This window comes from Schistocerca piceifrons, chromosome 5 (assembly GCF_021461385.2).
Source record: "Schistocerca piceifrons isolate TAMUIC-IGC-003096 chromosome 5, iqSchPice1.1, whole genome shotgun sequence".
NCBI lineage: Eukaryota > Metazoa > Arthropoda > Insecta > Orthoptera > Acrididae > Schistocerca > Schistocerca piceifrons.
Genome location: NC_060142.1, coordinates 511,051,036 through 512,204,468, shown reverse-complemented (window position 1 = coordinate 512,204,468; position 1,153,433 = coordinate 511,051,036). Strand labels below are relative to the sequence as shown.

The following is a 1,153,433-nucleotide window of genomic DNA, read 5'->3' as shown; positions in this document are numbered from 1 at the left end:
TAGTTACGTGATCTACCCACCTAATCTTCAACATTCTTCTGTAGCACCACATTTCGAAAGCTTCTATTCTCTTCTTGTCCAAACTATTTATTGTCCATGTTTCACTTCCATACATGGCTACACTCCACACAAATACTTTCAGAAACGACTTCCTGACAGTTAAATCTATACTCGATGTTAACAAATTTCTCTTCTTCAGAAACGCTTTCCTTGCCATTGCCAGTCTACATTTTATATCCTCTCTACTTCGACCATCATCAGTTATTTTGCTGCCCAAATAGTAAAACTCCTTTACTACTTTAAGTGTCTCACTTCCTATTCTATTTTCCTCAGCATCACCCGACTTAATTCGACTACATTCCATTATCCTTGTTTTGCTTTTGTTGATGTTCATCTTATATCCTCCTTTCAAGACACTGTCCATTCCATTCAACTGCTCTTCCAAGTCCTTTGCTGTCTCTGACAGAATTACAATGTCATCGGCGAACCTCGAAGTTTTTATTTCTTCTCCCTGGATTTTAATACCTACTCCAAATTTTTCTTTTGTTTCCTTTACTGCTTGCTCAATATACAGATTGAATAACATCGGGAAGAGGCTACAACCCTGTCTCACTCCCATCCCAACCACTGCTTCCCTTTCATGCCCCTCGACTCTTATAACTGCCCTCTCGTTTCTGTACAAATTGTAAATAGCCTTTCGCTCCCTGTATTTTACCCCTGCCACCTTTAGAATTTGAAAGAGAGTATTCCAGTCAACATTGTCAAAAGCTTTCTCTAAGTCTACAAATGCTAGAAACGTAGATTTGCCTTTCCTTAATCTTTCTTCTGAGATAAGTCGTAAGGTCAGTATTGCCCCACGTGTTGCAACATTTCTACGGAATCCAAACTGATATTCCCCGAGATCGGCTTCCAACAGTTTTTCCATTCGTCTGTAAAGAATTCGTGTTAGTATTTTGCAGCTGTGACTTATTAAACTGATAGTTCGGTAATTTTCACATCTGTCAACACCTGCTTTCTTTGGGCTTGGAATTATTATATTCTTCTTGAAGTCTGAGAGTATTTCGCCTGTCTCATACATCTTGCTCACCAGATGGTAGAGTTTTGTCAGGACTGGCTCTCCCAAGGCCGTCAATAGTTCTAATGGAATGTTGTCTACTCCCGGGGGCTTGTTTCGACTCAGGTCTTTCAGTGCTCTGTCAAACTCTTCATGCAGTATCGTATCTTCCATTTCATCTACATCCTCTTCCATTTCCATAATATTGTCCTCAAGTATGTCGGCCTTGTATACACCCTCTATATACTCCTTCCGCCTTTCTGCTTTCCCCACTTTGCTTAGAACTAGGTTTCCATCTGAGCTCTTGATATTCATGCAAGTGGTCTCTTTCCTCCAACGGTCTCTTTAATTTTCCTGTAGGCTATATCTATCTTACCCCTAGTGAGATAAGCCTCCACATCCTTACATTTGGCCTCTAGCCATGCCTGCTTAGCCATTTTGCACTTCCTGTCGATCTCATTTTTGAGACGTTTGTATTCCTTTTTGCCTGCTTCATTTACTGCATTTTTATATTTTCTCCTTTCATCAATTAAATTCAATATTTCTTCTGTTACCCAAGGATTTCTTCTAGCCCTCGTCTTTTTACCTACTTGATCGTCTGCTGCCTTCACTACTTCATCCCTCAGAGCTACCCATTCTTCTTCTACTGTATTTCTTTCCCCCATTCCTGTCAATTGTTCCCTTATGCTCTCCCTGAAACTCTGTACAACCTCTGGTTTAGTCTGTTTATCCAGGTCCCATCTCCTTAAATTCCCACTTTTTTGCAATGTCTTCAGTTTTAATCTACAGTTCATAACCAATAGATTGTGGTCAGAGTCCACATCTGCCCCTGGAAATGTCTTACAATTTAAAACCTGGTTCCTAAATCTCTGTCTTACCATTATATAATCTATCTGATACCTTTTAGTATCTCCAGGATTCTTCCATGTATACAACCTTCTTTTATGATTCTTGTACCAAGTGTTAGCTATGATTAAGTTATGCTCTGTGCAAAATTCTAACACACGGTTTCCTCTTTCATTTCTTAGCCCCAATCCATATTCACCTACCATGTTTCCTTCTCTCCCTTTTCCTACTGTCGAATTCCAGTCACCCATGACTATTAAATTTTCGTCTCCCTTCACTACCTGAATAATTTCTTTTATCTCATCATACATTTCTTCAATTTCTTCGTCATCTGCCGAGCTAGTTGGCATATAAACTTGTACTACTGTTGTAGGCATGGACTTCGTATCTATCTTGACCACAGTAATGTGTTGACTATGCTTTTTGTAGTAGCTCACCCGCACTCCTATTTTTTTATTCGTTATTAAACCTACTCCTGCATTACCCTTATTCCATTTTGTATTTATAACCCTGTTTTCACCTGACCAGAAGTCTTGTTCCTCCTGCCACCGAACTTCACTAATTCCCACTATATCTAACTTTAACCTATCCATTTCCCTTTTTAAATTTTCTAACCTACCTGCCCAATTAAGGTATCTGACATTCCACGCTGCGATCCGTAGAATACCAGTTTTCTTTCTCCTGATAACGACGTCCCCGCCCGGAGATCCGAATGGGGGACTATTTTACCTCCGGAATATTTTACCCAAGAGGACGCCATCATCATTCAACCATACAGTAAAGCTACATGCCCTCAGGAAAAATTACGGCTGTAGTTTCCCCTTGCTTTCAGCCATTCGCAGTACCACAACAGCAAGGCCGTTTTGGTTAATGTTACAAGGCCAGATCAGTCAATCATCGAGACTGTTGCCCCTGCAACTACTGAAAAGGCTGCTGCCCCTCTTCAGGAACCAAACGTTTGTCTGGCCTCTCAACAGATACCCCTCCGTTGTGGTTGCACCTATGGTACGGCTATCTGTATCGTTGAGGCACGCAAGCCTCCCGACCAACGGCAAGGTCCATGGTTCATGGGGGGGGGGGACTTGGAAATTAATTTTGCAAAATGCCAGTTCTTGAAGAGAACTGTTGAGTTTCTGGGCTATTTATACAGTATAGACAAACTTGACCTTTTTCAGAGAAGATAATACCTGTTCAAAACTTTCCAGAACCGAAATCTATTGCAACAATACAAAGTTTCTTTGGTCTAACAGACTACTTTAGGAAGTTTATCCCAAATTACTCTGCAACTATCAAACTTCATAGCGATTTACTGAGAAATAAGGGAGAATATAAGTTTGAAGAAGAGCAGAGTTAAGAATTGAAGTTGCTCCGGTTGGATCCGGTTTCAAAATCTACAGCCCAAAACGCGAAACAGAACTACAGACAGTCGCAAGCAAAGAAGGTCTTGAAGCGGTACTATTACAAAATTGTCCAATGATGATGATAATTTCTGACCAGTCTTGTACACAAGTAAAAAACTAACATCTCAAGAGGAAAAGTACAGTAGCTATGAGCTTGAAGTTTTAGCTATTTTTAATGCCTTAAGGACATTCTGGGTGTATTTGCTAGGAATATGTTTTAAAACTGTAACAGACTCTGCTGCATTGCAAAAGACTATGGATGAGGATTTGTCACCAAGAATAGCAAGATTGGCATTAGTCTTGGAAGAGTATTCCTACACCATTGGACACCGATCTGGTTCTAGAATGAAACTTGTAGATGCCTTAAGTCGTTGTGTGAATGTACTGTCTGGTTTTGCAGATGGTTAAGTCGCAATAATCAGGAAAGCTCAATAGAACGATAATGATTTAGCAGCAATGAAGACCATTCTGAAACAATGGGCTTATGAAAAGTTTTTAATGAGAAATGCGTTGTTTGCAATTTCTGTGACAGAAGAGCGACTTTGTAAGGTGTCAAGCAAATAACACACCTTACACTGAATTCCTGACACAGTTCAGATTAACTCTATATGTCACATGACATAGTTCCCCTGAAACTGAACGAATGTTATTAAAATGCTGATGTTATTAAAATGCTGATGTAACAAATAAGCCACAATTTCATGAATATAAACTAATAACACGCACACTAATAATTGCATACAACTAATTTCCCCGACCTGAGCTACGAGACGCAGTTCTGAGGGAAGGAGAATTTTATGACGGCAATGCCTGTCGCACGTAGGCTAATTACTTTCGCCAGGGGATATCTAGCGGACAAAAAAATGGTTCAAATGGCTCTGAGCACTATGGGACTCAACTGCTGAGGTCATTAGTCCCCTAGAACTTAGAACTAGTTAAATCTAACTAACCTAAGGACATCACAAACATCCATGCCCGAGGCAGGATTCACACCTGCGACCGTAGCGGTCTTGCGGTTCCGGACTGCAGCGCCTTTAACCGCACGGCCACTTTGGCCGGCTATCTAGCGGACACAAAGGGATGCCCGCCGCCACTGTGCAGACCATCGGCAAAAGCCGCCCCTTGTTCCAGCTTTTAACGACGACCCTTCACAAAACCTTTCTAGAGGAACACGGCGGGAGATGTCAGATAAACTGTCAACTCAAAACATAGGTGACTCATTGTAGCCACCTGTGTTTAAACTCGCATGAAGCTGTTTATTAGGTAGCAAAAGTTAAACTCTGCCCTACGAAAGAAACGACGCCTTCGATAGTCTACAAAAACTCTAGTGCATGGACCTATAACAAAGTACGAACGCTCTGATTGGCCAGAAAGAATACATGTGGCCACCAGCTTTGATGCAGACAAGTTATGGACAGAGTAATTGCCTCTTCTCTTGTAGAAATCGTTGATCGTTTGAGCAAGGCGATTCACGCCACGCTGAGACGATTGCGAGAGTCATTATGTGAACACTTGTTCACTGGCTCATCTTAACTCACACGGAGTTAAACTGCAAAGTCTCCTAGTACGGAGAATCGCACTAAGCACTGACACTTAATGCTTGCGAGCGACTTGAGGGCAACGGTGTATGCCCTATTACAGCCAAATAGTGTGTACCATGCCAATTACCTAGGGCATGTCGAGAGAGATTTAGAATAGATTCTCAGCTCCCGCTGACAGCCGCCACTGCCGCCGCCGACGCAAGGTAAACACATACGCGCCCGCGCCATGCCAGCAAGTGATATTCAATTCACACTCAGAACTGCGATCGTCTCCGTCTCTCTTTCTTTGTACATTGAATCATGACCTGTAGTTAAACGTATTCATCATTGTCGGGCCTAATTACAGCAGAAACGCGAGATGTCCGATCTGACGAAAAGAACTGATCATCCACTGTAATGTTATGAATTGTTTTAATTGTGCACTTCTGTTTGATTGCTCTTTACCGACCCCAGTTCAATTTTGGGTATTGTCATTATGCATTTTAGCGGTGTTAATACCTCTGGCCCCAATTTTAATAAAATTTGTTTGTATTTTTATCGACCCCTAGAAATGGTCATCAACCATCTTACCATTAAAGAACCTTATAATACTTGGGAATTTCGCTTCGCAGTTGTGAACACCCAGTATCAATGTTTACCATCCTGTGCGTAATTTTGATAACATTGCTATGTCATGAAGTCATACTTGGTGTAAAAATAAACCTTAATAACGAAAATCTAATATTTTCATTTTCTGATAACATATAGTTACGCCTGAACCCGTGCACTAATTTCTGTTAGCGTTAACGTTTCCTTTACAGGGAGTGTAGTGGAACCGACATTGAGATCATTGTCTGATTACATCACTGTCTGTACTGCTGCAATCTTCTAAACTCTGCATGTGTGTCTTCGTACCTTACAGGCCATAGGTTCAACACCAAATTCCTAAAGCACTCACAGAGCATTCTTGCGCAACTGTGGTAGGAAGATAGATAGGGTAGTGTTATGGGCCCTTTGCTGTTCCTTATCTATATAAATGATTTGGGAGACAATCTGAGCAGCCATCTTCGGTTGTTTGCAGATGACGCTGTCGTTTATCGACTTATAAAGTCATCAGAAGATCAAAACAAACTGCAAAACGATTTAGAAAAAATATCTGAATGGTGCGAAAAGTGGCAGTTGACCCTAAATAACAAAAAGTGTGAGGTCATCCACATGAGTGCTAAAAGGAACTCGCTAAACTTCGGTTACACGGTAAATCAGTCTAATCTAGTTCAACTAAATACCTAGGTATTGCAATTACGAACAACTTAAATTGGAAAGAACACATAGAAAATGTTGTGGGGAAGGCTAACCAAAGGCTGCGTTTTATTGGCAGGACACTTAGAAAATGTAACAGACCTGCTAAGGAGACTGCCTACACAACGCTTGTCCGTCCTCTTTTAGAATACTGCTGCGCGGTGTGGGATCCTTACCAGGTAGAACTGATGGAGTACATCGAAAAAGTTCAAAGAAAGGCAGCACGTTTTGTATTATCGCGAAATATTGGAAAGAGTGTCACAGAAATGATACAGGATTTGGGCTGGAAAGGTGTTTTTCGTTGCGAAGGAATCTTCTCACGAAATTCCAACCACCAACTTTCTCCTCCGAATGCGAAAATATTTTGTTGACACCGACCTACATAGGGCGGAACGACCACCACGATAAAATAAGGGAAATCAGAGCTCGAACGGAAAGATATAGGTGTTCATTCTTTCCTCGCGCTGTACGAGATTGGAATAATAGAGAATTGTGAAGGTGGTTCGATGAACCCTCTGCCAGGCACTTAAATGTTATTTGCAGAGTATCCATGTAGATGTAGATGTAGGTGTAGATAGATCAGGAGCAGTCACACATGTGTTAGAACGTTGGTAGTTCCATGCGCTATGCAAGACGAAATCATCAAACTTGTGCAATGAAGACACTCTTATAAGGCTATTATCGATAACTGTAAATAATTTCGTTGCTGTATTTTTGTATTATTGTGAATTATTTAATAATAACCACTTCATAAGAATAAGTAGTATACTAAGAACTTCTATGCGTATTTGTTTTGTATAAGTCTATAAAGAGTAGAGACAATTGTGTCTCGATCTCATTTTGACAGTTTATCTCAACTCATGTTTTTGCACATTGTCTGTATTGTTTGAGCTCGTGCATACTCAAAGATTTAATTTCAGAAATACCTTCCATTTTGTCTGAAACTAATTATCTTTGTGAGAGGAAAAATGTTTATTATAAAAAATGGTTAATTTTTTAAGTGAATTCAGGGAAGTGAGATAGAGAGTTTCAATGAACAGAAATTAATTCAAAGCTTAAACTGTGAGAACATCAATTATTTACGATACCTACATTACGCAGCCCAGCACATTATTAATAAAATCGAAGGAAAAATAAACAAAGGTGCAGGATCATTAATAACACTGACTTAATAATAACTCTCAAAAATAACTTCACACGCGAATTTAAATCACTTGCAAGAGTGTAAAATTAATTTAGCATTATCGTCCTCATTCTTTAATTAATTCATCAAAGTTAAAGATAGACAGGCACTGGAAATGTTCGATTCTACAACGGGCTCTGTTTTATGACAATTTTAAAGACCGTGAAATGTGGCGTCTTCCCGCAAAGAAAATTAACTATTACCAAGCCCTGAGACCAGAAAGTATACAACCTTAACGACGACTAACCACTACCAACTAGTCAAGAAATATTAAGATCACGAAAGCCGTCACAGCATGAGAAAGGTCATTATGCAGTCGAGTGAACTGAGGAGTAAGTAAAACAAATTATTATACACAAGATTTGACTGACAAGGTGAAAAGAGTGATCTCAAATTGTGTAAAATGTTTAACTATGAGTAAGAAATCAGGAAAGAAGGAAGATTTCCTTCATCCCTTACTCAAATAAAGTGAGCTATTACATATTATGACATGGGTCATATTGGATCGCTTCAATAAACACACTAAGGATACAACCACATTCTAAGTGTTAATGATGCATTTGCCAAGTTTATCTGGCTTTATCCCGTAAGATTACATAATCAACAGAAGCAATTAGTGAGATGGAATTGAAGAAAACTAATTTGAGAAATCCAGTCCAAGTGATAACTGATAGAAGGACTTCCTTCACGCCTCAAGAATTCTAAGAGTACTGCATTAAAGAAGAAACTTAACTCATTTTAATAACTGCTAGACTCCTTAGAGTTAATGGACAGATTGAGAGGATCAATTCCATTATGGCTACAACCGTTGCTAAGCTTATTATTGACAGCCCTACTGAAAGGTAAAAGATGGTACATCACTTCAACGTGTCTTGAATTCAACATACAACAGAAGTAGTGAGAAAACACTGTTTCAACTTGTGATAGGAGTTGAGATGAATGCACAGGCCGATCTTCACATCACAAAATTATTAGAAGAAGTACTCATTTGAATATATATATATATATATATATATATATATATATATATATATATATATATATATGTGTGTGTGTGTGTGTGTGTGTGTGTGTGTGTGTGTGTGTGTGTATGTTTGTGTGTGTTTGCGTGCGTGTTTGTATGTTCAATTACAGAATTCCGAAAACAGGCAGAATACGGAGCTGCACTCTGGAACACCCGTATAAGACAACAAGTGTTAGATTAGATCGGTTACTGCTGGCACGATGTCAGGTTATCAACATTTAAGTGAGTTTGAGCGTGGTGTTATAGTCGGCACACTAGCGATAGGACACAGCATCTCTGAGGTAGCGATGAAGTTGGAATTTTCCCATACGACCATTCCATGGGTATACCGTGAATACCAGGAATCTGGTAAAACATCACTGCGGCCGGTAAAAAGATCCTGCAAGATCGGGACCAACGACGACTGAAAAGAAACATTCAGCGTGACAGAAGCGCAACCCTTCCGCTAATTGCTGTAGATTTCTGTGCTGGGGCATTGGCTAGCACTTGTGTTGGCCACCATACTCCCCATACACGAACATCATTGAGCATATCTGGGATGCCTTGCAACATGCTGTCAGAACAGATCTCCACCCCCTTCCACTCTTACGGATTTATGGACAGGCCTGCAGGATTCGTGGTTTCAGAGTCCTCCAGCACTACTTCAGGCATTAGTTGAGTCTATGCCACGTCGTGTTGTGGCACTTCCGCATGCTCTTGGGGGCCCTATATGATATCACGCAGGTTTCTTTAGCTCTTCAGTGTGTATACTGAGTACATTTTTTCTCAGTTCACTATTTCAAAGTGCATTTTAAAAGTTAATTGTTTAACTTTTCCAAACAATGTATTTTTCATTGGACCAATGCTGATATTCACGCCAGTTTGAATGCTGCTTTTGGGATTCGAGGAGGTTCAGAATGAACCCGGTTTTTCACATCCTACTGGGCGAATTACCTGGCTGCTACGCATATCCCACCTCAGTTACACGTTTCATAAGAATTTTAGATACGTTCTCACAATTTCTCACGCGATAATACTAGACACAGAGAGTTGCGTGCATAAATGCAGTCCCAGGGGGAGGGGAAGGGGGAGGGAAGGGATGGCGGCAGGAAGGGCATCTGGCCACCATCTTCTGCTAACATTGGAAAATCTAGATTAACATGCCGACACCGTGAAGACACGAAGTGGTCGTGAATGAGAAGCAGAAAAAAAGAACGTGTGTTTCAATGTTGCATGATTTTAAACTATGTCGTCATAGCCTAGAAGAGCTTCAAGCAGTATATTACCAAAATAATTAAAAAGGAAAATGGCGTTACTGCTAGTAAATAATTTCCTGTTTATCGGGCTCCTTATCAAACCTGAAGATACAGCTAAAGTCCAAATATCCAACAGTGCTCCTAGAAGAGTATGGGTCAGGAAGCCAATCGAGTTCGAAATCAACCGGCGATTCTTCTGTAGGAATTAGAAAAATTGTTTCTTGCAAATAGTTCTCACCGAAGTTTACTTCGACTTCAGATGAAGTTCGCCTTCTTGGACATCAAACTGAATCACAGTCTGTATTCAACCTACCATTGTCATTTGGTTCCCGATCAGATAGTTATTTATTTTCCTTTGTAACACCCTCACCCCTAACCGACTTTCGTTTGCAATAACCCGTAAGTATATCTGTGAATGTTATAAACTCAATCACATTAAATAAGATTATGAAATTAGATACACAAACTTTTTAAAAGAAATTAATACATATGCTTTGCACAAAATGTAATTTACAAATTCGAAGACGTTATCAAAATCTCTCATGGTCAGTTATTTGATAAAATTAAAAATGACTTGACCGCTAAAAATGTAATGACTGTAACGTTCCCTGGCAGCACACACACTGTCAATAAACTGAAAAGACGTTTAATTGTACTATGTACGCCGCTATGAAGCAATTCGTATGTACTGTAATTGTTTAACAAAAAATGTTATTTAATTTTGTATAAAGGACGTTGGTTATTATTGTAATATTTTCTGTAATAATATTCTCGATGTATTTATGATTGTAATATTTCTATACTCATAATGTAATTACGAAATATGTTAATATCTGCGATGAAAAAATGTAAAATATAGCCACAGAAGAAAATAATGTTGTAGGGTTACAGAGAGATATTAATAATCAGCAATAGTATAAATAGCACTACATAATGTGCATTCTTTGTCGTCTTCCTCGAGAGCTGAGAGAGAGAGGAACATGTGACGTAGCATTATATGCATAAGTAGACTTCTTTTGTCTGTATCTGTCTTTAGCCGCCATTAGAGGAGAATTATAAAGGTGTGTAATTTTAATTATTGTTGTGGTCTAAATACATTATAATTTATCAAAATTGTGTATTACTAACGTAAATTAGCTTGCCCATGTCATCTATAATATTTCTTTAAAGAATTTTCAGCACTTTTAGCGATTATCGTTGGTGTTGCTGGGCTGTGCCGCGACCGAACGATTTGCAGCGGCGGCACATTTAAAAAATTGTTCCGCTATAAAATTAACCAAACCCGTAAATCGGGATCAGGTAAAATTACAGGGAATTACGAAATATTTTTCTTTTACAGCGATCCTGAGGCTGACTGAATTTATTACTGGTTTTACATTTGTGCATTCATAGGCGGATAATTAACGTTGAAGTTGTTAATCTGTTGGTTCTTTCAATTTCTAAAGCAAATAACTTAAACGTATAGTGAAGTGTGTTTTGTCAATGATAATTAAATGTTCAGGTCGGCTTGGCAATATTTAACCATTTTATGCTAACAGAGACAGTCTTGTGTTCCATAGCTAACGCCGGGAAAGAATTCAGTAAATATTTAAAAACCCACTGCATTTAGAAAATGTGTGCCAAGGCTGAAATACGTAAAAAATTTAATTTAAATAATTTTCAGAGTCATAAATGTTAGTAATTAGTTAGTTTGAATTTATCAGCATGAAAGGGTTGCTAAAGTTCACGTAATTTTAAATGTGCTTAATTCCGTCTAAATGAATTTTTATTACCACACGTAAAAAAAAGGGTTCTACAACAAAGTTCGTACTGAAAGAGTAAATAACAAAAATATTTAAAGCCACTTCTTCCCCATTTTCATCCATTCATTTTACATTATATATATATATATATTTCATTAAATGACTGATGAATAACTATTAATTTCTTGTGCTCACGACATATTTAATAGACGAGGAGACTAAGTCGTCCTTTCTAGAGTGCTTCCCACCTGAAGGAAGACACACTGCAGAAAATATTCGAAACTGGGTAAAGGCTGTTGTCATCAAACATTATACAAGTTTAAAATCACTGTCATAGTAACGGACAATGCTCAAGCAATAAATCAGCTGCCACGCTTTTTCTTTAAATCTCGTTGTGCAACATGCAGTTCAAAAGTCGATACAGAAACTGCTGGTGAGGTCAAAACAGCAGTTAGGTTTTTCGGAAAGAGGCGATTCGCCTTAAGCAAACTTGCTGAAACACAAGGAAATTTTAAAAAGATAGATCACCTACTAATCATCGCTGTTTCGGAGGAGTTCGATGATACCATCAGTCAGCTCCGAGGCAGCCGCGACCTGCATCCTGCAGCAATTGTCGAACTAGATATATTCGTATGTCACGTTGATCGTAAGTAATATTTCAGTAAGTAGAAAATTAATTTTAGTTATGTTGTGATTTTTATGTTATATTTTCAATAAAACTGTGAAGAAATTACAAGAATGAATTCACTAAAAATATTCAGAATTTTGTTGTGGCATTTTTAATTTTTAATAAAGACGAAAAGTGGACTTTTGTCTAAGTATTAAAACCACAAGAGACATGACGGAAAATTATTATTCCTCTTTCTACTTTCTTTAGAAACAGGTTAAAATAAGGCAAAAATACAAGTAAAATGACCTTGAATTAAAAACGGAAGGCGCCTTCCTTTCATTTATTTAGCAAGTGAGTGGTAAGACCTAAAAAAGAGCTAGTTCATGTCACATTGATTAAATATTTTCAGATTTCCAGAAGTCTTTTGACAACATTCCTTAAAAGCGACTTCTAATCAAATTTCGTGCCTATGGCGTATCGCCTCAGTTGTGCGATTGCATTCGTGATCTCTTGTCACAGTTCATAGTAACTGACGGAATGTCATAGAATAAAACAGCAACAATATCTGGCGTTCCCCAAGGAAGTGTAGGCCCTCTGCTGTTTCTAATCTACATAAACGATTTAGGAGACAATCTCAGCAGTTCTCTTAGATTGTTTGCAGATGATGCTGTCATTTACTGTCTTATAAAGTCATCAAATGATCAAAACAAATTGCAAAACCATTCTGACAAGATATCCCTATGGTGCGAAAAGTGGAAAGTAACTCTAAATAATGTAAAGTGTGTAGCCATCCACATGAGTACTAAAAGGAAGCCCCAAAATTTCAGTTACTCGGTAAATCACACAGATCTAAAGTCCGTAAATTCAACTAAATACTTAGGGATTACAATCACGAATACTGAAATTGGAACGATCACATAGATAATGTTATGGGGGAAGCAAGGACTGGATTTATTGGCAGAACACTTAGAAAATGCCTTAAGTCTACTAAAGAAACTGCCTCTTCTGAAATATTGCTGTGCGGTGTGGGATCCGCATCAGATAGGCTTGACGAGGGACATCGAAAAAGTTCGGAGAAGGGCAGCCAGTTCTGTGTTATCGCGAAATAGGGGAGAGAGTGTCACGGAATGATACGAGAGCTGGAGTAGCAATCATTTTCACTGCGGCGTGATCTTCTCATCTAATTTCAGTCACCAACTTTGTCATCAGAGTGTGAAAACATTTTGTTGGCGCCCACCTATACAACGAAGGATGATCATCATGATAAAATAAGGGAAATCAGAGCTCACTTGGAAAGATTTAAATGTTCATTATTTCCACAAGCTGTTCGAGAGTGGAACGGTACAGGAACAGCTCGAGGGTGGTTCGGTGAACCCTCTGCCAGGCACTCAGTTGTGAATTGCAAAGTAATAACGTAGCTCACAGGGTGTCTCAAAAGAAAGTTTATATTTGATGAGCTCTCTGCGCATGCGTGATAAATCGGAGGAGAGTAGGGGGTACGCCCACTGTTTGCTTGGCCTTTAGATATTCAGTCGATATGGAGCGCTTCCCGGGAGCGGAGCACACGATCCGTGCGCGAGAATTTTACAAAAACGGTGATTCAGCGACTGTAGCACGGAGGAGATTTTGCAGTTATCGTGGATTGCGTAATGTAAATGAAGCTCCAACCTTATCTGGAAATGAATCAAAACATTTGAGCAGACTGTTTACACACTGACCAAACGGAAATCCAGGTGACCAAGCTCATCAAGCACGAGCTAATGCGTGGAGAGTGTAAATCGGTCTTTTCGTGACGATCCTGACCTCTCCATTCGCAAGCGTGCAATTTCTTTAAATATGCATTGATCGTCACTGCACCGAATTCTGAAAACAGATCTAAATCTGTACCCTTATAAAATACAATTGGTGCAAGAGTTAAAGCCTCAGGATGCCAGTCATTGTGGTGATGTAACTAATTGCCCTTTGAAACTTCCTGGCAGATCAAAACTGTGTGCCAGACCGAGACTCGAACTCGGGACCTTTGCCTTCCGCGGGCAAGTGCTCTACCAACTGCGCTACCCAAGAACGACTCACGCCCCGTCCTCACAGCTTTATTGCTGTCAGTACCTCACCTCCTACCTTCCAAACTTTACAGAAGCTCTCGTGCGAACCTTGCAGAACTAGCACTCATGAAAGAAAGGATACTGCGGAGACATGGCTTAGCCACAGCTTTGGGGATGTTTACAGAATGAGATTTTCACTCTGCAGCGGAGTGTGCGCTGATATGAAACTTCCTGGCAGATTAAAACTGTGTGCCGGACCGAGACTCGAACTTGAGACCTTTGCCTTTCGAGGATAAATGCTCTACCAATTGAGCTACCCAAGCACGACTCACGCCCCGTCCTTGCAGCTTCTGTAAAGTTTGGAAGGTAGGAGACGAGATACTGGCAGAAGTAAAGCTGTGAGGAGGTGGCGTGAGTCGTTCTTGGGTAGCTCAGTTGGTAGAACACTTGCCTGCGAAAGGCAAAGGTCCAGAGTTTGAGTCCCGGTCCGGTACACAGTTTTAATCTGCCAGGAAGTTTCATATCAGCGCACACTCCGCTGCAGAGTGAAAATCTCATTCTGGTAAGTGCTCTTTGTTTAACATCATCTTGTCTTCTGACAGGTCTCATTTTCACCTGAACGGCCTCGTCAATAAGCAAAATTGACGCTACTAGAATGCAACGAACCCTAAACAGAAGCATGAGAAACCGATTCATTCGCTAAAAGTTGCCACATGGGCTGTGATATTGGGTCGAGGACGAGAGCAGTCCTGCAGTTACAATGAATTCGAAATGTTATGTGACGATATTATATTTGGTTCCTGAACTGAGACTTTTCTAGTTTATAACCAAGTAACGTGGTTTCAGCAATACGGTCACAGCTCGCACGTATAATGCATCTATATTGCGAGTTCGCGAAATTTTCCCTGGCAAATTGATCTCCAGGGTGGGAGGGGGGGGGGGGGGTGGACATAAATCGGCAAATCGGCCCATACGCAGTCTAGATTTGAGCTCCATGGATTTTTCCTTACAGGAATAAGTCATATCTAAAGTGTATGTCAGTAATCGGACTTCGCTGGAGCAACCGAAAGAAAATATCCGTGGCGAAGTGGGAGCCAACCCAGTGTCTACATGCCGACCCGCCATGCAAAATTTTATTCGTCGTTTAAATAAGTGTCGTAGGCGGGCTGGATTGCCTTCAAATGAAATTATTTTTAATAAGTAAATTCTTAAACTATATATTTCAACAGTGAATAAATATTTTGTCGATAGACTTCAACCTATATTTTATTTTGAGACATCAAAAATTAACTCTCTTTCGAGACAGCCTGTAGATGTAGATGTAGATGTTCATAAATCGGCTCAGATCCGATCTCTGACAAGTACGATTTTTCCCATCCTTTCTAAGGGTGCTCCGATGGTCGTGCCCCAGTGGTAACACCGGTTCCCGTCAGATCGCCGAAGTTAAGCACTGTCGGGCTTGGATGGGTCACCGTTCACTTCTGCCGAGTGCTGGTTGATAAGCGGGGTGTACTCAGTCCATGTGAGGCCAATTGAGGAGCTATTTGATTGACAAGTAGCAACACCTTCCACGAAAACTGACAACGGTCGAGAGAGCGGTGTGCTGATCACATGTCCCTCCGTATCTGCATCCGGTGACGTCTAACGCCTGAGGATGACACGGCGGTCGGTTTGTACCCCTGGGCCTTCGCGGCCTGTTTGGACAGTGTTTGTCTCTTTCCCTTCTAGGATGCCTGGCTAGACGTGTAAGAGAATTTGAAGGTCATAATCGTGCCAGGTGTTAGTACTGCATAACTTAATAAAACAAAAACATATAATTAACATTGTGCGGCGAAGACGGAAGTACTTTCCACGCTATAACGTTGCCGAGCTGACGTGAGCCGCGCCCCTGTGTATTTGTGCTTTTTGTATCAGGCGCAGGCTTCAGGTGGCCGGGAGACTTACGGAAGAGCGGTCACCCGCGGCCGGTCTGATTAACTCGTCTCGCGTCGCAACAGTGGAGCTGTCGAGAGGAGGAGATTAGCGAGCCAGCCAATTAGAGCGGCCCCGTTGTAGCCGAGCCGGCAGGGCGCTCCCATTAGCGGGAGCGATCATAATACGATGCAGGCGACCTCGCGCTCCCCGCTGGCAGCCGACGACAACAACAACGGCCGCCGCTTTAATTAGCGTCTGTCCGTGTATCGAGGCGCGGACGTGCTTAGCCACTTTGACGTGACGAAAGGAGGCGGGCACTGTATTCTTTTCTTTGAAGTTGAGCCGCATTCTGTTGTGTCCGGGTTGGAGTATCTTCTCGGTTTTCCTATTTCTTACTTGCGTGTTATTCCAGGTGGCTTTCTAGCCGAGGTCCTTAACGCTCGGTAATACGTTGCTATCGAGTATGTGGTAGCCAATCTAATCCCATCGGATGGGCAAAATTCGATTACTGGTGTGCTCCGAGGTGCGCTGTTCTGTCCATTTTATACACAATTCTTGGGATCCGGCTCTCATCTTATTAAGGGGCTCCGGAAAGGCTCAAAATCATGAAAAGTTCAATTTTTACTTTTTTGCGTTTTCTGAATCTGCAGACTATTACCTTTTAATAGATATATAATTTATTCAATTCCGAAGACTACAACTATTTTTTAATTTTTTTTGAAATGTGTTCTACATGGGCGTGACCCACTGTGGCGCTGTGAAACTGCTGTCAAATGGTGTTATTATTTACGTCCGTGTTCATCAGGTACATTTTAGTGATGTGAGATAAAGTATGTGTTGTGTCTAACCTGTGATGGTTCAATATATATCGCTGGTGTGATTGTCGATTGTTTAATGTTTATTTACTCTGTCGTTATCTCGAAAATATTCGTAATTAATTCTGTTTCTTGAGTCTCTGTTTTGTTGAAGTATAATAATGAGTAAAAGTAAAGTTATTAGAAATCCTCTGAAGGCTTTTAAGAAAAGGAGAAATGTTGGAAAGCCAAAGGTATGTGTTATTACTGTAAACAATAAAGACGATAACCAAGTGAGTAAACCTAACCTCTCAAGTACACCTGCCCATAGCAGTCATAGAAATACAAGCAAGAGTAAACAGGAGGAGGAACAAGAGGAAGCTGGAGGAGGAGTTTGCAGAGGATGAAGATAATCCATCCTATGGACCTGGAATGCACTAAAAAGGTAATCCAATTTTTGTCGCTCGATTCCCAAAACTTTTATTTTCTCATACTAATTACATGTTTTCTAAGGACCTTCCAAACATATTTGTTTCAAACTTTCAGTAAATGTTACACAGTACCTTCTGCATAATTTAACACAGCCTTTTTCCAGAAAACTGTATATTTTTGAATATATAAATAAAAAATTGCAAAAAAATGTTGTGAATTTTCATTACAATTGAAAAAAAATCATCTTTAATAACTGAGCTAAAATTTTGTAAAATCCCTGTGTTAAGTTGTAGCCCATATTCCAATAAATAATCTGTAAAAAGTTCAACTTCCTACCTCAAATACGTTGTGAGGAAAGATGTAATTTATAAGCGTTATTTTAACATTGCAAGTATAGGGCGTTCCGGAGCCCCTTAAGAACTCGCCGGCCAACACATCCACCACAGCTGGAAAACGCCGAGAGAACATGCAATTTGCGGAATATCAGTACAAGCTCTGAGAAGCAAATTAGTATCGAAGGGCGCGGTGGCCATCGGCTGCAGAATCTGCTGAACAGTGAGGTGACAAAAGTCATAGAATACCACCCAATACCGCGTCTGACCTCCTTCTCCCAGCGTAGTGCATTGCCTCTATGTGCCACGGACTAAATAAGTCGCTGGAAGTACCCTGCAGAAATATAATGAGCAACGCTGCTTCTGTAGCTGTCCATAATAGTGAAAGTGTTGCTGGAGCAGGATTTTGTGCACGAACTGACCTCTCGATTATGTCCCATAAATGTTCAGTGGGGATCGCGTCGGGCAAGCTGGGTGGCCAAACCATTCGCTCTAATTGTCCAGAATTTTCTTCAGACTGTTGTTTGGGAACATGAAGTCCATAAGTGGCTGCAAATGGTCTCCAAGGAGCCGAACAAACCATTTCCAGTCAATGATCGATCCAGCTGCACCAGAGGATCCAATTCATTCCATGTAAACACAGCCCATACTATTATGGAGCCACCTCTAGCTTGCACAGTGCCTTGTTGACAATTGGGGCCAGCCACGCGGGGTAGCCGCACGGTCTAGATGTCTTGTCACGGTCCGTGCGGCTCCCGCCGTCGGAGGTTCGAGTCCTCCCTCGGGCATGGGTGTGAGTGTTGTCCATAGCATAAGTTAGATTAAGTAGTGTGTAGGCTTAGGAACGATGACCTCAGCAGTTTGGTCCCATAAGACCTTGCCACAAATTACCAATTGTTACAACTGGGGCCAATCGGTTCTTAGGATTTGCGCAACACTCAAACCTTACCATCAGCTATTACCAATTGAAATAGGGGCTCATCTGACCAGACTATGGTTTTCCAGTCGTCTGGGGTCCAAGCGATGTAGTCACGAGCCCAGAAGAGGAGCGGCCGGCGATGTCGTGCCGCTAGCAAAGGCACTCGTGTCGGTTGTCTACTGCTATAGCCCATTAACCTTGGACATCCCACACTGATTCTTGCAGTTATTTCACTCATTGTTGCTTGTTTGTTAGCACAGACAACTATTCGATGTTGATTCTCTCGGTCGCTAAGTGAAGGTCACTGTGTTGTCTGTTGTGAGAGGTAATGCCTTAAATTTGGTATTCTCGGCACACTCTCAAAATATTGTATTCGCTAGCAATTTTCAAAATGGCATGTCCCATGCGTCTTGTATCAGCGCAAGTACCCAAGGGCATATGACATCACAGATTATTTCGCAACAACATCTAAGCTCTAAGATTCTGGGTCCGGCTCCAGCACGTGCAAATATTTTAATTTTCGTGTAATTTAATCAAAATTTCGCAACAATGTTTAGTCCAGGCAATTGCGCGAAGCTTCACAGACCCTAGGCCCTCTGCCCCGCAGGTCTCTACCCATAAGACCTTAAGTTCAAACCCCTCTGTGTCTAGGCCCTTCCCTACAGGCCCTAGCTTCGACACTGCAAAGGTAAGTCTCGTAATTTTCACAACACCTTTTAAGCTCCGATGCCACGAGTAAATATCGTAAGAAGACAGCATAACTGTCTCAATTTCATGCAGCTGCGCTCTTCACTCTAAGCTTCACAGCCCTGAGGTCTTAAGTTCAACTCCTTGCATGTGTAAACAGCTTATTTGCATGTAGTTTCACGCAGTAGTAAAGTGTAATTGTCTCAGTTTCCTAACAATTCATAAACTCTGAAGTCAAAGGAAATATCGGAACAAAAAAGCGTAATTGTCTCCATTTTGCAATAACACTATAATTGTACCATGTACTCTAAGCTTCAGTGCTTAGAGGTCTAGCCGGCCGCGGTGGCCGAGCGGTTCTAAGCGCTTCAGTCCGGAACCGCGCGACTGCTACGGTCGCAGGTTCGAATCCTGCCTCGGGCATGGATCTGTGTGATGTCCTTAGATTAGTTAGGTTTAAGTAGTTCTAAGTTATAGGGGACTGATGACCTCAGGTGTTAAGTCCCATAGTGCTCAGAGCCATTTGCTTTGAGGTCTTAGGCCTGTGTGTGTAACAACGTGTATTGCTGTAAGCTCTAGGCCTCCGAAGTCATTGGAGAAGTGTATAAACCCTACACTGAGATGATAGTACCAGTTAATTTCAAAATGCTGCTCTCTATCAGTACATATATCCTGCCAGTGTGCAACTCTAAATGAGTAAATGCTGGTTTATCATCAGATAATGTCTGCGAGGTAAGAGTGGAAATTGTAAATATTCATCGTAATACGAAAGCGCAGTTTACTGAGATGGAGTGCAGTTAACTATGCAAGCAAACGATGTACATCTTTAGGTTGATGACAGCAGAGTACGATCCATTTCATGTTCCTCCAGACATTAGCATCTTTAGCAAGAAGGGATCCATCATCAACATGTGTGGAGCTCATACACTGAAGTTCTCATCATCAGAAGACCCTTCACAGTGTGTCTATTTATATCACTCAAGTGTAGACAAGCTGTATTGGTAATATAATGTATTAATGGTTACAACAGGCAAACTCGATGGAAATCATATGTGAATTTAGCGTCATTAAATACATTCTTTCATTCAATGAACAGAGTGAGTATGGCAGCCTGTCAATACCATTCTCGCAAATTACCCATTTGTCGTCATAACGCGACAGTCTGGTCCTTACTTGCGTTACAGTATGCATCAAACGTCTTCCTGTCTCAGAATGTGGGGAAGCTTCACCACCAGCACTGTCATACAGACACTTGAAGTAATTGTCAACCATAAATTTTCTGAGACTGCACGACTCACACCCTTAGCTTATTAGAACCAAAAAGAAATAAAGTTGACAAATTGCCCGACAGATGGCGCTGGACAGCAAAACGACAGTGACTGCGCATGACAATCGTGTATAAAAGGAGCTGTAATGAGAGAGAATCAGATGCGCCAACAGTCGCAGCATGTTGACGTTGCCTGAAAAGGCGCTTTTAGTGAAGCTGTATTATCAGAATGGGAAATGTGCTAGTTCAGCAAAAAAAAAAATGGTTCAAATGGCTCTGAGCACTATGGGACTTAACTGCTGTGGTCATCAGTCCCCTAGAACTTAGAACTACTTAAACCTAACTAACCTAAGGACATCACACACATCCATGCCCGAGGCAGGCTTCGAACCTGCGACCGTAGCGGTCACGCGGCTCCAGGCTGTAGTGCTAGTTCAGCGTTACGATCCTATCGCCATAGGAAGGGGAGTCGAACGGGTAAAGGTCCGTTGACAAATGCAGCTGTGGCGAGAATGATTTCGAAGTTCGAAGCCACGGGTTGTTTAGACGATAGACCCCGTAGTGGCCGACCGAGCACAAGGCGTAATGCTGCTGAGACAGTTCAGGAAGAAATGGAGACTGTAGCGGGTTCGTCTATGCACGGGGAAGTCAGCGCTCGTGCAGTCGCACGTCGCACCGTCATTCCATACACTACTGTTTGGTTGGCACTGAGGCTTACCCTCCGATACTATCCGTGCAAACTCCATCGGCATCATGAACTGTTACCTGGCGATTTAGTGAAGCGGAGGGCATTTGCGGCGTGGGCGTTTCAAAAGATGGCGGAAGATGACGATTGGTTGAGTAACGTGTTGTGGACCGACGACGCTCATTTCACGCTTCGAGGGTTTGTCAACGCCCACAACTGCAGGATTTGGGCTACCGAAAATCCTAGAACTGTCGGGGAAACTCCATTGCACGACGAGAAAATCATGGTATGGGTTGGATTTACCACATCTACTGTTATCGGGCCTTTTTTTTTTCGAGGAAATGCGTGATTCTGGTTTTGTAACTGCTACCGTGACGGGTGAGAGGTACGCCGATATGTTACAGAATCGCATCATCCCCAGCCTGGGTGACAAACACCTGCTGAAACGTACGATGTTTATGCAGGATGGCGCTCCACCCCATATTGCTAGACGCGTGAAAGGTCTCTTGCGCGCGTCGTTTGGTGATAATCGTGAGCTCAGCCGCCACTTTCGTCATGCTTGGACTCCCAGATCCCCAGACCTCAGTCCGGGCGATTTTGGCTTTGGGGTTACCTGAAGTCGCAAGTGTATCGTGATCGACCGACATCTCTAGGTATGCTGAAAGACAACATCCGACGCCAATGCCTCACCGTAACTCCGGACATGGTTTACAGTGCTGTTCACAACGTTATTCCTCGACTACGGCTATTGTTGAGGAATGATGGTGGACATATTGAGCATTTCCTGTAAAGAACATCATCTTTGCTCTTTGCTTTGTCTTACTTTGTTATGCTAATTATTGCTATTCTGATCAGATGAAGCGCCATCTGTCGGACATTTTTTGAACTTTTGTATTTTTTGGTTCTAATAAAACCCCATGTCATTCCAAGCACGTGTGCCAATTTGTACCTCTCTATCTACATTATTCCATGATTTATTTAGTTTTCAAATTTATACTGACTTTTTGATCACCCGTGCAACGGCCTTGCCGCAGTGGATACACCGGTTCCTATCACCGAAGTTAAGCGCTGTCGGGCGTGGTCGGCACTTGGATAGGTGACCATCCAGGCCGCCATGCGCTTTTGCCATTTTTCGGGATGCACTCAGCCTCGTGATGCCAATTGAGGAGCTACTCGACAGCATAGTAGCGGCTCCGGTCACAGAAAACCATCATAACGACCGGGAGAGCGGTGTGCTGACCCCACGCCCCTCCTATCCGCATCCTCCACCGAGGATGACACGCCGGTCGGATGGTCCCGATAGGCCACCCGTGGCCTGAAGACGGAGTGCTTTTTTGATCACCCGGTACTTTTTCGAATGAAGGCCTACGAACTCTTCGATCTGCTAGCGACTCATCTCGTCTTTCATAACATCGATATCCTTATTTTTGCAGGTGTTATGCCGTTACAATTATCAGCCTCATACCCAGACATGTCTGTTACATCAGGATAACACTTCACCACTTCTTACGTATGACAACCCTTCACCCAATAAATGAAGCTGTCGGTATCCGTAAAAAGTAATCCTGGATGTTTAAAATGAGGTTTGGCTACTTATAACACAACCTGTGCCGGCGCACGCCTTCGCCAACACACGGGTGGCACTAGGAAACATCGTATAGCAGGTGCTGAACTAAGCGTCCCTATGACAAGAGAAGACCAATACACGCCCCCAGACTATGCTCCGATAAGCCCCCTGAGCAGCGGACCAAGCTGTGACAGTGGCTCAGTATCTCACTCTCCGTAACTCCAAACGTCGCATCGGGACTCAGTTCGCACTGTACCTCAATAAGTCGCACTGTGCTCCAGTCTTCCACATTGATAGTCGTCGCCTCGCACCTTAGCTACCTGTGAAGTAACGTTAGTCATTGTATATAGTTGATTGCTGTTACCAAAAGAACTTCAGATTAGACATAATCGAAGTTAAGTACTCATTTGGTTCCTATAATAACGTGTATTTTAACCATGTGTGTATTTTGTGTTGTAGTGAGAGGAAACCGGCCACCCACCTGTCATACCACCCTTTCCTCAACGACAAAACATCTCAGGAGTGCACAGCCACAACAAAACCCGTACATGTAAAGCTTAGTCAGGCCTCATATGCACGTACGTACATAAACAGATTCCATTAGCTGCACGAAATTCCATTTAAAGTCAGCCGTGGCGATCAATTGTCTTCCTCTACAGCATCCATCTCATTTACTTATCAAATAAAATCACGGTGCATTTGGAGATTTTCGATCGTTTTCCCTAAAATGGAATTATTCGTAAGTTTGTAGAAATCTTTTTCAAATGACCGCTTTGCATAAGCTCTCTTTTGAGTGTTTAAATCAATGTATTCCTTCAACCAAGCAAACTGATCGATTTTAATAACATGATGATTTTTTTCCAGTTCATCCCTAGCTTTATGTGCGGGTGAAGGTTTCTATCACGTATGACGTATCTTGCTCCACTTCCAACATTGCCATCAGCTTGTGTTGAGAAACCTCAGAACTCAATGCTCTGGATATAGTAGTAAATCACTGTGCGCATCATGCAAACTACTAGGGTATGTCATACCTATCTCCCAGACATACCCTACATTAAAATAAGCTGCACAGACAAAAAAATTTTTTAATCTCTCGATTTATTTATCAGACAGTCAGGGAAATCCCCCAATAGGTAAAAATTGATCTGTATGAGTTGTTACATACTAGGGATAAGATGTAATTTGAATGGACGTATGTTGTAGTACCAGTCTGCGGATTATTTGCCTTTGCATGTCTATGTATGCACTGAAGTAATCCGCTACAAATTCAAAAAATTATAGCATATCAACATCTGTTAATAACCCTAATGTTTTTGCAGTCGTTTTTAACATTGCATCCCATGAAAGCCCTGGTTTTGTATACTAGAATGAGGGAGGTAACACGTACATTTCCATATGTACATTCTGGAATTGTTTAAAGATGTTTGTAAGTAAATGTACATCCATGAAATCCCTGGTGTTGTGTACTAGAATGAGGGATATAACACGTACATTCCCGTACGTACATTCTGGAATTGTTTAAAGATGTCTGCAAGTAAATGTACATCTATGTCCATCTAAAGCTTTGCATACTTGATGTGACTCTTCAGGCTTTCCCGGCGGATATGTTGTAAATAGTCTTCATGGGTGTGCCGCCGGATGACGTTGTGCAAATCCCACAATATTTCCTCGGAGCAACTGTCTCACATCATCAGGTGGTTTAACCTCGCTGGTGGCTAGGTACGACTGACAAGGTCCTTATGTCGACGCCGCTGTATATAGAGCACGCGCGTGAAGATTGCGCAGGCGCGGGAACCACGCATGCGCAAAAATTTGCAGATAGATGGCGCCAGACTCAAACACCCTCTGCCGGGAAACGCAGAGCGGCCGTGCTGCGCGTGCGCTGACGCTGTGTTTACTAACATGCTGCCAAAGTTATGACGGGTCTGTTATCGAAGGCTCTTTGCTTTCTCGTCGTGATTTAACAGCAGCCAATGCAGGGTTCCCGGCTGTACTCAGTTGAAATCCCGCATCCCTGTTGATAAGGTTATCAGCTCTACGGATACGTATTGGTTCCTTAATGACGCGATCCCAGAAAGAGGATGCTGGGGATAAAACTTCCGTCTTTTCATAAATCATGTGATGTCCTGTGTCCAGACAGTGTTCTGCAATTGCCGACTTCTCCGGTTGGCGTAGGCGTGTATGACGCTGATGTTCATCGCAACGTTCTTGTACTGTGCGACATGTCTGACCTATATATGCCGCCCCACACTGACAAGGAATCTTGCACACACCACGTTTCCTCAGACCGAGATCATCCTTAATCGAACCTAACAGGTTCCTCAGTTTTCCAGATGGTCGGAAAACACACCTGATGTCATATCTTTCAAGGACTTGGCACCAAAGTACGGCGAGAAGGCGAAGGTGGTGGGTGTCTTCGTATCTTCATTCTGCTCCATAGATTGAACTCGCTTGGGCCTGAATGCATTACGTATCTGTCTCTCGAAATAACCGTTTTGACGGAAGACTGTCTTCAAATGTTGCATCTCACTCGGCAGCTTTCAGAGTCAGATACCACGCGCGCTCTTTGAACTAGCGTACGTAATGCACTACCGCATTGTGCAGGATGGTGGCAGTTTGTGGTCTGCAAATATAGATCTGTATGCGTTGGCTTGCGGTATACGCTATGTCCCAAGGTTCCATCTGCTTTCCTTCGTACCAAAACATCAAGAAAAGGTAAAGTGCCATCTTTTCCCACTTGCATAGTGAAGTTAATATTCGGATGGAGCGAATTTAAATGTTGAAGAAACGTAGGTAGAGTATCCAGTCCGTGTGGCCACACCACAAACGTATCGTCAACATACCGCAGAAAACAAGAGGGTTTGAGCGTGGCTGACTGTAGTGCTTTATCTTCAAAGTCCTCCATAAAATAATTGGTCACCACAGGAGAAAGAGGGCTCCCCATGGCGACACCGTCCACTTGTTCAAAATATTGGTCTTGAAATAAGAAGTATGTTGAAGTAAGCACATCTTTAAATAGTGGCACTATGTGCTCCTCAAACTTGTTACTAATGAGCTCTAAAGAGTCCTGCAAGGGCAGCTCTGTAAATAAAGAGACAACATCGAAACTTACAATCGTGTTATAAAGTCCATCCATTTGATGTGCAAGACCTTCAAGCTGAGAGAGCAATCATGTTGTCAGATCTTTACCTAAATGACTAGAAATGATTAAGAGATGGATCATATGAACACAGAACTTTATATGCGACTGCAAAAGGTACATTTTGATCTGAAATGGTGCTATGTGAGTTATCTGGATTACTCTCACAACAAGCTACAGATCGGAGCAGAAACTCAACGTCAGCATATATGGCAAACAGTACTGGCTCCTTGGATAGAAAATTCTTAAATTCTAAGAATTTATTATTCTCTTTAGGCATATATTACATACAGGAGCTTTTGTAGAACAGTCGTGTTGATGCATTGTTAATATACCGCTTGTCTAAGATGAGTTCAAGCATCTTCGACAAATATATTGTGCGTGACCATGTTTATTTAACTGGGAAGAAATAAGGTGAGACATGTTATTTATCCATCAGTATTGCTGCTTGTTGCTATCAGTGATGAGTAATAAATTTGCATGTTTCTGCCATAGACCGGCAAATTCGGTAAAGTGGAGAGGTCCTACAATTCTATGTGTAGTCTTTTTATCACTAGTCTTCTATGCACCCAACATATATACATGAATAGATATATATGGATTCTGTTTCTCAAAATTACCGATATCCTGATCTTTCATGGAATACTCTAGTCTTCTATGTTTATAATGTGTGGAGGCATCATGCAGTTCATGTTTACCATGAGTACAAACATTTTTCTTAAAATTATTCTTGCAAGCTGGAAGAGACCATGAGAAGCAAAATAGATCTTTCTTTTAAACATAAATAACCACGTGTTTTAATGCTGTATCCCTTTCGAGTTAGATAAGTGAAGACCCTCCATTACATGGGTCATAGACATACATGAAGACGTCCAAGTGCAATACTTTACTTAAAACCTCACTGGAGTCTCTCTCCTCGAACTCTGTTAGCCTGGTTTGTAAACGGGTGTAAATACATTTCTCGTACCATTCAGTGAGTGAAGTGCTTCAAGATATTACATTAGTTCTGCTCTACAAATACATAGCTGCTATTTCAGTAGTGCCGTGCATTTCTGGAACTGCAAACTCACAGCATAGTAATGCTTCACATTTAATAGCAGGACACTGTAGCTTCTTCAGAATTTTAGAGACCCCTCCTTCTCAAACTGGTTTACAGCATTTAGAAATTTGATGAAATCGCAATAGCCAGCTGTATTCTCAATTTGGGCTTGCAGTATTGTACCTCTAAGTGCACCTCTGATCACTGAGTACTGTAATTCTGTGGCAGGTCTTTCATTATTTGGAGAGCTACTGCCTTTATACCCTTCACCAATGTGTGTTATATAAAAAAAGTACTGATACAAGATCAGTACATATAAACATAGTGTCAAACTTCTGCGAATTATAAGGAGCCGATAATGAACTTTCTACATTCTCTGCAGGTATAGAATCATTTGCGGAAAAAGAAATGGATGTGTTAGAATATGTATTTAAATATCATTTAACTCACGTATAGAGTAGATGTGCTCCGTACGGATTAAGTATTCAATCACATCATTATCGCCGGTCGTTGTGGCCGAGCGGTTCTAGGCTGTTCAGTCCGGAACCGCGCTGCTGCTACGGTCGAAAGTTCGAATCCAGCCTCGGGCATGGATGTGTGTGATGTCTTAGGTTGGTTAGGTTTAAGTAGTTCTAAGTCTAGGTGACATTTATTGTCAAAAATTTTTGTGCAATGAACATGCTGTACAATTACGTGATATGTGCAAAGATCAAATATATAACGAAGATAAAGTCACAAAAGTTAAATAATAAGAAATACTTGTTTTGTTATTTTTTAAATTTGTTTCATAAGTGCCTTAGAAGACAAGAGATATTAATTGATTATTACCAACAATATAGATTGTTTTGTAATGCAAATAAATATTTTATAGTATAATATAATAATTTATTACAAGAATAACAAGAAACATACTAATTTGTACATATCAGATACACTCCAGACTGCTTGTTTAGTGAGCAAAATGCTCGACACACGATTAATCGCGCAAGTTTTAAAGGCGAGAGTTCTCGCAGTTTTAGGGCCATCAAACCAGCCTATCTTGCATTCCTAAAATCTGAATTTGAGTACGCGCAGATATATGTCATTTTGTCCGCCCCCGGTAGCTGAGTGGTCAGGGCGACAGAATGTCAATCCTAAGGTTCAAATGGCTCTGAGCACTAAGCGACTTAACTTCTGAGGTCATCAGTCGCCTAGAACTTAGAACTAATTAAACCTAACTAACCTAAGGACATCACACACATCCATGCCCGAGACAGGATTCGAACCTGCGACCGTATCGGTCGCTCGGCTCCAGACTGTAGCGCCTACAACCGCACGGCCACTCCGCCCGGCTGAATCCTAAGGGCCCGGGTGCGATTCCCGGCTGGGTCGAAGATTTTCTCCGCTTAGCGACTGGGTGTTCTGTTGGGTTAGGGTTGGGTTGTTTGGGGGAAGAGACCAAACAGCGAGGTCATCAGTCTCATTGGATTAGGGAAGGACGGGGAAGGAAGTCGCCCGTGCCATTTCAAAGGAACCGTCCCGGCATTTGCCTGGAGCGATTTAGGGAAATCACGGAAAACATAAATCAGGATAGCCGGACGCGAGATTGAACCGTCGTCCTCCAGAATGCGAGTCCAATGTGCTAACCACTGCGCCACCTCGCTCGGTGGGTATTCTGTTGTCCTAATCATCATCATTCCACCCCCATCGACGCGCAAGTCGCCGAAGTGGCGTCAGTTCAAAAGACTTGCACCCGGCGAACGGTCTACCCGACGAGAGGCCCTAGCCACATGACATTTATTTATGTAATGTCATTTCGCTACCGTCTTCCTTTCCCATCCTTGCTGCATAGTAATTTCACTCAGGTTTCAATTGTCTGGCCACCCAGACAAAAACATAGTTTTTTTTTCGCTTCGAGCGGTCTCCAAGGCAGTGCCCGCCTCCACGCAGTGGAGCCGACCACTAGCAGCAGCCGCGTCATCAGCCATCAGCACACAGCCTCGCGCCGTACTGTCGGTAACGTACGCAGCTCCGGCCTTGAGGGTTTCAGTTGCTTTTTCAGCCGCCCAAAACTCGAATTGAGGTTTCTCAGCGGTGGCATGTGTAGAACAACTTTGCCTCCTTTGGTGATACCATGGTACTGCATCCGATTATACAGTTGTTTATCGATATTACACATTTCACTTGTTTTCTTTCTTCGCCCATCTCGTAGTGGAGAAGCACACTAGGTTCCATGCGGAGCCTTTTGTATTAGGTTCTTGCCAACACCTCTGTCAACTGATGACTATTTGCATGTTTGGTTTCCATTAATATACAGTTTTGTGTTCCATTTAAAGAAAATAAATTGAGCTGTAAATTTTTAAGACGACATTTATCAATTAAACAGTCACACTTATCTGAATCGCCTCCGCGTAGCCCCGTGGTCTTGGACAGCTTGTCACGGTTCGCGTTGCTTCCCCAGTCGGAGGTTCGAGTCCTCCCTCGGGCATGGGTGTGTGTGTTGTCCTTAGCGTCAGTTAGTTTAAGTTAGATTAAGTAATCTGTAAGCCTAGGGACCGATGACCTCAGCCGTCAAGTAGCACAGGAACGTACCACAAATTTCCACTTTTTTCATCTGAATCATTTCCCTTCATCACTGTTGTAGGGAACTTTGACCAATTAATTTAATGAATAAATTACATGAGAGGCTAGCCACCTCCCGTAGGATGTTCAAATTGTTCAAATGGCTCTGAGCACTATGAGACTCAACTTCTAAGGTCATCAGTCCCCTAGAACTTACAACTACGTAAACCTAACTAACCTAAGGACATCACACACATCCATGCCTGAGGCAGGATTCGAGCCTGCGACCGTAGCGGCCTCGTGGTTCCAGACTGTAGCGCCTAGAACCGCACGGCCACTCCGGCCGGCTCCGTAGGATGTATATCAGGGCCATCATAAGACTGCGGTACACATCTTGTGCAGATTCAATATTAACCAACTCGGCCGCGATTTGCGTAACATCGTGATTCTGCCTCCTAGCTTGCATGTCAGCTAAGGGTCCCACGATAGCAAACACACGGCTAGTTTCCAAACTCACTACAGAGACGATCGTAGTGATGCATCCAAATGCGAGGACGTGAATCTCCATCTTTAATAGGTTACGAGTCTGTAGATAACTGTATCATTTAACTTGCTCAAGTAGTAACGGGTGAAATTTGTGTGCAGTTAGATGGTGACTTAATTGAAAAGGTTGACACTGATTAGGACAATATTTCGTACATAAGACGGTGATACGTAAGTCAATGACGACACATAACGACATATCACAGTGATCTTGCAAGTGGCTACTTTATGCGACTATGTTTATTAGAACGTTTTGCCCCTATTATGGTACACTTTCACTCTGCTTGCGCCCACAGACTTTTGCTCGTAACACCAGCACGGATAGTTAACAGGGTGCAATATTTGCAATACCTCATTGCTTGACGGGCCTTGAACATACTATCTGGGGTGTCCGTTGCATGCTGATTCTGATGATCGGCAGCAACCGAATCGGTACGGAAGATTCGTTCTCAAGGAGACTTCCATTCGTATCAGTTTTCGTTACTATTTATGATACATCCTACATGAACAAGGGTCATCCAATAATCAAACGAACAGTAATAGTGGAGGCACCGTCAAATGCAGGGAATTGGAACTTTTGCAAGTATTAGTAAGAAGTCTTTATAAGAGTGTTAATCATTTGTTCGATTAATATATACGTAAAGATAAGGCCTAAGATCTGAGTTAATATGACGTGCACACTCGAAGAGCGTCTATGATGCTAATTTAACTTTCTGAAAGCGTAAAACTGTCGTAAATATTCTCTCGGATGAACAAACAGTACGGCAGTATATTTCACTGTATTCTTGCTTACGGGTCCTTTAATTGATATTCCGACACCAAGCCTGCCTATAAATTACGTAAACTTGCATATAATAGAGGTCAGACTTCAGCAGGCATGCCAATGAAAGAAGAATATGCAAAGAGAATAAAAACACTGGCTTTGCATTAACTTTTGTTGGTGGGGTCGCCTGTACAATACGAAGAAGCGCCTAAGCACTTTACATATTTTAAAAGTCTCTCGTTCCTAGTCAAGGCCAAAGCTGATGTATCTAACTTCGATATAAAATATTGTAAATACTGACACTGTAATAAAATAAACTCTTTGCTGTGCAAGCTGTCATTAGATGAAATGTTTCAAATTACTTCGTGGCTGCTGCTGTGGAAAATGGCAAGAAATAATTTGTAATATTTAGCTGTCTTCTAATGGCGGCTGATTGTTGCACATCAGCGATGTTCTGTTTTCTGGCGGCGCGGCAGCTATAAATTGCTAGAAATTGTTTAAAAGTTCAAAACATTGACATGAAGGATCGGAAGGTTACTTTCAATAGTAACAAGGCTAACATTTCGTACATATATTAACAACTACAACTTACACACCTCCTCAATGTAAATGAGCCTTTCTCCAAGAACATGGAATACAAACGTAAGACACACGTAAGACATGGCGTCTATGACGACCGCTTTCTTTATAGAAGAAGAAAAGCTGTTATTATCTATAATTGCAGTTGCCAGCAATGGTACTATATTGTCCAGACTATGTATCTGATGAAAAATAATTACTGCACGCTTTAGGCATTTTAATAATAAGCTACAAAAGTCACGCAGTCTTTATTGGCCAAATTTGGAGATGTGTGATAAACCTTTTGCACTTCTTTTATGTTTTCGTCTTCTTTAAAGGCAAAGAAAAAAGATGAAGCGGTAGACAATCACAGAGCCTATGCCTGCCGTCAGGTATTTTAGATTTTCAGTTGTTAAAAAACAGAGGAGTTTTTCTTGTACCAGTAGGAGGAAGGAAGGATTCGCGCTCAGCTGGTGAACGAGTGAGAAGCACGCCATATATTAGCGTGTAATTGTAGACCGCCATTTTGGGGTCGCTATGAATAAGTGAGGAGTGTGTATTTCACATGTGCTCCGTTTAGAAAAATACAGTATTGTTTTATTAACAAAAAGGTTGTGTGAGTTGTTATTTCATAACGACAACAACTGAAGCCCTCCTGTGTACTTTGGAAAATTACTAAGACCCGATAAGCTCAATAGGAACACTGTCAAGATTTCGAAGATGAACACGGCGGCCAAACGTAGCATTGCAAAGAAGGGTAAGCACAAATCTACAGCGGAGAAAGAAACTACTTCCCCCCTGCAAAATAATATGAGCTAATACGAGCTTATTTCCAGGCATAGCTCAGCTTATTGTGATTGTCATTCATGCCGAAAAATTAATCTCATTAATTCAATACATTTTAAAAAGCCACACATTTCAACAATTTATTATCATTTATTCCATTATTTTGTTATATTATAGACGTTATAGGGAGTTACATGAATCTTACGAGTTTTTACGCGTCAGTAAAAAAGTTTTTAAGTGGCTGCCAAGCTGTGACCGACGAGAACCGCTCCGGGCATTTAGTAATATCGACTTTAGAGTTACAAGTTCATGTTGATATAATTGGTCGAGTGGGCTACGAGTTCCAGATGAACTAACTGCTGAAAAATGTTGAGTAAGAGTTGAAATGACTAATTCGATCATTCTAAACTAACTGAAATACCGCAAGGCCTGTGGAAGATGGTTCCAAGAGAGTTTACTGTTCACCACAAAGAACAGAGATTTCTTATTTGCACCGAGCGATAAAATCGAATCAGTAGCGAAAGTGATGCACTTTTTAACAGGATTTCAACCTGTGATAAAACATTTATATATTATCTTGAGTCGGAGTGATGACGTTCGGTTTGTGGGGCGCTCGACTGCGCATTCATCAGCGCTCGTACAAAGTCCCAATTTTGACAAAGTCCAATTTTTACACATCCAATCTTGCCACTGTCACGAATGATGATGATGACGATGATAAAATGATGAAAATACAGGGCCTGCCGCTGTGGCCAAGCGGTTCTAGGCGCTTCAGTCCGGAACCGCGCGACTGCTGCGTCGCAGGTTCTAATCCTGCCTCTGGCATGGATGTGTGTGGTATCCTTAGTTTGGTCAGGTTCAAGTAGTTCAAAGTCTAGGGGACTGATAACCTTAGCTGTTAAGTCCCATACTGCTCAGAGCCATTTGAACCATTTGAGGGAAACACGGACACCCAGACCCCGATCATAGAAAATCCCCAACCCGGTCTTGAGCCAGAGTGCAAGCGGAAAAAATGGCTCTGAGCACTATGGGACTTAACTTCTGAGGTCATCAGTCCCCTAGAACTTAGAACTATTTAAACCTAACTAACCTAAGGAGATCACACACACCCAAGCCTGAGGCAGGATTCGAACCTGCGACCGTAGCGGTCGCGTGGTTCCAGACTGTAGCGCCTAGAACCGCTCGGCCACCTCGGCCGGCGACAGCGGAAAAGCATGTCGTGGGAACACCCTTAATAATCTGTCCGTAATAAATTCAAAACAACACCAGCCGGTGGTAAGATCATGTTGACTATCTTTTAGCGTGCCCATTCCTGTTTTCTGTGATTGTTTTGGAGGAACTGCGCTCTGGCAACAACCTGTACTACTCGGGCTTGAATGAGTATGAGGTCAAGCTCGTACAGAAGAGATAATGTCCGGGACTGCAATGGAAAGGCATGTTCTTTGCTCAAGACAACGACCGACTCCACACGGTACAAATAACACTGGAAACTATTGGCAAAGGGCTTGTACCTCACCCTTCTTACAGCCATGACTTTGCCCCTTCGGATTTTTATCTGTTAGGTCCGATGGAAGAAATTTTGCGTGGCGTTAACACAACAGCAAAGAAGAGCTAAAGAAGAAATTAGAAAAGTGGCTTCAAGATCAAGGTCAATATTTATTCGCTGAGGATATAAGAAGATTCGTCAGAAAATGCGGCAAGTGCGTAGGGGTTGGTGAGAATTACTTCGAAAAACAGGCGAAAATTGTGTTGAATTATTACCTCATTTTCACTGTATAGCTATTTGTCTAGTAATTGAATTAACCTCGTACATGGTCGCCAAATCATTAATTTATTTTTGCTCTTGGTGGAGAATTTGGAAATATTGTTTACAATCGTGTTTCGTTTAAATAATGTAGATGTAGATGTAGTAGGCTTATGGAACGACAAATGGAGTGTAGATCCCTTTTCCATGTAGAGGTACATGTCTGTGCTGCTTATGTGGGAATGTGTGTGTTTATATTCCGTTGATATCAAAGTGGTAAGCTGCAGTTCTATCCCAACATCACAAGTGTTTCTTCACTAATGTGTTGTAACTTGCCACTGGATTCATGAGTTTTATCCCTACTTGCGCTCATTTTAGAATCATTGTCTTCTGGTATTACACAAACTCTTGGAGGCAAAAAAATAATTCAAATATTTAGTAAATCACGTAGGAAAGGCACGCAAAACAAACGCTACGCTTACGACGCATCTGAAGTTCTCCTTTCTCGTCACTTGGAGCGCTAGTGTCGCTCCAGCTGACAAACGGTAACAACTTTTGCAGCAGTGAATGTCTCTGCGGAAATAACAGTATTCCAACGGGTTTATAATTTTTCTTAAAAAATGAGTTTCTACTAGTTTCTGTTACATTATTAATTTCGATTATTATTTCATAAATGAACCCAGAAATAGTAAACAGTACAGGACTACGTAGTTAATAATAGAAATTTTAAGTGTGTCAATAATTCGTAATTTCTAAAAAAGATAGTTTTAACTATATATTCAGAACTAGTACTTATCGATTATAACATCGAAACTAAAATATTTGTTAAAGTAATTCCTTTACATATATTTTAGCTTGCAATATAACGTACTGTGTACAAAATTATCTGCTGTAGTATATCGAGAGGTTGTAACAATGGAAAATTGTACTGAAATGCAGGAGGATCTGCAACGTATTGACACATGGTGCAGGGAATGGCAATTGAATCTCACTGTAGACAAGTGTAATGTGCTGCGAATACATAGAAAGAAAGATCCCTTATCATTTAGCTACAATATAGCAATCAGCAACTGGAAGCAGTTAATTCCATAAATTATCTGGGAGAAGGCATTATGAGCGATTTAAAATGGAATGATCATACAAAATTAATCATCGGTAAAGCAAATGCCAGACAGAGATTCAGTGGAAGAATCTAAGGAAATGCAGCCCAAAAACAAAACACTTGTTCGCCCACTGCTTGAATACTGATCACCAGTGTGGGATCCGTACCAGATAGGGTTGATAGAAGACTAGAGAATATCCAACGGAGAGCAGCGCGCCTCGTTAGAGGATCATTTAGTAATCGCGAAAGCGTTACGGAGATGATAGATAAACTCCAGTGGAAGAACTCTGCAAGAGAGAAGCTCAGTAGCACGGTACGGGCTTTTGTTGAAGTTTCGAGAAGATACCTTCACCGAGGAGTCAAGCAGTATATTTCTCCCTCCTACGTATATCTCACGATGATACCATGAGGATAAAATCAGAGAGATTAGAGCCCACACAGAGGCACAGGCATACAATCTTTCTTTTCACGAACAATAAGAGACTGGAATAGAACCGATAGAGCTACTCAAGCTACCCTCCGCCACACACCGTCAGGTGGCTTGCGGAGTATGGATGTAGACGTAGATGCAGAGAAGTGTGCAATATTATATAATTCGAATACTGTAATTGGGTACAAAATATGGAAAACGATGTAAATGCCAAAAATTAAAAAAAATGACTTTTATTGTGAGAAGGTTTGTATAAGCCAAGCGTAATGAAACGAGAAAAGGTTGCAAGTGCCAGAAAAATTCCTACTAATTTCAAGAGCAGTTCGAAGATAACAGCACTGTGGAAGCGCCAGCGGGGCTGAGATGGGATGTAAATGCCACCGCCATGATGTATGTGCCTCAGCTAAACACTTGCTTTAGTTGGTGACAGTACGTTGACACGGCAGTGATTTCGGTCGTTTCACGTGTGTGTTTTAGATTGTTCTTCGGTTGTGTGTTTAATATACCAACCAGAAAATGGAAAAGCCTGTTAGGAAGAAGGTGATTTTTCGTAAGAGACGTGAAGCAAGAGAAAATGGCCAGCCGTACCTTAACAGTCGTGGGAAAGAGACACCTGCAAAACAACCGCGAGTAGATCAGGCAAGTTGCTCCTGTAAGTAAAAGTGTAAAAAGATAAGCAGTGAACAAAAGCAGCTATTGTTTTTGGAGTTTTAGAAAGTTGATGAAGAAAGCCAAGGAACATATTTGTTGAATCATATTCAAATGTTACCTTCTGGTAGCAGATGTCATGGGACGTACGGAAGTGCAGCAGAGAGTAGGTGGACTTGTACTTTTGCTTATAACATCTCCGATGGTACAGGGAAAAAGGTACCAGTGTGCAAAAAAACCTTCAAAGAAATTGTTTCTATATCAGAAAGGAAACTGATTGTTTTGCAAACAAAAAAGAAATCGGGTTGCTTGGTTTTTGAGGACAAAAGAGGGAAAACACATGCATCAAATGCACACAAGTTTAAATTTACAGAAGATGATCGAATTCTTGTAAGATATCATATAAACACGTTCCCTAGATACGAAAGCCACTACAATCGAAAAAAAACAAGTAATGAGGTTTTGCCACCTGATCTAAATAAACAGCAAATGTACGTGGCTTTTAAAAAACGAAATCCTACAAGTGATGTTACATACAGTTTTTAGCAAAAGTATTAAAACCTAAAATTTAAAGCTCTTGCTGTAAAAAATGTGACTTTTTTTAAAGGCAAAGTTGTAATCTACGACCAGCAAAAAGGCAAAACAGGAAGTAAAAGCCCAGCAAGAGTTCCATCACCGAAAATGGGAAAAGGCTCATAAGTGTATGAAACAAGATATTACACCTTCACAGTTTCCAACGGCTACTTATACAACCTTATGCATGGACCTACAACAAGTTATATTTGTTCCATTGCTTACACATAGCACTATGTTTTATTGTAGATAGCTGTCTTGCTACAATCTAGGAATACATATTGGGGACAATGGCTCTTCATATATGTGTATGTGGCATGAGGGGTTGGAGGCCTTGGCGCTAACGAAATAGCTTCTTGTTTGTTCAAAGTTGCTTCTACTGGAGGAAATTTTCCTCGTAAAAGACTTGTGTTATGGCGTGATAATTGAGGAGCACAAACCAAAAACCATATGATGTTAACGTCTATTATTTATTTGGTCCACAAAAGAATTTATCGTTCAATTGATGTGAAATATCTTATAACTGGACGCAGCTACATGAACTGTGACCGTGATTTTGGAGTGGCTGAGAAAAAACGCAAAGCTGCGAAAGCGGTAACACCTAAAGATCTTGAAGTGTTAGTTGGAAGCGCAAAATTTACCTTAGTATCCATGAATACTGATGACTTCATAGATTTTAAAGGCCTTGCTAAAGACTACCTAAATACAAAAGATCTGGCTATGAGTAAAATTTCCCACTTCCTCTTTCCCACAAAAATCTTAGCACAGTGAAAGTGGCATCAGTTTTGGGTCTTGAAGGTAATGTTACGGTAACGTGGGAAAAAGCTGATGTTATAAAGGAAGATGCCAATCTTGACAATGTACCAGATGTTCATAACTTGCCAAAAATACACTTTAAATCCAAAATCTCTAAAGAAAAGAAGAATGATCTTTTGGAAATGATAGATTATATAGAGAAAGAAGAAGTCAAGAACTTCTACAGAGCCCTGTTGGAGAACAAAGATGAAGAGGCCTGGAGTTGTAGGAAGAAGATGAGGAATAGGACTGCTTGGAGGAAAGAAGTACAGTACTGTAAGTTTATTTCGATTACTAAATACGGATAACTTTGCACTTTATTTCTCGTATACATACGTGAAAGAAGGCTGTATACACGGAAGAATGCTGGAGATACTAGAAGGTATCAGATAGATTATATAATGGTAAGACAGAGATTTAGGAACCAGGTTTTAAATTGTAAGAAATTTCCAGGGACAGATGTGGACTCTGACCCCAATCTATTGGTTATGAACTGTAGATTAAAACTGAAGAAACTGCAAAAATGTGGGAATTTAAGGAGATGAGACCTGGATAAACTGACTAAACCAGAGGTTGTACAGAGTTTCAGGGACAGCATAAGGGAACAATTGAAAGGAATGGGGGAAAGAAATACAGTAAAAGAAGAATGGGTAGCTCTGTGGGATGAAGTAGTGAAGGCAGCAGAGGATCAAGTAGGTAAAAAGACAAGGGCTAGTAGAAATCCTTGGGTAACAGAAGAAATATTGAATTTAATTGATGAAAGGAGAAAATATAAAAATGCAGTAAATGAAGCAGGCAAAAAGGAATACAAACGTCTCAAAAATGAGATCGACGGGAAGTGCAAAATGGCTAAGCCGGGATGGATAGAGGACAAATGTAAGGATGTAGAGGCTTATCTCACTAGGGGTAAGATAGATACTGCCTACAGGAAAATTAAAGAGACCTTTGGAGAAAAGAGAACCACTTGTATGAATATCAAGAGCTCAGATAGAAACCCAGTTCTAAGCAAACAAGGGAAAGCAGAAAGGTGGAAGGAGTACATGGAGGGTCTATACAAGGGCGACGTACTTGAGGACAATATTATGGAAATGGAAGAGGATGTAGATGAAGATGAAATAGGAGATACGATACTGCGTGAAGAGTTTGACAGAGCACTGAAAGACCTGAGTCGAAACAAGGCCCCGGGAGTAGACAACATTCCATTAGAACTACTAACGGCCTTGGGAGAGCCAGTCCTGACAAAACTCTACCATCTGGTGAGCAAGATGTATGAGACTGGCGAAATACCCTCAGACTTCAAGAAGAATGTAATAATTCCAAGCCCAAAGAAAGCAGGTGTTGACAGATGTGAAAATTACGGAAGTATCAGTTTAATAAGTCACAGCTGCAAAATACTAACACGAATTCTTTACAGACGAATGGAAAAACTAGTAGAAGCCGACCTCGGGGAAGATCAGTTTGGATTCCGTAGAAATATTGGAACGCGTGAGGCAATACTGACCCTACGACTTATCTTAGAATAAAGATTAAGGAAAGGCAAACCTACGTTTCTAGCATTTGTAGACTTAGAGAAAGCTTTTGACAATGTTGATTGGAATACTCTCTTTCAAATTCTAAAGGTGGCAGGGGTAAAATACAGGGAGCGAAAGGCTATTTACAATTTATACAGAAACCAGAGGCCAGTTATAAGAGTCGAGGGACATGAAAGGGAAGCAGTGGTTGGGAAGGGAGTGAGACAGGGTTGTAGCCTCTCCCCAATGCTATTCAATCTGTATATTGAGCAAGCATTAAAGGAAACATAAGAAAAATTCGTAGTAGGTATTAAAATCCATGGAGAAGAAATAAAAACTTTGAGGTTCGCCGATGACATTGTAATTCTATCAGAGACAGCAGAGGACTTGGAAGAGCAGTTGAACGGAATGGACAGTGTCTTGAAAGGAGGATATAAGATGAACATCAACAAAAGCAAATCGAGGATAATGGAATGCAGTCGAATTAAGTCGGGTGATGCTGAGGGAATTAGAATAGGAAATGAGACATTTAAAGTAATAAAGGAGTTTTGCTATTTGGGGAGCAAAATAACTGATGATTGTCGAAGTAGAGAAGATATAAAATGTAGACTGGCAATGGCAAGGAAAGCGTTTCTGAAGAAGAGTAATTTGTTAACATCGAGTATAGATTTAAGTGTCAGGAAGTCGTTTCTGAAAGTTTTTGTATGGAGTGTAGCCATGTATGGAAGTGAAACATGGACGATTAATAGTTTGGACAAGAAGAGAATAGAAGAATTTCGAAATGTGGAGCTACAGAAGAATGCTGAAGATCATATGGGTAGATCACATAACTAATGATGAAGTATTGAATAGAACTGGGGAGAAGAGGAGCTTGTGGCACAACTAGACAAAAAGAAGGGATCGGTTAGTATGACATATTCTGAGGCATCAAGGGATCACAAATTTAGCATTGGAGGGCAGCGTGGAGGGTAAAAATCGTAGATGGAGACCAAGAGATGAATACACTAAGCAGATTCAGAAGGATGTAGGTTGCAGTAAGTACTGGGAGATGAAAAAGCTTGCACAGGATAGGGTAGCATGAAGAGCTGCATCAAACCAGTCTCAGGACTGAAGACCATAAGAACAACATATATACGTGTGTGTAAAATAAAACTAATTCAGTCAAAAACAATCAACTGTATCAGAACGAATTTCGAAAGTGAATAAAAAGTCAAAATATTATGTGTATAACTGAGTCACCCAAAACATATTTAGACATCTGATTCAGTTTTTGGTTTGCAGGTGGTTTATACTTACCGATGAAAGAAGAAGCGGAATAAACTGAAGACAAACAACTTTGCTTCTAAAAACCATCCAAAATTTTGTTTTATGCCATATTTATATTAGCCTAGCATTGAAAGAGTAAAATTATATGTAAAGTCATTAAACGTTCTTAAAATTACAGTTGACTTACCACTTTTTTTTAACATAAACCCTTGACCTACATCCTTTTCATGAACTTAGTAAGGCACTTACAGCGTTTTCCAGAAACCTTAAGGATGGCACTTACTTCTTTTTCCGTATGAGTTTTGTTCCATTTATACATATTCATAACAAAACTGTTTTCATGTTTTGTGGAGGTACTTTGAATTACATATATTTTTTCATGAAATTAATATAATCATCCAATATTTAAGACACATTTATTTGAATATTGAAAATTTTAGTTTGTGGCACTTACATAGTATTCAATTTTTTGTACACAGTTATACCATTTAACGCAGATAAATAAAATGAATCTGATTTTGTTCTACAGGTTCATTTGTTTCCTTATCCTGTGTAGTAGAAGACAAGGATTAAGAGGCAACGTGAACTTAACTCTTGGTTATAAATGGAAGATGATACCAGTGTTCCAGGTAGGGACGCTCAGCATGAAATTAATATAATCATCCAATATTTAAGACACATTTATTTGAATATTGAAAATTTTAGTTTGTGGCACTTACATAGTATTCAATTTTTTGTACACAGTTATACCATTTAACGCAGATAAATAAAATGAATCTGATTTTGTTCTACAGGTTCATTTGTTTCCTTATCCTGTGTAGTAGAAGACAAGGATTAAGAGGCAACGTGAACTTAACTCTTGGTTATAAATGGAAGATGATACCAGTGTTCCAGGTAGGGACGCACAGCACGCACATCAGTCAAGCTTGTTAATCGTGACCTCGGCAGCTGGACAGGCGAGTAGGGTAGTGAGAAACTCGTGGCGTTCGACTGTAGGAGCTCACGATCTTCATACTCACAGCGGGAGGGAATCTGCGAAGTTGTTAATGACTGACCTCGCAACAGAAACTGAATATATAATGAATATATTGTTTCATCAACACTATATTTTGATATATATAGCTTCTTCGCCTCTTGCTTACAAAGACCATAATATGAAAAAATAGTCAGACTTCCGTTCATTGAGCATGCGCCTAGAAGGAAACTTTGTCTGTAATAGTCATGCGCAGTTTATGAAGTTACTTCATGACTGGTCAGTAGGAGAAATTATATTCTTTAAAATGTGACTTATGGATAACGCTTCGCATCCTTCTCTTTGACGTTGAACGTAACCCACACGACTACAATCGTTGCTATAATTCACTATCTAAAAGCAAACATAATATTAATAAACATTCTTTCTTTTGACTCATTATATTGTTACCTTACCAGATCAAAATAACAAAGATTTTTTTCCGAACGCAGAGGGTAAAAAGGCAAAGAAGAAAATATTATAGTGATTATTAACACAATGGTCCCAAGATAAAACTTCGGCATTTGCTTTCGTAAATAAGAAATGTTATTCAATTTTTTCTATGGAATCAAAGGACAGCTTTTTCTAAATGTGTTAGCTAAATTTATTTTACACATATCAACGAAAGTTTTGCATTATCCCTTTATTTCGAAATTCAGCCACAAAAAACAATGATGGTTCTGAGGCATGTGCATTATTCTTTTGCGACGTGTCGAGATCTCTAAATAAAAAAACCAAACATTTGTGTAATGATATTGTCACCTAGAAGAAGGTGTAATTAGATAAATGACGAAGACTAATTTCACTTAAAGAAGGTTGATGCAGCACTTGCACATACAAGAGCGTGGTGCCTCTGGCCAGGACAGATACAGCATATATACAGCTACAGAACATTCCAGTACAATGACTCTTGACGTTTGTGGATGCTTCTAGAATGTACTCGAACCGAATATAGAAATTAAAATTTTACATTCCAGGTGAGTTTTGAACTTACGACGCTCCATGCAACAGTTAAGTATCATAACCACTGCACCACGCTGCTATTCAGCTTTTGGTGCGACAGTATAATCGTCTGCTTCACACTGGGTGTTTTGCGCAGCACTCCTGAACAAAGCCAATACGTGGCGCAATGTTCCCTTGCTCGGATGCAGGCTTGAATCCGTCATTCCACAACATCAAGTCAGACCTGGTGCAAATTGTGCCACTCTTCTATGACGATTCAGCTTAAGTGGCTCAGAGTAAATGTTCGTTGTTGACGTTCAAAAACGGCTTGTTTCAGTCGATCCCAAACATGTTCGATTGGGTTCATGTCCGGGGAACAGACAACCTACTCCATTGTGGTGATCCCATCACGCTGAAGAACGTGTTCACTAGAACAGGACAATGAGCACGTTATCATCCGTCAACATGAAATTGTCACCAAAATATTGAGGGTACGATTCCACTATTGACTGTAGAGCCTTGTCACAGTGCACAAGAACAGTGGGTTTGCGCTCAACAACTAGGAGAGGGGAACGGTGGCCTCATGCAATGTCACCCCAGAACATCACTTCACCACCACACTGTTTCGTTTGTGGTGCCGCGCGGGATTAGCCGAGCGGTCTAGGGCGCTGCAGTCATGGACTGTGTGGCGAATGCCGGACATTTGCCACGCCGGACATTGCCACGCCGGACATTTGCCACACTTGCCCCTTCGCCAGGTAGCTTGAGTAGCGATCCCTCAGGTAAGGGACGCCCTTCCCCGAACTACCTCTGTCCGCTTTCAAACCGCCGTCCCCACATCTTACTTGATGCAACCAGTACGTAAGGGACCTTCTTCTTCGACATCTTGGCCAAATACAGAGCTTCTTTTCCGAAATCGAAATATTTATAACTTTTAGGAAACGAAAGCAATACCGACGATTATGTCAGTATGTAATTAGTTCTGCCAAGTATAGATTCCTCTGTCTGTACGGTAGCTTCCTTTCAAGCTTACTGATTGCGATAGAAACAGTCCATTGGCATGGTAGCAACAAGAAAGGAACGATGAAACGAGAATGCGAATGTACGCTAATCATTTCTTTTTAATCACTGCATATGTGCCTACTTTAATTACTACAACTGCATACCCAAAAGACAATAGGGAAAGAATAAATGGGTTTGTGAAAGTTTGAAAAGAAGAACGACATACTCCATATTAATATACTCTCTAAAACATTAGTTAATAAAGTGTAGCGGGACGATGTTCAAAACATAACTAAAAACACGTTCACTAAATAGAGATAAGAACATCTATGACTCACATGTCATCTAAAGTCGACTTACAATTTTAAAATGTTAGAAATAAGGAAATGAAGTAATACAGAATGCTACGCTTGTAACGTACGTTGTTGTTCTACACTGTTTAGCTCTGGTATTTACAAGGTCACAGAGAAAGCATCTTAGGTTCTGGAGGGAAAAGCCGTAATTGCGCTACAACAGAAACAAGAAGGACAACTTAAGGAAAAATAATGTAAGCTCACAATCGACTTTGAAGCAGATAGTTCCTGTGACTTAGTACGGACAGAGGTTATATTCGACAACCGGAATAAATTAGTGACTGGCTCCTTTTACCGACCCACTGTCTCAGATGAAACAGTTGCTGAACAGTTCAAAGAAAAGAAAACTCGAGTCTCATCACAAATAGGTACCCTACACATACAATGATATTTGGCAGTTACTTCAATCTAACTTCCGCATGCTGACAAAAATACATTTTCATACCCTATTGTAAATAGAAAACAACTTCTGTAATTGTTCTAAATGCTTTTTTTAAAATTATTTTTAACAATTAGTTGATGAGGCCATTCAAATTGTAAATGGTTACGAAAACACACTTGACCTCTTAGCCACAAATAATCCTGAGCATCACGACGGATACAGGGATTAGTGAACACGCAGTCGTAGCGAGGCTCACTTACGTAACAAAGAAATTCACGAAAACTAAACGCGAAATATATCTATTTATAAAAGCAGCTAAAAATTTGGGTGACGTCTTTCTAAGAGACAGTCTCCAATCCTTCCAAACTATGTAAATGAAGACCATATGTGACTTAAGTTCAAAGAAATAGTATCAACAGCACTCGAGATATTCATACAAAATAAATTAATAAGAGACGGAACTTATCCCCCATGGTACACAAAACACGACAGAAAGCTGTTGCAGGAGCACCGCAAAAGGCACGTATAATTTAGACGAACGCAAAATCTCCAAGATTGATGAAGTTTTACTGAGGCTCGAAATTTGGTACGGATTTTAATGCGAGATACATTTAATAGTTTCCACCACGAAACTCGCTCTAGAAATGTGGCGGAAAATTCAAAGAGCGACTGGTTCCGTGTTAAGTGAACTAGCGGAAAGGCTCAGTAAGTACCTTTACTGCGCGACAGCGATGGTAATGTTACTGTAGACAGTGCCACTAAAGTGGAGTTAGTAAATGCATTTTCCGAAATTCCTTCACCAAAGAAGACGAAGTAAATATTCCAGAATTCGAAATGAGAACAGCTGGAAACATAATTTAGGAGTAGATATTCCTGGTGTTGCAAAGCAACTGAAATTACACTGTCAGTGACAGAGGAAATGATCAAATATGTTTTCGAAAAGTCTCTAATGTATAAGAACAGTTGGTCTAATACATTTGTTTCTGATGTTCTTTAGTAACAATTAATTTTCAGTAGTAAGCTCCTTGCTTTTACTGGCCTGTTTAAAGATAATCAACAATTTAGTAAGAAATTTTAATTTTTAAAGGACTATATCTAAATGTAATTAAGTAGATCTACATGTTTGCAGCTAAACTTAAATAAAAATATTTGAGGTGCCAAAATTGTTAACCTTAGGATCAGTTCAGTTTTGGGATGTCAATTTGAGGTGCAATTCAAACGTTCAGTTCCCATTTTCTTTTACAAAATCGTATACTATCAGTTTAACAAACCATGATATTTTAGGTACTAGTTGCGATTCTGAAGCTTCAGAAAATTATTTTAGAACTCACAATTATTTGATAGTATGGCCATAATATTGGAAGGGAGAAAAAAGTTATCTTAACGGGACAACAATATGGATACTTTTGTGAGCCTTGAAACACTTTTTAATTTTTACATTAAAGGCTGATTCGCATCACACTTTGCACAGGCTTTGGACCATGAAAAAGGTAAATGAACATCTACCATTCTGGCGTGTGTAAAATCAGCCTAAAACGCTGAACTAATGTACACTCTATTTACAATTACAACTTAATATTAGCTCCGATAATGCTGCTTCAATGTTTTAATAATATTATCTCAGTAATCTGCGAGGACTCGGTGGTCTTCATAGTTTTTAATATTTTTAACGTATTTTAGTCCAGTTTCTGAATATGGGCAATGGCTTTCAAGCAAGGCCTTATGTTGTCAGTCTCTTCATAATTCTTTACGATTCTCTCTACCCTATCGTCCAGCTTCAAGTACTTCTTCTTCCTCTTCTTACCTTCAAGATTCATTTCCAATTTCATGTACATGCAGTTTGTAAGCTCTACTTCCTTTTTCAAGCACTCCACCAAATAGTTGATTCTAGGGTGAGGGTTTCCAATAATACTATTTATTTTGTTGTGCCATCCTTCAACAGCATTCGTCGTTCGGTGTCTTTTTCCGTAACAGTCCCACATTTCTATTGCGATATCCACATTCTCTAGCCAGTTATCCACAAAGTAGTCAAAAAATTGAGAGAACCTTCCGTTATCAGGATCTTCTGCATGAATCTCAATCCATCCATTGCTTATGTCCTCCGGTTTTACAACTGCCAGCGCTGCACACATGCTGACGTGAAGTCTCAAATCCTCGTTCTAGCGTTACTCCTCAGTTAGACCGAGAGCTCGAATTCTTCTCCATAATCTCTTCTTCATATGCAAATAGAATCCATTTATTTCAGTTGTGGGAAAAATTTGACGAATGACCGATATCGCAGCTGCCTCAAAGTCCACCTTTACTTGTTTAGGACACCACTCAGAGACTGCCTGTTTTGTCAGACGAAACAGACGAACATATGTGTCTTTCTTCTTATTAGGGAGCAGTGCAAATACAGCAGGAAGAATGTTTGTTTCTTTAATCGGGACTCCTAAGTCTACGTATATGGTGTAGATCTGTCCAAACTGCTTGCTGCATCTCTTAAATGTTCCATCCATACAAAAATGGGAACATGTTTTTAAACTTTCTTTTCCTTTGCTTCAACTAAAAATCATTATTCTCACCTCTGATCTATCGTCTTCCAGAAGAAAACTACTGCCATCTCCCATTTTTAATAGATCTTCATGAAGATCAATTTCATAAGAGTTCTTAGGCTCTTGTTGGTTCCCCCGCTCTTGACTCCATCGACGACGCATGGTTCTCTTCATAGATTCTGAATTAGGCATCACTGTAACAAAGTCATAAACTTTATTATGTGGATTTCCCATTTCATCCGCGTATATCTCCGATAACTGTGTAGTTTCTTCCCGAGACCTTCTCTTCGCTCTTTCCACTTGCTTTCTCACTTTCAAAGCTGCATCGTCAGGTGGTCCACAGAGATGTTCTAATACGCTCAACACTTCTCCGCTCCTCGAAAGCAGCTTTCCCTTGCAATGATCCGCTTTTCGGCGTAAGCACACCCATGTAACAACACCTTCTTCAGATTCCCTCTGTTTAAGATACGCGTAGCCTTTGTAATGAGCAGGAGGCCTGCCCTTGTTTGTTGTAATAACTTCCATACTGATGTCAAGTTCGGAACTTCGAAAGCAAACTGGGCGGCCGGGTGAGGAGGAGGAGAAGGAGGAGGAGGAAGAAGGAGGAGGGGGGAGACAAGGGACCTAACCCTTCGGAGCAGGTAAAACCGTGGCAAATGTCCGGCGTGGTAAATGTCCGGACACCCTGTGCGGCTGGTCCCGGCGGAGATTCGAGTCCTCCATCGGGCATGGGTGTGTTTGTTTGTCCTTAGGTTAATTTAGGTTAAGTAGTGTGTAAGCTTAGGGACTGATGACCTTATCAGTTAAGTCCCATAAGATTTCACACACATTTGAACATTTTTTCGTATGTGGGACACAGTGGTGGAGGATTTCCATCTTAGCGGTTTGTTTCCAGACATGTTGTGTGCGGTGATCAAGTTACAAACAGACAATTGTTTCGTCCTTAAACAACACCCAAAGCCAGTCCTGGTGGGTCAATTTTACACTTCTTTAACACCTGCACCAGAGTCCATAGTGTTACGCTGTACGAGCTGGTGTTCTCAGTGGTTGTCAGGAATGAAGATAACCACCATGCAACCGTTTCCTAGCAATCTGGTGCGATACATAAAGACCTGTAGCCTCTTCGAACGGCGATTTCAGTTCTGGAAGACTCAGCTTATCGTTCCAATGACTCAAAAGTCGTACATATCGATCATCCTATGCACCTGTCATACCTGTAAGTCCTCTGCACCTCATGACTTTGACTCCAGTGCACTCGTCGAGCAACTTCTGTGGTTGGCAAGCCTTCTACATATAGTGTGGTGACGCGGACCCGATCATTGTTAGCGATTGTCGTTCGTGACACGATCGACGTTCATTCGACTGTTCTGGAGGCGTCTATGATGCGTCCCTACTCGTGTTTTAGTTTCAACAATCCATTCGAGTGTGGGATTCTACTTGTAGGTAGCGCTCATGATAACTATACACTGACGGAAGAATATCGCAACACCAAAAGATAGTTAACACAGAGCAATGAAATTTAGGGGAATACATTTGTCATGGCGACATATTTAAGTTCAAATGGTTCAAATGGCTCTGAGCACTATGGGACTTAACATCCATGGTCATCAGTCCCCTAGAACTTAGAACTACTTAAACCTAACTAACCTAAGGACATCACACAACACCCAGTCATCACGAGGCAGAGAAACATATTTAAGTGATTAGCAGTGCATGATCACAGGTTAATGTGACAGCGAGATAAGCCATTGCAAATGTGGAATGCTTGTACATTAGTAACCGGAATAACCGCCAGAGCGTTGAACCCAAGCCGAGCGGTGTAGGCGATGCTGTCATGGACTATGCGGCTGGTCCTGGCGGAGGTTCGAGTCCTCCCTCGGGCATGGGTGCGTGTGTTAGTCCTTAGGATAATTTAGTTTAAGTAGTGTGTACGCTTAGGGACTGATGACCTTAGCAGTTAAGTCCCATAAGATTTAACACACATTTGAACATTTTTGAACAGCTGTTCGATGTCATTTCGTGGGATGGAGTATCATGCTTTTTGCTCTTGGTCGGTCACTACAGGGACGGTTAATGCTGTTTGTGGATGATGCCGAAGTTGTTCGTTCGTGTCCCATATGTTTTCCATTGAAGACAGATAGCCGGCCGTTGTGGCCGAGCGGTTCTAGGCGCTTCAATCCGGAACCGCGCGACTGCTACGATCGCAGGTTCGAATCCTGCCTCAGGCATGGATATGTGTGGTGTCCTTAGTTAGTTTTAAGTAGTTCTACGCTCCAGGGGACTGATGACCTCAGATGTTAAGTCCCACAGTGCTCAGAGCCATTTGAACCATTTGAATGCGCTGCAGTCATGGACTGTGCGGCTGGTCCCGGCGGAGGTTCGAGTCCTCCCTCGGGCATGGGTGTGTGTGTGTGTGTTTGTCCTTAGGATAATTTAGGTTAAGTAGTGTATAAGCTTATGGACTGATGACCTTAGGAGTTAAGTCCCATAATATTTCACACACATTTGAACATTTTTTGATCCATTTGAAGACAGATATGGTGATCGAGGCCAAGCGTTATCCTGTTGGGAAACACTCGTGGAATGCTGTTCATGAGTGGCAGCACAACAGGTCTAATCACCAAACTAACGTACAGATTTGGAGTCACAGCGCTTGAGGTAACCACGAGGGTGCTCCTGCTGTTATATGAAATTACACCGCAGACCATAACTCCATACGTGTCTAGCACAGAGACAGGCTGGTTGCAGCCCTCAGTTTGCCTCCTCCTAACCAACACACGACCATCATTGGCACTGACGTAGAACCAGCTGTCATCAGATAACAAAACAGACGTCCACCCTGCCCTCCAATGAGCTCTCACTTGTCACCACTGCAGTCGCAAATGGCGGTGGTTTGGAGTCAGGGCGTCTGGCTCGGAGATGCCTATGAAGTAACCGATTTGTAACGGTTCATCGTGTCAACGGCTGCTCAAATTGCTACTGCAAACGCAGTATGATCCCCGAGAGCTATATGCCGAACACGATGGTCTTCCCTCTCGGCAGTGCCACGTGGTCGTCCAGAGACTGGTCTTCTTGCGACGCGATCACAGCTGAAAGCAGTCATCTACCGTGGTCAAATCTGATTTGATCCATTATAAATGGTTTTTGAAATCCTGCGACTGTGAAAACAATAGGTTTGCTTACAAATAAATCTTCTGCTACCAGTCATGATTTTTCTTAATTTTACTTTTCGCACGACGCGTTTCGGGAAATGATTCCCATTTTCAAGTGCGATTTTTGCGTGTATTAAGAATTTACTATTGATGTTGTCAGTGTGTGAGAGTCTGATTCATTTCGTTGACTTTTAAGTTTTCTAATGGTCCATTTGTGCAGAGTCTCACACACACTTAATATCACACACAACTTGTTGTACACTTTACACATCTAAAATATCGTATATAAACAGGTACCTGTAAGAAGATCTTTGTAACTGTTTTGTTTATATACGAGTAAGATATTTTCGATCTGTAAAGTGAACAACAATTTGCCTGTGATGTTTAGTGTGTGTGAGACTCTGCGCAAATGGATCTTTAGAAAACTTAAGAGTCAACGGAATGAAGCAGACTCACACACACTGACAACATCAATAGAAATGGCTTAATAGACACAAAAACGCACTTGAAAATGGGAATCATTTCCCGAAACGCGTCGTGCAAAAAGTAAAGTAAAGAAAAATCTTGATTTCTTGCAGAAGATTTACTTACAAACAAACCTGTTATTACAGTGGCCAAATCCCTGCCAATATTTCCGCAGCATCGCAGAGGGAACTTCCACCTTGTCGTAGCCCTGTTACACGACCTCGTTCAAATTTAGTGAGGTGTTGGTAATGGCGTCTTTGTCGCCTTAATCGCATTCTTGACTAACGTAAACTCAACACGTCCAATCTAAGAGCTATCTAACGCTCGCGACAGTTACAACGTGTATATAAAAAAAAAAAAAACCTGATTTGCTTCATTACGGCGGCACAACTAGTTCCACCCTTACCCAACAGGCTCGAAATGTGAATACACGGATGTAAACATGCCTACCAACTTTCATTTATGTTGCACAACTCCTTCTTGGTGCAGTGATTTTTTTCCGTCAGTGTATTTAACGTCGCGGATGGCCTCTCGATAGTTCCAGGAACAGTCACAATAGCAAAATGTTCAAATTTGTGTGAATTCATAAGGGACCAAACTGCTGCGGTCATCGGTCCCCAGACTTACACACTACTTAAACTAACTAATGCTAAAAACAACACACACGCACACCCATGCCCGAGAGAGGAATCGAACCTTCGGCGGGAGGAGCAACGCAATCCGTGACATAGCGCCTCAAACCGCGCTGCCACTCCCCGCCGCTCACAATAGCAACGAACCTTCACCACATATCGGGGATCGGGGTGATACAAAACGTTTGTTGATGTGTGTATGTTTAAGCTTCTCTACCAAGGGTTTTTTTTTTTTTTTTTTTTTTTTTTTTTACGTGGCATCGCGCTATAATATCAAACTTTATCAAAATGGTTGAAATGGCTCTGAGCACTATGGGACTCAACTTCTGAGGTCATTAGTCCCCTAAAACGTAGAACTAGTTAAACCTAGCAAACCTAAGGACATCACACACATCCATGCCCGAGGCAGGATTCGTACCTGCGACCGTAGAGGTCTCGCGGTTCCACACTGCAGCGCCTAGAACCGCACGGCAACTTCGGCCGTCATACTTTCTTCCTTAAATGAGCCTTTTAACTTTATATGGAACACAGGTGACTTAAATCAGGCGGTGATCGAAAGATATGCGTCAGTGTTTTTATAATTATAGTACGCCACTGTTCAAAAAATTACAGACATGTGAAAACAAACTCTGCGACTCTCATTTCAGATGGTTGTAATAGTGAACAAGCCCGCCCGGTTGGCCGTGCGGTCTAACGCATGATTTTCCGGGCGGGAAGGAGCGCCTGGTCCCCGGCACGAATCCGCCCGGCGGATTTGTGTCGAGGTCCGGTGACCTGGCCAGTCTGTGGATGGTTTTTAGGCGGTTTTCCATCTGCCTCGGCGAATGCGGGCTGGTTCCTCTTATTCCGCCTCAGTTACACATTGTTGGCGATAGCTGCGCGAACAAGATCTCCACGTACGCATACACCACCATTACTCTACCACGGAAACATAGGGGTTACATTCGTCTGGTGTGAGACGTTCCCTGGGGGGTCCACCGGGGGCCGAACCGCACGATAACCCTGGGTTTGGTGTGGGGTGGCGGAGGGGTGAAGTGGACTGCGGTAGTCGTCGTGGAGTTGTGGACCACTGCGGCTGTGGCGGGGACGGAGCCTCTCCGTCGTTTCTAGGTCCCCGGTTAACATACAATACAATAGTGAACAACGAAAACTTCAGGAAAATCCGATAATATTGGCTTGCGAACCTCGTTCGTCTGACATTAAATGATGAAAATTTTTAATAAAACTAAACCACTAGCAGCTCGAAATTATCCCAGCTGGAACTGTCCCCCTTTATTCCGGGTCTGTTCAGTAGCATCTACGTCCCGCCTGTGAAATTCCGCAGAACGTCTAACGGACAGTTTGATAGCGGCCGTTCACGGAAGGCGCTGAAGCTCTGTTCTTTTCTCCACGTCGTGCTCACCCGTTGGATCCGCAGAGCCGCTGCGCCTGGAACTGACAGCCCACGGGCCACTCAGAAAATTACACGGCCTGTTACGAGGGGCGGCCGCGGCTGACGACTGGCTTCTGCACAGTGATTTATAACCCGCCTGCCGCTTCCCACCTAGCGCTACGCAGCAGCAGCTGCTCATTAGCATCCAGAACGCGCTCCTCTCCCACTTCTCTCTCTCTCTCTCTCTCTCTCTGTTCCTTTCTCGTAACAATAATGACGGTTAGGTATTCCGAGCCGCTTCACTTTCGTGGCTAGAAATCAGACATGTTGAGAGTACGCTTCTGATATCTGAAGAGTTGATCAGTAGCTGAAGCACGGCTTTTGCGCTGCGACAGAATAAATATTACGGTGCAGTCGTGACGAAGAGGCGTCGTCTAGAGACAGCCCGAAACGTGTATCCGTAAGCTGGTTCACTGTCAGTGTCAGACGTTGGGTCTAGGGTTGTCGTCGTCGTCGTCCCCCCCCCCCCCACCCCCCACCCCCCACCCACTTTTGATTCATTTTCCATCCATTTTTGATATTTCATCCCCTGCACTCCATACGGGCAGGGGATAGATGGGCTTTCACCGGTATAGGCTACCCGCTCTTCAGCCAACTGACAAAAGAAAAAAGTAAGAAACAGCCAGGAGAAATATTTACACTGAATTTAAAACCTTTTACAGGTGAATAACAAAATGGAAGTTTCTAGATATACGAGATGCACTGGTAGTTAAAAACAGAACTACACACAAGAACTAAACACAATAAGACAAATAGCAGTAGAAAATGGTTATACTACCCATATGGTAGACAAGTTAAATCAAAAAATTTGCAAACAGTACAAAAATGAACACACCACACACACAAATCCTCACCCAGCACATAGCAACACAAAACACAAACAATGACCACACACAAGACACAACAGAGCAACAACACACACACATAACGAAATGACACATACTCACCTACAATAACAGAATAGGCAACATATTAAAGAAACAGGGACTCCAAATAGGATACAGGACAGAGAACGCAACACAGAAAAAGATCAGAACCCAAGAAACACCCATGGATAAATTTAACAGATCAGGAATATATGAACTCACATGCAACACTTTCCAGTCAGTGTACATAGGACAAACGTGCATAAACTTCAAAACAAGATAGTCAGAACATCTCAGAGCTTTAAAAAGCAACAGCTCCCATAGCATATTTGCTGACCACCTTGTAGCCAACAATCACCACCCAACCACAATAGATACACTACACTCTGCAAGGGCACACTATTTAACACATTAGAGGAACTTTACAAATGAAAACAGCACAAACAGATATAGTCTACACACACACACGAAAAATAGATAAACTAAAATCTGCAACATTTACACACAAAAGGAATACCATATAAAAGTCAACACACTCAATTAAGAAGCGCACAGAAAACACATACACACACAAAGATAAAACGCAAACAAAAATTCAAATCAAATGAAATCAAATTTTGGCTCCGAACTCTCTGGTGAACAAATCAACACTGACTGGGCTGGGACACATAACAAACCACAATCACACTGTGTTCTGGTGAAGTGAAAATTGTTTTACTACGTTATTTGTGAAAAATACTTGTTATAGTTACGTGTGCATCACAACACCTCAGCATTATGTGGAGAAGGGAAGTACTTGCCACACGAAAACGTAAGTAAAAACGAATATAGGCGCGAAAACATCGCGAAAAACTGAATGCATCCTAGAAGATACGTTAAATCCCAGCACAAAAAAAAATTCTCATCAACATCGTTTGGTTGCAGATGACAAGCTACCTGTAGTAATTAACACACAAGTGATCCAGAAAATTCATGTACACTAAATGTAAAGGTATTTACAAAAAGAAACGATCTGTTGTTTGAACTAAAAATGCACATAATTTTATAATCATTTAACAAAAATGTTCACATTGCACAATAAATAGAATAAATAAAAACGAAAACCCACTGATGATGGCACAGTGGTGCCGAAACATGTTTGGGTACTGAGAAAAACGGTGTTTTGCATAACTGGCGGACCTCACATCCAACAATTCTAACTGCAAACACGACCAATACAAGCAGCTGCAAATCAAATTGATGGACACGTAACGGACTCCATGCAACACTCTGCTTCATCCCGCAACAGTAGTTGGAGACCAGCAGCAGCCAGACTAGACAATTACCGTACCATGCGTACGAGTATGCTGCCATGGACACCACAACACAAATGGCTGCCATTGGAGTGGTGGGTAACCAGAAGTATGGACTGCGGATGAACTGTGTCGCATTGTGGTCAGTGATGAATCACTGTTCTCCACTACTCCGTCGGCGAGTGTCGGTGACCTGGGGAGTGGACCACCCTTCCATTGCTTTGGGGAAGCACAGTGGTGTTACCCCACGGGTCTTGGTGATGGGAGAATCACGTATGACTTCAGATCATGGCTGGCAGTAATTGAGGGAAATCTTGATGTCAAAACGGTACGTCACGGACAACCTGTGTCCTCATGTGTTACCTCTCAGGCAACAGTATCGTGGTGGCATTTTTCAACAGGAAAGTGCTCGTCTACAAGTCGCATGTGTCTCAATGAATGTCTGCAACATGATGAGGCGCTGTTAAGAGGGCTCATACTGCCAAGTTTTACGTAAATTTGATTCGATTTTGTACTCACTGAAATATCATCACATACCGTCTCTACCTGTGAAGTTTCATCTCGTCCTCATTTCTCTTAATGGATGATTCACTTGTACTGTCAGGCAGTATAAAACCGACTAGTGCCAAAAAGATACTTAGCTAAGTTGGTGCCGCCGCAGTGTTTGTGCAGTGAAAGGGGCACAAACTCAGCACTGTCCAGACCTACGCACTTTGTCCAGGTTACCACAGGATTCTCAGCTAGTTCCCACAGAAAGCACGTTATTTGTACCAGAGTATTCTAGTTTGCGTGATTCCTCTCCCATCGCTTAATGAGGACGTGGGTGCCTTACCTTAGGGGTAGGCAACCACAAAGCCTTCACGATGTACTATTCCGTACCAGCCTATCAAAGTGATCTACTTTTAAAAATTCAATTGCTACATTTTTAATTTTTGGCTACCAGTACTGTAAAACAACTATTTAAAATAAAAGTTTTAAATCTTCACTATTTATTCGCAACATTATAATTTCATTTCATCGTATTCTCAAGTATATTCTTACATTAATAACACAAGAATTATTTTACATTTAACGTGAAATCTGAGTAACTGTTTTGTCAACAATGTCCTTCATATTTGGTGTATAACTTGTTACACTTAGTCGAATACACGAGTCCAGATGTTCATCGGTTAACCTTGTTCTGTATTTATTTTTAATAAAGTTCATATTTGAAAACAGTGATTCACACAGGTAGGTATAAGTAAACAAGTCCTTTATTCTAAGAGCAACATTAACTAAGATAGGGTATTTCTCCTGAGGAATTAGACGCCAAGAGGTTTTGGGTTCTGCAACACTTTTGAGAAACAAATCATTTTTTAATGATTATATTTCATGTTCAAGAGCTGAACTTTCTATGTCAAAAACTTTTGCAATGGAAGAAGATGTATTCAGTAGTTCAATGTTAGCTCACGGGAAAGATACAAACTGGGTTACCACTGAAATCTTTTTGAAGTCTGAAAACCGATCACTGAAATCATCCCTCAAATTGGAGATCAGTATTGCAAGACATTCACTATTGTAAGGTATCTCACTTTCTTCTATTTGCGTCTTCAGATTTGGAAAATGTCTTAATTCACCCCTCTTAAGGCAGCTCTCCCACAAAAACAATTTTTCAGCAAAAGAATTTACTTCAGATATCATGTCAGCAAAATCTTTGCCATTGCCTTGAAATTTCAAATTCAGCTCATTAAGCTTTCCTGTTAGTTCAATTAAGAAAGCAAAACTCATAAGCCAGAGAGGATCTTCTATACAAGCTGATAGACTGTTCTCATCTTGTTCTTGCAATAACAGTTTGATAGCCGGTAAAAGCTTGTGGAAACGTTGCAACACTTTTCCCTTGCTGAGCCAACACACTTCAGTGTGGAGAAGTAAATCTCCATACTGTAGTTCTAGTTCATTTGCAAAATCTTTGAAAAGTCTTCTTTGAAGAGAGTGAGGCCTAATTTTGTTGACTATCTTTACAACAGTATTCATAGTTTCATTCAAATTTAAAAACTTTCCACACGGAGACTGTTTGTGTAAAACACAGTGATAAGTTAAAAACAGTGGAAAACTTTCATCTCTCTGGCACAGAGCAATAAAATCACTTTTAGAACATCTCAAGGCTGGAGCTCGATCTGTGGTAATGCTTACAAGCTTGTGGATAGGTATTTTCTCCGATAGGGTGAGCTGCTTCATGGCAAAAAATGTATCTTCTGATCTTGTATGGCCTTTCAAAGAAATTACTTTCAAAAGTTCTTCCTTGACAGTAAAGTTATTAAAAACCATCATTACAAAAACTGGCAACTGAGCAGTACCTGTTGCATCAATAGACTCATCTACTTGCATTGAAAAATAACAAAACTCATCCAAATTTGTTTTCAGTTGAGAGAAAATATCATTAGACATATTTTCAACTCTCGTTGTGACCGTTCTTGATGAAAATTGAAGGAATTCGATGGCAGCAGCTATTTCAGTCTTGTACTTGAAATAATGAAACAACTCGTCAGAAGCTTCTCGAAATGCTTCTTTTACGAATTCACCTTTTCGCCAGTACATTCCAAACACGATAAGAAGCAAGAGTGGCAGCAACACCTTTGTCTACTGGTTTCATGAGCATGCTTTGTTGAACACTTAATTGATTTTTAAGTTTCTTAATTTTTTCTTTTCTCAGTTCGGAGTTTACAGGAAACTCGGTGCTAACACGTGGGTGCAAAGTTTTGAAATGTCTCTCGACGTTTGTCTTTTTCACAAGTGCAATCTTAGCGTCACACAATAAACAAATGCATGTGCCATTTGTTTCCGTTACGAAAAATTCGTTTTCCCATTCGGAATGAAAATGACAAATTTTACGTTTTTTTGGTACACAACTCATTACGAAAGAAGTCGCTGGACTACACGTACGTTCTCGAAAAGTGTCAACATGGTATGCGACTACACATCCTCAGTGCTGATTACTGACGGCACAAAAAAGTTCTACCTATGTCCTTTCCACACTCTATTACATCGCAGAAGTTGGTGGTACACGGCACGAAACCTACCGCCTTCTCCTAACAAGTATCGAAAACATTTCGCAAAGATGAGTGAAACAGCGCAGCAACGAGCGGCGCAGGTGGCGGCTGATTTAACTAATGTGGCAAAAAATTTCAGAGGCTCAAGGTAGATGTTGGTACCAGTTCTACGCTGTTATTAACAAACAAAAGAACTTGTGTCGAACGAGCATGCATTTTTACTGCTACGGAAACCAATTGACGATGTTATTCAACAATTTTTCTTTTGCACTCTCAGCACTCCCGCGATCTACCAAATAAGCACTCGCGACCTACCAGTCGATCGCGATCGACGTGTTGCCGGCCCCTGGTCTACAGCATATCTCTGCTGTCTGTACACGCCCCTTACACTTATACTAGGGACTGGTAGTCAGCAGACAGTTTTAGGGGAAAATGTCACATGGTCTGCTCTGGAGCTTTGTTCCAACTACAACATCTTCATCTTGTTAGAGTGACGTGCGCCGGTATCTGATTGTAACAGGTGGCCGTACGCGCTAGGGGTGTCGTTGGAGATGTACTGCATCAGGTACAACTCCCAATTTTTCTCCAGTTCTATTGCCTGGCGTCTTCAGAGATGTCCCTCTCGCTGCAGATGACCCTCCGTCGCACCTTCGTTGATGATGTGAAGCTTTAACAGTGAGAATCGTCGGATAATGTGGTACTTCCTCACAGTAAAGAGCACTCGAATTATGTTCCAAGGGGTGCCATTTATTTCGTGCTGCACTTCTTAATATAGCACTGTTAAATTAACACACGAGGTATTATACAACATGCAGTACGCGCAATGATGATAATGAAATACTATTTCACCCTCATGCTGATCATCCGCGAACACTCTCAGCTTTGGCCTGCACCTGAGTTTAATAATGCAATATTTCTTAACAATAGGTTAGAGCCACAGTGCACACTGTGGTCGCCGCCACTCCACTCCGGCACTGCACCCTCGTGATGTGATCAACTCTTAGAATCAAAGAATTAATGCATTTAGCGGACTTCTTTAGAAAGATCATACGGGCACGACCGCTCGCTATGGCTGCCACCACTCAGCTCGTTTCAGTAAAGACACCAGAGTTTCTACCTCGGACTTTTCGCCAATCCGGGACTTGGAGGTTCCTTGCTACCAAAGAAGGGTCTATTTCTCTCAGCCAGTAGGAAGCGATTAAGCTGTTTTCAGGTGCGTTGTGACCACCTCGTAAAGCGCTTCCCATACGGCATCGCTTGTTACATATTGCACCTTACTACACTTGGATTGACTCTAATTTGCCATGAATGTTAAACAACCACAAACGTCCCTCAGATTCCACTAAATGGTGGCAATTCAAACGACTACGCCTGTCGTTATACCAAGTCCCGCTCTATTCATTTTGGTGACATTTCTTCATATATGACAAGTCCACTCTTCCACCCCATCCTTCACTGTGTGACAGCTATAATAATAATTGTTCATCCTTCTATTATTTTGTCTGAGACGGTCCGTCGTCGATTGCAGAGTCTTGCCATCGGCCCGCGATGTATTGCTCGCCGCCCGATGGCGAGGGTACAAGCCGAAGCTTAAGGCCAGGTTCCCATTCAGAGCGGTAGAAAATTCGATTTTTATTGCATTTTTCGAAAGGTTTATGTGTCTAGAATGCTGGAACGAAAAGGTTTTTTAAATGGTGCGTTACAAAAAGTTTTTACAGCCCATTGATAGAAGCAGCGTCTCGGCCATCGTGGACGCTCTCGGCTGGAGACGTGCGACTGAGGTAGAAAACGAAGAGTTCACATACGATTCTGGAACTGCAGGCTAAACGTTAGTGACGGAAACACTTTCTGTGGTCATTTCTTGGTCAAAATTAAATTTTTGGTCCACCGTATTTTGTCAGCTATTTTGAATTTTGAATATTCAACTTTAGATCTGTGTTTATCGACATCAAAAATATATAATAAGATGTAGTTTTTATGTGAACTGAACATATAAAAGGTCTCCCTAAACTTTAAACAGGTTTTTCTCGAGAAATGATTATTATAAACTGCGTGCAGCGAACATAAAAACGGTTGGACCTATCAACCTCTGCCTTTGACCCCCTAAAAGTAAACACATTTCTTGAAAGCTTATACCTGTAATATATGAAATTTGTTAATGATAACTATTATTTGCGAATCCATAAAGAGTGATAAAAAACAAAAATCGAACTCAAATTTCGAGTTAGCATCATATTGTTAAATTTAAGGTTATTTCATTGTGGTTAGGTACAAGTCTCATAAACTTATGTAGCAGCGACTGATGATATCCACTTTTCATTTCAGATAACTCCAGAGAGGCTACACTGCACTCAGTCTGCGTACTTCAGACTCGCAGGGCCTTGATCAAACCATAATTACAGGATCCATTTTGTTTCTTTTTATTGAAAATCTAAAATAAAGTTCACAGTATTATTTTTTATTTATCCATTGTCATTTGCAAGGCGAAATATTAAACTAGGACATCACAGCATTAAAATGACAGATTCCACATTACTTAATTACATAATACAAAGTACAAAATTTTATACAATGTGACATTTTTTAAGCCATTCAGTGTCATTGTCCGTGAGGTTATGTATGTCCTCCAGTTCACCATTAAAACCATGCACAGTACACTCGATCAAGTGAGCCATTCATTGGTTGAGACCACATTCGCACTGAGTGTCGTTCGCGTGGTCCTATGTTATCTCCCTGCATCTTCCGACATCCGCCTTCACACGGTTCAGCGTAGTCCACACTCTTCTGGAAAGCTTAAAGCCCTCTATTGGTATGCTTGGGTCAGTAACCAGTTTCCTGTTCTTTACCGTACTCCTACTCCATAAACCTTTCCATTCCTTTTCTGGGTCGAAGGGGAAACATACCTTCACCTGTTTGTCATAGAGGTGACCTTGATCTCAGGCGGTTTTTTGGTGTCAGGTCCTGGTGCATGGGAAGATTTGGGTTTGCCAGTATTTTACTATATTTTCTTGATAGTAGGTGATTTCTTCTGATTTCAGGAGGTGCTTTGTTAGACAGTACGGTTAGCCAATCTATAGGAGTAGGCCTATATGCTCAAAGTTCAAAGTATGATCAGTCATAAACCCGAAACAGATCCTTTTTATGTCTTTTCATTGTTTCAAACAAAAAATTCCAAACCTTGCCTGTTTTTTGCTGGTTTGAATGAGAACCTGGCCTTGAACGAGCGGACTGCGGTGCTTCGTCGAAGCTGAGTTTATGGCAGGCAAGAGGTGGTGTGGTGCTGAAGTTTACTTTTAAGCTTGTAGCAAACGGCAGTGGAAGCCAAAGAATGTTGTGAGGTTTTATTACGCCGGCATGTATGGGATTACGTGGAGAGACGGGCCTTCGGTGTGGAAGTTCGTCTTTGCAGTGGATTGAGTTGGCCGTTGTAACCGTACCGGACGGCGGCATTTTGGTGGTTCACTAAGACGGAACACGACCAATGCTTAGCGTCATTAATTACTGTCGCATTGTGAAGGCGTCGTGCATTGTTGTAAAGTTATTCTACGTGATTGAAGAGAGTTAAGCTTTGCTTCGGCATGATGTGGGTGACCATCTGCAGGTCTGTAAAACTTGGTTCGTTGCCTGTGCTTTAACTGTCTTGTGTGTTTTGCTCTGCTCGTAATAGCACTGAGCTTTATAACCCTTATGTGAATTTGGTATAACAATGTGCAGGTTGCTTTTCAAAAATGGGAATTTTAGGGCCCAGTTTATGAAACACACTCTTGTTAAATAACCTTAAATTTGAAATCATTGGTTCATTAGCTCATCACAAAAACCGTTTGCTAATTATTGTTTGCTGCACGGCTATTGCCAGAGCGTACTGCCTTTTTCAAGTAAAGTAACCACTGAGTAATTTTGTAGCTTAGTCTGAAGGAAGTTTCACATTTTCATATTCTATTTTGTTATTGAAAGAGAGGGATAGATCACTATGATGAAGTGGACAAATATACAAAACACTGAATGTACATAATGTAATAAGGAAACAAGTTTACGTCTTAATTATATACAAAATTTCATATCGCGTTGCTTCTAATCATATATATGTGTTTTTAAGGCCCTTAATCCGAAGACTGGTTTGATGCTACCCTCCCCTGTGTATGTCTCTTTGTCTCCTGACGACAACCCTTTGAACCTGTTCAGTGTAGTCAAGTTTGGCCTTCCTCAACAGTTTTACTCCCCCCTCCCTGTCCTCCCAATTCTTTTGTTACCAAACAGACCATACTCTGATGCCTCAGATAGTGCCCCTTCCCCGTCTTTTAGTCAAGTTTTGCCATAATGGTCTTTTCTCCACAATTAAATTAAGTAACTCTTCACTAGTTATTCATGCCGCCCACCTAACATTTAGTATTACTTTGTAGCAGAACATTTAGAAAGCTTTATAAATGATAGAGCGCAGCAACCAGTCGTCGTTTTCTGCAGGTTTTATTTGGCAAATCCATATTTCGGCTAATGCCTAGCCATTACCAATGCACTATTATCTAGTCTTGTCAGTTCCCTGTTGTTCGGGCGTCAGTCATAGTTCTTTGAATACAGTAGTCTACAGAGACCAGAAAATAGTGCATTGACAGTGTCTTGGCACTAGCCGGAATCTGGATTTGCCAAATAAAACCTGCAAAAAAGGACCACTGACTGCTGTGGTCTATCATTTATATGATTCAAATGGCTCTGAGCACTATGGGACTTCTGAGGTCATCAGTGCCCTATAACTTAGAACTACTTAAACCTAACAAACCTAAGGACATCACACACATCCATGCCCGAGGCAGGATTCGAACCTGCGACCGTAGTGGTCGCGCCGTTCCAGACTGTAGTGCCTAGAACCGCTCGGTCACTCTGGCCGGCTCTAACATTTATAAATCAGATCACAGTCGCTGAGTACACCCATGTTCGTAATGCAAGGTAACCTGATATTAACAGCTGCTTCTTGTTTCTACTTTTTATAGCCCATACTTCACTTCTGTACAACGTGATCCTCCAAGCAAATACTTTAAAAAACACAGAGACGCACACACTGGACTCGCATTCGGGGGGACGATGGTTCAATCCCGCGTCCGGCCATCTGATTTAGGTTTTCCGTGATTTCCCTAAATCGCTCAAGGCAAATGCAGGGATGGTTCCTTTGAAAGGGCACGGCCGACTTCCTACCCCGTCCTTCCCTAATCCGATGAGACCGATGACCTCGCTGTTTCGTCTCTTCCCCCATACAACCCAACCCAACCCGCCTACAGCTCCATTTCTGAACAGAGATGCACACACACACACACACACACACACACACACCTGCGAGCCATGTTACAAACATGGTGGCCATTTATGATGCAACTCGTAATTTTAAAATGGAATGGGGGTCATGTGACGTATCGTTCATATAGATTTGTACGAGAAAGACAGTGGTATCTCCCATGCGTGCATAGCTTTATTCATTCTCGAGATATTTCACATTTTGTACAGAACAGGGGAAATGCTGATGATAACCAGGAAGGGTACAGAATGCAGTCGACGGTTTATCCAGCACGTTGTAAGGTTATTGTTGGCCGCTTCATCCACTGCTCGTGAATTTCCTCCAACACACGTATCGGAATGTGAATACAAGCATGAAAGGTCAGTTTCCTGAGGTGTGCAAGATTTCTGATCTTCACCACACACACAATAGAAATCTAATGGGCTCAAATCCAGGGAACGTTGCTACCATTCCACCAGACCTCTACGACGTATTAATCTCCAGGAAAATTGGACATCCAGGTACGTGCAAACATCTAACCCGTGTGAAGCACTGTCGTGTTGAAAGAAATTTGAAAACCGGCCGTCTTCAGACAGCAGCGACGGCAGCACATCTTCGTCTAATAACTGCAGATAACGGGCAGTTGTTAGTGTGCCCTGAATGGAGAAGGGCCCCACAATATGAAATCCCCATATTTCACATTAAATCATCACTTTCGGTGCACCAACTGCCTTCGATGGATTCAGGCATTTCGTCCACTTAGGGCTGACAAGATCTATGATTCTGTTTATTTACGTCTCCATTCATATAAAAATTAGCTTCGTCCATAACGTCTCTGGTCCAACTTGCAAATCACCCATTCTGTAAACTGAATACTGTAATCTGAATCATACTCGATGAGATGTGGTAACATTAACATTTTGTATTGCTATTATTAATGTATGGCCGAAATTCCCCTAATGATGTACAGCTGACTCCAGTTTCGTGCGAAATCCGGCGAGTGTTGGTCTCTAGACTCTTACTGAAAGAAGGCAGAATAGAGATCAACCTTGTTTCCGTCATAGCCATTTGCGATCGCTCTAGACTCTTACTGAACGAAGACAGAACAGGGGTTAGCGTTGTTTCAGACGTAGCCATTGGCAATCACTCTAGGCTCTTACTGAACGAAGGCAGAACAGTGCTTAACGCTGTTTCATCCATGACCATCTGCGATCGTCCAGTTTCCGGTATCTGCGACAGTCACTTTTACGGAACTTCGTGAGCAATTTCACCTCTGCGCTAGGGGTATCAAATGGACTATGACATAGGTTCAGTCGTGGGTAAGGCAGGTGGCAGACTTCGGTTAATAGAGAAGATAGAAAATGTAGGCAGTTTATAAAAGAGATAGGTTATGAAATCACTTGTGCGTCGCATCCTAGAATATTGCTGGAGTGTGTGGAACAGATAACCATTAATGCTAATTGGTGATATTGAACGCTGGACGAATTATTACAGCTTTGTTTGACTCACAGGAAAGCCCCACGAAAATTTTAATTGGCAGACACTTGAGGAGAGTCACCATTTATCTTGCAAAATCCTACTTAAATACTTTAGATAACCATCAGTAACTAAAGACTCTAGAGATATACTTGACCCCCGCTATATGTGGCATCCATAGTAACCATGAAGACAAGATTACACATACGCGATTGGAACCGGAAGAAACCTTGAACTAAGTGCCCTCTGCCGTGCACTTCTCCGTGGTTTGCAGAATACGTATGTACATGTAGAAATGTATGCAAAGAAGCTGTGCAGACATGAATTTGAAATAATCATTTATATTCCCTCGAGTGAAAACACATTCATTTGCGGAGGTGTAACCTCAAAACGTAATGAATATCGCAAATTCTTGTTTCAGTTGTACTATACGCACCTGCAAGACGGTTTTGCAACACTACACTTCTTTTCTACATAACTTGAGCACTCTCCTTGGACTGGAAGATGAGCTAAGCTGGGCTAGGTTGGCAACACAGCTAACACAGGTGCAAGACGATAGTTCAGCATCAGATCTATAGCAGTAGTACGTCAGTACGAAAGAGATAGTAATGTAACACTGGGTCTGTATAAATATGCTCAAGTCCCAATCTGATTCTCATTCACTCACAGCTAATTCAAAGGTAACCAGTGTATAAAATAGTTGTTTCCAAACTGCTGATACTACCCCCTAGTGGGATGAAGTGAAATATCCCGATGGGTAAGAACACAAAGTTATGAAGTTAAATTATTTTTAAACTGTATTTTTTATTACCACTATTTCGTTAAACTCTAATATTTATTAGGTCAGAAACCAATAACACTGCGCAATAAAGTAAAACGATTTTCTACATATTGTTCCTAAATGAACGTATTTCCTAATTTTGGGATACCGACATCAGGGGTGCAATCAGATTTTCTCTATCGCGTTATGTTTCTGAGATTATGTTTCTGAGATATACGACTAAAATGATAATAAAATCTTATCAGTCTTATTTTCACTACGTGGTGAACATTAATGAAACGAAAGTATGATACACATAACATGAGAATTTTTAAAACTGTTACATAAAACATCAAAGCAATCATCATATTACACAGAAGGTCACATACACAGCGTCAACAGGAACCGGAATTGTTAACGTATTACAAAGTTTAATGCCAATTTATTTGAAGAAATGGTGTATCTGGGCTAGCTACAATTGTTTAATACCGCACGAGTCTAAACGACTGTAACTCCACCGCGGCTTGGTAACAATAATGAGAAATTAATCGCTAGTCAGCGTTTGTTCGTTGTTGTTTGCTTTACTAATGGGCGAGTGCACGACCTTCAATATGACTCATCTGACCAAAAGTGGTTCAGTCATGAATTGTTGCTTTAACCCTTTATAGAAACACAGGTCATTCGTGATACATCTCAATTTTCCAGTGAAAAAGCAGTGAAATAACTAAACATATCAATAAGAAGATTGAGATTATTAAAAGGAAAATACATTAAGAATATAATAGCATTAAATAATAATGTGGGCCACAACCGAATGATTAATCTTAATTACTCGTTTTTTCTAATCATACTCAAGGTTATTCGAATACTAGCCTCAAATACGTTGTTAACGAACGCAATATCGATAGAAGAAATCAGAATGATTAATTTGCAATGCAAGCAGAGAATTCGTAGGCAGTAACAACTGTGAACTATACACATGGACCCGTGCGTCAAATCACTTGAACTGCAACGAATTTTTTTAGTTCAACCGATTAGTACAAGTTTTCGTTGAGTAACATGTACACAAGGGTTAAAATGTTCAGTCACTGTTAGCCCGACTATAAATCGATGCCAGTTAGCAAAGAGCTGCAAATTACTGTTAAGTGCCAAACAGGTGCACATCGAAATGCTTCTAAGTACCGAATAACACTTAAGCCGTACGAGACCTTACCAAAATCAGCCTCACTGACCAAGAGACAGAGACCAAAGATCATGACCCATGCAGTGCCTGCTTATTTAAAAACTTGGACATGTGGCCCACTGCCTACTCATTGCAGTAACTTACAACTTGACCACCATTCGTGAGATTACATACAAAATTTGTAATGTGATGTGTAAATGGGATGGAGATGATTTTCTTTTGTAACATGTGTCACCAGTCCCATTAAACGAAAACAAACAGTAATCGTGCAGCGTAGAAGTGTTTCAGCGTCCCTGATAGAGATATTCCTTTGTTTTCACACCTAGTGGCCGCACGTTGGCATTAGTCAGCCAGTCAGGCAGGAGCAGCCGGCCCAGACACAAGCAGCAACAGGGAAGTAACAAATATTGTGACGTTTTACAAGTTCCTAATCAGGAGCGAATTATTTAGTCTTACCTGAGTGCTTTGATAGGTTAGGTTTTGAATCACTGCGTATTAATCTATTTTATGAGATACAGTTTTTGCTTTTACCTTGATGTCTACAGTAGAGTCCTGTAGCATGTGTCGACAGTCCTTTGTTTGTCTGTGTATTGTAGTTTTCCACGTTCTTTAGTATGGATAGGGACTGTGAATGCTGTGTGCAGATGCGAGCTGAGTTGGTGACACTTCTCTCTCTGCTCCAGGCTGTGATGGCTTTGGTTACACAGTTTGAGGCCGTAGTGGATGGGCATCACTGATGTGGGCCAGACGTGGGGCCCAACAGACGTCCAGCACGATTCACAAGTCCACTGATCGGTCCTCGCCACTGGCCAGCTAGTCGGACAAATAGGTTCCAGGTGCTGTCTGTAGCTGACACTGTCCCTTAGCCACATACAGTTGCCTGTCCTGTTTCAGAGGAAACCTCTTAGCCTGCAAGATCAGGGGAATCACAGAGGGTGGCGCTGTTGGTATTTGGTAGGTTCAATGTTAGGTGTGTTATGGGGCTCCTTAGGGACATTGCTGCCAAAGAGGCGAAGAAAGCCAATGTGCACTCAGTGTGCATACGGGGTGGAGTTATTCCAGATGTGGAACGAGTCCTTTTGGATGCCATCAGGAGTACAATGTGCAGCCAACAGTAGATGGTGGCTTATGTCGGTACCAGTGATGTGTGTCACTTTGGATCGGAAAAGATTCTCTCCGGTTTCGAGTAGCTAACGGAACTGGTTAAGGCTGCCAGTCTTACTTGCGAGATGAAAGCAGAACTGACCATTTGCAACATAGCCAACAGGACCCATTGCGGACCTCTGGAGCAGAGCCAAGTGGAGGATCATAATCAGAGGCTCAGACAGTTCTGCGACCATGCAGGCTGCAGATTCCTCGACTTGCGCCATAGGGAGGTTGGGTTTCAGGTTCTGCTGAATAGGTCAGGAGTCCACTACACACATGAGGCGGCTGCACAGGTAACAGGGGCTGTGTGGCGCGGACTGGGAGGGTTTTTAGATTAGAGCGTCTCGGGAAAACACAAAAATTTCTGCAGTCACAAAGGGTGCAGGCCAAACACAGGAAGAACGTAGATACAGGAAGCATCAGTATAACAGTTGTAAACTGTCGTATCTGTGAGGGGGAACTTTCCAGAACTCCAAGCGAAACAAAAACCACTGATGCTCAAATCGTTATAGGCACTGAAAGCTGGCTGAAGCCGGAGATAAATTCAGCCGAAATTTTTGCGAAAGACCTAATGGTGTCCAGAAAGGATAGGCCAAACGGTGTTGGCAGTGTCGTGTTTGTTATTGTTAGAAATATTTTATGTTGTAGCGAAATTGAAGTAGATGGTTCCTGTGAGTTAATACTGGTATAAATCATTCTGGCAATTGGAATAAAATAATAACTAGGTTCAAAAAAATGGTTCAAATGGCTCTGAGCACTATGGGACTCAACTGCTGAGGTCATTAGTCCCCTAGAACTTAGAACTAGTTAAACCTAACTAACCTAAGGACATCACAAACATCCATGCCCGAGGCAGGATTCGAACCTGCGACCGTAGCGGTCTTGCGGTTCCAGACTGCAGCGCCTTTAACCGCACGGCCACTTCGGCCGGCCAATAACTAGGTCACTTTACCGACATCCCATCTCAGATGATACAATTTCTGAAAGGTTCAAAGGAACTTGAGTCTAATTTCGAACACGCAGCTGACTCATACAATCACATTTGGTGATTATTTCAATTTACCCTTGATATACTGGCGAAAATACATGTTTAAATCCAGAGGTACGCATAAAACGTTAATAGAAATTGTGCTAAAAGCATTCTCTGACAATTATTTCGAGCAGCTAGTTCATGGTCCCACACTTGACCTCTCAGCAACAAATAATCCTGAGCTAATAAGCTTCAAATTGATACAGGGATTAGTGAACACAGGGTTGTTGTAGCGAGACTCAAAGTCTCCAAAAATAAATGAAAAATTTACCTATTCAAAAAAGCAGATAAAAATCCGCTTGACGCCTTCCTCAGAGACAATCTCCACTCCTTCCAAATAAACACTGCAAGTGTAGACTAGATATGGCTTGAGTTTAAAGAAATAGTATCGACAGCAATTGAAAGATTTATCCAAATAAAGTAATTAACGACGGCGCTGATCCCCCTTCGTACAAAAAAACGGGTCAGAACACTGTCGCAGAAACAACGAAAAAATTAAACGAACGCAAACTCCCCAAGATTGGCGATCTTTTACAGAAGCTCGAAATTTAGGTCGGACTTCAATGCGAGATGCTTATAACAAGAGATTCCGTTCGTTTGTGAAGTATGCTGTGCTGTTCCCTACCTATACAGGGTGAGTCACCTAACGTTACCGCTGGATATATTTCGTAAATCACATCAAATACTGACGAACCGATTCCACAAACCGAACGTGAGGAGAGGGGCTAGTGTAATTGTTTAATACAAACCATACAAAAATGCACAGAAGTATGTTTTTAACACAAACCTACGTTTTTTTAAAAATGGAACCACGTTAGTTTTGTTAGCACATCTGAACATATAAACAAATACGTAATCAGTGCCGTTTGTTGCATTGTAAAATGTTAATTACATCCGGAGATATTGTAACCTAAAGTTGACGCTTGACACCTCCGACGTTCAGTTGCGTGTTGTAACAAACACGGGCATAAATTGGCCAGCCTGCTCTCCTGATCTTACACCTCTGGACTTCTTTCTGTGGGGTACGTTAAAGGAGAATGTGTACCGTGATGTGCCTACAACCCCAGAGGATATGAAACAACGTATTGTGGCAGCCTGCGGCGACATTACACCAGATGTACTGCAGCGTGTACGACATTCATTACGCCAGAGATTGCAATTGTGTGCAGCAGATGATGGTCACCACATTGAACATCTATTGGCCTGACATGTCGGGACACACTCTATTCCACTCCGTAATTGACAACGGAAATCACGTGTGTACGTGTACCTCACCCCTCATGGTAATGTACATGTGCGTCAGTGAGAAAGACCAATAAAAAGGTGTTAGCATGTGGACGTAATGTGCTGCTCCAGTCTCTTCTGTACCTACGGTCCATCACCGTTCCCCTTGGATCCCTACGTAATTCGGAGCTCTCCGATACACACGATCGAACAGCGGAGGAGTGGTACTCGAGCGTCAACTTTAGGTTACAATATCTCCGGATGTAATTAACATTTTACAATGCAACAAACGGCACTGATTACGTATTTGTTTATATGTTCAGATGTGCTAACAAAACTAACGGGGTTCCATTTTTAAAAAACCTTGGTTTGTTTTAAAAAACACACTTCCGTGTATTTTTTTATGGTTTGTATTAACCAATTACACTAGCCCCTCTCCTCACGTTCGGTCTGTGGCATCGATTCGTCAGTACTTGATGTGGTTTACGAAATATATCCAGCGGTAATGTTAGGTGACTCACCCTGTATAACCGATTTGGGAGACAATCTGAGAAGTCAATTTGGGTTGTTTGCAAATGGTGCTGTCGTTTATCGTCTAGTAAAGCCATCAGAAGATCAAAACAAATTGCAAAACGTTTTAGAAAAGATATCTGCATGGTGAGAGAATTGGAAATTGAACCTAAATAATGAAACTTGTGAGCTCATCCATAGGAGTGCTAAAAGGAACCCGTTTAACTTCATTTACACGATAAATCAATAAAATCTAAAGACCGTAAATTCAACTAAATACCTAAGAATTACAATTACGAACAACTTAATGTGTAAAGAAACACATAGAAAATGTTGTGGAGGAGGCGAACCAAAGACTGCGTTTTACTGGCAGAACACTTGGAAGATGCACCAGACCTGCTGAAGAGACTGTTGCACTACACTAGTTCGTCCTCTTTGGAGTATTGCTGCGCGGTGTGGGGTCCTTACCAGATAGGATTAACGGAGTACATCGAGAAAGTTCAAAAAAGAGCAGCATGTTTTGTATTGTCGGGAAATAGAGGAGAGAGTGTCACGGACATGATACATGATTTGGGGTGGACGTCATTAAAACAAAGGCGATTCTCGTTGTGGCGGGATTTTCTCACTAAATTTCAATCATCACTTTTATCCTCAGAATGCGAACATATTTTGTTGACGTTGAAGTACATAGAGAGAAACGAACCTCGAAATGAAAGAACGGAAATCAGAGCTCGCACGGAAAGATATGTGTTCGTTCTTTCCGCGCGCTTTTAGAGATTGCAATAATACGGAATTAACCGTGAAATTGGTTGGATGAACACTCTGGCAGGCAAATAAGTGTGATTTTCAGAGTACCCATGTAAATGTAGATGCAGAAGAATGCCTTGGTGGAAGCGTTTACCTTGTTCGTCGCTAATGTAGCTCTCAAATTTTGCTGGAAAAACCAGTGTGCGAATATAAAAAGGATGTTATCAGCGGAATTCTGCACACTATTTTTGTTGTGTTTGTCTAACAGTTCTCATTAAAGAAACGTAATTAACTACTCTTCTTCAACCAACAACATACGAACAACAGTTCTGAAGTAATACTAAGCATGTAACCCGACATTATTTTAGCATCAGGGTTCCAGACTACCAACAATTTACCTGAAAAGTTTGGAAGGTAGGAGACGAGATACTGGCAGAAGTAAAGCTGTGAGGACCGGGCGTGAGTCGTGCTTAGGTAGCTCAGATGGTAGAGCACTTGCCCGCGAAAGGCAGAGGTCCCGAGTTCGAGTCTCGGTCGGGCATACAGTTTTAATCTGCCAGGAAGTTTTAACAATTTACCTATTTGTGGTCTAGTAAACACACCTTCTTTCAACTTTGCCTCATGAAACCATCTAAGTTTGAGAGCAACAGAGATACTGACAAGTACAACACTTGGAGAAAAATGATCTGCATTACCCTTAAAATGAATGTAACTTTGGCACAGAGAAGGACGAAATGTGCAACCATAAAAGTACTCGTGGTCAAAGGGTGACTAGTTGCATAAAGTAATGATGAAGGTACTGACCGCACAAGCAGAAGGGTGTTTGTTTAAATTTCGTCAAGTACACTTAAATTTGAGCCGGCACAGTAGCTCAACGTATTCGGTCAGAGGGTTGGCTGCCCTCTGCCCTCTGTGAAAAAAAAAAAAAAACTGAATAAAGGGATCAAAGACGAACTCGAATGGATGTCACATGAAGTCCATCCAGACCAAACATAACGAACCATAACAAACAAAGTGAGAAAAAGGTGTAGCTTCTTCGATGAGTAATCAAAAAGTTCTCGGTCCCGTGTTACAACGTCACCACCTCTTAAATTTTGAATAAAAATCATCAGCAATTGCGACCGAAGACTTCAGCGTAAGAAATTACCCACATTCTTTCACGGCCTTGTCAAAGAGGGCGAAGGAGCGGACGGGGGTTCAGGGTACTCTCTTGCGGTGGAAAACGGCCCCTAAAAGGCGGAAGAATCAGCAATGATCAACTGCATGAGCATTCAGAAGGCCAGGGAAACCACTGCATTCAAGACACATAATTTTTATCCACAGGACATGTGGCCTATAATTAAAAAACGTGTCATGAAGATTTTTCCTTTGGCAAAAGATTCCGGAATAGCCCCCATTCGGATCTCTGGCAGGGGACAGCCAAGTCGGAGGTGACAACAAGGAAAAACTGAATAATCAACGAAAGGATAACGTTCTACGAGACGGGGCGTGGAATGTCAGAATCTTGAACGTGGTAGAGAAGCTATAAAATCTGAAAAGGGAAATGCAAAGGCTCAATCTGTAGATAGTAAGGTCAGTGAAGTGAAACGGAAAGACGATAGGGATTTCTGGTCAGATGAGTATAGGTCAATATCAACAGCAGCAGAAAATGGCATAACGGGAGTTGGATTCTATATGAATAGAAAGACAGGGCACAGAGTGAGTTACAGTGAACACTTCAGTGACAGGATTTTTCTCGTCAGAATCGTCAGCAAACCAACAGCGACAACGATAGTTCAGATATACATGCCGACGAAGACAGAGAAAGTATATGAGGATATTAACCGGGTAATTCAGTACGTAAAGGGAGGTGAAAATCTGATAGTCGTGGGGGATTGGGAAGCAGTTGTAGGGGAAGCTTTCAGTTAGATCACATCATAATCAGGGTCCCCCCCTGGTAGCTGACTGGTCAGCGCGACGGAATGTCATGCCTAACGGCGCGGGTTCGATTCCCGACTGGGTCGGAAATTTTCTCCGCTCAGGGACTGGGTGTTATGTTAGTCTTATCATCATCATTTCATCGCCATCGACACGCAAGTCGCCAAAGTGGCGTCAGCTCGAAAGACTTGCACCAGGCGAACGCCGGCCGTGGTGGCCGTGCGGTTCTGGCGCTGCAGTCCGGAACCGCGGGACTGCTACGGTCGCAGGTTCGAATCCTGCCTCGGGCATGGGTGTGTGTGATGTCCTTAGGTTAGTTAGGTTTAAGTGGTTCTAAGTTCTAGGGGACTTATGACCTAAGATGTTGAGTCCCATAGTGCTCAGAGCCATTTGGACCATTTGGACCAGGCGAACGGTCTATCCGAAAGGAAGCCCTCGCCACACTCTATCATAGTCAGGCAGAGATTCCGTAATCAGATAATGGATTGTAACGCATACCCGGGAGCAATATAGACTCATATCACAATTTAGTAGTGATGAAGAGTAGGTTGAAGTATAAGAGACTAGTCAGGAAGAGTCAGTGCGCAAAGAAGTGGGATACGGAAGTACTAAACAATGAAACGATACGATTAAAGATCTCAGAGTCTATAGATACTACGATAAGGAAATGCTCGGTGGGCAATTCAGTTGAAGAGTAACACATATCTCTAAAAAGGAAAATCACAGAAGTTGGAAAGAAAAATATAGGTGCAAAGAAGGTAACTGCGAACAAACCATCGCTGACAGAGGAACTACTTCAGTTGACCGATAACAGAAGGAAGTACAAAAATGTTTAGGGAAATTCACCAACACGGAAATATAAGCCACTTAGGTATGAGATGAATGGGTAGCGCTGTGAAGCTAAGGCTAAATGGCTGCATGAAAAATGTGAAGAAATCAAAAAGAAATTATCGTCGCCAGAACCGCCTCAGCCTACAAAAATATCAAAATGCAATGGGAATTCCACTGCTAAATGCAAAGGAAGGACTCGATAGGTGAAAAAAGAACATTAAATGGGAATACTAGTCTGATGTAATAGAAGAAGAGACAGTAGTGAGGTATAAGGAACGGATGATCCAGTATTAGAACCAGAATTTAAAAGAGCTTTGGAAGACTTAAAATCGAATAAGACAGAAGGGATAGATAACATTCCATCAGATATTCTAAAATCATTGGGAAAAGTGGCTACAAAATGACCATCACGTTGGTATGTAGAATGTATGAGTCTGGTGATATATCACCTGACTTCCGGAAAAACATCATCCACACAAGTCTGAAGACTGCAAGTGCCGACAAGTGCGGGAATTATCGCACAGTCAGCTTAACAGCTCAAGCATCCAAGTTGCTGACAAGAATAATATACAGAACAATGCAAAAAAAATTGAGGGTGTGTTAGATGACGATCAGTTTAGCTTTAGGAAAGGTAAAGGCACCAGAGAGGCAATTCTGACGTTGCGGTTGACAAGGGAAGCAAGACAAAAGAGAAATCGAAAGAGGTTCATAGGCTCTGTCGACCTAGAAAAAGCATTTTTCAATGTCAGAAGGAGACAGATGTCCGATATTCTGAGGAAAACAGGGCTAACGTATAGGGGAAGACGGGTAATATTCAATATGTACATTATCCAAGAGGGAATAATTAGAGTGGAAGACCAACAACGAAGTGCTCGGGCTAAGAAGGGTGTAGGACAAGGATACAGTCTTTCGCCCCTACTGTTAATTGCAAACATCGAAGAAGAAGTGAGGGAAATAAAGCAAAGGTTCAGAATTGGAATTAAAATTAAAAGTGAAAGGATATCATTGATAAGGTTCGCTAATGGCATTTCTGTCCTCAGTGAAAGTGAAGGATTAAACGGTCTTCTGAATAGAATGAACAGAGTAATGTGTACAGTATTTGGACTGAGAGTGAATCGAAGAAAGACAAAAGTAATGAGAAGCAGCTTCTCCTTATCAGTGTCTTCTACATGTTCCTTTCCTCTCCGATTCTGTGCAGAACCTCCTCATTCCTCACCTTATCAGTCCACCTAATTTTCAACGTTCGTCTGTAGCACCACATCTCAAATTCTTCGATTCTCTTCTGTTCCGGTTTTCCCACAGTCCATGGTTCACTACCGCACAATGCTGTATTCCAGACGTACATTCTTAGAAATTTGTTCCTCAAATTCAGGCCGGTATTTGATATTGTTAGACTTTTCTTGGCCAGGAATGCCCTTTTTGCTACTGCTAGTTTGCTTTTAATGCCCTCCTTGCTCCGTCCGTCACTCGTTATTTTACTACCAAGGTAGCAGAATGCCTTAACTTCATCTACTTCGTGACCATCGATCCTGATATTAAGTTTCTCGCTGTTCTGATTTCTACTACTTCTCATTACCCTCATCTTTCTTCGATTAATTCTCAGTCCATTACGATCAGCAGATCATTCACTTTCACTTAGGATAGCAATATCATCAGCGAATCATATCACTGACATCCTTTCACACTGAATTTCAATTCCACTCCTGAACCTTCTTTTATTTCCATCATTGCTTCCTCGATGTACAGATTGAACACTAGGGGCGAAAGACTACATCCTTGACTTACACCCTTTTTAATACTAGCACTTCGTTCTTGGGCATCCACTCTTATTATTCCCTCGTGGCTGTTGTAATATTGTGTATGACCGGTCTTTATGTATAGCTTACCACTATTTTTCTCAGAATTTCGAACATTTTGCACGATATTACACTGTCGAACACTTTTTCCAGGGCCACAAATCCTATGAACGTGTCTTGTTTTTTCTTTAGTCTTTATTAACCGCAACGTCAGAATTGCCTCTCTCGTGCCTTTACCTTTCCTAAAGCCAAACAGTTCGTCATCTAGCGCATCCTTCATTTTCTTTTCCATTCTTCTGTGTATTATTCTTGTCAGACTCTTAGATGCTTGAACTGTTAAGCTGATTGTGCGATAATTCTCGCACTTGTCAGCTCTTGCCGTCTTCGGAATCGTGTGGATGATGGTTTTCCGAAAGTCAGATGGTATGTCGCCAGACTCATACATTCTACACACGAATGTGAATAGTCGTTTTGTTGCCACTTCCCCCAACGATTTTACAAATTCTGATGGAATGTTATCTATCCCTTCTGCCTTACTTGATCTTAAGTCCTCCAAAGCTCTATTAAAATCTCATTCTAATACCGGGTCCCCTATTTCTTCTAAATCGACTCCTGTTTCTTCTTCTGTCCCATCAGACGAATGTTCCCCCTCATAGAGGCTTTTAATGTATTCTTTCCACCTATCCGCTCTCTCGTCTGCATTTAACAGAGGAATTCCCTTTGCACTCTTGATGTTATCGCCCTTGCTTTTAATGACACCGAAGGTTATAATGACTTTCCTGTATGCTGAATCAGTCCTACAGACATTTCTTTTTCCGATTTCTTCAGATTTTTCATTCAGCCATTTCGTCTGAGCTTCCCTGCACTTCCTGTTTATTTCATTCCTCAGCGACTTGTATTTCTGTATTCCTGAGTCTCCCGGAACATTTTTGTACTTGCTCCTTTCATCGATCAATTGAAGTATTTCTTCAGTTACCCATGGTTTCTTCGCAGTTACCTTCTTTGTACCTTTGTTTTCCTTCCCAACCTCTATTATCGCCCGTTTTAGGGATGTCCATTCCTCTTCAACTGTACTGCCTACTGAGCTATTCCTTATCGCTGTATCTATAGCGTTAGAGAACTTCCAGCGTATCTCGTCATTCCTTAGTACTTCCGTATCCCACTTCTTTGCGTATTGATTCTTCCTGACTAATGTCTTAAACTTAGGCCTACTCTTCATCACTACTTTGTTTGGTCTGAGTCTAAATCTGTTCCTGGGTACGCCTTACAATCCAGTATCTAATTTCGGAAACTCTGTCTGACCATGAAGTAATATAACTGAAATCTTCCCGTATCACCCGGCCTTTTCCAAGTATACCTCCTCCTCTTGTGATTCCTGAACACAGTATTCGCTGTTATTTGTACTAGCTGACCTTTTCTTCTACTCCTTCCCCTACAATTGCATTCCAGTCCCCCATGACTTCTCCCTTTACATACTGTATTACCCTTTCAATATCCTCATACACTTTCTCTAACTCTTCATCTTCAGCTTGCGACGTCGGCATGTATACCTGAACTATCGTTGTCGGTGTTGGTTTGCTGTCGATTGTGATAAGAATAACCCTATCACTGAACTGTTCACAGCAACACACTCTTTGCCCTACCTCCTATTCATAACGAATTCTACTCCAATGATAAAGTTTTCTGCTGCTGTTGATATTACCCTATACTCATCTGACCATAAATCCTTGTCTTCTTTCCACTTAACTTTACTGACCCCTACTATATCAAGATTGAGCCTTTGCATTTCCCTTTTCAGATTTTCTAGTTTCCCCTACCACGTTCATGCTTCTGACATTCCACGCCCCGACTCGTAGAATGTTAGTATTTCGTTGACTATTCAATCTTTTTCTCATGGTAACCTCCCCCTTGGCAGTCCCCTCCCAGAGATCCGAATGGGGGACTATCCCGGAGTCTTTTGTCAAAGGAGATATCATTATGACACTTCCTCAATTACAAGCCACTAGTCCTGTAGATACACGTTACGTGTCGTTAATGCAGTTGTTTCCATTGCCTTCTTCATCCTCATGTCGTTGATCTTTGTTAATTCTTCCGCCTTCAGGGGCTGTTTCCCACCTCTAGGACAAGAGAGTGCCATGAACCTCTGTCCGTTCCTCCAACCTCTTTGACAAGGCCGTTGGCAGAATGAGGGTGACTTCTTATTCCGGGAGTCTTCGGCCGCCAATGCTGATTATTAATCAAAATTTAACTAGTGGCGGGATTCGAACCTGGGACCGAAGACGTTTTGAATATGAATCAAATGTTTCGTTCAACATGTACTGTGGAAAATCGGAAATGAAGAGAGTTGAAGCATTTTAGTTTGGTGCTACAGAAGAGTGTTGAAAATTAGATGGACTGGTAAGGTAAGGAATGAGAAGGTTCTCCGGAGAATTGGTAAGGAAAGGAATATATGGAAAACACAGACAAGAAGAAGGGATGGGATGGTCTGACATCTGTTAAGACGTCACGGAATTACTGTCTTGCTACTAGAGAGAGCAGTAGAGGGTAAAAACTGTAGGAGAAGATAGAGATTGGAATACATCCAGAAAATGATTGAGGAGGTAGGTTGCAATTACTACCCTGAGATGAAGAGGCTGAGACAGGACAGGAATTCGTGACGGGCCGTATCAAACCATCAGAAGACTGGCGCGATCTTGAACAGAAACTAGTAGTCATTAAAAACTATAAATGGTTAGCATGTAGTCATAGAACACGCAGTTTTGGATAAGTGTTGTATGTTTGATCTGTTGACACGTTCCACAACATAAGCTTTATCGTGAATTTGATTTGTGGAACAAGGAACTAACTAACCGAGCTTGGGGAAAAAAACTTCTTTCACATGATTAAAATTCTCAGTCTGTGCAAAACTCTTCTTCAGTCCTAATAGGATATTTCTTTGTTTTTTTTTTTTTCGTTCAACCAGAATTCTCTCAACAAGTTTTCGTGGATGGTTTTTGACTCTCCGTGAACCAGTTTTTCACGTACCATTTTTTATGTTTGTAACAAAGTAGAGCAATTATCACAGCAGCAGCGTCTTTATCGTCCAACATTCCGAACCAAGGTATTAGGGCAAAATACTATTGACAATATTACTGAGCAGTCCAGAGAGAACGTCAATACTATTGCACAATATTATTTGCCGTCTAATGCCGCTTAAAATGGGATGGAATTTCCCTTAAACATTCTTTATATTCAATGTTAACTAGGAATCTCAGCTCAAAGGTGACATGATACACAATAAACTCTGACATCGTAAAACACAACACTCGGACGAGTAAAAAACTATGGGAGCAGGTTACATAGGATTTTACATACCAGTATGCACTATCATTACAGATGGACCTCAAAGGAAATAACAAACTAAGTCCACAATACCATCTTTAGGTCTAATGATTATAATAAATCCCAACCTATCAAAATTTTCTTTGGCTTGTGAGTATTCATTCTGATCAGGAAATTAAGTAGGGGACGACTATATGGTGGTAATGTGGGTTGATGCTAACTTCAAAGCTAACCACTCAGGTATGGATCAAAACTGCTAAAATTCAGCACATGCATATTTGGATTTATAACCAGGTATTCGTTCCAATCATCAAGAACAGCAGTTTCTGATGATTAGGATGCTAATTCGATGCAGAAATCTTACTCATGGTTCGCAAAAAGGAAAAAACTAATGTAAGTAAGTACTGACATCACATAATATTAAGGAGAATTAACTCTCATGGTTGATGATTTAAGTAAACGCAAAGATTACATGCAACAAAAAGCGAAAATTTTAGCGGATCCCGACCAAGACTGAAACTTATACTAAGTATACTCAGGAGAGCACGGTCTACTCTCCATGCTGTGTCCAGGAGCAGTCTTTCCTCAAAACCTTGTAGACAGAGGGGGGGGTGAAGAAGGGGGGGGGGGGGCGACCAATAACAAAAACCACCAATGATGTGTCAGGCGTTTGTCCAATCGGGAGGACGCTAAAATGCGTAGGATCATTGTTCTGGACCTTTATCAGTATACTGGACAAGATTTGGAGCAAAAGTACATGAAAAATTTCCACGACTTCGTGTTTTGGCTTGCTTAACCAATCTCAAACTTAAAGGAAAAAGACATCAGTTTGCAAATCACCTTTGAACAAGATTTAGCAGAATAATGCTCCCAAGACGCTACACAGAGAAGTATAAAAATCTACCCCGACCAGTGCTGGTACGTGGGTATTTCCTGTTACCCACACATCCACACACTGCAGAACTTATCATGGTGGAAGTCACGGAAGAAAGGTAAGACAGGTTACTGATGCGATACACGAGAATAATAGTAAATAAAAATGGGTCCCTTCGCAATCCTTCTGCCGGCATAGAAACATAATAACAAAAAATAGCAGTCTAATTCGGAGTAACCTAGGAATTACAAATGTCAGTTACATGAAAGGAGGCTGATATAGGCTCCTTTCAATAGAAAATTTAAATATATCGCGAAACCTACGTGGTACCGCAAGTTAAGGGTACATTTTGATTCTACAATCACAAATACATTGGAATTTATTTACCATAACCAGATGCAAAATGGTTGTTAACCAGTGTAACGACCTAAAATTTTCATAAATACGATCATTATAGCGTGACGTGATGTTGTCGACTGCAGAACTTGACGGATGGATGAAGCAGCGGTGCCTGAAGGCAGACCATCAAATCGACTGGCGAAATCGATGCATCTGCAACAGATACTGGAATATCCTCCACCCTCACAAATTGTAGACTGCTGTGACGCACGTACTGATGTGTGCCGTTTCCTGTTCATTTTCTAAACTTCTACTACCTTCTCCCAGTGACATCTGATCATGTTCTTTGATCCAGATTTAAACTCTCAAGACTATGTAGTTCGGTACTGCTCTCTACGAATTCCTGTGCCAGCCTCTTTATCTCAGAGTACCACATGCACCCTCATTCATTTATTGGATTTATTTCAGTTTCTGTCTTCCCGTACAGTTTTACCCTCTACAGCTCTATTACGAGAGTGGTCTCTTAAGCACTCGGCTTGACTCAGTGATGGCAGTCGTTGTTGAAAAATATATCTGGATTAGACAGTATACGATCTTTGAAGACATTTTGAACATAAAACCTAACCGTGTGTTAACTGAAAACAGCACTACATGTATAATAGGTATTTTAATGTAAAACAAACGCTTAATAAATAGTTTTCGTCCATAAAAGTGCACATATATTCTTTTGGCGGACCCTGTAGATTGAATAGTACGGAAGAAATGATACATTCCTGTCTTATATACCCTTCCTAATCCGAGCACTTTTTTCTTTGTCTTCCATTCTCTCTTTCCCTCTTCGTTCTTGCGCATATTGTATACGTAGGTGGGCCGGCCGCGGTGGTCTCGCGGTTCTAGGCGCGCAGTCCGGAACCGTGCGACTGCTACGGTCGCAGGTTCGAATCCTGCCTCGGGCATGGATGTGTGTGATGTCCTTAGGTTAGTTAGGTTTAAGTAGTTCTAAGTTCTAGGGGACTGATGACCACAGCTGTTAAGTCCCATAGTGCTCAGAGCCATTTGAACCATATACGTAGGTGACAAAAGTCATGAGATAGCAATATGCATATACGCAGATGCCGGAAGTATCGCGTACACAAGATATATCAGGGCAGTGAATCGGTGGAACTGTTATTCGCTGCTCGACTTGCTGCAGCTCACTTCGTCGCTCGCTCCGCACGCACGCAATCGTGTCCGGACGCGGAAAGGAAGGAAGAGGCAAGATTGCTACCGCCGTCGAGCTCCTGCTAAAGGCAGTCTGGAGCCACGGTCGCGGCAACAAGAAGAAGAAGAAGCAGAAGATCGTGACACAATTACAGTGCTACATATGTCAGAAGATGGGACACACAGCAGGACCTGCGAGGGCGCGGTTGCGTGTGTAAAGTGCTGGAAGTCGTTTGATACAAGCAACTGCGACAATCCAAGGTGCACCACGGCCGCGTACGTGACTTGTGGCGGCGCGCACGCCACAAATCCGCGCAGCTGCGGCCACCTGGATCATGGCAGCGGTAGAAAGGGGTCGCCACACATACAGCGGAAGCGGGCCGCGCCGCCGCGAAGACGACGGCGGTGCGTTCCGCGAAACGTTGCGGAAAGCCACCGATGACGCCGTTGCCGCACTCAGATCCGCCATGGCGGAGGAGGGGGCCATGCTGAGGGCGGAACTGGACGAGATGCGTGGCCAGGTGACACAATTGAGGTCAGCCATGGTTCTCGCATATCGCATGACACCTGAAGAGGCGCCAACCCCCCAGCAGTAGGGGGTAGACGCGGAAACGCAAACGACCGTCTCCCTGGCCGACGCGAAACACAGGGTGCTGGGGAGCTGATCATGGAGTCGGAGACACTCGCCGACTGCAAGAAGACGGCCCCCTTGGAAATACTCCATCAGCCTCTGCACTTACGCAGACCACGGAAGAGACGCCCATGGGAACCGCGAGAGCAGAAGACCAGCTGTCTTTCGAGTGCCTATCCAAAACCAACAAGTATTGTGTGAGGGAGGTACTCACCAAGGTCGCAGACTCCCGACGAGATGGCGGCTATCCGCAGCATGGAGATCCATATCCTTTCACAGTAACCGACATCCCTCCCCTCCCACATAAACCCTTTACATTCCAATGGGGGTTGTGAACCGCTAAACCAGAACAATAAAGGGACGGAACTCGTCCGGCGTGCGGACATGGAGCCAATCAACCGCTACCCGATCTTTACCGACGCGGACTGGAGGTACGTGACGGGGGAAGCCGTCCTGTACATCAAACAGAACGGGCCGCCATTGGACTGCTCCCATCTGACCAAAACAAAGGTTCGGACAGCCAGGAAACAACAACAAGAAGAAGAATAAGAAGCCGCCAGAGACATCTGGCAGATAATCTCTTTTGTTACAGATAACCCAGAGGCCCTTTCTGGCCCAGAAGTACCAACAATTCGACCAGTCAGGAATTGAGGAGGAACAGCTCCCAACAGTTTAAACTCCTATGATTCGGACCAAGGCTAAGGCCCATCATTTACTGTCAATGTCAGTGTTAGTGGAGCATCATTTGTATTCAGTGATTCATGTGAAAAGGTTTCCGACGTGATTGTGGTCGCACGATGGGAATTCACAGGCTTCGGACGTGGAATGGTAGTCGGAGATAGACGCATGAGAAATTGCATTTCGGAGATCGTTAGGGAATTCAGTATTCCGACATCAACGGTGACGATAGCGTGCCGAGAATACCAAGTTTCGAGAATCACCTTCTCCCCACGGACAGTGCAGTGGCCGACGCCCTTTACTTAACGACCGAGAACAGAGGCGCTTGTGTAGAGTCTTCAGTGCTTATAGACAAGCAAACACTGCTTGAAATAACCGCCGAAATCAATGTGGGACGTACGAACAATGCATCCGTTAGGGCAATGCGGCGAAATTGGACGTTAGTGGGCTGTAGCAGCAGACGTCCGATGCGACTGCCTTTACTAACTGCTCCTGAAGGCCTCTCTTGGTCTAGTGAACATATCGGTTGGACCCTATACGATTCGAAAACCATAGCCTGGTCAGATTAATCCCTATTTCAGTTGGAAAGAGCTGATACGGCTGCAGGAAGCACGAGTGGGTCTTCGTGACTTGTTTACCTGCTTGCTTCACACGCTTGCACCGCACTGAGCCTTCTGGCTGTGAGCATTCCCTATTAAAGCGTAGATACAAGCGACGCTCGGTAGCTGTGCCATTATGGTGTTTGTTGGTGGACGACATAGAAGCCATTATCAGCACATCTACTACCCCCAGGAGGTATATGCTGTCATTGGATTAAAATTGACATAGTTTTTCCGGTGTACTATTTTTTTCCGGCACTGTACGTTAGCTTTGTTAAATCGTAAGTAGTTCCTCTAAAAATCCTGATGTTCCAGTGGCAGTACATTCACTTGTGTCTACAGTTATCAGCTGCTACTAGTATGAGTGTTTGCACATGTTACAGACTCATTATTTGCTGGGAGCAATAACTCTTCGTTTGACGAATGAGCCACTGATGCAGGTGCTGTTGGAAGTTGTAAATAACAAAGCGGCTTCATTCACTGCTTACTTTACCTAGTTTTATACTGGGATAATAACATGTAAATTATTCTACTGTATGCAAAGAAGTCGGCGAGCGCTACACTAATACACCGGGTGAGACAGTTAAGCTGTAAATGTAAGAGAAACCACCTTACGCATTTCCTTTACGTGCTTACTAGCCACCGCCAGCTATGATAGCCTGAAGGAGCAAGACAACCAACTAAAACCGACGCCGGCTTGTTTTGTCGAGCTAAAAGCGTCAGTAGAAGAGGTGTATAGGGCGCTGAAACCGTAACGCCTGCTCGGCTACTGTATTCTAACACAAAGTAATAACTTAAAACAATGTTTTTTGCAGGTCACTAGTTAAATGATTTTGTGGCAAATATGTTTAGTTTTCTTTCTTTTGTTGCTGTTTAACGACCAGTCGAGAGCCAGGTCATTTGGGTCACGCCGCTGGAGTTCCGGGGCCGCGGTAGCAAATCGTCCGCTGGTGTCTGAAAAGCATCGTCCAGATCTTTTTGCGGGGGGCAACACTCGTTTAACAGCACTTCCCGCATACGTGAGATGACGGGAACTGCTGTCGACTTTCGTTAGCGTTCGAAACGGGCCTCTCACAAGACTACATCAACATCGATACTTTGCAAATCGCATTTAAGTCGCTGACAGAGAGTTCATGGAGCGACCTTCGTAATATTTCTGTATTATTGCAGTCTCGAACACGGCGCGGAAAAAAGGCGAACACCTATGTTCTTCCGTGCGAGGTCTGATTTCTCTTATTTTATTATGATGATCGTTTTTTCCTACGTAGGTCGGCGTCAACAAAATATTTTCGCATTCGGAGGAGAAAGTTGGTGACTGAAATTGCGTGAGATGATCCAGTACGCGTATCGGAGATTTATAAAAACACGTCATTCTTGGAATTATTTGTTATAATTATTTCTATAATGATAAGCCATATAATGATTTATCGGCGGTTAATGCGTTCACATAAGACTGCTCCCTCAAAAATGGATTGTTATCGTCAATAATTTGTAAATTAAACATGAAACATGCTTACATTATAATTTGCGCTCTACCATTCGAAGGTAAAAGAGCACTGAAAAGTCATCACAGACACTTCGTCATTATCATTAAATGTCAGTTAATAAAGCATTAATTATATAAGCCTCCAAGAGATACCATGATAATCAAGAAATGAAACAAATATCACATGAGTAAGTGATAGATAACGTCATGGATTCTGGAATCCAAAGATATAGGTTCACATTGCGCCACATGTGAACATATTTTTTTTTTTTTTTCATGTCAGCGTTGTTAACAGATTCTGGGACTTTCTTATGAATGTAACACAAGTATGTTCTGCAATATTCTATGTTATTTAGGTTTCAGTCTAATTAGAGAAGAAAGGGTGGAAAAAAGCCGGCCGGAGTAGCCGAGCGGTTCTAGGCGCTAAAGTCTGGAACCGCGCGACCGATACGGTCGCAGGTTCGAATCCTGCCTCGGGCATGGATGTGTGTGATGTCCTTAGTGATGACCTCAGAAGTTAAGTCTCATAGTGCTCAGAGCCATTTGAACCATTTTTGATGAAAAATTATTTAGCAATTTCCGAGTGTGTGAATCTAAGAGAACGCTTTAAATTGCTGCGAGTGAAATGAGGAGCAATAACGTTCATATTCTTCCTTGTCACAAAGCCGATAACCTATCGAGCTATCGTCGATGCTGCACCTGGCGTCAAAATGATGTGACGCATGCGAGAAGTGTTGTGGAATGAGTGTTACCCTGTTCTGGAGTATTCCATGGAGCTCAGACCAATACGAAACATGTTTATCGGTTCAAGACTACGTTCAGTGTATTCTTTTTCTGGAGTGTTCCATGGAACTCAGATGAAGACCAAACACGCTTATCAGTTCAAGACTATGTTCGGTTATTGGACCTGCGTGGAACTACGTTCTTACGAGAATTTGGTGCACTGGTACTAATGAAAACTTGATCTCGAGTTGGTAAGTGAATACACCCGAACAGCATAGTCAGTGGCAGCATTCTGCCTTCGTAACGCAGAGGCGTCAGTTTGAATCCTATTCATTCACGCAGTTTTAACTTCTCACAAATGTTCAGAGCAGCTGCGCAGTAAAATGCACGAACATGCTATCTCGGCAATCTTCCTGATACTTTGGTTTAGGTCCGCAGCATCTCAGATGAAATTTAGAGCTATGTGAACGGTATGAAAGCATTTGAAGTTTAGAACCAGAACCCAGATTTTCTGCTTCTAATGAGCGGTCTCAGACTATCTTATCGTGCCTCCTGGCGTGATTCAAAGTTTCGTTGCTGCTACAATTCCTCTTATGACTTCCGAGCTCTACAACTAAAGGTTCTTCCTCAGTCCTGAACTTATATTTTATGAATGAAAAGTCTATATTGGTGGTCAAATCATTGTTTCTGGACTATTTAAGACCAAAATACTGAACTTAAAAAACTGTGCTACATTGGGACTCAGTTACGTTTTATGTCCAGTAATGACATGTTTCCAAGGATTCCTTTGATGGATTTTATTTATAAACTGACAACTAAAATACATAAATACAGAGTCCGCCAGAAAAATGTATACACACTTTAAGGAAAGAAAAGTATTACTTATGTGTTTATTTTACATTTAATAATTGATCACACATGTTGAACAATCTTCAGTTTAGCACATGGTTACTTTAAATGTTCACCATTGGTGGCCATACACATAACAGAACGACGAACGGTCGCCGCAACTACGTCAGTCAGTGTTACAGTGGAGATCGCTGCACATATCACTGTCATCTCCTGGCAAAGTTCCTCCAGCGTGCGTGGCTTACATCGATAGACGTTATCTTTCACAGTTCCCCACAAGTAAAAGTCCATAGGTGTTAGATTGGTGACTGTGGAGGGAACTCAATGGGCCCACTTCGTCCAGTCGAATGCCCCGGAAAATTGTTATCCAGGAAAGCTCGTACGGTTATGTGGTAGTGTGATGGCGCCCCGTCCTGTTGGTAGAAGACCTCCTTATCAGCTCCATAAAGCGCGCGTATACCTCGGAGAACTAAGCTACTTAACATTCCTAGGTACACTTCTCCAGTGACAGTAGCATCAAAGAAAAAGACTCCTACTAGCCCCTAGATAATAGTTCACGCCACACATGAACCCCTGGTAGATTGAGCGCTTTATCCACATAAACATGCGGATTTTCCGGTGTCCAGTACACACTGCTATGCTGATTGACGGTTCCAATAAGTTTAAATTGTGCCTCGCCACTCCACACTACCTTCGTCACAAATTGTTCTCATCAGTTACCATTTGCTGATACCATTCGCAATATTGCATTCGACGATCAGGATCGCCATCATTAATTGCGTGCAGTAATCGTGGAATGTAAACTTACCATTTTGCAGCTTTCAGATTTCTTCATACGGTTGTACTGCTAACCCCCACTTCACGCGCACATTGCGTAGCAGACTTATGTGGAGAATTAACAAACGTTTCCAACAGGAGAGCCGACGAAGCTAGACTTGTAGCTGTAAGCTGTCTTCCTGATCTTCCTTTGTGAATATCGCAAATCGTTCCATGCAATTCAGATTTGTCAATGATGCGTTTAATTGTTGGGCGGGTTGGCTGTTCTGTTTCAAACTCCCACCTCCACTGACGTTGCATTTCAACGGCATTATCAAACTTGAAAAACCACTTCACAATACATTTTGGTTGCTCGAATGTCAAGTGTGCTCCAGCCATCTTGTTTTCTCAGTACCGAAATGAAAGTGCTAACATCTGTTGAGCCAAAGACCATACTACAACACAGTCGTAACTCAAATCGAACCACAATATCGCTATCTCGATAGAGCGTGACAAAGAGTGCATATATTTTTGGGGCGGACTCTATATTTACGCAAGAACTACAAAATGATACTATTATATCTGAAAACACAACCAGGGCTTCAAAAAGTAAGTTGTACGTTATTATGCTAGGCCAAGTAAGATTTACTGAATGCTGCTCTAAATTCAAAATGACGCAAATACATTATATTATTTCTCGACGTACTCACCACGTCTCTATAAACAACAGTCGGAACGCTCTGCCTATCTTTAAATTCCTCGACGATAAAATCCACTGTCGGAAAATTTGCGAATCAGTTTCTTAATTGTCAGGACATTGTCGTCTGTGGTCGATGTCGATACTGACGGCCTTCCTACCCGATCTGCATCTCCCACGTTTGTGCAGCTTTGGTCAAACTTTTGGCTCCATTTCAGTACGGCTGGACCCAAAATCGCATATGCTTCATATCCGAAGGCAGATCAAAAAATTCTCGAACATTCATAATTTCACGCCAATAGTCTGTTGGAGCGAAATGTGATTGCCATCCCTACGCAGGCCTGTGTTTACTGTTTAACTGCCGGAAGTATCATTGTTGTGTGTCTGCTAGTTATTGTTCACAGTAGTGTTGAGTAGAAACTTGTGTCGCACAGTTTGTGAATTTCGACATGGCAGAGTTAGAGGAACAACACGTCTGCATTAGGTTTTGAGTGAAACTCAAGAAAATCTTTATAGAGACACACCAAATGATGGAGGAACCTTACGGTGATGAGTGCTTAAGCCGTACTTGGTGTTACGAACGGCTTACGTGGTTTAAAAATGGCTGGACAGAAATTAAAGATGACCCTCGCTCAGGACGCCCTTTGACGTCTACTGACGACACTCGTGTCAAGAACGTCAACGAAATTGTGCGTGCCAATCGAAGACTGACTGTCCGAGAGACTGCAGAAGAAAGTAACATTTCAGTTGGATGATGTCATGATATCCTGACACAGCGTCTTGGAACGCATCGTGTTGCTGCCAAGTTCGTCCCACGCCCTATGAGTCACGATCAGAAAGACCTTCATCACGCTATCTGTGAAGAACTTTTGGCTCGCGCAAACGAGAACGAGAATCATAGCTGGTAATAAGATGTGGATCTACGCTTATGATGTTGAGACCACGGTTCAGTCTTCACAATGGGTCTGGAAAGGTTCTACGAGACCAAGGAAAGCTCGTCAGGTCAGGTCAAATGTCAAAGCCATGCGATAGTTTCCTTTGAGTTTGAAGGATTAGTTCATCACGTATTCGTACCACAGGGAAAAACTGTTAATCGATGGTACTACCCGGAAGTGTTGAGACACCTGCGAGAAAATCTGAGGAGAAAACGGCCTGAAATGAGGCGAAATAATTTATGACTCTTGCATCACGATAACGCACACGCCGGCCAGAGTGACCGAGCGGTTCTAGGCGCTACAGTTTGGAACCGCAACGGTCGCTGATTCGAATCCTGCCTCGGCCATGGATGTGTGTGGTGTCCTTAGGTTAGTTTGGTTTAAGTAGTTCTAAGGGACTGATGAACTCAACAGTTAAGTCCCATAGTGCTCAGAGCCATTTGAACCATTTGATAACGCACACGCACGTTCATCGGTGCGTGACTATTGTGTAAAAAAGGAAATCATAGTGCTGCCTCATCTTCCTTACTCTCCAGACCTGGCCTCTGCGGAATTTCTTTTATTTCCAAAGTTGAAAACCCCGTTGAAAGGGCGAAGATTTGCAACGATAGACGAGATGAAAGATAATTCTCAGACGGCGCTTCGAGCGATCCAACAAGAGGCGCACCATGACTGCTTCCGGAACTGGAAACGACATTGGGAGCGGCATATCAATTATGGAAGAGAGAATTTTGAAGGAGACCACGCACAGTAAGTAAAAGGTAAGCGTAGAAAAATTTTGTGGGCGAAGTTCCGATATATTCTGAACAGACCTCGTACCATCAGAATTTCATGGTGAGCTTGTGGGCAATTTAGACGTTTTGTCCACAGGAATCGTACTGTCCCGTGTACTTCACGTTTGGAGTACGCTTTCATTTGAAGCGCCGTTCCACTCGCTCGTGGTGATGCAGCTGCAGTCCGTACCGCAACAGTGCTGTTTCCGCGGGAAACCTGGAACATGTGCTCTCTACTGACAATGAGTCATTCTTGTTGCACAATAGTCTTAGCGTGGGAAAACATGCCTGACTTCACTTTCTTAAATCCCTGCCTGAAGGACCCAATCTGCAATTTCTTTTATAGAATTGCAAAAAACAAAGATATGTTTTGCATTTAGTGAATAGCAGAAATGTGAAACCCCTTACATGCAGACAACCCATACCTGAAAAGAGTTTTGTGGGTTTTATTCGACATCTCAGGTAGCTGCAAAGCATGTAACATCCTTTCTGTTGGTGATGGCACAGGCTTTGGGGCTTCTCCTCATTGGAAATAAGTCATCTTCGCCATCATATACGGGATGTTACAAAAAGGTACGGCCAAACTTTCAGGAAACATTCCTCACACACAAATAAAGAAAAGATGTTATGTGTACATGTGTCCGGAAACGCTTAATTTCCATGTTAGAGCTCATTTTAGTTTCTTCCACCTACGCTCAATGGAGCACGTTATCATGATTTCATACGGGATACTCTACCTGTGCTGCTAGAACATGTGCCTTTACAAGTACGACACAACATGTGGTTCATGCACGATGGAGCTCCTGCACATTTCAGTCGAAGTGTTCGTATGCTTCTTAACAACAGATTCGGTGACCGATGGATTGGTAGAGGCGGACCAATTCCATGACCTCCACGCTCTCCTGACCTCAACCCTCTTGACTTTCATGTATGGGGGCATTTGAAAGCTCTTGTCTACCCAACCGCGGTACCAAATGTAGAGACTCTTCGTGCTCGTATTGTGGACGGCTGTGATACAATACGCCATTCTCCAGGGCTGCATCAGCGCATCAGGGATTCCATGCGACGGAGGGTGGATGCATGTATCCTCGCTAACGGAGGACATTTTGAACATTTCCTGTAACAAAGTGTTTGAAGTCACGCTGGTACGTTCTGTTGCTGTGTGTTTCCATTCCATGATTAATGTGATTTGAAGAGAAGTAATAAAATGAGTTCTAACATGGAAAGTAAGCGTTTCCGGACACATGTCCACATAACATATTTTCTTTCTTTGTGTGTGAGGAATGTTTCCTGAAAGTTTGGCCGTACCTTTTTGTAACACCCTGTATACATGAGCTGACTGTTGTTTCGGACATGTCCGGAAGAACGGACACCTTTTTTGATCAATCAGCTATTATAAATTAAGACACAAAGAAATTGCAGACCTTGCCAGTGAGCGGGCATTGATTGAAATCAGTGGGGAAAGTTAAAAATTTGTGCTGGACTGGGACTCTAACTCGGGTCTTCTGCTTACTAGGCAGATGCTCTGATCACTTTTTTGTCTTTTTTGGTCTCTTGCTTACTTTTTTATGTTATTTCCCCTCGACAAGAAAGGGAAACGACCAAAAACAGATCTACGTGCCACCACCACTTGTGTCCTAAGGAAAAAGAAGAATTGCACCTTCTTAGGCGTTGGCGCCTGATTATGCCTATCCCAAAACAATTAACCTATTACCAAAGGGGGGGTAGCGATGAAAAAGAAAGGAGTTGCCTAGGGGCTCTTTTTATTTTTCAAAAAAATGGATGGTTCAAATGGCTCTGAGCACTATGGGACTTAATATCTGTGGTCATCAGTCCCCTAGAACTTAGAACTGCTTAAACCTAACTAACCTAAGGACATCACACACATCCATGCCCGAGGCAGGATTCGAACCTGCGACCGTAGCAGTCGCGCGGTTCCGGACTGCGCGCCTAGAACCGCTAGACCACCGCGGCCGGCTCTTTTTATTTTTATTCATTTATTTTTTTATGTGCCATTATTCTAGGAGTCACTCGCACCTTCGAATGGTGGAACATCCAAAAGTGTCTTCTCGAAATTTTTATGGAGATTCCGTTTATACTTCGTTCAGAGCATCATGTCGTCAAAATAAGTATCAGCACCTCATGACTTGGACGCTCCAACTGGAAGGCGTCATGACAGGCATTTCACAGAAAATTTGAGAAGAATTGCTCGTATATGGAGTTGCGAACAAGTCCACAATCGTAAAGGAACGTCCAATAACCCAATTTAGATTTCTCGTCGGGGGCAAGAAGGTAACGGACCGTACGGCCCCGTATCCAGTTCCCAACGTTAGTTTTCGTTGCGGGGTAATTAATCAAGTCCGGGAATAAAAGCGTCCGGAAAGCGATCTGAGCGGGTGTCAGTCGGGTAAGGAAAGCCAAGATACGCTGCGCCAGCCACCAGACGTCAAACGACGGACCATACGAGATCCGATGAACGCCTATTTCAGCTACACCACTGTGAACACATGGAGGTGTGTCAGCGAGGCGGATATGGTGCAAACAAAACTGGTTGACCATTTTGCCATTGACGGTAATATACCAGGCGGTTTAGACGCTGGTGCCGAGAAAGCCTGTATGCATCGCATTCCATGCATGACGCCATATGATCTGAGGAAAACTTGCTTTCGATGGAATTGGGGGGCCAATGCATTTGTAATGCATAGTGCACATCCTTTGTCTGGAGTATTCGTGGAAGTGGTAAGGAGTGGAGGATGTAACTTACTTCCAGAAAGAAACGCCGGAAGCTAAAAAAGGGGGTTGGAATATCTGATAACATGACTCGGGTTGACATGGAGACCGGTCATATTCATCCAAAAGCAGTCTGGTTACGCTCGTCAGGCAACGGTGCAGGACTTTCAGCTGGGAGCTACAGAAAAGTGCCTTAACTCTTCTACATCTACAAGGATACCCCGAAAATCACACCTAAGTGCTCGCAGGGGCTTCATCGAACCACCTTCACAATAATTCTCTATTATTCCAACCTCGAAAAGCGCGTGGAAAAAACGAAAACTTTATCTTTCCGTGCAAGGTCTGATTTCCCTTATTTTATTAAGATGATCGTTTGTCTCTATGTAGGTCGGCGTCAACAAAATATTTTCACATTCGGAGGAGAAAGTTGATTACTGAAATTTCGTGAGAAGATTCCGCCACCAGGAAAAAAGGCCTTTGTTTTAATGACGTCCACCCCAAATCTTGTATCATGTCAGTGATACTCTCTCCCCTGTTTCATGATGATGCAAAACGCGCTTCTCTTCTTTGAACTTTCTCGATGTACTCTGTCGGGACCTGATGCACCGACAACAACGATCCCAGCCACCTTTCTGGATGGGGTAATTACCCTGGTCCCTGAACCACATGGTGGTCTTTCCGGCACATGGAATAAGCTAACCCCACCACGCTCCCCCAGGAGGGCAAGGGAGGCATATAGAACTTTGAATAACATCCCAATACAGACAAAGGATCCCATTGCCATCGACATACGACGAGCGAGAAAAATCGCGACCAGGACCACTTGAGCCACATGAGGCCTGCGAGAGGCGTGGTAGACATCCATGTGTCGTCATTCTGTACAATGTTGATGAATCTAAGCCGGTGATCAAAGAGGCAAGCCATGATCGTTTGGAGGAAACATCTGCTGTTTGTTGTTGCTGAACAACGAAGATCATTTGTAAAATGAATGCCCAAGCAGCAGACAGTGGTGGCTACACTTGGAGTAGAGAGATATCTCTCAGGTGGGTCATCACCAATGATGAGAACCTGCGATTTGGGAACCTTAATAGAATTTCCCAGTGCCTCACTAAATGTCGTCACTCATGTCAGAGCTGTGTGGACATCATCTTCAATCCGTAGGTAGAGTACAACATCATGAGCATAGGCTGTACAACAGAAACAGTGTCGGTGCAATGACAGGCTCACCAGGTGTAGGCTAAGTCACTGGCTCTAACGCCAAAGGATACAGTATCGTTCAAAGTGGGCAACTCTGTCGAACGGAGCGCTCGATCGCTAGAGGCGCAGTGAAACGTCCGTTATATTCTTGAAATCGAGCTGCTCAAGAGGCACATTACCATTGTAATGTCTAGTCCGACCTGGTACGGATCCCAAACACTTGAGCAGTACTCAGGAACAGGTCGCAGCAGCGCCGTACAGGTGAACCACTCTGCTAAACTGCTGCCAGTAAACCGAAGCCGACAATTGGCTTTCCCTACCACAGTTTTGACACGCTCGTTCCATTTCATATTGTTTTGCAACGTTACACCCAAATATTTAAACGACTTGACTGTGTCAAGCAGAACGCTAGTAATGCTGTAACTGAAGATTACAGGTTTGTTCTTCGTACTCTTCCGCATTAACGTACATTTTTACTCATTTAGAGCTGGCTGCCATTCACCAAATAAACTAGAAATTTTGTATTCTTTGTACAGTCACTCAACTTCGACACCTTACCGTACACCACGGCATCATCAGTAAACAACCGCAGACTGCTCCCCATCCTGTCCGCCAAATCATTTATGAGTACAAAGAACAACAGCGGTCCTATCACACTTCCCTGGGGCACTCCTGACGGGAGTATCGTCTCTGATGAACACTCGCCGCCGAGGACAACATACTGGTTTCTGTTACTTAAGAAGTCTTCGAGCCACTCACATATCTGTGAACTTATTCCATAACATTCCATTAACAGCACCGTGTTAAAAGTTTTCGGGAAATCTAGAAATATGGAATCTCCCTGTTGCCTTTCATCCATAGTTCACACTATAAAATGTGAGAAAAGGGCAAGCTGAGTTTCCCACGAGCGATACTTTCTAAAACTATGCTGATTCGTGGACATAAGCTTCTCAGTTTCAAGAAAATTTATTATATTCAAACTGAGAATATGTTCGAAGAATTAGCAACAAGCCGAAGTTAGGGATATCGATCTGTAATTTTGCGGGTCTCTTCTTTTACCCTTCTTATATACTGAAACCACCTGCACTCTTTTCCAGACGCTTGGGTTTTTCAGCTGGGAGAGAGATTCACGACAAGTGCGAGCTAGTTAAGGAGCCAATGATGTAGAGTACACTTTGTAAAACCGAACTGGGATTCCATCCGGACCTGCTGATTTATTTGCTTTCAAGTCTTCCATTTCTTTCTCTACGAGAGGGAAGCTTATTTCTATGTCGTCCATTCGGGAGTCAGCCCGCTGGTCAAGTGATTCTATGTTTGTATGATTCTCCTGTATGAGCGATTTCTTGGGTGAAATTATTGCTCATTTGAAAATTAAATTTTACATTGTTCGTCTTACTGAATTTATTGAATAATTGTCGCGGTGCCTAGTCTTTTAATGCTTTGTTATGAAAGCCCCATTGTTGATTTGTTTGGGTGAAATGTAATCAAGAGTCAACTTTCAATTAGACGAACTGTGGTAAACCTCCCCAAAATGACCCTTACGTTGCCTGACAGAAGCGATCGAAGAACTGTCTCCCCAACTTGACACGTTACTGTCTAGCCTAGTGAAACGGGCCGTCAAGTTCAGATTCGCTTTGTTTCACTCCTTACAAATAGAGAATATGCGGACTCCTAGAGTTCACATCTTATTTGACCCTGACATTTCACTCTTTTCCTCACTTCTCTGGCGAAGTAAAAGGCGTTTTTTCTTTTCCAGCTGTTGCATTTGAGTCCACTCATGTAGGACAGATGAGATTATCTAGAGAATAAAACGACGGTATTCTTCAGTGTCTACTAAAATCACTCTTTAGCATAAAACTGAACGTGGACCTAACAAACGGTTGTATGGGCACGTAGAAAACAAACACTGTCATAATTTGTACAGCAGATAGGGGGAAACGTCCTTGTCGAAACAGGTGGGTAGGTGTTAGCCAGGTATGCTACAGCCGTATTTCTACGTCTACGTCCACACTTACATACGAACTCCGCAAGCCACCGTATGACGCGTTACGGAGGTTACCGTGTACTGCTGTGCTACTTGTCATGTCCTTTCCTGTTCCACTCGCAAATAGAGCGAGGAAAAAACGACTATTTATATGCCTCTGTACGAGCCCTAATCTCTCTAATGTTATTTTCACGGTCCCCATGCGAAATGTACGTTGGTGGTAGTAGGATCTTTCTGCAGTTGACTTTAAATGACGGTTGCCTAAATTTTTTCAACTATGGTTATCGGAAAGAACGTCACCTTCCCTCCAGTGATTCCCGTCTGAACTCCCGAAGGATCTCCGTAATACTTGCTCGTTGTTCGAACCCACCGGTAACAAATCTAGCAACCCGCTTCTGAACTACTTCGATGTCTGGTTCGGACCCTAAACATTCGAACAAGACTCAACAATGGGTCACAGTAGTGCCTCACTCGCGGTCTCCTTTACAGATGAATCACATCTTCCTCCCAATAAACCGAAGTCGACCACTGGCCTTCCCTACTACAATCCTTACATGCTCAATCTATGTCATATTCCTTCGCGGTGTTACGCCTAGATATTTAATCGACGTGACTGTGTAAAGCACACCACTACTCGTACTGTATTCGTACTTTCTGGGTTTGTTTTCCTATTCATCTGCATTAACTTACATTTTTCTACATTTAGAGCTAGCTGCCATTCACCACACCAACCAGAAATTTTGTCTGAGTCATCTTATATGCCGGCAACTGTGCCCGAGCGGTTCTAGGCGCTTCAGTCTGGAACCGCGCTGCTGCTACGGTCGCAGGTTCGAATCCTGCCTCGGGTATGGATGTGTGTGCTGTCCTTAGGTTAGTTAGGTTTAAGTAGTTCTAAGTTCTAGGGGACTGATGACCTCACATGTTAAGTCCCATAGTGCTCAGAGCCATTTGAATCATTGTTTTTTTTTCATCTTATATCCTCCTTATATCACACTACTTTATCTAACTTAAAGTAACTAACTCTAAGGACAATACGCACTCCCATGCCCGAGGGAGGACTCGAACCTCAACACCGACACCCTCCAGTACTCGACAGCATCATCAGCAAACAGCCACAGACTGCTGTTTAGCCTGTCTGCCAAGTCATTTATGCACATGGAAAATAAAAACGGTCCTCACACACTTCCCTCTGGCACTCCTGACGATACCCTTGTCTCTCGCCGCCGAGATCGACATTCAGGTATCGACGGAAATTTCAATGGCCGCGGCACTATAGGGGTGAGGGTTCCTTATCTTGGCCACCTTTCACTCATGGGAAAGATCCGTGCTACTCACTTTGACAGCAGACAGAGTGGAGCAGAGCCGTCCTGGAAAAACTGGAACAAGGAGTCTAGTGCTCTACCCGCTAGACCACCGCGCCCAAATCTTCTTATTCAGTCTGATAAAATGTGGAATACTATTCTGGGTGTAATAAATGCACTGAGAAAATTCTTTCAAGCTGCTTTCTGGAGGACGACGGTTCAAACCCGGTTTAGGTTTTCCGTCATCTCCCTAAATCGTTCCAGACAACTGCCGAGATGGTTCCTTTGAAAGGGCATGGCCGATTTCCTTCCCAATTCTTCCCTAATCCGGGCTTGTGGTCCGTCTCTAATGACCTCGTTGTCGACGGGACGTTAAACACTAATCTCCTTCTCCTCTTTCAAGCTTTAACGACAATCGTGCTAATTTCCGGCTTAGAGCCACGTAGAATTAAAGAAATTAAGAAATTAAAGAAATTTAAAATCATCACGCTTCCTGATTTGTACATGACATCACTAATTGTGTAACTAAACATTAAAGTTCATAGCTGTGACACCAAAAATAGATGACATTCATACAAAAGCTCTGTACCAGAAAAGCGCACTGTATCTTTCAAAAACTCTGCTCAGTGATTTGCCAAAAAGAAAACAAAATCAAAGGAATAAAAAGAATGAATTATTTTAAAGAGGAATTAAGTTCCGAGTTGTTGACTCGGCCTCTGCAGCATTAATGAATATTTTAATTCTCAGCACAGATAAAGCGTATTCCAATAAGCTATTTCTCCTGTTATTCTATTGAAACTCAACCTAATTTACCGTATGACACTTACTTTTAGTATAAGAAAGCCACATATTTTTGCAAACATAGGAAGAGTGTCTAATGTTTTACCTGTCTGAATGTCGAATTGAAAAGTATTTGTTTATTATATCGATAATTTAATTACAGTAATGAGTTTATTTGTAATTTTATGACACCAGTTTATAAACATTCAAAAAAGTATTTGTAGCTCCCTTTCTCCCTCCCTCCCCCCCCCTCCCCCCCTCTCTCACTCTCTCTCTCTCTCTCTCTCTCTCTCTCTCTCTCTCTCTCTCTCTCTCTCACACATGACAATTGCTTATGATGTATATGATGAAATGGTTGAAAACACTAACTGAAATGAAATCATTCTGACAGTTTCCATCCGATAGAATCGGCCCGACGTTGCCGGCCACAATATCCTCCATGGTTAAACCTGCCTCGGGAAAAGAGGGAAACGGATAGGAAAAAGTGGCCAGATTCCTCGTTGCCACCAGTGAGAGAGGCCGACGCCGCTGTTTCATTACAGACGCAGCCTGGAGATGGCCGTGAGGCAACGAAACGACGAGTCCTTCATGAGCGGCGTGTGGGCTGCGCGCCTGTCGCTACCGCACGTTACGCGATAAATCACGGCGCGCCTCTCCGTGTTGCGCAGCCTTCCATTTGCCATGGTAATATCCTCTCCCCCGAGACCAGCAGGTGGCCACGCACGTCTTTCTCGTCTCCGGCACACGGCTCCTCTCGGCAAGCAAGTGCTACGAGAAGCACTTCTTTGAATGCACGGGATTTGTAACGTAAGTAATGACATCTTCTCCATAACTGACATACGAGGGCGACAAGATAAGATACCACCATATTAGGGTTTAATTACCTCTATGCAGAGATAATTAGCGACAGAGAATAAACCAAGCTTCGGAGAACGACTGGGCGGTAAATCGTTTGCCTGCTTCTCGAAGCAACAACTCACGTACTGTTTGTGGTGGTGGTGATGGTGGTAAATTCCTGTGGGACCAAACTGCTGATATCATCGGTCTCTAGCTTACGCTCTACTTAAACTAACTTACGCTAAAGACATCAAACACATATTTTATCTAACTGAAACTAACTTACGCTAAGGACAACACACACCCCCATGCCCGAGGGAGGACTCGAACCTCCACCGGGGGCTGCCGCGAGGCCCGTCATTAGGCCCCTCGGAACACGGTAGTTGTACTGTAACTCTTGGGGTGGTCATGAATTCGATGTATTTAATTGCCATGTATTGATAATTATTGAATGAGTTGCTGGCGACGTGTGCCAAAGAATAAACAATTGAATTGAATTGCAATATATTTCATGGACATTCCAGATTCTCTGTCTGAACTTGCTATTCTTTTGTCTTCTTGTGTTCTAGAACTCGAAGTGAGAAGAACGATTATCAGAGGTTCACCTTGCTGTAATAGTCTATGCAAGTTGTAAATGAAACTAAAATATAGTTGTACATGACTTCAAACTTGTGTAAGGTGCATCATTATTTGTAAACCTAATTGTTGCTTGTCATGAGTAGACGTGGCCTTAACGGAACATTGGCCATTGTTAGGCGCCATACTAGAAACTAATTAGTATTTTTCTTTCAGCTAATCTGCGAGGCGTGCTGTCAGTTACGACACTAAACTTTCTTTCTGATCCCACGAGTTCTGCGACCGCTACGAATAATTTCAGACTTTCTCAAGGTTGCGAGATAACATCCCAGGCCCGGTCACAGGATCCTAGTTCTAGTATAATATTTCATCTGCAGAATGTCATAGTTACTATCTTATACTTCAACTCGAGACGAAACCACGATCTGGAGTTACAGGTTGTGTTTCTTCACATTGAACTGCCCTACCAAATATTATCTGGTGCTATGAGTACATGAGTCTTGACCATATTTTTCATATATAAATATATATCACACTGCTTTATCTAACTTAAAGTAACTTACTCTAAGGACAACACGCGCCCCCATGCCCGAGGGAGGACTCGAACCTCCGCGGGGGGCTGCCGCTAGGCCCGTCATTAGGTCCCTCAGAACACGCACGGTGGTTGTACTGTAACTATCGGGGTGGTCATGAATTCGATGTTTGTAAATGCCATGTAGTGATAATTATTGAATGAGATGCTGGCGATGTAAACTAAAGAATAAACAATTGAATTGAATTACAATATATCCCATGGACATTCCAGATTCTGTGTCTGAACTTCCTATTCTTTTGTTTTCTTCCGTTCTATGACTCGAAGCGGAAAGAACAATTGTCTGAGGTTCATTTGCTGTAGGTCCTGGCGGAGGTTGGGGTCCTCCCTCGCTCATGGGTGTGTGTGTTTGTCCTTAGGATAATTTAGGTTAAGTAGTGTGTAAGCTTAGGGACTGATGACCGTAGCAGTTAAGTCCCATAAGATTTCACACACATTTGAACATTTGCTGTAAGAGTCTATGTATGTTGTAAACAAAACTAAATATAATTGTTCATACTTGCGTAAGGTACATAATTATTTGTAAACGTAAACCTTGCTTGTCATGAATAGACATGGCCTTAACGGAACATTGGCCGTTGTTAGGCGCCATACTAGAAACTAATTAGTAATTTTCTTTCAGCTCATCTTCGAGACGTGCCGTCGGTTAGGACACTATACTTTCTTTCTCATTCCACAAGCTATGCGGCCGCTACGAATAATGTAATATATATCACTTTCAGATTTTCTCAAGGTTGCGAGGTAACATCCCAAGGTCAACTTGTTGTCTTATACCGCTATTCGAGACGAAACCACGATCTGGAGTTACGGGTTTTATTACTTCACATTGCACTGTCGACCTACGAAATGTTATCTGGTGCTATAAACACTGCAGTATGCATCCGGTTTTAAAGTGGGTGTAACCAATTGGCTTATATAACAGCAGGGACATGTGTGTGTATATTATATTAAATTTTGCAGATATTTAATGAATGTCAGTAGTTAAATGTTGGTAAAATTCTATTAATAACTATTTATTACCCTAGTTTGAGACTCTGATGTATCAGGTTTATTTGACCTATGTTATTGAATGTACTTATACTCCTGCTTCTGTAAAGACATTAATGATTCGCCATATTCAGGAAGACCTTTGGGGTTCGATGAAGATCATTAATACACAATGATCCTTGTCTCTGTACTCGAGAAGTAGCAAATGAGATGAACTGTGTTCATTCTACCATCGTGCGACATTTGCATACACAGGGGAAGGTTCAAAAATCGGGTCTATGGGCACTGCATGCTCTAAGCCAAAACTACAAAAATCAGCAAGTGGGCATACATGCGCCTCAGCTTGCGTTTCATCAGTTACCGCTGACGAAAAATTGTTTCGTTATGCTAACATAAGGAAAAGAAAACAATGATGGAGCCCAAACAAAGCAACATCTCCCCGTATAAAGACCCGCCCACATCCACAAAAGATAATGTTATGGATCTAGAGGAACAGCGGCGGTGTGGTGTACTGCGAACTGCTTCCGCGAGGTGTAACCATCACTGCTGACATACACTGTCAACAACTGCGACATCTAGCAGACACAATCCAAGATCAACGACCAGGAAGAATGCGTGAAGTGATGGTATTCCACGGTAACGATGAATCTACTAGACTGACAAAAAACTCTATACAGGAGTTGGGTTGGGACGGCAATCCGCACCCACTTTATTCACCTGATTTTGCGCCCTCAGATTTTCACCTTTTCTGCTCTCTATCAAACGACCTTCAAGGAATTTCCTTTCCGGATGAAAATGCGCTCCGAAAATGGATCGACGAGTTCTTCTCCTCAAAACCACGTGATTTTCACAGTCGCAGAATCGAAAAGTTAGCCAGCGTTGGCAGACTGTTGTCAATAGTGAAAGAGAATATATTATTGATGACCAAAGTCTGACTGCTGTGTTTATTAAACTTATACACCAACCCGGTACATGTTGTTTGTAATTGGACTGAGACTAGGAGCTACGTTGCATTGCAACTACAAGTGAAACACACTGTTACGGGCGAAACGGACTGTCGTCATTTGAAGCAGCGAACTGTGTAGCGTCTGATCTGTTGTTGTTGTGGTCTTCAGTCCTGAGACTGGTTTGATGAAACCCTCCACGCCACCCTATCCTGTGCAGGCCTCTTCATCTCCCAGTACTTACTGCAACCTACATCCTTCTGAATCTGCTTACTGTATTCATCTCTTGGTCTCCCTCTACGATTTTTTCCCTCCACACTGCCCTCCAATGCTAAATTTGTGATCCCTTGATGCCTCAGAGCATTTCCTACTAACCGGTCCCTTCTTTTTGTCAAGTTATGCCACATACTCCTCTTCTCCCCAATTCTATTCAATACTTCATCATTAGTTATGTGATTTACCCATCTAATATTCAGCATTCTTCTGTAGCACCACATTTCGAAAGCTTCTATTCTCTTCTTGTCCAAACTATTTATCGTCCACGTTTCACTTCCATACATAGCTACACTCCATACAAATACTTTCAGAAACGACTTCCTGGCACTTAAATCTATACTCGATGTTAACAAATTTCTCTTCTTCAGAAACGCTTTCCTTGCCATTACCAGTCTACATTTTATATCCTCTCTACTTCGGCCATCATCAGTTATTTTGCTCCCCAAATAGCAAAACTCCTTTACTACTTTAAGTCCCTCATTTCCTAATCTAATTCCCTCAGCATCACCCGACTTAATTCGACTACATTCCGTTATCCTCGTTTTGCTTTTGTTGATGTTTATCTTATATCCTCCTTTCAAGACACTGTCCATTCCGTTCAACTGCTCTTCCAAGTCCTTTGCTGTCTCTGATAGAATTACAATGTCATCGGCGAACCTCAAAGATTTTATTTCTTCTCCACGGATTTTAATACCTACTCCGAATTTTTCTTTTGTTTCCTTTACTACTTGCTCAATATACAGACTGAATAACGTCGGGGAGAGGCTACAACCCTGTCTCACTCCCTTCCCAACCACTGCTTCCCTTTCATGTCCCTCGACTCTTATAACTGCCATCTGGTCTCTGTACAAATTGTAAATAGCCTTTCGCTCCATGTATTTTATCCCTGCCACCTTCAGAATTTGAAACAGAGTATTCCAGTCAACATTGTCAAAAGCTTTCTCTAAGTCTACAAATGCTAGAAACGTAGGTTTGCCTTTCCTTAATCTTTCTTCTAAGATAAGTCGTAAGGTCAGTATTGCCTCACGTGTTCCAATATTTCTACGGAATCCAAACTGATCTTCCCCGAGGTCGGCTTCTACCAGTTTTTCCATTCGTCTGTAAAGAATTCGCGTTAGTATTTTGCAGCTGTGTCTTATTAAACTAATAGTTCGGTAATTTTCATACCTGTCAACACCTGCTTTCTTTGGGATTGGAATTATTATACTCTTCTTGAAGTCTGAGGGTATTTCGCCTGTCTCATACATCTTGCTCTCCAGATGGTATAGTTTTGTCAGGACTGGCTCTCCCAAGGCCATCAGTAGTTCTAATGGAATGTTGTCTACTCACGGGGCCTTGTTTCAACTCTGATCTAGTATCCTCTAAATTTGTTAATTTTTTATATATCGCTATCGCACTTTCAGGCACCATAGTGCAACAAACCGAGAAAAAAAAGGACGTTTGTTGGATAGATCTTTAATGCGCTTGGCACTGAAACTGCATATTTGCATAATAAGCAAATATGAATAAGAAATCCACCAAATGCAGTACGATAGCATCGGAAACTGTAAAATCGAGATTGCGCTGTACTATATGCTATTCTTACGCAATCTGAACACAGGATACATGATCTAGTTAACCAATTAGAACGAGCATAGCACATGTGAAATATTCAGACAACGACAACGTGACTATTTCGTCACTCCCACACTAAACTAAAACACATACAATTTAGAAACAATAGAGCTATCTCTTCATAGATAATTTTGGTTCTGCTTTTGTTTTCGTCAGAGATGTGATTAGGCTAGGTTGTAAGACAACATCTCAAATTGATGCGAGTCAAGCAATGACAGTGCTGCTCCTGTTTGCGAGAAATAAATGGCTTTTTTATTTTGAATATGTCGTTATTTTCTTATCACGATTTCCGAGGGTATGGTACGACTTGGACAAAAACAAACCTTAATCCTAGAACATTGAAGGAGGGTGGGACAAAAAAATAAATCATCTTAAATTTTACTACTCCATGTTTTATTCGAAGGAAGTAATAATTTACAGTTTTCGCACTAGTTAATTACAATTGAAGGCCTCCAGCGGAACATCACGTACAAAATACGTAGAAAATACTCTTTTTTATGCTCTTTACTGACAAATAAACTACTCTAAGTGTTGGCGGAAACCACGAATTTGTACCAACTGCAATCGTAAATTCTCGGACGATTTAGTAATCTAGGGTTAACTGCGCGGAGTGAAGAGGTGACTTTTATATTCTTTGTTGTTACAAACACTTTGCTGTTGTTCTATGAATAGGATGCTTTTTCTAGGAGTGTGGTTAAGCTGTTTTCGGTTATATTTTCCGAATACATCGCGAATTCCTGAGTTGTTGTTAGGCTGGAGCACAAGAGCACAGCTTGAATTGTAAGCAAAAAACGTGGTTGTGGTGACGGACTGATCCTTAGCGTAGCAAGTGGTCTAGGATAGGTTGGAACGGATTTCGGAAACATCGATCATGTGAAACCCAACTGGCACTTTTCTCACATGACATACTGAAAACTTTGGATCAAGCCACTCAGGTAGATCCTGATTTATTTCTTGATTTCCGAAAAGCATTTGCCTCAGTGCCACACCTATGCTTATTGTCTAAAGTATCATATGGGACATCAAATGAAATTTGTGACTGGATCGAGGGCTTTTTGGTAGGAAGGACGCAACATGTTATCTTGGATAGTGTGTCATCGTCAGATGCAGAAGTAGCTTCAGGTGTTCCCCAGGGAAGTGTGTTGGGATCCTTGCTGTTCATGTTGTATGTTAATGACCTTCCAGACAATATTAATAGAAAAATCACGCTTTTTGCAGATGATGCAGTTATCTACTATAAAGTATTGTCCGAAAGAAGCTGTATAAATGTTCAGTCAGATCTTGATAAGATTTCAAAGTGGTGAAGAGATTGGCAACTTGCTTTATATGTTTAGAAATGTAAAATTCTGCGTTTCACAAAACGAAAAAACGTAGTATCCAGTGGCTATAATATCAATAAGTCGCTGTTGGAATCGACCAACTTATACAAATACCTATGTGTAACACTATGTAGAGATGTGAAATGGAATGATCACTTAGGTTCAGTCGTTAGTAAAGCAGGTGGTAGACTCGGTTTATTGGTAGAATACTGGGGAAGTGCAATCAATCTGGAAAGGAGATGGCTTACAAATCAAAGATGGCTTACAAATCACTGGTGCGAACGGTTCTAGAATATTTTTGAAGTGTGTGGGGCCCATATCAGGTGGACTAACAGGGAGTATTTAGTGTATATAGAGAAGGGCACCACGAATGTTCACAGATTTGTTTAATTCGTGCGAGAGTGTCACAGGAGTACTGAAGGAACTGAACTGGAAGACTCTTGAGGATAGACGTAAACAATCCTGAGAAAGTCTATTAACAAAGTTTCAAGAACCTGCTTTAAATGATTACTCTAGGAATATACTACAATCCCCTACATATCGCCCACATATGAGTCGTGAAGACAAGATTAGAATAATTACTGCATCCACAGAGACATTCAGAAGCCCGTGCTCCATACGTGAATGGGACAGGAAGAAACCCTAATAACTGGTTCAATGGTACGTAGCCTCTGCTATGTACCTCACGCTGGTTTGCAGAGTGTAGATGCAGATGTACACTCATGCTCATAAATTAAGGATAATTGCTGAATGTGGTGCCCACAACGTGGCATTACACAAAACTGGGGCTAATAGCATAGGCACATAGGGAACACACACGACACAGATCTGTAAGTCCAAGTATTCGTGATAAGTTGAGAAAACCGTCCCGAAACACATGTACTACAAAACGCCACTGTTTCCTGTGCATGTACTTCGACGTCAATATGGGATATGATCACCATGCACACGTACACAGGCCGCACAACGGGTTGACGTACTCTGGATCAGGTGGTCGAGCAGCTGCTGGGGTACAGTCTCCCATTCTTGCACCAATGCCTGTCGGAGCTCCTGAAGTGTCGTAGGGGTTTGAAGAAGTGCAGCGATACGTCGACCGAGAGAATCCCAGACGTGCTCGATGGGGTTTAGGTCTGGAGAACAGGCAGGCATTCGCCTGATATCTTCTGTTTCAGGGTACTCCTCCACGATGGCAGCTCGGTGGGGCCGCGCGTTATCATACATCAGGAGGAAGGTGGGACCCACTGCACCCCTGAAAAGGAGGACACACTGGTGCAAAATGACGTCCCGATACACCTGACCTGTTACAGTTTCTATGTCAAAGACATGCAGGGGTGTAAGTGCACCAATCATAACCCCACCCCACACCATCTAACCACGACCTCCATACAGGTCCCTTTCAACGACATTAACGGGTTGGTATCTGGTTCCTGGTTCACGCCAGATGAAAGCCCGGCGAGAATCACTGTTCAGACTATACCAGGACTCGTCCGTGAACATAACGCGGGACCACTGTTCCAGTGACCATGCACTGTGTTCTTGACACAAAGCTTTACGGGCTCTCCTGTGACCAGGGGTCAGTGTAATGCACCTTGCAGGTCTCTGGGCGAATAAACGATGTCTCTTCAGTCGTCTGTAGACTGTCTGTCTGGAGACAACAGTTCCAGTGGCTGTGGTAAGGTCCCGAGCAAGTCTACCTGCAGTACTCCGTGGCCGTCTGCGGGCACTGATGGTGAGATATCGATCTTCTTGTGGTGTTGTACACTGTGGACATCCCGTACTGTAGCGCCTGGAAACGTTTCCTGTCTGCTGGAATCGTTGCCATAATCTTGAGATCACACTTTGTGGCACACGAAGGGCCTGTGCTACGACCAGCTGTGTTTGACCAGCCTCCAGTCGCCCCTCTTAACGTCATCAATATGTGTCTTTTGAGCCATTTCCAACACACAGTCACCATTAGCACGTCTGAAAACGTCTGCACACTTAATCGCTGCACCGTACTCTGACATGCACCAACACACCTCTGCGCATGTGGACTGTTGCCAGCGCCATCGTGCGACGACCGCAGGTCAAATGCACCGCATGGTCATACCCCGAGGTGATTTAAACCCGCAAACCGCCCACCAGAGCGTTGTTTCACCATGTATCAACCTTATTCTTAATTTATGAGTATGAGTATAAATGATTGGCTGGTTGTGTAACGTGTAATGAGCTCTCATTCTGTGTTGCAGTTGGCTGAGGAGATCACACGTCCTGTGCCCAGGAAATGTAACAAAAACACATCGCACTGCGTAATCACGATTTCGGTTTCCAAAGCTATCGTGCCGTATTTGATGGATTTCGTATTCATTCTTACTTATTGCGCAAATGTGCAGTTTCAATGCTATAGCGCATTTAAGACCTATCCAAGAGATGCCCTTTTTCTCGATTTGTTGTGCTGCAATGTTTGCAAGTGCGAAACGGATATACAGGGTGTTACAAAAAGGTACGGCCAAACTTTCTGGAAACATTCCTCACACACAAAGAAAGAAAATGTGTTATGTGGACATGTGTCCGGAAACGCTTACTTTCCATGTTAGAGCTCATTTTATTACTTCTCTTCAAATCACATTAATCATGGAATGGAAACACACAGTAACAGAACGTACCAGCGTGACTTCAAACAGTTTGTTACAGGAAACGTTCAAAATGTCCTCCGTTAGCGAGGATACATGCATCCACCCTCCGTCGCATGGAATTCCTGGTGCGCTGATGCAGCCCTGGAGAATGGCGTATTGTATCACAGCCGTCCACAATACGAGCACGAAGAGTCTCTACATTTGGTACCGGGGTTGCGTAGACAAATGCCCCCATAAATGAAAGTCAAGAGGGATGAGGTCAGGAGAGCGTGGAGGCCATGGAATTGGTCCGCCTCTACCAATCCATCGGTCACCGAATCTGTTGTTGAGAAGCGTACGAACACTTCGACTGAAATGTGCAGGAGCTCCATCGTGCATGAACCACATGTTGTGTCGTACTTGTAAAGGCACATGTTCTAGCAGCACAGGTAGAGTATCCCGTATTAAATCATGATAACGTGCTCCATTGAGCGTAGGTGGAAGAACATGGGGCCCAATCAAGACATCACCAACAATGCCTGCCCAAACGTTCACAGAAAATTTGTGTTGATGACGTGATTGCACAACTGCGTGCGGATTCTCGTCAGCCCACACATGTTGATTGTGAAAATTTACAATTTGATCACGTTGGAATGAAGCCTCATCCGTAAAGAGAACATTTGCACTGAAATGAGGATTGACACATTGTTGGATGAACCATTCGCAGCAGTGTACCCGTGGAGGCAAATCAACTGCTGATAGTGCCTGCACACGCTGTACATGGTACTGGTTCTCCCGTAGCACTCTCCATACAGTGACGTGGTCAACGTTACCTTGTACAGCAGCAACTTCTCTGACGCTGACATTAGGGTTATCGTCAACTGCACGAAGAATTGCCTCGTCCATTGCAGGTGTCTTCGTCGTTCTAGGTCTTCCCCAGTCGCGAGTCATAGGCTGGAATGTTCCGTGCTCCCTAAGACGCCGATCAATTGCTTCGAACGTCTTCCTGTCGGGACAGCTTCGTTCTGGAAATCTGTCTCGATACAAACGTACCGCGCCACGGCTATTGCCCCGTGCTAATCCATACATCAAGTGGGCATCTGCCAACTCCGCATTTGTAGACATTGCACTGACTGCAAAACCACGTTCGTGATGAACACTAACCTGTTGATGCTACGTACTGATGTGCTTGATGCTAGTACTGTAGAGCAATGAGTCGCATGTCAGCACAAGTCAACATTACCTTCCTTCAATTGGGCCAACTGGCGGTGAATCGAGGAAGTACAGTACATACTGACGAAACTAAAATGAGCTCTAACATGGAAATTAAGCGTTCCCGGACACATATCCACATAACATCTTTTCTTTATTTGTGTGTGAGGAATATTTCCTGAAAGTTTGGCCGTACCTTTTTGTAACACCCTACATAAAAATTCTACCTCAGAATTGTATCTGAATTTGATTTGTGTGAGGGCCGATCTTCTAAACAATTTAATTTTGTGACATGTAAATTAATGAGGGGACTACACGGCATAATTAATAATCAAGTAGCCTTTCACAGGTGTTCCTGAAAGTCAGTGTTCGTAATACTGTATTAAATTAACCCGATTAGTCCCATCCCGTTCCGTTTTGAAACAACTCACACTAATAAAAACAGAATTACAATATCTTAAACGGTTCTGGATATATTTGAGGTAAATAGCGTAGCTGAATCAATCAGATTACACGATTACACAAGTGCACGGGTACAAAGTGATTTAACGTTGAACAACCACATAAAACTACGTAGTTGTGGGAATGGCAGATACCAGACTGAGTGAGATTCATTGGAAGAATCCCCTGGAGATGATGTTCGCGTATGAGGTAGGAAGCTAACAAAACCCTCGCTCGATCGCTGTTCAGTCTGGGACCCGTACCAGGTAGGAATGATAGAGGAAATAGTGAAGCTTCAAATACATTTCGTCACAGGTTATGTGCAGGTGGTCGAGCGGTCAGGACGCGGGAGTGGGAGACCATGTTGATGTTGAATGAGAACAGGGAATTTGATCAAATAAAGAGCGTATTATTCATTATACGGAATACATGGGGCGCGCTTAGGGAAGGAAGTTACAGGTGGCTGAATAAACTAAAGAAATAGGCAACGGGAGAGGTGACGCTTCATGTGAAGTTCTGCTGGTGGCCGGTATTGAACGCAGAGCCAGAGGGACTGTCTCCCAAGAGAGACATTTGTTCTATACTCCGTTCATTATAAGAATTAACCGGATGTAAATATTACACAATGTGTTGCTCCGCTTTTGCTGGAATCTCTTTGGATTTAGTTTCACTTGGAGCGGAAGCCAAACTGTCGGAAGTACACACAGTCTAATACGATAATAAGGATACGTTTCACGCTGTGCGTTACGCGCACATCGACTCAGCGATAATACGGCATAACAGCTTTACCGGTGCACTGAACTTGGACACACTGGCTAGCCGGCTGATTCAACTAAATTGCAGTCATGTGAGCAGCAGCAGTTAAGACGTAAAGAGAGAAGAACAGAGAAGCAATATAGCTTCGAATGTCATTTAACTTTTCAGCAGAATAAAATTATATACGGCAAGAACATCGACATCTCATTTGCTACTTCTCGATTACAGAGACGAGGATCATTGTGTATTAATGATCTTCATCGACCCCCAAAGGTCTTCCTGGATATGGAGAATCACTAATGCCAAAACGATCCTCCTTAGCACGAGAATACCCATTTTCTTGCCGTGATGTGTCCAGTGGTATTATCCTCATTCGAGGAGCAAATTATTCTACATCTACATCTACATTTATACTCCACAAGGCACCCAACGGTGTGTGGTGGAGGGCACTTTACGTGGCACTGTCATTACCTCCCTTTCCTGTTCCAGTCGCGTATGGTTCGCGGGAAGTACGACTGCCGGAAAGCCTCCGTGCGCGCTCGAATCTCTCTAATTTTACATTCATGACCTCCTCGGGAGGTTTAAATAGGGGAAGCAATATATTTGATACCTCATCCTGAAACGCACCCTCTCAAAACCTGGACAGCAAGCTACACCGCGATGCAGAGCGCCTCTCTTGCATAATCTGCCACTTGAGTTTGCTAAACATCTCCGTAACGCTATCATGCTTACCAAATAACCCTGTGACGAAACGCGCCGCTCTTCTTTGGATCTTCTCTATCTCCTCTGTCAACCCGACCTGGTACGGATCCCACACTGATGAGCAATACTCAAGTATATGTCGAACGAGTGTTTTGTAAGCCACCTCCTTTGTTGATGGACTACATTTTCTAAGGACTCTCCCAGTGAATCTCAATCTGGCACCCGCCTTACCAACATTTAATTTCATATGATCATTCCACTTCAAATCGTTCCGTACGCATACTCCCAGATATTTTACACAAGTAACTGCTACCAGTGTTTTTTCCGCTATCATATAATCATACAATAAAGGACCTTCTTTCTATGTATTCACAATACGTTACATTTGTCTATCTTAAGGATCAGTTGCCATTCCCTGCACCAAGTGCCTATCCGCTGCAGATCTTCCTGCATTTCGCTGCAATTTTCTAATGCTGCAACTTCTCTGTATACGACAGCATCATCCGCGAAAAGCCGCATGGAACTTCCGATACTATCTACTAGGTCATTTATAAATATTGTGAAAAGCAGTGGTCCCATAACACTCCCCTGTGGCACGCCAGAGGTTACTTTAACGTCTGTAGACGTCTCTCCATTGAGGACAACATGCTGTGTTCTGTTTGCTAAAAACTCTTCAATCCAGCCACACAGCTGGTCTGATATTCCGTAGGCTCTTACTGTGTTTATCAAGCTGCCTCCGCTGCTGTCACCAATCTATTGAACTCAAACAGAAGAATATACCGGAAATGTTCCGATTTCTCCACTTGGCACTCCATTTTCTAGCGTCGATAGCTCCACTCACTACCACGAAGTTATAAAATTACACTACGTAAACTCAAACAGCAACAGTGAACTACATACAAAAAAATGACAATCGTTAAATAAACCCATAGCAACCGGAGTACCAACATGCAAAACAAAGACCCTACGAACATAACGAACCAACCTAATAGGTAGTTTGTACTACATAGTTCATGTTGAGCTGCAGTATTACTGAATAGCTTGCTTGCTGTTGCCTCTGAAGAGTTCTGTGGCTTTGATATAGAGTAAGTCATCTGCTTAAATCTTCCAGTCTTCTTTCTTACATTCTTCTTTCTTCTCCTTTTCGTATCTTCTTCTCTGTGTACTGTAAGACATTCTCCGTCTCACTGCTTCAATGACCAAACTTCCTCAAAAAACTTCTGCTCCTTCCACCACTTAGCATTTCACAAACTTTCCAAAACTTAATTCCGCATACACTACCGCGACATTAGCATACATCCTTGTCTTCCCTTGAACATAATTGCTCCTCAAGTGCCTCTCCATTCATAACGTTATGCATACATACTAATTTTCTTATTGGGCCAAAGCTCCTAAAATTACCTACATCGCTGCATAGGAATAATATTACACAATAAACAACAATATGGATTTTGCATAACACATTACATAGCAGCTGTAGACACAAAGCTATTACAAGGATAAGCAACAGAGAAAGAAAAAAATACATGCAAACTTCATCAATGTCTTTACAGAAGCCTAAACTATTAGCAGGAGTATTAGTAAATTCAGTAACATAGGTCAAATAAGCCTGATACATCCGAGTCCCAAACTATGGTAATAAATAGTTACTAACAATATTTCCCCAATATTTAACTACTGACATTAATAAAATATTTACAAGATTTAATATAATACACACACACGTCCCTGCTGTTACATAAGCCAATGGGTTACACCCACTTTAAAACCGGGTGCACACTGCACTGTTTACAAATACCGGGTAACGTGGCAACTTTCATTTGTTCTTCCACGCTGTGCAGCAGCATAGTCTCACGTATTTTCCCTCTATTGACAAACATTCCTTTGCAGTAGCTGGCAGCTCACCGGCGCACAGAGAAACCACCTTTTCGACAGCCGAAATTTGCCTCCTACAATAGTTGCTCACATATGTAACTGAGCGAGTGTTGTAACTGTCGTGTAGACTCATTAACTTCACTAGATAGCCTCACATAATTGCGTGGACACAACGCAAATTCCCTGATTTAAATGTGGCAAAATCTTCTTATCTTGAAATAATACTTCCCGTAATCAACAATCCTCTCACTTCTCTCTTCTATAAAGTCTCCTTAACTCAATGATGTATCTGAAACTTCCTGGCAGATTAAAACTGTGTGCCGGACCGAGACTTGAACTCGGGAGCACTTGCCCGCGAAAGGCAAAGGTCCCGAGTTCGAGTCTCGATCCGGCACACAGTTTGAATCTGCCAGGAAGTTTCATATCAGCGCACACTCCGCTGCAGAGTGAAAATCTCATTCTGGAAACATCCCCCAGGCTGTGGCTAAGCCATGTCCCCGCAATATCCTTTCTTTCAGGAGTGCTAGTTCTGCAGGGTTCGCAGGAGAGCTTCTGTAAAGTTTGGAAGGTAGGAGACGAGGTACTGGCAGAAGTAAAGCTGTGAGGAGGGGAGTGAGTCGTGCTTGGGTAGCTCAGTTGGTAGAGCACTTGCCCGCGAAAGGCAAAGGTCCCGAGTTCGAGTCTCGGTTTTTATCTGCCAAGAAGTTTCATATCAGCGCACACTCCGCTGCAGAGTGAAAATCTCATTTCAGTGATGTTTCTGTTACCACATTTCTCGATTGAATGGAGTTTTTTCAATCCGTACGCGTTTGGCACCTGTTTCCTCGTTATGACAAGCAGATCCTCGAGAAAATCAAAAAAACTTCTCCGCTTCTCCCGCGTCTTCGTTTGATTTCTTGCGACAACATGCGAAAACCCACTTTCCTCGCTAGAATTCCATGGGTTTCGTACTATCATCACGGCGCGTTTTAAACCTTAACGCTTCCTTCTCACATTTACGTCTGATGGGAATCTTCCGTTCTTCGATGTACACTACTGGCCATTAAAATTGCTACACCACGAACATGACGTGCTACAGACGCGAAATTTAACCGACGAGAAGAAGACGCTGTGATACGCGAGTGATTAGCTTTTCAGAGCATTCACACAAGGATGGCGCCGGTGGCGACACTTACAACGTGCTGACATGAGGAAAGTTTCCAACCGATTTCTCACACACAAACAGCAGTTGACCGGCGTTGCCTGGTGAAACGTTGTTGTGATGCCTCGTGCACGAGAGGAAATGCGTACCATCACGTTTCCGACGTTGATAAATGCCGGATTGTTGCCTATCGGCATTGCGGTTTATCGTATCGCGACATTGCTGCTCGCGTTGGTCGAGATCCAATGACTGTAAGCAGAATATGGAATCGGTGGGTTCAGGAGGGTAATACGGAACACCGTGCTGAATCCCAACGGCCTCGGATCGCTAGCATTCGTGATGGCAGGCATCTTACCCGCATGGCTGTAACGGATCGTGCAGCCACGTCTAGATCCCTAAGTCAACAGATGGGGACGTTTGCAAGACAACAACCATCTGCACGAACAGTTCGACGACGTTTGCAGCAGCAAGGACTATAGGCTCGGAGACCATGACTGCGGTTACCCTTGACACTGCATCACAGACAGGAGCGCCTGCGATGGTGTACTCAACGACGAACCGGGTGCAAGGATGGCAAAACGTCATTTTTTCGGATGAATCCAGGTTCTGTTTACAGCATCATGATGGTCGCATCCGTGTTTGGTGACATCGCGGTGAACGCACATTGGAAGCGTGTATTCGTCATCGCCATACTGGCGTATCACCCAGCGTGATGGTATGGGGAGCCATTGGTTACACGTCTCGGTCACCTCTTGTTCGCATTCACGGCACTTTGAACAATGGACGCTACATCTCAGATGTGTTACAACCCGTGCCTCTACCCTTCATTCGATCCCTGCGAAACCCTACATTTCAGCAGGATAATGCACGACCGCATGTTGCAGGTCCTTTACGGGCCTTTCTGGATACAGAAAATGTTCGACTGCAGCCCTGGCCAGCACATTCTCCAGATCTCTCACCAATTGAAAAAGGCTAGTCAATGGCGGCCGAGCAAGTGGCTCATCACAATAGGCCAGTCACTACTCTTGATGAACTGTGGTATCGTGATGAAGCTGCATGGGCAGCTGTACCAGTACACGCCATCCAAGCTTTGTTTGACTCAATGCCCAGGCGTATCAAGGCCGTTATTACGGCCAGAGGTGGTTGTTCTGTGTACTGATTTCTCAGGATCTATGCACCCAAATTGCGTGAAAATGTAATCACATGTCAGTTCTAGTATAATATATTTGTCCAATGAATACCCGTTTATCATCTGCATTTCTTCTTGGTGTAACAATTTTAATGGCCAGTAGTGTAGATACTTCCGTGTTCAGAAAAAATTATGTTGCTCCTGATCAGGTCACCAGGCTGTTCTTCTTTCACAACAAGGTATGTCATCTGGCGAGAGCTTCCGTGAGTGGTGTAACTGATAACGTCCACAGATATTTTAACAAACCTCCCCCAGTCAGTTTGGCTTTGAGAGCAGTACGTTCTGGCTAATGGCGCTAACCCATCATGCAACATTCCACCTTATTAAAAGCCGGATTGTACGGTGTGACTTCAACATTATATGACGTCAACTTGCTCCTTCACTCTATTGACATAAATTAAGGACCATTGTCAGCTAAGATCTCTCTACGGGTATCTACCTCTTCTATGTACCTGTTGATCTTTGCTCTTACTGTTTTACCATTAGCTCGAGATATGTCGTATATTACAAGAATATGCTGACCACCTCCTAAAGTTTTCAGCATAGGACCAAATAAATCTGCACAAACTAATTCTAAAACATCCTGAGCTAGAACATTTTGCATGCTGCATTGTACTATCTTATTCTGAAACTTAACTTTCTGGCACCTATCACAGATTTTGACTCTTTGCACACTTTTTCTACTCACATCCTTGACGTTAACCGATTCTCTTAGTGTTTCTAAACATTTTCGAGCGCCAGAGTGACCATGGCTACAGTGTATATAGTCTATCACGTTTTCCATCATCTTACTGTACCAACAGATTCTCCAGCCCTGATCGTTTTCTCTCCTCCTTTCTGTAGCGTTTCGACTGCATTCAGTCAAAAAGTACGTTAGAGCGGAAATAAGCTGCAACAGAGCCAGACGCAGGCAGGCAAGATTGTTATGCGTTGCAAAGCAAAATACGGTCGACAGGCGTTGCAAAGCAGAGCCAGCTGGGTTTGGTATAGCAACAGCCAGTGCTTCAACACGATAGCAGAAGGACGAAAGTCTTTCCTCACTTGCCATCACGAAAGTGTTTAGAGCACATGCTTTAGGCTCTAAATGAACATACTCTGAGGCGCATAAGTACTCAGCCATTTGTATACTAGAATGTTACCGTCAAAGCACCACAGCCTACGTTACAAGCCTGTGACACCTAGAATGACATCCTGGAATGCAGTACTGGATCTAATGTTCGACCAGGGATGGGCAGACTGCCTTGAGTCATGAGAGCGGCCAACGCCAGAGCAGAGAGCAATACACTCGCTCGAGGGAGGTAACATAACAACTCTGCAGTATCGTCAGCTGCGCTGCCACACTGTCATCGCAGTAGCAGCTGGAGACAGGTATTCGACTGACACCATGCCCGGCCCTTATCTCTGCGCTGTCAGCAATGCTGGACATCTGTTGTTTCATACGAGAGGCCACTGGACTCTTCCATCAAGCAACTTCTGATGTACGAGGGTCACTCCAAAAGGTGTGCACACTATTTTTTTTTAAATCCGTCTTTTATTCTACATGTTTGAAAGTTTTACAGTGTGTAGGTACATCAATTAGGAACAATATTTTCAATTCTCCACATAATTTCCACCCCTCTCAACTGCCTTACGCCATCTTGGAACCAGCGCCTGTATACCTGCACGGTAAAATTCTGGACCAACTTGTTGGAGTCACTGTTTGGCAGCGTGCACAAGGGAGTCATCATCTTCAAACCTTGTTCCACGAAGAGAGTCTTTCAGTTTCCCAAAGAGATGATAGTCACAAGGAGCCAGGTGAGAACTGTAAGGCAGGTGTTTCAGTGTTGTCCATCCGAATTTTGTGATCGCTTCCATGGTTTTTTGACTGACATGTGGCCGTGCATTGTCGTGCAACAGCAAAACACCCTGCTTTTGCCGATGTGGTCGAACACGACTCAGTCGAGCTTGAAGTTTCTTCAGTGTCGTCACATATGCATCAGAATTTATGGTGGTTCCCCTTGGCATGATTTCCACAAGCAAGAGTCCTTCGGAATCGAAAAACACCATAGCCATAACTTTTCCAGCAGAAGGTGTGGTTTTGAATGTTTTTTTATTGGGTCAATTTGCATGATGCCACTCCATTGATTGCCTCTTTGTCTCTGGTGAAAAATGATGGAGCCATGTTTCATCACCTGTCACAATTCTTCCAAGAAATTCATCTCCACCATTCTCGTACTGTTCCAAAAGTTCGCTGCATACCGTTTTTCTTGTTTCTTTGTGAGCCACTGTCAACATTCTGGGAACCCGCCAACACTTTCAGTATTAGGCAAACACTTCCTTCCCCTATCCCAACATAGCGTGACAATTCGTTCACTGTGATCTGTGATGCGTCTGTCAGCAGTCACCAATTCGTTAACTCTCTGCACATTGTCTGGAGTGTGTGCAGTACGAGGCCTACCGCTGCGAGGATAATCCTCAATATTGTCGTGGCCGCTTTCATCACGTAACTTGCTTCCCCACCGACTAACTGTACTGCGATCGACAGCAGCATCTCCGTACACCTTTTTCAACCTCTTGTGGATGTTTCCCGCTGCCTCGTTTTCACAGCACAGGAATTCTTCGACAGCACGTTGCTTCTGACGAGCATCAAGTGTAGCAGCCATCTTGAAGACATGCTGTGACAGCCCCACTCACGGGAACAGGTTGAACTAAGTTTGAAAACAAGCATGAAGGGTGTATCTACACACTGTCAAACTTTCACACATGCAGAATGAAAACTGTATTTTTACAAAAATAATGTGCATGACCCTCATACTATGGCCAAGGGCTAGAATACAGAGGTTTATTAAACAAATCTACTGTCGTCCTGATGTATTATTTCATTCTCCACTGGTGACAATCCATGGGTCATCTAACAATGGTGTCAGATCAGTGATGTCACCTTCTTAGAGCTGAACCTGCAGCATGCATTATGGTGAGCCCAAAAATTTTGATGGTATTTGGTCATGGAGAAAAGTTCTGAAACTGGTGCTTTTTCTAAAGTAGATGTTAATGCCAATACAGAACAAGTGGATTTGTCCAGTTTTAGAGATAATGGAAGTTGCGATTGGTTAGTGCCTGTTAGATGTCCACAGTGTAACTTGAGGGCCATTCAGCGCTATGTATGGAACCAGTTCCAGTAAGATGTTATACTTTTAATCATTTGGGGCATATGGCTAGGCGAAGCCAGGAGTTGAGATGGCTCATGGTTAGACATAGGAATTAAGTTAATGTATTGCGTGGATTGGTAGTATTGCAATCGTCACACCAGGGTCTGGATCTGTCAGCTGCAAGTTTAATCGTTCCTTTTTCTGGCAAGGCAAGCGAGAATGTGCAGGCCTTTTTGGGAGACCTACAAAATCTGGGTAAGATTGAAAGTTGGTCTGATTAGGAATTACTGAATGTTGCAAAACTGAGATTAACAACGGAGGCTTAAACTTATGTATCTACATCTACATCTACATTCCGCAAGCCACCCGACGGTTTGGGGCAGAGGGCACTTTGAGTACCTCTATCTGTTCTCCCTTCTATTCCAGTCTCGTATTGTTCGTGGAAAGAAAGATTGTGGGTATGCCTCAGTGTGGGCTCTAATCTCTCTGATTTTATCCTCATGGTCTCTTCGTGAGATATACGTAGGAGGGAGCAATATACTACTTGACTCCTCGGTGAAGGTATGTTCTCGAAACTTCAACAAAAGCCCGTACCGAGCTACTGAGCGTCTCTCTTGCAGAGTCTTCCACTGGAGTTTATCTATCATCTCTGTAACGCTTTCGCGATTACTAAATGATCCTGTAACAAAGCGCGCTGCTCTCCGTTGGATCTTCTCTATCTCTTCTATCAGCCCTATCTGGTACGGATCCCACACTGGTGAGCAATATTCAAGCAGTGGGCAAACAATTGTACTGTAACATACTTCATTTGTTTTCGGATTGCATTTCCTTAGGATTCTTCCAGTGAATCGCGGTCTGGCATCTGCTTTAACGACGATCAACTTTATATGATCATTCCATTTTAAATCACTCCTAATGCCTTTTCCCATATAATTTATGAAATTAACTGCTTCCAGTTGCTGGCCTGCTAAATTGTAGCTAAATGATAAGGGATCTTTCTTTCTATGTATTCGCAGCATATTACACTTGTCTACCTTGAGATTCAGTTGCCATTTCCTGCACCATCCGTCAATTCGTTGCAGATCCTCCTGCATTTCAGTACAATTTTCCATTGTTACAACCTCTAGATATACCACAGCATCATCCACAAGAAGCCTCAGTGAACTTCCGATGTTATCCACAAGGTCATTTATGTATATTGTGAATAGCAACCGTCCTACGACACTCCCCTGCGGCACACCTGAAATCACTCTTACTTCGGAAGAATTCTCTCCACTGACAATGACATGCTGCGTTCTGTTATCTAGGAACTCTTCAATCCAATCACACAATTGGTCGGATAGTCCATATGCTCTTACTTTTTTCATTAAACGTCTGTGGGGAACTGTATCGAACGCCTTGCGGAAGTCAAGAAACACGGCATCTACCTGGGAACCCGTGTCTATGGCCCCTTGAGTCTCGTGGGCGAATAGCGCGAGCTGAGTTTCACACGATCGTCTTTTTCGAAACCCATGCTGATTCCTGCAGAGTAGATTTCTAGTCTCCAGAAAAGTCATTATACTCGAACATAATACTTGTTCCAAAATTCTACAACTGATCGACGTTAGAGATATAGGTCTATAGTTCTGCACATCTTTTCGACGTCCCTTCTTGAAAACGGTGATGACCTGCGCCCTTTTCCAATCCTTTGGAACACTACGCTCTTCCAGAGACCTACGGTACACCGCTGCAAGAAGGGGGGCAAGTTCCTTCGCGTACTCTGTGTAAAATCGAACTGATATCCCATCAGGTCCAACGGCCTTTCCACTTTTGAGCGATTTTAATTGTTTCTCTATCCCTCTGTCGTCTATTTCGATATCTACCATTTTGTCATCTGTGCGACAGTCTAGGGTAGGAACTACAGTGCAGTCTTTCTCTGTGAAACAGCTTTGGAAAAAGACATTTAGTATTTCGGCCTTTAGTCTGTCATCCTCTTGTTCAGTGCCATTTTTGTCACAGATTGTCTGGATATTTTGTTTTGGTCCACGAACCACTGTGACATAAGACCAAAATTTTTTAGGATTTTCTGCCAAGTCAGTACATAGAACTTTACTTTCGAATTCATTGAACGCCTCTCGCATAGCCCTCCTCACACTACATTTCGCTTCGCGTAATTTTTGTTTGTCTGCGAGGCTTTGGCTATGTTTATGTTTGCTGTGAAGTTCCCTTTGCTTCCGCTGCAGTTTTCTAACTCGGTTGTTGTAGAACGATGGCTCTTTTCCATCTCTTACGACCTTGCTTGGCACATACCCATTTAATGCATATTGTACGATGGTTTTGAACTTTGTCCACTGATCCTCAACACTATCTGTACTTGAGACAAAACTTTTGTGCTGAGCCGTCAAGTACTCTGAAATCTGCTTTTTGTCACTTTTGCTAAACAGAAAAATCTTCCTACCTTATTTAATCTTTCCATTTACGGCTGAAATCATCGTTGCAGTAACCACTTTATGATCGCAGATTCCCTGTTCAGCGTTAACTGTTTCAAGTAGTTCGGTCTGTTTGTCACCAGAAGGTCTAATATGTTATCGCCACGAGTCGGTTCTCTGTTTAACTGCTCAAGGTAGTTTTCAGATAATGCACTTAAAAGTTTCGCTGGATTCTTTGTCCCTGCCACCCGTTATAAACGTTTGAGTCTCCCAGTCTATATCCGGCAAATTAAAATCTCCACCCAGAACTATAATATGGTGGGGAAATCTATTCGAAATATTTTCCAAATTATCCTTCAGGTGCTCAGCCACAACAGCTGCTGAGCCAGGGGCCTATAGAGACATCCAATTACCATGTCTGAGCCTGATTTAACCGTGACCTTCTCCCAAATTATTTCACATTTCGGATCTCCGTCAATTTCCTTCGATACTATTGCACTTCTTATCGCTATAAACACGCCTCCCCCTTCACTGTCCAGCCTGTCTCTGCGGTATACATTCCAATCTGAGTTTAGAATTTCATTACATCTGGTTTCAGCCAGCTTTCTGTCCTTAGTACTATGTGGGCGTTGTGACCGTTTATTAATGAGAGCAGTTCCGGGACCTTTCTAAAGACGCTCCTGTAGTTTACTATTACCACATTAATATTGTTATTCCCTGTTGCGTTTTGCCTACCACTACGTTGCCGTGTCTCAGGAGGCGTCTTGTCGGGCCTAGGGAGGGAATTCTCTAACCTAAAAAACCCAGGTGTGCACTCCACACGTACTCCGCTACCCTTGTAGCCGCTTCCTGCGTGTAGTGCACGCCTGACCTATTCAGGGGGACCCTACATTTCTCCACCCGATAGCGGAGGTCGAGAAATTTTCACCCAAGATCTCTGCAGAATCGTCTGAGCCTCTGGTTTAAACCTTCCACTCGGCTCCAAACCAGAGGATCGCGATCGGTTCTGGGAACGATACTACAAATAGCTAGCGAGCGCCATTAGTGTAGGGTATAGAGAAGCTCTTAAGGAAGCCACAACATTCAGAGAATTTAAAGAAGGGTTAATTCAGAGATATGTAAAACGAAATAGTGCCAGACACAATAAGGAACAATTAGGGGTAGTAACTAAGATAAATACGGACATTAGGAACAATTTGCGGATAGGATAAGGAAAATTAATGGAAGTACCTACGAATTAAGACAGGATGCTGCAGTCAATGAAATTATTTTGTAAAAAGCTGAGCACAGGGCGTTCGATGCTATTTTAAGAGGGTTGCATGACGAAATGTCATAACGTGTATGGACAGGGGGTCTAATGGATTTGTGCACAGCTGTGGAGATCGTGTTGTCGACTGGAATACAGGGTAAATGCGCATTGTTTACAGCTAATATAATATGTTTCAGGTGCGGACGAACGGAGCATGTGAGGATGCAGTGTCGCCAGCCTCAGGGTGATGTTAATAAAGTAAGAGGAAGTAATAGTTTTAGAAGTACAGGACCAGGGGAGGATAATGTGTTAAAACGCCAACGGGAGCTCCAGGTCCATCTACGATCATTCCTGGTAAGATTGGATGCTACGATATCTTGTACAGAAGTGGATTGTGCCATAAGACGAATAGTAGAAAAAAATGGTTGCAGGATATTACTGGAGACGGGGACGCATGTGTCAGTCGCCATTAGTGATCTGGTGAAACGTAAGCAGAGGGACGCAGCACGGTACAGATTGCATGGTGCGGGGTATGAAGATGTCACACCGTAAAGATCGGTGGACATAGACTTTTGCTTGAATACAGTTCAATAAAACAATGTTTAAAGATTGTGTCACACGTGAGTGAGGCTACGGCATGATTCTTGGATTAGATTTCTTGTATCAGCATTGTGCCATAATCGATCTACGGCAACATAGGCTGGAACCTCACAGATAAATTTTTCAGTTGGGTAAAGTCACTACCAGTGTAGCAATGTCGCGAGGAGAGTGTGTCACGAAAGATGAACTGATTAATCCACGAACGCTCACACTAAGACTTGATTCGTACCTAAGGGTACTGGGAAATCACTTTGGATCAGTGTTGAGTCTAGCTTGCCGGTAGGAATTTCGTGTGTGATGGAGCCGTTAGATGTGAACTCCTTAAGCAGCCTACAAGCTCTCGACCAGTGCTTTGACCATCCACGAGTCTCTTTATGCCCTCGAGAACAGTGGACGTTCAGTGACCTTCATTTGGACACCAGGAAACGTCGGGATACCGGGCAATGAACTTGCTGGCAGCGTGGCCAAACAGGCTACCAGTAAACCAACTCTCGAAACTGGCCTGACGGAGACCGATTTGCAACCCATCTTCCGCCGCAAAGTTTTCGCCGCCTGGGATACTGAATGGTGCACCCTCAGTACACCAAATAAACTCTGTGCTGTCAAGGAGACAACAAATGTGTGGCGGTTATCCATGCGAGCCACTTGCAGGGAATCTGTTGTCCTTTGCCGGCTCCGCATTGGCCATACCGAACGGTCTACCCGACGGGAGGCCCTAGCCACATGACATTTCCATTTCCATTGGCCATACGTAGCTAACACATGGTCACCTCCTCCGTCGCGAGGACGCACTTCTGTGTCACTGTGGCTCCCCTACGACAGTCGCCCGCATCCTGTTGGACTGCCCAATTTTAGCCACTCTGCAGCGGACTTTCAACCGTCCTAGCACCCTGCCTATGGTGTTAGGCGACAATGCCTCAACAGCAGGTTTAGTTTTACGTTTTATTCGTGACGGGGGTTTTCATCGTACCATCTAAGGGTGGGCGTCTGGCCTTCTCTCGGAGGCCTCCATCCTCCCTCCTATTTAACTCTTGTCATCCTCTCTTTGAATTTTGTTTGCTTATTGTTCATTTTTTCCCTGTGTGTGTTCATCTCGCCTTGTCTTTTTAGGCTGGACGTTTTAGTGTATTGCAGAATGGCTGGCTCATACTCTTTTATTCTTGTGGTCAGCCAGCCCAGACCATCTGCTCATTGTTTTTAATACATTCCCCTACTTTTCCTTGTGGTGTACGTTTTCTCTCTCTTTCGTTTTCTCTTTCGGTGTGGTTCCCCATTCCTTTTACCCCCTTTTACTTTCCCAAATTAAATTTGGGTGTTGTTTTACCTTGAGCCTTCTTTGCGTCAGGAAAAAGGGACTGATGATCCTGTAGTTTGGTCCCTTTATACCCCAACACAACCAGCCAACCAACCAAGATAATGAACTACACTAAAGGCCATTAAAATTGCTACACCACGAACATGACGTGCTACAGACGTGAAATTTAGCCGACAGGAAGAAGAGGCTGTGATATGCAAATGATTAGCTTTTCAGAGCATTCACACAAGGATGGCGCCGGTGGCGACACCTACAACGTGCCGACATGAGGAAAGTTTCCAACCGATTTCTCATACACAAACAGCAGTTGACCGGCATTGCCTGGTGAAACGTCGTTGTGATGCCTTGTGTAAGGAGGAGAAATGCGTACCATCACGTTTCAGACTTTGATAAAGGTCGGATTGTAGCCTATCACGATCACGGTTTATCGTATCGCGACATTTCTGCTCGCATAGGTCGAGATCCAATGACTGTTAGCAGAATATGGAATCGGTGGGTTCAGGAGGGTAATACGGAACGCCGTGCTGGATCCCAACGGCTTCGTATCACTAGCAGTCGTGATGACAGGCATCTTATCCGCATGGCTGTAACGGATCGTGCAGCCACGTCTCGATCCCTGAGTCAACAGATGGGGACGTTTGCAAGACAACAACCATCTGCACGAACAGTTCGACGGCGTTTGCAGCTGCATGGAGTATCAGCTCGGAGACCATGGCTGCGGTTACCCTTGACACTGCATCACAGACAGGAGCGCCTGCGATGGTGTACTCAACGACGAACCGGGTGCACGGATGGCAAAACGTCAGTTTTTCGGATGAATCCAGGTTCCGTTTACAGCATCATGATGGTCGCATCCGTGTTTGGCGTCATCGCCGTGAACGCACATTGGAAGCGTGTATTCGTCATCGCCATACTGGCGTATAGCCCGGCGTGATGGTATGGGGTGCCATTGGTTACACGTCTCGGTCACCTCTTGTTCGTATTCACGGCACTTTGAACAGTGGACGTTACATTTCAGATGTGTTACGACCCGTGGCTCTACCCTTCATTCGATCCCTGCGAAACCCTACATTTCAGCAGGATAATGCGCGACCGCATGTTGTAGGTCCTGTACGGGCCTTTCTGGATACAGAAAATGTTCGACTGTTGCCCTGACCAGCACATTCTCTAGATCTCTCACCAGTTGAAAACGTCTGGTCAATGGTGGCCGAGCAACTGGCTCATCACAATACGCCAGTCACTACTCTTGATGAACTGTGGTGTCGTGTTGAAGCTGCATGGGCAGCTGTACCTGTACACGCCATCCAAGCTCTGTTTGACTCAATGCCCAGGCGTATGAAGGCCGTTGTTACATCCAGAGGTGGTTGTTCTGGGTACTGATTTCTCAGGATCTATGCACCCAAATTGCGTGAAAATGTAATCACATGTCAGTTCTAGTATAATATATTTGTCCAATGAATACCCGTTTATCATCTGCATTTCTTCTTGGTGTAACAATTTTAATGGCCAGTAGTGTATTAGATCAGGCGGGCTGCTTAATTAAAAAGAGGTACTGTACGCGTACAAGAAATGAAGACTGAAAAGAAGATAACTGTTTTTATATATAATGTGAGCACAGACGACATAGGATCAACAAAGGGGTTGTCAATGGCTAATATGAGTACCCTAGAGAAAGTAGAATGAGACACAAGAGGTATCAGCCACGGACAATCGCCGAACGCCATTGAAACTGCATTAGAGAAGATGTGAAGCACCTAGAGGGAAACAATATGGAATGGATGGAGAAATTACTTTTAAATTTGAGGATTTATTTGTTCCAAAGGGGCTATTAACAACTACGTGTCTTACACAGCACCGCATACCAAAGGGAAATGAATCACCAGTCTGCCGCAAACCGTACAGAATACGTAGGTACTTACACTCAATTTTGGAAGAATTTATCGATCAACAGCTGAAAGGTGGAATAGAAAGGTGGAATAGCTGAAGAAAGTAATTGTGCAAGGAATAGACGTTGTGCCAAAAAATCATTGGATGGAATACGAAAACAGGTTTCGTTGTGATTACAGACATCAGAATGCGGAAACCATACCAGAAACCTAAGCTTTGATAAACATTTCAGAAACCATGTACCACAGAGGGCAACGAAAATATTTTTCAACAACGGATTTGCAGGGTGGTCATCACCAGATACAGGTTGCACCACAAGATCCACACAAAACAGCCTTTTCTGCACCCTGGAAACATTACCAGTTCAGAGGAAAGCCATTCGGATTAAAAAATGCACTTGCAACGTTTCAGACATTGTTAGACGGAGTACGCAGAGGTTTAAAACCATCGCAATCCTTAGTGTATCTCGATGACATAATCGTCTGTGGGGATGGTATGGAACAGCATATGCTGCGATTAAGGGAAGTATTCCTAAGGATAAAAGGAGCGAAGTTAACACTGAGTACAGAAAAGTGTAATTTTGTGATGGAAGAGGTAGCGTACCTAGGTCATATCGTAAGTAAAGATAGGGTTAAGGCAGTCGTACTCGAATTTTCTGTACTAGAACCTGTAAAGGAGTTGCAATCCTTTTTAGGAGACGTGAATTATTACCACTGATTCGTAAAAGGATTTGCAGATATTTCTGGACCGTTCACGCATTTGTTAGAAAAGGGTATTAAATTTGTGTTGTCAGAAGAGTGAAAGCATGCTTTTGAGGAGCTAATGGAAACCTCAACATCGAGTCCGATATTGGTATTTCTGGATTTTAAAAGAGAATTTTTTAATCATGTGATGCAGCAAACCATGCATTTGGCTGTGTATTGTCACAAGAGGTATAAGGCATAGAGCGTCTGGTAACTGACGCATAAAGACAACTAAATTCTGCAGAAAGAAATTAATCCACAATGGAGAAAGAGATGTTAAGCCTTATTTACGGAATCACACATTCCAAATTTTATCTGTATGTTAAAAAGTTTAGAGTAATAGCAGACCATGTGGCATTGTTGTTGAGGTTAAGGGACTCTTGTAGTAGCTAACGTGATGGGCAGTAACACTAAGAGTACTTGATTTCGAAGTCACACATAAACCTAGGAAGAAGCACGAAAATGCAGATGGCTTAAGTGTAAAAGTAACAATATTATATATTGGGGGTAATGAGCATAAGGAACGGCAATCTGCCAGAAAGCGGACGACAAACGTAAGCAGTATTTTAAGGACAGTTTTGTATGTAGGATGGTTGCTACGCAGAGAAACCAAGTTGGGACTGCGGGTAGTGGTACCAGCGAAGCTAAGGAGTAGGGTGCTACAAAGAGTTCATGATCACATATTAGCGGATCACGGAGGTTGCAGATCTACTAACAGAAGAGCAACAGAAAGGTGTTGGTGAAGGAATAGGCAGACTAAACCAGTATCTGCGGAATTGCATACTGTGCGCACAGAGGGCGGATTTGTGTAGAAAAAGAGTAATATTGCAGAGTTTACGTGGAGCATTAACACCACTCGAATTTCTAGGGATTGATGTTTTAGGTCCATTCACTAAAACACCTGCAGAGAATAAGTATGTACTCACAGTCATAGATCACTTTTCAAGATATTCAGAAATTGTCACGATTCCAAACCATCAGGCAGCAACAGTGACACAAGCACTTGTGAAGAAATGGGTACTGAAGTTTGAAGTGCCGGAAACTATGGTAAGAGACCAGAGAACGAACTTCATGTCAAATTATTCAAGTAAATGTGTAAGTTATTGAATGTGAAGAAGTTTAGGACGAGTCCTCTCCATCCACAAGCCAGAGGAAGAACTGAAAGGTGCATTGGACAATCGAGTATATTGACTTACATCACACCAGCTGGGATGTCTATTTGAAGCATGTCGTCGCCGCCTACAACTCAAAACAGCGTACGAATACAGAATTATCGCCACATGAAGTATTATATGGCCGTAAAATACCACCATCATTCAGAATACTGAAAACGAAGGAAGGGAAGACCAGAGAGTCTGTTAAGGAATTTGTCAGAGTCATTAGCGAAATTTGGAACAGAGTACGGAGGGCAAATACATGAGCACTGGAGAAAAAGGAAGAAGCAGTGGGCCATATGGAAAGAATGCCACAGTATAAGGTTGGTCAGTGGGTGATGCTGTCAACTTCGTAAACTCTGAAGGAAAAGACAAAGAAGTTTTCTGCAAAGTATGAGCGGTCATACCAAGTAGCAGAGACTACATCGCCAGTGAATGTCAAGCTTCAATGGCCTACGCATTGAAGCTTGTAGAGTGCTTGAAACCTTTTCAAGGGAGTCAAAGTTATTCCAGGGCTAGGAGATGCGAACCGGAAAGGGAGAGTGAGCAGAAAGGTATTGGAAGGCAAATAAGAGGTTCAAAAATGGTTCAAATGGCTCGGAGCACTATGCGACTTAACTTCTGAGGTCATCAGTCGCCTAGAGCTTAGAACTAATTAAACCTAACTAACCTAAGGACATCACACACATCCATGCCCGAGGCAAGATTCGAACCTGCGACCGTAGCGGTCGCTCGGTTCCAGACTGTAGTGCCTAGAACCGCAAGGCCACTACGGCCGGCCGGTAAATAAGAGGTTGTGAATGAAACTGTAATGGGGACACCGTATGGATGATGAGTTAGGAGAAAGTCATTTAATATTTCTTTAGGTTAGGTATAGATTTAGTGTACAAACAGCTGCATAGCAGCTATGATTTTAAGGGGGACGAAGGTGATAGGTGTTCCTGGCCGTAGGTGAGGTGTGGGGAAGGCAAGATGATGTGGTTCATAGCAGTCTACTGATCTTTGTCAGTGTGGAAGCGTTATGGAACCAGCACCTGCATGCGGGAGCTATTCTCCAAGCAGGAAGATGTAGTGATCACCAGTCACCGCTGGGTGTTGCAGGTGGTCTTCAACGAATTGGAGATGCGTTACGAGGTGAGAAGATTGGAAGAAGCATTCGACATATTCCGACAGGGAACAGGAAGGCATGGGGTATTCAAAGGAAGTGCTGGGGAATGTGAGAAAGTACATGGAGCGTACGAGAAAATAAGAAGTTATATGACCCAGGTACTGCTGGTTATTCCACATATGCGAAGGAAGAGGGGTTGGATCGATGCTGGAGGTCGGCTTATGAAAACAATATTTGGCGCTGCGGATGAGGAAGACATTCAGAGGGTGAGCAGCACCGCAGAAGAGATTAAGCAGTGCGCAGAACGTAATAAAGCCGTGAGTGATTGGCACACTATGCAGACTGCAAGTTTAAAGAAGGACGTATTGAATAACACACGACTACTAAGACAACTGACTGGAGAGTTAATGCAGTATGACAGAGCTACAGAAGAGGCAGTTAATCAAAGTATCAGAGAACTACAAACCGAAGTAGAGGTTTTGGACAGGTAAGCAGTAATGACAAAATGGTTGCAGTCTGTAGAAAATAGGGAAAGTAACAGAACTACAGAGGCTATGCAGCAGGCTATAAGATGTCAGCTGGGGGTAAACATGTTGTCGCCAGAGCAGTATTTAGAAGGTCTAAGGAAAGTATAGAAGGAACTACCAGTAGAGTTTGGATTGGTTTTAGAACCCGAGCACAAAAACTTACCTTTTTTCCTACTAAATAGCCGCAGTATCACGTTACGAGTGTTACGCAGTTTATCCTGTCAAGTGAGGTATGTTGTTGTTGTTGTTGTGGTCTTCAGTCCTGAGACTGGTTTGATGCAGCTCTCCATGCTACTCTATCCTGTGCAAGCTTTTTCATCTCCCAGTACCTACTGCAACCTACATCCTTCTGAATCTGCTTAGTGTATTCATCTCTTGGTCTCCCTCTACGATTTTTACCCTCCACGCTGCCCTCCAATACTAAATTGGTGATCCCTTGATGCCTCAGAACATGTCCTACCAACCGATCCCTTCTTCTGGTCAAGTTGTGCCACAAACTTCTCTTCTCCCCAATCCTATTCAATACTTCCTCATTAGTTATGTGATCTACCCATCTAATCTTCAGCATTCTTCTGTAGCACCACATTTCGAAAGCTTCTATTCTCTTCTTGTCCAAAGTGAGGTATACTGAAGAAATTTGTAAGAGTAAAAACGCAACGACTATTATTAATTGCAAGAGACAAGGTAAGGTATGTAGAAATAGAGGAAGAAAAGTTCGAAAAATGCTACCGAAGGGAAATCACAGTCTGTCCGAATATGATAATAAGAGAGGGACAGGATTCCTGTACAGTGGAATTGCTAATATTACAAAAGAAGGTAGGAGAATGCAATAAAGAAGTGATCGAACCTGAACTGTACTTTCTGCAGGTCGAGGCGCATTGATTGTATTCTACCTTTGACAAGATGGTAGTAGTGGCTAGCTGTTTGGAGCATGGGAAGCTTACGTCATCAAAGAAGCTAGAATTAAACGGGAGTGGTCTGGTATTAAATGGAACAGTGTGTGAGATAATTAGGCCTATTTTCCATCTGTCCCTGCGATTTCAGGGATAACTTACCTAAATTTTTCGCAGCTTCGTTTGTATTGCCGCAGATCTAAACACGCTTCTGAAACAGCGGCAGGGACGAGTCTCCTTGGAAACTTTAGTGCAGCAAGTAAATTTATATCGGGAAAAATAAGTACTGGAAAGAGACAATACTGATTAATGTCGTACCAACCACCACTGCGACACATGTCCTGCTGAGCATAGTCATTGTTTTGGTACATAGAAAACGAAGCACACGACTGAGTTCAGACCTAGCTGTCATTGAGATTCCAGTGGATTGGATATCCTGAGCATAAAGCAGCAGGAGGAAGATGAACGCACAAGGGTAGCATTAAGGATAAGTGAGTCATTTTAGCCTCTAAGTGTGGAATATAGAATTAGGAGTTACTGTACAAGAAGCGTAGTAATGGCATAAGTTCCAGGATATTTGAATTAAGGAGCAGGACAAGGGGCCCTGTAGAAATGAGTAATGTTAAGTGACATGGTTAAGCAAACCAATTGTTAGAATAATTCTTAAGAGATGGAACAGGATCAGAAGGGCCAGTGACAAGGAACTCTAGTGTAAGGGATAACCTAGTTTAGTCGTCCCAAGGGACAGGGTCTTGACAAAAAGGAGGGCAATGTAGCATATCGACCGTATTCGAGCGAAAAGTATGCCAGAGCACAAGTGAGTTTCAACAGAGCCAGCTGCAGACAGGCAAGAGTGTTACACGTTGCAAAACAAGGTTCATAGGAGTTGAGAATTAGATCAAGCTGGTGCAGTATAACAGCTGATGCTAAAATACGCTAGTGCAAAGACAGAAGTCTTTCCTCACTTACCACCGCAGAAGTGTTTATAGCCCTAAACAAACATAATATTAGTATATATAAGTGTTCAGCTTTGATGGATGAAATAGTGAAGGCAGTAGAGGATCAAATAGGTAAAAAGACGAGGGCTAGTAGAAACCCTTGGGTAACAGAAGAAATATTGAATTTAATTGATGAAAGGAGAAAATATAAAAATGCAGTAAATGAAGCAGGGATGACTAGAGGACAAATGTAAGGATGTAGAGGCTAATCTCACTAGGGGTAAGATAGATACTGTCTACAGGAAAATTAAAGAGACCTATGAAGAAAGGAGAACCACTTGCATGAAAATCAAGAGCTTTGATGGAAACCCAGTTCTTAGCAAAGAAGGGAAAGCAGAAAGGTGGAAGGACTATATAGAGGTCTATACAAGGGTGATATACTTGAGGACAATATGATGGAAATGGAAGAGGATGTAGATGAAGACGAAATGGGAGATATGATATTGCGTGAAGAGTTTGACAGAGCACTGAAAGGCCTGACTCGAAACAAGGCCCCAGAGTAGACAACATTTCATTAGAATTACTGACAGCCTTGGGAGAGCCAGTCCTGACAAAACTCTACCATCTGGTGAGCAAGCTGTATGAGACAGGTGAATTACCCTCAGAGTTTAAGAAGAATATAATAATCCCAATCCCAAAGAAAGCATGTGTTGGCAGATGTGAAAATTACCGAACTATCAGTTTAATAAGTCACAGCTGCAAAATACTAACGCAAATTCTTTACAGACGAATGGAAAAACTGATAGAACCCGACCGCGGGGAAGATCAGTTTGGATTCCATAGAAATGTTGGAACACGTGAGGCAATACTGACCTTACGACTTATCTTAGAAGAAAGATTAAGGAAAGGCAAACCTATGTTTCTAGCATTTGTATACTTAGAGAAAGCTTTTGACAATGTTGATTGGAATACTCTCTTTCAAATTATAAGGTGGCAGGGGTAAAATGAAGAGAGCGAAAGGCTACTTACAATTTGTACCGAAACCAGATGGCAGTTATAAGAGTCAAGGGGTATGAAAGGGAAGCAGTGGTTGGGAAGAGAGTGAGACAGGGTTGTAGCCTATCCCTGATGTTATTCAATCTGTATATTGAACAAGCAGTAAAGGAAACAAAAGAAAAGTTCGGAATAGGTATCAAAATCCATGGAGAAGAAATAAAAACTTTGAGGTTCGCCGATGACATTATAATTCTGTCAGAGACAGCATAGGACTTAGAAGAGCAGTTGAACAGAATGGACAGTGTCTTCAAAGGAGGGTATAAGATGAACACCAACAAATGCAAAACGAGTATAATGGAATGTAGTCGAATTAAGTCAGGTGATGCTGAGGGAATTAGATTAGGAAATGAGAGACTTAAAGCAGTAAAGGAGTTTTGCTATTTGGGGAACAAAATAACTGATGATGGTCGAAGTAGAGAGGATATAAAATGTAGACTGGCAATGGCAAGCAAAGCGTTTCTGAAGAAGAGAAATTTGTTAACATCGAGTATAGATTGAAGTGTCAGGAAGTCGTTTCTGAAAGTATTTGTATGGAGTGTAGCCATGTATGGAAGTGAAACATGGACGATAAGTAGTTTAGACAGGAAGAGAATAGAAGCTTTCGAAATGTGGTGCTACAGAAGAATGCTGAAGATTAGATGGGTAGATCACATAACTAATGAGTGGGTATTGAATAGAATTGGAGAGAAGAGGTGTTTTGTGGCACAACTTGACTAGAAGAAGGGATTGGTTGGTAGGGCATATTCTGAGCCAACCAGGGATCACCAATTTAGTATTGGAGGGCAGCGTGGAGGGTAAAAATTGTAGAGGGAGACCAAGAGATGAATACACTAAACAGATTCAGAAGGATGTAGGTTGCAGTAGGTACTGGGAGATGAAGAAGCTTGTACAGGATAGAGTAGCATGGAGAGCTGCATCAAACCAGTCTCAGGACTGAAGACCACAACAACAACAACAAGTGCTCAGCCATTCATGTACTAAAATATTCTCATCTCAGTATCACAGCCTACACCATGAACCTGTGACAACCGGAGCGACATCCTGGAATTCAGTACAGGGTCCTCTGTTCAACCATGGGAGGGGGGAGCCTGCCCTGAATCACGAGAGAAGCTACTGCTGAAGCAGAGAGCCACCCACTCGCTGGAGGGGTCAGGTATCATCAGCTGTGGTGCTGCACTGCCATCATGGTCACAGGTGGAGATGTCGCTAACAGCAGCATTCGAGTGATGACACACTCGGCCTCACTCTTTGCACTGTCAGCAGTGCCAGACATCTATTGTTTCACATGAGAGGCAACTGGACACCTCCACCAAGCCAGGTCACAGGTTCAAATCCTGCCTCAGCTATGGATGTGTGTGATGTCCTTAGGTTAGTTACGTTTAAGTAGTTCTAAGTCTAGAGGACTGATGACCACAGATGTTAAGTCCCATAGTGCTTAGAGCCATTCCACCAAACTGTTACTAGTGTACATCGGCCGAGGGCCAGAATAAAGAGGTCAGTTAAATAAACTTACTGTCATTCTGACATCATGTTTCACTCTCCATGAGTGACAAGCCATGGGTCACCTAACATTTGAAATAAAACTTGACAACAGATAAGATAATGCTTAGAAAGTTTATCATCATCTCATCAAACTTGGTTCCAAAACACCTTTAGAAGTGGGTCTTCCTCTTGTATCTGGGACAGTCTCTTACAAATTCTTCAGATTATCAGTTCTAGTGGGGTTCCTATGACACACATGTTTTTGAACTTCTCTTGTTCACCACATAACAGCAATCTAAAGGGACCACTTGATATTACATTATGCTCCCCTTTGACATATATATTGTTTGCTAATCAAACTGTTGTATGAATAAAGACCATCTGACTAATCTCCCATTTAATAATTAGCATTTCTTTAGGTAATTTAAGGCCTTGTGATCTGTAACTACTATACTGTGAAGCTAGTTACAACTAGTTAGGCTGCAACAGCCAGAGACTATTGTTCCATGGTTATCAGAAGTCATCGACATAGGGATGGGAAAAACCAACTGCATAGAACCAATACCACTGTTTTGTTTCTGAATAACCAGTATTTTTCAATATTTGTTTGGTCTCATTTATAACAGGTATTTCTTATCTTTCACTAATAACTCATTAAAAAAGGGAAATATCAGTTAGCCATAACAGCAGTCCTAAAATTTTTTATTTTTAAATATTTTTTTAAGGAGTACCTTTTATTCACAAAAAATTTGCATTGATTTGAAATATTGTGTTCTTATAGAAAATGGGAAATGCAAAACAATGAAAGAAATTAGTAACAAACACATGGCATAAAAATTAGTACAGCGTTGCAGAGACAATAATGTCCCTGTTGCCATGTTTTCGTGGCTTAATGCATGTGTCCATGTAGTGTGTAAGACCTGTGTCCACCTGACATATATCATAGTTTCTTACTGTCATTGCCGGACATCTATTATATTGCAGAATGGCACCAACCCTAATCTGGAAATATTTTTACAAAATGATGTAGCAACAAAGTGCAATGCTTCATTTGCTTTAAAAGAGTAAAGATTTGTCTGCCATTTCTACGAAATAACAAAAGAAGGAGGTATTTGGTAACAGTAATAAATTATAAACATAAAAATAATTCATTCATAGTACACAATAAAAATTGAAAGTAGCTGATCTGCTCTCTGTATGTACATAATATGCCTTTGTCTGCTTGTAGCCCTCAAAAACGGATGAATTAGGACCAATAGGAAAATACAGGTTTTCTTCTTTAGTATTCAGCCACTTATCACTTTCTGAAAAAAGCAGTGAATGGTGGATGGTCTAAGATTTCCTTTATTTGCCTATTTAATTTAATATTTAGATTCTATGCACCTTGAGACTGAATCAAAATTTTTCAGTCTTCATTGAATTTCTATGTTTATTACAGGAAATTTAAGGAATAAAAAACTGAAAATCAGTTATTTTAGAAGCTGGATACTTTGAGCAGTTTTAACAATCAGGTTAAAGTGGCATGTAAAGTAACTGATACAACCGAAAACTGATTGTTTCAGTGCTAACTGCCATCCCTATATCAATGTATATGGTTGATCTAGAACTCAACTCAGGCCCCAAGACAGTATCTAGAGCTCTGATAGGCACTGACATGGATTTGTTAATACCAAAAGGCATCACTTTATACAGGTAGGATCTTCCACTGAATAGAAATGCTGTGAATTTTCTACTACCTTCTGCCAGTGGTACCTGCCAGGATCCACACGCACCTTGACAAGTACCTCACTCTGGACTTTTATAGAATTTCTGATGTGTTTTCTGGCTTGTCTTTTCCATCACAATGACCTAATTAGTGTATCTGGCATCTAGAACCACACATACATAATGATCTTCTTTGCTTACTATTACCAATAGGTGCTATAAAGTGAATTTGCTCATTCAATCACTCCCCACTGCTCCATCTTTCTAAGTTCTTCCTCCACAGCAGCTCTCTTAGCTAGTGAATTGAATAGGGCTCCACAGCAAAAGGGTTATAAGGTCTGATTTTTAATTGATATTCATAATAACGAATCACTCGTGGCCAATCCACAAAGACTTGTTTGTATTTTAGTAGTCACTATCTTGGACAGGGTGTATACATGGACACGAAAAAAACCCTGAATTTATCAGTTAAAAATACACTTTTTCTCAGGTGAAAATAGACATTTTCATGTTAAGTGACAGTGTACTTTCCGTTGGAGCTGCAAAACTTATCAATCCTTTAAAAGCTAATAGTTTTATACACCAGTGTAGAACTTCCCAGCACTTTGGGAAATGAAACACAGCAAAAAACAGCATGTTTGGGAAAGATCTTTGATGTGAAGCAATATGCAAACTGTGTATTTTCTTATTATGAGAGTATAATTCCACCAAATACAGAACATTAGTTTCGGATGCATTTAAATTGAGATCGCGATGCACTTTAGTCAGCCAGCCACAGTTCAAGTCACGTGACCTTACCAGCCAATGACAACAGATATTCAGAGCATAGGGCACATGATGTAGTCAGCCAATAGCAACATCACTATTAAGTAATGCAAAAAAACAAATATGAGAAGTTAATGGTTTAAATTAATATACATATAGTATAGCTATGAGCAAAGATAAGGTTTCACATACAATATTCATCCTTTTTTTGCATGTCTTACCCTTTAAGTAATATCAAACACAAATGAGCCAGTAAAAGTTTTAATAATGACATAAATGGTTGATCTACTGGACCCAAAATTTTTCTAATTGGCTGGTCCTCACAGTGCTAAGTTTTGAATGAGAGTCAAATGGTCTGTGATTAAGAAATTCATCACACTTTCTCACACTTAAAATAATTCGTTTTGCATAAAAGGAAATTTACTTTGGAGGTAACACTTCTCTCATTTTCCTCTGACCTATTACAAATAGGTTCCTTTGAGCAGTTGCCAGAGTGTGCCAGAAGACAGGCATCACTGCCCATGTGTAGCTATAATGACGTAGGAAACCCATGTATAGTGTTCGCTTTGCTCGTAGGCGTTTCGTCACGTTTCTGTTTGGAATTTCATGCCTAGTGGAGCATCACATGACCATGTGCAGCTCTGCAGCACATTGTTTGGAGAGGACAAATGGGGTTATTGTGCTTAGGAAAATTGATTTATCATATCCTATCGCCCACAAGGAATGCAAAACAAGAAAGCTGCCCTTGGCACAATATTCATCTCAAAACTAGATTCTACAACTCCCAAATATCCTAACATTTTGCTACGTGGTGACTTTAATAAGTGCCAGATGTTGACTCAATAAATAAAGGGTGGATAACCTTAGTTCTAACAGCACAGGATATTTTAAAATGAGGATTTGCATTGAAGATGGATGAAATTTAAGGTATTAAGCTCAGCTAAATTTGGAGCTTTGCATGTTAGTCCATCCTAGTACTTTTCTGTACATTTATAATTTTGATGATGGATCATATTGTATGATTCATGTACCTTAGTAGGCTTTTTTTTTTCTTTTGAAAGACTTAATAAAGCATGTATGAAAATTTTAAATCAATGTATTTATTTCTGGGTTGTCATAGTTTCACTATATTTTTGAAATATTGACCACAAATGGAATGGTGGTTGACAGATACACTGAGTGTATCCCCAAATCTATGGTAACTTTGACCATCTACAATTTTTTCCATTACTTCATCTGCATTTTAGACAATGTATTGTTCTAATTAGTATTTAATCCTTTCATACAGGCTCCTATGTTCACTAACATAATTACCACAGAGAACAAACAGTCATGTTAATCACATTAATCTAAAAATCGTTCAAAATATAGCTGATTTATTCTGCTCAGCAGACATCACTGATGATTAGTGATGCAATATCTCCCACATGGCATGCTACAAGACAGTATGAACTTCTTTTATTTTTACTAAGACTGTATGATTACGTTTCATTATGTTTGTTACTTTGTTGCCTTATTGATTAATTTTACTAGTTGCCTGAGGCTCTATACTGAATAAAGTAAGCAGTGCTTTCAGTTGATATGATTCAGCTGATTAGGCATGTGTCCACAAACAAGTAAACTTCACAAAGTCGCTTGCAGAAGCTACTTCTGCAAGTTCTTTGACATCAAAACATCCCCACCAAGTTGACTTCTGAAACTTTCATCAACATGCAGAAGTAGCTTCTGCACATTGGTGGAAACAGTTCTTAGCATCCTGCTGCAAGTACTTCTTGAACCCGCCAGCTGCTGCAAGTTTTTCTTAAACCTGCATAAGTTTTATGTGCTGAAGGCCAATATGAAAGTGGCGGTGTCAAATAGGAGACTAGCACAAAGACAGATGGATCGAAACAAATGTACCATTGGAACCCGTAAACATAAACAATTAGCCACCATCAGTCAAGAAAGAGCGAAATTATTTTGCTGATATAATTTGTTTCACCAGAAGGGGAAGTAGAATGACAGTAGAGATATCTTCAAATTTTGACAAATATAAATCTTTGAAAAGGATAATTGCTATTAGTTGCTACTAGTTTTTGTATCTTGTTTTCAAATTAAATTAGTTTGTTATAAAAGTAATAAATATTGTTTGCAAAGGTCAAAGAGTAATTAAAAGGTGATCTCTTGGTCATATAGCTTGCAGCATTAAATTCGCAGAAAGTTTTTTATCTGAGTGAAGTATCTGATTTTTGTTCATTGAACAGTGTTCCTTGATAACTTAAACATGTACATCTCTGTTTCCATTTCTCCCCACACACGTTTTTCTTTCCTCAAATTTTTTCTTAACTATTTTTCTTCAGTAGAAATAATGCAACAACAATGATGGCTGCTCTGGTTTTTAACCATGACAGTGTAAACATCCACTTGCCAGCCTCATCACAAGATTAGTGGAAACACTTCTGCAAGTGCCGGCCGCGGTGGTCTAGCAGTTCTAGGTGCTCAGTCCGGAACCGCATGACTGCTACGGTCGCAGGTTCGAATCCTGCCTCGGGCATGGATGTGTGTGATGTCCTTAGGTTAGTTAGGTTTAAGTAGTTCTAAGTTCTAGGGGACTGATGACCACAGATGTTAAGTCCCATAGTGCTCAGAGCCATTTGAACTTCTGCAAGTAGCTGCAAGAAGTTCCTGAAATCAACTTGCCCAAGTGACTTGCAGAAGTAAACTTGAACAAGTTTTTGTTCTCATTAAATGAGTTTTGCTCAGCAGCTAAGATATTGTCAGCCCATCCATGTTCAAATCACATATGGTGGCCTCAAGTGCAGCAACATGTTGCTGCTTGTTTTTGTAGTAAACATAATAAAAATCCCACAAGTATTTGTGCATAGCATAGACACCCAAAAAGCGAATATTTCCTCCATTCCCTACTTCATATTTCAATTTGTTTACACTCCACTGATACACCTAACCTCAATACTCATGCAGCTAGGGTCACAAAAGTTGCGACAAGCCTCAGTTGTTTAGTTTCACCAATGAGTTGCACAAACGTGTGCCATGCATGTGCAGTGGCTGGTAGCACAGTTGCATGTAACCTAGTGTAAACACTTCAACAGGTGCTTGGAGAAGTTACTTGTTAGTGGGCCACAGACATAATGTATGTCTGTGTAATGGGCACATGCCTTCAAGCTAAGCAAATTGTGCTACAGGCATAACGCATGAGCACTGTGTAATCTCTGGGATTATGTTACATTACTGCAATCTAAATACAAAGAAAAATATAAGTATTCTTTCACGTTCTAAGGCTTTGTTTTTGTAAATCCTGCATTGTAACAAAAAAAACAGTTGCACAATATTGATATGTTAAATAAAATCAAAGCCTCATGAGTATCTGCAGGCTTTGCAGGTTTGACAAGTTGATGTCTAGCAAGTGACTGAGTTATCTGGTATAATATATACTAGGGGTACAGTAAAGTATTTACCTTTTCTATACTATGATGTATTATGGTTAGGTGTCCCTGACGTTTTGTAAGAGATGCTATCTTCCAAAAGCTAGTAGTAATGTATGGAAACAAGACACAACATATGACAATACACAGACTTGTGTTGCTACTCTGTATCATCATGCTTACAGTAGGGATACGTTAGGATCAATTTTCAGGGCATGTACAGGTGAAGCTGAGACACGTCCATTCTGTAGGGTGAAGGTAGGCATGATGGACAAACAAACAAATAAAGGTAAAGCAGTAGCCCAGAAAGAAAATTGTTTGGTGGCCATATTTGAACATGTACTTATTTATGATGAAAGAGCACTATCAAACTGAATAACAAATGATCTGTGAATTTAATGTAGGGGACTCAAGTTACCTCTGAAGAGATAGAGGTAGTATATAAATTATTTGAATAAATACAATGAAAAGGCAATAATTATTATTATATTATGTGTTTTAACCTAAAATTGATGAATCGATGAGATATTCAGCACCTTATAATTTCAATAATTAACAGATAGTATTTATGCATAAGTAACCTATAACAGTGCAAGAAGAGTAGGTCAATATTATAAAAGGAGGAGTTAGTAAAACTGAATAAAGTTGATATAGGCTTAGTATGGAGAATGCATAAAGAAAAGGGGTCATAGGCTGTGCACACTGTTAAAGATTTGAGATGGTGTATGCATGATTTTGAGTAGGTATTATAGATTACAGGGTAGGCAAACCCATAATAGGAATGGCCTATGCCAAGGCCAGGTAAATACACAGAACGAATGACCTGTGCCATTTTTTTCATGTGGATGGATGAAGAGAGGGACACTTTCATCGATGAGATTAAGGATACAGGGTACTTTACTGGCTCAATATTATGTAAAAATCAACACCTATTTCTTTCAGGTCCTGTTTATAATGTATGTGTTTTACAGATCTTTTGTTGATACCAGGTAATGCAGCAGACTTTCTAAACAAACAATAAGTATTTTGAACATTTTTGAATCTGCTTAGGTTTATTAAAAAAATTACAAAGAACTTGATGCATTTTTTTCTAAAATGCTTCCTCAAATTCAGGTACCATTTAATCCTACATTTCAAGAAATTTTTACCTCATATGCATAACATGATGGCTGAGGTACTAGAGCTATTTAATTCCACCTATTATGTATATAACAAGGATAAAAAATATCACATCTTACATTTTAATTTTTTAATTTTGTCCTAGTAAAAATGTTATTTTTTCTAAAATTTAGTTGATTCTGCAATAAAGCTTAGGTCTACTATGTAAGTATGGACTATCTCAAGTTACAGAAAAAATTTAGAGCAATGCTTTATAAACTTTAGGAAATATTTGTACCTGAATTCTGAAAAATTCAACTTGCAGGAAATTGCGAATGAAGATGTGAGTCCAATGAAACTGTGCCTTAGAACATTACTGAAGCATAGTATTCATCCTGTAGCATTTCTTCATCTTCAAGCTTCCTCTTGGCATTCCTTTTAGCACTTCTTGCTTCTTTGGCAACTTGAAGAGCGAATCTTTGATATTCATGCACCTGTTGTCTGTCACTCACAAGCAGTTGATCTTCCATATTAGAGCCACATTTTTGCCTAAATCTCTCAGGACTTCCTATCACTCCATCATTGAAACATATCAATGCATCTAGTACACCAACTTTTAACGTATTTTGTCCCACAAAAACATTCTTGGGTAATCTTTCCCATATACAATGGTTGAAACTTTCATTTGTGTTCTGAGTGCCCCCATGAAGACATTTACCAAGCAAAGCGGGGTCACTCTTGTCTCTAAAAAATTTGTTTTATTTCATTCATAATAGGCTTAGGAAGAGAAAGCTTATGATGGTATATTTGACCACTTTCTTTTGCCTTTTGGTAACTACACCAAGAATCTGCTCCTTTACAGCAATGTCTGAACAGGATGGTAACCTGTGGACAACTTATGAAAGTTGGTGGCCCATACAGTTTTTCTCAAAGAGGGTCTTTTTCAGTTGTTGTCAATCTGCCTCGGCCAGACAGAGATTTTCCATCAAATAGCAACTTTCCTTTCATTCTCTTCATAGCTTCCTCAATCTAGCACCCATCCTCTTTTGCACATGTCCACAACACTCCAGTTTTGTTACCAAGATATCATCATAAACATTGAACTCATTAATTTTATCAAAAGCTTTAGAGTCTCCATTGCTTAGGTACTTCATATATCTAACATTATAAATGGACACTGACCTCTGGAATATTTTTAGAGCTCCCTCACACTCCATACCTCCACTGTAACCATCATAATTCTTAGAACACTGATGTTCAATATGTCCTTCAGTGTTACCATGGCAGGTGTGGCAGTACTTAGATAAGCACTCAACATCAACAACTTTTCCATTCTCCATAGAAGTAGCATTTGCAACACCATTCAAGGGACAATGTCCTTAATTTTGCCATGTCCCATCAAGTGCCACAGCAATGTCCCTGGTTCCACTAATATTTACAGTTTCTTCTGCTGTATGTTTCATAGATGCTTTATACAGAACTGTCGAGGCACCTAAAAGTATTTTTATGTACTTGCTGAACCTACCGGAAGGAGGAGGGGTAAGGTCCATCAAACCACAAAATGTTTGAGCAGCCTTTTTCCCTTTTCCTATTGCACACATTGCATACACTAACTTCAAATTCAAATCATATGAATTATGCATAATGTTCAAAGTCATTTTCGAAGTAGATTTATTGCAGGATCTACACAGAACAACTGATTTTGATGCTAAACCCTTCCTGCCGCTTTGTTGTTCAGTTATTTCCAGACAGCCTACACCATCACATTGTTTACATTTCGCCCCTTCCTTTATCAAAGAAGATAAGATGCCCACATTGACAACAACAAATCCACTACAAATGGTGTAATTGTTAACACAAAAATTTGAATCACCATGAGGTGTGCCACGTGAGAATTTCTTCCCTGAAGAACTGGAACAAAGGTTACTGTTATAACGTCAAGTTTAACACATATATTTCAGAACGACACAACACATATAAGTCACAGAGTAAGTTGACAAGCAAGACATGTATACACATTAGCATTCGAATGAGCACTGAGTCCCAGTCTAGCGGCCGCTGCTCAGCTGGCTGCTTAGGTGGCGCAGCTGCTGCATGGCTGGCAGACAGCGCCGCACGTATAGGACGCGTGTAATTGTGCGACGGCGCTTTGAATGATTGGTGAGTCACAACACTTTTCCCCCCTTTGAAAATGTTGCACTGGTCTTGATGGAGGTGTCCTAGAGATGGCTAACGTCCATAGGCATTGTTTGACTCGCCGTAAAGTCTCGAGGAGGAGGCTTCCCATACGGACGGAAGTGTCCCCGATGATAATGGGTCGAGATGACAGGAGACGTAGGGGTCGAATCTGCTGGGGCCCCATGCACCAATCTGCCCGTTGCGGCAAGTCCAGTTGATATGACAGGAGATATGGGCGATGTGTCGGCATCCGTTGGAGGAGGAGGAGGCGAGTAGATTTGCTCTGACAGAGGATGGTCATCCGGTTCCTGCATGGGCACGTCTCCTGGTGGCATCCGTTCCTGTGCTGGCATCGCGATGACGGTGAGAGGGCTGCGTTGTGAGTATTGAGAGATGCCAAGATCCCGAGCGTCAGGTAGAGCTGAAGGTGGTGTAGCAGCATTCGGAACAGGCGTTGCCAGCACACGAGGCCGAAGCTGGTCCGAATGACGCACTGCAACACCCGTGTCCATCTGGATTTCATACAGGCGTCTGCCACGGTGTCGTAAGATGCGGCCCGGGCTCCATTTTGGCCGCCTGCCATATCCCCGTACCCAGACGAGGTCGTTGGCGGTGAACCAGCCAAGTGAAGGCACCCACAGTCGTGAGGTGGAAGACCACAGAAGATGAAGTAGCGTGCGGGGCTGTCGGCCATGTAAGAGCTCAGCCGGGCTGTGGTCGCCCATGGGGGTGAAACGGTAAGACACCAGAAACTGTAGAAGCGCATCATCAGCAGCAGAAGAAGTCAGAAGTTTCCGCATCTGAGCCTTAAATGTGCGGACCAGTCGTTCAGCCTCACTGTTGGATTGTGGATGGAACGGCAGGGCTGTGACGTGCATAACGCCGTGACGAGCACAAAAATTCGCAAATTCGGAAGAGGCAAATTGCGGACCATTATCAGTAACAAGAGTAGAGGGGAGGCATTCCAAAGAAAAAATGCGAGCGAGAGCACTGGTGGTTGCCGCGGTGGTAGGCGACGTGCAACGGACAATGGAAGGAAAGTTAGAGTAGGCGTCAATTATGAGGAGCCAATACGTACCTAAAAAGGGTCCCGCAAAGTCAGCATGAATGCGCTCCCAGGGCTTCCCAGGCGAAGGCCACGGTGACAAAGATGACTTCGGGGCAGCGGCCTATGACGCACAAGAGCCGCAGGCAGCGACCACGTGTGCTATTTCAGAGTCGATGCCAGGCCAGTACACATGACGGCACGCCAGAGATTTTGTGTGAGACATACCCCAGTGCCCTTGGTGAAGGAGGCGCAAGACCGAAGCACGCAAAGACGCAGGTACCACAACACGCGGCGAATCATTGTCAGTGGAAAGGAGGATAACACCATCCCTAGCTGTGAGGTGGTAGCGCAAAGCGTAGTAGTTCCGCAACGGATCAGAAGTCTTAGCGGATGGGCGATCTGGCCAACCCTTCTGAATACAGCATAAAACCCGGGAGAGGGTAGGGTCAGAACCCGTAGCAGCCGCCAGCCTGTCCCCAGTGATGGGGAACCCGTCCACAACCCGTTGCTCGGCAACATCCAGATGGAAACACAAAAGTTCGTCCCTATCGAATGCCTGATCAGGACCCATGGGAAGGCAAGACAGAGCATCAGCATTTGCATGTTGAGCCATTGGCCAGAAATGAATCTCATAATTGAAACAAGACAAGTAAAGATCCCAACGCTGGAGGCGGTGTGCAGCCTTGTCAGGAAGTGACGTTGATGGATGAAACAAGGAAACAAGTGGTTTGTGATCCATAACAAGATGAAATTTTGAGCCATAGAGAAAAACACCAAACTTATGAAGAGCATAAATAATGGCCAAAGCTTCTTTCTCAATTTGAGAATACTTCTGTTGGGTATCTGTGAGCGTTTTGGAGGCATAAGCAATGGGGTGTTCCGAACCGTCAGAAAAACGGTGCGCAAGGACTGCACTGACCCCATATTGAGAGGCGTCTGTGGCAAGAACAAGATGTTGGCCAGGTCGATAAGTAGCCAGGCACGGGGCCTGTTTCAGCATAGTTTTCAATTTCTGGAAAGCCGCATCGCATGACGCGGACCAGTGAAAAGGCACGTTTTTATGCAACAGGCGATGCAACAGCTGAGCCACCGAAGCCGCAGACGGTAAACACTTGTGATAGTATGCTATTTTCCCCAAGAAGGCCTGCAGTTCCATAACAGATGTAGGGCAAGAAAGGGCATCGATCGCAGCGTCAGTTTGCTGAAGCAGACGAATACCATCCCAAGAGAGTTGAAACCCCAAGTACGTGATAGATGCCTGAAAAAATTGTGATTTCTGAAGATTACACTTAAGACCGGCAGTCTGTAAGACATGAAAAAGTGTGCGGAGATTTTGAAGATGTTCTTCAGTGGTGGAGCCAGTGACAACAATGTCGTCCATGTAATTGATACACCCAGGGACAGGGAGCAATAATGGTTCCAAGAATCGCTGAAAGAGAGCAGGGGCACTAGCAACCCCGAATGGCAAGTGTTGGTATTGACAGAGGCCAAAAGGCGTGTTAAGGACCAGAAACTGCCGGGAAGCAGCGTCGAGAGGAAGTTGATGATAAGCTTCTGACAGGTCAATTTTAGAAAAATACTGGCCTCCAGCAAGTTTAGTGAGCAGTTCTTCAGGACAGGGCATAGGGTAACTGTCGATGAGGCATTGAGCATTTACAGTGGCTTTGAAATCGCCACAGAGACGAATATCACAATTTGGCTTAGCAATGACAACAACAGGAGAGGACCACTCACTGGAAGTGACAGGAGGCAAGACCCCTGAAGTAGTGAGACGATCCAACTCCCGTTTTACCCGATCACGAATGGCCACAGGAATGGGCCTAGCCCGAAAAAAAACTTAGGCCGAGCAGTGGGTTTGAGCGTGATATGAGCTTCAAAGTCGTTTGCACGGCCTAACCCAGGAGAAAAAAGGGACGAAAATGTCGTCGACAAGGAATCCAGTTGAGCATAAGGAATAGCATCAGAGACAATATTGACAGAGTCATCTATGGAGAACCCAAAAACGCGAAAGGCATCGAAACCAAAAAGATTTTCTGCATTGCTCTGGTCGACCACAAATATGGGAACAGTGTGAACGACGGATTTGTAAGATACCTCAGCATGAAACTGTCCCACGAGAGAAATCTTCTGTTTATTGTACGTCCGTAATTGCCGAGTGACAGGTGGAGAACCCAACTGAAGATACGTCTGAGAATTAATTATAGTGGCAGCAGAACCGGTATCCAGCTGCATGCGAACATCTCGACCAAGGATTTGGGCAGTGAGGAATAACTTCCCTGAAAGGGAAGAAGTGCAATTGACAGACAACACAGAATCAGAATCAGCGTCATGTTCATGAACATCATGTATGCGGTCGGATTTGCAAAAGGAAGACACATGACCTTTCTTTTTGCAATTGTGACACACAGCCCAACGTTGGGGACAATCCTCGCTTGAATGTTTCGTAAAACACCGCGGACATGAAGGAAGTTGCCGGGGGTTTTGCTGCAGTTTCTTAGCGGGTTGTTTACGGTTAGGCTGAGGCTGCACGTGGGAGCACACTGCGGCCAAGTCGGCCGGTGGGGACGCGCCGCACGTGTCGTCAACAGCGCACAGAGGTTGTATTTCCCCAACATCACCCCACGCCTCTATTTGCGCCCCAGCGCGCAAGAAATTTCAAAAGACTGCGCAATGGAGAGAACTTCATCTAGAGTCGGATTTGCCAACTGAAGGGCCCGTTGCCGAACTTCTTTGTCGGGCGCCGATCGGATAATAGCATCCCATACCATGGAATCGGCATAGGATTCTTTGTGAACGTCAGTAACAAATTGACACTTTCGACTGAGGCCGTGAAGTTCAGCAGCCCAAGTGCGATAGGACTGATGTGGCTGTTTGTGACAACGATAAAAGGCAACACGAGGGGCTACCACATGCGTTTGCTTTTGAAAATAAACAGACAGAAGTGAGCACATATCAGCAAAGGACAAAGACGCAGGATCCTTCAAAGGAGCCAATTGCGACAACAACCGATACATTTGAGGTGAAATCCAGGAAAGGAACAGAGACTTACATGGTTGTTCGTCCATGACATGAAATGCCAAGAAGTGCTGTCGAAGACGTTTTTCATAATCAGACCAGTCTTCCGCCGTCTCGTCGTAAGGAGGAAAAGGAGGTATAGCCAACGACGAGAAACGCCCCGCATTTGACGCCGCGACGAAATCGCAAATCGCCGCTGTTAGAAGCATTTGCTGTTCAAGGAGATTTTGCAATAGTTGCTTGACAGTAGCCATGGAAACCTGTGGGTCAACAGTGAAAAGGAAAAATCCCATCCTCGTCGCCAATTGGTATAACGTCAAGTTTAACACATATATTTCAGAACGACACAACACATATATGTCACAGGGTAAGTTGACAAGCAAGACATGTATACACGTTAGCATTCGAATGAGCACTGAGTCCCAGTCTAGCGGCCGCTGCTCGGCTGGCCGCTTAGGTGGCGCAGCTGCAGCATGGCTAGCAGACAGCGCCACCGCACGTAGAGGACGCGCGTAATTGCGCGGCGGCGCTTTGAATGATCGGCTAGTCACAACAGTTACTTTCAACAGTGTGGCTTGTTTTGTTTGTGAACTGGTTACCACAGAATTTCCTTTTATTGAATTTCTTGATGCGTGGCATAGTTCGTATTTATTGCCCCCTAAAGAATATGTACTTCCACAAACATTCAGTAACACATGAACAAACTGCTTCAGTGAAACAAAAGTAAATACTAGCAAAGATGATCATTTACAGACACTAGAAACCTGCACTGTTACCAACATATACAATATATCATACGTATAATCACTGGAAACAGGAAGTCCACAGTTCTTTTCGAAATAATACTGGTTTCTGTAACAGAAATAAAGGGGGTCTGGCAGCATACATGAAAGAATTTAATAAAGTCTTAAAAACATATCAATTTTTTCGCCATTTATAAGTACCCTGTATCATTAAAAAGTATTTGCACAGTATCCACCCACAGAATAAGGTGTGAGAGCAGCTGTTACAGAGGTATGAAGCTGTACAATGATGGTTAGCCACACTGTCAAAGTGTTCTTGAAAATAGTTAAAGTTTAATAGATTTACCTGGACACTAATGATTCTTTGCATCCACATTTACACACGTGTTAACTTACCACAAATCTGAGATTTGAAGTTGTAAAGATGATTGTAGTTTAAAAAGCCAGAATGTAGCTCCTTATGGTAAAGACAAATCTAATCATTTTTGGTTTACCACCTCAATAAATCTGAGAGACTTATACTACTTTGATTACTGATATAAAAGTACAAAAGGGCAGCTACATCAGGGTAATTAGGATATTGTCTGGTTAAGGAGAACTACTCTTTCTCATATTCTTCACTACAAAATGAGAAACAATGAACATGAAAATACCATACAAAGAGAGCAAAAAAATGCAAACAGGAGAAATTATTTACAAGAAATAGGACATAATGAACAAAGGAATGGTCGGTTGAACATACACAAATATTCCCAACCCAGTGTGTTATGTCTGACTCAATCCTTTGTCTGACCAAACTGGATTAATTGATGGAAATTCATTTAAAAAATAGAAACAGATTTTGTTTTAAAAGACTTTAAGCATGGAAAATCATGGTAATAGAAATAAAAATAAACCTGTTATTATTCAAACAATATTTTGTTGATATGTGATGTTGTAATTAAGTATCTTGAGCTACACATCTTTCATCCAAGTGGGGGGGGTCTGTGGTGTAAAACAGGATTCTTAGGATAACACATTCCACTTTCATCCTCTCAGGCTGACAAAAGATATTTGTGAGAAGTGAAAATGTAGGTTTCATAGTTGTTAAGTGTACAATGTCCCTCTAACAAACAAGTTCAAGGTGCCGTATTTTACTGAAACTGAAACTGAGCCAGTGGGACTCACTTCACCTGTTGTGGAGAAACCTGCTTTGTAGTGTGTCAAAAAGAGGCAAACACAAATGGCTAGGGATCTATTAATTACCAGCAGTTCAAACATAGGGCACAAAATGGCATTCCATAGGGAAATGGCAGTGAGGGATGAGAAGGAACAACAAGTACACACAATACCTAGGCCTGGAGGCCTCATTCAGCACATTGAAGAAGCTATTATGGCTGCCACTGAGTGAACTGGGTGCAACCAATTACAGATTGTGATGCACCCTGAAACAAACAAAGATTGTTGCCTGGGCTCCAAGATCATACTTAGATCGTTCCAGCAACTAGCAGAAAATTTTGAGGATAGCAGCTTTGCTCATGGAGTTTCAATGAAGCTCACAGTTTGCAGCATTGTCCCCAGAACAGATCATGGCTGCTGGATCTGAGTCAAGTGGAAGGCTTGAACCACAGACTCCAAGAGTGCTGTAACAAGTTAGGCTGTTACTTCCTAGACTTGTGCTACAGGATTGAGAGCTGCAAAGTTGCCCTAAACCTGTCAAGTGAGCACTACACATCAGAAGCAATTACCCAAGTAGCTGATTGTGTGTGGGGTGCACACAAGGGGCAACTCTCCATCCAATCCAAATAGCAGTAGCTGTGGGAAACACAGAAGCATCAAACTCTGGTGGTTAACTGATGAAGTATTTGCAATGAAGTGCCAGAGTCTTAAGTATGCTTAAAAAGCACTAAAGTTCATGTAATATTAGGTACAGATAGCTGGTGAAAACTGGAAGTTGGCAGTAGTAGATCTTACGAGAAAATTTAAGCTTATAGCAAAAGTATAGAGAAACGAGAAGTGGGTGTAGTGTATCTGTCACAGCAAACAAGAAACTCAAATCCACTGAGATGGAAACTGAGCTGCATTTGAGACTGTCTGAGCAAAACTCAGTATCAAGGGTGGGCATAAAATTATTATAGAGTCCTTCCATCAACCACAAGATTCTCCTCCTGATGTAACTGAAAACTTTAGAGAAAACCTCAGTTTACTTGTACATAAGTTCCCTAATCATACTGTAATCATTGGAGGAGACTTTAATCATCCAACAACCGGTTGAGAAATTAATAGTTTTATTAGTATGACAAGACATACTATGAAATGTTGCTAAATGCCTTCTCTGAAAACTACCTAAAACAGATAGTTGCAGAAAAATTTAAATGTTTAGCAAAATAGACAGAGAAAGAAGTGTATTGTATCTCAATGAGGGACTTGAAACATTCAGCACATGGGAGGAGCATGTAGAGGAACTATGGATCAAGTTTAAAAGAACAGTTGACCATGCTTTGGATAGATATGTTCCCAGTAGAACAATTCATGACAGGAGGGATATTCTATGGTATACAACTCTAAAGAAACTTCTAAAGAAACAGAGATTACTGCACAACATGTATAAAATAAAGCATACAGCTGTAGTGAGAGATGCTTAATGAAATGTGTTTAGCAGTCAAGAGAGCTATGCATGAAACCTTCCCTGACTACTGTAGCAGAATATTGTCAAATGACCTTTTACAAAATCTAAAGAAATTCTGATCATATGTAAAGGCTGCTAATGGCACTAAAGTTAGTGCCCAGTCACTCATGGACAAGACGGAAACTGAAATTGAGAGGAGCAAAGCAATAGCATAAATCCTTAACTCTTGTTGTCAAATGTTCCTTTGCAAAGGAAAACCCAGGTGTATTGTCCCCTTTCATTCTTGTACTACTGAAAAGCTGTATGAAATAGATATCAGTGTCAGTGGATTTGAGAAACAGCGGAAATCATTAAAATTGAACAAAGCCCCAGGACCCAGTTGGATCTCTACTAGATTCTACACCCACTTTGTGGCTTAGTTAGCTCCTATGTTAAATGCAACCTATCATAGATCCCTCAAACAAAAACCTGTGCCCAGTAGCTGGAAGAAAGCACAGGTCACAAATGTCTACAAGCAGCGTAGCAGAATTGATCCATGAAACTAAGGTCCAATAACCTTGACATCCATCTGTTGTAGACATATTCTGAGCTCAAACATAATGAGATATCTCCATGCCAACCAGCTTGAATTTCAAAAACTCATCTTGCAGTTTTCTTACATCACATCCTGAAAGCCATGGAGATGCAGTATTTCTTTATACCCCAAAACACATTTGACTCAGAAACGCATCTACACTTATTATCAAAAGTACCCATCATATGGAGTATCAGACAAAACTACTACTGAAGATGCAGCAAGTTATATTGGATGAAGAGTCATCAGTAGATGTAGAAGTAACTTCAGGTGAAGCCCAGGGAAGTGTGCTGAGTCTTTTGCTGTTCACATTGTACATGATTTAGCAGTATTAATAATAACCTCAAACTTTTCGCAGATGAGACAGTTTTCTACAACAAAGTGCATTCTGAACGAAGCTGTACAGTCAGACTTGGATACGATTTCCAAGTGGTGCAATGACAAGCAACTTGCTTTAAATGTTAAAAATGTAAAACTGTGCACTTCACAAAATGGGAAAAACATAGTATCCTATAAATATAATACTAGTGAGTCATAGCTGGAACCTGTAAACTCATAAAAATACTTGGTTGTAACACTTAGCAGGAAAATGAAGTGAAACACTCATATAAGCTCAGTTGTGGGTAAAGCAGATAGCAGACTTCAGTTTATTGGTAGGAAACTAGGGAAGTGCAATCACTCTACAAAAAAGACTGTTTACAAATCACTTATGCGATCCATCCTAGAATACTGCTCAAGTGTGTGGGGCCCATACCAAGTAAGACTAGAAGGGGATACTGAACGTACCCAGGAAAGGGCTGTATGAATAGTCAACAGGTTTGTGCGACCCAAGGAACAGTGCCACTGAGCTGTTGAAAGAACCGAACTGGCAGACTCTTGAAGATAAACAGAAACTATTCCAAGAAAGCCTACTCACAAAATTTCAAGAACTTGCTTTAAATGATGACTCTAGGAGGATACGACAACTCCCTACATACCATTTCCAAATGGGTCATGATAATAAGATTAGATTAATTACAGCCTGCAGGGAGGCATCTAAATACTCATTTTCCCTGCACTCCATATGTGAATGGAATGGAAAAAAGCCCTAATAACTGGTACGGTGGGATGTATCCTCTCCCATGTACTTCACAGTGGTCTGCAGAGTATAGATGTAAATGCAGATGTAGTAGATGCACACAGTCTCAGATTCTATTCCCGGTTTGTGACTGACATCAGCAAGGCATGATGGAGAACAAACCTCTCCACCTGCTGTGATGGAGCACTTGTTCTTTGAGCAGCTGACTTGCCAGTGTCTTTGAGGTCAAGGAACAAAAAGAGATGTGCAGAAATTAAAATGATCACAAACATCTGAAAAATTGTTATAACAACAGCCACTCTCTCTCAATTGTTAATGTCAAAGCACTACACGTATATGTTGTCACCTATCATGAGGTACAAAGTAATATAGACCTCACCTGTTCTCATAATTGAAGCACTACAAGAAAAACATTGTGAATAAAATACAGATGAGTTGACAAAAAACTGTTTATGTCACTAGTAGCTTGGACAGATTGGAGCTCTCTTTCCAACACCTACACATTGCAACAAAGTGAAGAAGTCCAAAGGCACAAATCCGTGTCACTGCATAGCACGGCAATGAAAGTAATTAACTTTGAGAACAGTGACTGGAAATTATTCATGAGGCAACATTGGCACACACACACACACACACACACACACACACACACACACACACACACACACACACATTGGAGTGACATATCCAAGTGCAAATAGTAAATATCTCCCACAGTCCACACTGTCAAGATACCAGTGGATGCAAATACATCAATTACTAAGACACATATCAGATATCGAGCGCTGCTTTCAGGAGATGGTGGACAGGCTTCAACAAAATGCTTGAAGAAATTGTGTTCCAAATATGATGTGGTACAGCAAACAAGTATCATTTTATTTAAAATCAGAAGATATTTTTGTTGTTGTTGTTGTGGTATTCAGTCCAGAGACGTTTGATGCAGCTCTTCATGCTACTCTATCCTGTGCAAGCTTCTTCATCTCCCAGTACCTACTGCAACCTACATCCCTCTGAATCTGTTTAGTGTATTCATCTCTTGGTCTCCCTCTACAATTTTTACCCTCCACACTGCCCTCCAATACTAAATTGGTGAACCCTTGATGGCTCAGAATATGCCCTACCAACCAATCCCTTCTTCTAGTCAAGTTGTGCCACAAAACACCTCTTCTCTCCAATTCTATTCAATACCCACTCATTAGTTATGTGATCTACCCATCTAATCTTCAGCATTCTTCTGTAGCACCACATTTCGAAAGCTTCTATTCTCTTCTTGTCTAAACTATTTATCGTCCACGTTTCACTTCCATACATGGCTACATTCCATACAAATACTGTCAGAAACGACTTCCTGACACTTAACTCTATACTCAATGTTAACATATTTCTCTTCTTCAGAAACGGTTTTTCTTGCCATTGCCAGTCTACATTTTGTATCCTCTCTACTTCGACCCTCATCAGTTATTTTGCTCCCCAAATAGCAAAACTCATTTAATACTTTAAGTGTCTCATTTCCTAATCTAATTCCCACAGCGTCGCCTGATTTAATTCAACTACATTCCATTATTTTCGTTGTGCTTTTGTTGATGTTCATCTTATATCCTTCTTTCAAGATACTGTCCATTCCGTTCAGATGCTCTTCCAGGTCTTGTGCTGTCTCTGACTGAATTACAATGTCATCGGCGAACCTCAACATTTTTATTTCTTCTCAATGGATTTTAATTCTTACTCCAGATTTTTCTTTTGTTTCCTTTACTGCTTGCTCAATATACAGATTGAATAACATCAGGGATAGGCTACAACCCTGTCTTACTCCCTTCCCAACCACTGCTTCCCTTTCATACCCCTCGACTCTTATAACTGCCATCTGGTTCCTGTACAAATTGTAAATAGCTCTTCACTCCCTGTGTTATTATATCCCTGCCACCTTTAGAATTTGAAAGAAAGTATTCCAGTCAACATTGTCAAAAGCTTTCTCTAAGTCTACAAATGCTAGAAACATAGGTTCGCCTTTCCTTAATCTATTTTCTAAGATAACTCGTAGGGTCAGTATTGCCTCACGTGTTCCAAAATTTCTACTGAATCCAAACTGATCTTCCCCGAGGTTGGCTTCGACCAGTTTTTCCATTTGTCTGTAAAGAATTCGTGTTAGTATTTTGCAGCCATGGCTTATTAAACTGATAGTTCAGTAATTTTCACATTTTCTTTGGGATTGGAATTATTATATTCTTCTTGAAGTTGGAGGATATTTTGCCTGTCTCATACAACTTGCACACTAGATGGTAGAGTTTTGTTAGGCCTGGCTCTCCCAAGGCTGTCAGTACTTCTAATGGCATATTGTCTACTCCCGGGGCCTTTTTTCAACTTAGGTCTTTCAGTGCTCTGTCAAACTCTTCACACAGTATCATCTATATTCTCTTCCATTTCTATAATATTGTCCCCAAGAACATCGCCCTTGTATAGACCCTCTGTATAATCCTTCCACCTTTGTGCTTTCCCTTCTTTCCTTAGAACTGGGTTTCCATCTGAGCTCTTGATATTCATGCAAGTGGTTGACTTTCCTCCAAAGGTCTCTTTAATTTTCCTATAGGCAATATCTATCTTACGCTAGTGAGTGGTTTGCTTTTCTCCAAAGGTCTCTTTCATTTTCCTGTAGGCAATATCTGTCTTACCCCTAGTGATATGCACCTCTACATCCTTACATTTGTCCTCTCGCCATCCCTGCTTAGCCATTTTGCACTTCTTGTCAATCTCATTTTTGAAACGTTTGTATTCCTTTTTGCCTGATTCATTTACTGCATTTTTATATTTTCTCCTTTCATTAATTAAATTCAATATCTCTTCTGTTACCCAAGGATTTCAACTAGCCCTCATCTTTTTACCTACTTGATCCTCTGCTATCTTCACTATCTCTCAAAGCTACCCATTCTTCTTCTACTGTATTTCTTTCCCCCATTCTTGTCAATTGCTCCCTAATGCTCTCCCTGAAGCTTTCTACAACCTCTGGTTCTTTCAGTTTATCCAGGTCCCATCTCCTCAAATTCCCACCTTTTTGCAGTTTCTTCAGTTTTAATCTACAGTTCGTAACCAATAGATTGTGGTCAGGGTCCACATCTGCCCCTGGAAATGTCTTACAATTTAAAACCTGGTTCCTGAATCTCTGTCTTACCATTATATAATCTATCTGATACCTTCTCGTATCTCCAGGCTTCTTCCATGTATACAACCTTCCTTTATGATTCTTGAACCAAGTGTTAGCTATGATCAAGTTATGTTCTGTGCAAAATTCTACCCGGCAGCTTCCTCTTTCATTCTTTACTCCCATTCTATATTCACCTACTACAGTTTCTTCTCTTCCTTTTCCTACTATCGAGTTCCAGTCACCCATGACTATTAAATTTTCGTCTCCCATCACTATCTGAATAATTTCTTTTATCTCATCATACATTTCATCAATCTCTTCATCATCTGCAGAGCTAGTTGGCATATAAACTTGTACTATTGTGGTGGGCATGGGCTTCATATCTATCTTGGCCACAGTAATGTGTTCACTATGCTGTTTGTAGTAGCTTACCCGCACTCCTATTTTCCTATTCATTATTAAACCTACTCCTGCATTACCCCCATTTGATTTTGTATTCATAATCCTGTATTCACCTGACCAGAAGTCTTGTTCCTACTGCCATCGATCTTCACTAATTCCCACTACATCTAACTTTAACCTATCCATTTCCCTTTTTAAATTTTCTAACCTACCTGACATTCCACGCTCCGATCCGTAGAATGCCAGTTTTCTTTCTCCTGATAACAAAGTCCTCCTGAGTAGTCCCCGCCCGGAGATCCGAATGGGAGACTATTTTACCTCCGGAATATTTTACCAAGGAGGACACCATCATCATTTAACCATACAGCAAAGCTGCATGCCCTTGGGAAAAATTACGGCTGTAGTTTCCCCCACAGAACAAGAAAAAAGAGAAACGCAACTCCCGTGTTAAAAGTGGGAAAAACAGACTGACAGCAGCACCTCAAATGGTATGGAGATGAACTAAAATATGAAAACATTGCGGGTTGCATCCCCCCATAGTTTACTTACGTTGTAGGTTTTTATTTTTATTTTCATTCTATTACCTTATTTTTCTGGGCATGCAATGTAATTATTTTGGCTGGCATCATAATAAAGTAATTGAAACACAGCTATAGCACACTGTACTACAGCAGAGAGAAACCGGTTCAGTGATATTTTCAGTCTATTTTTGATGTTTGCATCTGACAAATAAGAAAACGTGATAGGAGCAATGACTGTCAGGAACAAACGTCAAAAATAGACTTTTAAATTGACATGCTTATATTGTTATCTATCAACATGTAAAAGCACCTGCATGTTTTATGGCTCATAAGAACTTGATGCAACACTTGAAACTGAGAGCAAGATGAAACAAGCTTGTGGTGTAAATAACTGAAGCAAAAGAAAAATAAGATTGTAGCAGCTAAACTGGACTACAAATATTCCTGAATAATGTCATTATTTTTATGTCATACAAGCTTCTGGATCAATGGAGAAAAAAAGCCTATTATTAAGAGAATAAGCAGCAGTTAAAGAGGTTCAATTAAGAAATATTTATCACAGTATTAATTAATGAAGAATTCTAAAATTTGTTACAACTATGTTGCAGGACTATAAGTTCTGAGTAACTGCCCAGAAAACTTGCACTACTGACCATTAATTTCTTAAAAAGGTTCCTACATCTTACTACTGTAAATGCTTCAACACGAAAAAGAAAACATCAATGCCAAGTACCAAAAGCAGGATAGGTGGATAAAAACAGTGAAATGAAAACAAAACTTACTTTTTATTTCTCAAGCACACGAGAAAATTTTTATTTTAGTTGTTATAAAGCTTTAAACACTTTACTGATTTTGTCTTTAACAATACCAAGTCTTTTATTACTGATGGTGTGCTTCCAATCTTTCACATACTTGTAAATCAATAGAGGTACACATTGTCTTAAAATATACTGTTCAGAAAAATGGGCCTTGCAAAATGTTTTTCCTCTGGAAACTTAAACAGTGAATAGAATGTATTATCCAATTGTTCCTGGTGTCCACATTTATCTAAGAATGCATACAACTGACTATGAACATTTGCTACAAAGGACATTAAGCTGTCACTAGCATACAATAATTTTGGGTTTAAAGCCTCATATTCTATGAAACTTGTAAATAAATGATGCTCTGTGGGTGTTGGTGAGAACAGAGTTGTTTTATAGTCACTATAGTTGGTTTCAGATATTACACCCATCTTTTGTAGAATGTAACCAGCTACATATGCTAGTGCTTGTCTGTCCTTTCTTACATCAGCCCCACCACTACCAGCAGCAGCTTCATTATCAGCAAGGGCACAATATAAAGCACTTTGATCCATAATGGAATGGTCTGTTGTGGAGTCAAGAAAGTTGTCATAACTAGTTCTCAAAAATTGCCTTAAATTGCTTAATGGCATGCATCTATCATCCTCACAATTACCTAGTGACTTTGTAGGTAAGGACATGTTATTGACTATAACTGTTTTCAATGCTGCTTTGAACTGCAAGCAAGTTGGGTTGGTGTTTGCAACACAACAAAATACATTCTCCACTGGGTCTTGATTGAAAGCCCTCATGCTTAAAAAATTAAAGCCTTTTTTTTTAATCTGTTCCAAATGAACATCAGTGATCTTATTGTAGTTTGCCACCCACTTATGAAACTGAACATAGTTGTCTTATTTCTCCCTGTGCCTAGCTCCAACACTTTCCAATTTTCCATTTCCTATAACAGACTGTACCACATTTCAATATGTGGGGACTCTGCAGAGAGGGCACACTTATAAGATTTGCCATCTTGTGGATAACAATAGGAACTGTTCAGTGAATCAAATAAACAATCCATCTTTTCAACAAATTCTGCAATGTATATTGCCTCAGCAGGTAAGATATTAAACGCCACGTAAGTTTCAATAACTGCAGCAACTGTATGACTAAGCTGGGCTGCAGCTACCTTGACTTTCATTTTATTAAAAGAATCCTCTAATTCTAAATGATTCCTATGTAGTTTCAGCAATGTCTTAAACACCTTCTGCTGATCCAGAAGAAAAGCCTTGTGAATATATTCAAAACTAGCCTCTTTTTTAAACCCAAACTGTATTTTATTTCCTAGCAGAGTATTTTTAGTATTTTTTAATAGATGTGGGACATCATAAATGACTGCAATAGGTTCATCTCTGACTAAAAAATGAAATGGACTGGACTCAGCAGATTTCTCACAGCAGAGTCCCTTCAGTGCTCTCTGGTTGGTTGCACCCCGATCACAAACTGTACAAACTACCTTTAGCCCTATTTCTTGCAATTGCCTTATGACATTGGTAATAAGACTTTTTAATGTGATACTTGAAACTGAGTTGTGAGTGAAATAATAAGCAACAACCTGCTTCCTGCTTTTATGTATGCTTCCAACCATGAAAACTAATGCATGATTTGCATGAACATTTGATCTCCCTAAATGCCCTAAATTTTGAAATCCTGAAATTTCTTGTTTGCTTGCATTATAATACAACCCTCCTTCTAAAGACATTTCATCAAACAACAAAGCACAATATTTGTCACTGTTGTTCATTACTTCAACTTCTGCTTTCATTACATTCATGACCGAAGTATTCAATCCTGGTTCAAAAGGTATAGAAGACAATAGACATTTCAGATACCTCACAAAAGGAAGATAAAAATGAACAGACAAATATTTGTATAGGCAAGGACATTGTTTGTATAAGGATAAAGCAAATACTTTGTCCTCGGTTGTCCATCGCCCTGCATTTGCTGATCGATGAGCATTTCGTAATTGGCTGTTTATGAAATCTTTGGCAACAGAGTTTAAATTAGATTCTATGACAGAGAAAGCATTGCTGTCATATAAATCTTTAAGTGCTTTCAGTTCTGATTTTTCATGATGTAGCTTTGCTTTCAGTTTTGATAGCCTTGTTAGAGTACTCCTACAAATCTTGTACATTTTTGATTTTGTTGGAGTTAAGTCTGCTTTTGAAACCCCTGTACCTAAAACCTCATTTTCCTCATTACAAAATGTTTCAGATAAGAATGTGTACTCACTATCTGCAGATTCATTTTGAGGGGAGATAAAAAATTTAAGAGGTGCATCACTCAATGAATTATTCTGCTCAGCACAACTAGTGCTAGGTAATTCTCTAACACCAGTTTCACCTCTGGTATTGGCACCAGTATAATAAAGATTTTCCATGGTACTACTAGTGCTTGGTAAGTCTAATTCACTATTAATACCAGTTTCAACTGATCCACTTCTGGTACAAACACCTACATGAGAACTACTTGCCACAGCACAACAAAGGCTTTGTAGTTCATTAACACCAGTTTCACTTCTGGTATTAGCAGCTGTAAAATGAACAGTTGCCATAGCACCACTAGTGCTTGGTAGGCCCAATTCACTATTAACAACAGTGTCAACTGATTCACAATGGATTTTGGCAATGTCACAAGGAACACCTGTCACATGGTTTGGAAACACACCCCTGTTTAGCCTATGCCTACTTTTATTCATAAAATCTTCTTCGAAAAAATGATCTTCACAAACAAAATAAGAAGCACAGTTCGCATCTGGTGACAGTTTACAAACACTCTTCCACTTTAGAAGCAACTCTTGAGGTTGTTTTGGAAACCTGTAGAAATGCTTGTTGCAAATTTCCTCCGTTGAACCCACGTAATAGCCAGATGAACAGCTGGGGAACTTGCATGAGTATTTCAATGTCAATCTTTTGTGTTGAATATTCTGAAAGAAACATAAACGTCTCCATTAAATAAAACTACTACAGACATATCAAAGTTATGTAAATAAACAAACGGATACCACACTGCTTAATTCATGATAGAAGACAATACATTTCATTTACATGCTATGAGATTATTTAATGAAAAAATAAATGTCTTACCTTACAATTAATTGTGGACATTTTTCAGCAGGAAATTTCTTCAATTTCACGGTGAGCTTTATGAATTTAAAGTAAAAAATCTGTTTATAATGAAAATGAGTAGTATGTAAATACGAAACAAATACAAAGACGACTGTAACCAAGGACCACAGGCTTCAGTGCAGAGCAAGACAATAGAATATTTCAAAACAACCACCATTGGAGTTTATACAGCTCTCATTGGTCAATTCCAGCTTCGTTTGACCCCTAGCGCCTCTAGTGGTCTGGAATGGAACTATGTGGCTTGTTGCCTCTTCGCCCATATAGCTTTCACCCCCAGGGTTTCCCCTTGCTTTCAGCCGTTTGCAGTACCAGCACAGCAAGGCCGTTTTGGTTAGTGTTACAAGGCCAGATCAGTCAATCATCCAAACTGTTGCCCCTGCAACTACTGAAAAGGCTGCTGCCCCTCTTCAGGAACCATACATTTGTCTGGCCTCTCAACAGATACCCTTCCATTGTGGTTGCACCTACGGTACGGCTATCTGTATCACTGAGGCATGCAAGCCTCCCCACCAATGGCACGGTCCATGTTTCATAGTTTTAACAATTACAATATCAGAAGTCATAACAAATAATGATAGCAGATGTGTGGTTCGAAAATCAGGAGAAGGTGGGGGGAATAGTAAAATCATAATGTGTTGTTGCTTGCTGAGAGTGGTCACTTTTTATATTGTACATATTGTATAATGTTGTGCTGAGTTAACAAAGTTGATAAAGAGAAAATAAATAGTAAATTGTATAACAACACAAAATATTCTGACAAATAAAATTACTCTATTTTTTTATTACATTACAAGTTTTGCTAGTTTATTTGATGTGCCTGTTATCTTACATCGGTGCCAGTTACTCTTTTAATGTGAAAGAATTCCAAAGGATGGAGTTATCAAGTGCAGATATTTATATTACAGTTTTGTTCTTATAAACAGTTTCTCTACGCAGTTCCAAAAATTTGCAACTGCTTCTCATTTTACCATAACATCTTACATGGAATAAATAAAACAATATTTTACACTGATACAGCACAGAATTTCTCTATGGTGCTTCATTGTCCTCTTGTTCCAAAATAGATTTGAAGGAGAATGGTGTAAAAAGGTAGCCAGTACCTGTATAAAATTTGCTCATAAACTCCACCCTGCAACAAAAGAAGATTGTAGGTATTTACATCTGAGCTAAAATTTCATAAAGTAGGTGAACTAAAATAATAGGCAACAATTGGATACTGGTACTTCATGTAAAATTAAGAGGAATGATGTACAGTAATGGTCCTGGAAACTATTAGTTCCCAAGCTGTATAGTGAAGACCTGGCAGACAATTTTTTTGCAAATGATTCAGTTACCTGTTGTGAGAAACTATCTGAAAACAGCTGCACAGGTATCCATTCAGATCTTGATAAGATTTTAAAGAGGTGGAAAGCTTGTTTTAAATGTTCAGAAATGAAAAATTGTGCACTTCACAACACACATAAAAGAAGTATCCTGTGACTACAATGAGTCATAACTAGAATCAACCGACATACAAATATGTAGGCGCAACAATATTTACATAAATGAAATGGAACAGTCATATTGGAGCAGTCATAGATAAGGCAGGAGGCAGATTTCAGTGCATTGGCAGGATACTGGGAAAATGCAGTCAATCTACATCTACATCATACTCCGCAAGCCACCTAATGGTGTGTGGCCGAGGATTGTCAGTAAGCATCTGTATTGGCTCATTGTGGTCATTACATGAGATGTATGAGGGTAATCCCAAAAGTAAGGTCTCCTATTTTTTTATAAGTACATAGACCTGTTTATTTCTACAATGGTTTACATCAGTTTACAGCTTGAACGTTTAGCTATTTTTCAACATAATCAACATTTCTGTCGATGCATTTTTGTAGACACTTTGGCAGTTTTTGTGTGCCCATGTCATACCAGCTCACCACCAGCTCTGCGGCTTTGGCGAAGAAGGATGCCGCCACTGGCATGATTGGTCTCAGGTGTAAAGTGGTATGCCCAGGTTTCACCACCCATGACAATCGAAGCCAGAAAGTTGTCCTGTTCAGCTGCAAGGCAGTGAAGAAATGCACGGGAAGCATCAACTCATTGCTGCATGTGGTCTCAGGTCAGCATACGTGGCACCCATCTTGCGCACACCTTCCGGTAATTCAATGTTTCTGTTAAAATTCTGTGAGTGGTGCTTCGGGAAACCTCAGGAACCAATGTGCTTCGGGAAACCTCAGGAACCAATGTGCAGAGATCATCCAGGGTGATCTGCTGATCTTCACACATGCTTTGCTCAACCTTCAACACTGTCTCCTCAGAAACGGATGGTCTCCCACTCCTTTGTTCATCATGAATTCTGGTCTAATAGGGATTCCAGATAGATGAAGAATACTCCAGAATCTGGGGAACAAGTGCCTTGTAAGCCATTTCTTTCTTGCGTGAGTTACATTTCCTTAAGGTTCTTCCGATGAGTCTGCTTTTCCCACTATCTGTTTTGTATGATCATTCTCCTTAAGGTCACTCTGGATAGTTACGCCTGGATATTTTATGGCAGATGCTGTCTCCAGCTGTTTGTCATCAATAGTGTAGTGGATTTCTTTTCCTATGTATGCGCAATATGATACATTTATTTACAGTATGTGTCAACTGACAGAGTCTGCACCATTCATCAATTCCCTGCAGGTCATTCAGCAAATTCTTACTATATTCTGGCATTACTACTTTAGTATAAACAGCTGCATCATGTGCAAATAGCCTCGAAGAGCATCCTACAAAGGACTGTGCATGGCATCTTATAATACTGCTCAAGTACGTGGGGTCCATACCAAACAGGACTAACAGGGGGACGCAGAATGTATGGGAAGAAGGATTATATGAATGGTCACAGGTTTGTGTGACTCAAAGCAGAATGTCAGAAAACTGTTAAAAAACCTGAACGGGAAGATTCTTAAAGATAGATATTAATTATCCTTTGAAAGCCCACTTAAAAAATTGGGAATCAGTATTAAGTAAAGAATCTTGATAAAGTCTTCACCCCCTTTGTATTGCTCTCCTACATACTGTGAAGACAAAGGTAGACTAATTACAGCACGTGCAAAGTCATTAAAGCTTTCATTCTTCCTGTACATCATATGGCACTGGATTAGGAAGAAATGTTAACATGTAATCCAATTACATATCCCCTGCTACACACTACACAGTAATTTGCTGAGAATGAAAGTAGATGTAGATGTGTTGGAATACGCTAGGCACAGTATTTGTTGTCTCAAATCCTTTCGCAACCCACAGTAGCTGTTTTAGTATTGATAGGTGCTACATCAGCTATCAGAAATAATCCATTAGAAGGAATTCTAATGATTTAAATCAGATAAGGATGGAGTCCACAGAATTTGCCCGCTTCAACCTGTGTACTAGCTAGTAACTTTACGCGAACGTGCCATTGATCACAAATGCTGAAATATGCAGTAGTGCCACCATGGACAAAGATCATCCTTCAGTGGATTGATAGTGGTATGTCATCCAAGTAATTAAAAAATTGTCTGGACAAGAATCCGTTCAAAGCCACATGCAATGCAGACAGTACCCATACTTGAATCTCTCATGCCTTGAAGACTAAGAATTTCCACATTAATGTAGACCTCCTTTCTTATTTTTGCAGGAGCAATTCAATACCTGATCTCATATACACCATGTATATAAACAAAATAAAAATAGGTGCAGAAAAGTATGATATATTTAAATGAGTCCAGTTTCTTTTGTTACAATATTGAATGTATGGTCTGCAGTTGTCATATGCATGATATGTTTCTTCTGACTAGCAGCCTTGCCTAATACTCATGATTGTGTTATCAAAAAGAATGCTCTACTAACACAATGCTTTCCATAAAAAACATATGCCCCAACCAATTACGTGTTTTCCGGTCTGTGATAAGGGTAGCTCCTAATAACAGTTAAATAAATCGGCATTTATAACTGTTATGGAAAGGCATAAGATCATAGAAACTTCTGTATTACATTTAACATATTATGACCATCCATAGGATACTTAAATTTTAAGATGTTGTTCTTTCTACCGAAAAAGAATATAGCTACACTAATTAATATGCTTAATCTCTGAAAGGGTACACTATGGTCACTTTCATCTTTCTTGTATTTTTATTGATCCACTCAAATATTGAATGTACAGAACTGTACATGATATGGGACAAGTCAAGCAGATGATGAAAACACATATACATGCAACATTGTTACATATAGTATACATCACACAGAAGATATATTACACATGTATTCTTACTCAATCATTCAATATACAGCAGTGCACAACATAATGAAGAATGTATATACATATAACACTGATTCGCTTGATATATATCTTGATATAGATCACACTGAAGAAAAGCTTATTATCAGCCAGTCAAATCATATAATGCAATGGAAAAAATCGATACATGAGGAAATGTAAAGGATCACATCAGATGAGGTAGTGTTGCAAGGACCAAATCAAAGAGAGAGAGTTGCTGTATGTGAGATAAACTTCTCATTATCAATGTGTGACATTGGAGATGATGCCATGCTCATGAAGATACAACAGAAAACTCTCAGTTATCCAGAAATTGATTATCCAGCTTGCAGATTATCCATGGGTAGGTTAGCAATGTTTGAAAAACTAAAATATGAGACATGAAGGAATTATTATATTTAAAATAAAGATTTTCATATAGAATAAAAATTTCTGGTTGTAGTGTGGATTCAGGTGCTTAAATAATAATGCCTGTGAACTGGGATTCCAGCAACTAAGTGACACATATATAGTGAAAGAAGCGTATTCAAAAGAACGAGAGGCAGTGGACTAAGTAACTGAGGAACTCATTATTAGTCACAGCGAGGTACTTAAATTCACTGATCTGTTATTAGTGCATGTAATACATGATTCATTTGACTATACCAATGTTTTGACTCCCCAGAAAACGAGAACTAGTGTCCAGGAAAAGGTGAATGCAAACAGAAACAGAAAAAAATTGAACAGTAATGTTCTGGAAGTGAGGTTAAATCAGGTGTTACAAAATACAGTGTGTTTTAAGCATAATTTTGCAAATAAGTTGTCAGTTTCTGGCAACTAATGCAAGAGTAATACAGGGGCTTTTCAAATGTGACATGCTGGACATTTTAGAGATACTGTAGAGTAAATAGCAGTTTCCGCTAAAAACATGTGTTTTCAATTATCCATGTTTTTCAGATATTTGAGAAATTTGCATTAACCTCAATAATTGGGTGCCTGTTTTAATTACATTTCGTGCATGCTGTCATAGACAATGAACTGTTCTATATTTTTGGATAACCAGTGTTTGCTCCATAGTGATCTAAAAAAATGTGCTATTTGATTTTAATGCACTTTATCAGGGGTGGAAACAAATCCTAATAAAGTGCAGAGTTTGTTAACTGCATTTGTGTTAGTACAATAATTATAAAATTAGACTTTCATGCCATTGTATACTTGGAGACAAAATGGAAAGATGTGTTCCAAGAGATAATCAGGCAGGCAGTTGGGACACAAAAGAATAATTAAATAACATCTGAGCCTCACATACAAGAAATAATATTTTCTCACATTAATTCTGAAAAGGAATAAATTATATGTCAAAATGTTTGAGGTTTCAGTGGCAGTGAGAGGTAAGAATCATAGAAAAACACAAAAGAGCAAATCTAATGCTGTAGTTGTATTAAGACGGATATAGATGTAGACACAGCGTAGGTGAATAAGGAGCAGCACATCAAAACGTACAATTCATACTCAGGTACAAAGATTGGAAAGATTGGAATTTCTCTCCCCCCCCCTCCCTCTCACACCCTCTTCCTCATTCCCTTTCTCTCCCACTCTCTCTCTCTCTCTCTCTCTCTCTCTCTCTCTCACTCTCTCTCTCTCTCTCTCTCTCTCTCTCTCTCTCTCTCTCTCTCTCTCTCTCTCTCTCTCTCTCTCCCCCCTCCCCCCCCCACCCTCCCTCTCTCTGTCTTTTGCGCAATCATAAATGTCTCCTCCTTCCCATAATCTTCATCCTGCACACATTACATCCCCATATGCATATTTTACCGTATCCTTAGAAAACTGATATTCCTAACAGTACAAACTGTCAAATGCTGTAAATTAATGTACTCATATTAATACTCTTCTGCTTCTGCAGCTCTTGCTTGCTGACAGAATGCTCTGATGTACATGAAGACAATGTCATTAAGTGATTGTAGGATGATACAAGATGACTTGGACAGAATTTATAGCTGGTGTGATGAATGGCAGCTTGCTCTAAATGCAGAAATATGTCAGAGAATGCAGATGAGTAGGAAGAACAATCCTGTAATGTTTGAATACAGCACTATCATTGTGCGGCTCAACATAGTCACATCAGTCAAATATCTAGGTGCAATGTTGCAAAGTGACATGAAATGGAATGAGTATGTAAGATTGCACGTTAATGGTCGACTTCAGCTTATTGAGAGAATTCTAGGGGAGTGTAGCCCATCTATACGGGAGATTTTTTAGTATGGCCATTTCTTGAGTACTGCTCAAGTGTGTTGGTCCTCAACCAGGTCATATTAAAGCAAGACATTGAAATGAAGCAATTCAGAGGCATGCTGCTAATTAGTTAGCAACAGGTTTGATCAAGGCACAACTACTGTGGAAATGCTCCGTTAACTCAAATGGGAGTCCATGAAGGGAAGTCTAAGTTCCTTTCATGAGGCACTACTCAGAAAATTCGGAGAACCAGCATCTGAGGTTGACTGCAGAACTGTTCTACTTTTGCTAGTGTTTATTCTGCATAAGGACTATGAAGATAAGACAAGAAAATTTACAGCTAGTATGGAGGCATGTAGACAGTCACTTCCTCTCACTCCATCTGCATGTGGAACAGGAACGAAATGACTACTAGCAGTACAAGGCATCCTCCACCACATGCCATGCTGGTCCCTATTTAGAAGCTGATGAGTAAGCATGATTTTCATTTCATTTCAAAATAATTGGTTCTCTTGATGCTACATAGAATTTTTAAGGTTTGTTTTTATTTATTAAAATGAATTCATACTTTATTCAATATTCTCATTTTCAAAATGCATGTAGTAACCATGCAGCAGGAACAACCTAACTTCATTAGATAATTGAAAAATAAACCTTATTTTGACACAGAGAATACTTTATGCCTGTATAATAGGTTTGGCTAATTCTACATTGTTTATAAAAGAATTTGTGTTATAGTTGTACTAATAATGCTTTGAAACATGTGAACTGGCAACATATAAAAGTTTTTATGCATAGTTCTGTTTTCACTTAAAAGTTGGGGTCATATCTTAATTAATAGTGTGGCTCATTGCCACAGTTTTGATGAATAGAAACAATATTTTCCTTTAATCAGCCTGTGATATTCTAGAAGTAACCACGCAATAACAGAAAAATATTTTCATCATATGATGGAAAAGTAAACAAAAAACACCTACATAAACTACATGTTCAACACATAAATAACAGCTTTGGTGTATTCCACATTGTTCATATTATGGAACTGGTTTGCATTTTACAGGATGAAATATAGGCCATTACAAGTATGTAAGAATGTAGCTCTTGGTGTCATGTTTAAGAGATAGAAAGGAAGTTCATTGCTACTGTACAAAGTATTTCACAAATATATTTTTAAAATTAAAATTTTCTTTTATTTGTTTTTATGAAACATATTTCTCATATATTAGTCCAATTCATAATACCTTTTTAATAAGCCCTCATGGTAACATCACTTACCAGTGCAGCCTCAATGTGTGAAGAAATGCTGAGAGGCCTTCCATCAGTACAAGGATGGAAAGAGTAAGGAAAGACCATGCCCAGAATATTAAGTATATTAAAACTCCCCCGCCATAGCCCAAATCCATCCCTAGAGCCATGTGGAAAATTTTGGACCACAGCACCTCAGACAGTTCTGTAAGACAGTTGGTGAAATACATGAATATAATTTTCTCATCAAACAAGTAAGTCATAACTTAACCTGATGAGGACTAATAATCCCAAAACCAATTATTACTAAATAAATATTAATTGAACAAAACATAATTTGTCTGCTTGTCACTCTTAAAAATCATTTCCTTCAATTTTTTCATTTGCTTATTTTGAGACATAACACATCTTCACTGGCAATACACTAATCACAGTACTCCATCAGTAGTCAAAGTGCATTCCTTTAGTTCACTGGGGTACATTTTTTTCCCCATAAATTCTCTTACTGAAAACAAGGAGAGCCATTAAAAGATCAAGCTACCCCACCCCCCCCCCCCCCCCCCCCACACACACACACACATACAAACACCAAACACACACAAAAGGCCACTAATTTTATTTTATCTTCATCTATTGTCGGTCAGCATTACCCCATAAGAAAGGTTTTCAGTTTTTGTATGACATGAGCTTATGAAGTAGACACTTTCCAGTAATTTAAAAGATTATATGAATGCACTTAGTGACATTGTTGTATACTCTGTATTGAACATTTGTGAAGATCCTGGTGAAGATGGATTGTAATTTCCTCACACATTTCCATAATCGATGAGTCATATAGTGTTTTTGTGCCTTACTTTGAAATGAGACAGTATTGATCATTCTGGAGGGAAAACATAATCTGATGTCGCTACGGTTTCCACAAACAAGTATAAGAACATTGTGGTAGATAAGAAAATAACAGATTATTACTCATTATGTTTTAGTGTAAATTTCCACAGCTACTCATGTTCAAAAATATTATCAACAGCTTGAATGCATTTTGCAATTCATACATATTTTAACTTTTTGTGATCATGTCCACCAACTCCATCTAGCAACATAGTTTGGTAGTTCAATCTATGGAAGCAGTAAAATTCATTTAAGTTGTTGTGTTACTTGTGGTGTCACCCCAGACACCACACTTGCTAGGTGGTAGCTTTTAAATCGGCCGCGGTCCGGTAGTATACGTCGGACCCGCGTGTCGCCACTGTCAGTGATCGCAGATCGAGTGCCACCACACGGCAGGTCTAGAGAGACGTACTAGCACTCGCCCCAGTTGTACAGCCGACGTTCATAGCAATGGTACACTGACAAATACGCTCTCATTTGCCGAGACGATAGTTAGCATAGCCTTCAGCTACATTTGCTACGACCTAGCAAGGCGCCGTATTCAATTGATATTGAGATTCTATTAATGTATCATCAAGAGCGATGTTCTACAAATGTGGATTAAAGTTAAGTATTCCAGAAGCTACGTACTTTTCTTTATAGCATTCATTACGTATCCTGTTTCAGACCTCACACCAGCCTGCGTGAGTTTAATCGCGTGCCTTTCGGCTTCCTCTCATTGTTTCTAGGCTGTCTTGTCTAGACACAACATTACTCTCAACTGCATGCCTGATGCTTTCAAATAACTCTGTCTCATAAAGTAGTGAGCACCGACCATATGTTTACAAAATGTTGACCCTTTAGTGTTTGTGCATGTCTGTCTGCTTCTGGAACACTGTTGTTTAATTCTGTTGTGTGAATGTATCAGATAATGGTGTCTGCAATTTATTGTCGTGTTTGTGGTACCATGAGTTATTAGGGAAATTAGTCAAAGAAACAGAGTGACATCTAGCACCTCTACGTAGCTTATGTCACTCATATGGTGAGGAAGATGCTGAGATAACTGTCCCCAACCAATAGACATATCACCGCCACTATTGTTTCATGACCACACTCCAATAGAAATTATAGAGAGGTACAGGACTAAATTAACCCAGCACACATACGCAACAGTTGGTAGCATACCTCTGGAGAAATCACAAGCAATACTATTTCAATAGTTCCCTAGTTTCTGTATGCCATAGCATTTGGGCAAAAATATGTCATTATCATATCTTCTAAATACTCATTTGGATTCAAATGAAGAAGCAGCCACATGATTATCTATCATTTAAAAAATCCTCATCAAAACAAACCTGTGACATTATTTTACCTATTAATACTGCTTTTTCATATTCACAGTCTTGAGTGAGCATAAAATGCAATCAGGATGTGAATGGTATTTACACTGTCTCATAGTTGTCTCATTACCTAATCTACTACTAAGAATAGTGAATCCACTGCATATCACTAGTAGAACTGCAAGTGTACAGAAAATTTAGCAACCTGCACAGTGAACTCTGCAAGTATACACAAAATTTAGCAACCTGCACAATGCCTCATGTGGTCTCCACCATTCCTAAACTGACTGACCTCAAACAACCCACAGCTATGATTCAAACTGATAAAGAAAATTTTTTTAGACATCTGTGGCCTTAAGCTAATCCACGGTTACTAATAATTCACTGATGATCTGCTGTTATCTTAAAATAAGCAAATCAGTGAAAGCTGTGCATTAAATACTGGTGGCATTTAAAGTACCCTTCTGAGCGGTTCTTTAGATGTGATATGGTAATTTGAGGGGGGAGGGGGTTACTGCACACTTGTTATGATTTATCAGGGAACAGCACTGTACTAAACAGTCATTTAGGGTAATGAAGGTGGAAGGTAGTGAAAAGTTGGGCTGCTTCCTTACTCTCTGCCATGCAGCTAATTGACAGTACAATTCAGAAAGGTGTGTCAGCATGGTCAGAAGTATTTACTTCTATTGGGAAAGGTAGAGATTGTTTCTGTAAGTTCAGTTTTGAAATAAAACTATATGTGCTACATACAAGTACTATTGAATTTATACCCTGATGTCTCGAGTTAGTTTATGACTGCAGTTTCATAGAATTTTTCAAGGGAATAGTTCACTTCAAAACTCTTATTAGAAAAATAACCTACAAATGTCAGACACAATAACTGAATTTCGTTTTTACATAGTCTGCCAAAGATAATTCCCTTTACATACCGGTTATGATTCAGCAACATGGGAACCTCCTTATTCCACTTTATTAAATCAAAATACTGAGATTCTTTGTATAATACCTGAGCTTTTCAAGTTTTTCTTAAAGCAATTCATTGGTTTCTTGAGAGTATTATGAAAATGACAGATTGCTACTCACCATATAGCAGAGATGTTGAGCCACAGACAGTCACAACAAAAAGATTGCTAAACAAGTAAGCTTTTGGCCAAAAGGCCTTCTCCTAAAACACACACACACACACACACACACACACACACACACACACACACACACACACATGACCACTGTCTCTGACCGCTGAGGCCAGACTACAAGCAACAGCGCTTGATGGGAGAAGCTGTGGGCTAAGGAGGAGACCCTACCAACCAGTTTGCTTTTCCCGTTATGCGCTGTTACTCGCAGTCCAGCCTTGGCAGAATGACAGTGGTCATGTGTCTTGTATTTTGGTGACTCTCTCTCTCTCTCTCTCTCCCTCTCTCTCTCTCTCTCTGTGTGTGTGTGTGTGTGTGTGTGTGTGTGTGTGTGTGTGTGTGTGTTTGCTTTTCCCGTTATGCACTGTTACTCGCAGTCTAGCCTTGGCAGAAAGACAGTGGTCATGTGTCTTGTGTTTTGGTACTCTCTCTCTCTTTCTCTCTCTCTCTCTCTCTCTCTCTCTCTCTCTCTCTCTCTGTGTGTGTGTGTGTGTGTGTGTGTGTGTGTGTGTGTGTCTGTATTTCAGAAGAAGGCCTTTTGATTGAAAGCTTATTTGTTTAGAGTATTTTTGTTGTGACTGTCTGCACCCCAGTATCTATCCTTTTCATAATATTGTCATTATTCTGCCCTTGATTTTTCATTGGTTTCTTGCAGATACATAAAACAAAAATATGAATTTCCTAGGTAGCACAATTGCCACAGAATCTTTGACAAGTTCTGTACACTACCTTGTGGAGTGATATAGATGTTATTGTTGAGTTTATGTATTATTTGAATGAATTGTAGTCTGGAGGGTTACAAATATACAGAGTGTTAAAACTTCTGAATTTCAAAAGGCTATACTTTTAATCAAATAAATAACATGGAATTGCTTTTAAAATAAACACTTAAACACATTTTTATGTAAAAATGATTAAAATCTTCATAATCTTTCTGAATACTCTGCCTGTATAGTTGCATTTACGTCGGATGAATATATGTGTCGCATTGACACATGCCACTGAAGCATCTCCTAGTATGACAATCATGCAACAGATTCAGCCAAAAAGTCATTCATCTTACTAGAGGAATGGTACAAAAAACATACAATTTAGGTGAATTTCTCGCAAGTTAAACAACTTCACTAGGCTCCTATGAAAGCCAGGTTCTCACATTTTGACAGTTCACCTCCCTACTTAGACGAAAAGTTGCTTCATCATTGCATAGTTGAATGCCCTCCATGTTTCATGAGAAATGTGAGGACACCCTCTTGATTTCCCCCTTGCACAGGCAACCTGTGTCTTTGAAATGTTTGTGCCAATGTCAGAACACTTTGAGTGGTAGAAGTTCAACACCAAATTCTCAACTAAATTTGAACTGTATTATTATACTGTATTTACACACAGTAAGGCATAGTACACAGAAAACGTTTTGTTGGATGTTGCTGTCTTTACTAACTGATGTAGGGAGAAATTCTCCTGTTCACCTTGCTAGTAGATGTGTACAATTTCTCTCCTCTTCCTAACAGTATGTTGTGTAATGTGTTTTACCAAGTACACACTGAGTTGCCAAATCAAATGACCCACTATGTCTGACAGAATTGCTCAAATTTGAATTTATCTTTCAGGTAGTAATTATTTGAAGAGTTTAAAAACAAGATTGCTAGGACATTTGTTAATGGTTTTCATTCTCACAGTTACATGTTGAGAACTGAGACAGCGCAACTGATATTTCTACCATTCTTCTTTGGATGTTATGTGGCAGCTCCAAGTGTGATGTATATAGAAGTATTGTTCAGTTCCTGTGTCAGTTTGTTTCATTATAACTGTTTGGAATTTTTTTAGATGTGATCATATTTTCAGTTTGTTTCTGGCTCATTAAATACCTACACAGACTACCACACAGTGGCAGATATTAACAAAAAGAGCATAGTAGTATGCTCCATTCCAATGTGGAAAGCACTACCTCTTAAGCAAGAATTTTATCTGTCACATATCAATCATTGTTGTCACAAACAGATAATGTTTAATATCCATGCCACATCAATCACTGTTGTCACAAATAGATAATGTTTAATATCTGGTGTACTAAAGCAATGATTCTAAAATAACTCTATGAAGAAGGAAGAATTTTTTCCCTTTACTTATACACAAGGACTTGTGAATTTGCCAACAGTGTTGCGCCTTGTTTCTGTCTCACTACAACTTTGAAATATACTTTCAGCCTACCACACAGCATGCCAATACTGATGTGCTGTCCTGGCTTCCAGTGGGGTCAGATCCTACCTTTGATCAGGATGAGCTTCTTTGTTTTCATGTAGATGTACAGTGGAAGAAGTTGCTGCCAATCCAATTTGGCACCATGTTGTTCACCTTGTTCACCATGGTTGGCCAGGCAAGGATCTGGCCAGGACTTCTAATACTTTACTTAACTGTTTTGCCCTCCATCAGTCTTTCAGTGTAGGAGGGTGATGTTTTCTTAGCCACCGATGGGCTGTCACCCAGGGTTGTGACCACAGCCACCCTCCGGCAAGATGTGCTTCAGCTCCTATGTCACGGAAATTGGGGAGTCTTGCATACCAAGTTCCTGGCCTGATGCCAGTATTTTGGCCCTGTTTTGTTGGTGAATTTGTGCATCTTGTTGTGGCTTGCTCTCAGTGTGCTACAAACAAGTGACACCATTGGTGTTGCTCTCTTCACGGCCCACACCACAGCATCCATAGGAATGTGTTCATGTTGATTTCGCGAGATGTTTCCAAAGTTGTTACTGATAGATGGGAATCAATGCCTTATGTAAATTTTCATACATTGTCTGCTGTCCCTTGATGTCAGCCACAGCTATGGTTCAGACCCTTTCTAAGATTTTTTTCTGTTCAAGGATTGCCATATGCCCTTGCAATGAAAATGGTATGCTGCTTGAGCCTAAAACCTTCCATGATTTCTGTGCCCATCAAGGTATTCGCAGTGTGACTACTCCTCCTTTCCACCCCCAAACTAATGGTGAGGTAGAACATCTCATCTGCACATTCAACGTTCAAATGAAGAAGTATGTCATCGACTCTTCCACAGATGACACCTTGAAATGCTTCTTGAATCCCTGCAAGATTATGCCAGTAGGGAATCAGAGTTTGCCTGACATGCTACATAGTCACCAAACCTGCAACCTCACCCACCTCCTCATGCCACCTCACTTGCGTCCGTCAAAGTGGCCCTCATCACAGTTTTCTTCTTGCTCTGCGGTCTAGTTGTGGGGGTCTGGCTGTCAATCAAAATGGATTCTGGTGGCATGCCATGCCAGTCAGCTGTGTCTTCACACCACTGTGAGGGCCACAGATCTGTCACCACTACCTCCATCTACTCCCATAGTGCCCGTCCAGGTCTTGTGAGGCATCATTGCTGTGTTAGTGTTGCTCTTCTTTTCTTACAATAGCTGTGGTCTCAATAAGAGTATGGTCTAATGCTTTTTATTTATTTCCTGGTCAATGGAAACAGAATTGAGAAATATCACTTGTATCAAGAATGAGCAACAAATTGTTTATAATTTAGGAATAAAGGAAACAGTGCACCAATTAGTGGAAGAGTTGAGTCATCACCTACCATACATAAAGGAATGAAACTTCACTAGCTTTTTTTGAGTTAGAGTACACACACACACACACACACACACACACACACACACACACACCTATGATGTTATTGTTGAGATAAGAAAATATCTGAATTTGTCCACTGTCATGCATTCCAGTACAGATGCTTTGTTTGTTCTAACGCATCCCCTGATTAAGATGATGTAGTGCCAGTAAGTGATTGGCAGATATACTTCATGCAATGATGGCATGACTGCATATTTCAGTGTGTAAATATGAGTGCATCTCAGTTGTAAATGTGAGAGAACCTTAGTCAGGGGTAAGTAGAGGTGAATCAGTTCCTAGCCCTCAACACACACCTGCCATAAACCCATCAGAATTGTTTCTGTGGTATTATGTCTGATTAATAATGACATTATGACAATGATAAGTATTGCATAAATGCAATGTGAACTGTGGCAGTATATGAGAGAGTATGAATTGTGCCAGGCATATTCAATTGTGTGGAGAACTCACTTTCTGAATACTTTGTTTGAAGTAGTGTCAACTACTAGTAAAACACAGCAAATGATAAGTCTAATGAGCAGTTGTTTCAATGGACATGCTGTATGTGACAGAATCACAACTCATGAACCAAATATTTTCAGGTCCATGTTGATGCAAAGTATTCATCTTACTTTTTACACAGACTGGAATCATTAACATTGTCAACTATTTTTGATGTTTCATAAAAAGTTTCTAAAATAAACAGATCACACTCTTCATTTTCTTGGAATAATTGAAAAGTGAATAACAAACATCTAGTATCAATGATGGAACAGAAAAAGCTACAAACAGACAAAAATAAAATTTATTGTGCTTATTCCATAATTATTTATTTATCCATCTCCATTAAATATTTTATACTCACGAGAATGTGCAAGAGAAAGAGCCCACAGCCGCAAGTATGAGGCAGTGTGGGATATGGTTCCAAGGATATACTCGATTGTGTGTATGCCCTGGTAAATGAAGATATCACTAGTTTCACCACCCTCGTGATCATCATGATTTCCTTCTGAAGAAGACACTGGTCCAGCCTCTTCATCTCTATGTTCCATTTCAATGGTTCCATTTCCCTCAATATTTTCTGATGAGGGGACTTTCTGATGAATAAAATATAGAATTAATGTCACTGAGATGTTGCCATAAGATGGTAACACACTATTATCAGTTCATGAATAAGAAGATATATGTTTGACTGTTATATTTATATTCACTTCAGTAAGGAATGGATTAAGCCTCCTGTAAATAGAGTCTATAGAATGGAGCTTCACTTACAACTGTCAACATTCTATAAAGAAGATACAAGCTAACAGCGCAGTGACATTTATTTTATCTTACATATTATTTTAATTACATATAATGGAAGGTGTTAGGATTACAACTCAACATACAGTTGAGGCAGTGGGCAGTTTACAGTGCAGTCAAACTGCAGCATCAGTACGAGGTGGTCAGTCAGTATAATGTAGTCATGGAAGTGTATGAATGTAAATGAAATTCTGTACTGATCAGCTTTGAAAATTATATGTCTTCTTTGTGAGCCTGTTGACCACTCAGTGCCTCAACTGGAAAGTGAAATTTTACCCTGACTCTCTCCCATTATTTATAATCTAGCCAGGACTTTTCATTATCATTTTTTACATTATTTCTGTTTTTTACATCACGATAAGCTTTTTATTGTTTATTTCTCTCTGACTGGCTTATTGTGTCTGTATCTCCACTGACTTGGGTTCCTGCTTAAACGCACAATAGTCTGCTTGCCTCATCTAATATATTTGTCTAAAACAATAACCATGTACGTGTTTGCTTTAGTTTCATAGGCAGATTTTAGAAAAATTCATTTTAAACATACATGTTTTTGAATAATCATAATGAGTTATTTAAAGGTTTTTGATTTTTTTTTTTTTCCTCTACAGCTCTTTCATTTACATTTACACTCATTCATATGCAATGTTTCACAGACTCCTGGAGGAAAACCAGTGTGTTATAAGTCAATTACTGGATTAAATAAGAATAGGTTTTTTATATTATATTGCTTAAACAGCTTACAGTTGTTAGTAATGGACTATGTATTATGTCATATCATGCAATGTCATTTCATTCGTCCATATTTAAATAAGATACAAATGAATGTCTTTGTTAGCAACCAAAAGGAGTTACTCCAAAAAGTTTACTGTTTCTGCTATACAGACACCTGTCAGTGGGATGTGAGAAGAAGCCAAAGATGTACATTACAATGCCATAGGTCGGCTTAAAGCTATGAAATATTATATATCAGTGACAATATGAATTACACAGCAACTGAATACATTAAGAATCTCTGTGAAGAGACTCATCAATGGAGTAAAGGACATTGGAAAACAAAAAATTCTTGGATCCATCCCTAAATTTCATTATACTACAACAAGCAATTTAATATATTCTGGCAGGCTCTCAAAATACAGATTTTTTAAAGATGTTTCTGTATGTCATTCTAAGGCCAACATCAGACATAATTCTTAGAACTCACATCTGTCTTTATAAAAACTGTCACAAAAAATAACTCCATACCTAATTCATGAATGGCAATATGTGAAATAAGGTGTTTCTCATATTTAAATTAATAAAAGAAACATGAAACAAACTAAAGTATTTGCCAAGACCAAGCTTTAGACTTCCCAGTTAAAGTTGAGATCTGTGTGGAATCTCAAACTTCAAACTACCTGTTCTCGCATTCTGTAAGAACTACTGAACTTTATGGGCTGAGGTTTTGTCATTTAATGAACCATCTACTGCTAATTTTCAAATTTATGGGGACTAGTATTGTTGTTTATTCCCAAACTTGTAGAAATAATCCAAGGTATATGTTGTACATCATGTAGGACTGTTTCAAATTCAAAGTGTCTATATGTTTGTAGTGGGGATAGAGCTAATAGACACTGCCCCCCACCCCAAAACGTTTATTATGAATACTTCCAACTTTCACTCCTAATGTTTCTATGTATATGTACTGGAATATGAGCAGTTCATCAGAACATATGCATCCACATTGCTTCTACATGTTTTCTAATGTTGTCTACCTGTTTCCCACTATCTATCATCTAGGTCTTTTCTTATTTCTTAGAAGGTAAGAGCCTTTTTAACCCATCTATAAGGTGTCCGTAACTGATGTTCCAGTTTCAAAATGCTGTAGAAAGACAACCACTGCTCAGAATGATATAAATTTGAACAACATATTACTGATCTACATCTACATGGATACTCTGCAAATCACATTCAAGTGCCTGGCAGAGGGTTCATCGAACCACCTTCACAATTCTCTATTATTCCAATCTCATATAGCACGCGGAAAGAATGAACTCCTATATCTTTCCGTACGAGCTCTGATTTCACTTATTTTATTGTGGTGATCATTCCTCCCTATGTAGGTCAGTGTCAACAAAATATTTTCCCATTTGCAGGAGAAAGTTGGTGACTGGAATTTTGTGAGAAGATTCCATTGCAATGACAAATACCTTTCTTTTAATGATTTTCAGCCCAAATCCTTTATCATTTCTGTGATGCTCTCTCCCATATTTCGTGATAATACAAAACGTGCTGCCTTTCTTTGAACTTTTTTGATGTATTCCATCAGTCCTATTTGATAAGGATCCCACACCGTGCAGCAGTATTCTAAACGTGGATGGACAAATGTAGTGTAGGCAGTCTCCTTAGTAGGTCTGTTACATTATCTAAGTGTCCTGCCAATAAAACACAATCTTTGGTTAGCCTTCTCCACAACACTTTTTATGTGTTCCTTCCAATTTAAGTTGCTCGTTATTGTAATACCTAGGTATTTAGCTGAATTTACAGCTTTTAGATTAGACTGATTCATCGTGTAACCAAAGTTTAATGAGTTCCTTTTAGCACTCATGAGGATGACCTCACACTTTTCATTATTTAGGGTCAACTGCCACTTTTTGCACCATTCAGATATCTTTTCTAAATCATTTTGCAGTTAGTTTTGATCTTCTGATGACTTTATTAGTTGATAAATGACAGCGTCATCTGCAAACAACCAAAGACAGCTGCTCAGATTGTCTCCAAATTATTTATGTAGATAAGGAACAGCAAAGGGCTTATAACACTACCTTGGGGAATGCCAGAAATCACTTCCGTTTTACTTGATGACTTTCCGTTGGTTACTATGAACTGTGACCTCTCTGACAGGAAATCACAAAGCCGGTCACATAACTGAGATGATATTCCATAAGCATGCAATTTCACTATGGGCCGCTTATGTGTTACAGTGTCAAAAGCCTTCCAGAAATCCAAAAACACAGAATCAATCTTAAATATCTTGTCAATAGTGCTCAACACTTCATGTGAATAAACAGCTAGTTGTGTTTAACAGGAACGATGTTTTCTAAACCCATGTTGACTGTGTGTCAATAGACCGTTTTCTTCGAGGTGATTCATAATGTTCAAAGGCAATATATGTTCTAAAATCCTGCTGCATATCGACATTAACAAAATGGGCCTGTAATTTAGTGGATTACTCCTACTCCCTTTCTTGAATATTGGTGTGACCTGTGCAACTTTCCAGTCTTTGGGTACGTATCTTTCGTCGAGCGAATGTTTGTATATGATTTTTAAGTATGGAGCTAATGCATCAGCGTACTATGAAAGGAAACTAATTGGTATACAGTCTGGACCAGAAGACTTGCTTTTATTAAGTGATTTAAGTTGCTTCACTACTCCGAGGATATTTACTTCTATATTACTCATGTTGGCAGCTGTTCTCGATTTGAATTCTGGAATATTTACTTCTTCTTCTTTTGTGAAGGCATTTCGAAAGGCAGTGTTTTGTAATTCTGCTTTGGCAGCACTGTCTTCAATAGTATCTCCATTGCTATTGTGCAGAGAAGGTATTGCTTGTTTCTTGCCGCTAACATACTTCACATATGATCAAAATCATCTTGGGGATTTTGCATTTGTTTAAATTTGGCATGTTTGTTTTGTTGTTTCTGTAACAGTGTTCTACCCCGTTTTGTGTACCAAGAAGGATCAGGTCCGTTATTTGTTAATTTATTTGGTATAAATCTCTCAATTGCTGCCAATACTATTTCTTAAGCCACATCTGGTCTGTTGTTGTTGTTGTTGTGGTCTTCAGTCCTGAGACTGGTTTGATGCAGCTCTCCATGTTACTCTATGCTGTGCAAGCTTCTTCATCTCCCAGTACCTACTGCAACCTACATCCTTCTGAATCTGCTTAGTGTATTGATCTCTTGGTCTCCCTCTACAATTTTTACCCTCCACGCTGCCCTCCAATGCTAAATTTGTGATCCCTTGATGCCTCAAAACATGTCCTACCAACCGTTCCCTTCTTCTAGTCAAGTTGTGCCACAAACTTCTCTTCTCCCCAATCCTATTCAATACCTCCTCATTAGTTACGTGATCTACCCACCTTATCTTCAGCATTCTTCTGTAGCACCACATTTCGAAAGCTTCTATTCTCTTCTTGTCCAAACTGTTTATCGTCCATGTTTCACTTCCATACATGGCTACACTCCATACAAATACTTTCAGAAACGACTTCCTGACACTTAAATCTATACTCGATGTTAACAAATTTCTCTTTTTCAGAAACGATTTCCTTGCCATTGCCAGTCTACATAATATATCCTCTCTACTTCGACCATCATCAGTTATTTTACTCCCTAAATATCAAAACTCCTTTACTACTTTAAGTGTCTCATTTCCTAATCCAATCCCCTCAGCATCACCCGATTTAATTTGACTACATTCCATTATCCTCATTTTGCTTTTGTTGATGTTCATCTTATATCCTCCTTTCAAGACACTGTCCATTCCGTTCAACTGCTCTTCCAAGTCCTTTGCTGTCTCTGACAGAATTACAATGTCACCGGCGACCCTCAAAGTTTTTATTTCTTCTTCATGGATTTTAATACCTACCCCAAATTTTTCTTTTGTTTCCTTTACTGCTTGCTCAATATACAGATTGAATAACATCGGGGAGAGGCTACAACCCTGTCTCACTCCTTTCCCAACCACTGCTTCCCTTTGATGCCCCTCGACTCTTATAACTGCCATCTGGTTTCTGTACAAATTGTAAATAGCCTTTCGCTCCCTGTATTTTACCCCTGCCACCTTCAGAATTTGAAAGAGAGTATTCCAGTTAACGTTGTCAAAAGCTTTCTCTAAGTCTACAAATGCTAGAAATGTAGGTTTGCCTTTTCTTAATCTTTCTTCTAAGATAAGTCGTAAGGTTAGTATTGCCTCACGTGCTCCAACATTTCTACGGAATCCAAACTGATCTTCCCGGAGGTCCCCTTCTACCAGTTTTTCCATTCGTCTGTAAAGAATTCGCGTTAGTATTTTGCAGCTGTGACTTATTAAACTGATAGTTCAGTAATTTTCACATCTGTCAACACCTGCTTTCTTTGGGATTGGAATTATTATATTCTTCTTGAAGTCTGTGGGTATTTCGCCTGTCTCATACATCTTGCTCACCAGATGGTAGAGTTTTGTCATGACTGGCTCTCCCAAGGCCATCAGTAGTTCTAATGGAATGTTGTCTACTCCCGGGGCGTTGTTTCGACTCAGGTCTTTCAGTGCTCTGTCAAACTCTTCACGCAGTATCTTATCTCCCATTTCATCTTCATCTACATGTTTCTTCCATTTCCATAATATTGTTCTCAAGTACATCGCCCTTGTATAAACCCTCTATATACTCCTTCCACTTTTCTGCCTTCCCTTCTTTGCTTAGAACTGGGTTGCCATCTGAGCTCTTGATATTCATACATGTGGTTCTCTTCTCTCCAAAGGTCTCTTTAATTTTCCTGTAGGCAGTATCTATCTTACCCCTAGTGAGGCAAGCCTCTACATCCTTACATTTGTCCTCTAGCCATCCCTGCTTAGCCATTTTGCACTTCCTGTCGATCTCATTTTTGAGACGTTTGTATTCCTTTTTGCCTGCTTCAATTACTGTAATTTTTTATTTTCTCCTTTTATCAATTAAATTCAATATTTCTTCTGTTACCCAAGGATTTCTATTAGCCCTCGTCTTTTTACCTACTTGATCCGCTGCTGCCTTCACTACTTCATCCCTCAGAGCTACCCATTCTTCTTCTACTGTATTTCTTTCCCCCATTCCTGTCAATTGTTCCCATATGCTCTCCCTGAAACTCTGTACAACCTCTGGTTGTTTCAGTTTATCCAGGTCCCATCTCCTTAAATTCCCGCCTTTTTGCAGTTTCTTCAATTTCAATCTGCAGTTCATAACCAATAGATTGTGGTCAGAATCCACATCTGCCCCTGGAAATGTTTTACAATTTAAAACCTGGTTCCTAAATCTCTGTCTTACCATTATGTAATCTATCTGATACCTTTTAGTATCTCCAGGATTCTTCCAGGTATACAACCTTCTTTCATGATTCTTGAACCAAGTGTTAGCTATGATTAAGTTATGCTCTGTGCAAAATTCTACAAGGCGGCTTCCTCTTTCATTTCTTCCCGCCAATCCATATTCACCTACTATGTTTCCTTCTCTCCCTTTTCCTATTGACGAATTCCAGTCACCCATGACTATTAAATTTTCGTCTCCCTTCACTACCTGAATAATTTCTTTTATCTCGTCATACATTTCATCAATTTCTTCATCATCTGCAGAGCTAGTTGGCATATAAACTTGTACTACTGTAGTAGGCATGGGCTTTGTGTCTATCTTGGCCACAATAATGCGTTCACTATGCTGTTTGTAGTAGCTAACCCACACTCCTATTTTTTTATTCATTATTAAACCTACTCCTGCATTACCCCTATTTGATTTTGTATTTATAACCCTGTAATCACATGACCAAAAGTCTTGTTCCTCCTGCCACCGAACTTCACTAATTCCCACTATATCTAACTTTAACCCATCCATTTCCCTTTTTAAATTTTCTAACCTACCTGCCCGATTAAGGGATCTGACATTCCACGCTCTGATTTGTAGAATGCCAGTTTTCTTTCTCCTGATAACGACGTCCTCTTGAGAAGTCCCTGCCTGGAGATCCGAATGGGGGACTATTTTACCTCCGGAATATTTTACCCAAGAGGACGCCATCATCATTTAATCATACAGTAAAGCTGCATGTCCTCGGGAAAAATTACAGCTGTAGTTTCCCCTTGCTTTCAGCCGTTAGCAGTACCAGCACAGCAAGGCCATTTTGGTTAATGTTACAAGGCCAGATCAGTCAATCATCCAGACTGTTGCCCCTGCAACTACTGAAAAGGCTGCTGCCCCTCTTCAGGAACCACATGTTTGTCTGGCCTCTCAACAGATACCCCTCCGTTGTGGTTGCACCTACGGTACGGCCATCTGTATCGCTGAGGCACGCAAGCCTCCCCACCAACGGCAAGGTCCATGGTTCATGGGGGGAGGGGTCTACACTTATATTATTAATTTAGAATGAGTGGAGACTGTCTCTTAGGAAGGCATCAAATGAATTTTTATCTGCTTTTTTGAATAGGTATATTTTTCGCTTATTTTTCTAGGATTTGGGGATTACAATACTCAATCTCGCTACGAGAACTCTGTGTTCACTAATCCTGAATCAGTTTTGATGCTCGTTATTAACTCAAATTTATTTGTTGCTAAGAGGTCAAGTGTGTTTCCACAAGGGAAAAAGTCAAGGAACAAAAAAATTAATGAAAATTTGCCCAACAGAGGGCCCTGTAAGCATCAAAACATGCACACCAACAGACTCACAGAACATGACTGTTCCTCAGTTTGCATCCAAGACACCAAACAAGACTGTCTCCATGAAGACTCACACATTGCATGTACAGCTCTTTTACAAGAATAGTGACTGTGCACCAGTAGTCCTGCAGAAGTCCTGGACACTAAAATAATAAAGAGTATGAAAAAAAGGCATTGACCTGATGCCCACTAATGGTCTGGGGAAAATGATAACAAAATTCTAAAACAAAGGTTCAATACCAGAGAAGGAAAGTTGCTACTCACCGTATAGCAGAGATGCTGAGTCACAATAGGCTATATGGTGAGTAGCAACTTTCCTTCTCTGGTATTGTTACATTCTATCCTGGATTCTCCATTGTTTGATTAAAACACAGGTTCTTTTGAAGTGCAATGTGGCTGAGCGGAAACAGCAGCTGATCAGCCATGTCTCAAAGATATAGCCACAGCATTGCAGGAGGAGTCAAAAGGTGGTGTGCACACATGCAGTGCATGGGGAATTGCCCAAACATTGGACATGCCTGTAAAATGTAAATGTCGTGTGACTAGGGCCTCCTCTCGGGTAGATCGTTTGCCGCGTACAAGTATTTCAATTTGATGCCACTTCAGCCACTTGCACGTCGATGGGGATGAAATGATGATGATTATAACAACACAACACCCAGTCCCTGAGCAGAGAAAATCTCCGACCCAGCCGGGAATTGAACACGGGCCCTTAGGATCCTAAGAAACATCAAGCATTTTTATCCATACAAAATCACCTACATTCAGGAGTTGCTTCCTCCTCACCTGCCAGCAAGAAAACATTCAGTACAGAATTTCTTTCACTCATGTAAGTGGACAATGAACAGCCATGGAACATTCTGTGAACAAGCAAAGCTCATTTCCTTCTCCAAAGACATGTCAGTATGCAGAGATGGAGAATATGGGCCACAGAAAATCCACACACACATCAACTGGTACCACTTCATTCTGCAAAGGTGACTGTGTTGTGCAAGTTGATGGCTTCATTTATTGTAGGGCCACATTTTTTTGAGGAGACAAGTTCTTTGGGTCCTGTTAGCTGCACCATCAGTGGTTAACACCATGAGAGCCTTTTGCACACCAATGTCAATCCAACCCTTCAACAGCATGGCTATGTGGGTAGGAGTTTTATATGTGAGATAGCAGTCCTCCACACATTGTACAACCTGTAAAGCCAATGCTACAGAGGCATTTCGGAAATGCTAAAATTATCAACCGCCATTTCCCTAGAGCCTTTCGATCCACATCACCTGATCGTAAATTGTGTGACTTCTGGCTGTGGGGTTATCTGAAAGATGTTGAGTTCACTGTTCCAATTGCAAATGTAGTTGAACTGAAGGCACTGCAGCAACTCATTCTGAATGTAAGTCCTGAGACACTCCAATTTCTTGTGGAACATGCTGTTTCTCTATTTCAACTTGTGGCAAAAACAGTGGACAGCATATTGGACATGTCCTGCACCAGTCTCATGACAATTAGAAGCTGATGTCCTTCTGTTTTTATGCAGTTTTAGGCCACAGAACCATTACAAACCAATGTCATTTTGCTTTTTATGTAGTTTTTGGCCTCAGAATAATTAAAAACCAATTTTTCCCATCCAATACACTACAGCCTTGCCATGGTGGATCAGCTTGCCAAACAATGCCACAACTGTTGACTGCCAATTTGTGCAGTTGTGCACACTGAACAGTATGTATGGTGTAATGCGCAACTCAAAACATAGTCAATAAAAACCTGTTATGGAATCACCATGTGGACAACATACTGGGCCGACTGAATAGCCTTGTATATATTATGAATATCTTGTATAGTATTACTGATTTAGCTGTAAGAAAAACTGTATATAATGCATATTTTGTTTCAGTCATTAGGTATAGTATAATTTTCTGGGGGTCTGAAAAAACAAATTTACTTAGAGCTTTTAGACTACAAAAAAGAATCATCCGAGCAATGGTGGGAGCAAAACCAAAGTAACACTGCCAACCTTTATTTGTAAAACTATATCTAATGAGCATTCCAGGCATATACATCTATGAAACTCTCACTTTCACGAAAAGGAACCCACAACTTTTTGAGGGCAACCTCTTGTTGCATCAATATGATACTAGACATAGAACGAGTTACATGTTACCTACCCACCATTTAAAATCATATGAAAAAATCCCATTCTATATGGGCATGAAATTTGTAAATAAAATATGGAAAGATATGGATGACCCAAATGTAAAAGGTACCAAAAGAGACCTGGAAAAATATCTGAAAGATAAATGTTACTATAGTGTAGAAGATTTCATGAATGGTGACAATGCATTATAATTGTAATTAAAATACCTCTTTGAAAATGTTACACCATATATATTATTAGTTTATTGTCTATTTTTAGTATTGTTATATATAGTGTAAAACTGACAAGTCACCTATGTCACAATCTTTGATTCTATAAGGCATGTTATGTGATAATAAAAATTGAATTGAATTGAATTGAATTGAATAGCTGTCGTGTTGCAATTCATCCGTCATTTGTAGCCAACCCCATTTATGTTAGGATGCTTACAGTACCATCTATTTCTAAAAAAAATCACCCACCCACCCTCCCACCATCCACCTACCAAGCCAAATAATGACATGTATATTAGTCATTGCAACACCACATTGTGCCAAACAGGTGTATATCATGCAGCAACAAAATTATAAAAGTCTTTCTGAACTACACACCTTTAACAATTTTGTGACCTCCTACCTACCACAACAATGCTTTTATTCAGTCTCCCAGTATCTCATGCATGAAAACACGTAATTCAAACAATGGAAAACCCATAACTGAATAATGACAATGTTACGAAAAGGACAGATTGCTACTAACCGTATAGCAGAGATCCCAAGTCACAGATAGGTGCAACAAATAGACAGTGAAACAACACACACACACACACACACACACACACACACACACACACACACACACACACACACACACGTGCACATGCAAATGCAATTCACACAAGCATGACCACAGTCTCCAGCGACCGAGGCCAGATTGTGGATATTCCATTGTTTTATTCTGATAACATTTTAACCATTTTGTGGCAATAACCGAAGGATCAAATTGATGAGGACAGAATGATATAACAACATAATAATCAATAAAGATATTACTGTATTTAGAAACATGTGGTCAAATATCTATCAGCTTTCATGATTTCAGTTCAGCTATCATTTAGCATTCTTATTTACTTGCTGCTGTCAGTAACATTATGGACAGTATTGGCTATGATGGAATCATCTACCATAACAATGTTCCCACTGCCGTAAGTGGTAATCTTTCCCTCCTACATGTGTCGTTCATGTTTTAAGTTTACAAGCTCTGTTCAGCTATGTATCACTATCATTTTCAACATTTTTTGCTATACTCATCTCTCAACAACCATTACATTTAGGCTTTAGTGGAATCTGCAGTTCTCTGTTGATGTTTTATACCTGATGTTATCTGCTCTCAGACAACATTACACACTCATAAGAGATCACATTTCCTATAGCTGAGTTTTGTAATTACTGGTAATTTTTATTCCAAATAACATAGTTAGGAATACTTTCTTAGAAAAAAAATCTCATGTTCTATCATATGTGGTACGCCAACGAAGAGCATGATTGTTTTAACATTATTCCATAGCACAAACTGTCTACCCATACTATCCAAATTTATACAGTGTGTTGAAAGTTCCAAATGCTACTGCATGTAGTGTTGGCAAATGGAAACTTCTTGATAATTCAATGAATATACTTAAAGTCTATTATAATTCATGAGGAATCTGTAAAAATTGCCACAAAATGTGTGATAACAACTGCATCTCTCACTGTAAAAATACAAAAAGCAGACAAAGAACCTAGAATGATGATGAAAAATTAGAATACAGATATAGCATGTACATGCACTTAAATGGAAGCAGAAAATCTCACATAAGCCAAGAACTTGAGCAGTTGATCAATACCCCACATGAATGTGTCCAGGTCCCAAGACTCTTCATCAAGGAACTGATATGACCTCAAACTGTAAAACAGTTGATTGCAACACCCACCTCACATGTCCTCTACCCAAGAAAGGATAGCAAACAGCCTGTTCACTGAACATGAAAATAAACACAGATCAATCATAATCTACAACAGTAACCAAACAAGGGTAGCTCCTAGGATGAAGAAACACTGAAACTGGATCAGTAGCAACCACTCTGGGAATGTGTCTGAGACACAGGAGAGCAGCAACTTGATGAGAAGATATTTAATGGCACCATGTCAGGAAATGGAGACCTTGGAAGAATACATAAATGAAATCATATATCCTAGTTACAGTGCAGAAATGTTGCCAGTAATTCAAATATACTTCAAAGAGAAATGTCGTTTCAGTACTACAGCCAGATAATAATTGCTGTAATAGAGTAGATGCATGGGAGTGAGTGCAGTGCATAGTGCATCAAGGAGAAGACAGCACGTATTGATAATGCAAATGAACATATAATTTGTATGTATATTTGAAGGTTTCAGATGAAGGAAAATATTTGACAACTTCATAATAACAATACGATGGCTATCTGGAACAGTAAAATATTGTGTATTGATTCAAATACACTACATGCTGCAAAAATTGCAACACAATGAAGACAATATGCAACAAACATCAAATTGCCATGAAGAGTACTGAATGCTTGGATATTCCTATGATTAGTACTTCAGCACAACCCCACTAACTGTGTAACAGTAATGCCACCTGTATTCTGTATATAAGGGAAAATTACAGAACAGGTTTCCCATTTAGAAATTGTGCATGAATATTGCTTGTTTGAGAGAAGATTATATTTTTCCTCATATAAGAAAGAGAAACATCTACCAGGAAGTTCCATAATTTGACAGTTGTAGGATCATGGCCTATCAAGACAGCAGTTTATTGTTCCATGATATTGTTGGTCACATTGCTCAGTATTCTGTGACTCGGTAGCAAAATTGGAACCAATGAGTTCAGGAGGGCCATACTCAACACATGCAGGATCTCAGTGGTCCCACATCACTAGTGCCTGAGAGGGCAGGCATATTGTTTGCTTGGTCATGGAGGAGCATACAGCCACATTATGCACCTTGTGGCAGGAAATTGGCTTCTTTGCTTGCAGCAAGATAAGTATCTGTATGAACAATGTGATGATGTTTGGAACGCCATCGACTTTCAGCATGACAACTACTGTTGCGATTTCCCTTGATGCAGCAGCAGACAGAGGCACACTGACAGTTGACATTGGTGTACCCAACAACAACTCTGGACACCACACTATTTTCTTCAGATAAGTTCCAGTTCTCTGTATGGCGTCACACTGGACATATCCACATGGGAAGGTTCCAAGGAATGAACATTGCCAGAGTGCATTCATCATAATTGTATGGGTCCAGCAGCTGGTGTGATGGTATGGGGTGCCACTGGTTATACAACATAATCACATTACTTCACATAGCTGATAATTTGTACAGCAGCCATTACATTTATAACATGTTAATGTGAGTGGCTGTGCCTTATCTTCGAGAGCTTCACAACATTATCTTTCAACAAGATAATGCAAGACTCCATATAGCACCTGGTGACTTGAGCTGCCTCACTGCAGTGACTGTTCAATTGTTGCTCTGACCAGCACATTCTGCAGCTCTTTCACCCACTGAAAACATCTGGTTATGGATTGCCAAAAAACTCACACCACCACTTGTGAGCCACTATGATCAATTAGCCTTGGCATAGAGGTGATGTAGCATGGAATGATGTACCTATATAGAACATATCCCTTTGTCAGAAAAGTTCCAGGACAGTTTTTTTTTAATTTCTGAGTTTGCAGTACTAAACAGAAACAATTTTTGTTTTGTGTTATCTTTTTGTGTGTGCTCCCTTGAAATGACCTTAGCCGTGTTTTTGCGCAAACTCACCGGGTAGCAGATCTGTGCTTAGCAACACACTGTTTGGGCTCTTGGTGAATTACAGTGACATAATGGATCCCATTTATGAGCAAAGCTCATGAGAACCCCTGGTGAAACACGGACAATAATTAAACAAGCATATGCAGTAAGGCACTTTCAAAGTCATGTTTTGGATTGGTACAGTAGGTTTCATGAAGGCAGAGATTCAGTGCAAGATGATCTCAGAGCTGGTTGTCCATCTACAGCACATACCAATGCAAATGTGGAGCACGTAAGGTAGTTATTGCAAGAAGACCATTCTGGAACCATGCTTGTGATGTCAGAAGATGTTAATGCAAAACTCATCCCTCACACACTAACAAATGAACAGAAAGAGAAAAGATGAAGAATTTCTGCTGAACTACTGGATAGAGCCAGACATGATCCCACATTTCTGTCAATGATTATTGCTGGGGACGAAAGCCGCTGCTACCAGTATTACACTCACTGGAAGTGTCAAAGGGCTGAATGGTGGAGTCTGGATCACCAGGCCTGAAAAAAGTCAAACAACAACCTTCAAGAATAGAGACAACGCTGATCACATTGTTTGACATGGAGTAGTAAAGGATTAGTGCACCATGAGTATGTTCCTCCACGTCAAACAGTGAACCAAACTGTTTACAATGATGTTTTGAAATGTTTGTGACAAACAACTAAACATTGCCACCATGATTTGTGGCATTCTCAGAACTGGTTCTTATTGCATGACAATGTAAGATCCCATATCGTACTGCTTTATCTGTTACTGTGTATATGGCCGGACATTCCATTATTGCCATCCTACATCCGACATATTCATCCAACCTAACCCTTGCAATATTTTTCTTGTTTCCATGAGTGAAAAGGCGACTGGAAAGAAAGCTTCATCAGGATATTACAGACTCCAACGAGATGTGACAAAGGAGCTTACAATCATCATTGTTGAAAAATTCCCTATTTGGTTCCAAGACCACCAGAAACGTTGGTAACTATGTATAGACAGCAAAGGTGATTGCTTCAAAAGGAGCTAGGTTCATGACTTGGTAAGTGCAATTATCTACTTTAAAAAAATTAAAATGTCCTGGAACTTTTTTGGAAAAGGGTGTACAAGTTCAGTTTAACCCAGTGCCCAGCTGAGTCAGAGCCATTGTTGGTACCAGATGAAACCGCTCTGTGTAGTAATTTTACATGCTGCACAACCCCCAAAACACTTACAAATTAATCATCTGTTCTTCATACCATATTGTATATGCACAATAAGTAGCACTTTGTTATTTGCTATCCTTCAGGGTGTTGCACTTGTAATTGCCAGCAGTACAGAAAGGAATTTTGGAAGCAAAGAGTGGAGTCAACCAATCAAGGCTGAGAAATTTTACAACCAGTCAAATGAAATGTCCCAACAACTATTGCCTAAGTCTTAGTCAAAGAAGTAATTATGCAAGGTGAGATAGACGTAAAGGTCCAGTCTAAACTAGAATTTATGATACACAGACTTAAGGTCAATGAAACTGGAATAGTTGATATGATGTTAAGTAGAAACTTCCCAATAGTTATCCCAATGACCAGCAATGAATTATATTGTTGACAACTTCCATTATTTTCCTTGGATGATACTGTGCACCAGGAGTACAGAATACAAAAAGATTCCAAATTTTACAACGCAGTAGGGTTAGAAACTTTGGGATGGAATGTTGCCACAAACTTCCAAGATCAAAACATACCTTGTATCTATAATGTGGTCTGGAATGGAAGCAGCGACACATGCTGGACCAAACAATAACCCTCTCCAAGCAACAGAAATGATGTTCCTTCATTACTGCCTACAAAAGACAAAAACCAAATACTGTAAGGAATGGGAATATCCAACAATACCTAACGACTGGAAAGTAGCCAGTTGGTGACTCTCACACTGAAGTAACATTGATGGTATGGTCAAATGAAAGAGAATGGCTCCTCATAGGACCCATCAACTAGGCTTTAACGAGAATGACTCCAGGGAGATTCTACAAGGCAACGTTAATGATGCCCACAAAAAACAAAAAGATCTTCAAGGACCTGAGAATTAGAGGTGGCATCAAATGTACAAACACAACCGATGACTGGGCAAGACAAAATGTAGAAAAATCCCAATAAGTTGACTTGATGGAAGAAATGATGATGGCTATTATTTTCAGATGCAAGTACAGTAACATTAATACAATAAAAATGCACTAAATTTAAACTTCTTTATTGCTATGAACTGCTATGTAGAATTGTCTTAAAGATTGATCTACCTGATTTTAGTACCTTTTAAGTAATCAATAAGGTCCCTCTACTGCAACAATCAAACAAATTAAATCACCTATATTTTATTGCCTACCTAAAACCACAATAGCATGACACCGCTGTTACAGATTGAACACTTCCGATTCATCAATGAGCAGATTACTGAAACGTTTTGTAAGTTTTCTGAAACCTCCTTCAAGTCAGTTTTGAAACTGTCCTACATCTTCAAATACATTGCACCAAATGTTAAGATTTTTTCTGAACACATGGAGCATAGAAGAATGGTTGCTTAAATGCCTCTGTGCATGCTGTAATCAGTCTAATCTTGTCTTTGTGACCCCTACAGAGTGAGGTATAGGGGCTGTAGTATAGGCTGCCCAAGATTCCTCACACAATGCTGGTTCTTGAAACTTTGTAAGTTGACTTTCAGGGAATACCTGGTGTCTATCTTCAAATGCCTGCCAGTTCAGATGTTTTCAGCATTTCCTCAATGCTCTCCCATAGATCAAACAAATGTGTGACCATTTGTGATGCCCTTTATGTATGTGTTCAGTATCCCCTATTGGGTCAAGAATTTGAATAACTTTCTCATCTGACTTCAGCATTTACATCTTTTTCAAAATTGGTTCAGTCCTAAGCCTATCTCCATTAAAGGTTCCACTGATTTGCCCTCTATGTCTCCTGAATTCAGCATCATGTAATTATTCAAGCATATATTAATGACTTCATTTATAAATAACATTCTCAATAAAGGTGGTGTGCAGCTCAGTTCTTGTGAAGAGATAGATTACACAGCAGTGTAAGATTAATTTGTATAGAAATTGGAATGGTGATAATGGTAACATAAGACAAATATTTAAGGATGGTGCCAGCAACAACATGGGAATCTAAATACCTGACAATGGCTGACAAATTAGCCACACCTTCTGCATATTTAAGTATCTGTTATGGCTCCTAATCTGAGAAAATAATATTGACTCTGATAGCTGATAGGTACATCAGCATTCCTGAAAATGAAGTCTCTATGCATGAACAGTAGAGCTACATAATAGGCATACAATAAATACAAAATTGGAGAAAGCACAAAATGATATTGATATTTTATAACATACCTGTCTATTTTTCTTCTGGGAACGAATTATATATATTGGTTTGGCCAGAAGAAGCCACGGAATGCAAAGGAGTGCCACAAGTACCATGACTGCCTGTACCATTCTTTGGTTATTAAAAAAGTATGGATCACAGCAGTCTTCACCTTCACTATTACACAATGCATCAGATTCCTTGAAAAGGAGCATATTGATGAATGTGATGAGCACATTTGGTGCACAATGTTCACTTGTCAACAGTTCTGTAAGTAGACAGTTGTATTACATGAATGTTTTGTTGAACAGAGAGAAGGAAAGTAACTATCAAAAGCATAAAAATATATGTATTTATATTAACTACAGCCTCTGTTCCATAAATTCACAAAGAAAAATTCCTCACAAATGTGGAACAGATCAGAAAAACAAATTAGAGATACACATTTTAGATAAGAGTATAGATGTTTACAATTAATGTTTAGTCTATAGAAACCAACTGAAGAAGTGGAACAAGACAAAAAAATTGTAAAAAATTGTAAATTAACACAGTGATTATTGTTAACAAAAAATGTATATTTACCAAGCAGTGGCAGAACACACACATAAAACAAGGTTGTAATTAGGTAAGCTTTCAGAGCCAGTGGCTCCTTCTTCAGCCAGAAGGGCAAGGCAATTGAATTGGTCTTTCCTTCTCATCCTGTGCAGTAAGTCTCCCCTGATCTGCGGTTCTGGGTGACTTTCCCAAAATCTACCCCTTTTCCTTGACTCCTCTTCCTTCCCCTTCAACCATTCCGTCTGAAGAAGAAGCCACTGGCTTCAAGAGCTTGCCCAATTACAACCTTGTTTTATGTGTTTGTTCTGTTGCCTCTTGATGAGTAAATTTTTTATCTCTCCAGTTAAATTATTTTGTCAAAAATTGTTATATTACAACTGTATATTTAGTGTCCCCCCCACTGGACATAAATACAGACACAGATGAAGTGGCATGGGTATTATGTCGGAGTAGAGCAGAATGCTGTCACTGATGGCAGGCATGCAGTGTGGTATGTACAGAACTGCTGATGCTGGGAGAAGAACAGAATGCTGTCACAGGTGGCAGGCACAAAGTGTGGCATGGGCAGAACTGTTAACTCTGTTGTATGCTTGGTGGAGTGGGATAGACCGGCCCAGTTCCTTTCTAATGCTGAGATCATCTGACATGGATCTGGCTTTAGCATCATGCTGTGCTCTGGGTTCCACATACTAGTCATTACAGTCATTCACACTAATCATATTTTATTTTCCTCTTCATGCCAGTCTCTGTGTGGTTTCATATTCTCTGCTCTCTTGTATATGGATGCTTGTCAAGTTTTCTAGAATGGTGACATTTGTATCACCAGTACAGTTTGTAGCATTGTCATGGATGTGCAGATATGATAAAAGTGGCAATGTGGGCATTCCTACATGTGTAACACATTTACTTTGTTTTGCAGTGTTCATCTGTGGTCACCAGGACTGGCATTTTTGTTATGCTGGCAGGAATAGTTGGACCTCCACAAGGAACAACAAAAGCTGCAACAGGAGCAGGTGCAGGAGATGCTCAAACAGAACATGGAATTGTTCTGGTCTCAAGCATTGTTGATCAGGTGTCTGAAGAGAAGTCTGCTTCCCTGCCCCCAAAAGCTACTCACCAGTTTCAGTAAGTCTGTAGAAATGTGGGAGAATTACCTGAACTGGGTGTTGCTGCACTGTCAGGTAAGGCATATCACTGGTCCAGATGATATTGCCACCTTGTCACTGTCCAGTAGTATAGGGTAGTATGAAATCATACAAAATTTGAAGCCCTCTGCTGAGCCCAACTTTGAGGAACTCTTTTGGTTGCTCTTGCAGTATTTTGGAAATCAAACCCATGGGCTGGTGGAACAGTTGCAGTTTAACAAGTACCACAAGCACCCTGGGCAGTCATATGTGGACTGTATCACCAAACCTAAAGGTCTCTTGTGAAAGACCAACTATTTAGGGACTTGATTGTCCAATAAGCACCGACCCCAAGGTTCAAACTAGAGCATTGTTCTTGTCTGACCATCTTTTGCTTGAGTGCCTCAGATAACTGAATCACATGATCTTAAGGCAGAGACAAGGGACAGACTTTCCAACAATTGGCAGGTGGTGAAGTTAGATTCATGTGGTAAACAGTATCTGGCACTCTGCGAGGTCTTCCACTAGCTTTCATGTGATGACATCACTGAAAATTCAAGCACGGTGATGTTATGATGCTGCTCTTCTTTGCCCATGGTGAGCTCAGTGGGTACATGTAAGTCAAAGAATTGTGGTCCCAATTCACAAGTTTTCTGAGCTCTTGGCACTGTCATCCTGGCTCCACTCAGTGAGCAAGCTGGCAGTCCTACATCAGTTGTCATCTGGCACATTTCAAACAGTACTGCCTCTACGATGATACCATGCATGGGGTGTGCCAAAAAGTAGACCACTTAGCATTCATTTGTAACAGTAGGTAAGCCACAGGACAATTGTTGATGGCCTCAGAGTTTCCCTGGTCTCAGAGGCCATCTCTGAAGCCATACAAGCATCACCCCACTAATTCTGGTGATGTACGGGTGATCAACTGAGTTTCTGGTAGACAAGGGGGCTATGGGTAAGTGTAATTATTTCGACACTACTGGCTCTTAGGCTGTCCTGCATTGCAAAGACTGCATGTGTCAAATAGTATCTTTTAGTAAATAGAGTATTCCATCATGGAGTGTTATAAGAATGTGGATGGGCAACTTACACTGTTAGAGCGCTTAGCACTGTCAGAGTTGGCACAAAATATTTTTGTTCAAGATGGATTTTGTGTTTTTGGATTTCAGATCATTGGTAAAGTCCATTTACTGCCTCAATCAGCCCCCTTTCAGGATTTGGACCCTATACTAAGTGAGAATACATTTGGGCAGGTGGAAAATTTAGAGGCTTACATCTTCCTTAAAACATCAGCAATACCTAAATTTTGTTACCCCTACCTCATTCCCTTTGCCACACATGACAAGGTTAAAGCCAAGCTGCAGCATTGGCTGAAACTCAGCAATGTTTCTCACGTTTCACCTAGTCATTGGGTTCTGTGTCCAGAGGAGCTGTTGTTGATGTTGTCATGAGCTAATAATGGGTCACCCTTCTCTAACATTACCTTTTTCTTAATAGGAATAACCAATACCTTGTATGCTCTCAAATCTGGCATAGGTGAACATTCTCAGCTGTTTAATTAAATGAACTTCATATGATTTTGTATATCATGTGTTATGTTTCAAGCTAAAGTATGTAAAAAGAAATTAATTTGTTAGTATTCTGTACGTACAGCTAAAATTACTCTTCTTTTAAAAATATTTGAAATTACAAAATTTGTGGCATGATTAAAATTCATATTATTAATTTCACAGTCTACTGTTAATTATTAAATTTATTACTGGACTCATTTACAAACTAATGATATATTTTAGCAAAGATTCTTCCTTGTCAGAAAAGTTTGTAAACTCTTTTGCTTTGTAAACACTTTGGAAATTTTAGTACCACAGAATGTAAGTAGTAATGGTGAACAAGCCTCTGTTGGAAACACATGCATTTTCCTAAACTTGTGGTGTGATAGAAGTGAAAATTGTTAAGTCATTGTGATTTAGAAGACTGGGATAAAATAAAAAATATATTCATAGCAACAGGCAAATCTTCATCAGTTATTTTGTCTTCAGGAACTCAGAATGTTAAATCAAAATTTCAGCTGCAAGAATGTACCCCTAGACACAACAAGACTTTGAGGCAACAACAACAACAATGAGATAATGAAGATAAGTAAAAAGTTTTTTCTTTTGTGTATCTTACACCTCTTGAAGCTTTCTTAACTTTTTGGTGAGACATTGAACTTTAATGGTGATATGTGGTGGGGTAAGATTACAAAACCAATATTTTTCTTCTATCAGCTTGTGCAATAGACATCTGGAGTTTCTCTCAGATGCTGCCTCTCAGCATTTCTTAGTGTTCAATACCCCCTTTGGGCTTTACCACTTCAAGTGTCTGCCTTCTGGAATTTTGTCTGCCTCAGAAATTAATCAAAGAAATTTGGAGCATTTGATTAAGGACATTCCCTGTTGTGTCAATTACCTCTATGATGTCTGGTTCATGAGATCCATGCAAGAGGACCTCTTATTATGCTAAGCTTCTTCCATAGGCTGTGCATATCTGCCATCCTCGTAACTTGCTTCACCAAACAGACATCAAATTCATGTGTTGTTCAGACTGTAAGCAGTCTTTTCAATCTATCAAACTGTGTTTGTGCTCTCTTCCCTGTGTAGCACACCAACCATATTTGGTCAGAAATGTACAAATTAGGAAGTGGTTTGCAATAGCACTAACTACAGGCAAGTACAGATGCTATACTATATAAAATATAACACAGCTGTCACAACATTGCAGAAGAGGATGGAAGCCTACCACACCAGTGTCCACCAAAATGTTTAGTATAGACCTATATGCTGCAAGGTATAGCAAGCACAGCTCAGAAATGTATAAACATATAAATACTTAGCCATTTTACACTAATATCTCTATCACTACAGGGCTGTGATGCTTGGGCACAATTCAGAATGCTGTTCACAAACCGTAGTTCAACTCTGCATCAGAGCATTCAGCCCTGAAATCAGAGAACTTGGAGCCACAACCACGTCAGGCAAGCACCAGCCCTGGGAAGAAACTTGCCTGCCTTTGACCCAGGGCAGGTCACTGCCATTACGTTACCTGCCTTCTGTCTGCTGGGCAGTGCAGGGTGTGAAAGCCACTCCATGACATATGCTGCAGACCTGATATTACCATTAGTGTAGGCAATTGTGTCAGGAGACATTGCTCAGCCACTCCTGTGTTCTGTCAGTAATGTGGGACGACAACACACACATGGCCGCTGGATGTCCCAGCCATGCTGCTGCTTCCTGTACTGCGGGGCTATACTACAGCAATTTGGAATTTCAGCCTGCTTGATTGGCACTGCACAGTGTCCTCTTGCTCCAAAAATCTACAGGTTATTACAATTGGTGTCAGAAGTGGAACCATGCAGCAAGGATTCCGCAATAGAATGTTGGCTAATGGATAATGTTTTTGAATGCTTATACTCTAAAGAAGACAAAGATATTTTTTTGCAAAATAACAAGGGCCATATCAAGTTGTGGGAACTATGTCACCAAGATCCAGTTGCATGTGAGGACAACAATTGTACAAGTGGAATATTTGATACCGTTTCATGGGAGTCCAGAAGTTATTCCAGGAATTGTGGGGTTGGAACAAAGGGAAAATGTGGAAAAGAAGGGGCAGAGGAGCAAGCAGGAAGTGTTGGATGAACCACTGGGAAGAAGATTGTATGCGTGGAGACCTATAAGATAAGAGTAAATTTATATTTTGTGCTTGTTATGTATAAGTATAGAATAATGTATAATGTAGGTGGGATGAACTGCTGTGGAACGAGGTGAGATGATTAGAGGAAGCATTAAACAGTTTCTGGCAGGCTGCTGAGAATCATGCAGCTTTCTGGCCACATATCAGGTGATACCCATGAACAGCTGCAGTCCAGTGGATCATTTGCATGGGTGCCAGCAGCAGGGCCTATTGCATTTCTTACACACCAAGTCATATGCTCCAGAATGTAGCAGCCCATTAGCCCATTCCATTTTCCTTGCAGGGCTGCCATTTGGGCCTTGTGTTTCAGCTGGCATCAAGTGTTGCTGCTGGGTGTTGTGGTGGGTCACGAATGGTGGCATTTATTTGTGGTGGATGTTGGTCAGATGCAGCAGACCCGTCATTCCGATCAGTTCCATCCATGACTCACTGGCCCTCAATGCCTCCGTTTCTGTGCCAGGCAGGCAATGAGGTCCATTGTACTGTTTTCCAGTAAGAGTCTCAAAAACTGTGGCACCATGCACATCAGCTGCTTTCCCCACTACGCTCTCCCCTGTCCTCCTTTTGTCTGTGGAATAGGGTATCCAGTGGCAATCACTCCTGCAGCACCCAATGCCGATCTCATAGACTTGGAAGCTGCATCCTCCTTTCCCCATTCAACTGCGTATGAGTCCTTGTCCCCGCTGATGCAGACAGACCACTTGTTATGTCAGCCTTAGCAATTTTCTGCCATTCTGGCGGAGACAGCTGCATTGGTGTTGCCTACTTTGATGGTAGACCTCCTGCTGGATTTTGCAGTGGAAGTTGTGGCAGAAACCAGGCCATTTTTGTCCCTACTTTGTCTTTTCAGTGGAGAGAATCTTAGTATCCCCATTTGATATGGATGTTGATGAGCTGGCATGGATATTGCAGCAGAGTAGTGCGGAATGCTCTGACAGACTTTGCACACAATGTGCAATAAGGGCAGAACCACTGACCCTGTTGTTTACTTTCCACTGGCGATATGCTCAGCCAGTTCAGTTCTACCACCAAGACCAATTAACACAAACATGGCTTCCACATCACTCCATGTTCTGAGTTACACATACTAGCTGTTTCAATCATTTGCACTGATCACATTTTGTATTTTGACTGCCCATTGAGTTTCCTGGAATAATGACATTCATAATGCCAGGATAGTTTGTTGTGTTGTCACACCTGTGCCAATAAAAAAGTATCATAACAAAGTGCATATAATAATTCCTAAACTATCAAAGCTACATATTATGCAAGAAAAAATGTATGGTATTTACTTGTACTGGTAGGATTACTGCAAATCATCAGCAAATACATCAATTAGTTCTGCTAAGAAATTTGTCAATGAAGCAACATGTGTTCCCCATCAATAAATTCTACAGGTTCTTATTAAATCATAGGTAAAACATTTTGTGGTTTGTACCAAGTTACTGAAAATAGGTGTTTGTGAATAATGGAAATATTTTAGACCAAACTATGTTCATTAATTTTAGGCCTGCATCTAGATTGTTCTTATTCCTTGCACTGATTGTGTGAACTGAGCTTTTGAGTGAGTACTTGAGCAATTTTGCAGCACTTTCAGTGCCACCACAATATTATGATATACTTGAAAGGCTACTGTGGTATATGCAGTAAAATGCCACTGACAATTCATAGAAGACACTAACAGTAGTAATTTATTGTCTAATGGATAAGTACATTCTTCCTATATGTGTAAATTGTCTTATCAATATCCAAATGCCTTAGAAGACCAAAGTGTAAAATAAGCAACATATTATGAGTGCCCAATATGTCTCTAACAATTCTGTGGCTTCCTGCAAAACTGGAATTAGATGGAAGAGTGATGAGAATTCTCTACCCTCTCACTTAACATTGTGATATCTTAAGCAACTGGAAATGTTCCAGTCATAAACAACTGGTCATAATAATAACATAAGCTCAGTTAGAAGACTGTCCAAAAAGGGTAGAGTTCAGGCTCAAGCCCAAGTCAGGCAGACAGTTTCAAACTCTAAGTAAGTTACACAACAGGAAACACAATTACTCCTGAGCAAAAAATTTATTCTGGAAACAAACCTAGCCTGAGACTTGCTTCTGTCTGGAATAGACTTTCTTCCATGAATGGTAGCCCAGCAAGATATGAAGGAAAGCTTGTGTGAATTTTGGAAAGTAGGAGACAAGAACTTTTAGGACTGAAACTGTAATTGTGATTCATGAATCATCATGGATAGCTTACTGAGTAAGAACAATCCCACAGAAGGTAGTGTGAGTCCCAAACTGGCTCAAAGTTTTAAACTGTAAGGCAGTTCACACCTTGGAAGGTTACTAAACTGATAAGAACACTGTTCAATTGGCTTGATATTTCATGATAAACACTAGAATTTCTTAAAAATGTTACTTCTTCCAATGAAGTAAATACTCGTGTTACGGATGTTTGTTCTCAAGGCTGCTTTTATGAAAACTTCTACAATAGCTATACATTACAGCTTCAAACAAACCTGGAATACCTACAAATGTTTCACTCTAGCTTACATGTTGGACATTGCTAATGCTTTCTTGTACTGTTTACAGAAACTGGCACAAAGCCCCTAATGAGCAATTATAGATCTAACAAGAGTTTTAGCTCTGTGTCGTAGGAAGTTCTTGCACTGTCATCAAGACTGACCTAACCCTTCATCAAAATGATGGATCTGATAACTGCCTGCCCCACATTAAGTGCTGTTCCTACTTAATTCAACATTTTATCTGTTGGTCATGTTCTATCTGGGATTTTTGCAAATACCACTCTAAAGACTTCCATATTACTGTTTCCCTCATGGTATTTAAACAATAGGTTGTTATGGGGATTGGACACACATATTTGACTTAACAATGAAGTGTTAATGATCTCTTTTTCTATTGTCTTCAAGAATACAAAGATACCCCTTACTGTGCATAGATGTTAAGAGACTGGCATCCATCGCAAAGCGACTTGCTACATATGTTTATTCGACTATGGCATCCACAAGTACCTGTGTATTCCTTCTTGGTAGTTGCTCAAGTAACATTCTTTTTAAGGCGTGTGTTTGTATGCTGAGCCTAAAGGCGTACGTATTGTTTCCCACAATGGTAACCTACGGAGGGTGGAATTAAAAACATAGTTTGCACATGGCTTGTTCAGTAAGTAGTGATCCATGTTTCCTTCTTTCAATAGCTCATCTTTTCCTATTCTGAGCAGAACTTTTAAACCTTTCTACATCTTTGAACTCTTATTACCTAAGTTCCTATCCTGAGCTTCATGCACAGATTATTCAGCCTTAGCACCCATGTGTGCTATATTCTATGTCCAGTTCCAATATATACCTTTGAACATGTGCTACCTTTTACACTACTGTTGAAAATGATCATTATTTTTTGTCTTCGCATCATTCAATAGCCTGGTGCCTAATTTGTCTGATGTGGAAGGTGCAACCATAACAAGCAGAAATAAATTCAGATCCTTGAACAAGTGATGGCTGCTAACAACTAAATTGGAGAAGGGGAAGGATATAGGTAAACTGTATATAGGATAAAAGAATCAAATAGTACAGACCACAAAGCAAAGAAAGGATCTGATAAAAGAGAAATATGTGTAGCTCAACTACTTAGGGAAAGCAAGTAATAAGATATACAAACTCTTTAGAAACATGGATTTAAGGTTTAAAGCCTCCACACCACAAAAGTTAGGCAGAAATATTCTTACTGTTGCCAAGATAAGAAACAATGATTTATGGCAATCAGGTTGGTATAGGGATAAAATATAGGACGTGCTTGAAGACATAAATTCACTAAACTGGAAGGAGCTTTAGACTGTAGCACAGTAAAAGACCATAAGGAAGGCACTATGTCCAAGAAATCTATGGATTGTGCTCACTTCAAGAATTTCAGAAATGACCCTGGAGGTAGAGTCTACAGAAAGCTTAACAGTTCTGTACAGGGTAAAAAATAAACTATTTGATGTATTTGAAAAGCTACAAATATTTGCTGCAATAGAAGAAAACCTGACTCACCACTCAATGAACAAGATGGTATTAACTCCACCTTTTAGAGTTTAATGAGCTATAAAATGACAACATAAACATATCTAACAGAGAGGATATTTCATGAGTTTGGTATCTTTGGGCAACTGTGAATGTTGCCATCAAATAAACATCTGACTTTTGAGTTTTACACTTAAGGAATGTTTCACTGGTGTCAGTATACTGAAATTAATGGTTTATAATCAGCTGTTTACAAGTTCATAGTTACAGTTTTTTAATTTCATGCATTTATAGATTTAGCAATGTTAGTATACTTGCACCTAGGAGATAATAAATGTTACAGTGAGGAAATGTGTTACAACCATCTTGGACAAAAAAAGTATCTTAGTGTGTAGCATTAAAAAAATCAGTAAATTTGTGCAGTAAATAATTTTGTGTAACTGCAGTATTAACAAAACTATCAGTTTAATATAATCTGACACTTAAATATTCACCATGTAGTGTATGAGGGACAGTAGGAAAGTTTCTAGCCTGAGATAGTTACCACAATGTTTCGTACAAACAACACCACCTATTTTTATGGTGACCCTTTGTGTGTATGCAAATCAAATTTTGTGGCTCCAGCTCTGTTAATTTTGCCACTAGGATGTGTAGTATACTGTAGTGTAAGCAAAACGGTGAGTCAAGAACCGTGCTGTGATTGAATATCTTTATTTGAAGGGAATTATGCCCAAGGAAATTGCAGAGGACATGCGGAACACACTTAAGGACAGTGCTCTGTCTTATGCAACAGTGAAAAACTGGGTATCTGACTTAAAATGTGGAAGAACAAGTGTGGAAGATTGACCAAGGATTGGAAGGCCTGTCACCATTGCCACTGATGAAATAGTGACTGCAATTCATGATATGATTTTGCAGGATCATAGAACAATGTTTCAGCACATTGAAAGCACATTTGGAATCTCCCAAAGGCATGCTCATGACATTTTTGTGGATATTCTGGGAATGTGTAAAGTTTCATCTCAATGCATCTCAAAAGACTTGAAAGGAGATCAGAGATGGGAGTGTGTGCAATGTTGGGAAGAAATCGTCCACCAATTTGAAGCGGATGAAGACAGCTTTCTTGAAAGGTATGTAACAATGATCGAAACATGAGTTCACTACTTTGGTCCTGAGACAGAATAACAGTCACAACAATGGAAATGTCTTTCATCCCCCCAGCCCAAAAAAATTCCGGGTGCAAAAATCAGCCAGTAAGGTGATGGCATCAGTCATCTGGGATGCTGAAGGGGTAATTATGGTGAATTACTTGCAAAAGGGTGTAACTATCAATGCATCACACTATTGCACCCTCCTGCACAATTTGAGAGAAGAGATAAATTAAAAAAGGCACAGAAAATTGGTGTGTGGAGTACTTTTGCATCAGGAAATGCACCGGAGTACAAAGCCCTTGCAGCACTGGAAACTTGGTGTGAATGTGGATTCAAATTGTTACGTCATCCACAATATTCTCCAGATTTGGCTCCACCAAACTGTTTTCCTTTCCCAAACCTAAAAAAAATACCTCAAAGGACGACAATTTGACAATGATGATTCAGTGATTTATGCTGTGAACACTTGGAGGGACTCAAAATGGAAGACCTTTTATGTAAATTGTTTGCAGAAGTTATCTGAGCATGCCCACAAGTGTATTAGTGTACACAGGTATTATACTCAAAAATAAATTGGTATTATGAAACTTCTGTCACTTTTTATTTGTTAAGTTAGAAACTTTTCGTTTTTGACCCCCCCCCCCTCTTGTAGGCACTGAGTCGCACATAAGCATAATGATAAAGATTGCTAAAATGTTAAAGCTTTGGGACAAAGTTCTTCTTCTGCAGTGGAAAACAGATCACAGACACACACACAACAGACACACAGAAAAACACACACACACAACTCACTAACACATGACTGCAGTCACAAGTTGCTCAGGCCACACTGCGAGCAGCTGCACATGATGGGAGATGCAATCGGCTGGTGGGGGTAAGGAGAGACTGTAGCAATGAGGCGGAGGGATACCAGGGTAGGGGTGGAGGACAGTAAAGTGCTGCTTGTGGGAGCATACAGGCGTGAAGTGGAGAAAGAGGGTAGGAAAGCTAGGTGCAGTAAGACGAGAGGATAATGGGAAAGGAGAGAGGTTAAAAGATGTGGGTGCATTGGTGGAATAGAGGACTGTGTAGTTCTGGAATGGGAACAGGGAAGGGGCCAGAGGGTAAGGACAAAGACTAGTCAAGATTGAGGCCAGGTGGGTTATGGGAATGTAGGATATATTACAATTCAGAAAAGCAGGTGTTGGTGGGAAGGATCCAGATGGCACAGGGTGTGACACAGGTATTGAAATGAAGAATATTGTGTTGGGTGGCATCATCAGCAATTGGGTAGTCCAGCTGTTTCTTGGCAACAACTTGTTGGTGGCCATTTATGCTGACAGACAGCTTGTTAGTTGTCATGCTCAAGTAGAATGCAGCACAATGGTTGGAGCTTAGCTTGTAGATCACTTGACTGGTTTCACAGATAGTCCTGCCTTTGATGGTATAGGTGATGCTTTTAATCAAACCTATCCCAGCAAAGGCAGGTCTACCTGCAAAATGTAGTATGTTAATTTATATTATCATGTAGTTTGTGTACATCATGTAATCACAGTGACTGCTTAAATCATAAATTAATTTTGTTTATACCTTTTCCTGTAACATATGTATGAATAATGTATTAAAAAGTGATTTCCTGGACCAAACAAATAGCTTGGTTCAGAGTGAAGTTATGTACTCTTCTGCAGATGTATTCAGCAAGCCCCCATCTAACACAAAGCATGAAACTGTAAATCCCTACCACTTGGAAAGGAAGCTAAAAACATACCTCATTAGCCACTATTTCAACAAATTATCTAAATATCTATATTCATGGGTTTAAAAGTAGCTGTGTTTATTGTTAAGTTGCATGACAGTAGTAATTTAATACAAACAGAACTCAGTATTTACAGCTGCATGTAACAAATGTCTTTCAAAAAGGCCAATGTAGGCAAATAAATACTAAGCTTCCAACAGGAGATAAACAACAACCATTTGGTATATATGAGGAGGTAGCAAGCAGTAGCTGCTTTATTTTGAATTTGTTTTACAAAGTTTTGCAGGCATAACCATGAATAGCATTAAGCAGTATAATGATAATTTATTATTACTACAGTATTATAGAGACTAAGTTTTTACAATTTGCTTGGCTTTTGTACACCTTGAATTGTTCCATACCTATTAAGGTTCTACTTTTTGATGAGAACTATGGAACACAATGAATCAATTAATAAATGAATGAACCAAGTCACTTAGCAATGAATGCCATTCTCCTCACATTTTTGCACAATTAGGAAAATCTTTGTATCCTGAGGCCAAAGCAAAATGAAGAGACTCCAGCACTTCATTTTAGTATGGTTGAGTCAGATGATTATTCTTAGCCTGCCTTATTTGCAATTTTAACACAACATTTTTATGTCATAACTGAAATAATTTTAGATGAAGGCTTGCATTGTAAATTCTTCTAAATAATGTGCAATTTGCAAAGTTCTGCTATTAAAGTTGATATATCTATCTGTGCAGGTTTGTGGCTAGCAAGTACTTGTGATGCCCTCAGAATGTGACTAAGTGGCAATGTTAGTGCTAACTGACAGTTTTCCATCAGTTTTATTGTATATGTCAACTGTTGTAGATGTTGCTCATTATCTCCTAGTCTTTATTGGTTCCTTTCAGGGTGTGAACTAATAAAACATCAATAAATAAATAAAAAATGTTTCATGTGCTGCTTCACATGCTTATATTTACAGGTTGAATTCTATTTGAAACATTTACTGTCGTTGAAGAGAATTGCACATTTATCTTAACATAAAATCACTTACAAATTTGATATCAGAAAAGTATTCAATTTCACACTGAAGTATAACTAGATTGTTTATATTATGACCTTTTTTTTTATATGAAGAAATTGAATTTCAAAGTTTGCCATAACAAATAAAATTTGAAAACAAACCTTTTATTTCATACCCATTACATTCCTTTTTATGTCTCAATCCTTTAGATTTTATTTTAGGAATAAGTGAGAAGGGCAGATGATTCTTAGAAATTTGAAACTACTGTAGATTCAACTCAAGTGTTTCAATAGTAGACAATTTTTTTCATTTTTAATCATTGTTTTCTACATGGTAGAATATGTATAAGCACACAGATTCCATATAAGAGAAATTCCACGTGTTACTGAATGTCCAAATCTAATCATGTAATAAGTGGTGACAGAAGGCTCGTTTTCACTGAATATGCGATCTGTGGTTTGTTGAAAACATTATGACATATATAGTGTGTACAAAAACTTACCATTTTTTGCTCCATATAGAATCCATTTAGCAAACATAAGTGACACCAAGTATCCAAACAGCAACAGCAGGAAAAGAAATTGGGGCACAGTTTCAAGGAGGATGTTGATTGGCTTACGAAAGTGGCTGTAAACAAAAATGGATATTGTCATCTTTGTTGCAAATGTAAAATCACCTTCATAAATACACACTGCTTTGAGCATAATTCCACTTCATTAAACTGTGTATTTATAAGTTCGCTTAAGCAGTCAGAAAGTGGAAACTGTATAAAATTATATGGAAAATTCTGTTATTTGTTTATAGAATAAGTAAACTATGCACTCTAAAGTAATGTAATAATTATCTGACAAGTCACTGAATCTCTCAAGATCTCTCTTTTCTTTTTGCAGCCTACCAACAGTGAAATTTGCCTATGCTTTGTGTCACAACTTCAAGATGCTGACCTTTCTTTTCTCAAATAGTTCACAAGCACACCCATAATGCAACATCAGAAAACTCACAGGGTGAATTGTCATTTATTATTGAGAACTATAGTAATATTTTACCCAAATTACATATTAAACTGTGTGGCACACTAGAATTTGCATGTGGAAATTTGCCAGTTGATACCAAACCATTTAAATAGATATCTTGGTTCAGCTGTCTGTCTGTCTGTCTGTCAGATTTTTATTCCTACACTTTCCGGCTCAGATGCAGATGAAAGTGATGGTGACGTATTCTGCCATTTATTGAAAAAGAAACAAACAGAACACTCCAATGATGATATCTAAAGAAAAACCAACAAATGTGTATCCAGTGTCTTAACTATGGCACAATATTTTCATTCTGAGGGTCTCAAAACAATACATTCGCAAATTGTTTCTTCCACTTCTTGAAAGAGAAAGAAATCACATGGGCTTGGATCTAGACAGAACCGTCTGAATTTAAGGTTTACCAAAAAATGCTTGTGCTTTGACTGTCTCCTCAGCAACCATTCTGCCATGGTCAAATAATAATGTACAAAATTTAATCTTAAGATGCTTTCAGTGTGTTTTTAAAAACCTTAAGACAGCATGCTAATATTATTCAAATGAGTTCACTCGCAGCACAGAAAATGTATATAATTTCCTTGCTCATACTCACTGCTGTCTGTACTTTTATTGTATGTTTATCATCAGAAACTTGAAGAGAGGGCTGGCAATTGGCCAAGGAGTGTGTGAACTTCAACAACATCCAGTGGGCAGTGGGAACATTCCAACCGTTCAAGTCACCTAGCCCAGATGGAATAACGCGGCACATGCAGCTGCTCGACGACTGACACTGTCTTTCCAGATTCATTACTTATATAGCTGCCAGTTATCAAACCACAACTTCTGGGCTGCGGCACAGTGGCAACGAAAGCGGAAGGGCGTTGACCGGAAGTTTTCATTTTAGTGCCACGGCCAGTTTGTTAAAATTAGAGCTGGCCTGGCTCGGCAGATAGGCAACCAGTTACAACACTTTCGAGAAGAGCTTTTTCGCCCATATGAACAACACTATCGAGATGAGATTTTCGCCCATATGAACAAATATTAATGAGCATTTAGCATCACAGGGTGCCCCAGAGAGCATTCCAGGGTGCCCTAACACCAAGAAGAATCACTTCTCAGCTTTTGGCAAGATCAATGTGTAGTTGTTTTTTTTTTTTTTTTTTTTTTTAAATAGATAAGGATAAGGAAGGGAACTTTATTTAATTTTTTATTTAATTTCTATAATAATGAGTCAGATCACCAATGAGTGTGATCTTTTTACAGTTGTCAACACCTTTCACTCACACTGAGGCAGATTCCAATTCATTTATTTTATGACGGTTCCTGGTCCTGAGAACCTGGCGAGCATCATCTCTTTAGGGAAACTGGCCTCTGTTATAACCTTTAATCACCAATAATTGCGTGGATATTCAAACACACTCACTTAGAAACAATAGCTGGTTACATGATAACAACTCAGTATCTCTTATTCGACTGCCGTGCCGTGACGTGCGGCCGGCGCCATTCGTAGCTAGGTGGCGCTCCCGCGCTCAGCCAAGTTGCGGAGCACCTCTATCGCCATTTGTGCGTACTGTCGTGGCGGCACTGTAAATGTCATGGCACTGCCACAACACTTTTCCCCCCTTGAAAAAAAAACACTCACTTCCTTGGAGACATGGACAGTGCGGAGACATCCATGGCCTCTTGTGAGGCCCCAAGAAGATCCCGCGGAGAGACACGAGAGTATGGTCGAAAATGTCCAGGATGGAAGCTCGTGCGTGGAACGTGCCTCCTGGACGAGATGATGGGTGAAAACTCCGGAGCAGCATCCATAGGCGTTGTGGACCTGGGGGTGTGCTCCAGCGAGATGGGTTCCGGAGAAGGCGGCGTCATGACTGGGGCCGGTTCCGGGGTACTCGGAAGTGGTAGCAACATCGGCTGCAGCAACACGTACGGTAGATCGGCAGCAGTGACAGGACTGGCGTCTCGGGCTGGTGGAGACGAAGGAAGGGGCAGTGGCACCAGCATGGCCACCACTCGTGGGCGCATCTGGTCATAATGGCGAACAACCATGCCGTCGTCCGTACATATTTCACAAAGCCGGCGGCCGCGAAGAGCCTTGACCACCCCTGGAATCCATTTAGGGCGAGATCCATACCCTCATGCCCACACGTCGGCGCCCACCGAGTATTTTCCTGCACTAGGGGACACAGCACAAGGCCTGACAGGGTGAAGCAGGTGCAGTAGAGTGCGCGATTGGCGGCCATGCAAGAGTTCAGCAGGGCTGCAATCACCCAGAGGCGTGAAGCGATAAGAACTCAGAAATTGCAGCAGACTGTCATCTGTGGAAAAATCACTAAGGAATTTTTTCATCTGGCTTTTGGAAGTGTGGACAAGGCGCTCGACCTCCCCATTCGATTGCGGATGGAAGGGCGGTGCTGTAACATGATGAATCCCCTGTCCAGTACAAAAATCATGGAAGGCCTGCGAAGAGAACTGAGGGCCATCATCTGTGACAATCGTGGATGGAAGACCTTCTAGCACAAAGATTTTGGACAAAGCCAGCGTCGTTGCTGCAGTGGTGGGCGACGGACATCGAACAACAAATGGAAACTTCGAGAAGGCGTCAATCAACAGTAGCCAATAAGTACCGAGGAAGGGGCCGGTAAAGTCAGCGCGCACCCGTTCCCATGGCTGCGCTGGATCAGGCCATGGAGAGGGCATTGTATGAGGTGCAGCCAGTTGTGAAGCACACTGACCACACGCAGCATCCATGTGGGCGATGTCCGAATCAATACCGGGCCAATAAACGTGCCTGCGGGCCAGGGACTTAGTCCGAGAAATACCCCAATGGCCTTCATGCAACAGTTTGAGAACATCTTTGCAAAGAGAGGCTGGCACCACGACCTGTGGAGATGTGCCATCCGTGGCCAGAAGAACAACACCATCATGAACAGACAGATGAAGGCGCAAGGCATGGTAGTTGCGAAGGGGATCCGATGCCCGGCCCTTGGTCCTGTCCAGCCAACCCCGTTGAACAAAACCTATCACCTGACGCAGGACCGGGTCCCGCACAGTAGCCGACGTGACCTGTGAACCTGTAAGTGGAAAACCCTCGACTGCACGACGTTCTTCCTCATCAATGTGTAAACAGAGTAGTTCATCACGATCGAAAACCGGGTCGGGGCCCATCGGCAATCGCGACAATGCGTCAGCATTGGCGTGCTGGGCCGTAGGCCGATAGTGAATCTCGTAGTGAAAACGAGACAAGTATAAGGCCCAACATTGCAGGCGGTGAGCGGCTTTATCCGGACGCGACGCCGATGGGCTGAACAGAGAGACCAGCGGCTTGTGGTCGGTGATGAGGTGAAACTTAGAACCATACAAAAAAACGCTGAACTTTTTTAGAGCATAAATGATAGCAAGCGCCTCCTTTTCGATTTGCGAGTAACGCCGTTGCGCATCGTTGAGGGTCTTGGAAGCATAGGCGATGGGTCGTTCTGACCCATCCTCATACCGATGGGCGAGAACAGCCCCTAGGCCATACTGTGACGCGTCAGTCACCAGAACCAAGTGCTGACCCGGACGGAATGTGGCAAGACAAGGCACCGACTGCAAAAGAGCCTTCAAGCAGACAAAAGCCTGCTCACACTCGTCGGACCAACAGAAAGGGACGTTTTTGCGTAACAGCTGATGCAGAGGATGAGCTACCGCCACCGTGGATGGAATGAATTTGTGATAATAACCATTCATGCCTAGAAACGCCTGAAGTTCTTTGAACATAGACGGCTGGGGTAGAGTGTTAATGGCCGCAATGTGCTGACGTAGAGGACGTATACCCTTACGGGACAAGTGGAAACCAAGATACACAATGGAGGGTTGGAAGAACTGTGACTTGTCCAGATTGCACCTCAACCCAGCCGAATGCAAAACCCGAAACAGGGAATGCAAATTGCGAAGGTGCTCCTCAGTGGAGGCCCCCATGACAACAATGTTATCCAGATAGTTTATGCAGCTGGGAATGGAAGCCGTGAGCTGTTCCAAAAACCGCTGAAAAATGGCCGGCTCGCTAGCGACGCCAAATGGTAACCACTGGTACTGATACAACCCACAAGGAGTATTGATGACGAGAAATTCCTTGGAAGAAGCATCCAACGGCAACTGATGGTACGCCTCCGATAAGTCAAGTTTGGAAAAGAACTGGCCCCCAACGAGCTTGGTAAATAACTCCTCAGGACGGGGAAGAGGATAAGTGTCAATGAGACTCTGAGCGTTAACAGTGGCTTTAAAATCACCACACAATCGCAGACTCCCGTTTGGTTTAGAAACCACCATGATGGGCGATGCCCATTCGCTGGAGGTAACAGGAAGGAGAATCCCTGAAGCTGTTAACCTGTCTATCTCAGCCTTGACAGGTGCACGCAACGCCACCGGAATAGGGCGTGCCCGGAAAAACTTAGGGCGAGCTGTAGGTTTAAGAGTAATGTGGGCTTCAAAATCCTTGGCACGACCCCGACCAGCAGAGAACACAGGCGAAAATTCAGAACACAATCCATCCAGCTGTTGATAAGGAATATCCTCAGATATGAGGTGCATATCATCATCAATGGAGAACCCAAACAACCGGAAAGCATCATAACTGAACAGGTTTTCAGTGCCCGCATGATCCACCACATAAAACATGAGGAGCCTAACAACAGACTTGTAGGCAGTGGAAGCATCAAACTGGCCAATGATAGGAATTTTCTGTTTATTATAAGTTCTCAGATTTCGCGTAACTGGAGACAAGGGAGGGGAGCCCAACTCCAAATACGTGTGAGAATTAATGAGAGTTACTGCAGAGCCAGTGTCCACTTGCATGTGAATGTCTTTATCCAGAACACGAACAGTAACAAACAACTTATTTTTTTGAGAAAGCACACAGTTAACATCCATGTCCGATGCCTCGTCCTCATTGACAGGAACTTTAGGGGACTGACACACAGAAGCAATGTGGCCTTTTTTCCTACAGGAATTACACGTGGCCCAACGTTTTGGACACGCGGCCCTGTCATGCTGTACGAAACAATGTGGACAAGAAGGAAGTGCGGAACGAACCTGCTTCTGTGGTTGCTGTTTTCGCTGCGAGCGTTGCGGCCCAACGCGACGTTGTCTACACGAGTGAACCACTGCCACATCTTCATTCTCCTGTGAAACAGGCAAATTGTCTGTGTCGAAAGTTGACTGTACAGCGCCTACATCACACCACGCGTCTATTTGTGTGCCAGCAGCGTGAGACACTTCTAAGGATTGAGCGATGCTTAGAACTTCCGACAATGACGGGTTTGGCAGTAGTAGGGCACATTGCCGAACTTCTTTATCAGGAGCAAGCCGTAGAATAGCATCCCTAACCATTGAATCAGCATAAGACTCAAGATGAGTGTCCGTGACAAACTGACATTTCCTACTCAGACCGTGTAGTCCGCCGCCCAAGCCCGGTAAGATTAATGGGGCTGTTTACGACACTGGTAGAACGCCACGTGGGCGGCAACGACGTGGGTGTTTTTTCGGTAATACTTAGACAATAAGTCACACATTTCTTGGAAGGACAGAGAGGCAGGTTCCCACAGAGGGGCTAACTGAGATAGCAGCTGATAGATTCATGGGGAAATCCAAGATAGAAATAACGACTTACACATAGGAGCGTCGACAATGCCGAAAGTCAAGAAGTGTTGCCACAAACGCTTCTCATAATCCTCCCAGTCTCCAGTGGCCTCGTCGTAAAGAGGGAATGGAGGCGGAGAAGAGGAAGACAGACGATGAGTAAGCGACATTGACAACATCTGAATAGCAACCGTCAGCTGTGTTTGTTGTGCCTGAATAGCAACCATCAGCTGTGTTTGTAGTTCAATGAGCACTTGCATAAGCTGTTCCATGTCTGCCCTGTCACGAACACACAAATCCACAATGCAGTGAAAATATCCGACCTCATCGCCAAAAAGTGTTATAACCTTTAATCACCAATAATTGCGTGGATATTCAAACACACTCACTTAGAAACAATAGCTGGTTACATGATAACAACTCAGTATCTCTTATTCGACTGCCGTGCCGTGACGTGCAGCCGGTGCCGTTTGTAGCTAGGTGGCGCTCCCGCGTTCAACCGAGTTGCGGAGCGCCTCTATCGCCATTTGCGTGTACTGTCGTGGCGGCACTGTAAATGTCGTGGCACTTTCACAACAGCCTCTGTATTCCAAGCTGAAATTACTGCAATCAGGACATGTGTGGAGGAGAATATGCATAGATGCTACAATGACCGTAGCATCTACATCTATTCAGACAGCCAGGCAGCCCTGAAATCATTGGCAGCTCCTGCAACAAGATCTAAGATTGTTGCAGATTGCCACAGGGCTCTGGAGGAGCTGGGGGAAGCAATAGGGTGAACCTAGTGTGGGTCCCTGGTCACTCAGTGATCTGTGGCAATGAACAAGCCAATAGATTGGCTAGGATGGGGGCAACAACTCCATTTATTGGACTGAAACCTGTCTGACAATCACCAAGGCTATGATCAAATTAGAACTATGGAACTGGCTTAGGAAACAGCACGTAGGATATTGGACCAAGGTCCTTAAACAAAAACATGGTAAGGTAATGATGCCCAAGCCATGTTTTAAAAGAAGCTCTGTAGTCCTGGGATTGAACAGGAAAGAGATCAAACTCATGACTGGACTAATGACCGGCCATGGGAATTTCAAAAAACACATACACAATTGGTATAATGGAAGAGGACCCTAGAGGTAGGCTCTGTGATGAGGGTGAAGAAACTGTATCACACCTAATCTTCGAATGCATGGCATTGGAGAGTAAAAGATACAGAATCTTTGGGACAACTAGACCTGAAGAAATTGTGTCTAACAAAAAAACTGGTAGAGGGACTCCTTGCACTATTTACGGGTGCTGGTTGGCTGGCTGGAGCAATACCGCACAATAAACATAGTTTCAGTGTGGGCAGTGGTGGGGCAGACCTAAGCTGTGTTAGCTCCCCTGTTAAAATCAGTCAGTCATCAGAAAGGACCTAGACTCATGTCAACTACTGTATCTGTTCATCAGACAAGTAAAGACATATATTACTACCAGTTAAAATGTTGTATGTTGAGTTTACCTTATCAGATTTAAGATGTCAAGGCTCTCCTGATAAAACTCCAACCTGTATCAGATGGAATGGCATCCACAGGCTGTGTATTTTGAAGATCCTGATGACAGATGAGGATCCAATACCAAGAGTACACAGAATGTGTTAGTGTCCTCCTCATTTTCCAACTACAAAATGTACTTGCTTTGTTGTTCTTGTGGTCTTCAGTATAAAGACTGGTTTGATACCGCTAGTCTACCTTGTGCAGGCCTCTTCATATCTAAATAACAATTGCCACCTACATCCATTTTGCTGAGTTTCAAATTTTACCACCAAGTAGTATCTTTGGTGTCTACAGACATCACTATGTTTATGTTTCTGAGTCTGCTGTTCTTATTTCTTTGTTATTCTCCATACAGTAAAGTACAAATATAACTTTTTGGTAATTACATGCCAAGCCTGCAGTTTCAAACCACAACCCAACAGGTTAAATGCCAAGTTATGTGATCAGTAAAAATGCCATTTTTCAATTAGATGAGAAACTAAATTCGTAAGCTGAAAAGTGCAGAAATAAACAAGTTCATTAACACAACAAATATGGTGCATATGACTGCTGCACATGAAGTCTTACTCAAAATGATGTCACACAGTAATTCAACACATGGAGAATACAAGCTGAAGCACTAGCCATCAAAAATGACACACAGGAATACAAGTCTGCAGACATACTGCAGCTTGCAGTGACTTGTGAATCTGAAATGCTTGCTGCTACAAAAGCTACATACAAAGAGTGATTAGCAGCAGACAGAAAAGCAATAGCAGGTTTGATTTTGTCCAGTAACCCACCCGAGCTGAAGCAAAACTGCAGTACATCACATTATACACTCCTGGAAATTGAAATAAGAACACCGTGAATTCATTGTCCCAGGAAGGGGAAACTTTATTGACACATTCCTGGGGTCAGATACATCACATGATCACACTGACAGAACCACAGGCACATAGACACAGGCAACAGAGCATGCACAATGTCGGCACTAGTACAGTGTATATTATCCACCTTTCGCAGCAATGCAGGCTGCTATTCTCCCATGGAGACGATCGTAGAGATGCTGGATGTAGTCCTGTGGAACGGCTTGCCATGCCATTTCCACCTGGCGCCTCAGTTCGACCAGCGTTCGTGCTGGACGTGCAGACCGCGTGAGACGACGCTTCATCCAGTCCCAAACATGCTCAATGGGGGACAGATCCGGAGATCTTGCTGGCCAAGGTAGTTGACTTACACCTTCTAGAGCACGTTGGGTGGCACGGGATACATGCGGACGTGCATTGTCCTGTTGGAACAGCAAGTTCCCTTGCCAGTCTAGGAATGGTAGAACGATGGGTTCGATGACGGTTTGGATGTACCGTGCACTATTCAGTGTCCCCTCGACGATCACCAGTGGTGACCGGCCAGTGTAGGAGATCGCTCCCCACACCATGATGCCGGGTGTTGGCCCTGTGTGCCTCGGTCGTATGCAGTCCTGATTGTGGCGCTCACGTGCACGGCGCCAAACACGCATACGACCATCATTGGCACCAAGGCAGAAGCGACTCTCATCGCTGAAGACGACACATCTCCATTCGTCCCTCCATTCACGCCTGTCGCGACACCACTGGAGGCGGGCTGCACGATGTTGGGGCGTGAGCGGAAGACGGCCTAACGGTGTGCGGGACCGTAGCCCAGCTTCATGGAGACGGTTGCAAATGGTCCTCGCCGATACCCCAGGAGCAACAGTGTCCCTAATTTGCTGGGAAGTGGCGGTGCGGTCCCCTACGGCACTGCGTAGGATCCTACGGTCTTGGCGTGCATCCGTGCGTCGCTGCGGTCCGGTCCCAGGTCGACGGGCACGTGCACCTTCCGCCGACCACTGGCGACAACATCGATGTACTGTGGAGACCTCACGCCCCACGTGTTGAGCAATTCGGCGGTACGTCCACCCGGCCTCCCGCATGCCCACTATACGCCATCGCTCAAAGTCCGTCAACTGCACATACGGTTCACGTCCACGCTGTCGCGGCATGCTACCAGTGTTAAAGACTGCGATGGAGCTCCGTATGCCACGGCAAACTGGCTGACACTGACGGCGGCGGTGCACAAATGCTGCGCAGCTAGCGCCATTCGACGGCCAACACCGCGGTTCCTGGTGTGTCCGCTGTGCCGTGCGTGTGATCATTGCTTGTACAGCCCTCTCGCAGTGTCCGGAGCAAGTACGGTGGGTCTGACACACCGGTGTCAATGTGTTCTTTTTTCCATTTCCAGGAGTGTATATGGCTTAAACTAGAATCATTTCACTACATTATGTCAGGTATAGCTTAAACTAGAAACAGGCTATGGATCCAAAGGACCTGCTCACAAAGCAATGCTGCTCAAGCACCTCATGCTTCACAAAACGCAACCCAGTGCCAACGTGACACAACATCCAATTGATGCTTTGAACAAGTTACAAGCAATGGATGTCAACATAAGTGATGATATATTATCAATAATCCTGCTCTACAGTCTTCCAGATAGTTACAACAATTTTAGATGGGCTATTGAATCCCATGACAATCTACCAGATGTCAAGACAATAAAAGTAACAGTCTTGGAAGAAAACAATGCAAGTATTCAGAAAGACAGTGAAAATACGAGTGACACAATGTTTGTTAAATCAGGTAAACATTTCATGAACAAGTCAGAAAGTGCTGTCAGTGGCAGTGACAAATCGGAACAAAAATAGAAACAAAAACAAAAAATCATAGGAATCAGCATACAAATACAGTTTTTGTGACAAAAAGGGTCAGAAAGAAGATGAGTGTTTTTTTTCAAGAAGAATATAGGTATGCAAGCTGTGATAAAAGTTAATGAAGCTCATTGGTGTTTCTCTATGAATGAGGCCACTGCAAAGTTAACTCCAACATTTCTGGTTCATAGACAGTGGTTGCAAATCACATCAAAAATGTGTCACAATCTGAAAGTGCTTGCAAGCAACAGTGCTACGTAAGTAACAGCTAAAAGTAATGTACGCATTGCAACTGCAGCCAGCACCAGTAACTGCATAACACTGAAAAACACTTGATATGCACCAAAGCTTGGAGCCAATCTGATTTTAGTGCCAAAAGTTGTGGGCAACAACCACATGGTACATCTGAGACAACTTTTTCAGTTATATTAGATACTAACAGTAAAGTCAAAATGATTGCAAACAGAGATGGAAACCTGTTTTATTTACAGGAAAATTGTCCCAAAGAGTGTATCACTGCTGAGCCAAAAGTTATATGCAGATATGGCACACTCAAGTAAGCCACTTGAACTCGTGAAATATGATCAAAATTTTCAAGAATAAGTACATGATAAGTATGTAATTCAGCGGTGCCAATCTCACTAGATGCACTACATGTCTGATGAAGACAAGGGTACTCAGATGAACTTCTGGAGTTAACCCACTCTGATGTCTGTGGGCCAATGAGAGAAACATCTCAAGATGACCTGATAGATGACCAAAATACATCGTTTCAAGCCCCTTTCATTTGGCGTAAGTAGAAGTTGTTGACAAATTTGTGAATTCAAAAACCTAGTTGAAGATCAAGCTGGTCACAAAATTAAATACTATATGTCAGCAATGGTCAGAAGTACTGCAGTGAAAGAATGGGTTCCATTCTCAAAATGGCAAGAATACAGTGACATCTAAAAGTTCCATGCACACCACAGCAGAATGAAGTCACCAAATGAAAGAATCATTCCTTACTCAAAGTGGCTCATTGGATGCTGTTTGAGTCAGGATAACCACCACAATTCTTCACCAAAGCCATCAACCAAGTTAGGTACTTCTTAAATCATTCTTAACTTAAGGACTGTTTGATGGAACTCCATGTGAGAAGTGGCTGAAGATAAAACCCAACTTATCTCATCTTTGTGCATCTGCTCAAAAGGTTTTCATCCCAGATAAATTACCAAACAAAGGAAAGATTGATCCCAAAGGCAAAGAAGGGATTTTTGTAGGCTATTATGACTGTTCGAAAGCCTATTGTGTGAGAGTTCAAGAAATCACAAGAGTTACATATCAAGAGATGTGAGGTACCTTGATAATAGTTTTGAGCCCAAACAAACTGAAGTAGACTATTAGCAAGATGAACCAGATCATCACCAAAGAGGGAGCATCAACATGAATTGCCTGGGAGGAGATATTAATGGTAATACTAACACTGAATGAGAGTCATTGTCAGATGATGATCCATTCTATGGTTTGGAGTCAGAAGTTGCTCTGTCTGCACCCAATGAAGGACAACAAGATTGAAATATGGGGACATGACAGACCAGGGTTAGTGTGAACAGTGAAAAGGGGGCATCCACACATCAGCCCCCCTCTGTCATACAATTTGAATGTAAGCTGTTGTGACTATCCACCAATCCGATAAGTAACATACTACAACTCCCTGCTCTCAACAGTTTATTTTAGTTTTAAACTCAGCAAGTATTTCAATACATAATGTTAACTTCATTGCAAATGCAACAGAGGTCAATGTCATAATGCAGTAACAGAGGTCATTGTTGATAATGCATTGTGTGGTCCAGATCATCAAGAGTTGTTTGAAGCTATACATGATTAAATCTAGTCACTGGTGAAAAATGATACCTGGGACATTGTAGAAAGACAAATAAATGAAAGGGTAATTGACTGTTGGACTGTTTTCAGGAATAAGTACAGCAGCAGTGGGTCTTTTCTGAGGAGAAAATCAAAAATAATTGCACGAGGATTCAAACGATGTAATGGAGTTGACTGTGTGAACATGTTCTCTTGAGCTGCAGGATCTGATTCATTTATACTACTTATGGCTCTGTCAGTCAAATTTGACTTAGGTGTCTCACAACTGGATATCACCACTGCATTTCACAATGGTGAAGCTGACACATTCTTTGTAAGTATTCATGTGGATTCAATGGTTGAATTATTACATAAAATGAGAGATGCACAGAAAGATAATCACATAATCAAAAAGGCAAGTGACATGCTCCAAACACTGAAATCCAGAAATAAAGTGTGCATGCTTAAAAAGGTCATTTACAGTTTGTGCCATGCTGGTTGACAATGGTATTCTAAATCGAATGCAACTCTAACCTCAGTTGTACTGCAACCCTCAAAATCAGATTCACCTGTCTTTGAAGACAGTGTGGAAAACTGTCCGTCCCCTTACTCATTTAAGTAAATGACATTATAGAAATTTCAGCAGAACCAGAAGGGACAAAACAAACCAATGATGAGTTATCTCCCAGATTTGATGTCAAGGATCTTGGTGACATGCTGTCTGGGCATTGAGGAAAATCAGTCTGTTGACATTATTACATTGTATCAAAGTGGTTATATCAAAAAAGTTTTACACTGATTAAAAACAGATGACTGCAGGCCAACAAGGCTTCATTGTCAACTGGGAGAAAGTAGGATGCAAGAGCTTTAAATATGAAGATGCCCCTCATTATCCATTCAGAGAACTACTTGGAGCATTGATGTACATCATCATCAGTACTCGAAGCAACACATGCTGTGTAGTCAGTAAGCTAAGCCAGTACAATAACAACCATAATTTTGTTCACGAATCCTTAGATGACTCAAAGAAACCATAGGTGAGAAAGTAACGTACTTCAAGGATAAGGAATAAATATTCAATTTCATAGATACTGACTGAGGAAGTTCTGATGCTGGAAATCATATACGGACAACAACTCCATCTTATGCAGATGGTTTTCACACAAGCAGAGAGTCATTGCTCTTTCATCAACTGAAGCTAAGTACATGAACCTCACTGTATCAGCAATGGGAGCAATTCATTTGTCAACATTCATGAAGGAGCTGAGTTTAAGGCAACTGTCATACATCACCTTGATCACTGACAATCAATCAGTTGGAAAGCTACCACATAATTTAATTTTTCACTCAAAGGCAAAGCACATGCATGTAAAATATCACTTCATACAACAAGCTCTACAAGAGTACCCACTGAAAATAGAAGTTCAGCCAACACAAGATATGACGGCAGATGTACTAGTGAAGCCTCTTCTTGCATTGAAGCACAAGACATGTATTGAAGGACTTGCACTTCAGTCATAGAGCCACTAACATAAGACTCAATTCTTAATTTATAACGGTCTGAAAAAAATGAATGGGTCCTGTTATGGTTCAAATTTTACTCCTAAGTAATATCTCTGGTGTCTACAGACGTCACTATGCTCACATTTTCAAGTCTGTTGTTCTTAATTCTGTACTATTCTCTGTTCATTAAACTATAAATAAGATTGTTCAGTAATTATGTGTCATGCCTGTATTTTCAAACTACAACCAAATACATTTGAACCTGAAACTTCCCGGCAGATTAAAACTGTGTCCCAGGCCAAGAGTTAAAATCGGGACCATTGCCTTTCACAGGCAACTGCTCTATCAACTGAGCTACCCAAGCACAACTCACAACATGTCCTCGCAGCTTTATTTCCATCTCCTAACTTCCACAATCCATTTCCGCAAATCCTTTACCGTCTAACACAGAGTTACAATGTCATCAGCAAATTTAAAAGTTTTAATTTTGTGTCCCTGAATTTTAATTTCCTTTTCAAATTCCTTCTTGATTTCCTCCAAAGCATCCTCAATGAACAACATCAGGGACAGGCTATAGTCCTGTCTCCAATCGCTTCTCAACTACAGCTTCCATTTCATGTGCTTCAGCTCTTATAACTGCAGTTCACTTTCTGTATGAGTTGTAGATAACTTTCATGATGAGAGTGCGCCATGACAGAGCAATACTGTGAACTTCTGATAGAGCCTGCCAATGAGTACCTTGCATTCATTTGCCTTATCTTATTGTGTTCAGTGTACCTTACAGTGATTAGTGTGCATGCCACAGTCTAATAACATTGTACTAACATTCTTGGTTGTGTTGTGTGCCCAAGTTACAACACATGTGACAAAGAGCGTGGGATTGTTCTCCACACAGTTTTCAGTCTCTGGTTGGTCTTCCATTGTGTCTACAACATCTAACAGTGCTACTGATGAGTCTTTAAGCTGGCAGGTTGGTCAGCAAAGAGTTCTTACTTTGGTGTTGCAGCATCTCAGTCAACAGCAAGAGCTGTTTGCCACAAAGTAACACAGTCAACACCAGGTATTGCAAATGCTTGCCTCTGCTTTGGCCAGTTTGGGTCTGTCTCAATCTATGTCATCTGCCACATCACCCCTTGTATCTCCTGTTTTGCTTGTATCTCCTGTTTTGCCTGTTACTACTCCAGTTGTCCCCCCCTCCCCGCCATTCCAGTTCACCTCACGTGTATCAACTCCATTGCCAAAGGGCCCCCCTGCAGGATCCATCTTCACTCCTTTTGGTAACATCTGTGACCTTCTTTCAAATTACTGCTGTAAATAGATGCAAATCGTTGCCAATTGAGTTGAGTTCTGTTGGTGCAAGGAACTGGAACATTCCTATAAGACTTGGACAGCTGAGCTTCACAGTTTAAGCTGCCATTGTCACACTGTCATTGATGTACTTAAGGAGTTGTATGCTGACCACATGGTTTGTGATGCAATCATCAGTTGGCCCCCGATCATGAGTTTCATGAGTGTGCCCTTCAATGTGACTATTGCACAATTGTTTGAAGTTTCAAAGCTTTGGGTACTGAAATTGAGTCATGATGAGAGGTTTCAGATATTCAACCTGCTTTCCCCCACCAATTGTAAAATGGTTCATACTGGGACTATACTGACAGAGGTCTGCGGCAAGCAAAACATGACAGCAGCCATCTCATCTCACTGTGGCAGCCATGGGTGCAGCAGCAGAACAGTAAGCCCAGTAATGAACAACAATGCAAGAACTCCATGCTTCCCTCTTGTCCATCATGTTTTGTCATTCATGATAGGCCAGATTGTCCTAAGTGGTGCATCATTTGCCGCCAGTGCTACAAAATGGGTCACACTGCTCTTGTTTGTGATGTTAATTGCCAACAGCCTATTGCAGATGCTGACTTGGATGTCAATTGTGTGTCAGCAATCTCTGTTGCAACCAAACTGAAAATTTGTTTTGTTTGGATGCCTTTAACCTTTCCCAGTTAACTATTTCTGATGAAGTTATTCAGAATGGGCTATTCCCTTAGTCATTGTCAAGGACTCGTATGGGCAGTTATGCCTTTGCAGAAATTTCAAAGTTTCTGTCAATGCTCAATCTGTCATTGAAATGTATCCCTTGCCGTACCCTGATGAACTTTTTGCTAAGCTCACTGGTAGTCAGTATTTTCCAAGATCGATCTCTCTGATGCATATTTGCAGCTTTCCATTGATGCTGACTCAACAGCTCTCAGTTATTAACAAGCCTTTTGGTTTGTGTCATTACTTGCAGTTACCATTTGGTGTGGCTAGTGCCCTGACAATTTTTCAATGGTTTCTTGAGAAACTCACAAGGACTGTGCCTAGATACGCCAGTTATCTTGATGATATTGCGGTCTCCAGCTCCTCCACTGCTGAACATCTCAACAACTTGCTTATGCTCTCTTTGGTGTTACAGGCTGGCAGGTTAATGGAAAAGTCCCATTTCTTTCAGTCTATTGTTTGTCTTGGGTTCGAGGTCTGTAGTGCTGGTATCAAAGCCCATCATCAGAATGACTCTGCTGTCATGCCTCTTCCACATCCTCCATCGGCCATGGAACTCCAGGTTTTTTTTAGGTAAGATAGCTCACTATCATCAGTTACTGCTGGGGGGGCGACATCAATTGCACAACCATTACATGCCTTGCTGCATAAGAGGATGTCTTTCCACTGGTCACAAGCATGTGAAACATTGTTTTCCAAACTGCAGTCTATGTTACAATCTGCACCTTGCCTTATACTCTACCATCCAAGTCAACATTTAGTGGTAGCAACAGGTGTGCCCCAACATGGGCTGGGGGCAGTATTAGTTCATAAATATTCTAATCGCTCTGAGCGCTCTATTGAGATGCATCAAAAATTAATTTGGCTCAGACTAGATATTCACAAATAAAGAAAGAGGCCTTGACCATTGTTTATGCCTTAAAGAAGTTTCATGTTTTCCTGTATAGTGCAAAATTCCATCTCATCATGGATCACAAGCTGTAAGTTTTGCCGTTTAACCCCTCAGCATCATGGCCAGACAAAGCACCACATCCCCTTCAAAGTTGGGCACTATTTCTCTCTTGGTACAACTATGTGATTCAGTTCCACCCTACAGCTGAACATGTGAATGCTTACGTGCTCTCCCATTTTCCAGCCACACCAGATCCAATTTCCGTTTCCACATTGATGAATGCGCTCAACAAACTGTCAATGTTTTTGCCATCACAAGCACTCGGGCTGTGCGAGCTAGTGCAACTCATCCAGTTTTACAGAAAGTGAGACATTGCTTACAGCATGCTTGGCCTGAGGCACCTCCATCACAGGCTTCCGACCCCCCCATAACTACTATGTGTTTCAGCATCATTTCTCTGTTGTTGATGGTGTTCTACTCCTTGATATGGACTATCAGCTCCTTGCTTAGTGGTTACCTCAGCTCTCCATTCAGAGATCCTGCAAATTCTGCACGCTGGTCACTGGGTGGTACCACACACCAAGGCATTGGCCACTGTCATGTTTTTTGGCCTGGTTGGAAGGTGACATCACTCATTGGGTTACGGAATGTTCTCAATGTGCATAACAGCAAGCTGCCCTGCGGACAACATTGTATCTATGGCTCTAACCTTTACAGGCCTGTGACCATCTCCACATCAATTTTGTCAGACCTTTCCTTAATGCATACTTGCTAATAGTAATTGATGCATTCTCTCAGTTCCCATATGTTGCTCATTACCCGCCACCTTTGACCTCTAATGACATGGCAACCCTGTCAAAAAAAGGTGATGCCGAAAGGTTAGTTAGAACATTCAAAACGCAAATGAAAACATATGTGACTTCGTCCCCATGCAACGTTGTCTTGGATCAATTTCTCTCTTCCTATCTGATATTGCCACTCAACAACAACAGCCCCACTGAACTGCACCATAGGTATCAACCTCTGATGCTCCTGGATCTCCTGAAGTCTGGCCAGGGATGCCAACCCATGCAGCCATCATCCCACTCCCAGCACGGACTGCCTGTCTGGGCACTTGGGTTTGTTCGCCCAAACTGGATTTGTACCAACATCTCCCGATGCCATGGCTACCATCCCCATGACTTCTGTATGGAGGAGGGCATCTGTGAACGTCATTATGGCCAGTTGCAACTGCACATGGATGACCAGACAACCTCAACCAGTACACCAACAATGTCATGCCTGTCTGCATCGCTCGATGGATCACCTGATGTTTCTGGGTCCCTGTCATGACATATGAGGGGGCCACCCATCACCAGTGGATGAACCTGGCACAGCTTCTGCAATACCATTACCAGTACCAAAGCAGTCATCATCCACAGTGAAGCCATCTCCTCCATCCCGGCTGCCACCTGCACGGGCACCACAATCACCAAGTGCTGGACCTGATATGAACATGGAGGTCACATTGACATCAACTACCCTATTGTATGAATTGACACAAGAAGGCAGACCAAAACACTGCCCACATGCCAAGTACTTAATACCATATGCCCAGGTATCACCATGTCATCTGAGCACCTCGAGGAGGAAGACACCATGGACATCTCACAAATCCGAGCTGTAATGAAGTAATGCACACACGCTTGAAAGCCACATGTAATAGCAGTGTGTTATATTTGCGAGAGTATGCCATAAAAGAGCAATCTTGTGAATTTCCAATAGAGCCTGCCATGGGCGAGTACCTATTTAAGCCCTGACACGCTATGCTCGCATTCAGTTATCATATTATTACTGCTTGCATGCATTTGCCTTATCTTACTGTGTTCAGTGTCTGTTATAGTGATTGGCATGCATACCACAGCCTAATAAAGTTGTACTAACATTCTTGGTTGTGTTGTATGTCCATGTTACAACATATCACTCCCAATATTTTAGCCCTGCTACTTTCAGAGTTTCCAAAAGTATATTCCAGGCAACAGTGCCAAAAGCTTTCTCTTAGTCTACTAATGCTATAAGCATAAATTTACATTTCTTCACCTGTGGCTGTAATCAATGCAGAGAAATATAAACACTGTTACTTGTTCAGCGTAATAAGAGCTACGGTTTAGTGACAAAAGTAGCCATCTTGACAAAAGCTGAATGGTCTGGGTTAGTGGTGACAGATTTCATGGTGCAGCCAACCTAGTAAGCCACAGTTAACAGATGACAATGTGTTCAGCATAACTACATAGTCATAAACAAAAGTGATAACAGCAACTGGAATTAGAGATCACAGGAATCTTGTACGTAATTGAATCTAAAATGGTTTGAATTTGTTAATATGTTCAATGAAGGTACCCTTTGCACATGGTATTGACAGCTAAAGTTGAAGGGACCAGAATCAAATGAAAATCAGCCTGAAGTCATATATGAGGACAATTCAAAAATTCTGGAACATTTGTAATTTTGCCCCAATGGTGTGTTGGAGTGAAATGCAGTGGCATCCCTGCACACACCTGTGTTTACTGTGTAACTACTGGAAGTTTCATTGTTGTATGTCTGTTAGTTATTGTTCAATGCTGTATTGAGTAGAATGTTGTGTTGCACAGTTTATGAGTTTTAAGATGGCAGAGTTAGAGGAGCAACATGCCTGCACTAAATTTTTTGTGAACCTCAAAAAAAACTTTACAGACACTTCAAATGATGCAGGAAGCCTACATTGGTGAGTGCTTAAGCTGTACTCGGTGTTATGAATGGTTCACATGGTTTAAAAATGACCAGACGAAAGTTAAAGATGACCCTTGTTCAGAATTCCCTCTGAAGTCCACCGATGACGCTCATGCCAGGAACATCAACGAAATTGAGCATTGAGCTTGCCAATCTAAGACTGACTGTCCAAGAGATTGCAGAAGAATGTAACATTTTAGTTGTATCGTGTCATGAAATCTTGACACAGCATTGTGTTGCCACCAAGGTCATCCCACAGCTCAAGAGTCAAGACCAGAAAGGTCTTCACCCTGCAATCTGTGAAGAGCACAAAAAATGAAATCACTGTGTTGCCTCATGCTTCGTACTCTCTAGACCTGGCCCCTGCGGATTTTTTTTTTTTTTTAATTTCCAAAGTTGAAAACCCCATTGAAAGGATGAAGATTTGCAACGATAGATGGAATAAAAGAAAATTTGCAGATGGCACTTCACATGATGGAGCAAGAGGTGTACCAAGACTGCTTCTGGAAGTGGTAAAGGTGTTGGGAGTGGTGTATCAATTGTGGAGGAGAGTATTTCGAAGGAAAGGTACTGGGATTTTTTTGAACAGTCCTCGCACCTTCCACTAAAATGACTACTCCCATAAGCCACTGCACTGTAGCTCTTCTTAGAGTCGGTAAGTAACAGATGATTCCAAGGCAAATCCACCATCAAACAATGCCAATATTAAATATCATATGTGGCTTTGAAAATACCACTTTTCTGGTGAAAAAAGCTGAAAAAGAGGTTTTTTACAAGAAGAATCTTAATGTGTTAGCACAAATATAAGCAATCAAGTGACAAAACAACATTATATTTTGGGATCAAACAATGGAAAATCCAGGATGGAATGTAACAATATTAGAGAAGGAAAGTTGCTGCTCACCATATAGCAGAGATGCTGAGTCGCAATAGGCACAACAAAAAGATTCACACAGTTATAGCTTTCAGCCTTTAAAGTCTTTGTCAGCAATAGACATACATACACACACAAATGCAACTTTCACACACGTCTGCAGTCTCAGACAACAATGTGTGGTTTCAGTTGTCTGAGACTGCAGAAGTGTGTGCAAGTTGCGTTTGCGTGTGTGTGTGTGTGTGTGTGTGTGTGTGTGTGTGTGTGTGTGTGTGTGTGTGTGTGTGTGTGTGTGTGTGTGTGTTTATTGCTGATAAAGGCCTTAATGGCCGAAAGCTACAATTGTGTGAATCTTTTTGTTGTGCCTATTGTGCCTCAGAATCTCTGCTATATGGTGAGCAGCAACTTTCCTTCTCTAATATTGGTATATTTTGGGATCAGTAGATAGGGAAGTTGTTGAGCTAATTTCAGATTTTATATGGAAACCATTATTAACTTCTCTGTATACAGACTTAGAAACAAGCCTCATCTCAGATTTGGAAAACTCAGAGTCACATAAAGTAAAAAGTAGCACTAGGAGACAAAAAACCTTTTACTGTGCTTATAGGTGCATGCTCTTTCTGGACTGCAGGTACCCAATGATCTTTTTTTAACTATGTTCCTTCAATGACTACCAACCAATGCACATTCTTTCTTAACAAATAGTCGATATTTAAGTCTGGATGTAGTGGCTTCTACTGCTGACAAAATCTCGGGGAATATGTAACCTAGTCGGTACTTATACAATGCTGAAATACACTCCTGGAAATTGAAATAAGAACACCGTGAATTCATTGTCCCAGGAAGGGGAAACTTTATTGACACATTCTTGGGGTCAGATACATCACATGATCACACTGACAGAACCACAGGCACATAGACACAGGCAACAGAGCATGCACAATGTCGGCACTAGTACAGTGTATATCCACCTTTCGCAGCAATGCAGGCTGCTATTCTCCCATGGAGACGATTGTAGAGATGCTGGATGTAGTCCTGTGGAACGGCTTGCCATGCCATTTCCACCTGGCGCCTCAGTTGGACCAGCGTTAGTGCTGGACGTGCAGACCGCGTGAGACGATGCATCATCCGGTCCCAAACATGCTCAATGGGGGACAGATCCGGAGATCTTGCTGGCCAGGGTAGTTGACTTACACCTTCTAGAGCACGTTGGGTGGCACAGGATACATGCGGACGTGCATTGTCCTGTTGGAACAGCAAGTTCCCTTGCCGGTCTAGGAATGGTAGAACGATGGGTTTGATGACGGTTTGGATGTACCGTGCACTATTCAGTGTCCCCTCGACGATCACCAGTGGTGTACGGCCAGTGTAGGAGATCGCTCCCCACACCATGATGCCGGGTGTTGGCCCTGTGTGCCTCGGTCGTACGCAGTCCTGATTGTGGCGCTCACCTGCACGGCGCCTAACACGCATACGACCATCATTGGCACCAAGGCAGAAGCGACTCTCATCGCTGAAGACGACACGTCTCCATTCGTCCCTCCATTCACGCCTGTCGCGACACCACTGGAGGAGGGCTGCACGATGTTGGGGCGTGAGCGGGACCGTAGCGGGACCGTAGCCCAGCTTCATGGAGATGGTTGCAAATGGTCCTCGCCGATACCCCAGGAGCAACAGTGTCCCTAATTTGCTGGGAAGTGGCTGTGCGGTCCCCTACGGCACTGCGTAGGATCCTACGGTCTTGGCGTGCATCCGTGCATCGCTGCGGTCTGGTCCCAGGTCGACGGGCACGTGCACCTTCCGCCGACCACTGGCGACAACATCGATGTACTGTGGAGACCTCACGCCCCACGTGTTGAGCAATTCGGCGGTACGTCCACCTGGCCTCCCGCATGCCCACTATATGCCCTCGCTCAAAGTCCGTCAACTGCACATACGGTTCACGTCCACGCTGTCGCGGCATGCTACCAGTGTTAAAGACTGCGATGGAGCTCCGTATGCCACGGCAAACTGGCTGACACTGACGGCGGCGGTGCACAAATGCTGCGCAGCTAGCGCCATTCGACGGCCAACACCGCAGTTCCTGGTGTGTCCGCTGTGCTGTGTGTGTGATCATTGCTTGTACAGCCCTCTCGCAGTGTCCGGAGCAAGTATGGTGGGTCTGACACACCGGTGTCAATGTGTTCTTTTTTCCATTTCCAGGAGTGTAGTTTTGCCTCCATTTGAAGATGATAGACTGGAAAAGCAGGTTTAAGAATGATTGAGCCAGATTCAGAAGCTACAAACTTTGATATGATCGAGAACCAAATCAAAATCACCATGGTATACAGAGAAACACCCCGTGTGCTAGTAGCATTATAAACCGAAGCAAAGCACAATGAAATGTACATCACCATGTTCCTTTGTTCCTCAACAGTCCATTACTCTCAGACAAAAAATTACTATGCTCCCACTGGGCACAGCACAGCGTGAGGAGGATAAACCACCTCACCAACTGTTCGTAAGTGATCACAACACAAATTTTCAATTTTTGGTTGGTTGTAGCAGACATATCTGTACACGCAGCAACAGCACAAGACAGCAGAAAAGTTCAGAAATGGCAACTCTGCAGTGCAAACAGTTCCATAACACACACATATGGTTAACACTACTGAACCTTGAAGTAGGCATTCGAAGACAACTTCCATCACCATTTCTTCTTATTACAGATATTGTCAAGAAATTATCACCAACAACTGGCTGATGAACATCAACAAGAAGAAACAACTATGAAAATCTTCTTCAAAGACCTATTTCTGGGTTCAGTAGGAATTCACTATATGCATGTATTAGGAACTGTAGTGAAATGAAAGTAGCAGAACTTGGAGCACCAAAATCAGGCCGTGAGCTATGGACATCAGCCACAGCCAGACAGACATCAATTCTGCTTGATCAGCACCGCTCAGCAGCACTGCTCTGGGTGTCAATGCCCTGGTGCTAGCCTCTGAGAAGCCACTCTGACTTAACCAACTTCTGCATCATGAATGTGTGCTGCTGATTACACCACACACTGGCAATTGCCCTGTTCCAGATGGTTCGCAGTGGCTCACAAACACAGCTCTTCTGCAAATTCAGCAATGAGAACCAGCATTTAAATGACAGTTCAGCTGAGTACGTCATGCTCAGCATGGCATGGGCAAGCACAGTGCCTACTGATGCAGCCCTGGGGTCTTCACAGTAAACTCTGCCATCACAGTTCTCCATATGCAGTTTAGAATCTGGTTTTGAAATATCTGTCTTACTATTACCTAATCTGTTCAGAACCTTTTAGTATCTCCATGTCTCTTTCACATATACAACGTGCATTCATGATTCCCAACCCAAATGATAGCGATGATTAAACTATACTCTGTGCCAAATTCTACCAAGCAGCTTTCCATTTCATTCCTTTCCCTCACTCCATGTTTTCTAACTTTTTTTCTTCACTTCCCTTTCCTTCTCTCTCTCTCTCTCTCTCTCTCTCTCTCTCTCACCAAACAGGTCTGGTAGCGACTGAATTTGGCGTCATCCTCAACCCATAGGCACCAGAAGATGCAGATATGGAAGAGATGTAGTCAGTATACCGCTCTCCCAGCCATTGTCAGTTCTCATGGCCAGAGCTGCTACTTCTCAATCACGTAACTCCTCAACTGGCCTCACAAGGGCTGAGTGCACAGACAACTCATACGGTAACCCATGCAAGTGCTAGCCAAAGCTCACAGCGCTTAGCTTTGGTGAACTGATGGTGACCAGTGGCAAGGTTGTTGGCTTTCCTTTTTCTACTACTGAGTTTCAGTCACCCATCACAATTGAATTTTCATACCCTTAACTAGTTGAATAATTTATGTTATCTCATAACATATTCATGCAATCTTTTTATCTTCAGGGGAACTAGTAGGCATATAAACTTGTACTACTGTGATGGGTGTAAGGTTCTTGCCTACCTGTCTATGGTAATGTGTTCAATATGTTGTTTATAGCAGCTTGCCCACATTCCCATTTTTATTCACTATTAAACCTACTCTATTTGAATTTGTATTTATAACACTGTACTCACTTTACAAGAAGTCCTGTTTTCCACCATATCTAACTTAATCCTATCTGTTTCTCTTTTTAGATTCTCTGTCCTACCTACCCAATAAAGTGATAAAAAATTCTGTACTGTAACCCATAGAACACCATTTTTGTTTTTCCTCAAGACAATCCTGAGTAGTGTCTATCCAGAGATCCAAATGGGTAACAATTTTATCAAGATGATGCCATCATCATTAAGCAATACGGTATGCCTTTATATCCTTGGAAATATAATGTCTTTAGTTTTGCTTTGCTTTCATCCAATCCCTATACCAACATAGCAAGACCACACTGACTAATGTTATGACACCAGATCAATCAGTCATCTTGCAACTACTTAAAAGGTTGCTGCTTTTCTTCAGGAGCCATATGTTAGTCTGGCCTCTTCACAGATATGCCTCTGAAGTAGTTGGACAACCACAGTACAGGCATGCAAGCCAACCCACCTCATTCATTGGCAGGAATGGGGTAGGGGGGAGGGATGATTTAGCGACAACTATTGCTGGGATTCTGAATTGACTTTCATCTTTAAGACAATTTATTTTATGTGTCTGGGTTCTTAGTATCAACAGCAGGCCATGACTTTGAAAGAAGAAACACCAAGGGCAAGCACAAAAGCCACTAATTCACACCCATAAACGGTACAGAAATTTACTATTTATGATTAGTGGCTGTCAATAACCATATACTAGGTGGGTCATCATAATGGAAGCCCCACCTTTTGTCAGTTGCTTACCTTTGGAAGGAGTGTAATGAGTCTCTCTTTGAGTACAATAATAGATATTTACAAAATTTTTTGAGTAAAACTTGCAATCCCACAACAAGGTGGGAGAGCCTTGGCAGAGTTATAAACTGCAGAAGAACAAATCTGGCAGACTTGAGCTGTGAATCACATTATAGAAGATACTTGGGTGGTGTAGATGCTTTTAATTAGGACAAAGATCTGGTGTTTGAGTTCTCATTTGGCATAGAATTTTCATATGTCAGATAAATTAAAACTGATTATAACTTCACTGATTTGATGATAATATCATTCAAGACAGGCAGTAATTAATGCAACAGGTTGAAGTTATTCACTGAAGTAACATTTTTCCTTAAGTCATTCTCAACTCTTGAAATATCACCACTATACTGTGGCATAAGGAATTTTCTAATCAAAAGAAAATATTGTGCAATATTTTCCAGTGCAAGTTGTTCCAGCTGGAGCACACATGTATTAGTTGCCACACATAATTTAGTACAGATGAGCAAGCATAATCTGTGTATGGACAGTCCAGGCAGTATTCACTGTCTCACCAGGTAGTTAGAAAGAAGAGATACAAGAGAGTTGTGGCCAAGAAAATAAGATTGTGAGAGGCAGAGGTAACACAAAAATTCAAATTAATGGAAATAATTCAAACTTTTGTTAACTTTACCAATTTTCCATTGCTGTTTATCTGCAAGTGATGAAATATCAGTCTACTGTGATAGGCAGAAGTGCCTCCAGTGTTTGTTCTTGAAGATGAGTATTTTCTCTTTTGCATTATATTCACAGCATAAAATGCTGGATAGATATGCAAGCTCACCACATTTGACCAATGTAATCTTTAAGATTTATTGACTGAGTAATATCACTGTTTTAGAACAATGTTTCAAGTAGTTTCATCATTGTTATCTAAGTAAAATTTAAAACATCGAACTTGGCTCAACTAGTAACCCAAGATGAAGTCATCAGCAGAGAAATGGTGTTCACAGTGAACATTTCTGTGCCCAAATTTCAGACCTACCTATATGTTACCCTCCAGCTTTCTTACATCACTGTCCAATTAATCATACTGCATCATATCAAACAACATGTAGTGCTGGTGCACTGTAAATTTCTACACTAAGTACCAAACAACTACCATGCATTTCAACATTATGTCTTTTTCAAAACACAAAAATTTTGCCTTTCCCTAAAGAATGAAAATGGGCAGAAAACCATTCTAACTGCTGCTTCTGTGATGAAATAGACAGTTAGCACAGTATGTTACAATCAAGTTAATCACCTTAGGAAATAGGTTGAAATTAAATGAAAAAATGAGAGATTATCAATAAAAATAGTGCTACTATAATATATTATATGTATGGGTACAGCTCAAATCAGTCAAAGAAAATAAGTTTCAAAATTTTAATTCAGATGAGGCAAAACTCTACATTTTTACTGTGGCAGCAGTTGAATTACTATAGTGCTGTGTACAAAAGTAGCAAGGGGAGAAGAAAGAAAATGTAAGACATTGTATCTCTGTCTTGAAGACACATTAACACTGTCATATGCATAATTAAGAGACTAAGAGACTAAGTTTAGATCTAAATTACAAAAAATAATTCTCTCTTGTTGTAGAGCTAATAAAGTATTAAAATTTCATCTTTATATGGAAACAATAGGTACTGAAAAAATTTGTTATGGGAAGTCAATTATTTGAGAAGACGTAGTGTACTTACATATGGTTCACAACACCAAGAATCACTCCAAATCCCATATGAAAGAAACCAAATATTATGGATAACTTCATTTTGAATGAGTTCAGGAACATAATCTTGTTTGCTTCAGCCAACTGAGAACAGCAAAAGGATATTCCTTCAGATGATATTGTTTTCAAACTTGTCAAACATGGATTGTGTAGATTAAGTGCTCATTCCACCATTACCCACCACTTCCCCAGATATGACACACTCCAGTCACCCCCCTCTCCCAATGAGATAAAATGTGTAATTAATCTGCAAGTATATATTCTGTCTGTCAGCTGACCAACCAATTTTTATCATAGTTCTACAATGAAATTACTACCCCCTAATCTGTGACTACAAACAAATGGCTGTGCTGGTAACCAGTAATATTTGTCGCTGAACATAATCTGCATCATAATAGTGGGACCGTAGTATTCGTTTCACCTTACTAACCATCTACCACTTCAATCTTTCTTTTTTTTCATCACATCTGTGTCTTTTCACTACCTTTTCCTATTTCCTATCAGCCACTTTTTTAAAAAGGGGAGAATTAATTTTTTGAGCTTTGTGGTGGCTATTCTTGTATCATTTTCCCCTCCAATATAGTGCTGATGTATATTCTTGATTTCTTGTAAGTTAAATATTGCGCTTCTAGAAATCTCAACTGATAACACCATATTACTACTATTACCACACTTTATGATATGAGTGTACTACTTGCTACTAAAGGAAAACAGCTATTATACCCTATATGATGTAGTCTTATATATAATGAATCTCTTTCTATTAAGTGTCAATGGGACTTTCCAAATCCAGAACCCCAATTTCCAGATAAATTGCATATGGATGATAATATCTTCATTAGTAAATGCAACTTGTTTGTCCTAAATTGGTTGACTAAGGAAATTATTTGACAAAAGAAGATGGTTTCACGACCTGATTATTGCTGCAGAAGTTAAGTCTAGATTAGTTCAAGTTCACTATACATGTACATAACTGTTCATAAAAAATGTCTCAGGTAAATTATACACAATTAATAAAATCCTGTACGCTGAAATGACACAAAAATTAATAACTGTTAGGGCCTGTGATACAGTATTTTGTTCTTAATGTGAAACTCAACTTTTGTAAACTAATACATGACATTAATGATGGCAGTAAGGATAAAATTTAAGTGGCTGTCTCTCCACAAAAAAATGTGAACCTTTCAGGGAAAAAGGAAAAAAAAGATAATGATAACTGTAAGGACAAAATTAACAAATGCACAACTAATTTACAGTTTATAATTGGTGCTCTGAAAAGGGATAGCATGAAACCATACAAAGGAAAAACTGAACTGAGCACACTAAAATTTCCACATGACAGTTTGACCCTTTTGGAAAACCTGAAAAAGTAAAGTTCAATAGCCACAAACAGAAAGTGAGAAATCTGTGAAAGGAACAAGTTTTGTGCACAACAACTTCTTCAATATAGTTCTACTATAGATTATTGAAGAGCACTATGTAGTTTTTGCAAGCCACAAGAAAATAGTGAGGACAATCCAGAACAAGAAAGGTTATGCACACAAGTAAATAAGAAAACAAACCTGAATATGGTCAATGAAAACTCACCGATCATATGAAACCCAATCTGTGCATTTGTTGCATGACATAGTGAAGACACAGATCAAGGAAATTAAGTTGGTGCAGTTCTGAAAACCATTTGACTCAGCACAACACTTTTTTTTTAAACCAAAGTATGATTACATGAGGCATAAAATAAAATGTGTGACTGCATTGTGGATTTCTTGGTAAACAGGAGCCAGCATGTTATACTGAATAAGAGTAATTGACAGAAGTAAACTAACTTCTGGTGTGTCCCAGGTGAGTGTGTTGTTGAGAGCTTTGTTGTTCATGTTGTACATTAGTGACCTGGCAGACAATAGTAACAGCAATGTCAGACTTTTTGTAGATGATGCGAGTATTTCTAATGAAATACAATCAGATTTTAATAAGATTCCAAAGTAGTGCAAAGACTGGTAACTTACTTTCAACGTGCAGAAACGTAATATTATGTACTCCACAAAATGAAAAACATTTTATCCTAGAAGACATTATTAGTTATTCACAATTAGGATCAATAAACTCACACAAATACCTGAGAGTAACAACTTGTAGGTACATGAAATGGAATGATAATGTAAGCTCATTTGTAAGCAAGTAAATGGTAGACTTTGATTCATTGGCAGCATCCTTTGAAAATTCAGTTTATATATGAGACTGCTTACAAATCCTTTGTGCATCCTATCTTAGAATGTGTAACTCATACCAAATAGAACAAATACGGCAAATTGAACATATATAAAGGAGAACAGCATGAATGGATGAAGGTCTGTTTGACTCATGGGAGAGCATCGAGGAAATGTTGAAAAATCTCAATTGGCATACTCTTGAAGGTAGGTGCTGTGAGGGCATGGTGAAAAATAATGCCTCCAAATTTTTTATTCTGTTCTCAAGATTGGTAGTTGTGGTCTCAAAAGTTCTGATGACGAAAGCGTAGGTGCACGCTCGTAGGTTGGCACTGCACCAACCACAGCGCCCTCCAGTTGATGCTGAGGAGCTCAACAAGCGCCACTCTGCTTTCTGCCCATTTCATCAACAGCGGATGGCCTGGATACATCATCTGAACTTTAGAGGGTGTTGGCTCGCTATCGAGACTTTGTACTACTTACAACTGGAATATGGCTTTGCACCTATGTGCTCACCATCACAAAGTTATGTAACCACTTATTAACTTGTTTTTGCCTATACTAAATGTGCTTTTACTGTACACACAGTACCAAAGTGCTTTACCTCACCTGCTTCTTCATTTGGCCTATTGCTTCAGTCTGGAAACACGCGACCGCCATGGTCGCAGGTTCGAATCCTGCCTCTGGCTTGTATGTGTGTGATGTCCTTAGGTTAGTTAGGTTTAAGTAGTTCTAAGTTCTAGGGGACTGATGATCTAAGATGTTAAGTCCCATAGTGCTCAGAACCATTTGAACCATTTTGAACCATTTGGCCTATTTTGCAGATTACAGTACCAGACCCACACGCCGCCTTCCAGGCGGGATACAAAAGAAATGACAACGAGGATCACTTTTTCTCCTCCTACCTTTTTTTTTTTTCTCTCTCTCTCTCTCTCCAAGAGCATGAGTGCTTCCACCCTTCACTATAAGGCATTATTTTGTGTCAATGATGGCTTCATCACAGGAACAGGCTGTCCAATCTTGTACAGTTTCAGGCTCAGCAAATGACACAGCTGCTTGCTGCTGTAAATGGACTGGTCACACTGCAAACTGCAGCTACTACAATGCCTCCGATACCCCCACCTGTACCACAGACGACGCCTACAGTGCCGCCATTTCATGCCTTCAGTTTGGACATTGAACACTGGCCAGAATACATCACCCAGCTTGAGGCACACTTCGCCACATACAACATACCAGGTACAGAGCGGCTTGCCTTCTTCATTGCCAATGCGGGTGTAGTGTCATACCATTTGCTCGTAAAATTGTTCCCCACCGCCTACCCAGAGACTAAAACTTACACAGAAGTGATTGACGCATTGACCTCCCACTTCCATGACAGTGTAAATGTGGTAGCTGCACGCTACAAATTTTTTCGTCTCCGGCGTGGTCCTACTCAGTCCAATAAATCTTGGTTAGCAGACCTTCAGGGACTAACATCTGATTGTGACTTTAATTGCTCATATGGACTCTCCTATGCAGATATCATAATTAGAGATGCTATTACGCAGAATGAGGAGGACCACCGCATCCATGAGCAAATCTTTAAAGATTTAAAAACTCGTCTTTGCAGGAAGTAGTGGACTTGCTAGACAGACAAGATACATTAGATATGGCTACTTACACGTTCAACGTGACACCAGGTGTGTGTACTGTTAGCGCAGCACAACACGTGCCCTCCCGCCTGGCCCCAACACAGAGCGCCGCACCACACCCTTCTGGGCAAGTCAACAATTTTCCACCCAGGCATCCACTAAGAAACTGAAATCATGTCTGAACTGTTTTTGTGCCCATCCACGGGACAGCTGCCCATCCCGTCAAGCACAGTGTTATTTTTGTAATAAGAAAGGACATGGGCAAGCTATGTGTAGTAAGAGAACTCTAATTCACAGCCTGTTTACCATTTGCATGACTTGTATGGGCGTCACCGCAATGGAAACTGCCATGATTATGATTAACATCATCAGCCTATGGAGATCAATGCCATTTTTTCAAGGCCTTCTGCTTTACTGCTTTATGTGCTTCTACAGCTCATTGTGTGAATAAACAAGTTTTGCCAGACACTTCCTCTCACATTCAGCGCAATGCGAGGAAACTTTTTGTAACTTTGAACATTTGTGGACGTTCTGTTTGCATGCAGCTGGACACTGGTGTGTCTGCTTCTTTACTCAACAGATCAACATATGACTTGCTTGGCCCAGCCCCGCTTCATCGTTCACATTCCACGCTGACTGCATTTACTGGACAAGAAATCTCAGAGCTCAAAATGTGTAGTTTGCAAGCCATGTATAGTGCAATGACGAAAACAGTGTCTTTCTGTGTGCTCCACTCTAGTGATGCTATGAACATTTTTGGCATGGACGCATTTAAACTTTCTGGCCTCACAATACAGGGCAATGTACTTTGCCACAACGCTAGTGACCATGCAGACAGTATTGCCACACTATGCGATGATTTTGCTGAACTCTTTTCTGATGGCCTTGGTTGAGCCACAGACTTTGCAGCGCATGTTGTAGTTAAAGACAATGCCATGACTATTTTCCAGTGCATACGCCCGGTACCGCACGCAGTGCACGACACCGTAGCTGCTGAACTTAAGCATTTGCAAGACAGTGGTGTCATTGAACCTGTTTCTGCTTCGCAATGGGCTTCGCCTATAGTGTGTATGTGAGGAAACCAAACAGTCATCTCTGTATTTGTGCTGACTTTAAGTCTATGGTCAATCCCCAGACGGTGGTCGCTATGTTTTCCTTACCGCATTCTGAAGACATTTTCGATAAGCTTGGTGGGGGAAAATTATTTTCCACGATTGACTTGCGGGACGCATACTTTCAAATTATGCTCAATGAAAAGTCACAGCACTATTTTGTGGTCAACACCCACCTTGGATTGTTCAAGCTTCACTGCCTTCCGTTTGGTTGTGCTTCGGCTCCTGCTATTTTTTAGTCTTACTTGCAGCAGTTGTGTGCCACTATCCTTGGTTGTTCCAATTATCTTGATGCTATTGTGGTATCAGGTCACACCCCTGACGAACATTTGCAGAATTTGCATGCCTTATTTACTGTACTTTTGCAGGCAGGACTCAAGTGTAAGAGAGACAAGTGCAAATTTTTTTCAAACTGAGATTCAGTATTTAGGACATATGATTAACAGACAGGATATCCACCCCTCACCGTCACATCTCCATGCAATTAGAGACATGCCAGCACCCAGGAACTTGAAAGAACTTCAGTCTGTGTTGGGCAAAATTACATATTATGTTCAGTTTGTACCAAATGCAGTGCAGATTGCAGTGCCTTTGCATTGCCTTAGGCATAAGAACATTCCTTTTGTTTGGTCTTCAGAATGTGACGCTGCTTTCCACAAGCTCAAATCTGCTTTGTTGAGTGATTGCTGTTTGATCCCTCCAAACCAGTTGTTTTGGCTGTCGCTGTGTCTTCTCATGACATCGAGCTGAATCTCTCACACTGCATTCATTTGTCGATTGCCCAGTTGTTTTTGCATCTAAGTTGCTCAACTCTGCCCAGCAAACCTATTCTCAAATTGAGAAAGAAGCTTTAGCTATTGTCTATGGAGTGACAAAGTTTCATGATTTTTATACAGTTGCAAGTTTTATTTGGCACCGAACATAACCCTTTGATGTCATTGTTTCAGCTGTCAAAGTCAGTTCCAGCCTATACTGCACAAAAGTTGCAATGTTGGTCTTTGTTTTTATCTAACTGTAATTACGAAATTTTGTTTTGGACTACAGCCCAGCATGGCAATGCCGATGCTTTGTCTCATCTACCTATAAGTCCTGATGATGAGTTTGATTCTTCCGAATTATCGTGCATGTTTATCGATTCACTGGATAAGGAATTAGCTGATGGTTTTCCAGTGGATTTTCATCGCATTGCTTCCATGACAGCCGTCGATGCTTCTTTGCAGATTCTTTAAGTATATTGATACTCAATGGCCTCCATTTGCTAGGCAGATTAGTGATCCCCTTGTTTGATGTTACTTTGCGCGATGTCACAACTTGTCTGTACACCACGGTGTTATTATGTTACAAACTGACAATGACAGTCTCGTGTGGTTGTAACTCATTCATTGCAGTCGGAAATCCTCTGCTTATTGCACACTGGTCATTGGTATATAGTGCGGATGAAGCAATTAGTGTGTCATCACTGCAATTGGGTCGGCATTGATAAACAAATTGAGAATTTGCTTGCTAATTGTCGCCCTTGTGTGGAGCATCATTCTGCTCCCTGCCAAAGCTTCTTTGCGTGGCCAACTCATACTGTGGCTGGGCAGTGCTTTCATATTGATTTTGCAGGTCCTTTCTGGGACACCCATTGGTTGATAGTTATTGATGCATATAGCAACCTTCCTTTTCTCACTGCTTAACAAGCACACTTCTAGTTACATACTTATACACCGATGAGCCAAAACATTATGGACACCTGTTTAATAGCACGTTCATCCAGCTTTGGAACAAAATGCATGAGTGAGTCTGCATATCAGGGATCCAGCAGTTTGTTGGTAGGTTTGTGGAGGTAAGTGGCATTAGATGTCATGGGTCATGTAATTCATGTAAGTAACAATCTACTGATTTGTGTATGTGGTTATGGCACCCAATAGCGACCCAGATGGCTTCCATAGCAGTTACATCAGGCAAATTTGGTCACCAAGTGATCAACATGAGTCCACTATAACACTGCTCAATGCTCAAACCACTGCAGCATGGTTCCAAGACATGAACAATTATATTGCTGAAAGATGACATCGCCATTTGGGAAGGAATCTAGCATGAAGGGATGCAGGTGGTTCAGAATTGTCACCATGTCTTTGATTACTATCACAGGTCCCATGCAAGCACAGGAGAATGACTCCCATAGCATAATACTGCTCCCACCAGCCTGCATCTATGGTATGCTGAATATTTCGAATCACCATGCACCTCAATGATGGCATTTGACAATCATCGACCTAGTGTAGCAAAAATATGACTCATCTGAAGAGCTGACACATTTTCACTGATTCACTGTCGAATCCTGATGATCTCATGCCCACTGCAACAGTAATTTACAATGTTGTTGGGTCAATGTGTGAACACATAGGGGTGGTGTGCTGCAGAGCTCTGTGTTTAACAAGGCACGATGAACAATGGGCTCCAAAATACTTGTGCATGTGCCAGCATTGTGCTCCTTCAGAAGAGATACCACAGACCACCATCTATCCAACTTTACAGAGCCATAGATGCTCATGACAGTAGCACATGAACATCTGTCCAGCTTTGCTGTTTTCGTTACTCATTCACAGGCTCTACATAATAATAATTTGCCCTTTGTGAAAGTCATGTATCTTAATGGATTTCCCCATTTTCAGCCCTTATCTCTGCTAGGGTGAGCCTCTGGCTGTGTCTGCTCTGCTCACATTCTTCTGTCATTACATCAAATGCCTGCAATGTCACTAGGTGGCATTCAACATCATGGTGGACAGTGGTCATAATGTTTTGTCTCATCACTGTATTCTAAAACTGTAATCACACTAAAAATAACTAAAACCTTTAAACAGAACCTTCTAAATGATTAGAGCAGCAGATTTTAGTAGCTATTCAAGAATGTGCCAACTTCAGGAAGTTCTCTGAGACATTGGCAATGTTCCTTTTCTTACATCTCTCAACATGCGATACTGCTGTGTCCTTAATTGCCAAGACTGTGTTCCAAATACTTGCAAAACAATGTTCACTAGATCATTATAATCCAAGCAAGTAAAAATCATCATAATAAATATCCTGTCAAATCTATAATCATGACATGTGTGACATGATGAACGGTGAAATATGCTTGCAAATTGCTATACAAACTTATTGTACAAAGTGCTCAAATGTAAATCTCTGTATTTAACAGATTACAATAATGAATAAAATGAAGCCAGAAGGAATGATTCAACTCAAGCTAGAAACAAGTTAATGGCACAGTGTTACATCAGAGCTACTTGTGGCCAGTATTAGTATATGCACTAACCTCTTCTGTTACCACGTTTGATCTCTTATTATTTTATCAAATTTCACCGTATTACTTCACATCATCCATTTTATTTTTTTCATCATTATTTTCCCTTCTTCGGCGTTGTTTTCTGACATACACTCCAGTGTCTTTACTTGGGACTGTCCCCAATACTTCATATGATCTTTGGAAAATTGCATTTGTATTTTATTACAAGGTGTGCAACTTTGCTTCCACCATTTTTCACCAACATTTGAGGCTTTAATGAAATAAATTGGTTACACATGTATTCAAAGTATTTTGAGGTTTTAATGAAACAAATTGGTTACACATGTATTCAAAGTATTTTTCACTGCTGGCCACTACTTTCTCCCCTCTTTTGGGCAGTGTACGAATCCCATATCGAAAAAATTGTTCATCTTTTGAAGTCATCCACGAATCTATCCAATTTGTGACTTCTTCATGAGATCGGAAGTGTTGGTCAACCAGGCCATGCGCCATTGATCTAAACAGGTAATAGTCAGAGGGAGCAATGTCTGGATAATATGTCGGGTGGGGTAGGACTTCCCATTTTAATGTTTCCAAATACATTTTGACCTCTTTTGCAATGTGGGGTCGAGCAATGTCACGCTGCAAAATCTATAGTGCCTCTTGTTGTATTGTGGCTGTTTGTCCTTTAATGCTCTGCTCAACTCATTAATGGCATTCAATAATGAGCACCTGGGATTGTTTCACTTGGTTTTAACACTTCATAGTACACGACACTGAGCTGGTCCCACCAAATGCAGAGCATGATCTTGGAGCCGTGAATATTTGGTTTGGCCATCAACGTGGAAGCATGGCCGGGATATCCCCAGGATTTTTTGCACTTAGGGTTATCATAATGAACCCATTTTTGTCCCCAGTCACAATGCGATGCAGAAATCGCTTCCGTTTTTGTCTCTGAAGCAACTCTTCACAAACACAGTTCAATGTCTCTTGGTTTCAGCTCACACGGAACCCATGTTCCTTCTTTCTGAATCATGCCCATAGCCTTAAGACGTTTTGAAATGGCTTGCTGTGTCACTCCCACTAATTGTGCCAATTCTTCTTGAGTCTGACACGAGTCTTCACTCAAAAATGTCTCCAATTCTGCATCTACGAAAACATTCTCTCTTCCACCACTATGTTGGTTTCTTCCACCACTATGTTGGTCTATGATGTTAAAATCACCATTCTTGAAGTGTTGAAACTGCTCATGACATGTTCTTTCACTAATAGCGCCCTTATCATATGTACATGAGAGCATTTGATGAGACTCAGCTGCTGTTTTCTTCATATTGAAACAAAACAGTAACACCTCCCACAAATGACAAGAATTAGACTCCTAAACTGACATTTTCAATCAAGAACAACTCTATGATGCAGACACACATGGACTAATTTTTGAATGAGGTTATGTTGAATGAGGTGCAAGCTAACTGCCTGAAGTCTGCGATCTTTTTCTTATGACTGCTACTTAACGTTGTCACCACCTATCAGCAAACAGCAGAAGCAAAATTTTACACCTTATACATATTATGATAGCCTTTGAAACAAGAATCAGTTTGGTTAGGAATCTTGCTTTAAAACCGAATTTTATGTATATTTTTAAGGTTGTAGAAATCATTCTATGGAACTATGAGAAATTTAGTTAAACAATTTTTGAATGCATTTAAAAAGAATTTTCTCTCCAAAAATAGAGCTGAAATATAAGAATTAATATTCTTCGCCCATACTGCATTTAATTCTTTTCCTTTAATACCCTTCAGGTGTAGTATACTGGAGATAGCACATTTTAATAACAATTATGCATTACAGCCTATCACAAGTTTTGTCCCATGATATGTCCACCTATTATTTTTCTAACAGTGGAAAATCCAAGATGAAATAAAGACAATATGATGAAAAGGGTAGATTGCTTCTCACCATATAATGGAGATGCTGAGTCGCAGACAGACGCAACAAAAAGGCTACTAAACATGTAAGCTTTTTGCCAGAAGGACTTCTTCCTTTTCTATTTTAGAAGAAGGTCTTCTGGTCAAAAGCTTGCATGTTTAGCAGTCTTTTTGTTCCACTTGTCTGTCACTCAACATTTTTTTATTATGATGAAAATATATTTTATATATCTTTTTTAAGTTTTTATTTCAGTTTTTTTTAATTAAATGCAAATCATGCTTTTAAAATCCACCACCATTTCCACAGTAATGGGTTAGTTACTGTATACACCATTAACTTTAAAGATTACTGCATGTACTAATCAAAGTGATACTTTTTGGTGCTAGCAATATAGTGTTTAGCTGACTGCATATGCAGTCAGCAAAAAGAGGAGTAAGTCACTCTAACCTAAATTAAAAATTTAATGGTATTACAGTCGTGTAGCAAATTGAGTTTCAGACTTACTATGTCCCATGCTCTACTAAAGGTGGAGGAGAACCATTTAGTTAACAAGGCACCCTCTGACAGTTAACATCAGCTTTTAAAACTAGAGACAGTATTTGTCTCTCAACAATATCCTCAGTTGCCCACAGGAAGTCAAGTGAGCAGCATCCAACTATGCCCATCAAGGAAAATTCATTAGTTATAGAGGAAACTAATTCAAAGTTCTCTGTGAAGTAGCCAGAGATGCTGGCTGTTCAGATGTGCTGGCACCATGAATTACAACACTAGTTTTGGGAAAAATCTATAAATAATTTTGATATTTGATGGCTTATTTTCACAACAGAAATTTCAAAAATAAACTTAATATTGTGTGACACTGTATAAGAGCATCTGTATCATTATTCCAATTCTTCATGACAGTCTTCTTACAGAGGAAGACCTTTGCATGATCTTTTATCATATTTTGTATTTATTTCTGTTTCAGCATATGGTAATCAGAAATCTGTAGTCCAACTCAAAACTCTAAATTTTTTATCAATTACTCTATTTTTACTAGCAGTGGCAACAACAGCAACATTGTTAAATTCTGGTAACTCCTTTAGAAACCATCAGCATTGTACACATACAAAGCATGTAAGTTGTGTAATACCTCACCTGCCAAGCTGGATCCATGCCTAAGGGATATATGTTATCACCATAATCTGTTGCTGGATTGAGCTGAAGTTCATCATTTGATCTGAGAGTTGAACTATTATAGGAGACTTTCCAATTGCTACCAAAGATGTTAATTGATTTTGAGAAAATATCATTGTATATTAGTCCAGTATAAACAGAAAATATTCCCATTAAAACTATAATGTAACGTCCAGCGAAGAAGATGCCCCAAATCTGAAAAAAGAAGATTAATTACTGAACTGAAGTCTGTTTTTGAACTATAATACATTACTTCACCAAGAAAAACAAACACTGAATAACAGGAATTATATCCACACTTTCTGAAGCAGCTTTCAGCTGCCTTATGATCAGATGTGTGACTAATATGATTTGTATTTTCCAAGATATTGTAATTAAATATGAAGAAACAAAACAAGGGAGCAAATGTGGTCATTTGATGTAAGGCTGTGACTTTCTATTTCTGCAAGAGAAGAAGAAGATATATACCAGGAAAAGGCCCTTAAAAAGCCAGCACAGCCCTCATGTAGGTCTCACTGGGCCCTCTGACTTGAGCACAAAAAATACTCAATACCTTTGCTAATATTTTTATGTCCTATAACTGGGCTATAAATCAATAAATGGATTGATATGCAAAGCACAGGAACATGTGACACAAAACACATCCACAGTAGTTTTTGAGCACTAGCTCTTTTTCTAGTAAAAGTACACACAATCACATAGATGCCCAAATGAACACTCCCAGGGCCATGGTAAGATATACTGCTCTGTCAGATTAGCCATCAATCAGAAGATATCTGATCAATTACCAGCCATGTTGTAAACATGATGCCTGCCACACAAAATGCCACACTCTTATATGAGAGCAATTCTCAAACTTTATTCAATTATATACAGGAAGGAAGTGTTTGTCATTGAAGAATACAACGTCAGGAAATTCCACCTTATGGTAATGTTATCCCTAAAAGCATTAACTAATCTCCAGCATGTAACTAAGTAACTATTTGTTACAAGGAAGGTACAATATTCAGCCAAAGAATAAGCATAACGCTGTTGCAGAACACAGCACCTCTAGTGGCTGGTGCCAAAATATTTGACAGCATGATGTAAGAACACCCTCACAATACCAGATGGTGGTGCACTACACAGAAGCAGTGGTCTTGGCTTTTACATCAGCCCCCTCCAGGGGAAGTGGAATATCCTTTCAGAAGCATCCTGGAAAGTGGACATGTTGAACTGATCTTGTTTCATGTTCAGGAGATCTATTTGTGCTGCCTGGTGGAGATACCACTGCTGTTGTTTCTGCTGGTACTGGTATAGGCCAGCATTATAGTACAGTGGTAAGTGGCTCTTCTTGTAACACATATGCAGGTTTCACTCGGTCAAGGGAGACAGTAGTGGGCCCGTTGTTAACAAGTATGTTGATAACATGCGCCTCCCATTGTATTATCCTGTGTGGCCCTGTGTACCATGGTTGCAGTGCACATTTAACACCATCAGAATGAATCATGATGTACTTACACTTGTCTAGGTTCTGATGTACATAGCTGGAAGACATGCCATGTCTTGATGTTTGCTGAGGACAAATGCATGAAACTTGCCCTCTCAATAAATTAACTGACATGGCCGGGCGCTTGTAGTGAATGTGCATTCATAATCTCTCCTGGTGACTGTTATATTTCACTATATATCAACTTGGCTGCTGTAGTGTCTAAATCTGGTTTTGTAGGTACTCCACAGGCCAAGTAAAACCATTGGCAGGGCAGTGGTCCAATCTGTACGGTGGCAAATTAGGGCAGCCTTCAGAGAATGGTGCCAGCATTCTATCATCCCATTACCCGCCAGGTGGTAGCTTGTGGTTCTATGATGCACTGTGTTGCAGAATTTAATAAGCTAGGTGAACAGTTTGGACTTGAATTGGAATCTACAGTCTTCTCAGACATGTAGTGAAGAGCTAAAATGTGACATCAGATGGAAACGAAGGTGGAACCTAAAGTCTCTGCTAGAATGTTATCTACCAGCACTGCTTCTAGCCAGTGGGTGAATCAGTTGATCATTGTTAGTAAGTATTGTTGGCCATTTGATGCCAGTAATGAGCCTACCATGTCAATATGGCTGTGTGTCAAGTGAACAATCATATACGGAAAGTCAATGATTGATGTGTGGACATGCCAGTTGACCTTGCTGTCCTGACATTTAATGCACATTTATGTGCACACTCTGCAGTCTTTGTGAAAACCTGGCCACATGAGTCAGTTTGAGACTGAGTGAGTTGTTGGTCAAAGCTCCAAGATGACACAGATTATGTAGGCTGTCAGATGCTCCTCTTCAGAATATGGTAGGTAGCAAAGGTTGATGTTTACCATTTGGCATGTCACACTATAACTTTATGTCGACTCCATCCACATGGATTAATTGAGGTTTCAACATTGATGACATATCTCTAAGCAGACTCCACTGCTCTTGGTCAGTCTATTGTGCTTTGGTGAGCTGAGTAAAGTCAAATTGAACATGAGATGCTGCTGACCTGAGAAAGACAGTTGGTGGCTATGTTGTCAATCCCAGAAATGTCTCATACATCCATGCTGAACTGGGGTATGTACGCCAATTGAACGTGCTGTCACAATGAACAAATTATATGGTTTTGGCAGAAAGCATATGTAAGTGGCTTGTGATCAGTATAAATGGTAAAACCCCTGGCTTCTAGTTGTGGTTGGAAGTATTTTATGGCTTCATAGCTATCCAGAAGCTCTCTGTCGTAAGTGCTCCATTTCTGTTGTGTTTGTGACAGCTTGAGGGAGAAGAAAGCTAGAGGCTGTGCTCCACTGCCACACAGTTGCTGTAGTGTGGCACATATTTCTACCTGGCTCTCATCACCCATTAATACTCGGCTCAGAGTGTGCAAGCAGTGCATAATCCGCTATGCTCTGCTCAACTGCCTAGAAAGTGGAGATCATGTTATCTGTCCACAAAACTGACACTTACCTTTGCTCTTTGGGCCAGTGAGCACTGCTGTTAATAGTTCTTGCAACTCAGCCACATGTGGCAGGTCTTGGTAATAGAAATTAAAAGTATCAGGAAATATGCAGTTCTTTAAGGTTTCTTGATCGTGGGACTTGCAAGATGGCTTTAAACTTCTTAGGTAAAGGCAGTGAACCTGACAATGAGATCTTATGGCCCAGGAATTTAATCTGTGTCTGACCAAAGATGCATTTGGCAGTGTTTAAAACTATGTCTTACTATTCTAAATGTTCAAACACCATAGTTATAAGCTGACAGTGCTGTTTTGGTGAGGCTAAGAAAACCAGGAGATCATTCAGATACTCAAACCAAAAGGGGAGACCTTGTAATACCACATCTATAAACTTTTACCAACTCCATGCAGTGTTTTGGAGGCCAGATATTGTGAAACAACTCTCAAATAAACCAAATGAAGTGATTATGGCCATCTTTGGTATGTCTGCCTCTGCTGCTGGAGTCTGAATGTATGCCTTGGCACAGTCTAGCACACTGAATGTCACATCACTTAACACATAGTTATAATCTCGTAGTAAGGGTAAAGGGTATCAGTCCAGCACATTTCTGGCATTGATGGCTCAATAACTCCTGCATGGATGCCATGCACCACACATATTAGGCACTAAGTGACGTGGGGACAACCAAGGAATGTTCAATGGGCACATAATACCTACCTGAAGCATGCTGTCAAACTTAGCTTCTTCTATGTGCAGACGGTCTGGGGACAAATGACAAGGTCAGCTGGGTACCAGTGGGTTATTGGTAGTTTTAATATAATGCATAGTGTTGTGATATATCTCACTCAGTGTTCCAGGCAGTTGCATCAGTGCTGGGAATTTCTGCAGTAAGTCCTAATACTCACTGCATATGACTTATACAAGCTTCAGCATGGCCACATGGTGCAATTCGTCGGAAACCTGAGGTTGTTAAGCTGGTGACACTGTCAACTAGCTGAGCATTCACCACAACTGCTAACAGTTGGTAATAGGTTACAAAAGCCACCCCTACTATGGATTTTGACATGTCCACAATTCCACAATTGTAAAGCTCCGCACCTGGTCATACTGCAATCCGAGATCCAGCTTGATCCACAGTGTACCATACATTAGTATGCTAGCATTATTATTTGTGTTCAGGCAGAAGGTGGTTGGTGGTCACTTGCTGTGTAACTGCATGTGCAGAAATATGCATAGATCCAACCCAGTGTCCATCAGATATTTTTGTCTGGACTTGTAGTCACTTATGAACAGGTGCCGCGACACAGCCTGGCAATCGACTGACTTGCCTACATCTGATTGCCAGTGGCATTTGGGTGGTGCAAGGCATAGTATATTTAAGCACTTTGTTTCCAGATCTTTTGTGCTGCCAATAGATAGACGCTTTACTGGTCCCAGACATTGCAGATGTAGTTGATAAAGTCAGCCTTGGCTGCTAGAACATCGCAATCAAATTGTGTAACCACAGACAATGACACGTTGCTACCTGATGCTGTCACTGCACTTACCAGTGTAGGCATTATTGCATTGAATATTTTATCAGCTAATTCAGCCACTGCACCCAAGACTACATATGTTTGACCTGCTATAATAGCTTTCACTTGAAATGGCAGATGACACTCCAAAATGTACGCATAAGACTATAAGGCATGGTACTAGTATCAATCTTACTCCAAAAGTGTCAAAAATATTGTGATGGTCACTTGTCACCAATATCTTCTCATGCTAAACTTTGCCTGATTCATTTCTTTTGCAATGCAGACGCCCTACAAACCAGATATTAATCTCATAAGCATCCATCATAGGTGGACCAGTGATCCCGTCTTCAATTTCCGTGGTGTATTTATGGTCCAGCTGGCTTACCATGATCACAAATTTGGTGAAATCCACTGTAATCCCCACATAGAGAAAACTTGCTTCCACTTGCATGAACCACAATGCTGGATTACATGGCCAACCACACTTTTCTGACATGACATACTGAAATCTTTGATCAAGGCAGTCAGGTAGACACAGTATTTCTTGATTTCTGAAAAGCATTTGATTCAGTACCATGCCTATGCTTATTGTCAAAAGTATGATCACATGGGGTATCAAATGAAATTTGTGACTGGATTGAGGACTTCTTGGTAGAGAGGACACAGCCTTGGATGGAGAGCCATCATCAGATGTACAAATTACTTCAGGTTTGGCCCCGGGAAGTGTGTTGCGACCCTTGCTGTTCATGTCGTATATCAATGACCTTGCAAACAATATTAACGGTAACCTCAGACTTTCTGCAGTTGATGAGTTGTCTATGATGAAGTACTGTTTGAAAGAAGCTGCATAAATATTCAGTCAGATGTTGATAATATTTTAAAGTGTTGCAAAGATTGCCAACTTACTTTAAATTTTCAAAAACGTAAAATTGTGCATTTCACAAAATGAAAAAACATAGTATCGTATGACTATATTATCAATGAGTCACTACTGAAATTGGCCGACTCATACAAATATCTAGGTGTAATGCTCTGTAGAGATATGAAATGGAATGATCACTTAGCCTCAATTGGGAGTAAAGCAAGTGGTAGACTTCAGTTTATTGGTAGATTGCTGGGAAAGTGCAACCAGTCTACATAGGAGATTCTTACAAATCACTAGTGCAACTGGTTCTAGAATATTGCTCAAGTGTGTGGGAGCCATACCAAATAGGATTAACAGGGGATATTGAACATATGCAGAGAGGGGCAGCATGAATGGTCACAGATTTGTTTGATCCATGGCAGAGTGCCAAAGAGACACTGAAGAAACAGAACTGGAAGACTCTTGAAGATAAACATCATCATTCTGGACAGTTTCCAGCCACTGGCTGGGTCTGTCGGGAACACAAGCCTCTCCATCGTGTTCTGTCTTTCCACCATTCCCCCTCTTCCACCTTTGTCCAGTTCTCTCCTCTTCTTGTCACACATTCCTTCACTCCCTTCACCCATCTATCTCTTGGTCTTCCTCTGGGCCTCTTCCCCTCCAGTTGTAGATCAAACATCCTCTTTGGAATTCTTCCCTCATCCATTCTCTTCATGTGTCCATACCACTGCAGTCTTGATTTTTCTATCCTGTCCTGTACTGGTTCCTCCTTTAGTCTTTCCCTCACATACACATTTCACAATCTGTCTCGTCTTGTTACACTCAACCTGCTCCTCTGGAACTTCATTTCACTAGCATGTATTCTACTTTTGTCGCTTTTGTGCATTACCCATGTCTCACTTCCGTATGCCAATATGGGGACAAAGTAGGTTCGGTATATAATTCCCTTGGATTTCTGTGGCACCTCCTTGCTCCAAATAAGCCCCCTAATGCATTTGTAGAACTGCCCTGCTTTTCTGCATCTTTCATTTATTTCCATTGCGTTTTCCCCCTTACTTTCAATCATGCTTCCCAGGTACTTGAAGTTCTCTACCACTTGTAGTTTTTCCCCTCTACAAGTTATATCCACATTTGGCCTATTCTTCTTCCTTGTTGTGACAATTATTTCACTTTTCTTTGCAGAGAAATGCATTCCATATTGTGCTGCCATTGCCTCCCATACATCTAACTGCTCTTGCACCTCCTTCTCGCAATTTCCCCATAACATCAGGTCATCGGCAAAAAGCGCTGCTTTCATTTTATGATCTCCAATTGCATCTGATACTTGCTGTAGGATTTCATCCATAACAATAATAAACAATAAAGGCGAAAGTGCACTTCCCTGTCGCAGCCCATTTTCCAGCTTGAACCATGCAGTACGTTCCCTCCCCACTTTCAGACAACTCTCACTACCCTCATACATTTTTCTGACTTTTCGTGTTATCTCTTCATCTATCCCTTTTGCGTTCAGCACATCCCAGAGCTTGTCCCTACAGATACTGTCATACGCCTTCTCAATATCTAAAAAGGCCATGATTAAGTCCTTCCCGTACTCGTAGTGCCTTTCCTGCAGTTGCCTAACCGCAAATATGAGGTCCATTGTTGATCTTCCCGGTCTGAAACCATACTGCTCCTCTTGCACTCTACTTTCAATACTGCTTCTTATTCTCTTCTACAGGATCTTTTCATAGATTTTTCCACAGTGGCATAGCAGGGTGATTCCTCTGTAGTTCTCACATCTCCTTTTATCCCCTTTCTTGAAGATCGGGACTATAATTCCTTTCTTCCAATCCTCAGGAATTCTGTTCTCCTTCCACACCACCCTCAGCACTCTGTATAGCCACTGGGTTCCTACTTCTCCTGCTGCTCGTATCATATCCACTGTTACTTCGTCCCAACCTGGTGCCTTGCCCCCTTTCATCCTCTTTATGGCTTCTTCCACTTCATTCCAAGTTAGATCATCAATTTCCCCACTATTATAATCGTCTGCTGCCTTAGACTCTCCATTGCTGTTTGTTACCCGCTTGGCGGCATTCAACAGATCTTCAAAGTACTCCTTCCAAATCTTTTTGAGCTCATGCATTTCCTCCACAACTCTTCCATTATTATCCATGATCCTCAGGCACTCGCTTCTGTCATTCCTCTTATTTCTTACCATGGTGTAAAGTACTTTTTTGTTCCCTTCACTGTCCTCTTCTAACATTCTTGTCCATTTTTCCATCCACTTCTTCTTCTCCGCCCTTACTATGGTCTGTGCCGCTTTCTTGCTTTCCTTATATTTTACCCTAGCTTCCTCTGTTCGGGTCTGGAACAATTCTCTGAAGGCTTTGTTCTTTCGAAGTACTGCCTCTTTACATATGTTGTTCCACCATGGGATTTCCTTACTTCTCCTCTTTGTGCTAGTTCTTCCACACGCAGTCTCAGCTGCCTCAACTAGAGCCCTCTTAAAATCTCCCCATTCTTCTTCCACTGTTCTCTGATCTTCCTTTGGCAGCTTCTTCCTGATCAGTGTCTGGTACTGGGTCCTCCGTTCATCCTCTTTCAGCATCCATGTCTTCAACCTTTTCTCCTGCATATCTGTTGCCCTCCTATCTTTTTTCTCTCTCAGGGTGGCTACCAACAGCTGATGGTCACTGTCTAAGGCCCCAGATGGAATGACCTTAACATCTGTGAGGCTGCTCATCATCTGCCTATCCACTAGTACATAGTCTACTACTGAAGTTTGGGACCAGTCTCCACTGTACCAAGTTATTTTGTGGCTACTTCTCTTCTTGTACCAGGAATTTGCGATCGCCAGCCCATTCCTCTTGCAGAATTCCAGCAACAATTTTCCTTCTCTATTTCGGTTCCCCCAGCCCTCTGGTCCCATTATCTACTCGAATCCTTTCCTGTCTGTGCCAACATGTGCATTGAGGTCCCCTATTATAATCTGATTACCTCCATTTAGCTGCTTTTGCATGTCATCTTCAAATTCCTCCTTCTCCTTTTTTGTACACCCCACCTGTGGGGCATATGCTTGGATGATTTCAATGCTTTTTCCTTTCACTCGTACTCTGGCTTTTATCATTCGATCATTGATACCTTCCACCTCCTCCTGCAGGCCCTCTCTGACCACTATTGCCACTCCATTTCTTCCCCTCTCATTCCCTATCCAGTACAGTTTACATCCTTTACTTAGTGGTTTTTCACCAACTCCTCTCCACCTAGTCTCAGCAAGTCCCAAGATGTCCTATTTCCTCCTTTCCATCATTTCTACAATTTCTTCTAACTTCCCAGTTAGAGTCCTTATGTTTAAGGTGCCCAGTCGTAAACCATCTCGTAATCCTTTTCCATTGCTTGGTCGGTTTCCTTTAAATCCGTTCCATGATCCAAGGCATGCTCCATTTTTAAAAGCAGTTGATTTATCCACTACTGGCTTGCTAGGCCTATCGCAGCTTCACCAGAGCCCTGTTAGCCGTCACGTTTCAGGGTTCCCATAGGGCCTTCCCAGGTACCGTAGCGGTCCTGGGGCACACGAAGTCCCCGCTGTACATCGCCCCTATAGGCAGTCCCCTACTTTGTGCCATTGCCCATCTCCCACCACTTGGACGAGGGGTTGGACTTATGGGAGACTGGACTTATGGGAGATAAACATAAACTATCCAAAGAAAGTCTGTTAACAAAGTTTCAAAAACTGGCTTTAAGTGATGACTCAAGGAATATATCACAACCCCCTGCATATAGCTCACTTAGGGATCATTAGGATAAGATTAGAATAGTTACTGCATGCACAGAGGTATTCAAACAATTGCTTGTCCTGTGCTCCATACAGAATGGAAAAGGAAGAAACCATAATAACTGGTACAATGGGACATACCCTCTGCCATGCACCCCGTGGTGGTTTCCAGAGTATGAATGAAGATGCAGATGTAGAAGGATGGTAAGGATACAGTGATCTGAGAGACTGAGGTACAGGCTCAGTTAATTATTCCATCATGTTATGACAGTTGCCCAGAAAGAAAGGCACCGGAATTTTTTTTCCTTCAACAATTCTTTATTGAACATAGTGTGAATTACATGGTGTTTTATATACACACCCTATTTTTCCACATAATCTCCATCCCATTCAATGGCCTTCCTCCAGTGTGAAACAAGGGCGTGTATGCCCTGTCGGTACCAGTCCTTGTTCTGGTGGCCAGAGCCAATGCTTCCTATGTGAATCACCTCATCATTGTCTTCAGAGTGTCTTCCATGACTGGCATCCTTTAATGCCCCAAACATCAGCTCACAGCAACATGTCAGGTGTAACAAGCATGGATGGTCTCCCCGACTGCTGCAAATCGTGGAGCTTCACCGAATTGCTTTCCAATGACCTAACCCTCCATGCCTAGCATAAATGTCTTGTACTTCCAGTGTTATTGTGTGCTCAAATTGCATTAGGGTAACCAGTGCCTGATTAGTCATAAATAAGAAGCTTTCCAATCAATTACCATGCATGTTGTAATCAAGGTGCCTGGCATACAAAACATGACACTCTTGTACAAGAACAATTCTCAAACTTTATCATCCAAAGAATAAGCACAATGCCATTGCAAAACAGCACCTCTGCTGGCTGATGTGGAAATATTTGATGGTGTGATATAAACATGCAATTGCAACACCACATGACACTGCACTACACTGAGAAGTGATTGCCTTGGCTCTAAACTTCATCCAATTTCTATTATTGCTATAAAATAATACTTTTGACAAAAGATGTTTTACTACACTATATGTAATTTGAATATAATAATATGTGCACAGTGAGCAATGTGATGTGATGATCTGAGGTGAGGGACACTTGATATTGTGGTCATCAGTGCCCTGACGAAAAGTCAGCATGCTAATCTCATGGGTGGGGACATAGGCTGTTCCCACACGTGGAGCTGTTTATAATGTATTTAAGTCTGCCTCCCTTCCCCAGCAATTTAGGGATGAGGAAGACAGTTCACAAAATTTCACCACCCTTGTAACACTGGAATCAGTATCTGCGAGGATATATAGGACACAAATTGCCAAAATATGCTGAACTGAAAGTGGCACGCCACTAACTTCACAGAGTGGTGGATCCTCCCACTGGAGGAGGAAGCCATGTGTTAAAGGGCTAAGTCCAATGCACAGTCTGGTAAGCAGAACCTCCTTCCAGGAGTGGGGCTGACATGAAGTCTGCCATGCCTTTGTGTTCGATTTGAGTGACCACTGTTTGTTTTCTGTCACCTGCAACCATTCAGTCTCCCGTTGATGCTTGATGCATCTGTCAGAAAATGAGATGATAGCGTGCAATGGGATGGGATGTTGATGGACAGCACCATCCTGACATGCTACGTTGACAGCTTTGTTGGTCATGTCATTTCCCTGTATCCTGATGTGGCCAGATACCCAGCAAATGATCACCTCCTAGCCACGATGTTGGAGCCACTGTAAGGAGTCATGGATGAGTTGAATCAACTAGTCTACTAGACACATTTGGTGAAGTGCTTGCAGTGCACTAAGCAAATCAGAAGAGACAATAAACTTTGTACAGTGATTTTTGTGAACCCTCTCCAGTGCATCAGAATGCCATATAAATCCACATCATAATTTATAAATTGTTCTGGAAGGAGCACTTTAAAAACCCTATCAGGTAAAACAGCAGAACAACCAAGGACATTCTCTTGCTGGGATCCATCTATATAAACAATGATCAAACTGTGGTATGTATTTAAAATGGACAAGAACAAAGTTATAAAAACATAATCTGGAGTACAAGTTTTCTGTGTCAAGCTTAAAATCACTTTGGGACTCTTAAAATGCCAAGGCGGCAATGTGTTCCATCGCTGGCTATGTGTTTTGATGCCTGATAGATCCAGATCCCTGAGACAGTCTGTAGCATATATCCCAAATGACTTGGTCACATGAGGCCAGCTCCTGAACAGCCATTCAAAGATGGGTTGGACCACTGAACTAAATCCCTATGACTGAGATGACACTGAGATTTTTGCCGAATCCAGAGTGGTGGTTCATCGACCTCTACACACACACTTGGAACTGGGCTGGTCTGAAAGTCTCCAGTGGATATCCGAATGCCTTCATGGTGGACAGCATCTAAAATTTTCATGTAGGAAGTATGGACTGACCAATATACTGTGCTGCCATAATCTAAATGTGATCAAGCAAATGTCCTACAAAACTGCAGGAGGCAGGACCTGTCAGCTCCCCATGTTTTTCCACTAAGTCATTTCAAAATATTCAATGACTGGAAGGCCTTTGTTCATAGGTCTTTCAGGTATGGGGGCCAAGTTAATTTCGAGTCAAATAATAAACCCAAAAAGTGCACAGTTTCTTGAAAACGTAAAATATTATCCCCCATTGTGAGCAATGGTTGGGTAAAACTTTGAAGAGCACAGTTAAAAGCAACACATGTAGTCTTCACTTGTGAGAACTGAAAACCAGTTGTCCTGGCTCAGGTTTCCGCCTCCTCCCAAGCCATGGGGTACTGCCCATCAAACCAGACCAGATCTGATTGAAACAAGAGAGGAGCTGTCCTTTCGCTTCAGGGCCCAGATAATGAAGCATGGAATAATGGATCTCATCAGGTCCTGGAGCAGTGTCTCTGGCTGTAGACAAAGCTGATTCCAGTTCCCACATGGAGAATGGAATATTGTAGACTTCCTCATTATGCAAGAAGAAACTGAGCTTCCTCATCCCCACAGTCCTACAGAACACCTGAAAAGTAGGAGTTGGCTGGATGACTTAGTGAGTGAAAAAGAAGTGTTCAACTAAAACCTGTGTCATGTCTTCTGGCATGTCCACCAAGACCCCGTTACTTGACAAGGCCATAAGGGGACATGTACTGCCCTTGCCAGAAATTTGTTGGATCTCACAAGTGATATGGGCCACCGTCTCCTGTGCACAGTCCTTTTGCTTAAAAATAGCCTGTCGACTGTACTGCAACCAATTTGCCCTTTGTATCATCCACCTGCGTGGTCTCCTGTCAGCCACAGTCCTAGTCAGCAGATGGATCCACACTGGGAAGTGGACACTAGATTGTAAATCTGTAGCCACTTCCCACTGAACTGAGTCAGCGATAGCCGTGGTACAAAAACAAAAGTCAATGGCTGAAGAAGGCTCTGTAGCTGTGGAAAAGTGTGTCATTCAAAAGACAGATATTCTCAGAATGGACAAGTAGCTTGATCATCTGACCCCTGGAGCAAGTGATAGTTGAGCCATACAGCACATTGTGTGCATTGAAGTCCTCCACAAGTAGAAATGGGCACAGGAGTACCTGGAAGAGTTCTGCCAGTGTGTCTACATCCTAAGCGTCATTAGGTGGAAGGTACAAAGAAAACACTGTGACATAAAAGATATGAGGACTTTCATAGCAATTGTTTGCATGGTCAGAGTAAGAGAGACAGGAGAGAAGTGGCATCTGTTATCAATGAAAACAGCCACTCCACCTTTAGCCCTGTCTCCAGTAGTATCATCCTTCCTGCATGGGTGGTGACCCCATAATGCAGGTGTGTCGGTGACTTTAAGATGTATTTCTTGTATGCAGATGCAGAATGGTTTCTCCTAGACCAGGAGCTGTAATACTTTCAAATGTGAGTGATAATCATTTAAATTCCACTGTAACACAGAAGTCCCTGTGGAAGCCATTGTTTAACAAAGGTTGTTCTTGTCTGTCTCCCTTTGAGGTGGTGATTTGCCAGGGATGTCAGGGAGAACGTTAGACTGTTCCCAGCTCCCCATGTCCTTTGACTGGAAGTCCGTAACCCCAAAAGCATAGTCCCCTTAGAGAGGGAAAGAGTTTGCCGATCCGAAGGTTTAACTACCACTTTCTTGGACTTGGAACTACTTTTTGAAGGATGTTTTTCTTTATTAATGGGAGGAGGTAGTTGTTTGGGTTGCAGGGATGCCTTAGTACAGGTACATTGACAATGACATGTGTTCATACTTCAATCTGTGATCTGAGTTTGTGTGGAGGCATCACCCTCAGTGATTAGCATCTTAAGGGCTGATGCGAAAGAAGTAGCAAAACCAGGAGGTTGCATAGCTTTGAAAGCTTTTTTAGCTTTACCATAGGCTATGCGCCTTTGACTTACAACTCGCTGAATTTTCTTTTCCTCGCTGTAAACCTCACACTTTCTGCTCCACACTGGGTGATCCCCAGAGCAGTTTACACATTATGGAGGAAGTGTACAAGAATTGCCTGATTCCTGAGCTGAGCCTCCACTATTGCAACATGTAGCCCACCCATTACATACCATAGTGTATGGTCAAATCTTTGACATTTGTAGCATCAGACTGGGTTTGGAACAAATGGGCAAACCTGAAGATAGGTACAGCCTGCAAGGATATGTTCACATAATTCTGCAGCACTGAATGACTGAATGTTATGTTGCTGATTTTTCCAATTTGCCATTCACTCTCTTCATATAGTTCTGCACTTCCATGATGCCCACATTTTTCCATTCTTCATGTAGCTCTGTGGGGTCCACCTCTATCATATAGGAACAGGTAACCACTAAAGTTAAGGGTGTTATGCAACTCAGCCTCGACTAGGTAGTCACCTAAGGCCTTGCATCCCAGGAGCTTGGATATTTGGTTTGAATTAGCAGTTCCACTTTTTTGAGGCCCAGCGATACCTTCCAATTCCTTGTGAATATACAAAGAGGAGGCCTTCTCAAAAGTTCCCCCAGTTTGATTGATTACAAAGAAAGTGTTATGGCTCACTAATACCCTCTTAGTATGATTCTGAGACTTCTTTTTGGGAGAACTGACCAACCAAGCTATCTTTAATGAGTGGGTGTAAGTACTGCCTGATGGTACACCCAGCCTGTCACGAGTAGTAGTTTGATGGGACCATTCCATAGGGATCCCTTAAGGCACTAGGGAAACAAACATCAACACAGGCAGAGCCCTGCATGCTTGGGCAAGCCTTATGCAACTGGGAGGTGGCAGGTGCCCTAGAGGTTGCCCGCTAGAGATTGTTTTACCTCAACAGCCATTCACCTCATCAGCAAGTAGCACACCTTGAGGTTGAGGGTTTTTTATAGGGATGCGTACCTTCCTCACAGTCCAGGCAGTGAAGCCAAAACTCCTGTTCTCCAAAATACACAACATTCCACTGTTGCACCGCACGTGGTCGCTGAAGCCTGCCCAAAGCTTATGGTGACAGAGGGCTGGCAGCACTTACTAGTCCCCAGCTCATGAACCCTGGAGGCGACAAGCCCACACTCAGGAAATGAATGCTGAGCCTCCGAGGGGCACAGTGAACAACTTGAACTTAAGGTTAGCCTATAGTAGATTGCATGGTCTGTTAGGGAGAATGACTTACAAATGAAGGGAACATTGTTTTCTCAATAAAGTACCTAGTATTATCCTTTCTTACTTCTTTCTAATAGTGAATTCTTCCCATTTACACTGAAACTTCTATAAATTAAACTTGACTTTCTTACATTCACTCTTCTAAAAAAAAAAAAAAAAAAGTTTAATGAAGTTGTCAAATGGATCCCTGCAGAATTTCTGAGTCTCTTGCAGCAGTTCAGGGCCTAGCACTTTCATAGCCATGTGCATCATATTTGATGAACATCAGTTTTTCCGTTTTTGCCATGTGCGTCACATTTGATCATACAAGGTTTCGTGAGTATTTGTCTGTGGTGCATACATGATCACACCTGCATTGAAAGCAAATGGGCATCACATTATTCTGGCCAATAGTACAAGTATTGTGATCTTGGTTTTGTAGTGGCAGCAATAGATGACAGGCAATTGTTACCTGTTTACGATGCAGCATCAGTACATGTTCCTTGTTGGCACTGACATTTTGTTTACATATGTGGCATTGTGTTGTGCTTGTTTCCAGTAAGATTTTGTGGATGTTAGGTGAAAAATGGATTCTCAAGAGGAGAGAATCTGAAAATGGTTGGAGGAATCAACTTTATCTGATGAATCACTGTTCGGAATTGCTCATTCCTTGAGCAAGAGTAGTAGTGAAGATGAAGTAATTCCTTTGAAGAAACAAAAGGTAGACATGCAAGTTTCAAATATCACATCTACAAATGGTGCAAACAAAGTTTCATCTTCCACCTGCTCTAGAAGTTTCAGCAAGTGAGGTCAACTGGCTGTTGCATGCATCTTCAATTTCAGCTGATAGTGCCGTCTGAAGATGGCCTACGGATAAGCCAAAACCGGTCATTTTAATAAAGTTCCATTGCAATGTAGACTGTTTTTTCACTGATTTTATATAGATTACAAGACTGCTGCTTCCTGAAAATGTTACCAAACATTTTAAATACTGAGAAGTCTACTAAATGTGAGTATAAGAGAGTAGTTAATCTACCAAAAAATTATCATTTTAGGAAACTGCTCAAAGATATGAACAGAAGAGACATTCACAGTGCTTATGATATGAATGAAAAATACAACACATTCATTAACAAAGTCATTACCTTGTTTGAAAAATGTTCCTTCTAAAAGTAATTCAGATTAAAGAGAACTCTGCTACAAAATCATTGATTAGTCAAGGAATAAAGGTATCTTGTAGGACAAAAAGGAACTGTATCTGTCAGCCAGGGACAGCTTCAATGTTAATTGTTCAGCTTATTACAAGGAGTACTGCAGAATATTATGTAATCATGCAGCTAAGAAAATTCACTATGAGAAGAATGAAGCAACATCATCCAACAAAATAAAAACAGTATGGGACATAGTAAGAGATAAGTCTGGTACAACTAAAAAGGAATAGGAGCAGATAGTTCTACAAACAGATGATTCATTGGTTACAGATGGATGAAGTGTGGTAAATCTCTTTAATAAGTACTTTATATGAGGGTTGCACCAAAAGTAATGTTCCCATTTTTTTTACAAATAGAAAACATTGTTTATTGTTATTAATTTATATATTGTTGAAAAGTTTACACTTTTGTCTATTCTTCAACATAGTCTCCATTATTTCTGACACACTCTTGAAGACGGTGCTGCAGCTTTTGTATTCCTAAGTCTAAGAAGTCTCCCGCCAACCTGTTGAGCAAGCGTTTGACCTCTGCTCAGACTTCATCATCGCTCTTGAAGCGTTTGCCACCTAAGTGTTCCTTTAGCTTGGGGAAGAGGTGATAATCGCTAGGGACTAAGTCCGGACTGTATGGGCGGGTGGGGCATAACAGTCCACCCAAATTTCTTCAGAAGCTCCTGTGTTTGACGAGTGATGTGGGGTCAAGCATTGCCATGAAGAAGCACTACTCACCCCTTCAGTCATTCTCTCTGCCTATTCTGGATTGCTCGCCGGAGTTTGGTCAATGCTTCACAGTATCTGTCTGAGTTTGTCATCCCAGGTTGCATAAAATCAATGAGGAGTACCACCTCCCGATCTCAAAACACAGTCACCATGACCCTTCCTGCCGACTGTGTTTGTTTGAATTTCTTTGGTAGAGGTGAACCGGATTACTGCTTGAACCTCACACTTGGCAGGAGCGGAGCAGTGATTAACACTTCCATCTCTGACAGCTGCGAAGCCAACACTGAGTGACGTAGCGAATTGTGGATGGGAGGGATTGAGAGTGTGGGAACCACTGTGCACGGCACTGTTGTCATCCTCTCATCATCATCAATGCTCAAGTCACCCTATGTGGCGTCACACGCAATAAGACTTGCAACACAGTGACTGAACTTCCCCAGATGGGGCCTCCCTGCTAGCCATGTCATACTATCATTTCATTTTATTTTTTCATTGGATAATAAACTAAAAGCTACAAATATCTCCTGTGATTTTTCAAAGGGAGTTGGCTCCGTGAACCACAACATCATTTTAAGTAAATTATAATATCATGGTGTCACAGGCAATACTGCAAAATGGTTCATGTCACATCTCACAAGCAGGTAAAAAATGATGTAAGTAGAGAGACTAACAAATTAAGTTATCAGTCATCATCAGAATGGGAATTAATTCTGTGTGGTACTCCGCAAGGGCCCATGATGGAGTAGTGTGGCTGGGTGATTTGGGGGAGGGGACCAAACACCAAGGTCATCGATCCCACTGGATTTGATATGGATGAGGAAGGAAATTGTCATGCCCTTCAAAGGTACCATCCTGGCATTTGCCTGAAGCGATTTGGGGAAATCATGGAAAACCTAAATCAGGATGGCCGGACATGGGTTTGTACTGTCATCCTCCTGAATACAAGCTCAGTGCGCTAATTATTGCACCATCTCACTTGGTCATTGCTTTGTCTTGTGTACATTAATGGTGTCTAGTAAACATCGCTGTCAGAGCAGAGTTTGTTTTGTTTTCAGATGATACAAGTATTGAAATAAATAGCAAATCAAGCATAATTTTAGAAATGCAGGGTCATGAGATTTTCATGAACATTAATAAATGCTTTTTAGTCAACTTAAATAAAATCAAAAAAGGGAAATTCCAAATTGGAATATCAACAATGTAAGGAAAAGATAGGTTGCTACTTATGATAAAAATGACACGTTAAGTTGCAAACAGGCACAATTAAAAGACACTAACAGTTTAGCTTTCAGCCACACCCCTAATCAGAAAAAGATGAGAACACACACACACACACACACACACACACACACACACACACACACACACACACATATGCACACACACATTCATTCACACAAGCAACCTCACCTCATGCACAAATGACCATGTGTGTTTCACTTTCTTTTTCTGAATAAGGCTGTGGCCAAAAGCTAATGTGTAAGTGTCTTTTATTTGTGCCTGTCTGTGACTTAACATGTCATCTTTATGGTGAGTAGCAATACACCTTTTCCTTACATTACAGTCAACTTACTGTCATTAAACTTTAAAAAGACTCAATGACTGTATTTCTGAACACAAAGGTTTTTCACTGAGCATATACATAAAGTATGAAAAAATGCAGATAGAAGACGCTGACAGGGTTAAATTTCTGGGATTACAACTTGATGATAAATTTACCTGAGGGCAGCATACAACAGAACCATCAAAACATTTAAGTAAATCCTGATTTGAAGTGAAAATGTTATCAGACACAGGTGACATAAAAATAAAAAAGGTGGCATACTTTGCTTACTTTCTTTCCATAGGTATCATATTTTGGGGTAAATCTTAGAGTCAAACAAATGTTTTCATTGTTGAAAAGCACATAATGCACATTATTTGCAGTGTGATTCCACAGATATCCTATAGAAGCTAGTTCAAGTTACTGTGTATACAGACTACTGTTCCTCAGTATAAATATTTTGTAATGAAATCTGTAGTAAATTATATATATCTGTATCCAACAAAAAGTTCAGGTCACAAAATCAGTACTAGGAAAAAGAAAAATCTACTTAAAGACTCAATGACTCTTGCTGTAGTTCATTAATAGGTTCACTGTTCAGGAACACACATTTTGAATAACTTGCCAACAGCCATAAAAAGATAAGCTACAAATATAGTTGAGTTTAATGGGAGTCTGAAAGACTTATACATGGCCAGTTCCTCCAATGGTAAATTTTCAAACAGAACCAGTTGAAGCACTGTATGTATTATTAACAAGATTGTTACTACCAGGCGTGGCTCTTGGTCTCCATACTATGGAAGGCTGCAACATTTATCAATCAGAACTTGCCTAGATATGATGCTATGCTACAGGTCAATCTGTCACCACAACCAAGTTTTCTACTAAATAACATCAACTGCCAACTCCAAGATAAAATCTATAGGCAGCTTATTTATCCCCAAACATCACATTTCCTGACAGTTTACCACAACAAATCGTACTAAAAGACATGTTTTAGAGAGATCTTTAATGTGGTGTATGTTAGCTTCATTGCATGCTTAAAGTTTTTCATGTTCATTTCTGAACCTCAAACATTTACTGTTTTGTGCACTCAAACCGCAGTGTTTGTGAGTTCGCATGATGATGCAGTGATGTTTCAATGACATCACGGATCTTGTGCTGTGATTGGCTGACAAAAGCAACTGCCATGGAAATGTACAGATTGTGTTTGTCATATTTACACTTGTGTATTACAAAAATATGTCTTTTAGTTGATATAGCACACACAACCACTCAACTGCATTGTGCAATGCCCTTTTAAAACTGTATGTATACCATTGCCCCTGAATTTACATTGTTTTTGTTCTTGATTCATATTTACATCAGCTCTGGGCGCACCAAGTTCCTTCAGTTTCATCCTAACTGCATGTTACAAAGCCAACAGCCTTGCCGCAGTGGTAACACCAGTTCCCGTCAGATCACCGAAGTTAAGCTCTGTCGGGCTGGGCTAGCACTTGGATGGGTGACCATCCGGTCTGCCATGTGCTGTTGGCAAGTGGAGTGCACTCAGCCCTTCTGATGCAAACTGAGGAGCTACTTGATTGAGAAGTAGCAGCTCTGGTCTCTTAAACTGACATATAACCAGTACAGCAGTGTGCTGACCGCATGCCCTTCCATATCCACATCCAGTGATGCCTGTGGGCGGAGGATGACATGGGGGCCGTTCGGTACTGTTGGGCCTTCCAAGGCCTGTTTGAACAGAGTGTTAGTTTTAAGGCATGTCCCAAAATTTTACCTGATAAATTGCACACTGAATTCACACTGTGTTGTTTTCGAACTCATGGTATGCTGCTGTTATTCGCAAGAAAATAAAACTCACTAAACTCATGCATAAAGGAACTTGCTGATAATGCACATTAGCCTTAGTCAGTAAGTAAGGAAACTAAAGTAGCATGACACATTTCGTACAAGTGGTATATTTCACACACTTTTTCTCTAATGATTCACGAAACTCTCACAAGGGGGTGTGTTACCATATTCTAGTGCACTCTGGTGAGACATTTGCAAACTTATTCCAGTGATGGATACAATAGCTGATGGCAGAAACAAAAAACTGTCTAAAATACTATCAAAACAATAACACTAAATGTCGATTAAAGACGCATCAAAGCATAACAGAGATATACACAGACCAGGATTCAATAGTGAAGTTTCACCAGCTCTGTTCATTCTCCTTTTGTGTATGCAGTGGAACATGAAAATTGCATGCAAGTTGGTAGGACACCCTTAAGCTGAAACACCGGAGCCTTCATGATGCCCATAAGAACTGTAGTCCATGGAAACCATGCCCCCAAACCTCTGCTAAATAGAGATAAGCAGGATTTCAAGGCACAACCTTAATACTAGCTACTACCTGTTTGAAAACATAATTTACCATCACATAGCAGCAGTTCCAAAAATGTTGACCAGCATTATTTACATCCATGTGGGAAATATGCGAAATTTGTTCCGATAGTTTAACTTCTGTATAATGTCACTGAGAAATTTATTTTGATATATATTTTTGGGAAGTTCCACCTAGTTACTACTCTCACATCCACAAAGATCTCCTCAGAATGTAATCTAATCTAATCCCTGAAGAATAATGCTATTCAGTTAGTTAGCAATGAGTTACAATATCACATTTGATCAACTATAGCCCCTTCAAGGGTTATTGAATATTTCATAACAATGAGTCAGGTTCATATTTCACTATTTCCCCTTTTTTCAAATGTCTTTAAATAATTTAATTTTTATTGTGCAAGTTAATGACGCACAAAGAAAAATGTTGGCTCAGATAAAAATAATGTTAATTTTTCAAACAAATCTCAATGAAATCAAACTTGTTGACGAATTTTTCACAGATAATGAACCATTGTTTCTTCACATTCTGCTATAATCAATAGTCATAACAGAACAGAAAGAGCAGTGTATTAATGTGTTTCTAGATAGTGGTATAAGGTGAGACTTGGAGTAAATACAAACAGAAAAAGCTGAAATGGTGTTCTGATGATTTGTTTCACATTAGTAATGAGGTGCTCGTGTATGGGATGGATAACAGTTATTGTGAGTGAGGAATTCACTTGAATAACAGTACTCATAATATTTACTGTAAAACACGTCTGCCTAGAGAAACTTTCTTTTGAGCAGCACACAGAAGTTGCTCCTAACAAGTGAAAGCAGCATGCAGTATTGTCAAACAGTAAAACACGCAATCAGGGCATCTGTTTCTAAATTACTAACCTGTATCAATTTCTCACATATGTTCTGAATTTTATGAATCAATCTGCTAAACGACTATTTTGGAAAGGATAATACTCTCTTGAAGACTAAGCTGGATTTCCAGCAAATTAACAGTTTTTCTTCTACTGGACTTGAAGTAAGTAGCCCAGTGCTTACTGTATTTGAGAATAAAACAATGGAAAAACCATGATGGAATGTAACAATTTTATGAAAAGGAAAGGTGATACTCAGCATACTGGAGCTAGTGCACCCTTGTTCTTAGTTCTCAGTTTACTACATTTTGTATTGCAATCACTAACTTATATATAAAAGATAACTCATTGCTATGTTATTTGAAGATAAGACTGCACTGCTTAATACATACCATAACTCAAAATCACATCACCCACATCAAAAATCTGATTGTGCAGTAATTAACAGTTGCGGCCAAAGGTGACTATATTTCAGTCCTCAGATTCACATTCATCAGTAGTACCCTGATATGGGGGCGATCTTTTCATACCAATGTCTTTTAACAACATAACAAAAGTTATTCAAAACATTATGCAAAGACAATCAAAAAGAATTTTGCTGTCCCCTCTGATTATGAGTATTTCAATTATTAATGTTGTCAAGAAAAAAGCTACAGGCATAATTTAATTCTGGAAGTGTCTCTCAACAGTCATCAGTATACTGACAATGCAATAAAAGTATGATTTTTGTGACTGGAACATACCTCATTTGTAATTTTCTTTTTCAAGTGCTGCTTTTCAGTGAGAATCATATACAATCCAAAAGCAAACAGAATGAGTCCATGTCCAGAATCTCCAAACATTATTGCAAACAAGAATGGGAATGTAATAATTGTAAACAATCCTGCAAAGAATATTTTCACAGTTACATTTCTTACATTTTTAATTGTAAAACACCTACTAAATGTTTATCTCTTAAAGGAACTGCAATATTAAATTTGAATATGAATAGAAATAAAGGCATCATACATGAATGGACAGGAAAAGTACAGAATGGCAAACATTAATTCAATATTAAATATCTGATTTTATTTGTAACTAAAATCAGGACACATTTTACTGGTAACACAATAATGATGAAAATCTCGTAAAGTATTTATTGTAAACAAGAAAATCAAAAGAACTGTTTCATATATTTAGTTGCATAGTGTAATGGGTCACCCTCCTCTAACATTATTTCTTCTTTTATAGAAATTAGTGATGCCATATGTACTGTCAATTCTTATATAGGTTAAAATTATCTCAGTTGTTTAACTGAATGAACTTCATATGGTTTTGTATGTGATGTGTTATGTTTCAGGATAAAATATGTAAAAAGAAATTAATTTGTTACACTCTGTATGTACAGTTAAAATTACTCTTCTTTTAAAAATAATTGAAATTGTGAAACTTCTGGTATATTTAAAATTTGTGTTATTAATTGCACAATCTAATGCTAATTATTAAATTTATTTCTGGACTCAATTATAAAATAATGATATAAATTAGTAAAGATTCTTCTTTTGATGTGAAAGTTTGTAAACTCATTTGCTTTGTAGACTCTTTGGAATATTGTGAGTACTGCAGAATGTAAGTAATAGTGGATGTGCCTCTGATGGAAAGGCATGTATATTTCTAATTTTGGCGACAACAATGTGAATTCATGTTCTGAAGTGGAATTGTAGTCAGTGTGATATAGAAAATGGGATAAAATAAAAAGAAATTCTCAGCAACAAGCAGATCTTCATGAGTTATCCAGTTCAATAACAACCCGCCACATATCAAAATTACAGCCTCAAGAATGAACCCTAGATGCAAGACTTGGAGCCAATAACAATGAGATAATGAAGATAAATAAAAAATTTTCTTTTGTATATCTTACACCTCTCAAAGTTTCTGAAAATAGTGAGGAGATTGAGGGAAAATTAATGGTGATGCGTGGGAGGGTAAGATTGCAAGTGTGGGAGTCAGCTATGATCTGTTGACTGATAACAAAGTATTGTCTGTTGCAGAAGAAGAAAGAACAATTATGTGAGCATTTGCAATTTTTATGTAAATTAACTTCAATTACCTGATGAAAGAAGACCAGTGGACTGCCCAACAAAGTTGTATCAACAGTGACGAGATAATATCAACATTGACAGACCGGATGAATTGAAAGAGGACTTTATAACTACATGAAGGACATCAGAAAAGGTAGGTACAAATCATTTGTGAAATTGATTTTCTTTTTTGGTGGACTCATACGATTGCTAGGAAAATGAATAGAGATGAGGGTAGTGATGTAGATGTGAAAGCTGCAGGACCCAGCCTAGAAACATTTGAACCAAATGAAAGTGTGGACAGCAAAGAAACAGTGAAAACCAATATTATGCAGTTGATTTTGGCCAAATTGGGTGCAGTTAATGATCAGTTAATATAAATAAAAACAGATAACAATAGCAAATTTAGTGCAATTAGCTATCAGTTAACAGAAATAAAAACAGATAACAACAGCAAATTTAGAGCAGTCAATGATCAGTTAATGTAAATACAATCTGAAAATAATGATAAAATGGACATTGTACAATACCAAATAGACCAACTAAATAATCTGGTTTTGGAACTAAAAAATGTGTTGTCAGATGGATTAAAAAGTGTGAATGAAAAAGTTGATGTATTAGAAAATAAATTTACTGTTTTGGAAAATGAGTTCATGGACTAATCTGCACAACAAGCAAAAAATGTTGATGACATCAGAGTTGAACTGAAAGCTGTAGTAGAAAGAATGGAACAGAACTTTAGTAGTTTAGGTCAAAAATATTAAATGTTGAAAACAGCATGCTAACTAATGTAAATGTTCTAAATCAAAAAATTTCAGTAGTTCAGGAAAATTGCATTCACAACAATTTGTACTCAAACAATGGTATTGTGTGGTCCAACATTCCAATCAAAAGTTTTCCATCAGACAATTTACATCCAGTGGATTTGCTAAACCACTGTAGAGATAGTTCTGTGTTGGGCAAGCTTGATGACTAAAAGATTAAATTTGTTAAAAGATGTCTTGAAGGTGAAGCTCTGCCTTTGGTAAATCTACATTTAGGTCAGTGGGAGACATACCAAAGTATCAAAAAAAGTTTTTTAAATAAATTTTGATCAGAAGCTGAGCAAGGGAGAATTAAAAGTGAATTTTGAATGGTCCCAATTACAGGAATAGGAACAGTATACTGTAAGAGTTTTGTAAGAACCAGCTTAAGAAATTAGCACACCTTGACAGGCCATTTGACAAAATGACTTTGATTGAAGTACTCAAAATGAGATTACCAGAGACGTTGCAGTGGGATTTAGTACACAGACCTGACAATTGCCTTGAACAACTGTTACAATATGTTGACAGGTTGGATAGGGCAGTAGAAAGAATCATGTACCATAACAGTCGAAATGATAGAGATCACAAAGGTAACAACCACAGAAACAGAGATAATGGTAATTTCTATCATGGTCAAAACTGTAATACAGACAGAAACTTTGAACATCAGCAGAATAGGAGTTATGGTGATAACCATGAGCAATTTAATAAGAGAGACAATCATAGAGGTGACTATTCAGGAAATGGCAGTCTGCCTCGAAGAAGATACACAGTTTTGGGGCAAGGAAACACAACAAGTGCATGAGCACCAATTTACACTCACAATTAGACAATAATAACAGCATTAATAATGTGGCACAGGTATCTGAAGCTAGACAGAAGGAACATCAGATTTCTCATTTATGTTTTGATCAAGAGTTTTGGAATACTATGTTATTTATAGCAATGTAAATGCTAATCACAAACCAGAATGTGAGAGTAATGAGAATTTTGATTTAATATGTACTAATGATTTCTTCCCTTGGTCAGAAAACAATGTTACTAATATATGTAAAACAGATTATGACTATATTGGATCCAAATTAGGAGGCATTTTTTTATGTAAATGTGAATTAGAGCTGTGAAATGACTGACGTTGGTAAGTCTGAGACTAGTAGCTTATTGCAATGAATGTAGGTGAGGTGTGTGACTTTAATAGAGATGAAACTTGTGTTGTTAATCTTGTTGTTGATGAGATAACTTTAGAAGAGTATACTGATGATGATGACGATGATGAGTATCAAGTTTTTGTGGAGTTTAAGAATAATGAAGTTTCAGAGTTATTTCTGAATACAGATAAGGTAAGTGATGTATGTGAAGACGTAAGTGAGAGCCATGGCATACCAATCCAGTCAAAGCAGTTTTTCACTAATGTCATGCAGAGTAATGATCCAAACAGTGAAGGTGAGGTATCTGTAAGCCTAGAGAATAAAGGTGAAAGTTTTTTGAAATTTGTTTGGGACCAAATTGATGATAACCTACATAAAGGTGCATTCTGCAATAAGTTAGCTGTGGTTAGTCGAAATTTGTATCCAAATTGGTGGAATAAAGTGAAAGAAGATCTAAGGAGGAAATGTAATTTTGACAGTAATATATTTTGTGTTCCTCCTGTAATAAGTAAGGTTAGTTGTGCAATGGAACCCATTCAGTGTATTCAATTTTTACTGGACAACATGTGTGACTAAAGTAATGCTATGATACCAGTAAAGGTGATAAAACCTTGTAAGAATAGTGTAGATGTACCAGTTGATGAAATTTAAAGTGATCTTTTACATGAAGTGTCTAATAACAGAGACGACAATTCAGATTTTGGATGTCGTTACATTAAGATTAAGATTGACCAGTGGGAAGGGAACTGTTTGATTGATACAGGTAGCCCGATTTGTGGTACATCTGAACAATTTAGAGACAAGATTAAATATAGTAAGAATTTTGTGGAAACACCTGTTGTAGGTACAAAAATAAGAGGAGCTACAGGTAAGCAAAGCAAACTGGTAAAATCTCAGGTATTTTTAACATTTAATATAGAAGGTAAAACCTTTGAACATGGATGCTTAGTGATCCCCAGTCTGGAAGAAAATATAATTTTTTGTGTGGATTGGATAGCAAAAGTTGAGGCTTGTTTTGCTAAAGAATTGTTTATTTTGGAACTTAATACTTACGTGAAAACTAATTTCTGTATCTTAAGCTATGGGAAAAGTTGTACCTATTTGCAAAACATTGTGAATCAAGGTGAGTACCAGGTGTTTGATGATATAGATTTTGAAGAGACTAAGGATCAGGATTTTGAAAGTGTAGTAGATTCGTAAGTAAGGGGAGCTATGTCTCTTAATGACATACAAAAGGAACAACTTAGGAATTTGTTATTGGAGTTTAGAAATGTTTTTAGTGAAAAACCAGGAAAAGTGAAAGACTATCAGTGCATACTTTACCTTAGAGATCATCAACCTTTCTTTCTCAGGCCACATAATATACCATTTTCAAAAAGGAGAGATACAGAGGAAGAAATTCACAAATTGGAAACATGAGGTGTAACAGAGAGAAGTAGGAGTGCTTAAAATTGTGGTAAGTAAGACAAAAGATGGAGTGAGAATTGTTTTGAACTCTAGACATCTTAATAAATTTCTATCAGAGAGAATGACCATCCTGAGAACATGGACGAGCTGTTACACAAATTTGATTATGTAAAGTAGATGAGTAGTTTAGACTTCACCTCAGGATTTCATGAGATACCACTTGAAATTAATTCTAGAAAGTGTTTTCAATATTGTGTAGTGCCATTTGTGCTAAAGGTATCTGTAGCTGAATTCATAAGAGCTCTGGGTTCTGTCTTAGGAAGTGAAGTGAGCTCAAAATTAATTGTGTATATAGATGACATTCTGGTCGCTGAAAAGACTTGGGAACAACATTTGAATCTGTTAAGAGATGTGTTTTCAAAATTAGAATCATTTGTAACAAAAAACAGCTTAAATCTTCGTTGGGTTAACTGGATTTTATATAAAATTTCTACGAATGAATTTTGTTATGTTTTTTTTTGGCAGTTGATGTCTTTTGGAACTTCATAAAGCTGTTTCCTCTTAAGAAAGCTACCAGTAACCAAATCATCTCTAAGTTTGAAAACACATATTTTCATCAGGTGGGTATTCCTAAGACAATTATATCTGAAAATGTTTTTCAGTTTACATCACAAGCTTGGAGAGATTTTGTTGATCATGCAAAAATAAGACATATTCTAACCTTGATTTGTCATCCTTTGAGTAATCCTGCAGAAAGATATATGAGACAGATTGGAATGCTGTTTAGAACATATTGTACTAAGAACCATACCAGTTAGATAGATTATGTCAATGATTTTGAGGATATTATAAACAGCTTACAACATTCCTCAACAGGTTTTCCACCATTTGAAATAATGTTTAATCACAGACCAGTTAACTTTATTTCTGAAAATGTTGGGTTTCCACCATGTAAAATTCTGTATCCACAAGAGAGGGAACAATGTGTTAGGGAGATGACGAAGAAACAGGGAGATAGGAGAAAGCAGAGACATGATGGTAAAGGCAGATTTTCTATGTTTGAAGGAGGATATCTTGTGTTGGTGAAATCCAAAGAGAAATCTAAAGTGTTGACATCTGAGATTAAGAAATTTTTCAATATTTATATTGGACCATTCGAAACTCATGAAAATCCACATTCTAATGCATACAGACTTGTGTATCCAAAATCTAAGAAGTTGTCTGGATTACACAGTATCACTGAACTGAAAGCATGTAGACATGGGTCATAAGTATCTGATTTTTGTTTGTTTGTTCTTTTTCCATTGTCACAAATTTAGTATGTAACATGATGTGATTTCTAGAATTTTATCTTATCCATTGACTGAGTTAAAATCTGTGATACACTACATAGTTGTGTTCTGTAGTAGATATATGGTTTAGAATTTGACATATATATCCCATGAGACTAAATGAGTAGATCTTTTAGTAATCTTGACATGGGACAATTTTCATAAATTGTACTGCAAAAATTAGTAGAAGTATCTGAGCATATCTGTGTGTAATACGTTATTAGTCCAATTTTTGTTGCCTTTAACTCTGTTTATCAATGTTTCATATGTGAATACTTTTTTGTCTCAACTGATATAAATCCCATATAATTGACTTTAAAAAAAGTTTCTAATGCGAACATATCTTGTATGATGTTAAGGAGGTACTGAACAGCATATTTAGTACACAAAACAATGTTTCAGGATTTGATGTGAACACTAGATGGGAAGTTACCTATCTGTTGGAGCATGTAATGAGAACTTTAAGGAGGAAACTGAAAGATGTTGGTAGATCCATCCCATCCTCACACTGCTGTATGTCTGTACCTGCTGGACCAGTCAACTTGCAAGAGTTTGTGGGTGCTGGGTAATGTACTCAAGCATCTGTTGACTGGATCTGTGTTGTGACTATTATTTATGAATTGTTAGCCAAGACTGCTAAAGACAGTGTTGTTGTTGTTGTTGTGGTCTCCAGTCCAGAGACTGGTTTGCTGCAGCTATCCAAGCTACTCTATCCTGTGCAAGCTTCTCCATCTTCGAGTACCTACTGCAAACTACATCCTTCTGAATCTGTTTAGTGTATTCATCTCTTGATCTCCCTCTATGATTTTTACCCTCCACACTGCCCTCTAGTACTAAATTGGCGATCCCTTGATGGCTCAGAATGTGTCCTACCAACCAATCCCTTCTTTTAGTCAAGCTGTACCACGAATTTCTCTACTCCTCAATTCTATTCAATACCTAGTCATTAGTTATGTGATCTATCCATTCAATCTTCAGCATTCTTCTGTAGCACACATTTTGAAAGCTTCTATTCTTTTCTTGTTCTAACTACTTATCATCCATGTTTCACTTCCATACATGGCTAAACTCCATACAAATTCATTCAGAAACGACTTCCTGACACTTAAATCTATACTCGATGTTAACAAATTTCTCTTCTTCAGAAACACATTCCTTGCCATTGCCAGTCTACATTTTATATCCTCTCTACTTTGACCATCACCAGTTATTTTGCTCCCCAAATAGCAAAACTCATTTACTACTTTAAGTGTCTCATTACCTAATCTAATTCCCTCAGCATCACCCGACTTAATTAGACTGCATTCCATTATCCTCGTTTTGCTTTTGTTGATGTTCATCTTATATCCTCCTTTCAAGACACTGTCCACTCCATTCAGCTGCTCTTCCAGGTCCTTCGCTGTCTCTGACAGAATTACAATGTCACCAGCGAACGTCAAAGTTTTTATTTCTTCTCCAAGGATTTTAATTCCTACTCTGAATTTTTTCTTTTGTTTGCTTTACTGCTTGCTCAATGTACAGATTGAATAACATCAGGGATAGGCTACAACCCTATCTCACTCCCTTCCCAACCACTGCTTCCCTTTCATGCCCCTCAACTCTTATAATAGCCATCTGGTTTCTGTACAAATTGTAAATAGCCTTCTGCTCCCTGTATTTTACCCCTGCCAGCTCCAGAATTTGAAAGAGAGTACTACAGTCAACATTGTAAAAAGCTTTCTCTAGGTCTACAAAGGCTAGAAACTTAGGTTTGCCTTTCCTTAATTTATCTTCTAAGATAAGTCGCAGGGTCAGTATTGCCTCACGTGTTCCAACACTTCTACAGAATCCAAACTGCTCTTCCTCAAGGTCGGCTTCTACCAGTTTTTCCATTCATCTGTAAAGAATAAACGTTAGTATTTTGCAGCTGGGTTTGAATTATAATATTCTTTTTGAAGTCTGAAGGTATTTCACCTGTCTCATACATCTTGCTCACCAGATGGCAGAGTTTTGTCAGGGCTGGCTCTCCCAAGGCTGTCAGTAGTTCTAATGAAATGTTGTCTATTCCTGGGGCCTTGTTTTGACTTTGGTCTTTCAGTGCTCTGTCAAACTCTTCACGCAGTATCATATCTCCTATTTCATCTTCATCTACATCCTCTTCCATTTCCATAATATTGTCCTCAAGTACATCACCCTTGTAGAGACCCTCTATATAATCCTTCCACCTTTCTGCTTTCCCTTCTTTGCTTAGAACTGTGGTTCCAACTGAGCTCTTGATATTCATAAAAGGTGTTCTCTTTTCTCCAAAGGTCTCTTTAATTTTCCTGTAGGCAATATCTATCTTACCCTTAGTGAGATACACCTCTACATCCTTGCATTTGTCCTCTAGCCATCCCTGCTTAGCCATTTTGCACTTCCTGTCGATCTAATTTTTCAGATGTTTGCATTCCTTTCTGCCTGCTTCATTTACTGCATTTTTATGTTTTCTCCTTTCATCAATTAAATTCAATATATCTTCTGTTACCCAAGGATTTCTACTAGCCCTCATCTTTTTACCTACTTGATCCTCTGCTGCCTTCACTGTTTCATCTCTCAAAGCTACCCATTCTTCTTCTACCATATTTCTTTCCTCCATTCCTGCCAATCGCTCCCTAATGTTCTCCCTGAAACTTTCTACAACCTCTGGTTCATTAAGTTTATCCAGGTCCCATCTCCTTAATTCCCCCCGTTTTTGCAGTTTCTTCAGTTTCAATCACCAGTTCATAACCACTAGATTGTGGTCCGAGTCCTGTAAATGTCTTACAGTTTAAAACCTGGTTCCTAAATCTCTGTCTTACCGTTATATAATCTATCTGAAACTTTCCAGTCCCTCTAGGCCTCTTTCATGTATACAACATGTATTATTCAGCATAAATACATGTAGGGGGAATTGACTTTCCAATGCATTATGTAACCTTAAATCACAATGTATTCTTTTATCAACTGCAAAAGAATCTTCTAGGTTTTTATATATGTAGGTTAGTTTGGGTGAACAGTTTGCAAATAGTGTGGAAGACATTTACTAGTATTGACAATATAATAAGATGTATACATGTCTGCTTTCATACACTGATTTTGGTTCTCAAGCTACTGGATTGTGTCATCATTCAAAACTAATTTATGACTGTGTTTACCTGTATTTATCCTGAGTATTGAAATATTGCATCTGATTGGAAGATGAGTTGTGGACAGACTCATGCTGAGCACTGTTTTGGGTATCCCTGGTAATCGGGACAGTGTATGTGCATACTCAAGGAGGGTGTACAACTGTCGATTAAGGCTAGATGCTTCTTACAGTTACTCTTTGCGTATAAATTGACTTATTGATACAATTATGAGCTTTATTCATTTTGTCATGATGAAACTCTTTTGCTGGTTTCTACCCAGCGTGGTTTGGATTCGTGGGTTGATCCCCACATCGTAAACTTTGGCCCTAATATTTTTCCATTATTTTGTCAATATTTCCCCAAATATTCTGGTTTATGTGGCTGATTGATTCCTATTCATGGTTGAGTATATTCTTTTGGTCTGTACCCATCACTGTGAGTTTTTCGAGTCGGCTCACTCATGATACACTTCAGCTCTGGAATTTTTTCTCTTCTCTTTCAAAGATTTTGAAGGTTTCATTGTATAGATCTTAACTTAAAATTTATAAATTCTAGTAATTTGCATGGTCTCTGTAATTATTTCTATGGTTTAGTGGTGCAATGTTGTAGTTTTGATTTTGTATTATTTGTCTTGTGTCAGTATGTTTCACAGATATGAAAATCTGAGTGCCATATCCTGATACATTTGTAGATTATGATTTGTGTAGTAGATATTTTTATTGTATTTTCTGTAATAAGTTATGTATCAGATACTTCTATACATCTATATTATATCCTGGGCATCATTTTGTACACCATTTGGCAAACCATATAGCCTGTCACAAAATATTGTAAACATTCTGTTTCCAAAATTTGTTTGGGGGATACTGTAATGGGTCATCCTCCTCTAACTTTATCTCTTTTTTTTATAGAAATAACTGATACCATGTATACCATCGATTCTTGTACAGTTTTAAATTATCTCAGTTGTTTAACTGAATGAACTTAATATGATTTTGTATATGCTGTGTTACATTTCAGGCTAAAATATGTAAAAAGAAATTAATTTGTTACACTCTGTACGTACAGTTAAAGTAACTCTCGTGTTAAAAATAATTGAAATCATGAAATTTCTGATATATTTACAATTGGTATCATTAAATGCACACTCTAACTCTAATTATTAAATTTATTTCTGGACCCAATTATAAAACAATGATACAAGTTAGTAAATATTTTTCTTTTGACATGAAAGTTTGTAAACTCTTCTGCTTTATAAACTCTTTGGAATATTGCGAGTACCACAGAATGTAAGTAGTATTGGACATGCCTCTGATGTAAATGCATGTATATTTCTAATTTTGTCAACAACAATGTGAATTCATGTTCTGAAGTGGAATTGTAAAGTCAGTGTGATATAGAAGAATCATCATTATTTATTGGGATAAAGAATGGGATAAAATAAAAAGATACTCATAGCAACAGGCAAATCTTCATCAGTTATTAAGCTCAACAACAACCCGCAACATTATAAAAATTACAGCTGCAAGAATGTACCCTAGATGCAAGACTTGGAGCCAACAACAACAAGATAAAGAAGATAAGTAAAAAGTTTTTCTTTTATATATCTTACACCTCTTGAAGATTTTGAAAATAGTGAAGAGACTAAGAGAAAATTAATGGTGATGTGTGGGAGGGTAAGTGGCCCCTTCTTCAGGCAGAAGGGTTGGCGGGGAAGGAAGAAGGGTGAAGAAAATGCAGAGGTCTAGGAAAAGGTGTAGATTGTGGGAAAGTCACCCAGAACCATGGGTCAGGGGAGACTAACTGTACGGGATGAGAAGGAAAGACTGATTGCTGGGGGCTGCATCAGGCAAGATTTGAAAACCTGAGAGCCTAAAGTTTTCTGTGATTTCCCTAAATCACTCCAGGCAAATGCTGGGATGGTTCCTCTGAAAGGGCACGGCCAACTTCCTTCCCCATCCTTCCCTAATCCAATGAGACCGATGACCACGCTGTCTGGTCTCCTTCCCCAAAAAAATCAATCCAACCTGAGAGCCTAAAGGTGGAAGACAGGTAATTTCCAAGACAGAAATTACTACAAAAACATTGTGCGTGAATTAATAAGAGTGAAAAGCTAAGTGCATTGTATCTAACAGAGGTGGGAGGGAGAGTGAAAAATAGACCTGCAAGATGACACATGTCATATGTAAACACTGTTCGGCATTCTACATCAGCATGACTGCCACCAAATTATCAATTAGGATGAATGGATGTAGGCAGGGGGTGTATACTGGCACCTCACAATATCCTGTTACAGAATATGCTCTACAACATAACATTCGTGACCTCTGTGCATGTTTCACCACATGCATCATCTGGAGTCTTCCTCCAGACACCAGTTTCTCAGAACTCTGCATGTGGGGACTAGCACAACAACATTTCCTTGGTTCCCGCCACCCACTTGGCCTTAATTTATGTTAATTTCTTCCATCTCAGCATTTCTTCACTGTAACTGCTCCTTGCTTCACTCCATCTAAGTTTTCTACATCTTTCATTGTCTTTCCCATCTATTTTTCACCACCCTCTCCCCCCCTCCCCCTCCCACCTCTTTGTTGTACAATGCACTTACCTTTTCTCACTCATTAGCTCAGGCATGATGTTTTAGTAGTAATCTCTGTCTTGCATATTACCCTGTCTTCCACCTTTAAGCTCTAAGGTTTTCAAATCTCATCTGATGCAGCCCCCAACAATCAGTCTTTCCTTCTCCTCCCGTATGGTAAGTCTCCCCTGAACTGCAGTTCTGGATGACTTTTCCAAAATCTACCCCTTTTCCTAGACCTCTCCAGTCCTTTTCCTTCACCTTTCTTCCTTCTCCTTCAACCCTTCTGCCTGAAGAAGGAGCCACTGGCTCTGAAAGCTTGAGAATTACAGCAGTCTTTTATGTGTGTGTTCTGCCACCACCTGATGAGTAGATTTTTTATCCATTCAATTAAATAATTTTGTCAATAATTGATTGTTTTCATTGTTATAGATATAGTTACTGAATCTCAAAGAGTAGAACAAGACTTGATTTAAAAATAAGGAGAAAATATTCCTTGAAAATCAGGTGCCAGCTTACTCACATTCTGATGGAAAGAGAGAGAATACCTATACAAAGAGTTACATAAAATGCTGACTGGCAACAAATCCCACTACAAGGCGATAATGGAAGATTTTAATGTAAAATGAACACTAAAACAGAAGAATAGTTTTCAGTGGAAAGATTTGGATACCTTCATCTACATCTACATGAATACTCTGCAATACACACTTAAGTGCCTGGCAGAAGGTTCTACAAACCCCCTTCAGGCTATTTCGCTACCATTCCACTCTCCAACAGCGCGTGGGTGAAAGAGCACTTGAATCTTTTTGTACAAGCTCTGATTTCTCTTATTTTATTATGATGATCATTTCTCCCTACATACATTGATGACAGGAAAATATTTTCACATGCAGAGGGGAAAGTTGGTGATGAAATTTCACGAACTTTAAAGATTGCCATCTCAACTTATTTACCATATCTGTGACACTCCCTCCCCTATTTCACAACAGAACAAAATGTGCTGCCTCTCTTTTGACTTTTTCAGTGTCCTCCATCAGTCTTATCTAGTAAGGATCCCCTAAAGCACAGTAATACTCTAGCAGAGGACAAACAGGCAGTCTCTTTAATAGAGCTGTTGCATCTTCAAAGTGTTGTGTGCAATAAAATATGGTCTTTGGTTTGCCTAACCTACAACTTTATCTATGTGAGTGTTTCAATTTAACTTACTTATAATTGTAATCCCTAGGTATTTAGTCACATTGACAGCCTTTATATTTGTGTGATTTATCATGTAATGGAAATTGAATGGATTTCTCTTTGTACTCACGTGGATGACCTTATATGTTTCGTTATTCAGTTATTTGAAAAAGACAGTGATCACGCTTTAGCAGAATTTATCGAAACAAACAACTATTCTTCTAGAAGATCACATAAACTGAATTTGGCAAGCAACAAGTAAAAGTAAATAGAATGAGATAAGAGTATATTTTACAAAACCATAATGAAGAAATCTTATGGGTTGTGATGTTTCTAAATCACTTTTGAACTGCCAGTCATCGCTGGCTTGTATAATGCAGAGTAAAATACAGATACATAACTAAACTGAAACAGAATCATAGGGCACAAAATCAGAAATGTACATCATAATAGTATATTTAAAGAGATGGAAGTATTCGAGAACAAGTGAAGCATGTTTAATATTATCATTGCCACTCTTCAAATCTGTCTCTATATTGCAAAAGTAGTGAGATATTAAATGTTTAGCAAATTATTTTTTCAGACAGCAAAATGTGATAAATAAGCAAAGGAAACTAAAGAAAACAAAATCATAAATGGAAGAAGGCAATTGTTATTGAGGTGCAACACGTTGTATCCTCCATGCACCATGGATCTTGCCAAGGTGGGGTGGCTTTTGTGCATCAGTCATAGAGATAGCTGTACTGTAGATGCAACTATAATGGAAATGTATCTGTGGAGAGGATAGGACAGCCTGTGGTTCCTGAAAAGAGCAGCAGCCTTTTCACTGGTTACAGGGTTGACAGTCTGGATGAATGACTAAATAACCTTGTAATGTTGGCCAATTTGCAGTGTTGGTATGGAAAACACATGAAAACAAGGAGGAAGTGCATAAATTATTTTTCATGATGGCATGCAGCTCTTCCATATCACTTTGTAATGATGGCATCCTCTCAAGTAAAATATTCCGCACCACAGTAGTAAAAGTTTATATGCCTACTAACTCTGTAGATGATGGAGAGACTGAAAGAATGTATGGTGAGGTAAAAGAAATTATTCAAAGGTTAAAGATAAAATCAGTGACACCTGCCCATGACTGGGCTACTGGTCTGACTGTAGGTAAGGAACAACCTACTTTGTCACGGCACTAGGAGGGGTAGGGTGGCGGCCCTGGCTGAGGCAAAGATCCCAGGAGTTCATTTGATAGCAGACTGAGTGGACCTGGAGCCATCCTGGAGGAACTAGAATGAAGGGAAATCACCACTCTGGGATCCCCAGGGGTAAAGTCTAATGCTAGACCACCACGGCCACTCAGGTATGAGAGTCAGCCAGAAAGTAATGCCTCCATTTTTTTCTGCTTAAATTAAGTTTGTTAAGCTGGTCCCCAGCATTGTTGAGAAAGGTAAGGAAGAGGTGGAGGAGTAGCACCTCATTAAAAACCTAGGTTCACATGGTCCATGTAACAGTACTTTGTGAGGGCTTCTTGCCAGTTTAATGGCGAAAACCTCAATGGAAGTGAAGGCAGAGATGAAAATCATTAGTATGGGAGAACTGGCGGAAGAGGTAATGCTGATTTTATGGATAATATAAACACTCAGTATGTGCTGGACTCTTCAGTGGAGGAAACTCCATTGGAATTCAGCATTCATAGTGTGTTCTGCAGGTTAGGAGCAACTGTAAAAGGCATCTGTACTCCAGGTTAGGGGCGGCCTTAACTAAACTCTGGGGCTTACAACCTGAGTTTTAACTCTGTGGATGGGCTATACTCACCCCCCCCCCCCCCCCCCCCCCCCTACAACTATCGTAAACCTAGGGCAGGAAGGGGAACACTTTCAGTAAAGACTACTACACTAGGCAACTGGAAACAGAAATCCTCTGCTGCTGTGAGTGGCACAACCAGGCTGTCGGTTTCTGGAGAGCCTGTAACATCATACAGGGAAGATTGGAGCTTCCCAGAACCTCAACACAAAAGGTACAATCCAAGAAAGAACACCTGTTTGGAATGCTAAACATCAATACACTTCTGAAGACAGGAAAATTAAAGCAACTGGTCAACGCTTTAAAAGACCAGAATTTCTACATACTGGCACTAAAAGAGACCAGATATGTGGATGAGAATCCATTTGACTCAGAAGAGTTCAGAATAGATAAAGGAAACCTTGTGATAAAAAAATTCCAGTTCAATGATCCTAGGGATAGTCTTCATAGTCAGAAGGAACATAATTGGATCCATAATCAATTTCACCTCCCCATCACACAGGATCTCACTTCTGTCCATTTGATCTGGAAATAAGGCTTACACCCTTATCAACACACAGGCCTGATAAATGAAGACAACAAGAGAGACCCTCAAAAGGTGGATGACTTCTGGGAAACTCTTGAGGATCCAACTTCAAAGTCCCTCAACATTATGTTAATGTCTTTCTTGGAGACTTCAATGCTGACACAGGCAGAGAAAAGAAATACAGAATAGTTGTTGGGGACTACCTGCCACTTAGAAGAACAAACAAAAAATGGTGAATGACTTGTCACATTTTGTAGACAATTCAGTCCTATACTAATGTCCACATACATCTCAGCACTTTATAGATATTTGTAATTATTTACCTGCCTCGTCTACATTTTGTAGCTTGTAGGCATGGAAAAACAGTATGTGTATGTGGGTTTGAGTGAAGAGTGGTAAGTAGGGGGGGGGGGGGGAGATGATGGTGGGGGGGGGGGGGGGAGAAGGAGGTGTCTCACCATGTGCTTCTGTGTGCATTCCTTGTTAATTATCTCAAATTTTATTTTATTTTTCAAATGGTGCAATATAACTCACTATGGGATGATGATTGGTGATGCCTCTAAATAAAAATATAAATAAAAAATATGGCTAAACTAGCCTGATGACCACAGTGAACAGAACTAATATTGATAAAGAGGTGGTACTAACCTGGATTAACTTCTTGGTATGTTATGGATCCATATGAATCAATAAGGGTTTGAAATCCTGCTGTGAACTTATTTGTTCTAACGTATGTTGGTGGAGTATCTGACGTTTCAATTATATTAAGAAATGAAGCTACAGAACTTCCAGAAGCAACCTGAAAATAATACTTTTTATTAAATGCTGAGTGATAAATATGCAGTACATAGCTTTCTTTCATACAGAACACAAATATTTAAAAAGTAGCTTTTTTCTTTTGTGTCATAACAGACGGCTGAAAAAGGATCTGAAACACCTTTAAAGTTCATCAGTTTGAATAAAGCTGAAGCTAACATCATTTAGGAAATGTCTGAGCTCTGAAAGAAGGTACAAAAGAGATTATGTTCAAGAAGACACACCCCAGCTCAATAGCTTTTATTAATTTAATTATTTTTAAAAGTATTTTATCAAGGTGTCAGATAGTATTATTATTTATAGCAATTTTTGTTGCTAGATCTTCCCATTTCCACATCCCTGGAAATCTTTTCAACTAACTAACAATGTTATTTGTCAATAACAATAAAAATAAAGCTTTGTAGCAACTAAAATGTGCTGCATGTTTCCAAAAGTGGAATAGACAGTTTATGTTACAAAATGTATTGAATTTAAATTTTTCTGCACTTACCCCACCATCTTGCAGTGCTTGAGTCATCCTTGGTAGGTCATTCACAGGCACCCAGCACTCTGCAATAAGGCATCTGCTTGTGACATCCATATTGAAACCATTGAGAGTATGGTAAATAGCCTTCATCTTGCGTACCATCATTGTCCATCTGTTCAGCTCTTTAGCAACAGACTGTAGTACCCTCTGCCTGTGATCTTTAGTTTGATTTAGAACCTGTGAAGAGTAAACGATTTGGACTGCATTGAACTGAACTGAATTTTTATTATTGTAGGGACCTGTGGCACTGCAAGCATCAATACAGTTACAGTACACATACAAACACACACAACAAGTTAGTTATCGTTGTGGCACTACATATGTCACCATATTACTGATATTAATAATCACAACATTAAAATAAGGTATGTGTCATGTTACTGTTCAGTGATATACGAGGGCTATCCACAAAGTACATTACGTTTTGGAATTAAAAATAAATAAAGTATTGGAAATTTTTTAAATTATATACAGATGAAAGCCACACTTAAATACTACTTTTCTACACAGTTGCCATTTAAATTAAGGCACTTATCATAGCAATGGACGAGCTTGGAAATTCCTTCATCGTAAAATTCGGCCGCCTGCGCCTTCAACGACTTGGTTACCTCTTCTTGAAGCTGTGCATCGTCATCAAAATGCTGCATAGCCAACCACTTCTTCATTGCTGGGAATAAGTGGAAGTTGCTTGGTGCCAGATCGGGACTGTACGGCAGATGAGGAAACATCTCTCACTTAAAAGATTCGAGAACTTCACAAGTGGCATTTGCCGTGTGGGCCCGGGCGTTGTCGTGAATCAGCAAGATCTTTGAGCCCAACTTCCCCCTGCACTTGTTTTGTATTGCTCTTCTGAGGTTGTGCAGAGTTTGGCAATACCTTTGAGAGTTTATTGTAGTGCCTCTTTCCAGGAAATCCACAAAAATCACACCTTTTCTGTCCCAAAAGACAGTCACCATCACCTTCCTTGCCGACATTGTCTTGGGTTTTTGGGGGGAATTTGTGTGCCCCCACTGCATTGACTGCAATTTTGTATCACAGTTCACATGCTTAACCCATGTTTTGTCACCAGTAACAATGCGATCAAGTAATGAGTCGCCATCTTTCTCGTAAGCGTCCAAAAACGTTAACGCTGCAGCCATTCCCTGATTTTTGTGAATCTCTGTCAAGATTTTTGGTATCCATCTTGCACAAAACTTGTCGTAACCAAGCTTTTCGGTAATGATTTCATGCAACAAACTTCGTGAAATTTGTGGAAAACTCGTAAAGAGTTCCGTTATTGTGAAACTACGGTTTTCACGGACCGCGGCATCGACTTTTTCGACAAGTTCGGCAGTCACTATGCTGGGTCTTCCACTTCGCTCTTCGTCGTGAACGTTAGTTCGGCCATTTTTAAATTTTATGACCCATTCACGCACTCCACCTTCAGTGATTATGTTGTCCCCATACACTTCACAAAGCTGCCGATAGATTTCTATCGGTGTACAGGTCTTTGCAGTCAGAAACCTTATTACAGCACGCACTTCACACTTCGCGGCATTTTCAATTAACACTGACATTTCAAACTGTCACAGTAACTCAACGGAGTACAACACGAACCTCTTACTAGCACAGCAGGATGGCCGCACTAGCCCCGCCCCTAACGGACACAAACGAAAACATAATGTACTTTGTGGATAGCCCTCGTATCATCACTTCCCAATACTAATAATACAATAATAACATGGGCGCCCATTACCGGTGGCAAAGATGGGGGGAGAGGGGGGGGGGGGGGAGGGGGAGGGCCTTGATCCCTTTGCCAGCCCTAGCTCTCAGGGAAAGGGAAACAATATACTGTAGTGACGCGTTTTTCTTTCAAGAAATTTTTAACAGGGTCAGAACTGGAACTCTTTTTGGTACTTCTAAATCCCCAGTTGTCTTCCAAAATATTAAAAATACTCCGTACTTCCCAGGCTTGCACCTCCCCTCCCCCAACAAACAATCATATGGATGCTTTTGAATAACAAATATGTTACAATACCTAAATTTTCTTGTCTCATTTAAAAATTTCTTCAATGTTTCTTCCAAATTGCTAATCTGGTAGCTCACTGATAAATTTCTTCCAAACTGCTAATCTGGTTGCTCCCTGATAAATTGAGTTTATTACACTGAAAAGTTTAGATAAATTGTTTACAGAGTGCTTCTGTTTTTTTTTTTTTTTTTTTTTTTAAATAATGGAGTGATACCATGCCACCTTTGTTCCTGGTATTTTACTTACGACATTTGCCATACACCTGGAATCTACAGTAGTTCACCCTGATATGCATTACAAACTGCATGGTATACAGTGATGACAGAGGCATAATCTTTAGTGTTCTGATGCAGGCTCTACAATGAGGTCTGGGCACCATGCTGCCTGTTATCCTCAATGCCTTCTTTTGCAGTTTAAAGGAACAGGAGAGTAAAGTATCTTCAAATTACTTCAAAAACTCAGTTCATTTACACATTTGCAAGGGGCAGCTACTGATTAAGTGCTTCTAACTGAAGAGGCAGGGGTTTTTAGTTGATGGAATCTTTGAGTTAATAAATATTAACTATTCACTTATATTCACTCCAAAATATATAAAATGTGATTTTTGTGTGTGTGTGTGTGTGTGTGTGTGTGTGTGTGTGTTTGGCCAAACACACTTAAGCTAGCTGATGAATTCAGCTAAATTTTCTGCATGAATATAGCTAATTGTCTGGTTCACTTACAGACCTGTAGCCATTACAAAATGTTTCATCATTCCAGTATAAACCATTTCTATTATGTCATTATAGACCTTTGACAAAAATATACAATTTACAACTTGCATCTGGAATGCAAGCAATGCAAGTGCTCTAAATGGTTAAGGGCCCTGGCCTACATGTGGGATAAACGGCACAGTCAAAATATTTTTTTAAAACTATTCATACATGCAAGATGGTTTTACAAATGGTGTTCTTTGATGTTATGTTTTTGTCAAAGTAAGCTACTAATCTGAAAATTAAACACTGTTTCAGTAAATAATAATTTCATGTCACTCAATAAATGAGTGAAAATCTTGCAACTGGATACTACTTCTGCAACTTGCATGTCCCTAATTCATCACAGTTATCCAGCCAATAAAGGAGAGCCTGCATTTAAGCATGGAAACTGAACCATGTGCTGTTCCTCATAAATAGTCATACTGTCGAAAGGCGAAGGCTAGATTAAAGACAGACTGAAAATTTTCAGTCTGGTCGGACTCAACACCACAACCTCTCAGTTTCTAGACCCAACATGATAACAACATCAACAGAGCTTCTGAAACCCATTACCACTACAAAAAACTGCAATATTTGGCAGGGTTGACATTATTATCATTTTAATTATGCCTCTACCAATGCAGCAACCACTAAATCTGCAAACAATAAGAATGATACATACATGAGCTGCTGGAGCAATCTTTAATGGTTCAAGATGACAATTATGGTACCTTGGTTTGGGCCAAGTAAGTCCGGAATTAGTGTACTGTGGATATGTTGAGCAAGATTGGAGATGAGTAATTTTTATACATTAAACTGAATCAGCACACTGTCACAGACAAGATTACAGGACACTTAGCACATGCAATTGCTAATAATCAAACAGTGAATGCTAACAAATCCAAGACACAACTTTCTATTTAAGACAGAGGGCACAAGCTGCTTGAACCTATGGCCATTCTTGTCTTTTCAGTTATCAAATATTCACTCTCATGTAGCCTGGACAGAGAGCAATGGACAGACATGACATTATAGGTTAAGTCTTCAATTAAACAATTAATAGTTTAGTTATTATCAATAATGGTGAGGTCTTTGGTCCTATCACATGCTGGAAATACCCTGTGGAGTGACAGAAAAGCATTTTATCTTGCATCCATGCATTGAATTGGATGTGTGAAAATTAAAATTCCACTACAAACTGACTGTTATTTTGGGTTTTAGATAAATCCACGATATACATGAAAGAATTAAACAAAGGAGTCTAACACAGTCTACACTTTTTTCTCATAATACTTTCAGATAAGCAGTGTAGCCACACATAAAATTAAAACCAAAAAATTATCATAACCAGTCACACTATGTTGCATATTTCCACTCATCAGTGATAGTAATAAGTGGTAATTTTTGGAGTCAGTCACAGTTAGCTAGAAGGTTTCCTTTCAAGAAGATACATGTTTCAGCACTAGGAGGAAGAATGATTGCTTATCACTAAAGCTATAAGCAAATTAGAAAGGCATTCTACAGGCTTCTACAAAAAGCTCTATCATTTGTCCAATATCACAAAACTGTCTTGACAAATGAGAAATTAAATTTAAAATCTAAACTGAAGCAATTTATTCTAAATTATTTCTTCTAATCTACAATAACTATTTAATCAAAAACTATAAGTATAGAAGACATATATATTCACTTCTAAGCTTTTTTTTCTCAGTCTTGATTGCAGGAACTGATGAAAAGTTACCATATTAGCTGAGAAAATATAATCTGTGTACCTGAGCACTTTGCTAAAATTACTACATCAAGATACAAACTGTACCAGTCAAATACATAGTGGTAAATTAAAATAGCTCTCAGATTTGATTATGGTATTATTCACCCAAACTGGCAACTGTTCTTTAATTCCAGTGATCAATATGGAGAAACAAAAATTTCAAGAACTGGGATAATTGGATTTCTCCACTTGAGACTAATTTGACCCCAAGGTCAGCTTCTATCAGTTTTTCCATTCTTTTGTAAAGAATCAGTGTTAGTATTTTGCAACCATGACTTATTAAACTGGAAGTCCAGTAATGTTCACACCTGTCAGGATGTGCTGTTCATAATATGTAGCAATAAATTTATTACACTCCTCATTTGTATTGTTAGAGTTGTAAACATCACTCGAACTTTCTCTTTTCAAAAGAAAATAAAAATATTACATATTTTACATACTGAAATTCCTTTCACTAGTTTCTAGTTCTATGGAGTGTTGTCCAACAGTGGAAGTAGTGGTACTTGTTAGACTATTTGTAGAGATGTTTCTCATTACCAGTCAAAAACAATGTTCATATTTCATGTTATGCCATTTCATGTTACTTTTCTGTTTCCTAGAATTTTTTGAGATCGCTGAAAACCCCCAAGCTGAAGCCAAGGTTATACAATTTACAAAATAGTGAGGAATAGTTCCCATGATTAATCTTTTGCATAGAGAATGGAGATTTCAGTTCATTTGTTGACTTTAAAGTTTTAAATTAATTTTCATGAAAGTTTTTTTCATTTTCTTTGCTTCCCAAAAATAGTGTTAAAGTCTGCTGTGGAATTTACAAAATTTTTCATATAATTTTAATAGATTTCATGTTTCCTTTTTTATTCATGTTTTACTTATCTAAAATTAAAATTATAAAAGAGAACCAACAGAACTGATTACAGAGAGGGGAAATAATACAGGGAGTAAGATAAATATTTTGGACAAGTTATGGAAAATACTCTGCACTGGCAATTTTCTGCATATCCTAATGAATCAAATTTGTTAAATTCTGGAAGTATTGATATTCAACTGTATCTTTAAATTTGTTTTCCATATTTGTTCAGCTATTTTCAATAAGCAAGGATACTTACAACTGTTAGGTCTTGAAGGCGGGTGCGGACACCAGATAACATATCAGCACGCTCTTCTGCAACAGTTGGACATGAGTACAGTGCTGCATGGAAACCTGTACACACTTTTTTCACCCGGAGTCTCAACTGTTCGCCTTGAAAGAAGGCCACAAACACTGTCTTCTGTACCATGTTGCCCTGTAAGAAAACCATTACACTTCAACAGTTCATGATTAAAATAAGAATGCAAGTTATGTACTCTAAATATTAGAGAAATAAAAGGTGCAATCAAAACAAGCAAAGTGGCACAGTGGTTAGCACACTGGACTCTTATTTGGGAGAATGATGGTTGAAACCAGCATCCAGCCCTCCTGATTTGAGTTTTCCATGATTTCCCTAAATCACTCTAGGCAAATGCTTGGATGGTTCCTTTGAAAGGGCATGGGTGATTGCCTTCCCCATCCTTGAAATAATCCAAGCTTATGGTCCATCTCTGATGACCTTCTATCGTGTGGACATTAAAGCCTAATCTTCCTCTTTTCTTTCAAAAAAAATCAGAAGCTGTAATACATTGTTCTTCCTTGCTCTTAATTATGTAACACTTTTTTTTCAGATGTAACATGATAATCTACAGAAGGTCTCTTGTCTTGTAACTGGAACATCGTCTCTTCTGTAGTATATAATGAAGTAATTTTGGGGGGATTAATTCAGAAAATTAAAATTTTTGTCATCATTGATTATAGTGCCTTTTGGCTCTGTCTGAAACTACTGTACACTGGTATATATATCAATCTTTTTAATTTATTTTGCTTAATATCTAACACCCAACTGGTGAAAATTGTTGGCAATAAGAGTAGAGTGTATAATGGTATAGCCTTCATTTACAAGGGAAAGAAAAAGAATAATTCAACCCCAGGGTCATTACTGAGCAATAATTCTATGTGAACAGAATGAGAATATTCTGCTGTGAAATAAAAGGTACTGAATTGTACACTTGCAGTACAGGTTCATAATTTAAAATTCTGAAAAGCAAAAATTATTACATTGATGTGTAATATTTACACACATGATGTAACACACAAATCATTAAATTTACTGTGGACTGCAGTATTACTTTTTTTGCAACTGTGCAGTACAGCTCAGTTTTATTGTATAGTTAAACAAATTCAAAGGAAATGTGAAACATGTCAGTCAGTTTCATAGATGTTGTTAATAAGCATTGTTTTTAAGTAGTTCATTTGGTGTTCGATAGAAACAACATTTTCCTTGGTAATTAAAAATTAAATCTAACATTTGATGATAATTTTAACATTTATATCAAATACACTTTTGATGCAATAGTATTTTTGATTCACTACAACTATCAATTTCTGTTCAATTCAATTTGAAACAAAACATACTAGTCAGTTAAACTTACTGTCTTTGGCTCTTCTAAGGGTTCTTCTAAGTCAGCCTGTCGCAAGAACACATTTCCATGTGATATTCTCCACAGCATTCTCTCAAATCCTGGAACCTTCGCTTTAGGTACAACTCCAGCAACAAATCTATGAATCAGAAAAAGCAAAACCCCTCAAAACTTTCAGTCAGCTTGAAATGCCATAACATCTATATATAAAATAATATATGAGCACATAATTTTTTTAAAAAAATGAGCAGGTGGTATAAAATTATCCTTCTTTGCTACACCGGTTTGTGGGTTTCACTCATAATTTATCACGTCTTCTTTAACCATCTGCCCCATTAGACAAGTGAAAATATGTTGTGTGAACAATATATTTATGACAAAGATACCACCATAGCAGCTGTGAAAAAAATTGTTGATTTCTATCACAACAACTTTCATGATCCCTTGAGCACCAGTGCACAAAATGCTGTACAGATATTGATGACCATATTGAAAAATACGAACTATTCTTCAGATTTTTGCACTAACAACTAATACTGATGCTTTTAAACTCCACTGAAAGAAGGTAACATCTTTTTACTTGCTTAGCCTGTATTTACTGAGACCTTGTCTTTATACCACTAAATAATTGGGAAACTTTACTTTTTTACTGACTCAAACCAACAGTAATGCAATACATAAGACAAAAAATGTCTGAATTGACTCTGACAGTCAAGTTAATAGTTATTATTGCTAACAAAGAAAAATGACTGTGAAAATGATCTATTTCCTACAGTATAAACCCAAGTCCAGATGTAAAGCACATTCACGCATCTAATGTATGATTGAATTTCAAAAGAGTTTAGATAACAAGCAGTACAGTGCTTTAGTCACTAAGGTTACTTTCTTGCAGCCTGTTTCAGTTTCACACATCTTGCAAGTGCTTATTCAGTGTTGGAGCTACACTATTCATGCACAAGTGAAAGATCAACTGCATTTGGAATAATTGGTGAAGCATGCAAAGTTAGCTGGATGAAATTAAAGGACACTTTTGTGGTGTCACCGCCAGACACCACACTTGCTAGGTGGTAGCTTAAATCGGCCGCGGTCCATTTAGTACATGTCGGACCCGCGTGTCGCCGCTGTGTGATCCCAGACATAGCGCCACCACAAGGCAGGTCTCGAGATACGGACGGGCACTCGCCCCAGTTGTACGGACGAGATTGCTAGCGACAATACGGACGAAGCCTTCCTCTCATTTGCCGAGAGACAGTTAGAATAGCCTTCTGCTAAGTCCATGGCTACGACCTAGCAAGGCGCCATTAGCCTTACCTACTTTGAGAGTTATCGTAAAAATGTCTCACGAAGAACGTTGTAAACAAACCAAGATTAAAAGTTAAGTATAAAGCAGCTACGTACTTTTCTTGCTACCATTCAATACTATCCTGTTCCAGAATTCACGCCAGTCGGTGTGTGTGTACGCGTGCCTTTCTTTCGGCTCCCTTCCCAGTGTGGTGTAGCAGGCTTGTTACACCACAAGAGATTTGGCACCGAAACCCCGGATGGTCGCTTGCCGGCTGAGTTGCTCCACGGTTGTCCTCATCGAACCTTGATGTCTTTGCTGCATCCGCCGCATCAGGTTCCTCTGCAGCGGCAGACTTCTGATTTTGCTCCTGGCGACGTTGTATTCTATCGCAACTATCGAGGTTCACGGCGTTGGCTCGCAGGGCGCATTCTTTGCTGCCTCGGCCGCGCGATGTATTTGGTTTTGGGGGCCTCTGGTGAGGTGCGTCGGCATCTCAATCAGCTGTGCCTCTGTCGTCGCACGGGTTCTGCCGCTCCCCGTCTGCTTTCAGCGACGGTGCCGTCCGGTCGGCGCCCTGGGGACCCATCTACTGGCTCGCCTCAGCCCCAGGTGTTACCGACGATGCCTTCCATTTTTCCCCATGGCGACGCGCCGCCGCAGCCGCCGCCGCCGCCGCCTGTTCTCCCGCCGGCGCCGCCCGCATTAGACGCTTCGCTGCAGCCGCCAAGCGCCTCCCTGGGTCACGCGCCGCCGATCGCTTTCCGTGACCAGCCGTCCTCCGCCATGGAACTCTTGCCCGCTCCGGACCACATGGCGTCTTCGCGCGTCGGGTACCCCGACGCAATGGATGTCGACCCTTCGGCCCCTCCTGTCTCATTACGGGCGCATACACCGCATGTTGACGTGCACCCTGGACTAGGTTTTCAGGCGTTTCCTAGATCCCCTCAGACCGAATGGCCGGGTGCGGGTGGCACAGCCTCGCCTGTTGTTAGGCTCCCCACCTCATCGAATGCGTCAACAGCGGGCGGAAGCCTTATCTCACGACTGTTCGCCGATTTGCGGGGGAGGAATGTGGTGTCACCGCCAGACACCACACTTGCTAGGTGGTAGCTTAAATCGGCCGCGGTCCATTTAGTACATGTCGGACCCGCGTGTCGCCGCTGTGTGATCGCAGACCTAGCGCCACCACAAGGCAGGTCTCGAGATACGGACGGGCACTCGCCCCAGTTGTACGGACGAGATTGCTAGCGACAATACGGACAAAGCCTTCCTCTCATTTGCCGAGAGACAGTTAGAATAGCCTTCTGCTAAGTCCATGGCTACGACCTAGCAAGGCGCCATTAGCCTTACCTACTTTGAGAGTTATCGTAAAAATGTCTCACGAAGAACGTTGTAAACAAACCAAGATTAAAAGTTAAGTATAAAGCAGCTACGTACTTTTCTTGCTACCATTCAATACTATCCTGTTCCAGAATTCACGCCAGTCGGTGTGTGTGTACGCGTGCCTTTCTTTCGGCTCCCTTCCCAGTGTGGCGTAGCAGGCTTGTTACGCCACAACAACTATGATGTCAAGAAAATTCACTAACAAGCAAATAAACTTTTTTATAAAGAGACTAAGTGGAAAAACTTGGTATGAAGTGTATACTTGTGGAAATACTAACAAAAAGTTTGAAAAATTCATGGAAACCTTCATGTCATACTTTGAAGCTGCATTTCCTTTAAAAAAACAAAAATGTAAACCTAACTTCAAAAAGAAAAAACGGATAACAACAGGTATTAAAATCTCTTGTGCAGAGAAAAGATGATTACACAATATAGCAAAGACACAGAACATGTCTCATGAATTTCATTTGTACTTGAAGAATCCTCAAAAATATTGTAAGGAAAGCCAAAACAATGGCAAATGACAAATACATTGAAAATTCAAAAAACAAATCTAAAGCTATATGGGAAGTTATAAGAAATCAAACAAGTGAAGCTAAACAATATAAAAATATGAACTTATGTTTTGAAGGACAAAAGATTTCTTGCCCAACAGAAATTGCAGGGACCTTCAACAAATATTTTGCAAACATAAGTGAACAGTGGGTGAGTGGACTGGAAGAACACAACAAAATATCACCTCCATCATCCAATAGTGTGAGAAATGTGTCTACATCTTTGTTCCTTTCACCCACAAATACTGAAGAAATTTTATCAGTTATAAAATCCTTGAAAACAGGCTACTCATGTGGAATTGATGGAATACCAGATGCAATTGAGGGAATATAGAATAGTTGTAGGTAAACAACTAGAATTCTCTCAGATACAGATTTATTCACACTTAGCTTCTACACAGATACAAGTCCGGAGGCTACCTCCCGTTAGCGTCCAACATCCTGCCCCAAAGCCCTCTCCTCAAAGATAGCACACTTACGCACAGAACAAATATCGATATTTGATATTTATGGCGCTCTAAGCCACATTGCGCCCCCCCCCCCCCCCCCGCTGCCCCCCCCCTCCCCCCGCGCACAGTGAATGGGGGGGGTGAGAAGTTAGGAAGGTAACACACAGTTCTTCTGCGTCAGGCGGAAGCGGTCGACTGGTAGGAGACCGGGGGGTGAAACCCGGTACGTCGACGGTGAAGTCAGCAAACGACGCTGGTGGCTGAAGACGACGTCCCGTCCTGGAGTGGAGGTATAGCACTTCGTCAGCCGGCAGGCGGACAATCACCTTGCCAGAAGGCCTAACAAAGGCACGCAAATTGCCACACGCAGCACTTCTGCTCAATTTAAAGTGGCGAACCACACGAGATTCTGCACTTCCTCCGTCAATATTGTCACACGCGAGTACCACACACACAGTATCGCCATCTACGACAACAGATAATTTATGTATGTCATCAGGGTGCACATGTGTTGTGAATTCTTGGATGGCACCTGTACGAGCAATGGTAGGGAGGCAGGGAGATGTGGGAAAGCCATGGCAGGGGGAAGCATCTGCCAAGAGGGGGGTGGCAGGTGCACTGGACTGCGCAGGAGACAACCTCGGGCGATCAGCTGACAGATGAGGGAGCGTGACCGAAGGCAACGAGGAGCCAGCGTGGATTGAACGGCGTGACAAAGAGCTGTCACACGAAGATGGCAACAGAATGGTAGAATCCAAGTGGTTGGCAGTTCGACTGCGAGGGCTGTGAGGAGTGAAGCCCCGAAAAGATTGGCCACTCGAATTAGATGAACGTGGAGAAGGAGCAGTGCTCGGCAGAGAAGCACGCTGTGGAGAATCAATACCCGAATGCATGGTGTGGGAAGATGGATGGCCGCTCAAAGCAGGAGTGGGAGAAATAGGGGCAGAATTAGGGAGGTTCACCTGAGGCTCTATGAAAGCTGGTTTCACTCGGTTGAGTGAGACCGTGATTACAGTCTTTTATGAGGAGATCCATGTTAGTCTCCGAGCGTTTGACGACCTTGTAAGGACCTGTGTAGGGCAACTAAAGCGGGGCTTTGACTGAGTCGTCTCTGAGAAACACGTACTCACAAGAGTCTAGCGTGCGCAGTACGTACACGCGCGGAGGTGTATGAGCAGCCAGAGGTGGCGGCTGAATTTTGCTGCAGTGCAAGTGCACCCGCTTGAGAAGTGAAGGGAGTTCAGAGAGCCATGGAAGTGGGGTCAGAGTGACTAATTCTCCAGGTAAAACCAGAGGTTGGCCATACACAAACTCGGCTACGGAACCCTTGAGGTCTTCCTTGAAAGTCTCACGAAGGCCAAGAAGCACAAAGGGCAGTGCCTCTGTCCATAGTGAATCATGGCAATGCAGGGCAGACTTTAAGGTGCGATGCCATCGCTTGAAAAGCCCATTGCTTTGGGGGTGGTATGCAGAAGTATGAATTTTGACGATACCACACATTCTACATAAGTCAGAGAAAACTGAAGACTCGAATTGTCGCCCCTGGTCAGTGGTGAGGTAAACAGGTGAGCCAAATCTAGAGATCCACGAATCTAAGAATGCTCGACTTACTGTCTCAGAGGTAATGTTCGGAATAGGCACAGCCTCAGTCCACCGAGTCATCCTGTCAATAGCTGTAAACAAGTAACGGAAACCCTTGGAGGGGGGCAAAGGGCCTACGAGGTCGACATGGACATGGTGAAACCGGCCTGGTGGTTGGGCAAAACAGCCAAGGGGTGGAGAAGTGTGCCTGGAAACTTTGTTCTGTTGACACACCATGCATGCCCTTGCCAAAGACTGACAGTCACGGCGCATGTCTCTCGAGACAAACCGTTCAGCTACCAGACGGGTGAAAGCTTTGACACCTGGGTGTGCTAATGTGTGTAGTTTGTCAAAGACCTGGTGTTGAAGGGGCTTAGGAATGAATGGCCGCAACGTACCAGTCGATTCATCACACCACACTAAGTCAGATATGCCAGGGAAAGTAGAGTGTACCGGTTGGAGAGAGGAGCTGTGGTCTGAAATTAACTGCATGCTATCGGGGTCTGCCGATTGCAACCGAGGTAGGTCCGTTAAGTCAATTAAGGTTGTGACAGCACCAACACACGAGAGAAAATCAGTGACCACATTGTCCGCTCCTCAGATGTAGCGAATGTCATTTGTAAATTGCAAGATGTAATCGATGTGACGAAAGCGTCTTGGGGGCGGATCAGCCGCAGGATTTTTTATGGCAGGAACCAACGGCTTGTGATCAGTGAGCACATAGAAATCTCGTCCCTCAACATCAGTTCTGAAGTGTCTTATGGCCTCGTAAACTGCAAGTAATTCTCTGTCGAATGCTGAGTATTTCTTCTGCGCGTTGTTTAGCTTTTTTGAGAAAAACTGCAGGGGGTTGTAACATCGTTGTATGTCTGACACAGTACTGCGCCGATAGCATTGTCACTAGCGTCAGTAGTGATAAACATTGTGGCGTCCGCCCGTGGGTGAGCAATAGTGACAGCGGAGGCCAACAGCTGTTTGAGTTCATTAAATGCCTTGTCCATGTCTGGTGTCCATGGTACCTGGCGGGTGCCAGAAGTTTGTGGGCCAGTGAGAGCATCTGTGAGAGGAGCCTGCACCGCAGAAGCGGCTGGCAAATGTTTCCGGTAATAATTAACTGTTCCGATGAACCTGTGTAATTCCCTATAGGTCTGAGGGCGTACCATCTCGAGGAACAGGCTTGATCTTGTCCTGTGGTGGTGTCAGATCGTCCGATGACACAACATAACTTAGGAATGTGACGGATGACTGGTGCAATTGAGTCTTTTTATTGTTCAGTTCAATACCAGTGGCTGCTAAAATATCTGTCACGACTTGAACACGCTCCTCATTCTGTATCAAAGTAGAAGCAAAAACCAATATGTCGTCCATGTATACGAAACAAAAGTCTAGATGGGATAAAGTTTGATTGATGAAACGCTGCCACGTTTGGGGGGCGATTTTCAACCCAAACGGCATAAATTTGTATTGGAACAGCCCGAAGGGAGTGATTATGGCAGTCTTTTCAATATCCTCCGGAGCCATAGGAATCTGATGAAATGCGTGCTTACAGTCCAAAACAGAGAAGTACTTTGCACCTGCGAGCGCATGATTGAAGTCTACAATGTGTGGGACCGGATATTTATCAATGATGGTGCGGGCATTTAAACGCCTATAGTCTCCGACCATACGCCAAGTACCGTCTTTCTTTTGGTCAAACAGGATAGGACTAGCCCAGCAACCGGAAGAAGGTTCAATTATTCCCTTTTGTAACAGATCGTCCAATTGTTCTTTTGCAATTTTCATAAATTCCGGCTTGAGGCGGCGTGGCCATTGTGATATGGGCAGCTCATCGGTTAGACGTAACCGATGAACTGTGCCATTAGTGACTACTGCAATACGTGGCACGGTTCGACAGTAAGATGTCCGTGACGTGGAGCAGGCAGTGGCGGACGGGCCAAGCTGTGGCGTTGAGGGCACGGAAGTACAGGTGTGCCACCCGCTCGTAGGCTGCGTAAAGGCCACACACGTGTTAACATGGGCGAGGTTGGTACACTGGTTCTTGGTAGCGGGCCGTGCTGCTACGAGTGCTGTAGGCACGAGTGGGCGTGGCCGAACAGCAGATGGCCGTAGTTCATTGCCATGAGCTTGGCAAGTTAATTGTCCATTCGGAACGCAAGGAGCATGAGCACTCGGGCATACCCTATCATTACAGAAGGGGGTGCTGACACAGTTTACAGAGTTCACAACATTGTTGTTAACGTGCGCGGGCATGGGAACACCAGATTGGCAGGGACTGACCTTGTCTGTACCCGACGAGTCGTCTGCTTGTAGTGCCACGAGGCGTTGTTGTGCGGAGGCCAACTCGTGGTGTATGTCGCGGAGATGCAGCAGCATTTCCGTACGTTCCATCCACAACTTTGAAGACTTGGCGCACTCCACTAGCCACTTGTTTGTCCAAGATTGCAGCTCCAAGGATAGGTTTACACACTTCTTAGCAAAGCACACATGTCTGGTGTTAGCCGAACTGTCACTCGGCGAAGCGAAAGGAATATGTTTGTTATTAGCAGCATCAGACAAGGGCGTGGCGTCAGAAAGTGTCTTAGTGCGGTCACGTCCAGAATGCAGTGCACGGAGCTCACGTTGCCTGGCAGAGTATGCTCTGTCGGCGGCGCGTAAACGTTCATTTACTGGCCTATCTTCATATGCAGAAATTGCAGTCTGGACAGGCAAAGGCAGCTTTTCAGTCCAGATTTCTGCGAGCGTGTCATCAGGCATAACTTGCTCATCGACGAGAAGATGGATGCACCGCCACAGCTGGGACAGAGACCTGTCGCCGAGACACTCTTCGTAGATAAGCTGTCGCACATTTTCTCTCCTGGTTTTAGAGATGCGCTCCAGTATCATCTGTTTCACCACAGCATACTTCCCTGCTAGGGGGGGTGCTTTGACCAGATCGTAAATTAAATCAACGTGGTCGTGAAGATGGTTCATGAGGCAGGCAAAGCGTGCGTCGTCATCCAAAGCACAGACATTGAATGTTTGCTCAACCAGGTTAAACCAGAACTCCGGGTGAGCGGGTTTGAAGTCTGGTAATTTCGGCAGATTCAGCACTGCGGAGGTGCGCCCATTACTTCAGATGGAAGTAGAGCATGCAGAAGATTGTGAGTCCGAATTATTGGTGTCCCGTAATGCGGGAATCGCGAAATTCACTTGACGCCGGGGGGGGTGGCTGAGAAGCGCTGGACGCTCGAACGGTGTGAGGATCATAGTCAAAATGTGCATTCTCATTGAAGTGGTAGCTCTGAGAGAAGCCACAAGTGCTTAAGTATGCCGGTGAATGTCCGTTATGCACACAGTATTCACTCGACCGTGAGTGGTGGGGCTGGTTGTAGATGTCGGAGTAATTACTGTCCAGCATAGAATTGTTGACTTGATTAGAAGCAACACAAGGATCCCACACACGTCCACTAGGATGCACACTCAGTGTGATATTTGCTGTTTGGCGAGCATTGAATACCTGTTGACTAGCCAGCGCGGAAGGATACACACGTGGCGGGAACTGATTCAAGTTTGAATTTACTACTGGATTTTCCAAAGTAGCAAAACCTCGCTCGACGCCACGAACTGCATTGAATTGTGTGTTCAACACAGGAGTAGGAATGTTCCGACCAACACTCTGTGGAGAACACGTGGGAAGGTCCAGGCTAACAAAGCCAGAGTCCACGACCATTGGTGGTTGGAAGAAACTGGCGGCACTCGATGAATTCCACTGCATGTTCTGTCTGAAGGATTCCGAAGATTCTTGCGGCATGTCCACTATGACGGCAGGAGTGCTGGAGAGATGTTGCTGGAATCCGGGCAGCAGTGAATGCTGAAAGGCCATTGTCTGGAGCTGACAAAGGCCCTCACGATCGCGGAGAAACCCAACGCGGTAGGTGCGTAAATAACCTTCGGGCGGTAACTCGGACGTGTATTACACAAAAACGGGGTCACCAGTGAGGGAATATAGAATAGTTGTAGGTAAACAACTAGAATTCTCTCAGATACAGATTTATTCACACTTAGCTTCTACACAGATACAAGTCTGGAGGCTAACTCCCGTTAGCGTCCAACATCCTGCCCCAAATTCCTCTCCTCAAAGATAGCACACTTACGCACAGAACAAATATTGATATTTATGGCGCTCTACGCCACACAATTATTAAAAAATGCTGTCTTGCCTTAGCTGAACCCTTGACGCACTTGTGCAACAGCTCACTGGCATCAGGAACCTTCCCTTCATGCTTAAAAACAGCAAAACTGAAACCACTGTTCAAAAAAGGAAATCCACAATGTGTTTCAAATTATAGACCAGTAGCCCTACTGCCTGTATTTTCAAAAATTTTAGAAAAAATCTTTTATAAGAGATTGTCTGATTTCCTAAATAAAAATAAAATTCTCTCTCCTTCACAGCATGGCTTCAGGAAAGGCTATTCAACTGAAAGTGCAATATTTGAATTTCTTAATGAAATCTATACTAAACTGGATCCAAGTGAGTTTGTGACAGGCGTATGTCTTGATTTATCTAAAGCTTTTGATGTCACTGACCATAATGCCCTACTGCAGAAGCTTGACCAATTAGGAATTAGAGGTATATCCAATGAGTGGCTCAAGACATACCTGTGTGGTCACAAACAGGTGGTTGAAGTACAATATACTGACCATAACAAAATCAGCTACTACTATTCAGGATATGAAAATGTGAAATATGGTGTACCTCAAGGATCAGTATTAGGACCCATTCTGTTTCTCCTTTATGTCAATGATCTTATGTACAACAAGTATTGCCAAACTATCCTCCAATTTGCAGACTATACAAGCTTCCTTATTAGTGGTAAAACAGAAGAAAAACTAAAAGACTCCGCTATCCAAACAATGAACAGTGTAGAACAGTGGTTCAGCTATAACAAGCTAATTATAAACAAAGAAAAGACAGTAGCACTGAACTTCTATAATGTAACAGGAAGACACCACCCAAACATAGAAATAGAACTTAGGGACAGAGTTCTTGAAAGTGTTGACAGCACAAAATTTCTGGGACTCTGGCTCCAGAACAACACAAAATGGGAGGTACACATTGAGTATTTGCAAAGAAAACTAAGCAAAACCTGTTACATGATACGGATCTTAAAAACTTGTTGCAGCAAAGCCAGCCTGTTAAATGTTTACTACTCCTATGTGCATTCTGTAATTAAATATGGCATAATCTTCTGGGGCAATGCAACAACAAATATTAAATTTTTCAGGATGCAAAAGAGAATATTAAGAATTATTGAAGGGGTAAACAATACGAAATCATGCAGACCCATATTCAAAAAACTGTCAGTTCTTCCTCTTCCTTGCATTTTTATCTACGAAACATCATTTTTCATCAAACAATATATTGATAGACACCCAGATATCTTATTAAAAAATGAAGATATAAATGCACACAATGCAAGGCAAAAATCTGACCTTCATATGAAGCAGGTGAGAACATCATTGTGTCAAAAAGGCACACTACATACTGGAATAAAGATTTTCAATAATCTACATAACCACATTAAATCAGCAGGTAAACTCTGTAGTTTTAAGGCTGAAGTAAAGGCATATTTAATTGATCATTACTTTTACAGTCTGACAGAATACATAAAAGCCAAACAACAAAAATAAGATATGAATATTCTTCTTTGTATGTTGCCTGTAATGTTTGTTGTATGTTTGAATATTTGCTAAATTACTTCAATATCTAATCCTTAGGATTGCAATACAAACTGTATTTTATCTTGTAAATACCTAACCATGTCCAATATCCTTGTATATATTCTATACATGTAGGATTCGAAGGACTAAATAAAATAAAACTGTATGAAGAAAAACTGACTGAAGTACCTCAGAGAATTGAACAGTATGCAATAGTTCGTCATTACATCAGCTCTCTCAGCAGTAAACATGCCAGAATACAAAATACAGAACACTGAGATTCTTACGCTTATAAACGTATTCTCATCTAGTGCTGTTGGTGTTATTTGATTGGCTATCACTTTATCAGGCTAGGTATTCACATTTATGAAAAAGATTGTGACTCCAGAATTTGCAGAGATTCAATTCTATACGAAAAACTCACTGGAAAAATCTTACGATGTGCCAAAACATAGATCTTTAACAGAAAACCACAACGTAGCACTTCCTTATATGATTGTAGGTGATGAAGCATTTGGGCTGATTGAAAATTTAATGAGACCCTACATAGAAAGCAGCTGACATATGAAAGAAGGTATTTATCTATTGCCTAACTGGAACATATAGCTATGTTGGGTGTACTTTTGGTAGGGTATGTAATAAGTGGACAATACTATTATTGACCATGAGATGTCAGTGGGGATTGCACCAAACACATTGTAAAAGCGATTACTGGTACCGTACTTCGCAACTATGTTGGAATGAAAGATAGTTTTAATCACAAAGATGTCTTAGGAGGCAGTTTCACAAGTATAGATGCTACCCACACTGGATGACCCATTTCATCAGTGGATAATGTTTCGGCTAAATTCACCAAATGTTTTGTTAATGAAAGTAGACTTGAAAATGTAGACCATATGACATGAACAAAAATATACTTACTATCGATAAAGCTTTTCTTACTTATACTTTTTTTTTTGAGTCATTTTCCTCACAGAAGATCAACACCACTTCTTCTCAAGCTCACCATCTCAAAATTTTATTTTTATGCAGTTCTGATGATATGTTCCAAAATGCTGGCCTTTTTGCTACTTCATCAATTAGTAACTCAATGTCAACAGTCAGGTTCATTCCTTTTCACAATGTCCGAGTCATTTTCCTCACAGAAGATCAACACCACTTCTTCTCAAGCTCACCATCTCAAAATTTTATTTTTATGCAGTTCTGATGATATGTTCCAAAATGATGGCCTTTTTGCTACTTCATCAATTAGTAACTCAATGTCAACAGTCAGGTTCATTCCTTTTGACAATGTCCAACACAGAAAAGTAACAGAAACACAAAGAAAATTCATCTAGCCATGACAGAAACATGTAATCAACTGAACAGTACACAGGTGCCACTTATCTTCTAACCATGAAACAACAAACATTAGTCTGCTTCTAGAACACACTGTAACATGTTTATGTAAATATCTTTTAATTGTGCCTGTCTGCAACTTAGCATGTTGTCTTTACGGTAAGTACCAATCTGTCTTTTACTACATTATTGATATTCCTACATGGAGTTTCAATCGTCTGCTTCTACAGACTTTTTCCACAGATGTTGCATTAACATGCACGCATATCATCAGTTCCAAATTCAATGCTAGCTGTCTAAATGAACATTTCAAATGTGTGTGTCGCATTTCTGTCATGTCAGCGTAGTCTAAAACAAGTGAATGCTGTTAATGAAGCATTCTATTTATTCATTCACAGAGTTCTGTAGATCCTGTTAAGAAGGAGAATGATAAGGGCTGTGGAATGAATGAAGAAGTACATTAACGAATGACAAGGAAGTCACATAAACTTAATCTGTAAACTGTACTAACAATGAACTGTCACTGCACTTGTTAATGCTGTTCATGCTTAAGCCAGATAAATTTAAACAAGCAAATTAAAAGAAGATTATCACTCTGGAAAAAAGTTACTTCCTGCTCAGTTGTGCTAGACAGTTTCTGTTTATCTGCTATTGGTAGCTAAATATTTCTCATCTTCCACTAGACAGTGGACTACATCAAAAATTATTAAAAGTGTATGGATGACTGCTTTGTGTGCAATTGTGGTGTAATGTATAAGCTATGAACAAAGTCCATTTTGTTACATACATGTTTTGAAGAGCAATGATGGTAGTGTTCAGTGTGAAGTATAAAGTATAACATTACTGTTAGGTAGTCTGTCAACAGAGAGACAATAAGAAGTAAATTATGTATTTTGTAGCAGTGCAATGAAGGTGTCTATTCATGTTCCAACCTAACAAAGGTATCCAACAAAAAAGGCAGAAATGTGTGACAGATGCTGCAAAATTTATTTCCATTTGCATAATTAATCCTTCATGTCATAACCCAACCACAACCCCCAGCTGTTTTAATATTCAACATTCACAAACTTTCAGTCTTGGCATAAAACACATAGTATGTTTTCTTACTTCTCATTAGCTGTCTATAACCATACTGGCAGTTCCTGCAGGAAATTAGTTGAGTTGTCAACTTCAAGCAATAGTGGAGAAGTGTCCTGGTCTGAATTGGACCTATTGTTATCCCTGACCTAGTAGTACTATAACATGTGTGTTGCTATTGATTGTTGTGTAAATTAAGAGAAAGGAGGCAGTGAAACTTGATAGTTTAATGCTTCCACTCCTCTCCATACAAGACAGATTATCAACATCCTTGACAACAATAGTTAACTACTAGTGCAGTTTACAATACTGATTTCACTTTGTTAATATAACTTGATTTGTTCCACACTACTCAGTCTTATCCATCAAGGGACACAGGGAAAACAATGAATTAATTAATTAATTAATGGTAAATGGATATGATACTGTAGAGAGATAGGAACTTGAACAAGGGCATTGGCATCCACTTTGATAATCAGAATCAGTGTTCCATCACATCAAACTACCCATCTACCTCTCCCTTGCTCCTCCCTCACTGCTTGCCAAATATCGATGAAAAAATATCTTTCAAATCCTATGTGTGCAGATCCAGGGAAGCAACACAACACAATTATCATTAGATTAAATACTAATATTTATTGTTAAGTCCATTGTAAATTTTAATTCAATTTCAGCTGATATAAAGTTTAGGAAAATCTTTAAACTGTATTAGAAGTTTACCCCAGGCTACCCTTATCAGGGTTCCCACTGTCAGGCTCATCCTGCATGAGTGCCCTAGTCTGCAGGTCAGAGGCATTTGCAACTTCCAGATTCTTAAAAAATCCCTCTGCCTTATCCAGCACATTCTTCAGTTCTGTCAATTCCAGGAAGTTCTGCTTCAGATTCACTGCATTCTGACTCAGTTCCCGTAATTCATTCTCCGTCTGCTCAAATTTTGCCTGAAAGGAACAGAAGACAAAACTGTAGAGAAACTTCTTCAACACATTTCTTACAATCACCTGGGCTTCAAAACAAAAAAGAAACAACACTGCTCACACTACTAATATGCTACTTGTCATGTTCATTATTGCATGACTGTTTCTTGACCTTGATCAGTGACCTGTGCTGTGACAAGATTCAGGAAAATCATTTAGCTCAGTGGCAGTGGTCAAGAAGTTTACTACAGATGTATCATTTCCACTTTGCCAGGAAATGTACGAGGTTTGACACAAAACAAATGAATGATGCTGCAAATATTCATAGCCCTACTTGCCAAATATCTTCAGTTAATAGTGGTCACCTTCAAAGCAGCACCCATTTGAATCCACACACTTCTGCATTTGTTACTTACACTGCACAAAACAACCTGCATGTGATTTTGCTTGAAGGTGCCTTTGAGGTGCACAGTTCTTGCCTTACTGTGCATCACAAAAAGTACATATAGAGTTAACTGCTTGCCCACTACCACTGAGGTGGTCAATTTTTAAAAAAATTATCTCATTTGAAGGACAGAGTTCAAGATTTACGTAAAAGTCATGCACTAATACAGGATGAGGAATATTGCATTAGTCATTCAAGGAGTGTCATTTCTTTTCTATCATTATATGTACACTTACAAATATTGGAGAATCATTCATCAATGGTTTTGTAAGCTATCTCTCTTGTGGATGAGTAAAATCTCCTTAAGATTCTTCTTGAGTATCATTCTGAGATCTGCCTTTCCTCTAACTAATTTTATGTAACCATTCCACTTTATGTTGCTCAGCAAACATACTCCTAGATGTGCCACATTTGTGACTGAAGCCACCCCACGCACTTTGGTTCCAGATAACAGGACAGCATTCACTTCCCATGACTTCAAATAATTTTGTGCTCATAACAAGCTTCAATACTTTTGTATCATGCCCTTTCACCCGTCCTCCAACGTCCATGTGGAATGTTTTGTTTGGAGCTTCAAGATCCAACAGCAAAGGAAAGGTTGTCTAACAATGCACCTAATGCCCTCTGCGGCTTTCTAACAATTTATAGGGTCACTCCCAAATGAAGGCCACAGCCCAGCGGAGTGGCTTTATAGCTGCCTTCACTGCACACACTTAGACGCACCACACCCACATGTCGCCACTGCAGCATCTTCTTTCTGAGTGGACTCCCTGCTGTGCACCAACAAGTCCAGATGCCATTCAACCTGGATCAGCAGGATGATCTCCACCCAGGTCCATGATGTATACCATGGCCTAGACCTGTATATACGCCAAATCAGGGCCAGTCTGAGCCAGTTTTAATTTTACCATACATGGATACAGTGTGAGTGTGTTTGCCATTTGGACTTGGTTTACAAGTGTTTACTCTATGGGTCTGTTACTAAATGGCTGGAGTCACGACACTGCATGAACTAGGCTTTGGTTGGATTGCACTGCCCTGGGGACCATTCTGTAATACATGTTAAGTTCTCAAACAAACTGGAGTATCTCACTGTTAGTTTTGAGTGTAGATTGCCTTTACAAAAGCTGCAGTGACTCAAGACCTGTAATGCATGCAAAATTGTAATTTGAATAGTATGTGATGAGGCAAGAGTGGGGATTTTCATCCACAGAGCAGCTACAATTACTAATGCAAACAACACAAGGCTATCAAAAGCTAACAGCAAATACTGTTATAATCAGCTCAAGCATTAGCAAATGCAAGAGGTATGTCTTCCAGGTCATACTTGTTTATGGCCTTTCCACCTTTAACAAAAAGAGTTAACAGTGTGAGACCTGAGTTTCTTACAGCGTATACAATGTTCAAATAACTTATGGGATTGCAGCTGGTTGATGCTGTCGAGAACCGCCAATATTTCTATAGGAGCACACCCTTCCATTTTCAAGGCAAAACTATAGCGAGTAAGTGCTGTGCAAGGGAATTTAAAATTTCAGTTTGCAAAGGAACTCCAGAAATACAACACACACACACACGTATTATATATATATATATATATATATATATATATATATATATATATATATATATATATATATATATATATATAAAAACAAAAATGTGTGACTTGCCAAACAAAAGCGCTGGCACGTTGATAGATATATTTTTCCCATGTGGAATGTTTCCCTCTATATATATATATATATATATATATATAAAATGATGTGACTTACCAAATGAAAGTGCTGGCAGGTCGACAGACACACAAACAAACACAAACATACACACAAAATTCAAGCTTTCGCAACAAACTGTTGCCTCATCAGGAAAGAGGAAAGGAGAGGGAAAGACGAAAGGATGTGGGTTTTAAGGGAGAGGGTAAGGAGTCATTCCAATCCCGGGAGCGGAAAGACTTACCTTAGGGGGAAAAAAGGACAGGTATACACTCGCGCACACACACACATATCCATCCACACATATACAGACACAAGCAGACATATTTTAGATATATTTTTCCTACGTGGAATGTTTCCCTCTATTATAACTATATATATATATATATATATATATATATATATATATATATATATATATATATATATATATATGTTAGTGTTTCTATCAACATACCAGCGGTTTTGTTTGGTAAGTTACATCATCTTTGTTTTTATATATATGTATACACACAAACCAAAGAGGACTTACATCAGAAGTCAGTTATAGTGAAATTAATAATCAATGGATGAGGTAGCATTAACTCTGTCCCTCTGTTTTTTGACAAGGGAGAGAGCAGGATGCCATACAGAATTTAAACAAAAACCATCATCTCTATATGACTATTTGCTAATTTAATTTCAACTGCTTCCTTCATAACACTATCTCAATAGCTGGAAGAGTATGCAAAAATCTCCTTGTTATATTCCACTGGGTGACTGGTGTCAACACAATATTCTGCAATGGCGGGTTTGCTTAGCTGTTGTAAGCATGTGTGATGCTTGTGCACAGTACATGTGTCCTCCTCTGTCCTTGTAGCCTAGAGCATAAGAATTTTGAATACGTATAACTTTTCAAATATAAAGTTGATTGGAAAAAGTAAAATGGTTGTTGAAAAGACAAGACTGAGGACTTTCAAATGAGCTAAATTGATTAGAAACAAACAAGTTTTTGCTCATCAAAAATTTCACTTTCACTTAGTTTGTATATATAGTAAATTACTGGTATTTCCATGTGAACTAACTATAGCATTGTGGCAAGTAAATGGAAATTTATACAATAAATGATAAAGATTTACAAATTCCTGCCTGAATAAGATTTGGATATTTTGTGAAACTATTGTATGTTTAATACTAATGACATGATATCAGAAATGGAAAAATATAATACTGATGTCAGGAGTGATATAAGATCAAGTGTGATTGTTCCACTTTTTTCTGCTACTACTAAAATCCAGAACCTCGCCTTTTTTGGGTAATACTCTTACTGACTAAGTTACCATAGCAATATGTTCATTCTGAAATCAATGCCCAAGGCATTTCTCCACATATCATTCCGTGCTGGAGTGCTTGTCCAGTAAGGTACACAGGAGAGATCTGTGAGTTTTGGAAGGCAGGAGAAAGGTACTGACTGAAGTAAAGATGTGATGGTGGGTAATGAATTGTGCCTAAATAGTTCAGTTGGTAACAGTATTGTCCTTCAAAGGAGAAATTCCAGGTTCGGGTGATGGTACAGCACATATTTCTGATCTGCAAAATAGTTCCAATCATCATTCTGGGAAGTACACAACATGCCAAACAGCACTAGTCTTTTTTTTTTTTTTTTTTAACAAACAATATTTGATTGACACATGTTGTTCCATTTTAACTACACAATAGACACTGTACACTGTGAAACATGAAACATTCATTCCTCTTGACAAATATAAACCACACGGAAGTGGGACTTCTCATGTCTGGAGTCTTTGGGATCTAACAAGGGGATTTCCATAAGTGCTGTAAATCCAAATTTCATGAGGAGTTGGCCAATCTCATTATTTTGTTATGTTTTTATTTTGGTTGAAATAGAGTAGATTGGGGAATTCTATTTTAAATCAACACATTTTAGTTCCTACTCCAAACACCAATATAATGTGTTTACAACAGCAGGGTTTTTCATATTGCTTAATACCAGAATTATAAAGCTATAAAGGATAATAACTGTTGTATAATGGGCATGTCACACAATAACACACAGTTTAAATACTAGTATTATAGTTAGAAATAAGAGAGCTTGGAGCAGTAAACTGGCTGAAGCACTGACTAGCAATATCACATCTAGTGCAGTCAGCATATGATAAGATGCAGGAACAGATACTATGATACTGAAGCAAAGTCATGGAACATCTGTATCTGCTGCAGATATTGTTGTGAGCCAATAAACTGGGTTCTGCATATTTTGTAAGACAAATGACACTGGACGCTGTCTGATGGTATAGCACAACCACTTACCTCCAGATCGACAAGCTCTCTTGGGTTAGGTGCCTTTGGGTTGTCCTCTACATCAGGAATTGGTACTTCATCCTTGATGATCTCAGCCTCAAAAAATCGTAGCTTGCGTTCAAGCTCATCACATAGTCGAACTTCATTAACAAACTTGCGCAACATGGCATTCACATCATGATTTAGCTACAGGCAGGGAAAAAGTAAAAATTCAATGGGTTAGTGCATTCTGAATGATTGATGTAAATGAGCATAATAATACATGTTTACAGATATTCTCAAATATATAAATCTACACTAGCAGAAAACTAAAAACGACTGTTATAAGATGTGAAAGGCAGTGACAGACAACACTAACAACAAGGTGCTGTGAGCAAAGAAGAGAGCATACAGTGGTGTTGTAGTCTCCAACCCAAAGACTGGTATCATATAGCTATCCATGCTACTCCTCCCTTCATGTGCCAGTCTCTTCACTTCTCCATACCTATTGCAACCTACATCCATTTGAACTTGTTTACTATAGTACTGTAGTCTTCCTTTATAATTTGTACCCCCACAGTTCCATTACCAAACCGACCTTCCTTAAGATCTCACTCGGAATGTGTTACTCATATATCAACCAACCCTGTCTTTTACTCAAGTTGTGCATTTTATCTCCCAAATTAAATTCAGGACCTTATCATTAGTCATCTGATCTACACATATGATCTTCAGCATTCTTCTATAACTCAATGCATCAAAAGCTTCTACACTCATCTTGCCTTAACCGTTCATCATCCATACACTGAGGTGACAAAAGTCATGCAATAGCGATAAACACATACACAGATGGCTGTAGTATTGCTCACACAGGGTCTAAAAGAGTAGTGTATTGCCATAGCTGTCATTTGTACTCGGCTGATTCATGTGAAAAAGTTTCTGAAGTGATTGTGGCCTCACAACAAGAATTAACAGACTTTGAACATGGTATGGTAGTTGGGGCTAGATGCATGGGACATTCCAGTTTGGAAATCATTAGGGAATTCCAAGATCCACAGTGTCAAGAGTATGCCAAGAATGCCAAATTTCAGGTATTACCTCATACCATGGACAACGCAGTGGCCGACATCCTTCACTTAACGACCGAAAGCAGCAGCATGTGCATGGCGTTGTGTTGCGAAATCCACTATTGAGGGATGAAATACAGCATTAAATTCAAAGTTGTAAGCAAGACACTGGTTGGGAAGAAGATGGAGGAGCTGGTGCAATCGGGTATTCAAACAGAGGCAGGCTGGCAATGGTCAGTGCACAGGCTAAGTACACATGGAAACAGCCTCTAGTCGGTAAGCGCGTGACCGAGGTCCTGTATAGCAGTTCATGACTGTGACACAAGTGCCTCATGAGTTTCCCATATATGGTAATATACACTCCTCATTGGCAATGTGCGTCAGAGGGAATGTTCTAGAAACTCGATGAGCATTATAAAAAGGGGACCTGCCAGAACCCAAGGAAGAGCACGGTTGGTAGTCATCTGGGACACTACCCCTGTACCGGGCATCGCCAGGCTGAGGATTTAGAACAATTAGAGTCATGTCAGGCTCGAGATAATACTGAGAAGATAGTCTCAGGACTGCAAGATAGAAGGTAGCTCGCAGTTCAAGTTACATGAAGCCATATATACTAACACTGTGCATTGAATAGAAGAGGCTAATGTCAGTAGTGCCAGAAGTGAACTTCCAATGAACTTTATCAGTATGAGTTTGATTAGACCTGAGTTTCCTTGTGTTGTACACCAAGTTCTGTGTCCCTGAATACCCTCTTTATCTTGTAGATTCTTTACAGGGACATTTCCACAAGCTGCCTACGCAAAATTTGCCAATCAATTACATTGATCGAGGAAAGCCCTCATAATTACAATGTGTCCTTCTCACTCCCTCTTGGGACACTATAGTTGTCACTGCTAGCAGACAAGCAACACTGCATGAAATAACCACAGAAATCAGTGTGAGATGTACAAAGAACATATCCATTAGAACAGAGTGGCAAAATTTGGTGTTAATGGGCAATGGCTGCAGGTGACCAACACAAGTGCCTTTGCTAACAGCACTACATCGCCTGCAGCACATTTCGTGGGTTCGTAACCATATCGGTTAGACCCTAGTTGACTGAAAAACTGTGACCAGGTCAGATGAGTACTGATTTCAGTTGGTAAGAGCTGATAGTACGGTTGGAGTGTGGCGCAAACCATAAGAAGCCATAGACCCAAGTTGTCAACAATGCACTGTGCAAGCTGGTGGTGGCTCCATAATGATGTGGGCTGTGTCTATGTCGAATGTAGTGGGTTCTCAGGCCCAACTGAACTGATCATTGACTGTAAATGGTTATGCATGGCTACTTGGAGACCATTTGCAGCCATTCATGGACATCATATTCCCATATAACGATGGAGTTTTTATGGATAGAATGCACTATGTCACCAGGCCACATTTGTTCCTGATTGGTTTGAAGAACATTCTCGACAGCTTGTGCAAATGATTTGGCCATCCAGATTGCCCAAAATGAATCCCACTGAACATTTATGGGACATAATCGAGAGGTCACTGGCAACACTTTGACAATTATGGGCAGCTGTAGAGGCAGCATGGCTCAATATTTCTGCAGAAGGCTTCCAATGACTTGTTTAGTCCATACCACATCAAGACACTGCACTACGTCAGGCAAAATGAGGTCCGACATGATACTAGGAGGTATCGCATGACTTTTGTCACCTCAGTGTATTTCACTTCTGTATAAGACTAAATTCCAGACAAATCTCTTCAGGAATAATTCCTAATATTTAAATTTATATTCAGGTTAACAAATTTATCTTTTTCAGCAATGTTTTTATTGCTGCTGTAAATGTGTATTTTATATCCTTTCTAATTACCACATCATCAATTATTTTGCTACTCCAATAACATAACTTATTTCTTGCTTTTAATGTGACATTTCCTCATCTAATTCCCTGATTTATATGATTAAATTTGACTACATTGTGTTATTTTTCCTTCAGTTTTGTTTACACTGAACTTATGACTTCTTTTCAAGACACTATCCATTTCATTCCAATTCTCGTTTCAAGTCCTTTGCAATATCTGACATAATTACGATGTTATCAGCAAACCTCAAAGTTTTTATCCTTAACTTTGAAATAGAAGTCACTTTCCAGATTTCTACTTGTTTCCTTCACAGTTTGCTTAGAGTACAGACTGAATAACATTGGGCACAGGCTACAACCTTGCCTCACTCTCTTTTCAATTCTTGCTTCCCTTTCATGTCTTTCGACTCTTATAACAACATTCTTGTTTCTGTACAAGTTGTAGGTAACCTTTTTCTCCCCGTATATTACCCCTGGTACTTTCAGAATATCAAAAAGTGGTCTCCAGTCAATATTATCAAAATTTTCTCTACATCTACAAATGCTGTAAACATAGGTTTGTCTTTCTTCAGTCTATCTTCTAAGGTAGCACTGATTCAGGAAACATCATTTTTGTGAAACACAACAAGCTCTTAATTCACATGAAGTAATGAGAGATATCGATAGAGGATCTCAAGTTGATTTCATATTCCAGATTTCTAGAATGCTTTTGAGGCCATTTCTCACAAGTGACCTCTAATTAAATTGCATGCCTATGGAGCATCATCCCAGTTGTGATTTCCTGTCAGAAATGTTGCAATTCGTAGTAACTGATGGAAAATCATCAAGCAAAGCAGAAGTGATACCAGGTGTTCCCCAGGAAAGTGTTATGGGCTCTGTACTATTTCTAGTCCTTATAAACAATTTAGGAGACAATATGAGGAGCCCTCTTAGACTGTTTCCAGATGATGCTATCATTTACCATCTAGTGAAGATTAAAACAAATTATAAAATGATTTAAACAATATTCCTCTACTTTGCAGAAAGGTACAACAGGCGCTAAATAGTGAAAAGTGTGAGGCTATCCACATATGTAAATTTCATTTATAAAGTAAATAACACATAGCTAAAGGCTGTCAATTCAACTAAATACTTACAGATAACAATTACAAATAACTTAAATTGCCACAACCACATAGATTACACTGTGGGAATTTACAAACAGAATGCTTATAACATGCGAGAGTTCCACTAAAAAGGTGTCTACACTACAGTTATCTGTTTTCTGAAATGGAAAGTTGCTACTCATCTTATAGCGGAGATGGTGAGTCACAGATAGGCACAACAAAAAGACTATCACAAATAAAGCTTTCGGCTAGTAAGGCCTTCGTCAACAACAGACACACACATGTGCGCACACACACACACACACACACACATACACACACACACACACACACACACACACACACACACACACACATATGCACAACTGCAGTCTCAGGCAACTGCAGGTGTGTGTGTGTGAGCTTTATTTGTTACAGTCTTCTTGTTATGCCTATCAGCAACTCAGCATCTCTGCTATATGGTGAGTATCAACTTTCCTTTTGATAATATTGCTACATTCCATTCTGGATTTTCCATTGTTTGATTGTTATCTCTGTTCTTCTAGATTACTGCTGAATAGTAAGGGATCCATATCAGATAGGGCTGACAGAAGACATTAAAAAAGTTCAAAGAAGGACAGCTCATTTTGTATTATCACAAAACAAGAGAGAGTGCCACGGATATGATACATGAGTTGGTGTGGCAGTCATTAAAACAAAGGTGTTTCTTGTCACAGTGAAATTCTTTCACAAAATTTCAGTTGCCAATTTTCCCCTTCCAAATGTGAAAATATTTTGTTGACGCCCACCTAATTAGGAAGAAACGATCATTGTAATGAAATAAGAGAAATCTGAGCTCGCACAGAAATATTTTAGTGTTCCTTTTTCCCATGCGCTCTTTGAGAGTGGAATGGTGGAGAAACAGTCTGAAGCTGTTTTGATGAACCATCTACCATGCCCTTAATTGTGAACTGCATGGTAGACACAGAAAGTGGATGTCAGATAAGTTGTAAGGACAATATCACCTCATGTGTTACTTTATTTCTTTAGAATTCAAACTAATCATTTTCAAAGTTGACTGCTATCAGTTTTTCCATTCTTCTATAAATAATTCAGATTCAGTATTTTGCACTATTAGTTATTAAATTTATGGTTCTGTACTATTTTTACCTGTTAGTACCTTAACTGAGGATATTATCCCAAAAAAAGGTCGCACTGGTCAATCAAGATTTAGGACAGGTAAATCCATAACGGATGCAATGGACTCCCTCATAAAATTAGTCCTAGATGTGTTCGAGGCTAGGGACTATGCCCAGGCTACATTTTGTGAGCTGAGCAGAGCCTTTGACTGTGTAGAGCATGACACTGTGCTGAATAAGCTCATTTACTATGGTTTTTATGACAACAGTATAAATATGTTCAGGTCTTTTCTAGAGAACCATCAACAAGTTGTGTGCATTGGTAGCGAGAAATCAAATTTGGTTAATGTTAGGCACGGAGTGCCTCAAGGGTCGGTGCTTGGACCTTTACTGTTTATACTAATGATTAATGACCTGCCCTTATTCATAAATTCTCATACAATAATGTATGCTGATGACACAACTCTTCTACATAAAAGCTCTGATCTAGGTACACTGTAAACACTGACCGAAAATACCCTTGCTCAGTCCTCATTATGGTTCAAAGCTAATGGCTTCTTGCTAAATGAAAACAAAACCCAGACACTTTACTTTAGCCTCAAAGAGATTCCTAACTACCAGGAATTAGAAACTGTTAAATTTTTAGGTGTTACTATTGACAATAAATTGACATGGGAACCACACATTAAAAATATGTTGGCTAGGCTTTCAAGAGTTATTTATCTAATTAGAAATTTAAAAAGACATGTTCCCAATGACTATGTGAGATCAGCATGTTTTGCCTTCTTCCAAAGCATCATCTCTTATGGAATTTTACTGTGGGGTAGTAGCTGTCATGTAAATGACATTTTACTTTTACAGAAGAAAGTAATAAGAATAATAACGGATTCTGATAAAACAGAACATTGTAAACCTCTGTTTATTAAATTGCAGTGTCTTACAGTAGTAAACTTATTCATCTACAATGTTTTAATGTACATTAGAAACAATGTGTCTAATTTTGTGTTGAGAAGTGATATTCATAGCCATAATACTAGAAACAGAACATCTGTAGACGTACCATATCATAGATTATCAAAATCGCATAACTCTTACCTAGTTCTTGGACTAAGGATGTTTAATAGACTAAGTGCTGACTTTAAAGAACTGCCTGTAAACATCTTTAAAGCTAAATTATACAAGCTACTAGTGAACAATCCGTTTTACACCATTGATGAATTCTTTGAAGATGAAAATATTGTATTCTAACGTGTACCTATTTTATATAAACCAATTTACATTGATATAGTAGTTTATGTAGAAATATATGCTCTTGACTTTGTCTATTGCTGTAATCAGCTGAACGACAATAAAATTATTATTATTATTATTATTATGTACAAGTTTGAAATAATTTTAACTGATTTTAGGCATCCAAAGTAAGAGTTAAATGAGTTTGCAATGGATTTTGGCTTGTGCTAAGCTTTTGAGGACCAAAATATCATTATTTCATCTCAGAGTAGCCCTTGCCCTCTAGTCCTCAATTACTTGCTGGATATGTTCCAACTTATGTCTTCGCCTGCAGTTTCTGCCTTCTACAGCTCCCTCTAGTACCATAGACGTTATTTTGTGATGTCTTAATAAATCTTACCATCTCGTACATTCTTCTTGTCAGAGTTTTCCATATGTTCCTTTCCTCATTGATTCTGTGGTGGACCTCCTTTTTCCTTATTAGTCCACCTAATTTTCAACGTTCTTCTGTAGCACCACATCTTAAACACTTCAATCCTCTTCTGTTCTGTTTTTCTCACTGTACATCATTATGCTCTCTTTGCCTGTGCTGGTCTGCTTTTTTGTCGTCATAGCTTTATCCGTAATTGGTTACTTTGGTTCCAAGGTAGCAGAATCCCTTAACTTTGTCTACTTCTTGATACAGGTACCCAATTATTTTTTTTTTGTTTTTTTTTTTTTTTTTGTTTTTTTTTTTTTAAGTCTCTCGCTACTCTGATTTCTGTTGCTTCTTATTATTTTCGCCCTTTTCCAGTTTACTCTTGGTGCATATTCTGTACTCCCAACACCTCCTGTAATTCTTCCTTAATTTCACTGAAGCTGTGTCATCAGCGAATCTTATTATTAATAACCTTTCACCCTCAATTTTAATCCCATTCTTAAACTTTTCTTTTACTTCAGTCATTGCTTCGTCGATGTACAGATTGAACAACAGAGGTGAACAGCTGCATTGCTGTCTTATACCCTTTTTAATCTGAACACTTTGTTCTTGGTTATTCGGTGTTGTACTGTCTTGGCTCCTGTATGAACTTTATATTACTCATCTTCCCCTATTGCTTACTCCTATTTTTCTCAAAATTTCGAACTCCTTGCTCCATTTTACATCATTTAACGCTTTTCTAGGTCGTCCAGTCCTACAAGCATGTCTTGACTTTTCTTCAGTCTTGCTTCCATTATCACACACGTCAGAACCGCCTCTCTAGTGCTTTTACCTTTTCTTAAGCCAAACTAATCCTCATCTAACATATCCTCGATTTCATTTTCCATTCTTCTGCTTGGAGACATGAGCTGTTAAGCAGACTGTGTAGTAGTTCCTGCACTTAATGGCATTTTCGATTATAGCTCCTTGAGCAAATTTCCAAAGCAGCAAAAGGAAAGTGCGTAAATTATCATGAGAATGGCTTTCTCAAAAATTAAAATCGGCTAACCCGTTTAGTGATAGTTAATCGTCAAAAATCGACAGTTTTTATGAGTTTGGCAGCAAAGTGAGTTATGCTCATGCTCTAACGCCTGTACCTAAAATTCGGTTGCTCCAAATGAAAAGTGTCATGCATGGAAGCTGAGCATCAAATTCTGCGTAGAAATAGTTCCTAAATTTTAAAATTCACTCACGCTGCTAAGCCTTTATTGTGAAGTCAGGTTAAGGTACTTTTGAATGCTAAATCATCCACATTAGTCCAAATATTCAAATTTAAGGGCAATTTCCTTCGGTAACTACCTACCTAGGCAGTTAGCTCTGTTTATCAATTTAATTATTCAAGTAGATAATTTACAGTGTTCGTGTTAATTTCTTGTGTTTATGGTAATCATACGAGGAAGTACCCCCTGCCCCGCCCCCAAAAAAGAAAAAAAGTGGAATAACGTTGCCGTGGGCGGAGCTTGTGTAGTACGCATTTCTGTCCCATGGCGTGCATAGCGCAACTCATTGCCAGTGCAGTGCTGCCGCCTGTGTTGTCGACTTGGCTTTTGCTCTTCATCTGCTGCAATTCTTCTCGCTTGCGCTGTTTTGTTCTTGTTTTCTTTTTTATGACGGCAAGTTTAAGTGAACAACTTGAAACTGTGAAATTTTGTTTTCTTCTCGGTAAAAATGCTGCTGAAACTGTTTTAATGTTGAAAACAGCTTACCAAGATTTCGGTATGGGAAAAACCTGAATGTACGGGTGGTTTGCTCGATTTAAATATGGCGACATGTCGATTGATGCCAAATCCTCTTGCTTCCCCACCTCCCCTCTCTTTGCCCCCTTCTCTCCCCCGAGTCCTTTTACATTTCCCTCCTCTGCCTCCTCTCATTCCCTCTCGTGTCTGCCCTTCTCCCCCTTTATTAGTCCTCTCCCTCCTTGGTTCCCCCCCCTTTTCGTTTTTTCCTCTCCTCCCTCCTTGTGTTTCCCCCTCCTCCAGGCCCCCCCCCATCTGCCTTTGGATCGGGAGTGCCATATTTGTGCCGCCATTTTCGTGCAGTGTTTTACAGTGTGTTTTTCCAGTGAGTGTTCCGTGTTGTGTCTTTTGGGAAGTGTAGCGAACAGCCATCATACTGTCACTGGGTGTGCTTTTTTTTTATCTCTTCCGAACAGAAACCAGACTGTCGCCATGTTTTTTAATTGTGAGTCTACTATGTTACTTGTCTGATTCCTGTGTATTTTATCAACATTGCCAACGCCTTTTGCTTTCTGTTTTAACTTTCCGCATTTTTATGCCATTTTACACTTTAAATCACCATTTTATCGCCTGGTTTTCCTTGTTTCTTTCTTCTTCCTTTTTTTAAAAAAAAGTCTGTAGGCTGTAGAGCAGCGTAGTAAGCTGCTGCCAGCTCGCCCCCTTCAGGGGGAATTGAAAATCAATCAAGAAAAAAAACAAATTGATGCCAAACTTCGTTCTGGACGTCCGTCAACTGTCCGAATTGACGAAAATATTGAAAAAATTCCAAAGCTTGTGCTCACAGATTGTCGACAGGCAATTGATCAACTGCCAGAGATTAGTGGGTTATCTGGGAGCTCAGTTCAGCGAATTTTAACGGAAGATTTGGAATGAGAAGGGTTGCTGCCAAGTTTGTTCCTCAGGTTATGACTGACATTCAAAAGGAACGTCGACCTAAAAGATGTCATGCTTTCAAACAACAGCTTGAAACTGATCCAGATCTGTCAAAATCAAACTTATAAACACAGTTCAAAAGCTCACAGCCCTTCAACAATTCGCCTTAAATTTCATGGATCCCAACGCCACTCCTGATAAGATCGGTGAGGCAGGAGCAAAGTTCATTGTGTGTTTGCCTATGGGTGGTAGCTCCAAACCTTTGAATGAAATCCGTCTGCAACTTTTCCAGAGAGCTTTATCGAAAAACTGTAACTTGATTTTGACAAGGTAGCGTCCCTCCTGCACGTGTAAGAAGGGATGACAAGCATGCTCTTCCTGCAGGAAGGAACCTGTAATGTGCTCAGTTATATGCAACGATTGCAAAGCGCTTTCCTGCCATAACTGTCCAACGGGAAAATACTTCCTTGATTTGACGCAAATCAGCAATGAGATTAACATAGTCGAGGAGCAAATCGATTTAGATCCCTTGCTGGAAGAAAAAGAACTGGTCGGCAATGTTTCCTTCCAGGACCATTTTCCCCAAAATTCAGAAAAACGACAAAAAATAAATTTAAGTGAATGCAAACACAGACTAATTGGTTAAATAATGCTTGTAAAAAATTTCTCTGTCATCAGTTTTGTATTGTAATTGAGGTATTTTACCACTTTCAAAATCTTTCATTTGGTAGGCAATTCATCTTTAATCCCATTTAATAACATCTTGAACTAGCACGGTAGTAAACATCAGTATCAGGGTGGGTAGGTACATAACTAAATTGTCCTTAAATTTAAAATTTCTAATGTCTGGGCGACTTTGGATGATTCGAGTTCAAAAATAATTTGACTTCACAAAAACGTCTTACCTGCAATTCATCGTTGCGAATACATTCACGTTTTTACTTGTATTTTTGCGCAGGTGTGAATGAATTTTAAACTCTCATGCTTGACAGTTTTCATTTGGAGTAGCCGCTTTTGAGTTACAGGCGTTGGAGCACGAGCATAGCTGTTTTCCGCTAGTTTCCTTAAAACTATCTCCATTGAGTGTCGCTAAACGGCTGAACCGATTTTAACTTTTGAGGAAGTCATTCTAAGTGAAATTTTATACTCTTTCATTTTTTTCGAATTTTTTGTGGAATGTATCGTTTTCGAGTTACAAGCGAAAAACTGAAAAATGCCCAAAAATTGCGTGGTTTTTCGGTCCTCAAAAGTTTAGCACAAGCCATAAATAGTCACAAACTCATTAAACTTCTATTTGGGATGCATAACGTCGATTAAAATTATGTCAAGCCTGTGCATATTTATTGGCTGGCAAAAGTAGTTTGCCTAAGCTACCTGACTTGCTCAAATGGCTCTGAGCACTATGCGACTTAACTTCTGAGGTCACCAATCGCCTAGAACTTAGAACTAATTAAACCTAACTAACCTAAGGACATCACACACATCCATGCCCGAGGCAGGATTCGAACCTGCGACCGTAACGGTCGCTCGGTTCCAGACTGTAGTGCCTAGACTTCTTTGCAATTTTAATTATTACATTTCTCGTGATGTCAGAGTGTATTTTACCTAATTCATATATTTGCATACAAGACTGAATAGTCTGTCATAGCTGGCTCGCATAAGGTTCTCTATTATTTTACTCCAGGGGGTTTGTTTCAACTTAGGCCTTTCAGTGCCCTGTCAAATTCTGCTCACAGTGCTACATCCCCATCACATCTCCATCTAGTTCCTCGTGTTTTTCTATTTTCGTTTATTTCCCTTTCATAGTCCTTCTATATATTCCGTCCATCATTTCAGTCTTCCTTTCTTTCTTTAACACTGGCTTGCCATCTGAGTTATTTATATTCATACAGTTACTTCTCTTTTCTCTTAACACAACTCACGAAGTTACTTTTCTGTAATGTATACCACGAGGTGGGGTGTCTGGAACCCTTATGTTTAAACTGACATTTAAGGCAAAAATAATTTAAAATTTTTAATTGATGCTATATAACATTTATTTTTTACAATTATTTAAGTGTTGTTTAAATGTTTCTAGTTCATTTTATTGCACCAAACAAAGCCTGCAACTTTTTACAATTTATCACACAAAAGCACATAATTTTGTATGGTTCTTTTAAATAGTACACATAAATAGACTGTTGGAGTACTAAATTTTACATTCTGAAAAATTATTCAATCTCTGTAGCAAATAAATTTCCAAATAAAACTAAATTCCAGGGTTTAAATTTGCGCATAAAAAAATCCACTCGACAGGCACAAAAAGAAAGTCTGTCAAATTGACATTCATTGCTGGGAACTACATTTTTGTCAACACTCGTAGTACATTCGATTTTAACAGACACTTTAAGTATTTCATTGAAGAAACAGACAGATCCCCATCACAACTTTCCTTAAGTTCTTCCTCTGAATGGTACTCTTGTTTGATAGTAGAATTGTGATCACTGGCTAATTGTAAAATCGTCGTCTTTTTCGCTTATTTCTTGATGTATATCACTGACACCTTCCTCCATTGACCGACTAATAATTTCATCAAACTCGGGAAAGTTAAAAATGACACATCCGTGCGAACACATCTTGAGTTTTACGGTGCCGTACTGAAGAAAATAGGTAGGTAGTTCACGAGGAGCGGTCTAGGAGACTCCAACACCTATCAGTAACACGTGTCAACAATAACACAGAAGGCGATAACGCAACCGACAGCAAAACATCGAAGGCTTGGAAGTTTATGGAGGGCAGGGGGAGTGTAGTAGCATTCCACCACAACTGGCCTTCGCGCAGACTGTGAGACCAAACCTCGTGAGTTGAGGAATATAGCCATCTTCATCCGAAATCTAATTGACGATATCAGATGATGTGTGTGGGAAAGTACCCACCAGAGAGTGTAAAGCTGACTGCTCTGCGGCCTTACCATGCTAGAGGAATAATTCCTTTTTCCACAAAGTCTGAATTAGACGAATTGTTTACCATCTAAAATATTAATCGCTAACTGCCGCCAGGCCATGCCAGTGCTGAAAAATTGGAATGGTCGTTTTTCCGGCTTTAGGACAAGAAGTTACAGGATTAGCTGTAATTCGATTCTGAATGCCTGGACCCGGAAGCAGCGTTCCCTTGTTGTTAATTAAATATAATACACTAAAGTAACTCACCAAGTTTCGTTATGTAATTACGCTTACTTCCAGCACTATGAAATCGCGTGACGTTTGATTGGACGTCTTCTCGCGATGAAGACGACAAAGCTGCAATGAAATGAATCGTGAGGACCACACTGACCCCATGTGGCGTTCTGTGAAATCAAACAATGCTCCAGAAAGCCCTGCGTTTAGCTATTGTTGACTGCGTTGAGAACGCTGAGAGGGGAATTTCATTCTGCTGCAGTTGGAATACGGTTCGTAACCAGCTGAACAACAATGGTTCGAAGAAACTAACAAAGGAAGTCGGCACGACTCGCAAAGGCGGCATTTCTTTCGCTGCACAGAAGTGTTCTCATTATTATGGATAGTAGAACGACTGAAGGCCGGGGTTCCGTAATCGAGTGTCTGGCGTTAAGGGCAATTTCTAAAGACACTACGGTAACTACAGAAAAGAGAACCACATGTATGAATATCAAGAGCTCAGATGGAAACCCAGTTCTAAGCAAAGAAGGGAAAGCAGAAAGGTGGAAGGAGTATATAGAGGGTCTACACAAGGGCGATGTACTTGAGGACAATATTATGGAAATAGAAGAGGATGTAGATGAAGACGAAATGGGAGATAAGATACTGCGTGAAGAATTTGACAGAGCACTGAAAGACCTGAGTCGAAACAAGGCCCTGGGAGTAGACAACATTCCATTAGAACTACTGATAGCCTTGAGAGAGCCAGTCCTGACAAAACTCTACCATCTGGTGAGCAAGATGTATGAGACAGGCGAAATACCCTCAGACTTCAAGAAGAATTTAATAATTCCAAACCCAAAGAAAGCAGGTGTTGACAGGTGTGAAAATTACCGAACTATCAGTTTAATAAGTCACAGCTGCAAAATAATAACGCGAATTCTTTACAGACGAATGGAAAAACTGGTAGAAGCCGACCTCGGGGAAGATCAGTTTGGTTTCCGTAGAAATATAGGAACACGTGAGGCAATACTGACCTTACGACTTATCTTAAAAGAAAGATTAAGAAAAGGCAAACCTACGTTTCTAGCATTTGTAGACTTAGAGAAAGCTTTTGACAGTGTTGTCTGGAATACTCTCTTTCAAATTCTAAAGGTGGCAGGGGTAAAATACAGAGAGCGAAATGCTATTTACAATTTGTACAGAAACCAGATGGCAGTTATAAGAGTCGAGGGGCATGAAAGGGAAGCAGTGGTTGAGAAAGGAGTGAGATAGGGTTGCAGCCTCTCCCCGATGTTATTCAATCTGTATATTGAGCAAGCAGTAAAGGAAACAAAAGAAAAATTCGGAGTAGGTATTAAAATCCATGGAGAAGAAAAAAAAACTTTGAGGTTCGCCGATGACATTGTAATACTGTCAGAGACAGCAAAGGACTTGGGAGAGCAGTTGAACGGAATGGAAAGTGTCTTGAAAGGAGGATATAAGATGAACATCAACAAAAGCAAAACGAGGATAATGGAATGTAGTCGAATTAAGTCGAGTGATACTGAGGGAATTAGATTAGGAAATGAGACACTTAAAGTAGTAAATGATTTTGCTATTTGGGGAGCAAAATAACTGATGATGGTCGAAGTAGAGAGGATATAAAATGTAGACTTTCAATGGCAAGGAAAGCGTTTCTGAAGTAGAGAAATTTTTTAACATCGAGTATAGATTTAAGTGTCAGGAAACCGTTTCTGAAAATATTTGTATGGAGTGTAGCCATGTATGGAAGTGAAACGTGGACGATAAATAGTTTAGACAAGAAGAGAATAGGAGCTTCCGAAATGTGGTGCTACAGAAGAATGCTGAAGATTAGATGGGTAGATCACATAACTAATGAGGAGGTGTTGAATAGAATTGGGGAGAAGAGGAGCTTGTGGTACAACTTGACTAGAAGAAGGGATCGGTTGGTAGGACATGTTCTGAGACATCGAGGGATCACCAATTTAGTATTGGAGGGCAGCGTGGAGGGTAAAAATCGTAGAGGGAGACCAAGAGAATGAATACACTAAGCAGATTCAGAAAGATGTAGGCTGCAGTAGGTACTAGGAGATGAAGAAGCTTGCACAGGATGGAGTAGCATGGAGAGCTGCATCAAGCCAGTCTCAGGACTGAACACCACAACAACAACAACAGTTGGAATACGGTTCGTAACCAGCTTGACAACAATGGTTCGAAGAAACTAATAAAGGGCGTTGGCTTGACACGCAAAGGCAGATTTTCATCCGCTGCACAGAAGCGTCCTCATTATTATGGATAGGAGAACGACTGAAGACCGCTGTTCCGTAATCGAGTGTCTGGTGTTAGTGCAGTTTCTAAAGGCACTATGGTAATTGCAGAAGTATTGTCTTACTGCGATTAACCACGTAGTTCTGCAACTGGCTAAACAAAAGGTTTTGCGGAATCACGGAAAAGCGCTTCTAGAAGTGTATGGAAATACTGTAACGAATAAGAATTCTGTATTCCTCCCTTGCGGCGTCTGTCACCCACCGTCACCTTCACTGGTGCCGACGCAGCGGGAAATTAAAGTTACGTTCGGATTTAATACGCGTGTATTATTTTAAATCTCCAGTGGCGAGTTGTTCCAGTGAATTCACAAGCAATGCCCTGCAAGGTGCCGGGACACCGTTCTGGCCGAAATTTAGCCGTGCTGGGAGCACCACAAATTGCCAGCATGGCGACCAGCCGAGCGGGGTGGCGCAGTGGTTAGCACACTGGACTCGCATTCGGGAGGACGACATTTCTAACCCGCGTCAGGCCATCCAGATTTAGGTTTTCCGTGATTTCCCTAGATAACGCCAGGCAATGCCGGGATGGTTCCTTTGAAAGGACCCGGCCGACTTCTTTCCATATCCTTCCCCTTCTCCACTTATGAAGGCACATATGATGTCTGAAAAAATACCATCAGCGCTGCCTGAGAAGGATCCTAAGGGTGAAATGACAAGACAGGCGCACTGACATTGGTGTTCTGGAAAAAGCAAACTTTAGTACATTGAAGCCGTGATCATCAAGCATGAACTCCTTTGGACGGGCCACATTGTTCGTATGCCTGAATCCCGTCTACCAAAACCAATAATGTATTCCCAGTTAAAGGGTGGCCAAAGAAAACTAGGGAATACCACCGAAATGATAAGAAGATTTACTAAAGGAAATCACGAAAAGATGTCAAGTTGAAACTGGTAACTGGGAAACTACCGCACTTAACCGTCCAGTATGGTGCCGCTATGTTGGGGAAGGTATTCAGCGCTTCCAGCAACTGAGGCTGAAAACAGAAACTAGCAAGCTCAATAAACATCATACTCCTCAGCAAGTGACCCTGATGCCAAATCTCACAGAGACTAGGTGAGTAGCAATGTGGCATAGCGCGGTAGAATTCAGTGCCATATATTTCAGATTATCGTATCTATGTTACGCTTAACAATTCAAAGAAAAATAGCCAATAAATCCGCAAGGTGTCAAAAGTTAGGTTGTCCACGTGCTCTTGCGCTCTTACACAGCAGCCGGCATTGTTTACCAAGTGTTTTAGTGTGTTTGCGTTCAGCTCAGCAAATCCTTTCACCACGCAGTGTTCGGTAATTTTGTCAATTTAATCTGGCAACTCCATTCCCAGCCGGATGAGAGCGACTGTGGCTGCCAGAAGTTGCAGCTCTGTTTAGATTTCGCACCCTTCGTACCCCAAATCACCTATGAATTTAGTCACGTCTTCTTCCTGCAGTACTGTATATTTACAATAAGTGTTTGACATCGTTCCTGGTCCTGCAATTTTAATGGCCGACGGTGCATCGTCTTGAAAAAGATGAAGTAAGTTTCAATAAAAATATGTAAACCGTTTCTAAAAGCACTGATCTATGCTTCGTTGGCTCGATCTACGCCATGATAACACATTCTTGCAGGTGACTGAAGTTTGAAAATTACACTACTGGCCATTAAAATAGCTACACCAAGAAGAACCCCAGATGATAAACGGGTATTCATTGGACAAATATATTATACTAGAACTGACATGTGATTACATTTCCACGCAATTTGGGTGCATAGGTCCTGAGAAATCAGTACCCAGAACAACCACCCTTGGCCGTAATAACAGGCTTGATACGCCTGGGCATTGAGTCAAACAGAGCTTGGATGGCGTGTACAGGTACAGCTGCCCATGCAGCTTCAACACGATACCACATTTCAATAAGAGTAGTGACTGGCGTATTGTGACCAGCCAGTTGCTCGGTCACCAATGGTTCAAATGGCTCTGAGCAGTACGGGACTTAACTTCTGAGGTAATCAGTCCCCTAGAAGTTAGAACTAATTAAACCAACTAACCTAAGGACATCACACACATCCATGCCCGAGGCAGGATTCGAACCTGCGACCGTATCGGTCGCGCGGTTACAGACTGTAGCGCCTAGAACCGCATGGTCACAACGGCCGGCTCTGCCACCATTGACCAGACGTTTTCAGTTTGTGAGAGATCTGGAGAATGTGCTGGCCAGGGCAGCCGTCGAACTTTTTCTGTATCCAGAAAGGCCTGTACAGGACCTGCAACATGCGGTCGTGCATTATCCTGCTGAAATGTAGGGCTTTGCAGGGATCGAATGAAGGGTAGAGCCACGGGTCGTAACACATCTGAAATGTAACGTCCACTGCTCAAAGTGCCGTCAATGTGAACAAGAGGTGACTGAGACGTGTAACCAATGGCACCCCATACCATCACGCCGGGTGATACGCCAGTATGGCGGTGATGAATACACTCTTCCAATGTGCGTTCACCGCGATGTCGCCAAACACATATGCGACAGTCATGATGCTGTAAACAGAACCTGGATTCATCCCAAAAAATGAGGTTTTGCCATTCGTGCACCCAGGTTCATCGCTGAGTACACCATCGCAGGCGGTCCTGTCTGTGATGCAGCGTCAAGGGTAACCACAACCATGGTCTCCGAGCTGATAGTCGATCCTGATGCAAACGTCGTCCAACTGTTCGTGCAGATGGTTGTTGTCTTGCAAACGTTCCCATCTGTTGATTCAGGGATCGAGACGTGGCTGCACGATCCGTTACAGCCATGCGAATAAGATGCCTGTCATCTCGGCTGCTAGTGATACGAGGGCGTTGGGATCCAGCACTGCGTTCTGTATTTCCCTGCTGAAATCACCGATTCCGTATTCTGTTAACAGTCATTGGATCTCGACCAACGAGAGCACCGATGTCGCGATACGATAAACCGCAATCGCGATAGGCTACAATCCGACCTTTATCAAAGTCGGAAACGTGATGGAACGCATTTCTCCTCCTTACACGAGGCATCACAACAACGTTTCACCAGGCAACGCTGGTCAACTGCTGTTTGTGTATGAGAAATCGCTTGGAAACTTTCCTCATGTCAGCACTTTGTAGGTGTCGCCACCGGCGCAAACCTTGTTTGAATGCTTTGAAAAGCTAATCATTTGCATATCACAGCATCTTCTTCCTGTCGGTTAAATTTCGCGTCTGTAGCACGTCATCTTCGTTGTGTAACAATTTTAATGGCCTGTAGTGTACTTCTCACCTGTGGACGTTCTGTGTATGCGAATTGTGTGACAGACTGCAGAGTAAGTTCGTTTGCAGACCTTACTGTGGCCTGGTAACATTTCCATCGCATTAGCTCAATCGTTCTTATGTTAGTCCACTTAACCCTAGAAGTGTACACCAGGATCATTGTTAGTTACTGTCGATGCGCCACTGCACGTAACACAGTCCGCTGCCGCCAATTCAGCATTGAATGACACTTCGTGGAAGACGGACGTTCGAAATTATGAGAAACCGTTGTTCAATTTTACTGAGTTAATGAAAATTGTGGGATACCTTTGCCTGGCATAGTGAAACATCTCGACACGGCATGGACTCAACAAGTTGTCAGAAGTCCCCTGCAGAAATATTGAACCATGCTGCCTCTACAACCGGGCACAATTTCGAAAGTTTTGTAGGTGCAGGATTTTATGCACAAACTGACCTCTCGATTGCGCCCCATGGGACTCATGTCTGGCGATCTGGGTGGCCAAATAATTCGCTCGAATCGTCCAGAATGTTCTTCAAACAGTTGCTTGGGAACATGAAGTCCGTGAATGGCTGAAAACGGTCTCCCAGTAGCCGAATGATCGGTTCAGTTAGACGAGAGGACCCAGTCCATTCCATGGAAAGACAGCCCACACCATTATGGAACCACCACTTGCTTGGGTAGTGCCTTGTTGATAAGTTGGGGCTATGGCTTCGTGGGGTCTGCGCCACACTCGAAACCCTATCATCAGCTTCTGCCAACTGGAATCGGGATTCATCTGACCAGGCCACGGTTTTCCAGTCGTCTAAGGTCCAACCACGAGCCAAGAAGAGGTGCTGCATGCGACGTCGTGCTGTTTGCAAACGCACTCTTGCCGGTCGTCTGCTGCCACAGCCCAAATTTCGCCGCGCTTCCCTAACGAATACGTCCGCCGTATGTCCCACATTGACTTCTGCTTTAATTTCATTCAGTGTTGGTTATCTGTTAGCACTGATAAATCTATGCAGACGCCGCTGCTCTCCGTCGTTACGTGAAGGCAGTCGGTTACTGCGTTGTCTGTGGTAGAGACAAAGCCTGAAATTTGGTATTCTCGGCACACTCTTGAAACAGTGTATATCGCAATATTAAATTTCCTAACGATTTCCGAAATGGAATGTCCCATGCTTGTAGCTCAAACTACCACTCGCATTCAGTCTGTTAATTGCCGTCGTCTGGCCATAATCACGACGGACACCTATCCATACGAGTCATCTGAATATAAATGCCAGCTCCGCCAATGCACTGCCCTTTTATGCGTTGTGAACGCGATACTACGGCCATCTGTATTTCTGCATATCGCCATCCTATAACTTCTGTCACTTGAATATAATTTGATAGAAATATTTTTGGAAATATCACTGTGACTTTCGAGTACACATTGTGTAACTGCACACACATTGTGTAATGCTACAGCATTTATGGGCAATGGCGAAACTGATCAATCTGCCGAACCTTCAAACAACGATGAAGAAAATGCAGTCGTAAACGGCAAGAGTGGTCACTGTTGGGACACAGTTGTTCCTAATAGAACAGGCCTGTCAGCTGCTGATAACATTGTAATTCACATTTCCAGAATTCGGAAATAATGATTAAACGGATGTATGACTTACCAACGGATGTATGACTTACCGAGAACACCTCAAAATACTAGTGTAATATGTGCATTTGATTATATGAATAGCATCTTCATCTAATTAAATTGCAAACAACGTGTTTTAGATCCGGATTACTTTCAAGTTTCTTCACTGAAAAATTCCATGTCATATTTTATTTAGTCACGAATTTCCGATGCAGTAATATTGACATTGATTGAAAAATCACATGAAAAAGGTGAAATAAAATGAGTATATTACATGAGAGTCCAATTTCATTATAAAATATTCTATTTTCAGGCAATTTCTCAGCAAATAATGTCACTGTGACCCTGGTGTACACCTTCGCGTGACAATTTCAGAGATGTTCACTACTTCGGTTAAGTATTCGTCTGTCCTCAGCATTGAGGATTCTTTTATGCCCAGTATTATTTTCCGCTGATGATGTCCTGTCATCATCTCATACAGTCATCTAAGCAGGGGTGTCCAACCCTTGCCCCGAAGGCTGCATGCAGTTCAAAGCAAGTATCAGTGCGGCGCAATAAGTGAGCATCTATTAAACAAACGTTTTTCCTTTATCCGCAAAATTCCGTTTATGTAGACTGATGAAAAATTGAATATTTTCATTTTGAATCTCCCACCACACAATGCTATTCTCTCATTAATCCATCGCAATCTTAAAATTTCGGCCCGTGCTATACTGTACTTGAACCTCAGAGTCTTGCTCTTATAAACAGTCAATCCGTCAGACGCACTGGTCTGTTGTCTTATGGTTACTCCAGTTGCAGCTACGGAACTACAGATTTGGAGGAGTATAATGAAATTAATTTATGGAAATGCAAGGAAATTCTGTGTTATTCCTGCACAATTGTGACCAAGAATTTTTTTCAATGTAGTTCGCATCATCACAAGTAGGTAGCAGTTAGAAATCTTTATGTGGTCTGCAATTTCTACCAATGTGTGCAATCTAACAGTACCGTAATTATAACAGGTTTAATTTCATATCGTATCCATTGCTACAAATAACAATCACATTTGAACTTGAACTTCTCTATAATGGGTTTAAACGAAATGTTTTTACTTTCGTGTGCAATTTCTACGGTAGCTGGTGGTCGGTACAAAGAGTTGGGCTTTAATTCAACTCAATTTCTTCATTCGACAGCCCATTGACTAGCGTCCTTCGCGACTGAATCATCTTCAGTTTCAGGAATTTCTCTGAAGTTAGGATGCTGAGAATGGTGTTCTCAGAAAGGATTCTGAGAATGGTGATATCGTATATTTTACAGAAGTAAAGTTGCTCAGTCGAGATCAGATGTTAAAACGATTTTATAGCATAATTAATTAAATCAAAGCAATAGAAAAACTGTGCCAGAGCTTGGCGATGGCAACTGGATGGCACATTTAGCGGTTTTGGTAGATTTGACTGCTCATTGAGGTGACTTAAAATTGCGTCTTCAAGATAGAAACCTGCTTAGCGGTACAATATTTCAAACAATACACGTGCTCCAAACGAAACTGAAATTATGGCAAGCACAAGTACATGCAATTTTTTTTACTTTCAACGCGTTGACCAAACAATCTTGAATACGGGATGAAATACACAGCCATACTTTTCAATTTGATGCTAGAATTTGAAAATCGATTCCTGGATTTTCGAAAAATTAATGAAAATTTTTATATTTATGCGACACCTGTTACGAACAATATAGGTACATCGCCAGAACATTTCAGATGGAGTGCCCAGAGTTGCAGTCTGAGATGCAACTAACAGAAAATTTTAATTTTGTATCTTTTTGGACTTTTACAGATCATAACCCTTGCTGCACAGTCATGCGCTATTTATGTTATCTTTGTTCGGAATCACGTACGTTTGTAAACAGTTATTTCTAAGAGTAAAGCACACAAAGAGTAAAAAAGAACCAAAATCTCAGATGAAAATCTTGAGAACACCCTGAGAATTCCAAACATTCGACTGGATTATAGTTTCCCAAATTCAGAGTCAAATGTCACATTCATTCCATTTCGCTTTTTGAGAGTAAAAAATCACAAAAAAACCTTTCCCTCGTCCCGCGATTGTTAACGCACGCTATTATGTCATTTCACCCAAGTATCAACATTAAGAAACAACTACTACTCACTATACCACGATTTATGTACCAATAGCGCGCTTGGTTCACACGGTTGTAGCCTACATAGCCTCACGTATAACAGTGGGGTCCCTTGCTGCTACATCGCTACGGTATTATAGAATATCAGAGGTCGGCGAGCGGGTGCGGAATAAAATATGCTGTTTGAAGGATTTTTGTCTGTGCCCGTGACGATGATTATGGAGGTAATCTTCGAACGCTTGGAACTTTATCCGGATTTGACGTGGCAAATAGTCCGAGAACTTTTTATGCAGGGGCTCGGTCGCGAAAAACTTCGTAGCCATTTCACTGTCAGTACTTTAAAGCCTCTTACATACGTTTTTTTTCTCTGTTACTTCTCGATGTCTTCATCTTCAGCAACCTGTAGCTATTCAGTCGTTGATCGGTTAACTGTCTAGATTTCATCCATGTCTACTGCTGTGATGCAATCACATTATCCAATTCTGATGAGTTGCCATCTGTAATTATGCAAATGTCGACAGAATTTTACTTTTATCTGTTCTTCCTATGAACTGAATGTTAATATCATGCGCATTGTAAGTGGTTTCAAGACATAATGATGCGCATATCAGTCGTAGTTTTTGGGGAAATTCTGTAACTTACACTAAAGTTACGTGAACGTTTAATTCAGAACGAAGTGTCAGTAAATTATCGGTTCAAATTTTTATTCCGGTACTTGCATTTTTACTTGTTTTATTCATACACTAATTTTCAGTTTATCAATGTGAAGAACATGACCAACTAGTCAACGCTTATTTTTTTGCAAACGACAGTTAGCTAAACTGTTCATCGATTTCGCGCTCGCAAGGTAAGAAGGTTTACGAGAATGTCACAAGGAGAGAAAGAGAACGACAGTGTTAAGTACCAGTATCAAAGGCGTTATGAAGCCACTACTGTTATAAATACATGCATCAGTGTATCAGATGGGATTAGAAGAAATATGATCGATTGTATGCTAATAAACAAGATCCACTACACAGAAATCTAAAATAACATACGACTCCGAACAAACCATGTGAGCTAGACCGACGACTACTGTTTTAAAGTGTTTGCTTCGTAGTGAGAGGAAGAATATAATGAAGGAAGAGGTTTCCTCTTACTCATGGAATCCTTATTTCTGCGTTAGTATTTAAGTTGTTTCCGCAGTTTGTATGTGGGGCGGAAACGGAAAATCAACGCAAAACGACTCTCCATAGTTTTTTGTTAATTGTGTTTTAGAACTTTGATAAACTCAAGAAATGAGATTATGTAATATCATAAGCTGATGTGTAAATTATTTTTTAAGATGAGACTGGTTTCGGTCGAAGGGCATTATCCAACATCTGTTGTACAAATGTGATGAATACACAACAATTTCAGGTAGAAAGTATGTTTCAAAACTTACAGTTTGAGTTAACGGCAAGAGTTACATTGATATGTCAAAAATTTGGTGTTACGATTCTGATAAATATTGCTTCGGACAAATAGGTAGAAAAATATGTACACGGTACTAAGAATAGTGTAACATGGACAAAAAATATCCATCGAAATCTACTACGCATTTAAGGGATGAAAAACACTATTTTTCGTAGGCCGGACGAAGGTAAATATGTGGATCTCTGGGAAATGCTGGAATTTTTTTCAATTTATGCTGACTTTGAATTAACAAATTTAACTGAAGAACACATGTCTCTCCCTCTGGACGACTAAGAATCATTTACAAATGTTAGATTTTCGTATTGTGTCTTTTTTGACGTATATATGTAACTCTTGCTGTCAATTCAATATGTAAGCATTGCTCGTATGTTTATTACAATTTTTAAAGATCCTTTTCACCCTAAGTTTCTCATATTCACAGCGTTTGTACAAAAGATGCTGAATAATAGTCTCTGACCGAAACCAGCCGCATATTGAAGAGTAATTTCAACAGCAGTTTATGGTGCTACACAATACGATTTCCGAAGTTTTCTCAGCAAATGTGGGAAATCGAGTAGTGCTTCACTCATCTCTCAGACTCGAACCTCTGCAGAGCAGGTTACTGCAGCAGGGCAGGTTATGCACGAGACTAAAATGAGCAACTGAGCTCAGAAATATAATACAATGTTATCTAGTTTGCTATGGGTTTCGACCCCCATTTCTAGTTACTTTCCGCCTTTTTCTTCATCACCTGTAATTTCATGTTCTTCTTTAAATTCCATATGCATTATTTGACCACAACAGACAAGACATTCCTTATTGCAGCACAGGGAAAAACCGTAGAGGAGGCAGTTGCTGTTGCTTGTCTTGACCAGTGAAGAATAAGTCACAGGTTAGGTTTACCTGTTGCGTCAGTTGCCGTGTGTGATGTGGTTACAAGTCGTTATGGAAGCATTTGGAATGCCAGCTAAAGAATAGTTCCAATGCTCTATAACCCTCACTCCATAATACATTACGAAGACCGGAGTTTAAGCCATGGCAATGATAAACAGCTTGGTGATGAGACAGAATTGTGTCTCCTCAGATGTCAATTTCGTCGTTCATCATAGTTAGAACTATGTCCCTTGAGGTGACAGTTTTTTCCGCAAGTCATTTCACTGATACAAAGCTTCCAAGTCACGGATATTCCTCGAATTTCATTTCGGTAACTTTAGTCGACAGGATGGCCGGTCTAACTTGTACTGCTTTCGAATAACACCAACCAGAGACTTTTCTTTTTCTACCCATTCCTTTAATATTATTTCGCTTTTCCAACGTACCTGTCCTCTTACTTTTTTATTTTCTTTATCCATTTTTCCCATCTCTAAATACCAAACAGTCTACGTATTTCATCTCTATTTTCGTTAGATCAGGTAGATCACGTAACTAATGAGGAGGTATTGAATAGGATTGGGGAGAAGAGAAGTTTGTGGCACAGCTTGACTAGAAGAAGGGATCGGTTGGTAGGACATGTTTTGAGGCATCAAGGGATCACAAATTCAGCATTGGAGGGCAGCTTGGAGGGTAAAAATCGTAGAGGGAGACCAAGAGATCAATACACTAAGCAGATTCAGAAGGATGTAGGTTGCAGTAGGTACTGGGAGATGAAGAAGCTTGCACAGGATAGAGTAGCATGGAGAGCTGCATCAAACCAGTCTCAGGACTGAAGACAACAACAACAACAACAACAACATTTTCGTTAGCGACGAAATTTTGAACAATTTCTGCTAGGTTCATCCATAGCGATCTGCCCTTGTGAATGTTATCTTGTCCGTAGATATCTGTGATATCTTCTTGATGCAGCACGCGTTCCTTCCACGCACTTTCCAAGTACTTGGTTTAGTCAACGTTTTCCGAAGCATAATGCAGGGCGTTTGAGGACGCTTATAACTGGAAAACCTGTAGGATAAATGCTGGAGCATATTCACAGGAATCTGAAACCGTATTCATGTAGATTGTACTTGCATAATCGTTGGCGTGTTACTAGATTTACTGAACTGGGAAAACAACGTGCGCGTTTCCTCGTTACGGAACTGAATCGACAGTGAAGTAATGGAGGTACGCCGAAAATATTTATTCAGTAGACTATTGTATCGGCGGTCATGAAGGTTTACCGGAAGGAAATTGAATTTATTCAAAATTCACTGGTACTTAGATCGAGCATTGGATAATGTACTCTGCATGTAAGAGGATGATTTGAAAAGTTCTCGGAATCACCACGAGAGGTCAGCGCTAGCGCCACGAGTTGTTCACGTGATAATTAATTAACAGTTGCCTGTAAACTCTCGCCGCGTCAGTGCTCTTGGAAGAATACTGTGGCGGTGACGTGGTTCTGTACTTGATCCCGCATAGTGATTTACGAAGATGGAAAAAACCGAGATCAGAGCAGTGATTAAGTACTTCGTAAAGAAAAGTATGAAAGCAAAGGACATTCATGCCGATTTCCAGAATACACTGGGGGACTCAGCGCCTTCATATTCAACTGTTGCCAAGGGGACAAATGAATTTAAATTTAGACTGTAGAGCTTAGATGATGATCCACACAGTGGTCGGCCAAGATGTGTCTACTGCAGAAATCATTGCAAAAGTGCACAAAATGGTCGTGGAAATCGCCGATTGAAAGTGCTCGAAGTTGCTCACGCTTGACAGATGTCATCTGAAAGGGTACATCATATTTTAACTGAAGAATAAGAAATGAAAAAAACTATCTGCAATATGGGTGCCGCGACTCTTGACACTAGATCAAAAACGCATGCGAATGGACATATCGGAACAATGTTTGGCCCGTTTTAGGAGAAACGAACAAGATTTTTTGTGCCTGTTGGCGACCACAGATGAAACTTGGGTGCACAGCTATACCCTAGAGACAAAACCACATCATTCAGAGCGACAGGTCATGGCATCAATGTTCTGGGATGCAAAGGGGTTCTGTTTGTAGATTATCTCCCCACTGGGCAAACAGTTACTGGAGAATACTATGCTAACCGCCTGGACAAATTGTAACAACAGGCATGCGAAAAAAGGACAGGTTTAGCAGGGGAGAAAGTCATCTTCCATCAAGACAACGTGCACCAACACTTCTGCTGTCTCCATGGCAAAATTACACGAACTAAGGTATGAAATGTTGCCACACCCGCCTTATTCACCTGATTGGCTCCATCAGACTTCCATCTCTTCCCAAAACTGAAAATTTTTCTTGATGGACGAATATTCACTTCAAACGAAGAATTGATAGCCGGAGTTGACAACTATTTTGCAGGCCTGGAGGAAACTCATTTTCGAGATGGGTTCAAGGTTCAAAAAATGGTTCAAATGGCTCTGAGCACTATGGGACTTAACATCTAAGGTCATCAGTCCCCTAGAACTTAGAACTACTTAAACCTATCTAACCTAAGGGCATCACACACATCCATGCCCGAGGCAGGATTCGAACCTGCGACCGTAGCAGTCGCGCGGTTCCAGACTGAAGCGCCTAGAACCGCTCGGCTACACCGGCTGGCTGGGTTCAAGGCATTGTAACATTGTTGGACCAAGTCCACTGAAAAAAGAAAAAAGTTTCAGTGATGTAAGTACTTTTTTTCTATTCCGTTTCGAAAACTTTTCAAACCACCCTCGTATCATTCACTGACTCCAGCATGACATTTTTCCTCTGCATTGAGGTAAAGGCAATGGTTGCGCAATGACCCCTATAGGATATTACAAAGTATTAAGAGCCTGTTCTGTTTGGTTATGGTATTGTTTCGTCAAAAGATCTTGTTTGTTAGTCGAAGTCTCAGTTTTACGCAGAATTACGTAAATTCATTCCAAGGCAAGCTGGTTTGAAACTCTGACAGCTTCAAGTGCTTTTTGATGTTCACATACTTTACATCAGCTGATACCAGAGAGTGTCACGAGGTAGCACTACAGGTGATCAATTAGAGAGATAAAAGATAAACTCGCATGTGAAACAACACAGTAATCAAAAGTTAGCTTTCGAAATATTCACGGACTTGGTACTTCCTACAGTTGATGAAATCGTAAGTGATCAACTGTCATATAAAAGCCTTCCGCACTATTTTAGTAACACATAACTGATGCAAATCTATCTGCCTCCTCTAGAGGCTGTGATATACAAAGTCAACCACGAAGAAGAAAACCAGCAGAAGACATCACTGATTTCGATTTCTAGCCATACACTACTCGCCTCCTTCCCCCCAAATGCCACACCAGCAGCTACAGTAAAAAAAAAAAAAAAAAAAAAAACAATCTACAAAGTGTTCTAGATTAATCTAGTATAAGACTGCTTATTTTTAAGTAACATCTCTCTATGTATGTATGTATAAACGCCTGAAGATGAACAGAATATCTTCGAAACACGTTGCATTTTGTTAGATTAAGCATAAAATAAAAAGTGACTGGTAGCAGAAACTTGAAATAAATAATTATCCCACACAGTTACGGTTCACAAACGTAGCCATTATGGCTGAAAATAATTCCTATAGTTTACTTATTCTTTCTGCTACGCACTGATATTTACACGGTCCAGTCACATTAACGTGACCACCGCCTACGTTTGACGTCAGCGTGCAATAACCACTCACAGACGGAAGGTGGCAGCATCAGCAGTGGAGAGTACGTAAAGCGTGCCGGGTGCGAGGGGGTACTCAGAAAACAGTGCAGTCGTTGTCGAAATGCGGAAACAGAGCAAGTTATCTGACGTAAAATTGGGTACGATCATTGGCTTTCGGACCAAGGGTGGAAGCATTTCCCGAACGGCTAAATATGTACATCTACATCTACATTTATACTCCGCAAGCCACTCAACGGTGTGTGGCGGAGGGCACTGTCATTACCTCCCTTTCCTGTTCCAATCGCGTATGGTTCGCGGAAAGAACGACTGCCGGAAAGCCTCCCTGCGCGCTCGAATCTCTCTAATTTTACATTCGGGATCTCCTCGGGATGTATAACTAGGAGGAAGCAATATATTTCATACCTCATCCAGAAACGCACCCTCTCGAAACCTGGACAGCAAGCTACACCGCGATGCAGAGCGCCTCTCTTGTAGAGTCTGCCACTTGAGTTTGCTAAACATCATCGTAACGCTATCACGCTTACCAAATAACCCTGTGACGAAACGCGCCGCTCTTCTTTGGATCTTCTCTATCTCCTCCGTCAACCCGACCTGGTACGGATCCCACACTGATGAGCAATTCTCAAGTATAGATCGAACGAGTGTTTTGTAAGCCACCTCCTTTGTTGATGGACTGAATTTTCTAAGGACTCTCCCAATGAATCTCAACCTGGTACCCACCTTACCAACAATTAATTTGATATGATCATTCCACTTCAAATCGTTCCGCACGCATACTCCCAGATATTTTACAGAAGTAACTGCTACCAGTGTTTGTTCCGCTATCATATAATCATACAATAAAGGATCCTTCTTTTTATGTATTCGCAATACATTACATTTGTCTATGTTAAGGGTCACTTGCCACTCCCTGCACCAAGTGCCTATCCGCTGCAGATCTTCCTGCATTTCGCTGCAATTTTCTAATGCTGCAACTTCTCTATATACTACAGCATCATCCGCGAAAAGCCGCATGGAACTTCCGGCACTATCTATATTGTGAAAAGCAATGGCCCCATAACACTCCCATGTGGCACGCCAGAGGTTACTTTAACGTCTTTAGACGTCTCTCCATTGAGAACAACATGCTGTGTTCTGTTTGCTAAAAACTCTTCAATCCAGCCACACAGCTGGTCTGATATTCCGTAGGCTCTTACTTTATTTATCAGGCGACAGTGCGGAACTGTATGGAACACCTTCCGGAAGTCAAGGAAAATGGCATCTACCTGGGAGCCTGTATCTAATATTTTCTGACTCTCATGAACAAATAAAGCGAGTTGGGTCTCACACGATCGCTGTTTCCGGAATCCATGTTGATTCCTACAGAGTAGATTCTGGGTTTCCAGAAACGACACGATACGCAAGCAAAAAATATGTCCTAAAATTCTACAACTGATTGACCTTAGAGATATAGGTCTATAGTTTTGCGCATCTGCTCGACGACCCTTCTTGAAGACTGGGACTACCTGTGCTCTTTTCCAATCATTTCGAACCTTCCGTTCCTCTAGAGACTTGCAGTACACGGCTGTTAGAAAGGGGGCAAGTTCTTTCGCGTACTCTGAGTAGAATCGAATTGGTATCCCGTCAGGTCCAATGGACTTTCCTCTGTTGAGTGATTCCAGTTGCTTTCCTATTCCTTGGACGCTGGTCGCTTGCCGCCGTAGTTAAAGTAAACTGTGCACGGCGAAGTGGCGCTATCCAAAACTGACACCGAAGAAACTGTGGTGCACCAGGGACCATAGATGACAGCGGTGAATGACGACTTGAAGAGATGTACACGGGCGAATAGAACGTGCAACTGTTGGCAACTGACCGCCCAGATGAATCAAGGGGCTACCAACAGCGTCTCCTCGACGACCGTTGGGCGAACGTTGCTGCTGATGGGCTGCTGCAGCAGGCGCCTCGTTCACGCACCCGTGCTGATTGCTGTTCATCGGGGCGAAAGCTGGAACTTGCACACCAGTATCTACCGCAACTGCATGTCCACTGAGTTGCGACAGATGGCCTTCTCGGATGAATCACGTTTGATGCTCCATCGGACAGATAGTCTTTGACGTGCACAACGTGAAACGTCGGGAAGCAAACACTCGGCATACGTTACGGTCTGGGGAGTCCACCCAGATAGCTCAGTGGTACGTGTTCGGTCAGAGAGCTGGTTGGCCTCTGTAATAAAAAACTAAGTGGAAGGATCAACAACAAAAAAAGTCCGCCTCCGGTAGCTGAGTGGTCAGCGCGACAGAATGTCCATCCTAAGGGCCCGGGTTCGATTCCCGGCTGGGTCGGAGATTTTCTCCGCTCAGGGACTGGATTTTGTGTTGTCCTAATCATCATCATTTCATCCCCAATATAAGCCGGCACGGTAGCTCAGCGTGTTCGGTCAGAGGGTTAGCTGCCCTCTGTAATAAAAAACTGAGTTAATCGATGAACAACGAACTTAAACGGATGTCTTACGATGTCTGCCCCGAGCAGATGCAACGAACAAAAGCGAACAAAATGAGATTAAAAAAAAAAAAAAGAAAAAGAAAAAGTGGTCAGCGTGACGGATTGCAGTCCTACGGGCCCGGGTTCAATTCCCGGATGGGTCGGGGATTTTCTCCGATCAGGGACTGGGTGTTGTGTTCTTTTGTGACGGCTCCCAAACACAAGGCCCTCGGCAGTACTTTTGGAGGCAGCCACCACAAATTGTATAAAGCGTGGATAGTGACCAGGAGGTAGCTACGTCTGTTGGCCGAAAAATAATTAATGACAAGAATTGCGCCAGCTACAATGAAGAGATAACTTATCTTTATTTCTGACGAAACGTGCACCAGCAATACAAGTCCAAGTAATATCCAAGAGTAATCCGTGTACTGAGCCTAGTCGAATACAATAGCAAATATCACACTGCAATGGCTCCGCTATAAACTCCACGAAAGGCTAGCAATAGACAAGGGACAATAGACTGTCCGTCTCGGGGCCAGCGCTCCTCTTTATATGCAAAAGGCAGAGGGCGCTGCGGACCCGAGCTCAGCCATGGCGCGACCTCTTCCGTCGGCGGTAACGCCCTGAGACGCCGACGGCCGCGACAGGAACTGTGGCCAGCGATGTCACTGTCAGTGCGCGCGTGCGCAAGTTGGTTGGTTGGCTGGTTGGGTCCGTGGATACAACATGTTCTCTTCATCATCATTTCATCATCATCCGGCGCGCAGGTCGCCCAATATGGCGTCGACTGTAACAAGACCTGCACCAATACGGCCGAAACTGCCCCGTAAGGGACCTCCCGGACAATGACGCCAAACGCTCATTTCCATGGTCTGGGGAATGTTTTCGTGGCATCCCCTGGCTGATTTTGTCATTCCAGAAAGCACAATGGATCAACACAAGTATGCATCTATCCTCAGGGACCATGTCCACACTTACATGCAGTTTGTTTTTCCTCCGCATACAGCTGGAACTGTCCATGATGAGTTTACCATACTTTCACTTACCACTAAATTCCTCAGATTTAGACCCCTCGATCAGGATGATCGTGTCATGGATCCTCAGTTGAGAAACCTAGCGCAGCTGGCCACAGCACTGGATTCGGCATGGCTCCATATTCCCATCGTATCTTCCACAACTTCACTGATTCTCATCCTGTACGTCTCGCAGCAATCTGCGATCCAAAATGTGGTTATTCAGGCTTTTGACAGGTGGCCACATTAGTGTGACCAGGCGGTGTACATCTGCACTTGGAAAGCTACGCTGGCTGGTGTGGCCGAGCGGTTCTAGGCGCTTCATTCTGGAACCGCGCGACTGCTACGGTCGCAGGTTCGAATCCTACCTCGGGCATGGATGTGTGTGATGTCCTTAGGTTAGTTAGGTTTATAGTTCTAAGTTCTAGGGGACTGATGACCTCGGATGTTAAGTCCCATAGTGCTCAGAGCCATTTGAACCATTTGGAAAGCTACCATACACTGTAGCATAGTGCAAACAGAGTATTCGCTTCAACAATCACGGATGTATTCCATTAAAGAGCAACGTGCCCTGCAGTCAGGAGCAATGACGTTCTAATACTTGGCATGCTTTTTTATTTATTTTTTTTTGGGGGGGGGGGGGGGGGCTCTCCCTGTTATCTGGATTTTTGATTCGGCTCGCCATGAGCTCCTTTACTTTGTCCACCACTTCATCTCAGAAGCGTCACTTACGCCCAACGTCCTTCGATATATCACAGTCTCTGACTTTTTCTACAGTTTTTACTCTCTGCAGCTTCCAGAAGATATTCCTTTTTGTCATATCACATGTCCTACCATACTGTTCAATTTGTCAGTGCTTTGCACATGTTCATCTCCTCGGCAGTTCTGCAAGGGACCTCCTCATTAATTATCAGTAAACCTAGTTTTCAGTATTCTTCTATAGCACCACATCTCAAACGTTGCGATTCTCTTATTTTCCGATTTCCCCAAGATTCATTTCCATTCAGTGCTGCGCTCCAAAAATTCTCAGATATTTCTTCCTTAAATTAATGCCGATCTTTGATACTGGTACAGTCCTTTTAGCCAGGAACGTCCTCTTTGTACTTACCTGCTTTTACATCCCCCTCGCATCGTTCGTCCTGTATTATTTTGCTTCCAAGGTAGAAGAATTCCTTTACTTACTATACTTCGTGATCAGTTTTGATGTTAAGTTTGTCTCTAATCTTGTTTCTATTACTCTTCGTATAGTTTCCTTAAACCACTAAAGATGAGTGGCGGATACTTCCTTGAAAAGACCACCTGGGGTTTCTCTCTCATCGTTACCCAGTTCTAGTTTGAGTTTACCTTCTGGCGACTTCGACATCGACGTGACGTTCAAGCGAAGTTTTTCTTGCTTCCTTTTCCTATTCCAACTATAAGAGAATGGAGAAGAGCAGGAACACCAACACTCCACCTGCGATTTAAATGTATAGCTATTGCAGAACAAAGACAGTAATTGGCACTGCGTATTCCAAATGAATAACAAAAAAGATTGATTGATATACACTGTCTGAAAAAAAAGTGAAGCATCTAGAAGAAAAGTTTAGATGTGAATGTAACTTCGTACATATACATGCCATACAGACACCGCGCAAAATACCGTGGCCAATAGATGCGCAGTCGGCAGGGCAAATATGGAGAGAGTGGTGGTTGTGGGAGCTACCGGCAGGTGCTGTAGGGAAAATGCCGAGCGCTGCTGAATTTTGAGTAAGACATATACATTTCTCTTGTAGCTATGTTAAAATTTGCTTCTTTTGCCAAAACACAGCAGAGTTTGCAGTGTCACCTTACTAACTCGTTGTGCAGACGCAACTGCTAGAGAATTTTGAAACAATGGTTTACTAAGTTTATTAAGTGACGGAGGAAAGAAAAGTAAGGCCAGCAGCTTATGAAAAAACACATCCTCACCACAAATAAAACGTGTAAATCTTCACTTATGTTGCCTCAAAACACATAGCATTTCTCGTTTCACCAGATATCGGTCGCCCTTAAAAATTACATTCTTTCATCGAAAAAGTCAGTAGCTAGTGGAGTAACATGGTAGATAATTAAGTTTTGCATAATAACCGTATGGCAAAATACTATCCTTTTTGCGAGCTATCATTCGCTACACTCTCATTCTGATATCTCAAACCGTTTATGAAATATTAGGGATGTTGTAAATATTTCACACTGGCTTTATCGCTGGCGCAGTGTGACTCAAATGGAAACATAAAATTTCTCGAACTTGGCGACACATAGAGACCTACACCCAAGTCTAAGGAAAAATTCAGTACGTTAGCTAAATTTCATACGCAGCAACGTATAATGTAACATGCACCAAACGTAAAATCACAGCGACCCCTATTTTTCATTGCAAACTTTTTCGAATTTCACGCAGTCTTACTTCCATGTAAGTATCACAAGAACTATGACCATTAACGAAATGATAGGCACATCATCATGAACCTGACATATAAAACTAATAATAATGCAAAAATGAAATTTGTTACTGTATAATTCCTGTAAAATCGTTTGAGGAAGATTGCAACGCGTGCGTCTCGATTCTGTGATCGCCGACGGCCGAAAGGTGGCAAACACTGACGGCCTCCCCTTCCAAACAAACGAATGAATTCGCCCAGCGCTTTGGACGAAAATTGGTCGCTGTGCATCAGCCGCCTTATCCTGCACAGATCTTTTGTAAATGATTAGAGTTGCAATCCTGTGTGACAGGGAGAACGGTCACTAGAGTATATTAAAGTTGTTCGTATTTAATGTCGTTACCAGGTATCATAGTGTAAATAACGCGCGAACAGCTCAAATGTTGAGTGATCATTGTGGAAGACACGAAGATGCCACATACTTCTGTGAGACAGCTTTATCAGCTCCTGACGTAGTCTGAAAGGGCCTCATTCTGGGATTCCGTTTGGCCAGCTGGTTAATCGTGCAATATACAGATATGTGATGTATTTGGATACGACAGTGGCCCAATCTTAGACTGTGTGGGAAAGCAATAGCAGGCTTACTCGTCGTCATGTTTCCTACCCACCATGTCTGATCATTACAAGGCAGGATCACCGTATGGGGCACCAAGCACATTGGCACCCCTTCACATCTGGAGCCATCTGAAAACAGGTAATGGAGTTCCTGAAGCCGGCTACGGTGCCCGAGCGGTTCTAGGCGCTTCAGTCCGGAACCGCGCGACTGCTACGGTCGCAGGTTCGAATCCTGCCTCGGGCATGGATGTGAGTGATGTCCTTAGGTTAGTTAGGTTTAAGTAGTTCTAAGTTCTAGGGTACTTATGACGTCAGCTGTTGAGTCCCATAGTGCTCAGAGCCATTTGAACCATTTTTTGAGTTCCTGAACACTGAAAGTCATCCTGTCCTATTGGTAAGGGACTTACCAGCACTCGGTCTAGGAATTACTGCCCCATGCATAGTCTGTCATTAACAATACTACCTGGACTAGGGAATAACCATTCCATGTGTAGGCTGCCACTAACACCACAACACAAACAGTTCCGTTTGGACTGCTGATAATGGTGTAGCATCGTGTTCAGAAATGAATCGCGATTCTGTACTACATCAGATAATCATCGTCGGTGAATAAGGCAGCCCATTTTACCGATGCTTGGGAATGTAATCATGGTGTGGCGAGCCACAGCGTGTGACAATAGGTCACAGCTGGTAGTAACTGAGGGAATTCGGATAGCACAACGGTACGTCACGGACATCCTGAGTCTTCACGTGTTTTCTCTCTAACGACAGTAACACGATGCCATTTTTCAACTGGACAATGCTCCTCTGTACGTGGCGCGTGTCCCTATGAGCTCTCGTGTCTGACTCTTGTAGAGAGCAAGATCCACGTCGGCCGGAGTGGCCGTGCGGTTCTAGGCGCTACAGTCTGGAGCCGAGCGACCGCTACGGTCGCAGGTTCGAATCCTGCCTCGGGCATGGATGTGTGTGATGTCCTTAGGTTAGTTAGGTTTAATTAGTTCTAAGTTCTAGGCGACTGATGACCTCAGAAGTTAAGTCGCATAGTGCTCAGAGCCATCTGAACCATCAGCCTTCAAGATCCCCAGATCTGTCCCCAGTAGAACACGTGTGGGACCAGCTTGGTGGTCGACTCTGTCCTAGTACTGGCATCTGTGTATCAAGAACCAGATACAACTTTTGTGGGCCAGCTTGCCACATGAGAAGATACAAGGGCTTTATGACACCCTTCACAACCGAATCATTGCATTCATCCAGGCCAGTGGGATACAAATTCATACTGATGACTGGGTTCATACCGCCAAAATGTTTGTAAATTTGATTCGACTTTGTAATCACTGAAATAACATCGCTTACCACTTCAACGTACGAAAGTTCGTTTCTTTTCCTCCACCTATCTGGGTGCCTTTTCTTGTCAGGCAGTGTTTTAATTGTTGGACCACGCAAGCTATTCACCATATTTTCACCTAATCGTAGGTCAAATGAAACCTGCGGCTGGTAAATGTTCTGAGGCCAGCGAAGATGTTTTCTCAGCCGTGGCTAGGTTTTGGAAATCTATTAGACTACTTACGGCCAAAGCAGATTCCGGCAGCTAACAGCCGCGAAATGCAAACTGTTGCCGCTATAATGATTAAAACCCATAGATGTGTAACACTGCCATAACAATGAGAAATGCAAACAGAAACGCGTGACGTGATTCGTCGTGGCAGACGCGAGAAGCAGCCGCGCCAAGCCCGTGTTAACCGTCAGGGATCTTCTCTGGCCATAGGGGCTACATAGCTGCGCTTCAAGCGTGGACACTAATATCTGGAAAAGTGTTGGTCAGTGTTCAGTACATCAAAAAATAAGTGCATTTTCCTTTTTGAAAAAATAGATACAGAAAAAAGTATATCAATTACAAGTCGAAAACTTTTTCTCCTTTTTCTCAAAGTCTTAATTTGAGAATGGACTTATCTTTATAAAAGTATCAAATGTAGATTAGCCTCCTTGAATAGTAACAGTCGGCGAGGGATGAGTGAAGGAGGAGTAGACACTGCAAGTGCGACAAAATAAAATATTTTCTGTTTAAGAGCTGAATCCCTAGAAACCACCTCATCCTTTCCTACCATAGGATTTAAATATCAAATCGAAATCCGAGAGTCAGTGGAAGGTAAGGAATACTTCAAACTGACAAAAAAAAAAAGACCAGTATCACGGAGGAATTATCCGAATGGGACGGAAATCTTCAGATGTATTGTACGTGTACAGACAAGCAAATGATTACAATTTCAGAAAAATTTGGATGATTTATTCAGAAGGAAGAGCTTCAAATGGAGCAAGTCAGTAACAGGTTAGTTCACCTCTGGCCCTTTTGCAAGCTGTCATTGGCTTGTCATTGACTGAAAGAGTTGTTGGATGTCCTCCTGAGGGATATCGTGCCAAATTCTGTCCAAATGTCACATTAGATAGCCAAAATCCCGAGCTAGTGGGATGGCCCTGCCCCTAATGCTCCAGACATTCTCAATTGAGGAGAGATGTGGCGTCCTTCCTGGCCAAGGTAATGTTTGAAAAGCTCAAAGAGAAGCGGTAGAAACACTCGCCGTGTGCGGACGGGCATTATTTTGCTGAAAAGTAAGCGCAGGATGGTTTGCCATGATCAGCAACAAAATGAGGCTTAGAATATCGCATACGTATCTCTGTAGTGTAAGGGTGTCGCGGATGACAACCAAATAGATCCTGCTATGGAAAGAAATGGTACCCCACGTATCTCACCTCTGTCCGGGGCATCTGGACATACATATTACCTGGTCATCGGCGGGTCATTTCAAAGCAGGACTCATCACTGAAGACAATTCCACTCCAGTCAATGAGATTTCAGGCCGAAGACGAATCTGCAGGCACTCCGGACAGCGGGGGAACAGCAACCTGATTATCACTTGCCCTACGGCCCGACATTTCATAGCAGGACCCCTTTGATTGTCATCCGCAGGACCCTTACAGCACAGCGATACGTCGAAGATATTCTACGCCTCATTTTGTTGCCCTTCAGGGCAAGCCATCCCACGCTTACATTTCAGCATGATAATGACCGCCCGCACACGACGAGAGTCACTTGTCTTCGTGCTTGCCAAACCTTACCTAGGCCAGCAAGGTCGCCAGGTTTCACTCCTCATTGAGAACGTTGGAAGCATTATGGCAAGGGGTTTCCAACCAGCTCGGGATTTTGACGATGTAACACATCAACTGGACAGAATTTGTCACGATATCCCTCACGGCGACATCCAAAAACTCTATCAATCAATGTCAAGCCGAATAACTATTGGCATAAGGGCCAGAGGTGCGCCACCGTGTTATTTAGTTGCTCAATTTCTGAAACTCTTTCTCTTGTACAAATCATCCAGGTTTTCTTAAATCGTGATTATTTGTTTGTCTGCACATGTACATTATATCGATCGATTACCGCCCCATTCGGATAGTTAGTTCATGGTACGTCGTTTTTTTTTTTTTTTTTTTGTCTTAGAATGTATAAACCTCATGTCTTAAGCCCTTTGTGTTCAGTGCCGATGAATAACACCGCAGTCGTTGACACTAGTCCAGGTAAAGAATTTTGTCTCAAATATTCCTGTAGACAATGTACAAAGGACACAATTGTAGAATTAGAACATCATTGGAGACCTCTTAATACTTCGAAATAAGACAAGGACTTAAACAAGGAAGTATTCTATCTCTTGCACTTTTTAATGTTGTGATGGTGGGAACGAATAGGGTAGTTAAAAATATAGTAAAAGAAAAAGACAAAAAGATTATTTTTGCAGATGATACGGTAAAATGGGGCGATAAAGAGGTAGATGTACAGTTACAACTTGATGCGTGGAAGGAAATAATGAAAAGGTATGGATTACAAATAAATAAAGATAAGAGTGAAGTTATGGTATTTGGAAGAGACAAAGGTTTCAACCGAAATATTACTTTGAATGGAAAACCCCTCAAAGTGGTAGACAGTTTCACTTATTTAGGGAGTGAAATATCTAGTGATGGAAGAATAACCAACGAAATTAATGGGAGGTTACAGAAGGGAGGCAATTTCTAGCAAACAATAAAACACCTGATTTGGAATAAGGAAGTTTTAGAAAAAGCAAAGCTCCTTATGTTTAGAGTTATTACTTCCCCATTGTCACCTATGGAGGAGAAACATGGACAGTGACAGAAAGGGACTGGAGCAGACTGCAAGAAGCGGAAATGAAATTTCTCAGAGCAGTTAAGGGAAAAACAAGAATGGACAGAGTAAGGAACGGCCGCGCGAGATTAGCCGAGCGGTCTGAGGCGCTACAGTCACGGACTGTGCGGCTGGTCCCGGCGGAGGTTCTAGTCCTCCCTCGGACATGGGTGTGTGTGTTTGTACTTAGGATAATTTAGGTTAAGTAGCGTGTAAGCTTAGGGACTGATGACCGTAGCAGTTAAGTCCCACAAAAATAAAGTAAGGAATGTAGATATCAGAAAGGACCTTAAACAAGAAAGTATGAGAGAAGAAATTGAAAAAAAGGGACTAAGATGGTAAGGGCATGTTAAAAGGATGTGTGGGCAGAGACTCCCAAAAATTGTGGGAGAACTAAAGATGGATGGAAAAAGACCTAGAGGGCGCCCAAGACCACGATGGAAAACAGGAGCGAGAATATCTGTGGAAAGGAGAGGTGTGACCTGGCAGCAAGTGGAGGAAGAAAAGTGGTGGGAGGACCGAGCCAAATGGAGAGGACTCGTCAGCACCCAGACCTGGCAGTAGCTGGAGCGGGATCCGGATATAGATAGATAGATATTCCTGTAGATTTTCACGGTTATCATATTACAATATAAAATATTCTGGGGTAATGTGGGTGTTCAACCGAGGTGTTGATTCCATTTTGTGCATGATATTTCAGAGACCTAATCAGTAGTCTTCTTCAGGTGCTGCAACTCTGTTAGGAGAGGTGATCAGAGCTTCTAATATCAAGTCGAAATTAATTTGTTTGTTTGTTTGTTTGCTGGTACGTTTCTCCATTCCTGGTACACATGGAAATTTCCGCGCCACATTTCCGCAGTACGCCGCCAGATGACCTCAAATAAAATTGCGCTACCGGTTCATTAAATGAAGTAAAGTATGGTGATTCGTTTTCAGCATCTGAAGAGGAGCAGCGCCACAAGAATCCATGCTGAACTGGTGGAAGTGTACAGTAACACTACACCATCATATGGCAGCGTGATTAGGTTGTACAGGCGCGCTTCCAGTGTTGACAAGTAAGTCTGAATGACGAACAACCAAGCGGCCACAATCCTTCTGTGAAGAAATGGGAATCTCAAGTTACGTGGAGGTCTCGAACCCGAAAACTGTCTGGTTTGGAGAGTCTTCGAGGGTTCTTTCAAAGTCTGAACTCCGTACATAAAATTTATTAAGGAAATGATGAAAGAAGGTTATGTGCCGTTTTCTGATGTCTTGGTACGATTCAGATGTCTTGGTACGAATGTAACGGCGATAGCACTCGGTATTTTGAAAGCCCACTCACACATACCTGTATTTACAAGCTATTATATTTCAGTCGGCATAAGTAGAACTCTGACAGTTGCAAGGGCAAGTCGCATCAGCTTCACTCGCTTACTTCAGCCAGTTACTTAACGAGGGTTTTTTTTCTGTAAATGTCTCTGTGGCAACGCCTCATTGTTATCACAGCTCTATAGGCGGCTGTCGTTGTCGGCTGCAGCCATCTACTCTTCGCAGTTGAAAGCTGACAACAGTCTAGCTGTCAAGGAACTACTTACGCAAAGTTAGCTATAGTTGCCACCATCCAGCACAAACAATGGCCATTCTGGAGATCTTCATTCACGACGCCCGTACCATCTCAGATGCCGATAACCTGCCAGTGGAACTAGCGAACCTACGAACTGCGTTCCCAACAATGGAGATTCGTCTCAGCAATTACAGAGGACGCTACAGAAGTACAAGTGGTAGAACAAGGAATTGGGTAAGGCCTCCAAACCGATAGTTTGCCTACAGTTCACGCAAAAATAGGTAAAGTATTAAGAAGACAAAGTTAATGTGATCTTCCGGCGCTTTTGGGATCAGTTCAAGACGACTTAGAGCTGCACAAGGCATGTGTTTATAAGGTTATGCGTGATTGTGGTAACTCATGCACAGGGTGTAACTAAATTCCCTTCACAGACTTTGAGAAAATGTTCAGTAAAAATAGGCTCTAAAATGCATGCCTTAAAAACTGTGAGCGCTTGTTTTATTGTAGAGATGTGTTTCACAGCAGCGAAGCTGAGCAAGTTATCATAGCTCTTAAGGTACGCATTTTAGAGCCCAAGTCTACTATATATTACTGTGGTGTAAGGAAGCAATCCTCAGAGTTTGTAATGGGAATTTAGTTACACTCCGTATTTATTTATATAGCGTACTGCAGTAAGACACAAATGACAATACAGTTAATTAAAACTGAAATAATTATAGTTGTAAACAAACATCTAACATATTAAAATTGAAATAATTATTGTTGCAAACAAACATCTAACATACAGGGTGTTTCAAAAATGACCGGTATATTTGAAACGGCAATAAAAACTAAACGAGCAGCGATAGAAATACACCGTTTGTTGCAATATGCTTGGGACAACAGTACATTTTCAGGCAGACAAACTTTCGAAATTACAGTAGTTACAATTTTCAACAACAGATGGCGCTGCGGTCTGGGAAACTCTATAGTACGATATTTTCCACATATCCACCATGCGTAGCAATAATATGGCGTAGTCTCTGAATGAAATTACCCGAAACCTTTGACAACGTGTCTGGCGGAATGGCTTCACATGCAGATGAGATGTACTGCTTCAGCTGTTCAATTGTTTCTGGATTCTGGCGGTACACCTGGTCTTTCAAGTGTCCCCACAGAAAGAAGTCGCAGGGGTTCATGTCTGGCGAATAGGGAGGCCAATCCACACCGCCTCCTGTATGTTTCGGATAGCCCAAAGCAATCACACGATCATCGAAATATTCATTCAGGAAATTAAAGACGTCGGCCGTGCGATGTGGCCGGGCACCATCTTGCATAAACCACGAGGTGTTCGCAGTGTCGTCTAAGGCAGTTTGTACCGCCACAAATTCACGAAGAATGTCCAGATAGCGTGATGCAGTAATCGTTTCGGATCTGAAAAATGGGCCAATGATTCCTTTGGAATAAATGGCGGCCCAGACCAGTACTTTTTGAGGATGCAGGGACGATGGGACTGCAACATGGGGCTTTTCGGTTCCCCATATGCGCCAGTTCTGTTTATTGACCAAGCTGTCCAGGTAAAAATAAGCTTCGTCAGTAAACCAAATGCTGCCCACATGCATATCGCCGTCATCAATCCTGTGCACTATATCGTTAGCGAATGTCTCTCGTGCAGCAATGGTAGCGACGCTGAGGGGTTGCCGCGTTTGAATTTTGTATGGATAGAGGTGTAAACTCTGGCGCATGAGACGATACGTGGACGTTGGCGTCATTTGGACTGCAGCTGCAACACGGCGAACGGAAACCCGAGGCCGCTGTTGGATCACCTGCTGCACTAGCTGCGTGTTGCCCTCTGTGGTTGCCGTACGCGGTCGCCCTACCTTTCCAGCACGTTCATCCATCACGTTCCCAGTCCGTTGAAATTTTTCAAACAGATCCTTTATTGTATCGCTTTTCGGTCCTTTGGTTACATTAAACCTCCGTTGAAAACTTCGTCTTGTTGCAACAACACTGTGTCCTAGGCGGTGGAATTCAAACACCAGAAAAATCCTCTGTTCTAAGGAATAAACCATGTTGTCTACAGCACACTTGCACGTTGTGAACAGCACACGCTTACAGCAGAAAGACGACGTACAGAATGGCGCACCCACAGACTGCGTTGTCTTCTATATCTTTCACATCACTTGCAGCGCCATCTGTTGTTGAAAATTGTAACTACTGTAATTTCGAAAGTTTGTCCGCCTGAAAATGTACTGTTGTCCCAAGCATATTGCAACAAACGGTGTATTTCTATCGCTGCTCGCTTAGTTTTTATTGCCGTTTCAAATATACCGGTCATTTTTGAAACACCCTGTATTTATATAGGCTATTGCTTCTGGAGTCGCCATCAGGAAATCTTCAGGTTTCACTTCATCAGCTGTCCGAGAGCATTCTTTTATAATGTGTTTTAAGGTTTGGATTTCACCACATTCGCAGAAGGGCGTCGATTTCTTGCCACATCTATGCAGAAAATAGGCACATCTACCATTATGGATCCGTATTCTCTTCAGAGTCGACCAGATTTTACGTTTACCTCAAAAACCGTAGGCTTTTGGGTAATACATGGAATTTCGTTGCTCTGCTTTGTGGTCTATTGCTGATGCCAGGTTTTAGTTAAACATACACACTCTGTATAGTGCAGATGACACGCACTGTTCAGGAGCGTATCCTGGAGCACCATTTATATGCTCGCTTCCTTCAAGACAGCAATGCTGATCTTGTGACACTGATGGCCGGGAGGCCCCACGAGGGGGGTGAGGGGGCGGGGGCGGATGGAGAGGGGGGGGGAGTTCGGCCTCCGAATTGCAAGTCACATTGGGAGACTAGCGTGTCCATGAAGAGAGGAATAGGAGGAGATTAATGTTTAACGTCCCGTCGACAACGAAGTCATTAGAGACGGAGTACAAACTCGGATTAGGGAAGAATGGGAAAGGAAGCCGGCCGTGCCCTTTCAAAGGAACCAGATCAGCATTTGCCTGAAACGATTTAGGGAAATCATGGATAACCTAAACCAGGACGGCCGGAGACGGGTTTGAACCGTCGTCCTCCCGAATGCGAGTCAGCCCAGTATTTGGCTGAAACGATCTAGGGAAATCATGGAAAACCTTCATCAGGATGGCCGTCGTCCTCCCGAATGCGAGTCCAGTGTGCTAACCATTGGGCCACCTCTCTCGGTGTTGATGATGATGATGAAATGATGATGAGGACAAGGCAACACCCAATGCCCAAGCGGAGATCTCCTACCCGGCCGGGAATCGAACCCGGGCCTGCTGCATGGCAGCCAGATGTGCTGACCCCTCAACCAACGGGGCGGACTCCAAGACCACAACTGCGCTATCACAGAGCACTATAATTCTACTGATCATTCGATGAAATACAATGTAACAAGAAATGCGGCCCATGCATCAAACTTTTGCAGCTCCATCATCAACTGTCTCGAGTCCCTTATCAGCCAGGAGAAAAGCTTTCAGTTATATTCTTCATGGAGCCCTGTCATAAAAAAACTGCGTGCTCCGCATAACCAGCGCCGTTCTGTAACTTTACCAAATGAACAAGATCGATCTGATGCCGATGAGGCAATCTTTCACCACGAAGGACACACGGCGAAGCGCACTGCCTTGCAGCAGTAGCGCATGCGCTCAAGCAGTGCAGTTGGGAACACCATGCATGTTCTGACGGCGTCCTAAATAGGGAAGCTCAGTGTAATTTCGCCTGTATTCATCTGAAGACGACCAGGACACTCTCTGCGCCGAAATACCATGGCAACAAGTTACAGACACCCGACAATTCGCCAGAAATTTCATAAAACAGTGTGTACGAAGGGAAAGTACTAAATTTTCAGGGCCTACGAAGTTCTTTGCTGGATTCCAAGAGATAAGTTAATTCCAAGACGACGCCGTAACAGAAGACGGATAACATGTAGAGCAACAAGGATGGTTACACCTCGTATTGGAGTTGCATTCGAGAGGACGACGGTTCAATCCCGCGTTTGGCCACCCTGATTTAGGTTTTCCGTGATTTCCCTAAATCGCTCCTTTGAAAGGGCACTGCCATCTTCCTTCCCCGTCCTTCCATAGTCCGATGAGGCCGATGACCTCGCAGTTTGGTCTCTTCCCCCAAACAACCCAACGCAACCTTACACCTCGAGATCGTAATGCACAGAAAAGCATAAGGAAGGCTTTACTGCGTAGTGGATGTCAGATGGATGATGATGCTGCCAATTGACAGATCGCACTGTTGCTGTCAGTGTTCTCAAAGTCATAAACTGTTCAATATATTCTACGTTAAAAGTATAATTTTTTATGTTTAAGAAGTCAGAGAGGATCACTATACGTCTGCACAGTGATACTGTATAGGGGCATTCATACTCACATCCCGAAACTGAGCAATGCCCAATTCTCCCAGTTCGGACACAGAAGCGTAAGCGGCTTCAGGCTGGATGAAGAGCTGGCACAAGGCCATCTTCTCGCTCCGAAACATCGCCCCCATGGCTGCTGTGAACAAATACAGAGAAAAGCTGTATTAAAAAGCGAATCTGGTGCATTAAAAATTGAAAGAGAGAGAGGTATAGAGAGAGAGAGAGGGAGGGAGGGAGGGAGAGGGAGGGAGGGAGGGAGGGAGGGAGAGAGAAAGAGAGAGAGAACATATTTACAGTATTCTGACATTTAGATCAGCAAGTAGGAGTCCAGTTTTGATTCAGAAAGTTGCCAGAAATTTACACGTTGAGTGCTCACAAAGTAACTTTGACCGACACCTGTGTAGACGGCGAGTTAGGAGAGCAAATGGAGGTACTGGTTGGGGCTTCGTTAGACCTCAGCGCACTAGGGGAGGACCAGTAAGACGCTGAAGCCTAGACATTAATCAATTGTCTCGCGTAATTTGTTAGCTGCAAAGATCGAGCCTGTAAACTATCTTGTTAACTGGTTATTTCAGTATAACCAGCAATACGACCGATTTTTACGTTCAGTTTCTCATTGGAGTACTGAAAAAGAAATAGTTAGATAAACAAAGGATCAAGCAAAGCAGAACACGTCTGAACAACGCACTATAAGAAATCTCATAAAACAAAAATTGCAAAATATGTAGTGTAGCAGATGTCACTTACTAGAACACTGACAATGTAAAATAAAGAACATCTGCCACAAGAAAATTGTATTGCTGACGAATTGTTTGGCAATACAGTGTTACCTAAAGATGTTAGCCGTGCGGTCTAGGGCGCCTTGCCACGGTTCCTGCGGCTCTCCCCGTCCGAGGTTTGAGTCCTCCATCGGGCATGGGTGTGTGTGTTGTCCTTAACGTAAGTTCGTTTAAGTTAGATTAAGTAATGTGTAAGCTTAGGGACCGATGACCTCAGCAGTTTGGTCCCAAAGAACTTATCACAAATGTCCAATTTCCTAAAGATAAAATTTTCTTTTCCTTTTTCCACAGTAGTGAAACCTTGGGAGGTGCTTGTACGCATGTTTCCCCATCCTTCTTTATTCTCTTGATTGTGTGACTGGAATACCAGCGGTTCCTGTAACCCCCCACAAGCACAGGTTTTAATAAGATTTTTGCTTCCTCGTTTGCCTTTTCAGACAACATTTTAATGGCATTCGACATAACCACGTGTGCCCGATTATAAAATTCTTCCCTGTACCTGCGATGCCCGAAGACTATGTTGCAAAGGGATGGCAAACGAGAGTGCTGGAAAGTACGGGTTGGCAGGCGACGGTCAATTGGAGCGGTTGTCCCTTCTGAAAAAATGCGATGGATTCGACCAGCACTTATGGCGAGAATGCGTTTCTGTGCAAGTGCCACATTATTCTGTACAAGCTCTACTCACTGCGAGCAACGACAAAAGCTCTGCAGCACGTAATATAGAGTGTGTAATTAGACAGTAGTACAACACTAAAGGGACGAAAAATCAATTGAAACTAGCGTGTTTAATTCTAATTTCGAAGAGCGTCCTTATATGCGAACACTATTCAGCGATCCTTACCTCCGAAATACGACAAACTGAAATTCAAATTTTTTGCTTGTTTGACCTCTCGTAATGCGTTTATGTCCAGTATTTAAAAGTGAGTGAATCCTGCTTGTAAAAGTTCTTTCAGCTTAGAAAATACGGTTAATGTCAAGACACCGCAATTTCTCGTCCTGGGTTGGGTGCAACTGGAGAATATCTGATCCTGCAAAGTTTTATAATTCAGTTTTGTGAGTTGCCGTATAGCTCCCAATTTTTCGCCGTGCTCTCTCTTCCTTTTTTCAGTCCCTTTTGTTACTCTTTTCTTCGTAGTTTCGTTCTTCGACTGCACTTTCCGTCTATCAATAGTCTGGTTTGTAGTAGTTTCTGCCCAGAGCTTCCGAGGGATTTTTCTGGGCTCTTTCTAGATCTTTTATGACCTGTAGAATCCAGTGCATATTTTTCAGCTGCCCCGAGTACTTTAAAATTTTGTGAATAACTCTTGTTGCTGAGAATGTATGGATGTGCCGGTTCAGTTTTAATGCAATTTTTCAGATTACTGCCATGAGGTTGGATAATTTTTGTGTTGTTTTCCGGAAGTTTAATCCACATCCAATGTGGCCGAGAATCTTTCTCATAATTTTGGGTTCCTCTTTCAGATGTTTTCGATGCCACCTTTTTTGTGAAAGGAGACAGTTTAGGTGGCATGAAGTGCTTCTGATGCGAGTGTCCGTAATGCCTGACATCGTGTGTGTGTATGCGTGCTTGTGTGTGTGTGGACAGCCTTTTTTACTCTAGCTTTCCTGAATTCTTCCGCAGACCATCTTCAATTTCTACAGGTGATTTTTCTCTGCGATTTTTATCTGCACCGGTAGGTTACGAATTCTCGTTTAGATACGTAAAGCACAGGACTCTCTCGATCTGACAGACTATGTGGACAATTTTTGAATGTGAGAATTTTAACAAACAAATTGAGTTTTTTTGGTAGGAAATCGGTAAGACAACTTTTACAGCGTAGGTTTTGAGGGTTCCTGTTGGTATGATTGCGGTGGTCTCGTCATTTATTAAAAGGGCCGAGTCGTCTGCCACGGTCATGCATACAATTTTGCTATAATCTTTCTAGACTCTTAGTTACGTGGATGGGTTTCCAACAGTTCAGCAAATTTACTTCTTTTTTCCACTTTCGGATGATTTCTTTCAGTATGATGCTGAAGCGAAGTGGTGGTGCACCTTCGTACTGTCCGAGTTATCTTTTAATCAGGACGGGGTCAGATATTTCGCCCATGGATTCCACTATTGAACTAATGCTGATGAGATACTTTTTAACTTCTGAATTTTCGGATCAAGTCCTTGTTCTTCGAAGAGGAAAGAAAGAGCTCGACTGTCGACTGACTAGTATGATTGTTTTAAAATAAAAAACACACACTTATCTATTCGTGGCGATTAGTACTGCCGTACCCAAAAAATATCTCCATATTTAGCAATTATATACAACCACTCGCTCACAGAAAGATACGTACCTAAAGACTGGAAAATTGCTCAAGTCACACCAATACCCAAAAAGGGAAGTACGAGTAATCCGCTGAATTACAGGCCTATATCACTAACGTCGATTTGCAGTAGGGTTTTAGAACATATACTGTATTCGAACATTATGAAGTACCTCGAAGAAAACGATTTATTGACATATAGTCAGCAAGGATTCAGAAAATATCGTTCCTGTGAAACACAACTAGCTCTTTATACTCATAAAGTAATAAGTGCTATCGACAGGGGATGTCAAATTGATTCTATATTTTTAGATTTCCTGAAGGCTTTCGACACCGTTCCTCACAAGCGTCTTCTAACCAAACTGCGTGCCTACGGAGTATCGCCTCAGTTGTGCGACTGGATTCGTGATTTCCCGTCAGAAAGGTCACAGTTCGTAGTAATAGACGGAAAGTCATCGAGTAAAACCGAAGTAATATATCCGGCGTTCCCCAAAGGAATTGTTATAGGCCCTCTATTGTTTCTGATCTATATTAATGACATAGGAGACAATCTGAGTAGCCGTCTTAGATTGTTTGCAGATGATGCTGTCATTTACCGTCTTGTTAACTCACCAGATGATCAAAACGACTTCCAAAATGACTTAGATAAGATATCTATATGGTGCAAAAAGTGGCAATTGACCCTGAATAAAGAAAAGTGCGAAGTTATTCACATGAGTACTAAAAGAAATCAGCTAAATTTCGATTACGCGATAAGTCACACATCTGAGGGCTGTAAATTCAACTAAATACTTGGGGATTACAATTACAAATAACCTAAATTGGAACGATCACATAGATAATACTGTGGGTAGAGCAAACCAAAGACTGCGATTCATTGGCAGAACACTTAGAAGGTGAAACAGGTCTACCAAAGAGACTGCTTGCACTACACTTGTCCGCGCTATTTTGGAGTACTGCAGTGCGGTGTGGGATCCGCATCAGGTGGGACTGACAGATGACATCGAAAAAGTACAAAGAAGGGCAGCTCGTTTTGTATTATCGCGAAATAGGGGAGATAGTGTCACAGACATGATACGTGAATTGGAGTGGCAATCATTAAAACAAAGGCGTTTTTCGTTGCGACGGGATCTTCTCATGAAATTTCAATCACCAGTTTTCTCCTCCGATTGCGAAAACATTCTGTTGGCACCCACCTACATAGGGAGAAATGATCATCACGATAAAGTAAGAGAAATCAGGGCGTGCACGGAAAAATTTAAGTGCTCGTTTTTCCAGCGTGCCGTGCGAGAGCGGAACGGTAGACAGCATGAAGGTGGTTTATTGAACCCTCTGCCAGGCACTTTATTGTGAATAGCAGAGTAATCACGTAGATGTAGATAGCGAACAACGAATTCTAATTATTCTGCATATACGGTACAGTAGGAAGGAAGCATAATTAACTCTGTACTGTAGATGATTTAGGGGTGTACAGGGCGTGATATTTAGTACACAGAGTTTGTGAAGGGTCGAAACATTTGATAATATCTGGTGTGACGATAATATAATCGCCATAACTTGTTGGCTCATCACGTGGGTGTATATTGTCATAAAAAAGGCTCTTTATCGTATGTCGTTATAAATGTTTGCTTATACTTTATTGTTCAAATATTGTTGTGGATCAAAATGAACGAGTACCGCAGCAAAATCACTTATCCATTGCCTACATCACAGCAGCATCTCGTGTAGCGAGCACGCGACAGCTGCCCACTAGAAGATGAACTGGAGACCGTTCTTAATAATAACTCATTGTCAAAAGTGATGGTAGCGCTGTAAGATTGTTTTATTTAATGGCTGTATGGGCAAGTGCAGCTGTGCTTTGGGTACTGACAGGGTCGGTGTAGGTACTAACCATATACAAGGGGCGTAAACCTTTTTTATTCTTCGACATAGTCTCCTATTAGACTTACACGCTTCGTCCAACGCTGTTCTAATTTGTTGATCCCTTCCGAATAATAGGAATTGTCCAAGTCTGCAAAATAGTTATTTGCTGCAATCACCTCCTCGTTTGAATAAAATCTTTGTCCAGACGGCCATTTCTTCAAATTGGGGAACAAATAGTAGTCTGAGGGAGCCGAGTCTGGAACATAGGGGGGATGTGAAATGAGTTGGAATCCTGTTTCATTTAATTTTGAGACCACAACTGCTGAGGTGTGTGATGGTGCATTGTCGTGATGGAAAAGGACTTTTTGCGGTCCAATCGCCGGCGTTTTTCTTGCAACTCAGTTTTCAGGCGGTCCAATAACGATGAATAATATGCACCTATAATAGTTTTACCCTTTTCCAGATAGTCGATGAGGATTATCCCTTGTGAATCCAAAAAGACAGTCGCCATAACCTCTCTGGCTGAAGGAATGGTCTTCGCCTTTTTTGGTGCAGATTCTCCCTTGGTAACCCATTGTTTAGATTTGTCTTTGGTCTCAGGAGTATAGTAATGTATACATATTTCATCCACAGTGACGAAACGACACTTAAAGTCCTGCCGATTCTTCCTGAACAGCTGCAAACCATCCTTGCAACACTTAACACGATTCCGTTTTTGGTCAAGCTTGAGCAATCGCGGAACACATCTCGCGGGTAGCTTTCTCACGTCCACATGTTTATGCAAAATATTATGTCCCGTTCATTTGAGATGACCACAGCGCTACCAATCTCACACACCTTAACTCTTCTGTCATCCATCACCACATCATGGATTTTATCAATGACTTCGGGAGTCATAACATCCACAGGTCGTCCAGAACGTTCAGCATCATTTGTGCCCATATGGCCACTCCGAAAATTTTGAAACTACTTGTAAAATGTTCTAATCGAAGGTGCAGAGTCACGGTAATGTTTATCAAGCATCTCTTTAGTCTCCTGAGTCGTTTTGCCTTTCATAAAGTAATGTTTAATCACAACACGAAATTCTTTTTCGTCCATTTTTTGACAATCACTCGACTTCCTTGATTCACACGAATGCCAAACACAAAGAACTAGACCAATATGGATGAAACTTTGTGTGCGTTCTTTCCAAAGATGCTACTAACTAAACATGACCTCGATACGCGCCGGTCGTGCCATCTCTCGGACTTTGCACGGACCTTTCAAACACCCTTCGTATGTCTGGGAGTCCAGATATAGTCGGGAGCTAGTTTGCAGGTACATCAGCCAACTATAGAGTGACGACCAGGAAATTTCGTAGCCCCTAGAGTTTTCTACCAGTAAAATATCTACAGCTACAGCTATGTGGCTACTCTGCAAATCGCACTTGAGTGCCTGGCGGAGGGGTCACCGAATCACCTTCGCAGTAATTCTCTATTATTCCACTCCAGAACAAGGCTCGGAAAAAACGAACACCTATACCTTTTCGTGCGAGCTCTGATTTCCCTTACTTTATTATGATGATCGTTTCTCCATGTGTAGGTCGGTGTCAACTAAATATTTTTACATTCGGAGGATAAACCTGCAGACTGAAATTTCGTGAGATCCCGCCGCAATGAGAAACGCCTTTGTTTTAATGATGACCACCCCAAATTCTGTATCATGTCCGTGACACTCTCTCCCATATTTCTCGATAATACAAAACGAGGTGCCATTCTTTGAACTTTCTCGATTTACTCCGTTAATGCTAACTTATAAGAACCCCCCCCCCCCCCCATACCGTACAATAGTACTCCAAATGAGAACGAACAAGCGTGATGTAGGCAGTCTCTTTAGTAGATCTGTTGCATCTTCTAAGTGTTCTGCCCATAAAACGCAGTCTCTGGTTTTTCTTCCCCACAAGATTGTCTATGTGTACTTTCCAATTTAAGTTTTTCATAATTGGAATTCCTTGGTTTTAGCTGAATTTACGACCTTTTTATTTGACTGATTTATCGTGTAACCGAAGTTTAAAGGATACCTTTTAGCGCTCGGCCTTGCACTTTTCATTATTTAGACTCGCACCATATAGATAGCAGACGATAAGCGATAGTATCATCTGCAAACAACCTAATATGGCTGCTCAGACTGTCTCCTAAATCGTTTATATAGATAAGTAACAACAGTGGGCCTTTAACACTATCTTGGGGAATGCCAGAAATCACTTCTGTTTCACTCGGTGACTGGCTGTCAGTTACAACGAACTGTGATCTCTTTTGACAGGAAATCACCAATCCAGTCTCATAATTGAGACGATATTCCATAAGCACGCAATCTGGTTACAAGCCACTTGTGAAGTACTGTTTCAAAAGTTTTGGGGAAATCTAGAAATGTGGAATCAGTTTGAGATCCATTGTCGACTGCACTCAACACTTCGCGTGAGTAAAGAGCTAGTTGTGTTCCACAAGAACGTCATTTTCAAAATCCGTGTTCACTGTTTGTGAATAGATCGTTCTCTTCGAGATAAATCATAACGTACAAACGCAATATATGTTCCAAAATCCCGCTTCATATCGACTTTAATGATAAAGGCCTGTAATTTAGCGGATTACTCCTATTGCCTTTCTTGAATATTGGTGTGACATGTGCCACTTTCCAGTCTTTCGCTAAGGATCTTTCGTCGAGCGAGCGATTGTATATGAGTGTTAAAGTATGGAGCTATTGCATCAGCATGCTCTGAAAGAAACAGTCTGGACCGAAAGACTTGCTTTTATTAAGTGATTTAAGTTGGATCACTACTCCGACAATATCTATTTCCAAAGTACTCATGTTGACAGCTGTTCTTGATTCGAATTCTGGAATATTTACTCCTCTTCGTTGGTGAAGGAATTTCGGAAGGCTGTGTTTAGTAGCTCTGTTTTAGCAGCACTGTCATCAATAGTATCTCCAATGCTATCGCACAGAGTTTTTGCCTTGCCCCTTGCATACTTAACATACGAGCAGAATCTCTTTGATTTTCCTGTCAGTTTTGGAGACTAAGTTTCGTTGTGTAAGCTATTATAAGCATCTGGCATTGAAGTCTGCGCTTGATTTCGATCTTCTGTAAAGCATCCCCATCTTGGGGATTTTACATTCGTTTGAATTTGGCGTTCTTTTTTCGTTGTTTCTGCGACAGTATTCTGACCAGTTTTGTGTATCATGGGGATCAGCTCAATCGTTTGCTAATTTTTTTGGTATAAATCTCTCAACTGCTGTCGATACTATTTCTTTGATTCCAAGCCACATCTGGTCTACACTTACACTGTTGGAACGAATGCACATTGTACCTCAGGAAGGCGTCAAGCGAATTTTTATCTGCATTTTTGAACAGATATATTTTTAGTTTATTTTTGATGGATTTGGGAGTTATGGTACTCAGTTTCGCTGTGACATCCCTGTGTTCACTAATCCTTGTATCCATTTTGATGCTCGTTTTTAGCTTAAGATTGTTTGGCGTATGTCTGTCGTTTTGGGCGTTAGTCACGTGGGGCCGTTGAATATGGCATTCCTGAACCCATCGATTCCATATTCACAGGACAGTGCTGGGACACCCGACTAACAAGAGCAGCAGTTTCTGAGAACGATAAAATGTAGACTCGTTAGGCTACAATCCTGCCGCTCAAAAGCGGTTTCTGAATGAGAAACCCCTCCCCCCTCCTTGTAATCTTTCCTTTTATACAGAATGTACCAGGGTCATTCAATAAGTAATGCTCCACTTTTTTTTCTCAGAACATATTTATTGTTAAGAGTCAGAATTTGGTGCAGTATACATCAACGTGTCTTGTCCATGTCCTATTTTTCTACATAGTCTCCATCACGTTCTATGGCCGTGCTCCAACGTTGTGGAAGAGCATGTATTCTGTGCTGTAAATGCTGTTGTCCTGTAGGCGTAGCAATGTTTTCACTTCATAACTGACACTCTCGTCATCTTCAAAGCGTGCTCCCCATAGATAATCTTTAAGCGGCCCAAAGAGATGGAAGTTTGAGGGGCCAGGTCTGGACTGTAGCGTGGATGAGGCAATGATGTCCAACCCAATTTGGCGATGTGTTCCCGGTTTCTCAGACTTGTGTGAGGGCGTGCATTATCGTGTTGGAGCAACATTTCTGCTGGATTCTTGTCCGATCGAACACGTCGGAAACGGTTCTTGAGTTTATTCAGTCTTCACGTATGCCTCTAAATTGATGGTTGACCCTCTTGACACCATCACAATCCCAAAAGACTGTCACCATTACTTTTCCGGCACAGGGAGTTATCTTGAATTTCTTCTTTTGTGGTGAATGAGGATTATGCCATTCCATGACTGCCTTTTTGTTTCCGGCGCGACGTGGTGTATCCAGCTTTCGTCCCCCGTTACGATCCGCTGCAGAAAGGCCTCACTGTCGGTCTCAAAACGCTCCAACAATTCAGATGAAATGGTCTTTCTTTGAATCTTTTGGCCCGCTGTGAGCATTCGTGGAACCCATCGTAAGCACCTCTTTGAATATCCGAGAGACTCAATCACTGCGGACGCACTTCCAATGCTGACCGACAACTGTAGAGCCAATCGTCGAGTATTGATGCGTCGGTCGGCGCGAGTAATGGCATCCGCAGGATTCAGCGTGTCTTGAGCACTAGCTGAGACAGGACATCCCGAGCGTGGCTGATCATGGAGCTCTGTTTCTGCATTTCCTGAGGCTGTAACTTTCTTTACCCATAGCCTAATTATACTCCTATCAACTGCAGCATCACCATACACTGCATACAAACGTTTATGGATGTTCACCACGGTTTCTTTTTCTGCACACAAGAATTCAATAACAACACGCTGCTTGTAACGAGAGCCATATGTAGACTCCATTTTGTCGCTGTACTACTGCTCTGCCATCTGACAGAACGATTCGAAACTTCACCTGCCCACAGAACAAGCATCAAATGTGAAGCACCAACAAGGACGTTTGTCTATGTATATTAATAGCTTTTTAAAAAAATGTGGGGCATTGCTTATTGAACGCCCTATAAATGACCAACTCCTACCTACTATGTCCAGTTGCGCTGGTATGCTAATAGTTTGCATATCCAAGCATGTCGTAAACTCTATGCCAATTTGGCATTTATTGCATTCCGCCATCATGGTGATGCAATTTAACATAGATGTGCAAAATAGTTTATTAAAAGTATTTAATTTCAAAATGGAAATACTTGGTTATATTTTTCAATTCCATATGTAAATAAAAGATGATTTTAAATAAAAGTATTTAAATACAAAATGTAAAATACGTATTTTCAAAATACCTTTATTCACATCAAATACCATTTTACATGCCATCTGTTTCGGTGATTTTAACACCAATAATTTTTCAATTATTATTCCACCAAAGAAAAATAGTCCTTCAGCAGAAGCAGAATATGATAAACAAGTATTATACCGGTATTTAGGGAAACTATTTTTACAGCAGGATATCTGTTCAGGGAATCAAAAATATTGTAATTATCTTTCAAATACTTTGTGTTTCCAGATCTGTTGTAGTATTTGCGCTATTTCTGGCTGCCGAAGAATCGAAGTTCTCAATAACCATATAAGAAGACTTACTTCTTTTTTATAGTATAATGTTGCAAACTCTTCCCATCTTCTTCTTGTTTCATCTTTCACACTTCTGAAATAACAATTTCTTTAATGTGTTTTCTGCTAGCCTTAAGTCCCCATTTCAATTAAAAAAAAAAGACAAGATATGGATGCTAATACCCCATCCTTTGCTTTTCGCTCCTCTAATTTACAGAATCTCGCAAAGTAAATATTAAAACTTTCTTTGATGACGTCTATCAGCACGCTGCAGTACGTAGGTTTATCCATTTGCAAGCTGCTTAGCATTCTTTGTATTCTCGTTAGTTCTGGCGGAAGACGCCCATTCGTAGGTATCTTTGTCCCCTTCTAAACTTCTGATGCCGTCAGCAGTCGGTTTCGACAGATTATGTGTTCTTTAACTAACCGCATTTTAGTTTCTTTAAAAGTTGCTAATGCGAGTTTCCCTAACGTTTCATTTAGAGTACCTTGACTGTGAGTAGATCCTGAATAGAATTACAGTATGTATTCCTTCATGTTGGTACGGATGAGTAGGGAATTTTCCAGATGTTTCTAAATAAGTCTCACAGGACTTAGGATACATTGATCACATATTGTAATGTACTTGACGTACTGACGTTATTGCATCATAATTTTTTTTTGTGTGAATTACTCCGAGATCCTTACTTACACATATCTCTTGACGCTATTCAATGTAATGTATGTGACTGCACTCTCTCATCCCTTCACTTCCTTTTGAGAGCACTAGGTCTTATCACCTGATTTCGGTAGGTCTTACATTAAACAAACAATAACAGTTAACATATAAAGTGTACTCATGCCTACCTCCATCTTCTAATAATTAGTTTCGTGGTCTCATTCACTTGACAGGTATACCTTTGGCGCTTATTGCTCCATCTGTATCTGTCATGGAACTATTTTTTGTTTAAACAGGTGGGCCATTAAATGAATGAAAGCTATGATGTATGAAATAACAAACTCAAGAGAGGCATTTGCATTTTACAAATACAAAATATCTACATGTTAAGTGTATTGAAATAAAACAGAAAAATTGTTTTTTAAAAAAGGATTTCAAACGAAAAATAAAAATAGGTATTTTGCATTTTGGATTTTCATTTCAGATACATGTATTTCACGTTATATATCTCTACAATTTTAATGACCAGCTGTGTATTTAACTGAGACGGAATAGTTTGTATAAAATTGGCATGTATTATTTTGGTGATAGGCAGGTAGCACTCAGATACAAGTAAATGGTTTCTATATTCAGATTTTCAGTATATTTTAACATTAGAAGCATGGTCACAAACAAAGTTGATATCACTATTTAAAAAAGAAGGCGGTAGTATCTGCGGGAACTTCAGAGAAATTAGCTTGCTGGACACCACATACGAAGTTTATGCAAGTGAATAAGAGGTTAAAGGTTAAAGCTGAGAGTTTGTTAGGGGAAGAACAAATAGGGTATCGGAGGAGTAGATTGACAAGGGATGCGGTATTTATAATCAAATAAATAATCAAGAAACAGTATATAAAAGGGAAACCCGTTTATAGTTCATTGATTTTACTGTCATTCGATAATGTTGATACAAAGAAACTTTGAAGACTTGTGGGGAAAAGAGGATATCCACAACACCTAATACGAGTTTGAAAAGTCTATACAAACACACGACTGTAATTTTAGATATAAATGGCACTCTAACACAGCCTATAGCTACAAATAAACAGTACGACAGCATTTCACCCACACTTTTAACATTTATTTAGACGACGCAATTCGGAAATGGAAGGAGATTTTTATAGGGGGAATTAAAATTAATAATATTTCCCCTTTGAATTATCTTTTAATGCGGACGACGCCGCACTGCTGGCAGGGATTGCAAATGACCTACAAAGGGAAATACATTTACTACATAAGGTTTGTGAAGAGTACCATTTGACGATTTTTGAAAAGAAGGCAAAATCAATGGCTTTTGGAGTGAAATATACTATATGAACAAAAATTGTGATCAACAGCTGAACAATAGAACAGATTAAACATTTTAACTATTTAGGTTGTGACGTAACTGATGAGTATGATGAAGATGTAGAGAAGAAATTAGTAAAATTTAGGAATACATGTGGAACAATAAACATGTCTAAAAAATGAAACGAGGAAAGAACCAAGATTGAAATTTTATAGACAACAGCAGTTCCAGTGTTTGTTTACGGAAGTGAATCTTGGGTTACAAGTAAACATCAAGAAAGTCGCATTCATCAACAGGGATGAGGTTTCTAAAGAGCAGTAAAGGGATGCACAAGAGCCCAGTGATTTCGACACACAGAAATTAGGGAAAATGGAATATATTTAACATCTTCAATAAAATACAGGAAACAGGAGAAACTGGAACGAGCATCTTCAAGGAATGAGTGATGAAAGATTACCTCTCCAGATAAGAAGTTTTAAGCATGTTAGGAGAAGAAGTCAAGTAGACTGAGAAAGTGATGGGTACTGTAACAGGCAAAAAATAAAAAGTCCAACTGCTTGAAGTGAAGATGGTGGTGATAACACTAGGTGCCAACACAAGAAAAAGCATCACTACCTCAAAGCAAACATACCAGGAAGCTTTTAGAATCCAGAGCCATTTCTCATTTTCAGTTGCAAGAAGAACAGCGGCGAATGGCGAACAATTTCGAAATTTCAAAAGATATGGGTCTGGGCACACTTGCTAGAACTTGAACGCAGTAACTTGGCCCGTACCTGCGCAGTCGGCACAGTAGGGAATGGCAATGGTGGGGGTCCGTTTATGAACGGCTACGGGGCAGTAGGGGAGGTGCAGTGCGGCAGCTGCAGCCTATATACAGACGCGTACCTCGCATAACTTGTAAGCTACAGCTAGCGAGTTTCTCACAAGACTGCTGAAAAATAAATAGTCGCACAAACAAAGGGTCAGTCAAAGAAAAACAAATTCCACCATGCACTGTCAGAAGGAAATCTCATAAAACAAATGTTGATGTACAAAAATTTGGCGTAATGGGCAACGCTATTTACTAGAATAATGAGAAAAGAAGATAATGAATGTGTCAGTTGGAAATTATGTGTCAACTAGGCTGCGTATTGGGCACTGCCTTTTTGGCCATCGTCATTTGATGAGTGGCGCTCCCCCACCACTTAGTACACATTGCGCCCAAGTCTTAACTGTCCGCCACTTCCTGACGGAATGCCCATTTTTTAACCGTTTACGTTCCCGCTTGGGTTTGCCGTCTGAGTTATCAGCCGTTTTAGCAAATGACGCGCGGGCTCTCGACCGCGTTTCACTTTTTATCCGTCAAAGCAATATGGCGAAGGCCATTTAATTTTTAGCTTTGGACCTCCGCTTCTGTATGATGTCCTTTTTAGCCCTTTCTCAACGTGCTTGTTTTTAGCTGTCTGCTCTTACGTCAATTGGTACTGACGTATAGTCGTTTTCTAACTACTCTCTCTCTTCGTGTTCTATAGTTTGGCACGTAAGACCCCATTTGTTTTTTTGCGCCCTAAAGCAAAGCAAAACAAAACAAAAAAGCCTCATGTTCGTCACTATTAAATAAATATAAATTTTTCTTCTCCTCTTTCTGCTTCTTTCCTCAACTAGTGAAGCCTTGGGAATGCTTGCAGGTCATCCTTTATTCTTTTCCGTGTGCAATTGGAGTACCTAACAGTTTCTGCAACACTTTTTAACTGATTTTTAATTATATTTTTGCTTCATTCTTTAGTTTTTCCGACATAAATTTCATGGCACTACGTAACTGATCATGAACAACTTTCCCAGCACCTATAATTTGCTGAGGCTGTGGTGTCACGTTATGTAGTAAAGAGATACAGAAGACGGTCAGTTGAGCTACCCACACATTCGAAACATCTTGGTGGTCTCGCCCAGCGCCCAGGATGACAAAGTGGCCCTGCGTCGGGGCCATGTTATTTTGCGCTGTAGCCCCATATAGTGTCCCCTTTGAAATATTCAAGCCGATATATTTGAAGTAAATAATAAAAGGACTCTGAATAATGTTATATGGACATAAACGACAAATTACTTATGAAAATGTATTAAATTAGCTTCAAAGAAAGACTATATCGATTGCAATGTAATAAAAAGACATTATTTATATTAGATGAGATCGTAGTGCATAACGTTCTCGAAACTATCATTATTATCTCCAGAATGAGATTTTCACTCTGCAGCGGAGTGTGCGCTGATATGAAACTTCCTGGCAGATTAAAACTGTGTGCCCGACCGAGACTCGAACTCGGGACCTTTGCCTTTCACGGGCAAGTGCTCTACCATCTGAGCTACCGAAGCACGACTCACGCCCGGTACTCACAGCTTTACTTCTGCCAGTACCTCGTCTCCTACCTTCCAAACTTTACAGAAGCTCTCCTGCGAAACTTGCAGTTCTGCAAGTTTCGCAGGAGAGCTTCTGTAAAGTTTGGAAGGTAGGAGACGAGGTACTGGCAGAAGTAAAGCTGTGAGTACCGGGCGTGAGTCGTGCTTCGGTAGCTCAGATGGTAGAGCACTTGCCCGCGAAAGGCAAAGGTCCCGAGTTCGAGTCTCGGTCGGGCACACAGTTTTAATCTGCCAGGAAGTTTCATATCATTATTATCTATTTCTTCTGCTGTATGTAAGGTATGCTTGCTATTGTAAAGCAGTAGCTTTAGTTCTATTTATTCTCGTACGTAGCGAATAATTCAAGTATGTATTTTGTGCTTAGTGGAAATATATTTACAAAAAGTGAGTGCATTGTCTTACTTAAATAACCCATGCAAACAATTCTTCCTGAATTAATAATTGCAAGAAGTTATTTAGCATTTTTTCAGTCTCTGCGAAGCGAGCAGCGGTGATCTTTGACTGGACACAATTGGCCGCCATTACGCGGCGTATTTAAATTTATTTTTTTGTGTAACGTATCACCACAGCCGGAGCAGAAAGAATCATTTCATGTTATTGAATTACCTAAAGTTCAAAGCTTCACTAATTTTATTACGTCAAAAAATACATACTTTCAAAGATACGATTTATTCTAGGTCAGTGAACTTAGCCTGCATTACATTTCACCGAAAGCATTTGAAATAATTAAATAATTTGTAGGGAGCCTGGCGCTCATTTGAAATATAACATCTTTGGCCACCTACAAATCAATTATCCCTTAATAATAATAATAATAACTAATAACCACATAACCACTGAAAGGAAAGGATAATATACCTATACTCAATCTCCAGTAAATGTTCTGACATTATTCAAACTAATTCTGAACTGATGCATTTGTGAGACGGGACAAAACCAAGTTCGGTTTGCGATCATAACTTTGCACTGCAAGGAAGAGGTAGGATGTGCACACCTGGAGGATTAAGTGGAGATTATGGATGTTGTATTGTGAGGAGTGTGGCGATAATAAGACTCAAGGTTGTTGAAATGTAATCCGACCCAAAAAAACACACAGTTTTTTAAAAATCATTTTATGGTGGAGACCATAAAATTCACCTCTAATAATGGGATTTTAATTAACATACCAAATGCGCCTTACACAAATTAGAAAGAGCATAACATTTATTGAAGGCAACTGTTTATTGTCACAAGAATTTATTTTATTAACATTTTTTTAAAATTTTCTAGCAGTATAAGGAACGCAGCTGAATATCATTTATACTACCAGAAAAATTTTTTAACTTGATGTAGAATCGTACTGACTGTAAAGTACAATTTTGGAAGCATGCAGAAATTTGTAGATCTTCACTAATTTCTTGGGTCTTTCCCATACTAAATTATCTCTTAATTCTGACCAAACAAGTCCGTAGATGGAGAAGGTTCTCTCAATGGATGCAGTGATGGCATTGCAAGAAATAAGGCACAAATAAAGTAGCTGTAAAAATAGTTTACTGTTTTCAATAAATTAATCCTAGGAATTTAAATTGGACCATTTAATCATCAGTATGGTTCAAATGGTTCAAATGGCTCTGAGCACTATAGGACTTAACTTCTAAGGTCATCAGTCCCTTAGAACTTAGAACTACTTAAATCTAACTAACCTAAGGATATCACACACATCCTTGCCCGAGGCAGGATTCGAACCTGCGACCGTAGCGGTCACGCGGTTCCAGACTGTAGCGCCTAGAACCGCCCGGCCACCCCCGCCGGCAATCATCAGTATGAAAAATCACAAAATGAACAATAAAACACTATTTTACCCACTGGGATGTTTTATTATTTTTTTAAATACCCGGATTTTTCTCAACCCTCAAAAGAGTTGGTATATGGTAACGCGTACTGCGGTAGAGTGGAAGGAGATATGGGCTCTAGGATGGAAGTAGCTTGGACTGAGATCAGGATACGGCTATATGATAAAAGAAGAGTACAAGATGGGAAAGGAGGAGGGGCCCTTGATGTGAAAATGGACAGGGAAAAGTGTGTTAGATCCGATAAAAACGATAAATTTCATTGTCTGAGGGGTATGTTGTTGGACGTTGTGGTGAGATGTACTGGTATGTCCGGCAGCTTGCCAGGATTGGTAACTATGTTCGAGAAGTTTTCAGCAAGTGTAGTATTGAGGATATACGCAGTGTGGAAGAGGATGGATGCGTTAATAAAGTGTCAGAAGAGGATAGGGTTCGACAGTGTAAGCTATTGTGGCCTTCCTACGTCATAATGGCTACACGTAGTAATTTACTCTACACTTACCTCTTTGTCGAATATCGACCGTCCCCCTCTGAGGCCAATAGCCGTATATCAAATCTAATTTTACTACATTGTTGCTTTTTTCCGTTTCTCTAACATCCACACTGACATAATCACTGCAAGTATTGAAAGAAAAAGTAATGTGGAGGTTTACCGTTAGAAGACGCCGGTGCTTTGTGAAGTATTCTGTCGGTAAACTAATGTCTATCTTCCTGTAGTCCTCTCTACAACTGTCCTGCTCACAATTTCTGATGCAAGTAGAAATTTTTACGAGTGCGTCATGTTGGTATTGCCGGTATTATCGCAAATAAGTGTCATCAAGAACAATGACCAATATCTCGTTCATTTTATCAGCAGATAGTTCTTCAAAAGGAAGGTGAAATTAATCAGCACTGATAATCCACTCAGTTACAAATAATATATCGTGCACGTGAAAGGACTAGTCACAAATCTCTGATAAGAGCGTTAATCAGTCATCTCACCGTATTATAGATTATTACTTCGCACTCAGGAAACGACACTTTATTTCGACTGCTTTCTTAAATATAAGGAAATACAATGTCATAAAAAATATTAGCACACCATTTTAGATTTTTCCAGTTTACTCAAGATTTATTGTTGCAGCAGTGCATATGGAGCTATAATGGTACTTGAATTACGCAACCATTACGGCACCTCACCTGAACCTCTCGATACCAGCAACATTCTACTGTGTTTCTGTAAAGTAGTTAACATATTTCTGAGACAGCATTCAGATTTGATTTCATTAATGTAGAGGTAATTTGATACATCGATGTGTTTATATTGCAATGATATTATTCGTATGTGTATTCTTTCTTTTGCCACTATGATCTTTGTCGTACTTGTAACTCTGATTTTTGGGCGCGTAAGCGATTATTAGTTAGTTAGAGAGTTGGAGACTGTTAAGTCAAGTCTTGGACGTCATGTTGGAAAGACGCATATTGTAGTCAACTTATAAAATGTGAACTTTAGCAGTGAGGAAGATGTTTTCAAGTATGTTTTGTATTGTGAAGTGATGTTTTGCGTGCTACGTGATATTGCAGCAAAAGTGCTGATTACTTTTTTTACATCACCATTGTCCTGCAAAAGTGTAATCTTCAAGAATGGTTTGTGAAACACATCTATAAAACTTCCGAATATAGCAGAATAAAACCTAGGCCTCTTTGCATCCGAGCTTGGAATCATCACCACCTAGATTTTCGACGATTAAGCCATGATTTTACAACGAGACCAGCGTGGGAAACATGAAAAGATGAGTGCCTAGTTTATTAATTATTACATGAAATGATTTTATTAACTGTGCTCTAATGACACCTGCCACATAATAACCTTGTTGTTGCCTGAAGATGCGATATTTAGCAGCGTGAGCAACACCACAATCATTATTAAATTTTGACCTTTGTTGTGGTAGTGTTGTTAGAGAGAACATGAAATGATTACTTTAAAATATCAGCAGCATAGGCGGTTCTGAAGTACCAGGTATCGACCCATGTTGAAACAACCACATAGCACGGGGTATCAGGTATTAACCTATGCTAGAACAACCACATAGCACATGGTGTAGTGTTCACGGGCGGCAATGCAGGTGCCGACTCTGGCATCTAGTCGATCGTACAGATGGCGAATACTGTCCTGGGATAGGCTATTCCACGCCGTCTCGACCTGTTCGCGTAGTTCTGTAAGAGATGCAAGAGTCACTTCTCGTCCCATCATATCCCACAGGTGTTCGATTGGAGACAGGTCTGGAGATCGTGCTGCCATCCGGATCTCCCGAGAGCTGTTGGCAGGCGGGGTGCACTCAGTTCTTGTGAGGCCAATTGAGGAGCTACTTGAATGAGAAGTAGCGGCTCCGCTCACGAAAACTAACAACGGCTGGGAGAGCGGAGTGCTGACCACATGCCCCTCCATATCCGCATCCAATTATGTCTAACGACGTAGGATGAGACGGCAGTCGGTCGGTAATTTTGAGGCTTCCGATGCCTGTTCAAATGGGGTAGCAATACGCGCATTAGAGTTATGAAGTTAACAGATATAAATACAGGAGGCGAAAAGTTATATACAAGTTGATTCAACTAAGCCGTTCACATCAAATATTTCCCGAACCGTTTAAGATATCGTAATTCTCTTTCCATCCAAATGAATTGTGGCCGAGTGGTTCTAGGCGCTTCAGTCTGGAATCGCGCGATTGCTACGGTCGCAGGTTCGAATCCTGCCTCGGGCATGGATGTGTGTGATGTCCTTAGGTTAGTTAGGTTTAAGTAGTTATAAGTACTAGGGGACTTATGACCTCAGATGTTAAGTCCCATAGTGCTCAGAGCCATTTGAACCAATAAGTGCTCACTAGGCGGCGAAAACTCCTTCTGATAGCTATACTAATTACAGATGTATTAGTATCAACTTAGCTTTCTTTTTTTTAAGAAAAAAGGAGTATAGAAATTCTGCTCCTGGTATCGTACCTCTAATAGAGATGAATTCAACGGTGTTTCACTCTTCAAAATCCGGTTAGAAGATTCGGAGAAATTACAATATTTAGAACTTAGGATTTATCTGTTATGAACAAGAAACCGGTTTCTGTCTTAAGCGGAAGTTCGTGTTGCTATACGGAAGTGTCGCGTCTGGGTGTTCCAACTCGACCAGCTAAGACTCGCTGCTTACAAAAACGGAACAGTGGAGAAAAGTTCGATTTAAAACTGATACTAATCACCTTGGCTAGATGTTGTTGGGTTAGCACACCAACTGGAAGGCAAAGGGCTTGGAATTTAAGGACGATTGACCAGTTCACTATGGTAACAGTTGTGCATTAATTTCTGCCATAGTCTTGGAAGAAATGTGAAGGATATGGACATATTCCACAACACTGTGTACTGCGTAGAATAGAAGAACTTTTCGGGAACGATGATGGTTTGCATCAGCATGACAAAGCATCCTGTCAGCTGGGAGCATCTGTGAGGCAATGGTTTGTGGACAATTACACTCCTGAAATGGACTGGCCTACCCAGAGAGTCCGACCTCAACCAAATGAAACACGACTGCGATGAACTACAACGTCGATTTCACTCGAGACCCCAGCGTCCAACATCACTACCTTCTCTGGTTTCTGCTCTTGAGGAAGGATGGGCAGCCATTCTTCCACAGACATTTTGACACATCACTGAATTTGCCAAGAGAGTTAAAGTCATCATAACGGTGAAGGGTGGCCAAAGTCAATGCTGATATCCACTAATAGGTGCCCAGATACTTTCGAAAAGATAGTGCAATGGACCTCAACCCGGGGGTAATTATCCCCTGACGGATAAAATGACATTTCTGAGGGATAAAATCCAAAAAGGTTTAACTGTGTTTCAGTCATGAAACAAATTATTTATAAAATATTATTACACTCTCCATTACAACTAGACATTTGTCCCACCGGTGATTCCACTGTTGGAAATACTTTTTGTAGTAATCTTAAAAAATGGTTGACAGCTCTTCCTTCATTTTTTGTTGACTTCTTCAATGTTGTCAAATCGGTGTCCTTTCATGCCCCTTTTCATGCGTGGAAGTGCGAAAAAGTCGCACTGCTCCGGGCCATGCGCATAAGGTGCTTGGGGCATCGGAATCATGCCATTTTTGGGCAAAAACTGTCTAACAGAGATGGGTGTGTGTGCAGATGCGCTATCTGCCACAAATCGGGTCTTTTTTGAAGAACATAATTTTTAGCTAATCCCTGACAGTTGATCAATTGTCTGTCGACGGTCTGTGAGCACAAGCTCTCGACTTTTTTCAATATTTTTGATTTGGGCAGTTGATAGATGACCAGAACGAGGTTTGTGATCGATCGAGACGTCGCCATTTTCAAATCGAGCAAACCACTCAGAAGCTTAAGTTTTTCCCATAGCGTCATCTTGGTAAGCTGTCTTCAACATTGAAACAGTTTCAGCAGAATTTTTACCGAGTAGAAAACAAAATTTCACTGCTGCACAATGTTTGACTTAAGCGTGCCATCACAAAAAACGAAACAAAAGCAAAACAGTGCTAGCAGAAACATTTACTGCAGATGAACAGAACAAACCAGGTCGACAACACAGGTGGCACTGAACTGGCAATGAGTTGTACTTCACATGCCTATCGGCAGAAATGCGTACTACACAAGCTCCGCCCACGGAGTTGTTACTCCGATGCCTTTTTTTTTTTTTTTTGTACTCTCTTGTATAAATTATCAATCATTCCTTTCCTCAATTACTAGCATTAATGGGTGACACTGTGGGGTGGAGTTTACAGATTCCTCAGACAGTCCGCAAACTACTCACATACTATGTGCTTTATACGATACATCAGTGACGGTAAAGTGACACATGTACGAGGGCTATTCGGAATGTAAAGAACGATAGGTCGCGAAATGGAAACCACAATGAAAATCAAAACTGTTTTATTTGCAACGGTTAGCTACACCTTCCAGCTATTTCTCTATACTGCCGCCGCTCAGACTTAGATATCTGTCATAGCGTTGTACCAACTTTTAAATTCCCTCGTTATAGAAGACAGCTGAATATACTTTTCGACATTTTTCTACTCTGGACTGCAGCTTGTTGTCTGTGTCAAAATATTGTCTTCATAGCCAGCGGTTCATTTGAGCAGAGATGAACCTCAGGGGTAGCCAATTATGGGCTGTATTGTGGGTGATCAAACACCTCCCATCGAAAACGCTGCAAGAGCATCTTCATTGCCCCTGCAGTGTGCGGCCGAGAATTGTCGTGTAGAACGAACCGCATGACAGTCATGTTATGTGGATTACATAGCTTCAGGCGAAGTCTTTCGCCAGGCCGTCATACTTGTCGGGAGACGCTAATTTCTAGCCATCTTTACGTTCTCACTGTGAGCTCAGAACTGAAAAGAGCGACACGATGCGATCGATGGGCGTACTAGACACAGTACCCAACGCATCTGTGCAAAGCTTCATCAGGTTTTCACTGTATTTTCCATTTCGCGACCGATCGTTCCTTACTTTCCGAATAACGCTCGTACATAACAGACGCTAATTATCTCCGTAAACGTCTTCTCCAAGTTGGAATACTTCCTCCAATACACTAGAATTTGCTTCATTACTCACTTCGAAGCAGATAAACAAATTAATTGATAGCGTGGCACAACAGTAACTACTTAAAAGCTGGTACAGTGCTCTCTGTCTCGGTAGTTGCAAGTCAGCATGGAGGAATGCCAACAGAAGGTCTGGGTTCCATTCCTGGCAAGATAGGAGATTTTATCCACTCAGGGAGTGGGTATTGTATTGTCCTCATCAACATTTTATCATCACTGACGTGCAAGATGTCTAAATAGTATCACATAAAAAGACTCAGTCGGCGGCGAGCTGCCACAAGAGAGGGCGAGAGAGAGAGAGAGAGAGAGAGAGAGACGAGACACAAAGCATTAACAGCCTGAAGTTGTCCAATTTCTGCTAGCTCAGAAGTAAGGAGTCCACTAAGCATGTGATTTACCAACCTTAAGTTTAGTACATTTATTTCAACTTGGTTGAATTTAAATGGTGTAGGGTGCAGGTGATGTAAGTGCCGCTACAGAGAGGAGTAGTGCAGAGGGAGCATGTTTGGTAGCAATCACTGTGGATAGTTGCATTCCTTATATGAAAAGGAGTAGAAGGTAGCACTCGCGATGATGGCGAATTGCTTCATCACAGGAAAATAAAAACAAGGAACTGAATAGCTTAGGAGCATGATTTATGATGATGTGCACTGACTGAGGACAGACCAACTACCAAAAAGGTTGTGCGAAATACTGTAACTAGTACCAGTTGTCTGACTCATTTCTTAGTGTCTTAATAAAGCCTCCGATAAAAACTAAATTTTATTCATCTCTCATCATTTTAAAAACGAGTGTTGAAAGGAAATTCGTTTTCATTCCAATTTTAGTTAGGCGCCAAACAAGCTGGTGACGTTCGAAAGAGCCGCACAGTGGCCGAGGGTGGTGTGCTAAGCTAATATTTGTTTGCACTCAGAGGTACTGGTCTACGAAACGTTGGGAGCCGCTGAGACTGTATAGTCTGAAAACAGCATCACTGTCAGGAACCAAGTACAGAGGCAAACGCTAGTAATAAGAAACGAGAAATGAACGACAAGAGGTATACAGCCTACAGGACTGAGCACCAGCCATTCTCGACACAAATAAAATGGTCCACGTTTTAACAAGTATTTGGGTACATGTTTACAGAGCTTTTTTAGCTTTAAATAGCTCTCCGTGGGTGTCAGACATTATTTTTCAACGAATGACCTTGCTTCCCGACATGTAGTGAATATGAGGTAAGCTATAAATTCTTCCGACTGGCGTAAATTTTCTTTCTGCAAATTATTACAACGAAAATTAACTATGCAATGTAATTTTTTAATCAGTGTATTAAAAATGAGGCAAGGAAAGGAAGTGAGAGCTAGAATACTTTGAGACCCTGGTAGTCATTTCAGCGACTTAACAACCGAAACGTTGCTGATCGTTTATCCTAGTGTGACATCCAAGAGTTATAAATTAATGTCCTTTCGCCCAGCGTGATAGCGGATTACACACACACGCGACTGATGTAACGTCATTAGCAGCAAATTCAAGAAGTGGTGTTAATCATGACGTATTACATCACTGTAAAACAGATTCTTCGGCAAATCCAGATGAACAGATGGTGATATTTAGTTGGTACAAACAGTCGTAAAAAAAATTATCAGCTGATTGAAGCAATCGGATATAATGCGACTGAGCTACGGGTTTGTTAAGTTCCACTTGCTGCTCGACTCGGATTAAGATCTCATTTGATCACATAAGCTTCGATAATCAATTACTTTAATGTGTTATGCAACGTTAGCTCCCGTTGCAACGATACGGTTTCCATTCCTCTAGTATAAATCACCATCTCTGAAACCTTTTTTAATGAAAAAATCTTTTAAATCCGTCTTCAGCGCTTCTAGAAGGAACACATCAAAATATCCCTTGAGGAAAAACAAACCCTTAAGGCAAAACATAATTTGTGTGTGAAATATTGTATCGAACAGAAACACCACCAGGTCTTGACGCTATTAGGTTATGCATGTTTATCATCCACTCAACGCGTCACTCACTTCTGGAAAAGTCTCCAATAGGGGACGACCTGCTTAGTTTCGACGTGCGTTTTGAAGCACTTCCTGGTGAACTTTTAGGCCTTACTTCACTTCGCTGTCGCATAACAGTTTCTTCATTTTTACAGTTTCCAACAACACGCATGCGTTGATTATCGTAAAATTTAAGACTGCAGCCAAACTTCTTCGTTTATGGCATTTAACGATGTAAAATGGCTGAAATACACAGTCACCACAAGTTTACGACAAGAACGCACGCGATATGTTTAAGTTAACCTAAGTGATCTACTTGTACCGACAGAAAGTTCGATTACAATAAATCTATACCCATAATACGTCACAGTCTAACAGAATAGGATATATTTTCTGGCAGCTCTGTCACAACTAGGTATTCACGAGCTGCATCTGCTTTAGAAACGCATTTAAAAATGAAAATGATGAGGAACTACGCATAAAGTGTATATTTTTAGACGCAGAAAGAATCACAGAATTATATTTTTTTCGGCCCTCATGACATCTAGCTCTCCTTAAAAATAACCACGTAATTGTAGAAATGTGGCGTTTATTACATGTGCAATACGCCGAGAAAATTACTGCTTCCCCTATTTTTACGATGAATATCACCCCAGCACAAGTAAATTATCACCTGCAAAATAATAAAAGAAGTTAATTTTAAATACAAAGTTCTCATGCAGGCCTTACAATCCTTTCCTAGAGATTTACCTGCAATCCCAAATTGTCTTTTGTCTTTCCTTCTCTTAGCTCTTACAAAAACATTAACAAATAAAATAAAGCACTCCGTCCTCAGGCCACAAGTGGCCCATCGGGACCATCCGACCGCCGTATCATCCTCAGTTGAGGATGCGGATATGGAGGCGTTTGGTCAGCACACCGCTCTCCCGGTCGTTATGATGGTTTTCTTTGACCGTAGCCGCTACTGTTCGGTCGAGTAGCTCCTCAGTTGGCATCACGATGCTGAGTGCACCCCGAAAAATGGCAACAGCGCATGGCGGCTTGATGGTCACCCATCCAAGTGCGGACCACGTCCGATAGCGCTTAACTTCGGTGGTCTCACGGGAACCGGTGTATCCACTGCGGCAAGGCCGTTGCCAAAAAATAAAACATATTCCACATTATTCCGGTTTATTTACAGTGGAAGTAAAGTAAAAATTGAAATTAAGAAAAGACAAAATATTTCATCATAGGGACTCGAGGGCGAGACCCTCCGATTACCATTACGTACCCTTACCCCTCCGCCACACGCTCTGTGGAGACTACGCTAACATAAATGGATCATCCCTCAGACCCACGCCAAAAATGCTGTTTTTTGTAAGCGCTAGGCCGTCTGGAGCTCACACTTCTGTCACTTTCGTTTTGTTTCCGGCCGCACCCAGCGTATACGGTAAATATCTGCGAAACAGATGATAACGAGCAGCCGTGATCCCCTTGCAAGCCCCGTTCACACGGATCGCACTGTGCCGTGGAAAACCGAGCTACGCACATAGTCGACCAACGACGAACAGGTTCCGTGCAGTCACAGTACACCAAAGGAAACGGTTCGACCGTTCACGCTGTAGCCAAGTGAGGTTTCTTGTCACCGATCCAGAACGGAAAGAGACGATACTGTACCGACGGAATACGTGTAAATTACACTACTGCCCATTAAAACTGCTGCACCACGAAGATGACGTGCTACAGACATAAAATTTAACCGACAGGAAGAAGATGCTGTGATATGCAAATGATTAGCTTTTGAGAGCATTCAAACAAGGTTGGCGCCGGCGGCGACACCTACAACGTGCTGACATGAGGAAAGTTTCCAACCGATTTCTCATACACAAACAGCAGCTGACCGGCGTTGCCTGGTGAAACGTTGTTGTGATGCCTCGTGTAAGGAGGAGAAATGCGTACCATCGGGTTTCCGACTTCGATAAAGGTCGGATTGTAGCCTATCGCGATTGCGGTTTATCGTATTGCGACATTGCTGCCCGCGTTGGTCGAGATCCAATGACTGTTAGCAGAATATGGAATCGGTGGGTTCAGGAGGGTAATACGGAACCCCGTGCTGGATTCCAACGGCCTCGTATCACTAGCAGTCGAGATGACAGGCATCTTATCCGAATGGCTGTAACGGATCGTGTAGCCACGTCTCGATCCCTGAGTCAACAGATGGGGACGTTTGCAAGACAACAACCACCTGCACGAACAGTTCAACGACGTTTGCAGCAGCATGAACTACCAGCTCGGAGACCATGGCTACGGTTACGCTTGACGCTGCATCACAGACTGGAGCGCCTGCGATGGTGTACTCAACGACGAACCTGGGTGCACGAATGGCAAAACCTCATTTTTTCGAATGAATCCAGATTCTGTCTACAGCATCATGATGGTCGCATCCATGTTTGGCGACATTGCGGTGAACACACATTGGAAGCGTGTATTCGTCATCGCCATACTGGCGTATCACCCGGCGTGATGGTGTGGGGTGCCATTGGTTTCACGTCTCGGTCACCTCTTGTTCGCATTGACGGCACTTTGAACAGTGGACGTTACATTTCAGATGTATTACGACCCGTGGCTCTACCCTTCATTCGATCCCTGCGAAACCCTACATTTCGGCAGGATAATGCACGACTGCATGTTGCAGGTCCTGTACGGGCCTTTCTGGATACAGAAAATGTTCGACTGCTCCCCTGGCCAGCACATTTTCCACATCTCTCACCAATTGAAAACGTCTGGTCAATGGTGGTCGAGCAACTGGCTTGTCACAATACGGCAGTCGCTACTCTTGATGAACTGTGGTATCGTGTTGAAGCTGCATGGGCAGCTGTACCTGTACACGCCATCCAAGCTCTGTTTGACTCAAGGCCGTTATTACGGACAGAGGTGGTTGTTTTGGGTACTGATTTCTCAGGATCTATGCACCCAAACTGTGTGAAAATGTAATCACATGTCAGTTCTAGTATAATATATTTGTCCAATGAATACCCGTTTATCATCTTCATCTCTTCTTGGTGTAGCAATTTTGATGGCCAATAGTGTGTATTCTATACTTCGAGTGGAATCATCAGAAAATAGAAAACTTAATAGTTCTCTACCGTGAACAACCGAAATTGTAGAATCAAAAATACGATGATTACCACATAAATAATTATTTAAATAAAAATTGATTTTTAATATGCCGGTAAAATGTTTTTAAATCGGACCAAAAGCATAGAATAATTTCTCCTAGCCCTATAAGAGTCCTAACCCCTTACATATACTCCCGATTATTCACACATTCCCAAATCTGTTTCGTCCCTCAGTTACCCCAACACCTCGCACTCGTTCTATTGTGGGGCCGCTCTGGCTCGGAATCTTTCATTTTCTGACTTCTGTGGCAGTCCCGCCACTTCACATGCGTAATGCAAGTTGTTGCATATGTGTGACGTCTTCCATGCAAGTCTTCACAAACCAGTAAGCTACGATTATATAATATTGCAGCCATGCGAGAGTGGTGAGATTAAAACTTTATTGTGCACCTGAAATAATTATATTCAGGGGCGGTTCTGGAAGTCGGTCAAAAGGGGGGGGGGGGGCTCTAAGCGGTGGAGGAGGTTTGGGGGAATGGAATATGGCTTAAGAAAAGGAGAGTTGGGGTCCTCTACCGACAAATTGGTAAAATTTGATGTTGCTTAAAGTAGTTTTTTGGTAACTGTTTTGGAGTTTAGGGTAAAAAATGTGTATTAATAAATAACAAGACGCCTATTTTAAGTTAAATGATATTTATTGGTCTAGGTAGTAAGCTATTTGCATCTCTCAGTCTTTTGTTAAAATGTGTTTGGAGTACATTGCAACCTATATTGCTACATATTACAAAAAAATGATTGAATCTGTTGGAGTAATATATTCGCTGATTTCTGAAGTCATTTTATCCATTGTAATATGATACTCCATGCCGTCGCCCTTGATTATATTTACACTATGAGATGAATTATTACAACGTATACACGTAGCAGGCTGTTACGACGTGTATTTTAAGGACATGTTAAGCATTTAGCTAAATAAGTATCCACGTCCCTTTCCTGGTAATACCTCTGGATAGAAAAGATCGTGTGCTCACACAGTGTAACCGCTTTGTTGCTATCTCTGCCACTCTTTTGACATACGTCAACGTCAGTTGATAAACAGAAGTGATGAATGCAGGTCAGAGGAATATACCCATATCTCCTGTCAAACACGCCATACTGTACATTAACGGTTTCACACTGTGCACAATGACACCAATATTATGTATCTTGGATATGTACTCGTATCCTGTAACAACTAGTCTAATAATGACCAGAAATGCGTGTTTTCGGCGAAGATATGTCAGGCTGTAGCACCTAGAACCGCTCGGCCACGCCGGCCGGCTGAATGCGTAAAATAAATGAACACTTAACAGTATATGGTGCATTTTTTTTCCAAAAAATTCGATATGAATGTGGTCGTCTACGAAGGGAAGATCTTTAAGCGCAGACGGAGCGATTTATTCAACGTCCAAAAGGAACCGATCAGTGGCTTTCGGGCCAAGGGTGGAAGCATTTCCGTAGAGGCTATGTTTGCAAACCGTTCGCGTGCCGCCGTTGTTAAAGTGTATCGTGCATAGCAAAATGGTGCTATGCGAAACCGGCGCCGAGTTAACTGTGGTGCACCACAGGTCAAATAGTCCAGTGAAACTGTCAGAAAAAAAGCCTGTCCTTGCAAAAGGTGGGGTAGAAGATTTTATTTTTTTAACTCGTTCATATTGTTGGAAAGGTTAGAAAATGAAGTTTTGCCAACAAAATTTCTCTTGGGAAAACTTTCTGCAGTCAAAAAACGTCGAAAATTTCGGACTTTTTTTCAGTTTTTTCAAAATATCTCAGTTTCATTTGCTCATATCGCTTTGACGTCTATTTTCTTTTTTAAAGAGCACAAAATTCTCTACAAATTTGATTCTTACCATTTTTTTCTACTCCCAGTACCTAAGGCGCTACAGCACGTCAAAAAATACCATTTTTTTCCAATTTCGAGCAAAGTGGCAAATTACCTAATTTTTGAACACTCTTATTTCAGTTTCTATTTGTGTAGTATAAACATATTACTCATCATGTTACTCATTGGAATTTATCATCTCACTCTGCTGCAGGGCCAGGACAAACAGCATCATATTTAGTAACTACGAACACATTCACGTCGGATTGCATGAAGTTGATTTGTGTTACAATTTGTAATACGATTGCATGCAGGTGCCGTACATTTTCTACAGTTGATTGACGTTAATGATCAATTATAAGAAAAAGTATATAGGAATTGTTCTTTAGCGGACAAAAGCGTATTTATTCTTTGGCCTTCGTTCCAGTGGAAGATGTGAAGTCAGGTGGACCGAGTAAATTTTTTGTCATTGATGGAGGGTACCTTATCCACAAAGTGACTTGGACTCGAAATGTTTGCTTCAAGTCAATAGGCCAGAGCTATTTTCTTACCTGCAGCGTCATTTTGGATCTCAATTTGCTATTGTATTTGATGGGTATCCATGTGAGGGAGACAAATGTAGCACAAAGAGTGCTGAGAGCATTCGTAGGTCCAAAAAACATTCTTCGGTTGACGTTGTGGTTGAATCAGAGATGGTGAACCAAGTCCCTCAGGACAAGTTCTTGTACAACGAACGAAACAAGATGCGTTTGATCACACTTCTTAAAAAGGAATTTCTGGAGTGTGGCATTGAATTACTCCAGGCACAAGAAGATGTTGGCGTTATGATTGTAACATCTGCCATTTCAAGAACCAAAGATTTTGGAAGTGTTGTCATTGTGGGAGAAGATGTTGACCTGCTTGTGCTCATGACCGGTTTGGGGCAAGGCATTGAAAACTTATTTTTCTTAAAACTTATTTTTCTTAAAGCCAGGAAGAAGAAATGCAGAAGACAAGTGGTTTTCCACTGCAGCTTACAAGTTTGACAGTGAATATATTCCGTTCACTTACGCCTTTAGCGGATGTGATACAACATCCGCTTTTTTTGGTCAAGGAAAAATTAAGTGCTGCAATATTGTTGCGAAAACTGAACACCTAACCTCAGCCCTTTGCACGTTCAGTAAACCACATGCTACCGGTGTAGAAATAATAACAGCAGGAGAACAGGTTACTATCGCATTGTATAGTGGAGGTGTCAGCAGTTCCCACACACTAGACCATTTGCGGTTCCAGCTATTCGCCAAGTCTGCCACAAAAACCAAACTGAATCTTGCACGGTTGCCACCTACACAAGATGCTGCACATCATTCGTTGCGGACTTACCAACAAGTCCAAAGTTGGATGGGAAACTGGAAACCTCCTGAGAAATGGGGCTGGAATCACAGTGACCACGGTCCAAAACCCGTTATAATGAGCCACGATCCAGCACCTGAAGCACTTCTTGACATTGTTTCAGGCTCATGCAAGCTGAACTGTGGCGGAGCGTGCTCCTGCAGAAAAGCGGGTTTGAAATGTAATTCAATTGGTAAAAATGTATTGGGGTCAACTGTGAAAACGTGCCAAAATTTTTATATGAAGCAGTGAAGAAGATGTTATGGAGGATGTTGAGGTAACCGCTGACGAAATCAACGAACTTGCTGAGGCTGACTCGCTGTTTAAAGAAGAGGTCAATCTGGGATCAACTCTACGTACAGACCCAGAATCCGTAACTCAAGGTATTTCTGGTGACACTGAGGAACCGGCCCTTTCAAAACGTAGGAAGTGATGCTCATATCGGTCTCAAGTGCGCTAAAGTGCGATATTACAAGTATTGCTCACCCAGAACTGTCAACATTTTTAGTAACTGACAATGCATTTTAATTGTAATAAAGCTACTCTCTTCCTGCTGGTCTCACAGGATTCGAACCTGCGACCGTAGCGGTCGCGCAGTTCCAGACTGAAGCGCCTAGAACCGCTCGGCCACACCGGCCGGCTGTGTGACGTCCTTAGGTTAGTTAGATATAAGTAGTTCTAAGTTCTAGGGGACTGATGACCTCAGAAGTTAAGTCCCATAGTGCTCAGAGCCATTGGAACCATTTTTTTTCTGAATAGTCCTCGTATGCAATTTTCTTTTCCTCGGAACGGTAGCATTTATTAACAGGACACTGCAATGTGTCATACAGCTCACGGCGTACGTGCGTGACATGAAGAGCACCAGCAAAAGTTTTCCGTAGTCCTCTGGCCCCAGACTCCCCGGATTTAAACCCAATCGAGAATCTGTGGGACCACCTCAATCGGGCTGTGTGTTCCAGGCATCCTCAACCGAAAAAACTGGCGCATCTGGCCACGGAACTGGACTCGCCATGTTTTCACATCCTTGTCGGTACCTTCCAGAATTTCTCTCTTCCTGCTGGTCTCACAGCGGCCCGCGTTGCAGACGGTGTCACAGTAGTATGAATGCGCAGTGTATTTGACACCAATTCGGCGACTTGCGCGACGTTGAAAATGACATAAAATGATTAGAACAACATAAACAACCAGTACTCGAGCGAAGAAAATCTCCGAACAGACCGGGAATCGAGCCTGGGATCCTAGCGGCGCTAACCACTAAGACCACAAGCTGTGGAGAACGCTCCACTGCAAAGCAGTGCGTAATTTCTCATCACTTTTCATTAAATAATTCATTCTCTACGTATTTCTTAATGTTTTCAGCGCATTTATATCATTTCCCTTTACTGTCCCAATAAAATTCTTTCTACGCCATTTTCTATTGGAATATATATTCTTCCTAATACTTCGTGCAGCATTTGCACTAATTCTCGTGTCGTCTTTGTCTCTTTAATTCATTCCGTCTATAGACTGAGCTTACAGACGTACGATAAGAAGATAAAGGCTATCCATTCGATATCGATGGTTAATCTGTAGATAGCAGGCAAAGAGTTTATTCACAACCAGCAACACTTCGGAGTTGTTCTCAATGATTATGTTTGACCTCTCACGACGTCTTATGGAGCACCGTTTTCTAAAGGCAAAATTTTTGGCTGAATTATTTACAGAATACGGAGAAATGAAAACGGTGCTACGGCTGCAGAGGAGTACAAAACTGCCCCTAGCTTGCTACCAGTATCAGCCCATGCACGACAGTGCGCGATTCGAATATTTTCCAAAAAGCCGTGCTCGAAAATGCGATTTTTCGGAGGGCCATATCTCGGGTTCTATTGGCCACAGAGATAAATATTTAAGTGTTTTGGATAGCCCTTGCCCTAGCGACCATATGTATACCTATCGGAAGGACAGACATACAGTAGCTACCTTACTCTACAGGGTCAAAATTTAGATATTACACTCTTCCTCCAACCCTGGCAAATTGAGCAAATCGGTTGGTTCTTTTGCGTTAGTTATGATTTAGGACGGACCTTTGGCGCCTTAAAAAAGTACCATTTGCTCATGTGCAGTTCCTGATGAAACCAAGAAAAACCATGATTTTTGGGCATGAAAAGTACAAATTGTGGGGATGGCCTCTTCTACAATTTGTGTTGATGGAAAATCGTTGAAATTTTTACCGTATGTTCTTAAGATGATATTCGATATAGTTATCCGTTACCGAGATCCAGAGGTTCAAAGTTACCGCACTTACGCAGGTACAATATGCACGGAACATCCGCCCTGAAGCGTAAGTGTATTTTTAATTGACGTTATGGACAAATGACAAGTGTTCTAGGGTCACTGCGAGGGTTCTGAGGTTACGAATCTATTTTTTAGTCAGAATTTTTCCAACAATAACACTTTATGGCGGTCTGTTTCTATAAATGGGCACTTCGCACTTACACAAAGTTGCCCGAAGTCGCACTTCAGTGATAAAAAATGGGCTACAAGAAGTCTCAATATGTCTGAAAAGAACTTAAAATAACTGGCAAAAGTTGTCAAAAACTGGAAAGATTGCTAATTCACTGAAATATTTTTTTAAGGTACAAATCATAAGCCGCTCGTTTTCGGTGAATTACAGTCGATGAGAAAAGTATCAAGAAGAAATGTAAAACAAACGATTCAGAGCTAACCTTATATTATGCGACTTATTTGTTGTTTATATATGCGCGAAAGTATACAGGGTGAGTCACCTAACATTACCGCTGGATGTATTTCGTAAACCACATCAAATACTGACGAATCGATTTCACAGACCGAACGTGAGGAGAGGGGCTAGTGTAATTGGATAATACGAACCATAAAAAATGCACGGAAGTATGTTTTTTTAACACAAACCTAGGTTTTTTTTTAAATGGAACCCCGTTAGTTTTGTTAGCACATCTGAACATATAAACAAATACGTAATCAGTGCCGTTTGTAGCACTGTAAAATGTTAATTACATCCGGAGATATTGTAACCTAAAGTTGACGCTTCAGTACCACTCCTCCGCTGTTCGATCGTGTGTATCGGAGAGCACCGAATTACGTAGGGTCCAAAGGGAACGGTGATGGACCTTAGGTACAGAAGAGACTGGAACAGCACATTACGTCCACATGCTAACACCTTTTTATTAGTCTTTTTCACTGACGCACATGTACATTACCATGAGGGGTGAGGTACACGTTCGACGGGCGTTTCATAAGACGCGGAGGACGCATAAATTGGCCAGCCCGTTCTCCTGATCTTACACCTCTGGACTTCTTTCTGTGGGGTACGTTAAAGGAGAATGTGTACCGTGATGTGCCTACAACCCCAGAGGATATGAAACAACGTATTGTGGCAGCCTGCGGCGACATTACACCAGATGTACTGCGGCGTGTACGACATTCATTACGCCAGAGATTGCAATTGTGTGCAGCAAATGATGGCCACCACATTGAACATCTATTGGCCTGACATGTCGGGACACACTCTATTCCACTCCGTAATTGAAAACGGAAACCACGTGTGCGAACAGGCCAGCAGAAGTGGTCCCACAGATTCACGACTGGGTTTTAATCCGGAAGTCTGGTGGACACGGCAGTACCTTAAACTCATCCTGGAACTCTCCGAACCACTCGTGTACGCAGCGAGCTGTGTGACAAGATGGCAGATGCCATTGTGCCAAGAAAAAAATAAACTGCATGTAGGGGTAGACATGGTCCTCAAGGATGCATACTTGTGTTCATCCATTGTTCCTTCCATAATGACAAGATTACCCAGGCAATGCCCTCCGGCTTGAGTCCTTTCGACGACTTTTTTGGTAAGATCTTATGGGACCAAATTGCTGAGGTCATCGGTCCCTACGCTTACACACTACTTAATCTAAAGCCTAGTTTACACGACGACACTAGGTTGCAGGCAACTACGCTACCGGCCACTGTGCATGTGTGTTCCAACCTTGGCGACACTAGTTGCATGAGTTTTGAGGTCATGTGTGTTCGTAGAGTGTAGACAAACTGAAATATGAAGTGGGTAACGGAGAATAATGTTCGCTTTTTGGATATCTATGCTTTGCATAGCTGTTTTTGGGACCTCAGCGATGCTGATTACAAAAATAAGCAACATATTGCTGCCACTGAGACCGTCATGTGCGATCATAACATAGATGGTTTGACAGTATCTGAACTGCAGGGCAAAATTTATTGAGTTAGGAGCCCATATACAACTGAATTAAGAAAAATACAAGAAAGTGTAATTCTAGCCATGGTAATGCTCTCGTGTGCAAGACTAAAATCCCATCGTTCGAGTTGGTCAATTCTTTGTTAACGAATATTGTTGAGAAGAGGGAAGGCTATATAAATTCAAGAAGCTGCAGTCTTTATTCAATATTCATCTATTTAAAACGTCGCTGCAGTGCTCCCCAATCACATATGTTAGAAATTTGAAATATTGCCACTGTACAGATCTATCTTCAAGAGAGTAGTTTGCAAACCATTCTCTTCTTACTGCGGCCTGTTTCGAATAATTATTGTTGCTAATGTTAATAATTATTACTGTTGATTTTAATAATTATTGGTGTTAATGAAATAGCATTCTCACTCATCTAAAATCGTATCTTGTAGCATGCCGAGTGTTCTCGATTGTAATGCACGCAATATGATGTGTAATTTCAGTTCTGGCGACAGTACTTCACGCATTACAGTACCTTTATTCCTTACCGCATATTTACCTCTATTTAGAAGAAGTGTGAACAGTTCTGGTGACATTCTAAGATAATTAAAAGAACTTTTTGGATCTTCCGTTATAAATTATTTCAGCAAGGATGCTGAGCAACCAAGCTCTCTTTACATCATCCAGTCACGAATCGAAACACGTTTCTTATTTTTTTCTTATGCAGCGATTCCACACAACAAGCTTTAACTTCATCACAACTCGTGCGACGTAAAGCTGCCAAAACTTTCATTTCAGATACGACTCAGGGACCCACAAAACGACGAAACTGAAATGTATACTGCTGTCGCCATGTCTACAGTCATATATGAAACCACTTGTGTGCAACTCATTACACGAAACGAGTGGTGCAACCCAATGTCGTCGTGTAAACTAGGCTTAACTTAAACTAACTGACGCTAAGGGCAACACACACACCCATGCCCAAGGGAGGACTCGAAACTCCCACTGGGGGGAACCGCCCGAACCGTGGCAAGGCGTCTCACACCGCGCGGCTACCTCACACGGCTTTCGACGATTGTTGGAGAGGCTTTCGACGATTGTTGGAGAATGTCCGCTTTCAGATGTTTCAAGCCGTACACGCCAACGGCCACCTGTCCTTTGGAGCATCAAATATGATTCATCTGAAGAGACCATCTGCTGCCATTCAATGGACGTTCAGTTGTGGCACTGGCTTGCAAATTACAGCCTTCGTGGCCGATGAGTAGCATCATGGGTGCTTGAATCTCGCACCTGCTGCATAGGCCCATAAGCGTCAACCTTCGCTGAACGGTCGTTGAGGAGACAGTGTTGGTAGCCCCTTGGTTCATCTAGACCAGGGATCCCCAAACTATTTTGGACAAGTGCCCCGTTTTCCAAAATGAACTGATACCTCAGACCCCCATGGCCAAATTACCTGCTTTTAAGATCAACCCCCTTATTCATAATGGTCCGCTAACTTAAAACAGCTGCTACAGAGTGTTATTTTTCATTCTGACTTAGGTCAATAGAAGAAGACAGAGTGAGAATTAGCAATGCTTTAAGTTAGCAGACTATTATGAATAAGGGGGCCTATCTTGAAAGTTTTAAGTAAGAACTTGTGTTAATTTAATAGGGGTCGATTTTTAGACCTCGTCGACCCCCAAAATCAGTTTTCGTTTATGTCGACCTCTAGGAAACCGATATCGACCCCAAGGGGTCGATATCGACCACTTTGGGAATCCCTGATCTAGACGGTCAGTTGCTCAACGGCTGCGCGTCTATTCGTCAGCACACATCTCCATAGCCGTTGTTCACCCCTGTCATCTATGTCCCATGGTGCACCACAGCTGTCCTCACGCCGGCTTTGGATAGCGCCATTTTGTTATTCACGGTTCACTTTAAACATGGCGACACATGAATAGTTTACAAATTGACCCCTTTCGGAAACGCTTCCACACTTGACTCGAAAGCCAGTTATTATGATTTTCTGGATGCCAGATAAATCGCTCCGATTCCACATTACGACAACGACTGCGATGTTTTGCGAGTCCCCCCGGGCGCACGTTATACAGGGTGCTACAAAAAGGTACAGCCAAACTTTCAGGAAACATTCCTGACATACAAATAAAGAAAAGATGTTATGTGGACATGTGTCCGGAAACGCTTAATTTCCATGTTAGAGTTCATTTTAGTTTCGTCAGTATGTACTGTACTACCTCAATTCACCGCCAGTTGGCTCAATTGAAGGAAGGTAATGTTGACTTCGGTGCTTGTGTTGACATGCGACTCATTGCTCTACAGTACTAGCATCAAGCACATCAGTACGTAGCATCAACAGGTTAGTGTTCATCACGAACCTGGTTCTGCAGTCAGTGCAATGTTTACAAATGCGGAGTTGGCAGATGCCCGTTTGATGTATGGATTAGCACGGGGCAATAGCCGTGGCGCAGTACGTTTGTATCGAGACAGATTTCCAGAACGAAGGTGTCCCGACAGGAAGACGTTCGAAGCAATTGATCGGCGTCTTAGGGAGCACGGAACATTTCAGCCTATGACTCGCGACTGGGGAAGACCTAGAACGACGAGGACACCTGCAATGGACGAGGCAATTCTTCGTGCAGTTGACGATAACCATAATGTCAGCGTCAGAGAAGTTCTGGTGTACAAGGTAACGTTGGCCACGTCACTGTATGGAGAGTGCAACGGGAGAACCAGTTGTTTCCGTACCATGTACAGTTTCTGCAGGCACTATCAGCAGCTGATTGGCCTCCACGGGTACACTTCTGCGAATGGTTCATCCAACAATGTGTCAATCCTCATTTCAGTGCAAATGTTCTCTTTACGGATGAGGCATCATTCCAACGTGATCAAATTGTAAATTTTCACAATCAACATGTGTGGGCTGACTAGAATCCACAATGTTGGTGATGTCTTGCTTGGGTCCCATGTTCTTCCACCTACGCTCAATGGAGCACGTTATCATGATTTCATACGGGATACTCTATCTGTGCTGCTAGAACATGTGCCTATACAAGTACGACACAACATGTGGTTCATGCACGATGGAGCTCCTGCACATTTCAGTCCAAGTGTTCGTACGCTTCTCAACAACAGATTCGGTGACCGATGGAGTGGTAGAGGCGGACCAATTCCACGGCCTCCACGCTCTCCTGACCTCAACCCTCTTGACTTTCATTTATGGGGGCATTTGAAAGCTCTTGTCTACGCAACCCCGGTACCAAATGTAGAGATTCTTCGTGCTCGTACTGTGGACGGCTGTGATACAATGCGCCATTCTCCAGGGCTGCATCCGCGCATCAGGGATTCCATGCGACGGAGGGTGGATGCATGTATCCTCGCTAACGGAGGACATTTTGAACATTTCCTGTAACAAAGTGTTTGAAGTCACGCTGGTAAATTCTGCTGCTGTGTGTTTCCATTCCATGATTAATGTGATTTGAAGAGAAGTAATAAAATGAGTTGTAACATGGAAAGTAAGCGTTTCCGGACACATGTCCACATAACATATTTTCTTTCTTTGTGTGTGAGGAACGTTTCCTGAAAGTTTGGCCATACCTTTTTGTAACACCCTGTATATCCCTCACTGTTAGGGCTCCACCAGCCGTCTGTGAGTGCTTACAACATGGTGACATCGAACATAGGAGGTGCTTACATTAATGTGATTGGACTGTGTACAATAAACATGTACTAACAGTGGTTCGTTGAGCGTTGCTGATTGTGAGATGCGTCAACAACAGAAAAAGTATATTAAAGTTCATAAGCACAACCTGCTTATTGTACATGTCCTTTCTTAATAAAAGATTGTCTGAGTAACAACTGAATAGCCCTCAATCTAACTTAAATCTCATAAATTGCAAGAGCTTACGATAAATAAATATTTAGTAACATCTTTGACAGAGAAATTTGTGACAGTGATACTGAATTTCGTGTTTTGTTCCTACACAGTCAGTTTTCTGTGAAGTGTCCAAACCATCGCAGTTCCAGAAAGACTTCCAACAGAACAGAAAATAACAAGTGATATTATTCTGTTATTTATTTTGGATTATCGGTCTTCAGATAGGTTTGACACAGCCCATCACGATTATTTCTCCTGTGCCAAAATGTTCATCTCTGAGTAGTGTCACACCCAATGTAGTCAATGTCAATATTATTAATAATAATAATAATAATAATCTTCCTTTCAAGGATTAGGGTACTGCCTGCTCTCATCTCACAAACAAAATCATTCCCATCTTTTCCGATGTTTTCTAAGATCTATTTTCCCATTCGGCTTGAAGTTCAGGGTCTTCTCGGGAATTCTGTGACCTAGTATTCTCATGAGGTGTTATTTCCGTTTTCCCTGATACTTTTGTTTTCATTCATGTTTAAAGTATTTAATTCTGTTGTGATATCTTCATTTCTAATAATGTCACTTACTTTGCAGCTCTTCTTCCTTCATAGAATAACATAGGAACCACTGTCACCGTCACTTTAAAGAGTTTCATGAAGGTCTCCTTTACTACTTTTTGCCTCAATGTTCTGCTAATGGAACCACAGACAGCTTAGAATATGTGTATATTGTTTTCGTTATCAGTGTCAAAATGAAAACCTGCATCCAGTATAAATAAGAGATTTATCAGGCTTGTTCTAAAACTGATTGATGTAAAACAATTTTTGATGTAACTGGATATTTTCCTCGGAGTGATATTATTCATCTCCATTCTTTTGGTTAATAGCAATATCATCTACAATGACAACAGATTCTGGTATTCTCGTTTACTACATTAATTTCCTTGTTTACTTTACGTTTCCATTTATGAAGAATTTAATTAGTGTAAATATTGAAAAGCGTAAGTGGTAGTCCACACCCCTGTCTTACATGTTTGTTAATAATTATTTCTGCTAATTGATTACTACCTGTGTTTGTTAGGATCCGTATATTTTTGTAAAGACTTTTCACTGTAAGGTGATAAATATATCCGCATTCAGATATAATCTTCCATAGGCTAACATGGTTCACATGGTCAAAAGGCTTCTCAAGATCGATAAATGCCATACAGGTTACTGTATAAAAATCTTTGTGTTCTTCCATGATGTTCTTAATTAAAAACATGTTCTTTGTACATGAACGAGTTGATCTAAATCCACTTTGTTTCTTAGAAATAGCAGCTTCAATTATAGTCTTCATGCGGTCACTGATGCTCTTTGAGCAAGTGTTTCTGGTAAGACTGATACCACGATAGTCTTAGGTTAGATTAGATTAGATTAGATTTACTTTCATTCCAATTGATCCGTAGTGAGGAGGTCCTCCTGGATGTGGAACATGTCAGAAAAACAACAATACATGACAAATATTTACAACTAAAACAAATAAGCTAATGTACCATTTCACAGGTCCCAAGTGGAATGATCGTCATTTTTAATGAACACTAAGAGTCATTTTACAAATACTAATGCACTGAATTTAAAATAAAAAACTTTTTTATTTATTTATAAGGTAATAAACATGTAATACAACTACTGTAATACTTATTTACAATGAACACATTACTGCACTGAAATGGTGCAGAAGTTAGATTATACTTACACACACACACACACACACACACACACACACAAATTTTCAGTTAACACATTACTGCACTGAAATTGTGCAGAAGTTATGTTGTACTTATATACAAATCAGTTGGTTTTACTAAGAAATTCATCAATGGAGTAGAAGGAGTTGGCCACCAATAAATCCTTTAGGCTTCTCTTAAACTGAATTTCATTGGTTGTTAAGCTTTTTATGGCTGCTGGCAAGTTATTGAAAATGTGTGTTCCTGAATAATGCACACCTTTTTGTACAAGACTAAGTGATTTTAAATTCTTGTGAAGATTATTCTTATTTCTAGTATTGATTCCATGAATTGAGCTGTTGGTTTGAAAAAGTGATATATTTTTAATGACAAATTTCATTAAGGAATAAATATACTGGGAAGCTGTAGTTAGTATCCCTAGTTCCCTAAACAGGCTTCTGCAGGATGTTCTTGAGTTCACACCACATATAATTCTTACTGCACGTTTTTGTGCCCGGAAAACTTTAGCTTGGCTTGATGAATTACCCCAAAAAATAATCCCATATGACATTATGGAATGAAAGTAAGCATAGTATGCCAGCTTTTTATTTTTATATCCCCTACGTCTGACAAAATTCGCATTGCAAACAGAGATTTGTTAAGACGCTTCAGCAGTTCTGTGGTGTGCTCCTCCCAATTGAATTTATTATCAAGCTGTAATCCCAAGAATTTAACACTGTCCACTTCTTCTATCTTCTTGTCATCATATGTTAGACATATACTCTTGGGACACCCCTTACAAGTTCTGAACTGCATGTAGTGTGTTTTTTCAAAGTTTAGTGACAAAGAATTGGCTAGGAACCAGTGATTAATGTCCACAAATATTTTATTGGCTGATCTTTCTAAGACTACACTTGATTTGCTATTTATTGCAATGTTTGTATCATCGGCAAACAAAACAAACTTGGCATCTGGTAATGTTGCTGATGAAAGGTCATTGATAAACACAAGAAAAAGTAAGGGCCCCAAAATGGAACCTTGTGGGACCCCACATGTAATTAGTTCCCAGTTGGATGATGCCTGATAGACATGTATCAAGCTCTTTCCTAATAACACCCTTTGTTTCCTGCCAGAGATATAAGATTTGAACCATTTTGCAGCATTTCCTGTTACACTATAATATTCTAGTTTACTTAAAAGGATATTGTGATTTACACAGTCAAATGCCTTTGATAGATCACAAAATATACCAGTTGCCTGCAATTTTTTGTCTAATGAATTAAGCACATTTTCACTGTAAGTGAAGATAGCCTTCTCAATATCAGAACCTTTTAGAAATCCAAACTGTGACTTTGACAGTATGTTATTTGAGATAAGATGGTTATAAAGACGACGGTACATTACTTTTTCGAAAATTTTTGAGAATGCTGGTAACAGTGAAATTGGACGGAAATTTGATGCCATTTCTTTATCTCCCTTCTTAAACAGTGGCTTAACTTCAGCATATTTCAGCCATTCAGGAAATATTCCACTGATAAACGACTGGTTACACAGATAGCTTAATATGTTACTTAGCTCAGAATCACATTCTTTAATTAACTTTGTTGATATTTCATCATACCCACTAGATGTTTTTGATTTTAAAGATTTTATGATGGACATTATTTCTGTTGGGGTAGTGAGGGTCAAATTCATATTATGGAAATTACTTGAAATGTCTGGTCTAAGGTAATCCATAGCAGCATCTACCGAACCTGACAACCCCATCTTTTCAGTAACAGTTATAAAATGTTTGTTAAAAAGTTCTGCAACACTATACACATCTGTCACCAATGTATCATTTACTCTTAATGCTATTTGTTCCTCTTCATGTCTGGTCCTACCGGTCTCCTCCTTCACTATATCCCATATTGTCTTTATTTTGTTATCTGATATGACTATCTTTTCCTTGTAATATATTTGCTTTGACATCCATATTACAGTCTTTAATATTTTGCAGTATTTCTTATAATGTGCTATAGCATCAACATTGGAAATGTTTCGGATTGACAGATACAGTTTTCTTTTTGTTTTACAAGATACCCTTATTCCTCGAGTAATCCATGGCTTCTTTGTAGATTTTCCTCTAACCTTGGTAAGTTTTGGGGGAAAGCAGTGTTCAAATAAGGTAAGCACTTTATTAGCAAAAATGTTATATTTTTCATTCATGCCATGAGCACTGTAAACATCAGTCCAGTGAATGTCTCTGAGGAGTGTCCTAAAATAATCAATTTTTGGCTTACTGATTACCCTCTTGAGCTCAGATTTAACAGATTTTATATCCTGTTCAGTATTAACATTTAACAGAAGGAACTGCATGTCATGGTCTGAGAGGCCATTGGCTATTGGTTTTGTAATATAATTTTGTTCATTGGACTTTTCTATAAAGATATTATCAATGGCTGTTTGTGAGCAAGTGGCTATCCTAGTGGGGAACTTTACTGTGGGAATTAAGTTGAATGATAGTGTTACTAACTCAAATAAGTTCTTATTCGAAGAGTCTTTAAGGAAATCTACATTGAAATCACCAGCAACCACTATTTCTTTGTTTTTGGTTATTAAATGGGCCAGTACAGCTTCAAGGTGGTTTACAAACAGATTAAAGTTACCTGCAGGTGCTCGATATACACTTAATATTATGAAAGATTTTTTGTGAAAATCTAATTCTGTTGCACATGCTTCCATATGCTGTTCTAGGCAAAATTTATGAATGTCTATGTTCTTAAATTTATGACAGTTCTTGACCAGAGAGATTACTTCTGCTGTATACCAACGGTCTGGGAAGGGGAAGTAAAATATTGGAATATATAGAGAAATAATTGATGGTTATTTCATTGAGAAAGTATCGGGTGGTTATGATTAAACTGATGATGTTCAGAGTGCTGCAGTATGAGCCCTATACGTCGCAGGATGCTCAAACATCATAGGTATGTCTATCAATCGGTGCGCTCATGGAGTATGCAAAAAATAATAGTTCCACTTTCTGCCACCAGGTGAACAGACAGTGCTGTAAGCAGTCACAATGTGAAATGTTTCCTGTTTTGACGTCAGTCGTTTGTTTATCGCTTGACTTCGCGTTTTGATTTCTTTAGTGAAGTGACTGTCGGTGTAAAGGGTTAAGAAGATTGAAGTTTTCGTACGAAACGCAATGCCTATTGAGAAGGAAGACCGTGCACTGCTTGTAAAGTTGATTTTATCAGGACGGCAGAAATAGCAGCACTGCATCGGAGGAATAACGCCGACAGGAACAGCTGCGAAAAGGTCCCACATCAATAAATGGACTGCAAAATATGATCAAGAAATGTGAAGAAACAGGTGATTTAGGTGGTGCAGCAGGAAAGGGATGTGGCCCATTCCCATGGTAGTTGTTGATGAAGTTGCTGTAGCTATAGCCGACCGTACAGCACATGATTTTGCGGCGAATTTTACACTGGTATCCCAACAACATTCAGAATGTGCACCAAACGTAGCACCAAGATACGCTACAACGCCGTGACTTTGTCCTTCGTCATTTGGCACGCATGTAAGTGGACGACGTGGTGACAGGCGAATATGTTTTGGACGGAAGTGGTATATTTTACTCTGTACGGTGCCGTGAATGCACAGAACAGTCGCATATGGGTTTAACTCCGTCGCATGTCATGCAGAAACATTCACTGCACTCAGCTCATGTGACTGTGTGTTGTTTCATGAGCTCTTTCATTCTCGGTCCGTTTTCCTTCGGGATGAAACCCTGCGGGCCTGTTAGGTTCACATTGACACTTACACATTATAAGGGCATTATTGCGTAACGCGTGATTCCAGCTTTGCAGGAACGCAACTGTACCCACGCCACAATTTTCATGCAACAGGGGACTACACCACATGTCGCTTCCAGGTGAAAGATTTGCTTCGAGAAACCTTCAGTAACGACCGCTTCATCTCTACGCAATTTCAAGATGTTTGGCCTTCCAGATCACCTGGCGTAAATCTATGTGGCTTCTGTTTGTGGGGCTATCTGAAAGATCTTGTCTGTCAGGGAGGCATCCGGACTCTTGCTGATCTGAATGATAACATATTGCGACATATCACTCTGATTACACCAGAGCTGCAAGCACCTGTCGACCATACCGTGTTATGGACGCAGAGGGAGACCATACAGAGCACACGTTGTAACTTGTGTCCACATCTTAATAAACGTTCCAGATCTACCGTTACCACGTGTTTGATCGTTCCTCCCCTTTTCTTACACCCGCATCACATTATGACTGCTAGCAGCGCCATACTTTCGCCTGACGGCAGAGGGTGAAAGTATTTTTTTTGTTTTTCAGCGTACTTCGCGAGTGCACCGCTTAATGAACATACCTACGATGTTTCAGCATCCTGCGATGTATACACCACGCACTGCAGCACTTGGAAGACCTCAATTTGATTATAACCACCCTGCATAATGAAACGGTCCCCAATTATTTTTCTATATGTTCCAAAAATTTGTCTTCTCCTACAATGTTTTCGCTCTACGGATCCACAGCGTTCTCCGTCACGTAACTCTTACATGATTCGTGGCATTTAGAAAAGCTTAGCATAAGGTTTAGCGACTACAGCTACTCCAGGCGGGTGTAAAATAAATGTGCGCAACGGAGAATAATACAGTCTAAAATGAAGATTTGGCCCTGTCTGACTACCCCCTGAAGCAGATCTTAGGATCTCTTAATTCTATAAATCACAATCTAGACATAAATTAATGATGAAGGCAACTAATCCTACTAAATGATTTAATGTAGATTACAAAAAAAAACTTTATATTACAAAGTTTACATTTACTAAGTAAAATTACTAATCAATTACCCAGCTAAGTTCCTTATTATGACTGCGCGGTCTAATATCAATAACGCGAAATGATTAACATCATCTACGTACCAAACACTAGAAGACACCACTTTCAAAGATGATTTACGGTGGTGTAGAACCTCAGTGGAAATAAACTAACGTTATCACAGCTTTCTAGCTTTTATAGCCCTAATAAGCCGAAGCAATTTGCGATATCACTGTATGTACTGCGTCCGGTGCGTAATTCCGAAAACGAATCATATTCCCGAAACCATGGAATACTCTCCCTCTCTACAGATTCTTCCAAACACCAGCCAACATATTTTAGTCTTTTGTCGTCCAGCGCGGAAAGTTTGCTAGGAAGTATCGATACTCATACTAAGGTACGCTTCTGAGTAAAAATCCGCGGAAACAACCCAGTCTGCGTGATTTCCAAGGTGATGCTTCCTCGTTCCTCTCAGCTGCGTCCCCGATTTTCGTAGTTTCCGAAGTATAATCCTTCCCGTCTGGCTGTAAAACCAGGCGGTCGCGACTCTATTGTGCTCCAGAGCTCGGGTGCCACGACGTCCGTCTAGCTGCTTCCTGTGTTTACGCAGGCCCAACACCTGTGCGGGCCTTCCACCCAGAGGTTGAGTTCTGCCTGCCGTTTCATCTCCACTGGCGTTCCAACCTCCACTAGTATAGGCAATCATTCATTACGCCGTTATGTTAATAAAGATACTCCGTCACCTTTCATGCAATGATCGTTAACAATTATTTACAAGGTGTACATGACAATGTCAGTCTCCTTTATATCTTCATATATACGATGTACAACCTATCAAATGATACCTAATTGTGGTTGTAGTTCACGGCAAAGTACGTGGATGAGTGCTTGTAAGGTGGAAATTATGGCCACCTTACAAGCTAAAGCGATTAAAAAATGTTCCTGATGTCTCAATATAATTCCTATCTAACGCAATTAAAAAATGTTCCTGATGTCGTAACATACTTCCTATCACTCATCCCTTCTTCTTGTCAGCATCTTCCACAGATTCTTTTACTCATCGATTCTGCGAAGAACCTCCTCATTCCTTATCAGTAAAAGCATCGTTCGATAAAACCACATGTCAACAGCTTCGATTATCTTCTTTTCTGGTTTTCCCACAGTTCATGATTTACTTTCATACAATGATCCGCTCGACGCTTACATACTTTGAAATTTCATTCTCAAATCAAGGACTATGTGTGATACTAGTAGACCTTTTTGGAAGAGGAAAGATCTCTTTCCTCGATTTGTCTGCTTCTTATGTTCTCTTTGCGGATACACAAGCTGTGCAAGACATTAGAGAGGACAAAAATAAAGGAACATCAAGAGACTCCTCGGATTAAAAATGGTGGAAGGCTGGAGTGCAGTGTTTCAGCTTTACTCTTCAACCTGTACATCAAAGAAGCAAAGAAGGAAATAAAAGAGAGGGTCGAGCAGTGGGGCTAAAATTCTGGGTTAAGTATTCCAATGAGAAGATTCGCGGACATTACTATCTTCTGAGAAAGTACGAAAATATTATAGGACCTGTTGATGGAATAATTTACTGAGCTCAGAATATTGTTGAGGGTAGACAAAAAGTTTTAAGGAACAGCAGATAAGAGGTCAGCTACACGTCTAACATCAAAACTGGAGAGCAAGAAGTAGACGTAGTGAAGGAATTCTGCTACCCTGGAAGCAAATCAGCGCATGATCAGACGAAGCAAGCAGGACGTGGAAAGAAGCGGACCATGTAATGTTATGTGAGCCTCATTGCTCTTTTTTTAACTAATTGTGCCTGATTTTATTCTGAGAAGCTCAGTAATGAATGTAAAACCGTAAATACAAATTTGATTCAAAAAGCACTTGAAGTGAAGTGAAGCGAAGCGCAGCTGGACAGCAAGAAACTCTTTAGCGCGCAATCCCGCAACGATAGTAGTTGTGAATCTTTGAGTATGGACTCTAAAAAAAGAGACAATTGATTTAAAAAAAAGAGGACTGTTAATCTGTATCTTGTTGAAAGCGGACGTGTTGCTAGGCCGTCACTCAGGACGTATTGTTACATTTGATGAAAATTACTGTTTCAGTGATAAAACCGAGTACAGTATGTATAAGAATAGCCAAACATTTATGTATACGAATTTTCTGGAAGTGAAGAATAGAAATATCTTGTATTTGGAAAAGGAAGTGAAGTTCGTTGTCGTCGCCGGCTATCAATCGACAGAACTGTAAGTGTACAAAGTTCACTAAAATACACGAAAGGAAATGCATTCTCTATAGTTATCATTCAATACGTAACAATCTCTCATCATTTCTTGATTGCAGTAATTGGATTATGCTGTATAATACACTACTGGCCATTAAAGCTGCTACACCAAAAAGAAATGCAGATGATAAACGGGTATTCATTGGACAAATATATTTTACTAGAACTGACATGTGATTACATTTTCACGCAATTTGGGTGCATAGATCCTCAGAAATCAATACCCAGAACAACCATCTCTGTCCGTAATAACGGCCTTGATACGCCTGGGTATTGAGTCAAACAGAGCTTGGATGGCGTGTACAGGTACAGATGCCCATGCAGCTTCAACACGATACCACAGTTCATCAAGAGTAGTGACTGACGTATTGTGACGAGCCAGTTGCTCGACCACCGTTGACCAGACGTTTTCAATCGGTGAGAGATCTGGAGAATGTGCTGGCCAGGGCAGCAGTCGAACATTTTCTGTATCCAGAAAGGCCCGTACAGGACCTGCAACATGCAGTCGTGCATTATCCTGCTGAAATGTAGGGTTTCGCAGGGATCGAATGAAGGGTAGAGCCACGGGTCGTAGCACGTCTGAAATGTAACGTCCACTGTTCAAAGTGCCGTCAGTGCGAACAAGAGGTGACCGAGACGTGTAACCAATGGCACCCCCTACCATCACGCCAGGTGATACGCCAGTATGGCGATGACGAATACACGCTTCCAATATGCGTTCACTGCGATGTCGCCAAACACGAATGCGACCACCATGATGCTGTAGACAGAACCTGGATTCATCCGAAAAAATGATGTTTTGCCACTCGTGCACCCAGGTTCGTCGTTGAGTGCACCATCGCAGGCGCTCCTGTCTGTGATGCAGCGTCAAGGGTAACCGCAGCCATGGTCTCAGAGCTGATAGTCCATGCTGCTGCAAACGTCGTCGAACTGTTCGTATAGATGGTTGTTGTCTTGCAAACGTCCCCATCTGTTGATTCAGGGATCGAGACGTGGCTGCACGATCCGTTACAGCCATGCGGATAAGATGCCTGTCATCTCGGCTGCTAGTGATACGAGGGCGTTGGGATCCAGCACTGCGTTCTGTATTTCCCTGCTGAAATCACCGATTCCATATTCTGCTAACAGTCATTGGATCTCGACCAACGCAAGTAGCAATGTCGCGATACGATAAACCGCAATCGCGATAGGCTACAATCCGACCTTTATCAAAGTCGGAAACGTGATGGTACGCATTTCTGCTCCTTACACGAGGCATCACAACAACGTTTCACCAGGCAACGCCGGTCAACTGCTGTTTGTGTATGAGAAATCGGTTGGAAACTTTCCTCATGTCAGCACGTTGTAGGTGTCGCCACCGGCGCCAACCTTGTGTGAATGCTCTGAAAAGCCAATCATTTGCATATCACAGCATCTTCCTGTCGGTTAAATTTCGCGTCTGTAGCACGTCATCTTCGTGGTGTAGCAATTTTAATGGCCAGTAGTGTAGTATGGTGCCGAACACCACTGACCAATTTTGTTGCAACAGGACGTGTAGTTTGAAGGATGTTTTCTCACGAAAATCAGATTTCTGTTTGATCTTATTTACTTACAACAGTGGTCCCTTATGTAAGAAAAGCTACGAAAACTTGGGCTCAAAGCTATCCGCAATACGGCCAAGTAACCAAAAGAGTCGTATTTTATATCTTAAAGAACAACAACTTCCTCCAAATTATAATACGTCACCAACTGGTGCAGAAGCTGATCATTTAAGGAGGCAGCAACCAGAATTCAGGTACCAGTTACAACATAAAGTAAAGTCTCAATCAAAAATCAATCTCTCTCTCTCTCTCCAAGCACATATATAAATATTCACAATATTAAGAGAAAAGTCTTTTTATAAGCCGTACAGATATCAAGGTCAGGCCGTAACTCGAGGTAACCATTTCTGAGAATGTACACCTAGAGCACAGCATTGTATGGAAGTGGACCACGAACTGTTGGAAAACTGAAAAAGAAGAGAATCGAAGTATTTAAGACGTGGTTCTGCAGAACTACACTGAATATTAGTGGGCTGCTATGATACACATGACGAGGTTCTCCGCAGAATCGATGAGGAAACGAACAGATAGAAAACGTTCGCTAGTATAATGGACGAGATAGTAGAACATGTGCTAAGACGTCAAGGAGTAAAGACAAAAACTGGAATACACGGGAAAAATAATGAAGGGCACTGGGTGTAAGTGCTGCTTTGCTGACTGGCACAGAAGAGAAAAATGTGACGGACCGCACCAAACCAGTCAGACTGAAGATAAAAAAAATTAATCCATACCTGCGCAAATGCGACGATTTTAGGTTTTCCGTCAGTACAAGCTGTCGCATTGTTTCAACCTGTGTCACTCAAAACAGCCAAGTTTTCAACAAATTCCTGTATTTCAGGTTGCGAGCGACCACAGAATAATGGTACTCTGTAGCTGTTAATGTCGACCCGAACAAGGAATATTTAGTACATGGGCGACAGCCCGAGATGAGTTTGCCACCAGCGTCAGCATAAAGAATGCTGAGCCTTCCGTCGACATTATTAAAGAGCTCGTCTCCCTAGTCATGAAATGACCACGGTCAAGATTAGTGACATATGAAATTGTTTTGTCTCGTTATTATGACGCTGGTAACAGCTTAACTGGCTGTCTATGTATAGTGTCTGAAGAAAAAGACACGTTCCTACCTAGTCTAACCTAAGACAAGCCATCATATTTCCTAGGGAAAGCAATCAGTCCGATGCCCAAAACGAAACTAAACTTGAAGCACTTGAACGTTTTGGATCACGGTTGTCTTCCATAAGTGCCATGCGCTGAGATGAGAAAAGTCATCGGATACCTCCTAATATCGTGTAAGACCTCCTTTTCCCCGGCGTAGTGCAAACCGCGACCTACCCTGCACACAACAAGTCGTTGGAAGTCCCCTGCAGAAATGTTGAGCCATCCTGCCTCTATAGCCGTCGAAAATTATGAAAGTGTTGACGGTGCAGAATTTTGTGCACGAACTGACGTCTCGTTTATGTCCCATAAATGTTCTATGGGATTCGTATCTGGCGTTCTGGATGACCAAAGTACTCGCTCGTATTGTCTAGAATATTCTTCAAGCCAATTGCGAACAATTATGGCCTGATGACATGGCGCATTGTCATCCACAAAAATTCAATCGTTTTTTGGGAACATGAACTCCACGAATGGCTCTAGATAGTCACCAAGTAGCCGAACATAACCGTTTCCAGTCAATGATTGGTTCACTTGGACCAGAGGACCCAGTCCATTCCTTGTAAACACAGCCCAGAACCTTATGGAGCCGCCACCAGCTTGCACAGTGGCTTGTTGACAAACTAGGCCCGTGGCTTCCTGAGGTCTGCGCCACACTAGAACCCTATCAGCTCTTACCAACTTAAATCGCGACTCATCTGACCAGGCTACGGTTTCCCAGTAGTGTAGTGCCCAACCGATACGGTCATGAGCACAAAAGACGCGCTGCAGGCGATGTGCTGTTAGCATGGCACACGCGTCGGTCGTCTGTTGCCACAGTGCATTATCGCCAAATTTCACCGCACTGTCCTAGCGGATACGTCCGTCGTACATTCCTCATTGATTTTGCGGTTATTTCACGCAGTGTTGCATGTCTGTTAGCACTGCTGTCGATCGTTAAGTGAAGGCCGCCGGCCACCGTGTTTTCCGTGGTAGAGGTAACGCCTGCAATTTGGTATTTTGGGCACGCTCTTGACACAGTAGATCTAGGAATACTGAATTCCCTAACGATTTCCTTAGTAAAATGTCCCATGTGTCTAGCTTCAACTACCACTCCGCATTCAACGTCTGCTAATTCCCTTCGTGCGGCCATGATCATGTCGGAAACCTTTTCACATGAATCACCTAACTACAAATGACAGATCCACCAATGCACTGCCCTTTTATACCTTGTGTAAGCAATACTACAGCCTGCTGTGTATGTGCATATCGCTATCCCATGACTTTTGACACCTCGGTGTATGTTTCCCTTTTTCTTCGATCGAGTTAAAGACAAGCAGTTGTGGTGCCAATAATCAGACATTAAAAATTTCACTACACTATTTTGTAAGCTGTAGACGAGTTAGTTTGCCCACCAACAAAAGTTTTCGATTTGAAGTTTTATGCATGGATTTCATGAAATGACTTCCGACCGCGCAGAGATGCGGTATGCATTTCCTAGATAAAGATCGAATCTGTGGGATGGGTTAACGACTATAGATGGTACACTGGTCAGCCTGAGTGTTGTTTCAGGTGACTTTCCCAAACTCGTTTATGCAAATTCTGGGATGGCCCCCAATTTTTGGTCTCCAAAAATGCGGTACACAAACAGTTAAAATAATCACACACAAAAAAGGGTTTACATAGTTCACAGACAGGTGGCGCACACGAAATCCGTCCCTTAGGTAACTGACGAATGTAGCGACAGGAAGGGCATCTGGCAGCAGAATTAAATTAAATAAATTTACCAGATCTTGAGTATAGCAGACGCTGTACAGAACTACATTAACAAGAAGAAAGAGAAAAAGAAGAAGAAGAAGAAGTGCACATGGTTAACTGGGCTGAAAGGAATAGAAAGGAAATGGGATGGGAAAGAGATAAGATGGAATTAATGTCTTCCAGCAGCACAGGGCATTGCAGCAGTACAACGGCAGGAGATGAAAATTTTTCCTGGACTGGGACTTGAATCCGGATGTTCCGCTCCTCCGAATGGTTGCCTTAATCACTTCGGCCATCCGGACACGCTTTCCGTAAGATTCTAATTGCCAACTTCCTGGTCGCTGCACCGTAACGAACCCCGCACATTAACCCTCTACTCGGCAATTTCTGATCCCCTTAGGAGTTCGGACATTGTTAATGGAATCAGATATCTGCGAGTAGAGGGTTAATGGATGGGGTTCGTTGCGGATCGGCGACTGCCAAATTGGGAATTTGAATTTTATGCAAAGCGTGTCCAGATGGCTGAAGCGGCAATAGTCTGCTTTCCGCAGCGCTGCGGCGAGGACGTCCTGTTTACGTCCCGTCCGCGCGGTCGCGAGTGTTCTTAGTTGTTTACTACTTCGTCGCCGCTAGTTTAGAGTCCATTACTAACGACGTGCTATGGCACGTTCATACAGACAACCCAACATCAAGATCAGTTTTCAGCCCGATCATGCACGGCCGCGAGCTTTTGAAGTGGGACGTTTTCCGTTTTCTACGTGACGACGTTAAAGTTGATCCGCAGGGCATAGTTGATATCCATCTTTCTACCACGAGTAGTGTTGTCTACAAGTTAGTAAGTGCCGAGGTGTGCAACAGAATGGTGCTCGCACTTGCGAACGTTTAAATTCAAACATTCTGAAGGCCATATTGGGGCAGTCTCCATCGGTGAAGCATGGCTTGGCCTCCGTATGATATAAGTCTTCGAACTCCCTTTCGAAGTACCACCGGACGTCGTCACCGCGGCATCAAACCTTACGGCAGAGTGGTCAGCCACATGGCCGAAAAATGGACCACCTTTACATTGTACCCGGTTCTTAAAGGGGTACGACAAATCAAAATTGGCTGGCTCTGAGCACTATGGGACTTAACATCTATGGTCATCAGTCCTCTAGAACTTAGAACTATTTAAACCTAACTAACCTAAGGACAGCACACAACACCCAGTCATCACGACGCAGAGAAAATCCCTGACCCCGCCGGGAATCGAACCCGGGCGCGGGAAGCGAGAACGCTACCGCACGACCACGAGCTGCGGACAAATCAAAATTGAACTGACAAAACATGTACCATCCTATCTTTTCATCGGCGGATGTAGAACGATTATTATGAATGACGGACAGCCATGCTCTTGCTCCGGCTGTGGCCAAGGACACGACAGGTCGGATTGTCTCCGACGACGGCTTGCTCAGATCCCGACAGGTGAATCTATGCCTACTTCTACGGTGACGACCCTTCCTCTTAATTATGCCGGGGTTGCACGGGCGGCCACCTTTTCCGATGCCGACCACATTCGTCCGATAGACACCCCCGATAGCGAGGCCACGATGGATCCTGCAGTACTGATTCAAATGGCTCTAAGCACTATGGGACTTAACATCTGTGGTCATCAGTTCCCTACAGCTTAGAACTACTGAAACTTAACTAACCCAAGGACATCACACACATCTATGCCCGAGGCAGGATTCGAGCCTGCGACCGCAGCAGCAGTGCGGCTCCGGACTGAAGCGCCTAGAACTGCTCGGTGACAGCGGCCGGCTCCAGCCCCTACAACAGAGCTCCCTCCTGAGGACAATCACCGACCGACCTTGCAAGAAAGCACGGATGACAGGACGGACATTGACCCACGGGTTGTGCCGACAGCGGCTTTTGTTCCAGGCACCGGAGCAGCTGAAGAGATCCACCCACGTTCGGATACTGAAACTCACGTCCGTAAACAGTGTTCCCCGCGGAAACACAAGAGATGGCGGCGTGCTCCATCGGACGAATGCTTGCAGCGAACGTCTGACACGGACTATGTCCAATCCGCCGACGGTACTGGCGGTACAGAGGCCACAGAAACATCCCAGCCAACAGATCGCCGTGGTGACAGCTTCAGTTCCTCCGACCCCACACAACAGCAGGATCACATGCAGACAGCCGCTGCCGATTACCAGCCAGTAGCGCCAAAATAGTCTGCGCCGAGCGCCGCAACAGCCACCAACAGCGGATATTTCATGGCGACTGGGCGGACGACGGTGAGGAAAACTCCTTGCCCATCGTGTCGGACGACAAGCGGGAGAATTCATCTCACCAGTCTTGATCCTTTTCCACCATCAGTGACAGCGATGAGACAGCTTGAAGTGACGTGCACACACCCCTTACAAGGGTGTTGATGGCCAACACGGGTGCTATGGATAGACCTCAAACTTATCGTGTTGCGACGATAAACATCAACATTATATGGATGCGTGTTAAGTTATCCTTGCTTCAGGATATGTTGAATTCTGCTTCCATCGATACAGCCCTTCTCCAGGAGGTGTACGTCGACGACTTCCCAGACATGTACGGTTATGACGCATGCTTCTCTCCAGCTTCCCCCACAGGCAGCGGCGTCGCTGTACTTCTTCGGGAAGGAATAGTGGCGGACGGTATTCTCTTTCTGCCTGGGGCAAGAGGATTGGGTTGTTGGATTGTTTTGGGGGAAGAGATCAACAGCGAGGGCAAGAGAAATGGCACTCACAGTACTTGGTGTCCGCCTTATCAATATCTATGACCCTTCCGGGACGGAAAAACGTCGAGAACGTTCACAATTCTTTGGGGAAGGCCGCTCCTCCAAGGCCCCCACGACCATCTGGTTCAAATGGTTCAAATGACTCTGAGCACTATGGGACTTAACACTGTGGTCATCAGTCCCCTATAACTTAGAACTACTTAAACCTAACTAACCTAAAGACATCACACACATCCATGCCCGAGGCAGGATTCGAACCTGCGACCGTAGCAGTCGCGCGGTTCCAGACTTTCGCGCAACAAGATATAAGCATACTGTTCTACTATCATTATTCCCAGCACTATTCAGCTCAGATCCCTGATCCTACAGCACTCTCACATGATTTACGGCACCGTCACCCCGGCAATGGAAGCGGCCTTGATGGAAGAAACTACGGAAGAATAAGTGATCGACGCCATTAGAAAAGGAGCTGTAAACAAGTCTCCGGGTCCTGATGCCCTCCCCTTGGATTTTTATGGCAGTTTCCAATATTTAATGGCCACCCGATGGACGGACATCTGTCGCGAACTACTATCTCCACATGTGCCACTCCCTGCGGCCCATGTAGAAGGGATGGTTATTCCTATTCACAAACCGTCCGGTGGCTCACGGATGCAGGACTACCGCCCACTGACGCTCTTGAATTGCGACTTTCGGATCATATCTCGACTGTTGGCGGCGCGGATACATCAGACCTTACAACACGTCATCTCACCCGATCAAACGTCATTAGGAGGTGACAACAACATTCAAACTGCACTCAGTAAACATCGTGACTTGATATCAATGGCGCCGGCCGGAGTGGCCGAGCGGTTCTAGGCGCTACAGTCTGGAACCACGCGACCGTTACGGTTAGTTAGATTTAAGTAGTTCTAACTTCTAGGGGACTGATGACCTTAGAAGTTAAGTCCCATAGTGCTCAGAGCCATTTGAACCATTTTGATATCACTAGCGAGGGCATGTCTTCTGAAGGGTGCGCTGGCGGCAATCGACTTCAGTCAAGATTTCGATCGCGTGGGCCACGACTACTCGGAAGCGGTCCTCCAACATATGCGATACACAAAGCCATTTGTTCAAATGGTTCAAATGGTTCAAATGGTTCAAATGGTTCAAATGGCTCTGAGCACTATGCGACTTAATTTCTGAGCTCATCAGTCGCCTAAAACTTAGAACTAATTAAACCTAACTAACCTAAGGACATCACACACATCCATGCCCGAGGCAGGATTCGAACCTGCGACTGTAGCGGTCACGCGGTTCCAGACTTAAGCGCCTAGAACCGCACGGCCACACCGGCCGGCTCAGCCATTTGTCACTGTCGTCATTCGACTACTCCGTGGCGCGACATCCAAGGTGATGGTCAACGACCGACCTACGCAGCTCCTCACCATTTCTCGATCGATACGCCAGGGATGCCCTCTGTCCACGTTACTTTACGCCGTGGCCATGGAACCACTCCTATGCGACCTGAGCCGACGACTAACGAATATGACATTACGAGGCAAAACTTTCCGATGTAAAGCACACGCTGACGACCTGGTGACTGTCAACGGCGACGACACCGCCAGCGCACTGAACTGGATGGCTACAAGTAGGATGACCAGTGGTAGTCGCATCAACGTCGCAAAATCAGTGGCGATGAACACCGGGTTCGGACTGCCCGAGGATAGCTTCACCCCCTTACAGCTCAGAGTACTTTGAAATGCCTCGACATTGATTTCACAGACGATATGCGACGAACTGCTGCTCACAACATTCGACGACTTTCACGAAATGCTCGGACGGGGAATTTCCAATAACCGTCTATGAGCACTGGACATCGTCCAACGGACCCAGAATGCCAACACACATTTAGCGTCACGCATTCCGCACGTCGCCCAGATATTACCTATACCGATTATGTTAGCTGGCCTTATACTGGCGGCTTTTGGGTCCTTTGTGACTTCAGGAATGCTTTTCAAGATCAAATATGAGCCCTTGCCCCGGATCGGGGAGGGCTTGGCCTTTATCACGTTCATGACAGAACGGTTGCCCTATTTGTGAGCACGTTAGTCAAACTATGGCACCGCCGTCCGGACAGTCTGACGTGTTTGTTATTAGACGAACTAGCGCCACCCTCCCTCTCTCCACCTATGCCGATACATCACGTCCCCTCGTCCCTCTTCTACATCGGTGTCTTTTACTTCGAACTCAGTTACTTTAGACTTGCCTTACCAGCGACTCGACTGGCGACGGCACGGACGGTTTATCGTGTCCTGCAGCATGGGCGACCCGATACCATCGTGGAGAGGAAGCACCCGAGCGTCAACTGGCGAGTGGTGTGGAGGACGATTCACCACGTAACGCTGGACACTGCCGTCTCGGCGATGTGGTATATCACTGTCAACGGTAAGCAGGTGACCAGATCAAGGCTACATGCGATCAATATGGTGGACTCACCCACGTGCACGAGTTGTGGCGTTCAAGACAACGATGAACACCGTCTTAGCTGTGGCGAGTCTACGGCAGTGTGGCACTTAGTGAGGCAAATGTCAGCATACTTCCTTCGAGTGACGCCGAATCATATCGAACCCGAGACTATATTATTCCCGGATGAGACTTATTATCCATGCACGAAAACTAATGCCGTGACGTGGCTTCGTGGGCATGCAGACGGCACTAAGGACACTTTAGACTTTTGGAACTATTTGCAGGTACGACATTGCAGGCTCCTCCGTAACCCAAAGTATCGACAGTATTTTTCCAATTATTTGTGGAGTGCGTTTCACGATCCTCCACCTAGCTGTAACATCACGGCTAAGAGAAGCTAAAATTAGAAGACGATGATAGAACACAACACGGTACAACGTGGGATCTACCTTGGTCATTACGGGAAGTCATATCTGTATGATAAAGCAGATGGAGAGTTTCGTCGTGACCCCTCGCACTGTGTAGCAGCCCCTTACCTCTTTTTGACCCCCTTGAAAAGGTTCTTCGCAGTTTTTTGTTTTCTTTCCCATCTGGTGCAAGATGGAGTACCGGTTAATGGTGGTACGGATTTCACCCTTCCGTTTTATTTAATGGCTTCCTTAGCCTCACACTTTGCTTTCTTTCTTCTTGCCCTTTGCTGCAACTATCAGTAATGTTTTCAGTTATGTGCGTCCCCAATTCGACGCAACGAGTGTACTTATTAGTTTCAGTTACTTACTGCTTACAAATAAATAAATAAATAAACTAACAAAAAGAGGCGGTTAAGGCAACTGTTCTGGAGAAGCGGAGTATCGGGGTTCGAGTCCCGGTCCGGCACAAATATTCAACTCTCGCCGTTGCATTGCCACAATGCCCTGTGCTGCTGGAAGTAATTATTTCCTTTCTATCTCTTTCTCATCTCTTTTCTTTCCCGTTCCTTTCACCACAATTATTTCATGTATGTGTCCCGGTTGCTTCATCGCGAGTGGTACCTGTTACGCCGGGCAAATCCTACAGACAAACACCACTTATAAGAAGAGGAAGGCGTGATCCCCATGAAACATATCTTCTTACATCTATAAACGAGAGAAAATGTCTATAGGACAGGCAACGTCAGTAGGCTAATGTAACGTATGCAGAAAATACACGCTATGTGCGATTGAATTAGGGGCAGTGTGTTTCTGAAGTCATGTTTGTCGAGACTACGCCTGCAGCTAATGTCTTGTCCGTTAGCAGCGATTAGTATTTGAAGAAATGGCGACCTCGTCATGTGTGCCAACCCTCAAGGTAAACAAATTTAATTTCATGCATGTGGACAGATGAAACATTCTCGCACTGAGTGGTCAAATCATTGCTAACATTCAATGGAATCGGTTAAGCCATCACAAACATATAGAGTTTTCCATGCGAAAGAAGAGATAGAGGAACATGTCCAGTCGACTCTTTAGAGACAGATCACAACCCTGGACTGTTCGTGGATGGGCTGAAGATCGTCTGTTGCCTTGCTCATTGAACCATCCCAACATTTGTCTAAAGGGAAAATGGCAGGGAATTAGCATGACAAGGCTTAAGGAGAGCCACCATATAAATCCAGTTATAGAAAATGGCAGACGGAGATTCAGTGTCAGGTCTAATTCATTCATGAAAGAAACAATTTAGGAAACACTCGAACGATTCTAGAGTATTGTTCACCTGTGCTGGATGCAAATTTGTTGACAGAAGATACAGGCAAATTCAACCAAGGGCGAAACTAAAGTAGTGGACCATCGTTCCATTTTTCGTAGTTGAAATTTTTTTGGTGGTAAGTTCCTATGGGACCAAACTGCTAAGGTCATCAGTCCCTGGGCTTACACACTACTTAATCTACCTTAAACTAACTTACGCTAAAGACAACACACACACACATCCATGCCCGAGGGAGGACTCGAGAACCTCCGACGGTTATAGCCGCGCGAACCGTGGTAATGCGCCTGAGACCGCACGGTTACCCCGCGCGGCTTTCGTAGTTGAAGTACGACGTATGTTAACAATATGCCTCAAAATTCTCACCAGAAACTTGTCCACAATCTGATATGGGTTTTCTGAATTTATCTTGCATTTTTAGTTTCTATAAGCAAAGGTGCGTTAAACAGGGCAAAGTACGTTACAGAGGACGCAAACGTAAACATTTAACTACGCTACAGGTGGATCTCTGACCTCAAACTTTATTTGGCGTTCGTACTCGCTAACTTCGCAATTGTCAAGCAGTTATCACCTTCCAACCTCACCTAGACCTCAGGCTACGCTACAAACCAGTCTGTCATCATACGACTAAGATTTCAGAGGTGCCGGGCGGGGAGGGGGTGGGGATAGCGGTCGAAAATCGCACTTTAGCCCAAAAAAGGGCAGCGTGATTAGTCAAATGTTTGTTTATTCAGCAGCTACAATGTTCATCACACCCAGGCGTATTCTTAGTAATTCGAGAATGTGTGTTCCAAGCCGAGTGTTCCCACATAAGTCCCTCATAAGGACCATTGTGGTAAAATCAAAGAAATTAAAGTTACCACAGTCGTACCGCAGTCACTCACATCTCCCGCAATTGGAACGTTAGAAAGGTGAGGGGGAGGGGGGGGGGGGGGGAGAGAGTGGCTCGTACTGGTACTAGCACAGCATCCACTACACACATACGGTATATGACACGATCAATTCTCAATAATAAAAAATATGAATGATTTTACTCCCAACTTACCTGTTTTTCTTCCGTGCACTTCACTGAACGACGATTTCTTCCGCAACCGTCCGATGCAGAAGCGGCAGTATTAAGATGCGGCGCGACAGTAATAGCTGCTGGCTGTTCACAGATCTTTTAGCGTTTAGTACCTATCATTCGTCGGCAATATGAGATTACCAACGTGATTGCTGAAGTGCTAGCAAGGAGTGTGGCGTAATACGGTTCTCGTCCGTATTATCTAGACGAAGATAACGCGTTCTTATTCGCCTATCTGGCTGTATCACTCCCGATATGTCGCTAACAATCCTGTGGACTAACACGTTCCAGTTTTTCCAAGACACGCGATAACCGGGACAGATGTGCAGAGAGCTGTAAGATAGCGGTTTGTGCTGCGCGCTACAACAACAGCGTTCAAATCACAACAAACCTGCCAGTCTAAGCCAAAAACGTTGTTCATCATATGGAACATTTTTAAACGAACAACACAATAACCTGCATATTGACAGCAAGGTACTTTATGCGATTTTTTTAAAGTCATGTCTTTCGAACTGGTTCATTGCCGTACTTTTACTACCACTTTGAAAAAAATCCCTAAACTCACGAGTGTGGTGTCGCTAATTGCGCAAGAATTCACTCTCCTAGGTAAATTCTGGCGGATTGCTTCCGTATTCCAACTACCCTCCTTAACTCACCAACTCCGTAATGTTTTATTGTCGCTTCCATTGTCGCGTTTTTTGTTTGTTGCTGACACGTGTTGCGGTCTCCAAGACCGCGCCTCGTGATCTACGTATAAGCACAAAACTCGTTCGCAGGAATTTGTCAGTTTTAGCGATCCTGAGTTTGATGAAGATATTAGTCAAAGAATAGAGGAACACGTCAGTGATGTAGTTCAAGAAACAGACGACGTTTTGCAATACCAAGTGCTCACAATTCTGCTGTCGGACAAGACTATCCTTCAGAGAAAGAATTTCAGAACAGTGATATTGGGCACCTTCATGCTTTTCCAAAATGATACTTAGAACAACAGTTTACATCAAAAGTGATCTGAGTAGTGGTAAAGGAAAATATACATTCCAGCAGTGAATGTCAGTTTTGCAGACTTCCTTTTTTTGCCTATCGAGTGCAGTTTATATGCGCAAGCTTAAAACCATGGAATTTAGTTTAATGTGAAAATATTTAAGTGTTACTTGCACCAGGCGAACGGTCTACCCGACGGGAGGCCTTCGTCACACGACATTTCATTTCATTACCATAATTTTTCAGAATGTAAAATTCAATTCTCCATCAGTTTGTCCATTTCTAATTTTTAAAACGGAAACTACTGTAGGCTTTATTTAGCACAATGAAGTCACCGAGAAGTACTTAAACCACACTGAAATAATTGTGAAAATAAATGACATATAGCTTAAATGAAAATTTTCAAATGATTTATTCCCTACATCTCAGTTTAAACATAGGGGTCACAGAGATCACACGTTGCAGTATGCACGACACAAAAAGTCGCCTTGTAAGTGAAGGATTAAGCCTGGTTTGAATTTTTCATAGTAATCGCCTCGCAGCAGACACCAGTTAGTACCAAAGATTGTTGAAGTGAAACTCATTGGGGCTGGAAATGAAGCTGAAAACATTTCTCGAACACTTTACTTTCTATAAAAAAAATGACTGTTTTCTTTTAAAGTTACGTGCTGGTCTTCGATTTTAGACAATGCAGAGGAAATTGTGTCTTTAAAGTAGATATACAACTGCTCTTTCTCCTCACGCTGATGTCAGAAGTATCAAAAAGTGATAGCTACTAATTACCCACAGATTTCATTTCCGCTCCTACACTTCTAACGACAGCTGCCATGAGTCTTTCCTCCATATCTGCGTTCCTGAGAAGTTGCAGAGTCTGTTCTTGGTGACGGTATTTTTTTAATGTGTTAATTTTTCACTTTCTAGTTTATTTTGACGGCAAACTATCTTACTTTTCCTTCCCCCACCCCATCCACTCCTCATTGATTTACATCCAAGTGGTTGTAGGTTTGAGTCCTGGTGATGGAATTTTTTGGTGATTTTCATAAACATTGTGACTTAACACTTTCCATCTACAACTAGATCTACATCAACATAGATATTCCGCAAGCCACAATATGGTGCATGCCGGTGGATATCCTGTACCACTACTAGCCATTTCCTTTCCTGTTCCACTCGCATACAGAGCGAGGGAAAAACGATTGTGTAATGCCCTAATTTCTCAATCTTATCTTTGTGCTCCTTACGCACAGTTTATGTTGGCGACAGCAGAATCGTTCGGTAATCAGCTTCAAATGACGGTTCTCTAAATTTTCTCAGTAATGTTTCTCGAAAAGAACGTCGCCTTCGGGTTCCCTCCAGGGATTCCCATTTTACTTCCTGGAGAATCTCCGTAACACTTGCGTGTTGTTCGAACCTACCGGTATCAAATTTAGCAGCCCGCCTCTTAATTTCTTCGACGTCTTCCTTCAATCCGACCTGGAACGGATCCCAAACACTCGAGCAATACTCAAGAATGGGTCACACCAGGGTCCCATAAGCGGTGTCCTTTACAGATGAACCACACTTTCCTAGAATTCTCCAAATAAACTGAAGTCGACCATTCGCCTTCCCGATCACAGTTCTCATAAAAGCTCATTCCACCTCATATCGTTTTGCAACGTTATGCCCAGATATTTAAACGAACTATGTCAAGTAGAACACTAGTTCTACTGTATCCGAACATCACAGGTTTGATGTTCCTACTTATCCGCATTAACTTGCATTATTACATATTTAGGGCTGGCTGCCATTCATCAAACCAACTGGAAATTTTGTCCAAGTCATTTTCTATCCTCCTACAATCACTCAAATTCGACACCTTGCACACCCTGTCCGCCAAATCATTAATGTGTACAAAGAACAACAGCGGTCCTGTCACACTTCCCTGGGGCACTCCTGGTGATAACCCTTGCCTCTGATGAGTCATTGCAAATTTTGGCGATATACATCTCAGTAAATTAGCTTACCACGCCTATTTTCATTCTCTGCTTTCGTATGGCATCATATTCTGGGGTAACTCATCATTGAGTAAAAGAGTGTTCATTGCACAAAAGCGTGTAATCAGAATAATTGCTGGAGCTCATCCAAGATCATCCTGCAGACACTTATTTAAATAGCTGGGATCTTCACTGTAGCCTCACAATATATATATTCACTTATGAAATTTGTTATTAACAATCCGAACGAATTCAAAAGTAATAGCAGTGTACATGGCTACAACACTAGGAGAAAGGATCATCTTCACTACTCAAGGTTAAATCTAACTTTGGCTCAGAAAGGGGTAAATTACGCTGCCACAAAAGTCTTTGGTCACTTACCTAATAGCATCAAAAGTTTGACAGATAGCCATATAGCATTTAAAATGAAATTAAAAGAATTTCTGATTGGCAGCTCCTTCTACTCATTAGATGAATTTTTGGATATAGTAAGTGGGTAATTTCCCCACCCCAACCAAAAAAAAAAAATTGTCATGTAATATTTTGTGTAATGTAATATCTTGTATGGACACCCTTTACTAACCTTATACGTTCCACATCATTAAAAACTGTCGTATTCGTGATCTATGGAACAAGTACTAATCTAATCTAATCTTAAGAAGTCTTCGAGCCACTCTTATATCTGTGAACTTATTCCACATGCTTGTACCTTCAATAACAGCCTGCAGTGAGGTACCGTGTCAAGTAGTTCCCGGAAATCTAGAAATATGGACTCTGCCTGTTGCCATTCATCCGTAGTTCTCAGTATATCATATGAGAAAAGGGCAAGCTGAGTTTCGCAAGCCCGCAGCTCGTGGTCGTGCGGTAGCGTTCTCGCTTCCCACGCCCGGGTTCGATTCCCGGCGAGGTCAGGGATTTTCTCTGCCTCGTGATGGCTGGGTGTTGTGTGATGTCCTTAGGTTAGTTAGGTTTAAGTAGTTCTAAGTTCTAGGGGACTGATGACCATAGATGTTAAGTCCCATAGTGCTCAGAGCCATTTGACCCATTTTTTTTGAGTTTCGCACGAGCCATGCTTTCTAAAACCATGCTGATTCGCAGATTCTCAGTCTCAAGAAATTTTATTATATTCAAACTGAGGATATGTCCAAGGACTCTGCAGCAAACCGAAGTTGGTCTGTAATTTTGCGAATCTTTTCTTTTACCCTTCTTATACAATGGAGTCACCTGCGCTTTTTTCCAGTCGCTTGGGACTTTGTGCTTGGCAAGAGATTCACAATAAATGCGAGCTAGATAAGGGGCCAATGCCGTATAACCAAGTAGGGATTCCATCCGGACATGGTGATTTATTTGCTTTCAAATCTTTCAGTTGTTTCTCTACGCTAGGGATGCTTATTACTATGTCGTCCATACTGGAGTCTCTCCTGTGGTCAAATGACGGTATGTTTGTACGATTCTCATGTGTGAACGATTTCATGAACGTGAAATTTAAATCTTGGGCTTTCGTTTAGCTATCTTCAGCTGTTACACTAGACTGGCCAACAAGCGGCTGAATGGATGCCTTCGACCCGCTTAGCGATTTTACATAGGACCAGTAATGTGTATGTGCTAATGATTCAAATGGCTCTGAGCATTATGGGACTTAACATCTTAGGTCATCAGTCCCCTAGAACTTAGAACTACTTAAACCTAACTAACCTAAGGACATCACACACATCCATGCCCGAGGCAGGATTCGAACCTGCGACCGTAGCAGTCCCGCGGTTCCGGACAGCAGCGCCTAGAACCGCACGGCCACCGCGGCCGGCGTACGTGCTGATGTCCTTCCTGTTGTTGACAGAGTCCCACTGAAAGTAGTTATCGTCAACCTCTGGTGATCGAATCCACTTGGCGACAGTAGTGAGACCCGAAGGAGCACAGTCTCAGTATCGCGTTACAAGGTAAAAGCTCCGTAACATAGACTGCATAAAGGAAATATTCCTCTCAGCCAACAGGCTGCTGCTATCCAGTTACCAGTGCCGTACGGAAGTGGAAAAGCCACTCCACACCAGCTGTGAATGAAACCGTACGCCATTAACTTTACATGCACCATGTGCATGAAGCGGGCAGAAGTCTCATTGTGTTTATCAAGGAGCTTCCCATGGTTGATAGGTGTGGTAAAGAAGAAAGAAAAAACGCTTGTTTTTTAAACATCCCACCTTACTTCCCGACATAGCTTCCTTTCACGGATATACACTTGACCCAGCGATCCTCCAGCTTTTTCATCCCATCGGAAAATAGATTCCGTCAAACTCTGCAAAATACTCGTTGTCTGCAACGACCACTTCCTCCCGCGAGCCAAAGTTTCAAGTTTGGGAACAGGAAGAAATCACTTGGGATAAATCTGCTGAGGACGGTGGATGAGGAACCAGTCCAAAGCCCAGTTCATGCACTTTCGTATTGTTATCGCTGATGTGTGCAGTGGTGGGTTATCCTGGGGTAAGATCACTTTTTTGGTTGCCAATCTTGTCTTTTTGCAGCCAGCGCAAGTTTCAAACGATCCAACAGTGAAGCATAATAGGGTCCAGTTATGTTTCTGCCTTTTACAAGTAATCTACGACGGTTATTCCTTGGAAATCCCAAAAAACAGTGGCCACGACCTTACCAGCTGACGAAATGATCTTTGGCTTCTTCGCTGCACTTTCACCAGCCTTTGTCCATTTCTTGACTGGCGTTTTGACTCTGGTGTGTAATGATGGATCCAAGTTTCATTGATAGTCACAAATCGGCGCAGAAAGTTCCTGAGGATTGCGATTAAACATCGCCGGACATTGTGCAGAAAGGTGTGCCGGATGCTGTTTGGTCGACTGTGAGCAATCACGGAACCCGCTTCGTACACATCAATTCTCCGTGCAGGCTGTTATGTACTCGGTCAGTTGAGATGCCTACAGCCCCAGAAATCTTACTAATTTTTATTCTGTCGCCTTTCATTACCGTATCATGGTTTTTGTCGACAGTTTCCTTTTTGGTGATCTCAGTTGGACGGCCGGAGCGCGCTTCGCCTTCGGTGCTTGTCCGATCGCGTTTAAATTCAATAATGGTCTTCAATGATGGTGCAGAGTCCGCGCGAACTTCATCCAATTCTGTTCTGATTAGTGCGGCAGTCCAGTTGTTGAAATGAAAAGTTTCGTAACAGCACGAAGCTCAGTTTTCTCCATTTCCAATCGTAGTCTGCACACTGACCAATTAGGACGGCTGTCAACAATGAACTGTATGCTGTACATTGTTGAAATTCTTTATACGATGCTTGGAATAATGAAGCACATCAACCATGAAAGCGCAACACAGATGTTCCATTCTTTCATGGAAATTTGCCAGGCTTACGAAACCACCCTCATACACTGCTAGTTCTTTCTACGAGATGCAGGATATAAACTGATAACTGCCCAGGAAATACTAATCCCGGGGTGGGTTTTTTTTTTTTTTTTTTTTTTTTTTTGTGGTTTTCGGGCGCACAACTTCAATGGTCATTAGCGCCCTGACTACTCTAAGAGTGCACCGCGAGGCACAAGTTGACAACAACAACTAAAAGGGAAAACACAATAAAAGACAGACTGACAGGCATAGGATTAAAAAACATCATCAAATGTCTTTAGCAAGGTTTGTCAAATTGATAAAACAAAGAACACGAGCAGCTGCTCGTGGGTCATCCGCTAAAATGGCATCTAAAGTATTAGGCAGGTTAAGATCGAGGCGCAGTGTGTTAAGATCTGGACAGGACATTAAAATGTGTCTAACCGTCAGCAAGTGCCCACATGGGCAGAACGGCGCCGGCGCAGCCGTCAGCAGATGGCGATGGCTGAACCGGCAGTGTCCAATTCTTAACCTTGCTAAAACGACCTCCTCCCACCGAGAAGGGCGTGAGGAGGACGTCCAAGCCACGGGAAGAGGTTTTAAGGTCCGAAGCTTGTTGTCGGTAAGTGCAGCCCAATCGGCATGCCACAGCGACACAACGCGCCGACAAATGACCCTGCTAAAATCGGACGAAGGGACACAACAAGAAGCTGTCCGAGGCTGGAGGACCGCAGCCTTGGCCGCGGCATCTGCAGCTTCGTTCCCAGGGATACCGACATGGCCAGGAACCCACATAAAGCTAACCGGCGTACCGACGTCCACCAGCTGCTGAAGAGAGCGTTGGATCCGGTGTACGAAAGGGTGAATCGGGTACGGATCACTGAGGCTCTGGATGGCGCTCAGGGAATCTGAGCAGATGACATAAGCAGAATGTTGGTGGCGGCAGATGTAAAGAACAGCCTGGTAGAGGGCAAAGAGCTCAGCTGTGAAGACCGAACAATGGCCATGGAGCCGGTATTGGAAACTTTGTGCCCCGACAATAAAGGAACACCCGACCCCGTCATTGGTCTTAGAGCCATCTGTATAAATGAAAGTCATGTTGTTGAACTTCGAACGAAGTTCCAAAAAACGGGAGTGGTAGACCGAACCGGGGGTGACCTCTTTTGGGAGCGAGCTGAGGTCGAGGTGAACGCGGACCTGAGCCTGGAGCCAAGGTGGCGTGCGGCTCTCGCCCACTCGAAAGGTTGCAGGGAGTGAAAAATGAAGGTGTTGAAGGAGGCGACGAAAGCGAACTCCAGGGGGTAGCAAGGCAGAGACATACAACCCGTATTGAAGGTCAAGAGAGTCGTCAAAAAAGGAACGATAAGACGGATGGTCGGGCATTGACAGTAGCCGACAGGCATACCGACAAAGCAGTATATCGCGCCGGTAGGTGAGTGGCAATTCGCCAGCGTCAGCATGAAGACTCTCTACGGGACTGGTATAAAATGCTCCGATCGCAAGTCGTAAACCCCGATGTTGTATGGAGTTGAGGCGGCGTAAGATGGATGGCCGTGCAGAGGAGTATACGAAGCTCCCATAATCCAGCTTGGAGCGGACGATCGACCGATATAGACGAAGTAGGACGGTTCGATCCGCTCCCCACGACAGACCACTGAGAACACGGAGGACATTTAAAGAACGGGTACAACGGGCGGCCAAATATGACACATGTGGAGACCAGCTAAGTTTCCTGTCAAAGGTAATGCCTAAAAATTTGATTGTCTCCACGAGTGGGAGAGCAACGGGACCGAGTCTTAAGGACGGTGGGAGAAACTCTTTGTAGCGCCAGAAGTTAATACAGACCGTCTTCTCGGCAGAAAAACGGAAGCCATTGGCGACACTCCAGGAGTAAAGACGGTCAAGAGAACGCTGAAGACAGCGCTCCAGGACACGTGTACACTGCGCGCTGCAATAGATGGTAAAATCGTCCACGAAAAGGGAGCCTGATACATCAGCTGGGAGGCAATCCATTATTGGATTGATCGCGATGGCGAAGAGAGCGACGCTCAAAACTGAGCCCTGTGGCACCCCATTCTCCTGGCGAAAGGTGTCGGACAGGACAGAACCCACACGTACCCTGAACCGTCGATCCATTAAAAAAGAACGAATAGAAAGAGGGAGGCGACCGCGAAGGCCCCATGTATGCATGGTGCGGAGAATGCCCGCCCTCCAACAGGTGTCGTAAGCCTTCTCCAAATCAAAGAACACAGCCGCGGTCGGGCGCTTCCGCAAGAAGTTATTCATAATGAAGGTCGACAAGGTAACCAGATGGTCAACAGCAGAGCGGCGCCTGCGAAATCCACATTGTACATTGGTAAGTAGGCGTCGAGACTCGAGCAGCCAAACCAATCGAGAGTTAACCATTCGCTCCATCACTTTACAGACACAGCTGGTAAGCGAGATAGGTCGATAACTGGAAGGCAAGTGCTTGTCCTTCCCCGGCTTAGGAATTGGGACAACAATAGACTCGCGCCAGCATGCGGGAACATGTCCCTCAATCCAGATGCGATTGTATGTACGAAGAAGAAAACCTTTACCCGCAGGAGAAAGGTTCTTCAGCATCTGAATATGAATAGAATCAGGCCCTGGAGCGGAGGACCATGATCGGCCAAGTGCGGTTTCGAGTTCCCGCATGGTGAATGGGGCATTATAACTTTCACAATTCGAGGAGCGGAAGTCAGGTGGCCTAGCCTCCTCTGCCTGTTTGCGGGGGAGGAAGGCAGGGTGATAATGAGCGGAGCTCGAAACCTCGGCGAAAAAGCGGCCGAAGGCATTGGAGACAGCCTCAGGGGCCACAAGGACTTCATTCGCGACCTTCAAGCCAGAAACTGGGGAGTGGACCTTAGTGCCAGATAGCCGGCGCAGGCTACCCCAGACAACAGAAGAAGGAGTAGAACTGTTGAAGGTGCTTGTGAAAGCAGCCCAGCTGGCTTTCTTGCTTTCTTTAATAATACGACGACACTGAGCACGTAATCGTTTATAATTAATACAATTCGCCACTGTAGGGTGGCGTTTAAAGGTGCGTAAAGCACGTCGACGAGCACGTAAAGCGTCTCTACATGCTGCGGTCCACCAGGGGACCGGTACGCGACGAGGAGAAGAAGTAGGATGAGGGATGGAATATTCAGCAGCAGCGTGAATGACTTCCGTGAGGTGTGCGACCTGACTATCGCAGCTTGTGAAGGTTTGATCCAGAAAGGTCGCCCTGGAAGAGAAGAGCCCCCAGTCTGCCTTGGAGATGGTCCAATGAGAGGAGCACAGAGAGGGAGTATGCTGCAGGAGATGGATAACACACGGGAAGTGGTCGCTCGAATATGTATCAGCAAGTGCATACCACTCAAACCGGCGTGCAAGTTGGGGAGTACATATAGAGAGGTCTAAATGGGAATAGGTATGAGATGTGTCCGAAACAAAAGTAGGGGCGCCAGTATTGAGGCAGACAAGATTGAGCTGGTTGAAAAGGTCTGCTAACAAGGAGCCCCTCGGGCAGGATGCGGGAGAGCCCCAAAGAGGATGGTGGGCATTGAAGTCTCCTGTTAACAAAAATGGTGCAGGTAGCTGAGCAATAAGTTGCGTCATGTCTGCCCTGGTAACGGCAGATGACGATGGAGCGTAAACGGTACAAAAGGAAAATGTAAAAGTGGGGAGAGTAATGCGGATGGCAACTGCCTGCAGGCCGGTGTGCAACGTGATGGGATCGTAGTAAATATCATCCCGGACCAGCAACATAACCCCTCCATGAGCTGGGATACCTACCACAGGGGGTAGGTCAAAACGCACAGAGGTGTAGTGTGCCAAGGCAATTTGATCGCATGGGCGTAGCTTCGTTTCCTGGAGGGCTACGACGAGCGGACGATGCAAGCGGAGCAGCAACTTCAAGTCCTCTCGGTTGGAGCGAATGCTGCGAATATTCCAGTTAATAAGTGCCATCGTAAGAAAAGGAAGATGAGAGAAGGGGTCACCTCGAAGGCCGCTTAGGGCCTGGCTTCGAGCGAGCACTGCCGCCGCTAGCAGGAGGCGGACAGTCATCGTCCATGGGGTCTATAGGGTCATCGGCCATCTCGGGAGGATGGCCGGGAGGGGGAGCATCCTCCGCCGGTGAACGGCCAGATGTTCGGCTAGCAGCGGTGCGGCCAGGCGAAACGGATGACGGCCTGGGGCGGCAACCGCTGGGTGGCGCAGGAGAAGAAAGGCGCCGCGGCGGAGAAGGAGAACTGTGCTTCCTATGCGCCTTTTTAGAAGGACGTTTGGTGGAAGTACCGGTCGAAGGCTGGGAGGTCGAGGGACGGAGGAAGTCTGCACGGGATGGTTCCTTCTTGAAGGCCCGTGCATCTGACTTCGGGGTCTTCGACTGAGCAGAAGCTGAGGAAGTGGCTGGTGTCTGTGGGGTAATGGGAGGAAGAGGAGACGTCGACCGCGCGATCTTAGCACTGGCCGAACGGACGACCGTGGTGCTGAAGGTCAGATCGCATGTCTGGGTTGCTACCTCCCGGGTAGTCCGAGGAGAGGCGAGGACAGTGCTGTATTTCCCCGCTGGGAGCAGCGTGGGCTTCCTACTAGCCAATAGCTTGCGAGCAGCCGAGGTGGACACTTTCTCTTTGACTCGAATTTCCTGAACACAGCGTTCTTCCTTATAGACAGGACAGTCGCGGGAGGATGCGGCATGGTCACCCTGACAGTTCACACAACGAGGAGACGGAGGTGGACAGTCACCCTCATGGGCATCCCTGCCACAAGTGACACATTTAGCCGCATGGGAGCAAGACTGTCGAGTGTGATTGAAACGCTGACACTGGTAGCAGCGCGTAGGTGTCGGGACATAGGGGCGAACAGAAATAACCTCGTAGCCCGCCTTGATGCGCGATGGCAGCTTAACACTATCGAAGGTTAAGAAAAGTGTCCGGGTCGGTATAAGGTCATTGTTGACCTTTTTCATGACCCGATGGACAGCCGTCACGCCCTGCTCAGCGAGGAAAGATTGAAGCTCCTCGTCAGTCAATCCGTCGAGAGAGCTACTATAGACTACACCTCGAGACGAATTCAAAGTTCGATGGGCCTCCACCCGGACAGGGAACGTGTACAGGAGGGTGGCTCGAAGCAGTTTTTGTGCCTGAAAGGCACTCTCAGTTTCTAGTAATAAGGTGCCGTTACGCAACCTGGTACAAGATTTGACAGATCCGGCTATGGCATCTACGCCCTTCTGAATAACGAAAGGGTTGACAGAGGAAAAATCCTTTCCGTCCTCAGATCGAGAAACTACGAGGAACTGTGGGGCAGGCGGTAGTACTTTTGTCACTGTAGGCTGGTCACGTTTCCGTTTTTGGGTCGAAGTCGAAAGAGATGGAGTAGAATCCATTGCGGAGGAATCCCCCATGATTGCCAGCGTCTCCGATGGCGCGCTCCTTCCTTGTGGGGACCCTCTCAGAGGGCACTCCCGCCTTAGGTGAATGTTTACACCTCAGGTCACACCTCCCGAGAAACAGACGGAGGGACCAATCGGCATGGTCAGAAGGTATCAGCTCAGGCAATCACCCCTCCCCGGGCCTGGCCTTTACCAGGGGGTACGCGCGTGCCTTACATGTCTACCCAGGGCGGGGACTTACGCGTTACCCCGTCACCGGCTACGCGTGCGAACGCGTGGGTCGGCCTTCAGACACGCACAGGGAGGAAGGAAGTAGAGGAAAAAGAAGAGAGAGGGAGAAAGAGGACAGACTGTCTCAAACGCCGAGGCGGAGACCAGAGAAGGCAAGGAGAAGAAGGCAATGAGAAGGCAAGGAGAAGGAGGCAATGAGAAGGCAAGGAGAAGAAGGCAATGAGAAGGCAAGGAGAAGAAGGCAATGAGAAGGCAAGGAGAAGAAGGCAATGAGAAGGCAAGGAGGAGAAGGCAAGGAGAAGTCAAGGGAAAGAGTAAGGAAGACAGTGAAGTGGAGAAGAGCAAAGAAAGGAACCAACAAAAGGAAGGAAGAAACGAGAAGTGAAAAACCAAAAAGACCACGATTATAGGTCGTGAAACCGTCCGTCTCCGGACGTAGGCGCTAACTACCCCCGTGAGGGGGATGGACTCCTTTTAGTCGCCTCTTACGACAGGCAGGAATACCTCGGGCCTATTCTAATCCCCGGACCCGCAGGGGTGGGGGGTGGGGGTGGGGGGTGGGGTGAGGGGGGGGGGGTACAAAAGGGGTGACTTCCCCCTCCTGGGGTCTAGTTTACAGCCCGTCTGTTCATTACAGAATTCTCACGCATTTCTAGCAATGATTACCAGTGACTCTACGGGACTGCTGATTTAACAGTGCTGAGCCTGCTGGGAAATACTGTGACTTTAGTAGCAGTCACTGTACAGGGAGATTCCGTGATGATGGTACATACTTTCAGGGAGGATGGTGAAGGGTAAATGTATCAACTTGACCCTGCTCTGCTCTGGAAACGACCAAGTCGAAACTTGTAAGCGAAAATCGTTCGGACACCTCTCACAGTGGAACACTTGTACCGGTATTGTTGCTAAGATTATACGGTAGGCAACTTTCAGAAATGGTATAGTATGGACGAAAACAAGAATAAATGTCAATTAAACATGAGCTCTAAAATGCAATTCGTAAGAGCTACAGGAACTTGTTCATCTTCAGTACTGTGAAACACAGCCCTTCTACTGAACAAATCCCGTAGCTCCTAAGGCATGCATTTTAGAGCCCTTATTTACCGGAAATTTTTGTCTTGTTTTGGTCCGTACCACCACCTGTGAAGGTTGCCTACCCTACGATCTTATCAACGCCAGTGCTGGCACATGTATTCAACTATCAGAGATATCAGAACGATTTTCCCCTCATAACTTTCGACTCGGGTGTTTACAGACCATGGTTCCTTACCTCAGGTTGACACACTTACCCTTCTCTATCATTCCTCAAAGTCTGTAACATTGTATAGAAGCGCTGACGGTTGTCGTTTATAGCGTGCACGGACATCGTTGGAAAACGCATTTGGTATAATGGCAGCAAAATTTCTAATCTTTGGAAAAGAAATCGAAGTGCTTTGAAAGAGGTCGGTTGACAATGAGGACACTGACACCGGAGGTTTCCGCTCCAGCCAGTGTCGTTTCGCTGGAGCAGAACTTCCGTCATTGAGAGGGACTCGCTCGACAAAACACACGTTCTAAAACTGCTTCGGAAACAAGGAAGAAATTAGCTGTGGAGAAGGACGAGTATCTTGGCAGATGAAGACTACTGGCATGTAATAAATGACACAGCAAATGTATATGGACCCTTCTTAGTTATTGACGAACTCTGTAAAATAAATTTTTCTTAACATCTTACTGGTGTTATTGTTCAGTGAATCACAAAGTTTGTTGTAAAATTGTGATAAAATTAACAACATTGCAAAATATTTTAGAATACAATGGCTTCGTAGTCGTTTGATGTAGCCTATTTTCGTATTGAATTACATACTCTGAGAGTGTTTTCTTTCGAAGTAATTGTTATTATCCTTTTCTCCTTATGTTTACAAATATGTTTGCTGCTTGTGTTTTCATTTTAGTACGTATGTCCTAGAGATTAGAAGGTGACAATTAATTGACTACCCATATACTGATGTGCTTGGGCTCATGGTTCTGATTTGACACACACAACGATAAAAAACCAAATTCGGTGTTGACTACATCTCTCAATAAACTATCGGTTACAGTGAACTATGGTAGCACTCGGTACGTACATATCGTCAGTCAATGGCCGTTCCGCTTGGCCTTGATGAACTCATTTTCAAGAGTTCACCCCTATTCGTGGACTTTATAGCCTTCATAATAGTTCCATAATAGTTCATAGTTTATGCAAGTTTCTAAAAATATACGTACATTCTCCGCACTCCATTGTACACTAGCAGTTGGTTTTGACTGCATTTCTTCAAATATTGAAGACGTTTCGCAACAATACGTGCAACGGTAATTATTCCCTCAAATGTTTCTAGTGATCTACTGGCGGCCAGTACCTTTTAACTGAGGTCCAGTAGCGGATGTCACTGGATCACGTGACCGTATTACTGGCCCTCTGGCGTCCACTAAACTCAAACCTGCTCGCGTTTGCTAGCCGCCGGTAGCCTACTGGACGTTGAAGCCTCTACACACGGGGACGGTTGAGGGATAATTACTACTACTGGCCGCCACTACTGTAACTGTGTGCGAGGGGCTTAACCGCTTTCACGGCCAGCGGCCGACCAGCTGCAGCGGCGCGGGTGACCGTAGGTCTGCAGTAAGAACGGTACGGTTTGTCGCGTCAGTTATTTCTAACATATATAACGTAAGCACTTAAAAAGGAATGCAAATTACTCCCGTATATTAAGCAAAGAGATGATGGAACCGCCTCCCTTCGTTGTTCAGGCATAAAAAATTGCTTATTACACTCTGCAGCTCCTCCTGAGAAATGGCAGCAATTTCTTCACGAAGTTAGTTTTAAGTTAATTTATAGTGCGTGGATCTGATTTGTTCACTTTCTCTTTTAATGCTCCCCCTCCCTCCCCCCCCCCCCCCCCCCAGAGATAAGAATTGCAGAGGGTTAAATCCGGGGAACTAGGCGGCCAGATGTTGTCAGTGATAGCTCTATCTTGAAACGCGTCACGAATTTCCCGTAATTAGCAGTCGGCTGTATGCGTCGTCGCACAGTCCTGCTTAAATGTCAGGAAAGCATGTTCTCTCTCAGTTAACTGGCCAAAAACGGCCGCAAAACGTTTTCCACATGTCTCTCGCTGTTAATTGTTTCCCGAAAAAAATAAGGCCTATTATTCTCTCACCGCTAACAGCAGGGCTGCTTCGTCTACCACGTTAGCATTTTCAGAATTCCAATAACGGTTACTTTGTGGATTAAAGTATCCACTTAGGTTGAACCATGATTCGTGCGAAAAAAAGTCAGGGTCAATTTCTTCGTCCTGCATACTATTCAAAATCCGTTCACAGAACTGGGATCTTCTCAAATTTATGGGCTGCAATACAGCACCAAACGCAGTCATAGTGCTACTAAAAATGCAGTACAGCTAGCCTGACTGCACAATTATGCGACAAACTAAAGGGAAGAGGACAAAATGAAATGAAATGAAGTGATTGTATGGCATTTAGTGCCCGGGATATGCCCTTCAGGGTTGGGCCACCGTATTGCAAGTTTTTTTAGTTGACGCCACTTCGGCGACTTGCGTGTCAATGACGACGAAAATGATGGACGAACACACAAAACCCAGTCCCCTGCCGGGAATCGAACCCGGGCCCCCTTGCGTGCTTGACTGTTAAAAGTCGATTCTACCGCCAATTAGAGGTTTTGGGAGATTTCCAACATTCATCGAATCGAATACTGGGCGTGGATTATGATCTTTCCAGCCAACTCAAAAAATGCAGCTTCCAAAACAGGTTTCATTCAACTTTAGTTATGCCAGCCAAAAATAATGGAAATAAATCAATAAATCCAGTAACGAAATCAGAAGTGAAGTTTTGTAAACAAACCTATAAGCGTAAGTGTCATCTAAAGATTATTTTGTGTTTCTTCGCTTCGTGGAACATCAGCGTGGCACTTTTTGGTCTTGTTATTTTTGTTTATATCTAACAGTATTTTCTCAGTGAAACTAAATTTTTATACCCCAGGTTATTAATATCAGTGTTAAAGTAACATTACTGTAATGAAATAACTTTTTTGTGAATACTTTTTATCAATGTTTCTTTAGTCATTGATTACCCTGGATGTCATCATATGAAGAAATACAAGTAATTTCACATTGTTGAATTGATTGTTAGACACCGTAAAATTAGTTTCGTATATTTCGTGTCACAATTAGTGCTTCAGGCAAGATGCTTTTTCCAATTCACCGGATCAGTTAGATGGCTGTTTTAGAATTTTACACACTCTAGGATAAATTTCTGCGGACACCCGTGATACCATGGCTACCCTTCGTAGTTACCAACAAGACCACGTATAATAAAGACGGCTCATATATCCGAGCAGGAAAACTACCTGTTGCGTGTGCAATGGTTGGCGTACGCAAAAATCACGAAGTTAGCGAAAACTGTGAAAAAATGGCCTCGAAAGAACTCGAATCCAGAATCACTGGGAGAGGTCCCGCCTGAAGAAACCTACTGCCACTTGTGCAGTACTTCAAAAGTCGTTGAAAGTTACTAAAACGTGCGCTCACCCAGACTCGAACCTGCAGTCACTGCACGAGGGGAAGGAGTTGAGGAGAACACTTGGGATTTTTGGTGGGCCAAATGATCGCTTGTGTGGAGAAACGTTCTGGAACCGACCCCGCCTGCTACCCATGAATAAGGCGACCCTAAACACGTGCAGCCCAGGCAGCTGCCGAATGTAGCCATTTCCCACCCGCCACTCATAGCCACGCTGTGGGGCTCCCTCCCATTATAATTGAGGGAAAGATGATTATCGAGGATTCCTGCAGCGCCTCAAGCAGAGGACGATTGTTGACAAGGTATGTCAAATTGATTCCATATTTTTGGATTTCCAGAAGGCTTTCGACACCGTTCCTCACAAGCGTCTTCCAACCAAACTGCGTGGCTACGGAGTATCGCCTCAGTTGTGCGGCTGGATTCGTGATTTCCTGTCAGGAAGGTCACAGTTCGTAGTAATAGACAGAAAGTCATCGAGTAAAACAGAAGTAATATACGGCGTTCCCCAAGGAAGTGTTATAGGCCCTCTATTGTTCCTGATCTATATTAACGACATAGGAGACAATCTGAGTAGCCGTCTTAGATTGTTTGCAGATGATGCTGTCATTTACCGTCTTGTAAAGTCATCAGATGATCAAAACAACTTGCAAAATGATTTAGATAAGATATCTGTATGGTGTGAAAAGTGGCAGTTGACCCTGAATAAGGAAAAGTGTGAAGGTATTCACATGAGTACTAAAAGAAATCAGCTAAATTTCGATTACGCGATAAGTCACACAAATCTGAAGGCTGTAAATTCAACTAAATACTTAGGGATTGCAATTACAAATAACCTAAATTGGAACGATCACATAGATAATATTGTGGGTAGAGCAGACCAAAGACTGCGATTCATTGGCAGAACACTTAGAAGGTGCAAAAGGTGTACTAAAGGGACTGCTTTTACCATGCTTGTCCGCCCTATTCTGGAGTATTGTTGTGCCGTGTGGGATCCGCATCAGGTGGGACTGACGGATGACATCGAAAAAGTACAGAGAAGGGAAACTCGTTTTGTATTATCACGAAATAGGTGAGATAGTGTCACAGACGTGATACGTGAATTGGAGTGGCAGTCATTAAAACAAAGGCGTTTTTCGTTGCGACGGCATCTTCTCATGAAATTTCAATCACGAGTTTTCTCCTCCGATTGCGAAAATATTCTGTTGGCACCCATCTACATAGGGAGATATGATCATCACGATAAAATAAGAGAAATCGGGGCTCGCACAGAAAAATTTAAGTGCTCGTTTTTCCCGCGTGCCGTTCGAGAGTGGGACGGTAGAGAGACAGCTTGAAGGTGGTTCATTGAACCCTCTGCCAGGCACTTTATTGTGAATAGCAGAGTAATCACGTAGATGTAGATATAGATCAATACATTGTCTCTGCAGGTTATCGGCACTGTGTGATTACAGCTAACGAATTGCGAAAATATCCAGAAAGTGACAAGTGAGGCAGCAGTACTCCGCCGCCATTCTGCATTCGTGTCATCGATCTGGAATGTTTCATCAAGTCAGTGTTCATTGGTTTCCCACCATCAGCAGAGTTTCTAAAGGAAGAGCTGGAATTTAGCACATGCACTGTGTCACGCATAAAATCCCCCAAAACAGAAAAAGTCACCATCTATCCTAGTTGTCACCATCGCTCTTCCAACTGAAGGGGCCAGTGAACACCTCCCCTTGAAGCATGCGTGACGTGTGTTGGTAACTACCGTGTCAGTTGCCCGCTACCGAAGACATACGAACTGAAATGAGCTACCGTGGCTTTGAGAAGTTTAATGGTAGCTCGCCAGGGCCATGTGCCGTACAAGAAGAAGGCCGACAACTCCACCCGCCCAGGTGCACAGACAGCAGAGAGGGCGACTGCCAGATGATGGCCAGTGATGCTGCCAACACTGCCTGCCAAAAAGCGTCCTCGAGATGGCACATCAGGAGGGCAGCGGGTCGACCCCCAGGGAAAAATTTCATACCCATGCAAAAGAGATCAACTTACAAGGGGAGGCCGCCAATTGTGAAATTCAGATTCAATTCATACTGCGCATGATAAAAGCTCATGGCCAGAGGTGTAATGTGGCAAAGCACCAAGATGCACTTCTTAGCCGTTGTCGAGAAAATCGACAATTAAAATAAACCGTTGCGGTGAAATACTCTCAACGATTAATAATTATCGACAGTGTCGTGGCGCAGCGGTAAGCGCTCGGGTTCGTAATATGAAGGTCGCCGGATCGAATCTCGCGCCATGCAATTTTTTTTTTTTTTTAGTAGTTGTTTTTTGTTATTCAAATGTGTCTATACACACACACACACACACACACACACACACACATATATATATATATATATATATATATATATATATAATTCCCGGCAATCAGTTGCAACATTTATGCATATAATAAGTTGTTGAAGGTCGTTTGTCGTGGAAAAACTGGCGACTTCGAACATCATTATGTTTTCCGCAAACAAAGTTGTATTTCACAAATGTTATTAATTGTCTTCATAACGTTAACCACGTATAGTTAACGGAAGACGTAGAAACGATATTCCGAAACGAATACGTATAGCGTATGTCAAACGTTCGAATTAGAATAGAAACCCCACGAAAACAAATTTGCTGTGGCAGGTATGAAATATAAGCTCCGTTACTCGCTCGTTACACTTGAAGGACAGATGTTGAATGGGCCGAAACGAGCCGCCGCATAAAAGCGTAGTTGCCTGCTAACTTCGAAAGAAGGTAGATGCGGTCCCTAGCGCAACTTATAACATCGTCGAAAATCAGTGCGGACGTGAGAGCTTTGGTATACCCTGTTAAACAAACTGAAAAATGGAGGCGGAACAATTAGAGAGCGATCCGTCTTCACAAAATATATATATATATATATATATATATATATATATATATATATATATATATATATATATATATATATATATATATATATATATATTTGAATTACAAAAAACTAATAATAAAAAAAATGTTGCATGGCGCGAGATTCGATCCGGCGACCTTCCGATTACAAACCCGAGCGCTTACCGCTGCGCCACGACGCTGTATAAAATTATTAACCGTAGAGATCATTTCACCGCAACGGTTTCTTTTAACTGTCGATTTTCTCGTCAACGGCTGAGAAGTGCATCTTGGTGCTTTGCCACATTACACCTCTGGCCATGAGCTTTTATTATGCGCAGTATGAATCGAATCTGAATTTCACAATCGGCGGCCTCCCCTTGTTAGTGGCAGACTGCGGGTAGGGAAACGATCCAACCGACATATGTGCCGGTGCTGCACCCCCTCCCCCCCCCCCCCCAAAAGCAGATGCAGTTACCAACAACCTGGCTGCTCCTGCTCTTGTCACCCCATTTTCTGCTGTCACTGACAATGTCTCTCACATTGCCAAGACGCTGCAGAAAGTCTAGGTTGTCAAGTCGGCTGCTCCCCAGTTGATGTGATGAACCTGCTCTCAACAACATCACAGTGCAGCGATACAAGGTCTACAAGCTGTCAGCATTGCTTTCAACATGAAGACGCACCTGAGAAGGAACCTGCAATCACACTGCAACTAATGAAGTTTTTAACAACAACAATCTGCTGATTCTGCAGTAATTGTGTAGCCCCTGAAGAAGTCCCTGTTGTCATTCTTTGTTGTCAGCAGAAAATCAGTAACAGCAGAATCGGCCAGGATAACTCAGTTGAATGTGATCTAGTCACTATATGTCGTCAGGGTAACAAATCCACCAGGGAAATTTCAGCCTTACTCAAGTTGACTGCCAGCTGCTGTGGCCGAGTAGTTCTAGGCACTTCAGTCCAGTACTGCGCTGCTGCTACAGTCACAGATTCGAATCCTGCCTTGGACATGGATGTGTGTGATGTCCTTAGATTAGTTAGGTGTAAGCAGTTCTAAGTCTAGGGGACTGATGACCTCAGATGTTAAGTCCTGTAGAGCCATTTGAACCATTTGAATCACGTTGACTGTTGCTGATGTGATAGCAAAGTGGAAACACGAAGGAACAACCACAACTAAACCAAGACCAGACAGACATCATGCACTGGTGGATAGAGACCATAGAGCACTGTGGAAGTTGGTTGAAAAAAAAATCTCATAAAATCAGTGAAGTAATGACTCGTGAATTCCAAAGTGCTACCAACAGTCCAGCTAGCACAATGTTTGTGCGTGTGGAGTTGGGAAGAATGGGGTCAATCATCGAACAGCTCATCGTAAGCCAGAAATTTCTCTATTCAACACTAAGTGACACTTCAGGCAGCATAAAAAGTGACACTACTGGACAGTGGATTACTGGAAATGAGTGGCAGATCATGCTGTACCCTGTGGCAATCTGCTGTAAAAATTCGGATTCACAAAATTCCTTGAGTGCACTACCTGCCATTATATGTAGTTCAACAGCAAGTATGGAGGAGGTGGTGTTACGATATGAGGGTGTTTCTTGTGGTTAGGATGGGTCTCCTTATCACACTTATGAAAACGCTAAATGTGGAGGATATGAATACATTTCATAGCATCGTGTACTGCATATAGTAGAGAAACAGTTCAGAGACGATGACTGATTGTGTCAGCATGACAATGCACCCTGTCATAAAGCAGCATCCGTGACGCAATGGTTTGTGTATAACAACATTGTGCCTGGCCTTGGTTTTTGTGTGTGTGTGTGTGTGTGTGTGGGGAGGGGGGGGGGTGTTTGTGTGTGTGTTGAAATCTTTTTGTTGTGCTTATCTGTGACTCAACCTCTCCACTATATGGTGAATAGCAATCTATCCTTTTCATAATACTACCGTTATTCCATCTTGGATTTTTCATTGTTTAATTATGTAAAAATGAATAAATGTGAATTGTTGCATCAGATTACTTCATGCTTTTCACTTGATTAAGACTCAGGTAACACTTTCAGAAGAATATTTGAAAAAAATTATTTTTATGTGCAACTGTGACAACTGTGCCAGGAAACAAAAACAATCAAGTATTTGTTTATCTTTCTACCTAAGTCAAACTGGAATTCCATACCTAAGTTTTTGTCCTACATACTTTAAAAGAAAATGAGAGAGCATGCATAAACAAACAAACAAATGAAGTATTGTGATTCTTTTGATTTAGATGCGTGTGTTATTACTTTACAAAAGGTAGTATTTAAAACTTCCTGGCAGATTAAAACTGTGTGCCGAACTGAGACTCGAACTCAGGACCTTTGCCTTTCGCGGGCAAGTGCTCTACCAAGTTCTGCAAGGTTTGCGGGAGAGCTTCTGTAAAGTTTGGAAGGTAGGAGACGAGGTACTGGCAGAAGTAAATCTGTGAGGATGGGGCGTGAGTCGTGCTTGGGTAGCTCGGTGGTAGAGCACTTGCCCGCAAAAGGCAAAGGTCCGGAGTTCGAGTCTCGGTCCGGCACACAGTTTTAATCTGCCAGGAAGTTTCATATCAGCACACACTCTGCTGCAGAGTGAAAATCTCATTCAGGTAGTATTTAGTTTGGTCTATAGACCACAAACTTTAATCCTAAAGATGCTGAGGAAAGAGCGATTCCTTCAGTGGAGCAAGCAGAAGCCTTTGGAGTATATTTTGACAAAGTACTACATCATAAAGATCAGGTAGAAACAAAAGAACTGGAGAGATTAGAAGCAACAGGAAAAGTTCCTGTGCCAACACTGGATCAGATAAAAACTTCCTGGAGACCCTTAAAAACAATAAGGCTCCAGGTGGTAGTGGCATTAATGTGGAGTTGTTTCGGTATGGGAGGGAAGCAGCAATAGAAGGTCTCAGACAGTTTATGGCCAGAATATGGTTTGCAGAGAAGATCCCTCGTGGACTGGAAAAAAGCAATCATATGCACAATTTTTAAAACTGGCGTGTCACAAAAGTGCATAATTATCTAGGGATCTCGCTGTTGGAGGTAGAATATAAAGCGTACAAAGTGTAGCACTTTAATACTAAGTTGACTAAAACAACTGCCTAGGGGGATTGTAGGACATGCCAGTGTGGATTTGCTCTTGGACAGATGGTTGGAAGTGATACAATCTTTGCATTTGTTGATGATGTGAAGATTGTGAGCGAAAATCTGAATGAGAGGACAGCAGATACCTCTTGGTTCATGCTAGAAGTGAGCAGACTAGATTTACTGGTCAATGATGAGAAAACAGTACATGATAGTCTCTCATCAACAGAATGATACGGATGCCATCAGTATAGACGGTCACAATTTTGAAAGAGTTGAAAAATTCAAGTACCTGGGGTCAATATTGTTGAATAAAAATGAGGTAGAGAAGAAAATTTGACAAAGTATAATAAGTGTGAACTGGGTGTACTACAATTTAAACCACCTGTACATGTCACTCATCGTACCTCACAAAAGCAAGATACATGTCACTAATGCGACGGGTTGTGTTGTATGGTTGTGAGACAAGGTCAAGTACACAGACAATGGAAGAGCGCATTTGTGCGTCTGAGAGGAACATTTTAAGGAAAATTTATGGTCCAACATACAATGCAGAAAATGCAAAATGGGAAGGAAGGCACAATGAAGATCTGTATCAGCAGTTTAAGAAAGCTGATATTGGGAGAGTGATTGAAAGAAGAAGTCTACGGTGGGCAGGACATGTTCTACAAGCAGAGGGCACTGTTCCTAACAGAGCATTTCTACACCAGCCAACTGGTAGACATTCAAGAGGTCTTCTGTGGACGAGGTGGAGAGACAGGACCTTTATGACCTTGGATAAAGCAGATACAACAGCCAGCACTGAAGATGCCCAAGACAGAATTAAATGGGCAAACATTGTAATAAATTTATGTGACATTAAAACTATTTTGTCATGGTTTGTGTATTTGATGTGTTAATCATTTCATCATGCTCTATGTATGTCTTGTATTTGTACATTTTTGTCCTCTGCCAAGGGCCTAAATGGCCTGTGTATGTGCAATAAATTATGAAATGATTATGATTATTGAAATGATAATGAGTATTTAGTTTGGAATACAACAGATTCATGAATATAAATTCTCGAATCACGGTAGATTAGTTCACTTCTGCAGTGCATTAATACTCTTCCACTTCTCTACTGTCTTTGATTTCTTCTTCCATGACCACAGACTAGTAATGTAAACTTTCACAGTTCGAAAAAAACACTTTTTGAAAGGTTCCAGAGTAGACAACCATGGCATAGTAGCCTCAAATATTGTAATAGGTATGAGCCACAGTCTTGTCGCAACTAAATTGAGCTAATTATGGATTGTTGGTACATAATGCATCCTACAGTTCCAGCAGATAATAGAACACTTTGTGCAACTATGGATACCTTTACAGCCCTTGAAACATTTACCAAAGGTTGACAGAAACACACCTTCCCATCAGAGGAACATCCTTTCTGTCCCACTCCATCGTTCAGCCAGTTTCACAGAGCCCTTCTCATTAATAGGAGGCTGCCTCTAGAATAATCTCATGAATTATGTTAGAGAACTGAATAACATCTCCAGCAGCATCAGAAAATAGCTAATAATATATCTACAAAAGCAACATCTAGTGCATACTGTTTACCCCTGTACATCCTTCTTGTGAACCACATCTTTGTCTTTTTCCAGATTCTTATCTGGTCTTCCTCTTTTCTGTTTCTTATCTGGTGCAGTCTTCTTAAATTTCCTTTCCCCAGAACTTGCTATCACAATACATCTATTTTGTACACCTATAAATTCTTTTGATATCTGCCACTATCGTAATTGTTGTTTTCCTGGTAGTGGAAGGTTCTGCCACTAGGGTAGCTCCTATCATTGCCCAGGGTGTGTCCAACTGTCTGTGATAGCATTATCAGTGGAGCAAACTTTGGGGATACTAAGTATCATGTCCTAGGTTGAAGTCAAGAAAGAGCTTTCGTCAAACAGCTGAAGCCATTACATCATCACCTTCAGCTTGTGGAACAGAACTGTAGTGACACAAAACAACTGGAAACAATAACCAAAGCCAAAAGGAAGAGTCTGCCGCTGGATTCCAAGTATCCTACCAGAGATATAGGACTCTGAGCAGACTGCGAACTTCAGTGTAAACAAAACTTAAGGTGGTGGGACTACATTTATAGAGTTGCAACCTGCGAATATGGAGGACTTCAGGATCTCTGAAGCCTGCACGCTGGAGGATCTGGTTCCACCAAATGTTCCAGCAATCAGGGCTGCTGAATTTTGGGCCTCAAAATCAATTGGATATGTACAAAGTGATATATGTTGTACATATGCTTTGAATTTGTAAATAAATGTACTCTCTTGGATACAATAATAATAATAATTATAAAAACTTCAGTCATTACACAGAAATTAATGACACATACAACACAGGACAAAATTATAAATGAAGAGCAAAAAGGCTGTTGCAAAGGAGAACGGGGATGTAAAGAGCAACTGATAATAGATGCAGAGGTGACATATCAAGCTAAAACTAAACAAAGGTCACTACACTATGGGTACATTGATTACCAAAAAGCTTTTGATAGTGTACCCCACTCATGGGTACTACAAATATTGGAAATATACAAAGTAGATCCTAAATTGATACAGTTCCTAAACATAGTAATGAAAAACTGGAAAACCACACTTAATATCCAAACAAATTCAGGAGGAGGAAATATACAAAGTAGATCCTAAATTGATACAGTTCCTAAACATAGTAATGAAAAACTGGAAAACCACACTTAATATCCAAACAAACGTCCCGTCGACAACGAGGTCATTAGAGACGGAGCGCAAGCTCAGGTAAGGGAAGGATGGGGAAGGAAATCGGCCGTGCCCTTTCAAAGGAACCATCCCGGCATTTGCCTGAAGTGATTTAGGGAAATCACGGAAAACCTAAATCAGGATGGCCGGAGACGGGATTGAACCGTCGTCCTCCTGAATGCGAGTCCAGTGTGCTAACCACTGCGCCACCTCGCTCGGTAAACAAATTCAAATACTATCACATCACAGCCAATAAAGATTAAGCGTGGAATATACCAAGGAGACTCATTAAGTCCTTTCTGGTTCTGCCTTGCTCTGAACCCACTAGCCAACATCCTAAATAATACAAATTATGGATACAATATTACTGGAACATACCCACACAAAATCACACATTTGCTATACATGGATGATCTAAAACTACTGGCAGCAACAAAACAACAACTCAATCAATTACTAAAGATAACAAAAGTATTCAGCAATGATATAAATATGGCTTTTGGAACAGACAAATGTAAGAAAAATAGCATAGTCAAGGGAAAAAACACTAAACAAGAAGATTACATATTGGATAACCACAGCAACTGCATAGAAGCGATGGAAAAAACGGATGCCTATAAATATCTAGGATACAGACAAAAAATAGGAATAGATAATACAAATATTAATAAAGAACTAAAAGAAAAATATAGACAAAGACTAATAAAAATACTGAAAACAGAATTGACAGCAAGAAACAAGACAAAAGCTATAAATACTTATGCTATACCAATATTGACCTACTCATTTGGAGTAGTGAAATGGAGTAACACAGACCTGGAAGCACTCAATATCCTTACACGATCACAATGCCACAAATATAGAATACATCACATACATTCAGCAACAGAAAGATTCACATTAAGCAGAAAGGAAGGAGGAAGGGGATTTATCGACATAAAAAACCTACAATATGGACAGGTAGACAATTTAAGAAAATTCTTTCAAGAACGAGCAGAAACTAGCAAAATACACAAAGCAATCACTCATATAAATACATCAGCTACACCACTGCAATTTCATAACCACTTCTACGACTCTTTAGATCACATAACATCAACAGATACGAAGAAAGTAAATTGGAAAAAGAAAACACTACATGGCAAGCACCCGTATCATCTAACACAGCCACACATTGATCAAGACGCATCTAACACATGGCTAAGAAAAGGCAATATATACAGTGAGACGGAAAGATTCATGATTGCAATACAGGATCAAACAATAAACACCAGATATTACAGCAAGCATATTATTAAAGATCCCAATACCACAACAGATAAATGCAGACTTTGAAAACAACAAATAGAAACAGCAGACCACATCACAAGTGGATGTACAATACTAGCAAATACAGAATACCCCAGAAGACATGACAATGTAGCAAAAATCAATACATCAACAGCTTGCCTTACAAAATAAACTTATAAAACAACACGTTCCCACATACAAGTATGCAACACAAAATGTACTGGAGAATGATGAATACAAATTATACTGGAACAGAACCATTATAGCAGATAAAACAACACCACGTAACAAACCTGACATCATACTCACCAATAAAAAGAAGAAATTAACACAACTAATCGAAATATCCATACCCAATACAACAAATATACAAAAGAAAACAGGAGAAAAAATTGCAAAATACATCCAACTGGCTGAGGGAGTCAAGGACATGTGGCATCAGGATAAAGTTGACATTATACCAATTATACTATCAACTACAGGAGTCATACCACACAGTATCCACCAGTACATCAACACAATACAGCTACATCCAAACTTATATATACAACTTCAGAAATCTGTAATTATTGACACATGTTCAATTGCCTGAAAGTTCCTAAATGCAATGTAACATATACCGTACAGTTAAAAGGAAGTCACGCTTGATCAAAGTCCGCGTCACTTTCCATTTTTGACCAGTCATAACGTCTGAGAAAAGAAAGAATAATAATAATAATAATATTTATTGTTATTATTACTGTCATTATTACTACTACTACTGCTATTATTATTAATGGCAGCAGCAGCAGCAGCAGCAGCAGTATTAGTAGAAGTATGGCCAGTATTACCTTTCTTAGTTCATAATCAGTCATAGTCAATCAGACCATTTCAAAACTATTTGCCACATTAAAATTGTTAATTCTTAGGTAACTATGATGTAAAAAAGGTACTGTATGTGTGAATATCTGGTCTGAAGTAAGAGAGGACCTGATAGCTCTAATTGGATCTTATTAAATAAATAATTAAAATAGAGCTTGCTCAGCTGATGTGATGAGAAGCAGCTCACAGTCTGAAACTTACAGCCACAAAGAGTGGGGTTCGGCTCATGCATACATCACAAGTGTGTCTAGAGGAATGACCCCAATGAAAGGCGATGAGATCTTAGCCTACGTTGGTGAATTGCAGATGGTTTGGTGAATAGAATGAAGAACATGTTATTCACTGGGCTCAATAGAAAAAAGGAAGCAGCACGCAAAACTGCAATTAATTTTCTTTAGCAGGATCCATTTCATTTCCAATAGCATGACAGTTTTCATTTTGAGGACATTTACACATCTTTGTCTTTTTATACTGACTTGGTGAATTTCATTTTTGTCTACCTGAAAATGGTAGACAGATTCACACCCACTAAAGGCTTAATGTGTTTTAATATTCCTGTGGAACAGAATGGACCTAGTAGATAGTGTCAGAAGTTCCATGTGGCTTTTTGCGGATGATGCTGTAGTATATAGAGAAGTTGCAGCATTAGAAAATTGCAGCAAAATGCAGGAAGATCTGCAGCAGATAGGCACTTAGTGCAGGGAGTGGCAACTGACCCTTAACATAGACAAATGTAATGTATTGCGAATACATAGAAAGAAGGATCCTTTACTGTATGATTATATGATAGCGGAACGAACACTGGTAGCAGTTACTTCTGAAAAATATCTGGGAGTATGCGAAAAATATCTGGGAGTATGCGTATGGAACGATTTGAATATAAATATATATAAATATAAAAATTTGAATATAAATATTGAATATAAAATTAATTGTTGGTAAGGTGGGTGCCAGGTTGAGATTCATTGGGAGAGTACTTAGAAAATGTAGTCCATCAACAAAGGAGGTGGCTTACAAAACAGTCGTTCAGCCTGTACTTGAATATTGCTCATCAGTGTGGGAACCATACCAGATCGGGTTGACAGAGGAGATAGAGAAGATCCAGGCAGACTGTGCAAGAGAGGCGCTCTGCATCGCGGTGTAGCTTGCTGTCCAGGTTTCGAGAGGATGCGTTTCTGGATGAGGTATCGAATATATTGCTTCCCCCTACTTATACCTCCCAAGGAGATCACGAATGTAAAATTAGAGAGATTCGAGCGCACATGGAGGCTTTCCAGCAGTTGTTCTTCCCGAGAAACATATGCGAGTGGAACAGGAAAGGGAGGTAATGACAGTGGCACGTAAAGTGCCCTTCGCCATACACCGTTGGGTGGCTTGCGGAGTATAAATGTAGATGTAGATGTAGAATGGAATTATTGAGTTCATGCCAAAGAGCACTTATTGTAACAAGTGAGAACAGTAACAATGACTAAAAGGTCTGTGTGCTGCTAAACTGCAATCACACACACCATATTGAGCAGCTTCTAAAGCTTTGTTGATGATGATGATTATGCCAGCATTGTTAGTGGCTTGTTCAACAGTAATGTTATCAGCTGTCATTTATTGAGCCAGAAACATGATGAGCTTGTTTGCTGGAGAGAAACTACTGTTTCCATTTAGCAGTGACATTGTCTTATCACATTCCACACTGGCTTCTATATGTATTCTTTCAGCAGATGCATTCAGTGATCTTGGTAGCCTTGCTAAGTGTCATCAGAATATCCACTGAGGACAATAGTTGACTGAGTGCCAAAATGTGTTTTAATAAAGTCAACATATTTGCATAGAATAAAAGACCATTTTCTCACAGTTCCCGGGTATCTTGATGAAGGAGTAATGCACTACAAATCACATAACAACTGAAGGCAATATTTGATGTAATGTACACTACACCAAACAAATTATATAAGGCGTATTCAATAAGTAATGCAACACATATTTTTTTCTTAAAGCAAGTTGGCTTTATTCAGGATTCCAATACACTATATTATTTCCAATTCATTTGGTTACAAGAGTCTATTTTTCGATCGAGCGAGGTGGGTAGCACACTGGATTCGCATTTGGGAGGACAGAGGTTTTTCTCACACTTAGCAAACTACTGCACTGAACAAAAGTTTGCTGTTCCTCTCCTCGGTTCAGTCACTGGCACATTCTGTATTGCAACTGTGAAGCATATGATTTCTGGTTCATCGTGCATGTATCAAAGTCTGCTTTGCTGAGAATAGCTTCCTCCATTAGTATGAAGTTGCAATACTTTGATGAAGTTAGCTATGTTGTTTCCAGTAAGGCTCTCAACTGTCCATATGTATGTTCACAAATCCATAACACACACCAAGTTTACTTTGCATTGTTGTCTTTTTAATCAGTCTAATAATACATTGTAAAGGAAAATTGCAGTTTGTTTTGAAGTCTTAGTACAACACAAATAGATTTTAATCAATTCCTACACTCAAAGGAAAAATCTACAGAGGAAGCCAAATGATTGTGAAAAATGCCACTCTTATGGATACCGGTTAGGCTAAATCACTCATTTGCCAGCTAAATGGTATTAAAAAGCAGCCAGAGTTAGGTGCACCTTGGTGCTGAGCCACATCGAAAGGATGTCTTGCACTGGAATGTTTTCATCCCCAAAGATATAATAGAAGCTGTGTAAAGGTTCTCTAACTTCCCAAGTATGGACTGGTATTTCTTCTCAAATTACGTAATTCAAAAAATACATCTTATCTGTTAACCTCTTTCTTTCATTTTTTATACCTGTTTAGAATCTGGAGTTTTCCCTAATACACTCAAAACTACTATAGTGCTACCAACCTTGAAAACAGGAGATAAGCGTCTGCCCCAAAGCTACCAACCAATTTCTGCTGTCACAGTTTTTCCCAAAGTTTTCGAGTCACCAATTTACAACATTCTAAATAACTGTTTCACAAAGCCTGCTTTCCTCTCCAACAGACACACTGGATTCCAACAAGGTAAACTTTGTGAGCTCAGCAAAGTCTATCACTGTAAAACCCTGAACACCCTACTTGCAAAACTGGAATATTAAGGCATTCACAGCTCATTTTTAATTGTAACGTGATATTTAAGTAACAAGAGACATTCTGTTTCACTTAAAAGTAGAGGCTCTTTGTTGAAGGGTGTTTGGACTAGAGTGCCACAGGACCCAAGACCTTGGTTCATTCCTGTTCTTCACTGCAGTTAATGACTGACCTTGCCATGTAAGAGATAATTCAGTAATGTGTTATGCTGATGACATTGACACTACTCAATATACACCATGACACCATAGAACTCCAGCAGAAAACACAGGAAAAATTAGAACTAACAATGAATTATTTATGTGGAAGAACAGACACTGTTTTGACCCTGGAGCCACGATGACTCAAGACATGTAGGAATCAAGGACATTAGCTGCCAGTGGGCACTGATTTATCTCAATGGGCCAAGTTGAAAATTTGTGCTGGACCAGTATTCGAACCCAGGTCTCCTGGTTCCTAGACAGTTGTGCAGACCATTACACCATCCAGACACTTTCTGGTCACCACAACTGCACAGACTAGCCCAACAAGCCTCCCTTCAGACCCATATCGGGTCAACTTATACCACACACTGCTGATGTAGTGCCCCTGCTCATTAGCCTTATTACTCACAGTGTCTTGCCGATTCCCATAAGAAATCGAGCTTGGTGTGCATCTGTACGGAAGGGATCACTGGCCATCATCACCGTAATTATATGTGTGGTGTCTGTTCTTTCAGACACATCCGGAAGAACAGATGTAAATATGTAAGTGCAGCAATGATCCCTTCAGTGTAGATGTACAATAAGCTTGAACTCTTATAGGAATCAGCAAGATGCCGCCAGTAATGAAGCTAACGAGCAAGGATACTACATCAGTAGTGTGCAGCAAAAGTGGAGTCTGACAGGAGCAGTGCTAGGGAAGTCCATGCGATTATGGTTACCACTTTTTCCAGATGCGATAGTGGTCAGTGCATCTCTCTCGTAAGCAGGCAATCTGGGTCCAAATCCAAGTTCGGCACAAATTTTCAACTTGCCCCATTGATGTAAACCCCTCTTGCATGACTAGCATCATTTAACTGGTTCTGCTTGCTGTTCTCATTGGGACTCCATCACCTGCCAAATTATGGATCTCTGAATGACATCATGAGTATTGGACCTAGTTGCAACTGATGGGGTGGGGTGTCCTGGGTTTGCAATGGACAAGATTTGAAATCCTGTTTTTAAGACATAATGGAATAACCATATGGTCTACACCAACTTTCACCTGCCATCCAGAAATACATGCATCACTGTTTCCTGTTCACCCTCAGGAGAGTGCAAACCAACCAGGTCACGTTACATGAAGTGTTGCAACATTGCTTATCCCAAGTGGAACTGTGGCACCACAGAGATGTGTCAAAGCCACCACAAACCAGAGCAGGAACCTGAAGTCTGCCAATCATAGCAAATACAGCTTAAAAGTGTTTCTGGACAGTGGCCAATTCTCTCCCCCCCCCCCCCCCCCCCCCCCACACACACACATGCTATCCAATAAGAAGTATATGATTAAAACAAGAAATTATTAAATAATCTTGGTACTGCTGATGCGCTGCTTTAACACTATGAAGTCAGCTAAGGTCACATTAACACTCACAAAATACACAAACATTTTCAACAAAATTAATAACATACTAAAAAGAGATAAATAAAGTTATTATTCACTTCTGAGAAACACATGAGAAAACTACTAAATGACGAATACTGATGTGGCAACACTCCTTAGTAGAGGCTTCACATCCTGTGGCAGGTTGGCAAGCTACTTGCCTGTAAAATTCTGCTGTCTGGGTCAGAGTATTGCTGAAGCAGGAGCTAAATTACATCATGCCATGGCATGAGGCTGGGCTGCCTTGGTCCCCTATGGGATTGAAGGAGAGTCCCATTCATAACAAAATTGGGCAGAACCACTATAAGTACATCCCACACAGACCTTAGCAATATCTTGATTTCAACTATCACCAGAGACCATACATACCTCATGACAGCTGATGATCCCATGCAGACCAACCAGGTCCGACAGTGTCTAACCCTGTCATCTGCTAGCTACTAGTCTATGAGCCACTGCTAGGCCTGATGATTCTGGGACTTGAGCCAGAGCTACCAAGAGAGTGCCATCTCCAGGTACACTTTATCCAGTTTGCAGGCATCTCCAAGGGATCTTTGGTTTGGAGCTTCCACAACATGCACTTCACCATCTGCCAGAGCAGCTGGCTCTCCAACACACAAATGCTCACTGCCTGCTGAACACTTGACATCAGCCCCACATCCACAAGCTGATGGGGACCCTGCCACTTGGCTGAGGTGGTGGGATCTCACACTGCCACAACCAAGCAAGCCACCTTGTGCTATGCTAAGACAGCCACTGCTGCCTGGTCAACACACACCATTGAGTCACCACCTACAACCACTGTATGGGTGTCTTGCTAAACAAAGAATGTATTTTCCAATTGAACATACTAATTCCACGAGGGCCAAGTTTCTGATGTTACACAACCCCCTGTCCTGTACATGCCATCCTGGATTAAGAGATGGACATCCAGATAATTAATTGGTGTCCACATCATCTACACTGCTGCAATGAAAGCTATTAGTACTGCTGTTGGTTGATGCTATTCTCTGCTCTGTGACTGGAGTATGTAGTCCTCATTTTCTGATAAGCATGTGCTTACTGGTATCCAGGCTTCAGCAAAGTTCATGTAAATGATGAATTAAAACTGTCAGCTGGACCTTTGTGTTTAATGATTAATGTTCTCACCTACTGTACTATCCTAGCAAGATTCAAAGCTCGCCTCTCTATTTCATTCTATCAGTATCTCTCTCCTACTTCCCAAACGTAACTGCTGTTTGAAGATATAAGGTAAACCCTTATAGCTTAGCTTATTAACACCAAGCATAAGGTTTTAATCTGTCATGGAGTGTAATAAATTGGAGCTCATATGTCAAGGAAATGTTTCAACTTTTAACTCAAGATAGCGAAGGAAATGGGAACAGTTTGCTATTATGGAATCTAAGTCAATCATTACCTTTAAGTGGATTTTTACTGGTATATCCAACTTTTAATTTTCTTATCTTGCAACTGTTCAAATTTAAAATTTTACAATTCCCTCAAACAGTCATTTTAGGGTACACCATTTGCATAAACAAGGTCACAAAAACTAAAACATCAAAACTATCTTACAAAATATGTAAATATGCAAATGAATGGTTTGAGAGGGCTCAGAAGTTTCACATTGTAATCTGCAGGAACAAAATGTCAAGTCATACAGCGTTATTGCCTGGAGATCCCTGTGGGATTGTCGGCTGCCTAACTGAAGAGGCTTTCCTTCCTTACATTCAGTGTAAAACCCTATGGTGGTTTTAAATTAATGTTGGTTCTTGAATACTGGCTTCTTATTTTGATGTCATATTGATTTGGCATCTGACTCTTGATCTTGACAACACTGGTGGGTAACATTACACACAAGGTACAAGTATCATAGTAAAGTTTCTAGCCATGCGGTGAGGTGACACCTGCCTTATCAATCTCCTACTTGTGCAACTCTACATAACTTAGTCAGTAAAATATGAAACATGATGAGGAAAGTCTCTCGAAATCAGAAACATTTTGTACTAGACACTGGATTTATTATACTTTCAGTTCACAGAAAACATCCCTACGACGTCCACAGTTCATTCACAATAAATTAGCATTCACACAATTCCACGACTGCACTCAAGTTAGCCATTGCTTTTATGATTCGGTCTCTTCAATACAAAATATTAAAGTTGTCTCATTTCATACAAAACCGACTGAATAAACAATTATTAATTTTTGTGCCTAGTTTCTATGCTCTGATTTGTGACTGTGCGTGCTTCACTAACCTGCAACTCACTCTGCAGACTCCCTCACACCAACCATCATGGATCAAGTTGACAGGTGCCAAACTGGTTCTACACTCAGATGATGGGGCATCCTCTCTGCTCTGGCAGGAGATGAGTAAGGGCAGGATTCAAAACACAGGAACTGTATCAATATCTCTACCCTTACAACAGCAACATATTTCCTCTGCACAGTGTGAATATTCTTAAGTGTCTCCAGTGCAGATAACTGTGCTGAAAGTGTGTGGAGTTCAGTGTCGTGTTTTTATTGTCATTAATGATGACAGAGAAGGGAGAAAATAAAACCTAAAGCTCGAACATAGCCCACTCCTCTCAAATAGTACTAAAGAGGCTGTCAAGTGTAATGTACCTATCCAACACAAGAATCACCATCAACAGCATCACAAGCCCTCACTTCATCAATCACTGTGGAGAAGTTTGGAATTAACCAGGACATGGGTGCAAAGTCTGTTGATCATGAACAGTACTCCTCTACCTCTCCTCTCCTTATTAGCCAAATACTAATAATGAAAATTTCTTCCTCTGCTAGGAGTCAAGCCTGCTACCTGCATATCAAGAGCCAAAACACAAGAATGCATTAGGGGCCTCAACTATGAAGGTGACTTTCTGCAGTGCCTAAATATTTTAAAACATATTTTGTCTTGACATTCACTCTGAAGGTGATCAGATGCAGGCCACAAGCCTGCTGGGGTACATACCTGGTTTAGCAGGACAATACCCAGTATGGCAGGACAACACTTGCAGTAAGTGCAGGCTATTTGCCTTCTGGTTGGTGCAGATTTTCCCAGGATGAGCTGACATGTAGTTGGCAGATATGGATAGTGCGATGTTACAGAGGAAATTAGTCTTTTAATCCCTGTAAGGTACATTTATGTGTATTATTACTGACAGATAAGAAGGATCACAAGCAGGCAGGTGTATTGCAATGTTCCAAATTCATTTAGTTTTCTTTCCATTCTCTACCTGTTTTGAGATAGATTATTGGCTAAAATGGTTCAAATGGCTCTGAGCACTATGGGACTCAACATCTTAGGTCATAAGTCCCCTAGAACTTAGAACTACTTAAACCTAACTACCCTAAGGACATCACACACACCCATGCCCGAGGCAGGATTCGAACCTGCGACCGTAGCAGTCCCGCGGTTCCGGACTGCAGCGCCAGAACCGCACGGCCACCACGGCCGGCGAGATAGATTATTGCTATGTAGCTACATGCACTAGTATTTTTCCCTTTTTATGACATTTTACTCTTTTAATCATCGAAAATGTTATGTTTGTTTTATGTGTAGTCATATAATTTTCTACTGAATCTATATGTTTTATAGTGTAGTGTGTGTTCCTGGAATAACATTTTTGCAGTATTGATCTCTTCTCCACAGTTTTCTCTAGTTTCATCTGTTTATTACAGTAAAGAAGCTAAACATTACACTTTTTATCACATGTTTAGTTCCCAACTATTTGCATTCCTTGTGTGTCTGTTGGGCATTTCACTCTATAAAAAGGATCAGCTTGTTGTGGCCATTGTTACTACATTCGAGTTGGCTTATCGCAGCACATAAGACAAATATAAAGAGGAGGGAAGGGCAAAAGTTAATGACAAAATACAGGTATCACAGTTGCTTTATTTGCACATTTGTGACCTTCACTAAGTTGTCTACAATTTCCAAAAAACCACAACTCCTAAGCAAAATGATCATTCATCACAATATTTATTTTCCTATTTTTTATACTGCCATTTAGTTAACTTTAAAACATAATTGCTTCTGTCGTATTTTTATAAAAATACATACACATAGAAAATATTTGTTGAAAATTAAGCCATCTTTACAACATTATCTCCCTCTTTATCACAACTTTACACACACACACACACACACACACACACACACACACACACACACACACACAGATATACATAGTGAATGGCATTACTTATGGCAAACCACTGCAGGTTTTATGTCTTTCAAATGTTAACAATACTGTACTGTACTCAGTAATACTTTGCAAACACAATAAACATTTAAAGAAACGGGCAACTTGGACAGCAGCAAGGGCAAAATTTGTCCAACAAAGAGACAGTATGACTAAAGTGGAAACAGAAGCATCTCTCAAATAACCATCTCTGATGTGATGTTAAAAGAATATAAAATACTATGGTATGGAAGTATCTGCATAATTGGACAATACTTGGGGCTCATGCAATGTCAGAGAGAATACACTTAACATGTTAAGAAGAATTCAACATTTGAAACAAAAGAGACATTGTTTATCAAACAATTCAGTGTTAAAATCTCATGTTAATCTAGGACTGTTACACATTACCAGAACAATAAGAAAAGAATTCATGAACCTTTTCACTTCTTACAATGGATTGGACTGCTGCAGTTTCTTTCCATATTTTGAAAAAGACACTTGGGAAACCTTATAATACTTGCCGTATTGTAGTTTTCCAGTCTCCTTAGTAACTACTTCTAGTACGTAATTATACAAGCAGATTTTATTGGGATTTGTTGCCAAGTAATACTGCAAACTGCTTTTTTTCATCTTTTCAATATAAAACTCTGTTTAAATATTCATATAGCATTTTTATCACATCATTTTTCTTATGAGTGAATAATATCTACACATAACCAATAAAATATATATTTACGCAGACCAATACTATTTTTGTCACTTAAAAATGAGAATATTATTTACAAATATTTCCCAATACAGGATATCAATTACTCCTATCATAAAATTAATCACATACTTCTATTAAAACAGCATTATGATTTCAGACTATTTCCATTTGTCTTCTGTTCTGTAGAACAGTGAGATTCATTCCTAAAATGCATTTTGTATATGAATATATCCAATGTGAAAAACTGGGAATTATCTCCTGAAGTGTAACACTTTGCTAAGATGATTAATATAGCACACGACAGTAGAAATGTATAACAGTCTTTTAGAATCCCAATGGGACTGCATATATGGTATTTTAATAAAAGAAATAAAAACTACTCTTACATTTTCAAAAGTCATTTAAATCCATGTCAGAATAAAACACAACTTGCACTAATGTAAAATATATATTTACTGCATCTCTCAGAAGTACACAATTATGAAAGAACCTGCAAGGTTAGATGAGCTTAATATGAAACATCACATAAAGGATTTGAAAATCAATTCTACGCAGTAGCAGGAATTTATTATGACAGACTCGTCCAACTTTTGGGAGGATGAGTATAAGAATGCGAAGAAAATACTTGTAAAATTACTGTAAGTGAAGGAGATGAATATTATAAACTAAGTAAATAAATATGTTGTGTGGGGCTGAAAAACAATCTGAACATCAGCTTGCAAATTGGAAATGCAAATAACTATCAGTGATGTATTATTTGCTTTTTTGTGTGTACCTTCCTTAAACTCTCTTTCAGCTAAAAGCACTAATGTTAAAATTTAAGAATTTGTCTTGTTGTTGTACAGTATGTCAATTACCATGTCTTACATTTTAGAAATCAAAGCAACTTTCTCACTACCCATCCCAGTATCATCTGTTTTCGTACTAATTACTATATTACATGGTTCTTAATAAATACATATTTTACACATATCTAACACTATATACAATATCATTTCTGTATCATAGTGAACACTACTGTTCATTATCATCTTGCTCTAAAATATTTTTGAATGAAAATGGAGCAAAAAGGTATCCAGCACCAGAATAAAACTTGCTCATGAATTCCACCCTGCAACAAAAGGAGGAAATTACACTTTCTATTTTACATTTAATAAGATATAATTTCTCAAAATACTGTATAAATAGTAAAATCATTTTGTAATAGATTTTTATTTATTTATATGATTTATAAAACCTAAGTGCCCTGTTTCCATAAATTTGACTGTGGGTGGTGGTGGTGGTGAGGGGGGAGGGGGGTGCTGGGAGACACATCACAAAAACAGCAATAACACAATTATACATGTAATGTTCGCAATAAAGAGGAGTATGTGCTACACAAAACTACCACAAGCAAACGTGCACCATAAGCTTATAGAGTGACGTACACACATGAAACAGCTGAATGTTTCAAAAGTACGTAAAACCAGTGCTGTGGCAAGAATTAACAAATGTTATTGGCTCTGTGCATTAGGGGGGCCGATGCCTGAGTGTAAAAAATCTATCGAGTTAGATATGAATGGTATTCTACCTACTATTCAGTGGAAAGGCGACCGAGTCAAATCTACATTAGCTCATTTATAAAAATGAGTGCCGGCCACACTATATATTATGTGTTGTAAGTTGACAATACTGCAAAACTTACAGAGGAATTCCCTAATGTTGTCCACTCTAGTTGTAATAGCCTGATCAATTAAAACAAGGTTCTGTTGATTACCAATAAGAAAGTAATTAATGGAGTCCATATTTATTTTTGAAGTCTGCTATTACAGTCATTCATTCCTTCTACAGTCTGTATACTTTTCTTGAAGTACCTTTGATACAATCTGTCTAGAGTGAAGGTTGCTCTCTTACTGAGTGACTATTGTTGTCTAACGTTTCGTAGTTTTACAGTTTCTATATTTCTTTACTGCTGGTCACTGTGGACTTAGAGGATACAGTACCACTGTTTAACAACTTTAGGAGATATTAAGAGAGGAAAATATTATTTTATATAGTGACTGCAAAATTTGCTGACAGGAATACGAGAGGTTCTATGCACAGTGTCTGCAATGTAGGCATCAATTAACGGTGTTTGATCTGATGATAAACTGTAATCATTACAACTCATTTACTTCCAAATATAGTAAATATTTATTTGCCATTGAGACACCAGGGGTGAGACTGACTTTTTGAAATCATCCAAACAGTTATGTAGGATTGGGTGGCAAGTTTCACATCATGAAGCCATCCACCTTGATGGATTCTCATTTGTGAAATTGTCATGAAAATAATTTCTCGTGAGATGCTAAACCATTAACAATAATAAGAGTTTACCCAGCAGTTCCGCAGCATAATGACTAATGCTCTAGACTTGTAACCAAGAAGTTGCATGTTCAGTACTTACAAGATTGTAATTTTTTTTAAAAATCCTTATCAAAATGATTGTGGTCTTTAGTTTATTCAATTAATTTTTTTAAAGTAAATCCTTATCTTAAATTTAATTTCTGATCCTTGAATGACACATTTCAATCATTGCATTAACTGAATTATCCTGCAAAAATTTAATAAAGTGAATTTGTATTAAAAATGTAATTTTGGTAAGGTTGTGTTTGCATTTTCTCATGGTGAGGAAAGAATTTATGTTTTAAATGTTTGTGTAACAATAACCATCCAATAAAATGTACATATTGTTTTGGGACCAATGAATGGCAAATACTGAGTTAGCAAAACTTTTTGTGAGCTTAGTTATCCTGGTGGTGTTCAGTGTATGTCGGAAGAATTCAACAGATGTTGTGTCACTTCTCACTGCTGCCAGTCTGATTGAGGGGTAGACATGTTCAATATAATTTCATATACATTACTACAAGTAAGTACCACATACAAACACGAGCATCTTCATAATGAGCTTTCATGGAGCTCTGTAACTTCTGTGTGACATTTCTACCATAACAAATGACCATAATGAAACATATGTTGTTAGCCTTAACACAAATGCAACTGCTTTGGCCCAGCCCTCTTCCTTCATAACTTCAAGCACTCTGTTCTCCTGTCGATAGATTTGTTAATATTTGTACCTACTGGTGACTACGCATATCTTTCTCTGCAAGGACTTTGTCCAATGAATTTAATTTTCAGTTAGGTTCTCCACAGTTAATTGCCAATCCAGAATGAATGAGCACAGGTGACTACACAAATGTTGCTGCATCCATGTTTGACTGGGTCTGGCCTTTGCATTCTCTTGCTGGTGGTGCATTAGATTTGTTCCATAATGTAAATGGCTGAAATCTATGGAACATGGGACTCTACCTTACAACACTGTTTGGAAAGTCTATTTCATTCCGTTTGTCATCTCCAGAGAGAACCGATTCACTCTCACATCTGATGCAGCCGACTGGCACTGGCTTCAGTACAAAACTGATATGAATTATAATACCGATGAGTGACGCCAACCAATTAAAAAACAGAATTCCATTTTATTTTGTAATTTATTTTCCCATCTATGCAGATCAAGGTAGCTATCATGAAAAGCAGGCTTAGAGCTATTGGTCAACACTATGCATCTGGAAGGACAAAGTCTAAAGCAAAAGCTGAAAAAGACCTGTTACATCAAGAGCACATAAGCTGTGAGCTTTTTAACGTTCAGAATGATGTTACTGAATGTAAGTAAATTCAAACAGAAAACTTATAGAAGTTACACCTCATTGTATAGATTGTGGCAGTAGACTCACTACATAATATATGCAACTTTTTCCAATTTAGCTACATTTTCAACAAGTGATACTGTAGTTGAATGGATAGCAAGTCCTCCCACTTCAGGCACATCGTCTTCCATCCCAAGCGAAGTTACAAGCATAGCAAGCCCCCTCTATCCTGAGATAACTTCATCAATCCAAAGAGAGGTGGAAACTATAGTATGTGCTTCTGATGTTATTACATATTCCACGAGCTAACAACTAAACAAAAGTAATAACAAAATGCGACAAATTAACAGTACGTTTTTGTCAAGTACACAACAAAGAAATTAAACCACGATTCTGTAAAAAATAATTTTTCACATACAGTCATAAAATAACAAATAAATCTCACATGAGAGGATGGTTTTGTTGCTCAGCACATAAAGGGAAACTTTTCTGTTTTGTTTGTGAATAGTAAACTGAAACACTTTTGCACTAAGTTTACAAATGTGACACTACTGGATACAGACAGGTATGAGAGACACTGCTTCACAAAGCATGGACTACATCTAAATCAGTTTGGCAAAAAGTAAACTAGCAGCAGGCATTGGAAAAGCTTTTCATGAAATAATAGGCCTAAACAATAACGATCATGAAAGCAGACCAGTCATAGCCCTAACTAACGAGGGAAACTAGTGAGCTGGGCCAACTCTAGCAGGATTTGGTCCAGTAACAAAAATCTGCAACAAGTAATTAATACACAAACGAAAGTTCACTCAAACAGCAATTCAATTAAAGACAAACAAAAGTTAACAGTGTTTCATCAGAACATAAGAGGCCTATACTGCAAGCTGGATCAGTTCACAGCAAATATAGAAGACACAAAAGGTATAAACAGTGCCCACATTCTGTGTCTAACAGAACACCACATCACTGCTGGTATTGAAGTGGTCCCTACTCCCAACTATGTTTTGGCAACGTCTTATTGCAGGAACTATATGGACAAAGGAGGAGTAGCTGTATATGTAAAAAAACAATGTCTTGTTCATGGCAATAGATGTACAAAGATTCTGCTTTGAACTACATTTTGAAGTATGTGCTATAGAGGTGCCAGACACAGTCTCCAGATTAACAGTTGTGGCAGTTTACAGGGCACCATCTGGAAATTTTAAAGTGTTTGTTAAACAATTAGATACTCTTTTGTTGTACTTAAGCAGAAAAAATAGGGGCATGGTAGTTGTTGGGGATTTTAACATAGATTTCTTGGTTAATTCTCCCTGCAAGGTGGAGTTTGAAAATCTCATGTGCACGTACAACCTTGTTCCCGTGGTTAGCTCGCCCACCAGAACCACAACCTCTTCCAGTACTCTCATTGATAACGTTTTTGTTGATCAGAGTAAAGTCAACCATATTAATATTGAAATGGTTATAAATGGTCTGTCTGACCATGACGGACAACGAGTTACTTTCAACAGCTTGGGAATTCCTCTGAGTGACACCTCACCTAGATGGAAAACAGTAAGGAAAATAAGTGAGGAAGCTATTCAAACGTTCAGATCATGTCTTCAGCATACTGACTGGACACCTGTTTATCTAGCAGAAACTGCTAATTCAAAATACAATTTATTCACAAATGAGATAGCAGGTATCTTTGAAAGTGTATTTCCAAAAAAGTCATACAGAGTCCAACCTGCAAGGGCTGCAAAAAAACCATGGCTCACTAAGGGCATCATAGCTTCCTGTCGGAGAAAAAGACAACTCTACATAGCATCAAAGACTTCTAACAACCCTGCTCAGCTAAAACATTATAAACTCTACTGTAAAATTCTTGCCAAAGTAATTAAAAACTAAAAGTATGTGTATAACATCTGAAATTACTAATTCTGAAAATAAAATTAAAACAATCTGGAATGTGATAAAGAGAGAAACAGGGACTGTAAACTACACCAAAGACAAAAATATTGTTTTAACTGTTGACAACTCAGAGATAACTGATAGTGTGGAAATTGCTGAAATCTTTAACCAACATTTTTTAACTGTCCCAACACAGATAGGTTGCCATGGTTCTGTAGATAAAGCTGCCCATATAATGAAAAATAATTTTCCAGAACCTTTCAGTCAAATAAGTGTGCTTCCCATTACTGCCAATGAAATCAAAAAAATCATACAATCTTTGAAAAATAAACATTCTGCTGGTATCGACGATATTTCAAGCAAGCTGTTGAAGGCTTGCTGTAGTGAAGTGACAGAAGTTTTGTCTCACATCTGCAACACATCCATGCAACAAGGAGTGTTTCCAGATAGAATGAAAAACTCTGTTGTCAGGCCCCTGTACAAAGCAGGGGATGCTACAAATGTGCCAAACTATCGCCCTATCTCTCTATTAACAACATTTTCAAAATTCCTAGAAAAAGCTCTGTACAACAGGATTGTGGCACACCTTGGTGACCTGAACATCATTAACAGTCAGCAGTTTGGTTTTCAAAAGGGAGTTTCAATAGATAACGCAATTTTCTCATTCACAAATGATGTTCTAGAGTCTATAAACAGCAAGAGGCTGCCAATTGGTGTCTTATGCGACCTATCAAAGGTGTTCGACTGTGTAGATCACCAGATACTCTTCAAGAAGGCCTGTCATTATGGAATTACAGGACCTGTAGGGAACTGGTTAAAATCGTACCTCGAAAATAGGAAACAGAAGATTATTCTAGATGTTTCAGATAGTGTATCACAATATACAGTGGACTCTGAGTGGGGAATTGTGCAGCACGGAGTGCCACAGGGATCAGTGCTTGGGCCCTTGCTGTTCCTCATATATGTTAATGACCTGCCTTTATCCATCAATAAGAAGTGTAAATTTACAATGTTCGCTGATGATACGAGCATTGTAGTGGATAATGTGTCAGCTACTGACTTAGAATCCGAGGTCAATGATATCCTTAAAGAAGTTCTGGGTTGGTTTAGTATTAACTCCCTTTCAATAAACCTGAAAAAAACCAATTTTATCCAGTTCCAGACAACCCACAAAAACCCAAAAGAAATAGTTATCACACAGAATGATCAGCTGATAAAGCAAGTGTACTTATCAAAATTTCTAGGCGTATACGTGGACAGTAGGCTGAATTGGGAACATCACATTCTACAAAAACTAAAATGGCTGACGTCGGCAACATTTGCTTTACGAATTTTGTCACGCTTCAATGACATTACCATCTCAAAGTCAGCTTACTTTGGCTATTTTCATTCAGTCATGTGTTATGCCATCATCTTCTGGGGCAATACACCTGCCCCAAAGAAAATCCTCACAGCACAAAAAAAGAGCAATAAGAATCATTTGTGGTGTACCCCCACGAACCTCATGTCGAAATCTTTTTAAACGACTTGAAATACTGACAGCAACATCTCAGTACATATATTCACTGATGTGCTTCATAATAAATAACCCCACTCTGTATGAAACGAATTGCCTACATCATGAACATAACACCAAAAGAAAAGAGGATTTCCACTGTGAGTTAAAGAACTTGACACTTATTCAGAAAGGGGTAAAGTACGCTGGAACGAAAATTTTCAATTCCCTACCCAACAGCATCAAAAGTATAAGGAGTAGTACATCAGTATTTAAACGTAGCTTGAGAAATTATTTACTTGAGACCTCACTTTATTCACTAGAGGAATTCTTTCAGAGAAATAAGTAAAACCCAGATTGGAAAGATGTTTTTAAATTTTTTGACACTGTTTACTGTTAAACTAATGTAATAATGTCCTAATGTAAAAATTCCTGTTTTTCTCATTTCCATTTTTGGGTCACTTTTAAACCCAAAGTGGGGAGTTTTGATTACTGTTCAAGGTTAAAATAGATGCAATAATGCCCTAAATATGAAACTGCAATCTTCACATTTATGTTGACTAGTTATTAAGCTAATAAGTGACTTTTGTGCACTGTTATTAATACTATAACAATGTCTTTATTCTATGTATTTTATTATGTACATTCAATATAATGGAAGGAAACATTCCACGTGCGAAAAATTATATATAAAAACAAAGATGAGGTGACTTACCGAACAAAAGCGCTGGCAGGTCGATAGATACACAAACAAACACAAACATACACACAAAATTCAAGCTTTCGCAACAAACTGTTGCCTCATCAGGAAAGAGGGAAGGAGAGGGGAAGACGAAAGGAAGTGGGTTTTAAGGGAGAGGGTAAGGAGTCATTCCAGTCCCGGGAGCGGAAATACTTACCTTAGGGGGAAAAAAGGACAGGTATACACTAGCACACACGCACATATCCATCCACACATACAGACACAAGCAGACATATTTAAAGACAAAGAGTTTGGGCAGAGATGTCAGTCGAGGCAGAAGTGTAGAGGCAAAGAAGTTGTTGAAAGACAGGTGAGGTATGAGTGGCGGCAACTTGAAATTAGCGGAGATTGAGGCCTGGCGGATGACGAGAAGAGAGGATATACTGAAGGGCAAGTTCCCATCTCCGGAGTTCAGATAGGTTGGTGTTGGTGGGAAGTATCCAGATAACCCGGACGGTGTAACACTGTGCCAAGATGTGCTGGCTGTGCACCAAGGCATGTTTAGCCACAGGGTGATCCTCATTACCAACAAACACTGTCTGCCTGTGTCCATTCATGTGAATGGACAGTTTGTTGCTGGTCATTCCCACATAGAATGCATCACAGTGTAGGCAGGTCAGTTGGTAAATCACGTGGGTGCTTTCACACGTGGCTCTGCCTCTGATCGTGTACACCTTCCGGGTTACAGGACTGGAGTAGGTGGTGGTGGGAGGGTGCATGGGACAGGTTTTGCATCGGGGGCGGTTACAAGGATAGGAGCCAGAGGGTAGGGAAGGTGGTTTGGGGATTTCATATGGATGAACTAACAGGTTACGAAGGTTAGGTGGACGGCGGAAAGACACTCTTGGTGGAGTGGGGAGGATTTCATGAAGGATGGATCTCATTTCAGGGCAGGATTTGAGGAAGTCGTATCCCTGCTGGAGAGCCACATTCAGAGTCTGGTCCAGTCCCGGAAAGTATCCTGTCACAAGTGGGGCACTTTTGTGGTTCTTCTGTGGGGGATTCTGGGTTTGAGGGGACGAGGAAGTGGCTCTGGTTATTTGCTTCTGTACCAGGTCGGGAGGGTAGTTGCGGGATGCGAAAGCTGTTTTCAGGTTGTTGGTGTAATGATTCAGGGATTCCGGACTGGAGCAGATTCGTTTGCCACGAAGACCTAGGCTGTAGGGAAGGGACCGTTTGATGTGGAATGGGTGGCAGCTGTCATAATGGAGGTACTGTTGCTTGTTGGTGGGTTTGATGTGGACGGACGTGTGAAGTTGGCCATTGGACAGGTGGAGGTCAACGTCAAGGAAAGTGGCATAGGATTTGGAGTAGGACCAGGTGAAACTGATGGAACCAAAGGAGTTGAGGTTGGAGAGGAAATTCTGGAGTTCTTCTTCACTGTGAGTCCAGATCATGAAGATGTCATCAATAAATCTGTACCAAACTTTGGGTTGGCAGACTTGGGTAACCAAGAAGGCTTCCTCTAAGCGACCCATGAATAGGTTGGCGTACGAGGGGGCCATCCTGGTGCCCATGGCTGTTCCCTTTAATTGTTGGTATGTCTGGCCCTCAAAAGTGAAGAAGTTGTGGGTCAGGATGAAGCTGGCTAAGGTGATGAGGAAAGAGGTTTTAGGTAGGGTGGCAGGTGATCGGCGTGAAAGGAAATGCTCCATCGCAGCGAGGCCCTGGACGTGCGGAATATTTGTGTATAAGGACGTGGCATCAATGGTTACAAGGATGGTTTCCGGGGGTAACAGATTGGGTAAGGATTCCAGGCGATCAAGGAAGTGGTTGGTGTCCTTGATGAAGGATGGGAGACTGCATGTAATGGGTTGAAGGTGTTGATCTACGTAGGCAGAGATACGTTCTGTGGGGGCTTGGTAACCAGCTACAATGGGGCGGCCGGGATGATTGGGTTTGTGGATTTTAGGAAGAAGGTAGAAGGTAGGGGTGCGGGGTGTCGGTGGGGTCAGGAGGTTGATGGAGTCAGGTGAAAGGTTTTGCAGGGGGCCTAAGGTTCTGAGGATTCCTTGAAGCTCCGCCTGGACATCGGGAATGGGGTTACCTTGGCAAACTTTGTATGTGGTGTTGTCTGAAAGCTGACGCAGTCCCTCAGCCACATACTCCCGACGATCAAGTACCACGGTCGTGGAACCCTTGTCCGCCGGAAGAATGACGATGGATCGGTCAGCCTTCAGATCACGGATAGCCTGAGCTTCAGCAGTGGTGATGTTGGGTGTAGGATTAAGGTTTTTTAAGAAGGATTGAGATGCAAGGCTGGAAGTCAGAAATTCCTGGAAGGTTTGGAGAGGGTGATTTTGAGGAAGAGGAGGTGGGTCCCGCTGTGACGGAGGACGGAACTGTTCCAGGCAGGGTTCAATTTGGATGGTGTCTTGAGGAGTCGGATCATTAGGAGTAGAATTAGGATCATTTTTCTTCGTGGCAAAGTGATACTTCCAGCAGAGAGTACGAGTGTAGGACAGTAAATCTTTGACGAGGGCTGTTTGGTTGAATCTGGGAGTGGGGCTGAAGGTGAGGCCTTTGGATAGGACAGAGGTTTCGGATTGGGAGAGAGGTTTGGAGGAAAGGTTAACTACTGAATTAGGGTGTTGTGGTTCCAGATTGTGTTGATCGGAATTTTGAGGTTTTGGAGGGAGTGGAGCTGGAAGTGGGAGATTGAGTAGATGGGAGAGACTGGGTTTGTGTGCAATGAGAGGAGGTTGAGGTTTGCTGGAAAGGTTGTGAAGGGTGAGTGAGTTGCCTTTCCGGAGGTGGGAAACCAGGAGATTTGATAGGTTTTTGAGGTGGAGGGTGGCATGCTGTTCTAATTTACGGTTGGCCTGTAGGAGGATGCTCTGAACAGCCGGTGTGGATGTGGGAGAGGAAAGATTAAGGACTTTTATTAAGGATAGGAGTTGACGGGTGTGTTCATTGGCTGAGTTGATGTGTAGGTGAAGGATTAGGTGGGTGAGGGCAATGGATTGTTCAGTTTGGAACTGGTATAGCGACTGATGGAAGGAAGGGTTGCAGCCAGAGATGGGAACTTTGAGTGTGAGGCCTTTGGGGGTAATGCCAAATGTCAGACAAGCTTGAGAAAATAAAATATGCGAGCGTAATCTGGCTAGGGCGAAGGCATGTTTGCGGAGGGAATGTAAATAAAACTTAATGGGGTCATTGTGGGGGTGTTGTGAGGGTGACATGGTATTAGAAGGTGGAAAGTGTAACATGAGGTGAAATGAAAATGAAAATAAAAATATATGGGGAGAGATAAAGGTGAGCCGGAAAGAAACTGGAGATCTGGAATGAAAAAAGGCGAAAAGGTGTTGGTTACAGATGGGCTATGTTGGACTTGGGTTGGTAGACAACGATGTGCATAAAGGTTAGGTGGTTGTGTTGCCGCCAAAACACGTTAAAGGACGGAGAAATTCGGGAAAATTTCGAAAAAACTGCGTGTAGTATATTAAATGGAGTGGTATTGTGGTGGCAGATTATGAAAATGAGGCTAACAATTGTCTGACGAAGAAATAATGGCGTTAAAACCTGTGGGAAGCGGCTAAAAATGATCAGTGATGTGGGAAAAACGGAAATGGAAATAAAGCGAAAGTTATTAGAACTGGCCGAAATGGTTGTTTAAAAGGTGAAAGGAGCTGTTTGTGAACTAGAAACGGTGGATATTATAGCGGTGGTAGTGCTGAAAGCGGCAAAAAAAAATATTTTTTTGGTTATGGTTTGGAAGTGGGTTACGTATTATTGAGTATATATATAGGCGGGATAAAATAGTATAGCAGATTACGGTAAAAAGGAGAAGGTGAATACAAAGTGAAACTACTGGCAAAAACAGAAAGAGGAAAATAAGACGACAGAAAAGATTTCGAAATGCAACAGTGACAATAACAAACGTAATTGTTGGATTCAAATTAATGATATCAATATAATGGAAGGAAACATTCCACGAGCGAAAAATTATATATAAAAACAAAGATGAGGTGACTTACCGAACAAAAGCGCTGGCAGGTTGATAGATACACAAACAAACACAAACATACACACAAAATTCAAGCTTTCGCAACAAACTGTTGCCTCATCAGGAAAGAGGGAAGGAGAGGGGAAGACGAAAGGAAGTGGGTTTTAAGGGAGAGGGTAAGGAGTCATTCCAATCCCGGGAGCGGAAAGACTTACCTTAGGGGGAAAAAAGGACAGGTATACACTAGCACACACGCACATATCCATCCACACCTTCAACCCATTACATGCAGTCTCCCATCCTTCATCAAGGACACCAACCACTTCCTTGATCGCCTGGAATCCTTACCCAATCTGTTACCCCCGGAAACCATCCTTGTAACCATTGATGCCACGTCCTTATACACAAATATTCCGCACGTCCAGGGCCTCGCTGCGATGGAGCATTTCCTTTCACGCCGATCACCTGCCACCCTACCTAAAACCTCTTTCCTCATCACCTTAGCCAGCTTCATCCTGACCCACAACTTCTTCACTTTTGAGGGCCAGACATACCAACAATTAAAGGGAACAGCCATGGGCACCAGGATGGCCCCCTCGTACGCCAACCTATTCATGGGTCGCTTAGAGGAAGCCTTCTTGGTTACCCAAGTCTGCCAACCCAAAGTTTGGTACAGATTTATTGATGACATCTTCATGATCTGGACTCACAGTGAAGAAGAACTCCAGAATTTCCTCTCCAACCTCAACTCCTTTGGTTCCATCAGTTTCACCTGGTCCTACTCCAAATCCTATGCCACTTTCCTTGACGTTGACCTCCACCTGTCCAATGGCCAACTTCACACGTCCGTCCACATCAAACCCACCAACAAGCAACAGTACCTCCATTATGACAGCTGCCACCCATTCCACATCAAACGGTCCCTTCCCTACAGCCTAGGTCTTCGTGGCAAACGAATCTGCTCCAGTCCGGAATCCCTGAATCATTACACCAACAACCTGAAAACAGCTTTCGCATCCCGCAACTACCCTCCCGACCTGGTACAGAAGCAAATAACCAGAGCCACTTCCTCGTCCCCTCAAACCCAGAATCCCCCACAGAAGAACCACAAAAGTGCCCCACTTGTGACAGGATACTTTCCGGGACTGGACCAGACTCTGAATGTGGCTCTCCAGCAGGGATACGACTTCCTCAAATCCTGCCCTGAAATGAGATCCATCCTTCATGAAATCCTCCCCACTCCACCAAGAGTGTCTTTCCGCCGTCCACCTAACCTTCGTAACCTGTTAGTTCATCCATATGAAATCCCCAAACCACCTTCCCTACCCTCTGGCTCCTATCCTTGTAACTGCCCCCGATGCAAAACCTGTCCCATGCACCCTCCCACCACCACCTACTCCAGTCCTGTAACCCGGAAGGTGTACACGATCAGAGGCAGAGCCACGTGTGAAAGCACCCACGTGATTTACCAACTGACCTGCCTACACTGTGATGCATTCTATGTGGGAATGACCAGCAACAAACTGTCCATTCGCATGAATGGACACAGGCAGACAGTGTTTGTTGGTAATGAGGATCACCCTGTGGCTAAACATGCCTTGGTGCACAGCCAGCACATCTTGGCACAGTGTTACACCGTCCGGGTTATCTGGATACTTCCCACCAACACCAACCTATCTGAACTCCGGAGATGGGAACTTGCCCTTCAGTATATCCTCTCTTCTCGTCATCCGCCAGGCCTCAATCTCCGCTAATTTCAAGTTGCCGCCACTCATACCTCACCTGTCTTTCAACAACTTCTTTGCCTCTACACTTCTGCCTCGACTGACATCTCTGCCCAAACTCTTTGTCTTTAAATATGTCTGCTTGTGTCTGTATGTGTGGATGGATATGTGCGTGTGTGCTAGTGTATACCTGTCCTTTTTTCCCCCTAAGGTAAGTCTTTCCGCTCCCGGGATTTGGAATGACTCCTTACCCTCTCCCTTAAAACCCACTTCCTTTCGTCTTCCCCTCTCCTTCCCTCTTTCCTGATGAGGCAACAGTTTGTTGCGAAAGCTTGAATTTTGTGTGTATGTTTGTGTTTGTTTGTGTATCTATCGACCTGCCAGCGCTTTTGTTCGGTAAGTCACCTCATCTTTGTTTTTATATATTATTATGTACATTGACACGATCCACATCTGAGTGACTTGCTCACATGTACAGATCTATGGAACAAGTATATAAATAAATAAATAAATAAACAAAACAGATTCAGATGACTGGAAGACATGAATATTTTGTTGAAATGGCATGAAGAAAATACTTCACGGAGACAAGAGATAACTTCATCATTAGTTCACAAAAACAAGAATAAGCAAGTCAATTCTCAACTTGCGATTCAATCTAAGACTGAACAAAACTAATGGTGGACACTGTAAGAATGAATTATTGCAGTTTTAACTTTTTTTTAGCAGAAGGAGGTATTGCATTTTGATGTAGTGATGAAATTGTTGCATCACCTCACAATGGAAATTATTCAGGTTTATTAGAATTAATAGCCAAATTTGACATTCTTCTTGCTCAACACATACATCTTCATGCAAATAAGGGAAAGGGATACATGTAACTAGTGCTTCACTGCAGTCATCTGATCAAGACCTCAGCACGGGATATGCCTTTTATAAATCATTACATGGATGCACTCAAACAATGCAGTCCAAATTTTCTAATACTGAAGCAAAAGACAAAGTCCTGACCAGCTGTGAAGAATATAAGCAACACACTTCAAGACAACACAAGCAAATTACAAAGTACGATCATTTTGGTGGCTCTACTACACTGAATGAAATTGAAACAAATCAAACACCTGGACAAAATTTTGAAATTCAGATGTTTAGTGTCGTAACTGATAATGTTCTGTCTTTATAAACTACACACATGGATGCATACCATCAAGTGACTAATGTTTTTGGAATGCTTCAGCAATTTAACTCTAACAACAGAAGAGATCTTGTAAAGAACTCCAATTATCGTCAGTGCCTACCCAGATGACATGGAAGAAAGCCTAGGTGATGAACTGGCACAGTTTTTTGTCCGCTCAAAACAAATGTGGCTGTTGCTATTGACAGCAAAAAGCATGAGCCCCTGGAACTCCAGCTTTATAAACTTTTAATGAAAAATTCATCAGAATCTTGTTTCCCAAATGTAGAAACAGTCGTAAGTATTTACTTGTCTTTGATGATTACCAGCTCCAGCGGAGAATGTCCTTTTCCAAGCATATTAAAATTGAGGTAAGGGATGCCATGGGACAAGAATATCTATAAGATCTCAACTTAATGAATAAATAACACTGATGAGACTAGTATTACCTCTAAATTTGCCCAAATTAAATCAAGAAAAGTTATTTTTCTAATGTATTGTTTTATTTTATAGCCTAAAACCAAAGGTATCTTCTTAGCATTTTCTACAGACTTCATGCTGGATTAATCTGGCTACCTGAGTAAGCCAAATGTTATGTTTTACAAAAATCAGCAGTATTTCTTGTTATGTTAAAGCAGGAAATCCTACCAAAGAAAATCTTAGCTGCTGCTTAAACACTTCTCTGAAATTCCTCCATGTGTAATTACTTCTTATGAATGTATTACGCATGTATGTTGAGCAACCATGTACGTATCACCTATCACTCATAACAGGAGGGGTGTTTGCAATGGGGATGCCGACATGTCCACTGAACTGCATAGCAGTGGACAAATTCCTTGTATCAGCACACAAAGTGGCAATAAATATGCTTTCAGTTTTAGAGAAACCAGAAACCATTACTTTGGCTTCCCTCTCCCCGATCTCATTGTTATATAAAAGCTTTTTAACTGGCACATGGTATGTCACCTCCTCTTGTGGCTCCTTCAGCCACCTGCTGGCCTCCAGTTGCAGGCCAGCAGTGTCCTGGGAAGGAAGCACCCTGAGGAACTCTTTCCTCGTAAGGGGTGCCACAGGAGAGCATTGCTTCTTTGGCTGGTCCCCAATGGATAGGGAGCTGATACTCTCAAATGGTGTGTAGACGAACCAATTGGAGAAGTACAACCAACCAGCAGGGTAGAGGGTGCAGTTGAGTGGCTCTGAGCGCTAAATGTAGAAGACATGGAGGTCGATGGCACAGTCACTGAAAAGGATGATGATGTTATAGCAGTAGCATACAGCATTGTCTCATGTGTAGCATGTAGAAGATTGTATTTCTTTATGGCTTCTTGATATGTGAAGCAGTCATGAGTCTTGTAATCCTGGATTTTCTTTTCCCATTTGAAAACGGTGCAGTCTTGTGAACTGGAGGAATGGTGCTCCCGGCAGTTGACACAGATGTGGGGACATGCTCAAAGAATGTTTGTGTGCAAGTGATGGGCACAAGTACTACAGATTGGGCTGGCGTTTCAATGTGAGAACATGTGGCCAAATTACACGCACTGAAACACTGCATAGGAGGAGAAATATACTGTTTGGTATCACAATGATACACCTTCTCAAGCAACGAGTCACCTTGAAAGGCCAAGAGGATGGCTCCAGTACCCACTCTGTTGCCTTTTGGTTCCCAATGGACACACCAGACAAAACGCACACCCCGTGGCTCCAAATTGGCATGCAACTTGCCAGTACTCTGTAAAAGGAGATCTCTGTGGAAAATGATAATCTGTACCACATTCAGACTTTTATGGGGAGTGGTTATAGTTACAGGTATGCCACCCAGCTTGTCGCAGGCGAGTAGCACCTGAGACTAAGCACGGAAGACCACTTTAAACAGAATGGAGCCACTTTTCACTTTTGAAATTGCTGCCACATCCCCAAACCTGTCCTTGAGATGTTCTATGAAGAAAAATAATTCTGTAGTCAAAAAAGAATCCCCATCCACCCTAGAACAAACCACACATTGGGGGAAGTATTTGTCACCTTATCTTTGAGCCCAATGTTCCTCCCACGCCATAGCCAGGAAAGGGAACATTTTGGGGTCATTCTTCTAGGAATTGCAATATGACTTAGCTTCTGAAGAGACTGTTGGGGCCTTGTGGCCACCAGCAGAAGACAGTTTAATTTGCTTCATGTTCAAGTCTTCTGTCTTGGTACCATCCACTCTGAATGGGAGCTCTCCCCACTGGCACCACCCACCCACAGCAACAGTAACCTGGCCAGTACACATTGCCCTGGAGTCCCCGTGCCCCAGCTATGGTGGCCACATATTCCTTCGCTTGCATGGGGAGTTTCCAGCTCAGGCACCAACAATGTTATCCCTGCACTGTGCAGGTACTTGTCGAAATCCCCACAATGGAATGGTTACTGTGCTGGGTTTTGGTCATAGATAGTACCACTACCAGAAAGAAGGGCACAAAGATATAAAAGCACAAAAACTGGAATATACACCACACTAGGTGACCTTCCTTGCATGAGCTGCACGTCTGTAAAATTTAGAAAAGGGGTAGGAAGTCACACCCAACTAGGGGAGCATATAATTAATATTGAAAAGCTGTAGAAGGACGGAAGGTAAGAAAATGAGTGTCCAAAACACAAATCAGAATCAAGCACAATTGGTACCAAGAATATCATCCAGTGGAAAGGTAAAGAGGAAAAAAAAAGGAAATAGGATACAGATAGACTTGCAGCACAGAAAGGGAAGTAGTGCTGTAAAAGGGGGGGGGGGGCAATGGTGGCCAAGCAAGGACTCAATGCGCCCCCCCCCCCCCCTTTCTGCCCTGGGAGGGTGTTAATAAATGGCTTGGTGCTAGGTACATGTGAAAATACAGGAAATATAATCATATAATGTCCATTACTGTCAGTGCAGTATCTGTGGGGCCTATTAAAACTACAAGGTGGTTATAATTACACTTTCGCTACTTGAGTGACTGTAGATTGAAACTATTTACCATCTGGATGTCAAACTTCATAGGAATGATGTTCAGACTGTGTGCTGCAGGATATTATCGTGACTGCTGTTAGGTGCCAGTACTGGTACAGCTACGTAGGGTTGAAATAAAAGCATTGGTATGCATTACAGTTGCCCATAATCAATAGGATCTGGAAAAGGTGAACAGAGCTTTACTCATAAAGCTGTTTTATCAAAACAATAGTGGTGCTGCTATTCATGAGTATCAATGCATTAAAGAAATACTGAGAAGTCCATTTTCTGCATCGGGCTGAAGAAAATGATTTTGAAGTTTGAATTAACTGACGATTTGGGAATTGCTTCAGGAAGAGGCTGACAGCCAATTGCACCACAAATTGTTGTTGAAGTTACTGTTGCCATGGCTGAGAATACTAGACACAATATGCAATCTCCAAGCAGTGCAAGAGCTGTATCGTGTCAGCTTAACATTCTGTGAGCCACCATTTGAAAAGTGCTGAAAACAATTGTGAAATGGTATTTCTAGTTAGGTTTCAGGCTGTCATGTATGCAGGTGGTCATCACATTGAGAAATGTTTGTAACCTGGAATGTAAACATGGTTTGCAATTATCAAATAACATACACTTCTACAGAAATCGTAAGTGTTTCTTTCAGTGGTTTAGTTGTTATTTCTCTAGCACATGTCCTTTCAAATGTTTCAACATAGTTTCATTGTCCTATGATCACTTTTTTTATGGTGGCCCCTCTCAAGTAGCAAAAGTTAAAGTATAACCACCCTCTATCTCACTCCCGATTACAGCCAGTACCTGCAACTTTTATTGTGTGTTGAAAATCCTCCTGACAGGTGTTCACATTTTGATGTAACTGTTGGTAGATTTATGATTCAAATAACATAAAGTGACAATTTTTATTGATCTAGTTAATGATTAACATCAATTTTGCTCACTCAGCTGGAAATGCCACCATCTTCCCTAGTGTCTCAAAGGGCTAACAAACACCCTTGATTTCATTCATTCACCATGTTCCATGGATTTCACCAAAAAGCAGAATGAGCCTTCATTACATAAACTTGTACACAATACAAATACATTTGTGGTAACGCTATGTTGTCACGTTTATCATACACGGACCTCAGCAGCTGCTATAATAACAGTACGTGATGTGCTGGCGCGAACCATCATGATTCAACTCGCCTGAGCTGGCACTCAGAAGTGCAGGTCTGTCCAAAAGGTGGCGACAAGACTGAACGTTGAAGGCACTATTGTATTGGAACTGATGCACACAGCCAACCAACAGTGTCACCTCGAGGGACTGACAAACAGCATACCTGATATGATCCCCGAGCGAAGTGCACCTGATCTCATTCAGTTATTGTGTTTACTCATATTAACTTAACTCTGCTCTGCTCTTGAGGCACTCTGCACTGTTTTGGACTTGGCGTGGCATTGTACTCTGACTGTGTATGGAACTGCTACACTATTTTCTCAATAAGTGATTTATGCTCTGGGAGTGCACTTATTTGTGTGTGTAGTTACCACACAAGTGGCGACAAGCACAGTGGAACATTCATGTGTGTTTTTCGTCTATTTGGTGATATCATCAGGTGCATCCTTAGAGACTGTACTTCAAAAATTTTACTGCAGCAACTGGAAAGTCAGAGGCTTCTCAAGCTGCAACAGCAGGAACAAGCAGTCGTGCCTATTAGAAAGGCCTCAGCAATCTGGCTCACCCGCCTCCTTTCCCCACCTTTGATGAGCTTGCTTAGGGCTGGGAGACATACGAGGAACACCTTCAAGGTAATCGATGCCAATTACTATTACTGGCATACTCATGTTATTTCCATGAGAGTGGAATTTTATGAGTGCAGGAAGCAGCTCCACCATTAGTACCAGGCTTAGGCTACGGAGTTGCAAGGTCTTAATCAAAAACTGCTGTTTTGTTGCTTCTCAATCTAAGCGGTCTTGTGCTGGTAGTATGGTTAGGGATGCTATCATTAGATTGACTCATGATAAAGAGGTCCACCAACATTAATAAACGGTCACAATGCCCATATAGTGCTAGGGACAGAAAGTCGGCTGAAACCAGATGTAAACAGTAATGAAATCCTAAACTCAGATTGGAATGTATACCGCAGAGACAGGCTGGACAGTGAAGGGGGAGACGTGTTTCTAGCGATAAGAAGTGCAATAGTATCGAAGGAAATTGACGGAGATCCGAAATGTGAAATAATTTGAGTGAAGGTCATGGTTAAAGCGGGCTCAGACATGGTAATTGGATGTCTCTATAGGCCCCCTGGCTCAGCAGCTGTTGTGGCTAAGCACCTGAAGGATAATTTGGAAGATATTTTGAGTAGATTTCCCCACCATGTTATAGTTCTGGATGGAGATTTTAATTTGCCGGATATAGACTGGGAGACTCAAACGTTCATAACGGGTGGCAGGGACAAAGAATCCAGTGAAATTTTTTACAGTGCTTTATTTGACAACTACCTTGAGCAGTTAAACAGAGAACTGACTCGTGGCGATAACATATTAGACCTCCTGGTGACAAAACAGACCCAAACTATTTGAAACAGTTAACGCAGAACAGGGACTCAGCGATCATAAAGCGGTTACTGCATCGATGATTTCAGCCGTAAATAGAAATATTAAAAAAGGAAGGAAAGTTTTTTCTGTTTAGCAAAAGTGACAAAAAGCAGATTACAGAGTACCTGATGGCTCAACACAAAAGTTTTGTCTCAAGTACATACAGTGTTGAGGATCAGTGGACAAAGTTCGAAACCATTGTACAATATGCGTTAGATGAGTATGTGCCAAGCAAGATCGTAAGAGATGGAAAAGAGCCACCATGGTACAACAACCGTGTTAGAAAACTGCTGCGGAAGCAAAGGGAACTTCACAGCAAACATAAACATAGCCAAAGCCTTGCAGACAAACAAAAATTACGCGAAGCGAAATGTAGTGTGAGGAGGGCTATGTGAGAGGCGTTCAATGAATTCGAAAGTAAAGTTCTATGTACTGACTGGCAGAAAATCCTAAGAAATTTTGGTCTCATGTCAAAGCGGTAGGTGGATCAAAACAAAATGTCCAGACACTCTGTGACCAAAATGGTACTGAAACAGAGTATGACAGACTAAAGTCCGAAGTACTAAATGTCTTTCTCCAAAGCTGTTTCACAGGGGAAGACTGCACTGTAGTTCCTTCTCTACATTGTCGCACAGATGACAAAATGGTACATATCGAAATAGACGACAGAGGGATAGAGAAACAATTAAAACCGCTCAAAAGAGGGAAGGCCGCTGGACCTGATGGGATACCAGTTCGATTTTACACAGAGTACACGAAGGAACTTGCCCCCCTCCTTGCAGCGGTGTACCATAGGTCTCTAGAAGAGCGTAGCATTCCAAAGGATTGGAAAAGGGCACAGGTCATCCCCATTTTCAAGAAGGGACGTCGAACAGATGTGCAGAACTATAGACCAATATCTCTAACGTCGATCAGTTGTAGAATTTTGGAACACATATTATGTTCGAGTATAATGTCTTTTCTGGAGACTAGAAATCTACTCTGTAGGAATCAGCATGGGTTTCGAAAAAGCTCGTGCTGTTCGTCCACGAGACTCAGAGGGTCATAGACACGGGTTCACAGGTAGACGCTGTGTTTCTTGAAGAGTTCCTAGATAACAGAATGCAGCATGTCATTCTCAATGGAGAGAAGTCTTCCAAAGTAAGAGTGATTTCAGGTGTGCCACAGGGGAGTGTCATAGGACCGTTGCTATTCACAATATACATAAATGACCTTGTGGATAACATCGGAAGTTCACTGAGGCTTTTTGCAGATGATGCTGTGTTGTATTGAGAGGTTGTAACAATGGAAAATTGTACTGAAATGCAGGAGGATCTGCAGCGAATTGACGCATGGTGCAGGGAATGGCAATTGAATCTCAATGTAGACAAGTGTAAGGTGCTGCAAATACGTAGAAAGATAGATCCCTTATCACTTAGCTACAAAATAGCAGGTCAGCAACTGGAAGCAGTTAATTCCATAAATTATCTGGGAGTCGGCATCAGGAGTGATTTAAAATGGAATGATCACATAAAGTTGATCGTCGGTAAAGCAGATGCCAGACTGAGATTCATTGGAAGAATCCTAAGGAAATGCAATCCGAAAACAAAGGAAGTAGGTTACAGTACGCTTGTTCGCCCACTGCTTGAATACTGCTCAGCAGTTGATAGAAGAGATAGAGAAGGTCCAACGGAGAGCAGCGCGCTTCGTTACAGGATCATTTAGCAATCGCGAAAGCGTTACAGAGATGACAGATAAACTCCAGTGGAAGACTCTGCAGGAGAGATGCTCAGTAGCTCAGTACGGGCTTTTGTTAAAGTTTCGAGAACATACCTTCACCGAGGAGTCAAGCAGTATATTGCTCCCTCCTACGTACAGGGCTATTACAAATGATTGAAGCAATTTCATAAATTCAATGTAGCTCCATTCATTGACATATGGTCACGTCACACTACAGATACGTAGAAAAACTCATAAAGTTTTGTACGGCTGAAGCCGCACTTCAGGTTTCTGCCGCCAGAGCGCTCGATAGCGCAGTGAGACAAAATGGCGACAGGAGCCGAGAAAGCGTATGTCGTGCTTGAAATGCACTCACATCAGTCAGTCATAACAGTGCAACAACACTTCAGGACGAAGTTCAACAAAGATCCACCAACTGCTAACTCCATTCGGCGATGGTATGCGCAGTTTAAAGCTTCTGGATGCCTCTGTAAGGGGAAATCAACGAGTCGGCCTGCAGTGAGCGAAGAAACGGTTGAACGCGTGCGGGCAAGTTTCACGCGTAGCCAGCAGAAGTCGACGAATAAAGCAAGCAGGGAGCTAAACGTACCACAGCCGACGGTTTGGAAAATCTTACGGAAAAGGCTAAAGCAGAAGCCTTACTGTTTTCAATTGCTACAAGCCATGACACGCGATGACAAAGTCAAACGCTTTGAATTTTCGGCGCGGTTGCAACAGCTCATGGAAGAGGATGCGTTCAGTGCGAAACTTGTTTTCAGTGATGAAGCAACATTTTTTCTTAATGGTGAAGTGAACAGACACAATGTGCGAATCTGGGCGGTAGAGAATCCTCACGCATTCGTGCAGCAAATTCGCAATTCACCAAAAGTTAACGCGTTTTGTGCAATCTCACGGTTTAAAGTTTACGGCCCCTTTTTCTCCTGCAAAAAAAAAGTTACAGGACACGTGTATCTGGACATGTTGGAAAATTGGCTCATGCCACAACTGGAGACAGACACAGCGCCGACTTCATCTTTCAACAGGATGGTGCTCCACCGCACTTCCATCATGATGTTTGGCATTTCTTAAACAGGAGATTGGAAAACCGATGGATCGGTCGTGGTGGAGATCATGATCAGCAATTCATGTCGTGGCCTCCATGCTCTCCCGACTTAACCCCATGCGCTTTCTTTCTGTGGGGTTATGTGAAAGATTCAGTGTTTAAACCTCCTCTACCAAGAAACGTGCCAGAACTGCGAGCTCGCATCAACAATGCTTTCGAGCTCATTGATGGGGACATGCTGCGCCGAGTGTGGGAGGAACTTGATTATCGGCTTGATGTCTGCCGAATCACTAAAGGGGCACATATCGAACATTTGTGAATGCCTAAAAAAACTTTTTGAGTTTTTGTATGTGTGTGCAAAGCATTGTGAAAATATCTCAAATAATAAAGTTATTGTAGAGCTGTGAAATCGCTTCAATCATTTGTAATAACCCTGTATATCTCGCGAAGAGACCACGAGGATAAAATCAGAGAGATTAGAGCCCACACAGAAGCATACTGACAAGCCTTCTTTCCACGAACAATACGAGACTGGAATAGAAGGGAGAACCGATAGAGGTACTCAGGGTACCCTCCGCCACACACCGTCAGGTGGCTTGTGGAGTATGGATGTAGATGTAGATGTGGATGTAGATGAACAGGTGCTGCAACTTGAAGATTATAGCTTGGGATAAGTCCTCCCTGTAGCACAACTGTTTCAAGTTTCTCATGTGACCAGCTGTCAGTTGGATTCCTGGGCAGACGTGGCCACTGTCAACTTGGCACTCGTGTTCCAGCGCAACTTTGGAAGCAGACATTGCTGTGGTGCAGCACAGTTGGCTGCCACACTCAACAGAAACACATGCGTGGTGCACTGGTTCCTGCTAGCCCCTGCCTTCCTGCCCTGCTTGTTTCGTTCAACATGACCTACCAGCCTATCTAAGCATTAGACTTCTTGACACAGTGTGATGGGATGCAACATACAGTCAGCTCCAGCTATGACTTAGGCCCCTCAGTCTATAAATATTAACATTATCAGCCTTGCATGTGACAATCTTGTGACTGTTTCTAACAAGCTGTTTGATTGTATGTGTATTAATGGGACACCCTAAAGTTACAAGTGGATACAGGGATGGTGGCATTGCTTATTAATTCTCAACATCTCTCTGCACATTGACTTCCTCCATTGTCTCCTACCTTGCAACATCTTGTCCATAATAATAGACAACAAATCCCTACACTTGGACATTTTACAGTGGAGACAGCATGCAAAGTTATGACCTGCCCATTGACTTTCCTTGCAGAGGACAGCACTTTTACAGAAAATTTGCTTGGTTTGGATGAACTTTGCAAGGAATTTTCAGGTATTTTTTTTCACTTGGGTTAGGTAAGGCCACGCATGTTATGGTGCACATTACTGTTAAACCTATGGCACAACCTTGTTTCTTCAGAGCCAAGCTATTGCCACTTGCACTTTGTGACCATGTAAATGAAGAACTCAACAGGTTGACTGTCTTGGATCTCTTTGAACCTGTATCATATACCCAATGGGCTATGCCTTTAGTGACTATCAAGAAACCAGCCGGTAAGGTCCGTCTTTGCAGCGATTTCTAGGTAACGATTAATGCATAGTCTATGGTCGACGCCACCCCGAATCCAGAACTGATCACAAAACTGGCAAGAGGACAGTATTTTTCAAAACTGGATCTGTCAGAGGCATATCTACAACTATCATTATGCTAGGAGTCACAGTAAGTACTTGGAGTCAACATGCCCTATGGCAGGGCTGCACAACTCAAAAGTAGTCCACAGCCAAACCAAAACTAGAATCTAAAGCGTGGGTCACAGTAGACTTATTGGTCAACTGTGTTGAATACAATGTTTAAAAATCAATAAAAATTAGTCGCTATTACAATTATTAATTATTATTTTATTACATACTTCTGCTGATACGTAACATAGAAATAGCTGTTGTACTGTATAAATAAAGGTAATGCCAAGCAGCAAATAAATAAATAAACAAAAATAAAAAAAATAAAAAATGGCGAAACTACATAAAATTTATGTGACATAGAAATGGTTGTCATACTGTATAAATAAAGGTAACACAAGCAACAAAAAGAAGGAAAAAAAAAAACTTAGTGAAACTACATAAAATTTATCTTAGAACTTCTGAAGAAACGCATTATTTGCAAGATAATTTTATTGAAACATTTAATGACAGTAAAGAATAACTGTTTTAGTAGCGTACTAGTATGCCAAACTATTACTTATGCAAACAGTATGAAAAAATAATAAATTGAAACAAACCTTTAATGCGAGACATTGCATCTCATGTCAGTTATATGTTTTTCAAAGTCTGGAGTCATATCTGATGTTGAAGTTTTTAGCATGTGCTCTAGATGTTCAACAATTACACAAGAGTGAAATTTGCTTTTATTTGAGTTCAAAACAAAAAAAGGTTTGTTTACTTATATAAGTGCTGCCAAACACGCTGAATGCTTTTATTGTTGCATCTCTTAGGTTAGTAAATTTATTTTTGTCCAAGTTTTTATAAAAATCAAGAAGACCACATTCCCTGTGCTTGGTTTTATAAATCGGAGAACACTGAATTTATATTATCTTCAGTTGTAAGCCCACAGGTATCTCTGCTGGGATTACAGAAAAAGTATCTTCAACTACTTTGAACATGATTTCCTCTTCTTTTGACAATGCAGACCTCTTGCCGAATTCTTCAGTCAATTCAATCTCAAATGAGAAAATTTCCTTCCTAGCACAGCATGTTTATCTGATGAAATTATTTTGCAAGTATGAAAATGGGTCATGTGTCTTTTCAATGGTTGGTATCTGAAGAGTGCAATTTTCATTTTGAAAGCACATCCTGTTACCAGCAGATTGAAAATAAACAGTACCTTTCCATGTAGTTTTAAGTTCAGCTCACATAAGTGAGCTGTCATATTAGGGAGAACGTAGGTCACTGATCCAGTTTTTATTTTTCAATTCAGGAAAGTTCTTTGGATCATTTCCACTCTTACTCCAAAAAAGTGCTGCAGTACTTTCTCATGACTTAGCCAACAAACGTCCATATGATTCAATACATCCCCAAATTTTTGCCACAGAAATGCATGAAATGTCCAGTGTTTAAGCCCTCTTGATTAGATGCAGCTGATAACAGAAATCACAGCTGACTTGGTATGGTTGTATACCAGAACTTTGCTGTGTAATACTTGTTGATGAATAATATAGTGCAATTTGATTATTGGTTTTCTGGCAATTTTTCCAGCAGTGATCCTGCACCAATCTTATTTCCACACATAAAAGTTGCTTCATTGATCCAAATAGCCACAATATTTCCAAAACTAAAACCCAGTTTCTTCGTGACGAATTCTTTCACTTCATTAAAGATGTCTCCACCGGTTGTTCGCCCTTACAGAGAACAGAATCCAGCCTGTTCCTCTGTGATATTGAAATTGTTATCAACACCGCAGCTGAAAATTAAAAGCTGTGCAGTATCATTTCTGTCAGTTTTGTCATCCACAGCTAATGAGTAGTACTTGAAATCTTCAGATTTCTTTCTTAACTGGTCATGAAGGTTAGTAGAAATATCATACACTTTTCTTGAATTGTCATCCTGGACAAGCTTATGCTCTCAAAAATTTGATTTTTTTTCTAGACATAGTTCTGATACAATGATCATAATGCCCCCCCCCCCTTTTTTTTTTTAAGAAATCACCTTCAATGAAAGTTTTTCCAGTGGCAGCAGTTTCTTTAGAAATTAAGAATTTTACTTTTGCAACCACTTCACTCTCTGTCTTTCCTTTCTTTAAAAATTGCTGTTGACTAGACAAAGATTTTTAGCAAATTCAATGCCTCAATTTTCCTCTCGTTATCATCCGTCTTCACCAAATCAGCATGCTTTGATTCAAAATGACATCAGATATTATATTCTTTTAACAGCTGCAATTGGTTCACAACAAACCAAACAAAGCACTTTACCACTGTATAGTACAAAAAGTATGTATTTGTCCACTCCCTATTAAATACCCTGCATTGAGACACAATTTTTCATTTGCAGTTGTTGTCACCTACTCTTTCTGGCCACCTCGAGTGAACATTAATAATTAAAACTTTTACTTTACCATGCACACACATGTAAAAGCAGAAGGCTCGTGAGATTGACACAAGCTATAAGTTAAGCCGTATGTTTATCTCAAGACATCAAAATTTGAATGTCAAACAAAGGACAATAATTTTATTCTTTAATCAATGCTATGTCAGCAATATTAATTGGACAAGAGTACAACAAATACATAGGCATGTGTATGACTAAAGTCTAATGGTAAGGTACAAACATTAGTCATAAATTAAATTCAAATCTTATGAGAGTACCTTACCACATGACACAGATACCATAGTGTAGTATCTTGGTAGTTTTTCCTCTTTCAGCAGCCTTTGTAATAAGTACTGGGAACACCTCACATGTCGCTCGAAAGTGCAACAGTCACATGCAAGCTTTGCCTGTGTGTGTATGAAATAACTGGCTTATACCTATGACTGTCCACAAGGGATAACGGATCAAGCAGCCTCCCATTAGACCCAAATTCTCAACTTATCCACACACTATAAATGTGCCCCTTGCCCCCATACTGATGACAATTTCGCCAATTCCTGTAAGAGTTCAATCATGGAGTGCATCTGCGCTGAAGAGACATTGGCTGTCTCATCTTAATTGTGTACATATATGTAGTGCTTTCCCCCATGAACCATGGACCTTGCCGTTGGTGGGGAGGCTTGCGTGCCTCAGTGATACAGATGGCCGTACCGTAGGTGCAACCACAACGGAGGGGTATCTGTTGAGACGCCAGACAAACTTGTGGTTCCTGAAGAGGGCAGCAGCCTTTTCAGTAGTTGCAGGGGCAACAGTCTGGATGATTGACTGATCTGGCCTTGTAACATTAACCAAAACGGCCTTGCTGTGCTGGTACTGCGAACGGCTGAAAGCAAGGGGAAACTACAGCCATAATTTTTCCCGAGGACATGCAGCTTTACTGTATGATTAAATGATGATGGCGTCCTCTTGGGTAAAATATTCCGGAGGTAAAATAGTCCCCCATTCGGATCTCCGGGCGGGGACTACTCAGGAGGACATTGTTATCAGAAGAAAGAAAACTGGCGTTCTACAGATCGGAGCGTGGAATGTCAGATCCCTTAATCGGGCAGGTAGGTTAGAAAATGGGAAATGGGAAATGGACAGGTTAAAGTTAGATATAGTGGGAATTAGTGAAGTTCGGTGGCAGGAGGAACAAGACTTTTGGTCAGGTGATTACAGGGTTATAAATACAAAATCAAATAGGGGTAATGCAGGAGTAGGTTTAATAATGAATAAAAAAATAGGAGTGCGGGTTAGCTACTACAAACAGCATAGTGAACGCATTATTGTGGCCAAGATAGACACGAAGTCCATGCCTACTACAGTAGTACAAGTTGATATGCCAACTAGCTCTGCAGATGACGAAGAAATTGATGAAATGTATGATGAAATAAAAGAAATTATTCAGGTAGTGAAGGGAGACGAAAATTTAATAGTCATAGGTGACTGGAATTCGTCAGTAGGAAAAGGGAGAGAAGGAAACATAGTAGCTGAATATGGATTTGGGGTAAGGAATGAAAGAGGAAGCCGCCTGGTAGAATTTTGCACAGAGCACAACTTAATCATAGCTAACACTTGGTTCAAGAATCATAAAAGAAGGTTGTATACCTGGAAGAATCCTGGAGATACTAAAAGGTATCAGATAGATTATATAATGGTAAGACAGAGATTTAGGAACCAGGTTTTAAGTTGTAGGACATTTCCAGGGGCAGATGTGGATTCTGACCACAATCTATTGGTTATGAACTGCAAATTGAAACTGAAGACACTGCAAAAAGGTGGGAATTTAAGGAGATGGGACCTGGATAAACTGAAAGAACCAGAGGTTGTACAGAGTTTCAGGGAGAGCATAAGGGAACGATTGACAGGAATGGGGGAAAGAAATACAGTAGAAGAAGAATGGGTAGCTCTGAGGGATGAAGTAGAGAAGGCAGCAGAGGATCAAGTAGGTAAAAAGACGAGGGCTAATAGAAATCCTTGGGTAACAGAAGAAATATTGAATTTAATTGATGAAAGGCGAAAATATAAAAATGCAGTAAATGAAGTAGGCAAAAAGGAATACAAACGTCTCAAAAATGAAATCGACAGGAAGTGCAAAATGGCTAAGCAGGGATGGCTAGGGGACAAATGTAAGGATGTAGAGGCTTGTCTCATTAGGGGTAAGATAGATACTGCCTATAGGAAAATTAGAGAGATCTTTGGAGACAAGAGAGCCACTTGTATGAATATCAAGAGCTCAGATGGCAACCCAGTTCTAAGCAAAGAAGGGAAGGCAGAAAGGTGGAAGGAGTATATAGAGGGTTTATACAAGGGCGATGTACTTGAGGACAATATTACGGAAATGGAAGAGGATGTAGATGAAGATGAAATGGGAGATAAGATACTGCGTGAAGAGTTTGACAGAGCACTGAAAGACCTGAGTCGAAACAAGGCCCCGGGAGTAGACAACATTCCATTAGAACTACTGATGGCCTTGGGAGAGCCAGTCATGACAAAACTCTACCATCTGGTGAGCAAGATGTATGAGACAGGCGAAATACCCACAGACTTCAAGAAGAATATAATAATTCCAATCCCAAAGAAAGCAAGTGTTGACAGATGTGAAAATTACCGAACTATCAGTTTAATAAGTCACAGCTGCAAAATACTAACGCGAATTCTTTACAGACGAATGGAAAAACTGGTAGAAGCGGACCTCGGGGAAGATCAGTTTGGATTCTGTAGAAATTGTTGGAACACGTGAGGCAATACTAACCTTACGATTTATCTTAGAAGTAAGATTAAGGAAAGGCAAACCTACGTTTCTAGTACTTATAGACTTAGAGAAAGCTTTTGACAATGGTAACTGGAATACTATCTTTCAAATTCTGAAGGTGACAGGGGTCAAATACAGGGAGCGAAAGGCTATTTACAATTTGTACAGAAACCAGATGGCAGTTATAAGAGTCGAGGGGCATGAAAGGGAAGCAGTGGTTGGGAAAGGAGTGAGACAGGGTTGTAGCCTCTCCCCGATGTTATTCAATCTGTATATTGAGCAAGCAGTAAAGGAAAGAAAAGAAAAATTCGGAGTAGGTATTAAAATTCATGGAGAAGAAGTAAAAACTTTGAGGTTCGCTGATGACATTGTAATTCTGTCAGAGACAGCAAAGGACTTGGAAGAGCAGTTGAATGGAATGGACAGTGTCTTGAAAGGAGGATATAAGATGAACATCAACAAAAGCAAAACGAGGATAATGGAATGTAGTCAAATTAAATCGGGTGATGCTGAGGGGACTAGATTAGGAAATGAGACACTTAAAGTAGTAAAGGAGTTTTGCTATTTAGGGAGTAAAATAACTGATGATGGTCGAAGTAGAGAGGATATAAAATGTAGGCTGGCAATGGCAAGGAAATCGTTTCTGAAGAAGAGAAATTTGTTAACATCGAGTATAGATTTAAGTGTCAGGAAGTCGTTTCTGAAAGTATTTGTATGGAGTGTAGCCATGTATGGAAGTGAAACGTGGACGATAACCAGTTTGGACAAGAAGAGAATAGAAGCTTTCGAAATGTGGTGCTACAGAAGAATGTTGAAGATAAGGTGGGTAGATCACGTAACTAATGAGGAGGTATTTAATAGGATTGGGGAGAAGGGAAGTTTGTGGCACAACTTGACTAGAAGAAGGGATAGGTTGGTAGGACATGTTTTGAGGCATCAAGGGATCACAAATTTAGTATTGGAGGGCAGCGTGGAAGGTAAAAATTGTAGAGGGAGACCAAGAGATCAATACACTAAACACTAAGCAGATTCAGAAGGATGTAGGTTGCAGTAGGTACTGGGAGATGAAGAAGCTTGCACAGGATAGAGTAGCATGGAGAGCTGCATCAAACCAGTCTCAGGACTGAAGACCACAACAACAACATGTAGTGCTTGTTCTTGGAGACATGGGTGTCTGATGGGAGTCATGTTAGAGTGGTCATGCAGTACCAATGACCACTCTGTCCAGATGGTTCAGCGCTCGCCAGCAAGGTAGTTCAGCATGTTCGGTCAGAGGGCTGCGTGCCCTCTGTAATAAAAAAAACTGATTCAAGAAATCATCAATTTAAACGGATGACTGGATGCCTTGTGATGTCCGCCACAATGAACTATATTGGGGAGGGGGGAGTGGTCAGAGCATCTGCCTAGTAAGCAGGAGACCTGGGTTCAAATCCTGCTCCATGACAAATTTTCATCTTTTCCCATCGATGTCCATAATGGCTGCTGGAGCAAAAATGGTGTCTGTTCTTTCGGACATGCCTGAAAGACATACACATTTAATTGCTGCTAGTCCAAAGTTTGCAGGCAACTGGAATGTTACTCAGTGTGGCCGGAAACTTCATAGCCAAGGAGAGCATCTAAATGGATTCTGAAGCTCCTTTTGGGGGCAAATTGATCAACTGTTATAGATGCCTATTCCTGATGTCCATACATCCTAAACTTCTGTTCCATGATGGGAAACTGATAGTGTGGCCTTGACCCAGATCGTCTTCATAGAAGGCCTCCTCCACACATTGGTGATGGATAATAGCCGAAATTTTATTTCACTTGCTTTTCAGTTAAAAGGAACCTTGTACAAAGGGGGACCCAAAAGAAACCGGATTGTTGTCATAAGAAATTTATTAATGAACCTTTTTACAAAATTACTTCAGTCACCTCCATCATATGTGATGCACTTGTCAGGTCTCTTTTCCCACTGTTGGAAGCATGTTTGGAACTCTTCAAGTTTGATATTGTCCAGTGCCCTTTGCGAAGCTGTTTTCATCGCCTCCACATCGTCTTAATGCTCCCCTTTTAGTGTTTTTTTCATTTGTGGAAATAGGAAAAAGTCGCACGGGGCTAGGTCCAGCGAATACGGAGCGTGGGGAATGACAGACCACCTCTGAGGTGTGCGCTGGAGCGTTGTCGTGACGCCAGTCACCTGATCGCCAAAGTTCCGGGCGTTTCCTCCTCACATCCTTTCGCAGATGCCTTAAGACATCCAAGTAAAAGTGCCGGTTATCAGTCTGGCCAGGGGGTATGAATTCCCGATACACAATTCCGCCAACATAAAAAAAAAACAATGATCATCGTTTTCACATTTGACCTCACTTGCCTTGCTTTTTTTGGTCTGGGAGAGTTGGGAGTCCTACACTGGCTTGACACTTGCTTGGTTTCTGGGTCATACCTGTTACACCAACTCTCATCCCCTGTAATGACTTTGTTCAAGAAGTTTGGATCACATGCAATCTTTGTTTTCAAGTCCTGACACACATTCATGCGGATGGTTTTTGCTCCTGTGTGAGAAAGCGCGGAAGAAATTTAGCAGCAACACGTCTCATGTGCAAATCCTCACTCAAAATCTGCTGGCACGAGCTCCAAATGTTTCCTGTCTCTGCTGAAATTTGGTCGATCATTTGGCAACGATCCTCGTTGATCTTTTGGCGGACCTTTTCAATGTTCTCCTCATTTTGCGATGTTGAAGGGCTTCCAGAATGAGCTCGGTCTTCAACACACGTCTCACCACGTTTAAAGCGCCCAAACCACTCGAAACCTGAGTGCGGCTCATAGTGTCCTCCTGGAAAGCTTCCAGGAGCATTTGGTGTGTCTCCGTTGCAGTTTTTTTAAACAGGAAACAAAATTTCACACACACTCTTTGTTCTTTAAAGTTTCCATAACGACTTCGCAGAGGTAACCCGCCAACAGTCAGAGAAACACAATACCACACTTGCACGTTCAGCTCTACACTGACGCCTTCTGCACAGCTGTTTCATGAAGGTCTCTACTAACACCATCTAGCGTGAGAACCCTGCACTACGTCTACGAGTAGCAGCGCCCTCGGAGTCCGGTTTCTTTTGGGTCCCCCCTCGTATAGTCTTTCAGAATGCTGATGAAGAGCTTTCAAAATGTTGATCACGGAGCACATCAGAGACACCATCAAGGCAGAAGCACTCAGATGTTTTCTCAGTTCATACAGGCCGATGCCGATTGGTAAGAAGAACCTGTCTGAACTGCTGCACGGGCACCAGCTGCATATGGCGCTGCACCTCCTGCTGCCTACCCACACCCACCCAGATCACCTCCATCTCCACGCTACACGCTGGAGACCCCCGTCAGGGCTTGCACTTTTGGGTGTCATGAGCACTGTATTCTGGTGGTCATCCATGGTCAGGGTTTCGGTGAGTTCTCACACTACAAGTGGAGGACATACTAGTGTCCTTCCATCGAAACCAACTACTCCTGCAGGTGGACGACCAGCCTCCACTTCCCTTCGCACACACCTCCCAAGCCTTCCTCCTGCTTGGAGTCTGAGTTTTTGGGCTCTCCTCAATTCTGTGGGAGCACCTTCTCTGTGTTTGGCCCAACCTCGTGCCCCCTTGTCAACCACATCCTCAGCTGATATTTTTTCCAGCCTTCTGCACGAGAAACAGTTCCTGGGTTGTGAGACCTTAACTTTTCCTGGCGAATTGAAAGTTCCTGGGTTCTAAGGAGCTTCTGTGACAGGCAAGGAAACTAGTTGGTTCACAACTACTGTCTCAGCCAGTTTCTCCTCTCGCCCCCAAGGCACTGGATGTCCACACGGATCTAGTTCCAGTACCAGAACGCCCCTGTGGTTGGTTCCACACGATTGGGCATCTGCCCATGACAGGGTCTTCACTGCCACAGCCACTTCCAGCTGTACTGTATTTCATGGACTACCAGATGCACTTTTTCTTGTAAAAATTGCCTCAAAAATTTGGTGCATCTTATACTCGAAATTAATATAAAAATGTCCTGTGTTTGATTGAAATTTCCTGCCAGTCTTAAAAATGGTCATATATTTGATATTGTGGGAAACCTATCTCTGTATGGCACATTGGATTCAACTAGAAGCAGTAGTACACTGATGCAACAAACATGAGTTATGGGCATTCACAACCTTGCTAACACTGTCTCCCTCCCACCACATCATCACAAACCCAGAACACTGTCTCACCTATGATGTGTCACTGCAGTGTACAGTACTAGTTTGCGTTATCAGTAATAGTACAACATTTTTGTTAATAGCTAGTTTCGTAATGAAAAAAGATAAAAGGTATTCATATGATATTGCCTATTAACTGAAAGTAATAGCACATGCAGAGGAACATGGGAACAGATCAGCTGGGCAGCATTTCGGCACTCCAACAACAGAAAAAAATGAGGAAGACTAAATGTGCAAATAAAGGACTGAATGCAGAATGGCCAAAACTAGGAGATGACCTATTGAAATGGACTCAAGAACGCTGTTAAAATGGCATTGGAATTAATACAAAAATGATTCAAATACACGCCCATAAGCTAGTGCTACAGTGGAACTTAACAGACTTTAAGGGTGGAGTTGGTTGGTGCTACAGCTTTATGAAACGCCATGGACTTAGCATGCGGACCACAACCAAAATATCTCATAAAATGCCGTATGAGAATGAAGAGAAGATACTATCTGTCCATTGCTTTATTATTCAACATCAAAAGAAAACCTGTGTGGAAATAAGCCAAACAGCGAATATGGGTGAAATTCCTCCAATGTTTGATGTGCCGAGTGACAGAACTGTTGCCATGAAAGTTGCTAAAACCGCAGCTACAAAAACAAATGGACATGAAACAATGCACTATACTGTTGTCCTTTCATCTTGTGCTGACAGTACTAAACTTAATCCATTGATCATTAGCCAGCACAAAACGATGCCAAAATAATCTGAAATACTGCCAAGTTCATGTACATGACGAGGGTTGGATGGTTGAGGCTGATATGCAATTATGGATTAATAGAGTGTCGGAGAGAAGGAAAGGTGTGTAATTGAAGAAGAGTTCTCTTTTTGTGCTAGATCAGTTTAGTAGTCATTCGAAAAATTCTATGAAAGAGAAATTGAGACAGGGAAATACAGAGCTTGCTGTTATTCCGGGATGACTTACTTCACAAATGCAACATCTTGATGTCTCAATAAATGAACCATTTATAGTGTATATGAGTGAAGAATGGTACAAATGGGTGATGGGTGAAACTCAACATGAATTCACACTCAAGGGAGCTTTAAAATGAACTACAATGGAACAAGTGTGTCAATGGATAAAACAGTAATGGTCTAGAGTGAGAGGAGACATTATTGTTAAATCTTTCAAAACATATGGTACAAGTAATGCTCTCGATGGCAGTGGAGACCACCTTATATACGAAGAGGACAACAGTGGGAATGCCCGCCCCCGGCAGCTGAGTGGTCAGCGTGACAGACTGTCAATCATAAGGGCCCGGGTTCGATTCCCGGCTGGGTCGGAGATTTCCTCCGCTCAGGGACTGGGTGTTATGTTGTCCTAATCATCATCATTTCATCCCCATCGACGCGCAGGTCGTCGAAGTGGCATCAAATCGAAAGCCCTGCACCAGGCGAACAGTCTACCCGACGGGAGGCCCTAGCCACACGACATTTCAACAGTGGCAACAATAAGAAAAACAAGAAGTAGTAAGTTTAGATGTTGATTTTCAAGGATTTTAAAGGTCAGTTCTGTAATATAAATTAGGAATTTTGTTTTAGTCTGGCTTTACAATCTAATAATAAAAATGGCAAAAGGGTTGTTTTTTAAATTGCTTAAAAATTAAGGTGCACCTTATAGACCTCAGTGTCTTACAGCCTGTAAAATACAGTACACATTGGTTGCGGCCACCAGGGAGCTTCTGTCCACAATGAAAGCACCCAGCCATGGTGTTCAGAAGGACATGGATGTTACTTTCATGGGTACCATCTGGTGTCCCACACTGTGAGGGATGGAAGCCAGTGTTGTACCATCTCACAGTCATTCCTTGAAGGACAGAAGACTGTGGTGAACCATTGCTATCACGCCTGTCATATTGGCACCTCGGTGGCCACTACCATAACAGGGCAGGACAGGAGGTGCTGGTGCGAACTGTCATCATTCAACTTGCCTGCACTGGTGCAGAGCATCAATGGTCCGGCCGCAAGGCTACGGCATGATCAAACATTGAAGGCAGCGTCGTACTAGGATCAGCACGCACACCTGACCGACAATGTCACCTCGAGAGAGTGACAAGCTATCTTCTTGACATAATCCCGGAGTGGAGTGCACTCTGCCTCATTCTGTTATTGTGTTTTCTCATGTTTGCTTGACTCTGTTCTCAGGACACTCTGTACTGTGTTGGATTCCGCCTGACACTGTACTCTGTGTGTAACTACTGACCTACTTTCTCAGTAAGTGCTCTAGGCTTACTTATTTGCATGTTTAGTTACTGCAACATTAAAAGATAAGCAAATCATTTGAATTTAATATGTATGCAGTATCAAAAAACTATCACTGAAGTGCTTAATACTACTCATGTCAGGCCTGACTGTCTAACAGTAAAGCACATGCCTGGAATCAGATAGGTCACAGGATCAAATTCCACTTGGACCATGAATTTTTTCATTCTGCATATATCCTAACCTTAACCTCTTAACTTGTGAATATTCACCACGAAAGCTACATGGTTCAGGTTCCACATTAAACTGTAAGTCCCCTTTCCTTAGCAGAATTACTGGGATAGATTAGAAACAAGCAAGTTGTCAAAAAGTGGCGTCAAACTGAAAGACTTGCACCAGCCTGTTGGTCCACACAAAATTACTAAAGCTATTCATGCTTTCGTGTGCTAAATTTAACAAAGCACGCTATAAAAATAGCTGCTAGTCTGAGAAAAATCTCTCTCTTTAGTTATATAACATAGTGTCTACAAATTATACGCATTCATTAGTCAGGCTAACATCAAATTTTTCCAGCCTTCTTTTGGAGGCTGATTTATTTGACAAATTAATTCAGATGAGAAAATTGTCATTTAAATGAATATCAGCAACAATTTACCACTGAACATTAGCTTCAGAAAGAGAGCGAGCATACTCCCAGTTATGGTGAAACATTAGCCCAACTAGATGAGCCTGTCAATGACTAGACTACTGATACTGGCAGAAAAGGCACCCCAAAGCACATCCAGTACATTAGAACTTACTATCTGCAGCAAGTCCAAAAAGGAGTGGGAAGGGGATTAGCAGAGAGAATTTCAGAGGCTCACTGTGCACAAGCTGATTTTGTTGGCCATAAACTCAAGAAAATGTTATATGTCGTAACTCCTGTTGTTAACATGTGTGTGATGAGAAGTGCGATAGTCAACATTGATGAACAGAGCAATACAACTTTAGCTCTCTCACAAGAAGAGATAATTTTTTTGTGCAAGGTCCAGCACCTTAACATAGAGGCATAATGATTCTGAGATAAGAATGAAGATCTGTCTCTTGCAACAGGAACCTTAATTTCTCTCACGATTCTAAGCCATTTTAGCTCCTCTGTTACATTAGGGTAGAGTCATAAACCAGTGCCTATTATTTTTGTTTTTATAATCACTTCTATCAAGATGACTCCTATGAAGCTGTAGTAAAAGTTGTTACTATTCCTGGTGAAATCTCACACATACCAACATCTTTAACAGATTAAATACTGAGGCTAATTAAGTCTTCATTTTACTCTCACTGACTCTTATTGCTGTTTACAACTTCAAAGTACTGCAAATTTACAAATTTGTGAGTGCTGTACATACCAATGGAGCCTTAGTGTGTGAAGAAATGCTGAGAGACCCTCCATCAAAACCAAAATGGCAACAGTGAGGAAAGACCAAGCTAGGAACATAATGTATAGAATAATTGCACCGGTATAGCCTTCTGCTGTCAGTCCCATCCGCAGGACCATTGTCCACAGCACTTCAGAAAGTTCTGTAAGAAAGCAATGCAGTACTTGTAAGTTATTCACATCATCAAAGAAATCTGCAACACATGTACTGAAATAAAAAGATAATAATATTTACACATAAAGTTCTATTTTAACAGTTATGAAAAGGATAGATTGCTACTCACTGTGAAGATGACACACTGATACAGACATGCACAACGAAAAGATTGTTACACATTGAGCTTTTGGGCAAAGCCAGTCTCAGAACAGAAAGGAAAACACAAAACACACACACACACACACACACACACACACACACACACACACACACACACAATTTCTGAGCAGAGAGACTGGAGATAGTGGTAATAAGGTGTGCCTTCCTTGTGAAAATGTGTGTGTTTTTCATTCTTTTCTGAAGAAGGCTTTGGCTGAAAGCTCAGTATGTAACTGTCTTATTGTAATACCAGTCTGCAACTCAACATGTCATCCCTATGGTGGCTAGCAAATCTATCCTTTTCATCAACGTTGATATTCCAACCTAGACTTGCCTTTGCTTAAAATACCATTTTGTACTTCATATTTTTAAATGTGAAACGTTCAGTATACCAAAACTCAGTATAATCTTCAGTTTACTGATACGAAAATGGTCATCATACTACAACTTAGTACTATCTTCATTTTATTAACATGGTAACATGTAATTATGTCCTTCTACTTATCATTATTATACTTTAAGGTGGCACTGTGTAATGACCTATACAAAAATCCTTGTGAAGTAAGAGTGCAAACACATGCCCACGCGCACACACGCGCGCACGCAAGCTGTCAAATTTCTATTTCTTTGTACTTACGAGAATGTGCAAGTGACAGAGCCCATAGTCGCAGATATGAAGCTGTGTGAGAGATAGTGCTGAGTATATACTCTATAGTATGTATGGACTGATAAATGAAAACTTCAGTCATATCATCTTCTCCATGGCCATCATGCCCATCTGCTGGAGTAACTGCCCCAACCTCCTCATTTTCCTGACGCAGTTCAATGCCTTGATTTACATCACCATTCTCAGATGCTGACACCTGCTGATGAATCAGAAAACAAATTAATCTTTCTATAGAACAAATTTCAATACAATAAATTCTACAGAAATAGCTTTACGGTTGAAAATGTCCTGTGCTCAAAAATCACAGTTTTCAACGAAGGCTTCCACATGTCATGTAAGCTATTCTGAGAAAGTTGTCATTATTTCTCATACTAAATCAGCATTGACAAAATTCTTTGTTCTCCGTTTAATAATATCATGAATTTGAGGTAACATACATATTAACTTAAAAAAAACTAAAATAAAGCAAAAAAAAAAAAAAAAACATAAATGTAAATTTTTCTCACATGAGGAGTATGCTAATTTCTTTGCACAGGTTTGAGTGTTTGGGTGTCTTCTGTGCATTGATTTCTCAAGTAATGATGACGGCGTTGAGGTAAGTAAAACAGGACTGTCAACCAGCTGCCCACCACGATGAATGGCCACTGTCAGACTATGAACAAATTTGACCAACCAATGTCACAGCATGCAACCTTCCCCCTCCTCCATCTTATCAGCCTCTTCCAATTCACATTCCCACTTTTAGCGTGCGCTGTTCCCCACCAGTTCAACACTCATGCATCATGTATCATCTCTCCCTGTGTGTGTGTGTGTGTGTGTGTGTGTGTGTGTGTGTGTGTGTGTGTGTTGGTATTACAGATCAAAAAAGGATTACTCCAAAAGCTAGCAAGTTCTTTCTTTTCGTGTGTGCTTATCGATAATTCAAAGCTTCTACTTTCGGTGAGGGGTCTTCTTCCTCCTTGAAGTATCTACATTCTACGAGAATTTTCATACAAATCAACAGCATGATTGCATGGATGTTATTCAGAATAGGAAATTAACTCAACTGCAGTCAGTTCAATACAGACTGTCAGACGCTTCAGTTTTCAGATAACTCTATCAATTTAGGGGGGGGAGGGGGGGGAGGAGGAATCGATCTGCTACTTCTGCGACAAATACACTTTAAACACCAGTACAACAGGACAGCACACACTCTCAGAAAGTTAAAAAATCAAGTGAAAAACAATATGGTGATAGTAGCAAAAGTGGACAAGGGAGGTACAGTGGTACTTTAAGATAAAACAGATTATGCAAAGAAGATAGATGAAATCTTTACAACAATGAAATTGTGGTTTGTGAGAGTGAAATAAGAGCCATAATACAGCTGAATCCTTTTGCACCATTACTTTATGGTTTTATTAAAATTTCATAAAGGTAATTGACCAGCTCAATCAGTACACACAGCAGCTCAAACTCCAGTTCCCAATATAAGAAGAAAAACTAATGCAGGCATCAAGGGAAAAATATTATACATAAACAAACACAGTATTCATAACAGTACCAATTTACTAAACAGATCAGATGAATGTCACTTTAATTGCAACCTAAGTTTCATTTGATGTGCACAACCTTCTCCCTACCTCTGTATTTGCCGAAAGAGCACATTAATGCAGCAGAAGAGTTAAAGATTATAGTTATTGTACAGTTATGTTTAAAGCAAAATTAGTTTGGTCTCCGAACACATTCTACAAATGAAGAGATGGACTTCCTGTCATCTTCACTTTTGCAGAAATTTTCCATGAATAATACTGAAACTGACTTTATTTATTCTGAACCTCTAGCCAAATATAAGGTGTACTGGTGCATGTACACAAGTTGCAATACAGTCACAGCAAAAATCAACTTTTTTATACATCTATTCTAGTTATAGAGTACAATATTTTACATGTGGTTATTAATTTCGATCTATTACAACCATTTGCAGACCTGGATACAATCAATTTTCCAATCACATAGATACCATTCTGGGGTGTAATTAGCAGTCTTCGAAAGGGAGGTAAGAAGGAAATGACAAGTATTTTGGACAGGTCAGGAAAACTGCTGGTGAATCCTGTGGATGCCTTGGGCAGATGGAGGGAATATTTTGATGAGTTGCTCAATGTAGGTGAAAATACGATTAGTAATGTTTCAGATTTCGAAGTAGAATGGGATAGGAATGATGATGGAAATAGGATCACATTTGAGGAAGTGGAGAAAATGGTCAATAGATTGCAGTGCAATAAAGCAGCTGGGGTGGATGAAATTAAGTCGGAACTCATCAAATACAGTGGAATGTCAGGTCTTAAATGGCTACACAGGATAATTGAAATGGCCTGGGAGTCGGGACAGGTTCCATCAGACTGGACAAAAGCAGTAATCACACCAACCTTTAAACATGGAAACAGAAAAGATTGTAATAACTACAGAGGTATCTCTTTAATCAGCGTTGTGGGTAAAATCTTCTCAGGTATTGTTGAAAGGTAAGTGCGAGTATTAGTTGAGGACCAATTGGATGAAAATCAGTGTGGGTTTAGGCCTCTTAGAGGTTGTCAGGACCAGATCTTTAGCTTACGGCAAATAATGGAGAAGTGTTATGAGTGGAACAGGGAATTGTATTTATGCTTTATAGATCTAGAAAAGGCATATGACCGGGTTCATAGGAGGAAGTTATTGTCTGTTCTAAGAGATTATGGAATAGGAGGCAAACTTTTGCAAGCAATTAAAGGTCTTTACATGGATAGTCAGGCAGCAGTTAGAGTTGACGGTAAATTGAGTTCATGGTTCAGAGTAGTTTCAGGGATAAGACAAGGCTGCAACCTGTCTCCACTGTTGTTCATATTATTTATGTATCATATGTTGAAAACAATAGACTGGCTGGGTGAGATTAAGATAAGCGAACACAAAATAAGTAGTCTTGCACATGCAGATGACTTAGTTGTGATGGCAGATTCGACTGAAAGTTTGCAAAGTAATATTTCAGAGCTAGATCAGAAATGTAAGGACTATGGTATGAAGATTAGCATCTCCAAAACGAAAGTAATGTCAGTGGGAAAGAAATATAAACGGATTGAGTGCCAAATAGGAGGAAAAAAGTTAGAACAGGTGGACGGTTTCAAGTACTTAGGATGCATATTCTCACAGGATGGCAACATAGTGAAAGAACTGGAAGCGAGGTGTAGCAAAGCTAATGCAGTGAGCGCCCAGCTACGATCTACTCTCTTCTGCAAGAAGGAAGTCAGTACCAAGACTAAGTTATCTGTGCACCGTTCAATCTTTCGACCAACTTTGTTGTATGGGAGCGAAAGCTGGGCGGATTCAGGTTACCTTATCCATAAGGTTGAGGTTACGGATATGAAAGTAGCTAGGATGATTGCAGGCCCTAGTAGATGGGAACAATGCCAGGAGGGTGTGCACAATGAGGAAATCGAAGAAAAACTGGGAATGAACTCTATAGATGCAGCAGTCAGGGTGAACAGGCTTAGATGGCGGGGTCATGTTACACGCATGGGAGAAGCAAGGTTACCCAAGAGACTCACGAGTTCAGCAGTAGAGGGTACGAGGAGTCGGGGCAGACCAAGGAGAAGGTACCTGGATTCGGTTAAGAATGATTTTGAAGTAATAGGCTTAACATCAGAAGAGGCACCAATGTTAGCACTGAATAGGGGGTCATGGAAGAATTTTATAAGGGGACTAGACTCCAGACTGAACGCTGAAAGGCATAATCAGTCTTAAATAATGATGATGATGACAATGATGATGATGATGATAGATAAAGACACACAGATTATGTGCTGTTTAAGTATGGATAAACCGCAAGGCAGACCCAAATCTTTCTGAAAAATATGAGCCAAACTTAAGAATATGGAGTGCATCTTGGAAAAGGAGCCACATCTATTGACTTTCCAATCTCTAATATTGACATTAACACAGGAAGCCACCAGTTTAAAATACACAGGAAAGGCACATACACAGAATCCCATATTCCAGCTTCCTCGATGCACCTAGTCCCCTAAAAGCATGGTACTTTTCATTTTATAATCTACCATTTACTGTCAGTTCCTGTGTCCCCCACTGATTTTGAATAAGAAATACCCACCATCAAAACAATAAATTATGGATACCTAACATGATCATTCAGTGCATATTGTACTGTAACCTTCTTGTGAAAACCAATTTATTTGCCAAGATTGCTCATGTTAACGCAATTACTGGATTAGTAATTTGGCAAAATGTATTGCATCTTCAGATCCATAAAACCAGGCAGTGGTAGTTACATCATATAATGCTGAAACCACTCTGTGACATTAGGACTGTACAATATGCATACAACTCTACTTTCTTATGGATACTGTATACTTCTAACATGACAGAGTGGTTTAAGCACTGTATTACCACTGCTCAGTTTTATGGATATGAAGATGGCAATAAGTATTGCCAACATCAGTAATCCGCTAATTGTGTTAATGTAGTAATATTGGCAAATAAATTAGCTTTCACAGACAGCTTTCTGCCCCCCTCCCCCCCCCTCCCCCCCCCATATCTCCGAATATCCCGATCAGACCCTGTGCTCCTTCTGCACCCATTTCCCTACCTATGGCCACAACCGCTGTGATTGTCCCCATTGTAAAACTTATCCTATGCACTCTCCTACAATCACCAATACCGGCACTGTAACTGGCAAAACAATGCTATCAATGGGAGAGCCACCTGTTAAACAATACATTGTGTACCAGCTGTTAAGTAAATACTGTACGGTCTTCTACACTGGTATGACCACCACAAAGTTATCAGTTAGGATGAATGGGCATATATGGAGTGTGTATACTGGCAACACACAATATCCTGTTGCAGAGCATGTTGTACAACATGACAGCTTTGACCTTGGTGCCTGTTTCACCACAATATCTTGTATTTAATCTACTGTGTGGGTGTGATCTATACTATTTTGCATACAGCTACCATGGTGATCAGTTTCTGTCTATGTACTTGTATATACTGTGTATAGATAAGTAGTCTTAACTGAATTTTTATTGTAAATTTGTAGAACTAAATTTTTATCGTAAATTTGTAATTTAAATATGTTATCTAATTCTGACAAAAGTTGTCATCTTCAGGATATTCTAAAAAAAGTAATTTCAATGATACTGTAGTGAAGAAAGAATTTGTATTATGACACATGTAATTTGAAATTTATGCAAGTACATATTGATTGTCAGATGCTGCAATGTTAACAACAGTATACAGACTGCTCTGTGCAAATATTGTACTAGCTCAGTCACCATTGTGGTGTTAATGAGTGAGCTAGGACATCAGTGCAACATGACCTGTGTTTTATATTTGGGGTATTTTATGTTTGACATGCTGATGTTCCTTGCACGTTTTATTGTAAAGTGATGCAACATCACTATGTGACCTTGATAAACCCAAATTTTTAACAGTAATATAACAATTCAGATCGCCCCCAATGATTGACACAATGGCAAGCATATACAATACATTTTTGTTAGGCTATGCACCACTGTAAATGGAATTGCTAGTAATTTATTTTATTTGTCATGATAGTGAATAGAATACTTTATAATTATATTTACTGTTAGCAGTCGCTTTGATGTCTTAATTCTCTTTAATTTTATCCATATTTCACAGCTTCAAACAGGACTGTATTCAATACACTGGAGGTACGAATTAAAAAATGCCTTGAGTCACAACTTCGTGTTTTATTAACTACACAATGCCTTTTGGACCCTGTGGGGTTCATCATCACATGTAATTTATCTTAATAAATGCTTTAGTAGTTCTTCTGAATGAGGTGAAATGGGTATTCCACATAATCCAAGAAAAGTGTTTTTAATGTTTTAGCACCAAACAAACATTCTTTTCTCCATCATTTTCGTACATGTCACTTCATTGACGAGACACATTTGCAAGATGTTTTTAATTCATAACTCCAGTGTTAATTATCTGCTTTATTAATATTTGTATCAGTATGCACAGTAACACTGAGAAAATGGAAAGGCAAATACATTTGCAAAATGTGCCTCTTTAATAAACTGACATGCATGAAAATGATGGAGCTGGTGCTAAAACGTTAAAAACGCTTTTCTTGGATGTGGAATATGCATTTCACCTCATTCAAGAGGTGAACTAAAGCATGTATTAAGACAAATTACACCCGATGATGGACCCAAAGGGTCCGAAAGGCATCATGTAGTTAATAAAACATGAAAAGTTGTGACTGAAGGCGTTTTTTACTTCATACCTCCAGTGTCAATTATCTGCTTTATTAATATTTGTATCAGAATGCACAGTAATTAACCTGGAATATAGGTAATGAAAATTAGTAATTAGAGAACCAAAAGCAAAAAGTGTTTCTTTTCTATATTCAGTTGTATTTACCAACCATGACATGGAAGCAAATATTGTAGTCCATGCTACCAGAACAAATTATGTACAGCTACTGTGCCACACTGACTTCACAGTGATTAGCATTGTAATGGGGCTCAATGACAGTGTGCCATCAAAATATGATTCAACAGTGAAGACAGCATTTCATGGCAAAGCAACTGTCCTCAGTTGCTAATGGAAGCATTCATTACTCTTCTTTTGTTGCTGCTATCATCAATAAACAAACCTGAATTGAATATTTCAACAGACTATAGTATGATTAATAAATAAAGGCAAATGAGTACAGCCTCATTCTTGACAACTGATATTATGCAAACTCCTACAGTCAACGAGTGTTCAGTTGTTTTCGAACAAATAGTGTCATCAACAGCAGGCAAAGACTGCCAATGGCCTTGCCAAAGAGGGTGGGGAAGCAGATAGAAGTTCCTGTCCTTAGGGTAGGAAACTGCTCCTAAGAGGCAGAAGAACGAGTAATGATCAATGGTATAAGACTGCAGAAGGCAATGGAAATCCCTCTGTTAAAGACACATTACGTGAATCCATTGGCCAAAGGCCCATAACTGGGAAAACATGATATTTCCATTGGCAAAAGATTGTGGATTAATCCCCAATTCTGATCTCCACTTTAAATATACACAAGGCTACTCAGAAAGTAACAAATATTTTGAAAGAAAAATTTAACAATATGGAAAAACCAAATTTTATTATATACATTTTAAAGGTACACTCTTAAGCTATTTTCTTACGTAATCACCATTCAAATTGAGGCACTTATCATACCATGGCACAAGATTTTTAATACTGTCTCCAGAAAAATCTTCTGCCTGCAATTACAACCACTGGTTTATACTGGCACACATTTCAACGTCAGTATCAAAGAGCTGTGTAGTGATCCATGTCTTCCTTGCTGCGAAGAGGTGATAGTCACTAGGAACCAAATCCAGGCTGTATGGTAGATGGTCAAACACCTCCCACCCAAAACCCCATAGGAGCTTTCAGGTAAGACTAGCCATGTGTGGACATGCATTTTCATGAAAAAACAAATCTTCTGTGCTAAGTTTTCCTCGACACTTGTTCGGTATCACCCACCATACCTTTTTCTGTGTTTCACAAATTTCAATTGGTTTGCAGTTCTGTGTCAAAAGAAACCTTACCACAGAACGCACCTTACAAGTGATGGGCTTTTCTATTGCAGTGCACATTTTAATATGTGACACATAAAAAATTAGCGGAGACAGACCACACGCTACCACCGCTGGATGAACCCCGAGTGTAGGAATGTTATGGCACCAAGATGGCGGATGTAACCCCAACCACTGCCGCAGTAGACCAAAATGTCTGTTACTTTCTGAATAACCCTTTAAATCGAGCTGTTTAGATATATTTAAAATTTATAATTAAGAATTTAATATTGCAAGGAATAAAATAATAATAATAATAATAATAATAATAATAACCACCATGGAAAATGGAACACACGTGGTGGACAACAGACTGCAACAGAGCACAATCACGTATTCAAGCCTGGAAGATTTGGCACAGCCATCAAACACCGGAGAATTGGCAGAACTTTTTTGGAAACGCAGAAGAAAACATCGAAAATCATCAGACAAATTCAATGCAAGTACCACCACAAACGATTAGAGGAAATTTATAATGATTTTAAAAGAAACAACATGAGAAACTTTTATAGGACATTTAGGGAAGAACTAGCAACCTTCGAAGCCATCCACTCTGTTTTTGGCACCTGGATGGAACACTTGAGACAAACACAAAGGCCAATGCAAAATCCTGAAACAGCATTTTGAGAAGTTACACAACTATGAACCACCAGCAGACAAACTTGACTTCCAAGTTGCGACCCCAAACCAGGATTCAACTCCACCTACACATGAGGAGATATGAAACATTGTATCACATCTGAAAAACAACAAAGCATCAGGGAAAGACAGTGTAATTGCCGAAATGTTCAAGATAGGAGGTGAACTCTTGATTGACAGACTAAAAACTATCATTGCAAATACACTCCTGGAAATTGAAATAAAAACACCGTGAATTCATTGTCCCAGGAAGGGGAAACTTTATTGACACATTCCTGGGGTCAGATACATCACATGATCACACTGACAGAACCACAGGCACATAGACACAGGCAACAGAGCATGCACAATGTCGGCACTAGTACAGTGTATATCCACCTTTCGCAGCAATGCAGGCTGCTATTCTCCCATGGAGACAATCGTAGAGATGCTGGATGTAGTCCTGTGGAACGGCTTGCCATGCCATTTCCACCTGGCGCCTCAGTTGGACCAGCGTTCGTGCTGGACGTGCAGACCGCGTGAGACGACGCTTCATCCAGTCCCAAACATGCTCAATGGGGGGACAGATCCGGAGATCTTGCTGGCCAGGGTAGTTGACTTACACCTTCTAGAGCACGTTGGGTGGCACGGGATACATGCGGACGTGCATTGTCCTGTTGGAACAGCAAGTTCCCTTGCCGGTCTAGGAATGGTAGAACGATGGGTTCGATGACGGTTTGGATGTACCGTGCACTATTCAGTGTCCCCTCGACGATCACCAGTGGTGTACGGCCAGTGTAGGAGATCGCTCCCCACACCATGATGCCGGGTGTTGGCCCTGTGTGCCTCGGTCGTATGCAGTCCTGATTGTGGCACTCACCTGCACGGCGCCAAACACGCATACGACCATCATTGGCACCAAGGCAGAAGCGACTCTCATCGCTGAAGACGACACGTCTCCATTCGTCCCTCCATTCACGCCTGTCGCGACACCACTGGAGGCGGGCTGCACGATGTTGGGGCGTGAGCGGAAGACGGCCTAACGGTGTGCGGGACCGTAGCCCAGCTTCATGGAGACGGTTGCGAATGGTCCTCTCCGATACCCCAGGAGCAACAGTGTCCCTAATTTGCTGGGAAGTGGCGGTGCGGTCCCCTATGGCACTGCGTAGGATCCTACGGTCTTGGCGTGCATCCGTGCGTCGCTGCGGTCCGGTCTCAGGTCGACGGGCACGTGCACCTTCCGCCGACCACTGGCGACAACATCGATGTACTGTGGAGACCTCACGCCCCACGTGTTGAGCAATTCGGCGGTGCGTCCACCCGGCCTCCCACATGCCCACTATACGCCCTCGCCCAAAGTCCGTCAACTGCACATACGGTTCACGTCCACGCTGTCGCGGCATGCTACCAGTGTTAAAGACTGCGATGGAGCTCCGTATGCCACGGCAAACTGGCTGACACTGACGGCGGCGGTGCACAAATGCTGTGCAGCTAGCACCATTCGACGGCCAACACCGCGGTTCCTGGTGTGTCCGCTGTGCCGTGTGTGTGATCATTGCTTGTACAGCCCTCTCGCAGTGTCCGGAGCAAGTATGGTGGGTCTGACACACCAGTGTCAATGTGTTCTTTTTTCCATTTCCAGGAGTGTACATGGGAAAGTGAAGTCATACCAGCAGATTGGGAAAGTGTTTGATTCAACCTCTACACAAAAAGGGCAACAAGACCAATCCCAAAAACTATCAAAGCATTTCACTCCTACCAGTCACTTACAGAGTGCTCTCACCAGATTAGAACAACAGACAGAGCATATGATTGGTGACTATCAGGCAGGCTTCCGCCCACATCGATCCTGTGCAGAACAGATCTGGAACCTGAAGATGATACTGCAACACCATCAGTCGAACCGCACAGTAGTCAACTTCGTAGATCTCAAGAAAGCATACAACTCAATTCATCGCACCAGTCTGTTTAATACACTTTGTGAATATGGTGTAGATAACAAAACTACTTCATTAATTGAGTAAACTTTATCAGACACAACTTCGAAAGTAAAATTCATAGAAGAAGTTTCTGAAACTTTTCAAATTAGGACAGGAGTGAGGCAGGGTGATGGGTTGTCCCAACTCCTCTTTAACCTGGTACCGGACAAGATTATCAAGAAGTGAGAGAAATAAATAAATATGGGAACAAAGGACAAACGAATCAACATAAAATGCCTTGCTTTTGCTGATGACCTAGCAATAATTACGCGGAATCCTGAGGAAGCCAAACATGTCATTGAGAAACTTCATGGGGTTGCCATCAAAACTAGTCTCCAAACTTCTTTGAGAAAAAACAACTCAATGACTCTAAAAGTTCAAATCTGAAACCACTTGCAACAAAATATGGTGACATCATACAAGTTAAGTACTTCAAGTACTTGGGTGAAGTGATAAGCAACACTGGCAACGAAAAAATAGCTCACGAAACACGAGAAGAAGAATTACATAAAACTTATACATTGATCTGGAACACATACAATAAGAAATCACTATCCACCCATGCCAAACTTCACCATTATCATACAGTCACTCTTCCAGAAGCGCTCTACGCAACTGAAACACCATCACAAAAATACTCACAAAAATATTTGGACCCAAGATTCAAGATGGTATCTGGATGCGCAGAAGCTCTGAAGAACTGTACTCGAGGATTGAACATTTCATGTCGGTTGCATGGAAAAGATGATTGAAATTGACATTTAGCAAGAATGGATGCCTCTACAATGACCAAGAAAATCTTCCTTATCATCAAAGGAACTCGCCAAACCAGGGCACGCTGGCTAACAGAAACCCAAAATGACCTCACGGAACTCAGTATTGACCCATTAGAAACCACACAGACTGCGTACAGGCAGAAAATCAACTCTCTCAAGTTCATAACCAAAAACCCGATGGAAAATAATCTGAAATTGAAAAATGCATGGACACAATAAATAAGACAGGCCCATAGTGAAAAGATGAGGAAGTTTTGGGAAGATAAATAATAATAACAATAATAATAAAATGTTGGTATCAGTGAGAATCAAACCTACAATGATGAATTGCTCATCAACGCACTTTATCATTTAGCTACCAAAAAACTGAAAGAAAAACTGCTCAAAAAATACCTAATACTATATGTGTAAATCTTTAGAGAGCGTTTTACTTTTCACTACAGCCCACTCAGGTGGAAAGTTGCAGTAACTTGAGGGGCATCTGCCTGGTTCTGTTTACATAATTTGAGCTAAATCAGTTAGCCACATCCTATGCTCTCCTGCTGTTAGATTTAAAATTTGGAGTAGATCTACTTAACTCTTTAAATCTCACTTGTGCCTCCAAATCTGTACTGGAAACCAGTCTGTTTAGCAGATCATGTACAGAGTACATTTTCAAACTAAATTTCCCTTACACTCACTTTTTTTACCACTATCTATAGCCTTATGACTTACAATGGCAGTACTCATAACTGAATTGAATGTATCACTTTTACATTTATAAACTGAACTGTTTAAATCTATTTAAATTACATAGTTAACTATCTATACCTGGCCACAGACAGCTGTGTTTACGTCTGCTTCAATGGAAAAGAAAGAAATGAGAAAGCACACATTTCAACATGTATGGAAATTGGATGTATGTCCTAATCTCCTTCTTCCCCCTGTCCCTGCCCATCTCTTCGTCCCACTCACTTGTGTCCATCTCCGCCTCCCCCCCCCCTCTCCCTCCATCCATCACCACCTGCCCCCCCCCCCTGTCAATCTTCTCCTTCTCCCTCTCTCCATCTCTTCCAGTTCCATCTCTCTGCCTGTCTCCTCCTGCTCCCTCTCTCTGCCTGTCTCCTCCTTTCTGCTCTCTCTGTCAATGTCCTCCCACCCTTCTGTTCATCTCCCCCCTTCCTGCCCCCTCTGACCTTCTGCCTTGTTTACTGTTGCTGCAAATTCAGATTCTACAGTACTCGTAGTATTCCCATCACAAGCTGATAAGACAGAAATACAACTTTTCTATTTTCTGTAAAAACAGTATGCGAGTATGTTGTGTTTAAAAACATATATAATGAGAAATAATATATACAGGAGAAATAATTTTTCTAATAGTTTATATGTCCCACTATCCTAGTTAAAATTGCCCGTGACAAAGGAAACAAAACCATACACTTTTACTGCAGAGCATTTTCTTTCTCACGATAAGTTTTAACAGAAAAAAGTACATTGTTGTTTAATAAGATATATAGTCTATGTGTGTCTGAATTTTTAATAAAGTAGCGTTTAACATTTGGAGTAAACTGGTCAGTAACTTTGACATTTTTGTTACCGACATCTCACTATTACACATTTTGTACCTATATATATTTGTATTTTATGTAAATTAAAAAATAAATATCCTATATTCTTCCAAACTAGAGTAGCATTTAAAAATTTGAAGTAATTATATCAAACACTTTTTGAGATTTTTAGTAACAACAATTCCCATTTATATATTACATATTTATTTATATGTATTTAAAAAACAGATATATAAAAACATGCACATATTCAAATGCGAAGTGGTGTCAAAATTTCAAGTCAACTGACCAACTACTTTTTGAGTTTTCCACGCACAAAAGTGCGCAGGATGAATTATTATACATACAGATAGTTTGAGACTGTGATGAATAAAATAAACTACGTGCGCGTGTGTCTGGTTTTTTTTTTTTTTTTTTCCGCTCTTCCCTGAGTCAATTGTTGTATGGTTGACTATCATTTCAGCACTCAACACAGGTCTCTTGTTATCGCAAAGAGAGTGCTACAGAACATGTTTCTGTCCAATTTATTTGCAAACCAGTACACATTCGAAGAGGAAGGCATAATTTTAGTGTTCTTTCTGGCTTGCTCTTTAAGAGAAATGGCATAATTTTAAGTGCGATAGTTACAGTATGCTGTAGCACATTACCCCATGGTAACTGGCCATCATTGGACATGGTTACACCCATCATTTCATGTTAAGTACATACCCCCCTGTAATTACCCCAACTCTGTACACAAAACCTAAATTAAACTTTATACATACATATAATTACAGAATTAAGGCAACAAAAATAATATTTTCCTACATATGACATACCTGTCTGCTTTTCTTACGAGAACACATAATGTATAACGGTTTCGCCAGTAACAACCATGGGACACAAAGAAGTGCAACAAACACCATAATTTGCTGCACTGTTCCTTGACTCTCAAAGATATATATGTTGCAGCAGTCTTTGCCCTCACTATTGCACAATGGCTCTGCTTGCTTGAAAAGCAGCATATTGATAAATGTGATAAGCACATTTGGTGCACAGTGCTCACTTGTCAGCAGCTCTGGAAGCAGACAGAGACATTTCCCAAATATATTCATTACATCTTTAACCTGTACTGAACTTTGACATATTATTCTGTACACAATTTTCTAATCTGTTGGTTAGGGTGGCAAATGTTCTGAAACACAGATGACTTATAACCATTTACTGCATACAATAAAAAAACAATATCCTATGTCTAATGTTATTACATCAGCAGAAAAAAGAAAACCTATCATCAACCAAACAACATCAAAAGAAAAACAAGGCAGCAATAATATTATCCATTCTGCACTATCCTTATTTATTTTCCATATTTGTCTGGGTGGAGCATATTTTCGCTGGTCTTGCAGAATTTGCTTCTGGCCTACTTTCACGAAAGTATATGCCTCCTTATTGTCTCTCACTGTGGTAGTATGTTAAACTACCTTACTTTCTTCATGCTGATGTTTTCAATCATAATTCAAAAAGTAAATTTCAGGTTATGTTTGCATTATTTCTGGAAGAAACTGTGTGTGATGTATGCTCTCACACAGACAAAATTTCATACTGCTTAAAATTTACATTTGCTGTACATAAATTCTTTCTCTTGTTTAAATCTGAAATATATCACTATTATTCAAACTTGAAGGTGTCATTTTTTCTGTTATTTAAACTCAAATGGCTGACACTTTTTAAAATAATCAGTTAATTTTGTTACTTCTGATACTATTACCACACCACATTTGCAGTGCTTATGCAGAAATACTTACCGTTCTTTGCACTGTATACAACCCATTTCACAAACATGAGAGAGACCAGGTATCCAAATAACAGAACAAGGAAGAGAACTTGAGGTAGAAATTCCAAGATAATATTGATTCGCTTCCGAAAATGCCTGCAAAAAAGAAAGCATCTTCAGGCACAACAAAACCAACGAAATCACAATAATGATAATCCACCTGAACCATAAAAAAAGAAATAAGAGCTATCCACATAGCTACAGATGTATAACTCATGAATACACAAAAGATTTTGTGCAGAATTTTGTGTGATAGGGTTAACCATCAACCACAGCAAAAAGTAGCAGAATACCAGAGAGGCTTCAGACCTTGAAGAAGCTGTGAAGAAAAAACCACAGCTTTAAAATTAGTGGTGACATATTACAGGGAGTACAGTGAACCATTTGCAATAACCTTTGTAGATTTTAAGACAGAATATGACTACAATTTTAGTCAAATTGATAGACCTCACCTTAACAAACACATAATACAAAGTTAAATTCTGACGAAAATTTTCCTATGCCTTTCCCATAAAAACATGTTTAAGACAGAGATAGATTGTCGTCACTTCTTTTCAACAGTACATTGGAATATATAATGAGGGAAAGATCCAAGTTAACTTACAGAACATTACATTTCAGAACTCAAAGACAACATAAATTTGAACTGCATGGGGATGATGCCACTTTCCTGTCCAGTGACATCCAGAAAACTCTAAAAACCAGTTAAATTGGCAACAAAACAGTGCAGAAAATCAGCCTCCAAATGTACATTGGAAAAAACAGAAAATATGTTAACTGACCCACCACTTGTTAAAAATATCACAATAGAAGAACAGGCAATCAAAATTGCAGAGAACGTTTAAATGCCTAAGAGAAAACTTAACATGTAACATCAATTATAAACTTATGTGGCTTAATAGAATAAACAAACTGATGAAAGCACAATGCACAATGTATCATCATAAACAGAAACGAAAAAAGCCTCCCAACAGCCACAAAATTAAGAAAACTATGAAACAGTTATACAGTCAAAAATAATGTAAGCAAGTGAAACCATTTTCAAAACAGCTACAAAACAGACTGTAGAAGTAGATGGAATACTCCAGACAGAAAGAATAATAATCAGAATATGTACACACACAAAAATACCAAGAAAATAGGCACTGGATATTAGCTTCTAATGGAACAGTCTACAAGGAAATGGAACCAGTAATGAACACAATCAATAAAAAATGATTTTCGTTATTTGGACATCTAATTGGACACCAGAAAACAGAATCATCCTAAGAGTAATAGAGAAATGATTTAACAGTAAGAGCAACATTGGGAAGATTATGAAATCAAGGAAGATGTGAGGGAACTATAAGTTCAAATGGAAGTGTTAAACTAGATGCAAAGAAATCACACTACACACCAAGATCAACTAATAAACAATGATTACAGTGGTTTCAGACAAAGTAAGTAAGCTGAGACCTGAGAGAATGAAGAACTACGGAACCAGCAGGGAACCAATACTCCCATTTCACAAAGTTGATTACAGTCATCCAATGAATCCTATAAAATTCACATTCCACATTAATTATCAGCCAGGGATTTGACTAAATTCTCTTTATGCCATGTATCTGTGAAAGCATCCACAAATTTACCTATGTTGTTGCAATAACTGCACAGTGTTCTGTTTTGGTATGGCCATTAACAAACTAACTGATGTATGGGCCTATCAAACTGTAGCCAGGAGCTTGCTTTTCTAAACTGCTGCCTCCCCTCCCCCATCTGCACATTACGGGCAAGTAGTCTGTGTCATTCACATACACCTTACGTCCCAGTGGCCATTTCCAACCTGTTTCACACTCCTCTGTACACACATGTTCCACACGAGCACTGTCTTCCATCACTCCTTCCTCTGCCATCCCTTCCCTTCCACACCTATGCCAGTCCTGAACTTGACATTTGTTCTGGTGGAAATTTATACCTCAGTATCAATATCAGTGATCTAAGGCTTTTCTGGAGTATTAAATATCCATATAGATCCTGAGTGATTTGCCAGATGCTACCACAAAAACAATTATTGTTTTGCCCCAGCCACTTTGTCACGTGTGATATACTAATATATGGTGCATGTGCAAAGGTAAATAACAATAATGAATATCAGGCTGTCAACACTGTGAGTGCAAAACTGTACAACTGAATACAATAGCATATCATAGGAACTGAATCTGTGCAACCTCTGTCCTGGCCACTAGCTTATTTTTTGGCTGGTGTTGAGCTTCTAACTGGCCTCAGGCTGTTTCCATCTATTGTTTGAGTTGCCTGCACACTTCTGGGAAATGTAATGTTATGAAACAACAGATTCATTGGGTGGGAGGCTTCATGTGTGAAGTTATTGCTCCAGAAATCATTCCTTCACTGTGCTGTTTCCTGGCTGGTGTATGCTATTCCACTTTGCAAAGAATGAGCTCAGCAACCGACTTCCAAATGAGAAGGTAATATTCAATGAGCAGAACACGCTAAGTATCTTGATGAGAGGGCTGAAAATAAATGTGATCTTATGATATTATAATACCCTTCATGTTTTCACTGACAGATTGCCATGATTTGGTAAGTACACAATAGCTCCTAGCATCACTCAGTTTCTTCCCTTTCTCATAACATCGTGAGGGAAGCATATTTAATGGGATCCTCTGTATACTGAAGTCTCTACAGAAAACTGCTCTCAGCTGGTATAATTCACTGTTTAGGGTCTCTTCTCACCAAATTCTTGAGCCTTGTGAGCAATTATCTTCAGCATAGAGCATCAGATTGCTCTGGTTTGTGACAGCAACTACAGGTGAGTGATTAAATCTGTACGTATTGGCTTGTGATAGACAATGCATCCAAGAGAGCTAACTGCTCCTTTTTGCACAACATGGCCCAGAAAAATATCTGACTCTTAATCTCCATCTCTACTGTCAACTTAATATGGATATGGACAAGTTCAATTCACCCTTATTAATTACAGGGATAAGACTTCAAGAGCCTGTGGAAAATCTGAACAGCAAATGCTAACTCAGCAACAGATGGAAACCAACAGCAGATAAATGTGAGTACTGTCTTATGATCACTACTAGTTGACATTCTTTAAGTAGCATAACTGATCAAATGAAGGGAGAATGTACCAATACATAATCACTCTCAGGTGCACTGTTTAACAACGTGTCAAATCATCTGTCGACCGTGGCACTATATACTGCAAAAAATCATATGATTTCATCATTTTATCTTGTACAGTATACAGGACATAACATAAACACTGACATCTGTTCAAAGTGTTTAATATATTTCATGGAACAGTAACATAACTGTAATCAAAACTGAATACTCCAATAGTTATTAAAACACACACACTGATATTAGCTTTTGTATTTATGGTAGTACAGAAAATTAATTTAATAGGTACTTACACATGATTCACTACACTAAGACACACTCCAAATATCATGTGAAGAACTCCAAATATTATAGATAACTTCATTTTATATGAGTTCAGGTACATGATCTTGTTTGCTTCAGCCAGCTAAAGACAGAAAACACTAAACTGAAATTTGTGCACATATTTTAAAATATTATTAATGAAAAGCAGAAAACAGGTATCAAAATAGGGTGAATAGCACAATAATATTTGGATTTGCAAAACCTAAAGACTGTAAGCATTGAATAACAAAACTGACATCAGTTATTATCACTCACAAAATAAATTACTAACCAATCTAAAAAAACAAAGATTATCTTCCATTATGAAAAAATAGTCAAAGGATGCCACAACAGTACTATGTGACCCGTAGGAGAATAGTGTTATAGTGTAGCAAGGGAAACCTCAGGAGTTTGTGTGTTTGAAGTCAATTTACTGTTTTAGTAAACACCTAATGCAGCTATTAAGAATAGCTTTTCTGGTTTATTCATGTGAATAACATACTAAACAGTTGTCCCTTTACTAACCAACTCTGAATCTCAAGTGAGTAGTTTACAAATTATTTCATAACAATGTGTACAAAAAAGAGACTGGGTGGGGGACCTTAGATTTTTGTTTACTCTTCCAGTCTTTCACATTTTTAATCAAATTATTATAAAGTTGTTGCATATGTTGAACCAGACAGACATAAAAAGTGTCCTACTGGTGTAAAATGCAGCAATTACCTTCTGTAACACAAAAAAGTTTTTAAATGATTAGCTGCAAGAAACTTAACTAATTCATTTGGTAACAAGGGGTTTTGGGGAGTGAAGTGTTCAAATTTTAATTTTTTCCCCAGTGGTACTGGTTTTGAGGGAGAATACGTAAAAAGGGGTATTACACCAATGATAAGTATAACACACGGTGAGATATAATATACAGGGAGGAAACTTGAAAATTTTTAGGTGTCCATATTGAAGAGAATATACCTGGAAAAAGCACATTCTGTAATTCCTAAAACACTTTAGTTCAGCCACATTTGCACTTAGGATAAATGCAAATCATGGGGGGAAGGGGGGGGGGGAGAGAGAGAGAAATAGTAAGCTTCCATATTTTTGTATGTTTTCATTCAATAATTTCATATGGAACAATTTTCTGGGGTAAATTATCTTTAAGAAAGAAAGCTCAAGAACAGAATATTATGTGATGATCATTAGTGATCATCTTGTAGACATCTGTTTAAGGAGTTGGGCAGTCCAACTATTGCCTCACAGTATATTTATTCCCTCAAGACATTTTTTGTAAATTGTCTGTTGCAGTTCAAAAGCAACGCTGATGTATATAATTACAATACTAAAAGGAAAAATGACATTCATTACTCCACATTGAGGTTGTCTCTTGCACTAAACAGTGGTTCACAATGGTGCAGCCAAAATTCTTGATGACTTATCAAGGGACATAAAATGTTTGACAGACAGGAAAATAAAATTTGAAGAAGTTCCTCCTTGACATCTCCGTCTATTGTGTAGAACTTCCATTATTGTAAAATGTGGTGGGCAGGAATTACCAACTCACATCTGTATGTTTTTTTAATAAACTTATAAATGTTCAGCATGTAGCCTTGTTTACAAATTAATTTGTGATGTGAGTGTAAAATGACTCATTCCATAGCATGACGATTTATCATGCAAAATGATCCATGGAATGTGAAACTAACTGACTAAGAATGAGAATAAGCCTGACAAGGATGGCTTTGGATATGGAATTGCTTGAAAATTAAGGTCCTAAACACCACGGAATTTGGTAGGAGGCATTGTCGTTGCACAGGTGAGATGCAAGGGAAGTGCTCTATTAATTTTGCATTTATAAGTGATTAAGTTGCAAGTCTTTTGCAGCAGATGCAGAGCATGAACAACAGCTTTTGAAGAACATAAAACTTCACATTGTAGATTAAGGTGTGTCATCAAAGATCTCCGTATCTTCGGCAAAGTACAACAATGGTTGAAACACATCTGCATCACGATTGTCTGTCTGTGTAATATAAGTCTAATGAGGATCAGAGGCTAATAATACTGAAACAACTGCTGGTCACCGCATAACACTGACTGAAAATTCTCTCTCTCTCTCTCTCTCTCTCTCTCTCACACACACACACACACACACACACACACACACACACACACACACACACACACACACACTCTCTCTCTACTGATTTGAAATCATGTCGCAGCACCGAGCGAGGTGTTTAGGGCTCTGGAATCGCATTCGGAAAGACGACGATTCAAACCCACATCCGGACATCCTGATTTAGGTTTTCACTGGTTTCCCTAAACTACTTCAGGCAAATGATGGGACAGTTCCTTTGAAAGGGCATGGCTGACTTCCTTCCCCACACTCCTCTAATCCGATGAGACCAATGACCTCTACATTTGATGCCCTCTCCCAAATCAACCAACCAATCATGTCCCAGCATTATGTACTTTACTTGCAATCTCTCTGAATCCAAGTTTCTTTTTTTTTTTTTTTTTTTTGTGAAAAGAAATTTTTAAAAAGCAACAAATACTTATACTAGGGGTAAACAGATAGTCACATTTGAATGATGTGAAGTAAAATTTCATGAGTATGTTTGTGATCTTAATGTCAATTTCCACCATAAAGAGTTATTAAAATATGTATTTTTTTTAAATGTGTGTTATGTATCTTTATATTTTTGACATGTTCTAGAGCCTTGAGGACTTCCTAACCATGAATCCATGGAACAAAAAGTATATCTATCTACTTGGAATGTGCAGCATTGGACAAGAAATATTTACTGCTTTAAATGTCATGTGGATCCCAAAAGTACAGTGTTATCATTACCATTAAACATAAAAATATTCATACATATGTATAACTTCTGCAACCTCACCTGCCAAGCAGGATCCATTCCTAGTGGGTATATCGAATCACCATAATCATTTTTGGGACTTAGCTGAAGTTCATGATTTGCTCTGAGAGTTGATTCATCATAAGACACATTCCAATTACTACCAAAAATATTAACTGATTTGGAGAAGAAATCATTGTAGATTAACCCAGTGTACATTGAAAATGTACCCATTAGAAGTATGATGTAACGACCAGCAAAAAAGATGTTCCAAATCTGCAACAGAAGAATGATGGTTACATTAAAGACTCACAAATGAGAAAACAATGATTGAACCTGTGCCTTCATCTATAATTTTTTTTGTTAAAATACACCAAGTGCTTGACATTTCAATACGGATGAAAACACAGACCAACATCTTTGACTGTTGTCCCATGGGTTCATGATTTGAATACTGGCACTGCCAAAATAAAAGGGAGAGAAGACAATTTCTCTTAGTGTTATTATGCTGAAGTAAAAGTTATGCAGTTTTTTTTTAAAAAAACTATCTGTATATTAGTGCTTTTGTAATATACTGTGACTCAATTAAAATTCATTCTTCATGGCCGTCATGAACCATCATGGTGTCTGTTCCTCAAATAGTAACCATGCTATGCATATGATCTTTGTGATTCACACTGATCTCTCTTTCTAGGTTTAGATTAAAGAAAGTCTGTTCCAGTTTCACCATCTTGTTCTCCGTCTCCCCACATGTATGTGTATGAGCAAAGCTCATGACAAGCCCTTGGAACAATTTCAGTCAAGTTTGGTACACACGTTAGCTACAATCTGGAAAGAAATACTGCAGGTGTAAGAACCACCAGCCTTCTATTGGGGTGAGTGGTCTAATGTGGGGAGAGAAGGGAGGATGAAGAGATGGGCAGGCAGGAAGAGGGAAGGAGGATATAGGCACAGATAGGAGGGGGAGGAGGAGGAAGTGGACATAGATAGGGGAGGGAGAAATGGATAGAGGGGAGCTGAGGAGATGGACAGAGACAAGGAGAGGAAGAGAGAGGCAGAGAGATGGGGCAGGAGCAGACGAACAGACAGGGGGAAGGAGGGAATGGCAGGGAAAGGGGGGAGAAGGAAATGGGCAAGAAAGGAACAGGTAGAGATGGGCAGAGAGAGAGGAGAGAGAAGGAGATGAACAGGGGGACAGGGAAAGGAGATGGACAAAGAGAGGGAAGGAGGAGAGGGAATTAGAGGGGGAGGAGGAATTGGACAGATGGGGGAGGACTGGCTTGACAGAGAGATGGGGGAGGAGGAGATGAAAACAGAGAGGACGGAGGAGGAGATGGAAAGAGAGAGGAGGGAGGATGAGAAGGACCAATAGAAGATTGTAATGAGTAAATACCTGGGAAAAGCTGGGTTTATTAGCTAGTTAATTCATAAAATGAATAAGATGCAAAGATACGAAACAATATCAGTTCAATCTGTTCCCATAGGCTGGTCAGTAAATATTTAATTTTAACTCAAGTTTTCAAACTTCTTGTACAATGGAACTTCTTGGCAGATTAAAACTGTGTGCTGGACCGAGATTTGAGCTCGAGACCTTTGCCTTTTGTGGGCAAGTGCTCTACCATCTGAGCTACCGAAGCACAACTCACGCCTGTCCTCACAGCTTCACTTCTGCCAGTACCTCGTCTCCTACCTTCCAAACTTTACAGAAGCTCTCCTGCGGACCTTGCAGAACTAGCACTCCTGAAAGAAAGGATATTGAGGAGACTTGGCTTAGCCACAGCCTGGGGGATGTTTCCAGAATGAGACTTTCACTCTGCAGAGGTACTGGCAGAAGTGAAGCTGTGAGGACGGGTCGTGAGTCGTGCTTGGGTAGCTCAGTTGGTAGAGCACTTGCCCGTGAAAGGCAAAGGTCCAGAGTTCGAGTCTCGGTGCGACATAGTTTTAATCTGCCAGAAAGTTTCGTTTTTGTACAATATCTTTAAAAAATAAGCATGTTTTGTGTATGCTCCACTTAACTCAACGTTGATGGGATGTTATTTAAATATTTTGGAAATCCACTTACATGAACTGTAAGCCACATTTACCAGTCAGAATGCTGTTCTTTGCTCCCACAAAATTTTGCTGTTGGCCTAATCTGCTACTGGTCCCCAGGCCCAAAATATTATTTAATAGTACACTTTTGGTTGTCTAGTTGAGTGTACAGTTCCCTTTTCCTGGACATTACTTCTATGACTGATTTAGATTGTTCCATCACATATTTTGAACCATGGCCTTAGGTGTACTTATGCACTTCCTGGACTCCTACCACACTATGAGCAAACATTGGTGTGCATTGCTATTTTTATCAGTATGTAATTGCTTTCCACTGCTGACACTAGTAATTTGTACAGCATTTAGCCCCTCATCATTTCCAAGTCCAACGGATACTATGGCCTTTAAAACCTGATAAACTGATACAGGGGAACAAGTCATGTATGAACTGAAACCTCCACTTCAGTTTATAGGTGTTTTCGACTACTCTATTTTGATGCAGCAGTTAAAAATATTTTTTCATAAGCAAATCTCATGACCACCTAATTGTTAGTTAGCTTTCTACTCACACGTAGATTATCATCAGAGAGATTATATTACAAACTGGTCAGAGAGATTATATTACAAATTGGCAATGTAATTAGGTGGAAAAATCGAACTTGACTTACGATAACTTGTTTGCGAAGTCAACTTTCAGTTTACGACTCATCTTTGAAATGTAGAGGCAATATTTCAATCCATAAGTCTATGAATGGAAAAACTTTGGCACATTTTACTTCTATAATTACAAGTAAAAACTAAATGTGTGTTCTCATGTGCCACTGAATCATAAATTATTCAATTTCCACCTGCAGACACTTCACGCAGACCTTCCTGGAACACTCCAAACAAATCAGAACAACACACTGTTGACACAGATATTTTGTTTTCGTCTTCAGATGAGGAAGGCAAAAGGCACACTTTTTCAATTTTCAGATTCTTCTTTCATTGTCTAAGGCTGATCTTGTAAGTGAAGTATTCTTCTGGTGATGACACTCAACTCTCGTGCCAAGTGTCAATAGAAATTCTATGCTTCAGATGAGGTTCAACTAGGTCTCTTGCTAGTCTTCATGAAGCTCAATCTCGTCATTACTTCTGCCATTGTTTATGCTTGATGCACCACATAACAATTTACACTGCAAGCAACAGCCACTAATGTGAAGAACATGGCCAAAGGCCATCTTCTTGTCTGGCGACTTGAATAAGCTGCACACCTTTGGTGGAGACATTCCACACCACCTTTTGTTGTGTTATAAAATAGGATGATCTCAAGTTTTCCTGATTCAGGATCATTGTTTACTGAATGGGGCATAGAAGAGATAAGTATTGCAACTCTAGACTTCTTGGGCATGAAGGAAACCAGAGTCATATCTTCTGTAAAACCATAAACAGATGTCTTCACACCATGTTTCTTATTAGGTAAGAAGTTCTGTGGGGTCTCCTTTTTATTCTTTTTCAGTGTACCAATGTATGTGAGCCCTTTTTTGGAAAGTTCATTGACTAGTTCTACTGATGAGTACCAGATGGGACCTGTAACATTCCTCCTTGTGCTTTCCGTGGGTTTCATCAATTGAAGAACAGCCTGTGTGGGAACACTGTGAGCTTTCTCATGGCTGGGAAGGGTGTGACCATTGCTGCCTTTTCCAAAATAAATGTATGCGTTGCGCAAGTAATTTGCACGAGCGTCAGTCAAACACTGAACGTTCATGCCATACTTTGCTGGATTGTTTGGCATACCATTCTAAACCCACACCTTCCATAAAAAAGAACAAGCATTTCATCAACACACACTTTTGCACCTACAGTTTAGCGAAGTTGGGTTTTCGATGAAACGCAGAAAGATTTGTGAAATTGCTGCTGATTTGTCTATTTTCTTTCTTTCCTCCCAGAATGCAGACAATAAAAACATAAATCTTTCTTTGCTAACAATGCATCTGAAAACATCTCTGCCTGTTCCATAGGTTGCAAACAAGCTGTAAACAGACTCGTTCCCCGACTTGAAAATGGCTGAATACACTAGCAGACCAATTGGAGCCTTCAATTCAATTACATCAACATTTTGTAGATAGGATAAGGGATTATTAGCATACTGTGCTCTAAGCTTAGATATTTTCCGATTTGTCCATCGAATGTTTTGATCTAGAATGTCTGCTGTAAAGAATAGTTTCCATACCCCCAAATCAGCAGGAATTTCTCTAAGACCTTTTACTATCTGTCACAGTCCAGGAAGCTACAAGACAATGTTGTGTTGCCTTGTTCCTACTTTAGCTGGTGGCTGCTTTTTTCTGCATTGAAAACATCTGTGCTTACCGAAGAAGTAAGCTCCATTGTCATCAGCTGTCACATCTTCTTCACTTTCAGTTTCCAGCTCTGAATTAGTGTTGTGATCACTAAATATCTCAAAATCATTGTCATTATCACTGTCATCAAAGTCTTCATCCAAAGATTCATTGGGGCAATCTTGAACATCCACATCTGTCTCGCATAACATACATTGCATAGAATGTCCAGCTTTCCCTGCCATGAAGAAACACTAGCATGCAACAAAAATGCAGCACGCAAACACTATGGTACATTGAGAGACCTCTCAAGGCTAATAATTACGAAACTAAGAGCAGCAACATTGCAAGAATGCTGGTGTGTGTAGCTTGTCAGCCAATAGGAAGGTACACATAAGAGTCCATTTGGCTTTGCAAGGGTGTGAGAAATATCTCAACACAAAAATTTGTAGTGGTCTAAGAGACGGTCAATAGTAGTTGAGGGTTAAGGCAAAAATGAAAATCCAAATCCTCTTTATTTGGACCATGTCCATTGTTTTGTACCACAGAGGTAGATAAGTACTGTAGAAACATGAAAAACAATCATTTTCACAGCATCGAGTACATCATACAAATGCTGCACTTTTACATTTGCTACTGTACCATTATAATATGAACCCAACAGTACTAATCTGGAGCCAAGCTGTGGGATTTGGCCTGAGAAGTGACAAGACTGTTAAGCTGCCAGACATACTGGAACTAACGCACGCAGCTTTCCCACACGGCACTGCCGAATGCTGGCAGGGATATAGCACTGCTCGTCATAAAAGACGAAGAGAAAATGCTGCATGTGGTTGGCTTCGTGGATTATGTTGTTGATAGGCTTGTTATCAACATAGCAGGTGACACTTCCAGAACTGAAATGTGTTTCTCAGATTCGGATAAAGAAGGAGGTAAGAGATTACCAGACGACTGACTGTAAGTAATACCTTCAGTGGCTTCAGTTTTAACTATATGGTGAAATACTTCAATACTCTCTTATGTTACACACAGCTTATGCAGAAAAATTACCCTGTGGTTAAGTCAGGATTTATCATCATTCTTATTTTTAATTACAATAGTAATTTAGCTAAAAATGATAATATGTTGCGGTTTTTGTTTAGTCATCTAAGGAGCGTATTATGGGAGATTTGCAGTGTATTATTTCATTCTGCTTAAAGATTAAATGACATTCGAAGCTTTATTGCTCCTCTGCTCGTCTCTCTTTACGTGAGAACTGCAGCTGGCCATGTCACTGCAGACTAGCTGTACCAGCTGACCGGCCAGTGCTGTCCAAGTTAAATGCGCCGGTAAAGCTGTTGTCCGGTATTATCCCTAAGTCAACGTGCGTGTAACGCACAGCACAAAACGTACCCTTATTATCATACTTGATGGTACTTGAGACAGCTTGGCTCAAATGGCTCTGAGCACTATGGGACTTAACATCTATGGTCATCAGTCCCCTGAGACAGCTTGGCTGCAGTCCCACGTGAATGAATACATAGTGCAATGTTTACACCAGGTTTATTCTTATGATGAATGGATTATAACTCGCATATAGACAACAAAATGTTTCTACCGCCACCTCATAGTGCAATTAAGAGTCTATGCTGTGAGCACCTAGGCTATTACTTACAGAATGGAAAGAAGACAAGATCATTAAGACTTTGTGAATAGAAACTGAGCCATCAATCCAGATGGACACCTTAAAATATTACTTTTAACAATCTCCCAGCTGACACAAGCATTTATAACAGGAAGTCACTGAGATGTAATTTGAAAAAAAGACTGACATTAAGTTGTTAGAAACACAAGTACTTGCTTAAGAAATACGTGAGTTCATAAATAGTTTGCCATAAGAATCCAGATGTGCTTTATTTTACAAATTATTTGTCCAGTAAGTTAATGAAGCTAATTAATCTTTGTAAGTGAACTATAGATGCATCATTTTTCTTTGTAACATACCTCATTAGTACTCTTCTGTTTCATATGTTTCTTCTCTGTTAAAACCATATACAGTCCAAATGCAAACATGATAAGGCCATGTCCAGCATCACCAAACATTATGGCAAACAGGAATGGAAAAGTGATGATTGTGTATAAAGCTGTAAACAATATTTCAGTTAGTTTAAGTTCCTGCAGAGTGTGTCTAGTGGATATTGTGTCTCCTAGAAGGTGAGAAAACTGTAATACAAATACATGTACATGACATAATCTTGACAATAAATTGTGACCAAACAGCAAACTTACTTCGCGGCTACATAAGTATGAAAGAAAATTTTAATTTTAGTTTGTCATGTATCTGGTCATCTACCTATTTTCTGTTTGTATTGATTTCAGATCTCCAGCTGGGTGAACTGATGAAACTTGATGAAATACAATATTTCAACGGTGTATCTTACGGTCAACTTCAGGTGATATCTATGCAATGAGTGTGAAAATGAGAATAATAAGACAATGGCATACCTGCTATATGCCAGCAAAGTATTAAATAAAACTGGCAGAATAATATGCTTGGTGTAACAATGAATGGATTTTCAATCCACCTCCAAAAATGAAGGTGCTATTAGGTAGGGTAAAATATAACTTTGGGCTGTTGACTGTATCCCATGTAACTGTGGTAAGGTTTAAATTGTGATAACTGTGCAGAAGAAGAAGAAGAAGAAAGGTGTTGGAGCACAGGAGTTGCAATGAACTAAACCACACAAAAAATCTCTGGTTGCATAATATCTATAGGGCATTCCATGACATATGAGCAAATGAAAGTGCTAAGACAAACCTTGTCATTTTGGGATACAAGTGGCTGATGGCATGATCAATAAGGACAGTGGCTTCACTCTCAGTAAAGTGTGGGAAACAGCACTCAGTCATCTGAAGTCACAATGTCACCTGAGAGTGAGTTCCTTGCCTGTCAATGGCAGCAGACTCACTGAAAGATTGGAGTCTATGCCCAACCTCAGGTGATCGTGGCACCCCACCAACACCTACATGCTGTGATGTGCAGCCAGACTTTGGGGAGAGGTCTGGGGAGGGATAAGAGCATAAGAAAGGAAACACTCATTTTACATGTATTGCCTGAAGATGACAGCAGAATACACAGCTGAAATGCAGTATTTTGTCAGTGACTGCAGCTGGCTGGACACCTGAAATCAATGCACATGATTCACTGGGAAAGCTTAAGGTCACTTACTTACTTGCTTTTTATCTAAGTTAGTGGTGAACACCTTTCAAGAAAGAGACAAAAATTCTAGGACTTTTCATTGTTGATAAACAGTAGTTAGCACGACTCTGCACAATGCCAAAGTTATTTATCTATACAAATTTAAACTGCATGGGTAAAGCACAGACTGTGATTTGTCAAATGAACAATATGATACTTACATACAAATCACATTAAACTTGTGTATTTCATTTTTGTAGCTAATCTTTAAATTCTTATGTTGCTTCATAGAATTATGTTAATGGTTTATAATTATACTCATTTTTCTGTAATTTTTCTTTTATTTACATTCATTAGTCTTGTTACAACATTAAGTCAAGCACCTGCATGCCAGTCAGGAACGACAAAGCAGAGAAGGCTGAGAGAAGGGGACAACCAATCGCACGCTGTCCGACCCCCTTCCAGGATGACAACGCTACTGCAGCGGCCCCTATGTGATGAGGACATAAGCGCCACGACCAACTGGTGATGGCCCATTTCAATAGTAGCTTCAAGATTAGTGACTTGGATAGAAGCGTCAATGCTAGTCACTTCACTTGTACAGTCTATGTATCACAAACTTGCGATTATCTATACTTAGGAAGATTGATTATTTTGTTATGTCACACTTCTCTTGCTACACATCTGTGTAATTGCAAAAGTTAAGTACTGTAATTTTCTTTTTATAATAAAACTCATTAATACAACTTGTTTAATTGTTTGTCTGGCGAACCGAGTATGCAGGCTTTCTAGACACTACAAGTCTATAGATGAAATAATAAACCAGATGAACTGGTAACAGGGATATATATAAGATACTGAAATGTTAAAACTAAATAAGTCTTGAAACTTTCATAAAAAGGCATTGGTTTCGGATTACTGGAAAGAAGATAATACTAATTATTATTCTGGTTCTTGTAGGTTTGTGTCAAAACCCAAAGTAAACAGAAAAAAATGTTTTACTATATTATGTGTGTAAACTCCAGTACTCCCATCATACAATGAAAAAGTCAATTAAAAAATCATACGAATTTAAAATGTTAAGTAAATTTTAATGGGAACCATGAAGGAAAATGACTTCAGTTATGGAACTGTAATTATATCTTACATCTTCACGAACAGGGGAATAGTTAGTGTATTGTTAAAATATTATAAATGGGGCAGAAGGGTGACTGCAGGAGTCAGTCAGTCAATCAGTACGAGTACTGTCCAAGTTTAGTTTGTCTTGTATGATCTTAGAAAATACAAAATGTATTACCTTTTGTTGATATTTTCATTGATATATTAAAAATTGATTATTTCTGTTGAAAGAATCACCTTGGGACTTCTGCAGCTAACGTAAATAAAATTTAAATATATCCACCAATTTTCAACACTGCTGATTCTAAATTTTCCTCTTCCAAAACCCAATTCATCATTTTGTAAAAATCATTGTATTATGATGTGGATATTGCTTATAACTGAACTGAAATTTTGACTTAATTCTCATCCATATTGTGAATACGAGCATTACACACTTTAACGGTGAAAATAGGTTCTTATACATTTCATCATCTTAAAACTTATTACCGTATTTACTCGAATTTAAGCCGCACTCGAATCTAAGCCGCACCTGAAAAATGAGACTCGAAATAGAGGAAAAAAAATTTTCCCGAATCTAAGCCACACCTGAAATCTGAGACTCGAAATTCAAGGGGAGAGAAAAGTTTTAGGCCGCACTTCCAAATCGAAACACACTTGGTCCATTGTAATATGAGACACAATTTAGGTTGAATGAATGACGATACAGCTGTAGTAGTTTGGTTCGAGTCGTAAGCTTAGCAGTTAAGCTTTACCAGGTAGCCGTTGTTATGCGTCAGGCGCTCCGTCCGTATTTATACGGGTACCCTTCCTTTTTCACGTGCTTCGTCTGGTTTGAATTGATTGCTTATTTTTCTTTGATCTGACAAGTGCAGTTCTCTTTGTTATAGGTGTTTCCGTCACTCAAAGCTGAAAATGCATTACTGTACTGTGTCCTGCATTGTTTGTCGCATTCTGAAAATGAGGGTTTATGGCCTGTCGCCGCTCGCGGCATGGCTTGCTTTTGTGCACGCTGCCGCCGCTTACAATTAAAAAAACAAAGAGAGGAATCGTCTCATTAGCGAAACAATGGCATGAGACTGCTATTCGTTGCTGCTTACACTGCTGCTTTCTTTGATATTGATCAACAAGAATCAAATAATAGACTGCGTATGATAGAAGATGTTCTGAACGAGAATTTAGCGAAAATTTTTTCCGTTTGAAAATCTTTGCAGACGCCTCTTTAGTACATAACATTGTGCACAGAAATTAGAGTCATCTTAGATTTAAAAATCTAGTCAATTGCCGTGCTTCATTTTTGACTGGATCACTATTAGGCATAAGAATAATACGAATATAAACATGACATGGTATGTATATTCTTCCGCGTCTGCTGCTGTCTCACTCAAGTTTCGTAGTTTATTAGGCGGACAGGATTTAAATGAGATAGCAGCAAACACGAAAGAATACATGGCAAAATGTTTATATTCGTATTATTCTTATGGTGAAGAGAATACTGCATGTGATTCACAATTCATAAAAGTTCCTATTAGCAACCATTTCTTCTCACAGTTAGGAAAAAATTCAGAAAGCAGAGTTGGCCATATTGACAAATATCCCAAACAGTCTTGCCAGTCGGATTTTCGTAGTACATTGAAATGCTGCTACGTTCGAAGAGGAACAATACGGAATTTGTATTTACTTCGTTGGATAATGTATGAAAATGCAGTGGTCGAAACTCGGGGCGGAGAAAAAAAAGCTCGTCTTCCACCTGTTTTTTATTTATTTACTGACGCAGAGGTTTTGGTGCCAGTATTTGTCTTTGTGCCTGCGAAGCATGCCTCATGCCTGCGTAGCGCTACATATATTCGACGACAGAAGTTAGTTGTGACGGCACCTACCAACATTTTTCAGAACTTCCGCTTACTTTGCACTCGATTCTAAGCCGCAGGCGGTTTTTTGGACTACAAAAACTGGAAAAAAAGTGCAGCTTAGATTCGAGTAAATACAGAATAGGTCTATTGATATTATTAAAACGAATTTTGCCACTCACCATATAGTTGAGATGCTGAGTCACAGTCACAGATAGGCATAACAAAAAGACTGTCGCAAATAAAGCTTTCAGATTGTAAGCAATGTGGCTACAGTTCCCCGAGACTTCAGTTGCGCGCGCGTGTGTGTGTGTGTGTGTGTGTGTGTGTGTGTGTGTGTTGTTTACAGGCCAGAAACTTTCTTTGTGAAAGTCTTTTTGTTGTGCCTATCTGCGACTCAGCATCTCTGCTATATGGTGAGTGGCAACTTTCCTTTTCATAACACTGTTACATTCCATCCTGGATTTTCCGTTGTTTAGTTGGTATACTGCAATGAAAAACTGTTTAGTGAAGAACTGAGTGTCCTGTTTTTACCATACACTGAATAAAACAATACAACAGCATGAGTAAGAGGCACATCATATAGTATAGTTTACTGAAACAATCTGTGACTATGTCAACAGTTAGAGAATTCAATTTACAGTTTTAGCTCTTCATTGTTTCACCATGTGATTAATCAAGCTGGGATCTCTCTACATCCGCTCTTGTTTTGCCATTTTCCTCCTTAAATTCACACATAATGAATGCCATACTAAAACACCAACACTTCCCCGCCTTTTGGAAGATGGCCAAGGTCCTGATGTTCAGGAAGCCGGGGAAAGACCACAGACTCCCACAAAATTACCGACCCATCAGCCTTCTGAGCTCGCTCAGTAAGATTGTTGAGAAGGTGATTCTCAAATGCATCACTAGGCACTGCATAACAAATGACACCCTGAGACCGGAGCAATTCGGCTTCAGGAATCACCACTCCACAACACAACAACTCCTACGGGTCGTTGAACATATACCATATGGCTTCAACATAAACAAAGCTACAGGGGTGGTGTTCCTGGACATCAAAAAGACTTTCAACCGTCTATGGCACAACGGCCTCACCCGCAAACTCAGCGATGTGGGATTCCCCGACGGGCTGCTGCGTCTAATACACACTTACCTCACAGACAGGAGTTTCAGCACTGACGTGCACGGAGTACAATCAACACGACATGGTATACAAGCGGGAGTACCCCAGGGAAGCATCCTAGGGCCCCTACTGTTTAACCTCTACATAAACCATCTCCCAACCACACACAACACAACGATGGCAATCTACGTGGATGACACAGCCATCCTTGCGCAAGATTGGAAACCATCAAACATTACGTCACACCTACAGACTGCACTCAGAGTGGCTGAGCCTTGGTTGGAGAAATGGCGTGTTAGAGTAAACATCGACAAGTGCGAAGCCATTCTGTTCACTAGAAGACCGAAGCAACTGTGCAAACACCGCTACTGCAGACCAATAACTCTACATGCACGCCCAATACGTTTCCGTGAGAAAGTCAAATACCTCGGTGTCTGGCTGGACCGGAAATTACTCTGGGGGGACCACATACAATACATGACCAACCGAACTAGCACGAGGCTCAAACAGCTCTATCCTATGCTCAACAGGCGTAGCACACTGAACAGAAGGGTGTCGAGGTCCATGTACATGACACTTATCCGACCCCTGATGACGTACGCAGCTCCTGTCTAGGGATACGCTGCGCCTACATGCCTGCGCCGTCTGCAGCTCATACAAAACAAAGCACTCAAAATCATAAGCAATGCTCCACAATACACATGCATCGCGGACCTTCACCGGGAATACCGACTTGAGACTCTCACGGAGGTAATCCACAAACTCACCACAAGACTATACAGAAACTCCAGACATTCACAGAACCCGTTTATTCTGAATATGGGGAACTACGACCACAACCATAGATGGAAACATAAAAGACCAAAAGACATACTTGTAAGGACATAACATCTATGGCCAAGCATATGCAAACATAACGGTACAGGCGAGCTCCTGTTAATCAGACGCCATTACTGGATATCCAGTTGAAATACACTGCCAAATAACTGGCACCACACAGGGAAGCCGTACCGTCTCCCACTACTGTATAACGATCTTGATTGTTCCAGGAATGTAGCAGTTGCAGCAACTGGGATACATCACCATCGCTTGTCACGGTAATGATGCATGATACCTATAGTAACAAATCCAACCTTGCATGAGCTATCGCAGCTAGTAAGCCACTACTGCTCTTACTACCCATCCCACTGTCGCAGAGGTTTTTTTTCCCACGGCACGAGCCATGCCACTTTTTTCCCTCTGCTCTTCAAATCGCTACCCTCACTCGCGTTTCGTCCACTATGTATCACCTGATGGACCGTGTTAATGCGTAGTCTTACCCAGATGCACGAATAACATCACAGCCCAGCATCCTGTGATCCACTTACTAGATAACTAACATGTTTACGGAGGTGACAGTAGAACTTTTGGTTTGGTCACCACGAAGGTGCGGGCGTGGAGGGGCCCCATCTCTATTTTTCCTTAAATTCATATTTTCATTTTTGCCTGATTACTTTTAACACGCATGAGTATATTTGCATTTTCCATAAAAGAGAAAGGTTGGCCCTCAGGCTTAAGTATGTAATTTTGTGCTTAGTTTTGTGTATGTAATCAGTTTACTAATTTATTTTGACTATTCCTAGTTAATATCTTTTGTTACAGGGTGAAATCAGTAATTGTTTAATGACTTAGAGTCTACTGTTGACTTACAGACAAATATAAATTCTATAATAATTATAAACATTTGGAAGAAGAACTGCTACAATTCTTAGAATATTTATTTGGCTCTATTCGAAAACATGTTATCAAAGCCAGTGCTTAATTAATTCCAAAATAATTACCAAATGTGTCAACAGTATTGTTTGTATACCTATATCTGTTAATTTCATTATTTAAACAAATAATTTGGCCTAACCTTTGTGGTAGAAGTACCTGTTCAAAAGGAGGAATTTTTCTATATATTCAGTTAATTGAATGAGTTATGTTTTAATTGTAATTTCTGTAACTTGAACATTGAACAATGTATAGTTTCAGCGCCTATTATTGTGAGGATATATAAATGGCCGAATTTTGGTCCAGCCAATTTTCAGACAGGAAGTCTGTATCAATTAGACTAATGCGACAATTGAACATTGGAATTAGTGTTACATAAATAGGCCGTGTGTTAAAACAATGACAGTGTCTGTTCAATTTATTTGAGAAATAGTGAACTGGGTGGTTTGGTATTTACTGTACCTACATGTTCAACAGCGAACTATTGTAGCAGTATGCTGATGTTTGCCTGCAAGACATTAATGAGGTTTATCACTTACCAATAGTGAACTAGCCATATAACTGTGTAATATTGGGGGGGGGGGGGGGGGGGTTGTGAACAGTGAAAGTAAAGAACTGTGATATGCAACTGTGCAACTGTCGGCTACTTCATTTACAGTAGTCAGTGTTGAACTTCCACCCCCCATTTTGCAGCTAGTATAACAACGCAGTAAGTCGACACCAAGAACTATCAACAAAGAAATGAAGCAGGTGAATGTCACAACCACACTAGACATGAGGCCAAGCTGAAACCTCTGCAATTCAAGGTTCACTTTGGCATTGGGTTGTCTAGTTTCTTAAGCACTTCAAACCTTTCCTCCACCCAGCTAACCCTTGCTGTTACAAAGATCATTATATTCTACAGCCAAAGGTTTTTGTTAATCATTTCACTTACATACATTGACATTTAACATTATTTTATTCCAGTGTGACACTTTCAGTGGATTTTATATAAGTGGTTTTCCTGAAGTGCTCATCTGTCAACTCACAGTTTATTTCACATATTTACTTACAATAATTATTTTGTTCCTCTGGTAATGCTTTGCCCACCTCTTCCTTTTCCCGCAATAAAATGTGCTAACAACATTTGGGGAGAACCAATAATTCCATATTAAAGTTTTCTTGGGCCATTTGGGCTCATTTCTTTCATGTGATAAGGAAGGAGGGGCAGTTTTCAAAATTAAGAACGTGACTGTTGTTGGTCTTAAAACAAAAATGAAATAGGAAGTTTACTTACAGTTTAAGCTTCTGGGCTGCCTTGCATGGTGTAAAAAGGGAGGAGAAGGAAAATGATGCTATGTACTGAGATTCACCCCACCAGATGTTGCTCTTACACAGTCTATGAACTAAACTGTTGGATAGAAATACAGTCTTCCTGTGCTCTTGGTTGCCCTGTCTCCCTTTTCACAATATTCCAAATTGTTTTAATTTTATTATCAGATGTGCTAATCTCAGACTTAAAGCACATACTTCTGGATTTTTTAATAACTTTTCTTAATACAGTGCAGTAGTTTTTATAGTTTCACTGTTTGGGGATCATTACTACTCCTAGCTATAAGATACATTTCCCTTTTCTGCTTACAAGATTTTTTATCCCTTTAGTAAGCCATGGCTTTTCACATGGTTTCTTACAATTTTATTTCACTATTTTCTTAGGGAAACTGTTTTCAAATATACTCACAAAGGTATCATGAAATAGATTAAATTTTAAATTAGCATCATGTTCCCTGTACACCTCATCCCAGTGTAACTGTTGGAAGCTTTCCCTAAAATTCTGAATTGTTTAATCATTAACTGAGCGCACTATTTTGGAGAACTGTTCTGCATTACTGTAGGGAGCTACATCCATATACTGTAACTAGCTGTGCATCATGATCAGACAGACCATTCTTAACAGGAAAAGTTTTTATTTGATTAAATTTATCTTGGCCTATGAAAACATTATCTATCTTTGTGCTGCTTTCCTGTACCAATATCAAATTGAAAGAACCAAGTAATACTTCAAGGTCAAGCTTTCTATTGGTCTCTTTCAGAAAATCTACATTGAAATCCCCACAAATAATAATTTGCTTTCCTCTGTCTGACAGACAGTACAACAAAGAATCCAAGTTTTCCAAAAATAGTTGAAAATTTCCCAATGGGGACTTATACATGGCCACGATTAAAAAATGCCATTATTTAGTTTAAGGTCACATGCACTTGCTTCTATATGTTGCTTCACGCAAAATTTTTCATTTTCCAAATTTTTCACACTATGACTGGTTTTAACTCTTCCTGTCTCACACTGCCTTATACAGAGAGCATCACATAAAATTTGCATTGCAAATATGGAAAGCGCTATTGATGAGTGGTTTTCACGGAAATGATTGGTAGTAAGGGGTTTGTATTGTTAGCCAACCAACAAATTGTAATACTGCTTAGAAAGTTACTCTTCATGCAAACATACACTTTTTTCAATGGAACAATGCCTATTAACATTAACAAGCTAATAAATTAGAATATCAGTAGTGTTTGTTACAGGATTCTAGTGCGAGTTGTTTACAAGCTACTGTATTTTGCAAAGTTCCCACACTGACTTGTACAATATCTGTGGTAGCACACATTAAAGAACAACACAAGAGTATACAATAGTTTTGAGGACTCTGACCAGTATCGAGATAACTTACAATCACAGGTTGTGTTCCAAATGACCACCAGCAATGGCAATACACACTTGCAGTGCGGAACTGCTGCACACATGCACACATACTAGTATTTCAGTGACAATGTCCAAGCACACTGCAGTAATAGATCACTGCATATTACCAGATGTAGTTGGTATTTCTTGTAAACAGAGTCTTTCAACTTTCCCCACAGAAAAAAGTCTACAGGTGTCAAATATGGGGAATGGGCTGGCCAAGGTACAGGTCCTCTGTATCCAACCAAACAATTTGGAAACAACTTGTGAAGACATGCTGTAGTACTTCATGCACTATTGGCTGGACAGCCATCATATTGCAACCCAGGTTCCTCCTCGTCTGCAGCGAAATGTTTTCTAGCATCCAAGGAAGGCAATCAGTTAGGAGGATGTGTGTTCAGTGTTCCGTCTATGAAAAACAGACCTATGAGCTGATGCTGTCCTATCCCACACACTTGTGGTTCACTAACCCACACCACTTGTTTAGACTCCACGGGCACTGATGTTCCACCTGGTGAAGCCAATATGGAGTGTCAACAGACCAATAGTGCATGTTTTGACGATTTATCTGGCCTCAATTGGTAAATGTGGTTTCATCACTAAATAAAAGAAAAGATACATCTGGAGAATCCTGTCTTAATGTCCACGTACAGAAGTTGACACAATCCTCATAATCATTTCCATTTAGCTCTTGATGGGGAGAGATGTGATAGGGATGCAACCTATGTTGGTGGGGGATGCGTGTTACATCTGCCTGGCTCCTACCACTTCCTCATGTGATTGTGCAGGAGCTAATGTGCGGATAAACGGCAACAGCAGCACGAACATAATTTCCCCCTCTTCTGTCATCACTTGTTTCCTCCTATTATGATGTCTAGGTGTTACACTACCACTTTCATGTAACTGGTTGAAGAGGTTGATAAATAACTGATGTCTTTTGGGATATCTTGCCACATACACTGTACAAGAATGAACTACATTCTTTTCCTACACTCTCCACACATAATGATGTCAGCTTTCTCCACACTGCTAAATCCCATTGTCCACTCACAACCTGCTCCTTGGACTGTCACACACTGACTAGCAAGTTGCAATGCACCCAAGGAACACACAAGCACATTGTAAGCAAACTAACACCATCTTACCCAGCAACTACACAGACTGAATGGCACAAACAAGTGTTGGTGTAGAAACTTTTCAAAAGACAATGCTTTGTAAATGACTCATACTAGAATCATACAACAAACATCACTGATATTCTAATTGACCCTACTTTCAGTGTGTTAATGTCAATAGGCATCGTTCCATTAAAAAAAAAAAAAAGTGTGTTTGCACAAAAAAATACACTTTCTAAGTACTATTACAATGTGGTTTTTGGCTAACAATATGAGCCCCTGAGTGCCAATCCATTCTGCGAAAACCGCACATGAACAGCACTTTGCATTTCTGCAATATTTGTGGTGCACATTTTAGATGATTCACCCTGTATATTTGAATAATACTTTTATTCATTTGTTGTTATTTAAGCTCTGACTGCATACACCAGCATGAAACACAGAAATAAAGATAAATGAAAATTTGGGTATCTGATAAGCAATCAACTTTCTAAAATTTGACACTTCTAAATAGGTAAAAGATTTTTCACGTCTCTTTTCATGACACAGTTTATGAGTGTGGCATTATGTTTTCAGTAATGAGCACAGTAAAAAGAAGTTCTCAAGACTTTCCTTGAAAATTCAGATACCTGAAATACATTTACAGTGCCATAGCGTGGAGTTCTGCCACCCAGTGTGAGCCCTGAATCAGCCTTCCCCCCCCCGCCCCCCCCTTTTTTCAACAAAAAAAGAGACACACATCTGACAACGTGTACCAATATTTGACAAGTGCTTATCAATATCATTGCAATTTATTTTCCTTGCATAATTTTTTGGGTGTCTTTTATTGTTTCTGTTGTGCTGAATAAACCATTTTAAATCATTTTTGGAGGTTATTTATGTGACTTATTTGTGCAAATTATCCATAACAGCAAATAAAACCCATCGTATGTTTACCACAGTTTCAGCAAAGAATATATACAAATTAATCTATTGATAAGTAAATAATTTGTAACATCTGAACACACAGTGAATGGGCTGTCACAGCAATGAATTATGCTGTTTTGATTTAAGTCTGGAGAGTACCTTTATATATGTTAGAGTCTACAATAATTCCTTGTCAGTAGGAGCTCAGCAGGCATTTCTACTGCCCATTACACAAGGTGCATCCAATCTGTATCTGGACAGACACGCTCCACTTCGTTGGCTTACCATTAGCTGACAGTCCGAATTCAGTTAAACCAAGATTTCTTGAATTCACAAGAATTTCACCACTCACAAGAACTTACCTTGATATATAAACTTTTCATTATGATAGGATGAAAATAATGATAATGAGTAGTCATGCCAGGAAGTGACACCAAGAAGGAAAGTACTGTGTGTGTGTGTGTGTGTGTGTGTGTGTGTGTGTGTGTGTGTGTGTGTGCGTGTAAGGGGGGGGGGGGGGTTAGTAGTAGCAGGAGACGGGAATGAGCCAACGGGAATCGTTACACTGAAGCTGATGCCAGTCAGTCTGTTACCACAGCACTTCTTGGCTAAAACATTTAATCTAAAATAAATGTTCTCCACATCAGAAATTTAGAAGACCTAATAAGAAACCCTTGCATTGTCTATAGTAAAGTATACATCCTGTGAGGTATGGGAAACATGTGGTACATTTTCTTTCTTTTTCATAGCTCTGATTTTCTACTGTGAGTGAGTATGTATTAAGCCAGACAAGCAGTAGGTTGTAGAGGTGTTAATTACCTGAAGAAGCCTTTTGACTGAGAAAACAGACTTTCCTTTACATAGGGCTAAAATCAATGGCATCATAGTTGTGATGAAATCTCCTTGTCCAGTAATTTAAAGAGAATCTTGAAGAATTTCTACAACTGTCGATAAAAATGTCCTTACTATTTGCTTTGCCGATAAAGATGTAGTTAACATAACTTTGTGTGATGATACAAAGTATGTCTTTTTTGGGCTGAAGATAACCTTTATGGCTAAAGTAGCAGTAACTCACATTACATTTGTTTAGGTCAGACTTTACGACACTATTTTGAATCACTACTATTTGTGCAGTTGGCCTGAAATTCTGTATAAGTACACACATAGTCACAATGACAATACAGTTATCTGATCCAATGACCATACCAACAGGGCTAGCTTGGCCACTATACCCCCCCCCCCCCCCAAAATCTAAGCTATCCAGAGCCATGGCCCTCCACCAAGTTACACCACTGTATATTTATGTACTTGCCTGGGTTAAGCTCCTGGTAACTTATTGCTCCATATGCATCAATTAGGTTCTGGAAACCTGCAGTGAATTTATTTGTTCTGTTGAATGTTGGTGGCGTTTCTGATGTTTCAATTGCATTGAGGAAAGACGGAATTGAACTGCCACAGGCTTTCTGAAAGTAAACAGTATAAATTTACATACTGTCTGTAGACCCAGTCAGTAACATACATCTACATATCACTATGAAGTGCATAGTAGAGTGTATACATTTAAGTATCAAAATATAATATACATTTAAAAATAGTAAAAACTCAAACAAAAAAGAAGGAGTAATGAGACCAATTTAAAAATACTTGGTGGAAGTATGTTAAGTAGTTCTGTACATTTCATGTGGTACAGTTTTGAGCCAAACTGAAATTTCAGTGGCAGTAAACAATGTTCTTTCCCCCTCTAATTGCTGCATTACAAAAAGGAAATTAGGACCACAATAAAAAGAAGGTGGTCACAGTTCAAATTACTGAAAATAAGTGAAGATATAAGGATACCACAGTTTGATCATTAGAGTGTTATAGAATTTGAAGATGAAAGTGCTTTAAATTGAGATGGAGAGAGATCAGTCAAAATGGGTTGAGTAGTTGTAATTTGTCATTAATATAACATGGCTACAAAAAACTGCTTCAGGTTGTTAAGAGTGCAACTTAACCCATTTTACACAGTAAAGGCTCTCCTTTACGACAATATTTGCAAAACATAGTGTATGACTGGATGAAAGAACAGGCGAATGAACACCAAGCATCATATTATGAGAGAGAGAGAGAGAGAGAGAGAGAGAGAGAGAGAGAGAGAGAGAGAGAGAGAGAGAGAGAGAGATTTACTGACAGGTGGCAGTCAATCATTCAGACAGTGTGAACAATGAACAAGGAAGATATGAGACCACAGGCATCAAGATAAAAAACTGTGATAAAATTAGGCAAGAGTTGGGTTGGGTTGTTTTGGGGAAGGAGACCAGACAGCGAGGTCATCAGTCTCATCGGATCAGGGAAGGACGGGGAAGGAAGTTGGCCGTGCCCTTTGAAAGGAACCATCCCGGCATTTGCCTGGAGCGATTTAGGGAAATCATGGAAAACGTAAATCAGGATGGCCGGACGCGGGATTGAACTGTTGTTCTCCCGAATGTGAGTCCAGTGTTTAATCACTGTGCCACCTCGCTTGGTAATTAGGCAAGACATTTGTCAAATGAGGTCACACTGATTTCTGCCAGAAAACAGGTGCTCATGCAGGTCTTGTGCAATATGTTGGGAACATAGCAGAGGATGTAATTAGGCAGGGACAATAAACAATGTACAACACAGTTGTTACTACTACTGTGCTGTGAAGTATGCAGTTAGAAAATACTGATTAGGTCTACTATTATTGTTGAGTAAAATATGTGTTATAATGTAGCAGAATGTTTGAGAATGTGTAACCATCGCAGTTGTGGAATACACAGTCAAATAGGTTTTATGACCCATGGATTGTCTATAGCAGACTGAAATAAATAGTCAATATTAAAGTAACTAGTATGACTGTGTACTGTATTATGCAAATTCTTAACATATTATAATTGGTTTGTTTAATTAGTGTAGAAGAACTAACAGAGATGTCAATGAAATAGAGATGAAATGAATGTGAATGTGGATAGGACCTCACATCACATAGACCAATCACCTGATGCAAGTATATTTAGTCGATACCACTTTGGCAACTTCAGTGTCAATAAGGTTGAAATAATGCTGAAGACAACACATCAGCCAGTCTCTGAGAGGAGATAATCCCTGGTCTGGCCAGGAAATGAACCCTTGCCCCTTGTATGAGATTCTGCCAGGCTGACCACTCAGCTATGGAAGCAGACTATGAAATAGAGATGACAGTGATTAATTGAATAAAGTCCATGGGAACTTGATTTTGATTTTAAAGAAATAAATAAAGTTTAGAAAATAAACTGTGCTGTCGAGAATGAGATTTTCACTCTGCAGCGGAATGTGTGCTGATTTGAAATTTCCTGGCAGATTAAAACTGTGTGCACGAACCGAGACACGAACTCAGGACCTTTGCCTTTCGCGGGCAAGTGTTCTACCAAGTGTGGTACCCAAGCACGACACACGACCCATCCCCACAGCTTGAATTCTGCCAGTACCTCATCTCCTACCTTACAAAAGTGGAAGAGCACTTGCCTGCAAAAGGCAAAGGTCCCAAGTCCGAGTCTCGGTCCGGCACACAGTTTTAATTTGCCAGGAAGTTTCAAATTGTGCTGTCAATAGAAAAAAGGAGATCAATTTTTTGAGTGCCTGCTTAACAAAGGTATTCATGTATCCTGGCCCAGTGGCAACTCTGGTTCCGATACACACATGGATATTAACAAAGCACAACTGCTTATAACACTACTGCCTGCACCAGGATGCACTCGCAACACATCAAGTGATGCCCTCAACTACATTGCAAGACCCATCTATAGGGGCATGCAATGGCATTGCAACTTTACCTCATAACATCAAGCAGTTAGCGACATTCCCGGAACTGATGCTGAAAACATGCAGTTGCCTATGGACTCTAATACATACTGGATTACTATGTTGGAGGATTTTGCCATTGTGCATGACAATGTGGCTTTGGATGCACGGTCATTCTGGTTAAACTATCTGGTATGTTGTGTGTCAGCATCCACTATGTTGCGAGGAGCCAGATATTACGTCCTTGTAGCTAACAATAAATGGGTGGAATGTGGCCACAGTATCTGTGACCATAGTAATCTGGAGAGGCAAGCAAAATATTAGTTGACACAAGTGCACTGTAAATAAATATATCATACTCAAATTGTGGGTGAAGAAATGCTACACTGCTGACAACTAGTGGCCACACCATGGCTGACTATAAGCAGAGGCCCGACATGGGAACATGTCTGTGTACAATGAACGTTTGCCAGAAGAGCTAGCTATCAACAATTTGGTGTAACGTTCAGCAACAACTAGCGACACAGAAGTAACGTCTATCTAGAAGACTGGTGCCCAGCTGCTCATTGTTTGTAACACTGTCCTCACAGTCTTCATTGGCCAGAGGCCTGGAGGTTCTTCATTGGTTCTTCAAAGTGTCTCTCACAGTGCCAGCAGGAATCTGTGAGGACTGGCTCCAGCAGTATGAATAGGCTACAATAAAATACTACCATGTTCCGCTTTGGACAGGAAGAGGAGGAGGAGGAGGAGGAGGAGAAGCTTACAGGCACTCAACACCGAGATCACTAGCATGCTTTGAATACTAGCAGACTTCAACCCAGCATGGACAGTTTATGAATTAATTTACTCATTATCCAGTAGCTGTTTTTTTATGATGTGAATAAATCAGGGATTACACCAAGTTCAGCATACAATACTTCAGCGAAAATTAGGATTTGTTAGTTCACTGACTGGACTCCAACTCCGGTAACTGCAACTAAGGCTGCTGCTACAGTGCCGCACTTGCCTACCATTCCATGTTTCAAACCTGAGGAAGACGACTGGAACATTTCCATTGCTGACTTTTGCATGTAATATCACAGATACTATCATTCAGTGTAGTTGTCTTTTAGTTAACAATCCCAAATTGTTCTCCATCCTTCATAAGATATGCCTTCTTGCACAGCCTCAGACAATAACTTTTTCACGGACCTGTAACCAACACTCTCCCTACTGTGAGCAGAAGTGTCACATAGTTGCTGATAGGCACAAATTTTTACAATGTTACCAGAAATCCCCATGATCTTATGTAGCATGGGTGGCATGTTCAGGAGTCTCTTCCAATGTTATCAATTTATAAATGAAAAATTTTATTGTAAGTAGTTGCACACAAAACTTTCAGTGCATCATATCATAATTTGTTACGCTCCTGATTGCAAATTGGCTTTACAAGGCTTGAAATTAGGCAACCTTGCGTTATACAAATTTCTTACAATCACAAAAGCTTGTAAAATCTCTCTGTCCCCACAGTGTTTTACCAACAAGCATGTGGTGTAGTAGTGGCCGCCAAAGACTTCCAGCATAAGAAGTCAGCCAACAGCCTTGTTAAAAAGGCCTGAGGAGCAGACAGAGGTTTAGGGCATGCTCTTGCCCTTGGGAGAGTAAACTGCCCCAAGAGACAGAAGAATTAGCAGTGATCATCAGCATGATGATGCAGAAGACAATGGAAACCACTGCATTAAAGCAGATAATGTGTATTCACACGACATGTGGCCTGAAACTGAAAGGTGTCATGATGATCTCTCCACTGGCAAAATATTCTGGACTAGCCCCCCCATTCACATCTCTTGGAAGTGGTTGCCTTTCATTGGTTATTATTAACCAATGAAAGGAATGTCTGAAGTTTGAACGTGATAGGGAAGCTCGAAAATGTGAAACGGTAAATGCTTAGGCTCAATTGAGATATAGTGGGGGTCAGTGAAATGAAATGGAAAGAAGACAAGGATTTCTGTTCAGAGGAATACAGGGTAATATCAACAGTTGCAGAAAATGGTATAATGGAAGTAGAATTCATTATAAATAGGAAGTTAGGGCAGAGAGTCAGTTACTGTGAACAGTTCAGTGGTAATGTGGTTATCATCAGAACTGACAGCAAACCAACACCGACAATGACAGTTCAGGCATGCAGGCCAACATCAAAAGCTGAAGATGAAGAGAGAGAGAGAGAGAAAGTATATGAGGATACTGAATGAGTAATTCAGTACATAATGGGAGACTGTAGTGCAGCTGTAGGGGAGGGAGTAAAAGAAATGGTTACAGGAGAATATGGGCTTGGTACTAGGAATGAGAGAGGAGTAGGATTAATTGAGTTCTGAAACAAATTTCAGATAGTAATAATTAATACTCTGTTTGAGAATCATAAGAAAAGGAGGTATACTTGGAAATGGTGGGGAGATATGGGAAAATTTGAGTTAGATTACATCATGGTCAGGCAGAGATTCCAAAATAAGATATTGGATTGTAAGACATACCAAGGAGCAGATGTAGACTCAGATCACAATTTTGCAGTGATGAAGAGTTGGCTAAAGTTTAAGAGGCCAGTTAGGAAGAATCAATGTGCAAAGAAGTGGGATCCAGAAGTACTAAGGAATGAAGAGGTATGCTTTAAGTTCTCTGAGACTATATATGTTGTGATAAGAAATAGCTTACAGCTAAGTAGGCAGTTCAGTTGAAGAGGAATGGTCATCTCTGAAAATGGAAATCATGAAAGTTGGAAAGAAAACAGTTGAAACAAAGAAGATAACTGCAAAGAAACCAGGGGTAACAGAAGAAATACTTCAGTTGATTGATGAAAGAAGGAAGTACAAAAATATTCAAGGAAATACAGGAATACAAGTCACTTAGAAATGAAATAAATAGGAATTGCAGGTAAGCTAATGCCAAAAGGCTCCACAAAATATGAGAAGAAATCGAAACTGAAATGACTGTCAGAAGGACTGGCTCAGCTTATAAAAAAAGTCAAAACAACCTTCATTGAAACTAAAAGCAAGGACAGTAACATTAAAGAGTGGAATGAGAATACCACTGTTAAATGCACAGGAGAGATCAGACAGGTGGAAAGAATACATTGAAGGCCTCTATGAGATGGAGGACTTCACTGACGAAGTGATGGAAGAAGGAACAGGAGTCTACACAGAAGAAATACGGGATACAATATTAGAATCAGAATTTAAAAGATCTCTGGAAGACTTAAAATCAAATAAGGATGAAGGGATAGTTAACATTCCACCAAAATTTCTAAAATAATTGGGGGAAGTGGCAACAAAATGACTATTCATGTTGGTATGTAGAAGGTATGTGTTTAGCGATATACCAGCTGACTTTTGGAAGATCATCATATACACAATTCCAAAGATTGCAACAGCTGACAAGTGCGAGAATTATCACACAATCAGTTTAACAGCTCATGCATCCACGCTGCTAACAAGAATAATTTACAGCAGAATGGAAAAGAGAATTGAGGATGTGTTAGATGACAATCAGTTTGGTTTTAGGAAAGGTAAAGGCACCAGAGAGCCAATTCTAATGAAGTGGTTTATAATGGAAGCAAGAGAAAAATGGAGTTATGTTCATAGGATTTGTAGATCTGGAAAAAGCGTTCAGCAATGTCAAATAGTGGAATATGTTTGGAAAAAAAATAGGGATAAGCTATTGGGAAAGATGGGTAATATACAACATGTACAAGAACTGAGAGGAAATAACAAGACTGGAAGACCAAGTACGAAATGCTCAGATTAAAAATTATGAAAGACAGGGATGTAGTCCTTCGCCTCTACTGTTCAATCTATAAATTGAAGAAACAATGATGAAAATAAAAGAAAGGTTCAAGAGTGGAATTAAAATTCAAAGGTGAAAGGATTTATAGCAAATCAAGCTGGGACCCATTCCCATCATAATTTGTTATTTGTCTCCCTAAATGTTTTATCACTGGTGTTAATGAGTGATGTGTCGTAAGGTAAAGCAGAAATTCTGTAATTCCAAGTATAAGACCACGCCTGACTTTGTTGAATTGCTTTAGTCTGAATAATTTCTTCATTAATTTGCACTATTTCAAGTAACTAGTTGCAATTTTAATCATCAGGAAGGCTTATTCTAGCTGAAACGTTTATTGTAAAATAAAGTTCAGACAAAACCCAATTTTTCTGCACTATTCAATTAACCTGAGATGTGAAATTCTAACTGTACATTATCGAAATTAAGTATTTAACAATGTGAAATTCTAGTAGCCATAAATGGACAGTGAAACAGGACAGTTAATGATGATTGCTGATTAACTATAATATTAAAGTGCAACACATATTATTCATCAGAGTCAGACTGCTGTAAGTTGGTTAAGTCATACTGCAGAGCGACCATTGTTTTGCTATTAGAAGGAACAGTATGTGCATACCTGGTAAATGAGACTTACTTACATAATTAAGACATGGACCGGCCATAACTAAGAGTGTGAGTGTGAGAGTGTGTGTGTGTGTGTGTGTGTGTGTGTGTGTGTGTGTGTGTGTGTGTGTGCGCGCGCGCGTGCGTACACCACATTATTGAATGCATATATTGCTGTACCAACCCCAGCTCATTTTTTGCCATGATCGCTGTCAGTGAGGAACTACAAGCTGACAAAGCACCGGGTATGTCAAAACATGAATGGCAAGATTCACTAATGACATTGCTATCCTCAGTGACAGTGAAGAAAAATTACAGGATCTGCTGAATGGAATTAACAGTCTAATGAGTACAAAATATGGATTGAGAGTAAATAGAAGAAAGACAAATGTAATGAGAAGTAGCAGAAATGAGAAGAATGAGAAGCTAAACATCAGGATTGGTGATCACGAAGTAGATGAAGTTAAGGAATTCTGCTACCTAGGCAGCAAAATAAATATGACAGAGCAAGGAGGACATAAAAAGCAGACTAGCACTGGAAAAGAGAGCATTCCTGGCCAAGAGAAGTCTACTAGTATCAAATGTAGACCTTAATTTGAGTAAGAAATTTCTGAGAATGTACATTTGGAGCACAACATCTTATGGTAGTGAAACATGGAATGTAGGAAAACCAAAAGGAGACACTTGAAGCATTTGAGATGTGGTGCTACAGAAGGATTTTGAAAATTAGGTGGACTCATAAGGTAGGGAATGAGGAGGTCCTCTGCAGAATCGGTGAGGAAAGGAAAATATGGAAAACACTTACGAGAAGAAGGGAGAGGATGGTAGGACATCAGTTAAGACTAGATACCGTAACACCTACAACCATCAAAAAGAAACGCAAAGTATATCTATTCAAAAAAGCTGATAAAAATGTTCTTAACACCTTTTTAACAGACAGTCTTCCCTACTTCTGATCTGATCAATTGTGAAATGATTTCAAAGAGACAGTATTGTCAGCATTTGAGAGATATATATCACATAAATTAATAAGTGATGGTACTGAGCCCCAATGGTACACCAAACAGATCAGATTGCTGTTGCAAAAGCAGTGAGAAAAGTATGCTAAACTTAAAAGAATGCAAAATCCCAAAGACTGGCAAAGTTTTGCAGAAGTACTTCAATGCGAGATGCTTTTAATAATTTCCACAATGTAATTCTGTCTCAAAATCTGGCAGAAAACCCAAAGAGTTTCTGGTCACACATAAAGCACACCAGTGGCAAGATGTAATCAATACCTTCACTGTGCGATAACAACAGTTAAGTCACTGAAGACAGTGCCACTAAAGCAGAGTTATTAAACACGGTTTTTCGAAACTCCTTCACCAAAGAAGATGAAGTAAATATTCCTCAATTCCAATCAAGAACAACTGCCACAATGAGAAACATAGAAGTAGATATCCTTGGTGTTGCAAAACAGCTTAAATCACTTAATAAAGCCAAGGCCTCCAGTCCAGACAGTATAGCAGTCAGGTTACTCTCAGTGTGCTGATACAGTGGCTCCATATTTAGCAATTATATAGAATCGCTCGCTCACAGAATGATCCATACCTAAAGACTGGAAAATTGCTCAAGTCACACCATTACCCAAAAAGGGAGGTAGCAGCAATCCACTGAATTACAGGACCATACCACTAATGTAAATTTACAGTAGGGTTTTGGAACATATACTGTATTCGAACATTTTGAATTACCTTGAAGAAAATGATTTATTGGCACATAGCCAGCACAGATTCAGAAAATACTGTTCTTGCAAACCACAGCTAGCTCTTTATATTCACAAGTAATGAGTGCTACCAACAATTAATGTGAAATTGATGCCATATTTTTAGATTTCCAGAAGGCTTTCAACACCATTCCTCAAAAGTGTCTTCTAACCAAACTGCGTGCCTATAGAATATCATCTCAGTTGTGTGACTGGATTCGTGATTTCCTGTCAGAAAGGTTGCAGTTCGTAGTAATAGGAAAGTCCTTGAGTAAAACAGAAGTAATATCCGGCGTTCCCCAAGGAAGTGTTATAGGGACTCTTATTGTTCCTGATCTATATTAATGACATAGGAGACAATCTGAGTGGCCGTCTTGGATTGACTGCAGATGATGCTGTGGTCTAAGGGTAGCGTCTTTGATTCATAATCAAAACGTCTTCGGTCCCGGGTTCGATCCCTGCCACTGCCTAAATTTTGATAAATAATCAGCATTGGCGGCCGAAGACTTCCGGCATAAGAAGTCAGCCTCATTCTGCCAACAGCCTTGTCAAAGAGGGCGGAGGAGCGGATAGAGGTTTAGGGAACTCTCTCGTCCTAGGGGTGGGAAATTGCCCCTAAAGGCGGAAGAATCAGCAATGATCAACGACATGAGGATGCAGAAGGCACTGGAAACCACTGCATTAAAGACACGTAACCTGTATCCACAGGACATGTGGCCTGTAATTGAAGAAGTGTCATGATGATCTCTCCATTGGCAAAAGATTCCGGAATAGTCCCCCATTCGGATCTCCGGGAGGGGACTGCCAAGGGGGAGGTTACCATGAGAAAAAGATTGAATAATCAATGAAAGGATAATGTTCTGCGAGTCGGGGCATGGAATGTCAGAAGCTTGAACGTGGTAGGGAAACTAGAAAATCTGAAAAGGGAAATGCAAAGGCTCAATCTAGATATAGTAGGGGTCAGTGAAGTGAAGTGGAAGGAAGACAAGGATTTCTGGTCAGATGAGTATCGGGTAATATCAACAGCAGCAGAAAATGGTATAACAGGTGTAGGATTCATTATGAATAGTAAAGGTAGGGCAGAGGGTGTGTTACTGTGAACAGTTCAGTGACCGGGTTGTTCTAATCAGAATTGACAGCAGACCAACACCCACAACGATAGTTCAGGTAAACATGCTGACGTCGCAAGCTGAAGATGAACAGATAGAGAAAGTGTAGAAGGATATTGAAAGGGTAATGCAGTATGTAAAGGGGGACGAAAATCTAATAGTCATGGGCAACTGGAATGCAGTTGTAGGGGAAGGAGTAGAAGAAAAGGTTACAGAGAGTATGGGCTTGGGACAAGGAATGAAAGAGGAGAAAGACTAATTGAGTTCTGTAACAAGTTTCAGCTAGTAATAGCGAATATTTTGTTCAAGAATCACAAGAGGAGGAGGTATACTTGGAAAAGGCCGGGAGATACGGGAAGATTTCAATTAGATTACATCATGGTCAGACAGAGATTCCGAAATCAGATACTGGATTGTAAGGCGTACCCAGGAGCAGATATAGACTCAGATCACAATATAGTAGTGATGAAGAGTAGGCTGACGTTCAAGACATTAGTCAGGAAGAATCAATACGCAAAGAAGTGGGATACGGAAGTACTAAGGAATGACGAGATACGTTTGAAGTTCTCTAACGCCATAGGTACAGCAATAAGGAATAGTGCAGTAGGCAGTACAGTTGAAGAGGAATGGACATCTCTAAAAAGGGCCATCACAGAAGTTGGGAAGGAAAACATAGGTACAAAGAAGGTAGCTGCGAAGAAACCATGGGTAACAGAAGAAATACTTCAGTTGATTGATGAAAGGAGGAAGTACAAACACATTCCGGGAAAATCAGGAATACAGAAATACAAGTCGCTGAGGAATGAAATAAATAGGAAGTGCAGGGAAGCTAAGACTAAATGGTTGCAGGAAAAATGTGAAGACATCAAAAAAGATATGATTGTCGGAAGGACAGACTCAGCATACAGGAAAGTCAAAACAACCTTTGGTGACATTAAAAGCAACGGTAGTAACATTAAGAGTGCAACAGGAATTCCACTGTTAAATGCAGAGGAGAGAGCAGATAGGTGGAAAGAATACATTGAAAGCCTCTATGAGGGTGAAGATTTGTCTGATGTGATAGAAGAAGAAAGAGGAGTCGATTTAGAAGAAATAGGGGATCCAGTATCATAATCGGAATTTAAAAGAGCTTTGGAGGACTTATGGTCAAATAAGGCAGAAGGGATAGATAACATTCCATCAGAATTTCTAAAATCATTGGGGGAAGTAGCAACAAAACGACTATTCACGTTGATGTGTAGAATATATGAGTCTGGCGACATACCATCTGACTTTCGGAAAAGCATCATCCACACAATTCTGAAGACGGCAAGAGCTGACAAGTGCGAGAATTATCGCACAATCAGCTTAACAGCTCATGCATTGAAGCTGCTTACAAGAATAATATGCAGAAGAATGGAAAAGAAAATTGAGAATGCGCTAGGTGACGATCAGTTTGGCTTTAGGAAAAGTAAAGGGACGAGAGAGGCAATTCTGACGTTACGGCTAATAATGGAAGCGAGGCTAAAGAAAAATCAGGACACTTTCATAGGATTTGTCGACCTGGAAAAAGCGTTCGACAATATAAAATGGTGCAAGCTGTTCGAGATTCTGAAAAAAGTAGGGGTAAGCTATAGGGAGAGACGGGTCATATACAATATGTACAACAACCAAGAGGGGATAATAAGAGTGGATGATCAAGAACGAAGTGCTCGTAATAAGAAGGGTGTAAAACAAGGCTGTAGCCTTTCGCCCCTACTCTTCAATCTGTACATCGAGGAAGCAATGATGGAAATAAAGGAAAGGTTCAGGAGTGGAATTAAAATACAAGGTGAAAGGATATCAATGATACGATTCGCTGATGACATTGCTATCCTGAGTGAAAGTGAAAGTGAAGAAGAATTAAATGATCTGCTGAACGGAATGAACAGTCTAATGAGTACATAGTACGGTTTGAGAGTAAATCGGAGAAAGACGAAGGTAATGAGAAGTAGTAGAAATGAGAACAGCGAGAAACTTAACATCAGGATTGATGGTCACGAAGTCAATGAAGTTAAGGAATTCTGCTACCTAGGCAGTAAAATAACCAATGACGGACGGAGCAAGGAGGACATCAAAAGCAGACTCGCTATGGCAAAAAAGGCATTTCTGGCCAAGAGAAGTCTACTAATATCAAATACCGGCCTTAATTTGAGGAAGAAATTTCTGAGGATGTACGTCTGGAGTACAGCATTCTATGGTAATTAAACATGGACTGTGGGAAAACCGGAACAGAAGAAAATCGAAGCATTTGAGATGTGGTGCTATAGACGAATGTTGAAAATTAGGTGAACTGATAAGGTAAGGAATGAGGAGGTTCTACGCAGAATCGGAGAGGAAAGGAATATGTGGAAAACACTGATAAGGAGAAGGGACAGGATGATAGGACATCTGCTAAGACATGAGGGAATGACTTACATGGTACTAGAGTGAGCTGTAGAGGGCAAAAACTGTAGAGAAAGACAGAGATTGGAATACATAAAGCAAATAATTGAGGACGTAGGTTGCAAGTGCTACTCTGAGATGAAGAGGTTAGCACAGGAAAGGAATTAGTGGCCGGCCGCATCAAACCAGGCAGTAGACTGATGAAAAAAAAAAAAAAATCATCATCAGATAACCAAGACGAATTGCAAAATGATTTAGGTAAGATATCTGTATGGTGTGAAAAGTGGAAACTGACCCTAAATAAAGAAAAGTGTGAAGTTATTCACATGAGTACTAAAATAAATCCACTAAATTTTGATTACACAGTAAGTCACACAATTCTGAAGGCTGCAAATTCGACTAAACACTTAGGGATTAAAATTAAAAATAACCTGAATTTAAACGATCACATAGACAATGTTGTGGGAAGAGCAAACCAAAGACTGCAATTCATTGGCAGAACAAGAAGGCGCAACAGATTTACTGAAGGGACTTCTTACACCACACTGGTCCGCCCTATTCTGGAGTATTGCTTTGCGGTATGGGATCCGCAACAGGTGGGCATGACAGATGACATCAAAAAAATTCGAAGGAGGGCAGCTCATTTTGTATTATCACAAAATAAGGGAGATAGTGCCACAGGCATGACATGTGAATTGGAGTGGCAGTCATTAAAACAAAGGCGTTTTTCGTTGCGACAGGATCTTCTCATGAAATTTCAACCACAAGGTTTCTCCTCTGGTTACAAAGACATTCTGTTGGCACCCACCTACATAGGGAAAAATGATGAACATGATAAAGTAAGAGATATCAGGGCTCACACAGAAAAATTTAAGCGCTCGTTTTTCCCGCACGCTGTTCAAGAGTCGAACGGTAGAGAGACAGCTTGAAGGTGGTTCATTGAACCCTCTCCCAGGCACTTTATTGGGAATAGCAGAGTAGTCACATAGATGTAGATGACATCAAGGAATAAATTTCATGGTACTATAGCTGTAGAAGGTAAAAATTGTAAAGTTGTAGAGGAAGAGAAGACTGGAATACATCCAGCAAATAATTGTGGGTGTTAAGGTGCAAGTGCTAGTCTGAGATGAAGAGGTTGGTACAGGAAAGAAGTTTGTTGCGGGCCACACATTAAACCAGCCAGAAGACTGATTACTTTTAAAAAATGCTGTATCCTCTGCATTTTGTATCAAAGCTGATGTAGCAGTCTTCAGACAGTGATTCCTACCCACTCGGATCCTTGTATGGCTGGAATTCATTGAGTTCATTAGTGGAGAGTCATATAGCACAGTGTTCTGTTAAAAGAGACTTTTCTGCATGGAGAGCACAAACTTCATTGTATGATTCAAACTTCATTGTGTGATTCAAACTTCATTGTGTGATTCAAACTTCATTGTGTGATTCAAACTTCATTGTGTGATTCAAACTTCATTGTGTGATTCAAACTTCATTGTGTGATTCAAACTTCATTGTGTGATTCAAACTTCATTGTGTGATTCAAACTTCATTGTGTGATTCAAACTTCATTGTGTGATTCAAACTTCATTGTGTGATTCATTTCCTCCACAGTACGCTGAACAGGTTTTCCATGTTGCCATTCTATGCCCAGTACCGTTTCTGGGGCAAGCAATGTGATCACAAAGGCAAAACCAAAACACAACTGACATTTGTTGACGCAAACCTTGGCCACCAACACAGCCATTGTTGCTGCTGCCGTAGCTACCTCTCACCCAGTAGGAACAGTCATGTATATTGCAGCATAAACATCTGAATAAGGTATTCATGCAGCTTGATACATTCACAGAAAGAAGAAAACCAAAGCTCTGTTTCCTGTAACCAGGGCACCAATCAGGAGCTACTTGCAAGAGCAGTATCAGCTCCAACGTTGAGAAAGTTGACAAAGGCTGAGAGAGTGACCCTCACCCCCAAACCATATCAAATGACACCAGTAGCAGACTTTGAGAATGTGGTCTATTGGTCCCAACTACTCACAGAAAAACCGAAGCAGATACTCCCCCAGGTTACCATTAATAGGACTACAAATCAATTTCAGCTTGACATCAGTGCTACTGTCTCAATAATAAGTGAGCTTATATACAACAATTAGGGACTGCTGTTCATTGGACCTACTGCACAGCATTGTCATTGTTGTAATGAGTAAAATACCCCAGTCAAGGGAGGTTGCAAATCTGTCACAATGTCAAAAAAGTATCTTTCCTTCTTGGTTGTTTCTTCTGCCCGAGCACAGAACATTTTTGGCTTAGACTCTTTTGAAGCCTCTGGTATCCCAATTGACAACAAAGTCCAGAATACTTCAGAATGCATTCCATCAGACACTTTACAGGAGCCATACAATGACTTTTTTCTCTCTTCAATGATCGGCTTTGTTGTGCAAAGGACTATACTATACTGTACATATAACACATAGATCCATGGCAACACCCAAGTTCTATCATGCTAGCCCTATTCCTGCTGCTATCTGTGATCCCCTCAAACAAGAACTTGATTGTCTTGAATGGCAACAAATTCATACAACATTCTCATTCAGTTAATGTATGTAATAATGGAAAAAGAACAGATGTGCAAAATTACATACCTGTGTCATTAACATCAGTTCACTGCAGAATTCTTGAACATATTCTAAAGTTCAGATACAGTAAACTTCCTTGAGACAGAAAAGCTTCTGTCCGCAAATCAGCGCGGAATTAGAAATCATCACTTGTGCAAATGTCAACCTGCCCATTTCTCTCATGATGTCCTGCGAACCATGGATGAAGAGCAACAGGCAGATTCCATATTCCTAGATTTCCACAAAGAATACAACATGATGCCCCAACATAGACATTTTACAAAGGTCTGACAATAGGATTCCAGATAGGTAAGTGGCTTGAAGACAATCAACTTTAATGGGTTATCATTGAAAGTGTGTGTTCACCAAAGACAAGGTTACCATGAGAAGTGTCCTAAGGAAATGTAATAGAATCACTTTTGTTTTCTATATACATAAATCTTCTGACAAATAGGTGAAAAGCAGTCTATGATGCAAGGGAAAATGCTCCCAAGTGATTGTAGGAGCATAAAAGATGACAGACAGAATTTTTGTCTGGTGCAATGAATGGCAACTTGCTTTGAATGTAGAAAAATGTAAGTTAATGCAGATGTGTAGGAAAAACAATCCTGCAACGTTTAAATGCTGTATTAGTGGTGTATTGCCTGACATCGATATGTTGATTACATATTCAGGTGTTATGTTGCAAAGTGATATGAAATGGAACAAGCATAGAAGGCTGGTAAAAGGAAAGGTGAATGATCAGCTTTGGCTTACAGCGAGAAATTTGGTAAAGTTGTGACATTCCATTTGTTTGGACAACAATTTTATTTGCTGTTTTAACACTATACTGGGACGCTGCAGTTAACAACATACAACATTTGCAAGTGGATTTCCTAAGCAGCTATGAGTAACAAAACATTCCCACACATGGAAGACATGACATTGCCACTGGTTACACCATGTGGCACTAAGACAATCGGTGGTACGAGAAACAATGAATAAAGCAGGAGATTGAATCCTTCTCGGAGATTCTGAATGCTGGGGAGCTACCAACATTTAGCCATGAAGGTAAGACTTTTCACTATAATATTAATTATTAAAAGCCACATTCAGCAGATTAAATGCTAATGTGATCCTAAACATTATTAAGGCTTTGCTACTATCATACCGACATTCAGTAAAGTACTTATATCAGAATATAAAAGACAATAATTAATTTCTCGAAAGTGTCCAAAGAGTTCCAAAGTTATATGAGGTGGAATAAAGATTTCTGTTGCATCCCAAGCTAGTCAACTGGCATTAGTATGCCATTCAAACCTCATCTCTGTGCAATCCATTCTCTCTCTTTTATGTGAATTCAATGTTATATCTGGTTAGCAGCATAGTTATTAACTATTTTAAGTTCTTTGTCTATAAATGTACTGTAGTGGCATCCTGGGATTTTTGTTACAGTAGGTTAGCTACCCACACCTCCACTTAGAGCAACATGAGAAGCCTGTTTGCATCTTTGAAAGAATCAAACTATGCTACAAGAACTGCTCAAAGGACTGATTCAGTGAGAAACCTGCAAAGAACAGATAGGAAAGGGCTCTAAGTTTCAATTCAATAGTTGATCTAGGAAAGGGTTAATTTAACTTCCGCAACATCTCCAACAGTGACATCTATATGCATAAGGTTCAATGTAAAGCAAATTGCTTCAGCTCACTGCATCTTTACGTATGGCCTCCCACGTGAAAGGGTCCCAATAGTTAAACCAACTCAGTCCCCTTCTTAGCCAGAGATGCCAATTACAGTGCACTGCACAAGCAAATAACAAAACTAAATGCTTTTCTCGAAGTAAATTTACCTTTTGATATAATTTTAGCACCACCATCGCCAGAATAGTTACAGTCTTCCAATGAGCAAATGGTTTTAGTGATCTCTTTAACAGTTGATTTCATAAAAATGAAGTATGTTTGTAGCGTATATAATGCCTGACTAAATAAGTCTTGACTTTACTTTTGCTAGCTCATTTTTTGTCCCAGTTTTTTCAGCTACCATTGGCAAGAATTTATTGAATTTCATGACAAATGACTTTAATTTAAATTCCTCTGTCTCACTGCTATTATCATCAGAGAACTGAACAGCATTTGTGTTACTGAGTGTATTCATTTTGTACCCAATGATGTTCTAAATTTTAGTTCCTTGGAGTTTTGAATTTTAGGTGCATAATACAAAAGGCAACTATTATTTATGTAGTCGTAAGTATTCTCTGACTGCAGTCTGTAACACCAGGAAACATCTGATGTAAGCCATCATACAAAAGGGCTTTATAGCACTACATACATTACTTAGTAACAGTGTATAGCATTTCAGTACTTACTGAACCATCTTGAAGTGCTTTTCTCAGCTTCGGGAGGTCACTCACAGGTACCCAGCACTCCGCAATAAGACACTTGTTTGTTACATCCATATTGAAACTATTCAGAGTATGGTAGATAGCTTTCATTTTGCGTACCATTACCATCCAGTTGTTTAATTCTCGAGCCACACCTACTAACACTCGTTGCCTGTGATCCTGTGTCTGGTTCAGAACCTGAAAATTGTATAAATATATGGTGATAGAAGACAAAACATTGGAGAGAAAACAAAAGTTAGGCTAGAGGATGATATCAATACACCAAATTAATAATAATGTTTCCTAACCAGGTCATGGATGCTATATTTGCATTTCAATGGAAAAAAAGTGGATAGATAAATAAAATTAACTGCAGGCATTATGGGATCTTGAGATCAATATTTGTCCTAAAAATTCAAGCAACATAATATGAACTAAACATAGTGTTTTGTCTTTCACTATCATCATCTGAAATAATCAGCAAGTATTTGAACAATTTGGTTGTTCTTTGTAATACAAGTTTGTACCATCACTAATATTAAATCATTTAGTAGCTGGGACCATTGGGAATGTTCAGCACATGAATGTAAACTGCTAAAGGATTCAATACAAGCCCTGTCTTATGCAAGTTTTTGCAGTGATACCTGATGGGGGAGAAGAAGAAGAAGAAGAAGAAGAAGAAGAAGAAGGGTTTTAAAAATAAATAGAATAATCAGCAAGACAAGACACGCTTTCAATTAGGGAACATAAATAATGAACTACAAACTTTCACACACCAGGGCTGTATTTGTTAAAAGGAATCCTAAATTTAGTTTTCATGTCTACTGCATGCTATTATTTAAATGGACATTAATAGAGATATGAAATAAAAAATTAAAACACCTTCAGCCATGTCTTTTTCATTTACTTTATTTATGATTTTATTTATTTGTGGGCTTACTTCAGGAATCTGCAATGAAGGGACATTCAATAAGTAATGCCACACATTTTTTACCTCTGCCTATTTTGGTTCACAAAATGCGGGATTTGATGTGGGGCAATGTGCAATATTCCCCCTTCAGCCCCTATAGTCTCATGAAGTTTCAATATGTGGTGGCATGCTATGGAGCCTTCAAAATGGCATCTGTAATGGAGATGCATCCCAACCAAGAGCTACCATTGAGTTTCTTTTGGTGGAAAACTATAGCATAGCAGATATTCATAGGCACTTGCAGAAAGTCTAGGGAGACCTGGCAGTGAACAGAAGCATGGTGAGTTGTTGGGCAAGGTGTCTGTCATCACTTCAATAAAGTCGCGCAAACCTGTCCACTCTTCTGTGTGCCAGCCAGCTGCAAACAGCAGTGAATCCTGCAATGTTGAAACTTCAATGTCTTCATTGTCACAAAGATGCGAACTAACTTCTCTTTCTCCATGACAACACAAAGCCTCTTACAAGTCAGTGCACCCAGGAGAAACTCACAAAACTTCAGTGGACTGTTCACAAGCCCATTTCTCGCACCTTCCGGCTTACATCTGTTTGGCCCAATGAAGGACGCACTCTGTGGGATGAAGTACATGGAGATTACCAATGTGGCAAGATGTTGGCTCCAATGTTGACCAGTAGAGTGTTATTATGTGAGCATACAGGCCCTCCCAGTAAGGCGGTGTAAGGCTGTCACAATGAATGGAGATTAGGCAGAAAAATAGGGTTTTGTAGCCAAACGAGTGAGATATGGTGTACTAGAATCCTGAATAAAATTCATAAAAAAAGTGTGTTACATTATGTATTGACTGTCCCTCCTATTAAGTGACCTATTTACAGACAGAGTATCAAATTATTGGACTCCTCTAGATTTCATGTTATATTTGCATTATGTTTGTGTAGTGGTAATTTGTTTTGGTAAGTTATATTAGTTTTAAATTTTAGTTTTTTTCACTAACATTGATGCAACATCCTCTACAATTTGGCTGTTGACAAATATTTACAGTAAATTTGCTCGGATATTATTGCTCTCAATTTTTGTATCATCCTTTCACTAGTATGTCTGTAATCTTGTCTGGATTTTCATTATTGTTTTTACACAGGAGCCTTAATATGGAGTAACAAGTGCCAAAATTGGTTGCATAAATTAATTAAATGCAAAAGATATTGATGCAGGTGTTTTAATTTTCATTTCATGCTGAACAGCTGAAGTCCATGTGACGATCTACTACAAGGAGGGACATACAAAGATTTAAAGAGAGAGAAATTCATACTCTGACAACACTAAAAACAATGAAAGACTTTTCTGCCATGTTATCAAGTGAAACAATACACATCAAAATAAGTCTATCAACACATCTCTTTGTCAGCTTCAAATAAATGAGATTTTCTCATATCTGTGTGTAGACGATCACTAACTCACTGCCTTCCACATTTATTTTATTTTTTTTATTTTTATTTTTTTTCAGCACAACAAAAAGGCTGTTAGAAAATGATCTTTCAGCCAACAAGGGCTTCGTCAGACACACACACACACACATACACATACACACATACACACACACACACACACACACACACACACACACGACTACAGTCACTGGCTGCTGAGGCTACACTGCAAGCAGCTGTGCATGATGGGAGAGACAACCGGGTGGGGGGGGGGGGGGGGGGGGTAAGGAGGAGGCTGGGCAGGGAGGGGGAGGATAGCAGGGTAAGGGTGGGGGGACATTGAAGTGCTGCTTATGGGAGTATACAGGGACAAGGTGGAGAGAGGGTAGGGCAGTTAGGTGCAGTCAGGAGGTTAGAAGGAGGCGGGGGGGGGGGGGGGGGGAGGGGGGGGTAGCTGAAATAGAGAGAAGTAAAAAGATTATTGTTGCATTGGTAGTGCTGGAATGGGAACAGGAAAGGGGTGAGAGGATAAGGACAAAGACAAATGAAGGCTGAGGCCAGGAGGGTTTTGGGAATGTAGGATTACATTGCAGGGGGAATTCCCACATGGGCAGATCGGAAAAGCTAGTGTTGGTGGGTAGGATCCAGATGACACAGGTGGTGAAGCAGTCACTGAAATAAAGAACATTGTGTTGGGAGACATACTCAGGAATGGGTGGTCCAGCTATTTCTTGGCCACAGTTTGTCGGTGCCGATTCATGCGGGCAGATAGTTCATTATTTGTCATGCCCAAGTTGAACGCAGCACAGTGGTTGCAGCTTAGCTTTAGGTCACATGACTGGTTTCACAGGTAGCCCTGCCTTTGATGGGATAGGTGATGCTTATGACTGGACTGGAGTAGGTGGTGGTGGTGGTGGTGGTGGTGGTGGTGGTGGGAAGATGCATGGGACAGGTCTTGCATCTAGTTCTATTACAAGGGGTTGGGAGCAGGAGTTGTATGGGGATGGATGAGGATATTGTGTAGGTCTGGTGGGTGGAATCCCACTGTGGGAGGGGTGGGAAGGATAGTGGGTAGGACATTCCTCATTTCTGGGCACAATGAGAGGTAGTCAAAAACCTGATAGAGAATGTGTTTCAGTTGCTTCAGTCCTGAGTGGCACTAAGTCATGAGGGGAATGGTCCACTGTGGCCAGATGGTGGGACTCTGGGAGGTGGTGGGTGACTGGAGAGATAAGGCATGGAAGACCTGTTTTTGTAGAAGGGTGGAAGTCTGTTGAGGCCTCAATGAGACCCTCGGTGTATTTTGAGAGGGACTGCTTGTCAGGACAGATGCAAAAGTCGCAGATGGCTTGGCTATAAGGAAGGGACTTCTTGGTATGGAATGGGTGGCAGCTGTCGAATTGGAAGTATTACTGGTGGTTGGTAAGTCTGATGCGGACGGAGGTACTGATGTAGCCACTTTTAGAGGGGAGGTCAACAATAAGGAAGGTGGTTTGTTGGGTGGAGTAGGACCAGGTAAAGTGAATGGGGGAGAAGGTGTTGAGGTTCTGGACGAATAGAGATAGGGTGTGCTCTCTCTCAATCCAGATCATGTCGTCAATGAATCTGAATCTGAATCTGAACCAAGTGAGGGGTCTGAGATTCTATGTGTCTAGATCGCCCATGAATAAGTTGGCATAGGATGGTGCCTTTTCTGCTACCCCCCCTCCCCCCTCTAACCTCTTAACTCCACCTAGCTGCCCTACCCTCTCTCCACCTCCCTCCACCCATCCCACCCTACTTCTTACCCCCACCACCCAACTGCATCTCCAGTCATGCACATCTGCTCACAGTGTGGCCTCAGCAGCCAGAGACTGCAGTCTTGCGTATCTCTGATGGCAGCCTTGTTGGCCAAAAGCTCATTTTCTTACCGTCTTTTTATTGTGCCTATTTGCAACTCAGCATGGTGAGTAGCAACTATCCTTTTCATAATATTGTTACATTCCATCCTGGATTTTGCATTGTGGAATTCATTCATAAGTGGCAATAATGCTTTAAGTAATGACATAAATGGCCAGTTTCCTAGGGCTGATATTGTTCTAAGCTGCTGGCCCCCTAAGTGTTCATACATAACGTGCTACATTGTTCCAACTTTTTCAGTTTTGATTGTTTAGTATTAATTTGACATATTCATACTTATATTCTTTTGTAAACCATTTACTGTAGACATAAGAAATTTCTTTGCTTGAACTAGCGTTAGTTCGAAAGATAGAATGTTGCTGCACTGTTACGTGTGTTTGTTTACCACACATCAGCCAGTAATAGTTGAGGGGTTGCCTTTCCTCATTATTGTCCATTGTTTCTATCCCAGAATTTTCATACAGAAGCTTCATTGTGAAGCCACTGTGAAGTTGTTACCTGCCTGTAAGAAAATCGTGGTGAACTGCAAACTGCAAGTGTAAATTAGCTGTGAACGTGCACTCTGCATTCTATCATCCAATTCCTCAAATTTCTTTATGAGTAGCAGTGAAACTTCAGGGAAGATGGTAACTCTTGCCAAAGAATAAGTCATCTATGGTGAAAATGCTGCTAATATCTGTTTGAAAAACATCTGCAAAACATTAGACATTGCTGATTGTTCCAAAACACTGTCAGTACATGATGACAGTCCGGAACATTATTCCCACCTCCTTAATAGTGAGGTGGTCTGTCTTACAATACAGCAGGAATTCTGCATGGCACAGATCTGAGAAGTCCTTGGTAGGTTTCCACAGGTATGTGGCACCAGATGTCTGTGCACAGGTCATGAAATTCTGCTAAATTATGGGCTGGTGGTTTGAGAGTGTACAGCTGGTATCAGGTGTGTTCCATTGGGTTCAGACCAGGAGAACTTTGTGACCAAAACATCACCAACCATTCACCATCATGCTCCTCAAAACATTTTAGCATTTTTAGGTTTATGACAGGATAGTTATCCTCCAGAATATGCCACTGCCAACACAGAAGTACAAACATGAAGGAATGCAGGTGAACCGCAATAATGTTCACATAGTGCACAACTGTCATAGGGCCTTTGATTACTATCACAGCTTTGATGGATGCTCAGTTGAACATCCCCCACAGGATAACACTGCCACCACCAACCTGTATTCGTGATGATGTGCATATTTCGAGCAGCCATTCCCTGTGATGACAGCATATCCACTATTGACCTGGTACAACAAGAAATGTGATTGATCTGTCCAGGCAACTCAGTTCCATTGATCCATGATCAAATTGTGGTAATCCCACACCCACTGCAATCATAATGACAATGTTGTTGAATCAGCATGGGAACTGTTCCAGCATAAAGTCAAGCACCGGCACACCAGTTGGGAACATTAGAGCAGACAGGGCTGTGAAGAAGATGTCAGCCAAATGCACATGGACCAACCTCTCTTTAGGATGATAACACGATGACAGCGCCCTCTACGCAAAGAGAATGCAAGTGCTGCACTCGACTGGCCGCAGCCGAGTTGAAGACTAGCCAATTCTATGAGTTCTACAGCAGCGAGTTCAAGAATAGCATCAAGACTTGTCATTTCACTTCTACAATGTAGCATCGTCTATACTGAAGAGTATTCTTAGTTTATCTATCACCCTTTGCTTGCATCACATTTATACTTCACAAAGTTAAGTATTGTAATCATTTCCTTTTGTAATAAACTCAATTAATACGATTTGCCTGACGAGTAGGCAGGATACAACAGCAACATGTAGGAGCTATGTACTGCAAAGCCTTATGTTCAAGAATATGCACTGAATGGTGTCCTGCAAAACATTTGTGCCTGCAACAGCTTTGTACTCAGCTACAGATTGCCACCTATCCCTCCTTAAAAATATGGACAAGCTTCCAACCCACACATTCTGTGATGTGAGGCATCAACATTGGAATGCAATGGACTAGTGTAGCAGTTCACTCAAAACAGCAAATACTCTTAATGTCTTATAACTAATATTAAAATTTTGTTGTAGATATTTACAACTGATGTTAAATTCAAAATATGTTATTTTCATTTTGGAGTATACAAATTTAATTTTCTAAAAAAATATAAAGAACAGATTTAAACAAAATTCCACCCCCATAAACATATTTCTCCTTTCTGTAAAACTCAATACTGTACCTAAACTTCTGTAAACCCAAAACTTTTAGTTAATGGTTTAATTATGTGCATGTTTCAACAACAGAATTATAGAAGTGTGTTGTTACATTTTAACAAGTTCTTCAAGCAGCTGTGACCCCCAGTTCAGTACAGTTAAGTTGTTAGCTGTGTTAAATTACTCATGGCTCAGTTATTCTTAGATGTAGGTGTAGAAAGTTCCGTATCACATTTGGCAGCACACAACATTTATTGAACATTGAAAATGTAATATGAATTGCCTTGGATTTGAAAGTGAAATGAAGACTATATGAAGTTCTATTTTTGACTGGTGTTACTGGAAACAATAAGCAGAGTAACATATGGAATTAGGCACCTGGTTACTAACTTCCACATAACATCCAGGACTTCATTATTCTGTCACAAAAGTTAAGTACTTTTATAAAATAATGCCTATTTTCTCCATTGCTTCTTAAAAACATTCTCTCTCGGTGATACTCACCGACCTGCTGTTCTGATTGCATCAGCTGAAAAATCTACAGCTTAAATATTTGCTAATCTCAAAAATGATTATTATTATTCTCAGCTAATCAGATGGTGATGTTAGAACCTGCAACATCTAGTCACCTACATGTGGCTTTGTCACCTTTTAACTGCTTTCCATAGATGCAAACCAGCTTCATGTTACCAAGATGCTCCTTTCCAGGTGGTGGGCCATAAAAATCTGCACATTGTCAAAGTTTCTTATGCCAAAAGATTTCGCCATTTGCAGCCTGTATCACCACAAGAATGATTCCCCATTTGTATCTGCTCTGCTTACATACTTTCCTTAAAACATTACATGCAACTCTGCCATGTGGCATTCAATTGCACAGTGGGCAGTGGACAGTGGTCATGAAGTTTAGGCTCATTAGTGTATATGTCTGTACACGCTGTGATCAAATATTGTATTTTCATGAGCAGAATAAAAGATACAAATTTCAGACTGCATGGAAAATGATGGCTGATTTGAAACACCAGCCAATCAAAGTCTCTTGTGTCTACAGTTCGCATCATGTAAGAAGGAGGCCCCATTTCAGCTGTTCTGCTCATCACCCACCACGAACTGCTAATAGCCAGTAAGATTCATTCTCTTTCCAAGCAGCTAGCCGTGAGTTGCAAACTAGACTGCGAGGATCACTTTTCCAAGTGCTGTACTGTTGCTGAATTTTGCGACAATGCAGTTTCATTCACAGAGCCACCGAATTATTCACTCTGATGTCGATCTTACTTTCTTGTATCAGTATAGCTGTGAATGTGTATCTGTAAAAGTTTTGGTGTGATTTCCAAATGAAAATGTCATGTGATGGCAATGAATATGAAGTTTCTCACAAGCATCTTTAATCAAATTGTATGCCTGTGGAGTATAGTCTTAGTCGTGCAACTGGTTTCGTGATTTCCTGTCAGAAAGATCACTGTATGTAGTAATCGACAGAAAATCATTGAGTAAAACAGAAATGACAGAAGTGATATCTGTTGATTGTGAGGAAGTGTTGTAGGCACTCCTCTGTTCCTGATCTAATAAACAATTTAGGAGACAATCTGAGCAGCCCTCTTCGACTGTTTGCAGATGATGCTATGATTTACTGTCTTATAAAGTCATCAAGATTAAAACAAATTAGAAAACAACTTAGACAAGATACCTGTATGGTGAGAAAAGTGGAAATTGATTCTAAAAAATGAAAAGTCTGAAGTCATTCACATGAGTACTGAAAGGAATCTGCTTAATTCAGTTTACAGGATAACACACACGATTCTAAGGGCTGTAAATTCAACTAAATACTTAGGGATTACAATTACAAATAACTTAAAATTCGACTATCTAATGGATAACATTGTGTGGAAAGCAAACCAATAAATTGGTAGGACACTTAGAAAATGTAGTAGGTCTGCTAAAGAGGCAACATACACTATGCTTTTCCGCCTTCTTCTGGAGTATTGCTGTCAGGTGCGGGATCCACAGCAGATAGAGCTGATTCAAAAAGTTCAAAGAAAGGCAGCTTGTTTTGTATTTTCATGAAATGGGACAGACTGCCATGGATATGATATGCAAATTGCGTTATTTGTTGTGGCAGGATTTTCTCGTGAAATTTCAGTCGACAACTCTCTCTTCCAAGTGTGAAAATACTTAGTTCGCACCCACCTACATAGGGAGGAATGTTTATCATAATAAAATAAGAGAAATTATATATCGGAAGGAAAGATAAAAGCATTCGTGTTTCATGCGTGCTGTTCGAGAGGGGAACGGTAGAGAAATAGCTTGAACGTGGTTCTATGAAAGCTCTGCCAGGCACTTAATTGTGAATTACTGAATAATCATGTAGATATAGATGCTTCACAAGCAGTTGAGGTGGTTTGTATCCCGCATTTATAACTTCTTCAAATGTGAATCTGGAAGTGATACTTCTATTTTTGGTATTTTGAAGACTCACAAACAAACTGCAAAAGCACGTGTCGGCAAGAAAGCTGCACTGAGAATAGTAAAGGAAAATGTCAGAGCTGTGGAAATCTCAGGAAAATTTGTTTTCATGTTGCCTGAAAATCATCAAAGTCGCAAGAAGCTTGTAACACAAATAGATGGTTTTGTGAATGATGTTTTAAAGTGCTCTGTGTTTGAAATGTATATAAGAAGGGGCTACCCAACATCACAAAAAATTCTTACAATTATGCCTGAGCAAATTGACTTCAAAGGTAGTGCTCCATCTATGTAAAGAATTTTAAAATACATTGATTTTTAAACAGGTTAGAATGTTTTTAATTGAAAGAAGTGACATAAAAGCAGCACGAAGTGCGTCCATTGTAACGATGCATGATGCAACAGGAGGAGGTAGCTCTTCAGTGTGTTACCTTGATGAAACGGGGTGAATCAGATCATTCCATGAATACCTGCTGGAAAATGATTGATGGTACTGGTAGTTGGATACCTATTCTGCAAGCTGGCTCTTCTTCTGGTTTGGTTCCTGAGAGTAAACTCGTATTTAAATGCGTAAGAAAAACAGTAGTGACTACCATTTGGAAATGAATGCTGTCACTTTCAAAAAGTGGTTCACTGAACTATTCTTGCCATACCAAGCTTTGAAGTCAGTCATTGTAATTACCATGCCAGTTCTCATTCAGCTGTTACAGAGAAATGACCAAGTATGAGCACGAGGAAAGGGGATATTGTGCTCTGGCTGAAAACTAAAAATATTCCAAACAATATAAGCCAGACTTGTGCTAAACTCCTACAGCTTGTTAATTTATAAAAGTCACCTGACAGAATATACAAATGTGACACTCTTGCATGTGAAGGTGGTCACACATTTTTGCATTTGTCCACATATTACCGTCAATATAATCCAATAGAATTAATTTGTGCACAAGTTACAAGCTATGTATGGAAAAAAATTAAACATTCAAGGTAACAAACACTGAAAGCCTTGTGCATGAAGCAACAGACAGCATCTCCCTTCAACGTGGGCACACTGTGTCTGTCACACTGAAAAGTTTCAAAAATAAGACTTTCGTAGGCAGGTGAAGACACACAAAAGCCTTGAATGTATAATCCTAAACTTACAATCAAATGGTTCAGACATGGACTCAGATAGCAGATGGTATTACATTGTAGACTTTGAAACAAAGTAAGGTAATGATCTTTCTTGGTTTTAAAAACTCATGGTTTAAAAACTTTTTGTCAACATATCAACTGCATATACTGTACATGAGAATTTTCTAGCTTTTATTGATTAGGAATATGTAGCATGTAAAGTATTCGGACTGTACTCAACACACTGCCCAAGGAGAAGTTAAGCTTTTCCCAGCCTGTTGTATTACTTGTGAGAATAAGGCTGGATAAATTTGCCAAAAGTTCCAGTATTTTGGCATGCAAACCCCTGTCATTTTCAAGGCACGAATTTGAAATTGCCTTAAAATGAAAGGGAGGGCTGCCTGTCAAGATATCAGTGCTTTTCGATGTTACTGGTCAGCATTCCGTCAAGCTATTCATATAAGATGGCTAAATTTTAGCTTGTCCAATTGATCATAAATCTGTTTTCACACGGTAATGTTGAATGAGTTAGTTTGAACTCATAATGCCTGTTGACACCAAAAAATATGATAACATAGTGACAATTTTTATGATAGTCTTTTGCATTAGTGTTTGCTATCAGTAATTCTTTCTTACACATAGTGATTTACATTGAACATCAGTGAAACACACCCACATACGTGCATTATACAAATTTTAAAAAAATATATGGAGTAGAAGCAGTTGTCAAGCGAATATAATGATTTCGATTTAAGTTTAAAGTTTCGTTTGTTATATATTAGATTTTTCCTTATAAGACAGTCCAAATCACAATAAATGGCAGTTACTGCAAGAACATACACCAAAATAAGTTTTGCATCACCTCTGTTCCAAGAGTTTCAGAACCTGTACAGAAAATTGGAAGAGAGATCAACATAAACATCATTTCTGCCCTTTTTATTGCTCATGAAAACTACACATTGCATGTTGTACCATCATACAGCGAGACCTTCAAAGGTGGTTGCTGTGGCATACTGTCCTCAAGTTTATCAAGGCACTGTTGGTCCAGATTGTCCCACTCCTCAACAGTGATTCGATGTAGATCCCTCAGAGTGGTTGGTGGGTCACGTTGACAGGGTTCATGTCTGGAGAACATGCTGGCCACTATAGTCGAGCAATGTTGTTATCCTGAAGGAAGTCGTTCACAAGATGTGCATGATGGGGGTGTGACTTGTCGTCCATGACGATGAACACCTCGTCAATATTCTGCAGATATGGTTGCATTATCGGTCAGAGGATGGCATTCATGTATAGCACAGCCATTATCGCACCTTCCATGACCACCAGTGGTGTACATAGGCCCCACATAATGCCACCCCAAAACAGCAGGGAACCTCCACCTTGCTGCCCTCACTGGACAGTGTGTCTAAGGCCGTGTCCTATGTGAGCGACAGAAGCGAGCGACTTATGGATACGCGACACTCCAGCGACAAGCAGCAGCATCGGGTGACAACCTTGGGTGTCCTGCATGCAAGCGAACATGTCGCGCTACAAGATGGCTGCTTAGAGCCAAGCAGTTGTTTCTATATAACGATGTTCTTAATGTGTAGAACACTGTAGCTGGACAGTAAGGCTACAGAATTAGGTTTACTTAAGAAAATAAAGTGAAAAGAAATGCTGTGCATGAAATTTACAAAGGGAGGAATCTCCATGGAGAATTTCATAAGTATAGTCAGCTACGAAGATCGCCAGACAAATTCTTCAAATACACGTGAATGAGCAGAGGAGTATTCGACTATCTCATCAATAAATTATATACGATTTTTTTTTTTTTCTTTTACAAGATCAAGAACTTTCAACAGCCAATAAATGCGGAGGAATGACTATTACATGACTAACTACGCCAAATACGAACATAAGGACACACATTGATTTCAGTGAATAATAGCTTGCTGTGGTGTAGGGGTAGCGTATTCATTTCTTAATTATATGTCTGGAAAAAGCCCTGGGTTCGATTCCAGGCCGTTTTTATAATTTACTGACTCAGGTACAATTCCGTATACTAAGTTTTATATATACTGTTTACCCTGCAACACTAAGAATATTTTTAAGGTATTGCCAACTTGATCTTCACACCTAACCCAGTACATCACACACGTTAAATTCCTAATAAATTACAATGAACCATGAAATTTTACAGATATTTGATGTTGCAAACGTAATTCATCAGCAGTCAGTGTTAAGGCCAAGTGTTTCAATTACTCCAAGTAGTCTGTAAAAGTAAAGCTTCCAAAATTTTTTAAAAGAAAGTTGAACGTTTTGTGTAATGATTTGTCTAAAAGTATGAAATAAAAAATATTATGGAAATGTTTGGTGCACCTCATTTTCTATTCATGATTTCAAGCATCATTCAAAGGCACGTAGAATATTTCTCTGATCTACTTATTTCTTTCACACAAATCATTTCATAAAATATTTGATTGATTTCTACCATTTTGGAATTTCAAGTTTTATTTCGAAAGCATGACCTTACTGACTCCACGTTTGCCATCCTAACGTACTTGATTTGAAGGAAGTCTTTTTGACATTTAAATACCACACCAATGTATCTTTTTATGTGCAAAATAGCTAGATCTTGACAAGATGAAATTTTTGACACTTCATTTATGGCAGCTTTTCATGAAAAACTTCAATTTTCGTTCATTACCCTGATTACTTTCAAGCAGTTACATATTATCATGCCAAACTAGACCTAATCCTGGTCACTTTGGTACCCCATTTAGCAGTTTCTCTCCCTTTGTTTGCCTATGAAAATTTGGACAAAATCTCATGGTGTACGTTATAGGGAGTCTTGTTTTCGCTCTGCTCGCGCATTTACAAAAACGTATTGAGTGTTAACCATACGATAAAATAGTCCTTTCTGCATGCTGTCATTTCCAAAAATTGTCGTTCCAATACCTTGAACCTTTTATGAGATATGACGATTTTTACGACCACCTGATTCCCGAAGCACAGGAAAGGTTTGGACGTGCCGCAAGTGACCCATCCGCGGATATAACAACCAATATCTCAAGAATGAAAAGAGATATCATTCAGGTCTCAACTTTAAATACAACTTAGATATATTGGTTACATTTCATACACAATAATGTATGGTTTAAATGAACTATACGGAAAGTCTACACAATGTGATTTTACCTCTGCAAATTCTCAAAAATTGCTGACCTTTATCCTTTAAGGATATCAAGCTATAAGTTGTGGAAGAATCAAATTTTTTTGCCGAATAGTTTTCTTAAAATCGGATGTTAAGTAATTCATAGCTGCCGTCACGTCCACTCCCCTGCTTTGCTAAGAAGACACGTCGCTGTCACTCTGTGTCACGCATGCTGCAGCAACAAGATTCAAACACGTTTGAATTCAAACGTCGCCAGTTGCAGCGGGAGACAGGCGGCAACACAGATGTCGCTCACATTGGAAACTTCCGTAACTACACCTGCGGTTACGTTTTGTCGCCTGAAGCTGTCATGCGCTGTCACTCGCTTCTGTCTCTCACGTAGGACACAGCCTAAGGCGTTCAGCTTGACCGGTTTGCCTCTAAACACGTCTCCGACGATTGTCTGGTTGAAGGCACATGCGACAGTCATCGGTGAAGAGAACGTGATGCCAATACTGAGCGGTCCATTCGGCATGTCGTTGGGCCCATCTGTACTGCGCTGCATGATGTCGTGGTTGCAAAGATGGACCTCACCATGGACATTGGGAGTGAAGCTGCACATCATGCAGCCTATTGCCAACAGTTTGAGTCTTAATATGACATCCTGTGGCTGTACAAAAAGTATTATTCAACATGGTGGCATTGCTGTCAGGGTTCCTCCAAGCCATAATCTGTAGGTAGCGGTCATCCACTGCAGTAGTAGCTGTTGCATTGACAGTTCCTGTCTCTCTGTACCTACTCCATGTCTGAACAACATTGCTTTGGTTCACTCCAAGACACCTGGACACTTCCCTTTTTGAGAGCCCTTCCTGGCACAAAGTAACAATGGGGATGTGATCAAACCGTGGTATTGACTGTCCAGTCATGGTTGAACTATAGACAACATGAGCAGTGTACCTCCTTCCTGGTGGAATGACTGGAACTGACCTGCTGTTGGACCCCCTACGTCTAATAGGCATTGCTCACGCATGGTTGTTTACATCTTTGGGCAGTCACATCTCTGAACAGTCAAATGGACTATGTCTGTGATACAATATCCACAGTCAACCTCTATCTTCAGGAGTTCTGGGAACCAGGTTGATGCAAAGCTCTTTTTTGATGTGTGTATTTTCAATGATCTTGTCATTAGATAATTGTAATTTTGAGAAAAATTGTTCCTGATGGCTTCACAAAGCTGGATCAGCCGTTCTTGCCTCCCAACATCACACAGACAATTGCTGTGGAGCAGTGGATTTAACATAAAGACTCACAAGTAAGATTTCCCTCATGTAGACGAATGATCGAAATCGGTTTTAAAATGTATTATTCTCTCATAGATTTGAACATATAATACGATGTACCGAAGGAAAATGAACCCGATTGTTGTCCACAGCAACACAGTTATAAAAAATGCAGACTTTGTTTGCCACCATTATCACCATTAAACATGAACTAGATTAATTGAAGAGAGCATCTTCTATGTCTTTTCTATACGAAAAGTTTATCACACACAAAAATTTGAGACTAATGATGTAAAGCTGGTTGCCCCAACCTAAAGATTATTCAAATACTACCTAAACAGTGTTGTTGCTTAACACTGAATTGGAGGAGATGGGAAAAAATATTTTGATTGCCAGAATCCTACTACAGCAACAGACATTATCTAAAGAAATTTTTATTTGTGAATGTACGTAAGAGACATTATGTTTGTTCCACTGATGCCTGGCATTACTCACAATGTGCACCACTGAACTGAAGAGTCAACGATTCCATAACTAATAATCATCTAATTTGGGTTTGCAAAGAAGAGGGCTAGAGTTTTGGTAGTACTTGTCCCATATATTGTGCATAAAACTATGAACCTTTCTCTATGCAGAGGTATTACATTTTTGTTACTTCCTCTTGTAGTTTAATGAGAAATAAACTTTTGAAATCTGCTGTTTCTTCTTGAATAATCCTGAAAATGCAAATATTCTTTCAAACCATGTATTTATTATATATTCATCTGTTTTCTTGAGTTCCATGTAGCAGTTCCCAGTGCACTTCAACTGACATCTATGAAACAGCAACTAGTTATGCAGTTTTGAAAAGTCACGAATGTGTGGCTGGGAGCTGCTTTCTCTTTCATGGTAATGTAATTCTCCTCACATTCTGCTTTATGGCATTTTTTTGTCGGTTAAAATACAGTGAAGAACAATGTACCTGTTAGTAAAAGCATTGACATTTATTCCAATTTCCTACTTTTCTTTACCTTTGGGCATCAATAACAATTTGCACAATGACACCAACAGCATTTTTTGGTGCAAAGCACTAAACCTCTTGAAAGCACATACCAGTGTGAGATCCTGAAGGCGTGTGCGAACACCAGCCAGCATGTCTGCACGCTCACCTGCGACACTTGGACAGGGGTACAGAGATGCATGGAAACCAGCACACACCTTCTTTACTCGAGACTTCAGTTCCTCACCTTGGAAAAAAGCCACAAAAACTGTTTTATATACAGAGTTGCCCTGCAAATAAAAAGAATCACCAGTATGAACCACGTGGAATGTACAGGACTTACTGGATTAAGTTAAAGGCAAAAAAATTCTTGGTGTCCAGTTAAGATTGGACAGTAAAGAACAGTTCTGGCTCATCAAAGTATGTAGCTCTGCAAGCAGAATACTGTGATAGTAATGGAAAGAACTGTGATTAAAAAGCACGTGAGAGGAAAAGGAATGGTTGCATTATGTTACAAAAACACAGTTTAGTATAGTCACTAAAAAGTGAGCACAGAAAATGAATACAGAAATTACTGTCATTCACGTTCTTTAATTTCCATAGATTAAATTATGAAATGCTTGAAAAAGAAATTCTGTCCTACAATGGGGATGGTATTGTCTTAATGTGAAGGCAATTTAATATCATTAACTATAAAGTATGAGCGCTAACAATCACAAATTTGCAGATGAATGACAGGTAGTGCAACAAAAAGACATTTAAAAATTAGAAAAAATATATACTCGATAGTGTACCATATTAAAGAAGAAAGTGGGCTCGCACCACATCTATAGATGTGATATCTCTGTATTATATCTGAAAACATAAAGTTACACTCTCTGGTGCATTGCCCAAATGACACTCTACAAAGTGAGACAGCTGCAGAGATTGTGATAACTTGGCTCCATTCAAACCAGTATGACTGTTGACAACATACTGGAGAAAAAACACCATAACATATTGCTAACTTCTGAACCCAAAATAATGTAAAATGCTCACACTGCAACCTGTAACATGACTTCCATGGAATGAGAAACAGACAAGTCAGTATGTATCTTACATTGTGGCATTATCACCAAAATAATTCAAATTTTAGCAACTGTGTGGTCTTCCTTGTATGACAAAATGTGGATCCTCAGGAACTACAAATTTTCATGTACAGCACTTTATTATTATTATTATTATTATTATTATTATTATTACTATTATTACTATTATTACTATTATTACTATTATTACTATTATTACTATTATTATTATTATTTATTTTATGGCCTTCATTGGACCACTGTAGTCAAAAATACAAAGCTCTAAACAAGTTGTTACACATGGATACAATTTGGTTCGACAATAACTTAATATGATATTTAGGTAATATAATTATTAGAGGCTATTCTTATATGAAAGGTGTTTTGCTCTTCTGTCTGCCCAATATTTCTTCGTTCTTTCAGATATTTTATTTCTTTCTTCATCTGAGACAACTCTTCCTGTACTCCTTTTATTGATTTTCATTTGTAGTCTGGTTTGCGGGTCTTGCAGTATTCTGGTTTTCTCTGTCTTGTTTTTTAAGTCATCTACTGTAATTTGAAGTTCTTTTATATCTTCCTTAATTTCTGTGATCCATTTAATGTCACTCTTGCTATTCCACAATTTTTGTATTATTTTTTTACTAATTCTGTTTTCTGGAGTTCTCATCAGATGTCCAAAGGATGAGATGCGTTTCTTCCTGATTGTGCTCATGACTGGTTCTATTTTCTTATATACTGTTTCATTTGATGCTATTCTCCAATGTCCATTTATTTTATACTGTTTATTTATACATGTCCTAATTATTCTTCTTTCTATTTTAGTATTCTGTCAATTTCTGCTGTATTAGTTGTTTTGAAGATAGTTTCAGCTGCATACGTTATTTCTGGTTGTGTAACTGTTTTATAGTGTTTTAATTTTGCATCTATAGATAGGCTTTTTTTGTTGTATGTAGTTTTGGTAATGTAATTTGCATAGTTGAGTTTTTTTATTCTATTTTGCCATGATGGCTTCTCATTTAGATTGTACATTATTATTTTGCCTAAATATTTAAATTTATCAACAATTTTGATTTCCTGTTCTCATATTGTAATTTTGTTTGCAAGTGGTGGATCAGTTGGCATAATCTCCGTTTTTTCAAATGATATTCTAAGGACTACTTTCTCTGCTATTTCTTGTAGTGATTTCACTTGTTGCCTGGCTTCTTGAACGGTGTTGGCTAGGAGAGCAAGATCATCAGCGAATCCCAAGCAGTTTAAGCTAATATCATCTTTTGCACTTCCAATTCTTATCCTCTTTGGATTGTCCTTGTACCATTCTCTCATTATGTATTCCAGTGCACAGTTGAAAAGTAATGGTGATAGGCAGTCACCTTGTCTTAAGCCTGTTTTTATGAGGAATGGTTCCGAAATTTCTCCTCTAAACTTCACTTTTGATTTGGTGTTGGTTAGAGTGAGTTGTATTATTTTAATTAGTTTTGGATGGAGTCCTAGATTTCTTAAAATTTTTAATACTGAAGGTCTGTGGAGACAGTCATATGCCTTCTTAAAATATACAAATGTTATTGCCAGAGGTTTGTTCCATTTCTTGTAGTATGCCATAATCAATTTTAAACTAATTATCTGCTCTGCACAGCTTCTCCATGGTCTGAAACCTCCCTGATATTCCCCTAACTCCTGTTCTAATTGCTCCTTGATTCTTTCATATAGGATCTTGGATAGAATTTTATATGTGCAATCTAGGAGAGATATTCCTCTGTAGTTGTCTGGTTTGCTCTTATCTCCCTTTTTGTGTAGTAGGTGGATGATAGCTGTGGTCCAATGTTCAGGAAATTGTTCTGTTACCCAAATTTTTGTTAGAGCCATGTGTAAGGAGGTCTTGACTGTGTCACTTGCATATTTCCACAATTCAACAAAAACCTGATCTTCTCCACATGCCTTATAATTTTTTTTTGTTCTTTAAGAATTTCTTCTACTTCTTGGAAAATTGGAGGGTCTAGTTTGTTAGGTTTGGTTTTTATTGGGGTATTTATGTTGATTTTTAAGGGTTCTACTTAGATTTAAGCAATTAAAGACTAACCTTAAATTCATCATTGTGAGTAATGATAGAGTAAAATAATATTTCATCATTTCCTCTATGGTAACAGTATCTTTCGTTGTACATAGCTAGTACACATCATGGTGTGGGATACAATAAGCAGATCACTCACTGTATTTGGTTCATCCAGAGGTTGATCCAGCCCAACTTGACGCAAAAATACATTGCCACGTGATATCCTCCAGAGCATTCTTTCAAATGCTGGGACCCTTTCTCTTGGCACAACTCCAGCAACAAACCTGCAATTTAAAAATGTACCATCCAGATGCGCACGCGCGCGCTCACACACACACACACACACACACACACACACACACACACACACACACACACACACACACACACACACACACACACACACACATATATTCTCTAGGCCAAGTCTATATTTTATTCACAGATGGCATGAGAAATATCTTTCTATCATAAATAACTGAGGAATAATATTTTTTTTTCATAAAGTCAGTCCAACGCACACTGTAGGTTTTGAACTCGTTTTTAAATGGTGTGAGGAAGATTAATCGATCAGGAAATAGCTGACTTATTCATAGTGTGTAAGCTTAAGTTGACCGATTGACCGAGGAGTTTTCAGAGAGCAGAGGAAGGCAGCCTAGTCCCACACAGATCACCACAGTGGTGAGAGTCATGTGGGTGGAGGGGAGGGAGGAGGGGAGAGGGGGCAGGTGGACATGCCTGCATCCCACAGTGCAGGCATCTTAACCTGTGCTTCATGCTTCCATGAAACTGGACGCCATTCACAGACTGATTATATGTTGTTCATTACTAAAACTAAAATTTTCATGTCTATTGACATGCTTAATAAGTACTGTAACTGTTACTCACATTTATCACAACAAAAAGAAACTACAAAAGAGAGAAGAGGCAACACAGCAGGCAACAACGATGCCTCATATATCACTGCCAGCTAGCTAATATTGGCTGCAACCAAAATCTAAGGGCTACTGTCTGAAGCCTTCCAATTTCTACTGTTTCAGGATTAAGGAGCTAATCAGCCAATTTGCAGTTAATACACTGAGCAATGAAAGTGGTTTTAGATTAATTAGAGAAAGCAGAAGAGGATTCAAAAGAAAATGGTGGCTTTGCTACGACTACACTGTCACAAGCAAGCTGAAAGCAATGGTGAATTTCAGTATGTGCTGTTTGCTGCTTCTGTTGGCGAAGTTAAATTCTGACTGCAACTGATTTTCAGTCTTCTTTACTCCAGAGCACATTGTCAAGAAAAATTCTTGTGAACATTGATTCCATGAGTTTCACACTCAACCACAGTTTTTCTAACAAACAAAGACACAGGAGATTTACAAGCACGAAAAATTAATTTTCAGTGCAAATAATAACAAAGAAACATTGTGAAAATGAACTAAAAGCTCATTCATTATTGAGTCCATGGAAGCCAGTGACATTGACCGAAATTAATCCATTGTTTCCCACATGTGCGTTTCGAGAAGGCCAAGAATAGTACGTCACTGGAGCACTAATCTAGATGAGTTGCAATTTTGACCAATAAATAATAAGTAATTTGCAGTGTAATCAGGTACTTTCTTGCCTGTATCATATTGAAAACCATACACAAAAAAAGGTTGGGGAAAGAGGGATTTCATCTGGTCTTCAATGTGCTTAGAGAAAGTTGTATTCAGGCATATTGCCCAGCTGAAGAACTTACAACTGATGAAGAAACATGCACAATTTGAATTTGTGAGAGATTTTGAACCTGTATATAGAATAAACAACACAAATATGGCTTGAAATTGTACACTGTTGCAGAAGCAAATAGTGACTATGTGCTCAATTTTGAGGTGCTGGAAAGCAGGTGTTCAACAACACATCTTCAGCAGTTGTCTTCAGGCTACTGTCTATTGGATAAAGACCATGTATTTGGACAGATTTTATTCTTGACCAGATCTGTTTCAGGAGTTGTCTCAAGCAGGAACTAATGCTGTTGAGCATCTCAAGAAGTTCAATGCCTGAAACTAAACTGAAGAAGGGAGAAAAGACAGACATAAATGTAATGTATTGATAATGAAACGAAAGGACACCAAGAATGTTTACTCATTGTCTACTAGCCATAAGCCAACATTTGGTAAACACACAAGAAAATAATGGTCCATTTATACTGAAGTCACTTTAGTATTATATTGCAATTGCAACAATGCCAGAGCTGAACTTTGTAGACCAGCACAATGTATTTTGGCACAAAAGTAAAATGGTGGAAGAAGATGTATATTCACTTGCTTTCATGGGAGTGTCAAATTGAGTCTTGTATAATTCAGTGCACTACAAGAAAACAGCATGCACTTGTTCATGACCACAGCACTGCAGTCCAAGTTTGTTCACTCAGGATGATGCGCAACAGGTTGCTGCTACGACTATACGAAGTGGAACAGTGGGCATATTAACATACAGTTATTTGCTGCAGCACTTACCACCAACATGTACGCAGTATGCTGCAAGCATGTAGCACATATCTACCTCCAGGAGCAAGAAACGTAATGGGAAAGCATCTTTCAAAGAGAGATGGTAGCAGCATGAGTAATGTGGTATCTCTTTGTGTATGGAACCTTGTTTCAAGACATACCATACAAAGAAGCAATACGGTTCTGTGCAAGAACTGGTAAGGGTCATACAAAGATTGAATATAAGTAATATTTCTTTACTATTACCACCATTAGATGTACATATGGATACAGATGAGCTGGCATGAGTCTCCTAGCAGAGTAATGTGGAAAGCTAACATGGATGGGATGTGTGAAGCATCGTATCAGCAGAACTTGCTGCCACAATAGGCTGGATCAGTCAGTTCTTTTGCTGAGATGTTAATGAGGATCTGGCTTTCGCTTTGCAACTTGCTCTTGCTCCTGCATCCTAGTTGTTCAGTCACTGACTAGGTGCATTGTGTGTTTTTCTCTGTGCCAGTCTACATGCGGTGTTTGTATTCTCCATTCCTCTGTAGACACACCCACACATTGAGTTTTTCCTCTTGCAAGGTCCAGCTCACCAGTTTCCAATTGAGCAACAACTAGCAGCTCAAGTTGTGACACCTTCGGAGATACAAAAGTGGTGACCGAGAATGTTCTTGTGCTTGAAATATCTTTATTTTTTTCACTGTGTTAATTAATGGATATCATGGACATAGCATTTATGCAGTGCTGGCAGAAACAGTTGTGCCTTCAGAAGAAACTGCAGCAGGAGCAGCTGCAGGAGCTGACCAAACAAGCATGCACAATTGATCCACTCTCACGTTGCATTGGTGGCAGGACAGGCATCTACAGAGCAGCATTCTTCCTTGCTGCCCCTGATGCTGTTTGCTGGTTTCGACACGTCTACAGAAAGGTGGGACACTTACCTGTGCTGGCTTTTGCCAAACTGCCAGGTAAGGTGCATCATTGAACCAGCTGATAAGGCTGTCTGATTATTGTCAAGCAGTGTAGGGTTGTACAAAATCATGCAAAATTTGAAGCCCTCTACTGAACCTGAGAAACTTAACACTGTGGAACTTTGTCAGTAGGTCACAACAGTATTTTTAGCATCAAACCTGGAATGTTCGTACTGATGTGTTTTAAGCTAGCATGGGCACCTCGACTTGTGGCATCTGGATTTTCCTTGGCATGTCACAAGAGGGCACGAGTTCTGCATGGCGGGTTTTAATGCAGTTGCAAGCATGATACTGGTGGTGGGCTTTGAAAGTATATTGGTTACAGAGTCACCCAACATTGGTGAGCACATCAACATAACCCAAGAACAGCGATGATTTCCATCTTGGAAAGGCAGTGGGTTTTTCAGTTTGCAGATGGCTATGTGATTTGCAGCAGCATAAAAATTCTTCAGTTCTTTTGTGGTGTGTCCATGGCTGATCTGGAACGTATCTAGGCAGTGGAGCCAGGTTCTGATCCTGCCACAAAAGTACTTCCTGCATGTATCGTAATGGCTGGGATTATCAACGTATAATGGATGTTATGGTGAGCTTCTGTTGGCTAAGTTACATTTTAATGGAGCTCAGTTATACAAAAGGGTGTGAATATACTACTTGTGTGAGTAAATCTTGATAGTGCTCATGTGAGATCGGCTGCATCATCACGCCAAAAAAAAAAAAAAAAAAAACGGTACTGTGTTTGATGTTTAGTAATACTTATGTGGGAGGTCACGCAATCCAATCAAGCCAATGGTATGTAGTGTTCCACATAAAAGTGTTACGCCTCATGTACTGGTTAATCATCCCTAGCTGAGTTGCTTGTGAAGTGTCCCAGATTCCCATGGCAACCACTTCCAGCATCTCTTATCAACAGATAACTACATGTTTTTTAACATGACTATTATTTATTACCTTTGTAATTAGTTCATTGTTACTCGAATCTCGGCAGTGAGGTGTACCTGTTTTATGTGGGACATACTGCAAAAGAAGAATCCTACAATACCAGACAGTACTGATATCTTTGGTTGTATAAAAGCAACTTCATATAAATACATGCTCATGAAAATTTGTTATTTCACGTTTTACTACTCATATTCTACATAACTGAAGTAATGTTGAAGCATTTTACTTAAAATCCTGTAAATTCCTTTTATTAATTTTTAAAGGATGTACCAGCAACTGTTACTGATGATTTTAGACCTCTTCGGTTTATGTTATCTCTGTTCTTCTTCTTTGTACACAGTGGTGGTGGTGGTGGGGAGAGCTTGCTGTTGTAAACGGACAGCCTTGGCAGGAAATAGTTGTAAATAAGGTTGGTGTGCTTTTGTAGAACTGCTGAAGGCAGATGTATTTTGTGTTACTACCTCAGAGTGTGAAATATTGCTGAATGTAATTATTTCAAAGTTCAGAAACTTTATTTCATTCAATAATCTTTGAAAGCCATTGGATAGCTTTTTTGTAATCATTTTAATATGTTATGCATTGCATAAAACTACTGAAGTAAAATAAACTGCAAAATTTTATTTTAATGTATGTGGGCTTGGCACCTAACCACTCCTTGATCCCCGCATCCTTACCATTTCAAAACCCATGTACTGATGGCACAGTTACAGGTTAACAGCACCACAAGTGGCCCAGGCAGTTGTATGCAGTCTGGATCACCAACCTGTGAGGTCTCTCATGCAAGCGACAGTTCCAGTGCCTCAAGAAGTTGGCCAGGTGACCTTTCCTTCTGCTGAGCTGCCATGGGATGATGCCATCGACAATTTGAGTGTGATGACTTTGTTGCACACCTGTGTTTTCCCACTTTCAGTTCAATGGGTACAAGTAAGCCAATGAGCTGCTTACTCTCACTATCGTTCCACACCTGTTTCTGCTCAATGGGCAAGTTGGCAGTCAGGCCCCAATTGTCATTTGGTGCGTATTGCACAGGATTGCCTTTATGTACACGCCATGTATGGGGTATGCCAGAAAATAGGCCATTTGGTATCTTTTGTGCCCTTTGGAAAGCTGTACGGTGGTCACTGGAGGACCCACTGTTTTCCACTGACTCAGGGGCTGTCTCCAATGTTCCAAAAGCTTTACCTCAGCATGTTCTGCTTACACTGGTCATGAATTTGTGGCTGATCAAGCTTTCCCCTTTTATCCCATTCTCCATCCAGAGGAATTGGTGGTGAAGTTGTCAGAGGGCCAGTATTTTTCACGCATTGACTTGCGTGACGTGTACCTGCAGTTGCCAATGTACGCCACTTCTCAGTATTTCTTCGTGGTCAACACTACTCTGGGCTTTACCAGTTAAATCAGTTGCTCTTGGGAATTTTGTCTGTTCCAGGAATTTATCAAAGGTATTTGGAGCATTTAATTAAGGACATTCAATGTGGTTTCAACTACCTTGATGACATCTGGGTCACAGGCCCCATGGAAGACAAGCATTTACGGAATCTGCAGGTGGTTTCCAAACACCTTCTGGAGAATGGCTTCCACTGAAAATGTCGTTTTTCTGCCTCAAAGGTGCATTTTTTTGTAATGTATTCTTAGTAAAAATGCCCTCCTTCCTACAGATGAGCACATCAAAGCAGTCATCAATCTGCCAGTGCTGAAGAACCTGAAAGGGCTCCTGTTCTTTTTGGGCAAGATTTCTTATTATGCTATGTTCAGTCCCCAGCCATGTGTATCTGCCAAAATGGTGTCAACCTCATATGGTCTGCAGTTTCACAACAGGCACACAAAACAGGGCGCACTGCCTTGCCAGTTTTCCCATGGGCCAGTCCCAGAGCAACCTTACGAAAGGGTGCATACTGACTTGGGCACACAGAAACAGGCCACACTGCCTTGCCAGTTTTCCCCTGGGCCAGTCCCAGAGCAACCTTAGGAAAGGGTGCACATTGACTTGGGCCCTATTTTGGAAAGCACATGGTGGTTGGTGGTGGATACATTTTCCAATTTTCACTATGTGCCCAAACTGTTCTCCACAACAGCAACATCAACAATCCACATGTTGTCAGTCATGTTTGCTATCGAAGGCTTCCCCTTGACGCTCTTATCACATCAACCACTCATATTGTCAGAGTTTGATGATATTCGCATTTGTAATGATATCCAGCATCTAACCACCTCCGTGTTTCACCCTCCTTCTAACCCAGGGTTGGAGCAGTTCGTGAGGACCCACAAGACTGAATTTCTGAAGCCTGTGTCTGCTTCATTTCCTGATGATGCACTGTCTAGCTCTCTAGCCACATACTGGGCAATGCCAGTTAATGAGTACAATCCGGCAAACCGTTTACATGGGTGACAACCATATGGTCTAGTGCATTTGTCACCCTCAAACTCGCACAAACTGATACGATGTAGCTTTCCGAGTTTCTTTCGCAGAACTGCCATTTGGGACCTCATGTTTCAGCCACTGGGAGGGGTGGGTGCCAGGTGTGGTGGAAGGTCACACAGGTCAGCACATTTTTCTGGTGGATGTCAGCCAGGAGCAGCTGACCTGTCATTCAGATCAGCTGCATTTACAAGCCATTCGAACATAGAACACTGCCGTCTCTGCATCCAATGGACGATTGTATTTGCCTGGTAGGAAGCTCATGATTGTAGCAACAATATACTAACCTGCTGCAGCTGCCACAGCATTCTCCATTGTCCTAATTTTGCCTGAGAAGTAGGGCACTGGAAGTAGTGCTCCCACAACTTCCAGTGGAATTGGAACCTGTGACCACCTCACTCGCCTTATGGATGAGTCCTTGCACCCACTAGAGCTCTTGGACCTGCCGTCGTGCCAGCCTCCTCACTCTTCTGCCATTCCAGTGGAATCCAATGGAGTCAGCAGTCATTGCCTGCTTAAATAGTGACCCAATGCTCTCTCTTGTTTTGCAACAGATGTCATGCAGAAACCAGGAAATTTTCACCCCTACATGGCATTTTGTGCAGGCAGGGATTTAGTATCCCTGTCACCAGACATATGTACGGACGCAGATGAGTTGGCATGAATCTCACGGCATAGTAATGTGGGAAACTACTATGAATGGCATGCAAAGAGCATTGTATGGGCAGAAGCACTGACAGAGATGTTTACTTGCCAGTGACAATAGACCGGGCCAGTCAGTGCTTACCCTGACACAAACACGGACCTGGTTTTCACATCGCACACTGCTCTTGAGCCAGTGTGTTAGTTGTTCTGGTCATTCACAAGTCACAGTTTATGCTTTTCTCCAATCTCTATGTTGTGCTCAGATTCTCTGCTTCCCCATGGAGTGATCTGCACATCAAATTTTTCCTCTTCCAGGGTTCAGTTCCCTGGTTTCTGTGCCCAGCAGTCATCGTCGCCTAAATCTGCTAAATTTGTGCCGACGGGACAATTTTGTAACATTGCCATGCCTTTGCAGATAGAAAAACTCCTAATTTAAAATATTTTCACTGTGATTTTCGAAATTTTCAAAAATATGGCTGCAGATTACATAAATATCATCAAAACTGATTAACCAACATAATTCTTTCAACATAATTCAAAAGTAATAGATAAAGACAGTGTTTAAATGATTGATCATTTGTCAAAATATGTTAACAAATGCCACTTTAGCAATCTGAATACTGACAAAATTGTCCAGTTTCCACAGTCAAGCACATAGATTAGGAGTGGCATTGACAGTGTTGAGACAACTGACATGAAGTGTATAGCAGTGTGTGGCAATGCACAAGTTCTGCAATGAAAGACACACAAACTGAACCAGGCAAAAGAGGGAGGGAGAAAAGGGGGGAGGGAGAGGCAGATGGATGATGAAGAGAGAGAGAGAGAGAGAGAGAGAGAGAGAGAGAGAGAGAGAGAGAGAGAGATCAATATCCAGCAACAATGTCATCCTGGAGACAGAGCAAAAGCTTGACTAGACAAGCTTGGAGAAGGAAACAGCTGCCATATCAGCATTTACCTTAATAGAATTAGGAAGGGAAATGTTAAAAAATGAAACCTTGGTGGTGACTACACGGGAGACAGACAACAGAAAAACGAATTTCAGCAGGTAAAAAAAATAAAAAAATGAAAAACAAGAAAATGAAGCTTAGAGGAAGAAACTGCCCAAGGAATGATAGGCAGAATTAGTGTAAGTTCACTTACAAAGATTTACGATAATCGATCTTCATATTACAGGACTGTTCATGTAAAAATATTTTAATAAATTATGATATAGAACTTCTGGCCTTTAATTATCTTCAGGAGGTATAATATTTTGTAAGCACTTTTCAGTAATTCCACCTCATAATTTATTAGTTTTCTTGATTGAATTGTTCTTTATAAACATCTTAAGTTTGATTTTGGATTTGGTGCATCCAGTGCTTGGTACAATATGGGTGGTGATGTTGGTATTACTTTTGTCAGCACATTATGATATCATGCGTTCCAATTTCACAATGAATATAATACGATTTGATAGTGTGCAGTTATATCAACAAATTGTTGATCTGTGGTCTTGGCATTATAGAAGGCTAATAGTTAATTGTACTGCTGACGATGCATGCATATTGCTATCAGAATCAATTCTCTCTTGCTGCAGTATGACCTCTACTTCTGAAGTGGTAATGGAGGCCTGTAACAGGAATGAAGCAAAAGGTAAAGAGTACTAAATTGCTGCATGTCTTGGTTCTCGGTTACTGATAAGAAAGCCACAAAAGAGGAAAGGTATTGGGAACAGGTGTGATATACGACTGGGCTAGGATCCTACAGTAGTTCACTTGGTACTGGAATACTGCTTAGCCATATTCGCTAAGTTTTGGGATGTGTACTACTAATTCAGGTAATGACATGATGTGGAAGAGAAAACTATTGCAGCATACATGACACAGTTCAAGACCTTTGTACTACTGAGTAATGAGGAATGGCCTCACCTGTGGCTGTTTAATATTTGAGTAGAGGGTATAAGGATTATAACATGCATTACAGTGGCACAGAAGAGCTGCCTTCATAACAAATCTAGATTAGTTATTAACTTGAATTAAACTCTGTTTGATCAACCCTGCAGTCTGTGGAAGCAGCTTGCTCAGATCGCACTAATATACTCAGTCAGTGAAAACTCCTAATTAATCTGATAACTCTTATTTTTCAGTGAATTAAGATGCTTTAAATTCCTTCACAGAGCATACAGTCTTCATCAACAACGGAGCGTCATTATAAAGCACAAAGTGAAAGAAAAAATTATGTCCATTTGTGTGTGTATTACTACAGTGTCACAAATATATGGAATTATTCCACTGGTGCAATTAAATACAGTGACTGGTGCTGTTTTAAAAGCACTGAAATCATCACTCATTTACAGAAGTTTTACTCCTTTCTTCTCCTTCTTGGAAAAGGTGTACACCCTGTTTCGTCTTTGCTGAAGCCGTATGTTTCTCGGTCATCCTACATCTCTCTGTCACCTGCGTAATTAATCTGTCTTCCCCCAAGAGGTTGAAACTTTGTTTCCATTTTATGAATTCTTGCTCAGTTTCTTCATTCATAGAGAATGTATTACATTATTCTTTTTTATTTGATATTTATGTATTCTTCTTTTGCCTTTTCTTAGCTAATGTCCACAATTTGCTTCCCCATGTTATAAAGGGGTGACCACTACTTGGTTAAGATTTTTATAAAAAAGCATTTTATTGTAAGCATCACATTCTACCTTAAAAATAAAGCTGTTACTTTTTTCCACTGTTATAATTTTACAAAAACAGTACCATTTATATTTCAGTGTTCAGTCTGTACCTAATTTTTTTTTTCTGCACTTCGCACAGTAACAGTACGTGTCAGCCATTGACTATCATCACCTTCAAGTATCAGAAAGTTTACACCATGGTGGTATGGTGATAACCAATGGCTGAAACTACATATTCATTTGTGAGGTGTAGAAAATAAAATGGTCATGGCTGAAATGAAATATTTTAGTAAAAGTGCCAAAAATTTATTGCTATCTCTTACTCAGACAATGATGTTTGCAGGCAGATACCACAGTTTCCAAAATGGCCACAAAGCTTACCCTAGTCTGCCCCTGGCTGATGCACTCGCTCCAGCTTGTGTGGAGCTCTCCTCCTGGATGAGAGCCCTGGTCAGTGAGTCAGAAGCTCCAACGCCCTCCTGTTCTGTGAAGAAGCCCTCTGTCTTCTCCAGCACATGTCGCATCTCTGTCAACTCCAAAAAGTTTAGCTTTAGGTTTACTGCATTCTGACTCAGCTCCATTATTTCATTCTCTGTCTTCTCCAGATTTGCCTAACAAAAGAAAAAATAAAATCAGGTGTGTAATTACTGCCACTCTTGAAATCTCCAATCAAATGAAGGACCTATAAATATATGTAAAGAAATTGAAAAATCCTCACAATATACAATTAACATTTTATGGTATCACAATAGTAATTGTTGATGCTGTATCTACCAGTACATGCACATTACTGAAAACAGGCACAATGCCGTGAGCACTGGTAGAATACTACAAATACATAATTGAAAAATGACAGGATTATATCCTAGTCCATAATTCTGATTTAAGTGTCTCATAATAATTCTTGGACAATGCATGGAGAGCAGATTAAAAAAGGCCACTGGTAATTCCTCTCAGGTCTCTACAAAACTGAACTGGTGCATTGTCTATTTGGCCTGCCTGTTTCTTTATGAAAATTTAAACTATATCATGTTACACACACACACACACACACACACACACACACACACACACACACACACACACACACACACACACACAGAGAGAGAGAGAGAGAGAGAGAGAGAGAGAGAGAGAGAGAGAGAGAGACTAATGCTGATATGTCCTTAATATACTGACAACATAACTGTCTGAATCACGCATTTTATGAATGCATTGGAATGGCAACAAGAAGCTAAGAAGTTTACCCAACTCATGACCCCTAGCTTCAGTAGATTTGTGGCGTTCCACATGGCAAAAAAAAATCAATGAAAGACAGGAAGATTACTCTGATATCATGAAATCTAACCACTGTAGACAGCTCACAATGTTTTACACAATCACAATTGTTCATGATGAGCCCAATACATCCAGGCAACTGTCAAACATTCCCTCCCATACAACCTTGGCATTCGAGGCAAACGTATTTGTTCGGATGCAGACTCTTTACAACAATACACCACTACTCTCACTTCAGCCTCCAAAAAACAACTTCGGAGCACACCAATTTCTTCACTCCATTTCAGTTTTCTACATGTTTAATTTCCTGGCTTGTTTATTTTTTGCCACCCCCACCCCCCTCACCACTGTTGCATACAATGCACTTAACTTTACACTCTTATTAACTTGTGCACGACGTTTTAGTGGTAATCTCTGTCTTGCATATTACCCTGTCTTCCACCTTTAATCTCTAAAGGTTTTCAAATCTCATCCGGTGCAGTCCCCAACAATCAGTTCCGTCCAGTAAGTCTCCCCTAACCCCGGGTTCTGAAAGAATTCTGTATGCAGAAAAAAGAAGAATGGTCCAAACCAAAGGAATTCAGAAGATACGTTTCTGGACTCAAAGTGATGGGTGAACTCATATTGCATGCTCTTTAAAGAGCAAGAAAGAAGAAATTTCGTTCGTTCGGACAACACCTCAGAGACAGCAGGATAATATTCAGATTCACAACCTGAGAAGGGGGATGTTTGTGGTGTGCGTGTGTATGTCTGTGACTGGTGGATTGCAGAGATTATAGACACCAATTTTGAGTTGAAACTAAATCGTGGTGAACTTTATGCTACCACATGGACCAGCTGCTGGAAATAGGTTTCTAGCTGAAGGACAGCAACAACCCCATCAGTGCTCACTTCTTCCTGTTCACAATGTTTTGAAGATTGTAAGTGCTCCAGTTCCTATTGGTTCAACAGGAAGGCATCACTCTGTATCAAAGGAAGATACTGAAGCAGTGGAACACATTTTTAGTGCATTGACTGGCTAATTTCAGTACAAAACAGAGTGCACAGAAGTTGTATAAATTGAAACCTTTAAGTCTTTGGACCTCTCACATACATTTTGCTCGAAAAATGATTGTCTTACTCATCTTTCAAAATTAAAATTATGTTAAATAGGGCTAGTTTTTTATTTTTATGAGCCTTTTATGTACGCTTGGTACTGTATACGAATTCTGGTGTTTGAAGTAGCTTATTAACCAAGAAGCTGGCTGTTGGGAAATGTGAAAGGGTTCAAAAGCAATACCTTTGAGTGATCAGTTCTTACCTCTTCTGTAAGCTTAAGAATGTATCTGAAGTGTTAATCTGTTTATTTATATTTATTTTATTTTTCAAGTCTAGTCCTGTAAGACCAAATTTGAGGAGGAAATCTCCATGGACATGAAACGTGTCAGTACATGAAATTACAACCAAAAGTAATAACAGATAAAATAAAATGTTTATGAATTCTAAAAAGACGACAAGCTATATGCTTATATAAATGCAGTCAACAATGTAACCCAGGAATAAGCTTAATTTTTCAAGGAACTCCTCAACAGAAGTCCTGTTCAAGTTTGTGCTCTGTCACTAATGATAACATTGTCACGTGACGTTGAAAACTGATTTTCCTTCCATTTTTCTGCATTATCGCTTAGTTTTGACAAAACGGAATTTTAAAACATGCCCAATACCAATATCGCCTTATTCTGCCACTCACCTCAAGGTCAATGATCTCCCTGGGGTTCGGTGCCTTGGGTATTTCATCAATTTCTGGGACAGATACTCCATCTTTGACGATTTCAGCCTCAATGTATCGTAATTTGCGTTCCAGTTCGTCGCAGCGGCGCACCTCATTCACGAATTTGCGCTGAAAGGCATTTACGTCATTGTTGAGCTGCAAATAGAAGAAAAACCAAATTATTTTTAATTCTTCATCTCAAACTATTTGAGTCGATAGCCAGAAGCCATCGCAGGAAGCCTGCATAAAAAAGGTCCACATTCATCAAGAACACAAGTACAAGCTGACAGAAACGTAGTTATGACCCCTGCAAACATGGAGAAGGAAGTCTACGCATAGCGTATATGAGAGCACTGCACGATGAACGGATGACTGAGCAGTCAGAAATGCTAGGTACTGTTGGGGGGAGAAACACTGTTATTGCGAGGTTTCTAAAAAACGCTGTGACAGTCGTCAGACGGACGCTTACAGTATCAAAATATGTTTCATATTCTTCCACTTCGCTATTCCGAATGACTGAACAGAGGAGTTGCCAGCCTCACCAATGCTCGCGAGACGCCGTTAACTATTTTTTTTAATCATTTTTCTCATCTAAATTAGTACGCTGTCTCGAGCAATTTGAGAGTATATCACGCTCACGATAGAAGTTACTTATTTCTTTACCCCTGTACACCATTTTACGTTGCACAAGTTGAATATTACACGAAATGGTCGACCGCTAACCGGTAACAGCTGACAACAATACGAGATATTTTTCTATCACATGGCTGCGTACTAGGGCAGATCTAGAGAACGACGACCGGTGATGGCTAGATTGCGGGTAATAAGGTTCGCTCATGCGCTTCTACATCTATGTACATACAGGGTGTTTCAAAAATAACCGGTATATTTGAAACGGCAATAAAAACTAAACGAGCAGCGATAGAAATACACCGTTTGTTGCAATATGCTTTGGACAACAGTACATTTTCAGGCGGACAAACTTTCGAAATTACAGTAGTTACAATTTTCAACAACAGATGGCGCTGCAAGTGATGTGAAAGATACAGAAGACAACGCAGTCTGTGGGTGCGCCATTCTGTACGTCGTCTTTCTGCTGTAAGCGTGTGCTGTTCACAACGTGCAAGTGTGCTGCAGACAACATGGTTTATTCCTTAGAACAGAGGATTTTTTTGGTGTTGGAATTCCACCGCCTAGAACACAGTGTTGTTGCAACAAGACGAAGTTTTCAACGGAGGTTTAATGTAACCAAAGGACCGAAAAGCAATACAATAAAGGATCTGTTTGAAAAATTTCAACGGACTGGGAACGTGACGGATGAACGTGCTGGAAAGGTAGGGTGACCGCGTACGGCAACCACAGAGGGCAACGCGCAGCTAGTGCAGCAGGTGATCCAACAGCGGCCTCGGGTTTCCGTTCGCCGTGTTGCAGCTGCGGTCCAAATGACGCCAATGTCCACGTATCGTCTCATGCGCCAGAGTTTACACCTCTATCCATACAAAATTCAAACGCGGCAACCCCTCAGCGCCACTACCATTGCTGCGCGAGACACATTCGCTAACGATATAGTGCACAGGATGGGCAGCATTTGGTTTACTGACGAAGCTTATTTTTACCTGGACGGCTTCGTCAATAAACAGAACTGGCGCATATGGGGAACCGAAAAGCCCCATGTTGCATTCCCATCGTCCCTGCATCCTCAAAAAGTACTGGTCTGGGCCACCATTTCTTCCAAAGGAATCATTGGCCCATTTTTCAGATCCGAAACGATTACTGCATCACGCTATCTGGACATTCTTCGTGAATTTGTGGCGGTACAAACTGCCTTAGACGACACTGCGAACACCTCGTGGTTTATGCAAGATGGTGCCCGGCCACATCGCACGGCCGACGTCTTTAATTTCCTGAATGAATATTTCGATGATCGTGTGATTGCTTTGGGCTATCCGAAACATACAGGAGGCGGCGTGGATTGGCCTCCCTATTCGCCAGACATGAACCCCTGTAACTTCTTTCTGTGGGGACACTTGAAAGACCAGGTGTACCGCCAGAATCCAGAAACAATTGAACAGCTGAAGCAGTACATCTCATCTGCATGTGAAGCCATTCCGCCAGATACGTTGTCAAAGGTTTCGGGTAATTTCATTCAGAGACTACGCCATATTATTGCTACGCATGGTGGATATGCGGAAAATATCGTACTATAGAGTTTCCCAGACCGCAGCGCCATCTGTTGTTGAAAATTGTAACTACTGTAATTTCGAAAGTTTGTCTGCCTGAAAATGTACTGTTGTCCCAAGCATATTGCAACAAACGGTGTATTTCTATCGCTGCTCGTTTAGTTTTTATTGCCGTTTCAAATATACCGGTCATTTTTGAAACACCCTGTAGTTAGCAAACCACTGAGAAGTGCGCGGCAGAGGATACTCAGCATGACACATGTAATAGTTTCTTCCCGTTCCGATCGCAACAATGATATTTAACTGATTAAAGTTCATATGGCGTATTAGTGAGGGTAATTACTCATAAAATGTTGTACGGTATTCTCTAATAAGTAGTTTCGTCAAAAGGTGATTGTTAATCACTTAGTAAATCAACATGGCTAAGATAAATTTGTGTCCGTCATTCAGGCAGCAACTTTTAACGGCCATCATCGAGGTCGTTAAGCTTTAATTAAAACCTCAACTATACTGATGTTTCCGGATTGCGCTACTATGCTGGTGGCGGTCTCCAAATGAAAAAAATAATAAATTTAAAATACAACCGTTGTTTGTAAACCGTAATATTATGAAAAAATACAGCACATTTCCTGGTGACACACATTAAGTGGGTAAATAAAGTAGAATTTTCAGTTTTTCTGTCTGACTGTACACAAATACTAATACCGCAAACTGCACTTATAAGAACAGCTGTAACAAAGGAACAAAAATACAACATGTACATCAACATCCACGAAGTCAGCTACTCAAGATGCCTTGCAGAAAACAAAGGCATGTGGCACACAAACTGTGTTTTATTCAGGTGTGTGTAGACGTCCCAAAGCAAATGTTATCAACCTATCGTAACAACAAATATTATCTATAAACCATAATATTAAGAAATAATGCAGTATGAGCCTAGTATCTCGTGGGACAAATTTATTAACAACTATCGGACTGAAAATGGGTATATTGCCCACAAATGAACACAGCACACTTTCCAAACCGCCCTTCAGTTTTCATGTCGGTCTGTCAGGGGCTTATACCACATCTGTATATCCATCAGTGATTCTTCACTGATGTCGAATGGAAGGGTATGCATCCCTATTGCGAATGACGGATTGCAGATTTAGAGGCATATGCTTGAAATCCCTGGGCTCCATATGTGGGCCAATTAGATCTTTCCCAAGTTGCATTACTGCTTCTCTAAGGTTTTGTTTCCTCGGAAAAGAGAGAGAGACTTTCAAAACATTCACACTGTTTATACTGGTGTCCGGAAACGCGTAGACACAGGGACTTGTGGACATCGGTGATTTCTGGACACGTTACACAAAAATATGCAGCGTGGACATTTAATCTACAAACAGCTAGTTGCCTTGAGTGGTCACCCCATCTTTAATACAGACATGTATGTGTGCGCTGCTCAAATGACGTGCAGTTATTCGAGACATATGTGCATGAAATGGGGGCTCCTCATAACAAAGTATTGAAATCGGTCTTCATGAAGATCTTTTAAAAATGGGCGAAGGCAATAGTTTTCTTCTAGAAGAAGAAAAATTAGAGGACATGATAGCCTTTAGTGGAAGCAAAGAAAAAGAAAACTTGAAATCATCTTCCTGTTTTTTTATGGATGAAACATTTAAGAGCTGCAGCAGGCAGTTTGCATGAATCTGCACCATACACGCAAACTTAGGAGCCCGAGTGATGAAACAAACAACCTCCCTATTGTAACTGGCCTCACCCTAATTAGAAGGAAGGCGTCTACGTTCGTCTGATTAAACAAGCAATACGTAAGTGGTGTACAAGAAAAGTCAATGATGATTTTGAGGCAGCTGCGATATCGGTCGTTAGTTAGGTTTCCCCCGCAAGTGAAATAAATGAATGCTATTTCCATACGAAGAAGAGTTTATACAGAAAAGTTTCACATCTCGGTCTAACAGACGACTACCATTAGACTGAAAATTTAAACCTCGGAACAACAAGGGGGGGGGGGGGGGGAAGGGGGGGGGGGGTTCTTTTTGCCCACCTTTTGAAAATATTGTAATTCAGCCAGTTACTCTTCATCTTAAAATTTGAAAAAGTATTTAATATTTTTAATGAATTCTTTCATCAGATTCCCTAAATGCTTTAAATTTTTCAGTTACAGTTAATCCAAGAATATAATTCTTTGTGGCGATGTCACTTTCCACAGTGAATGTCATCTTCAGTATTTTCAGGTTCAAGATTTTACTTACAAATCACTCTCTCTTTAAAAATTATGTTGTACGTAAAAGTCAACAACAATTAACGAATTTTCTTTTACTTTTTCTAGGGTGGACATTAAGTACCCCCATTAGACAGACAGACTAGCTACCAACAGAAATACCCAATAGCTTCACGTAAGTAAGAAAATAAAACACGAGGCTTGTTTTTTTAAGTAAGTACCGTTTTGAATTTAAAAAAAGACGTGCTAAGCTATCTCAATAATTTTATTTTTACATGAAAGCCTGTACCTTAATCTACGCACTGACGCCATTACAGTTTGATTCTTCCTTGTTTGCGTTGTGTACTGAGTGTTTAAGACGCCTCCTGTAATCGTCAGTCCCGCCGACTGTCAAGTACGGGCTGTTATAAGATTGCTTAGTGCTAAAGGCCTAAAAGCGATCTATATTCATCGTGAGATCTGTGCAGTTTACGGAGAAAACATTATGAGTGATGGAATGGTAAGAAAGTGGGTGAGAGCATTTTAAGATGGCCGCACAAATGTGCATGATGAACAACGGAGTGGGTGTCCTTCGGTCGTTAATGAAAGTTTGGTGCAGGAAGTGGACAATATGGTGAGAGAAAACAGACGCTTTACGATTTACTACTTGCGGGATGACTTTCCTAGTTTCTCGTAGTGTTTTGTACGGCGTTGTGACCGAGCACTTGAATTACCGAAAATTGTGCGCACATTGGGTACCGAAAATGTTGACGGATGTGCACAAAACCAAACGTTTAGACAGTGCATTGACTTTCCTTGGGCGATGAAACATGGGTGGCCTACATCACACCAGAATCAAAGCAACAGTCCATGGAAGTTGAGCAAGGGCATCCTTTTGCTGCAAGACAATGCCCATCCACATGTGGCAAATCAGACCAAAGATCTCATCACATCTTTTCGATGGGAAACACTAAATCATCCTCCGTACAGCGCCAATCTTGCGCCCAGTGACTACCATCTGTTGTGCACTTGAAGAAACACCTGGGCAGTCAGCGTCTTCAAGACGATGACGAAGTCAAAACAGTGGTGATGCAATGGTTAAGTCAGGCGGCAGACTTCTATGAGGAGGGTACTCAAAAACTGGTACAACGTTATGTCAAGTGCCTCAATATTGACGGAAATTATGTAGAAACTAGATTAAGGTACAGGCTTGAGATATTTTAGAACGTCTTTCTTTTAATTTCAAAATGACACGTACCTAAAAAACACGCCTCGTAAAACACTGAAGATAGCACAAAAAGTTCTGAAACATGTCTGGGTAAAACGAAACTGAAAAGGTGCCTTGCATAAGGCGGAATTCCTCGTCCTCTATATTATGACAATAGAGACAAACAGTTGAATTACAGGCAAAAACGCATAGTCTGCGTGTAGCTCCACCAGACTGTCCAGGGAAAAAGCCAAAGTCATAGTTTTTTGCCGTTCAAACAGGGGTAGGAAGTTTGAGCTGAGTGCAGAAACGTCCGAAGTCCACGACTTCAGTTATTTTTCTTCTCAACTGTTAGCACTACAATAAAGTTCGGCAGAATTGTACGGAAGAATTTGGCATTGTTGATTTTAGTATTCTTGTGAAAATCGAAGAAGTGGCGTGTACCAGCAGTTATGAGAAGAAAAGTGTGAAACATTCTTTGGAATATCAGAAAATTATTATGACGAAAGCTGAAATTCATTGAGAGGAACGTGTGAATTACAGAGGCAAAGCAATTCCGAAAAAGGCAACAGGAGAAAGCTGCAAGTGTCTAAGAAGCTGTTGTAGTGTGGTTGCACAAGACAACAGAACTCAAGCTTTAGCACATTTTCTGAACATGGAATGCAAGAACGAGCAGGACCTTTTCCTGCAAGAACTGATCGCAACTAGTGATGTTATAAGGCACCGCCCAAGAAGTGAGAAGGGTTGCAGGCGTGAAAAATCTTTTAGCTACTGTGTCCTCGTTGGAGACAAACGATTTGAGGTATGCAGAAAACCTTTTCTAAGTGTTTATGCAGTAACTGACGCGAGAGTTAAAAGAATATCGCAAACTGCTGTGTAGTGGGCAGACACCGAAAGACGGAGGACTGTTAATGCTTTGCAGTCAGCGGAAATTGTCAAAATTAAAGATTACATCAAATCATTGCCCATTAAGGAAAGTCATTATGGTAGCCGCACTATGCACTATCTCGACTGTGAACTATGTGTGAAAAAAATGCACCAACTTTTTATTGCCATACATCCTAACTCGCCACTGAAATACGAGAAGTACAATAAGATTTTTCGTGAAAAGTTTTCACTTGCTTTCGGAAGACCTAATGTGGGCACTTGCTGCACCTGCGAAGAGTTGTTGTTACAGATTGAGTCAAAAACACTCAATGAGGTAGCAAAACGAGCAACAGTAGAAGAGAAGATTCTCCATATCCGAAGATCTAATAAGTTTTATGATGCTCTGCAAGATGGGAAAAGACAATCGGAGACTAATCCTAGAACTACTGCTTCATGTTTCGACTACATGCAAAATGTTCAACTTCCTCGTGTCCCGGTGCAAGAGCTTTTCCACTTACTCCAGTTAACTGTTGCAGTATTTTGTATACACAATCTACATACAAAGACACCTGTTTTTATCTCTATCACGAAGAGAATGCGGAGAAAGGACCCAATGAAGTTTGTACTTTTCTATTAAGCTACATCAATGAATATATATCCAAAGATGTGAAAAACTTCCTTCTGTTTTCAGGTGTCTGCCCGGGTTAGAAGTAAACACGACACAATGCTCCGCTTGCATTTAGCTCTTGTGGAGTTAAACCGATTTGAAAAGATTGAACATTTTTACCCTATCCGGAGTCATTCATTCCTGCCGAGTGATAGGGCATTTGGGGTAAGAAAGAGAGCTCTCGAGAAAATAGAGAGAAAGAACACAATCCACGAGTTAATGGAGCTTATAGTAACAGCAAACTGTAATTTCATCGTGCATTTGGTGGATGGAGATGAAATAGTAGACTTCAAGAAGTGATGGTCATCAATTTATAAAATGACTTGCTTTTCTATGGAAACATCGAAACGAGATCTACATCTACATGGATACTCTACAAATCAGAGGGTTCGTCGAACCGCCGCAACGAAAAACGCCTTCCTTTTATTGATGTCCAGCCCAAATCCTATATCATTTCAGTGACATTCTCTCCCATATTTTACAAAACGTGTTGCCCTTCTTTGAACTTTTCGATGTACTCCGTCTGTCTTATCTGGTAAGGATCCCACACCGCGCAGCAGTAATCTAAAAGAGGACGGACAAGCGTAGTGTAGACAGTCTCCATAGTAGGTCTATTACATTTTCTAAGTGTCCTGCCAATAAAGCGCAGTATTTGGTTAGCCTTCCCCACAACATTTTCTATGTGTTCTTTCCAAGTTAAGTTGTTCGTAATTGTAATACCTAGGCATTTAGTTGATATTACGGCTTTTAAATTAGACTGATTTATCGCGTAACCGAAGTTTAACGAGTTCCTTTTAGCACTCATGTGGATGACCTCACACTTTTCGTTATTTAAGGTCAACTGCCACTTTTTGCACCATTCAAATATCTTTTCTAAATCGTTTTGCAGTTTCTTTTATCTCCTGATGGCTTTATTAGCCGATAAACGACAGCGTCATTTGCAAACAACCGTAGACGGCTGCTCAGATTGTCTCCCAAATCGTTTATATACATAAGGAACAGCAAAGGGCCTATAAGACTACCTCGGGGAACGCCTAAAATCACTTCTGTTTTACTCGAAGACTTTCCGTCAGTTACTACGAACTGTGACCTCTGACAGGAAATCACAAATCCAGTCGCATAAGTCACATAACTGAGATATTCCAAGGGCCGAAAAGATGCCACTAAATATTTCGAAGTTTCATCATTTTCTTTATAAAACATCAACGCCAGGAGTTGTGGAAGCAATGGAATTCATTAATGGGTTTCAGACCAATAACTTCTCCTTGAAATTTGACCAAAGGAAGAAACCACAGTTGCCAGATGAAAAGTGTTATAACGATACGAATGTATCTATTAGGGTGGAGAAAATGGAAGACGATTTGTTCCTGACAGTGAAAGTGTGACATCCTTCTGGAATGAAATATTAACTTGGCCTACAGCAAATATGCAAGAAACGTAGGGTTGACTTCTCTAATGTAAACATTAAATACTATTTTCTTTTGCTACCTGTTTTTTTTCTTTTGTAAACAGTGTTAATTAGCGAAAGTATTCAAATATGTTGTTTTGCAGCTTGCAAGAAACATAGGAACAGTGTAGTGTATTCTAAATAAAAACAGTTGATTCGTTTTTGTATTTTTTGAAATTTTTATCATCAAATGCATTGATTGCAAAACAACCTAAATCTACAGCATAAAAAGTTTTTTGCAATGCAAACGGGTTGGCATGTAGGGGTGAGATGTTGACAATAAACCTGTTGAGTGCTACTTAATCTACAGCTTAAGTTTTACCTTATTCTAATAATTTATGTAATACTTATATTGTTTTTCTCACTTTCTTTAAAAGTAGGTGAATGAGACTTAGGTTGTTTTTGCAATCAGCGATTCATTTGAATGTGTGCTTTGTGGCCGCCATCATAGCTCCAACTACAAGTTTGCCGACTTCTGGTGTCATCCAGTGATGGGTCATGGAACTAAAAGACGTCGCACACATTAATACGCTCCAACCACAATACTGCAGTGCTGGCCTGAACTTCCGAAATCTGATCACAAGGAAATGAAGGAGAGAACACCACAAACGCACATTTGTGAGCGCAGGGCCTGAAAGGATTAATACAACATTCTCAGGTAGCATAAGCCGATTCAACAATAATTATATTTAACATTTTGGATTGTGGGTAATAAATGAATCTCTGGGACATTACTTTCATCCTGAATATTGGAATACAGCATTCATTTGTAGAGTTAAATTACAGCAGTGATCTACACTGCAGCTGCGGAAAACTGATCCCAATTCGAACAGCACAATTCGAACAGCACATCGTTTGCATGCAATAACTGGTGGTCTCTGGACATCACGTTGTAGCAATATTTAGTTATGTACTGAAGAAAATCGAAATCTGTATATATTTAAAGCGGCCCCTAGACTGTCAATAATGTTGCACAATTTTTCCTGAAGCGCAATAATATTAATCGTGTAAGAGTGAGATTGAGGGATTGTGCAATAATACTGAGAACAGCAAAAACCTCTGAAATATTTTGTGCTGCCCAGAAATATTGTGCCGCCTGTGGGCAGTATTGACAATATTCAAGACAGTCTTTCGCGTGCTACACTGTCGATATCAATGTGTTCACTGTTCATTGTGTTGTGGCGTTGAAAATGAGATCAAAACAATACGAAAGAGACTTCCTGGCAGATTAAAACTGTGTGCCCGACCGAGACTCGAACTTGGGACCTTTGCCTTTCGCGGGCAGAAGTAAAAGCTGTGAGTACCGGGCGTGAGTCGTGCTTCGGTAGCTCAGATGGTAGAGCACTTGCCCGCGAAAGGCAAAGGTCCCGAGTTCGAGTCTCGGTCGGGCACACAGTTTTAATCTGCCAGGAAGTTTCATATCAGCGCACACTCCGCTGCAGAGTGAAAATCTCATTCTGAATACGAAAGAGCGTTATAAATGGAATGTATCGAAATGTATAAATAATTGCCGGCATTGTGGGATGTTAAGGCAGATGAATACAAAACCAGAAATGTTAGGAATGAATCGTAAGATTTGTTGCTTAGAAAATGCGGCCCAATCCCACGAAGGACGATGTTTTAAAAACAATTAATTAATGAATAAGTACCTGTATAGATGTGTGTTTATACATTACAAACCCGAATATAATCAGTAAAATGACCGACAATTATTCCAGCATTCTGGACGTTCCTGAACATACTCGTTTAGTGCACGTGTTATTGGATGACATGACACGTTTTCATTGCTATGTTTCAAATACTTTAAGGGAACCTGTTCTTTAAGTTTGAAGTCTTACAAGGAATTACCAGTGGTAAGATTTTGCGTTGTAATAGATAAATGCTAAGTTGGTGGAATTACACCTCTCACTGTACTATTTTATTTCCATTTGTTTTTTGATGTTGCGGGTGTGGGCATACGGACATCAGCAGAAATTTATCCGGGGAAAGGGGGAGGGGGATGCAGAAGACTAACAATGCCATTTTCTATGTAAATGAGTTGATCAGTTTTGAGACGTATCCCGCCACAATAACTAAATATTATGAGTAATACAAAAACCATTATACCCCGTAATCTAGTGCTTATCTACTCAGCATTTGGTACACGTACATTACTTCGACATTTAAAACAGCTAACAATTATACAATAATTACTAAACGCATAATATTGTCTCACTGCAATCTGCCAAGTAGAGCTTCAACTGGCTAAACGGGAGGTTTAGCGGAATCATGGGAAATCACTTCTAGAAGTACCGGGTGATCAAAAAGTCAGTATAATTTTGAAAACTGAATAAATCATGGAATAATGTAGATAGAGAGGTACAAATTGACACACATGCTTGGAACGATCCTTCAGCTTTCCCCACAGAAAGAAATCCGGGGACGTCAGATCCGGTGAACGTGCGGACCATGATATGGCGCTTCGACGACGACGACGACCAATCAACCAGTCATGAAATATGCTATTCAATACCGCTTCAATCGCACGCAAGCTGCGTGCCGGACATCCATCATGTTGGAAGTACATCGCCATTGTCATGCAATGAAACATCTTGTAGTAACATCGGTAGAACATTACGTAGGAAGTCAGCATATATTGCACCATTTGGATTGCCATCGATAAAATTGGGGCCAATTATCCTTCCTGCCATAATGCCGCACCATACATTAACCCGCCAAGGTCGCTGATGTTCCATTTGTCGCATCCGTCGTGGATTTTCCGTTGCCCAATGGTGCATATCATGCCGCTTTACGTTACCGCTGTTGGTGAATCACGCTTCATCGCTAAATAGAACGCGTGCAAAAAATCTGTCATCATCCCGTAATTTCTCTAGTGCCCAGTGGCAGAAATGTACACGACGTTCGAAGTCGTCGCCATGCAATTCATGGTGCATATAAATATGGTACGGGTGCAATCGATTTTGATGTAGCATTCTCAGCACCGACGTTTTTGAGATTCCCGATTCTCGCGCAATTTGTCTGCTACTGACGTGCGGATTAGCCGCGACAGCAGCTAAAACACCTACTTGGGCATCATCATTTGTTGCAGGTCGTTGTTGACGTTTCACATGTGGTTGAACACTTCCCGTTTCCCTAAATAACGTAACTATCCGGCGAACGGTCCGGACACTTGGATGATGTCGTCCAGGATACCGAGCAGCATACATAGCACAAGCCCGTTGGGCATTTTGATCACAATAGCCATACATCAACACGATATCGACCTTTTCCGCAATTGGTAAACGGTCCAGTTTAACACGGGTAATGTATCACGAGGCAAATACCGTCCGCACTGGCGGAATGTTACGTGATACCACGTACTTATACGTTTGTGACTATTACAGTGCCATCTATCACAAAACGAAAAAAGTGGTCCAACTAAAACGTTCATATTTCTTTACGTACTACACGAATATGTAATAAAAAATGGGGGTTCCTATTTTAAAAAACGCAGTTGATATCCGTTTGATGTATGGCAGCGCCATCTGACGGGCCAACCATAGCGCCATCTGGTTTCCCCCTTCAAGCTAGACGAGTTTCGTTCTTTGCAGTTTTTTCGTTTGATGCCTATTTCGTGAGATATTTGGCCCGGTCACTATCAATGGGCCACCCTGTATACATCGTAGATGTTTGTGACTAAAACGTCTCTGGAACCATATAATTTTATGTGGAATCTGTCCTTTGTCTAGGTCGTTTATGTCAGTGAATTTCCTCATCTGCGGCCCATATCGTCGTCGCTAGAATGATTGTCCATCGTCGTCGTCGGATCTTCATTGATATTTCCCCTTCTACGCTGCTTTAGAAGTTTAAACCCTGCGGTTATTTCTCAGATTCTTGTTTCGTTTCTTCCTAGTTATGCTTCACTTTTGTTTTATCTTCTATGTGACCATTATCTCTGAGTCTTCTAGTGCTAGTTAGGGTTGCCAATAGCAGGTCTCTGCATCTAGTAGACACTTAGAACTTTTTTTTTTTCTTTCTTTCGAGCGCCTGCGTTTTTCGTAGAAACATCGCGAAGTCTGGCGGAAGCGTTCACAAAACCGTTGAACGGCAGCAGTTTGGTGTGCGACCTCTAAAGGAAGATCGCGATCTGCATATAGCGCTATCTTCTAACGACTGGAACGAGAACAAACTCTAATAGATGGTACAATAAAAAGTCTCCTCTTCCACGCACTCCACATTTGACTGCAAAGTATGGATACAGACGTAGAAGTAGCAGCATCAAGTATTTCTCCGTTGTGACGCTGCCCATATCGATTACACGCAGATAGGACAGAAGTATAATGATGCTTATGGCGTAGCTGATTGAAGAGGTCTGCCCACTCTCTCTCTCCCGATGGGATATTTTGGGTGCCTATCTGTTTGCATTAGATAAGCGTTGTTCCTCGTTTACACAATATCTGATCATCGATATTACAAGCTGAAACATGGAATGGCTAAGGCGAGACACAGATATTGCGGTAACTAGTCATTTATGCACATGGCTGCGGCACTACCAAATACAGGCTTGTGAGGTGACAAGCTGGAATAATGCGTGTCGTGGGACATATCGCAGATGCTTGTCTGAGATAGAATTGATGCAGCATTTAAGTTCTGGGCGAGCTGTCGCGCCAGTGATTAGCGAAAAAATCTTACTTTTCTAATTATAATCGAGAAAGGGCATCGTTATCTACAATCAGTAATAATAAAAAAGAACTTCTCGAAGACCTCATACTGAATTATTTTTTAGTGGAACTGCATAGGTCGATTATCAAAACTGCTCCACATACATATACTCCTTTCGACGGACCGTGTCACTTCTAATTTCTTTACGATAATAATGACCATGCTAGTTCCTGTTCGCTCCAAAAATTTTGGTTTCCCAACAGTTTTCAGTATGTATGCCGCCTTAGCAAAAGCAAGTCACATCTGTTTCTTTGTTGTTGTTTCTTTGTACTCCTATAAGACGCGATGCTGAGGGTATTAGATTAGGAAATGAGACGCTTAAAGCAGTAAATGAGTTTTGCTATTTGGGGAGCAAAATAACTGATGATGGTCGAAGTAGAGAGGATATAAAATGTAGACTGGCAATGGCAAGGAAAGCGTTTCTGAAGAAGAGGAATTTGTTAACATCGAGTATAGATTTAAATGTCAGGAAGTCATTCCTGAAAGTATTCGTATGGAGTGTGGCCATGTATGGAAGTGAAACTTGGACGATAAATAGTTTAGACAATAAGAAAACAGAAGCTTTCGAAATGTGGTACTACAGAAGAATGCTGAAGATTAGATGGGTAGATCACATAACTAATGAGGAGGTACTGAATAGAATTCGGGAGAAGAGAAATTTGTGGCACAACTTGACTAGAAGAAGGGATCGGTTGGTAGGACATGTTCTGAGGCATCAGGGGATCACCAATTTAGTATTGGAGGGCAGCGTGGAGCGTAAAAATCGTAGAGGGAGACCAAGAGACGAATACACTAAGCAGATTCAGAAGGATGTAGGGTGCGGTACGTACTGGGAGATGAAACAGCTTGCACAGGACAGAGTAGCTTGGAGAGCTGCATCAAACCAGTCTCAGGACTGAAGACCACAACAACAACAACAAAAAAACGCGATCAAGAACTTTCTGTATGTGGGCGTTGCTGCAGCGTATATGCAGCGTAGCGCGACTTCGATGCGAGTATATAAGCACCGACATATAGGCAAGGGGTTAGTCTGGCATTCGTGTCCTTTCAACGTGCCTGTGGTAAATGTGGAAACACGAACTATGGGACGTTGGTACCAAATGCGTCCAAACACGACCAACGTGCTGCTGTTCTTTTCTAGGCCGCCGCAGGGCAGACGCCGGTAGACATCCATCGAAGAAAGAAGAATGTGTTCGGGACAGTATGTCTATTGAAAACCGGTGCTGCGGAATGGTCCGGGAAAACTCCGACAACGGCGGCTGCTGATTGATGATAACGCGCGTCCCCATATTGCAACCATAGTAATGCAGAATGTGGTAGCGATAGCTCCGATGCTACAGCTTAGTTGCAAGCTCGTAGGTTGGCTCTACGACAGCAACGAACAACGCAGACCACAGCGCCCTCTAGCCCACGCTGTGGAGCTCAACGAGCGCCGCTCTACTTCCTGGCCAGTTGATCAAGAGCAGACAACCTAGCATCTTAGCTTCTACTTATGGGGGCGCTAGCCGTTATAGATTTTTGCCTTTGTAACTTCTAGTAACTGTTAGCTTTGATACATGAACGGCTTCGCACCTACGTGCCCATCTGTACCAAAAGTTAAGTAATGGGTTTCTCATATGTTTAAACGCCAGCAAAGGTGCTTTAACTTTACTTGCAGTACCGAAGTAATTTACCTCACCTGCTCCTATTCGCTTCCTTCATTCGGCCTAGTTTACAGATCTCAGGAGCAGACCCACGCGCCGCCTTCCAGGCGGGATACAAAACAGAAGTTATGCAAACACAGGTGGAAGACATTCGAGCACCCGTCCTCTAGTCCTCAGCTCTTCCCATGCGATTATCACGCTTTCAGTCCTTTAAAAAAGTCCTTGAAGAGTCGAATTCCCTTCGGACGACGATGAGCAGCAGGCAGTTACGAACTCCTTCACGCAGCAGGACGCCGTGTTTCACCAAATGGAATCTTCAAGCTGGTGCGACCATGGGATGATTGCCTTAGGGCTCACGGCGATTTTACCGCATTGGCATACCGGTTCTGGACTGTACGTACTTCGAACGGAAACTTTTTGATCGCCCCTTTTATTTTTGCCTATTCATTATTCGGTGTTTTTCTCTTATACTTGATAATATTTGTGTTTCGTACCTTTCCATTCATGTAAGAACCATGCAGAATGACGCAATAAAAACTTGTTAAAGATTTATAACTGGCATTCACGAGACTTTCTTAGAACACACATGTAGGATGCATCAGTACTCTCTTCGAACCATTTCCATTCGGCTGGTTGCTTTGAAATACCGCGATGTTTCGTTTGGCGAAGTCATACGATGATGAGAGTGACTACTCTCCGAAACGTGGAATTTCTGCGCAGCCACCCAATGGAAGCGCCAGAAGATTTCGTCAGTAGTTTACGCCTGGAAAATCTACATTCACACTGTGAAATGCACGGCAGAGTGTACCATGAAGAAGAGTTTCTCCCTTTCCATTCAAGTATGGAAAGAGGGAAGAATGTCTATCAAAATGCGTCTATATGCGCGATAATTAGCCGAATATTGTCTACACGGTCCTTGCGGGAGCTATGCATAGGAGCCATAGTACATTCCCAGATTCCTTACTATGTACTGTTTCTCGAAACTTTCAAGTTCCATTTCAGATCTTTCTGCATTTCCAGGACGCTCTCCCTAGCACAAAACAAACCTGTTAACCAATCGTACCACCCCTATTTCCAAATGATCAATATCTCCTGTTAGACTTACTATGTATGGATACCACACACTAGACCTTAAACCCCTTCATTCCAAAATGTTTCGAGACTGGGTTAACAAAACATAGAGAAAAGTTGATTTTAAGGATTTCACGTGTTCTACATAGTCTCCCCCACTTGAGTAAAACGGACAGGACGTTCACACAAAGAAAATGGTCTTCTATGGGATGTTATTCAATTCGCGCGTCACAGCGACTTGACTGTCGGTTATATCGTCAAACCATTGACCCTTCATGTGAATTTCTGCACTTTGTCGTTGTGTGGTAAGTCTGTATTGATAACACCAGGTCAGTCGCGATGGCTTTTCCAGAAAAGAATTGCCAGCGTTTTGCACTTAAACCAAGTAGCGTCAGGCGTCCATGCGTCTTTGTTTCTGTTCGAGGGTAACGGTGTGCGGGACAAACTTTGCACATACTTTTCTCTTCTTCAAAACATTCTGCGGAATGTCTTGAACACTTTATTTATTGTTTGAGATGTTGCTCCATTATGATTTATGACAATAACGCTAGCCCACTTCGGCCCCACATCCACTACTTAACGCTGCCGGCTCACATCTGATTGGTCGAATGCACATCTGCTGTATAACGTTGTTAGTTCAAACTGCCACCCTAGTTAGTGCTGTCGTCGCTTGAACGCCAAGAATAAAATCGCTCTCTTAACTTTTTGGTCGGTCGGTGTATTCTACGAAAAGTCACACGAGTGTTCTGTAACCATCTCTTTTTGTAAGCCTTCGGCATTTTCCTAGAATCTTATCAATGAAGCGAAAAATGCCACTTGATTTATCTACGACTGAGCCTATGCTGTCGTTCAATCTGATATACTGAGTATTTTTATGAACTGATTGGTTCCAGTGGTGACTCATTGATATATTGTATTTACAAGATACTATGTTTCTCCGTTTCGTAAAGTGTGCAATTTTAATTACATATTGCTGAACAGGTAAAACAAGGTGCCAATCATTGCACCATTTTGAAGTCTTACGAACATCTTTCTGAATATTTGTGAAGCTTTCCTTTTCCAAGCAGTGTTCCGTTATAGATAAGTGCATCATTCATGCAATATCTGAGATTGTATTAATATTGCCTACCAGTTCACTAATAAAGGGTTATTCAAAATTCCTGGTACTGGCTACTAGGGATTGTGGAGTGTACTTAGTGCCTTTTTTTGGGGGGGTCTTTAGTAATCTGACTGGTTTGATACGGCCCGCTAGGAATTCCTCTCGTGTGCTAACCTCTTCATCTCAGAGTAGCACTTGCAATCTACGTCCTGTATTATTTGCTGGATGTATTCCAATTTGTCTTCCTCCACAGTTTTTGCCTTCTACTGCTCCCTCTAGTACCATGGAAGTCATTCCGCCATGTCTTAACCCATGTCGTACCATACTGTCCCTTCTCCTTATCAGTGTTTTCCACATATTCCTTTCCTCTCCGATTCAGCACGGAACCACCTCGTTCCTTACCTTAACAGTCCACCTAATTTTCAGCATTCGTGTGTAGAACCATATCTCAAATGCTTCGATTCTCTTGTGTTCCGGTTTTCCCACAGTCCATGTTTGACTACCATACAATGCTGTACTCCAGACGTACATTCTCAGAAATTTCTTCCTAAAATAAGGTCGGTATTTGATACTAGTAGACTTCTCTTGGTCAGGAATGCCATTTTTGCCATTGCTAGTCTGCTTTTAATGCCCTCCTTGCTCCGTCCGTCATTGGTTATTTTACTGCCTAGGTAGCAGAATTCTTTAATTTCATCGATCCTGATATTAGGTTTCCCGCTGTTCTCATTTCTACTACTTCTCATTACCTTCGTCTTTCTTCTATTTACACTCAATCCATACTCTGTACTCATTACACTGTTCATTCCATTCAGTAGATCATGTAATTCTTCTTCACTTTCACTCAGGATAGCCAATCGTATCATTGAAATCCTTTAACCTGGAATTTTAATTCCACTCCTGGACCTTTCTTTTATTTCCATCGTCGCTTCCTTTACAGATTGAACTGTAGGGGCGAAAGGCTACAGTCTTATCTTACACCCGTTTTAATACGAGCACATCGTTCTTGGTCGTCCACTTTTATTATTCCCTCTTGGCTGTTGTACATATTGTATATGACCCGTCTCTCCCTATAGCTTACCCCTATTTTTCTCAGAATTTCGAACATCTTGCACCATTTTACTAAGTAGACGAACTTTTGAAAAGAAATCATGTCCGAAAAGTACTTTTTTTTATCACATATCCGCTTCACGGTACCCACACAGCAGAGACAATTAGATCTGACCTGTAATCACATGGCATCAGCCATGTTCCGCCTACTTGTCCTCGGGTTTTTGTCTATGTGGCGAAGACCTTCCTCTTCAGGACCGAGAGTGGAACGCGTCTGTGGAGCACCACAGCCAGCCCTTACAGTTTCGAACATTCCAATTTCTCGCAGCCGTTGTTCTAGTCGGAAGAATTGTTATGTGATGTAATTACAACAGGAACCTACGGCGACGTCCTCCTCTCAGCTTGTGTGCCTACTGTGAAGTGGGAAATTTGAAAGTGATCCGATCTTCGAACTTATTTCATATCCAGAAAGTACATTGCCGGACATGGGTTCCTTATCACTTCATCTACTAAGTCCCCTCCACAACCTCTAGAAGACCGTAAGCGGAATTTGAGCCACCCTCTATACAACATGAACAGCAACGGTACCAGTACTACAGAAGTTACTTCTGCGGTTGTCAATTACTCTCCAGCCGAGATAACAAACTGTCCTCCCTACCGTGAAATCCTCAATCCTGTCACAAATATCGCTAGACATTCACATGATCACAGTTTCGTTAAGAAGCGTGCGGTGCAGAGGCAAAAGCTTTTCGGAAGTCAAAGACTTCTGTTATCCACCTGACTGCCCTGATACACGGCTATCGGGATGTCATGTGGGAAAAACGCATGGCCAACCTTTTTCGAATCCATGCTGGTTGGCACGGAGGAGGTCGTGCTATTCTAGATACCTCATTCATTGAATGGTAGCAATTCTTAAGTCTCCCTTCGTTTAACATCCTCATTTTCCCTCTGTATATAAAGCGAGGTAATGCATGTTATCGTACCATTCGTTTCGAATGTTAACGAAATTAGTACTCTAGTAAAAAATATCCTCTTTAGTACATGTCACAGGAACCTTTACGGTTCAGCCAGTCAGAATCTGTGAAGTCACAGAGCATGCGCCATTATGCATCAGAAAACCCGCGTCTTACTATAAATATTTTCTTGGTCAGTTTTATTTTGTCTACAACCTCGAAAATTGTTCCACACTTATGCACTCGAATAGACCACAAAATCACTCTGTCTCAAATGCGCTAAAACAACGAAGAAAAAGTAGAAGTAGCTATACATGAGAATAAAACACAAGTAAAACGAGAAAGGAGCTATAAGAAAGGCATTGGTAAATGTCACTGGCTGACTACTTACAAAAACTATCGGTGAGCCAGTCACTCTGTTAAAACCATCTCCCCAAAAATCCTGCGAAAGATGATGGACGATTCAGAAAACTTTAAAGCTCGAACCACATTCGTCTGAACGTTATTTAAAACAGACGACAGATCCGTTGGCAAATCCGCCGCTGCTCGCTGGTCGGAAAATAGAACACAGTCCAATAAAATGTGCCACACGCATCACACATTCGAGGGTCCTCTCGCCGAAGTAAGAAGCCATATGTCATATGGCTGTGGGCTATGCGAAGACGTCTAAGAAGAACCCCGTCCCATCGACGTGACTGGAAGAAGGTACGCCACGGCCGAGTTTCGGGATTTACTGTTGTTGTTAAGGTCTTCAGTCCTGAGACTGGTTTGATGCAGCTCTCCATGCTACTCTATCCTGTGCAAGCTTCTTCATCTCCTAGAACCTACTGCACCCTACATCCTTCTGAATCTGCGTAGTGTATTCGTGTCTTGGTCTCCCTCTACGATTTTTACCCTCCACCTGCCCTCCAATACTAAATTGGTGATCCCTTGATGCCTCAGAACATGTCCTACCAACCGATCCCTTCTTCTAGTCAAGTTGTGCCACCAACTCCTCTTCTCCCCAATTCTATTCAGTACCTCCTCATTAGTTACGTGGTCTACCCATCTAATCTTCAGCATTCTTCTGTAGCACTACATTTCGAAAGCTTCTATTCTCTTCTTGTCTAAACTATTTATCGTCCATGTTTCACTTCCATACATGGCTGCACTCCAAACAAATACTTTCAGAAACGACTTCCTGGCTCTTAAATCTATACTCGATGTTAACAAATTTCTCTTCTTCAGAAACGCTTTCCTTGCCATTGCCACCTTACATTTTATATCCTCTCTACATCGACTATCTTCAGTTATTTTGCTCCCCAAATAGCAAAACTCATTTATTACTTTAAGTGTCATTTCCTAATCTAATTCCCTCAGCATCACCCGATTTAATTCGACTACATTCCATTATCGTCGTTTTGTTGATGTTCATCTTACATTCTCCTTCCAAGACACTGTCCATTTCGTTCAACTGCTCTCCCAGGTCCTTTGCTGTTTCTGACAGGATTACAATGTCATCGGCGAATCTCAGAGTTTTTATTTATTCTCCACGGATTTTAATTCCTACTCCGAATTTTTTCTTTTGTGTCCTTTAGTGCTTGCTCAATGGACAGATTGAATAACTTCAGGGATAGGCTACAACCCTATGTCACTCTCTTCCCAAGCACTGCTTCCCTTTCATGTCCCTCGACTCTTATAACTGCCATCTGGTCTGCACTAATTGTAAATAACCTTTCGCTCCCTGTATTTTACCCCTGTCACCTTCAGAATTTGAAAGAGAGTATTCCAATCAACGTTGTCAAAAGCTTTCTCTAAGTCTACAAATGCTAGAAATGTAGGTTTGCCTTTCCTTAATTTATCTTCTAACGTAAGCCGTAGGGTCAGTACTTCCAATATTCCTACGGAATCCAAACTGATCGTCCCCAAAATCGGCTTCTACCAGTCGGGATTTACTACACGGAGCTTATTGTCGGTCATTTCCAGCCACTCGTCTTCCCATCGACGCATGACTTTGTACCTCAACAGCGAGGTGATAGCATGCAGGAGGATGGCAAAATGAAAGAACTGAGGAGCAAGAAACGCCTACGTGACTGTGAGATCTGCCCTTTCCTTCCCCACACTACCCATGCGGCCTGGTACCCAGCAGAGAGACACCTTCTTCCCCTTTCGTTGCAGTTTGAGGAGGAAATCCTCGATATTCTAGATTACTTTGTCTGCTGGGTGCTAACGTTGGAGAGAGTGAAGGGCAGGTAGAGAATCGGAACAGACAAGAAATTTAGCACTAGAAGAACGACTCATCTGCTCCGGTGCCCACAAGATCGCATATAACTCTGCATCGACGGCAGTAAATTCTTAAGGCAATCGGACCTTGAGGACGTGATCCTAGAAAACGACAGGTTCCCTGCTGAGATTCGTCCGTAAAGACAGCTACGTAGTTGTGGCATTCACATAAAATGTCAGAAAGTATCGCATTAAAAACAGAAGCAGGAGTGCAATCTCTCGTGTACTGCAGTCCGCAGCTAGTGGCTAGCGTTGCTGCCTCTGGATCAGGGGGTCTCAGATTCGATTCCCGGCCGGGTTGGGGATTTTCTCTACCCAGGGACTGGGTGGCTGTGTTGTCCTCATCATTTCGAGACAGTGGCTAGATTGGACGGTCTAAAAGAATTGGACTGTGTAAAAATTGGGACTTCGTACGGGCGCTGATGACCGCGTAGTTGAGCGCCCCACAAACCAATCATCATCATCATCATCATCATCATCATCATCATCATCATCATCATCATCATCATCATCATCATCATCCTGTACTGCACTACATCTAAAATAATGCTGGGACCCTGCAGTAACCAGGGCGGTAGACGGTTAATACCCTGTATTTTAGGTTGTACTTGCTACATGCTGAGTGACTCGCAGCACGCGGTTTCCAAATGGCAATGTGGCTCGTGGACGGTTGGAAAAATGGCATTACAGAAGCGGACGAGCAAGAGTATGGTTTGCGGGTAAAGGCGCACCTGCGAGGAATTTACACGTTTGACGCTCTATGAGGAGCTGCCTCCGGATAGTAAGTGGCCTCAGCCCATAGTCTGGGTATGGGACTGCCTACAAGCACCCGTGGTCAGCCGAATCCCTTCATGGCGGGAAGTGTCAATGATCTTCCAATAAGAAGGCCTCGCTGATCTGTACACCGTGCACCCACAGTCCAAACACGAATGCACGAAATTCTTATAAAACTGGAGCAGACACGTCCTGTCCGGTCTCCAAGATTTGTGGCTTAGGCACTTTAAGATATTCAATGCCGTTAGGATTCTGACTTTCAGGTCTCTCAGATGTTGCAACCAAGACAATTTGGAGTAAAAAATGAAGTCCAAGAACCTTAATGAGTCTCTAAAATGTAAAACTGAAAACCCGTCATTGCAGCCCACTTCTCTAATCTCCGCAACGTAAGTTTCAAGTGATGGCTCGCTGTTGTAACACTGGAGGAGCAACGGCAAAATCGTACACAAATAAGGAGAACTGTACAGGACTCCTTACCGTAGATGTGATACTGTTTATGGTTACGATAAAGGGGGTGATACTTGAAACACTGTTCTGCGTGTATCATTCTCCTGCTCAAAACGATCGAACAACGAGTCATCAACTCTGGTCCTAAAAAAACGCTGAGACAGTAAAAACTGTATGAAGACGGGGAGGTGTCCACGAAAGCGCCATTAATGCAGCTGTGCGAGAATACAGTGTCTGCAAAGGTGTATCGGACGCCTTACTGATATCAGAGAATATGCTGGTACAGTGACGTTTACGTAGAAAAGCCTGCTGAATAGCCGCCTCTAGCAGGGTCAGGTTGTCGACAGTGAACCGAGATCTCCGCAATCCACACTGAGAGCAGCTAAGGAGTTTCCTGATCTCTAACAGCCAGGCCAGACAAGGATTAACCATTCGCTCCAGCCTTTTTCCTACACAGCTCGTTAAGGTCATACTCCGATAACTACTGGGACATGTGAGGTCCTTGCCCGTTTTCAGGAGAGGTATCAAAAGTACCTCTCTCCACGATTGGGGAAGATCCCTGCCTGTCAGACAAGATTAAAACATTCTAGGAGGATTTCCTTTGTCACTGCTGGCAAGTGTCGAAGCTTGCAGTACTGGATTTGGTCCTAACTGGGTTTAGTAGCACGAGTCTCAGACAGGACCAACAGCTCCCACATGGAGAAACGGTAGTTGTAAGTCTCAGAATTGTTCGATCTACAGCCTCAAGGTAGCGACGAAGCGCCCAGATCCTGGCCGGCATTGGCACTAGTTTGTGCAGAATTCTCTGCCAGTGTCTGATCGATGTATCCGTGCACTGTTTCAGCCCTGCTGGTATTTGCAAACGACTGCCTTTACCGTAGGTTCTGATGCCTTCCCATACTTTTGTATAACAAGTGTAACGGTTGATAGAGTCCAGGCCATTCCTAGACTGTGTTTCGATGTTCGAAAACAGCCAACTGGCTGTTATCTTTGCTGACCATCCATGTTGGTGGCTTCGCTTCAATAGGTGAATGCAGACTGGGGAGTGGTTATTGTAATGGAGGTCGTCAATGACCTCCCATTGAACAGAGGCTGCGAGGGCTGGAGAGCAGACAGGGAGGTCGATGGCTGATGAAGACCAGTAGCAGTGCAGAAATGAGTGTGAGTACCTGTGCTGAGTATGCACAGTTCGTGAGACGTGATGAGGTTCTCCAAAACCCGACCCTGAGGGCAAATAGAGGTCGAGTCCCACAAGACATGATGGGCATTGAAGTCTCCCAGAAAGCCCAGAGTCTATTGCACCTGATACAGCGAGCAAACAGTGATTCTCCAACATCCATGAATTTCAACAGGAGCTGCTTGCAGTCCAGTAGCCAGGGGGAGAGCACAGGAGTGTTGCACATTATTGACAGTCGCAGCAACCCCTCCCTTGGCTCTGTCTCCAGTCAGATCAACCTTTTGGTGAAAGGTAGAGTCCCGTAGCACATGGCTGTCAGTGGCTTAAAATGTGTTTCTTGTAAACACAGACACAGGGGGATTTCCTGCACTAGAAGTGTCAGTTCCTCCACATGTGTCCTGAACCAATTAATGTTCCATTGTAGTATGGGAGCCATCTATCACGGGGGCTGCACTTTCACCCTGTCTTTCCACCAGGGACAGGAGCCCATAATGAGTGGGGGCTCAGTCTGGGGCGAGACATCAAGCTCCATTAGCTCTACTGAAGAGTTAAGGCAGACATAAGATAGTACGACATGGATATCATTGGACTGTTTACTTCCCGACACCATTGGTGGTGGGCGTTTGGGCTTTTGTGGCAATGGTAGTGGAACCGCTGGATGGTGGATCACGTTTTTTTTTTTGCCCTGTGTAGGCTCCAGAGCCTAAATCACGGCAGTGTTAGTGGCAACGATGGATAGTGGACTAAACTGAACCTTTGGAGGAGCAGGGAGCTCCGCAACGTTAGTGACAACAGCTTGTCTGATGTTTTGGGAAGAAGTGTAGGGTTTGAAGGTACTAGTGCTGACACTAGCAACCTCCGTTTAGGTAGCAGCATAGGTCTTCTGAAGTGGTTGTTTAAGAGGTAGCAAACTTCGGTGGCTATGTGGCCTTATAGACTTCCTGGCCTCACCATAGGACACACAAGCAGTTGTTGTGATCTCTTGTATCTTCCTTTCTTCAAGAAGACAATTGCAGACACTACTTCAGACAGGGTGGTCGCCAGAGCAGTTTACACACTTTGGAGGAGGTGAACATAGACAGCCTTATCACATTTGCCGCAAGTGGTTGCCCCCTTACAACCTGAGGTGTTGTGGCCAAAGCACCTACATATAAAACAGCACATTGGGTTAGACAAATAAAGCCGCACGCTGGGGAGGAAACCAGCCTAACGTGCTCTCGAAGTGCTGTGCTCTTGAAAGTCGGGCTAAATGAGTTGGATTTCACATTCATTATGTTCTGTACATCAACGATGCCTTCTTGGGAGAACTCAGCTTTCAATTCTTTTTCGGGGAATGTTGATCCCTGGGAGTCACAACACCTTTGATCTATTTCAAAGTGGTGTTCAGTTCACTTTCCATTGCATACTCCTCGAGGCATTGAGCTTTCTTAACGTTCTTCACTTGCTGGGAATTTTAAGTTTCTACCAACAAGATCCCATTTCACAAGCGCCTGAGAGATTTTAAACTTCCAACGATTCCACCTATACCATTTCGTATGTAATATGGTGCAACTTTCTCAAAGCTCCCCTCTTTCCGCTTAGTTATAAGAAACACATTCTGGTCACCAGCATGTGTTCTATTACTCGATACTGAAAGAGTGTGTAATCCCCAAGTCAGGAGGCTGGCTAAACAAACTCTTTTTTGATCGGCTCACCTTTTCTACTGGGAGGACGACGAGAAGATTTTGAAGGATCCAAGCTGATCCCACAAACAGCTAGGGAAATAAAAGCCCATCTTGACACAGCCCCACATGCCCAGGTGAGCCTTATACAACTGAAGTGAGGCAGATTCCCCAGAGGCTGCCTGCTAAGGCTATTCCACCTCAACAGCTATGCATCTCATCAGCGCACAGCACTCTTTGAGACCGAGGGCTTTTTTTTTTTTTTTTTTTTTTTTTTTTTTTTTTTACATAGATTTGTACCATCCCAGAGTCCCCAAAGTCCCCAAAGTTTGCCACCTCCTTTGCGTCTACTCTTAAACAACCAGAGCTTCTGGTGACGGGGGACTGGCGGCGCTTACCTGTCTCCTGCTCAGGAACCCCAGGGTCGCCACGCCCATACTCAGCTAACGAATGCTGGGCCCCTAAGGGCCTGAATTTCTTAAGGCCTTTGTAAACCCTCGTCGCCAGTTTTGTATAGGCCTCGTCGCTACTGCTGTGGAGGCCGAGTTACCACTGTTGTTACGATAGGTCGAGTTTGTGAGTTCGTGAAACGGCTTCTCGTGCAATACCCCTCTAAGACAATTTCTCCATGCCACTATTCCACAGCCATGCACCAGTGTCAGGTAACAGGATAGGAGATCGAAGGTTCTATGCTACCCCAACGAACTAGTAACAAAGTCACACAAATGAGTCAAAAAGGTTTACTTATCTTTGTGACTAGTTGAATGGTTAAGTCTCCAACACTACATGTAATGTAACACAAAAAAGACCCTCAATGGCTAAGGGCAAATAATAGTAGGAAAACTTCACAGTACATAGCAAATGCAATTACAACTGTCTGTTCACTTCCAAGAGTTCCGTAAACGTCGTTTCCTGTCCAAGTCAGCCCGAAACGTTGATCTATAACCAAGTGGGCGAGAGCTGCCCTTCTATCTTCCGAGTAGGCTTCTGTTCGTTGTCGTCCGGCCATTGGCGGATTGTACTCCGCCGGCAACTGGCCAAGGCGAAGTCTATATCTTCATCCTCAGCGCCGCCCGTGGAACTCGCGCAAGTGGCGAGTGTCTATGGTACTGGCACAGCTCGCATCTTTTCGCCTGTGGTGCTTTTGCCCTAGTTGTGTTTTGTTAGGACGACACATCAATGGCCACTTGAAATACGAACATCACATATTTTGAGAGAATCAACAGATCTGCGTCACGCTACGTTACGCATACCCCGTAACACGAAGAGAAACATCGCACTTAATGGCAGTTGTCGTCTTACAAAGCAATTTATAATCAGTGTATGACCAAGTGATAACGGCAGAGCGATACCTAAATCCATCATGCAAAGCTAAAGATTAATATTACATGATGACTGAAGCAGGAAAGTGAGGTATTTACAGAATATGTACGACCATCGCAAACCTCATACATTTCCATGTAACATGGATGGATTTAAGAAAGTAGTGAATGGACATTAGAAATATATGCATTGCCGCGAGAGGAAGATAATTGGACGCTGCGATGAGTAATCGTATTTATCGTGAAAGGCGGATAGAAGGGAGGCTCACACAGAGCAATCACTTAAATGGTGCTGTGAACTGATGACAACACGACGGCGACGATAATGGTGATACGACGATAGCGACAATAAAAATGAAAATGACGATGAAAATAATGATGACGATGCTTTTAGAGCTTAAAAATCTCGGGAAAGGCTTACAGTTTTGGAAGTGCAAAGTGAACAGATTTCATCAACGAAAATTTCGACACTTCTTGGACAAAATACAGATGCACAGTACTCACGTCGCGGAACTGTGCAATGCCCAGTTCGCCGAGCTCGGAGACGGAAGGGTAGGCGGCTTCTGGTTGGATAAAGAGCTGGCACAAGGCCATCTCCTCGCTGCGGAACATTGCCCCCATGGCTGCGGGTTACCTGCAAAGAAAGGTGACATTAGAGCTAAGCGCACGTAAAAAGGCAGCTGCGTGTTGCGTTCTGCGCAGATAAAGAGAGGTCACTTGCCGGAATCGCCAGCGCACCCTTCGACTCTGTCCTACCCTATAAATCCCATCCGCCTGCCTCGACAATTGGAAATATATGCCCACTGTCGGCTGCTGGCATGATAAACTAAAAATAAAATAAAGACGCACTGCGAAAGAATTATCTGAATGGGAAGGAAATCTGTATATGTGATGAACATGTACAGACAAACAAATGATTACAATTTGAGAAAAATTGGATGATTGGTTTAAGAGAAAGAGCTCCACAAGTTGAGCAATTCAATTACGCGTTGGTAAACCTCTGGCTCCTTGTGCAAACAGTTACTCGAGTTGGCACTGATTGGTGGAGTAGTTGTATGTCCTCCTGAAGGATGTCGTGTCAAATTCTGCCAAATTGGGGCGTTAAATTGTGAAAATCCCGTTCTGGTTGGAGGGCTTTGCCAATAATGCTCCAAACGTTCTCTACTGCTAAGAGGTCTGTAGACCTTGCCGGGCAAAGTAGGGTTTAGACGCACGAAGAGAAGTAGTAGAATCGCCCGCCGTGTGCGGGAGTGCAGTATCTTGCTGAAATGAAAGTCCAAGATAGCGACAAAACGGGCCATAGAATATCGTCGACGTACCTTTGCTCTCTGAGGGGTGCTGCAGATAACAGCCGAAGGAGTCCTGCTGTGAAATGAAATGCCACCCCAGACTATCAATCGTGGTTGCAGGACGTATGACGGGCGACACTCAAGTCGGTACCCCACCACTGCCCGGGGCATCCCCAGACACGTCTTCAATGGTAATCTGGGCTCTGTTCGAAGCGGGATATATCTTTCTTGATTATCACTTAAAACTGAGCCTCGATTATCAGCTAAGACGTGTCTGGAGACGTTGCGGTGGGACACCAACATGACCGTCGCCCGCCATATAGCCCGACACCAGGAGTGATGATCTCGAGTGCCATTTCATTTCAAAGCAGGGCCCCTCTATACATATTACGTCAGCGTTCAAAGGTCACAGGCATTCTCACCACACTTCAAATGATTTGCTGGAATAGTAAGTTCAGGTGAATATTGTTGTGGGAAGTTAATATGGTTCAATTTGTATTCCAGAGGGCAAATATCGCAAGGAATGATACTTCAAAGAGCAACTTATATATCTGCTGGCTAAAAGTATATACATGACGGGAGGGCTGTTACTTTTCATGAAACTACTGTTGCTGTTGTCTGTAGTCCAGTATGGTCTATCGTACGAGTATATAAAGCTCTACACTTTTCCGTAACTACTGCAACCTACTTCCTACATCAATCTGAACTCTTTTACTGTATTTGGTCACCGGTCTCCTACAGTTCTTATCTCTTTCCTCCCCCCCGCTTTCGTCCATTATCTGATTGACGACTCATTGATTGCACAGGCTGCCTCCTATCAACCGATCCCTTCTTTTTAGCCGTGTTGAGCCACAGATTACTGTTTTCCCCATCTAGATTCAGTGGCTCCAAATTAGTTAGTCGATCTATGCAAGTAATCTTCAGCATTCTACTGTAGCATCACATCTCAAAATCTTCTATTGTCTTCAAGTCTGAAGTGCTTATCGTCCACGTTCAACGTTAGTTCCAATCTACACTATAGACAAATACCTTCCACACACTTAAATTTATCTTAAAAACGTTTTGCTTGCTGCATTTCTATTCACTCTACCAGCATCAGCTATTTTGCTGCTCAAAAAGAAAAATTAATCCATTACTTCTAATTTCTCAATTCCTAATCCAATCCCCCTTCAGCACAGCCTGATTTAATTCGAGTACATTCCATTACCCTTGGTTTAATTTTGTCTATGTGCATCTTGCAACTTCTTTTCAAGGTACTATCCATTTCGTTCGACTGCTCTTCCAAGTCCTTTGCAATCTCTGAGAGAACTATAACGTCATTAGAAATCTGAAGTTTTTATCTCTCCTCCCTTCTCTAGATTTCTCCTTGGTCTCCTTCACAGCTTGGCAGAGCTAGCCATCACAGAACTATTGCACCAGGTGTGCTAACAAAACAATTACATCTGGTGTGCTAGATATATGAGACAGGTAAAATAAACTTCAAGAAGACTAACTCTAATTCCAAAAAACAGGCCAAGTGCGAGTTGGACTCGCTCTCTGAGGATTTCGTACAAATTTAGTATGTATATAGACAGTTCATCTGTTCTGGTAATCGATAATAACCAATGATTTTTACCTGTAATTGACACTGGTACTGGCAAGATATGGGACCCTGTGATTCCATGACTTTCGAGAATGTTTTATTTCAGGCTTGAAGACAGGTAACAAATGACAAACTAAATATTTTTTCATGTGATATAATTACAGACTGACAGTTTTCTAATTTTTTTCTTTACTTGTGCTTGCAACTTTGCTTGTTGCCAAGTTTCATGATTCTAGGCCAACAGGAAGTACCCAATAGATTTTACGGAGAGGGATTGCGAGTATCAAAATGTGGCATAAATGAGTGTATCCTTTGATTTCATTGTGTTACTAGCTAAACGTTTATACACCATCAAGGGGCCATGTACCTCAGCCTGTGACAAATTTCAGCTTAATATATCTACCTGCATCACATGAACCATGGACTTTGTTGTTGGTGGGGAGGCTTCGGTGCCTCAGCGATATATATAGCCGTACCGCAGGTGCAACCACAGCGGAGGCCAGGCAAACGTGTGGTTCCTGAAGAAGGGCACCAGCCTTTTCAGTAGTCACAGGGACAACGGTCTGGATGACTGACTGATATGGTCTTGCTGTGCTGGTACTACGAACGTCTGAAAGCAAGGGGGAACTACAGCTGTAGTTTTTCGCGAGGACATGCAGCTTTACTGTATGGTTAAATGATGACGGCGTCCTCTTGGGTAAAATATTCGGAGGTAAAATAGTCTCCCATTCGGATCTCCGGGCGGGGACTACTCAGGGCGACGTCGTTATCAGCAAAAACAAAACTGGCGCCCTATGGATTGGAGCGTGACATGTCAGATCCCTTAATCGCGAAGGTAGGTTAGAAAATTTAAAAAAGGGAGATGGATAAGTTAAATTTAGATATAATGGGATTCAGTGAAGTTCGGTGGTAGGAGGAACAGGACTTCCGGTCAGGTGAATGCACGGTTATAAATACAAAATCAAATACGGGTAATGCAGGAGTAGGTTTAATAATGGAAATAGGAACACGGGTAAGCTACTATGAACAGCACAGTGAACGCATTATTGTAAACAAGATAGTAAAAACCCACACCGACCACAGTGGTAGAATTTCATATGCTAACTAGCTCCGCAGATGAGGAGGAGATTGAGGAAATGTATGATGAGATAGGAGAAACTTCAGATAGTTAAGGAGAAGAAAATTTAATATTGATGGTAAGGAAGTGTGGAGAAAGTAGTAGGCGAATATGGACTGGAGAAAGCAATGAAAGAAGAAGTCTTCGGGTAGAATTCTGGAGCATAATTTAATCGTAGCTAACGTTTGGTTTAAGACTCTTGAAAGAAGGCTGTATACGTGGAAGAGACCTAGAGACACCGGAAGGTTTCAGGTTGATTGTATAATGGTAAGACAGAGATTTAGGAACCCTGTTTTAACTTTTAAGACAATTCCAGGGGCAGAAGTGGACCCTGACCACAATCTATTAGTTATGAACTATAAATTAAAACTGAAGAAACTTCAAAAAGGTGCGAATTTGAGGAGATAGGACGTGGATAAACTGAAAGAAACGGAGGTTGTAGAGTGTTTCAGGGACAGCATTAGAGAATGATTGGCAGGAATGGGGGAAAGAAACACAGTAGAAGAAGAATGGGTAGCTTTGAGAGATGAAATAGTGAAGGCAGCAGACGATCAAGTAGGTAAAAAGAAGAGGGCTAGCAGAAATCCTTGGGTAACAGAAGAAATACTGAATTTAATTGATGAAAGGAGAAAATATAAAAATGCAGTAAATGAAGCAGGCAGAAAGGAATACAAACGTTTCAAAAATGATATCCACAGGAAGTATGTAGAGGCTTATCTCACTAGGGGTAAGATAGATACTGCCTACAGGAAAATTAAAGAGACCTTTGGAGAAAAGAGAACCACTTGTATGAATATCAAGAGCTCAGATGGAAACCCAGAAGAAGAGAAACCAGAAAGGTGGAAGGAGTATATAGAGGGTCTATACATGAGCGATGTACTTGAGGACAATATTATGGAAATGGAAGAGGATGTAGATGAAATGGGAGATATGATACTGCGTGAAGAGTTTGACAGAATACTGAAAGACCAAAGTCGAAACAAGGCCCCAGGGTAGACAACATTCCGACAGAGCTACTGATAACCTTGGGAGAGCCAGCCATGACAAAACTCTTCCATCTGATGAGCAAGATGTAGGAGACAGGCGAAATATCATAGATTTCAAGAAGGATATTCTACTGGTAATCCCAATTCCAAAGAACGCAGGTGGTCACAAGTCTGAAAATTACCGAATTGTCAATTTAATAATTCACGGTTGCAAAATACTAACACGAATCCTTTACAGAAGAATGGAAAACCCGGGAGAAGCCGGCATCGGGGAAGATGAGTTTGGATTCCGTAGAAATGTAGGAACACGTGAGGCAATACTGACCCTACAACTTCTCACAGAAGATAGGTTGAGGAAATATGAACCCACGTTTATAGCATTTGTAGAGTTAGAGAAAGCTTTTGACAACGTTGACTGGAATACTCTCTTTCAAATTCTGAAGGTGGCAGGGGTAAATAACAGGGAGCGAAAGGATATTTACAGTTAGTACCAGATGGCCGCTGCGAGGGTCGAGGGGCATGAAAGGAAAGCAGCAATTGAGAAGGAAGTGAGACAGGGTTGTAGCCTATCCCCTTGTTATTCACACTGTATAGTGAGGAAGCAGCAAAGGAAAAACAAGAAAAATTTGGAGTAGGAGTTAAAATCCAGGGATAAGAAGTAAAAACATTGAGGATTGCCGACGACATTGTAATTACTTTAGAGACAGCAAAGGACTTGGAAGAGCAGTTGAACGGGCCGGACAGTGTCTTGCAAAAAGGATATAAGATGAATATCAACGAAAGTAAAACGAGGATAATGGAATGTAGCATAACTGAATCAGATGATGCTCACGGAATTAGGTTAGGAAATGAGACGCTGAAGTAGTAGACGGATTTTGCTATTTGGGAAGCAAAATGACTGATGATGGTCGAAGAGGCGGATATAAAATGTAGACTGGCAATGGCAAGGAAAGAGTTTCTGAAGAAAAAAAAATTGTTAAAATCGGGTAAAGATTTAAGTATCACGAAGTCATTTCTGAAAGTATTTGTATGGAGTGTAGCCACGTATTGGAGTGAAACTTGGAAGATAAACAGTTTAGATAAGAAGAGAATAGAAGCTTTTGAGATGAGGTGCTACAGAAGAATGCTGAAGATTAGATGGGTACATCACGTAACTAATGACGAGGTATTAACAGAATTGGGGATAAGAGAAATTTGTTGTACAACCTGACTAGAAGAAGCGATCGGTCGGTTGGTAGGACAATTCTGAGGCAACAAGGGATCACCAATTTAGTACTGGTGGGAAGCGTGGGGGGGGGGGGGGGGGGGGTAAAAGTCGTAGAGGGTGACCATGAGATAATACAGTAAGTAGATTCGGAAGGATGTAGGGTGCAGTAGTTACGCGAAGATGAAGAGTCTTGCACAGCATAAAGTAGCATGAAGAGCTGCATCAAACCTATCTTTGGACTGAAAACAACAACAACAAGAACAACCAACAACAGCGTCTAGCCGCTCCCAAGAAAAAGGCGTTAAAAGACGGTTGATCATAGAGACAGTCTGATAAATGACAATTTTTTTTCATGTGATGTAATTATTGCTGATTAACAATTTTCGGATTTTTCTTCCTTTCGTGGTACTATAAACCTTGCTTCTTGTCCAATTTCATGATTCTAGGCAACGGGAAGTACACTACAGGTATTGATGAGTGAGTTTGGAAGTATCACGACATTTAGCACAAAAGGTCGTATCTTTTGATTGCATTGACTTAAAAGCTTCGGTTTTTTACACCGCCGAAGGAACGTAGACCACAGTACGTAACAAAGTTTAACTTGATGTGTCTATCCGTTCCTGAGGAAAAGGGTTCTTAACAGTTGGAAGACAGACAGACAGGCGGATAAACAACGAAGTGGTCCTACGGGTTTCGTTTTTATCGACTGAGGTACGGAACCGTAAAAAGACTGACGTGGATAACTGTAAATATTGTCGAATCAGCAGTTAAATCAGTCATGATGGCAAAATACTAACGTGAATTATTTTCAGAAGAATGGAAAAACTGGTGGAGGCCGACCTCGGGGAAGATAAGTTTGGGTTCAGGGGAAATTACGCACGCAATCTGACACTGACGCTACGAATTATCATGGAAGGTAGATTAAAGAAGGGAAACCCTGCATTTATAGCATTTGCAGAGGTTAGTGAAAGCGTTCGACAGTGTTGACTGTGCTACACTCTTTGAAATTCTAAAGGTAGCAGGGTTAAAATACAGAATATGATAAGTTATTCACAACTTGCAGAGAATCCGGGCTGCATTTATGAGAGTCGAATATTACATGGAGTGGCGAGGCTGTAGCCTATCCCCCAATGTTATTCCAGCTGTACTGTGTAAGCTTCATTAAACTATATAACGATAAAGTTATAAAATTTTTTGCCAGTTACGAATATCTCCACCACAGCAAGCTATGGTATTTTGAAACATGTAATAAATCACATCAGCCTAGTTAGCTCTATGCCTTGCTTTCAGGATATAACGAGGAATGCAAGTTTCGAACGGCTGGTGTTTGCGCAAACCAGTATTGCTTGTCAAAAACAAAGCCGTGGATGTCAACTTGTTGGCTATTCAACACGCGCCGTGCGACACTGAAAAGCACTCCCAGATGGAACACACAGTACACCGAAGTGGATGACGGCTAACGAGAGCAACGACCAACCAGCGGCCAGCAGCAACAAAGGGAAGCAGTTGATGGCAAGGATGGCGGGACGGGGGGGGGGGGGGGGGCGACGACCGTTCTGGCAGGTCATTCAGCAGAGGGCAACTGAGCGAGGTGGCTGCAACCGGTCTGATCCGCACGCGCAAAACCTCGACCTTAAAACTCACGGCGCCTTTCGCGAAGCACAGCACGAAGTGGTCAGTGTCACACGAATTAAGACCCCTCGCAACTCGCACAGTATTGTACTGCTCACTCCATCAGCTGTTTAAAATCTCTCTCTCTCTCTCTCTCTCTCTCTCTCTCTCTCTCTCTCTCATACATATGTGTGTGGGGGGAGGGGGGGGCGGTTCTTGAAGGTAGCAGACAGGTAGTAGCCTAAACATCATTAGTAGGTATGTAAAACTGTAATGAATAATGAAGCTGAACGTGAAACGCTAGTTAAAAAGCAATGAACATAGTAGAGAGGTAAAATGAACATTTACAACGATCCTCCTTTTTAAGAGACCGTTTGTTAAAAATTCTCTGACAAGCGGCGTGCACGATCGAAAATTAAGTCTCCTTCACCTTGTTGCTAAGTCTAGTAAAGACTAGAAAGCGTTCTACAGTCCATACTTTATCTGCTAAGACCTCAGATAGGTCAAATGACACAGGCTCATTGAAACACAAGAGGTTAAAAATAATAGAAAATGGGGCTTCCTCAGTGATTCATTTCACTGAGACCAAAGTGATGCTGGGTGGCCCCTTAACAGAGAGTAACCAATACGTAGCCTAGCTAAAATATCTTCACGCGCGATGAGCTGGACGAGAGGAAGCTTACTGAGCTTGTTCCAGCAGAAATAAGACCATTGTTCATGCCAGAATAACATTTTCCTGTAATCGTCCGTGGAGACAGAATAGCTAAAAGTCCTGGGTAGAAGAACTGCAGCCATATCAGCAGCTTCATTATCAGACACGCCGACGTGCTCGGCAAGCGAGTGAAGGCCTTATGGAGCCGGAAGATAAGTAATAAGATACTACTTAATCCAGCGTAGAGGGAACGCTACAGGATAGGGCAAACAAAAGTGGTCCGGAGAACCGAGTTCCAGGATACAAAGGAACACAGCAGAGGAACGGAAATGCAATACTAGCCTGACTACAGCAGAAGTGAAAAGTGACCATCTCTTGGCACTTCTGGGAAATGGTCAGCAATCTGCTGAAGGAGGATCGAAGCTGGACTGCTGAAATTACTGCAGTCTCATTCGAAGTGTTCTGTTGTACACTACTGGCCATTAAAATTGCTACACCACGAAGATGACGTGCCCCAGACGCGAAATTTAACCGACAGGAAGATGATACTGTGATATGCAGATGAACACCTTTTCAGAGCATTCACACAAGGTTGGCGCCGGTGGCGACACCTACAACGTGCTGACATGAGGAAAGTTTCCAACCGATTTCTCATACACAAACAGCAGTTGACCGGCGTTGCCTGGTGAAACATTGTTGTGATGCCTCATGTAAGGAGGAGAAATGCGTACCATCACGTTTCCGACTTTGATAAAGGTCGGATTGTAGCCTATCGCGATTGCGGTTTATCGAATCGCGACAATGCTGCTTGCTTTGGTCGAGATCCAATTACTGTTAGCAGAATATGGAATCGGTGGGTTTGGGAGGGTAATACGGAACGCCGTGCTGGACCCCAACGGCCTCGTATCACTAGCAGTCGAGATGACAGGCATCTTATTCGCATGGCTGTAACGGATCGTGCAGTCACGTCTCGATCCCTGAGTCAACAGAGGGGGACGTCTGCAAGACGACAAACATCTGCACGAACAGTTCGACGACGTTTGCAGCAGCATGGACTATCAGCTCGGAGACCATGGCTGCGGTTACCCTTGACGCTGTATCACAGACAGGAGCGCCTGCGATGGTGTACTCAACGACGAACCTGGGTGCACGAATGGCAAAACGTCATTTTTTCGGATGAATCCGGGTTCTGTTTACAGCATCATGATAGTCGCATCCGTGTTTGGTGTCATCGCGGTGAACGCACATTGGAAGCTTCTATTCGTCATCGCCATACTGGCGTATCACCTGGCGTGATGGTATGGGGTGCCATTGGCTACACTTCACGGTCACCTCTTGTTCGCATTGACGGCACTTTGAACAGTGGACGTTACATTTCAGATGCGTTACGACCAGTGGCTCTACCCTTCATTGATCCCTGCGAAACCCTACATTTAAGCAGCATAATGCGCAACCGCATGTTGCAGTTCCTGTACGGGCCTTTCTGAATACAGAAAATGTTCGACTGCTGCCCTGACCAGCACATTCTCCAAATCTTTCCCCCATTGAAAACGTCTGGTCAATGGTGGCCGAGCAACTGGCTCGTCACGATACGCCAGTCACTACTCTTGATGAACTGTGGTATCATGTTGAAGCTGCATGGGCAGCTGTACCTGTACACTATATCCAAGCTCTGTTTGACTCAATGCCCAGACGTATGAAGGCCGTTATTACGGCCAGAGGTGGTTGTTCTGGGCACTGATTTCTCAGGATCTATGCACCCAAATTGCGTGAAAATGTAATCACATGTCAGTTCTAGTATAATATATTTGTCCAATGAATACCCGTTTATCATCTGCATTTCTTCTTGATGTAGCAATTTTAATGCCAGTAGTGTAGTTCTTTAAGACCAGAGGGTTTTTGCGACACAGCTTGGATTTGAGGGCTCCTCACCAAAAGTAATCGCACACTGACAGATCAGGAGACCTCGGTGGCCGGCTACGGCCGCGACCAGACTGACCTCTGCCGTCAACTGTGTCAGGCATGATGGCTGTGTAAGTAAGCTTCAAGGTTCGGCTGGCTGCATGGACAGTTGCTCCATCCTGTTGGAAGTTACTGTAGATCTTTTCCTCCTTCGTTAATGCTGGCATAAATGGTAATCCCATCGTATCCACTCGTTCGGGCCAATTTTGTCTCACCCTGTATTTACCGTGTGGGTAACTTTATAGGAATTTTGTTCGGAATGTGCGCAGCAGGATTTGCGATGTTATTAGCGTCAGTATCATGACATACAGTTAGGCGCCGGTACTGTTACGGCGACTTAGGGTTCAAACACAGACGTCAGTATGGATTACAGTTGCAGACAGTCGACATGGATCTGGACAAGGTGAGCAGGGCCTTACTCTTACAGCAGTTTTACACAACAATAGTACTCCTGCTCTTCGCGAGTATCGACGCATTAAAGGAATACGGAACGGTTGGTCCTCTTTCCAAAGGAGGACTGAGGAAAAGGTTTCTTAAGTTTGAATCAACTAGCAATTCGGGAATTTCTCCTGGGAGAGACCGACGGCCGACTGCGAAACAAACTGTTAAAGAAGTTACTGATGCCTCAGGTGAGGATGCTGGACACAAAGAGCTATCTTCAAGCAGTGCGCGAGCTGTATCACGACAGCTTAACATTTCCTGGACCACCGTTGTTTCGGGGTGCAGAAGAGCCATCTCTAGTGCGAGCACCATTTTCAACCTGGAACGTAAACATGGTACGCAATTAACAAATTTCACCCTCTCACGTGGAAATTAAAGTGGGTTTCTTTCAATTTTTTTATTCGTTGTTTCTCTTCCACGTGTCCTTACAGATATTTCCACAAGGTCCCACTGTCGTACGATCAGCCATTTTTAATGGATGCCCTCTCAAGTAGCGAAAGTAAATTATAAGCATCCTGTACTCATCTGTATCTGTAGAGTATGTATTAACTGTTCACTCTAGGATGGCTGTTGGAACGATAGCTCACGGGACTAGCTGTTTCGACTGAAGTCGGCAGACGGTATGTGACTTCATCACAGTCGAATACATACAGTCATAACACTATCTGGTGCGAAAGTTGTCACAGTTCGAGAGCTGGAGCGACACTAGCGCTCCAAGCGGTGAGAGAGCAGTCACAAGTATCGTAAGGATAATGTTTGGGCCGGCTGGTGTGGCCGAGTGGTTCTAGGCGCTTCACTCTGGAACCGCGCGACCACTCCGGTCGCAGGTTCGAATCCTACCTCGGGCATGGACGTGTGTGATGATGACCTTAGTTAGGTTTTAGTAGTTCTAAGTTCTACGGGACTGATAACCTCAGATGTTGAGTCCCATAGTGCTCAGAGTCATTTTTTTGATAATGTTTGTTTCCAGTTATTTTCTAACGAAATAGTTGTTATATTTTTGGGTTCCGTGAGTTAACAAGTTACCAAGAGGCATGAAGCATCATTAAATATATGTGAAAACATATGAGCCACGCAGATTCAAAGACATGATCTACAACTTATTCGTGGAGAATTTGTGTATTTGGAACTTAACTCCGCAGAAAGTACGAGAATGTAAATACACATTTGATGCATGAGAAGTATATATTTCATTTATTACATTTCCCTTGACACACAATTTTTTATGGAGTCTAATGGTTCGTCCATTCTTACACATCACTCGACTTTCTAACACAGGAATATTTTTGTCCATGTAATTACTTTTGCTGTGAAAGCGGATGTGTTTAAGATTCTTGCTGTTCGTTGCTCAGATTTAGCAAACAATCGTGGAATTGCTTTCCTTTGCGTGGGGAAACAGTTTTATTCCTTTTGACGGTGTACTATCAGCTCTGGTTTTTCCCTTCGTGGCTTATTTGGTACATTAAATAACATACGTGTTACATTCTCTATTCACGGGTTTGGCTGAAAGTGAAGTGTGCAAAGCTGCGGTTTGTTGGGTAGATATACGACGTCTTTCTGTAAAAGGCCTAGCTTCTGAAGTTTAATAGCAATTTCTTGTTATTAAACGAAAACGAAATTATTCAGTTAACATCTGTTCATTATAAGAGTATCGAAAATAAACTGCTATCTAATGTTCGTTTCATACCTCCCAGGGTATTTAGGAAACTAAAAGAAGACAAATGTAGTGTCTTAGTTTTTGTCGATTTTCATGACACTACATACACTCCTTATTTAAAAAAACTGTGCTGCAAATCAATATTGATGTTAGTATTCGCATTCATCCGATATCGTATTCAGAGGTGTCGTTTGCTGGGCGCCTGGGGCGCTACCACCGCTGTGGGTAACAAAAACAAGATGGTGTCACGACTGTTGTCTTAGACTGTGACTTCACTTTTGTTTCCGGTCGCTACCAAGGTTAGCTTTAAAAACTGTGTTCTAGTAAACTGACACTATCGCATACATATCGCTTCTGTGTCAATGTCGGCTTGTGATAACTACCACGTACAGAGCAATACGCTTTCCATTCTTTGGAACTAATAATATATTTCCGTTTAGGAATAAGTTGACGCACTGAGTGAAGTGTCGTCCGCTAGCTAACATCGACTAGGTTGGCTGCGCCGAGAAAGCTGTCGTTGCAACCGTGGCCGTTGCCTTCAACCTTAACAGTTACCCCCGTGCGCCACAGCGTGAAGAGTGTTCATGGTTAAGTGGAGAGAGAGTGCATTAACGTCACAGTTATTGACTTTCTCGTCCTAGAGGTACCGTCACGTACTCACACTTCTTTTTGTCGCCGATCTTCTGACTGGTTTGATGCGGCCCACCACAACTTCCTGTCCTCTTCATCTCGTAGTAGCAGTTCAACCAACGTCCTCCAATATCAATCTTCCGCTACGGCTTTTGCCCTCAATGGCTCTCTAATTCTATGGATGTTATATCCTGACGTATCCTACCATCCTATCCTACTTCCGCAATTTGCGATTTTGCGGATAACTTCCCTATTTATAATCAGTAAATTTAATTTTCCAAATCCTTCTTTAACACCACGCCCCAAACTCACTCGATTCTCTTCTTTCTCAGTTTTCGCACTGTCGACGATTCACTTCCACACAGTGCTGTGCTTCAGACGTACATTCCATATATTTTCTCCTCAGATTAAGGCCTATGACTGATACTAGTAGGCTTCTCTCAGTCAGGAATGTCCTCTTTGCCTGTGCTACTCTGCTTTTATGTGCTCCTTTCTTCATCCGCCATGCATTATTTTGCTTCCAAGCAAGCAGAATTCAGTCACTTTGCCTATTTCATGGTCACCAGCTTTAATGTTAAGTGTATCACTAATCTCATTTCTACTACTACATTCGCCTTTCTTTGGTTTACGCGCAGTCCATATTATGTTTCATTAGTCGGTTCACTTTCAAGAGGTCCTGTAATTCTCTTTCACATTCTGAGGATAGCAATGGCTTTAGCGAATCTGCTGATGTCCTTTCACTCCGATTTTTAATCCCAATCCTGGATATTTCTTTTGTTTCGGTCATTGCTTCTTTTTTAATTTATTTACAGGCTTTTGGTTTCATGACCACGCAACCAACCATAGTTTATACGCATCGACACAACAACCTAGTCGTTTATAAATTTATGGAGCAAGTGAGTAAACTACAAAATCAGCAAGAAGCATTAACCTGGATCGAAGGCGACAGTCAGTTTTGATTATTATCCGTCTGCAAATTTAAAACCATTTATAGCAAAGGAAGTAAAATTTTTATAAAAGTGGTGTGTACACACTACGCTTATGAATGTACGAAATTTAAGTTAAAGTGAATTACAACAAAAAAAGGGGAATATTTTTACCTCCATTTGGAATTAAGAATTTGTTCGTTAACTGCTATGTTGTTCTGTATTGACACCATGTTGATGTTGTAATATGTGTTTTTATTGCCGTGAGTCTTCAAGACTTCAATATTTGCACTGAAGATGGTCACACAGTGACTGAAATCGATTTCTTACGACTAAGGCTACCAATTTTCTTTTCCGCAACATTTCACTGTGGCCGATTTGAATTCTGATGTACTGGGCAATTGGGACGGCTCCCCCATGCGTTACAATTTTTCGTTTCACCTCTGCCCCCTCAGAACTGCCGGTCCCACGTATGGTGTAGTGCTGTCGTTGCCTCCCTGCTCTTCCATCCTAGCGTATTCGCAGCATCTAGATTTTTATGTGCCTGATTATATAGACACTCCTAATTCCTCGATAACTGTCTATATAAATTTATAAACCCTAGCGTCTGTTGATCCGAAAAGAGTGATAACGCATTGATAGTTTTTGTACCCCACAGTACTCAGTTGATTTCATGTCCCCGCCTATCCTGTCTCTTTTCGTAACACACTCGTACTAGGATTATATTCTTCGTGTCTTCTTCTTCTCCACCGCAAGTACAAAGAGGGCTGTCTAACAGTCCCAGGCAATGTAAATATTCTTTTCAAAACGACCGTGATTAAAATCCATTCGTGCAATGGCTGTATAAAAATCTCTTGACACCGTCTGCTTCATAGACTATGGCGATGACGGGATGACAGGAAGTATCGCTCTACAATGTTTCCCCTTGCCATTGGTTCGTCTGCTTCATTCCTCATCCCACATCATTCGTATCGTCCCTTTAAGTCAGTGGATGAAGTTTGTGTGCGATACCACTGGATGACATGGGGTTCCTGAAGCTGAACCTTTTTAGCCAGTGGATCAGCCTGTTCGCCGGCCGGTGTGGCCGTGCGGTTCTAGGCGCTTCAGTCTGGAACCGCGTCACCGTATGGTCATAGGTTCAAATCCTGTCTCGGGCATGGATGTGTGTGATGTCCTTAGGTTAGTTAGGTTTAAGTAGTTCTAAGTTCTAGGGGACTGATGACCTCAGATGTTAAGTCCCATAGTGCTCAGAGCCATTTTGATTAGCCTGTTCGTTGCCGCAGATGCCGCTGTGGCCTTCTATCCAGATTAATACTTCTTGCTGATTTTGTGGCTTACTGACTTGCTTCTTAAGTTTATAAACGACTAGGTTGTTGTGTCGATGCGTAAAATGTTTTTTCAAGATTATGACTGCCCCTCGAGAGTAGGTTAAGGTAATAATTTTGGACTCAATGCAGCTATCGTGTTTCTTAACTGGCTACGAGCTATGCCATCTAATAGACGTTTCTACAGGTAATTTATAGCGCCCCCTAGCTGGTCTTGCACGGTCTGGATGTAAATGCTGAATAGCAAGGGAGAAAGACTGCATCCTTTTCTTACGCCATTTTTATTCTGAGCACACTGTTCTTCCCTTCTTATTGTTGCCTCTTAGTTCTTGTAAATATTGTACATTACCCATCTTCACCTATTCGTCATACCTACTCTTTAGCGTGTTTGAAATATCTTGCACCATTTTACGTTATCCGACACTGCGTCTAAGACGGCTAGTACGATTACCGCATCTTTATTTCTCTTGAGTATTGCCTCCCTTTATATGAAGTTCAGTGTTAGAACTGGTCAATGGTATTTTTAACTTTCTTAAAGCAAAATTCATAGTCATATAAAAGACCTTCAGTTTTCTTTTCCGTCTTTCTGTATGTTATTCTTGTCGTCAGCCTGGACGTGTGAGCTGTTAAGCCTGTTGTAAGATAGTTTTTTCATTTGTCTACCTTTGACATGTTCATGATTGTATGGATGATATTCATTCGGAAGACTAATGGTACATCACACACATTGGGCTCACAATATTGCTCAAATAATAAATTTAAACTAGCCACGACTCCTCGGCTTCGATCGAAGTATTTGGGCGATTCCCTAAGTTGTGAGGTAATAGCCACAAATGGTAATCACCTTGCAAATGCGTGATCCGTTTGTAGATCGCAGGGACTTGCCTGAAAAGAACTGAGAATTCTACAGTAGCCTGCACTGTACCTTAAAAAAACGAACGAAACAAAAAATAAAAATAAATGTTTTCCGTTACAAACAGCCAACGGATAGTCGTCGAGAAGCGATACGACTGGTTTTTGGGTCGTGCTGCTGCCACGTAAGACTGGTAATACTGGAATCAATGTGCGACGTCGATTGGACAGGCAAAACCAGCCCTGTCATTCGTGTGTGGAGTAGTGGAATTAGACTTAATGGAGTAGCAAGTCACATAGTGTGATGTGACATTCAAATGGACGTGAGTGGAGAGTGACAGGGACCTGACGAAGTCGACACAGAAATTTTAAGTGTGTGATGCGGTGGTTTCCGGCTGCAGCCTCTAAACATCGGACTTTCAGTTGATCTGAAAGTGAAATCAGTTGTTTACGAAGTATTTCAGGCAATATCATACTTCACACACTGAAATGTTCAAATGTATGTGAAACCTTATGGGACTTAACTGCTAAGGTCATCAGTCCCTAAGCTTACACACTACTTAACCTAAATTATTCTAAGGACAAACACACACACCCACGCCCGAGGGAGGACTCGAACCTCCGCCGGGACCAGCCGCACAGTCCATGACTGCAGCGCCTTTGGCCGCTCGGCTAATCCCGCGCGGCACACATTGAAATGCGGTCTCATGAATCATTCCAGGGCATTTCCTCTGCAACTTTTGTAACCACGTCTTCCACAATCTGTACACGAACTCCGCCTTCAAAGTTGGGTAAATGAACAGGAAATTCATCTCTCGAGACTCTTCGTCCGTCTGTGAATGGAGTCCACTCGTTCCTATCCATACTGAACTCATGAAGTTTAGGCGCGTAGTCTGCGGTGTTTTAGTGGGTTATTATGTTGCACCGCACAGTGCGCCAACTCGCTTCAAAAGCTGGACAGAATATAAAAAAAGATGCGCATTCAGATTTTAGTCCCACAATATCTTGGGTAGATTGCACTACACTTGCCCAATGCTGTGGTGTAATTACAGTCTCAAGTCGATATGATAAGTGCCATGACAGTTGACGACAAAAAGTGAATCAGACAACGACACATTTTTCAGGTATGTTTGTGTCGCCTGTTTAACAGAGTAATGTTCAGGAAGAAATACCTTGAACAACTATACTTATGCTCATAAATTAAGGATAATGCTGATACATAGTGAAACAACTCTCTGGTGGGCGGTTTACGGGTTTAAATCACCTCGGGGTATGACCATACGGTGCATTTAACATGCGGACGTGGCGTGGTGGCGCTGGCAGCAGTCCACTTACGCAAAGGTGTGTTGGTGCATGTCAGAGAGCGGTGCAGCGAGTAAGTGTGCAGACGTTTTCAGACGTGCTAATGGTGAATGTGTGTTGAAAATGGCTCAAAGGACACATATTGATGACGTTATGAGGGGTAGAATACTAGGGCGACTGGAGGTTAGTCGTAGCACGTGCCTTCCGTGTGCCACAAAGTGTGATCTCAACATTATGGTAACGATTCCAGCAGACAGGAAACGTATGCAGGCGCTACAGTAAGGGACGTCCACAGCGTATAACACCACACGAAGACCGATATCTCACCATCAGTGCCCGCAGACGCCCACGGAGTACTGCAGGTAGCCTTGATCGGGACCTTACCGCAGCCACTGGAACAGTTGTCTACAGACACACAGTCTACAGACGACTGAACAGGCATGGTTTATTCGCCCGGAGACCTGCAAGGTGCATTCCACTGACTCCTGGTCACAGGAGAGCCCGTAAAGCCTGGTGTCAAGAACACGGTACGTGGTCATCGGAACAGTGCTCCCAGGTTATCTTCACGGACGAGTCCAGGTATAATCTGAACGGTGGTTCTCGCCGGGTTTTCACCTGGCGTGAACCAGGAACCAGTTACCAACCCCTTAATGTCCTTGAAAGGGACCTGTATGGAGGTCGTGGTTTCATGGAGTGGGGTGGGATAATGATTGGTGCACATACATCCCTGCATGTCTTTGACAGAGGAACTGTAATAGGTCAGGCGTATCGGGACGTCATTTTGCACCAGTATGTCCACCTTTTCAGAGGTGCAGTGGGTCCCACTTTCCTCCTGATGGATGATAACGCATGGCCCCACCGAACTGCCATCGTGGAGGAGTACCTTTAAACAGAAGATATCAGGCGAATGGAATGGCCTGCCCGTTCTCCAGACCTAAACCCCATCGAGCACGTCTGGGACGCTCTCGATCGACGTATCGCTGCACGTCTTCAAACCCCTACGACACTTCAGGAGCTCCGACAGGCACTGGTGCAACAATGGGAGGCTATACCCCAGCAGGTGCTCGACCAGCTGATCCAGAGGATGCCAACCTGTTGTGCGGCCTGCGTACGTGTGCATGGTGATAATATCACATATTGATGTCACGGTACATGCGTAGGAAACAGCGTTTTGTAGTACATGTGTTTCGGGACAGTTTTCTCAACTTATCACCAATACTGTGGACTTACCGACCTGTGTCATGTGTGTTTCCTATGTGCCTATGCTATTAGCGCCAATTTTGTGTGGCACCACATTCTGGTTCAAATGACTGAGCACTATGGGACTTAACTTCTAGGGTCATCAGTCCCCTAGAACTTAGAACTACTTAAACCTAACTAACCTAAGGACATCACACACACATCCATGCCCGAGGCAGGATTCGAACCTGCGACCGTAGCGGTCGCACGGTTCCAGATTGTACCGCCTAGAACCGCTCGGCCACCCCGGCCGGCCCACATTCTGGAATTATCCTTAATTTATGAGCATGAGTGTAGATACAGCATGTTCATATTCACAGAACATGTACGTTAGAATGTTCTGCAGAAATGATTAGCATTTCAGTCACCTGGGTTCAGCATGTATCCTGTTGCCTTGTAGGCACAGGGTCCGCCATGGACCCTGATGAATTGTTACATGCGCGACGGCATCGACGCGTATAATGCGCGAATGGCTTCCTGTGGTATAGCCATCTAGCTGCATTCACCTGGTTCCAAAGTTTATCTGCAGTGGTTGGCATTGGGTCAAAGCGCTGCGCCTGTCGTTTCACTATATCCCACACATTTTCGATTGGCGACAAGTCCGATGATCTGGCGGGCCAAAACAAAAGGCTGAGATCATGTGACACCAGGAAGGCACGTCTTCGTGTAGCAACATGGAGTCGTGCATTGTGCATTGTCTTGCTAAAAAAAAAAAAAAAAAAAAAAAAAAAAAAAAAAAAAAAAAAAAAACTGGCTGTTGTGCAGGAAGGGTATGCCTTGTGCGAATGCAGTCATTGTGATGCCGCTCCCCCGTCTGCGGAGAACCAAACTGCGCGATCATTTAAGAACAAACAGAACCTGGATTCGACCGAAAAAGACCGTATAATGCCATCCCTGTCCCCAGTGATGGCGTTCTATACGCCACTGCCGTCTAGCATGTTTCTGCACATTCGTCAAATATAGGCGGGGGCGCACGTAACCTATGCTGTAATGAACAGCGACGTACAGTCACCCCGCAGAGTTTGAAGTTTATAATATCAAGAGTTTTTGTTGTGTTTTCACCGTTTGTTGATAGTGTAACAGCGATGGTGAATTACTGTTGTTGCTACGGATGCAAAGAAAAATATGTGAAAGGAGGGATAGTAACTTCTCATGGGTACTATGTTTAAAAATTTCGAGACGCATTATAATTAAGGCTTGATGCTGTAGACCTATTTTTCTACGATTTTATGACTATATAATAGATATTACGGCTCGTACAAAAGCTTACAAACAATCGCTTCCTCTCGTAAATTTGCTAGTGGGACAGGAAAGGGACTGGTTAGTTGTTTCAGCAAATACTATCCTCCATGCATTTATCAGTGACTTGTCGATTATGTATATAGATTTGAAAGACGGGAGACAGATAAATTCAATAGAGTGGGAGTCTGTAATTGTTTTGTATAATATGTTTGTCCAAGCATTTTTGTTTACTATAAAGTTACAGCAGGAGACCATGTTAAGTGCGTCTGGGACATGGAGAATGATTATGTGTGATTTATATTTTAGTTTCCCGAAGGATGAACAACGAGTAAAGATGTGGCTCCAGAAAATAGGGAAGAGTAATTTTGTCCCCACAAAATATTCCAAAGCATGTTCAAAACACTTTGAAGAGGAATGTTTAGACGGACTAAACTGGACGTGTGTGGCTGAAGGTAGATGCTATACCAACTATTTTTAATTTTCCACAGCACCTACTACCAATTTCTGCATTCAGCTTAAATACATTTTCTGCACAAATCAAATAAAAAACACAATAGTGTAGCTAATCAAAGTACACATTCCTCTTCTTTGGTGTATTTTGCCTTCAATTTATTTTCTTCACCATTTGATTAAGAAGCGTAAAATATTAGTAAACATGTCCCCAAACTCTTTCATTTGTGTCACTTTCCACTTTCCTTAATGGTGTTATATGGGTTGATTGTTACATGACCAACTGATTTGCTTTACAGTACATTTATTCTCCGATTGCCTTTTTTCCCCCTTCTTACTCAGTCTACTATTTATTTAATAAACTGGGAACAAGTACGTAAAATGCGTTAAACAAACACTTCAAAGTGTCACCAGTAAGAAAAATTGTGTTTTAGGTCGCAAAAACAAGAAAATAAATACGCAGAAATAGCAGAAAAAAAGACGAATTAGCAGGGATATAATCGCTAATGTGTGGCAAATTCGGTGTTTTTCGGACACTTGCAGAAGTACTAGCGCACTGTCAAGTCGTTTTGCAAGACTATCACTGCAAAAATGTACGTCAGGCTCTGTAATACTATAAAGTGCCGTATCATACCGAAAACTACCAAAAATCGAGTGCATCTGAACTGTGACACCTATCGCAAAGAAGCAGAATGCAATATCACTTGCACTTAAAAGTTACGTAGCTGATTTATTCCCGGTATCAAATGGATACTGTTAAAATGTCTGTGCAACATATATAAATAATCCACGACACGAAATCTGTTCTGCGCATGTGCATGCTCACTCCAGAGATATTTACTCTATGCTTTTAATACACGTGTGTATTCCGTGACTTTACTAATGACTTTGTTTTTCTGATAGCAGAGAAGGACATATTTTCAAAGGAGGCAGCCGCCATTGCTGCGAGATATCAGAAAATGTTATTTTTTGTCAATATACGCTGTTGTAAGAAGCTGAATCAAGAAAGATATACTATAATAGTTGAGCACTGAGGAGAACGTTTTTATGAAATAATAATTGTTATCTTAAAAGGTAAAATATTTCTCATTTCTGAAGTGAATATTATTCTCATCCTTCCTCTCCTTGTAATTTCGATACAAAGTGCAACCGAGCAGAAGACTTGGGATTTTGTATGCTAGCTAGTACTGTGCGATCCCTGTTTAATAATGGTTCAAATGGCTCTGAGCACTATGGGACTCAACTGCTGAAGTCATTAGTCCCCTAGAACTTAGAACTAGTTAAACCTAACTAACCTAAGGACATCACAAACATCCATGCCCGAGGCAGGATTCGAACCTGCGACCGTAGCGGTCTTGCGGTTCCAGACTGCAGCGCCTTTAACCGCACGGCCACTTCGGCCGGCTCCCTGTTTAATAACACGGTCTTTTGGAATTAACAGATTCTCTTTTGTGAAAAGCGAAAATTTGTGGAACTTGCCCAACCGAGACGGACTATCACAGTTGTTCATAATCGCATCCGTCTGACTTGCTATTCAATAACACCGTCTAGAATTTTTCAGAGCTACATTACGACGCAGATCTTGAAAAGCTGTTTCTTACGCTGATTATTAAGAAGAACTTTAACGTTGGGTGTCCTCGATTGCACTTCGGAGGCGCCACGCATTACTGAAAAAATAATTTACTCTATATCAGCCAAGAAGACCGTAATTAAAATCTACAGCACTAAATATTTTATTTTTGATGAAGGGGTCAATTTCAATTTTCATATTCAAAAATAACACCAAAGGACATACATATTTAAATCATTTAATACTAGGAAGGACAGAGGACCTGGTAAGAGTAGGGAACAGTAGTTACAACTAATTTTGCAGCGGGAAGTTTCGAGGCTACCGCTCTGTTCTTTTTGCTCGTATCAGGAACACTTAATCATTTTTCTAGTGGCCAAGGGACGGTCATTAGAACGTCTGCTCAAGTCACACTGATCCATTACCTCCGGTTTATACCGTCGAGAGCCGCAGACACATTTTACCGGTAGGTGGTGCTGCGCCGCCAATATCGATGTTGACCTTGGACCCACGGACAGACGTGGTTCTAGTGCTAATCATTACTGCAGAACATATTACTGTACGTGTCTTGTGAGTATGAACGCTCTGTCTCTAGTCGTTTGTGGTGTGCTGTTTGTTTCTGAACAGGAGTGTATATGACAGCGATGCTGCCTACTTGTCAGGATAAAATAAGATGCGTTGCACTCCAGAAACTATGCTTATGACATTTTAACCGGTGTAGTGACGTATACCGTCTTAAAACTAAATTACTGCCAATATGTTCCGAAATCATTGGCTACATAATATCCTCTGCCTGGCTCTACTTTTTGAAGTGGTTCTCCTACTACCTTAATACGTATAGTAAACGAGTTCAAATGTATTTGCGTGCACATATTTACACGTTTTTAGTGGGTGGTTATGTTCCTACAGTGCAGCAGTGACACACGGTAAAAATAGGTCCCTCATTATTTACAATCTCATCTGCACAAGAAAATGTCCTTAGGGTTTTCTGTAGAATTCTTGAGGAGCTATTAGGAATTTCGATCAAAAGAATTTTTTTCGCAAAATAGCAAATAATTTTTCTTACAAAATTACATTTTCCTGGAGTAATATTGCTTTTATTAGCGAGATGCTGCGCAACTATTCAAATTCTGTACCGAAGACCGTAGAAGAAAAAGATATCAAAAACTCTGAAACAAAGTGTAGTTTTCGAAAGTCGGGTGCCGATTTCGTAGGACTCACAATATTCTGCAATACTGCCCAACGCCGACGCCAGTCCACGAAGTTTTCAGGCACGGATATGCCTCAGTCGTTGCTCCGTTGCCGATTGGTCAGCCATCTAAAGACGCGCAGGAAGCTCGGAATAAGGACACCCGGCGTTACACGCAGATATTCCCATGAGATAACGACGCATATGGTATGCCATAGGCTTCTGGCTTCTTCGGATCCATTCATCTTGATAGTCCAGAAAATGACAAGATAATGAACAGATGCCTCCGAGGTATAAGATCTGCTTTTCGAACCCTCTCCCTGTGGACAAACCGACAGCGACACTTTTGAAAGCAATAGCGATGGAAATGACGAATGTGACTGTGATTTCGGCTGAAAAATGTAAAATATTGCAATTTTGACTTTTAATTCGTTATCAGCGATCTCGCAATATCTTATGTCCGAAGTTTTACTCGAATCCGCTAAATTTACAATTTTTTTATCAGCGAAATTGGATTCGTCATTTTGAATTTTGCAATTTCGACATCGTATTCCTAATCAGTGACCCCAGGAGTCTAAAAATAACACAGTGTTGTAGGATTTTATATTCATTTTTCTATTATGTCCTAGTTTTGAAGTGAGTAGGCCCGCTGTGGACTGTGTCATTTTTACACGAAGGGACATTGACTTCCAGGGACAGAAAGCTAAACCATCCCATCCAGTATAAGATCATGTAGCCAGTACAACTTCCCATTTTTCTGCGCTCTTTTTTTCCTAATAGTGGCAACCACTTTCTTTGATGGCCCCATAAATATCAGATTGCTAATACATATCTCTGGTCCGTTTCGTAGGGTTCTTCTACCTGCGAAATCGTTGTCAGCGGAGAAAGTAACGACGTGTACGCAAAACAGCGACCTGTACGGGGTTCTGATTTCATGTTGCACTGAAGGCAGTTGCGTATTTGGAAGGGTGTGCTGACCGATACCGATTTATTTATTTATTTATTTATTCCTCGTTTTACAATGTATTTACATTTATCGATAACCGAATATTACACATCAAAATTTATTATTATTCACCATTTGTACCTACTTGTCCACAAATTTTCCTCAATATTTCCTTTTCGAAGAAATGTCTGAATTCCTTTAGTCACGTGGCAGGTGGCCTATCTCTTTTCTTCCTTCCTAGTGGTTCCCACTCCGTGATCCGTCGTGGCAATTCTCCTCTATCATCATCTTCGTACCTGTGTATCTTATAAATTCTTCGTTGTTGTTGTGGTCTTCAGTCCTGAGACTGGTTTGATGCAGCTCTCCATGCTACTCTATCCTGTACAAGCTTCTTCATCTCCCAGTACCTACTGCAACCTACATCCTTCTGAATCTGCTTGGTGTATTCATCTCTTGGTCTCCCTCTACGATTTTTACCCGCCACGCTGTCCTCCAATGCTAAACTTGTGATCCCTTGATGCCTCAGAACATGTCCTACCAACCGATCCCTTCTTCTAGTCAAGTTGTGCCACAAACTCCTCTTCTCTCCAATTCTATTCAACACCTCCTCATTAGTTATGTGATCTACCCATCTAATCTTCAGCATTCTTCTGTAGCACCACATTTCGAAAGCTTCTATTCTCTTATTGTCTAAACTATTTATCGTTCATGTTTCACTTCCATACATGGCTACACTCCATAGAAATACTTTCAGAAATGACTTCCTGACACATCTATACTCGATGTTAACAAATTTCTCTTCTTCATAAACGCTTTCCTTGCCATTGCCAGTCTACATTTTATATCCTTCTACTTCGACCGTCATCAGTTATTTTGCTCCCCAAATAGCAAATCTCCTTTACTACTTTAAGTGTCTCATTTCCTAATCTAATACCATCAGCATCTCCCGACTTAATTCGACTACATTCCATTATCCTCGTTTTACTTTTGTTGATGTTCATCTTATACCCTCCTTTCAAGACACTGTCCATTCCGTTCAACTGCTCTTCCAAGATCTTTGCTGTCTCTGACAGAATTACAATGTCATCGGCGGACTTCAAGGTTTTTATTTCTTCTTCGTGGATTTTAATACCTACTCCGAATTTTTCTTTTGTTTCCTTCACTGCTTGCTCAATATACAGATTGAATAACATCGGGGAGGGGCTACAACCCTGTCTCACTCCCTTCCCAACCACCGCTTCCCTTTCATGCCCCTCAACTGCCATTTGGTTTCTGTACAATTTGTAAATAGCCTTTCGTTCCCTGTATTTTACCCCCGCCACTTTCAGAATCTGAAAGAGAGTATTCCAGTCAACATTGTCAAAAGCTTTCTCTAAGTCTACGAATGCTAGAAACGTAGGTTTGCCTTTCCTTAATCTAGCTTCCAAGAAAACTCGTAGGGTCAGTATTGCCTCACGTGTTCCAATATTTCTATGGAATTCAAACTGATCATTCCCGAGGTCGGCTTCTACTAGTTTTTCTATTCGTCTGTAAAGAATTCGCGTTAGTATTTTGCAGCCGTGACTTATTAAACTGATAGTACGGTAATTTTCACATCTGTCAACACCTGCTTTCTTTGGGATTGGAATTATTATATTCTTCTTGAAGTCTGAGGGTATTTCGGCTGTCTCATACATCTTGCTCACCAGATGGTAGAGTTTTGTCAGGACTGGCTCTCCCAAGGCCGTCAGTAGTTCTAATGGAATGTTATCTACTCCCGGGGCCTTGTTTCGACTCACGTCTTTCAGTGCTCTGTCAAACTCTTCTTCACGCAGTATCGTATCTCCCATTTCATCTTCATTTACATCCTCTTCCACTTCCATAATATTATCCTCAAGTACATTGCCCTTGTATAGGCGCTCTATACACTCCCTCCACCTTTCTGCTTTCCCTTCTCTGCTTAGAACTGGGTTTCCATCTGAGCTCTTTATACTCATACAAGTGGTTCTCTTTTCTCGTAAGGTCTCTTTAATTTTCCTGTAGGCAGTATCTATCTTACCCCTAGTGAGAAGCCTCTACATCCTTACATTTGTCCTCTGGCCATCCCTGCTTAGCCATTTTGCACTTCCTGTCAATCTCATTTTTGAGACGTTTGTATTTCTTTCTGCCTGCTTCATTTACCGCATTTTTATATTTTCTCCTTTCATCAATTAAATTCAATATTTCTTCTGTTACCCAAGGATTTCTACTAGCCCTCGTCTTTTTATATACTTGATCCTCTGCTGCCTTCACTACTTCATCCCTCAAAGCTACCCATCCTTCTTCTACTGTATTTCTTTCCCCCATTCCTGTCAATTGATCCCTTATGCTCTCCTTGAAACTCTGTACAACCTCTGGTTCTTTCAGTTTATCAAGGTCCCATCTCCTTAAATTCCCACCTTTTTGCAGTCTCTTCAGTTTTAATCTACAGTTCATAACCAACAGATTGTGGTCAGAGTCCACATCTGCCCCTGGAAATGTCTTACAATTTAAAACCTGGTTCCTCAATCTCTGTCTTAACATTATATAATCTATCTGAAACCTGTCAGTATCTCCAGGCTTCTTCCATGTATACAGCCTTCTTTTATGATTCTTGAACCAAGTGTTAGCTATGATTAAGTTGTGCTCTGTGCAAAATTCTACCAGGCGGCTTCCTCTTTCATTTCTTAGCCCCAATCCATATTCACCTACTACGTTTCCTTCTGTCCCTTTTCCTACTACCGAATTCCAGTAACCCAGGACTATTAAATTTTCGTCTTCCTTCACTATCTGAATAATTTTTTTTATTTCATCATACATTTCTTCAATTTCTTCGTCATCTGCAGAGCTAGTTGGCGTATAAACTTGTACTACTGTAGTAGGCGTGGGCTTCGTGTCTATCTTGGCCACAATAACGCGTTCACTATGCTGTTTGTAGTAACTTGCCCGCACTCCTATTTTTTTATTCATTATTAAACCTACTCCTGCATTACCCCTATTTGACTTTGTATTTATAACCCTGTATTCGCCTGACCAAAAGTCTTGTTCCTCCTGCCACCGAACTTCACTAATTCCCACTATATCTAACTTTAACCTATCCATTTCCCTTTTTAAATTTTCTAACCTACCTGCCCGATTAAGGGATCTGACATTCCACGCTCCGATCCGTAGAATGCCAGTTTTCTTTCTCCTGATAATGACGTCCTCTTGAGTAGTCCCCGCTCGGAGATCCGAATGGGGGACTATTTTACCTCCGGAATATTTTACCCAAGAGGACGCCATCATCATGAACCATACAGTAGAGCTGCATGCCCTCGGGAAAAATTACGGCTGTAGTTTCCCCTTGCTTTCAGCCGTTCGCAGTACCAGCACAGCAAGGCCGTTTTGGTTATTGTTACAAAGCCAGATCAGTCAATCATCCAGACTGTTGCCCTTGCAACTACTGAAAAGGCTGCTGCCCCTCTTCAGGAACCACACGTTTGTCTGGCCTCTCAACAGATACCCCCCCGTTGTGGTTGCACCTACAGTACAGCTATCTTCCATAAAATCAATATGCGAGCTTGTTGAGATCCGTTTCATTTCTGACTTCATTTCCGACTCTTTCCCGTCTGGATGTCCCTGGAGACCGTCTCGAAAATGCCACCTCAGTTGCCTTAAGTCTTTTCATTAATTGGAATTTAACTGTGCATACTTTTCATTAATATGTCGTAATGGTCTAATAATTGAATTATTCTTGAATTAATTTTCCTAACGGAATCATCCTTGAATTAAGTTCTATGTCTTGTTCACCATCTGGTGTGATTTTTAAACACAGACATTTGCACTTATCAGTAGGTACGATCGTTCCTGTTCCTTCTTCCAGTGTCAAGCATTGATTTTTTCCTTTCTTTTACCATGATAGTTAGTTAGTTAGTAACATGTTCCATAGATCATTTTGCACGATAGATCGTAACGATGTGGAACGAGTCATTATACATTCACATCGGAGATTAATTTGTACATACGGTTACATTCTGAACATTTCAAAATTTATTTATTTATTTATTTTACAAAAAGAAAAAAGATACACAGATGTAAGTTAGTAATTCCTACCTACCATCCTTTTACACATTACAATAACAGAAATTCTTCTACGAAATAAAACGAGCTGTCGTGGAGAAACTTTCTCACTTTGTTATAAGATTTTACAAGCTCTCTATCAGACATTTTATATCAATGAGTAAATGATCAAAAATGACATTACTGAATAAAAATATGCAAAATATGTCAACTTACTGATTTGTATATCCGCAAGATTTTCAATGATTGTAAGTGCAAATGTGGCTGAACTAAGTTGTTTTGGGAGTTCCAAAACGTGTTTTTTACCAATTTAAATTTTCATCAATGTGGGCCCCTAAGAATTCTGAAGTTTCAATCCTATTTTTTAATTCCTCACCATGTGTTACACTTGTCATTGCTGTAATACCTCAACATGTACAAGAACTGAATATGTTGTATCTTTTTAAAACTGAGCGTGAGACCATTCGCATAAAACCAGTCAATGATACTTATAAGAACTTCGTTTACCACTTCTTCTGTTTCTACTTGTACGCTTGGACTGATTACAACAGGAGTGTCATCTGCAAAAAGAACTATTTATGCTTCTTGTAGACGGAAGATCGCTTACATATATGTGAGGAGCAGCAGTGGACCTAAGACTGAACCTTGGGAAACCTCATACTTGATTTCTCCCCAGTAAGAATTATGTCCCTGGACTATATTGCTTGAATTACTAAGTAAAACTTCCTGCATTCTTTTGGTTAGATATGACATCCATTAGGTGGCTATACCATCCATCCCATAAAATTTTAATACATCTAGTTGAATACTGTGATACACACAGTCAAGTACCCTAGAGAGGCTGCTGAAAATACCAACTGGTGCTATTTTATAATTTAATGCTTATAAAATTTGGTGAGTGCACACGTATATGCATTCTCAGCAGAGCAACCCTTCCAAAACCCAAACTTTGACACTATTGTTGCTAAGGTGAGATGATATTCTGTAACACATCACCTTCTCAAAGATTTTGGAGAACTATGTCTGCAGTGAAACAGGTCAATAATTATTGACGTCTCTCTTATCGGCTTTCTTAAAGAGGGGTTTAACAACGGCAGATTCCAGTCTCTTCGGAAAAATGCCTTGAGTTAGTGATGCATTACGTATTTCAGATAACACTTATTACACGTGAAAGAACTTTTAGTACTCTATTGGAAACACCACCAAAACCAGATGAGCTTTCATTTTTGAGAGACACTACAATTTTCTTAATTTCAGAAGGAGAAGTTGATCATACATTCCTATGACTGACTTCTATGAAAGTTACATTTTCAACATACTGCTGAGATTTTGCTCTTGAACCGTTAGTCCCTGATTGATTATTAAATACATTTGCTACCTTTGACTCATCATTTATAGACCTTCCATTCAATTCAATAGTGTTAATCCCTACTTGTTCTTGCAAAAATATACATTTCCCTTTTTCTTCCCCAAGGTACTCTAATCCGTCTAGTGATCCACGGTTTTCTACCTGGCTGTTTAGTGTCCTTTCGACTAGCTTACGCGGAAAGTCTTTTCAAATTAATGATATTAATTTATTATGGTGCAGATTAAATTTTATGTTAGAATTTGGTTCACTATAAATTACATTCCGTGTCATCTCACGTAAACTGTACTTAAGAACATTTGTCCTGGAGTCATGAATTATTCTAACTGATTTCCACTGAGGAGTATCCACACTGTAAGGCGCTGTGTTACTTATCCTAACTAACTGTGCATCATGATCAGAGAGAGTATTTGCTGCTGGGTAAACAGTTATTCTCTTACTTTGAGTTTCAGAAAAAAATTATCAATTAGGGTCTTACTGTCTTTATCCACCCGCTTTGGAAAGTTTATTACTGAGACCAAATTGAAGGACCCAAATAAGGTTTTCAGATCATTTTTCCTATCATAATCCTGTATTTTGTTGCATTGATGTTGACCTGAAGGACCTATATTTTATACTCCTAAGTTAATTTCCTCACTATATGTCCACAGACTCGCATATCTTGTGCCAAATTAGCTGTTCATCAGCAAATTGTACTGAATGTACAGTACTAATCATTGATTGGAATTCTCATGTTCTTACTTCCCCCCCCCCCCCCACCCCCGCCATTTCTAATACTTTTTCTGTACGTATTTTATGTAGTGTCACTGAAAGGCTGCAAAGCTAACATAATCCCTTTGCAAGTTCAGATTCAGGCGAGAGAAAGTTTTGTACTATAATTCTTGCTGTAGAGATTTGACGTAGGTTCTTAACTGCTTTAACTATAATAGATTAATATTAGACGATTTTAGAGCCTTCCACGAACTCTATAAAAGTATCTCATCGTAAGCTTTCTCTATATCTACAGATACGTGAAGGGACTGATTCCGGGTATTTTTCTTTTGAAGTATCTCTCGCAAACAAAATATACGGCCTATATTTTATCTTCCTGCTCTGAAGCCAATTTTTTGTTTTTTCAACCTCCACTTCCTTAAATTCTGGATATAAAAATGTTTAGAAACCGTTTCAAAAGTATGTTAAATATGTTAGTCACAATTAATCCTCTATAATTCTTACAATCATCTTTTGTTCTTTTCTTACGAATTGTTGATATAAATCCTACATTCCAATATTCTGGGATAACATTGTCATTTGAACTTTTTCAAATCGGCGTAGCAAAAGCTCAAATAATTTATCTGCACCATACGTCAATAGTTCAATTGGGGTTGCTCCAATCCCTGTAGCTGTTCCATTCTTTTTAATTTTGCTTGGACTTTTTACTACTTCTATGTCCAAAGAAATTCCTTCATTACTTTATATCAGTTTCGTGATTAACTGCCGAATTATGTCACATTTATTTGACGACCATTCTACGGAAACAATGTAAGACAGATAACCGTACTGGAACAGACCATGGGCTGCTAATAAATGTACTGACTTAACTGCGAGCGCTAATCTTAGCACCATTTCCTGTCCAGGGAGAAAGAATGGCTACGAGGAGCATTCAGTCCGCCTCAGAAGTCTACGCGTCGGGGCGCCTTAGAAAGCAGAGACTGCCGCCGTTTGACCCTGTTAAACCTCGTTAAAGCGCCAAGGAGACTCACGCGGTCTCAACGGCTCACCGTCACAATGACACTAATTCGCCAAGACGCACGTTACAGACGGAGAAATTTTTGGGAGAAACATCAGTCTGATGTGTGCCGAAAGAATGGAAGATCTCTTGGTGGCAGCAGAAGTGTAGTGCGAGGCACGCGGACTTTGATGTCCCACTTCCCATCACACATCGCACCCCACATAAATAAGCACACCAGATAAAAAATTATTCACCCTCGTCTCTCCCCCCCCCCCTCCTTCCCCCTTCCCCAGAAAACATCATGCTAACACCATGTAACACCGCTTCTAGGCAATAATGATGGTCTCAGGCCGGCGAGAAAGAGATTCCACATGTTCTTCACGTGTTCCATACCCGCTGAAGCAACTCTATGATGCTCAGATCCAGCAGAGCTTACTAACTGCTAGATCTTGAGTGCTACGTTTCACCGGTTGCTTTAAATATTCCCACATATGTTCTACTGGATTAATTTTGGATGATTTGGCGGACCAGTAAGAAGTATGACTAAAGAACGAGGATTAATAGTGTGTTTCCTGGTGTTCTGCCGATTAGGCACACTATTAGTCGATGACGCCGATAAAACCTGGGAGCTCACACTGTGAGGATTACCTGCAGTATGACCACAGAAGTGTACTAAGAAAAGAATATTAGCTTCTAGACTCTAGGTATAGATGAGTCTAAGACAAAGATGTAGCCTTTCGCACCTCCTGTTCAATCTATACATCGAAGAAGCAATTATAGAAATAATAGAAACGCTCAAGAGAGGGATTAAAATCCAGGGTGAAAGGATATCAATCATAAAGTTCGCCGATGACATTGCTATCCTCTGTGAAAGTGATGAACAACTACAGAATGAACAGTCTAATGAAGACAGTATATGGATCGAGAGTGAATTGAAGAAAGACGAGAGTAATGAGAAACAGCGGAAATAAGAACAGTGAGCACCTTAACATCACAACCGGGGATCACGAAGTGACGAAGTTCTATCGACGCAGCAAAACAAACCACGATCGACGGAGCACGCGGACTTCCAAAACAGACTAGCACGGCAGAAAGGGCATTCTTGGTTAAGAGAAACCTCCTAGTATTTAACACAGGCCTTAATATGAGGAATAAATACGTTTGGAGCACAGCATTTAATGATAGTGAAACATTGACTGTGGGAAAACCGCAGCTGGAGAGAATTAACATTTGGAGCAGGCTTTGAATGGCAGTGAAACAGACTGTGGGAAAACCGGAACAGAAGAGAATCGAAGCATTTGAGATGTGGTACTACAGACGGATGGTGGAAATTAGGTAGACTGGCAAGGTAAGGAACGAAGGCGGGGGAAGGAATATGTGGAAAACACTGACAAGGAGGAGGACAGGATGATAGGACATCTATAAGACATCAGGGGATAGCTTCCAAGGTATAGGTAGCTGTAGAGGGTAAAAACAGTATAGGAAGGCAGAATTTGGAATACCTCTAGCAAATAACTGAGGACCTAGCTTGCAAGTGCTGCTCTGAGATGAAGAGGTTGGCACAGGAGAGGAATTCGTGGTGGACTGCTTCAAACCATTCAGAAGACTGACGACTCAAAAAATAAGTTTCAGTGAAAATTTAACTATGGAGAAAACAACGAAAGAAGTGAGATAGAAAATCACCAGCAGGTATTTAAACAGACGAAGAAATTAATTCGAAGGAAGAAAAGCGCCAGCCCAGCGTCAGAAGAGATATGTAGGTCATGTGATCAAGACAGACATGGACAGAATGACCGTATCAGTAGGGCTATTGTGGACAGAATGACAGAAGACGCAAGGGCTATATGGGCAAATAAATTCTGGGAGATATAGTTTTAGATTATGACAATGGGGAAGACGTAAGGAGGAGATCATGAAGATCTCTGACTACGACGGATGAGAGGGGACAAAGTAACGTGGAGGACACGAATGCGCAGACGGTAAGGGGCTATCTTTGCACAGAGGCAATAAGGAAAGAAAAACAAGACAGTAATACAGCTTGACACAACGTTGGGTACATGCTCCGGAAAAGCAAATTTTGTACCCTAGGTTCATCTTTTAGTCGGTCAGCCACAGTAAATGAGAGATGCATCACAGCCTTGTTTCTGCACGTAAACAAGACGAACAGGCCTGAGGAGACGATATTATAAATTTAGCTGAAAATGGTTCAAGAGACGTAACGGTGTAGCGCCTCCACTTCGTGAGTACGTGAATTTCGGTTTCACAGTGTCTGCGCTAATGCGACAGCTGTTATGCTTGTGAATACTGAGTCGGCTGCGATTACGTAAAGTGTAAAGAAGAGAGAACACGTTCTCACATTGGCCATAAAGGCAGTCACACTGGCGGCGAGATAAGAAAGCAAACAAAAGTAACTAATTCTGGAGAGCGAGCGCGGTCTAAAGAAGGGTTTCACGACAGTTCTTAAAGGATAATTGCTCAGACTGACTGAGGAGACCGACAGTAACATCAGACAAGAATTGTGCGAGACAGAACGTGTTTAGCAAACACGTCACATATATCAACAAAGTCAGTCACTCTCACACTCGGGAAATACGTTTTGATGAACCGATGCCGTCTTCCGGGAAAAAATACTAGAGGAGCTAGTTCACCGTTGCCTGTCTCCGACATGCTACGAAACGTCAAATGTGGATGCAAACCATGAAGATGAGCGTGGTAAGTGCCTGTCCAGTGCAGCCACTTCTGTAGGGTGTTAAGAATAAATGGAAGGGTGAAGGTGAAACTCAGTGAAAATACCAGAGGGTATTAATTCAAGTGCAGCTGCTCACAGAGGTCCATTATGTGCTGTACTAATCGTTGGACACAGAAACTTTGTGGATATTCTTATGCGTTAATGCGGAACCTATTAACGCTTTAAAACAAATAGTTGCATGCAATTTCGGCCACCAGGTGCAATCTGGTGCTCTGAATGCAAGAAAGACGTATAGAAACACAATGAAGCGCCGAAGAGACTGGTATAGGCATGCGTATTCAAATACGGCGCTGCGGTCGGCAACGCCTTTGTAAGATGACAAGACCGGTTAGTGCTGCCACAATTGCAGGGTATCAAAATTTAAGTGAGTTTGAACATGGTGTTATAGTCGGCGCACGAGCGATGGGACACAGCATCTCCGAGGTAGCGAGGGAGTGAGGATTTTCCCGTACGGCCATTTCACGAGTGTACCGTGAATATCAGGAATCTGGTAAAACATCAAATCTCCTACATCGCTGCGGCCGGAAAAAGATGCCGCAAGAACGCAACAAACGACGACTGAAGAGAATTGTTCGACGTGACAGAAGTGCAACCTTTCCACAAATTGCTGCCTATTTCAATACTGAGCCATCAAAAAGTATCAGCGTGCGAGGCATTCAACGAAACATCATCGATGTGGGCTTTCTGAGCCGAAGGACGACTCGTGTACCCTTGATCAACATCGACATTGGATTGTTGATGACTGAAAACATGTTTCCAAGTCGGACGTCTCGTTTCAAGTTGTATCGAGCGGATGGGCATGTACGGGTATGGAGACAACATCACGAATCCACGGACCCCGCTTATCAGCAGGGGACTGTTCAGGCTGGTGCAGGCTCTGTGATGGAGTGCAGTGTGTGCAGTTGAAGTGATATGGGACCCTTCATACGTATAATTACTACTGTGACAAGTGACACGTACGTAAGCATCCTGTCTGGTCACCTGCATCCATTCATGTCCGTTGTATATTCCGACGAACTCGGTCAATTCCAACAGGACAATGCGACACCCTCACACGTCCAGAACTGCTACATAGTGGCTCCAGGAGCACTTTTCTGAGTTTAAACACTTCCGATGGCCACCAAACACCCCAGACATGAGCGTTATTCAGCATATCTGGGATACCTTGCAGCATGCTGTTCACAACAGATCTCCACTCCACCTTACTCTTACGGATTTATGGACAGCCTTGTCCATACATCCGTAAGGTTTCATGGTGTCAGTCCCCTCCAGCACTACTTCAGACATTAGTCGAGTTCATGCCTCGTCGTGTTGCGGCACTTCTGCGTGCTCGCGGGGGCCCTACACGATATTAGGCAGGTGTACCAGTTTCTTTGTCTCTTCAGCGTATTTCCATATGTAATGGATTACGAAAGTGATGTATGCAGAGAGGGTCAACCAAGTCAGGAACGCATAATGCTCATTTTATTATTAACCACCGCTTACACAAGACAGCACCGGAGACGGCGACGAAGTCCTATGCAGCGCCTTATTTGCGGCTGCTAGCCAAAATTGGTTCTAATTTTTTCCGTGGTAAATCTCTTCTGCATTTACGCATTAGCAAATCTAACAACTTTCGTTGCCATACGATGATTACAATCCATTCTGGAATTCCATGAGAAACTTCTCTTTAATTATAACTACCCTGTACATAGACATCTCATCTCCAGGGATTCGGAGCTTATGGTCCCATCCGACTAATTCGGTACAATGCCCTCATCTTTTATCTGAACTCTCAATAAATTCCATTGCCACCTGTAATGAAAAAATACTTATAACTTTACGCACAGACGTCAATGGTGGAAGACTTCACCGGTTCCCCACGTACATGGTGGGTGAGGCAGCTAAGACTGGCTGCTCTAAATCTACTCGTATATTACGAAGTGACTATACGGGACTCAGGATGCAACCAGACACCAGTTGTAGATTATCTACCTAACGGGTTTCGGGGGCAACAAAAATATGATTTTCAATTTTTCCTGTAATTATTGATAAAATTTGAAATGCTATCATAATCTGCTAACTAAAAAGCATCATCTTATGGTACAAGTTTAACGCAATAAGACAAAAATTACAATTAGAAACACTTTTTTTTGGCAGCGTAAGTGATGGAGAGCAAGAACTCTGAATTATGAAGCCTATGACTATGGCCCACCAATGGTAGCCACATGTATTTTAACCAATACTATCACTTCTCCAGCACGAACGCCAGAAAATTCCGCCTTGGACGCGACACTCGTCTCTGACAGTGTTCTAGCAGTAGTGGACACCAAAAGATCCTGAGGAAGATCCCAGCAGAGGGGTCGAACACTTTAGAAGAAACATGACGCGGCCTAATAACCCAGAAGATTTTAACTTCAGTGACAATGGCCACGAAAGCCTGCAGACTTACATAACTGAATTCATTCATCGAATATTTGAGAATGAGAGCAATCAGTAAATTCTAACAAAGATTACAAATAATTTCAAACCTTTACGCCACATTTTGTCGCCGAAACTCTCCACCCCTCCCTCCCCCACCCCACAAAAACACGAAAGGATGAAAGCTTACAGTTTATTTTCTCGCTGTTCATGTAGTGAAACTTCAGCATCAGGCATGTTTTAATTTACTACTTCTTTACTACATAATAAATCGGCAACAATGTTTGCAGTCAGTTTCCACTATACTACTAAATATATCTGGAAATTTGCATCACTGTACGTCATAGACATTTATGAGGTCTGTCCAAAAAACTCCGGAACGTTCGTATTTTCGCGCCTATGGTGTGTTGGAGCGAAATGCAGGAAGCCTGCGGTGATGAGTGCTTAATCCGTACTCGCTGTTTCGAATGGTTCACACGGTTTAAAAAAGGCCGATGGCTGGACGGAAGTTGAACATGACCGTCGTTCAGGACACCCTTCGGCTTCTACCGACGACGCTCATGACAGGAACGCGAACGGAATTGTGTGTGCCAATCAGAGACTGACTGCCAGACAGGTTACAGAAGAATATAACATTTCAGTTAAATCACGTCATTAAATCCTGACTCAGTGTCTTGTAATGCATCGTATTGCCGCCAAGTTCGTCGCACGCCCCCATGAGTCAAGACCAGAACGGTCTTCGCCTCAGAATCTGCGAAGAGCTTTTGGATCGCGCAAATGAGAACGAGATGTTCATTAAGAGAATCATAACTGGTGATGGGACGTGGGTCTACGGTTATGATGTTCATGTCAGTGTTAAATCTCCTCGTGATGGTGTTGTGTGCTGTCCTTAGGTTAGTTAGGTTTAAGTAGTTCTAAGTTCTAGGGGACTGATGACCATAGATGTGTAAGTAGGCTGTTTATGTTTTCTTATTGGCAACGTTACGTAGCGCTCAATATAAAAATCACTGGCTGTGCTGTGTGCAGTCTGTGGCTGCGTTGCATTGTTGTAATACTCGCCATTGTAGTGTTAGGCAGCTGGCTGTGAACAGCGCGTAGCGTTGCGCAGTTGGAGGTGAGCCGCCAGCAGTGGTGGATGTGGGGAGAGAGATGGCGGAGATTTGTAATTTGTCATGAACTGATATATATATATTATGACTTGTGATGATATTAAGGTAAATACATTGTTTGTTCTCTATTAATATCTTTCATTTGCTAACTATCCCTATCAGTAGTTAGTGCCTTCAGTAGTTTGAATCTTTTATTTAGCTGGCAGCAGTGGCGCTCGCTGTATTGCAGTAGCTTGAGTAGCGAAGATTTTTGTGAGGTAAGTGATCTGTGAAAGGTATAGGTTAATGTTAGTCAGGGCCATTCTTTTGTAGGGAATTTTGAAAGTCAGATTGCGTTGCGCTAAAAAAAAAAATATTGTGTATCAGTTTAAGGACAGTCGTGTATAATTGTACAAAAGGGGACGTTTCAGATGTTAAGTCCCATAGTGCTCAGAACCATTTGAACGTTAAATCTCCACAGTGAGTCGGGAAAGCGTCTCCAAGACAAAAACTGGTCAGGTCAAATGTCAAAGCCATTCTGACAGTTTTCTTTGACTATGATGGATTAGTCGATCATGAATTCGTTCCACAGGGATAAACTGTTAATCGGTGGTACTATCAGGACGACATCACGTTAACGCACCCGCAAATTCATCCCCGTTGGTGCGTGACTATTGCACAAAAAACAAAATCATTGTGCTACCTCATCTTCCGTACTCTCCAGACCTGACCCCTACGGCCATTTTTTTTTAATTTCCAAAGTTGAAAATCCCGTTGAATGGACAAAGATTTGCAACGGCAGACGAGATAAAAGAAGATTCGCAGATGGCGCTTCGTGCGGTCCAGCAAGAGGCGTACCAAGACTGCTTCCGGAAGTGGAAACGGCGTTGGGTGCGGTGTATTAATTGTGGAGGAGAGTATTTCGAAAGAGAACATGCACAATAAGTAAAGGGTAAGCGCAGAAACATTTTGTGGACATAGTTCCGGAATTCTTAGAAAAGACCTCGTATTCATCCAGTGTTTCATAACGAGAGCACTTTGCGACTTCCAACAAACTTCACGCATAATTTAAAACCTTTTCTAAATTTTTCATCATGCTAAATTTTTCATCATGCTTAATATCAAATATTTAACGCTAATTTGTAACGTTATCGTACGTTTAAAGCTGTTTTACATACAGGAGTCCCATTCTTTGGAGAAGCATGGTTGACTGGTATATCCAGAAAGAGTTTTTTAATGTATGTCTTACATGAGGAAAAGGGCCCTCTAAGAGCAATTCAACAATTTCATATATGTGCAACTTGGTCTTATAGTAACAAGATGCAACTTGGTCAGATAGTAACAAGATACAAACAGCCCCCCCCCCACTTACGATAATAGCATACGCACACAGGGAACACACATGACACAGATTTGTAAGTCCACGTATTGGTGAGAAGTTGAGAAAACCGTCCCGAAACCCATGTGCTACAAAACGCCACTGTTTCCTGTGCATGGACTCCGACATCAATATGGGATATGATCACCATGCATACGTACACAGGCCGCACAACGGGTTGCCATACTCTGGATCAGGTGGTCGAGCATTCTTGCACCAGTGCCTGTCGGAGCTCCTGAAGTGTCCTAGGGGTTTGAAGAGGTATATCCCAGAGGTGCTCGATGGGGTTTAAGTTTGGAGAACAGGCAGACAACTGCATTCGCCTGATATCTTCTGCTTCAAGGTACTCCACGATGGCAGCTCGATGGGGCCGTGCGTTATCATCCATCAGGTGGAAGGTGGGACCCACTGCAACCCTGAAAAGGCGGACATACTGGTGCAAAATGTCGTCTCGATACACCTGACCTGTTACAATTCCTCTGTCAAAGACATGCAGGGGTGTACGTGTACCAATCATAATCCCACCCCACTCCATCAAACCACGACCTCCATAGACGTCCATTTCACGGACATTAAGGGGGTGGTATCTGGTTCTTGGATCACGCCAGATGAAAGCCCGGCGAGAATCCCTGTTCAGACTATACTTGGACTCGTCCGTGAACATAACCTGGGACCACCGTTCCAATGATCATGTACTGTGTTCTTGACACCAAGCTTTACGGGCTCTCCTGTGACCAGGAGTCAGTTGAATGCACTTGCAGGTCTCCGGTCGAATAAACCATGTCTGTTCAGTCGTCTATAGACTGTGTGTCTGGAGACAACTGTTCAGTGGCTGTGGTAAGGTCCCGAGCAAGGCTACCTGCAGTACTCCGTGGCCGTCTGCGGGCACTGATGGTGTGATATCGGTCTTCTTGTGGTGCTGTACACTGTGGACGTCCAGTACTGTAGCGCCTGGACACGTTTCCTGTCTGCTGGAATCGTTGCCATAATCTTGAGATCACACTTTGTGGCACACGGAGGGCCCGTGCTACGACCTGCTGTGTTTGACTAGCCTCCAGTCGCCCTAGTATTCTACCCCTCAGAACGTCATGAATATGTGTTCTTTGAGCCATTTCCAACACACAGTCACCATTACCACGTCTGAAAACGTCTGCACACTTACTATAGCTGCACCGTACTCTGACATGCACCAACACACCTCTGCGTATGTGGACTGCTGCCAGCGACACCGTGCGACGACCGCATGTCAAATGCACCGCATGGTCATACCCCGAGGTGATTTAAACCCGCAAACCGCCCACCAGAGCGTTGTTTCACCATCTACCAGCATTATCCTTAATTTATGAGCATGAGTGTAGAACAACAACACAAAATTATTGGCGAGTAAGGCAGATGCTAGACCGAGATTGATTGGAAGAATCCCCAGGAAATGTTGTCCATCAACAGAGGAAGTGGCTTACAAAACACTCGTTCGGCCAGTAGCTGAAAATTGCTCGTCAGTAAGAGATCCGCACCAGACAGGACTGATAGAGGAGATAGAGCAGATCCAAAGAAGAGCGGCGCGTTTCATTACAGGTTAATTTATTAAGTACGAAAGCGTCACAGAGACGGTCAACTAACTCCAGTGACACACACTGCAAGAGAGGCGTTTTGCGTCACGGTGTAGTTTACTGTTGAAGTTCCAAGAGCGTTCCTAGAAGAATCAACAAATATACTGTAGTGACGTAACAAGACTGTTACGCCACACGGTAGTAGCCGATTGAAAGGCACGCGTACACACACGCCGACTGGCGTGAAGTCTGGAACAGGATAACTATTGAATGGTAGCAAGAAAAGTACGTAGCTGCTTTATACTTAACTTTAATGATGCCTTGTGATACATCTCTCTTGACTATACAAATGCGACTCGTAAGATACATGCACTGTTACAATTGGCGCCTTGCTAGGTCGTAGCCATGGACTTAGCAGAAGGCTATTCTAACTGTCTCTCGGCAAATGAGAGGAAGGCTTCGTCCGTATTGTCGCTAGCAATGTCGTCCGTACAACTGGGGCGAGTGCTCGTTCGTATATCGAGACCTGCCTTGTGGTGGCGCTAGGTCTGCGATCACACGGTGGCGACACGCGGGTCCGACATGTACTAATGGACCGCGGCCGATTTAAGTTACCACCTAGCAAGTGTGGTGTCTGGCGGTGACACCACATATACCCTCTCTCCTACCTACATCTCGCGAAGGGATCATGAAGATGAAATCAGAGAGACTCGAGTTCACAAGGAAGCTTACCGGCAACCGTTCTTCGCGCGAACTATTTGCGACTAGAACACAGAAGGGGGCGGGGGACGTGGGAGTTACTGTGGTACAAAAAGTACCCTCCGCCACATGCCATAAGGTGGCTTGCTGACTATAGACGTAGGCGAAAGAAAACAAAGTGAATGCGGTGTTTCTATGCAAGTATCTGTTTACGGTTGCAGCATAGTTTACAAACAATGGACAAATTCATCTTCGCAGCATGCACTATGGGTCAGTTGAATATCCACGCGGCTAAGTGGATGAACAACCACCTCGGTCTGTCAACGTGTCTTGTGGGTTTGGCAAGTACCGCATTGGCGGGAGTGTAAACAGCCATAAATATCTACAGTTCCTAAACTATATGCTACCGCGGTTTTTAGAAGACGCGCTAATGAACATGCGATAGTAATATGACGAATGTCCTGTCCAGTCTACACAAATAATTACGGACGTTCTTAACAGTAGATTTGAGATCGCTGGACCGATTTCTCGGAGAAAAGAAGGTCTGCCGCTCATCACACATACACACCCTCTGATTTTTATCTGTCGTGAAAACTTAAACTTTACAGAGGCACTCCGACGTTTGCCGAAGACGGGCCTTTTCTGTTGCAAGTCAAGATGTTATTCAACGTGCAGTACTGCCTGACTGGGATTTCTTGTTTCAGTGCATCAGCGCACAAGGTCAACATTGTGATCACTTCATATAAGCCACAATAATAAATACACAAACTGTACCTGAGTTACGTATTTGTTTACGTTTCGTACACTAGGGCAGAAAAAAAAATGTAAGGTTAATAATTCGGTGTCTCCTAACGTTATAAGTTAGTTGTAGGTCAGAAAATTGACTTCATCGTGAGCTGTAACTTAGTCACAACCGCACCTACAAGTATTTACTCGTTGTCGATGTATTTTGGGTGACGTATCTTAGATGCATCACCAAGTATAAACTCAACACGCCCCCTAGTAACGCTGGAATAGCGGTCCTCCGCCCAGAGGAAATAAGCTGGCGTTGGTACGTATTTTCGTGATCAAAATTCGGTCGGCTACAGGAGGAAAGGTGGTCTTGTTCGGTTCCTGATCACCAGACTGTGCTCCGATATTGTAGGAAAAGTCACACACCTATCCGTAGCGGCCCATAGGAGCGGAGGCACGTGACGCTGTTGATGATCTGACCTCCTGATGGGAAGTTGTGCACACGTGCGTCCTTGTACACTGCCTTTGCGACTGGAAGTGTTACAAGGCAACCCAGCTGTGGCCTGATTAAACGCGAATTCTCGCACGCGTAAGTGATGGAATGGCAGTGTGACGCAACTCTGTAATCTTGTGCTGAATTCTGTAGCGGCGGTAGTATACGCACTATTGCTGGCAGCAACCACCAAAACGGCTGTCGTCGCCATTCTTCTTCTTCTTCTTCTTCTTCTTCTTCTTCTTCTGTCTCAAGTGTGATTTCATACAGCTCTCCACGCTTGTCTATCCTGAACAAGTTCTCATCTCCTCTTGATCGTGTTTCCTGTGACTGCGCCTTGTTCTCAATCTACCTCCTCCCCCCCTTCCACACTTGCCCTATCGCCGCAACTCATCTCGTAGTCAAATTGTGCCAACAATTTCTTTTCTCCTCAGGTCGATTAAGTATTTCCTTGTTAGTTATTCGATCTACATTGCTTCAGCATTCTTCTGTAGCATCAAGTTTCAAAAGCTTCTAATCTTTGCATCTCCGTGCTGTTTACCAACCATATTTCACTTCCATGCAAATAAATATATCGAGCAAAGTGGCGAAGTGGTCAGCACACTGAACTCGCATTCGGGAGGACCAGGGTTGAAATCCGCGCCCGGTTGTCCGGATTTAAATTTTCCGTGATTTCTCTAAACCGCTCCAGACAAATGCAGGGATGCTTCCTCTAAAAGGGCGCGGCCGACTTCCTTCCCCATCCTTTAAAAAATCCGAATTTGTGCTTCGCCTCAAATGACCTCTATGTCGAGGGGACGTTAAACCCCTCTATTCTTCCTTTCGCCCATCCATACAATTACTTTCACAGAAGACTTATACTAACATTTAAATTTATGTTCTACGCTAACATTTCTCTTCTCGTTATTCCCAGTCTGTATTTCATTTCGTCTCTATTTCTGCATCGTTAGTTAACTATGCTACCCAAATATCAGAACTCATTTGCACTTTCAGTGCCTCGTTTTCTAATCTAATTTCGTCACCATCAGATGATTGAATTACACTGCTCTCCATTATCCTCGTTTTAATTCTGTTGATGTCAATCTGTGTTTTCAAGATACCAAACATTCCATTAACCTGACAGCGGAATTCTACCGAGTGACAAGCTCAGTACCGTTCAAGTGATCTCCGAAATCCGTGCCGTCTCTTACAGAATTGCAATGTCCTCAGCAAACATCAAAGTTTTTATTTCTTCTCCTTAGTTAGCTTAAAATCTTGCTTGTTCAATGTACAGACTGAGTAATACGGGGGACAGACTCCAGATCTATCTCACTTGCTTCTCAAAAGATTAAAGCATTCGAATGTTTTTTTTTCTTTCTTTTGGCACAATATACATTGCGAGAAGTTTAAACTGTGTGTCCGACTTGAGAGCACGGAGGACGCATCTGAGACAAATTACGACTTTCAGTCGCCCCATGAGGCAAGTGAGGATAAACCTGTTGCGGGAGACGACTGTCTGGGTTCGAGCATCATTCCAACTCAAACTTTTAACTACACTCCTGGAAATTGAAATAAGAACACCGTGAATTCATTGTCCCAGGAAGGGGAAACTTTATTGACACATTCCTGGGGTCAGATACATCACATGATCACACTGACAGAACCACAGGCACATAGACACAGGCAACAGAGCATGCACAATGTCGGCACTAGTACAGTGTATATCCACCTTTCGCAGCAATGCAGGCTGCTATTCTCCCATGGAGACGATCGTAGAGATGCTGGATGTAGTCCTGTGGAAAGGCTTGCCATGCTATTTCCACCTGGCGCCTCAGTTGGACCAGCGTTCGTGCTGGACGTGCAGACCGCGTGAGACGACGCTTCATCCAGTCCCAAACATGCTCAATGGGGGACAGATCCGGAGATCTTGCTGGCCAGGGTAGTTGACTTACACCTTCTAGAGCACGTTGGGTGGCACGGGATACATGCGGACGTGCACTGTCCTGTTGGAACAGCAAGTTCCCTTGCCGGTCTAGGAATGGTAGAACGATGGGTTCGATGACGGTTTGGATGTACCGTGCACTATTCAGTGTCCCCTCGACGATCACCAGTGGTGTACGGCCAGTGTAGGAGATCGCTCCCCACACCATGATGCCGGGTGTTGGCCCTGTGTGCCTCGGTCGTATGCAGTCCTGATTGTGGCGCTCACCTGCACGGCGCCAAACACGCATACGACCATCATTGGCACCAAGGCAGAAGCGACTCTCATCGCTGAAGACGACACGTCTCCATTCGTCCCTCCATTCACGCCTGTCGCGACACCACTGGAGGCGAGCTGCACGATGTTGGGGCGTGAGCGGAAGACGGCCTAACGGTGTGCGGGACCGTAGCCCAGCTTCATGGAGACTGTTGCGAATGGTCCTCGCCGATACCCCAGGAGCAACAGAGTCCCTAATTTGCTGGGAAGTGGCGGTGCGGTCCCCTACGGCACTGCGTAGGATCCTACGGTCTTGGCGTGCATCCGTGCGTCGCTGCGGTCCGGTCCCAGGTCGACGGGCACGTGCACCTTCCGCCGACCACTGGCGACAACATCGATGTACTGTGGAGACCTCACGCCCCACGTGTTGAGCAATTCGGCGGTACGTCCACCCGGCCTCCCGCATGCCCACTATACGCCCTCGCTCAAAGTCCGTCAACTGCACATACGGTTCACGTCCACGCTGTCGTGGCATGCTACCAGAGTTAAAGACTGCGATGGAGCTCCGTATGCCACGGCAAACTGCCTGACACTGACGGTGGCGGTGCACAAATGCTGCGCAGCTAGCGCCATTCGACGGCCAACACCGCGGTTCCTGGTGTGTCCGCTGTGCCGTGCGTGTGATCATTGCTTGTACAGCCCTCTCGCAGTGTCCGGAGCAAGTATGGTGGGTCTGACACACCGGTGTCAATGTGTTCTTTTTTCCATTTCCAGGAGTGTATTAAACGAGGAAGAAAGCATACGAATCTAAGTCTGGTGTGCACGGCGTGTTGCGAACAATGACAACTGGTTTTAGTAAATCTTTCCTGAGGAAAGTAGGTCATGTGGCGTCGTGCAGACCTAATGGATTCCCCCTCGTTTGTACGCCAATTATGTGGACGTTTTTTCTGCATTTCCTCCATCAAACGCCCTAGATCATCGCGACAGCACTATTCGTTCATCGTTTGACCAAGACGGACGAACTTTTTGTGAACGATCTTCTAGTGCAAAGACTGCTACTTGGTTTCAGAGTAACAGTCATAAACCCAACTTTCGCTACCAGCGACATCCAATTAAAGAAAGTTCGATCGTTCTGAAGCAGAAGTTCTCTGCAGACTCCTGCGTGGTGTTGCTGCTGATCGTCTTGCACAAACTGCGACACAATCCTCGTCATTAGTTGTGGACCCCTTGCCTTCACGTACAACATACTGGACAAAAAAAAATAGTTAATATTAAAAAGCAGTCCCAAGTTGCACCATGTTCTTTATTGGTTCAAAAACAACGCATTGTCACCGGGAAAGGGCGTCATCAGGTTATCTTGTGCATTGTGGGTCAATTTGGAATAAATTAAAAAATTTGTTCTCACGTTCATTTCCTCTGGCAGAATAGGTTCACATGTGCCGTAACATACCCCCAAGATCTGTCTAGGATTTTTTAAAATTAGATCTCTCACTTTCTGAACATTTTCTGGTATGACGACAGTCGACGTTCGCCGCTTATATTAATTTGTGTCTGACCTAAATATTTTCTCCAGAAAGTTTTTCCACATTTGGTTGGTTTCTACAGCGGTTTCCACATGTTTTAAACAAAACTCTGTACTAGCACATTATTCCTTCAGGTCAGCCTTCGCAAAACGGCGAACTCGTGGAAATACGACAGTGGAAATGTGCTCACCTGCAACTCACCAAACCATCCACATCTCGCAGCCACTTGCCTCACTGATTCAATAAGAATGTTGTGGGAGACACCTGAAGGTGTTTCAGTGTACTCGTAATCATTTTCATACAAAATTCAAGTTTCATGGACTTGGGATACGGCCCCATAAGAATGTAAACATGCAACATCATATGATGTGAATTACGTGAACCTCAGTTATGTGGGGTCACAATAAAACTAGACCAACTGAAACTTAATGGAAGCCCTGTATGAAAAACAGAGATCGAAGCTTCAGTAAATGCACTATTTGTCATTGAAGGCGGGCTTATATTGCACACTTTACCCAAATAAACAGTTACCTATGTTGTTATTGTTGGAAAAAAAAAATTCGAAATATATCGGTCAAATGTTTTGTTAAATGACTTTCCCAAAAGTAAGAAATAAAATAAAGAAATATTCCACGCACCTCATTTGTTTTACATGATTTAGAGCATCATTCAAAGACGTGTAAATCTCTCTTTTATTTCCTACTTTTAGCCAAATCATTTTGCACAAGATTTGACCGTTTCTTTTCTAGACCTAACACTGCCAATTTGATACACTATTTGCTAATTTCCCACTCTTGGCTTGGCTAAGAAAACTCAGACAAAAACCCTTTGTGTAATTTATAGGGAGTCTTGTTTTCGCTCCGCTCAAACATTTGGAGAAAAACACCCAACCACAAGAATTAATTGACATTTTACTTCCAAACACAAACTTTACTCTCAATACTATCTCCAAGGAAGAGGTACGTGCTTGAAAAAAAAAAAAAAAAAAATCCGTGGACTGTCTGAGGATTGAACCCTGGACATTTGGATTGGCAATGTGACACCCACAGAGCCATTTAGCCAAAAATAGTTAAAAAAATCAGGTGGTACCAAATCAATATAATGGAGTGGATGGGCAACTAAGGCCACTCATGGGGTTTTGCCATTATAATGGCCGATGTTTGGAAAGGTACATTGTTTTTACGATCCACTAATTTTGTGTAAAGAGAGGCAGTCGCTGTCTCTATCCTTTACAAACAATCGAGCATTATGAATTCCATTTAATCCAGTCTATTGTTTTAACTGTAATTTTTCCTTCGAGAAATAGTAATGAAGATACATTTCACTGAGAGTGGCACAATTATGCCAGAAGTTCTCCGCATTATTCTTCAACTACTCTAACCATAAGTATAAATTATTTCTGTTTTCCTCAGCAGTTTTTGGACTCAACACATGTCGTAGCACCCAGTGCGTACTCAGCTTCTTCATTAGCGGAACTACATTCAGCTCACCCGTTCGTACGAGATTCAAGGTCATATCAACATTGTCAATGTTGAATCACAATACTAAGATGTGGGATGTATCTGTCTTGTTCGTGTACAAATTCATACATCATAACAGAACACATGGCGTGTTACTGTAATGCAGCGACTCTTTTTACGCATACTGTATGGTCCTCACGTGACAGTTGTGCAAGCTTTCTATGATGAAGATACCACTGCCCGGTTTTAAGGATCTCAGGATGGCAATACGTATTACCGAAACTAGTAATTCAGTAATAGTGTTTACATAACGGTCTTGGAGAATAAATTGGTTTTCACAAGAGGACTAAACTAAAAAGAAACTAAACTACACCCGAACAGGCCATGAAGTTCCAACGGTTCCGACTGGCCGCCGTGTCTTCCTCCCCTACAGGCGTCACCGGATGCGGATATGGAGGGGCATGCGGTCAGCACATAGCCCTCTCGGCCGTATGTTAGTTTCCGAGACCGGAGCCGCTACTTCTCAATCGAGTACCTCCTCAGTTTGCGTCACAAGGGCTGAGTGCACCCCGCTTGCCAACAGCGCTCGGCAGACCGGATGGTCACCCATCCAAGTGCTAGCCAAGCCCGACAGCGCTTAACTTCGGTGATATGACGGGAAACTGTGTTACCACTGCGACAAGGCCGTTGGCTCACAAGAAGACTACAATACGAAATTATAGATCCTGTCCTCCACTCACTGATCACGTCAGTTGACCAGGTAATACTAGGAGTTTTATCGAAGATTTCACTGGAAAAAAATCTTCAACTGGCTAATCAACACTTAGGCTGGACGACCAGATTTTAATTTATTTATCCAATTATAAATGGCCCTTAGCTCGGGTGTAATGTTCTCATAAACTTCGCTTAGTTCCGCCTTGATCTAGGCCACATAATAGGTTTATTTTGGCTGTACGATACTCGCTTTACCCATTTCTACGAAGCGTGTCACACTGACTAAATTGAACACTGCAAGTGAGCGCATCCTCTTACTGTTCTTCTAAGATCTGCACCTCATAAAACAAGCTTATAGCTTATTCTTTCAATTATACTTGGTCTTTTGTGTTCCCATTTAAAGTCGTTGGCATGTGACAGAGAAAGGACTGGACTGCTCCCGCCTCTAGTAAACCAAGAAGGGCTGCCATTTTCGACTCCCACTGCGTATTGCCACTTCCTCCGCGCGAAGTGTTGTGTCTGTCCGTTCTTCTCAGTTAGCTGTTCCAGGAGACTCGGTGTATCGTTTAGTTTTGTGTGCCTTACGATGTGCTATGGAAGTTATCGAATTAGGGGCACCATAGGAATCGGTATCATACGTGAATTTCACAGTTTTTAGGTTTTTCTGTAGGAAACAGAAACTTGAAGCTTGTCACGAGTTAAAAACTGACGAACAGTAAATAGAAAGTGTTAGATATCTTTGGAAATAACCTGTTGTCGGGAGAGATATTTCGGTAATGAACGATAAAAAGTGTTTCACTATATTCAACAGTTTTCGAGACAATGACGTGAAAAGTTTGCAACTAATCCATTAAATTTCGGACGCGCAGTCGTATCAATCCTGATTTCTAATAGTGGGTGGTTATAAATAAAGTGCAGCTACTCAGTGTGGACTGTAATTATCGGATGGCAGTGAAACTTTGTATATATTCTGTTGAGTTAATGCAGAAGCAATTTATGCTGTAAAAAGAGTTCTAATTTTGGCCACCAGGTGCAAATTGGCGCTGCACAGCATCTCGTGATGTCTTCGGAGCACTTGTTGAACTGCCGGCCGGTGTGGCCGAGCGGTTCTAGGCGCTTCAGTCTGGAACCGCGCGACCGCTACGGTCCCAGATTCCAATCCTGCCTCGGGCATGGATGTGCGTGATGTCCTTAGGTTAGTTAGGTTTAAGTAGTTCTAAGTTCTAGGGGACTGATGACCTCATGTGTTAAGTCCCATAGTGCTCAGAGCCATTTGAACTTGTTGAACAAATTGTACAAGCGGCAGTTAATTTATAAAATCAACATTATGCCATTCTCCCCTCTTTGACCTTTACTGCTGACGTCCCGCTTCTAATCCATTACGTACATAAGGAAACATTTCTATACGTCTTTCTTCCATTCACAGCGCCATATTTGTACCTGATGGCCATATCTGGAACTAATTTTTTCCCTCTCTAAATCGGTTATGCACCAACGGATTAGAATAGCTACAGAGTTTCGCTGTCCTACGATAATTAAAACGTACACTGAGTGAGTAGCTGCACTTTGATTGTAACCATCCGGTGCTTCGGCTATATGTCTTACGGCCGTCTTCAGCTTGAGCGGGGAGACTGAAGCTACAGCACTTGCTCCGTCCTTCTAAGAGTATAATCGCGCAGCCCGCACCACACCACAACGCATGTGGCTATAGGTACTCAAACGTCACAGACCTTCCTCGGCGGCAACGAAGTATGTATGAATTTGTGGCTAAGCGGTCGATCCACCATGGGATATCGACATATCATTACTAACTGCACTGTGGCGACGCCTTTGCAGGGTTATTAAAGAAAGAATTGGATTACATGATTTGTCCAAGCTGAGACCGCTGTCCCTTTTAATTAAATTCTTCACATTACGAATTTCACCTGCTTCTTCCACCACCGCTAGCATTTCGACATTTTCATACAACATAGACTCGCCGGTGTCGGTACAGTGCTCCGAGGCAGCCGATTTATTGGGCTGTAAGATCTGTGTGCACCTACGGTGTTCCCTGCATCTTTCATAGACTATACATGTCGCCTGCCCTATTTACGAAAAGCCATACTCGCAGAGGATGGTGTATACCCCAGCCTTGCGGAGCAACAAGTCATATTTGACGAAACTCAAAAGTGCTGCTGTCTTCGGTAGAGAGCGAAAACTCACTTCAACTTGTCTCTTCGTGAGGATTCAAGATACATTTTTGACGATAGGCTTTTCTAATGTGGCAGGAAATCCATAGATTTCAACGTCTCTATGCTGTCTTCCTCGTTCCTTGCGCTGGCCGGAGTGGCCGTGCGGTTCTAGGCGCTGCTGTCTGGAGCCGAGCGACCGCTACGGTCGCAGGTTCGAATCCTGCCTCGGGCATGGATGTGTGTGATATCCTTAGGTTAGTTAGGTTCAATTAGTTCTAAATTCTAGGCGCCTGATGACCTCAGAAGTTAAGTCGCATAGTGCTCAGAGCCATTCGAACCATTTCGTTCCTTGCTGTACCTTACGTTTTATTCGTAGCGCCTTGTGAAGAACATCCAAGAAAAAAACTCCCCAAGGGGACAAAAAAAATCTTCAAATGCGTGTGAAATCTTATGGGACTTAACTGCTAAGGTCATCAGTCCCTAAGCTTACACACTACTTAACCTAAATTGTCCTAAGGACAAACACACACACCCATGCCCGAGGGAGGACTCGAACCTCCGCCGGGACCAGCCGCACAGTCCATGACTGCAGCGCCTGAGACCGCTCGGCTAATCCCGCGCGGCTCCCCAAGTGGAGGCACGAGCTACATCAGAACAAAAAAATTAAAATTTCCTTTTTTGTCATTTCAAATACTCTGCAATTTTCTTTGTAAAATGAATTTCGTTTCATGCAAATTTGAAGATTATTTTCGGAAACACTAACAATTTTAAAATATATTGCACATCAAATGCCATGCTCATTTTCGTGGTACTGCTAGATTTCAGGCAAATGACTTCGTGCTGTCTCCTCGTGATGTAAGCATCTTTTGTTTATTTGTAAAAAAATATCTTGGAGAAGCAGGACGTCTCACAAATTCTGAAATAGACAAGCTGCAAACATAGTGTAGGTTAGACATAAGAAGGAACTGTGACGATGAACAATTTTTTTTCCGTAAGGTCTCAGGTGATGAAGATCCACAACACAGCCTTTGGCCAACCGGCCCTTAAAGCTGGTGCAGTTCTGGCGAAAATTTTGAGCATAAACACTCTCTACCACTACCAGTTATGAGGGCAATAAAAACGTACTGAGACCCTGCTATAACGATGTCTACATGGTAAAACTCAAAATTTCAATGAAAGTCTGAACTTTAATTTGGAATCATGAAACAAAAAATATGTTTGTACAAAATGGTTCAAATGGCTCTGAGCACTATGGGACTTAACTTCTGAGGTCATCAGTCCCCTAGAACTTAGAACTACTTAAACCTAACTAACCTAAGGACATCACACACACACACACACACACACACACACACACACACACATGCCCGAGGCAGGATTCGAACCTGCGACCGTAGCGGTCGCGCGGTTCCAGAGGGTAGCCCCTAGAACCGCTCAGTCACCCTGGCCGGCTATGTTTGTACAATATGAAACTTTAAAATTTGTTGTATCATATGCTGTTTTATGTTTTAATGGCGACAAATAAATGAATTGAAGTGCTGGAGAGACTAGGAGTCAATGGAGGTGCAAACACATGACAGGTGTTACGAAATATCGATTTTTAAGAGTTCCTAAGGCAGACAGAGCTGCACTCAGTTACACGAAAGAGATGGGAAAACAAAGAAGAGCCAAAGATAAAAGAAAAGAAGATGCCTACGATTCAGATGATACTGGATATGGTTCAGGAAAATAATAATATTGTAAAAACTATTATATAAATTCCTAAATAATACAAAATAAAACTTGGTTTACAGTTTTCTGAAAACTACGGATACGTCTTCGCACTTCCCACATTGAGTTCTGCGGTTATTTCACGCCGTTTTGTTTCTGTGTTAGCAATGACCACTCTACGCAAACGCCGCTGCTCTAGAGCGTTAAGTGAAGGTCGTCGGCCATTGCGTTGTCCATGATGAGAGCTAATGTCTGAAATTTGATATTCTCGGTACTCTTGAAACTGTGGATCTCGGATTATTGAACTCGGCACGATTTTGAAATGGAGTGTCCCATGCTCCAACTACCATTCCCGTCCTGCGGCCCTGATCACTTCGGAAACCTTTTCATACGAATCACCTGAGTACGAATGACAGCTCCGCGAACGCATTGCCCTGTTAAACCTTGTATTTGCTATACTACCGCCATGTGTGCATCGCAGATTGGAACCTTGAAGGTGACATGCCAACTAATTTAAACCTATGAAGTTCCAACATACTTACGGAAGAAAATGAAAAGTAATTTAAATCTGAGTACATTACGGACAACTTGCTATGACCGAAATAGCGACCAGTTGTGACGAGAAGTGGACAGTGGCTGATTGTTTGGGAGTTGACCGTACGGCGTGCGTCCCTGAGGAGGGACCTGGGCCTGCAGCAGCTGATGGCCGTGGCGCATCGTTGGAGTGCCACGACCGCGGCTGCGCTATTCTTGTGACCAACACGCAAATAATACGACGCAGCACACGCACGCGGCCGGCAGCTGCCAACGACGCAGGTTCCCCACGCGGATCCTGGAACAAAAGCGGGCAGACGGCAGACAGAGCTACTTCAGACAGTCTTCCAGATCACGGAACTTTGCGAGGGTCGGCCCAAAGATATAAAAAAAAAACTTTTAGTGTGGTCCAAAGCTGTTAGGGGAACGTTCCCAACCCTATTCCGAGATTTCGTTGATCTTTGTTGCAGGGTTTCCTTCACTGGACCCATGTATTCTGGTGTTCGACCTCTTTTCGAGTGGTCTTTTATTCGCTACAGAGCCCGTTTCGTTCCACTCGGTTGCCAAGTTTTTGCATTTCTGCGAAATGTACAGGATGATTCAAAGAAACTGCGAAAGCACATTGCACATGTCACTGGATAGTGAAAGGTTCGAAGCTTTAAGTTTAAGAGCCAAAGAAACTGGTTCACCTGCCTAATATGGTGCAGGGGGCTCCCGCGTGAAGTGCCGCAATACGACATGGCATGGACTCGAGTAATGTCTGAAACAGTGCTGGAGGGAACTGACTCCATTAATTCTGCAGGGCTATCCATAAACCCGTAAGAGTACGAGGGTGTGTAGACCTCTTGTGAACAGCACGTTGCAAGGCATCCCAGATTGCTCAATAATGTTCAAGTCTGGGGAGTTTGGTGGCCAGCGGAAATGTTTAAACTCAGAAGAGTGTTCTTGGAGCCACTATGTAGCAACTGTGGACGTGTGGGGCGTCGTACTGTCCTGCTGGAATTGTCCGAGTCCGTCGGAATGCACATTGGACATGAATGGATATAGGTGATCAGGCAGGATACTTACGTACGTGTCACCTGTCAGAGTCGTATCTAGATGTATCAAGGTTCCTGTATCACACCAACTGCGCACGCCCTACACCATTACAGAGCCTCCACCAGCTTGAACAATCTCCTGCGGACATGCAGGGTCCATGGATTCATGATATTGCCTCTATATCCGTACACATCCATCCGCTCTATACAATTTGAAACGAGACTCGTCCGGCCAGGCAACATGTTTCCAGTCATCAACAGTCCAATATCAGTGCTGACAGGCTCTGTGTCGTGCATGGTACACGAGTTACCTTCGGCTCCGGAACTCCATATCCATGATGTTTCGCTGAATAGTTCGCACGCTGACAATTTGCAGTAATGTGTAGAAAGGTTCCACTTCCTTCACGTTGAACGATTCTCTTCAGTCGTCGTTGGTTCTGTTCATGCAGTATCTTTTCCCGGCCGCTGCGATGTCGGAGATCCGATGCTTCACCGGATTCCTGATATTTACGGTTCACTCTTGAAATGGTCTCAAGGGAAAATCCCCATTTCATCGCTATCTCGGAGATACTCTGTCCCATCGCTCGTGCGCCAACTATAACACCGTATTCAAAATCACTTAAATCTTGATAACCCGCCATTGTAGCAACAGTAACCGACCTAAGAACTGCGCCAGACACTTGTTTTCTAATATAGGCGTTGCCGAATGCAGCACCGTATTTCCTGTTTACGTATCTCTGCATTTTAATACGCAAGCCTGTACCAGTTTCTTTGGCGCTTAAGTGTATGTTCGCACATGCAATATTCCATCCACTCAACATGAGCACCACGCGTTGCTCGAGAAATATCGAAACGGTAGTCCATTCCTTTCCACACAAGAATCAACAGGTCCCTATTTATTGAATCCACAGCTTCAACAATTTCATCTCTCAGCTCTTTAAGAATAGCTGCCATAGGTGGGACAAAGACTCTGTCTTTTATGTACCCCCGCAGAAACAAATCGCAAGGTGTGAGGGTTGGTGACCTGGGAGACCAAAAGCAGTGAACAAGGTCTTGCTTTCCAGCTCTTCCAATCCAACGTTGTGGAATGCTGTTGTCACGATAACGCCACGCCTCATGCGTGAGGCGGTGCGCTGTAGTCCACAAAAATCAAATCACTGGAATCTTCGTGAAGTTTGAATTGCATCATGTCCAGGTATGACATTATTGTCAAAGTTTCCTCCACAAAACAGAAAGGCCCATAAACTTAGTGAACAGAAACAACACAGAACACATTCAGTTTCAGGGAGTCTTCTTCACCTTCGACGACGAAGACGCCAGGATTTTGTGACTGCTAAATTCTTCCATTATGGCGGTTTACTTTGTCCAATAGACGAAACGTCGATTCAAAAGACGTGTCGTTCGAAAAGTGTCCTGTGCTAGATCCTGGAGAACTGAAATGCAAAACTCGTGCCTTTTGTTATGATCGCCGGGACGCAATTGCAGGTTTTAAGGCTTTATATGCAGGCGTCGTTTCAGAACACGCCACACCATTGAGGAAGTTGAAGTCTTGTCGACTACCGAGGGCTCCGTGTGAACGCGTTTCCGATACGCTCAACATTTTCATGACATGCGTGGCCTGCCAGTACTCATCCCTTCCAAGAATGTTGTTTGCCAGTCATCGATCTACGTGTACAGAAGCGGTTTCTTGCTCAGTCGATGGCAGAATGCACGGTGCACTTGAACAATGGATTGCCTTCGGGCAAATTCCGACACACAAAATGATTTCCTGTGCAAACACTTCCAGACACGTTCTCCACTAACTGTGCTTTGCGTTCACTCGACAATGAACAAGCGCTGTTTAATCACTAGCACTATTTTGTGTTCCACTCACCTGGTCACTTAACAAGTCTACTTCTCTCCCTCATACAGACAATAACACAACGAAGTGCCCGGGAAATACTATGCTGGATATGCAAATGCGTAGATACGTGTCACTAACCGACGGATGCATCTAAATCACGGTTTCCAGCATCTTGGGCAGTTCTTCGGCTCATTAACGAGAGTCAACTCTGCGTCAGTCTGATAAATATCCTCCGGGCCAGTTACCTTTTGACAATCCCATATCTTCATGTAGAAGATACACTGAGAGGCCAAAGAAAGTGGTATAGGCATGCGTATTCAAATACAGAGAGACATAAATAGGCAGAATACGGCACTGCGGTCGGCAACGCCTACATAAGACAACAAGTGTCTGGTGCAGTTGTCAGATCGGCTACTGCTGCTACAATGGCAGGTTATAAAGGTTTAAGTGAGTTTGAACGTGTGTTACATTGGGCGCACAGGCGGTAGAACACAGCTTCTTCGAGGAAGCGATGAAGTGGGGATTTTCGCGTACGATCATTTCACGAGTGTACCGTGAATATCAGGAATCCGACTAAACATCAAATCTCCGAAATCGCTGCGGCCGGTAAAAGATCCTGCAAGAGCGGGACAAACGACGACTGAAGAGAATCGTTCAACGTGACAGAAGTGCAACCCTTGCGCAGATTGCTGCTGATTTCAATGCTGGGTCGTCCGCAAGTGTCAGCGTGCGAGCCGTTCAACGAAACACCTTCGATAGGCCTTTCGGAGCCGAAGTCCCACTTGTGTACCCTTGATGACTGCACAACACAAACCTTTACGCCTCGCCTGGGCCCGTCAACACCGACATTGATGACTGGAAACATGTTGCCTGGACGGACGAGTCTCGTTACAAATTGTATCTAGCGGGTGGACGTGTACGGGTATGGAAACAACCTCATGAATCCATGGACGCTGCATGTGAGCAGGGGACTGTTCAAGCTGGTGTAGGCTCTGTAATGGTGTGGGACGTGTGCAGATGGAGTGATATGCGACCACTGATACGTCTAGATACGACTGACACTTACGTAAGCACCCTCTCTCATCACCTACATTCCGACGGACTTGGGTAATTCCAGCAGGACAATGCGACACCCCACACGTCTAGAATTGCTACAGAGGTCCCCAGGATCATTCCTCTGAGTTCAAACACTTCCGCTAGCCACCAAGCTCCCTAGACATTAACATTGTTGAGTACATCTGGGAAACCTTGCAACATGCTGTTCAGAAGAGATCTCCAGCTCCTCGTACTCTTACGGATTTATCGACAGCCCTGCAGGATTCATGGTGTCAGTTCCCTCCAGAAATACTTTAGACATTAGTCGAGTCCATGCCAAGTTATGCTGCGGTACTTCTGCATGCTCGCGGGGTCCTAGACAATATTAGGCAGGTGTACCAGTTTCTCTGGTTTTTCAGTATACATTCTTGTGAAATCGGGTGAATGTTTTTAAAACACCCAGTATTAGTTCTGCCGTTGCTAACGCTAGTTACTGCCATTAACGAAACAGCTTTGAGACCGTGTACTTAAACCTACTACAATGATACAGTCGTACTTTGACCTCATTGATACAGTGGCGAGTTGTTTAGCGGAACAAATTTCCGTAATACTCTGTGCAGGTGAGTACTTCATAACTTTGGTGACCTGACAGCTTTCGCTGCTCTTTCGTAAGAAGATGAGCTTAAGAGATCTCCAGCTTCCGCACACTTTCACCCCGTTCTCCTCGTGACGACACAGAAAGGCCATCACTTAAATGTCAGGTTATCATCGTAAAATCTACGGGAACACGGCGCAGTCCATCCGTTCAACCACAGCTAGTGTAAGGTACTGGATCTATGCGTCGGCTCCATAACAAGTATCTAAATCCGGTGTCTACTTTTTTTTTTTTTTTTTTTACTGCGTATTGTGTTTCTTCCTTTCGTTGTTACAATCCTTTCGGAAAAGTATCATCCACACGATTCCAAAGACGGCAAGAGCTGTCAAGTGCGAGAATTAACGCACAATCAGCTTAATAGCCATGCATCCAAGTTGCTTACAATAATAATATAATACAGAAGAATGGGAAAGAAAACTGAGGATGGGCTAGATGACGATCAGTTTGGCGTTAGGAAAGGTAAAGGCACGAGAGAGGCAATTCTGACGCTGCGGTTAATAATGGAAGAAAGACTAAAGAGTAATCAAGACACCTTCATAGGATTCGTCGGCCTGGAAAAAGGGTTCGGCAATGTAAAATGGTCAAGATGTTCGAAATCTTGAATAAAGTAGGGGAATGCTATAGGAAGAGACGGGTTATATACAATATGTGCAACAGCCAAGAGGGAATAATAAGAGTGGACGACCAAGAACGAAGTGCTCGTATTAAAAAGGGTGTAAGACAAGGGTGTAGCCTATTACCCCTACTGTTCAATCTGTACATCGAAGAAGCAATGATGGAAGTAAAAGAAAGGTTCAGGAGTGGAATTAAAATTCAAGGTCAAAGCATATCAATGATACGATTCACTGATGACATTGCTATCCTGAGTGAAAGTGAAGAAGAATTACATGATCTGCTGAATGGAACGAACAGTCTAATGAGTACAGAGTATGGATTGAGAGTAAATCGAAGAAAGACGAAGGTAATGAGAAGTAGTAGAAATGAGAACAGCGAGAAACTTAATATCAGGATCGATGGTCACGATGTACGTGAAGTTAAGGGATTCTGCTACCTAGGCAGTAAAATAACGTGTGACGGACGGGGCAAGGAGGACATCAAAAGTACACTAGCAATGGCAAAAAGGGCATTCCTGGCCAAGAGAAGTCTACTAGCATCAAACACAAGCCTCAATTCGAAGAAGAAATTTCTTAAAGTGTACGTTTGTAGCACAGTATTGTATGACAGTGAAACATAGACTGTGGGAAAACCTGAACAGAGTAGAATCGAAGCATTTGAGAACTGGTGCTACAGAAGAACGTTGAAAATCAGGTGGACTGATGAGGTAAGGAATGTGGAGGTTCTGTGCAGAATCGGAGAGGAAAGGAAAGGAACATGTGGAAAACACTGACAAGGAGAAGGGATGATAGGACATCTGCTAAGACATGAGGGAATGACTTCCATGGTACTAGAGGGAGCTGTGCAGGGCAAAAACTGTAAAGGAAGACAGAGATTGGAATACATCGAGCAAATAATTGAGGACGTAGGTTGCAAGTGCTACTCTGCGATGAAGAGGTTAGCACAGGAGAGGAATTCGTGGCAAACCAGTCCGAGGACTGATGACAGAAAAGAAATATGGGGTGGAGCGCCATCGTGCATGAAAGTCGCGTTTATCAGCCAGATTAGGGATGACCTGACTCCTATCATTAAAGCTCGTTTTATATAGGATCCTCTTGCGGCGTCAGTAATTTGTTGCTGTCCAGCGCACTCTGTTGGTGACTTTTTGCACCCATTTTTGGTATCAATAAATCCCCATAGGCATGTGTGTCAGTTTTTACCTCTCTGTCTAATACTTTATTCTGTGAATTTGTGCATTTTCAAATGTTAACGGACTTTTGGGGCACCCCATACTGCTGACAGCTGACAATCGCCGCGTCGCAAAATACTCCTTAATCTACTTGGAGAATATATAAAGAAGTGCGTATCGTGGCGGAAGCCTTTATCCGGTGAGAGTGATTGCTCAGAAGGTACTCTCTGGGAGAGCGGTGGGGTGTGGGCGTTGACGCGGCTGATTTCTCCGGAGGGACGTCATGGCGCGTCCTACTTGCAGCAGATGTGGACCAGATAGGGTCGGCAACCACTCGCCTCCTGCATGCCGATGTTTGCATATCATTGGGCACGGCCCAGTGAAACGCCACGAGAACTGCCGTGGCAGCACCCACCACCGCACTGTGGAGGTGGCGCTCAACACCTGTCGCCGTCAATAAGACAAGTGGAGCCGTAGCCCCGCCTTATTATTACCTGATACGCCTTCGCGCTAGCTGCTAGAGGTACCAGTTAGCAAACACCTGCTATTGTATTCAATTTAAGTATCAGCGCGTTAAATGGCATATCAGCACCTTACTCATTCTTAAAATTTTAACCCTTAGATCTTTTTTTCATTTTTTTACTAGGGGACATGTCCGTAATGTAAGTACCGTTTTGAAAAAAAAGGAAAAAACTTTTTTCCAACCCAAAATTTTTTCAAGAAAGAGTATTTCTTGAACTATTTTTCCTACATGAAACTTCTTGGCAGATGAAACCTGTGTGCCGGACCGAGACTCGATTTCGGAACCTTTGCCTTTCGCGGGCAAGTGCTCTACGACTTTTTTTTTCCATTTTGTTCGTTGTGTTTGGTCGTTGCGGACGTCACATGACATCCGTTCAAGTTCATTTTGTTGATCCTTCCACTCTTTTTTTTTTTTTTCTCCACAGATGCCAACCAGCTCTCTGACCGAACACGCTGAGCTACCGTGCCGGTATCAATGAGCTACCCAAGCACGAGTCCCGTCCTCACAGCCTTACTTCTGCCAGTACCTCGTCTCCTACCTTCCAAATTTTACAGAAGCTCTCCTGCGAACCTTGCAGAACTAGCACTCCTGAAAGAAAGGAGCCGAGGTATTGGCAGAAGTAAGGCTGTGAGGACGGGACGTGGGTCGTGCTTGGGTGGCTCAGATGGAGAGCACTTGCCCGCGAAAGGCGAAGGTCCCGAGTTCGAGTCTCGGTCCGGCACACAGTTTTAATCTGCCAGGAAGTTTCGTATCAGCGCGCACACTCCGCTGCAGAGTGAAAATCTCATTCTGGAAACACCCTCCAGGCTGTGGCTAAGCCATGTCTTCGCAATATCCTTTCTTTCAGGAGTGCTAGTTCTGCAAGGTTCTCAGGAGAGCTTCTGTAAAGTTTGGAAGGTAGGAGATGAGGTACTGGCAGACGTAAGGCTGTGAGGACGCGGCGCAACTCGTGCTTGGGTAGCTCAATGTTAGAGCACTTGCCCGTGAAAGGCAAAGGTCCCGAGTTCGAGTCTCGGTCCGGCACACAGTTTTGATCTGCCAGGAAGTTTCATATCAGCGCACACTCCACTGCAGAGTGAAAATTTCATTCAGTTTTTCTACATAGTTGTCACCATTGTTCAGACATTTGTCGTAGCGGGAAACTACCGTTTGTACGCCCTCTTCATAGAAACATACTGATACTGAAGACAGCCGGTGCTGAAAACCGTTTTATGCGAGATCGGGACTGTATGGCGGGTGATCTGACTGTTCCTAACCGAATTGCTGAAAGAGGTTTTGAGTGATGTTATGTGTACGTGTGGCTAGGGCCTCCCGGTTGGTACACTGGTCGCCTGATGCAAATCATTCTAGTTAACGCCGCATTGGGCGACCTACGTGTCGATGATGATGAAATGAGGGGTGAAGACAACACAACACCCAGCCCCCCAGCGGAGACAATATCCGACCCGCCCGGGAATCGAGTAAGCGTCCCTCGCATGACATTCTGCGACGCTGGCCGCTCGGCTGTGGAGGCGGATGGTTTTAAGTGACACCAGCGGAATGGGGACGTGCGTTCTCATGAAGCAACACACTGCATTGTCTGAATACAACGCCTTTTGTTTTGAAGTGCGTGCTGAAGTTTTCTCAAAGTGTCACAGTATCATGCCGCATTAGCTACCTCTGGGAAGAAACGCAAGAAGCAGAAAGCTTTGTCTGTCCCAGTACAAAGGGCACATGATTTTTGTGCTCACAAGGTCGTATGTGTGTACAGGTTGACAATGAATTTCAGCTGTCTGAACACCCCTTGTGTTCAAATACCGCATTACAGAACTCACTTCATACTCGGTGGGTTCAGAGACAACAGTATGAACTATTACTAACAAATGCAAGCACAACACAATACGGCTGTAACGGCGTCAGTGGAAAGACAGTGAAGCAGAGGAACGAGTGCGAATTTGTGGTACTGCGACGCTAGTGCTGCGTTGGCGATAGAACGAAACAGTACTTATTTTCCGGACACGCTTCGAATTACACTTTATATCTCTGACTTCGAATAGACATTTTGCCTTCTATGACTCCATCTAGTATCAAGGAAATTATTCTCTCAAGTCTGAACACGTACCATCCTGTCCCTTCTTCGTATTTTCCGCTGATTCCTTTCCCTTCCAATTCTGTAGAGTGTCTCTGCATTTATTATCAGGCGGTTCAATTTCTGAAGTCTCCTATAAAACGTTCCGAATCTGTTTCCGGTTTTCCCACAGTCCATGATTCACTCTCGTGGCAATACTGAACCGTAGAATTCTCAGAAATTTCATTTTCAACTCCAGGCTTAGGTTTGATACTAGAAGTCTTCTTTCATACGGAGAAGTGTATGTATGTCTTCGTCAGCTCCTTGAATACGCCGTGCATTGTTTTGCTTGGAAGGTAGCAGACTTTCTTCACTTTTCTACTACGTGATCTTCAATTTTGATGTTAAGCTCGTCGCTAATGTAATGTCCGCTGACCCACAACAATTCCGTCTTCTTTCTTTGGTTGACTTTTGCGCCATATTCTGTGCTCATTCAACATGTCCAGTAATTTCTTCTCACTTTCACCGAGGATAGAAACAAAATGGTTCAAATGGCTCTGAGCACTATGGGACTTACTATCAGAGGTCATCAGTCCCCTAGACTTAGAACTACTTAAACCTAACTAACCTATCACACACATCCATACCCGAGGCAGGATTCGAACCTGCGACCCTAGCGGTCGCGCGAGGATAAGATCACCACCACCAAATTTTGTCATTGGTATCCATTTAATTTTAATCTAACTTATGAACCCTTATTTTATTTCCGACACGACTTCAGAATACAGATTCAACAGTAAAGAAGAAAAATATTGCTTACCTGCCGGCTGTCTTACGCTCCTATTAATATCACCATTTGTTTCTGACTTCCATTCTTACCGTTGCTGCTTCTGTCTCTTACACCAGTAAACGCTTGATTCTTTAAGGTATCTGACTCCCACGTATAACTAAACTTCAAATGTCTGGTTACTGTACAAATAAGCAAATGTGGCAACAATTGAACTATACGTAAGTAAGTGAGGAAAAGTTTAGGGAAAGTTTGAAGTCAAGCGTAAAGTTTGCTCGAATTCGCTAAGTTGTCTCCTTATGAAACAATGGATCAATTTAGAACTTGCACTCCATTTTAAGGAAAAGCTACTTTTTCACACGTCTGAATGTTTGTGATATCATTTCTGCCGAACTGTGTGAAAATATGTTGGGGTTAAAGATTAATAATAACGAAGTTATAAATCAAAACGTCATGCTTGATGCTAAAGTTTCACTAAATGAACAGCCCTTTCATCGTTTTCTTGGGTTTTTTCTGTAGATGTTTGAAACTATGCGTAATGTTTGATAGAAACCGTTAAATGTTCCTATTCTCAAATACTGGACGAATGAAGTCCACGTATTTGCGCGGTATTAGTTCGCTGCCTCAAGACAAACACACAATTTCTAACTGTAATACTTGTCTTCTTGTGGTAAAATTTTAACATAAGTTTTATTCCAGTGTATTGTGGAGCGGTGGTACAGCAACCTTCTATTGTGATTAATATTAAAAGACGGTCCCAGGATGCACATTGCTCTTTAATCCCTGACAAAAACACGTTTCACCCGGGTGAGGGATCGTCAGGTCATTTCGTGCGATATGGGTCATCATTCATAGCAGCGTAGAGTAAGACCACGCTGAAACTGTCAACATGGGCCCGGAACGAAGTGCCGGTGGCCGCTCTGCGCCCACTAGGACTGTTGATATTTTTAAAAATGTCGGGTATACTATACACCGAAATATAGAAAGTATATCAATTTCGGCCCTCAATATATCGAAAAAACTATCGATGCATCGACATATCGACAGAAAAGATATCGATGTATCGGCGAAAAATAATATCGGCTGCACATTGTAAATGTACTGCCAATTTTAGAGCTGTATATTTAAGTATTGATTTATTATTAGATATTCTCAACATAAACAAGCTAGCAGATTGCTTTTTCCCCATCGAGGAAAAACTGAAAGGAAAACGACGCACATTTACGCTTTGCAATAGCAACTTTGCTAACAACGGTAACGGCAGGTAAGTGGCACAATAAAAGGTGTCCGATGGGTCCGTCGTTCGGTTTTGTCACAAAATGGATTTGTCTGGAACACTTCATGTTGACTTCCCTTTTTTTTCGTTTCTGCAAACGCCAGCGACCTAGTAGTTGTAGTGTCAAAATTGCGTGGCGAAGTTAAACGTTGCAGTTTCTGTTGGTAGCTCCGAGCGCCTTTCACTTCAGCATTTTCCCTTACACGTCTCCGCACACTGCAAAGACCAATCTTGTCATTTTGATTTTTGATCATCCGTTACAGCAGCTGTTTTTTTTAAGAATGGCGATGTGAAGAAATAGCACACTAGCTGCGATAAAATTTTTCTTGTTATTCCATTCGCACCGCTACCCCCAGTGCAATTGGATTTCTACTTTGTGCCATCTATCCTTATTTCACACACTCAAAGAGAAAGACTGGACGTGATGAAAGCTGAAAAAGTAGTAAGTCTCCTTCACACAATGAAAGTAAAGTTATATTCTACTAAAATTTCATACGAACAACTTCAAATACGAGGGTTGTCCAGGAAGTAAGTTCCGATCGGTCGCGAAATGGAAACCACTGAGAAAATCAGATAAATCTTTGCACAGATGTGTTGGGCAGAATTCCCATCGATCTTGTCCCGTCGCTCTTTTCAGTTCTGAGTGAGCAGTGAGCACGTAAAGATGCGTAGGGAATAGCGTCTGCTGCCAAGTAGAAGGGCCTGGTTAGAGATTTCGCCTGCGTCATGCAGCCCGCATAACACAACTGTCGAGCAGTTCCTTCTTCATGCCAATTCTCTGCCGCACACTGCAGGGGCAATGAAGACGCTCCTGCAGCGTTTCCGATGTGAAGTGTTTGATCACCCACAATACAGTCCGTAATTGGCTCTCCCTGAGTCTCATCCCGGCTCACAAGAACCGCTGGGTTATGGAGACAAAATTTTTCCACAGACAACGAGCTTGCAGACCAGTGCAGATAGCTGGCCGAAAGCACAGGCGGCTGCTTTCAATGACGAGGATATTAGTAAGTTGATATAACACTACGACACAACTCGAAGATGGAGCGGCGACTATGTAGAAAAGTAGTTGATAGGTGTACCTAACTGTTGCAAATAAAATGTTTCTGGTTTTCACTGTGGTTTCCATTTCGCGACCGATCGGAACTTACTTTCTGGACAAGCCTTGTATTTATCGAAAATTGCCAAAAAATATAATATAAAATAATAATATCGGCACTCGATATTTCAAATTCGATACCGACATATCGTTGAAAAATCGCCGCTTTTATTGATATCTTTTCGAAAGGACGTCGCCGTAATGGTATTTTATCAACAGCCCTAGCAGTCACACAGTGTGACTCCTGGAGTCCTACGCAAAGCGACTTCGGAGTACCTATCTTCACCGTCCTGAAATTTTTTTCTAGAGCTTCCTGTTTCAGACGACGGGTCCTTAGTCGCTCCATCATTGCACCTACGATTCGTCGTTCCTGGCATCACGTCTTAAAGAAGCATCATCACAGTCCACTACGAATGAACTACATTTGACCATGTTCCACCTCAGATACTCAGTACGCAAGCATTTGAAACAATTTCTCGCGTTTGCACACAGAATTTACTGTATACGCAGACAGAATGGGCACAATGCTTCCAACTTGGGGGGGGGAGGTGACTAGGAGACTGATGAGCGCTTTTTGTAATTTTCTATTGTATGTTAAGTGACCAGACTAAAACGGAGTAAATGTGTGAAGTTTACGTGTGATGAGCATAAAAGTGACTAAGTATGAAATACTTGTCCTACATAGATACTCCTAACAATGAAAGGAACATTTGATTTCACCGAGTAATTCTGTAAAGAAAATTCCTCACCTCAATCAAAAGGAGGGAGGGGGCCGTGTAACGATACATATTTTCCTATGTATATCAATGATTCTTACAGCTCTAATTACGATAAAAATCTACTCCCCATCGCAGTCCACCCCCCCCCCCCCCGCCCCCTCCGATTTAGTGGTAAATAGCCCAGTGGATAGCCAGCCAAAAACTGAACACAGGTCAAGCATGAAAACAGGAACAAGGTGGACGGAACTGTGAAAAGAGAAGCAGAATAGGAACAGTGAACAGTTCAAGCTCAAGATGTGCAACATCGAGCGAATTGCAAGAATCACGACGGCGAGTTTTTTTTTTTTGGGGGGGGGGGGGGGGGGTCACGGTGTTGGACTGTAAGGTGGCAGATTATGAAATCTCCGTCCAGTCACTGACGTATCTCCTCTCCTTCTGTAGACTTGGTAATTGCCATACTAAACATTGGTTATAGAATATGAGTCATGTGGTAAGAATTTATTACCATCGCAAGTAAATTTATGAGCAGTGAGAGCAGGCGAGATGCCACATAGATCTCTCTCATGAAATGAAAACAGCAAATAAACGGGTGTGAGATATTTTGTAACAAAGGAATTCAAGAGACAAAACTTCCAAAACGAAAGGCAAGAGTCATAAAATGTGGCACCTGTGCTGAACAAAACAAAAGTACGTACTTCTGGAGGTCCCTCCTTAACATCTCGCAGTTTAACACGGACGTTACACTGCGACAGAGACACACATATGAATACAGCGGACAGACACGTCAATGACCGCACGGAAAAAGGGGCACGAGGGAGTTTTGAACACGGACCTCCTCTTTCGCAGTCCCACACTCGACCACATAACCACGGCTCCATTGCTACTGATAATCGCTAGATGTTGCACTTGTTAAACTTGGACCGTCCACTGTTTCTATTTTGCTCCTTTTTTCACAATTCAGTATACCTTCTTCCTGTTTTCATGTGAGCGACGTGGCGCAGCAGTTAGCACACCGGGCTCGCATTCGGGAGGACGACGGTTCAAACCCGCGTCCGGCCATCCTAACGTAGATGTCCGTCATTTCCACAAACCGCTTCAGGCAAATGCCGGGATGATTCCTCTGAAAGCGCACGGCCAACTTCCTTCTCCATCTGTCCCTAATCCAATGGGACCGATGACCTCGCTGTTTGGTCCCCTTTTTCAAATCAACCAGCCGTAATTGATTGTGTTCGGATTTTGACGGGTTATCCACTAGGCTATCTTAACAACAAATCTGAGAGGGTTGTGATGGGGAGTTCCCCTTGTAAGAACCATATTCCGCCTTTTGTAATCTCCAGGGGACCATTATAAACCATGGAGACTTCAATGTAATTCTTGTCTTTGAATACGTGTCATTTCTCTTTGTCTCATTGCGTACTTCTTTCAGTTACCTTATGTGCTATACCGCAGGAGCTCTTTCTTTGTATGGTCGAAGTTTCAGCGGGCTGTGTTACTTGGCAGTCACTTATCATGCGGAGGTTACTTTCGTTCTTAAGTTTTGCACACCGGTGTATATATTTCGATAACTTTAAGTAGGAATTACTGCGATACTTGTCTTTTTCTTGTTTGAATACAGGCAGCTGGGAGACAGGACTGCAACAAATGTGTTGCTTTCATCGTACATACTCGTATAACGCGCAGCGCCCGAGAGAATAACAGACGGGTAATTAGGGCGTGGGCAGCCACATGCGGTCATCTTCCTCTGGTGACATGCGCGAATGCAACAGCAGAGATAAGTGGCTAGAACCATGCATCGTGCACTGACGAACAGATGTTAAAGACAGCGAGATTTATGCTTCGTGTGGGTCGACACCGTCTTGTTACTGTCGACGTTTATGAGGGTTTAAAAAATGAAAGTTGCTCAGACCACAATCGCCGGCCGTACGCCAACTCCTGTTATGTAGCCGTTCTGTATGGCAGCTTTCCTGTACAGGACAGAAATCACTCCGGAGAGCGTACGAAGTGTGCCCGTAGACATGACTACAGTAACAGACAAACCCAACATGTGTCTACCTCCGGTCCAGATTGTATACCAGTCAGGTTCCTCTCAGAGTATGCCGATAAAATAGCTCCATATTTAGCAATTATATACAACCACTAGCTCACCGAATATCCGTACCGAAAGACTGGAAAATTGCTCAAGTCACACCAATACCCAAAAAGGGAAGTAGGAGTAATCCGCTGAATTACAGGCCTATAACACTAACGTCGATTTGTAGTGGGGTTTTGGAACATATACTATATTCGAACATTATGAAGTACCTCGAAGAAAACGACTTATTGACACATAGTCACCACGGACTCAGAAAATATCGTCCTTGTGAAACACAACTAGCTCTTTATACTCATGAAGTAATCAGTGCTATCGCCGGCCGCGGTGGTCTAGCGGTTCTAGGCGCTCAGTCCAGAACCGCGCGACTGCTACGGTCGCAGGTTCGAATCCTGCCTCGGGCATGGACGTGTGTGATGTCCTTAGGTTAGTTAGGTTTAAGTACTTCTAAGTTCTAGGGGACTGATGACCACAGATGTTAAGTCCCATAGTGCTCAGAGCCATTTGAGCCAATGAGTGCTATCGACAGGGTATGTCAAACTGACTTGATATTTTTGGATTTCCAGAAGGCTTTCGACACCGTTCCTCACAAGTGTCTTCTAACCAAACTGCGTGCCTACGGAGTATCGCCTCAGTTGAGCGACTGGATTCGTGATTTCCTGTCAGAAAGGTCACAGTTCGTAGTAATAAACGGAAAGTCATCGAGTAAAACAGAAGTAATATCCGGCGTTCCTCAATGAAGTGCTATAGGCCCTCTAATGTTCCTGATCTATAGTAACGACATAGGGGACAGTCTGAGTAGCCGTCTTAGATTGTTTGCAGATGATGCTGTCATTTACCAGCTTGTAAAGTCATCAGATGATCAAAAGACTTGCAAAATGATTTAGATAAGATATCTGTATGGTGCGAAAAGTGGTAATTGACCCTGAATAAAGAAAATGTGAAGTTATTCACATGAGTATTAAAAGAAATCAGCTAAATTTCGATTACGCGATGAGTAACATAAATCTGAAGACTGTAAATTCAGCTAAATACTTAGGGATTACAATTACAAATAACCTAAATTGGAACGATCACGTAGATAATATTGTGCGTAGAGCAAACCAAAGACTGAGATTCACTGGCAGAACACTTAGAAGCTGCAACAGGTCTACTAAAGAGACTGCTTACACCACGCTTGTCCGCCCTATTCTGGAGTACTGCTGTGCGGTGTGGGATCCGTATCAGGTGGGACTGACGGATGACATCGGAAAAGTACAAAGAAGGGCAGCTCATTCTGTATTATCGCGAAATAGGGGAGATAGTGTCACAGACATGATTCGTGAATTGGAGTGGCAATCATTAAAACAAAGGCGTTTTTCGTTGCGACGGGATCTTCTCATGGAATCTCAATCACCAGTTTTCTCCTCCGATTGCGAAAACATTCTGTTGGCACCCACCTACAAAGGGAGAAATGATCATCACGATAAAATAAGAGAACTCAGGGCTCGCACAGAAAAATTTAGGTGCTCGTTTTTCCCGCGTGCCGATCGAGAGTGGAACGGTAGAGAGACAGCCTGAAGGTGGTTCATTCAACCCTCTGCCAGGCACTTTACTGTGAATAGCGGAGTAATTACGTAGATGTAGATGTACCTATAATGGTTTCATTGCTGACAAGGAGACGCCACGACGTTGGGATCACAGATTTACTTCAAGCTTTGTACACCTTTACCAGGCCATTAGAACAACATAAGGAGCAAGTAGTAAGGTGCAGTGCTCAGGCAATTCCAAGAAAATCGCATGAGAAGTTTGTGTGTCCATTATGTGTCCTAAGTATCTGTGCGTAGGGACTGGAATATTAAGTTCATGGCGCTCAAGAAATTAGCGTTCGAGCTTCGTAAGATGAACGTGGATGACGCGACGGTTCGACTCCCGCTCAAACTTAAATGTATTAGTCTATTTTTTATCACTGGTTATATTATTAATTTATATAACATTTGAGAGGCAATATAATGAAAAAAACCACCAGTACTTGCATTAAGTATTTGCATCAAGTTTCGATTTATGTTTTCCATGTCTGTGTGACTAATACTATCCTGCAACGTGTAATGCTGAGAGCACATCTGACGAGTAATTGTACATTACTACTGTTGTGGTCTGGCACATTGTGACTTACTATATTACTGATTGTGAATAACGTCATTCGCATCATTATTTATCGAGGTTTGACTTCGGCTATCCAAGCCTGTCTCTTGTCCTTGAAAATTTAATTATAAATAGTAAATAGTGAAATAACATATGAAATTCTTTACAACTTAATGGAAAGGCACGTGGATTTTTTAATTATATTACCTCTCAAACGTCATTAAATTAAATAATGTGACCAGTGATGGAAAAAATAGAAATTAAAAAGGTAAGAGTCTGCGAGATTCGAACAGACTCCTAGCCCAAGACCAAACAGTTTGACAACACCAACTTCTTACGTTCGGCGCCTAATTGGACATAGAAATTTGATAGTGTTATACCGACATAACAACAGGCGGTCGCCGGCCGCGGTGGCCGTGCGGTTCTAGGCGCTTCAGTCCGGAACCGTGGGACTGCTGCGGTCGCAGGTTCGAATCCTGCCTCGGGCATGGATGTGTGTCATGTCCTTAGGTTAGTTAGGTTTAAGTAGTTCTAATTTCTAGGGGACTGATGACCTAAGATATTCAGTCCCATAGTGCTCAGAGCCATTTGAACCATTTTTGAACAGGCGGTCACATTTGGTGTTTCTGCAGGGTAAATAATAGTTTAATGAGTTCAGGATATGGATTGAGAGTAAATCGAAGAAAGGCTAAAGTAATGATTAGTAGCAGAAAAGAGATCAGCGAAAAACTTAACATCAGAATTGGGGATCACGAAGTAGACGAGGTAAGGAATTCTGCTGCCTAGGCTGCAACATAACTCATGATGGACGGAGCAAGGACGAGATAAAAAGCAGACTAGCACCGGCAAAAAGACCATTCCTGGCCAAGACGAGCCTACTAGCGTCAAACATAGGCCTTAATTTGAGGAAAAATTTTCTGAAAATGTACATCTGGAGCATAGCATTCCACGGTAGTGAAAGCACACTGGACTCGCATTCGGGAGGACAACGGTTCAATCCCGTCTACAGCCATCCTGATTTAGGTTTTCCGTGATTTACCTACATCGTTTCAGGCAAATGCTGGGATGGTTCCTTTCAAAGGGCACGGCCGATTTCCTTCCCCATCCTTCCCTAACCCGAGCTTGCGCTCGGTCTCTAATGACCTCGTTGTCGACGGGACGTTAAAACAACACTAACCTAACCTAACGGTAGTGAAACATGGACTGTGGGAAAACCAGGAAGAAGAGAACTGGAGCATTTGAAATGTGGTGCTACAGAAGAATGTTGAAAATTAGGTGGACTGATAAATTGAAGAATGAGAAAGTTCTGTATAGAATGGGCGAGGAAAGAAATAAATGGAAAATAATGACAAGAAGAAGGGACAGGATGATAGGACATCTATTAAGACATCAGGGAGCAATTTCCAAGATACTAGAGGGAGCTGTAGAGGAAGACAGGGATCGGAATACATCCAGCAAATAACTGAGGACGCAGGTTGCAAGTGCTATTTTGAGATGATAATGTTGGGGCAAGAGAGCGTGGAGGGCCGCATGAAACCAGTCAGAAGACTGATGATTAAAGAAAAAACTCGTCAATAAAATTAGCTTGTCCTTTAGGACGTTGCGTTTTTCCGACAGGGTACGAATACTCAGCTTTACCGTAATGCTGATTCGAAGACGTAGCTGATGTTTTGAACACTGGTCTGAACCAAATGCAGTGAACGAAGGCTGATGTAATGGCAGGTTCAGGTTGGTGACTGTATCAAAGTCGTGGCTCGATTAATGATAATGCACACTGCGTCACTCAGCGTCTCCTGCGACCGTGTACGAAGACTGCTGGCTAATGCGACAACTGGACGAGTGTAACTGCGTGTCAGTTTTTATCCGCGATTGGCGGATGAATGTTCGACTACGATCTATTTGCGTGAAGTCGGACGGAAGCAAGAGAGCCCCCCAGTCTTGATCACTCTCTGTGGTATCAGAACTTAATTATGGCGGACGGATTGGGTTATTGGAAATATGTTTGCAGGAAACACGAAACGGTCTCTGTTGGGTATGCCTTCTGCGGCGACTAAACTTAACTATGTGGCGCCAAGCCGGACATTGGCGCTACCGCGTAGCACCCGTTGTACATACAGGGTGTTACAAAAAGGTACGGCCAAACTTTCAGGAAACATTCCTCACACACAAATAAAGAAAATATGTTATGTGGACATGCGTCCGGAAACGCTTAATTTCCATGTTATAGCTTATTTTAGTTTCGTCGGTATGTACTGTACTTCATCGATTCACCGCCAGTTGGCCCAATTGAAGGAAGATAATATTGACTTCGGTGCTTGTGTTGACATGCGACTCATTGCTATACAGTACTAGCATCAAGCACATCAGTACGTAGCATCAACAGGTTAGTGTTCATCACGAACCTGGTTTTGCAGTCAGTGCAATGTTTACAAATGCGGAGTTGGCAGATGCCCATTTGATGTATGGATTAGCACGGGGCAATAGCCGTGGCGTGGTACGTTTGTATCGAGACAGATTTCCAGAACGAATGTGTCCCGACAGGAAGACGTTCGAAGCAATTGATCGGCGTCTTAGGGAGCACGGAACATTCCAGCCTATAACTCGCGACTGGGAAAGACCTAGAACGACGAGGACACCTGCAATGGGCGAGGCAATTCTTCGTGCAGTTGACGATAACCCTAATGTCAGCGTCAGAGAAGTTGCTGCTGTACAAGGCAACGTTGACCACGTCACTGTATGGAGAGTGCTACGGGAGAACCAGTTGTTTCCGTACCATGCGCAGCGTGTGCAGGCACTATCAGCAGCTGATTGGCCTCCACGGGTACACTTCTGCGAATGGTTCATCCAACAATGTGTCAATCCTCATTTCAGTGCAAATGTTCTCGTTACGGATGAGGCTTCATTCCAACGTGATCAAATTGTAAATTTTCACAATCAACATGTGTGGGCTGACGAGAATCCGCACGCAATTTTGCAATCACGTCATCAACACAGATTTTCTGTGAACGTTTGGGCAGGCATTGTTGGTGATGTCTTGATTGGGCCCAATGTTCTTCAACCTACGCTCAATGGAGCACGTTATCATGATTTCATACGGGATACTCTACCTGTGCTGCTAGAACATGTGCCTTTACAAGTACGAGACAACATGTGGTTCATGCACGATGGAGCTCCTGCACATTTCAGTCGAAGTGTTCGTACGCTTCTCAACAACAGATTCGGTGACCGATGGATTAGTAGAGGCTGACCAATTCCATTACCTCCACGCTCTCCTGACCTCAACCCTCTTGACTTTCATTTATGGGGGTATTTGAAAGCTCTTGTCTACGCATCCCCGGTACCAAATGTAGAGACTCTTCGTGCTCGTATTGTGGACGGCTGTGATACAATACGCCATTCTCCAGGGCTGCATCAGCGCATCAGGGATTCCATGCGACGGAGGGTGGATGCATGTATCCTCGCTAACGGAGGACATTTTGAACATTTCCTGTAACAAAGTGTTTGAAGTCACGCTGGTACATTCTGCTGCTGTGTGTTTCCATTTCATGATTAATGTGATTTGAAGAGAAGTAATAAAATGAGCTCTAACATGGAAAGTAAGAGTTTCCGTACACATGTCCACGTAACATATTTTCTTTCTTTGTGTGTGAGGAATGTTTCCTGAAAGTTTGGCCGTACCTTTTTGTAACACCCTGTGTAGTCACGGATACGGCGCAAGTGTATAACAGAGCAAAATGTAGAGTCCTGAAAGCCGTACGACTGGACAGAGGAATGTGCCGCAACAAGGACCATCTTAATTGGAAATGATTTGTCACCTTGGATAGTAATGTACTAGAAACAGAGTCGCTTAATCCACAGAGAGCTGGTGAACGCTAACTCTTGACAAAGAAATGTTTGGACACTGCAAGTTGCCGGCCGCTGTGTCCGAGCGGTTATAGGCGCTTCAGTCTGGAACCGCACCGCAAGTAGCTCTAAGTCTAGGGGACGGATGACCTCAGATGTTAAGTCCCATAATGCTTATAACCATTCGAACTACTACAAGTTGCAGAGACGAATCACGTAGGTACAGATTCATAATAACCGCTCATCAACTTGCCTGTGAAATTCACACTTTGAAGAATACAGGGATGAGAGAATTTTACTCCTTTCATAAACAACGAGTGTTAGCAACAGGGTTCAAATGGCTCTGAGCACTATAGGACTTAACATCTGAGGTCATCAGTCCCCTAGAACTTAGAGCTACTTAAACATAACTAAGCTAAGGACATCACGCACATCCATGCCCCGAGGCAGGATTCGAACCTGCGATCGTAGTGGTCGCGCGGTTGCTGACTGAGGCGTAGCAACAGGGGAAAATTATTTTCAACACAGGGTCGATGGATGCAATTTTTGGCAGCTGGTGTGAGGTGAAGTTGTTAATACAGTATGATTACATCAATAAAAACTGAATTTTATTTCCTATTATTAATACCTCACGTCAATGGCTTTGCCATTTGTATACTTCACAATTATGATAATGAATTTGTTTACATCGGTGCCCATTTCATCCCTTTAGCATAACTTCCAAGAAAGTTCAGTTAGGAGGAATACATCATTTGAAGAAAATTCGTCAGAAAATTTAAGAATTTTATGTGTCATCCGGTTTTAAGAACTAAACTGATGAGCTATAACGTTATGACCACCGACCTGCTATCGATATAAATTCATCCATGCGATAGCAGCCTCACCTGTCGAGGAACGACTGCTAGTCAGACACACGGACAGTTCTTGTAGCATCAATGAGCGTGCTGTCCGTGTGTAGAATGGGGAAGGTATACGATCTATCTGAGTTTGAGCGAGGGCAGATTGTGATGTTCCGGAGGCTCGGTACGAGCATTTCGGAAACGTACGACTTGCCGGTTCTTTGAGGAATGCTGTGGTGAGTGTCTTCAACGCGAGGCGAAACCAAGGTAAAACCACGTCAATGCGTCGTTGGGTTGGCCGGCCACTCCTCATTACAGACGTCGGGTATCGTAAGCTGGATAGGCTGGTAAAACAGGACAGGCGGCGAACTGTGGCGGAACTAACATCAGACTTTAATGCTGGGCAGAGTACAAGTGTGTCTGAACACACCGTGCACCGAACACACCTAACGATGGGCCTCTGAAGCCGACGATCCATGCACGTGCCATTGTTAACACCACGGCATCGGCAATTACGACTGAAATGGGCACGAGACCATCGCCACTGGACGTTGACGCAGTGGCAAAGCCTTGTATGGTCTGATGAATTCCGATAACTTCTTCACCATGCCGGAGGGAGGACACGAATCCGTCGTCTTCCACGGGGCAACTGCTCCTTGACACCGACACTGCTGGACAGAGACAAGCTGTCGGCGATTCCGTTATTCTCCTGGGAACATTCATGTGGGCATCCATGGGTCCAGAGTGGTTCGAGGAATAGAGTGATAAGTTCCAATCGATGAGATGATCCCACAACTCGCCAGATATGAACCCGATCGAATATCTGGAATGTTACTGAATGTTGTATCAGAGCTCTTCATCCCAATCCCCGGAATTTACGGGAATTAAGTAGTTCCTGTGTGCAGACGTGGTGATAACTACATCCAGCGACCTTCAAAGACCTCATTGCTTCCTTGCCACGACGCGCTGTGCCAAAGGTGGACGTAGCGGCTATTAAGTAAGTGGCCATAATGTTCTGGCTCATCAGTGTATAACAGCAACAAAACAACGTGTTTGACAACTTCATAATAAACGATTTTGAATACAGCAGCGTGTATAATGGTGAGAATGTTGTTTTTTCGCTTACGTTCGGGAAAGACTGTCTTTTTCTTTAGTGGGAGGCATTTCTCTTTCTGTCTTACCATTATGAACTTCATATAGCTCGCCAGTTCCACATATCGAACAAGGTCCAGTTTATTGCTCACAGCCTTTACCTGCCTCGAATGTTTTTGCATCCAGTCAGGTCACAAGCCTATCCATGTGAGCTAGTCTTCAGACAAAGAACTGAAATGTATCCATTTCAGAATGAAAACAGTCTTGGTTGCTAAGTTATTTGATATCAATAATGCGTTTCCCCTTTTGGGGTATCAGTTGACTGTGTAAGAGTTGCTGAATTTGTAACCTATTCGTCATGAAGCCATGGAAAATGGACGCAAAAGTAAGTGGATGTGTGTTCATCCAGTAACTTTTGCGTTCATTTTCCATTTTATATGGTTTTGTGAACGATGTGTGATATATCCAACTATTTTTACACAATCTGATGATGCAGCAAAAGGGTGAAAACGTTACTGATACTAAATAAATTCGCAAACAAGGCCGTTTTTATTCCGAAATAATTCGAAGCCGGTTGCTGTAGCACCCTGCTTCAATGGAGCCTTTCTTTTTTTTTTTTAAATTATTGTGTGTTTCACACTGCTTCTAATTTTGTAAATTTCCTCGACATTCTGGAGATACTTAGTTTTCACACTGCATTATTCCTCGCAAGTCAGCTGAGAGACCTGGGACTGATAAATGTAAATATATAAATGCTTTTCGTGTGATGTTCCTTAGGGGGGGGAACTCATGGCACCCATGACATCCCCCCTCCCCCTTCGATCAGAGAGAGAGAGAGAGAGAGAGAGAGAGAGAGAGAGAGAGAGAGAGGGAGGGAGGGAGGGAGGGGGGGTATGGTTGACGTATAATGGCAAACTGTGATTAAGTGGTCAGTATATTCATATTACACAAATAAATAGGAACCAGACGTAACTCTGTGCACCTCTGTATGAAGAGATGAAGTTTCCTAGCTTGTCTTCGAATAGCGTGTACAAGATAATGTGGTGTTGCGTGAACCACGAAGGTAAATTGCGCAACACGTTGAGTTTAAGCGAGAACTCCAGCTTACTCATAAGCAGTTAATCGCAGCTTAGTCTATGTTTGTCACTTTCAATGGTCTGACCGTAGGCGAAGCTTAAAAATTTCCCCCGTCACAAGGTCGTCCGTCAATGTACAAGAATAAGCTGATGGCCTCTGCTACAAAAGGGGAGACTACGTTAGTAGAAAGTAATCGACCGTTCTTCTTGCGGCATCCGAAGACCAATTTTCTTGCAACTAGACGAGTCCTGCATCATGTAACAGCCACCAAAGGCCTGCCCTCTGTATGACTGCCTTATGCAGTTGACTTCAAACACCCCTGTCTGGCTGTCGATCTCTCGACTGGTATGACTGTTACGCCAAAGAATTTAACTCACGTGCATGTGACGCGGTGGGTGTTTGCCTGAAAGTGTGGTGCATGATCATCGCTGAAATGTCATCGGGTTGATCAATATCATGCTGCTGGTAGTACGTTAGCAAGTCCACAGAGTAGTGCATTTTTTTGGCCGGCCGCAGTGGACGAGCGGTTCTAGGCACTTTAGTCTGGAACCGCGCGACCGCTACGGTCGAAGGTTTGAATCCTGCGTCGGGCATGGTTGTATGTGATGTTCTTACGTTATATTGTATTGTATTGTATGTTAACCAGGGACCTAGAAACGACGGAGAGGCTCCTTCCCGTCGCAGCCGCAGTGGTCCACAACCCCACGACGAATACCGCAGTCCACTTCACCCCTCCGCCGCCCCACGCCGAACCCAGGGTTACCGTGCGGTTCGGCCCCCAGTGGACCACCCAAGGAACGTCTCACACCAGACGAGTGTAACCCCGATGTTTGTGTGGTAGAGTAATGGTGGTGTACGCGTACGTGGAGAACTTGTTTGCGCAGCAATCGCCGACATAGTGTAACTGAGGCGGAATAAGGGGAACCAGTCCGCTTTCGCCGAGGCAGATGGAAAACCGCCTAAAAACCATCCACAAACTGGCCGGTTTACCGGACCTCGACACAAATCCGCCGGGCGGATTCGTACCGGGGACCAGGCGCTCCTTCCAGCCCGGAAAGCCGTGCCTTAGACCGCACGGCCAACCGGGCGGGCCTGTCCTTAGGATAGTTAGGTTTAAGTGGTTCTACGTTCTAGGGGACTGATGACCTTAGATTTTAAGTCCCATAGTGCTCACAGCCATTTTTGAAGTAGTGCATTTTTCCCCTAAACTGGAGCCGCTTGGGAAATGGGAAAATCAGTGGACTAGTTCCAACAAATTTTGCTCAACCAAACATGGGAACATCGTTATCATACGCAGGGTGGAAAAAATATACGGATTTAACGTCCCATCGACGACGAATTCATTAGAGATCAGAGCAGGCTCAGATATTACAAGTATGCAGAAGGGCATGGGCCGTGTCCTTTTCGAAGGAACCGTCCCAATATTCGACTTCATCGTTTTAGGAAAAATCTGGATAGCCAGCCCGCTGTAGAAATAAAATGTCCTTGACAGAGTGACACAATGAAGTATATAACAAATCGGGAATAATAAATGGACTTTAGATAAGTGACATCTCCGTCCATTGTAAGAGGAACATTTAATGGATTTCTCTACGTTCGGGTGACACTTAGAAGATGACATTTCCAGCCAACAAAAGGACTACGACATCACCACTGACCGTGGCCACCAACTGTCATACCTCTGTCGAAATGGGGTAAGTTTACCACTCGGTAGTGAATCTGGGCCGGCCGCGGTGGCCGTACGGTTCTAGGCGCTGCAGTCCGGAACCGCGGGACTGCTACGGTCACAGGTTCGAAGCCTGCCTCGGGCATGTATGTTTGTGATGGCCTTAGATTAGTTAGGTTTAAGTAGTTCTAAGTTCTAGGGGACTGATAACCTAAGATGTTAAGTCCCATAGTGCTCAGAGCCATTTGAACCAAGTGAATTTGGGTCACTGGGAGGAAACGCGGCCACGTAATACCGGGTGTTAATAATTTAAGTGCAAGCTACTCATGGAGGCTACAATTATCGTATGACAGCTAAAGTTGGTAAATATGTTAATGCATTAACGCCGACCCGATTTACGCTGGGAAACTTTGACCACCTGATGCAAATACGGCGCTGTACATTGTGTACTGGTATGACATCCTCTTTGTCATTTAATAACCCATAACGTGAGTGGACAGTGTGATTATCGAGGAGAGAGACCATAAGCTGTTAGTGGAACGGTTTTATGTGAACGGCAGCAACTGCAGTGATGTATTGAGAGGCATCGCCGACTGAAAGATCTGGTGAGAGACCCAATTTCATTATAAGGCTTAAAGATGATGATAAAACTGGAAAACATGGGTAAGCTTGGTGTGGAATTTGGAAGAGGAAGGCGTACAATCCTCGTTATTGACTAGGTGGTTGTTGTTGTTGTTGTAGACATGCCCGGGGTAGTGCTAGTGCCCGTGCCATTTGGAAATTCGTGGTAAGGACTACTTACGCTAAGCTCAACACACACACCCATGCCCGAGGGAAGACTCGAACCTCTGACGGGGGCAGCCGCGCGAACCGAGACAAGACGTCCTAGACCGCACGGCTGCCCGCGCGGCAGTGGCCGTCCAGTGTCACGAAAATTTTCCATCCCCTGGTCAGCAGGACAACAAGTTTTGTAGTTTGTATTACACTGATACGTGTACACGACAAAGACAGTACACCCATGCCCGAGGGAAGACTCGAAACTCCGACGGGGGCAGCCGCGCGAACCGAGACAAGACGTCCTAGACCGCACGGCTGCCCGCGCGGCAGTGGCCGTCCAGTGTCACGAAAATTTTCCATCCCCTGGTCAGCAGGACAACAAGTTTTGTAGTTTGTATTACACTGATACGTGTACACGACAAAGACAGTACAGCAACTGAAACGTCAGGAACTGAGCAACGACCTGAATTCGCTCTTCCGTTTCTGGTACAGATCGAAGTTGATGACACTTACCCGGACAATATTCTATTAAGTGACGATAAACATTTTACACTATAGGGTTCAGTGATTACACAGAACTGTCGAGTTTGGGGTGCTCAACCGCGAAGAGCCACTGTATTAGCTGTATGTGACTGTGATGTGGATTCACAAGTTTATTTATTCTCGGGCCGTTCTTCTTTGAAGAGAATACACAAAGAAGGCCTGTCAGGCAAGCCGTGATGTGTGCACGTTATCGAGACCACCAGCACGTGATTCCCGCTTCGGAAGAGCGGGACTATGTGAAAACCATAGTTTTCATACAAGATGGTTATTACAAAAATCAACATGGTCTTTCTCGCTTGTTTAACCTTTTCTGCCCAAGTCTCGTTCCTAATCGTTCCTATACGCCAGCGAGAAGCTTGAAATCAGGACTGAAGGGCGCAAAGTTGATGAAGTTAAGGAATTATGTTACCTAGGCAGCAAAATAACCAATGACGGACGGAGCAGACTAGCACTGGCAAAAAGGGCATTCTTGGCCAAAGAAAGTCTACTAGTATCAAACATAGGCCTTAATTTGAGGAAGAAATTTCTGAGAACGTACGTCTGCAGCACAGCATTGTATGGTAGTGAAACAGGGACTGTGAGAAAACCGGAACACAAGAGAGTCGAATCGCTTGCAATGTGGTGCTACGGACGACTGTTGAAAATGAGGAGGTTTTGCGCAGAATCGGAGAGGAAAGGAAAGGAATATGTGGAAAACACTGACAAGGAGGAGGACAGGATGATAGGACATCGGTTAAGACATCAGGCAATGACTTCCGTGGTACTAGAGGGAGCTTTGGAGAGCCAAAACTGTAGAGGAAGACAGAGATTGGAATACATCGAGCAAATAATTGAGGACATAGGTTGCAAGTGCTATTCTGAGATGAAGAGGTTGACACGGGAGATGAGTTCGTGCGGACCGCATCAAACCAGTCAGAAGACTGATGACCCCCCACCCCCACCCCCAAAAAAAGTCTCTCACGCATTCGCAACGCCAGATTTGCACCAGATGGCCAAGGCTGGAACTAATTTTTCCAGTGCATATCAGTCCAGCATTAACTCAGTGTATCTACCCTGTTTCGCTGCCATAAGATAATTACAGCCCACACTATCCTCCGTGAGTAGCTGCACGTTAATTATAACCACCCGGTAATTGGGTGTCTTGTGTATCCAAATATTTATACGGCAACGTAGGAAGTTAACTGAACTTGGTGGATGGTTCAAATGCCTCTAAGCAGTATGGGACTTAACGTCTGAGTTCAACAGTTCCCCAGACTTAGAGCTACTTAAACCTAACTAACCTAAGGACAGCACACACATCCACGCCCAAGGCAGGATTCGAACCTGCGAGCGTAGCAGCAGCGCGGTTCCGGACTAAAGTGCCTAGAGCCGCTCGGCCACACCGGTCGGCAAAACTTGGTGGAACTCGACGTTTCAATCATACATCAGCGAACAACCGATTAGGCCATTTCTACTTCAAACAAACACAGTAAAAAATCCTGACGCTGAAATTCAAGCTTGATGATGCATCTCCAAATGTCCAATTATAATGGAACTTACTTCATTTATCAATAATCGTTATCGGAAAGAAATAAAAGCTTTATGATTTGCCGATGACATTGCAATCCTACCAGAGGTGTCAAATGACTTGGAATGATCAGTTGAACGGATTGGACAGTTTCTTGAAAACAGGTTATAATACGAAAATCAACAAAAGTAAAACATGGGTAATGAATTGTGGTCGAATTAATTCAGGGGGTGTTAGAGAAATGCTGGCCGGAGTGACCGTGCGGTTCTAGGCGCTACAGTCTGGGACCAAAGCGACCGCTACGGTCGCAGGTTTGAATCCTGCCTCGGGCATGGATGTGTGTGATGTCCTTAGGTTAGTTAGGTTTAATTAGTTCTAAGTTCTAGGCGACTGATGACCCCAGAAGTTAAGTCGCATAGTGCTCCGAGCCATTTTTTTGTTAGAGAAATTAGATTAGACATATATTTATCTGGGCAGTAATCCAACTGGCGGTGGGCGTCGTAGTAATAGTACGAAAAAACATCTCTGAAAAAGAGAAAATTTAAGAGTTAGGAAGTACTTTCTGGAAGTGTTTGTTTGGAAGCCACCGGCCTGGCTGCAATGGTAACAAAGCTGTGTGTGTGTGTGTGTGTGTGTGTGTGTGTGTGTGTGTATGTGTGTGTGTGTGTGTCGTTGACCGCAGTCTTGCAGTTAATTGGTCCATGTTCCATGACACGTTTACTAAATCGAGCAAGCCTATTCCAGATCAGAAATCGCTCTTACAGATACGTAACATCGAGTATGGCAGAAGATACTGCTATTAAAGTAATAAGAAAGTCCCAGAATCATTTAGGAAATAGGAACGTCAGTAACAAAAGAAAGTTCTTAGAAAGAAGAGGACGCAAGCCAGCTACCTTTCTGAACACAAACCGCGTCTTTGTCCACTAACTACAGTTAACAGACGTCACATTGTGTTGATGTCTTTGATCTTACACGTTTTTGAAAGCCTTGACTATAGGAATCCCATTAACTGATGTTTAACTATAAGAAATTATACAGACAGTTCAAAAGAGGGCAAGAGCCGAAAAGTGCGAGAATTGCGAGAATTATCACACATCCGCTTAACAGTTCATGCATCAAAGTTACTGAGAAGAGTAATATACTGAATAATGGAAAAGAAAACCTATTATCTTTTAGACGACTATCAGTTTGCCTTTAGGAAAGGTAACAGCACCAGAGAGGTAATTCGGACGCTGCGGTTGATACAGGAAATAAGACTGAAGAAAAATGAAGACACGTTCATAGCATCTGTCGACATGGAGAAAGAGTTCGACAATGTTAAATTGTGCAAGATGTTCGAAATTCTGAGGAAAATAGGGGTACGCTATAGGGAGAGACAGGTAATTTTCAAAAGACATGAGGGAATAACAGGAGTGGAAGATGAACAAAGTACTCGGATTAAAAAGGGTGTAAGATGGGGATGTAGTCTTTCGCCACTACTGTTCCATCAGTAGATCGAAGAAGCAATGACGGAAATACCAGAGAAGTTCAAGAGTGGAATTAAAATTCAGGCTGAAAGGATATCACTGATAAGATTCGCTGATGACACTGCTATCCTCAGTGGAATTGACGAAGAATTACAGGATCGGTTGATGGAATGAACAGTCTAATGGGTTCAGAATATGAATTGAGAGTAAATCGAAGAAAGACGAAAGTAATGGGAAGTAGCAGAAATGAGAACAGCGAGAAATTTAACATTAGGATTGGTGATCACGAAGTAGATGAAGTTAAGCATGTTTGTTACCTAGGCAGCAAAATACTCCAGGAAGGATAGAGCGAGGACGACATAAAAAGCGGGCCAGCGCTGGCAAAAAGGGCATTCCTGGCCGATAGAAGGCTACAAGTATCAATCATAGGCCTTAATTTGAGGAACAAATTTCTGAGAATTTACGTTCGGAGCACAGCATTGTATGGTAGTGAAACATGGACTGGGGGAAAACTGGAAAAGAAGTGTAAGCATTTGAGATGTGGTGCTACAGAAGAATGTTGAAAATTAGGTGGACTTCTGATAATCAAGGTCGTTCTCCATAAAGTCGATGAGGGAAAACACTGGGAAGAAGAAGGGACAAAATGGTTGGACATAGACATGAGGGAATAACTTCCATGGTACAAGAGGGAGCTGTAGAGGATAAAAAATGCATAGGAAGACAGAGATTAGGATACACTTAGCAAATAATTGAGGGCGTCGGTTGCAGTTGCTACTCGAAAATGAAAAGGTTGGCGGGGGAGAGGAATTCGTGAAGAACCGCATCAAAAAAGTCATTCATGCTTTTGGCAAGGCGTTTTTTGTTTGCATCACTTTCTTCAGAGTGAGTCAACGAGCGACCAATATCAGTGTTCACTGGCGCTTAGCACTTAGGAATTCTGGTACTACACAGTCTGTAATAACCTTAATGTCAAAGACTGATAACCAAAATATTGTCTAAAGTATCTTCCTAGATGTGCTGCTGGCTCAGTGAATTTTTTGGCTAACATAACCCAGTACTCTATCATGGACACTATATACTCAACAGGATTGCGTGTACCCCTTTACGCTCTCAGCCGGCCTTGGTGGCCGAGCGGTTCTAGGCGCTACAGTCTGGAACCGCGCGACCGCTACGGTCGCAGGTTCGAATCCTGCTTCGCGCATGGATGTTTGTGTTGTCCTTAGGTTAGTTATGTTTAAGTAGTTCTAGGGGACTAATGACCTTAAAAGTTAAGTCCCATAGTGCTCAGAGCCATTTGAACCATTTATGCTCTCAATAAACGATTGTGGCATTATTATTCCGTCCGTCTCCATCTGCGATTAGTTATTTACCCATGACACTGACTGTTACTGAATGGCTAGCTTAAATAACTGCATAAAATGCGGTCGCCAGATTATTGCAACTCTACGATTCTTCTGAAAAAGTCATCGTAAGCATTCAGAGAAATACAGAAGCTCTTGATCAAAGACTACCGGTTCGATTTTAACTGCAGGGTTGGGCAGCAATATTGTGTCGCGGATCGATTCCAAACCTACAAAATGAGAAGGGGCACCAATACACAATCTATTATTTAAGTTGGCCGTGTAAAAGAATTGATGAACGGAGGAGTCCTGGTAAAACTGAATTTTTTGTTAATGCATTTAAATTCGCAGACTGTAATGATAAATGCGCACATACCGATGAGCGTAGGGAAAATCAGAGAAAAAATTGCGCCAGGGTTCTGCTATACACGAAAAGTTTACCTGTTGCTCAGGACCGTTTTTGGCCCACTCAGTTGTGTTCGTAATGGAAGTGGTTAAGTAGTACCAGGATGTAGGTGGTGATTGGGATACTTTCTGAAGTATATCATCTAAAAGCTGGACGGACTGAAAGACTGTAGCGGAGGTATGGCGCAGATGAATTACTTTACTCCTTTAATACGGCTAGTTATGCTCAGTGGAAAGAACTTGTGATTGTTACTCGCTTATGATTAACACGTTTGTTTCTGCAATAAGTATATCCTTTAGCAGTTATCTGTTGGTGCAACTGCTGTTTATGGAAATTGTTCTATGAGGCTGGGATATGTCATGTTGATATTTCGCCTCGGCCTTCCAACTTCAGCACTGTGAATGGGACAGTAGCCATTGCATCGCAGCGAACGTTATGAGGAATGAAAGTGATAACATTCTGTTCAGCGTCCTCTGTTACTATGAACCGTTATGGTTCCTCCACTTTGACAGAGTGACCCAATGTCACACCAGCGACGAAACCTTTTATATAAAACCACAACTGTATCTCTTTTTTGTCGTGTATTCGCAGGAATGCGCGCATGCGTGAATCCTGTTTCCGTATGCAACGGCGTGGTTCCACAACGTGACATTCTCAATAATGACTCTTTTCTAGTGCACTGTACTGAAACTGATTCCAGGTTACTGTTTACGAGGTTCCCCTTCCAGGAAGAGAGTAGTATGTTCACAGAGATCCAGAAATTCTTTGCAGTTAAACAAACTCATTGGCTAATAAAATTTAGTGTGATTTCATGAGAAACCGTATCATCACGAATGCGGGATGTCAGTTACCAACGATTGGTGTCCGTCATCAAGCACCCTCTTACAGTACATGTCTTCTTACAGGACACACGAGAGATGTATTACATTTTTGTAAATTATATTCAAAACGAAAACACTTCCTAATGTTCCGTAAAATTAAATTTAATTGCTCACGAACCGGCATTCGGCTTGTAAGGCGATCTACAGGAGATAAAAAACGGCTCTGAGCACTATGGGACTTAACTGCTGAGGTCATCAGTCCCCTAGAACTTAGAACTACTTAAACCTAACTAACCTAAGGACATCACACACAGCCATGCCCGAGGCAGGATTCGAACCTGCGACCGTAGCGGTCGCGCTGTTCCAGACTGAAGCGCCTAGAACCGCTCGGCCACTCCGGCCGGCTACAGGAGATAACAATGTCGGACACACAGATAAATATGGTGCGCGACTTACACAGCTATTACCTCTACACAAGATACAAAAAGTGTTTACGTAGGAAAACATTACAATAATTACATTAACTGAAAAAGGGGGTAAACAAAGTTTTTTTGTGGAGATACATTTAGTAAATGGTGAGAAATAAGATGATTTTACAGATTGAATCCAATATTTGTAATGAAAACTTAATTTAAAAAGGGGAAAACGCAAATTGAATCTGATCACTTAATACTAGGCTGGCACTGATGTCATGTCTTTGCTGATTTCCAGTGTTTTCAGAATGACGATCATATTGGAAACACTGACGATAGTAAAAACAAATAGAAATCATTGGTTTGACGGAAACTAGAAAATTGAGCGCATGATATGTATAAATAAAATTTCCTCATCTTGCAATGTTCTGAGGATTCCAGCTGTTCCCGAATGGCTCCTGCGTCAACAACTGTGATCTCTATAATTCCGAAAATGGATGTACTATGACCCTTAAACACATTTACAGGAGCTACTTTAGAATTAGTATACCGAAGATTGTCGAAATCGGCGAATCGCAAGATATGACCTTTTCTTGAAGGCATAAAGCATGGATTTAATTTTGGGTGATAAACAGCGAGGTCATCTGACTTCGTTCCCAATGCAGTGAAACGAGCAGCGCCGTCGTTAAAATTAAAATGAAAGACTGTATATCTATATACACACTGGCTAGGTATTGTACATACATTCATCAGTATCTTTGACCGTAATATTATCATACATTTAAAGTAGTAGATATGGATGTTTTATTGTGCCGTTAATAGAATGAACCAGTGATGCTGAAACACGTGCAGATCTCCATTCAATCAAATTGGGGAGTAGCTACGTCACAACCCAAATTTCATCCTATTTTTTCCCTGCAGTCTCATTACCGCCTAAAACTGGGGTAACACCCTTTCTGGGCCAAAGGCTTCCCTCTTTTCAGCATACAAAAACAAAATGTTATACCATTATGCACTGTGAGTGTTAAGCCATAAACACAGCATTCTGGTGGGTCTTACTGCCGAAAGAGATAAGCTTGTGTCACAGACCCGAGTCCGGTAAGAAGGCGAATGGGAATCAATTCATCCCTCGTTTGAGATTTGAAGGCAGTGCGTCATAGTCGATTTGTCAGTTTGACTGACAGCAGTTTCCTTGTTTGGCATTGTTTTCCACTGTCTCTCCCACTGTGCCAATACCTTCTTTGTTACCCATCACACTACAGCCCGTAGCGGGAGTGGAGAGCCGGTTTATTGAACAATGACATTTTCTCTGACAGACTGCTTTCGCTGCCTACCTCTTTTACATCGATCCCAGTGCGCCATTTTCTCACAAATCATCTGACCGCTTTGATGTGGTCCGCCAGAATTCCTCTCCTGTGCCAACCTCTTGACCTCAGAGTGACACTTACACCGAACGTCCTCAATTATTTGTTGGGTATTTCCGCTCTCTGTCTTGCACTAAGATTTTCATCCTCCAGAGCTCCACTTAGTACCATGGGAATTATTCGCTCCTGTCTGAAGTCGTATCGTCCTGTCTCTTCGTCTTGTCAGTGTTTTCCCTAAGTTCCTTACCTCACCGATTTCGCGAGGACACCATCTCATTTCTTATCTCAGCTGTCCACCTGATTTTCAACATTCTTCTATAGCACCACGATCCAAACGCTTAGATTCTCTGCTTCCCCCGTTTTACCACAGCCTACGATTGACTTCCAAACATTGCCGCGCACGAAACTTACAATCTCAGAAATTTCTTCCTCAAATTACGACCGATATATAGTTGTCTTTGCCACTGCTAGTGTCCTTACTGTATCCTCCCTGCTTTGTCCGTGATGCGTTACTTTGCTTCCAAGATAGCAGCATTCCTTCACTTTACCTACTTCGTGAGCCCAATCAGGATGATGGCAAGTTCATTGCTTATCTCATTTCTACTACTACATTTAACTTTGTCTTTCTTTACTCGCAGTCCATATTCTTTACTCATTAGTCTGTTCATTCCACTCAATAGGTCCTGCAATGCTTCACTTTCACTGAGAATAGCGATGTCATCAGCGAATCGTATCACTGATATCCTTTCACCTTCAATTTTAATTCCACTAGTGAACCGTTCATTTATTTCCGTCACTGCTTCTTCTACGTGTAGGCTGAAAAGTAGCAGTTAATGAAAGCGTCCCTGTGTTACACCCTTTTCAATCCGAGAACTTCGTTCATCATCCTCCTCTCATATCGTCCCCTCTTGGTTCCTGCAGATATAATATATTACCCGTTTTTCCCTGTACCTAACTCCAATTTTTCTCGGAATTTCGAACTTCCTGCACCATTTTACATTTGCAACACTTTTTATAAGTCGACAGTTCCTGTGAGTGTGCCTTACTTTTTCTCCGGTCTTCCTTCCATTATTAGTCGCGACGTCAAAACTGCCTGTGTTGCCTTACCTTTGCGAAAGATAAACTAATCGTGCGTGACTGTGTGCTGCGAATTGTGTACGATGTATTCCGATTTTCTAGAATGTTAAAACATCGACAACGATCTCAGACTGGGTCCAGGCAAGGAGTAACTAGGGATGGCAGTTATCGCTGAAACAACTGTTTTTCTTTTACATCTGTTTTTCTCCGCGCCAGTTCAACCTGACTGTTAAAACCACTCAAAACAACCGGTTTCTGAAATAATAAAATGGTTCAAATGGCTCTGAGCACTATGGGACTTAACTTCTGAGGTCATCAGTCCCCTAGAACTTAGAACTACTTAAACCTAACTAACCTAAGGACATCACACACATCCATGCCCTAGGCAGGATTCGAACCTGCGACCGTAGTGGTCGCGCGGTTCCAGACCGTAGCGCCTAGAACCACTCTGCCACCTCGGCCGGCCTGAAATAATAGATTTTTGGTTCTCCATTCCTATTATTTCCTGTAATAAACGTGGAAATCGAACTATTATTGAAAAATTTTGACTATTAGTTTCAGGACACATAGGATCAACATATTAAATTAAATGGGCAAATAAAAGAAAACTGTCTGTCCACCATTCGCTGATTTTCTCTTAAAAGTGTTAGCGATTGAATACTACAAAAAAACCACCAGTATTCTCCTAGTGCATCCAAGCTTTTGAGACTCTGTTCAACAATCATGTCGTAATCAGGAATCATACAACTATTTGGGCATCACGAATAGTCAGTATTATAGGGTGAAAACTGAGGCTGAAGAACTCTATTTCTCATGTTAATTGGTGCGTTTCCAAGGGGTACAAGGAGATAAAGGCATATTATGTAGACACAGACAGCAAATCAGCTGCTTTCTATTTTTATTGTATGCTATGAATGAATTGCTGTTAAGTTTTTAATTTATTACTGTTACCATAATTTCCTTTCCCTTTTATTAATTCGCATAAATGGAAGATAAAACTTTAATTTTTTTAAAGGAAATGAAGCATTGTACTTATGTCTACGTCACTTCGCAAAAGTATTCGCACGTGTCATTCTGCAATACAACCCATGTCCGACGACGACAGCGAGAAACTACCATATAGACCAGGTGCGCCCAAGTCTTGCACGCTGCACGTACGTGGCTACGTTAAGGCACGCCAGCCGGCAACAGGGACACATTGTGTCAGCAATGCTGTACCTGAATGAGATTTTCACTCTGCAGCGGAGTGTGCGCTGATAGGAAACTTCCTGGCACATTAAAACTGTGTGCACGGACCGAGATTCGAACTCGGGACCTTTGCCTTTCGCGGGCAAGTGCTCTACCAACTGAGCTACCCAAGCCCCGTCCTCACAGCTTTACTTCTGCCAGTATCTCGTCTCCTACCTTCCAAACTTTACAGAAGCTCTCCTGCGAACCTTGCAGAAAAAAAATGGTTCAAATGGCTCTGAGCACTATGGGACTTAACATCTGAGGTGATCAGTCCCCTTAAACTTAGAACTACTTAAACCTAACTAACCTAAGGGCATCACACACATCCATGCCCGAGCCAGGATTCGAACCTGCGACCGTAGCGGACGCGCGGTTCGTGACTGAAGCGCCTAGAACCGCTCGGCCACATCGGCCGGCGAACCTTGCAGAACTAGCATTACTGAAAGAAAGGACATTGCGGAGACATGGCTTAGCCACAGCCTGGGGGATGTTTCCAGAATGAGATTTTCACTCTGCAGCGGAGTGTGCGCTGATACGAAACTTCCTGGCAGATTAAAACTGTGTGCCGCACCTTTGCCTTTCGCGGGCAAGTGCTCTAGCACCTGAAAGGCAAAGGTCCAGACTTCGAGTCTCGGCCCGTGCACACAGTTTTAATCTGCCGGGAAGTTTCAGCGTTATACCTATTTTTATGCCATGGGTGTGCTCGTTTCTGTCGGGATTGTTGTTAAAACAGCTTTCCTCATTTTCTGTAATAACGCAATATTTCAAACCAATGCTAATTTTACGAATAAAAAGTGCTCCTTAAAAAAAACGAATTCATTAAAATTCGAAAAATTTTAGTTCTGCTGCTATGAGTAACTGATATTTGGGTTCTTTTTTTACACGCTTATTAGTAAAAAATAAAAAAACCATCTGTTATAATCGAGACCAAACAAACATCATAAAACACCGGTTATTCAGAACTAAAGTACCGGTATCGGATTTAACCGGTCGGTTTTTCCCATCCATACGACTAACGCACGGAATGTAATGCTGCTGCGACACGCAGAGGGAAATGCAAAACCTGAACTGGACGACACTAAAAACTCTGACGGCACCTGCAGTGTGGTGTGGTGTGTGAGAGAGGCTGTTTGGCAGCGGAGGCCGGTGACCAGCGCTGGCCGCGCGCCAGCGCACGCTCTCTCAATGGCGTTGGGCACGCGACGCGAGGGCGACGCTCGGGCCGCCAAAGTAGCGGCAGAGGGTCCCTGGCCTCACACCGGCTTGGCACCGCCGACGTCTCCTCGCGGCCGCCCGTATTTGTTTACTGTCCCCACCGGGCGACAACACCTGCACACCCGGTCGTCGCTACGCGGCTGCAGTCGTCATCGAAGCAACCCATCCGCGAACAGCCTGTGCCGAAAGTAATGCACCACCGGTCATAAGACATTTATTAATTATGTTCTTATAACCACACTTCCTGGCAGATTAAAATTGTGTGCCGCACCGGGACTTGAAAATGGAACCTTTCACAGAAGATCAGTTACTTCTGTAAAATATCTGGGAGTATGCGTGCGGAACGATTTGAAGTGGAATGATCATATAAAATTAATTGTTGGTAAGGCGGGTGCCAGGTTGAGATTCATTGGGAGAGCCCTTAGAAAATGTAGTCCATCAACAAAGGAGGTGGCTTACAAAACACTCGTTCGACCTATACTTGAGTATTGCTCATCAGTGTGGGATCCGTACCAGGTCGGGTTGACGGAGGAGATAGAGAAGATCCAAAGAAGAGAGACGCGTTTCGTCACAGGGTTATCTGGTAAGAGTGACAGCGTTGCGGATATGTTTAGCAAATTCAAGTGGCAGACTCTGCAAGAGAGGCACTCTGCATCGCGGTGTAGCTTGCTGTCCAGGTTACGAGAGGGTGCGTTTCTGCATGAGCTATCGAATATATTGCTCCCCCTACTTATACCTCCCGAGGAGACCACGAATGTAAAATTAGAGAGATTCTAGCGTGCACGGAGGCTTTCCGGCAATCGTTCTTCCCGCGAACCATACGCGACTGGAACAGGAAAGGGAGGTAATGACAGTGGCACGTAAAGTGCCCTCCGCCACACACCGTTGGGTGGCTTGCGGAGTATAAATGTCTATGTAGAAGATGCACTCTGTTAGGGAATGAGCTGTTCAGTGTAATGCAATCAAGCCAATCATTCAGTAAGACTCTACGGTACCAGAGGGTAGCCTGACGATGTCTTCGGCTACGTAAAAATGACTTCATATCAATACATGTTCATAAACATTTCTTATTTCACACTTAAATATTCATATTCTACGCACCTGAATTAATGTTGAACCATTTAACTTAAACTTGTATGAATTTATTTTTTCTAATATTTTAAAAGATGTAGCTGCGATTATTATTGTCGAAGATGTAAACTCTTTGGTTTATATACTTACATGGATATGGTGTCTGTTCTTTCGGACATGTCCGAAAGAAGAGTCACCTTATCCATATAAGTATATATTTATGGCAATACCGGCCATGACGTACTTCTTTTGTGCGGATGCATACATATTCCTCGAACTCTTACGGGACTTGGTAAGAATGTCTTCTACGAGTTATGACTGAGGGTTGGCTGCCCTCTGTAATAAAAAAACTGAGTTAATCGATCAACAACTAACTTAAACGGATCTCTTACGACGTCCGCCCCGAGCAGATGAAGCGAACAAAATGAGATTAAATAAAAGGTAGAGCATCTGATATGTAAGCAGGAGATCCTGGGTTGGAGTCCCGGTCGGAGCACACATTTCCACCTGTCCCCGTTGATATATATCAACGCCCCTCAGCAGCTAAAGGTATTAATATAATTCTGATTTATTTGGTTTATGTCTGCACATGAAAGGGAATGTCCCGACTGACTGGCTCACTCCCGGATTCAAATGGCTCTGAGCACTATGGGACTTAACTGCTGAGGTCATCAGTCCCCCAGAACTCATAACTACTTAAACCTAACGACATCACACACATCTATGCCCGAGGCAGGATTCGAACCTGCGAGCGTAGCAGTCCCGCGCTTCCGGACTGAAGCGCCTAGAACCGCTAGGCCACACGGGTCGGCTCACTCCCAGATTCAACATCGCCCAGCCCAAACTACTAAGGACAGAAGCTTGAAATTTGCAGAGAGTGTTTATCTTATACTGTAGGTGTTGTTCCAGAAGGAATTTTTCGGAATTACACTCCTAAGGGATAAAATAGGAGCTGGAAGGTTTTCTGGAAAGAAGTCGCTATTAAGGCAATTTTGATGCTACAACTAGCAACATTAGTAATTGGTATCTGAGACAGAAATTAAAAAAAAGTACGTGCTTCAGCATTTTTGTAAATTCTACCTCTTAAGGGGGGTAAAATAGTGGGTGAAAGTTTTATCTATGAAAACTGGTATTTGACTTCTCAGTTTAAAGTTAAAAAAAATACGTGTTTCAGTATTTTTTTAAACTGAATACCCTCCACCCACAAAGGGAAGAAACAGGAAATGAAAAGTTTCATGAAATTGTTTCATTATTGAAGTATTTTCAAAGCTAAAAATATGAAGTTTTGTTTTTGGGTTTTCTATTAGAAATAAGAAAAATACATGTTTTCTGTTTCTGGAAATTTAGACCCTTAGTGGGTGAAATAGAGGATGGAAATTTTTAAGCAAATATTTCGTTGTATTTTAAAGCTCAATCTATGTAAACTGATATTTCAGTTTTCGGTTAGAGAAAAAGAAATATGTGCTAGAGGATGAAAGTTTATATCAAAATATCACCACAAGAATGCAAAAGGCATAACAAACAAAAACCTAAGACTCCAGCTACCAGAATCCCATTTTGGTCAGAAGTTTATTCGGAGAAGACTGTACAGCGTGAAAAGTTTCGAAGGTTTTACAGTTTGTGAACAACATAAAATTTCTTATAATTGTTTCCCTGACACATTTAAGGTTTTTTTTTTTTATTACCTACGAAGATAAGCAAGCAAGAAGACCCGGGTTCGAGTCCCGGCCGCAGCATGAATTTTAATTCATTTCATCTGCTTTGATCATTATCGTAAATAATTCAATTAAAGAAAAAAAAGGCACGACTCTGTGCAGATGGTAGCTTATGCGAGCGAAGTAACGGTCGCTAAGCAAGTATGCTATATTAGCAGAGAAACACAGCATTCCCCAGGTATTTATTTGTAGCAGTTCGTCCGCGCCCGTACTACACAGCTTCTGGCCTTAATATTTATGACGTCACAACTGAACTGAGAGTCCTACAATGATATAATTTTTTAGGTACATTCATTCAGCAATATACGCGGTCGCTGTCGGCAAAATGTGTAGCGAATGGAGTTAGTTAGGAACGAAGTAATAAATTTAAACGTTACGCTCGATGTGGCAATTTTTCACGTATCTCACTGCTAATGACGTCATATCTTCTGAACTGTGTGTCGTACAGTGATACAGTTTTGCAGTTACATTCAGTGCCAAATGTGCATACTGTCTGAAAAATGTGTCACGCATACACTTAGTAGCAACGAAAGTAATAAGTTATAACGTAATGTCTCATGCGGTACCCTCATTGCAACATCAACAGCGGAAAAGTAGTAAGCCATAGACGTTGTTTGTAGGGGTTGTCAGCGAGGAAAATTTTCTTAAAGGTTTGAAATTATGTGTAAAATTTGTTGCAAATGGCTAAGTGACCTTATTCTCAATTATTGGGTGAATAAAGTCTGAGAATTCACGCGTCGCGGGCAACGCCTCTTTTTCACCCCCACCCCATCCTTTGACGGTTAGGTGGTTGTTACCCCCCACAGCGGTTGTTACCTGACAGTAACGCATGTGTGTACCAAATTTCGTTGGCATCGATTAACACACACACCTTTTTGTAATAAGAATAGATCTCTGTTCTTCTTCTTAGTCATGTACCGTCTTGGTGGGTCAGTAGTTGTGAAGTTGTAAATGGAGCTGGTGTGTGTTTGTAGAACCGCTGAAGGCAAATTTATTTTGTGTTACTAGTTCAGAGTATGAAATATTGCTGAATATAATTACTTCGAAGTTCAGAAACTTTATTTCATTCAGCCTTTGGAAGCTGCCTGAATATCCCTACCCTTTCACCAGTCAATGTTTCTTCGCATGAGAATTGGATCTGTGACAAGCATCGAGCTCTACAGAAGACAGCGAAACACCAAAGACTTCGTCAGCCAAAAACATATAATTTCACATATGTTTTCACGATTCGATACAACTTCGTTCAAAACAATGGTCAAGCCTGTATCGAAGACAGATCGCTGAATATTAGGTATTGAAGAAGCTTATTACATCAGGCACTACTCACCACCCGGCCTCGCAGTTCTACTTCCACCATTATCTCTCCGGCACCTTCCAAACGTAACAGATCTCCTGCATCTCTTGCGGGACTAACACTCCTGGAAGAAAGTTTCCCGGAGAGAGTTCCGTTGTGGCACAAAGTTTTGATGTATCGTTAAGTTTCATAGCAGCACACGCCCTGCTGCTGGGAACAAACCCTAGAGCACGTTTCTCAACCTTTCAGTATTTGCGAAATCACCTAAAACTTGCATTGCAAACATTCTGCAAATGTAAAATGCTACTGATGTGCGGTTTTCACAGAATACATTGGCAGGCAGGGGCTCGCAATGTTAGTCAATAAACAGGTTGTATACTTAGAAAGTATTTTTTTGTGCAAACATACACTTTTTAAATGGAACAATGCCTGTTGACATTAAAAAACCAAAGATTGAGTAAATTAGAATGCCAGTGGTGTTTGTAGCAGGATTCTAGTGCGAGTCCTTTACGAGATGTCATATTTTGAAAAGTTTCCACACTGACACTTGTTTCTGCCTCCCCACATGAACCATGGACCTTGCCGTTGGTGGGGAGGCTTGCGTGCCTCAACGATACAAATAGCCGTAGCGTAGGTGCAACCACAACGGAGGGGTATCTGTTGAGAGGCCAGACAAACATGTGGTTCCTGTAGAGGGGCAGCAGCCTTTTCAGTAGTTGCAGGGGCAACAGTCTGGATGATTGACTGATCTGGCCTTGTAACACTAACCAAAACGGCCTTACTGTTGTGGTACTGCGAACGGCTGAAAGCAAGGGGAAACTACAGCCGTAATTTTTCCCGAGGGCATGCGGCTTTACTGTATGGTTAAATGATGATGGCGTCCTCTTCGGTAAAATATTCCGGAGGTAAAATAGTCCCCCATTCGGATCTCCGAGCGGGGACTACTCAAGAGGACGTCGTTATCAGGAGAAAGAAAACTGGCATTCTACGGATCGGAGCGTGGAATGTCAGATCCCTTAATCGGGCAGGTAGGTTAGAAAATTTAAAAAGGGAAGTGGATAGGTTAAAGTTAGATACAGTGGGAATTAGTGAAGTTCGGTAGCAGGAGGAACAAGCCTTCTGGTCAGGTGAATACAGGGTAATAAATACAAAATCAAATAGGGGTAATGCGGGAGTAGGTTTAATAATGAATATGAAAATAGGAGTGCGGGTAAGCTACTACAAACAGCATAGTGAACGCATTGTATTGGCCAAGATAGACACGAAGCCCATGCCTACTACAGTAGTACAAGTTTATATGCCAACTAGCTCCGCAGATGACGAAGAAATTGAAGAAATCTATGACGAGATACAAGAAATTATTCAGGTAGTGAAGGGAGACGAAAATTTAATGGTCATGGGTGACTGGAATTCGACAGTAGGAAAAGGGAGAGAAGGAAACGTAGTAGGTGAATATGGATTGGGGCTAAGAAATGAAAGAGGAAGCCGTCTGGTAGAATTCTGCACAGAGCATAACTTAATCATAGCTAACAATTGGTTCAAGAATCATAAAAGAAGGTTGTATACATGGGAGAATCCTGGAGATACTAAAAGGTATCAGATAGATTATATAACGGTAATACAGAGATTTAGGAACCAGGTCTTAAAATGTAGGACATTTCCAGGGGCAGATGTGGACTCTGACCACAATCTATTGGTTATGAACTGTAGATTAAAACTGAAGAAATTGCAAAAAGGTGGGAATTTAAGGAGATGGGACCTGGATAAACTGACTAAACCAGAGGTTGTACAGAGTTTCAGGGACAGCATAAGGGAAAAATTGACAGGAATTGGGGAAAGAAATACAGTAGAAGACCAATGGGTAGCTCTGAGGGATGAAGTAGTGAAGGCAGCCGAGGATCAAGTAGGCAAAAAGACGAGGGCTAGTAGAAAACCTTTGGTAACAGAAGAAATATTGAATTTAATTGATGAAAGGAGAAAATATAAAAATGCAGTAAATGAAGCAGGCAAAAAGAGACCTTTGGAGAAAAGAGAGCCACTTGTATGAATATCAAGAGCTCAAATGGAAACCCAGTTCTAAGCAAAGAAGGGAAAGCAGAAAGGTGGAAGGAGTATATAAAGGGTCTATACAAGGGCGATGTACTTTAGGACAATATTATGGAAATGGAAGAGGATGTAGATGAAGATGAAATGGGACATACGATACTGCGTGAAGAGTTTGACAGAGCACTGAAAGACCTGAGTCGAAACAAGGCCCCGGGAGTAGACAACATTCCATTAGAACTACTGACAGCCTCGGGAGAGCCAGTCCTGACAAAACTCTACCATCTGGTGAGCAAGATGTATGAGACAGGCGAAATACCCTCATACTTCAAGAAGAATATAATAATTCCAATCCCACAGGAAGCAGGTGTTGACAGATGTGAAAATTACCGAAATATCAGTTTAATAAGTCACAGCTGCAAAATACTAACACGAATTCTTTACAGACGAATGGAAAAACTGGTAGAAGCCGACCTCGGCGAAGATCAGTTTGGATTCCGTAGAGATATTGGAACACGTGAGGCAATACTGACCCTACGACTTATCTTGGAAAATAGATTAAGGAAAGGCAAACCTACATTTCTAGCATTTGTAGACTTGGAGAAAGCTTTTGACAATGTTGACTGGAATACTCTCTTTTAAATTCTAAAGGTGGCAGGGGTAAAATACAGGGAGCGAAAGGCTATTTACAATTTGTACAGAAACCAGATGGCAGTTATAAGAGTCGAGGGACACGAAAGGGAAGCAGTGGTTGGGAAGGGAGCGAGACAGGGTTGTAGCCTATTCCCGATGTTATTCAATCTGTATATTGAGCAAGCAGTAAAGGAAACAAAAGAAAAATTCGGAGTAGGTTTTAAAGTCCATGGAAAATAAATAAAAACTTTAAGGTTTGCTGATGACATTGTAATTCTGTTAGAGACAGCAAAGGACTTGGAAGAGCAGTTGAACGGAATGGACAGTGTCTTGAAAGGAGGATATAAGATGAACATCAACAAAAGCAAAACGAGGATGATGGAATGTAGTCGAATTAAATTGGTTGATGCTGCGGGAATTAGATTAGGAAATGAGACACTTAAAGTAGTAAAGGAGTTTTGCTATTTGGGGAGCAAAATAACTGATGATGGTCGAAGTAGAGAGGATATAAAATGTAGGCTGGCAATGACAAGGAAAGCGTTTCTGAAGAAGAGAAATTTGTTAACATCCAGTATTGATTTAAGTGTCTGGAAGTCATTTCTGAAAGTATTCGTATGGAGTGTAGCCATGTATGGAAGTGAAACATGGACGATAAATAGTCTAGACAAGACGAGAATAGAAGCTTTCGAAATGTGGTGCTACAGAAGAATGCTGAAGGTTAGGTGGGTCGATCATGTAACTAATGAGGAGGTATTGAATACGATTGGGGAGAAGAGAAGTTTGTGGTACAACTTGACAAGAAGAAGGGATCGGTTGGTAGGACATGTCCTGAGCCATGAAGGGATCACAAATTTAGCATTGGAGGGCAGCGTGGCGGGTAAAAGTCGTAGAGGGAGACCAAGAGATGAATACACTAAGCAGATTCAGAAGGATGTAGGTTGCAGTAGGTACCGGGAGATGAAGGAGCTTGCACAGGATAGATTAGCATGGAGAGCTGCATCAAACCAGTCTCAGGACTGAAGACCACAACAACAACAACTTGTTTCTGCCGTTCAAACTGCGAAGTTGCTTGGCAGGAGTTACTATGTTTGCTTACAGTGTGCTTGTCTGTTCCTTGAATGCAATACGACTTGCTGGTCATTATGTGACAACCCAAGCCGTAGGTCGTGAGTGGACGATGTGATTTATCAATGCAAGAAAAGCCCACATGCTCGTAGTGTGTGGAGAGTGTAAGACGAATGCAGTTTGTTCTTGTACGTTGTACGCGGCTATATATCCCAATAGATGTCAACCATGTCAGCAATGATTTATCAACCACTTTAGCCAGTTACGTAAAAGAGGTAGCGTGACACCTAGGCAACGTAACAGAAGGAAATAAGTAGCGACGGAGGGGCAGTAAATTAATATTCTTGCTGCTGCTGCTGCTGCTGTTGTGGTCACATCTCAGCTCCCGTGCAGTTGCACAAGGAAATAGCTTGAGTTAAGCAAGTGTCCTACGCTTACTTTATCGAATTGGGTTCCATCCCTACCGCATCTCTCTCCTTCAAGAGCTGCACGGAACCGACTACGAGAATTGTGTCAGCTTGTGTACATGGGCATTAACACAGGATTCTCCTGATGTATCATCTTTAAAGCCAGTGTACCAATCATGGCCAGGTAAACCGCCGAAACATGCACTATTGGTCTGTTGACAACCCCCGTTGGCTTCGCCCACGGAGTGTAAGCGTGTGGTGCGGGATAGGGAACCATTGTCTCTTGGCCCCGTTTTTCACAGACGCAACACTAAACGTGCCCTAGTATCGCAGCCTCCTAACAGATCTTCTTCCACGGATGCTAGAATTCCTCCGTAGACTAGAAGGAATCTGCGGCACCAACGTGATGGCTGTCCAGCCAACAGTGCAAAAGTACTGCAGCCTGTAGAGTTTTTTCTGTGGGGGAAGCTGACAGACGATGTCTGCAAGGACATACCAACTACACCAGATGATATGCGACGACGTGTTACTGTAGCCTGCTCGGACATCTCCGCTGAAGTACTAACACGTGTGCAGCGGTCGTTCCAGACCACAATGGAAGCGTGATTTGCCGCTGCCAGTGGTCGTTTTGATCACAACCTTTGATGGTCTGTTTGTCTCGTTACTGGTCAGGATCCACGTAACAAGTGTATGGACTTCTGTTGTTTTTCAATGTGTACTAACACAAGTATTGCGTGTCTGTGTGGGAAGATTGCAAAATATATCTCGTAAATGAGATTAGAGTTCTCTAATGTCCGCCCTGTTTGGTGTGGAACCGTGCGACCGCTACGGTCGCAGGTTCGAATCCTGCCTCGGGCATGGATGTGTGTGATGTCCTTAGGTTAGTTAGGTTTAAGTAGTTCTAAGTTCTAGGGGACTAATGACCATAGCAGTTGAGTCCCATAGTACTCAGAGCCATTTGAACCTGTTTGGTGTATTTTGCTGCTGTTGAGTCGGCCATAGAGTCGCTTTATCACTGCTGGGGCAGTTTTTGTACATCGGATACCGTCTGTATTCCTGTATTTGTCACACTTACGGATGGTTTGAAAATGGACACAGATGTCCGAAATTAGTCACCACCAAGAAATAAAAAACAGATACTTCTCAATGCAACATAAGACGGCGCTATAAATATTTTTATTTTGAAAAGCAGTACCATGAGAAGCTCATCGCATAGATACCATCAATCAAGTCCACGACTGAAGTCGAGAATCAGTTTCTTGAAGACTACTAACTGACAGCTAAATACAGTACAAACGTTCCATGCTAGAAACCATTATTTGGAAAGATTGGAAAGATGGATGCTATCTGAAGAAGGATCCCTCATCGTCTCACTAGAGAATGAACTACTTGTAATCTCCAGACAAGGTGTCTCAGTGTAAAGAGCGTCAATGTGGGGTGGGCATATCTCGGTGATGTCATAAACAAAGGATAAACGGGAGAGAGGGCGTGGGGTGGAGGGGGGGGGGGGGGGGAGGGTTGGCTACACAGATGGCAAAAAGTAGATTATGGATTAATATTGGTCGTAACTAAATATTTAGCTATAAATTCCGTAATATCAAATAAAATTGCTTTACAGTTCCCCAAATCTAATAATCACGCGAAAATAATGAAGTAATTCAGTGCAAGACACCTGAATTTATCGACAGAATCCTGGTTAGAAGTGTGTAACCTATCTTGTAACAGAAGCAGCTAAAATACGTATAGTGGTCGACCCAGACCTAGAGACATGTTCGTAAATTATACACGCATCAAAAAAAGTTTTTCATCATTCCGGATCCCAGAACTTCTGAAGATAGACGTTGACTGTCGCTTTTGTGTCTCAGACACAGTCCCTTTGATTGTTCAGAGATGTCACTAAACCCGCCCAAAGATGTGAACAACTATGCATGAGCAGCGCCTATTAGACGGAAGGGGTCGACACCCGATCAGTTCCAGTCATCCCACCAGGAAGAAGGTACACGGCTCGTGTTGTCTGTAGTTTAACCATGCCTAGACGGTCAATACCACGGTTCGATCGCGTCTGCATTGTTACTTTGTGCCAGGAATGGCTCTCAACAAGGGAAGTGTCCAGGCGACTCGGGGTGAACCAAAGCGATGTTGTTCGGGTATGGAGAAGATACAGAGAGATAGTAACTGTCGATGACATGCCTCGCTCAGGCCGCCCAAGGGCTACTACTGCAGTGGATGACCGCTACCTTCGGATTATGGCTCGGAGGATGTAGTGGGACGAAATTAAGCGTCACCCATCCACCAAAGTCAGCCCAGTTTGCAGGTGACTATAAGTTTAATTTAGTTTGTTTATGTGTTTTCTTATTATTTGTAATAAGATGTGAATTATCTAAAAGTTTGTATTTTTTTTTATGTGTTTCATGTACGGAGAGATCGGCGCAACGAACGGGGACAGCATCTTCGTTGCCGCGACCAGAGAGGAAATTGCTGGCCGCTATACGTCGCGGGTCGACAGCCAAGGAGCAACAGAAGATCCTGGAACCGAGTTGTTGCGTCGTGTTTCTAAAAATTAAAAATGAATTTTTATACTCTTTTTGTACAACAATGACATCATAATGAGCTTAATCTTATTGAGATGTTAGTCACTGTCTGTCAACGCTCAAGTTCACATCTGTATGTGTAGGAAGCTAATAAAATAATGTATGCTACTAAAGTTGAAACACGTCTCTTGAAGATTTATTTATGAAGAGTTATGTGAACGGATTAATAATATATCTGACAAGATTATTGATTCAGACAGCGTTGGCCGAAACTTTGAATCTAAAAAGTTTATTTAATGTGTGATTCTGATATCGATTAGGTCAAGATAACGTGTGTCGATATAATTTTCTGAGGAGAAACAAACGAAATTTAAATTCGAAAAAGTTACGAAAACCAATTGGCCCAAGTGATGTAATTCTCTGCATACGACTCAACTGATGTTTTACAGTTTCGTTCAAGAACCATTCTATGACAATTTAAAAAGAATATAAATAATTTTTTGAAGTGAGTGTAACTGACGTGGGTGACGAAGTCTGCACATGGTCATATAACAAACGAAAACCCAAATAATAAGTCGTTACACCGCACCGTGGCGACCTTAGAAACAGGACTTGTGTGCAACTAAGGCACACAGGTACGAAACAAAGCATCAAGAGTCCTTCGGAAGTCAACGCGAGTTTTCGTGGAGCCTTCACCAGCCAGCGGCGACTTCGCGGGTGTGGGCATCTGACGGAGTGCAGCCAAGCAGTACGGTCACGCAGTTGTTCCACGAGAAGGCGCATCTGTTGGGCAGCAGCTGAACGCTGCAAACCCCGACAACCTTTTTTCTCCCTAAACTAATAGGCCCAGTACGTCAGCTGCGGGGCGTTCCTCCGGCTGGTATTAGAGGTGTTGCTGAGGGCTTCGCCTGTCTACGGCGGTGCCGGGCGTGGTTGCAGCCAGCGACGTTTCCGGTGTTCGACTCAGCGTCCGGCCGGTTGCGGAAGCGGGGTCGCAGCATCTCAGCGGCTGCATCGACGGCTGTTACATCTGCAGCCCATAGCAGCACACTAATCATCGAGAACTACAAATTACAATATTAGTGTCCGGTGAGTTTGTTTCAAGTTGGAAGTGGAGTGTTGTATATAGGAAGTGTGCTTTTATAGGATTGTTGATTCCAAGTCTGCGTGTGTAAATAGTTAATATTTTACAATAATGTCGGGAAGTGAAATGTCAGACGAAGAGCAATCTATGTCCGATAGGAGCATGAGATCCCTTTTTAGGGCGATCGCTAAATTGAAACAATCTAACGAAGAATCTACTGCTAGATTAAAAGAGGAATTAAAACAGGCTAACGAGGAATCTACTGCTAGATTGAAACAGGAATTAAGACAATCTAACGAGGAATCTACTGCTAGATTAAAAGAGGAACTAAAACAGGAATTAAAACAGTCTAACGAAGAATCTACTGCTAGATTAAAACAGTCTAACGAAGAATCTATGGCTAGATTAAAACAGTCTAACGAAGAATCTATGGCTAGATTAAAACAGTCTAACGAGGAATCTACTGCTAGATTGAAACAGGAACTAAAACAGGAATTAAAACAGTCTAACGAGGAATCTACTGCTAGACTTAAAGGGGAGCTAACAAAATCAACAGACAGGTTGCAGGAATATCTTAATGAAACCAGTCGAGAATTAAGTGATAAAATAGAGTCTTCTAAAGTTGAAATGCAGGAAAAATTAGTGGGACTTAGTAATAAGATTGCTGATAATTGTAAAAGGTTAGAAGAACATATCCAGGAATCGCGCGAGGAAAAAGCTCGCATGCGACACGATATTACTGACTTATCCGAGAGACTAGATAGTGTCAATATCTTAGTTGTAAATGAAATACAGAAAAATAACGATATGTTACGAGATGAATTTTCTATGCAAACAGAAACTGTTCCCAGAGAATTATTGAAATCTATTAAAGAGGTCTCTACCAAACCTGTAGAGATTTCTTCAATAGATAATGTAGAATTAGAGACATTAACTCATCAAGTAGAAAAGGACCATACCGAAATCGAAAACATGAAATTTTTAATTACTGAGATATGCAGTAATCTTGAGACTGCCAAAGATAATAATATTGACGAAGGTACAGAGCGTTCACATCGTGAACACAGTGAAGAATCGATATTAGCTAATCGCGTATCCAATACAGAAATGCGGATACAGGAAATTACTAAACGATTATCGGAATTAGATAATAACGAGGACATTTCAGGTAGCAGAGGTAATAACATAATCAGAGACAACAGTCGCATCGAATTTGCTAGCTCGGACGACAACAATATGAATAAAGCAATCACGGCAAGCCAATCCGATGCAACTCCGTCTCTGCAATCTAAACAAAATCCGACTATTTCTCTCGCAGAATGTCTGGATGACATAACGACAAATTCAAAAGTAGCAAGTCGATTTCCTGTATTTAAACCAGGAGGCGAACTTCACCCTATAATCTTTATAAAAGCTTTTGAAACATCATTATCTCCTAAATGGAGTAATGAAAAACGCATTCAATTTGTAATAGGACATTTAGAAGCAGAAGCTGCGGAATGGGCAGTACTGCATAGAAATGAATTCAGGGATTGGGATGATTTTGTTAAGCAGTTTAAACAAAATTATTGGTCAAGAGGAAAACAACAACACTTAACTTTAGAGTTGTTAGACCCTCCTCCATATTCTAAACGGTGGGGAGGTTATAGGAATTATTTTGAATGGCATTTAAACCGTGCTAAATTAATTGAAGAACCAATTATTGAAAGTCATTTAATACGGGTCCTAATTAGTAGGTTACCGTATTACGTAAAGGAAAGAATGATAGAAAGAGAATGGTCACAGCCGTGCGAATTGTTAGGATATTTAGAGCAGTTAGATATACTTAATAGAGAAAGGGAAGACGAGAAGTTTAGATTTGGTAGAAATGACAATCCTCGAAATAATAATAATAATTCAGAACCACGAAAAGCTAATAACAACAATCATAGCCGGTTCTGTTATATAAAACGTCAATCTAAAGATAAAGAGAGCCAACAAAATCGTGGTAATAACCCTAAAGTGCGGAAATTACACAGTAACGATCATGAGATAAATCATCCTCAAGTAATTAATGAAGGTCAAGTGGTAGGTGACGTCATCATAGAACGTTCGGAAAACTAGTAAAGTCCTTTAGTACGGGTCAACTAAAGGGAACTATTGGTCAAGATTATCCAAGACCCAATTGCAATTTATCATTAAGCTGCCAAAAGGACGATGACTGGCAACAAGATTTACTTCAGGAAGACAATCAGATAAGGGAGAATGTAACATATAAACCCGTTATTAAAGGTTATATTAAAGATACCGAAGTAAATATTATAGTTGATTCGGGTAGTGAAGTGAGTATTTTATCCAAAGAATTATTTCAGCTTAAAAGGAAATATTGGAATTTCCCGACTTTACCTGTAACTGGGGTGAAAATTATAGGAGTTACTGGTAAAAGAAGTCAAAATATTACTGAAGAAGTTTATGTAACTTTTGAAATTGCTAAACAATTAATTGCTCACTCTGTACTCGTCGTAGCCAACTTAAATGTGGCCATAATTTTAGGTATAGATTGGCTGTGTAAATATAAAGCTATATTAGATTTTAAAGATTCTTCCTTAACCATCCATAAGGAGGCATGTACTTTTAAAGTGAGGTTCTCTAATAGTCAAGTACCTGAAAATTGCTACGAATCCTTACAGATTAGGTACGCACCGACCATGAATCTATTAACAGATTTTAGTGATCTTGGGTATGCAGTATACCAATGTCAGGCTAGTAATAGTATCGAAACCGAAGTGAAAGAAAAATGTTTATCTACGAATTGTCTATCCGAGCAAGAAAAGGAAGAGTTGGAATCTTTGATGTTAGAATTTAGAGCCGTCTTCTCAGATGAACCGGGGAGAATTAAAGATTACGTTTGTAAACTTAAGATTAAAGATAAAAAACCATTCTTTAAGAAACCTTATCCCATTCCAGTACAATTCAAAGAACCGGCTAGTAGAGAAATAAGTAAGATGCTAGAACAAAACATTATCGAACGATCATGTAGCGCTTTTAACAGTCCGTTGTGGGTAGTTAAGAAAGCTACTGGTGGGGTACGACTGGTTCTGGATGCCCGTGAATTAAATAAAATTATAGAGATGGAAAGAGACAGACCTATTCCTATGGAGGACGTACTTCTTAAGATTGCTGGTTCTCGTTATATGAGTACAATGGATTTAACCGCCGGCTACCATCAAGTAACATTACACCCGGATTCACGGCAATATACGGCTTTTCTTTTTGAAGGCAGATCATATCAGTTCCAAGTTTTACCTTTTGGACTTAATATATCAGTGTCAACTTTCATTAGGGCATTAGATTTTGCTTTGGGTCAGCAATTGTTACAAAAGATTATTTTATATGTAGATGATATTTTGGTAGCTACTAAAACGTGGGAGGAACACGTAACGATATTACGGGAATTGTTTAACCGTTTAATTGACAGAGGAATTACTTTAAAATTATCTAAGTCTTACTTCGGAAAGGAGGAAGTGAGATTTTTGGGGCATATAGTGGATAGTAAAGGTATTAGGCCAGACCCAGCACGTATTGAAGCTATTGCTCGATGCCCGAGTCCTAGAAATCGGAAACAATTGAAATCATTCTTAGGAATGGTAGGATTTCTGAGAAGATTTCTTCCAGGGCAGGATATTGTTAATCCTAAATTACTAGATTTATTGAAAGAGAAGTCAGTATGGCTCTGGGGACAAGAGGAAGAGGAAGGTTTTAATAAGATAAAAGGAGCGTTAACCAAAGCCAAAATGTTATACCACCCAGATTTCGATCAGGACTTTGGTATGTGTACGGATGCCTCTGATTATGGTGTGTCTTGTGTAATATTCCAAGGTGATCTGACCAATGAAGAGGGATTATATCGGCCTATTGGATTCGCTAGTCGAACTTTAAATAAACATGAAAGAAATTATTTTGTATCCGAGAAGGAAGCTCTCGCAGTGGTATGGGGTTTTCAACGATTTAGAGGATTATTAATGGGAAGAAAAACAATTGTATATACTGGTCATCAGGCTTTAATCTTTTTGAACAATTGCCGGTTACTTCACCGTAGGCTATTACGTTGTGTATTATACTTGCAAGAATTTCAGTACGAAATTAGGTATATAAAAGGATCTCAGAATGTAATTTCAGATGCTTTGTCAAGGCTTCCCGTAGGAATGGAGAATATTAATATTGCAGAAGAACCAGGAACAAATTATCATGTTTATTTCCTTTTGACTAAGGAGAACGAACGTAAGGTTAAACGGATAGTAACTGCTGTTAGATGCAATCAAAGAAATGACGATCAATATAGGGACCTTATACAAAACCTTAGTAATGGGGACGAAACAGTTAACACCCGGGGTGTGTGGTTATATTTTAACGACTTGTTGTATTGGAAAGCACAGAGGGAACACCAGAGATGGAAAATCTGCATTCCGGAAACTGTTGTGGACGAGTTAATTACTTATATTCATGAAGGTTACGGGCATTTTGGAATTCATAAATGTATTAAACATCTAATGAAGTATTATTATTTCAAAAATATGTCACGTATTGTGAGAAGTATTATTAGGGCTTGTGAAACCTGTCAAAAGGTTAAAGTTAATAACAAATCCAAGCGTTATAAATTATATGCTGTAATTCCTCGAGGTTTGTGGGATCTACTATCATTAGATTTTTTCGGCCCTCTGCCTCGGAGTTCAGGAGGATTAACATATGTGTTTGTTGTAATGGAATGTTGGTCCAAACATGTGAAACTATATACTTTGAAACGAGCGAATACAGCAAGCGTTATACGCTGCCTCACCCGAAATTACTTTGTTAACTGGGGCATTCCTAAACGACTTATGTCTGACAACGGTAGTGCCTTTATTAGTCAAAGATTTCAAGATACGATAAGACAATATGGAATCAAACATATCTTAATTTCGAAATATCACCCTCAAAGTAATTTAGTAGAAAGAGTCATGAAAGAATTAGGACGATTATGTAGAACTTATTGTGCACATAAACATACTCGGTGGGCCAAACTAATGCCTGAATTCGAAAAGATATTAAATGAATTGCCTCACCTAACGACGGGATTATCACCTATAGAAATTTTAGGCAAACGAATTATAGGTGAGCCTTTACTAGCTGCTTTACCTTGGCCACCAGTAAATGAGATACAACAAGATATTCCAGACGAAAAAGTTTGCGAACAGATTGTAAAAAATGCCGAACGGAGAATTAAAAGTTATAATCAACAGGCTGTAGAACCCTCATTTCAGGTAGGAGATCTTGTGTTAGTACGATCTCATCTTAAAAGTTCTAAGATCGATAAGGAATGTAGAAAATTCTTCTTTACCTTTGAAGGTCCATATGTTGTACATAAGATTGTACATCCCAAAGCATTACTTCTTATGGAACCTTCATCAGGTGTAATTAAAGGATTATATAGTGTTGATCAAATGAAACTCTTCATTCCTAAATAAGTTAATATTTAGTATATGTTACATACGGAAGAGCGTTCATAGTTTATTCATGTGAAGTTTTCGTGATAGTTACGTATTATTTTAAAGAATAGAACAGAAAGCTTAAACAAGTGTTCTACAATAATCTACTGGTACTTCAAAAGGAGAAAGATAACCCGAAGGGGGATTTATATGGAAGAAATTTTGCTCTTAGGTCAAAAGGAATTTTGCATATTTTAAATTTACTCGGATAGTAGGAACCAAAGGGGATGGTTAATAGTTTTAGGGACCATGGGCGTCCAGAGCTATATGGCTCACGAGAACATAGCAGAGTGCCTTTAATAGAGGTTTGCAATAGTGTTAATATAGAACACACCAAACGGGGCTCTCTCGCTTGTTTCTCCTAAATAAATGGCCATTACCCAACAAGGTGTCCGAAGGTAAAGAAAGCCGTGCCGAGATTCTAAAGAGAGTTTTGCTTGATTTCTTCTTGACCTCAGGCATAAATAAGGCATTAGGGAAAAAAATGACGTAAAGTAAATAGTACTATTAGTTATTGTGAGAAACTTATTAGTAATATACATTCTTGAAAAGAATAACTCTAGTAAATAAATGAAATTGGAACTAATCTATCACAATTTGAACGCTCTGTCCTAATGTACAACGTTAAAGAACGTACTAAATTAGTATTTATTAGCAACTATTAACTGAAGAGGAGCAATCTCCCTATATTCGGCTACGAATTACCATAAGAGCACAATTAAGAGTAAATGACAAATAGTCACAACGGTATCGTGTTAAAAGGATTAAATCTATCTAATAGCAAGGACTTGAGGTTACGTAAAATGTGAGGAAAATGTATTAACAGTTAAATATTGTATATTGAACAGTTTTAATTCCGGTTAAAACCTGACAAACTGAGCTTGTGGGTGGGGTATGTAGTGGGACGAAATTAAGCGTCACCCATCCACCAAAGTCAGCCCAGTTTGCAGGTGACTATAAGTTTAATTTAGTTTGTTTATGTGTTTTCTTATTATTTGTAATAAGATGTGAATTATCTAAAAGTTTGTATTTTTTTTTATGTGTTTCATGTACGGAGAGATCGGCGCAACGAACGGGGACAGCATCTTCGTTGCCGCGACCAGAGAGGAAATTGCTGGCCGCTATACGTCGCGGGTCGACAGCCAAGGAGCAACAGAAGATCCTGGAACCGAGTTGTTGCGTCGTGTTTCTAAAAATTAAAAATGAATTTTTATACTCTTTTTGTACAACAATGACATCATAATGAGCTTAATCTTATTGAGATGTTAGTCACTGTCTGTCAACGCTCAAGTTCACATCTGTATGTGTAGGAAGCTAATAAAATAATGTATGCTACTAAAGTTGAAACACGTCTCTTGAAGATTTATTTATGAAGAGTTATGTGAACGGATTAATAATATATCTGACAAGATTATTGATTCAGACAGCGTTGGCCGAAACTTTGAATCTAAAAAGTTTATTTAATGTGTGATTCTGATATCGATTAGGTCAAGATAACGTGTGTCGATATAATTTTCTGAGGAGAAACAAACGAAATTTAAATTCGAAAAAGTTACGAAAACCAATTGGCCCAAGTGATGTAATTCTCTGCATACGACTCAACTGATGTTTTACAGTTTCGTTCAAGAACCATTCTATGACAATTTAAAAAGAATATAAATAATTTTTTGAAGTGAGTGTAACTGACGTGGGTGACGAAGTCTGCACATGGTCATATAACAAACGAAAACCCAAATAATAAGTCGTTACACCGCAAGGAACCCTGACAGCAACGCCACCATGTTGAAAAATGCTTTTCGTGCAGCCACAGGACGTCGTGTTTCGACTCAAACTGTGTGCAATAGGCTGCATAATGTGCAACTTCGCTCCCAACGTCCATGACTAGGTCCATTTTCGCAACTACGACACTATGCAGAGCGGTACAGATGGGCCCAACAATAAGCCGAATGGACCGCTCAGGATTGGCATCACGTTCTCTTCACTGATGAGTGTTGCATATGCCTTCAACCAGACAATCGTCGGAGACGTGTTTGGAGGCAGACCGGCCAGGCTGAACGCTTCAGACACACTGTCCAGCGGGTGTAGTAGGTGGAGGTTCCCTGCTGTTTGAGGGTGGCATTATGTGGGCCGACGTACGCCGCTGGTTGTCATCGAAGGCGCCGTGGCGGCTGTACTGTACGGGAATTCCATCCTTCGACCGATAGTGCAACCATATCGGCAGCCTATTGGCGCAATTCGCGCCCCCATCGTGCACATCTTGTGAATGACTTCCTTCAGGATAGCGACATCACTCGACTATAGTGGCCAGCATGTTCTCCTGACATGAACCCTACCCAGCATGCCTGGGATGGATTGAAAAGAGTTGTTTGTAGACGAAGTGACCCACCAACTACTCTGAAGGATCTACGCCAAATCGCCGTTGAGCAGTGAGACAATCTGGATCAGCAGCGCCTTGATGAACTTGTGGGTAGTATGCCACGACGAATAAGGGCATGCATCCCTGCAAGAGGACGTGCTACTGGGTATCAAAGGTACCGGTGTGTACAGCAATCTGGACCACCACGTCTGAAGGTCTCGCTTATGGTGGTACAACACGCAATGTGTGGTTTTCATGAGCAATAAAAAGGGCGGAAAATGTTTATGTTGATCTCTATTCCAATTTTCTGTGGAGGTTCCGGAACTCTCGGAACCGCGGTGATGGAAAACGTTTTTTGATGTGTGTAGGTATTTCTGTACTATAGCGGCATGTAAAACTTTGTTTTCACCCCGAGCTCAATCGATGCTACAGGAGTTCGCTGAACACTTGCCGTACGAATGTCCAACTCACAAATGTGCTAACACTGATGGCAAAATAGTGCAGTTCTCTGTGACGGGCAGCAAATTATGTGTAAGATTAGAAGTAGAAGGATTGTGTCAAGGATGGAGAAGGAAATTGGCCGCGCCCTTTCGAAGGAACCATTACGGCATTTGCCTGGAGCGATTTAGAGAAATCACGGAGAATCTAAATGTGGATGGCCGGACGCGGGTTTGAACCGTCGTCCCTTCGAATACGTGTCCAGTGTGGTAACAACTGCGCCACCTCGCTCGGTTTATGTCGTTGCTGTTTTTAGACTACAGAGAGTGTGGTTGGCAACTACAGACTCTCAAATTAACGGAATGGAATTAGCCGACTAAATGATTCAAAATCAAGTGAGACACACTTTAATTTATTCAGATGAGTGCCGCAGGTTCGGAAACCTTTAGCAGTGCCTCAAGCCAGGTCACATCGCTTTTAACTCTGCACCATAGAACAGAACTGGTACTCCTCAGCGCTTCCACGCCTCACCTGAGAAGCATTTCGCAAGTTTTGAAAAGCTTCACGCCACGCAAGCAGTCGTAAATAACGGACTCACAAACACGGTAAGGTCGCGCGCGGAGGCGATTTATTTATGGCAAATATATTACAACAGTACAGGCTTCCCTTAAGTTACCAGACACGCAGTACAAATGTACGAGTTCTCTACTCTCCTGTATAAAAGAGTGTTCACACAGCGACACCGCTCTCGTGAATTTATAATTAAACCATCGTTTTTGGTCTGATGAGAAGAAAACATGTGAGTCTATATTTACTGACGCATTTACCGGCTCATACTGCCTACAACCGTGCGTATGGCCGGTACATGTGCAATCTGAAAATTGCCGCAATGTGCAATTTAGCGGATGGTACTTATTACTGCACCATTCACGGGCGATGAGCGGAAGAATTTAGTATTGTAGTGTATTAGATGACAACATAACTGTATTGTCACCATTTCTAAAGACATTGAATGAAGCACTTGAAAAATATTTTTGACTTCCACGCTGATGGTTCTCAGGATTTTCAAAGTAGAGTTTGTCAATAATTCTCCTCAGGCAATATGTCGAGAGCTTTCCTAAACCTAACAGACTTTTTTCCACCAAATTGTGGGTCGATTGTTAAGACACTAGATTGTTTTCATCGGGAGGGGATTGCAAGTTGCAAATCACTGTTCACTTATTTGAATTTAGGTTCTCAGCCTGTGCTGAAATTAGACAGAGAAGTGGAAACAAGCGGAGCGAGGATTTTATAGAAGGTTCTATGCGCCGTTTAAGACAACAGACTGACTTAATTCTCACTGCATGATACTTCCTGGCAGAGTGAAAATTCATTCTGACTTCAGTGGTCAGGTAAGTTTTGTGTAAAGGCCCTGCCTGAAGTTCAAAATCTCCTCAGGTGAATTATAGGATAATTCTGAAAACATGTAAACGATCAGCTTCCTTCCCTGTATCTGCACCTACTTGACTGACGTACATTTGCCATTAGTTTCTAGCATGATATAAAATGCAGATTTGGCAGCGTGTATATGATTATACAATGCAGCGATTTTTTCGTACGCTTGTGCAAATTACAGAAAAACAGGGTATTCATTAACACAATTACTTTGAACCAGTTTTCTTAGCCACTGTATTACCAGAAGTAGTACTCTCTTGTCTTCAACTGATCTGTGAACCGACTTACGCAAACAGTTATAACGGGATGAACGGGAGGCGGGGACATACCTTGCAATCGATGTAGGATCAAACTACGAACCGGGTATTATTACTAGTTGTATCAACATGCAATGGTTGGGTCGCCTTTTTGGTTCATTTGAACCTTTCTGAATTTTAGTGACACTATCTGTCAGCAAATAGGAGCATCGTGCAAGAAAAGTTATAGGGAGGTCGACTTCTGCGCCACTGAATGCTTTATGTGAGAGTAACGTCAATTCTTTAATACCATGCTGCCGCATATCTCTTGGTCCGTTCTGTCCTGATGTCTCTACATTCAGAGTGATAAGTTGAGTTGTGTTTGACTCCATGTTTACTACCCAATAAAACATACAGCGATGTGTCAAAATTGAATTTTTTCTTATCAACTAACTCCTTCAACATGTGCATTCCCTACAACAACCACAACGAATATAGGATGATGTTATCTGGTGTGGTGTCATATTAAAGTCATGTAAGTAATTCAGACTGAATTTTCACTTTGCCAGGAAGTATCATGCAATTAGAATTAATTCTGTCAGTTTGTTGCCTTAAACGGCGCATACAACTTTCTATAAAATGCCCCCTCTGCTTGCTTGCACTTCTCTGTCTAATTTCAACACAAACCACTGTTGCTCAAGCTGCAATATACTTGTCTAGAAGGATCGCCATAAATTACTGTGGTTTTCAAGTGTTCGTAGGATTTTATTTTATTTATTGGCGACAATGTGAATGCAGCGCTGATTTCAGTAACAGATAAGTTGTATGTAAATGCCCTGGCTGAAATTCACTTGAGTCACGTGCCGATAAAAGAAACCGGCTCCGCAACAAGTACCAACCAACAAGTTTTTTTCCCCCCTTTTCAAGGCATATGCTCTAAGCATGTAACGGCAGCGCAGACAAAACCGATTTTGGCGTCGTAAAAAGGTGCCTTTGGTACTGATGACAGTGTATAGGTGATTAATTTATGTACCTGGATCAGCGCTGTACACTAATCACAAGTAACAAATGAAAAGTAACAAATGAACGCACTATAGCAGTTCTCCTACATGAACGAAGTTTTATTCACATTTGATACACGGTGTTGCGCAAGGAATAGTAAATATTTCAGAAGGTAGTTCGTTGTTGTCGTCGTCAGGTCGAAACCTAGTTTGGCGCAGCACTCCATCCTTTGTCGGAAGCTTCACCTTCGCGCAACCACAACAACCTACATCCATTTAAATCTGCTTACCATATCGAAGCCTTGCTCTCCCTTTACAAGTTTTACCCCCCCAGAGTTCCTTCCATTACCAAATTGATAGTTCACTGACTCCTATAAAACTATCCCATAATTTTTCCTCATTTCTGTTCATTACCTCCTTATTTTCATTCGGTCTACCCATCTAATCTTCAGCGTGCTTCCATAGCGCCAAATTTCAGAAGTTTCTGTTCTCTTCTTGTATGAACTGTTTATCCTCCATGTTTCACTACCGTATAAGGCTACATTCCAGACAAATATCCTCATAAAAGATTTCTTAAGCCTTAAATTAGTATCAGAAACGTTTTCTTGCTGTTGACAGACTATTTTATATTCTCTCTACGAACTTCGGACATCGTCAGCTCGTATCTGTCCAAGTAACGAAACTCATCCACTACTTTTAGTGTCTCATTTCCTACTCTAACTCCCTCACCATTATTTGATTTAATTCACGTACATCCCATTACCCTTGTTTTACTTTTGTTGATGCTCATCTTATAACTTTTATTCAAGCCATTATCCATGCCGTTCATCTGCTCTTCCAAGTCCTTTGCCGTCCCTGACAGATTTACAATGTCATCAGCAAACTTCAACGGTTTCATTTCTTCTCCCTGGATTTCAATTCCCTTTCCAAATTTTTCCTTGATTTTTCTTTAAACAGACTGATTAATATCGGTGACAGGCTACAAACCTGTCTCACTCCCTTCTTGACCACTGCTTCCCTTTTATGTCCTTCGGCTCGTAACTGCCGTCTGGTTTCTGTAAAAGCTGTAAGTAACTTTTTGCTCCGTGCATTTTATCCCTGCTACATTTAAAATTGAAAAGAACGTTTTCTAGTAAAATTTGTCAAAAGCTTTTTCCAAGTCATCAATTGTCCTAGAAGGTAGGTTGAACAAAGGCAAACATACTTTTATACCAAGTCGTAGGGTCAATATTGCCTCGTGTCTTCCTTAAATTTCATTGGAGTCCAAACAGATCTCCCCCGAGATAAGCTTCTAGCACTTTTTCCTACTCTTCCGTAACTAATTCTTGTCAATATTTTTCAACGATGCCTTATTAGATTGATGTTTCGGTAATATTCATACCTGTCAGCAGCTACTTTATTTGCAATTGGAATTATTACACTATTCCTGAAGTTTGAGGGTATTGCGTTTACCTCACGTATGTTGCACATCAATTGGAATTTTTCACAGCTGACTCTCCCAAGGATCTCAGTAATTCTGAGGGAATGTCGTCTACACCAGTGGCCTTGCCTCTGACTTAGGGCTTTTAATGCTCTGTCAAATTCTTCTCGCAGTGTAATATCTCTCACCTTATCTTCACCTGTTTCCTCTTCTCGATTATACATTGCCCGACAAAAAAGTGAAGCACCAAGAATGGGAACAGAAGACGAAGGTACGTGATCTTGTTTCACTGATTACAAAACTAAATCAAATTAAATTTACAAGGAACATGGCAGTATAAGGGTTCTTTTTAGTACGATATTGCACCCCCCCCCCCCCCGCCCCTCAACTGGATGCATCCACTGTTTCGGTTGGGAAGAGTGTCATTAAGCTGTTGCATCCTCTTCGGAGGCAAGCTGACTGGTCGTCGGTATCCGTACTGGGACAGACTTGATGTCTGAGTTGGCCCCTCACGTGGCCTATTGTGGAATGGTTTGGGGATCTTGTTGGCTTGGTTGATTGTTGGGTGATTTGGAAGAGAAGACCAAACAGCGAGGTCATCGATTTTTGGACAACATGGTTGTGAAGATGAAGCAGCGATTAGTATAATCAATCAATTATTAAAAAACAGTCTTAATCGCATTTATTATTATTATACCGCCAACCGGTTTCAACCCGACGTTGGGGTAATTTTCTGGGCGTTTACACTGTGAGATTATAGATATCCGTCAGAAAGACTTCATTATACAACAGCTAAAATTACGTAAATTTTAAAATATGTTACCCATTAGTCGACTGCTGGTGGTGTCACTCCTGTCTACATAACGGCAGGAAACTATGCGAGACTAACCCTTGGTATGGGCTTAAATAGCGTGCTGAGATCACGTGAACAGACGGCAATACCCCCAGCGGCGATCAACGGCATTTAATACAGTTTATTATATGTAATTACTAGTCACCTTGGTTTAACATAAATTTAAGTGACAGTAAATAACAGAAAACGGAATCATTCTATTTAAAAAGAGTTACAATTATAGTGTTAATTATAAAATAATAACAAATGTTCCGTAGTCAACTCGTAAAATTCGTCACTGTCACATCTGACTGCTTCACAAAAATGGACACTGTCGATCGTATCTACCAGCCAGATGGAGAGACACAGAGAATTGCAACTAAATGACCAGCCGACGGGGCGCACGTCTAAGGAGTTACATTACCATCAGACCATACACTGTGGGTACTCTACTTTCTCGGTCAGGCAGTGTAGGGTGTCCTTCAGTTTGCTGCCCTTATATAGACCCTCTACATGTTTTCATCTTCCAGCTTTTCATTCTACGCTTAGTCTTGCCTTGCCACATGAGCTGTTGATACTTATACAGCTATTTCCTTTTTCTTCAAGTGTCTATTTAGTTTTCCTATAGGCTGCACCTGTCATTTCCCTGGATAAGCGTACTTATACAGCCGTGGGTTCGTCCTCTAGCCACACCTGCATAAACATTTTTCGCACTTTCTGTGAACCTCATTTATTGACCGCGTGTATTCGCTTTCGCTTTTTTCATTTGCTGCGTTTCTATATTTTCCCCTTTTGTAAATTAAACACAGCTACTCCCGTGCTATCCAGGGATTTGTATTACACCTTGTATTTTATTTTATTTTTTTGCTTGTGTGACCGTCTCCTGCCTTCCTTATCCCATCTCTTGAAGCTACCAATTCGTGTCCTACTGTATTCCTCTTACCCGTTCCTACATCTACTGGGTACTCTGCAAATCACATTTAAGTGCCTGGCAGAGGGTTCATCGAACCACCTTCACGATTCTCTTCTATTCCAATCTCGTATAGCGCGCGGAAAGAATGAACACCTTATCTTTCCGTACGAGCTCTGATTTCCCTTAGTTTATCGTGGTGGTCGTTCCTCCCTATGTAGGTCGACAAAATATTTTCGCATTCGGAGGAGAAAGTTGGTGATTGAAATTTTGTGAGAAGTTCCGTCGCAACGAAAAACGCCTTTCTTTTAATGACGTCCAACCCAAACCCTGTATCATTTCTGTGACACTCTCTCCCATATTTCGCGATAATACAAAACGTGCTCCCTTTCTTTGAACTTTTTCGATGTACTCCGTCAGTCCTATCTGCTAAGGATCCCACACCGAGCAGCAGTATTCTAAAAGAGGACGGACAATCGTATTGTAGTCAGTCTCCTTAGTAGGTCTGTTAAATTTTCTAAGCGTCCTGCCAATATAACGCAGCCTTTGATTTGTCTTTCCCACAACATTTTCTATGTGTTCTTTCCAATTTAAGTTGTTCCTCTTAAGTGTCGCCTAATGTTCCCTCCCAAACTACCTGTTACCTCTGGTTCATTCAAGTTACCCAGATCCCATCTCCATAATCTTCTACCTTTTAGCAATAATTTCAGTTTTGATCTGCAATTTATGCCCCTGGCAACGCTTTTCAGTTTAAAATCCGGTTTCGAAATGTCTGTACTACCATTGTTTACACATTCTGAGAACTTCTAGCTTTTCTCGGTTTCTCCCAGGTATATAAACTTCTTTCATGACACTTAAACCTAATGTCAGCGATGACTAAATTATACTCACTGCAAAATCCTACTAGGCGGCTTCCTCTTTCATTCCTTTCCCCCCAGTAAATGTTCTTCTACTAATTTTCCTGTTCTTCCTTTTCCTATATTCCTGTACATTATTACACTTAGACCGACTCCTGCATTCATTCTGTTTGATTCTGTAGTTATAGACCTGTACTTGACTTGACCAGAAATTCTGCTCTTCTTGTCGTCGCACTTCGCTAATTCTCGCAGTATCTAATTTCAACAAATACACTCTCTTTTTATGTTTTCTAACCCTCCAACCCAATTAAGGGGTTTAGCATTCCACGCTCCGATACGTAGAATGACAGTGTTGTTTTTCGTTATGACGACCTCCTCCTAAGTGGTCCAGCTCGGAGATCCGAATGGGGGACTGTTTTATTTCCAGAATATTTTACCCAAGATGATGCCATCAGCATTAAGCCACACAGTAGAGCCACATGCCTTGGGACTGTAGTTTCCCCCTTGCTTTCAGCCGAAGATATGCTGGTACCGACTAATACGAATAAAACGTTCCGAAACATTACATACAATGTGTGTGTAGTTTTATTAGTTATATAGATACAGTTGCTAGACTTTTAACCGAACACTCACATAAGATGATAATGAAAGACGTACGATTAAGTTCTAAGTTGATTTTCATAAATTCCACTTCAGATTTCAATATATTACTGCATTCTCTTGACATCACCACATGTAACTCCTCTGAGATCGTCGTGGCGTTCTTTTATGAGTCCAGGACGATTCACAATCCGATTAGGTCTTCTCTTGTGTTTACTTTTTCTTTATTGACTTCGCCTTTCAACCAATAACATAGGCAAAACTGTAAAGGGATACTGTCTGGGGGCTTTGATGGCTAAGAAACGTGACCAGTTCTGCCGTTCCATCGTCTGGGCAATATCTTGTTTAGACGTGCCACTCGGCGAGTAGGAGCAGCATGGTTACCCTCGTACTGGAAGAAAATACCCATCGCTGTAGCAAAATACGCCTTCCGGTAATTATGCAAACCCTTTTTCAAGAAAGGCTAGATAAGGAGACCTTGCAAGACAATGTGCCAACACAACTGGCCCAGTCAACTTGATAAGGCATCATACCATACCACTCATTTACAGAGAAGCATTCTTGGAAACTCATCTCCACGAAGTCAGGTGCATTTTCGTCTTTCGTCGAACCATCTATGTGAGTTACGATTGTTACCCATATCGTCAACAGTCAAAATGGCTTCATCATGAAACAGTGTTAATAGAATTAAACGGCAGTTTACAATTAGTTAACGGAAAAGTTCCGCTCATCAACCTTCACTCCTTCTCGAAGGTGATGGAACCAATGTAATTAACAAGTTACAGACTGCGCGTATGTTGGTTCAAATGGCTCTAAGCACTATGAGACTTAACATCTGAGGTCATCAGTCCCCTAGACTTAGAGCTACGTAAAGCTAACTAACCTAAGGACATCACACACATCCATGCCCGAGGCAGGGTTCGAACCTGCGACCGTAGCAGCCTCGTGGTTTCGGACTGAAGCGCCTAGAAACGCTCGGCCACAGCGGCCGGCCAGCGTATATGTCGGCTACGTCAGATTTTTTATGTGCAACATCGACACGTGTAGAAATTATGTTCATGCTTGTTGAAGGACTACGTTGTACCAACTGAATAATGTCTCGTACTTTATCTACACGCTGTTTATTTGTACGTTCAGATGAAATATGAGTGCTGGGCAGTGCAACAGTCCCATGCAATGTAGTGAAAACACGAGTAAACACTCTGGAATCCGGCACTCTGCGGTTAGCAAATCCTCCCTCGTCTCCTGTACAAGCAGCAGCACGGTTTCCATTACAAAACCGTTCACAAATACAACACGAGGAGCTCAGCGTTTGTATGAACGTGCGGCATACTTAAACGATACAGCAGAAATAGCCAACAGATCACTACCACAGTTGACTTTTACTGTTATCTTATTGTCGTAGCGGATGGTTATAATTAAAGTGCAGCTACGCACGGGGGTCTAGTGTAATTAAATGGCAGCAGAATTTGGTAGATATTCTAACGCATTGACGAGGAGCCAGTTTAAGTTGAAGAAAATAAGAATTATTCCGATTTGGCCACCAGGTGCAAATCTGGCGCTGTAGACGGTTTGCATGGTTGTATGACATCCATGCAGTCATTTGACAAGCCATAATGTGAGTGAACAGTGTGGCTATCGAAAAGAGAGACCGCGAGCTGCTAGTGATACTATTTTTTGTGAACGGCAGCAATTACAGTGCTACAATGAGAGAGTGTCGTCGACGGAGTGGCCTGATGAGAATTCGTATCCAGGCGGAAGTTGTGGGCGAGGTTTGCTGTTGCTATGACTGACGATGCAGCACGTGCGCCGTATGGTGCTAGTGCTCATGGAGTGCTACAAGGATTGTCAATCTCATGACGAAAAGTGCGGTAAAGTTTTGCAATGTACTTTACACCAGTACCCGTACAAGATCCAGACGGTGCAGCAACTGGAACCTCATGATACGCAGCAACGTTCTGAACTGGCTCTTCGGCCATCTTAAAACCTAGAAAATATTTTTAAGGTTGCGTTGGCCCCATAGCATCATTTCCATAAGCTTGCTTCAAACGTGCGGAGTGGGGACTTTTCATGAACACAGTTACTATTTTTCACTCAGCATCAACTCAGAAATTAAACAACTTATCAATGAGTTTACTTGTAATGTGAGGGAGTCTGTACTGCATACTGATGAATTATATGTTTGTGTGTACATGAATCAGGTTGCCTGCTTTATTGAACATTATTATTTTGGCCGGAGCGGTCGGCTGCACACAATACACCCGCACTAATATTATAAATGCGAAAGTAGCTCTGTTACTTTTCACCGCTAAATCTGTGAACTGATTTTGATGAAATTTAGTATGGAGAAGAATACAGCCCACTTTAGAGAGTCAAAAGTAAATTAAATTTAAAAAAAGAAGAAATCACCCCTACGAAGTTGAAGTAGGGAATGTAAACATATTATTCACATCTGCCACCATAAACCATTTAAAAATTATATAATGTGTAAATTATACAACAAATTAAATAATACACTGCCTCAGCAGTAATTTTCGCTGTAAGAACTACAAATAAATGATTTTATTTATTCGTCAGTTTACGACTATTTAATAATTTAGAAAATCCGTATTTTATTTTAGTACCCAACTTAATTCCTTGCAAAAGGTATCCATTTTGTAGAAGAAGTTAAAACACAACTAGCTCTTTATACTCATGAATTAATAAGTCCTATCGACATGGGATGTCAAACTGATTCCATATTTTTAGATTTCCAGAAGGCTTTCGACACCGTTCCTCACAAGCGTCTTCTAACCAAACTGCGTGCCTACGGAGTATCGCCTCAGTTGTGCGACTGGATTCGTGATTTCCTGTCAGAAAGGTCACAGTTCGTAGTAATAGACGGAAGATCATCGAGTAAAACAGAAGTAATATCTGGAGTTCCCCAAGGAAGTGCTATAGGCCCTCTACTGTTCCTGATCTATATTAACGACATAGGAGACAATCTGAGTAGCCTTCTTAGATTGTTTGCAGACGATGCTGTCATTTACCAGCTTGTAAAGTCATCAGATGATCAAAACGACTTGCAAAATGATTTAGCTAAGATATCTCTATGGTGCGAAAAGTGGTAATTGACCCTGAATAAAGAAAATGTGAAGTTATTTACATGAGTATTAAAAGAAATCAGCTAAATTTCGATTACGCGATATTTCACAAAAATATGAAGGCTGTAAATTCAATTAAATTCTTAGGGATTACAATTATAAATAACCTAAATTGGAACGATCACATTGATAATATTGTGGGTAGAGCAAACCAAAGACTGCGATTCATTGGCAGAACACTTAGAAGGTGCAACAGATCTACTAAAGAGATGCTTACACCACGCTTGTCCGCCCTATTCTGGAGTATTGCTGTGCGGTGTAGGATCCGCATCAGGTGGCACTGATGGATGACATTGAAAAAGTAGTGGGAAGGGCAGCTCGTTTTGTATTATCGAGAAATAGGGGAGTAGTGTCACAGACATGATACGTGAATTGGAGTGGCAATCATTAAAACAAAGGCGTTTTTCGTTCCGACGGGATCTTCTCATGAAATTTCAACCACCAGTTTTCTCCTCCGATTGCGAAAACATTCTGTTGGCACCCACCTACATAGGGAGAAATGATCATCACGATAAAATAAGAGAAATAAGGACTCGCACAGAAAAATTTAGGTGCTCGTTTTTCCCGCGTGCCGATCGAGAGTGGAACGGTAGAGAGACAGCTTGAAGATGGTTCATTGAACCCTCTGCCAGACACTTTCTTGTGAATAGCAGACTAATCACGTAGATGTAGATAACAGTTTTTTGTAATTTTCTGTTATGTTTTTAACTTAGTTTTGATAATACAGAAACATATTAACCAGATGATTAACAATTTATTGTGTTTGTGTTCGTGATCCATTTCGCTCTGAATATTTTTACTGGTTTCTCGGAAGTAATCGCTAACAAGTAAGCAATGTTTTGTTCGTATAATTTTACAAATATCCCACTAAATTTAGTAGTTGTTCAGCATCTAGTTGTTTCTAATAGCTTTTCAATCTTTTCAGTTTTCAGAAGAACCTTTCCACATTTTTCTGACATGGGTAGTTGCATTTCATTTCCCACTAACAACTGGTTTTGGGATGACCTCAAATAAAGCCCAAGGGTGAACACTCGAAACCGCCAGTGTGCATTTAGAAAAAAACGTATTTTTCTGATGGAGTGCTCTATGTGGTGTGCTTACGTGTACCCAACCCGTAAAATATTTACGTCTTTGCAAAAGAAAGCAAGACCAAAAACAAAGTTCGTACAACTGTGTTGAGACCGTGCAATAAATAACTGATGAGAATGAATTTTTTGAACTAAGATGCGAAAAATTGTAAAGCAATAGAAAAATGTCAATTATATTTTTTTTTTTTTTTTTTTTTGGTCATCAGTCTACTGACTGGTTTGATGCGACCCGCCACGAATTCCTTTCCTGTGCTAACCTCTTCATCTCAGAGTAGCTCTTGCAACCTACGTCCTCAATTATTTGCTTGACGTATTCCAATCTCTGTCTTCCTCTACAGATTTTGCCCTCTACAGCTCCCTCTAGTACCATGGAAGTCATTCCCTCATGTCTTAGCAGATGTCCTATCATCCTGTCCCTTCTCCTTATCAGTGTTTTCCACATATTCCTTTCCTCTCCGATTCTGCATAGAACCTCCTCATTCCTTACCTTATCAGTCCACCTAATTTTCAACATTCGTCTACAGCACCACATCTCAAATGCTTCGATTCTCTTCTGTTCCGGTTTTCCCACAGTCCATGTTTCACTACCATACAATGCTGTACTCCAGACGTACATCCTCAGAAACTTCTTCCTCAAATTAAGGCCGGTAATTGATATCAGTAGACTTCTCTTGGCCAGAAATGCCTTTTTTGCCATAGCGAGTCTGCTTTTGGTGTCCTCCTTGCTCCGTCCCTCATTGGTTATTTTACTGCCTAGGTAGCAGAATTCCTTAACTTCATTGACTTCGTGACCATCAATCCTGATGTTAAGTTTCTCGCTGTTCTCATTTCTACTACTTCTCATTGCCTTCGTCTTTCTCCGATTTACTCTCAAACCATACCGTGTACTCATTAGACTGTTCATTCTGTTCAGCAGATCATTTAATTCTTCTGCACTTTCACTCAGGATAGCAATGTCATCAGCGAATCGTATCATTGATATCCTTTCACCTTGTATTTTAATTCCTCTCCTGAACCTTTCTTTTATTTCCATCATTGCTTCCTAGATGTACAGATTGAAGAGTAGGGGCGAAAGGCTACAGCCTTGTCTTACACCCTTCTTAATACGAGCACTTCGTTCTTGATCGTCCACTCTTATTATTCCCTCTTGGTTGTTGTACATATTGTGTATGACCCGTCTCTCCCTATAGCTTACCCCTACTTTTTTCAGAATCTCGAACAGCTTGCACCATTTTATATTGTCGAACGCTTTTTCCAGGTCAACAAATCCTATGAAAGTGTCTTGATTTTTCTTTAGCCTTGCTTCCATAATTAGCCGTAACGTCAGAATTGGCTCTCTCGTCCCTTTACTTTTCCTAAAGCCAAACTGATCGTCACCTAGCGCATTCTCAATTTTCTTTTCCATTCTTCTTGTAAGCAGCTTCGATGCATGAGCTGTTAAGCTGATTGTGCGAGAATTCTCGTACTTGTCAGCTCTTGCCGTCTTCGGAATTGTGTGGATGATGCTTTTCTGAAAGTCAGATGGTATGTCGCCAGACTCATATATTCTACACACCAACGTGAATAGTCGTTTTGTTGCCACTTCCCCCAATGATTTTAGAAATTCTGACGGAATGTTATCTATCCCTTCTGCCTTATTCGACCGTAAGTCCTCCAAAGCTCTTTTAAATTCCGATTCTAATACTGGATCCCCTATCTCTTCTAAATCGACTTCTCTTTCTTCTTCTATCACATCAGACAAATCTTCACCCTCATAGAAGCTTTCAATGTATTCTTTCCACCTATCTGCTCTCTCCTCTGCATTTAACAGTGAAATTCCCGTTGCACTCTTAATGCTACCACCGTTGCTTTTAATGTCACCAAAGGTTGTTTTGACTTTCCTGTATGCTGAGTCTGTCCTTCTGACAATCATATCTTTTTCGATGTCTTCACATTTTTCCTGCAGCCATTTCGTCTTAGCTTCCCTGCACTTCCTATTTATTTCATTCCTCAGCGACTTGTATTTCTGTATTCCTGATTTTCCCGGAACATGTTTGTACTTCCTCCTCTCATCAATCAACCGAAGTATTTCTTCTGTTACCCATGGTTTCTTCGCAGCTACCTTCTTTGTACCTATGTTTTCCTTCCCAATTTCTGTGATGGCCCTTTTTAGAGACGTCCATTCCTCTTCAACTGTACTGCCTACTGCGCTATTCCTTATTGCTGTATCTATAGCGTTAGAGAACTTCAAACGTATCTCGTCATTCCTTAGTACTTCCGTAGAACTCAATTAGTCTTTCACCTGTTTCATTCCTTGTCCCAATCCCATATTCTCCTGTAACCTTTTCTTCTACTCCTTCCCCTACAACTGCATTCCAGTCGCCCATGACTATTAGATTTTCGTCCCCCTTTACATACTGCATTACCCTTTCAATATCCTCATACACTTTCTCTATCTTTTCATCTTCAGCTTGCGACGTCGGCATGTATACCTGAACTATCGTTGTCGGTGTTGGTCTGCTGTCGATTCTCATTAGAGCAACCCGGTCACTGAACTGTTCACAGTAACACACCCTCTGCCCTACCTTCCTATTCATAACGAATCCTACACCTGTTATACAATTTTCTGCTGCTGTTGATATTACCCGATACTCATCTGACCAGAAATCCTCGTCTTCCTTCCACTTCACTTCACTTCACTGACCCCAACTATATCTAGATTGAGCCTTTGCATTTCCTTTTTCAGATTTTCTAGTTTCCCTACCACGTTCAAGCTTCTGACATTCCACGCCCCGACTCGTGGAACGTTATCCTTTCGTTGATTATTCAATCTTTTTCTCATGGTAACCTCCCCCTTGACAGTCCCCTCCGGGAGATCCGAATGGGGGACTATTCCAGAATCTTTTGCCAATGGAGAAATCATCATTATACTTCTTCAACTACAGGCCACATGTCCTGTGGATACACGTTACGTGTCTTTAATGCAGTGGTTTCCATTGCCTTCTGCATCCTCATGTCGTTGATCATTGCTGATTCTTCCGCCTTTAGGGGCAATTTCCCACCCCTAGGACAAGAGAGTGCCCTGAACCTCTATCCGCTCCTCCGCCCTCTTTGACAAGGCCGTTGGCAGAATGAGGCTGACTTCTTATACCGGAAGTCTTCGGCCGCCAATGCTGATTATTTATCAAAATTTTGGCAGTGGCGGGGATCGAACCCGGGATTATGAATCAAAGACGCTACCCCTAGACCACGGGTCCTTCTATAGAATGAAAATTCTCCTATCATACCACAAAAAAGGCGAATATGTCTTCCACACAGTTAAGGGTGTAAAAGAAGAAAACTAGTTTTTCGGCTTAATTGGCAGCTTCAAAGATATTTAAATCAAAACCTCTTGATCTATCCCCGCTTTTTTACTTGTTAGTAGTAGCACCCATGTGATACAACGTATCGTGTCAAGCAGATTAATATGATACAGGGGTGTCATGCAGTATAACATGACACCAGCCATCCTGTCATCGAACGTGGTATTTGTCATGTCAGGCAATATGACAAACGTATCATTAAAGTTTAGGAAGGATGCATCCCAACTCTGGGATACTTCCCTTTACAGAGGCACCCCCTCTCTCGGATAGGATACTTCCTATTGTAGATGCAGCCCACTGTCTAGAAGCACACAAATTTGTGTCTGCTTGTTCTTACACCCCTCGCCATACATATAACAGGGGGTGAGTTTCGGGGAGAAATGATCCCCTCGGGGAAAAGACCGATTTCCCCCGCTCATAAGTCAAAAATTGTTTTAGCCTCCACCTTGTTTTAGCCGACAACCCTTGGAACAAATCCGCCCGCAGACATTTTATTCCTCCAGAATATATATATATATATATATATATATATATATATATATATATATATATATATATATATATTAGCTATTATACGTATACTGTTCAGCAGTAAGATATTATATGTTGCTAGCGAATCTTCTAGATTTTTGGCACAGGATCAGGGTCTTTATCCCATAAAATGGAAGATGCAGGTGTGCCAACACCTTGCAGCTAAGAGAGCTCACTGCGCTGGGGAAGTAGAGCTACCACGTAAAAAAGTGCGAATATGTCAAGATGCACTGATTTAAATGTCTTGTAAGTCGCCAGATAACTCGAAAATTAGTTCCCTTCTTTTACATCTCGAACTATGCCCAAGACATATTCGCCTTTTTTATGTTACGAAAGGAGTATTTTGCACTCTGGTTCCCAATTTTACTCTACCGTAATTCTGACATTAGACCGCCATAGCTTGGTAACCGATGTAGACTTCGGTTGACTATTGCGACGACTGGTTCGATACAGGTTTTATTTTGCTGTCTTTCGAACAATGTTGCTTATATCGTGGAAATGGATAAGGCTTTCACAAAACAACAGGACGGCCATAAATTACATGTTTGTCTACATTCTTACAATATTTGAACCGATTCACACAAGTGGTGCGCTTCAGAAACCTCAAAGGAAAAGTGCTTTATGTACGCAAAACCCAAAGGAAACAAGATTTTTTTAAATGGTTGGAATTTGTCTTGTTAGACCAACGACCCTTACACCGGAGGAACAAAAATTGAACCATCTGTCTCGCTCCAGTCCGGAGTTATCTACGGGTGAATTTTTTTTGCATGTAAAATCAGCACGGTGCACATACAAGTGACGCCATTAGCTGAGCATAAATTTCAGTCCAAATAAAATCTTTTGCAAAAGGAATTAACCTATTCGCACAATTTGCCTGGGTGCCAGCTCCGATTCGTCGTTTAAATCGAACCTAGTTTAATATACTGTAACATAGCTACACTAAGACAGATGTTTGAATGGCTATACAAGTGGTCGCTGGTCCGGGCTAAAACAGACATTTTTACCTGAAGTTCCTAGTTCAAGTAGGAAGCGAACACAGAGACACCCCCCCCCCCCCCCATCCCACTCCCCGTGAGCGCTATTCTGCGCTTGGCCTTTTCGTACATACTCGCGATTCCGCACTGTAACAATATATATTTACACATGCAACACACACATACGAGCAGCACTATATACAGAGATATTTACGAATTATTAGCTTGCTTACTCTGCATCACTCACACTCGTGAAACTACTGATATGCGAGCGCAGCCGCTAGTAACAATTTGTAATACTGTGTGCCGTGGTAGGCGTTCAAAATTTTGCTTTACACTGCTCAGTACTTACGTATAATTTATTATTGTTCCCTCATACGAATTTTGTTGATTTGTAGAAAAAAAATGGTTCAAATGGGTCTGAGGACTGTGGGACTTAACATCTGAGGTCATCAGTCCTCCAGAACTTAGAACCACTTAAACCTTACTAACCTAAGGACATCACACACATCCATACACGAGGCGGTCGCGCAATTCCAGACTGAAGCGCCTAGAACCGCTCCGCCACACCGGCCGGCGGATTTGTAGATTTTCTGAAGATGTTGACGGTTTATGTGCTGATTTTTCTTTTCTAATTTCTAGGTCTAGAAAAGTAATTTTGTTGCTCCCTTCATGTTTGACTGTGAATATGGTGCTGGAATGCATTTGGCTGAATTGGAATGTGCATATTTCTTATTTCGTTCCATCAATTAGAACAAGAGTGCTGTCAACATACCTGCGGTAATATAGTTCCATGATGCGTGTTTATAGAACTTTAGGAGAGAAAATTTTTTTCTAGCAAGCTGCAAGACAGCTCCCCATTGCAAGACCTTTGTCTTGTCTGTAATAATGGTATCCCACAGTAAAGGCTCGTTAACGTTTACACAGTATACTGTCCAGTCATTTGTAAACGCTTAGTCCTTAAACGCCGACATTCTGAGGATTTTTTGAAGCCTTCCTGAAGTTCTACGAAATGTCGCTAGCGCGAGGGAAGGAGGACAGCCATTATCTGAGAGATAAAAGGATTGCACCACTCGCGCGAGACTGCTGGTTTAAGACACCTCTACGGTACGTCAGCCTCCTGTGTTGTAACTCCTGGATGGAAAATATGTTGGCAGTAATCTAGCCAGCGAAGACATGAGACTTGTCTACCATTCTGACAGGCGTTGACTCATGCTCGAACTGGCAAAAAACCACACTCTATGTATTGGTTAGACAGCACTTGGAGACAGAGAATTATATCTCGGGAGCGAGGTATTACGCTCTGTTTTCATGCTACAATTCGTGTCATTGTCAACGAAGTAGAGCCAATTCTGGATCCAGTGCCACTTCCTAAGTGCTATGGAGTGTCATACTGTCCGCCGTATAACGTGGTGGAAGTGCTTCACCGTTATACTTGCTCGTATATCCTTCGATTCCGATGCAGGAAGGTGAGAGAGAAAAATGTACTACAATAATGTAATCGAGTGTCGTCTGTCTCGTATGTCCGCAGAACAAACACGATTCAGTTACATTAATATAATCTAGCGCGACGGCTCTGTGACATATGTTTCGGTGCGGTTGTAGAAATATCGTTCGTACCACTACGGGAATCAAGAATTTGCAAGTAGTAGGTGCAATGGACGAGGCACGCCGCAGTGAGACGTGCGATGAGAATTTGGGTCTGGCGCGAGGCGTGTCCAGATGGCCTAGACCAGGGATTCCCAAGGTCTAAAAATCGACCGCTATTAAATTAACACAAGTTCTTATTTAAAACTTTCAAGATAGGTAGGCACTGTATTGTTTATGTTGTGTTACGTGTACTAAGAACGAAAAATAACACTCTGTAGCAGGTGTTTTAAGTTAGCGGACCATTATGAATAAGGGGGTTGATCTTAAAAGTAGGTAATTTGGCCATGGGGGTCTGAGGTAACAGTTCAATTTGGAAAAGGGGTCACTCGTCCAAAATAGTTTGGGGATCCCTGGCCTAGACGGTTATGGTAACCGATCGTTCTAGAGAAGCGGAGCATCTGGTTTAGAGTGCCGGTCCGGTACAAATTTTCAACTTTCGCCATTCCAATACCGCAGTGCCCTGTACTGCTGCAAGTCATGATTTCCTACCTACCCCTTTCGCTGTCGCTCCCTTTCCCCAATTTTAGAAAATTTACTAAAATTGATCTTGAACAGCGGGTTTGTTTACGTAGTTTCTTAGTTTTAGATTAATTCTCGCGAAAAAAAAAATCTCGGGAACGAGCCGCTTCTAACAACGCTTTTTACTGACATAAAGCACCGTTACCTGCTTCGCACCAGCTGATTCATTACCGGACAGTAGTTCAGTTTTTTTATTGTCATTTAAATTATGCTGCACACAAGATGTCAGCCGTTTCCGACTGCGGTAGTCCTGACGCACCAATATCACAAAAAAAAACTTTCGACACAAGAAGAAACAACCAACGTTTTGTGTTTAAATGACAAACATGAACTCGACCAGCCGTCTGTCTGATACGTTTACACCGAAAGTTTCGATGTATTCCACTTGAAAATGGCTGAAGGTCGAAGCTGCAGTTGTGGATTCCATGAATAAATAATTTTAATAGTTAAACGTGACAATGATGTCTATTAAGAACCATATGCCTGTCCGAAACCCTAGCAACACTATATTTTTAATAAATCTCTTAACAGTGGCTACTTGATGGCTTTACAGCCTTTATGAATATTAACTTGTATCTTTACGCAGTCAATGTCTGATTATGTCAGTTTTCAACAAAAAAGCGTCGGTGCTCTCTATCTATATCTCAGTAACACAATAAAAAATATTTAAAACTCAGAAACAGACACAAGTTACATTATTCAGTATTAGTACAGTAACTCGTTTTTATGGTTCCTACAGCGGATTTCCTTCGGTACCCGAGACAAATACTTTACTGGCAGCGAGCACGAAGTGCTATAAACCACCAGTATTTACAGCACCAAACGAATATCTGCTGCTCCCTCGCGATGAAGTGTAGACAGCGCGGTGCAACACATGACTTAGTTACAGCTGGAAATATGATTTTCCCTGTGTGTGTTACTATTTTTGTCTATGTATAACCTTGAACGAAATATCGTGGCAGATACGAGATTGCTGTAGCTGTCGGACACATAAATTATCACTTTAAACTTTGGAACGACGGTTTGTGGCCCCCTTGGGCAGCGAAAGAAACATCACTTCAACAGCCTTCGTTGGTGACTGTACTGTGATCACTTAACATATTAAGTAAGAAATAAAAGACAACAATATCTTTAGATCACACAAAGCTTCACGAGCGGTTGTCTGTCTAGTGATTCATCCGGTTTGTATGGTCGTGGTCCATGAAAAATTCTTGGTCAGTCGGGAAGACTCAATGAAACCAACACCATCTCTGAAGATGTCCCACGCAGTTTCTGCACGAAATATCAGAAACAAAAAAGATTCCTGAACCACAATTAATAAACCGGAAGATTCACCAGCAACTAATACCTCCCCAAACACACTAGAAGCGCCAGCTTACATCAGATGTTTACAGGCAGTTAAAGCTATACTAGCACACGTCCCGAAGATGTGGTGGTGACAATATCAGAACCGATTTGGTAACGGGAACATCTCTCCACCGACCCCCTACCGCAGAACCGTCAACTATGTGGACTGTGGAATACAGTCAGAACTCTAATATAGCACACATCCACTGTGCAAACGAAATTTAGGAGCAGATGAGTCAAGAAGAGAATACCAACAGACATACTGACGTCAAGACATGGACGCCTATTAAACAGAATGCGTTGCTAGTGTCTTCTTAAATCATCTGCTTGCTAGCAATATGGAATTCGAATAGATCGATATTCCCTCGGGCGATTCACCCATAACTACGGACACCTGAGGATGGTGTTCACTCCAAAATCAGAAACATATCGTAAATATCAACATGATAAAGACAGCTGTGAAATGCACTACCTGATACAAAAAAGTGAAGCACCCAAAAGAGGAAGAGGGAGCGAAATGAAACATCAGCGTTTGAAAAGGTATGTGACGTTATTTCAATGACTACAGAACAGCGCCGAATTTAGAAAGAACTTGGCAGTATGAACCCACTTTTCAGTATGACGCCGGACCCCTATGGCATGGATACGTACGTCCGCTGATTCGATTGGGGAGGGTGTCAAAGCCGTTGTACCGTCTCCTTAGGCAAGCTGGCCAACAACTGCTGTAACTGGGGCTTGATATTCTGTACTTTGGCACTGGGACAGAGTCCACATCCGAGCTGGCCTCACACGTTCTATTGGGAACAGATCTGTCGATTTTGTTGGCCACGAGAGCACCTCAGCATCACTCACTTCCTACAGACATGTGACATGTTTGGAGGTGCATTATTTTGTTGAAATATGGCACCAGGAAGGATACGTTGCATGAGTGGTAACAAATGAGAGACGCAGGTTGCCCGTGACGTACCACTGTAGCGTCAGAAGAAGAAGAAGAAAAAACAAAAGCAAAAAATGGGTCAAATGGCTCTGAGCACTATGGGCCTTAACTTCTGAGGTCATCAGTCCCCTAGAACTTAGGACTACTTACTTAACCCTAACTAACCTAAGGATACCCCACACACCCATGTCCGAGGCAGGATCCGAACCTGCGACCGCGGTTCCAGACTGTAGCGCCTTGAACCGCTCGGCCACTCCGGCCGGCTCCACATTGGTTTGTGCGGTTACTTCCCGGAGTGGTGCTTGTCTGTTAACACTGACAACTCTACGCGAACGCCACTACTTTCGGTTCTTAGGTGAAGGCTGTCGGCCACTGCACTGCCCATGATGAGAGGTAATACCTAAAATCTGGTACCCTCGGCACATTCTTAACACTCTAATATTGAATTCTCTAATCATTTCCGAAATGGAATGTCCCATGCGGCTAGCTGCAACTACCTTTCCGCATTTAGAGTGTGTTAATTCGCGTCATGCGGCCATAATCACGTCGGAAACCTTTTCATATGAATCACTGGAGTACAAATGCACAGCCCTGTTATACCTCGTGTTTGCTATACTACCGCTATCTGTTCGTGTACTATCCCACGACTTTTGTCACCTCAGAGTGCAGCGCAGCGCGAGCTTGCAGTTTGGTACAGACACAGGAAGTACTCACGCGCTGACACCGGGACGTGGTAGCGCGGCAGTGCCAGGCAGCGAACTAGAGGCGCCTTGAGACCTGCGCCGGGCGCGCAATCGCCTACCGGCCGGTTCCTGGGGCCACGTGACGCCTTATCGGCCGCGACAGGCACCTGTTGCTGCGGGGGCGGCTGCGGCAGACGCAGTCAGCAACCTCTGTGGAGAACGAAACTTGCAAACACCGAGCAGCTGCCACTGTAGTCGCCAACTGTTTACCGCCCGAGGGACGGAAGTCGCCCTGCGATGTTGTTGGGGTACGACCCATCAGTGTTCCACACAGGTACCAGTTCATCTGTTCGGTGTACCTACACTTCTATATGCACAGAGGGGCGCGCGGGCACACACGCCACAATACACTTCAGCAGGAGATTCTGGGTTCGAGTCCCGGTCGGGGCACACATTTTCTGACTACTGTACGCAGCTAAGGGTATTCATTTCATTGTAATTTCGTTCTAACGAGCTGCATGGTCACCGATGCTATCTTGTAAGTTGGCAAGAACTATGCCCTTTACATGACGTCATTAAAGATCACCTAACTCACGTTGAGCGAACAGTAGGGCTGAACAAAAATGACTGACAAGGCACAATGCATCTTGTAGAGGGTATAGTATGGACGTATTGGAATAATTAATGTCGCGTGATGGTTTTAAAGTAATTCACACGACATGAAAACTTTGTGGAAGTGCGTCGATTTACTGGAGGCTAGTTTATCCCAGGGAAGTGTTCAAGAGTTGACCGAGGCCGGCTGGGAGCGGCGAAGGGAAGCGACAATAAGCAGCTTAGGGCGGCTCAAGCTCTGAGAAAGCGGTAACGCGGCGCGGCCTCCATCCGCGTGTTCGTTACTATAGTAACTTCACGCTGAATTCACGGTCCGCAGAGTCTGAAGTAAATCAGGTGAAGAGCGACAATCAAGTAGTTGAAATCTCAAGTCACTTTCTTAATTAATTTTATGTTCAACATTTGCATCTGGTGTTCAATAGCTGAATGTAACATCAATGTGTGCCCCTTTTCTATTAAAATGAATCAATTCTGAATCAATTAATGTCAACACTGCCACCGCAGTTCAATCAGGAGTCACAGGGCCTTATTACTTTCTTTGCGTTATCCGACATTGCGGCAGTTTTGCACTCTCTGTTGATCTGTTAGTCAATTAGCTGGGGTGAACACACACCAAAACCAGATAAGTGACGGGTGGGGTGCTACAATCTGTTCTTTCGGACATCTTCATACATATATAGTTAAGGCTCACCGGCCATTTGATCATCTTCTGCGCGGATGCATAAACAGTGCCCGAACTCTTACAGGAATCGGCAGTAAAGCCGCGAGTAATGAGTATAATAGGCAGGGTCACTATGAATATAGTGCGGGACAATAACTTGACAATGCGGGTCTCACGGGAGGCGTGCCAGAGATAATTCCTTGCAGTCGGACTATCCTTTGTGTCCTCGGTGGCTCAGAAGCAACTGCCGGCACGGTAGCTCAGCGTGTTCGGTCAGAGGGCTGCGTGCTCTCTGTAATAAAATTGTAATAAAAAAAACTGAGTCAAGAAATCAACGATCAACTTGAACAGATGTCTTGTGAGGTCCGTACAGATCAAACGCAATGAACTATATCGAACAAAATGAAAATGAAAAAAAAAGATGGATAGAACAAACAGTTCAAATTGCTCTGAGCACTATGGGACTTAACTGCTGTGGTCACCAGTCCCCTAGATCTTAGAACTACTTAAACCTAACCAACCTAAGGACATCACACACATCCATGCTCGAGGCAGGATTCGAACCTGTGACCGTAGCGGTCGCTCGATTCCAGACTGTAGCGCCTAGAACCGCCGGCCGGCTGGATAGAACATCTGCGATGTAAGCAGGAGATCCCGGGTTCGAGTCCCGGTCGGGGCACACATTTTCATCTGTCCCCGTTGATTCATATCAACGCCTGTATGCAGCTAAGGGTATTCATTTCATTGTAATTACACCTCAGACGTTTACATCATCAGATATGACCATGGTTTGGACTGGTTCATTCAGCTACTCTATTTTAAATTAAGCGTCTTTTTTATCGTCACCTTAGTGGTTTGATGCGGCCGGCTACTAGCTACTCACGTATCACCTGCAACCAACGTAATCAGTTACGAGGAGCATCCAGTACGTAATGCAACACATTTTTTTCTCGGCCAATTCACGATGAAAAAGTGCGGAATTCGCTGTGGGAGATAGTGGAATATTCCCGCTTCAGTCCCTATAGTTTCAAGCATTCCAGATAGGGGAAAGCACTGTAGGTAGCCTTCAAAATGACGCTTGTAACGAAGGGCTGTCATTCAGTTTCTTTTGGCTAAAAATCAGAGCATCGCACATATTCACTGGCGCTTGCAGAAAGTCTATGAAGGCCTGGCAGTGAACAAAAGCATGGTGAGTCGTTGGGCGAGGATTCTGTCATCATCGCACAACGGTCGCGCAAACCTGTCCGATCTTCCGCGTGCCGGTCGCCGCACACAGCTGTGACTTCTGCAGTGTTGGAACATGAGGACACGGTCATACGAGGTGATCGATGGATCACAATTATGCACCTCGCTGCTCAAACTGGACGTCTCCTTTGATAGTGCTGACACACTCGTCCACCGGTTGGGGTACTCAAAGGTGTGAGACCGCAGATTTCCTCACCGCCGAAGACCGCAAGACCATTTGTAAGACACTGCTTGTGCGTTACGAGGCTGATCGTGACAGATGATGAAACATGGGTTCGGCATTTCGAACTCCAGCATTCCATGGAGTGGAGCCACACCGCCTGTACTCCGAAGAAAAAGTTCAAAGCCGCTCCCGAGCAGGTAAAGTCAAGGCAGATGTCTTGTGGGACTCTGAAGGAAATTGAAGAAACGACTTCAGCGTTTCCGTCGCCACAAAAAATGCAAACGAACTACTAGTCCATGACAACGCAAGGCCTCACAAAAGTTTGCTCACCTGAGAGAAGCTCTCAAAACTTCATTGGACTGTTCTTCCTCATCCACCCTACAGCCTGGACCTCCACCTTACCTATGTTTGGCTGACTGAAGCATGCACTCCGCGGGAAGGAGTGCGTGGATGATGGGGAAGGTACTGATCCAGCAAGACTTTGGCTCGAGCGTCGACAAACAGTGGTACCACGCGAGCATTGAGGCTCTCCCAGTAAGGCGGCATAAGGCCGACGCAATGAACAGACATTATGTTTTAAAACAGGTTTTCGTAGCTACAAGAGTGAGGAATAATATGACGTATTGGGATCTTGAATAAAACCAAGTTGCTTCCAGAAAAAATAAAGTGTTGCATTACTTACTGAACGCCCCTCGCAATTACTGTATACATTGTGTCCCTCTATAGTTTTCACCTTGTAGTACCATGAACGTTATTTCCTCACGTGTTAACGCATGTCCAGTCATCATGTCCCTTCTTCTTGTCAGTGTTTTCCACACGTTACACTCCTCACCGAGTCAGCCGACAGTATCCTCATTTCACTTGCTTTTCAACATCAGCACATCTCAAACGGTTCAGTTCTCTTCCGATTTCCCCACAGCTCGAGATTCACTTCCATAGAAAGCTGTGGTCCAAACGGACATTCTCGGAAACTTCTTCCTCAAATTAAGGTTTATTTTTGGGGCTAGTAGTCTTCTCTTGGTCAGCAATTCACTCTTTGCCTTTGCTAATTTATTCTTTATTCCATCTTGATTCTTCCTTCACGTTTTTATTTTGCTTTCAAATTGACAGAATGCGCTCACCTCATCTAATTCTTGTTTCCCAATTTCGATATCACGTTTATCATTAATTTCATTTCTGCTCCCCTTCTTTGCTTTCATTTTTCTTTTTCTCAGTCCACATCCTGTACTCATTACACTGCTTACTCCGTTCAACAGGTGGTGTAATTCATTGACATTTTCACTAAGGTTAGCAATGTCATCAGCAAATCTTATTACAGATATTCTTTCACTTGACACTTTCTTTTAATCCTGCCATTGCTTCTTCGATGTGTAGATGGAGTAGTATGGACGAAAGACTACACGCCTGCTTCATACCCTTCATTCGAGCACTTCGTTCTTGTTATTCGATTCTTATTATTTCCTCTTCGTTCTTTTGCATTGCAAACACCTGAGAAATTTCGAGCATCCTGTACCATTTTGCATTGTCGAACGCATGTCTAGGTCGACGAACCCTATGAACACGTCTTGATTTTTCTTCTCAATGGCAACGTCGGAATTGGCTTTGATACCACCAACTTCCCTAAAGCCGAATGGATCGTCATCGAAGAGATCCTCAGTTTTATTTCCTGTTCTTCAGACTACACTATTCTTGTCTGCAACTTCGATGCATGAGCTGTCAAGCTGGTTGCGAGGTAGTTCTAGCGCATAGTAGCCCGATATCTTTGGTACTGCGTGGCTGATGTCTTTCCGAAAGTCTAACGGTATGCCTTCAAGCTCATAGATATTATAGACCAACTTTATTTATGAGGCTACATTAATTCGTCAGTGATGGTTTTTCCCTTACAGATTTCCATATTAAGAAAAGAACACATTATATAGCGTTCTAATCACTACGCTAAGCCGCGCGGGATTAGCCGAGCGGTCTTAGGGCGCTGCAGTCATGAACTGTGCGGCTGGTCCCGGCGGAGGTTCGAGTCCTCCCTCGGGCGTGTGTGTGTGTGTGTGTGTGTGTGTGTGTGTCCTTAGGATGATTTAGGTAAAGTAGTTTGTAAGCTTAGGGACTGATGACCTTAGCAGTTCAGTTCCATAAGATTTCACACACATTTTTTTTACACTACACTAAAAAGTAGCAAAATGATAACAATCTGCAAGTATTTTGGAACTTCTCATGTGCTGGCATGGAGACACAAAGCCAACTGACAGCTACAGACGTGAAAGCTGCCCTGGCAACTCAAAAACACGCTCCTGCCTGTGTACTTGTACTGGTACCAAGAAACTGAGTTTAGATCTCCGTTCGACTGTTGCTCCGGTACACTTGTACAGGCACTACAGAACTGCGTCGTGCCTTCTAACTACCCAGGCAGCCCACTTTTTGTTTCTTGAGTCATCAGACATCAGACAGTTTGATTCGGCCGAATCCTGTGCCAACCTCTTCAGCTCAGAGTAGCACTTGCAACCTAGGTCCTCAATTATTTACTGGATGTATTCCAATATCTGCCTTCCTCTATAATTTTTATCCTCTACAGTTCCCTTTAGTACCGTGGAAGTAATTCCCTGATGTCTTAACAAATGTCCTACCATTCTGACCCTCCTTCTTGTCAGTTAATTAAATTGAAGTTATGCTACAAGTAGGACATTAGAAAAATACAGTTTTCACAATTAATATTAGTACACTTTGTTTTCATCACTATAAAGAGATTGAACATTGTGTCATTCAAAGTTATGCGCTACCACAGTCTAACAAATCATAGGAACAATCAGGTGATAAGTGCGAACTTAAAGTACAATTAATGATCCCTTAAGAAGTTGCATAATTTTATAAACACATTTATAGGCTTGATAGTTTGCACAGATTACAGCTAATCAGAGTAAGATGGTAAACCATTTTGAGTTCCTCGTATAGTGTATTCGCCTTTTTTTATATTTTACATACCACAATAAAACATGAAGGACGTCAACTTCAACTGTACAGTAACAGCAATTCGGAGAAAGTGCCACCTTTAAAAGGTTATATTACCTGCAATTAATCATAAATGCTGACAGTTTCCTTCCGTTTAGGTTTGGAGTTAAGAAACCATGGCGTATGAACTATGTGCTATTTGACATCTCAGTGCAAAATTTCTTTCAAGTTAATGTACTCATTACACAACGATGACCGTTCTTCTGCTACCTTAACTATATACCGTCAATGTTAATCAATGTGCGAAAGAAGCATTTTAGTGGATGCGAGATGTTGCACGTTCCTGGCAACGTAGTTAGAGAGTAGCACTTGCACTCGACATTCCCTAATATTTGTTGGATCTATTACAGTCTGTCTTCTTCTACCACTTATATCCACTACAGTTTCCTCTAGTACCATGGAAGCTATTCCCGATGTCTTAACATGTCATTTCATCCTTTTCACACATTCCTTTCTTCATTGATTTTGGGGCTGAATTTCTCATTTCTTATCCACCCACTTAATTTTAAACAACTTTCTATACTCTCTAAATTTTCTTCTTTTTTCAGTTTACTCTGAATCCATATTCTGTACTGAGTAGACGTATTGCTCCGTTCAACAGATCCAGTAATTCCTTCTTATTTTCAAGGAAGGTAGCAATGTCATCAGTGTATCATATCACTGATATAATTTGATCTCCCTGTTGAACCTTCCTTTCATTTCCGTCATGGCTCCTTCGATGTATACAGTTAACAGTAGGGGCGGAAGACTGCATCCCTTACGTTGGAAATTTTCTTCCCTGTAATAGCCATTCCAGTAGTATCTAACTATACTGTCCACTGCTGTAATATTGATTTCATCTAGCACACGTTTTAATGATTTTTTCTATAAAAATCTTAAAATGAAGATTGTATGAATGAAATGTAATACTACCTGTAAACGTATGTTTTGCTGTCGTATTTTATGTATGTCGATGTAAACTTTGTGCCGAATGTAAAAGAAACGCTTGGGCCAAGCAGAAAAAGCAAAAAGTCGGGAACGAAGGCGTAAGAGTCGTCTGAGGACAGTTTTAATGATGTTCGGGAAAGAACGATGTCGGTTATTGTGGGAAGCAGTCGTTCTTTCCGAGTCAAGCTTCGGACGTGGCGTGTAGAACAGAAGCAGAATGAGAAGCGATTACGAGAGGAGGTTAAACTGAAGTAATTTGGAAGATTAGCACTAATCGCAATGAAGAGGATGTCGGAGAAGGTGTAATAGCGTCACACCATGAGTCAACGAAATTTTTGGCAGAACGTTAGATGTCGGCCGATGTGGCCGAGCGGTTCTAGGCGCTTGTGACCGAGCGGTTCTAGGCGCTTGAGTCCGGAACCGCGCTGCTGTTGCGGTCGCAGGTTCAAATCCTGCTTCGGGCATGGATGTGAGATACCCTTAAGTTCGTTAGGTTTAAGTAGTTCTAAGCCTAGGGGACTGATGAACTCGGATGTTAAGTCCTACAGCGCTTAGAGCCATTTTACAACAATAGACTTCTAAAATACTTGACAGAAAAATGTGCATTACGAACAAGAAGAAAGAGGAGTAACGACTTCGCAAAAGAAGACAGAAGAGGAGAAGCCATCACAAGGAAGTTAATGAGACATCAATTACGTTATCTTGAAAAAAATTAGTAACCGCTCTTACTCTTACTGATAATCTGTGGATGGAAGGTGTGAAGACTGGATTTAACAGTCAGCTTTCACTGTGTTTTAGCGGAAACAAATGGGCTTTTTGTTAGAGCAGCCGTGATTCGAAAACTAATTAAAGCGGTATTTATGGTTGTAAGGGCGAAGCACATACTTAAGACTGGAAACTTTGAATATATTGGTACCACACGAGCTAACTGCGTGAATGTTCATTATTGTCTGTACGAGCTTTCTTTGTGTTAGTCGAAATAAACCACTGCTTCCTATCCAGATACCCTAAATCGAGTGGTTGGTTCAAATGGCTCTGAGCACTATGCGACTTCTGAGGTCTTCAGTCGCCTAGAACTTAGAACTAATTAAACCTAACTAACCTATGGACATCACACACATCCATGCCAGAGGCAGGATTCGAACCTGCGACCGTAGCGGTCGCTCGGTTCCAGACTGTAGCGCCTAGAACCGCACGGCCACTCCGGCCGGCCTAAATGAAGTGATTTAAAGTATTTCTTCTTGCCGAACAGTGTTATAACTTTGGAGTTCGAGAAATTTTTACTTACAGTAATTTATATAATTTTTCGTGAAGATACATCGTCGTATTAGTGGACAGCGCTAATCAACAATGGAGCAGAGACCCATCGATTATCTTGTCAACGACCGAAAACAGCGCAATGTCAACAGTGCAAGTTATTGAACAGTCTGATCTGTGAACCTTTGATTTCGAGTCAAAATAGACTCCAAGATACAGCCACACGAACGCTATACATTTATAAAGACAGTTTCAACTTGGTTGATTAAGACATTCTGAGAGGCTAAACTTCAAGTATAATGACCGGTTTATCAGAGAAAAGTTTGCCGAAGGGGGGGGGGGGGGGGTGCGGATAACTCAAAAATTGTCACTTTTGATATAAATGAGTTGGTCAGTTTTGAGACGTGTCATGCCACAAGAACAAAATTTTACAGGTGACACAAAAAACTACTTTTATCACATAGAACTGATGGTCGTCTTCCCAATATATTAATGAAGTCTCTGTACTACAGATTCCATTTCGGAGGGAGGGGGCGGCGGCAGTGCTTTTCTGGGAAGAATGATGATCCATTGGAGTCTGATGCTTATACTGGGAACAAGAGAAGGAAATAAATATGACAACCATACAAGGAACTGACCTAAACATCAGAATTTATATTGTGAACGGTAATTCTGATCATTACAACACTAAGAAGAGATAGTGGATACAATGGAAAAAAAAGGAAGTTGTATGTACCTGGATTTAGTGAAACAAAATTGAGAGGTACAACTGAATACCGGTCCACGTTGCAAATTTCACTTTTTTCTTTATTCGATGACAAGTTTCCTGCCATGACCCATTTTTAAATCATCCACACGGTCAAAATGGTATTTCCAAAAATATAAGGGCCACGTCAAAGTAAATGCATACGTACTATGAAGTGCAAATGAACAGTTACAACATACATGCAGTATGTGCTTCATAGGACATTGATGCTATTGCAGACACAACCTACATCAATGAGATTATCATTGAAGCCAGAATAAATACTGGGAAGAGACTAATTTTACAACTACACAAGTTTATGCCTCACAATAGGGCAGTGGCGTTTGAGAACAAAGAAGTCTTCCTCCAGGAGCTGGAAGATCAAATCCACGAAAATAACAGAATGGTAATAGGTGATTTGAATGGCCAGATTGAAGTAGGCATATCTGGATATGAAGACGTGCTGGGTGCATTTGGGTATGCAGGAAAAAATGGTGAAGGTGAAAGCCTGTTAAGACTTCTATGTAAGAAATAACCTCTCCATAAATGAGATTAATGAGATTATCTTCAAGGAAAGAGAGCGCCATAAAGTCAGAAGATGCGGTTGCGATGTAAGAAGGAATTCAGTAACTAATTATGTGAGATCTGACAAAAACATTGGAGGAAGACTAAAATATGTAGAAATCATATCGCTAGAATCATTGGACAATGGTCACAGACTCCTTACAGAGGATATGGACGAGAATATGGCTATCACAAACTGTTCTAAGATGAAAGAATGGAGACTAAAGAAAGCAGAAAAGAAGAACATATATCGAAGTCTGATAACTGTAAAGTAAGTAAAACAGCTAGTGCAAATGGAGATTGGGAAGCATTTAAAACAACGTTAGTAAATTGTCCTGAAAAATATGAGGTGCAACAAGTTGTGAAGTAAAACAGAAGGAACGAACTGGTGGAACGACAGGGCACAGGAAGTTATTAAAGAATGGAACATGACAAAGAAAATCAAAGGTGTGGAGAAACAGAAACAAATCAATGGTATCAGACCAGTAGATGCTCAAAAACCATCCGCATCGGAACTCGCGTATACAGACAAGGAACTCAGCATTAAAAAGGTTGTGAAAGGAGAAAAGGAGAGAAATTGAGAAATATTCACCCAAATAATAGAGGAGAACTGCAGTGGAGAAAAGAGAATGCTGTACAGACTGGTAAAAATCAAAGCATCAGATATTCGCAGTTGACTTAATGTTACTAGCTAGTGACATTAAAGAAGCCATAAATCAAATAAGCTTACAAAAATGGCACAAAAATAGGACTCCAGATACCTTTCGAAAAGTCTGAGATAATGGTAGCAGATCCACTAGTAACCAACCACATAACAGTAAATAACAGGAATGTAAAAATAGGAAACAGTTTAAATATCTAAAACACATTTTAACATGTTAACTTAACGAGAAACTGCATGGCAAGTAAGGATTAACAAAATCCTAGAAAATTAACATGGTCTACATACAATAAAAAATGTCTATCAACAAAAACTAAATTAAAACATTACGAAACGGTGTTTCAACTAGAGGGGATACGAAAGTGAAACAGACTAGACAAAATTTTAGAAGTAGAGAGAAGAATAGCTAAAGGAAGCATAAATAAGAAATATCATAAAGGTGGATAATGATGGATAGTGCCAAGTGAAGTGGTGTGCAGCGAATTCGAAGCCATTATAGGTACTACACAGAAAAAAGATCTCTGTTTCGGTCACGTTATAGAGTCGCCAGAAGCCAGATAATCAAGAAAAATTGTAAAGAAATGTTAGAACATGGAGCAACAAATAAGACGGCTAAAGGGAATCAGAAAGGATACGAAATATGCGATATGCAAAACAAAACAAAAAATTTAAAGAAACTGGAAAACAAAAATGAAAGATTTAAACCAAAAATAGACAAATGACCAAGAATAAAAAGAGTAATTACAGATGAGGAACGACAAAAAAAGATCAGAACGAATGAAGAGATACTTTGCAATTTTGGAAGGAAACCCACTGAACAAGATGACCGGAAAATGATTGATTGATGTGGTCCAACGAGGCCGTAAATGCAGAAGAAGAAGAAGAAGATATAAAAGCAGAAGAAAAACAAAATGGGAGTATAGTCCGGGATGCGTAAGGGATCACAGTACACGGTAAAAAAAAAAAAAAACTTGAACATATTACTGAAAGGAAAGGAGATAGTAGGAAGCGGAACAGGAAATGAAGGGTTTACCAGAACCTGAAGTGGAACAACTACCTATTACGTGGGCAGTTTCTGAGAGTGCTTTGATGCAGATGAAAGTAGGCAAGTCAGCCAGGCCAGATGAAGGGAGCTGTAATCCAAGGGACACAATAGCTACATCGAAGACTGAGTCATTTGGAGGGAAAATAAGGTACCAGCTGTTTGGAACAAGTGGAATACAATACCACGGAACAAGAAAGGAAGCGCTCTAACAGTCCACGGGTGTACTGTTCGAGCATGAAATACGCCGGAAGAACTTGAAGAATCACAAAAAAGGAAGTAGTAGAAAAAGTTCTAATTACAGGGTAATCGCCCTGTTATCTCATTGTCTTAAGATTTTGGGAAAGATTATTGACAAGATCATTGTTAAAAAACAGCTTCAAGAGGAACAACATCGGTTCAGGAAAGCCACAGCAGATCTCATATTTGCACTAACAGTTAATGTAAAAGTATTCGCAACTTAAGGATATAGATCTCATAATAGTGTTCCTGTATTTGGAGGAAGCGTATGACAATGTGCGAAAGTGTACCATTTTGTGTTTAGGAAAACTAACGAGCCAATAAGGAAGATGAAAATGCTATATGAAGGACGCAAAAGTTGTGCACAAGTTGGTAACGGCAAATCGAACTGGTTCAGGACAGAGAGAGGAATACAACATAGTAGGGCACTTTCCCCATTACATTGCACTTAAATATGTCGTTATAAAGGAAATCAACAAGAAAGGGAATGGTGATCCCAATGCTTCAGTCTTTGCTGACGACGCAGCTATTTCGGGACAACAACCTACAAGTACAGGGAAGATTAGATGAGTGGGACTCCTAGTTTAAACGGTGACAGCTGACAGCAAGTAAGAGCTAAGATTTAGCAATGATTAAGAGCAGGATATCTGCCCAGAGCCACCGGATGCTGGATGGAGACAAAATTGAATTGTATTGCCTGAGAAGTACAATGTCAAGGAATGGAAGTGTCAAACTCGTAGTACAGAGCGGACTAAGAAAGAGATCTAAATATTTTCATCAAATGCAGAACCTCGTGTGGGACAAGGGACTTCCTTGAGTGCCAAACAGACCATTTTTTTGAAACATACCTCCTGCCAATTATGACATACAATTTGGGAGTGCTGTATGATTAATAGGGCAGATATGAGCAAGTTACAAGCGTGCATGATGAAGTTTCTGCGATCAGTCTTGCAGAAGACTAGAAGAGATAAAATTAGAAATGAAGACATCGGAGGAGAGATGCCAGTGAATTTGCCAATGACAGAGACTGAGTACTGCACGACTCAAGTGGTTTGGACATGTGAGGATGATGAAGACAACCGCCTACCAAAACAGTACTTGGATATAAATGTGCTGGGGAAAACATCAACAGGACGACCCAGAAAAAGATAGCTGGATCAGATTAAGGAGGAACTAAAGACTAGAGGAGAAAGTATATCAAGAGTGAGCAAAATGGAGACAAATTGTTCATAAACATTCTACCCAGCTCACTGGAAGGATATGAAGATGGTGATAGGTTTTCTGTAGATAAAACATGTGAAGGTAGACGAAATTTATTGGTAGATTAGCGTAGTTTATGGCAAAAACACTATGAGCGATAGACTGGTAGGACAAAGTGTCAGGCCGTTTAAAATGGCCATAGTACAGCCAGGCGTTCAGCAATGTTTGCAAAGTCAGGTGGCAGGTTCTTGTCAGAAGGGATTCATAAGTTCGTTGTTCGTTATAATAAACGATGTAAATTATGTTAAAAGGGATAGGATTTCATTTAATAATTAATTAACTTTTGTCGTCTCAGGTTAAAAAGGTACTTACTTAAAAAAGTACCTCTTACTTCTAGTGAAAATGTTAAATAGGTATCTTCTTATTACAGGGTGTATACGTGGACAAGGAAAAAAAATCCCGGATTTCCCGGTTAAAAATACACTTTCTCCCGGGTCAAAATACACTTCTTCCGTGTTAAGTAACAGTATACTCTTCCTTGACACTGTGAAACTCATCAATCCTGTGTATGTTTGTGGTTTTATGTACCGACGTAGAATTTCCCGGCACTTTAGAAAACGAAACGCAGCAGGAAAAAACACGTTTTGAAAGACCTTTGATGTGCAGTAACATGTACGCTGCATATTTTCGTATTACGAAGGTGTAAATTTGAATTCCACTAAACACCGCATGTTACTTTCCAAGGCATTGAATTCGAGACTGCGACGCGCTTTTGTAAGCCAGTCATAGCTCATGTCATGTGATCTCGCCAGCTGATGACAGCATAGGTCACGTGATGGAGTCAGCCAATAGCAAGATCAGTCTTAAGCAGCGAGAACACACAAATAAGAAACGTTGATGGTTTAAATTAATATACACAGTGTTGCTACAAGAAAAAGAGGTTTCACATATAATCGTAGTCTCTAAGATTAATAAGCCGCAAGAGAAGCCAAGCTTCCACATATAATGTTGATCTTTTTTGCGCGTGTTACACTTTAAGATATATCACACAAATGTGCCAGTAAAATTTTTAATAACGACGTAAATGTCTGATTTTCTGAGCTCGAAATTCTTCTAGATGGTCGTCCTCAAAGAGTTGATTTTTAATTGAGATTCAAACGCTCTGTGACTTGAGAAATTCATCGTACATTCTCACATATAGTTCATCTTGTGTAAAAGGAAATTTACTTTGAAAGTAACGCTTTTCAAACCACCATCCGCAATGTTTTCCCGTGACCTGTTAGAAACTGATTCGTTTCAGCATTTGCCATAGAGCGCCAGATAACAGGCGCCACCCACCGCTATTGCGCAGCTACGATGACACAGGAAGCCCGTATGTTCGTACTTGTAAAACATTAAAAGATCTTGCATTATGTCACAAAAGAAACGAGACATCAGAGGACACTTCAAGTTCATCGGAATTTCATGAACCATATTAAAGTGCATAATTCGGCTTAAAGCGCACATTCGTACGTCCAGATTCGGATGTAAATTTTCTTGAGTACCAGCACTGTATTATCTCATGTTTGGTTCTTTATTATGGTATGATGCCATACGAGCTAGAAGATGGAAAACGTGCACTTGAAATGCAGCGAAAAGTTGAAACTAGCCAACAGTGTGAAATTAAATACTTCGTTTGAAATAAATTGACTGCCTCAGCGCCAAATCTCTTTAGCAAAGCGACAAAAATAAATTCATTGTTCTGCAAGGTGATTAATGCTTGACTGTCAGAAAGGTGGAAATAAAACCTGAAAATAACAACATATTTTAGCCTTCCGTAATTATGCGAACGTATTTTAATTCATTTGATATCTCCCGGCCACAGAAATCCGTTTTGTTTTCATTTGATGTAGGAGTAACAAATGATAAGGAAACAGCAAAATCACTAAACGTAAACACAGGTCACGTGGAGACTACCCATTTCTCCACAACAACTCAGACTGCTCTGTTCATCAGTCCCGGATCTCCGATATTTCCGAACGGCGGCAATACTAGATAGTGGCGCTCAGCCACACATCCGTAGTCAGAAGCGGGAGAAGGTACTATCCATACGCAGCTCAACTACCATGCATAAGAGCCCGCCCGCAACTGCTCAAACGAATCTAATGTCAACAGCTGTCACGTCACTCTCATCGGAGGCAATTTGTCGTTATGAATCATTGCATTGTCTTTCTAAAGCCTTTGACACACTTTGCTGTTGGCAGACGCCTGCATGAGCACTATTTTTTGTTGTATATGGCGGATTTCCTTTGCGACTTAAGTTTTTATTTTCGTTTTTTCTTCCTCTTGTTAATGTTTTCTTGCTGCAGTATTATCCTGCAGATGCAGGATACAGTAATATCCTTTGTTGGAGTATTGGTTCTCACCAGTCAAAATGACAAAAATTTAACTGAAAACTAAAACAATGAAACATTCCCGGAATTCTAAAAAATTCCCGGGTTTTTCCCGGATCTCCCGGTTGTCCCGGGTCGTATACACCCTGTTATTAGTTCAACGTGGATAATGAACCCAAACTGCACCTACAAATTTGGGATTTTGGGACCAGTGGTGGACGCCGGAGCAAAGCTCGTTACACCATAATAATAATAATAACTACGATTTATTCGGTTTGTTACCTCGATTATCTAAGTTTCTGTGAAAATACCTTCGTAACAGTTCAGGAAGAAGATACAGAAACTTCGCTGATTGTCGACGACATTGTAATTCTGTCAGAGACAATGCAGTTGAACAGAATGGACAGTGTCTTGAAAGGAGGATATAGCATGAACTTCAACAAAAGTAAGACACGGGTAATGGAACGTAGTCGAATTAAATCAAGTGATACCGAGGGAATTACATTAGGTAATAACACACTAAAAGTAGTAGGTGAGTTTTGCTGTTCGAGCAGTACGATAAATTATGATAGCCGAAGTAGAGAGGAGATAAGTAGAACTCCAATGGCAAGAAAAGCGTTTATGAAGAAGAGGAACCTGTTAACATCGAATATAAATTTAATTTTTAGGAAGCTTTTTATGAAGGCATTTGTCTGGAGCGCAGCCTTCGACGGAAGTGAAATGGGGAGATCGGAAGCTCAGGTAGGACGAGATTAGAAGTTTTTGAAATTTAGTGCTACAGAAGAATGCTGAAAATTGGATGCTGAATGGAATTGAGGAGAAAAAAATTTGTGGCACAGCCTGACTAAAATAAGGGATCGGTTGATAGGACACATTCCGAGACATCAAGGATTCGTTAGTTTATTACTGGAGGGAAGTGTGTGTGTGGAGGAAGGGGGAGGGTAAAAATTGTAGAGGGAGACCAAGATATGAATATAGTAAATAGGTTCAAATATGTGTGTGCTGTGAGTTGACGAGGTTTGCACAGGATAGAGCAGCACGGAGAGCTGCATCAAACTAGTCTTCGCGCCGAAGACCACAATAACAAGGACACAGTGAAAAAGCCTGTAATATATAAGCGCGAAAACGCACAACAGGAAACACAGACTAATATAAAAACCTTCAGAGGAAACACGAACAGTTGTATCACAGAGTGCTGAATCTGTTGTTAACGTACAGTACACTACGTAGCGAAGGTATATGCATTCCTTTATAGGTATTGTTTAACTTCACTGCGGTGTTTACCCCAACTAATAACGTACAACCAATACTGTTCATATGTAAACTGCTCGGTTCTGTCTCCTTTATATAGGAGACAGAACCGAGCAGTGCTCACGAGCGCAAGCCTGAAGGCAAGAGTACAGTGGGCAACACTCATATCAGCAACAATTACGGCAAGTGAATAGAACAAATTTGTTCCCATATGAGATACACAGTGCATGAAGGCGATATTTGCTCCGTTAGGCAGATTTTTCAGTGCAATCCGGATTAAAAAAATAAATATGTGTTAAGAAACCCAGCGAAATGGAGTTACCTTGTAATTGGCCACCACATTCACAGGGCACTTTAGCAAAATGTTCATAAAATATCCCTCAACAGCTCAGATGTTTGTCGGTGGATCTTACACGCAACCGGAGGAGCTGCCACCCTTGATCGAGAGCTGTAAAACTCTCTCTCAGCAAACTATGATGTAATTGTTATTTAGCATCCGTCGTAAAGATTGTGCAACGCAAATCAAACTCTTTCGTGCGCAGACAGTTATGTTCGGACTTGCATAATGAGTGGCCAAGAGATACCTGTTGCGCCACGCTCGGGAACGTAACATGCCCGTTATGAGAGCTCTGTATTAATGACGTGTCGTAAAGCAGGCTCTGCTGAAGAAAGACGCATTGAAGTAGCAAATGAGGCCATGTTTAACAGCCGGCGTCCCTTCTGATCCATTCGCCTGACCTGGACCTAGTTCCTCCATCTCATATTTGCGCAAGATGGTACAACAGATGTTCTGAGGCTGGGAACAGTGCGAAGGAAGCAAGGAGGTCAAAGACGGAGGACGGAGGAGGGGTTATGGGGAAGATAGGGGTGACGGTATGGTCAAGCATTGGAAATGAAATCATCAGGGACGAGAAAACTCACTGCTTCCACCAAAAACTGACGAAGTTTCTTAGTCACAAAATGAATAACAAATTCACAAGCTGCGACATGGTCGCGAATAGAACAGTGATCCAGAAAATTTAGAATAAATTTCTTTATTTCTGTCTATGATTACAAATTGTTAGATTGGTAGACAACCTATTCCGGTGAGCAATGACCATCTCTCTGAGTCCCTTCTCTCCCCCGAGTCCTTTTGCTCTCTCCTCCACTGCCTTTCCCACTGCTCACGCCTGCACAGCCCCCCTTTTCCTATGTCCCCTCCCTCCATCATCACCCCCATTTTCTTTTCCTCCCTTCCCCCCTTTTCGGGCCTCATCGGTCCGGGTACTTCCTCCCCGCACCAGCAGCAGTGTCGCCTCTGTAGTGCAGCTTTAAGTGAGTGTTCAGTGTTGTGCATCCCCGGTCAGTGTTGCGAACAGGCACTATACTGTCACTAATTGTGTTTTTATCTCGTGCGAACAGAAACCAGACTGTCGCCGTGTTTTTTAATTGTAACTGTCTATTTACTATGTGTTTTAATCAGCATACCGACCGTTTGTGTTTATATTTTATTCGCATCTTTTTCTCCATGTTTCAGTTTTCAACAGTCACCGTTTTATTGCTTGCTTTTATTGTTCTCATATCTCCTAATTCTGCTTTTTTTCTGTAGGCTGCAGAGCGGCGTACTGTGCTGCTGCCAGCCCCCCCCCCCCCCCTCCATCACTGCGGGAGGATTCGAAATCCGATGAAGAAACTAGTACACCTATCTAATACCGTGTAGTGCCCCCGTGAGCACGCAGAAGTGCCTTAACACGACGTGGCATGGACTCGACTAATACCTCAATTAGTGCTGGAGGGAATTGACAGGATAAATCCTACAGGGCTGTCCATAAATCCGTAAAAGTACGAGGTGGTTGAGATGTCTCCCGAACAGCACGTTGCAAGGCATCGCAGATATGCTTAATAATGTTCATGTTTGGTGAGTTTGGTGGCCAGCGGATGTGTTTAAACTCAGGAGAGTGTTCCTGGACCCACTCTCTAGCATTCTGGACGTGTGGGGTGTCGTAATGTCCTCCTGGATTCGCCCAAGTCCGTCGGAATGCACAATGGACATGAATGGATGCAGGTGATCAGACAGGATGCTGATGTACTTTTCACCTGTCTGAGTCGTGTCTAGACGTATCACGAGTCCCGTATCACTCCGACCACACACGCCTTACACCATTAAAAAGCCTCCAACATCTTGAACAGTCCCCTACTGACATGCAGGGTCCATGGATACATGAGGTTGCCTCCATACCCGTACACGTCAATCCGCTCGATAAAATTTGAAACAAGACTCGTTCGACCAGGCAACATGTTTCCAGTCATCAACAGCCCCATGTCAGTGTTGACGAGCCCAGGCGAGGCGTAAAGCTTTATGTCGTGCTGTCATCAAGGGTATATCGACGATGTTATGTTGAATGGTTCGCACGCTGACACTTGTTGAAGGCCCAGCATTGAAATCTGCAACAATTTGCGGAAGGATTGCACTTCTCTCACGTTGAACGATTCACTTCAGTCATCGTTGGTTCCGTTCTTGAACGGCTTTTTCAGGCCGCAGGGACGTTGGAGATTTGATGTTTTACTGGATTCCTGATATTCACGGCGCACTCGTGATATGGTCGTACGGGAAAATCCCCACTTCATGCCTACCTTCGAGATGCTGTGTCCCACGACTCGTGCGCCGATTATAACACCACGTTCAAAGTGACTTAAATCTTGATAAGCTGCCACTGTAGCAGCATTAACGGACCTAACGACTGCGCCAGACACTTTGTGTCTTATATAGGCGTTGCCTACAGTAGCGCCGCATTCTACCTGTTCAAATATCTCTGTATTTGAGTATGCATGCCTGTACCAGGGGGCATGCAGCTTTACTATATGGTTACATGATGATGGCGTCCTCTTGCGTAAAATATTCCGGAGGTAAAATAGTCCCCCATTCGGATCTCCGGGGGAGGACTACTCAGGAGGACGTCGTTATCAGGAGAAAGAAAACTGGCGTTCTACGGATCGGAGCGTGGATGTCAGATCCTTTAATCGGGCAGGTAGGTTAAAAAATTTAAAAAGGGAAATGTATAGGTTAAAGTTAGATGTAGTGGGAATTAGTGATGTACGGTGGCAGGAGGCACAAGACGTTTGATCAGGCGAATACAGGGTTATAAATACAAAATCAAATACGGGTAATGCGGGAGTAGGTTTAATAATGAATAAAAAAAATAGGAGTGCGGGTAAGCCACTGCAAACAGCATAGTGAACGCATTATTGTGGCCAAGATAGACACGAAACGCACGCCTACTACACTAGTACAAGTTTATATGCCAATTAGCTCCGCAGATGACGAAGAAATCGAAGAAATGTATGATGAAATAAAAGAAATTATTCAGATAGTGTAGGGAGACGAAAATTTAATAGTCATGGGTGACTGGAATTCGGTAGTACGAAAAGGGAGAGAAAGAAACGTACTAGGTGAATATGGATTGGGGGTAAGAAATGAAACAGGAAGCCACCTGGTAGAATTTTGCACAGAGCACAACTTAATCATAGCTAACACTGGTTCAAGAATCGTAAAAGAAGGTTGCATACATGGAAGAAGCCTGGAGACACTAGAAGTTTTCAGATGGATTATATAATGGTAAGACAGAGATTTAGGAACCAGGTTTTAAATTGTAAGACATTTCCAGGGGCAGATGTGGACTCTGACCACAATTTATTGGTTATGAACTGTAGATTAAAACTGAAGAAACTGCAAAAAGGTGGGAATTTAAGGAGATGGGACCTCGATAAACTGAAAGAACCAGAGGTTGTACAGAATTTCAAGGAGAGCATAAGGGAACAATTGACAGGAATGGGGGAAAAATACAGTAGAAGAATGGGCAGCTTTGAGGGATGAAGTAGTGAAGGCAGTAGAGGATAAAGTAGGTAAAAAGAGAAGGGCTGCTAGAAATCCTTGGGTAACAGAAGAAATATTTAACTTAACTGATGAAAGGAGAAAATATAAAAATGCAGTAAATGAAGCAGGCAAAAAGGAATGCAAACGTCTCAAAAATGAGATCGACAGGAAGTGCAAAATGGCTAAGCAGGAATGGCTGGAGGACAAATGTAAGGATGTGGAGGCTTGTCTCACCAGGGGTAAGATAGATACTGGGTACAGGAAAATTAAAGATACCTTTGGAGAAAAGAGAGGCGCTTGTATGAATATAAAGAGCTGAGATGGAAACCCAGTTCTAAGCAAAGAAGGGAAAGCAGAAAGGTGGAAGGAGTATATAGAGCGTCTATACAAGGGCGATGTACTTGAAGACAATATTATGGAAATGGAAGAGGATGTAGATGAAGATGAAATGGGAGATATGATACTGCGTGAAGAGTTTGACAGAGCACTGAAAGACCTGAGTCGAAAAAAGGCCCCGGGAGTAGACAACATTCCATTAGAACTACTGACAGCCTCGGGAGAGCCAGTCCTGACAAAAATTTACCGTCTGGTGAGCAAGATGTATGAGACAGGCGAAATACCCTCAGACTTCAAGAAGAATATAGTAATTCCGATCCCGAAGAAAGCAGGTATTGACAGATGTGAAAATTACCGAACTATCAGGTTAATAAGTCACGGCTGCAAAATACTAACGCGAATTCTTTACAGACGAATAGAAAAACTAATAGAAGCCGACCTCGGCGAAGATCAGTTTGGATTCCGTAGACATATTGGAACACGTGAGGCAATACTGACCTTACGACTTATCTTAGAAGCTAGATTTAGGGAAGGCAAACCTACGTTTCTAGCATTTGTAGACTTAGAGAAAGCTTTTGACAATGTTGACTGGAATAATCTCTTTCAAATTCTGAAGGTGGCAGGGGTAAAATACAGGGAGCGAAAGGCTGTTTACAATTTGCACAGAAACCAGATGGCAGTTATAAGAGTGGGGGGGCATGAAAGGGAAGCAGTGGTTGGGAAGGGAGTGAGACAGGGTTGTAGCCTCTTCCCGATGTTATTCAATCTGTATATTGAGCAAGCAGTAAAGGAAACAAAAGAAGAATTCGGAGTAGGTATTGAAATCCATAGAGAAGAAATAAAAACTTTGAGGTTTGCCGATGACATTGTAATTCTGTCAGAGACAGCAAAGGACTTGGAAGAGCAGTTGAACGGAATGGATAGTGTCTTGAAAGGAGGGTTTAAGATGAACATCAACAAAAGCAAAACGAGGATCATGGAATGTAGTCGAATTAAGTCGGGTGATGCTGAGGGAATTAGATTAGGAAATGAGACACTTAAAGTAGTAAAGGAGTTTTGCTATTTGGGGAGCAAAATAACTGATGATGGTCGGAGTAGAGAGGATATAAAATGTAGACTGGCAATGGCAAGGAAAGCTTTTCTGAAGAAAAGAAATTTGTTAACATCGAGTATAGATTTAAGTGTCAGGAAGTCTTTTCTGAAAGTATTTGTATGGTGTGTAGCCATGTATGGAAGTGAAACATGGACAATAACTAGTTTGCACATGAAAAGAATAGAAGCTTTTGAAATGTGGTGCTACAGAAGAATGCTGAAGATTAGATGGGTAGGTCACATAACTAATGAGGAGGTATTCCATAGCGTTGGGGAGAAGATAAATTTGTGGCACAACTTGGCTAGAAGAAGGGATCGGTTGGTAGGACATGTTGTTAGGCATCAACGGATCACCAATTTAGTATTGGAGGGCAGCTTGGAGGGTAAAAATTGTAGAGGGAGACCAAGAGATGAATACACTAAGCGGATTCAGAAGGATGTAGGTTGCAGTAGTTACTGGGAGATGATGAAGCTTGCACAGGGTAGAGTAGCATGGAGAGCTGCATCAAACCAGTCTCAGGACTGAGGACCACAACAACAACATGGAGAATACGTACGAGGGCAGTTCAATAAGTAATGCAACACTTTTTTTTCTGAAACAGAGGTTGTTTTATTCAGCATTGAAATACACCAGGTTATTCCCCAATCTTTTAGCTACACAACACTATTTTTCAACGTAATCTCCATTCAATGCTACGGCCTTACGCCACCTTGAAATGAGGGCCTGTATGCCTGCACGGTACCATTCCACTGGTCGATGTCGGAGCCAACGTCGTACTGCATCAATAACTTCATCATCCGCGTAGTGCCTCCCACGGATTGCGTCCTTCATTGGGCCAAACATATGGAAATCCGACGGTGCGAGATCGGGGCTGTAGGGTGCATGAGGAAGAAAGGTCCACTGAAGTTTTGTGAGCTCCTCTCGGGTGCGAAGACTTGTGTGAGGTCTTGCGTTGTCATGAAGAAGGAGAAGTTCGTTCAGATTTTTGTGCCTACGAACATGCTGAAGTCGTTTCTTCAATTTCTGAAGAGTAGCACAATACACTTCAGAGTTGATCGTTTGACCATGGGGAAGGACATCGAACAGAATAACCCCTTCAGCGTCCCAGAAGACTGTAACCATGACTTTACCGGCTGAGGGTATGGCTTTAAACTTTTTCTTGGTAGGGGAGTGGGTGTGGCGACACTCCATTGATTGCCGTTTTGTTTCAGGTTCGAAGTGATGAACCCATGTTTCATCGCCTGTAACAATCTTTGACAAGAAATTGTCACCCTCAGCCACATGACGAGCAAGCAATTCCGCACAGATGGTTCTCCTTTGCTCTTTATGGTGTTCGGTTAGACAACGAGGGACCCAGCGGGAACAAACCTTTGAATATCCCAACTGGTGAACAATTGTGACAGCATTACCAACAGAGATGTCAAGTTGAGCACTGAGTTGTTTGATGGTGATCCGTCGATCATCTCGAACGAGTGTGTTCGCACGCTCCGCCATTGCAGGAGTCACAGCTGTGCACGGCCGGCCCGCACGCGGGAGATCAGACAGTCTTGCCTGACCTTGCGGCGATGATGACACACGCTTTGCCCAACGACTCACCGTGCTTTTGTCCACTGCCAGATCACCGTAGACATTCTGCAAGCGCCTATGAATATCTGAGATGCCCTGGTTTTCCGCCAAAAGAAACTCGATCACTGCCCGTTGTTTGCAACGCACATCCGTTACAGACGCCATTTTAACAGCTCCGTACAGCGCTGTCACCTGTCGGAAGTCAATGAAACTCTACGAGACGAAGCGGGAATGTTTGAAAATATTCCACAAGAAATTTCCGGTTTTTTCAACCAAAATTTGCCGAGAAAAAAAATGTGTTGCATTACTTATTGAACTGCCCTCGTATATTAAAACTTCCTGGCAGATTAAAACTGTGTGCCGGAACGAGACTCGAACTCGGGACTCCCGAGTTCGAGTCTCGGTCCGGCACACAGTTTTAATCTGCCAGGAACTTTCATATCAGCGCACACTCCGCTGCAGAGTGAAAATCTCATTCTGAATACGTATATTATTCTCAATGCTCCCTATAGAATGAACAGAATGTGATAAATGCTTCTGAAACAAATTTGCGCTATTTATTACCGTGAGATCGGATTGCTACCTACACTATATTAATTTCGCAGGCAAAGAGCACACTGCTGGCCTTAAATATCGCAAAAATATTAAGACATTAAGCAAGAAATGTCAAATTGGCAGGTAATTAACTAGATGTTTTGACGTGCAAATAAACATTCGCACGAAGTGGGTAGGAGTAACGACATCTACATTGTGTGTACACTATCTCGCAGAAGTATACGGACATCCTATGCAATCCGGAATCGACAACTGGCTGTCTCTATAGGCGGACCCGCCATTACGAGAGCAGGCGGGGAGTATTATGTTGTCACTAGCGAAGCGGTAGCGGCAGACTGGGTCGGACAGGAGAGCTCAGAAATACAGAAAATGGACTCTTCTTTGGATGTCACCTAACAAATCTGTCACGAACAATTCAGCCCTTGCAAAGCTGCCAAAGTCAAATGTTGGCGATGTGACTGCGACGCTGGAAACGCAAGAAAACAAGCTAAACCAAGTAGACGTCTTATACTGGTGGACGGCGACTGTCGAATATTGTGGAGACGGAGGTTGGAAAAAAATCAGAGCTAGGAATCTCTCGTGAGTTTCAAAATGCTTGCTGCAGTGCAGCTGGCACAATGACTGTTCAAATGGTTCAAATGGCTCTGAGCACTATGGGACTGAACATCTGTGGTCATCAGTCCCCTAGAACTTAGAACTACTTGAACCTAACTAACCTAAGGACATCACACACATCCATGCCCGAAGCAGGATTCGAACCTGCGACCGTAGCAGTCGCGCGGTGCCGGACTGCGCGCCTAGAACCGCTAGACCACCGCGGCCGGCCACAATGACTGTGCGTAGGGATTTCGAAAGCGGGGTGGAATGGTCGAGCAGCTGCTCATGAGCCACAGGTTTATGTTGTCAGTGCTAAGCGACCCTTGATGTAGAGTAAAAAGCGACGTCACTGCACAGTGGACGATTGGAAACGAGTGATTTGGGATGAAGAATAACGCAATGGCCTATGACAGTCCGATGAAAAGGTTTGTGTTTGACAAATTCCTGAAGAACTTTAGATGCCACCATTCTTAGTGTCAGCAGTGAAGTACGAAGGAGGTGGTGTTATGGTATAGGGTTATTCTTCCTGGTAGGGATACCCGTGGTCTAGGGGTTACCTCAGCGTGTTCGGTCAGAGAGCCGATTGGCCTCTGTAATAAAAAAACTGAGTGGAAGGATGAACAAACGAACTTGAACGGATGTCATGTGACGTCCGCAACGACCAACAACGAACAACACGAAAAAAAAAAGAAAAAAGGGGGGTAGCGTCATTGATTCATAATCAAAACGTCTTCGGTCCCGTGTTCGATCCCCGCCACTGCCAAAATTTTGATAAATAATCAGCATTGGCGGCCGAAGAATTCCGGTATAAGAAGTCAGCCTCATTCTGCCAACGGCCTTGTCAAAGAGGGCGGAGGAGCGGATAGAGGTTCAGGGCACTCTTGTCCTAGGGGTGGGAAATTGCCCCTAAAGGCGGAAGAATCAGCAATGATCAACGACATGAGGATGCAGAAGGCAATGGAAACCACTGCATTAAAGGCACGTAACATGTATCCACAGGACATGTGGCCTGCAATTGAAGAAATGTCATGATGATCTCTCCATTGGCAAAAGATTCCGGAATAGTCCCCCATTCGGATCTCCGGGAGGGGACTGCCAATGGGGAGGTTACCATGAGAAAAAGATTGAATAATCAACGAAAGGATAACGTTCTACGAGTCGGGGCGTGGAATGTCAGAAGCTTGAACGTGGTAGGGAAACTAGAAAATCTGAAAAAGGAAATGCAAAGGCTCAATCTAGGTATAGCAGGGGTCAGTGAAGTGAAGTGGAAGGAAGACAAGGATTTCTGGTCAGATGAGTATCGGGTAATATCAACAGCAGCAGAAAATTGTATAACAGGTGTAGGATTCGTTATGAATAGGAAGGTAGGGCAGAGGGTGTGTTACTGTGAACAGTTCAGTGACCGGGTTGTTCTAATCAGAATCGACAGCAGACCAACACCGACAACGATAGTTCAGGTATACATGCCGACGCCGCAAGCTGAAGATGAACAGATAGAGACAGTGTATGAGGATATTGAAATGGTAATGCAGTATGCAAAGGGGGACGAAAATCTAATAGTCATGAGCAACTGGAATGCAGTTGTAGGGGAAGGAGTAGAAGAAAAGGTTAGAGGAGAATATGGGATTGGGACAAGAAATGAAAGAGGAGAAAGACTAATTGAGTTCTACGGAAGTACTAAGGAATGACGAGATACGTTTGAAGTTCTCTAACGCTATAGATACAGCAATAAGGAATAGCGCAGTAGGCAGCACAGTTGAAGAGGAATGGACATCTCTAAAAAGGGCCATCACGGAAGTTGGGAAGGAAAAAGAGAAAGTGTATGAGAAGGTAGCTGCGAAGAAACCATGGTAACAGAAGAAATACTTCAGTTGATCCATGAAAGGAGGAAGTACAAACAGGTTCCGGGAAAATCAGGAATACAGAAATACAGGTCGCTGAGGAATGAAATAAATAGGAAGTGCAGGGAAGCTAAGACGAAATGGCTGCAGGAAAAATGTGAAGACATCGAAAAAGATATGATTGTCGGAAGGACAGACTCAGCATACAGGAAAGTCAAAACAAGAGCTTTGGAGGACTTACAGTCAAATAAGGCAGAAGGGATAGATAACATTCCATCAGAATTTCTAAAATTATTGGGGGAAGTTGCAACAAAACGACTATTCACGTTGGTGTTAAAATATATGAGTCTGGCGATATACCATCTGACTTAAGGAAAAGCATCATCCACACAATTCCGAAGACGGCAAGAGCTGACAAGTGCGAGAATTATCGCACAATCAGCTTAACAGCTCATGCATCGAAGCTGCTTACAAGAATAATATATAGAAGAATGGAAAAGAAAATTGAGAATGCGCTAGGTGACGATCAGTTTGGCTTTAGGAAAAGCAAAGGGACGAGAGAGACAATTCTGACGTAACGGCTAATAATGGAAGCAAGGCTAAAGAAAAATCAAGACACCTTCATAGGATTTGTCAACCTGGAAAAAGCGTTCGACAATATAAAATGGTGCAAACTGTTCGAGTTTCTGAAAAAAGTAGGGGTAAGCTATAGGGAGAGACGGGTCATATACAATATGTACAACAACCAAGAGGGATTAATAAGAGTGGACGATCAAGAACGAAGTGCTCGTATTAAGAAGGGTGTAAGACAAGGCTGTAGCCTTTTGCCCCTACTCTTCAATCTGTACATCGAGGAAGCAATGATGGAAATAAAAGAAAGGTTCAGGAGTGGAATTAAAATACAAGGTGAAAGGATATCAATGATACGATTCGCTGATGACATTGCTATCCTGAGTGAAAGTGAAAAAGAATTAAATGATCTGCTGAACGGAATGAACAGTCTAATGAGTACACAGTATGGTTTGAGAGTAAATCGGGGAAAGACGAAGGTAATGAGAAGTAGTCGAAATGAGAACAGCGAGAAACTTAACATCAGGATTGATGGTCACGAAGTCAGTGAAGTTAAGGAATTCTGCTACCTAGGCAGTAAAATAACCAATGACGGACGGAGCAAGGAGGACATCAAAAGCAGACTCGCTGTGGCAAAAAAGGCATTTCTGGCCAAGAGAAGTATACTAATATCAAACACCGGCCTTAATTTGAGGAAGAAATTTCTGAGGATGTACGTCTGGAGTACAGCATTGTATGGTAGTGAAACATGGACTGTGGGAAAACCGGAACAGAAGAAAATCGAAGCATTTGAGATGTGGTGCTATAGACGAATGTTGAAAATTAGGTGGACTGATAAGGTAAGGAATGAGGAGGTTCTACGCAGAATCGGAGAGGAAAGGAATATGTGGAAAACACTGATAACGAGAAGGGACAGGATGATAGGACATCTGCTAAGACATGAGGGAATGACTTCCATGGTACTAGAGGGAGCTGTAGAAGGCAAAAACTGTAGAGGAAGACAGAGATTGGAATACGTCAAGCAAATGATTGAGGACGTAGGTTGCAAGTGCTGCTCTGAGATGAAGAGGTTAGCACAGGAGAGGGATTCGTGGCGGGCCGCATCAAACCAGTCAGTAGACTGAAAAAAAAGGGATACGCTCCTTTTATTGAGGTTAAGAAAATGATAAATGCGAAAGACAGATTTTACGGAATTGTGTACTGCACAGAGTAGATGGACACTTCGGAGATGAAAATTGTTTGTCTCAGCACCCTGTCACAAACCAGCATATGGTTTTTGGACAATAATATTCTTGAAATGGACTGTCGTTCCCACAGTTCCGACTTGAACCCGATGGAACACCACTGGAATGAGTTAGAACATCGATTTCGCTCCAGAGCGCAGCGTTCAACATCAGTACCTAGTCTGGTTTCGGCTCTTTAGGCGAAATGGACTACCATTCCTCCGCAGTCAGACACTGCATTGAAAGTGTCCCAAGCGGAGATGAGGCCATCAAAAGGCGAAGGGCAGATATATCATATTAATGGACATTTGGACATCTTTGGTATGTTCCTATGGGACCAAACTGCTGAGCTCATCGATCCCTAGGCTTACACACTACTTAGTCTCAATTAAACTAACTTACGCTAAGGACAACACACACAACCATGACACCATATTAATGTTCACTGATAGGTGCCAGTATGCTTTTGATCAAATGTGTATTAGGATAGCTTATGAAACATGCGCGCTTCTCATTCATAAATCTCATTTCATTTTTCTTGAGGAGGACAGACTTTTACCATCATACACTGACGGAAAAAAAAAATCACAACACCAAAAACGAGTTGTGCGGCATAAACGAAAGGTGGTAGGCGTGTTTTTCTACATCTGGAAGAAGTCTATTCAACTATCGTACCAGTCTCATAACAGTAGCGTTAGTAGCGCTACTACGAGCATACAAATCAGGTTTGATTTAAATACACGTTGTAACGGTCGTGAACGTTAGTTACCATTGAGACTGGACGTAGTGACTTTGATGTTAGTCAAGAATACCCTTAAGGCGACACAAACCGCCATTATGAGCACATCATTGGGTTTTAACGGGGTCTTGTAACAGGGCTATGAAAAGCTGTATGTTCTTTCTGCGATATTGCTTGGCAGGAATGTGGCCACTGTGCATGACTGCTGGAAGCGGTGCTCACGGGAATGCATGGCCTACAAGGAGATCGGGTGCCAGACGGCCAGATGGCACTACCTAGAGGGAAGACCAACGTGGTCGGCGTATGGCTCTGGCTCGTAAGTACTGCGTCTTCAGCAGCAATTGGAGCAGTTGGCACTACAGTGACACAACGAACTGTTACAAATGGATTACTTCAAGGACAGCTCCGAGTCAGACGCTCTGTAGTGTGCATTCCACCGACCACAAACCACCGCCATTTGCGACTTCAGTGGTGTGTCTTCGGAGTCTTTCGCGACGGCATACATGAATAAACCGTTCTCGGTTTTCCCAGACGAGTCAATTCGAATAAAATGCTCGAGCTTTCGATGGCCATCCCCGCCATCGTCGTCAGATGACTGACGTCACAGCCATGCGATCACCACTGTCTCCAGCAGTCGCAAATTTCTTCATGGAGCACTTTGAGGAGCAGGCTCTGCAAACTGCGACATTACGGCCATCTTGCTTTCTACGATACGTTTTTTTTTTTTTTTTGTGGTTTTAGGGCGCAAAACTTCTATGGTCATTAGCGCCCAGCCCGTGACGTAGGAAACTGGAAAAAAACGAAATTTAAAATCAGCAGCAAGGGGAACAAAGTCATAAAATTTGAGAAACTAAAGGCAGAAGGAATGCTTAAAAATCCACTATAGAAAGGGGTTGGTTGTCCCCAAAAAAAAAAAAAAAAAAAAAAAAAAAATCAAATGACTGACGTCATTTCACTGTCACTAATAAACTGTAGAACGCGGTCAGCTGAGCGCGTGTCATCTGCTAAAATCAACGATAGATCAGGCGATAGCTGTAGACGGGAACGTAACGGATTAAAATAGGGGCATTCAATTAAAAGGTGTCTGACCGTCCATAGCTGAGAGCAGTGGGGACAGAGTGGGGGAGGATCACCGCATAAAAGATGTCGATGGGTAAAAAGACAGTGCCCTATCCGGAGTCTAGCTAAAATTACCTCCTCCCGACGACGCGTTCGGGAGGTAGAGGTCCAAGCGCAAGGAAGGGCTTTCACTTCCCGCAATTTATTATGGAGAAGTGTTGACCAATGCGCATGCCATAAATGAGCAACTTGGCGACATAAACCGCTCCGTAGATCGGTAAACGGAAGAGACTGAATAGCTGGCCGAGGAAGAGAGACTGCAGCCTTGGCCGCTATATCGGCCGCCTCATTCCCACAGATACCAGCGTGTCCCGGGAGCCAGAGGAACGCCACTGAGACGCCCCCCAGGTGGAGCAAGCGCAGACAGTCCTGAATCCGGTGGACCAGAGGGTGCACAGGGTAAAGAACTTGGAGACTTAGGAGAGAGCTGAGAGAATCTGAGCAGATTACGTACTGTATCCGCTGATGGCGTCGGATGTAGTGGACAGCCTGGAGAACAGCGTAAAGCTCCGCAGTATAAACCGAACACTGGTCGGGAAGCCGAAAGTGATTTGGGGTGTCGCCAACAATATAGGCACTCCCTACACCTAACGATGTTTTCGAGCCGTCTGTGTAAATAAATGTGGCTTCCGTCATTTGTGCACATAGAGCAGCAAATGCCCGACGGTAGACAAGTGTAGGGGTACCATCCTTGGGAAGTTGACATAGGTCTCTGAGCAAGTCGATTCGGGGACGGAGCCAAGGCGGTGCTGCACCCCAAGTTGTCAAGAAGGTTTTAGGAAAGCGGAAGGAGAGAGAATGGAGCAGTTGACGGAAGCGGACTCCCGGGGGTAGTAGGGAGGAGGAGCGGCCTGCATACCCGACATCAAAGGAGGCGTTGAAAAAAAGGTCATGGGCTGGATTAGCAGGCATGGAAGACAGATGGCTAGCATAACGACTCAGAAGGACTGCCCGCCGATTGGACAGCGGAGGTTCAGCAGTCGCAGCATAAAGGCTTTCCACAGGGCTGGTGTAAAAAGCTCCAGACACTAAACGTAATCCACGGTGGTGGATAGAGTCGAGACGCCGAAGAATAGACGGCCGAGCAGAGGAGTAGACTATGCTTCCATAATCCAATTTCGAGCGCACTAAGGCGCGATAGAGGCGGAGGAGGACCACTCGGTCCGCTCCCCAGGAGGTACCATTCAGGACACAGAGGGTGTTAAGGGAACGCAGACAGCGAGCCGAAAGATAGGAAACGTGGGAGGACCAGCACAGTTTTCTGTCAAACATAAGACCCAAGAATTTAGCGACGTCGGAAAACGGAAGGTTGACAGGACCTAGATGTAAGGAGGGCGGAAGAAACTCCTTACGTCGCCAAAAATTAACACAAACGGTCTTACTGGGTGAGAAACGGAAGCCGGTTTCGATGCTCCACGAGTGGAAGCGATCGAGACATCCTTGAAGACGTCTTTCAAGCAGGCTGGTCCGTTGAGAGCTGTAGTAGATCGCAAAATCGTCCACAAAGAGGGAGCCCGAGACATCAGGAAGGAGACAATCCATAATTGGATTAATGGCGATGGCAAACAGTACAACACTCAGCACGGAGCCCTGGGGTACCCCGTTTTCTTGGGAGAAAGTACGGGAGAGAGTAGTGTTCACCCGCACCCTAAATGTGCGCTCTGCCATAAATTCGCGAAGAAAAAGGGGCAGCCGGCCTCGAAAGCCCCAAGAGAACAGTGTGCGGAGGATGCCTGTCCTCCAACAGGTATCGTATGCTCTCTCCAGATCAAAAAATATTGCTACCGTTTGGCGTTTCCGGAGAAAATTGTTCATGATATAAGTGGAGAGAGCAACAAGATGGTCAACGGCAGAACGATGCTTTCGGAATCCGCATTGGGCTGGTGTTAAAAGACTGCGGGATTCCAGCCACCAAGCTAAACGGTAATTCACCATACGCTCCAAAACCTTACAGACACTACTCGTGAGAGAAATGGGGCGATAGCTAGAGGGGAGATGTTTGTCCTTTCCAGGTTTCGGAACGGGAACGACAATAGCTTCCCGCCATCGTCTGGGAAAGGTACTGTCGGTCCAAATTCGATTATAAAGGCGAAGGAGGTAACGCAGACTATGGGTTGATAAATGCAGCAACATTTGGACATGGATACCATCCGGTCCTGGGGCGGAGGAGCGAGAAGAAGAGAGGGCATGTTGGAGTTCCCGCATGGAGAAAACAGTATTGTAGCTTTCGTGATTTTGAGAGGAGAAAGCAAGATGTCGCACTTCCGCTGCACGTTTCTTCGGGAGAAACGCTGGCGGGTAATTGGAAGAGCTCGAAATCTCAGCAAAGTGCTGACCCAATGAGTTAGAAATTGCGACGGGGTCCACTAAGGTATCATGCGCGACAGCGAGCCCAGAGACCGGGGAGAAACTAGGCGCGCCTGAGAACCGTCGAAGCCGACTCCAAACTTCCGAGGAGGGAGTGAAGGTGTTAAATGAGCTAATAAAGAATTTCCAGCTTGCCTTCTTGCTATCGCGGATGACGCGACGGCATCGCGCACGGAGCTGCTTATATCGGATACAGTTGGCCAAAGTTGGATGGTGACGGAAAATGCGAAGAGCACGTCGCCGCTCACGTATTGCGTCACGGCATGCCTCGTTCCACCAAGGAACTGGGGGGCGCCGGGGCAATTCGGAGGTGCGTGGTATTGAACGTTCCGCAGCTGTAAGAATAACGTCGGTAACATGTGTGACCTCATCGTCGGCGCTTGGAAAGCGACGCTCATCGAATGTCGCTAGAGACGAAAAACGTGTCCAATCGGCTTGGGCAAACTTCCAGCGTCGCGAGCGCATATATGGCAGTTGAGGCTGCAGTCTAAGAACACATGGAAAGTGATCACACGAGTGTGTATCATCAAGGGCGAACCATTCGAAGCGCTGAGCTAGCGGAACAGTACCGACCGCAAGGTCCAAATGAGATAAATTTGTCGTGGAGGCAGACAAAAATGTGGGGACCCCAGTGTTGAGGCAGACTAGATCCGCTTGGTGGAAGACGTCTAGCAATAGTGAGCCACGTGGACAAGGATGTGGAGATCCCCAAAGCGGGTGGTGGGCATTGAAGTCCCCAACCAGCAAATAGGGGGGCGGAAGCTGACCAAGAAGATGAAGGAGATCAGCTCGTGCCATGGGTGTGGACGATGGAATGTATACCGTACAAAGAGAGAACGTGTATCCAGAAAGGGAAAGACGGACGGCGACAGCTTGGAAGGAACTGTTTAAGGGGATTTGGTGATAATGGAGAGTATCGTGGAGCAGAATCATTAGTCCTCCATGGGCTGGAGTGCCTTCAACAGAGGGGAGGTCATATCGGACGGACTGAAAATGAGGGAGAACAAAGCGGTCATGGGGACGCAGCTTTGTTTCCTGAAGACAGAAGATGACCGGCGAGTAGGATCGTAAGAGGATCGACAATTCATCCCGATTGGCTCGAATGCCGCGGATATTCCAGTGGATAATGGACATAGGGTGAACAGAAAAGGGAGGAACGTGACTAAGGGTACTGTCAACTCAACGACTGCTCAGAGCTTGCGACCGACAGCATGGAATGGCATTCAGTCGAAGGCAGAAGATCCTGATCCATAGGTTGGTCAGGAGCAGCTCCTGCCACCAACGATCGGCCAGTTGACCGGCCACCAGCAGTGCGCCTCGGCGACACAGAAGACGGCCGAGGGCGATTTCCGCCAGGTGGTGCTGTAGATGGGACACGCCTTGGCGGAGAAGGAGAGGAACTGTGTTTCTTCGTAGCCTTCTTGGAAGTATGATATTTAGATGAAGGAGGAACCGATGGTTGTGAAGTTGCGGTACGTAAAAACTCTTCAAGAGAATGCTCTACTTTCGACGACTTGGCGTCTGACTTTTGGGCTCGAGATGTAGCAGAACCCGACGAAGGGTGAGCCATAGAGTGGGCAGGCGAAAGTGGTGAGGTTGAACGGGCGATCTTTGCGCTGGCCGATCTGACGACCGTGGTACTAAATGTGAGGTCGCAAGTCTGCGTGGCCGCCTCCTTTGTTGGCGGAGGAGAAGCAAGGACAGTGCTGTATTTTCCTTTCTGAGGCACAGTGTGCTGTCGACTGGCGAGTAACTTTCGAGCAGCAAAGGTCGACACCTTTTCCTTCACTCTTATTTCCTGGATGAGTTTTTCGTCCTTAAAAACGGGGCACTCTCGAGAGGAAGCAGCGTGGTCACCCGTACAGTTGATGCAGCGAGGGGATGGAGGTGGACAAGCACCCTCATGGGCATCCTTGCCACACGTAACACATTTGGCCGGATTGGAACAGGACTGGCTGGTGTGATTGAACCGCTGACATCGATAGCAACGCGTAGGGTTTGGGACATAAGGGCGAGCGGAAATTATCTCATAGCCTGCTTTGATTTTTGATGGGAGTTGAACTTTGTCAAATGTCAAGAAGACAGTGCGGGTTGGAATGATGTTCGAGTCAACCCTTTTCATAACCCGATGAACAGCCATGACGCCCTGGTCAGACAGGTAGTGCTGAATTTCTTCGTCAGACAATCCATCGAGGGAGCGTGTATAAACGACTCCACGCGAGGAATTTAAGGTACGGTGCGGTTCCACCCGGACAAGGAAGGTGTGGAGCAGAGAAGTACGCAGCAATTTTTGAGCCTGGAGGGCACTGTGTGTTTCCAACAACAGGGTGCCATTCCGTAATCTGGAACAAGACTTTACAGGACCCGCAATTGCGTCGCCACCTTTTTGAATAATGAAAGGGTTGACCGTGGAAAAGTCGTGACCTTCGTCAGACCGAGAAACAACAAGGAACTGTGGCAACGATGGAAGAACCGTCTGTGGCTGAGACTCAGTGAACTTACGTTTGTGAGCAGACATAGTTGAAGGTGAGGAAACCATCGCGGAAGAATCCCCCATGATTACCGGCGTCTCCGATGGCGCGCTCCTCCCTTGTGGGGGCCCTCACCGAGGGCACACCCGCCTTAGGTGATTGTTCACACCTCAGGTCACACCTCCCGACAAACGGACGGAGGGACCAATCGGCACTTTCGGAAGGTATCAGCTCGGGTAATCACCCCTCCCTGGGCCTGGCCGTTACCAGGGGGTACGTACGTGTCCTACCTGTCTACCCGGGGCGGGGAATTACGCGTTACCCCGTCACCGGCTACGCATGGAAGTGCGTGGGTCGGCCTTCAGACACGCACAGGGAGGAAGAAAGAGACAGGGAAAGGAAAGAAGAGAGGTCTCAAACGCCGCAGCGGAGAAAAGGGGAAAGAGAAGAGGTAAAGAGAAGAGATAAGGAAAAGAGAAGGACGAAGAAAGATGAAGACATACAAGCAAGGAAGGCGAATAGTGCGGTACATTTACAAGCGTCCGTCTCCGGACGTAGGCACAAACCATACTCCCAGAGGGGGAGAAAGGGAAGGAAAGAGCCAGAGGTGAGGTGGGGGGCGAAGATGGGGGATGGGGAAGGATACGGAAGGGGAAGGTATGCAGCCCGGAAAGGAAGGAGGGCCACATTAGCTCGGGGTCCCGTGCTCGCTACGCACGTGTCCACAAAAGAGTTGTGGACCCCCTGGGGGGTTTACGATACGTTGATGACAACTTCCTGATATGGCCTCATGGTGAAGATACACTACAGCAGTTCGTCGATCATATGAATGGTGGTCCATCCCAACATTAAGTGGATGGAGAAGCACGGCAAGCTACCTTTCTTGGATGTTTTCGTTGAGCGGAAGGCAGGAGCTCAGCTTGGTCACTCAGTGTACCGGAAACCAACACACACTGATCGGTACTTGAACGCCAATAGTTTCCACCACCCTGTACACAAGAAAGCTGTCCTGAACACGTTGGTTCATAGAGCCAAGATTATCTCTGACGACGACCACCTACAGTCTGAATTGCAGAACTTAAAACGTGTTTTCGGGGAAAACGGATACAGCAAAAGAGACATCGCAAACGCTTTCAAGGGCCGCCGACGAAAGACACCTGTTGCATCAGAAGAAGAGGCCAAACGGACTGTATTCCTGCCATACTGTGGAGCAACTAGCAGTAAGTTAGTTCGTCTGCTGCAGAAACATGGGCCAAGACCAGTGTTCCGGCCCGCCCCCAAGATACAAGAAAAGTTGCGCCCTGTTAAGGACGACATTGCTCTTCGAGTTTCCGGTGTGTATGGTACCCTGTGAATGTGGCAGCATGTACATTGGACAGACAATTCACACGGTTGCGGAGCGTTGTACTGAGCACAAGCGCCATATAAAACAAAGAGAGCTTGACAAGTCGGCCATAGCGGAGCATTGCCTAGAAAACGGACATAAAAAGCAGTTCGAAAATACAAAAGTGTTGGCTCACGCTTCTACATATTAGGACTCCATTATAAAGGAAGCGGTCGAGATTCGCTTAAACAACAACAATTTCAACAGAGACCGGGGATACACACTCAGCAGGGCAAGGGGACTGGCGTTGGACATCGAAAGAAAGCAGAGACAGATGCGCGACGCGGGAGCGGCAGTTTCAAATGTGGCGCCTCCCCCTGGCGCCACCTGACGTCACCGGTGCTGCCACGAGCTGCCCGGATCGATTTACGCGCGCGCGCCACATTGGATCGATCTGATTGGCTGCTGATGATGTCATCACGCCTATATAAGCGAGAGACCGTAACAGCCCCGGCAGTCAGTGAACTCCTGAGACGATGGCGGAGATGGCCATCGAAAGCTCGAGCATTTTATTGAATTGACGCGGCTCGAAAACCGAGATCGTTTTATTCGACTTCAGTGGTGTCAAGCGAAAGCTCACTGGAAGGCAAGGTGGAGGTCTGTAGTGTTTTCTGATGAAAGCTGGTTCTGTCTCGGTGCCACTGATGGCCATGTGTTGTTTAGGAGGGGGCCAGTTGAGGGCTTGCAGCTAACCTGTATGTGTGCGTGACCTGTTGTCGGTGACTAAGTTGGTCGATTGATGTCGATGGGTGGTCAGTGTGATTTTGTCGAGTAGGCTGAGCAGCCGATCGTCCGAGTGTGTTACACAGGCCAGTTTTTCGTTGGAATTATAATAATTTGTGATAGTGTAATGAAACAGCCCCTTGGATATCCTTTGCCACCCCCTGAAGAGACTACATTTATTTGAAGCTTAATTAATTGTTTAATGTACAATGCTACAATCCACCTACACCAGTAACTAATCTGTTTTAGGCAACTTGTGTAAAATCTGAGTCTGCTATTGTGCGAGGGCTATTCGGACAGTAACTTCCGATGTGTCGTGAAATGGTAACCACTCAAAGTCTGATCAAGCTTCGCATAGATGTGTTGGGTGGTATCTGTAGTATGCCCATCGATCGAGTCACGTCGCTCTTTTCAGTTCCGGATGGCAGTGAGCACGTAAAGATGCCTAGCAAACTGCGTCTCCCGCCCAGTACGAGCGCCTGATGAAATATTTCGCCCGATGTCATGCCACCCACATACCACAACTGTCATGCGATTTTTTCTTCATGACAATTCTCGGCAGCACTCTGCAATGAAGATTCTCCTGCAGCGTTTCCGATGGGAAGTGTTTGATCACCCACAATACAGCCTGTATACGGCTGCCCCTGAGTTTCATCTCCGCTCACATTAGCCGCTGGCTGTGAACACAACGTTCTGTCACAGACAACGAGCTGTGGATCAGTATAGAGCAGGGCTTCCCAACGTGTGGTCCGCGGACCCCTTAGGGGTCCGCCGGCTCTTTCTAGGGCGTCCGCGGTCCCCCTTTCACCAAATCGTGTAAAATAATGACTAAAATTATTGAATAAAAATGTGAAAATCAAATTCATCACTTTTTTCGTGTGAAAAACATGTGTACTTTTACTTCAGGTCGTGTCCCCAAGCAGCCTTTGCGGTTTCTAAGTAAGAACGTATACACAGTTTAGAGCCGGAGAATGCGGCTTCTCTGATCGACTGTTTAGTCGTTTGTAGGCCGGCTCAAGGCGCTAGATGCGCTGAAACCTTTTACGCTTGCGCGGAGCGAGCATTGTCGACCAATCACAGCGCTCGCTGGCACGTATGCGGCCCCAGGCATCATTAAATGTTAAACTTGCTTTGTCAGTGCACTACCTGTTTCACATGTCGATTTTTGACCAGTTTATTACTTCTAACATGGATCGGTGGCTGAAGTCAGGATCACTGAAGAAGGCTGCAGTTTCTCCATCGCCTTCACAACAAGGGAAGTTTCCAGTTGAAATGAATGAGGAGGGAGGACGACCAAAGGAAGACTTTACATACATTTGAACATTTTTCTTCGGATTTCATGAACACCCCCCCCCCCTCACACACACACACACACACACACACACACACACACACACACACACACACACACGACTGTTACAAAATATGCATGCTCCTTACACAGCAGTAGCCAAATAGTGGAAGTGAACAGACCATAGGCGACAGCTTGTCAACAGCGAACAGTTTGGACGTGATGCTGATTGCTCTTGGAGGAAGAAGGCTCCATCGTGTGAAATCAGGCTGTAGTGTGTTGAACAAAGGGAGTAAATCCACTAGTAAGTGTCTGCATATGGTGGGAATTCAAATCGTTAATTTCAAGTCGTTTTCATTTATCTCTAAACTAAAGACTATTGATACTTCGGGGGAGGGGGGGGGGGGAGGTCATTTGGAACATGGCACCTTCATTAAGAAGCTTTCAGTTCCCATGGATTTCGCTCTGAAATTTGAAGTTACTGTGCTCTAGACTGACTAGGGGTCCGCCATGGATTTTCGACTGAAGGAGGGGTCCTCCAGCTGAAAAGGATGGGAAGCCCTGGTGTAGAGAATTGACAGAAAGCACAGGCAGCTGCTTTCTGTGAAGAGGTCTTTCTACTTATCTGTTTGCCCACCATACAGTGGCCCTGGGTTCGATTCCCGGGCGGGTTGGATATTTTTCTCCACTCATGGACGGGGCACTGTGTAGTCCTCATCATCATTTCATCATCACCGACGCCTAAGTCGTCCAATGTGGCGTCACGTGCAATAAAATTAGCAATCCGTTGGCCGAAGTTCCCCGGATGGGGCCTCCCGGCCATCAATGCCACACGATCATTTCATTTCTATGACGAAAGTGTTGGAAAGTTGGTAGAACGCTACGAGAAATGTCTATGTTGGATCGGCGACTATGTACAGAAGTAGCTGGAATATCTAGCCAACTGTTTCGAGTGAAACATTTTTGATTTTCACAGTGGTTTCCATTTCGCGACCGATCGGTACTTACTTTCCGAATAGCCCTCGTATTCTGAGCTACATAACAAGTTTGTGAACATGCTACAAATATTGTGCATTCAGCAATTACTAAGTAAATGATTTAAACTTCCTACGCCGATGAACACAAAGTGTATTTTGCAGCTTAAAAATTTATTTTCGTCAAATCGGCTAGCTATTTTTGATAAACATATTATTTGGTTCAAATGGCTCTAAGCACAATGGGACATAACATCTGAGGTCATCAGTCCCCTAGACTTAGAACTACTTAAACCTAGCTAACCTAAGGACATCACACACATCCATGCCCGAGGCAGGATTCGAACTTGCAACCGTAGCAGCAGCGCGGTTCCGGACTGAAGCGCCTAGAACCGCTCGGTCACAGAGGTCGGCTACTATTTGGAATTCATACACATAGTAGAAATACTTTCCATTCCTTCTTTCTTTATTTCTTTCGACTGCAATCAACTAAAACGCAATACATATTCTTATTTTCTTGAACTTGTACGCTACTAAGGAATTCACAACGAAATTATGCCCGAGTCCACACAAAATTGAAAAGATTATTCGTTTTTTTTCCTATGTATGTGAATTGATTTTGTTACACAGTCTTGCCATTTCTTAAAATTTTGTAAATTCTGATTGTTAATGATTGTTTTAAATCTTATAAACACCATCGGTTTGCGCGTAACAGGAGGGTAGTTTGTTACCTACCATCAATAGCACACCATGTAGAACACTATTTACATATTTGTCGCCGCTGAACATGTTGTGTGCAAATAAAGCAATTTTGTGTTGAAAATCTGAAGCTGAAATTTGTTTCGTACATTACACGATGAGTTTTGTACAGCAGAAGAGTTCAGGAGTATTTGCAGCGAAGCTACGCCTCAAGAATGAAGACACGCAAATTATGTAAATTTCACTCACATTTTTGGTAACTACATTTCATCTCTAAATTAATGAACAGTTGTGCATTTTTCACTTCAAATTTTTGAGACAGTGCGTCTCACCTGGTGGAAGCGCATTTTTTTACATTCTTGCGGTTAACTGTTGGCATAAGCTTTCAACTTCTGTGAAGTCTTCAAATATGTTAATTATCAGCAAGCCGGCCGTCGTGGCCGAGCGGTTCTAGGCGCTTCGGTCTGGAACCGCGCGACCGCTACGGTCGCAGGTTCGAATCCTGCCTCAGGCAAGGATGTGTGTGATGTCCTTAGGTTAGTTACGTGTAAGTAGTTCTTAAGTTCTAGGGGACTGATGACCTCAGATATTAAGTCTTTTGAACCATTTGAACCTTTTTTTTTTTTTGAATTATCAGCAATCCATATTATACACATCCCACACCACGCTGACTTCTACGTCATCCATTAGTTCCATTTTCAGGGCGAGTTACATTAACTATTCACTGGACTAACTTTATTTGACTATGATTTCGGTGATTGATTTTGAGCGACTCCACGAACTTCAGTTCTGTGTACGAGATTTGTGACAACTCTGAATTTTAATTATTTGCTGATATTCGTCTGTGACTGATTTTGTGGTGTCTCAGCAAGGAATGAAACCTTATCGAGAGCGGCAGTCAAGACAACAAACACAGCCACGCCCCCACTGGGAACAGAGGCGGTTGTAGCGCAGCGAGACAATGCTTCAGGGCGCATCAGCCAGCTTGGCTGTTTGAGTAAACTTCATAACTGCTGCACCGTCTCATCAAAATGTGAAACCTTACTGAGGGTCGAAGTCAGTGAGGTGACTAACAACCAGCCCCTCACTGGTTGCGGCCGCGGCTGCAGCGGGTCGAGGTGCTCCTTGATGGGGGACTGCGTTTGTAGAGTTGGTGCTACCGCCGAATGCCAGTGATTCGGACAACCAAATGAAAACAACCGGTTCGGTCGGTTGTAGCTTGTGGTTGGACTATTCATTCACCGAGTCTACGAGAGCAACCGAATGCAAACTTTCGGTCGTTTTGGCGTTGTTAAATCATTAGTGTTGACAGCAGTCTACTATTGACTGTTCTCAATATTATTGTCGCTCAGATATTTGCTTTTTAACAACGCCCAGTAAGTATGTTTCAGTTCAGTTTTTCGTCCATGGACAGCCGTTTACTTAATAGCTAACTTTGTCTCGGTAAAAAGACTTTCAGTGGTGTGGGAAAGGAAGAAACGATTAGGCTGGATGAAATATGATCTTCAGGACAAATTCAATGCGATGTACAGTAGCTGCAAGGATGACATTCTGAAACTATATTAATTGAATAAATTCTGAGAAAATTAATGAATGATGAAAATATTTTAATCGAAAAAACCCTTCTGATAAGATGTGTGCTTAAAAAGCAAGTGATAGAGTCACAAATAATTAAAAAAATGTATGTTATTAGTTTTCTGTTCATGGCACTTCACCATTTACCGAAAAAATTCGGTAGTTGATGCAAAACAGTGAGGAAATGGACAGAGCTTCAACAAATTTAAATAAAAAAGCAATTTCTCATTTTAACATCAATTATCAATCCCTTACAGACAACCAAAATTTCATATATAATGACAGAAATACGGAAAATTCGTATTTAAACAAATAAATACGTACGTTTTGAAAATTTTTGTTTTTAGAAATTTACTTTATAGTCACCTGCCCTTACACTAAGGTAAGTTATTCGTATTTAAAAAAGTTGGATCCCTAGTTACGGTTCATGAATCATCGAGAAGGCTGAAGAAGTATGCAAGTCAACCCACTCAAACCCGGAGGCTGACGAGCAAAACATGGCTAGTGCCATAACCCGATTTCCCAGAAACTTTTCTCAGTGGAAGAGGAGCCAAAAGAAGCGAACACGTGTCTCGGCTTATCCGTAAGTACTCGACCGTTTCTGAGGAAACGACAGTCAAAAGTTACTGAGGTAATTTAGATTCCTTTTAACGCGCGATAGTCTCAGCCGGATTGGTGGCATAGTGGCTAGCGTCCCGTGTTCGAAACACAACTACTGTTTTTATTTATTTAATTTTATTCTTCCCATTTGTTTACCCATGTCTGTAGGAGATTATTCCACGAATGTTTCTAACCAAGTTAGGAGATAACTGTCCATACATTTATCATATATCTGTGTATGGTATTTTCAGGGGTTACAATTTCTTTAAACTCTAATTTTTTTAGTTTATTCTATGGTTCAAATGGCTCTGAGTACTATGGGACTTAACATCTGTGGTCATCAGTCCCCTAGAACTTAGAACTACTTAAACCTAACTTACCTAAGGACATCACACACATCCATGCCCGAGGCAGGAATCGACCGTAGCAGTCGCGCGGTTCCGGACTGAAGCGCCTAGAACCCCTCGGCCACCAGCGGCCGGCACCATGAGCATCGCCCGAAGGCTTGTTTGCCACAGTATGTTCCTCGTATAAATTATCATTCGGGAAAGAAACGTGGTTAACATTGCTGAAGATTTCACATGGTGGGAATAGTTTCACGGCAAACCACATACACTGGATCACTTTTCGGAAAACTGGCGCTTGCGATTGATTATGAATCACGATACACTATAGGAATCTCACCGAAGACAATTTCAGATAATTTTTTCCGTTTTTCTTTTTTTTCTGCGAATAGACAATCTGAGGATCACGTTCCAACTTCAGTTCTTTATTCTTTGTTTTTTTTATTCTTTGTTTTTTTTCTTTTCTTCCAGCTTGGTTTCATCAGTTCACTATATTTCTGCTATCTGTCTTCAGACCATTTTGAACCAGCCTGCCTTGGAATCCTTCTATTTTTCAATACTTTTTCCCAAAAGGCTTCTCTGTTATTTATATCTTCGGTTTTATATTGTTTCTTTCTAAATCCTTTTCTACTTCGTTGACTCAGCTTGTTGTGGATTTCTTAACTCACAAGTATTTGAAAATCATCTTGGCTAATCTACTATCTTGCATTCGAAATAAATGTCTACTTTTTCTCATGATGTTTAAAATATTTCTATATTTTTGTATATTCCAGCATTACTTCGTACTTCCTAATTTTTCCTTATAATTCGTCTTTTAGTACTTCTAACTTAACTAAATTTTAGTTTAACGCCAGGCATTCGCTTGCATAAGGTATTCTGGCTTCACTACTGTGTTGTAATACCTAATTTTTGTATTTTTGGATAGGCACTTTATACTGGAGAGATCTCTGGTAATACCGTATACTCTCCCCATTTTATGTTTCGTTTCCGCTATTGCAGATTTTTCCAAAGAATTTTCTTGTATTATCTCCCATAAATATTTGATTTATATATAGTGAAATATGAAGCTATACTTGGTAAAACTGAAATATGGACGTGAAAATGATAAGTGTGTAACTAAGTGGCAAAACTGTCACCACAGCGTAACTGTAATAATGGTGTTTCATCTTTGTGTAAGTACAGATATATTTCCGTCAAATGCTGCCTTGGCACTTACAATTGTCCCACTTGTGTCTGTGTAGTCACCAGCAAAATTTTTTTTTTGTGTTTATACAGTGATGTCCAAGAGTATAAACATGTACCTGAGGATGGGTGCAAGCCCGAAACCGGTCGTGTGACACATAAATAACCTTTTATTGTAACTGGTAGCGGATATTTTTCTACACCCTATAAAGGAACAGTCACGGACTTCGCCAGCATTCACTGTGGATTAAATTCATAAAAATTATTAGTTTTCAAAAAAGGATTATTTAAAAACCAAAAATTTTAGCACTGCTGCTATGGCTAACTGATATTTCGGTTTTTGACCGATTATTAGTATAAAATATAAAAGGAAGCATTTGTTATAACCGAGACCAAACGAACACCGAAAAACACCGTTATTCAGAATTAAAATTCTGGTATCGGTTTCAACCGGTGGTTTTTCCCGTCCTTAAGCCACCGGCGTTGGCTGCTGGGTCGAGCAACTGGCAAGAGTTTTTCCCGATCCGAAGGGTTTGGGCTGGCCGACTCGAGAGCGTCAGCTCTATTGGGTCTTCGCTTAAAAATATTTGTTGATTTGGGTTCTTTATTGATGCTAAAGTCTGGGACGGCGCTGAGCCTTTTGTGGGGCTCTCGTCGCCATTGGCTTGGGCTCGTCGTGGCTGGCCCACGTACATGTCCCAGCCTGCAGTGTGGCAGACCTCAGCGGAAGGCAGGCATTCCTTGCCGGCCAGCAAGCGAGAGAATCTGGATTATTGAGTACCATAGCGCCGGGCACCGTGAGGTGTGTTCCAACAGTCAATGCGGGGCGTGGACATCGCCCACTGGGAGAGAGGGTAGTGTCTTTTTCCCGGTGTCCAGAACACGGCTGCCAGAGCCAAGCAACGGTAGATATTAGTTGTCGCCGTATTGTACAGAATACTCGGTGTTAGGCTTCTATGACCCACATCTCATGATGGGCATCTGGCAGGTGTTGTCAAGGCCAAGTTATTATGAAGCAGCGGTGGCAGCCAGTGGCTGTTATGTTTGCGAGCACAGTGTAACTGTTACAAGTTGTGAAATCTGTACGCACGACGAGTCCGTAAGAGCGTAAGAGAGTGCTTTCTCTACTGTGTTTTGCATGTACGCAGAGGTGTGTTTTAATCGTACGCATAGTCTACGTTATCCATGTTAGGCTGCTGTCCGTTCTCAGTATATCAGGCAGCTACGTGTAGTTGTGTAGCCGTAATATTAGCTGGTGGAGATTCTTAGTAATAGTGTTGTGTACATACTTCCGCGTAGTCAGCACGTACACAACTTTCCCAATAGAGCGCGCCCCACTAAGCACAACAGCGCAGGCGCAGCGCTCGTCCGTCCCCGCACTACGAGATGCTGCTGCCTTAGAGACGGACCAAATTCTGCTTCCGCCGATCCGCGCATTAATATGTAACGCAGCCAATGAGATTGCTGCTAACGTAGAACCTTTTCTCCTCGCGGATCACACTCGCGCAGTGATACCTGAACGCTCGAGGTATCGTAACGAGTGTACAGACCTCCGATTAGTCAGTCTGTATTAGTCTGCATTTGTCTGCATTAGACCATACGGGCTGCATTAGTCTGTACCAGTCTATAGTCAAGTTTCAGTCTGCACCTAATAAGATAATCATATTCCTGTACATAGCCATGAAGATAAATGAATAGACACTTTGTCAAGTATCAGAGATATGTGAGAATAAGATTAACGTACCAAGACCAAAGGAACTTCAGATTGTCAATTGTAAATAGCATCCAGAATCAAGTTAAGTTATTTTTATGCTTGTTATTATTTTAATAAATGTGTGTGAAAATTAATCAAGTTCTGTTTAAAGTTGGTCACCGTCAATCTGCTACTCTAAGCGTGCAAGTGGCATTTCTATCGTCTGACCAAACGGCAGAAGATAAACACGCCACGATAAGACCACGAGACTTATTGCTGACACTCGCCTACTTCGTTAGAGCGACAAGTCAAATAATCTAATGGTGTGTGTACCGAAGGTCTTACAGTACGCACACCACAAATAGAATGTAGCAGTTGTTCATTTAGGTGTTATACTGGTTGGAGTTACTACTCTCTGATATTGTGATTTCTGTTCATTTGTTCAGTGTCGATGTCATATGTCACTAGGTTCAATAAGATTAGTGTCTGAAAATAATACCTCTGCTTAGAATAATAATAGTAATCATCATCATAATTTATGTCGTGCCCATTTTTATGTAAGAATTATTTCTGGGCAGAACACACTTTATTTTGATATTAACTGCCAACTGAGACCCAACTCGCTTTATTTGTTCATGAGACCCAGAAAATATTAGATACAGGCTCCCAGGTAGATGCTATTTTTCTTGACTTCCGGAAGGCGTTCGATACAGTTCCGCACTGTCGCCTGATGAACAAAGTAAGAGCCTACGGAATATCAGACCAGCTGTGTGCCTGGATTGAAGAGTTTTTAGCAAACAGAACACAGCATGTTGTTATCAATGGAGAGACGTCTACAGACGTTAAAGTAACCTCTGGCGTGCCACAGGGGAGTGTTATGGGACCATTGCTTTTCACAATATATATAAATGACCTAGTAGATAGTGTCGGAAGTCCCATGCGGCTTTTCGCGGATGATGCTGTAGTATACAGAGAAGTTGCAGCATCAGAAAATTGTAGCGAAATGCAGGAAGATCTGCAGCGGATAGGCACTTGGTGCAGGGAGTGGCAACTGTCCCTTAACATAGACAAATGTAATGTATTGCGAATACATAGAAAGAAGGATCCTTTATTGTATGACTATATAATAGCGGAACAAACACTGGTAGCAGTTACTTCTGTAAAATATCTGGGAGTATGCGTGCGGAACGATTTGAAGTGGAATGATAATATAAAATTAATTGTTGGTAAGGCGGGTACCAGGTTGAGATTCATTGGGAGATTGCTTAGAAAATGTAGTCCATCAACAAAGGAGGTGGCTTACAAAACACTCGTTCGACCTATACTTGAGTATTGCTCATCAGTGTGGGATCCGTACCAGATCGGTTTGACGGAGGAGATAGGGAAGATCCAAAGAAGAGCGGCGCGTTTCGTCACAGGGTTATTTGGTAACCGTGATAGCGTTACGGAGATGTTTAATAAACTCAAGTGGCAGACTCTGCAAGAGAGGCGCTCTGCTTCGCGGTGTAGATTACTCGCCAGGTTTCGAGAGGGTGCGTTTCTGGATGAGGTATCGAATATATTGCTTCCCCCTACTTATACCTCCCGAGGAGATCACGAATGTAAAATTAGAGAGATTAGAGCGCGCACGGAGGCTTTCAGACAGTCGTTCTTCCCGCAAACCATACGCGACTGGAACAGGAAAGGGAGGTAATGACATTGGCACGTAAAGTGCCCTCCGCCACACACCGTTGGGTGGCTTGCGGAGTATAAATGTAGATGTAGATGTAGATGTAGATTTCTATTGATATAATTTGAGCTGTGTAATGATACATGTTCGTTAACAAATGATGATGTAAAATAGGTGCACGGTTGGACAACCCCTAGCCCAAATTCCACTCCACCTCAAACCTGCACCGGAGTACAAGGACCACGAGGGACAATAAGACTGGAAGAACAAGAACAACGGGGTTCGATTAAAAAAAGGTGGAAGTCAGTGATACTGTATTTCCTACTAATGTTCAATACATATATCGCAGAAGCAATAACGGATATAAAATAAATGTTCAAGAGTAGTATCAAAATTCAGGGTGAAATTATGTCAGTGCCAAGATTCGCTGGTGATATTGCTATTCTCACTGAAGGCGAAAAGAAATTACGGGTGCTGCAGAACGGAATGAACAGTCTAATGGGGACCGAATATGGATTGAGTGTAAACCGAAGAAAGACGAAAGTAAGGGGGAGTAGTAGAAATGAGATGAGCAGTGAACGCTTGTAAAAACGAAAATAAGGACCAAGATGTAGCCGAAGTGAGGAATTCTATTACCACGGAAGCAAAGGACATAGAAAGCAGACTAGCATAGACAAAGAGGGTAACTATGGCCAAAAGAAGCCTACTTGTATCAGACGTAGGTCTTAATTTGATGAAGAAATTACGTTTTCAGCCCAACTTTGTACTGAAGCGAATCACGGAATGTGGAAAAAAACAGCAAAAGCAGAGAATCGAAGCGTTTGAGTGTGGTACTACAGTGAGATGTTGAAAAGCGGAGTCGCTAAAATTTACAACTCCTACTGAACACAATTTGCTGCCGAGCGAGTGCAATTGATTATTACGAGATAATATTTCTGTACATAACTAATCAGTTGAATATATACTGAGGTGACGAAAGTCATGGGACAGCGATAAAGGCATAAAAGGGCAGTGCATCGGCGCAGCTATCATTTTTATTCAGGTAATCCGTGTCAAAAGGTTTCCGACGTGATCATTGCCGGACGACGGAAATTAACAAATTTTAAATGCCGAATGGTAGTTGGAGCTACAAGCATGGGACATTCCATTTCGGAAATCGTTACGGAATTCAATATTCCAAGATCTACAGTGGCAAGTTTGTGCCGAGAATATCACATTTCATGCATTACCTCTCACTACGGACGACGCAATGGCTGACGGTCTTCACTTGACAATCAAGAGCAACGTCCTTTGCATAGAGTAGACAGTCCTACCAACACAGTGTGAAATAACCGCAAAAATCGATGTGCGGCGTATTCGACGAACTTACCAGGTAGAACAGTGCATCGACTTTTTGTGATTTCCCGTATAGTTTTGGTCAAAATGATTCGAAATTGATGCTTCAGCAAATTATTAAGTGTACGCAATCACGATTAAATTAAGACGAAGTGAGATGGTTCCTGACTCTGACAAAGAGTTGACGGAGCAAAGAATGAAGTTCCTTATTGTCACCTAAGGTCAGTTCGACTTGATGCGCAGCCGTGGTTAACAGCCATTGTTTATGTGTACTAGATTTCTCGCCTTTTACACCACCGCCACAGCTGGAAAGTTAACCACGTATTTTTCCAACTACATTTTATTTCCACATTAAATAAAATTACGTCATTACTATCCTTCCGTATGTTGATTTCTTAATGGCCAGCTGTGTAATGATAGCCTAATTGCCTCACGCTCGTCTTGGCCGACGCCATCCACACATCAGAAGAAGCAGGAAGATTTCGTTAAGGATTTTTCCTATCACATTACGGTAAATTGTCATTCTGTTTACAGGATCAATATCAAGTCGCAACTAACAGTAATAATAATAATAATAATAATAATAATAATAGTCATAGCAATAATAAATATTATGAAAAATTGGATAGTAAATTAAAACGTTAAATACACGGTACTGATCTCTCCATTGTGAACTGGCTTTCGGCTTTATAGGCCATTGTAAGACAACGTAAGGACACAAGATACTTTTGAATGATCATGAAATTGAGCCTTTTTTAAATAACTTTATTACATTCTGTAGTCTTTCCTGATTACACTTCTATATTCATTATTTGGTTTAGAATGAAAAAATGACCGCTATAAACAAAAATTCGAAGTTAGGGTCAGGCAAGCTGCCATGCTCCCTTTATTTCAATTACGAATAATCATTAGTATTTGTCAAAACATACGTTACATTTTTGTTTTCACTGATTCAGTTTGGAATACATTGCATATTTGGTAACACTGATCGTTTCCAGAGTGTATAAATGGTCATATTTGCTCCTATTCAGTTTTGCTTTGCTGAAGTGGTTTATTTTGTAACAGAAAATTAAGGGGTAACTAGTTTACAAAGAAAGCAGTCCATGCTACTGAGAGCAACCTAAGTATTAGTTCATCATGGAAGAAACGCACAGATGGCTACCTTCCTGATGATTCGATTTTTTTTTTGTTGTTAACCGAGATGCTGCTCATAGTGTGTGCTAAAACCTTCCTACTACTTTTTTATTCAGTTACTCCCAGAGAACCTACACCACCACCTTTTTTACATTTCGCCATTTCCTTTGTCACAGATGATGCTTCGATAATCCATTAAGAAATAACATCACAGTATCCTCAGAACTTCACACAATGATGAATTTTTGTTCAACTCTACTGCTGGGCAGGTATAATTTATTTCAAGCAATTATAAATTCACTTTTATAAAATATATTTACCTCTCTAGTAACTTTCTGATACAAAAATCTGTTTAATAGTTATTTTCGCTGAATTATGTGTACATAATACAATTAATATATTCAAATAACTAACATGCAAGATTCTCGACAACAGCCGACGTTTCAACAGGTGACCACCCTCACATATTCAAGGCAAGCAATTTTACCTTGACAATGATAGTGAGGTCACCTGTCGAAATATCGGCAGTTGTCGAGGACGTTATCCGACTGCATTCCTGTAAGTTATTTGAACATTGTATATGCTGGGACAAACTCAGGTCTCACATTCTTAATATACATTGACCAAACAAGCAAGAAAGAAAGGCGAAAAGAAATCTTGAAGATGAGGAAATACATCAGAATGAGGACTATGCTTCAGAAGGCACAATTTAGAATGACTCAAATCTTTATTCGCAATTGCTCACAAGCTGTATTTTTCGGAATTTAGGTACATACATCACTTCAAGCATTGCACTAATGTTTTTTCCTGCAACTTTCAATTGTCTATACCAATCTTGTAACCCCAAATTTATTGAAATTCCAACTAAATTAGAGAGAAACAAAATTTTTGACTTATAAAAATTAAAACATAATATATAATATTACTTTTTCTGTTTAATATACTTAATTTGTCGAATTATGTTTAGTATCTCAGCCATCTTATCCCACACATTTGGTAAAAATTTGTCTCCTTCACAGGTGTATTGTCAGATTAAATGGTATCTAAATTTGAAGATTCATTTTAGAAAACCTTGTGCATAAATTTTTACTACTTTTATCAACATTAATACAGCTTAATTTGTTCAAAATACTTGCAGATCATTTAGAGCGTATTCTGCTTTAACTGTAAAATATTGCTTGAATGAAACAGGTGCTATTTTCACATAATATGGAACTGTGTCCTTAAGACTACACAGATAGTCCACACAACATCAGTGACAGATTACAACTATAAAAGACTGTTACTCTAAAGATATGGGATCTTTTGCATCTATGTATCTACAAGCAAACACAAGAAAAATGAAATACGCAAAGAAGCTGTGGTCAGTTAAACCTTATGTTTCTGTGCAACAATGAAAACGTCAATCGAATGAAAATAGCCAATTCCTATTAGTTCTAATGCGCTGATCGCGAATATCACAAAGACAATTCAAAATTAGCTCTAATTTTCATTTTACATGGTTTTATTACGGTGAGATAATTATATGCGGATTTTTATGTTGACTTTAAAAATAAAATATTATAATGGTTTGTCGAAGTCATAATAACTAGTAACAATGGATTATATCACTGTCCCTGATCTTGTGTCCAATATTTTGGATATAAGCATTTTGATACCAATTTTAGTGATCTTCCTGTCTCCCTCCTCTTCAACTTCAGTGACTTTATTAATGCACATTTGTTTCCAGATTAACTACCAGTTGTTCAACTTGACTCCTACTGAAGTGAACAAATATGCCATGAATTTTTTTAAAAGTGCTGACACATTTTGCTATGTGTGTGGAAAAGTGACATTTGCTTCACATAAACAGAAAATAACTCCATTGATTAAAACAGCTTACAGTTATTTTGGGCGCAAAATAGGTGATCAGGATAAACCCTGGGCTCCACATGTGATTTGCAACACTTTTAACAGCAACCTCAGGAATTGGATGCATGGGAAAGGACTTTCAATGCCCTTTGCAGTGCCCATGTAAGTGATATTTTTGTACAGTTCCCCCTATCAAAAAGGGAAGTACGAAGAAGAAGAAGAAGAAGAAGAAGAAGAAGAAGCGGAGAGTGATCTATCCTAACATTCCATCTGCCATACGTCGAGTTCTACATGGGGAAGGATTGCGAATACATGAACCACCAACAGAGTACGAGGTTACTTCTGATGGGGATTCTGAATGTACTGAACCATGTACATCAGAAGATCCAGAGCTTCTTCCAAATATGTCATCAACTGATGATTCACAAAAATTGTCTCAAAATGAGTTAAGTGATCTCATTAGAGATTTGGAGCTCCCTATAGCTAAGGCTGAGATTTAGCATCAAGATTACAGCAGCGCAATTTTCTGGAAAGTAATATAAATATTTCATTCTACAGCAGAAGAGAGCAACAATTCACTCCTTTTTTAACATGCAAAATATTCTTGTGCCATGTGTAGACATAAATGGTCTAATGAAGGCTCACAGAATTAATTAAAACCCTGATGAGTGGAGACTCTTTCCTGATTCGTCAAAGTTGAGCTTAAAAGCAGTGCTTTTACATACTGGTAATAAGCTTCCCTTTATTCCAATTGGGCATAGTGCGCAAATGAAAGTCATACCAAAACAAGAAAATTTTACTACAAGCCATCAAGTATAATGACTCTCAATGACAGATTTGTAGTGACTTTAAAGTGGTTGCACTGCTATTAGGTATGCAGTTAGAGTATACTAAATATTGCTGCTTCCTCTGTGAATGGGATAGCAGAGCTCGTGCATCTCATTACAGTAAACGTGAACTGCCCTCCAGAAAATCTCTTCAACCAGGTATAAAGAACATTCAGAGTGAACCTCCAGTAGACCCTAAAAAGATTCTCCTCCCGCCCTTGCACATCAAGCTGGGTCTCATGAAAAACTTCGTTAAGGGAATGAACAAAGATGGTGACCCATTTAAATACTGAAGGCAAAAATTCCCTTACGTAAGAGATGCCAAAGTAAAGGACGGCATCTTTGTAGGCCCACAGATTCGAGAGCTTTTTAGAGACCATACTTTTGATGGAATCATAGAAGGTGATGAGAAGCATGCATGGGAATGTACTAAGACAGTCTTTTTACGGTTCTTAGGGAACAAACGAGCAACAAATTACAAGGAGATTGTAGATAACATGTTGTCATCGTATGAAAAACTTGGTTGCAACATGTCATTGAAAATGCATTTCTTACATAGTCATCTTCAATTCTCCCCCAAAGATAGTGGTGCAGTAAGTGATGAACCTGGGGAGCGATTTCAAGATATTGCCACATTTGAGAAGAGGTATAACGGAAAGTGGATCCCTGCTGTTTTAGCAAATTACTGCTGGACTGTCATAAGAGATGTTCCCAAGTATGTGTATAAACGTCAAGCCAAGCGACAACGGTCATCTTCTGAGTATATCTCTGAACAAAATATATAATTGTATATACTGTACATATTGACATTTAACATTTGTAATCCTTTATATGCATTTGTGACCAGTTAATTTGTATATTTTCTTTTGTGCTTCACACAGTTCTGGCACAAAGTAGACTTGCTAAGTATTTTAATTCATGTAATATTATTTTCATTTTTTCTTAATATTTTACTTTTTTGCTTCCCAGAATGGCACTGAAATTTATGAATGCATAACATATAAAATAATTCAAGTAATTATTCACTTAAAATTTGTTACGCTGAATCTTGGAACATGAATGCATATTTAGTTATTGAGTTATTTATACAAAAATGTAGATTACTCTTTAAAAAAACTACAGCTAAATATTTATGAAGATGATGATGTATCATTTTATACTGAAATAAACAACTAACTCAAAATCATGCAATTTACACACTTTCATTTCAAATTTTTTTTGTTCAGTGTTATATTCAAAGACAAAAAAGATGATAATGTACAGGCAAAAACAGTACACAGTGAACAGTAAATAGTGGGGCAGACTATTACATTATGTGAAGAAAATAGCTAGTAAATGTGATGAGCAAGTAAATAAAAGGGGATGGGGCCAGAGGGAACGAAGGAGTGAATGGACTGTGTGTAGGAACAGTTATGCTATTTAGAACTAGAATATTGACTTAAGGTGAGATAAATATTAAGCCTTGTTAAAGTAACACTAGTCAAAAAAATATGGTTCAAATGGCTCTGAGCACTATGGGACTTAACAGCTGTGGTCATCAGTCCCCTAGGACTTAGAACTACTTAAACCTAACTAACCTAAGGACATCACACACATCCATGCCCGAGGCAGGATTCGAACCTGCGACCGTAGCAGTCACACGGTTCCGGACTGCGCGCCTAGAACCGCGAGACCACCGCGGCCGGCTAACACTAGTTAGGTAATATTTTTCTCACCTTAAGATAATATGCTTGTTGTACATAGTGTAACTGTCCCCCATCCACAGTCTACCGAGTGCTTCCTACCATCTGTGCCTCATCACCACCACCCTGCCCCTTTTACTTCTCCATCAGCTTGAGTAACTATTTAGTTCACATAACATAGCAGTCTGCGCCAGTACTCATTGTTTTGACCTGTACATTACTATACTTTTAATCTCTGATTGTAATGTACTCATATTTGTTCATAGCTTCTTCGTGTGTTTCACTATGGTCCTGTTTTTCCTGTACATATATCGTCGTGAAAGGTCACATATATTAGGAGTAACAGTCTATGTACACCTATATACTCTCGCTGATGATGTGTAGATTGTCTGTTTAGTCTTAAGCTGTCTGGGGATGGCGTAAACAGCCGAAAGTCTGTTCACATGGAACTATAACATGAACGTTATTGCAAAGCGCCAATACCGTGAATTCCAGGTTTCAATAATAATAATAATTCATATTGCCCATAATGAAGAGACACTGATAACATGAGAGATTCCATCAGAAAAATGGGCAGAGAGAGAGAGAGAGAGAGAGAGAGAGAGAGAGAGAGAGAGAGAGTACTCGCACATCATTATTTCCTGAATACAGTTAGAGTATCGATGTTCGGAAATTCAGTTCGAGGCATCTGCAGTGCAAGCAACCACTCAAAAGAGTATTGCTTGTCAACCACTCAAAAGAGTACTGCTTGCACAAACAAATAGCTTTTTCTTTAATAATACCGAGTTGTTGTTGTTGTTGTGGTCTTCACTCCTGAGACTGGTTTGATGCAGCTCTCCATGCTACTCTATACTGTGCAAGCTTCCTCATCTCCCAGTACTTAATGCAACCTACATCCTTCTGAATCTGCTTAGTGTGTTCATCTCTTGGTCTCCCTTTACGATTTTTACCCTCCACGCTGCCCTCCAATGGTAAATTTGTAATCCCCGGATGCCTCAGAACATGTCCTACCAATCGATCCCTTCTTCTAGTCAAGTTGTGCCACAAACTCTTCCACAATTCTATTCAATACCTCCTCATTAGTTATGTGATCTACCCATCTGATCTTCAGCATTCTTCTGTAGCACCACATTTCGGAAAGCTTCAATTCTCTTCTTGTCCAAACTGTTTATCGTCCATGTTTCACTTCCATACATGGCTACACTCCATACAAAAACTTTCAGAAACGACTTCGTGACAAATCTGTACTCGATGTTAACAAATTTCTCTTCTTCAGACACGCTTTCTTTGCCAATGCCAGTCTATATTTTATATCCTCTCTACTTCGACCATCATCAGTTATTTTGCTCCCCAAACAGCAAAACTCATTTACTACTTTAAGCGTCTCATTTCTTAATCTAATTCCCGCAGCATCACCCGATTGAATTCGACTACATTCCGTTATCCTCGTTTTGCTTTTGTTGATGTTCATCTTACACCCTCATTTCAAGACAGTGTCCATTCCGTTCAACTGCTTTTCCAAGTCCTTTGCTGTCTCTGACAGTATTACAATGTCATTGGCGAACCTCAACGTTTTTATTTCTTCTCCATGGATTTTAATACCTACTCCGAATTTTTCTTTTGTTTCCTTTACTGCTTGCTCAATATACAGATTGAATAACACCGGAGAGAGGCTACAACACTGTCTCACTCCCTTTCCAACCACAGCTTCCCTTTCATGCCCCTCAAGTCTTATTACTGCCATCTGGTTTCTGTACAAATTGTAAATAGCCTTTCGCTCCCTACCGCATAGCATTAAGTATTACACGGTTGGAACCTGACGGTGCAGAAAGGTAGTGTTTATTTGCAGTAGCCTCATCGAGAACCCTGCGGCGGTGGCAGAGACCGACGCGCTTGTGGCTTGTGGCGTCTTCTGGGAAATGAAGCTGCACCGACCGACCGCACAGCGCTAATAGAGACGTGAGAGGGTCCATTAACTGCGCGATTCGTGTCTCGCCTTCATGGCGCCGTAACGTCGAGAGGAGGGCCAGCAGTCCTGCACATCGTCTGCCGCCACGAGCAGCCGAGCAGAGTCCGGTCTCTTCCCGCTATACTGCCACCGAAAAGTTTAATTTTGCTTGTACATTCTCCAGCCCTCTCTGCGCTCTCTGACGAGTAACCGGGTTCTGGGGAGGTCGAATATTTTTATCTTGAAGAAACAACTTTTCTGGTCTACTTGTAACCATAGTTAAGATATGGCTGACGAAACTTTCTCGTGACACCAGATGAATAACATAATTGATTCGAAGAGTTTTCTACTGCGAGCTGATACTCGTACATCATGAGCTCTGAATAACTTCTCGTACATGAGGTTCACAGTCACGTAAAATTTCGTTAACGACATCACGGTCGTCTTTGGATCTAAACTTATTTACACTACTGGCCATTAAAATTGCTACACCAAGAAAAAAAATGCAGATGATAAACGGGTTTTCATTGGACAAGTATATTATGCTAGAACTGACATGTGATTACATTTTCACACAATTTGGGTGCATAGATCCTGAAAATCGGTACCCAGAACAACCACCTCTGGCCGTAATAACGGCCTTGATACGCCTGGGCATTGAGTCAAACAGAGCTTCGATGGCGTGCACAGATACGGCTGCTCAGAGCGATGCAGCTTCAACACGATACCATGGTTCATCAAGAGTAATGAGTGGCGTATTGTGACGAACCAGTTGCTCGGCCGCCATTGACCAGACGTTTTCAATTGGGGAGAGATCTGGAGAATGTGCTGGCCATGGCAGCAGTCGAACATTTTCTGTATCCAGAAAGGCCCGTACAGGACCTGCAACATGCGGTCGCGCATTGTCCTGCTGAAATTTAAGGTTTCGCAGGGATCGAATGAAGGGTAGAGCCACGGGTCGTAACACATCTGAAATGTAACGTGCACAGTTCAAAGTGCCGCCAATGCGAACAAGAGGTGACCGAGACGTGTAACCAATGGCACCCCATACCATCACGACGGGTGATATGCCAGTATGGCGATGACGAATACACGCTTCCAACGTCCGTTCACCGCGATGTCGTCAAACTCGGATGTGACCATCATGATGCTTTTGAAAAAATGACGTTTTGCCGTTCGTGCACCCAGGTTCGTCGTTGAGTACACCATCACAGGTGCTTCTGTCTGTTATGCAGCGTCAAGGGTAACCGCAGCCGTGGTCTCCGAGCTGATAGTCCATGCTGCTGCAAATGTCGTCGAACTGATCGTGCAAATGGTTGTTGTCTTGCAAACGTCCCCATCTGTTGACTCAGGGATCGGGACATGGCTGCACGATCCGTTAGAGCCATGCAGATAAGATGCCTGTCATCTCGACTGCTAGTGATACGAGACCGTTGGGATCCAGCACGGCGTTCCGTATTACCCTCCTTAACCCACCGATTCCATAATCTGCTAACTGTCATTGGATCTCGAACAACGCGAGCAGCAATAGCGATAGACTACAATCCGATCTTTATCCAAGTCGGAAACGTGATGGTACGCATCTCTCCTCCTTACACGCGGCATCACAACAACGTTTTACCAGGCAACGCCGGTCAACTGCTGTTTGTGTATGAGATATCGGTTGGAAACTTTCCTCACGTCAGCACGTTGTAGGTGTCGCTACCGGCGCCAACCTTGTGTGAATGCTCTGAAAAGCTAATCATTTGCATATCACAGCATCTTCTTCCTTTCGGTTATATTTCGCGTCTGTAGCACGTCATCTTCATAATGTAGCAATTTTTATTGCCAGTTGTGTTTTTGTAGAACCCACTGATGTAATATCGACCGTGTAGCCATTATCAAGCGGACAAAATTGTGCTTTAGCTCTTCTCACAACGTAAAAATCGTCTGACATAAGTAAGGACTTCACAAAATAAGATGCACATGTCGTCCCATACTAAGACCACAGTGCAACAACGGTGGCGCATTGTCAGAAGAGAGTACATGTTCCGAGTTTCCTGCGCACACCGTTCTGCAACAGTACGGGTAACAGGTGCGAAACAATGTGGGCGTGAAATGCCGCGCCGTCTGGAAACGTCCTCCAAAGCTGAAATACTGAGTATCCCAAAAAGAATGACCCTATTTCAAATAGAATTATTTGTTAGGAAGAAGGGCTTAACACCAACAAATTGCATACCAAAATTACTCAGAGAAGACAGAAGTTTATAAAAATCCATCATAAATGATCAATATGTCTTCCATTGGCTGCACGGACGACATCTAGCCGATACCCGAATTCATCCTAAACTGAGGGTAAGGTGTCTTGTCACTGAAGCTACAGCAGCTGATATTCCTGTTCCTTCAAACTGTTTACACCACCGTCGGATGTTCTTTGGTGATGGTGGTTTAGCACGAAATCTAATATGAAACGTCCTCTGAACTGCGATCACTGATTGAGTACGACTAAATTCAATGGCACAATACGCCTTCTGCTGCGCGCACGCCATATTGTGCGAGACTGGCTGCAAAAACAGTACACAGTGAACAGTAAATAGTGGGGCAGACTATTACATTATGTGAAGAAAATAGCTAGTAAATGTGATGAGCAAGTAAATAAAAGGGGATGGGGCCAGAGGGAACGAAGGAGTGAATGGACTGTGTGTAGGAACAGTTATGCTATTTAGAACTAGAATATTGACTTAAGGTGAGATAAATATTCAGCCTTGTTAAAGTAACACTAGTCAAAAAAAAATGGTTCAAATGGCTCTGAGCACTATGGGACTTAACAGCTGAGGTCATCAGTCCCCTAGAACTTAGAACTACTTCAACCTAACTAACCTAAGGACATCACACACATCCACGCCCGAGGCAGGATTCGAACCTTCGACCGTTCGACCGTAGTGGTCACGCGGATCCAGACTGACGCGCCTAGAACCGCACGGTCACACCGGCCGGGTGCAGTCTAAAGGAGTCTTGTCATTTACAAAATCCTGAAATCCTGACCTCTGTCTTCTTCCATCACTTTTGCCCTCCATGGCTGAACTTACTCTGCGATATCCTAAAACACATCGTATCAACTTGCCTCCTTACTCACACACTATTTTCCATGTTCAGTGCTATGGTCAAGCTATCAGACGGATGAGGATCACGGCAAGTGCCTTGTAGGCACGCCCGAGTAGGGATGTCATATGCTGCAAACAAAATCTGTCTCATTGTTTGAATGGCAAGTGGGCCAAAGTTGGTAGACTGTAGCGTCGGCACAGCTGCATTTAATTAAGGGGGTATTAGACAAACCATTAAGAATGGTACTGTGTGTATGTGATAGATGACTACGGTGATACCGAAATGCCAGGGAAGAATAGGAAAGTAAAAGCTATTACAACCCCTCCTGGCGCGGAGACTGTAGTTCTTTCGTCACCTCTTCTTCAGAGCACCACTTAATTTTTTATTTTATCTGTGCAAGTATTTTTCAGCATCATCGTGCAACACATATCGAGCTCTTTCCACACATCACGTGCGCTTCCATACTGTGCTCTGTTCCATACTTAACTACTTTTAGCAAGGTACGCCCTCTTCGCTTGAGTTAATCTGCTTCCTTGCTGAAACGGTCGTGCCCTATTTCTCTCCTTGAGTAGCAGAACTCCTTCAGTTCGTCTCCCACATCCTCCGCAATCTTGATGTTATGGTTATCGCTGATCTCTTTTCTGCTATTCCTCGTTATTTCTGTCTTTCTTTTACTTTCAGTGTACGTTTTGTGCTCACTGTAATGTTCAAATAAATCCTTTCAAAACGTCACGAAATTCTACCAAGTATACGAGGGTAAGTCAGTTATTATGCGCATAATAGCTCTAAAATTTTATTGTAATCTAATAGTAAACTTTCAAGAACATCATTTTTCGACATAGTCTCCTTGCGTTTCAACGCACTTGGTCCATCGTTGTACAAGCTTCCTGATGCCCTCATAAAAGAAGGTTCTCGTTTGAGCTGCGAATCAGGAATGCACCGCTTCTTTCACTGCTTCGTCCGAGGCAAATCGACGGCCCCTTATGTCTGCTTGAGTAGACCATATAAGTGGTAGTCAGAAGGGGGCAAGATCGGGACTATTTGGAGGATGATCCAGTATTTCAAATTTGTGTTTCTGGAGCGTTTCAGCAGTGTGGGCAGCAGTATGCGGACGGGCACTGTCGTGCAACAACACAACATATTTTGACAGCAATCTTCGGCGTTTGCTTCGAATTGCAGGCTTCAGCCTGGCAGCAAGCATCTCACTGTGACGTACACTGTTTATTGTTGTGCTCCTTTCCCCATAACGTTCCAGGACTGGGCCTTGTGCGTCCCAAAAAACCGTAAGCATCAATTTTCCTGCGGACGGCTGGGTCTTGAACTTTTTCTTGCACGGCGAATTTGGGTGTTTCCATCCCATACTCTGCCGTTTACTCTCCGGCTCGTAATAGTGGATCCATGTTTCGTCACCAGTAATGATCCTGCGTATGAAGTTGTCCCCTTCGTTACCATAGCGATCCAAATGTTTTTTGCAGATGTCCAATCGAGTTTGTTTATGCAGCTGTGTGAGTTATTTTGGGACCCATCTTGCACAAACTTTATGAAACCCAAGTCTGTTGTGGATGATTTCGTAGGCAGAACGGTGACTAATTTGAGGACGATGTGCCACTTCGTCAACAGTTAATCATTTAAGAGAATCATTTCACGTGAACCCTCAATGGTTTCTTCATTTGTGGCGGTAAACGGTCGTCCGGCTTCTTCATCGTGCGTGGCCATTTCGGAATTTTTCAGCCCATTTGTAGACACTCCGCTGTGGAAAAACTCTGTTCCCGTACTGTACGAAAGTTTTCGATGGATTTCGGCCCCTGATACGCCTTCCGACCACAAAAAACGTATCACTGAACGTTGCTCTTCTTTGGTGCAAACAGACAGCGGAATAGCCATTATTAACAGCATGGCAGCGGTAACGAAACTAACCTAGCAGCTTGAAAACTGCAAAGATGTAACAACAAATAAAGCATGCGTCATCAACGTAAAACGACAGTACTGCCAAAATAAACAAAATTATAACTAAATTGCGGATAATAATTGACTTACCCTCGTAGTTCGTAAAATTCGTCAGGAGAAACTGTATTCTCAAAATGATCTATCAGAAATTTCCTAGCGGATTAGAAGCCGTGAGTCACAACAGCACTCTCGAGGGCAATACTCTAATCTTGCCACACCTCGCAGCCCTACTGAAGTTTTGCGCATTCGCCTCATTAACAGCGAAGGTGGGCAATGCACGCTTGTGCCAAGGCACTGGAGTCAAAGGGAGCCAGTTCGAGTCCTGGTCGTGCAAGGTACTTAACGGCATTATAAGGTCGGCAAGACTTTGCACCGAAGTCCTCGATCCAATACCACACCTTTCCGCAGTCTCTTGTGGAGTGAGAGCACGGGACACTGTTCATGGTGACCCGCTCGTAAGGTGGGATCGTTATTCTCGAAGGTCCTCTTGCTCCTATTCGAATGGCGTAGGTTGAACATCGACAACTCGTTTGTTCCTCCTCCATCTTCACCAGCGAGATACTATACCAAAACTTGATACGTAGTCATTACATTTAGCTACACTCGACAGAAACACTTAAGACACAACTGTCACAGCTGGCGAAGGAAAGATCGCTCTCTAACGTCCACACCTGTAATTTGCAGCCCACATCCCATCGTACCACATATTAAGGTCTCTTCCCGTCCCACTTGCACGTGGAATACTGTTAGAGAAACTGTTTAAGCCCATCTGTGCAGGCTGTACTTAGTCTGATCTTGTCAGTTTATGTTTTTTGGCATTTCGGCGATACTCTATCCCAGAGCAAACAAACTTGTGACCAATATTTTTTTCCTGCAGAAATGATGAGTGTTTTGTCGAGCGCTCTTTACACAGTCCAATCGAGCCACTTTCACGAATGATGATGAAGACAACACAAACACCCAGTCCCCGGCCACAGACAATCTCCAACCCTGCCGAGAATCGAACCCGGGACCCCGTAATCCGGAGGCTAAACGCCACCCTTCAGAAAGAAAGTATTTTTGAAACATTCAAAACCGTGAAGAGCTGTCGATGACTACTTTCTTATTTATTTATTAAATGTATTCGCAAATTGTGAATACAGTTACACAAAAGCTATACGATTTACCAGGAACATGTGAAAATTTATGTCGGAGCGGGACTCGAACCCAGATTTCCCTCTTCTCGCGAGCGTTGGTCTTAAAATTGGCTCTCTGAGCACGTTTCCAGAACTGACCCGAAACGCCTTATGTCCCACTGTCTACATTCGACAGCTCTCGCACAATTTGTGATTATCTCACAGTAAAGACTTACTGAGCATTCTCTTCAGGTTGGCTTCCCTTCGGCATGAAATACAGCAGTGCCGTGTCTCTCTTTTACTCTGTACAATGTAGGCAAATCCGAAGGAACATTGCATCAAAATATAGGTCAAGTACTAATGTCTTTCGTTTAATATCTGTTACGATCTCACTTATATTAAAATTATTTTACGTGGCAACGTTCTCCATGTCATGTCCATCATGCGCCACCGCCATCAGTAGTCAAATGTATTACGGAATCTATAGCAATGTATACTAACACAGTTAATCGAGCTTCGTGTTGTTGCTATCTTCAGTCTGTAGGCTCTTTGATGTAGCTCTCCACGCTACTGCATTCTGTTGAAGCCTGCTCATATCTGCTTTACTACTGCAACCTCCATCTATCTGAACATGTGTACCGTATGCAAACCTTCGTTTCCCTCTATACTTCATACCCTCCACATTTCCCATCCTTATCAAACTGACGATTCCTCGGTTCCTCAGGATATGTCCTACTAACCGATCTCTCCTTTTGGTCTAGTTGTCAGTTCGATTCAGTCCTTCCTCATTTATTATTCGATACACCCATCTAATCTATATCATTCTTCTAAAACACCACATTTCAAAAGCTTCTGTTCTCTTCTTATCTGAATGACGTATCGTCCACTCTTCACATCTATTAAAAATGTCTCCACGCCAAAAAATTCTTCTTGTTCAGAAATGCTTTTCTTACTATTTGGACAACGGTCTTGCCGCAGTGGATACACCGGTTCCCGTCAGATCACCGAAGTTAAACGCTGTCGGGCGTGGCCGGCACTTGGATGGGTGACCAGCCGGGCCGCCATGATCTGTTGCCATTTTTCTGAGTGCACTCAGCCTCGTGATGCCAACTGAGGAGCTACTCGACCGAATAGCAGCGGCTCCGGTCAAAAAAACCATCATAACGACCGGGAGAGCGGTGTGCTGACCACACGCCCCTCCTATCAGCATCCTCATTGAGGATGACACGGCGGTCGGATGGTCCCGGTAGCCCAGTCGTTGCCTGAAGACGAAGTGCCTTTTCTTACTATTTCCAATGTGCATTTTATTTCTTCCCTACTTCGGCAATTGAGATGCCCAAATAGCAAAACCCATCTACCGCTTTTAGCGCCACAATTCCTAATGTAATTCCCTCAGCATAGCCTGGTTTAATTCGACTACATTCCATTACTGTTGTTTCATTTTTGCTGATGTCCATCTTTCAATATCGTTTCTAAACACTATCGGTTCCGTTCAACGGCTCTTCCAAGATCTTTGCTGTCTCTGGCGGAACTACAATGTCATCGGCAAATGCAAAGTTTAATTTCTTCGTACGTTTTCAAGAACGAAGTACTGTACGTACTTAGTGATGACTCCACAGCTGCTCATAAACTACAGGATAAACCTCGCTTCTGCGTGGTCAATTGTACACGAGCAGTTTCTTTAACCACACAGTGTACAAGCTCTGAGGACATACAACCACCTTACCACATTAGTTTTCAGCGAGTGGCCCAAGATCAACAGTTCACAGCTTGCAAGAAAGGACTCGCTATCCGACAGCATCTTAAAAAAATAATTCTTACCACCATGGAGCATTAACGTTACGAAACAACTCTTTCCCTTTTCTACAATGTCCTCGAATGAAAATGTTATCAGCGCTTAGCGTTTCTGATAATAACAGAGGGTTAAATTATAGACTGTCCAGTACAATGTGAACACATTTTATGAAGATCATTAACTGGCGCCTATGGATTAAGTCTGAAGTATAGTAGAACGACTAAGAGTAAAATGTAGTGGCTAAAAGACTTGTTACAGTAAATTTAGAAGCAGTTTGTTTATTTAGGCTACAGGGATAATACACACTGCAGTTTCGGTGTTGAAACATCACTCAGGCTGAGATTAGCCAGGTGCTGTTTTGACTGCAGTCACTTTCCAGTACACAGAATCTTCCGCTTCTACGCAACATTCACGTCAGCCGCCACTAAAGCTTACGTTGCTGCGGTCGTTTCCGGATTTCTTTTCGTTCTTTTGTACAGGAAAAGTTCTGAGATTGTAAAGCACGAATGAGTTAAAGGATCGCAGCTAGCGCTCTCTCTCTCTCTCTCCCTCTCTCTCTCTCTCTCTCTCTCTCTCTCTCTCTCTCTCTCTGCTGGCCTTTGTCTCTCATGACCTCTTCTGGGGTGATTAGTTTTTACTGACGTCTGAAACATTATTTTCCTCCGTCACAATGTAGGGGAACTGCCACTAGTATGGGCCACGTACGCCAAAATTGGTATAATTTATTTATTTATTGACTTATTTAACCTGGCAAGATTACGGCCATCAGGCCCTCTCTTACATCTAACCAGGCATTCTACTTATTTTCCTTTCATATGTTTTAGTGGGCATGTTAAACTACATCTAGTACAAACAGTGGCATTAACAATTACAAAAGCACACTTGGAAAAATACATACATATTCAGTTTATATTCGTAGATGACAAGTACTGTTATAATTAGACATTATGATAGAGATAGATTCTAGATAGGAGTGCTAGCAGCAGGGGGTTTGAGATTAGGTAAAGGGAGGAGAAGAATAGGGACATGATGAAACATAATTGAAAAAATGTAAAGGAAAAGCAGATTTAGTGGCTAATGGAGCTAGATGAAGAGGAAGAAGAGAAAGGAGCAAGATAGGAGACACTAGCTTTGCTATTCGACGGAGGGAAGGATTGTCCTTGTACATTAATTTTGTGGAAAACGTTATAAGGATGATAGTAGGAAATGTTTCAACTTCTTCTTAAAAGTAGCAGGGGATTGAATTTTGCGCAAAGTAAGGGGCAGTTTGTTCTGAAGGCGGACAGCGGCAACTGAGAAGGAGTTTGCAAAAGTTTTTGTTTTGTGAGTGGGCACAGTTAGGATACCAAATAACAGTGGCCTCGTGTTTCGGTTATGATAGAATGAAAGGTGTTTAATCCCTGAAGCAAGGTATGCATGCGCGACAAGGAGCCGATGAAGTAGACATAGAGTGAGGTAGTCACGCAATTTATCCGGCCGCAGCCACCCTAGCTGTAAGTATGAAGCACTAACATGATCATATCGGTTACTCATGCCTTGTTGAATTACATCACAATAGTGGAGGTTCGGTAGAAGGAGTTCTCGCACGAGCTGGCGCTTCACGCCCTGTGGAAATACGTTCCGAAACGTTTTGAGAGCACAGAGACAAACGGACATCTTACAGCACACTGCGACTGTATTCTGTGCCCAGTTGAGATGCTCATGCAAAGTTACAACCAAGTTCTTAACTGCTTTCTGATATGATATTGGAATACCGTCCAGCAGAATAGGAGGCAGCTGTTCGCAGAAATCTGAACTTATTAATTTCTGATGAGCTATTAAGATTACTTGTGTCTTTTTTGCATTGCAGGTTTTTCACCAATATCACCACTAAAGACGGATCATCATTCATCTGAGCGATTGCAGTGTTTATATCTTCAGGTCTGACGCTTAGGTAAAGCTGGACGTCGTCGGCATAGAAATGATATTTACAGGTGGACGGAACCGACGAAATATCACTGACAAATAAAGAAAACAGAAGTGGTCCTAACACTGATCCTTGTGGCACTCCTGAAGAGACATGTTTCGAGGAAGATTTTTCATTTACACAGACAACACATTTCTGTCTGTCTTTTAAGTAGCTTTCAAACTATCTCATTGCACTATCTGAGAAATTGCATTTTTCTGAGCAATATGCCTAAGTTAACAGTGTCATAAGCTTTGCTGAAGTCTAGTAGCGTCAATAGTGTTGCCTTTCGGCTGTCTGTGGCATATTTCAGGTCATCAGTTACTTTAATTAGAGCAGTGTTTCTGCTGTGGTGTTTACGGAAACGGGATTGAAATTTGTCATATAGATTGAATTCATGCAGATGTTCAGTGATTTGACCATCAACAATATATTCAAGTGCTTTGGAAACAGCAGGCAATATGCTAACTGGTCAGTAAGCACTAGGCGGTATAAAACTTCTGTTGTTTTGAAATGAGGTGTAACTGTATAGGGTGTGTTTACAAAGATCCGTCATACGCATTTTCTCTAGTGTTCCGGCAGATAATTGCAGTTTTGTTTCTGCAATGTGCAGCTGGTGTCAGACCAAACAAATACTGCTGATCTGGGAGGGAAAGCGTCGGTTTGTTTACCGTTCCAAACAAAATGATTGTTCAATCGGAATTTTATTTGACCATTCGATAGAGCGCTACCAGATTAGTCTAGTGCGATATTCCTTTTATCGGTGTGTATTAACAGGGACAGTAAAACATGAAGAGTAAACGGCACTCCAGCACCGCTCTGCCCCGCGCTGACTGCTGACGCCATGCATCAGCATTGCTCAGCCGCTGCTGCAGTACTGTTTATTCTCCATGTTTTACTGTCCCTGCTAATACATATCGATAAAAGGAATATCGCACTAGACTAATCTGGTAGCGCTCTAACGAATGTTCACGTAAAATTCCGATTGAATGATCATTTTGTTTGGAACGGTAAACAAACCGACGCGTTCCGTCTACGCTGGGCGTTGAATGAAAGACGTGATGAGCGTAATTTATTTGGGCTGACACCAGCTACACGTTGCAAAAATTACATTTCAAACATTTTCCGAATCACCAGAGAAAATGTGTCTGACAACCCATAACACACCCGGTATAAAACCCTTACATCTACATCTACATCACTACTCTGCAATTCACATTTAAGTGCTTGGCAGAGAGTTCGTCAAACCACAATCCTACTATCTCTCTACCATTCCACTCCCGAACAGCGCGCGGGAAAAACGAACACCTAAACCTTTCTGTTCGAGCTCTGATTTCTCTTATTTTATTTTGATGATCATTCCTACGTATGTAAAATATTTTCGCATTCGGAAGAGAAAGTTGGTGACTGAAATTTCGTAAATAGATCTCGCCGCGACGAAAAACGTCTTTGCTGTAATGACTTCCATCCCAATTCGCGTATCATATCTGCCACACTCTCTCCCCTACTACGTGATAATACAAAACGAGCTGCCCTTTTTTGCACCCTGTCGATGTCCTCCGTCAATCCCACCTGGTAAGGATCCCACACCGCGCAGCAATATTCTAACAGAGGACGAACGAGTGTAGTGTAAGCTGACTCTTTAGTGGACTTGTTGCATCTTCTAAGTGTCCTGCCAATGAAACGCAACCTTTGGCTCGCCTTCCCCACAATATTATCTATGTGGTCTTTCCAACTGAAGTTGTTCGTAATTTTAACACCCAGGTACTTAGTTGAATTGACAGCCTTGAGAATTGTACTATTTATCGAGTTATCGAATTCCAACGGATTTCTTTTGGAACTCATGTGGATCACCTCACACTTTTCGTTATTTAGCGTCAACTGCCAGCTGCCACACCATACAGCAATCTTTTCTAAATCGCTTTGCAACTGATACTGGTCTTCGGATGACCTTACTAGACGGTAAATTACAGCATCATCTGCTTACATGAACGGTAAAAAAAAAAAGAGTCTTCTAACCGAAATGACACACAGCAAGAACAGCTTTTCTAAGACTCACAACTCGAGACGTTAAGAAAAGTGTCGAGTAGTATCGGTCGTACAAGAAAAAATAGGTTTTTTTTTTAAATGTAAAAGTTATTAAACCGTTACACATCTAAAATAAAGCATAATAAAAACAGTCGGTTAAAATACTTTTCAATTAGTCGTCGGCTGAATCTCACATAACGCATTAAATTTGTGGACTAAGATTTTGTGTAAGTTCACAGTGGTTCTTCATATAGTTTTTACAGGATTATTTACCTGTCAATTTATTTTCTCTGTTAAATCTCGGAGGCAGTTTTAAATTTACTGACAAATCATAAGCTAGCTTTGAATTTCAATCTTAGCTAGCGGCGTTAACCCTCTATGGATGCTCGCGACCAATTTGTAAAGCTTACAATACATTGCCGTATGTAATGATTGTAAAGAATCCGCCTCGATTGCAAATAGAAACCGGATGTTGACCTAGGTTTCAGCGCGGATAACCACGCCTTCTTCGGAACACACTAAAACTACAGACTGCCTACAGTGGCAGTTTTAGTGTGTTCCGGAAAGGCGTGGTTATCCGCGCCGAAACCTACGTCAACATCCGGTTTCGATTTGCAATCGAGGCGGATTCTTTATAATCATTATTCACGATTGCTGATGCGCTGCAATGTTAAAATTTCTCATTGCCGTATGTGCTTAACGAGAATTATTTTCATGCAGTTGCCGAGTGGATCTATTAGGTTCACTGGAATTGCAGTATACAGAATCAACATCAGATCAAAGTACTACCTGCGGCTGTTGATATGGTGCTAGTAAATGCATGGCTATTGCACAGAAGAGAGAGTGACTCCATTGGGATCCCCAAAAATAAGCAGAGGCCACTTTGTCAGTTCAAAGCTGACGTGGTTGATGCCCCATGCAGAATGAACAAAGACGTAAGCGGGAGGAAGAGGGGAAGAACTTCAAGTGAAGATGCAGACTATGCAAAGAAGAAGAACGTAGGACATGCATCTGAACCAATTCGTCAACAGGTTGTTCGCCAGGAAAATGCTGGTCATTGGCCAATTGTGTCGGAGTAGAGAGGTAGATGCAAAATGCCAAACTGCAAAGGTAGTCCATCAATTGTTTGCCGCAAGTGTAGTGTTAATTTGTGCGTTGAAAAAAAAACTGTTCTCTGGACTTTCGTAAGTTATAATAACCATACAAGTGAAAGGTTTAAGCTTCTTTCATATAAGTAATTATTGACTGGCAAATATTGAATTCATTCGTATCCTGAGATGCCTAAAAACACATATGTAACGATTCAAAATATGCCATATATATATGACCTGATGCATTTTTATAAATATCTTTAATGTGACCCTCAAGAAACACAAATATATCACTTAGAAGCTTTTATCTTCATTGCTTCAAAATTCTGCCCATAGAGGGTTTGACACGAGCATTTGTTCGTAATTTTCTTAAAATGCTAGTTTGAAAAACGCTATCTGAGGTGTCGTAGATGCCTGCTAAATCACTACAAGGACTTCTTTAAGGGATCGAAGGCGTGGTAAGCGCATGGGGAGGGATCAGGGCTAGGGTGGATGCCAGAAAAGGTGTCTCCCACTTGAGTTAAATCTGCGATGTGGAGACGTGAGTGCGTGCAGCGGCATCCCTGGTTGCGCCATCCCACACCCCATACTCATTCTTCATTCTCCGAGGGATCTCTATCGGTGTTTGTCATTCGGCAGCCAAAAAAGAGTAGCAGCACGTTGGTCCTGTTTGGAGGCATTTGTTAATAATGTTGCCATAGTTCACGTTTCCGCCTTGTACCGCACGCGCGTCCGAGATACACGAGTACCACACGAGTCCTTTCCTACACATCGGTGCTTACATATCCGCATCGAAGTCACGCTACGTTGCAGTAACGCCCTCCAACGGAACCTTTTTAATCGTCCATTGTAGTTATATGGCGCATACCACATGACTTCGTTATTGCCCATACTGGAATATGGCTGAAAGAGAAACCCACCAGAGTGAGCGTAGTATTACGATACAATCTACGTTAAACTAAGGAATATTAGTACTACTGGTATGATAATATTAGTACTACTGGTATGATAATATTAGTTATTATCTTTAAAAGTAAAAATCTATGCTGAAAATTACACCGTTCACCAGTTTTCACACTCAAAAACAAATAAAATTTACTTCTGACATAAATTCAACAGCTACTTCACTCAGTTTTCATAAATTAGGAGAATGATGCCTGCGCTGTATTCCAGGCACTGAATGAGGCCGCTGTTTTGAGGTAAACCCGAAAAACACCATAATACCTGCCGCTCCGTACTAACCGCCGTCCCCTAATTACCTCACGGTCGGCAAAGGAAACTTTATTCTCGAACCATAATCCTAATCCTCCGGTAATACGCTTCAAAAACTAACCTCGCTTCGCCCTGTCAAAGTCAATGCAGACTTTTCGATGGACGGCGCGCGATACTGCAAAGCTACCAACGGTTAGCGGTAACTACTGCTGCTAGGAATCCAGCAGACGAGAGCACAACCTGTTAAATGACTCGTCTGCACTGGGATTTCGTTGCACACCGTTGCTTTATTAGCGTTATATAAGCGGTTGACGATTATTAATGTGGCCTATGAAGACCGTGAGTGAAATACTGATATATAAGAGTGAATTGAGCACTGAAATCGGGAACTGAGGGTATTATTGTACGTTTAGCACACATTAGAATTATATCGCTGTTTTATTCGCAGAAAATTGCTTTACAATGAACGATGGTCCTACTCAACAATGGTTCTATCGAATCACAAAATAGTTTTAGCACAGCAGTTGCAGGCAATAAACAGTTCACTACATCACATCACTGTAAATTTCACTACGTTCACAACTCTCAAACTTGTGAACAATCTTATAGCCATGATCCTATCTTGGAATTAAAACTCATGTGGCCCCATGGCGTTCCAGCCCATCTTATCGGCACGGCTCCCAACACACGAAAGACCACGATCTCAGCCTTGCGTCTCTGTCCTGCGTTTTGTCACTTGACACACTGCTCTGGTCAAATTAACATCCATGTACCTGACCATCAAACATTTCCAGACACTTTTCGCAACATACAAATATTTAAACCAAATATATTACACAGTTCTGCACACACTTATTCTATCATAGTATTATACACGGTGTACCAAGAAGAATCATCCGATTTTTTTAAAAAAAATCATAACCATCGTGTTACTTGTATTTGAAATTTGTGCGTGAACAATGTACTGTTGGAAAGAGCCAATTCTCTAAGTCTTTCATGGTTCCCGCTAGGTAGCTGCAGTGTGCGCCCACTTCATTTCTAGTGAAGATGGTGTCCGGACAACAGAAAACGTTTTGTGTTCTACGTTTTGCGCAGTGGGGTTCGGTAATAACTGTTCACGTGACTTTCGCACTAGGCATGGTGTGATCCTCCTACAGCACAAAGCATTAGACGATGGCATGAACAATTCCAAGAAACAAGTTGTCTGTGTAAAGGTAAATCGACGGGCCGTCCCCGAGTGTCTCCCACAGACGTCGAACGCATCCGCCATAGTTTCACAAGGAGTCCCCAGGAGTCAAGTGTGTATCTGTGTCGTATAGATGATAACGATGAATGCTTGCGCAAAATAGTGGTGGGTTTTGTGTTGCAATGTATGAAAAGGAGTGAGACGGCGAAAGCCAGTGCCGGCACACAGCCTATTCCCCTTAAATAGCTCCAATGGGGCCGCTGAGGTTACCGTCCCCATCTGACGGACGGATGTCCTCCGACAGTGCCATATGCCGTCATTTAACGAGACACTGCGGAGCGGTTTGGAATTTAATCCAGGACATTGGCCCAAAGACTCGTGATCAGGAGCTTCAGCTCACTACGTCTCCTCCTTTTACCGATCAAATAATCGCATTGAAATTTTCCACTACCAGGATTAATACCGGCTTACCTGTGTGCCAGTCGACGCCGCACAGGTGCGCGTTAGCGATCTCTGGTACGTAGGGGTGGGGGGTTTGCTACACCGTTAAATCGCTCTACGCAAAGGTCGCCAGCCTCGCTTCGGCCCGCGCGACGTCGTTGTATCGTTGAAACAACCACTTCTCCTACGCCGCTAATAATGCCCTGTAGGTATCCAGCTAGATTCCATGGACTCGGATCCAACCTCTAGGTCGGAAAACGGCCACCACATACCGTCTCTGCAACCCTCCAAGTGGATTTATTTTATTTATTTATTTATTTATTTTTTGCAACTGTCGCTGATAATTTCCTCGATAAACAAAACAAGATAAAAGATAGAAGTCAAAAAGGGGAAAGGATGAACAAAGGAACACTTTATTTTAGAACAAACCGAATTTCTCTTGTGGTAGACCTCGCCTAATCGCATCGTTCCATAAACGCCTCCAGTTTAGCTAATGGCTTTAAGCTTTTCTATGTGACTCTTCCTGCAATACTCGCCTAGAAAACCAGCGAACGATCACATCCGCACGCGGGGAGATACGAAATCTTTCGAAGCGCCCCGAGCGGGCGGAACAACTTCAACTGCTGACTTGATATCCTCAACACACTTTTAGAATGCTAGCTCCGCTACAGCGCCCCTGGTACGCCTGCCACTTCCCTCCACACCACTCCACGGATTTATTCTACATTAAGATCTTTCTGTCGCCTAGCTTCAAGAAACCAAAAGCAAGCATTTCAGCTGGCTAATAGCGTTCTTCATCCAGAAGCTGCTTCCTGACCTTTGAAAGTTCATTTTCAACAGCGGCTGGACGACACGGCCCATCTTAGGAAAAAATGGTCGCCAGTAAGCGTAAATAATTGGTCTAGACCAGAAACAACTTAGAAAGATTAGGAAAAGACCGATTCATCATCTTCAGGCTGGACAAAAAACCTCATCCTCGGAAACCGGCCTTGGTGTCTAGAACAGCGAATAAGACGAGCACGAAGGCGTGACCTGGGAACGATACGCTACAAGGAGAAAATGTCTCCACAACAGTTACAAAATAGCAGAGTGTAGCCACTCAGTTGTAAACATGTTATTTATTCCCCTTAAACCAAACCCAGCCACGTTAGTTACAGCGGCCAAAGCTTTCTACGGCTCGCTACTAGCTCTCCCACACAGGATAGAACTGCTACTGAAAATGCCAAACAACAAATCTGAAACACACCAAAAGCGCTTCTACAGCAGCCAACCACGAAGGGTATTGCAACTGCGACGAGTCTTAAGGCAAACCCTTCTATTTCCTCAAACACCTGTGGTACAGTTCCTATAAATTTTGCGGTTGTTGAACTCGAGTATGGGAGGTTTACAGAGAGAACATACTTTGTTTCTAGAGATACCTCACCATGTAGCCTAATACGAAAACGTCTCTCTTTTACTTTTCAAATATAAAAGTTCCTCAGTTATAAAATGGAAAATGTCATCACTTTGAAATAATAACAGTACAGATAATATTACTTCGTTTTGTTGTTCTTTAGGCACGTAACACACCCCATAACAATACCTAGGCTCATCCACTCTTGTATTAAGCTTATCCGACATTCAGCTGAAGTAACCACTGCTGCATAGTAATTCCACATTCATTTACCAGAATACCACAGACCACAGAAGCCGTTTCTTATCTATTCACACTAGGGCTGTTGATAAAATATCGATACTTTTCCAAAAGTTTCGATAAATATCGGAGATATTACTTTCGTCGATATAGCGATATAGAAATGGCTATACCGAGAGCCGATGTTTTTATTTTATATTATATCTTGCCGTAATTTTTGGTAAATATTTGAAACTGTCCTTTTGAAATTGTAGTAGCACATAATTTTACTTTCACTGTGTGATGTCTTGCTACTTTTTGAGCTTTCGTCACGTCTACTCTTTCTCTTTGACAGTGTGAAGAAAGTACAGGCGGCACACAGAAGTAGGCCCATTTCACAGGGGGATGGCGGTTGCATGGAATAACAAGATTTCCGATGTGAAGAAACAGCACACCAGTTGTGTTAGAAAACAATTTTTAGCGCATCTAGTGCGCTATTTCTCACCGTCAGCATCCTTAAAAAAAATATGCTGAAAATGAGAAACAAAAATCTAAATTACAAGATTGGTCCTTGCGGAGGGCGGAGACGTGTGAGGGGAAATGCTGACGTAATCGGCGCTCGGCGCTACCAACTGGAACTGCATCATTTAACTTCATCATGCAATTTTGACATTGTAACTGCTAGGTCGCTGGCGTATGCAAAAGTGAAAAATCAGGGAAGTCGACATGAAGTGTTCCGGACGAATCCGATATGTGACGAAACCGAACGACGGACCCACCGAACACCTTTTATTGTGCCACTTTAAGTGCAGTTAGTGGTTATCGCCAAGCGTGAACGTGCATCGTTTTCCATTCTGTTCTTGCTCTAAGGGGACAAGCAGACTGCTAGCTTGTTGACGTACAGAATATCTAATAATACGTCAATACTTAGATATACAGCTCTAAAACGGGCACTATGTTTACAATGTGCAGCAAATATTTTTATAGGCCGGTACATCGATATTTTTTCGTCGAAATTGTTTTAAATATCCATATATAGATTTCCCGATATTTTTTTAAAAATACAGACAGTTCTAGTTCACCCAAATTCCAGTGACTGAAGATATTGACCATCAACCATGATGCTGTTTCGCCCACTGATTTCATAAATAATCCCGCGTGCCTTCCCACCATCACGAAAATATTTTCACGCTGGGGACGAATGTGGTACTTACTGAGATCTAACAAAATAAAAGTAATGTTGTCATTCGATGGAAAGGTTGGAATTTGAGATTTCGTTTGCTGTTTTATCAATCACAATTGGCGTAAGAATCATGGATTGACCATTGTCATAAAATATTGCATTATGAAATGTGAATAGTCTTTACTTGCAGTTTCGCGTGGCTTGAAGCAGTCACAGCTAGCGTGCTACTGATTAAGAAATTGCGTTATCGTCTTTCTGATTACTTCATGATCATAGATACGATCATACCCGGTCGTGAAGTTATTGTTATGACAAAACAATTTCCTCAGTGACCAGAAATTTCTAAAGGGCGCAAAAACAACTGTAACATCACACAAAACGGAAATTCAATATTAAAGCTGACGCAAGAAAACGATAGAACAGTTTTCTTTTTATCAATGTAACACGCAGATTGGATTGCTCATCTCAGTGTCTGTAATCTTAGCAAAATGCATAATTAAAATGAAAATAATACTGAGGAGATGATAGGAATGAGCACTGCTAAATGATTCAATATTTCCAGAGCAAATATTTATTATAAGTAAAACATATACCGTACTTTATGCTTAGTACTACAATGACGGTAGATTTTTACGTCCGTTTCATGTCCATTGGCCGCGCGGTATTAGCCGAGCGGTCTGAGGCGCTGCAGTCACGGACTGTGCGGCTGGTCCCGGCGGGGGTTCGAGTCCTCCCTCGGGCATGGGTGTGTGTTTGTCCTAAGTATAATTTAGGTTAAGTAGTGTGTAAGCTTATGGACTGATGACCTCAGCAGTTAAGTTCCATAAGATTTCACACACATTTGAACAACATGTCCATTGAGGGGTCTTTTATGCAGCCATTGTCCTATTGAGTCGCCTGTGCGTCGTCACGATAAGTTATAACAATTGTTCTTTTTACACTTCACTCAAACTTAGACGGAACACGTTTTTATACATTTAGTAAAAATTAGATCAGACCGCCACAAATCTGCGTCCGTCTTACTTAAGAAAAACAGTACAAGTGTTTAGCGCTAAGGCTTCATTTGTTCTCCAGTGAACAAAATAGTGAAGGATCGCATATCGATCCGTATTCTGTTTATATTGCCGCCCAAAGACGACGAATTACATTATTTAGGAAATTCCACCGTCGCTATGCGACGCCTTATTACATATTAATCATTATTTATAAACAAGTATTCGCCTTCTGGCTGAAAGTATTAACTATTTGCTGTTTTAATGAAGCCAAAAATAGCGAATAGCACATTACACTTTCTGGCAAAATCTTCTGGCCATTTATACGCGACGCACCTGCCCGTGACCGCTCCGTACGTAACCTCAACAACTACTCTCATTCACGCGCGAGATCAATAGCACTTAGGCACAGTTGACGTTAAATAGCAAGACACTGGATTGCCGAAGATAACGCGCGCTCAGCTTCGAAGATTCAGAAACCACTGATGCACAAGGAGGACAATATTACTACGTCACAATATTACCACATCACAACACCAAAGATAGGAGTACTCCTAACAGTATTCATATGAACTGTACAGCACTGAGCAGTTCATGCCGACGTGTTGTGAATCCGTGGCACACTTGCAGTTCATAGCGCTCAACAGGTGGCGCCAAGGCTGGACACTGTTGCTAAGTAAGTTTAAGGAGATAAAACAGCTTTGTTCATCATTGTTCTGTTGGAAATGAAATGAGCGTTTGGCGTCATTGGCCGGGAGGCCCCTCGCGGGGCAGGTCCGGCCGCCATATCGCAGGTCTTATTACATTCGGCGCCACATTGGGCGACCTGCACGCCGGATGGGGATGAAATGATGATGAACACAACACAACACCCAGTCCCTGAGCGGAGAAAATCTCCGACCCAGCCGGGAATCGAACCCGGGCCCAGAGGACGGCAATCCGTCACGCTGACCACTCAGCTACTGGGGCGGACATTGTTCTGTTCACCCCCCAGGACAGAAGCAGCTCCTAGAGAGCACGGACCGTGACGGCGTCCTGTACTGGGTGTCCCACACAGTGAGAGTTTTATTTTTAAGTCTGCCCGCTATACGCCCTTCTGCTTACTCACAGGAACTACAATAGGCACTGGTGCTACGTAACGGACATTCTTAGTGGTTCGTTACAACACTGGCCGAGTTCTGACAATGTCAAATGGTTCAAATGGCTCTGAGCACTATGGGACCTAACGTCTGAGGTCATCAGTCCCCTAGAACTTAGAACTACTTAAACCTAACTAACCTAACCTAAGGACATCACACACATCCATGCCCGAGGCAGGATTCTAACCTGCGACCGTAGCAGTCGCGCGGTTCCGGACTGAGCGCCTCAACCGCGAGACCACCGCGGCCGGCTCTGACAATGTCATTGACTGGTTTTGCGAGTAGCTATTTCGCTTTGGTTATGAGCCTCCAGTCACACATTATTTCATGAAATTCTTGTGAAAAATTATTGTGTCTAGCAAATTCTGTTTCTGTGCGGTTACGTACAGGACTTCAGGTATACGACAGCATTAATTGGCCAGCCCTCTGGAAGATAATGCTGGAGTTCAGTGTACGAATGTGGTACATCAGAACATCTGTGGATGAAAAATCGTAGCCGGCCACTGTGGCGGAACTGTTCTAGGCGCTTCGGTCCGGAACCGCGCTGTTGCTAAGGTCGCAGATTCGAATCCTGCCTCCGGCATGGATGTGTGTGATGTCCTTAGATTAGTTAGGTTTAAGTAGTTTTAAGTTCTAGGGGACTGATGACCTCAGCAGTTAAGTCCCACAGTGCTTAGAGCCATCTGAAAATCCTACGTCAAGATAACAAATTTTCTTAACTCTTTACCGCTTTCGTTACCGACCCATCTTCACATCAATCTAAACTGTCGTTACACTGAACAACATTTTAGATTGATCTAAAGATAGCTTGATAATGAACCGAAACCGGTGAGAAAATTAGCGACCTTGACGCAGGATTTCCATACACACGTTTTAAATCAACAGATCGCCCATCTCCCCCCAGCTGACAATGTCAAAGAATAACAGAAGTACATTAGGTTGACTGCAGCTTGTTAAAACGGATCAAGTTGCCAAGTACGCTGTGTGGATCAACTGTCGGCAGCCTTCACAGTTAAGAATGGGTAGAAACAGGGCGATGCTCTATCGCCAGTTCTGCCTCATCATTGCGCTGGAAAAGGCGCGACGTGCACTTGACCGTAATAGGGCGATGGATTTGACTGAAAATGAGACGATCTTGAATTTGCAGATGATGGGATTGTGGGCGAAACTCTGAATGAGGTGGCAGCATATACGTCTCCTTTTACGCTAGAAGGGAGCAACTAGGGTTATTGGTCAACGATGAGAAAACAAAGTGTATGGCAATCGTCGTCGAAACGTTGATGACTGTCAGTATAGAAGGTCACTATTTTGAAAGAGTCGAAACATTCAAGAACCTGGGGTCAATACTGACAAACGTGTGACAGAGAAGGAAATTAGACAAAGAATAATAAACAAGAGCCGGATTACTACAGGTTGAACCACCAATACATGTCAAGCATTGTACCACAGGAAAGCAAGTTACATCTGTACGTATCTCATCACTGCGACCGATTATAATATATGATTGTGAGACATGGGCGAGAACACAGACAATGGAAGAGAGCATCTCTGCGTTTGAGATCATTTTAAAGAAAATTTGTGCACCCGTATACAATACAGAAACTGGAAGGAAGTAAAGAAGCCACAATGAATATCTGCTTCGGCAATTTAATAAAGCTGACGCTGGCAGAGTGATTCCAAGCAGAAGATTACAGTGGACCAACTGGTAGACGGCCAAGAGGTCGTCCGCGAACGAGGTAGAAAGACAGAACTTGAGTTCCCCTCGAAGAAGCAGATACAACAGCCAGTACTGAGGATGCCAGAGACAGAACTAAACAGACAAACATACGTAATCAATTTTCGTGATGTTGCAATTCCATCCAGTCATGATTCATGGACTGTATGTGTTTGTCATTTCATTATATTTTACGTTTGTGTATCTGTTTAGTTTTGTATTCTGCCAATGGAGATAAGTGTCGTATGTATGTGCAATAAATGACGATCATGCGGAGTTCTTACAGATAACGCTGCGTCCCAAATATCTTTCGATATCGGTTTCTATCTTCCCATGCACTCTCATCTTCTATTATCTCTCTTTTTCATGGGCTAGTTTACGCCACCTAACCAGGGAACCTTCCTTGACCATCTGTCACCTACATGTCCATACCAAGCGAGTTGCGATGCTCATGTTCTGTCTGTAATGCTTTGTTCAGTCTGGGTCATTTTCCTAATCGTATTTCTTATGTGGTCTCGTCAGCATATTCTATACTATCTTATAGGATGGTCCATGTCTACAACTTGCAATTTGTTTTTATTTTTTCCAGTTAGCTCCCAGCACTTGGATCCTTCAGCTCTTAAAGGATCTACAATAATCATATAGATCATCATCTTTAAATCTTTTCGTGTAGTTAAAATCTCAGTCGTAAAGGCTATGTTATGGATTTACGTTATCATTTCATTGCTTTCATTTTGTGAAATTTTTTGTTTTATTTTATGATTTCGACAAATTCAATAACTCAGTCATCCCACGGATCTTGAACCATAATTACATTTATGATGTTAGGAAGAACTCCGCTAACAACTGGTAAAATTGTTGTTTATTAAAACGCAACCTGTTTCGCGGCTTAAAGCCGCATCATCGGGTTCAACAACGTTAAAATATCATATGCATACCCATCGCTCCTAATCAAGGTTTACTAGCCGGCCGGGGTGGCCGAGCGGTTCTAGGCGCTACAGTCTGGAACCGCGCGACCGCTACGGTCGCAGGTTCGTATCCTGCCTCGGGCATGGATGTGTGTGATGGCCTTAGGTTAGTTAGGTTTAAGTAGTTCTAAGTTCTAGGGGACTGATCACCACTGCAGTTAAGCACCATAGTGCTCAGAGCCATTTGAAGAATCAAGGTTTACTAGTCACAGAATTTGACTAGGAGCGAAGGGTATGCGTAAGATCTTTTAATGTTGTTGCACCTGATTATGCGGCTTTAAGTCGCTAAACCGTTTGTGTTTTAATAAACAACAAATTTACCAGCTGTAAGCGAAGTTCTTCCTAACTTCATGCCTTTCAACAACTGCAGTTCCCTGAAATATAAAATAGTAATTTCATTCTATTGTTTTTTTAATCACAGGTATTGTCTTTTCATTCACAAAATTTTTTGCTATTTTCTTTGTGCATTTATTAAAAATTAGTTCAGTGGAGGTTTTTATAATTACTGCGCTTATTTTAATTAAAGATTTTTTGTTGTTTGGAATTGTTTTTGGTGTTCCTGTTGCCAATAAATTGTGTATTAGAACTTCACAACCGCTGGTCACTTCCATTCTCGGCCTTCGTTGCTGCCAGATCCTTACCGTCACATGCTTAAGCAACAACATGTTATTTTATTGCTTTTTTTGCTATTGAATGCGCACTAATATTCACTAAGCACGAGTTAACTGTCGTTAACTCCTGTTCGCATGCTGGTATCTGGAAGACATTTAGAAATGACTAAATGAGTAACCGATATTAATATGATTGTGAGGAAATCCCGAAGATGTAACAGTCCAGTTTTGATAATTTTGAATCCCTTGTTATAGGAGGCTCATAGATAAAACCGTGACTACTGAACATGCCGGCACAATTATTCTGCAGATTTCACAAATATCATTCGGTCCTCCGGTAATATGAGGTATATAAACTAAGAATACTGTCTGAGGAAGACAGTCTGCGTCAGTCGATACGTACTACTTCGACACAAAGTTACATCGCTGTTGGAAGTACCAAGAACTATTTGTGCTTACATACTTATTTGCGATTGCTTTCAGAAGTTTAAATGTGCGGTAATGCTTTCACAAGTTGCACCAAAATAACAGCTCAATGGCAGTGGACGAGGAATGTGTTACAGTCGCGTCATAACAAAGACGGCGAGCTCCTACGCAGTCTAAAGAGGAACGACATGGGCAAAAGTTGCCACTGGTGTAAGGAAAGAATATGGTTGTGCGTAGAATCAGACTACACCTTGCAGGCGACCACTACTAAATGAACATAATTCTGTATTACTTCGTATACATTCATCACGGCGAAAGGACACATTTCAAGTTAAAAAAGGCAAACGGTTATGAGAAAGATTTAATTATCAACTCAAAAAATGAAGTAACCTTTTTGAGCTGCATGTCTGCAGTCTCGGTAAACACTGAACTCCCCGTGCTACACTATCGTACTACAACGCTATACGACCCAAAACGAAACATCGCAGTCCTTTAGAGTAGTTGAAGTATCGTGCGGTAATTGGTTTTCTGCATTTGAAGGGGAACGAATCAACGATCCATGATGAGTTGACGAACGTGAACGGAAAAAATATACGGGGGCTATTCTTTTCAGTCTCTTATAGGCGCGTAATCGAAACGTCAGAAAAACCAAAAATGCTTTATTTACAACATTTAGCTACACTTTCGCTATTTTTAGACAATCGTCTCTCTGACTTAGATGTTTGTCGTAGCCGCTTTTGATATTCGCCAATTCCCTTTGCTGGTCTTCATCTCATTGTCTGTGCCAAAATGCTGTCCTCAGAGCTAGCTGTTCATGTGAGCGAAGAGACAAAAATCAGAAGGAGTTGGATAGTGGTGATCAAACACTTTGTAAGGTTACTAGCTTATTTTTTTTTTGTATTCAATGAAAGCGATGTGAGCTCTATTATTATTCTCAGTGTCATACCTCATATTTGTATTCTGGACATTTTTTCAAACAGTAGACTTCAATAGTCGGTAGTTAGCCACAGAGGTTCTGAGTATAAACAATGTGATCTTTGGTTGTCAGTAGTATTGTCGTTGGCAGTAGCACTGAGTGAGAAGTAAGCGACGGAGTCGGTTATTGGTCACGCTGCTGAGCGGACTGGAAACAGATAGCAGAGCCCTAAGATAAAAATGCAGAGGATGTTGAATTTTGGAAATATGATTTGGTAAAGAATTATTTGAGAAGCGTGAAGATTTTCGGGTAATCTTATCGCTGCATCGCCTGCTCTCGCGTAACTACAAGTTTGTAAAGTTAAATTATCGGTGAGTATTCTTTATTGTTTCGGGTCAGTTAGTTCGATTGTCGAGCTGAGATAAAGTAAAATGATCTGTTCACATGGCTTGCACTCAGAGTTGTGGATGTCTCTCATTTCAGTGATTAATTTCATGGCAGATTTTCATTCTTTTTTTTAGTGAGAAGAGATTTTTGTAAAGATGTTTGTAACTGTCAAGTAATGAGTTCCCCTATTCATAATATATAATTTGAATGCTAGTCTATTTCAATAATTTAAAACAAATTTTTACCACCGTCTCCACAAGAAAAATTTTGTTTTGTAATTGTGTGTCGCCGCACTGCACTTGCGTGAACACAGCGGCGAAAACTAAACCTTGATGTGCTAAGCATAGCCGCACCTACTTCCATTACACTTGCGCAAGGCTTTCTTTTCTTTAGCTGGTTTGCTGCTGCGCTGCATTTTTTATTTTCGTCGCTTTCGAGCAGTATGAGTTTCTGTTGCCACAAGGCAAGCCACAAAAATTTATTAGGGCCAGTTAACATCAGTCGATAGATAGTAAAATTACTCACAGTTAAACATTGCATTTCAAAAGTATTATCAGGTTCAGCTAACCTAAAGTTTAGTTCAAATTCAGCTTCTTTGTCAGACAGTCTTATTCTTGCACTGTACTGTACTGTTACATTTGCATGTTTATTATTTAATGTTTGGAATTTTATTTAGTCGATCTGCATACGTAAATTTACAGGGTATCTTCACAGGAACGTTTTGGACATTAGGGTATATTCACAGAAACGTTTTGGACATTTATTCTTTCAAAATTAATTTCAAGTTAATTACAATACAGTGTTACAGTTTCAGATAGTTTTGGCGACTCAGTTTATCAGATAGCGTTTACATAATCGCACCACTTGCATTGTTCAGGTTTACTTTCAACACAGACACATACCAGTGCAGTTCAGAACACAACAAACACAAGTTACAATTTCTCATCAAAAACGCTGCAGGGGCGTCTTCGTCGCACTTGCAGCATGCGGTTGGGAATTTACATTAAGAAGCAGTTCAAATTTGGCTGCAGATAGTATTGCCTGTACGCCTTTAGAGTTCTCACTGTGCACTCAGAACTGAGTGAGTGCGACGTGATGTGCTAGAGGGGCATACTAGAGAAACTACGTAACACATCACCGGAGTTTCACTGTGGTTTTAATTTCCCGACCGGTCGGAGGTTTAGAAAAAATACATAACCCTCGTATATGCCCAGTGGTTAGGTGGTGCAGACCTTTCTACTGTCTTCAAAAACATGTAAATAACGAGGAATTGGGAGATCATCTCTCTATGAAGAATACGGAATCGCAAGAAAAGTGGTTGCTCTGGGGCTCGCTGGTGGGGATCGATGCGGTAGTGGAAAAATGAAAATCAATCATGGATTAATATTTTCGACATCATGCATGGCATTTTGAACATGAAAAAGCTCATCACTCGCTGGCTTCCTTGACTGCCCACATCAAAAAATCCCACAGAAGCGAGGCAGCCAATCCAGATGACCTCTCCAGCCGCTTCGTCACACTGGACGAGAGATGCGTGTATCATTATGACTCTGAAGAGCAAATCAAGCAGTGCAAACGTGCGGATTCACCACAAACGAAAAGGGCGAAAAACCATCATCGGACAAGATGGCGCCGTTTTCTTGGCATCGCAATGGTGTAATGACAAAGCGTTATGTCCGCAAGAATTCGGCCACACCGGGCGCGCTCGCTAGGCGGCTAGGTACCTTGGGACTCACCTGGTGCCAAGCACTTGGATGCTCAGTGACCACACCGGAACATCGATGCCATTCACCATAGGCGTGTTGCTCACTCGCACCGTGAAAATATCTTTCCTAACGCAGAGTCAGAAAATCCTTCCCACAGTTTTTTTTTTTTTTTAATATGAACTGTTGTGGAAACTGCCATCATGCTAAAATATTAATTGTGAGAGAACTGCACGTGGTGAATTCAACATGATGATGATGATGATGATATTTGGTTTGTGGGGCGCTCAACCGCGCGGTCATCCGCGCCCGTACGAAGTCTCAATTCAATTGTTACACAGTCCAATTTTTTTTCACAGTCCACTCTAGCCACTGCCAGAAATGATGATCATTAAATGATGAGGACACCACAAACACCCGGTCCCCGGGCAGAGAAAATATCCAACCCGCCTGGGAATCGAACCTGGGACCCCGTGATCCAGAGGCAGCAACGCTAGCCACTAGACCACGAGCTGCGGACTGAATTCAACATGTTTACAAATAAATGCGGCAGTTTAAAAACACATTTTTTGGTTATTTACGACTGACTGTAAAATCGTTCGACTATTACAGAAAAACTACAAAAACAAAACACTAATTACAAAGTTGGTATATCTTTGTATCTCCACGAAGTGCGGAAGGAGCTGATGATACTGCCACAAACTCTTTGCGCCTTTTTGAAGAGTTACCGTCTCCAAACATGGTGAATCTAGTATTTTAGAAAGTTAAAGCCAATCAACAACACATAAAAGTGGTGCCGTTGTTTGAAGATGTTCAGTCTCCGAAATGGCCTTGTGTTCCTTAGATAGTTAACACGTTTGTACCAAAGAGGAAAAACAGAAAAATGCGTTCCACTGTGTCTACAAGCAAAGGCGACCGGTTTTTGGACCTTCAGAAAAAAAATTTAAATTAATACCACTGGAGCAAGACAGTGACAGAAGCTAAAATGACGTTGTTCTGTTCCTGCACAGTTGTTGCCAAATATAGCTGAAAGTCCATCTTTGCAAAATTTTATATTGTGATGCAAATTTCAAAATTTAATTGTTGCAGAACTTTAATCGGTTCAAGACGTCACTTCCCTATCGAAAACTGCCGATATTTAAGCTTCGTCATCCATGGTAGAGGAAATGACGTAATGAGCAGCCTTTATCGGGTAGTATGAACTTCGAAGGCGACATACCGGTAAGAGCCAACACTGCCGTTCGTCTAGGGGCAGCCAGCGCTCGGTGCGGCCCATCTCGTTGGTTCACACCCGTTTCTTTAGGAAGGTGTGTCGCCTGGCGAGCCGCGAGGTACCTAGGCGCCAAGTGAGGCGCGTCCGCTGTGGCTAACTGTCTCAGTATACTACTGGAATCTCCTAAAGAGTTTACTGGAGTCAATTAAGACGACGTGTCGCAGTAAGCTATTCCAGGAGGTGCTTTTGCTACACGACAACTCCTCAACTCACTCATGGTGGTATCAAGTTTTGTCTCACCCCTGCATTTTCTACACAGCGCCCAGTGACTAGTTCCTCTTTTTCTGGATAAAGAAATTACTGCGTAGACGCATTCTCCAGAATTACGACAAAGTGATTTTCGAGCAGAAACGTTTCCTGAGAAGCCAAAAGGCAAATTCCTCTGTCAACTCAGACACGGGTGGCAAAAGTGCACCGCGTTGAAAGAATACCTGTACCATCGAGTTTCATGCTAGCAGTTTGATTTTTCGAGGTATTAATTAAAACATTACAATGTGTCTTCGTAACAGCACAAATACACTTTAAAAAAGAAAAAAAGACGCACCACGAAGGAAAATTATCCGAATGGGACGGAAATCGGTCCATGCAATGTACATGCACGGAGAAACAAATGATTACAATTTCAGAAAAAATGGATGTTTTATGCAAGAGAAATAGCTTCACAAACTGAGCAAGCAGGTAACGCCACGGTCCATATGTAGGCCTTATGCAAGCAGTTACTCGGCTTGACATTGATTGAAAGAGTTGTTGGACGTCGTCTCGAGCGACATCGTGCCAGATTCAGTCCAATTGGCGGGTTATATCATCATCTGGCCTTGCAACAATAACCAAAACGGCCTTGCTGTGCTGGTACTGCGAACGGCTGAAAGCAAGGGGAAACTACAGCCGTAATTTTTCCCGAGGGCATGCAGCTTTACTGTATGATTAGAGAGCTGCATCAAACCAGTCTCAGGACTGAAGACCACAACAACAACATCATCATCAAAACGCCGATCTGGATGGAGGGCCCTGCCCATAATGCTCCAAATGCTCTGAATTGGGGAGAGATACGGCAACCTTTTCGCCAAGATAGGATATGCCAAGTACGAAGACAAGCAGTAGAAACTCTAGCCACGAGCCGTTTGGCATTATCTTACTGAAATGTAAGCTCAGGATGGTTGCCACGGACAGCAACAAAACGGGGCATAGGATATCGTCGACGTTTCGCAATGCTGTAAGGATACCGCGGATGGCAACCGAAAAGGTCCTGCTATGAAAAGAAACGGCATCTCAAGCCGTCACTCTTGGTTGTCAGGCCGTATGGTGGACGACAGTCAGTTAGTATCCCATTGCTATCCGAGGCGTCTCCAGACACGTCTCTGCTGGTCATCGGGACTCATTTCGAACTGGGACTCGTCCCTGAAGACAATTCTACTCCATTCAATGGGATTCCAGGTCGAAGCAGTGTCTGGAGACGCCCTGCACAGCTATGGGATATCAACCTTACCAGCGCCCGCCATACGACGTGATAGATTGGGGTGCCATTTCATTTCATTTCATAGCAGAACCCTTTGGTTGTCATCCTCGGCGTCCATACAGCACAGCGGTACGTCGACGATATTCACGCCGCGTTTTTTTTTTATCTGTCCTTTATAGTAATCCATCCCCAGCTTACATTTCGGCATGATAATGCCCGCTGCAAACGGCGAGAGTTCCTACTGCTTGCCGAACACTACCTTTGTGAACGAAGTCGCTGTATCTCTCCCCAGCTGAGAGCGTTTGGAGCATTATGGGTAGGGTCATCCAACCTTCTCGTGAGAGACAGCGATGTCAGCACCTACAATAAGCTGAAAGGGATGTCATAGTTGATCATTTCGGTGGCTAGCCGAATCGCGCAATATCACTATTTCATGGCGCATTCGAATGCGACAGTGGCTCGGATTGGAACTTGAAGCCAGGTATACTGGTCGTCAAGGTTCAGGTCGAGAAATTCTGGCCGCCGGAATTGACCATCACCACACTGGACACGAAGAACGTTGTAATCCTTTCAAGTGTGCACCTGTCGTCCGAGAACAAGTGATCCACTCACTGCAACATTCTTTATCATCTCATACCACTGATCGGACACTAGCAGCAGCTGGACGAGGGAATCACCGTCCCATGCGTAGGCTGCTGTTAATACAACACAAACGGGTGTATTTGGAATGGTGACGTAATCAGGAAGCGTGGACTGCTGATGAATGACGTCGCCTTTTTCAGCGATCAGTCGCGATTCTGCACTACTCCAGATGACTGTCGTCAGCGAGTATGGAGGAGATTGGGTTAGACATCACATCCTACCAATGTCTTCGAGAGGCGCAGTGGCGTTATTCCTGGCTTTATGGTTAGGAAGCCACGGAATATGGCTTCAGGTCACAAATAATAATGATTGGGGAAAATGAAGGCATAACGGCACGTCACGGACATCCTGTATCTTTCTGCGTTACTTCTATTCATGCGTTCACACCCGCTAGCTGAGTGGTCAGCGCGGTCGGATGCCATACCAGGGCGCCCAGTTTTGATTCCCGGCTGGGGGAAGGAGATTTTCTACGCTCAGGGACTGGGTGTTGTGTTATCATTTCATCCCCTTCTCCGACGAGCAAGGCGCCCAATGTGGCGTCGAAGGCAATAAGTACTTGCCCTCGGCGGCCGAACTTCCCCGAATGGGGGACTCCCGGCCCACAATGCCGTACGCTCATTACCATTTCTACTCACGCGACGTCACCGTGTTGCTATTTTTCAACAGTACATTGCTCGTGAAACGTCCCCTTAGAAAAATTATAAACGACGGTGCTGGTAAACCTCTTACATTATTTGATTTTCAAACAGATGAGCAAAACTCAACGTACTCAGACAGTTCTCTCTTTACTTATTCTGGTCATCACTAAACTGATACACAATATTTTTAGCGCAACGCAATCTGACTTTCAATAATCCATACAAAAGAATGGCCCTGACTAACAATTGCCTATACCTATCATCATTCACTTACATCACAAAAATCTTCGTTACTCGGTCTACTAAAATACAGCGAGCGCCAATACTGCCAGCTAAATAAAAGATTCTAACTACTGAAGACGCTAACTACTGATAGGCATACTTAGCAAATGAAAGATTTTGATAGACAACAATCAATGTATTTACCTCAATCGTGTTCAAAAGTCATAATATGTATACCAGTTCATGACATCCAGTTTTACAAAGTTACTCTTTCTGACGGACGCACGTCCAGATCATCCGCTCTCAAAACTCCGCCATCTCTCCCCCCACATCCACCACTGCTGGTGGCTCACCACCTGCTCAACGCTACGCGCTGTTAACATCCAACTGCCCAACACTACAATAGCAAATATTCCAACAATGCAAACCAGCCACAGACTGCTCACAGCACAGTCAGTGATTTTCATACAGAGCGCTACGTGGCGTTACCAACATAAAAACCTAAACATCCCACTTACACTCGTATATACATGGCATGTGTGTCTATAAACATCTGAGTGATTTTGAAGTACTCCTGCAGCCAACAAAATCCCCTGATGTGTCCCCGGTGGAAAATGTGTGGGACCAGGTTGGATGTCAGTTCCGCCCGTGTCGGAATCCAGGATATCAAGGACGTGTCACAACAATTGTTGGCCAACTTGCCTCTTGAGAGGCTACAATGACTTTACGACACTTTCCTCAATCGAAACACTGCATGCATTCAGGCCAGAGGGTAAGCTACTTCGTGTTGATGGGTGGTCCTGTTTCTCTGATACGATCTTTTAATCACTGAAATAAGAACCACTGAACTTTCCTCCTTATCTTACAGGTGCTTCTCTTTTTTGTCAGACAGTGTATTTTTGTCTGCCGACAAGAGCAGGTGTACATTTCCTTTCTCCATAGACTACCAACAATACGATCGTGGTTAAAATTTAACTGTAATGATCTCTTGATTGCTGCCTTTATCCTAAAAAATAAACAACCTTCGTCATTTTCCTGAAAGAGAACGTCTCGAAAGTACTGGCTATCATCTTCCACAGACTACAAAATTCTGTGCGGAAATTTATTACAACAGTGTGAGAGCGACAAGCAGCCACTGGACTTTCGGCCCACTTACAGAAAGTAATCTGGTAAATATTCCGCAGTGAATCTTGTGATGTGTCGCAGTTGATGTGTCGCAGTTTTTTTACCACTGGAGACGTATTCTGGAGAATCAGGACTAAAAATCCCCCTTCTGTCATAACTTCTACCAACTTCAAAGGGGCGAACCACTATTCCGCTTCTTATGACCTCTATGTCGACGGTACGTTAACCTACATTCCTTTCTCCTTCCACAATATTCTATACTTGATTCATTTACAGCGCGATTACAGTTCTTGGACTTTGCGTTTTCAATATGTACATTTTTGTCAAGATAAATCTACAAATCTCTGTGGATAGTAAGTCGTTTAGAAAGTACTTACGCTTCGGGTGTTACGCTACAACAAACAGTTGCAACACCAAGGGCTGCCGTCGAGACCTCTTTATCACCTGAAAAGAATTAAACATTTGGTATAAACAAACAGGTAAGACAACAACTCTACAATTACTCTACAAATATCAACGCTGTTATGATTATACAAGAAGTAGTAGCTGAAAGTAGTTGGCGAAAGATAACAAAACAACACTTGTAAAACGTATTTGGTGTAAATACAACACAGACAGTATGCATTCGAGAATGAAGGTGAACGTGCTGCAATTAAACAAATTGGACGTTATGCCTTTTGTGACAGGCGAAACACCGAGTAAATGAAGCCTGCAGCCATGTCTGGTGTGTAATATCATTAGAGGTTAGATTAGATTAGTACTTGTTCCATAGATCATGAATACGACACTTCGTAATGATGTGGAACGTGTCAGGTTAATAAAAGGTGTCTATACAAGATATTACATTACACAAAATATTACACGACTCTTAATATTTTTTTGGTGGTGGTGGGGGGGGGGGGGGGAATTACCCACTCAATTAAACTATGGAAACAAGAAAAGACATACTTGGCAGTTTATGTAAGTACCGAACGTTAAATTTTTTTTTAATACGCTAAAAGGAAAATGTAACACAAACGGTAATAGCAAGATTATTGACACCCAAGAAGGGAGGATGTTACCAGATAGTTTCGTGGCTAACTCAGGAATAACTGGTTTCCATTCTTCCGTTAACTTCTTTTTCATGTCTTTTTTAGAGTTGACTGGAATTCTCCTGACCCTTCTACATAGTGCGTGCCATGAATTTTCTGTGGTGTGAAAGTCTAGCGACTTAGGTGGTACCTGAATAGCTTTTGGATGGTGATGAACAAGCCGTTCCTTTGTAAAGGATCATTTTGCCTTTGAAATATCTGAATGTAGATCTAATCCCAAATTTTTTCGCACTTCTGTGCTAATTTTGCTTCAGGATGTTGAGATAACGCTCCTTGTTTAACGTGGTGTCTTCGCAAGTTCTCACTCGTACACCAAATGTGGGAAAACAGCCCCATGCCAAAACATTCCCGTCGCCATATTTTATAGTCGGTTGCAAATGTTCAGCCTGCAGATCGACATTTGGTTTTCGCCACTCCATAGATCTCTCATGTCCTGAGAAAAGGCGTTGAATCTATTTTCATCAATAAACACCTATCGATCATTCTGACCCTTTGTATACGTGGTCTGTTCCGAAGTGTTGCAGTTTCCCTTCGTTCGTCTTTTTCCTTGCCACTCTTCCATTGCACCCTACTTATCTGATAAGCGTCTGGGCAGTTGACTCACATATTTGCTTACCACGTTCCTGCAGCAGATGGCTTGCAGTTTTAGAAACACTTAATCGAGGATTACTCTCAGTTTTTTCTGATTGATCGCCTTTTGTTATATTTAGCTTCCTGAGCAGCCCTTTTTGAGACATAAATGCTATGCGATCCTGTTTTGCATATCGTCACGTATCATCAAAAACTACACTTCTGAGAATACTCAGAAAACTACCAAGTGTTATACGACAGTTTCTCAGCACGGAGAATGATAACAAGTTGTCGATATTCGAACATCGTGTTAATCTCCTTGCGTCCCATTGCTGCTTTGTAGACCACACGGCAGTACAGAGTAATGACAAGTGAGCGATCAGGGAGAAGCAGTCATCCTGACACATGCAACATGCATTCATACAAGAGAACTTGTCATGTTCTTAACTGATCAAATATTAAAGTTGGTGGTGCTTGGTTGTGCGGCCGTGGTCCAAAAAACTTTTCGGTTCCTGACTTTTTGTACAGAGCTGCGCTGGACATTTCGGAGATGCTCATGGCGACGCTGAGTCTTGTAGACTGACAGAGTCGGACGTCGGAGAGCGACTTAAAAACTGTGTAATATGGACATGGTGTAGTTTACACGTGATCAGCAGATGGTTCAAATGACTCTAAGCACTATGGGACTTAACATCTGAGGTCATCAGTCCCGTACACTTAGATCTACTTAAACCTAACTAACCTAATGACATCACACACATCCATGCCCGAGGCAGGATTCGAATCTGCGACCGTAGCAGCAGCGCGGTTCCGGACTGAAGCGCTTAGAACCTCTCGGCCACAGCCGATCAGCAGAGATAATCCGGGTCAGAGATAAAACTTAATATTGATTCTCGTTGTCAGGGATGAAAACTTATCCATCGAATCTGCAGAGCCAAGCCGCGCGGGCTAGCCACGCGGTCAGGGGCGCCTTGCCACGGTTCGCGCGACAATTAACAGTTTATGAAACCTCTTGTTGCACTTTCACCGCTACAAATTGACTGATAAATATTACATTGCTGTCAGGCCGGATTGCAACCGAACATCAGAGTCATCCACGATGTCGATCAGCTAACGCTACCATTGCTGCCCTATCATCATTTGACAGAATCTCTCTTTCACCCGCCTTCATTTCTCAAATATTTCAATAATTATCGTGTGTGACATTCTCCTGTCGACCGCGCTGTGACTTCTGGCCCTATACAACTTAAATGCATTATGCCATTCATTTAAATTGCACAAACTGAGTACCTCAGGGTTTTACGCAATGTCAATGACTCTTATTTACTTAGCCAAGAAATCTCCCCACGTTCTCTTAATTTCTACTTGCAGTTCGATCAAACTGACAGTGATTCTTAAATCTCTCAATAAAGGCGAATGTTCTAGTCGAGATTGTACACGAATTAGGTTCCTTCAAGAGTATGCTGATATAAGAGGTCCATATTTAGCAGTTACATCCAACCACACTCTCGTGCAGAGATCCGTACTTACGGACTGTAAAGCTGCACAGGTAACACCAATATAGAAGAAAGAAAACAACTAATTCGGTGACTTAAATATTCATACCACTGACTCCATGTGCAGTACGATTTTGTGACATACCCGAGCTAATGACTGCTATTGACAGGGGATCTCATGTTGGTTCCGTATTTCTATATTTTCACAAAGCTTTTGACATTATTCATCACAAGTGACTTCTAATCATATCGCATACCTGTGAAGTATCGTCTCAGTTGAGCGAATGGGTTCGTGGCTTCCTTTCTTAGTAATTGACGGAAACCCATCGAATCAAACAGAAGCGATATCTGCCGTTCCCCAAGGAAGCATACAAGCCCATCTTTTGTTCCTAATCTATACAGGGTGTCTCAAACCTTTTGGGTCAAATTTAAACAGGTGATAGAGTGTCCACAAGTGATTATACTGAGATACGGACCAATGGTGGGAAATGCTTAGTCACTGTGTCATGGGCGTACACAGTGTACAACGCATAACAGCAACGAAGCTCATGGTAATTGTTCAAAGTGACGACCGCCAGTTTCAACGCATGCTTGGGAACGGCGCATGAAGTTCTGCTCACTCTCCCAAAGATCCCTGGCGTCTGTTGTACCAGGACACACCCATCTTGGGCCCTAGCAAGCAGTTCTTCATCCGTTTCTACGAAGGTTTCATACACCTACGAGTTGACGTAACGCCAGCGGACGAAGTCCGGAGATGTGAGATCAGCCGATTACGCTGACCATGAGACGGGACTTCCCCTTCCAATCCAATGACGAGAGTACCTGTTGTTGAGGTGCTCGTGAACATTAACATCGAAGTAGGCTGGTGCACGGTCGCGTTGAAATCCTTTCGCAGACAACATGGGGTACAGAGTCCAAGAACTGTGGCAGCACACCTCACCTCACAGGAACAGAAGGTAAGGTGGACCTGTGAAATGGCGAGGCAGCAAATAAGGTCCCCCCCTCCCCAGCTAACAGAAAATCGTTGCTGATGGCCACCGATGTTTCCGTCGTGGCCATTGTCGTCACTGCAGACATGGCTGTTGAAAACACCATCACGGGTGAATAAGGCCTCATTCCAGAACAATACAAACTGTACGGAGTTCAGCACTGCAGTGGAAAAACCCCTGACAAAAGTGAAGGCGGGGCTAAAATCCGTTGGTCACAATGCTTGCACACATTCTTTATGACAGGGGTGTAATTGTGGTGTCACCGCCAGACACCACACTTGCTAGGTGGTAGCCTTTAAATCGGCCGCGGTCCGTTAGTATACGTCGGACCCGCGTGTCGCCACTATCAGTGATTGCAGACCGAGCGCCGCCACACGGCAGGTCTAGAGAGACGTCCTAGCACTCGCCCCAGTTGTACAGCCGACTTTGCTAGCGATGGTTCACTGACAAATTACGCTCTCATTTGCCGAGACGATAGTCAGCATAGCCTTCAGCTACGTCATTTGCTACGACCTAGCAAGGCGCCATTATCATTTGCTATTTATCTTGTGATGCATGTACCGTCAGACCGATGTTCACCAATTATGGATTAAAGTTAAGTATTCCAACAGATACGTACTATTTTTGCTAGTCTCATATCCCTGACCTGTTCCAGACCTCACGCCAGCCTGCGTGAGCTTAAACGCGTGCCTTTCGGCTATCTCCTTAGTGACTTGGCTGTCTTGCCAAGTCACAACAGTAATACCTGTTCCCCCAGTGTTCCCCACACAGCATCCTTCGACGTGTGCGTTTCACGGGCAAGCTGACGGGTGCTTATTACTGAGTGATCAGCCATGAGATCCAACGCCATCTCCTCAAAGTAGAGTCTGCTATTCGGACAAGTCTTCGGCGGAAACCTTGACCGCTTCTCTGAAGCGTGAACGACCCCGTCTCTCGTTAAGATGATATCCACGAAGATAAACCTCTTCCAATTAGGACGAAACCTGTTGGGAAAGAATTGTTGAAGAGCATTACATCCTGCCGCATCGTACATGTAATGCATGTCAGCCAACTCTCGTTACGAGTAACGTTCGATTTTTAACCACGGATCATATATTGTATGCAGTAACAAACCTCACCATGGGCACGTCGAAAGCTGTTTGTTGCAAAGGATAACTGACAGCAGGGATAGAGCTGTGCGAGCAGCACAGGTCAATGCGCCGGTGTGATGTATGCGGTCGCCACATGACACGTACGCCATGAGCTAAGCTTTGTCTGTCTGGTGATCGCCGGCCGGTGTAGCCGTGCGGTTCTAGGCGCTTCAGTTTGGAACCGCGTGACCGCTACGGTCGCAGGTTCGAATCCTGCCTCGGGCATGGATGTGTGTGATGTCCTTAGGTTAGTTAGGTTTAGGTAGTTCTAAGTTCTAGGGGACTGATGACCACAGATGTTAAGTCCCATAGTGCTCATAGCCATTTGAACCATTTTTTTGTCTGGTGATCAGGGATGTGCGCTGTTTATCACTCTGTCTGTTCCAGTGTACAACAGGCACCCCGGGTCTTTGCGAAAGTGCGGCAGAACTGCATGTGCCGTTGCAATAGATGCATCAAAACTGGTGGTCGTCGCTCTGGACATTATTACTATAAGCTATATCCGTGTTGTTCCCTATGAACAGTATATGTCCGTAACACAATAAATATGCATTTCTGACCATTTGATCTCTATCTCCATATAATCGGTTGTGGACCAACTATCATCCGTTTCAATTAGGCCAAAAAGGTTTGAGACGCCCTGTGTGAACGATTTAGGAGACTATCTGACAAGACTGTTTGCACATAACGCTATCGGTTACGGTCTATTAAAGTCATCAGAAGATCGAATAATTTCATAATGATTTAGACAAGATATCTGTATGCTGCGAAAAGTGAAAACTGAATCTAAATAATATACTGAAAGTACTAAAAGGAATCCGTTAAATTCCGGTTACACGATAAATCACACAACTCTTAAAGCTGTCAACTCAACTACATACCTAAGGATTACAGTAACGAGAAATGTAAATTAGAATTACGAGGGTGAGTCAAATGAAAACCTTCAATTTGTAATAACAAATAGAAATTTCGCGCCGTTATCTTGTAAGTTGGTAAGCGTGCTACAAACACCATGCAGAATGGCCTGTAGGCGGCAGCATAGTGCAGATGCACACATACCGTCGCAGTATCAGTATAAAGATAGCCGCCCCACTTGCGACTTGCACCAGGGGAGAACAGCGTTCTGTTATTTGATTTTTGCGTAGTGAAGGTGTGAAACCTACTGAAATTCATCGACGAATGAAGGTTCAGTACGGTGATGCGTATTTGTCACAGCAGCAAGTCTACTAATGGAGTAGGAAGTTCGCAAATGGTGTGACTTCAGTGGAAGATGCTCCTCGTCCCGGTCAGGCACAACTAGTTGTGACTCCACAGAACATTACAACAGTTTAAGCCATAGTGAAGGAAAATCGCCGACTGATACTGAATGACATTGCAGAATGTTTACAGATTAGTCATGGGTCAGCACACCACATAGTGCATGATGTGCTCCAGTTCCACAAAGTGTCTGCAAGATGGGTGCCACAGCAGCTGACTCCTGAAATGAGAGAATGACGCGTTTATGATTATGAACTTCTTCGGCGCTTTGAACGAGAAGGTGATGGCTTCCTTGCAAGTATCGTTACTGAGGACGAAACACTGGTTCACCTCCATCAACCAGAAACGAAGAGAGCGAGCAAGGACTGGCGCCATTTCTCATCACCAAAACCAAAATAAGTTTCGAACAGAAACTTATGCTGACTCTCTTTTGGGACAAAAAAGGCGTCATTTTGGAGCATTACATGCCTAGAGGGACCACTGTCACCAGTGCATCATACACAGATCTCCTTAAAAATCACCTGCGGCCTGAAATCAAATCAAAGCGACGTGGATTGCTGTCAGCAGATGTCCTTTTGCAACATGACAATGCAAGGCCCCACACTGCCAGTACAACACTTGCAACAGTCACAGACCTGCATTTTGAGGTGTCTTCCTCATCCACCATAGTCACCAGACCTTTCCCCCGAGTGATTTCCAAATGTTTGGACCACTCAAAGACGCAATGGGAGGAAAGAAGTTCCGTTCTGATGAAGAGTTACGCCACGCGGTGCATCAGTGGTTGCGCGGACAACCAAAAGATATTTTTTCTAAAGGAATTTATCACTTTGTAAGCGCTGGAGGACTTGCATTGAGCGTGCGGGAGATTATGTTGAAAACTGATACAGCTTTGTACCACTTTTGCACAATAAATAATATTTAAGTAAATATTTAAGGATTTCATTTGACTCAGCATCGTATCACACAGAAGATGTTGTGTGGAAGGCGAACATAAGATTCTATTGCCAGAACAGAATGCTACCGGTACACCAAAACAGCTGCCTACAGTATGGTGTCCGTCTTCTACAGTATGGTGTCCATAGTAAGATCGAAACCGGTCACCACATTAAAAGAAATTTATGCGATGAAAACTGCTTCCAGTTTATTAATAATAATTATAGATCGATGTTTCCTATAAAAAGAACTATGTTCTTTAAAAATTTAGATGCATATTAAGCTAGAGGCCAATATTAATTACACCTGCAAGTAGGAGAGGAAGCTGATGCCTAGTTCACGATCTGGACGGGAAGCAGCGCCCAGTTAAGAAAGAGCAGACGGCGCTAGGAAAGGCTAGTACAGAACGCACCCACCCACCTCCTACCTGCGCGCTCCGGATTTAACTGTAGCCAGGTTGCAGCACGGCCCGTTTTACCAGACCAAACAAACGCGCGCTTGTTTACCTGTAAGCAACTGACAAGAGCCAAGCGACCTCGTGAGCACGCCAGATTAGGCTCCCACGGAAGCCGAAGTTCCGGGCGAAATCCGTGCCACCACGCGGCGAAGCTATTCTATCTCGATTCGTGGCGTTCTCGTCATTCGCTAAAACTGATTAATACTGACAGTAAGAGGAGTTGTAACTATAATGAAATCTTATACCCTCAGCTCAATAGCCTGTTGAACGCGAAAGGAAATAAAGATTTGAAATTAGCATAAGAACCCTGAAATTTGTGGTCAAACCACTAGTTGTTACAGGAACCTGAATCGAATCAATCACTGGGGGAGAGCAATTTTAAGAAACAGATATATGTACTTCGTTCTTAGTTCCTTATTTCAAATGGTTCAAATGGCTCTGAGCACTATGGGACTTAACTGCTGAGGTCATCAGTCCCTTAGAACTTAGAACTGCTTAAACCTAACCAACCTAAGGACATCACACACATCCATGCCCGAGGTAGGATTCGAACCTGCACCGTAGCGGTCACGAGGCTCCCGACTGTCCTTGACTTCAGAAACTCATTTGAAATAGTTCCGCACTGTCGATTAATGAACAAAATACAAGCTTACAGAGTATCTGACCAGATTTGTGACTAGATTCAGGACTTCCTTGCAGATAGAAAACATGTAGCTCTTAAAAACAAAATCGACAGAACTTAGAGAGGCGTTCAGTAATTAATGCAACATTATTTTTAGTCGGGCAGTTCCGGTTGAAAAAATGCGGAATTTGTTATGGGACATAAAGGAATATTCCCGCTTCAACATCCATAGTTTCATGATAGCTGATGGCTTTAACATAGGCTTCAAATGGCGACTGTAACGGCATTCCAATGAGAGAACTATCGCTCGGTTTCTTTTGGCGGAAAACCAGAGCATCGCAGATACTCAAAAGCGCTAGTGGGAACTAGCTAGTGGGAACTAGCAATGAACAAAATCACGGTGAGTCGTTGGGTGACGCGTCTGTCATCATCGCACCATGGTCGCGCAAACATGTCCGATCTCCCAAGTACCGGTCGGCCCCACAACAGCTGAGATAGATGGTTGGTTGGTTTGTTTGTTTTGGGAAGGAGACCAGCGAGGTCATCGGTCTCATCGGATTATGGAAGGATGGGGAAGGAAATAGGCCGTGCCCTTTCAGGAACCATCCCGGCATTTGCCTGGAGTGATTGAGGGAAATCACAGAAAACCTAAATCATGATGGCCGGACGCGGGATTGAGCCGCCGCCCTCCCGAAAACAGCTGAGACACCTGCAATGTTGGAACGTGCGGATACTCTCATTCGAGGTGATCGATGGACCACACTCGAATATTTCGCTGCTCATCTCGACATCTGTCTTGGTAGTGCTGACACACTCGTCCACCAGTTGATATACTCAAAGGTGTCCCTCCGCTGGGTTCCTCGTCGCCTAACAGAAGACCATAAGGAGCAACGAAGGACCATCTGTGTGGAACTGCTTGCGCGTTACGGGACTGATCGTGACAGGCGATGAAACATGGGTTCATCGCTTGTTTGATGTTCTTCCTCATGGGGCAACGATTAACTCTGTAGTTTATTGTGCTACCCACAGGAAATTGAAGGAACGACTTCAGCGTGTACGTGGACACAGAAATGCAAACGAATTTCTCCTTCTCCATGACAACGCAAGGACTCACAGAAGTCTGCGCACCCGAGAGGGGCCCACAGAACGTCATGGGACTGTTGCTCTTCATCCACCACCCTACAACCCGGACCTCGTATATTCTGAATTCCACCTGTTTGGGCCAATGAAGGGTGGACTCCGAGTAAATCATTACGTAGATGATGGGGAGGTTACTGATGGAGCAACACGTTGGCTCCGATGTCGACCCGTAGAGTGGTATTCTATTGTATTGAACTGGGGACCTAGAATCGACAGAGGGGCTTCGTGTGTCTCCCCCCCCCCCGTGCCCCCCGCCCCCCCCCCCCCCCCCGTGGCCCTCAGTGTTTCACAACGCCACAACAGGTTACAGCAGTCGACACACCACACCGCCGCCCCACATCGAACCCAGGGTTACAGTGCGCTTCGGCCCCCAATGGGCCCCCCGGGAACGTCTCACACCAGACGAGTGTAACCCCAATGTTTGCGTGGTAGAGTAATGACGGTGTACGCGTGCGTGGTCACAGTGTTAACGCAGGTATCGCCGACGTAGTGTAACTGAGGCGGAGTAAGGGAAACCAGCCCGCATTCGTCGAGGCAGATGGAAAACCGCCTTGAAAACCATCCACAGGCTGACCAGCACTCCGGACCTCGACACTAATCCGCCGGGCGGATTCGTGCCGGGGACCGGAACGCCTTCCCGCTCGGGAAGCAGTGCGTTAGACGCCACGGCTAAGCGGGCAGGCAGTAGAGTGGTACCATGCGGGCACACAGGTGGCGTTAGGACGCTGCATTGAATAAATAAGGTTTTGTAGCCAAATCATTGGGGAGTAATATAGTTCATTGGAATCCTGAATAAAGCCAACCTGCTTTCAGGAAACAACAAACGTCCCTCATAATTTGAGGACAACTGTGAGCAGTCGGGCTCGTGGTTCGCATACTGTGGAAGACTGCTGCATGTACCAAGAATGGTTCAAATGGCTCTAAGCACTATGTGACTTAACATCTGAGGTCATCTGTCCCCTAGACTTAGAACTACTTAAACCTAACTAACCTAATAACATCACACACATCCAAGCCCGAGGCAGGATTCGAACCTGCGACCGTAGCAGCAGTGCGGTTCCGGACTGAAGCGCCTAGAACCGCTCGGCCACAACGGTCGGCGCGGCATGTACCAAATTTTCAAATGTGTGTGAATTCGTAAGGGACCAAACTGCTAAGGTAATCGGTCCCTAAACTTACACACTACTTTAAACTAACTTAAAGTAACTTACGTTAATCGAACCTCTGGCAGGAGGGGCCGCGCAATCCGTGACATGGCGCCCTAAACCGCACGGCCACTCCGCGCGGCCGGCATGTACCGATCGGAACTATGTTGTTATGGCTCTCTGGTAAATTCACCCACTCTGTCTCCTTTCCTATTCACAATCAACTACTAAATAATGCCAAAAGCTAACTCCAAGGTAAGATTTACTGATATCATGCCCAGACGGCAATGTCACATTTCCCATCACTTTAGCACAACAAAACGAACTACAAATGACGCGTTTTCGAAACATCTGTAATGTGGTTTATTACATTTTCGTGATACACAGGTATAAATACGAAAACCACCAAATAAGCCAAGTGAGTTTCGCAGCATGCTTCGTGCTTTTGTATTTTAATTTCTGACCGTCTTTTCGTGTGTGCTCAATCCGAGCTCCAAACAGCTCGTCAATATGAATCAAATCGCAAAGTGGAAGTTCGAACGGTTTCCTTGTGAGTAGAAAAATCATCTTTCTCATACCTTCTACCTTTATTTCGTTTATTCATTTTCTTGTATCGATCCCCAACATAACGGTGACCGAATTGTTATGTTTCAGTGTTATATATTTGTATTTCCAAGGGCTTCTTTTTTCCAGGTTTCTTTCGGAAATCGGCTCTGAAAACCTGGAAAGAGCGCATTCGTTGGTTCTCTGTGTAAAATTAGAAACAAAAGAAAGACGTCTTACGCCACACTAGACTGACGTCAGAAGTAAGTCTTTCCGGCTAGCCGTTACCGACGAAATGGTGTTTATGCTCCACGAATGCGCATCAGACGATCTTTAAATGCCAGGTGTCGCAATCTAGTACCGACAGACAGAATTGTGCGACTTCAAACGAACGGCCACACGAAGTTGTTTGGGATTCAGCAGCTCTTTGACACACACACACACACACACACACCACACACACACACACACACAGACAGAGAGAGAGATTTATCAACAGAAAGGATAATATGCTAGATGCAGTTGCCACAGGCAGACACGAAAAGACAGTTACGACAAAGCATTGTAAGTTTGATGACAGAGTAGTCGCCCTTAGCGACCCTTATCAGCTTTATGAGCATCATGGCTAGCAGGCAACAAAATCTTTCTTGATGACGTCACCTTCAGAAACACCATATACATCCAGTGTTTTAGGTCAAAAACACCAGCCGAGTTCTGAATACTTACATGAAAATGTGTCAATTAACTGTTCTCACATATAAACTTCAAGGTACAACTATTTCCTAGCTGTCACACAGTGTTCTCCGTTTTCGGTGTACAACAGCCGGTAACTGAAACAGACCTTGCCTCCACGTCGCCGGGGTTCGAGCACTACTGTGGCGCACCCAGCGGCACTGCTGCAGTTACGTTGATTAAATAATACAGCTAAAATAGACCGGAATATTTTTGTTTTACGATTTACAGAGATAAACATATAGCATAACTTTCGTTCTTTATATCCCCTCAAAAACAAACAATATAGTCATTCAGTGTTATAAGTTCGAAAAAAAAAAAACAGAAAATCTACTTTCCGAGCTCGAGTTTTCGCAAAATGCTTGACAATGGTGTTCATTTCAGTTCAGTTTAAGGGATGGCTGAATTAAACTTGTGAGTCATAAACGTTTGGGAGCCTGTCGCACGAAACGTATCTATTGCCCATGTTTAAATGTAAAATAAATTAGTAATATGACAGCATCGATTACAAGTTAGTAGCTAGTAGTCGTTCAAAATGGCTCTGAGCACTATGGGACTTAACATCTGTGGTCATCAGTCCCCTAGAGCTTAGAACTACTTAAACCTAACTAAACTAAGGACATCACACACATCCATGCCCGAGGCGGGATTCGAACCGGCGACCGTAGCAGTCCTGCGGTTCCGGACTGAGCGCCTAGAACCGCTAGACCACCGCGGCCGGCTAGTAGTCGATTTTTTTATTATTATTCCAATGTACACTTCGACGTCAGAGCACCATCAGAGCTTCCTGTTGTTATGTAAGAACATTCATTACGATGTCAAATAACCAGAAACGCACATATGTAGGAGTTCTTAACTGCAATTTCCAAATCTTTGGTCGAACTACTAAAGAGAATATTTTGTAGACCTTTTTAAATGTTTGTTTGCTGATTTCTTTGGCGTAAAACATCCCAAGGAAAGAATTCCGACATGGTCAATACACACAGTTTTGATAGATGACGCTACTGGTTTCGCAAAAATCACAAAAACGTGGAGGGAAGGAAACCATGAGTAAATGATTGGAAATTGAAATATATTCAGTATGGCCGCTTTTTTGCGGCCCTCCATAGTCCTTTCCAAAATGTTGTCACAGTACAACGCCTGAAAGCGTCGCCCTGAAATTCCAGCAGGAATCTTTCACGGAAATCCTCTTACAAGACTATGAACGGAAACGGAAGTGACTTTTAGAAGGCGAGTGGCCTTTGGCACACGCACGTCATATGAGAACAATTTTTTTTCTGTTTGTCCGAGTGAAATAAAAAATTAAAAGTAGTAGAAGTCGTGCTGATAGGGCAGGACAATTCCTGATTATGGGCAATGTAGAGAGAATATAAAATGCAGACTGGTAATTGCAATAAAAGCACTTGTAAAATAAATTGGTAACATCCATTACTAATTCACGTGTTAGGACGTCTTTTCTGAATGTGTTTCTAAGGAATATAGCGTTCTGTGGAAGTGAAATGTGAACTAAAGCAATTCAGACAGGAAGAAAATAAAAGATTTTTGAAATGTGGTACTATAAAAGAACACTGAAGATTAGATGGGTAGAACCAGTACCAAACGAGGTACTGAATCGAAGTGAGAGAAAAAGAAATTTATGACACGATTTGACTAAAAGATGCGAGCAGTCGAGCATCCTGAGGCATCAAAAAATTGTTTGGTAATGGAGGGAAGTTTTTTTTTTTCTTCTTGTGGATCCACAACTCTGCGTGGGTCTCTGTCTTCTTAAGAATTTCCTTCCATTCTGCCCCCTCGGGTACTACCTTCTTCATCTCATTCCTAGGACTGTTTTCTTCCCCGTCGTCCAGCCGTCGCTTGCGTGATCTTCCTTTTAATCTCCTTCCTTTCGGTTTCCACTAGAAGACCTTATTTGTAGTTCCTGTGTCCTCCATCCTTAGGACCTGTCCCAGCCAGGCCATTCTTTTACTTTTAATTAGCTTTACAGAATCAGCTCCTTGTATGAGATGATCCAACTCATAATAGTTTCTTGCTCTTTAGGTACCATGATTATTTCGGATCCCTCCATAAATTTTCGCAGTGTTCTTTCGTTCAAATACTGTGAGTTGTTCATCACTGCTGATTAGTGTCCACGATTCAAACCCATATGTAACTGCTGTCCTAATCGTAATCTCCTATATAGCCATTTTGAGCTCTCGGTTTATCAGGTTAGATGTCACTAGCTTTTTAAATGAATAATAACACTTATTACCAATCAAAATGCGGGATTTTATTTCAGTGGATATGGAATTTACTTTCTTAATGTTAGTCCCTAGGTATTCAAAATCTTCTACATGCTGAAAATTAAAACTTGCTGCTGACAAGTTATCCAGGTAACTGTTGTTCCATGTTCTATCGAGCGTGATGTATTTAGTTTTGGATTCGTTAATTTCCAGTCCCCTATTCCGTGCGGCTTTTTTCAGTTCTAACACTGCTGTCTCCAATAAAATACTTCGTTTTCTAATAATTGCAATGTCATAAGCATATGCAACCAACTATGCCATTCTTATATTTATGTGTCCAGAGACCTGCAGTTTTCGTATTTTTGCTTCGAAGGTCAAATTGGAAAGGGCTGTGCAAAGAGCATCACCTTATCTAACTCTTTTATTGATACTGAAACGGTCGGTTGATTCCCCATCCACTCTCACCACTGCCTTGGAACCTGCCAAGTTTGCCTTAATAATCTAAATATATTTGATTGGTGTGCCAAGCAGTTTTATACCTTCTAACATCTCTTTCCTATGTAGGCTATCGAAAGCCTGCTGGAAGTCTGTGGTAGATATTGTTGAGTTCTGTGTTATATGGAGGAAGTGCAGGGGGTAAAGATTATAGAAAGTGAGCAAGGCTTGCAACGAATGTAGATTGTAGTAGTTTTGCAGATTTGGAGAGGCTTTCACAACAAAGACAAGTGCGAATAGGTCAACTTCTCGATTCTTCGGACTGAAGACCTCAATAACATCACTAAATGAACTGCGAAGTTTAGATATTGTCTTTGCCTGCGCGGATAATGCCAGAGAGGGAACGTGAAACCAGAAAACAGTGAGGTTAAGAGAAAAACAGAATGAGTCATGAGAATGAGAAAGGTTCCCTGTAATTAAATTTGCGTAGCAGTAGTGCCACGCACGTAGCAGTACGCGGAGAAGCATGCAATTTTCACACGAAAGCAATGTTACAAGGCGCAAGCTGCTGCGGACGAAGACACATAAAAGTTGCACAATGGCTTCAAAGCGACGTCATTTCGAGCAAACGGATTGACTCACTTGTAAACATGATTGCGTGTCTCGTCACTGGGTTATGTGGGCAACGGGGCCTCTCTCTACCTAGGACTAGCATCGACCGTTCGACAGGCTCTTGAATTCAGGACGGAATGATGCAACGTCTGCTGCCCTATATTCTCAACAGCGGTTCTGCTGGAAACGGCGGACTGGGAAGTCGAATGTGCGGACTCCAAAAGCGTTTTTACAACTCCACCGCTCATCGAGAATCAATGACGTACACATACTGGGTAAGCTTCTCAAAGGCGGCGCTGTACCCTCAACTACGGGAAGTGGTGAGGCTTTGTACTTGGGTTGTAACTTAAATTGTTGTTGTTGTTGTTGTGGTCTTCAGTGCTGAGACTGGTTTGAAGCAGCTCTCCATGCTACCCTACCCTGTGCAAGTTTCTTGATCTCCCAGTACCTACTGCAACCTACATCCTTCTGAATCTGCTTAGTGTATTCATCTCTTGGTCTTCCTCTACGATTTTTACCCTCCACGCTGCCCTCCAATGCTAAATTTGTGATCCCTTGATGCCTCAGAACATGTCCTACCAACCGGTCCCTTCTTCTTGTCAAGTTGTGCCACAAACTCCTCTTCTCCCCAGTTCTATTCAATACCTCCACATTAGTTATGTGATCTACCCATCTAATTTTCAGCATTCCTCTGTAGCACCACATTTCGAAAGCTTCTATTCTCTTCCTGTCCAAACTATTTATTCACAACCGATACAACAGAGGAACATGTTTGCACCTGTTACTGTCCTTCAAAGTAGTCACCAGCGATGTGTTGAACCCGTTGCCAGCGACGTGGTAGGTGTAGAATACCGTTAGCAGAGCCTGTTGTGTTGATGGTGCGAATGGAAGTTCTGATGCGAATGCCACGAAGTGGTGCCTTCATCTTCGGAATCGAAGTCACAAGGACTTAAGTCCGGGGAGTATGGTGGATGGTACAGTACTTCCCAGTCCCATCTACCGAACAGAGCAGCCACAGCTTTATGCGCCCGCATATTGTCGTGCAAAATGATGGGTGGGTTGCGCAGGAAGTGTCGCCGTTTCTTTCGCAAAGCTGCTCTCATGTGATGCTCCAAAAACGAACAGTAATACTGTCAGTGACTGTCTGCCGTGAAGGAACGTAATACGTTAGGATAACACCACAGTCGTACACGAGACTCACCATAACTTTCACCATACTGGGGCTCTGACGCATATTCGACTTTCGCGGCGACCCATAATGACGCCATTAGTTGGATTGACGTTTCAGTTTTGGCTTCGTGACATTCGCTTCCGAACTGTTCCAGAAATTCGACCGCTCCATTCGCACCATCAACATAGCAGGCTCTGCTAACGGTATACTACGCCTTCCACCTCGCTGGCAATGGGTTGTAAACAACGTTGGTAACTGAAGGACAATAACAGGTGTGAAGCCGGCCGATGTGGCCGAGCGGGTCTCGGCGCTTCAGTCTGGAACCGCGCGACCGCTACGGTCGCAGGGTCGAATCCTGCCTCGGGCTTGGATGTGTGTGATGTCCTTAGGTTAGTTTGGTTTAAGTAGTTCTAAGTTCTAGGGGACTGATGACCTCAGATGTTAAGTCCCATAGTGCTCAGAACCATTTTTGAAGTAACAGGTGTAAACATGTAACTCTTTTGTATCGGTTGTGAATAAATAGTTGCCACTATTTAAGTTTCAGCCCTCGTAGTTAACGGTGACGCAGCTCATCTCTACTATACATACGCGAGCTTCTGCGACGCCCTGCGAGATTTAGCAGTAGAAGTGAAAACCATCCGGACTAGAGTCCGATTAAGATTACTTGATAGTTGACGTCTGTCACTTGCCGCTACTGTTTTGCCACATCGGCTGCCGGCTACCGTTCGGTTATAGGCTACATACGAACACGGTGGGTCACTTCACAAATGATGTTATGTGCAAGCGGAGCGATGCTGGAAGCGGCTGCAGCAAAGTGTAGCGGAAATGGAAGATGTTCTGACGATAGCTGACCAAACTGCAGCAGACGACGCGTTTTAAATGCCTGAAATTAAACTCATGTTCTAAGCTAACCACAACCTCGTGATGCACAATGTACCCGAGAAAACGGTGGTCGGCAGTCTCGCGGCAGAACTGTAACCGCGATCGCTTTGTTCACATCCATTAAAGCTAACCTCTACGAGCAAACGCAAGATAAAAAATAATCAGGTTCAGCACTAAAAATAAACTGTGATTTCTCGCTGTCATTGTTTATTTTAAACTATTCTCACAGTGTCTACACGAGCTGTTGTGTTACCAACCAATGAACAGACCTCTTCGGCACTCGGTTACAGATTTATAGGCGACACAGGCAAATTCCAAACGAAAAAAGAACTATAGGAAGGAGGATGATCAAAAAGGACGCAACAAAGTATTAGAAATAAAAAGAATTACATTTAAAACAACTGAATAAAAATTATAATAAAACTCTTTCGGCTGGATTTAGAAACAAAAAAAATTTCGCTACATATAACGCGATTCGAACCTACTCGTCACGTTCATACGGTAATCATTGCGCTACGCTGCAACAGTTACTGCAATAGTTGTACTGACTGTTGTGACTAACTCACAATGACGTATTGCGCCCTCAAATTGCACCTTCAAAAATTAGGCTTCACGTCGAAGCCTTATCGTGTGAAGTTTACCTAATATAAGCCGATCTCTCTGATCGTGTGTGTGTGTGTGTGTGTGTGTGTGTGTGTGTGTGTGTGTGTGTGTGTGTGTGTGTGTGTGTGTGATGTTATCGTGGATGCCAAACCCATGGTTCGGAACCCAGACTCATCAAGAAAGAGCGTCGCACAAGGAACTGGAAGTGAACTAACTGTGGCAGTTCGGTATCGGCGAGCAGTTCGCGCGTAACGTTGAGCGCTCTCTTTGGATGGCCGGCCTCGGTGGCCGTGCGGTTCTAGGCACTTCAGTCCGTAACCGCGTGATTGCTACGGTCGCAGGTTCTAATCCTGCCTCGGGCATGAATGTGTGTGATGTCCTGACGTCAGTTAGGTTTAAGTAGTTCTACGTTCTCAGGGACTAATGACCTCAGATGTTGAGTCCCATAGTGCTCAGAGCCATTTGAACCAATCTCTTTGGAGGAAATACGCTCGAAGGCGTGAAGTGTCAACTATCAAGTAATTATAATCGGACTACAGTTAACAAGCATTCAGAGTTCAATATACCATTTGTTGAGTCCACCTCCCATCCTTGTAGCTTTGCTTGCTTTCAAATAGTTTCTTTCCAACTTGAAAACCTCGTATTACTCGTCTCGTTCCTTCTTCACCTCTTCCACCACCTTGCCCTCCTCATTCTTCTTTCCTGTCTCCAACCCTCCCACCTCTGATAGGATTGTGCGAGGTGACCAACTGCTGAAGATTCTATTACAACTGCCCAAAGGACGGCAGCACAAAGCCAGATTTCATTTTCTCTTGGCCTCCCGAAATAGTACAAAAATTGTTGAGAAAATCAGCAGTAAATGGTTACATAACAAATTTAATGTGTCTGTACCGCATATATTTCCACCAATGTGACTACTTTCGGTTCCACCTATGTTCAGATCTGAGTATGTGATCTTCAAGAGTAATGTATCATGTTTTTACAAGCAATTTGCTTGCTGCGTCGTAGAACAGGAAGTATTGTATTTTTCTGCGTTGTATCTCCATACACAACAAGCAACCTTACGGTGTGTGGCGGAGGGCACTTCGTGTACCTTTTCCTGTTCTAATCGCGAACGGCTCGCGGAAAGAACCATCGCTGGTCAACCTCCATGCGAGCTCGAAATTTCTCTGACCATATCTTCATGGTCTTTTTGCGAGATATACCTGGCAGGAAGCAATATACTGCTTGACTCCTGTTGGAACATACGTTCTCGGACCTTTAACAGTACAACACAACGGGATGCAAAACACCAATCTTGGAGCGTCTGAAACTAGAGTTAGCTGAGCATCTCCGCGATTACAAAATAAGCCCGTAACGAAACGTGCTCCTCTTCTTTGTATCTTCTCTATTTTTTCTGCAAATCCTATCTGCTACGGCTCATAGGAATGAACGTGTTACACTCTTAGCTGACATATTCAGATCTGAAGATTGTTCAGTAGAACCAAACCAGTCAAATCGTAGGTATAGTATAGGAGTACAGTACAAGCAGAATCTACCATTTGTCTCCCCAAAGAAGCTGGATGCTAGTAACAGGATGGCCCCCACTGAAACGGACAGGAACGATTTCCTTTTCCGTACTTCCCTAAACCGAACTTGTGCTTCGTCGTTGACGTGACGTTCAACCCTGATGTTTATACTTTCAATAGATTTTAATGACATTTTGTAGCTCTTCAAAAGACAAATGATACGACGCGCCAGTAGCCAGTCACTTTCCTGAACCGCATTTCTGATTCATTATGAATCGAACTGCTATGTATAAAATGTGTCATCTCCTGAACTATTTGACGCACAGTGATATAATACTGGAAGTACATTCGTTGGTATGCGTGAATACTGTCTGCAAAATGTGTTGGAAATCGAGTCCATACCGTCCCTATATGTTGACAGTTGTAGTTATTCTGACCACTCGTACATCAAAACTTTTACAGCCCTCTGCTGGCTCTCAGTTGTTTGCAAATGCCGTGTGGCTAGGGCCTCCCATCGGGTAGACCGTTCGCCTGGTTTAAGTCTTTCGAGTTGACGCCACTTCGGCGACTTGCGTGTTGATGGGGATGAAATGATGATAAGGACAATACAACACCCAGTCCCCGAGTGGAGAAAATCTTCGACCCAGCCAGGAATCTAACCCGGGCCGTTAGGTATGACAGTGCGTCGCGCTGACCACTCAGCTACCATTTTTTTTTTTTTTTTTTTTGGCGGACTCTTAAGTTGGTTGCTTAGTATATACTGTATGGTGGTAAAGTTCCATCAACGTACGCTGAATGGCGCCATGTGGTGCTGATTTTCTTGCGCAACAGTTAGCGAACATATGTCAACTTATAATTGTATACAAAAAAAGTGTGTTAAAATCTGCTTGTTTATCATTCATTACATATACATACATATACACAAACTAATCAGTGATCTGTTTTGAGAATTATTCGGGTAATATCTACGATACAGTTGAGAACACTGATCACGTTGCAGTTAAATGATATCGGTGGGTTTTGAACCACCAGATTTTAACACAATGATAAGTCGACACGTGTTTGCTAACTGTTGCGCAAGAAATTCGGCACTACGTGGCGCCATTCGGCGTACATTTATGGAATGTCAAAATATTACGATTTCCGATGTCATGTACGTAATTTCTGTGTTTTAGGGATTTGACCTCTGGTTATTTTTACCTCAGGCTTACGGATGCACAATTTATTAAACTGTGTTGATGCCAATGACAGCACAGCCGATAGCTGTGCTGGAAGTATACGCCGGTCAGTGTATCTCCAGATCCATGTCGTCTTTGACTATCGAAAATTTTTTCCATTACTTTCTCTGCCTTTTAGAAAATGTGTTGTACTAACTAGTATGCAACTGTTTCATGCAAGCCACTAACTTCATTAATATAAATTTCACGCTGGCTGTTGTGGCCGAGCGGTTCTAGGCGCTTCAGTCTGGAACCGCGCGACCGCTACGGTCGCAGGTTCGAATCCTGCCTCGGGCATGGATGTGTGTGATGTCCTTAGGTTAGTTAGGTTTGAGTAGTCTGATGACCTAAGCTGTTAAGTCCCATAGTGCTCAGAGCCCCTTGAACCATTTTTTTAATAAATTTCACAGAAATCCAAAACAATCGTGATCACATTTGACTATTGTTCAAATGGCTCTAAGCACTATGGGACTTAACATCTGAGGTCATCAGTCCTCTAGACTTAGAACTACTTAAACGTAACACATCACACACACCCATGCCCGAGGCAGGATTCGAACCTGCGACCGCAGAGCAGTGCGGTTCCAGATTGAAGCGCCTAGAACCGCTGGGCCACAGCGGCCGGCTGACTCTGGAAATCGGTTGAAGTGTACCTGGTTTACGGTAGTAAAGTAGTAATAAAACATAATCTCTGATGCCGATGAAGTTTTACTGCATGAGTAAAGAAAATGTAGTTAGCGATAATGGTTTTTTTTCCCTTTCATCATGTGGTGGTGTCAGCGAGAGAAAGTTTCGAAATGAATTCAAATTATGCGTAAAGTTTGTTCGAGTCACGAAGTGCTATCATTGTCAAAGAGTGGATGAATATGGTCTGGATAATTTGCGCGCCATGAGTTACGCTGTCTCAAAATATATAGAAAGTTTCTAAATGTAATACTTGTCTTAAACCCTTAGGATAAGTCTTTATCTCTTAGTGAGTAGATTACAGCGCAATTTTAAATCTTTAATTTCGGTCAACAAATTATGAAATACTGGAAAAAAACCATTTCTGTTGCTCCTGGAATCCATTATCAGATATGCAAGCCGTAACTGGAGCCATGTACCGTTTTAGCCGTGCAAATAGCCATGAAGTGTGCTGAATAGGGGCTGAAGTCAGCCTTCTTTCCATCTCTCGCCACATGAGCGTACGTATTGCACCCGGCAATACTATCGAACGTGATAGTTTTGATGGTCCAGGCGTTATAGTGTGGGGAGTCATAATGTTGCATGGGCGCACTGGTCTGCAAATCTTTAAACGTGGCACACTCACCGGTCAATGTTATTGTGATGCTGTAAACATTCCCGGCGTGTATCTTTTCGGGCTTGCACTCGACCCTGACATTTTTATGGATGACAAAGCGTTACCACATCGAATAGAGATGGTGGAGGTGGTGTTGGGACGAGAGGACATTTGGGGAATGGACTGGCCTGCCAGTTCTCCCAACTTAAATCCCACCCAGCACGTGTGGGATGCGTCCGAGAGACGCCCAAAAGCACCGGTGACCCTACAACAGTTTCCAACCGCGCTAGTGGAGGAATGGAATGCCCTACCACAATGACTCCTCTTCAGCCTTGTGGCCAGCATGACACCACATTACAGAGCAGGCTTTGTCGCCTGTGGTGATCCCACACCTATTAAGAACCATGTCACACCTTTTGTTATGTCCATGGGAACGTCAGAAATTGCGGTGACCCCAGTGCAGTTATTGTCTTCGAATGAAAGAGTCATTTTGTTCGTCTCATCACTTATTTCTTTGAATTACCTTCTGCACTGTACCGTAACAGTTCTTTCTATGTGTGGTCCAAGTTTCATGGAGCAATGCGACACGTCATGCCAAATATACTTTCGTCCTTAAGTTTTGCACACCACTGTAGGCCGTGTGAAAGATATCATCTGAGGCCTGAAGACGAGCTCCAGATTAATGAGAAGGTAGAATGCTACAGTAGCGAGGAAGTTGGAAATGGAATATAGAGTGGAAAAAGGAGCGTTTTAATTGGCCATTGGAAGGGCTATGGCAATGGGACAGGTTACTGCCGCGTTTGTAAACAAAACTGAATGCAGTAGTATTGGGCGTTTGATATGTAATGTTACAGGAGAATGCTGAAAATTAAGTAGATTGATAAGAAATGCGATTTTCCGCAGAATCAGCAAGGAAAGGAGTATGTGGTAAACATTGCTACAAAGAGGGACAGTTCACTGGACACTGATTAAGTAACCAGGAAGATACTTCCATGGCAGCAGAGGGAAACACAGAGGGCAAGAGACTGACACAGGAGATGAAGTCTTGGATGGTTCCATAAAATTAGTGACAAGATTGCACGATGTGCAGTGGAATGTCCTTCGTATCTTCAACTCTGGTACACTAGACTACGAGACATCGACTGCTGAGAGTGCTGACCACACGAAGAGATTCATGGAGTAGGCTGATCTCCCTTATCGAAGAGTCTTAAGGCTAACGTAAGCTTACCATGAGATGTTTCCTTGTTCACTCTATCTCCAACGGCACCTGTCCGCAGTGTATCAACTCTAATGTCGCCCTACGCAGTTCTTCTGTGACTTCTCATATGCCATAACAGCGTTTAGCATCTCACAAGGCAGACTACGACGATTAGATCACGATTTCACTTCAACCTTTGTACCCTTCTAGTAACATAACGTGTATCCACAGGACATGTGGCCTGTAATTGAAGAAGTGTCATGACGATCTCTCCATTGGCAAAAGATTCCGGAATAGTCCCCCATTCGGATCTCCGGGAGGGGACTGCCAATGGGGAGGTTACCATGAGAAAAAGACTGAATAATCAACGAAAGGATAGCGTTCTACGAGTCGGGGCGTGGAATGTCAGAAGTTTGAACGTGGTAGGGAAACTAGAAAATCTGAAAAGGGAAATGCAAAGAGTCAATCTAGATATACTAGGGGTCAGTGAAGTGAAGTGGAAGGAAGACAAGGATTTCTGGTCAGATGAGTATCGGGTAATACCAACAGCAGCAGAAAATGGTATAACAGATGTAGGATTCGTTATGAATAAGAAGGTAGGGCAGAGGGTGTGTTACTGTGAACAGTTCAGTGACCAGGTTGTTCTAATCAGAATCGACAGCAGACCAACACCGACAACGATAGTTCAGGTATACATGCCGACATCGCAAGCTGAAGATGAACAGATAGAGAAAGTGTATGAGGATATTGAAAGGGTAATGCAGTATGTAAAGGGGGACGAAAATCTAATAGTCATGGGCGACCGGAATGCAGTTGTAGGGGAAGGAGTAGAAGAAAAGGTTACAGGAGAATATGGGCTTGGGACTAGGAATGAAAGAGGAGAAAGACTAATTGAGTTCTGTAACAAGTTGCAGCTAGTAATAGCGAATACCCTGTTCAAGAATCACAAGAGGAGGAGGTATACTTGGAAAAGGCCGGGAGATACGGGAAGATTTCAATTAGATTACATCATGGTCAGATAGAGATTCCGAAATCAGATACTGGATTGTAAGGCGTACCCAGGAGCAGATATAGACTCAGATCACAATATAGTAGTGATGAAGAGTAGGCTGAAGTTCAAGACAATACGCAAAGAAGTGGGATGCGGAAGTACTAAGGAATGACGAGATACGTTTGAAGTTCTCTAACGCTATAGATAAAGCAATAAGGAATAGCGCAGTAGGCAGTACAGTTGAAGAGGAATGGACATCACTAATAAGGGCCATAACATAAGTTGGGAAGGAAAACATAGGTACAAAGAAGTTAGCTGCGAAGAAACAATGGGTAACAGAAGAAATACTTCAGTTGACTGATGAAAGGAGGAAGTACAAACATGTTCCGGGAAAATCAGGAATACAGAAATACAGGTCGCTGAGGAATGAAATAAATAGGAAGTGCAGGGAAGCTAAGACGAAATGGCTGCAGGAAAAATGTGAAGACATCGAAAAAGATATGATTGTCGGAAGGACAGACTCAGCATACAGGAAAGTCAAAACAACCTTTGGTGACATTAAAAGCAACAGTGGTAACATGAAGAGTGCAACGGGAATTCCACTGTTAAATGCAGAGGAGAGAGCAGATAGGTGGAAAGAATACATTGAAAGCCTCTATGAGGGTGAAGATTTGTCTGATGTGATAGAAGAAGAAACAAGAGTCGATTTAGAAGAGATAGGGGATCCAGTATCAGAATCGGAATTTAAAAGAGCTTTGGAGGACTTATGGTCAAATAAGGCAGAAGGGATAGATAACATGCCATCAGAATTTCTAAAATCATTGGGGCAAGTGGCAACAAAACGACTATTCACGTTGGTGTGTAGAATATATGAGTCTGGCGATATACCATCTGACTTTCGGAAAAGCATCATCCACACAATTCCGAAGGCGGCAAGAGCTGACAAGTGCGAGAATTATCGCACAATCAGCTTAACAGCTCATGCATCGAAGCTGCTTACAAGAATAATATACAGAAGAATGGAAAAGAAAATTGAGAATGCACTAGGTGACGATCTGTTTGGCTTTAGGAAAAGTAAAGGGACGAGAGAGGCAATTCTGACGTTACGGCTAATTATGGAAGCAAGGCTAAAGAAAAAAAAAAGACACTTTCCTAGGATTTGTCGACCTGGAAAAAGCGTTCGACAATATAAAATGGTGCAAGCTGTTCGAGATTCTGAAAAAAGTAGGGGTAAGCTATAGGGAGAGACGGGTTATATACAATATGTACAACAACCAAGAGGGAATAATAAGAGTGGACGATCAAGAACGAAGTGCTCGTATTAAGAAGGGTGTAAGACAAGGCTGTAGCCTTTCGCCCCTACTCTTCAATCTGTACATCGAGGAAGCAATGATGGAAATAAAAGAAAGGTTCAGGAGTGGAATTAAAATACAAGGTGAAAGGACATCAATGATACGATTCGCTGATGACATTGCTATCCTGAGTGAAAGTGAAGAAGAATTAAATGATCTGCTGAACGGAATGAACAGTCTAATGAGTACACAGTATGGTTTGAGAGTAAATCGGAGAAAGACGAAGGTAACGAGAAGCAGTAGAAATGAGAACAGCGAGAAACTTAACATCAGGATCGATGGTCACGAAGTCAATGAAGTTAAGGAACTCTGCTACCTAGGCAGTAAAATAACCAATGACGGACGGAGCAAGGAGGACATCAAAAGCAGACTTGCTATTGCAAAAAAGGCATTTCTGGCCAAGAGAAGTCTACTGATATCAAATACCGGCCTTAATTTGAGGAAGAAATTTCTGAGGATGTACGTCTGGAGTACAGCATTGTATGGTAGTGAAACATGGACTGTGGGAAAACTGGAACAGAAGAGAATCGAAGCATTTGAGATATGGTGCTATAGACGAATGTTGAAAATTAGGTGGACTGATAAGGTAAGGAATGAGGAGGTTCTACGAAGAATCGGAGAGGAAAGGAATATGTGGAAAACACTGATAAGGAGAAGGGACAGGATGATAGGACATCTGCTAAGACATGAGGGAATGACTTCCATGGTACTAGAGGGAGCTGTAGAGGGCAAAAACTGTAGAGGAAGACAGAGATTGGAATACGTCAAGCAAATAGTTGAGGACGTAGGTTGCAAGTGCTACTGTGAGATGAAGAGGTTAGCACAGGAAAGGAATTCGTGATGGGCCGCATCAAACCAGTCAGTAGACTGATGACCAAAGAAAAAAGTAGTCCATTAGGGCCGTGCAATGACAAGTTTTACGCGTCACTGCTGTACTGGTGCGTTGCGACACAGCACGAGATGGTGGCGGTCATGTGATTAGCGTTCAAGATCTGCATTAGGTAGATCGCTGGATCGCGTCCGTATCATTTCTCTTTATTTCCAATTTATATTCTCTCAACACTAGTCATATTATTTTGTACATATTAAATATCAAAGGTAATATGATGCAGAAACACGTGTATTTGCATGAATTTTCACTAATTTTACAATATTAGTTGGTTGTTTACTAATTTTTATCATCACAACAAATATTATATTTATAACTATCGACATGTAAACGATCAAACGCTTAAAATTTTCCTGAAAATGTGTGCCTGTCGAGATTTCCGAAATGCCTTATACCTGCAATCGTGTAAGATACCGAAAACTGCTTTGGATCTGGACTCTTCAATCTGCAGATACAGGTTCAAGCACAAGGGGGAGGGGAAAGCTTGGAGAGCCCAAATCAAACATTGATAAATAGATGATGCGTGGATAACTTTATTCAGTAATACATTTTGTTAAAATATGCCACAATATGAGGCTAATGCTCGATTAATCGTCGGATGTGCTTTCGACATTACAAGATGCAGGGTCATATTTTTCATACAGAAACGACAAACATAAATTAAGACAGCGTCTACTAAATCGAATGAATGCAGTTTTCCCTCATGCTCAAGGGATCTTCAGAGTTTCTACGGAAAATGAAAGCTCGTTTTGAAAAAAAAAATCTTTGTTCCGACAGTTTGGGCGCAAACAATTTATTGCGTAACGCAACATTTTCATAAATATATTTGCCGAAAATTGTCGACGTACGACTGAATTTATTCCAATAGCATCTTCACGAGAAGCAATTTCTCGTTCGTTGTTAACCAAATATGAAGAAGCCTGATGAAAAATGATGAAGTTTTTTAAGTTGCCTATAAAAATAAGAGTCGCATAATATGTTGTTGTTGTTGTTGTTGTTGTTGTGGTCTTCAGTCCTGAGACTGGTTTGATGAAGCTCTCCATGCTACTCTATCCTGTGCAAGCTTTTTCATCTCCCAGTACCTACTGCAACCTACATCCTTCTGAATCTGCTTAGTGTATTCATCTCTTGGTCTCCCTCTACGATTTTTACCCTCCACGCTGCCCTCCAATACTAAATTGGTGATCCCTTGATGCCTCAGAACATGTCCTACCAACCGATCCCTTCTTCTGGTCAAGTTGTGCCACAAACTTCTCTTCTCCCCAATCCTATTCAATACTTCCTCATTAGTTATGTGATCTACCCATCTAATCTTCAGCATTCTTCTGTAGCACCACATTTCGAAAGCTTCTATTCTCTTCTTGTCCAAACTATTTATCGTCCATGTTTCACTTCCATACATGGCTATACTCCATACGAATACTTTCAGAAATGACTTCCTGACACTTAAATCAATACTGGATGTTAACAAATTTCTCTTCTTCAGAAACGCTTTCCTTGCCATTGCCAGCCTACATTTTATATCCTCTCTACTTCGACCATCATCAGTTATTTTGCTCCCCAAATAGTAAAACTCCTTTACTACTTTAAGTGCCTCATTTCCTAATCTAATTCCCTCAGCATCACCCGACTTAATTAGGCTACATTCCATTATCCTTGTTTTGCTTTTGTTGATGTTCATCTTATATCCTCCTTTCAAGACACTGTCCATTCCATTCAACTGCTCTTCCAAGTCCTTTGCTGTCTCGGACAGAATTACAATGTCATCGGCGAACCTCAAAGTTTTTATTTCTTCTCCATGAATTTTAATACCTACTCCGAATTTTTCTTTTGTTTCCTTTACTGCTTGCTCAATATACAGATTGAACAACATCGGGGAGAGGCTACAACCCTGTCTTACTCCCTTCCCAACCACTGCTTCCCTTTCATGTCCCTCGACTCTTGTAACTGCCATCTGGTTTCTGTACAAATTGTAAATAGCCTTTCGCTCCCTGTATTTTACCCCTGCCACCTTTAGAATTTGAAAGAGAGTATTCCAGTCAACATTGTCAAAAGCTTTCTCTAAGTCTACAAATGCTAGAAACGTAGGTTTGCATTTCCTTAATCTTTCTTCTAAGATAAGTCGTAAGGTCAGTATTGCCTCACGTGTTCCAGTGTTTCTACGGAATCCAAACTGATCTTCCCCGAGGTTGGCTTCTACTAGTTTTTCCATTCGTCTGTAAAGAATTCGTGTTAGTATTTTGCAGCTGTGACTTATTAAGCTGATAGTTCGGTAATTTTCACATCTGTCAACACCTGCTTTCTTTGGGATTGGAATTATTATATTCTTCTTGAAGTCTGAGGGTATTTCGCCTGTCTCATACATCTTCCTCACCAGATGGTAGAGTTTTGTCAGGACTGGCTCTCCCACGGCCGTCAGTAGTTCCAATGGAATATTGTCTACTAAAATAATAAAAATTAGTAAAAAACATATAATATTGGAAATTTAATAGAAGTTCATGCAAATACACGTATCTTTTCATCGTATTACCTTTCAAATGTAATATGAACGAAAGATTGTAACTAATGTTGAAGAAGATTAAATTTTTTAAAAAATGAGCGGAATTCGACCCAGCGACCCACCGGTTACGGAGCTTGAACGCAGCCTCCACCTCGTGCTCCAGGTCGCAACGCACTGGAACATCATTCTCTCGAAATCGCCCGAGAAGTGCCGCTAGGGACTTGCACATTACACGGAGGTGACAAAACATCGTGTCGGACCGTCCAGAATGTTCTTCAAACCAAACGCGAACAACTCTGCCCCAGTGACTTGATATCATTGTTTGGCAACATGAAGCCCATGAATATCAGCAAACAGTATCTAAGTAGCCGAAGATAACCGTTTCCAGTGAATCGTCTATGGTCCAATCGATATGGTCACTCGTCCAGACGATATCGTGTTGTCTGCAAAGACACTCACGTCGGTCGTCTGCTTCCATAGCCCATAACGCCAAATTTCCCCAACACTGTCTTAACGGATTCGTTCGACGTACGCCACTCATTGATTTCTACGCTAATTTCAAGCACTGTTGGTTATCTATTAACACTGACAACTCTACGCAAACGCCGCTGCTCTCGGTCGTTAAGTGAAGGCAGTCGTCCACAGAGTTGTCCGTATTCCATTCCCTAAAGATTTCCGAAACGGAACGTCCCATACGTCTAGCTCCAACTACCATTTCTCGTTCAGAGTCTGTCAATTCCCGTCGTGCGGCCACAATCACATCGGAAACCTTTTCACATGAATCACATGATTACAAGTGACGGCTCCACCCAGTGTACTGCTCTCTCACACCTTGTGTGCGCGATACTGTTGCCATCTGTGCGTCATAAGTGCATATAGCTATCCCATGACTTTCGTCATCTCAGTGCAAACAGTGAATAAAATATCACGGGTGACCCCTACAAATGTCCAACGTCAGATTTCGTAAAGATACATCAACTTGTGCGCTACTTTTTCGTAACTATGGAAGAAATGAATGATCCTTGAGCCGTGCTGTGGCTCGCGTTGCTGCTGTCTGTAGGTTTTCGCCCTCTGTTGCAGAACAAACGGTATCCTTTAGTTGGCATGGTTGCGGTTGTTGGTCTTCTTTTCGTGATGACTGGCACTACTCGGTTTCGCAAGAGTTGCCTGTCCGCTAGTAGCAGCAGTAACTGTTGCCCTATCTTTGAGGCGACGTCGTTGTTTTGCCGTGTTGTGTGTGTGTGTGTGTGTGTGTGTGTGTGTGTGTGTGTGTGTGTGTGTGTGCGCGCGAGTTCAGTTGGGGACTGAGGAGAAGCTAAGTCCGCGCAGTGCAAGAACACTCCGGGACCGCTGGCAGCACGCATGGACTGACGGATGGAAGGGCTGTGGTCACAAGATGCACGACTTCGCCGTAAACCAGATCCAGCAAGCTTTAAGGTGAGTGCATATCAATGCAAGTAGAGAAACCCCCACCGTTGTGATATCTCGCGATTCTTCAGTGACTTGGGTTCGGTTGCTGAACGTAGTGTCGCCGATGCGAAGAGCAGCGAGTGAAGTGCTTGGGGAAGGCGGATCTGATTAGCTTTCCTCGACTTCTTATTACTATTTACTGCGTTCATCTTGTTACAATTCGTTGAGTTCAACCAGCGATAATTTTTGTTGCCTGATGGCCGCTAACGCCCCAGTTACCTGCCCTGGGGGTTAGTGTATGTAACGGCGGTGTACGCTTCCTCGCCTTGCCGCTGCTGTCCGATAAGGCGTGTAGTTTTGACAGCATTCTTAATTGTAGGCCGATTGGTGATTCTTCTACTCTGGTGGTAGTGATTCCTTTCTCGTTCCGGGCACTCTAAATACGGGGGACGTAGTGCAGACTGCCGGTTCCGGCTCTGGCGTATTGTTCCATCGTTGCATTTAGTTTATCGGGCGTCAGGCAGCTTCAGCAAGATTATCATTAGTCATTCGTTAGACTGACAGTAGTCTCAGTTACCATCTTGTGAAGTGAATGCAACTCTTGGCTGCCTATCTCACCGGTCGCGAAAGTGTTTGTTGCCGGACCTTCTCAGGGGTCGATTCCTGGAGCACTGTCTGGATCAGTTGCTTGTCTTTCTAAATTAACTTTTGCTGTTGTATTTGCTCTTTTACAGCAGATATCAAATGTTTTTATATTATTGCCGTTCCTGGCGCGTAAGGGCTTCAGCCGTGATTGTGGTCATTTGCTTTAAAATTATAACTTGATATTTGTATTTTAGCAGTAAGTCTTAAGACCTTATTTACTGCCATTCCTGGCTCTATGCTTTCTGCTGTGTTTGTGGCGACTTACATTAATATTTCAATACCTGTAAGTTGTAAATTGCAGTGAGGTCTTAAAGAATTCGTTTATTGCCATTCCTGGCGAGAAAGGCCTTCTGCCCAGATGACAGTGGCTTCCTTTTAAAACATCTACATCCACATCCATACTCCGCAATCCACCTGACGGTGTGTGGCGGAGGGTACTTTCAGTACCCCTATCGGTTCTCCCTTCTATTCCAGTCTCGTATCGTTCGTGGAAAGAAACATTGTCGGTATGCCTCTGTGTGTGCTCTAATATCTCTGATTTTATCCTCATGATCTCTTCGCGAGATATACTTAAGAGGGAGCAATATACTACTTGACTTCTCGCTGAAGGTATGTTCTCGAAACTTCAACAAAAGCCCGTACCGAGCTATTGAGCGTCTGTCCTGCAGAGTGTTCCACTGGAGTTTATCTGTCATCTCCGTAACGCTTTCGCGATTACTAAATGATCTTGTAACGAAGCGCGCTGTTCTCCGTTGGATCTTCTCTATCTCTTCTATCAACCCTATCTGGTACGGATCCCACAGTGGTGACCAATATTGAAGCAGTGGGAGAACAAGTGTACTGTAACCTACTTCCTTTGTTTTCGGATTGCATTTCCTTAGGATTCTTCCAATGAATCTCAGTCTGGCATCTGCTTTACCTACGATCAACTTTATATGATCATTCCATTTTAAATCACTCCTAAGGCCTACTCCCAGATAATTCATGGAATTAACTGCTTCCAGTTGCTGACTTGATATATTGTAGCTAAATGACAAGGGATTTTTCTTTCCATGTATTCGCAGCAGGTAACACTTGTCTACATTGCGATTCAATTGCCATTACCTGCACCATGCGCCAATTCGTTGCAGATCCTCCTGCATTTCAGTACAATTTTCCATTGTTACAACTTCTCGATATACTAAGCATCATTCGCAAAGAGCCTCAGTGAACTTCCGATGTTATCCACAATGTCATTTATATATGTTGTGAAAAGCACGGTCCTATGACACTACCCTGCGGCACACCTGAAATCACTTACTTCGGAAGACTTCTCTCCATTGAGAATAACATGCTGCGTTCTGTTATCTAGGAACTCTTCAGTCCAATCACACAGTTGGTCTGATAGTCCATATGCTCTTACTTTGTTCATTAAATGACTGTGGGAACTGTATCAAACGCCTTGCGGAACTCAAGAAACACGGCATCTACCTTGGAACCCGTGTCTATGGCCCCCCAGTCTCGTGGACGAATAGCTCGAGCTGGGTTTCACACGATCGTCTTTTTCGAAACCCATGCTGATTCCTACAGAGCAGATTTCTAGTCTCCATAAAAGTCATTATACTCGAACATAATACGTGTTCCAAAATTCTACAACTGATCGACGTTAGAGATATAGGTCTATGGTTGTGCACATTTGTTCGACGTTCCTCCTTGAAAACGGGGATGACCTGTGCCCTTTTCCAACCCTTTGGAACGCTACGCTCTTCTGGAGACCTACGTTACACCGCTGCAAGAATGGGGGCAAGTTCCTTCGCGTACTCTGTGTAAAATCGAACTGGTATCCCATCAGGTCCAGCGGCCTTTCCTCTTTTGAGCGATTTTAATTGTTTTTCTATCCCTCTGTCGTCTATTTCGATATCTACCATTTTGTCATCTGTGCGACAATCTAGATAAGTAACTACAGTGCAGTCTTCCTCTGTGAAACAGCTTTGGAAAAAGACATTTAGTATTTCGTCCATCTGTTGTATCTGTATTTAATGGTGGGAGTGGCTCTGAGCACTATGGGACTTCACATCTGAGGTCATCAGTCCCCTAGAACTTAGAACTACTTAAGCATAACCAACCTAAGGACATCATACACATCCATGCCCGAGGCAGGATTCGAACATGCGACCGTAGCGTCGCGCGGTTCCAGACTGAAGCGCCTAGAACCGCTCGGCCACTCCGGCCGGCTGTATTTAATGGTGATTTGCTAAATTGTAACTCACTGAAAACACTATTACTTACACTGTTGTTTATTCCTTCATTAATAACGTGTGGTATTTTTTTATTTATTGTTGAGTCTGGAATTACTGAATTAAAATAAATTGGGTGTAACTGAAAAAGGCAACCAATAGTAACTGATTACGGCCCCATCCGCAATCGTAACCGAATCCTGCCTTCCCTTGACTACAAGGTTTCAATTCTTTTCGGCAAATGCCCCAAAGTTCATCTACATAACCAATACCTATACAATATTTTCGTCGTATCGACTGTTCTTGAACTTTGGACCTCAGATGGAACTTTACGTGATGTTGCCTCTGCTCTTGTCCAATGTAAACTGCAGAAGGCCAGCAACGGCGGAAAAACACTTTTCTGATGGTAGGTAGGCGCAGCGAGCGTAGCAGTCAGCTGATGGGGAGTGGGCCCCACGTAACCGCCAGCGTCACGGGTGGGCGACTCGCCGGGCAGAACGTGGCGGCCGGCGCCTCCAATGAGTGGGACTGGCCCGCCGTGTGTGTAGGCGACCTTCGCGCGCGCCGACGCACCGCCGGCTGCTGCGCATCCAACGCACGCAGTCGCCGAGCCTCGACCCGCGAGGCCGATTCGATACCCCTGCCTGTTGACCTACTGAAGTGGCTCGCAGCTTTCATCGTCCGCTGGCCGCCTGGTTGAAGGTGCCCTGTGACGGAAACTAGTACGCCGGTCACACGTATTTACAGTTCTCCACCTTAGAAGCGGTGTCGTCTTTCGATACTTAGCATGTAAATTTTCTGGACACAGTACGGCGTGTTTTCAATGACGGTGCTGGTAAACCTCATACGTTACATCTACATTTACATGATTAGTCTGCAATTCACATTTAAGTGCTTGGCAGAGAGTTCGTCAAACCACAATCATACTATCTCTCTACCATTCCGCTCCCGAACAGCGTGCGGGAAAAACGAACACCTAAACCTTTCTGTTCGAGCTCTGATTTCTCTTATTTTATTTTGATGATCATTCCTACCTATGTAGGTTGGGCTCAACAAAATATTTTCGCATTCGGAAGAGAAAGTTGGTGACTGAAATTTCGTAAATAGATCTCGCCGCGACGAAAAACGTCTTTGCTGTAATGACTTCCATCCCAATTCGCGTATCATATCTGCCACACTCTCTCCCCTACTACGTGATAATACAAAACGAGCTGCCCTTTTTTGCATCCTTTCGATGTCCTCCGTCAATCCCACCTGGTAAGGATCCCACACCGCGCAGCAATATTCCAACAGAGGACGAACGAGTGTAGTGTAAGCTGTCTCTTTAGTGGACTTGTTGCATCTTCTAAGTGTCCTGCCAATGAAACGCAACCTTTGGCTCGCCTTTCCCACAATATTATCTATGTGGTCTTTCCAACTGAAGTTGTTCGTAATTTTAACACCCAGGTACTTAGTTGAATTGACAGCCTTGAGAATTGTACTATTTATCGAGTTATCGAATTCCAACGGATTTCTTTTGGAACTCATGTGGATCACCTCACACTTTTCGTTATTTAGCGTCAACTGCCACCTGCCACACCATACAGCAAGCTTTTCTAAATCGCTTTGCAACTGATACTGGTTTTCGGATGACCTTACTAGACGGTAAATTACAGCATCATCTGCGAACAACCTAAGAGAACTGCTCAGATTGTCACCCAGGTCATTTATATAGATCAGGAACAGCAGAGGTCCCACGACGCTTCCCTGGGGAACACCTGATATCACTTCAGTTTTACTCGATAATTTGCCGTCTGTTACTACGAAATGTTCGATTTTCAAACAGGTGAGCAAAACTGAACGTACGCAGACATTTCTCTCTTTACTTATTCTGATCATCACTAAACTGACACGCAATATTTTTTGGCGAAACGTAATCTGACTTTCAATTATCCCTACAACAGAATGACTGACTAACAATCACCTATACCGTTCATCAATCACTTACCTCACAAAAATTTTCTTTACTCTAACTACCGCAATACAGCGAGCGCCAATACTGCCAGCTAAATTAAAGATTCTAACTACTGAAGGCACTAACTACTGACAGGCATAGTTAGCAAATGAAAGATTTTGATAGAGAACAAACTATGTATTTACCTTAATAGTGTTCAAAAGTCATAATATACCGGGTGATCGAAAAAAGTCAGTATAAATTTGAAAACTGAATAAATCACGGAATAATGTAGATAGAGAGGTACAAATTGACACACATGCTTGGAATGACATGAGGGTTTATTAGAACCAAAAAAATACAAAAGTTCAAAAGATGTCCGACAGATGGCGCTTCATCTGATCAGAATGACAATAATTAGCATAACAAAATAAGATGATGTTCTTTACAGGAAATGCTCAATACGTCCATCATCATTCGTCAACAATAGCTGCAGTCGATGAATAATGTTGTGAACGGCACTGTAAAGCATGTCCGGAGTTATGGTGAGGCATTGGCGTCGGATGTTGTCTTTCAGCATCCCTAGAGATGTCGGTCGATCACGGAACACTTGCACCTTCAGGTAACCCCAAAGCCAATAATCGCACGGACTGAGGTCTGGGGACCTGGGAGGCCAGGCATGACGAAAGTGGCGGCTGAGCACACGATCATCACCAAACGACGCGCGCAAGAGATCTTTCACGCGTCTCGCAATATGGGGTGGAGCGCCATCCTGCATAAACATCGTACGTGCCAGCAGGTGTTTATCAGCTAGGCTGGGGACGATGCGATTCTGTAACATGTCTGCGTACCTCTCACCAGTCACGGTAGCAGTTTTGCTGTCCAGCACAATCTGTCGGACATTTTGTGAACTATTTTCTTGGTTCTAATAAAACCCCCTGTCATTCCAAGCATGTGTGTCAAATTTTACCTCTCGATCTACATTATTCCGTGGTTTATTAACTTTTCATATTTATACTGACTTTTTGATCACCCGGTATATATCAGTTGATGACATCCAGTCTTATAAATTTCCTTTTTCTGACGGACACACGTCCAGGCCGTCCGCTCTCAAAACTCTGTCATCTCTCTCCCAACATCCACCACTGCTGGCGGCTCACCTCCAACTGCCCAACGCTACGCGCTGTTCACATCCAACTGCCCAACACTACACAGGCAAATATTCCAACAATGAGTCCAGCCAGCCACAGACTGCACACAGCGCAGTCAGTGATTTTCATACAGAGCATTACGTGGCGTTACCAACATAAAAACCTAAACAGCCTAATTTCACATGGTCACGTGGGTCTGCACCACACTCGAATCTTACTATCAGCTTGTAATGTCTCTTGCAGCGGTCTCTCCGCGATATTTTCAGAAATTTTATAAATTATATAAATCAGTACATATCTCGAAATATCTCTTCTTATCTTACTGACTGTCAATGCAAAGTAGTTTCAAGCCCAATTATTCCTTGGAGCGTCCATTTACTCCATGGAATAGCTGCTCTGCTATCTATGTTTTCTCTTACGAAAAGAATGAGGGGACTTCTTGCCGATTAGTCGTGAAAGAAGGAGGTATATGTATGTATTGTTGGGCTAGTCGCCATCTTGATGAGATTCTGTATGAGAAGGAATTTAATACATGAACTAAACTAAAGTAAGTGTGTTCGCGTATTATTTAACTGTTTATTATTGACAGTGTCCGCTTACGCTGTGTTGCACGGGATCAGTGGGGAACGTCTGATTTACACTGGACGAACCTGCCGTTTTGTATGCTCAAGATATCCAGTTACTTCAAATAAAAAGGCTAACACGGTCTTACCAGCAGATCTCTGGTCTTCCCCATGTGATCACCGAAAGTTAATAATTATTACAAATGTTTCTAGGAGATCGACTGACAATTTTCGTCGCACCGAGACTTCTAAATTGCTTCACTGCCTTATGGAATTTAAGTTAAGCTCAATTTAATCAGGATAGAACAGTATTGAACTGTGTGAATGTCATAAGTCTGCTTTGTCAATGAAAATTCCCTTAATATATGCATGTTTTTACTATCCTAATCAGTGAAGCTAAATCAGGCCGGTGTGAGAGAGGTTTTTAAATTTTAAAAAACATTAAAAGCTCTTACCAACTGAAACCGGGGCTCGTCTGACCAGGCAGTGTTTTCCAGTCGTCTAGGACCCAAGCGATAAGGTGACGAGCCCAGCAGAGGAGCTGCAGGCGATGTGCTGTTAGCAAAAGCACTCGCGTCGCCCTTCTACTGCCACAGCCCATTAACGCCAAATTCCGCCAGGCTGTCCTAACAGAAATGTTCCTCGTACGTTCCACACTCATTTCGGCTGTTATTTCGCGCAGTGTTGCTCTTCTGTTAGCACTGAAAACACTACGCAAACGTCGTTGCTCTCGCTCGTTAAGTGAACGCCGTCGACTACTGCACTGTCCGTGGTGAGACGTAATACTTGAAATTTGATGTTCTGGGCACACTCTTGACACTGTGGATTTCGGAATACTGATTTCCCTAACATTTTCCTAAATGGAATGTCCCATTCGTGCAGCTGTAACTACCATCCCGCTTTCCGTCGTGCGCCCATAATCATGTCGCAAATCTTTTAACTTGAGCCACCTGAGTACAAACGACAGCCCTGCCAACACACTGCCCTTTCACCCTTGCATACGCAATATTACCGCCATCAGCATACGTGCACATCGCTGTCCCATGACTTTTGTCATATCTGTGTAAAAATAACATATATTCGGCAGAAAAAGCTTTTATTGGCGGCTTTAGTTTCTTACAAACTTAATTTACTTTTGCCTGTAACAGCAAATGGCTATCGGAAGCAGTTTTTGTTTCGTTGCACTACTTTCTTCAACCCCTCTGCGTAGACATTTTCCACCTAGGAGCTGAAGCATTTGGGAGGTCTTCGTCGTCATTTCAAACCGCTGTCCACTACGCCATTTTTTCAAGTACTAGAGGAGTTTATGGTCACTGGCGGCGAGGTTGGACGTGGAGAGTAGTAGGCCCCAGTGGTTCACAACACAATTCAACTAAATACCTAGGTATTACAATTACGAACAACTTCAATTGGAAGGAACACACAGAAAATGTTATGGGGAAGGGTAACCAAAGACTACGTTTTATTGGCAGGACACTTAGAAATTGTAACAGACCTACTAAGGAATACCGCTGCGCGGTGTGGGGTCCTTACCAGATAGGACTCACGGAGGACATCGAAAAAGTTCAAAGAAAGGCAGCACGTTTTGTGTTATCGCGAAATATGGGAGAGAGTGTCACAGAAATGATACAGGATTTGGGCTGGAAATCATTAAAAGAAAGGCGTTTTTCGTTGCGACGGAATCTTCTCACGAAATTTCAATCACCAACTTTCTCCTCCGAATGCGAAAATATTTTGTCGACCTACATAGGGAGGAACGATCACCACGATAAACTAAGGGAAATCAGAGCTCGTACGGAAAGATGTAGGTGTTCATTCTTTCCGTGCGCTATACGAGATTGAAATAATAGAGAATTGTGAAGGTGGTTCGATGAACCGTCTGCCAGGCACTTAAATGTGATTTGCAGAGTACCCATGTAGATGTAGTTAATGGCGGGACAGCGGCAGGCGTTTTCAGTACGCTCTTTGCACACATTTGTATTCCGACTTTTTCGGTGACAGTCGTGTAAATAGTAGTGTGTCCAACATGAGGAAATCCATCAGCATTAGCTCATCTTCGCTGAGATTGCAACTTTCCTGTCCACTTATTGCATTATTTCAACGATCTGGATACTGGATCTGCCACCTCACTCTTCATCATGGACATCTGCACGGCCACTTTTAAAGTCTCAACACCGTCGTCCAACCAACAAACGGGGAAGTTCCTGACGGATTTCAGCAGATGTAGATCCTTTTGTACACAACAATGGAATTATAGCGTGCACTTTGCAATTGGTGGGGCTAAACGATCTTCAAAAATGGTTCAAATGGCTCTGAGCACTATTGGACTTAACATCTGAGGTCATCAGTCCCCTAGAACTTAGAACTACTTAAACCTAACGAACCTAAGGACATCACACACATCCATGCCTGAGGCAGAATTCGAACCTGCGACCGTAGCGGTCGTGCGGTACAGGACTGAAGTGCCTAGAACCGCTTGGCCACCATGGCCGGCAAAACGATCTTCGAGCCATTTTTTTTATACATTGTCCAAAGACTCCTGAATCAATACACTGACTTGAATAAATGGAGTTGCATTCGCGTAACTTTGGTCTGAGCTGTCAACATTTAGTAACGAGCAAACGACCCTCTTTATAGGGTAACAGCTCGTACTTTGAAGGCTGTCCAGTATCAACCATGGCATCTACAAAAGAAGTATTGTAATATCGAAAAACATCATTTTTCTACTATTTGCTTTAATCGAAGACAACATAGTACACCGAAGCGGTAACCGGAAAACTTGAGGACAGCTGAATTCCGTAACTGTACTAAGTGAGGGTGTGAATACTTGTCAGTCTGCCACCGCGATCTTGACGCATGCGCGGAACACTCATAGCGCGCTAATAAATTGCGAAACTGGCGACATCGTCATCAGTCTTCGATCGCTCACCTGAGGATGATTCACAGGTGCCTTGTCGAAATATTGCGAAGTTAACGACAACCCGCTGCAAGCAAAATATTCTTTCAACATCGCAGGGAAATTTTTAAAATTAGCATCAAATAAATGACTTTCGAAATGACTTCCTAAAAAATTTATCTTTTGCTTAGCCGCTTTTCTTGCTATTGGTTGTTTGCATTTTATACCCTATCGGCCATCGTCAGTTATTTTCTGCTCAACTAACATCACCCATTACATTCCTCATTTGTTCCTGTCTTTCCCTCAGCATCGCATGATTCACTTTGATCACATTCCATAATCTTTACTTTGCTTTTGTTGAAATTATTCTAACCTCTTTTCAAGACTTTTCCACTGTGTCCAACTGCCGTTCCAGGTCCTTCACACAGAATTACAAGGTTATCGGCAAATAACAATATTATCAGTAAACACAATGTTTTTATTTCTTCCTCGTGAACTTCAGTGTTCTTTCCACACTTCCCCTTGTTTCCTTTACTGTTTGTTCAATGCACAGACAATAACATTGGTAAAAACCGCAATTCTCTCACAGTCCCTTCAACTACTGCTTCCCTTCCAAATACTTCTATTCTTACAATCGCAATCTGGGTTCTCTACCAGTTCCGGATAACCTTCTGCTCGCTTTATTTTATCCCTGCTATCTTCAGTCCCATCTTCAGGCAAGAAACACTATATTCGTGCTGCTTTCTGAAATGAACAACTTGTAAACGAATATGATACTAACTACAAGAAAAGTGTGCGTGAGGCCGAGGGCAAGCCTCTGAATACTGGTACACTAAACAGCATAACACTAGGCTGAGACTGGAGGAAAGTGTTCCATCCCTCTAAGACTGTTGGCAAAGTGAGTGAGCGTCGAAGTTTTCGTTCAACTTCAAAAGGCTTCCGGAATTCCCCGCGGGTGCCTGCCCTTTTCTCAGCGATAATCAATTTCTCTCGCCTTGGACTCTAAGGACACAAAATTAACCTCCTGTTTGAAACCCGGATCGATTAACAACTCCTGCGACCCAACGGTATCGGAATGGGAAACAAATGGCTCTGAGCACTATGGGACTTAACAGCTGTGGTCATCAGTCCCCCAGAACTTAGAACTACTTAAACCTAACTAACCTAAGGACATCACACACATCCATGCCCGAGGCAGGATTCGAACCTGCGACCGTAGCAGTCGCGCGGTTCCGGACTGCGCGCCTAGAGATGGGAAACAAACGTTACATCGGTAATCCGATGGTATTCCGCTCCTCATGACTCAAAAATCTAACTATCCAAATAAGGCGAAGAGAAAAATAATTCAGAGACTGTCTCCCTAATCGTGATGGGTAAGCGTCGCTTGCCTCGTGCGCCTTGACCGCAGTATGAATGAACAACTGTCTGCCTGGTTCCAGAAACTGACTGTGCAAGGCGGTGTCAGTGGGGACAGGTGTTCGCGACGGCTGGCAGCTGCGCCAATAGCGCGGGGCACCCGCACACAGGCAGCTGTTGGAATCACGAGCGACGCCACCCAGCCTGGTGTATCGAAGTGATATCTCACTGTCATCATCTCTGAAAATAGGGCAAGCCTAAAGACTTGTAAAATGTTCGTGTTGCCTTTTACATAGGAAACATACAGGGTGGCGCACGAAATGTGTTACCATTTTGTTTTTGAATATAAACTTTATTGAAACTTCCTGGCAGATTAAAACTGTGGACCGAACCGAGACTCGAACTCGGGACCTTTGCCTTTCGCGGGCAAGTGCTCTACCAACTGAGCTACCCAAACACGACTCACGCCCCGTCCTCACAGCTTTACTTCTGCTCAGTTGGTAGATCACTTGCCCGCGAAAGGTAAAGGTCCCGAGTTCGAGTCTCGGTCTGGCACACAGTTTTAATCTGCCAGGAAGTTTCATATCCATAAACTTTATTGTCAATACAATCTGAAAGGAACATATACTACAATGAAGAGCCGTCCATGGAGATTTGTTCTAACTCAGCACATGCTCAATATGTCCACCATTTCGTTTCCTAACTTCCTTCAAACGAACATTGAAGTTAGTGATTACCCTGCGGCACACGTCTTCCGTAATTTCACTGCAAGCTTGACGAATAAGTCTTCTGAGCTCCATTAAGTCACGCGGACGTTTCGGGAAAATTTTTTCCTTTAGGTCCCAAAGAAAAGAGTCACATGGCTTGAGGTCTGGACTATTGGGGGGCCAATTTTGTCCGTCATTGAAGCGACCTGGAAACCTGAGTGAAATGATCTGCATGTAGAAATGCTCGTGTAAAAACTAACACAGTGTTTGCAGTATGTGGCCTTGCTCCATCTTGCATGAACCACTGCGTGTTGAAGGGCAAGGCAGTAGAAAGAAGCTGTGGAATGAAGCTATTGCGAAGCATGCTCAAATAACGCTCGCTGTTCACAGTTTCTTCAAAGAAAAAGGGTCCAATAAATCCGTGACTGGAAATTGCTGCCCACGCTGTAATCCTCGGAGCATAATGTTGTCGTTCATGAAGCACTTGTGGGTTTTCAGTGGCCCAAAAGCGTACATTTTGTTTGTTAATCACACCGTCTAAATGAAAATGCGCCTCGTCTGAAAACCAAACGTTGTTGAAAGTTTCTTCCCTATCCTCCGCCCACTGAGCAAACAGTAGTCTCTGCTGCTTGTGTTCCCTCAGTGAGCTTCTGTGCACAGGTCATCTTGTATGGGTACATATGGAGGTCACTTTTAAGAATGCGTTGAACGGAGTGTCTGGATATTCCCAGTCATACTGCTGCCTTTCTACACCATTTCCCGGGATTTCTCTGTACAGCAACTCGTACAGCTTCAATATTCTCCGGCGAACGAACAGGGTTACGCCGAGGTCGCTTCGCTTCCAATACTGTTACTCCCTGTACAAATTTATCGTACAACCAGTGGATGGTCTTCCTGCAAGGGACCCATCGTGTGTTAAACTGTTGTCGAAAACGCCTCTGAGTCACAACAAGGCTTTTCGTTTCATGAAAAAGTAACACAATTGCCGATCGCTGCTGTGTCGTCAGTCTTCCATTGACAGCCATTGCTGCTTACTAGTCTCCTACCGGCAGTATCGTGAATTACACGTCATTTCGTAGCTCATTTGTTTTTCCAAACTCTGCTGGTACTGCTGTAGAGATCCCAGCGGGATATCTAATGTGCGTCGTAAATTCTGAAAGACACAATTGGTAACACATTTCGTGCGCCACCCTGTATATCCAACCGGTCACGTATTTTGTTCATCTCTTGCAGAACTGTAGTACAAACGTGGATGTAACAAGTACTGATCTAGTATAATGCGCTTCTCAAGAGTTTTCGAGAAAAACAAGCTGCGGCTTGAGCACAACGGGCTAAAAGGCACCAGACAACATGTGTGCTCGTACGACGTTCGAACCTCGTATTTTTTTCCTTCTGAAATTCAAACAAACACATGTTTTGCTACCGAGCGATGTGGCGCAGTTGTTAGCACAATGGACTCTCATTGGGGAAGACGACAGTTCAAACCCGCGTCCGGCCATCCCGTTTTACGTTTTCCGCGATTTCCCTAAATAGCTTCAGGCAAATGCCGGGATGGTTCCTTTGAAAGGGCGGGGCCGACTTGTTTCCCCATCCTTCGCTAATCCGACGGGCCCGATGACCACGCCGTTGGGTCCCCTCCTCCAAATCAACCGACCAGCCATGTTTCCCTACAACGAATAATGATTCTTCGGAAAGAAACAACGACATAAATGGTAGTCACAGTGGTATACTCGTGGTGAGATATAGTACGGAACTGTCTTCGAAAGAATATTTATATATTGATACATTTATCTGCGTAACACAAAAACAGTGTACAGGGTAATTACAAATGATTGAAGCGATTTCACAGCTCTCCAATAACTTAATTATTTGACATATTTTCACAGTGCTTTGCACACACATACAAAAACTCAAAAAGTTTTTTTAGGCATTCACAAATGTTCGATATGTGCCCCTTTAGTGATTCGGCAGACATCAAGCCGATAATCAAGTTCCTCCCACACTCGGCGCTGCATGTCCCCATCAATGAGTTCGAAAGCATCGTTAATGCGAGCTCGCAGTTCTGGCACGTTTCTTGGTAGGGGAGGTTTAAACACTGAATCTTTCACATAAACCCACAGAAAGAAATCGCATGGGGTTAAGTCGGGAGAGCGTGGAGGCCATGACATGAATTGCTGATCATGACTCCACCACGACCGATCCATCGGTTTTCCAATCTCCTGTTTAAGAAATGCCGAACATCATTATGGAAGTGCGGTGGAGCACCATCCTGCAGAAAGATGAAGTCGGCGCTGTCGGTCTCCAGTTGCGGCATGAGCCAATCTTCCAGCATGTCCAGATACACGTGTCCTGTAACGTTTTTTTCGCAGAAGAAAAAGGGGCCGTAAACTTTAAGCTGTGAGGTTGCACAAAACACGTTAACTTTTGGTGAATTGCGAATTTGCTGCACGAATGCGTGAGGATTCTCTACCGCCCAGATTCGCACATTGTGTCTGTTCACTTCACCATTAAGAAACAATGTTGCTTCATCACTGAAAACAAGTTTCGCACTGAACGCATCCTCTTCCAGGAGCTGTTGCAACCGCGCCGAAAATTCAAAGTGTTTGACTTTGTCATCGGGTGTCGGGGCTTGTAGCAATTGTAAACGGTAAGGCTTCTGCTTTAGCCTTTTCCGTAAGATTTTCCAAACCGTCGGCTGTGGTACGTTTAGCTCCCTGCTTGCTTTATTCGTCGACTTCCGCGGGCTACGCGTGAAACTTGCCCGCACGCGTTCAACCGTTTCTTCGCTCACTGCAGGCCGACCCGTTGATTTCCCCTTACAGAGGCATCCAGAAGCTTTAAACTGCGCATACCATCGCCGAATGGAGTTAGCAGTTGGTGGATCTTTGTTGAAGCTCGTCCTGAAGTGCCGTTGCACTGTTATGACTGACTGATGTTAGTGCATTTCAAGCACGACATACGCTTTCTCGGCTCCTGTCGCCATTTTGTCTCACTGCGCTCTCGAGCGCTCTGGCGGCAGAAACCTGAAGTGCGGCTTCAGCCGAACAAGACTTCATGAGTTTTTCTACGTATCTGTAGTGTGTCGTGACCATATGTCAATGAATGGAGCTACAGTGAATTTATGAAATCGCTTCAATCATTTGTAATAGCTCTGTACATTATTCGAAGCAAGTGTAACCCAGAATGACTTTACAGCGATAAGTAAATATACAGTGGACACAGTAACAATAAAGAATCAAGTTGAAATCCACAGTTATACATCGACAGATTCATGGGTGTAAAGCAAAATACAGAGTTGGCCAGACTCAATTAGACAGTTTTTTGTTATATGTTTTGTTGATAAACGATAGTACGAGTTAGAAAAAGGGGATAACGCACACACGTAATAGCCTAGTAGTAATGACACAGCCACAGATTTTCAAGCAATTGGTCAACTGGGCCACCCTCTACCGTTAACTCCGGCTTGCAAATGAACAGAAACATTTTTATGTGCCTTCTTTCACATGTTCAAATCACGAACAGTCACCTCACGCAAATGCTGCTCACTATCAATGGGATTAGCGTACATGTTATCCTTAAGGTAACATCGAAGAAAAAAATACTGTGGGGCAACGTCTGGAGATCGGGCTGGTCACTCAGGAAACAATACAAGAGCTCCCAAACAATGATGGCAAAGTGTGCCGCAACAGTTCGCCAAAGTTCAGTCTAGTCTGAAGTCCTGGGAAGACAGTATAGTTCAGTAACTTAAGGCAGGTTTGCCCCCTTAATGCAATCTTCCAGGAAGAACGGGCCAATCTATTCCAAATCCCACCCCACACCATTGTACCCTACATCAATAACATAATGTAAATATGAATACACGCTACATAAAGACCGTTGAGTGGAATATTCCAAACACACACACTGCCTGACAAAAATGCGAAGCACCCAGAAGACATGGCCTGGTGTCAATGTAACTTCATACACGTACACGCCATAGACGGGTTTATAAGAGGGTAGTTCGGAAAGTAAGTTCCGTTTCGATTTTTCTCTGCGACACTGCTACGATCACAGTTCCGCTCATGTGCACTAGTATCTCTGGTTCATGTAGAAGGAAATGGCGCCATTTCGAGCTCGCTCTGTGTTGTGTGCCGTTATTAGTCATTGTTTATACGTAATGGCATCGTTGATCGAAAATCCCGCCGAATTGAGATCTTCGTTTCGTTTTCTGAATGCTAAGAATGACGTTAAACCAAGTGACATTCATCGATAAACATGCGCTGTTTGCGGAAAAAATGCAATGAGTTCTTCAGTGGTGAGATGGGTCCGGTAATTTAAGGCAGAGGGTGATCAAGTGGACCTCAATCTGCGGTTTCTTATGAACTCGTTAGTGCAATCGAAGAAATGATTAAGAAAAACCGTAGGTTTACGATTAATGCTATTATTAATTTCCACAATTTTCACGAACAGTAATTTACAAGGTTGTTACTGAAAAACTGGGATGTCGTAACCTTTGCGCACGTTGGGTGCCTAAGCTTCTTAGTCCGCAGCTCGTGGTCGCGCGGTAGCGTTCTCGCTTCCCGCGCCCGGGTTCCCGGGTTCGATTCCCGGCGGGGTCAGGGATTTTCTCTGCCTCGTGATGACTGGGTGTTGTGTGCTTTCCTTAGGTTACTTACGTTTAAGTAGTTCTAGGGGACTGATTACCATAGATGTTAAGTCCCATAGTGCTCAGAGCCATTTCAACCATTTGAACCAAGCTTCTTAGTGACCAACACAAACAATAACGGAAGTGCAGCGCACTTCGTTTTTTGACACCTTGCAGTGACGATGGCGAGAAATTCTTATCCCAAATAGTCACGGGGGATGAAACTTGGGTTGCTTATGACACCCATGAAAAAAACAGCAATCGTTCCAAAAAATGGCTCTAAGCACTATGGGACTTAACATCTGAGGTAATCAGTCTCCTAGACTTACAACTACTTAAAACATATATGGAAACATATCCATGCCCGAGGCAGGATTCGAACCTGCGACCGTAGCAGTCGCGCGGTTCCGGACTGAGCGCCTTAACCGCGAGACTACCGCGGCCGGCACACAACTGCCGGCCTCTTCGTTCCCAGGAAAGGTTAAACCCAAGCAACTTGACACCCCGAAAAATCATGCGCACAGTGTTTGGGACGGACAAGGCGTTTTACTGTCTGATTTTTTTACCACAAAGTGAAACAGGTAGGATACAAGTAATAAGGATGTTTATTGGGAGACGCTTAAGAATCTGAGCCGTGCAATACAGAAGAAGCGCAAAGTAATGCATTCAAAAGATATGGTTCTCATTCACAACGTCGGATCACACTGTGAATGTGACCGGACGTTTCTGACCATCCTCCGTTCAGACCTGACCTCGCTTCGACAATAGTGAAGAGGTAAAAGAACATTTTGCCACATGGCTGCCAACAAAAGCGGCAACATTCTATGAAGATGGAATACATACGTAACTTATACCACGCTATGCGAAATGCCTGGAAAATTATGTTGAAAAGCAGTGTAACTGTTATAGATTTTTGTGAAATAAATTGCTTTCGTTATTTGTATTCGATTCCTTTTTTATTATCAAACGGAACTTACTTTCCGAAACTCCCTCGTAAATGATCAGACTTGCAACCCTCTCTGACAGGTAAAACAGCCACCCGAATTGGAGTAGTGTTGTTCGTGTTTATGGTTGCTACCAGTTAATACGCCGGCCGTGGTGGCCGTGCGGTTCTAGGCGCTCGAGTCCGGAGCCGCGCTGCTGCTACGGTCGCAGGTTCGAATCCTGCCTCGGGCATGGGTGTGGGTGATGTCCTTAGGTTAGTTAGGTTTAACTAGTTCTAAGTTCTAGGGGGCTGATGACCACAGCAGTTGAGTCCCATAGTGCTCAGAGCCATTAGCCAGTTAATACATTATATAAGGGAAGTGAACAGCGTCAGATGTTGAGTTTTATTGTGAAGGACACAGAGACATCCTTATCAGCACCCGACAGTTTGAAAGAAGCTGCATTGTGATTCTGCATTTGGCCGGTTGATCTAATAGTGCATTATGCAGATTTGTTGCGTTTTCGTTCGACAATGTAAAATGGTGCAAGATTCTGCGAAAAACAGGGGTAAGCTATACGGAGAGACGGTTAATGTACAATATGTACAAGAGCCAAGAGGGAATAATAAGAGTGGATGGTCAAGAACGAAATACTCGAAATAAAAGGGGTGTAAGGCAGGGATGTTGTCTTTCGCCTCTACTGTTCAATCTGTTCATCGAACAAGCAATGATGGAAATAAAAGTAAGGTTAAGGAGTGGAATTAAAATTCGAAGTGAAAGGATATCAATGATATGATCGTGATTGAAGGTGAAGAAGAATTACATGATCTGCTGAATGGAATGAACACTCTAATGAGTACAGAATATGGATCGAGAGTAAATCGAAGGAAGACGAAAGTAATGATAAGTAGCATAAATGAAAACAGAGACAAACTTAAGATCAGAGTTGGTGGTGAAGTGGATGAAATTAAGGAATTCTGCTACCTAGGCAGCAAAATAAACAATGACGGACGGAGCAAGAAGGAAGTAAAAGCAGACTAACACTGGCGAAAAGGACTTTCCTGGGCAAGAGAAGTATGCTAGTATCAAACATAGGGCTTAATTCGAGGAAGAAATTTCTGAAAATGTACGTTTGGAGCACAGTATTGTATTGTAGTCAAACATGGACTGTGGGGAAACCTGAACAGAGGAGAATCGAAACATTTGAGATGTGGTGCTACAGACGAATGTTGAAAATCAGATTGACTGATAAGGTAAGAAAGGAGGAGGTTCTGGACAGAATCGGAGAGGCAGGTATATGTGGAAAACACTGATCAGAAGGGGCAGTATGATAGGACGTCTGTAAAGACATGAGGGAATGACTTCCGTCGTACTAGAGGGAGCTGTAGAGGGCAAAAACTGTGAAGGAAGACTGAGATTCGAATACATTCAACAGGAATACATTTAACAAATAATTGAGGATGTATGTTGCAGGTGTTACTCTGAGATGAAGAAGTTGGCACAGGAGAGGAATGCGTGGCGGGCCTCATCAAAACAGTCAGAAGAATGATGACTAAAAAAAAAGTCTGACCACCACAAGGGAGGATACTCATATTATACACCATACATAACGTAACTCCTTCACATGTGCACCTCCCATCCGAGAACAAGAGATGGGCAGCCTGCGACCGCTGCTGCAGGACTAGGAAATCACCGTCCCATGCGTAGACTGCCGTTTACACTACAACACAAATGACTGCGTTTGAAATGATGCCGCGATCTGGACAAACAGACTACCGATAAATGCACGGATTATTTCAATAGTGGTACATGTCCATTTTTGTTCATTCTGAGATACAGAGTCCTGAAGTTAAATGAGCGCTGAAAAATCTGCAGTTGAGATACCAGAAATATTCACGTATATATACTTGAATATTTAGTATATATACTCTAATATTTCTGGTATCTCAACTGCCGATTATTCAGCGCTCATTTAACTTTAGGACTCTGTATCTCAGAATGAACAAAAATGGACTTGTACCACTATTGAAATAAGCCCTTGAAATGACGTCGCGTTGTTTTCAGCGATGAACCATGGTTCTGCACTGTCCCGGAAGACAATCTTTGTCGGTTACGGCGGTGACTTGGAGAGGTCCCATTCTTCCAATGTTTTGGAGAGGCACAGAGGTGTGGGGAGCCATTGGCTGTGACTTTAGGTCACAGCTGCTACAAATTGAGGGAACGTGACTGCACAACGGTACGTGACGCGAACCCTGTGTCCTGATGTGTTACCTCCGATGGGGCAGTCTCTTGGTGCCACTCTTCAACAGTCCAATGTTCGTCTACACATGGGACGAGTTTCTATGAATTCTCTGCGTGATACTGAATTACTCTCACGATCAAAAGCTGCCCCTGATAGGAGATGTGTAGGACCAATTTGGATGTCAACTCCGTCCCAATGCCACCATAAAGAATATCGAGGAGCAGATACAACTTTCGTGGTCAGGATACAACAGCTGTATGGCAACCTTCCCATCGCAATTAGTGTATGTACCCACGCCAGAGAGGGTGCCACGTTACACGAATAAGTGGGCTCATACTGCTAATTTCGGCCGGCCGCGGTGGTCTAGCGGTTCTGGCGCTGCAGTTCGGAACCGTGGGACTGCTACGGTCGCAGGTTCGAATCCTGCCTCGGGCATGGGTGTGTGTGATGTCCTTAGGTTAGTTAGGTTTAAGTAGTTCTAAGTTCTAGGGGACTTATGACCTAAGATGTTGAGTCCCATAGTGCTCAGAGCCATTTGAACCATTTTTGCTAATTTCGTTGTATATATGACTCGATTTTGTAATCACTGCAACAAAATCACATACCCTGTCAACGCGCAAAGTTTCGTTTGCGCCATCCATTTCAGGTACAGGTGACAAAAGTCATGGGATAGCGATATCCACATATACTGATGGCGGTAGTATCGCGTACACAAGGTGTAAAAGGACAGTGCATTGGCGGAACTGTGATTTGCGCGCATGTAGGTGATCTCATGTGAAAAGGTTTGCTACGTGATTACGGCCGAGCGATGGAACTGAAAGACTTTGAACGCGGAATGGTAGTTGGAACTTGACGACGAGACATTCAATTTGAGAAATTGTTAGGGAAGTTAATATTCCGACATCCACAGTGTCGGACAACGTAGTGGCCGATGGACTTCACTTTACGACCGAGAGCAGCGTACCTTTGTCAGTGTTAAAAGACACGCAATACTGCGTAAAAATAACCAGAGAAATCAATGTGGGACGTACTACGAAGGTATCCACACTGCGTAAAAATAACCAGAGAAATCAATGTGGGACGTACTACGAAGGTATCCACACTGCGTAAAAATAACCAGAGAAATCAATGTGGGACGTACGACGAACGTATCTTATGAGAGGGCGACGAAATTCGGCGTCAGTGGGCTATGGCAGCAGACGACCGACGCGAGTGCCTTTGCTGAAAGTGCGACATCGCCTGCAGCTCCTCTCCTGGGCTTGTGACCATATCGGCTGGGCCTCACTCGACTGGGAAACAGTGGCCTGGTCAGATTAGTTCCGATTTCAGTCGGCAAGAGCTGGTGGTAGAGTTCGAGAGTGGCGCAGACCACACGAAACCATGGACCCAAGTTGTCAACAAGGCAAGCTGGTGGTGGCTCCACAAGAGTGGGGGCTGTGTTTACATGGAATGGACTGGGTCCTCTAGATGTTCGGCTACTTGGAGACCATCTGCAGCCATTTGTGGACTTAGTGTCACTGGGCCACAACTGTTCGCGACTGGTTTAAAGAACATTCTGGACAATTCTAGCGATGGTTTGGTCATCCGTATCTCCCGACACGAAACCCCTCGAACATTGTGGGGCATAATTCGAAGGTCGGTTCGTGCACAACGTCCTGTACCGGGAACACTTCCTCAGTTATGGACAGGTATAGAGGCAGCATGGCTCAATATTTATGCAGGGGACTTCCAACGACTTGTTGCGTCCATGCCACGTAGAGTTGCCTCACTATACCCGCCAAAAGGGTTCCGACACTATGTTAGGAGGTATCCCATGCCTTTTGTCACCTCGGTTTATTACTAGTAAATACAGCTGAGCGCACAAGAAGTCACTCTGGGAAGATGGTTCTCAAAAGAATAAAGAATAGGAATTTGGTGCATTGAGAATACTGTGGAATATTCCTTCCCTCACACAATGGAAACTGTTCCAAGGGTGCGATTACAGAACATAACTGTCGCACCTGCCGTCTAAAACCTGTTGAACGGTGAGTTGTCTAATATGGATGTGGGTGACTGCGTATCGGGATTGCATTCGATAGTGAAGGCGGCCTACAAGAAATCTCGTGTCACTGTAGCCACGACAAGACGGTGTCAAGGCAGGCGCGCCGATCGGCCGGCAGTGACCTCGTCTCTGACAGAATGGAACATGCGGCTCGCCATGAAGGCTGGGAAGCGAAGACGGCCCGGCTCGGTTGCCACCAAGGCCAGACCGCGTAACCTAACCGCTTCGTCCGGACGCAAGAATCTCTGCGCAGTTGTTGCCGGCAACAAACCAGTGTTGAGCTACATTCCCACGGGGTGTGGATGCGAAAGCGTGCCACGCTTTCGTGCTAGCTATCGTGGATTTGTGTGTCGTCGGTAGTTTACACTGACTGATGTGCCTCCGAGAACTGTCAAGAGTACTGGTAATAAAATTGTTGGTTGATCGCGGAGGACGGTTGTGAGCTAGTTCCTTATCCGTAGCTTTAGTGAGTTCAGTTTTGGCTTATTTCTAGCGTAGAGTATAAACCGGGCTCGGAGTCGGAAGAAAAACGCAAGAAAAGTTGATAGCGGATCAGGAAGTCCATTATAAATAAAATAGCAGGACTATATGATTTGGTGGACATGGCACTCAGACGTACTTACCTAGATCATTTCAGTATCTTCGTAAGAGTGCCTCAATTTGATTTCCCTTTGTACCGCATTTCACCATTGCTTTCCAAATCAGATACTGATGTGAGACTGGCAGTGATGTGCGACCGGCAGTAAGTGCAAAATCAAAACTGCATTTGTCTTTATTTAGCACCAAGAGACTCTTTGAGAAGACTGGAATTTTTATTTCACATTCCAAAAACATTACGTAAAACAAGGGCTCTTCTGTATACAATTCAGAAATTGCCGAGTTTCGGTCTCTTGTAACTGTATCACAAGATCTGTTGTTGCTGACATATCGGAGGGAAACTCACGACTGAAAAAAGATGGGAACGCACATTTAGACTGCACCTATAATGGATGTGTATTTATGCCGACCCCATGTAGGGCGAGCAGTGGACAACAAACGAAGAAAAAAAAATAAAAAAACACTAAGACTGAAATGCGGTGCTTACAGTGGAAGTAGAAGACCAGTGGTACAATACACGATTGGAAAACGCTTACGGAGCGTTGGCCGAACATGTTTTTGTCCGTTTGAATATCTAAGCCCCGTGTGACTCAATGCATCACTGCCGGACTAAAAATCCAAAAGTCTAGGATTTGAAAATTTGTGCCGGTCCAGTATTCGAACCCGGGTCTCCTGTTTACTGCACAGGTGCTCTGAACGCTAAGTAATCCAGACACAGTGGTCAAATGGAGGGACTACCCTAGCATGCCTCCCGTAAGACTCAAATTTTCAGCTTATCCACACACTACTAATGTAGAACCCGTTGCCCAATATTCTCGTTACTTGCGGGGTTTTGCGGATTCGACAGTGGGTGCATCTGCATTGAAAGTATCCTTGGCCGTCTCGCTTTAATTATATATATATATATATATATATATATATATATATATATATGTAGTGTCTATTCTTTCGGAAGTTGTAATTATTGTATCTTCTCTGTAATTATAGTTAATATGAGGAATGTTTCTGGGCGTATGGTAACTGTCATTGATGTGTAATCACTGTGCCTAACGATGACCTTATCCATTGCATGATGGCCTGTTGTTTGACAAATGACATACAACTATTGCCCCAAATCATGATTTTTCGAAAAGATTTTATTACTTCATCGTCTTTTACCTGGCGGAGGGTACCTTGTGCTATCGTCAGTCATTCACTTACCTGCCTCCCTCGCAGAAGATCCGGGGAAATACGACAGTGTATACGCTTCCGTACGATACCTGGTTCCTCTCATCTTGTCTTAGCGGTGATTAGCGCGACACGTACGTCAGTCAAAAAGATTTAGAGATTCAATTAACAAAAAGCACAGAAAAGTTAAAATGGCGTTTTTAATGCTTCAGGCGTTCTTCATAGTCTCGCACACTTGAGTGTAACGCACAGAACGTTCTTACAACCATGTGACACTGTCATAGTAGTCCTCCTTTGGGATGTTTTTCGACTCGCACGTCACACTGGCTTGAATGTCTGCTATGTCGTCAAAGCATTCACCCTTCTTATGAATTTCTGAACTTTTAGTTTTGTGGTAGGTTCTGCCTGATAACACGAAGTCTTGTCACCCATGATGACTTTTTCAGGGAAATAACGGTCCGCGTTTTCCATTTCAACCAACTAACAGCAGGCGTTCACGCGTCTTCATTTTTCTTTGTGACGTCAAGGTGTGTGCGGGACAAACTTTCTGGTCTTCAAAATCCGGCCGGAGTGGCCGAGCTGTTCTAGACGCTACAGTCTGGAACCGCGCGGCCGCTACGGTCGCAGGTTCGAATCCTGCCTCGGGCATGGATGTGTGTGATGTCCTTAGGTTAGTAAGGTTTACTTAGTTCTAAGTTCTAGGGGACTGATGACCTCAGAAGTCCCATAGTGCTTAGAGCCATTTGAACCATTGATCTTCAAAACACTGTGGAGATGTCTTGGACATCTGATGTAGAGGCGTTGCTCGATAGGGATTTGTGACAACAACGTACACACACTAAGGCCGTTCGTCCACCACTTAACGCTGCCCTCTTACCACTGACTGGTTGAATGCACATTCAACAGTCTGTTGTTCACAGATGGTAGTTCATGCTGTCACTATAATTACTCCACTGACGTCGCTAATAGTCCAGGAATAAAATCAGTCTTGGAACTTTTTGACCGGACGGTGTACGTTGTTGTCAGTATAATCATTCCGTAGTCTGACGCAAATGACGGTTCTCTAAACTTTCTTTGCTTCGTGCAAAGATCATCATCTCCTTCCGGAATTCCCATTTGAGGTCGCGGAACATTTCCGTAACACCCGCGTGTTGATCGAATCTGCCAGTATCAAAATCTAGCAGCAAACCTCGAAATTGCTTCGATGTCCTCCTCTAATCCAAACTTGTGGGTATCCTAGACAACTGCACAATACTCAAGAATCGGTCGCACTAGAGCCCTGTACACTGTCTTCTCTACCGATGAGATACATTTACCGACTATTTTTCAAATAAACCGGCCTACCGTTCGCCTTCTCTACAACCGACCTCAAGTGTTCGTTCCACTACGTGCAGCTTTACAACGCTACACCTACGCTACTGGCCATTAAAATTGCTACACCAAGAAGAAATACAGATGATAAACAGGTATTCATTGGACAAATATACTAGAACTGACATGTGATTTACATTTTCACTCAATTTGGGTGCATAAATCCTGAGAAATCAGTACCCAGAACAACCACCTCTTGCCGTAATAATGGCCTTGATACGCCTGGGCATTGAGTCAAACAGAGCTTGGATGGCGTGTACAGGTACAGGTGCCCACGCAGCGTTAACACGATACCACAGTTCATCAAGAGTAGTGACTGGTGTATTGTGACGAGCCAGTTGCTCGGCCACCATTGACTAGACGTTTTCAATTGGTGAGAGATCTGGAGAATGTGCTGGCAAGGGCAGCAGTCCAACATTTTCTGTATCCACAAACGCCCGTACAGGACCTGCAGCATGCGGTCGTGCATTATATTGCTGAAATGTAGGGTTTCGCAGGGATCGAGAGAGGTAGAACCACGGGTCGTAACACATCTGAAATGCAATGTCCACTGTTCAAAATGCCGTCAATGCGAACAAGAGGTGACCGAGACCTGTAACCAATGGCACCCCATACCATCACGCCGGGTGATAACGCCAGTATGGCGATGACGAATACACGCTTCCAATATGCGTTGATGTCAAATGGTTCAAATGGCTCTGAGCACTATGGGACTTAACATCTGAGGTCATCAGCCCCCTAGAACAAACGTCACCATCTGTTGACTCAGGGATCGAGACGTGGCTGCACGATCCGTTACAGCCATGCGGATAAGATGCCTGTCATCTCGCCTGCTAGTGATACGAGGCCGTTTGGATCCAGCACGGCATTCCGTATTACCCACCTGAACCCATCGATTCCATATTCTGCTAACAGTCATTGGATCTCGACCAACGCGACCAGCAGTGTCGCGATACGATAAACCGCAACCGCGATAGGCTACAATCCGACCTTTATCAAAGTCGGAAACGTGATGGTACGCATTTCTCCTCCTTACACGAGGCATCACAACAACGTTTCACCAGGCAACGCCGGTCAACTTCTGTATGTCTATGAGAAATCGGTTGGAAACTTTCCTCATATCAGCACGCTGTAGGTGTCGCCACCGGCGCCAACCTTGTATGTATGCTCTGAAAAGCTAATCATTTGCGTAACACAGCATCTTCTTCCCGTCGATTAAATCTCGCGTCTGTAGCACGTCATCCTCGTGGTGTAGAAAATTTTAATGGCCAGTAGTGTAGATATTTAATCGACGTAACTATGCCAAGTAGCACACCAGTAATACCTTATTCGAGAAATAAAGAATTGTTTTTCCTACTCTTTTGCATTAATTTTAATTTTTCCACATTTATAGCGATGTGCTATTCGTCACACCAAATTGTAGTTCTGACCTATACTACAGTCAACAGCGACAGCACCTACCCGTACATATACTCCTCACATTGGCAATATGGGGGCGACCTGCAATGTATTGTAAGTGAAGAAAACCTCACGATCCAATATCGCTAAAAAAAGCATTTTATTGGATTAGCGGTTTCGACAGAGCTATCCTGTCACCGGATCTTACGCTTTACAATGTTAGAATGGACAATATGTTGTAAGCGTAAGCTCAGATGATGACAGCATAGCTCCGTCGAAACAGGTCATCCAGTAAAATGCTTTTTTTTTAGCGATCTTAGATTGTGAAGTCTTCTCAGTTACTTTTCAGTACACAGTAGTGTCATCAGCGAGCAGCTATCCGTCAGGTCACCTATCTACACTCCTGGAAATTGAAATAAGAACACCGTGAATTCATTGTCCCAGGAAGGGGAAACTTTATTGACACATTCCTGGGGTCAGATACATCACATGATCACACTGACAGAACCACAGGCACATAGACACAGGCAACAGAGCATGCACAATGTCGGCACTAGTACAGTGTATATCCACCTTTTGCAGCAATGCAGGCTGCTATTCTCCCATGGAGACGATCGTAGAGATGCTGGATGTAGTCCTGTGGAACGGCTTGCCATGCCATTTCCACCTGGCGCCTCAGTTGGACCAGCGTTCGTGCTGGACGTGTAGACCGCGTGAGACGACGCTTCATCCAGTCCCAAACGTGCTCAATGGGGGACAGATCCGGAGATCTTGCTGGCCAGGGTAGTTGACTTACACCTTCTAGAGCACGTTGGGTGGCACGGGATACATGCGGACGTGCATTGTCCTGTTGGAACAGCAAGTTCCCTTGCCGGTCTAGGAATGGTAGAACGATGGGTTCGATGACGGTTTGGATGTACCGTGCACTATTCAGTGTCCCTCGACGATCACCAGTGGTGTACGGCCAGTGTAGGAGATCGCTCCCCACACCATGATGCCGGGTGTTGGCCCTGTGTGCCTCGGTCGTATGCAGTCCTGATTGTGGCGCTCACCTGCACGGCGCCAAACACGCATACGACCATCATTGGCACCAAGGCAGAAGCGACTCTCATCGCTGAAGACGACACGTCTCCATTCGTCCCTCCATTCACGCCTGTCGCGACACCACTGGAGGCGGGCTGCACTATGTTGGAGCGTGAGCGGAAGACGGCCTAACGGTGTGCGAGACCGTAGCCCAGCTTCATGGAGACGGTTGCGAATGGTCCTCGCCGATACCCCAGGAGCAACAGTGTCCCTAATTTGCTGGGAAGTGGCGGTGCGGTCCCCTACGGCACTGCGTAGGATCCTAAGGTCTTGGCGTGCATCCGTGCGTCGCAGCGGTCCGGTCCCAGGTCGACGGGCAAGTGCACCTTCCGCCGACCACTGGCGACAACATCGATGTACTGTGGAGACCTCACGCCCCACGTGTTGAGCAATTCGGCGGTACGTCCACCCGGCCTCCCGCATGCCCACTATACGCCCTCGCTCAAAGTCCGTCAACTGCACATACGGTTCACGTCCACGCTGTCGCGGCATGCTACCAGTGTTAAAGACTGCGATGGAGCTCCGTATGCCACGGCAAACTGGCTGACACTGACGGCGACGGTGCACAAATGCTGCGCAGCTAGCGCCATTCGACGGCCAACACCGTGGTTCCTGGTGTGTCCGCTGTGCCGTGCGTGTGATCATTGCTTGTACAGCCCTCTCGCAGTGTCCGGAGCAAGTATGGTGGGTCTGACACACCGGTGTCAATGTGTTCTTTTTTCCATTTCCAGGAGTGTATATAAAGAACAAGAGCAGTCAAAGTCTTCCATGGGACACTCCTGACGATACCTTCGTTTCCAATGAACATTCGCCGTCAGAGATAACGTACTAGGCCCTATTACTTAAAAAGGCGTCAACCCAATCACACATCTAAGAACCTGTTCTGTATACTCGGATATGCATTTACTGCCTTAAGGGAAGCACTGCGTCACTTTCCGAAAACCGTAAAATATAGAAACTACATGTTGCCTTTCATCAATGGTTCGTAGAATAGCGTGCGAGATAAGGACAAACTGAGCTTTGCAAGAACAGTTCTTTCTACAGGGTGACAATTATTGAACTACATGAAATAAAATCGTCCTAACTTCTGAACGGTTTGCGTTAGGATGTTCAACTTCACGGTCGGCCGCGGAGCATGATTGGAATTAGTATGTGCGTGCATGATTTAGTTTAGTGGCGAAGCCCACTTTCATTCGGATGGGTTCTTCAGTAAACAAAATTGGCGCATTTAGGGAATTAAGAATCTGCATTTCGCGATCGAGAAGTCTCTTCATCCTCAACGGGTGACTCTGTGATGTGCAGTGTCCGGTCACGGAATAATCGGTGCGATATTCCTTGATCGAACGGTGACTACCGAACAGTACGTCAAGGTTTTGGAAGATGATTTCATCCCCATTATCCAAAGTGAACCCGATTTAGACAAGAAGTGGTTCATGCAAGACCAAACTCGACCCCATCGAAGCGGGAGAGTGATATCCTAGAGGAACACTTTGGGGACCGCATTCTGGTTCTGGGATACCCAGAGACCACTGGCATGGGCCTCGATTGGTCGCCAAATTCTCCGGATCTGGACACATGCGACTGCCTTTTGTGGGCTATATTAAATGGTTCAAATGGCTCTGAGCACTATGGGACTCAACTTCTGAGGTCATCAGTCCCCTAGAACTTAGAACTAGTTAAACCTAACCAACCTAAGGACATCACACACAGCCATGCCCGAGGCAGGATTCGAATCTGTGACCGTAGCGGTCGCGCGGTTCCGGACTGTAGCACCTAGAACCGCTCGGCCACCTCGGCCGGCTACATATTAAAGACAAGGCTTACAGCAATAACCCCAAACCCTCGCTGAGCTGAAAACAGCCATTCAGGAGGTCTTCGACAGCATCGATGCTCTGACACTTCAGCGGGTCATGCAGAATTTCACTATTCGTCTGCGTCACATCATCGCCAATGATGGCAGGCATACCGAACATTACATAACTTGTAGCGACGTTTATGTGTTGAATAAAGTGTGTGCATGTCGTAGTTTGTAACTAAGAGTAATTTACGTATTTTTCGTATAGTTCAATGCGACGCGCACTCGGACTCGTTATGATGAAATTTAGAAAGAACCGCTCAAGCAAGCCGAGCGGGGTAGCCGAGCGTCTAAGGAGCCTTGTCACGGTCCGCCCCTCCGCCCCCCCCCCCCCCCCGTCGGAGGTTCGAGTCGTCCTTCGGGCATGTGTGTGTGTGTGTGTGTGTGTGTGTGTGTGTGTGTGTGTGTGTTGACCTTAGAGTAAGTTAGTTTAAGTTAGATGAAGTATTGTGTAAGCTTAGGGACCGATGACCTCAGCAGTTTGGTCCCATAAGATCTTACCACAAATTTCTTCTTTCCACTCAAGCAAAAACACAGCCTGCCCTTTTCTCGCACGCTATCGTACGAACTATTGAAGAAGGCACGGGGAGTTTCTACGAGGGCGGTTCAATAAGTAATGCAACACATTTTTTTTCTCGGCCAATTTTGGTTGAAAAAACCGGAAATTTCTTGTGGAATACTTTCAAACATTCCCGCTTCGTCTCGTGTAGTTTCATTGACTTCCGACAGGTGGCAGCGCTGTACGGAGCTGTTAAAATGGCGTCTGTAACGGATGTGCGTTGCAAACAACGGGCAGTGATCGAGTTTCTTTTGGCGGAAAACCAGGGCATCTCAGATATTCATAGGCGCTTGCAGAATGTCTACGGTGATCTGGCAGTGGACAAAAGCACGGTGAGTCGTTGGGCAAAGCGTGTGTCATCATCGCCGCAAGGTCAAGCAAGACTCTCTGATCTCCCGCATAGGGGCCGGCCGTGCACAGCTGTGACTGCTGCAATGGCGGAGCGTGCGAACACACTCGTTCGAGATGATCGACGGATCACCATCAAACAACTCAGTGCTCAACTTGACATCTCTGTTGGTAGTGCTGTCACAATTGTTCACCAGTTGGGATATTCAAAGGTTTGTTCCCGCTGGGTCCCTCATTGTCTAACCGAACACCATAAAGAGCAAAGGAGAACCATCTGTGCGGAATTGCTTGCTCGTCATGTGGCTGAGGGTGACAATTTCTTGTCAAAGATTGTTACAGGCGATGAAACATGGGTTCATCACTTCGAACCTGAAACAAAACGGCAATCAATGGAGTGGCGCCACACCCACTCCCCTACCAAGAAAAAGTTTAAAGCCATACCCTCAGCCGGTAAAGTCAGTCTTCTGGGACGCTGAAGGGGTTATTCTGTTCGATGTCCTTCCCCATGGTCAAACGATCAACTCTGAAGTGTATTGTGCTACTCTTCAGAAATTGAAGAAACGACTTCAGCGTGTTCGTAGGCACAAAAATCTGAACGAACTTCTCCTTCATGACAACGCAAGACCTCACACAAGTCTTCGCACCCGAGAGGAGCTCACAAAACTTCAGTGGACTGTTCTTCCTCATGCACCCTACAGCCCCGATCTTGCACCGTCGGATTTCCATAAGTTTGGCCCAACGAAGGACGCAATCCGTGGGAGGCACTACGCGGATGATGAAGAAGTTATTGATGCAGTACGACGTTGGCTCCGACATCTATCAGTGGAATGGTACCGTGCAGGCATACAGGCCCTCATTTCAAGGTGGCGTAAGGCCGTAGCATTGAATGGAGATTACGTTGAAAAATAGTGTTGTGTTGCTAAAAGATTGGGGAATAACCTGGTGTATTTCAATGCTGAATAAAACAACCCCTGTTTCAGAAAAAAAATGTGTTGCATTACTTATTGAACTGCCCTCGTATATTCTTAGAACAACACGATCGAAGTGCTCGGATTAAAAAGGGTGTTCGACAGGGCTGCAGCTTTTTGCCCCAACTGTTTAATCTCCGCGGTCACGCTGAAAAGTAATGATCCTAATTTTTTATGAACACTTTTAAACCTTTTGAAATAAAACAATCGACATTTCCAGCCCCCTTCCACTAGAATGCTCCAAATAATGGCTTGTAACACGGTCGTGTGTAACGTAACTATGTCTATGTGAGAACAGCATGACGCAATCGAGTTTCGAATTCGAAGTACTCGTCCACACACGGAGCACTGTCACCTTCATCGTGCCAAGGCCAGGAGACACGCGAGAGCTGCGACATTCGCGACAATCCGACGTCTTGGGTTCACTGCCATCGATTATCCTCTACATAGTTCCGACTTCACCCCATCCGATTTGTATCTCTTACCAAAACTTAAAGAACGCTTTCGACGACTTCACTTTGGTAGCGATGAAGCGATGCAAGCAGAGGTGAGATTGTGGCTCCGTCAATCAAGTCAAACATTACATAGTTACGGTATCAACAAACTTGTCTGAAATGTGTTAGTTGCCAGTGTGACTATGCTGAGAAAGAAATACGTAGAAATCAAGAATAAAGACGTAGAATGTTAAAATTGTGTGTTTTGTTTCAAATGCTTTCAGAGTTTTCACATAAAACGTGGAATTACTTTTCAGCACGCCCTCGTAATCGTCGAAGAAGCAATGACGAAAATAAAAGAAATTTTCAAGAGTGGAGAAGGATATCAATGATAAGACTCGCTGGTGACATTGCTATGCTTAATGAAAATATGGAAGGATTACAGGATCTCTTGAATGGAATGAATACAGAATATGACAGAGTAAACTAAAGAAACGCGAAAGTAATGAGGGTATCAAAAAAGAGAACGGCGACATATTTAACATCAGCATTGGGGTTCACGAAGTTAAGGATTTCTGCTACCTAGGCAGCAAAATAACCCATGCTGGATGGAGCAAGGAGGACATAAAAAGCAGACTACCACTGCCAAAGCGGGCATTCCTGGCCAAGAGAAGTCTACTAGATTCAAATATAGAACTATTTGGATGATGATGATGGTTTGGTTTGTGGGGCGCTCAACTGCCTGGTTATCAGCGTCCGTACACATTCCCAACCTTTGCTCAGCCCAATCTAGCCACTTTGCATGAATGATTATGAAGACAACACAAACACCCAGTCATCTCGAGGCAGGTGAAAATCCCTGACTTAATTGGAGGAATGTATGTTTGGAGCGCAGCACTGTATGGTAGTGAAACATGGATTGTGGTGAAACCAGAATCGAAGCATTTGAGATGTGACGCTACAGAAGAATGGTGTATATTAGGTCGACTGGCAACTTAATACTTGACGTGGTTTTACGCAGAATTGGTGAGGAAAGTACTACGTGGAGATCACTGACAGAAAGAAGGAACAGGATGATAGGACAGGATGATAGGACATGTATTATGGCGTCAGGGAATAGCTTCCATGGTACTAGAGGGTGCTGTAGAAGGTAAAAACTGTGGAGACAGACAGAGATTGGAATTCATGCAACAAGTAATTGAGGACGTACGTTGCAATTGCTACTCTGAGATGAAAAGATTGGCACAGGAGAAAAACTCGTGGCGGGCCGCATTAAACCAGTCAGAATACTGACGACTCGGAGCAAACATCTAGTCCGTATGTTAACCTTAGAGCCACTTCGCTCAGCAGACCAGCAGAGTTCGTACGTAGACTTTGACCGAGCGACTAGTGACAGTACAGGATGACCTCGTGCACGGTAGTGAATCGAGAGGCAGATGGGCAGCAGCCTAGATCCGGGCAGAACCGGTCGGACAGATCCAGGCCGTGTCTTACAAGAGGGGCGACCTCGGCCGCAGGGGCTCAGCCCGGCCGGCAGTCGACTCACGACCGCCATGCCAAATGGTGCCGCCGCGTGACGTAAGCAGCCACCTGCCAAGGCGAACTCGCAGGCTACTTGCAGAGTAGTTTCGCGAAATTCCTCAATTGGACGGTCACTGCCGTAGATCAGCCCTTACAGAGTAAAACAAACAGCCTTCGATATGAGAGTGCCGGCTCACATGCGAAGTATGCATGCATTTGTGGACCAAAATGAAATAAATATGCTCTACCGTTCCGAAACGTGCTCTTCAATAATTTCACAACAGACCTGCACGAACTATCCACTTGTTGGGAATACCAACAGAAAATAGAAGCTCATTACATACCGCAAATACTTCCATAGTAATTTTATCCAATAGAGACGGCGGAAGTCTGCAATTGTACACTACTGGTCATTAAAATTGCTACACCAAGAAGAAATGCAGATGATAAACGGGTATTCATTGTACAAATATATTATACTACAACTGAGATGTGATTACATTTTCACGCCATTTGGGAGCATAGATCCTGGCAAATCAGTACCCAGAACAACCACCTCTGGCCGTAATAACGGCCTAGATTCGCCTGGCCATAGAGTCAGACAGAGCTTGGATGGCCTGTACTGGTACAGCTGCTACAGCTGCCCATGCAGCTTCAACACGATACCACAGTTCATCAAGAGTAGTGACTGGCGTATTGTGACGAGCCAGTTGCTCGGCCACCATTGACCAGACGTATTCAATTTGTGAGACATCTGGAGAATGTGCTGGCCAGGACAGCAGTCGAACATTTTCGTATCCACAAAGGCCCGTACAGGACCTGCAACATGCGGTCGTGCATTATCCTGCTGAAATGTAGGGTTTCGCAGGGATCGAATGAGGGGTAGAGCCACGGGTCGTAACACATCTGAAATGTAACGTCCACTGTTCAAAGTGCAGTCAATGCGAACAAGAGGTGACCGAGACGTGATACCATCACGCCAGGTGATACACCAGTATGGCGATGACGCTTCCAATGTGCGTTCACCGCGATGTCGCCAAACACGGATGCGACCACCAAGATGCTGTAAACAGAACCTAGATTCATCCGAAAAAATGACGTTTTGCCAGTCGTGCACCCAGGTTCGTCATTGAGTACACCATCGCAGGCGCTCCTGTCTGTGATGCAGCGTCAAGGGTAACCGAACCCATGGTCTCCGAGTTGACAGTCCATGCTGCTGGAAACGTCGTCCAACTGTTTGTGCAAATGGTGGTTGTCTTGCAAACGTCCCCATCTGTTGACTCAGGGATCGAGACGTGGCTGCACGATCCGTTGCAGCCATGCGGATAAGATGCCTGTCATCTCGACTGCTGGTGATACGAGGCCCTTGGGATCCAGCACGGCGTTCCGTATTACCCTCCTGAACCCACCGATTCCGTATTCTGCTAACAGTAATTGGATCTCGACCAACGCGACCAGCAATGTCGCGATACGATAAACCACAATCGCGATAGGCTACAATCCGATCTTTATCCAAGTCGGAAACGTGATGGTACGCATCTCTCCTCCTTACACGAGGCATCACAACAACGTTTCACCAGGCAACGCCGGTCAACTGTTGTTTGTCTATGAGAAATCGGTTGGAAACTTTCCTCATGTCAGCACGCTGTAGGTGTCGCTACCGGCGCCAACCTTGAGTGAATGCTCTGAAAAACTAATCATTTGCATACCACAGCATCTTCTTCCTGTCGGTTAAATTTCTCGTCTGTAGCACGTCACCTTCGTGGTGTAGCAACTTTAATGGCCAGTAGTGTAATATCAGAACAGCAAGTGCAACCAACGTTTTCAATTATTTGCTGGATGTATGCCAGTCTTTGTCTTACTCTGCCGTTTTTACCCTTTACAGCTCTCTCTAACACGATGGAAGTTATTCCCTGACGTCGTAACAGATATTGTATCATCTTGTCCCTTCTTGTCAGTGTTTTCCACATATTCCTTTCCTCTCCATTTCTGTGCAGAACATCCTCATTTCTTACCTTATCAGTCCACCTAATTTTCAACGTTCTCAAATGCTTAGATTCTCTTCTGTTCCGGTTTTCCCACTGTCCATGTTTCACTACCATACAATGCTGCGCTCCAAATGTACATTCTCAGATATTTTTTCATGAAATTAAGACCTATGTTAGATAGTAGTACACTTCTCTTGGCCAGGAAAGCTCTTTTTGCCAGTGCTAGTCTGCTCTTGATGTCCTCCTTGCTCCGTCGGCCATGGGTTATTTTGCTGCCTAGGCAACAGAATTCCTTAACGTCATCTACTTCGTGATCACTAGTTTTGGTGTTAAGTCTTTCGTTTTGCTCATTTCTGCTATTCCTCATTACTTTCGTCTATTTTCGATTTACTCTCATCATCTGAACTGTTCATTCCGTACGACAGATCCTATAATTCGTTTTCGCTTTCCTCGGGATAGCAATGTCATCAGCAAATCTTTTCATTGACATCCTTTGACCCTGGATTTTTATCCAATTCTTGTACCTTTTTTTCCCCATCATTGCTTCTTCGATGTATAATTTGAACAGTAGAAGAGAAAGGCTACATGCCGGTATTTAACTCTTTTCAATCTCGGTACTTCGATCTTTGTGTTCCAGTCTGGTTTTTCCCCCCTCTTGATTCTTGTACATATTGTATATTAACTTTCTTACATTATCGCTTACCCCTATTTTTCTCAGAATTTTCGAACGTCTTGCACCATTTTACACTGTCGAACGGTTTTTTCAAGTCGACATATACTATGGACGTGTCTTAATTTTTCTTCACTCTGCTTCCATTATCAAAAGCTACGTCAGAACTGTCTCTCTGGTGCGTTTACCTATCCTGAAACCAAACAGATCGTCCACAACATTCCTTTCAGTTCCTCTGTATATTATTCTTGACAACAACTTGGATGTATGAGCTTTTAAGCTGACTGTGCTGTATTTCTCGCGCTTGTTAGCTCTTGCAGTTCCTTGCCAGACACTCGGATGGGGGACTAGTAGGGGAATTTGTCAGTGAAGTTCATCATGACACTTTATCAATTACATGCCACACGTCCTGTGGATTCACATGATTTTTCGTTAATTCAGTGGTTTTCATCCTCATGCCGTTGATCATTGCTGATTCTTCCGCCTTCTAGGCGCAGCTTCCCACCCCAAGGGTAGGAGAGTGCGCAGAATCCCCGACTGCTCCTCCGCCCCCTTTGAAAATGCCGTTGGCAAAAATAGGGTGACTTATTACGCCGCGAGTCTTGGGACGCCATTGCTGATCATTTTGATTCCAACTTTAAGGAATGGTGTGTTTCGAAGCAGGGACCGAAGATATTTTGGTAACTACTCAAAAAACGCTACCGCTCAACCACACGTGCGAGTACATGTTGGAAACACCAAAGTATATTTACGTTTCCTCTCAGGGCCGGTTCGTGAACATTTCTCCACACAATATACTTTTTTTTGGGGTCTCGGGCCTAATTGCTTCATTAAGAGGGAACGCTACCAAGGAACAACCAAGAATGGTTTTGTAATTTCCAAATGGCCAGTAGCAATTTCTTACTTAAAGAAGCCCGCTGCAAAATATTAGTACAGTAAATACACTGAAGCGCCAAAGAAACTGGTCTAGGCAAGCGTATTCAAATACAGAGATACGTAAAAAGGCACAATACGATACGGAGTTGCGGTCTGCAATGCCTATATTTGACAACAAGTGTCTGGCGCAGTTGTTGGATCGGTTACTGCTGCCACAATGGCAGCTTATCAAGTTGTGAGATGAACGTAGTGTTATAGTCGTCGCACGAACCATGGGGTACAGCATCCCCGAGGTAGCGATGAAGTGGGGATCTGACCATACGACTATTTCACTAGTGTACCGTGAGTATCAGGAATCTGATAAAACATCGAATCTCCGACAGCGCTGCGGCCGGTAAAAAGGTCATGCAAGAACTAGACTAACGACGACTGAAGAGAATCTTTCAACGTGACGGAAGTGCAACCCTTCCGCAAACTGCTGCAGATTTCAATGCTGGGACATAAACAGTGTCAGCGTGCGAACTATTCAACGAAACATCATTATATGGGCTTTTGGAGCCGAAGGCCCTCTCGTGTATCCTTGATGACAGCACGACACAGAGTTTTACGCCTAGCCTGGGCCCCTGAACACCGACATTGGACTGTTGATGACTGGAAACATGTTGCCTGGTCGGACGAGTCTCGTTTCGAATAGTATCGAGCGGATGGACGTGTACGGGTATGGAGACGACCTCATGAAACCATGAACCCTGCATGTCAACAGGGGACTGTTCAAGCTGGTGGAGGCTGTGTAATGAGGTAGAGCGTGCGCAGTTGGAGTAATATAGGACCCCTTCATACGTCTAGATACGACTGACTGGTGACACGTACGTAAGGATCCTGTCTGAGCATGTGCATTCCAATTGACTTTGGCCAATCCAGCAGGACAATGCGACAGCCCACACGTCCAGAATTGCTACACAGTGACTCCAGGAACACTCTTCTGGGTTTAAAGTCATCGCTGGCCACCAAACTCCCCAGATATGAACATAACTGAGTAATCTGGGATACTTTGCAACATGCTATTCAGAAGAGATCTCCAACTCCTCGCATTCTTACGGATTTATGGACATCCCTGCAGGATTCATGGTGTCATTTCCGTACAGCACTACTTGGAGACACATTAGTCGAGTCCCATGTCACGTCATGTTGAGGCACTTCTACGATATTGGGCAGGTGTACCAGTTTCTTTGGCTCTTCAGCGTTTATACCTAGGTGGTGACTGTTCCGTCGGACATGTGTGACAGGACAGAACAGGCATCCCCGGCGCACACGCACGCACACGCAGACGCACACGAACAAGCACAAGCTCACGCACACTGGGCGGATGGACTATATCTTCTGAATCCCTGCGACACTTAGCGAATGCTATGTACATGAGGCTAATGGAAGGGTGCGCTACTTGCGCGTGGCAAGGCGAGAAATTTAGGTTGGACGGGAAGCGTGTCCGGATGGCCGAGTCAGTTAAGGCAACCGTTCTGGAGAAGCAGAGCATTCGGGTTCGAGCCCTGGTCCGACACAAACTTTCAACCTTCACTATTGATCTATTCCAGTGTCTGTAGGAGGCTGAAACCCTGATTTCTAGTTATATATATTCAAGTAATACGTATTTCTATGAATATATATTTATCCAGATTCTACAGGTTAAATGCCCCCCCTTCAGAAAATATTTTCAAAAATATCTTAAGTTTCCTACGTTTTGTGTAACATTGTTAGACCTTTCGCTATGAGAATAGTCCTCCAAACGTTTCTCTGACTCATTCGCTAGTATTTCATCTGACTTTACTAATAAAATGTAACATCTTTGTTTATTACCTACATATTAATTATTTTGTGAGGAAGCGACCTGTTCCAGGCCTTACCTCAGATATTATCCTGCTTTGCATACGCGATTATCGTTATTATCGAACTTCCATTCTTCATTTTGCTTTCGGAATAATTCTGTGTTTACCATGCACTACTCGCATGTACGGATATATAGATAATCAGTAGTTCGGACATAGTTGCTAGTAATGTAAATTATACTAGATTTTGGTATCAAGCTGACTTTTGGTGACGTTCAGGTTTCTCAGTTCGCATATTGGCTCAGCGCGCGGGATTGTGTAACAGCAACTTTCTCATGCTCCGCAAAGCGACATGTTAACCTGGCCCCTCTTTCCATAGTACCTGGCTTCCCTGGCGGATGGTACTGTCCAGAACGGCGGCCCGCAGGCTATCCGCCAGCTGCGTCCGGTCCACAGGAGAAACTGCCTGTTGTTTTGCTCTCGTGGCGCCGTCTTGCTAAGCCAGAATTATTACCATACGCGCACTTCAAAAACCCACCCAGCGCTCCTTCCCTGGGAACGAGGCTGGTAGCCTTCCTAAAATTTTCCGAATTTCCCATCGTAGAGAACCGGCCGTGGGAATCTTCGCCCGGCCCCTTCCGGCTAACGAAACTACCGTTTTCATTGGCTGATGCTTGTCAAATTATATCGAGGGAGACAGGTAGCCAACTTCCAGGTCTGTGATTGGCGATTGACTTAGGTCATTTTGCTGATTATTCACTGAGGTATTTATTTTTAAGTGCTGCTTCGAGCTGCGGAAGAAAGTCTTCCACTCCAGAACGGAGATACTTGGCGGCAGTTAAATGAAGTTGAGAGATGTTGGGTAGTGTAAGTAGAGGAGGTGGCAGGACTTCGGCCTTCTGCCGTCATTCTGGAGTTTAACTTTTTCACCACTTTGAGATTACTGAAGCAGCGGCATACTCCATTAGCATCTCTCACTCATCAGCTGTCGGCGCCACCAACTTCGGCTACGATTACTCGGCCACGATACGACTGCAAACTGCGATGCATACCTTAAATTTCGGGTTATGCGACAAAATGCAGGACGAGATGCTTCACCTTGCTTTACAGCTGAGTTGGTATTCCTGAGGCTCTGCTTGTGTTTCTCAAAGTGATGCATGTTTCTTTTTTCTGTTGTTTTCATTTCTTGGGAATTTTCAGTCGAAAATCACTCATGAATCAATTAATTGATGCTCTTATCAGCTGCATATGGGTCTCGTGAGTACGGTAATGAAACTGGTCCAGCTATATACTATGTAACAAACGTAATTTCCGATACGAGATGTTTCATCACGCATTTTGCGATACCCTTTTTTTAATTGCCTAAAATTTTGTAAATATTTCTTATAAAATTGTCTTAATTATTTTGATGAATGTAAATGCCAGAGTTGTGCAAGCGTGGAAAAATTTAATAATCCTTGACCAATGTGTTATCTTTGTATTTAACCATCTATGGACTACCAGTGGGTAGAGTAAATTAGATGCTGAGGAGTGGTTTGCCGAGAGAAGTTGTGTATGGCCGCATGTGGTAAAAGCTGGGCGAGTGTTGCCCATTATACCTAAATAACAATGCTCAAAAGTTTATAATTGAGAACCACAAAGAAAAAGTGTTATTTAAAGTTTGTGAAAGAATATATCAACAATATGAAAACTGACACCTGTTCATTATTTTGATTAGAATTGATACAACAAGATCAAACCCTGGAACTCCTGCAAATCCAAATATTTTATTAATATTGTACAGGAATGCGAGAAAGAAGACCACTAGTCGTGAACAAAGAGAAACAACGAAGAAGAATTTTATCAGCTAAGTACCAACTATTTTGGTCAATCAACGTTTCTGAACTTTCCACCCTGTTTGCTCAGTTGCTGTCACTAAGGACGAAATGTACGCCCTGAAAATCAGCAGAGACAGAATTTAAATAATTAATTTGAATCAGGAATTATAAGGCGGGGGATAAGACTACTCTAATGATTTTGCAAATCTCTGATCCCAAATTCTATTCCTATTGTGTATTCTGTTGAGGTCATGCTAGTTTGATTCCTTTTCTACCACGGCTGAAATTAAGTGTGTGTTTGTAAATTGTTTAGTTGTCACCATTTGAATTGCTGGTGACGACCCTCTGGAATTAATTACTCAAAATATCTTGTTAAAGAAAGCAATGTTTTAATAGCGCTTGTCTTTCCAATATATTCATGAAATTTTCTGATTTATGTTGCTTCCTCTTGAATAAAAATTAAAACATAACCTGGTCCTAATCTCTCATTTCGTAGTTATTAGATTACCATAGATACTGATTGACCGAATTCTCTAACTGTAAGCTAGCTCAGCAGTCAGTATGTCCGCGCTTCATGGCGGTATGGGGACTGATTACCTCAGATGTTAAGTCCCATAGTGCTCAGAGCCATTCGAATCATTTAAACCATGGCAGTATTTTATCACCTCTCTTTATCAGGTATGATAGAATTAGCAAGATTAGTCATTTGCATACCAATAGTGAATTCGTTAAGACAGTGTCTATGCTTACAGAACACAGACTTCCGGAAATTTGGACAATATCTCCAAATTTCTGCTCGATGGTGACGGAATCAAATATTCCCCGACCAGACAGACGCTACAGTCTAACCGGAGGTGCAAGCTTATTGATGGTAGATATCTTGTACGTACAGCAGCTGCCTCAGAATTCTTGCTTCCTCACATGCCCAAATGTTCTGTATTCTGTTTGGTTTCTATGTGTCCAGAGCAATCAAAATATGGATACAAAATTACACTAGAATTGAAGTATTTCATCTTCGATTTTGCTGAAGAGATGGGGATGTCAGCTGATATAAAATTGCATAGAGGAACTATTTATCCTCTGTACCCAAATTTTGAAAATTCCTAACAGCTGCATCTGATTATTTTCATTTCTTACGATGGATTTCGAAGCTCAGAGGGCTTAATCATTAGACACAAGTCCTGGCTATCAAATTGTTGCGTACCCGCGATGTAAATTTCTGCACAATCAAGAAACACTATCACGTACATTTCACCTTGAGTGGCAACATCAGACGAAATGCCAAGTGAAAAAATGATTACCATGGATAACAATCTATAAAATAAATCCATGTATCTCCGACTTAGGTGGCAACATTAACCAAAATGTCTCCATAGCTTCAGTAACTGCACCAGGGCAAACGAAAACCACTAGTGTTGCCGTTGTTTACTGTAAAAGTTATTTCACACTTTGGAGTAGGAAAAATCTTTGCCACATCTCCTGCTGACAAATTAAGTTTTTAGTAATTCCCCAGAATTGTGGATTGAAAAGTACGAGTTACGCAGGTTTTCAGGACAAGTATGCGAGCACGTAAAGCGTATTGTGTAGCTATTATCTATGATCGTTCTGAAAACTAAACCTCTGACAAAGTGTGCAAAAACTATACGGTCTATTCTTAACACTATTCTTCACAATCTTCGTGCTGATCTCAATTAATTTTTATACATATATTGAGCTCTCTAAGATGTGATATTTTTCTGAGGTAAGGGGTGGGGGCTATGAAACTTTAAATCCTTATTAATATTCATGACATGTTATTGAGACTTCTTGTAGAGAATTCGGTTGTTTCTTTTATGTAACAAGAACAAGGAAACAATGTTTCACTCGTGGGCATGATGATTATACATTGAATTTGTCCGCCGATCATATTCGACTAGGAGCGAGCCGGCCGGAGGGGCCGAGCGGTTCTAGGCGCTACAGTCTGGAGCCGCGCGACCGCTGCGGTCGCAGGTTCGAATCCTGCCTCGGGCATGGATGTGTGTGATGTCCTTAGGTTAGTTAGGTTGAAGTAGTTCTAAGTTCTAGGGGACTGATGACCCCAGAAGTTAAGTCCCAAAGTGCTCAGAGCCATTTGAACCATTTCAGAAGGAGCGATCTATGTTTTACATGGGGAAAAACTTTCACCAGCTAAGATCGCCTTAATTAGTCTTTATTATTGTTGATAATCGGTCTCGACGGTTGTAACTGTCACCTTCTGATTTAAAAAAAAAAAATTTGGTATTAAACATGTGTCATTATGGGCTGGTACTGCATGCCACGTTGTCAACACGATGGATAAAATGCAGCACGGAATACACAGGTTCGTCGACAGTAAAACCATTTTCAGTTAAAAAACACCTTTTGCACACGGATACGTTGGCATACGTAGCACTCACAGAGGCTTTTTTTTTCTCTCTTGCCCTTATAACGCTGCCAAGTACCCGGTTGCGTCCACAAGCAGCAGCTTCTGGTTATAAGCGGCTAAAACCCGGATGCGTTTAGTCATTTCCTTTGCGTCGAGAACTACTCTCTGTGGGCTTTTCCGTCTCTCCCGCTCGTAGATGGAGGGCGATCTGAAGACTCTACGCAAGGAAACGAATGATATTATTGGGTACCTAATACCAGATATTTGTCAGCAAATAACTTTAATGACATAAGTGATTTCGTAAAACGAATTGTTTGCCAACGTATTTGTAAACTTCGCTACTAAAAAACTAAGAATCAAGAAATACTTACTAATCCAACAAAAAGCGAACAAATTGCTGTTTAATATTCTGCTATCAGTTTGTGGATGCCAACATGATTTTGATTGTAATCCTCAAATTTTCTGTCTGTAATAATGGATGACGACACCTGTAATTACTGAAACGGATGTATAAGCAGATATATGCAGTGGAGAATTAGTGATGAATAAGCCACTTTTGTAACAGTTTTTGTTCGGGAAACCTGTACCAATCGACGAAAAAATATGTAATTGTAAAAGCGAAACTTTATTCAAACCTGATTACTTAAAATATCTCTTGGATTCGCAATCCTTAGCAACGCTGTGAAGAGCTCGATAAATGTCAGAAAATTTGGTGGAAGGGACACTCTCAATACTTTTACAGCTACTGCAGCCCCGGAGTTCGCCAATGAAACGAAGATGAGTGTTTTCTACTAACTGTTACTCCCGCAAAAATAGTGTATTAACTTGAGACAAGTCGGCCCTTGTCCCGGTTTATTGATGGAATCACTCGCAATCGTTAAATATATTCCAAATAACTTGATGTGGAATGACCACATATCTAATTGTGGGGAAGACAGATATTAGACAGTCACAAGAAGAATACTAGAATTTCAATTCGTCTAACCGATTCTCGGGAGCTGCTCGCTGTCTTACCGTCTGCATTTGTTTCCATGACGCTGGAAACTGGAGACGTCAGTTGCATAACAGTTTGTTGTGGAGGACAAATTCTATTCTCTTACCATACTACCACTTATCAGCAGTACTTCAATTTATTTGCAATGATTCCGAAGCAATTACGCCCTCATCTTTCACTTTTTATGGATTTGACACACTTGTAGTTACTACAGTAATGGATGCTATGGTCATTAAGAGGGTAAACTGGTGGTGATACACCACTTTGATAACAATCCTTCTGTATCTGAAAATGAAGCCGTAGTTCCTTCGAAAATTTATACTTTTTTCCTCTGTAGGACATAACGCGAGATACACGGAGAAGAAAATATCACACGAGGGGGCGTTTGAAAAGGTCCGAGAGATGGCACCACCGGCGCGTATCGAGGTCATGTTTAGTTAGTAGCATTTTTGGGAAGAACGCACACCAAGTTTCAGCCATATTGGTCTATTTCTTTGTGTTTGGGATTCGTGTAAACCAAGGAAGTCGAGTGATCGTCAAAAAATGGACGAAGAAGAATTTCGTGTGGTGATTAAATATAGTTTTTGAAAGGCAAAACGCCTCAGGAGACTAAAGAGAAGCTTGATAAACATTACAGTGACTCTGCACCTTGGATTAGGTTTGTAAGTGATTTCAAAACTTTCGGAGTGGCCATATAGGAACTAGTGATGCTGAACGTTCTGGACGCCCTGTGGAGGTTACGACTCCAGAAATCATTGATGAAATCCATGATATGGTGATGGATGACAGAAGAGTTATGGTGCATGAGACTGCTAGTGCTGTGGGCATCTCGAATGAACGGGTACATGATTTTTGCATAAACATTTGGACATGAGAAAAGGATTACAGGACGATGGATCGGTCGCACTGGACCAAATGATTCGGCCGTACAACGGGTCATCGGACGTGACTATATGTGATTATTTTTTGTGGGGGTTTATGAAAGACTGTTTATGTGCCTCCGTTACAAACAACAATGAATGAACTGAGACATCGCGTAACAGCAGCTGTGGAAATTTCAAGACACGTTCGCTGCAGTGTAGGAATACCGCATTGACGTATTCCGTGCATCTCAAGGGAGGCATATTGAAGATCTAAGGAAACTTGTTGAGATTCCCGTCCGTCAAAAAACAAAATTCATTACATAAGTTTATTGGTTTCAGAAATGTAGACGTGCCAAATTCTTTTTGATACACCCTGTGTATGGAATGTACTCGCAGTTGCGAATGTGGACCACAAGCTGATGGTAGTCGACATTCGCAACTGCGAATACATTTAATGTATGAGATGAACAGGTCGAACAAACCCTATGCGAGAGGGTGGGAGGGAGAGTAGAAAGAACAAGTAGGGTGTTGACCGGGCTGGACCCACAAGCCCTTAAAGCCGCAGTGCGGTCTGGGTAGAGGAGGCCACAAAATGTTCTGACAATCACTCAATGGGCCGATAAGGTTACGTGTCCCCCATCCCCGTTGAAGAGGGTTGTAAAAACACCCTGCACGAATAAAAACGTAAAACTGCGTCAGCTGCTGAGTGTCAATTTGAGTAGTCGTTTAAATTTCAGTATCTCTTGACTTATGCCTTTCAACTTACTTAGCTGCATGCCTTCCAGAGCTCTGTTAAACTAAGGTTGGATTCCCCACGTCTTCCACATCGACTCTCCTTTCTTCTTTAATCATGTCATCAGACATTTTCTCCCTCTCGTAGGAGCCTTCAATGTACTCTTTTCACCAATCAGCTTTCTCCTCTGCGTTTAACAGCGAAATTCCCATCTCATTCTTAATGTTGACGCCTTTACTCTCCACCTGATTATGCGCAGTACGGTACATGGCGATGGTGAACTTCATATCTCTGCACAAAGGGCCCATCGTCCGTAGGTCGTCTTGCATTTCGGTACAATTTTCTGGTGTTGCTACTTCTCTGTATACAATTCAACAACTAGCCAGTGCTTTTGTGGATTTTCCGAATTTGTACATCAGGTGATTTATTTATACCGGACGGTAACAGACCTACAGCACTCACTTGCCTCACACCCGAAGCTAATTTTCACATTTGTCTGTTTGTCCAGTTCGGTAAGTCTGCTGAGTTCTGTTGCCTACGAAAAATTCAATCACCGACCCGTCTGATGCTCCGCACGCTGGTATCATTCTTTTCCCCACTGGGCAACAGGGCGGGACTGTATAGAAAGCTTTTAGGAAGTCAAGGACAATGCCGTGAACATCGCCGGTGCTGTATACTATTCCCCATCTACTAATCCACTGCTCTCAGTTTCGTGGAGGAGCGGCGTGAGCTGAGCTTCACTGGAAATCAGGTTCACTTCTGCCGAGCATATTTTCAGTTTCTGATAGTGAACTCTAAGACAGAAAAACGACGCACCACGAAGGAATTATCCAAATGGGATGGAAATCACTGACATAGTTGTTAGATGACTTCCTGAGGGATGACGTCCCAAATTCTGGCCAATTGGTGAGTCAGATTGTCAAAATGACGAGATTGTTGGGCGGCCCTGCCTGTAATGTCCAAACGTTTTCAATTGGGTCGAGATCCTCCCACCTTTTTGGGAAAGGTAGGGTTTGGTAAGCATGAAAACAACAGTGGACACTCGCCGTGTGCACGTGGGCATAATCTAGTTGAAATGTGAGCTCAGGATGGCTGGCCATGAAGGGCAACAAAACGGGGCGTAGAATCTCGTCAACTTACCTCTGTGCAGTAGGAGTGCCACTGATGACAACCCAAGGTGTGCTGCAATGAAATGAGACAAACACCCCTGGTTGTCGGGTCGTATGGCGGGCGACAGTCGGGCTGGAGTCCCACCGCTGTCTGGGCATCTCCAGACAAGTCATCATTGGTCAACAGGGCTCATTTGGAAGCGGGACTCAACACTGAAGACAGTCATAGCATGTAAGCTTTCACGGCCGGCGTCTTCATTAATTAAAACTTCTGGGCAGAATTGCCGTGGTCCATATATAAAACTACTTCTCCTTCCTGACGTTTCGTTGCCGGCTGCGGGCAACATGTTCTGAGGTGAGTCGGCGACTGGCTGCTAGGCGCTGGTAGTCCTACTTATACGTATAGAGCGCTTAGATGGCGCCACCACTCGTCACGTGGTTTCGACTTTAAAGCTATTTCTGGCTAGTGCCATCTCTCTCGATTACAGGTAATCGATTGTCACTTCGTTGGTACAAAGTCGACCGCCATATCTTGTCTAGTTTTAATCCTTCTTTTCTATTAAAAATTTAGTGAGACAAACGTGACAGCTAGGACCTCACATTATTATAGTCGCATGTATAGAGAAGCTATAGAGATCTACAAGCAAGGAAATAATTTTAATAAAAAAGAAGAAGGATTAAAACTAGACAAGATATGGCGCTCGACTTTGTACCAACGAAGTGACAATCTATTACCTGCAATCGAGAGAGATGGCACTACCAGAGATAAAGTCGAAAGCACGTGACGAGTGGTGGCGCCATCTAAGCGCTCTATATAAGTGGGACCACCAGCGCCTAGTAGCCAGTCGCCGACTCACCTCAGAAGATGTTGCCCGCAGCCGGCAACGAAACGTCAGGAAGGAGAAGTTATATATATGGACCACGGCAATTCAGCCCGGAAGTTTTAATTAATGACTGAAGACAGTTCTACTCAAGTCAATGAGACACCTGAGACACCAGGCCAATGCAGTGTCTGGAGATGCCCCATATGGAGGTGGCCTACCAAACTGACTGTCGCCCACCACAGGGCCCGACCAGAAGTGATGGTCTGGGGTACCATTACTCTCCATAACAGGGTACCTTAGGTTCTCATCCGTGGCACCCTTACAGCACAGCGGTTCGTCGACGATATTCTACGGGCCTTCATGGCAAGCCACCCTGAGATTACATTTCAGCAACATAAAATACAACCGCGCACGGCGAGAGTTTGAACTGCTTGTTTTCGTGCTTGCCAAATCTTGCCTTGCCAGCACGAATGCTGGATCTCTCCCCAGTTAAGAACGTCTGAAGCATTACGGGCACGATCCTTCAACCAGTTCGGGATTTTGGCGATCTGATGAGCCAATTGGACAGAATTTGGCACGATACCCCTCAGGAAGATATCCAATAACTCTATCAATCAAAGTGGAATAACTAGTTGCGTAATGGGCTAAGGTGGACCAACTCGTATAGACTTTCATAATTTGTTAAGGTCTTCTGTTGAACAAATCATCAAATTTTCTGAAACTCTATTCAGTTGTTTGAACATGTACATCACATATACCAATTTCCGTCTCATTCGTCTTTTTTTTGTCTTAGAGTGTATCATGATCGCGAGCATAAAACACATTACCTCGTTCTGCGACTGTTAGTAATAAAAGAAAATACATTCCTTAAATGAATCTGCGATCATCGTGGATTTTTTTCTGTTAAAGACATCCAGACCCGCTTCATATATTTTCATTTATTACGATGATACTAGCATCATCAGATCAAAAATCAGAAAGCGTAAAACAACGTCCGTATTCAGCTGCTATAAAACCTTCACGCAAGTGGGGCACCATCTGTCAACGCCACTTAGCATTTGACCCCTACATCCTCCACTTAACTATACATTTTATTGCAACTGACTCTGAACAGTGTTCCGCGAGTTTTAAGTTTTTATCTGAGGATGGCAGTAGCTGAAACGTCATAAATGAAAAGAAACTAAGTTATCTACACGCTTTTATTGGTAAAAACGGAACAACTGACCTTAGCGACATAGGCTGTTAGCTAACGTGTATGTCTTAACGTTTTTTCTTGAGAACGGGGACTGCTTTCGGCCATTTTTGCGAACGCTTTATGGGATTCACTGGAGTGAATGAGCAAGTTTCAAAAGAAGCTGCCAGATTTGTCAGCACGGGAGAATCTCAGAAATATCGTACGTACTTCAATAGTAGACAATATAGTGAAGGAGTTTTGCGTGACGTTAAATCAGAGAAATTCTGCTTTATACGGAAGTGTTCGACGGTCCTTCATCCCCGCAGCTTGAGCGAAAGTAATGGGAAGGAGATAAATGAGACTGGGGAAGTAACAGCGTCCGTCTTAAACCGTATGGTGGCTTGCGAAGTACAGAAGTAAACGGAGATCTACATATAACATGCGACTTTCAACGAATAATTGGTCAAATAAGACGAGGAGCCGTCATTAAATGTGTGACAGGAAGATCTCGTCTCTGCACTGGATGACCATATGAAGCTTTTAAGCAATAAACGCTCCATATTCTGCATCCCAATATGTTGAACAACTCTTATTCTACGCTCTCTGCAGCCTTGACTTCAGAACGGAACACAGCGGAGTTTCAGTATAAATCCGTACACCACCAAGTCATTTATTCTTTCCGAACAGTCTCAGGGATTTTTCACAAAAAAAATGTTCTAAATAGCTACGTGTGTACCACAAAGCTAATAAAACGTCCGTTATGCTGCCACATATTTCGGCAATTTAGGTTATCATCGGCAGATTTTAAGAGTTTAAAATTGTGTATATCATATGTCCATTATAGACGCGGTATAGAACAAATTCAACTCTAAATTCTTCCAGATGAGAACATACATCGTCGAAACATGTCGCAGCATAATCATTATTTTACCGTATTTTACGGACTACAAGGGGCACTTTTTTCTTATAAAAATTGCCTCGTAACATTCAGGTGCGTCAAACTCAAAATTGCGATAAAAATGTCCAGCGTTTGATTTAAAATTTCCACCTGCCTTAAAAGCGGCCATATATTTGATGCTCTATATACCAGCATTGGATTCAACTGGCAACCGGCCGCGGTGGTCTAGCGGTTCTAGGCGTGCAGTCCGGAACCGCGCGACTGCTACGGTCGCAGGTTCGAATCCTGCCTCGGGCATGGATGTGTGTGATGTCCTTAGGTTAGTTAGGTTTAAGTAGTTCTAAGTTCTAGGGGACTGATGACCACAGATGTTAAGTCCCATAGTGCTCAGAGCCATTTGAGCAACTTGCAACCGCAGTATATCAGTGCGACGAACATGAGCTGCGGGGATTCACAAGCTTGCTAACAGTCTCCCACTTGTCCCGCCAAACGAGAACCTAGAACACTGTCTAGCCTATGATGCATCATCGCAGTCTACTGTAGTAGTGAACCTGAATTGAGAGTGATTTGTGACACAGACCTTGCTGTTATGCCGGTAGGACTTACATCACAATTGCAACCTCTTCATGTCTCGATAAATAAACCATTTACAACATATGTGAGAGACTAATGGAACAAATGGATGAAACGCATTATGTATTCACGCCAAGTGAGCTTTAAATCGATCCCTGGAATGAGAGAATACATTATTGTTAAATCTTTCAAGAAGTGTTGTAAGCAGGCTGTTTAGGTTTTTATGTTGATAACGCCACGTAGTGCTCTGTACGAAAATCACTGACTGCTGTGTGCAGTCTGTGGCTGGTTGGCTTTGTTGGAATATTAGCTTGTGTAGTGTTGGGCAGTTGGATGTGAACAGTGCGTAGCGTTGCGCAGTTGGAGGTGAGCCGCCAACAGTGGTGGATGTGGAGAGAGAAATGCCAGAGTTTTGAGAGGTTACTAAAAGCGGACGATCTGGACGTGTGTCCGCCAGAAAAAGGAAATTTGTAAAGATGAATGTCATGAATTTATGATTTTTGAACACTATTAAGGTAAATACATTGTTTGTTCTCTAACAAAATCTCATTTTCTAACTATGCCTATCAGTAGTTAGTGCCTTCAGTAGCTTGAATCTTTTATTTAGCTGGCAGTATTGGCGCTCGCTGTATTGCAGTAGCTCGAGTAACGAAGATTTTTGGAGGTAAGTGATTCATGAAAGTATAAGTTAGTCAGGGCCATTCTTTTGTATGGATTATTGAAAGTCAGATTGCGTTGCGCTAAAAATATTGTATGTCAGTTTAGTGATGATCAGAATAAGTAAAGAGAAAACTGTCTGAATAAGTTGAGTTTTGCTCAGCTGTCTGAAAATCAAATAACGTAGAAGTTTTATCAGCACAGTCATTCATAATTTTCAAAGGCGTCGTTTCAGTGGTCATAAATAATGCTCTCATTAACAGTAATAACCATCTTATATATGGAGATGACAACGATGACGATGATGAAGAAGAATGAAGTTCAGGTGACGAATTTCAGGGATTGTAAAGGTCAGTTCCGCTTTTTAAACTAAGAATTTTTTTGTCTGGTTTTGCAGTGTAATAATGAAAATGGTACAAAGTTATTTTTTTAAAAAATAGCCTAAAAATTTATGTCTTATAGCCTAGCGTCTTGTAGTTCGCAAAATGCGGTAGTAGCTTTGTGTCGGTGTACGTAAAATGTCTTTTATACCTGAAGAAGTTTTTACATGACATTCTGACGTGTGAGAATGTAAAAGAGACGCAGCTAGAATAGATTCTTTATTAGCAAGAGGCCTGTTCGGTCTGAAACGCGCGACGACTCCGGTATTGGACCTTGAACTTGCGTGGCGTCCCTTTCCGTTTCGAAGGCCTTCCATTGTTCTCCCTGCAGCCTGCAGTGACCGCTGGCCGGATCCCTATCCCTGCCTTCATCGAACAACCAAAAACAATCTGTGCACTTCAAAGAACAGCCTTGAAGCAGAATCACGACTAAAGTTTGCGGAGACTGTACTACTACTTCAGTTCCCTATCTCTTCTCGTAGCTGAGGTATGTTCGTACCACGCTACTCCTCAATTTATGAACAAATGAGTGCCGGGCTGATCCTGGAATCTAGGACCTTTGAATTTCGTGGGCAAGTGTTCTACCGCCAATAACGTCTTATCCTATCTTCGAAATGTCAAGAGAAGTACTAGAGGAAGCAAAGTTGTGAGAGCGAGTAGTGAATCTTTGCTTGGTTAGCTAAGTCCGTAGAGCAGATGCCAGAGAAAGGTAAAGGACGCAGGCTCGAATTCCGGTATGACACACGAATTTAATCTGCCAAGAAATTTCAGGTATGAACTCTTCTTTTCGCATGTTCAACAAATTGTTCTCTCTTGTTCTTTTAAGGAGTTCATCGTCCATAAACTTATTAATCCGTCTAATTTTAAAGATGCTCTTGTGACATCATATATCACAATAATTCTGTCTTTTCTTTCTCTCAGATCCCAGAGGCGCGGTCTCTCAGCCGTACAGCGCCACATTACAAGCATATGCTTCAGAAAACCTTCTACTCCTTTGTATGTTTTCAGCTAACTGCATGGTCGCAGGCCTCCTGCGCGACTTCATGCCGCATCTTAAACTCAAATAGCTGTGGTACAACTTCTGAGTACGTTAAGAACATGCAAATTAAAGTTGTTATGTTTAGTATTATTTGTGGAACAATAAGTAGTTATCGCCAACATACGTGATTAAAATTTTATGAGAGGGCTTATCTACAACTATATCATATTCGTCTGAAAGTGAATCACCGAGCATGAAGGTTTTCTAGGAAGTATCTAGCATTGAAAACGAACTAACGGAATCAGAACTGTTGCTAGGAGAAATGAACTACATGCACAGCATGAAGAAAAACAGCCTGGTGGTAAGGTCACAGCAGGGTAGCGCCACAACAGGTCGCAAAAGAACCGTTGTGGAAAACCACGACGTATAAAGAGCTGATCGCAAGAATCGTTGTTGTCGTGACAATCATTCGCAAGAGGTCGCGCCAATCACAATTTCGACGATTCAACTTTGAGGCGACGTTGGAGACAACAATGTCGAGCATTTTCTGTAAAAACTGTGATTTGAGAAAAAAAGATTATAATATTTAGTTTATTTCCCTTTTTCACCACTCCCCATTGGGTCCAATCAAGAACAAAGATGGCAATTGTGTTTTGGGAACAAATGAAGTATACTCACATACTGGCCCGAAAGAAGCGACGAAACCACGATAATAAGTATTACACTATTGGCATCTAGAGAGAATGAAAGAAGACAGAATAGCAAAGGAGATTCGCATATGCTTCCACAACAGGAAAACAAAGAAAATGGGTAGGGAAGTAAGACTAAAAAAAGATTTGAAGAAATGCGGACTGAATAGTAGACACTCCTCACCAGACACGAATTGAGACTAGAAGTCAAAACATTCAAAATTTTTCACGATGATAAAACGGACACACAAACCACTGGCGTCAAATGGTTAGATGAGAGGAAAAGAGCTCATTATGAGAAAATCCAAGACTTCTTGGAGAAGGGTGACGGAAAGGAGAAACAAATAGTAGTGTTGCCGTGGTCTATATTTCGCCTGAAACGAAATTAAAGCAAGAAAACTTCAAATGGCGTTAATTTCTGTTTCCAGACTTTAACTTATTGTGAAACATAAGATTCACCTCGGTGTAAAGGTAAAATTGCCATCATTCTGAAGATTAGTTTGAACAGTACAGTGCTTTTCAGATATGGTCTTGTTCGAGGCGATACGTCGCTTTCCTCCGACTTGACTTATCCAGTTGTAGGAGACCTACAATCTATTGTGAACTCCAAACCACAGTGCAACCAGACACTTTTCGTACTAGCAAACATTTCCAGAGGTGGAAAGTGACGCAGCACGGGTTCAAATGGCTCTGAGCACTATGGGACTTAACTCCTGAGGTCATCAGTCCCCTACAACGTAGAACTACTTAAACCTAACTAACCTAAGGACATCACACACATCCATGCCCGAGGCAGGATTCGAACCTGCGACCGTGGCAGTCGCACGGTTCCAGACTGAGCGCCTAGAACCGCGAGACCACCGCGGCCGGCTGACGCAGCACAGGCAGTGCATCAAATACCGAAGACCAAAACATACACTGAAGAGCCAAAGACACTGGTGCACCTGTATATCATGTAGGGCACCCGCGACCACGCAGAAGTGCCGCAACACGACATAGCTTGGACTCGACTAATGTCCGAAGTATTGCTGGAGGCAATTCACACCATGAATCCTGCAGGGCTGCCCATAAATCCGTAATAGTACGAGGGGGTAGAGATCTCTTCCGAACAGCACGTTGCAAGACATCCAAAATATGCTCAATGATGTTGGTGTCCAGGGGTTTGGTGGCCAGCGGAAGTGATTAAACTCAGAAGAGTGTTCCTGAAACCACTCGGTAGCAATTCTAGACGTGTCGGGTGTCGTATTGTCCTCCTGGAATTGCTCAAGTCAATCGGAATGCACAATGGACATGAATGGACGCAGATGATCAGATAGGATAGTTACGTACGTGTAATCTGTCAGAGTCGTATCTAGACGTATCAGGAGTTCCATATCACTCCAACTGCACACGCCCCACAGCATCATAGAGTCTCCACCAGTTTCAACCTACTGACATGCAGGGTCCGTGGAATCATGAGGTTCTCTCCATAGCCGTTCACGTTCATTCGCTCGATACAATTTGAAACGAGACTCGTTTCCAGTCATCAACATATTTCCAGTCATCAACAGTCCAATGTCGGTGTTGACGGACCCCTTTGGCGTAAAGCTTTCGTTCGTGCAGTCGTCAAACGCACCGTGCAGTCGTCAAACGCACACGAGTGGGCTTTTGGCTCCAAAAGTCCATATCGATGATGTTTGGTTGAATGGTTCGCACGCTGGCACTTGTTGATGACCCAGCATTGAAATCTGCAGCAATATGCGGAAGGGCTGCCCTTCTGTCACGTTGAACGACTGTCTTCAGTCGTCGTTGGTCCCTTTCTTGTAGGATCATTTCCCGACCGCAGTGAAGTCGGAAATTTGGTGTTTTACCAGATTACTGATGTTCAGGAAAACTCGTGAAATGGTCCTACGGGAAAATCCCAACTTCAGCGCTATCTCGGTGATGCTGTGACCCATACCTCATGCGCCGATTGTAACACCACGATCAAACTCACTTAAATCTTCATAACCTGGCATTGTAGCAACAGCAACCGATCTAGCAACAGCGCCAGACTCTTGTTGTCTTACATAGGCGTTGCCGACTGCAGCGCCATATTCTTCCTCTTTACATATATCTGTATTTGAATACGCATGGCTATACCAGTTTCTTTGGCACTTCTGTGTATATTCATGGCTTGTGGAAAAATCACAGTACGATACAGTTTTTGCAGTTTATAGCACACTGTCAAACTAAAACTGCATTTTGATTACAAAGAATGTATATATGATCAGCGAATCTAAACAATTGAAATTTCTAGGTCATGGAAAGCCCATGTTCATGATCTTGTTCAAAAACTGAATGCTGCTATATTTACTATTAAAATATTATCTGCAGTAAGTGTGGCAGCTGTAAGAAAATTAGTCTACTTTGTTTATTTTCATTCGCTTCCGACACACAGCATTTTCTACTGGGTATCTCGTCCCATTCACAATGGGGTACTTTTGGCTTAGAAATGGGAAGTTCGATCAATATGTCACACCTGTTCAGGAGTCTGGGAATTCTGACATTGGCCCCTCAATAAGTATTTTCTTTAATTTCGTTTGATGTTAAGACTATGAGGTCATTCCCAAGAATTTGCAGTTTTCACTCGGTTAAAACTAGGAGGAAATTCAGTCTACATTTGGATATCGCCTCCTTGACTCTTGCGCAGAAAAGTGTGCAGTATTCTGCAGCATCCATTTTCAGTCGGTGTCACAGGAATTACAAATTCTTAGTAATAATCCTCGCACATTCAAGTCTAAACTGAAGAATTTCCTCATGGATCACTTCTATTCTATCGGGGACTTCCTGGAAAGATTAAACTAATTCCTGTTTCACATTGTTGATTATGGTAATATATACTCGTAGCGTGTCATTTGCATAGGATTAGTCTGCATTACACTTATGTTAATTTCATGTTATGACTCGTTCGAAGACCATGAAGATTTGCTCCTCACTTTGGTCGTAAGGAACTAGACACGACAAATAAAAACAAAAGAAGAAAACAATGTACTTGTAGGTTTGCGCCAATGTTCAAATGGCTCTGAGCACTATGGGACTTAACATCTGAGGTCATCAGTCCCCTAGAACTTAGAACTACTTAAACCTAACTAACCTAAGGACATCACACACATCCTTGCCTAAGGCAGGATTCGAACCTGCGACCGTAGCGGTCGCGCGGTTCCAGACTGAAGCGCCTAGAACCGCTCGGCCACACCGGCCGGCTATGCGAAGAAAATTACAATATAAATATAATGACAATGTTAGTACTTTGTGTCATTCCTCTTGTATGTATCACTTCCGTTGTATTCTTTGCCCATGGACTGAACATGTTTTGGTAGTCTGAGGTAATATTTTTCCATTCATGGTGCAGACATTTTTATGTCATGTTTTCCGACCATTCTTTCAAGCGTACAGCCCAGATGTTAAAGTGGATTAAGGTCAATACCCTGCGCTCAAAACGTGAGAACATGGGGCGAATGGTACAACAACCACAGACAAACAATTTCCGCTGTATGCTTAGAGCCTGTGTCTTGTTGACAGTAGTGATATGTGCCTATCCAAGCCATCAACTTTTTTTTTACAGATTTGGATTTAGGATATTTAAATACTGACACCTTTCCATGTTATGTTCAACAAAAGCAGGTCGCCCAACACCAGATGTAGTCATACATGCCCATACCACAATTTCTCGACCACTGTGGATTGAATGTGTGTGGAATCCAGCTCAGTATTTAGTTTAGCTGGTTGTGACCTTCAGTTCTGGTAAGCACAGTTATTGTACATGAGCAACAGTGTATGAATACTTTTTTTCATGACTGTATAAGCAGGCACACAGTCTTTGTTATTCGCCGAGATGCCTCGCCAAAGTGTTCACCCCGTGTTTAGGTAAAAACAGTTCCAGCCTATAGCGAAAAATGTTATTTAAAGATTTTACAGTGGCTGTTCACCCGCTTTGCAAAATGTCAATAAAAAGAAAGCTAAGCCCCACAGAACTGAGGAGAAAACTGGATGCGGAGCAGTGAACAGCCTGAAACAGAAATGAAGAAAAAGAAAAAGAAGAAATGAACGTCTGCCGTACACAAACGCCACTTACTGAAAACAGACAACCTTCGTCTTGAAGAGGAGGGAGGAAGACACGGAGTGAATCCCCAACAGGGCACTACACGACTCAGGTCATTGGCCCGAAGTAGCGCGCTCTCACGCACGCCGGCTGAAAAAGTGTGCACAGAGGCAGCGCGGCACTCTGGTCGGGCGTAAGAAGCGACCAGTTCGCCCAGGTCGAGGGCAGCCGGCGCTGTTGCGTCACAGCTAGCAACGAAGCAGGCGGTGCGCCGGACTGCCGGCGGCTGTGTAGTGTGGGGAGGGGGAAGCGACAGACAGCTGGATCGAGGGGGGGGGGGGGGGCAACCGTCTGCGCCGTGGCCCGGCGAGGCGTGCGCACGCGCAGCGCGTGCAACCGGTTCTCGCGCGTCGTTTCGGCGGCGAAATTCCGCTGCTCCTTCTGACCTCGGCGACCGCAGACCGGCGCGCGAAAGGCAAGCAGCGATAAGTCCCAGTGGCGCTCTTCCTGTGACCTCCTACCGAACGGTAAAGCTCACCGCGTAGCCGTATCTATTCTACTGTATTACGTGTTACATCTTCCCCATTTCACGCAGATCCTGGTAATTCTACAATACGCCTAATCCTGATGAAGACATTACAAAGAAATGTGGTGTAACCTTACTCCATTTTGCATGAAATGTGACGATAATATCTCGCATTTTCGCTTTGGGCGCCAAATTGTTGCGAAGTGTCGCTATAGGAAGGGAGACTACTGGTGTAAAACATTTCATTTCAGAAACACATACACGAGCGTGGTTTGAAAAGTTCTCGGAACCACCTCGAGAGGTCAGCGCTAGCGCAACGAGTTGGTCACGTGATATTCATTGGACTGTTCACTGTCGCCTGTAAATACGTGCCACCTCAGTGCTCTTGGAAGAGAGCTGTGGCGGTGACGTGGTCATGTTGTTGTTCCCGCGTAGTGATTTGCGAAGTTGGAAAAAATCGAGATTCGAGCAGTGATGAAGTACTTCGTAAAGAAAGGTATGAAAGCAAAGGACATTCATGCCGATTTCCACAAAACACTGGGTGGCTCTGCTCCTTCATATTCAACTGTTGCCAAGTAGACAAATGAATTTAAATTTGGTCGGGAGAGCTCTGATGATGAACCGCGCAGTGGTCGGCCAGGATGTGTCACTACTCCAGAAATCACTGCAAAAGTGCGCAAAATGGTCATGGAGGTTCGCCGATTGAAAGTGCTTCAATTTACTCACACTTGCCAGATGTCATCTGAAAGGGTGTATCACATTTTAACTGAAGAAATAGAAACGAAAAAATTATCTGCAAGATGGGTGCTGTGACTCTTGATGCGCGACCACACACATGTGCCGTCGCCATGGCAAAATTACACGAACTAAGGCATGAATTGTCGCCACTCCCGCCTTATTCACCTGATATGGCTCCGCCAGACTTCCAGCTCTTCCTCAGACTTCCATCTCTTCCCAAAACTGAAAATTTTTTTTAGTGGACGAAGATTCACGTCAAACAAAGAATTGATAGTTGGAGTTGACAACTATTTTAGAGGTCTGGAGGAAACTTAATTTCGATATACATCGCTGTACCAAGTCCATTAATCTGGAAGGAGATTACGCTGTGAAACGTCCCCTTAAAAAATTTTTATGAATTACTGTGCTGATAAACCTCTTACGTTATTTGAATTTCAAACAGCTGAGCAGAACTGAACGTACTCAGACATTGTGTTACGTAATGCTGTATTGTGTTGAAAGAGACAGTGCTCACTTAGGGTATATATTTGTATACTGTAGATCTGACTGAAACCGGTCATCGTCAAAAGAAATGACATTGTGATCAAAGACTGCAATAAAAACATTTGAAACTATATAATGATTATTATTGAGATTTTCTGATTAGTAAGAAGTTTATGTATTTATATGTATATATAAAATGGTGATGTGTGGAAAATTTTAAAATTAGTAACTACTAAAAAGGTGTATGTATATACATGCATAATGTATAATGTAAAAATTAGAAACAACTATACTTTTATGAATATGTAAAATGTATTTTGACGAAGCTGATTGCATGGTAAACATGCTGAACGACTAACAAATAAACATATGAACAAACGAAGGCCACAGTCACACTGATTTGTCTACAGACACCGGATTGCCGCATTCGACTGAGAAGGCTTCACGCTTCACATCTAGAGGTCATTCATTTTGGCGCTTGCGTCCTCATTCTGTGACAGAATTAGTCCCTTGTATGTCTCTTAATCTTTCTTAATTATATGCACACTGATGCTTTAATCTTTAGAGGTGTTTATGTATTAAGAGTTTATTTAACTGAGACTACGAGCCAAATAAAACGTGCTACAGCAAGTACTCAACCTTGAAAGAGAGATGTCGAGGGAGTGATACAATGACTTAAGCTGGCTATTTCATACATCTTGTTGAAGCTGTAAAAAGCTTATACAATGACTTAAAAATAATAATAAAAGTTGGCAACACTGAAATCACTATCAATATGGGACTTAAACATGGCTGTAGCGTATCACCAACCGTATTTAGTCTTCATAAAATTATCGGATTAAGAACTGGACAGAGGACGTAAATCCCAGCGTACAGAGTAACAAAAAGAAATGCGTTAATGCCCTTACAGACACAGATGATGTCACAACTTTGGCAGAAAGAGAAGATAAACTACAAAATATAGTGTATAAACTACACCAATTAGAGAAAACGGAATATAAGGTTCGTAACAAACTAAAATCATGGCTCATCTTAGGAAATACCCCAATAGCTCAAAAACATCTACAGATAATACTCCACTTACGCAGCTTTAGTTTTTTAGGATGTAATATAAGCTATGATATGGACAAAGATAGAGAAAATTAGATTAACAAACATCAGTCAATATGTGGAATGATAAGCAAAACATTGCAAACCAAAATACGGAAGGAAACAAAATTAGAATTTTAGAAAATCATCGGCACTCCATGCTATGGAAGGTAGTCACAGATATTTAAAAAAGTGATAAAACTATAAGCAGCAGAAATCAGATTTCTCAGGAAAGTGAGAAGTATTACCACGGAAGATCATACACACATCAAAAAAAGTTTTGCATCACCTCGGTTCCGAGATTTCCGGAACCTGTACAGAAAACTGGAATAGAGATCAACATAATCATCATCTCCGCCCTTTTTATTGCTCATGAAAACCACACATTGCATGTTGTACCACCATACAGTGAGACCTTCAGAGGTGGTGGTCCAGACTGCTGTACACAACGGTACCTCTAATACCCAGTAGCACGTCAACTTGCGTTGATGCATGCCTGTATTCGTCGTGGCATACTATCCACAAGTTCATCAAAGCATTGTTGGTCCAGATTGTCGCACTGATTTACGGCGATTCGGTGTAGATTCCTCAGAGAGGTTGGTGGTTCACGTCATCCATCAACAGCCCTTTTCCATCTATCGCAGACATGTCCGATAGGGTTCATGTCTGGAGAATATGCTGGCCACTCTAGTCGAGCGATGTCGTTTTCCTGAAGGAAGTCATTCACAAGATGAGCACGATGGGGGCGCGAATTGTCGTCGATGAAGACGAATGCCTCGCCAATTTGCTGCCAATATCGTTGCACTATCGGTCAGAGGATGGCACTCACGTATCGTACAGTCGCTACGGCGACTTCCATGATCACCAGGGGCGTACGTCGGCCCCTCATAATGCCACCTCAAAACAGCGGGGATGCTCCACCTTGCTGCACTCGCTGGACTAGCCTGAGAGGGTTGCCTCCAAACACGTCTCCGACGACTGTCTTGTTGAAGGCATATGCGACACTCATCGGTGAAGAGAACGTGATGCTAATCCTGAGCGGTCCATTCGGCATGTTGTTTGGCCCATCTGTACCGCGCTGCATGGTGTCGTGGTCGCAAATGTGGACCTCGCCATGAACGTCGGGAGTGAAGTTGCGCATCGTGCAGCCTACTGCACGCAGTGTGAATCGTGACACGACGTCCTGTGGCTGCACGAAAAGCATTATTCAACATGGTGGCGCTGCTGTCACAGTTCCTCCGGGTCATAATCTGTAGGTAGCCGTCATCCAGTGCAGTTGTAGCCCTTGGGCGGCCTGGGGGAGGCTTGTGATCGACAGTTCCTGTCTCTTTATATCTCCTCCATGTCCTAACAACATCGCTTTGGTTCGCTACGAGACGCCTGGACACTTCCCTTGTTCAAAGCCCTTCCTGGCATAAAGTAACAATGCGGACGCGATCGAACCGCGGTATTGACCGTTAAACTAAAGACAACACGATCCTGGTGGAGTAACTGGAACTGATCGGCTGTCGGACCACCTCCGTCTAATACGCGCTGCTCATACATGGTTGTTTACATCTTTGGGCGGGTTTAGTGACATCTCTGAACAGTCACAGGGACTGTGTCTGTGATACAGTATCCACAGTCAACGTCTATCTTCAGGAGTTCTGGGAAACAGGGTGATGCAAAACTTTTTTGATGTGTGTGTATAAAATGAGGATATTAGGAATCAACGACGTATCTATATAAAAATGTGTGTGTGTGTGTGTGTGTGTGTGCGTGTGTGTGTGTGTGTGTCTCCACCTCTCCTTCTAAACTACTGGACTGATTTCAACCCAACTTCGTACATATGCCCCTTACCGTCAGGCAACATTTGCTGTGGAGGTAAGCCTATCATAGTTCCGGAAATATGGCGTCATAAATACTGAGATTCGAGAAAAACTGCCGTATCATGCATGAAGTTTCTATAGAGTTATTCCTTACGATGAAGGCACTCCTACCGGTATTCTGTGTATTTGTTTGGTCTGGGTTATAAAAGGTGTTTATTTTATTTTTCACTAATAAACGAGTAAAAAACAATTTCAATTAGCTATAGCAGAAGTGCTGAAACTTTTCGTTTTTAAATAAACATTTTTTAAACAAAGTAAATTTTATTAGTAAAGCTTGCATTGGTTGGAAATATTGCGTTATTGTGGAATATAAGAAATGAGATCAGAAATATTTTAATAACAATGCCGACAGGAACGAGCAACGAACACGTGGTATAAGAATTGGTACAGTAATGCTAAGACAATTATGACGCTGTCGCCGTGTATCGTGGGTCGAGGTATGCTGGTACGTGCAGTGTACAAGTCTTGCCCCCATCTAGTCTATACGGTTGTTTCTCATCCGCTGTATTGCAGAATGGCACCAACCGTAGCCCCGAAGTTTTTGTGAAGCGGCGTAACGATTAAGTACAATGCTGCATTTGCTTCCGAAGAGGCAGAGGTGAATCTGGGAGGGTGGCTCGTTAGTCGAACAGCTCAGTTGGTAGTGTACTTTGCCGCGAAAGGCAAAGGTCCCAGGTTCGAATAATGGTCAGGCAGACATCTGCTACGAAGTTTCAGGAGTGTCTGTTTGGCCAAGTGAAGTTCGGATAGTTGCACTACGTCTTGTCTGTGGTGTTGGAACGACAACGTGCTGAAAAATAATGTCTTCGAATTTTTTTATGTGGAAACTCTTAAAGCATTTTAAATAAGACAAACGTTATTAACATTTATACATTAATTCTTCACGTCTGCATCTTTATTTCTGAACATCATCTTGGCGACGAGGTCATTTCTCCCAACGAGAGACGAGTTTGCTGATACCGTCTCTGTAGTGTGTTTTACGTTGTTGACGGAGCCAGAACATTGAGGTTAGCGCCACCGTTTCCTTCATTTCGAGCACGAACAGCCCAAAGTCGCACATTATGTAATAAATTAATGTACCTCGCTCTGTCAAAGATCAACTCATACTCTGTATCTCTACTAAAGTTTAGCAATTATTACTGTAATTTACTTATACAATTTTTTCAAACAACAGACACTAAAAGTGCCCTCACTATTGCATTTTCTTTTCCATTCGTTTCCACGCAAGGACGCATTGCTTTTTTACTTTTAACCTTGGCAACAATAATGATATTCGAGTTCAATTATGATTTTATTTACTAAACAGACAGCAAAAAATTCCTTTAGTAATGTATGTAGAATTTGTTTGTCTTTCAGCTATTTAACTACGTTGGGATGCGATTGGTTTGGCAACGTGTAAATTTCGCGCCAACATATGCAATTTACGCTTTTTGCATGTCGATCCTTAAGTTTCTCATTACGAAGTCTGATTACTGTTTTGTGTTACGCAAACCCTTTGGGTTAATTATATTTCATACTATCACGGTCCGCTGTGATCATGCCTCTGGTTCTCGTTCCCCCTCGTCTTTGGCCAAGTAGGAGTTATAACACTACTAAATACCAAAATTCTAATTGCTCATAAATTTTAATGTGCTCCTGCTGTGGCAACTGTGATATACCTCGCTTCCAAACAATTAGCTTTCGGAAAATCTAAGCTGAAGCATTTTATTACACATTCATTCATTCATTCATTCCAATCACTGATGTCGATACTATCATCATCGTAGACAGCTTTCATTCTTCTACTGATTTCAATTGGAGGCAAGTGTTCTGCCGTCAGAAACTTTATTACAAAACGACGTTTCTCACGTTGCGACATAGTTACGTTACACATCACTACGTTACACGCTACAATTCGGAGCCCTCTGACATGTAATGCCTCAACGGAAATTGAGAACAGAATAAAACGTTCGGAGGCACGCCCTCATAGTGGTGGTGGTGGTGGATTACCTGATTCATATACTATATACAGGCATTTACATACTCACACGTCTAGTTTAAGGATGGGGTAGGCAGTCGCCCGTGGGGTTAAGGTACGAACTAGCTTGGCATTTGATTGAACTAATTTAGGGAAAACATGGAACACCAGAATCAGGATGATCGGATGCAGATTGGAAACTCTAGACTGTAGCATACGAAGCCAATCTAATGGCACCTAATGCGGTTTATCCTTAGTATACGATACTGTTTTACAAAGAAGTTACAGTACAAGCCCCACAAGCCGCCGATTCTGATACAATGCGGTATAAAATATGACACGGTTCAAATGGCTCTGAGCACCATGGGACTTAAATTCTGAGGCCATCAGTCCCCTAGAAGTTGGAACTACTTAAACCTAACTAAACTAAGGACACTAAGGACATCACACACATCCACGCCCGAGGCAGGATTCGAACCTGCGACCGTAGCGATCGCGCGGTTCCAGACTGTAGGGCCTAGAACCGATCGGCCACTCCGGCCGGCCAAAATATGACACGAAAATAAAATGTCATTTATGAATGACTTTTGAACTCTACAACCTGCACATAGCCTTTCTGGAGTATAATTTACTGCAGCAGCCTCCAAGCTCTATAAACAATAACCAAAATAAATAAACGTAATTAAACTCAATCTTTGGTTTGCCTTATCAACGTATCACGACTCTTGCTGGGCAGAAGATCTGAACACACATCTCACGGTTAACATTGTAAGGCAGTCAACAAAATGACTACGCAACAGTGCTTGGCAATAATCGAAATGAGCGCAACCATCATATGGATCATAAATTATTCATTCATTGTCTAAATTTTTTGTGTGCTTGTGACGCTGTCGCAGAGACGGGAAGCGTATTACGTAAGTGGTAAACTAAAAAATATGTATCGTGTAACGGTGAAATTAAAGCAAGTTTATCTTGCGTGTGTGGTGTACCTGAAGGAACAATCGGGGGATGGGCGAAGGATGACAATAAACTTAGAATTTATTTAAACACAGCTGAGAGTGATGTGAGGATAGTTAGAAAAATGACAGAGTAGGAAAAGACAGTGAACTTGACGAATTTCTTTACAGGTGGTTTTTAATAAACAGAATTGAAGATGTGCCACTTTCATGACAATTATTAAAGCCCAAGATGAAAAATTTCACTTTGATTTACATGGCAACAAAGATTTTATAGCTTCCGATGGATTGTTTTGAAGATGGAAATATCGCCATGGAATTCACCAAACGACCATTAAAGGAGAAGAAAGGTCTTGCGACAGTGAATCTGCTTCACAGTTTCCAGAAATTCTAGACAAAGTAATGATAGATGAAAATTTAAATGATCATCAAGTATATAATTTGATGAAACGGCGCTTTATTATGGACTCCTTCCAACCAGAATTCTCGATACTCAAAAACCAGGAAATTAGAGATGTTTTAAAATGAATAAGGACAGAATAACCCTCGTGTTTGTCACAAGTAAATCGGGCGGTCGTAAGCTGAAATCTTTATGTACTGGTAAAAGTAATACCCGTGATGTTTCAAGCATATAAACATGTCCTCATTACAATGCACTTACAGGCATTCAAAGAATGCTTGGACGACACGCGACATTTCCACCAACTGGTTTCAAGAAGAGTTTGTTCCGTCAGTCGGAAAGCATCTACGATCATTTAAGTTGAGAGAAGAAGTTCTACTACTCCTCCATCACTGTCCAGCTCACCCACCTGCTGATGAGTTTCCATCACATGATGGAAAAATAAAAATTCGTTTTTGCCAGAAAAAATACGACGCCATTAATTCGGCCGCTGGATCACGGCATCATATGAATATTTAAAGCCCATTATCACCGTGAACTCACTTCAGCAGTAAATTCAGATGAGGAAGCAGAAATATTCTTAAAATCTTATTGAATTGCCCTGACGTGGCAACGCATCGATCCGACCGCTTTTAGGAATTGTTGGATCTAGTATTCCATTGAAGAAAATGTAACCGATGAACGTTATAGAGAGACAGATTTCAACAGCAGTGGCATCAAATCTGCACGTGACGCTCTACAGTGCAATATTCATCTTTAAGCCTGGAATCGTTGGGTAATCGTCGTCGATTTCGGAGATCGTAGATGAAAACGACGTTTTTGATGCTGTTGGAGGTGACAGTAGTGTGGCGACAAAGTCGACCAAACCAAATTGAGCTGTTGCACCTGATGAGCGTAAAACAATACGCACTAAAGGAACTGCATGATATGACCCGCAAAAGAAAGCTAACTGACTTCTTTAAAGCAGCTGAATAATGGCGTACAGTAGCTTGCAGGCAGTGTTGCAGATTATCATACTGTATTTGACAGTGTACTTTACATACCGTACTAAAACTCGTGTCTTTGTTTGGTCCATGTTTGAACGAAGTTCGTCTAATTGTGTATGCTATTTCGTTCTGATGTTCTTTAAGTTTAAATAGAGTATATAGGGTTGCCATATTTAGCTGGCACCTCGTTGAAACACATTGAGATGGGGATGTAGAAATGAAGTAAAATTTATTTAATATAATTACTATTTATTTAGAACACAGTTACATAGAACTAGTGGCAGTAATAGTTGATACAGGATATTTTTCGGAAGATTTCACATTTTTCAGCACGTACTGTTTCCCTTTCCCTTTTACGTATTTATAAAACTCCATTCAAGTCAATTTGAAGTTAAACTGGCACTGTAAGATTAATTCTACAGTCCCTGGCAGCAGTCAATTTCTTTCACCAGTCTACTGGGCCGACATCAGCGAAAATACTCTTTCCACAGTCGCGTTGTATGCGGGAATTGAAAAGAAAAAATACTCGCATAATTTTAGCAGTTGGCAACTGCGTTCACGATTTTCCGTTTCCTTATGAAAGTACAACCGCCTTTACTCTTCCAAGGAGTGTTTAGACTTCCACTCTTCCGAGTCATGCTTGGTTTCCAAAAAGCTGTCAGATACATTCCTAAAGACAATTATTGTCGCCTGAAATTTTCACACCATTTTAATCCGACATATAACAGTGTTCCAATCATCACCCAATCTAGGGTTTCAGATAGCGTCATCCAATCAAATATCTGATATTTATTAAAAGAAATAGGCCATTTCTCCAAGTAATCAAATGCTATGGTATAGAAAGCCATTGTCTCTTTCGCAAAATTCCGAAATCAAATTCGTTATTTCTTGGTTAGCGTTGTCATTCTTTAATTTGCTCAAATTCATCTCGGTTTGCATGCCAATGAAATCGACAGTCTTCATTTGATTCAGACATCTTTGAGTGCCGATTAATATAGTTCTAATTTTAAATCTCCGCGCTTTTTATATCTTTTTTCAAACAGAGCCAAGTTTGGCCGCAGACACGTAAAGTAAATTTCACTGATGGGACTACTGAAAAAATCTGAAATTAATTTCGGTGGCCTGACTTCGGCGTCAAAGAATTGTTGTAATAGAAACCAAATCTTAAATATACTGTCAACTGTGGACTTTATTTTCTGGAATGACGGCGCTAGATGTAGAAGATGCTTGAATCGTCCAAACGGGATACGTAGCATGCAACGCCATCTATGAGACGACCTTGTCAACAACTTGTTGAGATATATAAAACTGAGGTTGCATTTACATGTTGTGCAGACAGATGGCGTTATTTCAATAGCTGAGCCAAGCTCGTTTTCCAAAATCGGGACAAAACTGGGCCATGTCGGGACAGGAAGGTCCATAACAGTGAGTCCCGATAATGTGGGGACGGTGGCAACCCTGTGCAGTGTAGTACAGTACACACAATATAGCATTTATGTTCTTCCTAACCTTCCAGACATACGAGCGGCGTTTGAAAAGTCCACGCATAGTCCGAGAGATGGCACCACCGGCTCGTATCGAGGTCATGTTTAGTCAGTAGCATCTTTTGGAAAGAACGCACACCAAGTTTCAGCCATATTGGTCTACTTCTTGGTGTTTGGCATTTGTGTAAATCAAGGAAGTCGAGTGATTGTCAAAAAAATGGACGAAAAAGAATTTCGTGTGGTGATTAAACATTACTTTATGGAAGGCAAAACGCCTCAGGAGACTAAAGAGAAGCATGATAAACATTACTTCGATTAGAACAGTTTATGCTTTCAAAATTTTCGGAGTGGCCGTTTGGGCAGAAGTGATGCTGAACGTTCTGGACGCCCTGTGGAGGTTACGACTTCAGAAATCATTGATAAAATCCATGATATGGTGATGGATGACAGAAGAGTTACGGTGCCTGAGATTGCTAGTGCTATGAGCATCTCCAATGAATGGGTATATATATTCCTTCGACCGGAGAGGTTATGGTGACTGTCTTTTGGGTTCCGCAAGGGATAATCCTCGTCGACTGTCTGGAAAAGGGTAAAACTATTACAGGTGAATATTATTCATCGTTATTGGACCGTTCGAAATCCGAGCTGCAAGAAAGAAGGTGATTGGACCGCAAAAAAGTCCTTTTCCATCACGACAATGCACCAGCACACACCTCAGCAGTTGTGGTCGCAAATTAATGGAAAAAAGATTCCAACTCGTTTCACATCCCCCCTATTCTCCAGACTTGGCTCCCTCGGACTACTATTTGTTCCCCAATTTGAGGAAATGGCTGGCAGGACAAAGATTTTATTCAAATGAGGAGGTGATTGCAGCAATGATTAGTTATTTTGCAGACTTGGGCAATTCCTATTATTCAGAAGGGATCAAAAAATTAGAACAGCGTTGGACCAAGTGTGTAAGTCTAAAAGGAGACTATGTCGAAAAATAAAAAAGGTTTACCCCAAACACGTATTTTTATTTTTGCACGGACGTTTCAAACCCCTCGTAGTTTGTCATTAGGCTCACTCTCGATGTACTGCGAGTATGCTGTAAGGCGGTAGTAAAAAGCATGTCGTCCAGCAGCATTATATCAGGTTTCTACTGTATTCAGTGATGTAAAAGGCTAGGGCTACTCTGTTCATTTTCTCACTCCCAGTAACTGCACACACTATACATACAAAGTTTGATAATGTAACACTGCACCCACTATCAGCTGACATGAGAACCATAGCGAAGATGTTTGATTTCCATTTTGTGTACCTCAGCTTTCCATTTGCTAGCATCAAAAACGGATAATGGGAGAATTGTTGAGCTCAGAGAGTAGTGCGCTGGTTCCTCTGGCAACTGGTGCGGCGCCTGTTCTGCTCTTTCAGCTCGCCTTGACGTCAGCAGAAGCGCGGCTGACAGCTCCTGTAGCAGTGATTTGTCGTCCTCTCCGCACTGATTTACAGTCACGTTTACCACGGTACTAGGTCGCCAAGGACACCTATTACTCTGCTGCCATAAATCGTCTATTCCGTTTCAAAAAAACCTACAGTTTTAAAGCAGCTGTCTCCGGTAAAAGTCGAAAAGGCGCAAGGACACATGTGACTTCATTTCACGCTCCAACAGAATGTGCAAGCGAATTAATTGCACCCTTAATATTTTAACATACTGCAGAGAGCAGAAAATTTATAAACAATCGTCCTGCACCACTCGCCTTCATTTGTAGCAAAATTATCTAACATACAGTCCAGTTAGGTTAGGGTTAGTGTTGTTTTAACGTCCCATCGACAACGAGGTCATTAGAGACGGAGCGCAAGCTCGTGTTAGGGAAGGATGGGGAAGGAAATCGGCCGTGCCCTTTCAAAGGAACCATCCCGGCATTTGCCTGAAACGATTTAGGGAAATCACGGAAAACCTAAATCAGGATGGCTGGAGACGGGATTGAACCGTCGTCCTCCCGAATGCGAGTCCAGTGTGCTAACCACTGCGCCACCTCGCTCGGTCATACAGTCCAGTACAATACTGACACCCGGCCAGGAATAGCACGCTACTCCCCAAGCCTGTAAGTATTTCTACATACATAAACCTCAGGCCTCTACAAGGTGCATGGCAGAGGTTACTTTGTGCCTTTCCTGTTCCGCCCCCAAATGTTGCGAGGAAAAACACTATCTAGCTGCTTCCGTACGAGATCTACTTTTTCTTGTCTTCGCGCTTCTTACGTGAAATGAACGTTGGTGTCGATAGAATCGTCCTGTAGTCAAATACCGGTTCTATAAATTGAACAGTATTTCATGATAGAAAAGATGCCTTTCCTCCAGGGATCCCCATTCGAATTCACTGGGCATTTCCCCTAATACTCGTCTGTTAATCGAATCTACCTCTAAAAAATCTAGCAGCTTGTCTTTGAATTTCTCCGATGTCTTCCTTTAATGTGATCCGACCTGTTAGGGATCCCACACACTCCAGCAGTACTGAAGAGTGGGTCGCACTACAGCTCCATAATCGGTCTCCTTTATGGATGAGGATTTACATTTTCCTAAAATCCTCCCAATAAACCGGTGTCGACCTTTCCCCTTCCCTGCTACCACCTTTAAGCACTCATTTCACTTCACATCGCTTTGCAACGTTATGCCTAGGCATTTATTCCATGTGACTATGTCACCCAGCACACTACAAATGTGTTGGAAGATTATGCAACTGTTTTTCCTACTCAACTGCATTAACTTCAATTATTCTCCATTCGGAGCAAGCCGCCATTCGTCACACCGAATAGAAATTCTATCCTGTATCCCCTTACAGTCACCCAATTTTAACACATTTGTGTGTACCACACCATCATCAACAAACAGCCACACATTGTTGCTTGCCATGTTCATCAGATCATTTATGTAAACAGAGAAAAACAGCGGTCATATGACACTTCCCTGGGAAACTCCTGACTATGCTCTTGGGTTTGATGAATACTTATCATACGTAAGGCATTTTTGATCCACTCATATGGCCCAAGAATGTGTTCCGTTTGTTCAGACTGCCGTTAATGGTCTACAGTGCAGCACTGTGCCAAATGCTTTCCAGACACTGATGAATACAAAATCTGCTTGTTGCCCTTCATCTGTGGTTTGCAGGATATCATGTGATAAAAGAGCAAGCTGAGGGTCCCATGAGTGACGCTATCTAAATCTGTGCAGTTTTGTGAACAAAAGCTTCTCTATCTCAATGAAATTTATTATATTCGAACTTAGAATACACTCAAGCATTCTGCAGCAAACCAGTGTTAAGGTTACTGATCCGTAATTTTGCGGTTCTGTTCTCTTGTCCTTATATATATCGACGAGAAATTCAATTTGTACTCATTCCAAATGGTTAAATTTAATAATGCAGTGTTCATTAACTTCAGACTGGCTATTAATTCAGAGTGTATGTGTGGCTGTCTGGGATATCCTCCCAAATACGTGGATTGATTTCAGTCAAATTTGTCATAGCAATAGCACGCCTTATGAGTATCAGCACTATGGGGTTTATAAACTCCTAGTTCCAGTAAGACTGGAGAAATGAGCAAAAACAAGTTTTCACCAGCCCCCGGCACATGGGCTGCCTTTCACAAATATGGCTCTGAGCACTATGGGACTTAACATCTGAGGTGATCAGTCCCCTAGAACTTAGAACTACTTAAACCTAACTAACCTAAGGACATCACACACATCCATGCCTGAGGCAGCATTCGAACCTGCAACCGGAGTGGTCGTGCAGTTCCAGACTGAAGCCCTAGAACCGCTCAGCTACACCAGCCGGCAGGCTGCCTTTCACCACAGGTATATTTTGTGAGAACAGTATCAGTCTGTCAAATCAGCCCACTTTGATGGGCAGCCTATACTTCAGGAGCAAGAAACGTTTACTAGGCCCCAACATATAGGCTGCCCTGCATGATAAGTTTCTTGTGTTGTTGTTGTTGTTGTTGTTGTATTGGCCTACTTTATTGGATTGTACTGCAAGGGCTACACATGCTAATGAGCATGGCTGTGGCCGGTTGAGATGGATAGAAGAGGAGATCGATAGTGTGACGTTGGAGGAGGAAATGGGTAAAGAGAGGGGAGGAGGGACAAGGCAGGTGGAAGGTGTAGAGGGGTAGTGGCCAGGTAGAAAAGAAAGAGGGGGACATGGTGATGGAGAGAGGGGAGGAGCATATGGTCAGAGGGAGTGGGGGGGGGGGGGGGGAGGAAATGGAGGAAGATACCTTCAGAGGGAAGACATGGTCATAGACAGAGAATGGAGAAAATAGAGCAGGAGGAGATTAAGAGGCAGAGAAAGTGGAATAGAGGTGATAGACATGGGATGATGACGTGGACAGAGGCAGAAAGAGGTCGACACAGAATGGAGGAAGAGGAAGTGTATCCAGAACATGTTTCCAACGCAAATGTGGGCGAAACTGCAGGGGAAAGAATAATTGTACCGCTTTCCTAAGCCAATTGCGCAAGATAAAAGTGAGTCTATTACACCTATGTTTGTGCCCTAATCTACCTCACATTATTCCCATGATCTCCGCGCGAAATATGCGATGGTGACAGAATAGTCGCAAAGTTTTCCTTATATTCTGTCAATTGCACTTCACTGATAACATTTATCTAGACTGAACCTTTGTGTTACTCTTTTCAGCTTTTCCAGCTTCCCTACCATGTTCAAACTCTGACATTCCATACACTGACTAGTAGAACGTTACCTTTGCATTGGTTGTTCCGTCTTTTTCTCATTGTCACTTCCTTGTTGGCAGCCCCCTCCCAGAGACCCAAATGGAGGATTAGCCGGAATCTTTTGCCAATGGAGACATCATCATTACACTTTTTTAATTATACACTCCATGTCCTTGGGCGTGGATTTTACGTCTTTAATGCAGTGATTACCATAGCGTTCTGCATCCTTACGCCAGTGATCATTGTTGATTCTTCCAACTTTTAGGGGCACTTTCTCAGCACAAGCGGAACAGACGGACCTGAAACACTATGCGTATCTCTGCCCTCTTTGACAATGCTACAGGCAGAATGTTGTTGATTCGTTCCACTGGCAGTCTTCGTCCGCCACTGCTGTTGATTTTTATTTAAAACTTAAGCAGTGGCTGGGTTCTAATTCAGGACCCAGGGCTACTAATCAAGAAGGCTACCTCTAGTCCACGGGCATAGAACTGGGATCTCCGCCATTTTAAGAACAGATTTAGCTGACGTATTTCCTCCGATAACGAGGGAATCGTAGAGCGCTTGGTATTTTATCCAAATTTGTTGCGGTATTCAGCGATACGGTGCTGCAAGACTTCGTGAGTCTAATTTACTTTCCTCTTTTTCTACGTTCCTGGCTGTAGAGCCCAAACAGCGTCTCCCAACGACATGGGAGAAGCACCACGTCACAAAAATAGCTTTGATCTGCCAAGGCCGGCCAACGTAAGTCCATCTTCAATTGCAATCCAAGAATCAGTATAAAAGAATGCATGTTGCATTGCTCTTGTGCTGTTACCTATCTTGGTGAAGACGCCTTGCAATTCAGGTCGAAACGTTGGTTCCTCATTTTACAACAAGATGCTGATGCAGAGTTACTAGAAAATATGAGCGTTACCTAAGACGAAATGTGGTAATTAGGAAGTAAGACTATGTGTGTGAAGTAAACACAATATTTACGAAGATTGGCATAGTTCGAGAGAAAATTTATTCAATAAATGAGCCACAAAAATACGAAAATGAAATGTGGAGAGAATTCACTGAAAATGTATCTTTGTGGCACAGCGTCGTCAAATCCGGAGTAGTAGTAGTAGTAGTAGTAGTTTCCACTTCAGAGTCCTTACCCTATGTATCTTTCAACAGGGGGTGCCCAACAGTTTTGAAAGTACTTATGGAACGTCGTATTGGACCACAAACAGTTACAATGATAGATCATTTCATTTTACAACCATTTTTAACCCTAACAGACCATTATCAGACACGAAAAAAATGTATCAACGTTTGTGTTTGATTTCAGCCATGGTGCCAAAAAAGGCCCAACTTACGTCAAAAAATTATTTACAAACATAACATGATGATCGAACATTGATCCCCATGTTTGACAAATCTTGGTAAGGAATGCTGATGTATGCTACACTCCTCATTACTCATGTAATACGGTACACGACCTCCTGCAATCCGTCACTATGCTACGATGCTTCACGGTAGAACAGCAAATAATATCTGAATTTTTTCACATGAGGCAGTTTTAACACTATCTCCACGTTAGGGAATAGATATTGAACGTCCGCCTCTTCATAAAGGGATACGATAATTTTCCGTGAAACCTACAGACATTGGTGACATTCGGTCTCGAATCTACACCTATATACTCACTCGCTAGTCACTGTACAGTGACTGGCAAAGGGTACTTAGGACCAATATTATACATTTTCTTCTCTGTTCCATGCGTGCAAGGAACGATGCAAACATGGTTGCCTCCTATGCACAGTGGGCACACTATATTCCAGATAATATACACTCCTGGAAATTGAAATAAGAACACCGTGAATTCATTGTCCCAGGAAGGGGAAACTTTATTGACACATTCCTGGGGTCAGATACATCACATGACAGAACCACAGGCACATAGACACAGGCAACAGAGCATGCACAATGTCGGCACTAGTACAGTGTATATCCACCTTTCGCAGCAATGCAGGCTGCTATTCTCCCATGGAGACGATCGTAGAGATGCTGGATGTAGTCCTGTGGAACGGCTTGCCATGCCATTTCCACCTGGCGCCTCAGTTGGACCAGCGTTCGTGCTGGACGTGCAGACCGCGTGAGACGACGCTTCATCCAGTCCCAAACTTGCTCAATGGGGGACAGATCCGGAGATCTTGCTGGCCAGGATAGTTGACTTACACCTTCTAGAGCACGTTGGGTGGCACGGGATACATGCGGACGTGCATTGTCCTGTTGGAACAGCAAGTTCCCTTGCCGGTCTAGGAATGGTAGAACGATGGGTTCGATGACGGTTTGGATGTACCGTGCACTATTCAGTGTCCCCTCGACGATCACCAGTGGTGTACGACCAGTGTAGGAGATCGCTCCCCACACCATGATGCCGGGTGTTGGCCCTGTGTGCCTCGGTCGTATGCAGTCCTGATTGTGGCGCTCACCTGCACGGCGCCAAACACGCATACGACCATCATTGGCACCAAGGCAGAAGCGACTCTCATCGCTGAAGACGACACGTCTCCATTCGTCCCTCCATTCACGCCTGTCGCGACACCACTGGAGGCGGGCTGCACGATGTTGGGGCGTGAGCGGAAGACGGCCTAACGGTGTGCGGGACCGTAGCCCAGCTTCATGGAGACGGTTGCGAATGGTCCTCGCCGATACCCCAGGAGCAACAGTGTCCCTAATTTGCTGGGAAGTGGCGCTGCGGTCCCCTACGGCACTGCGTAGGATCCTACGGTCTTGGCGTGCATCCGTGCGTCGCTGCGGTCCGGTCCCAGGTCGACGGGCACGTGCACCTTCCGCCGACCACTGGCGACAACATCGATGTATTGTGGAGACCTCACGCCCCACGTGTTGAGCAATTCGGCGGTACGTCCACCCGGCCTCCCGCATGCCCACTATACGCCCTCGCTCAAAGTCCGTCAACTGCACATACGGTTCACGTCCACGCTGTCGCGGCATGCTACCAGTGTTAAAGACTGCGATGGAGCTCCGTATGCCACGGCAAACTGGCTGACACTGACGGCGGCGGTGTACAAATGCTGCGCAGCTAGCGCCATTCGACGGCCAACACCGCGGTTCCTGGTGTGTCCGCTGTGCCGTGTGTGTGATCATTGCTTGTACAGCCCTCTCGCAGTGTCCGGAGCAAGTATGGTGGGTCTGACACACTGGTGTCAATGTGTTCTTTTTTCCATTTCCAGGAGTGTACATCGAATAAATATTCTCTAAATTTCATGAGAATGAAGTCGGCTTTCTCCCAACGATTTCCATTTATGTTTCCCAGGATCTCCATTACACTTTCGTACGGGCTATACATACCTATTATGATGCCTGCTGCGCGTCTCTACTTTCCACGTCTACTGTTGCGAGTAGTTTACATGTAATTCGAAATCTGCAACAATACACTACAATGCATCTCAGCGGTTTACTTTATGGATTGTTGTTGTGGTCTTCAGTTCTGAGACTGGTTTGATGCAGCTCTCCATGCTACTCTATCCTGTGCAAGCTCATTCATCTCCCAGTACTTACTGCAACCTACATCCTTCTGAATCTGCTTAGTGTATTCATCTCTTGGTCTCCCTCCACGCTGCCCTCCAATGCTAAATTTGTGATCCCCTGATGCCTTAGAACATGTCCTACCAACCGATCCCTTCTTCTAGTCAAGTTGTGCCACAAGCTCCTCTTCTCCCCAATTCTATTCAATACCTCCTCATTAGTTATGTGATCTACCCTTCTAATCTTCAGCATTCTGCTGTAACAACTGTATGGATATATCCGAAATTTCCTGAATCCACCTTCTCTACAAATAATTTCACATATTCGTTCACTTCCATATGGCTTCGTACTTTTATAAGTTGCTATTTCAGAGAGCACGTGGCATGCTTTAAGGGTTATTGCTAACTTTGCAGTCTGATACTATCAGGTTTTTGATGATTCTACGTATTAGCGTGCATTTGCTTGCATTTAAGGAGAGGTCCATTCAAATAGGCGTATTAAGCATAAATACTAACGAGCGAATAATCTAAGAGAGCCACTGACACTAACTTATAAATCTTTTACGTTCATTCAGAATTTGTGAAAACGAACAAATATTTCTGAATATGTCTTCGATAATACACTTAGCTGTCAGATACAAAAATGAAGCTCCTTTCACACATCAAGCCCGAATAAACACGGTATTTCCTTTGCAGTATCAAAAGGCGGCGTGGTCTGCTGGATCGAACGTGGCCATTACCACTGCAAATTCTTTCATCCACTACCAACCTCTTATATCGACTTCCCTGTTATGGTCTTCTGTCAAATTCTTCAGTCCGCTTCGTATGTCGTCGTCCTAAGTTTGTCCGTCATGTTATTTTGCTTCGAATGTGGCACAATTCCTTCACTTCGTCTGTTTAGTAACCCAACGATTTGACGTTAACAACTTCGCTCCCAAGATATTTTATGCTGCTTCTGGATTCGTCGTTATTACGTTTACTCTCAACCTATAGTCTGTGCCCAGTAGGTTGTCCATTTCACTTACTAGAAATCCTGTAATTCTTCGTTATTTTCAAAGAGGATAAAAATGTCATCAGCTAATCATTGCTATCCTGTCATCTGCATTTTAAATCCACAACTAAACGTGTATTTTATTTGTTTCTATTTGTTTCCTTGTTTCTTCGGTATGTGGTTGCATAGCAGAGGAGAGACACTACAAACTACCATAAATCCTTTTTAAGCCTAGTACGTTCCTCTTACTGTCTCACTTTTTTTGTTCATTCTAGATCGAGGTTCCCAAACTGTGTTCCGAGGTGGAGTGGTGTTCCGAAACTATTGATTACATGGCGGGTTTCTCTCTTCCGACATTCTGATGATACTAATAGATTTTAAATATTTAACTGTTATTTATGAGTTATTAGTTATGATTTAAAATTGAAGTATTTGTTGATTAAAACAAGTCTGTAACATTTTTAAAAGTTTTATTGAACTTCAAAATAAGCAAGGTGTTCCATCAAAGTATCTGAAATCTCAAAGAGGCCCGTCAGAGGAAACTTTTGGGAGGCCCTGCTCCACATTCTCATAAAAATTGTATATTAACCGTCTACCTGTAAAGCACACATTTATTTTTCTGGGTTTTTCAAATTTACTGACCTATACGTAGCCAAACACTTTCTACGTCGACAAGTTCTATGGAAGTGTCATAATTTTTCTTAAGTCCTGGGTTCATTATCAATAAAAAAAAAAGGCGATTTTGAAGTTTTCCATCTTGGCTGTTTTTCACAAGCACTCAGTTTACAGTTATACTGCTATTAAACGGCGGATATAGACGATCTGTGTTCCCTTTGGTTCTTTGGTTGGTTTTTGGAGTTAAAGGGACCAAGCTGCGAGGCGATCAGTCCCTTCATTCTTTTGTTTCGAATTAGGAATAATCCTCAGAGGAAGCATACAAACGGCAAATCCTTGGAAGCCCGATTGTAACCGACATACAAAAGCAAGGAGGAGTAGGAGAAGAATGAGAGGGAGTAATGTGGGCGAGTTGCTCTGCCCAGAATGCAGTTGAGGATCCCTGGGGCATGGTATGCGATGGGAGATGCGCCCTCTGCGTCTGATCAGCACTATCTAGCCCTCCGCTACCCTAAGAAAACGAGAAGCTCAGACAAGATAATCAAATTTTAGGACAGACATTAAAAACGGCAAATACAAAAGAATAAAGAGAATTAAAAGGCGGGAGGGGTAGGAGGCAGGCCACCGAGCAATCGCCGTCGTGGGTCCCCTGGTCGACAGCCGACGAGTAGGAAAACCTTCGCAGGTGAAACATACATCCAGGTCAGCTGCACTGGTATCGCCCGCTAGCACCAGAGGCAGGGTATCAGAAGGGTTAAGAGATCGCAAGCAACCGAATTTGGACTGTCTGTGGGCCACTGGCAGCCGGGCACCACACTTGCAGTAAGGTGGGTCCTCACGTCAGAGAATGTGGCCAATGTGTAGCTGACAAAGGATTGTGGATTCCCTTTGAGAAGCTCAAAGGGGAGGTTGTCACATGGTCGTGGTCTCCTTTATTGCCCTCAGTTTGTTTAGAGAGCCCAGGGCAGACTACTCCAACTCCCAAGCTTCCAGCAATTGATGGCTTAAAGTCGATCACAGTTCCAGCTCTGGAACCCCCATTTCCGAGCTCGGTATCCTGGTAGCCAACTTTGCAAATTGGTTTGCATGTTCATTCCCTGAGATCTTAAGTTGTCCAGGGTCCAAACAAGGACAACTGATCATCCAGCTTGATGGAGGTCAGAAATAAGATCCTGGATAGTCGTGACTAATGGATGGGGAGCTCTGACCTATAGCCTGAAGGCAACTCAGGGAGTCGTTGCAGATCAAAAGCATCTTACTGGTGCAAGAACGACAAAGACTAAGTCTCGTTTGATAGCCACCAAATCAGCAGGGTAGATACTACATCAATTTGGCAGGGATTGTGGTTCACAGATCCTTGCGTGTGTATATGCAAAACGTGCTGTATCCATCGACTATTAAATCCTCAGTGTATATCATTCTAACCCACAGACTGTAACAAGTGACGAAAAACCATGTGATCAACTGAATCTTTCAGTCTGAAGTATCAGATCTGAGGTCAAGATACATGCAGTGGGAGCATGTGCAATTGCTCCCTGAAGAGAGACGACAGTGGAGGATGTTTTAGTCGAACTGCAATTGTGACCTCAGTTCTGGGTCTCTGTTATGGGGGGTGGATCTCCCTAACAGGAAAAATTACATGGTAGTTTGGATGCTCAGGGGAGCTGAGAACTTGTGTAGCATAGTTTAGTACTGGCAACGTGCAAGATATAGTAAAATAAATACTTGTGAAGAAAAGCCAAGGTGGATAACTTCAAAATGTCCTGTAACAAATATGGCTGTGGTATCCCACATGAAGAAAAAGCTATCAATCGAAACGCCAAAACTTCCTCTGTTGGCTTTATCTTCCATAAAGCCAGACTCACTACCACCACCACCACCACCACCACCAGGATCATCATCTATCGACTTTATTTTCCATTCTATATATAATGCCACAGGCTGCTGGTTGAAGGGATTTGCTACCTTCTTCAGCCACCGAAACTATTTCAGGGAAGGCTTCCCAAGCATCTAAATCCCCTAAGGAGAAGAAATTTTACCTTTCTTCCAACACAGAGGAGAGTCCACTGGGCCCCATGCCACTGGATCCCACATGATCCGCTTCTGTAGCAGAGGTGGAGATTGTGATGGTCCCTGCGGTTCCAGATCGTGCCACCATGTCTCAGAAACTGTGTTTGTTGATATCATAATCTCTAAACCACTGGCAGCAGGTGACACTAGGACATCACCTATGTCCTTGGTTCCTTCACACCCTTACAGTATACTGACAGCATGATTCTCCAGTGGAACCTTAGCAGTTTTTTCCACCACCAGGCTGAGCTACGACACCTCTTAAGTTCCCCCTATCCCCTACTGCTCTCTGCATTGCCCTTGACAATAAACTTGGTTTCCAGCAATTCAGACATTGTCCTTCGTGGCTGCTAGGGTTTTGTAAGAATTGTGCTGGCTATGATAGATGTCAGATGGAGTTTGCACATACGTTCTGGACTGGATATACAGTGAACTTGGGTCTCTCGAACCAACTTACAGGGCTGTGGCTGTTCAGGTAAGGGTATCTCAGGATTTTACCATTTGAAATTTTTATCTTCCTCCCAATGGTGAAGTGTCTCACAATGTATTGTCTGCAATGGTTTCTCAGCTCCGCCCACATTTCCTAATCTTGGGCGACTTCAGCGCCCATAACCCTTTGTGAGATAGAACCACTATCATTGACCATGGTAAGGACTTCGAAAACTTATTAACAGATCTCTACCTGATGTCCCTCACATTTCCTTTGGCATATGGAAGTTAATCGGCTATTGGCGTTTGCATTTGCAGCACCAGTCTCACCCACTCACTGGAGGGTCCACAGTGACCTGTGTAGCAACCAAATCCTCATCTTCCTGTCCTTCCCTCAGCGTCATTCCCCAGCCCCCCCCCCCCTCCTGCCCCACTCAGCTGGTATCTAAATAGTGACGAATTGGATGTTTTAACCTCCACTGTCGTTCTTCGGTCGCTGCTACATTGAGATACTGACACATATCCAGAGCACAATAGCTCTATCGGCAACCGGCTTAGTGATTCGCTATTCTTTGCCCCATTCACTGAATAGGAATTCATCAGTGCCTTAGTCCTCTGTCCTGATACAGCCCCAGGGTCATACTGCATTCAATGCTCGAACACCTGTGATGGATTATCAGTCATCTCCTTACCAACCTCAATCACATCTGGAACAAGGATGAGTTCCCATCTTAATTTCGGCTTCCATAGCAGAGCTGGAGACTGCAACGGTACCTGTTGTCCAGATCTCTTAACCGGTGGCAACAGGTGACACTAGGACATCAGCTACATCCTTGGTCGCTTCACACTCTCACAGTACACTGTCAGCATGACTCTCCAGTGGAACTTTAGCGGTTTTTTCCACCGCCAGGCTCAGCTGTGACATCTCTTAGGCTCCCCCTCCACCCTCTTGCTTTCTGCGTATATTTAGGAATATCACGGAAATGATCTATCTCGTATGATCGCGAATATCACGCTACCAAATAATTTTCATTTCCCAGTTGTAATGAAAGAGACTCTGTGCCGATGAAACGTTGCACCCAACGTTGAGTAGCGTGATTTTTGTATCTTAAGCGAGACTATTTCAGGTGGCGTATAGTGTTGTCTTGGTCTACAATAAAAACTGTGTGTGTGTGTGTGTGTGTGTGTGTGTGTGTGTGTGTGTGTGTGTGTGTGGAGAAAGGGGGGGGGGGGGGAGGACGCGGGAGCACATACTAACGAGAACTTGCTCCATACGAGGAACGAAGGGTCTCCATTGTTAGCTCAGGTCCTAGAGTCACCGCAGTAGCGACAAATGCGCCGTCCAGAACGCTTGGCGGACGGCTTTAATGCTTGAGGAACAGCCGTACTTGGCGCCGTGTTTTGCGCTTGGCCGACGACCAAGGTCAGCAGTCAGGGAATTCTCTCGCAGACTTAAGTGACTCAGAGACGACTTTGCACATTACGCAAACCATAGTCGTGAGAAAAATTCAAGCTCCTCCAACCACTTAGGAATATTTACAGGAATTACTGAAAACGCCAGATTGCAGACTAAGTTAAGTGTAAATCTAGGGTCAACGATGATCTGTGCCACTGCCGGAGGTGCAGCGTGACTTAGGCGTTATCCTTCGTTCTCCCGAGAGGAGAATTCCCTGGATTGTGAGAGTTTGGGTATAGATGGCGACGTCATCACAAGAAGATGAACTGGAAAACATAAGAGGATACTGAACGGGTAATTCAGAGCCGAGTCTGTGGGCCATCGCCATCACAATCTGCTCTCGGTGAACCTCAGACAATTCGCTCGTCTTCCCCATTCTACACACGCCAGCATACTGACTGATACTATATGCATCGTGCTTGTGTCTGACTAGCAGTCATTCCTCGCGATGTGACGCTGCTATAGCCTTGACGAGTTTATATCGATATTAGGCCGGTAGTCATAATGTTCTGGCTGATCAGTGTATTACAGGCTTTTACACTGGTATGAAGGTATTTTCACAGAAACGAAGATTATTAGGATAACAAATATAATAAATCGCAATTGAATCATTAGTCTGTTACCAGACACTGGAGACCCCAGATAACTTACGTCGAAATGCTCAAAAAATATTCGTGAACAACCTCTGGAATTTTCTTGGTGGTTTCCGGGGTCAGTCTGTATAGATGTAGATGTGGTAGGGAAAAGCAGAGAACATAGGGAGACTGAAAATGCGTAGCTTTCAATGCGTTTTCCGACAGCCTTGTTCTGCGCGCACTTGAGTCCCTGAAGCGCCGTAGTGACGTCAACAAGTTTTAAACTTTTCCACAGCACCCGACGGCAAAGGCCGTCGTACTGCAAAGCCACGAAGTTATGACCGAGAAGAACGCCGTGCCCACGTGAATAGGAATTCTGTGCGTCAACACTACAGCGCATAATACCGCAGTAGATGCGCAGCTCGAAGAGTGGACCACGAAGTGTGTTGACAGAGGGCTCATTCGCTTGCGGTACGGGAGAGCATGGTTAATTTTTGAATCTAATGTGACAGACATGTGATGATGCATTCCTAAATTTAGCGCTAACCGTTGTCAGGAATCAAAATATTACTTGCTCACTATAAAACAAACACATGAACACAGGTAGTCAGCTGCTGACTGGGAGAAAAATCCCATCGATGGTGTTGCCATTACAGACGACACAGGTAGCTAACCAACAGTCGACTATGCCCTGTTAAAATGAAACTCCCGGCGTTGGCACAAGTCATTCAGGGAAAAAATGAAATCTGGTTGGCAGGACGCTAAACTGAAGATAGCCAATACGTATATGGCCGGTGCCTGAACAAGCGACTGGTTCCTCATGATTCTCGCTACAAATCGCCTTACCGAGGCCGTTACACATCTATTTAGATGATCTTCTCTTGAAGCGACGGTTGCAAAAGGCATTTTTGAATTCATTGGTGGCCGAACGACGCGGCAGCTTAGGTTCGGACCTGTTTATAGCTACAGAAATAAGTCACTATAACGTGTAGCCCCAAAAAGTGAGTAATTAAGATTAGGTTGCAACATCCCTCGACGACAGTGACATTAGTAATCGAATGTAATCTCAGGTGAGTGAGATAAATCGCTCATGTCATTTTGAGAATAGTCATACGGTGAATTTGCTTTAACCTACTTCGGGAAAACACGGAATACTTAAACCTGCGTCGTGCGGTTCTAGGCGCTCCAGTCCGGAGCCGCGCTGCTGCTACGGTCGCAGGTTCGAATCCTGCCTCGGGCATGGATGTGTGTGATGTCCTTAGTTAGGTTTAATTAGTTCTAAGTTCTAGGGGACTGATGACCACAGCAGTTGAGTCCCATAGTGCTCAGAGCCATTTGAACCATTTGAACCACTTAAATCTGCAAGGCTACATGAGATTGTGATCTTCAATTACTATCTATGCTAGCATGTTGCACGTCCCTGGATCTCTTTGAAGCATTGTACACCACAGGCGGGTTGTCGATGGAGCTGTTAGGACGAATGTACGTACAATAAAGCGTTGCTTGAGGTAGATACCTGGTCGGTCTCAGGTGGACAAAGAGAGTGTCGGCACCATCTTGATAGGGGGCCACTGTGAACTCACGGTCTGTCACTCAAGGTGGACAGACTGATAGGCAGATCACACCAGCCAACTTGATAAATGGTGGAAATGCAAAAGTACACTGTATGGTGAAGCACCTGCACCAAGGAACGATCTCGTCAAGAAACATTTCAGGCACATGTGTCAATTATGACGTTTGGCGTCAATGGAAAAAAGTATATCTTCTAGCGCTTAGATACAATCACAAAATGAAAGGATCTACCTAGCGAGAAAACTGACTAAAGATGTTTCACTTCAAAAATGGTTCCAACCGCTCCGAGCACAATTGGACTTAACTTCTGAGGTCATCAGTCCTCTAGAACTTAGAACTACTTAAAGCTAACTAACCTAAGGACATCACACACATCCATGCCCGAGGCAGGATTCGAACCTGTGACCGTTGCGGTCGCGCGGTTCCAGACTGTAGCGCCTAGAACCGCTCGGCCTGTCCCACTTCAGGAACATATTAAATCTATCCATTTGTGGAATACAGAGGTGAGGAATGGTAGATATGATAAAACGTGAATTCTTTATTCTATCGTCTTGCATATACATTGAAGAGCCAAAGAAACAAACACCTGCCTAATATCATGTAGGGCTCCCGCGGGCACCCATAAGTGCCGCAACACGACGTGGCATGGACTCGACTAATGTCCTAAGTAGTGCTGGAGGGAACTGACGCCATGAATCCTGCAGGGCTGTCGATAAATTCGTACGAGTACGAGGGGGTGGAGATCTCTCCTGAACAGCTCGTTGCAAGGCATACCAGATACGCTCAATAATGTTCATGTCTGCCGAGTTTGGTGGTCAGTGGAAGTGTTTAAACTCAGAAGAGTGTTCCTGGAACCAATCTGTATCAATTCCGGACGTGTAGGATGTCGCATTGTTCAGCTGGAATTGCCCAGGACCGTTAGAATGCAAATTGGATATGAATGGATACAGGTTATCAGACAGGATGTTTACGTACGTGTCACCTGTCCGAGTCGTATCTAGACGTATCAGTGGTGCCATATCGCTCCAGATGCACACGCCCCACACCATTACAGAGCCTCCACCAGCTTGAATAGTCCCCTGCTGACATGCACGATCCATGGATTCATGTGGTTGTCTCCATACCTGTACACTTCCATCCGCTTGATACAATTTGAAATAAGACTCGTCCGACCAGGCAACACGTTTCTAGTCATCAACAATCCGATGTCAGTATTGACGGGCGTAAAGCATTGTGTAACGCAGTCATGAAGGGTACATGAATGTTCTTTCGATGATGTTTGGTTGAATAGTCTCACGCTGACACTTACTGACGGCAGAGCATTGAAATCTACAGAAATATGCGGAAGGGTTGCAATTCTGTCACGTTGAACGATTCTCGTCAGTCGTCGTTGATGCCGTTCTTGCAGCATCTTTTTCCGGCCGCAGCTTTGTCGGAGATCTGATGTTTTACCGGATTCCTGATATTCACGGCACACTCGTGAGATGGTCGTACGGGAAAATCCCCACTTCTTCGCAACTCGGAGATGCTGTGTCCCATCGCTCGTGTGCCGACTGTAACACCACGTTCAAATTGACTTAAATATTGAAAAGCTGCCACTGTAGCAGCAATAACAGGACTAACAATTCCCCCGACACTTGTTGTCTTATATAGACATTGTCGACTACAGCGCCGTATTCTGTCTGTTTATATATCTCTGTATTTGAATACGCATGGCTTTACCTGTTTCTTTGGCGCTTCGGTGTATTATTAACACTCAACCGTATTTATTTCCTTTCTCTGATTACTCTGTGATTAGCCCAGAATCGTGGTAATTTTTTCTGTCCTCGAGGTATTAACTTCTACAAAAAACTTTTCATATGAAAGTTCCAAGAAATGCGAAAAGAGGGGTAAATTAACAATATTAACATGTTATGTGTCATGTTGTAGAATTGGTGTATTCCTCTAGTAGTTTTGTGAGTTCCTCTCATGTGCGTTGATGTGTGTGAGACCTTGAGCTGTGATGGAGAAGTTAGTCTGCATTTTCGTGGCGAAGGACATGCTGAAGTCGTTCTTCAATTTCCTGAGGGCTGCGCAATACACTTCAGATTTGATCGTTGGGAGATGACATCAGATAGAATAACCCCCCTTCAGAGTCCAAGAAGATCGTCTCCATGTCTTCACCGGATGCGGTTTTGAACTTTTTCTTCGGAGGAGAGATGGTGTGCCGCCACTTCATGGATTGCCGTTTTGTTTCCGGTTCGAAGTGATGAACCAATGTTGGATCGCCTGCGACGATGTTCGACAAAAAATTGTCGCGATCAGCCTCGCAACGCATAGGCAATTCCGCACTGATGTGCCTTCGTTGCTTGCTATGATCTATTGGGCGGTGAGGAACCCAGCTGGCACATTCCTTTGAGTAGACCAAATGTTTGACGAGTGTCCCAGAACTACCACCAGTGACGTCCAATTGAGCAGCGAGGTGTTTGAGAGTGTTTCCACGTTCCAACATTGCAGGAGTCACCGCTGTCTGAGGCGGTCGGTTCGCAGGAGATGGGACAGGTTTGAGCATCCTTGCTGCGATGGTGACACACGCCTCGCTCAACGACTCACCGTGCTTTTCTTCATTGCCAGGTCTCCGTAGACATTCTGCAAGCGCCTATGAATATGTACGATGCTCTGGTTTTCCGCCAAAAGAAACTCGTTGATGGCTCCGAGCTTGGATCGCACCTCCGATACACAGGCCATTTTGAAGGCTACGTGTAATGCCGGCACTTATCGGAACTTCATGAAACTATATGGGCTGAAGCAGAAATATTCCATGATTACCCACAACAAATTCCGTATTTTTTCAACCGAAATCGGCCGAGAAATAAAATGTGTTGCATTATTCATTTAACGTCCCTCGCATTATGCTCGTGAACTACTGCATTCCATCTTCCCATATTTTCAAAAACCGCTAGCCACTGTACCATATCAGCAGCTACCAAGTAAGGTTTGACCATATGGATAATCTTCGGAAATGTGTAATTAGCTCGAAGAATACGTGGTTGCGCCATCCTTTTTTAAAATTATTAATGATCTTCCTGTAACACACAGATCTAGGAAAGTTTCCTGCTTCAGTACCATTAACTCATCGTGAAAGGTGGCTGCTACTGGTTGATCTGTTTTCTCACTAGCTACATAAATCGTGGTTCATTCGTAAACTCTGTGCATGCTCACTGCATCGGAAACGTTGGTGTTCTACTGGTTCTCAACAAATCACAGGGCCTGGCGATAGCTGACGGCATGTGTTCTGATTCGAAAAGAATGCCAGCCTTTCTTCTTCATTTTTTCGTCCTGGTGGTAGTCCTTGTGTGGAGAGGCATAGTGTGTATCTTGGAGCCATGAGATATGTTTTGTACTGCACTCATATTTGAAGAACAGACTATTATTACTTACCCCCGTGGTCTAGGGGCATTGGCGACCGAAGACTTCCGACATAAGAAGTCAGCCTCATTCTGCCAACGGCCTTGTCAAAGAGGGCGGAGGAGCGGATAGAGGTTCAGGGCACACTCTTGTCCTAGGGGTGGGAAATTGCCCCTAAAGGCGGACGAATCAGCAATGATCAACGTCATGAGGATGCAGAAGGCAATGAACACCACTGCATTAAAGACACGTAACGTGTATCCACAGGACATGTGGCCCGTAATTGAAGAAGTGTCGTGATGATCTCTCCATTGGCAAAAGATTCCGGAATAGTTCCCCATTCGGATCTCCGGGAGGGGACTGCCAAGAGGGAGGTTACCATGAGAAAAAGATTGAATAATCAACGAAAGGATAACGTTCTACGAGTAAGGGGCGTGGAATGTCAGAAGCTTGAACGTGGTAGGGAAACTAGAAAATCTGAAAAGGGAAATGCAAAGGCTCAATCTAGATATAGTAAGGGTCAGTGAAGTGAAGTGGAAGGAAGACAAGGATTTCTGGTCAGATGAGTATCGGGTAATATCAACAGCAGCAGAAAATGGTATAACAGGTGTAGGATTCGTTATGAATAGGAAGGTAGGGCAGAGGGTGTGTTACTGTGAACAGTTCAGTGACCGGGTTTTTCTAATCAGAATCGACAGCAGACCAACACCCACAACGATAGTTCAGGTATAAATGCCGACGTTGCAAGCTGAAGATGAACAGACAGAGGAAATGTATGAGGATGTTGAAAGGGTAATGCAGTATGTAAAGGGGGACGAAAATCTAATAGTCATGGGAGACTGGAATGCAGTTGTAGGGGAGGGAGTAGCAGAAAAGGTCACAGGAGAGTATGGGCTTGGGACAAGGAATGAAAGAGGAGAAAGACTAATTGAGTTCTGTAACAAGTTTCAGCTAGTAATAGCGAATACCCTGTTCAAGAATCACAAGAGGAGGAGGTATACTTGGAAAAGGCCGGGAGATACGGGAAGATTTCAATTAGATTACATCATGGTCAGACAGAGATTCCGAAATCAGATACTGGATTGTAGGGCGTACCCAGGAGCAGATATAGACTCAGATCACAATATAGTAGTGATGAAGAGTAGGCTGAAGTTCAAGGCATTAGTCAGGAAGAATCAATACGCAAAGAAGTGGGATACGGAAGTACTAAGGAATGACGAGATACGTTTGAAGTTCTCTAACGCTATAGATACAGCAATAAGGAATAGCGCAGTAGGCAGTACAGTTGAAGAGGAATGGACGTCTCTAAAAAGGGCCATCACAGAAGTTGGGAAGGAAAACATAGGTACAAAGAAGGTAGCTGCGAAGAAACCATGGGTAACAGAAGAAATACTTCGGTTGATTGATGAAAGGAGGAAGTACAAACATGTTCCGTGAAAATCAGGAATACAGAAATACAAGTCACTGAGGAATGAAATAAATAGGAAGTGCAGGGAAGCTAAGACGAAATGGCTACAGGAAAAATGTGAAGACATCGAAAAAGATATGATTGTCGGAAGGACAGATTCAGCATACAGGAAAGTCAAAACAACCTTTGGTAACATTAAAAGCAACGGTGGTAACATTAAGAGTGCAACGGGAATTCCACTGTTAAATGCAGAGGAGAGAGCAGATAGGTGGAAAGAATACATTGAAAGCCACTATGAGGGTGAAGATTTGTCTGATGTGATAGAAGAAGAAACAGGAGTCGATTTAGAAGAGATACGGGATCCAGTATTAGAATCGGAATTTAAAAGAGCTTTGGAGGACTTACGGTCAAATAAGGCAGAAGGGATAGATAACATTCCGTCAGAATTTCTAAAATCATTGGGGGAAGTGGCAACAAAACGACTATTCACGTTGGTGTGTAGAATATATGAGTCTGGCGACATACCATCTGACTTTCAGAAAAGCATCATCCACACAATTCCGAAGACGGCAAGAGCTGACAAGTACGAGAATTCTCGCACAATCAGCTTAACAGCTCATGCATCGAAGCTGCTTACAACAATAATATACAGAAGAATGGAAAAGAAAATTGAGAATGCGCTAGGTGACGATCAGATTGGCTTTAGGAAAAGCAAAGGGACGAGAGAGGCAGTTCTGACGTTACGGCTAATAGTGGAAGCAAGGCTAAAGAAAAATCAAGACACTTTCACTTTCATAGGATTTGTCGACCTGAAAAAAGCGTTCGACAATGTGAAATGGTGCAAGCTGTTCGAGATTCTGAAAAAAGTAGGGGTAAGCTATAGGGAGAGACGGGTCATATACAATATGTACAACAACCAAGAGGGAATAATAAGAGTGGACGATCAAGAACGAAGTGCTCGTATTAAGAAGGGTGTAAGACAAGGCTGTAGCCTTTCGCCCCTACTCTTCAATCTGTACATCGAGGAAGCAATGATGGAAATAAAAGAAAGGTTCAGGAGTGGAATTAAAATACAAGGTGAAAGGATATCAATGATACGATTCGCTGATGACATTGCTATCCTGAGTGAAAGTGAAGAAGAATTAAATGATCTGCTGAACGGAATGAACAGTCTAATGAGTACATAGTATGGTTTGAGAGTAAATCGGAGAAAGACGAAGGTAATGAGAAGTAGTAGAAATGAGAACAGCGAGAAACTTAACATCAGGATTGATGGTCACGAAGTCAATGAAATTAAGGAATTCTGCTACCTAGGCAGTAAAATAACCAATGACGGACGGAGCAAGGAGGACATCAAAAGCGGACTCGCTATGGCAAAAAAGGCATTTCTGGACAAGAGAAGTCTACTAATATCAAATCCCGGCCTTAATTTGAGGAAGAAATTTCTGAGGATGTACGTCTGGAGTACAGCATTGTATGGTAGTGAAACATGGACTGTGGGAAAACCGGAACAGAAGAGAATCGAAGCATTTGAGATGTGGTGCTATAGACGAATGTTGAAAATTAGGTGGACTGATAAGGTAAGGAATGAGGAGGTTCTACGCAGAATCGGAGAGGAAAGGAATATGTGGAAAACACTGATAATGAGATGGGACAGGATGATAAGACATCTGCTAAGACATGAGGGAATGACTTCCATGGTACTAGAGGGAGCTGTAGAGGGCAAAAAATGTAGAGGAAGACAGAGATTGGAATACGTCAAGCAAATAATTGAGGCCGTAGGTTGCAAGAGCTACTCTGAGTTGAAGAGGTTAGCACAGCAAAGGAATTCGTGGCGGGCCGCATCAAACCAGTCAGTAGACTGATGACAAAAAATCGTCACCTATGGTGGAGAAACATGGACAATGACAGAAAGGGACTGCAAGCAGGGAAATGAAATTTCTCAGAGCAGTTAAGTGAAAGACAAGAATGGACAGAGTAAGGAATGTAGAAATTAGAAAGGACCTTAAACAAGAAAGTATGAGAGAAGAAATTGAATAAGAGAGATTAAGATGGTATGTGCATGTTAAGAATATGCATGGGCAGAGACACTCCAAAATTATGGAAGAATTAAAGATGGATGTAAAAAGACCTAGAGGGCGCCCAAGAACACGGTGGAAAATAAGAGTGAGAATATCTGTTGAAAGGAGAGGTGTGACCTGGCAGCGAGTGGAAGAAGAAAAGTGGTGGGAGGACCGAGCCAAATGGAGAGGACTCGTCAGCACGCAGACCCGGAAGTAGCTGGAGAGAGATCTGGACATAGATACACTACTCTCATGAAATTATTCTGCCGGCTGGGGTGGCCGAGCGGTTCTAGGCGCTACAGTCTGGAAGAGCGCGACCGCTACGGTCGCAGGTTCGAATCCTGCCTCTGGCATGGATATGTGTGATGTCTTTAGGTTAGTTAGGTTTATGTAGTTCTACGTCCTAGGGGACTGATGACCTCAGACGTTAAGTCCCATAGTGCTCAGAGTCATTTGAACCATATTATTCTTCCGTCGGAGAGCTATGATGCTTTATTACTGTAACGATGCTTCTGATTACTGGTAAGACAACTCCAGGTGGCGTGTTTCTGTGCCACCGTGTGATGTAAACAACAGGCCGAGATTTTGAAGGCTGAATAACAAATCCACTGTTTTTTTTCTACTGATTTCTGTTTATTTCGAACTAGATTTCGGATTATTGGCAAAAACAGTGCACTTGTTATTAAACCTTAAATATGGAATTGTTCTACCAAGAAGTTACGGAAGAATCCATAAAGACAGGCCTAGAATTTGTGTCCATGTGCCGACTGGTTCTCGCGAACGTTTATTTATATGCAGTGCTATAGACCATGAGAGAATATCGAAAAGCTGGTTGCTGCTTCATTTTTCAGGTTTATTTCAGTTGACTGAAAATGATATCGCATTGTGATTCCAATCTGCAAGATTATGTTTAAAGATAAACATCTTCACGCTTCTCACAGTGAAACTGTAACTTTATGCTGTCTTTTAGCTGAAGCTATGTATTTATTTTAATTGTACATAGTGGGCAGTTATTTCCAACCTGGTCACTTCGTTTGTTTGTTTTGCATAATACAGTGCATTATGACTGATGATTAGGAGAAGGTACCATGTGGTAAGGGTAGAGAGAGAGAATTTAAGGTGTCACGAAGTATTTTGAAGACAGTTAGCCGTTATGAAGCTTTAGATAGGCTGCCGCTTGCGAACACTGGACTGCTGAGAGTGCCAGCATTGCATTACTGAATTATAAGCTTCTAAATAATAAATGTCAGCTAGAAACTAGCCATTCTCAATGCAATATCATTTTTGATCAATGCATGTAATGCCTGTTGGTCGGGCTTCATCCACAGTTCAATGAACTAGCTGAAATCTAGATCTACCAATAAAATTTCAAAAGGACGACTGATAGCTGAAACTATTGTTTACAAGTCAATATAACAGTCGCTGCGTGCAACAACCTTCTGAATGGGAGGTAACCTGATTAATTGTAAGCGTTTTACTATAGGAAATTCGGAAGTGTTACTGAGTGTTGTCATTCAAAAGTTTAGCTACTGCGTCCACTGTGAGTAGATTGACAGTAGCCAGGGAAACACCCCTATTGCTGTGCGGATCGCAAGAAGCGTGAAGCTGGCACGAGATAGTCACACCTGTTGCTTTGCTGAATCTGTTTACTTACGCATTAGAGCCTGTAACGAGTTATGCTAACTTTATTAACCTTTGCGCTTAATTATATGTTGGTATGCGTTGCGTGTCCACTGTTAATGCTTCATTCTGAGTCAGATAGCGCTAATAATCTTTCTTGACCATTGTAATTTAGTAACGTATATCAGTATAATACCAGGGCTGGCACATTACCATCACAGAGGGCGATTAATGCTTTAAAAACGAGCTTTATAAAAGAGCGCAGTTGTGATTAGGTAATTAGAACCGTTGATAGCTACAACATTTAATTTTAATATGGTAATGACATACCAACTATCAAGCCTTCACGTATCAATCATAATACGTGAACCGTAGTTCGAATGAAGTATGAGAAGTATGAACTTGCTACACTTAAGAAAATATGTCCTGTACAGTTTTCGTGCGTTTTCTGACTTATTCCCAAGCCATAATCGGAAGCATCGGCAATGGCGATAACGCAGGAAACGGTTAAAGAAAAGATTTTGGCGAAGTGGTGGTGGTGGTGGTGGTGGTGGTGGTGGTGGCGGTGGCGGTGGCGGTGGCGGTGGCGGCGGCGGAGGAGGAGGAGGAGGAGGAGGACCACACCACAAAGTTCATGATCACGAGCAGGAACTAACTGACACGAATATAAATGTAGGCTTCATCACAACAGAGACTCATCAACGGTGCTGGTGTGAAAAAACTCAGCTTTCCTTGTGGTCTTCCTATTGTTACTCTGCAACGTGTTTAAGACAACTCCATTAATTTTTATATCCTCAAGCAGACGATAACAGATCACCTTTCTTGAAGAAGTTTACCTAGATCCGGTCCAGTGGAACCAGGTACGATCAACCAGCACAGAGGCGAGTTCCGTAACTTCATGACGCGGCAGTTAAACGGAACCCATTCGTTAAGGATCCGCGGAACGACGTTCGTTGGGTTGGGTAAACAGAGGTAGCAGCTGTTGTATGAAGATAAACAGAGTGCAGGCCAAGATAAGGATGCGAACCAGCATCATGCGGAATGTGAAGCATTTTATGGTCAGACCCACGTAAGATTATGTAAACTTAGCGTCGCAAAAAAGACGAAAAGCACAAAAATGTGCACTCATGTACACTCCTGGAAATTGAAATAAGAACACCGTGAATTCATTGTCCCAGGAAGGGGAAACTTTAATGACACATTCCTGGGGTCAGATACATCACATGATCACACTGACAGAACCACAGGCACATAGACACAGGCAACAGAGCATGCACAATGTCGGCACTAGTACAGTGTATATCCACCTTTCGCAGCAATGCAGGCTGCTATTCTCCCATGGAGACGATCGTAGAGATGCTGGATGTAGTCCTGTGGAACGGCTTGCCATGCCATTTCCACCTGGCGCCTCAGTTGGACCAGCGTTCGTGCTGGACGTGCAGACCGCGTGAGACGACGCTTCATCCAGTCCCAAACATGCTCAATGGGGGACAGATCCGGAGATCTTGCTGGCCAGGGTAGTTGACTTACACCTTCTAGAGCACGTTGGGTGGCACGGGATACATGCGGACGTGCATTGTCCTGTTGGAACAGCAAGTTCCCTTGCCGGTCTAGGAATGGTAGAACGATGGGTTCGATGACGGTTTGGATGTACCGTGCACTATTCAGTGTCCCCTCGACGATCACCAGTGGTGTACGGCCAGTGTAGGAGATCGCTCCCCACACCATGATGCCGGGTGTTGGCCCTGTGTGCCTCGGTCGTATGCAGTCCTGATTGTGGCGCTCACCTGCACGGCGCCAAACACGCATACGACCATCATTGGCACCAAGGCAGAAGCGACTCTCATCGCTGAAGACGACACGTCTCCATTCGTCCCTCCATTCACGCCTGTCGCGACACCACTAGAGGCGGGCTGCACGATGTTGGGGCGTGAGCGGAAGACGGCCTAACGGTGTGCGGGACCGTAGCCCAGCTTCATGGAGACGGTTGCGAATGGTCCTCGCCGATACCCCAGGAGCAACAGTGTCCCTAATTTGCTGGGAAGTGGCGGTGCGGTCCCCTACGGCACTGCGTAGGATCCTACGGCCTTGGCGTGCATCCGTGCGTCGCTGCGGTCCGGTCCCAGGTCGACGGGCACGTGCACCTTCCGCCGACCACTGGCGACAACATCGATGTACTGTGGAGACCTCACGCCCCACGTGTTGAGCAATTCGGCGGTACGTCCACCCGGCCTCCCGCATGCCCACTATACGCCCTCGCTCAAAGTCCGTCAACTGCACATACGGTTCACGTCCACGCTGTCGCGGCATGCTACCAGTGTTAAAGACTGCGATGGAGCTCCGTATGCCACGGCAAACTGGCTGACACTGACGGCGGCGGTGCACAAATGCTGCGCAGCTAGCGCCATTCGACGGCCAACACCGCGGTTCCTGGTGCGTGTGATCATTGCTTGTACAGCCCTCTCGCAGTGTCTGGAGCAAGTATGGTGGGTCTGACACACCGGTGTCAATGTGTTCTTTTTTCTATTTCCAGGAGTGTATTTATTTCTGTAAAAACTTCCAAGCTAAATGACTTATGTCTATTTTGTGAAATGTAATTATTCCATAAATAATTTTTGAGAACTATAGTGTCAGTCAGCGTGTGACTGACTGCGATCGACTATAATACTTTTTTTGTTTTAGAATCTAAGTGAACAGCCGGCCGGAGTGGCCGAGCGGTTCTAGCCGCTACAGTCTGGAACCGCGCGACCGCTACGGTCGCAGGTTCGAATCCTGCCTCGGGCATGGATGTGTGTGATGTCCTTGGGTTAGTTAAGTTTAATTAGTTCTAAGTTCTAGGGGACTGATGATCATAGCAGTTAAGTCCCATAGTGCTCAGATCCAATTGGAGCATTTTTTTGGAAGTGAACAGCATTTGTACACTCTCTCTCTCTCTCTCTCTCTCTCTCTCTCTCTCTCTATTATCTGTTAGCCTTTAGACCGATATGGGGCATTGTATATGCGTTCCGTGTGTATCAGTAATTAATCCTCCTTTTATGCAGACAAATCTGATCCAATGACCAATACGAGCTTAACGGATTAGTATTCTGCCATTTATACATTTGCAACTTTCTACAGCATCCCTGAAATTAAAAGCCGATCATCACGAAGCGTTTTGCAAACTTGAATGCAAGCGCGGAGCCTTAAATGATCTGGCCACAGTCTCCAAGCTATGATTCCATTTCGACCGTAAATTACAGATTCCGGCCCCGCAAAATTGATGGTGGTATTAAAAGAGGTAATCTTCTCTAAAATTCACACCAATTTTCTAGAAGTCAGTTTAGTCACTAACGACAATGCACCCGCATTCAACAATGGCCGTTTGCTCCAGTTAATTTTAGCAGTTTTCCTTCCAGTAATTTATTTCAATTTCTAGTTAAAACTAAATTTTAGTAATCCTGGGTGAGCAGACGTATCAAACGCCAGATGAGAAATTTTATCGTGAAAACTATCTCGGTTACATACGTCTGTGAAACACAAAGCAAAATTAATGCAGGATAAACACTCGTCTTAATTAAGCAAGATGAGAAAGAACTGTTCTTCCCCGACACAGTTCTTACGACAGCGATTGCGTAACTGACTGTGGGAAGGCCACACAACGCAAGGTCTCTCTGACCACTACAGGTATATGTTTATGAGAGTGGAAAAAGTACAAAAACACTTGCCAGTTAGCGGTTCTTGCTCAGTTTCCGCAACATTCGGTTTTCCTATACCCATTCACACTGTCTCGTATGATTAATACAGACGCTGAAAATTTACTGTAGCACTCATCTACTCCACTCGCGAATGGTGAACTGAACCATTAGTTTCCTGTAAGGGTTAATAGCATTTTCTTTGGCCTGGAGATAATGTTTCATACTCCCAACCAGCGTTGGTCTATGACAAGGACGATAAAAGGTTTTGTGTAAGTATGAGGGGCAGTGAAATGAAAACGAGACAGATAGAAGACAGATATAAACTTCATTATTTCAAAAGTTATCACCATGATGGTTAATATACACTGAAGAGCCAAGGGAACTGGTACACCCGCCTAATATTATGTAGAGGATCCCTCGGTACGCTGTAGTGGCGCAACACGACGTGGCAGGGACTCGACTAATGTCTGAAGTAGTGCCGAGTGGACGTGACACCATGAAACATGCAGGGCCGTCCATAAATCCTGAGTATACGAGGGGGGGGGGGGTGGAGTTCTCTACTGATCAGCAAATTGCAAAGTATCCCAGAAATTTTCAATAATGTTCATACCTGGGGAGTTTGGTGGCCAGCGGAAGTGTTTAAACTCAGAAGAGTATTCCTGGAGCCACGCTGTAGCAATTCTGGACGTGTCGGGTGTCGCATTGTCCTGCTGGAATTGCCCAAGTCCGTCGGAATACACAATGGACATGATGTCACGAGTCGTATCTAGACGTACGAGGGGTCCCACGTCACTCCAGCTGCACCCGCCCCACAACATTACAGAGCCTCCACCAACTTGAACAGTTATTGATTGGTGACTCCATAGAGTGCTGTGTGACAACGACCATATAATAAGTAAAATTAGAAGGAAGGTCAGCGTTGGCCATACTTTTGATGACTTATTACCAGCAAAATCGATTTTCGGTCACATAATGATCATCTTCAGTGCTTTAGCGTACAAATTAAAGTTCGTAGGCACTGGTGTCTAGTTATTAGCAATAACAGAAGCTTCTAACTTGAACAGTGCCCTGCTGAAATGAAGGGTCCATGGATTCATGAGGTTGTCTCGATTACCCGTACATGTCCATTCGCTCGATACAATTTGAAACGAGACTTGTCCGACCAGGCAACACGTTTCCAGTCATCAAGAGTCCAATGGCGGTGCTGAAGGGTGCAGTCGAGGAGTAAAGCTTTGTGTTGTGCACTCATCAAGGGTACACGAGTGGGCCTTCTGCTACGAAAGCCCACATCGGTGATGTTTTGTCGAATGGTTCGCACGCTGTCGACGGCCCAGCATTAAAACCTGTAACGGGTTGCGGAAGGGTTACACTTCTGTCACGCTGAACGATTCTCTTTAGTCGTCGTCTGTCACGTTCTTGCATGATCTTTCTCCGGCCGCAGCGATGTCGCAGATTTGATGTGTTACCAGATTCCCAATATTCACGGTACTCAACAACTGCGCCAGACACTTGTCTTAATACAGACGTTGCCGACTGCAGCGCCGTGTTCTGCCTGTTCACATACACTCCTGGAAATGGAAAAAAGAACATATTGACACCGGTGTGTCAGACCCACCATACTTGCTCCGGACACTGCGAGAGGGCTGTACAAGCAATGATCACACGCACGGCACATCGGACACACCAGGAACCGCGGTGTTGGCCGTCGAATGGCGCTAGCTGCGCAGCATTTGTGCACCGCCGCCGTCAGTGTCAGCCAGTTTGCCGTGGCATACGGAGCTCCATCGCAGTCTTTAACACTGGTAGCATGCCGCGACAGCGTGGACGTGAACCGTATGTGCAGTTGACGGACTTTGAGCGAGGGCGTATAGTGGGCATGCGGGAGGCCGGGTGGACGTACCGCCGAATTGCTCAACACGTGGGGCGTGAGGTCTCCACAGTACATCGATGTTGTCGCCAGTGGTCGGCGGAAGGTGCACGTGCCCGTCGACCTGGGACCGGACCGCAGCGACGCACGGATGCACGCCAAGACCGTAGGATCCTACGCAGTGCCGTAGGGGACCGCACCGCCACTTCCCAGCAAATTAGGGACACTGTTGCTCCTGGGGTATCGGCGAGGACCATTCGCAACCGTCTCCGTGAAGCTGGGCTACGGTCCCGCACACCGTTAGGCCGTCTTCCGCTCACGCCCCAACATCGTGCAGCCCGCCTCCAGTGGTGTCGCGACAGGCGTGAATGGAGGGACGAATGGAGACGTGTCGTCTTCAGCGATGAGAGTCGCTTCTGCCTTGGTGCCAATGATGGTCGTATGCGTGTTTGGCGCCGTGCAGGTGAGCGCCACAATCAGGACTGCATACGACCGAGGCACACAGGGCCAACACCCGGCATCATGGTGTGGGGAGCGATCTCCTACACTGGCCGTACACCACTGGTGATCGTCGAGGGGACACTGAATAGTGCACGGTACATCCAAACCGTCATCGAACCCATCGAAATACCATTCCTAGACCGGCAAGGGAACTTGCTGTTCCAACAGGACAATGCAAGTCAGCATGTATCCCGTGTCACCCAACGTGCTCTAGGAGGTGTAAGTCAACTACCCTGGCCAGCAAGATCTCCGGATCTGTCCCCCATTGAGCATGTTTGGGACTGGATGAAGCGTCGTCTCACGCGGTCTGCACGTCCAGCACCAACGCTGGTCCAACTGAGGCGCCAGGTGGAAATGGCATGGCAAGCCGTTCCACAGGACTACATCCAGCATCTCTACGATCGTCTCCATGGGAGAATAGCAGCCTGCATTGCTGCGAAAGGTGGATATACACTGTACTAGTGCCGACATTGTGCATGCTCTGTTGCCTGTGTCTATGTGCCTGTGGTTCTGTCAGTGTGATCATGTGATGTATCTGACCCCAGGAATGTGTCAATAAAGTTTCCCCTTCCTGGGACAATGAATTCACGGTGTTCTTATTTCAATTTCCAGGAGTGTATCTCTGTATTTCAATACGCATGCCTATACCTGTTCCTTTGGCGTTTCAGTGTATTTATTCTACTGTGACACACGACGATCAGTGGCTTCATGGAAAAATGTTTGCGGTTGCCTAAGAAACCATGATGGTACCCATGCGTGCACCCCGTCGTTCGAAGCACGTCGACGGCCCCGAACGTCTTTGTCTAGGGCTCCAAAAGTATGGAAATTGCATAGGAGAGAACGGGACTGTACGGAAGATCTGTAAGGACTTTCCAGGGTAAGTTCTGCAGCGTAGTCGAAACAAGCCCAGCAACACGTGGGGCCGCCCTGAAGAAAGACATTGTGGCCGTTGAATTGCTTCACAAGGAGAGGAGCGCGCTCCGTTACAATCATGATTCCGTAGGCAATCGCGCAAATTTTTCCTTTTTTCATTTGACTGCCTCTTTACTATCAGATCATAGCACCAATCTTTACTGCTACAGTCACAGTTTTCTGTTATTCGTATTTTACACGACGCGTTTCGGGGAACGATTCCCATTTTCAAGTCTATAATTTCTTTGTACTATGCCATTTTTACGTAATGTTTTTGATGTGTGGGGTCCTGCTTTCTTTTGTTGATTTTACTGAAACATGTTAAAAAGGCGCATTTTTAGTTAGTTATCGATTTTATATGTAAAAATCTATGTGACTAGTACAAAGAAATACACACTTGAAAATGGAATTCATTTCCCGAAACGCGTCGTGTAAAATATGAATAAAAGAAAATTGTGACTGGTAGCAGAAACTTTATTTATAAACAAACCTACTGTTTTTACAGTTTCATATAATGGACAAAATCAGACAATCTTTACGTTTAGATGCCACGAACAAGACGAACTTTTAATTCCATATGTATCTGACGCATCTCGGCTAAAGCTAGCATGAAACTAAAGTAAATAAAATTGTGTCAAGAACTGGCCTTGTTCATTTTCTGTACCATAGGTGCAGGAGAGCTAGGACAGGTAGGGGCAACCATCTCGACCTTAGTTTTCTGTCGAGGGTTCTGACAGAGTATATTGCGATGACCTCATTTCGTGTCACGTAGTGCGACGTAAAAAGATATGTGCTGCTGCTGTCATTTTGCCTTAAAATAGCGGCAGAAACTTTAAAAATACGTACATTATATCATATTCAAGTGACAAAATTAAGCCTAGTGCGTTAGATTCACCAGTCGAGAGGATGGGAGAGGGTGTAGCAGAAAATGCGAACGTACGTTTTTAAGGTATTGTGTTCCCCATTATTTGCTTCGGTTGCATGTGTTTTAGATGTAGCATTTGATGTGGGGTGGGCGTCTTCACAAAACGGGAGGACTTGAGTCTTTCGAAATTCCTGAAGGCTAACGTAAATAAAATCATATTTTTCATTGTCTTTCTGAATCCACAGTTTAGAGTAATCTAAAATTTTGAAAAATTGTTTGAAGCATGTGATTGTATTGCTGTAAGCAACCTCATAAAAAAATTCTCACAGCAGGAAAAGTTCGGCGTTATAATCATCTGTTCATACGAGGGCTATTCGGAAAGTAAGGAACGATAGGTTGCGAAGTGGAAGCCACAGTGAAAATCTGAACTGTTTTATTTGCAACTGTTAGCTACAATTTCCAGCTACTTATCTCCATAGTGGCCGATCCGACTAGGACGTTTGTCGTAGCGTTGTACCAACTTTCCAATACCCTCGTTATAAAAGGCAGCCGCCAGTGCTTTCCACCGGCTCTCTACGCTGGCCTACAGCTCGTTTTCTGCGCCAAAATGTTGTCTTCATAGCCAGCGGTTCATGTGAGCTTAGGTGAAACTCAGAGGGAGACAATTACGAACTGTATTGTGGATAATCAAACATTTCCAATTGAAAACTATGCAGGAGCATCTTCATTGCCCCTGCAGAATACGGCTGAGAATTTTCTTGAAGAAAGTGCACGACAGTTATGTGATGTTGGCTGCATAGCTTCAGGCGAAATTTCTCACCAGGCCCTCGTACTTGGCGCGAGACACTACTGTTCTAGGTATCTTTATGTGCTCCCTGTGTGGTCAGAACTAAAAAGTACTACTAACGCGATCGACAGGAATATTAGAGACACTGCCCAACACACCTGTGAAAAACTTCATCGGATTTTCACTGTGATTACCTTTTCGCGACCGATCGTTCCTTACTTTCCGAATAACCCTCGTGTGTACTGTAGCAACAACGTCGTTATTCTGTTCGCCTCCTTGTTATGGCGCGAGCTGCAACTTCATTAATGTTACATCAGCTCGTCAATTACTTTTTACTTCTGTGGTATTCTTACTATGTGGAAGCACATCTCAGAGAATCAACAAGGTATTCTGTTGCGGCATGACGGCAAGTCTAATGTTCAGGGTCTGTCAAAACTAAAAGCTATCGCCGAATTACGTCAAAGATGAAACAGATGTTGTTTAAGATTAAATAACAAATTATTCTGTTTTCACTTGCCGCATAACTGTGTGACAAACATTCACTGCGGAACTCCGGCATCGAGTGACGTTGAACAGCGGTTTTTCGAGTCGTAAAAAAGTCCGTCGAAAGACAGTAAGTCACATGCTACACTAATTAATGAAATATTAATTTGCAGACAAAAAAAGAACTATCGTTCCTACTTTGTATTCGAACGTTACTTTGCATTTCACAGCGCTTGATCACTAACAGAATAGGATTCTGAAGTTATCCTTGCAGAAAATAACCCAGAATTCAACAGCGTTCATTCCATGGACCGGCCAGACGCAGAAGATTCGTCATTTAGAGAGAGACACCTGCGGTTGGTAATATAAAATTCATCGCTGTGTCATAGACATGACGAGGATTTTCTTGACTTCGAGCAGGCAGTCGATCAAATCTGCATTAGCAACTGCATGTCCACTGGGATGTCTCGAACTAAATGTGCACGTATACTCTACAAGAGAATGCACAATTTACATTACGAAGGGTACATTGTACGAAAGTCAGTGGCTCCCTGTTCTATCCCAATCGCCTGTGGAGCGAGCGAAAAAACATACAGCCTGAAGTGGCGTAAGTCTTGGAACTCAACAAATCGCTGGAAGTCCCATGCAGAAATATTGAGCCATGCTGTCCCCACAACCGTCCATAATTGAGAAAATGTTGTCGGTGCAGGATTTTGTGCACGAACTGACCTCTCGATTACGTCCGATAAATATTCGATGGGATTCATGTCTGACGATCTGGGTGGCCAAACCATTCTCTGGAATTGTCCAGAACATTCTTCGAACCATTGCGAACAATTGTGACCCGGTGACACGATGCACTGTCATACATAAAAATTCCATTGTTATTTGGGAACAAACGGTCTCCAAGTAGCCGAACATAACGATTTCCAGTAAGCGATCCGTTCAGTTGGACCAAACGACCCACGTCATTACATGAATACACAACCCACACCATTATGGAGCCACCACCAGCTTACACACGGACTTGTTGACAACTTGGGTCATGGCTTCGTTGGGTCTGCACCACATTCGAACCCTACTATCAGCTCTTACCAACTGAAATCGGGACTCATCTGACCAGGTCACGCTTTTCCAGTCGTCTGTGGTACCACGGATATGGTCCAAATGGTTCAAATGACTCTGAGCACTATGAGGCTTAACATCTGAGTTCATCAGTCGGCTAGACTCAGAACTACTTAAACCTAACTAACCCAAGGACATCACGCACATCAATGCCCGAGGCAGGATAAGAACCTGCGACCGTATCAGCAGTGCGGTTCCGGACTGAAGCGCCTAGAACCACTCGGCCACACGGCCGGTCCACTGATAAGATCACGAGCCCAGAAGAGATGCCGCAAGCAATGCTGTGCTGTTACCAAGGGCACTCGCGCTGGTCGTCTGCAGACGTAGTCCATTAACGCCGCACTTCGCCGCACTTCCCTAACGGACTCGTTCGTCGTACGTCCCACACTGATTCCTGCGGTAATTTCACACAGTGATGCTTGTCTGATAGCACTGACAACTCTATACAAACGCCGCTGCTCTCGGTCGGTAAGTGAAGGCCGTCGGCCAATGCGTTGCCCTTCTATACGTTGTGCACACGACACTACTGCCATATGTATACAACTATATCGCTATCCCTGACTTTTGTCACCCCAGTGTATCTCAGAACACGCCCTAATCACTGTTGTCTCGTTGTCACTACTCCTTTGCGACATAGACGATAGAATCAACAGTACTTTCGTACAATCTTTCTCGAACACCGTATCTGTAGATATATCCAACACAGTTCGCAAAAACATCATTTTTCTTACAAATATTTCCATTTAAAGTTTCAGCTCATCTCCATTACCCTTTCATACGGACCATACGGACCACACTGACCTATTCCGATCCCAGAAAGATCTTCCTGAATTCGCTGTCACGGCCAGGCCTACCTGATAAACACCCGAATGTTGGAGAAATATGTAGCAATAGTGTAGGTGCACCTTCCCGGAAATGGTTACGTAGGTAAAGATTAGTTTACGTCACGAAAGAGCGACCCGGAAATAGTAAAAAACTTCGACAGGCACTAGAAGACAGATGTCAGTTATCCCGCGAAGACCTGCTTACAGAGTCTGAAGAAACACCAAAGACTGAGGAAGATACCAGAGCACCCTGCGAATCGCTCCATAAGAGCGAAAAAGCACTCATTATTCCCGCGCCCCATTCGTGAATGGAACAGAAAGAAACCGATATACGTGATCGAATGAGAATTACCTGTCATGTACTTGGATAGATGAAGATGTAAGTAAAGGATAGTCCCCGCTTAGATACTAGCAACTCTTCCTTCTACGCTACTGCAGTCGTAGCTCAAGTCCAATGAGGACGTAACGAAATCGAACAGTGGATTTTCGGCGATTTTCGTTTTCTATCCAAGTATACGATACTATCTGCCTGCATAGCTACAGCCACTAACGCGCAATTGTGCATTGGCGCTCCACTCGCACGTAGCTGGTATGATTCTTGGTGGAGAAAAAAAAATCCTCATTGCCAATATTTGACTGATAAGGCGACGCGAATTGGTAATGTAAAATTCCTGGTCAACACATTAACAGAGTGTGCCACTGTCGGCCGGCCGGGGTGGTCGAGCAGTTCTAGGCGCTACAGTCTGGAACCGCGCGACCACTACGGTCGTAGGTTCGAATCCTGCCTTGGGCATGGATGTGCGTTTCTAAGTTCTCGGGGACTGATGACCTCAGAAGTTAAGTCCCATAGTGCTCAGAGCCATTTGAACCATTTTTTGTGCCACTGTCCTGGCTAAAATTCCAAACCTATCCTTAGTGTCGATTATAGAGGGCTTGTATTATTGTTGATGGTGATTAAACATAATAATAATAATAATAATAATAATAATAATAATAATAGGGCTATTCGGAAACTAATGTCTGACAGGTCGCGAAATGGAAACGACAGTGAAAATCCGTTGAAGCTTTGCAAAAGATGTGCTGGGCATTGTGCCTAGTATGCTTGTCGACCACGTCATGTCGCTCTTTTCAGTTCTGAGCACAGAGTGCGCACATGAAGATGTCTAGAACAACAGTGTCTCACGCTAATTGTGGGTGCGCCTGATTTCATGCTACCTCACATAACGTAGCTGTCTTCATGACAATTCTCGGCCACACACTGCAGGGGTAATGAGGATGCCCCTGCAGCGTTTACGATAGGAAGTGTGTATCACCCACCATACAGCCCCGAATTGGCTCCCTCTGATGTTCATCTCTGCTCACATGAGTTGCTGCTTATGAAGACAACATTTTGGCACAGACACTGAACTGCAAACCAGCACGGAGAAAAAACCGAAAGCAAAGGCGGCTGCCTTCTGTGACGAGAGTACTGGAAAGCTCGTACAATGCTACGACAGATGTCTAAGTCGGAGCATGTGTAGAGAAGTAGCTGAAAGGTATAACTTACTGTTGCAAATAAAACGTTTTTTTATTTTCACTGTTGTTCCATTTTGCGACCAATCGGATCTTACGCTCTGAATAGCCCTAGTAATTTCGTATGATTCAACGGCCTAGTGCAGTTGTTTGTATTAGATGTCCCTCTGGTGACTAGGGTGCCCCTCACACCTTCCCCCCTCCTCCTCGCCTCCCCCTCTAACAACCTACCACAACAAAGGTCAAAATTTAATAATGATTGTAGGGTTGCTCACGCTGCTAAATACTGCATTTTCGGGCAACAACAATGTCATCATGTGGCAGGTGTCATTAGAGCACAGTCAAAGTCATTTCATGTAATAATAAACAAACTAGGCACTCATCTTTTCGTATTTCCCATGCTGGTCTCGTTGTAAAATCATGCCCCAATCGTCGAAAATCTAGGTGGTGGTGATTCCAAGCTCGGATGCAAAGAGGCCTAGGTTTTTATTCTGCAATATTCAAAAGTTTTACAGATGTGTTTCACAAACCATTCTTGAAGATTAGACCTTTGAAAGTTAGCACAATAATCAGCACTCCGAATTTAAGTTACTCTTCTTTTTTTATTACTTTTGCTGCAATATCACCTAACACACAAAACATCACTTCACAATACAAAACATACTTGAAAACATTTTCCTCACTGTTAAAGTTCACATTTTATAAGCTGACTACAATATGCGTCTTTCAATATGACGTCCAAGACTTGACTTTGTCAAGGTCCGACTCTCTAACAACTAACTAATAATCGCTTACGCGCCCAAAAATCAGAGTTACAAGTACGTCAAAGATCATAGTGACAAAAGAAAAATACACAGAAGAATAATATCATTGCAATACAAACATATCGATGTATCAAAGTACCTCTACATTAATGAAATCAAATCTGAATGTTGTCTCAGAAATATGTCAACTACTTTACAGAAACACATTAGAATATTGCTGGTATCGAGAGGTTAAGTTGAGCTGCCGTAATGGTTATGTAATTCAAGTACCATTACCCCCCCCCCTCAACCTCTCCCTTTCCCCAGCACTCCTACTGGGGAAAGAGGCCCTACAGTTTAACGTGGAATCTGAATGAAGTATCGTTCCTGGTAAATCAGCACATCGGTGAGAGGTGAAGTCGTGATTAAAAACTGAAAAAATCCCTGATGCTGTCGGGATTCGATCCTCCGATTTTTCGGTTTCCAGACACCAGCTTCACAGCCAGACCAACAGGTCCGACAATGATTCAGAATCACAATAGTCATGCTGAGGTAATGGTTCAAAAGCCAACGGGTATAGTAGCTGTACGTGCTTGAATCAATGAAATAAAATTTTGTTAGACATTATCTTTACACATGGAGAGTCAGGAAGAACGGTACATGCTTTGAGGAATTAGTATTAGTGGTTCTGACCAAAAAAAACTTTGTATGGACACATATCCTATTCCAAATGCTTTCCGAGATAAGACACATTTAATGAACATCGTTATTTATTTTCTGTAGTATTCAAACACTGTCATTCGTGTAGAGGAAGCTGAGACGAAGTTTGATACAGGACACTTTGGTCTATTAAGTCGGGAGACAAACTGAAATTGGCCTACAAAAACTACCTAAGGTACAGCGCATGCGCTACGTGTGAGATTTACAATATTCTCGCGCTCCCTTCGCTCAAACTATTAATCCTAGAGAAACAGTGACTAGAACCTTTTTTGTAGGAGGTTCAGTGTAGTTCAGTTTTGTACTACGGCAAGTTTTCGCTGGAGTGTGCTATTTTAGAGTTATTCAAGAAAAACGTACAAAAGTGATATTTACTGTGTTCTATCTCGGAAGACATTCGGAATAGGGACTATGTCCATAAGATGTTTTTTGTTCAGGATGACTAACACAGTCACCCTCAAAACATGCACCTATCGTTCTGACTCACCTTCTATGTTACGCGGAAGTAAAATAAGTTTGAAAAAGGACCTACGAGGGTTGTCCAGAAAGTAAGTTCCGATCGGCTGCGAAATGGAAACCACTGGCAAAATCCGGTAAAGCTTTGCACAGATGTGTTGGGCAGTGTCTCTATTATGCCCGTCGATCGTGTCGCGTCGCTCTTTTCAGATTTGAGTGAACAGTGAGCACGTAAAGATGCGTAGGGAATAGCGTCGCCTGTGTCATGCAGGCCACATAACACAACTGTCGAGTAGTACCTTCCTCATGCCAATTCTCGGCCGCACACTGCAGGGGCAATGAGGACGCTCCTGCAGCGTTTCCGATGAGAAGTGTTAGATCACCCACAATGCAATCCGTAATTGGCTCCCCCTGAGTCTCATATCTGCTCACAAGAAGCGCTGGCTATGAAGACAACATTTTTCCACAGACAATAAGCTGCAGACCAGTGCAGATAACTGGCCGAAAGCACAGGCGGCTGCTTTCTAAGACGAGGATATTGGAAAGTCGATACAACACTACGACAAAGCTCGAAGATGGAGCGGCGACTATGTAGAGAAGTAGTTGGTAGGTGTACCTAACTGTTGCAAATAAAACGTTTCTGGTTTTCACTGTGGTTTCCATTTCGCGACCGATCGGAACTTACTTTCTGGAGGTGGTGGTTGTTGTGATGTTTAAGGGGGACTGAACAGCTAAGGTCATCAGTCCCCCATTCCAAAAACAAGCGAGACAAAGTCGCAGAGCAGATAAAACCCCAAGGGGAAGGAGACTGCCCCCCCCCCCCCCAGGTGCTAAAGAACACAAATTAGGCAACGAACACTACAGAAAAGAAGAGTACGAACACCAGACAGAAAGAAATAGAAGAAAAGAAGATGGCCGGAGACTGGTTGACTGACCACGACAACAAAAAAGGGAAAGAGTCAACCATCCGATGAGACACCAAAAAAGCAACAAATATGGAGAGACGCGAGGACAAGAGACACAGAAACGGAAAAGTGCAGGACCCCCCTAAATGGATCCATAAAAAGGACTAGCACGGATAAAATGTAAAACATTGTCAGCCATGGAGGCATCGTCGCATAAAATCAAAGGCAAGGTGCCCAGGAAATTAAGAGACTGCCGAAGGGTGCGCAGTCGGGGACACTCCAATAAAATGTGGGCGACCGTCAGCCGGGACCCACACTGACACAGGGGGGGATCCTCCTGACGCAAAAGATGGCCGTGCGTCAGGTATGTATGGCCGATGCGGAGCCGACACAGGATAACAGAGTCCCTGCGAGAAGACCGCAGGGAGGAGCGCCACACATCGGTCGTCTCCTTAACAGCCCGCAGTTTATTAGGCATTGTCAAGCCTCGCCACTCAGCAGACCACATCCCAAGCACCTTACGGCGCAACACCAGCTGCTGATCGGGAGCCGTGAGGCCGATCTCCAAAGCTGGGGCGTCAAGCGCCCCTTTGGCCAGCCTGTCAACACGTTCGTTCCCCGGGATGCCAACATGACCTGGCGTCCAAACCAAGACCACCGAACGTCCAGAACGGGCAATGGCGGAAACAGACTCCTGAATAGAGGACACCAGAGGAGAAGAGGGATAGCAGCGGTCGATGGCCTGAAGGCTGCTCAGGGAGTCACTGCAGATGACGACGGACATACCTGAGCAGAAACGCATATGCTCAAGAGCGCGCAAGATGGCCACCAGCTCTGCAGTAAAAATACTGCAGCCAGCCGGCAAGGAGCGTTGCTCGACATGGGCAGCGTGAGCAAAAGCGTAGGCAGTGCGACCATCAACCAGGGAACCATCAGTGTAGACAGGCTCACAGCCCGGAAATGATTCGAGGAGCGCAAGAAAACGGCGACGGAGGGCCACAGGCGGAACCGAGTCCTTAGGTCCCTGTGCCAAATCCAGACGGACGGACGGCCGGGACAAACACCAGGGAGGCGTAGGTGTACGGACCCGGAAGGGAGGCAGAAGAGGGAATGACCCCAGTTCTGACAGCAGGGACTGGACACGGACAGCTACGGAAAGCCCAGACCTAGGTCGCCGTTCGGGCAGATGGAGGACCATGGCAGGGAAAAGCAGGCGACGATTGGGATGGTCTGGCGAGCAATGCACGTGGACAGCATAGTCGGCGAGCAGTCGATGGCGGCGAATCCGCAGCGGGGGAACCCCGGCCTCCACCAGTAGACTATCTACGGGGCTGGTACGAAAAGCGCCAGTTGCAAGCCGAACCCCACAGTGGTGTATGGGGTCTAACAACTTCAACACTGAGGGTGATGCAGACCCATAGGCCAGGCACCCATAATCAAGCCGGGACTGCACAAGGGCTCTGTACAATCGCAGCAGCGTGCAGCGATCTGCACCCCAAGACGTGTGGCTAAGGCAGCGGAGGGCGTTGAGGTGCCGCCAGCATTTTTGCTTCAGCTGAGTAACATGAGGAATCCATGTGAGCCGGGCATCAAACACGAGTCCCAAGAAGCGGCAAGTGTCCACCACTTCAAGCAGGTGGCCGCCGAGGTAAAGTTCAGGATGAGGGTGGACCGTCCGACGCCTGCAGAAGTGCATAACTCGAGTCTTGGCTGCAGAGAACTGAAAACCATGAGTCAGAGCCCATGATGCTGCCTTGCGAACGGCGACAATCCTCGTATATTACTGACAGGGATCACGGATTCACTTCAAACTTTGTACGGCTTTAGTAGGCCATTTGAACAACATAATATGCAAGTAGTAAGGTCCACTACTGTGGCAATTCCGAGAAAATGGTAAGAGAAGATTTACGCGTCTATTTGGTCAAGTGGAGTCGGCATCGTAGCTCAGCGTTTTCGGTCAGAAGGCTGGCTGGTCTCTGTAATAATAATAATAATAATAATAATAATAATAATAATAACACTGAGTGAAGAGATGAATAACGAACTTCAAGGCATGTCATGTCACGCCCGTTACGGCCAGATACCAACGATACCGAACAGAACGAAAAAAAAGTGGTTAGCGTTCGAACTTCATATGAGGCGACGGTTCGACTCCAGCTGAAACCTTGATTTTTGTAATACTAGCGTAAATTCTGTGATATTAAAAATTTTTTGCATCTACACTATTCGTTCTTGCTACATTAGCAACGCCTCACCGATCCGCAGGTTAACTGCCAATTGGGACCTGCCTCTGTGTCTGCAGCTCAAAGCGTCGAGGTGCAAAGTAGTTCCGGGTACCTTATCAGATTGCTCGTACAAGCGATTTGGCAAATCACGACATGCATGCATTTTCAGGAAAACTCTATGCGTTTCTTCATTTACTTGTCGATAGTTGTAAATAAGTTTGGACTAATAATTAAATTAATTAAATATGATAAGTAGTCAAATAAATTCACTATAACTTCTTGCAAGTACACGTGTTTTTTTAATCATATTACCTCTCATATGTCATATGAAGACACATTTGGAAAATTATTTGATTTGTCTTTTCTTTACTTATTACTTACTTTAAGCAAATTTCTAAAAAATGCGAAACTGTTCTCTTCTAGTTGCTCCCAAATAACCAACCTGCTCCTGATAAGGCAAACAAAACGTGCCCAAGAAAACGTGAAATGCATTCAACGTGTTATAATTTCCTGTTTGCGACTGGCGATACACTGTTGAAGCTTCTTACACAGACGCTAAGTTGATTTTTGTGTTTACTTACAATAAGAGTATAAAACGTACGCTTGACGAAAATATCGCTGTACAAACAGAACGTACTTACCTCCGAGCTTGGATCAAGAATTAGGTAGAGTGATGTTAAATGACGCGGCCCCGTTCGTTACATTCGAAACCTGTGGAAAAAAGTTAATGTAAGTAACGAAATAACCCACAAACAGAAATTTTAATTATTACGTTTTTATTTTGCATACCTGTACATTCAAGAGGAAAGAAGCAAGTTAAGAGTTGCTTCTATAATAAACATACAAAAAATGCAGAGTAACAAAAGACGCTTCGCAGATCGGTACTACTTGTGGGACGAATTACATAGAGTATTCCAGGAGGAATGATCGAAACTTGGGAACGATTATTCGAAGCATGGAAGTCGTGTAAACACGGGCTCTAAAATGCATGCCTTCAGAGCCATCAACACTACTTCATTTTCGATAGTGTGAAACACATGTCTTCTACTGAACAAGTGCTCGTAAGTTCTTAGAATCCATGTTCACTAGGTATTTATTTCTCGTTTTGCCCCATACTACCTCTTCCCACAATATGCAAAGCAAAGAGCTTGCAGTAGAAAAGATTTGGTCCACGGTATAGAAGAGTCACGACGCGCTCCTGGCTCTTAAGGTATGAAGTTTAGAGCACATGTTTACTACACTTTTTTCTAGAATGATCGTTTATGTCCTATCGCTGAATATTGACCAGTCCTCCTCGCACGCCCATACGAGTATGTACACATTCAGCAAAGGCTATCACACAACGGCAGTTACGGGAATCTGAACGATTTAAAACTTGGTCTTGGCTTACTCCAATGTCGGAGAGGAAGAATATGGACAGAACGGGGAAATGGATGTCTTCTAAAACATCCTCCGAAGTGCCACCGATGCTTCTGCGACGCAGATGAGGTCGTTCAGGATTTCTTTGCAAAGAAAACGCCAGGACACAGCAATACCTTTTTACTTGTGCTATCTTTTGCGTCCGTAAGTGGTGATGACTATGAAAAATTACTCTGTGTTTCCTCGTAATACGTCGAGGTGCACAATAAAGAGCGAAAAACGACTTTATCATCCTTGAACACTTCTATGCCTTTCGTAAATTAAATAAGCCACGACTACCCTCTGACAGACGAAATTTCAAACGTTTTCTTGTAATGGCGTTCCGTACACGTAATAATTTCATTAAAAGACTTCAGTCTGAGGTTTGAAAGATAACAATACGATGAGACGATATTACGTGACCTGTGATGTTGGACTGATGGCTGCAGGCACTGAATACCTTATATGCTGTCTGATACATGAATGGCATGACTTCGCTTGAAAGTCCTACAAGATACACGCATGATAGAAATCAGCTGGTCGGAAACGAGCGACAACCCAATTTTCTTTATATGAGGTACCACAACCGTCTGCTTTTTGAAGGACTTGGTGAAGATTGTATTTCGGCTGTTGTTTGAACGTATTTGCTTTATTTAAATTCGCCCGAATGGCCAATTTTGGCCTTGCAGGCCATTCTCAAGTGCTGTAGGTGCCAACATTTCGTAATATATTTCTTTTTGCATCCACCATGTCCGCTGATACGTAATAGGATGTAGTACGCCGTATTGGCATCTACAGCACTTGAGAATACGTGGAAACAGCACCAGAGGTGGACCTTCCCAAAGTCCTTCGATGACACAACGCAACAGAGATTTTGCAGCCTAAAGCGGATAATTTCCTTAAAACAGTCCCTGTTTCTGTGAATTCAGTTTCAATCTATTGCCACGAAGTTTTGACCTATTATCTGGAAACTCTAAACAAGTCGTACATATTCAATAATCGTGATTACATACAATGATTTACAAGTGTGAATTATGTTAACGGCAACAGTTGCTAATATTAATGTAGAAATTAAACACGAAACTGAAAGCAAGAATCAATTAAACAATATAAAATAAAAGTTCCAAGGGAAGAACTTCCAGCTTATATTACTAGATACAGTACTGGAAACCTCGTAGTAACTCGACGTTTGCCGACTAACTACAATTATACCTACTTTTAAATCTATTGTTGCTACACTATTCTACATTATCGACTCTGATACAAGCGTTCTTTGGTGCATCCTCGAGTCTCCGCATAACTGTGTGCGTGGCCATAGCATTCACTCCTCCCTTTTTTTAAAAAAAATGTTTCTTTTATATGGAAACGCTTCTTGTGATCTGTTGACGTTATTTTGATATTCAGAACGTCTACTTGATCTTATAGACCGAAAGTTAAGCAGTTGCCTTTTAGATATTCTATGTGTAATCATTCTAACTTTAGTCACAAGTATCCGTCAGTTATAACTGTTTGCGGATCGCAATCAAACTGTCTGCATTCTCTCTGTGTTTGTAAAAGGGGAAAACTGAAAACGACATCAGCGGAGTCTTCCTCTCCACATTCACAGTTTGGTGTGTTATTACATCCCACTCGATGTAGATGTTTGGGATATGGCCCGTGACTCGTTAATATGTGCACCATACCTTGCGCACTTTGAGTCTGTCCCTGATGCTTGCGAATATACTATTGTAAACCCGCCTTGCAGTTCTTCTAGTGTCCCACTGAGACTGCCATTCATCTAAGTCCCAGGCTTGGGCTCGTGAATATCTGATCAGTAGTATGAGTTCCTGCGATCTCGTACACGCGATCATATTGTCCACGCTCCAACCAATACAGCGTTGCCCTGTAACGTACCACGATCTCTATCAGACATATCCCGAGGATTGGCAGTAATCCCTCGACAGGTGTTTCTGTCACCGGTCAACGGACTACGACAAAGTTTCTCCCACTGAGGAGATTCCACACTTGGACTTTTGTTTGAAAGAAAAAGATTCAATTTTTTCAGCCACAAATATATGCACTTGTGGAATTCGTGGAAATTAAAAGATACTAGTTCTGGTGAACATTGTCAAAGTTTCAAAAAATATATAGTTTTCTTAACTCCTTCAGTTTTTGCATTGCCAAAACACCGTATTGGAAATATGAATAATTGTCCTAATAGAACATTGTTCTTTCCCACTGCAACTATCACCTCGCATATTTCTTTGTCCTGTCGGTCCACAAGCATTGCTTAGTATCCAACTGTTACGGTTTTAGGCCTACTCTTTGAAAGTCAATCGGTAAGAAGAAAGCCTCTTACATCCCAGTAAGCACTGGATATAATCAATGTGACCGATAAAATGGACTTTGTCTTCAGACTTAGAAAAACACTGGTGTCTTGTATCTGAATGTAGATTTTTGTTTGTTTGTTTCAGAAGCGTGATTCCTCACTTCTCAATAAAAATAGTTTTACTGAACTACGAGTAAAAGCAGTACAGGATCGCATTAGTGAATAACAGAATGAGTGGAAGGACCACACTGGAAGAATGGCAGTCAGCACTAAACTTGTTAGAACTTGTAAAAGTACTCTAAATTTTTTTAGACTCGACATACAAACCTTTCCGACGTTGTGCTCTTCTGTGGTCTGATTACGTGCTAAGACCCGAAGCTACAAAGTCAACTGCATGACAACGGCAGTGTATTAAGTGACGAACTATAAAATCAAATGGTGATTAAAGAGGGAAGAATTTGCCCGAAGCCTTTCATAAAGAGAACTGTCGCCGTCTGCAGATCTAATTTAAGGAAACGTAAAGTAAACGCAGAATTTCCGGACCATGAATCGATCTCGGTTTCATTTAGCAACCAATCTAATCTCCCAGCCATCGCCTTTTCTGTCTATCGGTAAGTCTTACGGGGAATACGCGAGTTTGGTACCACGAAAAAAAGAAAAAAAGAGATGGAAGCGGGACAGATTAAACGAACACTTTATCGCTCGATCTCTGCTGCGATGAAAAATGTTTTTCGAAAGTGCAACCTGCTGCTCGTTGTCGGGGTATTTGAATGAGGCCAGTGTGCGAATCTAGGACACGGCACGTCGTTGCAGATTGTGTCTGGCCGCTTTCTCCCGCCGACGTACGAAGATTTGTGTCTAGCGTGGCGCGAGTATGTAGCTCTGAATGGGAGGGCGCTCGGCGCTGCTCCGCTTGCGAAAGCGTACTCGCTTTATTGCCTCATTACGCCTATGGCTGCCAATGTGGCCAGCTGCGTGAATGGCACGGCGATTCTACCGACTCATTCACCAACAGCCGCTACTTGAGATCCAACTACCGTGTGACCCAAAAAATTTGAATGCAATTTTGAAAGCCAAATCAGTCGAAACTTATTTGTCAACAATTCGCCTTCCTGCTTCACCTTGAAGTGCGAGATCAGACATGGGATCTTACTAATTGAAGCGTAACACCACCTGGCAGAGCGAACTTTCTCTCGAATACATTATCTTGTTGAAATTATCTGGGCATACAGTGTGGAATTCATCTACATCAGTATACAGATTCCGCAAATCACATTACGGTGCATGATGTAAGATATCTTGCACAACTACTAGTCATTTCCTCTTCGATTCCACTCGCAAATAGAGCGAGGGAAAAACCACTATTTATACGCCTCCATATGAGCCTTAAATTCTCGCATCTTACCTTCATTGTCATCACGCTAAATGTATTTTGGCGACAGTAGAAGCGTTCAGCAGTCGCCCTCAAATATCGGTTCTCTTAACCTGCGCAGTAGTGCCTTGCGGAAAGACGGTCGACTTCTGTTCAGGGATCCGCATTTGAATTCACCTCCGTAGTATTTGCGTGCTGATCGAAGCTACCAGCAACAAATCTAGCAGTCTGCCTCTGAATTGCTTCGATGTTCTCCTTTAATCCGACCAAACACTAGCATTCTATACGCCGTCCCCGCCTTCCAATAAAATGAAGTTAAGAAATCGACTTTCCTACTACCAACCCAATGCGCTCATTCCATTATACATCGCTTTGCAACATCACACCTAGGTATGTAATCGAAGTGACTGTGTCAATCTGCGCCCTTCTAATACAGCATTCGAATGTTACAGGTCTGTTTTTCCTACTCATCCGCATTAACTTCAGTTTTTCTACACTTATAACAAGCAGCCATTCTTCACACCAAATTTTTATGTAAGTCATCTTGTATATTCCTACAGCCAATCAACGATGACAGATTCCTGTACGATACAAAGTCATCAGCAAACAGCAGTTAATTGCTGCTCACCCAGTCCGTCAGGTCATTTATGTGTACAGAGAATAAAAGCGGTCCTGTTACACACTGCGCAGCAGAATGCCATGCGAAGAGCCCGGGTTCGATTCCCGGCTGGGTTACTGGGTTAAAGATTTTCTCCGCTGCGGGACTGTGTGTTGCGCTGTCTTCATCATCATATCATCCTCGTCGACACGCAAGTCGCCCAAGTGGCATCAACTCAAAAGATTTTCACCTGGTTACCGATCTACCCGACAGGAATCCCTAGCCACACGACATTGCATTTCGTCGCACTTCCCTTGTCTCTGGTGAACACTCACCGACGAGGACGAAGTACTGGGTTCTATTCCTTGATAGAACATTGCATGTCACAGGAGGCGACCCAGCCGGCATAAAAGCAGACGGAGAGTAATGCGTCGCCGTAGAGAAGCTGTAACTGCAGAATGGGTTGGTGACCAGACTTCGAAAGTGGATGTCACGAGTACATCAGTGACACTCAACCCTACTAAGGCTGCCCAATTGGACTGCTGATGATGCGACTGTGAAGCGGAAACGCCAAGGAATAACCACAGCTAAACCAAGACCAGGCAGACAGAAACGACTGGCGCACGAGGACGGTCGAGAGTGGCTGTAAAAAATCGCATGAAATCAGCGGAAGGAGTCACTTGCAAGTCCTGAAGTGCTGCCTACCGGTAGGCCAGTTAGCAGAATGGGCGTAGGGAATTGAAAGGAATGGATTACAGTTGTCGAGCAGGTCCTCGTAGGCCACACATTTCTGTAGCCAACGGGAAGCTTTGGGGTGGTGTAAAGAGCGACGCCATGGACAGTGGGCGACTGGAAACGAGTGATTTGGACTGATGAACCACACTATACCCTGTGGCAATTCGACGAAAGGGTTTGGGTTTGGTGGATGTCTGGAGAGCGTTACCTGCCGTCAAGTGTAGCACCAACAGTCACGTGTAGTGGAGGTGGTGTTACGGTATGGGGGTATTTCTCGTGGTTCCCTTACAGCGCTTAAGGAACTGCTAATTACGGAAGGATTAGAAAACATTTTGCAGCATTCTGTACTGTGTACAGTATAGGAACAGTGCGGAGATGTTAGTGTATGAGAATGACAATGCTCAGTTTCATAAAGTAGCGTATGTGAAGCAACGGTTTGTGAACAATAACATTCCTGAAGTAAACTAACTGCACAGAGAGCCGAGATGCACACAGCGAAACATTTTTGGAATTAATTACACTCATGCTCATAAATTAAGGATAATTGCAGAATGTGGTGCCACACAACGTGGCACTACACAAAACTGGCGCTAATAGCATAGGCACATAGGTAACACACACGACACTGATCTGTAAGTCCACGATATTGATGGTATGTTGAGAAAACCGCCCCGAAACAAATGTGCTGCAAAACGTCACTGTTTCCTGCACACGTACTCCGACAACAATATGGGATATGATCACCATGCACACGTACACAGGCCGCACAACGGGTTGGCATACTCTGGATCAGGTGGTCGAGCAACTGTTGGGGTATAGCCTCCCATTCTTGCATCAGTGCCTGTCGGAGCTCCTGAAGTGTCCTAGGGGTTTGAAGACGTGCACCGATACGTCGACCGAGAGCATCCCAGACATGCTCGATGGGGTTTAGGTCTGGAGAACAGGCAGGCCACTTCATTCGCCTGATATCTTCTGTCTCAAGGTACTTCTCCACGATGGCAGCTCGGTGGGACCGTGCGTTATCGTGTATCTGTAGGAAGGTGGGACTCACTGCAGCCCTTAAAAGGCGGACATACTGGTGCAAAATGACATCCCGATACACCTGACCTGTTACAGTTCCTCTGTCACAAAGACATGCAGGGGTGTACGTGCACCAATCATAATCCTACCCCACACCATCAAACTACGACCTCCATACAGGTCCGTTTCAAGGATGTTAAGGGGTTGGTATCTGGTTCCTGGTTCACGCCAGATGAAAACCTGGCGAGAATCACTGTTCAGACTATACCTGGACTCGTCCGTGAACATAACCTGGGACCACTGTTCCAATGACCAGGCTTTACGAGCTCTCCTGTGAGCAGGCGTCAGTGGAATGCACCTTGCAGGTCTCCGGGCGAATAAGCCATGTCTGTTCAGTCGTCTGTAGACTGTCTAGAGACAACAGTTCCAGAGGCTGTGGTAAGGTCCCCAGCAAGGCTACCTGCAGTACTCCGTGGCCGTCTGCGGGCACTGATGGTGAGATCTCGGTCTTCTTGTGGTGTTGTACACTGTGGACGTCCAGTACTGTAGCACCTGGACACGTTTCCTGTCTGCTGAAATCGTTGCCATAATCTTGAGATCACACTTTTTGGCACACGGAGGGCCCGTATTACGACCTGCTGTATTTAACAAGCCTCCAGTCGCCCTAATATTCTAGCCCTCATAACGTCATCAATATATGTTCTTGGAGCCATTTTCAACACACTGTCAGCATTAGCAAGTCTGAAAACGTCTGTACACTTACTCGCTGCACCATACTCTGACATGCACCAACACACCTCTGAGTATGTGGACTGCTGCCAGCGCCACCGCATGGTCATACCCCGAGGTGGTTTAAATCCGCAAACCGCCCACCATGTATCAGTATTATCCTTCATTTATGAGCATGAGTGTAGAATGGTGACTTCGCTCCAGATCATAGCGTTCAGCATCACCACATTCAGTGGTTTAGGCTCTTTAGGAAGAATGGGTTGCCATTTCGCGACAGACATTTGGACGATGTATTGAAAGTGTCCCCAGAATAGGTCAAGCCGTTATACAGTAGGAAGGCTGGATACACCTCGTATTAATTTCAACTACTGGGCGTCCGGATACTTTTGATCAGATAGTGTATTTAACCTTATAATAAGGTCTACGAAGAGTGGCGGAAGTCGACGCGCACAAAATTCTGCAGGATACCATATGTGGCAAACGCACCGTTGTGGCGTTATGGCCATAAAAAGACAGCCAAGCAGCGAGGTGTGTGCCGAAATGTGTTCATTTAGACTGCCTTGCCTCGGCTAGAGAGCAATTATTAATTAAAGCAGCCAAAGATAATGATTTCAGCTGAGTCATCAAGGACAGACGACGTCCGTCTCGGCAACTGTGCACTCAGCACGAGGGATTGCAAACCAAAGCGAGCCAGCTTCGATTCTCAGCCGGGTCGGCATTTACTCGGCTCGGGGACTAGATGTTGTTAACTTACTTTCGCATCGTCATAAATGACACTACATTAATGAGAAGACAGTATGGGCACGTCACGAAAGCCAATAACTAAATAAAGATAGGCAACTTTAAATTCCTATCTGTGGCTGGTTATGTTAGATGAGAATTTTCTTTAGTGGTTACTGGGTATAGCTTGACTGTAAAATCCATTACGGTGAAAGTACCTTAATGTCATTAATTTTATAATATAATCAGCTGCACTGCAGAAGGAGGACAGCAGTAGGATGTGATACTTTTAGGTGCAACAATATCATTAGTAATAAAGTCTAAAGGACGCACACTTTAATTATTGCTAATGTGCAGAGAGCAAGAGTGAATTATATTCTTGGAAGTATCAGTTAATACAAACTAAAACAATGGAAAAATGAAACGAACTAAGTTTTAAACGCTTTTTTTCTCCTCAAAGGTTTATAGCAAATGCTTAAAATCCCTGCCTACAACATGGCTACAAAATTATCATTGAAGAAACCGGATTGCTAAACACGCTCAAGAAAGTTTCGTGTCATCGTAGCTGACTTGTTAATTAACAGCAAATTTAATGGTATTCAAATACAGTGTAATACTGACAAGCAGCTCTAAGAGTACTGATATACCGCTGCACACAATGCCAAATAGTGCCCTGGAGTGGAAGATCCAATTAGTACGACAGATAATTTAATTCACATGGACAGATGCTTTATCCTATGTGTTCACTCGACCTTGAACAAGCGTTCGACAATATGAAATGGTGTAATATGTTTGAAATTCTGAGGACAACAGAAATAATCTATGGGGACAGACGGGCAATACAAAATACTAGCGAACACAGAAAGGCTTCGCAATACCTAAATATGTATGAAAATTGGATTTTCGTCGCTGTCCATCTCCTCCTCTCCCCTCTGTCAACCTCTTCTCTCTGTGTCCATCTCCTCCTCCTCCTCCTCCTCCCCCCCCCTCTCCCTCTCTCCCTCTCCCTCTCCCTCTCTCCCCCCCCCCCTCCACCTCCTTCACCCTCTCTCTGTCCACCTACTCTTTCCCCTCTTCTTCACCTTGAGCTTTGTTTATTGGTGTTGTAAATCCGATACCTCGATTTAGAATGGAAGACGCTTCAAATAAAAGGGTAAATCGGTTGGGATTATTGTTATAAGGGGTATGAGACACCTTCCCTGAGGATAGTAGCTTCGATGACAGTATTTTTCATACTTTTAATCTGCGAACTGGTAGATTACAGAGGTTCGGACGAAAAATGGTTCAAATGTCTCTGAGCACTATGGGATTCATATTCCTTAATCGTATTCTAATCATAAGCCATAATTATAACTTCCCTGCTGAGGAAGAAAACAAAATAGGAAGTGAGAGGAAGAAAACAAAGCAGCACATAGTTGCGATTACGCCTTTTGTTTACGGTTATATGCAAGGAGTAAGAAGCCGCATTTTGTTTTCAGCAGAGCATAGTAAACTTGGTTTTAACTGAAAACCTGTACACTGTTCTCGATATACACTACTGGCCATTACAATTGCTACACCACGAAGATGACGTGCTACAGACGCGAAATTTAACCGAGAGGAAGAAGATGCTGTGAGATGCAAATGATTAGCTTTTCAGAGCATTCACACAAGGTTGGCGACGGTGGCGACACCAACAACGTGCTGACGTGAGGAAAGTTTCCAACCGATTTCTCATACACAAACAGCAGTTGACCGGCGTTGCATGGTGAAACGTTGTTGTGATGCCTCGTGTAAGGAGGAGAAATGTGCACCATCACGTTTCCGATTTTGATAAAGGTCGGATTGTAGCCTATCGCGATTGCGGTTTATCGTATCGCGACACTGCTGGTCGCGTTGGTCGAGATCCAATGACTGTTAGCAGAATATGGAATCGGTGGGTTCAGGAGGGTAATACGGAACGCCGTGCTGGATCCCAACGGCCTCCTATCGCTAGCAGTTGAGATGACATGCATCTTATCCGCATCGCTGTAACGGATCGTGCAGCCACGTCTCGATCCCTGAGTCAACAGATGGGGACGTTTGCAAGACAATAACCATCTGCACGAACAGTTCGACGACGTTGCAGCAGCATGGACTATCAGCTCTGAGACCATGGCTGCGGTTACCCTTGACGCTGCATCACAGACAGGAGCGCCTGCCATGGTGTACTCAATGACGAACCTGGGTGCACGAATGGCATAACGTTATCTTTTCGGATGAATCCAGGTTCTGTTTACAGCATCATGATGGTCGCATCCGTGTTTGGCGAAATCGGTGTGAACACACACTGGAAGCGTGTATTTGTCATCGCCATACTGGCGTATCATCCGGCGTGATGGTATGGGGTGCCATTGGTTACACGTCTTGATAGCTTCTTGTTCGCATTGAGGGCACTCTGAACGGTGGACGTTACATTTCAGATGTGTTACGACCCGTGGCTCTACTCTTCACTGCGAAACACTACATTTCAGCAAGATAATTCACGACCGCATGTTGCAGGTCCTGTACGGGCCTTTCTGGATACAGAAAATGTTCGACTGCTGCCCTGGCCAGCACATTCTCCAGATCTCTTACCAATTGAAAACGTATGGTCAATGGTGGCCGAGCAACTGGCTCGTCACAATACTCTTGATGAACTGTGGTATCGTGCTGAAGCTGCGTGGGCAGCTGTACTTGTACACGCCATCCAAGCTCCGTTTGAGTCAATGCTCAGGCGTATCAAGGCCGTTATTACGGCCAGAGGTGGTTGTTCTGGGTACTGATTTCTCAGGATCTGAGCACTCAAACTGCGTGAAAATGTAATCACATGTCAGTTCTAGTATAATACATTTGTCCAATGAGTACCCGTTTATTATCTGCATTACTTCTTGGTGTAGCAATTTTAATGGCCAGTGGTGTATATACCCAAGGTCCTAGGTCCGCCCGAATATTTACGAGAGTTTAGTGTAAAGATCTGAAGTAAATCACTCAGGAACGTTTCGAGATTTTTGATGATAACGTTAAAAAAAGACTTGTCTTTATATCGTAATACTATATAGATGTAAAAGAACCATTAGTGAACCATATGTACAAAAACGAAGGGGAAACACTTAAGAATACAAGACTAAGAACGAAATCCTCAGATAAAAACTATGTAAGACAGGGATGCAGTCTTACGCCCCTACTATTCAATCTATTCATCGAAGACGGAAATAAAAGAAAGGTTCAAGAATGGGATTAAAATTCATGGTGAAAGAGAGTGATAAGACTGGCTGATGACACTGCTGTCCTCAGTGAAAGCGAAGAGGAATTACTGGACCTGCTGGATGGAATGAACTCCCTAGTGAGAAGAGGTCATGGACTAAGAGTAAATCGAGGTTATTAAAACTGTTCGTCACAAATTGGAAGGAGTGAAAGAATTCTACCCCTTGGAAACAAATAACAGACTAGCAAAGAAGGCATTCCTAGCCAAAAGAAGTCTGCTCATACCAAATATCGCCCGTAACATGAGGAAGAAGTGAAACATGTGATACGTATCACTTCTGGGTCGGGACCGTCGGTGAGTGTTGGTTGGTATTTTCAACGACAGCGTCGCTCCTTGCTTAATCCGACTAAAGCGTTGAAACCTGGTACGACGTGGCCATTTTCAGAGGTGAGTGTCTGCTACTGGATGGCTGCCTTTTTCTAATACACTTCGGGAAACAAACTCCTGAAAGTCTCTGTATGTCCATCTTTATACAGATGGTTACGGGATCTCCGCTGTTCAGTACAGAATGTCGAATGAGAACACCTTTCAGCCGTCTAAGTTTCCAATAATTGTTATTGAGCAACCAGTTTCGGCGATATATTACGCCGTCTTCAGGTCTCTCTATACAGGGTGTTTCCCTACGAGCGTAAATAAAATTTAACAGGATATAGAGGTGAATAATTTGAGGTAGGCAACCTGGGGTCGGAGAAACCAGCTTAAGGAGATAATAGGAATGAACTCACATTACTGTGTACTTTTTTCTTTACATTAGTTACAGCTGAATATACGTACCATCGTTGACATATTTGTACTGTATCTTACAAAATGTGCTGAAACTGATGATCAGCAACCTCAATGCAAGCATGACATCGGCGATTCTGTCCCTGACATATATCCCTGGTGTGTTTCGAATCATATCACAGGCAGCTACTATGTTTTCCTTAAACTTTTGTACATTTTAGCTTGCCTCTTCTGTCGGTTAGGAATTTCTGTTGTCTTTCTTATTGTTTAACGTCACCGGCAGCAATCAAGAGGGCGGCGCGTTCCATAACGAGTATCGTTCGAAGAGCGATCAACCAAGTCTGCACTCGACACCTGACGAAGACAGCAGCTAGGCACGTTGTCGGAATGTCGTATAAAAACTGTTAACAGTCTCGCGTAGAAAGTCGAAAGGATCACATTGGTTGATAGTGATAGTTTACCAGAGAATAACTATAATATTGAAGATACAGAGCGAGCGATACGTAAGCTTTGCAGCGTCTCAGAAATCCCGAGAATTTGTCTCTTCAGTGAGAAAATAATGTATTGGACAAATGGAACAGCCTGTGGTTCCCTATACCCACTGCAACTCCAACCTTAAAGACGACCTTTCAAATCCCTGACGCTCCGAAACAATACCTTTGCGGTCCATGCTTCTCTGACTCATAACAGGTCAGGTCGTACAGAACTTGGTAGAGACTTTTTTAAAGTTCTGCAACAAGTTTGTAAACATGTAAGATAATCGTTATAGCTGGAAGTAAAAAGTTTCTCACATGAGAAATTCACAATGAAATTTCGACAGTACTCTTTTACAAGACGGGTCGTAGGTACCATACCAGAGAACCATAGTGAAAGCTTTTAGCGAGTTGTACGATAACTTCGTAAGGAGAACGAACTGGAGCGGAATAAACTGGAGTGGACTAGTCACGATCTTCGGCCAACGGAGGGAGACAGCAGAGCCGTGAAAGGCCTAATCCCTGGATAGCCCCACTCAGCGTAATAAATAAACTGCGGCCGCAATATACGAATGTAGCAACACTATTCTCGCCAGACTGGTCGGTTTGGGTAGCGCTAACGTCACCACCGCCATCAGAACTGGCTTCTGCGTCGGAGACAAAAAGTTTGTATCGGTACCTCGAGACTGTAAAGCTGTACAGGTCACACCAACGCTCAAGAAGTGGTCTACTGATTATAGATCCATATTACTGACACGCATTCGCGAACATTGTGAAGTACCTCGAAGGAAACTATCTAGTGACATACACTGCGGAGACAAAAGTCATGGGAGAGCGATATGGACATATACATATGGCGGTAGTATCGCATACACAAGGTAAAATACGGCACTGCATCTGCAGAGCTGTTAGTTGTACTCATGTATTCACGTGATTATGGCCGCACGATGAGAGAAGCGGCGTTCGGGTAGACTTGTCAGTGATAAAAGGCAAACAATACTGTATGAAATTACGACAGAATTCAATGTGGCATGTAAGACGAACATAACCTATATGACAGTGCGGCGAAACCTTGTGTTACTGATCTATGGCAGCAGACGACCGACGTGAATGCATTTGGTAATACCGAGCGAAATGGTGCTGTGGTAAGCACACTGGACTCGCATTCGGGAGGACGACGGTTCAAACCCGCGTCCGGCCATCCTGATTTAGATTTTCCAATATTTCCCTAAATCGCTTCAGGCAATGCCAGGATGGTGCCTTTCAAAGGGCACGGCCGACTTCCTTCACCGTCCTTCCCTAATTCGATAGGGCCGATGACCTCGCTGCCTGGTGCCCTCTTCCGAATGATTCAACCAATCAACCAACCTTTGCTAACACGACATCGCCTGCAGCGCCTCTCCTGGGCTCGTGTCCATGTAGGTTGGACTCTAGACGACTGGAAAATTGTGACCTCGTCGGTTGAGTTCAGATTTCAGTTGATAAGGGCTTATGTATGGTTCGAGAGTGGCACAGACTCCAAGAAGCCCTGGACGCAAGTTGTCAACAAGGCACTGTGCAAGCTCGCGGTGGCTCCATAATGATGTGGTCTGTGTTTACTGTGATGGACTGGGTACTCTGGTCCAACTGAACCGATCATTGACTGGAAATGGTTATATTCGACTACTTGGAGACCATCTGCAGCCATTCATGGTTTTCATGTTCCCAAACAATGATGTAATTTTTACGAATAACGATGTTCCATGGCGCTGGATCACAACTGTTCATGAATGATTCGGCTACTCAGATCATCTGACATGAATCCTGTAGGACATTTATGGGATAGAATCGAGAAGTCAGCTCTTGCGCAACATCCTGCACCGGCAACACTTTCGCAATTATAGGCGGATATAGAGGCAGCATGGCTCAATATTCTGCTGGGGATTTCCAACGACTTTTTGAGTCCATGCCACGTCGAGCTGCTGCACTATGTCGGGCAAAAGAAGTTCCGACAAGAGATTAGGAGTTATCCTATATCCTAACACTAAAAAATGTGAAGAGCACCGGACCATCAGTCTAATTTCTCATGCAGCTGAAGTCTTGCTGAGCGTGCTGAATAGAAGACTATATGCCAAGCTGGATAGAGGGATTGCAGAGGAGCAGTTCGGATTTAGAAGAGAAAAATGAACGAGAGATGCTATTGGCCTGTTAAGAACTACAGGGGAAAGACATATAGAAAAAGGTAGAGAAATCTTCGCTGTTTTTAGAGATTTAGAAAAGGCTTTCGACAGAGTTCAGTGGAATAAGCTGATGGACATTTTGAAGAGGAAAAGAGTGGATTGGAAAGAGTGACTACTGATACAGAATCTATATTTACACCAGAAAGTAAGCTTAAGGATTGGAAATGAAATGTCAGAAGGAAGCAGCATTGGACGAGGTTGTTGCCTTTCCCGCTGTTGTTTAACGTATACCTTGAAGAGATTATTGCGAAAAGCTCAGATGGTAAAAGAGGAATATGTATTGGTGGAAAGAGAATAGAATGTATAAGATTTGCTGATGACGTAGTATTAGTGGCAGAAAGTGAGCGGACAGTGAATAACATGCTGAAAGATCTGAATGAAGCTTGTGTGGAATTTGGGATGCAAATAAACACAGCAAAAACAGAGAGTATGGTCATCGGTAGAAGTCGCAGCCTGTCCAATATTATAATAGGACGATCTACCACTAGCCAAGTAAGTGCATTTAAGTATCTTGGAAGCACAATAACTGAAGGCTTGAGATGTCACCAGGACGTGAAAACTCGAACTGCCATAGCGAAGGAGGCATTCAACAGAACGAGGAGACTCTTATGTGGCAAATTAGATATAGGAGTAAGGAAAAGGCTTGGCAAATGTTTTGTCTGGAGTGTGGCACTAAATGGGGCTGAGACGAAAGGATGAAAAAGGTTACAAGCATTTTAGATGTGGATGTGGAGGAAAATGGAGAGAATAAGCTGGATGGAAAGAGTGAGTAATGAAAGAGTATTGGAAAGGGTTGGTGAAGGAAGATGTCTGCTGGAGGTTGTAAAAGGAAGGAAAAAGAACTGGTTGGGACATTCATTGAGAAGGGAGTGCTTGCTAGCAGATGCTTTGGTAGGAGAAGACTGAGAGGAAGAAGGAGATGCAAGATGATAGACGACATAAAGGGAAGAGGAAATTATGCAGACCTGAAGAGGATGGCAGAAGACCGGACAGCCTGGAGAACTACCATGTGAAAACCTGCCTTTTGGCAGAACACTGATATATCTATGGTTACCTCAGTTTATAGCATGAACTCAGAAAATAACGTTCATGTGAAACGCTATGAAGTAGTGTGTGCTATCGATAGGGGATACCAAGTTGATTCCATGTTACTAGAATTCCAGAAGGCTTATGACACCATTCCACAAAAGTGGCTTCTAGACAAACTGCGTGCCTATGGAGAATCGTCTCACTTGTGCGACTTGATTTGTGATTTTTCGTCAGAAAGGTAGCAGTTCCCTGGGTGAAACGTGATACCTGGGATCCCGCAAGGAAGTGTTATACGTCCTCTGCTGTTTCTGATGAATGTAAACTATTTAGGAGACATACTGAGCAGCCCTCTTCGACTTACTGCGGCTGATGCTGTCGTTTACAGTCTAGTAAATTCATCAGAAGAGCCAAAGAAATTACAAAATGATTTAGAGAGGATTTGCGCATGGTGCGAAATGTGCCAATTGATCTACACTGAAGCGGTAAAAAAACTGGTATAAGCATGCGTATTCAAATACGGTACAGAGATACGTAAACAGGAACAATACGGCGCTGCGGTCGGCAGGGGCTATATAAGACAAGACAACAGGTGTCTGGTGCAGTTGTTAGATAGGTTACTTCTGCTACAATGGCAGGTTATCAGGATTTAAATGAGTTTGAACGTGGTGTTATAGTCGGCGCACGAGCGATGGTACACAGCATCTCCGAGGTAGCGATGAAGTGGAGATTTTCCCTTAGGACCATTTAACGAGTGTACCGTGAATATCAGGAATCCGGTAAAACATCAAATCCCTGATATCTCTGCGACCGGAAAAAGATCCTGCAAGAACAGGACCAACGATGACTGAAGAGAATCGTTGAACGTGACAGAAGTGCAACCCTTCCGCGAACTGCTGCAGATCTCGATGTTGGGCCATCAACAAGTGTCAATGTGCGTACCACTCAACGAAACATCATCGATATGGGCTTTGGAGCAGAAGGCCCATTCGTGAACCTTTGATGACTGCACGACACAAAGCTTTGCGCCTCGCCTGGGCCCGTCAACAGCGACACTGGACTGAACTGGAAACATGTTAACTGGTTGGAGGAGTCTAGTTTCAAACTGTATCGAGTGGATGTACGTGTACGAGTATAGGGACAACCTCATGAATCCATGGACCCTGCATGTCGGCAGGGGACTGTTCAAGCTGATGAAGGCTCTGTAATGGTGTGTGGCATGTTCTGTTTGAGTGATATGGGACTCCCTGATACGTCTAGATACGACTCAGTCACGTGACACGTACGTAAGCATTCTGTCTGATAATCTTCATTCATTCATTCATTCATTCATTCATTCATTCATTCATGTCCATTGTGAATTCGGATGGACTTGGACAATTCCAGCAGGACAATGCGACAACCCACACGTCCAAAATTGCTACAGAGTGGCTCCAGATACACTCTTATGAGTTTAAATACTTCCGCTGGCCACCAGACTCCCCATACATGAACATTATTGATCATTTCTGGGAAGCCTTGCAACGTGCTTTTCAGGAGAGATCTCCACTCTCTCGTAGTCTTACGGATTTATGGGCGGCCCTGCAGGATTCATGGTGTCAATTCCCTCCAATACTACTTCAGACATTAGGCGAGTCCATGCTACGTCGTGTTGCGTCACTACTGCGTGTTCGCGGGTGCCCTACATGATATTAGGCAAGTGTACCAGTTTCTTTGGCTCTTGAGTGTAAAACAAAGAAGTTTGAGATCCTACACACGAATACTAAATAATCCATTAAATTTCTATTACACGAGAGATCACACAAATTTATAAATTGTCAACTAAATACTGAAGAATTACAGTTACGAACAAATTATGTTGGAAAGATTGCACAAATTTTGTGAGGAAGGCAAACCGAAGACTATGTTTTATTGGCAGAACACTCAAAAGATGCAATAAAACTGATAACGAGACTCCTTACTCTGTTTTTCCATCCTCTTCTGGAATTTTGCTGAGCGGTATGGGATCCTTATCACATAAAACAGGTTCAAGAAAGTGCAGCTCGTTCTGTACTGTCGCGGAGTAGGGTGAGAGTGACGGAGGCGATATGCGAGTTGGGGTGGTAATTGTTGTGAATTGGCAGGAGCCAGTTCACAGAGTTTGGAGGAAGCCGAAAGGCACGCGTTTAAGCTCACGCAGGCTGGCGTGAGGTCTGGAAAATGACAAGGAATTATAGTAGCCAAAAATAGTTCATAGCTTCTGGAATACTTAACTTTAATCCATAATTGGAGAACATCGCTCTTGATGGTACATAATTACAATCTCAGTATAAACTGGTAATGGCGCCTTGCTAGGTCGTAGCAAATGACGTAGCTGAAGGCTATGCTAACTATCGTCTCGGCAAATGAGAGCGTATTTGTCAGTGTAGCATCGCTAGCAAAGTCGTCTGTACAACTGGGGCGAGTGCTAGGACGTCTCACTAGACCTGCCGTGTGGTGGGGCTCGGTCTGCAATCACTGACAGTGGCCACACGCGGGTCCGACGTATACTAATGGACCGCGGCCGATTTAAAGGCTACCACCTAGCAAGTGTGGTGTCTGGCGGTGACACCACAGTAATAAGTAAATAAAGATGTTTCTCTTGCGGCGAAAAGTTTCGGAATTTTAATAACCCCCTTTCTCGTTCGGAGGTCAATATATTTTGTTGACATGCATATACATAGGGAGAAGTGACCACTGTGATGCAGTAAGAGAAATCGGAAGGAAATATTTATATGTTTATTTTTCCCACATACTAATAAAGAGTGGAACGGTTGAGAAATAGTTAATCGTGGAGTAGTCATGCTTATGTAGACTGCTACGTGCCATAGTAATGCATACGCAAGACTGTGATAGATATGGGTTTTGTGCAGTTCACCTAAAGTGCTACAAAAAGGGGAATGTTAGGTTTTAATGTCCTATCGCTGAAGGGATGAATGGACATTGGTGCGTGCGGAAAATCCGCCTTGGCCACTTTAGGGAGAAACATTCTGGCATTTGTCCTGACTAAGAAAAACCATGGAAAACTTAGATTCGAACCGGCCGAATGCCAGTCCAGTGATAGCTAATGTCTCTCGTGCACAAATCACACACCAATTAAAAAAATGTGAACATTCTTAAGCTGCTGTTGTGGTCTTCGTCCGAAGACTGGTTTGATCCAGCTCTCCATGCTACTCTATCCTGCGCAAGTCTTATCACCCTCGAATAGCTACTGTTATCTGCAGCTTTCTGTATCTCTATTTTTATCCTTTCCACATCCCTCCAATACTAACCTGTTGATTCCTTGACGTCTGATATTGTTTCCTGTCAAGCGATGTCTTTTGTTGATCAAGTTGTGCCACAAATTTATTTCCTCCCCAATTCTACTCAGTACCTCCCAATAGTTACGCGATCCACCCACCTTAACTTCAGCATTCTTGTGTAGCATCACATTTCGGAAACTTCTATTCTCATTTTAACTAAATTATTTATCGTCAATATTTCATTTATATCGCTTGTAATTCTTGTTGTTACAATTTTCGATTTCGACAGATCTGATCTGTCATCATCGGGTCTTATAACGTTATTAGATGCTCATGCTTTTTACAACACAAAGTTACGTAGTGATGTGTCAGATTGTAATGGCGAGGAACATCAGCATGTCACAAATAAAATACCTCACATTCAAAATATACAACATGTTGTGCTGATGTCCCAGCATACAGCGTGTGTCCACATCTCTTCGTCGCACAGTTGCGCTTACACCCAGCGTCCTTGATTATTTGCTGGACATACTCCAAACTCTGTCTGTTTCCTCATCTCTTAATACGTGTCCTATCATCGTCTCCCTTCTTTCTGTCATTGTTTCCCGTGTACTCCTTTCTCACCGATTCTCTGGAACACCTCAATTTTCAGCATCCTTCAATAGGATCATACCGCAAAGGCTTCCATTCTCTTACTTCCCAGTTTTCCCACAATTCACGATTCACTTCTGTAGAAGTCTGAGCTCTCAAAAATTGACAAATGCCTACGGCAGGTGAAAGAGAGAGACAGATGGAACTGCTATTGTGAGAAAAAAAAAACACTTATGGTCTAGTCGTAAAATCGGCATCAATTCAGGGGAACCAGGTAGTGTAGAGGGTAACGTCTTTGACTACTAATCGAAACCTTTTGAGTAAAAATAATCAGGAATGTGCGGCCGAAGACTTCCGGTCTAAGTCGTCACCCTCATTCTGTCGACGTGTAATTTTTCTGGCTTTACAGCTATTCAGCTACAAGAAGTACTTCCTAGTGCAGTTGAGATGGCAGCAGGGACGATGACGTATGTGGTGTGAGGTACCGATGACAGACGGTTTGTTCGGTACGGGTATCGTGAGAAAGACCGCCTAAATGGTCGTCCTCCTCCGTGATTGGCTACTGCGTTTGGAACTAGCGCACCGAAATGACTTCCCGTTACTAATATTAGAAAATCGAACAGGGAATTTTCTTGCGTTTCAAGTAAAAGCATTTCTCAATGGCAGGCTATCATTCTATGATTTCAAACTTTTTGATAACTACTAGAATAATGAAGAACTGGTAAACCAGAAGGCAGACGAAGCACTTTGGATATCTTCGGATCGCAGCTAACTTGGATGGTGGGCGAAGCGGTTCGGCTGTATGATGAGAGCTGTTTCGGCAGCCTCAGAGGACAGACATGTTGTCTGCCTTGGTCGGTATCGGTTAAGAACTTTATTAGCAATCTCTGATTAGTTGGACATGTAATTCAAAACAGCTTGATAGTAATTACGCTAGTATGCAGTTCATTGTTTTGTTTATTTTCGGTGGAAGTGTGAAGAATGGAAATTATTTGTGATTCATAAAGTTGAATTCTGCCTATAAGAAGCGAGTGGCATCCCATATAAACAAACTAATTCAAAATTTAGTTATTTGTATAATACCAGTTTCTCACTAAGAGTTTACTGCAGCGTCAAGATAACGGATCCACGTGTTGTTTTCTGCGCAGGGTTGGTGAACGCTATGCAGAACTTAACGCATTCCACTCATGACAGTGGAAGCAACTAGGCACCTCGCGTGTAGTGCAGTCTTAGTACAAATGAGATTTACGACATATCATCCAACGCAGAGGAGATATGAAGAGAGGAAATTTTCGAGGGAAGGGATTTATCATACTCACGAAAATCGCTCTCGTATACATGCAGGTCGACAGAATGAGGGTTACAACTTACACCGGAAGACTAACACTTCGACCGCACATTCATGATTATTTTTACTCAAAAAGTTTCGATTAGTAGTCAAAGACGTTACCCCCTACATTACCTGGCTCTCCCTGAATTGATGTCTATTTTACGACTTGACCATAGGGGTACTCTTTTTTTTAATTTTCACAACAGCAGTTCCATCCGTCCTCTTTTTTCCGATATTATCACGACACAATGTGCTCCTCACTGACAGCACCTAGCGATGTGGCAAAGTGGTTGAGACACTAGCCTTTTATACCAATTCGACACTTCCCACGTATTTTCCGCGACTTCCCTCAATGGCGTAACTCAATTGCCTGGATCGTTCCTCCACGGCTGATTTTATTTCCGAATGCGGGCTCTTTTCCAATAACAGCAGAGCATTTCGACTGGCTGAGCACGTCTTTTTGCGCACAAAACACCGTGGCGGTGAGATATCTGCCAGCGGAAATGATGTCACGCAGCCGAACAATGCTGTATCTTCCGTTGCAGCTTATCTTATTTCCAAGAGCGGCGTCAGGGGTTTCATGCAAGCTATTTCAGGAGCACTGGTTAACCATTTAGAGAGGTGGATGTGTTGACAATATCGAGTTAAAATGTTAGTGTGGAAACGCAATTTCTAGAGGCTGCACAGGCGCTGGTGAGCTACGCGTGGGGAAGAGAGCTGAAAAGTGCGTCGTAGATGTAATGAGGCTTCAAAAAGGAAATTATTGCTATTATTACTGTAATTGCATCAATTAGTTGTTTCAAGGATTATTTTTGCGAAGTTTCTCTAATGTACAACTGCCAAACATCTAAACCCACTATGAACTGGAGACGTCGTTGTAAGAACTTTTTTTTTTTTAATTGTCCGTTCTGTTCTCCCTAAACACACATGCAAATCGTTTATATATATAAAAAAATGTACCGCCAAACTTTCAGAAAACATTCCTCACACACAAATAAAGAAAAGATGTTATGTGGACATGTGTCTGGAAACGCTTAATTTCGATTTTACTCATTTTAGTTTCGTCAGTATGTACTGTACTTCCTCGATTCACCGCCATGATTTCATACGGGATACTCTACCTGTGCTGCTAGAACATATGCCTTTACAAGTACGACACAACATGTGGTTCATGCACGATGGAGCTCCTGAACATTTCAGTCGAAGTGTTCGTACGCTTCTCAACAACAGATTCGGTGACCGATGCATTGGTAGAGGCGGACCAATTCCATGGCCTCCACGCTCTCCTGACCTTAACCCTCTTGACTTTCATTTATGGGGGCATTTGAAGCTCTTGTCTACGCAACCCCGGTACCAAATGTAGAGACTCTTCGTGCTCGTATTGTGGACGGCTGTGATACAATACGGCATTCTCCAGGGCTGCATCAGGGATTCAGGGATTCCATGCGACGGAGGGTGGATGCATGTATCCTCGCTAACGGAGGACATTTTGAACATTTCCTGTAACAAAGTGTTTGAAGTCACGCTGGTACGTTCTGTTGCTGTGTGTTTCCATTCCATCATTAATGTGGTTTGAAGAGAAGTAATAAAATAAGCTCTAACATGGAAAGTAAGCGTTTCCGGACACATCTCCACATAACATATTTCCTTTCTTTGTGTGTGAGGAATGTTTCCTGAAATTATATATATATATATATATATATATATATATATATATATATATATATAGTGTGTGTGTTCTGGTTAATTGTAGACAGAACGTGTAAGACTGATCCATAGTTACGTTCATCCTCCAATCTTCCAGCTTTAACACCTGTTTTATACATAGTACAGACGAAAGAAAATCTATTTCATTCAAGGAAATCAGAAGTAGTTTAGCAAGCTCGCACTTTTTAATCCTTCTGTAATGGAGCCAACATAATTTATTAACAATATCTTGTGTGAAAATACAGATGTACCACTGGTACATTCTGATGTATTGATTCCTCTCAGAGTGTACAGTCTCTCGTCCAATAGCAGATCTCTACAAAAGTCGTGATTAACTTAAGAGCCGCGCGGTTTAAGGCGCCTTGTCACGGTCTCTGCCGCTCTCCCCCCCCCCCCCCCCCCCCCCGTAGGCGGTTCGAGTCCTCCCTCGGGCGTGGGTGTGTGTGTTGTCCATAGCGTTAAGTTAGTTTACGTTAGATGAAGTAGTGTGTAGGCTTAGAGACCGAGATGACCTCAGCAGTTTGGTCCCTTATGGGACCTTACCAAAAAATTTCCAATTTTCTAACTTAAGAATGAAATAATAGATGATTTTTCCAACTTGGCAGCAAAACAACTGGTGAGGGCAAGAAAACCTTTTCTGAAGAAGTTTGTGAACATGGAAAATAGATTTAAGTACAGAATATTTTGTAGTGAGGACAACAACAGCTTGGATTATACGTTGTCACTTTAAAGACCGCAGGAGTATTATCGCGAAATAGGGGAAGTACGTGTGACAGATATGATAAGCGAGTTGGGGTGGCAATCATTAACACAAAGGCGTTTTCATTGGGGCGAGGAATTTCGACGACCGGTTTCTTCCTCCGAATGCCAAAATATTTTGTTTTCCGGCCTATAGAGGAAGAAATGACCATCATAATAACAGACATCAGAGCTCGCACGAAAAGATTTAGGGGTACATTTTTCCTGGGTGATATTCGAGAGTGGAACTGTCGAGAAATAGTCGCAGTGGATATTTGAACACTCTGACAGGTACTTACACGTGAATTGTAATTACGTAAATGTAGATGAGTGATGTAACCCCCTCCACCCACTGAAAACGTATGTCTTCAGTAGACGCAGGAAGCACTGGTGGACTGTACCCCGGATAAGAAACTGGAGACTACTGAAGGGTGAGGTAACTTTTAACATCAGAAAGTGACCTTCAGGGCCTAACTGTTGCAACTGTTGATAGAGCGCAGTTGAAGCAATGATTCAGCGCGCCTTGTAGTGCGGTGAATCGAAAACCCGTGGATTGTTAGATCAACAAATACGCCGGGAGAAACTGAAGAATCACAACACATTTCTTTCTTGCTCAAACAGTCCATTGGTTTCCTGCCGGTCCATAGTGTCCAATGGGTACGGACCGCCTTGTAAACATAATTATTTTATTGATTTTTCCAGCCTCTGGTATCACGAACCGTGCCATGATCGGTTTGGACTTTTTAAACGATATGTTTGAAAAAGAAAAAAGGGGCTAGTAAAATACAAGAAATTAAACTAAAAACTCAAAACATCATCTATATGCAGCTAAACGCCACTGAACTAAGTCGTCGAAGAGCAACTGAACAGACCCATACGAGCGCTCATAATGTACAATTATTTCCGCTCTACTTCGACCAAGAATGGGGGAGCATAAACGCATCAATTTTCGCAAGGCTTCCACTATGAGTGTTCACAAAATTCCTTTCTATTGTTACTTAAAAGCTGTAATTACGTTTTCCATCACTAAATAGGTAAACTGAGCAAAAAGTACATCGTCTAACGCTCCTACAGCACACGTATAGCTTGGTTGTACTACTAGTCCGTGACTTCATCAGAGCGTCATCCACTAACAGAGCGTTTTCGATCACGTGACCAGATCTTGATGTTTAACGATTTTTAAGCTTTAATTACATAAAAATAACAGAAATTTAGTGACAACATTGACCTAAATGCTGTTTAAGTGTTATAATCAATCAGAATAACTATAATCCGAACCATATTTTTAACATAGTAAAATACCCTATCGTGCAAACTAGGAACGTACCATATTTTTTGCTTATTTTTTCATCCCGATAGATAATCTGAAGATGGCCCACGAAGGCGAAAGACTAATGAAAGAATAAATTATAACCAACATTGTTTTTAATGCAATTCTATGTGACAGGTACAGCGGCGCTCGAAGTGCATTAGTTATGTTCGTGTTCAGTGTTGTTAGCAGGTCTTGTAGGGTATATACAGAGTATGAACAGCGACAGATGTTGCCTGATCATTGTGAAGGGCACGGAGATGTGACGCACTAGGATAGTGCGACGGCGTTGTCAGTACCTGACAGGGTTTGAAAGGGATCTTATTGTGCGTCGCCATTTGGCCGGATGGTCGAATCGGGCAATATTCAGATTTATGGGGCACTCTGATGTGACAGTGGTCCAATACTGGATCCCACGGGAATGCGAGGGTTGCATACTCATAGTCAATGTTCCTGTCAACAACGTCTGACCACAACACAGGACCCCCCCTGTCGAAGATTCGAGTCCTCCCTCAGGTGTGTGTGTGTGTGTGTGTGTGTTTGGTTCTTAGCATAAGTTAGTTTAAGTAGTGCTGAATCCCCCTCCCCCTCCTCTCTCCTCTCTCCTCTCTCCTCTCTCCTCTCTCCTCTCTCTCTCTCTCTCTCTCTCTCTCTCTCTCTCTCACACACTCACACTCACACACACCACAGGAGAATCGCCTTATTGTCGATCAAGGACATCGTAACCCGTCCACATCTGCGCCTACCATGCGAGAACAAGTATTGCATTTCTCTCCAATATTTTGTGTCATCTTGCACCACTGACCGGAGACTAGCAGCAGCCAGATTAGGAAATTACTATCCGAAGCGTAGGCTACCGTTACCACTACGGCTCCGTTTGGAGTGGCGCTGTGACTGGGAAACATGGACTGCTGATCAGAGATGTCGTATTGGGCTCAGCGAAGAAATCGTGGTTCTGCACTACCCCGGATGACTATCGTCGATGTATCCATAGTCATCCGAGGTAGAGCAGAACCACGATTCTTCGATGAGTCCTGGCGAGAGGTCCAATTTTTCCAATGCATAGGAGAGGCACAGCGGTGTTATTTCTGGCATCATGGTGTGGGGAGCCATCGGATAAGACTTCAGGTCACGGCTGGTAGTGACAGACAGAACTCTGACGACGTAACATTATGTCACGGACATCCTGGGTGATCATGCGTTACCACAAATTACTAAAAACAATCCCGTGCCGAAAAACTGTACCTCTCATGAACACCATGATAGCCGCGCGGGGTAGCCGCGCGGTCTAAGGGCGCCTTGTACGGTTCGCACGGCTTCCCCCCGTCGGGTGTTCCGAGTCCTCCCTCCCTCGAGCATGAGTGAGTGTGTTGCCCTTAGCGTAAGTTAGTTTCAGTTACATTAAGTAACCTAGGGACCGACGACCGCAGTGGTCTGGTCCCATAAGACCTTACCACAAATTTCCAAAACACTATGACAAACAATAAATATTTCCATGTTTACTTCGGCGAAAATGTGAGCAAGGAGAGGTAATTAAGTAATGGTCTACCACTGAACGCCGTCTTTCCCCCCTTCCCCCTTCCCCGCCCCCCAATTATTCAATCTATATATCTTGGATCTCTACAATACCAGGTTAACAAAATTCCGCTACGCGGACGATATCAGTGTTGCTTGAAGATCCATGGATGAAGGACAAGCGGAGGAAATTCTCACAGAAGGTCTAGCCTTTATGAGCTCCTATGGCGACTTGAACCCAGTACAAGTAAAACTGAAGTATGTACATTCCATCTGAACAACAAACAAGCTAACGCAGAGAACAGAGTGAAACTTACTGGAAACACTCTTTCCCATAACAAGTACCCTAAGTACCTTGGTGTCACTCAGAACGAACCCTTTCATATAGAAAACATCTTGAAAATACTGCTGCCAAGATAAAAACTCGTAACAATGTTATTCAAAATTTGTGTGGAATGACATGGGGAGCTTCAGCAGAAACCTAGCGGCACATCATCCATTCCGTAGGTCTTCTCAGCAGCCGAGTATTGTGCCCCTGTGTGGCTGAACAGCTGCCACACCAACTTGATTGACGTCCAGTTGAGCCACACTATATCGTTAATAACTGGGGCAATCCGACCAACACCGATTTACTGACTTCCTCTGCTGAGCAACATCTATCCACCTGCAATCCGCAGAAGCGAGGCCTTGCAAAAGGGATACCACAAGCAACAGGTGAACCTGCAATTACACATACAGGAAGGCATACCAAGTTAAAGACGAAATACACTCCGTTCAAGAAACTCGAGTGAGACCTGTGGGACCAGAGCTTTCAACTTATCGAAAATCCTGAAGAGCGTGAGTGGTTCAAAAGTGTGACTGTGATACTGCTAGCATGTAACTCGAAAGGAAACTGTGGATCAAACTGAACAGAGTTCGTACCTGGCATGGCCGATGCGCAGAATCTCTTTATAACTGGGGTGCTACAGAGTGTCCGGTTTGTGACTATGGGACTCTTAACCAGACAATCAAGCACATTAGAAATGAATGCCCCTTGCCTTCCTATGAGGGGAGCTGATGATACGGCTCTTACATGCGTTAGGAACCTAATGTCGACATTTAGTTAGTTTTATACGCAGTTTGGTATTTTCATATGCCTGTTATGTATATACAGTGTGATTTTAATGTGTCCTAGAATCTGTACACTATTCTAGTTTGTGGTTTTTAATTGATCAACTCTCCAAGTTTCGCTCCCTTGCAATTGGCAGGTCTGCTTAACCTTGAGACGGCACCAATCCCAGTCCCCCCCCTCTGTTCCCGCAGTTCATTCTAGGCGTCCGTGCGGTGCAGTGCACAGAGCAACTCAGCAACAATGTGTACTCCGCAACAGAAACGTCTTTCCCCAAATGGAAGATACTGAGGTGGAAAAGGGCTTGTGTTCTTCCAACAAGATGGCGCCCCACCTTATTCAGTACCCATGTGCGTGCGGCTTTTGACACTCGTTTTCCAGGGAGGTGGACAGGCAGGGCTGGCCCGAAACCTTGGCCACCACGAAGCCCAGACTTAACCCCATTGGACTTGTTCTTTTGGGGCCACATAAAAGATGTTGTGTACAGTGAAAATATCAGAGACAGCAATCATTTACGGGAAAGAATCGACGCGGCTGTTGGAACAGTTACACCCGCATTGTTGGTGAATAAGTGGCGAGAAGTGGAATATCGTCTCGACGTGTGCAGGGCAACAAATGGACCCCACGTTGACGTCTGCTAACATAAAACAAAACTTGAAGGAATTCTCTCTCATGAAATGTACCCACTGATGTAATTTTTCATTAATTTCCCCATTAAATTAATACTTAAAACTAGCGAGCTGTTTTTCAAACACCCTGTAGTATTACCAACGTCATATACCTGTAATTTTAAACTGCACGTGAGAGACACGAATAAACAAATAAACCACTCATGCTCCGGTATCCTTGCGTACTTCCTCAATAGGACAGTGCTTCTCCAGACGAGGTACATGTTTATGAGCTGTATGCATGATGTTGAGGTATTCCCGTGGTGGTTAGCAACATCTTCAGATCCCACAAATGTGTAACCATCCTGGACATCAAATTCGTCCGAGTGCATCAAAAGGACATGAAGTACAACAGCTGTGAGTCAGCTTGCCGCAGGAGAGGATAGAACGGCTTTGTGACACCCTTCCCATCAGAATCCAAATAAAACAAGAACACCACATGTGCAGAATTTTGCGCTAATGTTAAGAAAAAAAAGGAGCTCTAAGTCAGTGCTGAGTGCAGTATTTCCACGCATCTCACGTTTGCATACAAATTCAGACACACAAATTCTTCCTATCCTACTCCGTTTTACTTATTTCGTCAAAACCAGTGCGCTCGACATCCTCTCTAAATACTGAAGTTTTGCATTGTGTCTGTAACTATGGAGTGTTATCAGAGGCGGTGGCACGGGGGGGGGGGGGGGTTATAGTCCCACCCCCACCCCCCAACCCCAATGGAGTATCATATTACACTGGATAAAATGACTTCAGAAGTCAGTGAATATATTACTTCAACTAACTCACTCTTCTTTTTTTTAATAATTGTACAGCAATATAGGTTGCAATGTATTTCAAACACATTTTAACAAAAGAATAAGAGCGGAAAATAGCTTACTATCTAAACCAATAAATGTCATTTAACTTAAAATGAGCGTCTTATTAGTGATTAATATACATTGGCTCTATGTTAATGTACGCGTACCACTTACAACAATCAAGAAAGCTAAATATGCGGGGTATGCCTACCAACACTTCAATTGCTGAGCCCCAGACAAAAACTTCGAAATCGTCGGACATCTGCGACAAATCGTATTATTTTTCCGGGCACTAATATTTTGTAGATACGTTTTTGCCCTGAACTCTCGAACAGTTACCAAAAACTACTTTAAGCAACACCAAATTGTACTAATTTGTCGGTGGGGAATCCCAACTCTCCTTTTGTTAAGCGATGTTCCATTCCCTCAACCAGCTCCTCTCCCCCCCCCCCCCCCCCCTTTGACCGACTTCTAGAATCGCCCCTGATGTTATTCCAATGTGTCGTTCCCTAGCACTAAAAAGCACTCCAGCAGCACTTGTACGCCACGCTCGCGTTCTCTGCCAGTCGCTCACGTACAAACGCCTGTTCATAGACACAAGCGAACAGTAGTGAGAACTGACGAATGCGCATTCGGTTGTGTTAGCTTCCATTCGCCCGCGTTGATATCAGGTTTTAATTGGCTAGTGGAGTATAGGCAGACCACCTATGAGGGCGGGTCATGGGTCTTGCTTGAATAGCTCAGTCGTTAGAGCATTTGCTCACGGAAGGCAAAGGGTTCCGGGTTCAAATGTCAATGCGAAACAGACTTTTCATCCGCCAAAAAGCTTCCGCTCAAGACACTCTCTTGGGTAGTGTGAACTTTCATTCTGGAAGAATCTCGAGTAACTACCAGGATAGCTCTCCCGGTTAGCCGCGCGGTCTAACGGACTCCTTCCCGGGCGGGAAGGCGTATCGGTCCCCGGCACGAATACGCCCGGTGGATTAGTGTCGAGGTCCGGTGTGCCGGCCAGCCTGTGGATGGTTTTTCAGACGGTTTTCTACCTCAGCGAATGCAGGCTGGTTCCCCTTATTCCACCTCAGTTACACTATGTCGGCGATTGCTGCGCAAACTCTGTCTCCACGTACGCGTACACCATAATTAATTACTCTACCACGCAAACATTGCGGTTACACTCGTCTGGAGTGAGACGTTCCCGGGAGTTCCCCTGGGGGCCGAACCGCAAAATAATCCTTGGTTCGGTGTGGGGTGGCGGTGGGGTGAGTGGACTGCTGTAGCCTGTTGTGGGGGCTGTGTACCACAGAGGGCTACGGCGGGAACGAAGCCTCTCCGTCGCTTCTAGGTCCCCAGTGCAATACATAAATACATACCTACCTACATACATACATACATACAACTACCAGGCTAATACAGCATCTTGCCGTCAAAATTAACTTATGAAGTTGATGAGGGCTTTTCTTTACAGTAAAATTACGGCGGTCTTTATTTGAGGAGGGAATGTCTGAGAACGTACGTTTGCAGCACAGTACTGTATGAAAGCAAAACATGAATTGGGAGAAAACTAGAAAAGCAGAAAATTGAAGCGTTTGAGTAGTAGTGTTACAGAACGATGTTGGAAATTAGGTAGACTGATAAGAAATGGGTCGGCCATTGTGGCCGAGAGGTTTTAGGCGCTTCAGTCTGGAGCCGCGCGACCGCTACGGTCGCAGGTTCGAATCCTGCCTCGGGGATGGATATGTGTGATGTCCTTTGGTTAGTTAGGTTTAAGTATTTCTAAGTTCTAGGGGACTGATGACCTCAGAAGTCTAGTCCCATAGTGCCCAGAGCCATTTTTTTGATAAGAAATGGAGAAGTAATCCGCAGAATTGGCGAGGAGAGAAACATATGGAAATTGATAAGAAGAAGGGGCAAGGATGATACGACACGAGACCACTAGGAGCATCAAATGCGATACACGAGAAAGGTGTAGAAGTTAAAAAGTGTAGGGGAAGACAGAGATCTGAATATATACAACCAACAGTTGTGGATGATGGGTGGAAGTGTCACTTTGGCATAAAGAGGCTGGCACGGGAGAGTAATTTGAGACGGGACGCATCAAACCAGCTAGAAGACTGATGGAGAAAGAACACGACTGTGATCTGGACTTACCAGTGACGTAATCTAGTACTCGGTTTAAACAGCAGTCATTTTTCGTGGTTTGCAAACTACGACGCGAGCAATAACCTCTGAAGCACGGCTCCCGGTGTTTGTGAAGGCGTACTTTTGTTACTGTGGACGCGTTTGACGCTGCCGAAACTAATAGTCTCATAAATATTAACAAGGCTGCCCGACACGCGACGCCCGGCGCTGTCCGTCCGTAATGGCGGAAACAGACCGTGAATACCGAGCAGCTCCTGTACAGTTATACGAGCTAACCACTGAGGCGCGAAGCGGCACACCCGCTCGCTGCTGCGGGACTGCAGAACTCTATTCAAGCGGATACTTTCCAATGCACGGTTTGCGAACGCTAAACACTGTCTGGGAGACTGCCAAACGGAAAGAGACAGAGGAGCAGTCGCAGAACACTTCAAGATCTACCCTCTAAACAGAACTGTACTGTCAACACTGCTCGCTATTGGAGTTGCAACACCGGGAATCTTTAGCCGCTGATGAACCTTCGCTGTTTTATAGTGGTGGTCTATGGAACTTATTCGTCCCTAAAGTCTCGTTTCGTCCAGTGCTGCGCTAGACACCTTCAGAGGTAGAAGGCGTCTGATTTTGAGCTATTCTTCCTGTCTCGTCCTCTGATCAAACAATGTACACTACTGGCCATTAAAATTGCTACACCAAGAAGAAATGCAGATGATACACGGGTATTCACTGGACACATATATTATACTAGAACTGACATGTGATTACATTTTCACGCAATTTGGGTGCATAGATCCTGATAAATCAGTGCCCAGAACAACCACCTCTGCTCGTAGTAACGGCCTTAATACGCCTGAGCATTGCATCAAACACAGCTTGGATGGTGTGTACAGGTACAGCTGCCCATGCAGCTTCAACACGATACCACAGTTGATCAAGAGTAGTGACTGGCGTATTGTGACGAGCCAGTTGCTCGGCCACCACTGACCAGACGTTTTCAATTCGTGAGAGATCTGGAGAATGTGCTGGCAGCAGTCGAACACTTTCTGTACCCAGAAAGGCCCGTACAGGACCCGCAACATGCGGTCGTGCATTATCCTGCTGAAATGTAGGGTTTCGCAGGGATGGAATGAAGGGTAGAGCTACGGGTCGTAATACATTTGATATGTAACGTCCACTTTTCAAAGTTCCGTCAATGCGGACAAGAGGTGACCGAGACGTGTAACCAATGGCACCCCATTCCATCATGCTATATGATACGCCAGTATGATGATGACGAATACACGCTTGCAATGTGCGTTCACCGTGATGGCGCCAACACGGATGCGACCATTATGATACTGTAAACAGAACCTGGATTCATCCGAAAAAATGACGTTTTGCCATTCGTGTACCCAGGTTCGTCGTTGAGTACACCATCGCAGGCGCTCCTGTCAGTGATGCAGCGTCAAGGGTAACCGCAGCCATGGTCTCAGAGCTGATAGTCCATGCTGCTGCAAACGTCGTCGAACTGTTCGTGCAGATGGTTGTTGTCTTGCAAACGTCCCCATCTGTTGACTCAGGGATCGAAACGTGGCTGCACGATCCGTTACAGTCATGTGGATAAGACGCCTGTCATTTCTACTGCTAGTGATACGAGGCCGTTGGGATCCAGCACGGCGTTCCGCATTACCCTCCTGAACCCACCGATTCCATATTCTGCTAACAGTCATTGGATCTCGACCAACGCGAGCAGCAATTTCGCGATACGATAAACCGCAATCGTGATAGGCTACAATCCGACCTTTATCAAAGTCGGAAACATGATGGTACGCATTTCTCCTCCGAACACGAGGCATCACAACAACGTTTCACCAGGCAACGACGGTCAACTGCTGTTTGTGTATGAGAAATCGGTTGGAAACTTTCCTCATATCAACACGTTGAAGGCGTCGCCATCGGCGCCTACCTTATGTGAATGCTCTGAAAAAGCTAATAATTTGCGTATCATAGCATCTTCTTCCTGGCGGTTAAATTTCGCGTCTGTAGCACATCGTTTTCGTGGTGTAGCAATTTTAATGACCAGTAGTGTAGTACTTCACCGTCGGTTGTCATACAAGGAATACCCTTAAGTGCAAGGCTTCAATCTTTAGTAAGGCTCAATTTAAAGTGTTGTCTTAACAGTTATGACAATAAGAATATAGCTACTAATGACTCACCATGTGCAAAACGATGGCGACAGAAAATGGCTGTCCGGAGGGTGCAGAGATCAACCTTCTATGGGATGTAAGTACTGGACTTCACAAAATGGGCATCGTAGACATTCAGGATATGTTCAAAACTAGTCATTAACTTGCACCATGAACACCAATCAAAAATGGCGCGCCGCAGTGATCACTTAGCTTCGTGCTATCAAGATCGAAGGCTAACTCCTTGGGAGTTACAAATCGTGCAGTGCGTTCAGCTGGGTATCCACCCTTTAAGGATTCATATAGGATCATATTGGTGTAACGGGGTGATGAGAACTGATGGAACGTGATGGCGCGCAGCCGAGTGCCAAACAGTCTGTCGTGGAGCTTATCGTGAAACTGGCTATTCTTTTAGGCGTAGCTAGCGCGATAGTACGTTTTAGAGACACGGAAAAAGCAAACATTCAGAAGCTGAATTTGTCCAGAGATTCCAGGCGGATTGAACTTCAAAGCCAACACTTTTCAGGAGGGATAGTTTGCTCTAAAGGAGTATTTTTATACGCGGGCCAGGAATCAAGCAAAAGCAAGTTATTTTGATCAGCTGCTGGCCAAAAGCAGCGTTCATACCATAGTAGTTCTTTTACGCCCATTTTCAAACCCTTGCTTCCTCTGTCATAAATATTCCGTACTGCCCTTGAAAAATAACGTACTCGAGAAAGAATGGTAGGGGCGAAGGGGGGGGGGGGGGGAGGGGGGAAGGGCAGAACACCTCCAACTTCCCGGAGTGAAATAAAAAGCTTTCCAGCCAATTTACCATCAAGATTAACAGTCGGCATAATTGCACACGAATGCAAAAAAATGGTTCAAATGGCTCTGAGCACTATGGGACTTAACAGCTGAGGTCTTCAGTCCCCCGTAGACTTGTAATTACTTAAACCTAACTAACCTAAGGACATCACACACATCTATGCCCGAGGCAGGATTCGAACCTGCGACCGTAACAGCAGCGCGGTTCCGGACTGAAGCGCCTAGAATCGCCCGGCCATAGCGGCCGGCCACACGATTGCGTTAGGGCATTGATGTTCTACATCTACCTGGTTACTCCACAATTCACACGTAATTGCCTGGCAGAGGGATTATCGAACCATTTTCGTACTACTTCTCTACCATTCCATTCTCGAATGGCGCGTGCGAAAAAGGAACACCTACATCTTTCTTCGAGCTCTGATTTCTCTTATTTTATTATGATGATCATACGTAGATGGGTATCAACAAAATATTTTCGCATTCGGAAGAGAAAGTTGGTGATTGAAATTTCGTAAATAGATTTCGCCGCAAAGAAAACCGCCTTTGTTTCAGTGACTGCCACCCCAAATCACAAATCGTATCAGTGACACACTCACCCCTATTGCCCGATAACACGAAAAGAGCTGCCCTTCTTTGTACTTTTCCGATGTCGTCCGTCAATCCTACCAGGTAAGGATCCCATACCGCGCAGCAACATTCCAGCAGAGGACGGACAAGTGGAAGGTAGGCTGTCTCTTTAGTGGGTTTATCGCATCTTCTAAGTGTTCTGCCAACAAAGCGCAGTGTTTGTTTCGCCTTCCCCACAATATTATCTATGTGGTATTTCCAATTTAAGTTGCTCGTAATTGTAATTCCTAGGTTATTTAGTCGAATTCATCTTGATACGACTCTCTTGGTATCTCTAATTTCCAGCGTTCCTTTCATATGCGCCTCCTCTTCGAATCCCGACTGGTCGGAGTTGAAAACAAATTCCTTACTGAACGATGGGATGTTGTTGTTGTTGTGGTCTTCACTCCTCAGACTGGTTTGATGCAGCTCTCCATGCTACTCTATCCTGTGCAAGCTTCTTCATCTCCCAATACCTACTGCAGCCTACATCCTTCTGAATCTGCTTAGTGTATTCATATCTTGGTCTCCCTCTACGATTTTTACCTTCCATGCTGCCCTCCAATACTAAATTGGTGATCCATTGATGCCTCAGAATATGTCCTACCAACGGATCCCTTCTTCTTGTCAAGCTGTGCCACAAACTCCTCTTCTCCCCAATTCTATTCAGTACCTCCTCATCAGTTATGTGATCTAACCATCTAATCTTCAGCATTCTTCTATAGCACCACATTTCGAAAGCTTCTATTCTTGTCTAAACTATTTATCGTCCATTTTTCACTTCCATACATGGCTACACTCCATACAAATACTTTCAGAAACGACTTCCTCACACTTAAATCAATACTCGATGTTAACAAATTTCTCTTCTTCAGAAACGCTTTCCTTGCCATTGCCAGTCTACATTTTATATCCTCTCTACTTCGACCATCATCAGTTATTTTACTCCCTAAATAGCAAAACACCTTTACTACTTTAAGTGTGTCATTTCCTAATCTAATCCCCTCAGCATCACCCGATTTAATTCGACTAAATTCCATTATCATCGCTTTGCTTTTGTTGATGTTCATCTTATATCCTCCTTTCAAGACACTATCCATTCCGTTCAACTGTTCTTCGAAGTCCATTGCTGTCTCTGACAGAATTACAATGTCATCGGCGAACCTCAAAGTTTTTATTTCTTCTCCATGGTTTTTAATACCTACTCCGAATTTTTCCTTTGTTTCCTTTACTGCTTGTTCTATATACAGATTGAATAACATCGGGGAGAGGCTACAACCCTGTCTCACTCCCTTCCCAACCACTGTTTCCCTTTCATGTCCCTCGACTCTTATGACTGCCATCTGGTTTCTGTACAAATTGTAAATAGCCTTTCGCTCCCTGTAGTTTACCCCTGCCACCTTCAGAATGGGTAAGTTTGTTTATCCTATCTACAAGATTTCGGGCCGATTCCGCCGTTTGCTGTGCATCGCCAAGTTGACGTTTTGTTTGAAATTTCCTTATCTTACATCTTCCAGTTCTGCTGCACTGTTTGAAGTTATGCAACCATCCACTGCTTTCCTTGAAATCATTGTAATCTACTGTACCTTACGCGCAACTTGACATGCATAATGTAGTAGGTCACTAACATGAACATCCTGTAAAGTGCATCAGGCATTCTTGAAACGCGCAAACAACCAGATTTTGTAAAAAGTGCATCTTGCCCTACCTTGAATATCCGTTGATTTTCTTAATGCACGACACGGTCATATTGCTGCGGATTTATTCGAAATCTACTCTTTTTTTTCTGCTGCGGATGATCTTACATGTACGTAATTGTTTTTAGTACTCGATCCTTGGACAACGATCGTCCTTTACCACATTTTACTGGATGCAGGATGTATAGTTTCCTGTCCGACGAGAGTAATGAACTACATGGTTTGACAGTTGTTTCAGTATCACTTTCAACTGTTAAAACCATTTCGTCATCATCGTACTCCTCATGTAGATTGTTTGCGCAGTCGAGAGTATGCGACACCACATATTCAACTGACTGTCTTGCAAAAACGCTAATATTTCATCTGCCACTTCTTTCTCACTCTTCGAAATTCCCTGGGTTTCTTTCTGACGAATTGTGAACTTCGGCAACTGCTGCTGTACGTTTCATACAACGTTTTCGTTTTTATCGTTGCAATTCCCTGCTCTATATCAAGAACAGTGGCACTGTAAAAGTGTAATGAATTACTTGTCAAGTAAGCAGTTCAACTACGCTCCCTAGCCTCATGCTGTGCTCACCATTGGACACCACCAGTCCCGCCAGCTGTTGCCATTAGCAGTCCATATTGCGGTTGCATAGTAGACAATATGCAGAGCGTCGAATGCCGTAATCATCATTTGCCTTTTGCGACATCGCACCTAAGAGGTTCCTTTTTAGTTGCTGGTGAATCTGGCAGCTTGTATGGTCGTGATCCGTGATGCTTTTTCATTCGTGAACTCCCCTCCAAACGTTATTCGAGAACGTTCAACGCAACTTTGGACGAAACGCCAGGAACGAAAATGTTTCATGGACCACCATCGTACAAATCAAAAGAAGTACAAGCAACTAATGCAACCGGTCACGAGAGGATTCATTGTATGACCAGGAATGGTGTCAAATAATGACACATACAGTAGAGCAGGAACAACACATGTTCAAATTTGTTAGCGATTTACGGTATACAGGGTACGAAATTTAGTACGCAGAACTGCCTTCCCCGATAGCAACCCTGACTGGCATTGAGAAGGACTGAGCTTGGATACGAGTACACTCATATCTCACGGACAGGAGTTTCAAAACCGACGTGCAAGGCAAACAATCGACACGACATGGTATTCAGGCAGGAGTACCCCCCCAGGGAGCATCCTAGGGCACTTACTGTTTAACCTCTACATTAATGACTTCCAAGCTACACACAACACGACGGTGGCAATCTACGCGGATGACACTGCCATCCTTGCGCAAGATTGGACGCCGTCTAACATTAACTCACGACTACAGACTGCACACAGAGCGGCAGAGCCTTGGCTGGTGAAATGGCGTGTTAGAGTAAACGTCGACAAGTGAGAAACCGTTCTGTTCACTAGAAGACCGAAACTACTGCGCAAACATCAGCACTGCAACCCAATAACACTACATGCACGCCCAATACGTTTCCGCGAGAAGGTCAATCCCCGGTGTCTGGCTGGACCGGAAACTACTCTGGGGGGACCACATTCAACACGTGACCAACAAAGCAAACGCGAGGCTTTAACAACTCTACCCTATGCTTAACAGGCGTAGCACACTGAATAGGAGGGTGTCTAGGTCCATGTACATGACACTTATTCGACCCCTGATGACGTACGCAGCCCCTGTCTGGGGATACGCTGCGCCGACACGCCTGCGCCGTCTGCAGCTCATACAGAACAAAGTACTCAGAATCATAAGCAACGCTCCGCGCTACACACGCACCGCGGACCTTCACCGGGAATATCGGCTAGATACCATCTTGAAGATATTCCAAAAACTCTCCACACGACTGTACAATAACACGAGACACTCGCGCAACCCGTTTATCCTTTCTCTGGGTAACCACGACCACAACCATAGATGGAAACATAATAAGCCAAAGACACTATTGGCAAGGAACTAAACATCTGTGGTCCATAGCACGCTAACACGACAGTACTGGCGAGCCCCTGCAACACAGCTACTACTGGTAACCCCAGATGCTCGACCCGCCGAAAAACAGGCAACCGCAGGTAAACCGTAGTGTACACAGCACGCAAACCACCCACTCACACACACACACACACACACACACACACACACACACACACACACACCCTACACTGTCTGTGAGCCGATCTATGACCGATCGCCCACTAATGTATAACGACCTTCAACTGTTGCAGCAACTGCAGCAAGCCCCGCAACGAGCTCCAGCAACGACAAAGGTAACGATGCACGATACCTCGCACTAATATAACCACACCTTGCATGCACTGTCGCAGATAGCAAGTCTCTACTGCCCTTACTACCCGTCCTACTGTCGCAGAGGGTTTTTTCCCTTGGCGCTTGCCTTGGCACTTTTTTTCCTCTGCCCTTACAACCACTACCCTTCGATCGCTTTCGTCCACTTTATCTCCTGATGGACCATGTTAATGAGTATTCTTACCCAGACGCATGGATAACATCACAGCCCGCATCCTGTGACTCCTGATTCAAAAACCAACATGTTACACGGAGGTGATAGTAGAACTTTTGGTTTGGTCACCACGTTGGTGTGGGCGTGGAGCGGCCTCATCCTTTGCGGAAAAAACGGGATACGAGTACGTCATTTGATGCTGCTTCAGTTCCAAATCAGAGTTAATCAGTTATAGTAGGTTGCGAGTGATGACGTCCAATTTCTCAGCAATTCACTAATACCGTAGTGCATACTGTTCATGTCAGAGAAGTTGACAGTATAACACGTGAATTGGTGTGGGACACTATGAAAGGCGTAAGTACAGAGCTCAGTTGCTGGCAGCTTAAAGTGGGACAGCAGGTCGGCAAGGAGTTAGGTTACTATAGATTCTGTTCAACTTGATTCTCGATATAAAGCAGTCAAAAAGCGCAGGCACAATAAAATAATTACTGCTGGGACTGTAAGAAGCGCATACAAAAAGTGTGAAAACAGCAGATTTCCTGGCCTGTGTGAACGGTATGGCATTGTTTCTGGAGAATGAATAATACGATGGCGTGCTGAAAAGTACTTCCTTCGAACTTATGTGAAAACTGTTACAGTTTTTTGAATAAAAAAAACTGTCATCAACATTCAACATCTTGATTCTCTGTGTCTTCCCATTCGCACCGCTGGGGAGCTCCGACTTTTAGAGTGTAACAAGGCTGTGTGTAACGCAACTATGTTGGTGCCGTGTAATCGATTTTGAATTCGAAGAGTTCCACACATCCACACATGGGGCTCCCTCTCTTTCAGCTTGACAATGGCAGACCACACACGAGTACTGCGATATCTGCAGCAATCCGACGCTTTGAGTTCACTGTCATCGACCAGCCTCCGTATAGTCCCGACTTGGCCTCATCCGATTTTCATCTCTTTCGAATACTTAAAGAACACCTCCGAGGACTTCACTTTGATAGTGATGAAGCGGTGCAAGCAGAGATGAGGTTGTGGCTCCGTCAACGAATTCAAACAGTCTACAGTGATGCTTTGAACCAATTGGTCTCTCGTTGGGGAGAAGTGATCGTCACCTGGGTGACTATGATGAGGAATAAATATGCAGACAGGAAGACTATAGGTGCAGGATGTTACTAACGTTTGTTTTATTTAGAAACCTTTAACAATATTGACATAGAAAATTCTGAGGCATTAGTGTTAAACACCGCCTCGTATGTAAAAACAGCACTGAAAAACTTTGTTGAAATTTTAGTGACAGTTGGCCTCAATATAGCGAACAGTAACGCAAATATTTTGAACAGGGAGGCCGATTAGAGCTTTCACAGTCAAGAGTGGAGGACTGTGTAACAATTAGGCAACAGACAAACAAGAGAACAATAGATAGGTCCCAGATACTTCAGAAACTACGGTAAGTTGCAAAGGCAAACTATGGACAGAAGAACCTATTGAGGTACGTCAAAGTGTGACATTACGTTAGCAGGCAGAATTATCGAGTTACATGTGATGGAGGGCATCACACAGCGCAAGGGAAGATGTCTACCTTTGAAGGAGGAGGAGGAGGAGGAAGAGGAGGAAGAGGAGGAAGAGGAGGACGAGCAGGACGAGGAGGACGAGGAGGAGGGTGGTGGTACGAAATACTTTAAGGGAGCTTTGGGGAGGGGGCAAAAAAAGGGACGTAATGTTTAAATACATTGCTCAGGGCAGGTGTTAAATGAGAGTGCAGAACCAATTTCTAACATGGTACAGAAGAGGAAATTGATATTTCGAGAGCAGCGCATGAGGATGGACGAGAACGTGTTGGCCGAGAAGGCATGAAACGGAAACATTAAATAAGGAACAAATGGATGATAGAACTCAGATGGAGTGGAAAGTAATTTGAAGTCCTGTCCAGCTACAGGAAAATCGTGAATTACACCAGTATCTACATTAACATCACATAATCAGAGAGAACAGAATGAACGAGAGAATGAAGAGATGCTGGGAAGAACGAAGACGTGCTGGACAACCTAAAAGATGGAAACAAATCCAATTGAACATATTTAATCATTAAATAGTAATTTACCAGTAACCCTACTTTAGTTGTATTTTTGTTCACAATGCTCTACACGAATTACTAATTTTGATCGCCTGTTATTGAGTCCCGGACGTGACACACAATCCAATATCTACGTCGATACTCCCCTTGCCACCTTACGGCGTGTGGTGCAGGGTACTTGTGGAACCCTCTTCCCCGTCACGTTCGCGCTTGGTGTGCGGAAAGAATTACTGTCGGTATGTCTCTCCTGAACTGCAATTGATCTGATTTTCTAGGCCGGCCGCTGTGGCCGAGTGGTTCTAGGCGCTTCAGTCCGGAACCGCGCTGCTGCTGCGGTCGCAGGTTCGAATCCTGCCTCGGGCATGGATGTGTGTGATGTCCTTCAGTTAGTTAGGTTTAAGTTCTAGGGGACTGATGACCTCAGATATTAAGTCCCATAGCGCTTAGAGCCATTTGAACCATTTTTTTTTATTTTCTAGTAGTGATTATTACGTGATATCTAGGTGGGAGGATGTAATATGCTGCTTGGCTGTTCTCTAAGCGTCCGCCCTAGTCATTTTAACAGCAATCGTCTTCGTGACGCACAACCCGTACGTTCAGAACGCTCCCGCGCTTATTGAACTGACGCACGACGAGAAGGGCCGCGTCCTTCTGACAAGGGAACCTCCCCATCGCACCCCCCTCAGATTTAGTTCTAAGTTGGCACAGTGGATAGGCGTTGAAAAACTGAACACAGAGCAATCGAGAAAACAGGAAGAAGTTATGTGGAACCGTGAAAAAACTTAATAAAATATACAAACTGAGTAGTCCATACGCAAGATAGGCAACATCAAGGGGAGCGCGAGCTCAGCAGCGTCGTGGTCACGTGGTTAGCGTGAGTATCTGCAGAACCAGAGGTCCTTGGTTCAAGTCTTCCCTCGACTGAAAATTTTACTTCATTGACGTTTCTGTTCACTGCAATAAGTTTAGTGTCTGTGTTTTGCGACCGCACCGCAAAACCGTGCGATTAGTAGACGAAAGGACGTGCCTCTTCAATGGGAACCGAAAACATTTGATCGCAAGGTCATAGGTCAACCGATTCCTCCACAGGAAAACACGTCTGATATATTCTATACGACACTGGTGACGGCATGTGCGTCACATGACAGGTATATGTTGTCGACCCACCTAACTTGTACACTTAGCGAATGGGTAAAAAGATTCTTCTACCTTGCCCGATTTAGGTTTTCTTGTAGATGTGATAATCACTCCCAAAATAGTGATGAAAACGTAAGAGTTTGTCACATAAACTGAAAATAAAACATTAAAATTTTCACTCGAAGAAAGATTTGAACCCACCTCTCGTTCCGTAGCTGCTCTCGCTAACCACGGGACCACGGAGCAGCTTGCCTCCGAGAGTCCCTGATGTTGCCTATCTTCTCATGGACTACTCAGTTTGTATATTTTACTAATTTTTCTCATAGTTCCACACAACTTCTTCCTGTTTTCTCTATTGATCTGTGTTCAGTTTTTCAAGGTCTATCCACTGTGCCAACTTATAACTAAATCTGAGGTGGGTGCGATGGGGAGGTTCCCTTGTGAACAACAGCTCCAACGTTCTTCTGCATTTATTTAGGGAAACCACGGAAAAAGTAAACGAGGATGGCTGACGGAAATTTGAACGGCGCGGCTGCAGAATATGAAGTCAATAGTAATCAAAAAGAAATTCAGCTCTGGCGACGACGTCTGAATTTGATAGGCGATGATGATCTTGTTGCCTCTGAAGTCCCATCTGTCTCCCGCGACCTATTTCGAACATGAAAAGCCTAGCGGTTCCACTCGTCCTCAATACACCGGAACAGCGCTATCAGTCAGCTTTCTGACACTCTTCAAGCCCGACTCTGTTTGATCCGGATGTTTGTTTACGTACAAACGAACGAATAACTCGTCCGAGCGTTGACATAATGTCTGTCTGAGATTGGCAACCATTACATACTTGTACGGTCTACCTCACACTTCCACGTTTCTTCATAGCCGTGTATCATTGGCAGTTATGTGGTGGGCATTTGCAAGTAATATCGAAACTAACGTATTACATACGTACGCAATGTAATACAGATCTGAATGTGGTCGGAATAGGAAAATGTGATGTGAGGAAACTGTTGAACTGTTCTCTAGCGGGCAATAAATCTTTCATGAACTTAAACAGATTGTGAACCAGCCTCGATGTTTGTTTACGTACTATTTAAGTCTGACACTGCAAAAACGAGTTTCAGGTGTAACAATACAGGTTTGCGTAACGCTTGGTCGAAAGCGGGAGAAAAAGTAGAAGAAAACAATGACTCTGACAACGTTGCCTATAGGGCAACGCGACTTTCACACAAATTACATTTTACAGCTACAGCAGGCGCACAAGCTATCCTGGGTATCTGCCCGTCGTTACATAAACATGCATGCATACATGCACAAGCGAAGAGCAATGCGAGTCGCTGTAGTAACAACAGAAGACCAGTGTTTTACGTTTAACTGTTCATGATAGAGAAATACACTAACAACTCAAAATGCACCTGTTCTTGTAAACAAATGTATCTGCTCTCCACATAATTTTTTCTTTGTTAACAGAGACAAACTTTTCTGTGAAAATAACACGGAGCTGCTTGCAAAGCTTTTCTACACAGTTCTCTTGTTTGACGCTTTCGAACTCTCGATAGTTTGAACTCCGAGAACTTACCTCTGTGTAGTTTGCAACGCGAAAAAGAAACCGATAATAAGTGGTAAGGTATTTTATTAATTGAATGTAGTCGTCGGTGAGGTTTCGCACTGCAATCTAGCACACAGAATTTGTACTTGCAGAATATCAGACCAAGTGAGTAATTAGACTCAAAGCTTTCTTATTAGTTAAATTGTTACTGTTCGTTATTTATGCAGAGGATTTTTACTTAAGCGCATACATCGAAAGATATCGAGAACTACGCATCGTAAACGACAATAATTACGACTAAACTCGCATGAATGGCAGGAGCATACGAGATGACACTATCCACTTTCCGTGCTGTTGTAAGTTAAATAGATGAGAACTCAGTTTTTTAATGAGAATCCCTATTTATAATTTCTTAGTCTTATTATACGACAAAGAATGAAGGAATCCGTGTTGTAACATTTAATTTCCATTTCTATGTAAATATTTGTAGCGAACACAGCGATATAACTAATTCTTTCCATTCCAGTTCTGACATTAAGCAGTGTGCCCACATCTCCATTACGGTAATAAAACAATTAATTTGGTTCCTTTTAAAAGTTTGCAACGATTGCGAATGACAGTTTCTCGTACCTCATCTTCCATCAAACACTTTCCTAGGTTGAAATTAGAATTACATATTAATACCTTTCGCTGCTGACGAGCGTTGATATTTATCAACGGCGACAGGTGAACTTGTGTGCCCCGACCGGGACTCGAACCTGGGATCTCCTGATTACATGGCCGACACTTTATCCATCTTTTCTTTTGTTCGTTGTTGATCGTTGTGTTTGGTCGTTGCGGACGTCACATGACATCCGTTCAAGTTCGTTTGTTTATCCTTCCGCTCAGTTTTTTATTACAGAGACCATCCAGCTCTGACCGAACACGCTGAGATACCGTGCCGGCATCCATCTGAGCCACCGAGGGCACAGAGGATAGTGCGACTGCAGGGACTATCTCGCGCACGCCTTCCGCGAGACCTACATTCGCACCTTATATGTCCACACACTACATTGGTAGTGTCCCTACCCAACACACTCATTACTCGTGGAAGACATTTTACCTAGTCCGGTAAGAGTCCGGGTATTATGTGTGCATCTGCTCTTACGGGACTTGGTAATAATGTCTTCCAGGAGTAATAAGTGTTGGGTAGGGACACTACGAATGTAGTGTGTGGACATATAAGGTGCGAATGTAGGTCTCGCGGAAGGCGTGCGCGAGATAGTCCCTGCAGTCGCACTATCCTCTGTGCCCTCGGTGGCTCAGATGGATAGAGCGTCTACCATGTAAGCAGGAGATCCCGGGTTCGTGGCCCGGTCGGGGCACAAATTTTCACCTGTCCCCGTTGATACACAGGGTGTTACAAAAAGGTACGGCCAAACATTCAGGAAACATCCCTCACACACAAAGAAAACATGTTATGTGGACATGTGTCCGGAAACGCTTAATTTCCATGTTAGAGCTCATTTTAGTTTCGTCAGTATGTTCTTCCACCTACGCTCAATGGAGCACGTTATCGTGATTTCATACGAGATACTCTACCTGTGCTGCTAGAACATGTGCCTTTACAAGTACGACAAAACATGTGGTTCATGCACGATGGAGCTCCTGCACATTTCAGTCGAAGTGTTCCTACGCTTCTCAACAACAGATCCGGTGACCGATGGAATGGTAGAAGCGGACCAATTCCATGGCCTCCACGCTCTCCTGACCTCAACCCTCTTGACTTTCATTTATGGGGGCATTTGAAAGCTCTTGTCTACGCAACCCCGGTACCAAATGTAGAGACTCTTCGTGCTCGTATTGTGGACGGCTGTGATACAATACGTCATTCTCCAGGGCTGCATCAGCGGATCAGGCATTCCATGCGGCGGAGGGTGGTTGCATGCATCCTCGCTAACGGAGGACATTTTGAACCTTTCCCGTAACAAAGTGTTTGAAGTCACGCTGGTACGTTCTGTTGCTGTGTGTTTCCATTCCATGATTAATGTTATTTGAAGAGAATAAAATGAGCTCTAACATGGAAAGTAAGCGTTTCCGGACACATGTCAACATAACATATTTTCTTTCTTTGTGTGTGAGGAATGTTACCTGAAAGTTTGGCCGTACCTTTTTGTAACACCCTGTATATCAAAACCCGTCAGCAGCTGAAGGTATTAATATATAATTCTAATATCGTTCTAGACGGATGCAGGTCATCGGACATGTCCGAAAGAACAGACACCATATCCATATAAGTACTTTCCTAAGTGATAGTCGCGGTGCAACACTTGCACTGTGGTCGTCTTTTTAGTTAACAAATCTCGCTACAATTTTTACGACCTTTATGAACTTTTTCTTCGAGATTTTGGCAGTATGTTGACCAATTGATAACTGATGATCGTACACATTAATCTTAAGTTACCTTTCATTTATTTATTTATGTAAATCTTCTACATGTAGTTTTTACTCTTATCAATGTTCGAACACACACACACACACACACACACACACACACACACACACACACACACACACACAATACACTGATGAGCAAAACATTGTTATCAATACCCATCACGAAACTGTGTGCCACTAGGTGGCGTTGCAGGCACGTGAAGCGATTAGGGAAATCCAGGGCGATTTTTTTCCACTGGGTACAAATTCTATGGATTGATCGATGAGAGGTAAGGGAACAGAAAAGGTCTAGTGAGCTTAAGTACTGAAATGCATGGCTTCCATAATGGAGACCATTTATTCGATCATACTTTGTTACAGAGACTGCTGTCTAATAAGCGCTGTACCATGCAATCACAATTACAGTATGCATGGTTTCCTCCTACAGTGTGGTACTGTTCCTTATAAGTCATGCCCTAGCTCCCTCTCCTCCCATAACAGTTAGTAGTGTGTCCGATTCGCTTCTCTTGTTGACTCACCTTGCAGTGGATATGATGAATCGAGAGCTTGTCGGCTTGGTGTTTACTTACGAAAAGGCAAATGACAACGGGCGGCGGGCAGCGAGGTTGGATCAGTACTCCATGACAACCACCTCAGCAGTCAATGTAGTCAATGTTTGTAACACTGTCTCGCCGTTTGTCCGAGACAGAGTCGTTTCAGGAAGCAGGAAATCATGAAGAACTTACTCCAAATGCTCGGATACGAAACTTGGAGGAAAATATGATAAACAATGAGGAAGGCGACCGGCGTGTCAGTACCAGGCAGTTGACCCGACAGTACAGGGTAAGCCAGACGACCGTGTGGAACATTCTCCATGACAGTTGTTACTACCCTTACCGCTCACAGCGTGTGCAAGCCTTACTAGTGACAGACTTTCCGCATCGGGAGCAGTTTTGCCTAAGGTTTCTCCACCAGGCAACCACGATTCCGGGAGGCGTGTCATCCAGCCTACTCACAGATAACCCAAACTTTACACCGAGTGGTATCTTCAACTTTCATGACACTCATCTGTGGGATAGTATTCAGAATCCCCATAGTATGGTGACAGCAAATCGTCAGCATCGGTGCAACCGGAATGTATGGGTCGGGATAACTGGTTACCGTATTTTGGGACCAGTCTTCCTTGCACCTCGCGTAACATGGCGGAACAATCGGCGTTTCTTGCGGGTGACGTTGCCTCCCCTGCTGGAAGAAGTGCAATTGATGATTCGAAGGGTTATGTGGCTGTCACGTGATGGTGCTCCACCTCAGTTCGCCGTTAAAATCTACACGCATCTCAATCTTTTCTTCCCTGGTCGATGGATCGGACGAGGGAGTCCAGTTGCATGGGCTGCTCGTTCACCGGATCTCGTTCGATTTCTAGTTAAGAGACCAGGTCAAAAGTATCGTGTATGGAGAGTCCATTCCAGATGTAGAGACTCTGGAGCAGCGTATTCAAGGTGCCTTTGACACTGTTCAGATGCAGCCTGGCCGAGGTGGACGTGTGAGACATACACTCCTGGAAATTGAAATAAGAACACCGTGAATTCATTGTCCCAGGAAGGGGAAACTTTATTGACACATTCCTGGGGTCAGATACATCACATGATCACACTGACAGAACCACAGGCACATAGACACAGGCAACAGAGCATGCACAATGTCGGCACTAGTACAGTGTATATCCACCTTTCGCAGCAATGCAAGCTGCTATTCTCCCATGGAGACGATCGTAGAGATGCTGGATGTAGTCCTGTGGAACGGCTTGCCATGCCATTTCCACCTGGCGCCTCAGTTGGACCAGCGTTCGTGCTGGACGTGCAGACCGCGTGAGATGACGCTTCATCCAGTCCCAAACATGCTCAATGGGGGACAGATCCGGAGATCTTCCTGGCCAGGGTAGTCGACTTACACCTTCTAGAGCACGTTGGGTGGCACGCGATACATGCGGACGTGCATTGTCCTGTTGGAACAGCAAGTTCCCTTGCCGGTCTAGGAATGGTAGAACGATGGGTTCGATGACGGTTTGGATGTACCGTGCACTATTCAGTGTCCCCTCGACGATCACCAGTGGTGTACGGCCAGTGTAGGAGATCGCTCCCCACACCATGATGCCGTGTGTTGGCCCTGTGTGCCTCGGTCGTATGCAGTCCTGATTGTGGCGCTCACCTGCACGGCGCCAAACACGCATACGACCATCATTGGCACCAAGGCAGAAGCGACTCTCATCGCTGAAGACGACACGTCTCCATTCGTCCCTCCATTCACGCCTGTCGCGACACCACTGGAGGCGGGCTGCACGATGTTGGGGCGTGAGCGGAAGACGGCCTAACGGTGTGCGGGACCGTAGCCCAGCTTCATGGAGACGGTTGCGAATGGTCCTCGCCGATACCCCAGGAGCAACAGTGCCCCTAATTTGCTGGGAAGTGGCGGTGCGGTCCCCTACGGCACCGCGTAGGATCCTACGGTCTTGGCGTGCATCCGTGCGTCGCTGCGGTCCGGTCCCAGGTCGACGGGCACGTGCACCTTCCGCCGACCACTGGCGACAACATCGATGTACTGTGGAGACCTCACGCCCCACGCGTTGAGCAATTCGGCGGTACGTCCACCCGGCCTCCCGCATGCCCACTATACGCCCTCGCTCAAAGTCCGTCAACTGCACATACAGTTCACGTCCACGCTGTCGCGGCATGCTACCAGTGTTAAAGACTGCGATGGAGCTCCGTATGCCACGGCAAACTGGCTGACACTGACGGCGGCGGTGCACAAATGCTGCGCAGCTAGCGCCATTCGACGGCCAACACCGCGGTTCCTGGTGTGTCCGCTGTGCCGTGCGTGTGATCATTGCTTGTACAGCCCTCTCGCAGTGTCCGGAGCAAGTATGGTGGGTCTGACACACCGGAGTCAATGTGTTCTTTTTTCCATTTCCAGGAGTGTAACATACGGCGCGTACACGTATGCGTTGACGCACATGGAAGCCATTTTCAACACATACTGTAACTGTGGCTGCATGGTACAGCGGGTAGTAGACCGCAGTCTCTATAACTATGTATGACTCAATAAATGGTATCTAGCATAGAAATCACCTTGTATATAGGGTAAATATTAATCAATCTGGAGTACAGGGTACTGCCTTCTGACCGTTTCCATCCGCTTGGCCGTCCACAAACACCATTTCGGCTTGTTCCCGACATGAATACCGGACCATTCTGCTGTCTACAGTACGGTGCGTCGATCACAGAGACTGCAACGCACAAGGAGCATACGGCACGTACCCACAGGAACTTTCACCGTGGAAACGACGCATTTCCAGATACATATTCATAGGACCTTTTTTCCTCCATTTCCGGTTAGGAATCCGTCTCTGCAGTTTGTCGGTTTTATTAATGTTGACCCTGCATAAGCAGAGTAGAGACGAATACCCATTCTGGCGCCGACACGGGCAGCAAACAGGAAATCGACTTTGACAAGTGGCAGGTTATTATGGCACGGCCGACTGGGCACGAGCGTCTCGGAATCGGCGAAGCTGGTGGGCTGTTCGTATGCTACTATCGTTATCGTCTACGGAAAGTCAGATGCGGCAATGGGTTATGGGGACGGACGTGAGCCGCGCTTGGGTTACTCAGTTGATAGAGCACATGCTCACGAAAGGCGAAGGTTCAGAGTTCGAGACTATGTCAAGCACACAGTTTTAATCTGCACTGAAATTTCGTCTATGGAAAATAGATGAAGAACGGTGAAATCACGAGTAGGCAACAGAGTGTTGGAAGTTCACGCCCCATCACAGAACAGGGAGGTTGGAGGTTTGCCGGCTCTGTACAATGGTACACGTGGCCATCTGTGGCAGGCCTGACGCCATAGCACAATGCTGGTGCAGGCACCAGAGTTTCAGAGCACATCGTTCAGCACGCGTTGTTGAACATGGCGCTCCACAACAGAGACCACTTCGTGTCGCCAAAATGAGCCAACGAGAGCGTCAATTAAGATTGCTGTTCCTTATCTATATGAACGATTTGGGAGAATCTGAGCAGCCGTCTTCGGTTGTTTGCAAATGACGCTGTCGTTTATCGACTAATAAAGTCATCAGAAGGTCAAAACAAACTGCAAAACGAATTAGAAAAAATATCTGAATGGTGCAACAAGTGGCAGTTGACCCTAAATAATGAAAAGTGTGAGGTCATCCGCATGAGTGCTACAAGAAATCCGTTAAACTTCGGTTACACGATAAATCAGTCTAATCTAAAAGCCCTAAATTCAACTACATCCCTAGGTATTACAATTACGAACAACTTAAACTGGAAGGAACACGTAGAAAATGTTGAGGGGAAGGCTAACCAAGGACTGCGTTTTATTGGCAGTACAATTCGAAAATGTAACAGACCTACTAAGGAGACTGCCTACACTACGCTTTTAGAATACTGCTGCGCGGTGTGGGATCCTTACCAGATAGGACTGACGGTATACATCGAAAAAGTTCAAAGAAAGGCAGCACGTTTTGTATTATCGCAAAATACGGGAGAGAGTGTCACAGAAATGATACAGGATTTGGGCTGGAAATCATTGAAAGAAAGGCGTTTTTTTCGTTGCGACGGAACCTTCTCACGAAATTCCAATCACCAACTTTCTCTTCCGAATGAAAAAGTATTTTATTGGCACCGACCTATATAGAGAGGAAGGATCACTACGATAAAATAAGGGAAATCAGAGCTCATACGGAAAGATATAGGTGTTCATTCTTTCTGCGCGCCATACGAAATTAGAATAACAGAGAATTGTGAAGGTGGTTCGATGAACCCTCTGCCAGGCACTTAATTGAGATTTGCAGAGTAACGATGTGGATGTTTATTGCACTGGGCACAGTACTATCGCGTTTGGACCTCCGGTCAAAGAAAACTTGTTACCTGATCGGATGAACGAAATTTCTTGTTGCTTCAAAAGCTGCGACATGGTCGCAAATAGAACATTGATCCCGAAAGTGTAGAATAAGTTCCTTTATTTTAGACTCAGAATTGGCAGGTTCTTAGACTACCGGTTTCGGTGAACAATCACCACCTTCAGATCTGTTTTAAAACGTAACCCAATATTTACGAACTCCCAGCATGCTGGAATAATTTCAGGTCAGAAGCTTCTGGTAATGACACTACTGGCCATTAAAATTACTACACCACGGAGATGACGTGCTACCGACGCGAAATTTAACCGACAGGAAGAACATGCAAATGATTAGCTTTTCAGAACATTCGCACAAGGTTGGCGCCGGAAGGCGACGCCTACGACGTGCTGACATGGGGAAAGATTCCAACCGATTTCTCATACACAAACAGCAGCTGACCGGCGTTGCCTGGTGAAACGTTGTTGTGATGCCTCTTGTAAGGAGGAGAAATGCGTACCATCTCGTTTCCGACTTTGATGAAGGTCGGATTGTAGCTTATCGCGTTTGCGGTTTATTGTATCGCGACATTGCTGTTCGCGTTGGCCGAGATCCAATGACTGTTAGCAGAATATGGAAACGGTGGGTTCAGGAGGGTAATACAGAACGCCGTACTGGATCCCAACGGCCTTATATCACTAGCAGTCGAGATGACAGGCATCTTATCCGCAAGGCTGTAACGGATCGTACAGCGACGTCTCGATCCCTGAGTCCACAGATGGGGACGTTTGCAAGACAACAATCATCTGCACGAACAGTTCGACGACGTTTGCAGCAGCATGGACTATCAGCTCGCAGACCATGGCTGCGGTTACCCTTGACGCTACATCACAGAAGGAGTGCCTGGGATGGTGTACTCAACGACGATCCTGGGTGCACGAATGGCAAAATGTCATTTTATCGGATGAATCCAGGTTCTGTTTACAGCATTATGATGGTCGTATCCGTGTTTGGTGACATTGCGGTGAACGCACACTGGAAGCGTGTATTCGTCATCGCCATACTGGCGTATCACGCGGCGAGATGGTATGGGGTGCCATTGGTTACACGTCTCGGTCACCTCTTTTTCACATTGACGGCACTTTGAACAGTGGACGTTACATTTCAGATGTGTTACGACCCGCGGCTCTACTCTTCATTCTATCCCTGCGAAACCATACATTTCAGCAGGATAATGCACGACCGCATGTTGCAGGTCCTGTGTGGGCCTTTCTGGATACAGAAAATGTTCGACTGCTGCCATGGCTAGCACATTCTCCAGATCTCTCACCAGCTGAAAACGTCTGACCAATGGTGGTCCAGCAACTGGCTCGTCACAATACGCCAGTCACTACTCTTAATGAACTGTGGTAATGTGTTGAGGCTGCATGGGCAGCTGTACCTGTACACGCCATCCAAGCTCTGTTTGACTCAATGCCCAGGCGTATGAAGGCCGTTATTACGGCCAGAGGTGGTTGTTCTGGGTACTGATTTCTCTGGATCTGTTGTTGTTGTTGTGGTCTTCAGTCCTGAGACTGGTTTGATGCAGCTCTCCATGCTACCCTATCCTGTGCAAGTTCCTTCATCTCCCAGTACCTACTGCAACCTACATCCTTCTGAATCTGCTTGGTGTATTCATCTCTTGGTCTCCCTCTACGATTTTTACCCTCCACGCTGCCCACCAATACTAAATTGGTGATCCCTTGATGCCTCAGAACATGTCTTACCAACCGATCCCTTCTGCTAGTCAAGCTGTGCCACAAACTTCTCCCCAATCCTATTCAACACCTCCTGATTAGTTGTGTGATCTACCCATCTAATCTTCAGCATTCTTCTGTAGCACCACATTTCGAAAGCTTCTATTCTCTTCTTGTCTAAACTATTTATCATCCATGTTTCACTTCCATACATGGCTACACTCCATACAAATACTTTCAGAAACGACTTCCTCACACTTAAATCAATACTCGATGTTAACAAATTTCTCTTCTTCAGAAACGCTTTCCTTGCCATTGCCAGTCTACATTTTATATCCTCTCTACTTCGACCATCATCAGTTATTTTGCTCCCCAAATAGCAAAACTCCTTTACTACTTTAAGTGCCTCATTTCCTAATCTAATTCCCTTAGCATCACCCGACTTAACTCGACTACATTCCATTATCCTCGTTTTGCTTTTGTTGATGTTCATCTTATATCCTCCTTTCAAGACACTATCCATTCCGTTCAACTGTTCTTCGAAGTCCATTGCTGTCTCTGACAGAATTACAATGTCATCGGCAAACCTCAGAGTTTTTATTTCTTCTCCATGGATTTTAATACCTACTCCGAATTTTTCTTTTGTTTCCTTCACTGCTTGCTCAATATACAGATTGAATAACATCGGGGAGAGGCTACAACCCTGTCTCACTCCCTTCCCAACCACTGCTTCCCTTTCATGCCCCTCGACTCTTATAACTGCCATCTGGTTTCTGTACAAATTGTAAATAGCCTTTCGCTCCCTGCCACCTTCAGAATTTGAATGAGAGTATTCCAGTCAACATTGTCAAAAGCTGTCTCTAAGTCTACAAATGCTAGAAACGTAGGTTTGCCTTCCCTTAATCTTTCTTCTAAGGTAAGTCGTAGGGTCAGTATTGCCTCACGTGTTCCAATATTTCTACGGAATCCAAACTGATCTTCCACAAGGTCGGCTTCTAGTTTCTCCATTCGTCTGTAAAGAATTCGCGTTAGTATTTTGCAGCCGTGACTTATTGAACTGATAGTTCGGTAATTTTCACATCTCTGGATCTATGCACCCAAATTGCGTGAAAATGTAATCACATGTCAGTTCTAGTATAATATATTTGTCCAATGAATACCCGTTTATCATCTGCATTTCTTCTTGGTGTAGCAATTTTAATGGCCAGTAGGATATATCCTCCATATGACCACCCAACGCCGCGCGGCAACGAGCAGTGCGTTGATTGAAGTTCTCTATGACTCGTTCACAAACATCTAATGGGATGCCGTTAATACCCCTTTTAATTTCATAGTTGAATTGGAGTATTGTTTTTGGTTTGTTCATGAACACTTTCGAATTCACCAATCCCCGCAAAAAAAGTCACAAGGTTTAAGATCGCATGATGTGTCAGGCCAATCCTGGTTGCCACGCGGTGAGAGAACTTTTTCAGCAAGCTTTTCATTCAGCAAACATTTTACGGGATGTGTGACATGTCGCACCATCTTGTTGAAACCAAAAATTGTTACTTCCATCAATAAGAGGGAAAAGCGAATGAGAGTATGATCCGGTAAGAGTCGCCGTTCACAGTAACGGCAGCTCCCTCAGTTTTCGAAACAGTACGTGCCGATCACTCCACCTACTCAGAATCCACACCACACAGTCGCGCGTTATGGATGGATCTCACCATCCACGGTCACTCTTAGATTTTCGTTACCCCAAATTCTGCAGTTCTGCTTATTGACGTACCCACCTGATGTGGAAGTGCGCCTCATCTGAGAAAATTATTCTTCTTGTGATGTTCTCGTTCTCCGCTTATCGAGCCAAGATCCACTGAGCAAACTGATGTCTCTTTCATGGTCTGCAGGCTTCAACTCTTATCTACGTCGAATCTTGTACCCATGCATTTTCAGATCTTTTGAAAGAATTTATGGCAGTGAACTTTGTGACAAAATCAATTGTTGAGCTCATCGGCGAACTGATTTTCTGGAACTTACTGTCAAATCGTCACGCACGACGGCGAAGTTTTGTGTTCGAACAGAACGCTGACATCCTGTGTCTGAAACAGAACCTGTGGTCTCAGACTTCCGGATCAACTTCCGAACTGATGATTCGGTTGGAGCAGCATTACGTCCGCAATTCACGAAAAACCTTTCTTTGAGTCATCAGTCTTCTGACTGATTTAATGCAGCCCGCCACGAATTCCTATCCTGTGCCAACTGTCACCTCAGCCGCGCAGAGTGAGCGCGCGTTTAGAGGCGCCATGTCACTGACTGCGCGGCCACTCTCGTCGGAGGTTCGACTCCTCCCTCGGGCATGGGTGTGTGTGGTGTTCTTAGCACATGTTAGTTTAAGTAGTGTGGAAGTCTATGGACCGACGACCTCAGCAGTTTGGTCCCTTAGGAATTCACACACATTTGAACTGTCACCTCAGAGTAGCACTTGCAACCTACGTCCTCCATTATTTGCTGGATGTATTCTAATCTCTGTCTTCCTCTATAGTTTTTGCACTCTACACTCCCTCTAGTACCATGTAAGTCATTCCATGATGTAAAAGATGTCCTGTCATCCTGTCCCTTCTCCTTGTCAGTGTTCTCCACACTTTCCTTTCCGATTCTGCATGGAACATACTCATTCCTTACCTTGCCTGTCCACCTAATTTTCAATATTCGTGTGTAGCATCACATCGCGAATGCTTGGATTCGCTTCTGTTCCGGTTTTCCAACTGTTCAAGTTTCGCTACTATTCAATGCTGTGCTCCAGGCGTACATTTTCAGAAATTTCTTCCTCAAATTAAGATCTATGTTTGATACTAACAGAGTGCTAGTCTGCTTCTGATGTCCTCCTTGCTCCGTCCGTCATTGGTTATTTTGGTGCCTAGGCAGTAGAATTCCTTAACTTTATCTACTTCGTGACCATCAGTCCTATCTCGCCGTTCGCATTCCTGCTACATCTCTGAACTTTCGTCTTTCTGCGATTTACTCTCAATCCATACTCTGTACTCATTAGACTGTTTATTCCGTTCAGCAGACCATGTAATTCTTCTTCAGTTTCACTCAGGATAGCAATGTCATCAGCGAATCACATCATTGACATCCTTTCATCTTGAATTTTTATTCCACTCCCGAACCTATCCCTTATTTCCATCATTGCTTCCTCGATGTACAGATTGAAGAGTAGGGGCGAAAGGCTACAGCCTTGTTTTACACCCTTCTTAATACGAGCACTTCGTTCTTGATCATCCACTCTTATTATCCCCTCTTGGTTGTTGTACATATTGTATATGACCCGTCTCTCCCTATAGCTTACCCCTACTTTTTTCAGAATCTCGAACAGCTTGCACCATTTTATATTGTTGAACGCTTTTTCCAGGTCGACAAATCCTATGAAAGTGTCTTGATTTTCCTTTAGCCTTGCTTCCATTATTAGCCGTAACGTCAGAATTGCCTCTCTCGTCCCTTTACTTTTCCTAAAGCCAAACTGATCGTCACCTAGCGCATTCTCAATTTTCTTTTCCATTCTTCTGTATATTATTCTTGTAAGCAGCTTTGATGCATGAGCTGTTAAGCTGATTGTGCGATAATTCTCGCATTTGTCAGCTCTTGCCGTCTTCGGAATTGTGTGGATGATGCTGTTCCGAAAGTCAGATGGTATGTCGCCAGACTCATATATTCTACACATCAACGTGAATAGTCGTTTTGTTGCTACTTCCCCCAATGATTTTAGAAATTGTGATGGAATGTTATCTATCCCTTCTGCCTTATTTGACCATAAGTCCTCCAAAGCTCTTTTAAATTCCGATTCTGATACTGGATCCCCTATTTCTTCTAAATCGACTCCTCTTTCTTCTTCTATCACATCAGACAAATCTTCATCCTCATAGAGGCTTTCAATGTATTCTTTCCACCTATCTGCTCTCTCCTCTGCATTTAACAGTGGAATTCCCGTTGCACTCTTAATGTTACCACCGTTGCTTTTAATGTCACCAAAGGTTGTTTTGACTTTCCTGTATGCTGAGTCTGTCCTTCCGACAATCATATCTTTTTTGATGTCTTCACATTTTTCCTGCAACCATTTAGTCTTAGCTTCCCTGCACTTCCTATTTATTTCATTCCTCAGCGACTTGTATTTCTGTATTCCTGATTTTCCCGGAACGTGTTTGTACTTCCTCCTTTCATCAATCAACTGAAGTATTTCTTCTGTTACCCATGGTTTCTTCGCAGCTACCTTCTTTGTACCTATGTTTTCCTTCCCAACTTCTGTGATGGCCCTTTTTAGAGATGTCCATTCCTCTTCAACTGTACTGCCTACTGCGCTATTCCTTATTGCTGTATCTATAGCGTTAGAGAACTTCACACGTATCTCGTCATTCCTTAGTACTTCCGTATCCCACTTCTTTGCGTATTGATTCTTCCTGACTAATGTCTTGAACTTCAGCCTACTCTTCATCACTACTATATTGTGATCTGAGTCTATATCTGCTCCTGGGAATGTTTTTCAATCCAGTATCTGATTTCGGAATCTCTGGCCGACCATGATGTAATCTAAATGAAATCTTCCTGTATCACCCAGCCTTTTCCAAGTATACCCCCTCCCCTTGTGATTCTTGAACAGCTTATTCGCTATTACTAGTTGAAACTTGTTACAGAACTCAATTACTCTTTCTCCTCTCTCATTCCTTGTCTCAAGCTTATATTCTCCTGTAACCTTTTCTTCTATTCCTTTCCCTACAACTGCATTCCAGTCTCCCACGATTAATAGATTTTCGTTTCCCTTTAATACTGTATTACCCTTTCAATATCCTCATATACTTTCTCTATCTCTTCGTCATCAGCTTGAGACGTCGAAATGAGTACCTCAACTATCATTGTCGATGTTGGCTTGCTGTCGATTCTGTAAAGAACAACCCTATTACTGAACTGTTCACAGTAACACACTCTCTGCCCTACCTTTCCTATTAATAACGAATCCTACTCCCGCTATACCATTTTCTGCTACTGTTGATATTACACATCTGACAAAAAATCCTTGTCTGTTTATTCCACTGCATAGACCCCTACCATATCTAGACTGAGCCCTTGCATTTCCCTTTTAAGATTTTCTAGATTCCCTACCACGTTCAAGCTTCTGACATTCCACGGCCCCCACTCGTAGAACGTTATCGTTTCGTTTGTTATTCAGTCTATCAGGCTACTAATGGAAAGGATCGCAGGTAACAAACACGAAAAAAACCATGGCTGCCAACCGTCATACGATAAAATGGCGCAAAATTCAAATTCGTCCTTACATCCTGGACACCCGTTAGTCGCATAACAGACGATATTCCATAATCCTATAAAACGAGATTATTTATGTTGTAACGTTGTATCTCTAGTGTGCTGTCACCGCCAGACACCACACTTGCTAGGTGGTAGCCTTTAAATCGGCCGCGGTCCGTTAGTATACGTCGGACCCGCGTGTCGCCACTATCAGTGATTGCAGACCGAGCGCCGCCACACGGCAAGTCTAGAGAGACTCCCTAGCACTCGCCCCAGTTGTACAGCCGACTTTGCTAGCGATGGTTCACTGTCTACATACGCTCTCATTTGCAGAGATGACAGTTTAGCATAGCCTTCAGCTACGTCATTCGCTACGATCTAGCAAGACGCCATATTCAGTTACTATAATTCATATCTTCAAGAATGTATTCTGAACAGATAATATTGTGAATCATGTACCGTCAAGAGCGTCGTTCGTCATTAATGGATTAAAGTTAAGTATCAAACTAATTATGTCCGCTTTCTGAATTCTCATTCCTTTTCGTGTTCCAAACCTCACGCCAGAATAGTTCTTCCCTCTTCATGCCAGCCTGCGTGAGCTAAAACGCGTGCATTTCGACCTCCACTCGTGACACGGTGTTGGCTCTTCTGCTAACACAAAATCTAGCATAGGTATCATTCATAAGATTTCGAGAAATCGCACATCTGTGCTCATCGACATCGTTCCGGCATTACTGTGTTAGCTAACCTACTTAAGTGATGGAAATAATATATCTGCAAAAGATAATACACAGTGTTTTAGACCTAAGCGTTTTCAAGTTCGCTACGTAGCTCTTGTTCCGTCCGCAACAAGATGCTTCCAATCATACTTGTATGTTTCGTTTCTATATGGCGCGTCTTTTGCTCAAGTTCACTGATACGGAAGACGCCGCCGGCCGGCGTACCACTTCCTCAGCATGTAATTGGCTTTTCCGGGAAGCAGTTCACTCCAGTGCTGGCACACAGTAGACAGCTGACTACTGTACACTGCGTCACCAGCAACTGGACGCAGCCAAGTTCAGACTACGCACCATCAGATATCTGTAACAGGAGGGCTGTAACTGAAGAACGTGGACGCAATGCGACAGCATTTCATTACGGTGGCGGCGTTATGTGCTTGTCAGTGGGATCATTATCAACATTCCACAGAATGAGATAAGAGTGCATACAGAATGTCCCTCCTGGCATAAAGTCAATTCGTCCTTACGTCCAGTTCATGTTCGTAACGTTTTGTCCGCGACCAGTTTATGAGAAACGGAGCACAGTTTCAAATTTTGGAAAAAATATATATAGTGCATCAAAAATATTTGGAAAAACAAGGCAAGGATCCCGAGCTGCTTTGTTTTTGACTTGCACAGGCAGAACATACGTCTTCCTTTTCTTTTCAACGCAACGGAAATTTTACGCCATCATTTGCAGCATTGCACTGCATTTAGACCGTCTGGCGAAGACCAATCACTAAATCGGAAATGATGTTGTGATTGTTGTCGCAAGAAAACAGGACAAATCAATTAGTCTGTCAGGTCATTTTTATACTATGACCTACTACCGATATAAACCCACAAGGCGATGTCGTCACTTGACGACGCATGACTCCTACTCAGACACACGCACGGTGCATGTAGTATCAGTAAGCTTGCTGTCCGTGTGTAGAGTGGGGAAAGCATGCGACTCTCTTTGACACAGGGCTCATAGTGACGGCCCAGAGGCTCAGCACGAGCGTTTCGGAAACTGCACGAATTGCCGTGGGTTCGTGAAGTGCAGTGGTGTCTTCAACGCGTGGCGAAACCAAGGTCAAACCACGTCCAGACGTTGTGGGGTTGAGCGGCCATCCCTCATTACACAGGTCGGTACAGATTGGCAAAACAGGACATGCGGCGAACTGTGGCGGAAGTAACAGCAAACTTTAATCTTTGTTGATCCAGTATGGACTGTGGGACAACGGCTGGCGTGTATTTCTTGATACAATAATTTACCAACAGCCGTATGTATTGTAGAAATTAATTTTATTAACTTCCTATATGCTACCAGTTTCGGCATCACATTGATGACCATCTTCAGGCCCCACACGTCATCGTAAAATTGCTGTACACGGAAGGCGCCATGTAACTGGATTCGTGAATCAAATCTCTATGCAACAGCTCTTGGTGGCTAGGCGACACAGTCTGTGATTCGCGGATCCAGTTATATGGCTCCTTCCGTGTGCAGCGATTTTACGACTATGACGTGTGGGGCCTGAAGATTGTCATCAGTGTGACGCCGATACTGGTACATATAACAAGTTTATAAAATAAATTTCTACAATACATACGGCTGTTGGTAAATCATTGTATCAAGCAAACTTTAATGGTGGGCAGAGCACAAGCGCATCTGAACATACAGTGCATGGAACACCCCAAACGATGAGCAACTGCAGTCGACGATCCATGCGTGTGCCAATGTCAACACTACGACATCGACAACTACAACTAAAATTGGCACGTGACCATTGGCATTACAAGTTGGCGCGGTGTTGTATGGCCTGATGAATCCCGATACCTTTTTCATCGTGCCGATGGGAGGACGTCAATCCGTCGTCTCCAAGGGGAACAGCTCCTTGACAACTGTGTTGCGAGATGGGGAGAAGCTGGCGACGGCTCCATTATGTTCTGGGGAACATTCACATGGGCATCCATGAGCACAGTAGAGCTCGTGCAAGGCACCATGGCGACCAAGGAGTAGCGTAGACTGGTTACAGAGCACGTGTTTCCTGACGGCAGATATATTTTTAAAGAAGTTAATGTGTAATGTTAGAAGGCCAGGAGTGTGACGGAGTGGTCCCTGGAACATAGTGGCGGGTTCCAATTGATGTGTTGATCCCCCAACTCGCCAGATCTGAACCCAATCGAACACATCTGGGATGTGATTGAACATGGCATAAGAGCTCATTGCCCCTTCACTGGAATGAACGAGAATTAGATGACTCATGTGCGCAGTTGTGGTGTCAGCTCCCTCTAGCGACCTACGAAGGCCTCATTGCTTCCATGCCACGACGCGTCGCCGCTGTTATCCGTGCTAAAGGTGGACATACCGGCTATTAGGTAGGTGTTCATAATGTTCTGACTAATCATTATACACTCCTGGAAATTGAAATAAGAACACCGTGAATTCATTGTCCCAGGAAGGGGAAACTTTATTGACACATTCCTGGGGTCAGATACATCACATGATCACACTGACAGAACCACAGGCACATAGACACAGGCAACAGAGCATGCACAATGTCGGCACTAGTACAGTGTATATCTACCTTTCGCAGCAATGCAGGCTGCTATTCTCCCATGGAGACGATCGTAGAGATGCTGGATGTAGTCCTGTGGAACGGTTTGCCATGCCATTTCCACCTGGCGCCTCAGTTGGACCAGCGTTCGTGCTTGACGTGCAGACCGCGTGAGACGCCGCTTCATCCAGTCCCAAACATGCTCAATGGGGGACAGATCCGGAGATCTTGCTGGCCAGGGTAGTTGACTTACACCTTCTAGAGCACGTTGGGTGGCACGGGATACATGCGGACGTGCATTGTCCTGTTGGAACAGCAAGTTCCCTTGCCGGTCTAGGAATGGTAGAACGATGGGTTCGATGACGGTTTGGATGTACCGTGCACTATTCAGTGTCCCCTCGACGATCACCAGTGGTGTACGGCCAGTGTAGGAGATCGCTCCCCACACCATGATGCCGTGTGTTGGCCCTGTGTGCCTCGGTCGTATGCAGTCCTGATTGTGGCGCTCACCTGCACGGCGCCAAACACGCATACGACCATCATTGGCACCAAGGCAGAAGCGACTCTCATCGCTGAAGGCGACACGTCTCCATTCGTCCCTTCGTTCACGCCTGTCGCGACACCACTGGAGGCGGGCTGCACGATGTTGGGGCGTGAGCGGAAGACGGCCTAACGGTGTGCGGGACCGTAGCCCAGCTTCATGGAGACGCTTGCGAATGGTCCTCGCCGATACCCCAGGAGCAACAGTGCCCCTAATTTGCTGGGAAGTGGCGGTGCGGTCCCCTACGGCACTGCGTAGGATCCTACGGTCTTGGTGTGCATCCGTGCGTCGCTGCGGTCCGGTCCCAGGTCGACGGGCACGTGCACCTTCCGCCGACCACTGGCGACAACATCGATGTACTGTGGAGACCTCACGCCCCACGTGTTGAGCAATTCGGCGGTACGTCCACCCGACCTCCCGCATGCCCACTATACGCCCTCGCTCAAAGTCCGTCAACTGCACATACGGTTCACGTTCACGCTGTCGCTGCATGCTACCAGTGTTAAAGACTGCGATGGAGCTCCGTATGCATCGGCAAACTGGCTGACACTGACGGCGGCGGTGCACAAATGCTGCGCAGCTAGCGCCATTCGACGGCCAACACCGCTGTTCCTGGTGTGTCCGCTGTGCCGTGCGTGTGATCATTGCTTGTACAGCCCTCTCGCAGTGTCCGGAGCAAGTATGGTGGGTCTGACACACCGGTGTCAATGTGTTCTTTTTTCCATTTCCAGGAGTGTACCTACGTTCTTCACGTTGTACCACTGGCACGTCCGAAACGGTTGAATCATCACCTTACCACTTTGAGTGAGATGGTTAACTCAAAGCATAGAAGAGGTTGCAATAATCAAAACGCCGTCAGGAACCGAGAGTAGTAGTAATGATAACTAATAATTATAATACATAATGCTCAAGCAAGGCAAAATTAGTGGTCATGTGTCTAATACATATTTTGCCGTAGTAGACACCTGGACTTCAACTATTTACACTGACGCACTGATATTCATAGTAACACAGCTTTAAGTATGTCGTTGTTGGCCTATAGTTTCATATAGTATATGTGAAAAGTATTATGATTGTCCTAAGGCTGTCACCTTACAGAAAAGAGTTTGTTCGATACATTTTTTGAGAAAAAGTTGGAGAGGAAGTGTATTAAGTAAACGATTTAGAAAAAAATGTGGCACCACAATGTGAGTGCTAGAGAAAGTTGACGCAGACCACATACGAAGTGTGAAAAAACCTCATCAAGAAATATGTATTGTAATGTAGTACGTCACAAAAAAACTTGAATTTCTGATTTCTGATTATGGATACATAAAAGTAAGTTACACAGGAAAAGTTAATCAGCTGTGCGGTGCGGGACTCCGGGATCAAGAAGACACCATGTGTTTGTTAAAAACGTAATTTGCAAAAAAGGAAAGAGGAGAGAAAAAAGTTTTCAACCGGTAAAAGAATTTCCTCGTGTACTGTACAAGACATTATTCATTCATATGCTAAAAAATCCATTAAAACCGCAACTACACTCTGAACTGTGTATCGTCCAATTACCGTTAGGAACACACAACCAGAAAATCATAATACGTCGTGTCACTGGCTAATATCTAATTCTCTTCAGGCTTGTCGGCGAAATACTGGTCCTGACTATGTACACGATATTGCTAGCGATAGCGGTATGATGTAGTAAAATGGCCCCCTTACGTATCACTGGTTCTATAGAATATTCGAAGCTGAGAACGCCTTTTCCGGCAAGAGACCTGTCTTGACGTTTCGATCAAATGCCCAAACGACAGCATCCACGCGTCTTTATGCGAAGCGATATTGGTTGTTCAGGTTTCACGTGGAACTCTCGTATGCAGTCGAGTTCAAAAACTGAAATGCTGGCGTATGTTGATAAAATGTGGGCTTCGAAGTTTTCCGTTGAATGGTACAGCAACAGTGAGCGACTAATAGCTTTATTTGCGTCGGCTGCACATTGGAAAAACAGTATCGTCATTGTTGACCAGTAGCCTCCGTTGGCGGGGTATATTCTTAACAATGATTAAGTTGACAATGAACGTTTAGAACGTGATACTTTAACTTGAGTCGCAAAACGGCAATGACAAACTCCAATGTGAAAATGTAACTGAATTTAACTACTCATTATTACGGACTTGGTTGGGTCTCGCTATTGTTAGCATTCTACTGACTTCGGCTATTCAGTATAAAAGATAAAATCAAAAACAGTTCAGCCGTCTTTATTTCGAATGTAGTTTAGTTACGGGGCCAGTTTCGACGTTTCACTTAGTGATCTTCAGGCTCCATGACCAAACAGTTACTGAATGCTATCCTCTATTTCGGTTGCACATGAGGTCAGCGGACCTGAAGACGGCGTTGTGAAACGCAGAAACTGGCCCCATAAATAAATTACATTCGAAATGTAGACACTGAAGGTGCTTTTTACGCTTTATATTTTATTTGTATCAACTATGGTTCTTATTTGGGCGGTTGGCGTTACATTTCTGATGTGTTAAGGCTGGTGATGTTGTCCTGTAGTTAAGGTATTAATGATATTTTTCAACAGAACTCAAAAGCGGATGTTGGGCACGTTGTCCTAATCCACCTCGATCAAGAACGAGGTTGCCTGTTGCCCTGGCTAGTACACTCCCCAGGTATCTCATCCACTGAACGCGTCTGGCTGCGAGCTGTTCAGAGACTCACATGCTACCACTCGCCAGACACTACAATCGATGAACGCTGGAATCGTGTGAAAACAACATAGGCCTACAATGACGTACCTGTATGTGTCACCCAGGTTCAGTTCGACTCGACGTCCAGCCGGGCTAGAGCTGTTTTTGCTGTCAAAGGCGGCATCTCTGTGTACTAAATTTCTCCACTCGTATACCCCCCCTCCCCCAAATCACTTAGAAAACTGTAATCACATATTCCTCCTACAATACTTTATCTGCACAATAAATACGAGGGGCTGCTGAATAGTAACGGCTCCAAATTTATGTGGAAACTCTTAAAGCTTTCTAAATAAAAGAAAGCTTATCAACATACACTATTTTTATTCTTCGAGTCTACATATTTGTAGCCCTCTGCCCCTAGATGGCTCCGAATTATAGCGTGTAATGTGGCACTGTGTAACGTAACTAAATCGGTGCGGGACAAACACTGTACTGTAATCGAATTCCGAATTCGAAGAGTTCGCCCACATATGGAGCACTCTCTCTTTCAGCATGACAATGCGAGACCACAAACGAGCGCTGCGACGTCTTTGACAATCTGACGCCTTGGTTCACTGTCATCGATCACCCTCCGTACAGTCCCGACTTGGTCCCATCCGATTTTCATTTGTTTCCAAAACTTAGCAAACACTTTCACTTTGATAGTGAAGAAGCAGTGCAACCCGAGTTGAGGTTGTGGCTCCGTGAACTTAGTCAAACATTCCACTGTCACGGTATCAGCAAACAGGTCTCTCGATGCCAGAGCCAGAAATGGGTTCGTCGACAGGCTGACTATGGTGAGAAACAAATACATAGACATGGAGCATAAAGATGTAGAATGTTAATGACGTTTGTTTTATTTTAAAAGTGTTAGGAATTTTCACATAAAAATTCGGAGGCATTAGTTTTCAGCACGCCCTCGTGAAACTTCTTCGCCGTATTTGCTATTGTTTCTATTATGAAGTTTTAGTCTTCAGAAGTGTGTAGTCCCTGGGAAAGTAGTCGTACGCATGCACACCATGCGGAATCCTGACGATGTGCCTCAGAGCGGAGTACTGTACGTACCAACTTAAGTCGGTTCGTGTGTGAGATATTTCTGTGATGTTTAAAGGTGTTTCAAGATCAGGGCTGCTTCACTTCTTATTATATTTAACCTCTTTCTGCTTTCATGGTAGCCATAATCACCGACCTGCGCCATGTCAAGAGATTTTTTTTGTGGTTTTAGGGCGCACAACTTCAACGGTCATTAGCGCCCAGACTACGTTAGGAATGCACCGCGAGGCACAAGTTTAAAACAGCAACTAAAAGGGAAAACACGATAAAAGATCGACAGGCATAGGATTAAAAAAACAGCATAATCAAATGTCCTTAGACAGGTTGGTCAATTTGATAAAACGAAGAACGCGAGCAGCTGCTCCTGGGTCATCCGCTAAAATGGCAGGCCAAGATCAAGACGCAGTGTAGTAAAATCCGGACAGGACGTTAAAATGTGGCGGACCGTCAGCAAGTGCCCACATGGGCAGAACGGCGCCGGCGCAGCCGTCAGCAGATGGCGATGGCTGAACCGGCAGTGTCCAATTCGTAACCGGGCCAAAACTACCTCCTCCCGCCGAGAGTGGCGTGAGGAGGACGTCCAAGCCGCGGGAAGAGGTTTCAAGGCCCGAAGCTTGTTGTCCATAAGTGCAGCCCAATCGGCATGCCACAGCGATAAAATGCGCCGACAAATGACCCTACTACAATCTGAGGAAGGGACACAACAAGAAGCTGTCCGAGGCTGGAGGACCGCAGCCTTGGCCGCGGCATCTGCAGCTTCGTTCCCAGGGATACCGACATGGCCAGGAACCCACATAAAGCTAACCAGAGAACCGTCGTCCACCAGCTGCTGAAGAGAGCGTTGGATCCGGTGCACGAAAGGGTGAACCGGATACGGATCACTGAGGCTCTGGATGGCGCTCAGGGAATCGAAGCAGATGACATAAGCAGAATGTAGGTGGCCGCAGATGTAAAGAACAGCCTGGTAGAGGGCAAAGAGCTCAGCTGTGAAGACCGAACAATGGCCATGGAGCCGGTATTTGAAACTTTGTGCCCCGACAATAAAAGAACAACCGACCCCGTCATTGGTCTTAGAGCCATCTGTATAAATGAAGGTCATATTATTGAACTTCGAACGAAGTTCGACAAAACGGGAGCGGAATACCGAACCGGGGGTAACCTCCTTTGGGAGCGAGCTGAGGTCAAGGTGAACGCGAACCTGAGCCTGGAGCCAAGGTGGTGTGTGGCTCTCGCCCACTCTAAAGGTTGCAGGGAGTGAAAAATCAAGGTGTTGAAGGAGGCGACGAAAGCGAACTCCAGGGGGTAGCAGGGCAGAGACATACAACCCGTATTGACGATCGAGGGAGTCGTCAAAAAAGGAACGATAAGACGGGTGGTAGGGCATTGACAGTAGCCGACAGGCATACCGACAAAGCAGTATATCGTGCCGGTATGGTAGTGGCAATTCACCGGCTTCAGCATGAAGACTCTCGACGGGACTAGTATAAAATGCTCCGATCGCAAGACGTAAACCCCGATGTTGTATGGAGTCGAGGCGGCGTAAGATGGACGCCCGTGCAGAGGAGTATACGACGAAACTCCCATAATCCAGCTTGGAGCGGACGATCGACCGATATAGGCGAAGTAGGACGGTTCGATCCGCTCCCCACGACATACCACTGAGAACACGGAGGACATTTAGTGAACGGGTACAACGGGCAGCCAAATAAGACACATGTGGAGACCAGCTAAGTTTCCTGTCAAATGTAAGACCTAAAAATTTTGTTGTCTCCACGAATGGGAGAGCAACGGGACCGAGTCGTAAGTACGGTGGGAGAAACTCTTTGTAGCGCCAGAAGTTAATACAGACCGTCTTCTCGGCAGAAAAGCGGAAGCCATTGGCGACACTCCAGGAGTAAAGATGGTCAAGAGAACGCTGAAGACAGCGCTCCAGGAAACATGTACGCTGCGTGCTGCAATGGATGGTAAAATCGTCCACGAAAAGGGAACCTGATACATCAGCTGGGAGGCAATCCATTATTGGATTGATCGCTATGGCGAAGAGAGCGACGCTCAAAACTGAGCCCTGTGGCACCCATTTCTCCTGGCGAAAGGTGTCCGACAGAACAGAACCCACACGTACCCTGAACTGTCGATCCATTAAAAAGGAACGAATAAAAAGAGGGAGGCGACCGCGAAGGCCCCATGTATGCATGGTGCGGAGAATGTCCGCCCTCCAACAGGTGTCGTAAGCCTTAACCAAATCAAAGAACACAGCCGCGTCGGGCGCTTCCGCAAGAAGTTATTCATAATGAAGGTCGACAAGGTAACCAGATGGTCAACAGCAGAGCGGCGCCTACGAAATCCACATTGTACATTGGTAAGTAGGCGCCGAGATTCAAGTAGCCAAACCAAACGAGAGTTCACCATTCGCTCCATCACCTTACAGACACAGCTGGTAAGCGAGATAGGTCGATAACTGGAAGGCAAGTGCTTGTCCTTCCCCGGCTTAGGAATCGGTACAACAATAGACTCGCGCCAGCATGCGGGAACATGTCCCTCAATCCAGATGCGATTATAAGTACGAAGAAGGAAACCTTTACCCGCAGGAGAAAGGTTCTTCAGCATCTGAATGTGAATAGAATCAGGCCCTGGAGCGGAGGACCGTGACCGGCCAAGTGCATTTTCGAGTTCCCACATGGTGAAAGGGGCATTATAACTTTCACGATTCGAGGAGCGGAAGTTAGGTGGCCTAGCCTCCTCTGCCTGTTTTCGGGGGAGGAAAGCAGGGTGGTAATGAGCAGAGCTTGAAACCTCTGCGAAAAAGCGGCCGAAGGCATTGGAGATATCCTCAGGGGCCACAAGGACGTCATTCGCGACCGTCAAGCCAGAAACTGGTGAGTGGACCTTAGTGCCACATAGACGGCGCAGGCTACCCCAGATAACAGAAGAAGGAGTAAAACTGTGGAAGGTGCTTGTGAAAGCAGCCCAGCTGGCTTTCTTGTTTTCGTTAATAATACGACGGCACTGCGCACGTAATCGTTTATAAGTGATACAATTCGCCACTGTAGGGTGGCGTTTAAAGGTGCGTAAAGCACGTCAACGAGCACGTAAAGCGTCTCTACATGCTGCGGTCCACCAGGGGACCGGTACGCGACGTGGAGAAGAAGTAGTGTGAGGGATGGAATATTCAGCAGCAGTGAGAATGACTTCCGTGAGGTGTGCGACCTGACTATCGCAGCTTGTGAAGGTTTGATCCTGAAAGGTCGCCCTGGAAGAGAAGAGCCCCCAGTCGGCTTTGGAGATGTTCCAACTAGCGGAGCATGGAGAGGGGGTATGATGCAGGAGATGGATGACACACGGGAAGTGGTCGCTCGAATATATATCACAAAGGGCATACCACTCAAACCGGCGTGCAAGTTGGGTAGTACATATAGAGAGGTCTAAATGGGAATAGGTGTGAGATGTGTCCGAAAGAAAAGTAGGGGCGCCAGTATTGAGGCAGACAAGATTGAGCTGGTTGAAAAGGTCTGCTAACAGGGAGCCCCTCGGGCAGGATGCTGGAGAGCCCCAAAGGGGATGGTGGGCATTGAAGTTTCCAGTTAACAAAAATGATGCAGGTAGCTGAGCAATAAGTTGAATCATGTCTGCCCTGGTAACGGCAGACGACGGTGGAGTGTAAACGGTACAAATAGAAAATGTAAAAGTGGGGAGAGTAATTCGGACGGCAACTGCCTGCAGGACGGTGTGCAATGTGATGGGATCGTAGTAAACATCATCCCGGACCAGCAACAAAACCCCTCCATGAGCCGGAATACCTACCACAGGGGGTAGGTCAAAACGCACAGAGGTGTAGTGTGCCAAGGCAATGTGATCGCATGGGCGTAGCTTCGTTTCCTGGAGGGCTACGACGAGCGGACGGTGCAAGCGGAGCAGCAACTTCAAGTCCTCTCGGTTGGAGCGAATGCTGCGAATATTCCAGTGAATAAGTGCCATCGTGAGAAGAAAAGGAAGATGAAGGAAAGGGTCACCTCGAAGGCCGCTGAGGGCCTGGCTTCGAGCGAGTACTGCCGCCGCTATCAGTAGGCGGACAGTCATCGTCCATTGGTTCTATAGGTTCATCGGCCATCTCGTTAAGATGGCCGGGAGGAGGAGCTTCCTCCGCCGGTGGACGGCCAGATGTTCGGCTACCAGCGGTGCGGCCAGGCGAAACAGGTGACGGCCTGGGGCGGCAACCGCTGGGTGGCGCAGGAGAAGAAATGCGCCGTGGAGGAGAAGGAGAACTGTGCTTCCTATGAGCCTTCTTGGAAGGTCTTTTAGTGGAAGTACTGGTCGACGGCTGGGAGTGCGAGGTACGTATGAAGTCTGCACGGGACAGTTCCTTCTTGAAGGCCCGTGAACCTGATTTCTGGGTCTTCATCTTGGCAGAAGCTGATGAAGGTGCTTGTGTTGGAGGGGTGACGGGAGAAAGAGGAGACGTCGACCGCGCGATCTTAGCACTGGCCGAACGGACGACCGTGGTGCCGAAGGTCAGATCGCATGTCTGCGTCGCCACCTCCCTGGTAGTCCGAGGAGAGGCGAGGACAGTACTGTACTTTCCCACTGGGAGCAGCGTGGGCTTCCTACTAGCAAATAGCTTGCGAGCAGCCGAGGTGGACACTTTCTCTTTGACCCGAATTTCTTGGATACAGCGTTCTTCCTTGTACATGGGACAGTCGCGGGAGGATGCTGCATGGTCACCTCGACAGTTCACACAACGAGGAGACGGAGGTGGACAGTCACCCTCATGGGCATCCCTGCCGCAAGTGACACATTTAGCCGCATTGGAACAAGACTGGCTAGTATGATTAAAACGCTGACACTGGTAGCAGCGCGTAGGTGTCGGGACATAGGGGCGAACAGAAATAACCTCGTAGCCCGCTTTGATACGCGACGGCAGCTGAACACTGTCAAAGGTCAAGAAAAGTGTCCGGGTCGATACAAGGTCATTGTTGACCTTTATCATGACCCTATGGACAGCCGTCACGCCCTGCTCAGCGAGGAAAGACTGAATCTCCTCGTCAGACAATCCGTCGAGTGATCGAGTATATACCACACCACGAGACGAATTCAAAGTGCGGTGAGCCTCCACCCGGACAGGGAACGTGTACATGAGTGTGGCCCAAAGCAGCTTTTGTGCCTGAAAGGCGCTCTCAGTTTCTAGTAACAAGGTACCATTACGCAACCTGGTACACGACAGATCCAGCTATGGCATCTACGCCCTTCTGGATAACGAAAGGGTTGACAGAGGAAAAATCCTTGCCGTCCTCAGATCGAGAAACTACGAGGAACTGTGGGGCAGGCGGTAGTACTTTTGTCACTGGTGGCTGGTCAAGTTTCCGCAGAAGTCAAGAGAGATGGAGAGAAATCCATTGCGGAGGAATCCCCCATGATTGCCAGCGTCTCCGATGGCGCGCTCCTTCCTTGTGGGGACCCTCTCAGAGGGCACTCCCGCCTTAGGTGAATGTTTACACCTCAGGTCACACCTCCCGAGAAACAGACGGAGGGACCAATCGGCATGGTCAGAAGGTATCAGCTCAGGCAATCACCCCTCCCCGGGCCTGGCCTTTACCAGGGGGTACGTGCGTGCCTTACTTGTCTACCCAGGGCGGGGAATTACGCGTTACCCCGTCACCGGCTATGCGTGCGAACGCGTGGGTCGGCCTTCAGGCGCGCACAGGGAGGAAGGAAGAAGAGGAAAATGAAGAGAGAGAGGGAGAGAGAGGACAGACTGTCTCAAACGCCGAGGCAGAGACCAGAGAAGGCAAGGAGAAGAAGACAAGGGGAAGAGTAAGGAAGACAATGAGATGGAGAAGAGCAAAGAAAGGAACCAACCAAAGGAAGGAAGAAACGAGAAGTGAAAAAGCAAAATGACCGCAAATAGAGGTCTCCGGACGCAGGCGCTAACTACCCCCTTGAGGGGGAGGGACTCCTTTTAGTCGCCTCTTACGACAGGCAGGAATACCTCGGGCCTATTCTAATCCCCGGACCCGCAGGGGGCATGTCAAGAGTGTTTCGTTAACCGAATATTCGTCGTGTCTTGGTGGAACACGAACGAAAATTAAATTTGAAACATCTGAAAAGATTTATCATTGTTTCCCTAAGAATGCAATGAGCGTAGGTTTCCGTGCAGACAATTAACTCTGGCATAAAATTGCAAAGAGTAGGTCACACCACAACGTCTTACGCCAGGTGCGAGTGTGATTAAAATTGGTTCCTGTCCGAAACTTTACATGCCCTCTCAGTCGAAAAGGTTTCGAAACTTCATTAATAAAATTTACAGAAACGTTAAAATTGTGGTTTTAATGCTTTGTGTGTTCTACATAGTCTCCCCCTCTTGAGTACAACGCACAAAACTTTCATACCACCATGTGAAACTGGCATAAAAATCCTTGTGTGGAATACTATTTAACTCCCGCGTCACGTTCGAACTTTGTTCAGAATTTGCGAACCATCGGGGACCGATTCTTTACTCTTGTCGTTTTGTGGGGAGTTCGTATTGATAACACCAGGTATCGTAGCCGCGATGATATTTTCGAGAAAACAACTGTCCGCATTTCAATCAGGTCGTGGCACGCGTCCATGCTTTGTTGTTTTCGTTCGGGCATCAAGGTGTACAGTTTTTTCTTCTTTAAAACATTCTGGAGAATCTCTAGAAGACTTGATTTACAAATTTCGCTGAATTGCGATTTGTGACACGACAACATAAACACATTAAGGATGCACGTCCACTTCTTAACACTGCCTGTACGCAACTGGTGGTGGTGGTGGTGGTGGTGGTGGTTAGTGTTTAACGTCCCGTCGACAACGAGGTCATTAGAGACGGAGCGCAAGCTCGGGTTAGGGAAGGATTGGGAAGGAAATCGGCCGTGCCCTTTCAAAGGAACCATCCCGGCATTTGCCTGAAACGATTTAGGGGAAATCACGGAAAACCTAAATCAGGATGGCCGGAGACGGGATTGAACCGTCGTCCTCCCGAATGCGAGTCCAGTGTGCTAACCACTGCGCCACCTCGCTCGGTTGTACGCAACTGACTGGTCGAATGCACACCTGCTGCTTACAGTTGTTATTTCATGCTGCCACAGCAGACACTGCGCTGACGTCGTTTGTATGCCGGGAATAGAATCACGCTTGGAACGTTTTCGACGGATGGTGTAGTCAAATTGGTAGATCTTTTGATGTTCGCGTTAGAGAACACTAAAACGTAGGCAGTAATAGAGCAACTTTTGGTTCTCATTTTTAAAAATACAGTCAGACGCTAAGAGCAATGTCTTGAGATCTGGGAGTATGAATCTTTACTAATTTAAGAAGAAATATTCTCAGTTGTTACATAAATATATAGGATTTCGTAAGAAGGCATTTTTCGGACAATTTTCTGATCTCCTATGAAGTCTCTTCGCTCTTTTTTTTTTGCCCTTTTTCTTTGTCGTCTTCCAGGTAATTTTCCACTGCAAACTGCCCCGATCTGTCTAGTTTCTAGTGAACTTCTAGCTTCTCTACAACATTCGTTACTTTTTTCAGTTTTAGAAGGCGTACTCACGCAATAATTGCACCCTATTCTTAATTTTATCCTTGTGATTTGAGAGTTACCAGCTTTATATTATCATGTAATCAACTGAAGCCTCCAGTTCCAACAATCAGAGCACAGATACTTTTACACTGTGGCCCATCTCTGTACTTTTTCAGTTTATGATTAACTATGCAAGGTATTCAAGTGCTTATGGTTATGTGAATTACTTTGGTTCCTAACTTATTTTGCTGTCATAATCGTCATCTTTAACTTTTTCCAGCCCCAGGCTGGGTCTGTTTGGAACCTAAGTCATATTTTCCCACCGTATTTCTGTGTTCACTCCGGTCCAGCCTCTAAGAAGACTGACACCTCGTTCAAGTCGAGGGAGGCGGGCAACGCCGCAAAGTAGAAGATAGCTTACACGGCTGAAGTACAGTGGGGACTTCCGAGTGCCCCGCGATCGATACAGTAGCTCTGAAGGCATGTAGAAACACTGAAAATTGGCGGCTGAAAGTGAAGCTGGTGTAGGACTAACTAGCCAACAGCCCTTTCAACAAGGGAACTAGCCTCGGAAAGGATGACTTTTGCTATCCCCCTTTTTTAAAAAATTCATCGGTTTTCTGACTGATTTTATGCAGTCCGCCAGGAATTCCTCTTATGTGTCAACGTCTTCATCTCAGAGTAGCACTTACAACCTACTTCCTCAATACTTGCTGGATGTACTCCAATCTCTATATTCCTCTACAGTTTTTATCCTCTACACCTGCCCCTACTACCAGATGCCCTACTGAGCCGTGGTAAAAATTACTGTTTTGAAGAGCGCGCCGCAGCGCGTAGTGTGAAGCAGTCGCCCTCCGTTTCTGGCGGTGGCGCCGCTGTGACGATCGCAGCTTTGGTGTCTCCCTCCGGTGGGAAAGGGGAAAGGTTGCCTCTTCACGTGCATTTAAGGGGCGCTATGAGCTCGCCAGTCGGTCAGTCTGGGTCTGTCTCTCGTCCGCATCTGTGAGACAGTTAGTGCCTGTCTGTCGTCCGGAGTGCTAGTATGTCTTTCGTTCGGATCAACCTTAAAAGCCGGTAAAATGAGAGTCTTTCCACTCCGCCAGTAAGAGAACTCATCAACATCTACATTTATACTCCGCAAGCCACCCAACGGTGTGTGGCGGAGGGCACTTTACGTGCCACTGTCATTACCTCCCTTTCCTGCTCCAGTCGCGTATGGTTCGCGGGAAGAACGACTGTCTGAAAGCCTCCGTGCGCGCTCTAATCTCTCTAATTTTACATTCGTGATCTCCTCGAGAGGTATAAGTAGGGGGAAGCAATATATTCGATACCTCATCCAGAAACTCACCCTCTCGAAACCTGGCGAGCAAGCTACACCGCGATGCAGAGCGCCTCTCTTGCAGAGTCTGCCACTTGAGTTTATTAAACATCTCCGTAACGCTATCACGGTTACCAAATAACCCTGTGACGAAACGCGCCGCTCTTCTTTGGATCTTCTCTATCTCCTCCGTCAAACCGATCTGGTACGGATCCCACACTGATGAGCAATACTCAAGTATAGGTCGAACGAGTGTTTTGTAAGTCACCTCCTTTGTTGATGGACTACATTTTCTAAGGACTTTCCCAATGAATCTCAACCTGGTACCCGCCTTACCAACAATTAATTTTATATGATCATTCCACTTCAAATCGTTCCGCACGCATACTCCCAGATATTTTACAGAAGTAACTGCTACCAGTGTTTGTTCCGCTATCATATAATCATACAATAAAGGATCCTTCTTTCTATGTATTCGCAATACATTACATTTGTCTATGTTAAGGGACAGTTGCCACTCCCTGCACCAAGTGCCTATCTGCTGCAGATCTTCCTGCATTTCGCTGCAATTTTCTAATGCTGCAACTTCTCTGTATACTACAGCATCATCCGCGAAAAGCCGCATGGAACTTCAGACACTATCTACTAGGTCATTTATATATATTGTGAAAAGCAATAGTCCCATAACACTCCCCTGTGGCACGCCAGAGGTTACTTTAACGTCTGTAGACGTCTCTCCATTGATAACAACATGCTGTGTTCTGTTTGCTAAAAACTCTTCAATCCAGCCACACAGCTGGTCTGATATTCCGTAGGCTCTTACTTTGTTTATCAGGCGACAGTGCGGAACTGTATCGAACGCCTTCCGGAAGTCAAGAAAAATAGCATCTACCTGGGAGCCTGTATCTAATATTTTCTGGGTCTCATGAACAAATAAAGCGAGTTGGGTCTCTCACGATCGCTGTTTCCGGAATCCATGTTGATTCCTACAAAGTAGATTCTGGGTTTCCAAAAACGACATGATACTCGAGCAAAAAACATTTTCTAAAATTCTACAACAGATCGACGTCAGAGATATAGGTCTATAGTTTTGCGCATCTGCTCGACGACCCTCCTTGAAGACTGGGACTACCTGTGCTCTTTTCCAATCATTTGGAACCCTCCGTTCCTCTAGAGACTTGCGGTACACGGCTGTTAGAAGGGGGGCAAGTTCTTTCGCGTACTCTGTGTAGAATCGAATTGGTATCCCGTCAGGTCCAGTGGACTTTCCTCTATTGAGTGATTCCAGTTGCTTTTCTATTCCTTGGACACTTATTTCGATGTCAGCCATTTTTTCGTTTGTGCGAGGATTTAGAGAAGGAACTGCAGTGCGGTCTTCCTCTGTGAAACAGCTTTGGAAAAAGGTGTTTAGTATTTCAGCTTTACGCGTGTCATCCTCTGTTTCAATGCCATCATCATCCCGGAGTGTCTGGATATGCTGTTTCGAGCCACTTACTGATTTAACGTAAGACCAGAACTTCCTCGGATTTTCTGTCAAGTCGGTACATAGAATTTTACTTCCGAATTCACTGAACGCTTCACGCATAGCCCTCCTTACGCTAACTTTGACATCGTTTAGCTTCTGTTTGTCTGAGAGGTTTTCGGTGCGTTTAAACTTGGAGTGAAGCTCTCTTTGCTTTCGCAGTAGTTTCCTAACTTTGTTGTTGTACCACGGTGGGTTCTTCCCGTCCCTCACAGTTTTACTCGGCACGTACCTGTCTAAAACGCATTTTACGATTGCCTTGAACTTTTTCCATAAACACTCAACATAGTCAGTGTCGGAACCACTCAGCGAGTGGTCGCCCGCTCGGGGCTTAGTTCCTGCATCTGCGCGTTAGGCAGCCAATCTGCTCAAGTTTGCTCAGGCAATGGTCATTGGCGGTTGGATCGATTTGTTGGTCGGTCGCACACTGAGACACAAGATGACTTGTCGGTCCTGAGCGTCGGCGCATGTGAGATCGCCACGTGAGTCCAGTGGGCTGCGCCGTATAGCGAGGGGTAGTGGCTTCGCGGTCGACACGAGAGCAACAGGAGTCAACCGACGACATCAGTCTGGCCGGTGCGAGCTGCGACGCCGTGAGACGGGAGATCGGCGCGCCTTCCTGCGTCCGTTGAAGCGGCTGGCAGCGGACGGTTCGGGAGAGCGATTTGGGGGTGCTGCGCCAGGTCTTCTCGAGAAATCGCAGTTTACTAGAAGTGATTGGTGATAAGTTGTGTGATTTACTCTCTCGTCCCCAGCTTGCTCGTCTGTCTCTCGTCCTCTCGTCCGCACTTGTTAGGCAGTTAGTGTCTGTCGTTCGGAGATGCCTCTGTCATGTTTGTCGGATTTGGTGTGTTAACGAATTTATTGCTTGGAGTGTAACGGCCTAATTCCTGAAATATGTTTTGATCTTGCCTATCATCTTGAGAGGCGGTATCTGTGTACTGTAGAGCATCTTAAATTGTTTGGCCAACCTTGTAGAATTTTATATAAGAATGCATTTCATGAGCTTTTATTTAAATGGCCAAATGGTTCAAATGGCTCTGAGCACTATGGGACTTAACATCTGAGGTCATCAGTCCCCTAGAACTTAGAACTACTGAAACACGTATGTAACGTAGCAGCGATGGTGAGGCATGATAAAATCTTTGACCAGAGAGCCTTTTATCGTGGTTAGTCTGCGCTTGACCGCGCGAGTGTTGCTCAGTTCAGTTGCGTCCAGTAGTCGGTCGGTAGTAGTAGTGCAGTACAGTTGCGAGCAGTCTGTCAGTGGGCAGTCTGTGAGCAGTGCAGTATGTCGATAGTAGCAGTCGAGTGCAGTTGTGTGTGAGGAGTCGGCGAGCGTCGACATGGCATTCTGGTCAAGATACAGGATGAGGTATATTATTTTTAAATGCGCTCAGCTAATAATGTAAATTAACTGTAATTTGTGCAATAATCGCCCCAATAATAATTTTGATTTCAAAGCAATTTTTTACAAAAAAAACCATTTAATTGATCCAATGATTTCCTTCCATTTCCCTTAAAGTAAAGTTTCAGTTAAATTTCAAAAAAAAAAAAATATTATTTGCAATGCATTTCCTCCAAGCCGTGGCCAACAATAAGAGCAGAAATTTGACATGCAGTTTCAATGAGGTAAGAAATTAATTCTGATTTTTGCACAGGGCCAAAGACCGATATTTCGGTTTAATTGAGTTATCATTATCACTGAGATTTTCTTATCACTGAATTGACTTTCATTTTGTGGGGAGCTTACACCAGAGTCAGATTGCGAATTTCACATTTTTATTGTCTTTGTCAGTACATTTCATTGCAGGGAGGTTACGTTTGGCTCCCATTTCTATTAAATATTGTCTTTTAAATTTCGGTGGGGAGGTTACACTGTTATTTTACCAACATGGAGAAACGTATACGACGAGTTTTAGCGTCTTGTAAAATTTGCCAGAAAGCTAAATCAGACACCACTTCACATATTCCTCCTTTATGCGCGACTGCTACGGTCGCAGGTTCGAATCCTGCCTCGGGCATGGATGTGTGTGATGTCCTTAGGTTAGTTAGGTTTAAGTAGTTCTGAGTTATAGGGGACTGATGACCTTAGAAGTTAAGTCCCATAGTGCTCAGATCCATTTGAACCATTTATTCCTCCTTTATATCCCATTGTACCTGTTAAATTAAGACATATGGCCGCAGTAGACATTTTTGGTCCGATTCCGAGAACTAACAGAGGTTTTTGCTACATCTTTGTCGCTGTTGAGCTCACTTCAAAATTTGTTACTTTCACTCCGTTACGCAAATCTACTGCTAAAACTGTTTCGAAAGCATTTGTGAAACATTTTCTATTTCATGTAGGGCATGTGATGAAAGTAATTTCTGACAATGGATCTCAATTTCGTTCTGGCACATGGACACGCATGTTACGAGCTAGAAACATTTCTCCGATTTATATATCTAAGTACCATGCTTCTTCGAACCCTTGTGAACGGTTAATGAAAGAAATTGGTAAGCTGTGCCGAGTATACTGCCACAAAAGACATATTGATTGGGATACACACATACTCTCATTCCAAGATGTAATTAATTCCATTCCAAATGAATCCACTATGCTATTTCCGTCTGTTATACTGAAAAACGTTGAACCACCAAACAAAATTAAAGAATTTGTAAACTTCCCTAAATGTCGTCGACTAAGACACCACGAAATAACTGACATTGCGCTGAACAACATCAAACGTGCCGCAGAGCGCCGGAGAAGACAGCAAAAACAGGTTTGTACACGCCGCGACTTTCACGTTGGACAGAAGATATTAGTACGCACACACTATTTATCCAGCAAATTAAAAGGTAAGTGCAGTAAATTTGAACTTCTATACGCAGGTCCATATCGGATTCGCAGCATCCCTCACCCCAATGTTGTACACGTCGAAACTTTGAGAACCAGAAAATCGAAAGGCAACCACCATTGGTCAAATATTAAACCCTTTATTGAATGAAGACATTTTATGATTCGACACACTATGATGCCATTTACTAATTTTTTTTATGACCACTTATGCAATTATATTCACATGACTAATTACTGATGATTATCGTATTTTTTCTTGGCAAGTGCCCGACAAGGTAAGGTTAGCAGGTCGCTTTTCTTGTCGTTACACATCAGACCGTGCACATTTTCCATTTTTTTTGTGTATATGATTGTATTCCAGTTTTGTTTATATGCACTGTGAAATAGTTAAGATATAACACACACCAGTTGACTTTGACAATTTTTTTGCCCTATGATATCTCAACATCGTGACTGTTTTACATTTTTCTTTTGCTGCTGCATTGTGATATTCTCTGTACATTTTGCCTCTGAACACTGTCAATGTCTTTGACATATTACGTTTTCTGTCATGTTATGCTGTATGGTTAATTATGTCACCATAAACCAGTCATTATTTAGTGGGTATATGATTTAAATGCAAGACAATCTTTGTTCATCAATTTCAGAAAGAAATGATGCGTGTAAGAAATAAATTCAACAGAAATGGGAATTTCACCTACGGAATAAACGAAAGAAGATGCAATAACTTTATGAGGAAGAGTAAATGGATCAAGATTAACAAGCATTAACAAGAATATACTATACTCATCGTAGAACAGCAGTCTTAACTAATTTATTTCTTTCAGAATACAAGGCGATTGATGCAGGCTGTCAGACAGAACTACACATCTTAGTTTTAGTGATGAAATATGCTAGAGATAAGGAATAGTTGTGTAATGAGTAATGAAGTGATTTTTTTGCAGATGATAATGAATGCTGATGAATAATGATGAAGGATATGCTGTTATGAATAATGAAGTTTTTCTTTATAGGTGATGATAATAATGAAGTTATGATAATATGGATAATGAAGTGATTGATAATGAAGTTTTTTCTTTACAGATGAGGATAATGTTGAAGTTATGTATTTATGCTATGTAGTTATTTAAGTATTTGTTGCAGTTTGCTTTGACAGCAGGTGTTATATTGCATAGTAGGATGACGGAAAGTTTTTGGAAAGGACAGCTATGGAACACATTTTTATACACATTTCACTACCTGTTAATTCGAAATTCACTACTTTTCAGCACAGTATGCGTTTCTTCTTTCAGCTCAATAATCCATTTTGTATTTTTTTCCAGGAGAAGCTTTTCATGATACTTACTAAACCTGTTACTTATTATACCTGTTCTAGTACTTGCATTTTATTTTTTACCCATTTGTGTCTATCATTTGTAAATGTGATCACATATACTGCCTTGTTACATAACCTTGCTACAGCTGACTCATGACGAATGACGTTACCTATCCTCATTTGCAGCAATAGGTCAAAAGCAAATAGTGTTATGCCTCAGCAATTAATTATCGATCCCAACGCAATGCATTGCTAACAAAAAAAGTATTACCAGTCCCACATAATGTCACTAGTTTATGATAATTCTGAATAATACTGATTAGCTCTGAATAGTATGTCACTTGAGTAATGACTTCTTAATGAGACAAGAAAAATATATATATAAAATAATGCTTTGTAACTGGCTAATAACTGCCACTGTTTATTGTAATGAGACTACTTATAATGCCCATGATTATTAATGCTATGATTGTAATTAGCTGATTTTTAATAATGACTTCTTAATGATCTGAGTAATACTGAATGAGGAACAATGTTTTATTGTAATGAGACTACTTATAATGCCCGTGATTATTAATGCTATGATTGTAATTAGCTGATTTTTAATAATGACTTCTTAATGATCTGAATAATACTGAATGAGGAACAATGTTTTATACTATTCGATACTTGATGGCCACTGAGTGCCAATAATTAGTGTCACTTAATGAATTATATATTAATTATGTCATCAATTAGCTCCTGTTTTCAATTATGACTTTTCATGTTATAATAACTGGCCACTGAGTGCCAATAATTGGTGTCACTTAATGAATTACGTTATTAATTATGCCATTAATTAGCTCCTGTTTTCAATGATGATTTTTCATGTTCTATTACTGGCCACTGAGTGCCAATAATTAGTGTCACTAAATGAATTATGTTATTAATTATGCCATTAGTTAGCTCTTGTTTTCAATGTTGACTCCTTATGTTTTGGTAAATGGCCAATGAGTGCCAATAATTTGTATCACTCAATGTATTATGTTAATGCTAGGCCAATAATTGACTCTCCTTTTCAATTAAGACGTCTGATGAACATTATTCTGTCATACTAAATATGCTTTGTAACTGGCCAAGGACTGCCACTGTTTATTGTAATACGATTACCCATGATGCCAATAATTTAATTTTATGAACATTATTCTGTAATACTACATACTTGGTACAGAAATGTTCAATAACTAGGCTATGAATGCCGCAAACTACTACTGTAATTCTCAATATTATATGACTTAATGTCCTTCACCTTATGAGCTAACTACCCTGAATTACTGGAATGTCGATTTGTCCTGTCCATCCTCATGATCATGGAGCACTATATTTGGTTTTTGCACTAATTCTACGTTGGTATGCCTTGTAAGAGCGTGGTGTTGACACGACATGCTGTCCACCACCGTGAGCGATGAAGACGTTATTATGGTCCCACTGTTTGGTGTACCTAGTGTACTGGCAAAATGAAAACATGGAACATTACTACGACAGTTCAGTGTCTTGGGTACGCTGATAAATTCTGATGGGAAAAGAACTCCAAATTGTGTCACTTGGTGTTGTACTTCTGTGGAAAGATATGGACTTTCAGAACAGCTGTGTGCAATCTAAAGTGCTACAACCATGATGCAATCCTTCCCTTTCCTATCCTAATAGTGAAAATCATTTGTTTTTGCTAATATCATTTATGTTCATGGGTTATACATTTTTTTCGATTCGCTGAACTCCAGTGCGAGTACACTTATGGTACTTGTCGACATGATTTTTTGACATTATGTTTATTTGTTGTGAAAATGCTAAAGGCATTTTTTCGATTTGTTCTGAAGTACAGTATATGTGCACTCTTGTCTTTTATATTGTATATACATTTTTTTTTTGATGATATGTTCTGAACTACAGTGCATGTGCACTTATGTTATGTGTTAATATGTTTTCTACTGAACTTCAGTGCCTGTGCACTTTTCTCATTTTTCAATATGATTTGTACTCATTCTGTATACCTTTTATGATTTCCTGATATGTTCATTACTTCAGTGCATATGCACTTATGTCATTTGTTACTCATTGTATATACATTTCGTCATTTGCTGATATGTCCTAAACTGCAGTGCATGTGCACTCATGTCACTGGTCAACATGATTTTCTGCCATTCTGTTTATTTGTTCTGAAAATGCTACAGAATTTTTTCAGTGCGTGTGCACTTTATCTGTCAATTTGTATATACATTTTTCTGATTTGCTACTATGTTTTGTACTCACATTTTGTCTTTGTCTGATATGTTTTGTACTCGGTGCGTGTGCACCACATTTAATTTATGTACTACATTTGAATATTCTGTAAATTGTAAAAATTTCTTGCGATGGCAAGTCCAAATGACTCACCATCGCTGCCAAATTTTTGCCTCCCCAGTGGAGGGTTATGAAACACGTATGTAACGTAGCAGCGATGGTGAGGCATGATAAAATCTCTGACCAGAGAGCCTTTTATCGTGGTTAGTCTGCGCTTGACCGCGCGAGAGTTGCGAGCAGTACTCTGTCGGTAGCAGTAGCTCAGTTCAGTTGCGTCCAGTAGTCGGTTAGTAGTCGTCGTGCGAGCAGTCTGTCAGTGGGCAGTCTGTGAGCAGTGCAGTATGTCGGTAGTAGCAGCCGAGTGCAGTTGTGTGTGAGGAGTCGGCGGGCGTCGACATGGCATTCTGGTCAAGATATAGGACGAGGTACATTATTTTTAAATGCGCTCAGCTAATAATGTAAATTAACTGTAACTAATTTGTGCAATAATCGCCCCAATAATAATTTTGATTTCAAAGCAATTTTCAACAAAAGAACCAGTTAATTGAACCAACGATTTCCTTCCATTTCCTTTAAAGAAAAGTTTCAGTTAAATTAAAAAAAAAATATTATTTGCAATGCATTTCCTCCAAGCCGTGGCCAACAATAAGAGCAGAAATTTGACACGCAGTTTCAATGAGGTAAGAAATTAATTATGATTTTTTGCACAGGGCCAAAGACCGATATTTCGGTTTAATTGAGTTATCATTATCACTGAGATTTTCTTATCACCTAATTGACTTTCATTATTTTCGTGAGAGTTTACACCAGAGTCAGATTGCAAATTTCACATTTTTATTGTCATCAAATTTAATTGCTAGGGAGGTTACGTTTGGCTCCCATTTCTATTAAATATTGTCTTTTAAAAATTCTCCGGAAAGGTTACACTACTTAAACCTAACTAACCTAAGGACATCACACACATCCATGCCCGAGGCAGGATTCGAACCTGCGACGTAGCAGTCGCGCGGTTCCGGACTGAGCGCCTAGAACCGCTAGACCACCGCGGCCGGCTTAAATGGTAGTTTTAGTATATAAAGTTGCCACCCTTTCACCGTAAGACTTTTCTTAGAAGTTAAAATCAAGTTGCACCTTCGGTGGCAAAGTTAATATTTTAATTGTTAGTGGTGTGTACCATTATCATCCCTCCTACGGGGAGAGAGGGGGGGGGGGGGGGGGGCAGAGTTCGTGTGCTTATGTAAATTGCTAAAACTTTTAGTTTAAAGGAATCTGGTGTGTTGCAGATTTGCACCAGTGCAGTCTTTCAGAGGCTTTTGTGAGCGGTCGTTACTACGGCCGTGTCAGAAGGGAGCGGCAAGGTTCTCTGCCCGAAAGCACATACAGTCAGAACTTGTTTCTTTCTGCCTCTGAATAATTTGTAACTTTGATATTTAGAGGGTGCTTTCTGATTATAATTTTAAACCGGTTTCTTTTTTAAAAAATCCTTTTAGACACTATTAAAGTGAATAAAATTCCCATTTGTTAAAAGGAATTTGATTATGATTTCACCAGTTACTCCCTGGCAACTACTTCCACGCTTACATATTGCGATTAAATGTGTTAATGTTCTTGATGAATCGCTAGTAAATAAAATAAATTCTTAAGAATATTCTTTGAAAATAAATCACGGTTCACCTACCACACTGTCCCTTCTTCTTGTCAGTGTTTTCCATACATTCCTTTCCTTGCCGATTCTGCGGAGAATCAACTCGTTCCTTAGAGTCCAACAAATTTTCAACATTCTTGTACAGCACCACAACTCAAATGCTTCGATTCTCTTCTGTTCCGGTTTTCCCACAGTTTCACTACCGTAAACCATGCCGCAGTGGATACACCGGTTCCCGTGAGATCACCGAAGTTAAGCGCTGTCTGGCGTGGTCGGCACGTGGATGGGTGACCATCCAGCCACCGTGCATTGTTGCCATTTTTCGGGGTGCACTCAGCCTCGTGATGCCAATTGAGGAGCTACTCGACCGAATAGTAGCGGCTTCGGTCAAGAATACTATCTTACAACGGGGAGAGCGGTGTGCTGACCCCACGCCCCTCCTATCCGCATCCTCCACCGAGGATGACACGCCGGTCGTATGGTCCCGTTAGGCCACTCGTGGCCTGAAGACGGAGTGCTTTTTCACTACCGTAAAATGCTGTGGCTCGAAACGTACGTTCTCAGAAATTTCTTCCTCAAACTGAGGCCTAGGATACTAGCAGACTTCTCTTGGCCAGGAATGCTCTTTTTCCCAGTGCTAGTCTGCTTTTTATGTCATCCTTACTCCGTGCGTCATGGGTTATTTTCTGCCTAGGTAGAAGAATTCCTTAACTTCGTCTACGTCGTGATCACCAATCCTGATGTTTTCTCACTGATCTCATTTCTGTTACTTCTCATTACTTTCGTTTTTCTTCGATTTACTCTCAGTCCCATGCTACTTTTATTTCAATAGACCATATGATGGAGACCTGTTATTAATTCGAAACCACTTGTGTGACCCGAGGCAGAGATATGTAAAGAAAATAAAGTCAATATTCTCCTACAAGAGATTCACTTAAGATCAGCTGCATATTCTGCATTGTAACCAGTGACCATTTCCATCTGAAGTAGCGGTCGTTCCTCGCACGAGTGCGAGCACTGCATTGTCTATGCAAGCGCGAAGTGATTTGATCGCAGCGGGGTTTCTGTGGCGGCTTTGCCAGCAGCGGCGCAAAGGGCCCGCGTGGGTGGGAACGCTATTGTGCGCCACATTCTCCGCTGTTGCTCTACAGTTACGCTCAGCTGGAGATGCCGGTTGCAAAATGGCTGCACACTGTGACACGCCTGGCCGGGTTTGACCGTTAAAAAGCTCACTCCACTACCACACCAGCCGCGAGGCGGTGGCCGTTAATGGACGGCAACTAGAAAGAAGACAGAAACCAATGCGCTGTCCGCTCTTAAACGTGCATGCAGCTATTGTCAAACTGATCCGGACACAGCGGAACGTAATACTTTTCGTCTCCGCTTCCTCTCCGCCTTTTTTTTTTGAATAACCTCCCTTCTCAATGACCATGGAAACCGGGTGGAAAAGCAAAAGTGCAGCTATGAAAAGTCGCGAGGGATTAAAACCGTAAGCCTGAACAGAGCTCTAACCCAAATTTTCCCTCTCGAATGAAATTGTTGCCAACTGTGCTATTCAGTCACATTTAACGACTCGATCAAATGCTTTTGTCTGCCAGCTGTCTGCTCTACCCCGCACGCTGTGTACTTGCCGATTTTAGCGTTGTCTGCCACTGAAGCACATAATCCGACGAACACTCGATGTACGTTTAAATACGACGCTACTGTACTGTATCTAATATGGTACTGATTCGGTGCCCCCACCGCGACACACTTTTAATCTGACGGCAAATTTCAGAATAGCGAACGCAGATTGATTCTGGTTAGTAAGGTATTTACCTCGAGAATAACGCATGAAGCTCCTTGGTCGGTGTTTCCATCTAGTGGTCAGTTTCAGAAACACTTGAAGCAAAGCGCACTAGTGACCGCAATAAGAGGTTTCCGATGTCTTCTATTGTTTTAAGTGATGTCACATGAATATTTGTAAATATTTTGAGATTTACAGATTCAACTGAAATATAATGCTGGTGTACAAACCTTAAGGATTATGGTTGGTTGGTTGGTTTGTTTAGAGGCGAGAGAAGGTACCAAACTACAAGGTCATAGGTCCCTTGGTCCTAATGAGACAATGCCACAAGTGTGAGAATAAAATGGACGAAAGATATAACACAAAACGGAAAGAATGGAAAAGCCACAAGAATAAATGGAAGGCAACGAACACTAAAAGGAATAAAAGAGGACAAGAAAACAACAGAGAGACGCTAGACACAGAATAGAGTAAAACATGAAAGCAGATTACAGTACCTGGCCAACCTCGAGAATAAAAAGGGAAAGCCAGCCACTCTGCAGCACATTAAAAACTTCACCCTAAAAGCACTAGGGTGGAGGACACAGAGGGACAAAGGACATGCGCGAAAGCCTACATAGAATTATAAAACCCACTCTCACGGATAAAACGTAAAATTAAAGCCGCTGTGGAGGCATTGTCACCCAACACCGAAGGCAGGGTGCTGGGAAAGTGGGCAGTCCAGCAAGAGGTGGACGGCTGAGGTAACTACTTCGTCGCGAGGACCCACCTCAGTGTCGCTGTGGCTCCCAAATGACAGACATGCGTTGCCATGTATGGCCAATGCGGAGCCGGCAGAGGACAACTGATTCCCTGCGAGAGGCCTGCATGGAAGACGTCCACTCATTCATAGTCTCCCTAATGGCACGCAGTTTGTTGTGCATGCTGTTATGCGATTCCGTCTCCCAAGGCCGGAGAATCCTGCGGTGTAAAACAGAATGCAGGTCAGCTTCGAAGATGCCCACCTCCAAAAGCGGTTTCCGCGTCGCCTGTTTGGCCAGCCTGTCGGCAAGTTCGTTGCTGAGGATTCCGACGTGTCCTGGGGTCCACACAAACACCACGGAATGGCGAGACTGTTCCAGGGCACAGATGGACTCCTGAATGGACGCTACCAAAGGGTGGCTAGGGTAGCACTGGTCGATAGCTTTTAGGCTGCTCAATGAGTCAGTACACAGGAGAAGTGACTCGCCAGGGCATGAGCGGATGTGCTCAAGAGCACGAGATATGGCCGCCAGTTCTGCAGTGAAAACACTGCAGCCCACTGGCAAGGAGTGCTGCTCAATATGTCCTCCATGAACATACGCAAAGCCTACGTGACCATCAGCCACTGAGCCGTCGGTGTAAACCATTTCATAGCCCCGGACCACGCCAAGAATGGAGAGGAAGTGACAGCGCAGAGAGGCGGGGTTAACGGAGTCCTTAGGGCCATGCAAAAGGTCCAGACGAAGCTGCGGCCGAGGTGTACGCCATGGACGCGTACATGAACAGACCGCAAGTAGAGGTGGTAAAGGGAAGGATTCCAGTTCGCAGAGAAGGGGCTGCATGCGAACCGCAATCGTTACCCTGACCTGGGCCGCCGATGCGGGAGATGGACTGCCGCGGGGCGGGAAATGGAGACTGTAATTTGGACCTTAAGAATGAAAGTAACTTCCGCATGATGCGTCACTGCGAAGTGAAAAGTAGATAAAACGTGGACCACTCATAGAAAGAAATCCTAAAATATAGTACAGAAAACAACTGACAGACATATGCAACGAGATGAACAGGAAAGACACTTAAAGATAATAGTTACAGTGAAGTCATCGAGATTTGTGCTGGCCCCCCGCTTATTAGAAAAGACGAGATATAGTTCTTAATAGGCTGTGTGTTTACCACGGACGGCAAGCATGCTCAGCAATATGCCTCCATGGCCGCAGGGTTGGTTAAGGTGTTCTTGGGGTAGTCCGTTCCTTTCCTCCACGAGTGCGGTTGACAACTGTCGAATGGACGTTTGTTCATGTTGATGTGGTACAGTATGACTCCCCAACGTATCCCGCAAATGCTGCCTGGGATTTCAGTCCGGAAAACAGGCAGGCCAGTATATTCGCCGAATATCCTCTCGTTCCATGAGCTGCTCCACCTGCGCTGTTCGAAATGGTCGCGCACTCTGATCCATAGAAATGAACAAAATATTTCATCAGGTGAACATCGGCAACTGCGAAACACATTCATAGAATAAAAATCCGTTTCAGTTTTAATAATATTCTTAATTTATTCCATGGTCGGTTTCGAAGCTTAAAGTGTTACACCGGTCGCGGGATAAATTAAGAGAATTACTAGCAACTGAAGCGGATTGTTATCCTACAAGCCTCAAAATGAAGTCACTGCCGAATGCACCCCTGAAAATACGCACATGGTGAAGGAGTAAAGTGTCTCAAGAACGTTGACCGTTGATTGTACCGTGCTCAAAGATTTGGAGATCAGTACGCCCATGCAACATTATGCTTCTCCTTACTATAACATCTAGACCACCAAACTGATCATGTTCGACAACTGAGAATAAAATTTTCACTCTGCTGCGGAGTGTGCGCTGATTTGAAACTGCCTGGCAGATTAAAACTGTGTGCCGGACCGAGACTCGAACTCGGGACGTTTGCCTTTCGCGGGCAAGTGCTCTACCGACTGAGCTACCCAAGCACGACTCATCCGTCATCGCCGCATTACTTCCGCCAGTATCTCGTCTCCTACCTTCCAAACTTAACAGAAGCTCTCCTGTGAAACCTGCAGAACTAGCACTCCTGGAAGAAAGGATATTGTGGAGACACGAATTAACCACAGGATGGCGGATGTTTCCAGAATGAAATTTTCGCTCTGCAGAGGAGTGCGCGCTGGTATGAAACTGCCTGGCAGATTTTAAATGTCTACCGGACCGAGACTCGAACTCGGTGTCTTCCAGCGCTGCACAAACCAATGACATCGTTCTGTAGATCTGGATAAAGGATGTTGCTCATTCGTCTTTGTATATCATCTGATCCTCTGTCGCAGAACGACCACGGGAACACTGTAGTCGTCTGTCTATGAATGATTCTGTCATTGACCTTCCTACCTGATTTGTAATGGAAGTGCTCACGAACAGCTGAGAGGGATGTCTGATTACTGGTCTGTATGGTCCGCCTTAATGAACGTTTTACACGACGACCTTGAAGTCAAAATCGACTCGTTGTAGATGCGCGTCACCTGCTTACGTGTAAATCAGGCCGCCAACCAAGTCGCGAGTGGGTCAGGACGTCAATTATCAATTGGCTGTGACGAGTGTAGAGTTGTAAATCTTGACTATGCTGAACACTGCGAATGCGCAGATGCGGGTGACTGTGGTATCGTCTGCTCACAAAGAAACTTAATCCATTCTCGCCTAGCTGACTCCTACTATAGAAACTGATCTTGAGCTTTTGCGTCTTCTTAATCTTTATTTTGTTGTTTTCTTTGTTTTCGTGACACACTGCAGAGTTTCCAGGAGTGACTGGAGTTTTTCCTACTAGTGTTCGGCCACATGAAAGACCTAATGCCTGAAAGCAAAATGGGACTTACGAGGGGCATTCTGTAAGCAATGCAACACTTGTTTCCTTCAAAAATCAGGTTGGCTTCATTCAGGATTACAGTACACGATATTACACTTCTGGCCATTAAAATTGCTACACCACGTAGATGACGTGCTACAGACGCGAAATTTAACCGACAGGAAGACGATGCTGCGATATGCGGATGGTTAGCTTTTCAGAGCATTCACACAAGGTTGGCGCCGGTGGCGACACCTACAACGTGCCGACAGGAGGAAAGTTTCCAACCGATTTCTCATATACAAACAGCGGTTGACCGGCGTTGCCTGGTGAAACGTCGTTGTGATGCCTCGTGTAAGGAGGAGAAATGCGTACCATCACGTTTCCGACTTTGATAAAGGTCGGATTGTAGCCTATCGTGATTGCGGTTTATGGCATCGCGACCTTGCTGCTCGCGTTGGTCGAGATCCAATGACTGTTAGCAGAATATGGAATCGGTGGGTTCAGGAGGGTAATACGGAACGCCGTGCTGGATCCCGACGGCCTCGTATGACCAGCAGTCGAGATGACTGGCATCTTATCCGCAGGGCTGTAACGGATCGTGCAGATGGGAACGTATGCAAGACAACAACCATCTGCACGAACAGTTCGGCGACGTTTGCAGCAGCATGGACTATCAGCTTGGCTACAATGGCTACGGTTACCCTTGACGCTGCATCACAAACAGGAGCGCCTGCGATGGTGTACTCAACGACGAACCTGGATGCACGAATGGCAAAACCTCATTTTTTCGGATGAATCGAGGTTCTGTTTACAGCATCATGATGGTCGCATCCGTGTTTGGCGGCATCGCGGTGAACGCACATTCGAAGCGTGTATTCTTCATCGCCATACTGGCGTATCACCTGGCGTGATGGTATGGGGTGCCATTGGTTACACGTCTCGGTCACCTCTTGTTCGCATTGACGGCACTTTGAACAGTGGACGTTACATTTCAGATGTGTTACGACCCGTGTCTCTACCCTTCATTCGATCCCTGCGAAATCCTACATTTCAGCAGGATAATGCACGACCGCATGTTGCTGGTCCTGTACGGGCCTTTATGGATACAGAAAATGTTCGACTGCTGCCCTGGCCAGCACATTCTCCAGATCTCTCACCAACTGAAAACGTCTGGTGAATGGTGCCCAAGCAACTGGCTCTTCACAATATGCCAGTCACTACTACTGATGAACTGCGGTATCGTGTTGAAACTGCACGGGCGGCTGTACCTGTACACGCCATCCAAGCTCTGTTTGACTCAATGCCCAGGGGTATCAAGGCCGTTATTACGGTCAGAGGGCGTTGTTCTGGGTACTGATTTCTCAGGATTTATGCATCCAAATTGCGTGAAAATGTAATCACATGTCAGTTCTAGTATACTATATTTGTCCGATGAATACCCGTTTATCATCTGCATTTCTTCTTTGTGTAGCAATTTTAATGGCCAGAAGTGTAGTTCTCAGCTCTTTTGGCTACAAAAGCCTATTTATCAGGGTAATCTCCGTTCAATGCGATCGCCTTACGCCACCTTACTGGGAGTGCCTGTATGACCGCTTGGCACCACTCCATTGACTGACGTCAGAGCTAACGTCTTGTTGCTTGAATAACCTCACCATTATCCATGATTGCTTCCTGCGAAGTGCATCCTTCATTACGCCAAACAGATGGAAGTCGGAAGGTGCGAGATCTGAGCTGTAGAGTGGATGAGGAAGAAGTCCAATGAAATTTTGTGAGCTGCTCTCAGGGGTGAGCAGACTTGTGTGAGGCCTTAGGTTGTCACGAGACGGAGAAGTTTGTTTGCATTTTTGTGGCGAAGTTCACGCTGAAGTCGTTTCTTCAGTTTCATGAGTGAGCCTTGCCCCGGCTCGCGTTTGTGCCGTTGACAGGTTGGCTTCGTGTATTCGGATTGTGACCTCTCGTTTCCTTAGTGCGTTCACTGGCGCCACTATGTTTGCTCGCTTTGTCTGTCCGTGAGTGACAGCAGCGGCGTTTATCGATAGGGAGTACTGTGGTACTATCTTTGGGGCGACCACTAGTATTTCCGTGTGTCGGGTTTCGATGGGACGGAGGACCAGTGAGGTCCGCACAGCCCCAGCACTCGCCGGGACACTGGCAATACATGCACTACCCCATGGAAGGATGTGGTCGCGAGAGTGCACGACCACGCCAAGGACCGGATTCAGCTAGTGTAAGTTCAATGGACCGTTAAATCCGAGTAGAGAAACCGCCACCTGTGTGTGTGTGTGTGTGTGTGTGTGTGTGTGTGTGTGTGTGTGCGCGCGCGCGCGCGCGCGCGCGCGCGCGTCCATCGGCCGAAATGACCTCATGGTAACAAGCTGTTAGTTGGCGATTCATACTGGGACGTTTGCCTTGCCTGACTTGATCGAGAGCGACCGTTGGTTGGTCATTCGGTCGGTCGTCTCAACGGACGACGTGTATTTGGTCTTCCGACGTCTTCTGGGTTCTCTGTTTGTGACGACTTGTAATTCGTCCTTGTTGCTCCACAGTGACTGGTTTTAGTATTGTTTGAGTTGTTTGGAGAATTGTTTTCGCGGATCCGTGTGTACCTAGTGTGGTTTTGAATGAGCGGTCATTTTAACGTTGTACGCGTACTGGATTCTTGGAGGTAACTAGTGATTATCTCAGATTATTCTTGCGTTTGAACATGTTCTTTTGTATAATGTTCGTCGTTTTACGATGTCAAGTCTAGTCCGCCCGTCTGCCTGGCATGGGTTATTATGTCGCGTATTGGGCATCGCACGTTAGGTAGATTTTGTGAGAGTGTTGGTCTTGCGTTTAACTGTGATTGGTTTGAGTTGTCATCCTGTTAAGTGAGTGTAACACTAGGCTGTCTTGTCTCACCTTACTTACGTTTGAGGGACTTTCCCAGGTCGATCCTTGGAGCACTGTCTGTGGATCACTCGCTCCTAATTTGGTCTGATTGTGTCAATTGTTTCAAAAATAATATTTTGTTTAAATTATTCTTACTGCTTGTGGCCTTCAGTCGACAAATAATTTGAATTCTTCTTAATAAGGCCTTCATCCGTCAGTGTGGCTCGTGTTACAGTCATTTTTTTTATTTGACTGTTTTAAAAATTTTGGTATTCTGAACGTATATTTGTCTTCCTCGTTCGTAATTCAGGCCTTCAGCTGTTAATTGTTGTGAAATACTGCTTGTGGCCTTCAGCCGCAAATTAAATTCTTTCTTAATAAGGCCTTCAGCCGTCAGTGTAGCTTGTGTTACAGCCAATTTTTTTTTAAATGGTGGTTTTTAAAAAATTATTTCCTTAAATAAAGTGTACGTGTTTACTGAGCAAGCAACGGTAAGTGAGTAAGGCCCCGTCCACACCTTTTCCTGCCTTCCCTAAGTCCCATGTTTCAATGAGGGTAGCACAATACATTTCAGAGCTGATCGTTGCGCCATGAGAGAGGATATCAGAAAAACCGCTTCACAGTTCCAGAAGACCGTGGCCATGACTGACGGTGTAGCATTGAACTTTTTCTTCGGAGGAGAGGTGGTGTGGCGCCACTACACGCAATGCCGTTCTGTTTTCGTTTCGAAGTGATGAATACATGTATCACCGCCTGTGACGATTGTCACGTTCAGTCTCGTAACGAGCAAGCAATTCCGCATACATGGTCCGTCGTTGCCATTTATGGTCTTCTGTTAAGCGGCGAAGAACACAGCGGGCACATTCCTTTGAGTAACTCAGCTGGTGGAAGAGTGTGTCAGCACTACCGAAAAGAGTCATAGATGTGTGTGGGAGATCAGAGGTTCACGCGGCCTAGTTGCGTTGATCACAGGCGCCTCGCCCAACGACTCTAGGTGCTTTTGTTCAGTGCCAGGTCTCCGTACACGTTCAGCAAGTGCCTATGCGATACTATGGTTTCCTCCAAAAGAAACTGAATGACAAGTCTCGGCTTGGAACGCAGCTCTGTTAGGGACACCATTTTGAACGCTACGTATAGCACTGCTACCTATCGGAACTTCATGAAACTCTACAGGTTGAAGCGGGAGTATTCCTCGGTGTGCCACAACTAAGAATTTTTTGTTCAGCTGCAACTGGGCGAGGAAAAAAAGTGATGTACTGCTTATTGAATGCTCCTCTTACGTCTTAGGATATGTGGACAAAGAAAAAGCCTACACCGTGCACGAATAGGAAGGTAAATTGGATAAATATTTTAATGAAAATTATTTCAACAGTGGGAATGTCAGATCTGTTCAAACAGGAAAAAATTTTCGGTGATATCTGACATTTACAAAGAAACGAGATACAAAGGATAAAATAAAATGTCGCTATTTTTCTTCCTTTCGAAATATTGATTGTCGTGTTAGTAAGAATGTATTTCTTCGGGCAAATAAATTTAGATGTGAAATGTTTGGATGACATTTTGCATATTCTTACAGTTCACAGAAGTGTAGAGAATTTACCATACGACTTTTCACAACAATATTCGCTATGAATTTTCCCTTGGTCATTAGTAAGTTCTATTATCATTTGCAATTGTAAATAAATTAGCTTCTGGGTGCAATGATGGTTGTTAATTTCTCTACTGCATAATAAATTTAGGTATGGCTTAGTTCGTAGGGAGCTTTACGGATATGCGCAATTTCTAAAATATTTTTACTGACATCCTGCTCTGTCTGCTTCACAGACATGTATAGTTTGACTGTATTACCTGTTTGATTTAGCGCTGATCACGAAACATTCTACTCACTCTGCTTCACAGACGTTCACCAAATGTCCTCTTATTAAAACTTGATTGATAGTTTCACAGTCTGTTTCACAGACATCTACTGTGTCTTAGGTATACGCTATCTGTTACAATTATTACAGTAACTGTCGCTAGTATCTTTTTTTAAATTCTTATATGTTTATCAGAATCTAAAGATTTGTTTCAATCTTAATATTTGTAATCAAAAGTTTCCCTTTACGGCGAATAAATTTTAATTAATACTTGCAATATAGGCATCTAAGTTATTTAATTAATTATTTCTTTTAATTATTTTATTTTCACTTACTGACTTCCTACTCCCAGTTCCTAGCTCCCTACCAGTTCAGGAATGTCTAATGACTCCTTCCTAAAAAGGCATTAGTCTTTACCTCCAGTCACTTCTTTAGAGTTGATAGTTGTCACTCATTGAACCATCTTTTAAGAATTTCTGCCACGAACTGTTTCCTGAAGTCTGTAAAGCTTTTTAGCTTCGTCATAGCAATCACCAATCTTCTTTTCTTTCATTTTTGTAATTTCCGAATTCACTTGGCATCGCAGATCGTGTAGTCTCTATTTACTTCTCCAGCACCTTACTCTAACGATTTTGCAACAGCTTCAAACGCTTTGGCTTTTCTCTCCCTGTCCGTACACTCTTTTAATGACATATTCCACTACTCGGAAATGCCACTCAGTAGAAATAACGGATGGTATATTTCCTCCCTGTCACGCACAAAGTTCATTACGTAATTTCGAATCTCCAAAACATAGCCACGGACCATTCGCAGAGCACGAGGTCTATCTGAGTTGGTGACTAGACACAGGCAATTCTCGCAGGAGTGCTGGAACGTAGTGTACTTCCAATGTTAAGTTCTAGCTTCATTTATCCTCAGTCTTCTCAGAAGGAATGCCTTGAATGCAAGGGTGAAAGCGCTATCTTAAGTAAGGCTCATTTGAAAGTGTTGTGTGAACAATTATGACAGGAAAAATATTAGCTGCTAATGAGTCACCATTCGCATCAGGAAGGCGACAGAAAATGAGTGTCTGGGAGGAGCAGAGATCAACCTTCTATGGGACGTATGTATTACACTTCACAAAATGGACATCATCGACATTCAAGAAATGTTCACAACAAGTCGTTGACTTGTATACCATGAACACCAAATGAAAAATGGCGTACCACAGTGATCACAAACGTTCTTGCCATCAAGATCAAAGGCGTGCTCCTTGGGAGTTACAATCTGCAGTGCGTTCAGCTGGATATCCTCTCTTGAAGAATTCATATAGGATCATATTGGTGCAACGGGGTGATGAGAACTGATGGAACGTGATAGCGTGCAACCGAATGCGAAAGAGTCTGCCTTGGAGCTTATCGTGAAGCTGGCTATCCTTCAAGGCGTACATCCAGATAGTGGGATAACATTTTTTATAGGCACAGAAAAAACAAACATCTAGAGGCTGTATTTGTCCAGCGGGTCAAGGCGGTACGAACTGCAACGTCACACAGTTTTCAGGATGGATAGTTTGCTATAAAGAAATATAATTTTTATACGCACACCAGGAATCTAGCTAAACTAAGTCATTTTCATCAGCTATTGACCAAAACCAGTGCTCATATCATAGTTGTAGTTCTTACTCTTGCTTACTGTGATGTAAATATTCCCTACTGCCATTGCAATATCACGCACACGAGAAACAATTGTAGGGGGTAGAGCACCTCCAATTTCTCGCTGCAGAATAAATAGCTTTCCAGCAAATTTACCGTCCGGATTAACATTCGGCATAATTGCGTACGAATGGATTAAGGCATTGATGTTAGTTGATGTTGATACAACTCTATTGCTACCTCTAACTTCCAAGGTTTCTTTCATAAGCATTTCCCCTTCAAATCCCTATTGGCCTGAGTTGATAACAAATTCATTATTGAACTATAGGAGAAGTTTCTTTATCTCCTCTACAAATTTTCGGGCCGATTTCGCAGTTTGCTGTGCGTCCTTAAGTCGACGCTTTGTTTGAAATTTCGTTATCTCACGTCTTCCAGTTCTGTAGCACTGTTTGCATGTATGGAAAGATCCACTGCTTCCCTTGAAATCAATGTAATCTATGGCGCGCGAAATTTGATGTGAACAACGTAGTAGATCATTATCATAAACATCCTCTAAACTGTATCGCGCATACTTGAAACGCGCAAACAATAGTATTTGTAACAAATGCGCCTTGTCCTCCCCTTTAATATCAGTAGTTTTCTTCTGTATTACATAGTCATTTTGCTGCGGACTTATTCGAATCTATTCATAACTTTTTTTTTTTTTGCTATGCTGTGGATGATCTTCCATGTGCGAGGGTAAGTCAATTATTATCCGCAATTTAGTTATATACTCAAGGTACCCTCCGCCACACACCGTCAGGTGGCTTGCGGAGTATGGATGTAGGTGTAGATATTTTTGTTTATTTTGATACTACAGTCGTTTTACGTTGATGACGCATGCTCCGCTTATTTGTTGTTATATCTTTGCAATTTTCAAGCTCATGGCTGTTCCGCTGTCTATTTGCACCAAAGAAGAGCAACGTTCAGTGATCCATTTTTTGTGGTCGGAAAGCGTATCAGGAGCCGAAATTCATCGAAGACTATCGGTACAGTACGGGAAAAGTGTTTTGCTCCAACGGAGTGTCTACGAATGGATTGAAGAATTCCGAAATGGTCGCGTAAGTGTTACGCACGATGAAAGAGCCGGACGACCGTTTAGCGCTACAAATGAAGAAACCACAGCGTTCACGTGAAATGATTCTCTTAGACGATTAACTATTGAAGAAGTGGCACATACCCTGCAAATTAGTCACGATTCTGCCTACGAAATAATCCACAACAGACATGGGTTTCATAAAATTTGCGCAAGATGGGTCTCAAAACAACTCACACAGTTGAATAAACGAAAGCGCTTGGACGTTTGCAATAAACATTTGGATATGGTAACGAAGGGGACAACTTCTTAGACAGGATCATTACTGGTGAGGAAACATGGACCCATCATTACGAGCCGGAGAGTAAACGGCAGAGTATGGAATGGAAACATCCAAATGCGCCGTGCAAGAATAAGTTCAAGACCTAACCGTCCGCAGGAAAACTGATGCTTACGGTTTTTTGGGAGGCACAAGGTCCAGTACTGTAACGTTACGAGGAAAGGGGCACAACAATAAACAGTGTACGTTACAGTGAAATGCTTACTGCCAGGCCGAAGCCTGCAATTCGAAGCAAACGCCGAGGATTGCTGTCAACAGGTGTTGTATGGTTGCACGACAATGCCCGTCCGCATACTGCAGCCCACACTGCTGAAACGCTCCAGAAACTCAAATTTGAATACTGGATCATCCTCCATATAGTCCCGATTTTGTCCCTTCCGACTATCACTTATCTGGTCCACTCAAACGGACATTAAGGAGCCGTCGATTTGCCTCCGACGAAACAGTAAAAGAAGCGGTGCATTACCCATCCGCAGCTCAACCGAGAACCTTCTTTTATGAGGGCATCAAGAAGCTTGTACAACGATGGACCAAGTGCGTTGAAACGCAAGGAGACTAGGTCGAAAAATGATGTTCTTGTAAGTTTCCTATTTGGTTACAACAAAATATGCGAATTACTTTGCGGATAACAATTGACTTACCCTCGTACATAATCATGTTCAGTACCTGATCCTTGGTCAACGATTGTCCTTTATTATGTTTGACTGGAGACGGGATTTGTGGCTTCCTGCCCGACAAGGATGATGAACTATTTGGCTCGACACCTGCCTCAATATTACTTCCTCCTATTAAGCACGTTTCGTCATCATTGTACTCCTCACGTACATTGTCCGCACAGTCGAGAGTATACGACACCACACATTCCACTGACACACCTTGCAGAAACGCTAAAATGTTATCTGCCACTTCTTTCTCACTCTGCGGAATTTTTTGGGTTCCGTTCTGACGAAATGTCAACTTTGGCCACCGTTGTTGTAGGTATAATGCAATGTTTTCTTTGTTTATCGCAGCCATTGCTCAAAATGTTCAAATGTGTGTGAATTCCCAAGGGACCAAACTGCATAGGTCATAGGTCCCTAGCCTTATACACTACTTAAACTAAGTTAAACTAACTTATACTAAGAATAACACACACCCATCCCCGAGGGAGGATTCGAACCTCCGGTGGGAGTAGCTGCGCAGCTCGTCACAGGACACATCAAACCGCGCGGCCATTCCGCGCTGCTTGCCATTCCTCTGCTTTGTATCAACACCACTAGCACTGTGTGCGTTACTCGTAGGCTAAGCAGTTCAACGCTCCGTAACCTCATGCTGTGCTCACCATTGCATACCTCCAGTCCCGCCCACTGTTGTCAGCAACCAATATTGTGGTTGCATATTAGACAGTATGTGAGTGTCGAATGTCGTAAACGTCATTGGCCTTTTGCGACCTCGCAGTCGCATGGTTCCTTGTCAAAGGAATAATCAGCAGGGTACGAGGACTTTCACAGATTATCAGATATGCACTGACTCATCGGAAGTATCCAGATACCACTATGTAATGTGGAGCTGGCTGCTAGATGCTACAGGACAATGGGCCCAACAGTATAAAGGAAGACGGGGAGTTTGGTGTTGGCAGCAGAAGCATTAACAGCGGCATGACTAGGTTAAGAGAGCTCAGTGAATTCAAAAGTGTTCTAGTCATTGGATGTCACCCGAGTAACAAAGCCACCAAGGACATCTCAACTCTTCTAAACCTGTCCAAGTCAACTTTGGTGATGTGACTGAAGTGGAAACGTGAAGGAACAGTCACAGCTAACCTAGGACTAAGTAGGCTTCATGTGCTGATGGACAGGACCGTGGAGTACTGCGTAGGCGGTTGTCAAAATTTGCATGAAACCAGCTGAAGTAAACATTCCCGAGTTCAAAAGTGGTCCCAGCAGTGCAATGACTTTGTTTTATTATATTACTTTTATTTTATTTTACGCGTCTAGTTCCGTAGGACCGAAGTGAGGAGCAAATCGCCAAGTTCATGGAACGTGTCAGTGGATGAAATTACGACATAAAAGTAATAACAGATAAAATAAAATGTTTATCAATTCAATTGGAGGATGGTGTGTCCACTGGGGGCCGAACCGCACAATAAACCTGGATTCGGTGCAGGGCGGCGGCGGGGTGGGTGGACTGCTGTGGCCTGTTGTGGGCTTGTGTACCACTGAGGGCTACAGCGGGACGAAGCCTCTCCGTCGTTTCTAGGTCCCCGTCCCATACACAACACGCTATATGCCGCCCAGATACTTTTGATGAGACGTTGTACTATTTTGGTGCTTTCTGTATTCTCAGACGCGTAGCCTGATGCCACACACAGCCTGTCAGGAGTGCCTGGAGAGTTTCGACGATATAGCGTTTAACGATTACGAGTTGTAAAGGGCTATACAGCTCATAAAAAGTTGCGAAAGAAAGCTGACAATGGAAAAAGCGAATCTCTTCATCTCGTAAAGAAGCGTTGTCAGAAAGACAACACCGCTCCCCCAGCGCTCTCTCTCTCTCTCTCTCTCTCTCTCTCTCTCTCTCTCTCTGGGTAGAGCGATGCTCTTCCTGTCTCCGGCGGTCGCCTAGCAGACGCGAATACCCGTTAGGGCAGACGCGAGGTTTTCCCCCTCCACGCTGAGCTGCTCAAGGCAGCGGATGCTCCTTTCCCCACCAAGCCTGAGACAGAAAGCAACAGGCGCTACAGGAACCAGCACACCACGCTGTTTTCAAATACTAACGCCTAGCGATGCGCCGATTACATAAACGTTGTACTATTCTTGGATACCAGGGGAACGACGGGAGATAGTTACGCTTACACGTCTCGTCAATAACAATGTCATTACTGAAGGAGTAAGAGCTTGTTTTTCAAAATTTCTTTACGACCAGCTGTCTAGATACTATGACGGACTCTTACATTCCATTATTTATAGTACTGAAAATCGTAAATACACTCATTCACTATGTATACTATGTTAGTTTGTATTGCAATAACTGAATCGGTGACAGCTCAGTTCGTGTTTTGTGCAGCCTGTTACCACTTAATTTGAAATATAGGAAGTATGCAGCAAAACGGGGAACATTTAACTTGAAACATCACCTTAGAAAAATTATGAATGACTATGCTGGTAAACTTCTACGTAATTTGATTTTCAAACAAGTGAGCGAAACTCAACGTACTCAAACAGTTTTATCTTTACATATTCTGATCACCACTAAACTGACATACAATATTTTAGCGCAACGCAATCTGACTTTTAATAATCCCTACAAAATAATGGCCCTGACTAACAATAACCTATACCTTTCATGAATCACTTACCTCACAGAACTCTTCGTTACTCTAACTACTGCAATACAGCGAGCGCCAATACTGCCAGCTAAATAAAAGATTCTAACTACTGAAGGCACTAACTACTGATAGGCATAGTTAGCAAATGAAAGACTTTGATACATAATAAACAATGTATTTACCTTAATGTTGTTCAAAAGTCATACGTATATATATCAATTCATGACATCCATCTTAACAAATTTCCTTTTTCTGGCGGACACACGTCCAGATCGTCCGCTTATAGTAAGTAACCTATCAAAACTCTGGCATATATCTCTCCTCCCCCCCCCCCCCCCCCCCACATCCACCACTGCTGGCGGCTCACCTCCAACTGCGCAACGCTACGCGCTGTTCACATTCAACTGCCCAACATTACACAAGCGAATATTCCAAAAAATCTTAACAGCCTAATTACAAACTATAAGACGGAAAGAAGCAAGAACGAATTGATGATAAAAAGAGATGGGTTAAGGGCCCATCGCAGCAACCATTGGGTTGTGGCATTGGCACATACGTCGAGTCTACACGCCACGACTTGTCACATGCATTGGATTACTGTTTTCATATCACAGCGGCCTTGCACATACGACTCAGACTGAAATCCTGCACTGAGGTGATGAAAGTCGTGGGATAGCAGTACGTACATATACAGACGGTGGTAGTATCGCGTACACAATTTACAAAAGGGCAGTGCATTGGAGGGGCTGTGTTTGTACTCAGGTGAAAAGGCTTCCAAAGTGATTGTGGCTGCACTACGAGAATTAACAGACTCTGAATGCGAAATAGTAGTTGGAGCTAGACACATGGGACGTTCCAATTCGGAAATCGTTAGATAATTCAGTACCTGAAGACCAACAGTGTGACGAAGAGTGGCGAGAATATCAAAATTCACGAATCACCTCGCACCACGGACAGCGCCGTGGCAGACAAGCTTCGCCTAACGACCGTGAGCAACGGCGTTTGCGTTACAGACAAGCGACAATGTGTGATACAATCGCAGAAATCAATGTGGGACGTACGACGAACGTATCCGTTAGGCGATTTTTGGCGTTAGTGGGCTGTGGTGACAAACGACCCGCGCGAGTGTCTTTGGTAGCAGCTTATCGACTGCAGTGCCTCTCCTTGGCTTGTGATCTTATCGGTTGGACCCCAGGCGACTGGAAAACCGTGCCCTGGACAGATGAGCCCCAGTTTCAGTTGGTACGAGTCGATGGTAGGGTTCGAGTGTGGCACAGATCCGACGAATCCATGGATCGAAGTTGTCAACGAGGCTCTGTGCAAAAAATGGTTCAAACGGCTCTAAGCACTATGGGACTTAACATCTCAGGTCATCAGTCCCCTAGACTTAGAACTACTTAAAACTAACAAACCTAAGGACATCACACACATCCATGCCCGAGGCAGGATTCCAACCTGCAACCGTAACAGCAGGCGGTTCCGGATTGTAGCGCCTAGAACTGCTCGGCCACAGTGGCCGGCTGGCTCTGTGTAAGCAGGCGGTGGCTCTATAACGGAGTGGGCTGTGTTCACATCGAATGGACCGAGTCCTCTGGTTCAATTGAACCGATCATTGACTGGAAATGGTCATGTTCGGCTGCTTGTTCCAATCAAAGATGTAATTTTTATGGATGACAATGTGCCATGTCAACGGGCCACAGCTGTTCGCAATTGATCTGATGAATATTCTGGAGAGTTCGAGCGAATGATTTGGCCACCCGGCTCGCCCGACATGAACCCATCGAACATTTATGGGACATATTCGCGAAATCAGTTGCACCAGCGACACTTCTGCAATTGTCTGGGAAGACTTCCAGTGGGTGGCCTTACTACCCCAGACTGGGTACCTGCTGGCCAGTAACGCCACAAGATCGTTTCATCATTTTATTATGCTGCGCTATAAAATTACTGCTGTATTTTGGGCAGAAAATACCTTACAGTCACTTATTAAAGTGTAACGAAATCTGTAGTTGCCTAAACCTAAGCGTTCGACCTGCACCAGGTATGTGAACAGGGTAACAACACCTTTTTGTTTTCGAAATTAATTCGCTGACCGCTATTTCCTTGCTGTGTAAGGTACAGTCCTACTACCCAACAGTCCTACTACCCAACAGTCCTACTACCCAACAGTCCTACTACCCAACAGTCCTACTACCCAACAGTCCTACTACCCAACAGTCCTACTACCCAACAGTGATCTGTGCCAGACTGGGACTGGAACCTGGATTTCCTGCCTATAGTGAGCGGTCGCCTTCACCAACTCGCCATTTGAGCATGCTCCCCAGACCGACTCAGACTACTAAGCTGCATTTAAGTGAGAGTGTTGCCAACGATATGTATACAAGATAACATATTCCCACTTCACTCGCATTCACTGTGGGGGTCTTTCTCCTTGTCTCGTTCACGTGGCGACACCTTTAATTATATCAAGAGTATGTTTGAGGTTGCTAATTATATTCCATTTTTTGAGGTTTCTCATAGCCATGAAATTAAAATTCGAGGTGAATGGACATCAATGATAAGATTCGCTGAAAGCAGTTATTCTTAGTGAATGTGAAGAAGAATTATCAAGATCTGCCAGACAGTACAAACAGTCTAATGAATACGGAATATGGATTACGAGTAAATCGAAGAAAGACGAAAGTAATGAGAAGTATCAGAATTTGTGAACAGTGGGAAACTGAACATCTGGGTTGGTGATAGCAAAATAGATGAAGTTAAGGAATTATTCTACCTAGGCAGCAAAATAACCCATGACGGACGTGGCACGGAGGACATAAAAAGTAGACTAGCACTACCAAAAAGGGCATTCCTGGCCAAGAGAGGTATACTGGTATCAACAAACATAGGCCTTAATTTGAGGAAGAAATTCCTCTGAATGTACGTTTTGGTTGTTGAGCATGGACTGTACACAAATCGGAAAACAAGAGAATCGAAGCATTTGAGATGTGATGCTACAGAAGAACGTTGAAAACTAGGTGGACTCATAAGGTAAGGAATGAGGTGGTACTCCGGAGAAACGGAGAGAGAAGGAATATATGGAAAACACTGACAGGAAGAAGGGATAGGATGATGGAACATCCGTTAAGACTTTCATGGTACTAGAGGGAGCTGTAGAGGGTAAAACTATAAAGCAGGGCAAGAATGGGAACAAATCTAGAAAATAAATGAGGACATAGGTCGCTAGCGCTGTTCTGAGATGAATAGATTGGCATAGGAGAGGAATTCGTGGCGGACAGCATCAGTTCAGTTAGATGACTGATGACTCAAAAAATAGCCATGGATAAATCCACGGCTTCTTTCCAAAGGTATTAAATGATTCAGGAAACCACTAAAAACCTGGATCTGGATAGCGGACAGGGATTTGATCCCAAGTCACAGTACATTCAAGTACAGCATAGTGAAGTACAGCAGCCAAGGTATATTCCCACTGGACACCAAAATACAACACAATGAGCCTTTTTACCATACCGGTTGTATTTTGCAGACTTCCCCAGTATCAAATAACGTCAAAAACACCTTTATTTCTCTCCTTCAACTGAGATGACAATTTTACTGTTTAAAAGACTTTCAATGACCACTGTTTATCTCTTTATGATATTATTTATGCAAAGTGTAGATTTTGTCCATGAACTGTAAAATTTAAATTATTTTTGGCTTTCAGAGTTTAGGCCTATTTTGCGGAAGAACGCCCAAAGGACAAAATCTAAGTCACATGCAACTTCCACAATGTTGCACGAAATCTAAGCAAGCATGATAAAGAAGACACAAAACTATTAACTCCACAATCGTAACATGAGTGGTTCAGATGGTTCAAATGGCTCTGAGCACTATGCGACTTAACTTCTAGGGTCATCAGTCGCCTAGAACTTAGAACTAATTAAACCTAACTAACCTAAGGACATCACACACATCCGTACCCGAGGCAGGATTCGAACCTGCGACCGTAGCGGTCGCTCGGCTCCAGACTGCAGCGCCTAGAACCGTACGGCCACTCCGGCCGGCTTAACATGAGTGAGCGCTGCGAGAATAGCTTAAGACTCTGTCACTCTCCTCCGCCCCACGTCAGCGTCGAAAGTTACATGTCGAGAATCCTTGACATTGACATCCCGTTCCACCCCTTTGATCTCCATCAATGGTCTGTGCGGATGCAACTTGAAAGTCATTGTGGAATGACTTAACGTCCCGTTCCTTGATGGCTGGTTAACCTGTCTTTTTTTTTGTCGTCATCAGTCTTGTTACTGGTTTGATGCGGCCCACCACGAATTCCCCTCCTGTGCTAACCTCTTCATCTCTGACTCAGCAAAACACTTGCAACCTACGTCGTCAATTATCTGCTGGCTGCACTCCAATTTCTGTCTTCCGCTATAGTTTTTACTCTCTACAGCTCTATCTAGTACCATGTAAAGTCATTCCCTGATGTAACAGATGGCGTATCATCCTGTTCCTTTTCCTCATCAGTGGTTTCCGTATATTCTTTCCCCTCTCCGATTCTGTGCAAAACATCCTCATTCCTTATCTTATTAGTCCACCTAATTTTCAACATTCGTCTGCAGCACCACACCTCATAGGCTTCGGTTATCCTCTGTTCCGCTTTTCCGCAGTTATGTTTCACTACCACACAATTCTGTGCTCCAAACACGCATTCTCATAAATTTCTTCGTCAAATTAGGGCCCATAATTGATGATACATTGAAGTGCCAAAGAAACTGGTGTATGCATGCATATTCAAATACAGAGTCATACACTCCTGGAAATGGAAAAAAGAACACATTGACACCGGTGTGTCAGACCCACCATACTTGCTCCGGACACTGCGAGAGGGCTGTACAAGCAATGATCACACGCACGGCACAGCGGACACACCAGGAACCGCAGTGTTGGCCGTCGAATGGCGCTAGCTGCGCAGCATTTGTGCACCGCCGCCGTCAGTGTCAGCCAGTTTGCCGTGGCATACGGAGCTCCATCGCAGTCTTTAATACTGGTAGCATGCCGCGACAGCGTGGACGTGAACCGTATGTGCAGTTGACGGACTTTGGGCGAGGGCGTATAGTGGGCATGCGGGAGGCCGGGTGGACGTACCGCCGAATTGCTCAACACGTGGGGCGTGAGGTCTCCACAGTACATCGATGTTGTCGCCAGTGGTCGGCGGAAGGTGCACGTGCCCGTCGACCTGGGACCGGACCGCAGCGACGCACGGATGCACGCCAAGACCGTAGGATCCTACGCAGTGCCGTAGGGGACCGCACCGCCACTTCCCAGCAAATTAGGAACACTGTTGCTCCTGGGGTATCGGCGAGGACCATTCGCAACCGTCTCCATGAAGCTGGGCTACGGTCCCGCACACCGTTAGGCCGTCTTCCGCTCACGCCCCAACATCGTGCAGCCCGCCTCCAGTGGTGTCGCGACAGGCGTGAATGGAGGGACGAATGGAGACGTGTCGTCTTCAGCGATGAGAGTCACTTCTGCCTTGGTGCCAATGATGGTCGTATGCGTGTTTGGCGCCGTGGAGGTGAGCGCCACAATCAGGACTGCATACGACCGAGGCACACAGGGCCAACACCCGGCATCATGATGTGGGGAGCGATCTCCTACATTGGCCGTACACCACTGGTGATCGTCGAGGGGACACTGAATAGTGCACGATACATCCAAACCGTCATCGAACCCATCGTTCTACCATTCCTAGACCGGCAAGGGAACTTGCTGTTCCAACAGGACAATGCATGTCCGCATGTGTCCCGTGCCACCCAACGTGCTCTAGAAGGTGTAAGTCAACTACCCTGGCCAGCAAGATCTCCGGATCTGTCCCCCATTGAGCATGTTTGGGACTGGATGAAGCGTCGTCTCACGCGGTCTGCACGTCCAGCACGAACGCTGGTCCAACTGAGGCGCCAGGTGGAAATGGCATGGCAAGCCGTTCCACAGGACTACATCCAGCATCTCTACGATCGTCTCCATGGGAGAATAGCAGCCTGCATTGCTGCGAAAGGTGGATATACACTGTACTAGTGCCGACATTGTGCATGCTCTGTTGCCTGTGTCTATGTGCCTGTGGTTCTGTCAGTGTGATCATGTGATGTATCTGACCCCAGGAATGTGTCAAAGTTTCCCCTTCCTGGGACAATGAATTCACGGTGTTCTTATTTCAATTTCCAGGAGTGTATAAACAGGCAGAATACGACGCTGTGGTCGGCAACGCCTGCATAAGACAAGTTTCTGGCGCAGTTGTTAGATCGCTTACTGCTGCTTAAAATGGCAGGTTATCAAGATTTAAGTGAGTCTGTATGTGGTGTTATAGTCGGCGCACGAGCGATTGGACACAGCATCTCCGAGGTAGCGATGAAGTGGGGATTCTCCCGGACGACCATTTCACGAGTATGCCGTGAAATCAGGAATCACGTAGAACATTAAATCACCGACATCGCTGCGGCCGGTAAAAGATCCTGCAAGAACGGAACCAACGACGACTGAAGAGAATCGTACAACGTGACAAAAGTGCAACCCTTCTGCAAATTGCTGCAGATTTCAGTGCTGGGCCATCAACGAACCATAATCAATATGGGCTTTCGGAGCCGGTCACTGCACGACACAAAGCTTCACACTTCGCCTGGGCCCATCAACATCCAGATTGGACTGTTGATGACTGGAGACATGTTGCCTGGTCGTACGAGTCTCGTTTCAAATTGTACCGAGCGGGTGGACGTGTACGGGTATCGAGACAACCTCATGAATCCATGGACCCTGCATGTGAGCAGGGGACTGTTCAAGCTGGTGGAGGCTCTGTAATGGTGTGGGACGTGTGCAGACGGAGTGATATGCGACCACTGATACGTCTAGATACGACTATGACAGGTGATTAGTACATAAAAATAACGCCTGATCATCTGCATCCGTTCATGTCCATTGTACATTGCGACGGACTTGGGCAATTTAAACAGCACAGTGCCACATCCCACACGTCCACAGTTGCTACAGAGTGGCTCCAGGAACACTCTTCTGAGTTTAAACACTTCCGCTGGCCACCAAACTACCCAGACATGAAAATTATTGAGCATATCTGGGATGCCTTGCCACGTGATGTTCAGAAGAGATCTCCACTCCCTCGTACTCTTACCGATTTAGGGACAGCCCTGTAGGTTTCATTATGTCAGTTCCCTCCAGCACTATTTCAGACATGAGCGGAGTCCCTGCCACATGGTATCGCGGCACTTCTGCGTGCTCGCGGGGGCCCTACACGATATTAAGCATGTGTAGCGGTTTATTTGGCTCTCCAGTGTAGTAGACTTCTCTTGGCCTTTTTTGCCAATGCTGGTTCGCATTTGACGTTCTTCTTGCTCTGTCCGTTATTGCATTCTACGTTACAGGAGAATCGTAAATAAGCTGTCCTGTAATCTACCGTTTCGTATCTCAAACCAAAGAATGAAAAATGTGGTGTCATTTTTTTTTATTGGCGATTTTGATGGCACTACATACACTCCCTTTTGTAAAAACTGTGTTACAAATCAGTGTAAATGTTAGTATTCGCACACATCCGATATCGTAGTCAGTAGGGCATAAGATATTTGACTCTTGTCTTATCTGGAATATTTTATTATGGAGATGAAAACTTGTTTGTTAAGATTTTTTCTTGACTGTATGGATGAAGAAGATTTTTGGAGGAATATTTCAAGGCAACCAATACATGCACAAGAATGAAATGTTTGTGTGGCGGAACTGACGTAACTATTAACTGAACGCAATCTTTGTCAATTAGATAACTAGTGACATTCATGATTGGTATTAATTTGATCATTGTTTCCGATATGTCACAAACAACGCACTTGTTTTAAATGTCTAATTTTTGTAACGAATGATTTTCGTAATTATTAGTATTAGGTTATGTTTTAAATTGTTTTTGACCGTAATCAGAGTTTAAATTTTTCAGGAGCGATCTTCTTTGAAGTAAAATCGTCCTCCCTCATTCTTTGCGGAGTGTCAAATATTCTGTCGTGTGTACATTGCATCTTATGCAACATGCAGCCACAGATTGATTTTAACAAGCAAAGAAAAATTTAGTAGTGAGTATTTTTTTCTTTTTACTGCTGCATTTACCGATTTCAATTTGCTTTTGAGAGCATCAGTATAGCAGAAACAAATACCATACTGAGAATGAGGTGAGTTACTTTGCTTTCAGGACAGATCTCTCCTTGCATTATCGTGAGCAGATAGTACGTACTACGTAGTACGGATTTTCAGGTCTTGTGCTTACTAAGCAGACTGATTTACTGTGAACAATGTAGGCACTCTTAAACAGTTATTATCTTACGAGTTGAGCAGTATTTTATTTTGTGGGTATTTCAAGTCAGACATTGTACTTCATGTTACGTAACTTTCACAACGAATTTCAGTAATACATTTCCGTTAAATAGTTATCACCGAGTACAAAATTAATTTTATTTTGGGATTAATTTTCAGTATCTCAAATTCAGCATTGCACTGATATTACAGTTTTGTTTCATGGCACTGTTCACAAGCGCAATAACGTGCCAACGAACAGTCAGTATTGCTCAGCAGCTGAATACGACAAGGACACGTTACACGAGGAGAAAGTTTGAGAAAGAAAACTCAGTATTTCAATATAGATTAAGTTACCTAGAAAGCATACAAACTAACCACTTGTTTCCAAAGCTGCAGAGCAAATTGTGATAGGTCATTATTGTGGAGCTAAAAGTTTACATACACGTGTAATTCACAACTGAAACTGTTAGGGGCTAGAAATCCCAAGCAATTAGATTGGAATGTTGGCTCATCTGCATCAAATTTCTCTCCTCTTATCATCGTTCCTGTAGAATCATTCTAAACAGAAAACTGAGGTCATTGATTTCTCACCCGCCAGTCCAGTGAATGCGGAACTTCGATATACCCTGACCAACACGACGCCGTTCGGTCAAAGACCTTAGTCGCGCACAGTGCGCTATCAGCGCTTTCGTGAATGGTGGACACGCTACGTCGTTACCTTCGTGACCGGGTTCAGAACTTCCTGGCGTCGTAAAGGAAAGAATGCGGTATATCTGGCAGTTTAATAATTGAGAGGTGAAAAATTCTTACAGCTACTGCAGAAGTTGACATTGTTAAGCTGTTCATGCTAAATATTTCCGGAACCATTTGAGACAGGCCTGTTCTACGTATCAGCTCGGGCTAGCTGGATCGCGCTCACGCCTCGACGGTGAGCAACCCGCTGGCTCACTCCGAGTAATGGAGGGGGGAGGAATCTGAACGATGCACCGTGGCACAAGAAACTTTTTAAAGTCTGTTCTACGGTCGTTCATAATCCTGCGGAAACGGAGACGTATCGCTTCACGGCGGCAAATTCATGTCTTTCGTCGCAAATTTATTTCCTAAAACTGTTGCACTGACGAGAAGTGACAATGAAATGAGACGATTCTTTTAATTGATGAGGCAAAGAACATGCGAAAGATAAATACGAAACGTGATATTTGTTGCGACCGATGCAACTTTCCGATGAATGTCGCTTTCGGACAAAGTGTAAATTGGTTTCAACATCTTTTTCGTCACTATTTTACTCAGGCGTTTAACATATAAACACTTCATGTCAAAAGAATACTATGTACTTATTTTGCTGTTCACTAAAGCATCAATGTCTGGTACCGTTTTCGTTGCACTGCTGATCCGACGATAAGCTTCTAAACAGAAGTCTGTCAGAGAGCTTCTGCGGGTCGATTTCAATCTCTTCATTGTGGAAAGAAGATGCTTGCGCAGATAGGTAGATCCAGAAATCGAACACAATCGTAGCTGAAAACTTGTACGGTTGTGGAAATTTAGATGATGAAAATTTTCTATACGAGTATGCGAGACTTATTTTATTATTACAAATTTCCCTGGTTTCTGATATTCACGGCCGCTGAATCATAATAGGCGCGGTGTCTGTTTTGTCAAACATGTTCGACAGAACAGGCACCACACGCACATAAACGTAGTATTTAATAGGATTTTGATCATAGCTGTAATTCGGCATTTGCAGAATATTTTAACAAAGATAAAAAGCCAGTCGTCAGCTGCACAAGGAAACCTTTATTTGGTTTCCTTTACCGGTTTCGACAGTTTAAACTGTCATCTTCAGAAGTGAAATTGCACAAATCATTGGTAAACCAACGTCAAAGTAAGAATGGGACGCTAGTGTCGTTTAATACAGAATCAATAAAACAAAGTGACATCGCTAAAAATACATGACAGGCGTGTAGAGTAGCAAACAATTAACTGTCAAACCTCGCATCGTACCTAGTATGTGCGACGACAGTCAACCGACTTACTGTTACAGTATTTTTTGCTACTTATCGTATGTATCATATTTTTAGCGATATCACTATTTTATCGATTCTGTGGCAAAGGACACTACCGTCCGATTCTTTCTTTAACGTTGGCTTATCAACGATTTGAGTCAATTTAACTTCTGAAGATAACAGTTTACACTGTCGAAACCGGTAAAGGAAACCAAATAAACGTCGTCTTGTTCAGCTGACGACTGACTTATTTTTGTTGATACTTCATTGACAGCCTAAACATGATTTCTTCAGTGCGGATGCACACCAGGTTTCGTTTGCTCACGGGAGAATACACGTCGCGCTGCAAGCGAGAGGTACACGGACAGGCCGTATGAAGAGATGGGAATCTGGGTCAGTCTAGATGCTTGTATGGATGGGCGCCGATTAAGGCGACCGTTCTAGAGAAGCAGAGCATCCGGGTTCGAGTCCCGGTCGGACACAGATTTTCACCTCGCATCATTGATTAATTTCAATACCCTAATGTGGCCGCCGTCAGAAAAATTTCCCTGAATGTTCTATTATTTTCACGCAACTGTCTGTACACTGCATGTCTGTAAGTTTTAACTGTAGCTAGGCGTCTTCCACTGACTTGTCATAAATTGATACAGGTGTGTCTGACCTTGGCTTTGAAGATCTTAACCCGCGCGTAATGCTGCTTTTCATCTGTTTTAAATCGGTGACTCACAACTTTAAGCTTTGCGCCATTATGTATGTAGGCTTGCGTTTAGAAGTACGGCGAACATAACACATTGTCATTACTCTGACGACAGCTTACAGTTTGTGCTTCCCCTACTCTACATAATGACGTCTGACAGCCACAATTTACAGCGAGCGTGAGCGCTCGTACTCTCATAGCCGCGTCCTGAACAGGCCTGGTTCAAAATACCTTTTTCTGTTTTCACCCAGATGAATTATAAGACAATCCTCACAGCGCAATATTGGCTGTCACAGCAGTATTACTTACAGATGTATCGGTATCATGTTCGCTTTTTCTAACTTAACTATAGTTTCTGCTGCTATTACTGTAGATTTCAAAGAGACGATATCGTCCTCAGAAAGCAGACAAGTAGGTACAGAGGAAGCACTAAAACCGAGAGGTGGCACAGTGGTCAGCATTCCGGAGGACGACTGTTCGATCCCGCCTCCGGCCTTCCTGATTTGTGTTTCCGTTATTTCCTTAAATCGCTTCAGGCAAGTGCCGGGATGGTTCCTCTGAAAGGACACGGCCGACTTCCTTCCTCATCCTTCCCTAATCCGAAAAGACCGATGAAAAAAGGGTGCAAATGGTTCTGAGCACTATGGGACTAAACATCTGAGGTCATCAGTCCCCTAGAACTAAGAACTACTTAAACCTAACTAACCTAAGGACATCACAGACATCCATGCCCGAGGCAGAATCGAACCTGCGACCGTAGCAGCCGCGCGGTTCCGGACTGAAGCGCCTAGAACCGCTCGCTCACAGCGGCAGGCTGAGACCGATGATCTCGCTGGTTGGTCTCCTCCCCAAATTAACCACAACCCCTCAGAGGAAGCACAATATTTAGAATATAGGATCTACCCGCCCTGAACATAGAACGAATAGCTATCTTAGGCGGAAGCCGCTGCTATCAAGTAGAACTTAGCGTCCGCGACCGATAGATAGCTGCAGCTTGAATGAGTTAATCGACTGCAATTACAAAATCGGAACTGCTGATCAGAGTTTAATTCAAAAATTCATTTTGTTCACATTTGGCTACGTGTCGCTGGACCTACACACGAACTGGGAGGGTAAGAGCGTGGCATCTAGAGATGACACACTTGTTAACTATGGTAACAGTTCTGATCATGAAACATCCTGGCAGATTAAAACTGTGTGCCGGACCGAGAATCGAACTCAGCACTTTTGCTTTTCACGCACGAAAGCTTTACCCACTGAGCTACCCAAGTACGATCCACGACCCGACCTAACAGCATATCAGCGCACAGTCTGCTGCAGAGCGAAAGTTTCTTTCTGGAAACATTCTCCAGGCTGTGGCTAAGCCTTGTCTCCGCAACAGCCTTTACTCCAGGAGTGCAAGTTTCGCGGGAGAGCTTCTGTAAAAAACGTAGATGTACTGGCGGAAGTGAAGCTGCGACACGGGTAGCGAGTCCCGCTTGGGTAGCTCAGTTGGCCATATCCGACAATCCAGCGACTTCACAGTATTGGATTGGCCGAATCACCGTTATGTACTAGTTGCGACAGTGAAGATACTGATGAGCATCGTCTTCACTTTCCAGAAGGCTTTTGACACTGTACCACACAAGCGGCTCGTAGTGAAATTTCGTGCTTATGGAATATAGACTCAGTTATGTGACTGGATTTGTGATTTCCTGTTGACGGAAAGTCATCGAGTAAAACAGAAGTGATTTCTGGCGTTCCCCAAGGTAGTGTTATAGGCTAATGGTTCAAATGGCTCTGAGCACTATGAGACTTAGCATCTGAGGTCGTCAGTCCCCTAGAACTTAGAACTAATTAAACCTAACTAACCTAAGGACATCACACACATCCATGCCCGAGGCAGGATTCGAATCTGCGACCGTAGCGGCCGCGCGGTTCCAGATTGAAGCCCCTAGAACCGCTCGGCCACAACGGCCGGCAGTGTTATACGCCCTTTGCTGTTCCTTATCTATATTAACCATTTGGGTGACAATCTGAGCAGCCGTCTTCGGTTGTTTGCAGATGACGCTGTCGTTTATCGACTAATAAGATCAAAACAAACCGCAAAACGATTTAGAAAAGACATCTGAATGGTGCGAAAGTGGCAGTTGACCGTAAATAACGAAATGTGCGAAGTCATCCACATGAGTGCTAAAAGGAATTTGTTAAACTTTGGTTTCATGATAAATCCGTATAATCAAAGCCGTAAATTCAACTAAATACCTAGGTATTACAATTAAGAGCAACTTAAATTGGAAGGAACACACACAAAATGTTGTGTGGGAGGCTAACTAAAGACTGCGTTTTATTGGCAGGACAATTCGAAAATGTAGCGGACCTACTAAGGAGACGGCCTACACTACGCTTGTCCGTCCTCTTTTAGACTACTGCTGTGCGGTGTGGAATCCTTACCACAGAGGACTGACGGAGTACATCGAAAAAGTTCAAAGAAAGGCAGCACATTTTGTATTATCGCGAAATATGGGAGAGAGCGTCACAGAAATGATACAGGATTTGGGCTGGACACCATTATAAGAAAGGCGTTTTGCGTTGCGAGGGAATCTTCTCACGAAATTCCAATCACCCACTTTCTCCTCTGAATGCGAAAATATTTTGTTGACACCGACCTACATAGGAAGGAACGATCACCACGATAAAATAGGGGAAATCAGAGCTCGTACGGAAAGATATAGGTGTTCATTCTTTCTGCGCGCTATACGAGACTGGAATACAAGCGGATTGGGAAGATGGTTCGATGAACCCTCTGCCAGGGACATAATGTGATTTGCGGAGTATCCATGTAGATGTCTCACATGTCTGGCAACTCGTGCAACGGGTACATATGTTACCTCCGTGCCCCACCAACGACTGTCAGCCCGCAATTCCTACTCCTTCCGAAGACATTTTCCACTTACCATGGTTCCAGGACATGACGATTGCGTATATCTTCAGCGTCCGGGCGCACTCCAAGCTCAACTTTTGGTACTGAACGAACGCTATATTACTGCCTTAATTTGTTAATTATTACACAGTGTAATTTACGACCTCCCCCCCCCCCTCCGTCCGCCCTCCGTCAGTTAGGTTATACCCGACATCCGACGTGCCTGACACCTCACGACACACTTTTTCGGAACGGTACGGCATACCAATCTAATTCAAGCCACTGGGCGGGAGACGCGCTCAAAGGAGTGCGTGATACGCCTCCAACTTACCTTTGTTTACTCCTTTATTCCACCCTTTTGTTTTTATTCACTGACATGCTCAAAAAGTTTGCGGGCATCAAGCCGTTAGGGCTACCCTTATTGAGCCCAGCTGGGTCACAATAAAAAAATAAGAGAAAAAAGGAAAATTCTATTCATTTCCTAACTTGACACATCGGTCGCCACTACTAATGGGGATATCGTGGCCAGGTCTCATATTGCGGCCCCTGACCACTTCGCCCCCCTACCCCCTGATTATCGTTGCGACTCTTCACTATATATATATATATATATATATATATATATATATATATATGCCTGTACAACGCTTGGCCGCGAGAGGCAAAGGTCCCGAGTTCGAGTCTTGGTCCGGCACACAGTTTTAATCTGCAAGGAAGTTTCATAACTGCGCACATTCCACTACAGAGCGGAAGTTTCTTTCCAGTTCCGCCAGTATCTTGGAAAAACGTGTCCGTCAGAAATCAAATGGGTTTGTTAAACAATGACTGAGTAAAAAGAGTGATAAATAATAACTTCAGGCCATGAGTTTAATGTCAAGATATATATTTATACTGAAGAATTCCATTAACAGCAGCAACAAAAAGGAAATCACAAAAGAATGCGGTCATAAACACTTCCTTAACATGCATTTATGTCATTAAATGTTCGACATGCCCACCGTCTATCGCAATACACGTTCGCTGTCTCTGGTGCAAGGACTTCGGGCCAGCCTGAAGACATTCTTTCGATGTCACTACATACGCTGCGACACTGCTGTTCTTCAAATCCTATTGGGCCACGGGAACTTGTACATAGACGTCTCTTTGAGCTCACCACAGAGGACAGTCCAGTAGTGTCAAATCAGGCGAACTTAAAGGGTATCTTATAATGTCTGTTCGCCTTCTGCCCAGACAGCAGCGAAGAGCGGGTGAGGATCTTGAGGGACAACGAAGAGTTTAAAAAATGGTTCAAATGGCTCTGAGCACTATGGGACTTAACATCTGAGTCATCAGTCCCCTTGAACTTAGAACTACTTTAACCTAAGGACATCACACACACACACCCGAGGCAGGATTCGAACCTGCGACCGTAGCGGTCGCGCGGTTCCAGGCTGTAGCGCCTAGAACCGCTCGGCCACCCGGCCGGCTGGAGAATTTAAAAGGGCGTCCAACGTGCTGCTACTACCTACGTATTTCATGTGGCCCTTCTAGGAGGATCGGTAGCACTTATGCTGAAGAGGTAAGGTATCTGTTACCCATATAGGTTTCTCCAATGGAGAAAGGGCAACACACACACACACACACACACACACACACACACACACACACACTCAGACAATCTCATACTAAACGTCCACACATCATTACCTCACCTGCCTCAGATTCTAGGTAGCCTAATAACGCACATTTCCTTCAATGAGCTTTCCATGGTGTGTAGAGGTACTTTCACAGGTAAACAAAATCATTTGAGGAAAGAACCTGTTTTCATGCTATCGCACCAGAACAGATGACAAAATTCTTATTTCCTTCTGTAGTACCGCTGCTTAACCCGCTATTAAGTGACATGATACAGATGGAAACCGTTTGCGCGCAAAACACAAACATCCCAGTGCCCTTCCAACAACAAGCTTTCAGCACTAAGTTACGTCGCCAGGTTTTCTTTATTTTTTGTATTATTCAAAAGATAGAAGACATGGATGGATATCGCTGAATATCGCAATACACCTAAGAAAAGAAAAAAGGAAGAAGAAAAATAAGACGCACCACGAAGGAATCATCCGAATGCGACCGAAATCTGACCTTTACATGTGATAAATGATTATAGTTTCAAAACAATTGGATGGTTTATTCAAGAGAAAGATTTTCACAAATTAAGCAAGTCAATAACGCGTTGGTCCACCGCTGGCCCTAATGCAAGCAGTAACCCGGTTTGGCATGACCGATAGAGTTGTGGATTTCCTCCTAAGGGATGTGCCAAATTGTGTCAAACTGACGCGTTAGATCTTCAAAATCCAAATGCTTTTAACTGGGAAGAGATACAGCGACCTTGCTGGCCAAGGTAGGGTTTGGCAAGCACGAAGATAAGCAGTAGAAACTCTCGCCATGAACGGGTGGGCAGTATCTTGCTGAAATGTAAGTCCAGAATGGCTGGCCGTGAAGGGCAACAAAACGGGGCGTAGAATATGGTCGACGTACTGCTGTGCTGTAAGGGTGCCGCGGATAACAACGAATGGAGTCCTCATATGAAATCAAAAGGCATCCCAGACCATCATTCCTGGCTGTCGAGCCGTATAGCGGGCGACAGTCCACCGCTGTCTGCGGAATCTCCAGACAAGCCTCCGCCGGTAGTAGGAGGTTCATTTGGAAGCGAGACTCATCACTAAAGACAATTGCAATCCAGCCACTGAGATTCCAGGCCGAATGCGTCCGACATCACGGCAACCGACTTTCTAGTGTATACAGGTAATCGTAGCCGGCGCAAGTGGCGATGGTAATGATGGATCAGCGGTTCTGAGTGCCTCTCTGGTGATTGCTCAGTCCTCACATTCTGTCGCCTCTCCTGGTCGATCGCTTCCTTTTTGACGCTGTTTCCAGCCATGGTTCACCTATTCCAGCCAACTTCAACGAATAGTGTCATTGCTTCTATTCAAATATCGAGCAATTCGCCGATTAGTCCAACCGGCTACACGTCCTCTCTCAAATTCTGACATCTGCGTATATTGTTCATGCGCCTGCCTGCAAGGCACACTTACTGCTCAACTGAGTACGCGGAATTAAACTCGTAAAGACTTCCAGGTATCGACATGTCCCCTGTTTACTATCCTTGCCAGCTGCGGGATGAGACTGCGCTGCAGCGTCACACATTCATCTATCAGCTGCCAAAGTTTACAACTTTGCATTTTCGGGCGATACCTGTAGGAGCATCTGTGACCAATTTGCGCAACTCCTTTGTGGTGCGTCTTTCTTTTGTCTGAGAGTGTAAATTCAAAACGGCTAATTATGCTCTCTCAACCAATGTGCAACCCATTTTACTCACCCAATAAACATTTTTGATCAGAAGTCACTATTAGTGCGCGTGAGACGATAGAACAGTTTTGTTGTCCAGAAAGTAACGCATTCATGGTAATCAACTGGGTCTTCTTCTGTTTTGACCCTCTCCTCTGACCTAAAAGTATCTCGCATTTTATGCAGTCAGTAAATGGCCTTGTGGCTAGCTCCTCCCGTCGGGTAGACCGTTCGCCTGGTGCAAGTCTTTCGAGTTGACGTTACTTCGGCGACTTGCGTGTCGCTGAGGATGAAATGATGATAAGGACAACACAACACCCAGCCTCTGAGCGGAGAAAATCTCCGACCCAGCCGGGAATCGAACCCTGGTCCTTAGGTATAACATTCCGTCACGCTGACCACTCAGCTACCAGGGCGGACTATGCAGTCAGTAATACACGAAGAATATAGCAACATATTTTGAGGGGTTTAATTTTTTTGCCTGGTTGCTTTGCTTTGGCAATCAATACTGCGTTTCGTAGCGATCTGTTTCATAAGGACTGTTAGAAATGGAAGTTTAGAATTTGCTTTTTGCTGAAGGGAAATTCAACGGCAGTGTTATCAGCTCTCCAGGATGAGAATCTGCCGAGGCTATGGATGTGAGACCTTAGCTTGTTCTAAAAAAGAGGACTTCACACAACGATAAGCATGCATCCACCTATGCCGTATACATCGATCCACGGTCGACGTCACTCTTATGAAGTCTGAAGGGGAAGGCTCTTTGCCACGCGAACGTTGTAACGTCCATGGATGGGAGTCGTCATTACAGCTATATGTAATCTATACGGGAGCTTTCGTTTTCTGTTGGAAATAACCGAGATAGTTTCAAAATTTGACATTATATAACTTTTCTGGCCTCGATTTCACTGTGTTTGGGAAACAACAGCATTCGTCAGTCCCAACCCTGTCGGCTCTGCGTATTTGGTGAACAAACAGTTTTTCGGATATAACTAGGTTACACTGAAAGTTCCTGAGCTCGTACTGAATCACACAGCAGCTAAATGCTCCGTTACACAGAAACTTTCACCTAACTTACAAAAGTCGGCATCAATGTATATTAACTCTCAATCAGTACGCTTGTAATACAAAGATTGCGTATATTGTCGAAGTGAGTTTACGATATACAGATTGTGTATCTCTGAAAGATTCGTCAAACAAAAGAAGATCAAAGTACTATGCCCCGAGTTCTAGCCTATTGACTCCATACGGACTGCACTAACGTTTTCTGATAACGTAAGGTGTTGAATTTCTGTGTGCATCATTTGACTGTACCGAACATACTTCTAATACATGATTCAATAATTTTCTACTATCATGTTAAGAAAAAGGGAAAACAACTGAGAAGTGTGCATTCTACTGAAACGTTTCGTTGAGAAAGAGCAATAAGCGCTGCCTTTGGCCTGTGGTGAAACTGAGCTCACTATGAACTATGAAACAGCACTTACCTCCGTCGCTCGCCCTTCATCTTCGCCCACTACACGTTTCGTTGTTTATGCTACGACCAACGTCAAGCTGATTTCCTTGTGTGTTACATTTGCGATTTAATTTTTTGCGTGAACATACGGTTTTCTTTTTTGGAATTAGTGCACTGACAATTCGCATTCTAAAATATTTTTACTTCAATGTAGCTGCGATGCTAATAGACCAGTATCTTTCCCACTCTAAGTTGAAGTTCGTATTTCAATACTTCTGTAGACTCTTTGCATCAAATTGTTACGTTTCCTACTCTTAATCACCTAACTTCGTACTTTAATGCTGCTTCGTCTATAGTGACATGTCGACGGGAACCACTGATTAGTAATTCATGAATGTTATGTGCGCGTTACTCATTACTAGCAGTTCTTGTCATTAACAAAACATACTTACAAGCGTTTTATTCTGCAGATTCCAGATATTCAACGGAAGGAAACTACTTTTTCTTTTTGACAATAACTGATCGCTGAAATATTATTTTCGCCTCCTCCTGCTGGATTACGATCTGCATGACGTTTCAATTGCTTCCATACTTCAAGTCGTAAGGTCTCTTCTTTAACCATTATTCTCCATCACCTTAACAAAAATTTATTAATTCACTCTTGTATATATCTGTATATGGCTTTCCTAATTAGTTCTTCGTTTATACAAGCTCGCATTCATTTTATTTCTTAACTTTTAATTACTTTCGGATACACCTCTCTCATTTGCAAGAGTGCCCACTACAAGAGCTTTTCTTCACATTTTCGGCATTTTGCCTTTGTTTTATTCATACCTGAACTTCACAGTATTTTTATACTCACACTCTTGTTGTCTTGTCCATCAATCCTAAGGTTGACGTAATGCAGTTCTTTAATCCCGGCGTTCATCCTCTTCATCTTGGCCTGAATTTTGCATCCTATATTGTCAAGGATCTTCCGTATAAATTCATACCTCGGCTTGCCTCTCTCCGATTTCTTCCTTCTGAGACCCTTGCACGTACAGTTTTCGCAAAATCTGTTATCTTAATACACGCCTGTACTCGGTGATTTCCTAACTGCTTCATTTCTGTCTTCTTCATTGTCCAAGTTTCGCGTTCATAGCACGAGATAAATATTTTCACAATTTTTTCTAGTCTCAAAATTTACATTTTATTAATTTTAAGTTAGGTAGAGACTTCAGAAAATGAGTTACACATGCCATCGCACGCTAAGATAATTGCGGAACAACAGTGACACGTTAACAGGAGACACTATTATGTTCTAAATTTTCCTCAGACAGTTCTGCTGCGGCACGGTTAGCAGGTGCACAACACCGAGTGAAATGCTGCAATAAGTGGAAACGTATTCCAAAGTTGAAGTACGCAGAACAGTACGATTCTTGAGAGCGAAACGTATAAATCGCACACAGATTCACCGTGAAATTCTGGCGGTATATGGACTAAATCTAATGTGACCAGCCGTAGAGAAATAGTCACAACACTGACTACGAATTTAAAATTTTAGGGAACTTTATGTAATTGGAGCTACGCAGCGATCGGTATAACATGCTAAAAATCAAATAAAAACAGAGAAAAGCCTGAAGATGGTCTGAGGAAAGAGCCGAAACCAGTAGTTAACGTGATAGAACGTTTCGATCTTGTTTGCAGAGAGTTGGAGACTGCGTTGCAAAACTTTGTCATATGTGTAACTTTGAAGTTTAGTGCAGCATTTAATAAAAGTTACTTGGCTTGTAATAATAACGTGCAACTTCCTTTTTGAAGTCTCCTCGTAAAACAGCTAAAGGTCAGGCGCAATTTCACTCTTTACAACCGGTTTCGCTTGTCAGGTATCATTCCCCTTATAGCAACATATTAGGGAGTTAAAAGCGCTGCTCGGTTTCCACGAATATAGAAGGAAGTCGCAAAGCGAACTAGCATTCTTCCGAAACAGATGTGTGAAGAAGGCCAAAACACGTAATTGACGTCGAATCGGAGCAAGTGTACCCACAGCTATTTGTCATGAAATTTCAGAACTATTTCGTCATTCACCGCGTAACTGACGTGAGTTACTCCCTCTGAATTTCTCCTAGCTAAGATCCTGGTAAGCTCGTGTTTCTAACAACCTACGAAGCAATGGACTAGTAACGAGTGTAGGCGCAGCATATCCCCGTATGAGCCGGGAATACATCATTATTAGTTTTATTATGTATTTGTGAAGTAGGAGATTATTTTACCTATTTAGGGAAGGGTTATAAAGCAGCTAACCTATTGTTTCCTTTGAGTCAGTTCAACGCCCGGGCGGCATTTATATCCGCAGGAAGTCGCGTAGGTTCTAGTACTTCTCAAAGGAAGCCACCGCGCGGCTGTATCGTGGCATTTTGTGCTGTACGTTGTTCTTTCGACAGTCATTACGCCTACAGTTTGCTACCTCTATGCTATAACCTGTGACCTCACAACGTCTTCTGTAGAAACATGGTAACATGTTTTCCTCAACCATAGTCATCAGACACACAAATAATTGCGCTTGGCACAGCCAATGCCTTTGCTTATTCGTCGTCACAATACCTGCATCAGCCCACAAAAGTATGTTAGACGAGGTTGATTGTTGGTTTAAAGGCGGGAGAAGGGACCAAACTACGAGGTCATCGGTCCCGTGTTCCTAATGAAACAATGCCACAAGTATGAGAATAAAACGGACGAAACACAGAACACATTACGGAAAGAAAGGAAAAGCCACAAGAACGAAGGGAAGGCAACGAACACTAAAAGGAACAAAAGACGACAAGAAAACAACAGAGACGCTAGAAAGAGAATAGAGTAAAACATGAAAGCATATTTCAGTGGCTGGCCAACCACGAGAATAAAAAGGAAAAGCCAATCACTCTGCAACACATTAAAACCTCCACCCTTAAAGCACCGGGGAAGAGGACACAGAGGGACAAAGGACATGCGCTAAAACCTACATAGAAGTATAAAACCCACTCTCACGGATAAAACGTAAAATTAAAGCCGCTGTGGAGGCATTGTCGCCCAACACCGAAGGCAGGGTGCTGGGAAAGTCTGCCGCAGAGCGGCTAAAAGTGGGCAGTCCAGCAAGAGGTGGACGGCTGAGGTAACTACTTCGTCGCGAGGACCCACCTCAGTGTCGCTGTGGCTCCCAAATGACAGACATGCGTTGCCATGTATGGCCAATGCGGAGCCGGCAGAGGACAACTGATTCCCTGCGAGAGGCCTGCATGGAAGACGTCCACTCATTCATAGTCTCCCTAATGGCACGCAGTTTGTTGTGCATGCTGTTATGCGATTCCGTCTCCCAAGGCCGGAGAATCCTGCGGTGTAAGACAGAATGCAGGTCAGCTTCGGAGATGCCCACCTCCAGAAGTGGCTTCCGCGTCGCCTGTTTGGCCAGCCTGTCGGCAAGTTCGTTGCCGGGGGTTCCGACGTGTCCCGGAGTCCACAGAAACACCACGGAACGGCGGGACTGTTCCAGGGCATAGAGGGACTCCTGAATGGACGCTACCAGAGGGTGGCGAGGGTAGCACTGGTCGAGGCAACTACATGCTGTACCGTCGCACAAACTCTACCATTGTGACTCAGTGGTCCACAGATGATGATGATGATGATGATGATGATGATGATGATGATGATGATGATGATGGTGGTGGTGATGGTGGTGGTGATGGTGGTTTGTGGGGCGCTCAACAATGTTGTCTTCAGCGCCTGTACAAGTTCCAAAGCTTTTCATTTCCGGTCTCGCCACTTCCCGAATGACGATGAGATGATGAGGACAACAAAAAAACCCAGTCCCCTGGCGGAGAAAGTCCCCCACCTAGCTGGGAATCGCACCCGGGACCCCGTGATCCAGAGGCAGCAAAGCTAGCCACTAGACCACGAGCTGTGAACAAGATGGTTTGGGAGCGCTGAAGTGCTGCCATATGAAACGCCAATAGCAGAAAACTATAGTGTTTTGATGTTTTGAATGTCTTTCGACATCCGCATAACCAATTGACAACACGTCACTTTCAAGAAACATGTTTTTAAAGTATCTGTTCAACACCTCCAAATTACTAATTACAAAACACCTGTTTAACTACTATTCAGTTTTTGGTACTCTACAGACAGCTGTTGAACATTTAGTAGTTGGCTAAGTAGCTTTGGCTGCGGGACAGACAGGAAATGCCGTACAGCATGTAGGTTCTTACCTCGTAGAACAGTGTCGTGTACCGCGCTTGTACGTATTGTTCTTTGCACACGTATTTAAAACAAACAAAAGGGAACGATAATAGTGCAAATAATCCTTCGAGCTTGAAACTAACTAAGAATAGGAGTCAAAGCAGGGAGCAGTCTTTCCACTCTAACGTTCAACGTGCATATCGAAAAAGCAATTAAGGAAATAGAAAGTTTGAGAACAGGGACTAAAATACACTCTGAAAATAATAAGATTGGCTGATGTCTTTGCTAACATAAGTAACGAAGAATTGCACGGTTTGTTGGACTGGTTGACTTAGCAGAAGGATGTAGACTGAGGAACAACCAATGTAGGACGAAAGTGCCGAAGACTGACAGAAAAATTATTATCGTGACATTAAACATAATCAAAATTCAGGACCGCACAAGAGAGACGAAATCAAGGCACTCTGCTACTTTGGGAACAACATAACGTATGACGGGCGAACGAAGGACACAAAAAGCAAACTAGTACAGGTAAATACAGCATTCTTCGTCGCAAGAAGCCTACTTAGTATCAGACATTGGTTTCAGTTTTAGAAAGAAATTTCTGAGACGTACGTCGGGAGCACTGGACTGAGGGTGGCGAGTAGAGAGAACACTGGTTAGAAAAAGTGATAGACTGATAGGACAGAAAAAGTAAAGATGTCCTATGTGATGATGGAAGACTTATAACATGGCACTGATACAATTTGCTATCGCTACTTACATTCCTTGAAGAATCCACTATACATTTATACAATAAGGTGACAAAAACTCATGGGATATCTCTTAATATCGTGTCGGACCTCCTTTTGCACAAATTAGTGCAGCGGCTCTACGTGGCATGCACTCAACAAGTCGTTGGAAGTCTCCTGTAGAAATATTGAGCCATGGTGCTTCTATAGCCGTCCATAATTGCAAATGTGTTGCCGCTGCAAGAGTCTGTGCACGAGCTGACCTCTCGACTGTTTCCATAAATATTCGAAGGGGCTCATGTAAGACGATCTGTGGTCAAATCATTCACTCGAATTGCCCATAATGTTCTCCAAACCATCACCATTTTCATTAGGCCTTTTTTTTGTTTTCCTGTTGTTGTACCCATCGCTTCCTCTTTCTTTTTTGACTTTGTCTCCAAACTGGCTTAAATCATCTTATCTGGAGAGGTATGTTTTCTCCATACATTCTTTCGAGATGTTCATTCCAGTTTCTTCTACTTTTCTTACATTTTGTCAAGGATGTTAAATATGTTCAGCTCTTCCGTATTTCGAAATCTGCAGGCTCATCCCTTTACCGCTCTTAGACACATCTCCGTTGCTTGTCTCCGACTTTCGGAGAGTTTACTTATAACGACGATTCACTCCCGTAAACAAGCATTGGAACTGCCACTGTCTAATAAAATTTCAATCTTGTTTCCTCGCTTTATTTTTTATATTTCTGTGGAACAATAAACAGATGTCCAAAGTGTACTGAAGTGGGGCCGACGTACGCCGCTGGTGGTCATGGAAGGCGCCGTAACGGCTGTAGGGTACGTGAATGCCATCCTCCGACCGATAGTGCAACCATATCGGCAGCTTATTGGCTAGGCATTCGTCTTCATGGACATTAATTCTCGCACCGATAGTGCGTATCTTGTGAATGACTGCCACGACATCGCTCGGCTAGAGTGGCCAGCAAGTTCTCCAGAAATGAACCCTGTCGAACATGCCTAGGATATGAAACTTCTTGGCAGATTAAAACTGTGTGCCCGACCGAGACTCGAACTCGGGACCTTTGCCTTTCGCGGGCAAGTGCTCTACCATCTGAGCTACCGAAGCACGACTTACGCCCGGTACTCACAGCTTTACTTCTGCCAGTACCTCGTCTCCTACCTTCCAAACTTTACAGAAGCTCTCCTGCGAACCTTGCAGAACTAGCACTCTTGAAAGAAAGGATTTGCGGAGACATGGCTTAGCCACAGCCACAGCCTGCAAGGTTCGCAAGAGAGCTTCTGTAAAGTTTGGAAGGTAGGAGACGAGGTACTGGCAGAAGTGAAGCTGTGAATACCGGGCGTGAGTCGTGCTTCGGTAGCTCAGATGGTACAGCACTTGCCCGCGAAAGGCAAAGGTCCCGAGTTCGAATCTCGGTCGGGCACACAGTTTTAATCTGCCAGGAAGTTTCATATCAGCGCACACTCCGCTGCAGAGTGAAAATCTCATTCTGATGCCTGGGATAGATTGAAAAGGGCTGTTTATGGACGACGTGACCCACCATCCACTCTGAGGGATCTACCCCGAATCTCCCTTGAAGGAGTGGAACAATCTGGACTAACAGTGCCTTGATGAACCTGTGGATAGTATGCCACGACGAATACAAGCATGCATCAACGCAAGAGGACGCGCTACTGGGTATTAGAGTTACTGGTGTGTACAGCAATCTGGACCGCCACCTCTGAAGGTCTTGCTGTATGGTGGTACAACAGGCAATGTGTGGTTTTAATGAGCAATAAAAAAAAAGGCGTAAATGATGTTTATGCCGATCTCTATTCCAATTTTCTGTACAGGTTCCGGAACTCTCGGAACCAAGGTGATGCAAAACTTTTTTTGATGTTTGTAGAAAATCTGAAAAGGAAATGCCAAAGCTGGTGGCCGTGCGGTTCTAGGCGCTTCAGTCTGAAACTGCGTGACCGCTACGGTCGCAGGTTCGAATCCTGCCTCGGGCATGGATGTGTGTGATGTCCTTAGGTTAGTTAGGTTTAAGTAGTTCTAAGTTGTAGGGGACTGATGACCATAGATGTTAAGTCCCATAGTGCTCAGATCCATTTTTTGCTAAGGCTGGTTCATACATAGCGAAGTGAAATGGAAAAAAGCTGAGGATTTCTGGACAGATAAGTATAGGTTAATATCAACAGCAGCAGAAAATGGTATAACGAGAGGAGGATTCGATATGAATAGGAAAGTAGGGTAGAGAGTGAGTTACTATGAAAAGTTCAGTAATAGGGCTGTTGTCACCAGAATCGACAGCAAACCAACACACACAAAGACAGTGCAGGAATACTCGCCGACGTCGTGAAAAACTAGAGGAAATATATGAGGACGTTTGAGTGGGTAATTCAGTACGTAAGGGGAGACGAAAATCTGATATTCATGAGGATTGGGTTGCGGTTGTAGGGGAAGGAGTAGAAGAAAGAGTAATGGGGAAAATATTGGATTTGCGGTAGGAGTGAGAGGGGAGAACAACTGAGTTCTACAATAAATTTCAGCTAGTAATAGCGAATTTTCTGTTCAACACTCACAAGAAAAGGAAGTATACTTGGAAAACGCTGGGAGATACGGGAAAATTCCAGTGAAATTACATCATCGTCATGGAATCCGAACGAGATATTGGATTCTAGGGCGTATCCAAGAGCGGATTCAGACTCAGATCACAATTTAGTACTGACGAAGAGTAGACTGCAGTTTAAGAGACTAATCAGAGACAATCATTGCGCAAAGAAATGGGATACGGAAATACTCAGGTTAGAAGAGAGACGCTTGAAGTTCTCTGAGGCTACAGATACTGCAAGAACAAATAGCTCAATAGGCAGTACAGTTGAAGAGGAATGAACAGCTCTAGAAACGGAAATCTCAGAAGTTGGAGAGAAAAACACAGATACAAATGAGGTAACTGCGAAGAAACCACTGGATAATAGAAGAAATACTTTTCTTCATTGATGAACGAAAAAACTATAAAAACGTTCAGGGAAATTCCGGAGCATAGAAATACACATCACTTAGGAGTGAAACTAACAGAAAGTGCGGAGAAGTTAAGGCGAAATGGCTACATGAAAAATGTGAAGAAATCGAAAACTAAATGACTGTCGGAAGGACAGACTTTTATAAAGTTAAACCAGCCTTGGGTGAAATGAAAAGCAAGGGTGGTAACATTAAAAGTTCAATGGAAATTCTACTGGTAAATGAAGAGGAGAGAGCGGTTGGTTGGTTGGTTGGTTTAAAGGAGAGGGGAAGAGACCAAGCTGCGAGGTCATCAGTCCCTTGTTCCTGGTAAAATAATTACACAAGAGAAAGAAGAAAAGAAAGGAGACGTACAGCACAATAACAGGAGAATGAAAGAACCAGAAGAACGACGGAAGGTCATCCAACACTTCTATGGACAAAACAGGGAAAGAAAACCACAGAGAGCAGCAAGAAAGAGGTAGAAGGGATGAAAACAAGAGAGCAGATGACCGTGGCTGGCCGACCACGAGAATAAAAAGGAAAATCCAGCCACTGTACTACACATTGAAACATCCTACCTAAAAGCATTAGAGTGGAGAAGACAAAGGGACAAAGTACAAGTGCGGATACGTATACAGAATGATGAAAACCACCCTCACGAATAAAACGTAAAACTAAATTGGCCGATGAGGCGCTGTCAGCTAAAATTAATGGCAACGAGTTCTATAACTGAAGATTCAGCCGCAGGGCAGCCAAAGAGGGACAGCTCACCAAGATATGGGCCACTGTCAGCCTGGTGCCGCACCGACACTGAGGTGGATCATCACGGCTCAAGAGGAACCGTGTCACCCAATCATGGCCAATGTGGAGCCGATACAGAACCACAGAGTCCCTGCGAGAGGGCCCGCGTGGAGTTCTTTCACATATTCGTAATCTCCTTAATGGCACTGGGTACTGAGGTTATGCCATTCAACCTCCCAAAGCCGCAAAAACCTTGCGGCGTAGTACTGAACGCAGGTCAGTTGCAGAGAAGCCAACCTCCATAAGCAGTTTCGGCATAGGCTGTTTGGCCAGCCTGTCTGCGAGTTGCCTGGGATTCCGACGTGACCACTGAACGACTGGACCGTTCCATATATTGACTCCTAGATGGTCGCTACCAGATGGTGACGAGGGTAGCACTGGTCTATAGCTCGTAGGCTGCTTGCTGTTGTGGTCTTCAGACCTGAGACTGGTTTGATGCAGCTCTCCATGCCACTCTATTCTGTGCAAGCTTCTTCATCTCCCAGTACCCACTGCAACCTACATCCTTCTGAATCTGCTTAGTGTATTCATATCTTGGTCTCCCTCTACGATTTTTACCTTCCATGCTGCCCTCCAATACTAAATTGGTGATCCCTTGATGCCTCAGAACATGTCCTACCAACTGATCCCTTCTTCTAGTCAAGTTGTGCCACAAACTCCTCTTCTCCCCAATCCTATTCAACACCTCATTAGTTATGTGATCTACCCATTTAATCTTCAGCATTTTCTGTAGCACCACATTTCGAAAGCTTCTATTCTCTTCTTGTCCAAACTATTTATCGTCCATGTTTCACTTCCATACATGGCTACACTCCATACGAATACTTTCAGAAATGACTTCCTGACACTTAAATCAATACTGGATGTTAACAAATTTCTCTCTTCAGAAACGCTTTCCTTGCCATTACCAGTCTACATTTTATATCCTCTCTACTTCGACCATCATCAGTTATTTTGCTCCCCAAATAGCAAAACTTCTTTACTACTTTAAATGTCTCATTTCCTAATTCAATACCCTCAGCATCACCCGACTTAGACTACATTCCATTATCCTCGTTTTGCTTTTGTTGATGTTCATCTTATATCCTCCTTTCAAGACACTATCCATTCCATTCAACTGCTCTTCCAAGTCATCGGCGAACATCAAAGTTTTTATTTCTCCTCCATGGATTTTAATACCTACTCCGAATTTTTCTTTTGTTTCCTTCACTGCTTGTTCAATATACAGATTGAATAACATCGGGGAGAGGCTACAACCCTGTCTCACTCCTTTCCCAACCACTGCTTCCCTTTCATGCCCCTCGACTCTTATAACTGCCATCTGGTTTCTATACAAATTGTAAATATCCTTTCGCTCCCTGTATTTTACCCCTGCCACCTTCAGAATTTTAAAGAGAGTATTCCAGTCAACATTGTCAAAAGCTTTCTCTAAGTCTGCAAATGCTAGAAACGTAGGCTGCTTAAGGAATAAGTATGCAGAAGAAACAGCTCCGCAGGGCATGAACGGATGTACTCAAGAGCACGAGATATAACGACCAGCTCAGCAGTGAAAACACTGCAGCCATCGGGCAAGGAATGCTGTTCAGTATGTCCTCCACGGACATACGCGAAGCCGTCGTGATCATCAGCATCGAGCCGTCAGTGTAAACCACTTCATGGCCTTGGTACATGTCAAGAATCGAGAGAAAGTGGCGGCGGAGAGCTGCGGGGTTAATTGAGTCCTTAGGGCCATGTGAAAGGTCCAGGTAAAGCCGCGGCCTAGGTGTACACCATGGAAGTGTACGTGAATGGACCTCAAGTATATGTGGTAAAGGCAAGGACTCCCGTTCGGAAAGGAGGGATCGGACACGAACTGCAATTTGAAGTCCTGACCTGGGCCGCCGATGCGAGAGATCAACCGCGGTCGTTGAGAAAAGAAGATGGTAATTTGGATGCACAGAACTACGAACGTGTGCAGTGTAACTCGCCAGCAGTTGTGCACGCCTTACCTGCAGTGGATGGACTCCGGCCTCCATGAGGACTGGTCACTGGACGCGTCCTAAAAGCTCCTGTGGTTAAGCGAACGCCAGAGTGGTGCACAGGGTCGAGTAAACGCAAAGCTGAGGGCGCCGCCGAACCATAAACCTGACTTCCATAGTCAAGGCGGGATTGAACAAGGGCTCTGTAGAGCTGCAGCAGCGTAGAGCGATCTGCAGCCCAGTTGGTGTTGCTGAGGCAGCGGAGGGCACTGAGGTGCTACCGCTTAAGCTGACGAAGATGAGAAAGATGAGGAAGCCAAGTCAATCGGGCGTCGAAAACCAGTCCTAAGAATCGATATGTCTCCACTATAGTGAGTGGATCGTCATTAAGGTAAACGTCTGGTTCCGGATGAACGGTCCGACGCCGACAGAAGTGCATAACACACGACTTTGCGGCCGAAAACTGGGAACCCTGGGCTAGAGCCCGTGACTGCGCCTTGTGGATGGCTCCCTGCAGGTGCTGCTCAGCAACACCAGTACTGGTGGAGCAGTACGAAATGCAGAGAAGTTGAGACAGACGACCCTACAGCTGCTGCTACACCATCAATGGCCACTAAAAGTAGACACACACTAAATACAGAGCCCATTCTCTTGGATATGGAGGGAACCATGGGAGGAGGCAACTTTGACATGGACAGTACGAAGCAACAGGAAATTTTGGATAAAAATCAGGCTTCGAAGGCCCCACTGGTATAATGTGGCAAGGATATGATGACGCCAGGTCGTGCCATACGCTTTTCGTAAAAAAAAAGAAAAAAAGGCAACCAAGTGTTGGCGTCTGGAAACGGCTGTTCGGATAGCACACTCGAGGGACACAAGATTATCAGTGGTAGTGCGACCCTGGTGGAAGCCGCCGTGACATGGATCCAGTAGGCCACGTGACTCCAGGGCCCAACCCAACTGCCGACACACCAAGCGTTCAAGGAGCTTACAAAGAATGTCGGTGAGCCTGATTAGCTAATAGCTATCCACATCGAGCAGGTTTTTACCGGGTCTGAGCACCGGAATGATGGTGCTCTCCCGCCATTGCGACGGAACGACGCCATCGCACCAGACCCGGTTGAAGGTGACGAGGAGATGTTTAATCATCTGACTGTGGATTCGATCAGGCCCAGGAGCAGTGTTGGAGCAACTTGCAAGGGCACTGAGGAGCTCCCGCTCTGTAAATTGGGCGTTATAGGATTCACTGTGGCGTGCAGTGAACGAGAGGGCTTTCCCTACCAGCCGTCGTTTGAGAGTGCAAAAGGCTCGAGAACAGTGCTCAGCAATCGCGATTGCGTCGGTAGACAACACACCATTTATGTTGACACCAGGGACACCTGTTGGGGCCAGGTACCCGAAAACACGTTGGATCTTGTCCCGACTTGGGAAGGTGATGTATGGCACCCAATGGTCGAGACGTATCTTTCCCAACACTCCTGCTTCCGTCGTTTGATAAGTTGACGAACGCGGGCACGGAGCAGTTTAGAGGCTATGAGGTGCTCCAGGAAAGGGTGCCGCTTATGCCGCTGTAGAGCTCGCCGACGCTCCTTAATTGCTGTAACGACTTCCGGCGACCACCAAGGGACTGCCTTTCACTGGGGGCACCCAAAAGAGCGAGGGATCGCGTTTTCTGCCGCAGAAAGGGTTATTGTAGTCACCTGCTCAACCATCACATCGATGTTGCCGCATAGGGGAGATTCAGTGGTGACAGCAGAGGTGAAAGTTTCCCAGTCCGCCTTGTTTAAAGCACATTTGGGCAGCACGCCAGGGCAGTGACAGGAAGCTGGGGAAGTGGTCGCTACCACACACGTCGTCAGTGCTCTCCAGTGGATAGATGGGAGAAGTCCTGGGATGCAAACTGACAAATCAATGGCCGAGTAACTACCATGAGCCACACTGAAATGTGTAATAGCCCCAGTATTTAAGAGGCAGAGATCGAACTGAGGAAGTACGGCTTCGACGTCTCTGCCTCGGCCAGTAAGTACGGTGCCACCCCACAAGGAAAGGTTTAGGGACTTCCTGGCAGATTAAAACTGTGTGCCCGACCGAGACTCGAACTCGGGACCTTTGCCTTTCGCGGGCAAGTGCTCTACCAACTGAGCTACCCAAGCACGACTCACGCCCGGTACCCACAGCTTTACTTCTGCCAGTACCTCGTCTCCTACCTTCCAAACTTTACAGAAGCTCTCCTGCGAACCTTGCAGAACTAGCACTCCTGAAAGAAAGGATATTGCGGAGACATGGCTTAGCCACAGCCTGGGAGATGTTTCCAGAATGAGATTTTCAGGACTGTGGAAATCATCGTGCATACTGTGATGCCATTACTAGTAGGACTATCCAAGGTGCACATGTACTGATGTATTCATATTACTGAAATAGGCAAAATAGTCGCTGGTAGGATAGACCCAATCACTCTTTGTGGATTTTCAGAAGGCCTGTTGATGTGGTACCACAAAACAATCTGTGGAACAGTTTGAGAAATAAATGACATAATTAATTACATTTTAACTAATTACATTAAAGCAATTAAACAATTCTGTTAGGACGGTGTGAGTGCTGTCAATGTAGAAAATTCAGTGTAACCGTAGTTTTCTGATACAAAAGGGTTACGCCAAGGATAAGCTGTAAAACTGACGCTATTTAAAATCTATGTGGAGGGAGCACTTAAAGCCTGGAGGAGCAAATGTGAAGCCATGGGAGTCCCATGGGAGACGAAATCTAGTACACACCTCTCTTCGCCCATGAGCAAGGCACCATAGCAGGATATCTGGATGATGATGATGATGATGATGATTACGTGCTTTTGAAGTTAAAAGACGAATGGGTATCGAGAAATCAGTAATGGACAGCTTAGAAGTGAAACGTCTAAAATGGTACGGACGTTTGGGAAGGATGGACGATGGACTATGGCCAAAGAAAGTGTGGCAATAGACACCAGTGGAAAGAGAAAAGCTTGGCTGTCCTAGGAGGAGTTGGGGTCGAGATGTCCGGGACGCGATGGATGCCAGAGGATTACAAGAAGTAGATTGGCGTGTTCGGAGGAAATGGAATAAAGGAAGCTAGAAGCGGCACCAGCCGTAGAATACTCGCAATATGATCATGACAGTCATGATGTTAACTCCATACTGTAAACACTTCTTGCTGAAACCAAAAATTTTTGCGTTCTGGTCTATCTTGAGTTCAGTCTTCCGATATCGATGAGCAATGATGCAAGCAATGGTTGCTTGTTGCTTTGCGGATTGTAATTAAGTGGATGGGTCTGTGTTCACCATCACCTTAGGAAACGTTGACTAGCTCTGTAAGAGCTAAAAGAAAATTATGACATTTGTTTATGGTCACCGAGGGACCACCATGATAAACTGAGTGTGTAGTAAGTCTCACACGAACCTAGTATCGTGACTTAGAGCAAAACCAGCGCCGGAGTGAGCACAAAAACACATGACCTCAGCCGCTCGAGATCTCTGCGACAAGGCTCGCTAGCACGTTGCAAGTGTCGTAACCGAAAAGCAGCGTGGGTACGAGTAGGGCGTGTTATGCTCTCTGCATTTCTGAAGTACTTCCGCCAAACTTTGACAGACTAGTGATGGGCAGAACTGAGTACTTCAAGGAATCGAGAGCAAAGAAGAATAGAATACACATCCGAGAACTCCAACGCTTATGGCCTTGCTGCTAGGGCCAGACATGCAGCAGTCTGACAGCACCAATAATGTAAGATTTCATTTCATCAGCTGTGCCTCTACGTAGTTCTGTGTAACTGGAGGAAAGCAACATCAGTTTCTGGTGTTAGATTTCCCAATAATATTTTACTTTTTGCAAGAAAATCAGGGACTGTTGTTTTAGGACTAGTGTGTTTTCTTTGGGACAGGGTCTCTCTCATGCAACTTTAAGTGAACTACTATCCAAGTAAAATATTAGTTCGTTTACAACGTTCTCAAATTGCCGCTTGATAATGAACTGGCGATCTTTTCATTAACGGTATGGGTTTCCCCACCCCATGTACGAGATTACTGAACGGCAAACGCAATTCATGGTGCATAGTGCACGGTACCCAGTTGCAGGTTGCGTATCTAACAGATGCCAGGGACAACAAAAATTTGTTTTCCAGTATTTCATATACAGGGTGGCCCAGAAATGTTGCGACAGACTTCGAGGAATTGTAAAGAGTGTCTTGAGGAATAAACCGACGACAGGAACCGTGTCCGGAAATGTCAGCCAACGATGTCTACAGAGCGTCGAAGCTATGGGCGCTGGCGCCTGCCATTAGGCCACCCCTTTGGCTGAGAACGTGACTTTGTACGTTGATAGACCGTAGAGCAGTGGTTCCCAACCTCGGGGTAATTATCACCTTGGGGGTAAAATGAAATTTTCTGAGAGATAAAAACTAAACGATTTGATTCTGCTTCCATCACAAAACTTAACTATTTTCAAATTACTACTATCACAATTTTGTAAGGCTCTTTTATTGATCATACAAGTTACCAGTAATTACTTTTTCTCAGTTAGTAGCATTAATGCGGTGGAGTTACAGGTCCTCACACAGTCCACCCAGTGTTCATATGTGTGTGAATTCATAAGGGACCAAACTGCTGAGGCCATCAGTCCCTAGGCTTACACATTCATTCATTCATTCATTCATTCATTCATTCACACACACACACACACACACACACACACACACACACACACACACACACACACACACACACTTACATATTCATCTTTCAGCATTTAAAAAAATAAGTGTTCCAAGAAAAGTCTTCCACTGTACAGCTTAGTTAGATGCTAAATTTGGTGACAATTGGGGGAAGGGGGGGGGGGGCAACAGACTTCGGTTGGGGTGGGGGGTGGGGGAGGTACTAGGTAATGTCTAATTGCACTCAGGAGGAATGGTCTACGAAAGGTTGGGAACCACTGCCCTAGATGAAACGTCTTGCAATGTTGCTTGTTATTCAGTGATCGCGACTCATTGCCAAAATCACCATTGGAGAAGACTGAGCTAGCGGCTGCGTAGAGCGGCCTAGTAGTCTCCTGTGAATGCGAGGTTCAGTTGCCTCGGTGGATGACGGTTTCGGACATGGTTATCAATCTGCAGTTTTTCTCCTGGAACCATCTGAAATGTCCATTATTTTTTTATATACGAGGGGAGTTTGAAAAGTCCGTGTAAAAATAAAAACTACGTACGTGTTTCTAGTAAACTTTTTCTTATTTTTCGACATAGTCTCCTTTTAGACTTATACACTTCGTCCAACGCTGTTTTATTTTGTTGATCCCTTCCGAATAATAGGAATTGTCCAAGTCTTCAAAATATCTATTAGTTGCTGCAATCACCTCCTTGTTTAAATAAAATCTTTGTCCCACCAGCCATTTCTTCAAATTGGGGAACAAATCATAGTCCGAGGGAGCCAAGTCTAGAGAATAGGGGGGATGTGAAACGAGTTGGAATCCTATTTCAACAAATTTTGCGACCACAACTGCTAAGGTGTGTGCTGGTGCATTGTCTTGATGGAAAAGGACTTTTTTGCGGTCCAATCGCCGACGTTTTTCTTGCAGATCGGTTTTCAAACGGTCCAATGACGATGAATAATATGCACCTGTAATAGTTTTACCCTTTTGTAGATAGTCGATGAGGATTATCCCTTGGAATCCAAAAGACAGTCGGCATAACCTATCCGGCCAAAGGAATGATCTTCGCCTTTTTTTGGTGCAGGTTCTCCCTTGGTAACCAATTGTTTACATTGTTGTTTGGTCTCAGGAGTATAATAATGTATCCATGTTTCATACACAGTGACGAAACGCCGCTTAAAGTCCTACGGATTCTTCCTGAACAACTGCAAACCATACTTTCAACACTTCACACGATTCCGTTTTTGGTCAACCGTGAGCAATCGCAGAACCCATCTTGCGGATAGCTTTCTCATGTCCAAATGTTTATGCAAAATATTATGTTCCCGTTCATTCGTGATGCCCACAGCACTAGCAATCTCTCGCACCTTAACTCTTCTGTCATCCATCACCATGTCATCGATTTTATCAATAATTTATGGAGTCGTAACCTCCACAGGGCGTCCAGAACGTTCAGCATCACTTGTGCCCATATGGGCACTCAGAAAATTTTGAAACCACTTACAAACTGTTCTAATTGAAGGTAAAGAGTCAGCGTAATGTTTATCAAACTTCTCTTTAGTCTCCTAATGCATTTTGCCTTTCATAAAGTAATGTTTAATCAACACACGAAATTCTTTTTCGCCCATTTTTTGACAATCACTCGACTTCCTTGATTCACAAGAATGCCAAACACAAGGAAATTGGCCAATATGGCCGAAACTTGGTGTGCTTTCTTTCCAAAGATGCTACAAACTAAACATGACCTCAATAAGCGCCGGTGGTGCCATCTCTCGGACTTTGCACGGACTTCTCAAACGCTCCTCGTACAGGGGAAAAATAAATTCCAGATGGAAACCCGTATTCGAAACAGTTATCCACCGAGGCATCACATTTATAGCAGACAAGAGCTTCCCGCGCAGCACCTAGCTCCATCCACGTCACTGGCGGCTGTGGCAATCATTCACGATCACTGAATAACGAACAACGTTGTGACGTTTCGACTACGGTGCGCCAGCGTACAAAACCAGGTTGGCTGCCGAAGGGTGGCCTAGTGCTGGCGCCAGTACCTGTTGCTTCGACGCTCTATAAGCGTAGTTGGATGACGTTTCCGGACACCCCATCCTCGATTTTTTTCCTAGAGGCACCACGCTCTACAACCCCACAGGCATGTCGCAACATTTCTGGGACCCCGAGTTTGAAAAGCTTAACACAATATGACAAGCATTACGGTTACAAACCATGTGTGTCTTGAGATACCATTAACTCAAAGCGCGCAAATTAACCAGACTATATTCATCCAGTACACGAGAATGGGAGCACTTAGCTACTTCCGACAAACTTAAAGCATAAATTCAAACCCTTTGTAAACTTTATCTCGCTTAAACGCTTAACGTCAAAAGTTTAAGACAGTAACTCTTGCAACGGAAGTTCTGGCACAATGTATGTAATTTAGGTGTTATGGAGACCACTGACAAAGTAGGATCGGTGTTGAGTCGTCGACATTCACACACGAATCACATTGTGTTCCAGTTGGCATAATGTAAATGTACATGTGTTTATGCACTACTGGCCATTAAAATTGCTACATTACGAAGATGACGTGCTACAGACGCGAAATTTAACCGACAGGAAGAAGATGCTGTGATATGCAAATGATTAGCTTGTTGCGATGCCTCGTGTAAGGAGGAGAAATGCGTACCATCCCGTTTCCGACTATGATAAAGGTCGGATTGTAGCCTATCGCGATTGCGGTTTATCGTATCGCGACATTGCTGCTCGCGTTGGTCGAGATCCAATGACTGTTAGCAGAACATGGAACAGGTGGGTTCAGGATGGTAATACGGAACGCCGTGCTGAATCTCAACGGCCTCGTATCACTAGCAGTAGAGATGACAGGCGTCTTATCCGCATGGCTGTAATGGATCGTGCAGCCACGTTTCGATCCCTGAGTCAACGGATGGGGACGTTTGCAAGACAACAACCATCTGCACGAACAGTTCGACGACGTTTGCAGCAGCATGGACTATCAGCTCGGAGACCATGGCTGCGGTTACCCTTGAAGCTGCATCACAGACAGGAGCGCCTGCGATGGTGTACTCAACGACGAACCTGGGTGCACGAATGGCAAAACGTCATTTTTTCGGATGAATCCAGGTTCTGTTTACAGCATCATAATGGTCGCATCTGTGTTTGGCGACATCGCGTTGAACGCACATTGGAAGCGTGTATTCGTCATCGCCATACTGGCGTATCACCCGGCGTGATGGTATGGGGTGCCATTGGTTACACGTCTCGGTCACCTCTTGTTCGCATTGACGGCACTTTGAACAGTGGACGTTACATTTCAAATGTGTTACGACCCGTGGCTCTACCCTTCAAAAAATAGTTCAAATGGTTCTGAGCACTATGGGACTTAACATCTGAGTCCCTTAGAACTACTTAAACCTAAGTAACCTAAGGACATCACACACATCCATGCCCGAGGCGGGATTGGAACCCGCGACCGTAGCATTCGCGCGGTTCCAGACTGAAGCGCCTAGAACCGCTCGGCCACATCGGCCGGCGCTCTACCCGTGATTCGATCCCTGCGAAACCCTACATTTGAGCAGGATAATGAACGACCGCATGTTGCAGGTCCTGTACGGCCCTTTCTGGATACAGAAAATGTTCGACTACTGCCGTGGCCAGCACGTCTCACCAATTGAAAACGCCTGGTCAATGGTGGCCGAGCAATTGGCTCGTCACAATACGCCAGTCACTACTCTTGATGAAGAGTGGTATCGTGCTGAAGCTGCATGGGCAGCTGTACGTGTACACGCCATCCAAGCTCTGTTTGACTCAATGTCCAGGCGTATGAAGGCCGTTATTATGGCCAGAGGTGGTTGTTCTGGGTACTGATTTCTCAGGATCTATGCACCCAAATTGCGTGAAAATGTAATCACATGTCAGTTCTAGTATAAAATATTTGACCAATGAATACGCGTCTATCATCTGCATTTCTTCTTGGTGTAGCAATTTTAATGGCCAGCAGTGTATGTGTGTGTCTGGGGGGGGGGGAGGGGGGGAGGAGCCAGTCTTTACTTGAAATTACTAGGAGAGCTAGTCATTCTGCATGTACACAACAAACTGTGGTAAGAGTTACATAGTGCCCTGCCCTACCTTGTATTTTTACATTTGGTATATGATAAGCAAAGCTGTCCTCACCTCGAGGATTGACCGGAACATACCAGTACCCTACTAGGCAATGTCCTAGCAAACTGAACATTATAACCTTGCAGCGTTTAGACTTTATATTACTGTGTTCTAACGTTCTGTCTGCACTGTTGACGTTAAGTACAACAGTGTTGAACATAATGTATGTAGTTATTAGGGTCTATCTGTAGACTGGATTGATACAACCTACTTCCACTTGAACCTGCTTTCTGTATTGTTAGGTCTCCCTGTTCATTGCTTACCCTGCTCACTTCCCTCCATTACTAAACTGACGATTCCTTTATGTCTCAAATGTGTTCTACCAACGCATTCCTTCTTTTAGTACAGTTCTGTAACATTTCTTTTTAGAGTTGCATGCTTCCACCGGTAAAAACGGAACCCTTCCAGAATCGTTATGTTGCCCGTCCATCTGTCGGTCCAACTGTTCAAAACCCTTCTTCTCAGCAACAAATAGACGGATCAAGTTGAAATGTACGTCACATACTGAGGTCTATTGTCCTTTGGCTGAGTACAAAATTGAAGCTTCTAAGTCACTGCAGGCAAAAGATCCATGTACGTCATTTTGATACTCGCAAACTCTTTCATCAAAACCTACACAGTACTTCCGTTGGCCTAGAATCATGAAATTTGATAAAAAGCAACGTTTCACAGTGGAACCAAATGAAAACCCGGAAAACTGTAAATTTGTAATTATATCAAACGAAAAAAAATCTTTTTGTCATTGCTCATCGGACATTCTGTCTCTTCGTAGTCTGGTAAGACCCCTTATTCTAAGGAATAGGCTGAGTATTAAGTTGAAATTAGGCCACATACTGAGATCTCTGGGCCCTTGGCGGTATAATAAACGTTAATTTATACGTCAATGCGATCAAAAGATTGGCCCATTAACGTCACTGACTGATACTCTCACTCATAAAAACCTACGGGTTACCTCCTCTTGATCTAAATGACATTTGTCAAAAAGTAAGGTTTCACAGTACAAGTAATGGGAAAAATCCGATAATAGTTAACTTCTAATTATATCACAAAAAAGTAAATCTTGTCATTTGTTATCCGACGTAAAACTTGAACTCAAAAAAATCAGGCTTTCTGAATTTAGGCTAACTGGGTCGTCGGAATGGTGAAGGTCAATCATCAGGCAAGGAATGACTTTATTGTTCAAATCACACGTTTCAAAGTTTATCTACATCATCAGATACCCAGGAGCGATTATTGGTCACAGGCATGGCATTTCAAGTTGTGTGTGAAACGCCATATCTAGATATCTGATGATGGCTAAATTCCCAAAAATCCCTTGCCTGATGTTTGACTTTTACCACTGCGAACCGGTCAGCCTCAATGGAGACCTACTCATAATTATAAAAATAGTCGCCAGCCGCCTTCATGACTGTATGTCACATTTATATTATTAAAATTAAAACATTGTCGAGAAACTTTGAATCCCTGAGGTCAGTAACCTGCCAGTATTAAAAACTAACGGGTGAAAGTGGTGGAGATTCTCCTCGAATGCCCGAATGGCTGAACTGTCTACATACATAATTAAGTTTGTACGGACACCTCAGTGCGCGAGTCCTATTCGCATCTGGCCAGTTTTTTTCCTTGTAGTACCTCTTCATTAGTTACTCGATTTTCCCACTTAATTTTCAGAATTCTCCTGAAGCAACAAACTACGAAAGCCTCTATTCTCTTATTTTATGAGGGCGGTTCAGAAAGTAACCTCCGATTGGTCACAGTGCGGGTTGTGGGGGGAGTAGCGACGCCATCTGTGCGTTCACGCACTCAACAGGTCAGTCGGCATCAAGCCGTGGTCGAGTGAACGTCGTACCTGCGCTAGTTTAGTTTTTGTGGCAGTTTGAAATGTGTGCTGCAATAGAAAACCCCGCCAAATGTGAAGTGCGTGCTGTCATAAGGTTTTTTACAGCCAAAGGATATTCTGCAGCAGCTATTCATCGTGAGCTTTGTGCCGTGTACGGACCAAGAGTTATGAGTGAAGGAGTTGTCCGTGAATGGGTACGTTTATTTAAAAGTGGACGAGAAAACGTTCATGATGAAGAGAGGAGTGGTAGACCATCACTGGTGACTGACGAACTCGTTCAGACAGTTGATGCAAAAGTTCGTGAAAATCGACGTTTCTCAATGTCGGAGTTGTCTACTGGTTTTCCACAGATTTCTAAGACTCTCTTGTACGAGATAGTGACAGCAAGATGGGGTTACCGTAAGTTCTGTGCACGATGGGTGCCCAAAATTCTTACCGACCACCACAAAACTCAAAGAATGGCCTCTGCATTAGACTTTCTGTCACGTTATGAGGACGAAGGAGAACCATTGTTAAACAGAATCGTGACCGGTGACGAAACCTGGATTAAGTACGTGAACCCTGAGACAAAAGAACAATCAAAGATGTGGGCACATTCAAATTCGCCTACCAAACCAAGAAAAGCCTCGCAAGATTTTTCTGCCAGAAAACTGATGGCAACGGTGTTTTGGGATGCCAAAGGGGTGTTGTTGGTTGAATTCATGGAACGTGGTACGACCATTAATCAAGACGTGTACTGTGAAACAATAAAAAAGTTACGACGGGCTATACAGAACAAACGCCGTGGTATGCTGACTTCCGGTATCGTTTTTTTTTGCACGATAACGCCCGTCCTCACTCTGCTCGCAGAACAACGGCCCTTCTTGAGTCCTTCAAGTGGGACGTTATCAACCATCCACCTTACAGCCCAGACCTGGCGCCAAGTGATTATCACCTCTTCATGCATTTGAAGAAATGGCTCGGGTCACAGCGGTTTGATGACGACGAAGGGCTCAAAGATGCGGTCACAGGCTGGCTCCAGGCACAAGCGGGTGATTTTTATGCAGAAGGAATTTCAAAGCTTGTGAAGAGATACGATAAGTGCCTCAATCGCTATGGAGACTATGTAGAAAAATAGTGCAAAGATGTAGTTGTAAGATGTATATATTAAAATATTTTTATTTAACTTGGTGTATTTTTTTAAATCAACCGGAGGTTACTTTCTGAACGGTCCTCGTATTTATCACCCACGTTTTACTACCGTACAAGGCAACACTAACGACAAATACCTCTAGAAGAGCATGCCAACATTTAAATTTATAATTGTTGTTAAGATATTTCTGTTTCCCAGAAATGCTTTTCTGTTGTTGTCGGTCTGCATTTGATATCCTCTCTATTCGGACCATCAATGTTTCTGCTGGCGAAAAAGCAAAACTCGTCAGCTACTCTGAGTGTCTCATATGTTCAAATGTGTGTGAATTCCTAAGGGACCTAACTGCTAAGGTCATCGGTCCCCAGACTTCTACACTACTTAAACTTATTGCTAAGAACAACACACACACACACACACACACATCCATGCCCAAGGGAGGACTCTAACCTCTGGCGGGAGGGGCCGCGCAATCCGTGACATGACGCCTCAAACCGCACGGCCACTCCGCGCTGCTGAGTGTCTCATTACCTAATGTAATTGCCAGGCATCGCCTTTTTTAATTCGACTACATTCAATTACCCTTGTTTTACTTCTGCTGATGTTCATCTTCTAATCTATTTTTAAGACATCACCCATTATGTTCAACTGCTCTTGTACCCAGACACATACAGTGAATGTAGGTCATTTCGTGCCTGATCATTATTTGTGAATATCGAAACTGATAACAATAATAATCGTTTTTCGTAGCAGTTTATGGTGGCACATATGACTTTCGACAATTTTACATAAATGTCATACATTAAGTCTACTGTTATAGACAGCCTCCTAAATTCAGCCAAGGAAAACCAAATTAACTTCTCGTCGATATCGAGGTCATTAGAGAGCGGAAATTCACCTTGATTCAGGGCGCCCAACAACGTAGTTGTCAGCATACCTTGTAGCTTCGGATGGACAGATCGATTAATTAAATAAGAGCGTATGTTTTTGGAGAGGAAACGTCTTTATGGCGCAACTAGACAAAAGGAAGGGGTATGTAAGAAAATGAAACACCTATAGCCGTCCTTATGATGTCATTTATTGTATGGCTACCAGCTTCGGTGCATCAGTGCACCATATTCATGCCTTAACTGATGCCGAAAGGGTTAACACCATCCGTATATATGATGTGTCAAAGGCCAATATCTGTAACAGGTTTTCGCAGATTACCTGTAACCGCAATTTTGTCTCTCAGACGATCTATTATCAAGTTGATGATTGGAGAGAGAATATTGCGGTTACAGATAATCTGCGAAAACCAGTTATAGATGTTGGCCTCTGATACATAGTGTATACGGATGGTGTTAACGCTCTTGGCATCACCTAAGGCCTGAGGATGGTGCACTGAAGCACCAAATCTTGTAGCCATACAATAAACGACATCGTAAGGACGGCTGTAGGTGTTTCATTTTCTTACATAAGTGAACGGTCAAAGTCCCGCAGACCTCCAATCACAAGGATGGACATACAAAAAGAAGCGGTAGGTTGACAAAACATATTCTGAGATAAAGGAATACTTATTTTGGTAATGGAAGGAGGTGGCTGGGGTGGGGGAAATTGCGGGAGGAGACCATGGCTTGAACGTAGAGAGCACGTTCAAGTGGATGTGGAGTGTCGAGTAGTTACGGAGACAGGAAAATAATCTGTACAGGGTAGACTAACATAGGGAACGGCAGGAAACTACTTGTGGCACTGGTGATTATTAATATTACAACAACTACTACTATTGAAAATGACCGGCTTCTCGCTAAAAAAAGTTAAAAAAAATAAAACTAGGGTGAAATCGCCTCCGCTCGCTCCCCCGCCCCCTCTTGTCACATGGCCTGTAGGTGACAGCCATTACTTGAAGGCAGCAGATGTCATGAACCTCGGGCTTCGCGTCTTTGGCAGCGAAAAAGACGTTAGTGAAAGTATCTGTCCAAAACGCTTACTCGCAGCAACAAGCGAAAATGGGAGACTTTAAAATGTTTATATTTTTCACGTAAAAAGTGTATATGAGCAGTAAGTCTTGCACACTTCTCTAAATGCTCTTGGGAAGATATGTATCTGTACGTATCTCTCGTAATATATTCCCCCCTTATTTCTAAGTGGCGCCTCGAGCCATTTGGTGACTACCTGAGATCGCTGTAACACGAAACAGTTTTCATACAGATACACATCAGCGGATTTTTTGAAGACGTTTGGCAAAGTCATTGTTTAGAAGCGAGAGGAAAGTCATAGTAAACTGCTGTCGCCCGAAGTGATGGTGAGTAGAACGTTAAAAAACTCAGTAACGTCAAATGGTTGTGTGATCCTTGATCATTGTGAACACGAGTCACAAAACTTAAAAATTTTTGCAGCTGCTACTTCTAGGTCACTTAAATAATATTCTACGTCATGCATTTCAAGCACTGTGTAGAGTGGGCCGTCACTAATGACACTGCCGTCGGAAGACAAACACGAGAGTTCTAAATAAGAGAGTTAATGTGGTGCAACATTCTTGTTTCGTGTATCTAGTAAGGTGTACAGTGTCGTTATGGAAGTGAAAATCAGCGACGCCGAACTTTTTCGAATGACGGAACCCTTACTAAACAATTATCGCGTCACGAATAATTAAAGAGGCTGATCATTACGTCGATCTTATAACAAAGTTTGCTGAACACCGCAAGTGTATCATCACCGCAAAGAGAAAAATCTTTGTACGAGGCATCTCAATTTCCACTACTTTGCTATATCCTAAGTAATGTGATTTACACACACACACACACACACACACACACACACACACACACACACACGCACACAAACGAACGCGCGCTCTGTGTTCGCGAACGCCAAATTTTCGTGGAACAGTTAAAGGCCGCCAATACCGCGCGCAAACCAGCTGATCGCAACAAATTATTTACTGTCCACGAATGAGTGACTTACATCTAGCAAACCGTGAACAGCTCTTGATCCTTGTTCTTAGACGTACTATTTACGGTTCCGAACAACTTGCACGTGTCTGCTATCTTATACTTTCAGTGGTAAAGCTTGTCTTCAAAATGTATACATCTGTCTGTCAACGTCCTAAAGTAGTACGTGTGCGCTGATTTTAGATGTACGTGTGAGAACAGCCCCGCCGGTGCGAAACCAAACATTCTAGCAGCTTTATGTGAAACTGATGTTGCAAATGTAAACACACAAGTCTCACCAAATCAGAGAAAACTGTCGTAGCTTTGTCTCCCAATTGCTTTGCGGCGGCGGTCACCCGGCGTGCAGCTGACGAAGTTCCTTAAGCTTCTGCTCTATTTTAAATAGTGAAAATCTTTACACGGTGGTGTTTTGGAGCAGTTATGAAGTAAGGGTATTTCCCTTTAACAACAAAGCTATGACGGACGAGCGTTGGACTATGTTATCTCTCATATCCCAATGACAGTGCTTGAATGAAATTTGGAATATCTTTGTCGATTCTTATAAACTATAAACCAAATATTTGAATGTATCACTGCCATAAGCTGAATGTACGTGCTGAGCAATATTTTCAAACACTTTTACTGTACTGTGCTATCCGCATCTTCGCTGTGACTCGTATACAATTGCAATTGACATTAAGAAGTACACTCACCCGTGTTGTACTGTAATAGAGACAGGGGGCAGCGGCTCTTTTAATCACGGTCCGATGACAAATGCAGTAACGGAGCAAAATATAAACACAACAGAACACACGCGTCGTACGCACGTGGCCAAACGTCTAGCACCGTACCCACATTACAACTGAGGACCCCGCGCTCCAGCTGTTTACACCCTTGGCCGCCGTAGCGCCACAGTCGTCCAACTGCCTTTCGCGTCTAGCGCTGCGCGCCACCGGCAACAAGTGGAACCACATTCACCACCGAAGGTCGCGTCTCAACGGCCAGCTTGCGTCCCTTGTTCCAAGTAAAAAATTTTCCGCTGTTCTCACAATTTACACTTGTAACTTTTTGCGGTGGCGTAAAGTCTTCCCAGAGCTCTTATGAAAGTAGTGTGCAAACTGGTAACTTTATGCAATAGTATTTCTTTCTCTGAGTTCACAATACATACGAAAAATGAAGATAACGTGTCTCAAATTCATTATAGAACGTTAAGATGAATTTGAATATAGCTACTGTGAACGCTATATCTTTTTTTTTGGCCAGAAACTGCAACAACTTTTTTAGCTGCAGAATAACGTAGCCTGCTTGTGCTCTTCCTATGAGCACAATCGTCAATAACCCGAAGCAAGTTAAGTCATAATGCGCTATATTTACACGCAGCCGTAATGAGCTGATCCAGCGCCTCTGGCAGACCTGAGAAAGATGCGTCCCACCACTCACTCTTTCTCCCCAAAAATACATTAGCGCAATATTTTACGCAGATATAGCACATTTTGTAGTGTTGTAAATAGTTATCATAATAACCGCGAGTTATTGAAAAATATTAATTAAATTAGCTACGTTGGTATAAAATATTACACACAACAAATTAAATTCATCAATACTGTAAGTAAATTAATTTTTTAAAATCAAATAAAATCTACGTTTTATTGATAATTGCAGTTACTACACATTGACGCCAACATGAAGTGTCATAAAGAACATATTTTATTTGTTCCGCAATCATAATTACCAATTAGAAATAAAATAGTAAGGACTGTAATCTGAATGTGATTTCTCCTGATTGATCGAAAAAACCTTACTGATTGTATCATTGAAGTCTAGTAGCAGCTGTGTCATATCCTATAGACAAGGTAGCCAAATGTGATTGTCTGTTTTCACTCGACGTTTAGATATCTCTTTTAATTTGCTGAAACACTGTTCTACAATATGCTGCAGTCACTGAAATTGCTTTAAATATCCTCAAAGGTACATCGAAGTCTGTTTATACATCTCTTAACATATATATCGAAAAATAGCCAAATGGTAAACTATTCACCAAGAACTTGAAAGCAGCTCTACTGTATCAAATCTTCTATTACATTTGGCACTAAAATAGTTGCACAGTTTACAAGTTACAGAGCTAAAATTTGGCATTTCCTGGCAGTTCAGTAAATTCAGATGAAATCTTGCGATATATATTTTCCATTTCACTTATTATTCTGTTAAATACACTGAAACACTCTAGTTCAGACTATGGTGAGTCAAACGGTGTCGCAACACTCCTCAGTCGGCAGAAATCGGGAAATTTCGGAAACTTTCGATGAAATAGCGTATCGGCTTCAGCACTCGCTCATCATCCTTTGAGATGTTGCAGTACCGTAGCGAAATAGCAACAAGTACTCCATAGACGTCCGTAAGGAAGGGGGGAGAGATGGTGGGTGCGCAAGAGGGGGCACTTGTTGCCCTCCCCCATGGAATTTGGAGTACAGATTTTTTTATTTTACTGAGTGGATAACGTACACTTCTTTGGGATACAGTAAGTTTTTTTGTGTGAACTATAAAACTTAGTTCTTGTGGCATTACACGTCCCGAAACGAACTGTTGTATAAAATAAGTGTAAATTATAGAGTCTTGCCTACCTTCCTCACGGATAAATTTCTGCATACGCTCGTGACTCCATTAGTGTCGAATATGAGAAAAATGCTTCAAATGGCTCTGAGCACTATGCGACTTAACTTCTGAGGTCATCAGTCACCTAGATGTTAGAACTACTTAAACCTAACTAACCTAAGGACATCACACACATCCATGCCCGAGGCAGGATTCGAACCCGCGACCGTAGCGGTCGCTCGGCTCCAGACTGTAGCGCCTAGAACCGCACGGCCACTCCGGCCGGCCCGAATATGAGAGACTTAAGAAGAACGCAGCTGTGTGAACCAAGCGCACTGCTGCCACATAAACCATGTTAACCACCAGACTCTCTCCTTATTATGCTGCTTGGACGAAAGTACACTGTAAAAATGATACTGTGACACCAGCGTGCGCCCACTGTCGTGGACTGAGGGAGGCGCTTCTACGCGTGGGCAAAAAGTAGGAACACATGGGGTAGGCGAACTCACGTCTACCTCTCCCGGTAAGTTTTTAAGCCGTCTTTCTGCCTTGGTGTTTTTTTGCTCCCACACTGTCCCTGCACCGTTGGCGCTCTCGTTACGGCCCTGCATTTACATACACGCGAAAAAAAGATGCAATAGTAAGCAATTATCCGGATGGGACGGAAATAGGTAGATGTTATGTACAGAGAAACATATGATTACAAGTTTAGAAAACTTGGATTATTTATTCAAGAGAAAGAGCGTCACAAATTGAGCCAGTCAATAACGCCTTGGTCCACCTCTGGCCCTTATGCACGCAGTTTCTCAGCTTGGCATTGATTGACAGGATTGTTGCATTCCTCCCGAGAGATATCGTTCCAAATTTTGACCGCCTGGCGCGTTAGGTCATCAAAATCCCAAGCTGGCTGGAGGGGCCTGCCGATCATTTTCCATGGGGAGAGATCTGGCAACCTTCCTGGCCAAGGTAGAGATTGTTAAGCACGAAAACAAGCAACAGGAACTCGTACGGCAAAAAAATGGTTCAAATGGCTCTGAGCACTATGGGACTTAACTTCTGAGGTCATCAGTCCCCTAGAACTTAGAACTACTTAAACCTAACTAACCTAAGGACATCACACACATCCATGCCCGAGGCACGATTCGAACCTGCGACCGTAGAATTCTTACAGCGTGTGGGCGGGCAACTAAAGGGGTCCTTCTATGAAAAGACATGACTTATGGAATATCGTCTCAGTTATGTGACTGGATTTGTGATTTCCTGTCAGAGTAAAACAGAAGTGATTTCTGGCGTTCCCCAAGGTTATACGCCCTTTGCTGTTACTTATCTAAATAAACGCTTTGGGAGGCAATCTAAACAGCCGTCTTCGGTTGTTTGCAGATGACGCACCGTTTATCGACTAATAAAGTCATCAGAAGATCAAAACAAACTGCAGAACGATGTAGAAGAGATATCTGAATGATGCGAAAAGTGGCAGTCGACCCTGAATAACGAAAAGTTGAGGTCATCCACATGAGTGCTAAAAGGAACTCGTTAAACTTCGGTTACACGATAAATCAGTCTAATCTAAAAGCCGTAAATTCAATTAAATACCTAGGTATTACAATTACGAACAACTTAAATTGTATGGAACACAAAGAAAAAGTTGTGAGGAAGGCTAACCAAAGACTGCGTTTTTTTGGCAGGACACGTAGAAAATGTAACAGACCTATTAAGGAGACTGCCTACACTACGCTTGTCCGTCCATTTTTAGAATACTGATGGGCGGTGTGGGATCCTTACCAGATAGGACTGACGGAATACATCGAAAAAGTTCAAAGAAAGACAGCACGTTTTGTATTATCGCGAAATATGAGAGAGAGTGTCACAGAAATGATACAGGATTTGGGTTGGACAACATTAAAACAATGGCGTTTTCCGTTGCGACGGAATCTTATCACGAAATTCCAATCACCAACTTTCTCCTCCGAATGAGAAAATATTTTGTTGACACCGACATGCATAGGGAGGAACGATCACCACGATAAAGTAAGGGAAATGAGAGCTCGTACGGAAAGATATACGTGTTCATTCTTTCCGCGCGCTATAAGAGATTGGAATAACAGAGAATTGTGAACGTGGTTCGATGAACCCTCTGCCAGGCACTTAAATGTGATTTGCAGAGTATCCATGTAGATGTAGACGTAGATCCCAGACAATCGCTCCTGACCGTTGGGCCGTATGGCGAGCGACAATCAGTTTGGTATCCAACCGTTGTTCGGGGCTTCTCCCAACTCGCCATTGTAGGTCATCGGGCGCTCAGTTCGAAATGCGACTCATCACTGAAGACAATTCTACTCCAGTCAACAAGATTCCAGGCCGAAGACGCGTCTGGAAAGGCCACGGACACTAGTGAGATACCAACCTGACTTTCACCAGCCGTACGGCCAGACGACCAGGATTGATGGTCTGGTGGCCGAGCGGTTCTAGGGGCTTCAGTCTGGAACCGCGCGACCGCTACGGTCGCAGGTTCGAATCCTGCCACGGGCATGGATGTGTGTCATGTCCTTAGGTTAGTTGGGTTTAAGTAGTTCTAAGTTCTAGGGGACTTATGACCTCAGAAGTTGAGTCCCGTAGCGCTCAGAGCATTTGAACCATTGATGGTCTGGGGTGCCACTACTTTTGATAGCAGGACCAGTCGGGTTGTCATCTGCAGCGCCCTTACAGCTCGACGATACGTCGACGATATTCTATGCCCTGTTTTGTTGCCCTCCATGGCAAGTCATCCTGGGTTTACATTTCAGCAAGATAATGCCCGCCCGCGCACGGCGAGAGTTGCTATTCCTTGTCTTCATGCTTGTCAAACCCTACTTTGGCCAGTTAGGTCGCCGGGTCTCTCCCCAGTTGAGAACGTGTGGAGCATTACGAGCAGGACCCCCCAACTAGCTCGGGATTTTGACAACCTAACGCGCCAGTTGGACAGAATTTGCCATAATATCACTCAGGAAGACACCTAAGAATCTGTTAGCCAATGCCAAGCCGAGTAACTGCTTGCACAAGGGCCAGCGGTGGACCAAGGCGGTACTGACTTGCTTAGTTTGTGTGGCTCTTTCTCTTGAATAAATCATCATTTTTTTCTGAAATTGTATTCATTTATTTGTCTGTACATCTACTTCACGTATACCGATTTCCGTCTCATTTTTGTAATACCTTCCAGGTGCATAATTTTTTTGTGTTAGAGGGTACATAAGCCGCATGCCATGTGCCGATTACCTGAAGTAATAATGTGGAGTAAAACTATTGTAGGCAAGGAAAAAAAATTAAAAAGTAATGTTACTTAGTAGCAGAAGCGTGCAGAGTAGGGCCCCCAAAGTCCCTGTCACTCATTAACAGTGAAAACACACATATAATATTCATCTCATATTTTTTTAATGAATGCTCATTATTTGTGTCTGTGTTTGCTTTAAAAATAAGTATGCCTGGAAAATTCTCTTATTTTTTTCTTCATCTCTGAATATTTGGGTGATGCACAGTTTCGAAATCATGGAAATTGTTACCACAAGAACGAAAATCACAAACTTCATTGAATTATCTGCTGTACCTGCAGAAGACAGACAGCGACATAAACAACACGTGCTGTTACGGTAAAGCAAGGGAAATCTACTTACCATGGTACAGACATGCAAAAACAGGTTTGGCTGAACAAAAGAAAGAAAACATTGCGTTTACCTCGAAGCAGAATTATCAAAACATACCGCATTTATCACACATGTAATATTCATTTCCAGAATGCTGGATGGCAACAGGTAGCTACTTACTATGATTCAATGAAATTACAACCGTCAAGTTGCACAGAAGTTTGTTTTTATTTAAATGGTGACTAGTTTGGGACCTTACTCCATTGTCAATCTGCCCATGTGAGTGCTATCACAATATACTGGCCACATTGCTTGTGCAATTGGCTAAGTGCAAGGTACTATTTGCATACAACAGTCCAGTGCTGGAGGCAGAAAAAAAATCATGGGATACATAGAATACTTTGGAAAGAAAGCTGATCGAAACTATAATCAAATAATAGTGAACTATGAAGGTCAGAATGAAGTATATACAGTACCGAAAGGAAAGACTGGATAATAATGTTGGCGACATATTTACTGCCGGAAACAGCTCTGTAATGTCTAATTAGATACATATGGAATCAGATTGCGAGATAATTTCGGTGAAGTTTAGTGCGAAGACGGGTCTAAAATAGTAATCATATGTTACTACCGTCCACATTCATCAGGTATCGAAATGGTGGAACGCTTCATGGAAATCTTGGAGAAAGTTGCTCACAAATATTGCGATCTGCCAAATACAAACTGGAAAACGGACACGTTTAGAATAGGAGGCACACACAATGAATTTTGAAGCGCCGTATACATATATTTTTCGAAAACTACAGCAGTTGGTTAGATAGCCCATCTGGGAGGGAAGGAAAGAGATCTGCTGATAACGAACAGGCCAGAGTTTAACGATTCAATGTACGTATAGCTAGCGATCAGCGACCGCAAGGCTGTCACAACATCATTGTCCACTGGTTATCTACGGTATAAAAGTGAAAAAGGGTGAAAGATATTTCTGCTTAACAGATGTAGTAGGAAAATGAGCAGAAACTACTTCAGCAGTCAGCAACAATAGTTCAGCTGTGGGTGAGAGAATATGGAGGTTCACTCGCAGAATTTCAGTCTTTCGAGGGAGGTACCTCTACATCTACATCCATACTCCGCAAGCCACCTGACTGAGTACCTCTATCGGTTCTCCCGTCTATTCCAGTCTCGTATTGTACGTGGAAAGAAGGATTGTCGGTATTCTTCTGTGTGGGCTCTAATCTCTCTGATTTTGTCCTCATGGTCTCTTCGCGAGATATACGTAGGAGGGAGCAATATACTGCTTGACTCTTCGGTGAAGGTGTGTCCTCGAAACTTAAACAAAAGCCCGTACCGAGCTACTGAGCGTCTCTCCTGCAGAGTCTTCCACTGGAGTTTATCTATCATCTCCGTAACGCTTTCGCGATTACTAAATGATCCTGTAACGAAGCGCGCTGCTCTCCGTTGGATCTTCTCTATCTCTTCTATCAACCGTATCTGGTACGGATCCCACACTGCTGAGCAGTATTCAAGCATTGGGCGAACAAGAGTACTGTAACCTACTTCCTTTGTTTTCGGATTGCATTTCCTTAGGATTCTTCCATTGAATCTCAGTCTGGCATCTGCTTTACCGACGATCAACTTTATATGATCATTCCATTTTAAATCACTCCTAATGCGTACCCCCAGATAATTTATGGAATTAACTGCTGCCAGTTGCTGACCTGCTGTTTTGTAGCTAAATGATAAGGGATCTATCTTTCTATGTATTCGCAGCACATTACACTTGTCTACATTAAGATTCAATTGCCATTCCCTGCACCATGCGTCAATTCGCTGCAGATCCTCCTGCATTTCAGTACAATTGTCCATTGTTACAACCTCTCGATACACCACAGCATCATCTGCAAAAAGCCTCAGTGAACTTCCGATGTCATCCACCAGTCATTTATGTATATTGTGAATAGCAACGGTCCTATGACACTCCCCTGCGGCACACCTGAAATCAGTCTTACTTCGGAAGACATCTCTCCATTGAGTATGACATGCTGCGTTCTGTTATCTAGGAAATCCTCAAACCAATCACACAATTGGTCTTATAGTCCATATGCTCTTACTTTGTTCATTAAACGACTGTGGGGAACTGTATCGAACGCCTTGCGGAAGTCAAGAAACACGGCATCTACCTGTGAACCCGTGTCTATGGCCCTCTGAGTCTCGTGGACGAATAGCGCGAACTGGGTTTCACACGACCGTCTTTTTCGAAACCCATGCTCATTCCTACCGAGTAGATTTCCTGTCTCCAGAAAAGTCATTATACTCGAACATAATACGTGTTCCAAAATTCTACAACTGATCGACGTTAGAGATATAGGTCTATAGTTCTGCACATCTGTTCGACGTCCCTTCTTGAAAATGGGTATGACCTGTGCTCTTTTCCAATCCTTAGGAACGCTACGCTCTTCTAGAGACCTACGGTACACCTGTGCAAGAAGGGGGGCACGTTCCTTCGCGTACTCTGTGTAAAATCGAACTGGTATCCCATCAGGTCCAGCGGCCTTTCCTCTTTTGAGCGATTTTAATTGTTTCTCTATCCCTCTGTCGTCTATTTCGATATCTACCATTTTGTCATCTGTGCGACAATCTAGAGAAGGAAGTACAGTGCAGTCTTCCTCTGTGAAACAGCTTTGGAAAAAGACATTTAGTATTTCGGCCTTTAGTCTATCATCCTCTGTTTCAGTACCATTTTGGTCACAGAGTGTCTGGACATTTTGTTTTGATCCACCTACCGCTTTGACATAAGACCAAAATTTCTTAGGATTTTCTGCCAAGTCAATACATAGAACTTTACTTTCGAATTCATTGAGCGCCTCTCGCATAGCCCTCCTCACACTACATTTCGCTTCGCGTAATTTTTGTTTGTCTGCAAGGCTTTGGCTATGTTTATGTTTGCTGTGAAGTTCCCTTTGCTTCCGCAGCAGTTTTCTAACTCGGTTGTTGTACCACGGTGGCTCTTTTCCATCTCTTACGATCTTGCCTGGCACATACTCATCTAACGCATATTGTACCGATGTCAGCCGGAATTGGGCATTGAAAAAATTCAGTGACAAAAGCTGAAAATTTGTGCCAGACCGGGACTCGAACCCAGATTTCTCGCTTTACACAAATGGTCACCTTAACCGTTCCGGCTATCTGATCACGCTTGGCATCCGAACCAAACTCTCAAGTTCTCGCACACTACGAAGTAGGGTCGCTGGCCATGTACCCCATTTACTCGCATCGCTTTCTATATTCTCGCGATAGTTCGGACTCTGTTGTACATCCACACTGAGGATATGATAGCAACCAGATCTGTAGAATGCTTTATACACATATCAAAAAAAGTTTTGCATCACCTCGGTTCCGAGAGTTCCGGAACCTTTCAAGAAAATTGGAATAGAGATCAACATCGGTCGGAGGGTGGCATTCACGTATCGTACAGCCTTCCATGACCACCATTGGCGCACGTCGACCCCACATAATGCCACTCCAAAACACCAGGGAAAATCTATCTCGATGCACCCGCTGGACAGTGTTTCTAAGGCGTTCAACCTGACAGGGTTGCCTCCAAACACGTCTCCGACGATTTTCTGGTTGAAGGCGTATGCGACACTCATCGGTAATGGAAATGTCGTGTGGCTAGGGCCTCCCGTCGGGTAGACCGTTCGCCTGGTGCAGGTCTTTCGATTTGACGCCACTTCGGCGACCTGCGCGTCGATGAGGATGAAATGATGATGATTAGGACAACACAACACCCAGTCCCTGAGCGGAGAAAATTTCCGACCCAGCCGGGAATCGAACCCGGGCCCTTAGGATTGACAGTCTGTCATGCTGACCACTCAGCTACCTGGGCGGACACTCATCGGTAAAGAGAACGTGATGCCAATCCTGAGCGGTCCAATCGGCATGTTGTTGGGCCCATCTGTACCGCGCTGCATGGTGTCGTGGTTGCAAAGATGGACCTCGCCATGGACGTCGGGAGTGAAGTTACGCATCATGCAGCATACTGCGCACAGTTTGAGTCGTAATACGACGTCCTGTGGCTGCACGAAAAGCATGTTTCGACGTTGTGGCGTTGCTGTCAGGGTTCCTCCGAGCCATAATCCGTAGGTAGCGGTCATTCATTGCGGTAGTAGCCCTTGGGCGGCGTGAGCGAGGCATTTAATCGACAGTTCCTGTCTCTCTGTATCTCCTCCATGTCCGAACAACATCGCTTTGGTTCACTCCGAGACGCCTGGACACTTCCTTTGTTGAGAGCCCTTCCTGGCACAATGTAACAATGCGGACGCGACCGTCTAGGCATAGTTGAACTACAGACAACATGAGCCGTGCACCTCCTTCCTGTTGGAATGACTGGAACTGATCGGCTGTCGGATCCCCTCCATCTAATAGGCGCTGCTCATGCATTGTCGTTTACATCTTTGGGCGGGTTTAGTGACATCTCTGAACAGTCAAAGGGACTGTGTCTGTGATACAATATCCACAGTCAACGTCTCTGAACAGGAGTTCTGGGAACAGCGGTGATGCAAAACGTTTTTTGATGTGTGTATATGTATCGTATCTGTTCAGAACGATATGCTACAATGCTGTAACGATGTAGCAGCAAGAACTCCATAGGCATCCACAAGGAAGGGGGGGAATGGCACCAAGATATGGGGACTTGCCCTCTCCCCACCTTGAAACGCGGAGTACAGAATTTTTTATTTTACTTAGTGGATAACTATCAGTTCTTTCGGATATAATAAAGACAGACCATACGCCACACATATACACCGTGAATAACATAAAACTGCACAGCAAATATCGCGGAAATGGAAAGTGCTATTGATTTGCGGCTTTCATAGAATGAATCGACAGTCAGGGACTCGTATTTTTAGCCATTCAGCTGACTGTAATATTACTCAGAAAGTATATTTTTTGTGCAAACGTACACTTTTTTAAGTGGAACAATCCCTGTTGACGTTAACAAACTAAAAGTGAGATAAATAAGAATGTCAGCGGTGTTTGTTGCAGGGTTCTAGTGCGAGTCGTTTGCTTACAAGTTATCGTTGTTTTGAAACGTTCCCACGCCGACACTTGTACAATGTATGTGGTAATGTACACTAAAGAACAACACACGTGCATACACTAGTTTTGTGGATTCTGACAAGTAGCGAGACAAATGACCATCACAGGTTGTGTTCAAAATGACCACCGGCAGCGGCATAACACGCTTCCAGTCTGTTATGGAACGACTGCTGCACACGTACAGTGTGTTAACTTTTAGATGGCAGACCTCTCTCTAGTCCTGAATCGGTAGAAGTCGGTAAACGTCGGGAGGCTTCGGTAGGCACGCAGTTTCGACTGCTGCCAACATTACGTAGCTGACTGTGTTGTACAAGGTAGCCATTGTCGTCTGCTTCGTTATTGTTTTGCGCTGTACTGTTGTGCGTGTTTTTATTGTGCAGTTGTGCTAAACATTGTCAAAATGAGTGAAGAGGCAGTTGCTGGGCTATCTCGGGAGTCGCCAACAACCCGTACCGGTAGGCCTACGGTTAGAAGGAAACCAGTATTACGTAGCGATGCTCGCAAAATTATATTGCGTGTGATTGAATGCTGCGAAAGGGAAAGGGAGCAGAAAAAAATGCTTCACCCCATTTACAAATCTTCAGTGAGAGCTGCTACATACACAGGACAAAGCATGTGTAGCATTGGAAGATTCAAACAGTTTTCCAAGAATCATCCTGGCGTATCACCACAAAAGCCTGGCAGTATGAATGAAATAAAAAAAAACTTGCAAGCAGTGGGAATCTAACCCGGGTCCGCTGTATGACAAGCCTTTACCTAATCAATTACGCTATGCATGCTACAGTGACCTGACTGTTGAAATATTGTCTATTACTGTTTTTGGGCATTCAGAGGACAACTCACCAAAGTTTCATTGCAATCGGATGAATGGTTTGTGAGTGCATAGTAGAGAAACATACATACATTCATTTTTATATATACATGGACTTTAATGTACATGACGATTTCAGTTTCGTTTACGAACAACATTTAAAGCGAGTTTTACTTCCAAGCCTTTCGTCTGCTTTCGTGTAAGCATGACGCGCAATTTGTAGTGCCAGCTCTGGAACTGGTAGGCGTGTCTTGACCCCCCCCCCCCCCCCCCCAACAACGGCTCCGCTCGCCAGCCAATGCTTGCTTCCTCCTCTTCCCGCGCTCCCCTCACAACTCTGCCGTCTTACATTTAACACACTGTACCAGCGTATCAGCCGAGACCGGAGAGCAGGCTGCATTAATATGTCGTTGCATGTCATCGGGTGTGGTTGGTGTAAACCTATAGACAGCGTCGTTCAGCGATCCTCACAGAAAGAAGTCTACCCGCGTCAAAGCTAGGGAACTTGTAGGGAAGCAGCCTACTCACGCTGTAGTAAATTCACATCAGTTTCCATTGTGTGCCAGCCAGTCTGCTGTAACTAGCTCTGACGTCATAAATGTTGCGCAATACCTTAAAAATCAAGCAAATGAACTAAAACTTTTCTAGCATGTCAGGAATATTACTAAATTAATGTGTGTTAAATATCAGTTCGATAACTTCAGCCATTTCCGAGATTTGGACGTTTTTCTGGAAAAATCATTGGCGCAACAGAAAAGAGCTAGAGACTTCAAAATTTATATTTAGATTCATCTTTCATAATGATTTAATAAAAACAGTACTTTGGATTTCACATATTAAGATTTTAGTGGAAATTCATGATTTTCTGGTTTTCGTCTCAAAACTGAAGGAAGCAAGATAGATTAAGTAGGCTAGTAAATAAGGCTAGGTTGTTTAGATTTAAATAGGTTGGAGGTCCGCTATGATTATGAAGATGTGTAAAGTTTCTTTTTAATACCTATAAAATTATAGCGATAGCGGATCTCAACAGGGCCAGTTCAGAGCTCATCTAGTGCGTGCAGGGCAATTAAATTAATTCTCTCGTCAAAGTATTTAACTTAGCCACGTCAAAATTTTATTATCAATACTTACCTGCGTGCTGAATGCACGTTTAAATTAAGAGCTTCTTCGGCCATCAGCCAAAGAAGCTATAAATTATTATGTAACTTGAAGTGGTGCGTTACTAGCCCAGCGGCTAGTCGAGAGAGCCGGAAAGATCAGGCGTTCCCTTCGCCGTCCGCACCGCGGCTTTATATATAAGAACACTGCGCGAGGAAGCAAGGCCCCAGTTCTCTCCAGACGCTGAATGACACGCCATCTGTGTCGGTAGTCGCGTCGCATCAGTGTATCTGCTACAAACAGCCTCGGGTGCCGTATTAAGTTACTAGAGATACGCGGAACCATGAAAACATTTCATGTGAAGTGATAATTCTGGAATGATTTTCATTATCTAGCTTCAGTTTGCGTATTGTCGTATTTTCACGTGCCGTCGCGGGACAGACATTCTACCAAAAATTTAGCGTGGCGTTTGATGAAATATTTTCATCAAATTATGGCGAGCATTTTTTTTAACATTTGATTCGGACATTTATAGTTGCATCAGCGCATTAGACTCTGAACTGTTCTGTTAGTTAGGTTGTAGGGATACTTGTGGTTTTTATTAGTGAATTTCAGAATATACTCAACTATTTTGGAAAACCGTTTTTGATTAGAAATCCCGGACAATCTCCTAATTCCTCAGAGCTATAAGCTGCAGCTATAAGAACATTCTCAGGTAAAGTGGGCACTAGGATATCTATTTACTGGCTCCAAGTTTTATTAAATCACTTTCTGGGGGTCACGGAGTAAATAGAGAGCCAGTGTTGAGAACGGCAAAAGACAGCAATAACAACATTCTAAAAGCTAGAAACTGATTCAACACGCAAGCGTTTATCCAGCAATTAATTTGATTTCTTTTACAAACTCATCCGCCGCCCCACAAACTGGCCGAGCGAGGAACAGGTCTTTTACAATCCAACTATTGGGAAACAACTGGGTAAGACATGCTGTAGTACTTCGTGCACTATGGGCTGGACAGCCATCATGATGGTACCACAGCTTCCTCCTAGCCTGCAGGGGAACGTCTTCAGGCATCTATGGAAGATGGTCTTTTAGGATGCTGCGATACTTGTGTACATCCAGCGTTCCATCTGTGAAAAACATGTCTATGAGCTGAAGGTTTACTATCCTACACTACACGTTTACACTCCATGGATATTGACGTTACACCTGACGAAGCCAGCGGGGATTGTCCACAGACCAATAGTTTACCTGGCCATGATTGGTAAGTGTGGCTTGATCATGATACATGATACATCTGGAAAATCCCGTCTTAATGCCCTTGCATAACACGAATGTCATAATCGTTTCCATGCAGCTCAAGATGAAGAGAGATGTGATACCGATGGGACCCATGTCGATGAAGAACGTGTAGGACACTTGCCTGACTCATGCCACTTCCTCGTGCGATTGCGCGGGAGGTAACGTGCGGATCAAATGCAACAGCAGCAAGAGCATAGATTCCCCCTCTTCTGTCAACACTTGTTTTCTTCTGTTACGTTGTCTAGGTGTCACACTACCACTTTCACGTAACTGATTAAAGAAGAGTTGGTTGATGTGTATTAGGATATCTTTCCGCATGAATCGTACAAGAACGAACTCCATTCTTCCTACACTCTCCGTACACCTTGAGCACGTCGGGTTTCTCTGTATTGATGAATCCCATCGTCCACGCACGATCTACTACCTGGACTGACACACATTAATTAGCAAGTTGCAGTGCTCTCAAGGAACACACAAGCACACTGTAAGCAAATACGAGTATAACAACATCGTGTCTAGCAATTCAGGTTGGGCGCAAACAAACGTCAGTGTGGGCGCTTTTCAAAACACGATATCTCGTAAACATCTCGCTCTACACTCTGCAACAAACACCACTGACATTCTAATTTACCCTACTTTTAGTGTGTTAGTGTCAAGACCCATTGTTCCATTTGAAAAAGTGTATGTTTGCACAAAAAATACACTTTGTAAGTATTACTACAGACTGTTTACTGGCTAACAATACGAGGTCCTGACTATCAATCCATTCTATGAAAACCGCCCATCAGTAGCACTTTACATTTCCGCAATATTTGCGGTGAAAGTATTAAGGATACAGGGCACTTATAAATGGGGGAAAAATCGAAATTTTTATGACTTTATTAAATTCTATACTCTTCTTTTGACAACATTGACACATACATCATAGGGTTTCAAATGAAAAACGATCTATATATACCAAATTTTAAAGTTACGATCATGTATGCCGCGCTGGCCGGAGAGGCCGAGCGGTTCTAGGCGCTTCAGTCTGGAACCGTGCGACCGCTGCGGTCGCAGGTACAAATCCTGCCTCGGGCATGGATGTCTGTGATGTCCTTAAGTTAGTTAGGTTTAATTAGTTCTAAGTTCTAGGGGACTGATGACTTCAGAAGTTAAGTCCCATAGTGCTCAGAGCCATTTGAACCATGTATGCCGCCATGCCCCCTTTATTTCTGTTACAGAAACCAGTATTACTTCGAAAAGAACTGTGACTTTTCTGTTTCCAGCTATTATACGTATGATACATTGTAGATGTTGGTATCAGTGCAGGTTTCTAGTGTCTGTAAATGATTATCTTTGCTAGTATTTACTTTTGTTTCACTAAAGCAGTTTGTTCGCCGGTTACTGAATGTTTGTTGCCCAAGTGCTACATATATTTGTGGAAGTACATACCCTTTAGTGTACAATAAATACGAACTACGCCACGCATCAAGAAATTCAATAAAAGGAAATTCCGTGGTAACCAGTTCACAAACAAAGCAAGTCACACTGTTGAAAGTAACCCTTGTCAGTTCTTCAGAGAAGAAACTTCCACATGGCACGCCTTCTGGTGATTCAAATTTCTCTGTTAACAATAACGCTGTTTGTTGTGGATTTGTTGTTGCTGATATGGGCATCTTATCTTCTTTGATACAGGAAGTGACGAAATGTAAACGATGTGCTGGTGTAGGCTGTCTGGAAATAACTGAGCAACAAAGTAGCAGGAATGGTTTAGCGTCAGAATTAGTTGCTCTGTGTAGATCCTGCAATAAATCTACCTCTAAAATGACTTCGAACATTGTGCATAATTCATATTATGTGAATTTGAAGTTAGTGTATGCAATGCGCACAATAGGAAAAGGAAAAAAGGCTGCTCAAACGTTTTGTGGATTGATGGACCTTCCTCCCCGTCCCAGTAGACTCAGCAAGTACATAAAAATACTTTTAGGTGCCTTGACGATTGTGTTTAAAGCATCTATGAAACGTACAGTAGAAAAAAAATTGTAAATAACATTGCTGTTGCACTTGATGGGACATGGTAACGTCGAAGACATCGTTCTTTGAATGTTGGAAGTGCTACTTCTCTGGAAAATGGAAAAGTTGTTGATATTGAGTGCTTATCTAAGTACGGACACACCTGCCATGGTAACACTGAAGGGCATATTGAATATCAGTGTTCTAAGAATTACGATGATTACAGTAGAGGTATGGAGTGTGATAGACCTTTAAAATATTTCAGAGGTCGGTGCCCTTTATATTGTGATGTCAGTCAGACGACCACACCGCCGCCTGAGAGATTCATCCGCCGGATGCGATTCTCTCGATAAGCGGAACAGAAGAACGGCTGTGCCAGCCAAAGAGTACACAGCGAGTCGCAGTACTTATGCTCGCCGCGATGCGCCGCTAGGCCACTTCATGTGCAGCAAAGGAGTAGGGCAGTTGTGCCAGTCTACAGTTCGTAGCCGCACTCAGTGGTCAGCCAGCGCCGATGATAGTCAGTCAATGTCTGCAGCTCAGTCGTTGCTGCCATCAAGTCTTTGTAGCCCAGTTGTAAAGTTCCGTAATAGTGCTACGATAAAGTCAACAGCACTAAGTTGGCAGTTATAAACAATTCTACGTTCTGTCTTGTTGACAGCCAAGTTAGTCTTCAAATTCGCCGTATTCGATATTCAAGATTATGAGAGATTAATTTGTCACTGCAAGATTTGTGACTTGTAAATTATGTCATTTTTACAGACGCTTAGTCTAGTCGCGTCTTCTATAATTGTCAACCAACAGATCATGGACTGCAACAAAGTTAAGTAATAAATATTTTCTTATTTTGTACTCCTGCTAATTAATTGTGTTTTCTGTTGTAGCTACCAAGCAGTCTTGGCATAGTGGAACCCACGTTTCCACCACCTCATATTTGCTACTTCATGTTGATGGTTTGGTGGAAGATCGAGAGCCATCATATAACGTTAGATATACGAAGTACCTAGCCGGTAGGGACTCTAAAGCTTTCAATAAAATTAATGAGTTCAATGTTTATGGTGATACCTTGATAACAAAACTGGAGTGTTGTGGACATGTGCAAAAGAGGGTAGGTGCTAGAGTGAGGAAAATACGAAGAGAAATGAAAGGACGGTTGCTATCTGAGGGAAAATCTCTGACTGGCCGAGGCAGATTGACAGAAACTGAAACAGACCTTCTTCAGAGTTATTATGGACTAGCCGTTAGACGAACTGCACTTGTGAATGATGTTACAGAAACGAGAAAAGCTGTATGGGCCATCTACTTTCATAAGTTGTCCACAGATGACCATCCTGTTCACAGACTTTGCCCTAAAGGAGAAGATTCTTGGTGTGGTTACCAAAAAGCAAAAGAAAGTGGTCAGATATTTATGAATGAAATAAAACCAATTTTTAGAGACCTCAGTGACCCTGTCTTGCTTAATAAATGTCTTCATGGGAGCACTCAGAATACAAATGAAAGTTTAAACCATTGCTTGTGGGAAAGATTACCCAAGAATGTTTTTGTAGGTCTAAATACATTAAAAGTTGATGTACTAGATGCAGTGATATGTTTCAATGATGAAGTGGTAAGAAGGTTGGAAGTCCTGAGAAATTTAGGCATAAAATGTGGCTCTAATATGGAATATCAATTGCTTGCATGTGACAGACAATGGGTGCATGAAGCTGAAAGATTCGCTCTTCAAGTTACCAAAGAAGCAAGAAGTGCTAAGAGGAATGCCAAGAGGAAGGTTGAAGACAAAGAAATGCAGCAGGATGAAGACTATGCTTCAGGAATGTTCTGATGCATAGCTTAATTGGACTCATGTCTTCATTCTCAATTTCCCGCAACTTGTATTTTTCAGAACTCAGGTACAAATATTTCCTAAAGTTTATAAAGCATTGCTCTACTTTTTTCTGTAATTTGCAACAGTCTATACTTAAGTAGTAGACCTAAGCTTTATTGCAGAATCAACTAAATTATAGAAAAAATAACATTTTATTAGGAAAAAATTAAAATGTAAGATGTGATACTTTTTATCATTGTAATACACATAATAGATGGAATTAAATAGGTCTAGTACCTCAGCCATCATGTCATGCGTATCTGGTAAAAATCTGGTCTTCTTCAAATGTATAACATTGGATTAAATGGTACCTCAATTTCAGGAAGCATTTTGGAAAAACAATTGCATCAATTTCTTTGTAATTTTTTAATAACCCTAAGCAGGTTCAAAAATATTCCAAGTACTTCTGATTTGCTTAGAAAGTGTGCTGCACTACCTGATATCAACAAAAAATCTGTAAAATACATTATAAACAGTGCCTGAAAGAAATAGGTGTTGATTTTTACATAATATTGAGCCGGAAAAGTACCCTGTATCCTTAAGTAATTTACCCTGTATATATTGCATAGCAATTCAATTGTTGGAAGATAGAACAACCATCCTAGCATCTTCTTGGAGTAATTTAGTGAAATCACAGAAAATATAAATTTTTACGGCCCGATGGGGATTTGATAGAGATGTGGAAAGGACCCACCATAGTTTAAAAACTAAAAGCTACTACAGGGCCGCATCATAAGCACTGTCAGGCCTTTTCTGTTATCCCTTGCAACGTCCCCTTAGAAAAATTAATGAATTACTGTGCTGATAAACCTCTTACATTATTTGATTTTCAAACAGCTGAGCCGAACTGAACGTACTCAGACATTTCGCTCTTTACCTATTCTGATCAACACTAAACTGACACACAATATTTTTTTAGCGCAACGCAATCTGACTTTCAATAATCCCTACAAAAGAATGGCTCTGACTAACATTAACCTATACCTTTCATATGTCACTTACCTCACAAAAATCTTCGTTACTCGAACTAGTGCAATACAGCGAGCGCCAATACTGCCAGCTAAATAAAAGATTCAAACTACTGAAGGGACTAACTACTGATAGGCGTAGTTAGCAAATGAAAGATTTTGATAGAGAACAAACAATGTATTTACCTTAATAGTGTTCAAAAGTCATAAAATATATAGCAGTTGATGACATCCAGTCTTACAAATTGACTGTCTCTGATGGACACACGTCCAGATCATCCACTCTCAAAATTCCGCCATCTCTCTCCCCACATCCACCACTGCTGGCGGCTCACCTCCAACTGCACAATGCTAAGTGCTGTTAACAGCCAACTGCCCATCGCTACAATGGCGAGTATTACAACAATGCAAACCAGCCACAGACTGCACACAGCACAGCCAGTGATTTTCATACAGAGCGCTATGTTGCGTTACCAATATAAAAACCTAAACAGCCTACTTAGATAGCCCCTATGCTCCCCACAAAAAAATTTACAAATTGTTTTGTGCTGTGGCCAATACAGATTTGAAAAATTTTTTCATAATTACAATAACAAAGATATCAAATGAACACACTTATTGATGCAATGTTGGTCAAAGGTAAAATTTTCTCACAGTCCATAAAGACAGTCCTGATCATTCATCACAGTAGTAATTACAGTTTTTTCACGAAGTCTTATTAGTAAAAGAAAATGCACATGGAAGTAGTGGATTTACATGCAGTCTTGAGGAAGTAGTGTTGTCCTTCCAATGGAAAGACAGTGCTGATCTTGACATGCAGACAGGTAATGGGCCACAACAGAACAAACCCTCAGCAGAGTCAGTCGAAGTTTTGAAGAATATTGGTAGGTAGGTCATCACAGAGTAGACCCACTGTAGTCCTGGTAGAGAGTATGGCATTGGTGGGCCCACTGCAGTCCTTGTAGAAATAATGGTATTGGTTGGCCATCAAAGATGCAGACCCATTGTAGTCCTTGTAGAGATAATGGTATTGGTGGCCATCAAAGATGCAGACCCACTGTAGTCCTTGTAGATGCGGTCAGCGGCCATCTGTTGCAACTGTGCGGGTGCACAATCACCATCGAAGAGTCTTGCGGAGAATATAGCAAGTCCATAAACCACCAATTGTGCACTCACAAAGTTTGTCCTTAGAACCAGCAATGCTATTAACCAGTCCCTTGCTGAATTATCAACACACATGCAAATGCTACCAGTCCCCTTTTTTTTTCTCGCATATTCTGCATGTACTATGACCAACAATAAAAGGTGCAGTGAAATGAAACTTAATTTTAAGAACTGGTGTCTAATTATAAATTTACATCACAAGAATACAATTAAAAAGGTACAAAATACATCATTAAAGAACATAACAATACAGATAACATTTGTAGTAGTACAAGCTTTACAAAAGAATAGAAATAAACAGATATATCAGTGTTACAGGAATTATGACATAAGTACATACATAAAAGATCAGAATAACTTTCGAAACATCAACTTCAGACATGAGCATTAAAACAAAACAAAATAAATAATGTCTAAGCATCTTTACAAAGTAAATAACATAGTATTAGAAAAATTCTACAGCATAACTCTCATCAGATAAACACATAAAGACAGGAAGAACACAAATACACAAGGGTATACAAACACATAGCGGAATAATACAAAAGGAAAGATAGGGTTCGTTTTCAGTGTAACATTTGGTACTGCAGTCCAACCCAAAACTTCATTCCATAGATCTTTCCTCTTATTTCAACATTTGCTCCTGCGAAAAAAAAAAATCCTATCTAACCCTGTTGGCCAGCCGGTGTGACCGTGCGGTTAAAGGCGCTTCAGTCTGGAACCGCGTGACCGCTACAGTCGCAGGTTCGAATCCTGCCTCGGGCATGGATGTGTGTGATGTCCTTAGGTTAGTTAGGTTTAATTAGTTCTAAGTTCTAGGCGACTGATGACCTCAGAAGTTGAGACGCATAGTACTCAGAGTCATTTGAACCATTTGAATCTAACCCTGTTAAATAAATATTTCTCATTGTACAATACTCATTTTTGCCCAAATCTTTTTCATATAACTTTGCAATGCATTTCTTCCCTATTCTTCATAGTTAGTTTCTTATATAGTCTACCCCCTCTTAAGCTAACTTAAATCTACTGAGACAGATATATATACTAAGGGACGAGGCAATGCAGCAACACACAACAAATTATCACAAACAGGAATGACAAAAAAATGCAAATTGGAAAAGCAAGCAGCAGTATATCTAAATTAGCAGAGCAAATGCAACATTATCACTAATATGAGCCAATGTGCAGCAAAAAGAAAAATAAATCAGTAGTAAAACTGGCTTAACAGAGTAATACATAGTGAAATTTAATAGCACTATGCCTGGCAAGCAGCAGCAGCAAATGCAATAACTTATACCTAAACATGACAAAGCTCAAGCAGAAAAAATATTACAGTAAAAATGGCCATGTTTAATACCTATGTCACATCTTAACACTAGAGTGATGCATCACGAGAACTTACTCTAGCAGACAAGTTACCAAATTGCAAAAAAATATTTATGCAATTCCTGTTAAGGGAAGTGTCTATTTATATTCCCTCATTTTCTTGGAAGTAGATCATAAAATTATTATTTACTGGATCTGTAGGCATAAAATAACTATATTAGTACATCTATTAAATTTTATTTTAACCAATGGTGCAGTGCAGTTAGAAACTAGATATTAAACAAAATGAGCAATCTCTCAACTAGAAAGACAATAGATGTAAAATGTTTCTCTTCATTTCATTAGGCATTTTAGTAAATATCATAAATTAAGAGCTCCACTGTGTAATCATATGTTTTCAAGTTTGAGAGTGTCGTATTTGTGATGCTTTCTACAAAGAAATGTCAATAGTGAGGATAATGGCCTCCTTTTTTCTCCTCCTAATGGCTTTCTTTTTTCAGGTGACTATCGCTCAGCTGTGTGCCCACAACGCATTACGTCAAGGTCACTTACCTTTCTTACCGAAATATTTACGACAGCAGTTTGCGCTATAGTGACAGTCTCATATAAAAAAATTTCAAAGGTCGAGAATTTGCGTTACAAATGTGTAGAAACAAAATCCTATAAATATAACAGTGTCCAAAAAATTTTCGTCGGCATTGTAATACATTCACACATTTACACACATTTCATAATTCTTAAAGTACGACTCTTGGTTTCCAACATCCTTTTTCACAAATCAGTGTCCCTAACCACTACTCATTATTCCTTACCTTATTACAAATATACATATTCGTCGACATTCTTCAATATTTCATCATTATAAATATGTAGCATAATCAAATTCCTCATACAGCATCAGCTTATTGATCATAAACATACCTCAACAGCATAATACATATTGTCATCGTAATAACAACATCATAACACCACAGTCAAATCTCAAAAACGTCGTAGCTTTCTGCAATAATTTCAAAACCTAAAAAAAATTCTCTGCTCATTTCAGTAGTGTCATCTACCTCAAATGTACTTTAAAACTCATGATCCCATACCAAATACATCATTCAAAGCTCTCATAATATCACAATGGTTCCGAAAAAATATGAACAGTTCACAAAGTACAGACAAAATACAATTTCGTAAGTGTGAAGTTATCCAACTGTGTAACTTCATAAACCTCTGTCACTGATGTAGTAAAATAAATGTTTGTCTTTCTCAGTTAAATGATCAGATAGCTGTGTAATATATGTGTTAGAGAAATATGGTACCAATGTGTAAAGTTGTATAAGCAAATACCATATTAGCTAGGGCTCATTGTGCTTGCCAAACACATGGTACACAAAGTAAGCGTGTACCCCCCTGAGGATTAATGTAATTATAGCCTCAGGTGCTACAGATTACAGCAATGGAATTAAATGTATCACGGAAAACTTTTGTATCATTGTAGTTCAAAAATCTTTAAAAATAAATGTTTTAAGTACAAAATTAATCACTCAAATACGTGTACTGCAGCGCTAAACTGTGCGTCTTGTTGTAAGATAATCTCCGTCATTACTTAACGGTAAAAATGTGCCAAGTGTAGCAATTACCGTCGTCCGTAAGCAAAGTTCTGTAGAAGTCAATGTACTTACCTCGTAATAAACAAAAGTGAAATGCTATGCATATAGATATCGTAGTTATTACTTACAGTACCGCAATCAAGAAAGTACTATACTGTAATGTATTGTTGTGCTACGAAAAAGGCTGTCTCATTGTAGCTATACCACAAAAGTTACTACTAAAACATGTTTTACTTTCCAGAAGAATTCAGAAAAACTGTGCAGATATAAAACAGATACAGCACAAAAGCAACAATGTAAATTGTGTCACACATTAGTAGCGTCGTGATATAATCGTGTAGCTGTCAAAGAAACCAAAAGCTATGTCATCTTTAATCTCACAAATGTACTTCAAATAAAGAATATCTTTTCAAGTAAACCAAAATGTTGCATTAAAATCTCATTAGCACTTTGTGTTCTAAGTATGTAAGCCGTATATTCGTTACGTAATCGTGCAACTGACAAGCAAGAATGTAGAAACACAATAACACTGTGTCGTCTGTTCACTATAACAATGCATTTGTAATTACTTGTCTAAGTTCCCTAGATTCTTGACTGGATAGTTAACTTTAAAACATAGTTGCATGTGAACAGTTTGTAAGTGTGACAAAGAGAACTAGTAGCGTGAAGCGAAAAATTTTATAGCAAAGACTAAGTTAAAAAGCAGATTATCATTCAATAAACTCTTCCTAGTACGCAGAGTTCCAACTTCAACGCAATTATCATGTGGTATACGTCGCTAAAGAAAACTGGAATTTTTCTGAAGGTTAGCTTATGTTATCTTCCTCAAGCCGAGCCGGCGCACGTGGCTGTGTGCGGTGCGAGTCATTGTCTGTCTCTTTGTTGGCGCTCGTCGTTATTAGGATTAGGAGACCTAACTTCTACAAATTCACCTTATCGAGAGGGCCCTGCCCTGTTTAAATCTCGCCAGTTTTGATTAAATTCAGGTCTCTCGTTATGATTATATCGTCTGTCGTCATGTCAGTGCTTTCTGTAATTTTTTTCTTGTGGGTCACGTGGTGGAGAGTTTCTCCAAGAGGCGTAACTGTGCGGTCGACCGTTGCGTCTGAAGTTATTCTGCCTCCCTTGATAATAATTGTTTTGGTTCCCATATTGTCTGTTTCTATGGTTATCTCTGTCATATTCATTACTATGGAAATGCGATCTTTCTCTGTAACTGTTACTACTCTGCCAACGGATGTCATACGGGTGGTGTCTGTTTTGGTCACGATTTACGTTGTAAGAATAGCCTTGTCGTGTCCAGTTATTATTGCTGTCGTCACCGAATTGTGATGCATGTGACCTGTAATTGTTGTGTTCCTGTTTTAGCGTCCCGCGATTGTCAGTGTCAATTTCCAATTCTTGTAAGAGTCCCTGAAAAGCTTCAATGTCGTCTTTGCAACCTGCCAAAATAATATGTCGTAAATGTTCAGACAATTTGATTAAGCAAATGCGGATGAGTTCTGAGGGGCTGTATGGGTTTGGCAGGTACTGATTCTTGTGCAACATGTCTTCAAAATATTTCACAAGACTGGAAAATTCAGATTGTTCGAAATGTTTCATCATTATGATGCTATGTTTTAGTCGGTCTTGTGTAGCTCGAGACCAATATGCTGACAGGAAGGCATGATAAAATTCTCCTTCAGTGTGACAATCGTGAATGACCGATCGCATTCTTACAGCTGGTTCATTCTCTAAGTAGCCACACATGAATTCTAATCTGTGCTCCAATGACCACTTGGGAGGAAAACAATGAGAGAATTGATGAAGCCATGCTTGTGGATGAATGTCGCTGCCAGAATTCTCAAATGTTTTGAATTTACGTGTAGTAATGAGTCGCATATCGGTCATTGTTACTTCGGCGGTTCCATCTCAAAATTCGATGCGCTTTGCCAATTTCTTTCATAATTTCCGAAATGCCCTGTGGTATTATTTTGTGGCTTCTTGTATTACTTGTGTCAACTGATCTTGTACTTCCCGGATTTCTCTTTTGTACTGTGTAATGATTTGATTTTGATTTTGTTTGAATTTTCTAATTTGTTCATACTCTTCTGTGTCAGTGAAGGGTACAGGTCTTGTGTCATTCAGATCATCATCTACGTTTGTAGATAAGTTAGTGAACTGATCCGAAAGTTCGGCTACTTTATCCGATAGTGAAATTATTTCCTCTGAACCACGTTTCAGAGTGTCCATTTGTGTTTTGAATTTACGTGTAGTAATGAGTCGCATATCGGTCATTGTTACTTCGTTTCGGCGGTTCCATCTCAAAATTCGATGCGCCTTGCCAATTTCTTTCATAATTTCCGAAATGCCCTGTGTTATTATTTTGTGGCTTCTTGTATTACTTGTGCCAACTGATCTTGTACTTCCCGGATTTCTCTTTTGTACTGTGTATTGATTTGATTTTGATTTTGTTTGAATTTTCTAATTTGTTCATACTCTTCTGTGTCAGTGAAGGGTACAGGTCTTGTGTCATTCAGATCATCATCTACGTTTGTAGATAAGTTAGTGAACTGATCCGAAAGTTCGGCTACTTTATCCGATAGTGAAATTACTTCCTCTGAACCAAGTTTCAGAGTGTCCATTTGTGTTGAAATCGTATCTACTGTGTCCTTTAAGTTTTTGCAAGTTGCGTAACCGAATCGGTAGATGCAACTGAGTCAATTTTAGCTTGATTTTAAGTAACTCAGCAGTTAAATCTTCACGTGTTTGTTCAAGCGTGGTGTTGTTCCATTGTGTCTAACTTTCGAAGATTTTTGTACCATTGTGTCTAACTTTTGAAGCATTTGCTGTGTTTTTCTCTGATTTTGTTCCATCATGTCTAACTTTTGAAGATTTTGTTGCATTATGTCTAACTTTTGAAGATTTTGTCCCATTTGTTTCTGATTTTGTTCAAGCTTTGTGTCTAACTTTTGTAGCCTTTGTCCCATTTGTTGCATTAACTGTAATAACAATGCACTGGTGTCTCAAACATGTTTCTCAGTGCTATTTGGCAGTGCATTTGAACCGCCAATATTCACATTTTGAAAAGCAGAAAATGTGTCTTGTCTCATTTGAGAAAACAGTGAGGACGCAAAACCTGAATCTACAGTATTTGCAAGATTGTGTCCTGTCATTTCGGAACGCTGAGGCGAGCTGTTGCCGACCGATCGATCGATAATGCTTCCCTGTTCACTAATTGTTTTACTGTCTACACCATTATTTGCAGCCCGCTCCATGTCCCTATGCACAATTACCAAATTACTACTATGAACATTAGTGAATTCATTACTCGGTGGCGCTAACACTCTGCTTTCGTCTTCACTGTCATTTCTCAGTTTACTTTGGAGCCTAGTATTACGTTTTTCACACGCCATAATTATCATGTATTTCACATGATAACACAGAAATGCACAATTTGAAGAGCAAAAATGAGAAAACACATTAACATAGCACTGAAAATAATATCTAGTTAATTGCAAGCACAGCTGTGAAATACTTGCTGCAAATCTACATGCATGCCACAACTGTTTTGCTGTACAACAATGAAAAACTACAACTACAAAGGAAATTCTCTCTATAATTATGTGCTAGCAATAAAGAATTGCTACACTAATTACAGAAACTATAAGAAAAAATCTGAAGATTCCAATGAGGTAGCCTGGCAGGGTCGCCATATGCAACGTCCCCTTAGAAAAATTAATGAATTACTGTGCTGATAAACCTCTTACATTATTTGATTTTCAAACAGCTGAGCAGAACTGAACGTACTCAGACATTTCGCTCTTTACCTATTCTGATCAACACTAAACTGACACACAATATTTTTTTAGCGCAACGCAATCTGACTTTCAATAATCCCTACAAGAGAATGGCCCTGACTAACATTAACCTATACCTTTCATATGTCACTTACCTCACAAAAATCTTCGTTACTCGAACTAGTGCAATACAGCGAGCGCCAATACTGCCAGCTAAATAAAAGATTCAGACTACTGAAAGGACTAACTGCTGATAGGCGTAGTTAGCAAATGAAAGATTTTGATAGAGAACGAACAATGTATTTACCTTAATAGTGTTCAAAAGTCATAATATATATAGCAGTTGATGACATCCAGTCGTACAAATTTACTGTCTCTGATGGACACACGTCCAGATCATCCACTCTCAAAACTCTGCCATCTCTCTCCCCACATCCACCACAGCTGGCGGCTCACCTCCAACTGCACAACGCTCCGCGCTGTTCACAGCCAACTGCCCATCGCTGCAATGGCGGGTATTACAACAATGCAAACCAGCCACAGACTGCAAACAGCACAGCCAGTGATTTTCATACAGAGCGCTAGGTGATGTTACCAATATAAAAACCTAAACAGCCTACTTACACCCTGAACAGCCCACCAGAATATCGGTGGCCTGACGGACTGAACGTAGCACAAACTTTCAGTTGAGCCTAGGCCAGCAGGCGGACGAGATCGTCTGTCGTCATGTCTCATACCGATGAAGATGCGCTCACAATTCTACACTGCCTTACAAAAAGAGAAACTCTTAGAGGCGGAAAAGGAAACGAAATGAAACCACACGGGTTTAGAAGGTACCTGATGTTACTGCAGTGACTACAGTATAGAGGCAAATTTCGGAGAACGTGTCAGTATGAGTCCACTTATCAGCCAGGATGCATGCACTGATTCGGTTGCGAAAGATGTCATACAGCTGTTACATCCATTTCTGAGACAAGGTGGTCGGCAACTGTTGTAACTGGTCCTTAGTATCCTGGACACTGGTCCCACAGATATTTTATCGGGGACATATCTGCAGATCGTACTGGCCGCAGGTGAACCTCAACATCAAGCAGACAGTTCATACATACACGCTCCTTGTGTGGAGAGGGATCGTCCTGTTGAAAAATGGTATCACTGCACTGTCGCATGAAAGGAATGCATGAGCACGAAGGATGTCCGTGACCTACAGTTGTGATGTCAGAGTTCCCACTAACCAACTGCGACCTCAAGTCGTACCAGGTGGCTCACCACACTGGTACACCTCTCCAAAACATTGGAAGAATGGGATCTCCGCATGTGTTGTGTTAACAGCAGCCTACGCATGTAACGGTAATTCCCAAGTCTGGCCGCTGCTAGTTCCTGACCAATCCTGCGGGATGACGCAGAATATTGCAGATAGTCATTACTTGCTCTCTGAAGGCAGGCACAGATACAAAGGGGCTACGATGTGTTTGGGGTACAATCGGCGATCCTCCCCCGTAGTGGTCAGACGTGGTCGTTCTGAAGCTTGAGACGAGTATGTCTGCCCATACGTTCCCATTCAGTCCAACCTTAGGCCGTTGTCATCTGAATGCCCCACCATTCTGGATATTGCTCGATTCGACCAGCTGGGCAAATGGAACCCATAATGAAGCCCGTTTCATACTGTCTAAGGTGCCGATAACGCTGTCTCAGATGAATATGTAGCATCTCGGTGTTCTTCACTGTAATCATTCAACATCCGACGCTGTTCATGCCCCTTACGTAACCTACCAGAGCTGGTGACAACACGAACTACACTAAGGAATCCTAGAGGCCGTCCTAACTGTCAGAGAGAATTGCAGCTCGAATCTTTTACATGCGTACCAGCGAGATGGTATGTATGTGTACGAAGTTACATTGACAACAGATCCTATCTTCTAGATCCTTCACTTTTTTGTCAGGCAGTGTAGTTTTGATTCATTGCAGAATAAGAAAGCCGACCACTGTGGCCGAGCGGTTCTAGGCGTTTCAGTCCGGAACCGCGCTGCTGCTACGGTTGCAGATTCGAATCCTGCCTCGGGCATGGATGTGTGTGGTATCCTTAGGTTAGTGAGTAGTTCTAAGTCTAGGGGACTGAATTTTCTCAAGAAACTGAATCTGGCTTCAGACGATTTGCAAACCTATGAATGGATGTAAGTACATATTAACACCTACTGTTGTCGTTGTGGAAACGTAATTGAGAAAAAATACGATGAATGGAAACGTAATTGAGAAAAAATACGATGAATGAATTACAGCAACACTGAGGTTCCTAACTATGGCATTTGTAGGAGCTGAAGATTTCTACCGTCATATCATCTCATTATACCTGAAAAATGCGAAGAAATTTACAGCGTTGCAGGTAAGAAAACGCTCTTACAACGATTTTGCATTATTTTTTTATCACAACTACAAATACGTAAAAATACAAATTAGGAAAAATCATTGTGTTGAGACATAAAAGAATAAAGTAAAGACGTATGGCATTGTTAGGCAGGCTCAGCCGCCTGATTGGGAAGGTTTTTCTGTCATTCGCGCAGTAAGGACCTGTCCTCCACAAAGTGTGAGTTGTGCAAACGAAACAAATTTTCAGCATTATGTAGTTATTTTTGGCATTCTGAAGCCATAATACAATTTTTGTCTGTTACAAACTGTCAACATATGGACAGACATAAACTATTTCACAGATTTTCGCAGTTAGGTTTCCGTGTAATCGAGACTTATTTGGAATCATAACCAGGAAAAGCCTTTCACACAATGTTGATAGAAATATTTTATCAAGTCGCGAGTTCACTATGGAGACGTGGGAACTCTTCCTAAGCAAAACAATGTAGGCGGACAGCTGTAACTGAGCCGTGCATGGCCCGTGTTCATATCATTTGTTATTTTACATCTTGTTTTTACCATATTGACACCTCGTTATGTTAATTTCAATGACTGGTGTCACTGAGCTGCTGCCTTGCCTGCCCGAGAGCGGCAGCAGCAGCGCTTATCGGTATAGGCCCTGCCATATTATCTTTGCTGGACTGCTTTTACTTCCCGGTCGTCGTGTGTTGTGAGTGAGTTCGGACCTGGCAGTTCCTAAGTCGGCACGCAACACAAGTTCAGTCGGGGCGCGGCAGCAGGGAGGTCCAAACCGCCATGACCCGCCCCCACAGTTGCCGACACACATGACTGGAGTGGGGACGACTCCGGTTGGTCGTCTGTCGGTCGTCTTGCCGGACGACGTGTATTTGGCCGGCTATCGCTTATGGGTTGGCTGTGTGTGCCGACTTGTGATTCGTACATGTTATTGTATAGTCACTGCCGTTAGCATTGTCTAGTTCTTCGTGCAAGTGTTTGTGAAACTGTGTGCAGTTTGAGTGATTTTGACTGAAAAGTTATTTTAAATGTTGTCGGTGTACTGGCTCTGAGCAGTCGGTCGGTTGGCGTGGAACAGCGAGGACTTCTCGGCGGGGCGTAGTTTGGGGGGGCCTGCTGGCGGTCTCTACCAACACCGACTCAAAGGAAGGCCTCGGCGCTTGTTCGTGACGTCACGTCAGCTAGGCACGACGAACGCCAGGTGTGTTGCAGGCATACGAATAATGGTGGTGTCTCCCTCCCTGACACAGGAAAATGTGAAACTATTGGCGGTAGTTGACCAACACACATTGTTCTGAGAGACTTCTGCAATCAATTAATTGTGCAATTCATTACACTTCTTAACAAATAGTGTGCTCCTCAACTTAAATTTCCACCTGTTTTAAGGATTGACATACAAAAACAACTTCATGGTCCAGCAGCAACAGAATTCGTGCTTCTTTACCTTATTTGTAAATATGAGGAAGTTACGTTTGTACTGGGTTGCTTTTACAAGAAACTGTGAACATATTGGTGCTCTTCTTTAGGTATCTTGGTTGACTATGGGGTGAGGAGCACTGAATGTTAGTGAAATATCTTGCGATTGTGCACGTTGGGGGAGGGGGTGGGGGACAGAAGAAGAGGCAAAAGGGAGATACTTGTTTTATCAAATAAAATTTTTTTATCTTATAAAGTTTCTCCTTTCAGTTGCAAGAGGGGAATATTTATCTTTCCTAATGTGGATGTTTAAAAAAGTTTAAGCTCAGCAGTATTTTCGATGTATGAAGCTATTTTGTTTCCTGTTTAGAATTCCTTTCGTCGAAAACGACTGTAATCTAATGACTGGCAATAGTTGGACATTTACACAAGTAAATTAGTTCGCATTTCCAGTGACGATGTCAAACGAAAATAAATAAAAGAAACGAGTTCATTGTAAGGGGGTTGGGGTAAGTTTCGATAACAAAATGGATCAAGTAAATATAGTTACTTGAATGTAAAATTTCGAAGCTTGCAATAGGGCAAAGCGTCTTCTCATACTGATCTACGTTTGTTTCGACAGGATTCAGTAATACAGTACTATGATGTTCATTTGAAGCTTTACGATAGTAAGAAAATCTTTCCTCTAAATAAAACTGCAGAATCCAAAACAATATCGAACATTTTGTCCAAAAATAAGAGATTTATAGTGATAAACACACCCAGGCGTTTCTGCCTGCAACAGGCATAGCTGACGTGACGTCACCAACAAGCGCCGAGGCCTTCCTTTGAGTCGGTGTTGTCTCTACACGGTGTCGGAGTGTCTGGCGCTGCTCCCATTGCTACGAGGTCCGTGGCTCACCGACCCTGGACACGAAAGTTGAGTTTTGATTTAACCTACCAGCAAATCAAGACTGTTCACATTGTGTCGTTTGGAGTTCGTTGTCGGCTGTTGGGATATTCCAACGAGCAACAACGTGGTTTTCAATTTGGAAAATTCTAGCCACCCTCCGGTGGAGTTTCACTGTATTTGGCTATTTGAATTGAAGTACACCAGCGGAATCTTCTGCCTTGTGGCGCTGCCCTGCGCGTTGACGTAAATTTCAGGCAGTGTAGTGTCCTAATCGTGTTGTTGCCGTCCAGCACGGTGTGTAGTTTGACAGCTCTGTGTATGATTGGTTATGGGTGCCAATATCTTCTACACTGTTCCGTTGAACTCACTGTTGTGCCCTGGTCGGGTGAAGTGGAAGTTATCTTGTAGGTGAGTCCGATGACTGTCGGTCGGTTGGGTTGTCGTCGGATCGTGAATGGTTGGGCCGACTGCCTATCTCAACTAAGTGAGCGTTAGTGTTTGAATTACAGCCCGACCCTCGAGCATCTGGGTGCCTTTGTGTGTACTGCCTTATGTTCTTTAAATTGTTCTAATTGGTGGTACTTGTATTGCTTCTAGCCGGTTTTGTGTTTTAAATTAGACTTGTTTTGCTCTTAAGGCCTTCAGCCTAGTCTAAAGTACTGTTTCACGTAAGCGCTTTGGCATTTTAAATTTTTTTGAAATTTTATGTCTTGGGCCTTCTGCAGATTTGAATTTAACTTGTTTACTTCAGCCTAAATAATGGAACTGTTTCACGCAAGGACTTTGGTATTTAAAAAAATTTAATGTGTTGGAGTTTTAAGTGTTCGGTCTTCAGCCGATTTGAATTATCTTGTTTACTTCAGCCTAACTAAAGAATTGTTTTAAGATAAGACTTGCCTTTTAAAATTTCTGAATATGCTTGCTTTTTAAGTTATTGGTCTCCAGCCGTTTCTAAATTAAAGTAGCTTTCAGCCGGTAATTTCAGAATTTGCTCCTCCTACAATTTGATAGTCTTCTAAAATGCGTCCAGATCAAATAAGAGATAAGTTATTTGTTACCTTGGAATGTCGTACTGTGCGCAGCGTGCAGTCAACTCCATTTAAAATGCGAGGCCTGCAATCCCTTCCGAATGTTATAATTTTCGTATCTGCACTCCTTTGTCGTTCATAATTTCAAGAATAGCGGGTTTTAAGTCGAAAAGTATTTCCAGGCATGTCCCTTGACTTAAACAACGCACTTTGCAGCAGTATGCAGGGTGAACATTAATAAAACCGACAAACAGCAGAGACGGATACCTGATAGGAAATGGAGGAAAAAATGTCGTATGAACATGAGTCTGAAAATGCATCGTTGGCACGGTAGATGGCACTGACGAATTAAGTTCTTCAGACCACGTGCTCTACGTTCCTTGCGTGTTGCAGGCTGCGTGATTGACCCTGCATACTGTAAACAACAGAATGCTCCGGAATTCATGTCGGGATCAAGCCGCAATGGTCTTCATGTACGGCCAAACATATGGAGACGGCTGAGAGGCAGCCCGCCTATACCAAAACAAGCACTCTCACAGACACCAACTACATCAGACAACATTTCAAGCTCTTTTTGGGCGTTTGTGTGATAATGGGTCCTTTCAGGCGGAAGAACGTGCAGGAAAGCGGCGGACAGTGCGTGCACCAGGTTTGGAGGACCGGGTTCTACAGGATATTGAGACGAACCCTAGTACAAGCTCCAGGCAAGTGGCCCGACAACATGATGTATTCCAAAGTACGATCATGTGTATACTGCATGACAACCGCTATTATCCCTATAACCTGCAGAGAGTGCAAGGATTGTGAACAGCTGATTTTGTCGATGGTTTTTGGACCAGACCATCACAATTACGGGATTTCTCTCATCAGACGTCTTTACCGACGAAGCAACTTTTACCAGAACCACCATCATCAATCTGCATAATCGTCATCCTGGGCTACAGAAAATCCTCGGGGAATGATTGAGCCTCTTATCAGCATCAATGTGTGGGCAAAGGTTCTTGGTGGCCACATATTTGGGCCGGTTATTATTCCACAACGCCTCGACCAAGGAATGTACCTGGTTTTCCTGGTATGCTTGAGAACGTGCATTTAGTAATACGACAGGTTATGTGGTTTCTGCATGACGGAGCACCACCCTACTTCCGCATTACAGTTCTCCAGAACCTCAACAGCATCTTACCCGGACGTTGGATAGGACGCAGAGGCCATGTAGCATGGCTTGCTTGATCACCGGACTTCCAAACATCCTGGATTTTTACATCTGAGGGCATGTGAAAAGCGTTGTATAGGGGAACCAGTTCCTGACGTGCAGACCCTTCAACAGCACCTTCACGATGCCTGTGACGGTATTCAGAGAGAGGCCAGAACATGAAAAGAGTGTGGCAATCCATTATGCGACGTGTGAACGCTTGCATTGCATCCCATGGAGGCAACTTTGAACATCTGTTATGACGTGGATGCGATGCGGCTCTGTACTATGTTCTGGGACGATTAGTAGTCGTTGAAAACACACCATCCATTTCCGGACACATGTTCATAGGACCTTTTTTCCTCCATTTCACGTCAGAAATCCGTCCCTGCAGTTCGTCGGTTTTATTAATGTTCACCCTGCATAAACACTTATTCCTTGTTCAGTTCCAAAGAAAACCTTTGCAATAGACAGTGGAATAATGCATGCAACTTCAGAAATTCGGTTCACTTTCTTCACGTGTTCCATGCCTACAAATTTAACAGAAAGAGCTCTTTGATGTATAGAACAATGAACACTATCTATTGACCGTTGTAATTTTTTTCTCTTTCATTGTCAAATAAATCTTTAAATTCTTTCTGCATGTCGTTTCGAAGCAAATTTGCAGCCCTCGTCGATTACACATCTGTGTAATATATATTGAGAATTGCCATACCTCTCTTCAGTCACTCCCATTCATTCTCAAAGCTTGTGAAGTAGTCTACCTCTTTCTGCGCAAAGAGCCACTGGGCATGTGAAAATCCGCCATACCACGAGCAAATAGCGAAGTACAAACAGCGCTGACACCACGTTTCTGTCGAACCTGAAGACTGTCTTGCCGTCGAAAAATGTCACACTGCAATAACAAATAAAATGTCTCTCTGTACCGCATACTTCCTAGAAGCACTCCGTCTTCAAGCCACAAGTGGTCCATCGGGACCATCCGACCGCCGTGTCATCCTCAGCTGAGGATGTGGATAGGAGGGGCGTGTGGTCAGCACACTGCTCTCCCAGTCGTTATGATGGTTTTCTTTGACCAGAGCCGCTACTATTCGGTCGATTAGCTCCTAAATTGGCATCACGAGACTGAGTACACCCCGAAAAATGGCAACAGCGCATGACGGCCCCGATGGTCACCCGTCCATGTGCCGGCCACTCCCGGCAGCGCTTAACTTCGGTGATCTGACGGGAACCGGTGGATCCACTGCGGCAAGGCCGCTGCCACTTCCTAGATGGACCGAGCAAATTTAAGACAGGCCGAGCCTCGGCCTGCACGTGTCGACTGCTTGCCGTTTGGCACGCCGTGGCCGGCACTTCTGTAATGGGCTGCGTAGTGTGGTGTCACGTTCGTGTTGTGAAGAAAGGAGAAGGTGAAACCCAGTTCTGGCATGTAGCCTACTCCTCTGGAATAGCACCCAGGGGCAACCAAGCTTAATGTCCCAATCCGACAACCTGATCACCGTCAACAGTGATGCATGCCCTCACTTCCTGAGACATTATGGAGAGCTTTGGAATTTAACCCACGACATTGGTCTAAAGACTGGTGATTCATAAACTATACGCCACCCGCCTCCCCCCCCTCACCCCCTCTTCTGGAAAGTCAAAGGGAAAGCCGCAAACAGAGCATGGCATACACAGACAGTTACCCATCCAAATACGAGGTGCATTCAAGTTCTAAGGCCTCCGATTTTTTTTCTCCGTACTGGAAAGAGATAGAAACATGCGCATTGTTTTAAAATGAGGCCGCGTTCATTGTCAATACGTCCCAGAGATGGCAGCACCGAATGGCAGATGGAATTTTATCGCCAGCGGCGAGAATGAGAACTGTTTTAAATACTTAAAATGGCGACGTTTTCCTTACTTGAACAGCGTGCAATCTTTCGTTTTCTGAATTTGCGTGGTGTGAAACCAATTGAAATTCATCGACAGTTGAAGGAGACATGTGGTGATGGAGTTATGGATGTGTCGAAAGTGCGTTCGTGAGTGTGACAGTTTAATGAAGGCAGAACATCATGTGACAACAAACCGAAACAACCTCGGGGCTCGCACAAGCCGGTTTGACGATGTGATCGAGAAAGTGGAGAGAATTGTTTTGGGGGATCGCCGAATGACTGTTGAACAGATCGCCTCCAGAGTTGGCATTTCTGTGGGTTCTGTGCACACAATCCTGCATGACGACCTGAAAATGCGAAAAGTGTCATCCAGGTGGGTGCCACGAATGCTGACAGATGACCACATGGCTGCCCGTGTGGCATGTTGCCAAGCAATGTTGACGCGCAACGACAGCATGAATGGGACTTTCTTTTCGTCGATTGTGACAATGGATGAGACGTGAATGCCATTTTTCAATCCAGAAACAAAGCGCCAGTCAGCTCAATGGAAGCACACAGATTCACCACCACCAAAAAATTTTCGGGTAACCGCCAGTGCTGAAAAAATGATGGTGTCCATGTTCTGGGACAGCGAGGGAGTAATCCTTACCCATTGCGTTCCAAAGGGCACTATGGTAACAGGTGCATCCTACGAAAATGTTTTGAAGAACAAATTGCTTCCTGCACTGCAACAAAACCGTCCGGGAAGGGCTGCGCGTGTGCTGTTTCACCAAGACAACGCTCCCGCACATCGAGCTACCATTACGCAACAGTTTCTTCGTGATAACAACTTTGAAGTGATTCCTCATGCTCCCTACTCACCTGACCTGGCTCCTAGTGACTTTTGGCTTTTTCCAACAATGAAAGACACTCTCCGTGGCCGCACATTCACCAGCCGTGCTGCTATTGCCTCAGCGATTTTCCAGTGGTCAAAACAGACTCCTAAAGAAGCCTTCGCCGCTGCCATGGAATCATGGCGTCAGCGTTGTGAAAAATGTGTACGTCTGCAGGGCGATTACGTCGAGAAGTAACGCCAGTTTCATCGATTTCGGGTGAGTAGTTAACTAGAAAAAAATCAGAGGCCTTAGAACTTGAATGCACCTCGTAGTGACCACGCACGACATTGCTTAACTAACGGAAAGTAAGAGGACGACAGCTATAGCAGTCGCTGCAGAACTGAATGTCGCACTTGCAAATCCTGTCAGAACTAAAAAAACACGAGGGGAGTTCCGTAAGTAGGGAAATGTAGGGCGCGCTGGAATTCCAAAACCACTCGTCACTGATGCAAATGTCCTTCAAAGGAAAATATGATGCCGAAACCATATAATGTGGACTGTGGAGCAATGGAAGAAAGTCTTTTGCGCGGATAGTCTTGTTTCACACTGTTTCCACCCTCTGGTTGAATTTACGTCAAAGAGCGAACTATGGTAGGCAACCATTTCATGGTATTCCGTGAGCCCAATGGTTTCTCTGCAAAGGTTTATGTGACCATTTTGGCTGATCAGATCTATCCGATCGTAGGATGCTTGTTCCCAAACAGTGATGCTGTGTTCGAAGACTACTGAGCACCTGTTCACACAGCTCACATCGTATAGGATTGGTTTGGCGACCATGAGGATGAGTTTCGGCATCTCCCCTGGTAGCCACAGTCACCAGTTCTCAACATTATTGAGCCCTTGATCGTCACGCAATCTGAACTTGCAACTACTTTGCAGGAAGAATGGTATAAGACTCCACAGAAAATCATACATGACCTGTATTTATCCATTCCGAGATCACTGGAAGCTGTTTTGAATGCCAACGGGTTTCCTACACCATGTTAGGCACGGTAATGTTTTACGTTTTTGGTGTTTCCATATTATTGTCCACGACCTGTAAGTGCAGCTAACAAGTAATATATTGTAAATATACAGCTCAAGAAGTGTGGTAGTGAAACAAAATTGTTATGTGGCATAGGGTAACTAAGCTCGTTTTTAACGCTGTGCTAATTGAAGAGTTAAATATGTATAACGTAAACTGAAAATCGATCAAAGCCCGAAACGCATATTGGTGTCAATAAAAATACATAAAACTGGTTAGTTATTATATTTCTTAAAGTAAATACAATAACAAGTAAAATGGATAAATTTATGTTAGTATGTGTCTATCGCTTCATTTGGGGGTGCACTGGGTAGCTGTTCGAGCAGTATAAATGAATTTCGAATCAATATATTCGCTTCTGTAGCGAATAGTGTTTGAGAAGGTCAGCCTCGGCCTGAGTTTCATTTGCAGAATTCTTGGGCACATTTTTAAGCAGTTTACGTGGTCCTCGAATTGATGGACTTGCTTCGACAGTGACAACTGATAAAGCAGTAAATCTGTGCCTCTATCTTCATTTGGAGGTACATTGTGCAGTGGTGCGAGTAACTAGGCAGTATCCCAGTTGATGCGTTCGCCCCTATGGCCCCTATGCAGGTACTACTTGTGGCTATAAATTGGTGACTTTGTGCGTTGGATGGCCCTTCAAGGGTATCAGGCAGTCCACAAATCGATGGAGTCACCTCTATACTGGCTATACTTCGTTCATCGTAAGAAAAAAAACCTGGTATCAACAAACACCAACTCGATGATTGGTGAACAGCCGTAGCACACGTACGCTGGTGTTGTTATACCCTGGGAAGCAGGCCCTATTTATGTGTTAGATATCTTGTTATTACGTTAATGTAAATGAAACATTAACATATTCCAATGTATTAACAGTCATCAAAGTTTTCCTAAATGACGCTTTAGCTATGTAGTTTTTATTTAAAAAATATCGTACAGTCGTACTCACTGTAAACGCTAGTTGTGCCCTGATTGTTGCGCTGTTAATACGTACTGTGAAAACAGCTAACGGTTTTTCCTGGTCCAAAGTGAAACACGCACGTCGAACACCGTTAAAAACGGCGACAAGCACGTTGTTCATGTTTTTCACCAGTTTACAGAGAAATCCGGGTTTCACGTTTTACAGTGATGTTTACTACATAAAGTTAAAGCGTTATTATTAACAGATGCGTGTCTAAATCGGTTGCGTAGGATTATGGTAACTGTGTGTTCTGTACGCCGCTGGCTCGAATGTCAGTGCAGTCTTCAATTTTTTTTTTTCGACTTTTTTCGTTCAGTTCGAATACCTACATCATCTAAACATAAAAATTCATCAAATATATGTTAATTAATCCGTATCTGATCATCATCTTTTATGAAACATCCACGTCCTCTTGTTTCTATATATCACATCCAAAATTCCAACTTTCATCGCAAATGTGAATTCTTAGTTAACGATGTTTTATAAAAGTCTTCATAAATATAGTTTAAATTAAGAAAACATCACAAATTAATTTGTTTTGGACAAACATGAAGAATCAAATACTCTTTATTTGGACTATGTCCGTTTGTTTCACACCACAGATGAGTTCTCGTACAAGCCAGGGTGATAAGCGTCGTAGAAACATAGAAAACAGTTTTCACGGCTTCGAGTACACCGCACAAACGTCGTTTTTACGATTGCTGCCGTACCATTGCCATCTGAACTCAATAAAACTGATTTGGATCCAAGTTAATGGATTTTTCGCAAGAAATAACAAGACATTTAAGCTGCCAGGTTCACTGGAACTAATGTACGAAGCTTTGTCACACATCAATGCCGAAATTGGCGGGATGCATAAGAGCTCGTCATAAAAGAAGAGGGGAAAATGTGGCGCTTGCGTGGCTTCTTGGATTCTGTTGTTGATCGCCTCGCTATCAACGTAGCAGATCACAATTAAAGTACTCGAATGTGTTCCTCGGATTCGGAAATGGAAGAACTTCAGAGATTAGTAGATGACCAACTGTAAGTAATATCGTCAGTGGCTTCAATATTTAACTATATGGTGGATCCCTGCAATGTGCTTTTACGTCACAATAGCCCAAGCAGAAATATTACCCCGTGTTTAAGTTAGGAACTTTCGTTACTCTTGTTTTTAATTAAAGCACTACGTCAGTTAAGAACGGGAGTGTGTTATGTTTCCCACCTGGTATCCTCAGATGCGTGTTGCCGGAGTTTTGCCAGATATTATTTCATTCTGTTTACAAAATAAATGACATTCGAAGATATATTAATTCTCTGCTCGTCTCTTTTTTACGAGTTAACTGCAACTGTTCCCATCACTGCAGGTTGGTTGGCCCAGCTTGCTGGCCTGTGCTTCCAAGTTAAATTCGCCGGTAAATCTGTTGTCCTGTGTTATTCCTGAATCGATGTGGGCGTATTGCACAGCATAAAATGCATCATTATTACCGCACTTGACTGTACTCATGACAGCTTGGCTTCTGCCCAGCGTGAAACAATATCCAATGAGATCCCAGGGAACGCTGAAGATCATAGTGTAATGTTTACATCGGGTTTGTTCTTACGATGAACGCAGTACAGTGTCTGAGACAGTAAATGGACGTTTGACCATTTATCTAAAGGTCCACTGGGAAATGGTCGAAGAAGCTATACGTTCTCCAGTCGCTGCAGTCGTCACTACAGCAGCCCATGTTCGATGCAGTAATTCTTTTGCTGTCTCGTCATTGTCGAGGTGCGTCTAGTGGGAGATCAAGGAGACGTGGGCTTTCTCCAGGCGGCGCAGTCGTCTCCATAGCTGCCAGTATTTGAGGCGGTAAAGCGGAGTCTGTCTTGTATCTGGAGGTCGGTTGGATGGTAGTTCAAGGAAATTGTGGAGTATTCCAGTCGATGTATTCACGCCTCCTGGGGCTGTTGTTCCAAACGGTAAATCGGCGCCTTTCTCGTCGGTTGGAACGTCGTTGGGTGGCAGTTGATGGCGACTTGGCAGTCCTCTAGTTGGTGCACTCAACTCTTCGGTTGCTGGTGTTCGAATCGATAGATCTGTGCCTGTTCCTTCATTTCGAAGTGAGTAGTATTGCAATCTAGGAAGACTAAGTTTTCCTCCTTTCGATACATTCGTATCTACTGTGGCTAGTGCTTGGATCGGTTACTCTGTGGCTATCCCCTGCTGTGATACATCATTGGAAGAGAACCACAGAAGACGGTGTCGCCTTACAGAATTAATGGGTTGAGATGATTATGGTACCATACTTCGTTTTATTTAAAACAAAAAATGGATGTTTTTATCATTGCATGTACACCGTAGAGATCTTGAGAGTGCTGACTACTAATTCATGCAGTATTTTGTTAACATGGGCAGACGTGGTTTCCGCTTTAGTGGACGACCTATCCAGTGCAGAGGGATGCTGGAAGCGTTGCCACATTTCACGCGATGATTATTTGCTTAAAACTTTGTGAAAATTGAGTTTTCTGTGTTTGTGAACTATTGCATTAGAATATGACACACAAGATTGTACAGAGTGTCTCATAAATGGTGTAACAAACTTCGACAGGTTATAGAGGGTGTCTTGAGGAACAAATCGAAGGTAGGAGTCCTTGCCCAGAAATGGCATCCAGCGACACCACAGAGTGTCAAAGTTACAGGCGCCAACGGCATCCAACTATGCCACCCCTTCGGCAGCAAACGTGACTTTGTAGACTGATGGACTGTAGGCGGAACGTCTCGCAATGTTGTTTGTTCTGCAGTGATCCTGGCTGAGTGCCACCATAGCCAGTGGAGATGATCGAGTTAGCTGCTGGGTGAGAAGGCTTTGTCTCCTAAGAACGCGATGCTCTGTTGCCTCGGTGGATGGAGGTTTCGGACACAGGATTCCATCTACAGATGTCCATCAGTCTGCAAAGTCACGTTTGCTGCTGAAGGGGTGTTGTGGTTGCAGGCGCTGTTGTCGTAACATTTCTGGGACACCCTACATATGTTTTACATATACAGAAATTCAATTTAAAGTTCTGAGTAGGTGACAGAATAACTTGTGAACATTTTGTTCAATGACAAGTCAATACAAATATTTTGAAGTATATTGAAGAGAGGTAATACAGTGTAAGCATTATTATCTGTGAAATGGTATATAGAGAAATTATCATGTTCGTTATTTCCTAAATGCAGAAAGAAAAGTAAATAGCCTCTTTGGTCATATGAAATTACAACGACGTGATATATACAAAATCAGAGCAAACCTACAACGTAAAGAAATTAATGAAATTCAGCGAATAGTAATCTCACTAAAATAAGACAAGCTGATACTTCGAGGATTAGGAGATACTAATTCTGCAGAAATTTAACTGCAAACGAAGATCGAATCGTTTAACGTAAAGTATAAGGAAAGAAACATTAATAATCGAAATTAATGTAGCGAGGTGTATCAGAATTAGATGAGGTGTACCATTACCTCCTTTCTCCATAATTGATGTGGTGTTGAATTAATTTAGTTATTTCATATAAGTCAGTGCAGACTGCTACATGGAGTTTGAAATACGCACTCAGGCGTCAGTCGGAACCTTCAGCAATGCGTTTAAAATATTTGGGATTTTGTTGTAACATTTTTAATTTTTATAGAAGACGAAATATGTAACTTTTATATCTCAAAACAGCTAGTAATGTAACATAAACTTATAACTCCTCTTTACAAGTTCTTTCAAAATACGCCCAAATTAGATAAAAACACAGACATAGTGCCCGGAATTAAAAACGGAAGATGCCTTTCTTATAACTGATTTTTGCGAGTGAAGTGTTATAATTATGTATACAACCTTAAATCAATGTAAGAGGGTTCTGAAGGCATTAAAGGTTAAATTCATAAACCAATAAATAAAAACAAATAATATATACATGCAGTATCGTGTATGTAAAAATAATTGTGTAGTATACATTAGTTATTACTACAAAGAACAATATCCATTTGAGCCAGAGGCACTGAGTCAAAAAAGGGAGCTGTGAGTTGAATCAGTGAGTGAGCCAAGAGCACAGAGAGCGGAGAGACTCTTGAGTCGCTCTGTTATCCTTTCCAGGGAAGCACTGGCTTAAGACTCCTGCGACTCACTTGATCGCCAACGACATATTTCTAATGTAATGGTACATCGAGGAGTAAGAAGTAACAACTCATTCGAAAGTATGTAAACGTTTGGGCTTTTGAAAATTGGGATTTTCTTTTCAAACAAAGAGCGGAAATACTGGGTGTAAGCAATATCTATTTACAGCATACAAAGGGCGTTCAAAAAGTTTTGCACAGTCACCTCTAATTTTTTTATTTTTTTTTTCAGGAGAAAAATGAAATTTTTTGTGAACGTACTTGGAACATTTAGCTACAAGTTGGTATATAAAAGTGTTTACTTTTATTGACAGGTGAGCCGTAATGGACCATGAAGTAGATGTCAGGTTGCGACAATGTTGGTGATGCAGTTCCTCTTCAAGACCGGCGATGACTCTGCCACATCGATCCACAGGAAATTGCTCCCTGTTTATGGGGAGGACACATTGGATCGCAGCAGTATCCAGCGGTGGTTGCAGAGGTATAAAGAAGGTGATTTCTCTTTACTGGACAATCCACGATGCGGTAGACCATCGGCGGCAGTGAGTGATGTGAATAAGGAGACCGTTGATCAGATCATCCAAAATGACAGATGTGTGACGACACGACAGCTTGCTGAAATGACTCGTTTGTCATTGGGTAGTGTGGCATCACTGGTATAGTCACTAGGGTACAGAAAAATCTGTGCACATTGGGTGCCTAGATTATTGACAAGAGAAATGGAAACGATAAGGAAGAATGTGTGCGAGGGTCTCATGAAGACCTTTGCTGAAGAGTGGAAACAGTGTTTAGACGACGTCATTACCCAGGATGAAACAGGGCTGTTTTTGTCCGAACCTGAGAGCAAAACCCAATTCATGGAGTTGCGTCATCCCGGTTCCCCTCGGAAGAAGAAACCAAGATTTTCACGAACAGCAGAGCGAAAGGTGATGGCCTCCTTCCTCTGGGATCAGTGTGATGTTATTTTCGTTGACTTTTTGAAACCTGGCTCCACAATTAACGGGGACCATTACTGTTTGTCATTGGATGAGCAGCGACGTTCCATCAAGACCCACAGACCACAGCTTCAGGGTCAGCTCATCAGACTACACCATGACAATGCCAAACCCCGTACAGCCCTTATGACGCAAGAGAAAATCAGGAAAATGGGTTGGAAGATTGTTCCTCATCCTCCCTACAGTCCAGACTTGGCTCCATCTGATTTTTACCTCTTTGGTCGTCTGAACGCCCACCTGCGCGGTAAAACATTTGATAGTGAGAAAGACCTTATTTCCTGTGTCAAGCGATGGTGTGAAAGTCAATTCCCAGAATTTTACCTAAGTGCATTTACATCATGGAAAGAACGTTGGGCCAGATGCGTCACAGCTGATGGAGGCTACACTGAGTAGGCTCAATGTATAGCTAAATGTTCCAAGTATGTTCACAAAAAATTTCACTCTCCTCCTGCAAAAGATAAAAAATTAGAGACGACTGTGCAAAACTTTTTGAACGCCCTTTGTACAACATAGCTCAGGTAGTCTTGGTAGGTCAGTTTGAGGCAATTTCCCGACGTGGTAGGCCACAAGTGTCCCATGTCAAACTGTTCATCTCGGCTTCGTTTACACCACTGCGATGAGCTGTAAACAGTATAAAATGGCAAAGTGTTTACAGTGTTAATGCAGTGTTCTGAAGAACTTATCTATCTTTATTCTCTGTTCGGTTCATGGCTGTGAAAAGCTGCAGACATAAGTAAGATATGGAGCAGCGTGCTGTAGAACCTATATTCTGCTCACTAATGTTACCAGAGAGACATTTCAGATAAGACGAGTGACTGCTCCTTTCTTTTCTGAATCACTGGTTGCTCACTACTTAGATGATCCATCTCTTCGAGTCATTTTAGGAATGGATCGACCATCTCTAGCGTGGATTCTCTTTACTAGTGTATCACGATCCACCCCTAACTGGTGCATTGGGAAATCATTGGCAAATTTGATGTTGCTGTCACGAAACAGCTGGGACCTCTTTTCCGTAAGTACTGAGCTATTCCAGTCGTAGTGCTGGTAATTAGTTTTAGAAGTTGGAGATTTCTCTTGGAAGCAAAGCTGTTACTTTTATCGGCGAGAATGCTTCTCCATTCCATTAACGTTTTGTGAGCCTCTGCCTTTGTGTGTACAAAGCAACATTACAAAAATAAAAGTGCATCACCAAGTTGTTCATACATATAATGAATGGTCCCGTTGATTCGCTAACTTCGAATCATATTGCTTTAAATTCCTTGAAGAATGTTATGCCACCGGCCAGTGTGGCCGAGAGATTCTAGGCGCTTCAATCAGGAACCGCGTGACGCTACGGCCGCAGGTTCGAATCCTGCTTCGGGCATGGATGTGTGTGATGTCCTTAGGTTAGTTAGGTTTAAGTAGTTCTAAGTTGTAGAGGACAGGTGACTTCAGATGTTAAGTCCCATAGTGCTCAGAGCCATTTATGGGCGCTAATGACCACTGTAGTTGTGCGCCCTAAAACCACAAAAAAGAGCCATTTGAGCCATTTTTTTAATGTTATGCCATTGGCTGCTGAGTTACTGCAGGGCCAATCTCACGCCCATTCATTGAAATGACTTTGGATCCAAGTGAGTGGAAGTTAACTTGTGGCAAACTTCCAAACCAGCGAATTCCGAGGAAGTATCTTGTTGGTCAAAATCGTAGTTGATGATGTCATCGTTGAAAAGTACATCAATTTTATTACATAAACTGTTTCTTACGCACTTTTGGCATGAATAGCGTCTGAAAATGCCCATATTCTACTGCTTTCGTCAACTAGATTTGATATAAAGCAGGTAACTATTTTTTGCCAATGATTCCTAGACATTGCCAGATTCTTTTATTTAGTTGAT

The 1,153,433-nt window shown here is 42.4% G+C and overlaps 2 protein-coding genes, 1 non-coding gene and 2 pseudogenes across 5 annotated transcripts; 2 read left to right on the top strand and 3 right to left on the bottom strand.

The window, feature by feature from the left end:
• Positions 1–159,543: 159,543 nt before the first annotated feature.
• LOC124798327 (V-type proton ATPase 116 kDa subunit a 1-like) lies at positions 159,544–352,404 on the bottom strand. Its single transcript, XM_047261677.1, has 16 exons — positions 352,288–352,404; positions 307,787–307,963; positions 303,126–303,343; positions 289,051–289,177; positions 287,655–287,831; positions 282,000–282,212; positions 281,342–281,492; positions 265,480–265,619; positions 243,311–243,544; positions 231,995–232,107; positions 205,184–205,308; positions 201,146–201,148; positions 191,395–191,633; positions 174,182–174,413; positions 166,393–166,567; positions 159,544–159,750 (listed from the first exon to the last, which is right to left on the bottom strand). The coding sequence occupies exons 1-16, from the start codon at positions 352,402–352,404 to the stop codon at positions 159,651–159,653; spliced, it is 2,541 nt and encodes an 846-aa protein (XP_047117633.1). The 3' UTR covers positions 159,544–159,650.
• LOC124799460 lies at positions 262,919–263,036 on the top strand (annotated as a pseudogene).
• A 95,841-nt stretch (positions 352,405–448,245) lies between the features above and the next one.
• LOC124798206 (V-type proton ATPase 116 kDa subunit a 1) lies at positions 448,246–1,108,478 on the bottom strand. 3 transcript variants are annotated; one of them, XM_047261510.1, is made up of 18 exons: positions 1,108,323–1,108,478; positions 963,094–963,163; positions 823,871–823,937; positions 603,950–604,079; positions 576,700–576,876; positions 574,074–574,303; positions 563,758–563,884; positions 560,597–560,773; positions 545,041–545,253; positions 527,949–528,099; positions 514,858–514,997; positions 508,568–508,801; positions 505,670–505,782; positions 502,219–502,343; positions 501,250–501,488; positions 487,878–488,103; positions 486,896–487,067; positions 448,246–450,346 (listed from the first exon to the last, which is right to left on the bottom strand). In XM_047261510.1, the coding sequence occupies exons 4-18, from the start codon at positions 604,064–604,066 to the stop codon at positions 450,250–450,252; spliced, it is 2,538 nt and encodes an 845-aa protein (XP_047117466.1). In that variant the 5' UTR covers positions 604,067–604,079; positions 823,871–823,937; positions 963,094–963,163; positions 1,108,323–1,108,478; the 3' UTR covers positions 448,246–450,249. The 3 variants fall into 3 exon arrangements, with proteins under 3 accessions (XP_047117466.1, XP_047117464.1, XP_047117465.1); XM_047261508.1 differs by having other exon boundaries at positions 487,878–488,106; positions 1,108,323–1,108,477; XM_047261509.1 differs by lacking the exons at positions 823,871–823,937; positions 963,094–963,163; positions 1,108,323–1,108,478 and adding an exon at positions 735,493–735,630 and having other exon boundaries at positions 487,878–488,106.
• Trnas-cga lies at positions 692,660–692,733 on the bottom strand. Its single transcript has one exon. It is a non-coding gene; the product is annotated as a tRNA-Ser (tRNA).
• LOC124799845 lies at positions 797,748–797,865 on the top strand (annotated as a pseudogene).
• Positions 1,108,479–1,153,433: the final 44,955 nt, after the last annotated feature.

What these genes read in the sequence shown, in the direction of transcription:
- LOC124798327 (XM_047261677.1), bottom strand. Translation starts at nt 352,404, where the DNA reads ATGGGGGCGATGTTTCGGAGCGAGAAGATGGCCTTGTGCCAGCTCTTC. An exon ending in GCATGGATCCAGCTTGGCAG is followed by an intron (nt 232,108 to 243,310) that starts GTGAGGTATTAC and finishes TGCTGTTCTCAG; the next exon opens with TTGGCTGAAGCAAACAAGAT. An exon ending in TCTTTCTCTTGCACATTCTC is followed by an intron (nt 166,568 to 174,181) that starts GTGAGTATAAAA and finishes ACTGTCTTACAG; the next exon opens with AACTGTCTGAGGTGCTGTGG.
- LOC124798206 (XM_047261508.1), bottom strand. Translation starts at nt 604,066, where the DNA reads ATGGGGGCAATGTTCCGCAGCGAGGAGATGGCCTTGTGCCAGCTCTTT. An exon ending in CTCGTAAGAAAAGCAGACAG is followed by an intron (nt 488,107 to 501,249) that starts GTATGTCATATG and finishes CTGATTCATCAG; the next exon opens with CAGGTGTCAGCATCTGAGAA. An exon ending in CACACACTAAGGCTCCATTG is followed by an intron (nt 450,347 to 486,895) that starts GTATGTACAGCA and finishes CTTTTGTTGCAG; the next exon opens with GGTGGAATTCATGAGCAAGT.